Source organism: Pipistrellus kuhlii, unplaced genomic scaffold (assembly GCF_014108245.1).
Source record: "Pipistrellus kuhlii isolate mPipKuh1 unplaced genomic scaffold, mPipKuh1.p scaffold_m20_p_7, whole genome shotgun sequence".
Classification (NCBI taxonomy): Eukaryota; Metazoa; Chordata; class Mammalia; order Chiroptera; family Vespertilionidae; genus Pipistrellus; species Pipistrellus kuhlii.
Window position 1 is genome coordinate 3,743,103 of NW_023425573.1, and position 1,153,433 is coordinate 4,896,535.

General features: G+C 36.9%; 1 protein-coding gene and 1 long non-coding RNA gene across 3 annotated transcripts; one reads left to right on the forward strand and one right to left on the reverse strand.

Annotated features, from left to right (window-relative positions):
- The first annotated feature begins 67,743 nt into the window (after positions 1-67,743).
- ERBB4 (erb-b2 receptor tyrosine kinase 4) lies at positions 67,744-886,918 on the forward strand. 2 transcript variants are annotated; one of them, XM_045575406.1, is made up of 28 exons: positions 67,744-67,871; positions 378,425-378,576; positions 518,131-518,317; positions 604,828-604,962; positions 626,671-626,736; positions 639,680-639,798; positions 642,771-642,912; positions 647,282-647,395; positions 648,781-648,907; positions 654,099-654,172; positions 655,106-655,196; positions 657,002-657,201; positions 665,889-666,021; positions 671,547-671,640; positions 676,536-676,690; positions 683,931-684,005; positions 707,444-707,576; positions 712,314-712,436; positions 716,475-716,573; positions 751,427-751,612; positions 846,568-846,723; positions 848,979-849,054; positions 850,211-850,357; positions 852,994-853,091; positions 855,543-855,713; positions 881,510-881,557; positions 882,381-882,678; positions 885,745-886,918. In XM_045575406.1, the coding sequence occupies exons 1-28, from the start codon at positions 67,790-67,792 to the stop codon at positions 886,188-886,190; spliced, it is 3,927 nt and encodes a 1,308-aa protein (XP_045431362.1). In that variant the 5' UTR covers positions 67,744-67,789; the 3' UTR covers positions 886,191-886,918. The 2 variants fall into 2 exon arrangements, with proteins under 2 accessions (XP_045431362.1, XP_045431363.1); XM_045575407.1 differs by lacking the exon at positions 881,510-881,557.
- A 141,594-nt stretch (positions 886,919-1,028,512) lies between these two features.
- On the reverse strand, positions 1,028,513-1,044,246 carry LOC123651656. Its single transcript, XR_006740509.1, has 3 exons — positions 1,044,085-1,044,246; positions 1,040,444-1,040,447; positions 1,028,513-1,028,523 (listed from the first exon to the last, which is right to left on the reverse strand). It is a non-coding gene; the product is annotated as an uncharacterized LOC123651656 (long non-coding RNA).
- Positions 1,044,247-1,153,433: the final 109,187 nt, after the last annotated feature.

Sequence of the window (1,153,433 nt, forward strand, 5' to 3'; positions counted from 1 at the left end):
AGACTACATCATTACCTTCTGTTGCATTATCTAGTATATTACAGAAATGTTATGTGCACATATTACTCAACCCTTGCAACACCTATTATGATATTATCATCATTCCCATTTTGTAAAGGAAACAAACAAACGAGAATTTAGAGGGAAAGTAAATTATCAAGTTATCCCTGGTGACACAGAAAGTTAGAGACAGGCAAGGAATTCAAATACAGACCTGCTGGCTCTAAAGTTGTGAGCATTATGTTTTGGTAGGATACCTGCGAAAACTCTATAACTTCATCCAGTTTTTGAGCTTATCGGTATATTTCTTTCTCAAAATCTAAAACCTCACCTCTTTCCACCACTCTTTGTCCAACCAGGTTCTTATGTAGATAGCAAAAATCCAGGTTGAAACTGAGCTGTTGTCCATGGTAACCAACTCTCAATGAAACTGGCTTCAGTTCAGATGTCAAATCACACCAGAAAGAACCTGGGAGACTTTGGAGTTATTCATGATAAACATAAATTAAAAGTGATGAGAAAACTGGTGCTATTTCCTTATCATTCTATAGGAAGTAATTATGCTATCTCTTCATTACCAGGTATTTTTTTATTTATTAATTCTTACTGTGAAAGTTTGTTCCACAAGCTACAACATTATTTCCCAGGCTGTTTTGCAAAATTCCAATACGCCTCCAATTATTTCAGTTACTGCAATGTCATTCTTAATTTTCAAACAAAATGAATGCAATTAAACTTTAACTTTTTTATTGTGGAATATTTCAAAGTTATTTGTTAGCAATAGGAGAGCAATGAACCTTTATGTACCCATTGATCCAGGTTCAATAGTTACCAAGAAATATTATATCTTATTTCACTTATATCCTCTCAATCCTCCCTCATGCCCACCACAGGAGTATTTTAGAGAAAATTTCAGATATCATATCATCCTGACTAAACTTCATTTTAAATTAGAATGTCATATAAATAAATGGACAGAGAAAGAAGACCAAGGGAACACAGAAATAACAGAAAATAAAACCCAGCAAAATGCAGTGAAAACTAATTTTTATTTTACTCCAATGAATCAGAAACCTCATCTCTTTTATTTGTCTAATACAGAAATTAATATTTAATATTTTTGATGGTGATGATTTTCCTAAAATGTGTAGCAAATAATTTCTGAGTGGGCATTACACACTGAGGGAGCTATGGTAGATTATAGTAATCCCCAATGGATAGGGAATGGGAAATCACCAATGACTTTGTAATATCAAGCACTATTCTGTTTTTAAATTACTGGTCATCAAAGTAGACCTTTTCTATAGTGCACTGAGGGAGATGTTCTTAAGAGAACTTTCACATGCTATCACACCAGTAAAAGAATAACATGCTAATTGACTGTACCTTTGGAGACACCCACCAGCCAATCAGGAGTGAGTATGCAAATTAACCCAACAAAGATGGTGGGTTAATTTGCATATGCAGGCACCAAGTGGCTGGGGGCGGTCCAGGCCTGTGGGTAGCATAGGGAGGTGGAAAGGTGGCTCCAGGCCCACATGAAAAGGTGGCTCCAGCCAGAGCGAAGGCAGTGCCAGCAGCCAGAGAAAGGAAGGCCCCTTCTTGCATGAATCTTCATGCATCGGGCCTCTAGTGTATTATATTCAAGATAATCTCTGTGGTATCCGAATGATTCCCACATGGGAACTGCTTTATTGAGACTTATAAAAGGAAGTATTTTGGATTTATATATTTTTGTATTTTTTATCAATATTGGTACCCTCATTATGGTTTTAAATATCAAGTTTTGTTTTTAACATGCATTTTAATGATAAAAACATCCTATCTACATTATAGTTTTACTTTTATTTTGTTGGGTGTGTCAAAATATTCAAAAGTGTTTCTGTTCTTAGTCTTGTTAATTGGCACTGAAAATTCATATAATTTGGTTAGTAATTAATCATATATAAAAGTCAAATGATGGAAGAAAATATTCTATTCAATATATTCATTAAAGTGTTGTAAATTCATTTTAATCTCAACCTAAGATATTGTGAAATATCAGCAAATTTCTCTCATTAGCACCCAGCATTAATTGCAATGTTGTGATCTAATTTGAACCATCTGTCAGTTCTTAAAAATCCAACAGCAAAATTAAACTGTACATTGGTTTATATATATAAATACTCTTTTTTTTAATTTTATAGGAAAATTTGCATACCTTTAATTCAAATCACAATAATTATAATGGATTTGGTTTAAAAGTATGTAATTGGTATTTTATTAAATTTTTTATTTTAGAATTTAAAGAAAATGGTTAGTTCTAGAAGTAGCATACTCTAAAATAAAGCTAGTGTACATCTTGTATCATTTCTATTTTAGAAGGGCAATTTTATAAATCAGATATACACAGCTAATTGGTGTAAAGGTAAATTTAGTAAGGATATACAGTAGCTCCTTGGATCTGCACCTTTAGTTCTCATTAGAATTAACTGGAGGGCTTTGTAAAACACAGATTTCTCAGCCCCACTCACAGCTTCTAACTCAGCAGGTCCAAGGAAAGCCTCAGCATTGTCATTTTCAACGTGTTTCCAGGTGATGCTGATGTTGTTGGTCCAGGGGCCACACTTTGAGAATCAGTGCAGTAGATTAATCTGTTCCAAGAATGGGGGGAGGAGTTGTAATGATTATAGAAGGGTCTTTTACAAATTGTGTGGTGCCTAGAGAAAGACATAAAGAAGATAAGAATTGCCACTAATTCTAGTGCTTAGTCACATCTCTTCTCAAATCTCCCCAGACCCCTCGGCTCTTCTCACCTTACCTGGCGATAGTGCTGTAGGTTTACCCGAATCAATGAAAGAAATCAGAAGAGAGCCGCATCCTTCTGCTATCCCGGTTACCAGATGGCTCACCCTTGGCCTTTATAATAAAGAGATAATATGCAAATTGACCCTCACACCCTTACAAGATGACTGCTTATGACAAGGCCTGCACGGGGGGTTAGTGAGGGACAACCAAATGACTGAATAGCAGGCTTCATGGGGTGACCAAGCCAATGCAGGGGGATGGGGTGGGGGGGGGAGAGTTGGGGGTGACCAGTCCAGCAGAGAGGGGGAAGTTATGTCCAACCAGGCAGGCAGGCAGGTGAGCAATTAGGAGCCAGTGGTCCAGGATTTTGAAAGGGATGTTCAACTGCTGGGTTAGGCCTGATCCTAGGGTCACACAGTCAGATATCCCCCTAGGGCACCTGGATTGGAGAGGGTGCAGGCTGGCCTAAGGAACCCACCCTGTACACAAATTTTGTGCACCAGGCCTCTAGTATTCACATAAGGTTCATCTTGATACAATGGTTATGCTCTCCCTGTGCCAATTTGTAGTTACCCCCTCTATTTTTGTACTGCATCTCACTCCCACCCTTAAGAATTTGCTCCCACTCATTTCTTCCCCTCTCCTGGTTTGCATCTCCTTCATAATCTGCTTTGCTGAATTCCCCTTCTTTTATGAACCTTAAATATCAGACTGATTCCTGGATCTTTATAAAGTACTAGAGGCCCAGTGCCCGAATTAGTGCACCAGAGGGCCAGGCTGAGGGATGGGGCTAAAACCAGCTCTCCAACCTCCCCTGAGGGGACCTGGATTGCAAGAGGGCACAGTGCATGATCAGAGCCGGGGAGGGATGCAGGAGGTTGGACAGCCAGGGAAGAACCATGAGAGAGCTCCAGGGTGTGTCTGGCATGTCCAGCTCAGTCCCGATGGCCAAACCCCAGCAACAAGCGAACCTACTGGTCAGAGTGTCTGCCCCCTGGTAGTTAGTGCACACCATAGCAAGTGGTTGAGCGGCCTTAGCATATCATTAGCATATTATGCTTTGATTGGTTGAATGGATGAAAGGACACTTAGCATATTAGTTTTTTATTACATAGGATGTGTTAGCACAGTTCGCCTGGGAGAGAAAAGGAGAAGCATGTATTCTTTGGATGCCATCCCCATTGGTCAAGGGCTGTGAGGCAGCAACTCCTAGGCACTCCAGGATGTAAGTGCATGCATGAGGCGCGGGGTCCTCAGGATCCCACAGGGGGTGTCAGAGAAAGACTGGGTGCACAGGGATTGAGAGGCTCCCAGCTGAGGCTGATGTGAGGGGTAGTCAGGTTGCCCCTGTGTTACAGACCTGGTCTATGCAGCAGTGGCTGGAATAAGAGTGAAGCTAGAGAAGGAGAGAAAGGGAGAGAGAGAATGATAGTCAGTGGAGGTGCACAAAAGGTAATGTTAACCGGTGGATACCTGAGTGTCTGGTGTATGATTTTCTATTATTTTTACACATTGCTTTTTTTCCCCATAATAAAATATATTTTATAAAAACATAATGCTGGGTTTACGTTTGTAAGAAGAAAAGGCTGTATTCATGCTAGCTGGCTGCTTTGTGGCTCTGGAGGTGCAGACACCTTTCTAGAAGGGAGAGATCATCATTGCAATTGTGTATACAGGTGACTGGAGCCTTGATTCTTTTGTCTCACACGTTTGTTTCAGTGTTCTCTTTTAAGTTCAGGATATGTTTTTGCTATTCTACTGTCTGATAGTTGCAAGAGAGGGTGAGAGTCACAGCTGGGGATCTGCTTCCTTTTTCCAAGGGGCTATCTTACACCTCTCTGTTACATAATCTGCCTTCTGCACTCACATGTTCAGTTAAGTTCCATCCATCATGTGCAGACCCTTACCTCACTTCCAGAAAAGCATCTTGCTTCAGCATTATTGTATTTGGGTTGGGGAGGGTGTGTGTGACTAGAGGCATCACAGTCATTCCCATGTAGTTAATGTCTATATCTGACCCAACTCGAGCTTGTTTACATAAATCTTCATGTCCACAATGGATATTAAAGATAGAAAATGCTCATGTAATTTTTATTCATTAGTGTTAAACTCAATCCACCCACCTGCTAAGAAAAATTGGATGTCTAGTTTATCCTTCAAAATCTGATTTGAGAAGAGGCTCAGAATAAACAAGAAGGAAAAGGAGAAAGAAAGTGAACTAACACTGTTGGTGCTCAATAATCACAAGAGAAAAAAAAGAAAAGAAAAAAATTTTTTTCTAAGTAATATAAAGCAAAGAATGATCTTTTAGTTGGGAGAACGGATTCCACCTATCAGGATTTTAACAAGCAAGTAGTCCACCTAGAACAAGTATTTGTATTGAGAATTCAGATAAAGAGAATATTTTATAGTTTGGTTCGGTGTTGAAAGGAATTTACACCAGGAAATCAATCAAAGTATAAAATACTGATTTTTAATCCCTAGGATTTTTATGTTTTCTCACCAAAACTGGTCTCCGGGGACAAAAATCAATGATCATGATTGTATTTCTTTGGATAAAGCAGTTGCTTTTGGTTTTATTTCATTTGTTTGCTTATTTCTCCTGAGCGCTCTACTGGGCACTCAGGAGAAAGACTTTATCAGTATGTTTACTCAGCATTTCGGCTGAGTTTCCAACCTTCCCAAGGCCTTTGCTTAGCTTTCTGGCACAGATTTCACGTTCTCTTTCAGCTCTCTAGGCAATACTCCAAGTTCACTTCAGCCACACCAGGATTTCTAATCTGTTGCCCAATCACACTGCTTCCCAGCACCTATCCTATCATCCTACCCTCATTCATTGTCCCATATTCTGTGATCAGTCATTGCAATCACCCTCAGCTTCCTTGTTGCTCTCTCCTGGAATTCTCTCCCCAATCCTGACTAACGCCATCTTTCTGCCTATTCCCCACCTGCACCTGTTGTGACTCTATGTGACTGAAGCAGAACCCAGGTCTACTCTGACTGGTCATAGTTTAGATATGAGGCTGTCCCTCAGGGCGGCCCAGCAAGCTTTCTGGTTCTCTCAGGTCATCCAGTCCCCACCACAGGGATTTTTCACACATTCTTGATCCTCAAACTTCTAACATTCCCTCTCTCCTGTTCACTCTCAGCTGATCCTGTTGCTTTTATCCTCTGATAAAATACAGCAATGGAAAAAGAATCTCCCTCCTATTCCCACTTCCACATCCATCTCCCCACCTACACCAGGTCCTATACATTCAGCTTCCTCCTGTGAGGAGATCTTCCACAGCCACCTCTTGGGGAAGTCCACCTTCACCCCATCCCTCCCTCTCCTGGCTTTATTTTTCTTCAGAGTGCATATCAGCAAAGCCAGAGGGTTGTATATTTAGAATGCAGACTCCACGAAGGCGTACACATTTTCTATTTTATTCAGTGGTTTCTGAAACGCACAGATGTTGGACAATGTTTATTCAATAAAGAAATGAAATGCTCTACCAACTCCTTGGAATATCTACCCTGATGTGATTACTGCTGATCCAGGGAGAAGGGTGTAGTGTGAGAATTAGGAAGTTCTCTTTGACAACATGAGTCAGAATTTTGCTCATCCAAGATGTTCCTTCTTAATGAGCTTATTTTCCCCTCACAGGCCAGTTGAAATTCACTTCATTCCCACCCCTGCCACAGTATTCTGATATGATGGTTGACAGAGTATCTCCTGTTATGTAAGTGCTTCACTCCATACATGCATGCATAATTTCACGGTTGCTCAACAAGCTTGACAGCATTTTTGGTGTTGATCTTGTCTTTGATGATTACATGAAGGAAGCACATTATTTAAATGTTAACATAATAAAGGGAACACCCTTGTGTTAAAAGTCATTTCAGGGAAATGATGACTTATGCCTTGTTCATGAGTGAAGTTGGATGGATGTGAACAAAGGAGATTTATATTCATTTTGCTGATAAAGTGATGTTTCTGAGAATGAAGCAAAATATTCCAAGGAGAACATGAAATATTTCTGCCCAAGATTATAGTCCTAAAGAGGTGTCTTATTCTTAGTACAACAAAGAGAACAGAAGATAAAATCTTTCATGTCACACAGCATTCCAACAGTGTTCTTTTCCCAATCCACTTATTGTCTTTCTTTTCTTCATATATCAATGCGGGGACAAAATTTAGTGCTAACCAAGTCTTGGAGCACAGGATGAATGACTTAATCCAGTCAAGTATTTAAGGTCTTGAAAATGACCCTGGGGCATGAAAGCAGAATTTAATCAAGCATCTAGGTATTATAGTATAACAAATACTCAAAATTCAAATGACAGCCAGATCCCACTATAGGTTACTAAAATTCAAAGGAATATGCATCTCCAAGAAAATGCCCAAGATGGCTCTGATTTCATGTTACTGGTGTACATATATCTGTGTATATCAATGTATATCTTAATATGCGATATATGTAATTAAAACTCATTTGACCAGGAAAAAACAAATACAGGGTAAGACAGTTGTTAGTATGGAAAACATAGAATTTATTCTTGTATTATTATTAATTACTAGAGGCCTGGTGCACAAAATTCATGCATGGGGAGGGTCTCCAGCCCTGGCCAGTGATCAGGGCCGATTAGGGCCTTCCTTCCCTCAGCTGCCAACTGCCGGCTGGGGACTTCCTTTGCTCCACATCGCCCCCTGGTGGTCAGTACACATCATGGTGAGCAAACTTATGGTTGGTTGAACCCTGGAGGGAACAATTTGCATATTAGCCTTTTATTATATAGGATTGTATTATTTTTCATAGGAACAACTATAAACCTACTTTACTGCATCCCGTATGTAAATGTTAAAATACTATTTTAAAAAAAAGGTATTACTGAGTTTGGGGTTACCGTATTTTTCGGACCATAAGACGCACCGGACCATAAGACGCACCAGTTTTTAGAGAAGGGAAATGAAGAAAAAAAGATTCTGAAACAAATAGTGTCCTAAAATATTTTATGTGCATTAAAACCCAACATCACAGTCATAAACACATGTAATCAACCCTGTAAAGTAAACAGCAGCATTTAGAACCATTTTAGAGCCGGGCAAGCACACAGAGACCACACAGAGCCAGGCAAGTAAAAAAACTTTTTTTTAAAAGTATATGTGTAGGCTATATTTGGACCATAAGACGCAGGGACTTTCCCCCCCCACTTCTGGGGGAAAGAAGTGCATCTTATGGTCTGAAAAATACGGTATATTTTCTTAGAAAAAAATTAAGAGCTAAGCTTTAGAAGTTTTGAACATTTTTGGAAGTGGTGTTATTTTCCTTAAAGAGAGCTGGGATTGTTATCCCAACGGAGCTCTGCGGCTGAGGTCAGTCATACTGGCTTCCAGCCCCTCCTCTAGCAAAAATGGCTGGAGGTTGGGTAACTAATTTAATCCCTCCCAGCCCTTTATCTCGTTTATAAAATGAGTGTATGGCATTAGAGAGACACAGATAGTTGACAATCTTGGTCTCATTTACAAAATCAGTGGCTAATGAACGGAATACATAGGTTGTGTGAGATTGAAGAAGTAGCCCCATGTTGGAGGCCCACAGCCATGGCCGCCCGAGAGCCTCTCTCAGGCCTCCCATCGGACATGGAGAACTGCTTGGCAGGAGAGGAATGTGGTGCTCCTGCTGGCAGTGAGGGAACTCTGCCCTAGTGAATCACTTTTCCTTCCTTTCAGCATGAATCAGGGTGAAACTGGTTTCCAGCCAACCCTTGGCCAATCCTCGCCTGGGCAGAGATACTTTTCTCATATATCTTCAACTGCATCAACATCTTCCTAACGATCTCTATTAAAAACCATTCTCTGTTTCCACTGCACCTGCTCAAGGCTACCCTGACTAGCAACATGACACTGCTATGTATTGGTCTTTTACAAATTGTCAGTTGTGAGACTCCTACTTGGCACACCAAAAATGAGTTATACGTGTGTAAGATGTTATCGATGGCTTCAGGCCTCAAAGCAGTAGGACAAGGCCAAGGCTGGCCAGAGTCTTTGAGACAAGTGACCCTTGGCCACATGCAGCCTCTTTCATTTACTCAAGAATGCCATCCACAATGATCTTTGTCCATGTGTTCTATGGTGTGAAAAGGGTTGGAAACACTGGACTAGATTGGTTAATGTATTTTTCCATATCTTGCTTTGAATGCCCACTATGGGAACCAGTGAATCTGTCCTGAAAAAAAAAAAATATATATATATATATATATATATATATATATATATGCCTAAGTGACCGGAATGACCAAATGACTGGTCAACCGGCTGACTGGCCAGTCGCTATGATGCACACTGACCACCAGGATACAGAAGCTCAGTGTAGGAGCTGCCCCTGGTGATCAGTGCACTCCCACAGCCAACCTTCTGTGCCCCCCCCCCCCCCCCCCCCCCCCCGCCACCTGGCCCCAATTAGCCCTGATCGCCAGCCAGGCCAGGGGACCCCAACTGTGCATGAATCCATGTACGGCCTCTAGTGTACATATAAAGCTCAGACTTCAGTGGTCTTTAAGTGATATGTCGTTTCTGAAATTCTATCATATATTGCCATTACTTCAAAATAGCTAATTTGGAGCAAAGTAATTACATCAAAAGAGACAATACAGATGAGTGAGTGTGGAAAACTACAAAATACTGGGGCCCTAACAAAATATTAGAGTTCTTACTACAGCTAACTATAAATTTTTATTTCTTGAGGACACATTTCTGTTTCTGCTCTTCTTTCATTGGCTCTCTTTTAAGCTATGTTTATTCACATTGCTTTCATTAGGGTTTTAAGTAAAAATATTATTTTTATAGGAAGGAAAATATGTGATTTTTAATAAAAACAATCATAAATTTATTCATATATAGGAAAGCTCAAAACCAAACCAGAGTTTCATAATACCAATATAATTAAGTATGGTAAATTGATTGAACATCACAAAATACTTTTTAAGGCAATAACAAATAAGTGAATGGATTATAAGCTAAGTGACAAATTGATTTAACATTTTCATACATAAAACAAAACAAAACAAAACACTGTCATGCAATTATATTTTTAGAGCCTCTGGTTAGCTATTCTTAGCACTATATGATTTTTACTAAGAGAGAATCTGTTTATAGATATGATGCACGGCAATCATAGCAGACACACAAAAATAATAAAATTAGGCAACAGATTGCAAAGTCTTATATGAAAAGGTGGCAGCTCTATGTGAACTCATACTATTCCCAATTAAAAGAGCACACATGCTTATATTTTATACACATCCATCAAACAATATTAAAAGCAATTTAATATAATTTTGACAAAATAACACTTTTTAACAATCAGATGTAGATTGCATGTGCATTTCATTTAAAGATAACGGTAGCACAGCTAGCCCAGTGGCTGAGTGTGGACCCATGTACCAAGAGGTTGCCAGTTAGATTCCTGCCCAGAGCACATTCCTGGTGGGGGTCTCAGTCCCCAGTGGAGTGCATGCAGGAGGCAGCCTCTTGGTGTTGTCCTCTCAGCAATATTTCTATCTCATCAATGTTTCTGTCGCTCTATTCCTCTGCCTATCTCTCTAAGAAAATCAATAAAAATGTATTAAATAAAAAAATGTATTATAATTCTGAGCTTGGACTTCTTTTTTTAATTTTTAATTTTTTTAATTTAAATTTTTTATTTTTTTCCTTTTTATTGAATTTATTGGAGTGATACTGGGACAAAATTATACAGGTTTCAGGTGCACAATTCCAGCACATCATCTGTACACTGTATTGTGTGTTCACTACCCCAAGTCAAGTTTCCATCCATCCTTCACCATTTACCGCCCCACCCCCACCCCATTATCCTCCTCTACTGCCTCCCTCTCCCTGGCAATCACCACACTGTGTTCCAAGTCCAGGAGTTTGTTCTCCTTTTTTCTTTTTCTTTTTCTTTTTTGCTCAATCCTTCCAACCTCCACCCCACCTCAACCCTCCCCTGATAGCTGTGAGCCAACTCTCTATGATCAGAGACAGAAAACACCCTTCATCACTATCTATTTTTGAGAATGTTATTGCTAAACATAGTATATTCGAATATTTACCTCCCAGAACTGTCATTTAAAGAGGCCTATTTTGTTGATGGTTTCCTTTGCTGTCAACACAATGGATCTCTTTTAATGGCAGTCTGGGAGGTAAATATGCTATTATACTATGTTTAGCAATCACATTCTCAAAAATAGATAGTGATGAAGGATGTTTTCAGTCTCTGACTATGACTTGCTATGAGATTGCACACATAGTTCGATCCTCTGCTGAGTGGCAGTTATTTTGGATAGAGGCATCACCTGCTGGATGTCAAGAAGTCCAGGTACAATGCAAAATAATACCGAAGGGTAGGCTGCCCATTTCTTTAAGAGTGACATATTTTCATGTGTAACTTGTCTATCCGAGGCCTCCAATCAATTTCCTGAATAAGGCGCAGTGAATTGTCTATGTGTAACACCCATCATTTGGAAAGTAAAATAATTGAATCATCACATATTGATCACCAATAAATATATTGGTTCCCATACAGCTGTTCATATGTGTGGGGACATAGTATGTATTCCCTTTGTTGACACCTAGGTTTCAGAAGTCTACATATGATTTTGATGGTCTAATAATTGTACTTGGAAGGTAATTCAAGATCCTTCCCACAAATTGTTTCATCAGATATGTAGTGAGTTTTGGGCATGTACACTTTTTCTTTATAAACATTAGCCACATATATTATTTTAATAAACACGTACATTTGGGTACTGCAAACAAAAATAATTTCTACACATAAAGGAGAACGGGAGATATATTGGAGAATATGCCCACATGCAGCTTTCACAAGTTCCAGAAATGTCATTAATTTTCCCTTCTCAGACGGTAAACTTGAGGTTCAGAGAGTTTAAGAGACTTAGAAAAGGTTCTCATAAATGCAAAAGATGCCATAAATATTCTTATTGAATTTTACTGAAGTTCATTTACTTAGCTATTGTTTGGTATTTTCAAGAATCTAGAGCCCAGCTAAATTACTTCTATTCATAATCTTCTTTCTCCTAGCATTTCATTTCTTGTGAATACTGAATAAATAAATACTTGCTAGCTACTATGAATTAAATCCCTCTGATTCCTTTCAATTCCAAAAAAGAAAAGGGGGTAACACTGATTTGCCCAGATTAAGAGGAAGAATGGTATCTTTGCCTTCTAGACATATTGTTTCTCTTATCCAAATTACATCTAGTGCATTTAAATCTCTGTAATTTCCATGTATTTCCATTCCATGGTGATGTTTTACATTTTCAACGATATCTTGTATCCCATCTACCTTACTTTGGTTTTATTATCACAAATAATATCACCTCATACTGTGGCAAATTAAGTTTTGTTGTTGCTTTTTCACTTCTTTTCTTTGAAAGTAATTCAATAATTTCCATCAAAATAGTCACTTGAAAGGTCATTCCAGTCCCCATTATTTATCTGAAGAAAAGGCAGTATTCCTTTATCATTCATTATATTTTCAGAAACTCAATTTCCTAGGTTTGTGTTGCATACTATGATTACATAGTGGAAGGTTAATGTAAGCCTTCCAATTTGTACTGCTTTTTTTTTTATCATCAGAAAACAGGGAAAATTATCTTAGATTAGCAATGTTATTGAAGACTTTACTCTCATTTCCCTAAGGACCAGTAAGTGGTTGGTAAGTGTTTATTAGAATAGTGTACCTGCATTCTCTAGAAATTCAAGAATTCAAACTGGCTGGGGCATTCTTGAAGGTGTTTTTAAAATACTATTGTAATTTATGGGTCAGTGCAATATTCCTCTGTGCTAAATTTTTTGGACTTTTTACTTTTCAGATAGCTCTTAAATCTAACCCTATCCTTTCTCAGAGAAGAGTGCTTTTAGTGACTCATACTGCACTTCTCATTATCACACTTCCATTAAGAACAGACGGTTTAGCCCTGACTGCTTTTACTCAGTTGATAGAACATCAGCCTATGGACTGAAAGGTCCCAGGTTCAATTCTGGTCAAGGGCTTGTACCTTGGTTGCAGGCACATCCTTAGTAGGAGGTGTGCAGGAGGCAGCTGATCAATGATTCTCTCTCATCAATGTTTCTAACCCTCTATCCCTCTCCCTTCCTCTCTGTAAAACATCAATAAAACATTTTTTTAAAAGAACTGACAAATTGTTTTTATGTTTAGAAATAATTTTATTGCAATAGTTTAGACATTACATTCCTTCAGGAAACTTTACCAGTGCTTTTATACAGATTTCTAAATGTTCATTATAATTTTCCCCTTTATATTTATTCAAGAAAATGATCATTTGATTCCTTGGATTATGTTCTTTGATTATTGGTTCTGTGCATTCATCTGATCGTCCTTTCAGTATTAAATATTGTCAATTAATATAGTAGTTCTGTGATCTGATGGCCAGAAGAAGTTACTTAGAGTCATTTTCCTTAGGAGTTCTGTGCATAAGTCATCTTTACTCCTTTGAATGGAAAATTTCATTAAAATTAATAGGTTTAATTTAAAGAAAATTCTTTAAATTGGTTAGTTAAGAATTACGACAGTCACAATGAATCAATGCATATCGACTCTGTATTGCAATAATATAATTTCCCTTTTGGCTTTGACCTTTAGTTTCCTTTATTCAATTGAACAAGTATTTTTGAGTGCTTATATTGTGCTAGAGTGTATAGGAGAAAAAAGGTAAAACAAATTTTGCTTTCTGTGGGCTCTTTGCTTACATGGTGATTATATATATTAAAATGTTATTATTAAAATGAAATAATTATACTATTTGTAAGTGTATGATCTTTCCTTCCAACTTAGTAGTTGTATTAGTTAAATTATTCCTAGATGCTATAGCAAATAGATGCAGAACAAACAAAATAAATACTCCTTTCGTACAGACTTCAGTCAGCATAAGGAAGGGCATAAATGAATTCTGATCCATACATCACTCAGGGTTCCCCAGCATGTGGATTTCAAGGCCCATGATGCTTATATACAAGTAGAAAGAAGATGGGAGTAAATAGCACATAATATGGGTGTTGTTACGGCCCAGACCCAGGAGGGGTATACATCCCACTAGGTTCTGTTGTCAGTGCCATTGACAATACAGGTAGTATTTAAATTGTTATCAGTTAGTCTCTTATTTAATCCATCCACCAATATCTTCCAAACTTTTCCTGTGTATGCCACCCTCTGGTTAGTTCAGATAAGAGTATGGCAGTATAAGGTATGGCTACCGCCTTTAAGGTGATTACTCTCTTATCTGAGTTTTTCAGACTTGTTTTTAACCCTTATCTGTGACTAGCATAACGAGCAAACCGTATTATGTGTAGAATGAAGTTCCATATATACTAGTTAAAGAATGTACCTTATTACAAATAAAATAAATGTAAAACAATAAACCTTGTTTATATTTCCCCTGTATACAGTACTAAATGAGTTATGAGATGAGCAGATTCAATCTGTTACCTTTCCTCAGCTAACCTGTCCATTCTGGACATGAGAAAGGATGGGGAGGGGAGATATTGTATTTTATTATTTAAAAATTAACTATACTGTGCCATTTCTACACCTCCTTCCATGGCTAAGTGGAGCATAAATTGGGGGAAAGAAGAGTTAAATACTCTTCCTGTATGTCTTTTTTTACAGTGATCTCCTCTATGTATTTTTAACTCCTCATGATAAATTTATCAGTCTCTTTTATGTGTACACTTAACTGGCTTACCTATGAGGTTCAAGTTTTATTGAGTAATTTTCTATTACTAGCAGGCATAACATTGACTGGTTGAGTTATAAAATGCAAACTTGAAAAGGGAGTTTTTCAGTGGATTTCTACAAGGACTGTTTTCAGAGGGAATTGCAGGCTAACAGCCTTGGAGTTGTCCATTCCCACCCCTTTCTCCCTGTCTCTACATGCCCTCTGCACCACACTACATTCAGTCACTCAGGAAAGTCCTGTAGATAATGATCTTCACAATATCACACTCCTTAATCACAAATGCTTGCTGACTAGATGCTGGGGATACATCCATGAGCAAAGATCAGACCTCTGCTTTCCGAGAACAAACATTCCAGCAGAGAGAGACAACGAATAATGAACACAATTGTACTTCGTATTAGCAAGTGGGAAATTCCATGGAGAATGGCTCAGTAGTGCTAGCCAGTTTGGCTCAGTGGATAGAGCGCCGGCCTGAAGACCAAGGGTCCTCGGTTTGATTCCTGTCAAGGGCAGCTACCTCAGTTGCAGGCTATCCCTGACCTGGGCACTAGTTGGGGTATGTGCAGGAGGCAACCTATCCATATGTTTCTCTCACATGGATGCTACTCTCTGTCTTTTCCTCTTTTTCCACTCTTTCTAAAAATCAATGGAAAAATATCCTCAGGTGAGGATTGAAAGAAAGAAAGAAAGAAAAAAAGAAAAATTAGCCTGCCCGGTGTGTCTCAGTGGTTGAGCATGGACCTCTGAACCAGAAGGTCATGGTTTAATTCCCAATCAGGTCACTTGCCTGGGTTATGGGCTCGATCCACAGTAGGAGGTGTGCAGGAGGCCGCAGATCAATGACTCTCTCTCCTCATTAATATTTCTAACTCTATCTCCCTTCCTCTCTCTGAAATCAGTCATGGATCAGCTGCCTCTTGCACGCCCCCTACTGGGGATGTGCCCGCAACCAAGGTACATGCCTTTGACCAGAATCAAACCTGGGACCCTTCAGTCGGCAGGCTGATGCTCTATCCACTGAGCCAAACTGGTTTCCGCTAAGTACATTTTTTAAAAGACTCAAACTCAACATTCATATTTTCTCATAAGATTAAGTCTAAAGAGATAGATTGGTAATTTGATGTTTATATTTTAAACTTTTCATTAATAATAGGGCAAAAAGGTTTTTTAGTCTATCAATAATCTCAAAGTCCTTAAACTTCCATTTAATTATTTATATGGAAATACATATTACTTTACTTTCTTGCTGTCTTCTTTTAATTACTTGGCCAAATTAATAGTTTTTATGATTTTTTTTTTGAAAAACAAAATTGTTATTCCTTGATTGTCATATCAGAATGAAAATCTCAGCAGTTAATTAATAGAGCTTTCATGGTAACAAATATGAGAAGGAAAGAAACCAGCTGCGGAAACTACTACCATCTTCATTCAGCCATCAAATAAAATTATAACTTCAATGAGCCTTAAAATTATCCACTTGGCTGTAAAGGAAATAAACCATACCTCATTTGATATTCCTTTATGGCTGATGAACTCAGTATTATGTAGGCAAGAAAGAGTATACCATATGTCTTTGGTTTGTAGACCAATGCATGTATCTTTTAAGGAGAATTTCAACAGATTTTTTTTTTTTTTTTTTTTTTTTTTTTTTTTTTTACTGTTCAAAAATAGACATAAAACTGAGAAGAGAACCTTTTCAGATATATGGCTTTTTAAATCTTTTGGCAATACTTCTGATCTCCAGTGACAACACACACAAATACATAAAATGAATGTATGTCAAGTTAAAAAACACAATTTCTGTAGGTCTTTTTCAAAGAAATTGAGAAAAATTTAGCTTTAAAGGGAAAAATTTTACTTTAAAAATAATCTGCATTTCAGAATTAATTCATAAACTATAATGCTTCATCTTATTCATTCTGTTGGCTCTCTGTTTGATTTAGGGCAAATAAAAAAATATCTGTGCTTTAGCTTTCCCAACTGCAGATGAAAGCATTGGATTCAGTGATCTCTAAGATCCTTGCTACTTTGAGATTGATCTATCAAAAATATTTATTTATTTATTTATTTATGTATGTATGTATGTATGTATGTATGTATTCATTCTACTGTAAGGTGACCAGACTTCCCGCTTTTGGCGGGACAGTCCCAATTTTTAACAATTTGTCCAGAGTCCCGTAGCGTTTTGAAAAAGTCCAAATTTTTGGAAAGAATGCACGACAAGCTAGGAAACGGCGGGAGAACGGAAAGGGAATATACCGTTTTCGGCGGCCATGTGGCTATTTAGCCAGGATATGAGTTTTATATTATTTTTGTTAATTTTATAATGTTAAATTTTAATAGTAACAAATAATTGTTGAGAACTGAGTATGGAGAACTGCTTATCAAAGTTTGCATTGTTGATCAGTTGTTAGAATTGTGGAATACGCGCTGTCCTTACCAGGAACTAATGCTGCGACTGAACACGTTTTTTCTAAACGGTAAATAAAGTGTGGACATCAGAAAAATCACAATTAAGTGTTGAGACTTTGAAAGCCATTTTATGTGTGAAATATAATTTAACAACTTCTTGTGAAAAATTTCATGACCTTTTAAACAATGACAGCAATCTACTAAAAAAAAAACACACTCAAATGAGAAATATGCCAAAGAATAAAATACTATACATAATTTTTTATTGATTATATTTGTAAATTGTACTTATGTTGAAATTTTAAAAAGTATATTACAATATTATTTTTGCGTTCTATTAAAATTTTTGTTGCTCCATATAGACCAAATTTTTAATCAAGAACCCCCCGCTCCTTTACCCCCAATGGTGTCCCGCTTTACCAATGTTAAAATCTGGTCACCTTATTCTACTGGCCCAATGTTATGTGGTGTAGTATAACTGTTATTGGAGAAATTGGGGTGTCCTCTTCCCCACTGGGTGCTGGGGAGTGGTGGGGGAAAGGCCTTACAATATTTCGAGAGAAACAGAATCATGTTTCTTATCCTCCATAGAACCCACTGCTCTTTTAACTATTTTTAAAGGATTTGAGTTTTATGCATGGAAGCAATGATATTTTTTATCTTTTAAACAAACTGATCATAGAAAACATGAAGGGATTTTGGGATCATGGCCAAGAAATTTGATTTTAAGAGATTCTGTGTCTACTAATTTACAAAAAACAAAAACAAAAAAACCCACAAACAAACAAACAAACAAACAAAAAACCCCACATAAAAACAAAACAAAACAAAAAACTTAAAACAGCTTAAGATACCTGAGAAAACAGAACCAGAAGTAGTTGTCTATATTCATCTTTACAAAACACACACAGTACATCCTTTGGCAGAACATATAAAAGTCTTCACCATTGCTACATATTTAACTTAAAAAATAAATTTTGGCTTTGCTCTATCAGGAAAAGTTTATAATTTTCTGTTTGGCTGAGAATCTGTATGGCCTCACCCCACCCAGGTGCTGAGGAGCGCCCTCACATTGTTAGCATCGATCATTTTTTTCTGCGGATTTTCATCAGCTTTCTTCCCAGGTTTTATCTTCCCTGTGGTTAGCGTTAGGACAGGCTGCTGTACCTGAAAATCGATATGGAGCTTGTTATGTATAGCAATTAATAAATGGTTTTCTGTAACAACCAGTAGTCCCCATGTCATTAATCAAAAACGGTTAGATATTCTGTTTGTTCTTCACTATGACATAATCTACCATGAGTTCATAAAAGCAGAAAAGAAGAAAAAACTTCATTTGATGGAGGAGAAAAACAGAATAGATTTAATGATCATTTAAAAATGATCCCTGGTAAAAACTGTTTCAACACAGTTTATATGAAATAACACACATATGAGGAAATACAACAAATACCTTGTTAACATTATCCTGTCAGGCACTGTCTAAGAGTTAAGGATAGTGGACATTTCATCTCATTTCTTTTTCTTTCCTTTTTTAAAAAAATATGTTTTACTGATTTTTTACAGAGAGGAAGGGAGAGGGATAGAGAGCTAGAAACGTCAATGAGAGAGAAACATCGACCTGTTGCCTATCCACTGAGCAAAACCGGTTTCGGCTCATTTATTTCTTATTAAAAAAATTTTGTTGTTGAAAGCATTACATATGTCCCCTTTTTTTCTCCCATTGTCTCCCTGATAGCCCTCCCCCATTCCTTGCCCCAGGCTTTCACCACCCTATTGTGTGTCCATGGGTGATGCATAGATACATACAGGTTCTTTGGTTGATCTCTTCCCACCCGCTCGCCACCCACACTGGCCAGCAGGGAAAATTACAGGTAAATGATCAGATAAGTATTATCTTCTCTCTGTGTTTCCTGCCTCTCTTGGTGTCCTCACTCCAGGACACATAGTGTTTAATCCACCTTTTCCTTATCAGAGGCCCATTTGGCAACACAGTTCAACTACATTTCCTTTGAAGTCCTGGATGCATCTCTTTAGCATAAATTTAAAGCTATTACACATTAAGCAACCTGAAAGCACGGTCATGCAAGTCTAGCATGAAGTTAAGATCAGGGGAGGGTGCATTGATGGGCAGCAACATGAGAAAGGTTGCCTGCTGATTACTATAAACTGCGTCTTTAGTAAGTGGCTTCATTGTTTACTGTAAAGCATGCATTTTTCAGCATGTCAGACATGTTTTTAGAACATGCACTCTTTAATGGCAGGCATGGCCCATGTTTTCCCTTTGTCTATGCTATTTTGCACTGAGGAAAGTAAACTCTCAATAAATATTTTAATTATATATTCATTAATGGATGCATACTTATAATACGTTAAAATTAATTTCAAAAGTCTTAAAGACATTAATTTTTGGAATATGGTTTCTTGAGCTTTTATTATATCTTCATTGCTGAGGATATTGAGTTGAACATTTTCATTAAACTGCTATTTATTGAGCAGCAGCTGTATTGCAGGCATGTGCTAGGAGCTATGGATACAGTGAGTTATCTGTGTACAAGAGAGACCTGGTCCCTGGTCTCCAGGAATATATCCACATTTTAAAAAATTATTAATATAAGGCAGCACTAAAGAGTAACCCCCTCCAATAATTACATTATTTTCATGCTTAAATTTTAGTATCTTTGACTTTTACTCTGTATCCTTTTAAATCTTTGTATTTCTAAATCACTATGTACATAAGATTTAACAATTACTTTCCCTTTCTCAACCTATTAGTGTTACTTTACTATAGAGATTTAATACCCTAATTGTACAGCATAGTGAGATGTCAGGGCTGCATGACATTATAAATTCTGTATTAATACTTGCCGTCCTTTTTCTGAACATGTATAGGTGTGTTTTTTAAAAATATATTTTTATTGATTTCAGAGAGGAAGTGATAGATAGAAATACCTGATTGGCTGCCTCCTGCACACCCCACACTGATGATCTAGCCCGCAATTCAGGCATGTGCCCTGACCAGGAATCTAACCATGGCCTCCTGTTCATAGGCAGATGCTCAACCACTGAGCCATGCTGGATGGGCTAGGTGTGTTTTTTTGTTGTTGTTGAGAAATCAGATTTTATTGGGGGAGGGCATATGCTGCGCCAGCAGCCACTTTTCACATTGTGACTTCTCCACAGAAATCCTTTTGGATAGAAAGAACGACTTGTGCTTGTTGATGCAACTATATCTTATTCTCCTCCCCCACCCCCAAATATAATCTGCTGTTCCTCCTTCAAAGACCTAGGGTCCCAAAATATAAATGAAATAATGTACAAGAAAGCATTTTTAAACTGTGAGATGCTATGGGTTTGCTGGCTATTACTCACTTCAAATGAAGCCTTCTGTAAGTGTAAGTGTGGACTGAGTATGAAAGATTGTGAAACACACGCATTGTGAAATCACATTTTTTTCATATATCACAGAGGGATATGGTAAAGGAGAGGGAGAGAGAGGGAGAAAGGAAAGAGGGAGGAAATGTGAGGCTAAGAGAAAGCAATGATTTAACAGTTATTATCCTAGGTGGTTAAATTAAAACATAATTTTATTTTCTTCTTTATATTTCTCTGTGTTTTCTAATGTTTTAAACAAAAACAATATTTAAAAAGAATAGAAATAAACTTCTAGACATTTCTGGCCTTGTAGTCTCTGCAGACTCAAGTAATTATACTGGTCCAGATAGGTGGATACCAGTATTACATTATTTCAGTACAGGTAAAAATATCCTGTGCTAAAAAATAAAAATAAAAAAGCCATTAGAATAATACTGTCTGTTTATATCTCTATCAGAATCTTAAAATGCAAAAGCTCTGGACAAGTGTAATTTACTATAGATACCTTTCAATGGATCCTATTTTCATATCATGTTTTTAGCTAAGTAAAAAATATTGATTAGAAATTTATGTGAAATGAGACATCTAAGTGCTTCTAGTTATTAATTAGCTATGGCCTTGGGAAAAAAGCACAAAAGTCTCTACATTACTTTCTTCCTCATATGTGTAAATCAATAAGGTTCCCTGAAGCTCTGAAAGTCAGTAATTCTATGATTGACCCCAAGCTGTTTAAGGTGTGATTCTGCTTTTGGCTCCATTTGCTATGAGCCATCTATTTCTGGGTGTCCACGCTGAAGCCTCCAGATAAGGCTCCTTGGGGTGGTTGGGAATGGGGGGAGACACAGAGAAGAGGAAATGAAATTACATTTCTGGGGCACTCCTTACAGGGCACTCCACATCTCCTTCACAACCACCTGGGAAGCAGCATTTTCCCGTCCCAAGGAAGCCATCTGAGACTCAGGGAATTAGGAAGTTATCAAAGTTAGGATGTCTAACCAAGAGCTGAGTTGGGAATGGAACCCTGGTTTTCCTCTTTCTAAGTCCCTGACCTTTCTACCACACCAGGTACCTCTTAGAAAGAAATCAGAACATCAAAGGCTGGAGCAGGAATCAGCTTCCTAACCAACTTTCTTTCCTTGCTGCTTGGCTATGTCTCAGTTCTAAAATGGCAGCCTGCAGCCCAGCTGGTGTGGCTCAGTGGTTGAGCATCTTCCTGTGAACCAAGAGGTTATGGTTCGATTCCTGGTCAGGGCATCTGGGTTATGGGCTGGATCCCAGATGTGGGACATGCAGGAGGCAGCCAGTCAATGATTCTCTCTCATCATTGATGTTAGTATCTCTCTCTACCGCTCCTTTCTTCTCTGAAATCAATAAAATTCTATTTTAAAGGATAATAATACAATAGCAGCCTGCAGTCCTACAGTTCCTGTGGATGCTCTCTTAGCTGACTGTATTGCCAGTGATTTTCAAAATACTGGTGCTTTGCCTTTCAGGTCCTCCAGATCTCCCAGGTAAATGCAAGTATGGTGTCCAAAGACGGATGTTCAAACACTGGAACTTAAGAGGTTAAGGTAAGTAAGTGCCTGGACACTCTTAGGGGAACAGGCTGCTGGTGTTGGGAATTGGGGTTTCTATTGACCAGGAACATAAAGTATTTCTTTCTTGAGAACCTTTTTCTTTGTGTTTCTCTAACCCTGCAAGTTCAGCAAGTATGAACTTGACAAGGCAAAACTGACAGCTTAATAAGGGCCCAGCATTTACATTGCTCTACAACCTGTGGATTTAGTTGTTTGTTTTGTTTGTTTCAGTGCAAGCAGCAGTGACTGACCGTGTCTCCTGTAAGGGGAGTGAAATATGTTGTAAGGCAAGTGTGTGAGTGTGTATCAGGATTGGAGTGGTATTGGGACGGAAGACTCGTGGACTCAGCCAGAAGATGGAGGGCTAGGCTTGGGGACACCCAGGAATCACAGGGGCTCTGGAGAGATTGGCCACCAGGATTCCCTTAGCAGGAACAGTCTGGCCAGCATTAGCATGGCACCCCCGCTGGCCCTGAAGAAATACCTCCCCCTGTGCCCAGATCCTTGTGCCACTCGTTCAAGACTAAAGTTCCAGAGTGTCCAATGGACCAAGCCTAAATCAGCAGACAGAAAGTGGATTTCCTTAGGATTTTTTATTTGTTCAGTGTGTGTGTGTGTGTGTGTGTGTCCATACCTTCATGATTAGGCCCAATGAGGGATTCTATAAAGGATCCTGGGCAGATAAAAGAAAGTTACATAGATAGTTCCATAAGACAAATTAGAAACAGACTCATTCTGAAGAAATGATGTTAGCTTTTGTTTGTTTGTTTGTTTGTATAAATATTAGCAAAACCTATATACGTATTGTAGAAATTTTCCTATTTCTTTTTAAAAAAATATATTTTATTGATTTTTAACAGAGAAAGGGAGAGAGAGAGAAAGAGAGAGAGAGAGCTAGAAACGTCGATGAGAGAGAAACATCGACCAGCTGCCTCTTGCACACCCCCTACCGGGGATGTGCCCGCAACCAAGGTACATGCCCTTGACCGGAATCGAACCTGGGACCTTTCAGTCCGCAGACTGACGCTCTATCCACGGCTTTGGCAATTTTCCCATTTCTTAGTGGTATAACTTCTTAATCCATCTCTCATTTTTTTCTGTTGAACTTAAATTTTCTTATTTTATTTGCCTTCTACAAAAGAGACTTCTAGAGTATGTCAGAGAACTTCAGAGCTGTTTCTTTCTTCAGACTGTGCAGATACAAATCCTTAGTGCTTTATTTAGGAATGACCTGCACCGAGTAAAGTGGACCCAGATCTGCACACAGGTAGATGCAATTGGCGCTTCAAAATGACCAGGTGTTATTTTGCTTCAGTGGAACAGTGACATCTAGTGCCTGAAAAATCATGTCACAATGATCTTCTGCGAACACCTCTGAGAGAAAGCCACCATTACATTCCAACCCAATGCCAGACAGTCCATTTACTTGCCTATGAGTCTGGGTCCCCAGAGTCTCACTCAGAACTGGAGTTCAGAGCAATTATGGGCTTGTATCTCCCTTCTGATTGAAAAAAAAAACAATAGTGCACCTGGTTGCCAGCCTATTCTGTGCACACCTTCACACCTCCTACCTGTCTCAATGTGCTTTTTTCTTTCCTTCTAGTTGTAGAACTTCCACTCAGCCAGGTTCTGGAGGATAGTGGTTTTGTCTTTTAGTTGTAGTTTTGATGTGGTTGTGAAAGGCAGCAAATACAGGTATTTATCTACGTCACCATCTTTGTTCCCCTGAGAGTTTTCTTAATTTTTTTTCCATTTGGTCTAGTATTTGAAACTGAAGCTGAAGATTAGGACATGAGCCCCAAATCATACACTAGTAGGCAGAGTTACAGCAATAGAATAGAAATCTCCAGTCTCTGAGTTCAGAATTAGATCCACATTATATTGCTATGTTTGAAATTATTATGGGAATGAGTTATATAATGACGATACACATAAACTTAAAAAAGAACAGCTCTTAGCTGAAACCGGTTTGGCTCAGTGGATAGAGCTTCAGCTTGCAGATGAAGGGTCCCAGTGGTTGAGGGTTGAGCCAGAACCACAAAGTCATTGTTGGATTCCCAGTCAGGATACCTGCCCAGACTGCAGGCTTGATCGCCAGTGTGGAGCATACAAGAGGCAGCCAATCAATGATTCTCTCTCGTCATTTATATTTCTATCCTTTCTCCCTCTACCTTCCTCTCTGAAATCAATAAAACTATATTTTAAATTTAAATTAGTGTATCAATGTTTATTGGGAAATAAGTTATTGTCTTTCCCAAGAAATGGAACTTTTATTTTAGTCATCACTCTTCCTGGTTGTTAAGTGCAAAAGTGTGTGCTTATTTGGTAATTCTTTTATTCCTCTCGGCCCATATTACCATTATTACCATTACTACCCCATATAACCATTTCTTTCTGAGATTGTCTTGTAAACCAAGCAGTTGTTTTGGTATCAGCTAATATTGTTTTTACTTACTTATTTCCTTTCATTCCTCCTTGTAAGTACTATCCTTTTTTTTTTTTTTTTTTTAAATACAGATGTTTTAGGCTCTAAAAATTGCTGGAAGTTTACTTTTTTTTAAAAAAAGTAAACATTGATTTTTTTTTTTTTTTTTTTTTTTTTTTTTTTTTTACAGAGAGGAAGGGAGGGGGAAAGAGAGTTAGAAACATTGATGAGAGAGAAACATCGATCAGCTGCCTTCTGCACACCTACCAGGGATGTGCCTGCAACCAAGGTACATGCCCTTGACTGGAATCAAACCTGGGACCTTCCAGTCCACAGGCCAATGCTGTATCCACTGAGCCAAACCAATCAGGGAAATATAATACTCTTTTTAAAAATATGTATTTTTATTGATTTCAGAAAATAGGTGAGAAGGAAATACATAAACATCCATGATGAGAGGGAATCATGGATTGGCTGCCTCCTGCATGCCCCACACTGGGGATCGAGCCTGCAACCTGGGCCTGTGCTCTGACTGGAAATCAAAACGTGACCTCGTGGTTCATAAGTCAATGCTTAACCACTGAGCAACACCAGGTGAGCTATTATCTATAATAATAAAAGCATAATATGCTAATTAAGCCCAAACAGCCAAATGACCTTTTGGACGTCACTCCAGATGTCCTTCTGGATGAAGCTGCAGTGACAGGGGCTGAGATAGAAGCTGTTAGGCAGGCAGACAAGCAGTTAGGACTATCAGGCAGGCAGCAGAGGTGGTTAGGGGCGACCAGGCAGGCAGGCAGGCAGGCAGACAGAGTGGTTAGGGGTGATCAGGCAGGCAGGCAGGTGAGCAGTTAGGACCCAGCATTCCCAGATTAGGAGAGGGATATTTGGCAGTTGGACATCCCCCAAGAGGTCATGGATTATGAGAGGGTGCAAGCTGAGCTGAGGGATACCCCCCCATGCACAAATTTCGTGCACTGGGCCTCTAGTCTATATATATATATATATATATATATATATATATATATATATATATATATATATATATATGTCTAAGGGACCATTTGACCATTTGACCATTTGACCAGTAGCTATGACCACCAGGGGGCAGACACTCCACACATGCAGGCATGGAAACATGGAACAGACTAATGAATCTCAGAGGGAAGGGTGGAAGAGGGAGAGAGGGAAGAGATTAAACAAAGATCCTATATGCATACTAGAGGCCTGGTGCATGGATCCATGCATTGGTGGGTTTTTTTTGGACTGGTCTGTGCCCTCTCACAATCTGGGACCCCTCAGGGGATGTCAGAGAGTTGGTTTTGCCTGATCCCCACAGGCTAGACTGAGGGACCTCACCAGTGCACGAATCCATGCACCAGGACTCTAGTACTCTTTATAATGTGCCACTCTGTACCACTCAATGTACCACTTAACACATTTTCCATTTTTCTACTGAGAAAAGAAGAGCATGGGTGTTGGAAAATAATAGGAAATTACAACATCATGAAGCAGAGAAAAAATTTGCACAAGTACAGATTCCAAATGAAACTACCTTCTGTAAGGTAATAATTGCAACACATTTGGATCCCTAAATTTTCTTGTTCTGTAAATGTTTAAAGCTGCTACTCACTTAAAAGAGATATGATTTCAGAGTTCAAAGGTCCAATAATTTAAATGAAAAAATGAATGGGCTATGCAATCTAAATTCTTTGCTATAATTAACACTGGTTGATGTTTTTTCTAGACCACTTATTACTGTTATATTAGAATTGTATAATGTGCAGTTTTGAAGACACAGCAGCAAATTTAACTAGCAAGTAAATGAAGAAAATTCCTGGTTTAGCATAAAACAGAACCTGTGAAATTGATGCGGCAAGTTAAGAGAGAAGATCCAGTCCTGATATCAGTGCCACATTGAGCCAACTTTCATAAAGGGATGCCCTGATTTCTTTTCACCAGGAGGGGCTGAGCGACTGAACCTGCTGGTGGTTTTGTTAGCTGATTCCTGTCCAAGCAACTCGACAATTATGTACAAGCAAAGGCTGTTTTTTGTTTGTTTTGGCAAGTGTCTTAATTTTCATATGGAAATCAACATGAGTAAAATCTCTGGGAGGAAAGGAAAACCAGTTAACTACCTCACCAATTTTTAGCTACCTCTTGTAGCCATTTTATCCTCTTGACTCAGTCTAATTGACTTCTTGGAACTCCATTCTTTGGCTAAAGTACTAATTGTAACATGTAAAATCTGTGCTTAAAATTTTTTAGAGTTGTCTTCTTTATGCTATAGTTAAAAAAAAAAAAATGTCTTATTCCTGTGTCTGGCAAGGTACTAGGTTCTCTTGGGAGGAAAGCATACCAGATAGGTGCAGATGAAATTAAATGAAAAAGCAAGAAGGATTTCCCTGTCCCAAACCGAATCTATTGAAATGCAAATCCTCACTGATCTGGGGTGAGGGCCCTTGTTTACAACCTGAAGCCTTATTCCTGGGCTCCCTGTGCCAGCAGGGAGGAGGGATGCTTCACATTTATAGAGAAATAAAAGGGATTCCGTGTGAGATGCTAGTTTTGTGTCCCACCTGCACCCATATTTCGGAATAAAGCTACCTTTATCCAAATACTGTGGAGGGGTAAAGGGGTTATTTAGAATATTATAAATTACGTTTAATATAACAGATATTTATTAAGTGGTGATTATAAAAATACATTCTACTTGGTTCTATGAAATCAACAAAATGGGAAAAAGCTCACACTTCAGAGCAGTAGCTGTCCCGACCTGCGGGGCAACAACGGGGGCACGCAGGAACCACCTAAGAGAATGAAGCAAACAAGGAACGCGGAAGAATGGAGGCAAGACAAGGTTCTGATCAAGCCTCGAACTTTATTCTTTGAAATAGTTGTATATATACAGCAGGAACAAAGGGGGGGCAGGGTTGCCTACACAGAGGGGTCTTTGGCAGTGTATAATTGGTTTAGGCACTGAGTGACAAGGTGGTAAGGTATCTGGCAACACAGGATTGGCTAACTGCCAGGGCGGCTTAACATTCCAAGGTGTAACATTCCAAGGCTGGGCTAGCTATGGGGGAGGATCAGGAAGGGGAAGTTGCAAAGATGCTAAGCAGCAGGTTAATCTTATCTTCTGGCCAAACCCTCAGGGCACCGCATAACTTCTGCTAGAAGGAACTTAATTCTATTTCCTTAAGACGGAGTTGCTTGTCTCAACTCTGATGGCTCCCAACAAGTAGCCATATTTTATCTATAGTATAGTTTGTGTGTGTGTGTGTGTGTGTGTGTGTGTGTGTGTGTGTGTATACTTACATGTACATATTTAAGAGAGAGAGGGTATGTGAATATTTCTCTTTACTATATCAGGGTTAAAAGTTAGCTATAAACTAGCAGTTATAAGGGCAGAGAAGAGAAAGTAATTCTGACCAAGGGGTTATCCCACCAAGTTATTGTTCTACCAAAAGGTTGGTGAAAATCCTCTCTTCTCAGAAATTATATCTCTGCTACTGTGTCAACATTTGTCACTATATAACTTGAAGTCTTACTTTTTGATGGAGCCTTTCTGAAGAGGGAGGTGGGCAGGATTGTTAAGGAAAGTCTGTGGGAAGATGCTCTATTAAAAAAAAAAGTGATATTGTTTTTAAATAGTTGGATGTTTACTGTAATATCTATGTGCCCAGGAATATTTTTAGTTACATGGCTAGCTTGCTTCATATGAAATTGCAGTAGGTTAGGAAGAAAGAGTTCTCTTAGCTATGTACTCTGCCTGTATTTCTACATTATAACCACCATCCCTATCCCTTTGTCCCTTGTCCCTTCTGTTACCAGGGACCACATTCTTGTTGTTCTATTCCAACAGCCTCCTGATGATTTTTTTCCCTTTCATTTGAGCCTTCCAATTCAATCCATATGCTGCTGCTAAACTCTGCTTTCTTAAGCATTGCTTAAGTCATTTCATTTGTGTCTCCATAACAATTCTTCAATTGCGCCTATTTCCTGCTTCATTAAGAATGAAATCCTAAGTGCTACACAGCGTTGCATGTTGAGATCTCGAATCCCATGATGCTTCTTTTTATGGTATTTCCAAATATGCCTCTGCTGTGTTTGAAGGTGGCACATTGCTGGTCAGAGTGCCGAGTTTAGTATGTGACTCACATTTATTTTTAAAAGCAAATTTTCTGTTCTTAAAATAATTTGCCATGTCCTTTTGAAAACTTAATGTGTAGAAAGTTATATTTAGTTCTAAATTACAAAAAGGTATCAGGATAGCTTTTTGACCTATCAAAGAAAATTACTTATAGAATTCAGTTCCTGCCATCTAACACTGTTTTTCTAGAAATGAAATATCAACCCATAAATAGTAAAACAGCATTTTTCATCAATATAAAAATAATCTGCATTTATAATGCTAAATTTAATTTTTATTCTTATATTGTTAATTCTGATTTTTCAATAATTGTGAAATATGACACTTCAAGGATAAACCAAAGAAGGTCATACATATTTTGAGTTTATGTGTGCACAGATCAATATTTATTCATTATAATATCTAAATTAGAAGAGATACATGTAAATGAGAATTGAACCCTATACAGGCAGCTCAGGAAACAAGTAAGAGAAAGATGAAATTTGTTACAAAGGTATCATGAAAGAACAAAAATACAAATAGAAGTTTTCTACAGACAACTTGCACAAATGATGGAATGAGTATGTAGCATCACCAAGACCATTATCACTCCAGTTATTAACTGTAGAAATAAAACTGTACCCAAGGAAGTTTCTGCTTCAGAAGTCTTGCAGCCTAATTGGAGTGAACTTATATATAAATAACAGAGAAATAATTATTTCAAAGTGCAAGCAAATGATTCTGTAAGTTTTGCCCCCTAAACCTTATATTATCCCAACCTAAACCATATTTTTCATCTAATACTGCATTTCTCTGAAAATAAGACATCCCCTGAAAATAAGACATAGCGCAACTTTGGGAGAAAAAAAATTAATATAAGACACTGTCTTATTTTCGGGGAAACAGGGTAGCAATATCCTATCTAATAAAAGAATAATATGCAGATTGACCATCAGTCCAACACACAAGATGGCTGCCCCCATGTGGTCAAAGATCCTGCCCCTATGTGGACACATGATGGCCACCACAAGATGTCCAGCAGGAGAAGGCAGTTGGGAGAGACCAGGCCTGCAAGGAGGGCAGTTGTGGGTGATCAGGCAAGTAGAGGAGGGTAGTTTGGAGGCACCAGGCCTGCAAGGAAGGACAGTTGAAGGCGATCAACCCTGCAGGGGAGGGCAGTTAGGGGTGACCAGGCTGGCAGAGGAGGGAAGTTGGGGGCAAACAGGGGAGCAGTTCAACATCAATCAGCGTGGCATGGGAGTGGTTAGGGGGTGATCAGGCAGGCAGGCAGAAGCGTTTAGGGGCAATCAGGAAGCCAAGCAGGTGAGCAGTTGGGAGCCAGCAGTCCTGGATTGTGAGAGGGATGTCCAACTGCCTCTTTAGGACTGGTGGGATCAGGCCTAAACTGGCAGTCAGACATCCCTCGGGGATCCCAGATTGGAGAGGGTGCAGGCTGGGCTGAGGGACAACCTCCCCATCCGGCCCCTGTGCATGAATTTCATGCACCAGGCCTCTAGTGAAAATATAAAATGATTTTTTTCTGAAGCCCTGGTTTCCTGAATATTGGTGGCCAATTGAGATTAAATTCTTTCATCTCTCTTTAAAAATTTAGCTTATTTTACCCTGTGTTGGAAGATGTTAAATAATTTTAGAAAATCAGTTTATTTTTCAAAAGAAGAAATTATAGCCCAAAATACACATACTAAACTGGTTGGATCACAAGACAGGAAATGCAGTGTTTTATACATCTGAATTCTTGAGAATTAGCTGAGCTCAGTTTTTCTGAGCAGTTGCTGTACTCTTGACAGAAACTAAGAAAGCAGGAGGGCTATTTGAGATAATTACATAGTACATTCAACTTTAATTCATCACTATTTGTGATGCTAGAGTTAAGGAGTTTCTTCCATTTTTCAGGTGCAGTTCTCATTTTGGGGACGGTAATTCAGTTGTAAAAATTTTCCACTAGACTGGAACTTTTGTATACAAAGTCCTTGTCAGAGTAAAAACACTATGAAATTTTCATGAGTATCACTAACTTTACATTATTAAAAATTATTTCACAGTAAAATCATATTTTATAACATATTTATATGTGAGTTGTAGTTTCATGTTTCCTTGCTGTTACTTGTGTGTATTTATGTGTTCATCTGCTTTTTAAAAATCAGGCTTTTGATTGTACCATTGAGACTACACTGTAAAATTAATTTTAATATCAAAACATTGACCTATTTGCAAAGAGGTAGGTATCAAACTATAACTTATAAGAATAGCATATACAGTTCAGTGCAAAGGATATAACCAAATATGTTTTAAAACATGTGTGCATAAGCCTTAGCTGATTTGGCTCAGCGGATAGAGCATTGGTCTACAGACTGAGGGGTCCCAGGTTCGATTCCAGCCAAGGGCACATGCCTGGGTTGTGGGTTCAGATCTCTAGTAGAGGACATGCTCAATCAATGATTCTCTCTCATCATTGATGTTTCTCTCTCTCCTTCTCCCTTCCTCTCTTAAATCAATAAAGAAATATATTGTTTCTACAGGAGTCAAATTTCTCTAAGGACTTTTATGAATGTAGGATTGGATTGGCTTCCCTATATTTTAAGTATGACCTATGGAATCCAATAGAGAACCTGACTAACCAATGTCAATGAAGCAACTATAAAAAAGACAAAAAATATGGCTGCTCAATTAGTTTATTTGCTAAAATTGAATGGCAACGGCATCCTACATTTTAAGATTTGCAGGAGTTCACAGCTTTTATAAGTAACAGCCATGATTTCGTATAATAATTCTGAGTATAATAATTGATAAAACAATATGAATGCAATTAACTTTACAGCTCATCTGATGAATACATTCTTGGCATGGGTTCTGCCCCTTCTCACAGTTTTGTGCCAACCTCTATTCCCAAGTTACCCATGTAGACGAGGCCAATGATTGCAGTGCAATTAGACTGATGAGGATCAAGAGAATTACAAAAAAGCTCTACTGATAACTACTTACTTGGTTTTATTTAAATAAGAATAAAGTGATTGCATATCAAATATACTTTTTTTTCACTTCCAGAATTTCTCAACTACTATGAAAAAAGAAGTAGATGAAAACGGTAAGTACTTCATTTAAAAATGACATCTAATTTTCAAAACATATTTTCTTGCTGTGAAATTGAATGTGTTGAATTTCCCATTGTTGGTTGACAGAATACTTATTTATAAAACCAGAGTCACAAAATAAGAGCCAAGATAAAATATGGTCAATTATTTTACTTTCATACTTCAAAGCATTGAGTACAATATATTCAATGAATAATCTAATCTGCAAAAGAGATCTGAAGAAGCAATAAAATACTAGAAATAAAAAGAATTCCTGAGCTCTATATTTTTTTAAATATATTATATCATGTTATATCATACCATCTTACTCCCCAAAGAGAGAAGATCACCTTCTATTTTAAGTGGTCATTTGTTAAAGGGACATACAGATGACAAAATTGAGCTAATAACTGGTCAGATAAATGCTCTCTGTTTCTTTGCAAAGCACAAACACAGAGTTGGAAAGAAAAAAATGAACTATTTTTATTGTACATGTATGATGTGATATATTCTATTTTCAAAGCCTTTTTTGAATAGCAATTCATTATCCTCAGCTGGAGGTGTGCCAACTGGTAGGTGGTAGGGTTAGAGATGGGCTGTGACCCTGGATAGTTGGCAGCGGACTCTGGACTTTTAATCCCCACACTATGCTCCCTCTGTGGAATATTAGCCTGAAATGGAACTCAGTGACTTCTAAAGTTAGCAGCAATGTTCATAAGGGCATTAATAATTCTCTAGCATTAAACACCAACTTGTTCAGGATTATTACTTGGCTGTAGGACCAGAGTAGGTTATAGAGAGTGTTGAGTTTCTCAGTATTAATGTATGTGTTTTTTCATTTGGTAAAGGATCTTTCAAAAAGCAATTTAAAATTTGGAGATCTCAGGAAGACAAGTTCTAAATCTAGTTCAATATCCCATATTACATCATCCCAACTGAACCCTGTAACAAGATTTGTTTAAAATATATTTTTATTAATTTCAGATAGGAAGGGAGAGAGAAAAGGGGAACATCAATGATGAGAGAGAAACATTGATTGACTCCCTCCTGCACGCCCCCTACTGGGGATCAAGCTCACAACCCAGGCATGTGCCTCTGACCAGAATCAAACCTGGGACCCTTCAGTCCACAGGCCGATGCTCTATCCACTGACCCAAACCAGCTAAGGCTATAGGATATTTTTAAGTCCTTACTAGTAGGTTTTTGAAAAAAGATTTTATTTTGACAAATAGAATTCCCAAATATTATCCCTTTTTTTTTTTTCAGTATTCATCCTTTCTATGAAAGAGCCATAAATACAAATTTGGAGAAATATGAATAATCTTGTACAAGATGCAAACATACATTGTGCAATATTGCTTATTAAGATTATATCATGTCAACTAGAGTACATCCTTTTGAAGTTGATGCATCTAAATTATCATCCTTACTAATACTGAGTGCTTTATATAAGAAATCTCATATCAATGAAAATGTACTTTTGAAAAAAAAAGGGTATTTTCTTTCTAAATTAAAATTTTATCTGAAGTTCTTAGGGAATACTTTATATCAGTAGCTTTTTGAGACAGAAATAAATTTATAAACCATAGAATCTTGGAGCTGAAAGAAACTTCAGAAACCAAAGTCTTGCTATAAATGGTGTCTGTTGCTTTTGGCTGCCCCGCATCCATTCTCTGTGCTAACAATACTCTGGTTTTCTTCGGGACTTTTCTGCTCTGTGCTCTCGGTCCTTGTGATTGGGTATAGCAAGTCATGCTTGCAACCCCTTGCCTCAATATGGTTCTGGTTAATCAGAATAATTCTCCTGGTCTTGATCTATTCTGGTCACATGATACATATCAGGCAAAGCAGATTTAATTTCAGAGCTGTCATCAGGAACTCGGAGCTCGGTCTAAACTAAAGTAGCTGTGAAGATTAGATGGTAGCTTCGAACTGTCTATCTTGCCAACCTCAGTATGAGAAAGGTTACCCTGATAAAGCCAACAAACACTCTCTCCAGAGAAAACTTTGGAAAGAGAGCAATGCTGGGTGAGGCTGTCTGAGTCCCAGAATAGAGCGCTATGAGTTCTACCCATAACGTCCACTGAAAACAGATGTTCTACAGCATTTATGCCTGTGTAATGGCATCTGACATTTGACTGAGTACTTCACACTGTAGTGACATCGAACCTTGGGAGAAAACCAGCGCCATTGTCAGCATCAATGTGTGTTAGAAATTTTATCATATTGAAAATAGAATTGCTTCTTTTCTAATTTTCATGTTGGTTTTATCTCTGCCTTCTGGTGATATCTCTTTTATAGAGAAGCCCATCAAATACAAATACTCTTTGTCCTCTAAGTCTTTTATCAGTAAAACAGCTGCAGTTAATATTATAAATAAATATATATTTATGTTAATTCATTCACCAAAACCCCCCAAAAAAAACAACTTGTGAGATTTGTACTTTTAAGAATAATGAACTTCACCAGTCATCCATTAATAATCCTGTTGTAGAGACAGAGAAAAATGCTGCTAATTAGCTGGGGTTAGAGGTGTGTTTGTTAGATGCAAGGGCTGCAGCCTTACAATTAAGGCTGATCACCTGTGATTTGAAGGATGAAAAATCCCACCTGCTCAATATTATCTTCTGAAAGTCGTATCAGTTAAAGCCAAAGGTTAAGTGAGTATTCTCTGAAGGATCTATTCAAATTAAATTATTTAATTTAAGGGAAATATATAATCTCCCTTAATTAATTAACGGTAATTATTTCATTATCAGGAATTAGAGAAGAGGGATTAGAATTCAGGAATAGTTTTTAAGAGAAGAGGGATAATCAAAGGGAACTGTAGGTGGGAAATTGTATAAGGGTCCCTTTAAAGTGTAGATTCCAGATTATGGGCTAGTGGGGATTAAGTTATTCAGAGCATATTCCTGCTCCTCCTTAGCTTGCGGGGAAGGGACTTCGGTCTGTCTCCGTGTGTGTGTGTGTGTGTGTGTGTGTGTGTGTGTGTGTGTTTATAATTGTATACATGCAATCATTTTACCTTGAATCATCTGCTTATACTAAAGTAGTATTAAATAAATGGCAGTGTGGGTCTAACTGTTATTTGTTACTCCTGAATCAACCTAAACATATAAAGGGGATTTTGAAATATGTCTCCTACTAAATTAATGAAAGCAATTCTAACTTAAAATGTTCAGATGCATTGTGCTATATTCGGTATTGTATTACTAGTGGCGATAACAAGCAGCAGTTTGAAGATGTGTCTTTGTATGAGTTTCCTATTGCTGCTGTAACAAATGACCACGCATGTGGTGGCTTAAACAAGACGACGTTATCATCTTACAGTTCTGTAAGTCAGAAGTCGGACCTGGGTGGCTCTCGGCTGAACTCACGCTTTGTCAGGGCTCTGTTTCTTTCGATTCTAAAGATAGGGGCATTAGTCGAAACCGGTTTGGCTCATTGGATAGAGCGTCGGCTTGGGGACTGAAGGGTCCCAGGTTCGATTCCAGTCAAGGGCATGTACCTTGGTTGCGGGCATATCCTCAGTAGGGGGTGTGCAAGAGGCAGCTGATCGATGACTCTCTCTCATCGATGTTTCTAGCCATCTCAGAGTCATAAGGAAAGCCAAGGTTACCTAAAAGTCCCAAGATGCTGTTAACTGACCATCACTGACCATGACTCATGACCGTGAGTCAGTTACTAGAGGCGGAGTGTGCCTCATGGACGGGCCAGCTTCTCCATGTCAGGCAGAATCCTAAGCAATCACGGGCTCTGAGACATGACTATGGCCAGGACTTGGGAAAGTATTCCCTCTGGAAGAGGTAGACTCTAATGAAGTCAAGCCACCTGGAACTAGCGGCCTCACCAAGGCCTCAAGGCCTAACAAAGAGAGGGGGAGGAAAAGCTTAAGTGTTACTGTCCTGTAGAAGGATGGGATGCTAAGGCAGGGAGAAGCACATTGAAACCTGGAAGGGCATATCAAGAGAGAACAGAGTGGCCCTAACCGGTTTAGCTCAGTGGATAGAGTGTTGGCCTGCGGACTGAAGGGTCCCAGGTTCCATTCGGGTCAAGGGCACATACCTTGGGGTGTGCAGGAGGCAGCTGATCAATGTTTCACTCTTATCGATGTTTCAAACTCTCTATCCCTCTCCCTTCCTCTCTGTAAGAAAATAAATTTATATATATATATATATATATATATATATATATATGAAGAGAGCATTTGTTAAATGGGAAATTAGCATGAAACAGTGAGAATTTAGCTCGATCCCACCTATATTCTTTATTAAAGATTTTTAAAATTGATATTTAGAGAGAGAAAAGGAGAGGGAGAGATACATTGATGTGAAAGCAAACATCCATCAGCTGCCTCCTGCATGCCCCTTACCGGGACTGAGTCTGAAACCTGGGCTTGTGCCCTGGCCAGGAATGGAACTGGCAGTCTTTTGGTGCACAAGATAACAGCCAACCAGCTGAGCCACACTGGCCAGAGCCCCACCCCTTTTCTTAAGTAAATCACTTCTCTGGCTTATTTATTCATTCATCAGAGTATCCTGTGCCAGACACAGAGCTAAGTACTGTGGCTGTAGTGGTGAATATCAAGAGGTCATTCCCGCCCTCACACATTTGGTGTGCAAAACAGGTTTTCAGCAAATGGTCACAGTGAGGGAAACTAACAATGCTCGAAGAACTTGTAAGAGGAAGACATGACCCTAAGCTGGCGGGCGTGTGGGATGGGATGTGTGCGTTTACTTCTAAGGGATTACCATAAGCAGTGTGCCCTGGAATCTCAGTGAGCGGCATTTCCCGTGGGCACAGCAATGACAACGGTAACATACATCTTGTATCTACTGAAGTTGAAGCAAATCCATCGACCTTTTGATTTCATTTGCTTTAACACATCATGCTGACTATCAACCTGATGTGCAAACAATTGTTATTTGAAAAGTTGATGGCAACCTGACACATCAATACACTACAGCTCCCGCTATATGATTTGTTTTATTTAAAGCTTTATGGTATTTTCCCCTTTGCACTACTATTGTGGTATGTCATGTGTCCACTAGGGGTCAGTGCTGCCCTTTCTTAGGAGCTTTGCAACCCTAGTTCTTTCCACTTAAATGTTGGGAGCAAGGGAGGAAAAAGAAATAGCTTTTCCTGGTTCGGAAATAAAGGACCAACAAAATAAAATAAAAAGACACTTTAAAGATAAAAGAAAATTGGATTTCTTACTGTTTTAAGGACATGTTACAAAAAGACTTACCTTTGTGTGTGTGTGTGTGTGTGTGTGTGTGTGTTTACCAGTCAATTGAAATACTAAACAGAAATATAAATTAAGAATACCCAAACTCATGACTGTGTCACACTATAAATTTAATTAACAATCTATATTATTTTTAATCTGTGTCACCAAGTATATTTCAAAACCTATTTTGTAGTTAGGAAAGCTACATACAATATATTTACTGTATTCTATACTATGTAAAATGAATTTATATGAGGGACTTAATAATTATTTAATTTCTCAATGTTATAGCAAAATACAGAAACATTTAAGAAATATGAATTTAATCACACAAGTTATTTTAAATAATACTGTAGAAAAATCTAGGCTGATTTTTGTTGTTGTTGCTAGTAATCCTCTTCAGAGGATATTTCTTCCATTGATTTTTTAAAGAAAGAATGGAAGGGAAAGGGAGAGTCAGAGAGAAACGTTGATGTGAGAAAGACCCCTCAACTGGTTGCCAACCGAGGTACATGCCCTTAACCAGAATCAAACCTGAGACCCTTCAGTCCATAGAAGGATACTCTGACCACTGAGCCAAACCCAATAGGGCTAGGCTAAATTTCAGAGTATAAATAAGAGATAACAAAAAATTCTCTTTTGTGAATGATTGATAAATATACTAGTAATACTTGGCTTTTGTGCATGCACCAAGGAAATAAAGCATTAGTAAATTTTATAAACATTTTATTTTAATTTTCCTGATGTGTTCTGCTACATATGTGTGCGTTTTAGCTGGTCTGGTTAACATATAAATTATAAGAGGTATTTCATATAGTAAAAGAGTGAAAATGCACCCTACTTGTACTTCTTTTAAAAAATATATATATATCTTATTGATTTTTTACAGAGAGGAAGGAAGAGAGATAGAGAGTTAGAAACATTGATGAGAGAGATACATCAATCAGCTGCCTCCTGCACACCCCTCACCGGGGATTTGCCCACAACCAAGGCACATGCCCTCGACCGGAATCGAACTCAGGACCTTTCAGTCCGCAGGCCAACGCTCTATCCACTGAGCCAAACTGGTCTTGGCTAATCCAAATCTTCTTGTGATATTTGACATACCATTTATTCATGTTACTCTTCCTTTACTTATATTATTTTTTACACCTTACTACTAATTGAACATTTGCAAAGGGAAATTAGACAAAAATTATCTTATAGTTGATTTTAGAATGTTTTAGCACAAAAAGGAATTTTCTGGCAAGCAATACATCTGGGAAAATATATTTAATTTAAGTTACTTGATGGTTTTAAGAATACCAATAGCCACATTAACCTCTAAAGCTTATGTTCCCTTGGTTTCTTCTTAGGTAAAATGTGAGCTTTTTTCTTTTTCCTTGTGATGGTCACTAGAGTTGACTTTGAAGAAGGCAACAGTATTATTGGTTCAGTTCTGTAGTACTTCCATATGGAAAACTTCTAATAAAAATGTTTGCATAGATCGTTATGCAATGATGCTAAAAAATAAACTAAATAGGGCTGGCTTATAGAAGTGCTTAAATGACTGTGGCCCATGCCTACGTACCTCATGCTGGCAATAGCACAGCTGTTGCTGGCCCTTCACCTGGCTTTGCTTGTATATCCACACGGGGCCTCCTGATGAAAGCCCAGGGGGGTCAAAACATTTAAAATTACCTTCAGTTGATTTGATCAATGGAACTTATTTAAATGTGTAACATCGAAATGCTGTGGAACGTCTGGCAGTCCTTATGGAAAGTTTTCTACTTTCATGATTATGTCTATAATGTGTGTTGGGTATAGTGAAACAGGGCGATGTCTACACACACACACACACACACACACACACACACACACACATTCTCCCTTACTTTCAACTGTCATGGGTTCTACAGGTAAGAAGAATATTCTCTTTTCTGAAGTTAAAACATGATCCTGGTCCTGGCTGGTGTGGTTCAGTTGGTTGGAGCATTGTCCTCTACACTGAAGGTTGAGGGTCCCAGTCCTCGTTCAGGCACATACGTAGGTTTTGGGTTTGATCTTTGGTCTGGGCACGTAAGATAGACAAGCAATTGATGATCTCTCTTGCATAGATGTTTCTCTCTCTCAAACGAGTAAGCATAAACTCAGTGAAGATTAAAAATAAATACATCTGCCCTAACTGGTGTAGCTCAGTGGATAGAGCATCGGCCTGAGAACTGAAAGGTCCCAGGTTGGATTCCCGTCAAGGGCATGTTCCTTGCTTGAGGACACATCCCCAGAAGAGGGTATGCAGGAGGCAGCTGGTCGATGTTTCTCTCTCTCATCAATGTTTCTAACTCTATCTCTCTCCCTCCCTCTCTGTGAAAAATCAATAAAATACATTTAAAAAATAAAATAAATACATCATCCTGTTAGTAAAATACTTAATGGATATGCAGTCATGTTAAATATATATTAAGCGATTTTGTCCTTTATACTTAAACAGTAATAAAAAGGAAGATGGCTGACACTGGGTTTTCAATTCTTTGTGTTAGAAGCTTAAGAAAGAAACAATAAAGATAGCTTTTAGTCATAGAGACTTAAAGCAGGAACTCTAGAATGGTTGGCATCAGAAAAATGAGCTGTCCTGAGGATGTGTGAATGAGAACGAAATTATGAAGCCTTGTAAGTTCAGATGTGTCAGAGGAGAGAAAGGGTGATGAAGTTTGTCATTTCCCTCCGAATGCTGCCAGGGCTTCGCAGACTGTCAGTCCCCTCAGAAAAATGTGACACCACAGACACAGAAGTAAATGTTTCTGAAACAGTTTTTCTTTTACTTCAAAAGTTAGCAGCTATCTTTACTACGTCTGCAAGTCGCAGAGACCCATAGAGACCTATTCGCTTCGTAGACATAGACTGGGCACCTGTTCTCACGGCAGACATTTTGGTACGGGATCTGTGACCAAGAGCATAGGCACTGAGCCAAAGCCAGGCTTCCCTGCCTTCGGTCTGCCTGTCCGCGCCTCTCTGTTTGCATGCCCAGGGTGGATAATCATAAAGGCAGTGTTTACTAAAATACATCTCATTTTCGGAACGGAGCTGCCAGCTGTGAGAGTGTGTATCCAGTTTTGGGGGGGACACGCGTATTTTACTCACGCTCACAACCAGTGCCTCAGTTACTGAATGTGGTTTTGTAGGTTTACTCCTCAGTGTGGGCGTCTTTAGATTATTTATTGCAGGACATTTATTTCTGTCTGCAGAGAGAATACCTCAGGTGTTGTACCTCAGCCCAGGATAAATTTGGGCCTTGAGGAAATCCACTGAAAAGAGTTTTTAATTATAATTGGCTTGTTCTCCACACAAAAGAGGAGTATAGAATTCTTAAATGGAACTCATTTTCCCCCTCATGGTAGTTTCTGATGTGTGATCTTTTTAAATTATATCCCAAGAAAAGCCATTTAATCTTTACTCAGGGTTGAATGGGTGGCCTGGTCAATTTTAGCCAGTGACGTTTGGGGTAAATATGCTATTTTAGAATATCTTATTGGTAGTTATTTATATCTGCATAGAGGTTTCTTGCTCTCAAACCAGTAAGCATATCCTCAGTGAAGATTGGTAAAATAATTAATGAATATGCAGTAAAGTATATAGTAAGCAATTTTGTCCCTTATACTTAAACAGTAATAAAAAGGAAGATGGCCAAGACTGGGTTTTCAATTCTTTGTGTTAGAAGCTTAAGAAAAAAACACACAATAAAGATATCTTTGGAGTGGACGGGGGTTCCTCAGCCAGCCCAGGACCCCTGGGGGGGATGTCCCATTGCCTAAGCTGGCCATCAGACACCCCTAAGGGATGTAGCAGTGTGCTAAGCGTCAGGCAGCCAGGGAGGAGCCCAAACCCGGGACCAGGCGCTGTGCTGCTCATGCTGATCCGGCCGCAGGGCCTGCTGCCACAGCTCAGCAGCGCTGCAGTGCAGTTGGGAGAGGCTCCCACATTGGCAGCTGCACTCCCCAGCCATGAGCCTGGCTTCTGGCTGAGTGTCTACCCCTGTGGGAGTGCACTGACCACCAGGGAGCAGCTCCTGCGCTGAGCATCTGCCCCCTCCTGGTCAGTGCGCATCATAATTACTGGTTGTTCTGGTTGCTCCACAGCTCAGGCTATTATAAATATAGACTAGTGGCCCAGTGCGTGAAATTTATGCGTGGGTGGTGGCGGAGGAGGGTGCCCTCAACCCAGCCTTCACCCTCTCCAATCGGACATCCCTCTGACAATGTGGGACAGCTGGCTCCTAACCACTCACCTGCCTGCCTGCCTGATCTCTGGTAACTGCCTCTGCCTGCCTGCCTGGTTGCCCCTAACCCCTCTGCCTGCCTGTCTGCTTGCCTGATCACCCCTAACCCCTTTGCCTGCCTGCCTGATCACCCCTAATCTCTCTGCCTGCCTGCCTGATCATGCATATCTGCCATCCCCTGATGGTCTGATCTAGTCACCAACTGCTCTCCCCTGCCAGCCTGATCTAACCCCCAACTACCTCTGCCTGCCTGATCACCCCTAATTGCCCTCCCCTGCTGGCATGATCTTGTCTCCAACTGCCCTTCCCTGCTGGCCTGATTGCCCCTAATTGCTCTCCCCTACTGGCCTGATCTTGCTCCCAACTGCCCTCCCATGCTAGCCTGATCTTGCTCCCAACTGCCCTCCCCTGGCAGCCTGATTGCCCCTAATGGCCTCTGCATTGGCCCCCACCACCATGGCTTTGTCCAGAAGGAAGTGGGACATCTGAAGATGTCCGGTTGACCGGGTGTAATTAGCTTATTACCCTTTTAGTAGTATAGATTATATAGGATAGGATTGCTTAAATGAGGGGGAAAAGCCTTTTTCATCAGGAGGAGATGCTCTTGGCATACAAGAATACATAATTCCTATATCTGACTGCTAGTCAGCCATATGCACTAAACTGCCGAACTGGTCATTAAAAAATTGAACCACTTTCTTACACCTTACATCAAATAGCTGTTGCCTTTAAAACCCCTCCTCAGCCCCACCTTAGGTTCTGCCTTAGAAGTTCAGCCAGATTAGGTTTCTGATTGGTCAGTTTCTATGCTGGTCAGAGTCAAAAGCTTTGCCTCCTAGGCAGCCATTGGCTCTTTGCACTTCACCCAGATTTGGTTCTGATTGGTCGGTTTCTGTGCCAGTCAGCGTCTCTGGGCCTATCAATGGGCCTGATCAGAAAGGTGGGGCTTATCAGCAGCCCCAGCAGAGGATGGAGAGAAAGAGAGGTGAAGCTGCTGGCCAGGCCCTGAGACAAAGAGAGAGGCAAGTGCTGATCAATGGCTGCCATGGAGCTACACATCAGACCCTGCTTCTCCCTCCAGGCTTCTCTTAGGGCCTGGTCCGCAGCCCTCTCAGCAGTCAGTGCTGGGTCGCCGTGGCAACCTGGCACTGATTTCCAGTGGTTCCAGTATTTGGTCGTTTTGGATGTTAAGGACCCTGGGATTGCCTTTATTTGATATGTTCAACTCTTGCCCCCAAGACCTTATCTTGCAATGCTTATGGGTTTATCACTCATTTCCTGAGATCTGCTCTTTCTCCGTTGTTTGAGGTTGGTGATTGCTCACATTAGAGTATTGCTATTTGATTGATTTTTAGGGCACTTCACTCTTTAAATCCCAATTTGTTCTCCCCCCCCCCTTTTTTTTTTTTTAATGTTTTCTACTCTTCTTGATCATAGTTCTAGACTTATTTCTCTTTCAGTGTTTAATACGCATTCCTAGAATATCTAATTATTGTTCAGCAGTCTTTATTCTTTTTAATACTATCACATCTTTTAAGTGCTCAAAAGTAGTTAAACTGATACAATTAGGTAAACTATCAGAAAGGTGTAGAATTCTTATGATACTTTTATGTATTATGTAAAATAATACATAAGTGCTGCTGTTTCACACTTCATGAAGAAATTTCTGAAAACATTTAGAAGCGGGCTCAGTAAATGCACGGCAGAAACAATTCCTACACGCTGTCGTTGTGTTTCTGATGTTCCTCATTGTCAGTATTTATAAAGGAACAGTGGTGGTTTTCACAGAATCACTGCAATGGCAAGGGTAATTTGTTTCGCTGTAAATTTTAAGTGGCTTTTCTATTGAAACCTTCTAGCTGTGCACTGGGAAAAACATCCTTAAGATTTTTTTTTTTTTTTACAGAGAAACGATGTTTTCATTTTCCAAGTCACCCAAACTCAAAACCTCGATGTCATTATTGGCTCTTTGTATTCCATTATTGTCCCCTTCAGTCGCTAAATTCTACAAGTTCTTCTTAAAAAAATGGCCCCGGCCTCCTTCAATGCCTATAAATTCCCACTGAATCCACATTCCTAGACTGCTTACCCTTTTCTCCTCGGTTAAGACATTCAAAACACTCCACGATCTGGCTCACGCCATCTTCCCAAACTAAGGGCACCCAGACCTTCCCTGGAACCATCTGCCTCATTTCTCCAGTCCGCCTATCCTTATATTAACAAGTTGCATATGTTTCTACAACTGTATCCTTTCCTGATGGAATCTCTGCCCCATTCCCCTCTTTTCAAAGGTCTCCTCACTCCTCACATGGCTCCCCGAACTGGGACTCACAAACATCTCATAACTGGCCACCTTGTTGTTAATTAACTTCGCTTATGTAAGATCTGTCTCTTCAATTAGATTTCAGGAATGAGTCATATTTATCCCTTCTCTGTATCCCCAATTTCTACAAGGGTCTTTAGTAAATATTCTAAAAGTAGTTATTTTAAAGCCTCCTACCAAGTATGCAAATAATAATATTATGTCATCATATCTCAGTGAAAATGTTATTACATTTTCATGACTATTGCTGCTATTATGGCAATATTATTTTCCTCCATGGAACATTGCTATCACGAGGCCCTTCGAGGGTAAGGACAGCGATAACACAAATTTAATTAAAAAATGCTATGTACTCCCTAACCAAGTGGATTCCCTTTTCATCAATAAGACAAAAGCTCTATTGAATGTGCTATTGCACTGATAAAGTAATTTCAAAATTAGATTACAATGCAAATTAGTTGGCTAGGTTGCATTATATTCTTGGTAGAAGTATGAGAGACAGATGTGGTTACGATGGACTTATAGATAAAATCAATTTTTTCTGACTTGTGGAAGTGTGATATAACAAGGTAACCTGACCATTAGTAACCTTAGCGGGGTCCTTTTCTGTGTGGAGGATTTTTAATCCATGTAATGCCATAAAAAGGAAAAAAACAAACAAACAGCCTTTAAATTTACATGTTTGACAAATAATGGAGCATGATTTTCACTGATATTTATACTTCACTTTTAATTAGAATTTTAATAAGAAGCATACAAAGAAGGAAAAAGTCACTCAGATGGATCATAAAGACAGGAGTTTAGGCAAATGTCTCTCTCAAAATTATTTTTAAAGAAACATAGTGCATTTGTTTTATGTCATACTAGAGGCCTGGCGTACAGATTCGTGCACAAGTGGGATCTCTTGGTGTGGCCTGTGGGGATTGGGTCGAAACTGGCAGTCCAATACCGCCTGCCGCTCCTCCCTGCCGCTCCCACTCATCCTGGCCCCGCTGCGCCTGCCACAGGCTCACGCCCAGTCAGTCCTGAGCAGGAGAGGCTCTTGCCTCCTGAAAAATTACTGAAAACTTTCTGATTCAAACAACACAATTTATTATCTCACAGTTTTGTGGGTCAGAAGTCCAGGCACAGCATGACTTAGTTGGGTCCTCTGTTGAAATCCAGGAGTCAACAGTGCTGGCCTTCTGTCCAGAAGTGCTGGGGATGATTCCATTTCCAAGTTCATTCAGGACAATGGAACGATTCAGTTACTTCTTGTTGTAGGACTGAGGCTCCCTATTTTTTGGCAGTGACCCCTTCATCATCTCTGCCACCCTTCCTGCTGCTGGCTGAAGAAAGATCTCTGCTCTTTGGGGGCATTGTGAGAGATTAGGCCCAAACAGAAATTCCAAGATAATATCTCACTTTTAAGTTTATTTGGTTAATCACCTTAATTATATTACTCTTATGTAGCCTAATAAATTCACAGGAGTGAGAGCAGTGGCGAAGGTCATGGAGATGGAATTGTGTCCACCACACCTGGTCTAACGGGTACTCTGACACTATTTTTCATTGATCTCTCTGAATTACTCACTCACTGAAGCTCTGCTACCCTGGATTAAAAACTAATTTTATGGTTTTTTTTTTTTTCCTCTACAGGAGACAGCTTTACTTTTTTTATTCTCCTTTACACTCTCGCCTTCCTGAATTCATTCAAATTTCCATATTGGGGTTTCCCCATTCTCACTCAGTAGGAGTCTCTTTTTACCTTTCATTTTCTGAAAATATTTTATGCATGTTCTCATGAATACTCCTTAGACTTATCATCCCCAAATCTATTTCATGCAACTGAATAAGCAGCGACTGAAGATCTGCTCTCCTTTGTTAGGTTGAATGCACCAGGAGGGCAAGGATCATGTGGTGCTGCTCACTGGGAATCCTCAGCATCATTAAATATATTTAATATTTTTATAAATAAATGATGGGATGCATAAATGAAGGGATATTCGTCTAAACATAAAATTACAGTATAATGTGATAAATGGGACAATATGTGTATTTTAGAGTCCTACACAGAAAATCAACATTTAAACCAAGGTGGGATTTTAAGGAGGAACCCTGGAGGTGATGATGCCTGGGCTGGGGTCTTGAACACAGATCCAAAGCTAGAATTCTTTTCTAAGTGCAAACACTTTTGAATTGTAGATGTCAACCTTAGATAAGTGTCAAACTCATTAGATTTCTATAGAGCTGTTGCCTTCTCTTCTGTTCTGTTTCTTAGGGAGAGATATCTCATCAGCCCATCTTTCAAGCCAGATTTGACTCTTCCGCTGCCTTAACCTCACCCCAATCTAACCATAGACTTGGCTCTGTAGGTTCTTTGCCTTGATTTCATCCCTGAGTATGTATTATCCTTAGTAATTATGACAGCCAGTTGATCTCTGGATCACTGTTGTCACCCTCTCCATCCATTCTCAACCAGCTGCTCATGAAATATTTCTAAATGTAAACATTACTATAACTCTCCTACCTGTAGTCCTTCGAGTCCACTCTCAGTCCGTCCACTCTCATCTCACCCTCCCTTCCCTCTACATATTATTTAATTCCTTTTTGAAATCCAGCCTGCTTACAAGGCCTTTCCTGACCTTCCCATCTTGCTGCTGTCCAGTGTACTGTATAATCCACACGTACCTAAATACCTTCTATGACACAAATATGCCAAGTATTTCACCTCAGTGGTGGCACATGCTGGTCTCTCTGCTCAAAACACTCAAACTGGTCCCCTGGAACTCTCAGCATCCAGAACTCACAGCCATCCTCCAGGTGTCCTGCTAAGTTACTGCTCTGTGAGCCTTCCCCTGTGGGTTCCCATTCCCCAGTTCCCTCCGCTTTTTTATTCTAGTTGGGTACATCTCTCCTTTGTATTCCCAGAGCACCTTATGTATATCTTAGACTTTGCAATTACCCACTTTCTTTAAAAAAAAAAATATTTTATTGATTTTTCACAGAGAGGAAGGGAGAGAGATACAGAATCAGAAACAGTGATGAGAGAGAAACATCGACCAGCTGCCTCCTGCACACCCCCTCCTGGGGACTCTCCTGCAACCAAGGTACATGCCCTTGACTGGAATCGAACCTGGGACTCTTCAGTCCGCAGGCTGACGCCCTATCCACTGAGCCAAACCCATCAGGGCAACAATTACCCACTCTCTTGAGATCTTTAAATTACTTGCCTGTCTCTTCCTGAGTAGGCAGTGAGCTCCATGAAGAGCAAGAGCTATCTTTGACTTATCATGGTTTTCTCGTATGGGTCACTAACAACACTATTACATATACTAGGATTTCACTGTGCCCACTGCTCTAATCATTTTTCAAATGATCGCTGATTTAATTCTCAGACTCACCCGGGTACTATGATTATCCCCATTTTGCAGCCGTGGGAACTCCGGCCAGAGAAGTTGAATAATGAACTCGGGGCTGGGGGTCAGGGGCAGTGCTGACAGGGCCCTAGGCAGTGAGTGCAGCTCTCCTGTCTGCTCACTCTGCTCTGTGGCCTCTTCTGGAAAACTTGATTTGCAAGTTTCTAAAACCATAAAGTCAGCACTTTGTAAACAGAGACAGGTTCTTTGTATGGTCTGCCTCCCCTCCCTTCCCACCACCGACACGTACCAACTCAGCACCTCCGACCAACAACTCATACTCAGAAAACTTGTCAAATGCACATAAATATACGAAAAACCGGATTTATTTTTAAAATAGCCTCCTGACTTTAAACGTTTCGGTCTATTTAGTGTTTAATTTCTTTTTGAAGTCTCATTCAAACTATTTCTCATGCCATTTCCCATTTGTAACATTTCTTTTTCATATTTTAGCTGCTTTAAAAAAATATATATTTCCAACAAATTCTTTACAAAACACACACACCTACAAAACATGGTTTTTGCCTAAACCGGTTTGGCTCAGTGGATAGAGTGTCGGCCTGTGGACTGGGGGGTCCTGGGTTTGATTCTGGCGAAGGGCATGTACCTTGGTTGCGGGCCCATTCCCGATGGGGGGTGTGCAGCAGGCAGCTGATCGATGATTCTCTCTCTTTGATGTTTCTGACTATCCCACTCTCTTCCTCTCTGTTAAAAATCATTAAAATATATTTAAAAACAAAACAAAACATGATTTCCCCCCGTTATCTGCTGTTCACCAGCGATTCAAAAGCTGAACCTTACACCCAGCACATGCTGTTCTGTACTATGAAGGGGAGGAAAGAGGGCCGGCCTGGCTCACCTTCCAGACAATACAGTGTGTCTGGGGGGGTATTTTCCCAAGAAGACTGAGGGTAGGGAAAGGGTCCCAGTGGGTAAATATCCATGGTTTCCCTCTGAGGAGGAAAGAGTGGAAATATTTATTGCCTTTGTTTCCCAGGGGGTGAGGGGGCGGGGGAGAATCCTAGTCTGAAGGGGACCTTCCTGCAGCCAGAGGCCCTGACTGGGTGTGGGACTGATTCTGCAACATTAGCTCCTGGCTAATGGGAACTGTCAGCTACAGTGCGCCAAGCTGTCACTTTTATAGCATACGTGCTAGAGCCAAAGAATGGAATTTAATTTCCCCCTGATCTGCCACCGCTCCCATCTGTAAAACTATCAGAAGTTATGGAGGGATTCAGCGTCCGAGGTAACGGTTTCAGAGGTAAAACGACCAGGGTCTTGTTATTGCTGGTGATTCTATGACGATGCCTCTGTGTTCTCCTCAGAGGCATCCTGTGGAAACGCCAAATACTTACATCTCTGGCTGTACAGCACAGGCGCCTTTCTTATTTAGATAAAGGAGGAAAGAAGAAAAGGGGCAAGACAATGGGATCGAATGTAACATTGATTGGTTTTTAAGAAAGTGTCCTAGCATTTGTCTAGAAACTAGGAAACATTTCAGTGGCCATTTTAAGAAGTTTTTTTTCTCATAAATGTATTTTGAACAGATACAGTATATGCTTCTGGCAGTGTCAACCTTGTTTAATATTAGAACATATTCAGTGACAGTGTGCACATTTCTTAAAAAAAAATTGTGCTTCAGGTTGGAAGTGATTTTCATTTATTATTTCACTTGTTTTTTGTATGTTTAGCTAGAGTAACCAATCATTTTTAAAATATATTTTATTGATTTTTTTTTTTTTTTTTACAGAGAGGAAGGGATTGAGAGAGTTAGAAACATCGACCAGCTGTCTCCTGCACACCCCCCACTGGGGATGTGCCCGCAACCAAGGTATATGCCCTTGACCGGAATCGAACTTGGGACCCTTCAGTCTGCAGGCTGACGCAGTATCCACTGAGCCAAACCAGTTTCAGCAATAACCACTAATAATTTACCCACTAAGAATGAGTGTGGCTTATGCTTCGAATCGGAAATTTGCTTGCTTTTTAGATGGCTACAAGGTGATTTACTCCATTGATTCAGGTGAGGAGCCATCAGATACTGATGTGGTGGTTAAATGGAAAAGAATGTCCATTCAAGTAGTCTCTACATTTGTCATTTTCTTTCTTAAGACTTCCAGTCATGAGTTGAGAATAATATTGGGGGTACTTTAGAAATTAAGCTTGTTAAATAATGCATGCAAATGGTTCTTAGGCAGGCACATCTTGCTTTATTGTGCTTTGCTTTATTGTGCTTTGTAGATGGTGTGTGTCTTACAAATTGAAGGGTTGTGACAACCCTGTTGAGCAAATCCATTGGAACCATTTCTTCAAGAGTCAGATGATAGCATTTTATAGCAATAAGGTATCTTTCAATTAAGGTTTACACAGTTTTTAGAGATAATGTTCATGCACCCTTAAAAGACAACAACTATCCTGCAAACATAACTTTTAGATGCACTGGAAGCCAGAAGTCTCTGTGACTTGCTTCATTGCCATGTTCACGTGACTGTGGTGTTTTAGAAGGGAACCTTGGATAACCCGAGCTATGTTGATATATGTTTTTCCTTTACAATCTCCACATTATATATTATATCTTATTTGCTGAAGCAGGAAGCAGAAATTACAAATGTTAATTTATCCATTCTGAGCCTTTCTGTATCCTACAGACTGTCAAAGCGGATGTCCAGGAGATCTTAAAGCTTCACAGCCTGGTTAGGATCAATAAGAAATCTGACATCAGAAAGATTTCAGGTTTCTTCCCAGCAGTTGATATGGCACATTTCATATTACTTATTTGATGACAGAATCAAAGTAAATCCAGAAAATCACAGGTCCTAAAAGCACATACTGTGATTTTTTGTTTTGATTTATTTATTTATTTATTTATTTATTTATTTATTTATTTATTTTGTTGATTTTCTAATGTTAAACTTTAAATAGGTTGATTTACTGGTAATTTGTTCTCTCTTGACTCCATTATTCTTGGGAAATCGTATAGTTCTTTGTTTGGTTCAAAGGTTTTTCAACCTTTTTTGGGCAAAGGCACACTTGTTTCATGAAAAAAATCACGAGGCACACCACCATTAGAAAATGTTAAAAAATTTAACTCTGTGCCTATATTGACTATATATAAAGTAATTCTCTTGAATAGGAATCAAATAAACACAAAGAAAGTATTTTATAATTACTTTATTATGAAATATTAAGTAAACAAAATAGTGAAAAATTATAAAATTCTTGTCTTGTCTGCACCTACGGCACACCAGGCAACATCTCTAGTGTGCCGCAGAACAGCGGTTGAAAAACGCTGCATTAGGGTTTTAGTTGCCTTCTGGACTGGGCAGGGCGGGGGGGAGGGGCTATGTGTTGGGTTGGTTGGTTGGTTGGTTGTTTGGTGTGGGGACATTTCCTGTGTGGTGTGGTGGATTTGTTTGTTTGTGCTGATATTGGGTGGATTGGGTGGTTAGTTTGAATGAAGGTTAGGATAGCTTTGCTTGGGTATAGGATATTGGGTGAGCTGGTTTGTTATTTGGTTGATTGGAGGGCATTTGCCGTGGGTATGGGTTGCTTTGGGCTGAGGTTATAAGAAGCAGTTTGGCAAGATCACTTTTAGTGGAACAAGAAAAAGCTTTATTTCAGGCAAGACATGAACTCTTCTCTACTCTGACTTGGTTATCGACCAGGGCAAACCATACTGTGGTATTTTCCACCAACATACACACTCTGAGTCAACCTACCACAATACTGGCTGTAGATGAAGTATGTTCTCTCTCTATCTGAGCCCCTAACTGTCTTTTCTTAAGGAATGCATTCAGGGTTTCCCAAAACATCCCAGCTCTGTCTCCTGATGATTGTGTCCTGTGTCTGTACAAGAGTCCCTAAAGCTTTTGTAGTTGAATTTGACAAGAAAAAAAAAAAAAAATCAGCTCTTCCCTCACCCATATTTTAGGGTATTTTTCCCCCCTGATTTTCTTACTTATGACCTCCTTTGAGGGTATGAGACCAAAAAACGACTGTAAATTGCCTAGCCCGTGTGGCTCAGTGGTTGAGCATGAACCCATGAACCAGGAGGTCATGGTTTGATTTCTGGTTAGGGCACATGCCCAGGTTCCAGGCTTGATTTTCAGTAGGGGGCATGCAGGAGGCAGCGAATCCATGATTCCCATTTCTCTCCCTCTCTCTTCCTTTCTCTTAAGTCAATTAAAAAAATTTAAAGTGGCTGTAAAGAGCCACACCTGTGACTTAGTAGAAAGAGCACTGGTTTTATTATTTAAAGAGTTGGGTTCAAGTCAACGCTTACTAGCTCTGCCCGCTCTGACTAGTTACTGAAGCACAGCTGATTTTGGTTTCCTCATTTTTTAAAGGGATTTTGATAGAGTGACTATGAAATGTCCAGTATATGTTCCCAGCCTTATAATTCCTAGTGTCAACTGTTGCCCACACAGCCCAAATCTTCCCTCCTTTCCTCCCTTCCTTCCTTCTCCTTTCTTCCTTGCCATTTATCAGAAACACACACACAAATACACCTGCTTAATATCTAATATATAGAGTCCAGTTCAATAACAGGCATATTTCTAGGGAGTGTGGTTTCCAGTTGCTCCAGGACAGACACCGCCTTATATCTCAGATCCCTCTGATTAGGTTGACCACCTCTGGATTGTAAGTCACTGTCCTGTGGCTGAAGACAGCTTCCTCAGTGGCAAACACCACACCCCTCGCATTCCATCAGCATCCCCTTTACTTCTCTGTGACCATTAGCTCTTACACCTATCCTCAGAAACAGCCTCCCAAAGACACACTGTCAGATGTCAGAGGCTATCGGCTAACAACACTCACCTCTCACTGGATCTACCTTGGCATATGTTCTCTTTCCCCTATTATTGATCAGTTATTTTTTTCAGTGATCGATCATTTGGCAGTATAAGCATCCTACAGTATACTATTTCAGCCGCACTCATACATCTATATGTGACATATAATAATTTATGATACGCTAAGAGGCTCACTTATTTTGGAAATCTTTCCTACACTAATAAAATAACAAGCACACAAGTACATAGACACACACACACACACACACACACACACACACACCCTTGTTCCTGACACAGGCCGCCCATTGTTCAGTAACCCAAGTGGCAGTAGGTGCCGTGAGGACACGCTGACTTCACAGTCCACTTGTTGCTTTGCGCGGCCCTGCCACTTGTTCTGACATCATCTCTTGAACCCTGACCATAAATCTCATATCGACACTGTATCTATTGTAGACCCTCTCTCGTAACCAGAGAGTGCAGAGGCACAAATTATACATCAAGGCTCTCCTCTGTGCTGCTGGGAGGCGAGCAGAAAAGGAGCATCCAGACTCCTTGTGTGAAGCCCAGCCCCTCTCCTCCGGCTCCTTCCCAGAATGACAGCCGCGTTTGTGCCTGGATTTCTCATGTTTTGAAAATATTTGCGGAGGGTTTTTACATCCCAGTTTTTCTTCCAAGACTGCTGAATCATGCTTGTTTTAATCAGCCAGCGCCAGCTGACAGCCCCTGCACAACCTGTTATCAAGATGCTCTGGAAAATATGTTCTATTTCTAAATAGAGAAGAAACGTGTGGGTTTAAAAAAAAAAACCACACACACACACACACACACACACACACCCCCCAAAACCAATTTCTTTACCATAAAGCTCCCTTCCCTCGAACTGCGCGGTTCAGTGTGGTGCACACTCAATCACAAGCACTCTGCCTTCAAGAGAGACTACGAGGCCAGTGCCTGTTTACTCAGCCCGTCACTCGCTGCTTTGTGGCCTGACACAGGGTGGCATTGTCCTGGGCGGCCCAGCACCCCATCCTGAGTGATTTGTGCAGTGTTTATAGAAACCTCGTGGCCCTGGAGTGGGTTTCTTAGTTGGAGTTTTTTGTTTTTAGCTTCAAGCTCATGTTACTTCCTGAGACTGCAGTTTAAAAGAAACACAGAGCCGAAACCGGTTTGGCTCAGTGGTAGAGCATCAGTCTGCGGACTGAAGGGTCCCAGGTTCGATTCTGGTCAAGGGCATGTACATTGGTTGCGGGCACATCCCCGGTAGGGGGTGTGCAGGAGGCAGCTGGTTGATGTTTCTCTCTCATCCACATTTCCAGCTCTCTATCTCTCTCCCTTCCTCTCTGTGAAAAATCAATAAAATATATTTAAAAAAGAAAAAAAAAAGAAAAGAAAAAAGAAACGCAGAGAAGATAGCGCACATCTTGGAAGGTTTGCTTCCATCCCAGGTGAAGCGTGGTTGCTGTTGGTGGCTGTGTTCCCTGCAGGTGACATGGAGAGATGAGAGTTCTTCAGTCACCGCCAAAGGCCATTTTCTCATTGTGTGTCTCCTGCTGCTCTTTAATGATGGTGTTAACAATGCAGAGTCAGCACTTAATAAGTGTTTGCCTATGTCTGTGCTTATGAGAGGGCTTCTATAAATAAAGCTGGGGAGAAAGTTGGCTGAGAGTTTAACTTGTTCTCAGCCAGTGGCCTGGTGACAGGCTTAGTTTGAGAGCTTTGGAGACTCCTTTTGAATAAGAAAATGGCATTTGTCTGAAGTGGTAACTGATTCCCTTCTTCCCTGTTTTCTTCAATGCCCCCCTATTTTTTTTATGGCACTGGTTCCTCCTCTTTATTGCTATATGGAAAGGCTTGAGATGAATTATTTATACTAAAGGATGATTGACTTAATGTTTTCTTTTCTGTAGGGTATTTACATTTGGATAGATAAGGAATATAGAAATGATTAACACAAAGAATGTCTTAATAGTAGTGGTATAGAGATTTAAAAATGGGCTTATTCATCCTGGTGGGAAGTCCTTTTTGGTGTAGGTTCTACCAAATCAGAACATCTGCTTCTAGGAAACATGACCAAGGCTGTCCCCTCGCTTGATTTTTGAATGGAGTGTCTTAGGCGATTGCTACTCCGCTTTCTGTCCTGGGTCCCATGGTGCCAGCCATTCTTTCTAGAATGGGCTTCGCCCTTTGGCCCTGTGCCTTGGTGCACCCATCCATGGCCAGCTGTTCCTGGACCATTCCCTACTTGGTCATTCTTACACTTTGTTCCAGCTTCGCTGGTCTCCCCCTTAGCATCTTTTATTGTAGCCAAACCTTCCTCTTGTTCAAACTGGTTTGGATTTTGATTTTGCCAGTTTTTTTAAATCAATTATTTTTATCCTATATAATAAAAGCTTAATGTGCTACGTGTTCAGTCATCCGGTTGTCCATTCAACCAATCAAAACATAATATGCTAATGATATGCTAAAACCACTCAACTGCTCGTTATCCTGTGCACTGACCACCAGGGGGCTGATGCTCTGACCAGTAAGTTAGCTTGCTGCTGGGATTTGGCCAATTGGGACTGAGTGAGTTGGGCCAGACACTCCCTGAAGCCCTCCCAACCTCTTGCATCCCTCCCTGGCCCCAATCATGCGCCAGCGGGGTCCCTCAGCCTGGCCTGTACCCTCTCACAATCCAGGACCCCTCAGGGGATGTTGGAGAGCCAGTTTTGGCCCAGTCCCTTAGGCATAAAAGGCTAATATGCAAATCGACCAAACAATGGAACAACTGGTCACCATGATGTGCATTGACCATGAGGAGGCATATGCTCAACACAGGAGCTTCCCCTGGTGGTCAGTGCACTCCTACAAGGTGAGCACTGCTCAGCCAGAAGCCAGGTTCATGGGTGGCGAGTGCAGCGGGGGTGGCAGGAGCCTCTCACATCTCCTGGGCAGGGTTAAAGATACCTGACTGCTGGCTTAGGCCCGTTCCATCAGGTTGACATCCCCCAAGGGCTCCTGGACTATGAGAGGGCGCATGCCAGGTAGAGGGAGCTGGCTCCCCCACCCCACCCCTGAGTGCATGAATTTCATGCACCAGACCTCTAGTTGAAATATAATTACCTAAGCTGAAACCGGTTTGGCTCAGTGGATATGTGTCGGCATGCGGAGTAAGGGGTCCTGAGTTTGATTCCGGTCAAGGGCATGTGCCTTGCTTGCAGGTGCATCCCCAGTGTGGGGTGTGCAGGAGGCAGCTGATCGATGTTTCTAACTCTCTATCCCTCTCTCTTCCTCTCTGTAAAAAAATCAATAATATATATTTAAAAAAAAAAGAAATATAATTACCAAAGGTAGAATAAGATAATAAGCTTGACTATATGACAACCTAATATGCAGTAGGAACACATTTCATAATTATTCTAACAGTTATTTTTTTCCCAATGTTTGTTTTAGTTGTATCCTGGAGGGAAGCAGAGATTAATCTCTCCTGAAGACAGAAGAGGAGGAAGGAGGAGGAAGAGGCGGAGAATGAAAAAGAGCAGAGGCGACATAAAGGCTCATCCAGGTGGAAGTAAGCATCTAAAGCGCCAAAGACTCTTCCTTAGGGTCTTTCAATTTTACATTCAGAATCAACCCCTCCTTCTCTCTCTCCCTCCCTTCCTCCGGTGCCTTTCATAGGTTTCCCCTTCTCCTCCCTGGCTGGTGCTGTTTCTTTTTAGTGAAGGAGAGTCCTCCCCAGTTCTTAAGGTTCTGCTTGGGAGCAGTCTATTTGCTTTGATCAAGTTCTATCTCCACACACACACTGCACTTCTCATCATGGCTTGCCCACTTGAAACATGTGTGTCCTCAGTCTTACAGATGACGCAGACAGTGAATACTTCAGGGATAAGTATAATCAGAACTGTGAGGAAATTACAGAGCATTTCTTATTGTTGCTCTTAAGTAACCATATCTTTTTTGTATATAAACAATGCATCTTCGAACAGGGAGTATTTATTGAATGTTTTCTATATGCTAGAAACTATCCTAAAAATTTGAATGGACTATTTCATTTAAATATGTTATAATCCGCCGAAGCCGGTTTGGCTCAGTGGATAGAGCATCAGCCTGCAGACTAGAGGGCCCCGGGTTCAAATCCAGTCAAGGGCATGTACCTTGGTTGCAGGCACATCCCCAGTGGGAGGTGTGCAGGAGGCAGCTGATCGATGTTTCTCTCTCATTGATGTTTCTAACTCTCTATTCCTCTCTCTTCCTCCCTGTAAAAAATCAATAAAATGTTTTTTTTAAATGTTATAATCCTAGGGGGAGATCCTAGTATTACCCCCTGTTTTATATATTGACAAGGAATCCAGGCTGTGAAAATAGCTTCCCTGGGTCACACAGCTTGTAGGTGCCAGAGCCGGGATTGGAATGGAGAAAGCCTGAGTGCAGAATGTGTATCCCTTGCCTCTTCATTGCTGAATGCCTACTCTGGGTCAGTGACTGTGTTGAAAGCATTTTATTTATCACACTTAAGCTTCAGAAACCCCTGGAGGCAGATATAATTGAGGCCAGAGGTTTATAGGACCTGCCTGTAGATAAAAGATTTGGGACCAGCACCTTTGAGGTCCAGGACTCCTGATTATACCACTGCAATACTCACTTGAACCCAAATCTCACCCATGGATTGCATGTAAATATTAGGGATCAGATTTTACACAACCGTGCACTTGTGTACAGAATGAACACACTGAGGGCATGTTATCAGCTTTACAGCCTTTGATTTTGTGGGATGTTTGTCATAGAATTGGTGTCTAGTTGATTGCAGGGAAATTTCCTGGTACAGCAAGGTTACCGTTAATGGAGTCACCATGAGCATACACGGTAGACAGTAGCTAGGTATCCTAAATGGATGCTATTAGGGGTGTTGGAGAGTGTCAGTATAGAGTAGTCACTAGAGTTGAGTCTCATGACCTAGACTTGATGCAGGGTTGCTCTGGAAACAGAGGCATTGGATTTGCTTTCCTAGTGAATGCCTTTGCTTAGGCTGAGTACATCTGAAGCACTGAGTGCCATTCACCTGGACTGTCCAGGAGACTTTAATGGTGGAAACAATTAACTGGCCACTGGATGCCACTGTTGCTCAACCAGAAGTCACAAAATGGGAATTCCTGTGGCAATATAAATATTAGCTTGTTAAAGAGCATTATTGCAACTACTGACTGAAGGTTTATGCTTCTCAGATATTTTTCTGGATGAATTCAACCTCAACTGGAGTTGCACTGGCTGAGGGCAGGTGCATTGGAGAAATATATAAATGAATGGTTAGCCATGAACTTTTTGATAATTTTCTTTTTTCACTTTTAACCATTTTGCTATATAATGCTTTTTATATTCTTCTCAGTGTACTGTAGCTGACAGTATCCATTAGTTATCAGCTAATGTTGCAGAGTAAGGCCAAACAAGGTATCAGGGCCTTAAGCTATGAGAAGGGCCTCTTTGTCCTAACAAAGACCCTGGGTGAGAATATTTTGCAGGAGCAGTCACTGGCATGCTTTGCAGACTCTCTAAGCACTGCACTGCAGACCGAGGGATTTACACAGCTTCCCTGTTATACCAGGTGCAAATACAGTCAAACAACTCTGTTGTGTGCTCTTAAAAAGCAGCATTAAAACTGCCTGTGCTTAGAAAAGGATTGGGACTAAAAAGCTGAAGTAACAAACATGAGGTCAGTTTAGGAAAAACTATAATTACTTTGTATGACAAGATTTGCATCCGCAAACACTTCTGAGTAATGTACATTGAAGGCCATGGGAGTGAGAACCAACCTCAATATATTTTCAGGATCTCTGCCTTCTTTTTCTTGAATATGTACCGTAGGTTTATTTTTTATTTATTGTCAGAGAGATGGAGGGAGGAGAAGAGGGAGGGAGGGAGGGAGGGAGGGAGGGAGAGAGAGAGAGAGAGAGAGAGAGAGAGAGAGAGAGAGAGAGAGAGAGAGAGATATCCATTGGTTGTTCCCATAGGCACCTGAACCTGACACATGGGCATGTGCCCTGATTGAAACTGAACCGGCAACCTTCTGGTGCATGGAAATGGAACTACTCTCCAACCAACTGAGCCACACCAGCAAGGGATGAAACAATTATTTTTATCTTGGCAACTATGTTGATATTATCTATGTTAGGGGTGTCGAACTCAATCAGAGAAGGGGCCAAAATCTAAAATCCAGCCTAAATCGCGGGCCGAATGGTTTACTGAACAGTCATAAACTGTCATTGTGATGGAAACGCAGCGGAGTGCAGTGATGACAGCGCGGTGCGGGCCACATTGCAAGGCCTGGCGGGACGGATTTGGCCCGCGGGCCTTGTGTTTGACACATGTGATCTATGTGGTTAAAAAAAAAAAGTGCCAATTTTTCATTATTAGGGAATGTTAACCCTTTTCAAGTAATAAGTTTGAATGTATAATCTCATTGCATGTCTGCATAAAATATCCAATCACCTAAATTATGCACTTTTCCTTATTATTTTAAAAGATGCTACCTTATTGTCTGTCTTTTGATTGCCTTTGTAATTAACATTTTGCTGCCATTGGTATTTGCTCGCCTCACAAATGGTTTTGTAATGCAGTGCTCAATGCATTTTTATTTATTTTTTCATTCCTCATTTACAAGTAAAAGTAGAATTATTTTATTTAGAAAGCAATTGCTCCACGGAGAAAAATGTGGGAAAGTTAAAGGGAAGAGGTAGACCTCTGGAGATTTTACTTTGAAAAAAATTTAAAGCTTATGAATTGTTTATTTCAGGTATTAAATGATAGTTGAAAGTAATGTTCTTTTCATTTTATATATAGCAAAAATTTGGGTGAAATTATCAATATATGCATATACATACAGATGTATATAACTATATGTATTAGTGTTTAAAGTATATTTATTTCACTTCAAATGCTGGATAATAATAATATGCTGAAATGTAATTGTGTTAAGACAAAATGATAATTAGTTTTGAATTTAGCTAACTAATATCACTGATTATCTTTAAGTAATATTCTCTGAGATTTATTATTCAAAGGACACCATGACAATATTCAGAATAGTATGTTGAAAAGAAATACTGGAGAGACAGAAAACATTTACCATGATCATTAGATTTTCAGTATAATGCATTTCGTCTTCTCCAGTGTGTTGGGGAGTTCTTAAACAGAGTGATAAGTAGATGCAGTAAGACAAGTATAATTCCATTTGTCTAACAGTATTCATTTAACAAAGTCATATTAAGCTGTATGAAGCAGACTATTCCTATTCTTCACACTATGTAATAGACAACAATAAATTATCACAATTGTATACTTTTTTCAGTATTTGATAGATAAAAACATTTTTCTTTTTCTTTCAATATTTACTGAAAATATCTACATAGAAAAAATGTGGGGTCAATGTACATGTATTATTAGCTTAGATAAATATTACAGTTATTATGATAAAAGGTATTAATATTTATCTAAGTATATTAACATATACTTTTCTTGAAAATATACATAAATATACAAATTTGTCAATAGCAATACTTTAGGCAATAAAAGCAAATGTTACAAAGAAGAATCTGGTTGGGTATTTCTTTTTTAATATATTTTTATTGATTTTAGAGAGTAAGGGAGAGGGAGAGAGAGATCAAAACATCAATGATGAGAGATAATCATGATGTGCTGCCTCCTCCATGCCTCTTACTGGGGTGAAGCCCCCCACCAGGGCCTGTGCCCATGACCAGAATGGAAACCTTCAGTCTGCAAGCCAATGCTCTACCACTGATCCAAACCAGCTAGGGCTGGTGCAGTGTTTCTTAATTCAATTTATATAAAATATCAATTGCTTATGACTTAGTTTTATTTTAAAAGTAAGTAAGTTAGGCTCATGATAGAAAAAAATTGGGAATTACAGTATACATTATGGCATTATATACTATTAATACAATTATTTTCAATGGATTATATATTTTAAAAAACCTGTATTGTTTACAAATTTTTAAGAAAATGCTCCTAATTAGAGTTAGGTAAAAGTTTTGTTGAACAACAAATATTTCTCTCTAACTTTTTATAGCTTTAGATTTTTTTTCCTTATTAAAATTATTTTTGTAAATGTGGAAGTTCTAACCTCAAATTCAAAATATTGCCCAGCCCGACCTTTTGCTATCTTAATAAAATTATATTGGATGCTGTTATTTTTGAGCTTAATATTATCAACTGTTGAAATATTTGTATTTTCTTAAGTCATATTGCTTTCATATAGTAGCACATTAGTAATATGTTATATCCACAGTTTAAACATTCAAATGTGAATAAAAATATATTTATGTTTGGATTTCTTAAGTGAAACTTAACTTCAAAACTAAAACTAAAACTTCAAAAGCAAAGATATACCAGCTAGTATTTTGTTTGTTTGTTTGTTTTGTTTTGTTTTGTTTTGTAGCGTCTTTAAGGACCTTTATGGCACATAAAAGGGAAAACTTTTATGGATCAATATAAATTAATAGCCACCCTTCTCTAGAAAAGATATACATACCACCACACATTCTTTTATTAGTAACTGAGGCCCGTTGCAGGAAGATTCCTGCAAGAACAGGGCTTCCTGTGGCCAGAGCAGGCTTTACTCCCTTCTCTGCTGCCTTGCCCCCTCCCTTCTCTGCCGCATCATTCCCTTCTACAGCACTTGGCTTCCTTCTGCACTGTATTCAATCTTCACTTTGTGCCTGCATATGCAAATCAACCCCCATCTTTGTTGGGTTAATTTGCATACCCACTCCTGATTGGCTGATGGGCATAGCAAGGTATGGTCAATTTGCATGTTTCTCTTTCATTAGTGTAGATTTCTCCCTTGTCATCAAACATGATGAAAAGTTTAACGTTTGCCATTTCTCTGTTAAAACTTTTTTGCCACTACTTTGTGAGATTAAAAAATTCCAGTAGGTTATATGTTGAACCTTCTCTACTGGTAAGATATAGTATTAAATATTTTGGAACATGGGATATTCTCTGACATGCATAACCTTGAAAGTAGAAAACTGTGACTTATTTGGGCCCAGGACCAAGAAGAGAACAAATTGAATGGCGTGGGCCTCTCTGACAGATTTTTCAGAGCTGAGGAGAGGCTTGGTAAGGGAGGGCACCAAGAGAATCCAAGAGAATTGGAGAACTGCAATAAAAGGAAAGGAACTAGATTATACTGAGAAGTAATTGACCAGGCAAGGAGGTACCAGGCTATGAAAGTGTTGAAAGAAGACTCAACAAGTTTCGGACCCATTCTGAACCATTAGAAGATGTTTGCTCAAGCGTGAGGGTTCCCCATGGCCCTACAAACCTAAGAAGAAAAGACATGGTTTTTAAATGATTACTTTAGTTGACTATTTGCCAGGAGTTCAAGAAAAGTTCTAAACTCTTTGTGACCTTCCTCAGAATAACATCCATTTTTTGCATGCATTGCAAATGTAACTTCTAACTTCGGATTCTATTGACAAATCTGTGTGTTAACCATAACACAATCAAGCTCTTGGCTAAGTTAAGAATTCAGGAGGAAGGAAGTGAATCATAAGAGGCTACCTGAAAAAGAAACTAGCCCACTTGATTGTGGTTCATATTTCCAGATACCATCATAGCATCAATCAGTAACCTCATTTGTGAACTTACCCATAAACATATAAACACAAAAAAAGTGGAGATGTTTCTTTTTTTCTGTTTTTAATTGACAACTGATATTGAAGATTTGCTTAATCTTTAAAATTCCAAAGCAGTAGAATAAGTTGCTTTGTGGGATACAATAACATAGGTTAAATATATAGATATATGAATCAGATATACAACAGGAAAAGGTTTTACTAGGAAAATTATTTTTTGCATAACTTTGGAAAAGAACACTCTGTCCATGAGCCAAAATTAGTTTGGAGTTTCAATCACAAACCAAACATGTCTTTGAGAACTTGGACAGACACTGAGGAATGGACATAAAAGTGATACAGATTTGATTTATTTATGTTCAATCACTCCTCCTTAGCACTTTAAAAATTAAAGCTTAACCATGCACATAGAAAGAAAACAACATTTATTAGCCAAAATTGAAGTCTACCACTTTGGATATTAAATTAAGATAACAAAAAAACTGTTTAATTAATGTGTATTGATGCATTCTTAAAAATGCTTGAACTTTTAAATTTTTTATGTTTGAAATATAGAAGAGTACCAAAATATCAGAGAATGTCAGAACTCTGAGGGGTAAGAGCAAAACATGTTATTTCAAGTACTAGTTAATTAACAAAACCAACCAAAGAAAAACCACCACATGTCCCTCATTTGAAATATCATCATAATATTGAACCTGGTTTGTATTTACCAAAACTTCTTCTTGGTTGATGGAATAGTGAAGATCCAAAGTCTTGATACCTTCCCAGTATTATAGCAGTGAGCTTATTTTGACATTTTCTTAAGGCAATTAAGATGTGGCTGTATTGGTGTCCTATAAGAAGAGCTGTAAGTGGTGAAATGGGGAAAAAGAGGAAAAATATAAGAACAACTAAAGTATGTGAAAATTATGACTTGCCTTTGATAGGTGATGAATAAATCCATAGACTCATGAAGTCTTAAATTTGGGACATAGCAGTCTCTTCCTTTCAAGATGAGGCAGTGGACTCATATATATGAAGTTGCTTATGAACACAATATAAATTACTAGTAGATGATGCAGAAGATGATGATGGGGGGAATTAGAACCCTATATAAATTTTCTGTAGAATATAATTGAATTATCATATTATCTTGTTTTTTTCTTAGTAGTGATTTTTCGTCCCAAATTTATATTCAAAGCCAATGCAAATATCTAAAGCAGCAAGCTCTAATCATACCTTTAGGGGAGTTTCAGAAACTAGCTGAAGATTGGGGTGAACTATAAGGTGGGGACAATGTATCTAATGTAACATTGAACTCAGAGATCATTATATTCTTTTCTTCCACCAGCAGCTTTGTCATTATGAAGTCAAGACTCTCCTCAAATTCCATTACTAATGGAAGAAATGAAGGTAAGAAGGGAATATTGGGAAGGGAAAAGGCTAAAGATATTTATATATTGGTGTTATGGCTTCAGTCATGGGAAAGCAAGAAAAACTCAGAAGGGAAACTAAAGAATATGGACATAGAAGTGACACAAATTTGATTACCAAGATATCTTCCACAAAGGGTGTTTTGGCCTGTATGATAGCACTCAAGTTGAAGAAGTTCTTTTATCATTTCATGCTATTTAGGTTTCAGGTAACAAAAAATTAAACTAGCATAAGCAAAAAGGTATTTGAACAACTAAGACAAAAGAGGATTTTGAGCATTCTCCAGACCAATCTGGACTTTTGATCCTTTAAAATGGCAGCTTCATTCTTCATCATTATAGCCTGATCATATTCATATATATATATAATTTTAACTGGACCAGCTGAATGACGAGAATGACTGTTGGCTATGGCACACACTGTGACAGTCAACCGGCCTGATCTGGGCCTGATTGGCACCCCCTGCCAGCCTGGCCCCCAATTGGTCCCTAACACCCTAATCAGGGAGGGTCCAGCTGGCCAATGTCTTACAGCCCCTCCCCCCAGCTGGCCCCAACCCCAAATTAGTCCCCAACACCCTGATTGGGGGTGGAAATGGCTGGCCAACTTCTTATGACCCCTCTTCCCACAGGCCCAGCCTGATGGGTCCCCATTGGGGCAAACAGGCAGACTCCACATGTGCACGAATTCATGCACTGGGCCTCTAGTCTCTTCATAAAAGGCAACAGACCAGCAGTGGCTATTTATAGCTCAAAAACTACCAGTGAATGACTGAGTATTAATTCTTTTCTTCCCATGCACAAACTTCCCAGAGAAGAGACTCATGGGGAGTGACCATCTCTCAACCAATCAACAGTGACCAAGAATTTTGATTGGTCCAACTTAGTATTTTGATTGGTCCAATTTAGAAAAGAAAGTAGGGGTTGTTTTACCATGGAGGCAGATCCAAATTAAAAATGACAAACTGAGGGAAGGGTAGTTCCTAGAGAAGGCATGTTGAACAGATCATTCTTGGTATTCACTTGTGGGTTTTTTGTTTTTGTTTGTTTGTTTGTTTTTTCAAGATTATCAAGAACAACATATTTTAATTAATTCAACTGGTATAGATGTATTATCAGGCTACATGGGAAAGTGAAGAGATTCATCATAGAAATCCTCTAGCAACCCAGTTAGCATGTCATTTTCACATCAGATGGCCAATGTCTCCTACACTGATGTTCTTTCCTTAGGATGACTCGGTTTGTATGGGAAGCCAATGAGAGCAGACACACAGAGGATTAAATCTTGACTCTAGCTCATGGCCTCTGGTTTCCACTCCTCTGGTTTGGCCACCCAACACAGCACCTTCTACCCTGGGCTAGACTCTGATTGGGTATTCCAGTCACCTTAGCGTGTAGGATATGCTGTTGGGTAAAGCTTCATATCAATTTACTTTATAGGCTGCTGGTCAGATATCCAGTTTTGGCCAAGAATCAATTATTGTTTGAACAGTTAGAACCAGGAAAATGGTGTCAAGGAACAACAAATAAACAATTATGGTTGTGCCAAGTAATTTAATTGGTGGATACATAGTATGGGCTATATAGCACCCCCCCAAAATAGACTATAGTGTTTTTTTTTTTTAAACCACCGAATATTGTTAAAATTAGTTTGCCAATAATTATTTTTTAAATCTTTTATAAAAAAATATGTTTTTATGGATTTCAGAGAGGAAGGAAGAGCGAGCGAGCGAGAGAGAGAGAAACATCAACGATGAGAGAGAATCATTGATTGGCTGCCTTCTGCATGCTCCCTACTGGGGATCAAGCCCACAACCGGAGCTGTGCCCTTGATTGAAAATGAACCTAGGGCCCTCTAGTCCGCAGGCCAATCCTCTATCCACTGAAAACTACTTATTTTTTAAAATTTCCATTCTGTCCCCAGAAAAGCAATTTTCCCAAAGCAAGAAGGGTTTGTTTTGTTTTAATCACTGAACCAAACCAGCTAGGGCAGCAATAATTATATTAGTGAGGCCAAGATATATAGGAGAGTTCCTGCCACAGAAGAAACTATAACATTGATGAGGGAGTAAAAATTATCACAATGGACACAGGTAGAGAAAACCCCAAATATTAAGTATTTTTATTTTCCCCTCAATGTAAGCTAAAATACACAATCTATTGTATTTCTTCACTCCTTACAACTCTTATGAACAAGACTTTAAAAACAAACGTACATCTATATCTAAAATTTTCCCAAAGCAAGAAGTTTTTGTTTTGTTTTAATCACTTAAGTTGTTTTTCTGGGGACAGGTACCTGAGAGTCCTCATAGGAAGCCCAGAGGGATTTAAGGAAAGGGGGCTGAGAAGAGATTGAATGAAAGAAAACAAAGGAGGGCGGGTGGATGGAGATAAAAATAGAAAACAAAGACAATGCCAAAGAGCAGAGTGCATAGTTCTGAATTCAGTACCATCATCACTTCACCACCTTGGGCTCTGGGTGTGGTTTGTCCAGGCCCCAGGCTGCTTCTATGTAAAACAGCATGCTGGGCTTGTCTGCTGGCCCCTTCTCCGTGCCTCTCATTTGATGTGGGCCTCAGAAAGGGAAGGCTTCGGGGAGCTTCTGGGTTCAAACTGCTACTTCTCTCTGTTCTCAGCGCCATGGAAATTCCGTGGGGACAGGGCTGTAGATAAAGGAGGCCGGGGGAGGAATGGGAAGGTCTCACATGTTGAGTGAGAGGCTGGTGGCTGGATTTTTAAGTTCTCAGGATACTTTTAATTTATGCATTTGCTGATCCTGGAGAAACAGAAAAAAGAAAACAATTCACAGTGTGCCTGTGCAAATAGCAAATCAGTAAAACTACCCGCACGAGATTCTGGCTCCTCAGGGTACAGTTTCTGAGCTGCAATAGGCAAGCGATATGTACTCTGATAGGACCCAATGCCAGGACATTTTATTTTTTTATTTTTATTTAAAAAAAATATATTTTATTGATTTTCTACAGAGAGGAAGAGAGAGGGAATAGAGAGCTAGAAACATCAATAACACCTGCACACCCCACTACTGGGGATGTGCCCGCAACCAAGGTGCATGCCCTTGACCGGGATCAAACCTGGGACCTTTCAGTCCGCCGACCAACACTCTATCTACTGAGCCAAACCGGTTTCGGCAAATGCCAGGATGTTTTAGATCAAGAAAAGCCCAGACACTGCCAGAGCTCGCAGTGAGCTGGGGATTGACTGGGGCGTGTGAACTTGCAGACCTAAAGCTGGGTCCATTGGAGAATGCAGGTCACCCTTTGAGGTTGGCTCCATCCTGAGAGGGCCATCTCAGTTTCTTGCAGACGGAATAGCTCAGACCTGGAGCGACGCTTGGCCCTTTGTAACCAAATCGGTAGCTTTGGATTAGAAGGAACCCCAAACCAAGCTGTCCAAGAGTCTAAGGAAAAAGTGAACAGACACGTGGACTTAAAAAGCTGAGGGTGGATGTAATTCTGTGGACTTGTAGTTGGACCAGTGTAGGGCAGTGTGGGAGGGGGGGAAGGGAGGAGAGAGGGAAGGCAGGTGATCATAACCTTAGGACTCCCTCCACTGCAGAGGCTGTCAGGTGCACAGAACCAGTTTTTACACCGATGTCTGGGTGTGGAGAGGGATGGGGGACAAAAGTGTGGAGGCTTTATGTCTGAGGCAGCGTTTTATTTTTCCTATTTCTAGGGAAAGTGTGGTCTTAGATGAGCACCATGGGGCAATGGGGTAAAAAGGGTGAAAAAAGCATATATATTGTATATTCTGCCGAAACCGGTGTGGCTCAGTGGATAGTGCATAGGCCTGCAGACTGAAGGGTCCCAGGCTCGATTTGGGTCAAGGTCATGTACCTTGGTTGAAGGCACATCCCCAGTAGAGGGTGTGCAGGAGGCAGTGGATGGATGTTTCTCTCTCATCAATGTTTCTGGCTCTCTATTCCTCTCTCTTCCTCTCTGTAAAAAAATCCATAAAATATATTTATTTAAAAAAAGCATCCCCTCCAGCTGAAACCGGTTTGGCTCAGTGGATAGAGCGTTGGCCTGCAGACTGAAGGGTCCCAGGTTGGATTCCGGTCAAGGGCATGTACCTTGGTTGCAGGCACATCCCCAGTGGGGGGTGTGCAGGAGGCAGCTGATGGATGTTTCTCTCTCATCGATGTTTCCAACTCTCTATCCCTCTCTCTTCCTCTCTGTAAAAAATCCATAATATATATATATATATATATATATTTAAAAAGCATCCCTCCGGTGGTCTGGCACTCCGCGGGCCAGCTGTCCATGAGCCCTTCCAATCCCGGTTCCCCTCCCCGGAGACCCCGCTCCTCCGCGCGGACAGGTGTTCTCCCCGCTCCCCGGCGGCGGATTTTGGGCGGCGGCGCAGCCAATGAGCGCTCCCCGCGGGGGCGGGGCCGGCGGGGGCGGGGCCTCGGGCGGGCGGGGGCGGGGCCGGCGCGGCTGCGGCCAGCGGCTCGGCGGCGGGCGGAGGGCTGCACCCGCGGCCCCTGCCCCTTTATCTCATTTATTTATTTATTCCCCGCGCTGCGGGGCAGGCGGCTGCTGGTTAGTCCGCGGCCCGCGGCGGGCCGGAGCGGGGCGGACGCCGGAGCGTACCCGCCGCGGCCGGACAGTGTGAGCGCTGACAGCGGAGCAGCGGCTCCGGGAGCCCGCCGCCCGCCCCACTTTCCCCCATCGGACCGGGGTCCGGCCGCCGATCACCGAGCCCGCAGCCCGGGGTCCGACCCCTGATCACCGAGCCCGCAGCCCGGGGTCCGGCCGCCGACCACCGAGCCCGCAGCCCGGGGTCCGGCCGCCGATCACCGAGCCCGCAGCCCGGGGTCCGGCCGCCGACCACCGAGCCCGCAGCCCGGGGTCCGGCCGCCGATCACCGAGCCCGCAGCCCGGGGTCCGGCCCCCGCACCCTGATCCCCCCGCAGCCCGCCGGGCCAGAGGCCGGACCGCCGCCTCCGCCGCCGCCAGATAGAACTTTTCGGGGTGCCGTCCCCGCCCCGTTCCCGTGCGTCGTCGCCGGACCGGACCGGAGGGAGCGGAGAGGACAGTGAGCGGGGACCGGACGATCGATCGGCGGGGACAGCGCCGCAGCCCGGCCGGGGGCTCCGCGTCGGACCCGAGCACCTCTCCCCGCCGGCGGTGCCCGGGGCCATGTGAGCCGGGCGCGGAGCGAAGATGCGGGCGGCCACCGCGCTGCGCGTCTGGCTGAGCCTCCTGGCGGCCGCGGGCTCGCTCCGGCGCGGCGCGGCGCAGGCAGGTGGGTGCGACCGGTCCCCGGGGCGGCGGGCGGCCGCCGGGGGGTTCTCTCTCCCCTCCCGGCTCCCCGGGGAGGAGGGACCGATCACCGGGTCCGGTGCCCGGGCTCCCGGGCGCCTCCCGTCCGGCCCCAAAGTGGCCCCAAAGTTGCCCTGTGTGTGCGCGTCCGTTTGTTTTATTTCTCGTGGGAACAAACACACCCCACCGTGCGCCCCGACCCCCCGCCCTGCCCGCTGGGGCGCTCCCGGTCCCTCCGGTCCGCCCGGCCCGGAGGGGAGCGGAGCGGGGCTGCGGCGGGCTGTGCACCTGCGTGCGCCCGGCCCCGCCGCCCGCCGCGTCCCGCTTCCTCCGGCTCCGGATTGATCTGCGGGGAGCCTGCCTGCCTGCCTGCGGGACATCTTAAAAAGCCGAAAAACCGACAGTGACGAGGCGGCTCCGGGAGGACTTCCTCCCGAAGTTCAACTTGCTCTTGGCCGCCGTCCCTCCCGCTCCTGCGCCCGCAGCCCCGCGGCTCCCGCTGCAGCGGGAGGAGCGGGAGGGACTGGAGCCGAGCGGTGTCCGTGCGGGGCGCGGGGCGCTGTGTGCGGGGCGCTGGGCGCTGTGTGCTGGGCGCGGGGCGCGGGGCGCGGGGAACTGGGCGCTGGGCGCTGTGTGCGGGGCGCTGTGTGCGGGGCGCTGGGCGCTGTGTGCTGGGCGCGGGGCGCGGGGCGCTGTGTGCGGGGCGCTGGGCGCTGTGTGCTGGGCGCGGGGCGCGGGGCGCTGGGCGCGGGGCGCGGGGAACTGGGTGCTGGGCGCTGTGTGCGGGGCGCTGGGCGGTGGGTGCGGGGCGCTGGTACGGGGCGCTGGGCGCTGGGAACTGGGCGCGGGGCGCGGGGTGCAGGATGCTGGGCGCTGGGTGCGGGGCGCTGGGTGCGTGCTCTGCCCGGACGGGCAGAGGCAGCGCGGAGGGGGGCGGTGGCTGGCGGGCCCCTGAGGCACCTGCGGAGCCGGGACCGAAGTTCCCGCCGCTGAGTCCCCCGAGGAGGGAGCGGGACGGAGAGGCCTGAGGACAGGCGGTGCCCGTGCGGCCGGGCCTGGAGGGGAGCAGCCCAGCCGAGGGGGGGGGGGGCGGCGGGAGAGGGAGCCCCGGGCGGGCGGGTGTCCCCAGGACCTCGCCAGCGGTCGGCGGCCGCCGCCCCCCCTCCAGGCGGGTCCAGAAGAAGTTACATCCCCGCCTTCACCGTGACCCTCAGGCGGCACCAGCGCGCCTTCTGCATTGGTCCCAGGGTCTCTGACATCCGCCCCCTCCACCCCTCCTCCCCCCGCACACCGGGTCCCCCGCGCCCGCCGCCTCCGCAGTCCCGCCCGCCGGGGGACCGGGGGCTGGAGATTCCTCTTAGCGACCTCCCTCTCCTCCCCTCTCCTTCTCTCTCTCCTCCCTCTCCCCTCCCTCTCCTTCCTCTCCGTCCCTCTCCCTCCGAGCCCTGAGCCCTGCCCGCCCTCCGGCTGGGTGATGCATGGGGACCCCTTCAAACAGCCGCGCAGACTTGGCGGAGGGGACGGTCCAGGGGGGGGACCCGGGTCTGAGCCCTCGGCGCTGCGCTCCGGACTGTGCGGCTGGGGCTGAGCTGTGCCCAAAGCCCTTTTCAGCATTTCTGCAGGAACGCGATCCAAATGAGCGCTGCAGCTGGTCTCCTCTCCTCCCCGCACCTCCCCATCTCCCCGCTCCCCCCCACCTCCCCATCCCCACTCCCCCACCTCCCCATCCCACTCCCCCTCACCTCCCCATCCCACTCCCCCCTCACCTCCCTGCTCCCCACTCCCCCCTCACCTCCCCATCCCACTCCCCCTCACCTCCCCATCCAACTCCCCCCACCTCCCCACCTCCCCATCCCACTCCCCCACCTCCCTGCTCCCCACTCCCCCCTCACCTCCCCATCCCACTCCCCCTCACCTCCCCATTCCACTCCCCCTCACCTCCCCATCCCACTCCCCCTCACCTCCCCATCCCACTCCCCCCTCATGTCCCCATCCACTCCCCCCTCACCTCCCTGCTCCCCCCTCACCTCCCCATCCCACTCCCCCTCACGTCCCCATCCCACTCCCCCCCACCTCCCCACCCCACTCCCCCCACCTCCTCACCTCCCCATCCCACTCCCCCCTCACCTCCCTGCTCCCCACTCCCCCCTCACCTCCCTGCTCCCCCCTCACCTCCCCATCCCACTCCCCCCTCACCTCCCCATCCCGCTCCCCCCCACCTCCCTATCCCACTCCCCCCTCACCTCCCCATCCCACTCCCCCTCACCTCCCCATCCCACTCCCCCTCACCTCCCTGCTCCCCACTCCCCCCTCACCTCCCCATCCCACTCCCCCCTCACCTCCCCATCCCACTCCCCCTCACCTCCCTGCTTCCCCCTCACCTCCCATCCCACTCCCCCCTCACCTCCCCATCCCACTCCTCCCTCACCTCCCCATCCCACTCCCCCTCACCTCCCTGCTTCCCCCTCACCTCCCATCCCACTCCCACCCCCTGCGGTTGTCAGACCCACAGGCCCTGAGCTCGGGGATCAGCGGGCCTGGCCCTGCTGTCCGTGCGCCCCGCCCCTGAAATGCTGGGGCACAAAGGAGCCTGAGCCTCCCCACTCCAAGCACAGCGGTGGGGAAAGAGCCGCACGGAGAGCCACTGGGCGCCCCCGGGGTCACTGCACCCGCGGGCGGGCCGGGGGGACCCCCGCGCCCTGCACCCCGGGGGAGCTCGGCGGTTCCGGCGGCGCTTTGGGGGCCGAGCGGCTGTCGGGTCCCGCAGACCCTGTGCGCGCTGCTGGCCGATCGGTGGGCCCGTCCCCCCAGCGCACGCACCCCCCTCCCTCCCAGGAGCCCCTTGGAGGAGTTTGTTTGGTCCAAATGAGGAATGAAGTGCGGACAAGTAAACCAAAGCTGCCAGAGGGCGACGAGATGTGGAGTGAATTGCTTTTAGATGAAACAAATTAAGGAAACGAGGCAGACAATCTGCTCCCGCGTTGTTAGCCGCGCGGAGCGGGGCGAGCGGCGCCTTCTGAGCCGCTCATTTCGCCGCCGGAGCGGGAGGAGCGCGCCTGCCTTACTGCTCCGTGCGGACTCCGTGCGGACGGAATGGAAACGGGCGGGAGGCGGTCGTCCTGTGTGGGTCTCCGGTGCTTCTTCACACCATTGTAGCTGAGGAGGGCCTTTGCTGCTTTGCTTGGGGGAAAAGATCAGCTTTAGAGAAGGAGATTGTTTCTCCCAGTGATTTATTTTACCGAGAAATATTGCCGTCCAGGGCCCTTTCCATGGCTACTGGAAAGCCTTCACCACTAAGAGGAGTAATTCCCAAATTTCTGTCTTCCTGAACAACAACCACTGGTACCTTTGTATTGGAATGGACTGTATGGTAGTATGGAAGTGATCTGATAGCCTTACTGCCTTAACAGATAAGTGACTCACCAGCCCAGTTCCTACTTCTTATTTGCAAGTATCTTAGTCCTGCTTTTCATTCTGTAAAAGAACATACGTCTTCCTACTTATTTAAGACATGTCTCCAATATTAGGGGCTGTTTTTACAGTCGGAAGGAAAAGGTTAATGAAACAGTCAGAAGATGAAAATGGTATTTAAAAAACCACACATCAATACTTCCTACATGTGCTTGCTGTGAGCACACCATGGGCACACTGTTCCTTGTCTTTTAATTTTGAACTTAGATATGTAAAGGGGGTCTCTTAGAAAGATTTATTTCTTCAGAAAGCTTAATAAATTTTGCTTATTATTATAACTGCACATCACTGGAAAACATCACTGATATGGACTGTTGTGATAAGACTTGAAAGATTCTTGGTTGTGTCATGATTTCTGTTTTCTGATTTTCTTTTCAAATGAAACTGCTTTTATTTATTTTAATCATGCATGCATCAAAAGTCAGGTTTTTTCCTGAAAATCAAGGCACTTATTGCTGTATATATATTTTCATTTAGTCACTGGAAATGCGTCTTAATTAAGAAATTACATTAGAATATTTCCCAGGGCTTGTGTTTCATGGAAGAGTTGCATTTTTTTTTTTTTAATTCTAATGTGAACACAGTAAGTTTGCACTGGCAGAATTTTAGAGTTTGCCTTCATTTGAGGGAAAATCATACTTCCTCCTTAAAGTGGATTCAGATATTTAATATTCATGAGCTTTCATCCCTTTGGTTCTTAAATAGAAGTACTATTTATCATCTGTCTTATGCACTCACCCTTCCCATCACTATGGATTCTCTTTTTATATCTTATTGTTTATTGAGTTTACACATGTGAATATATATTTTCCCCTCCAGCACTAAGCATATTCTGTGTGTGTGTGTGTGTGTGTTTTACCAGCAACCTGCCACTCAGCCTCTGCAGGGATCCTCTGAGCCAGCTTTCATTCTTTCTTTCTGATAAATCTGATATGGCTGGTTGGCTGGACGATTGCAAGCCATTCCATTGCTCAGATTTATTCCTGAAAGAAAATAAAAAGGCATCGATCCAAGATCACTAGCACATCTTAAGAGTCCTGACTCCAAGGCCAAATATTTCTACAGCGAAGTCCCCTTTTCTCTCCCTCTTTCTCTTCTTGACCAAGGAAAGAAGGTAGACCCCTGCCACTGAACAAAAAAGCTAGGGATGCAAGAAACTGGGGGTGTTGTTCAATATTCTCTGAAACTTGGTGATTGGAGCCCTCTTAAGATGAATGACTGTGTAAAGTACACTTTTAGAAAAAAAATTGAATTAGGCTGCCTTATACTTTGCAGTGTTTAAAGCGGTGTCACTTTTATATTATTTCAAACAAACCATTAAGAAAATTTAACATATATTAAAAATAGCGGCCAGTTTTTGCTTTATTTTGCAGTGTGCTGCATCTGTTGGATATCCATGTGTAATTTTTAAGTGCCTGAAACATCAACACGACAAATGACCACTATCACACTGTATTTGATACTTTTTGAGAAGCACAGTTTTGTAGAAATGTTAATGCCTACATTGAAACTAGCTTATACATGTTTAAGCCTACAGCTAATCTATAGAAATCAGTTATCAATTATATTCTATTGTTATCTTTTTTAATGATCTACTGAATCTGTTGTGCAGGCTAGAAAGGAACTGAATTATAAACTTTTCTCCAGGTTACATCATTTTAGAAAGGATCTACTCTGTTACATTTGAGCATTTGGAAACAGATTGCATCTTTTCTCTAATACTCATTTTCTAAACGATTCTAACTGTTAGGCAGTGGGAGTAAAGCCTTACATTTCCTGCTTTCCAGTACAGGTATTGATCAGAGGTTACCGTTTATAATGACAAATAATTTCTTAATTTGTCGTTTTTATAATGAAAAGGTCCTAAATCAATGTTTCCTGAAGCTGTAGCTCTTCTGCATAATTGGAAGATTTCAGTTAATTTTGTGGGTGTGACACAGGACATCAGCAGGTGGCTTGGATAAGGATTTCTACATGGGGGACAGTTCCTCTATTTCTTCTTAATACCTTCAGCAACTCCATGTCTTTGTCACTTGGCCTGTGTGTTCCGTGGGGGGTAGGGGGTGGGCGGGACAGGGGGTGTGTGTGGGGATGTGTACTCTATTTCTTCACTGTATAGCAGTTTTTTAAAAAAAATGTGATAATTGAGGTACATTCCAGTAACATGTTAACTGACATATTTAAAACATGTACCCATATGCTAATAAACATGTTGTGATGGTCCTAGCAGACCTTCTCTGTTACAAGTGCACCTAAGTGAAATAAATAGGTTATTAAAATATTTGTCTTTAAGGCCATTTCCCCAAAATACTACTTTTCAGAATTGCTCTATAGATTTCATTGGATATGACTTTTTTTTTTTCCTGAGTTGTTGATAATTCGGGCATGTTTACTGAAGAAATTGACCTATTTTCCCATGTTTGATGAAAGCTTGAAAGCTCCTTTCTTGTTTTTATATTTGACACTTAGACCAGTGCTTTCTGCTGGTACCAATGTTTCAGGAGGGAAGAGAACTGCCTCATATTTATGGCATAGAGGTGAAATATATGTATATTTTGAAGCCTAATTCTAAACTGCCTCTTTGAACACATAGTAACTGTTTTGTAATTGTTTTCATTCTGAATGTGGTTGTTCTGCAAGCACGTCGCTTTGCACAACTAAGGAGGGCAGCAGCCACGTAGGATTTAACGGACACACACATGCCTGAGCTGCGGGCAGTTCAGCAGCAGCCCGGCTGTTGTGTGAAGCTGCAGGATAAAGTACCGGAATGAAAGTTAGGAGAACTGAATTCCGGCCATCCAGCCATTTTCTGTGTGATCTCGGGGTTAGACTCCTTGCTGTGTGCCTCAATTTCTTCCTCTCCATTAGAGAAACCAAAAGTGATGCCTACACAGTTAACATGATTTTAAAAAATCAGTTCATTAGAAAAATGATGTTTAGACTTTTACGAAAAAGAAATCTATTGCATTTCAGTTATTTTTATAAATGGGACTCTTTTTTTTAAGTGAATTCACCTGTGTAGCCCTGACATCTCCAACAGGTGAAGGGGGAGGAGCTGAGTGTGCTGCAGCTGCAGCAGGGGGCCAGCTTAGCAGCCTGGGCTGAGGCGCTCACACCCCCAGTGTTCCTCCACGCTTCTCTCTGGCCTCCTGGGCTGGCTTCCTAGAGATGCAGCACTGTTAGGAACTACAGATCTCGTCCTGTCATTTTTATTGTTGTGAGTATAGCGTATGTCTCCTCCTCCCTCCATTGTCCCCTTCTAACCCACCCTCACGCCCTGCCAGGCCTTCAGCACCCTATTGTCTGCGTCCATGCTTATGCATATAGGCATACCCGTTTTTTGGTTGATCCCTTCCCACCCACCTACTCACCCACCCCTGCCTGCCTTCTGTCCCCTCATTTTTAAGTGGGGAAACATAGAGCACAGGGAAGTTAGGTGATATAAGTTAGTTGTCATATCCTGATACCAATATCATTTTGAACATACATAGAAGCACTTGAAAAGTTGCAGCCACTTAAAAAAAAAATAAATACAAGGCTGCATTGCTTTAAAAGAAAATTGTAAAATGGAAACGAAGACACATGGATTGGAACCACGGGCCTACTGATATAAAGTTCCTTTCAAGGGAGGACTATGGGATCACCAACATCTGTCATTCATACTGAGGAGGTAGTCACTGATTGTATTGGCAATTTACAGCACATGGAGATTAAAAGAACGAAGCACGTTGGTTAAGACAGTTTGTAAGAGGATCGGGTTGTTTGGCAGGGTTTTTTCTGAACATAGCATTTGGACCCTAAAAGGCAGACAAGAGTTGCCTACACCAGTTGTGTGTCTCACAGCACCCTCAAGAGTTTCTTTCGTGTGAAACTTATAATGGTGACCAGTAAGTACAGAATGGTTATTTCCTCCTTCTTCTTTAAGCGGTTAGGATGCTTAAACAAAATGGAGTATGAAGGTTGAACAGGGGGCTTCTCAGCACCAGCTAGTTGATGGGACCCTTAATCAGCAGACCATGGGCATGCTTCAGATTTGTCCACAGCCATCCTTGGATCTCAGCTAAGTATTAACTACTAAGACTTTATGCATTTATTTCTGTTACACATTTGTCTCTGGCTCAGTTTACGATGATGTTGACTTACAACTCTCTCTGGTTGTCGCTGACTTTCTTCAAGCTCCAGCCCTTTCTCAGTGATGGTCAGCATCCTCCTGGGTCACAGTGACAGAAAGGATACTTATTTGGGCAGGGAGAAGCACTTCCTGGTAGGAATCTGAGATGAGAATGGACCCCATAACATAGGGGTGTCGAACTCAATCAGAGAAGGGGCCAAAATCTAAAATCCAGCCTAAATCGCAGGCCGAATGGTTTACTGAACAGTCATAAACTGTCATTGTGATGGAAACGCAGCAGAGTGCAGTGATGACAGCGCGGTGCGGGCCACATTGCAAGGCCTGGCGGGACGGATTTGGCCCACAGGCCTTGTGTTTGACACATGTGCATAACACATTAACACAGATACTGTGTGACTTAACTGTGCAACATCATTAAACTTTTTCCGTTAGAGGTAGGCCAGTATCATTGTTTATAATGTTATTTCCCATATTGTAGGTATTACTGAGGCATACGAAACATCAATAAGAATATGTAAGATTCCGTGTCTGAATCTAGAGCATTAAAGTAATAGAAACCAAGGCTCTATGAATGTATATATTTTCTTTGTAACATAGACTAAAGGTGTTTAAAGAGAAGAAAATGAATGGTGTGATAAACATTGGTTTGTTTTCCAAACGGATCAGACTTGTAAATAACTCACTTTCGCTGACCACATCTTCACTAGTCTTCTGGCTTCTACTTTTGTCGGGTGCATCTGATACAGGTGGACATCCAGGTTTTAAGCCTTAAGGATATGAGTGGGATTCTGAACCTGCTTCCAAAAATGCATATGCTGGCCTTCTGAGGATACCTCATGTCTGGCTAAGACTGAGGAGAAAATGGGCTGGATTCTCTGGTTTCTCTGCCTGTGTCTAGCATGGCTGTGGCTTTAGGAATAAGTTGTGCGAAGCTGTATTTCAGGATGGTCCCCTCCACCAGCAGGGCGGTGTGCAGTTGAGGTCACGGATGGCAGTGAATACTATTTTTGTCATCATTTTCTATTCTTCCCTTTATGTTGAGGCAATGTGAATTTGTTTCCATAGGGACTTATGGAAGCCACATAGAAAGAAACACACACACACACACACACACACACACACCCCAGTATTTCTTCTAGACATGTATTTTCATTTTTAGAGTCTCCTTTGTCTGATAATTTTGTCTAGAATCAGAGCAGTTAAACAATTGTTTGTTTTTTAAAGGACATTTGATGGAGTGGCTTACTAAAATCCATTCCCTAACATTTTTATTGACCCCTCCAGTCCTCCAAATCTGCAGAGCAGTTCGATGGCGAGATCCTTTTTGCTGGTTCCCTTGCTCAGTGACCTCTTGCCTCTAAGTCTTCCCTCTCCTCTTGTCACAGCCAAGATGACCATTTTGAATTTAATACTTGTATCATCCCGGTTTCTGCTTAGAAGCCTTCAAATGGATTCCCCTTGTGAAATTCAAGGCCTCTTAAAATTGTCTTTAGTTTCCCTTTTAATCTAGTCTTCTGAGTTTCTTCCCAGGTATTCTGAGAACTGGGCTTATGTAGTCAGTATCCCATCATGGTACCTTGTTTTTTTTGTTTTTTTGCTTTTTTGTTTTTTGTTTTTGTTTTTGCCTCTGCTGACACCTTTCCCTGGAATTTATGGGTCACCTGGTACCTCTTCCTGTCCCAATTGTTCAGCCTTTTCATATTGATATTAAGTCACACCTCATCGTTACATCTTCCTTCACTGATGACCCTAGACTATACACTGAGTGGCCAGATTATTATGATCTCTGAACGCATAATAATATTTCCACTCAGTGTGTGTGTGTGTGTGTGTGTGTGTGTGTGTGTGTGTGTGTGTTAGAGGCCCAGTGCATGAATTCGTGCATAGATGGGGTCCAGCTAGCCTAACCAGGGGAGGGGACATGGGCGGTTAGCCAGCCTGCCCGCTGGTTGAACTCCTGGCGGGGAGGGGGCGAGGGGGGAGGGACGGAGGACAACAATTTGCATATTAGCCTTTTATTATATAGGATATTCACTGAGTGGCCAGATTATTATGCATTCAGAGATCATAATAATCTGGCCACTCATTGTAAATAATCCTTGTCTATACCACTTGCCTGGAATTTAATCTCAAACTATATTATCCTTTTAACTTTTTAAAAGCAAGAGTTTTTATTTCCTGCAAAGAGTAATGTGGTACCACATACATAGCAAGCTCTTTAAAAATATTTTTAAATGAAAGAATAACATACATTTACCAAAACAATTTTAAGCTCATTCACAGATGGTTATTATTTGTAATTAAACCATATAGTGCACAAAGTAAGCTGTTCTAAAAACATAATTATAGAATTCTTAATAATAGATATTAGACATGTTTACCCTGGGAATTTCTTTAGCTGCTTTCTGAGCTTCCTAGGGTATTTCTTTCAATGGAGTGTTTCCAAGAGTTTATCATTTGTCCCCATTCCCATTTTTAGAGCCTGCTCATGATACGGTATAAAGTATTTCTGTTGGTTTTATTTTTAAATATTTATTTTAAATATTTGTGAACATTATTCTTAAACATGTGTTTTGTAGTCCACTATTTTGATGTGGCCATTACATTGTGATTTCTTACCTCTGACTTAAAAATTTTAAGAAATTAAGTTTATTTGGTAATATCAGTTAATAACACCAGATAAGCGTTTTTATAACACATTTCTTTGTGTGCTCACCCTCCAATAATTGTAAGCATTTCCTCACCCATCAGTGTATCTCAGGACCATGCTAGGAAGTGAGGAGGACATTCAAGAAACTCAGGATGCCAACTTTCCCCTTTCCTTTAAAGATGGTCAGATAAGGCCAATAAAGCACAATGAGAAAAACATGTCACTAAGTGATTTTCCAAACTCCAGGGAGGGATATTTGCCTCAAGAGAAATGCTAATAGCATTTTATGAGAAAAAAAAAAAGGGGGGGGGGGAGATTCCAACAGAACGTGGCATTTTATATTCCTAGGAGTATGTGATAATACAGCTTTCTTACAACTAAGACCTTTCAGTATCTTAAAATAGACAACTAGTCCTATGCCTACTGCTTCAAAAAGATCCTATAAAGCAGTGGTTCTCAACTTTTCTAATGCTGTGACCCTTTAATACAGTTCCTCATGTTGTGGTGACCCCCAACCATAAGATTACTTTCGTTGCTAGTTCATAACTGTAATTTTGCTGCTGTTAATGAATCGTAATGTAAACATCTGTGTTTTCCGATGGGCTTAGGCTCTACAGCAGCGGTTCTCAATCTATTAATTATAGATCTGGGCAATGGAGACATTCAGACCTCTCCCGGAAATTCCTTTAGAACAGTCCTGATTGTTTTTGTGTAAGAACACACCTGAGAAGAACACTGAGTCAGAGATTCCTGTTCCCTCTTTGTGTAGAGATGTAAGGGGGTAGGATGGAAGGTGAAGCTTGCCTGGTGCACCAGCCTGGTCCAAGCTGCATGTTTGCCTGTCCTGAGAGCCAGCTGGCTCTGCCTCTGCTTCTCAGCTGCTCTGATGCCTCTCCCAGGACAGGTGTGCGCCTCCCCCCCACCCCCCACCCCCCGCCTTTCTGCCCCACTGGGTGAGAAAGGGAAGCTTAGCACAACCAGATCCTTCTCCTTCAGCTCAGCAGCTCTTTTTGCTTTCCCTGGAGCCCAAGGACCTTGTCCAATACATCTGTCCTTTAAGGAGTCTTCCTTTGGCTTAGTGTATATTTCTCCTCCCTGATATCCCCCAGAATTTTTCCTTTGTGCTGTATATGTTAAGGAAACAATCATATAAGCTTTGTCTTTGTGAAACACTTCAAAGCAGAGACATGTCCAAGTTTGGAGACACGTATTTTTACAAATTGGGAAGTCTCTTTAAAAAACAAACAGAAATGGAAACGCAAATGAAGTACAGAGCCTTGGGAGGCCCCTATTTGAGAAAGGGGCTTTAAAGCTGGGCTTAAAAAACACATCATCTAGCCCTAACTGGTTAGGCTCAGTGAATAGAGCATTGGCCTAAAGGAACCCAGGTTCGATTCCTGTCAAGGGCATGTACCTTGGTTTCAGACACATCCCCAATGGGGGTGTGCAGGTGGTAGCTGATCGATGTTTCTCTCTCATCAATATTTCCAACTCTCTATCCCTTTCCCTTTCTCTCTGTAAAAAAATCAATAAAATATATATTTTTAAAAATCATCTAAAATCTGCCTGTGTTTGAAAATTATACATTTTAAGAAAGAATATTCTCCTTTTCTGTGAATTTTGGTATAATTATATAGTTGCAATTGTGTTTTTTTTTTCTTCTTTTTTTTCTGCTGGATGTAGTTAAGTGCACTATTCATATTGAACAATGCATTGTCTTGAGGGGAAAAACACATAAACTTGTCATATGTAGTAAAATCACAGTGTAAAGGAAGGACTTCAGTATATCCTTGTGTAAAATAATGTATTGTACAGAGATAATTTTAAAAATATTTTCTCTCTCAATATAAATGTGCCTAATACAGGCAGATATATATTTTCTTGACATCATATTTTAAAAATGGGTCATGTGCTGTCTCTTACGCAGTTGTACAGTTTATAATGATTGGGTGTGATTTAAAAGATCTTGCCCGTTTGGGTATATAAAAGCTATATTCCTAAGGCTCTACCTTTGAAATATAGCACTTTTAATATTTAATCACTTGTTACTTAGCACTGATAAAAATCTACCTTTGACTTTTATCCTCTGGCTAAGTTAAATGTGGCCATTTTAACCACAATAAACATTATTACCAGTTGTGAATAAAACAATGCATCTAAATTAGTGCCAGTACTCAGATAGCTCCAATATTCATATTTTAACTAATATATTGCCACATTTGAGTAATAATAAAAGGAGGAGTATGGCAAGTCACAATTTTATTATGTAAAAATACCAGCTAAACAGTTAATAATATATCCCAGTTGTTTTAACTTCAAACTTGGCAGCCCCATTGTCTCGGGTGATATATATCGATTCCTCTAAAAGTGTACGTGGAATTTATAGAAACCCAAGTGATTGGTATTCAGATATAATTCTTTAGTAGCCTTTCTCTTTTCTTTTCTGTGCAGGATGAGATTTGAAAGTATAAAAAGCTTTGAGATAAACTGAAATAGACAAAACATTTTATGCAACTGTTGGTGAAAGGGACATTCATTATTTTTTTCTGTACTTACTATATTGCTCGTGGCCAGAATTAGCACGCCATGAGCCAGAGAAAGAGATAAGACAAATAGAATGGCACGCAGCTAATTTTGTTGAGCAAATTTAGATCTGATACATGTGATTTCACTTGGACAAACGGACTCAGTCCCTCTTTGAGAGGAGCCGATGGACTTGGTCTTCCACAGTTTAACAGCTTTCACTCAATATTTATAGGCTGTGTAAAAATACATTTCTCTAAGTACCATATTTCTCACTGGCAGGATGAGCTCTGTGGAGTTAAGATTTATTAATTTGAAAAAAGGGAAAACAAAAACATTTCAATTATTCCAGGCCTGCAGAAAATAAAATAGGTCAAGAAATTCAAAATATCTTTCTTTCAAGGACATAGACAGTGAGTTTTGGGTATTCTAGGATTTTGATTACTTGTAAGTGAATCACAAGTCCCATTATTTTATGATAATTTTGTGATTTGAATCCGGTGTATAGTTAGACTTATATTCTGGAACTAGTCACTCATTGGATGTAGAAATCAGGATGAGATCTATCGTAATTATCAGTAAGTGACGTCACAAAACACATAAAACTCAGACCTTATTTGTTGTAGAAAGTGCCATCATCCAAAAGGAATTATAGAGATATTTCTAAAGAAGGCTAACTTGTGTGAAAAAATGGTCACATTTGATGGAAATGTGATACTAGTATAAGCCAGGCATTTGTACAAGAATATCCATATTTGGGAATTCCTAAAAGTATCTTGTAGCATAGTGAGTTGTAAGGCATCTGAAAAGTTATAATATTACTCATATATCTGCTAGAGCTCAAGACTACAATACATTCCCCATAATCAAGCTCACTATAAAGAATAATACTCATATTCATGCATTGTTCATCTCATCACATTTCCAGTGGTTATTTCAAGGTTAATTTTTTCCAGACAGCTTCTCTCTTGATTAAAGTTCATAGTAATTGTATATGTGCTGATATAGCACATGAAGGTTTTAAACTAACGACATCTTTGATTTTATACTGAGTCAAGATCAAATGCTTTTCAATGCCTCCTACTCAAATATGTGAAAAAGAAACTTCAATGTTTATTTTTTATTTCTATTAAGAATGTGGAGGCTTTTGTTTGGCATTTAAAAAATCCTATAAACTCTTTTGTAAAGGTATGAGCAACAAAGTATATTCTTTTACCAGGACAAATACTCAAGACCTATGTTTCTTGCTATGTTATTGATTATTAAAATATTGAAATATATCCTCATCTGATTGGCTTTCCCAGATCCCTTCCTAGCTCTGCTTCCTCAGACGTTTGCCAATCAAACTAAAGTATTAATACTCGACATTAATAATGGACGTTCAGATCTCTGCTTAGGCATGTGCTGTGACCCATCCTCATGTGTCCTTGTCATTATGATCACTCAAGACTTTGTTACTCTTATACCTAATAAGAATTTTGGTGTATTTTAAAGTAATAGGAATATGAATAGTATTATACTAACGTTGCCACAATGAAGTATTAGTTACTTAGAAGGTGACATGCTTCTAAATTGTGTATTACAGCATAGGTGCTTTTTTATTTTACTTGAGGTGTGAAAAGAAATTGCTTTAAAATGATAGCCAGAACGTCTGGTCCACAGATTGGATTAGCCTAGGGCAGTGGTCGGCAAACTGTGGCTCTTTGGCCCCTTGAGTGTAGCTCGGCATTTGAACCACTTATTCCAAATAGACTCGCCCAGGCCAAAACCGACTTCTGTGCATGGGCCACGAAGTTTCAATCACACTGTAAGTGCGCTCCTGCATGTGGTATTTTGTGCAAGAGCCATACTCAAGGGGCCAGAGAGCTGCATGTGGCTCACGAGCCGTGGTTTGCCGACCACTGGCTTAGGAGAAAAATCACATGAGGGATGCAGGCCAAAGGACTTCAGTGAGGCAGATGGGATGATCTCCTGCAGTAGGTGTGGACACTGGTGGGTCATATGTCTACTTGTTGGGCCACTGAAGAATCAGCATTTCAATTTGCGATTGCCATAATGTGTGAGTGATAACCATGCTGCATGCTTATATTAGTAACCAGAGTGAACAGTGATCTGGCAAGGTGTCAGCTGTCTCCTGTGTGTATTAAGTCACTTAAGTAAGGGGACTATCCCTGGAGGGCATCACATGTGCTCTTTCCATTTATGGTGGAGAGAGAAGAAAACATTCAATTAAAAGCTCTCTTCTACACACTTAAAATGCGATATTGTAATAGAAATTGAGTTAACATCAGCTTAACTATGATACTCTCGTTAACTTTGTGATTATTTTTATTATTATTATTATCATTTTTTACAGAGAGGAAGAGAGATGGATAGAGAGTTAGAAACATCGATGAGAGAGAATCATCAATCAGCTGCCTCTTGCACACCCCTATTGGGGATGTGCCTGCAACCAAGGTACATGCCCTTGACTGGAATCAAACCTGGGACCTTTCAGTCCACAGGCCAACGCTGTATCCACTGAGCCAAACCGGTTTCGGATACTTTTTTTTTTTTTTTTTTCCTTTGCAAACTGAATTATATCAGAGTAAGGAGGGCCACTCCATTGGAAGAATGATTGAGGAGGAGTAGATGCCGGGCATGGGGGAGCGGAGGCTGGGGAAGGGGACGGGATTGCCATCTTCAGAAGCTGAGGGGCTGCTACATGCAGGAGGGATTAGCACTGCGCTGGGTAGCCTTGGAGAACAGAAACACTGACAGCTGTGTGGAATGGGGAGGCATCGGGTTTCGGCTGAGCACCATCATGGACTTTCTCCTAGTCAGAGCTTTCCAAGCTGGCCTGGTCTGATTGGGAGGTGGAGGGCTCCTTCGTGTTTGGGGTGGCAGGCTCTGATCCCACCTCTGTTGTGATGATAGGGAATGAGGGAGGCAGCTGAGGGACAGCTGGCCAGTGATGTGGGGGCTGGGCCTGGGGTTCCTGACTTCCCAGGGGCTTCCCACCCGAGAGTCTGCCACCAGCACACCGGGTCCCCATACCCCTTCCTGGGATCCAAAAGCAGAGGCACAGAATGCAAACCCTACCCACATGCTTTTCACCAGCATACCTTCTCTTCCTGGATGAGAGGGACCTTTTAGAGATTGTTTTCCTTAAATTTATAGAATTTTGTTATTTCTTTCTCAACAGTCTTTAGGCATTTCTATCTCTAATGTACTGTCACAGATAAATTATTCTCCATTTTTAAAAACCAGACAACATGAAGTAAGAATACATACACAAGCTTACAAATATGTGTTTCCTAGTGCTCCTGTGTTATCTCAGCAGGTGTCTGTCCGCTGGACCTACGGCAGCTGGAGTGAGAAATATATAAGCAGGTGGGGGCCTGGGGCAGGAAATTAGAAATCGGGGCCTCCAGTGGGGAGTGGAGAAGCAGGAAAAGAGGCGTGCTCTCCTACAACATGCAAAGGACACAGAAACACCCAGGCACACGTGTACTAGTGTGTCTCACAAGTAAAGCAGCTCATTATTAGTTAGCTTTGGGAGAATTTTACTTCAAGGCCTTTGATATTTCCATCTCTCTCTCTTTTTTAATCCTTACCCGAGGATATGTCTTTATTGATTTTTAGAGAGAGAGAGAAATGGAGGGAGAGAGAAAACAAAACAAAACAGCGATGTGTGGAAGAAACCTGGGTCGGCTGCTCCTCTGTTCCCTGCCCAGTGAGCCACCTGGCCGGGCCACTTCAGCCTCTTTTATTAAAAAAAAATATTTTATTGATTTTTTACAGAGAGGAAGGGAGAGAGATAGAGAGCTAGAAATGTTGATGAGAGAGAAACATCGACCAGCTGCCTCCTGCACACTCCCCACCGGGGATGTGCCCGCAACCAAGGTACATGCCCTTGACCGGAATCGAACCTGGGACCTTTCAGTCCGCAGACCGACGCTCTATGCACTGAGCCAAACCGGTTTCGGCCATTTCAGCCTCTTTTAGACACATATTGAATGATACACTAAATGCAGTGTTTAACTTTTTCCTTTGTGGCCATTTGGGAAAAAAAAGAAAAGAAAAAAGAAACGCATTGTATTAGATTATCCCGGTAGGAAAACCACAGTGCTGTCATGTATACCTTCCGGGGTTTTTTTTGATTTACCGCCTCTCCCCACTGTATGCATCTGTATGTGTTTTAGTGCCTCCCCCACGCCAAGCACTGGGACTTTTATACACTACCTCCGCTGTCCCCTAAGATCTGATTGGTAGTTGATATTAACTCCACATTGTAGAGAAGGAAACAGGGACACAGAATTATGTAATTGGCCAAACTCACAAAGCCACATCTCCACAAAGGCATCCACACACACACACACACACACACACACACACACACACACACACACACACTCACACACAGCAGAACAACCGGAATGACCAGAATGACCGGTCGCTATCATGTGCACTGAGCAGGCAGGCAGGTGAGCAGTTAGTAGGCTAGCAGTCCCAGATTGCAAGAGGGATGTCTGACTGCAGGGAACAGGCCTACACTGGCAGCCAGACATCCCCTGAGGGGTCCCAGATTGGGAGAGGGCGCAGGACTAGCCGAGGGGTCTCCCCCACCCCTTAGGATTTTCTTGTACTGGGCTTCTAGTCTTCTAATAATCTGCTTGGCTATCCTGGGATCTACTTTCTATGTAGATTTTGGTTATCTGTCTCTAAAGAGACAACGAGTGAAGATAAATCAAACCAAAGCTGTCTTTCCCCAGCTTTGTGGAACCCTGGCCCTATGATGCCCCTTTAGTCTTAGCTTCTGGAGAGCTTGCCATGTCACTTCTGTGTGGCCGGCTCGGAGCTCGCAGCTCTCCAGAGGCCCTGCCTCCTGTCACCGCCGCTGTCCACATTTCCTTCCTTGGATATACCAGGGTTTTCACTTCATTCTGTTCCTCATTTTACTTTTCTCTTTTCATAATTTAATGTGTTTTTTTAATTTTAATTGGTATAAATTAGGATGACAACAGAAATGAACTCTGCACTTGGTAACAAAAATAACAAGAAATCATAATATCTAACATTTATTAAGGGCCTATTGTGTCAAGAAAGGTGAGAAGACATCTCACCTAATATTCACAACACGGACACTGCTGCCCACATTGGACAGGCCAGGACACAGAAGCTTAGATTAGACAGTTAACCAAATGACACATGCCTGTGCAAGTGGCTGATCAGTGATGCTCCAACTTTTAACTATTAATTTTACATTAATGTCAATATTTTACATAACAAAATAAGCTATAAACATCTAATAAGCATATTAATAATATAAATGTTGATTAACTATTCTTTGCCATTAACAATTATTTTATGTGATATCCACAATAATTATTATTAACCAGGTGAATTTATGAATATGCCAAATTTGGAAACAAGATCACGTATATTAACAATATATGGTAATTTTCTATTGTCATTAAACTTTAAGTACATTATAATACTTCCAATAGAGGAACCAGATTAGTAACTTTTAAAAACTGCCAATATTAAGTAAAATATTGCAAAGAGTTGATGTAGAGGTTAAATAGAGGAATTTAAGAATTACCGTATTTTTCGGACCATAAGACGCACTTTTTTCCCCCCAGAAGTGGGGGGGAAAAGTCCCTGCGTCTTATGGTCCAAATATAGCCTACACATATACTTTAAAAAAAAAAGTTTTTTTGCTTGCCCAGCTCTGTGTGGTCTCTGTGTGCTTGCCCGGCTCTAAAATGGTTCTAAATGCTGCTGTTTACTTTACAGGGTTGATTACATGTGTTTATGACTGTGATGTTGGGTTTTAATGCACATAAAATATTTTAGGACACTATTTGTTTCAGAATCTTTTTTTCTTCATTTCCCTTCTCTAAAAACTGGTGCGTCTTATGGTCCGGAGCGTCTTATGGTCCGAAAAATACGGTAAATGGCCAAGGTTTGAATTCTAACCATGTAAAGATGGGTTAATTACTTAATCTTTTAAGCTTCATTTTGTTTTTCACTTAAAACTGAAATCTAATATTAATGAGAACTTTATACTTGGAGGATTGCATGATACAGTGTATGGAAAACAATGTCCATAACATAGTAAACGCCCACTAATTGTCAGTTACCATATGTATATTATCGTGCTATTATAGCAGTGTGATAGCTAAGGCAGTTAGCAAAAATGAAGCATCATAACTTTAAAGTTACAAAATGTTAAATGTGTTAAGACCATGGGATTTCTCATAATGTGAATTTAAGTTGTGTTTATAAACAGGTGACACAATATTGGTTTGTAGAATTATTGTATATGAATTATTGTATATGTGGACTGGTGTGAGGACTATAAGTAGGCTACTTAGGGGAGAATTTGGCTCTCTCTGAGGGGCAGTTTTCTCGAATCATTTTTCCTTCATATTCTGTTTTTATAGTTTTGGTATTTAAAAAAAAGTGCTTAGAGAGACAGTTTTATTCCAGAGATTTATGTTTACCTGGCAAACTCAAACCCTCTGTCCTTTCATCCTTATTGTTTTTTAAAACACCTTCAAGCGAAAGTGGTTTTTAATCAAATTTATGGGATAACTTTTTTTTATGTTACCTTTTATAGGCATTTAAACTTTTCAAGATAGGGCACAAGGAATATAAAGTATGGCTGAATATTTTTGGAAACACTTTTGCATGCTAGGAGCAGAATCTTCAAGATCTGTACACAAATGCTGAACAGATTTTGCCACGTGGAAAATAATCTGAAAATGGGTGTGATTATGAAATGCTTTTCTCATATCACAGCTTTTTCACATTTGTTTAGATAATCAAGGCATCAGGTAAGAGCTCCCCATGTCCTCACACATTGGATTCCCAGAGCTCTGTCATTGATTATCGATTATCATTGGAATGCCTCAAAATGGTACATGTTTAGAAATAGTATTGATTACGGAAAAGGGCAGTTTTTGCTTGTTATAGGTGAACTGCTTGCTTTCTCGCAACAAGCTCAAATTTCCCACAGACAGGGAGTTACATAAAAAAAAAAATAGTGATTTCTCCCAATTTGCAAATCTGGAAATGTAAAGGATGCTGTGAGTTGCCCATTTTGGGGCTAAATAAATAATTAAATAATAATAGAAAAAAAGATTTAGGCTGTTTCTTTAGCCAGAGAGGAGGTAGAGATTTGCTTCACCAGCTCCATCACATGTTATTACCTTATTCAGCTGCAAGGTGGCACTTCAGAATAATATGGGCCGCCGTTAGGGATATTTGATTAGGCTCCTATCAGAGTTTCTGGGATGAAGTATGAGTTATATCCTTGAAATAAACACCCTGTAGCAGTTGAATTACTGAACATTTCATATGTGAGGAGAATAACGTGACACACTGATTATCACATGCTAAGGTTTTAAAAAGATACTAAATGTATGCGGGTGTTGACTTTGGTATGCAGATTTTATGTGGTCATATCTATACTTTTTTTTTTTTTTTACTTACATGCAAACCTACAGATGGGAATATGAATCCATAATCTAAGTGAATACCACTGATTTCCTCCTTTGATTTGTTATTATTTATCATGAATAGGACATTCTCTTTAACCTGAGGCTGATCACAGATTTAGAGGACACAGTGTTATCTGCGTATTTGAATACAAAGACGTTTACAAAGATACCCCATTACCGAGTCCTGATATGCTTATTTTAAATGAAGATGCCACGAACAGATTACACTTCATGAATGCTTTCAGTGAAAAGACAATAGTTGTTACTATGGTAACCTTTACCAGGTACCTGATGGTGTAATTTGAATTAGTCCTACCCTCCAATCAGGGTGGTGAGGTAATGGAAATGAGAGTGATTAACATTCAAGGCTTGAATTTAAAGAAAGATGATCCGCTGAGTGTAGGGGAAAGGCAGAGATAGTGCACGGGGTGAAGGAGCGCTGGTGATGAAGTGACCAGCGCATAGCTCAGCTCCTCTCCCTGCCTTTCTCTCCCTCCATGCCGGCCTTTGTGTGAGACCCACTTGTTCTCCACCCCTGAGTGGTTCTAATTACATCCATGAATCAGGAACCAACCCATTCTGCTCTTACAAAGGCGTGTTAATCTTCTCTGCCCGTCAATATCCTACTTACCGGCCAGTGGAGAGAGTGTCTTTCCCATCAGGAAAGGACAGGCCATTCCATCAGCCGGGATAGGAATTGTGACTAAAGTACTTTGAAGTTTGTTAGGTTTCAGGTATTTATGAATTCACACCCTCCGCCAACCCCTGCCCTCAGTTTTCCTCTCTCCTGCTTGGACATTGGAAGGCATCGGTCCTGATTCTATAAATGTGTCGCTCGTTTCCTTCAATCCTGTCTGGCTCTATGGCCGTCATCTGTGCGCAGCACTTTGTATTTTTTTGCTCTGATTTTCTTTTCTTTCAAATCATTTTGTGCCCTTATTTAGTTTTCTGCAAATGTACTGAAGTGAGTTGTCTGGGAGAATATCTGCCTGAAATGAATACAGCGTTAAAGCAGAAACGTATTGATTTTTGAAATGAATTATTTCCCTCAGCCTTTAGTGAGGCCAATTTCCAATAGCCATTCTGTTTACCCTTTATCTTTTCATGCAGTTGCTCGAATATCACCAAGGTTGCTATCACCACCAAGACATTCCAGGAAAAGATGATGATGATTTGTAGTTTTTCTATAAAGAGTGTAAGGAAGTTGTGTGCAGTTCAAGTGATAATTCTTATGTTTTCTCATCATGGTAAGATTGAAAATGATTCCAACTGAGTAGAATGAATTGTACTTTAAAAAGAAATCAGGGATGAGTGATCCACATTACACTACATTGCTAAGAAGGAGGATAGCAAGCTCCTCTGGATTTATTTGCACTTAAAGAAGGAAAGTTTAGAGAAGCAATTTGGGTGTTAGGGGTTTCTCACTCTTCTTGACTGGAGATCTTGGTGAGGAACACACGGACGGGATGGTAGCACTGGGTGTCCCAAGTACATATTTCAGAGGAGGTTATAAGCAGCTGTCCCTTTCCACTGTGATCCCTGTTTGGAATAGTCCCAGGGCTTGTGAAAGAAATCTTCTCCAGGATTATCCTCTGACATGCAACTATTCCTGTCCTGAGACCTTACATTCACCCCCACCCTCTGCTCCTCCCCCAGCGCTGTTTCTGCAGCCAGAGTCAGATGTGGAGCTGGAGGCTGGGCTGGCAGATTCTACCCCCGCATGGTAGTCATTCCTTCTGGCCAGTTCTCCCTCCCATGCCTGTGCTTCCGTTGTGAACAAGTGCTTTTACTTTGAGCTCTGGTTTGTCTAATCCTATGGTCAGCAAACTGCGGCTCGTGAGCCACATGCTGCTCTTTGGCCCCTTGAGTGTGGCTCATCCACAAAATACCACGGCCTGGGCGAGTCTATCTTGAAGAAGTGGCTTTAGAAGAAGTTTAAGTTAAAAAAATTTGGCTCTCAAAAGCAATTTCAATAGTTGTACTGTTGAAATTTGGCTCTGTGGACTAATGACTTTGCCTACCACTAGGCTAACCTATTTAGAAATTAGTAAGTGGCAGTGGATTGCCAACATTGCCCTTCACACCAAGGATCAAAATTGGACCTAGCAGGGCCTAACAGCCAAAAACGGTTTTGTTGTACACAAATATTTTGATTCTTAGTGGTTTCATGCATCGTTGCGGTTCTCTGTAGGGGTGTCGAACTCAATCAGAGAAGGGGCCAAAATCTAAAATCCAGCCTAAATCGCGGGCCGAATGGTTTATTGAACAGTCATAAACTGTCACTTTTTTTGGAAACGCAGCGGAGTGCAGTGATGACAGCGCGGTGCTGGCCACATTGCAAGGCCTGGCGGGACGGATTTGGCCCGCGGGCCTTGTGTTTGACACATGTGTCTTAGAGCATCTTGTTATGCTCTGTAGTTTTCACAAGTATGCAGATGTTGAAGAATATTTAATAGCCCTGATACTATTAAATGTTCAGTGATTTCCCAAGATTTTTAGGTGGGTCTTGGGAAATTTCGAGATAAAATTACATAATTTATCATTGAGAAATAACATTCATTCATGAATATACACTGAGTGGCCAGATTATTATGATCTCTGAATGCATACCATATTTTCTGGTGTATAAGACGACACTGTGTTCTAGTAAAAAGCCTGCTCAGATTGGCCAGAGTCAGAGAGGCGGTCTATTAAAAAAAGAACTGGTGTTGCCTCAGAAGTGGGGGGTAGTCTTATACAGCGAATATGGGCCTAAACCTATGTTTTAACTGTAAAATTAGGGGGTCATCTTATACGCCAGAAAATATGGTAATAATTTGGCCACTCAGTGCATATCCTATATAATAAAAGGCTAATATGCAAATTGTCCCCTCTTTCAGGAGTTCTACCAGAGGCAGGCTGGCTAACCTGCCCACGTCCCCTCCCCCTGACCCTCACCCATGCATGAATTCATGTACCAGGCCTCTAATATATACATACATACATACAGGTTCATATATACACTGAGTGGCCAGATTATTATGCATTCAGAGATCATCATAATTTGGCCACTCAGTGTAGTTTGCAGTGAGGACATTACAGAGGAAAATCTACTTGATGTCATATCTGTCTTTGAAATCAGAGACAATGATTAGAATTACCTTTTCTAAGACTTTTTCTAGGAATGGACTCTCTGTCCCTTGAAAAATGCAAACTGAGATGTACTTATCTAGAAAGTCAATTCCTTATCAATTAATTTATTAGTGTATGAGACTTTATGGTCAAAGTAGGTCTTTGACACCAGAAACTATGCATGAAACATATATAATGTGCATATCTCATAACTGAGAATAATTAAAACTACACAGAAATTCTCAGTTACTGACACACTTTGACGTTTTCTTTTCTAACCCTTATTGGCGTAACTTATTTTGCAGGTCAAAAACCAAAAGCGCTCCAAACTGTAAGATAGCGTTATGTTTTCCCTCCTACACTGAGCAGTGATTTAATTCTGAGAATGACAGGATCGCTCACTTTCCCGGCAGGAGGCCCTTCAAAGCCAGAGGATGCCTCTTGCTTGGCAGATTTCTGTATAAATAAATAACATCGCACATTTCTCCCAAACACGCATGTAAGTGAGATGATGCCAGATAACTTATTTTTATTTAAAAAATCGCTGTGTGATGTCAGTGACCTGTAATAAATAGCCCTGCAAGGAGAAGTGGCAGCCTCATTCACCTTGCGCCCATGCAGAAATAACGGAGCTCTCTCCATGGCTGAGGGAGAAGAAGAAAGAAGAGGATGAAAGAAAAGAATTGACCTTGGATCGCAGTCATTCTCATGCCAACAAGCGGGAGTCTACTCAGACTGGCTTTATTCCATCGAATTTCCCCCTCCACACAGGGCACATAACCCCTTGTAGTGGAAGCGTTTGGATAGTCATTGATAATTACGGCGTGGTGGATATATAATAAACAGTCTGTTTCCATTCCCCTGAGTTCTGTATAATTTTCCGTTCACATTTGATCGATGGGTAAAATATTGTCCTGAGACACTTTTATTGGTTGAGCATAATGATGCGGTGATTATAACTAAGTACAGTTTTAGACAAGATGGAAAGGAATGCTTAAAGCTTTTCTAAATGCAAGACCTGACAATATTCATACTGTCCTGTACTTTCCCTAAAAATTCTGCTAATTATAAACATCACATGTTTCATAAATAAAAAAGAAACCAAATGCCATAGAACAAACTCAAACTAAGACCTTTCCATTCTTTCTCAATGAAAATGTCCTTTCACTTTGGTTTTTCCATTGTGATTCACAAAGGTTGTTTTGCGGAGACTTTCAACAGACGTGGTACAGAGAATTAAGACCCTCTCCCGGTGATTGTCAGCCTGAAATTAAAGTCCTTGCTCAGACTGATCTCATTGAAATGTATGGACGTCATGCAAACACGGTTCAATGGGGTTCAGTCCATTGTGCTTATTTACACATTATGCCTGGCCATTCATTGTCCAGCACCGAACGGGCATCGCACAGCAGTGGGACCAGACAGTCTAATGTACAAAGACCAAGGGAATTCGGACCTGGCTCCACAATGAGATGGTTTTAATTTATATAAAACGCCAGGACTGTTAGGATTTAATGTACTTAAACATAAGTAACAACGCCACTTGAGACACTCAAAAGTTTTGGGTGATTTTTTATAAATAAACATAAATCCAGTTTAGTCTACTGAGGTTACCGCTTATTTTGGTGATTACCATATTAATGCATTTTAGTGTTCACCCCTTTTCTAGCATATATAAGACTTGGAATTGTTTGCATAAAGAGTTCTTAAAATGAGCATTTTCTCCAGTTATTGTACAGAAAATAATTTAAATACTCAGAGAAGTTATTTGCCTAAGTGTAGGCAGCCAGTTAGTGTAAAATAATGGAACCACATCATCTGATATATCTGTATTTCCCCGCAACTATTTTTTATACAATTGGAGGAGAAAATAGATCACTAGACAGTTTTTAGGCTGCATTTTATTTTGCACATTTAAAATACAACTTTCATATTATTAAAATAAGATATTTACTCAGCAAAATCAATATATACCAAAGCGAGGAAAATATTATTTGTAATCTTATCACTTAGGAAAACCAGTACTGAAGCTTTGCACTGTGCATGGTGATAAATGCCTTTAGTATGCAAGTGAGTCCATATATGTGTCTATGTGTACCTATAGTAATTTTTACAAACATCTATTTTCTATTTCAAAGCAAGTTTTGTATTTATTGTGTATCTTGTTCATATTTTTATATCCAGAATTTTTATTTATACCAAAATATTTAGTGGTACAATTTTTTTTCATGATTTGAAAACAATTTACCTATTTGTTTATATTGGTCTTTATTTTTTTTTCAATTTTACTTGTTCTCTTGTTAAAAAAAAAGAGCATATGTTAGTCAAATCTGTGTACATAATTGTGATTATTTTTCAGAATAAATTTATGCAAGGTCAAAAATTAAGAAAAGTGTAACCTTTATATATTAATTGGTTCATTATGCTGAAGAAAGTTTGTACTAATTACTCTTCTTAACCTTTTAGAAATTGATTTCTTTTATAATATTTTAGATTTGTCTGTATTTAGTAGTTTTTCTAAATATGAATATAGATATAAGTGAATAGTTTGAATATCAATATACTAATTAAACTTTTAATTTTTGTCTTTATCTTTATATTAAGATATGTAAGATATCTCTATAGTAATGTTATTTCCTAAGAGTATTCTTAAAATTTATGTATATTGTTAATTAATTATAATTTACTCTCTTAAATTAAATTAAAAAATTACATTAAATTTGAAACTCTGTTCTTTAATATTATTTATTACATATAGCAACATGAATTCATGAGTATCTATTAAAACATCTGTTTATGTTTTCTAAATTTTAGTCACTTTTAAAAAATTAAGGTCCATAAAGAAATTAAAATACATATTTTTCTTCTACTACCAAAAGAAAAATTATTTAACCTCAAAGTGTGAAAAGTATTTTTAAAAGCCTTTAATCATCTCACGTAATAGTGCTAATTTTAATAATGTATTTGACTAGAAATGGAGTACCTAATCTGTATCAGGCATTGAGTGGTGATAAATTGATACTGGAGATATTCTTGTATTCAGCACTTGGTGTTTTTGCCATAAAAGAAACCTGTGTGTTCAATGTGGATTCAAAGCTCTGGGCTACATCCACATAGACACACATCCAAAAACATTTTGGTTTTCCTTTTCTTCATGCAGGCTTCTATTTTGATACTTCTGATGGTAGTCTTTCTTATTTATCATCTTATATTTTCAAATATATAAATCAGTGTATATTTACTAATGTATCTTGAAATTAAGAATTTATTAATATATCCTTTAGGAATTATTTTCACAGTTTTTGTTCCCTATCTTCCCATATTAAGGAACTATTTGCAGCAATATATAATTAGGTAACTAAAGTTACATTTTTTCCATTGTTCTGTATTTTCTTTTTGCATCATTCTACTTTTAAATGCAATAATAAAGTTACCCTTAACTGCTATCACTAAAATTGTTGCATGCGTATAATATTTCGGTCTATATGAAAATTATTGCATTTGAATAATTTGAAAATTATGTGAACACAGAATATTTAAACAATAAAATTAAACTTTTACACATATGCATATCACTGCTTTAAAACACCTCACTAAAATTTTTTAAAGCAAGTGTAATCCTTAACATTCTACTTTACGAGGAAGGAGGATAGTACTATTACATAATAGTAAAATTTGGTCATTTTGTTTAAGGAAATATGTGCCAACACCTCTTTTAGGAGGTTTACTACAGTACAGAAAAGCATGTTTTAGCAATTTCAGTGCAATATATTATTAGCACAGGTGCTGTTGATGGTGAATAAACATGGATTTCAGGAAAGGGAGAGAGAAAAGTTAATTGGCATAAGAGGTTCTGTTGTTTTCTCATGTCTGTAGAAGTGATTATTTATTTGTTTTCCGATAAAATTTAATTGTCTTGGAGCTTTCTGAGACCCTTTGCAATTAAGCATAGATAACAAATAAGGTAGCAAAAGAATGTTCTCTCTTTTGGAGTGAAATAGCTAACACATGAGCTTTAGGGTCAGCCTGTCTGAGCTAAACTTCAAGGTTTGGGACATGCTAGCTGTGTGGTCTTGGAAAAATGTTATAACTTCTCTGTGCCTTGGTATACTCATCTTTACAATGGGGAAAATGTGTATTAGGCATTTGGCAGGACAAGTGGCTCATGGTAAATACCTGAGAAATATTCCTGTATTTTGTATCAAAATATTTTAGGTGATACTTTTTTTTTTTAATTTTTTAAAATATATTTTATTGATTTTTTTATAGAGAGGAAGAGAGAGAGATAGAGAGTCGGAAACATCCATAAGAGAGAATCATCAATCACTGCCTCCTGCACACCCCCTACTGGGGATGTGCCCGCAACCAAGTACATGCCCTTGACCAGAATCAAACCCGGGACCTTTCAGTCCGCAGGCCAATGCTCTATCCATTGAGCCAAACCGGTTTCGGCTAGGTGATAATTTTTGATGCTCTCTTTAAAATTTTACATGGGCTTATATAATAAGAAACTTTGACTACACTATATCTACCAGGGATTGTATCAGGAAACATCTTATATAACTAATATAAATACTCTGTTGAACAAGACAAATGCAAAAATGGCCACATTCAATATTTAATGATAAATGATAAGCAAAACGTGCTCTGGAACGAAAAAGAGGTACATCCAATCTGGAGGTTGGAGATATTTGAGGGGAGATGGTTTCTGAAATGCATCATAAAGATGAGCAAGAATTGGTCAAATGAAGAGTGAGTGGTAGAGAGGATATTCCAAACAGAAGAACCTGCAACAACAGGCTTAAAGGAGATGGACATTATCATGGAAAGGATAGTTATATCAAGGCTGGCAGGGGGTGTGTGAGGGGCAACTAGGCCTGTGGGGATGACCAGATCAGTAGGGGGGCCAGTTAGGAGTGACCAGGCTGGCACACAGAGGCAGTGAGGGGTGATCAGGTCAGCAGGGAGGGGGCAGTTGGGGAAGACCAGGCTGGCAGGGGTGGCAGTTAGGGGTAATCAGGCCGAGGGGGGGCAATTAAGGGCAACCAGGCAGGAAGGCAGGTGAGCGATTAGGAGGCAGCAGTCCAGGATTATGAGAGGGATGCAGCAGTCCAGGATTATCAAGGGGATCGGGCCTAAACTAGCAGTCAGACACTCCCTGCGGGTCCCAGAGGGTCCGGAATCAGAGCGGGTGCAGTCTGGGTTGAGTGAATTCCCCCATCCCATTAACCCCCCCCCCCCCATGAATTTCATGCACTGGGCCTCTAGTATAATGTATAAAATATGAATTGCCTTGCTCTTCTATGTATAGGCATTTTGTAGAAATTTCCATTAGTTAAGGAAGTTCATAGTCTGATCATTAATTTCATGTCTATTATGCCCTAACGTTGTATTAGTTGGTTTTTCTGTAATTTTTTTAGATGTTTTAACAAATAGTATAATTAATTATGAAAGACCCCTTTACCACATTGTATTTATGATTTAAAACCATGAGATGTAAGTTTTCAAGGTCAGGAAGATGTTAGTCCATAAAATCTTTTAAAATGCTTAAGCTGCCTATACAATTTTCTCCTTTCTCTGTACCTGTCAAACCAGTTTGTTCTTTCTTTAGTTTATATAAACGTAGACTTCTGTACACTTCAGTTTTATTTACATTACACAATAGTCATACTGGAAGTTATCCAAAGTTATTATTGAAAGAATCTATTAGATGAGAGTAGTTATATAATCATCTTACCTATAGGTAAATGCTTATGCTTTGTTGTAATGTCTAGTAGTTAAGTGTTAGGTAAGTAGCTACAGTTGACCCTTGAACAATGGAAGGTGTTAGGGGCACCGATCCTGTGCGACCAAAAATCTGTGTATAACTTCAGATTCCTCCAAAACTTAGCGATAGTCATCCATTGTCATCCCCAGGAGGGTTGGTTCCAGAACGCCTTGCAGATACCAACATTTGCCCATGCACAAGTTCCTTATATGTACACAATGGGGTAGGTAAATGCATGCCATACAGCCATCCTCTGCATACATGAATCCAAATGACTGTTTTCAAGCCATAGTTGGTTGAATCCATGGATGTGAAACCTAGAAATAGGGAGAACTGACTATATTTATAGAAAAAAAAAATCAGTGTATAAGTAGACATGTACAGTTCAAACCCAGGTCTTTAAAGGCCCAGAAGTAAGAAAATACATTTTGTGAGCAAAGTGAACTGTCAGAGTGGGGCATGTCTTTTCAGATTTATAATGTTTGTAATATGAAATGTTGAGTGTGTATTTAATGTTATGTTTTTATTATGTCACATTTGGAATATTTCCATAAATGCACACTCCATGCTGGTGTCTGCTAACAAATTCTTGGAGGGAAGACACCAAGTTTTGTAAACTAATTCATTCAGATACAATCTAATGAAAATAAAACTAATATGCACATTTTAACAATTGCTAACACATTTAATAATATGTAGTACCAGTAACAGTAATTGTTTTTACTGCTATTTCTGGAACCCCGACTATGTGCCACGGCTCTGTGATAGATACCTTACATAAAATATTTCATTAGAATCCGAAAAACATCCTGCAAAGTAGGGATTTTCATCCACATATTACCAATGAAAAAAAGGACGTTTAAAGGGCAGTAATTTCCCTAAGCTTACATAGCTAGTAAACAGTGGAGGCAGTATTTAAATTCATGTTTGTCTCACTCTATCATAGATATTTGCAGTGTGAACTTATTTTAAGTAAGTTATTTACAAGTAATTTTAATAGTGATCATTCATGATGATTGACCGCAGAACACTTGTGATAATATTTATAAAAAATTTAAAGAAACATGTCAACATTATGAATCTCTTTGATGCTAATCTGACAAAGATAATTGGACTCTATTGCTATTAGTTCAGACATTAGCATTATTTATATAAGAAAGCAACATTAGGAATAGCACCTAGCAAATGAACAAGAATCAAAAGAGAAATTGTAGCAACTGTTATAAAATGGTATAATATGATAACCTTCTAAAGTTCACTCTCCCCTTTACATTTTTAATTTGAGATTAAAAAAAATTGCAATTATTTCCTTTGTTCTCATCATTATTGGGTAATAGGGTTTGTAGACAATTACTTATTCATCATTCCTAAAGACACTGACAAAATACCATGAGCAAAGTTTTATGTAGGCTGTTCCCAGCATCTACTTTTAGGATATTATTCTGGAAAGAGAAACATTAGCAGGAGTTGAACTCAAATTTCAGCATATGTGAAAAGGTATAACAAGAAATGATACAAGGCCAAAGGAAATAAATGTCACATTAATTCAAAGACTTAGGGATTTTCAGAGGCTCTTGGCAGGCTTAAAAGTGCAGAAGCAGTTGATTATTGAAATTGGCAGATGATGAAGAAGGAAAACTTGGAGATGCAATAAAAGCAATACTGGAAAAATTTCAGAAATATACTCCTCTTTTAAATCTCAAAAAATGCTTGAGGGAAGACTGCATAATTGCCATTGTGAATATTAAGAGCCTTTTAGAAAAACTACTGAAGAAAATGTTCCAGAATGCTAAAATTAGCATCATTACCCACTATGATTGTTACATATATATATTCTGAACATATATATTTAGATGGTCCTGAACTTTATACATCATTTGAGAGATTATATTTATGATGGCCTTGGGTCTCTAATAGCATTCCAGCTGTCTATGTTAACTCTGTGATTATTTGATAAAGTATATGAAGAATCTTATGCTTTTAAATGTGAGTTTAGTTTCTTTTAATTTATTTTTTCCAGCATTACTGAAATATTACTGACATGCCATATTGTATAGGTTTAAGGTATACAATATGATTTGATACATGCATATATTGTGGAGTTAACTTCTTTTTAGATATCTTTGGATTTAACTGAGAAATTAGAAATTTAAAATAATTTTCTCTGGGATAATCCTATATAATAGAAGCATAATATGCAAATTGTTCCCTCCACTGGGATTTCTACCGCTCACTATGACCAGGGATGACCACCAGGGGGTGGTGCAGAACATGGCAGCGGTGGGCAATGTGGTGCTGGTAGCGGAGCTGGGCAGCAGTGGAGGTATTGTGGCCCTAATGGGTGGGGCCGCTGCCTGGCTCCAGGTGCTGAGGGAGAGGGGTGTGTGTGGGAGCCCAGTGGTCCAGGTACTGCCTAGGGTCCAGAGATCAGCTGAGACCTCCCTCCATGCCAGATGCTCGTGCTTTCATCACTGGCCAGACCTAGGAACTGCACCTGTGTACAAATTTCGTGCACTGGGCCTCTAGTTGCTCTATAAAATGTGATTGCTAAATTATGATACAGTTCATGAGTCCATAAGTGAAATATGTTTAATATAAGACCCAAATACTAAACATATGTCACTTATGAACTCATGAACTGTATCATAAATTTAGTGAAATATGTTTAGTATTTGGGTCTTAAACATATTTCACTTATGGACTCATGCACTGTATCATAATTTAGCAATCACAGTTTATATAACAAAGTTAACTAAACCTGATTACGATATAATAATCTGTGTTTGAGATTTGATTTTACCCTCTTACATGTTAATAAGTACTCTGTTACTGTGTCATATGTACATGGTTTCAAAAGAAATGAGATTCTTGGGTTCGAAACAAAGGACTTCATTACTCATGTTCTATTTTTTAGTACTAGCTTTTTATATATCTACTCTAAAGGCTTTTTCCGTGTATATTTTTGTATTATTTTAATTATCTAAAGATTAAATTATATATTTTAATGGAATTCCAATGCATGATATCTATACATTAAAGGAATCAAACTAGAGGGTTGAATTTTCCACTCTTAATGATTTCTTTGAGTTAAGGAATTAACCTTAGAAGAAGAGGTGCCCAATAACAATATAGCTCAGCTCCTTGTAAGTGGTGATCCATATCTAAAAATATGACACTATCACCCTAGCTCTTTTGGCCTAAGTGATAAGAGCATTGGCTTGCAGGTTTGGTTTGGTCAAGGGCAACTGCTACTTCAGTTGCAGGCTTGATCCCCCAGCCTTGGTCTAGGCACATGTGGGAGGCAACCAATTCATGTGTCTCTCACATGGATGTTTCTCTCTATCTATCCCCCTCCCCCCACTTTCTCTAAAAATCAATGGAAAAATGTCCTTGGGCAAAGATGAATTAACTATCTAACTAACTAGCTGAATGAATAAATAAAAATATGGCAGTCTCTACCTGTCATGTATAATGGTACCACCTTTGAACCAGTGTGAACCCTGCACTCTCCTGAGGTTTGGTGGGACTGAAGTTTGGAGCTATTGCATTATGAGTCTCTGGTCAGTCAGGGGAGCATGAAAGTAGTCAATACTTGAAGAAGGTATTTGAAAAATAAATGGATTAGTAGGTAGTCTCCAGATGGTCTGACGCTAACCCCCAAAAGTAAATACATACTTTAACAGCTGATTTCAATTACATTTTGTAAATGAAATGTATTTTAACGAACACCGCCTTTATGATCATTCGAAGTATGTAAGCACATATCTATCTATCTGTGTATCTACATGCACCGATTTTAGAACTAGTATTTACTAGATGGAAATTTTCAAGGAGCCTACATACAGGTACTTAGCAGCTAGATTCGTTTTCCACCAGCAGGGGATTTTCCTTCCACTCCGTTCCCTTGCATAGTGCATCAGCATTCTTTTCTCTTCATGCCCGAAACCCCTTAGGACACAGCTTTGGCCATACCTGGCAAAAAATCAGGATATATGCAAATTCAAAAATGCCCGTGTTAAAGTAAACACCATGGAGCAAGCTGCTTTTGGACTGTTCCTCTTAAGGTCACACAATCCTTAGTGTTTTCTACAACATGACACAGCACGACAGAACAAAGTAGTTGTCTTTTGTACTTGTCAGCATTGTTATATCAGCTTCAGCTGATGAAATGCTTCTGAGTATGCTGTTGCTGTTTTCCCCTGGGGGCTTGTACTGATTTCTTGAAAGCATTATGTGCATCAAACACACGATCCATTTATAATCCCTGACACCTGAATTTGCTTTAAAAAAATGTCTAGACATCACTTCAAAGCTGCATTTAGATGCTATTTGCATTTGAAGTGATAAAAATGCAGTTTATTTGCACTTCCTGCACTTCCTGTCTTGAAGTCCCCATTTTTACTTAATATCTGTGTTTCCAGAAGAAAAGGCAACTCTGTCACTCAGGAAAGGTTTAGATGGTCAGGAAAATACATTTTGACTTTTAATTGAAATATTATTATTAAGAACTTGAGTTAAAGTCATGTTTTGATTTGGTACTCTCATATGACATAACTTGTATAAGTTACAGTACTGACAGCTGGTAGAACATAAAAACGCTCATATTACAGCGGCGTGGCCCAATAAGGTTTATTTTCCATTGCATAACGGTTAATGCAGTTGTTTCTGATGGAACTGCTGCCAGGGGTTCCACAGTCTTCCCCTGTTCTTCATGGACCCTGGAGGACATCTGCAGTCCGATGGGGGAGAGAGAATGGAAGGTTGCATGTGGGGAATTTCTGTGAGTTAAGCCTGTAAGTGGCATGCAGTGTTTTTGCTTATATTCTCATGGCTGGAATTTAACTCATTGACATATCCAACTCCAAGGGGAATACGGTCAAGCTGTGTGCTTAGAAGCGGGTGTGGTAAACCGCCAGCAGACTCTTCTCTCGGAAAGTGAATGGGGAGATTCTGTGTTACAGTGGAGAGGGCTTTAAATTAGAGGTCAGCCAGCCTGAAGGTAAACAGTGTAGCTCAGCCATTCATAAGCTGTGTAACCCTGGGCAAATTATTCATCTTTAATCTTCTATTTGTCAGAGTACACTAAATTATAGAACGGGAAAGCTACACCGACCTCACAGCGTTATTATGAAAAATGATATGATGTGTAGAGAGTGCCTACCACAATGCAGAAAAGACACAGCTATCCAGAAAAAAAGTGCATTTCAGCATCTGTCCAAAGCAGAGCAAGACATACATTTATTCTGCACACCTATATCTGGGGGTAGTGAGAACACCAACTCCACATGTACTTGATTTTCTTTTTAGGCAGGAGGTACTAATTTTAAAAGCATGGCCTGGAAAACATGGCCTTATGGTTGAATTTAAGGCAATAAATGATAAAAATTTCAGAGTAGTTAAATGAGTAACAAAAAATGAGGGGTGGGAGAGAGAGAGAGACAGAGAGAGAGAGGGAGAGGGAGAAGAGATAAAATTGAGGTCACAGAAGATTTGTTGCCTGGTTAGAGCCCACTTACTAGTTCATAAGTAGTCATCTTGTCTTTCAGAGCTCTCTGGGGTCTCTATAAGGGCACTAACCCCATTCATAAGGGCTCCATCCTAATGACCTAATCACCTCCCAGGGGCCCTACCTCTTAATACTATCACATTGGGGTATAGATTTCAGCATTTGAGTTTGGGGGTGTGTGTATGTTTGTGTCTGTGTGAGTATGTGATTGATATATATATATATATATATATATATATATATATATATATATATATATGGAGAGAAAGAGAGAGAGAGAGAGAGAGAGAGAGAGAGAGAGAGAGAGAGAGAGAGAACGCGCTAAAGAGACTTTCTATCATTTCTCTAATATCTATCTACCTAATGGTAATGCATCTCTTATACTTTTAATATTTTTGTATCTTAGTTATCCAAGTCATTTAAAATCTAATATAATTTTAGTTATACATTTAAAAAGGAAACAATGTGCGCATACTTTATCATGACACTTAGTATAAATAATCCATGAGAATCCACTTTTAGAAAAAGTACAGCTTTCTATTAATAAGAACGTGATTTAAATGCTTCTCTGCTTTGTACATAAAAGAATCTATTGGAGAAAAAGAACATATTACAACTAAGTATAAAAATATAAAACAGCTTTTAATAACAATAAAATTTATATTTTCATTTGACTTTCGGAGACTTCAGATCATTGGCCACATATTGTTTTGGATCAGCCATTTACGGCGTTACATTAGATATCTATTGAGCTAGTTTGACTTATCAAGCATCTTGACCAATTTCTGCCTAATCAGTTGATGACTATTACCAGGAATGGGGTTTGACTTTGTCTGGAGCATCATCATGTCACATTCAAATGTAGTTATTCATTTCACAGGGCCTATTTCATGCCAGCAAATAGACAAAGCACAGGTGCCCAACATCTTATACGTCAGCATAGAGAATTTGGGACGGTCATTCTTTTAGTGCTAGGACTGACTTTGACTGGAAAAGGAGAGTCCATTCATGCTGCTTTTGCCTAATTTGTGTCATTAGATGTGTAACTCTGCATCCTTGTCCTCTACTTGAGGATCCTGCCACAGAAATGATGTGTTGTCTCTACGAAGACAGTGTTGAGCAGATTGTCTGTCCCAAAACACAGAATCAGATTACCCCTTCAGCATGCCTATTGGTGTTCTTTTCAGGGTGTGTTGACATTTATTAACTTCCTCCCTCTTTTCTCATTCACAAAGAATTTTCCTTTCAGGAAGGACAGAGGGAGGCTAGTTCCTCAAAGTATGCAGGCGTATTCAAGCCTTTTTCTACTTCAGTGGATAGTTTCTAAGATTCCATGTTGCTTCTCGTTTCTTAAACTTACCGTATTTTTCAGACCATAAGACGCACTTTTTCCCCCCCAGAAGCGGGGGGGAAAAGTCCCTGCGTCTTATGGTCCAAATATAGCCTACACATATACTTTAAAAAAACAGTTTTTTTACTTGCCCGGCTCTGTGTGGTCTCTGTGTGCTTGCCCGGCTCTAAAATGGTTCTAAATGCTACTGTTTACTTTACAGGGTTGATTACATGTGTTTATGACTGTGATGTTGGATTTTAATGCACATAAAATATTTTAGGACACTATTTGTTTCAGAATCTTTTTTTCTTCATTTCCCTTCTCTAAAAACTGGTGCGTCTTATGGTCCGGAGCGTCTTATGGTCCGAAAAATACTGTACTTTCTTTTCCTCTTTTACTTCTGCTTCCCTGGAAGTAAATGTGTAAATGAGGATCTATCGTCTCCATCAATGGGTTGAATGTTTTTGTGAAGTTTATCCTAACGTTTATGTGACTCACTGGAGAGCAAGTACTTTATATGGCAGAGGTAGTTACAAGTCTTCTCAACATGTCTGTGTTGTATGATAACATGTATTGCCCCCGCCCCCATCAGCTTAGAATAAGGTTCCTTAGCATTCCCTAGAAAGAAATCAGTGAGTCAACAAAATGGAGGGAAATAACTAATTAAATGCTGGGACCACTTTAAAATACCTCTATGGCAGTCATTTCTATGTTAATATTTCCCAATGACTAATTTAATAGACAGATGGTAGGTCTTATTACAGGAGGAGTGGGGCATTTCCTTGGGCCAATGATTACCTACCCGTTTTCAATTAGGAAAGACTGCCAATTATCCGGAGTGGTTTTTATTTTAATTACCGGGTGATTAGGACAGCTAGGTAACCAGCCTAGAGGAAGGAGAGGGAAGCTGTGGGTGTGAGTCCTTATAATGCGAGCCCATACAATAAATAAATGCCACTCAGAGACACTTCAGTGAAATGGTGACTAATTAACCTGAGGCAGTCCATGTTCTTTTACTCATTTGATCAAGAAAGAGGGAGTTTAAAATGCTAAGCTGACTTTCTGTGAACGAGACATTGTTTCTCTAAGAAAAAACAAAGCACAGTTTGTATTTCACAAGCTTCGGTCAGTTGTTATCTCACACGAGGAGTCCTTTTAGGGTGACCTTGGCCCCTGACATATGACGTGAGGCAGGAAGATAGCATGGATAAATTCTGGATTTTTCTCTGGTCTGTATCTTCAGCTTTTTCTCCCTCCCAGGCTCCTTTTCTAAATCCCTAGGCATTCTCTGCATGTTTCCAACGAAGTGTCTTCACTTTCCATCCTGTGAACTTCCACACATATAAACCAATTACATTTTTTCCCAAAACGCAAGGTGGTTTTTCTCTCTCAAGCTTCTGTGTTCTTGTCAATGCCAAAGGAACCACTAATGTAGCATTCCTTGAGATATGAATGGTTATAGGTGTTGATGCCACACTATCATCTTCCTTTTTTTTTTTTTTTTTTTTTTTTTTTTTTTTTTTTTTTTTGTCAATAATCCTTTGAAAATATCTCCAGTTGCTCCATCTGCATTTGGGCTCTCATTTCTGTTCAGACTTCACAGGCTCACAGCTGAGGGCCTTTGCTGACCAAACATTCTCATTTCTCTAAATAATCCATTGAAAAGCAAACACCCGGTTTATTCACAGTTCCTCTTTTTAGAAAACTATTCTGTTGACCAGTGTATCGAGTATAAAATATGTGAGATATTTTGCATTAGCTTCAGTAATTTCGTATTGCCTTTCTCATAGGAAAGAAAGGATCAGTTCGTACCAAATTACTGAAAAGGGTTGGTATACTAGGTGCTCAGGTTAATAATAGTAGATTTTATAATCAAGGAAAACAGAATAATTTCAAGAGAAGCATCAAAAGTGCTTTATTCAAAGTAATATCCATCGCTAGCTACACATTTCCCCCATCTTTCAGATAATTTGTGGATACCGTCCCAATAGAACTTTTCTTGTTTGATGCAAACGATTCAGAGACCCAATTTTCCACTTCTTGTGTTTTGAAGTGCTGCTCAAAAAGTGCGTGTGCCATTGACCAGAACAAGTGGTGAGCTGAAGGAGCAAGGTGTCATAAATACAGTGGGTAGGTTAATACTTCCCAGGCAAGATCTTTTAATGTGTCTTTAACTGGTTTTGAAGTGTGTGATGGTGCGTTATCATGAAGCAAAATTACTTTGCTGTGTCTTCTAGCCCATTCTGGTTGTTTCACAATCAAAGCGTGGTTCAGATTGATTATTTGTCATTGGTAGCGATAAGTATTAATGGTTTTACCTGATTTTAGAAACTCATAATACACCACACCTTACTGATCCATCAAACGCAGAGCATGGTTTTCTTTCTGCAGCGATTTGGCCTTGCAGTCATTGTTGATGGTTGACCTTGATTAACCCATGATTTTGTGTGTTTGATATGCTCAACATAAATCCACTTTTCATCTCCAGTCACAATTCAATGCAAAAAGACTTTCTTCAGTGCATTGAAGCAACATTTTACCGATGACTTTTCGATTTTCCATTTGTCTTTTGTTCATTTGATGTGGAACACATTTTCCTACCTTTAAAATCTTTCCCATTGCTTGTAAACAATCAGAAATTGTTTGCTGAGTGATGCTTAATATTTCTGCAAGTTGTTTTTGAGTTTGATACACATCTTCATCCAATAATGCTTATAATTGTAGGTCATCAAACTTTTTCAGTTGACCTGGACATTCTTTGTCTTTCACATCGAAATCATCACTTTTGAAGTATTTAAACCAGTGTTCACAAGTATCTTGAGATGGAACATGTTCACCATAAGCTTCCCGAAGTATTTAGCAGCACTTTTCTAAAAAGAAAACCACAAAAACAAACAAAAACGTAAAAAATTAAAACTTCCCACAAATGTTCTTTTTTTTACACTAAACTCAACATTTATAAGTGTAAAAAATATCTATGATGTTAACACCTTCAGCAAATTTGTTAAAGTTTTTAAAAAATATATTTTATTGATTTTCTACAGAGAGGAAGAGAGAGGGATAGAGAGTTAGAAACATTGATGAGACTGAAACATCGATCAGCTGCCTTCTGCACACTCCCTACTGGGGATGTGCTCGCAAACAAGGTACATGCTCTTGACTGGAATTGAACCTGGGACCTTTCAGTCTGAAGGCCAATGCTCTATCCACTGAGCTAAACCAGTTTTAGCTGATGAAGTTTTGAAGCTTGTTGTCAATACAACAAAATGGCATACATATCAAATTACATATATATCAACATATGTAACTCCATCTATTGAAAAGAATCTGCACTATTAACCAGTACACCTAGTAAGTACTTTAAATACTGCCTATTAAGTCCCTTGACTCAATTAGACTGAAGACTCCTCATAGGAATCTACTATGGCATTTAACACAAGTTTTAACAGAGCCAACTAATAGTTGATTAATTGAACTAAGCACTTTTATTAATACCTTAATAGTAGGAGATAATTTTTTAATGTTATTTCTTTTACCTATGCCAGTGCTTCTCAACCATATTGAGAAGTATAATCATATAAGGAACTTCAAATAAAATTCTATTGCCAGAGCCCAGCTCTGAGAGGTTCTGATTTATTGATTTACGGAGATTCACTTGATCAGAGTCTCAATATATATGGGCCTCAGAATATATTTTTGCAATTGATTAGGTGATTTTTGATGCTCAGCTGACTTAGAGAACCATGGCCTTATGTGTTTGATCTTCTACACACCACTATTAATTAACTTTCACTATAAATTAAGGTCTCTGAAAATAAAGAGAATGATTTTTTATAGTGAAATGGGTAGGGTTAAAGGTTAAGAAACTCATTTCTTATAGAACTCTCCATTATCCTGATGGATTTCAAAAAATATGAAAATATTAATGCATTTTCATAAAAATACTAACTCATTATACTTTGGGTGATTCCATAAGTGAAAGAATATAATTAATCATAATTGCTTAGAATATAGGTATTAATCATGGTGAAACTCTTGGACCTAAAATGGAATACATATATAATGAAAATAATAAAAAGCATTTGAAAATAATTGAACTATTTTTGCAAAAGGAATATATCTGAGTTCCTTGGAGAGTCATTTAGAAATTGAAAAGAATTTATTTTTACTTGTTTTATATTGGCTATAGAGAATGCTAATAGATTTTAGGATTTAAATAGCTGAAGCACAATGTCAAATTAGTCAATTTGGAAATGTAAGTCATTCTCAAACAATAAAGAAGCAAGCAAATTAATCCTCTGTCGTTTTTTAGTAGAACAGTAGCTCATTGGATTCTAGGAGCTCATTTTCATTTGAAAAACTTGGGGTTCAAAAAAGGTGTACACAGCAAGCTTGGGCAGGAGAAGATAAAAGCTTTACATACATCAGAAATTACACACACACACACACCCTCTCCAAAATGATGCAGCCATTTATTTCCCTGTTGGATGGAGATGTAAATAGTGATTGGCTGGGTGTAATGTAGTATGAGATGGTAGGGAGCAGTCGTGAATGGAGAATGCAGTTCCTATCAAAGGGAATGACTATACTATTCCAATTACCTGTTGTGGATTTATTAATTTTAAAAATAATACATTTTAAAATTGAATTTGTTGGGGTGACGTTGGGTACAAAATTACAAAAAGACTACATTTGGAAATATGAAATTTATTTTCTTCAACTTCAAAATGTGTGCAACTTAATTAATTTTCCGTATGTAGTAAAATTAGCCCGTTTTCTTGTTGAATTTAGTCACTGGCCGCTAATTTTCCCTTTGTTATATTATTATGCCCTTAGATATTTATGGTATTGTGAAAATATCAAGATCTTTTTTATTTTGTTTACAGATATTGTAGTAATTCTCTCTCTCTTTTTAAATGGATTGATACTGTAGGCACATTCTGAATGGCAGAATATTTCCTTCATGAAATTGAGTTAGTATGTATGGCTTACACTCACCAAAAGCATATTGAAATTAAAAGTGGTTGGCTTTCTAGAACCTTATCCAGATGTTTATATCATTGTCAAAGGTATTTGCTCAAATTTTCTACATTTTGGATTTTTGGTGATATTTATATGCCTCTGTGTTGGTTCACTAAAATAGTCATACTTTTCATGGATTAACAGTTCATGTCTAGGTTAACGAGTGGACAAATAATTGGATTTAAGTCTAAGAATTCTTAGATTGGATTGATTCTTCATTGTGACAAAGGAAATAAACTAGGACTTAAAAGGTAACATTGAAGCAGATGTACCTAATGTAGTTATTCAGTAAAACAAATACAAATTATTTACCCATTATCTGAAAAAAAAAAAATGGATTGTAGGTCATAGAAACTAAGCAAATTGGAAAACATTTTTTGTAGAATATTCAAATCATATTTGTTTTTATTTAAATAACTTTATAAAGTCAGTATGGAGATAGACTTGATATTTGTGGGGGTCCCCCCCCCCCCCGCAGTGATTGGGAAAATGAACCTAGAATATAAAAAACTTACTTACCTGCATTTAAAAAGAATGTATCATCAACTTACATGAGAATAATTTTTTTTCCCCATAGTCTCCTATTAAGTATCATGTGTTGGGAAGACTTTGAAATCTAATTATTGTAAAAAATGGTTCATCAAAATGGCATCTAAAATTTCTAAGTATGTACGTGGGTGGCACTCATTGATGTCATTTAAGAGATGTTGGTTTTGTAAGAAGATAATATATTCTGGATCTGATCTTTCCAGAAGGCTGTGATGAAGTGACAAGGGTAATTTTAGGCATCAATGGCACTCTCCCAAGTGCTATCAGGTGAGGCAGAGCACATGACCAGCCAGGTAGCTTTCTCCGTGGCTAGGCATTAACTTGACAAGTTTAACCATATGCAGCAGGAAAACAGATACACTTGTCAACAACATCTAGAAGACCAGATGGTTTGAGACAGAGACTGTGTTTCTTCAATTAGCTGCTAGTAGGGTTGAAAATGCCCCCTTACTAGGCTAATAAAATAGGTTTGCAATTTAATGCAATTTCTTGTTTGCCCGTGAAGAATGGGCCCTAAAACTTATTGAGTTTTCTCTACCCTGACACCAGTCAGCGACTCCCATTCACGGAATCTGCTTATAAACTCTGAAAGGCAGACAGAGAAAAGTCACATCGATGAGAAGGGGTTTTTCTAAGATAAAAAAAAGGCTTACTTTTTATTTCATCAAGGTTTTAAAGAGGAAAAGCAAGTGTGACAAACATACTGATGTTAAATAAGTGATAGGGCAGCAGGATAATCCTTTGTTATGCCCTAGATTTTATAAGAAGATAGCTTTAGGTTATATCTGAAGAGCAGTAAGGAATACATCATTTCCCCACAGACCTTTCCAACTTTAAATTTATTTTTAAAAGGTGATCTTATGTTTAATTACTTTAAACATTCAAAGTCAAACAAAAACAAAACATTAAGATTTGCAAGGAGAAAAATCATTTGTTAGTCACAAGTACTACAATTTTCTGCTTGAATAAGATCAACAGAAAAACACATATTATTATAGCTTCATAACCTGAACACATTTCTTACTTAGGTTCTCCTAAAATGTCCTGAGGACATAAAAACAAAGTAAGTAGAAAAAAAACTTTAAAAGGCTTGCTAGATTATTATTATTTTTTTATTTAGCATGCATACAGCTTTTTAATTTTCTTAAATTTCTTTATTAAGGAGTTACATATGTGTCCTTATCCCCCCATTGCTCCACCCCCACTCCTGCCCTCGCCCCTCTGTTGTCCGTGTCCATTGGTTAGGCTTATCTGCATGCAAAGAAGTTTTTTGGCTAATATCTCCCCCTTCCCCCACCCTCCCCTACCTTCCCTCTGAGGTTTGTTGGTCTGGTAGATGCTTCTTTGTCTTTGAATATGGTTTTGTTCATCAGTTTATGTTGTTCATTATATTCCATAAATGAGTGAGATCATGTGATATTTATCTTTCTCTGACTGGCTTATTTCACTTAGCATAATGGTCTCCAGTTCCACCCATGCTGTTGCAAATGATTGGAATTCCTTCTTTTTTTCTTTTCTTTTTTTTTTTTTTTTTTTTTACCACAGTGTAGTATTCCATTGTGTAGATGAACCACAGTTTTTTAATCTATTATTCTGCTGATGGGCACTCAGGCTGTTTCCAAATCTTAGCTATGGTGAATTGTGCTGCTATGAACATAGGGGTGCATATAGTCTTTCTGATTGCTGTTTCTAGATGTATTCTTGGGATGTATTCCTAGAAGTGGGATCACTGGGAATTCCATTTTTAGTTTTTTGAGGAAACTCCATACTGTTCTCCACAGTGGCTGCACCAGTCTGCATTCCATTTTTGTTTATTTTTTTTTAGGTTTTTTTTTTTTTTTTTTTAAGATGAGCTTATGGGTTCCCTATCCCTCTATCTTGCTTATGTCACTTCCCCATTCTTAATTTTTAGTGTAAGTTTCAGAAATCTGAAAGTGGAATTTTGCAAGACTTCTTGAGTTAAAGATTTTTTTTTTTTTAAGTTTATAAGTAAAACTCATTCTACCCTATCAGACCTGCATTAACTGCATTGTAAAGTTAATTAAGCAATACCTGGGCATCTCATAGGGATTAATGACTATGGTAACAGGGAGGAGCGGATGGCTCAAGGTACAGACAAGGGCCATTAACATCTGCTGCCATTAATTTCCAGAAAACGCCGAGCATCATGGTCATTATTGTGATTAGGATCTGACAATGGAAAAGAAATATTAGCATGTGAGTTTTTTTAAAAAGTGTGATGCAGTTTTAATTGATATGTATAAGGCATTCATGGAGAACTTAATTTTTGCCTATTAACCAATCCTATTGCTGGGCTCCTGGTTCCATTTGGGTTATAATTGAGCAGTAACAATGCAGACCTGGTATTTACTGGGGATTAATGAATGACTAGGTGGAGTTAATGGCCTAACCTATAGTTTCAGACCATTAACCTTAGTTGGTCACTAAGCTCTTTGAATTTATTTTAACTGAGGTCATTTTTATGTGGTAAGAATAAAAATGCTCTAAATTATTTTAATATTAATTCTAGTGCAAATTTGTTTTTCTGAAACATATTCAATAATGGTAGTTATCCATGGAATCTTTCTGTATATCCATTTCAAAGTTACCTCTTTTTTAATTTAAACACTCAATAGTTAGAGATTATACCTATGATTATTAAAATAAAATTCATCAGGTGAGCTGGTTTTTATTCTATTGAAGGAATTTATTGTTTACCCTGGTTCAACTTGGTAAAAAGATTGCCTTAAAAATCAGTCAGTCATCTATGAATATTATTCTTACTCAATACATATATATTGGTTTTGTTGACCATTATTTTTTGTGATGTATATATTCTTACTAAATTTTTCCCTTGGGTTTCTCTTAATGGTGTATTATATGCTACTAATAATGCCAACTTAGTTATTTTTGTTAATGTGTTACTAGTAACTGCTTTATTGGAAAAGTAAAAAGTTCTTTTTTTCAGGCTGAGAAGGACAATTGATCAACAAAAATTCAAAGACTACCACTGACAATCCCATTTTATAATGAAGATAGTACATATACTAGAAGGCATAGTTACAGGAATGAGTGTTAAAGACTGTCAACACATAACTTTCAAGTGTTATGACATAATGAAGTATGTTGATTAGATTTAAAAATTTGATGTTTATTTTATTATAAATTTTTATTGTTTCCATAATTGCATGTGATTAGATTTTAGTGAATTTTAATGCTAATCCTTGACTGTCTTCAATGAAAATAAATTTTAAAATGCTAATGCTAAATTTGCTATGAAATTTGAACTTAAATATGAATGGTATAGACTATATTTTTAGTTTAATAGAACTAATTAATATATTTATAATTTTTGGATTATTTGTACAATCTTAACAAAATTTACCATCTCATAATAATTAGCATATTTAGGAGTTTCAGAAGTTATAGTTTTAAATAAATAAAAAAAAATGCCTTGTAGCTCTAGGTGGTTTGGCTCAGTGGATAGAGTGTCAGCATGCAGACCAAAGGGTCTCAGGTTTGATTCCAGTCAAGGGCACATGCGTTGGTTTTAGGCACCTCCCAGGCCCAAGCCCTGGTTTGGGCGAGTGCAGGAGCCAAATAGTCAATGTGTTTCTCTCACCTGCAGCGTTTCTCCCTGTCTTTCCCTCTCTCTTCCACTCTCCCTCATATCAATGGGAAAATATCATTGGGTGAGAATTAACAACAACAACAAAAACTTTATAAAATTGAAATTATTTCCAAATAATGTAAGACTTTTAAACTTGTCCATTTTTTTGCATTAAATGTTAAAAATAAACATGTGAATATATATATATGTATGTATACACACACACACACACACACACACACACACACACACATATATATATATATATATATATATATATATATATATATATATATATATCGACAGGGATAGTATTCACAAATGCTATGAAATGGGTTAGGAAATTTAAACAATCCAGATTTCATGTGTTACTTGGAATGTCAGTAGTTTCGAATGTTCATACTGGTAGGGTGAATAAAGAAATAAAGTATTGCATCGATGTTTCAGAAGATAATCTTAGAAACAAAAGGATGGGTTTGCCAAAAATAATAGACTCGCCATAGTAGGAAAAAATAACTTTGTAGACTATGATTTTAAAAGAAGAAAAGTCTACAAGGTGAATCAGTTAAAAGGCACTCATCTACTTCTGTGTATACTCTTTAGAGTAAATTCCACTGAAATTATTATCTACTGAGATAGTCCTATTCCAAGCTTAATGGTTTTCAAAGTTCACCCACTTTAAAGTAGTAAACTCTATTTTTAACCTCTGTGAATAAGTTCCTTTTTATTTTTTTATGGTACCAGAAAGAAAACAAACAATAAAACACTCTTAAGTAACATAACACTATAACTTAAAGAAGAACGAACCTGTTACCTTTTTAAAATGAGGGGACCCTGAGTTATAAGGGCCCTAACTTTGTCCTATTCCTAAGTTCATTTCTGTAAAGTTAAATATTAATAAAACAAAATGAATCTAGGAAATAGAATGAGTTCTTATCATTGATTTTCAGAAAATCTATACCTAATAGATTTTCTATTCAGACAGAATAGGTTCTAGATGTGCTCAGAAATAAACTTATTTTGCAAATTTACATGCTCTAGGTTTTAAAAAATTTGCATATTTTCTTTTGTTGGTGATTGTGTAGTCCATCTGATTTAATTATAGATCCAACCTCAGTTAGATGCTAGAATACTCTGTATCAACACCCTTTAAAATTTGACCATCTTACTTTTATTTTTTTTAAATACATTTTTATTCATTTCAGAGAGGAAGGGAGAGGGAGGGTGATAAAATTAATGAAGAGAGAGAACCTTTGATCCTCTGCTTCCTGTATGCCCCACACTGGGGATTGAGCCCACAACTGGAGCCTATGCCCTGACCATGAATTGAGCTGTGACCTCTTGATTCATAGGTTGATGCTCAACCATTGAACCATGCCAGCCAGGCCTGACCATCTTAATTTTCAAAGGAAAGAAAATAGTACAGCAATAGCTATGGGGGGAAAAAGAGGATAAGAGTAAAACAGGTTTAGACTGACCCCAGGATAAAAAGAAATATCCATTTCAAGACAAAAATAACATTAACTCCAAAGATACCAACGATTTCTAACATTAAAAATTTTGTTTTGGAAACAAACACACACACACAACCCCATCACTTGAATAGAGGGCCATTTTATTTCATGGAGGTCTTAAAATTAATCGCTGAAAACTACAAGAGGTATTTTTTACTTTTTGACTCTTTTTTTAACATCAACATGTAAAGGATTATTTGAAACCCAGAGTTTATTATAAAAGAAAAGGTTTAATAAAAATTCTGAATACTATTGAACTTCACCATATTTTCAGGTACTTTTTATGTTTTACAGCACTATGGAGTAAAAAGTGAAAAGAAATAGCAGGAAAGGCCAGGCAGAGGAGTATTTCAGAAGCCAAGAGATGAGAGAATTTCATGTCAAAGGAAGTGACTCAAAGTGTCTCGAAGTTAAGAAGAAGTACAGTTAGAAGCTAGCTGCAGGGTGGCTGGGTTCGATGTTTCCAGTGAACTGGACGTGTATGTGAAATGATAGGGTTAGAAGCCACATTTCAGAGGCCTGCTTGGGAGGTGGACAACGTGACAGAATGAATGCAGGAGAACTTTCTAACAGACTTGTCTGAGAGGAAAGGGGAGTATATGTTATCATGCAGTTTGAAAAAGATGGAGATCATTGCCTGGGGACACAGTGTAGAGAAAACTCAAGAAAGCTAGAAAGTACGTGGAGCAAAGTCACGATTGAGTTACATTATTTCTTGGAATCCTGCATGGTTCTCTCCTCAGTAAAACTGGAATAACAGGACCCACATTACAGAGTGTCTGTGAAGATAGAGATAATGGCAGCTGGGCTTGGTGCTTAGAAGCATGTCCTAGGTGTCTTTTTTTGTTGCTACCATGCCAGTGGGCATTTGCTATTTCTCTAGTTCCTCCCCTATGCTCTAGTCACTTTGATGTCATGTAATATGGATTATTTTCTAGTTGTATTTCCAGCTCTTGTAGTATTGCTTCCACGTATAGATTCTCAACATACCTTTGTTGAATTAAAAAACAGCAACAAGTAAATTAATGTTTAACCTAGTAGGAATGTAGTAAATATTAATTCCTCCTTCCCTAAAACATTCCAGTTCTTTACAGATCCCATTTAAAACATGTTTTAATTTGTCTCATCACCCATTTTTTGTTTCCTTCCTTTCCTATAGAAGAAAAATTTACCAAATTCAATTATATATTCTGATAAGTATTCAAAAATGTGCTTCCCCCCCCATGAGATAAACACATAAACGCATACATATATACAGTATCTGCTTTATGCTACTGAATTATAGCTTTAAACAGAATGTTTAATGATGTTATAATCCCTTCTCTCTTCCCAAAGCAAATCAAATATTTCTGATACGCTACTATCTTTGCCATTATAGCATTAGAGAATTACACGATATATTAATATAATTTGGTAATTTCCTCTAGCCTATGACATTTAAAAACAATGCTTAAGAGAGGTTTTTTGTGCCTGGTTCAGTAGTTGAGGGTCGACCTCTGAACCAGGTTTCATTCCTGGTCAGGGCACATGCCCTGGTTGCAGAATCGATCCCCAGTGTGGGGCACACAGGAGGCAGCCAATTGATGGTTTTCTCTCATCATTGATGTTTCTATTTCCCTCTCCCATTCCTCTCTGAAATATATATATAAATATTTTTAAAAGTATTTTTTTGGCAAATATGAATACCAGTGAAAACTTCAAAGGTAATAAACATGTGGAAAGCCAGACGGGGTAATATTTCTCATTCTCTAGGTTCTGCTGCTTTAATTTCTGGTGTTTTTAATAAGTATATATTGAATATAGTATAACTAACAAGTGAATTATATACTCAATGTATTATAGCTTAGTTCCAACCATAAAACTTAAAAAAATGAATTAAAACAAACATAATAAAAAACCCAATAAAATTTTAAATGAGCATCGTTACTGTAAAGCAATGGTGTTATTTTAGATATAGTTTATGTGGTCCCACCTCTCAGAGGCACAGTCTTTGTAGTTCCCATGTCCATGCTTCTTCTGCCCTGATGACTCCATTCTCCCATCACTTCCACCATCATTCACATAGTTCATAACGCTCACCTTCACTGTCATTCAGCTTTCACTTGGTGCTTATTCATTCATTCTTAAATTTCCCAGCTTTCTTTACTCATTAGCCCGACTACAGCAAATTGAGTACCACATGGTGGCAAAGGGAATAGCAATGCAAACTCATTCCCAGAAGAGTGGGGCAAAACTTGATTCCAAGTTGTCATTATAACGTTCAGATCGATCACTCAGATTGTCCTGGGACCAAAAATGACTACAACATTATTTTTATTGAAAAATCATAAACTGTCTTGTTTAGGAAATATTGATTTTAGAATACATTGGGTAAATGGTTTAACATCCATGGAAATTATAAGATTGTACTTTAATTCTAATAAAAATGATAACGTATTTATCTCCACTTTTGAAGTAGCTTTAAGTGTTTTATGATTATTGTTATTCTTCATTCTCTATCCATTTCTCAAGTTATATATCCCTGCTTGCTTTAGTGTTCTTGCGGCCTTACTTTCATTCCCTTGTTGTTCCTCCCTTATGTTTGCCTTTTTTTCTTTTTGCACTTATCTTCTGTTTTCCCACCATCCCTGTGAAGTTTCTGGACTGCCAGATGGTCTGTTGTTCAGTTTTAAGGGCCAGTCTTGCTTGAGTACTAGCATGCTACTGGCCTGTTAGTGCACCTCATGTGCTTTTAAGATAAAAGCTATTTTAGCTTTTTTATAACATATAATCTTTTAAAAATTTAAGTTTTTTGTTTTGTTTAATGTATTACGTGAGTCTCCCTTTCCCCCCATTGACCTCTCCCCAGCCATCCCCAACCTCCAGCTCCTGCCCTCCCCCCTTTCCCCCTCAATTTGTGTCCATTGGTTATGCTCATATGCATATAATTTTAATATGTCATTATATTACTGACATAGTCATATTGGAGTACTTAAAATTTCTTGCTGTTTTCACTTACTCATCCAGTTTCTGTATTCTTTTCTGGGTAGTTCATTTTTATAATCTTCAGTAGGTGTTGATTTGTTTTTCTTGTGTGCTAAGCATAAAGGGATATTACATCTGATACAAACTCATGCCTTCTAAGAGTTTAGTTCTAGTTGAGCATGCAGACTAGTCAAACAAATAACTTCAGGTTAGTGTTATTTATTACAAAGGCTTAGCAATCCAGAGAAGGCACAGACTAACTCTCCCTCTGTAAAGGACTGGAGATGGAGGCTTTTAGAGAGAGCTTCACAGAGCAGGTGATGGAGCTGATGGGATTCAATGAAGAACTATAGAAACAAAGATTTTTTTTTTTTTTTGTATTTCAGTGATTGGAATCAGAGTTCTTAGAATCAAAGCATCAAAACACTATCTCCTGTCTCTGCTACTTTCTGTCTTCTCCCTATTTTCTCCTGCTTTTTCATTAATGAAATCACATCTTCATTGTTTTCCTATTTACCCCAGATGGAAAACATTGGAGAAGGTCTTCAAATGGCTGCACCTTGCTGATATGTTCATTTCTGGGATAGCCAGTATGGCCAGAGAGAGATGGGACAGCATTGCAGTTTGTCCAAAGTAGTCATGTTAGTTTGGGGACGGAGGGTGTGAGGAGCCTGGGAAGAGGCAGCGGCCTCCACACCACTCCAGGCAGCAGGGGCAGCATGGGAAGGAAATGGGTGCTGGGAGGGAGGGGTGAAAGTGACGCTTTAGGAACAGATGGCTAAGTGTAAGCGGGATGCATAAGGCGGGTGGAATGTTGAAGTGAGGGAGGCGGATGAGGATGAGAAAGGTAAGATGGTCCTCAACTAGAAGGGCCTGTGACGCAATGCCAACAGTTTTCTTTTTCCTCTCGACAGAGACATTAAAGGGTTTTTTCTGGTGTGTGTGTGGTTTTTTTTTTAATTTTTAAAAATATATTTTATTGATTTTTTACAGAGAGTGAGAGAGAGAGACAGAGAGTCAGAAACATCCATGAGAGATAATCATTGATCAGCTGTCTCTTGCACACCCTCTTCTGGGGATGTGCCCTCAACCAAGATACATGCCCTTGACCGGAATCGAACCTGGGACCCTTCAGTCCACAGGCTGACACTCTATTCACTGAGCCAAACCGGTTTCGGCTAAAGAGTTGTTGTTGTTTTTTATAATTTAAACAATTTTTATTATTAGGTGCAACCTTATTCTCTAAATCTCTTTACTTTTTAAATGATTTTTTTCCTCCTGAAATCATAAACAACAACAACAACAAATAGATCAGAAAGAAGAGGTGGAAAGTAGAAGAAAAGTCTAAATAGCAACAAAGAATAAGTTCCTCTCATTAAAACTCTTAGTAAATTCAAAATATCAATGCTTTGTGATAGTTATAAATGTACCATGCAATGAGTAGATAGGTAGGCAACTCAGAAAGAGATGAGAGAAAACACTAGAAACCTGGCTCATGAAAGGGGTGTTACTGTGCTCTTCAGAAGAAAAATCTTACTTTGAGTTTAGGACACAAGTTTCAATTCTGTTCCTCCTTTATTTGAGTGAAACGTTTATTATATACAAGATTTCAAGTGACAATATAGAAGTAAGTCACAACTGAAATTTAGAACACTGAGTTTTATTTTTTTATTTTTAGAATTTTAAAATTGAAGTATAGCACACATACAAAAAATACAGAAATCATTAGTGTGAGAAGTATACATTTTCATAAACTGTATATACCTGTATAACCAGCACTCAAGTCAAGAAATTGAACATTAATACTGCTCCAGATGCAACTGAAGTGTTTAAGGAACACAATAATTAGATTGTGTGCTTTTGAAATTAATAGAAATAGAAAGATACTAGAGATTTTAGCAGGAGTCTAAGAAGAGGAGATGTACAGTAAGACAGTATCTTTAGTTACAAGAAGGAAAAATATTTAGTGTCTGAACTATAGATAATTTCTATGGAGAAAAGTGGTGAATTGGCTAATGGACCTTAAAACACTTTGCCTAAGAGCTTATTAGTAGGTGCAGGTAGATAAATTTAAAATATGAGTTTAGTAGCTTAGTACTCATGAGGTTTTAAAAATGGCCAAATAAACACAAAAACTAGCGTTAGCAAAACACTATCAGAGGACTCTGCAGTTCAGAAACTGTGGAACAAAGGAAATTCAGTGAGGATCACATCTGATAGACATGGACTCACCTTTAAGACATAATCCATAATCCTTTGGAATCCCAAATGTTCTTTACTTAATTACCTTTTTAATTTTCTTCTTGCAAAAATTATGAGCACTGAGAACACCATGTCAGTCATCTGTTCTAGTTAATTTCACAGGAAGATAGGATGGAGGCTCAGCAGATGGCACACCTTTGCTCTGAGGGTAGCTTGGGTTAAATAGTCACTCCGCGGGCACCTGTCTTTTTGTTTTAAGCTCACTGCGAGCAGTGAAGTGATTGGTCCCAGTCATTCCCCCTGTCCTGTTTATCTACCAGTGAGCAGAAAGGGATGGTGGCAAGGATATTAGACTGGAGAATAGAAGGCATTCGTCCCAGTACGTGTGAGATCCTGACTGTCAGATCTTAATCAGATCTGTAAGTTCTCCAGAAATATCATCCAGGAAGTCCAGTTAAATGTCTTACTGCCTTATAGTTACAAGTATATCACTGAACTTTCTCTAAGATTTATCTGCCTTTATGTGAACCCCACAATGTTATAAGCCTTTTGGAGTTTCAAAATGTTTTTTCATCTTTAAAATAATAAAGTTTATCTCGAGATGTTAGTAAGGATCACAGTTGATTAAAGATTTTAAAATAATTTAATTCTAATCTACACAGATTATAGAAGTTATCACTAAGTTTTATACCACATTCCCAATGACTTCCAGCCTTTATTTACATCCATGCACTAGCTGAAAGAGAAGTATTGCTTTTCCTGTGAAAGCTCAGTTGTGGAGTTATTTCTGCAGACCATACATAGCATGTTCATTCAGACTTGGTGAGATTTTTAGTTTGTTTTTAAACTTGAGATCAGGCAATGTGCATCTTTACTCAAGTGAAATCTGTTGTATTCACTGATGTGGTTATTAAGTGAAACCCTGTAGTCCTCAGTGTCAGCGAGATTTAACGTGAACTCTGGATGTCTCATCTGAAGAGTAGTCTGCAGAAAATGTACTGAGAAGCGTGCTGTGTACTATTAACTGAAATTTGCATTTTGGGTTCACAAGTGTGTGGGTGTGTGTGTGTGTGTGTGTGTGTATGTGTGTGTACGCGCGCGCGCGTGTTTTATATTCATCCTGATTTTTTTAATTTAAAAATTATTGAATTTATTGGGGTGACATTGGCTTATAAAATCGGATACTGTAGGTTTTAGGTGTACAATTCTATCATGTGTAAGTTCACAAGTCTTGACTGATGCTTATCATCCGTAGGCTTGTTTGGAGAAGACTTACAAACCAAAACCCAAGCACCCCAGTGCAATTTCCCACTGCATAGCACGTTTAAAGTGATCTCAGCCTGGAAATATTTTGATGACAATGTGATTTTCCCAGCTTTGGTTCTGTAACAGTTCACAGCAATTGTTTGTGGTGCTTCATCTTTGGGAAACATTGCTGTGAATTCGTTTTTTCATGGCACACTGCTGATGCAATTTTCTAAAAGAGATAGGAAGAAAATGGGTATTGAGTTTATTCTTGGTATCAAGTATTATCTCTCTTAATCTTGTAGCAGCTTTGGAAAATGTATTACTAGTGTAGAGTTGAAAGGATTGGGGCTCAAAGGGGTATGTGTCCATTGTTAGCATGCTTGATATTGGAGGAAGTGGAATTTGATTCAAGGGTCACTGTCTTCTATTAGTTTCTCTTTTGTCCTCTTTGCCAGAGAAAGAAAGGTTTTACTTAGAATTAAAAAGTATTTCACTTTCCTAATTTTTCTGTATTAGAGTTTCTAATTTGTATAGTATAAAACTTGCATATGATTATTTTCATTATAAGATAATGAACAATTTGTATCTTTGGAAAGGTTCTATGTATTGATGCATTAAAATCTGCTTTAAAATAATTTATATGTATGTGTATATGCATGCACTATGCATGCATGATATATAACTTACACATTTATACTTTATAAGATATGCTAGGTATCAGTTGTAATATATATATATTTTCAACTTTAAAATAATAAAATTTATCTCAGGATGTTAGTAAGGATTATATATATATATATATTATATATATGTACCTATATATATATACATATATATATATATATATATATATATATGTACCTATAAGGTCTAAGTGCATATCAGCATATTCAATTTTGTACAGAAAATACAAATTTTTAAATCTTTAAAAACAGAGAGTACAACTATGCTTATGCAAATCCAAAGGCTTCTTCAGGAAACTTGGCTCCCAGTGTGTATTCTTTCCAGCAAACAGCACATTGTCATTAGTTGCTAACCACACAGTCAAAAGATTGGTAATGTGAAGCCATTTCCTTTTTGAAAGCCTCCAAATAAACTTAAATATACGATCACATGTAGCAGTAAAACTCGCAGCCGCATAAATTGGAGATGCTCGCGGCAAATGCCCCCGCGGTACAGCGTGTCAGCGGTGCCAGCTGACATATGGCTGGTTGCTTGCCTCTCGGCGGTGTCTCCCCGCCATTGGCAAGTGCCACAGCGCACCGCGGTTCAGCTCGCGAGCCTGTGTTTACATACAGTCTTCATGGCTGCAGTAAACACAGAGCTCCTCAGTTCTCATTTGGAGCCTCGTGGAGAATATCTCCCAGTTACCTTTAGAGATTTCTCATTTCCCTTTTCAAACATCCAAACTCTCCCCCGAGGCTGAGAAAGCCCCGCAGAACACACTGTTGTCTTCTCACTATTTTTGCTGCAATTCGTGTGCTCCAGCCACACTGGCCTGCCCTTGCTTCCTCCTACATCGCAGCCCTTTTCCACACTGTGCCTTCCTTGTGAAGTGCCCTTGACAGTGTACTTATATTAGTAAGGTCTAATTTCACAAGCATGAGGAGTCTCTGCTTTGCATAGGTAGTCAATGAAACGTCATGTTTTATTGAATACAGGAAGCACACTTTTTTTTGCAAAATTATTAGAAAGCATTTCATACGACATAGGTCTTCACCTAAGCAATAATGAATCCCCATAAAAGTTCACAGGGGGGATTTACTTTTGCTCTTATTGTGTTTGGAAGCAGAAATACCTGTAGAATTTTTCTTTGTTTATAAACAGGACAGAAAAACAAATAGAACTGTCATAAATGCAGGAATGACTTTGAATAACATGGAACCTCATGGGAGATGTGCTGTGTGAGACCATGACCTTCCATTAGGCAGGAATCATCATAAAGTTGCTCTGTTAAAATGACACTTACTTTCATCAAACCTTCCCTCTGTGTTCTGCCTCTTTCCATTCTAGTCTTTTAGCACTTCTAGAGCGCATGGTCACTGCACAACATATCCCAGAGAATGTCCAGTGCACTTTCTATCATCAGTACATCAGCTTTGTTGTAGCGTTACAGATGGGGCATCCAGACAGATGCCGAGTTGCACTGGTTGTGAGTGGAGGCTCTGGTTCCAGTTCTGGTTTTATTATATGCTCAGTCCTGGACTTCCTAACATTGTGGGCCTTAAGCAAGCTTCCTACCCACTAAAGTAGGGCTATTACTAGGGGGATCTTCAACATAGTGGCGATATAAGAATTAAAGGAGTTAACGACTTTTAAGCATAGCTCTTGGGACACGCTATACCTCTTGTTTTCATTTAAAAAGTTGCTTTTCTTAAATGGCGATATCAGAATTCCTCTCAGGGAGAGAAGGGTTATCTTTCCGACAATGGTGTAATTGGCATGTTTCATAGGTAATGGGGATAAGATAGCTAAGGGAATGAAGCGGCTCTAGGAGATTACAAAGGTTTGATTCCAAGAAATCAGGGGAATGAAAGCAAATCTGACCACATGGCAGGAAGCAAGCGGGACTTGAGTAGAGAAGGAGCATAAATTCCTCTCTGATAGAATGGCTGAGGGATTTGGAGGATAGGCATGTCTGGTACTTAAGTTATTTGCTGGAATAAACCTCTCCTCTGGTTCCACATTTTGATGGAGCTGGCCATACAACCCCCTCTGAGTGTGTGGCACTTTGGAGAGTACAGGGCTCGGGGAGTTCCCGTTTGGGCTGTCATGATGCAGAAAAAACACAACCATGCTAAAGGCAGAAATCCAGGGTTTGGAGAGAGTGTAGTGGAAGTGGGAACCCAAAGCTGGGGCTGAAGAGTAGACAGTAAGTCACTGCTGCCACCCCAAATTGGTCTTTGGAGATGTTCAGAGAGATGCAGGGTTTCTGACGATAATTGAAATGAATGTACATCAGCCAATTTGTACTTATTGCTTGGAAAACGGGTGACTGGATCCAGTTGGAGTAGTTAGTGGCATTTAGCGTATGACATTATTAATAAGGGAGGTGATGGTCTGGGGGAAAATCCAAGGACAGGACAAGCAGAATGGTCAAGTTCTGTTGGAACTGGTACCTGGCACTGGAATTCAAGGACTTTCAGGGGATGAGGATCTTGGAGCTGTCAGGAATAGAAAGCATCTCTTTCTCTCTCTCTTGCTCTCGTTCTCTCCATGTTTCTCAGTGTTTCTGCATTCTTCATTACTTTTCTAGACTACTGTCTCTACCATCTAACTATGCTTGCTCACTCTTATTTTACATAACTTTTGTCTGTGCTTACTCATGAATCTCTCAATGCATGTTTTCCACTCTTCTGTTTGGACTTTCCCAGTTCAGATGTTCAAGAGAGAGAATCTAATTGTACTCATTCACATTTCCGAGCCAGGCCTGTGAATGGACACTCTGGGCCTGAATTATATCTCATGCAAATTGGCTGAGATCAAACTGGCACCAACCGCATGCCTGGCATACACTCTAGAATTAATCTTATATTTCCAGGTGCTAATTTCCCCCTACTGAGTCAATTGAGTTAAATTAGACTTTCTGGAAATGGGGGCACATCCACCTGTCTTTGGATGTGATTTTTCTGGCCCACAGACTTTCACAATACTGCAGTGAACTTAGTGTGGGTTGGTTGGATTTCTGTGTTCTCCATGGAAGTCAGTAGCCTGGGCTGACACTTTCCAATAAAGAATACTCTTGTAAAGACAAAACAAATGACTCAGCCCAGTAAGATCATTCCTGGGAATAGTGCTAAAAAATAAGCAGGTGAACATCAGCACACTTCTTTCTCTTCCTGCACTGCAAGAGAGACACCAGAGAATCAGATCTGTTTCCTGTCCTCAAAACTGAGCCCACTTATTGGAAAACTTGGTGACAAGCAATCTGGCCTAGCCATATGACCATATTGTTTCCATCCCCTAATTAGCCTGGTCCTCACTGTGTTGATGAGGAAACAGATGCATGAGGCAGCAAATTACCTTCATCTCGCCTCTGAACAACAACAAAAAAAAGACAGCATTTAATTATCTCATTTGAACTTGGACGATTCAGAAGCAATAAAGTAGAAATATTCAAGGAGGGAAACATTGCTTTTAAAAGCATGTTTTCTTTTCGTTTAAAAGGCACCACAGAATGCAGATTTGATTTATAGGAAGTTGGCAACTTTAGCTGGAAATGATTACTTCTTATTAAAAGACTTCTGGCCGGCTGGTTCATTAATTGACGTGTGGGTAAATAGAGATAAATGTAAAGCGGTTGTGGTCCTGAGGGTGCACTGCACGTTTATCTTCCGTGCCTCGTTCTCAGGCAAATTAATTGTAGCGGTTCCTTTCGTGTTCTTTATCTGGTTGAAGGGGGGATGTCTCTGCACAGTGCTAGCAGCGTGGCAGGAGCCAGAAAGGGGCTCAGGAGAACCGAACTGCCTGACAGACAGACATCAGCCCTTCAGCTTTCCTTTTGGCCTTTCGGTTTGCACTCTGCAGTGCTGTCACTGCACATTGTACCCCTTTCATTTCTCTGTATTCATTGTACTTTATTCATTTCTCTGTGATTTCCAGAAGTTTTTATGTTTAGCTAGGATTTGTTATGTAGTCATACTTTGAGAAACATTATACTGTTTTATGACCATCATCTTACTTAATCTCTACAGGCACCCTATAACTATGCCATTTTGTAGATGAGGAAACTGAGGCTGAGGGATTTGGAACACGTAAGAATCAGTTTCCTGAAAGCCATTCTGAAAGCATGACAGGCAGAGACATAGGTAAATAGGATCCTCATAATTGAATGTAGGCTTCTAACATGGTATTGTCTATAGGTTTTGCTTCACAGAGAAGTCATTCTTGGGGTCATTTTATGCAGGTGGCAGTGTTAAAAGGATGCATTTAAAATATGGTTGAAGCCTTGTGGGTTTGAGTTAGAAAAGTATTTAAAAATATTTTTTATTGATCTCAGAGAGGAAGGAAGAGAGAAAGAGATAGAGAGAAACATCAATGATGAGAGTAAATCATTGATTGGCTGCCTCCTGCATGCATTCCCCTCCCCCACTGGGGATTGAGCCTGCAACCAGGCATGTACCCCTGACCAGAATCAAACCAGAGACCCCTCAGTCTGCAGGCAAATGCTCTATCTACTGAGTCAAACTGACTTGGGCTAGAGAAGTATTTTATAGTCCCAAGTTGCTTATTTCTAAAATGTGAAAACCTGCATAAATGCATATGTGAGGGCAGTAGTGTTTATTGATCAGAAAGCTGTGGGCCTTCTGCATCGGTTCCCAGGAGGCCTCAGATGCGTAACCGGGTCTTCAGGGAAGGACTCAGGCATATAAGCTGAACAAATGCACTCGTGGATGCCTCAACTCCCTATCATATTTGCAGTTTGATGAAGTGCAATGTGAAGAACCAGGAATCAGGCTAGCCAATACAAATGATTGTATTAAAGTGGGCAGAGAAGAAGGAAAATAATATTTACTATCAGGATAGGCTTTGAAGTCCCCATGTTCTTTTTTGAATTATTTTTTAGGCACCTAATCTGCCATGTTAGGTGGCAGAGAGGATGTGGAGCAAAGTAGACATCGTCCCTAGATCAAAATTTTCAATCTAATGAGAAAGACAAGCTTTATTAACTTATGCAACCAAAAATTATAAACTATAAACTCATCTAAGTGCTAAAAAGAAAAAGTATATAGAGAGACGTTATGTGCGTGCCTGTGTGTGTGTGTGTGTGTGTGTGTGTGTGTGTGTGTAGGGAGTGGCTTATTTTAATATATGGGGCCAAGTAATTATTGTAGACATCGCTAGCAAAGTAATATTTGAGCTGAAACTTGGAGGGTGTAGGCAAGGAATAATTGTTATGGATACATAGTCTGATTGTTATCTTAAAGAGTCTTCTGACTGCACTGCAGAGAATTGAAGGAAGGCACAGAACACTTACAATAGTTCAGTCTGGAGAAGAAAGCTATCAGACTGATTGGGAGTGAAGAAAAATCTAGGGAGAAATAGGTAATTTCCACATTCATTTGGGATGTAGAATTAATTATTGATCTCATTTGCTTTAAAAAACTGAACTCCAGTAGCTTTTGGTTCTGAAAACACATTCATGAGAGTAGAATGCACTACATATACTTTCCTTCATCGTATCTTGGTTCGTAGAACAAAAGTTGATTGTGTGTTTCACGTAATACTATGTTAGTTGCAACATAATTCCTCTTTCCTTCCTTTGTATGAGCTCATGGAACATGAGGTACCAAAACAGGTAAAAGTACAGTCTTGTAACTGAAATAATAGAGTTATAATAATGGTATTACTTTATGGGAGTACTTAATCTGACTTAATTATACAGGGAAGGCTTGCTGGGGGAGGTGGTACCTACCGAAATGAGTGTTTGAGGATTTGGTCAGGAAATGAGACATTCTCAGTGGAGGGAAAATGAGTTCAAAGACATGGACATGAGAAATTTCATGCTACGTTTGGAGGATATAACCCAGGTTTTACAGAGGATGAAGGGCATGGGAGGCAGGAATGGCCATGTGCAGGGCCCAGCGCAGAGATGCAGGGCTCCTTGTTAAAACATGAGTCACCGTTTCTGGATGGTGACCGCAGAGCCTCAGAGAAGCCTGGGGGCCTCTAAGCACGGGGCCCAGGTCACATGCCCATGATGGGAAGTGCCTGAGGAAAGCCGGGGGTCTGGAGAACGCAGGGGAAGCAAGCTTTCAGAAAGTTTTCCAGCTTTGTAGTTGGAGTGCTTGGGAGATGTTGACATCACCAACAGAAATAGGGGCTGTGGGAAGGACACTGCCCAGGGGTCAGGGAAAGGTGGCTGGTTTATGCCTTTACAGGTTCCATTGAACATGTGTAGGGAGTGTTCTATTGGAAATACCTAACTGGCAGGCAACTGGGAATAAGAACTTGAATTCCTTGGGAGAGGGCAAGGCTGGAGAGTTTTGTGGATGTGGAAATCAGGAGAATAAATGAGTGAATCAAGAAGACAGAAGAGTACAGGCCATGGGAAGAACCCTGGGGAACCTCAACATTCTCAGAAAGTGGATTCATAATCTTTAATACATAGCGTGAATCTGCAACACACATGCCTCCCGAGGTTCCTGGTAAGTTTTTGGTACGTCCCAGGTCATATTTTTTGTTGTTGTTGTACTTTATTAAACCCTCACCAGAGGATATTTTTCCATTGATTTTTAGAGAGAGTGGAAGAGAGAAGGCAAGATACAGAGAAATGTCAGTGTGAGAGAAACACATTGATTGGTTGCCTCCTGCATGTACCCAACCAGGGCCTGGGGCAGGGAAGAACCTGCAACAGAGGTATGTGCCCTTGACCAGAATGGAACCCAGGACCCTTCAGTCATCAGGCCGAAGCTCTGTGCACTGAGCCAAACTAGCTAAGGCTGTCCCAAGTTATTTCTTTTGCAGCTAAGAGATACTAATACCATACCATGGTGGCCATTCCAGGAAGCTGTTCTCTACCAAGAAAATAGGAAGTTGATACCAATGGGCGACAGCCATGGTCAGTGTCCTTTCAGTAACCAGGAGTTAGCTGCTTTGAACCTTATTATTATTCATGCATGCCTCCTATATTAACATGTGTTAATCAAACAATCTTTACTGACCTCCTACTTGAAAATGTACCAGATTTGTGACATAACAGTAATAAATCACCATTTTGCTTGTATTTTTAGAGGCATATTGGGCTATTAATTGGCTTTTCCATCACCTAATGCTAATTTATTATTTTCTTCACTTAGAGCAACTAAATGGGAATAATTCCATAAAAAATAACTGAACAAAATAGGTTGATTTTTTATTTTATGATTTTCAAGCTGTCTTTTATATTATATTTCAAAGTGTTAAAGTATAACTTAAATACATTTTCTAAAACTTACTGACTTGCATTAACTATTATAAAATACTTATCAAAGCTATCTTTTTTCATCTGTTCAGAATTATAATAGTAAAAATATTAAAGCATATACTTCAATTTTATGATATCATTAAATATTTGTTTTTTCTTAATAGAATGTAGCTATGCTACATTTTAATAGATACTGTTTGGTTAATTCAAAACTTTACCATAAACTGTTACTAGGTGTTCTTTATGCATTCTGGCTAAGAAAATGCTAAATAAATGAAAATTCCAATATTAGTAAGGTGTAGTTTTATTCACATACCAAAATTAATATGATAGTTTTATTCCCAAATAACAAAAATGTTGATAATTATTTAGAGCAATCAGTAAATACTAATCTTATTACCCTAGCCATTGTGTGTAAGTGCACTCTACGGTTAATAATACTGGAAAGAGAAAATTAAAATGAAATAACAAGTCATTATATAGTATATATACAGAGTACTTATAATGCTATCGGGAAAAATCATTTCCTGTTTCTGTTTTTCTATATTTAATTATCACAATGTTTTTGGAATCATAGCCCAGATCTCATGATATAACATAAATTTTCATTTTCCCAAAATGCATTCAGCGCTTTATTATGAACTGATGCCACATTTTGGAAGATGGCAAGTGCAGAAGCTTGCTTTATGTGCCAGATTCCACAGAAAGGATAAACACATTATTCATCTTCTTTCTCCATTGCCATGATTATCAGCACATTCAGTAAGAGCAAAGCATATCCCCTGAGCTTGTCAGAAAAAACATGAAATAATTTTAACTATAAAATAATAATGATAATATTCAAAATTAACACTGTTGGTATTACTGATGCTTAATAATTTTATGTATATACACAAACACACAGAACAAAATGAATGCTAACTTGGTTGACAGGCCTATGTGTTTTGCCAGTCTGGTCTAGTAAGACAGTATGTTTTTTATTGTATTTTCAACTTTCTTTGTCTTATGTAGACATTTATTTTATTTTCAGTAACCTATCTTGAAAAGCAATTTAATGAGATAACAAGACTTCACAGTAAATTGTTTGGGGGATAGGTATTTTAAAAATTAATAAAAGCCACACACACACACACACACACACACACACACACACACATACATTATCATACATACATACATGGTAATATATAAGCTAATGTGTTAAATTTTCTTTTTATCACCTGTACTGTATTTTAATTTTGCTAAGTGTGGTCCACTGATTGCTGCTGTTTCTCTATAGGCAAGTACACAAAGTTGGGAGTAAGCATTTGGGAATTTTTATAGTAATTGACACTGCTGTGACATCCAAGTACATGGTCATTTTTACAGCAATTTATTTTTTCTAATTAATACATATTTTAAAAAATATTGTAGAGTGGCTGTTGAAACCAAACAAACAACGTAGTCCTTTAGCTTCGGTAGTTTGAGAAGCAGTACTTTCTCCGTGTATATACTTTTTACCTCTCAGCTACTATTCCCATTAAAAATTTCTTCAGGTGGGTGACTTTATTTATGGAATGCCAGACTTTTCCAATTAAATTCTTTGTAACTTTATTTCCTGCCCATGTGTTTATAAGGAGTAAAAGCAGTGAGGAAGCAATGGTACAATCCACATAACCAGTGAACACAGACACCAGGGTGGTGGGGGCTTGCCTGGGAGGGATGGCTTTGAGGAGAGGGGGGCAAGCAGGGAAAAGGGGTATATATGTAAAACTTCAAACAATAAAGTAAGAAAAAAAAAAGAAGCAACAATAGGAAGGAAAAAGAAAGATTGCAGAGTCACTTAGATCTGGATAAAAATAAGCTATATACCACTTTCTAGCTGTGCAATGTATTCGCCATTTCTGAGCTCTCTTTCCTGAATTGTGCAATGGAGATAGTAATATAATACATATATTTTTATTCCAGTGCATTTTACCTCCCTCTTTTCCTCTTTCCTTTCCCCCGAGACAAATAAAATAAATAAATAAAACCGAAACATTTTTGAACCTACCTTTCCTCATGTACTGTGCCCATTAATTATACAAACCTATCGATACAATAGATAAGCTTTATTGGCATTTGTTACATTGGCCATTTTAAATATCTAACAGATTAACCATAGTTATAAATGATAGTTCATATACAAAAGGATTTCCTGATTTTTGCAACAGAAATAGACTTTGCTCACTTACAGTAGGAGAGATCTTCAAGTGCCAGCTACTTTGTCTCTAATTTGGGTCAGAGGAAGCTACAGTCAATGGGGGCTTAAAGCTTCTGTTGTAGCTGGGAAATAGAGCAAATGTGATTTAGACTTACTATTGGCTGTCATGAAAATATGAAATAGGTATAATAATTGGTAAATTGGTAATACTAGTAACACTGCTCAAATAGTGTGTGTGTGTGTATATATATATATTTGATATTGCAGATTATATGTGCAATTGCATTTCAGAGAATGCCAAGATCAGTATGTGTTACATTCTTTTTTTTTTTTTTTAATATATTTTATTGATTTTACACAGAGAGGAATTGAGAGGGACAGAGAGTTAAAAACGTCCATGAGAGAGAAACATCGACCAGCTGCCTCTTGCACACCCCCCACTGGGGATGTGCCCACAACCAAGGTACATGCCCTTGACCTGAACTGAACCCGGACCTTTCAGTCTGCAGGCCGACGCTCTATCCACTGAGCCAAACCGGTCCCGGCTGTGTTACATTCTTATGAAGATTTTGAAAAGTTCACTAATTGTGCTATATATATATATAATTTTTTTTCAAAGATTTTTGAATTTTTTTTATGATTTCTGCCCCAGATAAAATAACAAAAACAGTGATAGGTGGAAAAGGAATAGGCCAATTTGGAATGTGGCTTCATGTTTCATTTATCTTGTAATAACAGATTTTACAAACCATCCGGCCCTCATACCCAAAGGAAATGAAAACCAGAATAATGAAGAGATAACCACACTGCCCTGATTCCCTGCAGCATTATTTACAACGGAAAGAGCCTAAGTGTCCATCAGTGAATGAGGAAGGTGGTGTGTGTGTGTGTGTTTCTGTGTGTGTAGTCGAAAAATGGTACCAACTTTCAGCTATAACATAAATAACTTCCAAGAATCTAATATAAAACATGATGACTATAATTGTTACACTGTACTGTCTAATAGAAATTTGTAAGAGAGTAGAACTAAGTGTTGCCACAAAAATAAAACATAAAACATGTAAAGAGATGGATGTGTTAATTACCTAGCTAGTGGGAATCCTTCTGGAATAGGCATGCATATAAAATCACCAGGGCTCTAGGTTCCCCAAATAAGGCAGACACTGTTCCATGCTGGAGCTGATGACGATGGGTTGTGAGTGGGTAAAACACAGAGAAGCTAGCTGCTCCTATTCCCTGTGTAGGTGTGTTTTCAGAAAAATATATTTGCTGTCTTTGGAACAGTGTAAGTGTTTACAGCTGGTTATATCTTTTTCTGGAGTGGGTAACAACAAATCATGAAAAATAAACTTCAACTCTCTTTGCAAGAAATTTACATTCTACTTATAGATGTATAATGACCAGCTATAAAAAACAAACAAACAGCCTGTTGTGAACTTATGTGATATTGAAGATTATATGTGCAATTGCATTTCAGAGAATGCCAAGATCAGTATGTGTTACATTCTTAGGAACATTTTGAAAAGTTCACTAATTAATAAGTAGAACTAAAGAAAGCTGGCACTCGGTCCAAAAAGAAGAACATAGGGAATATATTAGAAATAGGAGTAAGCACTGGATGTTCCAAAGGTCACTACACTGGTCCCTTGTAGAACTGAAAAGGGTTGAGAAAAAAATAAAAAGGTTGAATAGATTTGGTGAGACTAAACTAGTGAAGGCATTGAGAATCTGAAATGTGTATATATTGTTAAAAACACAAATATATAAATCAATACATTGATTTCAAATGTGAGGTCTTGCTCTCCAAAACCGTTAACCTAAAAATACTACACCATTAATATGTATGACTAGTTTCAAGGATTGTCTTTAGAAAGCCGTAACCCAGGACATGGAAATCTGAATAGCTTTTTATGGTGCTCAGGACTTTTGGAACTAAAGACACGTTAACATCTTTTAGAACTGCAAGTAACAAGTTACATCACATACTCTGAAGTGGCAATGACAGTCCAAAAGTGACAGAAACATAGATATAGATATAGATATAGATGTAGATATAGATATAGATATAGATATAGATATAGATATAGATATAGATATAGATATAAAGATATAGATAGATATATGACATTATATCCTTTGGGCAATCATGCTGAAAGGAAGTGTGCAATTATTATAAAATATAATTTCATTTAATTCTGCCCCTAGTGTTTCCAAGTGCCTAATCCTCTGAAACTATGTTATCCTAAGAGATATTCAAATGCAGAGATCACAGTTGTTTCATTTTGGGAGGAAACTTTGATGTATTTTTATCTTAAACATTCAAAACTTTATTTTATGGAACATTTATGAATAATAAGAAGATGCTATTTGTGGTTATCAGAATAGGTACTGAGGTGTTTATTATTTGAAGGCTGCCATCATTGTATTTTATGTAGATTTTTAAAAAGCATTTCCATGCTGAGTTAAATGATATAGAAAAAGATACCTATTTGTTGTATGTTTGGTTTCTTTAGATTTATCATTTTTTAGACTACTAAAGCAGTTAACATTTTTGGGAAAAGTGGATTTGATTGTTCCTTAAAATAATTTACAAAGCAGCAATGGTGAACTGATATAATAAAGAGGAAAATAATTACTTTTCTAAGAAGAAAGCACTGTAACCATTGAGTAATTTTTTAGATGGTAATATGGTAGATAAATTATAAAGGAAACCAATAGTTTCCAGGGAGACCTTAAAAAAAGGCAATTTAATATTTGTTGCAGATAAAATGATATACAGTTGCAAAGGCGAAAAGGAAAGTTGCTATTTTTGAAATGTAATAATATTTCAAAACTTGTAAAATCGGATGATAGCTTATTGAATGTTATAACACATATTTTATTTAAAACAGAGTAAAGACTTCTGAGAACCTTTAGGGTGCTTTAAATACTTCCAGGATCTTTAGTAAATGGTGACTCTGGTTTTAATTTTACTGACAATTCATGGTTATTAATTTTTTTTTTGTTCTTGTTAGACATAGCACTGGTTTTACTTTATTATCTATTGTCAAAAATCCAAAAATAGTAAACCAATAGGTCATATTTGTTGAGTTTATTGTACATACAAGAATAGCTCAAAAGTTAGAGCTCTCAAAAATAAAAACTCGAGGGTGTGAAGTGACAGGGTGGCTTATGGAGTGAAAATGAGGAAGTTGTAAACCTTTACAATTGGTTACTGCCGTGGGGAGTTTCCAGGTGGTGAGGAGGCCGGTGAAACCTGGTTATCTGATACCGTTTTTAGGAGGATGGCAAGTTTCTTTTATGATTGTCAGAGGCATTTACAAGAAATGGCCCCAGTTTCGCTTGTGTGCGTAAAATAGGCTGGATTTAGTTTTGTTTACGTGGCTCAAATGGTTTTGTCTCTTCTCGAAATCATCAAGCCTGGTTTCCATTTTAGATTAATTTTTAACAATATTATATCATTTTTAAATGAGATATGGAATTTAAAATAGAAAACAAACACACACACACCTATATCAAACTTGCCTAGAAAAAAAGACTGTGAAAAAGAGAGGGATAAAAGGATGTGTATGGATAATTGAAATAGCCAGAGAACACGGAATAAGGTGTAATTGGTGAAGAGCACAAAAGGGTACTGCATAAGTGCTGAAGCCTGGAGAAGCAGGAAGATAGGAAGGAGAGAAAAAGTCACAGTAACTCTCTGATCCATTCAGAGGACTCCAAATGCTTGGCTTCGAAGCATATCTCAAACTTTTATATATATCTTAGTGATTCTGAGTAATTTACTAAGTTTTTCAAAGGATTCCTTATACTATGAAATGGGTACATGCATAGTTTGTAGGAAGACACTTGGCAAATAATAGATTAAAATGTTACTTATTATACCCTGTTTCCCCAAAAATAAGACAGTGTCTTATATTAATTTTTTCTCCCAAAGTTGCGCTAGGTCTTATTTTCAGGGGATGTCTTATCTTTCCATGCGCTAAGTGTTATTTTCAGAGGATGTCTTATTTTCGGGGAAACACGGTAGTCATTCTGTTTCTGGTCCATCCATCCATCCATCCATCCATCCATCCATCCATCCATCTATCCATCCATCCATCCTTTCAACAAACAGGTATTCTGTGACTGTTGCTGTTTGGGTTCTCATTAGTTTATTGATATTTGCCATCTCCAGCAAATTTCAAATAAAACCAAACTTAGGAAATTTTTAGGGCTTAACCTTAGCGGTTTGGATTATGTGATTACTTATTGTCCCCTTCATCTATAATAATAAAAACATAATATGCTAATTAGACCAGACAACTAAATGACCTTCCAGATGTCATTCTGGATCCTTCTGTAAGAAGCCACAGTGGTGAGGCCCCCGAGGCAGAGGCGGTTAGTGGCAACCAGGCAGGAAGGCGAGCAGTTAGGGGCCATCAGGCAGGCACTCAGAATGGTTAGGGGTGATCAGGCAGGCAGGTGAGCAGTTAGTGGCGATCAGGCAGGCAGAGGGGTTTGGGGGAATCAGGTAGGCAGTCAGGCATGCAGTTAGGAGCCAGCGGTGCACAGGGCCTCTAGTGTAATTATAATGTTGTAGTGATGAAAAGGAACCAGGAGGTCATTTAATTCAACTTTCTCATTTTAAAACGAGGAAACACGTCCAGAAAGGTTCACATAAATGCTGGATTGCAAACCAAGGCATCTTATTTCCTGGCTTCCCTGTGTTCATTCTTCAACATTGTAATATTGTCTGCTTCATGGCCACATTTATTTTAAGCATGTGGCTTTATAATATCACAGAGCTAGGTAACGACAGAACGAGGTAACAACCTGGTTTGACTGTCATTCTAATAATTCTAATACTATATCCAATAGTCTGCTCAGTTCCCATTTGTAATAGTTTAAATGTTCCTCTCTATTTTTTTTTTTTAAATCACAGTTCCCTTACTGAAAAGATTGTAATGCTTTCCTGATTTTTTATGGGTTAATTTAGACGAATGTTTTGAGTGCCTACTGTATGTAACACATTGCTGTTAGCAAACATCATTATTGCTCACTGCTTATTTTGGGAGGAAAGAAACATTTAAAATTCTGGAGATAACTAAAAGATCATCTTAGGCAAATGGACTGAAAATTTCCTTCTAGGAAGTGGACATAGTTATCTAAAATATAGAAAGTACTTCTAACTGTATCAGAATGAATTGCTACTTGAAAGGAGGTGTTACTTTTACAAATACAACCTTAAAACTATGAGCCTTAAAATGTAAAATAAATATAAGAAATGATACATTCCCCCATTGATCCCCAGGGTGCTAAACTGATGCTTCCATGTTGAATTAATCTCAGAAATGCTATGAAAACAATCTGTTGTTCCCTGTTTACAAATGTATAGGACAACAACAACAGAAAAATCCAGAACTGTCTGCAAAATAATTCTGCTGGAAAGGGACTTGGCTTTGAAATATTCACTCACCCATGAGAAGAGAAAGAGCGGTTTTTGTGTAAGAAAGAAATCAATTTAGATAAGAAATATACCAATATTTTTATGGAAGATGTAGAGAATTAACTTTCAAATGTAACACAATAGTGAAAAAAAAAAGTAGAACAAAATAGCCTACTTAATTTCAATGTAATAATTGAGCATTTCAGTCACTCCTAGGTAACATGATTGGATTGCAGGATAACTAGAGTCTTTATTTTGAAGCTTGGATTACGGTTACCAAAGATTTTCACTCTGAATTTCCTTGAGTCATTTATAGAAACCACCTAGATTCGAGACTATGGAGACATTCTGTGCAAATCTAGTTCTGTTCCTGAACGATTAAAGGTGTCCTAGCATGTGAAGATCAGTGTATCCTGGTATAATATTTGGCCCCAAACTTCATCCTGTATAATTTACCTGTGAAACATTCCACTACACTTAAAACACTTTTCTACTTTGGTTTTAGCAGATTTGTGAGTCAAAGTACGGAGATGGTAATAAATGACTGATTGCAAACATGAATGTGATTTATTCTTTCCTTCACTGCATGTAAATGCCTATAATGTGCCTGTGTTGTACAATGGATAAAAATGAATGAGATATGTTTCCACTCTTTATGATGCTTGTGAAAATTATTCTCTTATTTTTCTCACCCCAGTTACCTGTTGTTTATACTGGGAAGTTTCAAGTTGTACTTTATTTTTTCATGTCTTCCTCAAGTTTCCACATTTTATTAAGTTGTATTTTCCAATATTCACAGTATTTTATTAACTTGCTAGAGGCCCAGTGCATGAAAATGCATGCACTGGAATGGGGGTCCTTCAGCCCGGCTGCCCCCTCTCACAGTCCAGGAGCCCTCGGGGGTAGGAGACAACCTGGCATTCAGGGGAAGATGATTCTGCTGCTGCCAGGGCTGGCAATGCAAGCTTCAGCCAACCCTGGTTACCTGAGACTCAGGAATCCCTGGGCAGCAAGCCAGCTGCCATCAAGCTTGCCTGCACCTTGGGCCAGCCATGGGCAGCTGGGGAGATGAGAGGACTGGGGACTCCATAGCCATGTGCATGGAGCAGTTGGGTCTGCCTGGGAGTGAGCCGGCCTTGCAGCGCACCTGCCACTCCAGTGTGCCATCGTCTGTGGCTGTGCACACTGCCATCTTTGAGGGTGTGACAGTCAATTAGCATATTTCCTCCTTATTGGCTCTGGCATTGCCATCTTTGAGGGCTTGGCAGTCAATTAGAATATTCCTTCCTTCTTGGCTGTGGGCGCCACCATATTTGCGATGGTGTGAGGGTCAATTATCACATTCCCTCTTTATTAGATAGGGTATTTTCTTATATTTTGACATAAATGTAAAATATATTTCTTGTCTTTTCAAACCCTGTCAAAATGTTATCTGTTAAGTGTAAATGGCATGCCACTCTTTTTTGTTGTTTTAATTGTGAGTTATTTCTGCATTTAAATATTTCTCATATAATATTGGTTTCTCAACCTTCACAATTAATCAACCCAGCATTCTTTTTTTTTTTTTTTTTAAGAGATGATGACTAATGAAAGAAACACCATGGTATTTATAAACAGCAGACTCGGTCTTTTTATTCCTAAGAATAATCAGTTGAGAGTAAAATTACATAATAATTAATCAGTGCTTACATATTTCTATTTCTTCTACCTGTCACTTAATCTCATACTCTATTTATCTCATCAGTATTTATAGCTCAAAACTATTACACTTATTTAAGGCATGCCCTATTTTCTGACAATTGCAATATCGTTTTGTTGTAGTGATTGAAGACTGAAAATATATCTACATAGGTGGTTGTTAATGTATACTTTATTGCCATTCTTTACACCAATCCATCTTATTTGATATATTAGGTAGTTAGAAGAATTCTTCTGAAGCTGTTTCTTGCAATTGCATTTTCTTTTTCTCCAAAAGGCTGCTATGGAAAGATTAGATTGAAGAAAAACAAAACACTGCTTTACATGAAGGTGTGTGGCAGTTTTCTTTATGAAGGACTGCCTCAGGAGGCAAATGTTTGTGCTTGTTTTTTTCTGATTCATTTTTCCCAGTTCTCCTTCAACTATGAAATACACGTGAATTTTGAAACCCTAAAGAAAAGGCCGCTTGGTATAGAAGCCGCTGTATAGAAGATGTTTGAGGTCATGACTGATGTCTGCATATTGCCTTGCAGAATGCTCAGCACCAAGAATGGTGCCTTGAGCATAGCGAGTGTTTAGTAAATATTTGTGAAGTTGATAAATGGATGTGTGATTTTTAAAAAAAATATATTTTATTGATTTTTTTACAGAGAGGAAGAGAGGGGGATAGAGAGTTAGAAACATCGATGAGCGAGAGAAACATCCATCAGCTGCCTGCTGCACACCCCTCACTGCGGATGTGCCCGCAACCAAGGTACATGCTCTTGACTGGAACCGAACTGGGATCCTTCAGTCCGGAGGCTGACTCTCTCATCCATGTTTCTAACTCTCAATCACTCTCTCTTCCTCTCTGTAAAAAATCAATAAAATATAAAAAAATAAAAATGTGTGTGGTTTATGCATATATATTTTTGTCTGAAACATATCAGTGTAGGGGTACTGTCAGATAGATGTAAGCTAGCTTTTTCAATTGGCATTTTCATGCTAAGTTGTCACTGAATCTTTCAGTTTGACAGCATGTTTTAGGTTATATGAAAGGGAAATCACCCCAAATTAGTCTGTCTTCTCAGTGAATAAGAAGACAAATTGTCACATTCTAGCGCCTCAGCACAGTAGGTTAGAGAGGCTAAGAAATACAGTATTGCATCTGTTGTCATATACAAGTTTTCCAATTCTGTGATGCATCCAGTGGTTTCGGAGAGGCAGTGCTTGCTCTGCCTCTCTAGATGTCTAAGAGATTGGACAAGATTGGGTTTCAATGCCATAAACATGATCCAGTCCACTAGACCTTTTACATCTCATCCCTCAATTTCTTCCTGCAACACTTAAACACATTCTTTCTGATAGACAGGTGAAACCATTTAAAATTTTAAAATATAAACAATAAAGAATTAAAAAATAATAGCAACAACAAAGAACTTTGATATAATAGTTATATGGAACACTGAAAAGCATACCTCATTTGTTATACAAAGAAGTAACAAATTATTTTTCACGAATCTCACAAAAATAGGCCAATATCAACATGTGGTAGATGTCAATGAAATACATATAAGACAATTATGAACCCCATTTAAAAAACAAAACACTAATCTTAAGTAGTACACTAGTTTTATATTTTCTGCTTTTGGAAGGTGTCTTGCTTGCTCTAATATAAGTACATTTCGTAGGTATTTGCTTTTTAAAAATATCTCAATTATTGAAAGCAGAAGAGTTTAAATTTGTCTTCTATAGTCCTTGACACATGTCCTGTTGTTCCTTGGACCTCAAATGGGGAATTATCATAAGACCCTCTTTTCAAAATAGACTTTTCAGGGTTACAGTCTATATGAAGGTCGGGGTGAGGATGAGATGTAAGTACTAACACCTATAGAGTTGTATGTTTGATACTTTCTATTATCATAGAACCTTTTATGCACTTACATCATCCTCATGCAAAGATATAGGTAGGGAAATATCATTTTTGTTTTATAGTTGAAAGTACATAGCCCTGACATGTTAAGTGACTCACCCCGATTTGCATAACTAGAAAATGTCGAAGCTAGAACTTGCACTGTGTTACCTCATCCTAGATTCTGAGTTTGTTCCAATAAAGTAAGTTAAACAGATGTAGTGGGAAATTAAAATTTTTCTATGACAAATTATTTAGTGTTGAGAATCAAGTTAGTAATGTTTAAATTTTCTTGTATACAAATAGTTGCAATGTGTCCCAAAATATTTAGGTTTAAAAACATTTTTTAATTTTTGTATCAATTATTTTAATATTCCTAGTATGAAGATCAGTCTTACAGAAATAAATTAATTGCTCAAATGTTTGTAAACTTAGGGTACATTTATATTCTAAGATGCAGTTGCAAATGTTGCTTCTAAAGTTTATTTGTAGACATTGGGATCTGTAAACATATTAAAATGTACATGACTATGTTTAAATGATAACAGATTCTAGCTAACCTTTCCAATGAAACATTTATTTCTCAAGTAACATCCTTCCATACATTCCCATAAAACTTCTCTGAGCTATTGGTCAGGAGAGCTAAACAAATTCTCTGTTTCTTGGTCATAGTTGCTTACACATTAGGATATGCTAGTATATGTTGGTTTATAAAACGTTTGAGATTTTGAAACCAAAAATTAAAGACACAACTAGGTTCCCCTGCCCCTTTACAAAGATACCAAAAGACTGTTACATTTCACTTTTCACAGGTTTTAAACTTTTGAGACTTTTTAGGAGACTCTGGCATTGTCACAAGTCTTTAAGTCTCCCTGGAGGTTGCAAAGCGTATGTGTGAATCAAACGTGCAGTCATTAAGCTTGCATGATGTAAAGGACCTGGGTAAATTATTCCCTCCCATCATCCTCCCCCTCCATTCCACACATAACTTTGCCCTCTCCTCATGACATCTCTCCCCACCCCTACCCATTTATTTTCCACAACAAAAAGCAGGATAGTTAACTGCCCCTGACAAATATCTGAGAAAGAACCGGACACCCACGGCCCCTGCAGTGTACGTAAGAGGTGCCCCAGACAATCCTGCTCTTGTTCTGTCCTATTGTGCTCCCCGCTTTCTCTGGTGATCCAACCTTCATCTCAACCCGCTCTCCCCTTACATGTAAATCCGGCGGGCTTTGTAGATATGAATAGCCGTGCCCTGTGGCAACTAGACAGAAATGAAAGGAATGTATGCTCAGTCTGAAGTATGGCATCTGACTGCGGTGCTGGAGTTCAGCTGTACCTCAGTGTGGGGAAGTGCTGGGCCACGGCTTCGGATGCTGGAGTGGATGGCTTTTGGGGAGGGCGGTGATGTTTCTGAAAGGTGCATTTTCTAGTTCTGCTTTAACTTATTTCCATAGTACAGTTGGGCTATTACAATATCACTATTGGGTGTGGGTTAATTGTAATATAAGGTTAAAATTTATTAGCTAATGAACTAATAAAAAGAGAGAGAAATAACTTTAATGCCTAGTATAGTTATTACTCTGCAATATTCTTCGTGCTGTGTCAGAAAATGTGACGATGAGTGGAGTTCGGTGAAGAGGAGGCCCTGATGGAGGACGAGGCCATATTTCTATCAGTTCAGTCATGTCCATTGAGATATACTTTAAACCTCTTAATTTTATATAAAATCAAATATTCCAAACAAGGTGCTTTTTTCAACATTATGAGACGCAGAAACTCTTTTTTTTAAAAAATTCTTTTGTAAACACAGTGCAAATATCAATTTTTTAAAAAATGTTTTCCAACTTCACCACAGAATATGAGAGGCTTACTCCTGTGCCAAATGTTTAGCACGGCCGTTGGCAATTGTATTGATCTGTTTTATTCATGGCCTTCTCAACAAATAACAAGACTGGCTTCTTATTCTCTTTTATTTGAAAACATTCCTCATTTGCAACTTTCTACCGCCTGTCAGAGTGCCTAGGATATAGTAATCACTCCAATGAGTATTTGTCCATTGATTCACAAACTTAAGGTGTTAGGATGCAATCGTTTAAAGTTACAATGACTGCCTTCTGCTTAACGTATAATGTAAACATGGGTTTTAGGGACACTACTGTGGACTCGTATTCCTCAGTCGGATCTTAGATATGAACATCAGGTGTAACACTATGTGACATTAAACACTCAACTTCATCTAGCTTTTTGCTAGCCCGTAGGGAAACGGGCCTCCGGCAGCTCATTCCCTCAGCAGTCGCACGTGTGTTTATGCCTTCTGAGGATTTATCTAGGTTCACATGGGAAGGATTACTGTTTCCACCTCTGTTGATCAGCCTGAAATATATAGGGACCAGGTAGCTACCACAGTTTTATTTTCTCCTGATTCCCTTAACACATACAGGGTAAGTTTGGTAATTAAGAAATACCTTGTGTGACATGAATGATGTGCAGCCGGTATATTAGATTTTAAGTATAACAACATTTTTTTTTCTTTTTAAAAAGTGCCTCTTAATTTAAACTTTCTTCATAGAACTATAACAGGAATATAATGTGATACATTTTGTATACAGGTATGTTATATATCTCACTAAGTGGTTGGAAGGAGAGTGTTTACTTTCTGTGCCATATTGCTTTACCTTTCAGCTGCATGGCTATAAAACGAAGAATTCATAATTTAGAATAAAAGTACAAAAGCCCATACTGTTGAAAATGGAAGAATTGAACGATGAGTTTGGTCTTTATCTGAAAACTTGAAGATTTTTATTTTCCATTATAAATATATGATTTTCTGTAGAAGTGGTGATCACTATGGAGAAGAACATAATTACGTTAAAAGTACTAAATACAATTAATATGATTAAGAGTGCTATTCATTTCACTCTTAAATCAAATAATATCATTTATTTATATTCTTAACTTAGCACTTTCTCTTCTGAACTGCCTAATTTTTTTTTAAATGTATTCTCACTCCTTAATATCATGGAACAGAAGGAGTTCGTCTGTCCATCACTAGAACCAAACACTTAACACTGAGAATTGCAGTGGGGAAATATTGTCTATTTTATTATGAAGGACTCCATCCAGGAGAATAGAAAGCTAATGCTCAAAAGCTGGAACTCCCAGTGGCCGGTGGGTTACACATTCTATAGGGCGAATTCATAAGACACGGTGGGTTGGTGGGTGTGAGTGGTGCTGGGAGCTGAGTGGTCCGTGGTGAGCTTAGGGTAATAAGCCACTTCTTCAAGTCTTGAGGAGAGTTCTGGGGACTGTTTCCGAGTTCCTCTGTCTGGTTCCATGGAAAGTTAATTCCATCTTAGGACTCAGGAGATGAAACATAACTTAGGTCAAGATGTTATCTTTTGCCTGCCAGCGACCCAGACCTTGTGACCATCAGTCAGGTCCAGTGACCATCAGTCAGGTCCCGCCTTTTGCCCTCTGTTCTCTCCCGGTTGATAGGTCTCTGTGGAGGATAGTTAAGTAGCTATCTCACTAGGTAGATAGATGGATAGGCAGACAGATATGGTTTCTAGATCTAGAGTTTAAAGCTAAATGCCATCTAACTCATAGGACCCTTGATTTTACTAACTGTCCCTTCAGGTGGTAAAGTAGGAAAAACAGGAAGAATGAAAGCAATGGATGGTTCTGATTTGATGAAGGAAGAGATGTACAAACCCCGTGTCTGTATTTCCCTGAATCCGTGCGGTCATTGAGTCTCTGCCAACCAAACTCTCCTTAGGCAGTGAGTGAGTCAGATGCTTCGGGAGACATACTCACTGTACGCTAACATTCTCCACCACCAGAGGATTTTTGTCATTGCTACCACAGTGACTGCCCTCAGTGACTTCAATCAACACGTTTATTATCTTAGCATGCCGGAAGTGAGGAATCTCAGATGGGTTTCCCTAGGCTAAAATCAAAGGTGTCAACAGCATTGCGTTCCTTCAGGAGACCCTTGCAAAGAATCCGTTTGGTCTGTCCAGCTGCCTCTCCTGGCTGCCCGCATTCCCCAGTTCTGGTCCTCATCCGGCAGGCTCATCACTCTTGTATCTTCTTCCCTCTTCCTATCCTCTCTAACTCTGGGCTTCCTGCCCTCCTTTTTCCCTTGGGAATCCCCCTTTGATCACTCTGGGCGCACCCAGATAAGCCATTCCAATCTCTCATCTCTAGCTTTTTATTTTCCATCATGCTCCCAAATCCCTTTCGCTATGTGTGTTTAACACCTTCCCAGCTCCCGGGAGTTAGGGCCTGGGCATCTCTCACAGTGAAGATTCTGCCTCCTACAAAGATGCTCACAGGCAGCACCACTGCAGTGCAGGCTGTTATCACCACTGCCTCCTGCCTAAGGTTGGGTTGGAAATGGAGCCCTAGGTTAGCAGTTACCAGGCTCCTGAGATGTCGTAATCACCTTTGGAGTGTGTCCCAATTAATTTGTGACCAGGGTTAGTTAAGTGCCAGTTTTTTAAAAATGGTTTAGTCCTTTTCAAATAAACTAGAGTATAGGCAAAGCTATTCTCATAATTTTTCCCTAATGATTTATTGAATGGGAGAAAAATAGGTGGGTGATCTACTTGTAAATAATATACATATCCCAAATCCTCAGCGTCTGTTTTGCATATATTATATGTGACTAACTGTAATTATGGATTATAATTACTAAATGTATGATAGTGAGAGAGTACTTTATACCTGTGAATGTCATTTTTTGAATGTTGGTCAGGGATCACTGAACAGGAGTTTGGTAGCTTTTGCTCTTGAGGGCAAAAAGTTAATGTAGTATGAATAGTGTAAGAGTTAATGCACTGTGAATGGTGTCTACCAAAAGCTTAAGTAAATAGTCATAAAAATGTAAATAATGAAAATTATGGTAACTAAGTAAGAGCAATAATAAAAATAATCCTATGAAATATATTCAACACAATTTGGAAAATATGTGGTAGCAAATAGAATTTGGGCTGACATTTGTTGTTATAATCTCTTTGGGGAAAGCGATATATAATTAAATATAACCTTTCTTTTAAGGTAGATGTACTTTTGACTTACTTTTCTTTTGAAAAATTTTGCTTATTATAGAAATCGTGGTGTTTTGATCACAAATTACTAAAAATGACTTGTGTCCCATATTTTTGTACTACTCCCTGCCATAAATTTTTTCTTCAAAAGCTGATATTTATCTTTGGCAATAAAATAATTTTGCTACTGACACTTCAGTTGGTTAATATGCATCTGACTTCATGGCAAACTAGAAATACATTTCTAAGACACAATAAAATTGATGAGTAAATTTCTTTCAAGTTAATACACAATGGTGATGCTTTGTACTATTCAGTAATGAAGATATAAGCACTAGGAAAATAATTTTGGATATTTTAATGAGTTAAGGAGAAATGGGAGAAACCACAAAAATTTTTTTTTAAGAAAAGAAAACATATATGGAATCAGATCTAAGACTGAAGAGAAATATAAAAAGCTAAATGACTTCACATGCATTGGGCGTGAGGAAAAGACTGAGGCAATGAGGCTAAACATAAAAGTAGAAAACTGAATGTAACCTAAGCGACAAGAAAATAAAATCTAGAGCAAAAAGCTGACCAGCCATTAAAGTAAAGAAAGAATTCTGGGGTGGATAAATAAAGTAGCACATTGTACAAGGGAGAATGTGCTGGAGTCACGTAAGAGATTATTTAGCAACCGCTTTCAAATAATTGAACCACAGGCACAGACTTTTTAGGTTTTAAGCTCATTATTTTGGCTCCCTGGTTTCTCCTAGGAAGTAGTACAGAATCTCCCTGCCCGGTGTTTATGTACAAACAGAAGCTGTCTTTTCTCTCCTTCATTATTTCTTCTTAAGTGAAAGTTAATACCTTTTGTATGTTGCATAGAAAAGGCAGAGAAAGCCACACACCCACTATCGTACAATGCTCCTAAGAGACCCACCGAGGGGAATTATCCACATGGCCGGATACAGTTTATTCAGTTGTACTTCTGCTTTGCAGATAACAAATGGTGGCATTCTGTAACGTCTTGAGTGATTAGTGAATGTGAGGTCGCTAAATCTCTTCACAGTTTCTCAGAAATGGTTTGATTTTTAAAAATGTGTGTGTGTGTGTGTGTGTGTGTGTGTGTGTAATACATTCTGACACTGAGTTTACATGTTTCTGTCTCCCAGTCTTCTTCTTTAGAAGTCAGCTCTCTTGAGAACACTGAACAACAGGAACAAACTTTTAGACTTGACAAATGCATTAAAACCATTGCTATTTTTTTGCATGCAAGTATCTGTTAAAAGTGTAACTGCAAACGGGAACATCATGGTGACATTAGCTTAGGGATCTTCTAATTATTTTAGAGATCAATATTTTAATTGGACCTTCTCATAAGGGGAGTGTTTTGAAAAATTCAGTTGCCGATACCTCTTAAGGCACTAGATTTGAGTCTGAATCAAGACAACCTAACACCAGATTCAATGTGCTATTGATTCTACTTCATGACAAATGATAGTGATATTCCATTCAATTTAATTAAGTAACCATTTATGAAGCACTTAATATTTTTGTGAAAGATTTCAGATAGGAATATGAAAATAATTAAGACACAGTGTAAGTTTTGGGCAGTTTAAAAGCCAACATGGAATAAAGCAATGTTTTCGACAAGCATAGTCTGTAAAATGCACACACCATGTTGAATAAATCTATACATCTTTTATGAAGTTAGATTTTCAGTGTATTATGTGACAGAAAATGAGCTTTTACTCTTCATTGCTAGAATGTTCATCAATTAGTTATACATTTACTTACTACTTTTATAACTCTTAAATCTCTACCATAAAGCTTAATATGTTTATTTTTTCTTTAAAGTTGAATTACATACACACAGATGACATTTTTAAGGAAACCCAAAATAATGTTTATGGAAACAATTTTTCTTGATATATAGTCTAGCAAGTAATAAAAGACAAGGAATTATCTTAAAACTATTTTTAGGGAAATGTAATTATTATCAATAGTTTTTATTAGCTTAATTAGCCACAAGTTTTTACACAGAAAGATTAGGACAAGAACGACTTAGAGGAATTAGCTAGAAACTTGAGGTGGGATGTATTAGTGTACCTTTTGAAAAATTTGATACCAATGAATTTTTCTGTATTGACTCCCTTTCCTGATAAAATAATCGATTGAGCTATTTCCTCCTATTAACTCCCAATGGACACTTTTCAAATATGTTAGAGACATATGGATTAGACAGTATTTATACATTATTTATAAGTTTTATTCAATATTTACTCTTCAGGTTTACCTAACTTAAATAATATTTACTCCAATATAAAAAATAATGATATTTTAGAAAAAAATTGGAGTACATGAAGCCTTAATTGGCTGAACTTTTATTATTCTTTTTTTTTTTAATTTACAAATATTTTTATTGATTTCAGAGAGGAAGGGAGAGACAGAGAGAGAGAAGGAGGGAGAGAGGGAGGGAAAAAGGAAGGAGGGAAGGAGGAAGAAAGAGAGGGGGTGGGAAGGAAGGAACCATCATAGGTTTATGCTCAACAACTAAGCCATGCTGTCCAGGCAGCTTTTATTCTTTAAAATGAAGGATAAGCTGATTTTTCAACTACCCTGCCTACTTTAGGATTTCATCTTCTCTTTGGAAAAGTTATGCATGGTGTTGTTATTATTTCTGCTAACCACGGTTCTTGCAGAGCCTCTTTGAGTTTTCTTTGGCTTTTATTCGAGTTGCAAACTTGTTATCATGTTCTACAGGGCACCAAATGTGCCAGTCCTTGACTTCCTCGCTGAGAGTATCATATCTAGTACCACTCCCCACCCCTGGTTTATCACGCTATGATACTAGTTTTCTTTTTTTGCCATCAAATGTGAAATAAGTTTACCCATGGACATCCTGGGGCTTTTGTACTTGTATTTTTATGGTTGTTCTAGAACATTTTTTTCTTCAACCCTTGGTTGGCTGTCTCATTAGCATAAACTCTAATGTCTCTTCCTCAAGAAGGCCCTTCCTGATTGTTTTTATGAAACTAAAAACTTCCTCCATTCCCATCAGCAGCACTCTATCACATTATTCTGTTTTCTTCATAGTTATACCCGATCAATAGCGTATAAAGTTTATGCCTTTACAAATAGTGCAGTTTAACACTGGGGAACGGTTTTAGATTAAAGATGGAAGCTATTATAGAAAAATTCCATACCTTAGTGATCTCAATGAGTTATTTTGAAATAGAAGTAGGCACATCTCAGCATCTATGAATTCAGCACAGCAAATGCTTTGTAGATATAGATATTAGACACATTTTATCTAGATTACATCTGAGTGTGTGTATTAATAGTTCTCAAAAAAGATTAAGTCTTTTGATGGGATTAATGGAAACATCTGGGAATAAGAGCTGGAACGCCATTTTATGGAAAATTTAGAAGTGAGGCAGAATATTTCCTTTTTAAAAATACATTTTATTGATTTTCTACAGAGAGGAAGGAGAGAGAGCTGGAAATATCAATGAGAGAGAAACATAGGTCAGCTGTCTCCTGCACACCTCCCACTGGGGATGTGCCCGCAACCACTGTATGTGCCCTTGACCAGAATTGAACCTGGGACCCTTCAGTCTGCAGGCCAATGCTTTATCCACTGAGCGAAACCGGTTTCAGCAGAATACTTCCTTTTGAATGTGGATGAGCTAGGAATGAAGGGCGGCTCTATTTCCACCACCACAGGCAGGGCAACCGGAGGCAGTGTTACCTGTGCAGGAATCACTTTACTCATCTGGAAAACCGGGCTCCTTTCTCAGCAAGGACTCCTGCATGGTTTGGAAGGCCAAGTTTGAGAAATAGTGACTTTCAGAGTTTCAGGTATGTTCTTTAGAGTTCAGGTCTAATGACTACCTACTTTCTAGCTTATGATTTGGTTTAGTTACTTGGTCTTTAATTATTTTGGAGCCAGTATAATACTATTTTAATATTTCAAGAAAGTAAATGGCTTTACTTGTACAGTTTCTCTGTTTTGATAACAGTATCAATTTCTCAAATTTTATCTTCCCACAATCACCATCCTACTGTTATGATTTTGATTACAATTACATTAAATGTATAGATTAATTAATAGGAGGATTACTGAAATGTTTAGAATAGTATCATTAAAAGTTTTATATTCCATTGATTCAGATTTTTCCATTCATTCAACAAAATTTATTGATTTACTTGTAAGTCTGTTGAATCTTTCATTGAGTTCATTGCTAGGAAGTTTATATAGCTTTTTATATTAATGTGAATATGCTTTTTTCTTCCTTCCTTTGGAAATGAAAATGTATTGATTTTTATATATTTATTTCTGGTAAATATACTGAATAATCATATTACTTCTATTAGTTTTGCAGTTAATTTCTAAGATTTTTCCTTATAGATAATGATCATATTGTAAGTAGTGATTTTTTTCTTTATGTCCAATATTTATTTATTTATTTATATATTTTTGGATAGAGAATCCAACTGCATGTATAAAAGGGGAGTCACCTACCTTGGTAAGCATTGATATTAATCAGAGTAAAACACCTGACATCTAAATAGGAATTTGGTAACTGTATTCAGTATTTTACTGTACTGTCTGACTCACAAAATTACTAGTAAAAAAAAATCAATCTGAATTTACTTTCACATGTATGTGATTTACAAAAAAGATGTATCATTGCATCCCATAGCAAATCATAGCATGTTTCCCTCATAATTTTTGTTGTTTATGCTTTAAAACATGACAAAAGTTATAGGGTAGTTAACAAATAATTTTAATGATTTCAATACTGAATTCTGGTTATGCCAACACTGGTTTTTAAAACAGCAGAGAAGTATGCAACAAAAGTACAGCATGGTCAAGTAAACCATGGTGTTACTATTGTTATTATTTTTTATCCTTATTTATGATTAACCTTTTATGTAGTTACGGCTAGTAATTTAACCTACTTTTGCCTGCCCCTGAGGGAGAGAAAATCTAAGATGTTGAAATTTTAAGTGATTATTTTAAAACCAGAGGCCCAGCGCACAAAATTTGTGCATGGGTAGGGTGCCTGCTATCACCTGCTGAGGCGGATTGGCTTGGGGGAGGGGTCTAAGGTGGTTGGCTGACAGGCCTGGCCCTCTGTCCAAACTCCTGGCCAAGGGGACAATTTGCATGTTAGGCTTTTAATATATATAATAGGATAGTTTCATTTATCCATTTTTAATAAACAGGTTCAGGGGCCAATAGACTTTTCTTTTGGTCTGACATGATCATAAATATTCTTTGCTTTAGCAATTAATGTAGGATGAGGACTACATATGCAAGTGATGAATTTCTGGGAAATCCTGTATAAGTAAGATGTTTAATTTAACTCATGTCTCTGGTCTTTCTTTCAACCAGAACAGTTAAACAGTTTTTCTAGTCAAAAATTAATTAGGAAATATTGGTTATTTTAATAGCTTGAGGGATAGAAACATGCTATACCAATTATATATTTTTATGTAGTTATGTATTTACTTATGTATAATTATTTATTAACTCAACAAGCACTTACAAAGCAACCATATTAGGAGCTCCAGTGGCACAATCGGTTAGCGCGTGGTACTTATACAAAGCAACCATATTATAATGTTTTGTTTTGTTTTATTTTACTTTCAAGAAGTAATAAATTATATTTTCTAACATATCAATATATGCATGTGTTCTTCACTGCCAATGAATGCTATACATAGATAAGAATTCTTCCAAGAAAGACTTATGTGTTATGTCGAGGACACATTTTTTTCTTAAATCAATTCTTGTTGAGTACCTTGTGTGTGTAGTGAAGAATAAATAAAGAGTGAACCTTTTATTAGGGGGAGATTCAATTTGTAGCATTTTATAGTTTGTCTGTTTTTAAATGTGAAGACGTTTCTGACTATAAAATGGAAGTGGTTGACCATGTTAGCATTTTCAGAAATCGTATATAATTTCTAGCGGAAGTGAATATTGTTACATTTACCTCAGTGCTTTCTAAAATGTAAAAAAATTATATATTGATCTTTGGAAAAAATGTTCTACAACTAATATAAAAGTAAAAGGAAAGTTTTTTTTAATACCTTATATAGCTTCTGTATGAATTGTCACAGTGATAATGGATACAAACTGGAACTTGAATAACAATATCCATTATGAAAATTTGGTTAATGGAATTTTAGAAAATATCAATTATCTTTTGAAGGCTACTCTCTATGTGAAGTAATTTAGCTAAATTCAGTATAAAGTTTCCAAAATATTATGCCTTTAAAATATACAACATGTAACTCTATATTTTAGTATTGAATTTCTACCACATAATTAAGGCTGAATAACATGTGGAAAATGCTATATTATTAGACTTAGAGATGGTTCCAGGAGTTTGTAGCTGCCTCCTTCTCTGCCCATCTGAATAAATCAAGAAAGAGATGAGGCCATCTAATTATATGAGTGATTCTTCATTGAAGAGGCATGCTAAAAGAAGGTATCTCAGCAGTCATTCTTTGAAAACAAATGTTGCCCTCCACAGCTTCTGTGGGTCCTTAGAGATGCAAAATATGTTTCTTGAAAACAGAGCTCAGTAATTTGCAATGATGATTTAAAAATCTAATTGTATCCTTATCCACTAATTTTCAATAAGTAATGTAAGTGCTAACTACTGTTGGTGACATTTAGACATGTGAAGTCTACTTTTACTTTTAAATTTAAAAATCCAAGGCTATAGTTACAGAAGCCAAGTTATTCAACACTTCATAGGGTTCGTCTCTGATAGCATTATATTTAGAGAGAGCACCCATTGAATTATTAGAGATAGCCTTTGATTCACAGCTGGGTGCAAAAGTTTCACAGCAGCATGATCCCAGTTTCTTATAGTTTAATCATGTTAAAAATGACTGAAAGCACATTGCAACCAATAGTTCATTGTACAGACACATAAAGCCATTGGTTCTTTTTTAATATTACACATTGGGGTAAACAGATTCCAAACCTATAGTCTAAAATGGCTTTCATAATTATAAAACTCTGTTGATGTTTCTTAATAAACATTACTAATACTTTATTATAACCATTGAGTCATTGATCTCACCTCCTTTCAAGGAAAGTCATCCCTCAGAATGATACTCACAGAGAGAGAGAACAGGCTACCTGAATTACAAAAAAAGATCCTGTCTTTCCCTGGACTTTTTATTCAACTCAACAAATGTTTTAGTCATTGGAAAACAGTCATGGACAAAGCAGTCAAAAATCTTGACGAAATCCTTGACTGGGTAGAGTTTACGCTGTCTTAGAAGGAAACAAAACAAATAAAACATATGGAATGCCAATAAACCAAGAAAGAGAGCAGTGAATGTTGGAAATCAAAATTGTAGTTTTCCACAAGGTGTCAGGGAAAGACCCACTGGACCAGTGGTGGTTGAGTAAAGATCAGAGGGAAGTGAAGAAGCTGTTAGAAGAGGAGTGCAGGCTGTTATAATACAAGAGCAAGTTCAAAGGCCCTGTGGTGGTTCTTCTGTTCAAGGAAATGGCAAGCACTGCTATGTGTGTGGTGGGATAAGAACATGAGCATCATTAGAGATGTGTCTATTTGAGATAACACGGGAAGAAAGGCCTGTAACATCCTTGGACTTAATTTTCAGACATAGGCATATCCACTGGGGAGTTCTGAGAAGTGGAGTGACCTGCTTTGACATCTATTCTCTGAGGATTACCCTGGTTCTTTGGTTGAGAATACACTGATGGGGGCCAAGGACAGCAATCTGTGTGACTTTGTTCGGAATAGTAGCAGTGGTGGCGGTGAGAGGGAGTGGGATTCTAGATGCATTTTAACTGTAAAGGGAGACTGCAGGAATTACTGAGAAACAGGATGTGAATTGCAAACACAAAGAGGAATGAAAAACAATAATCTTGCTAAAGAACACGATTAAATTATGGCAGTTGGATTCACACCTGTCTGGTCTGGTTTTAGAACCTGTTTCACTGAGTAACCACATACAGGCATACCTGGTACTTGGCTTTATCGTGCTCCTCAGGTGGTGCGGTTTTTATTAATCGAAGGAAAGATCCTCCACCAGCAAAAAGAGTCCGACTTGCTTCATTGAGCTGCTGTATGGTGGTATTCTAGAAGCGAACTTGCAATTTCTCCAAGGGATGCCTGTATAATACTTTCTAATGTTTGACTGAAATATGATGATACATTTTTAATCGGAGGAAAGTAATTAAATAAAAAAACAGATATTTAAATTGGTTATGTAAAATTACATTTCTGTGCCTCAGTTTCCTGGTCTATAAAGTGAGAATAATAGGGCATGTCTCAAAATACTGAAAATGTCACTTAGGTAAAGTTCTCAGGACAATCCATGTGATGTATTAAGAGCTGACACATGTTGTCTAATGCCCTGTAAAATTTTGAGGGAGGACTGTAATTTTTCGGTCTTTGGCAGTCACATCTGTATGCATACCTACCTAAGCCTCTATGACCCCTTGAAGACATTGGCCTCATCCACTTCTGACTTGGGAATCCTGGCCTTGTGGTTCCACTGGTGGAAGGCTGGTGTGTAGGTAATTGTCAGGGGACTCTGCTTCTGGGTTCTGTTTGGGTTCATCCAGAAGCTGCTGAGAGGGAGGAAGTGCACCTTAAATCTAGGGCTGGATACACGCCTTGCTAGCTTCTGATTGTTCCTTTCAAATAATTCTGCCTTAGGAACAACCTTCTTTGGATTGGTTATTCACTACACTGCCTTGTGATTGGTTATATGCAAGCTGCCTGTCTTGGTAGCAGCTATACATTTTTAAAGCTTAGTCTTCTGTGCCTGCCCTTCTTTCCCAGCTCAGCTGGGTTGTCTTAGTAACTCTGCCTAGCTGGTTTCTCTGTTCTACTCCCCTACTTCCTCCATGGTCCCATCTCTCTCTGCCTACCTAGCTTCTGTCTTCTCAATAGGACACAGAAAGTGTCTTCCACACTGCAAAACACTTACACGCACTCACGCGCGCATTCCCAATCCCTGTTGTGCAAAGTGGAGGAAACTGAAGATAAATATGAAGGTGCCATTAGAATGTGCTCAAGGCAGAATACCAATAGAGAAGGGAAGGTGACTTTTAAAACTAGTGCAACTATTTTTGTGTTTTGGTTTTCCTTAAGTCCAACTGCTGGGACTGACAATATGATAAACTATCATCTCTACCTTAAACTCTCACCCTTGCCTTTCATTTGCAAATGAGCATGCCAGTGGCCTGTTTTTAACACATGGACCATTAACTGGCTTCTATTTGCATAGTAATGATAGTGAACCAATGGTGATTTACAGCTCTGACTTGTATCATAAATAACAGATCATTTACGCTGCTAATTACACTAATTTCCATATCAATAATGCATTCTGGGTTGGGTTGGACTACTGCATTAGAAATGGAATGGAATGATAAATTGATTCTCTAGGAAAATGGTGTAAAACAGGTTCCACTTACATGTAGATAATATTAAATAATGCAGGTAAGTGCACTAGACCATTTTTACATGTCATGCTGTAACTCAAAGCATCAAAAGTGTAGATTTATGAGAAAAGTATAGTTCCATGTGTAAGCACAAGGGGGTAACAGGGTTTATATCTGTAGGAGTCTGTCAACACTAGTTGTCTGGGGGCCTAAGTCTCTTGTTTCCTAAGGTGGGCCAGTTAGCTTTGAGCTTTATTCTGTGATCCTAGGTTACACTCACAATCTGCAATAGTTATTTTTAAAATATATATTTTACTTCACAGGAGTGATTGTGAAGGAGTGTGGATAGTGGTACAAAGTCATCATTACCGCACCCAGTTCACTGCATGCTTTATAGATAAATGGTGTCATACACACGCTGGCATGTGCATTCAAGTGTCTATATACTCATTATTAATATAAACATTCCCCCAAATTCCTATGTGTGTGCACTTGTCTGTGTATGCAGACAGAGACCAAGATGAGATTTTTTTTAAAACTTCAATTAAAATTACTTCTGTGTTTCATCCACAGAAATAAATTATTAAAACATATTGAAATCTGTGTCTAGAAGAAAATGCACAATGGAAAAGGGCCTGATTTGTATGTTATAACCACAGACTTTTAAAATAATTATTTTAATATACATTTCACAAAAAATGATTTAAGAATGTATAAAGGCATCAGAAATTTTATTTTGAGGTATGATTTAAGCCTCTATGAAGAATATCATAGTAAAACTTAAAAAGAACAATGACAAATAATATACTTCCAAAGTTGTTAGTCTACAATAAATATTTTGCAAAGAAGTTCAGCTTTTTTTATAAATGAAAAAGGGAATGAGAAGCTTCAGATAGTAATTTTTGACATCAGAAGACCTTTCTGAAGATAAGTGGTTCAAATGTGAATTGATTCAGAAGCAAACTTTATTATTATAATTGAACTGGGAAGATAATAATCCACAGTATTAAGTGTCTTATCCTGCATATCACCAATTTGATTACTAAAGCATTTAGCGGACAGGGACAAAGAAATGAAAAAATATATAACTTTCTTGTTATATATTTGGTTTAAAAGATGGTTTAAAAGATGTATACCAGCTAGTTAAAAAGATGCTAGAAGAGGATAGAATGAAATACAGACAATGATTTTTAAAAGAATTATTCATTGATTGATCAATTCATAGATAGTGAAACAATAAAATACATGGAATGGTAATTGCAGCTCAGGAGTAAACCAGATTCAGGGCCTACAGTGCCCCAGCAACAAGTAACCTGCCTCTGAAGGTGGAATCACAAGGCCCTGGTGAGGAATTGACTCCCCACCCCCACCCCCACCCCAAGAACCACCATTGCCAAGTCACCACAGCTTGGCAGTTCCTGCATTGAGCATCTGCCCCCTACTGGTCAGTGTGCATCATATGTACCAGCCCGTTGGAAGGTCAGATGGTCACTTAGCCTTTTATATATATAATTTTATAATGACATTTAAAAAGGCCAAGAACAAATGCTTACATCTTTAAAATGCCATGTGTAAAAATAGATTTGGCAATGAGTGGCTATATTTTAATTTCTAGAGAATATTTTTCTTCATGAATACAAAGTGAACATCAGATATCACCTGTACCATTATTTTTCTGTATGTCATGAGTAAAGTGCGCATGGGTCACTGTCTCTGGCAGAATAACACAATTGACAAATTGATGAGTTGTTTTTCTAATTACAATTTCCATCCTAAAGATCAGTGAAATGCTTTTTTTCTTCTTCTCGAAAATGGACACAAGTAAACAGAGTGTGGATTTCTATGAATATACATGCGTATTGAATTTTCCAGTTCACAACAGCTTCCCTTCCACATGAAAACAATTCATATGCTAACCTAGAATCCATAAATTTTATCTGATAACTGTAGATGAGCTACAGCTATTGGACAGCAACTCTTTGGCCTAGTAACAAAGCAACTTATTTTGTGTAGCAGAGTTTGAGGATACATACTACTTTCAATAGTTGAAATGTTGGAAATGGCAGGGCACTCTCTTTTTAATATAGGCTTGAAAAGTTGTCCCCCTCTGACTGGGAAATAAATAAGTGGGCTTTTATATTCATATATGCATTATACTCATTTCTTTTGGATTGAGTGATTTAGCTGAATTAAGGGTAACTAGAAGAGTCAACAGGAATAGCACAGTGACTAGTACAGACTATCACTGCTTTTCTAGGCTCCATAGTAGCATTGAGGTGACCAGAATAGGGTCTAGGCAAGGCCAGCTACAGAGTAAGTAGGTATTTGATAAATGCTATAACCAATAATAACCTATAGGCTTGAAAGTAAAACAAAGTTTGTTCTTTGGGTTCCAATAGGTAAGTATGCATTTTAATTTTTTTTTTTTAAGCAAGGAAGGGAAAGGGACAGTGTGATAAAAACGTCAATAAGAGAGGAACATCCTCCTGCACTCCCCCTACTGGAGATCAAACCCACAACCCAGGCATGTGCTCTGACTGGGACTCGAACCTGTGATTTCTTGGTTCATGGGTTGATGCTCAACCACTAGCCACACTGGCCAGGCACTAAGTATATATTTTAATCATAGGTAGCCTGATGTACAGCATGTCTGGATTAGCTCCAAGAATACTCAGGCAAAATAATAATAATAATTTCAAGGTGAGTAAAGAACATCTAAATCTAATAATGATAGTTTTTATTAAACCATGGTTAACAATAGTTATGATTAAGAATTGTAGATTGGATTTCAAAATTTGTTATTTTGAAAAACTCATGGCAAAATCAGGACCATAAACAAATCTTCCTGTCATGTTGGCTCAGTGTTTTAAATCCCATGTTAAGTAGCCCTCTGCCTTCACCCAGTGAAAGTGTACCTTCACTAAAGGTCCTCTTTGCCTTGTGCTACCACCCTCCATAGATCTGAACACACAAAACGCAAAGCTAACAAAACGCAGCTTCACATGCACAGACTGTAATTAAAGAATGTTAAAAACAGATGTGCATGCAGAGTTATAATTATAGTTAGTTTTCCTATGCTGTGTGGGCACAATTAATTATCATTGAATCATTTTCATCTAGGTAGTTATACATGAACCCAGAAGCTTTGTAGAGCAGACAAAAATAAAGCACATACATGTCATGCTAAGTTGCTGCTCCTGATTGCAGTATGAACTGATCCATATGACATTTTCCTACTGCAGATGCATGTGGTTTTACCATGGTCACCAACTGTTTGCATTGTTAGCTGGACCTCCACCGATCGTCTTCTCCCTTTATCTCAAAGATGACACCTTTCCGTGACTCATCCTGTCACTGACAGCTCTTGAAGGAACCTTCTGTGTCATTCTTTAAGATAGTAGCTAAGTTACAAAGCTTTGATTGTTACTGCCTGTGATTACTGTAATGTTAGTCACAAATATGGCTAATAGTTTCTCTAAGCATGCTTATTGTTTTTGCCTTCACTTTTGTGTTTTATTTGCCCTCCTTATATACTTCTTCCTGTGGAGTTAAGTGTCATGGATATTGTCTTACCAGCCTATTCATAATTCTTGTTTATTCAAATTATTCTAAATGTTAGCATCTTTTTTTTTTATTACTAACCTAGGTACTTGTATTGTTATATTCTAGAAAACAGTATGATATTCTGCATTTTTAAATTTCAGAACTTATTTAAAGGTATTCTAGTCTACTAGAGGTTTGGTCCCCAACAGATTCGTGCACCGGTGGGGTCCCTCAGCCTGGCCTGCAGCCTCTCGCAATCCAGGCCCCCTTGGGGGATGTCAGACTGCTGGTTTTGGCCTGATCCCTGCAGGCTAGGGGATGGAAACCGGCAGTCCAACATCCCCCGTGGGATGTAGTAGTGAGAGAAGTGGTAGCCGGCTGGGGAGAAGCTTGAGCGTGGGCCAGGAACAGCTCTGCTCCACTCATCCGGGCCCTGCTACTCCCAGCCATGCTACTCCTGGCCCTGCTCTGCCTGCCACAGAGGCCCCTGCAGCTGCAGCTGAGCTTGCCAGCCGTGAGCCATGCATCTGGCGTCCATTGGGCAGCTGAGCAGCACTCCTGCTGTGGGAGTGCATTGACCACCAGGGGGCAGCTCCTGCATTGAGCCTGTGTCCCCTGGTGGTCAGTGCATGTCATAGTTACTGGCCAGTCGTCTGGTTGCTTAGGCTTTTATATAGAGAAATGGCTTTTAAAGTAGTATTCATTCTATCAACAATGCCAGATACTCTGCTGAAATAATGTTAAGGCTGAAGGGATTAATTTTGACAATTTTGACTTAGCTAATTTCATTTGTAGTAGTTCATTCTTTTAATATCATAACATGTGATCACACTGTGTCTAACTTGATAACTTCTCTCTTAACGAAATTTTCAGAATAGAATCTAGTACTCGTTTTTTTTTTTCTTTTTTTTTTTCTTTTTGTCATCTGATGGTAGACTACTGGTGAGGTAGACTCCATGAAAAATTTCCTATTACAGCAAAAGTTTTTGGTTGTGCATAGAATATATCTGGTGAAAGTTGGTATTATCTAAGTGACTTAAGACAAATTGTTAATGCATGTCTCCTTTTGTTAACTTTGCAAAACTGCTGATTTCTCCCCATGTCTTAAACACATGAATACTTTTATGACAATTTACCAGCATACAGCAAATAATAAGCACATATTACATACCAGAGGCCCAGTGCACAAAATTTGTGCATGGGAGGGGAGGTATGTCCCTCAGTCTAGCCTTCAACCTCTCCAATCTGGGATTTCACTCAAAATCCAGGACTGCTGGCTCCCAACTGCTCGCCTGCCTGTTTTCCTGATTGCCCCTAACTGCTTCTGCCTGCCAGTCAGATCACCCCCTAACCACTTCCCTGCTAGCCTAATTGATGCATAACTGTTCCCCTGCCAACCTGTTTGCCCCCAACTTCCCTCCTCTAACGGCTTGGCCACCCCTAACTGCCCTCCCCTGCATGCTTGATCATCCCCAGCTGTCCTCCCTTGCAGGCCTGCTCCCTTCCACTGCCCTCCCCTGCTGGCCATCTTGTGACAGCCATCTTGTGGTGGCCATCTTTGACCACATTGGGGCAGCCATCCTGTGTATTAGAGTGATGACCAATTTGCATATTACTCTATTACTAGACAGGATTGTTTCATTGAGCTCCAATATTTAACACTCTGTGGTAAGTTTCAATGGTGCATTATCATTGGGAACATTTTTAGAACAGCATGCTTCCATTTATGCCACCCTACCATCATGTTTGCCTTCTCTGAGTTGGTCACTCCTTTCTACACGTTTGTGTCATATCTTCTGAGTTTATACTTTAAATCAAATAGTATAGATAACAGACTTTTATTTTAAAATTTTTCAGACTTTTCTGATTGTATCCTAAGTAAATTTATTCTTTTTACTGGTTCCATTTTTAATCTCTTATGATTACAAAGATATCTCTAATTAATTATTTCACAGATTTATGCAGTCAGTTCAAAATTCTGTGCTCTATAAGCAGAGAACCCTAAAGAAAACCACAATATTTCTCATGTCTTCAAATTTTCCTAGTATAATAACATGGATAGTTTCAACAATCTCTTACTTTCTTCCACTTTATGGTTCTTAAAGGAACTATTGAAAAACATCAGTTTTCACTTTTACAATGTAAGAAACCAAACATGGTGTGAAATTCCACATTCTTATTTTATGATAGTATCCCAAAATAACAACCCCCAAAGAAAGTAGTTTCTCATTTACAATGAATATTATTTTCTAGTCCTTCTTGGCAAAGTAGATGTAGAAAAGAAGACTAGGTGACACAAGAAAAGTGTTGAGGCAATTGATATTTTGGATGTATTGTTTAAATGCTTGTATGCAACCTACTAGCATAAACAGCCTTTAGTTTGATAACTGGGAGTTGTCAGTGTGACCCTGAAGAAGTTTTTCAAAACCGAGATTGTGATTACTGACCAGCAAGTATCCATCTCATTTCTTGTCAGTAAGTAGAAGTAGAATCTGAAAAAGAGTGTAGAACTTCTGATTATACCAATGTAACATGTTCTGAGATAATTAATGTTGATTTTGTAATTATTCTCTTAATACATAACCCACAACTTCTACTGAAATTCTTTGAAATAAATCTTATCAATTAAGATAATTTAATTGGTGGTTGTTTTTTTTTTTATAGACTTAAAAAAATATTTGCTTTTTGCCCTGGCTGGTGTGGTAAGCATTATCCTGTACACCAACAGGTTGCTGGTTCAATTCTCAGTCAGGGCACATGTCCAGGTTACTACTTAGTCAGGGTGTGTGTTTCTCTCTCATGTTTCTTTCTCTTTATCTCTCTTTCCTCTCTCTCCCTCTCCCTTCCCTTTCTCTCTCTCTAAAAAAATCAATAAAAGATATATTTTAAAAATATTTGCCTTTCTGGCTGTAAGGTATAAAGTCAAACACCATGTATTAGAAACATGACCAAATCTATGAGTCATCTTTACAGCATATTACAAACTTTAAACTTAGTTAATGTGAGCCCAGAGTAAAATCTCCAAGTTTGCACTAACCAAGAGCCCTAAAAACAAAACAATACAATAAAAGCATTGCTCTCATCCATTTGTCCATTCTTTCAGCACACAGGATCTGTGCTCTGTCTCAGAATAGAACATCCCCTGTCCTCATAATGTGTGGCATCTGCCTGGAAAGAGAGCCATTGTGTAAATAATGTGAAGTGTGAGCCATGCCATGGAAGAGGGCTGTTTGGTACCGTGCCATGCTCTTTTCACAGTGGAAGGATGATTCAATTAGAAATCTAGAGCAGGACTTTGGGAATGATGACATTGTTCTTCTGAGTGGGAGATAGAAAGGAACCTCACTTATGGGAAATAAAGAAATTATAACCTGATGAACAAATGATAGATACAAAGGCAGTAAAGCATCAGACTATCAAATTACGGCGGGAAGGCTGGGGAGTGTTGGGGAGGTCGGGCGTGGGGAAGAGATCAACCAAAGGACCTGTATGCATGCATATAAGCACACCAATGGACATAGACACTGGAGCTGGGGGGACGAGGGCATGCGACAGCGGGTAGAGGAGGCTGGGGGAATGTCAATGGGGGGAAAAAAGGAGATATATGTACTGCTACTTGTAATACTTTAAACAATAAAATTAAAAAGAGATATATTTAAAATGAAAAAGCAGAAGCCCTGTCTGAAAAGATGGAGGTCTATGTGGATTTGATCCAATGTTTTGACTTGTTGATTGGGAAACCTTGGACCGATCTCATTGTCCTAAATCAAGGACAAAATCATATATATATATCAGTGATATTCCTCATTGTTAATAATGATGTAAGGGTTGGTCTTGGGTGTTTCACAAAGTTTACATATATAGATCAGTTCCTTTCTACTTGTCATGGTCTTAAAGGCTTTATTCATATTTTAGGTAAATGCATCTTGTGAGTCTGAATCATTTAAGAACAAGGCAGTTTGAAGTTCAAGAGTTTTAATTCAGATAGAATTGACATTTGTTCTTGAATGCTAGGAAGAGAAGATCCTGAAAGTGAGCAAACGGCTCTAAGCCCCTTTCTTCAGGGTTGCAACTTTTTACAAGTTTCCAGTGGTGTGAGCCAGACCTCTCTCTAGCAGAGGAATGAAAGAATGTTGTAAACAGTACACTATTGTGCTTCCCCATCAAAGGCAGGAAACTGGCGGGCTGGGTGTGTGTCTTAATCCCCCTCCTTCTTATCCTTGCTGCCATGTTTTCAACAGCCTGCTCATTTTGATGTGGCAGATAAATAGATATGGGTGGACCCAGTGGGAGGGTGGCTCTCCATTGATTGAGTTGACAAGGAGTGATGCTTTAGTAACTACCCTCAGTGTCCTTTGCAATTCTATTAGCAAGACAAACGCAAGTTTGGGTGGTGGACCCATGTGTGGCTGGCTTCATGAGTCTGCAGCCTGAGCAGCTACACAGAGCCCTGGGCTTGGAAGGAGCCCATGCTTTGTCATTGCCATCTTGGGAATTGTAATTTGAATAATGGGCCCAGCATTTTTATTTTGAACTGGGCCCCACCAATTCTGTAGCTTGCTGTGGTCCCAGGGATGATATTGCAAGTTGAATGGAAAACAAATTCTCCGGTTGTTGCATGTCTGTAAAGAGAGAACCATATCTGTATTTGGCATAAACACAGAAAACTAGCACCTACTTTATTATTTCAAAGAGGAAGATAAACACCATTAGAAATGCTATTTAGAAAGTATCATGGTGGTGCTTTATCACCAGGCATTCTTATTTGTACTTAACTAGATATTTTCTCTTGATATTGTCCTAAAATAACAATGTATATCAATGATATACATAGCATATCAATGTCTTCCTAGTCATTACACCTGATGCTGATTAGACATGTGTACCACTTTAGTCTTCAAGAAATTTGGAAATTCTCCAGTTTGGTATATATATTTACATCCAGGTAACTCTGTTAAATCCTTTATTCACTAATATTTTACCCCCTTTTCTAGATGACATTCTACTTAGCTGTATGGCATAGAAAGATCTAGAAATGCAAATATAGAGCTTTCCAAGATGAAAGACACAAAGAGGGGCCCCATATCATTCTTCTTACCAGATTGCTATTTTTTTATTAACTTGTTTTGATTTTAATGATGTTTTAGTAAGGTGGGCTGGGGCCAATTGCAGTAAAAAATATTATAAAATAGGTATAACAAAATAAAGTTTGTGGTTAAACAAGAGCTTTTTTTTTCTGAATCAAATTACACAACTGAAATATTTCCTTTCCTCCTTCTTCGATCTTGCCTTTCATTTCTAGAATACCGAAGTAGGTAAGTGACATTTGACAGAAAAATTGGGTTCCAGACCTGTTGCAGTGGGGATAATGTTGGCAACAGACTTGCTTCTGAAGTCATCGTCGGATTCAGTTTAATAGATTCAAAGGCTCATTTGTTGTGAAGCAAAAAAGCGTGTTCCTCTGAGCTGAATGAACATTAGGTTGGCGGAGTTGAAGGCTACTTTTAGCCCCATTAATAGTTGGATCCAGTTCTCCGAATGTTTACTTCAAGCCAAATGTCTAACCAGACAGAAATCTGTGTGTTGTCATTTGCTGTGACAACAACTACAGCATCAGATAAACCAGTCTGGTTACAAACAACAAGTTAGGCTCCATGTCTTGAGCGAGCTTCCTTCTGCGGGTTCCTATTGAAATCAATTCAATATGCTATTTCAGATTTCTGTGAAACAGAATGAAAGCTAAGATGGAAAAAAAAAAAAGTGCTGTTCCCATTTCAAATCTCTGCACATTGCAGGACTGGGAAGGAATTGTTAAACTTCCCATTTTTATTAGGATCAGAAATTTCGAACTTCAGTATCAGCTTACCAATTTGTTTCAAAATACTCAGATTGGAGCCTCGAAATTTCTTTAAACTTGTCGTATTTGAAAGCCCTGCATTCTGGGAATGAAGCAATTCTGCACCACATAAAGTTTTTATAGCTTTTCACATTTCTAGGAGGAAGATCACCTTCCAAATTGTAGGTGAACTTCTGGTATGCAAGACACCTCTGCCTGCTAAAGACACTCAGCCTATGAAATTGCAAATATTAAATCATTTTGATTTTTTTTAAAAAGTTCTTTGTTAAAAGAATATAGAATGAAAATATAATTTTTATAGCCTTTCCCTAATAGTGCAGTGAATCTGCCAAATGAGAAGTTTTACAAAACATTCCTCTTCATAAAACACTAAGTGGTGATTGGTAGTGGTAAGCCATGTGACTGTCAAAATGTAAAGAATCCCAAAGAACACTCAGGAAATTCAGAAAGACCCCTGAGATACTGCAATGTTATTTTGGAAGTTTTGTGTCTGTGTGTATATGTATGCATGTGAGCTTACTGGATTCCTCTAAATTGTCATGGTATATGCTGTTGTTTCATTTTTTATTTTTGAAGATTTTTTTTTTCTAGAACAGAGACACCATAGATAATGCATCATAAGATAATGGAAATATTGTATAGCTGCCTATGAATGCACACGCATGCGTACATGTTAATATAAAAGTAAGTGCTTGTTAAAATAACTTTGGTAATGCCTATGAAATAGTCTAAATAAGAGAAGTGGGAATACAGACCTGAACTGGGTAATGATTTCAGGCACAAGGCCCTTTGAGCTCTACCATGCTTTATGCATATTGTTTGTGTTACCGGCTTTTAAAACTAACCAGGTGCTTTCCATTAGCAAGCATAAGGCAAACAAGGTATATAACCTATAGGACTGCTTTATAGTTCTGTTCCTTCCAACCACCATTAATTACATTCATTCTAATTAGATTAAAGTTGGTAAAAATGGCTTATCCAGTTGAGTAAATAGAGTATAATAGTGGAGACTGTTTAATATTCTGAGTTATTTTAATGATATAGCCAGATGTGTATGTGGGCAATTAACTTTCCCACTCATGTGAAATCATAGGTAAATGCAAGACTAGGTGTGTAAGGACTTTTATTCCTGTAAGCCTCATAAAAATACTATTTACTTCACTGTGTATCAACATATCACAAAATAGTGTACAGAGAATTATCCTATTCATCAGACTAATGTGAATTAAAAACTTGACAATGCAGGACTGAACATTTTGTGATCTATTAGATCTATTATTTAATTATTTTTAAAATATATTTCATTGATTTTTTTACAGAGAGGAAGAGAGAGGGATAGATAGTTAGAAGCATCAATGAGAGAGAGACATCAATCAGCTGCCTCCTGCACACCCCCTACAGTGGATGTGCCCACAACCAAGATACATGCCCTTGACCGGAATTGAACCTGGGACCCCCCAGTCCACAGGCTAACGCTCTATCCACTGAGCCAAACCGGTTTTGGCTGTGATCTATTATTTAAATGCATCAGGCATGGTACAGAAATACATTTAAGCTGCTTTGCAAAACAAAAGTTACCTCATTTTAAATCATAGAAGTACTTGAATACACTAGGATGGATGTTTCGGCTGAGACCTGAAGGCAATAGGAGCACCATTCTGAAGCAGGAGACTACTGTGATGATCTGGAAAGGAGAGGGCCAGGGGAAAAATACTATTGGAGTTGTTAAACACTTTAGCAAAACTGAGGTTGAGATTTAAGATTTAGGAAGAGAGATTCTGTTGTGCTGATTTCCATTCCCTCATCCTCCATAGGGCGCACAGAGTGGGCCTATTTCTCTCCATACATTTTGCCTTTAAGGAAACCAAAGAGCAGGCTTATCAGTTGGAAGGATACAGTGGGTTGATATACGAGAGATAGTCTGACTAGTTCCCTTTACTTTAGAGTGACTGAGACAGAATTGTTGGATTCCCGGGGTTGATTCAAGAAAAAGAATAAATCTTTCCAGGGGGCCAGGTGAGGGCTGTAGGAAACAGCTGGTGTAGTGTCATTTCAGTTCCATCCAAGTGGACGGTATAGGGTCAGAAAAACCTTTAAGGACAGAAGTTGCAGATACTGTAAGATATTTCGGAACTAATCGTTGTCAGAGGGACTTTAGGTAAGAGAATCTCAACTAAAGGGACAGGTGACAGGAGGGAGTTGTGGCTTCCTAGAAGAGCTGTTGAGAGTCCCTAAGAGCAAAGGATCACTTGGCGGGTTCTGAGAGCCCCACCACCAGCTCCTTTACCGATCAAGTAAGAACTTTTCCATTCCTCACTGTATGATCCCAAGCTGGGATTTTAGAAATTGGCATTAGCAAGCTGAGTGAGAGGGGTGGGAGCAGAGGCCGAGGTGAGAGACAGGCCATCACACCCTGGACCCTCACAGCAGTACTTAGGCATCGAAATAGGAATCATCATGAAGATGCATCTTTTCCATCATGGATTATTCTGATATCATGTTCTTCTTTATATATGCCAATATGTCTTTCTAAGTCTTGTTTTCACAAATATCCATCTTGGTAATTTCTAAAATTTATGGGAATCCTCTGGGTAGAAAGAAAGTTATGCCATAAAGATGGATGATATAGTTGGATTTGGTAAGGGGCATCATTTAAAGACTGCCTTTAATTTCTAGCTTAATTGGTTATGCCACTGAAATATATAACTTTGACACATTTTATTATAACTTTATAATAAAGTACTTTATATAATTTTAGTTAAATTGTTTTTTATATTATAACTTTTTGACTGAAAAGTCCTAATTTGTCTAAATACAAAAAAAGGTAAAACTTTTGCCTAATTCAGAACTTAAAAAGCCAATCATCATAGGAGCATTGTGCCATACACCGAAACGTTATGACTGTTTCCAGTCAGGGCACATATCTAGGTTGTGGATTTGATTCCAGGTTCAGGGTACTTATGTAAGGCAACCAACCAATGTTCTCTCTCACATTGATGTTTCCCTCCCCTCCCCTGTCCTAAAATCAATAAGCATACCCTCAGTTGAGGATTAACAAAGTCCGTCATTATAGAATATAGCTGTATTTTATTATTTTGAGGCTAGAAATTAATATATTATCTTTGAGAAACTATATAAATAGTGTATATAAGTATAGATGTACATATTTATTACATATTAGAAAGTTATATGATGTACCAGTCAATACAAGAATAGTTTAATAACAGTTTCATAACCTTACATGAAATAACTGCTCATAATACATAATTATATTTAAATTCACATTTTTTTTTGTTTTTAAGATAGTATGTATTACTCTTCTATTTTTCCAAAAAAATTTTTCAGCTTGCTTGCCTTAAGTAATTCTTAGTCTTAGATGAAGAAAATAAGAGGAGAATATTATTAATGAGACCACACATGTACTTAATGATGTAGATAGGTCTTATACATAATTTAAAACAAACATTAAATTACTTTCAGATTTTCCAAACTAACATATAAAAAGTAAGAAAAGAAAACATAATTTTCTCAAACTAAATCCATATATATATATTCCATATTTTCTTAATTTAAATCTACCTTCTCAATTATAGTTTCTTTAAAAAGTGAAATAGCCTCTTTCCCATTTGTGATGAATTGCACAAACTATGAAATTTTACATATATTAATTAGTGCACTAGAATGTATTTACACTTTTTGAATGCCTAACCCTAACCCAGACTAAAACTAACTAATGCATCAATAAAAATGTTACATGATTTTCATCATTAATCACAGTGATTCTTAAAATATATTTCTTAATAAAAAGTCATGATGATATGGTATTTTGTTGATTATAATATCGTATGGATGTATACAATGTATTGATTCTATTTATAGTTATTATACCTATAAAGTAGTGGAAAAGTCCAGAAAATTAAAATGAAACACAGTTATTTCTTTCAGATTCTGTAACTAATCAGACCATGAGGTTTTGTCAACATCTATCAATTTGAGGCTATTATTTTAGATTTGCTATATTCTGCGGATGGAGTCTGGATTTATTTATATGTATGTCTATTTGTATGTCTGGAACACATGAATTTTAACTTCAGAGTGCTGTGATGTTTAGTCTGAAGAATCATTTCACTCTGGAATTTGTGCCTGACGTGATGTCCTGTGAGAGCACATGCTTAGATAAACATTGGTTTCTGAAGCATAATGATCCACATTTTCATTGTATCACTCGGTGATTTCTCATCATATTGGAGACTAATGAATGTGAATCATGGTGTCGGCACAGTAGAGCCAACGGCTTTTCTACAAATTTCATAGTGAAAATGCTTAATGAATTCTCAGCATGAACATGTGATAAACAAAACGCTTTGGATATCATGCTTTGCAGACTAGACATTGCTTTTTTTTTTTTTTTTTTTTTACTTAGGGTATATTTTTATCATCATTTCACTGCAGAAGGGAGGGACATGGCCATTTCTTACCCTAACAAGTTCATTAATGCATATGATTTTCAAAAAAAGGTGTATATTTACTACATACTGTCATGTAAATATACAATTTTATTAAGGATAGGCTAGATTATACTATAGTAAAATATAATTCACATATCTCAAGAACTTTGAGGGATCAAGATTTATTTCTCACTCATGTTAAAGGTACAGTGGGGCATGACTGGGTGCCCTTCTCCATGTCATCATTTTCTGTACTTCTAGACCTAAGCGGATGGAGCAGCCACTGTCTGGAACTTTGTCATTTGTTGTACAGGAAGGAAAAGAGAACATGTCGAAGTTCTACTGACACTTGAAGTTTCTGCTTTGGCGTGACACATGATACTTTTTCTTCCATTTCTTTGGTCAAGTCAAGTCTCATGGTCACATGTGAATTTGTTGTTTTGGGCAGTTTTACCAGAGGTCCTTGTACTGGCACAAGAACAGACATATAGGCCAATGGAACAGAACAGAGAACCCAGAAATCAACCCAAGCCATTATGCTCAATTAATATTTGACAAAGGAGGCAAGAGCATACAGTGGAGTCAAGATAGTCTCTTCAATAAATGATGTTGGGAAAATTGGACAGATACATGCAAAAAAAAAAAAAAAGAAACTAGACCACCAACTTACGCCACACACAAAAATAAACTAAAAATGGATAAAAGACTTAAATGTAATATGGGAAACCATAAAATCTTAAAATCCATAGGCAGCAAACTATCAGACATATGTCCTAGCAATATCTTTTCTGATATAGCTCCAAGACAATGAAAACTGAGGAGAAACTAAACAAATGAGTTAATACCAAAATAAAAAGCTTCTGCACAGAACCTTCAGTAAAACAAAAAGAGCCCACTGCATGGGAGAACATATTTGCCAACGTTATCTCCAATAAGGATTTACTCTCCAACATCTACAGGGAACTCATACAACTTAACAAAAGGAAGATAAACAACCCAATGAAAAGATGGGCCAGGGACCTAGATAGACAGTTTTTGAAAGAGGCCCTACAGAAGGCCAAGAGACATATGACAACATGCTCAAAGTGAGAGTGAGGTGCCACCTCATACCTGTCAGAATGGCTATCATCAACAGATAAACAAAGGACAAATGCTGGCGAGGATCTGGAGAAAAGGAACCCTTGTGTACTGCTGGAGAGAATGCAGATTGGTGCAGCTACTGTGGAGAACAGTGTGGAGTTTCCTCAAAAAATTAGACCAAGTAATCCCACTTCTAGGAATTCTAGGAATATATCTCAAGAAATCAGAAACACCAATGAGAAAGGATATATTCACCCCTATGTTCGTAGCAGCACAATCTACAATAGCTAAGATTTAAAAACAATTTTTTAATATCTTTATAAGCATATATATTTTTTCTTCAATTAAAAAAATCACCCAGAAATCTATGGCTTTTTTTTTTGTCTGTACAAGAAAAATTATTTTTCAGATATAATTTTGTCCTGAGGACCTTATGCATATATTTTCAAATGTTTATTAAATTATATCCTAGTGATAAGTGTGTCACTTATCATGATGATGTCTACCTGATACACAGCTCAATAAAAACCAATCTACATACAGTGATACAACGTTCTGTAAATTAAGTAGGTTACTCTGATATATTTGTTGGAAAGAAGTTGATTTTTAGAGTATTAGGCGATCTTTTTTCAAACTTCAGATTCATTGAAGAAACTGTAGCGAGTTCATTATGAAAGTTTGTGATGTGTATACATAAGAATATACATATATTCTTGTGAAAAGTAAATATCCATACATATGCCTATCTGTTTACTTACTTAAAAGAATAAATGTGACCCAGCCAGTGTGGTTTCGGTGGAGAATTGACCTATGAACGAGGATGTCAGGGTTTGATTCCAGGTTGAGGGCTCTGTCCCTTGTGTGGGGCATATAGAAGGCAGCCAATCAAAGATTTTCTCTCATCATAGAAGTTTCTATCTTTTCCTCGCCTTTCCTCTCTGAAATCAATAAAAATATATTTTAAAAATTCCTCATACATTTTTACATATATTCAAGAAGTATTTGTAGTATAGTGATGGAGAACATGGACTTTGAAGTCACAGTGGTTGGGTTCAAATCCTGTCTTTGTCTGTTACTAGCTTTGTTAATTTTGAAGAAGTTACTTAAATTCTCTGTGCCTGTTTCCTAACCTTGAAAGAGTATCTGACAATTATTTAGCACTAAATAAATGTTAGTTACTGTTACTTTTGTTTTATATTCAGCTCTGCAGCTCAATACTTTTGCCTTTTCAAACACGAACAGGACAGTTTCCTTAGAAGTGTTAGTCCAGTGACAGAGACAGGTATATAAATAATCTTTCAAAACATTAATAGGATTTAGATGAGGAAGAGATGCTAATTTAGGGGAATGGGGGAGTGGGGTTCAGGGAAAGTTCCCAAATGAAGGGAACTATTTTAAGGAAATTTGCTCAATCGGCAGGTGAGGGATAGAGTATTTGTGCAGAGAATGGAATACATGCAAAGCTAATAGAGTTGAAAGCATAGCAGAGAGGTGAGAATGGGTGGGTGTAGAATGTGTGTATAGAGAGAGAAGAGCCAGACCAGGAAGAATTTTGTATCTCATAGGAGTTTGGCTTTTTTTCTTGGTAATGGAAAGTGGCTGAAGGATTTACAATGCAAGTATTGGTATTTTTAGAACCAATAATCAATGCATTCACAGATACATTATCCAAAATGACAAACCAGAGCCCACTCCTAGCCTACGACAAACCTCTGAAAGGTTTTTAACAGTTAGCAACAAAGGTAAATGTTTCCTTAATGTACCTGCCCTGTGCTCCTCATTCAGCCTGGCTTTTCTATAATCTCCAAGCATTTAGTCCTCATAATGAAAACCAGATAACTATAATATGTGTAATCTTCTTTTATCTGCAGTTTGTAACAGCACATAAGTAGCAGTAATTTTGTTCCTAATATGGCTTTCAGCCATATATACTGTTTCCATTTGCACCAAGAAATGGGCCATTCCGTCCTTCCGCACTGAGTGGCCGTGCTAGTTCCAGGTCCAAAGTGAGCCTGCTTTCGTGCTTTCCTCTGACTCTCAGGGAGCTCTTTTATAGGGACTGACCGGGATGCCAGGTATGGCTGCAGGCAGGCACTGGAAGGCAAAAACATCTCAGTCTGCAGCCATAGGGTACAGAGCTGGTGACCATAGTTCTGAGTATAAAATTAGGCATTTAAGTACATGTGAAACCTAGAAAAGTTCAGCATTAGCGTGGATAGAAAATGATAAAATGTATTTATCTTGAACTCCAATATTTTATGTTGTGAAAAATGTAGATATTGTGATCCACCAGGCCACAGTGTGAGTGGCTTTGGGCTTGTCCCTCAACATCTTTAGGATTCCATGTTCTTCCTCTGTCCTTCATTTCTGAAATGGTGTCATTGTACATTTATATAAATAGAATGATAAAATGTGGAATCTTTTTTTTTTTTTTTTTTTAAATATATTTTATTGATATTTTACAGAGAGGAAGGGAGAGAGATAGAGAGCTAGGAACGTCGATGAGAGAGAAGCATCGACCAGCTGCCTCTTGCACATCCCCTACTGGGGATATGCCCGCAACCAAGGTACATGCCCTTGACCGGAATCGAACCCGGGACCTTTCAGTCCCCAAGCCGACGCTCTATCCATTGAGCCAAACCGGTTTCGGCAAAATGTGGAATCTTTTGGGGTTGGCTTCTTTCCCCCACCCACTCCTCATAATTCTCTTTGAGTTTCATCCAGGTTATTGTATACAACCATGCATAATTGTTGATGCTGAGTAGTATTCTGTGGTACAGATGAACTGCATAGGTATACTATATAGATATACTATATAGATATACTATATATATATATATATATATATATATATATATATATATATATATACTGCAGTTTGTATAAGCGTTCACCTGTTTAATGTTAACAGATTGCCGAAGGAGAAAGAAACAATTGTATAATAACATGATTACTGCACAAGAAATGCTGCTTAGAATTGTAGTGTCCAGGAGTTTGTGTGAATGTAAGCTCTTATAGCTCTGCAATAAATGGCCAACAGTACAATCCTGAATTGTATAATATATACTTAATTACGTCAGAAACTTCCAAACTGTTTCTGGAGTGGTTGTGTCATTTTACATCTTATACTTGTAAAACACAAGTGACTCAGACATTCCTTATGCTTGCCTATATTTGGTGGTGTCACCGTTTTTCACTTTAGCCATTCTGAAAGTACACAATTATGCCACTGCTTTTAAGTAAATGTATGTATGACATTTAATTTTCTTAGTGAAAGAGCCTGGCTTCACACTTTAAGCTTCACTAACAGCTTGCCGAAGGAGAAAGAAACAATTGTATTGATATAATAACATGATTGCTGCACAAAAAGATCTCAGCTTTGAATAAATAAACATAAGAGATCTTTCGCTGAGATGAGAAATCAATTACTATGAATGATTCATAATATAAGCTTATATTACTTTTTTGGGCATATGTTCAGTCATTTTTGGGGACCTTAATATGTTCAGGTATATTCTAATGGTATTACAAAATATTTTACAAAACATTTGTATTTCAAATCAATATGATCTTTCAAGACAGCCTTCATAGAAAGGGCAGATATAATAAAAACACTTATATACCAGGCAATCATGAAGTGAACTAGTCACATATTTATATTGGATTTTATCTTTCCATATATACTATTTGGCTTGGTTTTTACAATAACTCTATGAGGAAGGCATGGTATTTTATAAAAATGAGAATTATGACTAAATTGCTGGTTAAGTCTTATCCAAAATTGCACAGCCAGCACTGGTAGGAACATGACTGGGATCCATGTCTAATCCCAAGATGCTCTATCTAGTTAAAACAGGAATGAGTATGAAGACATTGGTTAAATAATAAAGTCCATGATTAATTTTTAAGATGAATGCTCAGAAGATGATCCCTTATTATTTATTTATTTATTTATTTATTTATTTATTTATTTTATATATATATATATATATATATATATATTTTTTTTTTTATTGAATTTTACAGAGAGAAAGAGAGAGGAATAGAGAGTTAGAAACATTGATGAGAGAGAAACATCGATCAGCTGCCTCCATTACACCCCTCACTGGGGATATGCCCACAACCAAGGTACAGCCCTTGACCAGAATCGAACCTGGGAACTTTCAGTCGCAAGCCAATTCTCTATCCACTGAGCCAAACCAGTCTCAGCTAAAAATGCTATTTTTAATAAAAAATACGAATGTAATGGAATTAATTAGTTCTGTCTACAAGCAAACCTTTGAGTAAAACACTTTAGCTCCATTATTAAACCATTTCATCCTGCAGTCTTGTCACTCTTATTGTTACAATAAGATTTAATTAATAATACAATGATCATCATGTCAGCATTTGGGATGACTGTGTTTGCTGGGATTAAGTATGTATCTTGTATAGATGTAGATATTTATTATGTGTACAGACAGGTGCAGAAATCCATAAGTGGCATTAGCTTTCCTTATGTTGGATATTTGGTTCAAACTGTCAGTGATAAAGTTTGGTTTTACTAATATATTTTTCTTTGATTTTAAAATCCACATGGACTCTCAAGAGGAAAAACAAAGAACAACAAAAATTACTCACAACCCTTTTATTCAGAGATAAGAACAGCCAATATTTTTAGCTTACTGTCTTAATTCTATATTCTGTTGTTCAACATAGAGGTCAAAATATATATGTCATTTTATTGTTCATTTCATATATTATTATCATGAACATTTTTCTTTGTTTTTGTCATGTAGCATACTTAAAAAATGCTTCAAAATATGAAGTAATATTATAGTGATCTTTCATATTCAAAATGCTAGTAAGTAAAATTTTACCAGGTTTTTTTTTTTTTTTTTAACCCATTTCAAATTGAAATGGAAAGCATCATAAACAACAATAAAACAAAAAGGACTGGCTAGAAAATTTAATTGAAACATTTAACAAATGTCTAATACTCTTAGTTGAATAAAACTTTCTAAAACTAATAAGAATAGAAGCTTTAATAAATGAGCTGTGCTGTACATAAAAACAATTGAAAATTTGGTAAACATTAATATTTAATCACATAATCCAAATTGAGGCAACACTTTGCTATTTCTTTTGGACTTAAGATGGGCAGAATTATAAAACACATTATGTTGACAGGAAATAGGAATGAAGACAGGCTCTTATTGGCTAGTATGAGTGTGAGTACATCCTAGTAAAATCCAATTATTCTGAAAGACAATGTAACAATATGTATTAAAAATGTCTTAAGCCATTTCGATTTTTAGAACTCTATTCTAGGAAAATATTTGGACATCTGTTAAAAAATGGCAGTTATTATACTTTGTTTTTAAATAATAGGATAAAACTTGACAGTAAATAGTTTTTAATCAAAATTATGGGATTAACTGGTTATGTAAGTAATTCTGTACCAATATAATTAAATGGCATATTTAATTATTAGAATGAAATAAATGACTGTCAGTTGGAAATGGATTAAAAAAACAACATAATTTTATTTTACATCATATGCATGATCATATTCTTGGTTAAAATTTAAAAGGAGGCTATTGTGGTAAGAACTTAAAAAAATTCTTAAACTTTCTCTTTTTCTGTGGACTGAGGAAGATAAGTCACAAATTAGGGATGATTAAAATTTTTATTCAGGAAGTCATTTTCTAAAAACACTGAAGTCATTAAGCAAAAAATAAAATGCATATGGAGTCATTAGAGTGGCCGTGCTATGGCAGCACCATAGCTATTGTCAACCAGTTCCCTAAACATACCAGCCACATTCCATATGTGGAAACACCTTTTCACTCCTGCGTAGGCCCTGAAGTCAGTTTAAGAAACTCCAGAGGATCATCTCTGGGTTGACTCTGAATTTTAGGTTGGGGTGAACTTCTAATAGTCTCCAGCGAAATACAGATTTGCCCCACATCTTTTAGGAAGTCTGGAAATCATTACAGCATTTTTAAAGAGTATATTGGAAAACTAGTCTTTTCTTTCCAAACTCCTAGACAAGTGCTTTGCCAACTCTTTCTTTTTGAGCATGCTTTTACATAGTGAAATTTTTGGCAGCCTAATTTAAAGTTATCAAAAGACCCCAGGCCACAAGCCTGCTGTAATTATCACACAATCACCACTACTGTTTTACACGGTCTCTAGCTTCTATAAAAGCTTCAATGTTTATCCGCTGGGTTGACCTTCACACTGAGGAAAAGAGTAAGCTCTCTACTTTTGTTCCTTGACTCTCACAAATACTCCAAGTCATACTAGTAGATGCTCATGAGAACCAGTAAAAATCAAATGAGTGCGCTTCTGTTGCCAAGCTTTCTTTTGGACAAGCCGCATTTTTAAAAATCTGTTTGGTTTGGTTTGTTGCTAAGTATGGATGATGGTAGTAAGGAACTTAGGTGAACAAAATCAATTTCTCATCATAACCCATTATCAATATTGGTTCTTTGCATATCTCACCTCTACCTTTTGCTATTTTCATTTATTTTATAATAGAATGAAGGCCAGTGAATCTGCAGCTAATGCTAAAACATTAGTATAATGTGTATAAAGCTAACTTTCTGCCTCTCCTTTTCTGTCTTTCTCTCCTGTCCTCCGGGAGATGTAACCATAGTTTTGAAGTTTTGTTGACACTTTGTGATATACAGAGAATAAAACAGTGCAAGAATTGTGTCTTTACTATTTATTAGATTACATATCAGTTAATGAGGAATCCAAAGAGTCCTATTCTATACTGCCTGGGATAACCCAAGAAACTGTATAGAACAGACATTACAATTTCAAAATGTAGACTCAGGCACAGCAAGAAGCAACTTTACATATTTAAAAACCTAGAAGCACATTTGTGAAGTTTCTCATATTATACACATTGATAAACACTCTTGGGTTTGGAAGTTGACATATGAAGACACCTGATCTTAATGTAGATTTGACCCACCCTCCCTTCTACTGGTAAAGGGGGGGGGGGGGAAGGGGGAAATGGAGACTTGTGGTAAATATTCAGTACCAGGAAAGAAATTAAGAAAATGTAATGTTTTTGAGCAGTGTTGTAGAGCAATTGTTCATAAATTCATTTGAAGAAAAATGCATATGTATTAGATACCATATTCTTCCACTTCAGTGAATTGCATTCTATAATCATTATGTATTGAAGGACACAGCATAGCTTTCCTTTCTAGCATTTAGGTCAGCAATGGTGTTTGAAAAATATAAATGAAGCAAAGGGAAAAAAAAATAGATGTTATGTACATATCCCTTTGGCAGAGTTGCTAGTTTAAAAATATTTTATACATTGATCCTTTTTATTTTCTTTCTGGGTACAGATTTCCTCAGAGACCACAGGTGGGAAATTACTTTATATTAAAGCAACAACAACAAAAATGGAATTAAGTAAAACTTGATATTTAAAAAAATTTAACCTACTTAGATGAATTCATATCATCCTGCATAGCACTTAAGATACTAATAAATGAGGCCTCTGACCTGAAGAACTACAATGTCAAAACCTCAATGAATCTTATTCAGTGAAAATTCCTCTTTCCATCTGAATACATTGTAAAGTATGTTTTAAACAAAAATTCCTGGTATCTTATATAACTTACAGATCAATGGATTAATAATTTAAGATTCTTCATTAACAGGTTTTCCTCATTCAAAGTTACAAATTGCTCTTCCTAGCCTGTTTAACATGGGCATTGCATTACTAAAGAGGAGAATCGCTTAAGCTCTCTGTACCTATCTATTCTCATTGGTAAGTTGAGCTATTTCTTTCATTTTAGATATCGGCAGCATAGAGTCAAGAGCATGGTTTTCAGAGTAAAGCATACCTGGGTTTGACTTATGGCTTTGCATACCAGTAATTGGGACATTTTTAATGTTTTCTAAAATTTAGTATTTTTCTCTCTAAACTTCTTCATTGCATGCTTTTCAAAGTTCACGAAGCTCTGAATGGCATTCAGAGTCACATGCACACGAGGAAGGTTCATTTTGGTACAATGCCTAGAAAATAATACATGTCCCGTAAATAGTTACTAACATAGTTTTTACTATTATTATTCTATGGTGCACTGAACATGAGCTCCGTGAAGACCTGTCTGTGTTGTTCGGGGCTCTATTCCCTTTGCCCAGAAGAGCGCTTTGCCCATAGAATGTGCTCCACATACATTTGCTAAGAGATTGAGTAAATGAGTTGAGCGGATTATTTTACTGCCTTGGGAGATTAGTGGCCAGAGAGCTGAAGTTTTTAGAATTTCTTACCATTACCGTTTGTACAACTAGGAAATAAGGAAAATATTAGGTAGAGTTTTGCTTTTGAAGTTGCAGTTTTAGGCTTTATAAGAGTATATTTTAAACTTTAAAATCTAAACTTTGTACATTGATCCCTATTTGTGACAAAACGTGCCTATGTTTGTATGTATATATAATTATATGTGTGTGTCTTACTTATAGCATACTACTTGATTGATTGTGCATTTTAAATGCATCTATTTTCTTAATCACACTCTTGTGTGTCACTTTTTTTCTTGTTGTATAATAATTCTGTAACTACATCACAGTTACCAAAATCTAAGAAAGGTTGCTAATACAAACTGTGGCGAAAAATGGGCTTCATACAGAAAAATGATACAATAACAAATGAATAATGATACCAGAATAAACTGTGTTTTGTGTACTTAAAACTGTAAACCTACTTTTACCCCATCCTATATTATGCTAGACTAGAGACCCAGTGCACAGAATTTGTGCACTGGTGGGGGGCGTGGCTTGCGGGGAACTGCCTGCTATGGGAGCACCACTCATTCCATCAACACATACCTGCTAAAAAATAAGTTGAGGCTCACAAGACTGGTCCCAATACCATTGTAAGGTTTCATAATACCAAAGGCTACAAATGGAAACATGTCAACAATGTTTGAAATGGACAAAATGTGAGTGCATGAACTTGATTCACCCGCAGATGGCAGGAACATGTTTATTCCATACATTTGTTTATATAACAGTATTTGATTACTCACTTTTACATAGTAGAAACTGGGACGGATTTGGGGTGGGAAGATCATGAGCTCTAATTTGCCCAGAACTGATCAAGTTTGTATTTATTACCTACTGGCCTGTTGAAGGAAGATTCCTGCAATAGGGCTTCCTGCTTTGGCCACTGGCCCACCTGCTTTCCTCCCTTCTCCCTGCCCTGCCTGCTTCCCTTCCTTCTCTGCCGCCCCACTTGCTTGCTTCACCGCAGCTTGGTTCCCTTCTGCAGTGCTTGCCTTCTTTCTACGCTGTCTTCAGTCTTTGCTCTGGCCTGGATATGCAAATTAACTGCCATTTTAGTTGGGTTAATTTGCATACTCACCCTGATTGGCTGGTGGGTTTGGTTTGTGGGCATAGTGAAGGTATGGTCAATTTGCATGGGTCTCTTTTATTAGGTAGGATGGGTACATAATTATTAATAAAACAGACTTTCACACAAAAGGAATCCTATTTGGACATTAAATTCACTTTAGGTAAGGGAACTATAGACTTAATCAAGATGTGAGATGTAACATGTTCATAAATAACTATAAAGGTAATGATAAAAAAATAAATGGTACCACATTCAGCTCACTTATGCTTTGTGCACACACAATAAAACAGAGCAGAAAGGCATCCTAAAACTTGTCTAATGTGATACCCAGTTTTATGGCTGAGGAAACCAAATATATTCATTCCATTGTAAGAAAATGGTTCATTGACTCTGAACTTTCACTCTATTTTTTAAATCAATATATCAAAACACAGGTTTAGATGGCACTGACTCCAAAATGCAAATTAAACATCCTGGCCTCCATTTAGTTGTCACATTTAATGGGTTGTTTTGATCTCTTTCTTTCGTGAGAAATGATATCATATTTCTTATGGCTTCGGGCCCAGCCTGTCTGGATGATGCCTGGCTTTGTCCATGCCAGTGCACTGCTGGCTCCACTCTGCAGGGAAATCATTCTAGCCTCTCCCCTTCCTTTCCACCCTCCAAGTGGTGGCTCTTCAAAACCCCTCTGTGCCCAGTTCTGGTTGTCTCATCAAGGCGAGCTCTGGGATGCATCCCGGAGCCATTTCACCTGTCTGCGTTTCCCTCTTTCAGCAGCCTCACTTGTAGCGGTCACACTGTAATTTCAAACCCAGTTTCTTAAAAGGACCGGCTTTTATCCTATTTGGGCCACTTCAAACAAAATGCTTTAGAATTTCCAATAATCCACTTTCTCTGTTTCAAAATGCTCAGCAGCCAATTTGTAGTTCTGTCTAGCTAGTTCCAACTGAATTAGAAAATCACTCATTTCTTCCCTGCTTTACTACGTTCTTGGTAACTTTTAATAAAATGCTACTTAGTACAAATCAGATTAGTCCTGTGCTTATTAATTAATCCTCTACTAAGTACTTAAAACCCATTCAATATACCAAAAAATCTACATAGCATTGTTGTATTTCTTGTAAATGCATTTCCAAGAAGGTATTTGTTTGCAATATGTTGTCATTTTTTATAATATTCTAATATTGATATTATTTTTTCGTTGAGAGCCTCAAGGTATCGGAAAACATGGTTGTGAGTTTGGTTTACTATAATTATACAGTACCCTTCTGATAATATGTCCACAACCCTTGTTTGCTGCTAAGCATCCTATTTGCTGACTTGTTCACTTTAACCAAAACTGGTGTACTCTTGAGAACTCAATCCATATGAACAGAATATTATATTTAATTCTCTTATAGAAATTTTAGAATGAAATGCATTAAAAATGTTAAAGATTAAAGTTTTTCCAACTGTAGAAGGAAGGTTTATCAGATTAAGACTTAAAGTGAGATAGGAAACACTAAAGCCATAAGTAACATACTTCTATTTATCAAGGCATTTAGAAAGGCCTTAGTTTTTCTATATTCATTTTATAAGTTTTGTAAGTTTCGTCTTATCCCTTTTGTTTTCCAGATTTGTCAATGTTATCATTTTATTACAATGCAAGATTATAAATCAATGAATGTATATATGGTTTACAATCAGATTCTTTACAAAAGTTCTGTAAATAAAGGGTGATTTTTCAGAGTAGTCGGGGCTTATCCAAGGCAGAAAGAATAGAGGCTAGCAAGGCCTAACATTTTATTGTTTCATCATGTTCCACACACTGGACCAGAATTCTTCAATATAGCCAACTGTGTGTATCCTCTCTTTCTGCTTTTTGTAGGTTCTGGCAACTTTTAAAATTTTATTTTATTTTATTTATTTTAATTTTTTGCTTCTGGCAACTTTAAACAATGTTTGATGTTGGCTAAAACTCAGAAAAAGGCTAAACATTTATTTATTATTGGTTCTGTGTCCATAGAACATTTCATTGAAGAATGATGACAATACTAAAAGAACAAGAAGAGTAGTGAGCTATGCCAGGTAGAGCAATGGTGTATATTAACAAAGCAAGTCAGAGTACATGGTAAAACATAATGTATGGTTGGGCCTAGATATATTCATTTCATGCTCAGGAATTGCCTTTGGAGGGAGGTGATTAAACTTATTAATAGATTTTTCATTCAGAAAGTGTATTTGATTTTTATCAGGGTGAACTTGCCTATTGGGGTGGGGAATGAGCAGAGCCTTCTGCTTACCCATGCAGGGCAAGGGGGAGGAGTTGGAAACCTATGTGGTAGATTTAATTGGCAGGCCTGGCCTAGGTGGCTATTTTCATATCTGCACTGAGGACATGGGTAGATCATTGAAACATAGCCCACCTCAAACCTTGAGAAGGGAAGGAAGAAAGATGCCAGGATATTTGTGGTCAGTTAATATTTGGTGTGTATATGAGATATCAGAATAGCTGGGGTATAACTACATGTAAATCTACACTTGAATTTTAGAGAAAGATGTATGGAGCAAATATAGAGGGAAATAGGTGTTGACCTGGAAGATGAATCCAATGGAAGTTGATAGAAACACTTAAGTAGAAGATACTAAGGGAGAAGAGATGAGAGACAAAAAGATGGAAGGACTTGGGGAGAAGAAGATACACAAAGAAGGTTACTAGTTGCCTAACTTATTAATATTTCAGTAAATATGGAAAAGAGGGGTTTTAAGCAAATGCCATTTTTAAGAAAAATAATTACATAAGTAGCACATTTTTAAAATGCACGTAAAACAGTTGGTTTGTCTATTATATAACATTGTCAAATCTTGGTTGTGGATAAGTTAAAAAAGAAAAATTTTACTACATAAATTTTATCTGTGATTAATTTTATTTTCCTTATATCAAAGATGCTGAGGTTGTTCTTCCACTCTTTTTACTTGAATGTATGCTAATATTGTAGATTATAGGGGTGTCGAACTCAATCAGAGAAGGGGCCAAAATCTAAAATCCAGCCTAAATCGCGGGCCGAATGGTTTACTGAACAGTCATAAACTGTCATTGTGATGGAAACGCAGCGGAGTGCAGTGATGACAGCGCGGTGGGGGCCACATTGCAAGGCCTGGCGGGACGGATTTGGCCCGCGGGCCTTGTGTTTGACACATGTATTGTAGAATATTGGAAAAAACAAAGTAATAACAAAATACTATCTTTTATCTCATGATTGATTTGTGATTTACTACCCTAACTATGATTTATTTTAAATGTAAAATTAAGCCCAATATATATAATGCATCAATTCTATATCCTAAAGTATATTTTTTGCAAAAAAGCTTTCTTTAATGTCAATGTGAGCCATTTTTGAAGTTAACTTGTCATCCCCTATATCAATCATAGTCAAATTAGTTTCCTTAAGGCTTTTATTTGCATGAAAGTGTACTCTTTCACTTAGTTGCAAATGTTGTTGACTTTTTCTGTCATAAATATGAAAAGTGCAGCTATACAAATATTTTTTCTTTCTCTTTGAAAAATAATATATTACAGAATATCTTGTAGTTGACTAGTATGTACATATGTATATATACTTGTTCTTTTTTAATCTACAAAAATTAAGGTAAGAACAATAGTTAGATTATTTATTTGCTCTTATAACATTCCCTCATGTTGAAAGTCACTCCTTTAATTTAACTGCCAGATGTTTTCTTAGGGAAGTCCATACTGGTTTCCAGTACCTTTAGAAAACTGACTTCAGCTGGAAATGAATGGTGACAATGGATGCTGTCATCATATCTGGGTACCAGCACAGATTATTATCATTTTGTACTTATACATAGTCAATGTGTCCTTACACATATACACTGCTCTGTTGAAATAGTTCTCAAATTAAAATATAGTTCTTCCATGGCTTCAAGCTGATACCAGAAAATTAAAGGAAGGCTTTGGACGTGACCTTTTTCTCCGTCTCCCTGCTCATGTCATGTCAGCGATGCTCCAGCCTCTGCCTCCCTGTCCTAGATGGACAGGCCCGTTCCCTTCCACACCCCCTCAGCCACAGCAAGGCGGGAGCGGTGACGGGGTTAACGGAAAAGGGTCATTCTGTGCTCTGGCTCAGCTGCTGGAAGTGATCCCAGCAGTTATAGGCCAATTCACTTGTCTTAAGTCACTGCTCAGGTTCTGGACAAGAATGTTGATGAGGTGTTACAATAACATTGTAACTCAATCGGCCCGCAAATCAGCCTCATAAACGTGCACAGATAGGGTCAGGGAGGCTGTCTCCTGCTTTTTACAAGGCTTCGCCTGAGGGAAGAAGAAGCAGGAGCTTCTGTACTCACCAGGAGTCGGTAGCCACTGGGCCAGGAAAGGGTCCCTCTCGTCAATGTGGGGGCAGCTTTATTCTAAAGCACAACCTGGGGACACTGGGGAAGCGAATAGTGTCCAGGAGTAGGACATGTTAAAAGAAACTTGCATCTAAAATCAGAAGCTATGAACTGAACCAGTATCAATCAATTAGTGACAATAGGCAAAGCCGCTGTGCTGAGTGATCCCTAGGCCATTGAAAATGCCTCACTATGGTTTTCAGCATTCATCTGTGATTAGCTGGGCGGCATGGCATGCGCTGAAGTCATCCCAGTAAATGTAGGAAGAATTTTCTTAGGTGCCACAAGTAACTGAAGAAGTGCTTTGTCTTTGCCGTTACTTTGTATGCATGATTACTCTTTATATGTATGATTGCCTGAGATATACATATCGTATATGTGATTGCCTACTTCACATTGTCCGATTGCAAAATTACTATGTTTCAGGAAAAATGCATAATTTTTCACATGCAGTGTATGAAAATGCATAGGTAAATGTGTGGTTATGCATGTGTAATCTTACGAATTGGGGATTCTGATTTAGTAGGTCTGGGCTGGGGTCTGAGATTCTAACAAGTTCCTGGGTGATGCTACTGCTTCTGGTTCATGCACCAGACCAAGGATGGAGGGAATGTGGGATATAACACAGGCCCTAAGTGCTGTGGGAAATGTGATTTTTAATATTAAGTAAAAATAAAAGCAAAACAGCACAAAGCGATAATGTGTAGAGAAAAATTAACATAAGTTAGCTCGGGGGAGTACAATATATTTGTTATTAAAATATCAGAGAAATTAATAGAAAATTCCGAGCTTTGACTTCATTAAGGGTTATTTATGCATGTACAGTACATTTATGGGTGAATTTATTTACCTTTTTTACCTCTCGTTTATTTATTTTTATTGATATATAAATGACATAATATTGTATTCATTTCAGTTGTATGGCAGACTGATTTGATTTTTGTATATTTTTTAAAATGATCACCACAGTAAGTCAAGTTAACATCTGTCACCACACAGAATTACATTATTTTCTTGTGATAAGAACTTTCAAGATCTATTTTAGCGATGTTCATTGATGCAGTACAGTATTATTAATTACTAGAGGCTTCATGCATGAAATTCCTGCAAGAGTAGGCCTTCCTTGCCCTGACTGCCAGCACCTGCTTCCCTCTGGCACCCAGGACCCAGAATTCCCTCTGGCTACTGGCAGGGACCCTGGACCTGGTGGAGTGGGCCTAAGCCATTAGTCAGACATCCCCTGAGGGCTCTGGGACTACAAGAGGGCGCAGGCCTGGCTGAGGCCCCCTCCGCCCTCAGTGTACACATTTTCATGCACCAGGCCTCTAGTATGCATATAAAGTCATTATATAATATCTTCCTGCCCCTCAACTCACCCTTCCCTCTGAAGTACTTTGGTATGTTGCATTCTTCAATGTATCTTCTAGATCATTTTTGTTCACTAGTTTATTTTGTTCATTAGATTCCAAATGTAAGAGAGAGCTTATGATACTTGTCTTTCTCTGAAGGGCTTATTTCACTTAACATAATACTCTCCAGGTCCCTCAATGCTGTCTCAAAGGGTAAGAGATCCTTCTTTTTTTTAGAACTGCATACTATTCCACTGTATAAATGCATCACAGAGTTTTTGCTTACTTGTTTGTTTTTAATTGTTTAAAGTATTACAAATAGTACATGTGTCTCCTTTCCCCCTGATTGACCTCCCCTGGTCTCTATCCCCCTGGCACATGCCCTTACCCCCTCTTGTCTGTACATCACAGGTTTTTAATCCATTCATTAGCTGATGGGCACTTGGATTGTTTCCAGATCTTAGCTATTATAAATTGTGCTGCTGTGAGCATAGGAGTGCATATATTCTTTCAGATTGGTGTTTCATGTTTCTTAGGATATATATATATATATATATATATATATATATATATATATATACACACACACACACACACACACACACACACACACACACAAGTGGGATCACTGGGCCAAATGGGAGTTACATTTTTAATTTTTTGAGGAAACTCACACTGTTTTCCATAATTCAGGGAAAGCTTGCATTCCCACTAGGAGGATAATAGGGTTGCTTTTTCTTCACACCTTTCACCAGCACTTGTTGTTTGTTGTTTTGTTGACAGTAGACATTCTGGCAGGTGTGAGGTGGTACCTCATTGTTTTAATTTGCATCTGATAATTCATGATGTTGAGCATTCTTACATATGTCTCTTGGCTATTTGTATGTCTTCTTTAGAGAAGTGTCTATTCAGGTCTGCTCATTTTTAAATGGGCTGTTTGTCTCCCTTTGTTGAGTTGTCTGAGTACTTTAATATATTTTGGAAACTAACCCTTATCAGATGTACCATTGGCAAATATCTTCTCCCAAACAATGGGTTTCCTTTTCATTTTGATAACTTTTTTTCCCCTGTGCAGAAGCTTTTTATTTTGATGTAGTCACATTTGCTTATTTGTTTCATTTGTTCCTCTTGACCTAGATGCTTATCAGTGAAAATTCTGCTAAGTGAGGTGTCTGATATTTTGCTGCATATGTTTTCTTCCAGAATTTTTATGGTTTCACGACTTACATTTAAGTCTTTTATCCATTTTGAGTTTATTCTGTATGTGGTGAATGTTGGTGGTCTAGTTTCCTTTTTTTGGCATGTACCTGTTCAATTATCCCAACACCTTTTATGGAAGAGACTGTCTTTACACCATTGTCTGCTCTTGTGTCCTTTGTCAAATATTAATGGAGCATTGCCCTTGTTTTGTCTTGCTCTTCTTTCAATCTGTCACTGGGCAGAATGTAAACAAGCATGTGTATGCATGTGCACACACCGACACCAACCATGCAGAGTTACATGAAAGAAATATAAAGGTAATGATAGGAAAGTTGAACTTCATCTTTGAAAATCGCAGAGCAGAGGGATTCATTTAGATTCTATCTCATAGTGTCATTTTTATCTTGTTATAATAATGGCCATTTGATTTTTTTTTCATTTCATTTTCTCCATTTGCTAAGAATAGCTTACTAGAGACAAAAGAGTTGTGGAAATGGCCTTCTTTGAAATATTTTGACACAGATTCTTTTTAAAAAATTATCTTAGGCTCAAGATAATTCTCAATGGTCATTCCTAACCAAATGTTACTAGTAAAAAGTTTATATAAACATTGAGTCTCTTTATATATTGTTTGTTTCTATGGATACTTTTTCATTGTTGTGCATTTAGATAGAGTGCATTACACTCATTTCGTAACCCATTTAGATTTGAATACAGAGGTGATTTGAGTTTCACCTATGTGTGTCATTTTTTATTAGTATGTCATTCTTTGCATGTTGACAAGTACTTTGATTTTGTGTGGAAATGCAAAAAAATTTAAAAACATGAGCAAAAGAGGATAACATTAATGAGTGAGATTTACTACTACTTTACTACACTTAATTTGTCCCTATTCTTTAGAGAATCAAATAAAAATATTTTGATAGCAACAGCTAACGCTTAAAACTTTCAGTTGTGAATTCACAAAAATTGAACACTTCAGTCCTGATTCTGAGTGGTGAATGCAGACTTTGATTTTAGTCATGATAAATGTTATAAAATATTCAAAACTATAAAAGACAATCAGGGTTTTAATACTGAATTTAGTACAATATTTGAGAATATTTAAATTGATTTTACAATCAGATAAAAACATTCACTTCTAAATACTAGTTCAAAAATATCACAGTGATAATGCTTATTATTTTATTTTTTAGAAAGCTTTATACAGTGTTAATTAATACATTGTTAGTACATAGAAAATAATTTACACTCAGTATAGAATGGATGGTCTAAATGTATGGCATATTATTGTACTCCATTCAGTTAATATTGTCAAAACTTTGGAGAAGTCTTAATCATGGATCCACAAAAGACAATCAAAGAGATAAATATGACTAAACAGAATGTTCACAGTAGAGAAAATTTGACCAAGAAAAAAATGAGTGATTTGAATGATGGTGTTCAAATGAATGAAATCAAGTCTGTCAAGACTGATTTCCCAAATCCATGTCAAACACAAAGAAGTTATCTCTTGCAGTTAATATTTACTAAATAGCTTATTTTCTAATAATAGGTTGTGTCTTCATCTTTGAAGTAGGATTAGCAAAGACTTTAATAATCATGCAAGTTTTTTTTTCCTTCCTTACCATTGACTCGGACAAGGAACATGCATTGGTTCTGTTGAGACTTTTGAAATTTTATATTTTGATAGTGCTATAATATCACCTTCAATATGTATATGTTCTATATATATACTGATTTTTTATAGAGAGGAATATAGAAGGATAGAGAGTCAGAAACATCGATGAAAGAGAGACATCGTTTAGCTGCCTCTTGCTCACCCCCTACTGAAGATGTGCCTGCAACCAAGGTACATGGCCTTGACCGGAAACGAACCTGGGACCATTTAGTCTGCAGGCCAATGCTCTATCCATTGAGCCACACCGGTTTCAGCTAAAATATATTTTTAATTACCAGGAACATATAAGTACTTCCCAAACTTCAGACTTTCAGTCATTCAGTTACCACCTTTATAATTTGGAAATATCACATAAGGCATTATATATATATATATATATATATATATATATATATATATATATATATTCTCTTTCAAGGACATAATCAAGTAGTAATAATTTGAAGTCTTACATTTGATATGCTAGTTTTTAATATTATACTTAAAATAGCCACAAAGCCATTCAAACTTTAAAAAATCATCTGTACGCATTACACCATGCTGACAATGTGAGGTCCACACTATACAGCAAAATCCAAAAATAATGCAATTTGAAGTGCAAAGACATAAGAAAACTTTTTGTATAAAATTAGAATCAAAAGTCAAGTTCCATGATGCTCATTATCTGACACTTTGAATATCTGTTAACAGAGCCCCATACACATTACGGATTATTTTTGCATTATTCAAATATTGGAACCACCCTGTTAGCAGTTGTACTGCCACATGTCTTTGTGATCGCTGGGAGAATTACAGCATGTCTTAAGCTCTGACACCGCAATGTCAGCAAAGCAGCACCCGCCTGCGATGAGTTAGGCTCCGGGACAATTTGGAAAAGGTTCCCCCATATCTCCTTCAACTATTGATTCTGTGGTGCAGATGCTAGATAAAGACAGATGGGAGGAAGTGGTGTTTTCACAGTGGTTTGCATCCTTCTTTTATATTCTTTGAGCATATAAAGTAAAAATACATAAGCTGCTTTCCCTGAAGAGCCTTGATATCAAGAATCAGGTAATAATCTACATTTGCTCTCTCCAAGACAGAATTGCCCAGCAATTTGCTATTGATAAAACTGCAAAGTGCAAACCACATATTGATGAGTAGCTGAGTGAGAAAAATGTATACATGGTATAATCTTTGTGCTAAGTTCTGTTTCTCAAAAGATCAGACAGCATTAGGTATTAAGTGGCTATTCTTTATCAGATCAAGTTCAAATTATTATTTAATCACATGTATAACCGTTTAAGCCTGGGCTAATTCAATATAATAAAGAGCTAATATGCTAATTAGACCAAACAGCCAAATAACCTTCTGGACATCCTTCCGGACGACCTCCTGGACAGCCTTCCAGATGACATTCTGGACAAAGCTGTTCCATTTTATAAATTAGAAAAAAGTATAGTAAAACAACCTTACTCCTTACCTCCAATCTTCCTGGTGTTTACACAACCCATTTTCTTGCCTACTAACACTTGATCGCTTTCATGCCTTTTTCTGGTTTTCATCAAATGGAATGAGAATAATGAGCCTCTTCACTCAAACTTTGACTTTGTATAGTGGAAAGGTCTCTTTTGTATGACCTGGGCAACCTGCAGGTAGAGCCTGGGACATTTAATTTATTAGTCAATTAAATGTTATTGATGATCTTTTGGTTGTTCAGCACAGTGTTGAGTTGCTACAGGGATACAGAGAAATAAGCCATGTTCTCTGTCCTCAAAGCACTTAGAATCTAATTGGGGACACTAAGTAACTGTTGCCTACACAAAGCAATGTAGATGGAGTGGTAACTCCTGCGGTTTGGACTAAGTGCTATGAGAGCTCTGAGACTCATTTATGGAGTGGGAATTATAATATTTACCTCACAGAGGGGTTGAGAGGGACAAAAGAAATCATGTATGTAAATTGTTTCACTGGCCAGGGAGCAACAGCAAGCTGTCCACATGGGGGTAGCTATTGATATGATCAGTAATGATGGCCACCAGTGAGTGAGTGCTGTGTAATTAGGAAAGATGGCATGGACAGTGGAACTTGGGTATTAAAAGAAGGCACACCGGAGTAATAAATACATATTTATTTAATTAAAAGTGAGGTAGAAGGAAATCGGAGTGTAAGTGATGGAAAATGAATACACAAAGAAAAAAAAATGCAGTTTTTAGCTTTGGCAAGTATTTGAGATAATAAAGAAATTGGGTTGAACAGAGTAGAGAATGTGTTTAGAGAGTTAGGGAGGATATAGTCAGATTTTTGAAGACCTTACACTCCCAGGAGATTTTACATTTAATTTTTCTAAAAAAGAAATAATAAGAGACTGGGAGGGCAGGTGCAGGGTGAAGGGGGTCAATGGAAAAACAAACAAAGGGACATTCGTAGTATGTTCAACTGTAAAGATAAATGAAAACAAAAAAACAGTGAAGGGACTCTTAGTGATGCTTAGACAGGAAATCGTGTTGGTAGTGACATGTAAAGATGAATCTGAAGATAGTAGGTGAGAGGATTGGAAGAGGCAGGTCTCAGTAAGACCAATAAAATGGGGAAAAGCAATGATAATCTTTCCCACTGTGACTGGTCAGTGAAATCTAGAGGTTTCATTGAAAGGAGCCATTATTGAAAAAGTGCTGAGAACTTGGTGACTTGTTATACGCCTTCTGTATTTTCCAGCGTATAAGACGACCCCCTAATTTTACAGTTAAAACATAGGGTTAGGCCTATATTCGCTGTATAAGACTACCCCCCACTTCCGAAGCAACACCAGTTCTTTTTTTGATAGACCGCCTCTCTGACTCTGGCCAATCTGAGCAGGCTTTTTTTCATTTCAAAAGTTGTCTTATATGCCGGAAAATACGGTATATCTAGTTTATATTCAGTTAGTCACCATGTGATTTCTATAGTGCTTGTTAGTTACATAAATAGTTAAGAAAAAAAAATGGTGATGTGAGAGAAGTAAAATCACATAATTCATATATTGAGATTGGAGTGATTTAAGTTTATTAGGTAGAAATCTTTGGTGTTTGATAAGAGGTGAAAAATGAGAACTTGGATCAATAGAACTATTGACAAAGATTTCTTGTTGTTGATATTAAGGTTGAAGTTATGTGAATACATGCAGCATTTAATGCAATCAGCACTCAAGGGTTGTGTTTTAAATAGATATATAAATGGCTTTCATGATTCTGAACATTAAAATATTAATAAGATTTGAGGTTTGAGAGTTGGAGAACATTTCTAATGTAATGGGAAGTAAAAATGAGAATAATATTAATAGTATGTTACGTATTTTCTTAATTTTAATTACTTCCAATTAAAATCATGACTACTGAAAGTTTCATATATAAGATAGCTAAAAATGTATCATCATTTTAAAAATTTTATAGAAATATCTTTGAGGCAGTATATCATGATTATTTCCCTGATATTTCCACGTAGCTACCCAAGATAGTTATCATAACTAGATTTTTGGCATTCTCTAAGTTAGTTCCTAGATTCTTCTGAATTTAGTTTTTAGTCAGCTAAACATTATTTGATCTCTTTACTGTTTTTTTTTTAAATCTATATCTACATCTTTCTTTAATTCCTCATTTTCACATGTTTCCAGACTCTTAAAAATCCTATGTAATTAAAGGCTAATATGCAAATTGTCCTCTTGATCAGGAGCACCACCAGGAGGTGGGCCAGACAGCCAACTGCCTGTGGCCCCTCCTCCTGGATTTCTCCCCTCCCCCCAATTGCTTTCCCCTGATCAGGGGCAGACCTGGCTGGCCAACCTTCCACATCCCCTTCCCCTGGCTGCCTGGCCTGATTGGCCCTGATTGGGACTGGCCAACCAGACCCAACCCCTGCACAGATTTGTGCCCAGACCTCTAGTATTTCAATATGAGAGGTTTTCAAGACGTGAAGTAGAAGAGACCATCTAAATTAGTCTATTTCTTCCAAGAAAAGAAATTATTCCTAGACTGCTAGAAATTTAGGTCAGCAATGTATCACTAATTGATTAAAAACAATTAAGGGCTGATCATACTACACATATTTTCATTAAAGGAAGTAATGTTAAGGTTTAAATCAAAGCAAATTAATATTGAACATAATTAGAAACTTAGGATATTAATTTTGGACAGATACTTAATATGTTTTAAAATCTCTTACTATTAAGTATTTCTTTCTTTTTTTTTAATCCGAAAATACTTGGAAAAGAACGAAACGTGAAAGCAAATGCGTACGGAGACCAGGTAGATAACATAAAAAAATGAAGAGAGCTGACAAGCCCTATCACAGGGCAGAGCTGTTTTCCTTCCTAAAAGAGGTCCTGTCACTAGAACCAGCTTATGCAGACACGTTAGCCCAATTTTACATAAGCTTTCAATTATTAAAAATTAATATTTTTATATGAACTTTCACTATTCTTTTGACAACTAACTTCATGTGTTATCAAAGTAAAATTTTTGACAAGGATTTTAAACAATGTTTAGAAACAAACAAAATATAGAGTGGACCAGATTTTGCTTGCTGCCTGCCAGTTTTTATATTTTTTTCTTTTAGAAACTTCTGAATCCCAGCTTAGTGCTTCTCAAACATTAACATGCACTGCGCATACTGTGAAAAGGTAGATCTAACTCAAAAGGTTGGTGTAAGGTCTGAGATTCCGCATTTCTTACAAGCTTCCAGGTGATGCTGATGTGGCTGGTCCCTGAGCCACACCGTGAGTAGTAGGGACCTACGTTGTTACAGCTATAACATCTCTTATCTCCAACTTGGCTAAGGGGAACAGGCCTTATCTCAGACTCCAGCTCCTACTGGGGTTATGGCTACCTGGACTAGTGTGTCTTTGGACAAGGAAAAATAAAACAAACAGTGTCCTATTTAGCATCCCTTAGCTAGCCTACCCCTCTCATTTTACAAATAAATGATCTGAGGTTCAGAGAAATGAAATGATTTCCTCAGCTTGACATAGTTAAGTAGTAAGATTACAAAACACTGGTACTTACACAGACAGTGTTAGTGTGCTAGGACTATGGTACTAAAATACCACTTGCTGGGTGGCTTAATAATATATATATCCTCTGTGATACACATGCAGTCCAATGAAGCCGGGATAATAACTTAAATGTTGTTTCCATTTTTTAAAAATTTTTTTTAATTTATTTTTTTTTGCAGAAAACAGTATTTGCAATCTTATCTTGCACAAACCAGGTCAGAAAATGAAAACTATCAAGAGACTTAGTATTATCACAGTGCATATCAGATAGGCCATGGTGAGCACCAGAGACAACATTCTAATACTCCATTCTTAGTATGTAAATAGTATGTAAATAATCTCTAAGCAGATTTTGCCCATAATATTTATGTCCTACAAGGCATGCACCTGGACAGGGTGAGGCCTCGATTCCTTGCATCACTGTCATTGTCTGCCATGTGGTTAATTGTCATTGTTGATTTGGCTGATAGGATTAAGAGGGCTTTTGCTTTCAAGACACACTTCCTGACACTGAGTAAAGACATTTTTCCTCAATAGGAAGCTATTCTCGTTGATACGTATTTATAGTTACTCATGAGTTCTTATATATTTGAAAATGTTTCGTTCTTTGTGTGCTAGTTTGAATATGTTCTCGCTTTGTAGATGAATACATAGAAAACATATTATAAGGTTATTAAATATGGAAGAAACAAGATTTACTGACCTATCAAAGATGATATATTCCTCTATACAGTTATTATTTATTTTTTAATTTATAAAATTGTTTGTAGTGAAGGATATATTTTTGAGATCATGAGATATTTTCCCTGTTCTTATGGTTAATTCAATTTGAGCAATAATACAGAGTTTGCAATAGGGTGTAAATACTTTTAATGACATTTGGTTTAGGGTCCTTAATTATTTTATCTTCTATAGTTTTAGAATTATTATGATTTTTTTCATTATTACAATTCATTTGCTTTGTATTTTCCCTCTAAGATTTATATATTCTTATTTTGCTCCAAATGGGAATACATTTTCACAAGATCATTTGTCTTTTTATTCTTATATAAGTTTATATATTTTGAAAATTTTGTCCTGGCTTATTTTGTTACATGTCCTTGCAGAATTTAGGCTGTGTTCCTTACAGAGTGATATTAGGTGTTTGAGATGACAGAAAGGCTAATTCCTAGTTCAAAAAGTAAATCTTTTTCTTGAAAAGATTTTGACGATTTTATAAAAGATGTGATTTATTTAAACTTGAAGCAGAGATTGTAATCATTCATAGTTGGCAGGCTTTCACACACACACACACACACACACACACACACACACACACACACGACCAATCTGTTACAGCTTCCTAGTTCCGAAGACTGCCCTGCCTGTCTCCCACTGAAATAAGGGATCCTGAATGGATAGTGGACTGGCATGCATAGAATGCAAGTCAGTCTTCATAGTCAGAACAGTGTGTTTGGGGGCCAGGGAGAATGGGATTTATTTAGAGTCTGCTCACAGCTTAATCTGCCCCCACAAATGTCAGTGGCCTTGGCTCCCAGGCCCAGCTTCTTTTGATGAACCACAAAACTTTTTTTGCTTTCTCCTGAATAGCGAAGGTACAATTTGTCGTAATAATCAAAAATTTGCATCGTTATAGTCACAGCTGATTTAACTTTTTTCATGCTGCATTTTGAAGGGAGAAAAATAAGGATAAGCCTTATGGGAGAGCTTACATTGTTTGTAAGCCTTTTTATTCCCTTTCTTTGGTGTTTTGTTTTGCATGTAAAGGCTGCCCAGCTCCATTATTCCTGGCTTCCCTACTCTGCAAATCGCTGACTGAGAATTCTTTATTAGCAGTGGTAGGAGTCAAGGGGCTTGAGACAGAAATTCATTTTTTAAAGAAAAAAAATCAGGTTCTAATTGGGCACAGGTCTACTTGGAAAAGCATAACGTGCACAGTATAAAAATTTTGGCAGGACATGCTCTGAATCCCTTCCCTCATGTCCTCCCATCTCTCTTTCCTCCCATTGCCCTAAACCACCAACTAGCTGTGTGCTGGGTTGATTTTTAAAAAATGGCTAATTGCAGAAGAAATTAGAACTACTCAAGTAGCCAGGAAGTTGCAGCTAAGTAATGAGATATGCAATATTCCACAGTTGAAGAACATTATTTTCTATGTGTACATTCTTAATAAAATGTCCAGCTTCTTAAGAATGGGTGACATTTTACCATTCCACCAGCGGTCACCAGATTATTTTCATGGTTCCCCTTATGACATTTGGCATGTTAGCATCTGTGAGCACAATGGTTCCTCACCTTGATCTTCTTCCCATTACCTGTTTGGTATCTGTGAGTTATAGTTCAAATCTACAGAGGGAATGATTGATGATGCTAAATTGGTAGTTCTTTAAAGAGTTTGTAAATGTATATGTAGGCATGTATAGAGGTTGGTTTAGTTGTGATTACTTCACAGTATGTTGAAAAGAAAACACAAATATCAAGAGCTGTGTTTTAGAACATTTGATTTGAGAAATCAAATATTTATTTTTAAGCCCTCAAAGTCTGTTCTGTGTTTACTTGGCACCAACATAGCCATTTTAAACAGAAAAATATCAATTATTCTGCAGGTAAACGAGTTATATTATTTCATTGAATTTATTGGTTTAGTCAAGTAGATACAAGGTACATTTTCATTTGTTCCCTTGTGTTGTAAAATGCAATAAAATTGCAGTATAAATTCATATATAAATTGAATTGCCTAACGTGATTTTATGTAACTGTTTTCCAAATGAATATGTGCATTTATTTTTTATAAGGAAGCAACAAATGGGTATTTGTTGTCAAATGTAAGTTATTTTAATTTATTTTTTAAGAAGATAGCTGGCTTTGGTTCATTATGGTCTAAGTGTATTATAGGATTTGAAATTGTTTCATGGTAAATGTGAATATTATATTTTGAAATTTTAATAATTTAGTGAAGTGGTGATTTTACTAACCTATTCCATTATTTTTAGGCACCCATGTATATTTTACTTTTTAATGAAGAACATACAGTATATTTCTGTTGTCAGTTATAATGACGTAGGATAAATATCAGTTAAGGGTCATTTTATTATTGTATTCTAATGTTAGTTGTACAAAATGGTGTTTTCTTTAATAATGTCTTGTGAATAAGATATGATGAAAATAAAATATTTTATATTGCATATTTGCAAAATATATTTGCATGTGGTACTGAATGACACTTTTAAACAATGTATACCTTTAAAAATTATATTATCCATCAACATTTAAGTTAAAACTTGTGTATCACATTACATAAACATGAATCTGATGCATAGCTCCTAGTATTGTAAGTATAATAAGTAACAAAATGTTAAATATAATACCTGCTATTAGTAATTATTTGTCAATGTATATGTTATGCAGTCAATGAATAGAGATACTTTTTCATGTTTTAAATTATGTGTTTATAGGCAGGTAATGTATCGTTAAAAATTATTCTATGTGCCTTATAACAGCATCTGTGAGCTTATTTGGAATCAGTGACAGTAGGAAAAAAGCCATATTAGATAACTGTGAAGTGAAAGTTATTTTTTAAAAAGAGTTGGACTAAATTTTTAGCACATCAAAAAGAACTTGTTGCTAAAAAATGTGGGTATATGTCTAAAATATGAAGCATACAGTAGACAATCTAAAAGTATATCCTATAAGCCTTTAATCCTTGTTTTTAAAATTAGCTGCTGATTTGTCTTTTTCTTTAGTTACCTTATTTGTAATTTATTTCAAGTTATTAAGCCTTTATTTTAGCATAATGTTGGAAGTATTCAGTTAAACATTTGAAAGTCATGATTTTGCCAGATTTTACTAGTGAGGAAAACCAAATAGGTAGTTATTGAATTCAAAACTTTGTAACAGAGTAGAAAAAAAGGAGATATTTATTATAACTATTTGAAATGCTCAAATTGTGACTAAAAATGTTTTATAACCTAGAAAAAGCTTCCCTCACAAAACTTCATTTGTAAATGTTATGTATATAAAAATAATTGCTTCATATAGCTATAATTTATTCTAAATATTTAATCTATAAAATAGTTGCTATTAAATGTTATTACTTAAATAACATTATTAAATACTTTTAGAATGTACATTTATATGTAAAATGTTGGTATCATAATTTTGCAACACATAATCAATTTGATGGTCTGAAAAGAATACACCTGAAAAAATAAATTTCACTAATATTATTTTCCCAAGTTTAATTTTGTTTAATCTTTTATTAGTATATCAGAAAGATAATGAATTCTAGATGGAGTTTGTTGTGATTCAGAGTCAGTATAATTTAAATTGAACTCTGTCTCTGCTTCAATATCTTAGGGTTAAAAAGCTATTTGACTTGTTCCACTCTTCCTTTTGAATGTAGAGAGAAATGTTCATACTTCTGCCTTTTTTTATTATCATATGAAACATGATTTCCATGTGCCAGACATTGCCGGGTAGATATTACTAATTACTCCTTTATCATTGATGAGCCAGTTGAGGACCTTCACTGTTAAATAATTTGCCTAAGGCAATATATCTAGCAACACCAGAAATGGATTTCAAATTAGTGACCAGCAAGCTACAGATCCTTTGCCTTATTCATTATTCCACATTTATAAGGAAAAGCTCTCTTCTAACCATGTACTCTAATGCACTGTGGATTTTCTTTTCTGACTATGGAAAGTCTGGCCCAAATTACTATTACTACTAGATGCCCAGTGCATGGCATTTGTGCATGGGAAGGGCCCCTAGGCCTGGCCAGCCATCAGGGCTGATCAGGTTCCCCATCTCCCCACTTCCTCCTTCCCTCACCACCCAGGAGCATCACCCGGATGTGGTCCCACCCGTACCCCCACCTTCCCACCTCCCTGCCTCCTTCTTCCCTCACTCCCTCAGCACCCAGTCTCCACAGCTGGCTGTGAGCCATGTTCTGTGCCAATCTTGGTGGTCAGTGCATGTCACACTGAGCGATCGAACTCCAGATCTAACTCCAGTTCTCCCGATCAAATGCCCAAGGGGACACTTTGCATATTAGCCTTTTACATATAGAGATGAGTGCCAGCAAAAGAGTTAACTCTTTTTTAAAAACATAATATATTTTATTGATTTTTTACAGAGAGGAAGGGAGAGAGAGAGAGAGCTAGAAACGTCGATGAGAGAGGAACATCGACCAGCTGCCTCCCGCACACCTCCCACTGGGGATGTGCCCGCAACCAACATACATTCCCCTGACCGGAATCGAACCTGGGACCCCCTAGTCCGCAGACCGATGCTCTACCACTGAGCCAAACCGGTTTCGGCAAGAGTTATCATTTAGTTTACATGTGTCCATATTCAAAGCATCTCCTCTGGAATACGCCAACTCTAGAAAGTGCCCCTGTGTCTTGGTGTCAACCTTCAGAGGTATATGAGTGCTCAGTCAGGCTGAGACATTCCCTAGGTTATTTGCCCAGTGGTGTCTATGTAATGGGATGCATATGATTTGACACAAATAGAGTAGAATCTTCCCAAAGACCTAAAATCAAGATAATTAAGGCTTTACTGACGTAAGTCATACTAGTATGAACCATACTGAAATTTTATTTCAAATAATTGGTTTATACTAAAACTTTTCCATAGAAAAAACATCTTTATAGATTTTGAGTTTGGAGTTGGTTGGGGTAATACAGAGACCACACATTTGTGAAATATAACAATTAAAAAACACAGGAATTTAACCTCTTTAGTAACTTCGTCCCTTTTAGTATTTCTTATTTGCTTAAATATTGAATTCTCTCATAAAATATATGGTCGATTTGGCCATGATTTAAGGGGTTAACAAAATTTTTCCTCTGAGAAATATCTATTAACAAATAAGACTGTATCAGATGTCAATAGCAAAGTTTGAACTTATAAATAACCAAATGAAATACATATGCTTTACCATGACTGATTCACAAACTATCAGCTAAGTAGACATCAGTGGATACCACCAAATCTTTCATCAAAAATGAAAAGTGACACTTTCTATGTTATTAGATAGGTACTGATAAGGCAGTATTACAGGATAATAATATTTACATAGATTTATTAAGATGTAAAACATTTAGTATGGTGCCTGTTGCACAGTAAGTCCTCTATGAATTGTAGTTAATCTTTCCCCTTTAAGAAACCTGCAAATGTTGAAAGGGACCACATAAAAGAATTGTCTTATCCTCTTTAAAACCCCACTAAATACCCACACAACAGTCACGAATAATAACTAACAGTTTTTCCTAAGTTCAGTCATTTAGCAACACTGAACAGTGGTCAAATATTGGAACAGACATTTTTATGATAAAAAGTTGATTAAAGACTTCCCAGGGAAAAAAGAGATTGCTTTCCATTGCACAAGGGAAGCAAGAACAGAGATGGGGTGTGAAGCGGTCAGCAATGAGAAGGGAAGGTGAGCTGGCAGAGATGGGGCTGGAGGATGGCATCCCCCAGAAGTGGCATGTGTGAAGGCCAGGGTGTGGGAAAGGGCAGGCTGTGTATGACATCAGAACGTTTGTTTTCCCGGCACAGAGTGGCAGAGGGGTTGAGGGAGCCAGGGGAGGGTAACTTGGAAGGCATTGGGGCACTCCAAGATTCTCTGATTAGGAGAAGTCTATTGCGTTTGAAGAATAGGAGGCCATTGTGGATGACTGCATTGTGAAGTGACAGAAAGGCGCTCTGTCAGGGACAGTGAGGTGTCAGCTTTCCACAAATAGACCCGCAGACAAACAGCATTGCCATGGGAGAACACTGGTCCACTTCCAGTGCTGTTATAAAATAAGGTTATGTGATAGTCCTGGTCCTGATCAATGCGTTTAGGTGCAAATCCTTCTCGAGACAACAGTTGCATCTTTGACTCCAGTGGAACCTTTGGGTAGCTCTGCAGGCACATACTGAAAAACCAAACCACAAGCACTTCTCTTTTGGGGTAAAAAAAAAAAAAAAAAAAAAAAAAAAGAATGAAAAGTAGAACATGCTTTGTTTCTGCAGCAAATGTGATTTTTGAAAGCCCCCCCCCCCCCCGCCTTAGTTTTCTTACCTTTAAGGAAACAGAAAATCTTCACAATGGAATATCGGGTTCTGTTTCCTTTGATGCAGGAATGCACATACAATATTGCGCTGATGATTAACTGTTGTGCCCCTGAGCTTTCTCCACACAAAACTTCCTTTCAGCAGATTTCTTATCTGCTATCAGGGGAGTGTTTACAGCAGCTAAAACTCTTAAGAGCCCTGTCTCTGAGACTGATGGGGATAATTAAGCCAGTGTTGGCCAGCTTCTGCTATTCCCCTTTGTGAGGTTGGAAATGAGGAAAAACGGGATGCATTTGCCAAAACTAAAACCCTGGCAATTTGTGGTTAGCAATTTGGGGCAGTTTTGATTGGTTGACTTTCCTCCCAATGTTTCTTCTGATACATACCTGTCTGAACCATCCCTAAGGTAGAACAGAAAACTGCTCTCTTAATGCAGATCATCTAATCTAGGGGTGTCGAACTCAATCAGAGAAGGGGCCAAAATCTAAAATCCAGCCTAAATCGCGGGCCGAATGGTTTACTGAACAGTCATAAACTGTCATTGTGATGGAAACGCAGCGGAGTGCAGTGATGACAGCGCGGTGCGGGTCACATTGCAAGGCCTGGCGGGACGGATTTGGCCCGCGGGCCTTGTGTTTGACACATGTGATCTAATCTATAATAATAAAAGGGTAATATGCTAATTAGACCGAACGTCCTTCCAGGCGTCATTCCGGACGTCCATCCGGACGGAGGAAGCTGGGGCTGGAGTGAAGCCCAGGTCCTGGGTGCCTGACGGGGGCAGCTAGAGGGAAGCAGCTCGGGTCCTGGGTGCTGCAGAAGCCGGTGCTGGCAGCTGGGGGAAGGAAGGCCTACTCTTGCCTGAATTTCCGTGCATCGGGCCTCTCATTTTCTATAAAGGATAAAAATATATCTGCAGTAATATGTTATATATATTAATTATCTCCAAGTTAACAAAAATAAAATATCTTTGATTTGGGGCCACAAACCAAATTTAGAACTAATTCACTGTATACAGTGGTATCAATAGGGAGGGAGTTGCATTCTGAGTTGAAACCAGTCTTTTTCAAGATCTTGTTGTTTTTAGAACTAGAGTTATTGTGAAATCGTGTGGCAAAATATGATGCTGGACTCCTTCTCCGCCCCCCCACCCCCACCTTCTTCTGGGTATCCAGAGGAGGAATTCTCATAAGCAATGTTAAGTACTTGGATGGAGCTGAAATAGAATGACTTATGCCCATTTCTCCTGCCACACATGAGGATAATATACTCTTTGAACTCACTGTATATTCAGTGCAAGTGTTTTCTCTTTGTTCATGTATTCTAAACATATTTTGGCCCCAAGGTTTCATAATTGAAGTTAGATTCTGAATCCAATATTTAATACTGGTGAGTTATTGATATGGCATCAGTAAACTATGAATATCTCTTCTGTTTAATGCTATTATTATTTTGAGGAATCCTTACCTGGGGATATTGTTTCCATTCCTTTATCAGAAAGAGTGGAAGAGATGGAGGGAAGGGAAGGAAGAGAGAGGAACATGCTGAAACCAGTTTGGCTCAGAGGATAGAGCCAGGGGTCCCAGGTTTAATTCCAGTCAGGGGCACGTACATTGGTTGCAGGCACATTCCCGGTGGGGGGTGTGCAGGAGGCAGCTGGTCGATGTTTCTCTTTCATCAATGTTTCTAGCTTTCTGTCCCCCTCCCTTCATCTCTGTAAAAAATCAATTAAAATATATATATTTAAAAAAAGAGAGAGGAACATGAATGTGTATGTGAGAGAGATACATATACTGGTTTTCTACTGCATGTGCCCCTACCAGGGGTGTGGAGTGAACCTGAACCCAGGTCCATGCCTTTGGCTGGGAAGCAAACCTGGGACACTTCCAGCCATCGAGCAATACTGGTCAGGGCTCTTCTGCTATTTAATTGTCATAATAAGTGTCAATAATTGCAGCATGTAGCTTTAGTGATCTTTAGTTCAATTAAAGACTATGCTGTGTTACTATTTTTCAGTATTAAATTAATGATTCAAAATTTAGACACAATCTAAATATGAAAATCAAGAATTCCTATAATGAAAAAAAAAATCTTAACAATCAAGCTATTCTAATTGAAAACCGAGATTACAATGAGCTAAAATGACACATAAATTATATACTCAAGAAATAAACATTTGTTCCCATAGGGACATTTATAATCCACTATTTGAGTGATACACTCTGCACACAAAGTGTTTGTCTGTGTACAGGTGCATTTTACTTGTCAGTATTTCATAGATAAGCCAGAATTTTGTCAAACACAGACAGTCATGCTAAGGATTGACTGTATTCTTTGACAGCAAATATTGTTTGCTGACTATCAATTATTGAATGTCTATGAAAAGAAATAATCTTATGTAAGCACATAAAGTAGCCAAAATTACTAGTAATATAACATGAATGGCATAGGTCACTTAAGGATTTTAAGAATTCCACTTTTGGAAAGATTTCAATAGTCCTTAGTGTGTGTGTGTGTGTGTGTGTGTGTGTGTGTGTTTAATGAATTCACATTTTGGAAAATAGGACTCCTCTTACTATTTTAGAAATGGAAATAGAAACAATAATTTCTATGTTTGAATAGTATTAGTGTTAGGCAAATTTGTATGCAACACTTATACACATCTGTAGGAAGCCATTTAGAAATGCTCTAAAGGCAGGGTTTGACCTAGAAAATGTACTCTGACAAATAGGAAAGGGAGGAGCCCACTCTGCTCCAGAGTCACCTGATGGAGATTCTGGAGGAGGCCAGAGGAAGTCACGTGGATCCATCACCGTGAAATCTATCATGGTGTGTCCACTAGCTACCCCCACAGCTCTGAGGACACACTGTGGTCATCTGCTGTCTCCCGCAGTGCGATGTACGAACCGAGTGGCTGTAAGTCTGAGCCATCCCAGGTCGCCCTGGTAGGGGCACATGCAGCACACTGTCCCTTTGACGGAAAGCCCATTTCTGTACTGGTCAGTGTTAAACAGGCGTAAGGAGGCTGATCAAAGGGAAGTGCTGATGAGACCATTGTCAGTTTCTGGGCTTTCTTATGGGCGAGTAGAGTTCCATGTGATGAAAATGGAAAGAGAAAAGGGGAAGTGTTTCAAAGGATTAAGCTTGATGAAACAAAGATCTAAAATATTTTTTAAGCTTTTTTAAAAAAAATAAATTTTGTTGAGTTTCTACAAAGAGGACTACAGAGGAATAGAGAGTTAGAAACATGGATGACAGAGAAACATCATCAGCTGCCTCTTGCACACCGTTCACCGGGGTTGTGCCCGCAACCAAGGTACATGTCCTTGACCGGAATCGAACCTGGGACCTTTCAGTCCGCAGGCCGACGCTCTATCCTGAGCCAAACCGGTTTTGGCTAAAGTATTTATTATAAATATCTACTAAATGACCTTTTGCCTATTCTCCACAACTTGTCTATCACAAGTTCATATATTTTAATAACTTTTTGCAACTGTGTGTACATGGTCTCTATTTTTAAAGTCATATTCTCCTAGCCATTTTGCTTCACAGAAAGATGGGTGAGCATATCCCTTTATTTGATACATTGGTCCTACTAATTTTCTTAATAGTGGGATGACACCATCTAAAGAAACTTTATAATTTATCATAATAAAGAGGTAACCATATAATATTTAAAGAAATGAATCCTTTTTATTTTAAAATTCAGTGTTCAAATGAATTAGCATTGGCAAGTATCTGTGTTATAAATAAAGTGTAAATGGGAGGAAAAGAAAAAGCTGAGAGACAAATTATCTTCTGGAATATCAAAGCTCTCTATGTAATTTTGAAGGACAAGACACTGATATAATCCATTATGAAAAATTTTTATATTTTCATATTTATGAAAAATTTTACTTGCATATGTTAAAATTCAAATTATATTTAAAACTGCCTTTTTGTGAGGCCATCAAATTTCTTTAAAACAGTAGCGTTAGAACAAAACACATTCATGTTTGATTCTTAACACCTAACATTTAACAACTTCTCTTAATACGGTTTTCCTATGAACAAGTTACAAAAATAGCAAAACAAAGGCATTCATTTTCATTTTATGTCCACATAGAAAATTATATTACGTAGAAAATGTTCAAGTAATTTTCCCCAACGTGAGCCCATACTACTAAGATAGAACTTGGTGACATCAAATCATCATACAAAGGAAAGATCCTATGTGGGTCCTTCTGTCCACCTGCGAAGCAAGAGTACCGTGCGGTCATGATTTAAAACCAGGGAACATGGGTAGGCAATTATAAAACAAATTTGTAAAATATATTATGAAGTTGTTATAGATAAACATGTAAAATGGCAAAAAGACTTTTCTTTCAGATATTCAGATACAGTTTAGGTGATACATTGGCATGCTTTGTTTGAAATCAGGTTTTTTTTTTTATGATTACTTTAAATATCAATGCTATTGGAAGGAAGAGAAGTAACTGCAAGAAACAAGTTGTGCCATCAGTATAGTCTTCAAATGAAAACAAAACAAAACAAAACACACACTCACACACACACACACACACACACACACACACACAAAAACAAACAAACAAACAAAACACTTTATTCTCTGTAAACCAAATTAGAAAACAGAGTTTAGGGTGGGGCATCCGGGACAGACCCACTGGCCCCGCCCATGGCTGATGGGAGTGAGTCTAACTTGATTAATGAGGTCTCGGGACTCCCTTGATAACATGTATGTAATCCGTGTAGCTGTGTGGGGATCAGCACAGCAAACTGGCTGCCTGCTCCCTGCACAGTGCTGGTGAGACAGTCTGCACCGCACCCTTCAGAGCAGCGAACCTGCTGTAAAGCTGCCGGGCTTGTTCACAGAAATCCGTTTTTCATACAAAAGGTCACATCACTTTAATGTTCAAAGCTGAATATGGATGTGAGGGTAAACAACGGCTTTACCTTTGGGCATTAGTTGAAACATGTGACTGTACCTAAAAGAGAATTCATTTCATGCTATTTGCTGCTTTTCCCCTTCACCCCAGTGGGACTGAAATGCACATTACACTTTCCCTTGCAGTTGACATGATCCACCTCCTTGGAAGGTTGGAGGCTGAGGTGGGGGCAGAGGATGTGGGTGTAGATCCACAGTGTTTTCACGAGGCTTATTAATATAAAATGTGGACTTCTTGCACTATCTCTGACCCCGTAATAGTTAATGTAACTTATATCCTATAAAAGCTAGTTGTTTTTAATGCTATAATAAATCCATACTGGCACGATGACTAACTGTTAGTATATTACAACAATAGACAATAATTTAAAATGTTTTTTTTATTGGGAAGGGGAGCATAATTCATAATTTACTACAGACCACTTGTGTACCAGCCATGGATTCACTTACTTAAAGTTTATTTAATGATAGTTTCCTTGGGGTCCTACAGTATAGAATTCTCGGATTCATAAAATAAACTGGGATTGTACTTCACAGTTTTAGCAAAGATGTAATAGTCTTGTTCATAAAATACAAGACTGCCCGAAATGACACAAAATACAATGATTAAAATGCAATGTGATTTATGATATGATAAATGATTGAACTGGAAAATACTGCTTGGTAACTTTTTATTGTAAAATTATTCAAGATAACTTTAAATAGACAATAATATTAAGTCCAGCCAGCATGGTTCAGTGGTTGATGAACCAAAAGGTCATGGTTTGATTCCCAGTCAGGCCATATTAGTATGCCTGGGTTGCAGGCTCAATCTCCAGTTTGGGGCATGCAGGAAGCAGCTGATGAATGAATCTCTCTCATTATTGATTTTTCTTTTTTTAATATATTTTATTGATTTTTTATGGAGAGGAAGGGAGAGGTTTAGAGAGCTAGAAACATCAATGAGAGAGAAACATCAATCAGCTGCCTCCTGCACATCCCCCACTGAATATGTGCCTGCAACCAAGGTACATGCCCTTGACTGTAATTGAACCTGGATCCCTTCAGTCCGCAGGCTGATGCTCTATCCACTGAGCCAAGGTGGTTTTGGCCATTATTGATTTTTCTTTCCCTCTGAAATAAATAAAAATATAAAAATAATAGTATTAAGATACATAATTTAAATTAAATGTCGAAGTCTTATCTTCTTTATTAGACTATTCCCTGAGGCCAGAGCTTTCTGCCTTATTCCACATTAGAGCAGTCATTAGCCTAGCACCTGTCTTTGCATTCAACATAGGTTAGCTAGGCCTTCCCGAAAACAAAACCAAGGAAAAGAAAAGAAATCTGGCAGACGTACAAGCCTTCCAAGCCCAACTCTCATTGGTGAAAATCACTTGGAAATATCAAAGGATTTATACCTAATTACTTTTTCTAATCTTCCATCCCTTGCTTCTCTTCCTGCAAATGAAAGTTACCATAGAAGAGTCTCTTGGATCCAGAAATAACCCCATAAAGGCAGTTCTGGTTGGCAGGGACAATTGCCCACCTTGCTCTGTGTCTATAAACAGATTGGTAGGGAGATCTAGAGATAAAAATATTTTTTTTTACTTGTGATATTGCTGACATAAACATGGCAACTCCAGGAATACCCAAACTGTGTGTGTGTGTGTATTCATGGATATGTGTGCATATATGTGAGTATGTCAATGTGGAATTACGTGAACACTTGCGACCATTTCCTGGGACGCCTTGATCAGATCTGAGAAGCCTGCATTCACTCTTCTCTCCTGTGGCCTCTCATGTCCAGGCTTTGGTCTTATTTACACAGGAGTTCTTAAAGTCGCAAAGCACCTCGGGAATCTCTTGGCTCTTCACTTTTGAAAAATACCACGTGGCCTCGATTTAACCCTTTTGCTAGCTCCTCACTGTCAACATTTATATGTGTGAAGCTGCTTAGGGACCACTGCTTTAAACTTCATTTCTACAATAATTATATTCTTTAGATTAGTCCAAAGCCTATGGAAAAAGAGTAATCACAACTATTTCTGTAGAAACAAAAATAAACCTTTATTGGTTATGATAAGGCAAGTAATAGATAAATCCTTCAGTGATGGATATATTCAGAAAGTCAAAAAAGCTTAATAGAGGGCACACTGATTTCTCTCTCATAGGGTGGATGTGTACTAGTATGAGTCAGCTACACATGTACCTCTGTGGCCTCCAAATCACCATATAAAGGAAAAGCATAGGCCCATAAATAGGACCATGCATGTTTCTGGCCTTAACCTAGAATCTCCTGTTCTTTTCATGTGAATTTAGCAGATTTGGGGTTAAAAACTTCTTTCATTATTCAAGTTGTAGTCTCCATTTCTTTGCCTACATCTGGGATTATGGACTATGGGAGTTCATTTGCCAGTCGTCAGTGTTATTATGAGCAGATTTTGAATTCTTTTTCAAAAGCTGTGTTTGCTGGGAAGAGGCGAGGACTTGGTCCTGAGTGGTCAGACTGGCAGACTGGGCAGGCTGGAGGAACACAGATGCAGTGCCCCATGGACTCCTGTACTACAGGGCTCTGGGCTTTGAACCCTCTCCCATCAAGCCTTTCCACTGAGCATTAGGGTTACTTACTTCTATTTTCACATTTTTATTTTTAGGAATAACTTAGTCACAATCTGTGACAGATACCCTTTGTTTGTTATTATAAGGGATGCATTAAAAACCTGAGCATTACAACGATAGTTTATTCTTTTTGGATAATCAGGTTCAGTCCTCCTCCTGGCTTATTAGTTGTAAGGAATAACACTGACCCTTCTTTTATTCTGTAAGGCAGTGTGTCCTTTTAGCTTCATTCTCAGTTTTCTATGATGATTTAGAGGAATCTTTTCAGCAGTAATATGTGAGACTATACGGCTCTCTATGCAGGGACCCTAACAAAATAGATGAAGTTATCTTCAGCATATTTTTCTGTATCATAAATATATTGATTTGATGCTGAAACACCCAAGTGTTACATTTTAAGGTATAAATGAACCCAGTTTCAATGACAGGATTTCACCATTTCTTTCTTTTCCTGTGACCTTTCTGGGTAAGCGTTCTTTGATTGTGAAATAATTATTTCATTTCATCTGTGTGTCCTAAAATGTTTCTTGATGCTAAGTGTTGTGATTAATTGGTTAATGAGGGAATTGGCAAAATACTCTTCCATCCAGAAATAAATACTAATAGGAAATTCTGAATGGGGATTAGATGCCATAATGTCTAAAGCTAGCTCAACAGACTGGAAATCACTTTAAACTGTGTTTTAACGTATTATATTGTATTATACAATGTTATTCTCAAACTTTACCCACAAAAGGCCACTGAGACATTTAAATATCACATCCCAAATTACGTATATTTTTTAAAAATTGGTGAATTAGCAGTCCTTTCTTTCATTTACTAGTTCTTCAAGTTTTCCTGGAAAGAGTTATAAAAGGAAAGCTGATCATCATGAAAGAGAACACTGATTCCATTCCATAATGCTTTCCAATACCTGCTTATTCCCTCAGAATTCCGTTTGGAGACAGTCATGATTTTTCATGCACTTATATATTTTTTTTAAGTTTCCAAATTAAGGATGATTTTAAAGCATCAATTAAAGTTGTATCCATTTACTAAAAATTAAACATCAGAGGACCATACTGGAAATCTTTGAAAACATAGATACTTCTCAGTAATCGTTATCATTGTATTGGTTGTAATTTGTGTGTTATATTTTTGGGGTTTTTTTTTTTTTGTGTGTGTGTGTGTGTGTGTGTGTGTGTGTGTGTGTTTTGTAAGTTAAATGCAAAGCACTAAATACATTTCCCCCTTTGTATTTAAATACAATTTGCATATTAAACTTCTAAAAAGTGAACTTTGTTACTATTTCCACAAGGAGATGCAGGGTTCTGGAAACCTTGCCAGAGTGTCTTTCCCAGCGCTGTGACTTACAGTGTTAGCTCTCAGGCTTATCCGATAGGACTCTTTCCGATAAGCCCGCGCCAGACAAGTTCACATTCCGTCTGCTCCAAAGCCAAACTCATTTACATGTCAAAAACAATCCTATTTATTCTCATTAATGAGAAGTCTGAATCAAAACAGAAAACCGAGTGTTGCAAAAGTGCCTGGAAAAAATATTTGTTTGAATGGGAAGAAAAGTTGAGTTTGGCATTCCTGTAAGTAATTGTGCTATCTGTTAATTTTCTTCCTCCCTTGATGCTTCCCATTTTTTCCCTAAGTCCCTGGGTCCTGATCCTTAGAAATAATAGGGCCCCCCCTGTTCTTCACATGTCAACATGTATTGTGGGAGAGACCCAGAGACCAGTGAGTTGAGATGGTGCTTTCACAGAGGCACATAAAAAGTGCTATAAAATAAACCACAAAACATAGCTGGACAATTTGTTTTCACTGGATGTTTGTTAGTGTTTTGTACCTTTTTCCCCCTAGGAGGAATTTCTATAAACATTCATTCAGATACGTGTTTTAGTGCTTGGTATGAAGCAAGATAGCAAAATGGAGTGCGGATTGAAAGTTTAATCACTTTAGGTTTTGTAAAAACAACAACGAATACAAAATCTAGGCATTATGTATTCGGCTTAAAACAGCATTTTCATTTCACATTCTGTGTTACTTTGGGGCCTTTGGGGGAGAGCATTGAGGAAATATAAAAATAGAGGCCAGGTAATTAGGAAATGTAGATAACAGTAGATCTGTTAAATGTTCCGCTGGTCTAGGGTGACAACGTAAATGTTGATATGCACCTGACAAAAATAGGGCTCTGGTATTCTTGGCTGTGAGCTTATTTTATCTGCCCTGACAAAGAACTGCCTGTCTCTGCTCCGAGAGTGTGTGTCTAAAATGGAAGTGAAATTGTCTAGACAACTAATATTAGAGAAAATTTCACTTATCAGCTAAAATAAATTATCCAAAACATGGACTTCTGAAAAAACACACGGTTTTAAGTGTAAGTGCAATCTTGAATTTCTTAATGGCAGAGAGTGGAAAATACTTACTGTACTTCTTCTGTGTCTTTTTCAGACTTAAAATAAGTTATCCTTCCTTCTGCGTTCTAGTTACATTGCCCTCAGAACTGAACAATTATGTTTCTTCAGCCCAAATCTGCTAGTTTGGTTGAGATGCAGTACCACTGTCAAAACAACGCCTTAGGAGTTATATTTTAAGTTTACATATAATATTTACATAAGGCATTATGCTTTGCCCAAAAGCCACACTCAGAGAGCTATGCATCCGAGCTATAGTTTGTTAGCTACCCATCACTTTGCTTTTTACTAAGTTCTTTTCTTCTAAGATAATATTAGTGAAAAGCCTTATGACACATACCCCGATGGGGTTAAGGTTTGTCGAGGATATAGTTCATTACATTAAATCGTTGTTTTTCTACACAAGCTCCAGAGGAGCCCCTCTTTTAGGTGTTAGTACCAGCATTCACTGTGCTCCATTCCAAGCAATTTTTGCCTGACTCCATGCAATGTTGTCTAAACCGTGCCCCACAAATCACTAATGTATCAGAAGATGTTTGTCAGAGAGTCTGAAAAATATCTGGTTTGGGCTCAGACATGTTTGGGAAAATTGTGTTACCTTCTTGCCTCTTGATCACGTACAGGTGGCATTAGAGCGATAAAAGGCACTGAGCAGCTCTGTGGTAGAGCAGCCTCTTTAGGTAGGAGAACATTTCCCCCACTTGTGGCTTTTGGTACATACGACTTTTCTTAGGTCGGTTAATGTCTTGGGGACTCTTTTTTCAGGGAATGCTGATCCAAAGAATTCCATGAGTTACATACTTGATGGCTTGTTTTCCCCTTTTGAAGAAGCTTCAGAAAGACACTCTGATGACAATGCCTATGCCACTGCCATGCAGCTAAGGTGTCTCACTCTTCCATCCAGACCAGGGATGCTCTCATGTAGGTCTTATCAGGAGCTACATATGAAGTTGATCCCTGAAGCAGTGTGTGGCCGTGAGGACCTAGGAGCAGCCAAGCGGACCATCACAGTGGCATATACCACTGCAGTGTGGTATATGCCTGACCCAGCCCACCATGCTACAGTCAGGCACAAAGGTGAAATTAGAAAAGCAATCTAAATAGATCTTGAAAACATAATCAGAATGAGAGGGTGCCAGGAACTCTACAAGAGATCAAGTAGAGTATAATCTCTATCGGCCTCCTACCTTATGGCTCTTTATATCTACCCTATTTTGTTTACTGGTTGCATAAAATTTTCCACCAACACGAATGGTTTTCTTTCTTCCTTACAATAATTCAATGATGTTTCTAAGCCTCCTTGGGGAAACCTATATAAAAATAACTTTATTTAAAAATCAAGAATTACTTATCCTATTAAGTATAGGTGATATTCGGTTCTTTTCCTCTTCCATATTTTTAAGCCCGGGGATAAGGCAGGCAGGAAGTAGGATATTTGCACGTGCATGTGGCAATGCCAAGCTCCATTAATGATCTTCCCTTGCCAAGATACTCTGGTTTAACTAGTAAGTTTGTGTACTCATCCATTTATTGAATGTGGACAAGAAGATGAGAAGAAAACACCCTAGCCAAAAATAAAACATGTACTGTATTCTCTAGAACCTCTTCTTGTGAAGAGGACATTCTTCTCTCTTTTGTAAAAATAAAATCAGGGGTGTCACCTTGGAAATGAGGGATGAGGATGGCATATACATTCATAATGATTATACGTAGCTTTCAAAGTGACATTCGGTCTTATAGTTCAGCCAGAAGTTATAACTGTAGTTATAGTTTTGAGTTGAAATTATGGTAGCTTGGTTCTGGTCTCAAGAGGAATGTATACTTCTTATCCACCCATGCAGATAGGACAACTAAGAACTATTAATACAAGGAGTAGCTACAAAAAAAGTGAAGTAGAAGCAATTGCAAGTAGTCCTGACTTTATAATCTTGTTGATCGGATAATAAGAACATAACTTTATTTCCTATTATCCCAATGCATCAGGCAATAGAAACCATACTTTATTTGAACTCTAAATAGTCCTAATTTCATGCCACATGATAATGCAGTTAAGGTTGATGGCATCATTTAATTTACTGTCTCTTGATCAATTAGAGTTAATATAGGAGAGCAGCTAAGAGCACTAGCTCTGGGTTCAGAAAGATCTAGAAAAGAATCCAGTTTTGACAATCACTAGTTGTAGGATTTAGGAGATGTATTTAAACCCTATTTAAAAAAAAATCCATAGAATGGAATCATTGCAGCAGAAATCTCATCAGGTGATTGCAAGAACTGAATGAAGTAATGCTTATCAAAGTCAGCATACTGCCTAGCTTATAGTGCGTCATCCAAGTTAGCTATGTGATTATTGCTATTCCTCACTGGGTTATATATTATTTTATTTCCTTGAAACCACATGTTTCTCAATTGAGAGTAATGTTACCTCCAGGGACATTAGCCTATGTTAAAGGCCATCTTAGTTGACAGCCCTCTGGGGGATTGGGGGTGTCTGAGGAGAGATGCTACTGGCATCTAGTGGCTGGAAGCCAGGGATGCTTCTAAGTGCCCGATGGTGCACAGGAGAGATCCCCTGACAGAGATTTACATAGCTCTAGCCGCAGCATGCCATAGTACAGAGGTTCAGAAATTTGTGCTAACTATTCATTTTTTGAGCACTGAGCTTAAAGATACTATTTTTGTACATTATTTAATACCTACTGATATATAACACTCTCTTCTGTGATACAGTTTAATCGGTCTCACATCTGTATAGGTACAATTTCTTTCTTCCCTAAGTTTTTCATAGGAATACCAAGTTCTGTGAAAGGATTTTAAGATTATTTGTTAATTTTTATCCCCTAAAATAATAGAATTCCTTTTAAGATAAGTAATGATGTGAAAGTGGAAAATAATTTTGAATCGGAATGATTTTATTACTCATACATCACTTACATCCTGCATTCTCAGGAATGGCTGTACATGAATGATATATACAACAGTATGGATATTTGCTAAATGTAAACATAGGTAGAAATACAAAGTGTAAACTTAGTCATGAACAATTAATACATAACATTTAAATACTCCATTGAAATATATGCAGCTTTTGGCAGAATCAAGCATGGTATTTTCTCTGTATTTGTATAAGCAGAAGCACACCAAAGTTATTACAATTTTGAAAGTAGCCATGTGTAATACTGATGGGATGGGTTGCTTTGTAATGAACTTCATTGCACTGATGTACTTAGAATAAGATGGCAGGATAGCTTTCCTAAGAGCCTTTACCTCCCAGTCAGAAATCTGTGCTTTCTTGGACATCTCCCTTATTCAGTAAAATGCCTTTATACATTTTTGCTATATTCAACATATTTTATGTGACAGTGTATAGTGATTTATAACTTGCTTCTCTCTATAACCAGAAAAATCATGTATTAATCCTACCACATTATGATCAAATGAATGAACAAAGATAACAGTTTAATTTTATCTGAATTCCCAGGACTGTGACATAATAACAAGCATAGATAAAGCAATAGATAGTTTTTACTTCTCTCTCTCAGCATGGACTCTATTTCCACATGATGCATTCTTTCTGGTAGTGTGTGTGGAAATACCTTGGACCTATGTTTACTTGTAGTAAAATCCCAAGAGCGTTATTAGTGGTTCAAGGTCAGCCTGAATTTGAGCTGTAGGTCAAGGGCTTTTTGGATGGTGTTTAAAACATGTAAACATTCTTAAACATGTTCATTGGTGACCTAGCTGATGAAATGAAAAACAAAACAAAACAAAACAATACTACACATACATAATCTATAAAATTTTAATATCACATTTTTAGTTTGCCATTGTGAGGTTTATTGCTGATACTTTGAATTGAGAGTTACTTTACAAATAGAAAAATTAAAAAAAAAGAAATTCATGGGTAAAAGATTAATGGAATAATTCCACTAGTTATAAATAAAAATGGGCCCATAAATAGAGGGTATGAAAGCTTGAGCCTTCTTTATTCATAGACTAGAAGCTAAATATGAATAAGAAGAGGAGTATTTTTAAAATATGTTTATAAAACTCCAGTATTGTATAATGGGGAGTCATTATTTAGAAACTACAATATAATCCATTCATAACTTATAAAAGAGATGGGACGTTTAATGATCTTGCGAAAAAAAATGGAGCATACTTCTTGTTACAGTAATTTTTAATTTTTATTTATTTATTTTTTTTACAATTAGGCAGGAGTAAGCACTGTTGATGAATGTTTCCACTCATTATTGAAAATGCAGAGATATGGCTTTGATTTCATGAATGTGAGGCTAAAATTCCATTATTTTCAGCACCTTTGCCTTGCTTTTATTAAATTAATGTGGCTCCATGATTCTCATTACTAGGATAAGCACATTCATTTTTAAATGTTCTAATGAAATAATCAGGACAAATGTCAGTAATAACAAGTCTTTAGTCTTTTGTTAAACACAGAAACAGAACCCTTTCTCATAATCACACCTGGGTATTGAGTATGCAAAACAGATAGAAAGGAAGCCATTTGGGTTGAAGAATGACAGGTGACCTCCCCAAGCTTCAGGTATCTCTTTAATGTCAAAACCTTTATGTTTAAAACACTAAAAATGTATACCTGTTCTCACAGAAAGGTGATGATGTTCTAGAAATTAAATTGACAACTGTTAGGATTTTCCACACATTGATAACACACAATTGCCATTGATGAGCTGCTATATGTAAAGTTGAGGTCAGTATACACAGAGTTTAAAGAATAAAAATTTATAATACAAAAATATTTTGCATGATTGTAGCAGCTGATGCTTATTCATTTCTTAGTGTAATACCTATGAGGCAGCCATGAAAATTCCCTTCTCTGGTTTCTACCTTGATCACTGCTAAGCACTAAAATGCTACACTTGCCAGGACAGCTTCCAGCAAATGACTGAGCCTGGCGTGGGGGCTAATCCAAGCATTCTTGAGGTACATGGGGCTCCTGTTTCTGGCAGTTTGGGCTGAGGACTCACCTTTGGCCTGGTGGAACTTAGAAGGCCAGAAACAGTGTGAGATTCAGACTCTTACAACCTCAGTCATCCTTCTTTGCTCTTCCTGATGAGGTGGAGACCTGCGCTCAGATCTCATGCTATACTTAGTCCCCTCAGACTAATAGGTCTCTTACGTGTCGAAGCACCATGCGTATCTCAGTTTTAGATGAACATGTTTCGGTAAAGTTTTTTGCAGGTCATCTGTTCACACTGACCAAGGCCTGCATCTGTGCAGCTGCTTCTTGGTCCTGTCCATCCGGAATTGGTTTGATGCAGGAAGGCCCCGCCCTCATTGTTTCCTTTAGTGTAGTCTATATCAGTTGCAGAGGATTCATAATCTCTATAATTTTCTCAAAGTTCATATTTTAAAGTTTCTATTGCAACTTAAGTCACGTAACTCTAGATATCCTACTTGAGTGTGGCACCAGCCTATGCCACTGTTGAGTCATACGTGTTTTTGTTTTACTTGAATGTGCTTCCCTAAACATGCCTGCCAGTCACCTGAGAAGGTGACTGTTCCTAGCCTTTCTCTGTGCACAGGCTCTGAGGACATGTGAGTGCTGTGGCTGCTCTGTGGAGCAGGGATGTATTGTAGGGACTGCCCTCAAACTGGATAGGAAGGAACGACTTTCAACTTCAGCTCTGCAGTCACTGACAGAGCAGAAGTCGTTTGCCCTGTCAGGTATTAATCTACCCATTCCTGATTCACAGGCACTTCATACTCTCCCATGACCAATCTCTCCGGACCAAAGAATACTCTGGTTTTACTAATTAACTCTCTCTAGTTTGTTCTCTCAAGCTACTTTAGATTTCTGTGTTTTTAGCGTATTCACGCTAAAAAGTAAAGTCTCAATTGTTTAATGTAATTCTGTAATTGCTCTTTTAAGAAGATTCCTCTCTGGGTTATCCATTTCCTACAGGTTTTCTTGCTAGGTAGTGCCCTGCTATCTTTGAAACTCAAACACCAAACTGATGGGAATGAGGATAACCTCTGACCAGTTGGATTTCTCTGTTCTCTATGCTCTGCTGAAATATAATTTGAGTTAACCAGCTAAAGGCTAGAGAAATGCCTTATTTTTAATATTTTTATAGAACATATATTGGGTCTTTTAGTTAAACAAGAATGCTTTACAAAACTTATTAAGACAGCAAGGAATACCTTTTTAAAAAATTTTTTTTTTTTTTTTTTTTTAAGAAAGGGATCACTGCAGTTGGGGATGGAAATCAGGCTCAACTCTAAATCCTAGGACAAGTGGAAATTGACAACTAAGGAGTGGGATGGGATCCTGAGGAATGGGAAATTGATAAGAGGAGACATGAAGGCTGGGGAAATCCTTGCCAGATCTACTGAACTGGATTCTTGCTGAAGACAGGACGGAGTGATGAGATATTAACGGTGGAGACAGGACGGAGTGATGAGATATTAACGGTGGAGAGCATAGAATTTAACTAGATATCCGGGGGGATCAGATGCAAGGATTGGGGAACCTTTGCTGAACTGACTCGTCAGAATTCTGGACTGAGCTTGCCAAGGACAGGTCAGAGCTTAGAAAAAAGGGGTCAGAGGAGCCTGACTCCAGTTTGGTCAAAAAAAGAGTCGGTGTCATATAGTAAAATAGAGATGGTCTCTAATTTTTAATATGAAGTCCTTATTCTTGAACAGCCAATAGCTCTTATGATCAATAAAGTTCAAGTTGAAGAATTACAAAGGGAGTGAAATTTGGTGCTGAAACGACAGCTAATGTAAGTACTCTTTGTAAATAATAATGAAAGTAAAGTGTAGTTTAAAATTGGTCATCTAAACACCTAATGAGTGATCTATATGCAAATAAAAATATGTACCAACAAAAATGTAAGACATTTCTGGATTATGTTCAAAATTGTTAGTGACTTAGTTTGTTAAAAGAACTTTGTTTAAAATTAGTTTTACTTCTAAGACAATGCTTGTATACTCTCCTATAACAGGAAAGAAATACCTTGTGTAGTAATCATCTGGTATGTTTACGTAACATCTAGTATTTTGCCACGCTCCTTTCAATGTATTTTTGCAAATATTTGCTTTTAGTTTATTTAAGAGACTCCAAAAATTTGTTTCATATCAGCTATTTGTCTTTGTGGGGGAAATTTAAAGATTCAAAACGAAATGAAATACTTCATTAGGAATCACATTTGGAAGCTTAATAGCAAAGCACTGATTCATCTCTTAAATGAAGCAAAGAGCCTCATATATGATTTTTAAGATAAATATTGTGAGTGAAATCAACTGTGATTATCTAAGAATCTTAACTAACAGAATATATATGATAAATACTTTACCTACAAAAAATGTAGTAGCATTTAATAGATAAAATATATATTTCTAAATAATTGAGTTTAACTATTGAAGAAAGTGACTGGAAATATCTTGAGGCCAGAAAATATTAGAATATGAATTTAACTAAAAGCCTTAAGGTGATGATGCATCTTGAAGACCTAAAAGGACCATAATTCTCTCATTTCTACTAGGAGCTCATTTTGTATATTTGAACACAGTTTAAACACATTTTTAAATTCATATAATAAGCAAGCTATGGGAATTATAGCTATTTTGTCATTAGCAATTTTCTTTTTTCTCCCTACAAATTATGGAATGAGAAATTTCTGGATTAGAATGATATTATGGTATATTCTCTCTCCAACTATCAAACAAGCATACTTACATATGATTTTTTGAATGAAAAATCAGAAATTAGCAGCAAATCCTGTAACACCATTTCTTTCTTTATTTTTTAAATATATTTTATTGATTTTACACAGAGAGGAATTGAGAGGGACAGAGAGTTAGAAATGTCAGTGAGAGAGAAACACTGACCAGCTGCCTCCTGCCCCCCCCCCCCCCCCCCGCCCACTGGGGATGTGCCCGCAACCAATGTACATGCCCTTGACCAGAATCAAACCCGGGACCTCTCAGTCCGCAGGCCAATGCTCCATCCACTGAGCCAAACCGGTCCCGGACACTTCTAAGTTTTATTTAAATTTGCTTTCCCCTGATATTTTCTCAAATACAAATAAGTTAGGTAATCTTTCCCACAGTCTGGTTGCAGTTGAAGAAACTGAGCTCTTTCAGTAAAAGAAGTAGTAGGAAAATCCCTTGACCTTGGCCAGGTACACAATTATTTTGCAAATGAGAAGGTGGTATGTGTGACTTTTTTAATGAGACAAAATTTGCATCGAGTTGCAATCTGATTGCTGGTGTACACACTTGAACCTGACCCTAGGGTTGAACCAGTTCTAGTTAATTTATAAAAACAGTGCGTACCTGTGAAGTTAGCCTAGAGTATATGATTTGCTAATAGTATACCGCATTGTAAAACTTTCTACTTATTTTATTACTTTCTTTAAAACTAATGTACTAGAAACATTTCTTAAAGGTGATATTTTTCTTTTTAATTATCTTAAATTATTCCAACTGGATACAGTAAGCAGGAGGATGAAGTAGTCTTTAGAATGTATAAATCCATCTTCTTTCCTGCTTATGTAATTAATTTAATGTTGCATTGTATGAGACATTCTCAGTTTCTTTATGTGGACATGGAATATCCATTCAAATATACTTTAATCCTTTTAAAATTGAAAAGGATTATTTCTCTGAATGTCCTTCCTTGTTTGACCAGGTAAATCAATACTTTGAGGAGAGTGACATGAGTCAATATTGAGGCAATGCCTAGGCAGTTGCTTCAGTTTATGCCTGTCATCGAGTGTTTGGGGTATGTGTACACACACAATATGCATCTGAGTACTCCTCTCTTTGCTCTAAATTACAACAGTCATTTCACATTGGGAAACACTAAGAGAAAGGTGATGAAAACCACAGAAAACATTCACTTGATGAAATGTTATGATTTTTACCTATTATTTTTTCATCATGAGACTTTAAAGATGTCAGCCCTTCCAATATGGGTGACTAAATTGAAACAGCCACTTGAGTTCATGTTGTGTCATACATAAATATAGTCCTTCATGTCCCACTTAATTGCATCTCATGGGATGACTTGGGAATAAATTTGCTGCCACAGTGGCTGGGTCTGAAGAGATAGGCTAATCTCTGGGATTGCCATAAAAGTATCCTATCTGCTGGAAGCCAGAGTACCTGCAGGGTGTGCCAACAAAGGTAGCAAAGGAAAGAAGTGACTGCTAGAGTCATGTAGGAGTTTTCTGTCGGAGAATAGGATTCTGTTGAGAATAGAATCCAGCAGTAGAGAGCAATTGGTCATCAGTTTTAAACTTAGTTAAATAATTATCGTGAGTTGTGATACAAGATCAAGATGACATAAACTCTGTTCTGGGCAGTTCCAGTTTATGTCAGTTATCCTGGCATAATTACTAATAACACTTCCTATTATTTTCAAAAGTGGTTTGAAAGATGCATTGTCTTCCTTGGGAAGATTTAGGGTTAAATTCCTCAGTCCAAGAAGAAATGACAACACCAGGCAGATTATCAAAAAAGTGACTCAAAGAAATGATACAATTTTGGATGAGGAGCATATGTGTTTGAAAACACCGCCTTTGAAACAGTGCAAAACTTAATTTCAGAGCTAATGAACAGTGTCACGTGTTTAGAAGCTTGCGGGGATTGATGTTGGAAATTTGGTCAAGATTGCACCTAGGGAATTGTTTACCAAACTTTCTGATTACACTAACCATGCAAGAGGCATTTGCTAAAATTCAGATTCCCTGGTCTCCACACCTGAAGAATGAGACTTTCTTAATGTGGGCATGGAGTTGGCATTTTCAATAATCTTCCTGGTGATACCTATTCACATTAAAGCATAAGAATTTTTAGAGATTAGAGAAAGTCAGCGGTTTTAAAGAAACAGATGCCATCCATAAATGTTCTGAAGCTGCCTTGGCTGAATATGTTACAAATAAATATGTAAACTTTAAGAATCTGAAAGCTGTCTTAATTAGTTCTGGGTGATTTTAATAATCTTTACGTTACATTATATAAGTTGGGTTCTCATGTCCTGAGGGTAAGTGAAACATTATAATAGGTAAAAACAGAGTTTATTGGTTGGCCAGATACTACTATATAAAAGTTTTCTTTAACAAATGATATAAAAGGAAGAATGTGTAGGGGGAAAATGGCAACACAAACAGGAAAAAAATAGGGTAATGCATAATATTTGTAGTTCGGAGAGCATGAAACCAGATCCGACCCTTAAAAGTTAAATATTTATACTGATTTATTTGGGGAGAAGGGAATGAACACACTCAGCGTTTAAGTTATAATATGCTGGATGTTAGGCAGTATCTTTTATAGAAACTGAGGGGATTTGTTCCCAAGTCAACAGTGACATTTTATGCATTTCGACCTTGTAACTCAAAGGTGGTTCACAGTCAGCAGTACAGACATGAAAAATGCAGACTCTCAGGCCCACCCCAGCTCTATTGCATCAGAATCTGTATTTAGTAGGATCCTCAAGGCAATTCATAGAGGCCTAAAATCTTGAGAAGCACTGCTCTACAAGCAGAAGTGCCTGAAATGATGAAAATGCTGCTTGTATTTGGGAAATCTCTAGGGAAAAGAGGAGAGTTAGTTATTATTCAGATAACATTTTATTCCACCCCTGCTATGCTTCAGAGTCCTTGCAAGAACATCACTTACAAAAGCAAAAACATCTCTCTGGTGATTCAGGTAGTTCGCAGCAGTGTGGTACCCTCACAGAAGACTGAATTTTTGCCTGTGATTTGGGGCTATCAGAATAAAAAAGAAATGTAATTCTGTGTCAAAAAAGGCTTTTCAGTGTACTAAGCAAAAGTGTATCATTGACATCAAGTATCTACACACCAATATTGTTTGAGAGTGCACTTTGTGTCTATGAGTTTTCAAGAGATCTTTGGCAGAGTTATGTGTTTAAAAGGAAAATATGTAACTCACATAAATGCTGAAAGAAAAGGCAAATAAAAACCGAGATACATTTCCTTAAATTTGGAGAAAGATGGACATTTATAAGGTTGTTTTCAATGTATACTAATGACCTTATCCTATCTAATAAAAGAGTAACATGCAAATTGAATGTCACTCCAACACACAAGATGGCTACCCCCATGTGGTAAAAGATGGCTGCCCCCATGTGTACACAAGATGATCACCACAAGATGGCAACCAGGGGAGGGCAGTTGGGAAGGACCAAGCCTGAAAGCCTGAAAGGGAGGGTAGTTGGGGGTGATCAAGCCTGCAGGGAATGGGAGTTGGGGCTGGGGAACCAGACCTGCAGGGGAGAGCAGTTAGGGGTGACCAAGCTGGTTGAGGAGGGAAGTTAAGGGTGACCAGGCCTGCAGGGGAGGGCATTTAGGGCCAATTGGGCTGGCAGGGAGTAATTAGGCATCAATTAGGCTGGCAGGGGAATGGTTAGGGGGTGATCATACTGGCAGGCAGAAGCAGTTAGGGGCAATCAGAAAGGCAGGCAGGTGAGCAGTTGGGAGTCAGCAGTCTGGAATGTGAGAGGAATATCCAGGTGCCCATTTAGGCCCGATCCTTCTGGGATCAGGCCTAAACTGGCAATTGGACATCCCTCAAGGGATCCCAGATTGGAGAACGTGCAGGTTGGGCTGAGGGACACACACCCTCGTGTACAAATTTCATGCACCAGGCCTCTAGTATCATAATGAAAAGAAGGCAGAGGCATTATAGAGATATTGTAAATTAAGAATCTAGATAACTCTCCAGTTAAAGGGAGGTTGATGGAAAGAGGTCAGAGATAAGACAAAATTACAATGACCACAGTGGACCAGGGACAGAACCTGCAATGTGGGCATGTGCCCTGACCAAGAAATAACCTTAAACAAGATGACATTGAACCCACTCAGCCATGCCAGCCAGAGCACAGTAGCAATTCGAAGTAAATATTTCCTTTTTTTCTTCTTCTTGTATTCTCCACATCAACCAATCCAGTGGTATTCTTTGTAACTATTATTGATGAAATCAATCCAAGTTTCATCTTCTTATGGGTATTTTAAGAAAAGTTGTGGTTTTTTATTGTTTATTGTTTGTTTGTTTTTGCTTATTTCTATTCACTTTTCTTGAAGAACTTGATATAAATGCCAACATTTTCAGCCTAATTTTCTTTATGAAATTACAAATCAATAGGTTTCTTATTCTATATTGTATTGGGAGTCATACAACATATTTTTGTTGCTCCAGTTATCCAAGATTTTAATTTTTGTCAAATGGTAAGCATATTTTGGTTGACTGTTGAGCAATAAATGTATATGGTATCTAAAGTTTACTTATAGATCCAAACGATAGGCATCTTCTAATATGTGGACATTTTTGCTGATTTGCCACAATTTCATTATTATTTTTAATTTATAGATTGTTTTTACAATGATAATTTCCAATCTACCTGGAATACCATGCTTATGATCATTGTCATAGGTTATACTGATAAAGCCATGTTTCACTGATGTACTTATGCCTCCATTTGTTCTTAACCCACTTGCATAAGGATAATTACTAAGCTATCAAAACAATGAATGAGTTACAAAAATTGGTCAATTCAATATGGCGAAAACTAATCTTGGGTATTACATAATTCGGGTTTTAAATTATTTATGCCTTATTTAAAATACATAATTTCTCTTTATGCACTTTTAAAACCTTTGCAAATTACACATGCCCTTTTACTCTGTTATTAATAATTTATACATTAAAAAGGTTACAAAGATAGAACCGTAACTATGGACAGTATTTAGATTCTATGTCTTACTGAATAGGTCTCCTTTGGGATTCAGAAATATAATAGTAACACTAGTAAGTAAAAAGGTAAACTAAAAGACAGTGTTTTCTTTAAGATATTGCACTAGAACTTATCCAAATATAAACCTTATTAAAGTGATCTATTCAGGAACTGTTTACTTGCTTGATAGTGAAATCTGAACACTGAAATATTTATAATGTCCCCTTGGTATTATGTTTTCCATAACAATAAAGAATATTGTCATGAATTGAAATGAGCACTTAAATTAATCCATTTGAGCCATGTCTAAATAATTTAAAGTCATTGGTATCAGATTTATAACAAGTTAAATATGAATTTGAAGAGGCAGTTTGTTCTATTGGACCATTTATTGAATGCCTATCCTATGCCTTGTCCCGAGTTAGACTGGGACTTACATAAACAAGGCTTAGTTTCAGTCAGTCATGGAACCAAATAATTACCGTGCAACATAACCAGTGCTAAAATAAATGTTATATTCACTACCATTAGCCACTGAACCAAGAACATTTTGGGCTGGGGAACCAGACCTGCAGGGGAGAGCAGTTAGTGACCAAGAGCATTTTGGCTAATAATACCTTGCTGTTATTTTTACTTGTTCATTCATTCATTTATTCACTTATCCAACAAGTAATTACTGAACATCTACTTTGTCCCAGAAACTGTCCTTGAGCTGAGGATATATCAGTAAGTACATTTTAAACATGCCTTTGTACTATCAATTGATTGAGAGAATCTGAAAAAAAGTTAAATTGTCCAGTCTTTTCCTATATGTGGAAATCTGTAGATATCCACATTTGAAGGTTTTTAAGAGTGATAGATAGAAGGTATACATTTATATGAGTATGATATTAAGCTACTTAAAAGGAAGATTCTCCCCTAAAATAAGCCTTTAACCCAGTGTGCTTGTGATCTTAACAGACACAGCAATGCCGCTGTCTGAATAGGGATAGGCCTTTTGGGACAGTGACTCTGGATTTATGTAATAGGGCCTTCCCTGAATCAGTTAACAGTTTCATCTCAGAAATATGGAATTGAACCTAAGATTAGTGGTTCCATAATTCTGATCCACAAAAAAAGCTGCATCAAAATGACTGATTAAAAAGAAAAGAAAAGAAAAGAAAAGAAAATGATGAGGTTTAAAACACATCCCCCACACACATACAACACACACACACACACACACACACACACCTGCATGCACAATTTCTCATCCCCCCAAACTGGGATTCTGTTTCAATATGTGTATGGGTAGGCCGAGGAAGCAATATATATTTTAAAAGCTAACCAGATTATACTGTTGTCTGACCAGATTTTGGAACTACTAGTGGAGCGTTACTTATGACTACCCAGGTTCAAGAATTTTTAGATCAAATAAGAAATAAGTAGGACTCTAAAATCTAGCAATCTTAAACAGGTTTGTTGTTGTTTTAATCCTCACCAGATGAAGGAAGAGAGAGAAGGGGAGAGAGAAACATCAAAGAGAGAGAAACATCTATCAGCTGCCGACTGCATGTACCCTAATCAGTTCTGAACCCACTACCCATGGATGTGCCCGGACTGGGACTCGAACTGCCAACCCTTTGGTGCACAGGACAATGCTCAACAGACTGAGCACCTCCAGCCAGTCTTAACCATGTTTTGTTTTGTTTTTTCCTCAGGCATATCTTGGTAAATGGTTGGTACCTAATAGTTATATGGTAGGCACTTATTACTTATTTGCTGAATGAATTAATGAATTTACTTTTATATTTTCCATGGGTCTGCTAAATTTCAGTGTCTGTATAAGTATACACGGCTCATTTTAACCACCTAACATGAATCATCTCTGAGAACTGTTAGTATTTCTACACCCAAGGAAGCGAGAGTCATGCTCCCACAGGGGTCAATATCCCATTTTGTATTCCTTTTTTTCTGTGCTCATGCTCGCTTTAGTTGCAGAATCCCTGACACGGAAAAATCACCACTTGATTTTCAATAGTTCTCATAACAGCTCCGGTGCTTTTTGGCAGGGAGAACTCGCATTTTCTTTTAGACCTTACCACAAAAAGTCCAAATAGGCATTCTTTTATTGACCTAATTTTTAAACTTTAAATTATTCCACGAAGTGTCAAGGTAAAAAAAAAAAAAAAAAAAAAAAAAATCACCAATTTCTGGAACTGAGGAGGCCAGTTAAGTTCCCAAAATTAAACTTTTTAAAAAAATCCCTTTCTGTGTGTATCACAGGAACAATACCAGACATTTTGAAAAGGTTCTAAGAACAATAAGATATAATGAAGGCATTAATGATGTTAACTAATTATAGATAAAAATAGGACAGATAAGTTTAGAATGATCTATATTTGGTTTAAAAGAGCGAAGGCAGAGGGGTGGTATGCATTTTTGCCTTCAGGCTTATAGAGGCATATTTCCGGAATAATAAAAATAGCCTCCTCTAAAGAGACAAATGATGCTTATGTTTATTAGTCGGTTTGTCTGGAAATTGCCATAAGTAGTCTAATCCTAATTTATGGGTAACCTGAGGCAATAGGATGCATGATTGGGGGGTGAGGTCCTCTGGAGCCCTTCTCTGGCAGAATATAGACTTATTTAGGCTTAAACATTGGATTAGTGCCCATCATTAAGTTCAAGGTTGTTACTCAATTAAGTGCTGATCAGCACTAACGAGGGGCAAGTCGCTATGCAAAAATGCCTAAAATATGTGCAACTTAATAGCTGTCCTCAACGGATATATAATGAACAAAAAGAGAGTTATATTTGAAGGAGTTTTATTTTCTGAGTGGGTGAGGCTCTCATCAGTCTTACACACTAATTTGGTTTTGTTTAAGATCATTATCTCTAATTACAATGCATAATGGGAGAAAGCTCTAGATTGGAATCTGTTATTTACTTTGAAATACTGCTCCCTACGCCCACCCCCCATTTCTCTGAGCTCTAGTTTCGTAATCTAAAAATTGTAGGAGTAGGAATAGGCTTCCTGTAAGTTTCTTATTACTTTAAAAATTCCTGTTCAGCATATTCATATTTGTGTGTGTTATCTTTTGCCTTTAACGATTCCCTTTACTAGAGAATGTTAGCATGAGGAAGTCTGGGTTCAGCTCATAGACTATTTGACTGTAGCTGAGTCGATGAAAGTGTTGGTCCAGGTGATACATAAGGTCATTTTCTGCTTTCACTAAGTAGTCTCATTGGCTAACGAGATGGAAGAATATATCTTTAGCAAAAACATACAAGCAGACACATACGCTATTTTGTAAAACTAGACATACAAAGAGGAATGTGTGTGTGTGTGTGTGTGTGTGTGTGTGTGTGTGTGTGTGTATGCCATTAGTTATAGCTATCAATATCTTATAACCAAAGGCACTCTACGTGATTAGGTGTAAATATGTAATTTTCCCCACATATATAGGGTATCACAAATAAATGTATATATACTTTAATAGCTGATAGTTCAATTTTGAAAATGAAATGCATTTTAATACGCACTACCATTTCAATTATTAAAAGTGTGTGTATACATTTTTGGGAAACCCTATACTCTCTACCTCTTGAGGTTTTTCATCAAATCCAGAGGGAAAAAGGGAGAAAGAGAGGTGCAGGATGCAAGCTTAGGCCTAACTTCACCTTTCCATCCCTGTTTTCCCCATATACTCTCCACTGTACCCTTTCCATGGAAACAGGCACTTGATCCTCAGCTTTGACACTATTCCCAGAATCAGAGAGTAACCTCAACCCAATCTGCGGGAGAAAGCCCTGATCTACTGGCTTCTTGATGCAACCTCTCACAGAGATGAGAAGCCTACCCATACAATGGGAGCCATTTTAGTAGGCTGGGGGGAAAGCACAAGATCTAAGTTGCTAAACCTTCCCTAACCCATGTTTCCTTCTATGAAGGGAAGGAAACTAGTTTAAGATTTCTTGGAGATGGTATATGATCTTTAAACATCATTAGGTAGTCTCTGAGTTAGTAGTAGTTGTTTTTATTATACTCCTAAAGTTATATATTCACATGCAAACTCAACTTCATGCACTCATGTATTGATTCAATGGTATGGGTATAGTTATGAATACACATGTGCATCTATGATCCTACCCATATGGTGATCACATTTGTTTTATAATAATTTACCCAATATGAACTCTTCTAGTTCATAGGAATATTTGTACTTCAAGGAGCTTTTAGGGACTCTACTCCAGTGGCTTTCAAATTTTATGTCTTAGAGACAGGATTCCATGGTAAGGCAAAAGGGCAGAGGAACTGGTAAATAGGGAAGGTTTTGTGAATAGATCTCCAGATAATCTCACCCAGAATTGTTCTGATCTAGTTTGTTTAGTTTTAATATATTTTTGCTAGGAAGTGTTTTTTTACTGTTTAAAAGTCACAGCACCATCAGCACCACAAAAACAAACAAACAAAACCCCCACAGATCAGGCCCTAGTCTTCCTTTCATACAGGAGAACTGAACCCAGCAAGCCGTAAGAGTCTTGTGGAAGTTCACACAATGGTTGTGAGTGGCCAGATCAAAGCTTAAACCCAGTTTTTTCTGTCCCCTTTGTAGAAATGTTCTTTTGTTTGTTTGGAGGGTTGGTTTGTGTTGTTTGTTTGATTGTTCTATTCTATCCCTATCTCTTAATTTTCTTGATCTAACTCACTTTTTTTTGAAAAGATTTCTTGGTTGGAACAGAGATTGATGTTTAAGGAACTGAAGGGGTTTTAAATTGAACCGATTTTCATTATAATGGGTTTGTGTCACACACGCTAACTTGTTTACTAAAATAGGGATAAAAGCAAGGCATTTGTAAGTGTAGTTTAAACTTGGTTCTTTTGGGCAAAAGTCATCATATGTCATGTTCAGTCTAGGAACTGTATGACCATAAGTCGTCATAGTCAGCATTATTTTTACAAGAAAACCTTTCACAGTCATGTTCAGCTACCATATCAAATAAGCATGATATTGATGTTTATTATAAAATGTCATATGTGTGCTTGAGGAATAAAGAGTTCAAAATCATCATTGAGCTTTAAAATGCATTATATTTGAGAATGATTAGTTAGAAAAAGGTAACAATCATCTTAATAAAATTACAGGATGATAGATATGTGATAGTAAGAATCATGGTTTATATGTGAACTTTTACTTTTTGCCTTAGAATGTTCTATGGGCCGATTTCTTCACCAGGATTTATCTTAAAATGTATACAAATGGCTATTTTGCGTACTAAAATATCAAAATTCAGAGATCATAGTCCCTGAAGTTCAGGGCAGGGCAAAAGTTGGTTTACAGTTGTTCCTATAGAAAGTAGTACAATAATCTTATATAATAAAAGGGTACTATGCATATTGACCATAATGGCAGAATGACTGGTTGCTATGATCCACATTGACCACCAGAAGGCAGACACTCAATGCAGGAGCTGCCCCCTGGTGGTCAGTGCGCTCCCATAGGGGGAACTTTGGTCAGCCACAAGCAGGACTCATGGCTGCATGTGCAGAGGTGGTGGCAGAAGTCTCTCCTGCCTTGGCAGTGCTAAGGATGTCCAACTGATGGGGAGTTAGCCTGCCAAAGGGATGTCTGACTGCCAGCTTAGGCCCGATCCCTGGGGAGCCGGCAGGTAGACATCCCCCGAGGATTCCCAGACTGTGAGAAGGTGCAGGCTGGGCTGAGGTACACCTTGTACCCCCTAACCCCCTCTGAGTGTACAAGTTCTTGTACACTGGGCCTCTAGTTAATAGGTAAAATATGACAATAAACCCTGTTTTGCATACTCATGGCTATAAATTATTTTTTGTCCCACCCCTATATTACTATGGATACAGTCAGCAAGACATTAATCCTGGCTGTTTGGGTCACTAGTTGCTTTGTTTTCCTCAAGGGTATATCAGATGTCCTCATCCTCATCTTGTGTAAAATATAAAACCAGAACTCTTTATCTAACATGTCTTGGTAATAGGTGTAGTTTGTTGCCCATATAAATAGGCTGATAAGATCATGGAGAAACAATTTTATTTGAAAAGTAATAGGAAAAAATATTTCTTGTATCTATAAATATTGGTTTAGTCCATTTCACATCTTTATCTCTGTGCTGTATTTTAGCTCCATTACGGTAATGTGGCTTTGGTAACAAGGCTTTTACTTACAGCTTCTCCTAAGCAGCTAGTTGCAAAACCTTAATGCACAGGAATTATAAATTATAAAGACACACTTGCTGCTAACTTTGGTAAACTTAGCAACGAAGAAGCAGCTGGTACTTTATTGACTATGGCTCCCTGTGTATTTCAACCAAAGATCCAGCTAAACAAGAATACATTTATGTTTTATGTTTTTCTAATTAACTAGACAGAAAAACAAAGGCGGGGACTGATGGGTTTCAGATTTAAAGCATTTCTGTTACAATTGTCAGGCAATCAATCAACCGATTTCTGAAGTATTTCATCTCACTGTTTTATTAGGGTTCTTGTTTTTCTAGTTTTATTCTTCTAAATGGAAAAACTTTTGTTTTCTTTTATCACTCCTCAGAGAGAGAATGTATTCACTATAGGGATGAGCAAGACAAATGGATCAGTGATGAAATTTGAATATAGTTTATATAAGAAAGTTTTTCATATTTAAAGTCTACAAATATCTTTTTATGGACTATCTTTGTATTCGTTCACTCTACTTTTAGAATTTGAGGGGGTCTAAGAGATTAGAAAAGAGAAAATGAATTTAGAGTGATTAACATCTGTTTTTCCACAAATGAATAGTTTCTAACAAAGAATACATATTCAGTGATTATTCATTATTTACTTTGAGTAATTTGGAACTATATTATTCTGAGGGCTGCAAATGTTTTTATTATATTATTTTAAATGTTGAAACAGCAGATGGTCTTTGGGGGTTCTAGTCAAATTTAGCTTCTTGACTTGGACAATGGTTACATGGGTGTGGTCACTTTATGTTTATTAATTAAGCTTTATAATTGTGCACTTTTCTGTATGAATATTATGCTAGATTTTAAGAGGAAAACACATTTCTTGGCCAGGACTCAAATGTTAGAGACTGTACCTCTCCTCAAATTATCAAAAATCGTCTTCAAAAAATTGTACAAACATGAATCAGTATTCCTCACCCATTCACATATACATAACCCATATCCCTTTAGAAAATCTCATAGGAACATTCTTTGCTGTTGTGCTTTTATGAAGAATTCTATCTCCCTCTTATAACAAGGAAATAGAGTTAGTAATAAAATTCTCATTATAGGATTCAGGGAAATGTAAGCAAGATTCACTTATCTTTAAAATTCCTAATTTAGAGTTTGTTGTACTCTTATTGTTCATTATTTTACCAAAAACATGTAGAATTTCTGTTATGTGGCAGGCACTGTTATGTGAATGTGATACTCTAATGAACCAAACAAATTAAAAAACAAATAAAGCTGCCTTACGCAGTTGAAGATCTCTCTGTAATGTTGTTAAACACAATGATTTAGTTCATACATGAGGTATTTAGAGAGTGAGGGCCTGATGGACCCATCCTGCTTGGTTCAGTCTGTGACAGCTCCAAGCAAACACTATCTAAATTGAGACTTTAAGGATGTGTATAGAAACATTATTATTTGGCATAGCAGGAACTTCAGAGTAATTCAGGTTATTTTTCCACCTGCTTAGTGATGCCATCTACCCTTCACTGTGTTGGCTTCACTTTAGCTCTGGTCAGCCTTGGGGTCCCAAGAAGGCTGCCAACAGCCACTGTGGCAACATGCTTCCTTTCTCTTGTCCAGCAGGTGAAAAAATGTCACAATTCAATTATGTACCTAGGAGGGTCATGCACCAATTGGCCTGTGCTATTCTGGAGATATACATGGGTTGATGGGCACTTAAGCACTTCAGAATTCCACCCCATTGGCCTGGCTTAGTTGTTGAGCATTCTCCTATGAACCAGCAGGTCATGGTTCGATTCCCGGCCAGGGCACATTCCTGGGCTGCAGGCTGGATCCCCAGTGTGGGGCATGCAGGAGGCAGCTGCTCAATGATTCTCTCTCATTATTGATGTTTCTCTCTCTCCCTCTCTCTATCTCTCTGAAATCAATAAAAATATATTTGGGGGAAAAAAGAAAACACTTGAAGGTAGAAGTAAGGTCTGAGGCATGTGAAGAGATAGATTCTGAGAAGACAACCAATGCCTGTCACAACAATGGAATTCTTTAACAGGGCAGCCCATAAATATGTTTAAACAGTCCATGGCTTCCTCAAATTTATTAACATTTTTTTATCTGCGCATATATTTATTTTCTTGGGGGAAGGGACCACATCTTTCAGCATATTTTCAAGTGGCACATGGATGTAACAGGAACACTACTCTTAAAAAAACAAAACAAAAAAAACCCAAACAAACCCAAAATCATCAGATTAATTTCTTGCAACACTTTTACCTTAGCAATACTACCTACTCTTGTGTTGCTGATGTTTTTAGTGATCTGAAATGCCATCATCGCCATCATTGCATTTGGAGTGGTGAGGAGATTTCTCAAGGCAAGACTGCTAATGACTGCTAGGTTTATTAGGAATTATTCACTGTTGAATGGGCTTTTCTTTACTGCTTATCTCTGTAGAGAGTAGAAAAGTGCAAAAACATAAGAATCTCAACCTATTTCCTAGACCATCTTTCCTAATTCATATGCTTTCTAAAAGATAAGGCTAAGTTATTAAAATAGTCTTTGCCTTAAATCTAAGATAAAAAATCAGAATTAGAAATATAGTTCTTATCAAAGTAGGCTGGGGATGATGGTTACTTTGGAGAAAATAAAAGTCTGATTGAAAATTACTAAATGAGTAAAAACGTAGAACATGGTCACATGATCACTTAGTGAAAGAGGGCAGTGGTGGCATGGTTAAAATAAAATGGTCAAAAAGTATTTACGATATTTTCTATATGGAAATGTGTAGAAAGCAGTTTTTAAATTTGCATTCCTTGGATATTTCCAGGCTATAGAAGATTACTCTATCTCTAGTAGAAAAGTTATAATTGTTTATTTTAAATGTGAGTTAGCAATCTAATTTTTATTCAATCAGGCACTCAGATCCTTTTTGTAAAGTACTGATTCCAAGATTGATAGTCTTCTTTTTTCAGCTAGGCAGAATGACACTGAACAGAGATACTAGCAAGCAACTTATTCTGAGCACCACCTGTTTACAAAGTGTGTACCATTCTGGTGCTAAATGTCCAATATTTGTGCTGAACATGATGTCAATAATGACCCAGTAGTCAGAATTAGCGGTAGCCCCAATTTTTCAAATGCTTGAGTGATCATTTTCTTTAGTAATTGAGTTCCTCATGGAACTCCACTGCTCTGATTACTTGCTCAGTAATCTAGGCATATTAATTTGAAAAGCTGCATAAGCATGTGGCTAAAATAATGGCAGTGAAGTAATTGCAAGGGAATCTTTTACAACAGACTTATTTTCATCTAATAAACTCTGCCCCGATGGTTAACGGGCATGTAATGAATGTGATATGAGTTCTAAAATGTATATGCATTAAAATATCGATTGAGATAGTTGAAGATTAGACATTCTAGAAGATGCTTAGTAATCACTGTAAAAAGATGTTTTTAAAATAGTGTGCATGTGTTTCCTTTTCAGCTTATTAGGAGATGTGGATTTTTAGAGGAAGACAGTTAATTTGTTGAGTATCAGGTCACTGACCTTATGCTATAAATGTATTTCTCAAGTTGTCACAAGTTGTCCTCATATCAATGTATTGAACATTGATCCCATTATCCTTGTTATGCAGATAAGGAAAAGGGAACTGAGATTAGGGAGGTTATTTGCCCAAAGTCACAACTGTAGACCCCTAACCAGTACATTTTAAACCAGTCCATTCTTTAGTTTCTGAGTCATCTCATGAGGCTATGATTTTAGGACTATATTCCAGCATTTTACATTTATATATACGGGTTCAGGTGTTAAAGTCCAGTGCTATATGGATAATAATTCCTAAGGGGAAAGGAGGACCATTGATGTTGTGTCTATGTTGTGGCATCTTTAGACATTTAATGTAGCTCCAAGATCACATTATTCTCTATCACACAGTTCTTCTTAAAGTGCCAACCACAAGAAGGTGGAACTCCATATTTATATACATTTTTAAAAGAAGTACAGTCAACTGACTATAAGCACTTTGGAGGAATGATGAAGAATGCATTTTTTATTTAGTATTCCATGAATTATACCACCAAGGAATTTTACCACCAAGAAATCAACTTCACTGTGAATAATTCCAGGATATTTCTAATGCTTTGCTGTATTTGACTTTTTAAGCCCAGCTGTTAGCAAGAGCAGAGGTTTTATTGTTGTTTTTCTTTTAAATTATTTTCAGTAAGCAGTTCAGGATCTCAAATGTCATTGGAATTTGATTAAGCCAGGCCCTTGTCAGCTTCTTTAGAACAAGATTTAGTTGATAGGCATTTGTTTGGCTTTATTACTTTAGTGGATCTATGGTCCCTCAACTAATCTGTTAATTAACATACTTGCTCTTTACTTTAAATATAAGTGAGGTCTTAATATGTCAGATTATACAATATTAAGGCATTAAGCTGAAAACATTAAGATAAATATCACAGGTCCAGTATTAATAAAGAGCATATGTTTTAGTAGCCCACAGATGATATGAAACAAAGCTGATCACATCAGTCTATATTGCTCCTTTAATTATCTCATATTAAAATTTCTGTATGTGGGTTTTTTATTTAGTTTCTAGAAGCAAAGCAATTGCTGCTTATCAAATTGGTTTTAGTAAATAAAATGTAAATACAATAAAAACAAAATGAGTTCTTCAGACTTTATTTTGTTACTGAGCAAGATTTCAATCCTAATAATAATAATACATTGTCACTTCACTGTAAAATTTCGAGTCATTTTATGCTTATCATTACATTTGATTCTCAACACCATCGGGCTGATATGTAGGGAAGGCAGACATCGCCCACCTGTGACTGAGTAGGGACCGGGCCCAGGGTGGCAGAGGTTGAAGAGAATGGAGAAAGCCTAAGACTCCTGCCTTCTCTCCTGGTCCTTAGCCCTGGTGTCCGTGCACCAGGCCTGTCTCCCTGTAGCAGCCTAAAGCGTTTCCCTTTCCTTTACTCTTACCCCAGTAATGCTCACCTTTCCTTCCCTCAGACTCAAAGACCCAGGACAGAATAACCCAGATCTGATTCCTCTGACATGTAGATGCACTTTCCTTTAGGCCTTTGAGTGTAAAAGTCCTACATAACTATTTTACTTTTTTCTTCACCTGTGGAAATTTAAGGACAGATGTGGGGAGGGACTAGAGAATCAGAGTTCTTTAAATGCATCATTTATTGTATTATGTATTCACTCTTATTAAAGAAAAATAAAAGGTTCAAACTTGAGACAGTAGCTATGGAATTTGGTTAATTCCTGGCATCTAATAGATAGATGATGATGATAGATAGATAGACAGACAGACGGACGGATGGACGGATGGATAGATGATAGATAGATTATGATGGATGGATGGATGGATGGATGGATGGATGGATGGATGGATGGATAGCTAGGTAGGTAGATGGATGGATGGATAGATAGATAGATGATTGATAGATTTATTGATAGATAGATAGATAGATAGATAGATAGATAGATATGTGACCAGGTATCTGCTGGCCAGATTTACCCACTCGGGAAAGATCAGCCTTTATCTGTCCGTAGACCTGAAGCATCTTCCTTAACTCTGCCCTTACCTCACTATGCAACTCCATCACTTTGACTTGCTCAGGCAGCTCACCCGTGTTGTCTTAGAACTCATTACTGCTTTGGGATCTCATTGGAGAAAAACCTGCTGCATCTATTGGAAGGGGAAACTGACCACCTGGAATTTCTAAACAGGTCTTGTAAAGGGGAGAGTTTTCTGTGTTCCTGACTCCTAGCTCTTTGGAGCTCTTATAGACCAGTGTACCTTGTGCTTTGAGAAGAGGGCTGGCGTTGTTTACCTAAAGAGATAAATTCTAACTTACTGTTTATTGATTTGAACATCAGAGCGTATTATGTGAGTAATAACTTCTAGGCTTTGAGCTTCATTCTTCTCAATCATAAACTGAAAGTGTTGGATAAGATGTACTTAGATGCTTTAAATTTAAAATGCACAGCTCCTTGGGACAAGTAATAAGCCACTTATTCAAAGTTGTTTCACCACTGGCCAACTTATATTCACTTATAGCTAGATTTAATTTTTACACAGATTTAAATGCTTGGACTTGCTACAGAGATATCATTAAGAAAGGCTGCACTTTTAACTTGTTTGGGAATTTCCTGAAAGCTTGGCAAATATTTGTATTTAAAAAAAACATAGGTTTAATCCCAAAGCAAAAAAGCAACACATACACACTCACATCACCTGCCTCCTCTCTCTCTCTCCCTCCACACCCCTCCCAGTCAGTAATAACAGACAAACAAGTGAAAATAAAATAAACCAAGGTAGGAAGAAGTGAAGGGCCTGGGATGTTGAAAATGGAGATACCTGAAGAAGGAAGGGCTCTTGATTTGTTATTCTTTTTGTTTTAAATTATATTTTATTGATTTCAGAGAGGAAGGGAGAGGGAAAGAGAGAAAGAAACATCAATGATGAGAGAGAATCATTGCTGTGAGGTAACATTATTTTTGCCAGAGGTCGGAACCCACCTTCACAGCCCCTCCTGGGGATCGATCCCACAATCCCGGCATGTGCCCTGACCAGGAATCTAACCAAGACCTCCTGGTTTATAGGTCAATGCTAAACCACTGACCCACACTGGCTGGGCTTGGTTTATTATTCTTAATCCTTTGAAGGCTTTGATGTATGAAAGGTGAATTAGGTTCATTTTGTTTGGCTAAACAAAAGCAAAAACAACATGAAAAATGTATTACAAGCTGATGCATTTTTTATCCTAAATGAAGATAAAATTTCTAGCAATTAGACTTGTCCCTCAAAATAAATTGCGGGGAATGGTGGTGAGTTCAACACCCAAGGTGTTGGCTGTAACACAGATCCAGTGATGTTAGAGCAAGGATCATTGTCTGTGGGCCAGAAGTGTGACATAAGTATGATCTCATGACCCTCGCACAAAGAGAACATTGAAGAATTACAGAAATTACTTTCCTTGGCTTTGTTTAGCTGTGGCATGTGGCAAAATGCCATCAACCAGCGAAGCTGTGACAGTCTTTTACTGCTGCTTTCTCCTTCTCCATTCTATGCTGCTGGGGGTAGGAAGGCCAGAAGTTTCAGCTTTTGGAGAGAATATCTTGGTGAGAGTTACATGAAAAGTAAAGTCCTTTAAGTACAACCTTAGAAAACATGCTTCTGTTCAATAGATTTATTTATTATCCTATATAATAAAAGCATAGTATGCAAATGTCCCCCTCAAACAGGAGTTTGATTGGGGTGGGGCCAGCCGGGGGAAGGGAGGGAGACCTCAGTAGGGTCAGGTGGACAGGGGAAGGGAGGAAGGGCCCAGTTGGCAGCCGGTAGCCACTAGGGACCCTACCAGCGCATGGATTTCAGGCATTGATCCTCTATAAAAACAATCTACTTGGGTTTAAGGAAACATTTTTTTAATTAAAAAAATATATCTTTATTGATTTCAGAGAGGAAGAGAGAGAGGGAGAGAGAGATAGAAATATCAATGATGAGAGGATTGGGCCCACAACTCAGGCATGCGCCCTTGATCGGATTGAATCTTGAACCTTTCAGTCCCCAGGCTTACACTCTATCCATTGAGCCAAACCACCCAGGGCTTAAGGCAACTTCTTAAAACTTCAATGAAGTAAGTCCTTTTCAGTTTTCCCACAAACCAAAAAAAAACAACACACAATTCTTGTCTTGTTCCCACCTGTCAAATGTTATAGGTAAAATTAAATTTACAAGAAAGATATCTTATTATGTTTTCTTTTTCCCCCCCTTTCTGAATTTTTGTTATTTTTCTTTCACTTTCTATAGAGACTAACTCAATTTATTTCTTACAACACTTATTTTGCGAAAAGAAATAACTAGTTCAAAATAATCCCTTTAGGAGAAGTAAATCAAATGCATAAAACTTTAGACTAGGAAGACTTTTTTTTCTCATTATGCTATTTGTGTTCCCAATTATACAAAACAAGCAAATCAAAGGAATGCCTGATTACCACAGTAATTATATCAGAAGAATTTAAAATATTCTAATTTAAAAACACAGGCTAAACTGAGAAACCGAGCAGGTAAGTCGGTGGACTACACTGTATATTGAACCCTGAAGTTCAAGGACATTTTGTAGGTAGATATTTTTTCATGTAGACCTTATAGTGTGCTGCTTGTACCATTAATTTCTTAGCAATTTATGTGATCCTTCTGAGCCTTAGTTTACCGAATTTGTAAACTAGGAATATAAAGATATCTAATTTAGAGGATTTTATGACAATAAAAATGAAACACAGCCTAGGGCTATCTGAAGCAATGGTAACTATTCAGTGAAAGTGTGTGATTATTTTAATTAACTTGAGGGAGGATAAAGCCTAGAGTTTTACTCATGTCTCTTTTCTGGACAGTTCTTTAGTGTGGGTTTTGAAAGGTAAGTGGCGAGCATTATTCTGAAGGATACTGTGGTTTATATTTGTTAAAGCTCTTTTTTCATGAAATATTTTATTCAATGATTTCCCTCCCCCCTTTTCTTCAAGAGAGGGGCAGGGCTTGAAAAGCCTGACTGCCTTTTAGATTTTTGAAAATGTATTTCTGTTTTGTTTGCTGAATATTTTAAAGGAAACTGGGGCAGAATGGGGCAGAGGAAACAGTCATCAGAAAATGGTAGATTCTGTTCATTGTAAAGTAAATATGCGGGTGTTTGGATTAATTGAAGACTGAACATTCAGAGGAGCAATGCACATTTAAGAAAAAGTTTTTAATTTTTTAAAGTTGTGATTCGTTCATGATATCAATTCAAAATATGAAAACTTAAAAAAATAGGATCAATGCTGCTAAGGAAATACAATTCTGTGTAGCATAGAGAAGCAAAAAGAGTGAATTTACAAGAATGTTATTTTTTTCCTGTCTTACTCTGCTACTTAAAATAAAGAATGTAAAGAAAATAATGCAATCAAAGAATTTCTAATAGTTTTGCTTTAATGTATGGTTAAATGACTGAAATACTTTGTTATTTTTATACATTAAAATACTTATAAATGAAAACTTTTCTCAGGCACTCTAAATTTAAAAACAAACAAACATTTGCTCCAAAATTTTGAAACTATTGGGTAAAGCAGATATTGCAAATGAGTAATTTAACAAAAGCACTCTGGATTGTAATCCAGTTATGTCCACCATAGTCATTCTCAACACTCCCTGAGTCAAAGAGAGAAGATAAGAAAGCACTTATTCTCACAAGTACAATACACAAGTAGGTTCCTTTTGAGAAAAGCTTCATTGGGATATAACTCTCAGACCACAAGTGCGTCCTTCAGTTGTTTTCAGTCTACAGTGGGCCCTTGGGTTATAAAGGAGCCCCATTCCTGCTGCGAGGTAACATTATTTTTGCCAGAGGTCGGAACCCATCTCCATAAGCACCTATATCACTCACATGGAGTACATACACAGTGAAATAGTAAAAAAAAAAAAAAAAAAAAATTAAAAGATACCAATTCCCGACCTTTACTTGTGGTAAATAAATAATAAAAAACATATGTACAGATGTCAAAATGATGGGACACTTTTTTAATAAATAAAGGGGAGATGGAGACATAACCAGGAGATATACATGAGGAGATATACATGGAGTCCGATGTAACCCAGGACTGTCTGTATGCACATACCGTAGTTGTTCAACCATCCCAAGCAAGTGTTTATTAACCACTTACCAGTAGAAGTCTTTCCCTTTTTAGGAAGATTCTGGCTCAGCTCCCAGTCTCATAGCTGACACCATGCATTCCAAACAAGCCATTTCACTCAGCATTTTATTGACAAACCGCTTTTATCGGAATGCCATGGGCTATCTGGGTGCAGTGTGTGAAGGAGTGATTTTGAACTTACACTGCATCACTCGGGATTCCAAAGTAAATTCACCTGAAAGCTTGTTTAGTGAGAGTGAGTGTTGCCATGCGGCTTGATGGATGCAAAGCTGGAGGAGATTGATGATGGAAAGGAGGGGGAGGGGCATTGGGGAGGTGGACTCAGATGAATTTGCTGCAAGGGCATAGCATCACATTTGATTAAATACTTCTTTGGGGGTTAGATGCTCTTTGATGTTGGATTATCAAGTGATTTCCACCTCCACAGCAGGAACGTAAAGTTCAATATAGTCCATAAGGACATCCTTTGGTGTACGTGTGTGTGTGTGTGTGTGTGTGTGTGTGTGTGTGTGAGAGAGAGAGAGAGAGAGAGAGAGAGAGAGAGAGAGAGAGAGAGAGAGAGAGAGAGAGAGGGAGAGAGAGGGGAGAGAGAGAAAAGAAAGAGGGAGGAAGAGAGAGAGAGTGTGTGTGTGTGTGTGTGTGTGGGGGGGGTGGTGTCTGAGTGTGTGTGATCCTGATAGTGTATCATACTATTCTATGGAATAGAAGAAAAAAAATCACCAAAAAGGTTTTTCTTATTTACAAAGATACATTAGTAGAAATTAATGAAAGGTACACAGGAAACAAGATGCTTTATGATAATTTCCTCAAAGGATAATGTCATTTAAAGCCATGACATGCCAATAAAGCCATGTTATTCATGCACATAAAAGTGTTTAGAACCTTTTTTAACTTGTACAGTAGGAATCAATATTTGGCTTCTTCCTAATGTAATGAAGATTTGGATACATATTTATTAAAAGAGTAAGATGAAGGTTATGGTACAGCTCCTTTGCTAATTCTTTTTGAGGGACTGTAAGTTTGTACTTAGCTCCACATTGTAAGTGTGCCCTCTCTAACTGCAATTACTGCTTTTAGAAAACATTAGCTCAGTGTAGTGTCAGGAACATTGTCTTATTCTATAACTAGAGGCCCAGAGCAGGAATTCGTGCATGGGTAGGGTTCCTAGGGGCTGCTGGCTGGCAGCCAGGGCCTCCCTGGTGCTTCCCTTCCCCAGACTGCCTGCCCCTGCCTCTGGCTGGGGCTTCGCTTCGCACCTGCCTTGGCCTGGCACTGTCCACTTACCTGGCTCCACCATCCACCATGGCCCTCTACCGCCGCCCACTGCTAGTGCCACATCGCCAACACCCATCATGTTCCATGCTGCCCCTTGGTGGTCAGCGCACGTCTAACTCCTGGTGGGTCGAACTCCCACCTGTGGGACCAATTTGCATGTTAGCCTTTCATTATATAGAATAGGATATGTTTCTTCCTATGGCCTCAAAATTCAAAACGAAAATCCATATTCAACAAAATATCTGAATTCTGGCTGTTGTATCTGATACTAAGGAAAGCTAAGTATCATTTTTTGTTTGACCTGCCAAAGTGGCAAAGACTATCTGGAAAATTACAACTGTGCTTTTTAACCACACATGGGAGGTTTTTGCATAAGTCTGGAGAAGTTACAGAAGCCATGGTTATGACACTGTCATTAGATTCATTACAGATCTTGTGAGATAATGTTGATGTTGCCAAACTAACATCAGTATCAAATCAAAGCTATGTTGCCTATATAGACAATTTAAAAGTACCTTTAAAAACTTTAGTAGAAGTGAAATATAATTTCATTTGTGGTGTGTGTGTGTGTGTGTGTATCTGTGCATACATACCTTTATGTATATTATCTAAAATTCACTTAACAGCCATCTGTTGGATACCCATTTTCGAATAGCTAGTCTTTCTAAGACTGATATAATTAAGTGAAACCAAATCTGTAACCCTAATACTCCAAATTATGTGTAACTTGCTTATTGATATTTCTTGCATTATTTTACCTCACAATTAATGTGAAAAAAGAGACAGTCAGAGGGATGTAATAATATCATATACTTTTTAAATTGTTTTCAGTCTTATTTGCAACAGCTATAATGTAGGATCAAATATTAAAGGAGAACTAAAAAGCTTGTAAATAAAAAGCATGTTTTTGCAATTCTGCCCATAGTTCTGAGAGCTTATTATTTTGATGCGTGATTATAATATGTACTGTATAATGCTTAACATTCCTGTTCATAACTTGCATGATTTCAAAGGACATAGAGGTACCTCAAGGTATGACTGGTCTTTTTCTTTTAAGAAAAAAATAAATTAACTTAAAGGCTTTCATAAGCATAGAGTTGTTAATTAATTCATTCTCACTTCATTATACAATTAGAATTTCAATTCATGTTCTCTAAATATGTTAACAATTGAAAGTAGTGAAAGACATAATGTTGATGATGACTTATAATGACTTGCCCGTGGTAAAATAGCAAATGGAAGAAAAAGGCTATTTTTAGGTTAAAAGCCCTGGGTGGAGATCACAATTAAGGTGTTGGCTCAAATATATTGCATTCTTAATTGACACTTTCCTTTAATTTTTAATGACTTAATAGTAATTGAATCCACATGCTAATCAACTGTTATACTAAATAGCTCTCAGAGGTGTTAAAAATTGCACCTTCTTTAAAGGAGTTCACCAAAATATGGTAATTTTAATATTCCTTTTCCCCCTGTCTATAATAGAAAATTGGTTGATTCTGTATAAGCAAACTTTTAAAAAATATATTTTTATTGATTTCAGAGAGGAAGGGAGAGAGAGAGAGAGAGAGAGAGAGAGAGAGAGAGAGAGAGAGAGAGAGAGATAGAAACATCAGTGATGAGAGAGAATCATGGATTGGCTGCCTCCTGCATGACCCTAATGGGGGTTGTGCCTGAAACTGGGGCATGTTTCCTGATTAGGTGGACACTCAACCATTAAGCTATGTTGGCTGGGCAAGTAAACTTTTAAAATAACACGTTTTTCCAATGAATTAATTTGTAAACACACACGTATGTATGTATATATAATTTGTGTTAACAGTTAAAACAAATTATAGCATATGTATTATATCCATCTATCCACAAACTTTGATTTAAACCTCTTAAGCATCCACGTTGGGAAGTTGTAAGTCACAAGGTGATTGGTTAAAGAGAGTCCTTGAAAGAGTATTCAGAAAAAAATATATAATGGAATAAAATAATTTAAAAAAACACACATAAAAAGCAACCCACTGATGCAAGGATAGACAAAGACAATCTGAAAATCTATTTATTTATATGAATCTGAGTGCAGTATTTTCAATCCAGTGCTTTTCAAAAAGTCCTTGACAAACCTGATCTCAGTTACATTTTAAAATAACTTGATAACAGGGTTTCCTAACTCAGTGTTTTAGTAAATTCAGCATTTTAAAAGATGATCTAATTTAGCTAACTCATCATAAAGTGTAATTTCACATTTTTTTTTAAGGAAAGGACCCTGGTCCTATAATTTATTTAACTACGCCTTTCACTGTTAAACTAAGTCTATGGAAGCAGATTTGAAAGCTGTGGATCCTCTAAGTTTGGGTTTGGGGGAAATGGAAATTGTCATGCTCAAAAGGGCCTCAAGAAATGAGAGGTTCAGTACCACCTTGATACTTTAGTAGAAGAGAGTAAAAAGTAGTCAATGAAATTTAGAAGTAGGCCCAGCCAAATTGGTAAATGGTACCCACGTTTATAAAGGATTAAAGAAATGTTTCAAAATGAGAAGCTATGAAAGATAAATAGAAAATCCCCTAACTAAATAATCACTGGAAACAAAACTAAGTTGTGATGGATGTGAAGGGATGGTGGTAAAAGTGTCATTTTAAGGGATTTCATGATATTCATAAAATGACACATTTATTGTTTCTACACAGGTGGGATGGAATGCAGCATTGAATCACACTCTCATTTATTATTTTAAATTAAGCCATTTAAATGTATGTGTGGCATTGCCACCAGAGGAAAAACATGCCTGATCTCCCCTGCTTGTTGCTGGGGGTGGAGTCCTTGAGATAGACATAGAAAAGGGATTTTCTAAGACACACTTAGGAGAATGAGTGATTTTTATTTGCATGGAGTGAAAGCCCTCCATTTCCAGAGTTATAATTCCCTTAGTGCAGTCATAGAATAAGTGCAGAAGAAGTTTCTTTAGAGCTAAAATCAAAGCCAGTGTCCAAAGTTTTTATTCCATGTTGGAGCCGGGTCCACCCCCACATGAAGCTCATTGCAGTCCGTTAGCCCATTGTGCATGGGGGTCTGCATGGCCTTGATCCGCTTGGGAGAGTGCCAGGAAGCCAAGCATGAGCCAAGAGTGCCAAGAGGAACCGAGAGAGCGAAAGTCTTTGTTCCGGGCATTTTAGATCCCAGATGTCCACACACTTGCAGCGGCCACACACCTTCTGGCCAAAAATCTCCGTCCTTAGGTGTGACTGTCAAGAAAGTACCTTAGCGCCCAAACCGGTGTGGCTCAGTGGATAGAGCGTTGGTCTGTGGACTGAAAGGTCCCAGGTATGATTCCAGTCAAGGGCATGTACCTCGGTTGAGGGCACATCCCCGGTAGTGAGTGTGCAGGAGGCAGCTGGTCAATGTTTTTCTCTCATCGACATTATTAGTTTTCTTCCCTCTCTCTTCCTCTCTGTAAAAAATCAATAAAATATATTTAAAAAAAAAGGGGGGGGGGAAAGTAACTTAGCTTTGACATCAGCTTTCCTGGGCATTCATCTGTCTTCATTGTTGGGCCCCTCCCCCAGTGTTTTGCAGGAAACGTGCCAGTGATGTCTGATTTTCCTTTCTGTTATTGATAACTAGCTAAATACAACAGTATCAGCGTGATGTCAGTAGAATGGAGTAGTTAACAGTGGTGTGACAGTATGTTTCTTCACTGAAGTGTATAAAATATATGACAATCACATTATACAAGAAGAAAGCTAAGGTCATAAGATGATCACAGAAGGGCAGAATGAATTTATTGATTTCTCAAAAGTTAGTTTTAAGAGCTCTATTTTGACTTGTTTATTTGTCAGTTCCAAATTTTTCATTCATGGATATTTTTGTAATTACAAGGCATAAGATTTACTAGCTAATAACTTTTAAAAACTATTAATTTTATGAAATTTCACAATAGTAATGATTTTAATTTTTTTTTCCTTATAAACTTCATATCTACTTTGGCTTTTGTCTTTTGTCGTGTTACATTTCAGGTAATTAGACGGTAGGTTGAAATGTGAAAGAAGCTGTGTTTTTAATTCATTTGTTGGGAAGATTTATATCTAAGCAATTATCAGATATTTGCTTCTGCAGTGAGTTTGGCATGCATAAGAAATGTGTGTTATCTCCTTCCTTCGAAACAATCTGCTACCTAAGATTTAATTAAAAAATAGAAGACAGAGAAGGTGGAAGGTGGGAGGTGGAAGGAATGTAGGGAGAAGAAAAGAATAGAAACAAAGAAAATACAATCCAAAGGGAGGAAGAGGAGAAAGCAGTTTGGGATCCTCTACTCATTCTAGAGCTGTTCTGTTTAACAGTCACTACATCTCTGCTATGTGCAATCTCAGTAATCACTTCAGTAGAACAGATACGAATTATTCCTGTGTATATCTGAATTTTATCTGATTTTTAAATGAATTACATTTACTGCTTACATAGTTAAACATTTATTTAGAGCAGGTTTACTCTTTTAATTCATTTAATCTTATATAATTTAGAAGTGGTACCTGCCAACCATAAAATCAGTGATTTTCCCCAATAAATAGTTATTGAACACTAAGTTAGTAAATTTATGGATAAAATACACATTCTTATTTTTATTTATTTATTTATTTTTAAATATATTTTATTGATTTTTTACAGAGAGGAAGGGAAAAGGATAGAGAGTTAGAAACATCGATGAGAAAGAAACATCGATCAGTTGCCTTTTGCACATCCCCCACTGGGGACGTGCCCGCAACCAACGTACATGCCCTTGATCAGAATCGAACGTGGAACCCTTCAGTCCACAGGCTGACACTCTATCCGCTGAGCCAAACCAGTTTCGGCCACATTCTTATTTTTAATAGAGTGTATAATACAGTTGGGACACAGGTAATAAGTGAATTTATGTGCAGATAAATGCATACTTTCACAGTTTTATAATTAAATTAAATAAGTCTGTCTTTGACCAGCTCCACTGCAGTGTAGTTCCTTGAAGAGTAAGGGTTAGCCAGCGGTGTGTGGCTCAGTGGTTGAATGATGACCTGTGAACCAAGAGATCACAGTTCAATTCCTGGTCAGGGCAGAATCCTTGGTGGAGACTGTTTTGGAGGCAACAGATCTGATTCTCTTTCATCATTGATGTTTTTGGTGTTTTTTTGTTGTTGTTGTTGTTTTGTTTTTTTTCTCCTCTCTCTCCCTTCCTCTCTGAAATCATTGAAAAAATATATACATCTCCAGGAACCAGGAGATCACAATTTGATTCCTGGTCAGGACACATGCCCTGTTGTAGTTCTATCCCCAGTGGGGGGGTGTATGCAGGTGGCATCCAATCAATGATTCTCATCATTGATGTTTCTATCTCTCCCTCTCCCTTCCTCTCTGAAATTAATATATATATTGGGTCGGCAACTATGTAATTGCGGATTTTTTAAAGAAAATCAAAGACAATTTTTTCATGGAACTAAATAACTTTATTCTGTAATGTATTGCCCATTTTGATCAATGACCTTTTGCCATCTTTCAGGCAGCATCATAATCTCACGTTCAAAAAACTTCTGGTTTTTATTAGCAAAAAACTGAATCAGGTACGATTTGACATCATCATCATTATTGAAATTTTTACCATTCAAGGAGTTTTGTAAAGATCGAAACAAAAAGTAATCAGATGGTGCAAGGTCAGGACTATATGGTGGATGTGGCAAAACATCCCAACCAAGCTCCATTAATTTTTGCCGAGTGACCAAAGATGTGTGTGGCCTTGCATTGTCATGATGGAATACAACACCTTTTCGATTTGTCAATTCGGGCCACTTTTCTTTAACTGCATTGTTTAATTTCGTTAGTTGTTCAATGTAGACATCAGAATTGATCGTTCGGTTGGGTGGTAAGAGTTCAAAGTAGACAATTCCTTTGTAATCCCACCAAACTGATAACAAAACCTTCTTTTGATGAATATCAGCTTTTGATGTTGTTTGAGTTGGTTCACCTGGCCTGCTCCACGATCTTTTCCGCTTGATATTGTTGTAAACAACCGATTTTTCATCGCCAGTTATCAGTCGTTTTAAAAATGGATCATTTTCATTATGTTTCTTTAGCAAATCACAGCTGCTAATGTGTTGCGTTAACTGTGATTCTTTCAGTTCGTGAGGAACCCATGTATCGAGTTTTTGAACATAGCCAAGTTGTTTTAAGTGATTTTCAATGCATGTATGTGATACATGAAGCTTCTCTGCAATCTCACGTGTTGTACTGTGACAGTCCAAATTGATTATTGCTTTGATTAGGGTGTCATCAACTTCAACTGGACGACCAGAGCGTTTTTCAACTTTGAGTGAAAAATCACCAGAACGAAATTTGGCAAACCAATTTTGACACTGCCGTTCTTTTAAGGCTTCGTCACCATAAACAGCACATAACTTTTTATGAGCTTGGGATACGTTTTTCCCTTTGTGGAAATAAAAAAGCAAAATATGACAAAAATGTTCCTTTTGATTTTCCATTTTTCAACGAACGCCAAACAAAAACTACAAAACAGATCAAAAAACTTTTTTTACTGATTAACAGCTGAATAGCCAACTATCAAATAACAAAATGTGTTTTACATTTGTACTACGTCTGCAAACCTAAAAATTCAACTGAAGCCATATATGTGTGAAACCCGCAATTACTTAGCTGCCGACCCAATATATATATATATATATATATATATATATATATATATATATATATATATATATATATATATATATCTTAAAAAAGAGTAACAGATGAAAGGAGTCTTCATTCACTTTGCTCTCTCCACTTGCGTTACTCGTCAGCCACCTCCATCTGCTCTTAAGGTCAGAAATACAAGCTTCTGAGAGAGACTTAGGGACTCTTATGCCTGCCTATTCAGGAAGGGTGTTCACTTTTTTTAGGGTCCAAGGAGGTGGTTTTACCTCAAGGCAACAATCTGCTGAAAGGTGGGCTGAGGAACTGAACCATTTCCAGGATTGGACAGAAAGGCTTAGTGATGCTCACAAATCGCCCCCGGTGCCCTCTGTCTTTCCTTGTTTGTTTAGGGGAGCTTAATCTTAGAAGCCTTTGGATTTGCTTTTATCTTCCCAAAAGTTTTGGCCTGTGCACAGTTTAGGATGTGGATGTAGCTTCCTCTGCATTTGCCAGTTTTGCCCCATCTCATTTCCCCAAGTAAGGGATTCCTCCTGCTTCTGGCCAATGTATGGAATCCTGTTTGTTTCTAAATTTGACATAGATATATTCTTTAAAAAGTGTCCTGTGCTTAGTTTTTAAAAGGTTTAGTACTCGAGGCAATGTGTCAGCATGTGATGAGTTACTAATTGGGAATCTTGCCCTTCTCTTCTAAGAAGTTCACAGGAGTTTGCACACACAGTCCTGAGAGTTTGTTGAGATAAGAAAAGGACAAGTGTACCTGCTTGTGATGATAATGTTGGTGCCTAGAGTTTTCTTTACTTGATTGTCAGAGGCACTTTGCACTGCTCATGTGAGATAGATGAGTTTAGGCCACTCTTGTGGAACAGGAGGCTCTGAAATGGGTAATGTGGATAAAACTGTCCTTCGGAAGTGATGTTTAAAGAAATAAACTTGTTTATTCAAAGGGAAATCACCAGTAATAGACACGGTGAGATATTGTGATTTATAGCTCTGATGGACATTTAATAGAGAGCCTGTTCTCTATTAAATGCAACACAATGGTAATAAGTTATTTAAAAACTAAAGGTGAGTGCCATTAATAGTTGGTAGCATTTTGCTTCAGCCTTCCATATACCTCCCCGCGCCCCCCCCCCTTTTTTTTTTGTCTCACTAGAGGCCCAGTGCATGAAATTTGTGCACGAGTTAGCCTTCATGGTCCCAGCTGCATCTGGAAGGTCATTCCACTGTTCTGCTGGTTGGTCGATTTGCATATTACACTTTTATTATTTTTTTTCTAGTGTCTTTTTTTTAAATTTCCCTATTTATTTAATCTTTATTCTGCCACTAGAACCCACATTGTTTTAGCCTCTCTGATTGTAGCTGTAGTATGATGACTTCACCTTCAAGCTAAATTATTAACTTGAAAATTTAATTTAGCAAACATTTATTGGATTTCTACTATAAGTCTGGTAGTATCCTAAATCCTGTAGATAGGGAAGTATACAAAGTCAAGCCTCAGCCTCAAGGAAGCTTACATTCTCTACACTTGCCATGAAACCATAGCCACCGGCCACATGCAGCTACTGAGGACATGCAACTGGCTAGTCCAAAATGAGATGCATGTGAAGTATAAAATACACACAAAATTTAAAAACTTAGGGCAAGAAAAGAAATATTAAATATGTCTTTAATAATTTTTACATTGATTACATGTTTTATATAGTGTTTTGTGTATATTAAATTTAATAAAATATATGATTTTAAAATGTCACTTGTTTCTTTTTACTTTTTAATTGTGGCTGCAAGAAAATTTAAGTTATACATGTGGCTCATATTGTATTTGTACTGGGAAGGGCTGCTCTATAATCACAGTAGCTATACGTACTCTCTGCTTGTTATGGTTTCATGGTTTTAAGTGAATCATTTAATTTCTTTCTTGGAAATGAAGTAATTTTCCTTTATTTTTCTCCCAATTTTTAGTTTAGTTTGCAAGAAACTTCTGAGCTTTTTTTTTTTTGTGAGGGAGGAATTCAAACACAGAGACATTAAACCATTTAGGATTATTTAGGAAAGTGATGTTAGAAACAGTAAATACATTAAACTATCATGGCTTTTGATATTTTATATCCATATATATGCCTATGTATAACAATCCAGAAGGCGTGACAGTTGCTGACTGTGTAGAAAATATAAGCAAATATTTATTAAAGAGTCCAGAGAAGTAACATAGGTTAATTAGATGAATGTTTTAGCTTCCTCCCCCAAACCCTTCCAAAGAGACAGGCCGGATATTGCTTATGTCAGTCTCTCTGCTGATGCCACTATGAACTGGCACCCGTGTGAAGTCCCAAACAATGGAGTATAATTAAAATTGTCCAATGTGATGATATTTGAATAAATGAAATGCAAATGAAAATATATTAAAAATAGTATCAATATTAATAATTTTGGCTGTAACAGGGACACTGGTGAATTTTAATTTTGGATGTGATGAAATGATTATAGTATGAGACTTTAAGACAATAAGCTAACATTTAACAGGGAGGAAGTTTGCTATAGAAACCAGTTTGTCGACATGGAAAGAGGTATTGATTTCTGTGGAATCAGTCACAATAACTCTTAACATTTAAAGGGTCAGATCCTTAAGTTTTTACTTCAAGTATGGGACTCTAATATTGAAAATATTGGCCCTAACCAGTTTGGCTCCGTAAATGGAGTGTCGGCCTGAAGACTGAAGGGTCTCATGTTCAATTCCAGACAAGGGCATGTACCTTGGTTGCAGGCACATCCCCAGTGGGGAGTGTGCAGGAGGCAGCTGATTGATGTTCCTCTCTCATCGATGTTTCTTTCTGAATCTCTTCCTCTCCCTTTCTCTCTGTAAAAAAAAAAATAAATCCATGAAATATTAATTGATGCATGGGAGAGTTAAAGGTAAAATATTTGATCAGTAAGTATTGCTCACCCTTTGATATTTTGGACAGATGATGTCTAGGGGTCAAACTATGTAACTTCAAACTACTTTTTGGTCTCTTAATGCTTCTTCAAGCCTTTTGTAGAACTATCAGTTGGAGAATGAATGCAGGTAGGAATAAGATGTCTGGCAGAGAAAATGTCAGCTCTAAATGTTATTAACAAAGCTGCTTCTTGGGACTCATTCATGGGTAGCTGGTGCCTAAATATGATGTAGTTTTAGATATTGAAGAGGCTTGCTATCTTCTGCACTGAATGAACGAATAAATGAACGAAGAAAGAAAATTTCCTGGCTATGCTTTGTAACTATTTCATTATTCCCGAAATAATTCATTATATGCTATAATTGGCAAATAAGATCCTGAAAGAGGAATTTCATAGAAATTGATATTCAGTTAAAACTTACTGTGTATTTTCTAAACCAATTATGCTTACTCTTTCTCAATGACTGCAATTTAGCTGAAAGTCAACAATCAGGTAATTTTACTAAGAAACTCTCATCTGAACCCATTCATCTCTGTCTCGGTTATTTTACCGGAATTATAGAGGATTTTTGTGGGGAGTGCTAGATAGGATAAAGAGGGGAAAAACAGCAACTGCTTTATTAAAAAGACAGTTATGTCTTTCTTGGTAATAACACATGGTTTGGGGACTTCAATGTATTATTTCTTTGAATATTTGAGAAAATGTAAAGCTACTGTTCAAAACCTTAACCAGCTTTCAACTACTTCTTGAGAACACTTTTAATCAAGATGTGTTTGATGGCCTGTTTTGAGGTCAGAAGTTAAATCAAGTCTTATTTTCAAAATAGTATAATATTATTATAACTTTGCCTCATATCACCTCATTATTTAAAGCAATTACATACAATCCTTATATTTTAGACACTAGCCTACGACCTCAATCTCATATTATGTATGTGATAAAAATATCCCAAGGAATTATTATTTGAAAGGGCCAATGTTAGAAACATACTAAGTATTTATTTATTTATTTATTTATTTATTATTATTTTTTAAAATATATTTTATTGATTTCTTACAGAGAGGAAGGGGAGAGATAGAGAGCTAGAAACATTGATGAGAGAGAAACATCGACCAGCTGCCTCTTGCACACCCCCTACCGGGGATGTGCCCGCAACCAATGTACATGCCCCTGACCAGAATTGAACCTGGGGCCTTTCAGTCCGCAGACCGACGCTCTACCACTGAGCCAAACCGGCTACGGCTATACTAAGTATTTATTACAAGCTTTATTACTCATTCTTTATGCTCTTCTTTAGACAAATGATCAGAAAATTACAAACTTAGTCTATTACTTAAACCCACGCTGAAATACCTTTCAGAAGAGCAGTTTAACATTGTGTTCTTAGTGGACATAAGAAAAGGTGGCGTGCTTTTTTTTTTTTTTTTTTTTAATAACCAGTACTGAATAGATTTTATGTAATTCAAACTTCTGTTTGTAATATATTTGCAAAGAAGTAGTTTTTTTTAAACCTTTGTTTCTGCCAATGATCAGCATATTTATTTTATTTTAGTTTTTTTTTGTTTAGTGAAGTAGTAATGTCCTAGTGTTTCTTTTTACACCTGAGGTTCTAAGAGCTAATGTATGTATTTAACCAGAGAAGCTACTTAGCTCACAGTTGCACTCTATGCTTTCTCCAGCTTCTGTTTCTTTATCACTAAATAATAGAGACTTTGGAACTCACGGGGACCTGAAAAGTTATCATATGACATAACTCTTGGTTAGGAAAAAGGGAAACTGAGGCCTTGGGAGAGTAAGTGACTGAGGCAAAACCTACCGATGACAGGGACTGGAGTATAGCAATTCTGCCTTCAAGTTTGACCTGACATTTTATTGTGAGGTCTGTTCTTTTTCTCATTTTAATACTTATTTGATACGTCTCTCTCTTAAACTATTTCAGTGCTCTTCATGAATGATGAAATATGGAACACAAAATATTGTTTAGTCAATTGAAAATGCCATCCAGAAACCTGATAGAAGACTTAAATGATTGCATTTGACTTTTGTTATGTTTAAATTTTTATTATTTCCAAGTGTAAAATCACAATTGCTGGATAAGTAAGTTTATAATCAACTATTCACAATAGATTTTCCAAAAGCAGTATGAACAAATGCATTTAAACTTTAAATATAAAATTAGAACGTTCGTTTAAAAAAAATGTGACCACACTGACTATTAGGATATAAATTTATTCAGAAACTGGACTGCTTTTACTTGCCAGGCAAGTTAGGACATGGAGTTTAATAAATATTGAATAAAATGAAGAGGAAATGTGAATTTGATGAAGTTTGCTGACAATTAGAGCAATTTATTTCACTATTAACATGACAAGCTCTAAGAGGAAATCAGCTATGGATGAAAATGCAGTTTTATTGCCCGGTGTTCTCAGTGTGGTGTAATTAAATAAAGAAATGGGTGGCGGAGCAGAGGGGTGCCCATGCCTGACTTTCCCGGCCAAGCGGACATCCATCATGCCCAGGCTCTCTGCCATCACGGTGCTGAGAGGCGGCTCATTGGTGCGTTTGTGTACAGTATATTATATGTAGACTCAGGGAGAGTTTTATTTACAGAGTCCTTTTCTGTTTCAAATATTGTGTCTCCAATGGAAGGTAAACAATTATCTTGCTGGATTAAAAATGCCAAGGACAATTAAATGGTGTATTTTGGGGGGGGTGTGTGTGGCAGATATGAAAGAGTTTATTTCTTGACATAAATATTAAAAGCAGAATGCTACTCTATATTAGCTATTATTGCACATATTTAAGAATTTTATGCTATTATCTTATAGACTATATGTAGGCTATATGTTCTATACTATGTAGACTATATGTTCTATGCATACTTACCTATGATAAAGTTTAATTTATAAATTGAGCATAAGATATTAATAAGGATAAGAATAATAAAACAATTATAACTATATACTGTAATAAAAGTTAGTTAATATACACTGAGTGGCCAGATTCTTATGATCTCTGAATGCATGGGTGGGGTCCAGCTAGCCTGGCTGGGGGAGGGAACATGAGTGGTTAGCTGGCCTGCCTGATGGTTGAACTCTTGGTTGAGGGCAAAATTTGCATATTTGCCTTTTATTATATAGGATATACCCTGAGAGCCAGATTTTTATGTGTTCAGAGATCATAATAATCTGGCCACTCAGTGCAGTCTGTCTCTCCACAAACTAGCACAAATTCTTCACAATTTCACAGAAAAGATTAATTCTTACTGTAGATCTTAGGATTCTCAGCATACCATTTATTTCCTTGTTACATCTAGAATGTTCACCTTTTCACTTAAAGGAAGTACTTTGCAGCTTCTCTTTGGCATATCCAAACTGCCAGCATCACCACTAGTGCACTTTGGAGCTGTTATTAAGCAAAATAAGGGTGACTTATACATAAACACTGCAATACCATAACAGTAGGTCCAATACCAAACTTAGATGACTAGGAAGTAAGGGACGGCAGTAAATATGGTGTGGAGACCCTGGACAAAGAGATGATTAAAGTCCCTGGCAGGATGAAGGGTGGGTAGAGATTCTGTCCTGCTACTCAGAGGCGCATACAATTGAAACATTATGAATTGTTCATCTCTGGCACTTCCCATTAATATTTCATATCACGGTTGACCACAGGTAACGGAAACCATGGAAAGCAAAACTGTGGAAAAGGGGTCCATACTGCATGGCTTGCCCATGCATGATTTGAAATCTCCAGTATGCGGTATTGCTATCAACTCTTTAAAGACCAGATCATAATGATAAAAAAAAAAAAAGAGAGAGAGAAATCATGTAATTTTTTTCTTTATATTGGGAAGTTAGGGAAGTTATCTATTTTAAAATCATTTTGTATACTACTTTTCCTCTATGTCTCTACTTTTACTGCTTCCAAAAAGGATTTTTCCTCAGGTAATTCTTTTCCATGCATTTTCTACCCTAAATTAACATTTATAAGATGAGCTAAATAGTTGTCTCAAGAAAGCTCAGCTGCCTGGAACAAGACCATGGCACTGACTTCAAGCATTTGTCTTTATTTTTAAGTTACTCGGTTGAATTTAAAGTTACTGATCCATATTTTCTTTGAACTCATCAAAACCAATGCCACTTTTGAGAAATGGAGTCATATATTAAAAAAAGCATGGCCTCACTCTGGAGCCTATGATTAAATTAAACTGGAATTCAAACGTACGGATGCTATTCAAGAAGATTCCTGAGATTAGTGTTCTTCTTTACAACCATCAGGGCTTAAGCAATATTAAGCCTGTGTCTCGGTAAAAAGAACCTGTCCTCATGATTTACAAAAATCAATGTCAGTGGCTCCGAATGTGTGAACTTTAGCCCGGCTGGAAGAAATAAACATCCTAATAGCTGTGGTTAAAGAAACATAACTATGCTTACGTGATTAGGCAGAGAGTATAGGCAAATATAAATGCATGTCATTGTAGTGTTTTGTCAATAAGGTGAAATAGGGGGACATCCTGACTTTTCTCCTGTCTGAAGCTCTGTTAATCCCTGAAGCACTGGAGATGATAATATGGGCAAATGCTCAGTTTTATTGAAAGGTGCTGCTTGTCTGCTCATTCTAGCAGTCCTTGTTAAGGGATAATGGGTTAGATAACTCATTGTGGTCATCTGCCTTCTTTTGGTCCAAGTGAGTCTTGGATTTGAAATATAAATCTTCCTCTTGGCAGAGAAGGAAAATAAAAATGTGGATGTCTTCCTCCCCTTACTCTCATCCTTCCCCCTTTTCTTTCTCATCTCTCCTTTCTCCAACTCCCCATTCCTCTGCCCCTTCTTTCTGCTTCCTTTATTCCTCTCTTTCTTCCCTCCCTTCATTTCTTCATACATTCCTTTGAGGCGTGAATGTCCTTTATTATTCTTTGCATAAACAATGGTTTATGACCATGGCAGGAGAGCATAGCTTCAAAAGCAAGGCAAGGTTATTTATTTAAGTAGAAATAAAACATTTTCACTTTTTTCTTAAAAAGAAAAAGAAGCTATCTTAACCCCCCTCCCCCCCCCCAAAAAAAATCACACTAATGCTAACATTGAAATTAAAATGCAGACATACTGGCAAACTAAATGTTTTCAATCAATTTCATGAAGCTCCTGGTAAAAAAAAAAACACAAAACAAACAAACAAACAAACAAACAAAAAAAAACCCAAAATTGCACACACACACAAAAATAAGCAAACTCTAAATAACATCCTATTTTTTTATTTAGCATTTCTATCAATATTTATATTATTATTATAGAGACCAATGTGCATGGATTTGTGCACCTGAGGGTCCCTGGCCTGCACCCTCTTGCAATCCAGGACTCCTCAGGGGATGCTGGATAGCAGTTTTGGCCTGATCCCTGCAGGCCTGATCCAGACAGGAGGGCCTGTGCCTTTAGCATCTGTCTTGGTGGTCAGTGCACATCATAGCGACCAGTCAACCTGACATTCAGTTGATTAGTCTTTTTTTTCACTTAAGCATATATATATATATATATATATATATATATATATATATATATATATGCCTTGCAATGCATCTATGTAATTATTGGATAAAACTGAGAATGTTTTAAAATGTTAAAGCCAAGAGCATGTGAATATGGGACGGACACACACACACACACACACACACACACACACACACTGAGACAAAGCAAGATGTACAAGTAGGTATTCTCAGGAGGCCTGCTCAGCAGAAGGGCAATTTGTAATTTGTTTATTGACAATCTCCGACAATGGTGCAATGAACCAGCAAATGCCACAAAAGTAATGAATCTTTTCCTTTTTAAAGTAATTATATTTGAACAGTTCAAATTAACCTATAGTTTGAGGCAACTGCTTGGGTGAACTAATTTGCTGATGTAATGACTTTTCTCACTTCTGCTCCAATAACTTAGGTAAGAAAAGGGGAGAAATTAAAATGTGGGGCCATAAGTTTATATCTCACTGTAAAGAATGTTAAACTGCTCTGTTCTGCAAGTCACATGTCAAGACCATTTCCAGCTGATCTAACGTAGGACACCGTAGTTAAAATATCAAACAGAAAACACACAGCATTTCCTCCAAGCCACGCCACAGTACTATGAATGAAACAAACCGAATTGAAAGATCATTTGTAAAAACATATTATGAAGATTCACCCATCTTTTCAAACAATGGACCTCTTTCTGTTGACTATTGATGCTCATTAGTGCTTAAAATCTAAATTTCCAGGGGCCTGCTGCTTATGCTGATGCCTAGGATGCTGATACTCTGCTGGCATTCCTGGGGCTATTATTTACAAACTAGAGGCCCGATGCACCAAATGAATGCAAGGGGCTTGGCCCTCGCAGCCTCGGCTTCCTCCAGAAGGTTGTCTGGATGGTTGTTTTGCTGTTTGCCCATTTGGTCAATTTGCATATTAAGGTTTTATTATTATAGATAATGCTATATAATTACCTTTGTGTCCCTGCCATTGAATGAGACTCAAAGCAAAATTTCAGGGGAAGTTAGTCATGATTTCACAATACCTAGGTCAGTCCCATATTAAAGACTGGCCCTGAGTAAATAGTAGCAGAGGGAAAAGTGCACTTAAAATGTTTGTGTTACATGTTTTCTAAAACAATGAAGATATTTCACAAATATTTTTATTGAATATTTGTAAACAAAAGACTTTTCCAGTAAATTCCATATCTTAAAATTGAGAAGGTATTCATTGCATCCTTCTGTAAAGCATTAGCTAGCGTTAGAGTCATCATTAGGATTTAGTGGTTCATGAATGTTTCTTGAATTTATGGCAAAAAGTAAGTTACATCATTATGAGTAATCACCTCCCTCCTTCTTTGTAATATATGAAAACAGGATATCCTCCTGGTTTGACTTGTTAGGTATTTTTTTATTATTATTATTAGCTGTGTATTTTCTGGGATATGTTGTTAATTATGCCTCACTTCCCAGATTACATAAAATGAGAACAATTGTAATACTTATCTCACAGTTTGTTTTGTGGAATCAAAGAGATAATCTATGTAAAGCCTTTAACCCATAGCTGGCACTTGAAAAACTGAGCTCATAATAAATGTTACCTGTTCTTATGATAATTATTACCATGTGTAGAAAAGTATTTCACAATGAAATGGAGATTTGCTATGGAATACATAGAATTAATATGGTGTTTTCAGGATGAAAAAAAGGCATATATCCATTTGAACAAATCATTTAGGACCTGGCATCCTAATTTCTAGGACTTCATTAAGCATTGGCTGATCTGATATCTCTATATCCCTCATGCGCCCTTCCCCTAGTTCTCATCCCAACAAAATCATCATTTTGCTGTATGTATATCTGACTTTGCTGTATATAATAGAAACTCTGCAAAAGAGCATATTCTTTAATTTCTTTGTTGAAAACTCCTAGTATCTGTCTTGAATATTGAAGGGTTTCAGTGAGTATCATGAGCAAGTTTAAGATGATATTGTAGTATCCTAGATATAGGAGATATACCAGGGAGTGTAAAACAGGGCTGGTGGGACAAAGATTAGCAACATTGGTGAATGATTATCCTTAGGGTTGGCCAGTTAGGGATCCCAATGACAGTTGGAACCATCAGGGATAATCTGTCTGAAGGGAGCTGTATTTGTTGAGAGATGCAGACTTGGAAACAAAATTAGGATGGATTAACGTGGTTAGTACCTCAGAGTGAGTTCCTGCCTTGTCTCACCCTGTCCCCAGCTCCGGGGAATACTTGTAGTCTCCGCCCTCTGACTCTTCAAACACCTGAAATGTCTTCAGATGGTTCACACTTGAGCGGAAGCCAGTGGCACACAAGAGGCACTCTGTCCTTCCCAAGGTAGAGTAGGGTAAAGAATGGATTGGGGTATGCAGATCATTTAGAACAGAGGCAGAGGGAAAGGAGGATGAAGAAAGTATACTAAATTAATTATTTTCTTTTGTCTATACTTATATAGATATTCCTCAGATTCTAATATATGACCTCGAAATATTGTTGCACATTGCTCAAGAACTGTTAAATATGGCATTTCAAATCAAACAAGTCAATGTCTTTTTCTGGATTAGGAGTATACAAAATTTCATGTTGTAAAGGACCAGTCCTCAGCTCTCTCTCTGATCGCTTTTCCTTGTTCCATTCTATAATTATCCTACATGGTTCCAGGGCTATCTGTTGATGAGTAGAAATTGGTAGAAAGCTGCAAAGAGTCTGTAATATCTGTCTGGCCTTCCCTGATGTTGCAGCCTTGATCAAACCTAATCAGAGTCTGAATGCTGACTACCATGATGATTCCCTGGGTTACTAATATATTATTATAGCTTAAGTTGGAAATAACATTTATAAAGTACCCAACATAGTCCCGTTCACATATTGAGTGCTCCGTGAATGGTGGCTCTTGATTGAGTTTTTTTTGTCCATTGATTATCCCAGAAGTTTTTTTTCTTTTTCTTTTTTATAAGTATTTCTTTTATATTGATATATATATATATATATTTTTTTTTTTATTGATTTTTTACAGAGAGGAAGGGAGAGAAATAGAGAGCTAGAAACATCGATGAGAGAGAAACATCGACCAGCTGCCTCCTGCACACCCTCCCCCCCACTGGAGATGTGCCCGCAACCAATGTACATGCCCTTGACTGGAATCGAACCCGGGACCTTTCAGTCCCCAGACTGATGCTCTACCACTGAGCCAAACCGGTTTCGGCTGATTATCCCAGAAGTTTTAACAACTGGCAGCAGAGCTTGATCAATCCTAGAGTTATCTGCTTGAGATAATCTCAAAAAGGAAATTGGAAAAAAAAAAGAAAAAAATAGAAAGAAAACAGCAAGAGTTGACTGCATAAAATCTGGTGATGAAATTGAGGAATGGCTGGCAAAAATTTTAGGGCTAATCAGTTTGAGTTTTATGTTCTCTGCTTTCTGACTAAAATTTGTGTATTTGCTCTGATTAGAAACAACACACATTTAAATCAAACTATGCAAATGTATCATTTGCCTGCATCACAGTAATGCAGCTATCATTTACAGCATAACTGTTATGTTCCAGTTACTTTATATACACTGCTGTTAACCCTTCCACATCATTGCAGCATCTCTGGGATTCATTTGCACAATTCCATAGAACTAGTGAGAAACAAGGCAAGGATTTCAGCCCAAGTTTACCAGATCCCCAAACCCATATGCTTTCTACTGGATCATGATATTATGGTAGACAATAATTTGTTTATATATGAAAAAAGTAAGTTCTGGTGTATATATAGTTTTCTCATTTGGGTTATAGAAACACATGGAGATAATAATAGTCAGTGGACATTCTCTCAATTTAAATTTATTTTAAGTAAAAATTGATATCCTTTGGATATGCAGAATGCCATCACAGATGTATGAGCAACCCATCTGCCTTATCTTCATTTTTTTTTAAAGGTTATAGGTCACATTTTATAAGGTGCTGATTTGCTCCTTGTGGGTGCATCTAGTAATTTTTTATTAGGTAGAGATTGATATTTAAAAGGGTTTTATTATGTAAATAATGATATTTAAAAAGCAAGAAGTTACTCATGCACTGAGGACATCAATATGTCAGACTTTTAATTGACAACTTGCAAGACCTGCTTTTGATTTATAGCTCAGTTACAAACTCACTGTTTCCACTCTGCCAATGAAATTGGCAATATTTTTTCAGCCCAGATGGTGCATTAGCCTTGGCCAGCTGGTTCTCCCCATGCTGTCTCATCACAGGACCAAACAGCAGACATTGCCACGTATGACCCGGTTCAGTGGGTACCACATGAAGGCGTCATGCCTGGATTTGCCCTCAGGGCGTATGGAACTGAACCTGAATGAGATTTATCAAGCTCCCTGCCGTCATTCCCTATCCTGACTCCATGATTGAAGCTGTGTAAAGTAGGCAAAGAGAGCTATATTATTCATACATAGAGTTTTAAAGGTTGGTTTTGTGTTGTTCTACCCTTATCCTTATTTCTCACCTTTCAATTATTTTACTAAATTCAAGGCAATAATTTAAAAAGCTAGGCAGTAATAAATATTTTGAAAATTATAAAAGTGTTTTAAAATTGCTTTAAATATCATAATTACAGTTTTGATAGAATCCATATAAATAGTTATAAAAGAAGATGTTTCTGATAAATTTCAAAGTCACAACTTTTAATTAGGTGATTGGGCACAATAATAATAGCTAATGTGTATTATAATTTACAGGTTGAAATAAATGTACATGCATTTTTTTGAGGTAAGGATTACTATAATTTTAAGACAGGATTATAAATGATATGAGAGAAAGTGAGATGATGGGGGAAAATCTACTGCAAAACACATCATTCTTGAATATATTTGAGGTTGGGTAAGGATAGAGACACACATTTCTCACTCTTACTGCATTTTTAGTTTTCTCTCACATAATGTTTTCTATTTCAAATAAAATGTTTCTTCCAATACAGAATTTTTTCTTTCCATGCAGAGGGAAGGAGACCCTTTTAAAATGCATGATTGAGCTGAAACCTGTTTGGCTCAGTGGAAAGAGCGTCGGCTTGGGGACTGAAAGGTCCCTGGTTTGATTTCGGTCAAGGGCATGTACCTTGGTTGTGGGCACATCCCCAGTAAGGGGTGTGCAAGAGGCAGCTGATCAATGATTCTCTCTCATTGATGTTTCTAACTCTCTATCCCTCTCTCTTCCTTTCTGTATAAAATCAATAAAATATATTTAAAAAAATAAAATATATGATTGAATTATGCTGAAACTGATTAAAATATATGTAGGACTATTAATTTATGTTCATAGTATTCTTTAGAATCATCTGTAAGTCTATGTTTTCTTTTATTAATTAGTACAGGCTATAGGACATTGTCATGGGCCATGTAAAAGCTGTTTCAGTCTTGCATGTGCATGGACAGATACACATTGTAAGTCTAAATACCCGGGTCTAAATGACTGAAGCAAGCTCTTGTTCACAAACCAAGTTTCCTGCTTCACCTGCAGTGTGGCATGGCAGATGTATGTTTGAAGAAGGTGCCACAGAAAACAGCCCAAGGTCTGCAAACAGCTGCCTGTTCCGTGGGTACTCTTACACCCTTTGAGGAATCATTTCCGCACACTCATGCACAGTCACACTCAATCGCATAATCAGTGCTATTGTGATTTCTGTTGTGCTCTATTAAACTGTGAGCTTGTCAATAACAGATAGTTTTTCCTTATTCTTCTTTGTGCTTACACTGATTGGCAAAATACCAACTACAGCGCACATATTGAATATTTGTCACACAGTAGAGAATGTCACTGATGATTTCACTTTATCAACTTGGTTAGTACGTTAATTGCCTTCACTCCACACACACACACTCACACACACACTCACACACACACACAAACACACATACAAATACAGCATAGCATGTGATGTGTGACTGTTAACAATTGGTGGCCTATCATTATGCAAAAGCATCTCACTAGAAAGTAAGAGATCTTGCCTCTTGGGAACTCGTCCACTAATTAGTCGTGTGCCCTGAGGAGCCTCTTCCCTGGGCACGGAACCCATGGTTATTAAGTAAAAGAGGTGATTTCTAGGATCCGTGCCACTGAGAACTAAATTCTTAAATTTACATTCTGGATTTTAAGTTGACATTCCTTCTCCTTATTGATGGATTAAAACTACTGCACCCATATCAAACAAAGCTGTGCTGCTATGCATAGATGTGTTGTATCTGTACATATAAGAGTAGCTGGAAGGGTGCTGGTCAGAATTATAGTGGTGACTTTGGGGATGGGAAAAGAAGGAAGTAAAATTACATGTGGAAGTCAAAAGGACTTGGTTTTATTCCTGCCTTAAATATATATATATATATATATATATATATATATATATATATATAGAGAGAGAGAGAGAGAGAGAGAGAGAGAGAGAGAGAGACAAACACACACATAGACACACACAAACATACACACACATGCATACACTCACACACACAAACATACACACACAGTCACACACACATACACACACTAGTGGCCCAGTGCATGAACCCATGCATGAGTAGCTCACTGCTGCTTGCCTCTGCTCCTCACCCTGCCCACTGCCTCTCATAGCTCTCTGTCCACATAGTTCACTGTCCCACCTCCTGTGGCTCTCTGCTGCTTGTAGCTCTGCTTAGCCCTCCTGCTGATCGATCTTTCTGTATCGGCATCCTGACCAATTTGCATATTACCCTATTTTTTATTATATATGTATATATAATAATAATATATATTATAAATACTACATATATTATATATAGTATATATATGTTTAATTTATGTTATTTTAAAAATTAAAAATAGGATAAAAAGTTGAAACCTATGCTATTATGATGCAGGGGCAATTGGATATTATATTTCTTTTTATAATTTAGACTGCTAATTGAGTTATATGAATTACTAACTATTAAACTAATATGTGACATTTTTATAGTTAAGGATTTATGTATATGCTAGTGATAGGGAATATATTTACTATATTTTTTCATACTGCCTTTTGCAAAACTGACAGGTTTGGTCTCAGTTAAGTCTTCATAGATGTTGTGTGATACAGAATCCGAATGGTATTCAAGACTCACAGATTGAAACTCTAATTGCAGAGTATTATAACTTAAAGCCAGTCTCTCTAATTAAGGTTTTTCCTTTATCAAAATAATTCGACTTAGAAAAATTGGGAGAACAAAAAGGCCCCTATTATTGTTGCTTTCTTTCTTCCTGAAAACTTTGTTCTTGTAGTTAAATCCCTTGCTAGGAACTGCCCTTCCAGTAGACTACATTCTGCCCTCAGATACTCAGGCAGAACTCCCACTGGGCCCAATTCTGTTTCCCCCTTTCAGGCTAAACTCTCTTTGAATGTAAGCAGTCTCACTTAGTTACTGTATTAATAGGCACCATAGATACATGAAGAAAGGCAGTAAAGGGGAGTGTGTTTGTGTAAGCATGGCCGACTCAGGATCTTACCATATTGCACCAAATAATTGATAAAGAACATTGGCAATTATAAATTATCCATTGGATATCTACTGACTCACAGGATTTCTCATGAATTCTTTCTGTTCCCCCAAATGGAACTTCTATTAGTCAAACTAACTGTCAAGTATCCAAGATACTCTAGCTATCATGCTTTCTCAATGCAGTTCTTTATTTAGAAAGAGTACCATCTATCAGATTGTCTTCTGATCACTTACTTTGAAACAATCCGAATGAACAAGGGAAGACACATTTCCGATGCACTAAATTTATTTTTAAAACAGTAGCATTTCCAAATTAATAGTGATGGAAAGCAACACTTCACACCACCCTTATTTTATTTAAAGTATGTATAGGAGCTATGCAGCCAGGGCTGGCCCGAGGCAGCACTGGGGATTAGGTAGTGTTTGTCTTCAGTTTTGTTTCTTCCCAACCTCTGCTCAGCCTTGACAAAGGCTCCTGCTTTCTCACTGTGGTCGGGTTTCCCAAGGCTCTCATCTTCATGGCTCGCTAAGGCCCCCCGTTTCTTCTTTCCATCCCTAAGCCTTCCTCTGTCTTAACTTTATTTAAAAAACACACATATTCTTATTGATTGCAGAGAGGAAGGGAGAGGGAGAGAGAGATTGAACCTCTTGGTTTATAGGTCAACACTTAACCACGGAGTAGCATTGGCTGGGCTCTTTCCTAACTTTCTATATAGCATCTGCATTTAGAAAATGTCCTTTCATTTGGTAGCCGGGTAGAATAAATGAATTATAAATTGCAAATGAAAAGGTTGTCTGGAAGCCCCTTAGGTAGGAGTATCATTGCCAGGGCCTCCAGTATAGACCTGGAGGCAGCCATAAAGGGTTATAGTTATGGTGACAGTGACAATGCTATTATGTTTGTGGCTCCTCAGGAACACTAGCATCTTCCTTATCTTAGGCATAGCCTTCGTGACATGTCCTTGGCTTGAAGGACTGGCCTGTCCTCACTTTCTCCTACTATGGTCACCTGTATCTTTACATAATAGGCCATTCATTTGTAGATTATTAAACTGAGTCTAAACTAGCAGAAGCATAGGGATTTTGCTGGGTAACAAAAATGCTAAGTCCAGGAATGTTTTGGGCTTTAAGAACACATAGATCCAGGGGTGATACCATTGTCTCACTTTCCTAATATCTGAGCTCTAATTTCCTCTCTCTGGGCTTCATTCGTAGTCAGACTTTTCCCAATTTGTGACAAAAAAGGCTCAACACAGTTCTGTTCTCATATTATCTTCATGGTTTTGTTCTTATGGAAAAAATAAAACATTGCTTTAATAGGATAATTGGGACAGGAATGAACACGTTGAAGAGCTAAAACTATGTATTCATGTGTAGAGCTTATTAAAAGTTATAATTATAGCCCAACTACTGTGGCTCAGTGGTTAAGCATTGACCTATGAACCAGAAGGTCACGGTTCAATTCAAGGTCAGGGCACATGCCTGGGTTGCAGACTCAATTCCCACTGGGGGGCATGCGGGAGGCAGCTGATTCTCTCTCATCATTGATGCTTCTCTCTCCCTCTTCCTTCCTCTCTGGAATTATATAATTACATACAATTCTTAGCTGCCTTCACTATAGCTTTGTAGAACTAGGGATTATTTACTACTGTATCCACAGATAATCTGGTTATCAGTTTGAAGATATTATAGTGTATTATTTTTATTAATAAGTCATCAAATATTTGTTTATTTAAATGTTTCCTTTAATCTTAACAATTTAAATAGTTAGCTTCTCTGTTTTAAAAGAGGAAGCTAAGGCTCAGAGAGGTCATGTAGCCCATCTAGACATACAGATGGTTTTGACCTATTATAACATACAACTATTACAGAAAAACTCCTAAAGTCACTCATGTAAATGTTATAGGTTGTACAGAAACATACAAGGAAACTTTCATGTGTTCAGTGACTTTCAACTTCCTTCAATTTGCTTATTGTGGATCACCTATGTTTTCCCTTGGTCCACTTAAAATACTTTCACAGCTTTTAAAAATAACTTCTTTTTAAGTTAGTCATATTGAACAATAATAATGTTAATATTTTAGAAAAACTTTAGTAAGCAAGAAGATCCAAGGTAATACTCCTCGTTGCTCGCTTTGGGAACAAGAACCACCAATCCACCACAGACCTTTCTCTTTGAAATTTGGTCTCAGCTAAATTTGGAGTGACCACGAGGGAGCATCCAAAAGGACCAACTGGAATCCATTAGTTCCCTCTATGGAAGCTGAATAAAAATATTTTTAATTCTATGTAATGGGCAGAAAGAAGTAATCATGTCAAACATATATGTAATATCTAATCAAGCACAGTAACCCAAATATAAACCTCTGGAGAGAGAAAGAATGATCCTACCATCTAGGAAAATTGTTTTTACCCACCTTCTTGGCTACTTTGGAAGTTTAGATTTAGGTAATATCTACCTTAAAAGTTGTCTATCACAAGTATGGTTGGGTATTGGTGCAAACTTTTAGAGTGTAAACCCATTTCTGATAATCATTCTGTAATTGTTTTATGTTCTTAAAATAACATAAGCCATGCAGTTTAAATACTTAACTGGTTTTTCTTTATATGTTCGTTGTAGCAAGGTTTAAGTCTGTTAAGAGTGATTCGATATATTTGTCAAAATCACTTCGATTTTTTATTTTTTATTCAGATTGACTCTATAACTAGTATTTGAAACCATACATATTTCATTCCTCCACGAATAGCTGTGGCTTAATGCCTAACCCATCACCTATTCAGTCTTCTCCTGGATTTTTTCGTTCATGGCAAAAAAGCTATGTGAAGTTATTAACAATCTTGGCTCTAGTCTCTCTTGGAATGTTTGTTTTCCTCAGAGACTCACAGCAGGGAAAAAAAATCACAGTCCCCTTCAGCAACCTGTGCTTTACTGAAATATTGGCTCTGACAAGCCTGCAGGGGTGAGAAATAATTTTGTGTGTGAGGGTTTGCACTTCATGGGTGTCTTTCTGAGTTTATTACCAGGAGGAAATGGAAAGAAAGCCATTCTCACTCTTACCTTAAACCACACGATTACGTGACCATAGTGTTGAAGATTCACTCAGCTTTGGGGAAAGTCTCCACCGAATCCTCACGTAGAGATACCAGTCCCGGGCACAGCTCTTATTGAGTGTTTTGATATAAATGTGAGTAACCCTCATGGTCTCTTACGCCTCGCTTCTTTGGGTTAGGGCTATGCAATGGCATTCACGTTATAAGAGGAATCCGTTTGTCTCTGAATCCAATATCTGCTCATATTGTCTGGGTTGTATCTCAGGATGCTGCCTCACACCCATCAGCAAACAGAGATGCTTATTGGAATTCTGTATAGTTCCTCAGTATTCCAGAAGCCCTTTTTCCAGGGGGATCTCTCTGACAGCCATCCTGATAACTGTATAGGCCTTATATGCAATCTTTTGTAAGTAATGTCGTCAGGGCACCAGGGGGGAGGGCAACAAAGGAGGCAGAATACATATTTAACATTTGGTTTAGGTATAAGTAAAATTTTCCTCCGAAGACAGCAATATATATATATATATATATATATATATATATATATATATATATAAATAAATATATATATAAATATATATATAAATATATAAATAAATATATATATATATAATTTGATCATGCTATGGAATATACAGGATATATATATATATATATATATATATATATATATATATATAATGCTATAGAATATACATGTTGAAATATACTCAAATACTTTGTCCAATACTTTCTTGGCAAAGCTGCCTAAGCTTCAAGCAGACTGAATAATTGAAATAGACCACAAATGGAAATGCCTCAGAAATCTTTTGTCAGTCGGACCTCCTGCAATACAGAGGCTTTGGAGAGAACATGCCAGAGTGTAACAGGTGACTGTTTAATGGGATCTACATTTCCTCAGACAGAATTAGCCTGGTGGAAGGAGCTGCCACATGCTGTAATGTAAATGGGGCTGGCGGCAGCACTAAGTGTTTGTGGAAACAGGGCAGCGGATCTATCAAGAGCTAATTAGGCAGAGAGTTCAGAGGCAGCTTGGAAGTAAACAGTATCCCAGAGAAAGAAAGAGAGCAAGAATGGATGGGGAAAAAAGACCTTTTGTGCAGAGAAGAAAAGGAACCATACAAAGTCATTTAATTAGAAGCTCAGATGGAGTTTCTCCCATGAGAAAAAAACTTATATTGTTATCTGAACCTGTTGATAACATTAAGTTGGAAAATAACATCGATAAGTGATTGTGTGTCAAAACAGTTCTTTGTTGTCATTGGTCTCTGGATATTTTCATTCACCAGAATTCTCTTTTCATAGTAATGTTCTTAGCTTTGCTCACTTTTTATCCAGAAAAAGTTTGCTGAAGGTTATCTTTGAAGTCCTAACAGAAAGAGTAATAATGCTGAGACGAAGTTGAAAGTTCAAGGCTTTAGTAAGGAAGGATGAAGTGTCAAATTACTTATCAACTATAAAAATAGAGAACAACTTTGGATTTGAGTTTTAATTTGCATGTGGACAAATATAACATTAGTTTAGAAATTCAATTTTTCACAAACAAGCCCTTCATTGTCCTATCTTATGACAGTCACCATTTTTTTCAGCAGTGTTGTCATATAGGGGAAAGCATCTAGCCTTCGGTATACCGACAAACCCTTTCTGATGAAATAAACGAGGGTCTATAAGCCTGAGATTTAAAGTAGTAAAGCTTGATTACTTGATGCACTTACTTTTTAAGTCTCAAATTCAGCATTTAAATTAGCGTTGCATCGATCATTTTCATTAAAAAAAAAGGAATTTAATGAATCGTTTAGAACTTAAAATTGCTTTCACAGTGTAAGGTGGGGAGATATAGATTGTTTTGCATAAAACCCAAAGTAAATCAGATATATTTGTATTCTGCTAAGAATACGTTTTAATTATAATAATCCTTTCAAAGTGTTGAGAATGCCTTTCTACTTCACAGCTCTATTGTAAAGATAAAGTAGACTCATGCGTGTGCAAGTGCTTTGGAATCTGTTGAGCACTGTTCACGTTACATGATATAATGGAGAATCTCGAAGCATTTGTGAGCCACTGTTGCTATGCCATCGGCACATGGAATTTTGTGTGGCAAATGTTATATTGAGTAATTAAACGCCAACAGTTAGTCAGACCGAGTGCTTTCTTTTTGTATCCCCTGCTACCAATCAAACCATTGTTCTGTGAACACGTTCTAGGTTGTTTGTGGTTTGGCTAATCCGTGAAATCTACTGTCAGCAGTTAATGCCCTGAGATTGCTTTATTCTGTAATGAAAAGATCAGTAAGATTAGCATTGTTTTGTCCCTGCCATGGAAATAGACCAAGTGCCACTGCCAAGTCTCTCTCTGGTGGAGTTCCAATCTGTCTCTGACCCAGAAATATAGGTGGTCCTTGGCAGTTTGTCTACCCACTTGTGACAAAGACATCTATCTTGCTTGTTTGTGAAAGAGAGAAACTAGACCGGGACAGTTTTATCATAGGTGTGTGTTGCTTTGAAACATTCCAAACTTACCAGGTAGGACCCTCTGAACTTGCCATACTCTCTCCAGGGTTTCTAAAAGTTGGCTAATTCCCAGAATCACCCAGGGAGCCACTTAACCATACAAGTTCCCAGGCGCCTTCCCTGGGGATTCGGATTCAGTGGGGCTGGGGCAGAGCCAGAAAGATCTCAAGTGACTCTAACGATTAGAGAAGTTAGCCAAGTTGGGAAAACACACATGGAGAGGCACACAATATATTCCGTTACTTTTGTCCACAATGAATACAAATATGTAATTCCCTCTTACTTGCTTGAAATGTGTCTGAAATGCATGTGATAAACAGATTCCAGGTATGTATGTACCTTCATACCAGTCAAAATATCACCCAGAGCTGTGTCCTCCCATAATAAGTTAGGCTGATGATTCCACATCACAGGATGTGGTGATGATTGAGAGAGATGGGGGGAAAGGTGTTTTCAGGAGTTCAAAGAGCTGTTTTTGCCTCATTGTGAATAACAACTGTGACTAGTAGTTGGTGTTTGTCCCAGCTCTACAACTGGGTCACTGTCCCCAAGTTTACAATCCTCTTAGCTTTCTGGATTTCCTTTTCCTTACCGATACAATGAGGGGGTGGGGAAAATCAATCGCTGCTAGAGGCCTGCCAGGATAATCTTTCACACGAACATCATCACATTATGTGACATAGTCCTAATAGGAGAATTGTCCACTTCAGAAGTGTTCATCGACTGTCAGAGAACATTATAATAACCTGAGAGTTTGGGCATTTTCTTAACAGTAATTTCTATATGATCACATTGCAATGTCAGGTATGATGTTAAATTATATTTAAATATATTTTTATGCCCAGTCTCACACTGAATTTATTTAGTTTTGTAAATTCATCATGTACTTAATGGCATAAGATAGAGTCGACAATTGATTTTTATATAACACGTTCCAATACATTGAAGTAGAGTTGCTCAAGTTAGGCTTGTTACTCTTTTGAAAGGTAAGTAGGCCTAAAATTGTACTATGTCACACCTATGAGCACATAATTTAAATGGATGGAAATATGATGTTTGGGAAATGATGGAAAAATGATATACTAATTTAAGCTCTGTGGCATTTAATGAACCACATAATGTGTCACAGAGACTCTAGGGCTTTTAAGTACAGAATTTTTCCAGAAATAATGGACTGCCTTATCAGGAGAGAACTGGCAAAGAACTGAAAAACAAAACAGAACAGAGTGACCCAAATAGCTGAACATGGGGAGCTGGAGCAAGTGATACAACTGATATGGGTAAGCCTGACCAATATAGACATATATACATGGTATCCCCCCAAAAAATATATACACACTTTGGCTGCTTTAATAATTCCACTGGGATAGATCTGAAGAGAAAGAGCAATTGAGCTATCAGTTGTTAAAGTGACATTTTTTTTTTGGAATACCTTATATATATAATTTTTATTTATTTTTATTTTTAAGTCCCTTTATTATTGAAAGTATTACATATTTTCCCCATTCTCTTCTGATGTCACAACTTATTTGTAAATATTTCATTTATAAAATACTTATTTAATAATCAATCAAGTTGTGTTTCATTCAAATATACACACATTTAAATAAAATGAGCAAAGTTTAATTGCTTTGATATACTTAATTTTAAAACCCTTTGCTCACAAAGGCGTGCATTTCATAATCTCCAATGAACATGCAAAGGAAACCATCCACAACTTTATAATCCACTAAGTATCCTTATTTCCTGTGCCTCTGACATAGATCCAGAGTGGTGCTTCAGAATCCAAACAAATATGATAAGGGATTAATTTTCTGTGAGGGGATGAATGTTAATTGGGTGTTTTAAGCGACCAGTTATGCAAGGAAGTGAGGAAAATCAATATATTTGTCCAAATATAGATATGTTGATTGTATTAATTTAGGGATTATTAAAAGTAAAGATCGCTTTTCTAATTTCTTTCTAAAATAACAGCTGCTAAAGGTGGGTAAGTTAAATGTTGTAGTTTTAAGGGATAGTGAGGGACCAGAAAAACTGTCTTTCGTGATTTGCTGATTTAAGCTTGTCTGAACGTTTGCATAGAAGTATTATCAAATATGAAATGATAGAGAGGAATTTAAATGTACAAAGCCAATGAATCCCCAGTCAAAACTAATAACACGAAAACAAATAAAAATAAACATATAAAGCCATTTGGCGGTGGTGTGGCCTAAAACCAAGTTGGGTCTGCTTGAGCCACTGTGGGTTTTCTGTGTGAAATCCCTGGCTGTGCTGTGTTCCTCGTCACTGGGCAGGGTGTGTGTGTGTGTGTGTGTGTGTGTGGTGTGTGTGAGGATAGGGGTGTGGGGGTGTGGGGGGAAGGGAGGAAGGGATTTCATTGTATAAGGATATATTTTATCCATTCATCTTCATTTTGGGAAAAGTATAAATTCAACGACATGTTACAAAGTTAAAGAGAAATTTCAGATTGTCCACTTCACAAAATAAACATAAGGGATCCTTGTGCTTTCTGTTTGGCGCAGGAACAGAAACCAATTGTCACTTACACTATCGCAGTTTCTAAGGATTGCGGCTACCGCTGTTTTACGTGGTGCCTTTTATATGGCAGTAGCACACCAAAATTCCCAAAAAAGGACAAACCTCTTTGTTTCCCTCCATATTTCTTGTTGAAATATTGGAAGTACAAAGTGGGGCTATACAGCCTGAGAAGGTTTGTCATTTTTAAGAATGCTAGCAGCAACTGCTGTAAGAGACTGTGATTTTAGGCAATACATAAGCAGTTGAAAATGGATTACTGTGAGACTAATTATATCACATAGTCCTTGGTGAAGAATTGCCATTATCGGCTTTATTAGATTGTTACTACTGATAATACAGTGGTTGAAAAGAAAAAAAATATATCTTTCAAAATATATTTTGGAGTATAATAATCATCCTTTGCTGTTTATTAAGCTCCAAAATTTATTTAATAAGTGCCCCTTCTTTCATTCATTTGACATATACACTAATAAAAGAGAAAGATGCAAATTGACCATACCTTCATGATGTCCACCAGCCAATCAGGAGCAAGTATGCAAATTAACCAACAAAGATGGGTTAATTTGCATACACAGGCAGGATGCTTGCATCATCGCCATGCCCCATCTGCTCTGGGCTTCTGGGAAGCTTGGGAAGGTGGAAAGGCAGCTCTAAGCCAGAGCAAAGGCGAGAAGGTGGCTCAGGCAGGAGCAAAGGTGGTGCCATCAGCCATGGGAAGGAAGGCCCATTCTTGCAGGAATCTTCATTCATTGAGCTCTAGTTTATTTATTAAGCACTTACCGTGTCCTGTGCTAGGTATTGCATCCCGTTGGCCTATAAAGGTGAACAGGAAAGACAGGGGACCTTGAGTCTAGGGAGGAAAAAGCAAATGATGAGCATAGAGACAATACAAAAGATATTTTCCTGTACTGGGAAGTCTTTTGATGGGATGACTGAGAAAGACCTCTCTGTAGAGAGAATGTGCGAATTGAAAATCAAAGAATCGGAAGCAGTCAGCTGTGATATTTGGTGATCTATTGTGACCAAAGCATTCCAGGTTCCACCCAGAAATACAGTGGTGAATAAAACGAGATAGTGCCCTTCAGGAACTCACAGTGAATATGTGTTGCTTACTTATTTGGGGAAATAATAGGGAATTCATTGTGGTCACAAAACCCCATTTATTCCATGAACTGTCATGAGTTTAAAACGTGGCATATACAAGTGGCCCTTCCCATATATATTGCTTATTAACATGATGGATGATTTTATGTTTTACTTATCAAGGTTCCTTAAGGTTCATAGTCCTGGAAATATTTCTCTTGATCTTTTCAGTGGAAGTGTATGCATCCCACTGCCCTTAAATCTCTCTGCCAACTTATGTCTAATATACCTCATTCCCCCCGCTTGCTGACTATTCTCTCACGTGATAAATAACCCTGCCTTATCAAGGTCAGTTGGAAAAGCCCCTTTTATATATCTCATAAATTTTAGCCAGGTGCCACTGATGTGAGATTAATGTAATGGCACCATGGCAAGCACTCAGCCTTGTCTTAATTATGCTAAGGTTGCCAGTTCACCGTTTCTCTTCATCTGTCTCCCGCTTTAGGGAACACTAAACACTATGTCATTAGACTGTCTGTTCCACAACATTGGCTCTTTGCATTTACAAAGTCATCAGATGGCTTATGACATAGCTTTTCTAAGAAATTAAATTAAACAAATAGTGAAAACAAAAATTAGGGGTGAAATGCCTGAAAAAGGATTCAAATCATAATCAGATGAGGGTGAAATCCTCTAAGTTTTATAATGATTTTCCTCTGGCCAAGGAGTTGCTTATCTGATCACAGGGAAAAGTTTGGCTCTGGATGATCACAGGTAGTAAAAATTATCAGGTCCCTTTACTTTTAAGAATCAAAGCTTCTAATTTATGCGATTGGCCATAATCCACGGGCACATTCTCAGAGATCTTCCTTCCCTTCATCCCTTCCCTTGGTGAATGACTAGTTTCCAGAGGGAAGCTATCTCTCGGCCATATGTCCTACACGGGTGTTTAATTACCTCATCTATTTCTGCCTAAAGTCCCCATCTATTTTCCACAGGCATGCCGGCATAGTCTCCTGTTGAATTTAGAAATAAAAACAGTTTCCTAAGCTAGATTTCAAATTTGTGATTATTTTTTTTTAATTCTGTTTTCTGGATTTTTATAAGGAAACATATCTTCAGTATAATTTTTTCTTTCTTAATTTAAATAAATGTTTCTTTTTGAATGACTCTTATGTTCTAGGGGGCTCTTCTCCACCATGGAGCAAATAAATGGATACAATCAGTCAAGCTCAAGACACTTGGGATAATATTTTGATTGTGATGAAATAGAGAAAATTATATTTTTATTAATTACATTGGCCATGATACCACATTTCTTAGATTTAAATGTACTCCCCCAATTTACTAGGTATATGAACTCCAACAAGCTAGTTACCTTCTTCGTGTTTCATTTCCACATCTTTAAAATATGAGTAATAAGCCATAATCACTTTGGCTCAATGGATAGAGTGTCAGCCTATGGACTGAAAGGTCCCAGGTTGGAATCTGGTCAAGGGCATGTACCTTGGTTGCGGGCACATCCCCAGTGGGAGGTGTGCAGGAAACAGCTGATGTTCCTCTCTTATAGATGTTTCTGACTCTCTATCCCTCTCTCTTCCTCTCTATTAAAAAAAAATCAATAGAATATATTTTTTTAAATAAAATAAAATATGAGTAATAATGTTACTGACCTGCTAAAGCAGTTTTTAGAGCATTTAAAGAATGTAAAAGCCCATGGATCACTGGCTAACTCATAGTAAATGCTATAGGGCATTTGCCATTATATCTGGACTCTACTTAAACCACCAGTTCACAATGCATTATGTGTATTTGTGTTTCCAAATCTCTTCTCGCATATATCTTGTGCTCTGTATTAGGAGAAACACAAATGTGAAAAAAGATCCTTTGCTCAAGGAGTTTATCATTTCCTCAGAAAATAAGCTGTTTATAAATTAATTATAATAAAACAGAGTCTTGATATGTGTGACAATAATATGAATAAAATATTGCCAGAATTCTCAAAATGGACAGAATATTTCAGTGAGGTAAAGAGACAAAGCTTTGTGGGAAAGGAAGCATGATATATATAAAATGATGGGCATAATTTGACATGAAGAACATTTTTGAATAAAGAAATACTATGGTCAAAGGCTTCAAGGTTTCCAGGTATTTCCTTTCTACCAAGGATGGTTACGTATCTTCAGCTTTTTGAAAAATGGAATGTGGGAATCATAGTGATGACAGATATGTATCACAGAAGTTGGCTGTGGTCAATCATGGATATATTTCCCAAATGTCAAACCAAGTTTTATCTACCTGTGTATAAGGCAAATCTCAGAGTATGACAGAGTATGGATCAATGTCATACTCTTGAGATTTGCCTTAGGAACAGGTAGATAAATCAAGGGTATTGGAGAATTCTGAGGTTGAATATGATAAAACCTAAGTGAGGTTGTACTTTTCACATTCAAAATTTCTGCCTCAGGCATAGGTCTTTAAAAAAAGTTAATGGGGATTTAGTTATTCTTAATTTTTAGGAAAGAAGTGGACTTTTTATGTTTGCTAGATGACCTTAGTTTTTCTATATGAAGAATAATGAGAAAATTCACCTGAAAAAGTGTAGGGGAAATGACTCAATGATTTCCATTTGCTTATTAGAACTACCCAGTTTCCCCCAAAATAAGACAGTGTCTTGTATTAATTTTCTCTCCCAAAGTTGCTCTAGGTCTTATTTTCAGGTGATGTCTTATCTTTCCATGTGTTAGGTCTTATTTTCAGAGGATGTCTTATTTTCGGGGAAACACTGTAGATAGCACTAAAGATAAGACAGATGTACTGATAATTTTAAAAGTACATTCTAGAAGGAATGCAGATCTCATAGTGATATTTTCAGTCACTGCAAGTATGAGTGTACTTTATGATTTTGGAAAATTAATCTTAATATGTAAGTAATATTAAAAATACTTTGAGAAATCTTTAAATTTTTAACCATAAAATAAAATTTTGTTAACTTTTGGAATCATTTTCAAAAAGCCATTCTGAAAGTTGTAGATTAAATTACTGTATTCAATTTAGAAAAATTCCAAATAAAAAAAATAATACTTTATTTCCTACCAACATGAATGTTCCTTGTATATATAAGCATGGAAAAAAAAAAAGGAGCAATGAAAAAGAGGAGGTATTGCTAATGATCAGATCACCTTCATCTTTTAATTCCTTAAACAGGTATTAACTCATCAGGCATTTTAATAATGCTGAAGCTATAATGTACCAACGTATGTGGTTACGTCATTTATAATAGTAAAACTAATGTCTCAAAAAGCAACAGAGTTTTGCAGGACTTTCATTCCCAATGAGATCTTAATTTTTCTGATATTAAGTTTCATCCAATTTTTCTGAAAATATATATTCTTCATCATCTTGGAGGGTCAAAAATGGAAGCACAATCAAAACGATTTCTTTTATTGCAAATTTCAGGAAACTGCACTGAGAATTACAGTGAAATTCCTTGGCTGAATGATAAGCTCAGGCACACTTTCTGGTGCCCACAGGCAGACATGTTAACTCTCAATGTTCATGTGAGACACACATTTATGGATCCCATTCTCATCTAGAGCATGCTCACTGGAAAATTGCATCTGACAGTTAGTATGATAGTGATGGTTAAGCCCTCTCTGAGGCAATGATTTGTTTAAATTGGGCATAACCCACTGTTGCTATTCAGATGATTGTAAATAATGATTACTCTGTATCTTTACACGGTTATCCTAAAATATATCCCTGATTCACTAACAGTTCCATAAAATGACAATTAAATTGCTAGTGGACTATATAATTATTCCCTCGTGCCAGATCTAATGGCGCGAGTTTTAGAAATGAAAATGCTGTGTTTTCTTTGGAGGGAGGAGTGCGTTTTTTGGCATTCTTACTGAAAACATTCAAATCTACTAAATTTGTCTACTAAGGCTGTCACCTAAAATGTACACATTGAAATAAGCTAAGGTAAACCAGCAACCTGCACGTATTCAAACGTGTTACTGAGGATTTATTTTTGTTTTAACGTGTATGTAAAAATCTGAGATCTTTTTTTTTTTTTTTTTTTTTTTTACCTATGAGCTTGCCTCTGTTATTATGCATCCCTATGCAGTAATAGTCCCTAAACTTGCACTTGAAAAAATTGTAAGTGGGTGATTTTCATGGGGGATTATTTTCTTTTTATTGATATTCTCTGTTTCCATGTTCTGATTTCACAAACATTATGGTTTATTGAAATGCATGTTCACAAGCAAATCTTCTCCTTAGCTTTTCCCATTTGATTAAGGCTTGCTGAACAGGAGGCAAGCGAATTTGGTGTTGCGTAATATTTTGGCTTTTTACACTCTGTGTGTGTACAGCTATAATTTAGAATAGTTGTGACTAGCATTTAATTATCTACAATGAATATTTAGACATTTGTTTATCTGCTAAATGTATTGTAGATTTCAATGCCCCAAATTTCAGGTTAATATTAGGTACAACATTTTATATATTAGTATAGGTTCTTTTCATTATGTTTGACAGAAATAATTCAAAATTAACATCCTGGGGATGATATCTGCTACTGTGTGAACAAAATTAAATATGACCTTTCATTCTTTTGTTTTTACTAAGGACATTTTTTCATGATGAAAATAGAGGTATGCGATGTTTAAAGAAATGCAACTTTTGACAATTAAAATTAAAGAAACTATCTGGGAATTATTTGGGCCTATGTTTTTATAATTTAAGGATATCATTATGCATTTGCTCTGGTTAATGTTTTATATCTGATAATTTACATATATCATAACCATCTTGAGTTCCATACCCATCCATGGGGTGCCTAGATCAGTTATTTTTAATATATTTTTATTGATTTTTTTACAGAGAGGAAGGGAGAGGGAGAAAAAGTTAGCAACATTGATGAGAGAGAAACATCAATCAGCTGCCTCCTGCACACCCCCTATTGGGGATGTGCCTGCAACCAAGGTACATGCCCTTGTCCGGAATCAAACTCGGGACCTTCCAGTCTGCAGGCTGACACTCTATCCAGTTTTTACATAGGTTGACTTTAGTTGGCAGACATTGTCTTAATTTTAAATACTTTGTCAGCCTGGAGAAATAATAATAATCGTGCCACCAGTTTCACTCCTCAGTTGAAATATGAGGGTTGTTTTCTTTTCTTCCCAGCACTTCATTCATTGGTGGGATGATCTCCTTGTGAGGAAGGGCACACCATTCACTGGAAGGACGTTTTCAGCAGCAGCAGTGAGGGACGGGCAGTCTCCATGGTGACTTTTGCCTTCAGATGTCACTTTATGAAACCAGAAGGGAGAGCCCACTCAGAAAGGTCCAGGAAAGAACCAGCAAGGTCCCCCCAAAACTGCTGCCCAGGCTCTCTTTGGGGATCAGGGTTCTGGTTTGATTTTTGGTGGAGACTCTCCTTGTAGATTTAGTTTCCATCGAAAAGGGAAGCTTTTCTTCCTCAAGACAGAACTCTGATGGAAAGGGGTCCACTTTGGATGGTTATCTCTGAGTCTTAAAGAAAAGGTTATGGGCCACACATATCCTTTAAGGTCTCACATAACAATACCTTTCTTCCTCGTGTTCATTTTAGGAAGAAAAAAAAAGAAAGAAAAGAAATAAAGCAAGGAATCCATGGGAGGCCTAAGGCTCAGGGCAAAGAGAGGAGGAAAGAGAGAGTAGAACGAGGGGTGTATGCAATCACAGAGGCCCTCAGTCTCCTAAAGCCCGCTCTGATTAGGTTTGAACTGGCATTCTCTCAAAGGCTGCTGGAGTTCACGAGGAAAATTGCTTTTGCATTGGAGGGCCAGCCCGGGCCTGCAGGACCCTTTAGCAGCGCGGCTCTCTGTGTGCTCTGTGCTGTCTGTCGCTTCAGTGGTCACAGTGACACGGAGGACATGGAGAAGTGAAGACTTTGATGCATGCAAGATCCCCATGGGACTCTCGGCCGGCTTCATAGTTACCGTGTGTTTGATCATTTACCACCTCCTCTCAAACGGATTCCCAGAGACAGAGTAACGGACGGATCAGATGCAGCCTGTTGGTTTGAAGCTGCCGCAGAGAAGCATTTTTCTGCATCATGGGGTATATTTTGCAAATCCATTTTCCAGCCTCCCTTTCCTGCTTTTTTTTATTATTAAATTATATTAATAAGCTCTGGGGTCTACGTATTATGGTTTTTGTGCTGAAGGAGGCTCAGAGGATGGTGTTGTCTCTGAGCCGGAGGAGAGGAACTGAAACTCATAGGTAGACAGACATTAAAGGAACTTTAGAGACGCTAGGCCTACAGGGTGGACTTCCTGTCTCCCTTCCTGTGTCTGGCAAGGACGCTGCTTAGGATAGGACCTGCAGATGTGTTTCTTAGGACACGCATGCTCTGCTTTACCATTATCAAATGTAAACACTAAGAGTGGATATGCTGCTACCAACTCAGATTATAATTTTTATGTTTTGCTTTTTAAAAAATTACTTTATTGATTAAAGGTATCACATATTTGTCCTCATCCCCCCTATTCCCATCCCAAACTCCTCCCCATGCATGCCCCCACCCCCCTGTTGTCCCTGACCGCTGGTTAGGGTCATATGCATGCACACAAGTTCTTTGGTTGATCTCTCCCCCTTATCCCCACCCTCCTCTACCTTCCCTCTGAGGTCCGACAGTCTGCTCGATACTTCCCTGTCTCCGGGTCTGGTCTTGTCCATCAGTCTATGTTGTTCATCATTTCCCCTAGATGAGTGAGATCATGTGATACTAGAAATACACATATAAGAACTGAAAATGAGACAAGCAATAATGGTTATGCTGAGAGGCAAATGAATCAGTCTGTAGTGAGTTTCTTTCTGGGCCAACAGTTCTTTTGAGTCCCAATTTCAATGCCAAACAGTTCCTTATGTGTACATGTCAGCCATGATATTTCAGTTCTGGATGGTGGACAAATGGTGGTGATGCAGTTCCAACCCTCTCTGGTTTGGTCCTGGGCAACCTGCAGCAACACACAGCTGCTAGAAATTCTTAAATATATATATATATATATATATATATATATATATATATATATATAATCTCTTAACTTACAAGATTTTTTTTTTTTTTTTTTTTTTTTAGAATTTCTACGATTATTGATGATGTATTTATATTATCGCTGGGCACTAGTCTTCCTAGCAGAAAAGTGACTATGCTTGTAGATCTGAATCACACTTGATATGGAGTAGGGTTTTAAAGTGAGAATAAGGAAACAAATTATTAAGCTGTTTTGAAAGCTAAAGCATTTGTCATGGTCTTTTAAAAATACTGTATGAGGGGGAACTGTTTCAATTGGCTAACTCTTGTGCGGGGACCCTCTGCTTGGAGCAGCAGAAGCATTCTCATTGCACAAGAACTCAGGGCTGAGCTTTCTGCACAGAGACCTTTTGGCGTAAACAGGAGTGGGAAATCCCATGCTTGATCATCCAAGCTAGTGTGAGAGATCATGAAGCCAGCTTGACTGCTTGAATTTCCTTCCTAAAAGGGAGGAACCAACATGCAGAAACCAACTCTTTATGTCTTACTATGGTCTGGTGCTTAAAAGGTGAAAGCAAGGAAAACCCATGCTTCACTGCACATAACTCTGAAATATACAATAATAAAGGCGTTTCTTTTGTTTTTTTGTTTGTATTTTTTTCTGGTGCAAAAGGAAAGAGGACTATGCAGGTGGTAGGCCCTGCGAGAAGGGTGGGCTTGTCTCAAAGTCTATCCCCACTTCCTGCTCAAGTCCCTGGTTCTCATAGAGACAGGGAGGGAAGGGCTGCATTTATCTTTCAGGCTTTGGAGTGCTCAGCGTAAGAACCCCCCCCCCCCCATGTGATCTGGGCAATGGGGAGACTCCCTGAGCTCCTTGGCATTCATGGTAACAGTTTCTCCTTAAAATCCTGGAACCTGTAATCTTACAAGAATAAATTGATGTGACTATGCTATGGTACTAGGTCACGGAGCTTTTCTAGTTGCATTTCCTCAAAAAATGATGTTATCAATAGGTTTATACCTATTCATTTGAATATTATTGTATAGTAGAAAGCAATGTTTTAAATGTGAGCATTGCAGTTAGGCAGGAAGAGGAAATAAAAGGTATCAAAATTGGAAAAGAAGACATAAAACTCATTATTCTCAGATGACATGATACGGTACATAGAAAACCGTAAAGACTCCATCAAACATTATTAAACTTAATAAATGAATCCGGCAATGTAGCAGGGTACAAAACTAACACTAAGAAATCTATGGCATTTCTATACACCAAATAGTGAGCTTACAGAAAGAGAGACTGAAATCTAGATGACTTTAAATGTTTTAGAGCAGTGGACATGTTCTGAATTATGCAACATGGTGGGTACATGTCCTTGTACATTTTATCAAAATGCATTGGATATACAAACCCAGAGTAAACTGTAATGTAAACTGTGAACCTGGTGATTATGTGTCATTGTAGGTTCATCAGTTGTAACAAATATACGAATTTGTGTGGCAAGTTGATTGTGGGAAAGGTGTCCATGTGTGGGGGCAGGACATGTGTGGGAACTCTCTAGACTGTCTGTTCAATTTGCTGTAAACCTAAAAGTGCTCTAAAATATAAAGTTTATAAAAAATGCATGTGTCTCTTAAAATTAAAAAAAAAAGAAAAAAGAAAAGTGAGCATTGGATATATCATATCAGATAGCTAGCCTATATAATAAAAGGATATAATGCAAATAGACCCTAATGATGAACAACCAGGAACAACCAGTCACTATGACGTGCACTGACCACTAGGGGGAAGACACTCAAAGCAGAAGCTGACCCCTGGTGGTCAGTGGGCTCACACAGGGAAGCTCCACTCAGCCACAAGCCTGGATGACAGCCGTGGGCACAGCTGGGATGGTGGGAGGTTCTCCTGCTAAGGATGCCCAACTGAGGACTTAGGCCTGCTCCCCCTGAGGGCTACAGGGCTGCCAGAGGGATGTCTGACTGCTAGCTTAGGCCTGATCCCCTGGGAAGTGGGCCTAAGCTGGCAGGTGGCCATCCCCCTAGGGGTCCTGGACTGTAAGAGGGCACAGGCTGAGCTCAGGGACCCTTTCCGAATTTTCATGCTCTGGGCCTCTTGTATATAATAATATTTTATACCTGAGACTGAGAATTTGCATATGCCCAGGGCCTACTTAAGGTACGTGCAGATTTTTGACTTGGTGGATGGTCCATGTCTCCCACTCTTTGCTGAAAAGCCAACTGTAGTTCCCCTCCTTGATAGCAGTGATCTTTCCAATGGTGTAAATGATTGTTTTGTGTTTCTTTGTTCGTGTATTCATCTCTGCCATGTTTCCATGATGCATGCAGATACATGTATGGCACTGAGATCCACAGAAACTATGTGTAATCTATATAAGGCCTTATCCATTACATTGAGTGTTTGAAGGACAGGGGTTTGGTCCTATTGATTTATTTTCCTGCCTTAAATTGACTGTGCTGAGCTCTGACCATGTGTTAACAGAATGAATAAGCGAGAACACCTATTTCCCCTGTGCTTGTTGAACTTCATGCTAGAATCCATCTATGTGGAACCTCCCAGCAGGGGCCACTCAGGGAAAGCGAGGCCAGCAGGGGACCGCCAACAATAGTCCAGTCAGTCCCACTTGTCTCACTAAGTGGAAACATGATGAAGGGACCATACCAACAGCCACCTGGACTTAGTTTATTTGAGGCAACACGTTTATCAGGAGCCTGTAGACACCTTTTTATTGTTCAATCACAAGGTGATTTATGGTGGCTGCTTTTCTGTTATGTATTATTTTTATTTTAAAAGATTTGAATGAAAAGTTTTATACATAATATTCAGTTCTTTTATTTACCTCATTCATGCATAAAATGTAGCGTGAAAGAGAGCTGGTTCCTTTTTTAGGGTATTATGGGTATAATAACTTAAACACATTCTCCTGTTACCATGATGTTATTAACATGATCATGATATTTTTAAGAGGAATGACAATGTCTTGGTCATTTTGACAAGGGGCTCTGGAAACTGTCTGTGGGAGAGTCGCTAAGGTACATGGACTCCTTGTCTATAAAGCAAATGTGTGACTCTCCTTCCAGGAATACACAGGGCATGTGCTTGGGTCAGTTCCACTTGGCCCAATCCCATTTTCCAGGCCAGTGAGCATAATGGCAGGGCAGAAATGAGATGTGTCCATGTGCCTTTGGTAATTACCCAGTATATGTTAATGAAGAGCTATTTCTTGGCCTTCCACCAGCTCCATTAAATATGACCAATGAGAGTTTTTTCTTGCTGAATATAAAAACCATCAGCACAGTTATAAAACCCTATATAAACAAACTGCATTGAGTTGAATTTTAAACTAACATAAATGCACATATTCTCAGATTACTCTGTAGATATTTACTGTTGAAGGGATTCTGAGACTGAATGCCTTTCTGTGGGGAGATCAACATCATTGGTAAAAAATACACCTCAAGATAGTAAGCATCTGACATTGTCTAAGACATGACAAGCACTGGGCCAGGCATTGTGAGCAAAGAAAAAGTTGCACAAAATGGGCATGCTGCATTGTGGGACCTTGACATTTAGAAGTGTGGACAAGCTGTAGCTATTTATTACCTATAAAAATATTTAACAATTACAGGGCCATCTCAGAAGTGATTATCAAGGTACAGTTCACATAGTGAAACACAAAATAAGCATAGAGAATGTGACAAAATACAATTATTTATATATATGGTGTAAGTTATTGTTTTGTGTTTGTTTATTCATCTCTGCCGTGTTTCCATGATGCATGCATATACATGTATGGCGCTGAGATCCACAGAAACTGTGTGTAATCTATATAAGGCCTTATCCATTAAATTGCAAGTGATTGAAGGGCAGGGGTCTGATCCTAGTGTGTGTGTGTGTGTGTGTGTGTGTGTGTGTGTGTAAAAGAAAGATGAGGTGGTTCAGGCAGTCAAGTACTACATTTATTGGTTTCTCTCTCCAAGATCGGGACATTAAAATATTTTGGAAATTAGAGAATATATCAAATCAGGCATAACATTTTGTTATAATGTTTTTATAGTATTGCTCACAGAAAAGGAACTCATTGTGTAGAATTATTAGCTTTTCCCAGAAATAGCACATCATTTATTTTCCCTTTCGATATCTAAGTCGCTTGAACATTTAACACACTCTAGGCTTTAGAGTGACGGCAGAAACTCAATCTGGGGCATGGCAGTCCTCTGTGAAAATGTTTTTGCAGTAATTGGATAGGATCCCCTTTAAGGCCTGGGTCTTTTGGTATACATATAAACATACAAATCCAATGTCATGGTAACCATTTGGGGTATGTTTCCATGTAGAGATACTATATTGGTTTCCTGGTGCTGCCATAATAAATCACCACAAACTAGGTGGCTTAACACAACAGAACTGTATTCTCTCACAGTCTGGGGGCCAGAAGTCCCACATTTGGGTATTGGAAGGACTGGCTACTCTGGAGACTATCAGATATAAATTGACTCATGCTTTCCTTCTTCTTTCTGTTGGTTGCTTGCAATCATTGACATAACTGGCTTGTAGACAATTCACTCCAGTCTCTGATGACATCATCACATCATCTTATTCCCTATGTCTGTGTGTCTACTTTGTTCTTTCTTATGAGGACATACTCATTGGATTAAGTGCCACCCTTATCCACCATGGTCTTACCTTGAGCCTTGCCTTAATAAAATCACAAAAATCCTCATTCCATAAGGTCACTTTATTTATTTTTAATATATTTTATTGATTTTTTACAGAGAGGAAGGGAGAGGGATAGAGAGAAATATCAAAGAGAGAGAAACATTGATCAGCTGCCCCCTGCACACCCCAAACTGGGAATGTGCCCACAACCAAGGTACATGCTCTAGACCAGAATTGAACCTGGTATCTCCACACACCTCCCCCCACCCCCGCCCCAGTCCACAGGCCACCAATCTATTCACTGAGCCAAACCGGTTAGGGCCATAAGGTCACTTCAATGGGAGTGAGAGCTCTATGCAGCTCACCATAGATAGTAATTGCAAATAGGCATGATAAACCCAGAGATTCTTGGAGTATTCATTTTTTTATTTTTTCCTTGTTTGATGAGAATATACAGTTCCAAATATACTTTTTTTAGAGGATAAGGGAGAGGGAGAAAGAGATGGAAACATCAGTGATGACAGAGAATCACTGACTGGCTGCCTGCTGCGCACCCTGTACTAGGATGAGCCCACAACCTGGACATTTGCTCTGAGCAGGAATTGAACCATGATCTCCTGGCTCATAGGTCAATGCTCAATCACTGAGCCATGCCAGCTGGTCCCAAATATACCTTTAAATATAAGTAATGCTTACCTGATTTTATTTTTTGTTACTTGTGTTCCTTGGAGTTACAGAAAGAAAATAGAATGCCAAAATATATAATTATGGATCCAGCTGAGCAAACCCATTGCCCTTCAGATTTACCTTTCTCTGGCTCTAATTAGTTTTTTCTTCTTTCTACATTTTTTTTTTTTTTTTTTTTTTTTTTTTTTTACCTAAAGCCACTAGTTTCAAGAGGCAGGCTGATTTTGAGACTAGAATGTAGAGACTACTTTATTTCAAATACTTGGGAGGAATCCTAGCAATGGATTCACTTAACCTTATAATTTTGTAAAATTTGCGATAGGAAGACATTTTAATCACAATTAGTGAACACTGGCCTCACTCTCCATTCTGATTCCCCCTCCAGATCATTTCCCTTCATTATACAAAAGTTCAGGCCAAAGGTGGTAGAGAGTTATTCACATGGACCGTGGTGCCTGGCTCTGCATATATGTGGGCAGTAGAGGAGGAACAGGGATTGAAATGTGTGGAGCCAGTGCTACTCGGGGGAGAATTCATCTGAATAACAAGAGCTTCTTTGGAATAGAAGCTTGAGAGCTGTTTTACCAAGTTTGACAGAATCCTAACAATTGACACGCATTACTACCTACAGATTGTGGAGTTGAAAGAAACTTGCAATAACGATTTCCATGAGAAAGGAAAATCAATTATCTCTCTATACTCAGCCAAAAAGTAAAAATAAAGGGAAAAAGGTAACTCAATATATTATGCCATTTTGGGCGCAATATAGGATGTTTTGGTATTTGTTAGAGTTATACAGTATCTGTGATGTGTTGTAATTTACATTCTGATTAAAAATAAATATTTGTATTTGTAACTAATTTTGCACATTTAATATTATATTCTTTTTCTTAATAAAGTGTACCCAGACCTTTATAAGCTTTCAATTTCACAAAAACAGAATCCATTTCTATTTTTAACTTTTATTCATAAAGAAATAATAGTTCTGCTTACATAATACAAGTTTTAATAACTTTGTCTATTGCAAAATAAGGTTAAAACACAGTTCTTATGAAGCTGTGCTTTTATTACTACCCTTTTAACTTCTCTAAGTAATTAAAACATCTGAACATTGAATAGCCTTTTACTCACAAATTCAGTCCTCACATGTGATTATATTTGCCTCTCTTTTATGTCTCCTTTTTCTTGGAGAGTCTTTGAGTAGAATTATTGGAGAGTATTTAAATTTCTTTTATAAAGAACAAAACATTAGTATAGGTTCTATTTGGGGATATCTTGTTAAAGGCAATATCTACTTACTCCCTGAATCCTCATATTTTTCTAGACTAAAAAAACGTATATAGAAATGACACATATGTTAACTCTTTTTTGTTCTTTTACTTCTGTTTAAATTTCCTTTGCTTAAAACTACCCAAGAATTATTTTTATTAATAGCTGGATTTGAACATATCAGGAATATCCCATTTCCCCTCCATTTGATTCCAGTCCTTTGTTTTTCCTATTATCAACTCTATATCCTTATATAACGTATTTTCCGGCGTATAGGACGACCCCCTAATTTTACAGTTAAAACACAGGTTTAGGCCTATGTTCGCTGTATAAGACAACCCCCCACTTCCGAGGCAACACCAGTTCTTTTTTTAATAGACTGCCTCTCTGACTCTGGCCAATCTGAGCAGGCTTTTTACTAGAACACAGTGTACATGTTCTGTACCGGAAGCTACACTGTGTTCTAGTAAAAAGCCTGCTCAGATTGGCCAGTCAGAGAGGCGGTCTATTAAAAAAAGAACTGGTGTTTCCTCGGAAGTGGGGGTTAGTCTTATACAGCGAACATAGGCCTAAACCTATGTTGTAACTGTAAAATTAGGGGGTCGTCTTATACACCGGAAAATACGGTATCTTCTGTGTAGAAATAAGCAGCATGTTGGTCATACATTATAAGTGCCATAGAAACCTGCAATTTTATATGCAGAAATGCTTTTTGAGAACATTCAGACAGAATGACTCATTTTTCAAAAAGTAAAAGTAGCTACAAAGAGATGTGCTTTGTCTAAGGCAAAGCCAGAATTAGAACCCAGGTTTTCTCATTCTAGGTTCCAGTTGAGTCCACTTTACTTTTCATAATGTATTCTTGGAGTTTATTCATCTCTGTATCTAGTGCTTAATTCACACATTTACTTTTCAAAAAATAATAATTTCTTATTTCTCTGGAAAGAGCCTGTTTGTTAATACCGCCACCATTCTGTACCAAAGTGTTGATGGCATTATGAATATCTAAAGTAAACTAGTGTTACTGACAAAGTTTTTGTCCTCTGTAAATTGGTAGAAAACTCTAATTCAAACTTTGATCACATTTTTTTTTTAACCCCAGTAATCTATAGTCTTTAAGGTGTAAAATCTTACTAATTTCAAGTAGCAGGGTCAAGTTAAGCCTATCTTTTATTTTCCCTAATTCTCTGCTCTTTGGTTTCTTGCTTTCAGCTTTACAAGTATCCTTTTGGACTCTTGTGGTAATATTCTAGTGTTCCCTACCATGCAGTATCCCCACAGAACATCCGCGAGACAGTTTCACTTAAAAACAAATAAAAGTTTAATTTTATCATCTCTTTTAAGGTGGATATTCTATAAGGCACAGTTTTTTGTATCTCTATATAAGAAATACATTTCTTAATCTATTCTGTTAGTCTTCCCATTATTCAAGCATGATATTTAAAAACAACTACTTAAAATTGGGAAAAGTACTTTTAACTTTGCACATTTCAATAAAAGGTGCTTACATTTCAGAAATTATGCCATATCACCTTCCTTTTTCAATTTCTAAAAATTGCAACTCACTAAATATTTAGTTTATTAATCAATTAAAACAGTTTTATGTGAATGTCTTTTAGTTTAGGGATAGAGTATATAGTGTGTTTTCAAAAGTAGCATTACTGTATTTTTCCAGTAGACGTATTCACATGGTTGACTCATTAATTTTCAGCAATAGAAACAGAGTCATTGTTTAAACAAGTTTTGCTTTTTTAGATTTGGGTCAGAGAATTTAATGGGCTATATCTGGAATGTCTCAACCTAAAGTGTGTGTGTGTGTGTGTGTGTGTGTGTGTGTGTGTGTGTGTGTGAAGGTTTCCAGTTGGTTTTCCAAGTACTTGTCTCAGAATAGATTTTTAAGTATAATTTATGAGGTAGAAAGAGGACGTGCTGGTTGAAAGATTTTCTTCCTTTATTGTTTTAACATCTCATGTTTTTTAAAAAAGTGAGAAACACTGAAGTTAATATTGATATCCTTATATTGCATAAAGTTAAATGACCTGATAAAGTTCATTAACTCGTTTCTTTTGTTTTCAACATTATAATATGAGAATTTTAATGTAAATAAAATTTGAAATAATTTTACAGTAGGTACCCATCTATCCACTTCCTAAATGGTACAACTACATTTTCTGTTTATCCATAAATATTTTTTGAGGCATTTTTCAATTAGGTGAAGTTATCACTAGGCTTGAGTCCTATTTTGCTCCTCGATTTTGTTGGTGACTTTTTGTATGACTTTCCTCTCACATAATCTTCGTTTGAGACATGGGGCAAGGTATATAATAAATTAAAGGAGAGTTATAAAAGCTTTTAATGTTACCCAAAATTGTATATGCCAATTTATAAATTTTATATGCAGTGAAGAAAAGAATTGGAGAAATACAGGTTGTAGCATTGTGTACCAGATAATAATTTCCAGAAACCCATTTCTTGAACTACATTTTATTACATAGGCAGTTTTAACTAGATAGCCCCAATGTTCTATTCAAATATAATTATTTTTGCATAGAAAATGGTGAGTATTTTCCCTGGAATAATTTTTTAAAAGTTAACTTTTACACACATACGCGTGCACATGCACACACACACACACACAAACACACACAGTATTTTAGCCCACAATTTTAGGGCTTGCAATTTAATTTTATGTATTGTTTGGATTATATTTATAAATTTCTTTTGTTTCAAAATTTTAGAAAAAGTGGCATGATTTAAGGGTAAAAAATAAAAGATTTTCAGGAAATCGTGGACTATGGTTTTTCAGTTATTAAATAATCTTCAAACATGTGCAATACAGAGATCTTCAGGAATTGTAACTTAGATGATAAATTAATATTTATTTTTACCCAAAGCAATTTGTCATTTATGTGTAATTGTTCCTAAGACTGTGAGTGATATTTTTGTTGTTGTTGTTGTTGTTAAGAGTGTATGATATAGTTTTGTTTAGGTAAAAATTTTTGAGATTTTACTGGATCTTTATGAACTCAGATTATTTTTCCCATACAACAAAAGGTTTCAGGTTTGATTCCCAGTCAGGGCAAATACCTACATTGTGGGTTCATTAGGTCTGAGTGTGTACAGGAGGCAATGGATTAATCCTTTTCTCTCACATCAGTGTCTTTTTTTTCTCTCTCTCTCTCTCTTTCCCTCTTCCTCTCCTTCTCCTTCTCTTTCTATCTAAAATTCAGTAAACATATTCTTGGGGGAGGGTTAAAAAAAAGAAAAGAAAAAAATATTGATTCAAATCTTTAGCTAACCAGAAATAAAATACTGTTTTAGTCTTTCTGGAATCTACAAGTTTTGGGCATAAGTTATAGAACACTGGTTACTACAGATACCCTTGGTTCTACTCACAAAGATTTTAATATTTTGTGATTTTTGTTTAGGCTATGACAACATTTTATCTGGGGAATTTGATAACTTTATTAAGTTGTTCATTTCATCCACTGTGGGAAATGCTCAGTTTTGGAGTCATGAGGAGCCAGGTTTGAGTTCTGATTCTGCCACTTACTAGCCCAGATAGATTAGGCAGCTGACTTACTCTCTGTCTCTTTATACCTTCAACGTGAGGCTTACAATATCTATCTTAGGGCATAATTAAGTAAACTAATTAAAATATATAGCATCGGGCTAATGCATGTAGGTCCTCAATAAATGTTCAACAAAAACTCATCTCTGGAAATATTCCCAAAGGAATGCACCCAATATTCTGCTCTTTCTAATCCCATTGTTGACATCTTCACCTACAATCTTTATTTCTGACCATCAAAATATTTTTTTTCCTGTGACTTAACTCACTACTGCCCAACAAGAGGCAATTGATATCATCCCTTAATAAGATGATGATGATGATGATGATGACGACGACGAAGACAAGGCAAAATATTTGAGTCAGCAAGCCAAAGTTAATGATGCTTTATATCTTAAAAAAAATGCTAGTTAGCAAAGTAATTTTTGTTTATTTCATGAAAGTTGTATTGAGAATCAAATGAGATAATATGTGGGAGAAAAATCAATGCTTTCTTTAGCAAAGTAAACACTATTTTAAATGGAACAAAATATACTAAATATACATATATGGTGACCTGGAAGGATTAATATCCTCTTAAATAATTCATGCAACCAAGAGCTGGTTGGGTATTTTGACCTAACAGTACAAAAGTAGTTTATTCACATGTTTGCCTTAAGTTTCTTATTTGTACAATAAAATAATTGGCAGATTAAGTGAACTGTAACTTTTGTATCATAATATTTTGGGGGAAAACTGGAGGTGTATTATTATGTTAAAAATAAAAATGTGTTGAATAAGCTACTTAAATAAGAAATGACTGGCTCTTTCCTTCACAGCCAGCAGAATGATTGACTTTTATGTATATGTTTTTTTAATCTTCTGGAAAGTGGCCATTTTTGCTCATTGTAGTAAAACATACTTATATCTTCTCATCTTAATGATTTTAATTAAGGATATAATTATTTTCATGAGTAGTATATATAATAATAATAGTGTAATATGCAAATTGACCTAACTGCTGAACAGCGGAACCACTGCATGGAGGACCACACTGTGACCCCCAATGGTGCCAGGCCAGCCAAGGCGGGTGCCATGTGATTGGTCAAGGGCCCGGTCATCGCCCAATGATTGCCCCGCAGAGGGAGGCCCTGGCCACCGATTGGGGGGCTGTGGCAGGTGGGTGGGGCCTCCCTCTGAGGCAGCTAGGGTGGGTGGCACTGGGGCTGTGAGGGTCCCAGCATCTGGGCTCTGACAGCCTACCCTTGCCTAATTTAGTGCCTTGGGCCTCTCATAAAACCATAAGAATGTATTGATATAAAGTATTGTTATCAAATGGTGAACTCCTTACCCCATTTCATGCTATAATATACATGTGCACACATGGATAGGTGGGTATGTATGTGTGCGTGTATGTGTGTGTAAAGGTAGATTAAGGTATAGCACTTTAATCATTAAGTAATCTAAGGATGAATTACTGTTTGTATGGTCTTAAATAGAAATGGATTGTGCTAATAAAATATTTTCTCAGAGAGTACCTCTCTTACTCAGTATGACAAAATATTTACTGTACAATCTGTTATCTGGGTCTTAAACTGTGAGGGTGGTTTGCAGGAACCAGCTTTCTTGAATGATCATTTCTCTGAAACTGGACCTTTATGGCCTGTCTTTTATCCTCCTTTAATACAGAAGCAGTGTGTGAGTCCTTAAATTCTGCAACATTTCAGAGAGAGCTGATTGCTTTATGGAAACAGGTTAGAACGTTTTCCCGTCAGAAGCATGCTGTATTTTTCTGTGACATGCGTTTCCTATGCAGAAACACAATTACGAATTCATGGGGATGGTGACAGGAGTTCTTCTGAAGCAGGGCTAGCTGCCTGGCTAGGCTGCCCTGAGGGGGTTTGTTCAAATGCTTGTGATCCCCTCCCAGGGAGGATGGAGTCAGTGTAACCTGGCAAGTGGAGCAGGTGTGAGAAACACAGCACAGCAGAGTCATGGCAGAAGCTTTATTGCCGCTTATTGGACTGCACTTCTAAATAATGCTATTTGTTCTGTGCCTTCCCTCTGCAGTGTGATCAGTGCATCAGATCCAGCCTAGATGCCTGTGTTTAACTTCATCTCTATTCCTTGGGTTTTGTTATTGAATGAGTGGACTGGTGTGGAATTAAGCTTCATGCTTCAGACAGCAATCATGTCAATAAAATAAGGAATGAGTCCCTTTGCATTGAGGACTTGTGAATTTTATTTGTTTTGCTTTTTCAACTAGAGGCTAAATTGTATTTATATACTCTTCCAGGAATATACATATTTGTGACCAACTAAAATTTTTAACTAAAATACTTAGCTCTCCCCGAAACCGGTTTGGCTCAGTGGATAGAGCATTGGCCTGCGGACTGAAAGGTCCCAGGTTCAATTCCGGTCAAGGGCATGTACCTTGGTTGTGGGCACATCCTCTGTAGGGGGTGTGCAAGAGGCAGCTGATTGATGTTTCTCTCTCATCGATGTTTCTAACTCTCTATCCCTCTCTCTTCCTCTCTGTAAAAAAATCAATAAAATATATTAAAAAAATACTTAGCTCTAATATTATAAAAGGGCACCCAGGTAATTAGACATGAAATAGCTAATTTATTAACTTCTGTGCAAATGCCAAAGTTAGAGCGGTTTAGATTAGAAGACCCTGGTTACTTCACACCTGCTCTGCTAACCTGCAGCTTGGCCACTACCTGAGTCCCTGTTAGGAAATGAGGAATTACAAAAGTCCCACTCCCGACCTACTGTTTCAGAATCTGAATTTTCACAAGATACAGATAATTTCTACATACCTGAAAATCTGAAAAGCGTTGGTTTTACTTATTCCGTTTTTTGTAAATGTATGTAAATGGAAGAACTGAGATTTTAAAAAAAATACAGTAGAATCCACAATCCCATATGTCACAGCTACCAGAGCAGAATTTGCAGACCTTAATTTAATTTTCATTTACTTAAGCATTGTTAAATATTTAAATTTGGGAGATTATAACTTCTGTCTTGCCTCACTTTTATTGTTTTCTTAGATCAAGACACAAAATAAGAGCATTCACAGGAAGATGGTACATAGATTTAATTTAACGTTTTAGTTCATGAGCCCTGGAACTGTGCTAGATTATTTAGTATCACCCCCACTACATGATGTTTATTCAAATTAAATAGAATTAATGTACAGATATTTAGATTCTGAGATGTGTAAGCTAATGAAGTATGTCATATATAATTGAAGATTTTTTCAATGAAAACATAGAATATAGATGTCAACCTGTCATATAGTATGTTATAAGAAATGTAGAAGATCTTATACAAATTTTGTCATAAGATACTTTTATGCTGAAACTGGTTTGGCTCAGTGGATAGAGCTTCATTCTGCAGACTGAAAGATCCCAGGTTCAATTCGGGTCAAGGGCATGTACATTGGTTGCGGGCACATCCCCAGTAGGGGGTGTGCAAGAGGCAGCTTGTCGATGTTTCTCTCTCATGGATGTTTCTAGCTCTCTGTCCCTCTCCCTTCCTCTCTGTAAAAAATCAATAAAGTATTCTAAAAAAAGTACTCACTTTTATTAATGTGTTTTTGATTACGTATCTGAGATCTTAGTCTCTTTAAATGATACGCTAAAGAAATGTGACATTTTCAACTTTTTAGTTTTTTTTTTTAATAGAAGAAAGGTATCATTTATTTTATTATTTTTTAAATATATTTTATTGATTTTTTTTGCCACCCTCCTTCTCTCCCACACATCCCCTCCCTCCCCAGAGTTTTGTGTCCATTGGTTGTACTTATATGCATGTATAAAAGTCCTTCGGTTGATCTATTATCTCTCCTAGATCTTCCTCCCCTCCCCGCTGTAATTTGACAGTCTACTTGTTGATATACTGTCTCTATATCTATCTTTTGGTTCATCAGTTTATAATGTTCTTTATCATCCACAAATGAGTGAGGTCATGTGGTGTTTCTCTTTCATTGATTGGCTTATTTCACTCAGCATGATGTTCTCCAATTCCATCCAGGTTGCTGCAAATGATGAGAATTCCTTCTTTTTTATGGCAGCATAGTATTCCATTGTGTAGATGTACCATAGTTTTTGGATCCAATCATCTGCTGACGGGCACCTAGGCTGTTTCCAAATTCTGGCTATTGTAGATTGTGCTGCTATGAACATAGGGGTGCATATATCCTTTCTGATTGGTGTTTCTAGTTTCTTGGGACATATTCCTAGAAATGGGATTAGTGGGTCAAATGGGAGTTCCATTTTCAGTTTTTTGAGGAAACTCCACACTGTTCTCCACAGTGGTTGCACCAGTCTGCATTCCCACCAGCAGTGCACGAGGGTTCCTTTTTCTCTGCAACCTCGCCAACACTTGTCGTTTGTTGATCAACTTTTTAGTTTTTAAAATACATATATCTATAATGGAATAGACATTTCACCATCACACCTACACAGTTACTGCCATCCATGTCCCTGCATGCTGCCTTGTCTCCTGTTATTATAGATAAAATGTCTATGCTTTTATTCCATCTACCATCACTTTCTCAAAGGGATTGGCCTATACATTTTCCCCTCTCTGACGTGTCATCAGGGTGCAAAGATACTGTTATTTCTCCATTCCTTACAAAGCTTTCTTTGCACCCTACTTCATCCTTTGACTACCAATCTGGTTTCTCTTTCCTTTAAAAGAAAAAAGAAAATAAAAAGCTGCTTAGAACTATGACTAAGTTTTTCTATCTTCACATTTTCTCCTTTATCTTTTCTTGAAACTACACCAGTCAGACATTTGACTTTACTGTCTTACCAGGCAGCTCTTATCAAGATAAAAAAAACTACCTTTGTATTGCAAACTCAAACTTTAGTTTCCATCTTACTTAGTCTATCAGCTGCATTTTTCATAAGGAGTAATTCTCTTCTTAAAACTATTTTATACTTGACTTTTAGGATACCAATATTCTTTCTACCTTTTTGGTCTTCTCAGTCTCTTTTGTTCATCCTCTACTTAAAATGTTCAAAGTGCACCATGGAGTTGAGTTTTAGGACAAATTTTTTTCTATGATCATAATTAGCCTCATATATTTAATGCTTATGTTGCTAACTCACAAATTTTTACCCTTTTTCTAAATAGATGCTAAATTCTCCCGGTTGCTCAAAACAAAATATCTTGGAGTTATTCCTAACTTGTTTCTGTCGCAGTCCATATTCAAATGTCAAACATTTTGAAGTTCGATCTTCGAAATATGTCTAGAATACAGCCATATCCCAACACCTCCGCTGTTGCTACCCAAGTAAGAGTCACCCTTCTCTCTTCCTTGGATTATTGCAATGGCGTTCAATCTGTTCTCCTCTTGTTAAACCCTTGCCCTTGGTAGGCTTATTATCATACTTTCCAGCCTCACTTCTTACCGTTGCTCCTGCTGCCTCTCTCCTGTAGCACTGGCCTTGTTTTTATACCTAGAAAATATCAGGCACACTCCTGCCTCAGGAATGCTGCATTTGCTGTTCCTTCTGCTGGATAGGATTTCCCTGTTCATCTCAACAGCTCCCTATCTAACTTTCTTCAGATGGTTTCTCCACACAAGTGCTTATTTTGACTTTAAATTGCAACTTTCCTGACACAACCTATCCTTTTTGTATTTCGTTTTTCTGTATCCCTTACTACTGTCAAACATAGTACATATTTTACTTGCTTATCTTTTCTATTTTCTCTCCCCACTACACTATGAGGTATTTGAGTGCAGGGATTTTAGTTTGGCTGTTCCCTGCTGTCTTCAAGTGCTTGGAAAAATGCATATGAAGTACACAGTAAATCTTTATAAATGAATGAGTGGATGAGCGAATAAAGCTTTTAGCTTCTTAGGTTAGCAGGCTTAGTTTTCAATAAAATTCTACTGAAAGAACTATTTTTCCTTATTGATTAAGGTATAACATATGTGTCTTTAACCCCCCCACCCCCAAGCCATTGCCTCCCCAACTCCCCACTCAAATGTAATTCTTTTAAAATAAGAATTGAATTCTTATTGGAATTTAAAATACAAAGAAACTTGCCAAGACAGGTTTGGCTCAGTGGATAGAGCATCGGCCTACGTACTGAAGGGTCCCGGGTTCAATTCTGATCAAGGGCACGTACCTTGGTTGCAGGTACATCCCCAGAAGGGGGAGGGGGGCAAGAGGCAGCTGATCAAGGTCTCTCGCTCATCAATGTTTCTAGGTTTCTATCACTCTTCCTCTCTGTAAAAACTCAATAAAATATATTTAAAAAAATAAAATACAAAGAAATTTAAAAGTCAGTCTACATAACACTCTACAGAATAACAACACTGGAACTCAGAAAATTTGGAAGAACTTCATACCCACCAAGTTGGAGCTAAGCTGCTATTTCCAGTCATAGATTATATTTTTATAAATAAACTAACTCCATAATTGTGGACCAATGATTTAAAAAACCTCTACATGTATCAAAATATATGAGTTAATATCTGAGAGTTATGCAATTTGTCAACATCTTTTGAGAACTGTTTGTGCTAACTATAATTAATTTTGAGCAATGGAAATGAGAGAGCTGGGGTGTAGGACTTTTCCTGTTTTGCCTTAAACTCTTCTGAATTAATAGTGTTTTTTTTAAACTATAAGGTTATTATTCTTTTGAATAAAAATGTAAGCAAAAACAACAGGGTTGCTTTTGTGTGCTTTGACTAGAACATGAAAAAAAAATCATTGACTTCATTCATTTAGAATAGTACTTGTTTTTTAATGAATCAAGAAATGCATGAGTTTAGATTGAATGTTATTTGGATATTATCAATTCAGATTCATCATTTTACATTTGTCCTACATGTTTTCTGAAACGAATCTTTACTTTGTCTTTCCTCAAATTATAGATAATTTTATTTCCATTGTATTGACATATACAATTCTTAAAAATATTTGCTAGACAATTCAGTCAGAGTGATTTTGAAATGGCTTAGATTTTCAGAGTTTTGAGCCATAAGAAATGTAAAACCCACCTAATCTAATCCTATAGGTGTTTTCTCGGTTGAGGAAACTGAAGTTTAAGACATTAAAACTGTAAATCCTGTGAGAATCTACTGGGTAGCTCCAGCAGAAACCTAGTCACACAGAAAGTGAATAGACTGGGCTGCTGTAGATTTCCTTCCTTCGTGCTTTTCCTTCCATAATTTTTTCTTGAGTTATTTTTTCTTCTTCACATTTCTAATTCCATTCAAGACCCAGCTTGAATATACATCAAAGAATGCCCTTTCTGATTATAGCGGTGTCAATTATTTCTCACTCTCTGATATAATTTCTTACTCTTTGCATACAATCACTTTTTTAGCTACATCTTTTATAGCATCTTTGTATTTTGTATTTTATCTATATTCTCTATAGTCTCACTCTAACCTCAACTACTTGAAGGCAGGGATTATATCTCATTTATCTTTTTATCTCCTACAAGTTCAACTGAGGCTTTTGTCTAAATGCATTCAATACATATTTGTTGGATAAGTGACTGGAATGCAATTGTTATTACAGTGCAGATCACATCCCTGTTACTTCCCCCTGAGGATAAACAGTCCACTCAGTGAATACATTTTACCTCACACACATGTATTTGTTATTCAAGCTGCTTAAAACAAAAATATTAATTCACTTATTTCAAGCATTTAAAACAAAAACAATTTGCAGCGTTCTTTGCTGAAATGGTCTTATTAGCATGAATTAGTTCTCGTATGTTCTACTACCAAAAGTAGTACCTTGCAGACACATATAAGCTGTCATTTCTTTATTTGGAGCATGGGATTTGGAGAAGGACCCAGAGGTCAGTTAATCTATACTTGCAGACTCTGGGACAGCACCCCGGAGCCAGCTCTGATAGAGGATTATCTACCCAATCTTCAAGGCTCTCTGAGGGTGGAGAGGGGCACTGACGGATGCAAAGCTGCTGACTCAGGGTGCCTGTATGTTATGAAAGTGACAGCCATGCAACAATTAGCTCAGCCATGGAAATGTTTAATATATTATCTACCCCTGAATTTTCCTCCCTCCTCCCTGTAGTAGCTTGTCAGAAACAAAAATAAATGAAGGAGGAAGTATCTCAGAGAGGATAAGAAAAATAGGAGAAGGATTTCTGAGCCTCTCTTTCCCCGATAAGCTGGTGTTATGAGGTTGAAGTGGGGGTAGAAGGTGAGGGCTGAGTTATAAGGTTGGCAGTGCTGTTCAGGTTTGGCTCTGGCGAGGAGCAGTGCTGGCTGTTTCCATAAAGAACCACCGATGCCAGGCTTCCCGCCATCCTCAGGAAGGTTCACATGGTAGGCAATTACTGCATTTCTATAACTTCATGTTTTACAGTGGAATTAAATCGAAGGTCAAAATTACAAGAGAAGAGGTGGAATAATACTACCAGGTATGGTTATCTGAAGGTGTATTTTTAAATCTCAGGCTTGAGAGAGTTCTTTCTAATTGCTGTTTTCATATATATTATAAATTATAAGAAGTTATGCCAGATAAGGACTTTATTATTACTAATGTTGGTAGTGAACTACACCAATATTTTTCAGTCACACTGGGATGAAATTATAGAGATTTTTGATTATTCATTTACCATCATCATAGGTTAACTTCATGCAATTATTTAAAATATTTCTTAAATGATTCAAAAGCAAGGAATGATATAATATTGATAGGAAATGCCAGATACTAATTTATGTATTCAATGCAATCAACATTAAAAAAAACACACAAAACAAACTTTGGCACATATATACAAATATTACTAGTGGAATGATTTATAAACAATGTCTATTCAAAATTTTTCTGTAGACAACATTTTTATAAGCATGCATGTATTTTATAAAAGGAAATGTTATTTTAAACAATAGTAAGTTGACTGTTTTCAAGTCACACTTTTACTGAAATAACTTACAAACTCCTGAAGGCAGGGGATGTTTTGTATACTCATTGAGCAATTTGAGCCATTATGATATATTGAATACTAGCATACACAAATATGCCTTACAACTTAATGTCTTTTACTTTTTATCCTTGCAAGACTAACATCGAGCAGTAAGAAAGAGACAGGGAGTAAGCAACTGAGTTTCAGAGAAATTAGGGCACTTGACAAATTCTCTATTCAAAGTAAATTAGTCAACATAAGTCAATCTATATTCTGTCTTTCTGCTCAGCAGTACATTTTCCTCTTACTGGTCACAAAACATGGGCTTGTGGTTACATATAAACTTTGATTCCTCAAGATCTAATAAGTATTTTTAAATCTATAATTTAAGATTTTCCTGTTTTTTAAGAATTTATTCATGTTCTTTCAATTTTCCTTTGTCCCTTCTCTATTGAATTTAAGTAGAGCAACTATTTGGCTAAGGCTGTCATTTTAGCCATCCTAATAATGTTCATCTGTATCTTTCTATATAAACTTTAGATTTTCAAGTCTCACGCAATATTATCAAAGTAGAAAACAGTAATGTTCAAATAGTTGAACCATTTCTGTACAGAAAAATATGTTTAACTCCCCAAGCTGACCTGCTAACAGGCAGGCCACAACTTCATATGAGAGTTCCAAAGGCTGGTTTGCCCACTGAGGTAGGGAATACAATTCTGGAGTATGAAAGTGGTAGGGATGTTAATGCCCAAGGTACGAACGTTGTATGAAAGTTGAGCATATGAAAGTCAAGAAGTTCCTTTGTACCAGAATTGTGAATTTTCTTTAATAAAGTAAAACATTTTTACTCATGTAGCTTAAGTTCCTTGAATTGTCAAGTCTCAGAGACTGACTTGAATAGAAGCTGCCCCAGTTTTTAAAACTCCAGACTAAGATTTGCAATGGCATACCAAAGAACTTTCCTGAGCTCCTTCCCTGTGTTTGTATTTTTAAGGCCATTTTTTAAGGCCTTATGAATAAGTTTTGGTGGGAAATTTCACACCCCTTTGTAGTGTAGGGCTAAGCTTTGTGATGGCTCAGGAGTCAAATGACCTCAGTTGAGTTTCTGTCTTCAGCACTCGTATAACCCTGGGCAAATACCTGAACATCTATGAAAGGAAGGTAATAAGAACCCAACTATATAGCCTTGTTGTGAGGTTGAAATGAGGAAAAATATGTAAATCACTTGTAGGAGTGAGTGCCTGATACATAGCAGGTGCTTAATTAGTGTTAGCTAGCACATATTAATTATTGTATTGTAGAGGAAAGGCAGGGTACAGATAATTGAAGCACTCATGTAGCATTGCAATCTTACAAATGATGAGACAGTACCAATAAACAGTGTTGGAGGGATAGGAGTTCAGGTCATTGAGATCCTCGGAGAAGATTTTAGAAGAGTTATTAACACTTGGTCCAGATTGTAAAAGATAGATAACATTTGAAAGGTATTTTCTCTGACTTTGAAGATGATCGGAGTGGTGAAACCTCAGGGAAAGGGAAATCACCAGGGTTAAATAAAAGACATTAGGGTGAAAAATAACACTGCCAGGGACACATTTTTTTTTCCTAGTTCTTTCATTTTTCAGAGCTTGAAAGTGGAAACAGGTTTGTGGTTGCTGTAAAGCAGAATTAATAAAAATTAATTTCTCATTGACCCTTCTACCACTTTTCATCTTTTTAGTAAATTTTGATCTTAAATTCTGCCTTGTGGGTTTTCAAAGGCAAGATCAGTGTTGTAGGTCTTGTTAGAATGCTTCAGACATAACCTCTGGGCTTTATTTTATGTAGTACCCAAAGCCTTTTGATTGAATTGATTTTATGTTGCATTTGGACACTCTTGAAAAAAATGATTTTTTGTGATGTTAATATACCATGGGAAAAGGGTATAGTATGATTTAGCTATTTTCTTTCACATACCTCATAAACTTTTCTGTGTGGTGCAAACTTATTTTTATTAATGTGCTAAGCATTAATGAGTTGCACTACGCCATCTTCCTTTCTCCCTATTATATTTTTTATTATGTTGTTAGAACCATAAGCTTTTTACCCTGTGAACACCTCCCTGCAGATTGTGTACACAGTTAATATTAAGCACATAGTGCAAAAGACTGTTTCTGCAGCACTTACACTGAATTAACTTGAATTACACAGTCTATTCCAATATTCCAAAAGCACAGCTCTCATTACACATACATGGCTTTACTTACTACAAGTATAAGGAGGTTGATAAAAAAAAAAGAAGAAGAAGCAGCTACTTGAAGGAACTAGAGAACATAAGTCCATTGCTACAATCCCTTATTGAATCCCAATTACTAAGGAAAAATCTTATTTTCTCCCCCTATCTCTTCTTTTTCTTGCTCATAAGTAGGCTTTCTGGTTCTATAGCTATTATTTCATTCCAGAGGCAGGGGCATCGTTCAATAGCTAGAGGATATTTGCCTCAATTCAGAGCTCTGATGTAATCTATTTGGATATGACTGCTTACTCGTCAGAACTGAAAGTCTGAATGACTAGCATAGTTGTCCCTGGTTGCCTATCACCCTATGCACCAGAAACGTAATAATTCTAGACATATTTTTATTGTGGTGAAACTTGAAGAGACATGAAGTCCCTCTAGTTCATTCTATGAACTCAGTCTGGTGGATACAATTTAATGTATTCAATAGTTCAGGTTTTCAGCTTGCATCTAACCAACGCTTCATTTTTATTTTTAAAAACACTTGAAAATATGATACTTATTTATGAGTATTTGTTGTCAATATTATGACTTGTTACTGCACTGTGCAAGTCTGTTCTACAGTATATTTACTTTAAAACAAGTCATCCAATCATAAATTATAACTGTAGTAGATTTGGTTCCTTTCATATGTCTTTCCTATAATGACATTGGTGCCCTCTGGCTAATAGACAGCTAAAAATTCACAAATGCAGTAGGTTTTTGTTTTGTTTTGTTTTTTTCTTCCTTATATGTGATATGAGGTCATGAAGACAGAGGTGACTGTGCTTATGACAAAAATATTAATTTCCCTCTTATCTCATAGACTTATCCTCACTCTGCAGCTGGAGATCATACCATCCAAATATGGTTGCTGGTCATTATTTGAAAACACTTTCCCTTTTACATCCGTCAAATGCCTCCTAAGAGGCCACAGTCTGCCAGATACATGGCTTGCCAATCTGGTCACTGCTCTTTAAACATTTTTTTTTAATATTAAAAAGAAAAGAAACTACATTAGCTGTTAAGGAAGAACCCGTTCTGTGCCATTGATTAATTGGCACTGATAAATAAGCCACATTAGTATTACAAGAAAATGGCATAACAGATTGATGTGGACTAGAGCTCTCTAGGAATAAAGCTGAAGAGAACTCGGCACACCATCTGGGAAGACAATGAGAGGTGGCAAATTTCATGCAACTGGGAAGGGGAGGGGGTGCTTCTCAGATGCCACCGATCTGAACTGACACTTTGATGTGTTAAGTGCAAATCCTCTGTCAAAATATTTCTTCCTTTCACCGCATTTGGTCTAATGTGATCAGACTGCGGTGTGGAATGCTGCCATAACCTCTTAGGTGAGATTTGTCTTAGAGAAACAAGCCGCACAGCCTCCACATTGTAGTGCCATGTTGTAAATGATTAAAAAGCAAATACATAAACTAAACTAAAATAATGAAATAAAAACACTCAATACCAACTTCTGTTAAAATTTATAACTTGCTATGCCACCTTTAATAATTGTACAGTTCAGTATAGAACACTCAATTTGAAAATTTATACTTTATAAATGAATGAGAGTTGCCTGCTTTTCCAAATTTACAAAACTTATAAATACAGGCTTATTTATTTTACTCTGATAAAATTAATCTATCTTCTCACTAAAAATTTGTACCAGGCGAATTGTCTTTATTGATTTATGGGGACACTACCTCTAAGATGAGATGATAGATCATGCATTATCATCATCACTATCATCAGTATCATCATAATTTTTGTGACTCCAAAGTTCCTTTCATAAGGATTAAATAGCTATTTATTTAACCATCACCATTATTGTTACTATGTGATAAGAGCACTTCACATAAGCTCTTTTCTCTTAGCAAATATTTAAGTGTACAATGGAATTATTATTAACAGTAGGTTATGTGCTAAACAGTAGATCTCTAGGGATTTTTATCTTATATAACTGAAATGTTATAGCTTTGAATAACACCTCCCTCTATCTCCCTACCCCTTGCAACCGCTATTCTACTCTCTACTTCCAAGAGTTTGACTCTCTTAGATTCCTCATTGAAGTAATGTCATGAAGAATTTGTCCATCTGGGTCTAGCTGATTTCACTGAGGAAATTAGCCTCAGGATTAACCATTTTGTTTCAAATGCCAAGATACTATTATTTTCTAAGGCTGAAAAATATCCCATGTTATTACTTACCACGTTTTCTTTGGCCATTTATCTATTCATGGTCACCTAGGTTGCCTAAGTGTCTTGCCTCCCATGAATGATTCTGCTGTAACTATGTGAGTGCTGAGATCCCTGTGACCCTGATTTCAGTTCCTCTGGATATAGACCTAGAAGTGGAATTCCTGACTCCTAGGGTAGTTTTATTTTTAATTTATTGAGGAACATTCATACTGTTTTCAATAGAGACTGTACCGATTAATGTTCACCCCAAAAGTGTACAAGGGTTCCCTTTTCTCTATATCCTTGTTCTGAGAGGGGAGGGGGCTTTGGGGAATGGATGGTAAAGGTGAGGGATTAAGCCAAAATAAAAAACACAAACATGTAGTCACAGATAACAGTGTCGTGATTATCAGAGGGAATGGGGGTAGGGGTGGTAAAACAGGGTAAAGGAAACTTGACTTTGGGTTATAAACACAAAACTCAATATACAAATGAGGTATTATAAAATTGTGCGCTTGAAACCTATATAATTAACCAATGTCACCCCAATAAATTGAATAAAAAAGTACCCTTGTTATCTTTTGTTATTTTGATAATAACCATCCTAGCAGCTGTGAGGTGACATTGCATTTTGGTTTTGGATTTGCATTTTCCTGATAATTAATAATATTAGTGATATTTTTATATATCCATGTTCATTTCTTTGTCTCCTTTGTAGAAATACCTGTTTGGTTATTTTGCTCATTTTAAATTGGACTATTTGGTTTTGTTGCTGTTGTTGTCAAGTTATATGAGTTCCTTTTATATTTCAGAGAGTAATTTCTTATCACATATGGCTTACAGACATTTTCTCCAGTTTCTTTTGCTGGGCAGGAGCTTTTTAGTCTGATATAGTTCCACTTGTTGATTTTTGCATTTGGTACCTATGCTTTTGGAGTCATAGCCAATAAATTATCACCAAGGCCAATGTCAAGAAGCATGTTTTTTTCTTAGGAGTGTTATGTTTTCTGATCTTATGCTCTCAGTGTGTTCTGACCTCTGGACATTGTGTCTTAAGAAATGGTTTGAAACTGGAGCTTTTTAAAAAAAAGATCTGGGATGGTGTTGGCACCTGATATAAAGTCATAAGAAGAATACATTTTAAAAAGTGAAATATTTCGTTTGAGAGAGAAAATTCAAGGAGAATAAACTACCTTCAAAAATACAAAGGCTGGTCCTGCCAGTTTGCTGAGTGGTTAGAGCATTGGTCCTCAGACTTAAAGGTTTCGCGTTCAATTCCCAGTCAAAGGCATACCTCTGTTGCTGGTTTGCTCCCCATCTCACATTGTTGTTTCTCTCTTTCTCTTCCCTTTTCCTCCCTTCCTTTCACTCTCTGAAAATCAATGGAAAAAATATCCTTGGGTGGGGATTTTTTTTTTTAAAAAGACTATAGACGCCCTAAAGAGTAATTAATTCAGACTGTAGTAACTAAAAATGGTTTTACAGCCCTGCCAGTGTTGCTCAATGGTTGAGCATCAACCTTTGAACCAGGAGGTCACAGTTCAATTCCCAATCAGTGCACATGCCAGTGTTTGGCTCAATCCCCAGTGTGGGATATGTAGCTGATCAATGATTCTCTCTTATCAATGACTAGTGGCCAGGTGCACGGATTCCTGTACATTGAAAGGAGAATAATTAGAAGAAATATTTTAATATTGCTATTTGCCCTTTCTCTATACTGGAAGTGTCTGAGCCGCCACTGGTTGGCAACTGCGGGGTGATCTGTGCGGTAATCGGGCCCCCATTCACATCCACCTTGGCCTGGTGCCACCGCCCTCCTGCTCTACTGGTCCCGCTTTCATCTGGGCCCATAGGGTCCAGCAGGGCCTCATCTCTGATGCCTGCCATGTTCCACGCTGCTCCCTGGTGGTCAGCTCACATCATAGTAAGCTGCCAAACTGGTTGAACTATTTGCATATTAGGCTTTTATTATATAGGATGTTTCTCCCTCTTCTTTCTCTATGACATAAAAACATATATTAAATATATATAAAGACTATTTCATGCAAGAGGGAAGGAAAAGTTATATAAATATTTAAGTGGTGGTAATGGTAGAAGTTGCAGGGAAAACGATATTTTCTAGTAATAGGAAAGATTCGATATTAATTACATCTGACAAAATAAAATGGCCTCTCTTGAGGAGTAGTGAATTTTTCATCATTGAAGGTAGTTGTGCAAAGGTGGGCTGACCATTTGTAGGTGAGATAGATGATTCCCCGTGGCAATCTTGGAATCAGTGTTGTTTTTTACCTTCTAAAAATGTTATGTCAATCTGTGTATCTGTCATTAACAGTGAAAAGTATAAATAAATGTTTATATATTTTCAAATATATTGCTACTCTATGATAGCATTATGAAATCGCTAGGTTTTCTGTCCCCTACTTGAATACTTCCATTTTATTAATTATCTGGAAAAAGTTTAATAGCTAGTCATTTCCTGGAAGTAAAATTACATTTTCATATATGATTTCAAGAAAGCATTCAAATACCTATGCCAATTTTCTTAATGAGTAACTCACAGTTTAAAGAAAGCATTTATGCCTTGTTCTTACCCCATGTCCATGAGAGATCAAATAAGATGTTCCATTTGCCAAGGGCATCAATTCAAGATTTCATAATAAGTATTTCAGAAAGATAAAAGTTTCCTACCTTGGCTATAAAGCCAACGAGATGGCCATTTTACAAACTTTGGATTTTACAAACTCTCAGTAGATGATTTTGCTGCTTTTCCATTTCACTTCTTTGTGTGTTACTTTTCTCATGAATGTGCAGCAATATTTTCCATTTGACTTGATTTCCCTCCTGAAAAGCTTCTTATCCAATCCCTATAGTATTTGAGTTCCGGCAAATACAATGTTTTTGTCTTTCATTTGTGTTCTTGTAGCAAAAGTTTTTGTTTTCATACGTCTTGATGCTTGAATTATGTTTCAAATGGAGGGGGAAAAAACCCAGGTTATGAGGAAAAGCAAGCCTCATCAGCTAGCAGATACTTTGAGTGGGTGTAACTCAGCCACATGGCCAGAAAATAACCAGCAGCGGAGGGCCAGGACAGGCGTTGGTGACATCTGACTACTTAAGGTAGAGATGATGGAAATTACCTTCGGGAGCAGTTGCAGGACCCCAGTGGAGGTGGGAAATAACTGTCTTGATGATATTTTGGAAGGTGATTTACTCCCCTCAGAGCACTCTGATGTAAGCTGTCGCATGTCGCCCTCACATAATGTTGTCAGAAATACATTTGTGTGTTATTCCTATTTACCTGTGAAGACATTTTGAATCTCCATGAGATCGAGTGATTTAATCAAGACCATTAATGAGAGCGTACCGGAATGGATAAAGCCCTTTGGAACCCCTGCCCCGAATTCAGTTTTCTTTCCATTGTTATCATTATGAATATTTTGGAGAGTAATCGTATGCAGCACTCCTACAGCTACAGGAGATTGCAATATTACATTTGGCTTCTTTAAGCTATTGCTTTTCACATGAGCTAAAGGAAGACTAGAAATCTAAACAAACAAATAAAAAAATAAAAAACACAAAACCTCTACTGCAAATATAACATTGTTGCTGATAGCTGTATGATTTAATGTTACGATTAGTAAATACTCTTTAAAATTCTCTTAAAAAAGGAGATTAAAGAAAGAACTCAATGTTAAATAAATCATGAAGAGAAAATTAAATAGAAAAATGAACCAACATATTTTTTATCCTAGTTGATTGCAAGATTTTGTTCAAATACATAAATGCATGCAGGGGTTACCTGTGTTGGTATTGGAGGACTAACGCTATAAGGAGAATAAATAGTATACACACTGCTGAATTGTAGCTACTTACTTTTTATCATGTGCTTCTGGGAAAAGTAATATGTAGAATCTGTAAACACGTGTAAGGAAGGATCCACACTACGGACTACTTCCTCTCCCCAGAATGAACCTTGGCTGGTCACATTATCCATGTAATTGCCATTTCCTGATGAAAACAGAGGTTTCTTCGAAGGCATTTAACCGGAGCCAAATTTTTAATGCTGTTTCTGGCACTCACCTGTGGTGTCCAGGCACTGTGCCATTTCAATCTGAAACGATGAAAGATGGAAGGAAAAGATGCTCTTTTTTAAGTTCCAAGCCTCTCTAGGTAGAAGCCCATCAGGAGCCCAGGCAAATGACTCATGGAAGGCCAGAGCAGAAGGCTTTAGCAGTTGTTCTCTGGGACACTTAGGGTTTTGTCTATGAATAATGCCTGAATAATTTTTTTTCATTCTTACTATGAAATCATTCCTTCAAAAACCTATTTATAGTAATGCTCAGTTATTTCTGGTTTTCTGTGAAACGGTATGAAAAAAATTGCAGAAACAGAAAGGTAGTTTTGGAAGACCAAATCACCAAAGATGGTATCTTGGTAAACTCTGTCCTAGCATCATAGTCTTCCTTTCTCTCTAATCTTTATTTCCTTCTTTATATATCATATTCTTTTAAGGAGATACCATAAAACCAATGACTTGAATCAGGCCTATGGTCATTATTTTCAACTCTTTTTTCTTTCAACCCCACATGGAAACAAAACCTAAAATCTTACGAATTTATATTAGGCTTCTCCTCTCTTCTCTATTCCAGAACCACTATTTTATTAGATCTTCATTATTTATCACCTGTATAACTATAACAACCCTAAAATACACATTCTTGCTATTAATCTTAACTCCTTCTAAGACAAAGAGAGCTCTCCAAAATGAACATGTCTGTGACAGTCCCCTGGTACAGTATTCACATGATCTCCTTTGCCTTCACTGTAAAAGCCAAACACTGAGCTTGATTTCCTGGCCCCTGGAAATCTCTCTGTGCTTGGTTCTGGTGGCACCTGGACCCCATTGTACAGCATTCCCAATGGAGTGGCCATGGTCCACTTAGCCGTGCGCTTCGGCATGTGCGGTTCCTGTACTGGGGCGGCTTGCTCATCACTAGCACACTACCCCCAACCTTCCTCAGCTCTGCGCTTAATCCACCTAGACTCCACCGATGCATTGTTTTGTTTTTGTTTTTTTAATTTGAAGATATTCCTGAGCCCCTCTTACACCTTGTTCTGGGTTAGTTGCTCTGATATATTTACATAGAACTTTTTTCTTTCTGCTCTCCTAGTTTTATTATCGTGTATTATTAGCTAGTTTTTCTCATATTTTCTGCTTAGATTATGTTTTCCCCCCCTATAATTGCAACACCTTATATTATTCATTTTTGTTTGGTATACTTATAATCCCCCCATTCTCTCTCTCTCTCTCTCTCTCTCTCTCTCTCTCTCTCTCTCACACACACACACACACACACACACACACACACACATCTTTCCACCTCTCCATGAATTCATACTAATATTTTCAGTTCTCATTATATCATTTCTTCCTTGAGCATTTGCTCAGTTGTAGAGATCTTGAATCTTTTAAGACAAACATTACAAACTTGCCAGCCTACCTCACATGTACATAAATTTTTACCTAGTTGATACAATTAGTTGACATTTATTGTCTAGATTCTAAACTTCACATAAAAATGAGCCGTTTGAAAGGTTTTGTACATGTGGCAATTTGCTGTTGCATATATCACCATCTGGTTGGTTGTCTGGATTTTTATTTATTTTTCCAGATGTCACACTCTTACCCCCAGTTACTTGCCACTGTACTGTAGCACCTAGGGCACAGTCTTTGCTTTTATGTATCTACCCTCTCACATAACGATAGGCTCTGAAGAGAAAATCCTGTTCTCTGCTTCTTCCTTCCTTCAGCATTATATTTCTAGGCATCAATTGGAATACAATGGCCCCATAAAAATGTTCTTGCTGAATAGATCTGTGAATTAAAGTATCCAGTGAAGATCTTGAAGGCTCATTTAGTCTACTGAAAATATGTGCTTGTAATGAGAAATGATGTCCCCTCTTCTATTGCACTGTACTCTCACATATATCATAAGGAAATGTGCGAATACAGAAGCGTTTCTGAGGAGGCCTCACCAGCGGATGATGCTCAGACCCTCCAAATACAGTTTCATGTTTGAAACCCTCCACAGATGTCCATACACCGTTTTTGTTGTCTTATTCCAAAATCGCACATCACTGGCTTTTAGATGATGGTCTGTGCTTCCTGCTTTTTAAGTAAATGGGATTATTCCCCAAAGCTGATTATTCTAAAATCCTCATAGGGATTTCTGATTTTACAACAAGGAAACCATCAGAAGGGGGCTCCCATAAATCAGAGAGGTGGGCGTGAAAGGGAATGTTTTCTATTGTTTGACAGAATCTGAAAGCAAGTTAGGGATATCGGTTTCTCTCTTGTGTAATCTTTTCATTTGTGTAACATGATCTGAACATGGTGACATGCCCTTTAAGCTCAGTGTGATTGGCAGACAGCCACGAATCCGCCCGGTCTCTGACAGCGAGATGCCAAAGCACACTGTCTCATCACCAGAAATCTCATTATTATTTATGCTACGTGAACGTGCATTGATTTTCGTTCAGAGCAAGTTCCCATAAGACTTGCTTTTTTTTCTTTTCTTTTTTTTTTCTTGTTGTTGTTTGTCTTTTGTGGGTGTTTTTTAAATACCGGACAGTAATGTATTGGGTTTCACTTAAACTCTCCCTCTAAAACCATGGGCTTTCCTTATATAAGAATCCAAGTTGATATAAAGCTATTTATTGTTGTTGTATGTTTTTTTTTCCTATTAAAAATAAGGAAAGAGCACCATTCAAACACTTAATTACTTATAATGCGTTTCTTTAATTTATAGTGCTCTGCCACCTCTGAATGCTCGATAAAATGGACATTGGTTATGAGGAGAAAAAAATGACTAAGATAAAGCTGCTATGTTGAAGGAATTGGTTCTCAGTATATCAAGCACTATTCAAATTAATCACTGTCTGTGAGCTGAGAGAAATACTGAGATGGATGTGTATTGAGCAAAGCCTTATTCAGGGGAGATTAGCCTCACGTGTACAGAAGGGATCATCATATACACTCTTTTCTCAACAACAGAAACCATGTCAGAATCACTATTTTTATGGTCCCGAGCCAGCTTTCCATTTACTTACAGTACTTCTTCTACAGCTATGTTAGAGTTCCTATTGCTGCTAGTAATCTCCATTATTCTATGTGGACAGATTTTCTTAGAAGCTATTTCCAGTTCCCATGTGGGAACCGGTTTCCCTCAGATCAATGAAGATTCCAGTATGACTTGAAGGAGGTCATTTAGGTTCCTGTCATTGCTGCATGTGTCCGAATCCTGATAGGAATTCTAAACCTCTTTGGTCTTACAAGCTGGACTTTTTTTCAAGTAAACTTTTTTTTTGATATTTTATTCATTGCTTTAAGTATGACAGTACTCTGATAACACCTGTGACCTAAAGTAGATAATAAAAATAACTTTATGTTCTGCAAAACATAGACTAATGGGGCACATTGCTGAAGGAGTTTGGATAGACTGATATAAAGCAGTACTGAGTAGTTATAGCATGTCATTCAGCAAATAAGGTTATCAGTGATCATGTTTTACTTTGTTTTGAATTAGGTTACATTTATTAAATTTTCCTAGAACCATATAGTATCATTTCCTTTATTGAAGAGAAAGACTCCTCTGACTCGGATAAAGCACTACAACTTTGTTTTCGATTGCTATGTAAAACTTATGAGCCACTTACTTGTAATTGCTCAAAACATCATACATTTAATGATGTCAGTTCCATGGGGTAGCAATACAAGCATAGCATGGCTGGGCTTCTCGCTCAGAGATCAGCATGGCATTCGGTGCTGATTTCTCATGTGAAGATGGAGGCCCTCTTCCAAGAGCATCAGGGTTGTTGGGAGCACCTAGCTCTTTGTAGCTCAGGACTAGAGGTGCTGTTTTCTTCGGTGCGGGTTCCTCTCAGACCCTCCAGGCCATTGTCAGGTCCTCACTGTATGGCTTCGTCCACACTCAGTTTGCGGTAGGACCCTTTGCTTTGTCCCAGGCCAGCAGAAAAGAATTTTCGCTGTGCTGACTCGCTTTGACGTTTATAATGCTCACCTAATTAGTCAGACCCACCCATGATAATCTCCCTTTTTATTAACTCCAAGGCAACTGACTGATGTTAATTACAAAAGCAAAATTTCTTTACAATCAGTAAGAAAAAATATCAACACAATTATGAGAGTGAAATTATATCATATTCATTTGACTCAGGCAAATGTAAAGTTACATACACCATGGGGCAGGATTCTTGAGGGCCATTTTAGAATTCTGCCTACCAAAGAGACCATGTGATTTTGGGGATAGCTTGAAGCTATAGAGAAAGAAATAGGATGGAGGGTGAGAGAGAAAGAAGAATAGAGGAAGAAAAGTATCCTAGAGGAAAAAACTGAATGTAAAAACTCCATTATTATATAATGCAGATGAATTAATTCAGACTTTTTTATGGGACTATACATTAAACGCATTGTTTTAAGTAAGTCCTAATCACTTCTATAGGATTGAAGCTTTTCATATCATGTGAAAATATATTACAGTGACTTTGCTTTGCTTGTTCCATATTTTAACAAACAGATCATGCAGAGTGATGATAAATTGATCTTTTTAGATTATAGCCCAGTGTTCTATTTCAAGCTCATGTAAATGTTAGCAGTGAGAAATCACCTCTCCACATTGTGGGAAGCTGTTATTTTTTTAAAAAAATTATCATATACTTAGTTTTATATTCTCAGAGAATTAATGCATTCTTAACTAATAAAAGCTATTTCAATTCAATTTGTAACTTGATACTAGTAATAGTTTACTATAATATTAGTTAATAATGGAGCTATTATAATTTTTTTCAATATAAAAGCTGTGAAAATTGTTTGAAGATAAAATTTTTACACTGTAAAATGTCTTAAAATTCTATGAAAAAAAAGGGCTACAAAAGTTTTCACATGATTTCTAAGACAGACCTAAAAGATGAATGGGTTGGCATATAATAGATTCTAAATTTAATATAGTAAAAATGGCTTAGAAAATTATGATTTTTGACTCAGATTGATTAGTGTGGTAGAATAATTGCAACATTACAAAGAACATGGGCATGGAAACATATTTTCTTAAAATGCAAATTTAGAACACATTTTCCAATATTAAAAGACTTGTTTCCTTTTAGGAAACTTTCAGTTGCAATATTTTGCAAACCCCCCCCCCTTTTTTTTTTTGCAATCTTACCCTAATCCCCATTGAAATGGTGTAGTCACACTAAATGCATTACTTCTTTATTACTTGTTTTATATATTTTACTCTGCATGTTGTCTCTGCCTGCCATGGTGCTTGGTTCTTCCACTCAGTAGGAGAGTTAATTGTTTACTTAGAGTGATGGTCAAAGTATTGATCTGTCAGAGACACTTCAGAACCCTCACTGTTTTATTGTTCTTTTTTGTTTGTGTATTTCAATTTGTGGAGGATAAATGGATAAGGAGAAGAGTACTATACATCTGTTCCTTTCTTTCTGATTTTTTTTTAGCTGGAATACAAGTTAACCGGGTTTCATTTTTATTTATACTGGAAAACTCAACTTCATTATCTCTACCTTCCTTCTGAAACAAATATAACATAGCTCTGTTAATCACACCCAAGTTATTTCTAAGTGTCAAGCTCATGAGCCACATGAAAATCTATTTGATAACTACTGAATAGCATACATGAAGTCACAGAACACTGACTTTGCTTGACTTGTGACCTTTATATTCAGTTTCATACATCTTTGAACAACGAAGTTCATGTACAATAGATTGAGAACAGAAGGGTTGAATATGATTCTTGAATTGACTTTTTATATTTTCTGCAAATATGTGGTTAAATAGAAAAAATATAGCATTAATGTACATAATTTTAGAGAATATAATTATTGCTTCTACTACTAAACATGTTTGATAATAATATCAAATAATATTAATAGGCATATAAATATAGGGTTTTTAATATTTATGGATGAGTTAAAAACAAATTTGATAGCTTCATATAGATGTTTTAGGTTTCTACTAGTCTAATATCTATTATATTGGTTGGAAAGCAATTAACAAAAAAGTTCATTGAAAGTGTTCAGAATTCATTTTCCTGGCATTAATTTGAGTAAGTTCTAGCACTAATGATTCAATCGAAGAATTAAAAGTGTGATATTGTTTCGTTGGATGCTAAAAGCTTGGACATCAAATAGTAGTGATTTACTAATGCGATAGTAATTTTAAAATAATTTTCCAAGAAAAGACTAAATCAATTACAAAAAAAAGTTAAAGTACTGAGTTACTTTAAAGACAAAAACTAGGAAAAAAATTAACATTGAGACAAATTTGAAGTGATTATGGCACTTAAAATCATGTCTTCTTAATTATATACTGGACCATTTCCTCAATATGTTGAGGATCTGATTATTGGTAAATTTTAACCAAAGATACCCTTGTTAGAAAATGAATGCCTTGCATATAAATTAAAGTTATATGTTCATTTACAGTGTAATAATTACCTGAATCTCATATGCATATGCTCTTTTGAATTGATTTCAGCAGCTGACATCCAAATTTCTGTTACTGATGTCATTAACTCAAAGAAGTTTCATTTTATACTCAATTTTGTATATATTTACAGACTAGAGCCTGCCACTCAAATATGGCTTCTGTTTTTAGATACATGTTTCAATCATAGCATGAGATACAATGGTGACTTCCTTTATTAACAAGTAGGAGGTAATGTTGAAGTCTGCCGGAAAACAGAAAGTTCTTGAATTGGATCATTGCTATTTTTCAAGACAAATATATGGAAAACTATCAAATTCTTTGTTAGAAACCAGAGACACATAATTGTCAAAAATAAGCATGATCTTTGTCCTCCACTTACATCGCAGTGATGGTGGCCTGCAATATTAGTTGATCAATCATGCCAGTGATAATAGGATAAGCAAAGAAGTACAGACAATGTATATTTGGGGGATCTAGCTTGGAAAAGCAAGTCAGAAAACACCCCTCCCAATTTATCATTTGTCTAAAAAATGAAGAATACAAGATCATGAATTGGGTTAGATTGGGAGGGAAGGACCTTCTAGCTGGAGAGAAAAGTACATGAAAAGGCCTTTTGACATCATGGGTTGATCATTATCAACATGTTCTTTGTTGTCATCTCGAACAAGGTGGGAACTAAAGATACACTAGGAGACTCAGAGGGCACTTGGTGTGCATTATTCCAGAATCAGGAGGTCCTATTTATTATCATCTGCTATCATTCCTCTCTACAGACTCTTATGCTGGGAAAGAAAGCCAAATTTCTGGTTTTATAACTAGGACAATGCAATGCTGAGTATTCAGAATAGTGAGTAAAAACCGTGTGTGTGTGTGTGTGTGTGTGTGTGTGTGTGTGTGTGTGTGTTTATGGCTACTTCATAGTGTATTTGCGTGTCAGATTTAATTTAGGTCTTCCAGTCTCCTGTGACATTGAAGAATTTATAGCAAGTATGAAATACAGCAGGTGAAAGAGACTCAATGAATACGTATATTTATATACACAAAAATATTGATCCAGTTATAGAAGAAAGATTTTGTGCAGTCCTCGTTGCCTGAGGACTTTATATTGTGATAACAAAATTCTGTTGTGATAAGCAAGTTTCTTGATCTTTGAAATGCTGCGAACGTAATTTATTATCCAAAATTAAAACCATCTTCTTTATCCCAAAGGTATTGCAGTGGTTGAAATAGGTTTTCACCGTAGAAGGTTCCTTCACCTCTGGCAATACTGATGAAAAAATCCCCCTTTTTTCCAAATTGATAAAAAAAAATATTAAAAAAAGCCCCACGTTTCATTTCTGAATTAAAGATTCTTTAAAAATGAAAGCTCTTTTAGGAAGTTATGAAACTGTTATTTTATATTAAAAGACTGTTTTCATTGACAAAACTGGAGGGATTGTGCAGGCTTCTATTTTGGTTCTAAGAGCATTTCATATTAGAGGTTTGGTTACACTCACAGTTTATATCACTGTTTATAAGGGTTAGGCATAAACCATGCATAATTTCAGTAGTTGGAGATATGGGATTCAGGCCAGGACCTGGGAGATGTGTGATACAGGCCAGGACATGGGAGATGTGTGATACAGGCCAGGACATGGGAGATGTGTGATACAGATCAGGACATGGGAGATGTGCGATACAGGTCAGGACATGGGAGATGTGCGATACAGGTCAGGACATGGGAGATATGTGATGTAGTTGTCCATTGGCTCTTTTTAGCATGTAGGGAGGCACAGTCAGCAGTGGAGGATGCTGCAGATGGAGCTCGTGTGAAGAATGCATTTATATTTTTACTCTTTCCCTCAGAGATAGCTATTCTGAATTTAACCAACACAAGTGGAAGAAGGTTATCCAAGTGGACTGTTTGGAATCACAATATATCTAGTCAGTCTCAAGCTGAGGGAATTGCTTAACTATTCTTGGTGGGTTTTTTTGTTATTGAAGAATATCTATTGAAGAATTTTGAGTAATGTTATAATTTGGTGACTTTCTATATGCTTGTTTAACAGTTTTGAAGTATCCTTTGAGAATTACAGTATAAAGGTAGAATAATACCTCTTTATTGATTACTATGAAAACAACTTTGTGTTGCTGAAGCTGGTTTGGCTCAGTGGTAGAGCATCGGTCTGAGGACTAAAAGGTCCCAGGTTCGATTCCAGTCAAGGGCATGTACATTGGTTCGGGCACATCCCCCGTGGGGGGTGTGCAAGAGGCGGCTGGTCCATGTTTCTCTCTTATCCACGTTTATAGCTCTCTATCTCTCTCCCTTCCTCTCTGTAAAAAAAATCAATAAAATATATTTAAAAAGAAAAGAAAAGAAAAGAAAAGAAAGAAAACAACTTTGTGGAAACACTACTTTACCACTTACTTTATATGTCTATACTTGACAGAAATAAAATGTTTAGAGGGCAAATTAAGAAATGCGTGAGGCTCATCATTTATTGGTTCAAGTCATAATTTATTTAAATCTCATTTATTTAGTTTCTAAATTGGGGGGGGGGGGGGTAGGGTTGGACCTTAATCTTAAAATCTGCCACTTCTTGATGTTGTGATTATACAGTCTCTTTTCTTTTCTTAAAATTAGAAAGTAATACAATTATATATGGTTTTCAATATCACAAAAAGAAAGGATTCTAGCAGGAATCATACTTTGTTCCACATTCCACAGTGTGTGTGTGTTGTGTGTGTGTGTGTGTGTGTGTGTGTGTGTGTGTGTTAGTACATTTGAGTGGTTAACAAAGCAGCATATATTGCAAAATAAATGATCTAAGAAATATGAAATTTTTAAAAATATGTTGGGGTTTTAAGAGTAGTAAACATGACCATATTTGGAGTTTTTATTATCTCACTCTATATAATTATTATAAATTGAGGATTTCTGTGGCTCTCCCATCTCTTCTAAAAGCAGGAACCTAGATTACTAGGGTAAATACCACAATGCTATAATAGTACGTGCAAGCATGAGCCATCAGCTTACTATAAAAGAAGCGGTCAATCTTGAGCAAGATATGAGTACTGTAGACTCTCTTGCCAGTGTAAGATTCCTTATTTAACTAAAATGAAATGGCAATATCTGGATTAATGATAACTAAAATAAAATGGTAATATCTGGATTACCAGTCTTGAAAGCAATTAGCTGGTTGACTAGTTCCAGGTACAGATGTTATTAATTCTAGATGTTCTCTCATAGGGATAACTCTCATGAGAACATGGCCTGACTCTGCCCTCTATTTTCTTATTGTCTGACCATCTCAGGATTCTTATAAATGAACAAGCAAACAAACAGATGAAACAAAAGGATGGTTGTCATAACTGGAATAATATTGTTTTAGTCTTTGAAGAATAGAGTTAAGGTTTTGAAAAAAAAAATGTGTTCCTGATATATTATGGGAGGATTAAATTGCCTATAATTTTTTAAATAAGACTTAGAAAAATTTAATTTGTACAACAAATGTTATTACATAAAGCCACAGAGGACTTAAATTCTTACCAACTGAAACTCAAAATAGGTCCTGTAATTATGTGCAACCTAAAAAAGATTATATGCCAATGTTTATAAAGCAGTTCTCTTCACCAAAACAGCTCTATCCTTTATCTAATGATTATTGTGAAGATCATTATGTTACATGATGTCATAGAGCCATAGAGCCACACTGATGGAATTGGGCATTCAGTAAAAAAAAAATAAAAAAATTAAATATTTTGAGCTTATTTACAAATCTATCTATCTATCTATCTATCTATCATCTATCTATCTATCTATCTATCATCTATCTATCTTTCTATCTATCTATAACCAGCGACTGGAACACTGTAATGACTAGTGTGACTGGTCGCTGTGATGTGTGGTCAGCAAACCACCTCTATAGTGAATGGGGCTGCTGGCCAACCTCTTGCAGCCCTTCCCCTGGCTGGCTCCACCCCTGATGGGCCGGCCCCTACTAACCTGTTCAGCCTGTTGCACCTCCCCACAGACAGCTCCACCCCAGACTGGCCCCCTACTCTGATCAGAGACAAGGCAAGTGGCTACCACCCATGGCCCCTCCCCCCAGCTGGCCCAGGCCTGTATCCCCCCACCCCTCCACACACACACCAATTGACTTCAGGGCCGGCCAGCCCACAACCCACAGCCCCTCTCCATGGCTGGCTCAGCCCTCTCCACATTATACGGGGCAGGCTCCACTGGCCAATCACCCATGGTCCCTCCCACCTGGCCAGCCCAGTCCTGATTAGGCTTGGATCCAGGCGGACCAGCTGGCCAACCTCCCACCATCTCCTCCTCCCATCAAGCCTAGCTCTGATCTGCTCTGATCAGGGCAGGGCCAGCTGAACCCCACCTTTGCATGAATTCATGCACTGGACCTCTAATAAATAATAATTTTGGTTGTGGCCATTCTGCCCATTGGTTCAAAAAAATTGTCTAAAGTTATAGAAAGTCAGAATCCTGTACTTTATTGACCATGTGTTATGTTCTAGAACCTAGGAGTTTTACACAAATTATTTCATTCAACCTTCACAAGAATTCTAGTGGTCTCATTTTATAGGTTAAGTATGTTAGGCATACATATAAGGAAAGTATCTAGACTCTACAGCATGGCTAGTGTCTTAAATTGAATTTGAAACAGTTCTTTATGATTCTGAAACCTCTATTTGAATGGCTCTGTTAAACTACCTTCAAATGTATTTGATGTGTTCTGATGGCAGCCTGGCGGTCACTGTGAGGAATGAGATAGTTTCCTTCTTTTTTTCATTGGGGATTTATGCTCCAATGTCTATTGTCTGCTTAACTTATCCTGGCCACCCCTATCTCCATGTTTTGGTATACTGACAAGTGATTCCATGTCTGATTCACTTAGATTGTCTGACCTTTTATTTGAGGAGGGAATTATCTGCCTTATATTAACCCCTATGTACTTAATATAGAATGCCCCATTAAATAAATATTTGGTGAGTGAGTGAACACATTTTAAGTGAATTTCAAAAGTTCAAATTTCAAAAATTTGAACTTGCAAAGACATCAAGATGTTTTGATAAGAGGTGATGGAGAGATATTGGAGATGTATAGTTTGATTTTTTTCTCTGGTCAAGTTCATAGAGGGCTATTTTATTCCAGATAAATTAATAAATATAGATCTGATCTTTTTTAAGCTGATGCATAATGGAGCATGTATCCATTGCCTTTCTGTCAAAATCAAGAGTCAGTGAAAATATATTGTCATGCAAGCTAATAATGCAATTATCCTTAAATGTTCTTCAAACCATTGATTGCTAATTGTCTGATGCTACTTTTCTCCTTAATGTGTGATTATTATGTTATGATGTTTAAAAATAAAGCAAATTAATTTGTTAATAATTTGCTTTTTTTTAAAAAATAAAGTGGATGTTAGGTTATAATAGTGTGAACTTTTGCTTTCATGCATTGTTTAGTTTCCCTGTGTAAAAAACTAAAGGCCAAGGAATATTGATAGAGCTGGGAATTTTATAAATGCTGTGGACTATATTTGACTGAGCCCTGGGAATCATGAATTACATGTAATGTGTTATATTGCAGTGGTGGAAAAAGAGAATTACTACAATAGACACAGTTTTGCAGGAAGAATAGCAGTAAATGGAAGTTTAACATCCTTACTTGAGTTCATATACAACCTAGCATTTTTAACCTTTTCATATGCATTTAATTACTTAATTCTGCATGAAGAAACAAATTCTCCTGATAGAATAGACCCTTCATAGAGACTTTGATTCATAATGTTTAAACAAGTTAGATTAATTTTTAAGTCTAGTTTAGTGAACAAAATACAAAATCAGAAAACCACCCACTTTTCATGTAGGACTTTAAATCCCATGTTAAAAAAAAAAAGTATAATCTAAAGAAAATGATCACATAAATAGCAAAAATAATTAAAATGTTTTCATAAAATATATAGACAACATCATTAAATATTTTATTTGTGTTTGATAAATACTGATTTTTTACATTTTAACACCCTCCACCACCACTACCCATACACACAGATAGACATAAACTGGAGGCAATTATGTCCTAGTAAATTTTCACTCATGGAATTATTGAATCCTTTCATGATAAGGATGAATTGAAGAATTCACATCAAGAAAAGGAGAGGAAACTATATTATACATAAAAATTATCACAAAATAATATTCTCATTGCTCTATCTCTTCATGATTCATATATGATACAAGTGTAACAGTCTTCCACAAATGAAGTGGAAACTTAGAACACAAGAATTTTGTCCATAACACCAGAGGAAATCTTTTTTTATTAACTGAGTTGAACTTTAAAATTATGTTATGACCAAAAATCAATAAAGAGAAACTGATTTAAGTTCATCCAAGTGTGAAGGGGTTTATTACTAGTGCTACATCACTCTAATGATGTTCTCTTAAAAATTTGTTTTTGTGATATATTGCATCTATTATTGCTAAAAGGATAAAACTGCAAAGCAACCTTGGGCCTTAATAAATCAACGTAAGAAAGTGGGCCTATAGCCAAACAAAAAGGAAAAACTCACTCTAGAGGTTTTATACGTTGAGTAATCATAATGTATGCAAACTACCCATATTAAATTGCTAATGAAGGTTTGCTTCACAGGATTTTTTTTTAAACAAAGTATTGTCCTTGTTGGTGACTTAACAGCATGAAGATAAGTAATATTTTGAGGCTTGATTTTTTCCTTTTAACCTTCAAGTTAAAAACCTCCTAGACAAACATAAAAGCTAATGTTTCCTGAATTGAATTTTGGAAATTATTATTTCTCATGCTCTTATTTCTATTCCATGACATATAAGATAGATCAGACTTCTTTTTAAAATGTTAAGAAATCATAACTCACCTTACACAATAAATTCTCTAAAATATGCACTATGCACAAATGACTGAGTTTATGTGATGAAAAATGTCAATATTAACACTTGATGAAAAAATTCCTTTGCATTTTTTGACCTTTATGACTTATCACTATTTTTTAAATGTATGCATTTATTTATTTATTTATTTATTTATTTATTTATTTATTTATTTTCTCCTAAGACTATTTGGACTGTAACACACATATTTGTGATGTAATATAGTTTTAAGGTAAATCTGATTATTTATTTCATGTATCATAAACCGGCAAAAAATTGTTCAAATCCTAAGTGTACATCTCTATGAATTTTCATCAATGAGCCTTGCTATCTAATCACCTCCCAAATCAACAAAATCTATAAGCACTTCAGAAGTCTCTCCTCTTGCTCCTCTCCAATCACTACTCCCCATTTCCCCAAAAGCAACCAACACCAGACTTTAAGACCACAAGGTTAACTTGGCCTATTTTGAACTTCATATAAATGGAATGATAAAATACGTTTACCTTTGTTTCTGGTTGTATTCACTTCACAGTATGTTTGTGAGATTAGTATCATTGTTTCAATATATTCTTGCTGTGTAGCATAATTTGTATGAATATACCTTAATTTAGTTATAAACTAGAGGTCTGGTGCATAAAATTTGTGTACAGGATGGAGGGGTCCCCTCAGCTCAGCCTACACCCTCTCCAATCCAGGACCCCTTGGGGGATGTCTGACTGCTGGGTTAGGCCCAAACCAGCAGTTTGATATTTCTCTCACAATCCGGGACCACTGGCTCCTAACTGCTTACCTGCCTGCCTGCCTGATCACCCTTAATTACCCCCCTGCTGGCCTGGTTTTCTCCAACAGTCCCCCCACCCTGCTGACCTGGTCACCCCTAACTAAACCCCCCCCCCCCCCACCAAACTGTTTGCCCTTTAGTGACCCTCCTTGCTGGCCTAGTCACTCCCCCCCCCCCTCACACCAGTCTGGTCACCCCTCACTGCTCCCCCTGCCAGCCTGGTCACCCATGCAGCCTTCTGTTTGGTTGTTTGGTTGCCCCTCACTAATCCCCCTGTCAGCCAGGTCACCCCACACAGCCTGCTGCTCAATCATTTGGTCACCTCTCACTAAACCCTTGCGGGCCTGGTCGCCCCATGCAGCCTGTTCAGTGGTCCATTCTGTTGCAATGGTCCCTTAGGCTTTTATTATTATAGATTCTACCGCTGCTGACCTTGGAGTGGTTACTGCTTGGAGGCTGTTACAAACAGAGCGATGAGCACCTTGTCCATGCCTTTCAGTGCACATAGGTAGCATCTCTGAGGGCATGATACATCAGAGCAAAATTATTGAGTTTTGGCTATTCCTTTGTTCAATTTTAGCAAAACATTTTGCTAAAATCTTTCCTCAAATTTGGTATACATATTTATACTTCTACTAGAAGTATATGGAAATTTCAGTTGCTTCTGTGTACATTTTGACCAACTCTTGATATCACCATCTTTTATTTATTTTTTATTGGGGGTATGTTTATTTATTATTCACTGTTCTTATAGAAGTATAGTGGTAGCTCATTATGGCTTTAAAAATATATACTTTCAATCATTACTGAAATTTAGAGCTCTTACTGGCATATATATATATATATATATATATATATATATATATTAGTAAAGCATATCAAATATATGTATCAATCCATATTGAAATAAATAGGATTTGTAAAAGGAGAAATAAGCCAGGTGAATAAAAGGAATAGTAAACCTCATTCAAAACAGTAAATTTTGTAAATTGGTAAATTTATTATTTAGAAATATGTTACCAATGGCTACTCAATTTTTAAAAAATATATTTTATTGATTTTTTACAGAGAGGAAGGGAAAGATAGAGAGTTAAGAAACATTGATGACAGAGAAACATCAATCAGCCGCCTCCTGCACAATCCCCACTGGGGAAGTGCCCGCAACCAAGGTACATGCCCTTGGCCAGAATCAAACCTGGGTCCTTTCAGTCCTCAGGCTGATGCTCTATCCACTGAGCCAAACCGGTTTCGGCTGGCTACTCAATTTTAAGATGTGACGAATATTTTGATTAAGTTTTGTAGCATGAAGAAAAAAAGAGAGATGTAAAATAAATTATTAATTTCATTACTTTTCCTGGTTCAAAGTCCTATGAGAGATTTATTCCTTTGATTTAAATACAGGTGACTTATTTCTTTGATTTTAAACACCATTCTCAACAATATTCTTGAAACAAATAGCAAGTTTATTTAACTAATTTTCTTAGTATACTCTCATGCAAGTTGAGATATGAGAAAAAACATATTTTTTTGCTGACTTACTGACACCATTGCCCTAAATAATAAGGAAATAAAAGTGATTTACTAATGAGATTATATCATCCCATCATATCCAGCATCTCTTTTTTTTATGTTTCTTTTTAAATTTCAGCTTTATTGAGGTGAAAATGGGGTAAAATTCTAAGAAGTAAAGTTGACATCATGGTGAGTTAATACATGTATGCATTGTGAAAAAATTCCCTCATGTAGTTAACACAACCATCACCAAAACCTCACATATTTATTGTTTCTCTGTGTGTGTTTTCTTCAAGAAATGCTTTGACCAAAAATACTTGAGGCGGCAGTGGGAGTTCCATAAAAATGAGTGGCCTCGATACTTGTGGAAGCTAACGTGGTGCAAGCATTAGTGAATCGTGGCCCGGAGTGGCATTTTGACAGTGGAATAAAGAAGTGGATAAGTGATATTTAAGGTGTAGCATTCACAGTTCATACTGAGTAATTAGATTTGGGGAACAGAGGGGAGTCAGGGATGACGGTTGGATTTTTAGGCTGCAAAACTGAATGGATGTAGATGGAAGAAAAAAAAGAAAACACGCAAAGAAAAATAAATAGGTTGAAAGATAAAGAGGGTGGGTGATGTTTGGACATGATGGAATAGAGGTGACATGTGCAAATATCCTATAGTCTGAGGGATGGGAGTATTTTTCTTTTTTTTACTTTAAAAATATATTTTATTGATTTTTTACAGGGAGGAAGAGAGAGGGATAGAGAGTTAGAAACATCCATGAGAAACATTGATCAGCTGCCTCCTGCACACCCCCTACTGAGGATGTGTCCGCAACCAAGGTACATGTCCTTGATCGAAATCAAACCTGGGACCTTTCAGTCCGCAGGCCAATGCTCTATCCACTGAGCCAAACTGTCTTAGGGGGGATTGGGGGTTTTGAGTTCATCAATGTGACCTAGTTTGGAGTTATGGTTTAGGGAGTTTTCAGCACAGAAAATAATTGAAAACATGAGATCACTCAGGGTCTGTTTATAAGATAAATAGAAAATGGGACTTAGAGTAAGATACTGAGGAGTAGGTGACAGAAAAAAAGCTTTTTACCTGAGTATACATTACCTGACTCTCAGTTATATTGTTTCATAGAAAATCAAGTATTATAACAACATGAAAATTCTATTAATTAATAATAACTTATAATAAATTTTCTACTTTAAATTCCACTCCACTTAATCCTGTTGTTTGCCTCTGTTCGGTGAATCAACTTTTGGGTAACTGTTTCTCTGATTAACATTTTTGTATATTTACTAGTAATTAAGAAATCATGAAATAGCAAGGTTAAGTTCTTTTTTTTTTTTCTTTTTCCTTTAGTTGAGCAGTAATGTATTCAATGCCAGAAGTGTTACAAGAATTTTAAAAGTGATGCCATTTTATTGGCATATTTTGACAGTTTCTCTTTTAAAGTGTCTACCTCATCTTCTGATAGTAAATTCAGTAAGCAGTACAACTAGTGTTCTTAGTGTTTTGATTTCTCACTACTACTAAACATACATTAACATCCTTAAGATCTTCCTATTAAATCATAATCTTCTGTTGCATTTCAAAGCTGGTGAATTTTCTTACCATAAATCTCTTCCTGTGGTTCTAAATCTCAATTGTACCCTATTTCAATATAAGCACTTGCCTTATCCATTTTTATATAATTCAAAATGCATCTCTCCTTTATCAAGGTATCTTTTTTTCTATGAAATCTTTCTCTCAGATAAGTGAACATATTATGTAGTATATTAGGGTAGTATGTATTAAGAGGGAAAAAACAATGAGAGAAGGACATGGGTTGAAATTTTAGATGTATTAGCGTGTGGAAAATTCACTGGGAAAGTGGCTTTTGAAGAAAAAATTGAAAGTAGGAGGAGAAATTAGTCTTGCAAGTATGAAAGGGCAGCACTAGGCAGGCAGATGGAACAGGAATGGTCTGTGAGACAGCAATTGTACAAGAGAATGATCATCACTCAGTTCTTTTTCTTGTTTTCAAGCTTCATAAATAGTCCTTAAATAAAGGGGGTATAAATCCTCAAATAAAGAGATCATATAGAAATAAAATATGCAAGTATTTAAATTCTTTGTGCAATTAGCTGCTTACTATGTATTACTATATTGTTTGTGATAATACGCATGGTCCTCTAAAAGTAAATTTTAAAGAAGCATAGGACTTTAGTATAGTCCAATTTAATCATTTGTCTAATTGTTTACTTATCATAATAAAGAACAACTACTCAGAAACTCATATGCTTTTTAGAGTAGGAGAAAGGGATGAAAGAAAGGAAATTACACTTCATTATATGACATAAAGTTAGCTCCTAAACACTTTAAGGAGATGACCTCCTGTAGTAGGTAAAATTCAATCCAATTTATGGAGGAGATATTATGTAGAGAGTTCAAGTATCTTGTCCCAAATCAGAAATAAACCTTAAACCTAAGCCTATCATATTACAAAGTCTATGCTGTTTCCTAACTATGTAATTTGTTTATGGCATTATGTATAAGCAATCTTATCCCAACTAATCCCTAAAAAATGTTTCAGTTCTTATTCTTTATTAATAGCCTTCATTTAATGCAGCATTAGATCACATTAATAATCTTAGGTCTGATTTCACTTCAGTTGGAATAATGTTTCATTATTCTTTGAGTTCACAATTAATATGTTTCATAGCACATTGTGAAAGACAAATTAATTCCTCTTCTATCATATATTATATAAGAACAGATGCTACTGCTTCTGAGTGAATAGCATTATTCACTAGAAAAAAAACAGTTAATTCCATTATCTGAAAAATATTTTTATATAAATATGATCTACTGCCATTGTTCACATTGAGTCCACCTTCTTTTCTTTCTTTAATGTGACTGGACTGGCAACATTTCTCTTTCTCCAGCTCTTATCAGAAGGAGGTTTTTGTTGTTGGTTTTTTTGTTTGTTTGTTTGTTTTTTTGTTTTTTGGTTATTTTTTACATGACAGTCCTTGTCGAAAAGTTTGATCATAGCATCACTGATCATTTCAGTAGGAAAAAAAATAAAGGTATTTAAGGAGATAATTTGTCTATAATATGTTTATTTTTAATTCCAGTTTAGAGATGACTGTAGAATAGGAATTTGTAAATATTGCTTTTCTCTTTTTAAAATATAGTTTATTGACTTTTTTACAGAGAGGAAAGGAGAGGGATAGAAAGTTAGAAATATTGATGAGAGAGGAACATTGATCAGCTGCCTCCTGCACACCCCCTAACTATGTAATTTGTATGTGCCCGCAACCAAGGTACATGCCATTGACTGGAATGGAACCCGGGACCCTTGAATCCGCCGGCCGACGCTCTGTCCACTGAGCCAAACCGGTTTTGGCTATTGCTTTTCTTCATTGTATTTATGAAAACTTACGAAAGTCATTTTTTTCAATACTCATCAGAATTCATTATCACACTGCTTATGCCTCCTTAAACTTAAGATAAAAGAGGACATTTAATGATAGAATAGACTGAGATAGTTCTTAGTGCATGTGTCTAAAACAGAGTGTAATTAAACCTGAAGCATTCCCAGATTTTTGTTTTCTTTTTGAATTTTAATGAATCACGAGAATAAGCTTTTACATAAAGAACTCACTGCTAAATACATGTATGACTTCATTTAAGAACATGGAGAATGCCTCCACAAACCACCTCCTTGGCTGTGTCAGAGCCTGGGCTGGGCTCTGCTGTTACAGCGGCATTCAGGATAGCTCTGAGATTACGGGTCTGGGTTACCCTGACAGTCTTACGCAAATAGACAGAAACATCAATGATGAGAGGGGATCATTGATTGGCTGCCCCCTGCACTTTGGACCGAGCCCACAACCCAGGCATGTGCCCTTGATCAGAATCGAACCCAGGGCTTTTGGGTCCACAGGCAGATGCTCTCTCCACAGAGCCAAACCAGCCAGGGCCAAATTTATCTTTATTGTTGAAAATATTATAGATGCCCCCTCTTAAACCCCCTCCCCTCATTGATCCCCTCTCCTCCCCTCTCCTGTCCCTTCCCCAGGCCTTCACCACACTATTAACTATCCATATATGCATGTAAGTTCTATCTCTCCACCCGATTCCCTTTAAAATACACCAATCTGTTGCATGCTTCAACGTTTTTGGATCTCGTTTGTCCATCAGTTTATTTTGTGCATTAGATTCCACATATAAGCAAGATCCTTGATACTTGTCTTTCTCTGACTGGCTTATTTCACTTACTAGTAGCATAATACTCTCCAGGCCCCTCCATGCTGTCTCAAAACGTAAGATATACTCCTGTTTTCACCTGAACAATATTCCATCGTGTAAATGTCCAACAGCTTTTTATTATTATTTTATTTACTTAATTATTGTCTAACATTTTACGTATGTCTCCTTTTCCCCTTATTGACCTTCCTCCCCCTACCCCAGCCATTCCCACCTTGGGCAAACCACCACTGTCCCAGTGTCTGTGTGCATTGGTTATGCCAATATGTAATTTTGATTGCTAATACAGCCATTGGTTATGCTAATAAGTCCTTTGATTGCTCTCTAACACCCCCTCCCCTACCATTTGCCTCTGGATCTATTCTTGTTCATCAAATTATATTGATCATTATATCCTACATATGAGTGAGATTGTGTCCCACACTATCCATTAGTGCACTGATGGGCACTTGGGCTGTTTACAGATCTTAGCTATTGTGAATAATGCTGCTATGAACAGAGGGGTGCATATGTTCTTCTTGATTGGTGTTTCTTGCATCTTGGAATATATTCCTAGAAATGGCTATTCCATTTTTTATTTTTTGAGGAAAAACCACACTACTTTCAATAGTGGTTGTACCATTCTGCATTTCCACCAACAGTATACCAGGGTTCCTTTTTCTCCACATCATTGCCAGCACTTGTTTGTTGAGTTATTAATGGTAGCCATTCTGGCAGGTGTGAGGTGGTACTTTATTGTCATTTCAATTTGCATCTCTCTAATAATTAGTGATGTTAAGCATTTTTTCATATGTGTGTTGGTCACTTGTGTGTCCTCTTTGGAGAATGTATTCAGGTTCCTGTAAAAGGCCAATTTCCAATTATTAATATGAGAAATAATTTGCTATAGCAGTAATATAATTTTTAGTAATTAGAGGGCAAAATGCTCCAAGGATGAGATATAATTTTTTTAAAATCAGCTACTAATTCTATAAAAATTAAAAAAAATCTGACTTGATTTTACAGTTTGCTTCTATTAAAATTAAATGATTTGATGCTGCATGCTAATAATTATTATAATTTTAGAGAATTATGTTTGACTAACTGTTGATGAGTCAGGAAGGGTAAACAAAGAAAGGATAAAATGAATAATTCCCTTTAGTTGAACTTTAAAAAAGGAGAGTATGATTCTGTAATTCTAATGTACTTTTTAATGAAGAAAATATTTTGATAAAGTTATCTTCTCAAGGAAGCAATATTTTGTAAGAACCTTAGAGACAAAGATCTAAATTTAGCCAGTAAGGGTCTAATATTTTTGTACCTCTTCTGAAAGTGCCTGTTGATTAAATCAAGAGAGGAAATAATTAAAGCCATCCTGGATGCACCTTATTGTAACTGTCCAGCACACCATGCCGGGAGCCACAGGCTCCACTCCACAGGCTCACTCAGCCCTGGCTGAGCCAGAACCAGAGCTAAAATAAAAGCTCCTTTAACCTTTCAAAATATTCTAATATGGTTAGAACCGACTTCACGTTCTGTGAAAAAGAAAGCAGCATGCTCCACTGATTTTTATGTGTTTTTAAAGATAATTTAACATAGTTATGGTTGCATGCTAATATGTTCACAGGAAAGAGGGAACATAATAAACAAATATAGTGTAATTAACTGTCGGGGAAGTTATAAAAGGAGGAAAACTTGGAGAGTTAAATTTTACATGACCTTCCTCAAGATCGAATTGACTAATTCTGAGGGGGGGTGGAAAGGAATGCTTATGCATCTGAATAGTTCTTGGTTTTCTTCTAACTTGAGCTCAGTGGAGTTGATATTCTTGCAAATTTTTCCTGGAAACACATTTGACAACTGCTATTTTCAAACTAAAAAAAAAACCAAACAAAAACAAATAGTACCCTACTGACTGATTGATTTCTCAGTCCAGGATTATACAATCATGCTGGTGCAGACCATATTAAACACTTTCCAATTATAGGTATGTGGAATGCTAATTAATTAGTCATGTGATACTAATTAGTTGCCACCCCTCCGTTTTCTTTAGTGAAAATATTTTTGCTTGCATTGGCCTACAGAGGAAATGTGGAGAAAATACCCTATTTTAGGAAGAGAATGTCAGTAATTCATAATCAGTTTCAAATCTGAGTTGCTTCTAATGCCAACATATTCTTGACAAATAAGTATTGCAAAGTTGTTAACTAATTGGCCTTATTAGCACTGTTCATATATTTCTTTGGCAGAACATTGTTAAGCCAATGTCCCTAAATCTTTTCAAATATTAGTGTCTAAGCCTTACAATAATTCTGGTATAGGTACTATAATTAACTTTACTTAATAAAACTTTCTAACTAAGTAACACTGAAATATATTCACATTATAAACAAAATAACCATTTCTCTTCATAGTTTTCCCATTTTAATTTTCTGAAAATATTCACAGAAACTTTAAGTTTAAAAACTTGAAACTCTTTTCTAAATATATATTTAGATCCGAATGACAGGAAACACTTTCATGCAGTCTATTATTGGGATAACAGTCTACATATGTGATTTTTTTCTATTTGTCTACAGATTTCTTTGCCCTTATGTCCCTTAATGTGATTGGTTAGTTTACCACTGAGTATATATAAGCAGATTCATCTCCCCAAGGTGGAATGAAATTGAATAGGTCTTCCCTATTTTATGTTATCTGGAAGAGAAGATTTTCATCACACTGAGACCATCACCAATTTCTGAGGTGAAATTAATGTTCTATAATTACCAGCTTCCAGGGCCTTTTATAGACTTTTAAATAAGGAGATTCCAGAGTGCCAAGGATCTTAAATAAACTTTTTGTTTTACTGAAAATGCTTCAGTTCCTGTGACCTACTGTTTCCGCATGTCTGCAAATAGTTTAACTGTATGCATTACTGTTTAGCTATGGTATATCAGCACCTCCTTTCTTACTTCCCTGGACTGTCTCCAGGCGAGGCATGCAAGTCGGACTGGCATTCAGTGAATTCTCATTAGTTTGTTATCTGTCCTCAGAGTCTCTCAGACCAGAAGACCAGTATAGATATCATGTTTTAAGGTTTAAGAAAATATACGTGGGATGGTGCTAATTCTTCATCTCTAATCATTTAACATTCTAAGGTTTCAGGTTAGGATTTTGAAGAATAGGGTTGAGGAAGCCTAAGAGTCTGAAGTATAATTGTTTATTGGAATGGCACTAGTCTCAAGAAGGTAAACCATGCTTTCAATAAAGCTTTGTGACCTTAAAAGTGATCTGTGCATGTACTAGCACATATTGGTGAGGATATGGAGAAATTGGAAAACTTGTGTATTTTTATAGGAATGTAAAATGTTTAGCCCCTGTATGAAATAGCATGGTAGTTCCTAAAAAAAATCAAACATAGAATCACCATATAATTTACCAATTCTACTTTTGGGTAGGAGCCCAAAAGAACTGAAAGCAAGGGTATGAACAGGTATTTGTGCATTAATGTTCGTACCAGCATTATTATAAAAATAATGCTTTTTGAAACATTCATAAACCTATAAATTTTGCTTATGTCACATCAGAAATTATTTTCCAGGAAAGTTTTACCATATATTATAACCACAGCTATATAAGATTTTTAAAATTTTATTTGGATTTTACTGCAACTTAGCACACTATGCCCTGGGATTCCTATATTACATTTTAATGGATTTTTTATTGTAATATATCCCAAATAAATATGACTTATGTGGGTGAAAAGTAAATACTTATGGGGTATTTTTTCATCTTAATTTAACATTTTTATTTTCCAAGAAACCTAAATTTTTTCCTCTCCATATGGCTAAGTAGATGGAAGCATGTCATTTTGATGTTCTTTTTGAGAACCATAACTTTTATTTTAAAATCTGAATATGAAGTCTTTAGAATACCTCTGATATTAATTATTAATTAATTTTGAAATAGAACTGACTATCTCCAAGGATCAAAGTTTAAATTTCCCAGCTACATGTAATAATTAGATCTGTGCAATTATGTCTAAAAAACAAATGGACAGCCTGAATAGGTGATGTATTACAAAGCCACAGCTCACAGGTTGTATGACCCTAATAAACTAGACTGGTTGTATTGTCAATCCATATATTGTTATGTTAGGGAAATAGTACCATGTTACACTATTGTCCCTCAAACAGAATCTCCTAGCCCCGTGGTTGGCAAACTGTGGCTCGCGAGCCACAATGTGACTCTTTGGCCCCTTGAGGGTGGCTCTTCCACAAAATACCATGGCCTGAGCGAGTCTATTTTGAAGAAGTGGCTTTAGAAGAAGTTTAAGTTTAAAAAATTTGGCTCTCAAAAAAAAGTTCAATAGTTGTAGTGTTGGTATTTGGCTCTGTTGACTAATGGGTTTGCTGACCACTCTCTTAGCTTAAAGCTCCATTCATTTAAAGGATAGAAAATCTTTACTTTTCAATATACTTTTATTGATTTCAGAGAGGAAGGAAGAGGGAGAGAGAGATAGAAACATCAATGATAAGAGAGAATCATTGATTGGCTGCCTCCTGCATGCCCTACACTGGATTTTGAGCCTGCAATCTGGGCATATGCCCTGACTGGGAATTGAACTTTGACCTCCTGGTTCATAGGTTTGATGGTCAACCATTGGGACACGCTGCCTGGAAGGATGGAAAATATTTATTGGCCTTTATCATCATAATAGATCAATTGCAGGTTGCTTCACAAACCAAAATAACACTGATTATTTTTTAAAGAAAACAAGGTGTGTGTGTGTGTGTGTGTGACTTCTTCCTCTCTCCTTCTTCTCAAACAGCTTTGTTTCACAACCTAACTTTGTTCTCCTCTGTCCATTTTAGAGATATGTGCTGATAAATCTTCAAGATTTTTTTAAGCTATTATGACTTTGCATGGCTATAAAAAGTTAATAACAGATTTATATTTTTATTAGCATTTATACTACAAATGCAGGAGACATCTTAAATTCTAATTTAATGCACTTTAAAAGTCCTTTTTATTAGCCTGTGAATTCCCAACCATGCTGTTTTATTGAAATGTGCCGAAATATGTCCTAGTCAAAACAGCAGTGCAGATCTCAAGTTATAAGGGGAAAATAATTCTAGCATTTGGATAAACTGCACAGTCAACCTTCTTGAAAGTTTACTAATGTGTACTAGAAACATTACTGGCCCAATGAAGCTGCAATAGTAATGACATAACTTTTAACACTACAAGTAAAGAAGTATGCATATGTGTACTTCCATAGGAAGGAGGTTGTATTGGTAGGTAAAATAAGACATCTATTATTGATGATGATTCTTAAATTCCATTTTCATTATGGATTTTAATTATGTAATTTCAGACATGTAACTGTTTATAAATCTAGATTCACATATGAACAATAGGATTACTTTCTTGAGACCTGGAATTGCATTTTTCTAAGGATTCTTATGCATTTATGAAGACGTTTGTCTCTGCTCCATTGTAATTGTGAAATATGTGTTCATTATTGGCCAACCTGGTTTTAGCATTTCTCCAACCAGAGCTCATGAGTTCTTTTCTGCATTCTTGTTTGTATTCAGGGTGTGACCCAGGAGGGGTCAGGTTAGGGAAGATTGGGGAAACAGACAGTCCACCTCTAATTAAATGCCAACACGTCCCCTTCCATTTTTATGTGCGTTTCCCCAAATGGAAAAGCAGATGGCATCGCTTGAGCCTCTCTGGTGAGAACCCCCTTTTTAAATCTCTGCTGAAATGGGAAAGTGGGGACAATGCCAATTCAGCTGTTACTGCTCATTCTCATAATGGACAAGATGGCAAGATATTTGGGAGGGAGGGAAAGCCCCCTGGAGGTATAATATAAGCCATCTTCATTACCACTGCATTAGGCAGGCCATCTCCAAACCCGGGGGGGAGAACATGTGGGCCTTGCTTTATTTTATACATAGCGGGAGCTGGCAGTAAAGTTGTGTGGTAGAATAGATTTCCAACATTTTTCCGCCCTTAATTATGATTTTCTAAGGTTTCCTCTGTGACGGATTTTACAAAAGGGAGTTTAGTAACACTATCATTAGCTGCACGGATCAATATGGTCTAGGGAATACAAAACAACTTTAGTTGTTTAAAAATAGGAAGTATCAGAGGTGGTCCCCTTCCCCCCATGGATATCAGATCACATTATTGATTGGTCTACAGTGCCACTGTGAAAAATGTCCAGGTATCAGGTGGACTAGCTGGGAACACAATTAAAGGCACTCTATTAGTGAACACAGATGTAGCTCCGGAGAGGCCGCCCCCATGTCTCTCTGTGTGAATCCTTCTGTAAAAGACATGCCCTGCGTCTATGATAAGATCATGAAAGACAAGAAAAGGCTTAAGACCAAAAGCATCATTTTCTTGTTCTCTTTTCTAGTATTTTTTACAGTTTGTCCAATGGCTTTTATCAAATAATTTAGAGAAAAAATAAATAAAACCTGGAAAAATATACATGAGACAAACACATAAAATAAATACAGAGTGAAATATAACCTCCACATGGGTGGAATGATAGTACGATTACAATATTTAGAAAAAAATTGAAATAAATAATTACGAATGTCATATCAAGGAGTTTTAGCTCCTAGTGCTCAAATCAATATGAAGGATTAACCAAGTTTTATTTCAGTTAGGAATAGTATCTCATACAGCTAGTCTTAGTTTTTAAAACTTAATTAGGGGGACAGAATTATAGGAAGAAATTAAAAAGAATTTTATATATCTATAAGTAAGTTGTAAATTTTTCTATTTCTCCATATAGTGTATATTTAAAAAACAAAGACAAAACTAATTTGCAGTGACAGAAACACTGGATGATTCTTTAAATTAAACCAGTGGTCCTCAAAGTGTGGTCCCCGGCCCAGAAGCATCAGCATGATTGTGCAATTGTTAGAAGTGCAAATATTACAAACCCCACAGCATATCAGCAATCTGTACTACAAGTTCTCTCTATCACTCTAATGTAGGCCAGTGTTTGAGAATTACTTCCTTGGACCTTTGTTTTGGGGCACTTTTAGTAGTAAAAATTATATTCTTACTAGTAAAATTGGTAGTTATAGAGGGGTATATTTTAACTTAATTAAAAAATATATTCTCAGTCCCATTCTAACCAGTATTCTCATCTTTAAGGAGGGGCAATTAACTCTAGGGAGACTTGTAGCTGGCCAAATAAACCTAATTCAGATGTGCTTGGCTGGAGAGATTAACCAAAGAATGTATATGCACATATGCATATTCCATGGATGCAGACAGTAGTGCCTTGAAGGTGGGGAGGGCAGAGGTAGTGGGGTGGAAAGGGAAAAGTAGGACATCTGTAATACTTTTAACAATAAAGATGATCTTTAAAAATAAAATAAATAAATGAACTAACTAAAGAAATACAATCCACTGAGCAAGGAGAGGAGTGGCACTGGATGAACCTGAGGAGGTAGGCAGAGGCCACATTGTCTTTGTGATCAAGGCCAAGGTTGCTGAAATAATGGAGGCCCTTCAGGAAGTTTACCTAGGTGAGCGCCATGTTAGTGCTTCAACCTGCAGAAAGCATTGTGACTACAGTGAAAAGAACAGGCTGCTACAGAATAAGGAGGTGGTGGTGGAGGTGTTCCTGCCGGTCATTTAGTCATTTAAGAGGGTTTTGTAGTCCAAGTAGGCTAAAGGTAATAGCTTAGAATGGAGTGGAAACAATAGGGAGGGAGAGAGGGAGAGAGGGAGAGAGAGAGAGAGAGAGAGAGAGAGAGAGAGAGAGAGAGAGAGAGAGAGAGAGAGAGAGAGAGAGAGAACGAGCAAGTTAAGTGATATTTGCATATTCAAGGGAGAATTCATAGGCTATGGGGTTGACATGGAGAGCTATTCATCTCTGACCAACCTGAGCACTTGAGTTGCTTATGGCTCTATTTAGGAAGACACAGATACCACTACAGAGCTGGGGGTGTGGTAAATTCAGATTTGAATATTTTTCTTTGTAGTGTGTGTGAGCAGTTGCAAGGGCATCTCACCAAAGTGTATTCTAAGATGGAAATTGGATGTCTTATTTCTTGAGGTTGTTAACTGTCAATGCACTAAAATTAGACTTTAATGAGTGAGAACATATTGCCATATATCAGAGCATTAGGAGCTCTCAGTCCAATTATTTGTATTTCATAACGTCACTTCTAATATTTCACCTTGAAGATCACTCAGGCCCCTGAGAGTAATTTGTATCTGCCTTTGCATTATTATTTGCTCGCCTTCACAACAGGAGCTACAGGCTTTGAAAGGAGCTCATTATGTTATCTCAAGTTAGAGTCACTTAAATGTGTCTTCTCCTTTGGAATTGTATGCCATTAATTTCACAAAATAGTAACCGATTGAACATTGTATAGTTTAAGATCCCATCTGTTAAGTTTTTAACAGGGTTTGGACTGATATTCTGGCTGTCAAATTTATTTGGCTATTTTTTGAACATAAGCTATATCAATGATTTCATATTGTGGAGTATTTATTGATAAAACATATTACAAAGGAAGAATGATTTATTGTTGAAGTATTTAATTGACGTTTTGCCATCTCACATGCCAGTAATTGCTGTACAGTATCTTAAATAATAGCTTCAATATTATCACCAATTATCAGATATTCCATACACTATTAAAGCTCAGTACTATTGTGATTCTGTGTTTGTTCTTTAGAGGATATCGTCATAGACAATATTCCTCTCTCTTCTTCCCCTTTAAATAGTAGTGTGAAGTCAACTCCAAACATGTTTGGTCTTAGGGTTTAGTCTCTGAGCAATACCTAAAATCCTATCTCTGGCTGAAGAAAAGAAAATCATGCAAGCCTTATGATTATATATTTAAATTTGACTTTAAGGTAGAAATGCTATTTTAAAAAGGATAAACACCAGTTTTAACATTTTTCACAACTTTCCCAGAAATGTGAAAATAGAATAAAGGCAAGAACAAGTCTGAAATGTTTATTTCTTGAAGGCGCCACTGTAATGAAAAGATGTAGCAAGATTTTGAGGTGTTTTGTTTAGTTGCAAACCCCCATTGTTCAGTATTGGTCATTACAATATCATTGTGTTGATTTGGAAAAAAATCTACAACAGATTTCTTCTTGGATCTTCTTATAAATTTTTGTTTGATCATTATAATCTCTGCTTTATTCTTTGACTATTAAGTTTACTTTACCTAAAGAAATAGCAGGGGCCCGGCTGGTATGGCTCAGTGGTTGAGGATTTACCTATGAGCCAGGAGGTTGTGGTTTGATTCCTGGTCAGGGCACATGCCTGGGTTTTGGGCTTAATACCCAATGTGGGGCATGCAGGAGGTAGCTAATCAATGATTCTTTCTCATCATTGATATTTCTATATCTCTTTCCTTCTCTCATCCTCTCTGAAATCAATGAAAAACATTTAAAAAAAGAAAGAAAGAAAGAAAGAAAGAAAGAAAGAAAGAAAGAAAGAAAGAAAGAAAGAAAGAAAGAAAGAAATAGATGGGAAAAAGGAGACTTATTCAAGACCTTTCAGAATAGAAAGATAAATAGACATTCTCTTACTCCAGGGTGGGAATGTTGAGTAAATTTGATTAAAATGGGGTTGGGAATAAAATAGTGATATTAAGGACGACCCTGACATAGTTTCTTCACATCCACACTTGTTTGAATGTTTTAATTGCCTTTACCAATGAAGTAAAACCCAAAAGGAGCTAAGTCCGAAGAGCACATATGCTGTTTGACTGATCTGAGTAGGTAGGTTAACTGACACCCTTGACTAGCTAAATTAGACAATATGGTTCAACCAGTTTGTACACAGACACACCATTGCTGCAGGCACCAAGACAGGATTGCTTAATACATGTCCCCAAGTATTAGTAGTTAGCCATATGTTTGAAGTGATTTAGGTGAAACTTGCCAGAAGCAGAAATGGACTAAATGATCTCAGGAGCCACTCCCCAGTGCGCTGTGTTTCTATTTGAATCTAATATATATATATATATATATATATATATATATATATATATATAGAGAGAGAGAGAGAGAGAGAGAGAGAGAGAGAGAGAGAGAGAGAGAGAGAGAGAGAGAGAGAGAATACAAACCTATTTTATTTCAAAATGCTTTGGCTTTAGTGAGGTGAAGACAGCGAAGAGGGATGTTTTTCTTGTAAGTAAACATTTGAATTCAATGGTAACATAACTGTTTTGATCAAGCTAATTACTTTAACTTGTAAATTAACTTGACTGTTTAAACATTCATTAGACAACTGCCTGAGAGATCTTAATGCATGTATTTGCATTTTAGAACAAGGAAACATATTTATAAAGTATGAACATATGCACTTTCTATGCATGGAGAGAAATAAAACTTTCCCAAAATATGCGTATGGTTTGCAAACTCTTTCCTCCCCCTCTCTGTCGCCTGCACCTACTTACGTTACAGCCGAGAAAACATGGGCCAGATTTTCAGGTTGTCCCCTATCCTCTTTTAGCCAGATCGCTCCCTAATTCTGTCATTGCTTGTTTTGCTCCATTCACTCAGGTACCAGACTGGTCCGGTTTCCCCAGCAATTTAGACTATGGATCCCATTTATTATCCTTTCTCCTCCCTAAGCATCCTCCCCTCATGAGCAGGGCTATTGTAAGATTCAGAACTGGCTGTAACTCTGGGACAGATATGAAGCAATTACAATGTGTTAGCAGATAAATATGTGTGTGTGTGTGTGTATATATATATATATATATATGTGTGTGTGTGTGTGTGTGTGTGTGTGTGTGTATTTGTCTTTATCTTTGAGGTATATACATCCTTCAATTGAAGATGAGTTCCAAATAGCCAAAAAATTGAAAAACTCAGTCAACATTATGTTCTTTAAGTGATTTCAAGTTGGTGAGGCAATCTTTTTATCTGAGCCTTAACAAGCATCCACCTAAACAACAAGAAACTGTGATTTGCTGTGTGAGTCTATTGTTTAAAAAACCAGCCTACCTATAGACCTAATCCATTTGGCTCAGTGGATAGAGCGTCCCCTCGGACTGAAGGATCCCAGGCTCCATTTAGTCAAGGGCGTGTACCTTAGTTGTGGCCACATCCTCAATAGGGAGTGTGCAGGAGGCAGCTGAATGGGTGTTTATTTCTCATCAATGTTCCCCTCTCTATTCCTCTCCCTTTCTCTCTTAAAAAAATCAATAAAATACATAAAAACAAACAAAGAAAAACAGCCTACAGTGGGTTGTCCTTGTAAATCTATACATTTTGTTAGCTTATAAAGATAGGCAGCTAGTTACTAAGAAAATTGCCATTTAACCTGACCTATCCTTAAGGAAGCCAGATAAATGGATGGTTGGGACTAATGTTGAATTAAGATAGAACTAATTTGGAGGCCCATCTGAAGCTGTTTTGGACTTAGAATAGCACTTCTTAAAATTTCAATGCTATGCTTTTTCCTGTTACTTCCAAATTTATGTGAAATTCTAAAAAACAAAACAAAAAATCATTGCAGTAAGATTATGTAAAATACATAAAAACAAGCAAGCAAGCAAACAAAATCTGGTTTACTTATACTCAGTCTATTAAACTGTGAGCATTTACTAGGTGCTCTGAACTGTGATAGGACAGATGTGAAGTCTTGGACTATACTTGCAAGTGTCAGGAGATTGTCAGGAGGAGGGAATTCAAAACATTGTAAGACATCAATTTTCAACCTTTTCATCTCATGGCACTGATAAATGAATTACTAAATTGTACACATAAAAAATACACATAATTTTGATTTATTCACACTGGATATCTATTGTTGTGTTGGTTGTTGTCATCTTTCTATTTGGCTATCTAAGAGAAAAGAGGTCAGTGCCCCTGACTAGTAAGGCATTGCATGTCTTAAAAATTCTTGCAGCACACCAATGTGTGTGCTACACCGGTTGAAATCGCTGTTATGAGGCATAATCCTTGCCCATTGGAACTGATAACTTCTTAGTTAAAGTACAATAATATAATTTCAAACAACATTAACCAATTCAAAACCTCATATGAATTGATAGAATAGTGTGTGGTAGAGCTCTGAGTGTTTGCAGTCAAGGGGGGAAGAGGGAGATTCATGATGGTTGTTGAAATAACCGGGCCTAAGAAAACGGTGAAGTTCAGATTTGGTGGGGAAAGCAGACCAGTTCATTTCAGGAGAGGATCAGGTTTTAAGCAAAGTTCTAGAAATGAGCATTAGCCCTAGGCAATAGCAGAGAACACCAAGTACTATGGCCCTTGCTTCAGTCCATTTCTCCCTCGGTGACGCATAAAATGTTTCATTTCATTTTAAAGTGTTCAGTGCACTAATGATCTAAGGCAGGAGAAAAGCAGTTATCAAAATTACTAGTGATGTGTGTGGTCACTTCATAAATATGATTTAATGATTTTGAAAACAGACTGAGTAGAAACGGAGCATGCTGAAAGCAGTAACAAGGCATTTTTTGAAAAGGTCAGGTTCTTAAATCATAAATCAAATATGAAAAAGAATAGGCTTTTCTTCCATGGTTAATCTGTAAAAATACCTTTGGAAGAATAAGGACATTCTGATTGTGCTTGACCAGGAATAGTAAAATTATGTGTACCCGTAAATGAATTTCATGGCCAATTGGTTTGGGGATTTTCCTACTGAAAGAATGTTAATTTCTTTGTCCTGAAAGAATGGTCTTCTATTTTGGCATAATGGAGTGGTAGAATCTTCTATGGTCTACTTTTATAAAGTAACTGAAAACCTAGCAAAAAATTTTTGCTTCATAGCCCAGAATTTCAATGAATTTGAATAGAAAGTACAAAGTTATATGAACAATGATAGTAGCAATTAAATTTTTTAAAAAACTCCAAGGGAGTTTTGTATGAAGAATGAAGTTCATATCTATAATAGTATGTGTATGTTTTATGTCAGCTAATATAGTCATATCTTACCTTTGATATAACAAAAAAGGCTTTGCTAGATATGTGTATCTTCCAGAATATTCTTCTTCTTTGACAACCAGTATGATGTCACCTGCTCCTTCAAAGTTATGTGGCTTGTTCTCCAGGCTACCCATAACTCATACTTATTTTTAATGCTGCAACATTAGCCTTAAGATATAAAAGCTACCACCATGGCCCCATCATGCATACACCAAAGAGTCATGTTGGATTCCTGGTCAGGACACATACCTAGGTTGCAGGTTTGACCCTAGGTTCAGGGAGCATATGTGACACAATTAGTATCAAAATTCATCTCTCACATCAATGTCTCTCTCTCTCTCTCTCTCTCTCTCTCTCTCTCTGCCCCTTCCTGTCTAAAAATCAACAAAAACATAAACTCAGGTGAGGACTTAAAAATATATAAAATCTATCAACATTTAAACAGACAATAAAATTGCAATCTTTTGTCTTTCGTATCCTATGCATATGTATTTTTAAAGGAAGAGCTAAAAATACTTATATTATCCAAATATTTCTTTACCCCCTTTGATACTATAGCACTTCTCAAAGGTATATATTGTGCTCATGCCTTTATTATAAAACAACTTAAATAAAATGTAAAATATTAGTTTCACATTAGTATGTCTAATAAATCATTTAATATTTATAGTAGATTCTAAATTGAAACTGATAATATTTTCCACTATAGTTTTTTTTCTATGTAATTTTTGAACAAATTGGATAGTTCTGTGGTTAAGTTTACAAATAACAATTATCAGAGTTAATACAAAACTTTTTCTCCCCTTAAAATTTACTGGACAAAACATTTATCTTACAGATCCATAAGAATCAAACCAAGCAAAACTTTTTACCCGGACAAATAATAATAGTAGCCTATTCAAAGCAGGAACACAAATGGGCATTATACGTGGGGGTGGGCTTTAAGAGCCTCTCCGAAAACAAACAAACCTGGTTCATATATGTGCTGCTTGCCAAGGTGTGAACATGCTTACCCATGCTCAATGTTAAGCTAACAACTTGATGTCACTGAAGGTGGAGTTGGAAAGAATTACTCCAAACCTGTGTAAGCTGGCACACCACTAAGCTAACATATGCTTATCCAGCTTATCCTAGCTGATGTGGCTCAGAGGCTGAGCATTCACCTAGGAACCAGGAGGTCATGGTTTGATTCCCAGTCAGGGCACATGCCCAGGTTATGGGCTGGAACTCCAGAAGGGCCCTGTAGGAGGCAGCATATCAATGATTCTCATCATTGATGATTCTATCTCTCCCTCTCCCTTCCTCTCTAAAAGAAATAAAAATATATTTATATTTTAAAAAATGAAGTATGCTTATCCTCATGAATAAAAAATGTAAAATAAAACATCATTTTTCACCTGCAAGCCTAACAAAGACGAACGTGCTTGCCCTTTATCCCGCCTGCATTTATACCTCCACAAAGTTTATCCTAGGAAAATAATAGCATAAGCTCAAAGACATGTGGGTACTGGCCTGCTTTCATATTATAGCCTTATTTGTAAGCCTGCAAAATTGGAAATAAACTAAAGGTTTATAAAAAAGGAATGAATCTAAAAGCAGTCTCAAAGTGTGGTCAAGGATAAAAACATTTCTGGGGTTCACTAGTGACCCCGGCAGGTCCTATATGACTTCAGACAAGTTATTTAACTTCTCTGTGCATATTTCATCATCATTAAAGTGGGATAACGTTACTGCTGATGTCATCGTGTTATAATAAATTAGTTACTGGTTGATAGGGATTTAGAATATTTCTGGCTTGTAGAGCGTATTTAGGGAATGCTAACTATTATGAATTCTATTATTGTTATCGGGTATATTTATTCATTTAAGGACTATTTAAGTTATTAAGATAATTATAAGCCAGATACCAAAATGTGGTAAGCATGCCCCATAAATAATTTCTGATCTTACATCACCATAGTGTTTTTCATACTATATTGATTATCTCATAAAAATCTCATAAAAATACTTCTATCCCAGGTAGACGGAGGTTTTAACCATGATTTTCTTTGAAAGGTAATGTCCCTTCCAGGTGGAAAGAAATGTGAAGGAAGAGCTCAATAGATTTCTCTTTACCCATAAGAGACTGAATATTCATGAATTTTTATTCTAATTGGAAATTGAGTGCCTTCCTTTTACAGGTCTTTTCATAAAACTCTCCTAGTTCATTAAATCATTAAATGAATGTAGCAGGTTGAGTTTTGATTTTTATTAATTGTGACTTGTTTTTCATTATGAGATAATTGTCAGCCATGAAACATAACTGCTGTACGTTGGAGCAAAACCAGATTTCTGATGAATGAATGTAGAACTGGACAGTATAAGTTGAAAGTCTGAGTGGTAATCATATGTACATTTTTATTAGTAACAGTATGTTATTATTCAGTCCAATGATTTTAATAAAATACATTTGTAGTATCCCCAAGCAAACCACAGAGGGCTGTGTTTTTATCATACTGTATGTTAAAAATTTTTTGTGTCAGATGCATAGGTTTGATATATCTCATATCTAACATCTACCAGCAGCCTGATAGAAAAGAATATATTTGTGGCAGCTATTTGATATGGGCAGAGCTAAACACTTGAAAAATAAAAAAGGAAAATGCATATAAAATTAAGATTTAAGCTTTTCCATGAATCATGCTGAGTTATAGGAGGACAGTTGCAGAAGTTTGATCAGAGTCAGGTGATCTGGAGAGAGACTCCTTGGATTCCAATTCTGGGTGTCCTGTAGTGGATGCATGACTTTGGACAAGTTGTCTGACCACTAGATTTCACTGTAATCACCTGTAGAATTTAAATGGTAGTTCTGACCTCCTAGGGTTATTATGAGTATGAAATGATTTCTGACATCTAAAGCACCTAGAGCAGAGTCCAGTTCATAAACTAAACACATTCAATACATATTAGTGGCGAGTATAATGAAATTATTGATTGGGTGAGATCATTGAGGGCATACTTATTCGGTTGGCCACAGACACGAAACAGGAAACAGACACTAAATGCTTCCGGAAGTACTGTGAAAGAATCTGAGGCACTATGCAGTTGAAGGTTCAAATGAGGCCAAAGAGGATGTGATTAGAAATCCACATTTCTAAGTGGTTACTATGCTATTAGGAAATTATAAACGGGAAGTGTGTTCATCATGGGTGAAACAATTGGTAACATTAGAGAAAATATCCTAGAAGGAGTGTAATCCTGTTTTTTAAGGTGAATGTCCCATTCCGTTGGTCCCCTTCTTGTTTTGTTGGCAGTTTCGTTTGCTTGGTGGTTGCCAGAGGGAAGAGGGTTAGTAAAGGATACCAGGGGTCAGGTATTTGGTGAGGGAAGATGAGTTGACTTTGGGTGGTGGGCACACAGTGCCATATATGCGTCATGTGTCATAGAAATGTACAGTTGAAACCTATGTAATCTTATTAACCAGTGTCACACCAAACTTTTAATTAAAAATGCATATCCCATTTTAAATATCATAGTCAATGTAATATTTTGTTTCTGATTAGTAAGTTTTGAGATAGGGAGTAAGAAATCTGGGAAAGGGAACTCTATGAATATAAGCCTATCATATGGAATATGATGGTCTTAAAGGCAATGAGGTGGTAGTTAGCTTACCATTGTGCTGGAAAGGGCGGGGGGGGGGAGTGGATTATTGCCCATTCAAGTTCTTAAAGAATGTTTTCGTTATACGGGGACGTGTTTCTGAGACCATATATCCAGTATGATTATAATCTGTGGCCTGGGATGATCCAGGTGTTTCACCCGCCAGCCATCTGTCTGAGGAAAAATGTGCTTCTCCCGCACTGACAGGAAATCACGTGTATTTAGTGAAGTTTACCTTCACAGTTGGGCAAGAATAAATAAAACAGCAGTACAGACCCCGTGAGCATATAAGATATACTTCAGTTATTGCTCCGCTATATCAGAGGCAGATGTTACATTTGAGAACCTAACAGGAACACTTTTGATCAGCAAAACCAATTCTTCTGGTGTGTACTAGTGATTTTCAACACCCTGCTCTTTCAAAGGGGTCTGCATGGATTTATATAACCATCTTTAGGTGTACATTTTTTCAGGAGTGTACATAAAATCATATTTACTCCAATGGGCCAGTTTGCTAGGCATCATTCACTGAGATTTATTTCTTATATTCTGACATTTGCTTTCTCATCACAGTTACACCTTTCACACCACATTATAAAGGGTTTTCTCAACATCATGAAAAATAAATGCTTTGAGAAATGTACATAGATTTAAGAGACTATTCTCCTTAATGCAAATGGATCCACCTAATGAAATATGCCCTCAGAATGTTGTTTATAATTGGTGCATTTTCCAAGGAGAGGAGCTTTCTAGCTCAAATACCTAAGGTCTTTGATTCATGGCAACTTGACTTAACATAATTCACACTTACATCCATATTAGCACTTGTAAATGGCATCTCGCAAATTAACATAAGTCATCACTCACTTTTGAGGAAATGAATCCAGGCACAAATGTAGCCCCAGGGCCAGCAACTTGATCTCCAATTCCCAATCCCATCAGCCAAGGTAATCTTTCCCACTTCTGTGTTAATACATTTCTGTGCCACTCCAGTTCTCATAGAATTTGCTTACCCTGACCTTTTGGTCTATCCTTGTTTATTCTCTCTTACTGATTTTAGAATATAATGTTCTTAAACCTGAATTATAGCCCACTCTTTTTATTTTTTATTTTGAGGGCACCCTCAATGCTTAGCAAATTGCATGGGGGGGGGGGGGGGGAGCCTAAACAAACAAAAAAAAACTCTCTTAATGTTTGTTGGGTTGGGCTGTATATGCAACAGGGATTTAAAAATGAGAAAAATATAACACAAATTTACTTTTCAAATGTCATCAAGATTCAGCTGCATCATAAGGATCAGGGGTTCATTTACCTTCACAAGTCAAAACCCAATATTAGATATGAACAGATGCTTGAAGCAAGGAAAGTTAGGGATTATTAGTTGAGGAAGGGGCTCTTGCCAGAGTGACAGGTGAGCTAATGCACAAACATCTAGATCCCCAGTGGCTTGGAGGTTATACAGGGGAGATCATTAATCACAGTGAGGAGGGGCTTTAGGGTCATGATATGCACTGATTGGCCAGTCGTAGAGGGAGGGCTCAGCTGACCAAAGCATCTGGTCTTGATGTCAGCATGGCCTTGCTCCATCTAGTTTCACAAGGGTCCGCAGAGTTATTGTGCTTTTCTGGGTCTGGAGCCCAAACACAACTGAGGCCTGATGTTATCTCTCCTTTGACTGAAGCTCTGTCTCTGTGGTCAACAGACCAGAGGAAGCTTTGTTCCTAAGGGTATTTGGTGACAACCAGAACCTCATTGTTCCGAGGGCTTCCTGATTAAGGGAAGGACAGGGAAGGGAGGAGGAGGAGGAGGTGGGTCAGGGTGCTGGAACCAGGAGAGAATTCTCTCTGTGAAAAAAGAGAGCAGATTCCCAGGACAGAATTGATCAGCAGCAGAATGGGAAAGGCGGCTGATGGTTGTGTAGTAAAACCACCTGCGATGTCCCACCTCCCCAGCCAGTGCTGCCTGTGACCAGACTATTTTCAGGGCCATATTTGGAAAGGACTCAGGACAACTCAGCTTAACCTAGTCCCTGTGCCAAGATGGACTGGTTCAAGCAGGTGTATGCCCACCAATGTGATCTTTTAGTCCCACTTTCATCAGATAGAATGGCTGGCATGGATCTTTTAAGAGAAATAACTCAGAACAGATAAGTTTCCAGAGTATCATTAGGCTTTTGAGAGAGTCATACTTCTGTTTTGTCAGCAGAAAGTCAGTGCAAGGAAGTGCTGGTTTCATGCCATTTTATATAAAGTTGGTCCCCGGAAGCTTGATCCTGTTTTGAAACATTTATTTATTTTAATTTGTATGCATCATTCTTCATGCCTATTCATTATAAGAGGAATCGAAGGAACATTCACACACACACACACACACACACACAAACAAAAAAACAAAAACAAAAACAAAAACCCCCACATTGGATGTATTATAGAAGTGAGAGGCTGCACATACTCCATAATGAACATCTCTCATCACTGATGAAAGCCGGGGAGATGGCATTCAGTGACAATGTAGTAAGTGTGGACAGTATGGAAATCCAAAAGCGTCAGCTTTTACAATAGCCGTGTCGTATAATTCCTTTTCCTCCTTTGCTCTGAAACATTTCTCATGAGTGTGCTTGACATATGCCTCCCTCTAATTTTCCTCCGTGCCTGCAGTTTCCTATCACTCAGCTGCAGCAGGAGCTGGTTAATGGCAGACCTTTACTGAGACAGACAGCGAACGGAACAGTAGCAGCCCTGAGGTGTGTTTGGACAGTCAGCCTCCCTCCCTCCACTCCTGTGATGTATGAACTCCCTCGGAAGTTTCCCAGCTGTTTCAGTGGATAAATCATGGCAGTGGGAGCTCATATGTAACCTTCCCTGTACTGGCTCAGTACTTTGTAGTCCTTGTCTTTTATCTCTGTGACTACCTGGAAGAGCTTTCAAAAGAGCTTGTCCATGGCCCAGCGGCACCATTCTCTCCCTCCACACCTCCCCGCCTCCTTTCAGCTGGCCCCAGGAGACCTGGGATCTCCTCTCAGGATTTGCCTTGTGTGAATCAAAAGAAAGCCAACAGCCTACGAGAGTTCAGGTCTTTGGTAGACTCATTTCCTGGCAATACGGAACAATGCTTTAGTGTGTGTGCATTCAATGGAAGCCCCTGTGAACACAGTAGCCATGGACACATACAAGAAATGTTCTGTTTTAGGCAGCTAGAGCCACAATCAGTATATGCTTTTTGTCAATATCTACTGTGATTGCCTATCACCTTTCCCGGCTTTCCGCTCCTTCACCATGACCTCACCTTGTTCCTCCATGGTGATGCGGGGCCTCTGCCCTCACTAGTCCCTCAGTGTGGGTACTCAACGCTGAGCTGTTCTCTACACACACAATTCTACAAGTGACCTCTGGAGTTACCTCATTCTGGGCTCTGCTAAGAGTTACTGCATTTCAGAGTAGCCTGATTTTTTATGTAGCTAAATTAAAAAAAAATAATACTCAGGTTAAGCTCATTTAATAATATATTTTATTTAATTAAATATAGCTACATATTACCATTTCAGCATACCATCAGAGTGAAGTTATCAATGAGATACTTTACACTTTTTTTTTTACATACCACAGCTTCAAAATCTGGTATGACCTTTACACTTAACAGTATATATGAGTTGAGACGAGCCTTATGCCAAATGCTCAACAGTCACTTGTGCACTGTGACTACCCTATTGGGCAGTGCAGCTCTATATTCAGCCAGCTTTTGCCCTTGGGGAATGTGTAATATTCGTCTATTAGATAACAAAAAGTTGTTCAGTTTGTCTTGTACAAAAGGTCTTCTCTTCAAACATGGCATTAATCCTGAGCTGGAAAGCCCCAAGTTATACAAAAGCCCAATCATATCAATTGTGTGACTTATTTTTAATGGTAGAAATTAAGTGCAAAAATAGGTATAATGCTAAATTATTACGGTTTCTCTCTGTGTGTGTGTGTGTGTGTGTGTGTGTGTTTCCCTCTAATACTCCTCCAATTATAATTCACTTGAAACTATTATTCTTTGTGTCATCACGAGTTTATTGAAGACTGATTAGTAGTCAAATGTAAAATTCTGATTATCACTCGGTTTAAGATTAAAAATAAAAGTAAATCTTTACATAAATTATTGATTTCAGAGAGGATGGGAGAATGAGAAATAGAAACATCAATGATGAGAGGCAATCATTGATTGGCTGCCTACACACCCACTATTGCTGGGGATAAAGCCTACAATACCAGCATGTGCCCTGACCTAGAATTGAGCCATGACTGCCTGGTTCATAGGTCGATACTTAACCACTGAGCCAATCTGGGCAAAAAGTCTATATTTTATACATATTTTAGATCAAGAGTTGAATTCCAGAATTATTTAATACCAGGAAAATCTATAGGCTTTGCAGCAGTTACCAAATTAATTTAACCATGTTTTGTTTAGCTTTCCTCCTTTATGATAAATAGTGCTTTTCTATCACTCATCCTGTTTTGATTGTCATGGTGTATAAAAAGTAAAACCTGAAAAACAGTTATGAAATTGTTGAGTAACTAAGAGAAAAGGAAAATTAAATGAAAATATTGTTATATTACAGCATTTAAGGCTAAATTTATTTCTCAGCATGCTGATGTTAAATTTGTAGGAAAAGAGAAAACGCAACAGAAGGTGTTCCATAAAATTGGTTTTGGTTCTTTCTTATACATAAGGGATTCTCATTCTAAATTTTCAAAAGATGGAGATAAATTGAATTAGTGCCTATTTTGCAAATTGTGTACCAAAGGATCCTGATGTCAGTAAAAGGATATGATAACCCTGTCCTCTAATGCCAAGGAAAGGAAACAAAACAAATATTTTTAAAAGCAATGTTGTTTTGTTTTTTTTTGTTTTTTTCATTGATTTCAGAGAGGGAGAGAGAGAGACAGAAACATCAATGATGAGCGAGAATCATTGAGTGGCTGTCTCCTGCATGCCCCACACTGGGAATCTAGCCAGCAACATGGGCAGGAATCAAATGGGGACCTCTTGGTTCATAGATCAACCCTCAACCACTGGGCACACAGGCTGGGACAACACAGAATTCTTTTGAGAAACCCGAGAGGATTACCAGAGTTTTAGTGCTGTTATGATAAAATTGCTTTTAAAGTATCAGTTCCTTAATTTGTATGTTCAGAAGATAAATGCATTGTTATTTTTCCCTAGCATATTATTATGGAGATTATAACAGTAAATTTTAAAAAGTATACCAACTTAGATTTTATCAGTAACAGTTTTGTATACTTCCATGATCACATTTCTAACTATTGCATTCCAAAGTGAATTTCAGAATCACTACACTGCCACTAAACGCATCAGTGTCTATTCTCTTTGATGTAGAATATGTATTCAGTGAACTGTACAAATCTTAAATGTGCATTCACTGTGTTTTATCAAATGCATGCAATTTTGTAATGAAAACCCATATAAAAATACAAACGTTTCCATCACGCTAAAACGTCCCCTCACGCCCCTTCCCAAGGAATCCCATCCCTATCTCCAAAGGTGAACACTGTTTCTATTTCTTTCCGCAACAGATTGGTTTAGCTCCTTCTGGAATTTAATTTCTATTCAAATCATACACTATGTACTCTCATGTAAGGCTTTTGTTTAGGTGATCTTTTTAAAAAGTTCATTCATGTTGCCGCATGTAAGAATCATTTCATGTTTTCATTGCTGAGTAGTATTCCATTATGTGGGTATTCTATCATTCATTTCTGTTTTCCCTTTCATGAACACTTGGGTTATTATAAATAGACTGCTATAATATTCTATTCTATTACCGCCTTCTTATGTATTACATTTTTATTTCTTTGGTAAACACCAAGCAGTAGAATTGATGGCCAATATATTAGATTTAATGTTTGATTTTATATGAAAATTCTAGACTTTTTATTATCTCAAGGTGATTGCATTATTTCATATTTCCACAAACAATATGTAAGCGTTCAGGTTGCTTTTTATTTTCACTAACATTAGGAATTATTTATGCAATGATGGAAAGTGGAAGCATAAACTGAAGAGAAATGTATACTAGGTCACATATCAGTTACTATAGGAACTAGGACATATTTATAGCACAATGTTTTTACCACTAATTGTACTGTTTATTGAATGTGAAGGTTTTGTGGTGATTCAGCTCTTGTATTTTGCATTTTAAAATCATTTATGGTTAATAACTCAAAGGACTAGAGCACTAGGACTAGATTAATAATAAGCATTTTCCTTATCTTTTCATTCAAAATTTACTTTGAACGCATACGATTTTTCTTTCTTATCTAAAAGGCAGTTGAAAACAAATATTAAGATGGTAAGAACTATAGATTTTTAAAAAATATATATTTTATTGAATTTTTACAGAGAGGAAGGGAGAGGGATAGAGAGTTAGAAACATCTATGAGAGAGAAACATCGCTTAGCTGCCTCTTACACACCCCCTACTGGGGATGTGCCCGCAACCAAGGTACATGCCCTTGATGGAATTGAACCTGGGACCTTTCAGTCCACAGGCTGATGCTCTATCCACTGATCCAAACCTATTTCGGCAGAACTCTAGATTTTTAACAGCATGAAACCTAGAGGATGAAATACTCAAAACACAAACCCCTAATACGAAAGAGTTTAGAATTTGGAAGAACACTTTTTCTAGTCTTAATTTTTAGTCACTAATGACCTTATCAAACTGTGGTAGAAACAGAGGCATTATGGATATAGGAGAAAAATGTATATTATCTTGATAGTATTTCACAAGATGGCTACTTCTGTCTGGAGGCAAAGATAATTGAAAATTCAGGCAAATTGGTGTGGTGGTAATTTCTAGAAAAGTTAATTAAGTTAGTCTGAAGATCATTCATGGGAAAGTATTAATAAGGAAAATATCATCAAACTGTCTTTTTTATGCTCAGTGAATATTAAATATAAAGATAGATGAAGGAGAAGCTACAGATATATTTTGATATGATTTTAATTGTGTTGCATATGAAGATTTGCATATAAGACATTTTGAGTTAGTATTATTATTTTGGTTCTTATTTTAAGCGGCCCTCAGTCTTTTAATGCTAAAATTTTATTACAGTCTCCTGGATGCACCATATGTATGAATAATTTTGCAATATTAAACATATTGTTTTTTCTCTTTCTAATTTTATTTCACCCTGGGCTTTGCTAGCGTTGGCAGAGTCTCTTTTGAGTTGTGCTTTTAGGAATAATTGCTGTTGAAATCAAGTGCTTCCCCCCCTTCGGCCTACTCCTAGCCAGGGCCAAGTTTGTGTGGCTGCCTCACAGAGGTTGAGCTATCAATTAAGAAGAGGTCATCAGGGTGTCAGATGTCCTAGGTCTCAGTGGGAAAATAGCTGAGTAACTTGATTAAGGACATCCATGAATGCTCTCTCCAAGTCTCTGAAGAAAGAGCACCCTGTATGCCTAGACCAGTGAATTTCTAAGGGCATTTAGGATGTGGCATATCTGTCTTCCCTTAAGAGGAAAACGCAGGGAGCTGAAGGGTAACTGCACCATGATTATAATGGAACAAAAATGTGGACTTAGACACTGAGGGGCTGTAGAAAAGTGATTTTAGCTTTTACTTTTTAACTAACATTTATATACATTCATAAGACTTCTGGGTATGTGATACATATTTTTAAAAAATATATTTTATTGATTTTTTACCGAGAGGAAGAGAGAGAAATAGAGAGTTAGAAACATCAATGAGAGAGAATCATTGATCAGCTGCCTCCTGCACACCCCCTACTGGGATGTGCCCACAATCAAGATACATGCCCTTGACCGGAATCGAACCTGGAACCTTTCAGTCCGCAGGCTGATGCTCTATCCACTGAGCCAAACCAGTTTTCAGTGATACATATATTTTTTAAAAAAACATATTTCATTTCATAGAGGACTCATGTGGATGAAAGTTGTACCTGCTTTACAAGGGGATATGAAAAGTGAAAGGAAGAGAGGTGCATTTATGAGCACCTTTGATTATAAACATTTTTATATTATTAATTAAAAATATATATGTTATTGATTTTTTACAGAGATGAAGGGAAAGGGATAGAGATTTAGAAACATCGATGAGAGAGAAACATCAATCAGCTGCTTCCTGCACACTCCCTACTGGGGATGTGCCTGCAACCAAGGCACATGCCCTTGACTGGAATCAAGCGTGGGACCTTTCAGTCCACAGTCCGATGATCTATCCACTGAGCCAAACCGGTTATGGCTATATTATTAATTTTGAATAGCAGTTTTTCACCGTCCTGTGGCTCCCTCTCTGTGTTTATTGCTATCATGGCTCCTGAAACCATGGGTATGAATCTGAAATTCCCAGCCGAGAATTGCTTTGTTTGGCATAACACTAACTGGTTCCTGTCTCATTTGAATTATTTGAAGCCAAAGTGTATAAGAAGTCCTTACCCTGCTGAAAACAGGGTGGTGCTAGAATCGGATGGAGGGATTCAGCTAGAGAAAAGGATATTTGATGAAACAGGGGCTGGAGAAATATGAAGATGATGCATTTGGGCCTAACATGGGTTTAGGTTGGGGAAGCCTATTGTGGGAGCCAGGGTGTGAGTTAAGCTTTTAGCATAGAGTAACCTGGAAAATCATGCCCCCCCCCCCCTTTATTATTTTATAAATATTCAGTTTGCCAGTTTAAATAGAGTAATTAAGAAAAGTATATTAGCCAATCATTGCATTTTCAGTGGTAATTCTGGTTCTGAGTATATGTTAAGATACTGAATATGGCCTAAACCTATTTAGCTCAGTGGATAGAGCATCAGCTGCAGACTGAAGGGTCCCAGGTTTGATTCCGGTCAAGGGCATGTACCTTGGTTGCAAGCACATCCCCAGTGGGGGGTGAGCAAGAGGCAGCTGATGTTCTCTCCCATTGATGTTTCTAACTCTATCCCTCTCCCTTCCTCTCTGTAAAAAATCAATATTTTTTTTTTTTTAAGATCTTTGAATATGGATGTGCAGAGCATTTCAGAGCAGCTTCAGCAATTACTGGGTTGGCAAATACTAGTTGTGCTAGTGAAATCATTTTAATTTCATCTACTTGTTTAAACTATTTGACTTGCCTTCTTGCGAAGCGGTGTGATCTTTTCTTTAATTGTGCGGCCTTTCACTAATGTGCCAATGAGAATGATAGAGAACAATCCATTGCTGTAATTGCAGCTGCCTGTCATGCACAACTCCGGAAAGGAGCAGGTCCCACAGCAGGGGTCCACAGTATGCAACTCCTCTGGCTTTTAGATGAGATCCTTCCCATTGAAAACATATTCACTCTAATCTTTTAAGATATCCGTAATACATGTGTAAATCTACGTTGTACAAATGCAAAATCTGTTTTCTAACCTCAGTGATTTTAGTTAAGAAGGAAATCTTCAGTGGAGGTAATTTTGCCATCTTAGACATTAGGAAAAGTGTAGGGATTAAGGAAACAGAAATACTTGAAAGATAATGATATCCTAGAATTACATAGAGATAGGATACTGGCCTATATTAATTATCTATTTCTGGATAAGAAAATTAGCCTAGGTGAAAGCACCTTAAAACAGCAAACACCTGTTATCTCACAGATCGGAGGGTCAAATTAGGAGAGTGGCTTAGCAGCCATTCTCAGAGACTCTGGGGAAGTTACAATCAAGCTAGGGGCTAGGCTGTAGTCACTCCCAGGCTTGACTAGGGCCAGAGAATGAGCTTCTGAGCTCCCTCCATCCTTGGCAGATCTCAGTTTTCTGCCAGCTATTGGCTGTAGACCTGCACCATTTGGGCATCTCCAGAGGTCACCTTAGTATCTTCATGGCCTGGCAGCTTGCTCCCCAGGGTAAGTGGCCTGAAAGAGTGAGAGAGAAAGAGAGTAAGTAGGTATCCCTTATGGGAACCTAATGTCTCTGTCTTTTTTTTTTTACATTTTAACCATAGGAATGACATAATATCATTTCTACCATATTCCGTTTGTTAGAACATAGTCATTAAGTCCAGCCCACACTCAAACGGAGGGGGATTCAGCTGCAGCTCCCAATGGCAGAAGTATAAAAGATTATGCGGGAATATCATTTAAATCACCATATGGTTAACTTAAAGATAGGCATCCATTTCTTCCATGTGTGTCACAGGCGAGACAATCAAGACCTTGTGAAAAGTGACTTGTGGCAAAAACAAAGTGACATGTGAGAGAGAGAGAGCCAGTCTCCTGACTACCTGCTCTTTGAAAGGTGTGTGTTATGTGCAGGTTTGTAAACAGGCTTCTGCTGTGCAAAACTGTTGAATAACTGACCTCTAAATGGCAAATTGGTCCTGACCATATAATAAGCAAAAATTCCCAAGATGCATTCTTCTTCTTGGCCTCATCAACAAACTAACAGAAAACAGTGACCACAGTTCACCAACAATTGGCTTGTCATGTCACACAGGGTCATCATTTGGAATAGAACTTGTATGATGATATGAGCAAACAGGGAAGTAGCCCTGGCGGGTGGTTTTCCTGTGTGTTACTGTGCCATGTTATGGCTGCACACGGAAGCCTGGGACCAGATCATGAAGCACCTGCCACGCCACATTGAGTAGCATGGCCTGTGCCCTGCAGTGGGGTTCCATGTGTGTTTTTGCAGGAGAAGGATGTCAAGACTTGCATTTAAAGACATCATTTTAATGTACATGTGGAGAAAAGATTGAAGACAAGCAGGACAATGATGGTCTGAGCTAACCTAGTGACAGAGGGCCTAAAGGAATATTAGGGAGATAAAATTAATAGGTAAGACTTAAGTGATCTCATTCATGAAGGAGGAAAAGGCTCTCTTCAGGTTTCTGTCCTGGATGACTGCTTGGAAGACCGATCACTTATTAAGCTAAGGAATTAGAAAAGAGGCATATTTAAAGGAATATTCTACTAGTGAAAGTGATAAAACATAAAGTGTGTTTGCTTACTTTGACAATGAAAAAATAAACAAATTGTGTTTTTACAATGAGCTAAGCTACACAACCAACGTTGGTTTTCCTTTGGTTTTATGTTGAAAATAATAGTCTACAGTGTGAAATATCGGAGTGCTGAATACAATTACAGGCTTGGTTGGCTATGTGTGCTTTCCCCTCCGTGGGCTGACGGTTTTGATGTCTGCGCAAAGACAATCTAGAGGGATGGACGGAATCCTTTTCCTATCCGCCATTTCTATTTGTACAGAAATTACACTTGGCTGTAGTGACACTAATCACGGCAGAACTGATCACATTCAGCTCCCCTGCTGAGGAGCTCAGCCAATAAGCCATTCGTGACGGACAGGTGTTCCTGCTTCCCTTTGCTGTTCTTCCCACCCCTCTACATGCACTGGAGTTCTATGTCACCTTCCTCTGTGCTCCCATGTCTGTGTCCGCTCAGAGGAAATGCCAGGGAGGGTGTGTTGGAATCAGAGACATGGTTTGCATGTAGCTCTCTCTACCCTTCCCTCCTCCCTCTGCACCAATAGAAGGCCCTGGAGAAACAGGACAAGGTTCCTGACCCTCCTGTGTGCCTTGGACGCTTATGCTAGTCATGCGAAGCCAGGCACACACTGCTCAGAAATACAATGTCAAATACATCAAATAAAACACATGGAATGACAAAATAAGCCAGTCATATTGAAATGCAGGTATCAAAATATTATTAAATTTTTATATTGTAATATATGTGCTCAGAATTCATTACATTAGGAACTCATAACTAACATGATTTCAAAGTAGCAATTAATGCCAATACAATTTGGAGATATCATTAAAAGCTATAATATAATAGGATAATAATCTTATATCCATTGGTGACAAGTCTCAGACACTTGAACACCACTATGATTTGTTGATTACATTCATAATTGAAGGGGGTGCTAATTTCAGTTAGAGTCCAGTGAAAATTAAGGGCCATTTTTTTTTCCATCCCAAGTTCATGGATCCTGAATTCTGTGGCTACCCGCTTAAGAACCTCTGGGAAAGAACAGTGCTTCTCAAGTATTAGTGTACATGAGAGTTATATGGAGAGATTGAAACTCAGACTTATGGGCTCTTTCTTGGGTGATACTGACTCCAAACTTCTGGGGATGGGGCCCAAGAATATATATTTTAAACATGTACTAAATGTGATTCTCACATATTAGGTGTCAAAATGATCCTTTGTGAAATACACACTTAGGAACCCTGGCTGCTGTGGCTCAATTGGTTGGACATTGTCCTGTGCACTCAGAGGTCACCAGTTCGATTCTTGGCCAGGGCACATGCTTGGGTGGCAGGCTCCATCCCCAGTAGGGGACCGTGCAGGCAGCAGCCAAATGATGATTCTTTTTCATCTCTGTTTCCTGTCCTCTCTCTCTCTCTCTAAAAATCAATCAAAACACTTTTTTTTTTTTAAAGAAATAAACGTTTGGGATATAGAACAAGATTGGCAGACATGGGGGCCCGGAATGCCTACTAGAAGGTAGTCAACATTCCAGGTTTTGTATCTTTTCTATAATAATTGTTGTCACTTAATATAGAAATTTTTATATGCAGAAATCACACATACAGAAAATATTTAGGGTATGTGTATAATGTATTTTATATAGAAATTATTACAGAAGTAATGATTTATTTATTACATTACCCTTTTTCTCTGAAAGATACAATTTTTTTCAAAGACAAACTTTCAGATAGCTAAGAAAATATCTCTAAGGCATAGCAAGAGGTAATAATCATAAATGCAGCGCGGTGTGGCCCTGTGACATTGAGATCATCTCAGTAATTTTACAGTACATTTGAATTGCGGCACCACTCATCCGCTGCGTTTCCATTAACTTTGCTTAAAATCTCTCTGTCCACCGAGAAGCTGGGGCGGCAGGTTTCTCCTTCATGCTCGGGGACCTGGCTGGAATCACAATGCAGTGGAAGATAATTGTTATTAATTAAAACATTCCGATCAGGCTGTGTTTTGTTCTAATGCATATTGAACGTGTTCATAACCTCTGCCGGCTCCATTATTGGAAGAAGGAAAATAAGAGAGTACTGTTCTATTACTCTCCCCGGGTCTCCTGGGGTTTCCCTTACTGTCATTGGATGGCCTTTTTGATTGGGTGATATCTTTAAAAAAAAAAAAATAGAGGCACAATATTGCAACTCATTGCAGGGCAGACTCATTATTGTCAAATTAGATTCACTGACCTTCACTTCCATTTACCAGGAAGAGACAGGCAACATATCAAGGACGGCTTGCAGTGAGTAAATCCATGCTAAGTGCCACTCAACTGGAACTAGCCTACACATCCCTTTGAGCTATGTTAACATGTAGGCTTTTAAACTTGTAGCATATTCAATACTATGTGGCATAGGTTTAAGTGGGCAATGTATACAGAAATCTATGCACATAATTATTTTTGAAATAAATTGTAATCCATGGGACACTCATAGAATACATGTGCGCGTGCACACACACACACACACACACACACACACACACACACACACATAATGAGCATTTCTATGTGAAGCCCACAGCTTCCTTAATTTATAGAAGAAAGCAATGGCTTCTGTATACATTCACTTGGACTGGCATGGTCAGAGTTTGTGGATCGGTTAAAAGAATCTGTAAGCCATGGAGATCACCTTCTTCCACTCTATTTCAAAATTATATCTTTTTTATCTCAGTGTTAGGACAGAAGATAATATCCCTGATAGAATGGCTATTGCTGAGCAATTCATTCATCCATTCATTCACTCACTCATTTATCCAGCAAATATTTTTCTGGGGATAAAATGCCAGGAACAATGTTCTAGAGATATGTTCTAAAACGACCCTTTTCTGACTATTGTGTAGGAGAGAGGTTACATAGTAGGTAGTGTGCTAGATGTTCAAAGCATCAAGTTATTAATAGTTCTTGAGTATTAAATTATATATTTTAAAATGAATCATTCTCTACATATTCTTACATTCTTAAATTAAGGTGAATAGTTACAGTGCTGGGATCTGCCTAGCTTTACTGAGATAGAATAATGTGTTCTCCTCTAGTTTCTCTCCATTTTATAATCCTTTTTCTATACCCTCCCAGAGGAAAGATCATCTCTGGTACTCTCTGTTCTGATGCATTTATTATTTTTCTCTCCAAGTCATTTCATTGTTTGTTCTTATGATGATTTTATAAATTTCAGTTTATGGCAATGTAACCCAACCCCAACTGCCCTTATAGAAGACTATGGGAGGGTATAGAAAATGAACCCCATGTATTTAAATGACAGTTATTATCATATTAAAGAATGGTATATAGAAAGAAGCGCTAAACCAAAAATTCTAAGTTTTAGGAGTTTCTTTGACCAAACTCTTTACCCTCTGATGTATAACTAACATAAAATCACTCACATTATCTTCTGCAAAATTATATACTAATACACACCCACATACGTACATATATGACTTTACAAAAAACTAATTGTATTGTCTTTCTTTTTCTTTTTCCCAGCATCATCAGGGGTAGGCTTTGGGTTCACTGTGGTCTGAATTGACTACATCCACCCAGATTACTTTGAGGCTGATAAAAACACACACCCCTTTAAGTTCCAATGCATTATTGACTTTTCAATACACATTTTAAGTGATGCTTTTGCATACCTGTTTGGAGAACCACTTTGGAAGTTACACAGAAAGCTTTATAATTAGTCTGATTTTGTTGTGAGTCTAGGTTTTGGATCTCACTACTTTTAATGTTGTAAAGATTTATTAACTATTTATTGCATAAATGTATACAAACGTCTGAGCAGCACAAAACCTGCCTACAACACTTAGTAACGTGCCTCTGCTAGTTTCTTAGTTATATTTCCTCATCTAAAAGATGGGGATAGTAATGCTACTTTTCCATTTAGTATTGATTAAATGACACATTTTCTGTAAAGTGCTTGGCACTGAGTTGGGCACCCATGAGAACACAATAAATGTTACCTATTGTAGCTACTATAAAAGTTATTTGACATTTATTTTCTTGATCAGGAAAATGAATAGATTATGTCATATACAACAATAGATTATGTCATATACAACAATGGAGTGACAGTACTTTGTGAACAGGAATGTGCCACAAAAACATATGATTAAAAATAGGAGACAGGAGCTCTGTGTGATATGGTTGTGTCACATTTATGTGCATACATTATCATAGTGTGATTTAAAAGGAATAAAAATAAACATAATATGAGGTTGGTCATAGCACATTGTATTTTCCCTTTCATAGGTCTTTATAGATTCTGTGCCTTTCAAAGAGCATGGCTCTTATTGAAGGTTACTTTTTTTTTAAATTAAGATCATCATTCAGATAAATTGGAATAAAATGACCAAGATTGCCTAGAATAGGAGTAGGACTAGGGACTTTCAAATTTAGTAACACTAATATTCAGAAATGCTTAAAGTAGCTAGTTAGGGATGGTGTGCTTATGGTTCATTCTTATTTGTACCAGTTTATATTTCTAAGTATTCTAAAATTATTATTATTTTTGTAATTTAAAGAAATAAATGTAATTTTAAATTCTCCTGAGGGAATTAAAATGAGTTGGTATATGAAATGAATGCCAAGATATTTACTAAATGTTGAATACAGTGACATCACTGCTTTTCTATCACATTGCTGCGTCATACGATTTAAAAGTAAAAAATGTAACTTTAAAAATGTGTGAAAACAGAACACAGAGCACTAATGCATTGTTATATAGCAGCATTTTAAAAAAATTCTACAGCTAGAAAGTTTAATGAGGAGATTAGAATATATTTGTTCAACCACAATATCATATGCTTTAATACTGTGAAACTATGTATCTTTCCAGTCAGAACAAACAAATGCAAATTAGAAAGCTTAAGAATGTTGAATAAAATATAACATTTTCATTTGTACCTAATGGGTAAAATATTGATTTTATTTAATACACAACTGATTGCGGTAACCTTTCCCAAGGTGGGCACCACGCTATGGAAGCAATATTTCTGTTGGAGGCAAGGGTTATGGCCGATATTACTGTCATTATTTTTAAGTGGCAGAGACAGCCATTCTTCCTGAACAGCCCACTATGAAGTTCAAGCATGCATGAATGGAGTTTAGTGCTATAATCAAATAAAACTTGCATTGAAGGTTATCTCACATGGATTTAACGATATGCATAATTGTTATTCTACTGCATGACAATTAGGCATGAATGTAAGCAGTTCTTGCAAATGATGCTAATTTGTATGACTAGCACAGCCAAAGGGAGCACAGGCAGAATGAGTCTAGAGGGTCTAGCAACATCCTGGCTAATCTCAGGGGGTGAGAGGTGTGAGGGGAGTCTGTGCTCCACAGCAGAGTCTCAAAATGATACCAGCGTAGGGGTAGGAAGTTGGGCAAAGATGGGTTGAAACGTGCAGAAGAGGAGAAAGTTCCTGTCACCAGTTGTGGTCTGTCTGGTGTCCCCTAGAAACAATATGCTGAGGTTATTGCAAATGGAGTTAGCTGAACCGAGTTCATACTGAAGTGAGTAGAGCCTGCCCCAGTAGGACTGGTGCCCTTATGAGAAGGCAGTCGTGTGAAGATGGTGACAAGGGAGAGCAGCTTGCGGGAGCAGGGGCGGAAGGTAGACTTGCGCTGCCACAGCCAAGGTGACGGGGCCTACCGGAGCTGGCCTGCCTGAAGCATGTGAAGGGGGTGTGGCCCTGTGGGCACCTTGATTTCAAAATTCTAGCCCATGGAACTGAAAGGCTCCCTCTCTTTTTCTAAGCCACTCATTTGGTGGGACTTATGATGGCAGCCGAGGAAAGTCATACTCCTGTTTTGCAAGTTGCATCTCCATCCCTGATTCTGAGTGATCTGAGGTATTTCGTATATGAACAGATACTTGCTGCATGCCTTCTGCTAGAGAAGTAGTATTTTAGTGCTTTGTGCTTGCCAGCATTTCTTTAGTATTGGAAAAAAAAACACACGCTTCTGAATAAAACAGAATGAATGCATTCTACTTGGGGGTGAAAGAAGAAAGCCATTTTATTGTTTATTGAAGAAGCAGGGACAGAGGGTGTGTATGTGTTTGTATCTTTTTTTAATATAAGAACATTTCGATGTCTCTTGTAAATGAGTAAGAAAATGGGAAACATTTTCAACTGCATATACTATTGTGCTGCTGTTTCCATCTTGCTGTGTAGGTGAGCAAAATATATTTTTTCTCCTTTGGTGATACTATAGGCTTTGTTGCCTGCGGATGCCATTGGATTTTGTAAGTTGTTTATTTTCATGTGAAACTTATAATACCTTTTAGCTTTGTATTATTTCATTTTATGAATCCATAAAGACAATAATTAATTTAGAAAAAAAAAAGTAAAAAGAATTCAAGAAATTAACCTGATGGTTTAAAAGCTATGTGTGGCCCTGCCGGTGTGGATCAGTAGTTGAGCATCGACCCTATGAACCATGGGTTTACTGGTTTGATTCCCCATCAGGGCACATGCCTGGGTTGTGGGCTTGATCCCCAGTAGGGGTCGTGCAGGAGGAAGCCAATCAGTGTTTCTCATTGATGTTTCTATTTCTCTGTCCCTCTTGCTTTTTCTCTTAAATTAGGAATTAAAAAATTAGCATAAATAAAATTTGTGTGTGAATGTATGCAAACTTTTAAAAATCGTACTTCAGTCAGCAATTAGGTTTTGAAAATATGTAAGGCTTGAAAAACAAACTAATGGTAAACCATTCTTTCTATGTATCATTCATATAAATTTAGCAAATCAAAGTTAAAAGATAATAGTTTATTGACTTGACCAAATTGTGGTATGTTTGTGGTATGCTTGGTCTATAAATTCTTTAAAGATATCAAGCATTTTTTTAAAAAAATCTTGGAGGTCTCCCTTTTTCTTTGCCTCTCCACCCCTCCTTCATCCTGTACTTTGTAAAGCACTCGGTGCACTTGTATTTCTCATGTGTTTTCCCCTTGGTATCAGGGGAAAATTATGCCATTTGATATGCTCTACTGTCACATTTATTTTCAAACTAAAATGGAATCCTGAAAATGATAATTTCATTCTTCTCGTACTTCATATAGAGATAATACACAACAAAACCCCCCCCCCACTACACACACACACACACACACACACACACACACACACTGAATGATACATCCTCCCCTTCTGAATCATGCCAGGTGTCGCTGGAGGGACCTGCTAACATGTGTACTGCTTTTTGTATATATGACTTCCTGAATCCAGCTAGCTTTTAGTCTGCAGGAGAAAAATGGAATGATTCTGTATATGTCTAAAACTACTCCAGTGTTTTGTATCATTTTTTCCATGGTAACTTTTCTGAGTCCAAAGAATGTTCTTTGGGAATTGTGCTGCCCCCTGGTGATAAGTGTAGAAATAGAGTAGAACCTTTAAGTTTGGTAATAGGTATTATTCATGAATAATGAATGCAAGTTCCAACACAAACTCGGCAGAAAGGTAACCAAATAAACAGTGTGAATGCCACAACTTAGATGTGTGACGTTATAGCAATTATTTGTCATGTCCTAGGAGGATAAAGAAAGCCAGATCTCAAGAGAGGCAGTTGGTCTGAGAAGATTAAGGCATGTGCCTTCACACTATTGCAAATGTGAAGAAAATGTTACTGTGCTTTAGGAAATCATTTTCTCAATCAAAGGTCACCATTAAGCTTCAAACATAAAATGATATCAAAACAAACATTTACAAAGTTTCTCAGATGAACAGGACTTTATTATGGTAGATATAACTTTCTTTCTGAGAAGTCGCACCCAGAGGAGATTGTCAACATATACACCCCCGATTTATTCAGTTCTGCTTGAGTAGATGTTTCTTTTCTTTCCTTTTCATATGTCTGCACAGATATTTTTAGACTGGGGCAGTAGGTAGCATTTGTGGATGCTTCATTTGTATCTCAGCTGCATTCTTTGAGTTTTATCCTGTGTGCTTTGGAATAATAATCCTCAGTGGATGTCCCATTAGAGAATGCAACCTAGAGGCTCCCTGGATAGAACTGTAGAGCTGGACGTGACCTTAGAGGTCACCTTATCTAACACTAAGGGACTCTAGGCTAGGTCCGCATATTGTGTTATGGAAAAACCCAAGTATTACAAAACTGTTATAACTCTCACTTTAAAAGTGTGCAAATAATAACAAGCAAAGGCTTTTTTCTGTTAAAAAAAATAAAAATAAAACCCAGATATTCCTTTCCTTTACCTAGTCCCATGTCAGTTTTATCCTATTTTAACCGCTGTCTTTTTGAGCTGCAGTCCTCGTTGTGGAGGGAGAACTGGGGCGGGGAAGGGGAGTCTGGAGCACCATCCTGGCACACACATCTCCACGTCTATTGAGAAAGCAAATCCAGGCGCACAAAGACTTCGCTGCACACAGAGCCGATGTTTGTGCGCTGTTAATTAAGAAGCATTAGCTAGAGTGAATGCTCGCAGTAGTCAGGGGCCTGTGCAGAAAGCCCCCTGGCTGTTCCGAGATAAATAAGGGGGGCGTCCTGGAGGAGTGGAAGGGTTACTCCTGTTGCTATGGAATCTCACTGCTTCGGAGCCAACGCGAGGCTTTCTGCAAGCAAAGTCCCCGGGCGACACTGGGCCCTGAGTGGGCTGACTTTTCAAAGAAGAGAGAAGCAATAGTACATATTTCCAAGAGAAGACTATTACTTAGAGAAGGATTGTTTTTTCTATGCACTTAGCACCGTATGCTTCTAGATTTCTGTTGTCAACCATTTTTGGCATTTGCCTATTTTTTTTAACTTTGAGGTTGAACACAGGGTGATATCAACAGAAGGCAGAAAACTGAATTAAAAACGAGCAAAGCAGTTCCCAGGCAGTGACGAGGCAGGATCACAGACAAGGTGTGCACTCCGCCATTAAGGAGCCCCGTCTAAAAATAGAGCCGGCACTGGAATGAATAATTAATTACTTGCTTCAGCTACATTTTTAGGTCCAGAGCTAGAGAGACTGGCCAGGGCTAAGTCAAGCCTTGCTATCTATATGCCAGGATAAGCTGAAGCTAAATGAAACTTCAGGTTTCTGTCAGAAAGGAAGCAGTAACCTGGCCCCCCAGTGGAGACATACTGGGAAGCATATATGGGATCCCTCTTTGGGATCCCCATGGGTGTAGGTTAGTTGCAGGCCCATTGGGCCTGAGTTAGGGGAGGGCCAATTCAAGCAGAGGTTTCCAGAGCAGTGCTGAGAAGGGGAACTGTATTAATATGGTGAGTGGGGGCAGTTTTAAAGGATGCAAGGGAAGAGGAGAGAGAATCAGGAGGCTGAGAGTTCTAAATCAGGCCAGCAAAGCGAAGTAAGAACATAGGAATTAGAAGGTACCAGAGACAGAGCCCAGGCAATTGTGCTTATTGTGTGCTGGCTGCGGGGCTCCAAGGCTGCATGGGCAGAGCCATGCTTGTACACTTGGCTGTTGCGTTGGCTGCATTAGGTAGCAAGTTATTGAGTAAGTGGACTGGGCACCTCTACAGTTAGCTTTCTGTTCTTTGTATTGTCACAGTAAGACTGGATAGCAATGTGTAGCAAAGCCCTCAGAGGCGTTTATAAGCAACTAGAGGCCTGGTGCACAAAATTCAGGGGGAGTGTTCCTCAGCCCGCTGGTCTGTGCCCTCTCATAGTCTGGGAGCCCTATGATTTATTGACCCAAAGATGTAGTCCCCGCCCATCCGGCTGGGGCTCCTCAATGGATCACCCCAAAGAAGTAGGCCCTGTCCACATGGCCAGGGCTCCATGATGGATTGCCCCTGCAGAGGGAGGCCCAGGCTACCCACCACAGTGCCACTGACTGGGTAGTTTGGGCCTTCCTCTATAGGGCAATCCTGGGGCGGTGGCCAGGCCCTGACCAATAGAAATCGCACCTGCCTTGGCTGACCTGGTGTCAGTACTGTCATAACTTTTTAGTCCTGAAGGTCATCCTGATGATCTTTCTGTTGTTCGGCCATTCCGTCTATTTGTATATTACACTTTTATTACTATAGATGGTCTTCCCCCTTTATCTTTAGTCCCTATAAAGGTGAAGCAATTTTAAGATGCATAAGAAATAGTTTTGATACTGAAGGGAAGGTAATTTTATACTAAACAATCCTGAAAATTAATGTAATTTGTACCAAATACTATTTACTGAAGAATATGATGGTATATTCATGAGGTGCAAGGAGGCTCTAATGGCAGATGAATGAATAGTGATTTTGCAATCACTAGTGTATCTATCTCTGGGAAATGAAAATACCATTCAAACTTTAGGAGCCAGAGGCCTGCAGCTTGAGAAACCTGCTAAATTTTTTCTGCTGTTCCTACCAAAGTTTTTAAATAATGATATACATGGACAAAGAAAATGCATTTTTTAAAAATTTTAAAAATATATATTTTATTGATTTTTTTTAAAGAGAGGAAGAGAGAGGGATAGAGAGTTAGAAACATCGATGAGAGAGAATCATTGATCAGGTGCCTCTTGCACACTCCCTACTGGGGATGTGCCAGCAACCAAGGTACATGCCCTTGACCGGAATCGAACCTGGGACCTTTCAGTCCACAGGCTGACGCTCTATCCACTGAGCCAAACTGGTTTCGGCAGAAAATGCATTTATGTATGCACTCATACTTTTTAAAAGAACTCAGAAAATATTGACATATGCTTACAAAAAAAAATACAAGTATTTTTAAATTTATAGTAGGTTGCTGAGGTAAAATTCAAATAAAAGACTTTTCTTTTCAATTTCACAGAAGTAGTGTATAAATGTGAGACATCAACTGTTAAATAATATAAACACTAAGACTAGAATTAAAATATATATATTCTAGATTTAAGCAATATTAAGTCCAGTGTCTTACTTTGTATTCTTGTACCTCTTAATTTTGGTATTATTATTATTTGCTCTGTCTGGGTTGCAGTAAACTAGTTTAGGTTAAAACTACAAATCTTTGTACTGTATCTGGTCTCCCTAACTAGTAATAATAGAACATAGAAAATATGAAAATAAAATAAATTTGGCATACAAATTTTAGAGAAATGTAAATTGAGTGCATACATAAAAGACATAAAAATTATTTAGGCTAGTGTAGATAGTGATGGATATAAATTTTATTAAAGACTTCGGGAGTATTCACAGTGAGGCGAAAGGAGCAAATTAAAAAGTAAAGGAGAAGTTGTGTCTGAGTTGAATGATGGATGACAAAGCATCTTTTGATTATTTTGAAAAGTTTTTCTGAAAAATAACTTTGGATAGGTTGAATGGATATTGTAGCAGAATCTCAATTCATGGAAAATCTTTATAACAAAGGTGACTAGGATTTGATTCCACAGGTAATGAAGAATTGTTAATCCTATCTAATAAAATAGTAATATGCAAATTGACTATCACTCCAACACAGAAGATGGCTATCTCCATGTGGTTAAAGATGGCTGCCCCATGTGGACACAGATGGCCACTACAAGATGGCAAGCAGGGGAGGACAGTTGGGAGGGACCAGGCCTGCAAGGGAGGGCAGTTGTGGGTGACCAGGCCAGCAGGAGAGGGCAGTTAGGGGCAATCAGGCTGACAGGGGAGTGGTTAGGTGTGATCAGGTTGGCAGGCAGAAGAGGTTAGGGGCAATCAGGAAGGCAGGCATGTGAGCATTTGGGAACCAACAGTCCTGGATTGTGAGAGGGATCCAAGAATGGAGAGGGTGCAGGCTGGGTTGAGACACCCCCACCCTCCCATACACAAATTTTGTGCACTGGGCCTCTAGTATTAAACATGATTTCCAAAGACAACAATTTCACGTGTATAAATGGTAGTAGTGAAACATGTATTTGAGAATTCATGCTGAAGTACAGATATGATTTTAGAAAAAAACTTATTTGGTCCATATCCAACAGAAGCCCCTGATGACCAGAGTTTTGGTGGTTCTCAAAGCTGTTTTCTACCCTTGATTGATTTCTAGTTAATTTTCTTGTTTATAATTAACTTTTGTTTGAACAATGTGCAAAGAAGAGGAAAACAGGCTTGTAATTCAATCAACTGATCTTATTGTCCCCTCTCACTTTTTCCCATGAGTAATAGAGAAGTTTAATCAACCAATTTCTACTTAATGCCATTTGTGCTATTTCTTCTCAGTAATTCATTTATGATATCAAGGTAATGATATTGGTGGAAATGTTCATCATTTCTAGATTTAGAAAAGTTCAGAATATCTTTCCCAGAAGTTAATATTTTCCAGCGTACCAAAAGTTTAAATTCCTGTCACTTAATTTAATAATTTTGGCTCTTACAAAATAATCTCTTAAATATATTTAGGATCAAAACAGTCAATATAAATAAAACTGCCTTATAAATTATACAACACTTTATAAATGCTATTAACTATAATAATAGCCAAAAGAAAAATGTGATAATCAAATCCACTGACATTAAACTGTCATATAATTGTTAAGTGCCACTGCAGGTGTGCATATAGTTAAGCAAACATGATCTTTGAAATTGGAATTTACTAAACAGTCTAATTAAGAGTGGATTATTTGCATTACAGAAAGATTTCTTATTTACAAAATAATCTTCACAAGTTTCTTTAAATTTCAGTAGTATATTAAAAATATGATTGAAATACATAATTCTATTGGAATTTTTACAACGTATGTTAATTATGGAATATTAGTTACTATTGATATATACATGTAATGCATGCTTTTACTAAACAGGCTCTTTATACAAACAAAGTTTCCTTTTTCAAGTCTACACTTAACTTTATTTAACCAGGAATTGAAATAAAAAGATGTTGCTAAGGACCCATTTTCTTCTTCTTTTTTTTTTTTTTTTAAATATATTTTATTGATTTTTTACAGAGAGGAAGGGAGAGAGACAGAGAGCTAGAAACGTCGATGAGAGAGAAACATCGACCAGCTGCCCCTAGAAAGGTCGATGAGAGAGAAACATCGACCAGCTGCCTCTTGCACACCCCCTACTGGGGATGTGCCTGCAACCAATGTATTATACATGCCCTTGACCAGAATCGAACCTGGGACCTTTCAGTCTGCAGACCAACGCTCTACCACTGAGCCAAACCGGCTTCGGCCCCATTGTCTAATTACATAATCGACTAGTGCTGTTTAGACAAATGTTCTGAAGCACCCTTGCCAGATTCTGTGGCATTGCTTTCCTACCAGCTGCACCATAGTGTGCTTGGGAACCCTTTTTATACAGCAGGACAGCCTCAGGCAGCCCTCAGTGACACGAGGCATTTGCCTGTTCACTTCACCCGGAATGAAGGGTCTATTGGCTTTCTGCCCCTGACTAGCTTTCTAACTTTTGTTGAGCACTTTAACATATCTTATCTCTGCTGTCCTGTCTGTGTATAAACGGGACTCGATGATCTTTAAAGATTGTTTACGGTATAACATTCTGATAAATAACATGTAGTTTACATATGAGCTAGGAATTCTAACACTTCAATAGCCATCCATCCATTTACTCAATCATTAAGTATTTATCAGATGCCTATGATGGATCAAATAGTTAGAAATTATATATATACTGGTAGCCTCGTGCACAAATGCATGCACCAGCAGCTCTCCGCTGCCCAGAGGCTCACCACAGCCAGCCAGTCACGGAACGCTTGCCTCATGGTGCAGTGATGAAGCAAGCATTCTGCCAGGCCACTCATGCTGCCCACCCTCAGTGGCTGCCTTCCCCCTCCCCCGCAGGGACTCTGGTGGGGCTGAGAGGACTGGGTGCCACCATCTTGTGACTGTGGACACCGCCACATTTGTTAATTTGCATTAGATAAGATTAGAGTCCTGATGCACAAAATTTGTGCAAGAGTAGGCCTTCCTTCCCCTGGCTGCTGGTGCCAGCTTCCCTCTGTGGCACCCAGGACCCGAGCTGGTTTCCCTCTGGCTGCTGGGGGACACCCAGGACCTGGGCTTCCCTCGCAGCCCTGGCTTTGTCTAGAAGGATGTCTGGTCTAATTAGCATATTGGGCTTTTTTTTATTATAGATATCAGTAAACAAAATAGATTTTCTATCCTCATAGAGCTTATATTTTAAATCAAGATATAATATGGCCAGTAGTGATAAGAATTAAGTGTAACGCGCTAGCAAAGCACTATTCAGAGTACCATACGCAGACCAATGCCAGTCTGTTGACTCTTCCAGGAGACAAATTCATATTTTGATAATATTTGGAAACTTATAGAGATGTTCAACAATAAGCAAGATCGTCCTGTGGTCAGACATCATGGGAAATGATGTCAGGAAAGGAGCAGGGCTTCAGATTGCATGTGGTTCTTACAGATCAACATAAAGACTTTTACATTCTCATTAACATGAGAAACCATTGGGGCATATTTGGACAAAGGAGATAAGTGATTTGGTTTAAGGGTTAAAACATATACATATATTTGATATACAATAGACTAAGAAGACAAGAAGGCAGGCAGGAACATCAGATGGAAGCATATTGCAATATTATATAGAAGCTGTGGCAACTTGAAGGACAGCTGTATTAGTCAGATGTGGCTGACAGAATGCCCCAAAACAAAAAAACCTCACATGTTGAATCATATAATTAACTATATAATGGAGCCCTAGCCAGCTTTGCTCAGTGGATAGAGCATAGGCCTGTGGACTGAAGGGTCCCAGGCTCAATTCTGATAAAGGGCAAATGCCTGGGTTGTGGGCTTGATCCCCAGTAGGAGGCAGCCAATCAGTGATCCTCTCTTATCATTGATGTTTCTGTTTCTGTGTACCTCTTCCTTCCTCTCTGAAATAATAAAGAAATATATTTTTTAAAATATACAATAGAATATATGGTTATGAAAAATAAGTCTGTCTGTGTCAGATAAATTTCCCTTTGTCTTCTTTGACAAGTGAATGAGAACCCAGTCAAAGATAAGAATGAACCTGGCTCACTGAACAAAGCATTTGTGAGGTGTGGTATTTCTTCAGACATAGATGATGCAGGATATATTTGCAACATCATTTACTACTGTTATAGAGAAAGGCCTCCTGGAAAATTGCTTCTCACAGCGATGTCCACCTTGTATTCCTCAAAACAACTTATATCTTTTCTGACTCATACTTTATTGCAGATAAGATGAATTTGGACAGTGTGAATCTTGTTTATTGACTGAATCAAAGTCAGGAAAAGTTATTTTTACTAGCAGCTTAACTAAATGTGTATACTATTGTTATTTATAAGATTTTTATCAGAAAATGTTATAAATTTGAGGCATGGATCTTATTTATTGTTTCTTTCACACCTAGCCTGAAGCCACAGGTATTGTGGTTACCCAATTAACTTTATTTGAATAAATGCATGACAGAAAGAATGAATGAGTGACAGAGATTAACCTAGAGATTTTTGTCTCCTATCAGACACCTAATTATAATTTACAGATGATAATATTGTAAAACTAAATACCCACATCTCCAGCTCATCTAAATATTTTAAAGGGATCAAACTACTAGAGATTATAGAATCTGATATCCAGAATAACAGACTTTGCATTATGAGAGAACTATTTAAAATAAACTACAACCTGACATTTTATTATATAGTCTATATCACGGTTAGGTGAGTGTTTGTTGTTATTGTTGTTATCCAAAAAAATTATGTGACAAAGAATTCCAAATAAAAACCTCCAAAAATCTTGTTAGAGGGTGGTCTCAGATTAGGATTTATGTGCACTTTCACTGAAGATATAGTAAAGGATCTTTAATTAGTGCCTTGCCCTTTGTACCCCTTCCTGGTAGACCACGTCTAGCAATAGCTTGCATTGTTGTTGTTCTTTGTTGTTGTTGTTTTTCATTTTAAGAGTTTTTTAAATTAATGAAACACAGCTTTACCTTGAATGAGCCAGTTGGATGAGTGTTCCTGGACAATGGACCAAGGCCTCAGCTTACGGTTTCATAGGTTAATCACTGCAAAAGGGCAACGAACCAGTTACATATGGGGGGGAGGGGAGAAATGAGCCTACATTGAGGTGGCCAAACCATGTGCCCCACCTCGCATGACATTTATCTCACCAGGAAGACCTGCATCTCACTGCGTCTGGCCAGGGCGCCAGAGCAGTCTGAGGTTGGAGAATGCCCTAAGGAAAGAGGATCCATGAAAGAGCATGAGCATGTGGGTGACAACAGGCCCACTTCCACTTGCTGTTTCTCAGATGCAATACAGTTAGTTTGAATGTCCCTCGGAAATTACATTGTACGTTACATTACATCACATTGCCTGCTATCAGCCAAATGAACATGTGCTGATGGGAAGAATCAAAAAGAATGCCTCATCCTCAAACCAAGGCAGCAGAAAGACCCTGGTCCTTTTCTTAAGTTACATATTTATCATTGTTTAAGAAACCAGCCTTGAGATGTAAGAGCCAGCATCACATTAAGAACATCTAGTCTAATTTCTTCCTTTAAATACTTCTGACAGGGGGGAACTATCCCACACACTGCCACCTCGGTTGCAGTGGGGAGGCATCAGCTGCAGGCCGGTGGGTATCATGCATGAGGGGATGGTTGGAGGCATGATAATCTGGAGAAGAAAGATGGTTGCTCACGTTTACACACTCAGCTCCCAGTGGCCTCACACCACTTCAGAGGTTTGCATAGTCCCTCTTCATCTGAGTGAGTGCGTCCAGATTCACAGCAAGACTTCAAGGAGGGCCAGATGACGGGGCAGATGGTGATGACTAATTTGGCAGCCTTGATGAGTGGAAATTGTTTGCTTTAATTGCTTGTCAAGTCCAGTACCTACATTAATGTTAAGGACCTAGCACATTCACAATAAACAAAATGCCACAGAGTACATAAGAAGTGCTCTTTGGGTTTGGGAGGGAAAGGGGGTGCGAAAGATGATTAAAAAAGAAAACAAAGACTGCAAAGGGGGGATGAGGGGGATTGTGGCCATAGTGGGTAAGGGGGATATATTATTTCTTCCGAGGGTAGATGACAGAAACATAATTTCTAAAACTCTGAAGTGTTTCTGTTTTTAAGCTTTTATCATAGGGATTTTAGGGGACATAATTTAAGAAATAAATCCAATAAAATATCTAAAGGCAGGAAAGTAGTGAGTAACGGGAATGAGAATTTATATGCGAGTAGTTACAAGTCAGTTTTGATTGTCTTTTAAATTTATTTGCATTTATTTTAATTTTACTAAGCTAATCTTTGAAATACAAAATGAAAAAATAATTACAAGAATAACCTATTAGATGGGAAAGCTAGGTTAGAGGAGACTGCTCACAAAGCATGCCATTTGTAAATGAAGACAATCATGTATAATTTTTAAGTCTATCATATTTTTATCATCTCCAACCATGAGCTTGCTCTCCCTTGCAATATGGTTTAGCAGTTTAAGCAACTTTGAGGACATCTGGAAACTAGTGTAAATAAACAAAAGAGGTAAAATAGAGATCAATTAGATTTTAAATGGACTAGCCCATAGCAGTGCATAGTCTATACACTAGCTTTCAGCAGTCTGTGGTATAGAGTGCCAGTGTCTTTTCTAGCAACAGATCTATTAGTGAAGATCTCTGATGCCAAATGCCCTTTTTCTTTGGCTCAAGAATAATTTAGGAAATGTTTTACTTAATACTCTATCTTGTTACTTTGGGGGTCAATAAAAACAGTGGTAAAAGATAAAGATTAAAAGAATACATTAAAGGGTCATGTTTTTTTTTTAAAGGATACTTATTTTTTAGCATTGAAAACTATTTTGTATCTAATTTTATGTAATGTAAATTATAAAAAAATAATATTTTGGTGCAAAAATTTTTCTTTAATACTTTCCAAGTTAATATATAAAATGAAAAATTTCCAAAATACTGGGTGGGGCAAAAATAGCTTTATAGCTGTTTACATGGAAAATAATACAATAATTAGTAGATAATAATATTAGAATAAACTGTGTTTTGCATACTCACAACTACAAACCTACTTTTGCCCTACCCTGTTTAAAGCAATTTGTATTATTTATGTTTTTATGTGTAATGTCATCAGATACAAATATTTTAAAATCATTAATAGGTATTTTTTAATATTCAATAAAGTACAAATTAAATAAAAGCAATAAACTTGGAGGTATATTAGTGGAATAAAGTGTGAGTACTAAGTATATAGTTCATTCCAGGAATATAAGAATGGTTCAGTATTTGGAATACATTAATAATTCACTCTAATAAATTAAAACGTGTTTTTTTTGTTTTGTTTTGTTTTTTCCTCAAAAGTAGCTAAAAGTACATGATAAACTTCAACATTCATATGTGAAATAAAAACCTAGTAAAGCCAGATTTGGAACATCTAAAATGATACAATAAATTCTGGGCCAAGGAAAGCATTTCGTGAAGGTTAGGAAAGAGAGGCATGACTGCTATGCCTATTAATTAAAAGCAATTATCCTAGAAAGATTGACTAGTATCAGCCAAGAAAGCAAAATAAAATGATATGATTGAAGACTGAATAAATTAAGGAAATCAAATAAGAACTAATTATAAATTGCAAGGATTTTGCAATGAAGTCAGGTTTGGGAGAAAAATCATACAAAAATCATTAGGATTAAATATATATTAGTATATATAATATAATATTATATATATATATATATATATTAGTATAACAATATTATCCAACTTAAAATGGAACAAAAATTATTCTTAAGGGTACAAAAGCATACACTACTCAGAAACAAATAGATTGAGAATGTTTTGTGATTTACAAAAAGGGACATACTTAACTTGATTACACGTACATACAAGCCAATGCAAATGTGTGTTTTAATTTACATACAGTGAAATTCACATTTTTGGGTATAGTTCTCTGAGTTTTAACCCATGTATAGACTTAAGTAATCACTATCATGATTTATATACACAAAAATTCAGCCATCTCTATGAATGATGCACACACAATATGCACATAGTTTATGCTTAGTTTCCTTCTTATGTGCCTTTTAAAACTGCATGAGCTCTTACAAAAGGCCATGGCATTTTTATCAATATACATTCAGTCATGATACTAGTTCAACAGTAGATGCTAAATAATTATTTGTTTCTTAATACATAGCTCATGTAAGCATTCATTTGGAAAGTTAGGCAAAAATTTGATTTAATTATATATATTATTTCTCTTCTTGTGTTAGTGAATGTAACACTGGTTTCCATAGTCATAACAAGCCTAGAAGCAATACTGATTTTTAGTATTAATAGAGGTATTGTTAATGTTTTTTTTTTTTCCTTTCTCATTTTGCTTCTAATATATTTTCCCAGGTGAATCATTTTGTTAATCAATCTTTTTATATTGCTTCAAAATCCCAATTATAGTCTTATTTTTTATTTTTTTTACTGAATGAAGATTATGTAATTCATTCTCTGTTGGATATAAATTGTAAGTCAAGAAGAATAAAAAGCCATGTTTGCAACTATAGCTACATTTACAATGGAATCAGACCAAATACAATAATTGGAAATTTTACCAAGGCCTCATATTTAGCTTTGCTCCTGGAGTTACAGTTGGAATGGAAACTCTAAGGGGCACATGTAAATGCAGGGCATTTGAGCTTGGACTATTGTAAGCTTATAGTTTGGGACTTCATAATAGTGTTGGCAAAGGGTGCTGCATTTTGTTAAAGTTGTTTTCGCTGGTGAAATGAATTTCCAATTCTGTTTGATAAACAGCTGTGTGAAATCGATGAAACCTGATGACTTTAGCATTGTCTGGTATACATTGCTTGATTATAAAATCGATTGACAAATGGAAGTTGTAGGCATTCAGTGAAGGTATCGTGAAGACACATACAAACAAACAATTTTTACGCATCTACCTAAGCTAGTTCTTTTAAAATCAAGTCTGTCTTTAAAGATAAAAGTTTAGAGGAATATATAACTGATTATGTAGTTTCAGTCAAACAGATATAAAGAAGATTCTCACTAAGACAAAAATATTTCCAAAATGGAACTGTGTATAGTGAAAGTTCCAAAAACTATAATGTTTAGAAAATAGAATATTCTGATAAATCAGATTTTCTTTTTATTGAAGGATTACTTTGTTGTTGAAAAATATTTATTATATTGTATATACAAAACACAGCTGATCATAGATTGAACAATGGACTCTGTTCTGAATTGAGGGTTATTATCTGGATATGAGTTATAATTATTTTATAGCAATTAAATGGGTATTATAAAAATAATTTTTTGCAAAGCTCAACACATTCAAAATAATGATTAAAATATTACACCTGTGTTAAAAGAGTTTACAGATTTTGAGGGTTTCTTATATAAGCATATTTTTGTAATACAAATTAATAATTTATTAAGTACCTCATATATTCAGGATGAGACACATGCAAAAATACATTATTATTATATTAATAGATCTTTCTATCAAAATTTGTTTAGGATTTCATAGAAAGGAATATACTATATATTTTAGAAAATTTTTCATTTAGGTGTTTACATATTTATTTTTGAATATGTTAATGTTAAACTAAGGGTTTTATTTCCAATTGAAAGAAACTTGTAGAACACAGGTTGTACATAATTTGCAATGTGTCATTGTGTATAGTTTAGAAATGTCACAGCAAGTTAATTAAGTGATGCTTAATTACTCCCATCAGTAATTGCATTTAAATATAAGCTTGTCTTCAGATACATTTGAAATAATTCAAATCTATATCTCATGAACTATATAATAGTAGCTTTTTTTCTACAGCCATTTAGCGGGTTTACAAATATTTTGTTATAAATTTGCTGAGAGTAATAGCATGAAAATCATGGATTATTATGTTTCTCAGTCTCTAGAATGAGTTGGGGGGAAGCTGGACTTTGATCTTGATTACAAAGATTGTGTACACAAATCGGTTGTTGTTGTCCTCCGCCTTGTGTTGAATATTATTGTAGTTACCGATAGAAGTTCATTTCTGGTGTTGGTTGGTTTTAGTAACAATGAAAACTTTCACAATGATTTTCATTTCATTATGACTTGAATAAATTCAGTCAAACAACCAGACAGAATAGATAACATTTCTTAAGATCTAAACAATAGAATGTAACTAGACTTGAATCATGTCTTTGTATACTATTGCAGCAGCTAGGACCAAAACTCACCATTATCATGATGTGAATGATAATAAAACGATGTAAAAAATCCATTTTATGAAAACCCTGGTTGTTTTTAGCTCATTTCGCAGTCTTCTAAGGCAGCGGTGGGGGATGTCTGGCCCAAATGCCATAAAAAGCCCAAGAAGTCATTTGGTGTGACCATGCCAAGGTCTTGCGTGGTGGAAATTCAGTAAATCTAGGAGCTTTGTTCACAACATACATTTCTATGAATTGACTTATGTTATGGATATCCAAATGGCTCCTGGCAGAAGAAAGGTTCCATCCATGCTCTGAGGCATATCTCTCATCCCTGTGGTCCAAGGTGATGGTTCATGTTTGAGCTCCCACATTTCTATGTCAGCCAGCAGATTGGAGAAAGAAGTGAAGAAGAAAGAAGGCAGTGTCAGGCTCCAAGTTTTAAATAAAGTTCTAGGAAGGAATCATAGAATATGCCCTAACTTAGTCCCTTGCTAATCTTATCTCCAAGATGAGCAGAGAAATGCCATCTTTATTTGGGTTGGCAACATGCGAGGCTAATATTGTTCAGCCTGTCACTGTGAAGGAAGAGGAGAATGGATGTTGAGGATTCTAGATGTCTTTGTGTCCAATCTTATCACTTTACAAAAACTACATTCTCAGAGACAACAAATGAATTCCATCCTGCTGTGTGAGGGACTTGGCATTCAGAAGGGAGAAAGGGAGAATGGATTTTGTTTCCCAAAGCGTGGTACGCGTACCCCCAGGGGTACGGGAAGAGTTTGGTGGGGATATGCACTGCACCGTGCTTAGCTGCGCCTAATTCCACATTCTCATAAGTACAAGGGGTACCCAGCGTTATGAAAATTATAGAAGGGGTACAAATATGTCAAAAGTTTGGGAAACACTGGTAGGAGGTGATCAGCTATAGGGCCCTGTAGAGAGGAGGTGATCTTGACAATTTCTTTAAATGTGAGATTTCAATGAGGAGTAGTTTGAAGATTATGTATTGGTTTTCTAGGGCTACTATAACAAAGTGCTGAGAGTCATAAAATGAAAATCATGTATTATAATTTAAGTGGCTTAAAGCAAGTAGTTTATTCTTTCACAATTCCAGAGGCCAGTAGGGTCTTGCTCCCTCTGATTCTCAGGGTGGAATCTGTCTTTGCCTTTTCCTTGCTTCTGGTGATGACCATTAATTCTTGGCACTCTGAGATTGTAGCTCCATCACTCCTATCTTTGCTTCTGTGGCCTCGTGGCTTTCTCCCTGCGTATTCACATGGTGCTTTGCTCTCCTTAGAATGACATGAATCATATTGGATTAGGGCCCACCCTAATATCATCATTTTAACTTGATTACATCTGCAGAGGCCCTATTTCAAAATAAGGTCACATTCACAAGTGCCAGGGGTTAGGACTTCAATAAATCTTTTAGAGGGACCCGATTCCACTATTAAAGGAGTATTCCTAGAAAATGTATTGCTTGGTGAGCTTTAGAAATCCAAGCAAGAACCGAAGCCAGTTTGGCTCAGTGGTAGAGCGTCAGTCTGTGGACTGAAAGGTCCCAGGTTCGATTCTGGTCAAGGGCATGTACGTAAGTTGTGGGCACATTCCCGGTAGGGGGTGTGCAAGAGGCAGCTGGTCGATGTTTCTCTCTCATCGAAGTTTCTAGCTCCCTATCTCTCTCCCTTCCTCTCTGTAAAAAATCAATAAAATATATATTTTTTTTAAAAAAGAAAGAAATCCAAGCAAGAAAAGGTTGCGTTTTGTTTTTATAATGTGCTTATAATGGAATTAAATGTTTGCATTACTTTTTGAATTTTGGATCTAACTTTTGTTATTTTAAATGTGTCAATAGGCAAAAGTAGGCCTTAAGGTGGCCCTAATTATTAAAATATGCCCACTTAGAATTTTTTTCTTTCTGTTCTAAACCCCATTCCATTGAACACCACATAGGATCATAACTATTTTGTCATTTCTGTGTACATGACACACAAATGTGTATATGACATGGTTACCAGGTTCTGTTTCCAGTGTCTTCAAAGTCCACACTTTACAGCATGCCTTAAGTTTTGTGTGTGTGTGTGTGTGTGTGTGTGTATACACACACACACACACACACACACACACACACACACACACACATATATATATATATATATATATATATATATATATATATATATATGCCTAAGTTACTGAATGACTGTTTGACCAGTCGCTATGATGTGCACTGACCACCAGGGGGCAGTTGCTCAGCTCAGGAGCTGCCTCCTGGTGGTCAGTGTGCTTCCACAGTGGGAGCTCCACTCAGCTGACAAAGGGCACCAGATGCAGGGCTCGTGGGCAGAGAAGGCCACTGTGGCGGCTTGAGCCTCTCCTAATCAGGACTGACACGGGTGCAAGCCCATGGTAGACGCATGATGGGCCAGCATGAGCGGGAGCGACAGGCAGGAGCAGCAGGCAGCCTTGGACTGCTGGGTTCAGGCCAATCCACATGGGCCGTGCTGAGAAACCCCACAAGTGCCAGAATCTGTGCACCCGGCCTCTAGTATTATGTAACTTATTCAAAGAAGATTTATTCACTCTCTATTTTTTAAACTTTACATATTACTATTATTAATTATTATCATTATCCTTATCATTATCATTATTATTATAAGATCCATAATAGAGTTTTTCAGTTCATTAAAGATTCAAATTGGCACATTCAATGGTATAGATTTTGTTCAGGCAAGTATATAAGCCATAAGAAGTCATCACTAAAACTCTGACTTCTAGAGGACAGAAAAGATATCAACACACACACAACCAAAAACATGTTTGTACACTCATGTGCTCCCATTTGAACAGTTTCAATAGCTGTGCCCCCAATTATGGCAAACAAAGTTCATTTATTAGCAGTCCATTATATTATATCTCAGCACATTGATGAATATATGTAGTAATGACCCTGCTTATATAAAAAAAGGTTAACTTTTATTATACAATCTTTTTTGTAGTGTATGCTTGTAAGTATTTAAATCCAAGCTGTTTATTATTTGTATTTTAAAAAGTAGTATTTGAGTATTAAAAAACCCAAGTGTTAATTAGGTAAAAATTGTATTCAGCTTATTTTGCAATAGGGAATGTCATAACCCTGGTCACAGATACTAGTGTGATGGAGGCCTAGGAGGCGTGGGTTGGGGTTGTAGTGGGTCAATGGAGGGAGGAGGGAGGAGGAGACATCTGTAATACTTTCAACAATAAAGATACATTAAAATTGGAAAACATGTTATTTTCACCATCTTTTCATGTCCATTTATAGAATGTATCCTGTTAGAAAACAGGGTGAATTATAAGTCCAAAAGAAATTCTTGTTTAAATGAAATTAAATGTATTTACATTCTTCGTGTGCTCATTAGAAGTGTGATTATTTAAATTTATCTCCTTGCTATGTGTTTCTGTGGAACCCATGGCTTCTTACTCTCTGTCATTAACCCATGCAATTTATGAATGAAAATATGTAATATTATTTATATGTGGAATGAAAGAAAGCTGATTCATAAAAACAGAGAGAAAAATGGTGGTTTCCAGGGGCTTTGGGGGTAGGGGAAGTGGGGGATATGTCAGAGTATACACTTCCAGTTATAAGATGAATCTGTTCTGAGCATCTATTGTGCAGCATGGCAGTTATAAGTAACAATATCATATTATTTACTTGAAAGTTGCTATGAGTACATTTTACATGTTCTCACCACAAGAAAGACATAGTAACTGAGCGAGGTGATGGAGGTGTCAGCTAGCTATTGATAATACATTTGCAGGGTATCTATAAATGTATCAAATCCACATGCTGCGCACCTTATACTTACCCAATGTTGTATCTCAATAAAGCTGGAAACATAAAGGCACATGTATCGGTGTGCGGGTTATGGGTCTTCATGACATTTTCATATTTTCATTGGGGGCATTGCGGTGGTGTGTGGAATACGGACTTGAGGGAGATGGTACTGGCATGTCCTCTGAGGGTTATATAACTCTCCGTGCATCTTCTTGTCTTGGCAGTGTGTGCAGGAACAGAGAACAAGCTGAGCTCCCTCTCGGACCTGGAGCAGCAGTACCGAGCCCTGCGCAAGTACTATGAGAACTGCGAGGTCGTCATGGGCAACCTGGAGATCACCAGCATCGAGCACAACCGGGACCTCTCCTTCATGCGGGTACCGTTACCTCCTTCTCTCTCTTCTTTGCGAGCGATGCCCCGGGGCATACCGGTAAAGAGAGATCAGCTTGCTTGTGTCTGATGGCAATGCTCTTCCGGCCAGCAGGGACCACGTCTGTAGGCCGAGATAAGAGACACCAAGACACACGCAGAGAGAGAACAAGAGTCGCGCTGCCATGGTGACGGGTGTTCTCTGAGTTCAGAGCAGTCACTGCTGCCCTAAGACTGATCAAGATTCTGCCAGGGTGTGGGGCATGCAGCCAGCAAGTCTGTCTTTCTTCTGAGTTGCAGGAGAGAGGAGAACTAGGAGAGTCACGAGACTAACCAGATATCACTTGGTAGCTTTAGTTAGCCATACCCTTTCCCGCTCCTTTCTCTTTCGTGTTGGAAATTCTAGATTATTTTATATACTGTAATGAGACGATGTTGCTTTTTGATCATTCCCCATAAGACATGGAACGTGTGTTGCTTTTCTAGTGCTGGTAATAGACAGACACTATTTCATACTCACACATAGTTTCTCTGCTAAGGATGGATATTTCAAAGAAAGCGGATAAAACTGTGACTCAGAGACTGTCAGATGCTGATTGGCTCCCTGTCACCTAAGACCTTGGCTTCATTAGCATGGTTTTCTCACAGTAAAATCAGGGATGGTACATGGCAATAATGAGTTTCAAGTTGCAGCAAGTCAACCTGCTTTTGCCTATCCCTTAGCTGTTTTCAGTAAGTATGAGCAGCCAGTCTGCTTTAATATAAAATTCTGAAATAGTTCCATTTCAGCCCACATCAAAACGTCTGACTAGAATGAAATCCAACAGCATAGGGGCTGGTTTTATATTTGTGTTTGTTTCTCTTATCCTCCTTGCTCGCATTTCTATCTATGCCTGGGATAAGCTTGATGCTGTATAGCATGATTGAGTAAAACCCTATGTAGGAGAATTTATGTTTAGAAGAAAACAGATATTTTATAAAATACTTCCTTGCTTTGGGTTGGAAAACGATGTATGGAATAGTTTGTACAAATACCAGCTACCACCGCCTAACTGTGACTGTTTTTAGCTCATTAAATACCAGAGGGAGTGACGGGTGTGTGGGAGATTTTGTCAGAGAGATGGACAGAAACCAGGATGAGAAAGGTTGTCATGTTTTAGTCATTAAAAACCGGAGAAGAAAACATCATTTAAATGAAAGATCTGTAGCATAATGAGGTGGGTCCACATGTATTATGGTTTCACCCTAAAAGGTAATGTAGATAATGTAAGTGTACCATTTTCCAACACAGCATGTCTCTTTCATCAGTGCACACATTTTCCTTGGGAGAGTAAGCCTGAATTTAAATTTTTCCTGACTAGCTTTGTGAGATAGATAAATAAGTGGTATATTCATAAATCTGTTAAATGGCTGGCAAGGAAATAAGATTCCTATTTCAAGTATCTGTATTCTCTTACTAATTACTCATTGAGCACAATAGTCACCAGTTGGAACAGATGTTAAGAAAGGACTATGAAGATTAACATTCAAAACCCTTAGAACTAATCTTCATTATGTTCAAAGAAACTTCTCCTAAAAGAAATACAGCAGTCAGGTAACCAGCGTGAGAGTAGATAGGGTATTCCAATTTATATGTCATTCCTTTTTTTGTTGGAATTTCATGTACACTACATTTGTGCCGAAGTAGAACATATTTGCTGTATTTAGATGACAAAAGTTTTCGCTAGGTACAATGGAGAATATTAAAAAAGGAAGTAGAGAGGATACTATTTAAATATGTCTGTTGAGCCAAAGCAGACATTCTGACTTAAATGGAATTTTCAAAGCTTTGATAGTTTCTGAAAGTTGTTCCTAAGACTGTTAGACAAATACATGTGCAATTTTGTATACATGTATATACAGCTGGTTTTTAAATGGAAACTTGTGGGTTTTTTTTTTTTTTTTTGTACTAAATCTAATCATAGAACTTGCGTTACATTTTAGAAAGCTGTGCACTTGAGAAAGCAATTTACACTTATTCTAGGGAAATATATTTTTCCTCAGAAATTAAATACCATTTCATCTGAAAATAAACATTGATTAAAAATGTTGATGCTCTTCAGCAATCCTACATGACAAACCAAAAGATGAAAATGTTGCTCAGCCAGTGTGGATCAGTGGTTTAGCTTGAACCAGGAGATCATAGTTGGATTCCTGGTCAGGGCACATACAGGGTTCGGGGCTCAATCCCCAGTGTGGGTTGTGCAAGAGGTAGCCGATCAATGATTCTCATCAATGTTCCCTCTCTTTAATCAATAAAATCATTAAAAAAGTCTACATTCTGCTCAGCCAGTGGTGCTCAGCGGTTGAGCATCAACCCATGAACCAGGAGATCTAGGTTCATTCCCAGTCTATGTCCAAGATGCAGGCTCAGTCCCCAATGTGCTGCAGGCAGCTGATCAATGATTCTCTCAGCACTGATGTTTCTCTCTCTCTCTCCCTCTCCCCTCCTGCCTCTGAAACTGATAACAATAAAAAAAATTAAGTGTCTATATTATTGATCTGGTAGTAATATAAATCTATTTCAAAAGGACTTTATTCTTAACCATTGAGATGAAATATTTAAGTTTATTCAATTTCTCTCATTATTAAAAATATTAAGTATATAGTATATCCAGTAGTATTTACAAAAATATGTACATTTATTAGAAAATAAATATTTGAGGAAGGATTGGAAAGGATAGTTATAAGAAATATATCAATATAATTCATAATTTTAACATATATAAATATACATGCATATAATATACTATATAAATTAGTGACCATATATACTTATATATCTAAACATTAATTAGCTCCATTTTCCTAGGATTGAGTCAAATTATTATAAACATGTGTAATGTTTCTAAGAGAATATTAATAAAAGTAAAATTGCTTAATAGAAGTTTTTTAAGTCCCTAAATTGTAATGTACTTCCCAGACAATGCCCTTGTTGCAAATGTACTTAAATTAGAAATGAATTTATTAGGATGCTGAACAGATGCAAAGTGTTCCTTCATACCTCTGGGGGTTGTATTATTTAAATTTGGCTTAAATGTTGAGTGTAATGATTTTATAGGCTTTCATTAACCTTAATTAGAGAAAAATACAGGTAACAGGCCCCTTCACTGCATGATTCTTAGATACTCTGATCTGGGGAATTGGCTATATAATGGTTATTTCTTCACCTCTTTTCTATGTAAGTAGCAAAGACTGAGAGAATAAATGATAAGAGACTTTCAAGACTAAATAGAAGCATTTGGACAATGGGATATCATTTACTTCTAAAATCCTCATATTGGGATATAATTAAATAAAACCTTTCATAAAAATCACAATTATGTACATTTTTTATTAGCTATAATTGTCTTAAAAAAAAAATATATATATATATATATATATATATATATATATATATATATATATATATATATTAATTGAGTTTTTACAGAGTGGAAGGGAGAAGGATAGAAAGCTAGAAACATTGATGAGAGAGAAACATCGATCAGCTGCCTCCTGCACACCCCCTACTGGGGATGTGCCCGCAACCAAGGTACATGCCCTTGACCTGAATCGAACCTGGGACCTTTCAGTCCTCAGGCTGACTCTCTATCCACTGAGCCAAACCAGTTTCGGCAAGCTATAATTGTCTTAAATGAAACATTTTCTTTTCTTTTAAGAAAGGACAGACAAACTTGAACAGTTTTATGTGAGATCAAACAGTTTTAAAGGTCTCTCCTCAGTCACAAAGAGCATAATTTAAAGTTCAAGGGTGGAAAAAGTGTTGCATTTAGAAACTCTGCAATTGTTTATCCTGGTCCCTAATTTGAACCCACTTAACGATAAAACATTGTATTTAAGTATATAAGGAGAGTGATAAAAATGTAGTTATTCGTTTTAGTAAATATAAGCCCTCTTTGAAATAATTTCTTTTAAATGTCTCCATAGAAATCAAAATATCTTCTTGGATATTGAAGTAAATCCTCTTAAACAATCCAGTGCCACACTTGTTTCCGAACTTGAAAGTTTTTATTAGAGTTTCTGGCACTTCCTGGTACCTTAGTAACATCTGGCTTTATAAAAGCCATCGGTTTTTTCCTTCTTTGACTCCCAAAACAGTCACTATTAAGCAAGGCTCTGACAACTTGACAATACTTTTTTTTTTTTTCAATTTAGTTCCTTATATATATATTTTTTTTATTGATTATGGTATCACATAATTGTCTTCATCCCCCATTCCCATCCCAAACCCCTCCCTACATATGCCCTCACACCCCTGTTGTCCATGGCCACTGGCCAGGCCCATATGGATGCACACAAGTCCTTTGGTTGATCTCTTTCCCTTACCCCCTCCCTCCCCTACTTTCCCTCTGAGATTTGAGAGTCTGATCACTGCTTCTCTTTCTCTGGGTCTGTTTTTGTTCATCAGTCTATGTTGTTCATCATTTCCTCTAGATGTGTGAGATCATGTGATCTAAGAAATACCCTTGTAAGAACCTAAACTGAGACAAGCCATACAAAGCTTTTTAGAGTGTCAGCTTTTGGGTGGTACTGATTTTGTATTTTCAGAGAGGTGAACTTGCAAGGCAAATACTTGGTTGTTTATTAAGAGGCTATCAATAGCTAAAAAAGAAAAAATACAGATGTTCTACCTAATGAGTGAGGGTTGTTTCAATATCGAAAAGACACCATCCCATGGAAGCATTGGGAAGCATTCATCCTAGAAATCATTGAGAGATGAATGAAGCATTGGGAAGAGTTCCTTTAAGAAAAACAGGAAAGTACAAGCAAATATGAACTACATGCTAGACTATATTTCTTTCTTAAAACTTTCCCTCTGAGGACAATGGCCAAAATTCCTACTGTGCCTCACCGAGTTCCTCCCATTATTACATTCGTAGCACCTGTGTTGGACTTTGAGATGCACTTGGCACTTTCATCAGTTTACATAAACAACGTGTAAAGTAAATGAGATTAATGATTCAGTCAACTTTGCTTCTTTGAGCAAATGAGCTGGGGTAAGTGGGTTTCTCCCAGTGAATATTGTTATGCAGAAACTGTATTCCCTGTTATAAGAAATAGTATTTACAGGCATTATTAGAGTTAACACCTGTTGGATTCTCATGGACTAACACCTGTAACATACTATTTTTTTAAAATATATTTTTATTGATTTCTTTATAGAGAGGAAGTGAGAGAGATAGAGAGTTAGAAACATGGATGAGCAAGAAACATCAATCAGCTGCCTCCTGCATATACCCTATTGGGGATATGCCCACAACCAAGGTATATGCCCTTGACTGGAATCGAACCTGGAACCTTTCAGTCTGCAGGCCAACACTCAATCTACTGAGCCAAACTGTTCTATTTGTTGAGATAGGTGCAAGGCACTGTGCTGGATTTATGCTTAGTTCAGTCTATATCTAAGGAAATTGAATCAGAAATTAATAATCTTCCAAAACAAAATGCACTTGGCTCAGGTGGATTCCTTGATGAATCCTACCAAACATTTAAGGAAGAAATTAAACAAATTTTCTACAATATCCTTCAAAGTATAGAATCAGAGGGAATACTTCCCAGCTCATTCTATATTACTCTAATACCAAAACCAGACAAAGCTATTACAAGAAAACTGCAGGCCATTTTCTCATGAACATAGATGTCAACAATTTTCAGCAATGTATTAGCCAGTCAAAAACAAAAATAGCATGAAAAGATTTATACATCATCACCAAGTAGGATTTATCACAGGTGTGGAAGGCTGGTTCCACATCAGAAATTCAATTAATGTAATCTAACACGTTAACAGACTAAAAAAGACAATAAAAATGATCATATCAATAGATTCAGAAAAAGCATTTGACAAAATGTAACACCCACTCATGGCAAAATCTATTAGTAAACTAGGAATACAGAGGAAATCCCTCAACCTGTGACTCCCATGAAGGAGGTTGTGGGGAAGGTGTTAGCATTCATGGGGTCAGCAAGCCAATATCCCTCCTAAGGAAGTGGAACCACATATTAACTAACATGATGCAAATAAAGAGGAATACGGTAAAAGGAAAGAAGTCCAGGCCTTTATAAAGGAATAGGCCAGGTTAGTGATGGGAAAAAAGAAAGACAGGCAATGAAAGTCTGAGGCCTGGGTGGATGTTGGCTACCTGAGAGGAAGCCCAGAGCGTAGGAAGGTGCTAATAAAGAAAGCATGTGTCAAATGAACTCCATGGTGCTCCCGGAATGGCTCAGCTTTTTAATCTTTCCAGTGGGACAACTTCACAACAACCTTTGACTTCTCTGTTCATGATTTATAAGGCACCTTTTGCCTCAGTGTCTTCAATGTGTCTTTTTAATTACGCGGTTCTCACTAATTCTCACCACCCCTGTGAAATTATGGGATGGTTCCATGTTTCTGGTGAGGGCACTGAACCCCAGAGGGGTTAACAGATTTGTCCAGGGCCATGCATCAGTGGCTGGCAGAACTTTAACTCAGAACATCCTGAAAAGACTCGCAGTAAAGTGTAAGTTTACAGTACTTAAGCCAATCAATGTCCTCTATATCTTCATTTCAGGGTTCTCATTGTATCTGTGGCTAACCAGTTGAAAGGGGAACCTCGCAACAAATCGCTGCAATATGTCTTCAAACAGAAACAAATCTGATCCGCACTGATGTTGAGTTGTTGAATCATGTCTTGTGTAACCAGCCTTCTCTCACTGCCAAATATACGTGTCCAATAACCATGTGTCCTACTAGCATGAATGCAGCTACAATGGTAGTCTAATTCAGTGATTTTCAGCTGATGTGCTATAGGAATTTTTAAATTGTGAAATACCTAACTGTTTAGTCAGGGCACTGACCTCTTTTCCCCCTAGACTGTCAAATTAAAAAAAAAAAATGACAACAACCAACATAACAATAGTCATGTGGTGTGAATGAATCAAAATTATACCTTTTTGTTGGCATGTCGGGAAAATATGTATGTGTTGGTGGGCCACAGAATTTTAGTGATTAGTTTATGTGTGCCAGGAGATGAAAAAGGTTGAAAACCACCAGTCTACTTCATTGGTTAGTAAAACCACTCAACACATATTCAACATCTTTTCTCCGACTACATTTGGCCTATTGTGTTCTGATAAAGACCCTGTAGTTAAGGTCTGGCTTAGATTGTGTCTCTAATAGGCAGTTGGGACAATATGTTTCCAGAAAGGTCTATCTCCAAAGGAGCTGTTGAAAGAAGTGGGTGTGTTGACCCTGGAGAGGAGAGTACTGAAGCCAGCACAGTCATTGTTTTCAGATATTTGAAGGGCTCTCATAGAAAAGGGAGTGGACGGGTTTCGAGTTGTTCCAGAAGACAGAATTAGGCAGAAGTTAAAAAGAGTCAGAGTTTGGCTTAAAATAAAAATTTTGCTAACAATTAGAGCATTCTACCAATATAATAGGGTGCCTTGTTATCTGGGGAAAAGAGACAGGAACTCTTAATTGACCACCTTTTTATTCTAGGCTCTGGCCATTGACATCATAACACACAAGAAAGAAAAGATGAATTTGAAGAGCCTAGCATATTATAGGCACCCAGTTAATGTTGGTTAGTTAGTTAGTTCTCTTGACTTGCCTAAGTGTTTCCTGTGTATAGTTACAATGATCCAATGACATTGTCAGGATTATCAACATTTTGTGGAGGAGGACAATGTCTGTCAGTCAAACAACGAGAAAGGGGGTGAAGCGAGGTCATTGTCAATATCACTGCCTTTTCTGCCATACAATTCAACTCTCTTTCCACTGCAGATGCTCAATCAAGGGTGATCTGCAAAGGAGGGACAGGATTTTGTGCATTTGGTAGAAAATTGGTAGAAAACTGCTGAAGTCTTTTTTATTCTTTTGGACTCTTCCATTTTCCAGGAGAATGTCCTTTCTGCCCCAGCAGATACTCTATGCTATTCAAGTTATATTTGCACTTCTCAAAAGGCAGAGAGTAATATTTCTAACCTCCCACTGATGGATTTTGCAAGGTATCTGGCATTAGCTGATACACTTCTAGAATCACAGCTGTATCCAAAAACTCCCCCTGATTTTTCATTATAAATTTTTTCATGTATGACATTTCTTACCCAGGTTGCATCAAATAGGGATCTGGAGAGTATTGAGTTATGGTATAGACAATACTAGCATGGCCCCTGAATTCAAGGCTTATCTTTCATTCTTAAAAACTTCATTCTTTGGGTCTTGAGTGCTTTTTACTTCTCAGAGTATTTTATTAAAATGTTAATATGCTAGGGTGGTTTGCCTTGGGAGGGTTAAAACTTATTAGCCATCATCTCAGTTATTAGATTTTATTTTGACTGAAGCTACTTGACATTTCACTGATCTTTCCTGACTAACAGTTTTACTTATTGAATGATGTCACAGAAAGAATCTCAATCTACTCCATGAGCTGCTTTTTGAGTCCCCTTCATATGAATCTCATGTTACTCTTGTCCTTGCTTTGTCGTTATTCTTTCCTGCCTAAAACATACATATTCATGATTCATTTCTGCACAGTGCTTATTTCAAATAGTTCATGGAAAGATAGGAAACCTAGATTCTTAACTCTTCAACTAGTGGTGTGATATAGTATAAATTATTTAACTTTCTGAGTTTTCAGTTATTCTTTTGTAAAATGAAAATATTAGATTAGGACAGAATTTTACAGCTTTAGTCATTATTAAACTCCCTTGATAATTTTCCTTTGCTACCAATATGAAACTGTACTCCTCTTTTAATTTTTTATTGTCACATACATACATAAATATATTTTGAAGTTAAGTTCATGATTACTACAAAAAATGAAACGCCAATATCTGCAACATAAATATGAAATAATAAAACATTAATGCAAAGAAAAGGCATGGCTGCCAAAGACTGAGCCTCAGGCGTTTTGTCTCTCTTCTTTAGAAAAGGAGAATGGCCGGAGTTAGAGAGTTGTGAAAGATAGACTGAGAATTTTTCTTTGATGTAATCAGAAGTAAAAACATCCATCCAGTGTGATTCAGGACTCCTCAATGTGCTCTATATGCCTGGAATCGTTTTGTTTACCCCCTTTGGGAAACACTGGACTCATTTATTTACAGTAGTTTTAAATCCCAGAGACCATGACCTGGCAAACTAATTTATCATATGATTCTAACAGGTAGACAAGATAGATTTTTCTTATGAATTTTGAGTTTTATGGAATTCTGAAGGAGTTAGTTGGGGGCCAGTGGAATTTACAGAAATCTTCTCATCTTATTTCTTAGAAAGTTCCCCAAGGCACTGCTCCAGTTCCCATTTCTGTTGAGAAATGATACCTGTTAGAGAAAAAGGATTCCAGTCTCTGATAAATTCTATTGATTTGACCTTGAAGACATTTGAAGGTTTTATTTGAAAAGGAGATCCCTGCAATTAAAACATGCAAACTTCCAAGATTCTTGTCAGCAGCTCCGAGGCTTTGTTGGCTACACATTTGGGTCATAGTGGTGAAATGCTCATCCAACAATTCACTGGGGATGTATCTACACAAGTCTCAGTCACCGACTTCAGTGCACAGTTTAAACTTGGGGACACTCTCAACCCACATTGGTCTCTAGCAACCAGTGTTAGAAGAATGCCCGAAAACTTTGTTTGGTTGAAAACTCCAGGAGCTACAGAACAAATCACGCTATTTTGAATCTTTCCTCCAGGGACTAGAGCTTGAGGAAGGGAAAGAAGAGAAAGAGACTCGGCACCAGCATCTTAAGTTCTAGGATCTAAGCAGGATTACATAATTTTGTAGGTTGATGGTCAGATTCAAGTTCTGGGAATCAGTCAGTCCCTCGATTAGAATTAATAGCTTGATAATTTCATACTGCAATACCCCAAAACTCTGACAGTGTCTCACTTTAAATGTGCGTTCCAAATTCAACAACATCATAGGCTAATAAAGAAACATGCATATTCATTACCCATGATCTCTAATTTAGACACATTTATTATAATAAACTAAAATTTTCAACCCTCATGGCAGAGATATATGTCATCCAGTCTATGAGTCTGTTAGCTTTTAGGGAAGAAAATATAATTTAAAGTTTACAAAAGCAAAATGAACAAAGACTCTACTCTTTACTGTTTTCTCAGTTTATTAAATAAAATGGAAATTAAAAAAAAAAATTGTGTCCCAAACATAGATCAGTATAAATCTATAGGGCTAAACAATTATTATGTATCTATATGCATGTGCTGTATTATATTTTTATAACAAACATATATGATGCATTTTAGGAGAAACTGCGATATTTTAGGTTTTATTTTTAAAATCATAAAATATGTCCCATGGAAACATACTCCAAATTAGGTAAATTTTGAATAATATGTCCTGTTATGGGCAACATACTCCGTTAGATGCTAGGGACACCAGGAGGAACAGGATCAATTCTTTGAACTTGAGAGCTCAAAATGCAAGGGGAGAAACAAAAATCAAATCCTCACTATGTGAAACCGTATTGATCATCTGGAGGTGAGAACGAAAGGCCTGGGCAGCATGAAATAGGGATAGGAACGATCCGCCAATCTGAACTGATGTAATAAATGATGGTATAGTTCACACCATGGCTTTCTAGTTCAATAGAATCACTCTTTTAAAACTGTTTTTGATCAACTAATTCCTTCCCAGTTGTTAAGAACCACTCGGTGCTGAAAAATGAACCATGAATTGCCCTTAAGAATGATTACATGGTTGTGTGTTGTGTTATACAAGAAAGCAATGTTTATTTAACTGCTGTACTATTTCAAACTATAAAACGTATTCACAAATGATACCAAATTTATAATACATCATAGGTCTTTTAACTTTTGGAAAGTTTCCCTTTTAAATCATGTATAGTTATTATGTCAAAATGGTAATATATTTTTCATGTAAGAAATAGAAGAGCTACATTGTAAGAAAAAAGTCAAACACCAGATTGTGCCTGAAGGGAAAGTCAGCCTTATCTCTGTCTAATAAGCACCCTCCTTCCTTATGCAACTTAAAAATAATTTTAAATTTGGTATATGCTCATTCAGAAGTATTATGTTTTTATCACAAAAGAGAAAAGTCAAAATAATTATGCTATAACTGTTAAATATGCACAGATATTTGCGGACTTAATAAATAAGAAAGAATATAAAATATTTCATTTATAACTTATCAATTGCATATATAAGAGATACTTTTGATATCATAATTTTAATAACACACATTATTAAAATTAATTCTGTTTCTTTTTACTTATCTATATATATAAAAACCTAAGCGACCTTTCAGCTGGTAGCTATGATATGCACTTACCACCAGGGGGCAGACACTCAATGCACAGGCATGGAAACATGAAACAGACTGATGACTCTCAGAGGAAAGGGGGAGGGTGGGAAGAGATTTACCAAAGATCTTATATGCATACCAGAGGCATGATGCACGGATTGTGCACCAATGGAGTCCCTCTCCCTGGCCTGTATGGATTGGGCCAAAACTGGCAGTCCAGCATCCCCTGAGGGGTCCTGGATTGTGAGAGGGTGCAGGCCAGGCCTAGGGCTCCCACTGGTGTGCACAGGGCCTCTAGTTTAAATATAGGCATGAAAAGCTTTAAGTTACATATGCAGCTGGCAGTATTGATTTATATTATATTCACTGCTGAGTGCTGGCCTAGAAGGTGCAGAAAGAATTCTCAAAATCAGTGCCCTTTCAGCTTGCCTGAAAATGAAGAGTAGTGGACCCAACATATCCAAGGCAGAAGTAGCATAATGTGTAAAGCCTCGAGGCTACAGAAGCTAGATGATTGTAAAAACCCGAAAGGAATTGAATATTCAGTGTTGATAAATTTCTGGAAGAAAGAAGGGCCTAACACCTTCTACCTATAATGTATGTATGTATGTATGTATATATGGATGGATGGATGGATGGATGGATGGAGAGGCAGGCATAACAGCGCTGTGCATTCATAGAGTGTAGTAGAGAGGAACACAAGCTGAAGTGGAAATACTGGCTCTTTCATTGCAGAGGTCTACTCAAAGGAAAATAGTGGCTTGCAGAATGGAAGTCATTGTCATTTGGAAGGAGTGGAGAGGTTTGAAGCATGGTTAGTAGATAGAATTAATAGTAATTACCATCAAGTGTAGATTTCTGTGGCTGAGAATGAAGAATAAAATGGAAGGACGATTTGGTGGAAGAGGTTCCACTGATACTGAGTTAGAGAACATGGCAAAGAACTGTAGGTCAACTTAGGAAATGCTGTATTTGAGAAATAGGAAACGGTATACTTTCATAGTAAGATTATAAAAAGTAGGTTTTTGGTATTATTCCTTAGGATATTCATACTATGTGTAATGGTATGCCCTTCTGCGCAGGGTTATCAGTAAATATTTATTAATTGCCTAAACAATCTCATGATGTTTTAGAAAAATGTGTAAGCATCAAAGAAACAAGAGGAAAACCTTCCCTTTGAAAAAGACTATTTTTGTAATAGACTAAATTATCCCTAAATATAAAAACAGTAAGAGAAATTACAACACCAAAATTATTTTTTGAAGTTATCAACACCTTAGAGTAAAAAAGATGAATGAAATAAAATGGTAAAATTTTTATTCAATTTATTAAAATCTATAACAATTTAATTTTAGAAGCAAATTGATTGGATTTTCATTAGTACAAATGAAAACATTTAAAAAATAAATGAGTTTCCAAAAAGGAAAAAAGACTCAAATACCAAAAATAGATGATATAAAATTATGATAATGGCCCTAGCTAGTTTGGGTCAGTGCATAGAGCATTGACCTGTGGATCCCAGGTCCCATTCCGGTCCAGGGCACATGCCCAGATTGTGGGCTAGGTCTCCAGGAGGGAGCATGCAGGAGGCAGCCAAATGATGATTCTCTCTCATCATTGATGTTTCTGTCTATCTCTCCCTTTACCCTGCCCTCTGAAATTATATATATTTTGAAGTCACTCCTTTTAAAAAAAATTATGGAAATGATCCATAGTAAAGAGCAGATGTACATTTTGGGAGAAAGCCAAAATTAATAAAACAAGTTGATCTGACCTGATCTTTTTTGATTTCCCAAATCTATTTTCTCCAAGAAGGCAAGGGATAGGAAGGGGCAAGTTAGTCCTATACAGTTAATGTGAGCAGGATATTATCATATACCGGAAAAACTAATCTGGAAACAAAGAACTGTGTGATAAAAACCAAAAATACGAGGTAAACGCTGCCCTTCCAGAGAGTAGTGATGGAACCATAGGCGTGTGGTGAGCAGAGAACAAAACAAAACCACAAGATAAGCCACTAGGAGAGGAAGCTATTTACACAGGAAGATATTTTTGTAATTGACAGTCTTATTTATGAAAGACCACCTAGTAATATTTTATGGGAATATATTAAATGAGAAATATGGGCAATGCATAGTATTTAGGGGTCTGCTATAACAACTTTCTAACAATTTTTATTTGCCATATAACATTTTCACTTACAGTGGAGAGAAGACTTTTCAACTGTCTATGTTATTAACTAATTCTTATAGCTCTGAGCTAAATAGGATATGGTTCCTCTAGATATATAGCCTGATTATTTCTGTGGTATGAATATTGCATCACTAATTTTACATAGCCTAATACTTTGTCCCTCAAGAAGGTAGAAATGTTTAACCTAAAAGAGTGGAAGATAACTTCAAAGAAAAGTTTTGTCTTTTCTAAATTAAAAGTAAATGAACATAAACTATGTTATTTATTTTGGCACAAATGAATAGCACATTTCAGAGTTGCCATTTGTAATCTTATTCCTAAATTGATTCCTTCAATCATTGTATTTGGAGTGCTTACTAGGTACCACAGACTGGGATACTTTTTTTTTTTTTGTACATTGCATATCTGTTTATTAATGCCATTAATGAAAACTCATAAGTTAGCACTCCACATTTAAATTTCATATGTGCAAAAATGCTTATTCCCTAACAGATTCGCCAATCAAGGGCTGGTCCCTTGGCTGGACCCAAGTCTAGATAAACAGTCATTAAAAATTGACTAACCTACACAGCTCATACACAACACTAAAATGTCAGCAGATTTTGCAATAAGATGATTAGCAATGCAAATGTAACTACTTACCTATGGCTTACAAGAAGCAGAACAAACAAAAACCCATGTCTTTGGAGAATAGTGGCCCTCCAGAACTTTGCTTTAATGATGTTAAAGGGTTCAAGACCTAGTTATCAAAGTGCTTAAGAGGTTCTTTACGTTTGATCAGGATTTTTCTTTTCTGTAGAGCCTTCCCCACACCCACGCAAACACAATGATTCTTCTTCCTCTCACTCCCACGGCTCCCAGTATCCACACCAGCTATTTCGTTTATGACACCATATTGTAGCTATATGTTTGCTTGGCTGTTCCTTTGAGGTTAGGGACTGTGAGCTGTGACTTACATATATCTGCATCCTGCAGCTTAGCATCTTGCCTACCACATAATGGGTATTTGCGGTTTGTGACTTAGTCTAAGTGTGTAAAAGGAGCACTCCTGTAAATATTTATATGAGCACACTTGTAGGAAGGTAATATCAATGAGAATGGACAAAATTAAGGTGGTACCACCCCAACCATTTACAAGGCCGATGGAAAATGACATTTGTTTTCTGTATCAAGTACAGCAAAAAGGGAGAGGAGTTTGGCTTCCAAACTGACAGCAGCATCTTTGGCTCAGTACTAGGGATGGGAACCTTCTCAGCTCTTTGTCCCCCACCCACTCCTTGTCACTTCACCCTCCATAGTAGACGCAGCTTTCTTTCGCAGTATATGCTGCTGTCTATAATTGAGGTCAGGATAAGGTCCATCGATGTAACAAATCATTAGCTGCAAACAGTCACCCTGTCAATTAGATCTATTGCAGGCTGTCGATTTATCCTAGGGTTCAAAAACAACAACACACACACACACACACACACACACATACACACATACACACACACACACACACACACACACACACACACGCACACATGCACAAACTGACTTGGATCCTGATGTTCAGCAAGGACTGTAGACCCTTGATAAACAATCCCTTGCCAGTGGTTCACTCCAATATGGAAATAACCACCCTATCTCCATGGAGCAGCTGTTTTAAATCTAGAGCATATCTATCATTTATCTCCTCACCTGCATGCATAGATTTGTGATCAGTGTTATCTTTAAAATGGAATTAGCAGGCTTCAGATAACTCCCTCACTGTAGATAGCCCTTTTTAATCCCCACATTCCCCAATACTGATAACTTCATGGCAGGGTTAAGGTAGGAAGAGGGGAATGTAAAGAATGCAATGACACAAAGTCATCCTGGGGGGAAGGGAGGGGGAATGTTTTTCTAAGTAAAGGTGTATAGAGTGGACTTCTGAAATAGACTAATAGAATTATAAATCGGCATTATCCTAGAGCTAAACTAAAGCTTTCAGATAAGGTAGAGCTTGTAAGAAAGAAAGGACATTGTATTTTTGTTCCTCAAGAGAAATCACCTTTTCATAGCCGTGCCCCTTACATGTGGATTGGAGATGTGTTACATGTGGATTGGAGATGTGTTACATGTGGATCGCACTGTGCTCCCAAGACCCTCAAATTAAAACTATAGCAAGGCACACCTGGTCCGTATGAAGGCCCGCTTATCGCAGTGCACTGCAGCTATTGTAAACAGAGAAGGGTAGCTGTTATTTAACTGCTGAAGAGAAGGTCTTGATGGATACCTTTTTATTCCTATAATTTGTCCTGTAACTACAATAGATAGCATATGACTTGCTCTTTAATGCCATACACTATAAATTATTATTCCTCAGAGGAATTTCCTGACTCAGAATTTCTTTGAGCAGTGGCCTCTTCATACGCATATGCAAATGCCTAAGTGTGCGCAGGCAGTTACATGAGTAGCACAGGTGTTAGAACATGACTTCCTGCTCCTCCCTGGGTTTGTCTGTTATCCCATGCACCATTTCTGGATGACCTAGGAGTCATCAATCATGCCATCGAAAACTCACAGGATATAAATCTTACAAGGCTGAGTTTATTCAAATTCAAAGACTAACTTTTATATAAATATTAACATCCATTCTATTGTATTGAGTATATTTTGGGTATATATGCACATCACATTATAAAACAATATTTTATAATATCCCTAAGACACTAGAAAACAAAATAAAAAACTTTTTTTTCAAAACATCTCCCAAGGGTCTGACAATTCTTTTAAAAACAAATACCCCATGTCCAATGAAGTAATCCACTCTCATCAAAGAGGAGGTTTCCCTTTTTTATTGAATATAAAGGGGTGACATTGGTTAATAAAAATCATATAGGTTTAATCTGTACAATTCCACAATACATCATGTGTATATTGTAGTGTGTGCCTCACACCCAATGTCAAGTCTCCTTCCATCATCATGTATGCCCCCTTTACTCTCTCCTACCCCCCTCCTCACCCTTCTCTCTGACAATCCCCATCCTTTTGTCTGGGTGGAGATTTTCTTGCATCAAAGTTTGCCAGAGACTCCACTACATGCTTTTACATTGCAATACATTGAATAAGCCTTAGATACGCATCCACATCTCTCCCATTGGTGTTTCTTACATTTAGCGAAGCACAGAAGGCAGCATTTTTCTTAGGTCTGGCCTACATTGCCTTTCCCCCCACAATTGTCTCTGTCCCGAATCTTTCTTTCAGACCTGGAAGAGAAGGCTCCCACAGCAAGTGACTCAACTTCAGTGTCTCCAACTCAGAGATATCCTTGTCTTCTCAAATTCCAGTGGCACATTTTCCTCGTTCTTTTCTGGAGCATCTTGGCTGCCCTATTCTCACAACAATCAAATTATGACTGTTGATTCTCCTGTTTGTCTCTGTTCCCTACTGCCGCTCTCTAAACTGTGATTGTTCTTGTGGAGACAACAGTTGTCTTTCATCCCTGTCTCCCCGGTGATTAATGCAGGGGCCTTGTCAGGAGGCACTGAATACGATTTGTTGAATTAGTTCATAAGGCTGTGTCTACATGTGATGTTACTGCCCAAACCTCAAGCGCGAGTTATTGTATATTGGTTTACATATTTATTTCCTTAAATATCAACAGAATAGCTAGAGGAACACGTAGTTATTAGATATAACAATAATGCAAAAATGGGAATTGGAAGGATCAGTGTAGGAGAAGCAGGCAAAACAGTAGGTTGCTTTTGGGTAGCAAAGCATTCAAGAATCCTGCTGCATAGAATCCCGCCACTGCCCATTGTCTGACTGTCCGATTTATCTAAGCATCTTCCGCCCACATTACCTGACCTTCTCTGGCCTTTGTGTGGCCCTGCTTTCCTCAGGGCTAAGCAGATAATCCAAGGCAGATAGGTACTTTGCATAATGCTAAAATTATGAGCTGGCAAATAGCAACAATAAAATGTTTAATGTGAAAAGGTCAGTGTGTTTAGAGAATGAATGAAATGTGTACTGTGTGAATATCAATGGCTTATGGAAACAAACTTTCAGAAGTCTGAAACCCAGGGTAATCTACTCCTTTCCCTTCGCTTTGAAGAGCAAAATGAGCCCTTAGCTCTGTTTTCATCACTTGGAGGAGAACAACAGATGCTTTCTAATAAATAACATATGAGTTATGTAACTTAACATCTTCACCAAATTCTCTGAGGATGTTCTGTGGTTACTATGGCATTTGTTTTCTTTCCTTTCCTGTTTTATCCTTAAATTTGTAGCTTGACTAGCATAAAGGCTACACTGCTATCAACCTGCTCAAGTTTGAAATCTAGGGTTATCTTACCAACGGTATCTCAGATTTTGCCTTCTCTATTCTAATTTGTTATCTGACCTCTTTAAACCCTTTCTCTTCAATTCATGCCCAAACATGAACTTCTCCCTCTGAAGCACAATTCTCATTTTCTTTTTTAAAATTAAAAAGAAACCAAATCAAAGATCACTTGCAGTTGGAATAGTCTCTTTTCTTTCTCCTTGCATAGTTCCAGATTTGTCATAATATTAGGACATGCAGGAAATAGCTCTCGCGTCTTGCTGTGAAAGTCTGCCCATTGTGTACCAAGAATCTTTCCTTTGAGAAATTTAGTGATAAATCCTCTGTATTCTGTCACAGTGATTCAAATGAAAACTACCCAATTGACTCACAAGACTCTCCTTTCTTGGATTTGTGTCACAAAACAATTAATATTCCGTTGCTTTTCATGTCTCCCTAACACTTCATTCCAGAACATTTCTACCACTCGGATGCTTTCCCCAGGGTTCCATGCAGACTTTGGGGATGTTATTAGAATGTGCAGACTTGCGGAGGTGTACTCACCCAAAATGATCACCTCCATTGTGAATGTTTTAGAAACGGATCCCAGAAGAAAGTGCGGCAGGCATAGAGCAGATCAGCAAGGAACGAGTTTAATAAAATCAATTTAATAAGCACATAAGAACGGGGAGCATAGCAAAAAAGTAGTTTTAATGAAGGTGTGTCTCTGGTGCCTGTAGTAGCACAAAGCCAAATGCCAGTTTCTTCAGGATCTTAAAATTGTCTCCAGCCAAATCCGGTTTGGCTCAGGGGATAGAGTGTTGGCCTGCAGACTGAAGGGTCCCATGTTCCATTCCAGTCAAGGGCATGTACCTTGGTTGCGGGCACATCCCCCGTGGGAGGTGTGCAAGAGGCAGCTGGTCGATGTTTCTCTCTCATTGATGTTAAAATGTCTCCAATCAGAACTCAGAGAAGGACTCACCATTGTGTTTTTTCAGACTAATTCTTATAAATTTGACCACTGGGCAGCCTATGCAGGAGAGGTTAGGAGCACTCTGAGGCCCCTGCTCATGCGTATGTAGGGAAAAGACGGATCTCCTTTAGAATCTTAGCAATTGTGCTGGAGATTTTCCAGAGACCTTTACGCCCTCTGTTGTGATTTCTTTTCCTGAAAGTAAAATACACACAATGCATTCAATTCATAAAAGTTTGAATTAAATGATTAGCTTTGGTGACATATATGCCTGGAATCTCACAAACATGGAAGTTTTATGTATGGATGAAAGTCTTATTTTTAAGCTGCTAATTTGGAATCGGGCCATGTTATTTCATGATCTTTTTGCAGTGATATAACTTGCATAGTCTCTTTCTCTGGAAATACATATACATTTTTTGTGGTGTATTAGAGAATTAAAGTGTCTATTTTTTTTCTCAGTGATTATTAATAGCTACACATTTGTTACCTGAAGGAAATAAATGGAATTATAATAAGAACCAATACTTTAATATTTATTATGCTCCTAGAGGCCCGGTACTTGAATTCATGCAGGATGGGATCTGGCCAGCCATCTCCAATTGGGGCTGATGGGGCTGGGCTGGCCAGAGGGAAGAGGCGATGGGCTGTTGGCCGGCCAGCCCAGCCCCCTGGTTGAACTCCTGGTCAAGGGGATAATTTGCACATTAGCCTTTTATTATATAGGATACTCACTGCTGGATTTGCCATAGTTCTAAATACTTTATACTAATCACACTACACAGTGAGAATTAGCAATTTCTCCTTTTTGCACAGGAGAAGACTGAAAACCGTATGCAACTTGACTGAGTTTTTTAGCTTTTTAATGGAAGAGTCAAGATTCAAACCAAGGCAAAATGACTTTATTGTTTTCACTCTTTAGATGCCAGATAAGACCCAGGAATTGGGTTAGGATGTTCTGAGTTCTTATTACCTTTCACCACAAATTTGAAGAATAGCTATTGTCTCATTATTGTCATCTCTCTCTCTCTCTCTCTCTCTCTCTCTCTCTCTCTCTCTCTCTTTTGTTTTTTATCAGAGTAATATTATTTACCTCATAGGACTTTCATGAAGTTTTACTGTGTTGCTATATTTAAAAGCCCTAAGTATAGTGGTAAGTACTTGATAAGTGAAATCCAAAGTGTTATATTTTTATTTCATTATTACAAAAGAACTTCTCTAGGCATAATTTTCCATTGGGTATTACTCTCTTATATACTTACCGTTTGAAAAGGTCTTTTCTTAAGTTGTGCCTGCTCATGCCTGGGTTATGGGCTTGATCCCCAGAAGGGGGCAGCCAATCAATTATTCTCTCTTATTATTCATATTTCCCTCTCTTAGTTTCCATTCCTTTCTCTGAAATCAATAAAAACAAAACAAAACACATTTAAGTAAAGTAAAATAAAATCAAGTTGAGCCTGCTTTCTGGAACAGAATAAGGATAGAGGGATTTTCCATACAGAAGAAGAGAGGAGAAGGAATACTTAACTCCTTATTCACTAGTTTAGAGTATAGAACCGATGCCGACCAAACATGTTAAGTAAGATAGAATTTGTCTTAATATAGTTTACCAGTGTTTCTCCAATGGCCTACTTTATTGTACAATGATATCTTAAAGTTATTTTCACTAATGAGTGAGTGTAATTCAGCTTTTATGTTAGTCAAAGAAGGACCCAATAGTAAGCAGACAAGATTGGTATTAAATCTCTACATATTTAAATATATTTTAAAATTATCTTCCTAGAGACAACCTAGGTCTCTCAGTCTCATGTATCCTTACTCCCTGATCTATTAGATCAGTGTTTTTCAACCTTTTTTGGGCAAAGGCACACTTGTTTCATGAAAAAAATCACGAGGCACACCACCATTAGAAAATGTTAAAAAATTTAACTCTGTGCCTATATTGACTATATATAAAGTAATTCTCTTGAATAGGAATCAAATAAACACAAAGAAAGTATTTCATAATTACTTTATTATGAAGTATTAAGTAAACAAAATAGTGAAAAATTATAAAATTCTTGTCTTGTCTGCACCTACGGCACACCAGGCAACATCTCGCGGCACACTAGTGTGCCGCGGAACAGCGGTTGAAAAACGCTGTATTAGATATACACTGCCTGGCCAGTGTAGTTCAGTGGTTGAGCACTGACCCATGAACCAGAAGGTCATATTTTTATTCCCAGTCAGGGTACTACCTAGGTTCTAGGCTTGATTCCCGTGGGGGGCATGCAGGAGGCAGCTGATGGATGATTCTCCCTCATCTTTGATGTTTCTATCTTTCCCTTCCTCTACCTTGCTTTCTCTGAAATCAATAAAAACATATTGAAATCATTTTTTTTAAAAGAAAAAGTTACATGCACCAGAAAATTTATAACCTCTCCCACTCCTTGCCTGGCCTGCTTTTGCTAATGTGAACTTGATTGTAACATAATAGAGATATAAATGCTAGCACAATTTCAATCTCCAGGGAGCAGAAAGTGTTTCTTTTTTAAGTCTCTAAATTTTTCTTTCTGAGTACTGAGCAAAAGCAGTATTAAACCAATGCAATGCAATAGCTCATGTAGAAATAAAACTTTAATTTTATGTGAAAAGTCTCTCCATCCTTGTTCTACAACTCTTAACAACTGTGTATAATTCTGTAATGGCATTTAAATAGAACCATTGAATATGTTTTTCACAAAATATGTGAAAATTACATACACACAATGATCATAATCAGGCAGATTTAGGAAAGAAATGTGTTTCCCATTAGACATCATTAATAACTCTCCACCTGTGACCTCACGTTGTAATAATTTTTCCAAGGTCACAGAGGTTCCTGAAGTGAAGTGGAACTGTGGAGGATGTCATAGGGGGAATCGGCCTTTGCTGGCCAATATGCTCTTACTCATCTAAAGGGGACCGCAGTCCTGCATGCTGAATTAATCATTCAATAAGTTTTGCTTTGCTTCATTAACTTTTAAAATATGCCTTGAAAATTGGTTTCTTATTTTAAAGTGAATCAAGTTTATTTAACAAATATGGGCAAGCAAGATGACAAAAATCATTTTAAAAAACACACATAATCTGCCAATCTAATATTAGTCACTGTTAACATTTTGTTTTATAGATTTTATATTTTTTTCTGTGCATATACTAAAAGATAGGATAATACTTTTAAAATTGTAACCATTTTCTTGTCAATTCTCTTTCAGCTAGTCCAATGGTTCTTATCCGGGATAATCTTTCAGGGAGTGTGTAAAAATGTAGGGGCATGCCGAAACTGGTTTGGCTCAATGGATAGAGCATTGGCTTGGGGACTGTAAGGGGACTGAAATGACAGAAAACCCTAAATTGGATTTATGCTTTAACACGATAATTCTGGCTGTTGATAATATACTGAAGAGGGGTAGGAGTGGAACATGGAGCCGTTATAAAGGTTGTGGAGAAAGATGGCGGGGGCTTCATATGCATGACATTATAATGAAAGGAGAAATCTGGTTAAGCAGATTTGGAACCATAGAAGCATCATTCGAAAATGTTCTTTGCTGACATTGTAGTCATGTTTGCCATGTTCTCTCTCACATTTCTAGAACTTTGTAGCAAATTAATGATGCACCTAATAAATATATAAATAGAAAATAATACTGGGAAATATTAGTTACCTCAGTTTCCTCATGTGTAAACATAAAATCTTACATTATTAGATGACCTTCAAGATTATCTCCTGTTCTGTAAAACAGACAACTGCAAAAAAAAATTCAAACACACAAAAAAGAGAAAAATCTGTATGGTCTGGGGGAATCAGAGAAGACTTTCTGGAAAACTGAGACTTTCTTGAGTTTTGAAATGTTTGTAAGAATTGGAAATTATTTTTTGTTTATGCAACAAATCCTTCATCCGGACTCCCTCTTACCCTTTTCTGACCAACCCTATCAGAAAAAAGGAAAGCTCTATTTCTGTGTCCCTAGGAAAGAAGGAAGCTCTAAAAGAGGGGGGTGGGTGTACAGTAGCAGAGTGTGGTAATCTGTGTGATTGGTCACGTTCCTGTGATGGTTAGTACCAGAATTATCGCGAGAAGATAGAGATGACTACACACTTTGCGATCTGGCCCTCCGCCCACAGTAGTGCTAGTACTGCTGTTGGATCTTTAAAATCCATTCCTTTCTTTGATAAACATAATCATCCCAGGCCGCCTTTAATGTGATTTGGAATTTCATTTGTGCCCTGGTATAAAATAAGATGAGGCTGGTAATAGAAAGCTTCTATTTATTAAAGTGTTCAAAGACCACACCATTCAATAACTCTTTGATGTTGTTACTTGATTTGTTCTTTATATATAAAAGCTGCAGGGTTTAGGCTCCTTGATGGCTTTTCCCACAAGATTCTAATTAGATGAAGAAATCTCTACTTGTTCCTGGCTCCAGGAAAAGAGCGTATATATAACAACAACAAGAACAAACCAAGAATACTAGTAAGAACAATAGTGCCAAATAATGATTTCTGAGCTCTTAGTACTAGGCACTGTATTTGAGCTTTACATATATTATTTCTTTTTTAAAAAATATATATTTTATTGATTTTTTACAGAGAGGAAGGGAAAAGGATAGAGACTTAGAAACATCGATGAGAGAGAAACATTGATCAGCTTCCTCCTGCACCACTCCTACTGGGGTTGTGCCCGCAACCAAGGTACATGTCCTTGAGGGGAATCGAACCTGGGACCTTTCAGTCCAAAGGCTGATGCTCTATCCACTGAGACAAACCTGGTAAGGCTTTACATACATTATTTCACTTGACTCTGGTTACAGTTGTATGAAGTTATTATTCCTATTTCACCAAAGAAGAAAAGAAAGTTTGGAAAGCTTAAATAAATTTCCCAGGGCCACTAGTAAATGGTAAAGCTAGCATTTTAACCCTTTTCTGATTTTGAAATGTATCCATGATACCTTCCTTGTCCTTGAAAAAGGAAGACTGTTATTAGACTGCTATTAGAGTTAGCAATTAGAAACATTCTGGGCAGCAGCAGGACTTAAGATGAGGAAAGCCAATGCACGTGTCTCCACAGGGGTAAGGCTGAGAGCCTCATTCCTGGCCCCACTTAGCCCTCCACTGGAGGGCAGATGTCCACCTCTATAGCCCGGGGCACTGGGAAGAGTGTTAGGCTGCTGGAAGGCTCACCGAGAAACCCACAGGGTGACGATTATTAATACATTTTATTAATTCACTATGTTAAACATTTTCTATGTGCCAGAAACTGTGATGGTATGGTTTGGTGACAAGAGTATAGCTATAGAAGGCAGGCAGTTTAGAAATTGGTGACATTAGTACTGTTATAAAATTGTTTTTTCATTGGCTTGCATACTTTTATAGATACAGTCTACTCTTGGTAGTAAAATTATTTGTAATTCTGGGTTTATTTGCTTTGTTCGTGAAAATGGTTTTCAGTCTCTAAGCAGCATGGGATAAAAATGTTGCACATTTATTATTGAGGGAAGTGTATTTCAGGGGTGCCCTTTACGGATTTTTGTGAATGTGTTAACATCCTAAGACATCGGTATTTTACTTGGAGACACATTTCCTATATAGAGGCCTATGGTCTTTACAATGGACAGATTTTCTTTTTAGGGAACCATTGCTCTGTATCACTGATGCACATTCACTGGTATTTACACATCTTTCCTGGGATTGTACAAGTTGATAAGATTGGGCAAGACAGATGATAGGGAGGGTCATGTCTCTATCAGGCTATATTTGAGACTACAAGTAGTCTTACCTAGAATGTAAACAATTTGTTTGACTCTTGGAATCCAGAAGTTTTCTCTCTGGAAAAGACATTCTCCTAGCCATGATCTTTCTCCTAACATTTCTGTGTTTGGAAGAGACGGACAAGTTGTTGCTTGAATTTTTAGCCTTGTCCCCCTTTTCCCTACCTGGTGTGATACAGAGGACAGCGACTGTAGTAGAAATCCCATAAAATTAAGATGTGGTTATATACTCAAACCAATCTTATTTTTTCAGTTCCACATCAGCCACTTGAAAATTGTATGATGCTGGACAAATAATGGAGCTATTATGGACCTCCTTTCCCTCATCCATAGCTTCCAGTGGTAATACTCTGGTGCACACCTGCCTGACTACACTTACTACATCTTGTTACAAGCTCTTCTGCACTCCTCCCCCACCCCCATTTATTTTTCCCTCACTAGGATAAAATATTTGGAAGGGTAGGAACTACGATTTGGTTATCTTCGTATTCCCAGTAATTGGAGCAGTTAACTGGAACATAATAGGTGATCAGTAATTGTTTTCAATTAAGAAATATTCCTGAAATATAGAGGAGGTTCTGCTTTCTCCCTCTGAGAAGCTCCTAGTGGCAGGAAAACTCTTGGGAACCGATCCATCCTCACCCAAAGCAGACTCTCTTCCTCAAGATGCATTCTGTTCTTTCAACAATATGTCTCCCTTACTCCCGGAGTTGGAAAACCATTCTGCCATCGCCCACCTGTATTCATTTGGAAAACACTAGGTTTTGAGAGATAGGGAAAGAGGTATCTTTCTATCGTTAAGGACAATGGACAAATGTGACGGCATGATGTACCGTATTTTTCGGACCATAAGACGCTCTGGACCATAAGATGCACCAGTTTTTAGAGAAGGGAAATGAAGAAAAAAAGATTCTGAAACAAATAGTGTCCTCAAATATTTTATGTGTATTAAAACCCAACATCACAGTCATAAACACATGTAATCAACCCTGTAAAGTAAACAGCAGCATTTAGAACCATTTTAGAGCTGGGCAAGCACACAGAGACCACACAGAGCCGGGCAAGTAAAAAAACTTTTTTTTTAAAAGTATATGTGTAGGCTATATTTGGACCATAAGATGCAGGGACTTTTTCCCCCCACTTCTGGGGGGAAAAAAGTGCGTCTTATGGTCCAAAAAATACGGTAGTTTAAAACACACACGCACACACATACACACACACACACACAATTAAAATAACTTACATGCAGAGAGGGAACCTCAGCTCTCCAATTTCCCAGCTTTATTTTAATATATTTATGTTACTGAATAGTTGTGTGTGTGTGTGTGTGTGTGTGTGTGTGTGTGTGTGTTTTCTATGAAGATGACCTACAACTGTCAGAAGTAAAGAGGCTCAGAAGGTGGCCTAAGCCCAGCTGCCAGTCACATGTCAGGCTCCAGCACCGAGTGCCAAGTGGAAAGGGTCAGGAGAGCAGAAAGGGGTTCAGTATGGGCCTGATTGTCATCATTATCAAAAAGCCTACGTTTGTATTTATCACCCATTTGTATTCACTGATGAACAGAATGAGCTCTATAAATATAGCCTTTTATCTCACAGATTTCACAAAACAAAGATAACGCATGTAGGCATACTTAAGCTAATAATATATAATCTTTCATTAATGTAACACTCTGACCGTAAGTCATTTCAAATATATTATCTTATTTGATGATTTTTAAACTGTTAGAATGTGGAAAAACAAACATACTCAGGATTCTCTCCTTATCCCATATTTAGTTCGATGCCAAGACCGATATATGTACCAAGAAGATGTGTGTGTAAAAGAAAGAAAACAAATAGTAAAAGTATCTATTGTAAGTAGGCAAAGCTAGAGATGGGGGTTAAAAAAGTAAAATGCTTATTCCATATCCATTCTATACTCACCCCACTAACCGATAATCTACTGACCTGGACAGCATTTTTATAGCTTTATAAATGAGAAATATGAAATTCAGATTTTAAATAAATTACCCAAGCCATATAATTTGTAAATGGGGAAGAAACAGTCACGATTAAGACTTAAAGATCTTAGATATCATGTTCTTTCTATCATCTTTTCTCCCAGTTAGAGGTGGTAGTTATAAAAAATCATATTTTTAATAAATAATAAAGTGGATTTTATATATATTTATAAATTTGTATATATTTATATACATATATTTCAAAACAAAATGTGATGTTTTCCATTATTTAATATTTGGCATTCTGTGGGTGCCTATTTTCTCATTTAACACATTTATAAATCTATAGATTTACTATCTCAAATTTCAGATAAAGATATTTGACCACACCCATATGCATAATATGTGGCAGAGCCACAATTCAAACCTTTGTTCTATCTAACTTCAAAATTGCTGTGATTTTTACCAATATCTTCTAGCTTTTAATGTCTTTATTCACGGGCAATCAGGAGTTGGTTCTTTAATTCTTAAAAAACAAAACAAACAAAAAAAAAACATTACTGCTGTAAAAGTCTAAATCAAATTGGTTGACAACAATTTAGGCAACAGAATTTTCTCTCAGTTGTAATTTTCTCTTTCTTTAACAGGGAAATTGCCTTTATCCCATGAAAAGAATGTCTTTCCTCTTGCGGATTTTCAGCCCGTAGCTCAGTGTTGCCCATTATAGCTTGCTCGTGGCCGTCAGATGCACACTATGGGTTAGCTCATCTAATTCATTCTGGATAACTTCACTGCCTTTATCATTTTTGTCTCAGTGCTCTCAATTCCCTCTAATTTGTCTAGTTGTCCGATAGGAGGGGATAAAGTGGCGTAAAATAATAATCTTCTCATGGAAATCATTTGTCTTCCTATTTATCTCCCCTTATATGTGTGTACAATCGACTCTCAATTATTTGCACAGATGAAGAGGGAGCATTGTGCCATGGATAATCCGAAAGTCATTTACAGAAGTTTTCCCTTCATGATTACCTTTTGTGTAGGTGGTATTTCCCACATACACTTGAACTGCACTCATGAGGCAAGAAAGGCCTGTACGTGTGCTCAATGGCAAAGGACAGCCACGTTGTTCAATATTTTTATCTGTGAATAATCCATAAAGAGCAAAATAGAGAATCGAATGTAGAAAGTCAGCTCATATATAAGGATATGTATTAGCCTATCTCAAATACCATATTAAAAGTTAGAAGTTGAATTGAACTGTAATCCTTAGACTCCTGTGCATTTATAGATAGGCCAGTACTGAGGCATGAATAAAAATCTGTGCATACTTATGTAAAGAGGTTTCTGTAATACATTACCTGGGGGAGGAGGGTCTCATTGGCCTGTTTTGTCAACCTGTGTGGCCGGGCTTGTCTGGCTTTGCTTGCTTGTGATAAATCCAGACTACTCTTTAATGTAGTCACCTTTGTAGTGTGGGCAGCCTTTTGTGTAGTGCCCTTTATGTTCCCGCTGACATCTACTTGGTTATTTTACTGCTCTTCTGTTTGAGATGCCTTCTGGTTTGGTGTCATTTCTGAATTTTGTCTGTGTGTTGTGTATTCCGTTTTGCACGTTAGCAATTAAGACACTAAAACTCAAGATCCAGATCAATCTCAGTGACACTTCAACCCCCCCCCCCCCCCCCCCCCCGGCAGCTCTTCCTGTTGCCATGTATCATTACCTCATGTTTATAACTCTTTAACTGGCTTCTGAGAATAATCATCTTCAAGCCAATTTGAATTAATTTTGCAAGTCAGAGCTTATATATTCCTTGTACTGCACTACCTTCACCCATTAATGTTGTAATTCTATCAGAAGCCGCAATCAGATTAGTCTGTCATGATTTGCTCTCTGTGTATCCATACTGGTCATTCATTATCATGGGACTTCCCTTATCGTGTCTGTGTACAATGCTTAATCTCAGTGACTTCTTTTTAGTAAAATACAGATTAGGTTAGTTCTTACACAATCAATCATAGAAATGTTAGACTCGTTAATTTGTTCATCAGTAGATGTTGAGGACCCTACTGTAAATCTTCATGTGACAGATGAGCACTTAAGCTTACTGATGCAGGTTTAGTTGGTCAAGACCAGAGCAGGGGATGCCTGACATGCAGTCTCCTGTTCCTGCTATATGACACTAATGCCAATAGATATTTATTACTGAATCTATTTAGTCAGATTTTTTTTCACTTTTTTGTTATGTTATTTCTTTTTCCTGGGACACTAGTTCATATATAACACCCTATATATTTGGACACCAACTTTTTTTATACTTTTCCTAAAATCAATGTCAAGAATGTTGTCTCAGGTTCTTAAGGCTGAATGGCACATGAGTTTATTTTGTGAAAAATAGTTATTCTTAAAGAAAGTAAAAAATACCTTGAAAAACTGCAACTATTTTCTTTCATACTAATAGTCTTTAATAAAAAGCCATGTTCTAATAACTACATATGCCATTGAAATATTCCAGAATATACAAGTTCTCTCATAAAATAGTTTATAGCTTTCTTTTTCAATTTCTTTGCTTGAAATCTGTATTTATGGGTTTAATTTTGGCTTCATTTGAACAATATTGCCACATTTCACAAGCAAATAAAAATCTCCTTCAATTTTATCCTTCTTCCTTAAAAATTAAACATAGCTCAGTTGGTCTGGCTCAGTGGTTCAGCATAACCTATGAACCAAACGGTCATGGATCAATTCCCAGTCAGAGCATATACCTGAGTTGCAGGGTCATTCTCTAATGTGGGGCATGCAGGAGGCAACTGATCAATGATTCTCTCTCATCATTGATGTTTCTCTCTCTCTCCCTCTCCCTTCCTCTCTGAAATCAATATACTTTTTAAATTAAACATAACATGTTTTATATAAATGTTTATTTATAACTAAGTGCATTCATTGCTCTATATATATATATATATATATATATATATATATATATGGTCTAAGTCTGGTGCCTAAAGTTAAAAACTTCTGCTTTTCTACGTGAATGTTAACCTGGCCTCCGTACACGATAGAATTTTCATTCAGGGGTCGTTTAGAATGTCACCTGCTGAAAAAGTTATTTCATTAATATACAAAATCACTTTGCTTTTTATCTTCTAGATATTAATTCTTTAATATTATAATTGTTTTTTGGAACTTTGGCAGGATGGTTATTATACAATTTTTGGCCATAGTTTAAGTCTCATAAATAAATGACAAGTTATCTTTTTAAGGCTAATGAAGGCTGAAGTTTGCCATTTGAACTACTTCATAATTGTCTGATGGTTGCTGCCTGTAAGAATTAATTTCACATATGGAATACTCAGAACTGACAACTTCGGATTCATCCATATATTCTTAAATTTCCACTGGAAATGGAATGTTGTTTTCAGCTTCAAGCATACAAGGAATACAGATGTTCACAGATTCCTCAGAGGCAGTCATGACCATTTGGGAATAATTATCCAAAGTGCTGCATCCCTTGTGCTAAAAGCAGGAGAATATGGAGAAGTATGTGACTTTTAGAAGCACCTCTTTGTAAGGATTTTTATCATTTTAATCAATAAAATTGTTCAGGCACAAGCACAGAAGTTCTCATTGGCATGCTTAACATTAACATTGATCTTAAGCCAAAATGAACATTGTGATTTTTCTGGACATAATATGTTTTGGACCTTTAATATAGTGTGATAACATTTTATGATTAGTCACATAGTGTCATCCAGGGGAAAAAAACGTTTTTGTTTTTTTTTAAATATTGTGTTTATTTTTCTTTAATGCCTCAATGTGTTAACACACTTTCTCCTTTTTTTCTGGTAGGCAAACAATACTGCAGATTCTAAAACATTGCAGAAAAGCATTGCATCCCAAGATACTCAATTGCATTTCATCTCCTATAGCCTGCAGGCTGAGTTCAGTTTAGTTGATCACTGACAACTAACTCCTACCTTCCTTATGACATCCCTTTATTATTTGTTTCTGCAGCCAATTTATAGAAAATGCTTCTGCTAATCAAAATAACCTTTTCCTGTTCTTTGAAATTCTTACTCTGTAAGTCAAAAATGTCAGAAACATTTTACACCTTTGAGTGATTTCTTTCATCCTATTGCAAGAAAAGAAATGAAAAGTTAGTATAGACAAAAATGTCCAATACTGACATTAGACTGTTAGTTTATACACTTGCTCTAAACTCAGAGGGACAGACTATAAAGAATGTTTCAAAGAATATATTTAGAAACACCTTTAAATGACCTTTCAAATAATGATAAAACTCTTGCAGGATATTTGGTCCTGGTCAACATATTTATGGAGACATTTGGTCAATGCCAACCAGTCTACCTCATCCCATGTGCCGTGATCAGTCCGGCTACTGAGATGGGAAGCGTTATCATTGGTAATATGGCCACAGCACATTTATTATACTGAGAAATTATTGTAGAATATGTTATGAATTTATGTAAATCAAACATATAAATAAATGGTATAGGCTATTTGAACCAGGGTTGATTTCTAAGTGCAGATGCTTTTTATAAGACCAAATATCAAGAAATATTTAGCATGAACCAAATACGCTCATGGGTGTTTTGAACATGATAAGTTTTTAAAGACATTGGTGTGGAACAAATGTATCTGTAGATAATTTGAACAAGACCAGATGTCCACTAATGAATATAGAACCTAGAAATAATATTCCGTTTAAGAGGACAGCCCTAACCAGTTTGGCTCAGTGGATAGAGCGTCGGCCTGTGGACTCAAGGGTCCCAGGTTAGGTTCTGATCAAGGGCATGTACCTTGGTTGTGGGCACATACCCAGTGGGGAGTGTGCATGAGGCAGCTGATAAATGTTTGTCTCTCATCAGTGTTTCTGACTCTCTATCCCTCTCCCTTCCTCTCTGTAAAAAAAATTAATAAAATATATCTTTAAAAAATAAGAGGATGCTTCAAAACATGTTGGATGAGGTTTATTCCATACAGTATATCTCAACATTTTTGTCAAAGGCAGGAGACCAGTGGAGAGGCTATGATACCTTAACACTTTTTTAAAAATGTTGAAAATAATGTATACAAACTTGCAGTGCAATATTTCATAAAACTTTTGAATGCAAGGAATGGCTTTTTACTTCTTATTACATATCATAAAATGAGACAAAACCATATTGATGTCTCATTTCCTAATTTTTGACACGTGCAGAATTTCTAGAATGTCTTAAATTCAGGGAACTCAGGCTGTGGTACTTTTTAAAGTCAGAATGTAAATTAACATAAAAATTCTAGTCTTCTCTAGAAACACACTTATAATGTCCAACAAACATATAAAGATTGAATGACCATTCCTTGAGAACCAATTTTATTATAGACCTAAACCTTAAAACATTTATTAAGCAAACTCATCAAATGTGTTATCCTTGCTTGCCTCTTTTCTTTAACTTGAAAGAGACCAGATCTGTGTTAATTTCCTATTATGTGAGAAGCTGGTATGCTATGATTGATGAGCTCACTAGAAAGTAATTATGATTTTACAAATATACATGATTTAAAACAATAATTAATGAAAAGTCCATTATATAATCCTCAGATTCATATCCATTGAACTGGAACTAGTGTGTGTGTGTGTGTGTGTGTGTGTGTGTGTGTGTGTATCTAGATATATAGATAGATAGATATAGATATAGACATAGATATAGATATTATATATGATATATATATATATATATATATATATATATATATATTACATATCTCTATCTATCATCTATCTATCATCTATTTATCTATCTATCTATTGCACTATTAAAGAAAGAAGACTCAGGAAATCTGAAGCCAGTTAATGCTGGTGAAGCAAAATGTTATATCACTGTGTATATATCTCTTGCTCTTATTTATATACTTTTTACAAAGGCACTTAGCAAATACAAAAGACGTGCTACCTAACCTGAAGATATCAGGTGTTTATTGCTTGGTAATACTATATAAAAGCTCCATACAGGTTTGTTCATAATCTCCTTATAATTAACTTTTTTAATGGAGGTTATTAAAAGACTATGGTGTTATTATACAGAAAAATAAAATACGGGCTTAGTCATTTAGCAAATTCTGTACAGAACTGACCTCAGTCACTAAAGAGATGAAGACCTCCAGCTGCTTTCTGAGGAAACAAGTGACGTCTTTGTTCTTTTGTCTCAGCCAGTTAATTCTTTAGGTTTCTAATTGTATTAGTGAGGACACAGCCTTTAAAAGATATAGAGGGGCTCAGTGGTTGAGCATCAGTCTATAAACCAGGAGGTCATGGTTCAATTCCTGGTCGGGGCACATGCCATGATTATGGGCTCAGTCCCCAATAGGGATGTGCAGGAGGCAGCAGATCAATGATTCTCTGTCATCATTGATATTTCTATCTCTCCCTCCCTCTCCATTTCTCTCTGAAATCATATAGAGAGACTAACTGAGAATGCACATAAACAGCTACTGAAGGCAAGCATAAGGGAATAAAAATATATATAATTGGGTGGGTGGATTTTGGCAATATCTCTTAATAATTTGATCTTTCCAGTAAGTTATATTTGTGTGTATAGTATATAAATGTATATATACACAAACATTTTTATTATAGCATTACATTTAATTTTAAAAAGAACACAAAGGCTATTCAATTGTAGATGGTTAAATAAATTATGCTATGCATATATAGGGGAAAATGAAATAATGAAAAGGAATAGAGTAGATCTATAAAAGCCTACACAGATAGATAACTGTAGGGTGATTATCTTTAGAGAGTGTGATGTTAGTGAAATTTTATGTTCTCATTTTTTATATGATTGAAACGTATACATGCTTTCTGACTTGCCTTCTTTGCAATGACAAATTTTCGTGTAATAGATATTTTTTTTATTACCACTGCTATGATTAATCTAGTGTAAAATATGCATTTAAATTTATTTTCCCAAAAATAGATATCTCTCCTCCTTCCTGCTCTCCCTGCTTTCCTCCCTTTCTTCCTTTTCTTTCTTCTTACTTCTGCATTGTTTATTTGTTTAGCTATGAAGCTCAGCTGCTAGTTTGTCAGATTGGGTGCAAAGTATGGCATCTAAATAATTATTAGGGGATTTTTTTCCCCTCTGCATTGAATAGTCAGGAAGCTTACCCTTTTCTAATTATAGAATTTCCTTATGATATATGAATAATTTAGATTTGCCATTAAAAAATGACAGAAGGTGGTACCTAAAAACTTTAGGTTTGGTGTCAACCAATAGAGATTTGAAACTTAGCTTGGTAGCCAGCCTACAAGCTGTGAGTTTCTATAAATTATTTAACATCTCTAGGCCTTGGGTTCCTCATCTGAAAAAAGGAGAAGAATTAGTACTCAGATCATTGAGATTTTACAAATACTAGAGTCCTGGTGCACAAAATTTGTGCATGGAAGGGGGGAGGTCCCTCAGCTCAGCCTGTACCCACTCCAATCAGGGATCCTTTGGGGAATGCCAGACTGCCCATTTAGGCCCTATCCCTCTCACAATCTGGGTCCACTGGCTTCTAACTGCTCACTTGCCTGCCTGCCCCTGCCTGCCTGGTTGTCCCTAACTGTTTCTGCCTGCCTGCCACATCACCCCTAACTGCCCTCCTCTGCCAGCCAATTTGGTTCTGATTGGTCAGTTTCTATGCCAGTCAGCATCAAATGTTTCACCTCTGAGGCAGCCATTGGCTCCTCACAGTTGACCCAGATTTGGTTCTGATTGGTCAGTTTCTATGCCAGTCAGTATCTCTGATCAGACAGAAAGGCAACCCAAGTGGAGGCCTGGAGAGGCATGGGGGCTCCGTTGTTGGCCAGCCAGGAGAGAAAGAGAGGCAAGTTTTGATCAACAGCTGCCACAGAGGCTATAGATCAGATCCTGCCTCTCTCTCTGCAGGCCTCTCTCCAGTCTGATCTGCAGCCCCCTAGGTAGTCAGTGCTGGGTTCCATTCTGAACAAGCCTTTGGTCATAAGGGTCATTAGGACACTGGCTATTTACTATATAGATTAAGATATTAATACATGTAAAATACTTACAATACCAGGTGGCAACTGAAAACAATTATTAATATTAATTGATAAAGTTACATAAAAGTATCTATTTAAATATATATTTACATAGTACCTAACTGAAAATACTCTATAAATATCAATATTATTTTATTTTTGTAATATTACTGTTGTTATTAATATTTTATTAACAATGTTATTACTTATTAAGAGATGTATAAAATTATTATATAATACCTAGGAAAAAGACTGCTATCAACAAACAAGCCAGTAAGCTGGATATAAATCCAGAAGGAAGGAAAATATCTATTTTTGTAAAATCCTGAAATTCCCTTGAAACCCAAATAGCAACAAGGAGAATAAACGTTCAAAGAAATGAAACAGTTTAGTAAAAATATCAAAGGAGATAGCTGGAAAAATCTAGGAGAACAGAGAAGAAACACTTCAGAATTATTAGAGGAAACAACTGCAATACAAACCCAGGCTTTTATGGCTTGTGAAATACTGTAAACTTCTCATGTTCATAATTATCTACAAGAACATCATATTCTTACAAGTTGGCTTTCAGTGCAACAATAATAAGGAAGAAATGTGGAATTGCCAGTAGGTTTAAAAACTATATTTAAAATCAATAAGTTAGTCATATTGAAACATATTTTACCTAACAATAGAGAAACATGTAAATTGACCATACCTCTGCTATGCCCACAGCCAATCAGAGAGAGTATGTAAATTAACCCAACAAAGATGGCTATTAATCTGCATACATAGCTGGATCCCAGGAACCTCCTCAGCACCAGGTCACTCGCATTTGGCCATCAGGTGGAGGCTTTTAGCTTGGGAAGGGGATGAGCCTCCAATCAGAGGGATGAGGGGGCGTGGTGGTGCTGCATCCTAAGCCTAAAGCCTGGGGAGAAGGCAATAAGCCAAGCCTGGGATTGAGGGGTGGGACTGAGGGTTGCCTTCCAAGCTTAAAGTCTTGGGAAGGGGCTGAGCCTGGCATTGGAGGGAAGGGGAAAAATCAATGGAAACATATCCTCAGGTGAGGATAAAAAGAAAAACAAAGAAAGAAATGCATATCCTATGAAAGACACAGCTTGAAAATGCTTAAAGAAAGTTGTCATTTTTTTCATGGTGAAGGGTCTGGAGTCAGTGTTGATGAAAATATCTTGGCGGTTGTGCTGACTGGCAGTGGCTGAAGCAGTGGGGTGATGGGGCTGGCGCCTTCCCCCTGGATGGGATTTCTCACACAACTTGTGTCAGTCGGACATCCCCAGGGAGTCCCTAATTGAAGAAGATGCAGGCTGGGCTGAGAAACCCTCCCTCCACGCACAAATTTTGTGCAGCAGGCCACTAGTATTTGTAATGAATTTGTATATAATAAACATTAAATGTTTGATAATGACATTTCCCATAAAATTATTTTATGTAACTATCAAGAGAATTGGTAACTTCTTTTGGAATTACTGTAGTTATTTTTTTTTAATTTTATATTTTTAATTGAACATATCAGGGTGACACTGGTTAACAAAATTTTTCAAATTTTAAGTACAGGATTCAACAACACATCATCTGTATACTGTATTGTGTGTTCATCTCGCTATCACCATTTATCCCCCTAAACTCTTCTCCCCTCCTCCCTGGCAACTACCATATCTTTGTCCATGTCCAAGAGCTTTTTCTCTTTTCCCCCCCTTTTTTGCTCATTCCTCCACCCCCACACCCAACCTCTACCCCCACCACCCACAGCTGTCAGCGTTCTCTATAGAAATCTATGAGTCTGTCACTATTTTGCTTGCTAGTTTATTTTGTTCATTGGATTCCACATATCAGTGAAATCATATGGTACTTGTCTTTCTCTGACTGGCTCACTATAATTCTTGACAGACTATTCCTTACGTTATCTTTAGTCAAGAGCACGATGATTGAATTATTGCCACTTTTATTTTTTAATTTGGTGACTGCTGAGACTCAATAGAATAGGTTTATTCCAAGCCAAAAAGCAGAGAATGCACAGAATTTTAATATTTTCTGAAATAAGAAAACAATATCATTTTTGAAAGATGAGGACTTGGGTGGGGAAGACAGGTCTCAAGCATTACATTTAAAAAATAACTGAAATATAGGAAATATAATGAAATGTGCACAAAGTATAAACGTATAATTCAGGGATTACAAGAAATAGACACTGTCTTGGTACCTATGCATGTTAAGAAAGTTAGTATTGCTAGCTTTCTATGTTTCACTCGAGCCTTTCCCAATTACTGTCCTAACCCCACTCCAAAAGTAACCAGTACTCTGACTTCGAACTCTGTAGTTCAATTTTTCCTATTGTGGAAATTTATATAAATGTAATCATATTGTATGCATTCTTTGTGTCTGCCTTTTTTTTTCTCAATATTTTTTAAATTTTAAATCATATTGCTTTAGGTAAGCTAAGTTTATTAGTTTTAGTGCTATATAGTATTTTATCATAATCATATATTCCTACTTATTATTTCTGTTGAACATTTAATTTGTTTCCAAATGTTGTCTATTATGACTAACACTGTCCTAACTATATTTGTATGTGTCTTGTGATAAGTATGTATTGTTAGGTAAATTGGGTCACAGGGTATGCATAAGTTAAAATTTATAGACCATGATCATTTTCCCCCTAATTAGTTGTACTAATATTTGTTTACTGTAAAAGCCTATGTTTGCAAATTTGCTTTTGTAGATAATTTCAATTTTAGACAGTATAGTAGGTTTGTAGTGGTAACTAATTCTGGTTTAATTTTGGGTTTCTCAGGTTTCTAATCTGATTGCACACCTTTTCATTTACTCAATGACAATGCGGATATCCTATTTTTTGACATGTTCATTTATATCTCTTGCCCATTTTTTATTGGCTTGGTCCTTACTTCCTTATTGAACTATTAATATAAAACTAATTTAAATACTTCAAGTAAAAGCTCCTTGCTCATTACATGTGTTTCAAATACACATCCCCTTTCTGTGACTTGCATTTTCACACTTAAACTGCCTTTTGATAAGTGGACATACTGGAAGTGTGTACATTAATTCTATATCTTAAAACCAGAGTGTTTTTCCACAAGCCTCTCCTCAATAAGCAATGTGGTTTCTGTGACTTTGTACATTGTGGTCCCTTTTTCCAAAAGTAAACTGCATTTTTAGTCACTCAACCAAGCTGACAAATATAGTGCTCTCAGTATCTCCTTCCTCTTTATTTAAAAAATTTCTTATATGTCAACTAGAGCAGTTATCGTATTATGTCCTAATTATTTGTTTACTTTTCTGTTTACCTCACTACACCACAAAGTAACTTATGGTCAAGAAATACCAATTTATTCTTTTTCTGCTATCTATCAATTGTTCAATTTAGTAAGTACTTAAAATGGACTCTTAATAAATGCTATGCATCAAATTGATTTGATTCAATCTCCTTTATCATATGGTAAAATCAAATAAGGCAAAGCATCTGTTATATCCACTTCCATCTCATTTATGATCTAACACACTGCTTTTTATATGGAAGATACTTGCAAATAAATAATTAATGAATTATCTAAAAAGTTGAAGTAATTAAAAGTCTGGAATATAGAATATTTTTAAATAATTAGTTTTGTTAATTTCAAAAGTAAACTGTGATTGGAATTAGGTTAATATGGACTAATTAGTATAGCTCTTCAGAAATATTTTAACTTTAATTAAACTAGAAAATGTATTCATCCTTTATATAGCAACTAGAGGTCCAGTACACAAAATTTATGCACGGAGAGGTATGTTCCTCAGCCCAGCCTGCACTCTCTCTAATCTGGGATTCCTCTCACAATCCAGGACTGCAGGCTCCCAAATGTTCACTGGCCTGCCTTCCTGATAGCCCCTAACCATGTCTGCCTACCAGCCTGATCACTCCCTAACTACCCCCTTGCCAGCCTGATTGATGCCTAAATGTTCCCCTGCCACCTGTTTGCCCCTTACTGCCCTCCCCTCCAGGCCTGGACACCCTAACTGCCCTTCCCTGCAGGCCTGGACACCCCTAACTGCCCTCCCCTGCTGGCCTGGTCCCCCCCAACTGTCCTTCCCTGTTGGCTTGATTGCCCACAACTGCCCTCCCTTGCAGGCCTGGTCCCTCTCAACTGCCCTCCCCTGCTGGCCATTTGTGGTGGCTGTCTTGTGTCCATATGGGGGCAGGATCTTTGACAACATAGGGACAGCCATCTTGTATGTTAGAGCGCTAGACAATCTGTATATTACTCTATTATTAGATAGGATAGAGGCCTGATGCATGGGTTGGGGCTGGCTGGTTTGCCCTAAAGGGTGTCCCGGATCAGGGTGAGGGTTCCCTTGGGGCATCAGGTGGCCTGGGTGAGGAACCTACGGTGGTTTGCAGGCTGGGGTCTGGGATTTATTTATCTTCTATAATTAATCTTTGTAGCCTTAAGCAAAGACCAAGCTAGGTCAGGACTGGGGAAGCTTGGCTTCCTCCATCGCTGGGGGAAACTCAAGCCTCCTACTTTCTCCAGCTCTGTGGCTGCCGCCATTTTTGTTGGGATTTATTTATCTTCTATAATTGAAAATTTGTAGCCTTGAGTAGAGGCCTGGGCCCAACAGGGTGTGTGGAAAGCTTGGTTTCTTCCATCGCTGGAGAAACCTAAGCCTCCTGTTTGCTCTGTGGCTGCAGCCATCTTGTTAGGTTAATTTGCATATGTGTTCCTGATTGGCTGGTGGGCGTGGTTTGTGGTATAGTAGATTGATAGTTAATTTGCATATAGCTCTTTTATTATATAGGATTGATGTGTATGTAAAATATGTTCATTCCTTTGGCTTTGTTTTCTTAGATCTTTAGTCATTCATTTCAAATTCTGATTTTGCTTAAATATTTTAATAGGATAAATTTAAAACTTTTTAATCAGGATTATAAACAAATTATGACATTTACCTAGCTACTATCTTCTAATTTGTTAAGTAATGATAAATGTAACAGTAGAAGAAATAAAAATATGTGAAACATTAATTTTTGGCTATCACAGATTTATTTGTGCTCCTTTCCATTTTGAAATGAGAACTTTTCATAAATAAAAATCTTTGCAATAAAATTCAAAAGTATATCACATTGGAAATGTCTTAGTAAGTACAATGACCGCTACATCAATAATTTGCCCTTCAATTCAGTTAGCTCTTATAAGCAATATATAACTGGGTAAAATAAGACAAAGAGATTAGCCAAAGAAAATATATATGTAACCCATGGGACTCAGACAGTATTGTGGTGAAGGCCAGGGAAAGGGAGGTGAGTGTTGGGTGGAGCTGGGCAAAGAGGGAGAGGTGAATGACATCCGTAATAGTGTCAATAATAATAATAAAAAAATAATAAAAAGAAACCCAAAATGATGTATTAATATTTCTGTATATCAAAGAAATAAAAAAATTATATTGTTTAAAAAGTAGAGAACTCAGATTTTATAGTGATACTTCAAATCATATATCAATAGTATTAATTGCTTTGAATTTTTTCTGACCTGTTGGCTTTAATATAAACCATCCAAAATGAGATATAATACCCACAGAGTGTAGTCCAATATGGTTGCCTTCATGTGATCCAGGCATCCTGAGAAATGTTTTAGCCTATTTAATAAAAATACCTACCATATAATTAACCCAATGATTGCATATTTTTTCTGGTTTTCATCCAAGTCATACTTTGCCCTAGAATACATATATTAAATATTTTATTTCAGTGTCCCAAGGCAGTTACTGCATGAGGTTTTCAACAGCCTACGCACTAAAGCATTCTTACAAAATACAATAAATATACCTTGTCTTGTGCTTGAGATTGGACTAACCAAAGCCATTAATTAGTACCTCTTAAAAAAAAGTATAGTGCTAAAGCATAGAACTTGAACATTTTAAGTGTTTGAATTTCAAGAAAATTTCTTAACTTGCTTTGTGCTCATTTTTATTATGTGTAGAAGAGAAAAATAGGTATATTATGGTGAAAAGAGCCCCTTTCTTTGAAATTAAGGCTTGGGGTTGAATGTTAGGTAAGTATTTAACTAGAAACTCCACTGAGTTAGCATGGTCCTAGGATGTGGTGGAATACCTCTAGAAATCGCCAGTACCCATTGACCAGTAAATTTCAAACAAGGTTTAGAGGATGATTTGATGAACAAAGAGGAAATTAAGCACTAGGTAGATGGTGGGCTGGGTCCAGAATTCCCCGATCAGGCAATCCTTTAGAATCAATTATGTATGGGCTGCTTAAAAATGTAAATTCTTTCCAGAACCACAAATCGGTGTCTTTTTTTTTTAAAATATGAATTTGAAAAACCTAATACCAAATGAATCATACCCCTCCCAAATATAATGTCCTTAATTCTGTGAGTATTAATCATCTTGTAAAACTGATGCAATTGTTACCTCCCCAGGTTCTTGGGAACAGTCACTAAGGTGGTATTTTACAAAGCATCTATCAATCTATTAAATGCTATACAGATGCAGGTATACATCTTAGTATTAATGCAACCTCTAAATACACACTTGCGTACTTACTAATGTAGTTAAGCCCTATTTATCCTAATAAACTCAAGCTCCATGAAAACAGGGGCTTTCTTTTTCTTCACCTTTGTGTTTTCTGTGCCTAGCCAACGAATGGCACCCAGTAAGCACTTATTCCATATCTCTTCCCTTAAGAGGCTGAATACATGAATCAGACGAGGCAGGCAGGAGCTCAGAATGGGGGCAAACACTAAGGAGCAGTGAGCATTCATGAAGAGCTCCGCAGTTTATTGTAATGAGATTTGGCCAGCAGATCTAAAATAATTCTGCAGGACGTGAATGAGTTCTCGCTGCCAGGCCCTCTTGCTTGCTTTGGCAAGGGACCACCCTTCTCCAGGGAACCCATTCCAAAACTGTTGCCTCTGACCTTTTAACACTGAGTTCTGTTGGATGCTGCAACAGATGGTACTGTCAGAGAGAGAACGCATTGTGGATTCAGAACAATTGGAGAATCTGTGCATTTAGACATTTGCATAGGGAGGCGTACCTTCACCTGTCCTACCACTTGGCTTGCCACCCTGTCATCTAGAGCAGGGTGACTTGGACTGTTTCAATGAATTAACGCAAGATTTCCCTTAAAACGAGCATTATAAAAGTAGAAGTATCAATAGTAATACCCTCTGAATCTCAGGTGAGGATGATGTCATTCATCAAGGTTAGCAGAATTAGACGGGAGTTTCAAATTCTATACTCCTCCACACAGAGTCTTCTGGGCTGAGTGCAAACATCTGGAAGTTACTATATTGGAAGATATTATGAATAGAACAAAATTCAGAGTCAAAACTAATTTGTATTGCCAAAACCGGTTTAGCTCAGTGGATAGAGCATCGGTCTGGGGACTGAAGGGTCCAGGGTTCGATTCTGGTCAAGGGCATGTACATTGCTTGCAGGCACATCCCCAGTAGGGGGTGTTCAAGAGGCAGCTAGTCAATGTTTCTTTCTCATAGATGTTTCTAGCTCTCTATCCCTCTCCCTTCCTCTCTGGAAAAAAATCAATAAAATATATTTTTTAAAAAACAAAAACACACACCTAATTTATATCTAAGCCTTGTTGTTCTGCTATCTGTGTGACTTGGGCAGGGTATTTCATTTCCTTGCACCTTAGTTCCCCCTTTTGTAAAATTGAAATACCAGGACTGACTTTATAATATTGTTGAAAGTATAAACCTTAAAAATTGACAAACACAACTGGCATGGATGGAACATGGTAAGCATTTAATAGATGTCCATTGCCTTTATTAACACTCCGGACTAAAAACTTAGATGTGCCTTTCCCACTAATGAATCATTTTGGGAAAGAATGTTTAGCAAATGTCACATTTACTTCAAATGTCATATGTTTCATCATAATAACCTTGTAACAACAGCAAATTGCTTTAATAACAAAAGCAGAAAAGATAAACGACATACTTTGCCAATCTGTGGTTAAAGTATTCTTCCTCATGAATACATTTTGATTGAACATTATCTCAGACTACACACTGTAATGCAGTAGTTTATGGCTTTTAATGATTTCAACAGTGATGGAAGATTATTGTCTTTTGTACTCAAAAATTGCATTCATGAAGCTGATTATGCAAATGTCTTTGAAGAACTTGAGACTGCATTACCTTGTAAATGTAATATCTCTTTGATTAGTGTGTATGACCACTACTTTTAAGACCTGCCTGTGTTTACTGTTCATTGAATATAGTGCCCCAGGAATCAATGAATATTGATTTAACTGTGTTTTGGACTTTTTCCCCCCAGTTCTTCTGTATGCTTTAATTGAAGTTGTTTCTCATCCAAAGAAAGGCCAGCAGTAGCTTAGAAATGTAGGTATAGATCAATTTATGGAAATAATTATTCAACAAATATTTTTATAGAAATTTTGTCTGTATGGGCTAAGAAATGGTCAGCAGGAGAGACAAAGTTACAGATTCCTGAAGAAACTATATCCAATGGGTCTTCTTGTTTCAATATCTTTTCAATGGTGTACAGAGAAGTTGAGATACATGATATACCCCAGCTGCTTATTTTATTAATGTCACAGTTGAATTGTCATACTCAATTCTTATTGCTATTACTCTGCCTATCATCTAAGCCAAAGTGGAACTAAATGTAATTTTGAGAGAAGAATTTAAAAAAATAATAATAGTGAAAATAATTTGTAAATAGCTTAATTACTGTAGCTTTTTGGCAAATGGTAAAATCTAGAAGGATGAGTCTTTCAACTTAGCTCTTTTTAAATATTATTCTGGGTCCCTTGAATTTCTATATCAACTTTAATATCAGTTTTTCAATTTCTACAATAAGACATTAATCTGGGATTTTGGTAAGGATTATATTAAGTCTATAGATCAATTTAAGAAAGTATTGAAACCTTAACAATATTGACTTCCTATTCAAGAACTTAAGATCTCTCAGTTTATTTAGATCTTTAATTTTTTTCAACACTGCATTGTAATTTTTAGTGTATTCAATAGAAGTGTTGAATTTCCTTTTTAAAATTTATTCCTAGTAATTTTATAACAGTATAAATAGTTTTAACTATTTTTTAAATATATTTTAATTGCTAGTGAAGGAAATACAATTTATCCTATATAATAAAAGCCTAATATGCTAAGTTTCCTGTCATCTGGTTGTCTGGTCATCCATGCAATCAATCAAAGCATAATATGCTAATAATATGCTAAGGCCATTCAACCACTCACTATGACATGCACTGACCATCAGGGGGCAGATGCTCTGCATGATAGATTAGCTTGCTGCTGGGATCCAGCTGATCGGGACTGAACAAGACAGGCTAGACACACCCTTTGGTTCTTCTGTGGTCCCTCCCCAGCTGGCCATCCACCTGTTTCTCTTCCTGGCTCCGATCATGCTTGGGTGGGGTCCCTCAGCCTGGCTTGCAGCCTCTTGCAATCCAGGATCCCTCAGGGGATGTTGGAGAGCAGGTTTCAGCCCGATCCTGCAGGTCAGGCCAAGGGACCTCACTGGTGCATGAATTGATGCACCAGGCTACTACAATAGTTTTGTTATATTGTCTTGTATCTTACAATTTTGCTAAGCATATTGATTTGTTCCAATAGATGACGTGTTTGCATGTCTGCAGATTGCTTAGAATTCTCTATATGCATGATTGTGTTATGTATAACTAGAGATAGTTGTGTGTTTTTTTCAATTCCATTATCAATGACTTTAAAAAAAAATTAATTGTCCTGACTTAAGCCTCTTGAAAACTATGTAATGGAAGTGGCAAGAGTGGACATTTTTTACTAATTCCTGTCTGTAAAGGGAAACCATTCAGATTATTAAGTGTGATATTTGCTGTGGGTTTTTTTATAGATCCTCTTAAGTTGTTAGCTCTATTATAACAACAATTTATTTAGCATTGTTTTCATAACAGGATGTTGGATTTTGCCAAATGCTTTTTCTTCATCAATTGAGTCTTTTTATCCTTTATTCTGTTAATATTGGGTATTAGATTAATTAAATTTTGGATGTTAAACCAACCTTGTATTGCTGAGATTAATCACATTTCATGTTGCTTATTTGGCTTGTTACTACTTGGTTAAGGATTTTTGCATCAATATTCCTAATATATATTGGGCTATAGTTATTTTTGTTTGTCTCGTGTGTGTATAATAGCTCATCTGATTAATACTCCTCTCAAAAACAAAAAAAACAAAAAAACAAACACTAGTCAAGAAGTGTTATATTCTTGTTTATATTTTGTAAAGGTTTATAAAGAGTTGTTATTAATTCTTTGGTCAATATTTAATATAATCGATCAGTGAAAGCAGCTAGGTCTGGAAATATTTTGTGAAGTTTTTAAATGACTTAATCCTTTGTTATTTGTTTATTCATATTTTTAAATTTCTTCACTAGTAGTTATAAGTATTTTTGAGTGTTTCTCATTTAGGTGATCTAATTGTTATCATTTACGTAGTTAGTTAATATATAATTCCCTCATATTATTTTTTTTATGTTGCTAGAGATCCACTCTTTCATTCTGGATTAGTAATTTGAATCTTTATATTGGTTAGTCTAAATAAAATATTAAAGAATTTTATTGATTTTATTAATTTTCTCTTTTCTATTTCCAATCTTTATTGTTTCTTTTCTTCTGCTTGATGTGAGTTTAGTTTAGTGTTTTGTCTTGTTTCTTAAGGTGCAAGGTTAGGCTATTGGTTTAAAATATTTAATTTTCACTATAGGTGTTCACAGCTATACATTTCTCTGAGCACTGCTCCAGTTTTGATATTTAGTGTGTTGTGTTGTGTGTGTGTGTGTGTGTGTGTGTGTGTGTGTGTGTGTGTTTTAATTCATCTCAAGATACTTTCTAATTTCTCTTGTGGTTTTTTTCTTCTTTAACCCATATGTTTTTAAAGAGTGTGTAATTGATTTGCACAGACATGTGAATTCCCTAAATTTCCTTCTATTATTGATTTTTAATGACATTAAATCATGGTCAGAAACATATTTTGTATGATTTTAATCGTATTATATTTATTGAGACTTGTGCATGGCCTATGCTGGAAAATGTTTCATTTGTATTTGAGGAGAGGGTGCATTTGCTGTTTTGTGAAATGTTTTCCAGTTGTCTAAGTCTATTTGTGTTTATTGCTGTTCAAGTTTCATTTCCTTGTTATTCTACTTATTTGTTTAATCTATCATTGAAAGTGGAATAAAATGTTTCTTACTACTGTTGATTTTTGTTCCCCCCCCTTTCTTTTATTTATCTTTATTGTTGAAAGTATTGCAGATGTCCCATTTTCTTTTCCTTTTTCTTCCCATTGACTCCCTCCATCCCACAGCCGCCCCCTCCCAGGTCTTTACCACTTTATTGTTTTTGTATCCATGGGCTGGGAATAGATCATATAAATTCCCCAGATAATTCTCACCACCCCTCTCCCATCCCTGTATTCTCTCTGACATTCCTCAGTCTTGTTTTTGTTTGTTTGTTTGTTTGTTTTCTCTCTCTCTCTCTCTCTCTCTCTCTCTCTCTCTCTCTCTCTCTCACTCTAGGAGGGCTCTTCTTGGCTATACTTTCCTCTCTGTCAGTTTTCTGAACTTCTGGATGTTCCACTGTACTGCTTGTATCATAGCTGCCAGACTATCTTTCAATGCTCTCTACAAAAGGTTTCTCTTATTTTCTACAATGGCTTAGGCATGGAGTTCTCAATTCTCCTTCCAAATACAGAGCTATGGGTACCTTATTCTAAAAGTCTGTGTTTCTTCCTTGTAGAATCCCTGTGTAATTGCACAGGAGCTGGGCGTGGGAACCTACTTTTCCAGGTATGACAGTCACAGGGCCAATGTGTGGGCAATGAGGGAACTGCTGGGCTCTAGTCTCACTTGCCCTTCCTCACATGGTACCTCAACCCTAGGGGAGAGGGCAATTAGACCCTAGTATTCTTGGCCTACTACACCTGGGGTAGAACTTCTGCCCTATTAGTGGAGGCTGGCTGGGAGAGAGACTCGGTCCTCTTGGCAATGGCTGCCTGAAACAGAGGCTCTGAAGCACTGAATGGGGGGAAGTGGGAGCATGAGAATGCCCCCAGTCTGTCCTTTCCAGGGAAAAATCTGTAGGCCCAGTCTGGGAGCTGGAGGAGAGGGGGCTGAAAATGATTTAAGTAGAGCTTCCAGTACAGAGACTTTGAGTGGAGATGTTGAAGCAAATATAGCATACATTCTGTAGACCCTCCATGTTCTTGTACAGATTTGGTACTTTTTTAAAAAAATGTATTTTATTGATTTTTTACAGAGAGGAAGAGAGAGGGATAGAGACTTAAAAACATCAATGTGAGAGAGTCATCACTCAGCTGCCTCCTGCACACCCCCAACTGGGGATGTGCCCGCAACCAAGGTACATGCCCTTGACCTGAATCGAACCTGGGACCCTTCAGTCCACAAGCTGACGCTCTATCCACTGAGCCAAACCAGTTTCTGCATATTTGGTACATTTTAAATAATATATTTGTATTGATTTCATGGAAGAAGGGAGATAGATGGATGATAGATAGATAGATAGATAGATAGATAGATAGATAGATAGATATAGAAATATCAATGATGAGATAGAACGATCAGCTGCCTCCTGCATTCCCCCTATTGGGGATGGAGCAGGTACCCTAGCATGTGCCTGGACTAGGCATCGAACTGGTGACCTCTTAGTTCCTGGACCAATGCTTAACTGTTCAGCCACACTGGCTGACTTTGGTACATTTTTTGAATGACTGTTTTTCCAGTTACTCTTTGCCCTTAGGATAATAATCCAGATAATTTAAATGCTTGTGTGTATCTGTGTTTTAATGATTTTCAAAGTTATACTGCTTTTTGCTGGGGGACAGTACCTGTGAGATTCTTTACTGCATCATTCTAGAAATACCACCCCATAGAGGGCTGTATACTAATGCAATGCAATGCAATTCACTAATTTTAGTGAAGAATTACATACTTAGTAATAGTTCATGTAGGAAAGTTAACTATTCCATATCCAGGTTGCAGTGTCTTAGAACTCTAAGGCCTACTTCAAGATTATAGAAAACTTTCAGAAAATAATGTAATTAAACTTTAACTCTATTATAATTACCCATCTCATCCCCCCCTTCCTAATTACCTGTTATGATGTAATGGTGTGAATGTTTGATTGGAATTAGGGAATTAATTCCAGCTCTATCTCTCATGAACTTTTGACCTTGGAGAAGTCAATTCTTCTTGTTGGCTTTACTTTCTTTAACTTTAAAACTAGAGGTCTGGTGCATGAAGATTTGTGCACTGCCTTCACTCCAGCCAGAGCCGCCTTCTACCTCTCACTTTGTCATGTAAATTTGCATATTCCCTCCTTATTGGCTCTGGGTGCCACCATCTTTGTTGTGGTTATGGTCAATTTGCATATTACATCTTTATTAGATAGGTTTCAGTAGCATAGCTAGATTATTCTAAGGATCTATTTAGTTCCGTACCAATTCTAAGATTCAAGTGGTTATCTTTGTTCTGGTTTTTCATTGCCTACGTATTTAAACCTATACAATTGGATATCATTATTAGTTACCCTCTTCCTGTTAATCTCTCCAATGTGATTACACAGTACAAAAAATTTATGGTTTCTTGGGTCTCATTTTCCTTGGCATTTCTGTCGCTTTTGATAATCCCAATCTATCATAATTCTTAAAACTGAGTTATGGAGAGTTTCAATGATCTTTCAGTGATCCCAGAAAAATTCACAGAAATAAAACTGTAACATAGTTTCAGAATACAAACCATTGCCTTTTTTATTGAGACAAAATACCTAAGGCAAAATGACACTTTGCTGTATATCGTCTGGGCACCCTCTTGGAAATGAAGCCAAATGTAAGTGAAAGCCAGTAACACTAAGAGTAGATAAAATTTGCTTCTTTCAAAAAAAAATGTTGGAGGCATCTGTTTATTCCCATGTTCAGAATTTTTCTCAATGACTCCTTTAACCAGAGAGGGTGTTGCAGTCAGAAGCAGAAAATATTAAGGGAAGTTTTTTTCTTCTGTGGAATAACATTCTTCCCGGATAACTCTCAGGGGCACTAGGTTTTTCCAACTGTGTATATTAAGGTAGTCAGACTTGTACTTTAAGGGTATATCACATTTCTGATGTTATGATTTTGGGGGGGAGGGGAAATTTAAAATCCTCATAGGTGTTATCCAAATTCCATACATTCATGCTTAATCTCCTAGACAGGGCACATGGATACCATTGCCCTTTATTTCCCAACTGTTCTCCCTATTAAACCAAGACCATTTTTGTTTTTCCTAGGTAAGGCCATAAAGGCTGAAGCTAGTTGCATAGTTGTGGCTTTCTGGCGAGGTCACTCTACTTTCCTGAAAAAACCATCTTGATCTTTATATTCTTCAGCAGGAGTTTAGGGGACAAGTCAGAGCCAACCACAGGGCTTCCGATGTGCTCTTGTTGCTTTACATCCAGAAAGAGAGGCTTTTAAGACCTAATTAAATAAGTAAGAGCAGCTACTTTCATCTCAAATATTCTTTTTAAAACGTCAATTCAGCAGTCACTCTGTGGCCAGTCATTACAGTTCTTTCTCTGGCATGACGTCTAACTCAAATTGAGGGAAAATTGCCTAACATTCCCTGGGGACCAATTGCTTCCAGCCAGACTACTTATTAAATAATTCCAGTTCAGACCTATGATTGTTACATGCACCTTTATCCTCGACTCACTGAGAACAAGCACATTTTTTTATTTCAACTGAGCATTAAATTCTGTAAATTAATCCTGATTCTATAGGGTTGGGTAATAGTTCTTACAAAGTGATTGTGCTCTGTTCTCAGACTTTCACTGATGAGAAGTGAATACCTTCACTTACTTTGACCTTGACATCCCCAAGGGAGCATACCAATACATAATCTGTTTAAGTCATTATAGACATTTTTACACCATTTTCACTTCCTTCCCCTCTCTCACATCTTTCCAAATATTTTGAGTTGCCTTTTTAAGAACAAATTTGACACTGAATTAGAGAATTATATAAAAACTAAAATAGCAATCTGTCATTGAAAAGTAACCTGGCCATTACTGTAGATGTTTATAAATTTGCTTAATTAATGCATGGGAATATGCCCTATCAAATATGTTAGATCAATGACAATTAGATTATATACAATTGTGAAAAATAAAATCACTTTCATTTCTACTATGTTTAAACAACAGAATTGCTCTTTTTGCAGGCAGTTTTATGTGGTTCTCGCTAATATATTAAAAAAATTAGACACACAAATTGAAATTTCTCAGCTTAGAAAGGAAAATAAGATCAAATGAAATTAACCCTTAAAGCTCAGACACTAGCCACTTAAAATATTCATTTATTCATCAAATGTACCTAATTTTACATGAATCATAGTGGCAAAGTCTTAAATATATATTTGAATAAACTCAGCAAACAGATACTTATATTTAAGGTCATAATGAGGGACCACTTTCTAGTGCTTTGTCTAGAATTAGTAAAAACCTAGATAATTGAGTGAACTACTATTCAGTGAAAGAAAACGAATTGAAAGAGAAAAATATTATGTGGGTGGGGTATATAATTTAAATAATACTTAATTTGACATAGCCAATCACAATGTTTGTATAGCTTCTTTGGATTTGATTCAAACAAACAAATTGCTGACAACAACCACAAAAACAACAAACATGGGGATATTTCAATGTCAATAAGAAACTGTAATTTAAACATTAGCCCCCTTCCTCTCTTCCTCCTTGTCTTTCTCAATGCCTTTCTTATGCTCTTCCTTTTCTCTTCCCTTTTTCTATCAACTCACTTTGTACTCAAATCCTGCCTGTGTGTCCAGGCCTATTTCAAATCACAACTTCTCTACTGAGTGTTCTTTTGATCTGTGAAAATAAACACTCCACTCTTATTCATGTCTGCCTGCATGCCTTTTCCCCCCCCCTAATACTATAGTTACATATGCATATATAGGACACAGATATAGTCTGATACTACAGATATTTATTTACATTCTGGATTTTAAATACAATATATTAACTCCACTAGCTTAGAATAAGGGTGTTCTTCCTTTTTGAAATCCACAGAGAACCCAATCTTATGAGTTGCTTGAATGCATGTCATACTGCTGGCTATCTGGAGAGTTATAGTTTTTTGTAGGAAGGGTTTCAAAGAAACATTTCTTCTTGGGAATCTCATCTTAGTCTCACATGTCTACATAGTAAGTGCATAAAAAATAAAACCTACACAAAGTGCAAAGAGTAAATAGGAAGGACTACTCATCCACCAACATAGAACCCAGAAGACCCCATGGAATATTTCAGCAGGATCTTGGAGAGGTAGGCATTTTTAAAATTCCTAAATTCTTCCCTCTGATCGGCTACACAAACAGCCACCAAAGTTGTTGTTGCTTTCTAAAATACCAGCCTCATCATGGTTCTGAGTTTGCCATCAGCTATAGGACTGGGTTGAAAGCCTTTAACATGACACACATATTTAGCACATAGCCTATCTTTTAAACTTTACTTAACATCATTAATATCCTATATAATTCATTCATACCTAATGGCTTACTATATCCTGAACTTACATTTTGTGTTGTGCCTTTGTGTATGTCTTTCTCTTTGTTGTTGTTTTTGTTTGGTTGGGCATTTTAGCGTGAAATCTTCTTGCACTAAAGGGGGTTATTGCTCAACCTTCTAAATTCAGCTGCAATGCCACTTCCTCAGCAAAGATTTCTTTGACTCTTTGACCTCCTCCTTGTTCTCCGAGTAGGAGGATGTATATATATATATTTTTTCCTGTTCTTACTGCATTTTGTTCATAAATCTATTATATTCACTTCATCAAGTCTTAGTTATCTTGTCTGTAAAAATGCAGAGGGTAAACCAGAATAATCTCTAAAGTCACCTCCAGCTTTAATGTTCTTTCATAGCTGCTACTCTTAAGGAAGGCCATTCAAATGCCATTCAAAGAAGTGGTACCTGGTAGATGGCAAATCATAATTAATTCAGAAGGGGAACGACTCTGAATTAATGTCTAGCTATTGTGATTATGCAAGGATAATGCAAGTATATATATTTTTTCCTATTTGGGATTCTACCTTTAACCTCTTTGTGGCTTTTTCTTTTAGTTGGCTGATTTTATTAGATATTGTTTTGCAATCTATGAATTTTTAATTATTATGTTCTCAATTCTATAAGTTTCCCCTATAGTTACTGGGTTTAATATCATGCTTTAAATGGTAATAAAATCTCAGGTCTATAAAAATGTGCATTTACATTTTTTAGTACTTAAATGTTTTCTCTTTTTATGTGCTACATTTTAACATATGAAATGTGTTTATGCTTAACTATTGGAGTAGTAATCATGACTTTCTCCCAAATGGCTATCCAGTTATCCTGTTATCCAGTTATTTATTGAACATCTCACTAATTTCTCAAATATTTTTTATATGTTTGTTTGTAATGTTTTTTTATATATGCAAACACTTTTTAAATTAATAGACCTAAATATTATTGTGTTAGTAGTAATACCTTTACATTTTTGTTGTTAATGTTCTACATCATCTATTTTAGTTCTGGTGGAACATACTAATATCAATTATATTGCTTTTTTCCTACTCTTTTTATAGTTTAACTAGAGGCCCAGTGCATGAAATTCATGCACTGAGGAGATGTCCCTCAGCCTGCCCTGTACCCTCTCTTATCTGGGACTACTCAGACTGCAGGCCAGGTCACCCCTAACTGCCCTCCCCTGATGACCTGGTCACCCCCACTTGCCCTCCCCTGCTGGCCTGGTCGCCTCCAAAAATGGGCATATCTTGTGGGTGTAGCAGAGATACGGTCAATTTGCATATTACTCTTTTATTACTGTTTTATAGGATAAAACAAGAAGGAAGCCTGGCTGCATGGGTCAGTGATTGAATTTCCAGTCAGGCCACATGCTAGGGTTGTGGGCTTAATCCCCATTGTGGAGCATATAGAAAGAAACTGATCAGTGATTATCTCTCATCATTGATGTTTCTGTCTCTCCTCTCTTCAGCTCTGAAATAAATATATATATTAAAAAAACAAGAAGAATAGTCCTGTGTAATAAAAGTCTAATATGCAAATCGACTGAACAGTGGAACAACCAGTTGCTATGGGATGGGGCTGGCCAGCGGGCAGTGCCAGACAGCCAAGGCGGGTAGCAGTGGGCAGAGGGAGGGGATGGCAATTAGGGGGCAGCAGCAGTGGCGGGGCAATGGGGGTGAGGCCAGAGCTGTCCTGTGGTGGTCAGTGCTCTCCCACAGGGGGAGTGCCGCTCAGCCACAAGCCAGGCTGAAGGCTGATGAGTGTAGCGCTAAGGATGTCCAAGTGTAGCTTAGGCCCGCTCCCCAGGGCCTAAGTCGCAGTCGGACATCCCACAAGGGCTCCCAGACTGGAAGAGGGTGCAGGCCAGGCTGAGGGAAGGCCTCCCCCCGTTCCCTGCCGAGTGCACATATTTTCATGCACCGGCCTCTAGTATAATTATAATAACCATAACAGACAATGAAAGCAAAATGTAGACTACTGTAAAACTTAATCTTAAAAATAAAGAGGCACTGGGAAGTGAAAGATCCCAAAAGTTCATGGGAGAAAAGCTAGGGGAAAAGGGAGGGAAAGGTGACCACATTATAGTTTAAGAGAGGGCTGTTTTATGTCCATATGTTCTTTCAACCAAGTGTAATCGTTCTCCATGCCCTTGTGTTTCCATGATTGCTTTCTCAACATAGAAATTTGATAGTTTTCTTATTTGAGAAATGATATCACTTAGAAGGCAGAGTCACATCAGTTTTAAATATTGTACATTATGAAAATATCCTTTCAATGTATTTGGAAACCTTACAAAATAAAAAGCTTTTGTGAATACTATGTGACATCATGCTATTTAAATTAAAAAAAAAAAAACAACTCTCATTTGATTACAATTTTTCTCGACTCCCTTTTAATCTTGATAGCAAAAGCTATTTTATACACTTAATATTTAGAGCACTTAAAGAAATCCCTTAAAGAGTAATTTAGAGAAATTGCTTTAAAATACTTAAAGAAATTAAATGATCTGTATGTCAATATGAACTCTGGAGCAGAACAAAGAAATAAAATAGTAGGCTCTGACACAACCCAAATATTACCTTTCAAAGCGTGGAAGGTCTCCCTTTGAATTGCTGAATAGGAGGTGTAGGCATTCTTTCTAAATATGTCTGCGGGTCTGGGGGAATGTTGGCCTAGAGCAAACACTCGGACTCCTTATGGCACTGCCTTTGTTCTCCAGAGAAAGATTGCTATTCTGGTTACAGCAGTGCTTTGCTACAAAAAACCGGCTCTTTTACATTTTCTGGTTGTCTGTTATGGAAGCTTGTTAATAAACTACCTTTTCTTGTTAATAGAGCAGAAATATGGAGGTGGGTTGGGAGTGGCCATAGTGATTTTTTTCCTACGTTATTTAAGGATCTTATGTTTAGAGCAACAGAAAGCAACCATGAAGTTCTTCGTTATCAGGAAGCAAAAATTAAAAAAGAAAAAGGCCCCAAATGAGAAAGGCACAGTATTTCTAATTGCTCTAATAATAATTGCGGTCCACACATTTTCCATCCTAGCTCACTTAGTCAAGACAATCATATTTGATTTTCCAGTGAAACGTGGTGGGGTTAGTTTCTACTTAATTCTTTACTCCAGAAGGGATACCAACAGCACAGCATTAAATGCCATGTTAAATATTTCACCTTTATTGTATTTTTTAAAATGATAGACTACCTAAGTACCCCATTTCCCACTGTGTACTTGAAATAAGGCCGAATTCTGTGCTTCTTGGTGAAAGAATGAAATCCTTCTGCCCATCCTTCTGATACTACCTCCTCTTCCTTCACCGTGCTGCTCCAGCCATGTGGCAAGCTTTCTATTCCCGCCCTGAGGACTTGGTAAAGCTGTTTTATTTTCCCGAAGTTTTCTTTCCTGACTTGGCATGTGCGGTTTTTCTTGCCATTTTGGGACTCCGGTTGCCATGTCATCTCTCAGCGAGGCCTCTCAGGAGCCCCCAATGAAAGGTAATCCTCACTCCACACGTGTGACATTGTTCTAATTCTCTGCACAGAACCTATTGCAGTTTGCTTCTTATTCCTTTGTTTGCCATCAGATCACAAAGTGGAATCTCCATGAAAAAAGGGACCATGCCTGTCTGAGGACCATCACATGCCAAGCATTCTATAAATATTTGTTTAAAACATTAATGTTGTGGAGAATCATTAAGCAGGTCAGATGGCAAAATGAGAACATTAAGGCATTTTCTAGTCTTGAAAAATCCTATAATTATTCTGAACTCTATTTTATACTCTTGTCCTATACAAACTCATTTTAGATGAACCATTGTGATGAAAGAGAATAATTTGGAATTTCAGGTTTGATTAACCAGTTGATACTCATGTGTTATTCAAAATAAACTCTTTTTTAAACATTGCTGAGTAATTTGTAAAGTATTGGTGTCTTTTATTTAGCTGTATAGGATGTTGGAAATAGGCAATGAGAATGTATTTTCTGTTTTACCGTACGAAAATGGTATGACCTATGTAGTTAAAGCTCAATGTAAATTTTCTCTTCCCTTAAATTATGTTTCTTTTTGGAGAAAAAAATTGCTGTTACATGGATAAGAGAATGATTTTTATTATATTTGCACTCAGTTCTTTGTGCTTATTTTTATAATAGACTTCCCAATAGGAAAAGGGAAATAGCTTATAATTGGCATATGCAAGATATACAAACTCCTGAGATTATATAGAATTCTGAAAAGGTAGGCAAAGAAAACCTTGTACATATCTAGCACATTAATTTACCTTGTACTTTTTTTGGGGGAAAATATTATTTTCCCAAGAAAACAAGGAAATACAAAATGCTACTGACTCTTTTAAGATAAAATATCACTCTTTGAATAAATTTCTCTATTAGTGATCCCCTAACCCCAAGGCTAAGTAATTTTCCTCTCCTGCTCGTTGACAAATAGGCAATTTGGTGAAAATTAAGAATTACTGGCCTGTGATGAAGAGTCCTTTTTTATTTCATATTAATTGATGAATATGAAGATAAATAATAACTTGGCAGCATTGCTAGGTATTATTAAATGCATAAAATACATTTTATTTAGGAGTGGTATTGGATCTTAACCCTCTTACATTTGTCTTAATTTTCCCCTCACATTGCTCACATTTAAATTATAAACAGTACGAACGCCCTCACCAGTTTGTTATTGAAGAAGCTTTAGGGTCAGAAAACAAGTCCCAGCTGTCCCAGCATTTACATGCGGCAAACGCGCTGAATGGCATTCACCTGTGTGGGCCCCGTTCCCTCATCTGTAAAGGTGAGGGGTGAGTGTGTCCTCTTAGGTCTGCTGCCACTCTGCCCTGCTGTGATTCCATTTCTTTTGGCTTTTTCAGCACGTCTCATCAAAAGTAAGTTTCTCCATTTTTTAACTTTCTGTCTCTCTATTCAAAACTACACTTCTCAAATGTCCTCCTCTCACGTGTCTGGAGAATGTTCATGGGGATTGAATGTCCCATCTTTATTCATTTATTCAAATTATCTTCCTCGCTGGCAGTGTAGATGATGACAGTTATGAGAGCTGGGGTCAGAGAATCCCTGAGCACCACTGCCTGCAATGGTCCATTCTGTAGACGCTGTGGGTGATACAGAATAGAAGTGAGATACCTCAGTCTTGTGGTTATTAATGGGCTACAGACACTTATCCCTGCAGAGATACACTGCTGGCCATCGTAGAGGAAACCTCGGGGGATGTGAAGCTGCCTTTGAAGTTAAGAGCTGATGGTCACTCTGGGTTATGTCAGGGGACCACTCTATGGTAAAAGCTATTCTCAGACACAGTGTGGCTCATTGCTAAGAACAGGGAAAGCCGCTGTTTCATGTTTATCTATCAGCCTTAACTCTTACTGACCTTCCTGCTGGCTACTACATCTTCTTTCCAGATACTATCAGCTCTTACTTAACCTTGTCGGAGGCTCCAACTTCAATTGTCGCTTGGATCTTCTTAAAGCTCTTTGATGGGCACGGGATTTGGAAACTGAATTAGGGTCAGACTGCCCTACAGTAAGAGACTAGAGTGCCAGTTTCATTGTCATACAGTAAGTTTAAACATCAGGTGGGAACTCAAGCCCCTGAGGAAAGCCAAGAAAACATAATTAATTATCACTAATTTCATGTGAGACTCACAGAACATAATTAATTTAAAATTTACAGTGAGAATGGGGCATTTAAAGCTTTGGTAGCTATTAGGTTATTATCATTACAAACCTGGTAAGAGTGAGGAAGGCCTATTATTAGAATCAGGTTCACTCCATTGCTGTCAACACTGAAGATACTGAATTCCTATCTCTATTTGAGAATCTTGTTATTTTTCATAGCTTCTCACCAAAGCAGCAGATGCCAGTTGGTATTGGAAAAAAAGCGAGAAAACTAAAAAGCAAAAGTTTTCCCAGATTCAATCAAAGTCATCGTGGTGCTTTTTTTCTGTTATTAGGATTTTGGGATCTAGGAGGTTCCCTCAATCAGAAAGGTATCAGTTTCATGGGATATCAGGATAAGATTTGCTAGGGTAGCATTAACAAATCATTAATATTTTATTCCTTTAGAGTAGGGGTGTCGAACTCAATCAGAGAAGGGGCCAAAATCTAAAATCCAGCCTAAATCGCGGGCCGAATGGTTTACTGAACAGTCATAAACTGTCATTGTGATGGAAACGCAGCGGAGTGCAGTGATGACAGCGCGGTGCGGGCCACATTGCAAGGCCTGGCGGGACGGATTTGGCCCGTGGGTCTTGTGTTTGACACATGTGCTTTAGAGCAGTGTTCCTCAAACTTCCCTCAGGATGAGAATCACCTGGTGGAGTTGTTAAACTACAGATTCCTGAATCCCAACTAAGAAGTGCTAAACTAGAATTTTTGGGAACATATAGGTAAAATTGTAAAAAAAAGTTTAGAGCACTAGTTAAGTACTGTACAATTTTACCTATATGTTCCCAAAAATTCTAGTTTAGCACTTCTTAGTTGGGATTCAGGAATCTGTAGTTTAACAACTCCACCAGGTGATTCTCATCCTGAGGGAAGTTTGGGAAACACTGGAATAAAGTACTGAATACAGCCATCAAAAGTTTTATGATTAGCGTTGAAAAGTTATGTAGTCTTCAAGAGAATGTGGGAGAGAATTTCCAAAAGCCAGTAGATGTTAAAATTAATTGTGATATAAGAAAGCAATACTGGATATAGAAGGAAGATTTTCAGAAACCATTAGATATAATAAGTTATTGTGAAAGAAAGATAGTAATTCTGGTACTGTCTGTTTAAAAGTAGAATGGTTAAATAGACTAGCAGAAACTCGATATTTTAAAATATTTTTATTGATTTCAGAGAGGAAGTGAGAGATAGAAACATCAATAATGAGAGAGAGAATCACTGATCAGCTGCCTCCTGTACGCCTCCCATTGGGGATCAAGCCCTCAACACAGGCATGTGGCCTTGACTGAAACCAAACCTGGGACCCTTCAGTCTGCAGATGAATGCTCTATGTCTATCCATTGAGCCCAACTGGCTAGGGCAGAAACTCAATATTTCAACCTAAAGTTGGCAAGATAACAGCATTGAAAGTAGCAATTTTGGTTTATTATATAGAATAATAATGAATAAAGGGCTTGCATTTATGTCTTGAGTAATGACAAGATGCAAATGAGCTACAGGTGATTGTAAATTCAGACTTGTTTTCATGCTGTATTCTGTTTATATGATTCAAATTTTATATATTATATTAGAGGCCTAGTGCACAAAAATTCATGCACTAAGGGGGAAGGGGTCCCTCAGCCCGGCCTATACCCTCTCACAATCCAGGACCCCTAGGGTAGAGTCCCTAGGCCTGGCCTGAGATCAGGGCCTATTGGGGCTTTCCTTACCCAAACTGCCCACAGCTGGCCCCACCCCACTGCTGCCACTGTCTGCCATCTGTGCAGCACTGCCCCCCCTTCCATGCCACCTGAGTCCTTCATCTGCAGGCGACAGGCTGGGGTGCAATGGCTTGGCTGGCCTAGGCCTCCCACTTTTTTTCCTGGGGGGCAGAGCCATCCCTGTGAGGGGCTGTCTGCCTACCTGATAACCCTAACTGCTGGCCTGCCTGCCTGCCTGATTGCCCCTAACCTCTTGCTTGGGGGCAGGGCCAGCACTGACTTCCTGTTGGTCAGCTTCTGGTCATTACTGGTCCTTACACCCAGGGTTTTTATATATTAGGATATATAGGTATTAGGTGGTATCTCCTTGTAGAAACTGATTAAGCAATGTCACAGCAATAACTCATTTAAAAGAGATCAAATTAGATTTCCTGTTAATAATATATATATATATATATATATATATATATATATATATATAATTTATAAAACTATAATTCAAATATGTATATTTTAAAATGGAATACCATACTACTGGGAATGGAGGCATTGCCATGTACTACTGACTTGGACACTAATTAATTTTATATCCTTAGGAAATGCAAATATAGCACTTGCATTAGGAAAAAAATAAAATATTTCCCAAATCAAATGTGTCATGAAAAATTATAGCACCTGATGATTATAAACTTTGTATAATGTGTTTTTCAAAGAACAGAAAGAAAAATGATCTTTAAGCTGATGACAATACTACTTACTAGTATTTATTGATTGATCACATTACTCTAGACATTTTGCTAAGTGGTTTACATTAAAGTTCTCATTTATCCCTCTAGCAACCTTTTAAAATAGGTACTGCTGTTATTTTATAGCTGCAAAATAGGCTTAAGAAGATGAAATAACTTGTTCAAGGTTACACAGGTAGTAAGTGTTGAAGTGGGACCCAATTCTATAATAGTTTCAGGCTTATTTTCTACACTCTTTAGCTGATAGCCTTTATATAGAATATAGCCTACTCAGGAGAACTATAACTTTAACTATATATAAATAATTAAAATCAATATAGTATTTTTTTCTTCAATGTATTAATAATTTGGAGTGAGCATCTTAAGTTATTCCAGCTAACATTCTACCAAAAATCCTGGCCTGTGAATCTTGATTGGATTCTGATACCTTCTGAACTTTAATATTCATCAGTAGACCAAGTTATATTTGATATAGCGTACATGTTCTACATAAAGATTCTCATTCATTAATGGCTAGATAAACTTTTTAAATAATAAATTAAAAAACAAGTGGCAGTGCTAGCACCATTTTTCAGAGGTTGAGATATTATCTTTGACCTGAGGCAAATACACAACAGTATTCCTACAAATGAATGCCTGAATCTTTTTCAGTGTAGAAGTATCAAATTATGGTTAAGGACTTCAACAGTGACAGGATTATGGCTGAAGTAATTGTCTCTTAAGCAAGGACTTAATTTTCATATCTCAAATCAGAGCTACTTGTTTGTCATTACTCCCCAAGTGCACTGATACTAATAATCCTAATTGATGTTTTGAAATCGGAGGGCACATCTAGCTTTTCTCAGCAAAGAAGCAAGTTTCTGCATATGAAACCATTGTATTCAATGGGTATTCCTCTACCTCATAGCTAAGAAAACTCAGCTAAAACAAACAAAAATCTTATTGATATTGTCCCATTTGTTGATTTTTTAATTAATTAATTAATTTATTTATTTATTGCCTGGGGGGGGGTGGGGGTGGAGGGATACTGCTATAAGAAATGCCCACGATTTTACTGCTAATATTTTCTTCTAGGAATTTTTAAGAATATATTTTTTAATTTACTTCAGAGAAGAAAGGAGAGGGAGACAGAGGTAGAAACATCAATGATGAGAGAGAATCATTGGTTGTATGCCACCTGCACACCTCTGACTAGGGATCCAGTCCACAGCCTGCATGTGTCCTTGACCAGAATGGAACCCAGGACCCTTAAATCCACAGGCCGACACTCTTATCAGCTGAACCAAACCAGCTGGAGCCTAGGAATCTTGTGGTTTAGAGTCTGACATTTAAGTCTGTAATGCAGTTTGGATTTATTCTTGCATATAATGTAAGAATGTGCTCTAATTTCATTTTTGCATAGTATCTGTCCACTTTTACCAATACCATTTATTGATTAGATATCTTCGCCCCGTTGTATGTTCTTGCCTCCTTTGTCTAACATCAATTAAGCATAAGATGTGGGTTTATTTATGGATTCTCTATTCTGTCCCATTGATCTTTATGTCTATTTTTATGCCATTACCATGCAGTTTTTAAAAATTTCTTTATTGATTAAGGTATTACATATGTGTCCTTATCCCCTCATTACTTACCATCCCCTTGCTCATGCCCTTATCCTACCCCCTTGTTGTCTCTGTCCATTGGTTAGGCTTATATACATGCATATAGTCCTTTGGTTGATCTCTCTCCGTTACTCTCACCCTTCCATACGTTCCTTCTAAGGGTTGATTGTTACCATGTAGTTTTGATTACTATGGCCTTGTAGTTTAGTTTGACATGTGGTGTGATTCCTCCAACATTGTTCTTCTTTCTCAAGATTGTTGTGGCTATTCAGGGTCTTTTGTGGTTCTGTATAAGTTTTTGGAATATTTGTGCTAGTTCTGTGAAATATGTCATTGGTATCTTGATAGGAATTATGTTGAAAATATAGATTGTTTTCGGTAATTTTGATATTTAAATAATATTAATACTTCCTATCCATGAACATAATATATGCCTCCGTTTATTTGTATTTTCTTCAGTCTCTTTTAATTTTCTGAGAATGGGTATTTTACATTCTTGGTTAAATATATTTGGGAGAAAGTATTCACCAATGATATATCTGATAAGGGGTTAATAACCAAAATCTATAAAGAACTGATAAAACTCAATACCAAAAATCAAAACAAAACAAAACAAAACCCCACAAAAATCCAATTTAAAAATGGTAAATGTGCCGGGACCGGTTTGGCTCAATGGATAGAGCGTTGGCTTGGGGACTGAAGGGTCCCGGGTTCGATTCCGGTCAAGGGCATATACCTTGGTTGCGGGCATATCCCCAGTAGGGGGTATGCAAGAGGCAGCTGATTGATGACTCTCTCTCATCAATGTTTCTAACTCTCTCTCTCTCTCCCTTCCTCTCTGCACAAAATCAATAAAATATATTTAAAAAAAAATAAAAAAAAAATAAAAATAAAAATGGTAAATGTACCTGAATAGAAATTTCTCCAGAGAGGATAAGTTTAGACCAACAAACATATGAAAGGATGTTCAATACCACTAATCATCAGAGAAAAGCAAATTAAAACCACAATGAGATATCACCTCACACCTGTCAGAATGGATATCATCAAGTCAACAAATAACAAGTGATGAGAATATAGAGAAAAGAGAACCTTTGTGTATTACTGGTGATGATACAGGTTGGTGCAGCTACTATAGAAAACAGTATGGAGTTTCCTCAAAAAAAAAAAAAAAAAAAGAAAGAAAGAAAGGAAGGAAGAAAGGAAAGAAGGAAGGAAGGAAGAAAAGAAGGAAGGAAAGAAAGAAAGAAACTACTTTATGACCTAGTGATTTTACTTCTGGGCATTTATCTGGAAAAAACTGAAACACCGATTAGAAAGAATGTATGCACCCCTATGTTCATTGCAGCATTATTTACAAAAGCCAAAATTTGGAAGCAACCCAAGTGCCCATCAGTAAATGAGTGGATAAAAAGCCATGGTACATTTACACAATGGCATACTAGTTGGCCATAAAAAAGAAGGGAATTTTACCTTCTTTGACAGCATGGATGGACGTGGAAAGTGTGCTAAGTGAAATAAGCCAGTCAGAGAAAGACAAACAACATATGGTTTCACTTATGTGTGGAATCTACTGAACAAAATAAACAAAAATAGAAACGGACTCAGATACAGAAAATAGATTGACAAATGTTAGAAGGGGGATTTTGAGGACTGGTTGAAAAGATGAAGGGATTAAGCAAAATAAATAAATAAATAAATAAACAACAAAAAATACCTCACAAACACAGGTAGAAGAAGATAAAAGGAGCATAGATGATGATGGAAGGAGACTTGGCTTAGGGTGATGAACATGTTAGGAAGGAAGTTAGACTTGAACAGCTGTGGTGGGGCCTGCCCTGGGCTCCTGAGGGGTAGACCAACATTGCCTTCAGACATCCTCTCTATGGACACGACAGCAGACTGCCAGAGCCAGGTTCAGAGCCAGCTGGTTCTTGGCACAAACTCAGAGGGAAAACCATGACTCAATGCCAGAGCATCCTTACTAGGGCCCTGGACTAATCATAATAACATTTGCATTTTGGTTTTGACCCGCACCCCTGTAGGTTTTTCTATATGCATTATGACATTATGAGAAAGGGCATATCCAGAAGATAAATATTCCTGTCAATCATCCCTGAATGCAAATGAAAGGCTCCACTCAGAAAATCCTCTTTTAAACCGAGGAATTCTGGGGCTCTCTGTCTCTGTCTCTCTCCTGGCCCACTCCTTGTCTGGAATGTATCTTCAATAAGCCCCATTTTGCTTTACTGTCATTTTTGGTGATCTAAAAATATTTTCTGTCCCAAGTGGAATCAAGGTCCCAAGTGGAAACTCCAATGGGCAGCAAACACAAAAAACCAGAAGGTGTATTCTAGAATTGTACACGTGAAAACTATATAATTTTATTAACTAACTAGAGGCCCAGTGCACGAATTCCTGCATGGATGGGGTCCAGCTGGCCTGGCTTGAATGGGGTGAATTAAGGCTGGGCCTGTTGGGAGGAGGAGATAGCAGGAGGTTGGCCAGCCTGCCTAGATCAGGGCTGAATCAGGGCTGGGCTATCTGAGGGAGGGCCTAAGGTGATTGAATGGTGGGCCCCGCCTCTGATTGTAGTGGGGACGGGGCTTTGGGGGAAGTGGCTGTGGGGAGGGGCTGCAGGCAAATCAGGGTGGTAGGGGCCCATCAGAGGTGGGACAGCCTCGGGAAGGGAGCACAGGCTTTTGGCCTACCAGTCCTGCCCTTGATAGGGGTGGGTGAGCTGATCTGGAGTGGGGCTGAGAAGGAGGAGGGGCTGCAGGAGGTTGGCTGGCCATCCCCTCTCCCTATTGGAGTGTGGGGGGAGGGTTCAAGGGAGGTAGGCTGGCTGGTCCCACCTCCATCAGGCCAGATCACTGGCTGCAGCGGGTGTCACAGCTCCTTGTTGGTCATTCCGTCATTCCAGTTGTTGGCTTTTTATATATCGATGTTAATCTTGTAAATTCAATAAAATATATTTAAAGTTATCATATTAAAACAAGCCTTGCTTGTAAATGACTTCTGCTTTTCTTTCATAGCTCATAGTGTAAAATGTCTAAGAAAGATTTAGTTCTCATAAAATATTAACCGAGCAACAACTGAGCTAGTTTGCAATATAGATTCAATAGATGATAATGCTGATGAACCTTATGGAGACCAAGTGTTTTGCAGTCATTAAAAATGTATTTCAATTAGTTCTAAAGTTTATTTGGGCTAAAGTAAGTCTTTATCCCAGGAGAGAGATCCATTTTCTTAGAGGAAGCTTCCTAAAGCAGAGACTAAAACTGCAGAGAAAGAGCAGGAGCACTCGAAGAAAGCTTATTTCATGCCACCGGACAATCAGATACAAGGATATATTTTTTGATATACAATGAAGAAAAACAAAGGAAAAGAATATCTTGAAGACATTGGGCAGCATACTGTCTTAGTTAATTATACAATCAGTACATAATTTTTAAAAAATATATTTTATTGATTTTTTTACAGAGAGGAGAGGAGAGGGATAGAGAGCTAGAAACATCAACCAGCTGCCTCCTGCACACACCTTACCAGGGATGTGCCCGCAACCAATGTACATGCCCTTGGCCTGTACCATTGAGCCAAACTGGTTTTGGCTATTTTTAAAAATAGATATTTTATTGATTTCAGAGAGGAAGGAGAGGGAGAGAGATATATAGAAACATCAATGATGAGAGAGAATCATTGATTGGCTGCCTCCTGTGCACCCCCTACTGGGAATAGAGCCTGCACTTCTGGCATATGTCCTGACCAGAAATCAAACCAGTGACCTCTTGGTTCCTGGGTTGATGCTCACCTGCTGAGCCACACCCAGGAGCTATCAGTACATAATTTTATTTTATGTTCACAACAAATCTTTGATGTTTCTGGAACAGCTTAATTTGAAGTACTTGTAAAATAATTCATGAAGGCTATATTTCCGACATAACCTAATGTAGTTTAAACAATTTTACCTTATGGAAAATTTTAATTTCTAAAACAAAAAAGTCAGTATTTAGAAAGAAGGATTTTACAATGTTTTATTGTTCCATAGATTGGCATTTTTCTTTATCATAGGATAAAAAGGAGAATAGTTTTAAACATGACTCTAGTGCCAATTTATTTCTTCCACCAACACCAACTTTAGCACTTACCCATTCCAAATTTGAAATCAAAATGCGTTGAATACATCTCATGAGCCTCTTTGTTTTTTGGGGAAAGAACCACTAAAGCAAAGTGAAGAGAAAGAGGAGATAATAGAGCTTGGAAGCAACCTCTTGGCAAAGAGGAACAAGAGCAGTGGAATAATTTAATTGCTCATCAGCTAATTATACGGTATTATAATGTTAATGTGTCTTCATCATGACAATGTAATAGGTATAGATTGAAGCATATGAAAAAGAAAGTGTTGATGCAGTAATTATAAGTGAGAGTGGAGCTGTTAGAGTAATTATAATGCTTCATCAGGTAATTAAGGTATTGTTCAACTTGAGATCAGGAACAAAGAGTGAAAAAGTTAAATATTGAAGGACATGCCTTTGACATTCCCGATGAGCCTTTGCAGAGAATAGCTTATTCTATGCTGATATAGTTATTTCCTGGTTCCCTTTTCCATAATTTATTATCTTTCTGTTGCATATGCTATGAAAGAGCCCAGTGTTTGGGAGCGACATGCTAGTGATGGTTAAATTTTTTATAAAATATGATCCATGTTGCTGCCATGTCTTTTTCAGTGTTGACTCATTTTGTATTCCCCAGGTCATTGAAGAAACTAAAAACTGAAAGTTAAACAAGCTCAAAGGGAAATAGTGTATGTGAATAATTCTATAAGCTGAAGGTGGTCATATTTATTTTTTAATATACCTGAGCTGTTCCTTCTGAGAAATATTTGGCAGTTACCCCTTTATTTTTATATCAATGAGTAGCATGATTTTTTTTTTCAAAATTTGTTAGCTGAGAAATATCTACTTACTGTAAAGACCTTTGAATGGATTAAAAAGAAAAACAGCAACAAGTAAACAGGGCAACGTGTGGTAGGCAGCTACAATTTCATATCTGTGGCCATGCATATGCCACACTGTTCTGAATATTTTATGTATATTAATGATTTCTACTTCAATTCTATTGCTATCCATACATATTATACCAGAGCAGAAATTAAAAATGTTGGCTAAGATGACATATCTCTCAACGGTAGAACTGGGATTTGAACCCAAGTGTCATACTCTGCTCATTCTATGCTTCTCCCAGCTGTCTATCCAGAGTTTGTTGGAAGAATTCCTGAGAGGTTTTTATATTCCACTGCAATAGTCTTTAAGCAAGATTTAATGAACTGATAGTGAAAGATAAAATAGCCCATGAAGGTAGTGGAGAAGACAGCAGCAATTAAATATTCGAACATTGAAGATGACAAAGAGAGATCAATTTGCTTGCACTGGAAAGACTATAAAGAGACCCCCCAGGAGGAAAGATTACAGACTTAGTTTAGAGTCCAATCACAAACAGCCCGGAGGCCCAAATGAGAAATTCACAGAGAAACTCATTAACTTGTACTACCCGGTATCTATGGATTTCCCACATGCTTATGATGAACACACATAGGAGCAATGGCGCTCGATATGAGGGTGAATGTAGGACACTTAGCAGAGGACTCAGAAATAATAATACCTTCCTGTAATAACCTGATTATTATTTAACAGAAAAGGAGTGAAGGGAAAATTAAATACAGTACAGGCATGGCATTAATACAGCTTTGTGAGAAGGCTGCATTTAACATTCTCCAAGCCTATTCCCCACTGACTGATGGCGAAAGGGACTAGATGCTTGTCCAATAAGGCCTAAGTGACAATCACACCTGGAAACAGGTGATGGGCCAGGGTGCGTGTGGCCACTACAAGCTCACAACATCTAAATATATAAACTTCCAAACAAAGGAAGTTCAGCCCTTCTCACTCGTGGCTCTTGGATCCAGGGCACCCAGCCCTCTGGGGACTCCTGCTGTAGGGGCACGGTCCCCTGCTTCCACTTGGCTCACGGCCATGTGGAGCGCCCCACATGGCCTAATGGACTTCAATGTGGCCTGCGTGCTGAACCACACTCAGTACAGCATGGAACAGCAACTCCAGACACTGGTCCTCTTTCTGGATCTACTGGACTCCCAGCTAACCTTCCTTCAGGATTGGTGTAAGGGGCAGGGGATTTTGAAACCAGAGAATTGTAACTCCAGGCCAATCAAGCCTTCTTCCACTTTCCATCCTCTCACAGAGGCTTCTGAGCATGCTTCTCTCAGCAAAGCCCCGAGAACCTCACTCCCCCAAATGATAGTAGCGTTTCAAACTACTACATTAAGTTGTCTTCAAACTAACAAAAAGGGACTATAATTCTGAGACTGTAATTCCTGCTGAAATTGTATTGTGTTTTTTATAAAATCATCCATATTAACAATTTCATATATTCGGTATAAGGAACTAAACTCTTTAGCTCTCTTTGTACGAATGATCACATCAGATTGTATTGTTGGGAAGATAAGCCACATAATTGAGAAACATAAATAAGCCTTTTCTTGTTAAGTCAATAGGGAAAAGTAACAACACTGCTACATTCTATTAATTGATCAAATAATGGTATATTAATTCCCATCAGCAAAAATATACTTTAACAGAAACTATTATAAAAGCCACACACATTTTAAAGAAAGAAGAATTATAGAAAAATACTTATGATCTAGGATAGTTCAAACTTAAAACATAACATTTACACATTAGATTTTTTTTTATTATTATTATTGATTTTTCACAGAGAGGAAGAGAGAGGGATAGAGAGCTAGAAACATCAATGAGAGAGAATAATCAATCAGCTGCCTCTTGCACACCCCCTGCTGGGGATGTGCCTGTAACCAAGGTACATGCCCTTGACCAGAATCAAACTCGGGACCTTTCAGTCTGCAGGCTGACACACTATCCACTGAGTCAAACCGGTTTCGGCTACACATTAGATTCTTAAATTAAGACATATATTCCTAAAACTTGCAGATGCTTTGAAGATGTCTGCTTTCTTATCTCTGTGTTCTATTGAGCTACTTAAAACGCAGAAAAAAAACACCCTAACCATGAACAAAGTAGCTACCTTGCATTTGGAGAAATGCATATTGAAGCCACATAATTCTATCAGAGGGAGAAGGTGGATGAGCATGTTTTGTAGTAAGTTGTGCAGCTGGAAACACAATCAGGAAGCTGTGGCTGGGATGACATGAAGTCTTTTAGGGGATTATGAGGTGTCACCTCTGGAGTAGAAGGAACAAAGGCTTCAGAGCCAGAATGTTCCCAGGAGCTGACTCAATTAACCTCTCTGAACCTTATTTTCTCTTGTGATAGAGGCAATAATAAATTCTGTCTTGCAGGCTTGTTGGGAAATTAAAAATCCATATTAACATGGATCTCACAGAAGCTGGCACAGGTAATTTCTCAGTTAAAACTGGCTGTGATTATTGCTATTCAGCCTCAGAGTTACTGAACAATGCTTAGCACTATTTAATAAGATGTTATTAAAAGTATATAACAAATCCATGAAATTAAGACTTTCTTTTAATGTGTTAATTATGATTGTTCTCATTCTGTAATGTACAAAGGTGCCCTAGCCAGTTTTGCTCAGTGGGCAGTGCTGAAGGGTCCTGGTTCCCCTCAGGTCAAGAGCACATGCCCAGGTTTCAGGCTCCATCCCCAGGAGGGGCCGTGCAGAAGGCAGCCAGTCAATGATTCTCTCTCATCATTGATGTTTCTCTCTCCCTCTAGCTTCCTCTCTGGAATCAATAAAGAAAATATTTTTTAAAAAGGTATTGAGCATTAGAAAAAACTAAGTGTAGTCATGTAAAGTACTCTCCTTATTTCAAGATGCTTCACAAAAGGTGAAGAATTACAGTTGTCAGAGGTGAGTTTAACACAATAAGGAAACTAAAGCTATTTCTAACTGGATGACAAAAGGTTTTGTTGGTAATGATTACAAGACAATGAACATATTTTGGAGTTATTATAAGGCATGTAATCAGTATTCTTTACTGCAGGGTTACAGTCCTTAAAACACACACACACACACACACACACACACACACACACACACACACACAGACACTCACACACACACACGGCTTACAGAGCATATCACTTTATGATTACACATTAACATATTAAAAACATATTGAACACTCACTAATTTTGTTAGGGTTTTCCTCTGTTAGATTCTGGCCATCATAAAGGTAGAAGTTGTTTCATTTTTTTTTCCCCTCCAAAAAATTAGCATAGTACTTGTCATATATACATAATAAATTACAAGCAAATGAGGAAACTTTTCTCAGGTTTGGAGACAGAGTCAGGGTTAAGAAGGATGTTGATCCTATAAATTAATTATAATTCATGAACTATCAATTTTCCAGAAGGTATGTTTCATTCTCCAAATAAAATATATGTATCACAATAATAATAAACACACATATTTATTTATATTTAATTTTATTTTTTCCTCCCTTGCCTTGCCACTCCCTAGAGGCAATGTTTACATCCAGAGAACAATGAGGAACATGATTTAAAAAGAGTGTATTTGATCACTTTTTTAAGTAACTGAAAACAATATATTTTTAATAGCTATCATTTTTATCTCAGTACAGCATTTAACTGAATAATATTACCCATAAATATGATAAAATGCACCTCCTCTCTGTAAATTTAATGTCGTAATTTCTTGGTGTGTTAAAGTGGAAGGCACTTTACCAATCCAATTGCTTCCTTAGTTAGGAACAAAAAGGGCTAGAAAGTCTTCTTTTCCTTGGGGAGGAGGAAAAAGTGAAGGAAAAAGGGGAGGATGAATGAGCAACCCATTCAGCTTTGAGAGTTGGTGAGAGTTGGAATGTTCAAAGTGGATAAATAAGACGTATCTCAGGAACATGTATTTTAGACAGATATATTTGTGAGCCCTAATTATTTTTGTTGCAGTCACAAGCTTTGCTGGCACCCTAGAGACTTGGGGAAGGGAGGACTGAGCTGGATCCCAGAGATAGTAAAAAGGCCAGGGGGAGCCTCAATGCAGGGCCATATTTCACTAAACTTACAGAATTTCTAAAGCCCGGCCAGTGATGCTTAGCAGTTGAGCATTGATCTATGAACCAGGAGGTCACAGTTTGATTCCCATTCAGGGTGCATGCCCAGGTTATAGCTTGATCCCCAGTGTGGGATGTGCAGAAGATAGGTGATCAGTGATTCTCTCTCATCATTGAGGTTTCTTTTGGAGAATTCTAACCTTCAGTCAAGGGGTGGTAGGTCCTATTTTTGACATATGGGGTCTAAATTGATGTGCTTTATAAGTATCATATCAGGACATTTATTTTTTCATGATTTGTATTTATCTAAAGTCCTACACGGTCTGGGTGAATACTGTGTGTATAAGGTTTGGTAATATATGCTTCAAAAATAGAGCCAGGTTAAAAAATGCATTCTGTCTTATCTCATCAGAGACAAATAAAGCTTTCATGTAGCCATAACTTGACAAGAAATTGAACTAGGATTTAGAATTTTTATTTAAGTCAAATTGTGACTGGTTACATACATTGGGGTCTTCAGGCTTTCTTTTCTACATGTATTATACCTCAAGTAGATAGTGATGAGTTTGATACAGGGAACTCACATTACTTTCGTCTGGTATGTGACTGATATGATTATTTAGTATATTAATTGTTGTTATGTAACATATAAAATTTTTACCTAAGTAATAACCGAGGAATAGGGAGTACATCCACAAAATGTTTATGCATATGTGACTCAGATCATTACAAACCCAAATAATCAGCCTGGCTAGTGTGGCTCAGTGGTTGAGCACCAGTAAAGGCTTTGTAAAGTGATGGATGAATCTTGAACTGGGTCTTAAAAAATATGTTATTTTTTTAAATGGATGAGGCTCTTTGTGAGGAGACATATCAGATAGAAGGACTAACAGATGCAAAGTCATAGCCTTGTAAGGCAGCATAGTATGTTCAAGCAACTACAAGCTATTTGACATTAATGCACATTAAAAGGGGAATGAGTGGGGAGAGATAAGAACCTTTACATAGATACAGTCCAATTATGCTAAGAAGTAGGGACTGGGAAGCCACTTACAGTTTTAGATGAAAGATTAATGTGGGTAGGTTTGAATTATAGAAAGATCACTTTTTACCAGTGTTTCTCAAAGAGGAGGATTGGTCTAATTTATATTCTACTATTAAAGTAGTAGTATATGAATTACCTTTTAGATAATATCTTTAAGCTATTATCTAAGATATTTTTCTATTGTTTTTCAGTGGGAAGTTATTAGATGGGAAAAATATGAAATAACCTAGTTTTTAAGAAATTAGATCCTAAAAATATAAGAACAAAATGGAATTTTGAAAAAGGTGAAAACTCATTTTGTTCAAATAAAATTGTCCTTTTGTCTGAGCATGTGTTTTGTTTTGTTTTTATTTGCTTCATGTGTGTTTCTTAGAATCACATGCATGGAGCAAAAATGATTAGATCTTTCCAAGTTATTTATGTGCATGTAACTTCAATTATGATTGTGAAATAAGAGAAAAAGTTGTCTACATCTTGATTATGTTGATAAAAAAGTAAGAATTTGATAATTTTTCCCCAAAATGCTTTCATTTATTAATCTCTATATTTAATTTAGCTTGATATGCTTTCAAATTTATATATTCTATTAACTACTCTAAATAAATATTTGCTTATTATTTTACTCAGTAGCTTAGGGCTTTTTTATAAAGGATAAGTAAATTATATAATACTATCACTTAGGTTTAATTTTCTATCAATCATTATCTCTAAAGGATAACTTCCTTTTTGTCAGTTAAAGAGTAATACATTAAATACTAAAAAAAAATTAAAAAAATAAATTTTATTTTAAACAAAACAAAATAATCATAATCATCAACTCTTTCTTATCACTTGTAGGATAAGAAACTAGAGAAAATTTCTATCAAAATGTCAGTTAAGGAAGTCATTTTACTTACTAGATGTTTTTTTATTTATTTGTATTTTATGTAAGAATAGCCTAATAGTCAAAAGCCAAGTTAATTGTTTGCCTGCCTTCTTAACCATCATAAAGTAGAAAACAGAAAAGCAAATATTGGTAAAGGTAGGGAAAATGCATATTGATATTTTCTACAGAGAAGTCTCTCTGGAGAGGCATGTAAAAGTGAGAAAGAGATTAGTAGCTTGTCATAATAGCTTCTTTAATGTCTGAATAATTATCTTTATTATGTGTACACTCAGTGGGAAGTCTGCCATCTTCAGACTAGGGCAGTAGCTTACTTTCTCATAACCCCTTCTGAACTTACTAGTAAGAGGCAAGAAATAAGAGGATTTTTATTTTGTTTTATATTTCATTAAATCTTTAGTTGTTTAGCCGAAATTGGTTTGGCTCAGTGGAAAGAGCATTGGCTTGGGGACTGAAAGATCCCGGGTTTGATTCCGGTCAAGGGCATGTACCTTGGTTGCAGGCACATCCCCAGTAGGGGGTGTGCAAAAGGCAGCTGATCAATGATTGTCTCTCATTGATGTTTCTAACTCTCTATCCCTCTCTCTTCCTCTCTGTAAAAAAATCAATAAAATATATTTTTAAAAAATCTTTAGTTGTTTAAAGGTTTTTGCTTTCTTCTATAGTTAAATGGGGCATATAGGTAATAATTCATTATTGCTTATGATTTATTCAGATTTATTTTTACACGTTTGGTGACAGAGTGCTTTTCTTATATCATTTCATTATAGAATCTTCACAACCTCATTTGGTATTAATATCCCCATTTTACACATGAGTAAACTCAAGCTCAGAGATGTTAAATAATTTACCAAAGATCAAGTAGCTAATAAGTCTAAGAGATTATATTAAAATCTCATGACCTTAGAGCCTGTATTTTTAACTACCACCTAAAACAGCTTTCATGTTGCTTTTTTCTTATTATTGCTGTTAATTCCTATATTGTAAATGTTATCCCTTTGCATGTAAATTTTTACGCTTTATGGACCTAAATTAATATGCCACAATTTAATTTTAAAATATTTTAGTTATAAATTTTAAGAACCATATTGTGAAGGTTACATAATTTTCTTGTGTGTTTAAATATAAATCTTAGAGAAGGCTTGCACTTTTAATATGTAGGCTCTGAAAAGTGAATAAAAATTAGTCCTTAATTGTTTGTCATTGATTTTAACACTCTGACATGATATTTTTTTTGGATGCTTTGAGCTGAATCACTAAGTTTAGTAAAAAAGTATTTAATGATCCAAATGGTTGGCTACTACCCAGCTTCTCCCAGATTTTAGAGTCCTCCAGCACCCTCATTAGACAAGTGGTTTTGATATCACTAATTTATTTTTTGATGGCCTATCTAAATGCACAAATAATCAATAGAAGATTTAGGAATAGACAGTAGTCCCCAGCATGATCGTGTTTTAAAATAAACCAAAATGGCACATTTTTATACTTGTAATGAGCACCATTTCCCCCCTCTGTTTCTTTAGTTTTAAGCTGCTACAGGTAGGGCAGTAAGTGAACAGACTCAAGATTACTCAGCCCTCCATGTCCTTCCCCATCTCCTATGGAAATTAAATATTTCACTCATGGAAATTAAGTATTTCACTGGAAATTAAGTATTTCACTCATGCTTTGAGGGTTTTATTTGTTTGTTTTGTCACTAGTCACTCCTTCATTTCTTCTTTGTTACTCCTTTCCTTTCCTAAGAAAAATACAAAGCAAACTGAACTCGCTTCTCTTTTATTGTATTCTGAGTCACATATACATATTTATTCCTGGCATTTCTTATTCCAGGAACTATTTTATTGCCCATCCACTTTCTTATCTATAAACTCAAGAATCAGTGCCTATAGGAATCTGTAGGATAGTAATAATATCCCCTTCCCCCCAAAATAACAATATGCTACTAAACAAGTATTTTCTCTGCTATCCTTATTTATTTTAAATAAAGAAAAATATGCTTTTATCTACAGAGTATTTTCTGAAAATTATGTCTATGTCTAAAATATCCCATGTGGTAGAAAAATGATGTTTAAACACATACTTATAAAACGTAGTGAAGGTACTATAGTAAACAGGTCTTTATCAGTTGATATTTACTTGAATATGAAACTATTCATCTTTTAGTAGCTGATTGCAAACATATGTTGGTGTAGTTTCAACTCCTAGTAAAATAGCCTGCTAAACTGTTCCTTTAAAGGAACACCTCTAATGAATGTACATTTTTTTTATTTCCAGTTTTTACAATAATATATGAAAGTAAACAATCTCAGTCTTGAAGTTAAAAAGAAAAAAATCACTGCCTTGCAATATCTCCTCTTTTCCAACTTTCAGTAGTTGTAGAATAAAGTAATGGCTGTACATCAACAAATTGTGCAAAGAGCTTGTATTTTCAAAATCATAATCAGCAGGATCCATATATGGCATTTCCATATTGCTTTCTAACATCTTGAGTTTATTAGTGGGAAATTTAATCAGCCGGAGGCGAAAGGAATGTGAAATTAACTTGACATACATATCTGATGTTTTTTAGTATTTCTCAGTTTTGCACTCTAACCACCACATGGCAATTTGGAATAAACACACAGGCCTACAGTGTCACTTCCAATTACCATATCACTGTAAATAGCTGTAGCTCCCTGCAGAACCAGCCGTGACTCATTATCTTCTTGGATTTATCTGAGAAGGCATGCATCAACACTGCCTACGCAATGGCATGTCTGAACGTTCCAAACTCTCATTACTGGTATAAATCTTGGTTTACAGATTAATGGCCTATTTTCGAGAATGACAGTTAGCAACATGAATGTACTTAGCAGTGTTGTTTGTGTTCAGGCTCAAAGGAGGCACCAAAGACAACAAAGTTCCTTTCCTTCCACTCTAATGCCTACGCTGCACCCAGCAGGGATGTAGCGGGAGACAGGTGAGTGAGCAGGGAAAGTGTGGTAATCATCTCCATCATCACTTCTGTTCCCGTCCTAGAATATTCTCTGCTATGGGACTTATTGTGAAGTGTCAGACAAAAATGTCTCTGAAAATGTGACATATGCATCTAGTCATTGTCTTTTCTATTGCACAGTGATATCAGAATATGGTCCATAGACAGGATAACCGTGCCTTTTTTTTTTTTTTTCAAACTGGGATTTTTGAAAGTAAAAGGAGTTACTATTAATAATTACACCATGAAAAAAGTATAAGTGGAGACAGCCCCGACATGTCCAGAGATCTGATCATGTCACCTTACCAAAGACCACCTAGAAGAAAATCATTTGGTGTGATTCACAAATCTGTATTCTTAGCGTTCACCTACTGAATTAGAATGTCTGGGTATAGTCTGGATTTGCATTTTTTTGCATGCTTGCTGCGTGATGTTTAAGTATACTAAACAAATAATAGTATACACATATATAAGGATTACCATGTACCAGGTATTCTTCCAATGTATCATATGTTGTTCCTCTAATCCTTGCAACCACAGCTATAGAATGATAGAGTGATATATGAATCATTCAAGTAAGAAACCGGTTTGGCTCAGTGGATAGAGCGTCGGCCTGCAGACTGAAAGGTCCCGAGTTCGATTTAGGTCAAGGGCATGTACCTTGGTTGCAGGCACATCCCCAGTGGGGGGTGTGCAAGAGGCAGCTGATTGACGATTCTCTCTCATCGATGTTTCTAACTCTCTATCCCTCTCTCTTCCTCTCTGTAAAAAATCAATAAAATATATATTAAAAAAAAAAGGCTCATTCCTCAGAAATGGGGCTATTTGGATGATTGATTTACCAAAAAGAAATCTACATCTTACTAATCACTTTGGCACTAAGAAAGACACACAATAACTTGATAATCTGTGAATTTGAATAACATTAAAAACTTGAGAAGAAAGGCCTTAATGAAAAAGCAAAACTTCAGCTGCTTCTTAATAGCAAAGACTTTGGGGGGCCAAGAACGAGGCCAGAAGGGTGGGTATAATCATCCCATATCAAAAAAAGCCTGTGGTCCTCATGCTGTAAGGACCCATCACCAGGAGAATGCTTGCACAGCAGGTGTTCGCAGGTGGGCGGGGCTGCGTGTGTGGCAAGGCGCGTTGGGTGGGCAGGGACTTGGCCCTGTGTCCCTGGGCACAGGTGTAGACTTGATCAGGAGGTGTATGGGGGAGTCCTGGGCAGAGCTGGGCCCACGTAGCAGGTCTCTGGTCCTCGAGGGAACCCCATGAAGCATGGGCCGGGGCTTGATGCTGCAAGAGAAAGGGCCAATAATGATAGCCCCTAGTGCAATCATAAACAATATCTGCCATGTGTGAGCAAAGAAGGCAGCTCTATGTGTCAGGAGCTGGGTGGCTGGTCAGAGCATAAGTGATAAGTTGGAAATGGTGGCCTGGTGTGAAATGCTAAAGGATTACAGGTGCTGCTGGATATGTCCTCCTGATCACATGCTCATATCTTCTTAGTACTTACAATTGTGGGGCTGCTGGCCAGATTTCAAACTTCCTCCTCCTGTAATTCTTGCCCAATTCTTTGTCCCCTGGGACCTGCTCTGCCTATAGTGGGGGCAGCCAGACATGCTGTAGAGTTGGCATCCCTTAAGGAATAGTTCATACCAGTTGCCAAATTTGGTGAATTCAAAACCAGTCCCCTCACCTACTATGCTAAATAACTGTGAGGAAGGTATTTTTTATAAGACACAAAGTCCCAGAAGGATTCAACAAAAGTCACTCCATTGATAAAACACCTTTGGTTACTGTTTTTTCATTCCTGTTTTATTTCCCCATTTCTTTTCTTTCCTGGAGTAACTTTATAAAAAAAAAAACATTATTGTGCTTGAACTTTGATTCAGAGTTTGTTTCTTGAAGAACCCAAACTAAAAAAACAAAACAAAACAAAACAAAACAAAAAAACACACACAAAAAACAATGTCTCCTGAGAAAATAATTTGGATGTCATTTACTTACTTATTAAAGAAGGCCACTGAAGATATGTTTAACTTGAAGATGGAGACGGTCTTATTCCAGCAAGAGAACTAGCAGCAGTAAGAAGGGGAGATTAGATAGGAGTGGTTAAAAGATAGTTGCAAAATTGTGTCAGAAGAGATCTAGACAGCCTTAGAGAACTAAGAAAGCGATAAATAGGAAGTTGCATTTGAAGTATGTTTGATAGGGTTAAGTGATTGATTGGATATGAGGTGAAGAGACAAATCATTTATGTGAAATAATGAACAATGAGTTTTGCTTGCCTTAGCCGGTTTTGCTCAGTGGATAGAGCATTGAAGGGTCCCAGCTTTGATACTGGTCTTGAGCATGGAACTTGGTTGCAGGCTTTAACCAAGGAACCTGGTCTGGGCATGTGTGGGGAGGCAACTGATCCATGTGATGTCTCTCTCACATCCATGGTTCTCTCTGTTTCTCTCTCTCCCTTCCACTCTCTCCAAAAATCAATGAAAAAAATATCCTCAGGTGAGGACTAACAACAACAACAACAAGAAGAATTTGAGTTTGGCAATCAGGGAATATAACATTCAGTGCTACTTACTGCCTATAGTCGTAATACTGGTTCTCTGTACAAGCCCAACAAATGCTATTTAAGTCCATAAATGGCATTGCTTGAAAGTATAGAGTGCAGCCTGCAGAATGCTGTGTGCCAGAGAAATTCAGATTAAGGTGGGGATTACAAGGAGCAAATGAGAAGGGTTGGATGGAAAGCTGTAGAATTTGATTTAAAAATTTGTTACATCATTTCAGACATTACGTAAACAGTATATTACTCTGAGCATTAAACACATAGGCAAACTTGAGAAAATGTTTAGGCACATCAATGGAACTTCAGAAATATGAATACAAATAAAATAAAAAATTAGAAGTGGTATTTTGAAGACTCTCTCAGAGATAAATGCATCTAAATGAAGCTAGCATTCTTATCTTTTAAAGTCTATAACCTAGATTTGCAAATTGTGGAAAGCATGATATCATGAATATTCAGAATCCATCTCTTTGTATATGCTGATTGCCTTAGAAAGTTAAGTCCTAAATACAGTCTTGAATCAATTTCTAAATGTGAAGCTTTGAAACCTTACACAGATAGCAAGCCCTTTGTAATTGAAACGAGGCCTGCTTAGTTATGTTTGGGTGTGATTCAAAATGGCTATTAAATCTGAGTGTAGAAATCTGCCAGTATGATTCCATTGCTAAAATGGCCCTCTACAGCCCACTTCCTTTTTGCAATCACATTTTACGTTTAGACATAAATTTCTTTGGGTTAGGTCTGCGTGGCACCACATAAAAGTGAATGCTCTTAAGGGTTGTCACTTCCATAAAGGAAACACAGCATTGAAAATGGAGTGTACAGAATTTAAGTGTGTTGTAATTTCGAAGGTAGAACAGGGAGGAAAGGGCACGGATGAATAGACTGAAGGGACTCACAATTTTGCTCACTCCATCCCTGTATGCGGTCTCTCAGCTTCATACACAGTAGTTTTTCATATAGTGGAGTCCAACCTTTTGAACCAGCTGAGTTCCCCTGCTTAGACTGGCAAACAACACAACAATTGTTGTTGTAATTTATTACAATCAACAGAGAAGGCTTTTGTCCAGTGTCCATTGCATTGTCATTTATGAGAAAGTTTGTTTTGGAAATTTAAATGTCAGGAATTTCCCCCCCTCAAAATATAGGATAAAGAAATCATAATTGTATGTGTGACACCAGCCATGGTCAATCAGAAATAGTTTCAAGAAAGGGAAGCTCAGTATGACAACCTCATTTTCTTTATAATATGGGGAGTGGTTAAATTATGGTTAAATATATGGGAAGGGTCTGGTTAGACACCTTCTCAGATCCGGGGTGAGGGGAATTAAGGAATTCAGAGGGATCAAACGTGTCAGAGCCCTGGTGTAACACAGACTGTACTTTTCTTATTGACGTTGACAGGGCATCACAGCACACACAGCACTTGAAGCTGAAAAATAAGGCATTGCTGATTAGTTGAAGGAAGGCTAGTATTCACAAACAGTTTCTAGAATCACTGCCTGCTCCAGTTGTGAGACAGGAACATGCAATGTCCTCATTTTCTTGGGCTGAACTTCCCTGAGCTCCATACAATCACAGATTTTGATGTTCAGTGCTTTTCTATATTTCAAGGGCTCGGGGTCCTGCACCCAGTCCTTGTGCCTGCCCTTAGAGTATAGTGTTCAGGATGCTCCACAGTTATGGATATCTGGGCTCAATCCACATGACTCAGATGCCAGAAAATTAAAATGAGAGAGAGTGATGGGGAAAGGAGGAGAGACAAACAGATAAGATAGAAAGAGCAGAAAAGTGGACTATGGCAGCAAACAACAAAAAACTCAAATAAAAACAAAAACAAACAAACAGAAAATCACTGTAAATCATAGGACAAATATGCAATCTCAGTTCTATCCAAATTGTTATGCCCAGGTTTCTGGACAGTGTCTGTAACTATTGCCATGGAAGTGGTCTATCTTCAGATAATGAATAACTGGAAACCGAATGGCCAAGTATGATGGAAACTAAAGCCAAAGAGTTCAAACGAAGGCATCTGAAGTATGCATCTATCTCCTGTGTTGCGCTTACTTAACCTCAATTTACAGATGAATAAACTGAGGCTCAGAATATGAAATAGTACAGGATCTATTGTTATTACTGGACATTGTAATATTTTCACTCAGATGTGTTATATGCTGACTCATGTACTCATATCCATTAATTCTTTCAATTAATACATATTTATTAAGCATGTGTGAAGTGACTATTTTTTAAGGCCTATTTTTTTGCTTATCCTTAATTGCACACACCCCCCCCCCCCCCCCCCCCCGCCCCATCATTACAGAAGAGGCATGTTGCACAAAATTCAGCACTGGTGGGGGTGTCCCTCAGCCCAGCCCGTACCCTTTCGCAGTCCAGGAGCCCTTGAGGGATGTCCCACTGACGGCTTAGGCCTACTCCCCATGGGCTGCCACAGAGGTGGGAAAGGCTCCTGCCACCGCCCCGGAGCTCCTTAGCTGTGAGTCTAGCTCAGGACTTCTAGCTGAGTGGCACTCCTCCTGCATTGAGCGTCTGCCCCCTGGTGGTCAGTGTGGATCATACCGATCAGTCCTTCAGCCAGTCAGTGGATTTGCGTATTAGCCTTTTATAATGTAGTATTTTACCTTAGGACTGTTACTTGCTCTGGCTTCCATACTATTTTATATCAATCCCAATAATGGTATTAATATAGTGTTATGTAGATTTCAAAGCATTTACATATTTTCTATTTATTTTCATCCCTATTGAAGCTTTATGGGCGATAAAGTTTCAATGGGGATGAAACTTTATAAATAACTCTTGTTCATAACAGTTATTTGTATTCCTCTCTTATGAACAAGAGAATGGATTAAGGTTCAGATGGTTCAGAAATTTTCCCTCAATCACACAAAAGGGAGCTAATTGAACATACTTTATTTTCTAAGGGCATTTCAGAATAAAATAGATCTAATTATGTTTTGACTAAAAGAAGAGTTTCTATAAATTTTGGCTTATCGGCTTACCTTAAGGATTCTTTTATGAATTACTCATGATCAATGCTAGGAAATATAGAGGAATATTAGTATATTTACCAGTTGTCGGCGTGAATGTTTTTAATGGAAATTTTGATTGTCTAAATGGAGAAGTTCTTGATAAGCTAATATATTAAGGCATATATTGTAATTAAGGAAACAGATTTAAGAATATAATGAAATGACATTGTGTTAGTGAGAAAAGAAAACAATCTTATAGGCTCAAATGAACTATTCATTTTTTTTCTATTGACATAATGGGCAAGAAAAATTATCTGCATGGATCAGGAGTGTACTTTTGAGGATCCGCATTTAAAAAAATAATCCCTCTTCGGGTAAGATTTTCTACATCTCTTATTTTCTACAAATGTAGACACACACAATATGACTAAATGCATTTTCTAAGTTTATTTCTAGGCTGTTCAGTAAGGGATAATATTTTGAAACATATTTTGGTGATACTCTCTGATAGTGGTCTGTAAATTGAATGTCAATCAGAGGACTGATCAAATGCCTTCTCTTAATTGGCTGATATTGGAAATGGATGATTATAATCTCTTCTGTGCACACAATTGATAGTAAATGCCCTCTCTATTTTTCTCTATAAATGCTATTCGACCTCACCTTTCTTTAAATTGTTACCTGTAATACAGATAATATCAGATACCATGTGTTAGGTATCCACTATATAATTAATGTTATATTAATGGATAACTCCTTAAAGAATGTATCAATAGCTCTTTATTGCAGTGAGGACAGCTCAAGGAATCTCAATAGTTTTACTTAACATCACAGGGAATTTTAACTTACATTGTCTTGAACTCAAGATCTTTGGTTGCTGCTATAGTTTGATAGTTCTGTATCTTTACTATTCATATTACATTGGACTACAACTAGATTTTTGCTCTTTAGAGTGAAGATCCTAGGACTGGTGTTAGGCCAGATGACCAGTAGGTCCTGTCTGAATGCTTTGCTTTTTTTTTTTTTTTTTTTTTTTTTTGCTTTTTTCTTTTTCTTTTTTTCTTTTTATGCAGGTGATTGTCACTTGATTTTCCCACAGTTATGGGGGCCAACTCACAAACCCTGTAGGGTTTTGTGAACCAATGTCACTCGAGCAAATTCAATAAAATAATTTAGGCATAAAAAAGAGTGAGAGGTGAGTAGGAACTAGTACATGGTAGTGGCTGTTGGTAAAAGAAAAAGAAAAAGTGATTCTGGAAACATAAACAGAATTTTTTTTTTTTTATCTAGTTCCTTTTAAATGTCAAAATGACTTACAAGGGATTTGGCAAGGGATTTTTAGAAGTATGAAGATCAACTAGAACCCGTCTCTATCTTAGAATGTATATGTGAACATAAGTCATGATTAAATAAAGTATTTCTTTTGGTGTTCATTAAACATTATGATTGTTTTTCTAGGAGGTCTCATTAGTGAGGGAGATGTTATTACTGGCAATGATGTTAAATGTAAAGTTGAACAAATTTTTTTTTTTTTTGCTTTTAGTATACTTTGCAAAATTATTTGAATAACCTCAATCTATTTTGTAAATAAAAACATAACCAGAGGAAGAAAAAGGATGTGGAAAAAAAGAGCTACAAATATAATTTGTAGTTATATTTTGTTTGCAGTCATTTGATTTGAGACAACGTATTCATAAAAATAATGGAACATTCTTTGTGCATTTATTCTTAATAGTGCAGTTTTAAATACAATGGGTTAAATGGCTCACACCTAAAGTATCTTGAGTAGAGTATGTGTGTATGTGTTCTGAGACAAGAGCAGAGGAGATAGGAAGAGACAAAATGGAACCCTATCTAATTAGAATGTTAGGAATGAAAGAAAAGTAAAAGCTAATCTTACAGTATAAGGAGTCAGTTATTTTATTTGTTAAATTTCCAGATATTATAATATTAGATGTGGTTTACAAAAAAATAGCCATAATTTGTATGTGTCTGATTTTATTGTATGTTTTACATTTTGCCCTAAAAATCATTACAAACACACCTTTATTCCCTTCACATTTTTAAGAAGCTATATTTCTTTCCCAATTTAGGTGTCATTGCTATTCGAACACCTGTGGAGTGATTTGACTTAATTGACTCTCCTTACCAGAGCAATATATTTTTTTCTTTCATTAAATAAGAAACTTGGAGTTAGCAAAAACTTTATATTGATCTTCTCCACTTCAGAAAATTTTTGCATACTTATTTAGTTTATGTTTGCATATATTTAATTTATGAATAAAGAATGGTAGATCAATTACATTGCTTTTGATCATTTTAGAGCTTTTTATTGATTTACATATATATTGATTTTGAGTTAACAGCAATAAATATTTTATTAAACTGATCTTCAACATAATTTTTTCTATTCTTGAGAAATCTTCACTTGTCTTTTGAAGATTCTTGGCTAATGCATTTTTAAGAGTTAAATGTCTAGAAATAGTGTCTCTTACATGTATGAGAAAGAGAAGAAAAAAAAAAAGACTAACCAATCTAAGAAGGTCATAAATCACAGAATTTCAGAACAGACAAAACATTGGTAATCAAATTTTAAATTGAGCTACAATAGAGTAAAAAACTTAAGTAGTAAAATAATTTCAAAGTTTAGCACCTAAACTGTGATTTGAATATTGAGTTGTCCGATGGCCCTTTTCCAGACTGGAAGGCTCCACATTAGACTTTCTCTTTAGTATATTTTACTTTTTACTGTGCTGTGTAGGCGCAGTAAAAAGTAAAATATACTAGAGAGATATTCCATGTCAGAGATGTTTCTTGTGAAATTTCCTCAGCACTAAATTATGTGTGAATGAAAACCATGTAAAAATATGTAAAAAAAAAAAATATCTGCACTTTAATTAAGACAGCCTCATTACTATCTAATAAGGGATTATTAAGATTCTCATCTAGATTGTATACATTTACACTAAGGTAAGAATACGTTAGCACAGGCAGAGAATTTATCTTTCAAAAGACTGCTATTAATCTGGAGAATTTAATTATTTACTATGTAACCGTTTGTCATATAATAAAATCTTGATATAACAATACAAAACAAACATATCATACATTTAACATGTCCTTTTTTGAATGCCCTTAGAATGATCTATTAAGGCCTAGGGCAATTATACACACAAGTAGGAGACATCAATGTAAATTTTTCTTCATGAGGACATATGTAAAAATCATCTCTCTCTCAGAAATCTTGAGCAGTTTTTAAATTGCTTTATGAGTAATAATTGTGATTAAGTACATTCTACTGATTGCTAGAACATGTAGCATTAAATATGGGCCCCAAGTCTTGCTTATTTTAGACCTCAGAATAAGAGATTTATACCTGGCCTCATATTATCTTTCTATTCTTACATTCCTTTGACTTTTTTTTTTCTTTTTCTATTTGCCATTTCATTTATCTTCCTGTATGTATGCTTGCATTTTTGTGAATAGCCCTAAAAGCTTTCTGGAAAGAAGGCAGATTATGAATAAACAAACATGGGGAAAATAAAGCTCATTTCCCACGAGGATTTAGATGTTTCCTTGTTGCTTTTATTTAAAGACGGCTGTATGAAACACACCTGCATCACACATACACTCATCAAAGGCTCGGCATTCCTCTAAACTCTAGGGATTGTGTACATTTTGTGAAGGAATCTTCTGTGCTGGATATTCTCCTTGTCCCTCCATAACAATTCTCCCTGCTCCTTAATGTTCTGGGCCTCTGGAGGCTGTCCCCTAAAGACTGCATCACCTGAGCTTCCTGCCTCTGGCTGCTGTTTGGTGTATTAGTGAGCCAACAGCTGGGTCAGCAGGACAGTGACAATGCGAGGCCAAGCCTCTTGGACTCCCCAGTCTACTCTTCCCATAGATACTACCATTGGGATCTGGATTATTGCTTGTTGCTTCCGCTAAACCCTATATATGCCTTTATAAATAATCCTTTTATGAAACTACCCTTAAATTACACAGTTTGAGTATGCTACCTGTCTCTTTTAAGTAATGCCTAAGGATGTGGTGAAATAACAGAAAACCTAATGATTGCTTTCAGGTGCTAAGAATCTTAGCTAATGGATAAAACTTCATAAATGTTTCCCTAAAATGCCTGAGACATGGGAGATATAGATAGAAATAAATTTACATTTGTGACAAAATTATTTTCTGAAAAGAGTATAGCTTTTGCATCAGAAATGAGTAGGGATTTATCTTAATTTGTATACTACAATATCTCTGAATAAGGTGAATTTTCTGAGCCTTTTCTAATTTTTAAAATCTACTTTATGGCATGTTTTTAAGGGTTACGGAGGGACAGATATGAAGCATTCTTATCACTATTGTAAAGCTCCAGAATCATGGGGATCTTCCACAAGGAGTGATCATCATCTATAATTTTTTAAAAATCCACTAAAGTTTCTAAAATAATTAAACACCCAGCATATCTGAAATCTGATTTACTTTAGGAAAAAAAGAGCACACACAAGATTAATTTTTTTCAATATTATAAAGAACATAAGTGTGGTTTTGCAGTTACTATGCAGGTAATAAAATGCACATCCTTTTAGTATATGTTATCCTTAAATAATTTATTGAGAACATATGTTATTTTTATGCTTACAAATAAGTAGTATGGAACATAGTAAAAAAAAAAAAACATACCTAAGTATTATTTATAAAGCATAAAGCTGCACATTTTTGTAGGTCTCACACACAGACACCACTTCAATGTAACGCTGACTGTTCCAATGGTCCCCGAAGACACTGGAATGAAAACCACTGAGGTGACTACCCTGAAATAAAATACAATTAAGCAACTTTTCCATGAAAATATTTTTAACGCTATCCTAGCTGGTTTGACTCAGTGGATGGAGTGTCAGCATGTGGACGAAAGGTACTGGGTTCGATTCTTTGGTTGCAGGCTTGATCCCTGGCCCTGGTTGGGGAGAGTGGGGGAGGCACCAATTGATGTGTCTCTCTTACATTTATGTTTCTTTCTTTTTGTCTTTCCCATTCCTTCCTTCATACTCTCTCTAACAATTAGTGGAAGAATATCCTTTGGTGAGGATTAACCTATATATACATTATATATATATATATATATATATATATATATATATATATATATATATATATATAATATTATTTATTAAATTTATTTATAAATAAAATTTATTTATTTTTCTAATCCTTATTTATTTGTAAATAAGAATGTGTGGATTATACTGCTGTGTAAATACCTTATTAGTTGAAAATATAAATCACATCCCCTATTTTTCTAGAAGATTTTATTGTGCATATTAAATAAAGACTTTTTCACTCACCTCCAATTTTGAAATCAGAAAAAAAAACACCTATGGAGATATTAAATCTGATTTTGAGGAAACATTAACTTGTTAGCTAATATTTGATGCTAGATTTTTAAACGGATGGAATATGCTATTCATAAATTTAAAACTAAAGCACAGCAGGTGGATATTTTTCAGAATGATTGAATGTGAGTTTTTAGTGTGAGTTTACTGATCTGTGGTTCAAAGTGATTATCTTTCATTGCTTTCGGTTATTGTCTTTTTTCTTCTTTTAAATATTTTAGAGTTGATTTATTTTCATTTGGGTCAGCTTTTCATTGGTCATTAAAGATTTGCGTCTGCTTCCCACTGGTTATTGAGCTGTTCCTCTGCTGAACCTGTTTCTATCTGATTATCCCATGGTCCCCCTGATGTGAAGTTGATGAAAACCAAGTAAGGGGTATAAATTTGATTTTAAAAAAAAGTAAAAAACAAAACAAAACCCTCAAACCATTGTTGAAAGGGAAGAACTATTTAGCAACTGTGGAAATTAAAGTTGTGTTTTCCTGAACATCATTCCTGGCAGACAATACATTTGAGAATTTTGTATATTTTTGGGGTTGTGTTAGAAGATGAATTACTAGTTTGGTGGTTTTAGGATTTAAAAATCTAAACATACATATCTATCTTTATTTGGGGAACTCTCTGTCTTTTTAGAGGACATACAGAAATAGTCAACTATTGTACTTGCAAATGGGTTGTGTTGACCTTAGGTGTATGGAATTCAGAAGGATTTGTTAGACACTGGAGTGGAGATAAGGAGAGAGCTGGAATGAGTGTTACATTGATGGTTGTGGGCACTCCCCTCATTTGGTTAGGTGAATTGAGAGATATTCAGGGAGATTTCAATTATGTGAGGAAGAAAGACAAATAATTACTTAAAATGTTGAAAAGTATTGCCATCATTTGTCAAATGATAAATGGAGGAACTCTTGAGTAGGGACTTTGGGAAAGGATAGAGCCAAGATCAATTCAGGACAAGGGGCCCTAGGCACAACATTTTGAGTTTATTTGTATGGGACTTAATCATTCATCTGATTTTTCTTGTTTATCTTGAAATTCCTGGTATGGGTTCAGACTGTATCCCTGAGATAATGAACAATCATTCAAGGCAGATAAGAAACACTTGCATTAAAAAAAACACACAAAAAACACACACACACACACACACACACAAAAAAAAAAAAACACACAAAAAAAATCTCTCTTGGTAGTGGAGTGAAGAGGATAAAAAGTATTTAAAGGGAAGAATAAGTTACAAGGTACAAGCTTGATATCAATAAAGGATATAAAAGAACAATGCTGTGGATGTTTATTTAATCAGCTTTCAGTGATGGACTTATTAAAAGCAAGCTACATGTTTAAGAATTAAATCCACTTCAATGATGTATTTAGGAATTGCATTTATTATTGATTATGTATTTTAAATCAGGAAGAATAGTTGGAAGGCATGGATTCATTTAGTGAGGCAAAACACAATGTCTTCATGTGCAAATAGCAGATGGGTGTGGGAGCAGTAGGAAATGGTGATAGAGATAGGCACTCTACTGCTGGGCTGTGTTTTGATCTTGACTTTGCCTTTTACCAGTTATATGTCCTCAGACAAATTACTTACCGGTACCTTTCCTGTGCCTTAATTTGTACCTTAGTCAGATGGTGGTAATAATGCTACCTATCTCAAAGCTCTTTTAAAAACTAAGTTAATACATTTTGAATGCTCACACTGTACAAGAGCCATATTAATCCTATCTAATAATATAATAATATGCAAATTGACCATCACTCCAACACACAAATGGCTACTCCCTTGTGGTAAAAAATGACTGCCCCTATGTGGACTCAAAATAGCCACCACAAGATGGTCAGCAGGGTAGGGCGGTTGTGGGAGATAAGGCCAGCAGGGGAGGGCAGTTGGGAGGGACCAGGTCTGCAAGGGAGGGTAGTTGGGTGTGATTAGGCCTGCAGGAGAGAACAGTTGGGAGGACCAGGCCTGCAGGGGAGGGCAGTTAGGGGTGACCAAGCTGGAATCGAAGGGCAGTTAGAGGCAATCGGGCTGGCAGGGGAGCAGTTAGTCATCAATCAGGCTGTCAGGGTAGTGGTTACGGGGTGATCAGGCTGGCAGCAGAAATGGTTAGGGGCAATCAGGCAGGCAGGAGGGCGAGCAGTTGGGAGCCAGCAGTCCTGGATTATGAGAGGTACCAAGATTGGAGAGGGTGTAGGATGGGCTGAGGGGCACCTCCACTACTGTGCATGATTTTTATGCAATGGGCCTCTAGTTGGTTTATAAAAATGTGAGTCATTATTGAGCAGGCAAGAAGTTTGCTTCAAAAGTATCATTCATATTTATCACATATTGCCAGAAATAAAAGATTAGTTTTGAACATGGATAACTGCTTTTTTGGTTTATCATGAAATGTTAAGTATCATATTTGTCCTTATAACTCTAATATATTGAGAACATGTTATAAGCTCCTGAGGTGATGGAAAGATTATCACACTTACTAGTAAACATTGTTTAATTATATTCTATAATCTCAACAAAGGAAAATAAATAATACATACTCATTTGTGTGAGGAACATAAAAAAATTGATATTTAAAATCTTAAAAGATCAAGAAATACTCTGTTAAATTGACTTTTCTAAAAGATATAGGTTCTCATTTTTCTTCATAAAATGTATATTATTTTACAGACATCTACTGAGGGCCTACCAGGGTTTAAAAAGATTGTGATACAATCTCTAACTTCTGAGAGTCCACAATTTTATGAAGGGGATAAATACAGAAATACATTCTTGTAAGCTGTGTCTCTTTAAGTACATTACTTAAATGCTGAGAACCGTTTTCAAATTTGATTAAAGTAAATTATATATATATGATATGTATACATTTATATAAAATCCAATATGTAAAGATAATGTGCCTACGTGGGTGATGAATAAATCATAACATTTTATACATTAAATATTATTAATACTCTAATTACTAGAAAACATATATTTAAAGATTTATTGCTAACATGAATACAAGTATGGTGAAAGTATTTAAAGAGATACATGGAATGTAAATGTTAATGGAAACAAGGAGGATTTGAGTATAGTCTGGAAGTATAAGTGGATCAGAGTAAGTTATCAGGTGAAGAAGAGAAGGTGGAGAGATTCTATTTATATTCCCTAAGGAATATATGGTATGGAAAGAAAGAAAGAAAAAAAAAAGCATGCTAAGTTTGAGAGATAAAATAACTTATTTTCACATTTATGATTAGGAAAACATATATAATCTTTACATCTATCTGCTTTCTTTGTAATTTTTACAAACATGGGTTAGTTTAAAAATATATATAAAAAGTAAATAAAGATGTGTTTTCTGTGACCTTCAAGCTGAGTGGTAGATTTCCTCAGGCAATTTTTGTTACATTTGAATTGTCTGAACTGCCCCCACCATAAGCATGTGCACTTTTTAGATTCTTTGAAGTGAGAAAGCAGGGGTAAGGGGTGGGAAAAGCTTTCAGCGCAAAGCTTCTCCTTCACTGGGACCCGGTACTTTTCAAAAACAATGCCCAGATTTGATCAAGGCAATCGTGCTCTAAAGATAGTCTGTGTCTAAATATGTGTCATTGACCCTGTTTACAAAAGTATAAAAAAAGTTTACATATCCTCTCCCATTTTCTCTCCATCTGTATGCGGATCTCTGCATTGTGCATGAACAATACAGATTTAATTGTCCAATTTCACTTGAAGTCATTTTTACAGAGCCTATCTCTTTTTGAAGATGGGCATTTGCACAAATAGTTTTATTTGAAAGCAAGATGTTTTGAACTGCATTTCAAACAGGTAAGAGTTGAATTTGCAATGGATTTGTACTTAAAACTTGTGCAGCAGTAGCAGGAGCCAATATCATAACAGTTTTAGGTTTGTTACAAGATAACCCAAGCTCATTAAAATCAGTTCAGCAGGGATGGATGGCTGCATTTTCAGTGTTTTGCTGTAAAGAACCATTCTGATGGTTTAAAACCCACCCGTGGCATTATAGCTTGCTTGTGAGAGATGATGAAAACCTAGTTTCTCAAAAGGAGCTTTTACATGGGAGATGGTTTCAAAAAGAATAATGTTTCATATAAAAGCAAGTTTTCCTATTCAGTTCCTAAATGCCCTTTGCTACTGTTGAATGTTGTTGTTGTTTCTTTTTATTTTTGAAAAGGTTTCTTTGCCCTCTATCATAAGTTATGCTTCATTGCTCATAAAAGCAAAACTGCTTTTACTACTGAAAGTATATAACATACCTAAATATGTTGTTTAAAAAGTAAAACATCTACGCTTGGCTTGGTCTAGTAGGGTAAAATCTTCAGAATGAGAGCCATGAATTCTGTCTATTCTAGTATGGTCTTTAACTAAGGATTGAAATTAGTCTTTAAGATAATTTTCCTAGTGAATTCTCAGTGAAAAAATTATCAGTCTGTTTACAGAGAGAATCACTTATTGGGATTGATGACACAATGTTAACATTTTTCCTTGTATATGTTTTTTTTTTTTTCTTTTCACAAAATCAGGACAGTGAGCCTGTTGATGACCCGTATGAAATAATGACTCCTTCAAAAAGCCTTCCAGATTCCTCCAACCTAAATACTCATTTTATTCCTAAGCCACTTAGAGATCAAGTCATGAATTATGCATGAAGATGGACCAGTTGCTTCATTTTCTTTCCCAGAGTTAAGCCGTGGGCCCAGAAGTCTTACCCCAGGACCTCCATCTTGAATGTCAACAGCTGGCTCTGCAGCAGGGAGTTCAAGGAAGCTTATGCAATTCCAAGAGATGTAAACAAGGAAAATCAAGTGTTTACTGTTTGTTTTTTTTAACTCACTTATAGAAGAGAGGTACTTCATCCAAGATAACACACATCAGTTTCCATACCCATGGTATTCAACTAAATGTGTGGTGTTTTCACTTAGAGTTTAGAAGGGGCAATGGGCGAGAAAGGACTGCAGATCCATGCATACATATGATTATTCGTTCCATAGAAGAAAAATTTTCAATTATGAATAAGGAACAAATGATTTTAATTAAGCCATTAACTCTTTTGCCTTGATATAGTGAAACTAGAGGTCTGGAGCATGAAGTTTGTGCAATTGTGGGGAGGGAGGAGCTCCTCAGCCCAGCCTGCACATCTCACAGTCCAGGACGCCTTGGGCTATATTCACCTGATCTCCAGAGGGGGACAGACATCTCTCTCCCAGTTCGGGACCCCTGGCTCCTTACAGCCGCCTGCAGTGGAGGCGAGGCCGGAGCGGCTCCTGCCACTGCCGCTGAGCTCACCGGCCATGAGCCCAGCTTCTGGCTGAGCAGCACTCCCCTGTGAGAGCACACTGACCACCAGGGGGCAGCTCCTGCAGTGAGCATTTGCCCCCTCGTGGTCAGTGAGCTTCATAGCAACCGGTCATTAGGGTTTTATTACATAGGATAGTCTTGCAATTTCTCTCTGCCTTTCATCCAACCTCTCACAAATACTTCTTTCACTAGCCCTAAGGCTTAGTACCGTAAAAATAATGTACATTTCCTGCATGTGCCATGGGTTCTCATACTTCTAGACCATGGCACACTCTGCCATGCTCTAGTCATAGAACGTTCCTGCGTCCTGAATTTTCAGAAAGCAGCTCACACATCAGCTCTGAGAAGTCTTCCTCAACAGACATAGACTGTCTCCTCTATTTCCAAAGTGCTTAGTGTATATCTCTTAATCAAATTTCATCATCATTTGCTTTCATGTGTGCTTAACCAACTAGACAATGAATGCTCTGGCAATGGAACACATTTCATTTCTTTCTGTACCATACAGCTTCTCCTCTTCTCCCATAATTGTAGCATGAGTGAATTCTCATAAAATATTTGTTGGATTAACTAATAGCATTCTTATCATAATATAATACTTTTTTTCTTTAAAAATAGTTTCTTCCTTTTGCGTTGGCAACTATTTCCGATTGTCTTCCATCCTGTAAAGGACTAAACAAGTAATTCAGACATTTATTGGAGGCCAAAATGTACTAAACCTGACTTTTACTATGCTGAGAGTATTAATATAATGCTGTTGACAGCGGTGAACTCTGGTTCTTACCATGGTCTGCTTAATAAGGATGTATAGCTTTTCTCAAAAGTCTTGTCTACTTTTATCTGGGAGGCCCCAGAGATGTGTCACATAGGCTGCGTATGTTAACGTTATTCCACAATCTTTCACTTTGACCTTTCCTTGTTGATGTTGGCTGTGCTTGAAGCCACTTGAGAATGGCATCTCACAAGAGCTATTTTGGCCCGCATCCACAGTGACAATGCTAAGTCTGGGTCAACAGAGGTTTTCTTTCTCCGATGTTTCCAAAGTTATAAATTCCAGCGCCTGTGAGCATTATATCCAAGTTGTGTTCCACGTAGAAATTGGAAAAATGCTCTTCCCCACCCTGGATATCATGTTCAGTTACTGTGTGCATTTCCCAGGACACCTGTAACACAGTACAACTTTTTTTGCTCTGGCAGTTCTGGAGGCTAAAAGTATGAAATCCATGTGTTGGAAGCCCTGGTCCCTTCAAAGGCTCTAGAGAAGAATCCTTCCTTTCCTCTTCTAGCCTTTGGTGCTTGCTGGTAACCTTGGACACCCTTTGGCTTATAGACGCATCACTTCCATCTCTGCTCCCACCTTTACACGGTCTTTTTCTCTGTGTAGTTGTGTCTCTGTCCAAATTCCCCTCTTTTGATAAGGAGGCAGTCGTGTTGGGTTCAAGGCTTGCTCTAATCTGCTGACCTCATTTTAACTTGACTGCCTCCTCAAGAATTCTATTTATGTTTCTAGTAGAATAAAGGAGTGTGGGAGGATGTTGGTTTCAGAAACATTTAGGAGCAATGGGATGTCAGAGAGACGGAAGTAGGAAGGTGTTTCAGCAAAACTCCCACATTCCAGCTTTGGAATATGACTTACATGATGAGCCACTCACTGGGATAGTGAATGAAAGGGCTGGGGGGGGGGGGGGTTGGAAAGAATGGTGAGCTTCATTTATTGTCACATCTCCAGGTTTAATTCTACTCCTAACACAACCTACTAATACCCTGGAAGTAATACTGAAACTACCAGCCTTGAACTCCCCTGTGCCAATGAAAGTAACTGTTTTGAGAATGGTTTTACCTTGGCAACTGCATTAGTTTCCTGTGGCTGTGGTAACCAAGAACCAAAACCTTGGATGGCTTAAAACAACATCAATTAATGCTCTCACATTTCTAGGTGCCAGAAGCCAAAATCAAGGTGATGTGCTTTCTGGAAGGAAAGCTTTTCTTGCTCCTTCAGCATCTGGTACCCAGGCTAGTCCTGGGTTGATGGCTGCCTAACTCCAGTATCTGCCTTTATCTCCAGGTGGCTTTGTCCTCTTCATGGCTCACACCTCTTTCATTTTCTCTCATAGAGACACTTGTCTTCAACTTAGGATCTTCCAGGATGAATGTGGGATATTCCGGGATGATCTAAACTTTAAATTCTTTTTATTTTTAATTAAATGTATTGGGATGGTGTTGGTTAATAAGGTGATGTAGGTTTCAAGTACATATTTCTATGATACACAATCTATGTATTGAATTGTGTGCCCAGCACCCAGAGTCAAATCATCTTTAGTCACCATATACAATATTGGATCCCCTTTACTCTTTACTAACCCCCCCTCCCTGCCAATTTCTGAGAACCCCCATATTACTATTTGTATCTGTGAGGGTTTGCTATTTGTTTGTTTTTCTTATATATCTGTTGCTTTCACTTCTATAACCACATATGAGTGAACTCATGTGGTTCTTAACTTTTTCTGTCTGACTTATTTTGCTTAGCACAACATTCTCAAATTCCATCCAAGTTGTTGCAAATGTCAGTATTTTATTTTTTCTTATGGTTGATATTTTTAATTTAATTACATCTGCAATAAACCTTTCCAAATGATGCTACATTATTTGTAAATATCTTTTTGGAGAGTCAACATTCAACACATTATGTTAACCATAATAGACTATTATAATTCTTTTTATTTTGATGAATATGTCACTACAGTTTCTATTGAGAAACTTTTTTTTTTCTATTCAGAACTCTTAAGTTTTTGTTTTTGTTTCGTTTTGTTTTTTTATAGATCCCCCCTTCCAAATCTCTAAAAAGAGCTGTTGCCAGTATCGATTTTATCATGTGAGCTCTTTCTGCGAGGGCTGAGACAGATGTCATGTCAAGTGTGGATCTTGTCCTCTGAGTGAGTGGGAGCAGCTGCTGACTTACGTATCACTGAATAGGTGCATTCCAGGGGCAAGTTCAGATCTTAGGATGCTGTCAGCTTCCTAACTTCCTCTTGGGAAATGATCCTGTGCAAGTTCTTGACAACTTGGAAGTCATGTTCGCCCCCTATGAAAGTTCAGTATTGTAGATGTCACTAAAGGTACTCCCATGAAATTCATCCAATTTAGAGAGCAGATTCTAGGATCCTGACAGTCATTTTAAGACATGTGGCTTTATGAATAGAGGACAGTGCTATGAACTATGGAAATTAATGCAGTTGCTGCATTTTCACTGCTGTGTATTTGTGCGTACGGTGATTGAATATGCAGTGTTTTCAATTGTTCCTATTCATTCATTCAGTCATTCAACAGACAAGTGTTAAACAGTTCCTATGAATGAAGAAAAGAATGAAGAAAACACACGTTTTATCCATCTTTATATCCTCAGAGCCTAACATAATGGAAATCAGAGCACAACTGACCAATGAGTGATTGCTTCAATCACAATACATTCAGTAATAGTCTCCATGGGCCATTGGTTAATTCTTTTTGATCATTTATTTTCCAACTTGAATCAGTTTATAATACTTGCATTAGTGTAAATGAACTTGGCATTTTTCTTTAATTTTTTTCAGAGTCAGGTCATAATTTTACAGCAACACATACCCCCCCCCCCTCCAATCCCCAATATATAAAGTTAGGTTATTGTTAATATATGGCAAAATGTATAAAACAAAGTTGGCTCAATATTAGAAAAAATATTCTTTTAGGCTTATTTTCAGAGCTATTTCATACATTTTTGCCGGTAAATCTATCAGATATTGGCTCTACCCTGTAAGGGGGTCTTCTGAACTTCATATGGTATTCCTATAAAATCTTTCATCTCCAGCCTTAGATATTTTCTGCTCTCATGGTTTGGAACACTGTTCCTAATTTCCTTGTCTGACCCATTCATGTTCAGCGTAGGTGATAACCTCCTTAAGGAAGCATCCCTGATCTCCCAAGACATCTGTAATGTGTCCTCTATACCCATATGCTATAGCAGCGCATTGTATTACATGTAAATTTATTGTTTATAATTACTGATCATACAGAATCTTTCATATTATTTCTGACTAAAACTTTGTAGGTGTCCAATAAACATGTATTTGAGTGCAGGAGTAAATGGTTACAGTCCCCAGGTCTCCATTGCTGTGCTCTAAAAGGTGGTCATTGAGATATTCCAGGTCTGCCCGCTGGGGGTCATGGTTTCAAGGTTTTAAATTCTGTTTTTAGCTTCTCCAGTTAGTGGGGCATGACCTTGACTCTTTATCTTAATGTTGACCCAAAAGAACTAAATATGTTGGTGTTTGCTGTGGTTTATTTACATAGTTGAAAGCAATAGATTTTTCTGTAGTTGATAATTTAATATATACTTATTAAAGTTAATTCAGTTACATAATCAATATTGAGATAGCATATATTAGAGAAATAACAATTTGGCAATATGCAACTGAAACATTAAATAAGGTCATATGAGATATAGGGAAAAATAAAATTAGTGAAAAGATGTTCTAGACTTTTACCTTACGAAAATAATTAAATATGTTTTTAAAAACAATTCAATCTTGAGAGGAAAGATGAATATAGGGTGTCCCCAAAAATATATACCCACACTTTGAATAATTATAAAGGCATTTTGTTAAAACTACATTTCATTTTTATTTAACATCTCTCATCTGTTAAAGTGTGTATATGTATATTTCAGAACACCCTGTGTATGTGGACTATCTGGTGGCTTTCAAAGGTAATAGTTTAGAATACACGATACATTTATTATCTATTCTGGGGTCTATAATATCTTAAATATAAATTAAATTAACACTTTTCTACAGTGTGATTGAAATGGGTCTTTCTGTAGCTAATCTCTTATGCTTATTTGGTTTTGGGGGTGTTAGGAATTTACCTCAAAGGTTTCATGTTGTTTTCTGTTTTTTCCTTCTAATTTTTATAAGAGAGAGACAGGCAGATTTTGTTGTTCCTCTTCCTGATGCTTTCATTGTTGGCTTCTCATATGTGCCCAGACTGGAGATGGAACTCACAATTTGGCATATTAGGATGACGCTCTAACCAACTGAGACACCTGGACAGGACTCATGTTAGTTGCCTTTTCATCCAGTGCCAGGTAATAGTGATATCAAAGTTTTCAGATTAATCAGCCAAGTTTAAAATCAGTAAATTTAGAAGATTGGCTTAGCAATAGTCCCTAGGCATGAATTGGCATGCACTGAAAACCTGATTAACAGGAATAGGAAATAATTTCAAGATCAGAGAGAATATTATGGCTCAAGACTTAAAGGACTGTATCAACAATATGGGATGCATATGGTATTTAGTTCAATCGAGCCTGTTTACTCACTTCCAAAGAGGCAAAAATGAAATTTCTTTCTAGGACTTTAGGTGTGTCTTATTTGGTGATGGATGGTATGTTTCTAAAAGTAGGGTCACAGTTTATAGAAAAGAGAATTTAGTTCAGTAACTAAAAATACTGCCTGAACGGCAAAGATTCAAAGTCTATTTTATTCATATGTGGGAACCTTTTTGAATTGTCCCCTCTGAGTCTTTTGCTTTTTTGCTCTACAAATTCTCATATAATTTTCCATTTTTAGAAATTTACTTTACTATGATAATAATACCAAATACCACTACACATCATTTATATGTAGATTAGTAAGCAATACTATGAAGAATTTTGCCACTAGCAGTCATAACAGTAGTTAACATTTATCTAGCAATTATGGGAGGCCTACCGTGCAGTTACCACCTGCTTGACAAGGATTGTCTCTTTTTACAACTACCTCCGATGTGCAGATTTGTGTTGTCATCCCTCTTGAGGGAACTGAGGCTTAGACGTGTGTGTACACTCTGTCCAAGTTAGTTGGCCATTCGGCGATAGTGGGAATAAGAATCCTCGTCTGTTTGGCTCTGAACTTCGAATATTGGACTATTCTGTCCTATTAGGAGAGCACTCTGGGTTGAGATGTGGACAAGGAAAATGAATTACCTGGTCTCTAACATGCAGTTTTTTGAATGTGTAAAAGTGAATTACTGATCTCTATAATTTACCTCTGCTCTTTCTGTGTTTGTGGTTTAGTTATAACGATGCTAATTGACTTTATGTGTTAAAGATGGACTTAGATGTAGCAAAGGATCCCTTCCCTCTTCTTTGTCTTTGGCTTCATTTAGTGCCTTTGACTGAGATAGGAAACCTAGAAACAAAGTGAGGGGAGGAAATTATCATAAATCTGCCAAGCATTATGGTTCATTGATTCTGATGTCCTTATTCATCACAAATTATGCCAGAATTAAAAATAGAAAGGCAATAAAGTACTTCCAGTCACTGTTCACCGATGAACCAAGAATTTAAGTATCTGATTGCAGAGATTTAAGCAATTTGATAGAAACAAGATATGGATTTAGTCATTACTGGTTGTAACAGAAGGATGGTAATTAAAGACACTTGTTGGGATTGGATTTCAACTTGAAAAAAAATTACAATGTCAGTAGTACCTTGAGTTTTTCTTGTCTAAGATTTTGAATCACTTCAATTAATTTTTTTGGATTCCTTGAACAATTTAACGCATTTTTGAATTCTTTGATTCATGCTTCTAATTTCTCTGCGTCAGTCACTTTTAATGTTATTACCATTCTCCTAGCTCAGTGATTGGCAAACTGTGGCTCATGAGCCACATGCAGCTCTTTGGCCCCTTGAGTGTGGCTCTTCCACAAAATGCCACATGTGCACGCACACATTCAGTGAGATTGAAACTTCATGGCCCATGCGCAAAAGTCAATTTTCGGCTCTCAAAAGAAATTTCAATCATTGTACTGTTGATATTCAGCTCTGTTGACTAATGAGTTTGCCGATCACTGTCCTAGCTAATCAACATAGAAACATTATTTTTTCGTGCCTTTTCACCATTCCTCTCCTTCATTTCTAACTACTTACTTTCCAAACATCTCATCTCCCAATTTTCCCCTTCCTCCGCTTCTTGATCTCATTTTCTTTTGTTGAATCTGTCTGAACTCGTATATTTGTTAAAAAATATTTTTTTTATTGATTTTAGAGAGGAAGAGTGAGGGACAGAGACATAGAAACATCAATGATGAGAGAGAATCATTGATAGGCTACCTCCTACATGTCTCCCATTAGGGATGGAGCCCGCAGTCCAGGCATGTGCCCTGACTAGGAATCAATTCCATGACCTCCCGTTTCATAGATCACTGCTCAACCACTGAGCCACACTGGCTGGGTTGAATTCCTGTTTTGATTTGTAAACTCTCTGTCTTCTCCTGAAAAGATAGTCTACAAACTTTAATATCATTGTTACTAAAACAATTGTTCCAGTCATGTCACCTGTTCCTCAAACCCCTGCACTGAATTGTGGTGAACAGCGTGATTACATACGCCAAGGTTCTTTAAGATGTCATTCAAGGACCCCCACGATCCATCTCAAACCCATTTTCCAACTCTTTGTTATGCTAATACTTTAGGGTTGAATTTCATAACTTCTGTTTTCTTAATTTAAAAAATTCCTCAGACTTATTTTAATATTTTACCATAGGTGGTTTGTCAAATTATATACTACTAGAGGCCTGATGCACGAAATTTGTGCCAGGGGCTCATCTCTCCCAGCCCTAGCTTTGTCTGGAAGGTCATGCAGAAAGTCGTCAAGACAGTTGTTCTGCTGTTTGGTCTAAGTAGCATATTAACTCTTTATTATATAGAATTGGCAATAATCAATGTATATGAGAAATGAAATAAATGTACAACATTTTTATTCTCTCCCCAGCCCCTCATATTTTTCTTTCTTTATAGTCTTTATTTTTTTTTAATGATTGATTGATTTTTAGAGAGAGAGGAAGTGAGAAGGAGAAACATCAATTTGTTTTCCACTTATTTATGCATTCATTGGTTGATTCTTATATGTATCCTGACCAGGCATTGAACCTGCAACCTTGGGTTATTGAGATGATACTCAGACAGACTGGTTTTTAATGGCAATATTTTTATTTGTTTGTTTTGAAGGAAGGATTTCACTTAAGTAGTAGTTAAGGTTTTTGATGAGTACGAAATTTACTTCTTTCAATTAAAACAAGGTATTGCAGTATTTTTCTAACATTGTGATTTATTTATTCTAAAGCCTGATTTTATTTATGGAATATCACATTTTAAAAAATGTTAGCTGCTCAGCCAGCATAGATCAGAGCATCCAACTATAACCCAGCTGGTTACAGTTCAATTTTTGGTCAAGGCACATGCCCTGGTTGCAGGCTAGAACCCCACGTCCTGGGGGCATGCAGGAGGCAGCCTGTCAATGATGTTTCTCACCATTGTTTCTCTCTCTCTCCCTTTCTCTCTGAAATCAATAAAAATATATTTAAAAATTTTACTTCAGTGATATATTGTTTTAAGCAATTTTTAAATAGTTCAATGTTGATAATAAAATGCATTGTACTAAACACTGCCTTTATAATTATTTAAAGTGTGTGTATACATTTCTGGGGATAATCTATATTATATTTTAAGATAGAGGAAAAGGTGAACATTTCCTTTCCCAGTCTTCTTAACCCCATTCCCCTTCCCTTTAGGACTTTAATTTTAGATTTTTGTTTAACATGTGCATTGCTACTTATTTGACCTAAACAAATGTTTCTTTTTTTCTTCATTTATGGGGGGATGCTTTGGCTCAGTCTTCCAAATCTCTATTTGCCTTATCATTGCACCTTATTTTTGCCATTTAGCTGGCCAACTGAGATTTTTGTTTTGACAATTTTTTTTCCAAATCTCCCAAGACTTCTATTTTTTTTTCCTTCATCACACTCTGCTATTGATTTATGGAAATGTATCAATCTCTTCATTCCCCTGAAATGTTCACTATGCTTATTTTCAACTTTTTCTTTTTTTCTTTCATGTTACTTCTGTGCATAGGTTGCCTGTGTTATAAAGGCTACTTTTTTTCTCTCAAATATCTGCCTTGTTGTATGATCATCTTATCTTTATACTTTATTTTTGTTATGATTTGCCATTGGGTTTCAGTTTACCTCAGATCAAGATTGGCTGTTGTCCTCTGCTTATGACAAGCATATAGGTTTAGGGATGGAGTGATAATCGTAAAGCTCTAACTGGCTTCAGATAGAGTACTATAATACATGTCACCCCTCTGGAGAAACTTCTTGTGCAGACCTCTGTGCTTTGACCAGCTGCTCCATCCTGCAGTGACCTTGAGCCACTGTGACACCTGGAACCCTCTCCTGCATGAATTTTGGGTTCTTGCTTCTTTGGGTCTATCGCTAGAGTTGATTCCATCTGCTTTCTAGTTTCTAGAACCTCTTGATATATTTTGCTTTAATATAGTTGTATCTTGGACTTATTTATTTACCTGAGCATCATCTTTTGGTCATATAACTACAGCTGTCAGTGGGGCGAGAGGAGAGCATGTACCCAGCCTACATGGTTGATACAGGGTTATTCTTGATCATGCTTTTTGTTTGTTTGTTCTTTTAATAGTAAAAAAAATAACAGTAAAATAATCTTATTTCTTTAGGAACTGATCTATAAATGTTTACCAAAATTACAAGGTGTAAATTCCAAGATACTGCCAAGGATGCCCTTTTTAACATTCACACTGCTTAACATGAGGCTAAAATTTTCTTTTCTTTATTTTCAATTTTTTAATTAAGGTATTACATAAGGGGCTAAATTTTTCTTATTTGCTTCTTTACTGGAACTTTGTTATGTACATTTTTATATGAGCCTGGTTATGGATAGTCTGTTGCCTCATACGGTATCGATAATGTTGGATGAAGTTATTTGTACATATTAGTTTGAATGCTTCATAACACTTCTTAACAAGAAAGAGATGCTATTTCATCTTGTCAGAGGTTTTTTTTTTTTTGTTTTTTTTCTTTCTTTCTTATTGTGATGTTGGAAGTTTATTCTGTTGCCTGAGCTCTGTCAGGGAAGGATAAACAAATAACTTTTTCTTCTATAATGTGGTCCCCATTTAAGCCACATTGAACGTGCACATCCCCCTGTGGCAATGAGCTGTTCAGGATTGCGCTAATAGCAGGTTAGTGGCTGTAGCTGAAGATTTCCCCACCAATAAATTCCGATTCCTTGGTCATTAGGCAGAAATCCCCGCATAGCTTCTTAGCACAAGCGACACTGATTAATGGTCATGGGAAATAAATAACGTTCCCAGCGAACAAACAGAACAACCTATGAAACCATTCCGTTTGAAGGTAGAAAATACAGAACTCTCGCATATTTGGGAAAGAGACAGTAATCTCAGGACATGTGAGCAATACAAAGAAATAACTGAACTTAAAATAATTGAAAAAGTTTAGTTATGTCTTATTGGTATGAAGTGAGACAGTGATCCTTTTCTTAAATAACCATTGCCCATATCTTGACATTCACATGATAGTCTGAAAAAAGCAACAAACAGCGTTTAAATGCAATTAATTGATAGAAATATTTAAATTACCGTATTTTTCGGACCATAAGATGCACTTTTTTCCCCCAGAAGTGGGGGGAAAAAGTCCCTGCGTCTTATGGTCCAAATATAGCCTACACATATACTTTAAAAAAAAAGTTTTTTTACTTGCCTGGCTCTGTGTGGTCTCTGTGTGCTTGCCCGGCTCTAAAATGGTTCTAAATGCTGCTGTTTACTTTACAGGGTTGATTACATGTGTTTATGACTGTGATGTTGGGTTTTAATGCACATAAAATATTTTAGGACACTATTTGTTTCAGAATCTTTTTTTCTTCATTTCCCTTCTCTAAAAACTGGTGCGTCTTATGGTCCGGAGCGTCTTATGGTCCGAAAAATACGGTATATGGTTGGCCATTTAAACTTAGTGTCGATGTAGTAATAACTCCTGGCCATATGCTAGGAGGATGTAAAAACATTGACAGGTATCAATGTAAAGTTTATCTGATACATTTTTCCTTTTTTATTGAGATGAGAAACATGAAGGATAAATGCTAGCATTATTTTTTTTATTAATTTTTACAAGTGAAGTTATGAAGTCTTCCTTTTCAGACAAACAAGTCATAAGATTAGAAACTGTATATAGCATGTATTTCAGAGTGGAATTACAAAGTCCCTCAAGTGTTCTATTAGTTACTCCTGTACTGTAGCTAGAGACAGCATATGACATTTAATTTCCACAGGGTCATGTTATGTGGTCTCAGATAAAGAGAAATCTTTTAAATAACAAAATTGAAGCAATGATTGATGTATTGCTGATCATCAAACGAAACTTCCTAGAGTCAGTACGATAGTTCTAATACCAAAGGATCAGAAAATTTAAAAACACAGAAATCAATTTCAAATCTAAATAGAGTTTATAAGTAGTAGCAAAAGAAATTAAAAGGAAGTGATCCATTTGTAGGCATTTATTTCAGGGTATAAATGAACATGATTATTCACAAAGCAGTAAAGTTGGGGGTCTCTGTGCGTATGCTATTTTACATGTTTTTTTTTTTCCTGATTCTTCTTCTATAGTCAATTGTTTAACTTCACATAGCTCTTAGTTCAAGGCACCTGCAGCTCTTGACATAGAGTAGAGTTAAGGAGTGTTTAAGACTTATCAAGAGATCACCACTGGCTTTGAAAAAAATCGGGGAAAAAGGGATCTTTTGTACCTTCATCTGTCCAAGGGAAGTTGAATCACTGTTTTATATATCATGATCAAAGTGTATGAATTAAAAAAAAAACACAAAAAACAAAACAAAAAGGAAAGCTAGTAGAAAATTAATTTCTGCTAATGATTTAAAAACTAATTAATAACAATTACTTACTTTATCACAAAATCAATTACTAATATATTTTGTCACTTTAATTAAGGCAGTCAATAAAATCAGATAAATGAGGAGCATAGAGTTATATGAGAAAACTAATTTTCCTATGTAATAAAGTCTGCTGTAGTTCAGAAAAGAATATACTATCAGTTATTAAATACTCATAAAATCTAATTATGTCTCTATGGAAAGATTTTTGCTGGTTTAATTAAAAATGAAACACCCTAAGAAATGAAAAACATAGAGCCTGGGATATAACCCAACATTTTCATTATAAAATATTTTTGTTAAATGCTTAAATATCAGCATGAATAATACTTGAAATTTTTATTATTTCACTCCCCATTAAAGAAAAATTGATATTAGTGTAATCACAGTAGTAACTTATAATATTTTCTTATTAATAACAATAGATAACATGAACATGACAAATGTTTAATCTACTTATCTCTCCATTACCACCTAAAAACACATTGTGTCCATCTTGAGATTAATCTATACACACACATACTACGTAACGATAGGCTATGTAGTATATCACATTATAAAAGATAATATATTTATATCTCACTTAATCCTCACAACAACCCCAACATATTATGGTTATGAAATTATTTTTTAAGAAATCACAAAGTTAGACTTGGAATTTGTGTATTAACACAGAGGCATTAGATTGACCAGTGATATTAGTTAGAGAGATCTTTCTTCCACAGATTAGTGCCATTTTGTACCCTAAGCAAGAAAACAAAAGCTTCTCTTACAAATTTTTAAAAAGTGGTTATTTATCTAACAAAGTCTGTTCTGATTTTTCAGTCATTAGTGATTTCTAATAGAAAGCATATTTGCAATGCTTAGGTATATTTGAACTTAATAGATAATGTATTTTATCTAAACTCAGGCAATTGTGTGTGTGTGTGTGTGTGTGTGTGTGTGTGTGTGTGTGTGTAGAATAATCTCAAGATGGACACAATGTATGAAAACAGACCATACCGTATACATTTTTTCCTGATACTTAATGAATTCATTAGCTTATACTTAGTATTTAGTAGGAGAAAGGGAGGAAGGCATGGGGAGAGAGAGAGAGGAAGAAAGAACAAGAAAGAGAGAGAATAGATACCTATTTTACTTATGACAAATGAAGAAAGTTAACATTGCACCAATGGTATAGCATTTTTAAGGAATATTTGATAATAATGTTTATAAACATGGCTGATATGTACCATATTTTCCGGCGTATAAGACGACCCCCCTAATTTTATAGTTAAAACATAGGTTTAGGTCTATATTTGCTATATAAGACTACCCCCCACTTCTGAGACAACACCAGTTCTTTTTTTAATAGACCGCCTCTCTGACTCTGGCCAATCTGAGCAGGCTTTTTTTTCACTTCAAAAGACGTCTTATACGCTGGAAAATATGGTAGAATTTATAATTTAATACAGATACATAGATATCATGTATTATGTCTACAACATAAAATTTTATATAGTATTTGACATTAAAACTATATTTTATAACAATTCAACTATAACATTACTTATTAGAAACATTCTGCTTACTTTAGATATTACATTGGTATAAACCTATGCAGACTCATTGTTTTATATGTAACTATTCCTCCTACATGAAATCCTTTTAAAATGACTTAGCATAGACAAAAATATGATCATATGCATTGGGTATACACACTTACATTACTACAAAACCAGCACCACCACCACACATTTGGATATGATGAAACTCAGGAAATTATAAAATGTCTATTATATTAATTGAGACGTTTATAAAACATCTTAATTTTGATAATTCTTCTTTCTATAATACATTGACCTGAATATTTGAAAATATAAAATTGGGGACAAACCAATGGGATATATTAGTTTATTTTCTTCACACAGGGTTTAATCCATGTTAGTGTATTATTTCATCAAAAAATTTGCCAAGTTTTATTATACCAAAAAATAAATAAAAGCATACCTTATTTTGGCCAATTTATAAAGAAATAATTTCCAAATAGAAATGATTCTGACAAATTTTAAAAAACAAATCCTTATTAGTGCATGCTTGTTTGCTAATTGCTTGAAGACTTCTCACCAATATACAAGTACAATATTTTCCGGCGTATAAGATGACTTTTGGAAATGAAAAGAAGTCAGCGGAAAATCGGGGTCATCTTATACACCGAGTATATTCCAAAAAATGTCTCGATATGTCGCTAAACGAATTTTCTAACTCGATCCCAAAAATCGTCTGGATATGCCGCTAAATGAATTTTCCAACTCGATCACGCACCAATCACTGCAAGGATGCCATCTTTGTTAATGTTCTCTTTTGGATTTCTTGTTTCTCGGTCAAGTTCATGGCATTGCCATTTGTGAAGAGACCTTCCATTTATTGTATCAATGTACGGTATATTACGGTATGTTTGAAAAATGTCATTCATTAAAAATTTAATTAAAAAAAAAACTGGTGTTGCCTTAGACGTGGGGGTAGTCTCATACAGCGAATATAGGCCTAAACTTACGTTTTAACTGTAAAATTAGGGGGTCGACTTATATGCCGGAATATACGGTAGTTCACTTTGATTTTAATATTTAGCAGTTTTGCCAAGTATTTATTAAGATACATGTTTTTCCTTTTGTAAACTTTTACAGATGGTTTCAATTTCAATACTTTTGATTGTTTGAATTTTTTTTTAGAAATCAAGACTTAGATTTTGGGTAGGATACTTGCTACAGTAAATGCTATGTATAGGGTGACCCACAAATTTATTCACACTTTGATTATAAAGTCGGTGTTTATTAACTTACAGTTCATTTTCAAAATGTAAAATCATCTGTAGAAATGAATTTTTTTTTTTCCCAATACCTGTTTTCAACCTGAAACGGCTGATATCCCAAAGTAGCGGAATTTCAAACATGGAGAATCTTTTCATTCAGTATTTGTGCCTCCTCAACTTGTCAGCTGTTGCTGGTTTTGTACCATAAAGTTTACCTTTTATGTATCCCCATAAAAAGTCTAGTGGATAAATTTTCTTTGTTCAATGCTTAGTCTGGTTCTACCCATTATTTCATACCAGTTAAACATGAAAAGGAGAGAGCGGTAAGTGAGTTACCAGCTGGTAAAAGTGTGTACTCAGTTTTTGGGACATCCTATATAGTACATGTAGCACAAGCTCCCAGAGGGCCTGGAGAAGTTTTAAAAAGGTAACAGTAGTTTGAATACATTTGAATACATTAAATACACTTGTCTGTTATGGAGTGGCTCAGTGTTCCTGATGCCGCCTTGAATTTTAGAATGCTTGACCAGGAAGGAATTTTGGTCCATCACTTCTTTGATTAGAGGACAAAGACCTCATCTAAATCTGCAGTCAGGGCAGCTGGGCACTTGGCCGATACTCTGTTCCCCTTATCTCTTCAGTTGGGTGACTGTACATTGCAGATTTTCTCTTTCTATTGCTTCCAAACTCTGTTTCATGACTAAACAAAGGCCAGGGGTGGGTCCAAGTCTCTCAGTGATGTTTGGCCTTCACCAAGAGAGACCGTCCACGTTACAAATCCAATGGAAACCTCCTTTTGGTCTTTTTTTTTTTTTTGTCATTCAGAGTCCATCTTTGTTTCAGCAAGACATTTATGTTTTGAACAAACCAAAGGTCTGAATAATCAGGATTTGCACATAAAAGATTGTGCAAATTATCTAGAAAATATTTTTTTAAACGCGCAGTCTTAAGCAAATATTTTTTAATATTTTTTTTCTTACTGAACAAGTCAATGTACAGCTTGGGGGAAAACCTTAATTAGATTTTAACAGTGGGTGCTTTCAGTTTCTAATGGGGTTCCTCTGGTTAAATACATGTGGTAATCACTCCCTGTAGGCATAACTAGCAAAAATAGGTAATGCCTTGTTATAAATACTCTACCAGCTTTCATTCTTTTAAAAAATATATATTTTTATTGATTTCAGAGAGGAAACGGGAGAGAGATAGACACGTCAATGATGAGAGAGACTCATTGATCAGCCGCCTCCTGCACACTCCACACTGGAGATGGAGTCCACAATCTGGGCCCAACTGGACATTGGCCTGTGGCCTCTTGGTTCATAGACCCATGCTCACCCAGTGAGCCACACTCCTGAGCACCACTGGCCAGGCAGGCGCCTTTCATTCTTAAATTAGGAAAAGGGAGGCTCCAAAAATGTTGTTCAGGTTTGAATAATGCCCAATACAGGAATATATCCTATTATCAGTAGTTACCAGGGGCCAATAAATAATAAAACTAAGTCTAATATCTAAACTTAATTTGATGTTTTTGCCACATAAAAATATAATGATAAACAATTTTAACTTTATAAAAATATATGAAGTCTTGCAAATAAATAACAAAATAAAGAGATAAGGCCTACCTGGTAAAATTATTTTAAATTATTTTTAGAATATTAGAAAGAAATAATGATACTAATTAGTGCGTACCTTCCTGGTCTCCGAAGCAAAAAATGGATGTTTTCTGTAGAACCAACCCTTCTGTTAGGGTGGCAAGGCAAAGAACATATTGAATCAGGTGTACACTCAAGAATACAATGTACAAAAGAAGAATACTATTTGTGCTATTCTCCCAAAGCCTATTAAATTGACCACAATGAATATCAAATGCCTTTTTAACTTCCTTCATTGCTAATGTATTCAAAGGTATTCCCTGGTGCATATATGCTCTGTGGTGGAAAGGATATGGGAGTACACAATGCAAAGACATTTCTCTTGGTCCAGTCTTGGCAGCTGGGAAGACATGTGGGTGGAATAACATTGCATGAGACCTGAAGGAAATTCCGTATAAAGGGGTGTAGAGGGTGCAGAGAGGCCATGTAATAGGTGCAGGGTCTGAGACCCGGGCAGTCATGTGCAGGGGCTGTGGGAAAGCACAGCACATGAAGTAACTTTGAGGAATAAAGTTTTTCTGCATAATTTTGAGGAGTGAAATTTTTAGAAGCCTGGATAAAATGGCAAGGACCTAAAAAGCAATGTTGAACTTGGATTTTAGTCTTAGAGGCAATGGGAAGCTACTGAGATTTCAACCGAATTTATACTTAAGCATTATTATTAATCATGTATCAGAGTTCACCTGAATAGATATACCGTATGTTAAAAGGATTAGATATCTATTTTTTTAAAGTTTCCAAGCAAGTTCTTTAACTCAAAAACTTAGACCACAAAATTTGATAAATCAAACAATGGAACAAAAATTGCATTTGATTGACAAACACCTGTATATATAAAAGCCTAATATGCTAAGTGTAGGACCATTCAACTGTGCTATTAGTTGCTATGATGTGCACTGACCGCCAGGGGACAGACAATCACTAGTTTAGCCAGCTGTTGGGCTCTGGCAGAATGGGACCGGGCAAGACTGGCTGGACTTGCCCTGGAGTCAACCTCCCACAGTCCCTTCCTTGCCTCTAAAATATTTCTTCTAATTAATTTCTTTTCAGTGTGCACAGATCCATGCACCAGGCCTCTAGTTATTAAATACAGCTGATTACAAAGCATTCTCATTCTGGTCTGACATAATGTGTCTAGAAAATACAACAACAGCAACAAAATCAGTGAATCCCTTTTATAGGCGTGTCTAAAGGGAATGGCTAAATTCTCCTCAGACTTCCTGTTCTGTTTTCCATGTTGCCCACTGTTCTCTGTTGGAATGATGGCTGTGGTCATTGAGAGCTTTTAATATCCACATCAGCAGATTCTCAGAAAGTCAAAGGCCTTAATGGATTGGTTTGTAGGCATCTTAGACTCTGCAGTTTTGGATAGTCATGTTACTGTGCACAGCTTCATGAATCATTAGGAATTCAATGTATTCTTTGTAAAATGACTTCTGTTTCCTAGGAGTGTCTTCTCTGTTAATTACATTATTTTTGCTGTTGTTCACTTTGGCTAAATTCTATTCCTTCTTTCAGTGTGCTATCCAAGACTATTTGAACTGTGCTTTTGAATTAAAGAGGGTTAAATGGGTATAATTCTTGTGTCTAAAAGAAAGTAGTTTCTCCCTAACCAGTTTGGCTCAATGGATAGAGTGTTGGCCTGTGGATTCAAGGGTTTCAGGTTTGATTCTGATTAAGGGCATGCACCTCTGTTGCAGGCACATACTCAGTAGGGAGTGTGCAGGAGGCAGCTGATCAAAGTTAGTCTCTCATCAATGTTCCTAACTCTCTATCCTTCTCCCTTCCTCTCTGTAAAAAAAATCAATAAAATATATGAGAAAAAAAAAATAAAAGAAAGTAGTTTCTAGACTGACAAGTTACACATACCTGTATAGATACATTGTTTTGTGTGTGTGTGTGTGTGTTGGAAAAAACCACAATTATTTGATGAAAGAATGTAAACATCTATGTTTTCCCAATTATATTTAAAATTAAATATGAAAATAGCACCCAAGATATATACTAGAAGAAAATATACTTAAAGATAGTAAGAAGCATTTTTACTTACTTCACATAATGGTGAATTCTTAAAACCATTTAAAAATCTATATGTGAGACTTTGCATTTCAAATAAATTTTCTCATTTTAAGTCTTTATATAATTAAATAATATCACCATTTAATGTATTTTTGTATAATGTTAAAATATTCCAGTCCCCCCAAAAAATCTGGATTTACTAACTGCTTTCCTGATACTCATATTGAGTTATACCTTATTCTCATTAGTGACCTCTTGTGTTTTTTATCTTTTAAACTTTGCAGCATCTGACATCCTTAAGAGAGGCTTGTCCAAGATTCCATTTTCATGTTCAGGCTGGATTTTTCATTGTAACACCCAAGAAGCAGACTGAGTGATACTGATTCTAAATTTATTTGTGAACGTCCTGCCTGCTTCAAATAACATGGCTGTAACAGGCTGGGTATATTATATTTGACAAATTGTTAGGCATTGAATTTTCCTAAATTGGGGATAGTCTGAATAGTCCTTTTATATTATCATTATTTTTGTTATTGCCTTCACAGCTCAGTGCAATGCTATGCCCGTGGTAAGCATTCAGAAAAATCTTATTGAATCTTGTGGAAAATACAGTATTTCAAAATACTGTGAATATTAAGATAACCTTCTAGAAACATTTATATTAAAAAAAAAAAGAAGTAGGATGCCTACAACATACACAAATATATTATTGAAGTTGCAGGAAGTTCTACAGCCCTGTGTTAAACCCAAAGACATTTTTATGGCTTTTTATTATAATAACGCAATATAAATTTTTAAAGCATTATACGATTCACTGCCCACACAATAATCCACTCTCACATTTCCTGACTAGACATTTATTCAAATGCCCACTAAGAATTGTTTACTGCCTGGCATATTCATGATTGGAAATAGTATGATAAATTCTTTTATTTTATAAAGAACTTTAAGGGGATTTAATAAGCATTAATATGAATATTGTATGTATTTTCCCCTAAATTAATTAAACTGATTTTCTTTACTTATTGATATCATTTTTATTGATGTTGCTAATTTGTACAATAAATTTGGTAGTTAATACAAGCTAAGAGATAAATGATTCTATTGTACCCTAATTTCATATACCAAATCCATACTACTAAAATGAATAGAGCTCTGTTTCTGAGGAAAACATTCACATAAAACATGGATGGAGTTATAACAGTGAATGCAGTACTATTTTAATATATTATTAACCACAGGCACCAAAGACATTTGTTTTGTGCATGAAGTAACTAGGGAATGCCATTAAAATGCTCCTCTGCCAGGATTATCAATATGCTGTATAGCATGGCAAATCACCCACTGGCTAATCCCAATTATTGGTTCCTACTAACAGCTGAAAAGTAGAAAAAAAATATGAGATGGTGGTCTTGATGGAGGAATTTCAATGCTTAGCATAATTGAGGGAGAGGATAAGAAAACTAAGTTTTCCTCTTACTATTTAAAATTGAATCAAGAAGAAATATTGTACAACTATACACTATATTTTAGGGATACTATGAAGGAACAAATAGAAACATTGGAACATAGGGCCAATATAAAGAATGACATTAGGCAACAGTTGTCTAAATCAATTACAGTTGTAAAATTCAAATGACTAATTCATTTGGTATTGGGAAAGCTTTTCAATCAAATATGTGGCTAAAGTTAAAAAAGAAAAAAAAAATGCTTTGCTGGGGGAACATACTGCATAGTAATTGGTAACATTTACAGGCGTCTTCAAACTACGGCCCACGGGCCACATGCGGCCCGCAGAGGAGTCTGATCTGGCCCGCCAGGTTTTTTGGGCAGTGAGCGCAGCCGAGGTGTTACAGTAGGAATTAGTAGTTCATATAGTCCGGCCCTCCAGCTCTCTGAGGGACCGTGATCTGGCTCCCACTTTAAAAAGTTTGAGGACCCCTGATTTAAGACTTTTCTCCAACTTTCTTGCAAGAAGACCAAGAGAAGGCTTACAGGGACTCCACCCATCTATATATCTATATATAAAACAGGCTAATATGCAAAGTGTCCCTTTGGGAGTTCGACCAGGAGACTGGGCGTTTGATTGCTCGCTATGATGTGTACTGACTACCAGGAGGTGGTGAGGGATGAAGGAAGACCATGGCTTTAGCTGGAAGGCCCTGATGGGCCCTGATCACTAGCCAAGCCTAGGGACCCTACGCATGCTGAATTTCGTGCATGGGCCCTCTAATGTAAACATATTTCTAAAGACCCATGCAATTAATGTGAGTCATCTAGTAAACCATTCTCTTATCTTCCTGTGATTTTATTGTTCCAAAGCAGAGAAATGACCTTTAGGGATCTCTCCTATGGTCATGGTTCTATTTAAACAAGAAATCAATGGGGATATTGAATAAAAAAGAAACTTGGAAAAATGGCAATGCCATCTTAGAGTTTATATTAATGAAAGAAGAAAATAATCATTCAATTTATGCATGGTTTTTTATTTTAGAAAAGTAAATTTCAAGTAGGCCAGGTCAGTTGTCTGCATGGTCAATGTGATATGGAATTATAAATTCCACTTTGCTGTAACTAGGGTTTGTATCCCTATTTTACAATTGAGGAGAATGAGGCTTGGAGAGAAACAAAGTTGCTCAAGATTAGAAAAATAGTGAATTGTATGAATCATAAATTAAATAGTGATAGTTTTTGAACTCACACTTAAACACAATCCAAATATATAAAGTTAACCTTGGATCCGACACATCTGCACTGATTCAGAGGCCCAGCCAACCAGTTGTTGCAGCATTCTTCCCTTAGTTGCAGTAGCAACCCAGCATGGACTGCTATGGCTGCAGGCACAGTGACCCAGCACTGATTGCTGAGGGAGCTGCTAATCAGGCACAAAGGCCTGAAGAGAGAAGCAGCGTCTAATCTGTAGCCTGTCTGGCTGCTGTTGATCAGCACTTGCCTCTCTCTTTCCTAGCCTGGTCAGCAGCCTCGCCTCCATTTCTCTCCAGGCCTCCACCAGGGCTACTGTTCAGCCCCATATTTCTGATATGGGCCTGTTGATAGGCCCAGAGATGCTGACTATCATAGAAACTGACCAATCAGAACCAAATTGGCCAGCAGAGGAGGGTAGTTGGGGGAGTCCAGGCAGGGAGGAGAGGGCATTTGGGAGCGAGATCAGGCCAGCAGGGTAGCGGTTAGGGGGTGATCAAGTTGGCAGGCAGAAGCAGTTAGGGCAATAAGACAGGCAGGCAGGTGAATGGTAGGAGTCATAAGTTCCAGATTTTAGAGGGATGTCCCACAGGGATCAGGTCTAAACCAGCAGTCAGACATTCCCTGAGGAGTGCCAGATTGAAGAGGGTGCAGGCTGGGCTAAGGGACACCCCTCCGCTCAGTGCACAAATTTCATGCACCAGGCCTTTAGTATATTACTAATAACTGTGAAAATTAATTTGCATAACTAAGCTCATAGGTATAAGTTAAGAGTATACATATTTGTACTCTAGAAAATATCTTCTATCTAGTAAATTATTTTTTTAATTAAGCTTCATTTTATCATAAAAAAGATCTAATTAAAATTTGTAAAGAATATTACCAATAATTACACTATTACTTTCATATCAAGAACAATTTTAAAGTTATGAAAAACAGAAATCTATAATGTCACTAAGAATACTCCCTTGAGAAACATGAAGTCACAGAAGGTACGGTTCCTTACAAATCTAAACTTTAATGATAGCTTATTACCTGGTACATTACCTTAAGTAAAATTTATTTTAAAATACCCAAGATATTTTTATTATTTTTAAAATTATTTTTCATACTTTAAAGTTTAGCTTTGATTGAACATAATATAAATAACCATTTAAGACTTTAAAATATCTAAGGTATTAACTATGTACTTTGGAATTGTAAATTATGAGTTATTGGACATGAAACACAGTTGTGTGTGCCTTTCCATCTTAATCTCACCCTCTGTAGCCTAATGGAGTAAAGATGTATAAGAAGAACTAGGTAAGATATAAGAAAATGAGAAAGCCTTCATCTAAATTGGTTTTTGATTATGTTAATAAACTAGGTGCAATTTAGTCCTTCTGAATCTAGTTGTAATTATTATTTGTTAATAAAAAAATATCATCTTACCTCCTAAAGCATTTAGGGACATAATCCCTTGATAAATAGGAGAAAATAATCATGAGTGACAGAACTATTTACAGTTTTGGCTGGAACTTGTATCTTGCATTTGTATTTATACTTTTATGTTTTATATTTCAAATACTATTGATATTGTATGTCTTTTTGGTTAAAAAAAAATTGTTACAAATAAAATACCATTTGCTTGTAATTCCACCAGGGTCTGTCTGTGTGATGACTAAGTAAGTTTTGCTCCTGTTGTCACTGTGAACCCCGTTACTGCTGGGTGATTTGGTTAGTGAGGTAGACTTGGAAGTTGTTCTGCTGACGTTGTTCTAGAAAGTAATTTAGACATATTCCTATGTTTATGATTGATTTCGCTGTACTTATTAGAATGAAAACACTGACAGATAGACCTAGCAGGGAAATGAGAAAAAAAAATCCTTTTACTATGGATTTAATTCCTTTCTTTCCTTGTCTTCCCTCACTCAGTCCTCCTTTTTTCCTTTTCCTTCATTCTCCCCTCCCCCCTTTCTCTCCTCCTGTCCTTCCCTTTCCTTCCTCTTTTTCATTTTCTGTATTTCTGACTTCACTCTATAACAGTCAGACAACTATTAATCTATCACTGTCAGCATACAAATCTGGATAATTTTTAAAACATAATATTCTGGTTTAACATTATAAATTAATTTCTGAAAATTGCTAGACCCTTCTTTGCCAAGACTGAAAAGTGTATCGGTAAGTATGTTAGTATGCTTGGGTGTGTTGGAAAATTGTTCAAAGGGAAAAATTGCAAGAAGTGACTTTAGTGTTTCAAGCACAATGGAATGTGAAGGAGGCCATTCCACATGGAGGAAACAGCACGAACAGAGCATGGTAGCACCAGTGTTTTAGGAAAATGAAATTGCAGCAAACCTTGCATTTAAGGTAGAAGCCAGAGGGGATCTGAAAGGCTCGGATATCATAAAAAAAGAAAAGAAAAAAAAAGAAAGAAAGAAAGAATTCAGACAAAAGAGTTGTCAAATGCAAGCCACTAGAGTTTGAAGTAGGTTCTGGTTTTAGAAATCCACTCTTTTAGAATGTAGGCGAGCAGTTTCCAATGTGTCCTTCATCATGGCAAGATCATATGTTGAAATTTCTATCTTTATATATCTGTGTCTTTTAAAATAATAAGAAAATTCAGTTAGCTTTCCTAATATGTGATTGGCACTGGTGTCCTGGCTTTGTGTGCAGGTTAGAGGTCCCATACAAGGCGCTTACAGAAAAGAGCGGGGTCCCATCATGCAAAGGGGTCCACAGTGGTGCCTCTCTCAGCTGTAACTTTGCTTTCAGCATATTTCTGAGTATTGCAGATTGTGTTCTTGGTTAAGTGGGTTTTACGGATCATATTATTGATTTTTAATGAAACTGACACTTCAAAAAATATAAAGATCTTTCAAAAAGGTTTGGGTTGAGAAATGATATAAATACAAGTGAAATGGGGAAGAAATATTAGTGCCAATACGACATAGGATAGTGCCAATACGACATTGCTAAGCTGCTCTTCAGCTGCTCTACAAGCTTACATCATAACAATTAGCGGTGATCTAATAAAATCTGACAAGGAAGCAGCAAGAAATTTAAATGATTAAGAGAATAGCCCTAACTGGGTTTGGCTCAGTGGATAGAGCATCAACCTTCAGACTGAAGGTTCCTGGGTTTGATTCCAGCCAAGGGTGCCTGCCCGGGTTGCAGGCTCGATTCCCAGTGGGAGGCATGAAGGAGGCAGCCAATCAGTGATTCTCATCATTGATGTTTCTAACTCTCTCTCCCTCTCCCTTCCTCTCTAAAATCAATAAATTCAGTAAATTAGCATATCTATAAAATGTGTAAATAGCATATACACATATAAGGAGGCATGTTTGAAAATCTTCAATGTGAAAGAAATGTGTAATTTTCAGATAGTTGAACTTTGTGTGGTGAATGGGTCAACGGGACAGGTAGAAAGAGAAGGAATCTCATTAGAATATTTGTTGTTAAGTGATTGAGAGCACATTTTATCTTTTGGTCTATTTGTATAGCAATATATTTGGCTGTGAAATCTATAAAAGTAGCTGGACTGAAAGCACTCTTTACAAATAGCTGAAATAGAGAAAAGTTCTGAACCACACATTTTATAGCAAGGCTTTCATTTATTAGGAGATAAATTGGTGTAGTCACATGCACTGGGTGGTTGATGAACAGTTGTTGTTTTATCAGGCTATTTCAAGACTCGAGTTTTCTCTGCTGATATATTCATAGAGGAGAAACTTACGCAGGCTTGCCAACTTAAATAAGTCCACTAGCATAAGGGGAAAAAAATGAACTTAAAGTATGACAGTCCTATTATAAGTTAGCATTTGGTAATGAAAGAGTGAATTGAATAACTTGTAATAAATGATCATCTGATTAAATTTTGCAAAGATAAGGCAGTTCTAAACTAGGGAATATAAAGTTATGATGTACTATTGAGTCATTTTTTTAGTAGTTCACTATTGCTTTCCCCCCCCTACCCCCCCACCACCCCAACCTTTATTCATATCTGTCTTGGTCAATCTTGACTGGAAAAAAAGATTATCTCCCTCTAGGTTCCCACAAAACTTACCTCACTACATGTATTGTATTTATCATTGTTAATGTTTTATCTCATTTACTAGAAAGTAAAACTTTTGAAAATAAGAGTTTATATTATTTTAAATTCTAGCCTCCAAAGTGGCTGATGTTTTACATCATAGGTACTTAATGGAAGTACTTTGACTTGAATAAAATGGTTTGTTGATAAATTACTGACCTATTAACAGTAGAAATCAAGTATAAGGAATATTATAGGAGATATTAAAACGACCAGAGCCCTGGTGCATGAAAATGAAAATTCACGCACTGAGGGGGGTCCCTTAGCCAGCTTCCCCCCTCACACAGTCCGGGAGTCCTCAGGGGTGGGAGGCCACCCGGTGATCATGGGAAGGTGATGCCCTATCACATGATGCCTTCTGTTGCTGCCACCTATGCCTGCCCTGGTTACCTGAACCTTGGGGGACCTGAACAGTTGGGCAGCCGCCATCCAAGGCTTGCCTATGCTGTGGGCTGGTCCATGGCTGCTGGGAGGCTGAGGGGACTGGGGGCCTATGGAGGCAGGCCCATGGTGTGGCCAAGCTCGCCTGGAGGCGGTCCTGGAGTTACTGCATGCCTGCCACCTGGCTGGGCTGCAGGGAATGGGCATTGCCATCCTGTGGCTGTGGGCTCCAACATCTTTGAGGGTGTGGAAGTCATGTAGCCTATTCCCTCCTTATTAGCTCCAGGTGCCACCATCTTTGTGACGGTGCTACTCTGAACTTTTCCCTTCTTGGCTGTCTCAGTCTGATCAAGTGAACTAAGAGTCAGAGAGGAAAACAAGAGCTGAATTTTAAAATAAATGCTCTTTAAAAATTAAAAGAATCTTAAAATAATTTTCAAAATTGCCAACGTATAATTGTGTCCCAAGTAATCTAAAGTCTGCAGTTGCCCAGCAAATAAAATCAAAGATTCAGACATTTTAGTGCAGTTTCCAAAGCTTTTGAACTGATATTACTCTTCGGGTAATACGGTGGGCAAAAACAGACAAAATATATAAACTTGATGTACAAATTGTTACAGGCAGTTTGTTTATATTAGGTGACGTAAGTTTGTCAGTTTCTTTTCAATTAGATTATTACCTATGATTGTTAACCTTTCTGTGCCTAAGTTATAACTTAAACTTTACTATAGGCATGTATGTGTAGGGAAAATCAGTGTGTAGGGATTGATACTGTCCTCAGTTTCAGGCACTTGGGGCCCTTGAACAGAAGGGAGTACAAATGTACTAGCCATCTTTTTTTTCTTTTTCTTTTTTAAATATATTTTTATTGATTTTTTTACAGAGAGGAAGAGAGAGGGATAGAGAGTTAGAAACATCTAAGAGAGAATCATTGATCAGCTGCCTCTTGCACACGCCCTACTGGGGATGTGCCCGCAACCACGGTATATGCCCTGGACCGGAATCGAACCCGGGACCTTTTGGTCTGCAGGCCAATGCTCTATCCACTGAGCCAAACCGGTTTCCACCTAGCCATCTTGATTCACCTATTTCCTGTGGTGGAAACTGTCCAAGGTAGCCTGCAGTTTATCAATAAACAAATAAATATATAGATAAATAAATCAGCTTTTCACCTATGATAAAGGATGTAAAATATTTTCAATTATATCAAAATAACTGAGGAAGGAAGCTAATTAATGAAAACTGTCCGGAATTCCTTTGAAGAAGTATGTGATTAAACCCAGGGCTTTTTCCTGAAACAATTAAGTGAATTTGGCCTCAGGTATCCTTGCTCATTCCCCAGGCAATGAGCGATGCTTAAATTTGGTTTGGAGTTAAACTTTATTAGAGATTTATCTATTTTAATTGATTTAGCTTTGATTATAAAACTTCAATGGAATAGCTGATGCAAATGATATATTATGTTAATATGTAAACCTCCCAGGTGTTATCTTCAATTTCAAGTAAAGATGAGTACATAGCTTGTCTAACTGTTCTGCACAAGTTAATGCAATATAATACAAATGAAATGGACTGCAATAATTTATATTACCAAGACTTTTTCTTATGCTGGATGAATCCTAAATATTTTTAGGCACTCACAGGTAGGCAGAGAAGAGATTTGCAGAGTAAAATGTAAATAGAATGCTGGTAGTGAAGAATTGGTTGGAAGGAGACTATTTTTCTTAACACTTTCTTTCTGAGGTGTTTTGGTTGCAAATAAAATAGTGTTTATTTCATAGTTAGCAAACATTGACTTTTTTGCAGGGGCTAGCATAGTTACTGAGAGTAAATTCATTGGCATTTACAAGATCATCCATCCTGTGAATTCTGTTACTAAAGATATATTGAAAATTTTTGTATAAGAGGTAAGTGAAATGAAGGTAAATGAGGAACACATTTGAGTAAGACCACTTAATACTGATAGATGATGGAAGACTATTCTCCTTGGGGACAAATGAGCATATCCCTCAAAGGACATAATCTGAATACAAACTAAGGAGAGGGGAAGCTTGTAGTTTATTTGTAAACTGTGTTTATGATAGAGTTGCTACGAATTCTTCCTTTGACCCTTTGTCTTTTGCATGTGAGACTGTTCTGTTAAGAGCAAAATGGAGCTCCAGAGTTCAGTCCACGAGGCAATGAGTGTTAACAGTGTGGATAGGCTTCACTTTCAACCTTCAAGGATTCTTTAGTGTGCTCTATAATTCATTTTAATACCATGGAATCAAGGAATTCAGGATCCATTGGACAAAATTGGAAAAACTTTAATTGTCTAATTCTTTCCCCTTGGGCTCAGGTATTTAAGAGTGGGGTTATATTTCTTTAACTTTTATGATTATAAAGATGATGTAAGAACTTAAAATCATTGATTATACTAGTTTCTAATGGGGATCCCATGAATGTATGCATTTCAACATCGTGCTTGAATATTTGTATTCTGCTTAGTCAACATATTGAGAGGAATGCACATTAAATTGCTAAAGTAATATTTCTGTAATGAGAAAAAGTATATAAGCAAAGTATAAGCTGGAAGGAATCTTGGAGATCCTTTAATAGACATTCTTTATTTTAGAGATGAAAGACAAGGGTTAGGTAATTTACCTAAGGTTATATTGCTAGTTGGCAAAATTTGGACAACAATCAAGAGCTTTTCACCATGTTATTTTCTTTTATCATCATATTTCCCCTCTTTCCCTACTTTGTTGCCTTTTTTATTTCTCCCTTTCCATATTCATCGAAGTTTTACTATGAGCTATGGTGGGCATTGGTATTACCAAGATAAGGAGATGGTCTGGTTGTAGCCACTGACAGTAAAAGTACCAGAGAGCCGAAACCAGTTTGGCTCAGTGGTAGAGTGTCGGTCTGTGGACTGAAAGGTCCTAGGTTCGATTCTGGTCAAGGGCATGTACGTTGGCTGCGGGCACATCCCCGGGTAGGGGATGTGCAGGAGGCGGCTGGTCGATGTTTCTATCTCATCGACATTTCTGGCTCTCTATCTCCCTCCCTTCCTCTCTGTAAAAAAATCAATAAAATATATTTTTTTAAAAAGTGCCAGAGAGATTGGCACTCAGACAGTAGCCTTGTTCACAAATGCTCTCTAGGAGCCCCTCACAGTCACTATGCAATAGGATAAGAATTGCCTTGGTATCCAATTCAGATCTTCCCTCAACCATGCCTAGAGGGCTTCCACATCTCTCAACTTTATGAAAACGATAAAATGTTAATTATATTGGGAAAGACCTAATCTGCGCCTAGAATAAAACATGTATATATAGTTTAGTACTCAATTAGCATCAATATACTTACATACAATAACCACAAATTATACGCAGTAGTTCAGGCTTCTCATGAAAGAGATTGAATATTTTTAGGTAAAAAGATACTTTTTTCTTTTCAGACCGATATGAACTTATATTATCTAACATAATATTCAAACTCAACTGTGCATCCAACGCTACATGTAAAAGGATATCTTTTATAAAGTATTTCATTGCAGCTATTAGTATTACTTTCACTTGTCTTAATTTTTGTCACTGCTTTGCTAAAGAAGACATGCTCTCAGGGAAGGATGCTCCCTGGACTTAGTGTGTTGATTGCATTATAAGATTCATAAATGTCAAATTGCTATGCTGTGTACCTGAAACTAATATAATAGTGTATGCCAACTCTATTTTAATTCACAAAAAAGGCATGCTTTAATACACTTTTGAAATGAATGGTGGTGTTTTACTTTCTGACTTAGCATGGCTAAGTGATGTAAAGTTTGTCTGCATCTCTGTTTTGATTTGAGGATTTTGTGAGGACGGTGAGAAAAAACACACAAAAAAAAACACACACACCTGCTTTCATGCTGCGGCTTCATTTGTTATATACACTCAGTAGCATAACAAGAGGGGAAAAAGGAGGCTTTAAACTCTTGTTTTGCAGTAAACACATATTACTAATTTGGTTTTGGCTTTAATTTTAATGGAATTCTCAGTGGGTAGAAATGACATTTGTTTTGAGAATTGGAGAGAGCAAGTTGAAGGGATGAGAGGTAGAAATAAAAAGATATCATTACTAAATCATTGGACAACTGTTTATGTTACATGTAAGTATAACCACTTGGCCCATAAAATAAAATAAAAATTGAAGAAACAAAAAAAGAAATAAATATATAACTTAACAAGAAATTACTAATATTATTTATGTACTCTTATTGGTGTTGTGATCTGGAAATTTAGAAACCCTCTATAATTTTATTACTTTATCCAATCCAACAGTCTTTTTCAGCTTATTATTTGAAAATGTTCAAACGCCTGACAAAAGTATATAACAACAGTAAATGAAACTCATCTACAACACTGATTAAAGAATAGTGTTGCCAGCAATTCAGTGGTTGAGTACCAACTCATGAACCAGGAGGCCATGGTTTGATTCCTAATCAGGGTATATGCCTGGATTGCTAGCTCAATCCCCAGTAGAGTCGTTCAGGAGGCAGCTGATGGATGGTTCTCGTGTGTCATAGATGCTTCTATCTCTCCTTCTCCCTTCCTCTCTCTGAAATCAATAAAAAATATATTCCACTCTAATTCATAGAAAATGCCCTCATCTTAATCATAGCCATTTTGGACCTAACTAGAACATGAATTAAAACTCACGATCTTAATATTTTTCATTGTAACATTGTGAGTAACTGGCAGAGCGATTCTTGAATTGATGCTCCATTTGTTTTACTATCAAGCACTAGAGAAACTGTTTTCATGAACTGTGTCCACAAACCATTCAGTTAAACTCGAGGGTGTTTTCACTGAAGCTTGTGCTGTACATCTGAAAAACCAATGATGCCTAAAGGAGTTTGAAATCACAAGTTTATGAGATGAAAAATAAAAACCAAAAGAAAGAATATTCAGTTTGAAGGAAAAACAGGAGAAAATGACTAAAAAAACAGTTTGACATTTTCATTACATTACTTTAGTATAAAAATAAATATGCATATCCCTCATAGACTATGGGAAATTTGACAAGTATAATTAATATAATTTAATGTAATAACTGTGTAGCCTAAATTCAATTTCAATAAAAATTGATACTTTGTCATACTCTAGATTTTTAAAAAAAATGTATTTTTATTGACTTCCGAGAGGGAGAGAGAGATAGAAACATCAGAGTGACCTCTTGTTGCATGGGTTTATGCCCAACCACTGAACCACATCAGCTCATTTTACTGTTTGTTTGTTTTCTTGTAATTTGATTTTGAAAGATTTTTAAAATTGAGGTAATTTTTTAAAAAAATGTGATGCTAAATATAAATATTTACCCTTCTTTAAATATGACAATGTTTTTTTTTATAGTGATAAAAGAAAGTGCATCTATATAACTAAGTTTAGAGAAATATGTGTAGAAACGAATGACTTCCTTAATTATGTTTTGTGGAAGGGATTATCTTTTCAAGTTTTAATATTAGCACAATTATTCAGAATCTTAAGTTCTGTAGTTTCCATTTCCTCTTGATATATATTGACTTTTGCTTTTTACTGTGCATTACCTTATTACTTAAGAAAAGGTATGTATCTGACAACTCGATTGATTTTTGCTCTCTTATACTAGTCTCTGAAGTAAAATAAAAGTGTAGAATTGATACTACGGAAATTTCAACACCAGAATTCATCTGGTTATTTCAGACAAGTATTTTTGAAGAAGGCATATTTATATCTTTAATGGTAATTAAAAACCAAGAGAAAACATTATATTGATCCTTTATATCTAATATTTAAATCAATTTTAAACAATATTTTTTCAGTTTTTAATAATATATTTACTTTTTGTTACTATTATAGTGGGAATAGTAACAATTCTAACATCTGTAGTATTTTTTTTTGTGTGTGTGTGTTTAAAATACTGTTATGTCAGAAAATATAATTTTCTCAACAGAATCCACAATGCACTAAATGATTTTAATTTTGTCCCTATTGACTTTGCCCCTTGTGGTATGTCATTGTCAATAAATTGTTTTCTAGTAATGGGGACAAATTAATTATAAAAATTGGTCAATCAGCCATGGCTCTGTGTTGAGGCAGGATAGATGACAGTTTATCCTGTGAACTGTAATAGAAGAATTGTGGTATATTTGAACAAATCAAACTGGGCATGTTTTTAAAAGAAATGTAAGATAGGGATACTGATAATTGAATTCTGAATTTTGTTTACTTATTTTTAAATATTTATTGATTGATTTTAGAGAGAGGAAAGAAGAGAGAGACAGACAGAATTGATCTGTTTTTCCACTTATTTATGCATCCATTGTTGTTTCTTGTATATGCCCTGACCAGGGATTGAACCCTCAACCATAGGAAGATGCTCTAACCAACCAAACTACCCAGCCAGTAGTAGCTTTTATGTTTTATATAAAAGCCCCAAACACAGTAACTGTTACAGAGCAGGTGGGCATAAAAGTAGTCTGTTATAAAAGGGAAAGAAACGATGGTAAGAGTAATAATGGTAGTTGCAGAGTTGTGAACAGCAGCCCCAGAAGAGGAGTTGAGCAGTAGGAAACATCCATCTGCAGAAACTTAATCCCCATCACCTAATTTGTTTCATCTATCTTTTTGTATATGAACTCTTTGTACAAGGGATTTGAGGTAACTGTGTCAGCTAAACAGAACATAGTGTGAATTATTTTATAAATTTTATATCAGTGTGCCAACCAGTAGAGATGGCATCAGATTCTAGGATTGGAAACTGCTTCCGGAAATTAATAAGGATTAAAAGAGTAAGTTCTAGGAAAGGTAGGTTAAATGTCTTCCAGTAGTGTAATTCAAGAATGTTAAAACAAATGTTACCTTTGTCATAATTTTATTAATATCAGTTCCTTTAAAGATTATTGTAAATTCATTAAAGTAAAGGTATGGTATTTTTATAGTTTAACATATGTTATTTATGTGAAAGGTTTTATAAATTGTGATGTACCGATACGACACTAGAGCTGTGATAATGCTGATGAAGATGATGAAGACAGTGATTGGAATTAGAATAAGTCAATGCCCTCATTCATTGTTTAGGACAGTGGTAGGCAAAGTCATTAGTCAACAGAGCCAAATATCAACAGTACAACGATTGAAATTTATTTTGAGAGCCCAAAACCAACTTCTGCACATGGGCCAAGTTTCAATTGCACTGTGCATGCACACCCGCATGTGGTTTTTTGTGGAAGAGCCACACTCAAGGGGCCAAAGAGCCATGTGTGGCTGTTGAGCAGCAGTTTGCCAACTATGGGTATAGGATATTAATGTTTCTGGCCTTAATGAACACATAATGAACCAAGTAGCCACTGTTAGGAATGCAATCCTGCATTATCTACCACACTGAAGCCTGGTGTGATTAATAAGTCCATCCCCAAGAGGAAGGTGTTGATTCAGGAGAGATATCAATCATAAATCTTTGTTGGTTGGCTTAAAGGGAATTAGAAAAAGGGAATAACTACAAAGTTGATCATAAGCATGTGTGAAAAGTTAAGAGGATACTGTTCATTTTATCATTTGTTCCTATCAAGGAGATATTGACTCTTTTATTATATTTGACCAAATTTAGTTACTGAGTATAGCTTGGATACTATAAAATATCATATTTCTAGTATAAAAATACCTCAGGAAGAAAAGAGAATTATGTCAATTAGGTCCGACTTCATTTATGTGCTATTTATAAATATAACATGTTAGTCTTAATGTCCCTGCATTACATTAGGCAAGCTTTTTAACAGTGAATAAAAATAAAAGTCAATGTATAAATTTTTGCTACTGCAAAATTAGCTTACAAAGTGAAAAAAGAGGAAAGGAAGAGAGTGCTTATTTTTCTATAATTTAAATATATGAAATTATTTATCTATTCACCATTCATACAGCCAACTGTCAGTCAGTTTGTATAACTATATAATTCTCTACCTGCATATGTTTTTGGATATGTAAAATGATAAATTTAGTTTATGGAAATTGTCATTAATATAAGAATGTTAATTTAAATTATATTTATGTATTGTGTTAAAAATACATGAGTAGACACCATTAATTTCCACTAAATCTCTAGAAGCATCTCTATAAGCAATAAAATTATATAGTTGCCCCAAATTGAAAAGTCTATGCCAAGGTTTCTCAACTCTTTTATTATTGGCACTTTGGACCTGAAAATTCTTTGTTGAGGTGAGCACTGTCTGTCTGCACATGCATAATGTTTACTAGCATGCCAGATCTCTACCCACAAGATGCTGGCCATCCCCAAAGGTAACTGCTGTGGTAGATGTCTTCAGACTTTGCCGAATGTCCCCTTCAAAGCAAAAGACACCCCATTGAGAAACACTGTTTTATTATATGTAAAGGATAATGTAAATGGGCAGCTATAAGTAGATATGAAATAACAATTTAAGATAAAAACAGGTCCAGCACACTGAAAAATATATCCAGACACATGTGCCTGTTATTGACATTTAACATACATATATATATATAATGTCATTAAAGCATATTTACAAAGAAGAAAGTGTTAGTTTAGCTTCAGATGACCCAAAGTTCATGTAGCATTTGGGAAAATTCTCTCCACAAATTGTTCTTTATCCCAGTCAATGACATTTCTGTCTCAAAAGCTAAAGACTGCAGTCATTTATTGCTTTTTTCTTCTTCCTTAATTACCATATACAGTAAGTCACAAAAGTATGTGTTATTCCACATAGGATAGGTGGCTTTAATATCAGCCTAGCTATTCTGTACTCACATCTTCTCTTACCTGGCAAATTTTCCTAACATTTCTCTTTCTCTACCAGCTTTTTTTTTTACACTGCATCCAGGCAAATAATTCTACAAAACAAACCATAGCCTAATTTTCCTGTTTAGAGCACCATTAAATCCCCATTTCCTAAAAGATAAAAATATGAATTTCCACTCTACCTTTTTTTTTTCAGATTGGGTCTGCTGTCTTCTAGACTCATATTTTATTCACGACTTTTAGACCTGTGACTACATCAGGCTATCTCAAGACACTATGCCAATAGACATGTCATCGGTTCAGCCTAGATTGCACAAATATGCCCTTCTAACACATTCATTTCCTGAGTTTGAATAGAGAAGATTTTAGAAAGAGGAATACCATGTAAACTGAAGTTGATTGAGTCCAAACCTTCAGATATCAAATGGTAAGGTGTGACATTTTTATGTGTTTGCTTGTTTTTTCCACCTAATAACTATTTTTACAGAGAGAAAGGAGAGGGGTAGAGAGCTAGAAACATTGATGAGAGAGAAACATTGATCAGCTGCCTCTTGCACACACCTCCTCCACTGGGGATGTGCCCGCAACCAAGGTACATGCCCTTGACTGGAACTGAACACAGAACCCTTCAGTCCACAGGCTGAAGCTCCATCCACTGAGCCAAACCGGTTTCGGCATGACCTACGCTCTTATAACTGTCAATGTACCAACCTACCACAGTGCCACCGACCCGGTGGCCTGGGCTTCCCTCCTGCAGGGTGATCATGGGGCCATGGTGAGCTCCCCGACCAATTGCGTGGCACCTGCCTGGGCTGGCCTGGCACCAGTGCATGTCATAGCGTCTGGTCATTCATTCTATTATTCAGTCGTTTGGTCAACTTGCATATTATGCTTTTATTATTATAGATTATTATAGATGATTTGTAATGATCAATCATTGATGTTGAATACTTAGAACTATTCATTCAGAAGAGATTTTAGAATGATATAGCTCTAATTTTTAAAATAAACTTTATTATTAGAAAAGTTTTAGGTAAGTAGTGAAATTGTGAAGTACAGACTGTTCCCATATAGCTCACACTCAGTTTCCTTTATTGTTCATATTAATTTGTTCCAATTAAAAACCAGTATTGATTAACACTCATTTTAACTTTTTTCTTATTTATTAGTTAGAATACTCTATAAAGACAAGCTGTATTTAACCTATTATTTGCTTACCCAATGTTTTAGCTCATTTAGAAAAAAAAACAAACTAATGTTTTTTTTCTCTTTTATTTACTAGTTAATACAAAAACAAATTGGTTCTATATTAATGTCCAAGTTGGACTATTTAAATTCACTTGATATTATTATAAACTCATAGATTAAAATATATGTCGTGGGACTCCACAATTGTTATTATCATCATTTCTGGAATTCAAGCTGCCCCATCATTGACCCAGAAGGGTCTCTTCCAACTGGCTTTAGGGCCCTTTTGACATGACCACAGTCACTTCTGATAGCGTCCTCATTGTCTGGTATTAGGTTTTTTATGCCTATCTTGTACATTTACTGTTGCAGACTCAGGCTCTGAGATTTCTCCAACAACAACAAAAAGTGTATTTCAAAGTGTGTTTCATGAAAGCACATTTCAAAGCCACAAGCAAGATGCTAGGTCCCTAGGTACTTAATAACCTAAAGCAAAGCATAACTTCCAACACACTATACAGTTTGTTGAATGAATGAAACCAAAATAGACAAAAGAAAGCCATGGCATTTAGAAAATATTTAAAATCAATATACCTGTACCTAGTAAATAATATATTAGTTATCTTAGAAGGCACTGTGTGATTTCCATACTTTAGAACTCTATAAAGGGGAAACAGGGTGGGAAACATTTGAGGGTGAGTTTGTTTATTTGAGGCTGCTGAAAACACACACACATACACACACACACACAGAAAAAGAGAGAGGGAGACACACACACATATATATACACACACACACACACACATACACTCACACACACACAGAAAAAGAGAGAGGGACACACACACACACACACAGAAAAAGAGACACACACACACACACACACACACACACACAAGTACATCTCTTGGTAAGATATCATATTAAAAGAAAAATGCAAATTTTTTTTCTCTCAGAAATGGAAGGCAGTGATGTGTGACAGAATGTGGGGTAACTTTATACAAGATGAAGATATGTTTAATGCATGAAATCCTAAAATAAAACTTTATGCTTAAAGAAACAAAGATATGAGAGAAAGCTTTCAAGACACTGTTTATCTTTCTCGGCTGAGCTTTTTCTTGAGGTTGGAAGTGATGAAGGGTAGTAAGCACCATGAGAAGGAGAACCAGGGCTATTTTGTGTGTCACTGTGCCTCCAGCACCTAGAGCAATGCTTCTTCCATAGGAGGGGGACAATAAGGAATTTGTGGAGTAAGTGATTGGATGGATGGATGGATGGATGGATGGATGGATGGATGGATGCATGGATGGATGGATGAATGGATGGATGAGTGGGTGGATGGATGGATGGATGGATAGGTGGGTGGATGGATGGATGGATAGATGGATAGATAAGGTGGAAATTTATGAGGAATGGAAGTCAAGTGAATTTTATTAAATAACTGGTATGTGCCAGTTGCTTTTAGATTAAATCTAGTTTATAAATTTAAAAAAAATATGTCTTTCATTTTCTAATTTAAAAAAACACAGCTTCACTATGTATGGTGGGAACGGGAAATATGAGGGGAACACACTGTAAAGTAAATGATTGCCTAACCACTATTACTACTGCTACTCATAATAAAGCACAGTTTTAGCCAAGTACTATATTGACATAGGTCATACAGTTAAAAAGTAGTTCTCCACATTTAAATAACTTGTTCTTACCACCAAATTGACTTGCACAAAGATACGTAAATATGAAAAGCATTTTAATATCTAACCTCCAAAACCCTGATCTCAATTTATGTTATGTCTGCAGTGTTGACTGCATCCATAGATATCTATAGAATATTTACTGCATTTGTTTGACTTGAATAATAAGAACATCATAACATAAGACCTCATCACTGGAAAAGATGACTCAAGTATTTGTTCTTTAAGAAAAATAATTAAGATGTTTGTTTTCTGTTTTAACAAACACATATTTACACAGATATTAAAGTGTTTCCTGGCAGCCTTGTCACATCCAGTCCTGATGCTTTGGCTCTACTATTTCTCAAATTGCTCACCCTTTTCATATAAAAATAACAGCAGACTAGTCACAAAAGCAGTCACCTCTTCCTCCTGGATGCTCAAAGGCCCCTTCCCATATGCTTTTCAAAAGAGACAGCTGTTGTCACACATCATTTCATGAAGGACCATTTTCCTCCTTTAAATTTTCAGAGGACAAAAAAAAAATCACATTTATAAAATACCACCGACTTGAAACTGTCACTCTCAATTGAAATTGAAGTGGTATCAAGCAGTTTTCTCACATGAAGTTGGGGATGTGTAGTTATTCACTTAGGAAGAGAGAAATACAGTTTTATAGATGCTAGGCTACAGAGGCAGCATGTTGAATAAGAGTCAAAATTCAGGATTCGCACACAAAAATAACATCTAATACTGAGAGGCAATAAAAAGTTACCCCCCCCCTTTTTTTTAAAACCAACTTACAAGGATTTACCTATTTATTTTAATTTAATGTATTGGGGTGACATTGGTTAATAAAATTATATAGATTTCAGCTATACAGTTCTAGTATTTATCATCTTTATATTGTAGTAGAGGACTGGCACACAAAATTCATGCATTGGGGGGTGGGGTCCCCTCAGTCCAACCCGTTCCAATCTGGGACCCCTCGGGGGATGTCTGACTGCTAGTCTAGACTGGCAGTTGGACATCACTCTGACAATCCTGGACCTGCTGGCCCCTAATCTCTCACCTGCCTGCCTGGTTACCCCTAACTGACCCCTTGCCAGTCTGGTTGCCCCCAACAGCTCTGTTTCTGGCCTGATCACCCCTAACTACTCCCCCTGCCAGCCTGGTTGCACCTCATCCGCCCCCTCCCCCCCTCCCCCAATCTGGCCAGGTTGTTCCATGCAGCCTGCTTGTTCAGTCATTTGGTCATCCCTCCAGCCAGCCCTGGATGGCTGGGCAGCTACCATCTGAGGCTTGCCTGTGCCTCGGGCTGGCCCTGGGTGGCTGGGGGCCTGAGGGGACTGGGGGACTCCGGAGGCAGGTGCTCGGGGAGACCCACCCATGCTGCATGCCTGCAGCCACAGCAGGGCTGAGGGGACTGAGTCCGCCATCTCTGAGGGTGTGGCAGTCAATTAGCACATCCCCTCCTTATTGGCTGTGGGCCCTGCCATCTTTGGGGGGTGCGATGGTCAATTAGCATATCCCCACTTTATTAGATAGGATTGCGTGCTCACCACCCAAGTCAAGTCTCCTTCTATCACCATTTATCCCCCCCCCCCCCTCGCTTTTACCCTCTTGTACTCCCCCCACCCATTTCCCTCTGGCCATCACCATACTGTTGTCTGTGCCCATGAATCTTCATTTTGTCTTTGCTTAATCCCCTTACCCTTCTCACCCAGCCCCCAAACCCTTTCTTCTGATAACTTTCAGCCTTTTCTCTGTATCCATGAATCTGTCTCCTGTTTGTTAGTTTATTTTTTTTTCATAGAGTGCACATATAAATGAAATCATATGGTATTTGTCTTTCGCTGATGGGCTTATTTCATTTACGTAGCATAATACTCTCCAGGCCATTCATGCTGTCACAAAATGTAATATTTCCTTCTTTTTTATGGCTGAGTAGTATTCCATTGGAAGCTTCCCAAGTGCTCATCAGTAGATGAGAAGATAAACATGTTGTGCATGTAAACAATTTACAAGGATTTATTTCTCAAAACAGTCCCAGGAATCTGGGACCTTAGTATCTTCATTTAGCAGATGAAGACACTCAGATACAAAAAGACAAATAATATCCCCAATATCATGTAGCTAAAGGCAGTGTATTATTTGTTAGGACTTACAAATTGATCATTTTATCAGTAGCTTCTAGCTTTCAGAACTGAAAGAAAGTAAATTGCTGTTTAAATCACTCAGTGTGTGATACTTTGTTAATTTAGCTTTAAAAGTTTAATTGTACTTATATAAACACATGTATATAAGCATATGTCTATACATATACATTTTTAGAGATGTTGGCGTTTTTGCAGTATAGATTTTTGGTAATAAAGACACATGAAATTGAGATTTGTGTATGATTATATAAATGGTTCTATCAAAACTCCCAATTTAATTTGTTAACCTAACTTGAGTGTTGCAAGTCTGTGATACAGGGATATTTCTGAGATGAGGTCAGGAGATGAAGGACCATTTGGGAATGTAGACCTGAAGCACAACTATTAAGAACTCACTGGCCACCTAAGAAAGGTAAAGAGGACAATGAAAAAGATGATTACTTTGAGAGAGGGGAGTTGAGTCCTCTTTTCTATGGAACTAAGGCATACCCCGCCAGGAAGCTATGGCTGAGAGCTGGCTGAGTGACCAGTGATGAATGAACAGCATGTATATTCTAGGAAAGCAGGGATGGTAGCAGCAGCAGCCCCCGAGAGACTGGCTCGTAGTCGCTGAGTGCTAGCCTTTTTGCGGGGAAGAATTGGATGCGATTCTCTGTCCGTATACAGTATTGCTTCGTGCTGTGTGAAATGAGTGTGGATTCAACCCTGCCACAGGATACATGACATCTCACATTACTCCATGTTTCCAAATCTATTATAGTTAGAACAGACATGGAGTCCCTGCTCACCAGTGTGGTGAAATCATGGGAACTTTAAGGAAAGTGAGAATACTGACAGCAAGATGCCAAAGCCAAAGGTTTTACATGGGAATGATAAATACATACATACACACACACACCGTATTTTCCGGCGTATAAGACGACCTTTGAAATGAAAAAAAGTCAACCGAAAATCGGGGGTCATTCATTAAAAATTTAATTAAAAAAAGAACTGGTGTTGCCTCGGAAGTGGGGGGTAGTCTTATACAGCAAATATAGGCCTAAACCTATGTTTTAACTGTAAAATTAGGGGGTCATCTTATACACCAGAAAATACAGGGTGTGTGTGTGTGTGTGTATATATATATATATATATATATAGAGAGAGAGAGAGAGAGAGAGAGATAGATAGATAGATATATAGATATATAGATATATAGATATGTAGTCAGTCACTTTCTCGCTCCACATGCAGCAGGAACATGTAATGTTTGCTATATCCTTACTAATATTTTTTCTGGTAAATTTCTGAAGACTGTGCCACAGTTATGAATGTTCTCTGCTTTCAACATTCCCAGACTGGCTCTAAGGGGCAGACAGAAATTAATTTCCTAGGAAACTTAATGGAAAGCCGTACTGATGGAGAGGTTACAATTTGCTGCAACATTTGTCACTGTCAGAGAACACATACATTCTACAGTCATTGCCAGGAGAGGGGCTTTCTCCCTGCCTCCCACCCCCATAGTTCTCTACTCCTCACTCTTTTCTGGGATACTACAGATTATTTTGTTTCAAGTCTAGGGATCATAGTATTCACTATTATATTTGACCTAGAGGCCTGTCGCATGAAAATTCACTTACTGGAAGGGGGAGGTCCCTCAGTCTGGCCGGCCCTGCCTCACAGTCCAGGAGCCCTAAGGGGTGGGAGGTGACCTGGTGGACAGTGAAAGGCAACCCTCCCATCGCACCTCCGCTGCTGCCACTGCCGGCAGTGCAAGCCTTGGCTGGCTCTGGTTACCTGAGCCTCGGAAGGCCCTGAGCAGGTGGGCAGTCAATGCCCGAGGCTTGCCTGTACCTCAGACCAGCCCTGGGTAGCTGGGCAGTTGACATCTGAGGCTTGACTGTGCCTTGGGTTGTCCCTGGGTGGCTGGGGGACTGAGGGGACTGGGTGACTCTGGAGGCAGGTGTGCAGAGCTGCTGGGCCATGCGCCTGCTGTGCAGGCAGGGCTGAAAGGCCTGGGCGCCATGATCTTGTGGCTGTAGATGTTGCCATCTTTGAGGGCGTGGCATTCAATTAGCATATTCCCTCCTTATTGGCTGTGGGTGTTGCCATTTTTGTGAGGGTCTGACAGTCAATTAGCATATTTCCTCTTTATTAGGATTATTTTTGAATTATATATAATTGGATATGAGTACACAAGAAAGTGGAGTAGAATTTAAGAATTCAGAACTAGTTCGACTCTCTGCAGGAGGTCTCTAACAAAAGTAAAGAGGTACATTTTCAAATGATGCTTATATTAAAGAAAAATAACCAACAAAATTAGACTTGCTGATTAATTTGACTAGGAGAAAATTTAGGAAATAGTTTTACACACTTAGTAAAAAATGTATAATTGCTTTTAACATACATAAATTTGTCCTAAACATTGATTAAATTTTTAGAAATCCTGAGGTTCTGAAATCACATAAATCTTAAGGTAGATGAAGAATCATTGAAGGATCGATTTACTATTCCACTGAGGACAAAGACAGGGAAAACTGCTAAAACGAAAGAGTAGAAGCCTGGTAGGTGTGGCTCTGGGGTTGAGCACCGGGCCAACCAAGAGGTCACAGGCCTGTTGTGATTTTGAGATCAGGGCACAGGCCTGGGTTGCTGGCTCAGTTCCCAGTAGGGGGCATGCAGGAGGCAGCCAGCTGATCAATGATTCTCATCATTGATGTTTCTCTCTCTGTATCCCTTTCTCTCTCTCTGAAATTCAATAAAAACATTTATAAAAGAAGAAAGGACTTGTGCTTGTATAAAAAAAAATGCAGTTAGTTGTGAAATGAAATAGAGTTTTAAAAATAATGCTATTTTTTTTTTCTTCCTGGAATGATTTGCAGGTAAATGGAAAGCCCACTGATGCAATGAAATCTTGCTAATCTTTGATTAGATTTGTATCCACTGTATCCACTGGGAATCTTAGGATGTTTATAACTGCAGATGCCACATTAAAAATATTTTATGAGAAGAATACTCATAATTTTTTTTTCCTTTAGAACAAACCATGTATTTTTTAAGATTGATCCTTAGTATGGTATGGGAAGTTGGTAATATTTATTTTGTTTTGCCATTTATTTTGGTTTCCATCATCAAATGCCATGAGCAAAACAAATTTGCCCCTTGGCTTGGAAGAGTTTGGAAGCATTTAAAGCTTTAATGATCTTCAGATGTATTCACTCCTTGGCCAAAGCAGATGTAGAAGCTTTGACAATGGAAATTAATCAATTATAGTCAGCTCAAGCTTACACCACAAAGAGAGAGATATCTTCAGGTGAGTATTCACACTTTGGTTGGCAAAATAGGCAATTTCTTAAAAATAAAACTTAGCAAGCCAGAACCAGAGTCAGGGTTTTCTCTTCACTGAGGCATTCTGACAAGGTCTTCTCACCACTGTGGTTCTTGGGCACAAATCAGGATTGTGTTGTTTCAACAACAATTTAATTAGCAGAATGTTTATGAAACGTTTTCATAAACATTCTGCTAATCTCAAAAGACCATAAGCATAGATTCTTACTTTCCAATTCCATTCCATTCAGCAGCCATTAATGGATGTTTGCTCAGTGCCAGAGTCTGTACTAAGGGCTAGAATGTACACAGAAAAAAAAAAAAAAGTATAAGGAACCAGGCCTTTCTTTTAGGAATACATTGCAACTGGACAGGCAAGACATAATCATGCCAAAGTTACATAACAAAGGAATTAAAAGCAACAGTTCTTATGCAATGATGTTATACTCAGTTTTGTTTTCAAATTCAATTCTTTACAGAGAGCTCATTTTGGCTATTATTAGAGATCATATTTGTAATATAATAGTTAGCATCTATTGAATACTTATTTGTCAGACATTTTATTATATCTTTTAATCTTTATAAAACTTTTATAACAATGAGGAAGGTGAGGTTTATTAGAATAAACAATTTGATGAAGATCATGAAACCAGGCAACAAAAAGGCTGGATCTGAGCCTAACTTTGCTTGGCAGTTGAGACTTAATTTCTCACTATTATAATTTCCTTACATAAGTTCTTTGTTTAGAGTTGTTTTATTTTCATAAAAAGGTCTTAGAGAGTTAAACAAATTGTGCTACTAAGATTATGTTGCCTAAAGTGTAACTGGCATGGTTGTGTTTCCTTACCAGGCAATGTAAAAATTAATTATCCCTTTCAGATATCTCTTGACTTTTACCAGGATTGCCTAGTGAGCTGCCAAAATTAACATATAACCATGTTATTGACTCTTTTTTTAAGGAGGGTATGAAGTTCTTTGTTGATTACTCATGGAAAGAGATGCTAGACAAGCTTCTTCCCTTCTATAGTTTTATCCGGCACCATAATTCAATATAGATATATTTATTGCATAGAACGTGCCCACAATCATCAATAACGACATGAACTTTAAGTGGTGTACTCCAGGTCACCACCCAGTGACTGTCACATCCACCGCACCAAGGGTTTGGAGGACTGTGGCTTCTGCACCCAGGCAGGTTGTAAATAACTTCCAAATGGAACCTGGCATTCCTCAGAGGAATTCTAATTCTGCCTTCAGAGTAGACTAACTCTACACAGCACCTGTCTGAAAGAACATACTTATCGGAGTGATGATCAGACCGTTACATCTTTCTCAACATTAAGCCAAAAGTAATCCGACCATTGCTAGGTTGTTTCCTGTGATTTTATTTGCAATCAGTATGCACTGTAGCTCATGTTATCTGCCGTGGGGCTTCTTACTGAGATATCTCAAGATAGTTGTTCATAGACAGGTCTTAAGAGTACCTGAAAGGATGTGACTTTGAATACCAGAAAAATAGAAGAATTAGGTGGTAGAAATTAAGGCCTAATTGATTGCATTACAATATAAGAATTTTAAATTTATCCTCCAAAATTTGTTAAAAAGCTATTGGTTCTGTGACCCCCTGCAGACAGAAAATGTTACAGCAATAAATCTTGGGTTGAGATATTTGTGTTGTATTTTTCCTCCTATTGTTTACATTGTTTGTCTGGATAGGAGAAGGGGATATGTGGAGTAAGGTGAATAGAGCTTTCTCCATCATTATCATCAAATAATTCACTCTCGGTGAATTACATATTACCTACTTTTGGTGGCTTTGTTCAAAGTGGGTTAAACAGATGCATCCTCCACATGGACATATAATGATGTCCAGAGCTCACATAGCAAAAGGACATTGGTTAAGCTGATGTTTAAATTGCACACACTATTTTGCAAGACAAGAGAATAACAAGCAGAATGCACAATAAAAGAGGCTCATTTTCAACACCAGAATCTCGGTTATAATAAACAATTCTTCCAGTCCCTGGATCTTAACAAAGGAGTAGCTGTTGCTTTAACCTGGACATCTATGAAGAAAACAGAATTGTTTCAAAGAACAATTTAATGACTACCCTAGAATTAGAAATTCATACATTTTACAATGTAAATAATTTAAATAGAAAAACATTAAATAATATATGGATGCAGATATGTTCACAGTTATGATTTATGTTCTCTTATAACTGAAGGCACTTGGAGCTTCCTCTTCTGTGCTGTTTTGATCATTCTCTATGTGTCCAGCATTGTTTTTGGCTCCTACCTAGAACACTTCTTATATCAGATCTCTTATTATTTATAGTTTCTGCTATTGTGTTTTAAAAGCCATGCTAAATAGCACATCTTTATTAATTAACTATAGGTCCGGTGCATGAATTGCATACCAGTGGCGTCCCTCAGTTGGCTTGCAGGATTGGGCTGAAACCGGCTCTCTGACATTCCCTAAGGGGTTCTGTATTGAGAGAGGGGGAAGGTTAGGCCAAGGGACCCCACCAGTGCATGATCCGGGCCTGGGAGGGATGCAGGAGGTTGGCCAGCCAGGGAAGGAATATGGGAGGGTTCCAGGGCATGTCCTGCCTGTTTTGCTCAGACCTGATTGGCTGGACCCCAACAGCAAGCTAACCTACCAGTCAGAGAGTCTGCCCCTGGTGGTCAGTGCATGTTATAGCAGGTGGTTGAGCAGCTTTAGTATATTATTAGCATACTACTCTTTGTTTGGTTGAAAGGATGACCAGACAACTGGATACTAGCATATTAGCTAAAAATAGTTCATTTCCTAATAAACATTATAAAATTGCTGCTGACTTCACTTCTTCACTCATAAGTTTCTTTTTAAAAATATATATTTTTATTGATTTCAGTGATGAAGGAAGAGGGAGGGAGAGAGAGATAGAAACATCAAGATGAGAGAGAGAATCATAGATTGGCTGCCTCCTGCAAGCCCTACACGCTAGGCCTGTGCCTTGACATGGAATAGAAACGTGACTTCCCAGTTCACATTGACTCTCAACCATTGAGCACAAGTGTACACAATTGAACGGACTCTGTATCCCACACATCCAAAATCCATGCCCTTACCACTTAGATATTTGTTCCTGGTCTACCCATTCTTCCCAAGTGCATGGGCATTGGTGGCAGAGTCTGCTGTGTGGAGGACCAAGCTGGGAAAAATGATATCACAGGCCCTGAATGATGACTCAGGGATATCTGGAATTGGAGTTCTGGAATCACAGTGGTTTGGAGCATGGTCAAGCAAACATGAGTGCTGACTCCAGATGGGCACTTCTCTTCACTCCACAGACCTGGCTTAGTGGTGAAGGTGTGGCCAGAGAACAGCTGGAGTGCTCAACACATACTTATTGGTTTCTCACCATGTACCATCACTGTTCTAATCACTTGGGACACACGATTGGATGAATCAGTGTTCTGTCTTTGTAGATCTTGTATTCTTGGAAGAGGAGCGGTAGACTGTTATTGCTAAATTTAATAAATGTATAAACTCTACAGTGCATCAGAAAGTGAAAAGTAGTGTAGAAACAATGAAAGTTGAAGCAGGGGATGTGGGAGGGTTGGCCTCTACTGAGAAGTTGAGATTTGTGTAGAAACTTGAAGGCACTGAGGAAATTAGCCAAGAAGATAACAAGAGGGAGAGAAACGGAAGCCTTTGAGAGTGATGTGAGCACCTAGGGATAGGACCACGGTTGTCATGTGGGAACAACAAAGAGAATGAAAAAGGAGAGAGAGAGAGAGAGAGAGAGAGAGAGAGAGAGAGAGAGAGAGAGAGAGAGAAAGTCAGAATAAAAACACTGATGGCCAGATTCCATCGCACAGAATTATAATGATACCTATAAAATGTAATTTAAATTTTTGTGTAGACACAATAAAAAGTTAAATAGAGCCAGGTCAACTTAACTTTAATAATCCAGTTTATAGAATGCAATATATCTAAAATGTAATTTTAATCCTTAATCTCTGAAGTCCAGAGTGTATTTTGCATTTACAACACATCATTCAATCTTTACTAGCTACATTTCAAGTGCTTAATAGCCCAATATGGCTAGTGCTTACTGCACCAGCCTGACCAGATAGAGGTTTTGACTCATCATTGGAAACATTTTGCATTACTCTGAGTGACTTGGGAGAAGATTCAGCATTTCAAGAATGTAAGTGTCATGATATGATTTTTGTTTGATCAGGGGTAGCCTTAACTAAGAAAACACCATAAGCGATCAAGAGTAGAAACAGAGATTTATTACAGTAATCTTGATGAGAAGTGATGGTGGCTCAGATGACAGCAGTGGCTGACATAGTACAAAGTGTTTGGATCCCTGATCATTTTCAATATGGGACACATAGGAAGGGGTATAAGAGGAGAATCAAGAATGATCTCAGGACTTTGGCCTGAACAATAGGAAGGATAGCTGGACTTCAGCTGAGATGGGGAAGGCCATTGGAGGGCTGGGGAAAGGAAGATGCGGGTCAGTTTTAGAGTTGTATGTCTGAGAAGTGTATCAGATATTCAAGTGAAGATGTAGAGAAGGGAGCTGGACATGAGTGTGGACTTTAGGGGATAGTTTGAAGGTAATAGTTTGGAGATTGGCAAACTTGGACCAGGATAAGATCACCAAGGGAGTAAAAGTGGAAGGAGGAGAGAATACCAAAGACTGAGCACTGGGACATCTGAAATTAAGAGGTCTAAAATAACATGAGATTGACATTAAAAAAATATAAAACATTTTAGTACTTTTGCAGTGCATTTAATTTTTCATAAAAATGCCACACATGCTCATAACTGTCATTATGATCTTGTTCTTTTTACTGAAAATCTATAACTTTATTTTTTAAATTGAATTTATCTGGTGATACCGGTTCACTAAACCCTATAGGGTTTTAAGTGTACAACTCAATAAGACATCCTCTGCCCACTGCAGCCATTGCTCCAAGCAAAATCTCTTAAAATGAAACCTAAAGCTTTTTTTGTGACTTTTTTTTTTTTTGCTTTCAAATGTCTCATGCACCTTCAATTAATTAATTTATATTATATATAAATACATTAAAGAGTAGACAGTAAAAATAAAGATTGTATTCATAATCAAGTGATTGACCATAATGTCTTTAATGCATATTTTTATATAAGTGTTCCCCAGAGACAGAGGGGGCCGCTGTTCTTCCATAGTTTAGCATTCAACAAGAAAATTAGCAGTATGAAACCTGTCCCAATTAACAAACTGATACAGCTTTGTTTTATTTGTGATAAGCTTACCAGTTGCATTTTTATATGACATTTGATTGATGGTCATGTATTCTTACTCATTTCAGTTTGTCAATAAACGGGATTTTGCCCTAACTGGTTTGGCTCAGTGTATAGAATGTTGGCTTGTGGACTGGGGGTCCCAAGTTTGATTCTGGTAAAGGACACATGCCTGGGTGTGAGATAGATCCCTAGTGGGGGGCTTGCAAGAGACAGCCAATCAATGATTCTCTCTCATCATTGATGTTTATATTTCTCCCCCTCTCCTTTCCTCTCTAAAATTAAAAATATATATATATATATATACATTAAAAATATAAATGAGATCTCCATGCCTTGAATTATACTCAACTCTCAAGTATAAAGAATGCATCCTAAAACAAAATCCATTATTTTACTGTAGGCACATATGTGACTTTAAAAAAATACAACTCATATTTCAAATGAGATTTTTAACTCTTTGTGATATTATATCATCAAGGCAATTGTTTACAACATGGTGTGGAAATGGGTATATTATTAACAATGAAAAATAGACTTGTGACTTATTTTTAAGTAAATGACTACATAAATATGCCGATACACAATCTTCAGTGTTTTAACACAGGCATTTATTTGTCTCTTTCCAGTCTATTCGAGAAGTCACGGGCTATGTGTTGGTGGCTCTTAACCAGTTCCGTTACCTGCCTCTGGAGAATTTACGCATCATCCGTGGGACAAAACTGTATGAGGATCGATACGCCTTGGCAATATTTTTAAACTACAGAAAAGATGGCAACTTTGGGCTGCAAGAACTTGGACTGAAGAACTTGACAGGTAAGGAACATATATAAAATAGTAAAAATATTCTCATCAATATAACGTTGTAGGCACACACCTGTGTGTGTGTGTGTGCAGTTACTGCAGTGTGTGTTACATTGAGGAGCACTATAAAGCATTTAATATCTACTTCTTATTCCTTTTGTGAGAACGTGTTCCCTATGACGCCCTTGTTTTAGGCTCAGATATTGTGAGTGCAGTCTGAGGGAGACCTTAATACTGTTATCGCAGCTGAACACGTGCACACTGTTGAGGAAATGCTCAGTGACGGAAAACCTAGATAGGAAGCAGGTGTCAGAGTGCTGTGTCTGGGGTCTCAGGTGGATGGCCGACCATATCATCAGAGCAGCAGGAAAGCAGCTCTCTCATTAAAGCTCAGTAAATACACCAGCCGCTGTATCTAGAATTTAGTTCAATTCCGTAGTTTTGGAAAACTTATCTAATGTATTAATTCAGTTTTGATTTCTCCTATGTAGTAACTCACTAAATGCCCCTGTGATTCTTTCTCAGAGCGCTTTAATTTCTTATTGTCAGTGATTTCCCCCCCTAACCAGGAAGACAGTCTGCTAACAACCTAATGCTATCATCTTGCTACAAGAAAACACACATGGTAGGAATTTATTTTTAAACTGATCTTTGCAACCCACGATATCTTCTTAGTTCAGACACTTCAGAGTTCACACAGTTCAAGCCCAGAAAGGCTGCGGTGGAAGGCTTTTTTGAGGCAGGATTTCTAATCATACATTTTGCCATGGGTGCCTGCAATCAAAATGTGCTAATTAGTAATTAATTATCATCCCACAGTGGGAGAAAGAAGTCTAAGCTATTAATTTAATCTAAATTAATATCTGTATATTTTGCATCAAAATATATAGTGCCTTTCTATGTATTTGAGTTCATTCACTGTCAGTTTCTTGATATTGAAAAAGTAATACTTTAGAATATTACTTTAAAATGTTAAGAAATATATAACATTATTGCTAACAGGATATTTAAATTATTTATTTTATTTATAGTGTGTGTAAAATATATCATTTTAAGTTAGAAGTAACTTCATCATTAGCCAGACATGGGAGCTAAAATTGGAATATTTTGGATGCAGAAAGGAATACTGATTATGTTATTGACTTTGGACATGATTTCCATAGAACTGAATGCATGATGATAAATGCAAAATTTTTGGAATTTATATATTACTTCATCAACATTTTTATTTTGTCTCAAAGATAGCTATCTTACAAAAAAGCAAGTTTTTGTTTTTTGGTTTTTTTTTTACTAAATTACTACTTGCATGGGAATACTGTAATGATAGGAAGAAGAACTTGGAAATGGAATGGTTAGAGAAAATTGCCTAAAATTAGGACTCTAAAAATAATATGATTCAGTTAAAAATTGCATAGGAAGCATTGAGTTTTCTTCACAATTTTTCTATGCTTAAAACAAAGAAGAAATGAATAATGGTTTTGAAATTTTTATAATTCTTGAATTATATTATTATTTTATAACATGTGATATTTATAAACTTTTTCACACATAGGTATAAATTTAATACATAAATATGTACACTTTTCTCACCATACTTTAAATTAAACATTTGAATTTGTATTTTATGAATTATAAGGATATCTATTTGAGTATGTGAAATTTGGGATCTATAAATATATAATTTAAGTTTTTCAAAAGCTGGCCAAATACTCTCTTTTTTAAAACCAACATATTTATGTACTAGTGTCTTTATTTAATATTTTATAAGTATTCTAATTGGTTAACTGCATGTTAGGTCATCCTGATTAGATTATTTTTGAGATGTGGGCAAAAACACATTTTAAACAAAAAGTGAAATGTTAAAATATTTTGGGGAGGCCTCAATAAAAAAGTAAAAAGTACATTAAGTTTACTGAATTCTGGTCAACTAAAAATAAAATAAAATGCTTCATCCAGGAGATGCATCTAAATGATGTTGCATTTGAAGAATGTAACTTCCGACCATTACATTTGAATGTCTGTCTTCAAACATGCATAAACTATCAATTAAAATAGTACAACTAACACAGTACCTTTTAAAGTTTAAGTTTCATAACCCCCTTCACATTATTCAGTAATGTTCAAATAAATAACCTGATATGGAAATGGACAGGCCATTTGTAATTGACTCAATGTATTTTTAATAAGTATGGATGTGGAATGAGAAAACTATTCAAAAGTGAGGTCCCTTTTTTTCTTTAAAATGGAAAATTCCACCTCACTGTGTTGTTTTAGGCATTAATGAAATAAGCCGGGGAACTTAGAATTGATTCCAAGAATACAGTATGGCCCTTTCACATAGAGGCTGCTTAGGGAATCTTAGTTTTCCTTCTCTGTATTGTTTTGTTTTTAGCTTTTTAGCTTTCCTTTGTTTAAGCACACCGATGAAACAACCTTACAGGTTCTGCATACTCAAATCCTTCCTGTTGCTTCATTGAGGTTTTGAAACGTGACTTGTTGAGACAAAAAGTGGCATGGAAGTTCATAGCCTCTTCTGATACTACTTTGAAATTGCTTTAAGTATAAGATCATTTCTCTGGAAGTGAAAAGCCTGAGGCTATTTATTTAGTCTGTTCTCGGTACTACTGCTGTCTAGGTGCTCCCCAGTACTGTGCTCCTGTTGTTCAGTGGCTCGGGCCAAGCACCTGTTGCCCCAGCCCTTCATTTCAAATCTCCATCATCATGGTTCATCTTTCATTGACCCTGACATTTGTCTTGACCTAAACAACAGACATACTCACTCTGAGTTCTTTTTCTGACATCACTGTTCCTAAGTGTTCTTCAGTTGCTCTGTGTAAGGTCTGACTAATGTTTGAGTGGGTTCAACTAGCCTAGCTCAGATTGCTGTCAGATACAATGTTTGACAAAGGCACTGCTAATATTTACAATGAGAGAGCTACACAGCATGTTCTGAAATCTGGAGAAAATAATTGATTCTGAGAATATTCCTAACTTAAGGATAAACTACTTGGAAACATTATTTAATCAAAACTAACATACTGAAAATCCTCTGAGTCAGATGGAATCCATGAAGAGTGGTATATTCCTATGAAGGTGTCAATTTTAAGATCAGGTCTATAATTTCTAAAAAAAAAATAATATTCTAATCAATGTTTTTAAAGGACATCATTTGCTTGTCATGCCAGATGCTGTATAGTGATTAAAAGAAGGAAAGCCATAAGCAATGTGTTTTTGTGTACAGGCAAAACAGAAACATATATTTGAAAGGAAATGTTATAAATATGGGGTCAGATAGAGTGATCATTTTCGCAAATTTCTAGAATGTGTTCATAGATTTAGAGAACCAATTTGTTGTCCCTAAGACACACTAAGATCTGTATGTACCCTTCCCTAAGAGAGAAAGCATATTAAGGTAAAAATACTTTGTTATGAAAGCTCATTTATTGAGAAAGCATGCTTGTTTGCTTATGGCCCTCAGAAAATGGGAGGGGGTCTTGGCTCTGCAGGGTCCCGAATGCAATAATAGAAACTGATTGGATAGCATCATGAATCTATGATTTCATTCTGAGGTAAGCAGTAAACATATGAGAATATCTGCTTCCTCGACTTGAGAGCAGGACATTAGCTTTGTTGGGCCTGCAGATACCAACGATGATGGAAGGAGACTCGCCTTGGGGCAGTGAACACATAACAGTGCAGACGATGTGTGTGAAATTGTGCTCTTGAAACCTGTATAATTTTGTTAACCAGTATCACCCCAAAAGATTTAGTAAAAAATGGGGTAAAAGAGTTTGCAAACTTTCTGCATCCATTCCCAGTCACCAAGCAATGCTGGGGCCAGAGTCATTAGCTCTTTGCACCTTCTGAATTGCCAGAATCAAACCAGAGCTCTGGAGGCAGTGAGTCATGAATTTGTATTTCAGAAGGAAGAAAGAGTGTATGCAATCTCTGACAAGTCTCTAATGCAATTTAAAACATAAGTAAACTTTCTCAGTCTCAGATAAGAAGTGAGGCTTCATGTTGCTATCTTCCAATGTTTATCGAAGTGACAATTATTATATTGTTATAGATTTATACATTTTTTAAAAAATGCTTTCATGTTCCTTTTTAGAATGTTCTCACACACACAGTTCAAGAATGCTGACTGGGAAAGTATTTTTATTGTTATTTTGCATATAAGACCCAAGGTCTTGGGGCTAATGGGGCCAACTTGTGTGAAATCTAAGATTAGTTCCCATCTCTTCATATTGTGCCATTCATAACAATGCTTAGGACAATGTCTCAGGATGAGACCACAGTAAGCAAAATAATAAATTTCTTTAAACATAAACATTTTAAAATTAAGCAGAAGAACTTAAGTTTATATTTTAGAAAGAACCTTGACTTTAATTGTGACATGATACTTGAATACATCATGGGTGTATGTACAGAAAATGGCAGTCAGTTGACAAAAATACATAAATAAATACACAAAATGATAATATTGTAAACACTAGATTTGATTTTAAAGATCAATTAATTCATTTTATAACCACTGCCATTCAACAGTGGCTTTCGAAAATCAAGGTTACTATACTCTTAGCTACTAGCTGACAAATATTTGTTAACCGTTAGTTTTAATGGGGAACGTTTAGGATTCTTTGGAATGTGATGCCAGTTCAAATATTTATTGACTCTGTATTGTTCTACTCGTATTTTCAAGACACACTGAGATACAAGCCCTTCCAAGTTATCTCTGCACATCTGTCTCCTCTCAGTAAATATTAAATTTCTCACAAATATTTACCCACCAGCCACTGTGCGAACACATTGGAAAGTATTTTCCCCACTACTATTATTATTACTTAAGAGTCAACCGCAGCCATTTTCATGTTTTACCTTCTAAAGCACTACTGCCCAATAGAACTGTCTGTGGTGATGGAGACGGTCTCTGCTGCACACTTGAGTAGCCAGTAGCCAAAAATGTAGCTACTTAAAACCTGAAATATGGCTAGTGAGATGAAGGGCATTAAGCTTTAATTTTATCTAATGCTAATTCAGTTACATTTAAATAGCCTCCTGTGCTGGTGTTGATCATATTCGTGCTGTACTGAGTGGATACCATGCTTTATCGAACCCAATCAGGAGGTGGGGACTGTATTACCAAGCATGGCTAATCAGAGTGCAGGGTCTGAATCCAGACTCCCTCTGTTCACATTCTCTTCTGAGGCAAGAAATATGCCTTTCTAAGCCTCCGTATCCTCATCTTCAAAGGAGTACAATGAGAATGGACAATTGGCAAAATGGTTGTGAAAGTAGAATTATAAATTTCACATATAGCATTAAATATAGTTCCTGCAATAAATGTTATGCCTTATTTGAGAAAAAAGTCTGCTTTTGGTAAAAGGTAATAGAAACAGTCTATTTTTATAACAATTGAAAGCATGTTAGGTGATGTAATTAAATATAAAATGTGTCATTTATGATTTAGGATCTAACCGCATTTTATATTTGAGTCAGCTGGGCGCTGGAATCCAGGTATTGCTTCTTACAGTGCTTTAAGCTGCTAGATGTTGTAACTTAGGTTCTTGTTTGTCAGAATGTGACTTTTTAAAAATAAGTTGTTTTTTGTTTGTTTGTTTGTTTGTTTTTACTCTCACATTCAGTTTCCACAATATAAGTATACTAGAGGCCCGGTGCATGAAAATCCATGCACTGGAGGCAGGGTCCCTCAGCCCAGCCTGCCCCGTCTCACAGTCTGGGAGCCCTCAAGGGCAGGAGGCGACCCAGCAATCAGGGGAAGGCAAAGTCCCATCACACCTCTGCTGCTGCCACTGCTGGCAGCACAAGACTTGGCTGGCCCTGTTTATCTGAGCCTCCTGTGGCCCTAGGTACTGGGGAACTGCCATCTGAGTCTTGCCTGGGCCTCAGGCCGGTCCTGGGCTGCTGTGGGGCTCAGGGGACTGGTCGCCACCATCTTGTGTCTTTGAGTGCTGTCATCTTTGAGGGAAGGGCAGTCAGTTAGCATATTTCCTCCTTATTGGCTGTGGTGACAGCATGAGGGTCAATTAGCATATCCCCTCATTATTAGATAAGATAGTTATAAATAGTTCCCATATTCTGTTTCTTAATGACTAAATTAAGACAAGTAAGTTCTAGGATATTATAATTATTTTATTACAAAGAAACTAATGAAAAGTGTTGAGAATTATTTCTGGCATAGTCATTGCCTATACCTTTAGTCCATATTCAAAGTTTATCATCATAATATAACATATAACAACAAATAAATCACAAAAGAAACTCATCCATAAAATATTTTATGAATTAGATACCTACTATATATCATTAAATCTAAATATAGTAATATGTAAAAAAAAAAAAAAGTGGTACAACAAACCTTATTACTTTCCTAGAATTATAGAAAGATAAATGCTATTATAATGGTGAAACTGTTCATTGAAGAAGTATATAAAACACGTTGCAAATGTAGTAGCCAATATTTCATAAATGATGAATTGAATTTTCCATTTATCGGTATCTATGAGGGAATAGATAAATGAGAATTTGCATGGCTCAACACCTTTTGATGTAATAAACATCACTAGCCAGGAAATTTGAATTACTGTGTGGTTGTTTTTTTCCTGAGATATAGCTGATTTATTGACACTATTAGTGAAAGAGATGAAGCTATTGTTCAAAGGAGAAGTCATGTACACTAGGAAGTTTCTTAAACTTTGCCCTTTTAGTGATACATATGAGCTAGAATTCATGATAAAATATCTGAGAGAAAAGAGGATCTTTTCACTTGTAATTTCTTAACCCATGTAATACCAGTCTACCCAGAATTCAATTCATGGCTTTTATATGTTGCTCTATAGTAGTTGCCATAATATTTTTTCCTTTCCCCACCCTTAATACTTTATGACACATTCTGTGCAATACATTTTATAGCTCCTAGCTAAAATTGTATTGTAGGCTAAGTCACATTGTTTTGAATCATAATAATCATTATAATTTTCAAAAGTATTTACAAGGAAAAGTAAGAAAGATGGTGAGCCTCTCTCTTCCTTTTAAGATAATTCAATTTACTCAATCTCATTTGCTCTGTGATACAAATCAGAAGTTTGGTTTTATAGTATCAGTAATATTGAGAAAAGCTAATATCAGAAAGGTTATTTTTAAATTTTCTATCTTCTATGAAATAAAAGGCCTCTGGCTTTATTTAAAGCTTTTTAGTGACACATAATGAGCATATTCTGCCAACTATTAACAAAGTAAATAATGTCTTTAATTGTAATTGTTCTCCCATTTCTCAAAACTTTCTACTTTAATATTTCTCAGGGTGGCTCTAGATTATGTATAATTCTACATCTGCTGATATCCCCTCAAAAATGCTATTATAAATTCTGCTAGTTTTTAAAAATATACTTTTATGATTGACTTCAGAGAGCAAGGGAGGGAGGGAGGGAGGGAGGGAGGGAGGGAGGGAGAGAGAGAGAGAGAGAGAGAGAGAGAGAGGGAGAGAGAGAGAGAGAAACATCAATGATGAGAGAGAATCACTGATTAGCTGCCTCTTGCAGGGCCCCCACTGGGGACTGAGCCAGCAGCCTGGGCATGTGCCCTGACTGCAAATCCAACCATGACTTCCTGGTTCATAAGTCTTGGCTCAACCACTTAACCACTGCACCGACTGCTGGGTTTTTTGTTTGTTTGTTTGTTTTGTTTTGTTTTTTGTTTTCAATATATTTTATTGATTTTGTAGAGAGTAAGGGAGAGATAGAGAGTTAGAAACATCTTTGAGAGAGAGTCATTGATCAGCTGCTTCTTGCACACTCCCCACTGGGGATATGCCCGCAACCAAGAAGCATACATATATGTTCTTTGGCTAATCCCTTCACCTTCTTTCAGCCAGTTTTCATCTCCCCTTCTCGCGGGACAGGACCCAAATGTAATCCAAATGCATCATTTATCTACAAAAGAATGTGAAATTTGACACAAGTTTTTAGGGTATCACTCAAAGAATACCATTGAGCATGTACTGCAAGGCAAAGATAGAGAAGATAATGAGGGCAGTCCTTGCCATATGTACGGATTCATATCTTCTATAGTAAAGGCAGAAAAATGAAATGAAACAGAGAAGCAGCCCACGCCATTGCTATCACTTTTCATATTGTGGATATGAGGCTGAATTTCACACATATGCATTACATTGTCATATCATGTAGTTAGAAATTACATGTCATAATGATAAATCTTTGCAATTAAAATTGCATCATGCTTCAAATGCAGGCCTGTGGTGCTCAGGGAAAAGGGGTGAATCAACAATTAGTGTCTTGGCTCAAGTGCCTCTTAAAAATTAAGAAAAATCCTATCTTTTGTGTAACATGAATACATCAGAGATCATCCCCTTTGTGACTTTAGTGAGGATTATCTGATCATTTAGGTAGCTATTCAATTGTTTTATGTATCTAAAATGTATTACTAGCTCCGTGGCTTCTCATGTTATATTTGGTTGATTATTAAATATAAAATATTGAAGAATATTTAAAACTCAGTATACTTATTGAACCATTTTATGTCAATATGGTGCCTGATTTATATTTAAATGAGTGAGATATTTAATGTAGCTTTTTACTTCACTTATATTTTAACCCATTAAAATGTGACTTAGAGATATTCAGCATCAGAGAAGATTTTGAAACATTTTTTTCTGCATCACAAAATCTTACATTTAAAAGAAGGAATAAATGATAATATATAAAACTCAAATTAATAGAAGTTAAAGCTATAATCTACATAACTAAATTTTGCATATGCAAGTAAACGTAAAATGGTGTTCCACAAGATGGTTTCTCTTTGAAAAACATTTCTCATTATAATTGCAAAAGACTACCGAAACCAAGTAGTTCCTAAACTAGAAAAAGTCCTTTGAAATAAATGCAATAGAATTCGTAAGGTGTAAAAGACAATTGAAAATCCATAGATGTCTATAATCTTTGTACATATAACTAAGAGCCAACACTGAATGTTGCCATTTATACTTCTCTGATTGTCACTTCATTCATGGAGAAAAATGTAAAACAGTCACAGAGAATTAGATAGCTTTTTATTGTGTGAAAGATATATTCTATGACTTGGGCATAAAGTCAGGGATAGTTTGGAGAAGGAGAACATGATCAAAATCCAGCTCAGAGGTAAAATGATTGAAAGATTCTTGACATTGGAATATAAATGTTGCCTTAGAATGTTGATTTAGATCCCACAGGTTAAAACCAGTTTATTTATTCTAGATGAAAAAGTATGTTTCTTGATTATGAAAGCAATAATTCCAGCACAGTTTATCCTAATCACAGCAGCATTGGATAGGAAAAAGAACTTGAGTTTTGAAACCTGATCAGTTTGAAAGTTTATACTAGCAATGCAACAGACAAGGGAAATGTCAAAACCATTTAAGTGCCATGTCTCAGTTTTCTCACCTGCAAATGAGAATTGAATGAAAGGTGTCTGCACCCACCCAGTTTGGCTCAGCGGTTGAATGTCAACCTATGAATCTCAAGGACAGGGTCCATTCCTGGTCATGCCTGGCACATGCCCAGATTGAGAGTTCTATTGCCAATAGGGGGTATGCAGGAGGAGCCAATTAATGATTCTCTAACCTCTCCTTTCCTCTCTGAAATCAATTAAATATATCTTTAAAAAATATGTATATATCATAGTGCTTAATTTCCTTTTTTTTTAAGGACAACTGAGGATACAATATTAACCCTTTCAAATAATACTAAATTTATTATGATACCAAATTTTTGCTCTCTGAACTGTTAGCAACTTACATTCAGGCCTTTAATTAAAAAATGCAACTCCTTTAATAGGGTAGGGACATGTATTAGGGCATAATTGTTCAGTGTGCATTCATTTCCTAACATAGAGAAAACAACATGCCTCAGTAATAATATCCACATGTGTGTACACTTATTTTCCTGGTAAGATTGTGCAACCTCAGGGGAGAAGCACACCATTGGATGACATTCAGGGAGAGGGCAACGTGGAACATAAGCAGAGCAACAAAAACATTTCAGTTGGTTTTAAAGACCAAGTTTAAGCCAAATTTTCCCAGTGGAGCCAAGCAAATCCTACTCATTCTTTCTCATTTCTTAATTTCTTAGTTCCTCTCCAGTATTCAAATGCCCCTGCTGGGTAAAGCTACCAATTCTGCTGAGAATTCGTTTCCCCAGAGATTGCTTGTATATGGTATCTGAAACTCATTAATCATTGCTTCCTTTTAAAATTCTCATTACACAGGAAAGAATGCAACTTGAATGCCTAGGTACTTCATACCTGGCTCTAAATAAGCAGAAGTGATGCAAAGTCTATTTTCAGCTCTCCCCACATGCTGAATTTGCAATAAGGATATTTTGATGACTTATTTCAAACTAGAGTCCCGGTGTTGGACATTTGTGCACTCAGAGAGGGTGGGGGTCCCTCAGCTTGGCCTGCACACTTTCACTGCCCGGGAGCCCTCAGGGGAGGTCCAACTGATGGCTTAGGCTCACTCCACATGGCATCCCCCTGGTGATCAATGTGCAACATAATGACTGGTCATTCTGCTGTTTAGTCAATTTGCATATTACCCTTTTATTGCATAGGATTATATAGGAATAGAGGTATAATGCACAAAATTCATACAAGAGCAGGCTTTCCTTTCCCTGGCTGCCAGCACCAGCTTCCCTCTGGCACCAAGGACCAGGGCTTCCCTCACAGCCACAGCTTCATACAGAAGGTTGTTTGGAAGGAACTCTCATCTAATTAGCATATGCCACTTTTATTATTATAGACTAGAGACCCAGTGCACAAAATTCGTACACAGGGGGTGTGTCCCTCAGCCTAGCCTGCACCCTCTCCAATCCTGGATATCCCTCTTATAATCCAGGACTGATGGCTCCCAACTGCTCACCTGCCTGCCTTCCTGATTGCCCCTAACCACTTCTGCCTGCCAGCCTGATCACCCCTAACCACTCCCCTGCCAGCTTTATTGATGACTAACTGCTCCCCTACCAGCCTTTGTGCCCCTAACTGCACTCCCCCATAGGCCTGGTCACCACTAACTGCCCTCTCCTGCAGGCCTGATCATCCCTAACTTCCCTCCCCTGCAGGCCTCTTTCCCCTTAATTGCTCTTGTCTGCAGGCCTGGGCCCCCGCAACTGCCCTTCCCTGTAGGCCCTTTCCTTGCCCCCAACTTCACTCCTCTGCCAGCCTGGACACCCCTAACTGCCCCTCACTGCAGGCTCAGTCACCCCCAACTGCCCTCCCTTGCAGGCCTGGTACCTCCCAACTGCCGTCCTCTGCTGGCCATCTTGTGGTGGCCATCTTGTGTCCACATGAGGGCAGCCATGTTTGACCACATGTGGACAGCCATCTTGTGTGTTGGAGTGATGGTCAATTTTCATATTACTTTTTTATTAGATAGAATAGCTAAATCTCTTAGAAAAAGTAATTCAGAGGCATTTAGAAATTATTAAAAATAATATTTGTTTCTCAACTTGAACTTCTAAGTAAGGGCAGGGGACTGCTGCTAGTGTTTTGGTAGCTACTTGCCATACCATTGCTGGGTCTCTGTGAGTGTGTGAGAGGTGAACCATGTGCTGTCAAAACAGTGGAGACATGAGGCACCTGCAGACTCCGGGCTGCCTGAAGCTTCTGAGTTGCATTCTAAAATTAGCTGCTTTACTCCAAAGGTAAAGACTCAGGGAAACCTGCTCAGTGGCATTTCCCAGACGTTCTCAGTCCGACTTCATATGTTTGAATATATTATCTTACCCTATAATATGGTAATCAAAAGCTTAGATAATACAGAACCACTATAGAGTACTAATATCATTTTTAAAATGCATAGGCACAACAAAAAAGTTCTTGTAATGTAAGCAAATAATCACCATGGCGTTATTGTCTCCATGGCATAAAAGCATATTTAACAACAATTTCTATATCTTTGTTTAAACTTTTTAAATAATGACACTTAAGAGAAAAATTTTGGTAAATAATACATCACTATTTATGTTAAATTATAGAATCAATTTTTATGAAATAATTGTAATAATAAAGCCATACTAGTGAACAGATCATATGTATTTAAAAGTTTAAAAAATGTACCTAAAATTAAGCAAAAGACATATAAGAATACCAAAGAGAGACATAGATAAAATGGGCTTATGCATAGATAATAGAAAAAGAGGTTATTTGTGGGTGTGTATATAGAAATATAATATACATATATGTATATATACATACACACATATACATGTATATATATATATATGTGTGTGTGTGTGTATATATATGAAGAAATATCACATGTATAAATATGATATTTCTTCATGGAAATGTAATATGCATATAAATATACAGATATACCCAGATATATGCATATGTTGATGTGTTTATATAGTTTCTGACTATGATGCATAGCTATGCAAATTGCCTTTGACACATAGCTGAAAATGAGCATAACCAACTAGGTATAAGCCTGCTTTTCTAATCACGTGTGAAATGTTATGGGCTTCTGTGGACTGGTTTTCATATAATATTATTTTTATAGAAAGCAGTGTGGAGCTTACCAGACAGCATAGGAAATGAGTAATCCATACATGTCTATATCCATCCAATGGCACCGAAACCTTTGGAGTGTCAGGGGAATGTGCCCGTGGGCGGAGAGGAATGTACAAAGGCATCGCATGGGAGAAACATGCTGGAGGGCTTTTATTTGATGTCAGACTGCTCTAGGGTCCGTCTTGCAAGAACCCTTTTGGTTTTCTTTTCTTTTTTATGTTTTAAAACACTTGGGTTTCTTTTGAAACATATTGCCAAGGAGAAGAGCAAATTACAAATGAACTGTGTGTTCATTCTCTCTCTCTCTCTCCCTCTCTCTCTCTCTCTCTCTCTCTCTCTCTCTCTCTCTCTCTCTCTCTTTCACACACACACACACTCCAAGGATAACCCAAGATAAGCATTCAACCTGTGTCAGTGTCTCTATAGAGATAGCTGCTGCAGTCAACAGTCAGGATTTGTGAGCTAGCATTCCCAGAACTTGAGATCACAAACAGTATTAACTGAGGACAGAATCAAGAAAAATGGCAATGAAGGAAATACTATTACAGGCACCTAGGTTTTCTTTCTGTTTGCTTATTGGTTTGTATATTTATCAATTTCTGATCCTGAGTCCTTTACTTTTTACCTTTTATGTTAAAGCTTGACAATCATTGGGAAGCTTAATATAACTTTGTTTATACTCGGTACCAGAGTGAGCTTACACAGAATGAATGTATCTTTAAGGCTTGATGGTAAGAGGCATGTTCTTTCCCTCCCAGGAAGAAAGCATGCTTCTCAGCTTCTGTTTGCACACAAAAGATTTTTTCAGAAGAGTTTATGTCGCTCTGTGGTTTAGAAGTCAGAGCTCTCTCCCCAGGGGTGGGCCCTGGGCTGGCATTTGATAACAGTGAACTAACAGGTGCCATCCTCCCATTTTTCACATTGCTGGCCTCTCCCCAGGACAATGGCAGTCTTGTTCTCCGGAGTGGGTGGTGGCAGGGCTGGCTGTGCTGAGAACAAGCCCACTCCTGATGAAAGGTTGCAATTATTATTCTTAGGAAGAAGTAAAAATATAATTCTACATACAGATGAAATGCGAGTCGTGACATTTGACAAGACCTTTTCACTCCCACAAAGGTCTCCCTGAGACTGAACAAATCATCAGGGCCTGCTTCAGCTTCAGGGAACAGTCCTTGCTGAAAGGGGATCCTGTGAATACCGAGGTGTTAAATGGTGTTGTTTGGGGGCAGAACTGTTCCAGATCTTCAGAAGGAGAGAAAATGCTTAAATGTTCCCTTCTCTCTCTCTCAGTGTCTTTGAATCATATGATAGGTAGTTATCAGAGATTTACTACCATGTGCATCATAAAAGAATATTAAGCTATTTAATAGAAAATATTACATAGTAAATATTAAAAATAGTAATGCTGCTAGAAAATGCATATTTACTGTGTAAATACTTATGAATGCACAATAAAATACTATTGTATGTTGCCCACAGTTATGCTTATTAAATAGTATTTATACTCCTTGTGATGAAAGGGACTAACTCCCATAATTTACAAATTAGCGACCAGTCAAACAACCAATAAAATGAGACATAGAGAGGGAAAATGACTTCCCAGAGGACACCGAGTTAGCTAGTTTTGTGTGTAGAACCCACTTATTTTGAACTTTGTGCAATGGTTTATTTTCCTCATTCTACACTGGTGTTTCCCACAATCTAAAGCCTGTATGGTCATTGTGTTCTTTTGCTTGAAGGGCTTCTGTTGGTGTGGAGCCTGATAATTATCTCTATTTATTTGAAGATCTCACTATTTACATAAATTGAACAGTAAATGAATCATTCTTATTATTTCAGAAGCCAGAAGTAAAAGCAAATGTCCCTTCTATTGCTTTGATCATGGTATTATAGCTTGATGTTCCAAAAAGTTTAGAGCCTATTTTTCCTAATTAATGAAAAAAATATATATATATGTAGATATATAGGTAGATAGATAGTATAGATATATCCATATCATTGCTAACACTTATTTGTTGACTTATTGATGACAGCCATTCTGATAGTTGTGAGGTGATATCTTATTGCAGTCTAAAAACATTAATTTAATGATATATATTTGAATTGTTAAGATTATTTAAGATCATGATAGTTAAAAAAAAGAACTTATAATATACAAAACGATATAATGTTCAGTGAAGCCAAAATGGTTTTCTAGTCTGTATGTCAGTGATTTGAAATTCAAACTCTAGTATTTTTCTCTGTAAATAATTATGCTTTGTGAAAATGGTCTTATTTTATAGGTACTTAGTTTCAGCTGATACAATATTTTAAATAATGTCCAGCAGCTAATGGTAGAACTTAATGAAGAATTGAGTAGATGAAGAAACAAATAAGGTGTGTGTGTGTGTATGTGTGTGTGTGTGTGTGTGTGTGTGTGTGTGTGTGTGTGTGTAGCTGTATGTCCTGCTGACTATACAACCATGATATTGTTCTTGTCAAGGCAGGCACTTATGTGGCCTTCAGCCATTCCTCGTCATAGCTGAATGACTTTTAACTGCCTCCCTTCAGCAATCCTTTGTCTCTCTCTCCACAATAGATCACAGTTTTCTTTGGCCTTTGCCTTCTCTGCTGGCTGTGAAGCTTGAAATTCCGTAGTCCTTATTTCAATTTTATCTAGTTCTACTTCACTGAGGGGAGGAGTGGAACTTAAGGTTAAGTGCAGAATATTGCAAGGTCACCTCCTCCAATTAAAAATAAGGTTACTATGTTCTACACTCAAAAGAGTGCAAAAGAAAAAGATTTATGAATAGAAATGCCTTTCTACTTCACCCTTCTCTATTTGTTAGGATATGTATAAAGATTATACATATTACTAAAATAAAAAAATACTATAGCCTTACAAAATACTAAATATCACTATGGACTTATATATATAATTTTAAGAAGCAGCCTTACTTTGATTCCAAAGTGGTCTTATTCCATCTTTCAAAAATGATAGGAGTGGGTATAAATTGGTAGTATTTGCATTTCTGGTGTTATATATAACTAGATTTATTATTTTTTATAATAAATTCAACTTCTGAAAGTTTATGTGTTGATAAAATCTCATGAAACTCAGAACCATTTAAGAATGGATGTTTCTATGAACTATTCTGCCAATTAGATGGCTCTTAACTACAGTCAGTATTTTCTCACTATGTGCATAGCAAATTGTCTCCAACTAGACCTGCATTTTGAAGCTTTATTACTGCCTCTGATTTGGAGACTCATTGATTAGACGATTAAAAGAAACTTTTCACCAAGTTCTGTTTCTAAGCTATGATTACTTATCAGTTTTCTTTAACCACCCTCTCAAGTTAAGACACTATTGCTATGAAAGAAAAGACTTAGAAGTAATGTCAGTTTGGAGAGGGAGATGGATGAATGGGGGGATAAAGGTGAGTTCTAATCTTGGCTCTTACCACCTTTGTTAAGATCACATTTGTTTTGCTTTCTTTACATTAGAAGAGCTAGATATCAGTTATGTTATTTTTATTACTATAAATATAATATGTCACTCTTTTCTATATGATCATGTCCGAAGAGATACCACCAGCATATTCCTGCTTGTATCTCTCACTTCTTTCCACAATGGTTCTTTTTCTCCTCCTCTCTTCCCCCAACTCTTGCCATGGCTGATTCCTTCTCATCATTCAATTTTCATTTAAAAAGTTATGAATCTGCTGAAACCGGTTTGGCTCAATGGATAGAGCATCAGCTTGGGGACTGAAGGGTCCCGGGTTCGATTCTGGTCAAGGGCATGTACCTTGGTTGCGGGCATATCCCCAGTAGTGGGTGTGCAAGAGGCAGCTGATCGATGACTCTCATCGATGTTTCTAACTCTCTATCTCTCTCCCTTCCTCTCTGTACAAAATCAATAATATATATATATATATATATATATATATATATATATATATATATATTTTTAAAAAGTTATGAACCCACAGGAGCTTTCCCTGACAGTATTTTTTAAAAATTCTTTATTGATTAAGGTATTCCATATTTGTTCTTAACCTGCCATTGCCCTACCATCCCCTCCCACACATGCCCTCACTCCTCTGTTGTCTGCGTCCATTGGTTAGGTTTATATGCATGATCTCTTCCCTTTACCCCCACCCTCCCCTATCTTCCCTCTGAGATTTGACAGTCTGATCGATGCTTCTCTGTCTCTGGATCTATTTTTGTTCATCAGTTTATGTTGTTCATTATATTCCACAAATGAGTAAGATCATGTGATATTTCTCTTTCTCTGACTGGCATATTTCACTTAGCATAATGCTCTCTGGTTCCATCCATGCTGCTGCAAATGGTAAGAATTCCCTCTTTTTTATAGCGGCATAGTATTCCATTGTGTAGATGTACCACAGTTTTCTAATCCACTCATCTGCTGATGGGCACCTACCTATGCTGTTTCCAAATCTTAGCTATGATGAATTGTGCTGCTATGAACATAGGGCTGCATATATCCTTTCAGATTGGTGTTTCTAGTTTCTTAGGATATATTCTAGAAGTGGGATCACTGGGTCAAATGGGAGTTCAATTTTTAGATTTTTGAGGAAACTCCATACTGTTCTCCACAGTGGCTGCATCAGTCTGCATTCCCACCAGCATTGCATGAGGGTTCCTTTTACTCCACATCCTAGCTAGCACTTGTCATTTGTTGATTTGTTGATGATGGCCATTCTGACAGGTGTGAAATGGTATCACATTGTCATTTTGATTTGCATCTCTTGGGTGATTAGTGACTTTGAGAATGTTTTCATATGTCTCTTGGCCTTCCTTCTGTCTTCTTTCAAAAAGTATCTATTTAGGTTCCTTGCCCCTTTTTTTGATTGGGTTGTTTATCTTCCTTTTGTTAAGTTGTATGAGTTCCCTGTTGATGTTGGAGATTAAGCCCTTATCAGTGATAACATTGACAAGTATGTTCTCCCATGGAGTGGGGTTTCTTGTTGTTTTGTTGATGGTTTATTTTGCTGTGCAAAAGCTTTTCATTTTAATGTAGTTCCAATTGTTTATTTTCTCTTTAGTTTCCATTGCCCATTGTCTTATCCAGTCTAATCCAGCATCTCTTCCCCTGTCCTATACCAGTCACTCTATAAAATTAATTGTTTGATTTTTCTTCATTGCCCTTAACTTCATCTTATGCTCTCTTGTATGTTTATTTATGGATTTTTAAAATATATATTTATTGATTTCCACAGAGAAGAAGGGAGAGGGATAGAAAGCTAGAAACATCTATGAGAGAGAAACATCGATGAGTTGCCTCCTGCACACACCCCACCGGGGATGTGCCCGCAAGCACTGTACATGCCCTTGACTGGAATCGAACTCGGGACCCCTCAGTCCACAGACCAATGCTCTATCCACTGAGCCAAACCGGTTTCATCTATGGATTTTTTTTTTTTAAATTAAGGAGCAACATTTGTTGTTTTAACCTATTGTCTCTTCCTTGTAGGATATTTGTTTGAAGAGAACAGGAACTCTTCCCTCTCATTCACTGATATAATATAACTTTGTTGAATAGTGAGATGGAGGGTTTTTTAACTTCACACAACAAGTGGGTAGTCTGTTTGCTTTTGTTTTTTAGTTTGATCCTTTTTATTTATTTTTCTATCTCGAAAATAAATCTTATGCTACTTTACACTCAACTCATTTTTTGTAAACCTGAGGTCTAGTGAAAAAGCTGTTACTCTCATGGAATGAGGGGATCATACTAGCTGGTAAGAGAAGCTGTCTTCTCAGATATATTATGAGAATTAATGACAAGAAAGGGATGGAAAAAAGAAATATCTGAATAAAAGGAATTTTAGATACAACTGAAATTCAGTCTAAATATGTGTTTGTTATGATAGAAGTAAAAGAATTCTAGTAAGGTGTATGCAAGATGATAATATCCATAAAAAATACAAATGACAACAGATGCAGCAAGATAATTTAACAAGTTTGACACCACATTTTACTTATTTCTCATAAAAAATATTGGTTACCTTAAAAACATACATGTATTTGAGTGTCTTATTCATTTATGTTTAAACTATACATTTGTGTTGAATGTAATGTGTCATATAAAACAACTTCAATATTAAGAAACTAGTTAAAATAGTGTGCTTCAGTAACTCTGTACTGTTTCATACTCTGTAATTGAAAGGGATCCCTAAAAGAGGTGAAAAACAAGACTCTTTAATTACTTATCACCTTATAAGTAGGAAAGAAAACACAAACTTGTAGACATATAAAGGCTCATACTCTTGAGACATTTCAAAAGTATAGCTAGCGCACTCTAAAGGAAGTCATAGCTCCAAGAATATCAAGGGCTTGCTAATAGCAGCCCCTGGAGTTTTCGTTTTCCAGGTATTTTAAAAGTGTTTACCATGTCCAGATGAGGGGTTTTGTATTGGATATTGGCACCCTCATCTTGTAGGGTTGTGGTCAAGGTTGAAATGTGCCAAGCTAAAGCATTCATGTTGGAGTTAGGCATTTTTAAATTCTTTGATTACAATAAGTACTTGACTGTATGCTGAGAGTAATAAACAGCTCAGAGTGAAATGTACCACCTTTCATCATTTCTCTGCATGAGTAGGTACTCCTGTTAAGACTCATAAGATCTATCGTGTATGGTAGGAAGAAGGATGATGCACATTGGTTCAATTTTAGGAATGAAAATAAAAATATTCAATAAAGATAAGCTCGACTTGCATATCTGTTAAAGGTGAAAGCTATAGTATAATGTACGAGTTTAGTGACAAATCCCCTGCACTATCTGATATGCAATAAGAATAAAGGACTATTGTGAAATTGCACATGTTTGATTACATTCTTCATTTTATAATTGCTTATACATTAAATCAAATGATGATTTTATGCCTGTGCTTATATCAGTTGCATTTTTTACTGTATATTCAAAATAGGTTTTTATTTATTTATTTTTTTTTGGGGGGGGGAGAAGAAGGGAGAGGAATAAAGGTTCCTTCCCTCTTTTTTATAGCGGCATAGTTCCTTCCCTCTTTTTTATAGTGGCAAACACTGATTGTTTTCCTCCCACATATGCCCCACCCGGAGATGAAACCTGCAACATAGGTATGGGCCTTGACTGGGAATCCAACCAGCCACTTTTCGAGCAACAATTTGGCATTCCAACCAACTGAGTCACACCGACCAGGACAGTCAACTGCATTTTTAAAATCATAGTAATTTTCACCAGATTTTTTATCATTCTAAGTTAATTCACTTTGAATTAATTTAAAATGAAATTTAAGACAAAGTTATGATTTATTACACACACACACACACACACACACACACACACACACACACACGTCCTTAAGTGAAATGGAATCGTTCTCGGCACAACCCAAAAAGACTAGTGGTTGTTCGTAATGTTAGATATTTGATGACGATTTTGCAGAATAGAGAGTGTTTTCCAGCATTTTGATCAATAGATTTGGCAGAGTTCATGGAATGAAATTTTTCTTTACCTCATATAAAGGTATGTCTGCATATTGAATTGCCTGCCTTGGAACTATTTCAGCAATTCTCTGGGATCTGTTTATCATAGACCATGCATAAAAGTGGAGCTATAAACTACTTCTTACTTTTAAGAACTAGAACACTTTTAACACTATATAATCACTTTTATATCAATGCCCGATAGCATCTGAACATTAAATGTTGTGAATTAAAGACATTAAAAAGTGCTAACCCTTCCAGTGGTCAGTGACTATTTTAAACTGTCCCATTTCAAAATCTCCAAAGAATAAATACCATGAGACCGTATGAGATGAAATAAGGTCTTGCTTATGCAGTTTATTGTTATATTCTATTTGCTCTGCCCATTCTTTATTAAATTTAATTTTTATTTACATGACTATGACACCATCAAATGACATAAATGTCCATTTCCCTGTCAGGGCGCATACCCAGATTGTGTTCCCGTCCCCAGTCAGGGGGCATGATGGAGGCAACTGAGAGATATTCACTGACACAATGATGTTTCTCTTTCTCAATGTCAAATCAATAAAAAAATATAAAATAAATAAAAGCAAGTCATACAGTATAAATTTATTTACTACTAAATATTCTATATAACAAAAGGCCAGGAACCATAAGCATAATGACCAGAAGGACTGCTCGACCAGTCGCTATGAGATGCATGGACCACCTCTCGGTCTCTCTGCCTCAGCCTGTAGGCTCTGTTCTCAGCATGGCGAAGGGGGAAACCATGGAAGACCGAGCCTCTTGGTCCCACAGGCTCTGGGGAACCGGAGCCATGCTGCGATTGGAACTAGAGCAAATTGGGGGGTAGAGCCAGGGTGGGATAGGGACTGGTGAGTGGGCAGAAGATGGCCCTGGGCACAGGCTAGGCCTAGGGTCCCTGACCACATACCATTTCATGCGCTGGGCCTCTAGTCTTGTATATAATTTGTTCAGGCTCTTGCTTTACAAACAAACAAACCATCATGCACAAAGACACCTTCGAAACATTCAAGAATCTTATTATTTTGAAAGGAATCAGCACACATCCAGAGACTAAATAGGAGAAAAGGTCCATTTGTGGTATACACTTTACCAAATAGCTAGTTGAAATGGGTAACCACTAGTTACCCATTTTCAGTCCACTTTTATTGTACCATGCAATATTTTATTGCATTTAGATATTTCCAAAAACAACTATTATTTACAGAAGCCCCCATCCTAAGTTTTATATTTTGCATAGATTTCTTTCTTTATTCCTCATGACAGCCTTATGAGATATTATTGTATCTCGATTTCGTGAATGCAAAATAGGGAATTGGAGTCAGTGGATGAAACAATATTACAAAGTGATTTCTAGTTTCTTTTTTGTTTGTTTTTACTTCAAACGTTTTGGTCCATTTTATTTTCCATATTATTTCTTATTTTGATTTTACATAGCCTTTTGCAATCTATTTAAGCAGATAGTAACATTAAAATCGTTAATAAAATTCTGGCATGCTAAATTTATTAATAATGGCTAAATGAAGATGCCCATTCTTTTATCAGAGAAACTAACTACCTTATCAATGACTATGAGCTGTTTTTGTTGTTGTTAGTTTTGTTAAGTTCTTTATATATTTTGTATATTAATGCCTTGTGAGAGTTGTTTTTAGCAAATATCTTCTCCCATTTGATTGGTTGTCTTTTTGTTTCATTGCTGGTTTCTTTTGCCAGGCAGAGCTTTTAATTTAATATTGACCCATTCATTTATTTCTGTTTCTACTTCTTTGACTTTGGGTCAAATTCATTAAATCCTGTCTAAGACCAACATCCATGAGTTTAGCACCTGTTTTCTTCTATGCAATTTATTGTTTCAGATTTTTATTGTTTCTTCTATGTAATTCATTGAAAGGAAAAAAATAAATGTCTGTGGGGTTCCTCAAATTGACGTTTATTTTCAGCTTATACAAATGTTTCCAAGATGCATGCAGCAAGCTGCAAATATTTCTTACTTAAATAAATTGGGGAGTCATTTTCTTGTGAAAATAGTGGGAAATCTGTAGCAAAATGAGTGCATTTTGTTCTAACACTGGTGCTGCAGGCCATGATGTTCCCAAGCATGGGTATTGGTTATTACTTAGAAATGGCTCAATTTGTTTGGCACTTGTCCTTGGTTTTATGACCAAAATAACATAGTCTTTTTTTTTATTGATTTTTTTTATTTTTATTTTTATTTATTTATTTTGTATTTATTTATTTATTTATTTATTTACAGAGAGGAAGGGAGAGAGATAGCTAGAAATGTCGATGAGAGAGAAACATCAACCAGCTGCCTCTTGCACACCCCCTACCGGGGATGTGCCCACAGCTAAGGTACATGCCCTTGACCGGAATCGAACCCGGGACCTTTCAGTCCTCAGACCGATGCTCTACCACTGAGCTTTCGGCCATAGTCTTTTAATTCTTAGTAAAAGAGTTCTTTCAGAAGGACATGACATGTGATCATCTCTAGACCTATGGTTACCTTATAATTTTAAATGCAGGTTATTTGGGTCCAGTGCAGTTATCATATGGACAACGGGAAATAAGCTTGAACAGAATAATGCAAAGCAATATAATGTTTTGTGGCATGGCAAAAGGGTAAACATGTTATCACTGAATGGAAAACCATGTTAACAATATAAACCAATCATCGATAAGATATGACCATTTACATTTATTAAAGTTAATTTGTATAAAAATGTTTAGACTTTGGGAAATGTATGTATTCATTAAGTTAAATTAAGACTTTCTTGTTAGTTTAGATTGGTTATCTTGTCCTCATATCTGGAATTAAATAGCAAAGTAATCAACACAGACATAAACAGAGTTATATATGGATATATAATCATAACCTTATGACAGTCATGGAAACAATAAAGATATTAAAGGAATTGAGCACATAAATCAAGTCTACACTGTTGCACTTCCTCATTCCCAGGAGATATTTGTCAAAAAGAGTAGTGGGAAAATGTATGGTTTTCAAATAGCTTGTGGATGTTTATTGCAGCAAATATTCATCCACTATAAAAAGAGTGAATGGTATTGTAAGAAATAGACTATAAGCATTCAGAGTGAATTGCTTTATTAGTTTACAATATTTTAATAAGTTCCATGGATATAAACATACATTTGTAGTTAATATCTTACATTTTGGGTCAGTCTTTACGCTACAGATAAAATAGTTAAACCTACGCACTGATTTTCTTTTTATTGGCTTAGAAATATACTTTTGTCTCTCTTGCAAAGTATATGAATTCTCTATCTGTGACACAATTATTTCAACTTGGGCTAAATAAAGAGGCCGTGTACATGCTGTTCATGTACTTCTGGACACACCACGCAAAAAGGTTAATAGATGTTTTCACAGCCTACTATAACCGCCTCTGTGTTTTTATCTCGTATTGGTGAGAACAATTTGCTACAAAGCAATAATAAAACAAGTGTAATCAAATGTCACTATGCTCTATTATTCTGCGGTAATGTCAGATAAGAATAATAGGTTTCATAAAATCCTGGCTGTATCCCGGAACAACCTGATTCACTTCGTGTTCAGATTCGTGCCCCAATTAAATTTATTCATATACAATTGTTGTACACACATTGATATACAATCAGTTATGTCTGTAATTTTATTTAGTTATATAGATTTTTTCCCCATTGAAGAGGAACTTTATTAAGTAAGATTTTGCGAGCCAAAATTGCTCAATAGATTTGAAATCAAGAGTATAATAACAAGAAAATCTGTTTAATGGTTCTTATTTCCAGAGTTCATTACTAAAGGAGAAAAAGGAACAAGTGTTATGCTCTGTTTGCAATCCCAACTTAAAATAAGTTTTTTTTTTGAAAGTACATTAATGCCCGGAAAATTTAGCTTATTGCATAACACAAATGTGAAGATAAAAGTGTGGCTATAACTATATTCTGAAATGTTTATGCCTATCATCATTAACACCTACATCATCCTTAACCCTTCATGGTCCATTGAGACTTTCAGAGCTCAAATCCTGGCTCCTAGTCTGATGAAACTCTACTTTCTTCCCTGTCTTGTGCTGTGTGCATAAAGCAATATGCCATGAATGTGAAGGAGATGCCTGAGTATGTGTTTCCAACTCTTCAGTAAAATTGCTAAGAGAGACAATGGATGACATATGGATTCAGGCTGTAATGTTTCACTATGATGTTTCAGCAGCTGATGTATACAAGGTAAATAAATTTGCAAGATAAAACAGATTGTATTACTTTTGCATAAGGGCTCAATCCTTCAAGAAGAATGAGTTTTAGCTTCAGCTCCCAAACTTACATCTTTAGCAGTGACAATTGGATTGTTTTCTTGTGTGGATCCGATGATGAGTACCATGGACAGTTGTGGGGTTTGATGGGGTCTAGAAAGATAAAATTTTGCCCAAGGCACTTAGATTTAATTTAAAAAGTAGGTATTGCTTTATCAAACAGGACATCTCTGCCCTCTGGATTCTTCAGTATATGACTTCTGATAGGACAAAACACATATTATTTAGGACCAAGAAGATATTCTTAAATATCCAATTAGAAGATATAAAAAGTCTTGAGTCTGCATAGTAAAATAATGAATAATAAGATGATGTATTCTTCTTCCAAGACAAAATGCCACTTTTCTATTATGGGCTTGATGGATATATGTCTAGTCTGTAGTACTGTGTCTGTAGAGTGGTAATTAAATGGGGGAAAATCCAGGCAAAAGCCATACTATCCAGTGCCTGTTTCATCCCAGTAGATTAGATCAATGAATGTGGATAATATTGATTTTTTAATCTAAAGAAAGTGCTGGACATATACAGTTTGTCCGATCCCCAGCTTCCCATAGCATCTGGAAGCTAAAGAATCCCTCTTCATTTCTCTGTCTTTGAACTGTCCCCTGAACAGGGAAGTCACATAGTGCAGGAGTCAGCATTCTAATCAATATCTTTACTTATATGTTATATTTAATGGAGCACCAGCCACGCTGCTGTAAAACACTCCAAAATTATTGACCTCAGCAATGCGTCTCTCATGTAGGAGACCAAGGTTGGTAGGACAACTCTGTGATTTTCCAACATTTAGTAGCAGGAATGGAGAAAGTCAGGGAAATACACATAGAATTCTTTTACAGACACAGCCCAGAGTTGGCACACATCACTTTCTCCTACATACTAGTGGCCATTATTAAGTCCCATAGCCACAGCAAGCTTGAAGAAAATCTAATAAATGTGCCTGGCTTCATCTCCAGACTTCTGTTATTAAAGGGGCAATGATGAATATTGATGACTATTAGTGTCCAACAGCAGAATCCCATTGGTATCTATGAGCTTCATGTGTCCAAACAGAGCTTTTGCTTGCTCTTTCTAAACATGCTTCCCCTATAGTTTGTCTCAATTCTTTAAATTACCTATATTCTTCCATTGGTCAGGATGGATATTTGGGGGCAGTACAGGATACTTACTTTTTTTTCTTTTTTTAAAATTTACTTTCAATTCACCATTAAAATGTATCATCCCTTCATTCTAAATAGATCCAAATACTACATGTTTCTTTACCTTCTTGACTTCCATCCTGGTCCAAGGTACTGTTATTTCTCACCTGGATTATTTGAAGAGCTTGCAAGCTGGTCTTTCTGCCTCCAACCTTGCCTTGCAACAGTCTATGTATGCACCACAACCTTGATGCTGCTAATATAATTTGGGCATTCTCTTAAACAAGGCAAGGTATTTGCTTAAGGTGGCGATTTTTTTTTTACAACATCTATGAGGATTTCCTTTGTTTGCTTCTGATAATAAACAAAAACAGGAAACCAAAAATATTGCCTCCTTTTCTTTCTGTCTAACCTGTAATAGTACCCGTGTTTTCAGAAATGCTAATGGTGTATTTGTGAGGGAGTGTAATTATTTTCAGTTTGTCAGTGACTACCAAGCCTCGTTTTAGTATAACATAGAAAAAGTAGGATTGAGGGCCACCATTCTTTTACAAATCAATAACCACTGTGTTTAGTGTTATTTAAAAGTCTAGTAAAACACATATATTGAATAACTGAAAAATTGGTAGAAAGAAGTGCTTTTATGAATTCAAGTAACATGGTCTGATGATAAAACAGATAATTTTATTACTTCACCCAACCTATTGACTATTGAATAATATTGAAGAAGTAGTAATTAAAACTTATTTAGCACTATGAACTAGGCATCACACTACTTTATATGGAGATGTTATGTCTACATATAATCCTATAAATGAGACTTTGTTTTAAGTTAAACTGTTAAAGTATTTTATAATTTTATAGAATGAAAAACTGGGGTAAAGGAAAATTAGATGAATTGCTCTGGGTCCACCAGCAAGTAAGTATTTTGGAGAAAGAATTTTCTCCTAAGTATATGTCCTTTGTATGCTTTAAAATCAGGGGCCAGGCATCAATTGATTACAACCTGATATATCAAAGCTGTAGGTTTAATATCAGCTCAGGGTGTATAAAAGTATCAATGAATGAATGAATAAATAAGTGGAACAAGAAATATATATATATATATGTATATATATATATATATATATTATAATGTATATATATGTGTGTATATACATATACATATATATTATATATATATTTTTAACAGCTAGTACAATATTGGGATGTTATGGGTTAAATTACCAAAGGGAGATGGAGAGCTAGTGTTTATGAATTTATATGAGCTCATTACTTTTTGAGGTTTCTCTGTTTACAGTTTTCTTGTCTGCATTTCAAGAGAGCTTGTTTATATTATGCTCTGTTTGCATGTCTGTTTGTGAATGTCTGTGTGTGTGTATGTGTGTGTGTGTGTGTGTGTGTGTGTTTTGCCTGTGCAGCTGCTAATCATGCACCTGCCACAGCCTGAATCCAGCTAAAACCCTCTATTAGTGCATATTATTGGGAATACTTTGAATGTTATTTGCTTGCCTTTCACATTAATGACTGACCCTAATGTTCTTTTATCTTTAAACAGCCAATATTCCTTTCAGAACATTCTTTCTACGGTACTATATTTAGTTAATTATTTGATGTGTTGTTATTTTCTCCTTTAACTAGTTTTGAGTTTTAGCAATTTAAAATCTTTTTGATATAACAGGGGAAACATGTAAGGACCCGTTTCTAGCATATATTTAACAGTTGTGTTTCTTTTCTTGTGAAACTTGGCCATTCATCCTATAAGCAAGAAGAGGAGCTTAAAGTATAGAGGGCATTTTCTTGTTTTCATTTTGTGCAATTAATACTGCAGAGCAAAAGAAAAGCATTTAATGTGAATCTTTTTTTATCTGATCAGTATTATCTAGGAAAAAAATTAAACAAAGTTATTAAACAGTATGGTTCCTTGCTGAGTTTCTCCACTGAAAGATGGTCAGTCACTTACGTATTTATTGAGTACCATTTTCAATAGGAACCATGTATGAAATTTAAATTGTTTATTTAAGTATATGAAGGCAACTTACAAAAGCAACCATGTTTTGGTACAGGAATGATGATACAGGATTTGAAATTTCATGAACCTAACTCCAATTAACTGGTCTTTCTCTCAAAGTGAGAAGAAAAATGCAATATCAGGGTTACCTATGAAATAATTTGAAGAAAAGTGCAATAGAATTAATTTTTAATATATTTCAATGAAATACAATTCTGTATTTGAGGTTATAGAGATAATTAGTCTCACTGAATGAATCCTCTTAGTTTTCTAAAATATAGCAGTTAAAAAAAAAAACACCAAAAAACATTACTTAAGGTATCTATGTATATAAAAGCCTGATATGTGAAGTGTTCCCTCAGGATTGGAAGTTCGATCAATTGCTATGCCATGTGCTGACCACCAAGGGGAGTCATGGAATGATGAAAGGCCCCAGCCAGAAGCTGGCAGCCAGGGAAGGAAGGTCCCAGCCAGCAGCTGGCAGCCACTAGGGACCCTACCCATGCACAAATTTTGTGCCTTGGGCCTCTAGTCTATATATATAAAAGCCTAAATGACCATTTTACCATTCACCCGGTAGCTTTGATGCACAAAAACCACCAGGGAGCAGTTGCTCTGACTAGTAGAGGAGGGAGCCTGATTCCTTGCAGAATCAGCTGTGGATTAGGTTGCTGCTTGGGCACTGTTGGCCCTGAATCTGCTTCACCTACACCTTGGACCTAGAAAAGAGGGAGGAGGGAGACGGTGGGCATCCATGTCCTGGGAGCTGGGCCTGAAGGAGAAGTCTCGCAACCCTGGACCCTTCAGGGGATGTCAGAAAGCCTGTTTTGGCCTGATCCCGAGGGCCAAGCCGAGGGACCCCACAAGTGCACAAATCCATGCACCAGGCCTTTAGTATCCTAAATAATAAAAAAACAATTGGTTTTAAGCAAAGTTTAAAATCACTTAAAAATTTTGAATTATTTTAGAGTTATTTCTCTTTCTTGTTCTTTTTGTCATTGTAATATCATTGATTAAACTATCCAACTCAGTAATGTATGATTTTTATAGTCCACCATACTTTAATAATACATAGAAGGAAAATTATTAATTTTTGAGAGTTTATTTATTAGTTCACTAAATCTGCTTTGCAACAGGTTTTCAAATATATTTGCTGAAACAAAGGGAAAGAAGAACTCATACTCTTTCTAGTAATTTGATTAGTTTTGAATAGCTTTTGTCTCCCTTATGTATATACTAGAGGCCCATGCACTGGTGGGGTTCGGGCTGAAATCAGCTCTCCAACATCCTTCAAGGGGTCTTAGATTGCAAGAGGGCACAGGCCAGGCTAATGGATCCCATCAGTGCACCTTTGGGCCAAGAAGGGACCACAGGAGTGCTCCAGGGCATGTCCAGCCAGTCTCACCCAGTCCAGTCAGCTGGACTACAGCAGCATGCTAACCTACTGGTTGGAGTGTCTGACCCCTGGTGGTCAGTATGCATCAGAGCTGCCAGTCAAATGGTTGAACAGTCACTTAGGCATTTATAAATATAGATAGAACAGTTGTTTTATTTTTATTTTAATCACTTTATTATATGTCAGCTCTTAGATGTCAATAAATACTCTGTGCATATTATCTGGTGTGAAATAGGACTAAAAATCTTCCACCCTTACACATTACAGATGTTAGAAATGTTTGTTGTTTTGTTTAAATGTTAAGTATTAGGGGGAAAAAAATCTCTTAAAATGTCATTAGACCTCTTCATCACAAATAACTTCTACTTCTTTATAATTTAATAAAAATTTCAATGACTGTTTTTAACCTTGAGAACATTATGCTAAATGAAATAAGTCAGTCAGAAAAAGCTAAGAACCATATGATTTCACTCATATGAAGGAACACAAATAGCAGTGTGGTGGTTGCCAAGGGGAAGGGGGTTGGGAGAGAAGGGTGCCCTAACACATGGTGTCTGAAGATGTGACTTTGGGTGGTGGACACACAATGCCATATACAGCTCTTATAACATAGAATTCCACACTTGAACATGTATGATCATGTCAACCAATGTCACCCCAATAAATCTGATTTTAGAAAAGGAAAAAAAATATTCATCTTAAAATCTTAATAGACTTCTTCATTACAAACAATTTCTACTTCTTTATAATTTACTAAAAATTTAATTGACTTTTTTTTTTCCAAAATAAGGGAGAAGTCACTGTGGGATGACAGAGCTGAATGCATAGTGGTCTCTCCCCTCGTAAAAGCATGTATCATCCCACAAGGGAATCACAGATTTAAACCAACCCCATAAATGAGTAAAACAATGCTGGAAGGGAGTGAGGGAGTTGAGTGCATATGAACTGGTAAAGTTATGAAGCTTTATAACTAAAAAAATATATTTTGCAAATCCAGAAATCTGACAAATTCATAATAAAAATAAATCAAACAAAAGTGGGGCATGCTTCCTAGCAGATGTGTACTTATATGTGCATATCTGTACCTATATGTACATACAGATCTGTACCTATATGTTCATATCTGAAGAGGTGCATCTCTATAAAGAAAGCATTCCAAATTAAGTACTCTTCCTATCATGATTATGTAAAAGCCAAATTTCCCATCCCCTTTGCTTTTTCAGATTATATTGTACTTGCGGATACAGCATCCTTTATCCACTCCATCAGCGAGGACATCAGCTGAGAGTTTTAATATCAAGGATGATGAGATGTAGAGAAAGGTTATTAGGCTAGAGGAGTGGTCAGCAAATTTCTGCTCTTTGGCCCCTTGGGTTTTTAGCAAAGGCCACTTAGGAGTACCCTAACTAAGTTAATAACAATGTACCTACCTATTATATATAGGTTAAGTTTAAAAAAATTTGGCTCTCAAGAGAAATTTCAATCATACTGTTGATATTTGGCTCTGCTGACTAATGAGTTTGCCGGCCATTGGGCTAGATGATCTGTCAGTCTCCTTTGACAATTCCAAAAGTGCCAGATGTGTTCATAGTAATGATTACCCCAGTTATGCATGGGAAAACAACATTGATGCCATCTTCAAATGGGGTAAGACACTGTGCAAATGACGAGGAGGCCATAGCGAAAAGCACAGCAATGACAGAGCCCTCTCCCCGCAGTCATTGGAGGAGGAACTTTCCCAGGTAGATAATGCTTTTAGAGGGACATTTGGAGCAGTCCTTCTAATTACCTCCGTGGGCTCGGACAGCAGGTCATTCACTGTTCCTGCCGGGATCAGTGCCCGCACACAGAGTAGCGCCATGCACCTGTCACACTCCCAGAAGGCATCGGATGTGTCTCTTACCAGACAATCTTTCCTCTATCTCAGAAAAATCCTCATTTGCTGCTTTAATCTCTCTACAGGGAGAGAGCAAGCACTAGGAGATGTGAAGAAGATGGGTTTCAGCCCAGCTAAGTGACTTACCCAAGGTCAAGGGGCAGGAAAAAGAGCTAGGGTACCTACTCTGGGTTTCGTCATAAAAAAATATGCTGCTACTTTGTTGGAGCAATTAATAGATCGTCCATGTGACCATCCATTTGCTTGACCCAACGAAAGAAAAAAATAGGAAATAAAATCAAATGTATTTCAAGATAAAAATATTATATAGTATATAGCCATAAAACCAAACAGTCATTTAATTGATTTTAGTACCCAATTGTTTCTTAATCTCATGTACAGTGGAAACGTTTCTTATGATTACATTGAACATAAAAACTTGAAAATTTATGGTTTAGCCATAATGATTCAGATTTGAGATGTTGGCTTAGGAGGTGCTCTGAAATTTAATATGTAACTTTAAAATGGAAAAAATAAGTAGGCCTATAAATATTCCCAAGGAAAATAGAAAACGGCAATACATTTAGGGCAACCCTGCTGACTCAAAGTCAGTAACGGGAATCTAGGTTGCTAGGAGGAGGCATTGACAGTATCTAGTAAATAAACGAGGTTACCTATAAACAGTGAACATGTGACAAACCTTGGGCAGAGACAGTTTCTTCTAAGTGCCCTGAGAGTTCATGTCCTCTATAAAGCCTTAGCAAGTTGCTAAATATAACACCAGGATTAGAAAATATAATTACCCGTCATCATGCATAATCTAAAGAGTCACCCAATCCTCCATTTAAAGGGTAATTACTTAAAATAGAGTTATTTTCAAGGACCAACGTTATCATAGAAAATTGGTGTGACATCATTTTTTTAAAATTCTTGCACATAACTGTTTCTAATTTCCAACTTTTAAAGATCAATGAGTTTGTTTTACTTCCATCTATGTCCTAGTCCATGATGAGAAATGCAAAATGGAAATTGTGCTTTTAAACATAAAATAGTCATTAGACCCTGACTGGACAACAGAAAGGTTAAATGTTCAGTCTGTGCTATTTTAAGATGTGGGAACAACTGCTTGCTCTGTGTTGATGTGCTCTGAAATCCCGGTTAGTATGAGGAGAATTTCTAATGGAGCATCCCAGAGCCACTAACTTTTTTGAAGTTCTCCTTGTTAAGCAAGCCCTGTGTGTAGGGATCATGTTATAGTTCAGGAGGTTGCTGGGTGTATATATTTGGAGTGCTGCTTGCAGTGGGAAGCTGAGACCTCTGGTCAGCTTGTGCAGAGCAGCCCCTTCCGTAAGATTGGGCGTAGGACACCTTGTCTGCTGACTGAAAGAGGTATTAAAATTGCACTGTTTGCAACAAGAGAACCTATTAAATGTATTTGAGGATTACAATATGCGTCTATAAATTTGGTTAAGTTCACATTTCTCTTTGCCTAATTCTAGAGAGTATTTTTTTTGCCAATAATATAGCATTTGATTGATTGCCAAAACAAGGAAAAGATATCAGATTGACAATGTTATATATCAGACCATTTTCATTGTATGATATTATTACCCCTAGAGTTATAGCAATCGATAATTAAGAAAATATAAGATTATTAGTGCTAAACTCAAGTTACCAGAGATATGGTCCTGTTTTATTAAGGAATCCTTTAGGAATTCTATAGAGTTTTAATATAAGACCATAACAAAAACAGATCCAGAAACAGAGAAACATTGATTAAACCGTCAAACCTCAGAGGGAAGGTAAGGGAGGGGTAAGGTAAGGGGGAGAGATTAATTAAAGGACATACCTGCATACAAGCCTAACCAATGGACGCAGACAACAGGGGCGTGAGGGCATGATGGAGGGGGTGTGGGGTAATGGGGGAATAAGGACACATATGTAATACCTTAATCAGGAAAGCAGTTAAAAAACAAAACAAAACAAAATATAAAAATGTATTTTAAGACATTTAAATTACAACAACTAATACCAGTCGAGATACAATATTTAAATCACATTTATTGTTTTGGCAAGGGTATATCATTTCAAAAATTCTGTAAAATGTTTTATTGTTTATTTCATAATTTTTATTTAAGGGTGACAACCTATTAACTTGCCCTTCATTTTAATTTTTTTTTGAAAAAATATACCAAGTGCTACTGATGGAAACACTGTCTGAATATAAAATAGAGTTTTAGAAATGAAATAAAAATATGACCAGTGAGATCACTTATGCTGTCAAAGAAATAGGTGGACCAAGTGAAGGTAGCTTCAAAAATTTCAAACCAGAGACTGTCATTTTAGCAAGGACAACAGGTGAATTGCAAAATGAATTAATTCCTTGTGTGCTTATAAGTTATTCTATGAAGTAAGTAAAACTTGAAGTTGTGATGGCTAATCACTATAACTTCATGAATTTTATGATATTTGAATGAAAGTCTTGAATGTACAATTTTTACCTTGGTTGTAATCTTTTAAGAAAATACACAAGTTTTTATTGATTTTAGAGAGGGTCAGAGAGCAAGAGAGACCTCAATGAGAGAGAAGCATTGATCAGCTGCCTCCTGCATGGCCCCTCCTGGGGATATAGCTACACCAGTCATCTGTCCTGATCAGAACTGAACCTGCGACCTGTCAATACATTGGGCAATACTCAACCAACTGAGCAACAGTTGGGCAGGTGATATCTCCCTCTCTCTCTCTCTCTCTCTCTCTCTCTCTCTCTCTCTCTCTCTCTCTCTCTCTCTTTCTCTCTCTCTCTCTTTCTCTTTTTTTTCCCTTCTAAATGCCTAACTGACCCACACATTAATTTAGTAAATATTTGTTCAGTGTTACAATATGTAAGGTACTGGGCCAAACATGATTAAAGTTTATAAAAATAAAAAAATAAATACATTATAGGAAATGAAAATTTTAGGATAACAGATGAGATGCATAAGCTTGAAGATTCCATTTCACTGATTTTGATGCTGGCCTATAAATACAGTTGTGAGCTTTTTAAATTGAAGGTCAGTAGGCCCCATGCCTTGAATGATAGGCATATGATGTTGACACAAGTGACTGACTATACGAAGTTTCATCAGCAAAAGTAATTACTAATTCTATTCCCATTAGAAGAGAAATACAAATTAGGTAATGATTTTCTCTCCTTATCATTTTTAATTTAATGACCCTGAAAATGTTAGATAGCTATTTGCTCTTAGAATTACAAAGGAGTCAAGTAGTACATTTCTTAAACATTTAATGGATTTTTAAATCAGTGTCCTAAAAGGTTAGCAAATTTCTATAGTCATTCTAATCTAAGTGCAGAAGATGCTTTATAAATAGATGTAATATAGTCTAGAAACACTCTTTTACAAATTACTTTTGTCAGATACATAGTAACTTACATTTATAATGGATAGGCCCTTGAAGAAAATCTATTACGCCTTCATAATAACACTTGTGGTGATGAACTCCAGGTAGTGTTCTAATTCTCCTGTGCTAGAGGCACACATTAAGTTTAAAAGAAACACCAATGAAATAACATGTTTAATCCAGTCATGAGACACACTCTTTATATAGTATTTATGTAAAAATGATTAAAACAACTAGATCAAAATGTTCTTCCAGAGACTTAGCATAATGCACACTGGCAATAGTACATTTAAAATATAAAGAAATGATGTAGTTTAAAGGAAAATATATATTAACTTTACAATATTATTGTTTTCTCTTTTGAAAAATATTATATATTCAAAGGTGTTAATATGACCTCTCCATTTTAAAGTTTACTATTGTTAGAAAACTCATAGACAAAAGTTCTTTTTAATAACAGAGTTGGATCAGACAAGTAAAAAGGATTCTTTAGCATCGATTGTCTTCAGGCTGGGGGGGAGGCAAGGAAAGGAATCCTGAGTCTAATTCAGAAGAGCTAGCACAAAGAGGGGGAGGAGGGGGGAAAGGGGGCCAGGGGACGATTTATGAGCCACATTATAAAGGTCTGATTCCATATTCTTGATTTTTCAATTTGTGTAGAGGACTACAATTATAAATTAAAAACAAATTATGCTTTGCGATATTATACCAGATGAAAACAGCCCTTCCTATACATCATTATAAAGGTAAAGTGCTATTGCTTAATTTATTTATATTCCTACTTAGCTCAAAATCTATAAACCTCTAGTAGCAACTAGCAAAAATTCATTTCAGATCTGTTCAACGTGAGATAATATGCACATACTTTTATAAAATTATGTCTATACTTGATTAAAAAGTTATGTTATGTATTTATGTATGTAAGACTATAGTAAAATAAGGCATACAGTTTAGAGTGTGTGCTTATGTAATTTTTCCCTTAGATTTTTTATACATTTTATTAATACAGTCTTACTGATATTTATCAGCATAATCAAAGATTAAAACTTAGATAATTTCAAGTATATTTTGTAGATATATATTCTATATATATTAATATATAGAATATTAAGAGAATATAATTACAGTGCATGTGATACATATTACTGAAGAATGATGACTATTTAAATGAATGCTAAATCCCCCAAGTAGTGTTCTAGCAGGTTGGCAGATTAGGTTAAGCAACTTAATTGTATATATTTTATTCACAGGGCCAAAAAAGTAGGATTGTAAACATATGATCAGAAAAGTGATATGTTCCAATTATCATTTTAAAAGGATCATTCTGGCCACACTAGCATGGCTCAGTGGTTGAACATCAACCTATGAACCAGAAGGTCACAGTTTGATTCCCAGTCAGGGCACATGCCCAGTTTGCAGGCTCAGTTCTCAGTAGTGGGTATGCAGGAGGTGGCCAATCAGTGGCTCTATTTCATCACTGATTTTATATCTCTCCATCACCTTTCCTTTCTGAAATCAATAAAACTATTTTTAAAAAGTAAATAAGAGGATCATCCTTGATATTGTTATTATACCAATATTCTTAAGACTAATTTTTTTAAATAGATCACCTAGCCTTCTGTATGATTGACAGACTTTAGGTTGAAAAAAGGGTAGAAATAAAGACATAAGTTAGAAAAATATTGTAATAACAAGATATGGGAGATGAGGACAACTTGGGCCAGGATAATAGCAGTGGGATCACTGATGAAAATTGTTCTGCTTTTGCTAGATTTTTAAAGGGAAATGATTTACTGATGGACTGAGTGTAGAGTATAGAAAACAGTACTCAAGAATGATTTTGAGGTTTTGTGGGTTTTTTTCTTAAATGAAGCACAATGGATTTATCAATTACCAAAGAAAGAATATTGGTGAAGTCTAGGTTTGGAGAGGAGTTTAGTTTTGGACTTGTTAACTATGAAATGCTTATTAGATAAAATTACTCAGAAAGCAGTTGGATATGCAGGTCTAATGTTCAATTAAAAAGTCTGAGCTAGGTGAGACGGGTTTGGCTCAGTGGATAAAGCATCAGTTTGTGGACTGAAAGGTCCTGGGTTTGATTCCAGTCAAGGGCATCTATCTTGGTTGTGAGCACATCCCCAGTGGGGGGTGTGCAGGAGGCAGCTGATCGATGTTTCTCTCTCATTGATGTTTCTAGCTCTCTATCCCTCTCCCTTCCTCTCTGTAAAATCTCAATAAAAAATATATATATTTTTTAAATAAATAAATAAATAAATAAATAAATAAATAAAAGGTCTGAGCTAAAGTGGATAGAGCATTGTCCTGTGGACTGAAAGGTCCCAGGTTCGATTCTGGTCAAGGGCATGTACCTTGGTTGCAGGCACATCCCCAGTAGGAGGTGTGCAAGAGGTGGCTGAGCGATGTTTCTCTTTTATCGATGTTTCTAGCTCTCTATCCTTCTCCCTTCCTCTCTGTAAAAAATAAAATGAAAACCAATAAAAAAAAGGTCTGAGCTAGACATGTATTTTGTCAGTCATCTCTGTGTAATTGAGTATTTAAAGGCATGAAACTTAGTGAAGGCTTATCTAAGTAAATAAGATTAGGCAGAGAGAAGGGATTTAATGACTGACCGTGGATATGCCAAGAGTGGAGAAATGAGGTGGGAACATTAAATAAATCAAAACTATTGACTAGTAGGATAGGTGTGAGTGGAATGAGACAGGAAGTGTCGCCATAACATGGAAGAGGATTCCACCTGAGAGCAGTGTGTATCACTCCCAGCTCACAATCAGTTGGCCAGAACTCAGTCAATGGTCCCTTCTAAACTAAGATAGACTGGGAAATGAAGTCTATGTGTATATAGAGTCAAAGAAGGAAACAGGGATAGTGACCACACCATGTTATCTCTATCAGAATAATGAAAGGAACCTTTATTATGTTATGTTTTTGAAAATTAAACTACCTTTATTTAATATACTAGCATAGCAACTAGGCAGCTGAGTTTAGTCTGGTTAATTTTTACAGAAGTTATGTTGGGCACTAGTGATTACAAATTCTTTTTCTTTATATTCTCAAATGGTTCTTAAATTATCCATCTTAGACTATTATCATTGATGTAGTTTATGTACTATGACTTTTCCCTGTTCTCTTTGAAAATTGAAGTAGCATTTACTCACTATTACAGATCAAAGCAATTTTCTATGACTGTTGCAGAATCAGCAACAGAAGCTCTGTTTCATTGAATAATGCTTTCTGTAACCTGAGCTATAATTCATCCATGTGAAAAGATTCAAACTCCTTTAGCAGATTCTTCAAATTGTGCATCACAGCTCAGTATTGGTTTATAAAATTATTTTAGTGAATTGTACCTTCAAAAATTGAACATTCTTTGCAATAAAAGCCTAATTTGTAAATTATCCTCTCAACCTGGAGTTGAACCAGGGGGTATTGCTGGCTGGCCAATCATCTGTGGCCCCTCCCCCCGACCAACCCTGCCCTGGCCAGAGGAAGCAGCAGGAAGCCAGGGGAAGGAATGCACTGGCCAACAGCCACTAGGGATACTACCAGTGCACAAATTTTGTGCACTGGCCTTCTAATAATAGGATAAAAAGAAAAATAGGAATGTGTGGGTGGATATGGAAGAACCCCCTATAATTTTCTAGTTAACAGTGTTCACTAATTCTAGAGTAGAATGCTGTCCATTATCTTTTCTTTTTAAGTTTTTTTTTTTTTTTTTTTTACTATACACATTTTATTGATTTCAGAGAAGAAGTGAGAGGGAGAGAGGGATAGAAAGATCAATAATGAGAGAATCATTGTTGGCTACCTCCTTCCTGCCCTCTACTGGGTATCAAACCCACAACCCTCGGAATGTGCCCTGATTGGGCATTGAACTGTGATCTCCTGGTTCATGGGTTAATGCTCAACTACTAAGCCACACTGGCCAAGCTGTACATTATATCTTTATTGCCATTGCAGTAGAGTTCTATCTGGTACACAGATTTTGACTTAGGAGAGTGGTCCCATTACAAGGAAGAAGAAAATGGAATGATATTATGTGTGAACCTATTAAGAAATATTGATGTTTTGAAACAAACAAACAAATAAAAAGATGTCCAAAAAATAACTTAAAGAATAAAAGCCAAGAATTGAGCATGTAAAGATGCACCATGATGGTCATGAAGTTGGAAATTGTATGGAACAAATGAAAGTCTTCAGTAGTTGTGTCTGAACACTTATGGTGAATCTCCAGTTCAAGTATATCAGTTGTAACTGAATGACAGTTCCTGGCCTTTCTTGTGCAGAGGCTGGGCAGGCTAAGCATAGGTGTTGGCAGTGCGTTGGGGAATCAAGCCGATAAAAATAGTGAGATGGTCTGACTGAATAGCTGATAGGAGATTAAGAGAAGAATATAGGCTAAATTGAGACTTCTTAATTTAACATCAAAGAGCTTATTTTATTTGTGCACATGGTCTGATAAAATTAAATTACAGTAGAGACTTCCCCAAGATGGTATGTGAAACATGAAAGGTGCTTACTATCTTTTTCTATTTCTAAGACTTCTGTATTGTTGTTTTTTTCTGCCTTACACATTTCTTTTAACCTTTTAAATAAATGCTTATATGTTTATTTTTTCTTCTAAACTTTTTTGAATTTCTAGTTAAAAATCATAGGCTTACTATGAGTATTTACTGGGTTTCCTTCCTCATTCATTTTTATTTCAACCAATGTCTATTGTGGGCCTTCCATGTGCTGCACATTATGCTTGCTGCTGAGAATATATGAATAGATTGTAATAAATATTAATATATTAATAAATGTTTAAAAATGTCTGCTCTTGTGGAGAATTTTAGTGGGAAGGTATATATCAGAGCTCAGAAAAATGCCAAGGAAAGGATAAGAACTGGTTGGGTGGGATTTACAGTTTTGGATAGGATGGATGAGGAAAGTGTGATTAAAAGGGTGTATTTGAATTAATACCTAAGACAGCAAGAGAGAGGACATACAGTTACATGTGAGTATTAAGATCCAGGCTGAGGGAACAGAAAGTACAAATGCCCAATAATACACAATCAAAAGAAAATGCTCAATACCTTTTGCAATACAATTAGAAACACATTTTCACTTATTTGTCTTTTATGCTTTATTTAATTTGAACTAATAAAAAATGAAAGACATTTTATTGCTCATATTTAATTTTCACTATCATTTGATTCTTCAAACTGGCACATGACTTGTTTTCTAACTTACCTTTCTCTGAAATACTGAAAGACAAATTTCAACATTAAAATAATGACATTAACTTTGAAGCACCATTTTATCAAGAAGCATTTTGAGCCCAGCTGGCATGTGTGAGTGGTTGAACGTCACCCAATGAACCATGAGGTCTCAGTTCAATTCCTAGTCAGGGCCATGCTTGCGTTTGAGCTGGATCCCCAGAGTGGGATGTGCAGGAGGCAGCCATTCAGTGCTTCTCTCTCATCATTGATGTTTCTCTGTCTCCCTCTCCCTTCCTTTCTGAAACTAATAAAAATCTATTAAAAAAAAATCCATTTGAACTAATGTTGAATGCTGTGTGCAGCTGACCGAAGATGATGACACTCGCTTGAACTTTTAAAAGACCTTAGCAACTATTTCTTTATTTCCTCTGGAGAACTTATTTTATTCTTTGTTCCACCTCTTTTCTCAAAATGGTACAATTTTTGAGTATTTTCTTCACTATCACGAAAGGTGCAGCTTTTCTGGTAAAAGCTTCAGAGATGCATGTATTGATTTTCCTTCAGGTCTGGGAGAGAAAAGGTTAACCGTTTGGCCTCTCTCTGGTATAATAAGTGCTTATTTTTCTTTGATTTGTCATAACAAATAGTAATTTGTGGTAAGGCTTCATTGGAAGGTTTCAGCCAGATTGAAATTGAAGAGATGGTGAAGGTGTCATTACCTTTGAAAGCATTTTAACTTTAAATATCTCTTTAATTAAAAAAAGCTATATATACAGTCATCATTTTTAATGGTTAATTAAAAAGAAGTAAATGCATTTAAATATATATATATATATATATATATATATATATATATATATATTCAACTCATTATCTGAATTGATACCTATATCTTAGGTAGAATTAATCTATTTTTCTTATTGATTTTATTTCTAGAAATAAAATCTTTTTATCAGAATAAAAGGATAAATAAGGTAGCACTGTTGTTTTATTATTCAAAATAAAATGGGTAATATGATAGCATTATTTTGCTTACTCTAATTTTATTATAATTTTGTATAATTTCTTTTCTCAGAGTTGGTTTTACATAGCAGAAAAAAAGTGAGATATCGTGCTATGGTCAATTTCCCCCCCATCTTAATGTAATTGGAAAATTACAGCCTTCAGTATAAGATGTGTATGTGTTGTTTGTTGCAAGTCTGTGTTGATGGACTTCTATTAATGATAGGAGCTATTCTGGCAGGCCAGCAAGGTTCAGTGGTTGAGCATAGATCTATGAACCAGACGGTCACAGTTAGGGCACATACAGGTTTTGCAGGCTCATTACGTGGTGTGGGGTGTGCAAGGGGCAACCGATCAATGATTCTCTCTCATCATTGATGTTTCTGCCTCTCTGTCCTTCTCCCTTCCTCTCTGCAGTTGTTATGTGATTAATTTTAATATCCATCTTCTCAAGGCAGTGAAAGCCAGCCACACTCTAGATAAACCACTTGTTTCAGTAATTAACAAAACAATCACCTTATCATTTTAAAGTTCTCTATAGGTAATTAAATATATATTTAATTAAGCAATTCAGTGAACATTTAGGGTCATTTACGTGCTTGAGAGCTAGTCATGGTAGAAGGCCAAAACATATAGAAGGCACTGGCACTGAGCAGCCTACAGGTTCCTAGAGAAGAGAAACTTATATAGGTTATATAATAAATACCATATTGTGCTAAGTCCTCTAAGAATTGTTATTTCTGTTGTTTTGAATGAGAAACAGAGGAGAAGATATAGACAGAAAGTTCCAAGGTGTAAGTAGCATTTTGAGAAGTACCTACTATTGCAGAGTTATTGACAGGTAGAATTGGAAAGAGGAGAACATGCTAGGAAGAGAAGAAAACAAGCATTGTGTTGAGTATGAAAATAAAGTATTGATCCAAACACAGGGGCATTCATTCTGGTGAGAACTGAAGAATCAGATTTAGCTGCTGAGAGTAATGATAAGCAGACGGAAGGCAGATAGAGCATTATAGAATGCAAAGGATTTTGTTTCAAGATGTAAATATTTTTTAGTCTTTTGTAAAATACTTAGAGAATTATGTTAATATAAAACCATATAGTCATTAGTAAGGAGAAATACAGCTCTTCTCCAGAATCTTTCTTCCCACTCTTATACCCATCGCCTCCATTCTGACCCACTCTAAGCCAATCCGAGATAAAGGTGTTTTTGTGTGAAATCTTCCTTGGCTTTAAAAAAACATGTAAAATATATTTATTAGCATAAATAGTGCCTTTCAATCCATTGCATTGTGTAACAATTTTTTTTGTTTTGTTTAATAATTTACCAGGGACATATTCACATATTAGTATTATTTGTTTATATGTTCATTTTTATATTATTGGGTGATATTCAATTGTGGAAATATAACTTGATTAACCAATCTCTAATAAATATACATTTTACTGGTTTCTAATTTTTAACTTTTACAGATATGAGTATATCAACTATACTTCCTTTTGATTTAATTAGGCTAAATTATTGTATTAAATGGGTGGTCTCACCATTAAAGGGTTATTGCACCTTCTAAACATGGGTACATATCTTACATTTAAAAAAACTTTTATAAATAAGTTCTTCTAACATAGTACATGAGTATGCCTGTGTTGCCACACCCTGGCCAAAATGGCAATAACAACCATTTGAACACTTAGCAATATAATAGATGAAAAGTAGCATAACTTAATATGCTCAACCTTGGGAATATTTGGTTATCAGTTAAGTTAAACATGATTTTATTTGGTTATTGTTCGTTTATTTATTTTTAAAAATATATTTTATTGATTTCATAGAGGAAGGGAGGAGAGAGTGTTAGAAACATCAATGATGAGAGAGATACATTGATCAGCTACCTCCTGCACACCACTTAATGGGGATCTAGTCTGCAACACGGGCATGTGCCCTTGACCAGAATAAAATCTAGGGTCCTTCAGTCTGCAGGCTGATGCTCTATCCACTGAGCCAAACCAGCTAGGGCTGGTTCTTGTTCATTTATATTGCTTTCATTGAGAACTGCTTTTTTATGTTTTTGTATGTCCTAAAGGGTATTTATTGTTAATTATTTTTATGGTATTATAAGAGTTTCTTAAGATCATTCTATCTTATATGTTGCAAATGTTTTTTTCTTGATGGAATTTAACTTTTTATTCTGGTCCCGTTTCCATACAAAAATTTGTGATTTTAAGTAATCATTTTCGTCACTCGTTTCACTTAGAATCAGCAAATTTGGTATCCTTAGAGTTAGTACAAGATTAAAGCAATTCTGGAAATTTGAATATTTTGGTGCTTTTAATGCAATTAATTTGTTGAGCATATTCCTTGATTAAAATGGTATGAATCACTTTGGAAACTGACGAGCAAAAGGCTGATATTGTAAATGTTTACTGCTTGCATATTTGTCAATTCTCCATTTTGTTTCAGAAATATATGTTCTCATCTATATATTTCCCTTAAAATTTACTCATTATTACTTTAAAATGGCAACTAAAAGAATGCATTTAGGTGGGGAAAATACAAGAAATAATATAATTACCAACCGAAGAGAGAAAGCTAAAGCTCTTTATAATCATAAGAGCCTAGGATTATTCAGTTCTTTAAATTAAAACAAGAGCTCAGCATTCTTAAAATGTCTAGGTAATTAAATGGGCTCTATAGTTTGGCTACTTTGATTCTAATCTTACTGATTCAGTTGTATTTTTTAATTATATATCAGTGGGAGTTTGCAATAGTTTGAAAATTAATGAAATATTAATAACCAGCAACCAAATAAATGCAGATCTGTCTGCTTTGGAAGAGATATAACCTGCATGCTCCTTACTTATTTTTATTTTTATTTTAAGCATGAGAATACATGCTATCATTAAAAAAATTGTATACTTCATTTTGTTAACTAATCAAGAAATATTTTCTATCAATACATTGTAGATCCCTGACCACAGTGGACCTAATTTCCCTTTACAATGGAAGTTTAAGGAAAATCAGTAAAGTCTAAGTCTAGTGAATCAACACACACATGATATTCTTTTTTTAAAATATATATTTTATTGATTTTGTACAGAGGGAAAGGAGAAAGATAGAGAGTTAGAAACATCGATGAGAGAGTCATCGATCAGCTGCCTTTTGCACACCCCCTACTGGGAATATGCCCGCAACCAAGGTACATGCCCTTGACCGGAATCGAACCCGGGACCTTTCAGTCCCCAAGCCGATGTTCTATCTATTGAGCCAAACCGGTTTTGGCCACACATGATATTCTTATACTTATTGCTCAGAAATATATAGATGTACTTTTGGAAAGCACAGAACTTAGTTGGAAAGTTTGTAAAGAGGAAATTCTGAAAGGTTGGAACCTCCAGAGCAAGTTGGCTGAAGGCAACCATCCCTGCCTTGACTTTTCCAAACAAGTATGGACCCCCAGGTCTTTACTAGAATCTTTATGCTTAGTCTTCAGACATCCTTGATTAAAGGACACAGCAGACGCATGTGTCTTCTCAAAGATATTTACCCTGCTGATAGTATCTAATAGTTAATTTTAGTTCAAGCTGCTGTTATAACAAAAACCTAAGGAAATAGGCAAACAGGCTGTTTGGTTTCTCTAGCCAGGCAGTCCCTTAGCCCTCTCTTTCATAGAAATGTGCCTCAGAGTGATCATTCAGGTCTTAAGTACATTTATGTCAGGAACGAGCACCATGTCTGTTAGGTGACAGAAATGTAATAGTTGCTTATTGAGTGGATAATTGAAATCCCTAATACTGCCCCAGATAATAAGAAATCAACATAAGAACATTTTTATCAAAATCCAGTATTCTTTATTTCATAAGCCACAGAGGTGGGGATACTCATTGATGGCTCTAAGTTGACAAAAGTGGGCACTGAGAATATGTTTCATTTGTTTTGATTTGTCTGGATAGAGCTGTACTGTTTATAATAAAAATTATTGACCCATTTTGAAGTACCCCTTTGTAAATGGAAGTTGTATATATCTCATCATTCTATTTTCAAAATAATATAAATAACTTTATAAAAGGCATCTTGCTAAGTTTCAAAATATAGGCCATAACATTTGCAAAATCTCTATAATATTTCAATATGAGAACCCATTATTAACAAATATCTTTAATATGAATTATTAGAACAAAGTATTTCAATATAATGCCACAATTATATTAAAAAGAAAACATAAGAGTGTTTATAAATTTGATGTAACTCTAGGGAAAAATGGTATTTTTATGGCCATTAGTACTTGGGAAGTAAAAACAGCAACAATGTTTTATAGATAATTGACAAGAACAATGAAATATATTAAGTTGCATTCCCCAATCTATAGAATGCTAAGTGCCATATTTTTTTAAGTTAAAATTTTAGAAATCTTATTATAATTGAATACATCACCTAATAAAAGAGAAACATGCAAATTAACCATCACTCCACTACATCCACAGCCAATCAGAGTGAGTATGCAAATTAATATAACAAAGATGGAGGTTAATTTACAGATGTAGGCTTCATAGTGAAGCCTGCAATGAGGGGAAGGGGGGCGGCGGAGGGAGCTACTGGAGTGGTGCTCCAGACAGAAGCGAGGACTTGCAGCTCCAGGAAGTGAGGAGGTGCTGTCTCCCAGGTGGCCAGGGAATGGGGACTTGTCGGCTCCCAGGCAAGATGACAGGTACCAAGAAGAATGCTAGAAAAGTCAGACCTCTAAGAGGGCCCAGAGGACAGCGGCAGGCAGTGGACTCTCACTGAATACAACTCACTGTGAGTCACAATACTGTTAGAAGTCATATCACTTCTTAAGAGAATTATAACAAATAGTTCATCTAGATAAGTCATTTGCCTCCATGACATTTAAAGGTCAATAAAGCAAGCTTTTGTGAAAAATACTAAATATGTATTTAGTATTTTGTGAAAAATACTAAATATGTAATCGACATATTGATAATACTCTACAAGAAAACAATGCAATAAGTATATGCTAACATAATGTGAAAATACCCTTCAATACATGTTCGAGCTGAGTTTTTGTACAATGTTGTGCTTTAAGCAATGTGTTTAATTTTTGCATTATTTTACTTAACTTAGTATAAACAAACATTTATTGAAAATCCTCCTAGGGGCCAAGTAATATGCTAAGTACTAGGATTACTAAAATAACCAATTGGCCTCCATAGTCTAATAAATCAAATATGCATTGGTAGAGAAAGAATGTAAATAGACCAAAGTGTTCCTAGGTGATAAAATGGTATAATAAATAAAAATGCAATAATTATTACAGGATTCAAATGGGAAGTAGGAGAAGCTATGCTTGAAAGGCTTCGACTTATGCTGACCTTGACAGGGGTGAGAAGGCATGGCATAGAGCAGGAGAAAGGCAGGTTAAACAGAATTGGGAGGAGAGAGTGAATCTATACAGGAGTAGCTTCCATTTTATTGTAACAGTCAACCATGTGCCAGTTATTCTTGTAAGATTATATATGTGTAACATCAGGCATCTGGCTTCAATGTTTATCCTCTTAACCACTGTGCTAAACTTGTTTCATTATAATACACTGTGTTCTGGGTGAATTGAAGCCATTTCGTTGGATTGGATCAAAGGGTTCATGTCTTGGAATGATTAAAAATCAAATGAAAAATTGTAGAGACAAGATTATAAAGGGCTTATCTGCTGTGCTGGTGATATTTAGACTATCTTAGAGAAAATGGTAAGGCATCACACATTTTCACGTAGGGAAAAACGTAATGATATTTATATTTTAGGAAAAAAACAAGATAAGGTTCTTATCAAGAGGCTGTAATATAGGGTAGAGAAAGGGATTAAAATAATGCCAATATGTTAAAAATAAGTGAATTGTTGAATAAATAATTAAATATTTATGAATTCAAAGGAAAATACTTACCTAGTCTCAGATGGATTCTCTGTGGTATAGATCTTAATATTGTGATTCAATATATTCCTGTTTAGACATTTCAACTTAAGTTCTGGGTCATTCCATTATCTATTGCCCCCAAAATTCAAAGTTATCTCTTAAAATGAACACTTTCTACATCTATTGATTGTTCTATATGCCATATAACCAGAATCTTGAGTACAATTTTCTTGTGAGACATAGCTCTTCTTTTTTATATATACATTTGTTTTTTCTTTTAAAATACGTTTTTGCTTTTAATTTCAAAGAGGAAAGGAGAGGGAGAGAGAGATTAAAACACAGATGATGAGAGAGAATCATAGGTCAGCTGCCTCCTGATACCCCTACTGGGAATCAAGCCGGCGCCCCAGGCATGTGACCTAAACCAGAGTTGAACTCTGGCCCCCTTGTCATCAGTGGACACTCGCCCAGTGAGCCACACCTGCCAGCCAGCTCTTTTTGTATCAGTGCCTTTGAGTATTTGAGGAGCGGCAAGGACAATTAAAATTTTACTGGCTATTCATGTTTTATACCGACTAAAATACAAATAACACGTGATGTAAAATGTTAAAGATAGAAAAAGAACTCCTTTTAATAAAATGACATCATCTATTTATGCTTTAAATTTTTAAAAGATATTTGTGTTGGCTTTGAGAGCAGTAAAAATTTAATATGATAGTTTTATTACCCCATTAGCCAGCATTAAAGATCCTCTGCTCTAGTTTATTAGTTTTCTTATTGTTTATTGATCACAAACACTTATCCCACCCACTGAATTGTTTGTTTTAGTTTTTTTCCTTCTGTCTCCAATCATCATAGCATATCTCTTCTAGAATAATATGGTTTCTTTCATTGTTTTTTTTTATATAACTATTTCAATCTAAAAGATGACCTACTTTCTCTCAATAACTTACTTCTCAGAACTCAAATTATTTTGACTGACTGATTATGGCCCTAATCAAATAATAGCAAGTCCTAGATAGTTGCATCGCATGGATACACTATGATATCAGTGAGTTAAAATGAACCCTACACCAAAGAGTTTTATAGAGAATTAATTTATATCTTCTGCAGAATCTATCATAAAGCTAACCATTTAAATGTGCCACACATATCTGGATTTGATATGAATGGCTTAGTGTATTTCTAAAGACACCTCCTTAATGTATATTATGATTTTATGTAATTTCCTTCTGCAATATTTAGAATATAAAATATGATGCATATACACACACACAGGAGTGTGTATGTATGTGTGTGTGTATATAGCACATATATTACCCGTGATAGATGGGGAAAATTATAAAAACATTTTATTTTCAGACTCTAGCTAATATAGGTAAGATTTTTTTTAAAATAAATAATCTTGTCTTTGAATTTTTCCTAATTTTTTTGAATTTTTTCCTTTATTTCCAAAACAATATATTTAAGGAATAATTTATTTGTATATACCAAAGTATTTTTAGCAGTTATTTATTTATGCCCTGACCAGGAATCGAACTTCAACCTCCTGAGTCATAGGTTGGTGCTCAGCCACTGAGTCACACTGGCCAGACAGTGGTTATTTAAGAAACCTAACTTCATGGTATGTTTGTGTAGCCATGAGTACTATTCTTTTTTTGTTTTTAAATATAATTTTGAAGGATATCTATATCAGTTACATAGCTGTGAGTATGTCTATGGAAACTATAGACATTTATAATATTTACTCTCAATAAACTTTATGTGCCAGCAAGAGGACAGAAATGCGGAAAATTACAGACTTTTTAAAATGTGTGAATTGCTTGCAAGTTAGAAAGCAGAGGTAACTCTTTATCTAGATGGGTGGTGCACAATGAAACCCAGGGACACTGATAATTGAGGTGACTTCATCTTGCTTCAAATCTGTTATCACATAAAAGGAGCAATCTCTTTTTAATCTAAAAGTTGACATGTATAAACTTGTTTTGTGAGTTTCTTGATGCTTGCAGAAACAAAGCAGCAATTTAAGAGCAGTGTGTTTATAACAATCTTTCGAAGACCCTGTAGATGGACATTAATCAGAATAATGTTGAACAATGAAAAAATAATAGGAGTTATTAAAAAGCACAACTGAGTCAAATAGTAAAGAGTGAGAAGCAATATCTTTGTTTTTTTATTGTGTTCAACATCATTCAACCACAGTGTCCTTTCCTTATCGTTCATTACTGAGTTCTTTAGACTTCGTGACTTCCTGTAGCCATGGGCTTGTGGTTCTGCTTACGAAGGCTTCTGGAATCAAATTGCTTTTTTACAAAAAGGATGAATGCCAAGAGATTTATGTTTTTATGCATAAATTATAAAATTTATAGGAATGTGTGAGTTTAGTCATCACGTCAGCAGCTTTATTTTGTTTTACCATTTGTGATATGTCTACTACAGATAGGACAAAAAAGTGGTAGAAAAAAATATGCATTCCTCGTTGTTGTTAACTATTTCTGCATTTGGTACATTGAAGAAGTGAGTTTTACAGAGTCGATCACTTCTGGGTATAAAAACTGCTAATTGTACATGTCTGCCATTCTTACCTTCAGCTTTTACATCCAATGTGAGCAATTCAATTCACAAAATGAGCCATCAATGTAAAGAAGTTCTATAACAAAACAAAGGGAATATTCCCATATAAAGCTAGCTATATAATTGTTGAAATAACAAGAAGACGTTGCTCTATAACTATAAAGTGAATCTAAAATTAATTTTGGAAAATTTTAATATTAAATTTAATCACACATTGCATGATGTTATAAAATAGGCATTTACCTGAATCATATAAAAATATTTTTTTTAACTTTAAAAGTGTCAGATAATGTATGTGAACCAGACAGGATGGTGATTGAGTTATCTCTTAAAAATAATGGTTGTTAGATATTTGTGAACTGCATCTATCAAAAGATTTATTTTTCTAGAGCAAAAGATTTCAAGGGATGGAATGAGGAATAGGTAACAACAAAGACTTCATTTTTGTTTCATTTCTTGCTGAATAACTCAATGTCTTTACAGTTTTGTTGATTAAAATTGAATGATTTTTAACAATAGATCTGTGAGAGGTGGTAGGTAGCATGATTACATTGAAACATAAATTGTCTATTTAGAATGAGAAAATCACAATATACTGGGTTATAATAGAAAGTCTATTTATATGATCTATCTAATATCTATCTCAGAATTTTATTTCTTATATACAGCTAGGTTTTTGTTATAGCCAACAGTGAAATGCTAGCAAAGGTTCTTGTGGCCAGTAGAAGAAGAAAAAACAAAAACAAGACAAAACTCCTTTGTGAAGTATGATTATGTTATCCCTTCACTCTCAGTTTTGTATTTTATGTTACTCATTTAACATGGGGTAGAACCTTACTAAGCTCACACAAAATGATCCAAATCAAATTCTATTAAGGGCTTTTCTTTATTAGTCTCTAAAAATTGTTTGTTTGTTTTTGTTTTTTTATCTTACTTTTTATTTCATAAACTCTGAAATCCACATTTAGGAAAGTAGGTCACATTTAGAAAAGTAGGTTTATTGGACACACTTTAATATGATAACAGCCTTGGAAAATCAAAGCAGATAACCTTAGTTATCCAACTAGTCATGTTACCAGAAGAGGGAAGTGTTACTCCCCTGACTATTGGAATGACTTCTTGCTTTTCCTCTGTGTCCATCAGCCAACCATCTTCATTGACCAGCCCTCAGTCTGTTGCTCTCGATATGGCTGTGTGTTTTGTTTCTTTTTCTTTTTTCCTTTTCTCTTTTCACTTTCACCTACCCCTCTCAGTTGTTTTTTTCCTAATAGCAAGGCCTATGTTCGCAAACCTAATTGCAGTTGTGTGTGTGTGTGTGTGTGTTACATTGAGAAGCACATGCACGCTTTCAAACTACAGAATTGTCAGCACACTTAGGTTGGCCATGCCCTCCACTACCTGCACCTTCATAGATCCTCCAGGAACTCACCTTTTTCCAGAGGCAGCTGCCAGATTCCTTGCCCATGCACTTTAATCCTACAGTAATGAACACATGTATTTTCTCTTAGAGGAGTGTTCAGAAGCTTCAAATTCCCTCTTTTGAGATAATAAATTTGCCACGTGAGCTACTTATAATGTGTAAAACATGCCTTTGTAAAAGATTTTACCCAAGTAAAACAGTTTCAGGTAGATTGATTGTGTTACTCTTCGGTAAGTCATGTATTTGAAAATATGATTTTATGTGATTTCTCAAAATATGCTGAGGCTTATAGATTGTCCTTTGTTTTTATTCCAGTTAGATTTTCTGTTTTTCTTTTTGTTCTTTTTAATGTTTTTATTAAAATTAAGAAACTATGGGAAAGAAAGCTAGAGGAGGGGGGGGGAGTAAGTTTCATGTTATCCTCTCAGGAGGCTATGCCATATAAAATGCATTGCAGTGCTGCCACTTTTAGTCTGCTGTGAGGCGATTGCAGGGTGAGAAAGAATTTAGGAGCAAAACGTAGGTTATATACACAGATTAAAAGGGTTCCTTAGCCCAGCTGGTGGGGCTCAGTGGTTGAGCATTGAGGTCACTGCCATGCATATGTTACGGGCTCCCCAGTGGAGAACATGCAAAAGGCAGCCAATCATTGATTCTCTCCCATCATTGAGGAATCTATCTCTCTCTCCCTCTGCCCCTTCCTCTCTGAAATAAATAAAAATATATTTTAAAAAATAAAATAGTCCTACCCAGTTTGGCTAAGTAGATAGAACGTTGGCCCAAGAACTGAAGAATACTGGGTTCGATTCTGGTCATGGGCTCATAACTTGGTTGCAGGCTCAATCCTTGTCCTTGGTCAGGCCACGTGCAGGAAACAACCAATAATAGATGTGTCTCTCACATCAGTGTTTCTCTCTCTGTGTCTCTCCTCCTCCCTTCCACTCTCTCTAAAAATCAATGGAAAAATACCCTCAGACAAGGATTAACAACAACAACAAAATCATAAACATAAAAGGGTTCTTTATAGAAACACTTTTCAGAATCCAGAACTTTCTGATATGTATATAGTAGAATTATATGACTGAAGTTGTCACTGTAGAATAAAGACCTTGACTGAAATAGATAGATAACAGATTCCTAATTAAAAAGGAAGGCAATATAAACTTCTCACTCTGAACCTATCAACTTATAGCCATATTACAGATAAATAAAGGGAGGTGGAAGCAAAATGTGTTGGTGATTCTGTCTTTTTTTAAACAACTATGTGAAGATCTAGTTTGCATTTTCAGCCCCAAATTATATACATATTAGAAAGTTGTGGAGTCTCAGAGGCTGGTCTACTTAAATTGCGGACCAGTAATTTCATTGCTAGCTTTACCCAGTGGCCAGATAGGTTTCTACTGAACGAGTACAAAAAAATGTTTTAAATAAATGTTGAAGACACTTTAAAACTAAATACCCAATGCATTTTGAAGTTATTTATTACATGTTCTTACAAGCTAATATCTTTTTTAAAGTATGATACTTCGTAAAACAGTGTAATAACAGGACACACAAGAATTCTGGTTATCTGTCCGCAATGTGTTAATACCCTGTTTCCCAGAAAATAAGACAGTGTCTTATATTAATTTTTTCTCCCAAAGTTGCGCTAGGTCTTATTTTCAGGGGATGTCTTATCTTTCCATGCGCTAGGTCTTATTTTCGGAGGATGTCTTATTTTCTGGAAAACACGGTACTACCATTTGTATCGCTGTCTCCCCGGAGGAGGAAGGGGAGTCTGTAGAGGGGGAGCAGAAAGTGGCATTACTAGGCACACAGTAAGTGTGGTGACTGGACTGTGAGGCCAGCAGCAGGGACATTAAGAGTTTAGGAAGTTAACATGGTATGCCAGGGGGGTGGTCTTTTTTTATTTTAGTTTATTTTTTTATGGGGAATGTCTCTAAATTCTAGTTACCAGCACCAGAGAGGGAACCATGAAACTCACTTCTCCTTAGATAGCACTGAGCTAAGAAAAGCATAACCTCTTGCAGGATATAGTAGGATCATAAAAAAAGAGTAAAATACTTTTCCCCCCCCCCATTTATTTAGGCAAACAAATGCCCATTGAAGTGTAGCTAGAACACTCAGTGATGGCAATGACAGAAAGGTTGGCTACTGCACCATGTGCTGGAGTGAGCCAGAGATCATTGTTACTGAACCCTCCCCATCAGACACGATGTTAAAGATTTTATATAAGTCAGTGTCAGGGTGGATTCAGGATAATAGCTATCATCTTCTCTCTGTTAAAATATATAACAGCGTCCCTTGGTCATTAAGGGAAAGTTTAAATATATTTCTCATTTACTGACCTTTGACTAAAGTCAGGTTTTCCCCCCCTGTGGCTTGAGCATGAGGTGATACATGGAAATGAAAGGTTTTGGATGATCAATCTGCTAGGAATGGATGAAAATCTGAGCTATTGGACGCATTCAAGACCCACAAGAAACTGACATAGAATGATGGGGGCGGAGACTAGAGTGGAAGCAGTGGAAACTGAGTGGAAGTTATAAATAATGAGAGGGGTAAAATAACGCATGTGGGGGCTTATTAAAGTTTTCAGTTCTTTTGTGGGGCTATTTTGCAAAAACATCCATATAGCGGAGCATATCAACACAGACCTTATTGAGCTTAACACAAGCATCTGCCAAGGTAGATGTATTTCAGGTTTCATAGCAGTAAAATGTAGAATGCTTAGTCTTTGGTCATCTCATTTTTGCTTTTGATAAAAAATAAAAGTTTTTGAGAAATGATTTTTTAAGAAACTGGTCTTGAAATTGCTGTTTTTTAATCACTTTGTGCATGTATCTCATGTTTACTTTTTCACCCATCCTGTTACCACAATAAGATCAAAAACATCTTGAAAGCAAGGACCATTTCATGGCCTTTTTATTCCCAGGTTATTCTATGTGATTTTGATAAATATGATCATTGCACAAGGTTCAGTTTTACAATGACCATGTTATTCAAATCATATGCATTGTTATTTATCATATTTTAGAACATGTGGTAAATCTTTTTCATAAAAACATGAAAAAAGAAAGCGCTTCTAGTTTAGCAAAGAAGAAAGATATAATAGATTCCAAATAATTGGGCCAACTTTTTTTTGACCCAATAAATGTTTTGCTCCTTCTATTTTGACCTAGTGCCGCTTTTTAAATTATTTTATCATTTTAACTGCATGAAGGCAATTTAATTTCTGAAAATACTTTTGACATACATATTTTTTTCATTATTTTAACCAAATTTATTTTTATTAGCTAAATAATTTCTTTGTAGATCTTAAATTAATGATTTGCTCCATTAGTTAATATTATCAGATACATGCCCTCATTTGTGAATTTTATTTTACAGTCTTTATTTTTACTGAGTTACATTTACTCAGGTCAAATTCCATATATTATCTGTCAATTTATTTTAAAATTTTTATTATTAACTTGAATGAAAAAGGGAGAGAGAGAGAGAGAGAGAGAGAGAGAGAGAGAGAGAGAGAATAGTTGTTTTGTTGTTTTGTGCATTCACTCATTGATTCTTGTATTATATGTGCCCTGACCTGGGATCAAACCAGCAACTTTGTTGTATCAGGATGATACTCTAACCAGCTGAGCTACGTGGCCAGCACCATGCTCTGTTAATTTTTACACAAAACTTTTGTATTCAATTTTATGTGTTATTAGCTTTGCTTTAGGCATGTTAATTCTAAAAAAAAATTATTTTAAATATTGAGTCTCTGAAACAATTTAAGATGAGCAGCAGTTCTGTAACTGTAGTGAATAATGCAGGCAAAGCAGGGTCAAATCAACCTTTGAGTCAAATGGCAAGGTCCAAATGGCCTGCCTTAAGCATAACAGACATAACCGTGAACAACAAATCAGAATCCTTCAGAATCTTAGCAATTGCTTCTTGTTGTTAATTTTTAGATATCTTGCAGTTCTGAGAAAAAGAAAAATAATTTTAGGTAGTGCTGTCCTTTCATATCTGTGAAGAATGTTGAACTCTTGATGGAAGAGCTGTGAATTGGCCCATATCAATATTAAGTCCTGCCATTCTTCCAACACTGTATTCTATCTGCCACTCACCCATGGCAACTCTCTACCATTGCTGGTAACAGCGAACTCATTGGTAAATCTTCTCTAGTTACTCCAACCAGATATCCTTTCTGCTTTCTGACTGCCTGTAGAAAGCGCTACTTCTTTCATAAATTATTTAATTTCTGTAGTTATCTTTACTAATTTTTCTCTTCTGCTTGCTTACATGTTAATTGAAAGTATGACTAACCCTTCTTCATGATGGTGTCCTCTGTAATACTTGGTGCAATTTCTCATCTTCTTGAATAAATATTTTGATTACAGCTTATTTGGAGAATAAGTGAACATGAATTTACCTTGGAAGAGCTAAAAAAACAAACAAAAAAAACCCACAGCCTCGATATGTAACAAACTCTCAGCACACGGGTTTAAACAAAGCATTTTCAGAATTCTCGTAGGATAGTTGCTAATATAACAAGTTGCTGCTTACCCTTGTAGCTTAAATGGGAAGGGAAGTCATTTAAAATGGGAAACTATTGGTAAATAAATACATAATTAATACAAGAATGTGATGGAAGCTTAAAGCTTAGATGAATGATAGAAATGTTAGGAAGATGAATATCATGACTGCTGGCAAGACCTGTGAGACAATTTGGTCAACTCTGGATATATTATGGAACAACATAATAAGAGCTTAATGAATAGGCAGAGATCCATGGAGAAACTTTTATTAGATTGTTTTATGGCTTTGCCTGGCAGTCATTCTTAAAAACACTGTGTGCTATTTGTACATAAACTGCTATTCTTACCTGCTTTATAATTGTACTCTGCTATGCCATAGGATAGTATATTTGGGGTTCTCTTCTTTGGAATGCCAGTGTAGAATAATGACCTTAATAAAAATGTAATTTCAGACTATGTGTGTTTTTGTATTTGTTAAAAACAATCTTAGTAACTTTGCATATTGACAATAAAAAGTAAAATGAAATGTTGTTGTTTTTTAAAGGGAACATAAAAATAATGACTTGGCTGCTGCACACTTTTAAAACAATAAGTAACTTTAAATGTGTCAATAAAGGAATATTTAAACGATTTAAGAGCTAGCTAGCACCATATGCCTGTTTTAAAGGAATATTGCTCAAGATCTATGTCAAATTTGATAATTACACATTGGATAAAAGTGTAATTATTCTTTATTACAACTATAATAATTCAATACTTGCATTATTTCATTGAAATTGTCTTCATCCATTGTAATATAAAAGTGGAAATTTTATTTCAAACTTTGAATTATACACAATAATAGTGCAAATTCCTCTGCAGTACGTTATAAATATGGTGACCATATGTTCCCGTTTGCCTGGATTATTCCCATCTGTTTTCCCAAAGTTAGTTATTAATGTGTACTTTCACTATCAAAATTGTCCTGGATTGGATAATAAAAACGTGTGTATTCATTTATAAAGCATAAATAACTAACTAGTCACACACTTTCCATGCTGAAATGTATAGGGTGAAAATACGTTGACCATATTCTTCAGAGAAAAATATAACTATGCTTATTGCTTACATATCACCAGTAAGTTATCCACAGTCAAGAAAGATCAGGAATGTTTAGAAATAGATGAATGTGAGAATTATTAGGATAAACAGAAAATTGGAACCACTATTTGCTGAGAAAAATCATCTTGTATGTGGTTTGCTCAATACCATACCAATCACTTCTTTGGAAGTCAATCTAAGTGCTATAAAGACTAAAGGTTGACATTGTCAAGTTTAGCTGAGCACCTGCTTATAGCATTCCAGCTGATAAATTACTGGTTCACTTTAACACATATCTATTTGTTACTTACGTCTTTGTCTTTACTGCCTCTCATATTTGGAATCTCTAAAAAGATCTTAGAGATTATATTACATTCTGCTGGATCACTTAGATTCTTACTTGCAAAGTTGTATGTGCCAAAATGACCTCAAAGACCAATGCACGTTCATATTATTGCAAGACTTACAACTTTGACCAGCTTCATGATTGCTCTCTTTTCATTCACCTCTGGACTGACCTTGAAGCAGAGGAATGAAAAGCAAGGACACAAACGAATAGATATTGCCCCCTCAATGTTTTCCAGTCCCTAAAGAGACACTCCCATACTCAGGTGGTCCGTGTAGCCTGCAGAGACTTGAGAATCCTATGAGGTGGGAAAGCAGTGGGCTTGCGGCATGCTACCCCCGTGGCTAGATCAAAGACCATGTCAAGATTCATGGCTCAATTTAAATCTCCACATAAAGTAGAATGCTTGTCCCACCATGCCACTTGCAGACTGTTTCATTCTATTTCTTCCTGTGGACCTTGCCTACACCATGCCAGGCCTTGGCCCATCCTGCGCATGACACAGAGGGATACACCCTCTACAAACACAAATGGATCCACGTTAGCCAGACTCAGGTTTTTTAATGTTTTGCTTGTTGTTTCTATTACCAGGGAGACACCATCCCCATCTTTATGGTTCAAAATGCCTTGTGACAAATAGGTCCAGTGTACAGGCTGACATTGGAAAAACAGCATTTATCTGGAAAAATAAGAGTATGGCCTCTTAAGTCATACGACCCGGGTTTGAAACCCAGATCTGTCCCTTGCGTGCCAAGTGGCCTGGATCACTTGTCCTTAGTTTTCTCACCTGTAACATGAGCATTGTAATAACCATGTATATATAAGTTAGACCAACGGGACCCAGGTGACGCAAATTTATAATACACACTGAACAAAATCATCATGCTATTATGAAGACTTAATAAGGAATACATGTTAAGCCTGGAACATGGAATGGCCTCAAACATTGACAGCTATCACTAGCAGCCACAGCAGCCACTGGAGTGTGGTGGTGTCCTTGTCTGTGGCAGTTTCCTAGCTTGTAGAGAATGTACAGGCAGTTGTGCACTGAGCCAATTGAAATGTCAGATCTCCTTGGTGGCCCATGTAGTGTCTTCATCTGGGAGCATGATAAATGGAAACTGAACTAATGATATATAATGGATTTTAGCATTATTACAATACGTGCTTGATTACTAGGTAAAGGATTATGATAATATATCAACTAGTGGTTTCTGTTTTCATCTAATGGGGGGAAATTGGAATTGAAAAAGGTTTTGGTTTGTTTTTTCATTACAGAAGCTCGTTTTGGGGAGAAAAATAGGGCACACTGGCTTAATACATAATTGGGAAAAAAAAAAAAAAAAAAGTGCAACCAATCCATTAAATATTAATGAAGCTGAGGGTTTTATAGCATCTGCATCTTTGAGTACATTTCCCTCACTCCAAGGATGGCATTTGTCAGGGGAAATCCCTGCACCCTCTCACTGCTTCACTTAGCTTCCATATGTCTTACAAAACTCCAGCCACCATGGCGTTACAGCGAGGGTATAGGCTTAACAGAAGCACCCAACTGTTTCAAAGCATGCTGTTCTGGACAGCTCTTTATTTCAGAGCTATTGTTACAGCCGAATGCCATTGGATGTGAAATAGAGAATAGGAGAAATATAACCAAGATGGATTTTATAAAAAGAAGACATGTAGGGCTATTCTGATTGCATGACAAAAAACAGAGTTTCCTTTTCACTTTGAGAATACTGAATTTGGAATAGGCTATTATTTTCATATTTCAATCGTCCACATGTTTAACTCCATTGAGGAGGTGTGGAGGAGGATGTACACCAGACATGTCAAACAGGATAGCAGGTCCAGTCCCTACTGTTTGAAAGTATAACTTTAGGATTCCAGGTGATCAAATTATCTGGTCAATTGTACACCAGGATTTCAGGAAGAGTCTGGTTTGGACTTTTTTTTTTTTTCATTGAAATAAGAGTAATATTTCTTCAGCTCATTTTTCATAGCGCTCCTTATTTTTAATATTTAGCGGCGAGGACATTAGCCTAGGGATCAGATGGTTTACAGAGTGGAAAAATATTGCTTTATAATAAAAGGAGGATATTGAATAAAGCCCAGATTTAATACCCAGCCTAACAGAACACCCTGATGAATGTAATTGCATTTTAAGCACTCTGATTAAATTTTTTGATCCATATTGCATTTGTTTTGCTTGTGAATCTTTTATGAAAAAAAAAGTGTCTGGAGATTAAAGGATTAGTGAGTTTTTTTAAGAAGCAGGGCAGCTGCTAAAGCATCTGAATAGTCTTACTTAAAGGTGGTCAGAAAGCTGCAGTAATCTCAGTCATAACAGTGAGTGATATGGCTAAAATGAGAGCTGTTAGAGGGAAAGGCCCAAGGGATAAGTCATTGCTGTAGTGGACAGCATGAATGATATTCACTATAAATGGGGGAGGGGAAGACCCCAAACAGTGTTGTAATTGAAAAAGCATTTATTGCCTGTGCTGATTTGTTAGGAATACTTTACCTCCCTTTTCATATCTTAGGCTAATTGACAATTCAGGAAATGCAGAAAGATTAAGAAATAATTTGCATGCTCTCCAATTCTAAGTGTCATTCATGGCCTTTGATAACCAGACAACAAAAGGGATAACAAAGCACCACAGCTCTCTTACCTTGGAGGAGGACAGGCTTATGTCACTTTGACAAAACGCAGGTGAAATAAGACAAGTTTGCAATAGAACAGCATGTTCTGCACAGTAGTCACCTTTTTAAACAAATGGCCCAACACAAAATATAGGAAGTCTCCTTTTTTGTTCAGAAGAGTATTTCTCAATCTTTTACACAAGTTGCATGGGCTAAAGTCCAGTAGGGGTTTCCCCCTCACAAAGAGCTAAAAATTGTATGTTTCTTTTTTTAAAAAAAAAAATATATATATATTTTTTAAATATATATATATATATTTTATATATATATATATTTTATATATATATATATATATATATATATATATATATATATATTTAAATTTTCTAGGAGAGGAAGGGAGAGGGCTAGAGAGTTAGAAACATCAATGAGAGGGAAACATTGATCAGCTGCCTCCTGCACACTCCCTACTGGGGATGCGTCCACAACCAAGGTATTATACATGCTCTTGACCGGAATTGAACCTGGAACCCTTCAGCCCACAGGCCAATGCTCTACCCACTGAACCAAACTGGTTAGGGCAATATATGTTTCTTAAATCCCTAATAATGGTCCACACAAGCCCTGCAACCTGTGATCAAGGTAATCTAGTGAAATGATGAGAGCTTGACAGATTCCCCGAGAGGGATGGGGCCGCTGGTAGCCAGGTGATCTGGCTGCTGGCACCCACAACAGAGAGGGGAGAGACAAAGGCTTTTTAAATGTCCCTTTTGGGAATGACACTCAGCTAGTTCTCCCTGTGTGTGTGTTAATGACCTCCTGTGGGGTTTTGCTCACCCAAGAAGGCTTTCCTGAACAGAGAAGTGCCATCAATACCTGTGGCTCTTCACCTGGGCTCCTCATTAACATAACCCAGGGAAGAGCTGCACAGATCCTGATGGGAGTGATTTTCTGAGGGGGGGGAGGTAATGGGGTCAGGGAGAAAAAGATCCAGGGGAGGATTCTGATTTCTTTTGTCTGGGATGTTGCTATTTTTGAGAACAAATCCTTTAGCTTCCTCGGAGCTGATGTGCAGCAGAAGCTTTGGGAAATTCTTCACTTGATGCTCAGAAGGAGGGAATGGGCTGAGCCCACTGTCCGTGAGGAGGATTTGATGGCGGTTCATTCAGTTCAGAGCAGAGTGCCTTCCCAGGCCACCTGGAGTGTTTCCCCAAAACAGCATCATTGCTTCTAGAACAGTCCTCCTTCCTCCCAGTGCAGTGCCTTCCCTTGCCCATACCAGCCTCAGGCCATGTTGATGGGAGACCCCAGCAATGACTGTACACTGTGAAAGTGGGCGGGGTGTGCATTATACCCATGGTTCAGTAGTGTTCTATGGATGCTTATGACTTCAATAGATTGTATTTGGAGTTCAGTGTCCATCAGAGATACTGAAGTTTTAAAATGCTACAGTAATATACCACTCATTATTGTGAATGCAAACAAACTGAACAATCAACAATAGAAATATGGAAAAGTATTTGTTATTTTCTGAAAGAGCCATCAGTTTCCGAAGAGTTTTGAAGTAGCTAGTCTATTGAGATTTTGTAGAGTGATAAAGCCTATCCCTCAGCAATACAACCAGAATTATACACACAAGTTCAGACTCTTGGATTGAGGCTTAATTCTTCAATGGGAGAGAAATAAAACTCTAGATAAAGAGATGAAGTTCTGATACTTGTTAGATTTGTAGTATTTAGGAAATCACTTAACTGCACTTAAAATTAGTTTATTCACTTAATATTATTTTTAAATGAACAACATATTTGAATGGTTATTAAGGTAAATGAGAAAAAAAAATTGTGCTACTATGTAAATAATATCCAAATACTATTTAATAATAAAAACATTAGTGTTTCCATATGTCAGGCTGACATAGGACTTGAAATTGCCAGGGCTATGTACAGGGATTTTACGTGACAAAATACAACACTCAGTGTGAGGCACAGTGGTTTAAATAAACATTGGCTTTAGTGATAGACTGAATTGAAATCCCACTTCATCCTCCTTTTCTCTGTGGAAACTGAGCAATTCATGAGTCTCATTTTCTTCATTTGTTAAACTATCATCATTAATTTAAGTACTATTATTAAGACATTTACATGTTTCCTTAGAAATGTTGTCAACCCTGCTTAGATTGTACATGTTCCACATTTATCAAGTACAAGGGAAATACACTATAGAGTTACAGATGGGGCATATTCAATTGCGATATTTATTCAGAACAAATAGCCTTTTGCTTAGGTAAAAAAAAAAATTTGAAGACTTCACATAGAATTAAAATAAAAGTAGAATAAAACTAAACTAAATAACAAGCATCGAACTAGCACAGAGAAAAACATTTTTTAAAAAAATGTTATTTGCTGCCATCTGATAACATTTAGAAACATAGCCATCTTTAAATTTTTTCCTTTAAAGTTTCATAAGGCAACATTTTAAAAAATATGTTTTCATTGAGTGTCTTAGAGAGAGAGGAATGGAGAAGATAGAGAGATAGAAACACTGATGAGAAAGAAACATTGATCATGGACAGAGCCTTCAACCCAGGCATGTGCCTTGACCAGGAATGGAAATGGTGAAGGCCTGGTTCATGGCTCCATGCTCAATCACCAAGCCAGACAAGCCAGTAAGACGGTAATTAAAAAATAAATAAATACATAAGTAAATATTGATCTCTATTGGTGGTATAGGATTGCCTATGGTGTCATTATGCAGAACTGTCATGCTCTGAAGCTGGTTTTGTGTGTGTGTGTGTGTGTGTGTGTGTGTGTGTGTGTGTGTGTTTATATACATACTAGAGGCCCAGTGTATGACGTTTGTACACAGGGCCTCTAGTATGTATATAAACAGCCCAGTCTGCAACTTCTCCAATCTGGGATGTCTGACTGCCCATTTAGGCCTGATCCCAGTCCCTCTCACAATCTAGGACTGCTGGTTCCCAACTGCTCGCCTGCCTGTCTTCCTGATTGCCCCTAACCACTCCCCTGCCAGCCTGATTGATGCCTAACTGCTCCCCACCAGCCTGATTGCTCTTGACTGCCCTCCCCTGCAGGCCTGGTCACCCCGAACTGTCCTTCCCTGCAGACCCAGCCGTTCCCAACTTTCCTCATCCACTGGCTTGGTCACCCCTAACTGTCCACCCCTGCAGGCTTGATTGCCCCCAACTGACCTCCCCTGCAGGCCTGGTCCCTCCCAACTGCCCTTCCCTGCTGGCCATCTTGTGTCCACATGGGGCGGCCATCTTGACCTTATGGGGGCAGCCATCTTGTGTGTTGGAGTGACAGTCAATTTGCATATTTCTCTTTTATTAGATAAGAAAGAGTATAGCTAAGGAGAATTATAGTACTAATCTATTTATTTAGACCAATATATTTAGGAATTCATCTAAAATTTCTAGGGGAAGAAAGATAGTGAAGGTCAGGAAGAACACATGAAAATAGAGTCATATCATTAAAAACATATTCAAAATTTCATCATAAAGAAGAATAATGTTGCCTACTCCATGATAGTGTTTTCATGTACATGAATCCTTATTATTAATCATAACATATCCCATTGTTATTGCTGTAAACATCTTTTTGATTATGATAACTGGTAATGTTGTAATAAATACTCCAATAGTCACGAAAGTCACTAAGAGAAGTGTTCCCTTCTGTAAACAAAAGGCTAGTGCACTTGAAGCCTGTAGAAGTATCATTTGCTTAAACATAATAACAACTTATTTAGTTTGCCTGTTTTGAATCTTATTTCCTTCTGACAATAGAATTTTCTGAAGTTTTTCACATAAAGTAAATTATGTCATATTATTTCAATTTCTTATGCTCATACTTGTATCAAATTTGGACATGTGTATTTGAATCATATTTTTATTATAATGGAATTGACCAATCTAAGCAAATATTAGGGTATGCCAGTATGAAAAGTAGAAAAAATAAGATATATTACTTGACATGGTTAAAATGTCTGAGTCAAAAGCACTTGTCCAGTTGCTCACTTGAATAATGATATCTACACTTTAAATAGGATTCACCATTGTTAAAAAGTTAAGGTCTTTCTTTCTTTCTTTCTTTCTTTCTTTCTTTCTTTCTTTCCTTTTCTTTTCTTTTTCTTTCTTTCTTTTTTTTGTAAATTGCATAAAAGTGCACTTCTATTATTCATTAAAATTCCAAGCACAACACCTTGCTGAGACAAAGTTTGTCATTAATGATAGTGGACATAAATCCATATTGCATAGTTTGCTTCATATTATTGTATTTTTTGCCTACTACATGTCAGATCTAATTAGATCATCATGGTTTCTACTGCATAATGTGGTTAAGAACTTGCAGAGGGGAAGTACCAGCTCAGCCACTCTTACGGTCTTTCTTTCCTTGCCTTATTAATGCTTTCCTCCATAGTTCTGAAGAAACTTTGAAGAGTCATTGTACTTTTCATGAGGGTTAGTGTAATTAAACCTAGGTAACATAATTTATGAACTTCCTTAGGCAGGCTCATGCATGAAAACTATAGCAAGTAGAAATGTGCTGAGAGCAAACATGTCAAATGAGGGTGAGGCCGAGCTTCATTGCCATCGTCTACTCTCTGCAGCTTCAATGCTCCCCTTGGGATTCCTTTGCAAACTGTAGACTCAGGACTTTGTCACAGCTAATGAGTAGGGGCCCAGCATCAGTCCACGCGTTATGTATTATTAGCAAAGCCTGGGTTTGTTTCTGCTTATTTTTGCTGAAATAATAAATAAAAATAGGACTTCTATTGTTTTATTTTTTTAACTCAATGGATACCGTGTGCACACTCAGGAGTGCACACATACAACCCTCCTCTTATTTATTTGTTTGTTTATTTATTTGAGACCATTGCTCTAGAGGCCTACATAGGCTATGAACTTAAAACATTAGCATTCGGTTCAGTAATACTTAGATCAAGACAGGTTTTTAATTTACACTAGTGTTTTAAGCATTTTACTTTTTGTACCAATGCATAGAAATTTCTCAATATATTTAGAGGGATACTTGAATTATTAGAAATTTATATAAATGATTTTATTGCAGAATAAAGTCAGAGGCCTACAATTATTATTTTTATTGTTATGAGGATGGTGATGATGAATGATGACCCATGAGTTTCATTTTGTGGTATAGATATACATTCTACTATGAAAATAGAAGCATCTGGAAAAACCTAGTTAAGAATTGTTTTGGGAACCATCCAGAATATATTTTGAATCTGGTTACCTTAATGCTTACAATACAGTTTGTTCTTTATTCATCATGTAAGTGCTATATACCCCCTAAAGGTTGAGTTTCATTTCTTATAAAACCTTGCATATCTGTGCTCTACGAAAAACTACTTTTAAGGTGAACTACAGCTCAAGGCATAGAAAAGATATATGAGAGTAAAGGGTAACAATTAAATTTTCTTTTAAAAAAAATCTTTCCATACTTTGCCTTTGATTGCAGCAATGCATTATGTAAAAATCCATCTTATACTCCAGTACAAAGAGGTGGTCCATAGTTGTATTAAGCACTAAGAATGTACACACAGTAAATTTGCCTTGGCTTATTCAGTTGGTAAATCATTTTTGCTTTTCTTTTTCCTTGCTATAAGCAAATTTCACAGTAGAATGCTTAGAAAATAGCTTTTTCTTGGGCAAAAAATCAGAGTTCACTGGTTTCAGTTCTATCAACATCTCTGAAGGTGATACAGTTTACAGTGTACCTTAAAAGCGGAAATAATCTTCAGCACAGTTATCTCCACATCATAAACTCACTGGTGTATTTTTGGAACTATTTTTTTATTTCTAGTATATTTTCAAACAATACATTTTTAATTAAAGAATTTTATAACATTATTAAATATTGTTTACATGTAATGCAATGATAATTGTATACATAACAAAAATGCTTAGGTATGGTTTTTAAGCATTTTTTAAAACTAATCTTTATTGGTGAGATTATTAAAAATGTCCTTTTTTTTCCTCCCCATAACTCCCTTCCACTCAGTTCTCACCACAGCTCAGGCCCTTGCCACCCTATTGCCTGTGTCCATAGGTAATGCATACATGGATATAAGATATTTGTATAATCTCTTCCCACACTCCACCTCCCCCTTCCCTCTGAGAATGGTGAGTCTGTTTTATTTCTGTGCCCCTGCTTCTATTCCATTCACTACTTTAATGTGAGAATGGAGAGGAGAGAGGAGGGAAGCAGAGGCAGAGAAATATCTATGTCAGAGACAATTGGTTGCCTCTGGTTAACCAGGGATCGATCCTGCAACCAAGGGACATGCCTTGACCAGGCATCAAACCCTAGACCCTTCTTTCTGAGGGTCAACACTCTAACCACTGAGCAAAACCATCCAGGGCAAACAACCAATCTTTTATATGAATAAATAGGCATAAAGATCATCCATGAAAGTGTTGACCTTATTATATTTGCATTTAACATTTCATTGTTCTTTTAAACAAGACTAGACATATACAATATTACAATTTCTTTTTTTGTATTTTGTGTTCTCCCCAATATCAGTTCTAGAGAGCTTCCTCCCCAACTCCAAGGAACTCAGTGCTGTCTGTCCCTCAGACACACATTTCACCTTCCTTGCACGTCAAATTTCCTGTGTCTTTGTGCCTTTATTGTTGACTGACTTAATATGTGCTTGGATTCTCTTTTAATATGATCAAGACCAGCTCCAAGATGCTGAATATTTCTTAAAATGCATCTTAGTCAAAATTTTATCTTTAGCAGGACCTTCTAAAAAGTACAAGTTCAAAATCATACCTCTGGAGATGGGAGTTAGAAGAACTGAGCAGTGTTAACTTTAGGGCAAACTTACAATTATTATTATTATTATTTTTGGTTTTATTGTTTTGTTTTGCTCCCTTATACCCAGTTCTTAGCTGTTTTGTATTTTGGGGGGTTTAGTTTTTCTTTTGCATTTTCCTTATAACTAACCTATTTCAATTACGTTACATTGTAATTTGATATCTTTGTGTCATCTATTATCTTATCATAAATATGTGCAGCTCAGCAAAGACATCTTTGAGCAAACTGATGTGCTAGCAAATTGCTGCAGGAAGATATATTGACAAATCCATAGCAAAAAGTTAGGGGCTAGAAGAAACTCTAAGTTCTATATACTGGTTTTCATAGTAAATGTTCTGAACAGGTGACTAAGGTGGCATATGGTCTCAGAGTAATGCCTGTTTTCTAGATTTCAGTTTCTAGTTCTCATTCTACATAATACTGTTATTAAGCACAGTCAGCCTTATCTGTTCATTTAACAAATATTTACCGAATGGCCGGCACTGGTCTGAATGCTTCGCCCAGACTGTGGAATGAAACAGATCCATGCCCTCGTCGAGCTGATATGTTCTCAAGGGGAGACAAAAACTCAGTAATAAACATAATAAGTAAATCCTATGAGAGGTTGATAACAACTATGAAAAATAAAAGGGATTTTTACCCCCCCCCCCGAACTCATTGTTAACATTTTGAAAATCTATTTTTAAGATATTCCATGAAGGCAGGAGAAATATGTGTGTGAGCTTATAACTATAACCTTAATCGATAGTACAGTGTTGAAATGCATTAGATATTCATTCATATGTGTTGGGTAAGAAAACATAAATGAATGAGGGGGATAGTATGTACTTCATGATTCTTGATTATAAAATTATTTATGAAATTATCCTTATATTAAACTAGCACATTATAAAATATATTTGAAATATTAAAGTTCAGAGTGTGTTTGTGTTGAATATAGCTTAGTCCATTTTCTTAGTGTTTTATGAAAGCCCAAAAGCTTACCACAAATTATCGCCATATTATCTTTGGAATAAGTACATTTTAGGAAGCTCATATGTAGGCAGTTACTACTCAAAACATTAGTCTGATTTGAGAATTCTGCTAAGAAAGATCTTAGGGATCTTTATTTAAGCCAATGCTCCTCAATTAGCAGGGATATTTCATAAATATTAAATGAATTATGATGCATGAATATAAATATGTCTAACAAGTATATTCTATTTCTACCTGAATTGTTTTAGACATTCAGCTTTATTTTAGAGAAAATTTTTTAAAATGTTCTTTTCCCAACATATTACAGGCTCCTGGAGGTCAGGACTGACTCCCATTAATCTCCGTGTCTTCAAAGCACACAACACATTGCAGGCTTTGATGAAGTTGCCTGAATGTCTAAATGCTCAGAACAATTAAATCAGAAGCCGGGGACTGGAATCCATTTTGTTAAGTAGAAAATTTCATAATAGTGTTACAGAGGAACAGGATATAATATTTAATCTGTTGTTGCAAAGTTACAGAAGGCAGGAGAGACAAAACAAAAGATCAAATTCATTTTGCTATTTATACAATGTCATCGGTGGATCTTTTCATGGAGCCTGTTCAGAGCGGCTCCATTAAGGAAATAATAAGGGCTCATAAGTATGTGCTCTCAATTGTGTAGCCTCATAAAAGCTTTGGAAATAAATACAAGTACGTTCATCACTATTATCTACTTAGTACCATTACGATGATGGTGATGATGATAAATCTACCTGTTTTAATTTTATTCAAACTATTCAGTAAACTTCACATTTAAAACATCTTGATGTTTCTGCTAAATAAAACATACAGTGATCTGTGATATGAAAGTATAGCCTGTCCTTATCCTTCCTTGCCAAAATTTTTTCTGCTCTGTCATGCTGCAATAGATTGTTCCTCTCTTTTGATTTATTAACTTTATTTAAATCAGTCATTTATAATGCAATCATAATAAGCTTTAAAACAGTATTACTACAGAGAATGTAATATATGAAAGTATTACAATACACTGATGTAGAATATAGCTATATTAACAAAGGTGAAGTCAAATACATGCCTTGCAAATGAATTAACTATTACAGAAATCTTTGGAAGTAGGAAAAATAATACACAATAATAGTTTGTAACAATGTGCACTCCATGTTCCTTCTTTTCTATTCTTAGATCTTAATTTTAACCATCGAATTATTATTTTAAAATTTTTATTTCTTTTCTATAGAAACATATATTTCAAAATCAAGTATTTCTGGCCCTGGCCAGTGTGACTCAGTTGGTAGAGTACACACCAAAAAGTCACCAGTTCTATTCCCTGGTCAGGGAACAAGCCCAGTTTTGAGCCTGTGAGAGGTATCCAACTGATGCTCCTCTCTCTATTTCCAAAAAGTCAATAAAAACACTTTGAAAAACAACAACCAGTTTTTCTGGGATAATCTATTTAAAGAACTTCTGAATTCTACTTTTAAACATATGAGCATTTATTTGAAGAAGCATTTCGTCTTTCCAAGGAAATCAGTATCATGGTTAAACTTAATTGAACAAGAGGTAATTTGACCCCAGAGCAGATCATGTATGAATGAAACAGATAATTGTAAAAAATAAATAAATAAATAAATAATGTGACAATCTGAAACATATGACAAAGCTTTTCTTTACCTAAATTATTTCCTTGCCTGGCTCCCATACTGTCAGAGTGTCTCAACAACACAATTGCATTCACTGGTGCAGCCTGTGCAGGTACCCTTTGCTAAATAATAAATATTCCTGGACTCGAATTATTTGAAGCCTTTGAGATTGGTGCTAAGCAGGCTTATGCTTTTCATTTTTGTTTAAAATTAGTTGTTGTTGTTTTTTTTTTTAAAGAGTGGCAGTTTGTCACTGAAATTTTGATACAGATTGCCGTGAACCTATAGATCAGTTTGGGCGTGATTCAGTGGTTGAGTGAATCAATGATCAAGACTGGGGTGGGGTGAGGGGTGGGCTAGAAGTGGGGACCTGCTGGAGACAGCCCATAAATGATTTTCTCTCATCATTGATGTTCCTCTCTCTTTCTCCCTTTCCCTCCCTTTCTGAAATTTACAAAAATATTTTAATGTCTAAAACTGACAAAACAATAAGTACTCATATTCAAGACATAGATATAATATCCTGATAACCAAACAGCTTAATGAGCCCCAGAGTATAAGCAAAAGAGGAGGTCTTAGATTTTCACTGTGCCAACGTATTATTATTATTATTTGTTTAGTAAACAGAGACATAACAAGCTGTCACAGTTCATAGTGGCTGTGCATACTGGAGACAGATCTCCGAGGCCAGGGTGACACGCTGCCAAGTGTCTTCAGTTGAATAAGTGTGTTGTTCTGAAACCCATGAAAGAAAAAAGGGGACATATGCAATTATTTCAACAATAAAGATTTTTAAAATAAAATAAATGCAAATAAAAGAATGACCAGCTATAACCCCCTCCCGCCCCCCCTATCTTTGTGAGAAGCATTTTTCAGAGAAAGAACAGGGCACCAAAAACAAACAAGGAAACAGCAACATTCCCCCCTTAAACAATCTACAGTGATCCACTGGGCCTGTTGGAAATAGTTGAAATCAAGCCAGTACCTTGATTCAAACACTTCCATTTTCCCTGAAAGGCCCCTTGAGATTTTTAATGGCCACTTATGTTCAATCCTGGAGTTTTGCATCTTGTCTAGAAAATGGTGCCTCTGGCCCATGAGCACAGAATGTCTTTCTATTTATTTGTATCACCTTCAGTGTGTGTCATCAGTGTCTTAGAGTTTGTAATGGGCAGACCATTCGTATCCTTGGTTAAATGTACTCCAAGGGATTTTATTCTTTGTCTTGCAATTGTAAGTAGCATTGTTTTCCTAATTTCTTTTCCTGATCGTTTGTTGTTAGTGTCTAGAAATGCAACCGATTTTAATATATTGATTTTGTACCTTGAAACTTGACTGAATTCATTACTTAGTTCTAACAGGTTTTTTTGGGTGGAGTCTTGAGGGTTTACTGTCTATAAAGTTATAGCAATATTATTCTTACAATGTTCATATTGCCCAAAGTGACCTATACGTCACTGTAATCTGTATCAAAACTCCAGTGGCAAACTGCCACTCTTAAAAGAAATAACTCATGGAGATGTAATGTTCAGCATAGGTACTATCGTCTATGATATTGTGTCGCATATGTTAAAGTTGATAAAAGAGTAAATCTTAAAAGTTCTCATCACAAAGAAAATGCAGCTTTATTTATCAACAGATATCGATAGTAACTAGATTTACTGTAGTGATCATTTGGAAGTATATACTAATATTGAATCATTATGTTTTACATGTAAAAATAATATAGTGATAATGATTCTAGAGGCCTGGTGCATGGATTCATGCACTGGTGGGGTCCCTTGGCCTGGCCTGCAGGGATCAGGCTGAAACCAGCTCTTTGAGGGGTTCTGGATTGTGAGAGGACACAGGTCAGGCCAAGGGACCCCACTGGTATATGAGCAGGAGCGCTCCAGGGTGAGTCTGGCTCATCTCACCCTGGCCTGATTAGCAGGAACCCAGCATCAAACTAACCTACCAGTTGGAGTGTCTGCCCCCTGCTGGTCAGTGAGTGTTATAGCAATGGGTCAAAAGATGGAAACAATAGTGGAACACTTAGCATATTAGGCTTTTATTATATGGGAATAGAGGCTCAGTGCATGAAATTTATCCACTGGCTGGGGTGTCCCTCAGCACAGCCTGCACCCTCTCCAATCTGGGACCCCCTCAGGGTTTGTCCCACTGCCCAATACCACATCAGGCCTAAACAGGCAGTTGGACATCCCTCTCACAATTTGGAACTGCTGGCTCCTAACCACTTGCTGCTTCCCTGCCTGATTGCCTCTTACTGCTTCTGCCTTCCAGCCTGATCTGAACCTAACTGCTCCCCTGCCAGCCTAACTATTGCCTAACTGCTCCTCTGCTGTCCTGATTGCCCTCCAACTGACTTCCTCTGCTGGCCAATCATTCCCAACTGCCTTCCCCTGCTTTCCTGATCTTTCCCCAAATGCCCTTCTCTGCTGGCCTCTCCTGCCAGCCAGGTCTCCCCCAACCGTCCTCTCCTGCCAGCCAGGTCTCCCCCAACTGTCCTACCGTGCAGACCAGATTGTCCACACCTGCCCGCCCATGCTGGCCATCTTGTGGCAGCCATCTTGTTATGACGTTGGGGTGACCATCTTGTGATGATGTGAGGGTGGAAGGGCCACCTAGGCTTTTCTTAGTATAGATATAACAGCTACACCTCAAGTTCTATTGCTTGATGACTACTGACAATGTTCCCATAAATAGAGGAAGTAAATATTAAGTACTGATCACAATATTTTTTTCTGTGAATTCATGTATTGATTATTTGTTCATAGAGTTTGTGCATTTTAAGAGTAGTAGTGCTTGTTGGTGATGATTGTTTAGTGTAATTTAACTATTTTATTTTAAACTTGCTGAGGTATGTGACTGTTTTTTTTTTCTAACACAAAAGTTCAGCATTTTTGTATTAAAAAAGTTTATCAATGTTTCTTCATAAATAATACATAATAACATATTATATATTAACTAATATTTTATTGAGTTAAATAGAATGTTTACATTTTATCAGCACTATACACCATAAACAAAAATATAGAAATTTAGATGTGTACTATATGTAGTGAATCAAATATTTTTATAGGATTTGTCACAAAAATGGATTCTTAAAAATAGTATTTGAAATTCCTGAAGGAAATACTTCTCTTATTTTGTTATTATTTCTTAACATTTTTGACAATCTCTAGAAATGTGATCGATTGCTTCCTTACCTCATTCCTTTGAGAAAAAGGATATTGCTGATTTTTCCCCCAAAAGAGGGAAGTACAACACCTGAGGAAAGTCAAGCACTTTTTTGTCTACAATAAAGTTATTTTATGAAAAATATATTTGGTGTTATAAAAATAATTTAACAATTATAGCACTTTAGATTTTTAAACTTAAATGTTAAATCAAATTCATGAAGATTGCTATTATTCTAATTTTCAAAGAAAAGTTGCTTTTCATTGCCAAAAATTTTCACTGACCTTTGGCAAGTTTCTAATAGTTTCATTTATATATGATACAAATATTAATTTATTATCTTTTATCTAACTATCTGATTAGAAGGAAATTATTAACTTAAGATTTTCCTTCCATGGTTTTCAATAAACTAGAGGCCCGATGCACAAAATCCGTGCAAGGGGCTCTGCCATCACTGCTGCACTTTGTCTGGAAAGTTGTCCAGAAGGACGACGGGTCTAATTAGCATATTGCTTTTTTATTATTATAGATTGATTTTGAGAGTAATTTTAACATTAACATTCAGATTTTTAGAAATAGGAGACTCCAATTGCCAAGTTTTGTTGAAAGAATTCAAGAGACCTAGTGTACTGTCCTTTCTCATAGAGCTAAGTCAATAAGCATCTACCTGTGTTGGAATCTACAGTTTTAGGACAAAGTGGAAATAGCCCAAAAATATTTCTGAAAATGTTGCTGTTACTAAAAACATTCACCAGATGCAAAGATAAATGGAATACATAGGGAAGAACACAGACTTTCTGTAAAAAAAAGGCGATGTATGAAATAGAAAGAACATTGGATATCTTCTGTTACCAACTATAACATAGGTATGGAATGTGCCACAAAAATGATCACTGTAGGATTTTTTTTTTATTTGAAGATTCAGTGCTTCATGGGTTTCAACACAACACAATCTTGCAACTCAGGACACTTGACAGCATGTAACCCTGTCCTTGGAGACCTACCTCCAGTATGCACAGCCACTACTGAATTGTGATAGCTTGTTATTTCTCTGTTTACTAAACAATATAATAATAATACATTAACACAGTGAAAATCAGTGACCTCCTGTTTTGCTCGGCCAGCCCCAGGCCCCCTGCCTATGTCTGCTCCAGGTCACTGGAGCCACTGTGCTGGCTCAGGCAGGCCCGTCTCTGTCTCTGTCTCTGTCTCTGTCTCTGTCTCTGCTATGGGCCTTATCTGCTCACACAACCTCCTCCTGGCTGGTCATGACCCATTACAGGGTCCTGGCCTAATTTGCATATCACCTCTATATATTCAATATATAGATTATGGTTTCTGGATGCCCTTAAAATTACTTATGATCTTTAAATTCAGAATTGTCTTTCTTGGGGTGGAATTCCTGTACCTCAAAGGCATAACAAATGTGACACAGAATGATGAAGTAAGGTGCCAAATGCCTCACAGGTACACAGAGGTCAAGCTAGGAGTCAAATGCCTGCTTATTGGGCTCCAAAGCCCATGTTGACTGGTTCATGCCAGTCATGCTGGCTCTTGGTCACACTGCTACCATTTGAACATATTTATAATGCAATATTTCTCTTAATTCCTACTGAAGTCCTGGGTGATAAGCATTACTGGTCCTATTTTAGAGTTGAGAAAACAAGCTTAGAGAGGTAAATAGCTGGTAAGAGTTCTAGAGAACTATGATTGCAACTCATTGTAACTGCTGAATTGAAATCCTGCTTTTAAGCTTTTTAATTCTATACTACTTTCCTAATAGAAGGAAAGACAGAAATTTAAAGGAGATGAAACTTTTAAGTGGAGCTGAGGCACCATTGTATGTTATGTAATCTATTTCTAAGTATAATTAAGAACTCACATACTTTCCCTGAAGCACTTTTTGAAAACACTGTATTGATTTGAAGGGTAAAATTAAGCTTTTAAGGTAAATTTTCTGCATGAAAAGCTGTACATAGAAATAAGAATCTTGGCTCCATTAGATGTCTGGACTGTATCCCAAAAGCTCCTCATTTGAGGTGTTTTCCTTCTGCCTCTGTCGTAAGTCAACACAGAGGAAAAGGAATCACAATAAATCTTCAAAAATTCAGCCTAATTACAAACATGCCCTTCAATTAAGTAAAATGATTGTTTGTTTGTTTTTAAGAAGAAAAGTGCAATTTTATATTCAGGTGCTGTGGGAACTCAGTGCTTTGTCCATGGGAGCTCATGTGAATTAGTAGTGTATATATTTTATTAGGTTATTATTTTTGTACATATACCAATGCCCCCCCTCCCGTACATACCCTCCCTCTCCAGAGTTTTGTGTCCATTGGTTGTACTTATATGCATGTATACAAGTCCTTCAGTTGATCTCTTATCTCCCCCAGATCTCCCCAGCCTCCCGAAGTAATTTGACAGTCTGCTTGTTGCTTTACTGTCTCTATATCTATCTTAGTAGTGTAAACTGATTTGTAATTACCTTATCCCAAATCCTAGCCTGAGTAGAATCTGCCTCTATGTTCTTTGTAACTGTGTTTTTAAAAACACGAAGATGGACAGTGTAAATGTACAGGGTATTTTGTTCTGATCCTGGTCAAGCCGCCATTCTCCTTATAATGCTTTTTTTCCCTATTAATTACTGTTGAGCAATTAATTCAAAGAGATCAAAAGAGCAAAGCATTCAAATTGGTGAAATCAAATTAATGAAAGTTTATTCTAATATGAAGCTTAGCATTCCAACCATTTCAAAGTCAAATGAGGTGAAGCTCATATGATAGAAGGAAAAAGAATTCAAAATTGAAACACACGGTTAAATATAGCTTTACCAGAGCCACTTCTCTGCAGGTAAACTTATTGGATTGGATAACACAGCACTCAATATTGTTAGAAGACAGAAGTGCCTTCTCGGGGCATCAATCTTTAAAATGATCCTCCTACCTTTGGTTGATATAATTAAATATATTCATCTTTAGACATGCCTGTCAGATAACTTTTATTTAAAAGAGTGGTAAATGAGGGAAGTGATTTTATAAGAGAGGTGAGGATACTTCATTAATTTTATTTATATGAACTTCATAAATGTACTGAGAGCACAGATAAGTATATAATATATGGGGAAGAATGTTTATCCTACTTACAAAAGGATAGGATAGACTTCATTTGTTTTTTTCACACATAAACTAGAATTCGGAAATATACCAGTATTTTTAGAACTTTTATGAAATTGAATGTTTAGTTATAGATTCAAAAAGATTTCAACTAGATAATTTAATGTGACCTTACTAAATATATTGTTACATATAGACTATCTTGTATGCATTTATAGCCTATGTCCAATTTACTTTTGTAGGACATGTGTTTATATAGCTATGTCATATTTAAATAATTCACTCAGAAAATTAAGCTCCAGTGATGATATCTAAGAAGGAGGAGGAGAGGGAGAAGGAAAAGTAGACGAAGAGGCAGAAGGAGAACCAGATTAGCATAAAATTCTATAATATTGTACAAGTGGTAGTGTTAGCAGACCTACTTTCACCATTGCAATGCTTACACCTTTTTAACTTATAGCTAAAAACAAACAAACAAAAAATACCACAATAACAGTAGTTACTAAATAGCTATTATACAATGTTTTGAAAATTGTTAACATTTTTCTAAGTGGCCCTGGTCCTGCATTCTCAAGGAACTTCAGAGCTCAAAGCAATTAGATGGAGCATTCTGACAAGGATTGTTCCAAGCTAGGTGCTAAATAAGATTATTTTAAAAGAACGTGCTGAGATCAGAATAGAGGAATGCCATCTTATAACTTAAAATACATTTTAAAAATAAAAGTTATTTTAAGACATTGTTGTCTGTGTAATTATTTGCTATTTTATTTTTCTCCGGAGCTTCAAGAGTTATAATCGAAATCGCAACTGAAGAAAGCGCCAGCTAGCTGATCTGCACCTAGCTGTTTTCTTGCTTCAAAGACCTACAGACCCATCTGCTTGCCAGCAGGTGTAATTAATTAGCTCGTGGAAAAGAAGCTCCCTTTTAGAGTGAATGGGAGGAAAGGAGGGAGAAATCTGAAAATCCAGTTTTGGGCAGACCCATCCATTGGATGGCTCTGGGAAAATTTCTGATGCTGAAAATTCATTGAGTTTAATGGTTCTTAATTTCACAAGATTTCTGATTACAGCTGGGATAACAAGATGTGATCCAAAAGTTGACAAAAAGTTGGCACGTGTTCAAGGAAACTCCTTCCACACAGTTCCATCCTAAAGCAATAAAGTGCAGAAGTTCATTTATTTATACATTTTATCCATTTATTCGCTCAACTTTGTTAATAAGTAGTTTTGAATCGAGCTGGCTGACAGGTAGCAAAAGCATATTAATTATAGGACAGTGTATCAAGTTAAATTTTTTTTTATCTAAACCTACATTTCTTTTCAGAGGTAATCAAAGAAAAGTCAATTCACAGTGCATCATTACTCCAATGGCTTTTTTATTTTTTTATTTTTTAATTTATTTTTATTTTTTATTAAATTATTTTCTCTGTACATATACCATTGCCCCCCCCCATACATTCCAATGGCTTTTTAAAAAAAGGACTGCATTCTAAGAAAATAAATGGGTTTAGATAACATAAAGATAAAATGCATACACTTTCTATAGTTTTATCTATATAATGCATATTAATTATGAAAGAGGCAATGTTATAATGAATTCTATAATACCTCCTCTTTAAAATGCTCTCATACACAAAAACAAAATCTTATTTTAAATTCTAACGTTTTTTGGAGCTTGGCCTTAATGGGTAAAACAAGGGATGTTTAAGGCAGTGGGTGAACTGTTACAAACTGGAGAGCACGTGTTGCAGTTAAAAAAGTGCAGTGACTGCCCAGATCTGGAAAAGTTTTACCAAAAGACAGTGAGGACCCAGGGTTGTCAGAACTCAGTTTTGTTCATAGGGGCCAGAAACCCATAATTTATTGGTAAATAACTCAATTTTTTCTACACTGTGTGTGAAATGTATGCCGAAGGTCCAGTTAAGATCTTTGACTAGCACATCTGGTTTATTAAATAATTGAACCTGGGGATTCCTCAATAATTAATCAGTTTTTACATCAATAACCACATTGAAATGGGATCTTATTGGTCATTTCTTATCAGCTCCTCTACCTACTGATAGAGAAAGGTAAGGGAAGCTGAGGCAGTATTATAATTAACTAGAGGCCTGGTGCATGAAATTTGTGCACTGGAGGGGTGTCCCTCAAGTCTAGCCTGCACTCTCTCTAATCTGGGACCCCTCGAGGGATGTCTGACTGCCTGTTTTGGCCCGATCCCAGGATTGGGCCTAAACCAGCTGTTGGACAGCCTCCTCTCAATCTGAGACTGCTGACTCCCAACTACTCGCCTGTCTGCCTGCCAGATTGCCCCTAAACATTTCTGCCTGCTAGCCTGATCACCCGCTAACCACTCCCCTGCCAACCTAATTGATGCCAACTGTGTTCCTCTGCTGGCCAGATCACCCCAAACTGCCCTCCCCTGCCAGCCCAGTAGCCCCCAACTGCCCTCCCCTGCTGGCCTGATTGCCCCCAACTGCCCTCCTCTGTTGGCCATTTTGTGGTGGCCATTTGTGACCACCTGGGGGTGGCTATCTTATGCAAGGGTGTGATGGTCAATTTGCATATTACCTCTTTATTATTAGGATGAGAGAGCAAAGAATAGTGCAGAAGTTCCTACAGTTACATGAAGAACGGATTCTAGAAGGCTATGGCTTCTATACTTTGGCTTCATTCTTATGATCCTCATTAGTGGTCAGGGAGGTGGCATAAGCTTCTAGTAATATAATGAGGTTTGGAATGTATGCTGTTGAAATATCCCTACAGTATTTCACATTCCCACCACTGAAGTCACATGTGACTATTATATAAGTGAAAGTTTACATGCCATCTAGATAGAAAAGAAATTTTAACTTTCTGGAAATCACACAAGAAAAAACAGCCAAGATGTGCTTCAACTCTGAGCTAATCGATACACTAATTGTATCACATTCATATAATAGAATTTTACACAATAAAAGTGAACAAATTACTAATGCAGGCAACAGCATAAATAAATTTCAAACATTATTTTGAGTAAAAAAATCAAGAAAAGATAATACATGCTGTATCATTCCCTTTCTATAAATTTAATACACAAGCAAAACTTTAAAAAAATACGTTTGAAATTGTTCTATAATCATAAGATTAAATCATTTATCTTTCATTTTCTTTATCTTTTATTTGCAAGTCTTAGCTTGCCAGCAGCAGACACACATAGTAGTATTATTTATTATTAATGTCATCAGGAGAAATCATACTTTTCTGAACTATCTCCTCTAAAGAAGAAGTAGTAAAGAAATCACACTGTGAGCAGAGTTAGTTATTAAGCTATAAAAACTAATATCATAGGTGTGATATTTGAAAGTGACCTTGCAGGGTATCCCAGGCTTACTGTAGAAAAGCCTGTAAATTAAAGGGACAAATCATATCTGTGATATGTATGACATCCCTCTTATTGGTAATGAAAACATTATACTCTACTGATTTGTTCTACTGAAGCAATTACATTTTTCTGGGAACTTGGAGCAGTTATCTAAGAGGATTGTTGTCTGTAATGAGGGCTTTCTGGTAGATAGGGTAATGAAACATATTTGATTGTTATGTAAAGGAGTGTTCTCCTTTAATAGCAAGAATATATTGAATTTCTCATTGTTTTCTTTTGATTTACCTTTAATTGTGTTCATCTTTCTTATTAGGAACACATTTACTTAATGTGCATTTCTCATTTATCTTCCAGAATGAATTCTTTGCTCTTTACTTTTATAATTGTTGATATAGTTTAAATATATTTCAACATTTTAAAATGTCACTTTCAAAATATTTGTGTCTCACAAAAAATTAAAAACTTAGGAGTGTAATTCCTGGCACATCAATTTATTAAGTTGTTTACTAGTAGCCTGAAATAGAAATTGGGTTTTGCACAGTGCCTCATTTCACACATAGGGAAACTCTTCCTCAAGTAAACAGAAATAAACCCCTTGACTTTATAAATTATACTTGAAAAATAGTATTTAAGAGGCTCAATTTTATTAATCATTGGGTAAGTGCAAAATAAAATGATACAACGTCACACCGACCATAGTGGCTACAATTACTTAAATAGAGAGGAAAAAAGAGGTTAACAAGGCTAAGAAGCAAGTATATTTTTCATATAACACAAAGGGGAGTATAAATTGGTAAAGGCACTTTGGAAAACTGATTGTACTAAGGACCAGAAATTCTACTTCTAGGTATGAAAGCAACATAAACCTATATATCTATCTGGCCACTTAAAGACATATTCAAGTTTTCTTGTAGTAGCACTATTTGTAATAAAACATATATGAAAGTACCCAAATTACCATCAATGTAGAATGGGCAAACAAAAGAAGAATGCCAAACATCAATGAAAATGAACACTATGAATGCACTCCCAAACACAGTGCTGGGCAAAAGGAAGCCAAGCAAGAAAGAAAGCATATGGTAATATCCCATTTATGTAAAATGTAAATACAGATAAAAGTGATCTTGTTCAAAATCAGGAGAAAGGTTCTGATAGGGAGGGAAGGCTTCTGTGGTAATGGAGTGTTCTATTTCTTGGTCAGGGTGCTGGTTACCTCAGAGTGTTTCATTTGCAAAAACACATTGCATATGATATATGCACAACTATGTATGGATGTTATACTTCAGTAAAAAAAAGTTTGAAAAATTTGCATTTGTTTAAATCATAAGATTGATGTTTTATAGATATCTAAGAGATGCAAGATTTCTTTAGAGTGAGTGTGACACAGATAACTTGTTGTCTGCCAATATCCATTGCTACTGTGTATTTTTTAAATAGTATATAAAGTTAAGCTAATTTATTGTTAAAGTTTTCCAGAGAATATCGATGAATTTAAGTGAATTACTACTCCCCTAATCTATAGAAATAATTAATACAGTAACATCACACTATTTTAATCAATATTTATGTGATTTGTAATGTAAACATTATCGAGTGCATGAGAAGAACACAACATTGTGTTGTCAATTAAGCCACCAACAACTTCTTTACAAACACTAGTCATGTGCTGAAGGTATTACCATAGTTATCACTCAAACTTTTGAATTTCTATTATATGCTAGACTCTTTCTTTGTCACTAGGGCCACAAAAAGATGTATGTCATGGTTTTTATCCTCTAGAGACCTACAATATTTTAGGGGAGACAATTACACAGAAGAATAAAGAAGGTGATGTAGCATTTGTTCTGTTGGATGAGTGCCTCAGATAATCTGTGTTGTATGGATTAGAGTCAGTTAACCTCTAAAAAGTAGGCGGTCATGGTAGACTTCTCAGAGGAGCTGGGACTCAAGTTGAAAACATAATAAAAACTAAGAATAGTAGAGGACCCTAAAGTATATATTAATGCTGTGGAAAGTACATATTATTGAGGTCCATTAGTTCAAACCAAGATCGTTTTGCTATTATTTTCTATTTTAAACTTATTTTATCCAATGAATCTAATAATTTCTCTAGAAATTGCCTTGCTCTGATCGAAAAACTATCTACTCTTATTTCCTAACATTTGGTATCTGTATCCATGAGCTTTTGACTCTGACCACTGAGCTGAAATACAGACGGTACATCACTCATTTACATTATCACCCTCTCCCCACTCGCAATACAAATGTGACATTTCAATTTTGCACACTTCAACTCTCCTTAAATCATCTGTACAAAAACTTCAAAGCTTGATTGATGATGAATGAGCCATTGTCTCCGCAAGCACCGGCTTCTCATTAGCCTTTAGAGTCTCAGCTTATTAATAATGAACCTTGAGGGCTGACCCAGTGGGGTAGCGACTATTCATTGTGCTCCAGATGAAAGGTCTGGGTTTGGGAAAGATGCAGGAATCTCTGGACCAAGTCCATTCCAGAGATGATGCATTAAGTATCACAGGTAGGTGATGTCAGCTATATTATTTTTGTATCCCTATCAGACAACAGACTTGTGTGGCTTTTGGTGATGACAGCGAGAAAGATGAATTCTTTTATGTCTGAGAAAATCTAGTAACTGCTTCCTCCTGCAGCTTCATCTTGAAAGTGGGCTTTGCGTTTTGACTTCTTGACCTTTGATTTGGACAGGCGATGTAACTGTGATATATGCACGACTAAAACATTCCCACTGTAATTAGACAAGAGCAATGCTTCTAATCTTTATTTTTATCATCATGATAATTGTGAGGTTGACCTGTAGATATACACCCATGCAAAACAAGACATTTGATACACTATCAGGAATTGAGGTGATGTATTTAATTCTTGGTTTTTAGGTCTTTTTTTTACATAATTGTGGTTGGTAGCCTTGTGAGTAGAAATAAAATATTTACTCTTGATGCCAGTCATATAGACTGAAGTGGAATATGGCTAACTGCTTTTAACAATATACTATTTATTTTCTAAAAAAAAAAAAAAAAAAAAAAAAAAAAAAGACAGGACATTCCATCTTCTTTATGAAATAGTTACCAATTGTGCATGGGGTCAAAGCAATTTTGTGGACATCCTAAGTGTAGTAAGGAGGTCAGATTAATCTGTATTTTCAGCAGGAGTCTATATCACAATTAGGCTATTATATACAGGGCAGGAGAAAAACCTATGATTCAGTGTTTTATCACATTTTTTTTTCAGCAAATATATTTTGCAAAATGTCAATGATTCTCTTAATGGTCACTCATCCCCAAATTCACTATAATAACCCTGCATTTGCAAAGAAAGAGCACAAAAGAACTTCTTTAAATAATGCAAACATTTCTTTCTTCATTAGACTTATGCAATTTTGACTCAATGGGGGGAAATGGTCAAATTGACAACCTTTTTGAAATAGAAGATTATGACACTAGTACAATATATCCTCTTTAAAATGTCATATTGACACTTTAGAACTTTATATATAATAATATAAGGAACAATATGTGGTAGATTTATGTCTCAATATAAAAACATGTTTTTAGACGTCTGTGTATGGTTAATAATTTGCAAGATATGGGGAAATTTGGTATGTCTGGGATAGCACAAAGTCATTATCATTCACTTGATAAATAATTGAATTTAGTTCACAAAATAGGTTTAGTGATACCAAAGAATATGTCTAAATGTGAATTGTAAATATCAAACACTCTGCCTGCAATAATTTTGTACGTTATCAATTAAAAGAATTTTCTGTAACAATGATATTTCTCTTTCAGCTTATAAAAGATCTAACCTCAAAATTATATATATATATATATATATTTAATTTTTCCTATATTCAATATATTATATTTTCTTTAATGAAACAATAGTTATTGTGTATCTTACTTATGCCTTGCATATTAGACATAGTTTTGAATAAAACAGACTCAGTAAAATGTAGAACCAGATGAGGTGAACTATTGAGTGTTTATGAAAAAGACAACATTTCTTCTTAATCTATTTTCACCAGACTATAATTAAAAATTAGGAAAAACAGCCAAAGTCGGTTTGGCTCAGTAGTAGAGCATCGGCCTGTGGACTGAAAGGTCCCAGGTTTGATTCCAATCAAGGGCATGTACCTTGGTCGTGGGCACATCCCGGTAGGGGCTGTGCAAGAGGCAGCTGGTCGATGTTTGTCTCTCATCAACATTTCTAGCTATCTCTCTCCCTTCCTCCCTGTAAAAAATCAATAAAATATATTAAAAAAATAAAATTAGGAAAAACAATGGAAGTTAACTGATCAATGTTCATGGCAATTTCCATGATACTTTTACTTTTCAGCTCAATTTAAAAAATATTCTTTACTCTAGGTTTGATGCTATAGATGCAGCACTGAAAAATATCACCTGCCTTCATGCAGTTTAATCTCTCAGTTAGTATTGTGATATACATAAAATTCAACATATTAAAAATAGTGTGGCTTACAATTTATTTAAAATACAAAATGATTCATAATATTTTTACTTGACTTGTATTAATCTAGTAGAATATGTTTGAGACACATATTTAAGTGTTTACTGGAATTTTTCAGTAATGAAATTATTTTTTCAGAAAATTTCATATTTAATATATTTTACTATAATATATTTAACCATGACATATATTAAGAAGACACAGTACTGTTTTCTGAATTTTCTGGAACTTGCTAAAAGAAAATTCATATTAGGTTTTTTCACCAATTATTCCAATGGCCAAGAATCTAATAGTGTCCCTCTCAATTTACTCCAATATATTAGCTACAATGGAAGTGAATTGCAATGGCCGTGAGCTTATTTACTTATTCAACATTTTTTGAGACTTTTAACTCTTCTAGACTGCATGTATCTTTGTTAGAATGCCCATTAAATTTATACCTCATTTACTTATCCTGCTTAGAATTATAATTTGTCTTTTTTTTGTCATGGTTTAAAATTTAATTTTCATTTTATTTCATGATAGCAAGAAGGACACTCGGTGTAACAGAAATGCTACATTCCAATAAATCATTAATAATGCTGATGGAAAGTTCTGGTGTTCCTGTGTTAGCAAAGATAGATCTAAAGTATAGCCAGACTTTTTTTTTTTTATCTTCTTAGGCAAACATCTTATCAAGCTGTTCTCTTTTACCAGTTCTTATCTCTCTTTCTAGTAAAAAAAAAAAAAAAAAAAAAAAAATGCAACCTTGTCTCTATAGTTAACCAAGGCAGAAACATTAGTTATCCCTTTCGTCCAGTTAATAATCAGTACATTAACAACTTATTATAGGTCAATACCTTTTCTAGAATTTTCTTATTCCAGAAATAAATCTAACTAAATATTTCCAATAAAACATATTTAATTAATATTTAAAAATCATGTAACATTGTAAAATCATTGTAAAATATACAAATAAATGCAACTTTAAATTATATAATTGACATAACTAGGTAATCAAGTTGATAAAAAGAAAATATAAGGTATAATACACATTAAAATTATCCTGTAATTATCAAGAAAACACACTTTTTTTTTTATTGTGGTCTTTGACATTCAAAAAAGAATAGTTCTAAGCCAAACATAAAAGAAAAAAAAACTATTTTCAGAGAAAATGCACACACATACATGAATAAACTATCCATCATTAAATACAAAACATTTATAAATCCTCCTGATCAAAACTGCTAAGAGATGCTGGGTTTTGAATTTAGGATGACAAAAGGATTCAGACTTACGATTGTAGTCTTAATTTGAAATTTTAACATGTAAGATTATACTGGCATTATTATTGCCTCCTTTCTAAATCCTTTTCAAAGTATAAACCAAGCTCTAGAACAGAATATTCCTAAGAAATAAATGTAAACATTGGTAGCAGATTAACATTGTTGAAGAAAGGGATTCGATGAGATTATTATTCAATATAATATAATCTGATTCTATTTGAATATTTCTAGATAGGAAGTTAGAGATGGATACTGTGTTCCTTCAGTATAAACTATTTGAATTAAAATGTGACTCCTGAAAAATGCAGGCTCTTTCTACAATGTGTGAGTTATTACTTTTCTCTTCACTTTTTTATTTTTTAAGTAGAACTTTCCAAATGTAGACTGAAAAATAACCTTTATTTCTTGGATAGCAGTCAAAATCTCCTTTCTTTGTCACCTAATGAAGAATTATCTCTGTAGAAGAAGAGCATTCCCTAATGTCTCTTGAGAAAGCTATTAGTATGATATTGTCACATTTCTTAGATAGAAACGTAATGCCAAACATTAATGTAGACATTCATTTTCACAATCGTTCTCGCATCTTACATCTCCCTTCTGCTTTGATGAAGGTTATGTGGGTAGGTTGCGAAAAATAATGAGCTGAGTTTTACAAGTAGAAAGATTATCTAATTTCTTATTGTTTCTTTAATTTTTTTTCTCACTTGAGAAAATGGAGCCCATCGTCAGTGAAAGGATTGATGATGGACATACGAGTGATTTTGAATGTGGAGAGCCATGCAGTATCAAAAAATAAATCTGGAGGATTTTATACATGTAACGCAGTATGGCAACTTAGATGTGCCCAGCAGTCTCACTTTCACAAATACCTTTTTCTGGTGCCACATATTTCTTTGTATTTTATCTCCCTCATTTGTTTTTTTAGCTGACTCAAAAAAGTTTAGCATGGGCTACTGTACAAGACAGATGATTCTCAAAGCTACCATGGGAGACAGTCACTTGCCTTCACAATATCCTCTTCTTCCTCATTAATAATAGTGCTTGTTTAGATTTTGTTCAAGTAGCAATAGGTCCATCTAAATCACATGTGTCAAACACAAGGCCCGCGGGCCAAATCCGTCCCGCCAGGCCTTGCAATGTGGCCCGCACCACGCTGTCATCACCGCACTCCGCTGCGTTTCCATCACAATGACAGTTTATGACTGTTCAGTAAACCATTCGGCCCGTGATTTAGGCTGGATTTTAGATTTTGGCCCCTTCTCTGATTGAGTTCGACACCCCTACTCTAAATACTTGCTTCCTCAGACTCTCTTGCAGAACAATGGCCGTGGGAAATCGTACTGGCCAATGAATACATAATCTTTGCCTTATTAGTGTGAACAGATTCACAGAGATGGTTGGAGCCTTACTAGGAGGGATTATCTTGCTTGTTCTCCTTTCCTCACATGCTTTGACTTCAGACTAACACCTTGAGAGGCAGAAGCCCTCTTGAGGCTGGAGAAAATAAAGCCAACACACAGAGCAGGTTGTGCGTATAGTAGAGCACCAAGCTAATACCTGCAACTGCCTTCTACAGGTTTCTTATTATTATGTGAGAAAAACCACCCCTTAGCTAGTATTCAGTTTTTGTACATGTAACTGAATGATTAATAGACTAATATATTACTTTATCATGTTATTTTTATTAAACAAGAGGAGAAAATGTAGTAGATATTGAGCAGGAAGATGCTAATATATTTCTAACAAACTTCTTCGGAAAATAACAATAGTATTTACAGAATAATATTAACTTTATTTCTGGATAACTTAAAGAGAATCAATGTATATGATCAACCATTGTTCAACCAAGTTACCTGATCAAGGCAAGTGCTGTGAAAAAGAGAAACAAGTGAAAATTGACATTAGTGTATTTTATCCCATGATCATACCATGGTTGCAATGAACCATAGTGTTTTTCTTCTATCTTGCATTGTGTTGTTCTCAAGGAATGATTGACAGTTCTATTGATTCCATCCAAGACAAATAACTTTTTTTTTTTTTTTTTTTTTTTTTTTTTTTTTTTTTAGATTGGAGCCTTAATTAGTTTTAGCTTCCATTCGGGACTAATTATTTACCCACTGACTCTAATCAATGTCACGTTGCTTGAAACAATTTTTTGTAAGGGAAATTTGACAACTTGTACCAAAAGTCTTAAAAAATGTATGATTTTAGAATGTCATTTGTGGAAATTTATTTTAAAGAGCTAATCTGAGTTAAACAAGTTAAAGGACCAAAAAGAGGAGATTCTTCAAATAAGTACTATTTAATTTATTCTTTGGCATATTGTATTCTCACTAGAAATAATGTAGAATGTTATTTGATTAATAACTACTCACCACTTACTACTAACATTAGCAGGCTATGCAATATTATATGTAATAGCACCCCAATTACAGAAAAAGAAAAGAACAGGAAAAGAATTAGTAGCCTCTGATAAGAATGTTTTCTCTCTGAATATTTGGCTTATGTTTTTTTGTATTTTTTATCTTTTCAATTTCTGCCATTTAATTTATATGACTCAGAAAAAAATATGTTTAAAGATATATTGGCTATTCAAGAAGTGATTCTAACATTGAACATATGTTAAGGTTAACTCATTTTGATTAACTACCTTTTCATCAACAAAAGGTTTGACCATAAATCTGTTTGTTTGTTTTTAACACAGAAATCCTAAATGGTGGTGTCTACGTAGACCAGAACAAGTTTCTTTGTTACGCAAACACAATCCATTGGCAAGATATTGTTCGGAATCCGTGGCCTTCCAACTTGACTCTGGTGTCCACAAATGGTAGCTCAGGATGTGAGTAGCATTATCCTTTTTAATGTCTGAAAATGTTCTTCTACTTCTTTTGAAAATGAACAGATTTTGTTTATCCTGCCATTGATAATATTTTGAATTTTGATTGCATCCATTGAGCTGTGTTGTTTTGTACAACAGAACAATCTTTTATTTGTAATTTACTCTTCTTTGGTGGGGATGATACTTCCCCTTTACAAATGACTATTTTCTTAACATTAAGGAAGTTTTTCAATAAATCAAAATTATGTTACCATATTTTCAACTGATATGTGCCCCATTGTCCATAAACTTAAGGCTGATGTCTAATGACTGCTTCACCACTGAGATTAAGGTAGTAGAACAACAATGTGCTTTCCTATTTATTATAAATTTAAAAAATTAAAAACTGTTGAACGTTTTACAATTCTTAAGCCTTCATTTGCCCCTAAAATCCTCATGACAATCCCAAAAACAATGAGTAGAGTCCAAACATATATAGTTTATATATAAGAAATATGTCATATTCTGGTTTTAGTCTGTAAATAAACAACCCAATTTACCAATCTTAAAAAATGTATTATTTCTACCATAGAAGATTTATCAGATTCAAAGTGTTCAATGTAATTAAATTATAAGCAAGTAATATCCAATCATTAAAACCTTTGAAAATTTTTCTGTCAAGAATCGGTGTCATTTTCATAAAGGAGGCTAAGTTGCCCACATATTTATTATTACTGATGTTTGTATGAAAATAGAATCTTTATTAAGTGTTAACCTGGGTTTTATATTTCTCATCAACTATATGTTTCCCACCTAAAATCATAACTATCGTCACACAGTTCAACAATCATTTGCAATTGTACTGATTGTGTTATCATGTTTTATAAGAAACCAAACTCCAAAGGACAAGTATTAAGTTTCATTACAGTTCTAAGAATTTAATGGGGAAATGTGAATATATTTGATTCAAACTGACAGCTGTGTTTCAATAAATAACTGGGACTTTTTTTTAAAGTAGAGTAACATAATTTTCTTCTCGCTTTTGAGCAGAAATTTGTATGTAATTTCATCTTTACAGTGTTCAAGTTGCCTACCTCATAAAATTATATGAGAATAAAAGATTGAATCTGTTCACACTAACAAGGCAAATGATGTGTTTCAGAAATGGCTTCCGTTTTCAGTCTGCTCAGACTATGGTACATTATGTATAGGAAATGCATAATGGCTTGATAAGAGGAATGGCCCACTGACTGTCAGCCTATTAGCGGGACTAGCCTGTAAGGCATGAACAAGATCAGACAAGAACAAAGGCCAGGACAGAAGGCAAAAGGAAGTGTGTCCACCAGCCGCATAGAATATGGAAGAAAAGAGGTCTGAGGGGCTTACTGCACTTTCACAGATGGTGTCTCTCTGTGCTGTTCTTTTCAGAGTGGATTTGGATGGCTGTGCCTATAATTAGGCAACCAGAGTTGCATTTCTTTTTGCCTGCAAGTAATTGCAAGCACAAAAATTATAAATGCAAAATAGAGTCCTAATGAATGGTACTTTGCAAATTAACCACCAATTGCTTATCAATGTTTTATTCTTCATATACTAGTTCTATTTGTTGGCTCATTATATATAGTGCATTTCACCATAATGAATGATAATGAATTGGTTGGTCTTTGAATATCGATCTCCTATGTTCTTATCCTTAGTTTCTTCTTTGACTTTCTTCCCAGGGGTGATCACAGATACTCCCATAGCCACACACCACCAACCACTCAGTCAACCAAGTTTAAAACAGGAGAGTCATCATTGACTTCACCTTTTCTTTGGTCTTGGCATTTATTTAATCATCAAATCATGGCAAATTTGCTTATTTCGCATAGTTCTTATTTCCATTACTCTAGCTCAAGACTTCATCTGTTTGCCAGAGTTACTGGGGGGAAAAAATTCTCTGAATTCTTAATTTTTTTTGAGACAATGGACCCTGTATAGTGATTCCCATAGTCCCATTATCATAATATTTTTAAAATAAATAAAAAAGCACAAAAATATGTTATATTTTAAATTCATAAAAATTAATACATTTATGAAATATACTACAAAGGATTGCAATAAAATTATATTAAATACATGTATCATCATATTTAAAAAGGAAATATGTAATATAGTAAATGCTTATTTAGTTGTACATTAAATAAAAAACTCTAATAGTATAATTAATATGTAGTGGAGTTTTGAAACAGTGGTAGGCATAAATTCTATTTTTAAAGGACAGTTTCTTTAACAAATAGTGTTGAGAAAACATAGATATCCACAAGTTTAATGTTAGACTTTTATTTTACATTATATTTAAATATAATTCAAATGGATTAAATACCTAAATATAAGATCCCAAACTATAAGACTTCTAGGAGAAAAAAAAACATGGAGGAAAAGCTCCTGAGATTGGATTTGCCAGTGATTATGAAAGATGACATTAAAAGCCTAGGCAACGAAAGCAAAAATAGAAAAATGTGTCTACATCCAACTTAAAACTCTGTTCATTAAGGGATAAAATCAAAGAGTAAAAATACAACTTACAGAATGGGAGGGAGATATTTATGAATGAATGAATGGAGGGAGATATTTATGAATGAATGATGCATGAATTCATACACCAATAGGGTCCCTCAGCCTGGCCTGCGGGATCTGACTCCAACCAGCTCCCTGCCATCCCTTGAGAGGTTCTGGATTGTGCGAGGGCACAGGCCAGGCCAAGATGCACCACTAAATCTGATTTGTTTTCTAACACCCATTCTGTAAGTTGTATCTGATAAGGAGTTAATATCCGACAACTCAACAATAACAATAAAATAAAAAACCTGGTGCAAGAACTGGCAAAAGATCTCAATAGACATTTCTCCAAAGATGACATACAAACAGCAATAAACATACAAAGATAGTCAACATCACTAGTAAGTAGAGGAATGCAAAGAAACACCATGAAATATTACTTCACACCTATTAGAATGACTACTATCAAAATACTAGAAAAATAGTAAGTTTTGGTGAAGATGTGGATAAATGTACAAACCTGTGAAATTGCTAAATAGTGCAATTGCTATGGAAATAGTGCGGAGTTTCCTATACATTTTAAAATAGAACTACCATATCATCCATCAATCTCATTTCTTATTATATATCTAAAAGTTTTGAAAGCGGGGCCTCAAAGAGGTATTTACACACATATATACATAGTAGCTTTATTCACAACCAGAGGCCGGATGCATAAATTCATACACCAATAGGGTCCCTCAGCCTGGCCTGCGGGATCTGACTCCAACCAGCTCCCTCACATCCCTTGAGGGGTCCTGGATAGTGAGAGGGCATAGGCCAGGCCGAGATGCACCACTAGTTCTGATTTGTTTTCTAAAACCCAAACCAGCTAATGATAGAAATGACAAGGTGTGGGAATTGGCAAATACATAAAAGAGCATTAAGTTCACAAATATAATTCCTGGAGTAATTATTTGTTTAAACCAGATGGTCTGTCTGAGTTAAATCAGTTAGGAAAACTTGAAACTACATTTTTCTTTTAATGACTCATATATCTTAATAATTGCTCACTCTTAACTAATATTGCATTTTATCCCATATAGATAACTTTCTTGAACTAGAAAATAATTGTCTCAAAATAGAGTAGAATTAAAACTGATATTTTTACCAACATTGTAACTTCTTCAATATTAAAATATTTACAGAAAATAGAAGCACTCTTTTAAGTTTGAACTTTTGTAGAAGAGGGTTTTTTTTGTTTGTTTTTTAAAGTAGCAGGAATATATGCTCACAGTGTATTTCAATAAAGCTTAAATTTATGTGTATTTTATATGCAGATACCCAGTTCCACATAAATACAAATATAGTCAAATCATGCATACTCTTCTCAAAATATTTTTACATGAGAACTTAAATTAAGGAAATGGAAAAATAACAAAATAATATTAGAAAGAATAAATGAATCCTTATTAATTCAAAGAATAGGTTTTAGACAGACCTATTAAATTGAAGTAGAATATTTTTGAACCTCAATAATAAAACAAAAACAAATGAACTAAAGATCACAACGGGCCCAACCAATGTGACCTCCTATGAACCAGGAGGTCACGATTCAGTTCCAGTCAGGGCATGTGCCCAGGTTGCGGCCTTGATCCCCAGTGTAGGGCTGCAGGAGGCAACCAATTAATGATTCTCCTTTATCATTGATGTTTCTATCTCTCTCTCCCTCTCCCTTCTTCCCTGAAATCAATTATATATATATATAAAATCATATAGGAATTCAATTATAATTATTCTAAACAAAATATTAGCATATAAAACTAATAGAATCTAGCATGTATTTCAAGTGTAGCTCTGCTGTCTTTTTTTTTTTTTAATTCTCACCTGAGGATATTTTTTTTCCTTTTTAGAGAGTGTGATGTGAAAGGAAGGAGAGAGAGAGAGAGAGAGAGAGAGAGAGAGAGAGAGAAGATTAACTTGGATGTGAGAGAAACATAACTATTGATTGCCTCCCACAGTAAGCATCCCCAGCAGGGGCCAGGGATCAAACCTGCAATGGAGGTACATGCTCTTGACCAGCAATGGAACCTGAAAACCTCAGTCCACAGGCTGACGCTCTAACCAGAGTGAAATGGCCCACAGCTCTGCTGTTTTTTTAATGTTCTTAATGAGAGAGTAAGAACTTGAACCTGACTGATATATGAGTCTGTGAGAAGGAATCATAAGAAGAGGATTTCCATAAAATTCAGGCAAGGATAGCCCTCTGATCATTTTCAAACCTCGGTGCACCAACTCCTTTATTTAAGTTCCTGGGCTCTTTACCTCTCTCCAGGTAAAGGCTCACTCCATCTTCTGTTTCCGAATTAGTGGGATCAGTTTGATTGATAAGGAAATGCTCCCTGCAGGCATGGCATACATTGTGACCTCCTTAGAGAAGCGTTAACAGTGCTTTTCCCAAAGCATGGTTTCTTCAGGCTCAAATGACACCTCATGTCAGCGGAGTGCTGGCAAAACAGCCCTCTTCAAAGCTAGGGGGAAACGCCCTCATCTGTAGAGCTTTCTTATTTCCATGATGTGTCCATTCCTGTCATTGTCCCTTTTCAGAAACTAATATGGATTCAGGAAGATATGCCTGATTTACTTGCCATTACATAGTATTTCCACCATACAGATTAGAGGGATGTAAATATACTCAGTTTTACAGATAATATAGTGAGATATAGTAAATGAATCAGAAAATGATGAATTTTAAGTATATATTTGCTTTGTTTAAATGTAATTTAATTAGTGATTATATAATTTATTATTTTATAATAGCTGTACTTAACAACTAGCTCTCAAAATTTAGAATATCTGATGGTAGTCTGTGTATTCTGCTGCCATGGGGAGGTGGTGCAGGACTAAGCCCTGCCCAGTGTTTATCATTTACCTCTATAATGATGCAAAAACAAAATTAAGCCTACCCATCATGCATGACATGAACTGATTGTGATTCTTAGTCTCCTGTGGAGCAAATGTTGACTATGACACACACACACTCACACACACACACACTCACACACACACACACTCACACACACACACACTCACACACACACACACACACTCACACACACACACTCACACACACACACACTCACACACACACACACTCACACAGACACTCACACACACACACACACACACACTCACACACACACACACTCACACACACACACACTCACACACACACACACACTCTCACACACACTCACACACACACACACACACACACACACACAGTGGCAAACAACTTAGAAAAAATAACCTCTTTAGGAACAGTGAAGTTTAACTAAAAATTTACACCCATAAAATATCTGACTCTACAGAGTCATATTCTGTTAACATTTTTTTTTTCATTTAAAACATTAAACAGCATACTGAGCTTCTGCATCCATGTGACTTCTTGCACACACGATTTCTGCAAAAATAATGGCTAGACATCACTTCTATTTGAATAAAAATATGACAGAAATGTTCCCGCTCACAGTAAACTGAGTTTCTGCCCCAGATATATAAACTCCTCTGTATGCCACCAGCCTGCTGCTCTAGCTCTTACATTTTTCTACCTTCAAATAAATCACCATGACCATGGCCTGTTAGAAGGAAAATCATTTATATGTAAAGTGACAGCAGAGGTGTTGTGTATTATGGTCTAACATTATGAAAGGACAAGGTTATTTATGCCCAGAGATAAGTAGATTGATGGTTTCCAAACTTATTCGTGCCTTAGAAACTCCCCAAGTTTCTCCCTGAGTAATTTTGGCTTAAGGATGGGAATCTACTTATCGCCAAGTATTCCAATCTAATGACAGGTACAAGTAGCATTGACCTGGTGTAGGATTTCCATGCTCTTAAAATAGTTAACAAAGCTTATTCTGATGAATGTATTTCAGACTTGCTCCTGACTCTAGACGGCATAGAAAATATGGGATTGCTGCAAATGAGCCAAATACCAAATACATGAATCCCCTCTTAGAGAATATGTAGCTCTCTGTTGTTACATGAAACTTCTGTTACTACTATCAGCACAGCAATAGCAGTGATTTAAGTGTCTGTGGCCTTCTGGGCCTGGTGTATCACATGCATTTAAAAAAACCCACTTCCAAATCTTACAGAAGTTCTGTGAGGTAGGTGTGCAGAATCACCTTTGTGGTTGCTGAGAGCCTTGACAGCTTTCAATTTTTAGTAATAAGGACTTGCTGTCTTCCAGTGAATGGTGGAAAAGATGAAAAGTTCATGAAATTTCAGATCTCTGAGATTCAAATTATCCAGTGAGGGGCAGCCTTCAGATTTTATTGTCTCTTGGAAATTTACTTAAAAGTAAAATTTAGCCTTTCACTATTGGTTGAAAAAGAATATCATTGCTTAACTAAAAGTCACTGTTATTATGAAAAAAAGGCTTTTACATTGTTCAGACAGGATGAACAAAGGTGAAGCAATCAGAATTTTCAAGGTTGTTTTTGTTCGTTTGTTTTTTAACTAGTAACTGCTAACATTTCTTGATTAGTGAGTTTTTTAAATTGGAATTTTTTTGGAATTGAATGGCATTTATCTTATTGGAAGGGAAAAGTATTAAGAACTACACACTCTGTTTAAATTTTATAACAACCAAGAAAAATCTAATCAAAGTAATTTAATAAAAGACACATCATTCCAAAGTTTATAGAGTGGTGGATGAATAAGCAAAGTGTGGTATTTACATACAGTGGGATATTATTTTGCCTTAAAAAAAGCAAATTCTTTCATATGCTACAACATGAGTGTACCTTGGGGACATTATGCCAAGTGAAGTAAGCCAGTTATAAAAACGATGACTACTGTCTGATTTCACTTACATAAAGTACTTATACTAGTCCAAATTATAAAGACAGAAAGTATACTATTGCTTGTGAGGGACACGGGGAGAAAACAACGTCATGGTTCAGTGTATTATTTCATTTTTGCAAGGTGAAAAGACTCATGGTCATAGATGTTGCACAACAATGTGAATGCATTTAATACCAGTGAAATGATTGAGATGGTAAATTTTATGTGTATTTATTCACAATAAATATATAAATCAAGGATTATTAGTAGGACACATCTGGTGACCTGGTACATTTTTATTCCTTTTTTTATAATTTAAAAATGTATCCCTATATATAATGTTTTAAGACATCCTGCTATATGAGAATTTGCAAATAATTCTAAGCCTGAAGGAATTAGGTATAGGAGTTGAAATGCTAACTTGATTTAAAAAAAAGTAACTTAATTTTTTTAAAAGATACTCATCAGAACAATATATATATATATATATATATATATATATATATATATATATATATCAGTAATAAGTGCCTTAAACAAAGAGTTTCACAAAGAATTTCATAGTTGATTTTTAAAAACACAAAACCCTAATTGTGTTAGTTGGCATTTAAAACAACTGTAAAATTGAATGAACATTACACTGAATCCATTCAGCATCACCCGGCTTCTATTCTCTCTGATCTGTTTACTCTGTCAGGGCTCAGAGGGACTATGCCTGTGCCTGGGTCCTGTTTCACAGCCCTCATTCAGACATTTCATTCCTGCTCATATCTCTGTTTCCATTCACTAATGACAGCGGTCTCATGGAACTCAGTTGCACAATTCAGTGGAAGTTAAAGAGCTTACTATTTTCCTTTTCTTCTCTGATGTCTCATCACTCAGAGAAAGCGCTCAGGGAAAAGAAAATGTTTATAAGTAACTGAAAACGGTGCATTTAAGTTCTTCTTTTCATCACATTCACCAAGATGAAGTTATACGTGTGCTGTCCCTGTTCTGTCGGTGTCCTCTCACTAAGCCACTTTTATTTCACAGTTCGGAGCAGAAGTAGAGGAGCGATAGCTAGTTACACTGGAGGGCTGGGGCAGGTGGGGCTGGCATCTCTCCAGGGAGCTGGAGAAAAATGAATAAGGAGATCAAGCTGCTAACCCACTTAACAATCTTTCAAGCCTAGATTGTTGCAAGCAGCCCCATGCAACTTTTATTTAATTCTTTGCTGCCTGGCAAGAACAAATTATGTTCTATTTAGAGGTGATTCTTTTGGCAATTGTAGGTGCTCCTTCTAAGCGGGGAAGGAAAAAAATAGGATGGAAATTATGCAGTGACATTTCTTTTAAAGTCCTTCCTTTAAGAATAAGTAAAAGAAATATATAAAAGGGAGGAGGGAGGGAACCAGATTTAAAACTGTGCAAGGCCAAAGTCACCTCAAAATTAGGTGTCTTCGTCAGCCACTTTTGTCCTCCTACTTCCTCGCACTTTATTAAACGAAGATTTTGACCTGGGTAGTTTCTTTAAAAAAATATTTTCTATAGAACCAACTCAAACTCTGTACTCAAGAAGCAGAATGAAAATTAAACTAGCTAACTACATGCCACAATTGCTATTTTGTACATAGTTAGCTATTGCTAAGTACCATATACCCGGGTGTTTTTCAGCGTAAAACCATTTCCTTTATAGGAAAACTGCAATGATAAAGCTATAAACATTTTTAAAAGCAATGGAATGTTGAGCCATCACACCTTCATATCTAAATTGCATTATGTTTTATAATTTTGTATATCAAATATTTTCATGAAAATACTTGCTGTGTATTTTTAGTGGAATAAATAAGTGTCCAGGGCGTCTTGTATAGCTGACAGATACCTGCCTGGTTTGAGTTTGTAGAGAAATGTAAATAAGTATTGTACAGTGCCATGAGACTCCTTATGAAATCATACATGATTTATGTTAATCCGTACTGTGGGCACAGGCATTTTATCTGAGGGGGAAAAACCCAAAATATTGTTTCATCAATAGTAAATTCATTTACAGTAAGCATGTAATACATGGCACTTTAAAAATATGTAAATGGATAATCATAAAGAAAGAAAAATTACATCCTTGCTCTTCTCTCCTCTTCCTTTCCTCCCTACCAACACCTTTCACCTCGCTCTGTTCTAGGGTGTCCATCTCCCCCATCCAATCTGCATCCTTTGGGCACAATGATTCCACCACTGAGCTCAAACGCTGAGCTTCTATAGAAATTTCAATCTCGACTCCAGGAATGTCTAACTTCATTATTTAGCCCCTTTATTCTTCATTTTCTCACACGGAACTGAATTGGGATAATGAATGAAAGTTCTCAGAACAGTGTCTTCCACTTTAAGTGTGCATAAATATTAGGTATCATTTCTAGTGTTTGTAGTTGGAGATCTGCTCTTCCACCTGGTATCTTACAATCTATGCTAAAGCTTGGATTGTAATCAGCCTTCTCTTAGTGTCCCATCATATTTTTGTTAGTATTAATCCATACCCAATAATATTTTAAAATATATATTTTTAGTGATTTCAGAGAGAAAGGGAGGGAGGATAGAAATATCAATGAGAAAAAAAAAATCATCAATTGGCTGCCTCCTGCATGCTCCCCATTAAGAATTAAGAGTGAAATCCAAGTATGTGCAATGATAGGTAATGGAACTGTGATCTTCCTGGTTTATTGGACAATGCTCAACCACTGAGAGATCAACCAAAGAACTTGTATGCAAGCATATAAGCACAACAAATGGATACAATTCACTGCTGTGAGGGTGGGGGACGAGAGATGAGGACATATGACAGGGGGTAGGGCAGGCTGGGAAGGTCAATGGGGGGAAAAAAGGGAGATACATGTACTACTCTATGTAATACTTTAACCAATTAAATAAAATAAATATTTAAAAAATCCACACAACAACCACTGAGCCAGGCTGGCCGGGCTGGAGGACATTTTTCCCCACCAGTTTTTTGAAGGGAGTGAGGGAAAGGCAGACAGCAAGAGAGAAGCGTCTCTGTGAGGGAGACACATCACTTGGTTGCCTCCGTGCCAGAGATTGAACCTACAGCCCAGGTATGTGCCCCTGACCGGGAATCGAACCTGTGACCCTTCAGTGCACAGGTGGATGTTCTAACCACTAAGTCACAGTGACCAGGGCCATCCCATCATAATTTAACCTAATGCACCCATAATTTGGTGGGAATGGGAAGTTGGGTGGGGAAGAGCATTTTTAAAGATCTTGGCACACACATATGGAGCCCTCCACTGTGCCTTTGAAGTCATCTTTTAAATGCTATATATCACCACATACAAATCAAAGATCTTGGCAAGTGATCTAAAATCATATTTTTAACTCCATGGCAGTCATTCCTTAGGTGACTTTGAATGTGTCTCGATAATTGATCTAGGCAACATTCTTGCCTAATGGTTTTTTTGAACTCCTAAAATCAATTAACTTGATCAGTATTTATACTTCCCTATGAGAATCACGCCAATTGTGGTATAAAGTTTGTCCCTCTAGTGATGTTAATAATCTATTTTCTGTGCTCTGCCCTCCTTTGTCCCATATAACTTCCTGTATTCTTAAATATATTAATGTAAATTAGATACTTGCTTATGTATTGATTAAGAGTATGGAGTCATAAACCAATATTTCTGGACTCTAATTTCCTCAGTTCTATCACTTATTGTGTGAGCTTGGACATATTATTAAACTTCCCTGGCTTCAGTTTTCTCATCTGTAGTATTATTTTTTCTCCTAAGGTTGTCACAGGAAATAAATCACCTAGAACAATGCATGCTGTGTGATAAAATAACATTACACATAAACTATAGCTAAATATTCAATGTGCTAGTTGATAGGGAGTTTGATTCTATCTGGAGGATTTACATTTCAGATGGTTACAATACCAATATTATTTTTTTCAGAAATCAGTTCCCTACCACAGAATGATAGGTAATAGGGCTGATATTTAGGCCTAAATCATATTTTGAGGGAATAACTGGTGTATATGCAGTGGTTTGCAAGTAATTTATTTATATATATATTAGTGGCTCGGTGCATGAAATTCATGCACATTAAAAGGAAATTAATTAGAGGTAATATTTTAATATCACTATTTGCCCTTTCTCTGTAATAAAAGTGTAAGAGATTAAAGAAAATTAGTTAAATGTATAAGAAAATTTTCCTCCTGTCAGAGTCTGGGGTGCACCATGGGACCCAAAGTCAAGTCCCCACCCACAGCACACACCTTGAAATCATGTGAGACCCAGACCTGGCCAGCCCCGGCCAGCCCCCGGGGGGCACAGCCTCAGGTCCCCTGGCCCAGTGCTGGGTCAGGGGTGCAGCCTCAGATCCCCTGTCAAGCATCGCCAGGCAGGAGGAGAGGCCTCAGGTCCCCTGTCAAGCCCTGCTGGGTGGGCGGGGGTGCAGCCTCAGGTCCCCCATCCCAGCTTGGCACCATACAGCCTCAGGTCCCTGCTGATAACTGGTTATGGGAACCCCGCCTCCACTGTGGGTGCAGCCATCTAGTGTCCCAGAATCCCAGCCTCCACTGTGCATGCCACCATCTTGTGACAGCGTTATGGTGCGATGGTCAATTTGCATATTACATCTTTATTATATAGGATTTTTTTGTAAATAACTCAGTTTCCAGGTCTGTCTACTAGCACATCAACAAGAAATTGCATGGAAAAGCCTGCTGATGGAATCCTATTTTTAAAATAAATTATAAATCCGTTATTCTTGAATTTTCATATTTGTGTATGAACTTCAAAGGCAAATTAATGAAGACATTTTACACCAAGACATTTTAGGCTCATTACTACCTGTACTGCCTTTTGGGTCACTTTCTTATCACCTCCATCAATTTAAAATCACCTTTCATTCCTTAGGCTTACGTGGCTTTAGAAAGGTGCCTGTTTGCTAATGTGGTAGTTTTTATTTTAAGTGTGAGGACTCAGAGGGGTGAATGTATGTCTACCCATATAGTTAAGTCCCTTTGGCAGCTGAAAGAATTGTAGCCACATAAGTTGAGACTTCTGGCTGCGATACCTCAGAGGAGTTTGTTTAATATAGTGCCATGCAGCTACATGATCTTTTCCAATTTGTTTCCCATTTTTCTTGGTTATCTGTCTCCGTGATGTCTCTTCTTCCTAACTGACTGCTACAGGCTAGCAATCTATAACAAAAAAGCATTCTCAATCTCAGATAAAATTTTAAAAAAAAGAGGCTGCAAGAGTAATGGTTCCAGCTATAATTATAAAGTCCCAGACTACAGACATGATAAGGCCCTTCATTATTTACTCATTGTGGAAGAAGCTGGCTTAGCACTCTAGCGTGAAGCTATTGGCCTCTTACTAAAGGAAATATTGGGTTATCCAGTCTGGAAAGCCTGCTGTGCTTGGAGTACTGCTAGAATCTTTCCTAAAGGAGCTCGTCATAATTCCACCCATTTCTGTTTTCCCATGACGATACCGACTTCTTATTAATTCCTAGTGGAGATAGATCTATTCTTAGAGCTGTCAATTAGAAGACAGAGGAAAACAGCGACTGCTCATGGAGACTATGCCACACCCAGAGGATGGGAACTTCTTTATGGTGAAAGGGTCCAGGGAGTTGCATCTCAAGTAGTATCTACTCTCAGGATAAAAATGACAAATATGGGAATGTTCATGGTTTTCCTTTCCCTCCTGGTCAAACATCCTATGTCTGCAAGCCTGATCTTTCCAGCCCACTAGACCAAAATGCTTCTCACTCCTCCATACCACACACACACACACACACACACCCACACACACACACACACAGTCTTCCTAGAGTATCACGTTGTACACTCAGGGAACAAAATAAAGCATGGACAGAGAATTATTTGACTATAAGGCTGTATGGAATAAAGTATTTAGGGAGGACAGCTACGTTGACCAATGACATAATGATTCAGTCTGGGAGGATGGAAGAGGGAAAGCTTTGTGAAAGGAGAAGGCACAAAAAGAGAGAGATCTTTGGGGTGGGGTTGTGGGGATGAAAGACTCAGAAAGTGAGAGTCATGTGAGAAAAGTGAGGAAAAGTCTTAGTACCATGGCCAATGCTTTGAATCCAATGAATTGTCTTTGAGAGGAGTAAGTTTTGGGGGTTTTTTGTTTGTTGTTGTTTTGTTTTTTGTTTTTAGTAAAGTTCTTTTGGTTGAATTTTGGCTGCTGAACTATGCTTTCTGAGTATGACACCACTCACAAACTGAACATGTGGGTGGTTGCATTTCCCCAGGGATCCATTTGCACCTCAATTAGCAAGCTCACAGAGGAGGAGCATGGAGCAGGAGAGATCCCAGCATCAATGGCATTTAATCCTCTGCCTTTATCAAGAGGTTAGCTCTGCCCTTGGGTTCTTCTCTCTGTTTCTGACACACACTTTGAAATATTATCTGCACCCGTTCCCTCCTCCCATGTCCACCAGCCTGAAATGTACAAGAGTGTGGTATCCTAGGAGCAGAGTGAGATGTCACTGAGCTTGGATTGGTAGTAACATTTCTGCTGAGGCTGTGGAGTCTCAAACTTTGCCAAGGCATGCAGAGACCTCTGAAACCCACTTGTCCCTGTCTGCCAAGCCTGTCAAAGGACCTACGGTGTCATACACATACCTCTTTCCTATTGCCTGACTGTGCTACCTACTGAAAATGTCAACTCTATTTGCATAAACACTTCTGTCTCCGATTACTTGATTTGTCTGCCACATCGCTTTCTCTGACTCTTTGTCTCTCTTTGTTGTGCTTTAGTATTTCTATATACAATGTTATCAGGGAAGGAGAAGGGAATTAACGGTAATTGAGGCTGATTCTATGCCAGGCACTTTACTACACTTGCTATTTCACTTAGTTACACCTGACACATAAAGCATCATCATGTATATTATAATAATGAGGAAAGTCAGTTCTAAGGTAAAGTTCCTTGCCTAAACTCCCACCAACTAAAACTGGAAACTGAATACAGATTAAAATGATTTCAAAGGTTGTATTTCTGTGTTTTACCAGCACATTAATGAATACTTAGACCAATAAGTGGCAATATTATAAATTGCTTACATACTCAATAGAATTTTCAAATATTTCATTTTCCCTAAACTAGGGCTGTAATTTTCTAGTGTAATTATAAATGCCAATTTACTAAAATGTGTTTCTATTGGATTGACATTTATTTTAGCCCCATTACTGCTGAACCTTAATAAGCAAGTAATAGAATCAAAGTAAATGCCACTTTGAAACAAACAAAAAAGTACAAAAAATGTTGACAAGCAAATATGATATGTAAAAAAGAGCTACTATAATACAAGGGAACAAGTCTCTAGTTCCACTTTAAGGATGTTTCTGTTTTCTTATCTATAAAACGAGAAAAATAATAGTATTTATGCTATGACTTTATTATGTAAATTAAATGAGATATTATGGTCTACTAGTTAGAATGTAGAAAGCACTCAATAACTATAGTTGATGTAGTGATGTCAATGATGTTGATGATTTCTAGAGTGGATTATGGAGCATTGTGTGAACTTCCATGTATGAGACAAACACTGAAATACAAAATAAAAAAACAGAATCAGCCATTACCAAAATAAGCACTGAAATTCTGATTCATTTCCTGCAAAACAGACTCTTTGTATTTGTGTGTGTGTGTGTGTTGCTATGCACATGAAATACTGATTTAAAATCACAATTGCAGAAACTTAACATGGATCCTATTAAATTTCATAGGATTACTCTTGGCTCATTACTTCATTTATGAATTGCTTTTCAATTCTGAATAGTTATTCAAGTATGAGCAATTGCTACCCCTTCTAGATCTGTGTCTTTGGCACATCTTGTACCCATATTTCAATATTTTTGATCCAACTTAGTAATTAAAAGGCCAAATATGACAGATAAGGATGGAGGCCTTGGGCACACTGCTAGAACCAGAGCATCAGTCTAGGCCAGAACTGACATTAATTCTTCTATCAATGTTCTGGTACATGTGCTTTGTCATGTAGAAATCCACATGCCTGTTCCAGATCCCTTCATTGTTTAACAGAAGGGTATAGAAAGGACATGAGGAACTTATTTCTGCTATCCAAGTAATTTCTTCAAGAGCTACAAATCTCCAGAAAAATAGGATGTAAAATTGGTGATATTTATTTAATATGTATTTTCATTTAAAATATATTTATTTCCTACATGTACCAGCAAAATACTCCATAACACAAAGTGGTTAAATGAAATATTGTATGATGGGAGGTAAATCCTCCAAAAAATAAAAACTCACCACAAACTCATATTTATTTAAAACGAACCAAGGAGCCGAAAACAGTTTGGCTCAGTGGATAGAGCGTCGGTCTGCAGACCGAAGGGTCTCAGGTTCAATTCTGGTCAAGGGCATGTATCTTGGTTGTGGGCACATCCCCAGTGGGGGGTGTGCAGGAGGCAGCTGGTTGATGTTTCTCTCTCATCGATGTTTCTGGATCTTTATTCCTCTCCCTTCCTCTCTGTAAAAATCAATAAAACATATTTTTAAAAATAAAATAAAACAGACCAAGGAGACATTCAAGCCCAGTTGAAATATACACCCCTTTTTCAAATCCTTCCTGTCCATTTTATCCATATATAGGAAATATAATTATTATCAAAGTTATTTGCCATTTTTCTATTTGCTGCATCTTAAAGTCTCCTGGAAGACAGAGAACTAATGTTTCACCTTTTTAGCTTCTGGCCAAGATAGAGACTGTTTTTTTGTAGACTTTCACTAAATGTTGTGCTTCCCTCTTTTGAATTATACGGTCATAAAGAATTATTATTCTCTCATGCATTCCCCAGTAAAGGTAGTTTTAAGAGGTCAAGTCTGCCATAATTTAAAAGGACTGAGAGAAGAACCCAGAGATGTGACTGCATTGTCTTTAGCTAGAGGCAGTTGGAGGCTATAATCTTTTATGGTGGCCAGTGACTTCATATTTTGTAACTCTTCAACTGCCCTGGCACATTACTTGCAGAAAGCAATCCAGAGGTACAATTAAATCCCATCTCTGTTGCCAGTGCCACAAACAAGCCAAACTTCTAGCGTGGATTTATGACTCTTATAAATATCAAAGTGGCTCAGGGACTCCAGTCCCTAAAAAACGAATGTAAAAGGCTACAATTTTAGTAAAATCTTCTGGACAAGCATAAAAGATGACTTTAGTCATATTGCTAACTTCTGCGATGAATAATGCGCTGTCAAAGCAGAGCTGATTGGCTGTGAATTAAAATAATACTGATGTGCAATAAACAGTGCTTATTTTAAAAGGTTTCAATGGTTGCTAAAGTTGCAGAAATATTTGTTTATAACTTATTTTATATTTTACCTCTCCGATTGAGCCAGAATGACAGGAGATGGAAATGTTAATTAATTTAAATGTTTGCCATTACTAACATCTATACTGGACAGTCAGATTCTTATTTTTAATCGACATATTTTCTCACATAGTTTAAAAAGAATTATTGCAATAGACAATAATTTGATTTGGACTTGGAAGTAGGCAGATGTGTATAGCACTGGCAAAGTGTTAGTGCCCCAAAGCATTTCTCCTATTTACAGAGGCTCATCCCTCTTTTTGCTGTCCTCATCTTAAACATGCACTACTAGAGTCTGGCCAGTGCGTCTTAGTGGTTGAGCATGGACCTATGAACCAGGAGATCACGATTCAATTCCCAGTCAGGGCACTGGAGGCACCTGATCAATGATTATCTCCTATCATTATTTATCTCTTTCTCCCTCTCACTTTATCCCTGAAACCAGATATATATATATATATATATATATATATATATATATATATATATATAATATATTCAATATATATATTATATATATATATATATATATATATATATATATATATATATATATTCTATCGATACTGGAGAAGTAGTTTATAAAACTGATTCATGTTAAAAATATTAGTGTTGTATATGACTTATTTCCCTCATGAAATCAGGCCTCCTGAAGTACTGTGTATCTTAGAATAGAGGACAAGTGCTGGGTAAGATCTCCAGCAATAGTGAAAGCATTTCCCTTTTTGTTAGGCAACCCGCAAGGGATGCTCCAGAGGTTGTACTTTCCTCTCCGCTGATTATGTTCTGAACCGATTTCACTGTAGATGGCAAAGGATAAATCATTGGATAAGGAATGTGGAGACTTCTGAGCCAGCAGGCATTGGAAATGCCCCAGCTCAACCTGGCATTGTCCTTCTCTTCTTTCCAGAGTTATGGGTCTGTGAAGCACTCAGATTTACTGACTTCTTTCCTTAAACCCATAGATAGTGACTGTTGGATATAGAACAGTCAAAAAAAAATTCCCTTCAAAATATTGCTGAATTATTTCTAAACTCTATTAGTGGAGTAACCATGCCTATTTCAGCCTATGTTACGTATTTCAATTTTTAACATAGTTCTTAATATATAAACGTGGAAGGTACTCAAGAAATACTTATGGATAGGAGGACAGAAGGAAGGTAAGAAAAAAAAGTTTATAGGTGTTTTTTCCTAATGTTAGATAATTACTAAGGAAACACTTTTTTTTTTTTTAACCTCTCATTTTTTGACACTTTCGTGTTACAGAAATGTTTGGAACTAAAAGCTACAAACAGATTTTAAAACAGTAAACGTAATAGTCCATAAAACTACACTAACCAATTGTATAATATACAAGAATCAAAGCAAGGTTGCAGGCATGAAAGTGTGGCAAATGCATTAATTCAAAAATATTTCCAGTTGGAGATTTTGATAAAATATTTTGACATTTACTTAATTGCAAAAGCTCAGGGAACATAGTTTTAGCACAAGTGCCATGTATCACACAGTTTGGGAGACGAATGCTGAACTGAATGCCTGGGCAGATTCTACAGGGTCAAAGCTCTAGAGATAATGACATGAACGACAGTGCAGAATGAGCAGCCATTTATAGAAGCTCATTCAATTCCTGGTTCCACAGCACATTTGGGAAAATAGAAGGCTGAGATGTGATCACCTCCTTTGGGTTTGCCAAAGGGGTGGAGAGAATACAAATAAGACAGAGTGAAATGACAGAAGAGGAGCAATTGTTGGCTTCCTTGTAGAGCAGTAAAAGATATTTATGTTTAAATATGAATGAAAAATGAAAACTGCCCAACAAAATCTTGTAATGGCACGAAAGCAGTCAAGGTTATACTATTTAAACTTTGTGTGTAGAAGGAGGGGGGGGGTGGGGGTGGAGCAGGGGAAGGACACTGCATTACTTGTTGCCAATTAGATAGATATTGCTTGATATTCTCTGAAGGATCATAAGAAAATTCAAAATGTTTAGTCATAATCCTTTTCTTCTTGCATCTAGGAGTAGGTCTTGGGGTAGTAATTAAACAAAAATGTAACCCTGCCCAGCCAGCACGGCTCAAGGATTGAGCATCAACTTATGAGCCTGGAGGCCACAGTTTGAATTCCCAGTCAGGGCACACGCCCTGGTTGCAGGCTTCATCTCCAGTGTGGAGCGTTCAGGAGGCAGCTGATCAATGATTCTCTCTCATCATTGATATTTCTATCTTCTTTATCTTCCTCTCTCTCTTCCTCTCCAAAGTCAATAAACAATATTTAAAAATATATGTAATTTAGTACTGAAAGTATTAAAATGTCTAATATTACTAAGCTCCCCCCCGTGGCGCTCCCCCCCCCCCCCCCCAGCTAGCCTCAGCTACAGGGAGTACTCTGGGTAAAGTGAATGAAGTTATATATTTTATTAGCCCCAAATACAATTTGTCAAGTAACAGAGTAAATGGGAGATCATCCTCTGCTTAAGATAGTTTGGGTTAACAGACCACGTAATGGGTCGATTTAAAGGATTTTGACACATCTGAAGAAATGCATTAACATTAGCTGCTTTCTCATAAAAGAAGTTTATACTTTTAAAAAAGTTTTTACTGCTTCCCATTTTATTTCACAGAACTTTCTAATTTCCGCTGGTATAAATCTATTTGGATTTATTAGCTTTGTACAAAAGAACTCCAGTAGGTTTTTAATAATAATTATCGTTATCACTGATTAAAGTTATATTGTTCGGGCCAGATGGAGTGCTTTTCCTGTCAGCTAGAATGAGCTTGATGATGTAGTTATAATGTGTTTAGATCTAAATAAACAGATGGCCCAGTGACAGGATATTATACGCTGGTGATGTCAGCAGCAGCACTTCACAAACAGAATTGCTTTAAATAAACTCTGGATCCTGACACTTTTCGGAAGGTGACTGGAGTTGAGCCTACTTGTTGTATGAACTTAATTAGTACTGTTTACTTGCGGAAGGGTCAATCATGAGGCTGGTCTGAGGTTCAGTCTAAAAAGTGTGTCTGCTGAACCTGTTCCTTAACTGTGAAAGCATTTAACTTAATACACATACTCAGTACCGTAAGGAGAGAGAGAAAGAAAGAGAAGCTGCCCAAGTATAATAACTTCCAACTTGAAGAGGTAAACATTGTGGATCAAGAAAAGATGGAAACATTTGATAGAACCCTATTCCATAATTTTTGCAACATCCTATATAATAAAAGCCTAATATGCTAAGTGTCTGTTTGTTTGGTCATCTGCTCAACCAAAGTGTAATTTGCTAATGATATGCTAAAGTCACTCAACCACTCGCTATGACATGCACTGACCACCAAGGGGCAGACGCTCCGACTGGTGAGTTAGCTTGTTGCTGGGGTCCAGCCAATTGGGACTGAGCAAGACAGGCTGGACACGCCCTGGAGCCCTCCTATGTCTGGCCAACCTCCCGGGTCCCTCCCCAGCCCCAATTGTGCATCAGTGAGGACCCATTCGGGACCCCTCAGGGGATGTCGGAGAGCCAGTTTTAGCCCGATTCTGTAGGCCAGGCCAAGGGATCCCACTGGTGCATGAATTAGTACACCAGGGCTCTAGTGTTATAATAAACATCTTGACTAGCCATATGTATATACCCTCTTGCAGTCAATATTAGAAAATTAACAGAGCTTAAACTTTCATCTTTAATCATTTTTCATGTCTACTATTTATTCTAAAAATAAGCCCATTGTATACCCGTGTATTAACAAAAATGTAGAGTGAGCTTATAAAATTCAGAAACAAACTTCAAAGAAAGATATTATGTATAATTGCTTTAGCTAATGTTCTTTTGTTGAGTCCTTATGGGACTTTGTCTGTGAGACAACTGTGAAATTAAGATTTCCAAAAAATTAGCTGTTTAAAAATTTTATATTAAGCCCAACCAGAATCAAGAGGTCATAGGTTCAATTCCCAGTCAGGGAATGTACCCAGGTCATAGGCTTGATTCCCAGTAGGGGGCAAGCAGGAGGTAGCCGATCAATGATTCTTAATGTTGATGTTTCTCTCTCTCTTTCCCTCTCCCTTCCTCTCTAAAATCAATAAAAATATATTTTTAAAAATTTATATTGATATTGGTTCACACATTGGACCTGTACACTGAGGGCAAGGAGAGATGGAAGAAAGAGGCAGGCCACTCCAGGTTGGTAGGTGGCAGATTTAATACCAGTAAGCCAGGGGATTTATTTATGAAGCTTTTCTTTGATGGCCACAAGATGAGTAGACTTCCACACAGTCCCATTGGAATCTTAAAAGTTTATATAGAGACCTTCAAGGGTTCGCTCATGTATTCAGTACAGATGGTCTCAACAACACCTACTCTCTCTAGGTTATACCCTGGAAACAGCTGCTGGTTTGGGGACATCTGCTAGGATATACATTCCAAGGACTGGGGCAAGGTGAGGTTCTTCCAATTGCCCAGGTCCAGCTCAAGGTTCAAGTGATAGGGTCTTCTTGATGATTTTCTACAATTAAAGTTAATCTAAATGATGTATGCAACCTTTTATTCTGATGTGTTTTTTTTATGTGTTTATAAGAACATATTCTTGTTTTCATGGACTTGAATGTAAGTGTTGACTTAATCCTTAATAATTGTTGGTTTCAGTAAGCCATGCACTTTAGAAATGGTATCAAATACAATAGGTCATAAGCATAAAACTGGTCAGCAATCAAAGTAAAATGTATTTAATGTAAATATTTGCTTCTTGCTAGCTAGTAAAATGCACAAACCCGTTTATTTCCTTTTTTAATAAAATGATGAGAAGATTCCGAGTAGGAAGAGATTGTTTTTCACATCACATGCATTTGACATTCAGGTTTTGTTACTTAAGCAAACACTTTATGAGCTACGCTTCAACTCTAGCATGACTTAAACATCCGCAAAAAGGAGCAAGAATATTTCAATAGAGGAGATAAAGTCAGAGAGTGAAAGATTGTAATGGGAATGTGTTTGTGCCTCTTCCGCAGGTGGACGCTGCCATAAGTCCTGTACTGGCCGATGCTGGGGACCCACAGAGAACCATTGCCAGACTTGTAAGTGCTCCACTCTTAAGAGAGCAGAGGCTTGAAATGGTCAAGTCATTTTAATAATTGATGGTTTTCAGATTTCTGGGAATAAGAAACATGGAAATGAGTTTTTGCTTCCTTGTGTTGTACTAGTATCTGTCCCATCTTTCACTCAAAGGTTAGCAGGCTTTGCAATGCCCCTTGATTTTTTTCACTTCATGCATATGTGCATTAATTTATTTGTGGTGGTAATTCTTAGAAGTGGTCACTGCAGGGTCAAGGATATGTATGCAAGAAATTTGATAGAAATCACCAACTTGGAGATGTTGTTCTCTATAAAGTGTATAGCAATTTCCTCTGCCAAGAGCAATGCATGTACATACTTGTTTTCCTGTTCCCTGGACAAAACAGTGTATTATCAAATCTGGGTCTTTGAAAAAAGGTTAGAAGAAGCATAGTATATCAGAGTAGACTTAAATTAACTTATTTCATAAAAGCAATGTTTTAGGGCAAAGTATTGACAAGAATTTTAACAGGACTTTCATTAAATTACTGTTTGAAATAGGTATACTTGCTATAATATTTTAGGCAGTGTTTTAACAGCATTCTACCAAGGTACAGGAGAGTTCCACTCTCACAGAACAAAGATTAATGATTCAGGGGGAAAAATGTTAATAGAAATGAAGGTTAGGAGATCCTGTAATAGAGTAGATATTGACCCAAGCTAGACCAATAGTATTCTCTCCCTAGAGAATTTGGACTTGTGATCCAGATACTGGTACCACAATCATAGAAACTTGAACTTGAAGAGATAGTAAACCTAGTAGAGGTTTCCATTTTAAACCGTGTGTTAATGAGAAACAGAAACAGCCATTTCTCAGTGACTCACAAGAATAAATTAGCCATACAGCAAGGGCTAACAGGAATCAGGGAGACAGAGACAGAGACAGAGACAGAGAGAGAGAGAGAGACAGAGAGGGAGAGGGAGAGGGAGAGGGAGAGGGAGAGGGAGAGGGAGAGGGAGAGGGAGAGGGAGAGGGAGAGGGAGAGGGAGAGGGAGAGGGAGAGGGAGAGGGAGAGGGAGAGGGAGAGGGAGAGGGAGAGGGAGACAGATATCCTACTTTTCTGGCCTTCATGTGGTTCAGCTACACTCTGTTCTTGATGCCTTAAGAAACAGTGTTTTCCTAGTACATTTAAATGAGTTTTGTTACTTGCCACAAAGTGGCGATGAGAATGAGTCTTGTATGAAAAGCATCACACTATAGTCATGTATTAAATCACCAGCCAAAAAGTCATTTAATTCACCTAATGTTTCAGCATAGACATTAACTTTACTTTACAACCTAATATTTATCTAATAGTCACTGTGCCTACTCCACAGAATCAATAAAAATGTTTAAATATATTTTTATTGATTTCATATAGAGAGAGGGAGAGAAATATAGAAACATCAATGATGAGAAAGAATCATTGATTGGCTGCCTCCTGCATGCCCCACACTGAGGATGGAGCCTGCAACCTGGGTATGTGCCCAGACTGGGAATAAAACCAAGACCTCCTGGTTCATAGGTCAACACTCAACCACAGAGCCACACCAGTCAGGCAGAATCGATAAAGTGTAAATTCAATAGACATTCGCATGTATTTGATATGTGCAAGTCTAAATTTTGGGTTAGTTTTTATTCACATAAATCTTTAGAGCTTATAAAACGTTTTCATTTTAAGATTTGTTTTCACAATATTCTTATGAGTTAAAAGGGCTTAGTTATCACTAACTTCTTTTTAACAATTGGGGAAATATCAGCTGGGAAAATTATTCAAGGAGATGTTAAATTTACAGCACTGTTTCCTATACACCATATTGCATAGCACAGCTTCCTGGGAGAGGACATTAGATTTCAAGTCAGACAGTTGAAACAAACCCCAGTTGTTTCCACTTCCTAGCATGAAAAAGTGACTTAATCTTTTTATATCTTAGTTACCAAGTCTATAAAATAGAAATAATTACACTTTGCTCAGAAGAAGTTTGCTCTCTTGGAATAAAATCCAATCTAGTAATGTAGTTGAAATGCTTAGATATTGTTGGCATATATGAAGGACCTAATAAAGAATAGCTAATATTTTCATAAACTGAAGGAGATGCTCTTAGAAAACATAATATTTCTTAAATGTGAATGCATGAAAAAGCTCTTGCGGCCCAGTTCCGCCTTGTGAAGGCTCCTGACCATCCTGGCTGCAAGCCCTGGAGTGAAGAGGAGGCTCCTGAAGTGGAGGCTGGTTGCCCTTGGCATTCACTCCTGCTCTCTCTCTCCTAGTTGGAGTTACTTGAAAGGGAAATTGCTCATCCATATTTAAAGAGCCCAACATCCTTAGGCAAAACGTATTTTGGAACTCCTCAAAGATATGCATGCTTATGGTAGAACCCGGATTTTAGAAATATGGCCATATTTTTTTGAGAATTAGATCTCATGAGAGATTCCATAGAGACATGAGACCTCCAGAGTTCCATAGAGATGTAACATACATGTGCAAAAAAAAAATAATTAAAAGTATCCAGGCTTATTTTAGATTTTTTTGATGCTTCTTTTAGTTTTACTGTTTCTTTTTGTTAGGCCTACTTGAGGTGCACTTATCTCTGAATCCTGATTGACCGTTTAAGAAATTAGAAGACATACATTGTGCAAGATTTTTTGAAAATATTGAGCTCTTCTTGCCGAAACTGGTTTGGCTCAGCGGTAGAGCGTCAGTCTGCAGACTGAAAGGTCCTGGGTTTGATTCTGGTCAACGGCATGTACATTCGTTGTGGGCATATCCCTGGTGGGGGGTGTGCAAGAGGCAGCTGGTCGATGTTTCTCTCTCATCGATGTTTCTAGCTCTCTATCTCTCTCCCTTCCTCTCTGTAAAAAATCAATAAAAAATATATTTAAAAAAGAAGAAAATATTGAGCTCTTCTTGATTTGCAGCACAAAAGTACGTTGCAAGATCTGAAAGACATAGTCTTATATTATTCAGAAATGATTTTTCTTCTTTTTTTTAATCTTCACCCAAGGAGATATATATATATGTATGTATTTCATTGATTTTCCGAGAGAGGGAAAGACAGAGAGAAACACCAATGTGAGAGAAATACATCAATTGGTTGTCTCCTGCACAAGCCCTGACCAGGGCCTGAGCCGGAGAGGAGCCTGCAACCTAGGTATGTGCCCTTATCCAGAATCGAACCTGGGACCCTCCTGTCCCCAGGCCGAGGCTCTTCCACCGAGCCAAATCAGCTAGGGCATGATTTCTTTTCTTAATGACCAAATACATTCAGGGGCTTCTCTAGGATATTCAACTACATGATTTGCCAAATATTTGCTTATTTTTTAATGGATCATTATTCTTTGAGACTCTTCAATCATTAGGAAAGAGCAATAAAAATACTTAAAATCCCTACACCTCCACTAAGGAATCCAATGTTAAGAATTGTGTTCATTCACCACATCTTATCAATGGTGACATCTTCCCGCAGATGTCTCCTCTCTAAAACAGCAAATATGCCAGGAATTATCGTCTATAAGACTAAATAGTGAGAAATGGGAGGAAAGATAAACGATTCAGGTTCTGGAAGAACAAATCGGTGATAATGCATGACTTGTAAGGATGAAATAAAGCAAAGAGAGGTGATCAGAAAGAGATATCTCTGAATAGAGATATGGGAAAATAAAAATGTGGGTAACTATGGTAAGCTTGAAGGAAAGTCTGCAAGGGGCAGAAGTTTGTTTAAATGTTAGTTTTTAATTACGGTTTACACTCAATACTACTTTATATTGGTTTAAAGTGTACAGCATAGTGGATAGATAATCATGTACATTACAAAATTCCTCCCCTTCCCTATCTCAAATACCAGCTGGCACCCCATATAGCCATTACAATGTCATTTCCCATGACTATTTTTTGACTATGAATATATACTTTTTAACCCATTGACCCTTTTCGGGAAGTCTTCCAAACCTCACCCCTCAGACAACCATCAGTCTGCTCTTTGTGTCTGTAAATGTGTTTGTTTGTTTGTACTCTTTAGCTTTCACATATAACTAAAATTGTATAGCTGGATCTAGAGGGTATTATATGCCAAATGAAAGAGTGAAAGGGCCAGAAGTTTTAAAAGAAGGAATGAAAAAGAATAGACTTAATAAAATGAAAGGAGGGTATAAATAAACTGATAATGTGCTATGGACAACTTATACATGCCTATAGAAATTTTAATAAAATTTTGTAAGTTTTTGTTAAACTTAGTAACATTATGAGACTTCTTTTGTATACTGGCTTGTGTGCTATATTTAGACTTCTTTGCATCTTGAATAATTTAAGTCTGTTACTGTTCTTCTATAGCTTATATAATGTTCAGCCTACTAACTGCAGCACCAGCACCTATATTTAATGTTTCTCTAAAATATGTTATTTTTATAAATAAATTTCTAGAGGAAAAACTTTAGGCAACTGAAAGAGTTTTATCAATACTAAAGTAAGAAAATTGTGCTTATAGAATCGAGCCAAGTGTTGTTACTGTTTTACTTCATGATTTTCTAAAGTGACTTGAATTTATTCTCCTTAAATTCTTTCTGATGTTACAGCATCACGACTCTAAAAACTTAACAAGACAGTTTCTTACATAGTAGCAGTAGGTCAGCATAGAGCTCGTGGTTCAGCACTGAGAGCTGCATTACATGTGGAGAAGAGACTCAGGCTGAAAGTGCCTGTAAGCTCAGTGAAATCATGGCCGCATTACTCCACAACACAGCTTAGCCTTAAGTAAATTGATTTGGCGGATTAATATAGTCATGTCAGGGGAGACAAATGTATCTGCTATGTCAATTCTAAAGCTTACAGAATTGTATTTAGCAGGCTTACTGGTCAGAATGACAACTCTCTAGTCATAAGAACTGAGTCCTGAGCTGCATAGGTTTAGGTGTGAGAGAGACTAAGATTTAAGAAGTAAATAATGACGATTAAAAGAACAATGCTATCTCTGTGCCTGCAAGATGTCTAAGGCAAACTTATCTCATTTAAAGTAGATACCACAAGCCCCTTTTCTCTTTGAGCTCAGTGTCAGGTCAGTTCTCTCCCGTCACTTATTAGGCAGTATGGATTTTCATTTTATATGTTCCTTTTGACCTCAATGTCACCTCCTTTAAACACTGCATTTTATTTTTGTTTTTAGAAGGAGGAGAATATATCGAAACATTAGAGTTTGATTCCCCTCGTCTTTGCATATATTTTGCATTTATGTAGTTATAATTTTCTTTAACTGAAGGCTATTCAACTAAAATATTCTCTTCTGATTACCACTTGCTATACACTTCAGTCTTCTAAGTTGTTTTACATATGATATTTCTTGCCTTGAAACTAGTTGGAAAATGTAAGTGCATTTGACAATAGCATGTTTCAATTACTGGAGTGAATAGATATACTCTGATCATTGAAACATCTGTGAAATTGCTTAAAGCTTATTCATCATTTTAACCAAAGGAAAACTATTGTATATTGTGAATTTCATCCATTACTTCTACAGTATTGTTTCTAGCTAGATTATCTCAAAATATTTTTAGGTTAAAAATAGAATAGCATTAAAATTAATAAAAACAGTGTATTTGTTCGGTTGTAGATAATGGTGAATGAAGCACGTCACTGTCTTGGCAAAATAGAAACGAGTTCCAAACAACACTTCCTGTTATTTATTGTTTCTATGCAGATATTATAGAACTTACTAGGAAAAATTTAGAAAAGTATTGAGCATTTTCCTCAATAATTAATTCTATTTATGTATAAACAAAATTACTCTCAGTAGTTGTAATATTTGAAAACTTTTAGTTTAATAATAGGAACAAAACAAAAAAAACAAAACCACCATGGTCTATTTACTACCAGGACAAACATTAAAGGACGGAGACATATATACTCTTACTTGTTCTAAATAGATCTGGAATTTCTTTGAAGAGAATGCTACAAATCTGAGGAGTATTATATATTTCAGGTCCTCAAATTTTCAGCAAGCAAGAAAATGTAGCAATTCAAAATGAAAATGTCCTTTTCTTTATGAAATTTCCAAAAGTAGTAGTAAAACCAAAATGAGAAGTTATCAATATAGGAATAAATGAATGACACCCACATAAATGCATGCACATACAATTTAAATAAAATGTAATTGTTTTTAGTGGAACAAATGCTGTTTAAAAAAGAAGGTGTTGGTGTGGTAAATATCCAATCGGAGCAGAGAAAGGCCACGTGGGAGCCAATGAAAAAACAGGAAAGAGCTGAGCCAGCAGGCTCGATCAATCAGGATAACAGCTAGCCTTTGTGAAAAGTCAACAGCGTTAATTAAAACTCCTGTATTTTACTAATAACTTTAAAAGTCCATAAGCCTTCTTATTGATTTTCTATTTCCATTTTTGTGTTTGTAGTTTCTGGAGCTATTGTAAAAATTAATGGAAACATTATAATGGGCTGATGACTTGCATATATTTCTAAAATTATGCCCATCTAAAACATTTCCAAAAGATATCCAATAATTTGCTTGTAGAAAATATTTTTTCCTACTACGCTCTTGATATTGCTATATGTTGATTATATTTGTTGTAACTTGGTGACCTTTTTTTTTTTTAAGATTTAAAAGAATGGAATGTTTTTCATTTTAACTACAGAAGACATAGTTATATTGAAATTTCTATAAAGTACATTTGAATTCAAGAGAGATTGCTTAATGCCATGTTAAAGACTCAAGGGATATAAATAAAATACATAAACTTGTGCCTGTTCTCTGGAAATGTCTTAAGGAATAAGACAAAAATGAGGAATGTTTGAAAAGTTAAAAAGAAGAAAAAAAAAATACTGGACTAAAGGCATCAGGAGAAGACAAGAGATGTAGTTCTAACTCTACACTTAATGTTAAGGACCTCTGTTTCCTCAAGTTCCCTTATCAACACAATAAAAATATTGAAAATAATGATATACCTGTTCTTGCTTCTCGCATGGTTAGGATATTTCCATGTGTGTGCCTGTATCCATACTCACTGATTAGCTGTGGATCACACACACATAGATGCAGATATTGACAGAGATACAGGTAATTTGGGGAATTGATTTATGTCCTTTTTAACTACTGATAGTGTAATATAGTCACTGGGAATGCCTAAACCCCTCGCTCAGCCTGTTCTACTGGTGGTCCACCCGCACAGACTGCTTTGAACCAGAGCCAACATTGTGGCTGGATCAGACTTTGTGGTTCTTATTATGATTGCAAGACATACATCAGCAACAATCATCAGGGAACTTCAATAAAACAATGATAATGCTGCCAAAACCGGGTTGGCTCAGTGGATAGAGTGTCAGCCTGCAGACTGAAGGGTCCCAGGTTCGATTCTGGTCAAGGGCATGTACCTTGGTTGTGGGCACATCCCCAGTGGGGGGGGGGGTGCAGGAGGCGGCTGATGGATGATTCTCATCAATGTTTCTAACTGTCCCTCTTTCTTCCTCTCTGTAAAAAAAATCAATAAAATATATTTAAAAACGAACAAAAAACAAACAATGATAATGCTAATTATTCCCAGATCTCAGAGGGGATGGCCCAATGGCCACACAAAAAGATCTTGGGGAGGGGAAAGAGGAGAGGGGAGGAGAGGGGAGGGGAGAGGAGAGGAGAGGAGAGGAGGGGAGAGGAGAGGAGGGGAGGGGAGCGGAGGGGAGGGGAGAAGAGAATGTGAATGTTCTGCTTCTTTTGGAATCCAGGTTTAGATGCCTAGAGTTGCATGCGTTCAATCTTTCTTGGCCAATTTAAAACGTAAGAGCAGGAGTTTGTGTGTGGAAAGGAAAAAGTGGGGTCACTTAAATTGTCAGTCACCTAGGTTACCAGGGCTTTCTCTAAAGGGAATTGTACGCGTGGGGTGGCGGCCTAGCTTCTTATCTAGGTGTTTTCATAGTAGTGTGTAATATAGCTGGACATATGTCTATTTGTGACAGATACCTTCAAAAACAACTCCTTGGTTGGCTTTTTCAAAAGCTTAGTATGTATCAGGTACTTAACTGCAGAAATGCAAGCTAAGGTTTGGGGCGAGAGATAATCTTATCTGATCAGAAGATTGGAGAGTGAATGCAGCACATTGGAAGGATTACTGACAGGGCACTGAGCAGTAGAGTCAGAAATATTTAAATTGTTCTGTGAGAAGAAGAGTCATAGTTTGTAGTCATTCTTGCACATATATAATACTTAAAGTGCATGTTTGTGGTGGTTCCACTTTAAGACTGTTATTACTGAGATAGTGGACTTGAATGTTGGCCCCATCTGGGTCTGTGTCCTCCTCTAAAATCAGTAGGTTAACCTCAGTCACATATGAGGTTTAATAAAGTGCTAACTATAATATAATTTTATTTTTGTAGCTTTCACCATTAATTTGAAGTGTGTTTGAGTAATATCTTAGTTTTCATTACTCATCACTCATAATTGTGTTGTTACATAAAATTACTCCAGAACAAATTATGTTTCAAGAATATAAAACAGAGATGTGTAGGTCATTTTAGTTTTTCCATATTACATTTAAAATAGCATCTGAAATTATCTTCCTCCCACCCGCACCCCATTTGTTCTTTAAATTGAGATACCTAGTATTATTTTGTGGCTCTTAATGTAAACATGTTAGTGAAGATATATAGGAGTCTGGAAATTAATTTAAAACCCTACTTTATGATAAGTTATGCAACCCAGTATAAGCTAGTTAAATATTTTTTAAATGTTAACTTCTTCATCTGTAACACTGGGATAATTAATTTGCTCTGTCGGGTGTATAGCTTATTTCATATTATAGATTATTTAAGGCCATATAACTCAAGTATATAGACTTGAAATATAACAATGTATTCCCATCAATGAACACTTTTGCCCCACCCTATATTTTTCCACAAAGTGATTACTAGCTGGCAAGAAGTTTGGCATATATGTGTGTGTTTATGGGTATATTTATTCACATAAATGTTCCTTATTAATGGACATTTAGATAACATTGTATTAGTTTTAGTTGCAACCAGTGAACATTTTAGATATACCAGTGACCCAGTGCCCTGATTTGTGCATATTGAAAGGAAATTAATTAGGTGGCTGAATCAGAATGGAGGAGGAGGGCGTGCATCTTTACTTTAAATTTTTTTTTAGTGTCTCCTTGGCACTGAGTACACAGAGGTGCCTGGTTATTCTCCTTGGGACTACAAGTAGCAACAGTTTGAGATGATAGTCTCTCAATAGTACCTCCTACCTGTGGGATATGTAGCATTTAAACGTTACACATCTGATTCTCATGGATATTTTGAATGAATCCTCATTCCCAATTTCAAATTTACTCTCCTAATATAATAAACATTTAGCTTCCCAGGTTTTATCCTTTGTATTAAGCAATCATAGTTAGTGATGTATCACCAATGAATAAGCTCATTAATATTTGACCAAAATATTTTAATGCACCCAATGAAGCAATTTATAAATGTTAGTAAATACAGGGAAAATGCTAATGAATTAATATTCAAGCAAGGATATAAATTAATATAACCACAGCAATTATAAGTTAATGTTCCCATAGAGGCTAAGTGAGTTATCTCATTGATTTCAGGAACTGTATTTGTTTTGTTTCTGTCATAATAAAATATGAGTATAGTTTGATGTGCTTAATTAATAGTAAGTAATGTTTATTCATCAACTAATGCCCTTAAATGGATTTTACAGAGAGAATATTTTCTTTCTAAAAACAAATCTTACATAATGCTAAGAAATGTTTCTTGAACTATGTCACATCACTGTTTAGAGTTAAGCATATTTTGTCCTTTTTGCTCATTTATATTATTATATGTCAAGCAAACACTTCCCAAATACGCTTCATGTTTATTGAACTTTCTTTAAAAAAATTATTGATTTCAGAGAGGAAGGAAGAGGGAGAAGAGAGATAGAAACAACAATGATGAAAGATACTCAAATATCAGCCGCCTCCTGCACATCCCACATTGGGGATCAAATTCCCAACTTGGGCATGTCCCTGACCTGGAATCAAATAATGACCTCCTTCCTGGTTCATAGATCTATGCTCAGTCATTGAGCAACACCAGCCAGGCTGAATTTTCAATTGGTATTAAGGCATGTGAAAACCATGATGCCAAAAAGTGCTATTTCACTGTTTATTTTTAAAATCAATGCTAGACTGATTTTGAAGCAAAACCTGTAATTTAATTATCTTTTAATAGCTTAAATTAAAACATTTAAAGGTACTGACTTAGTTATTCCTTTGCATGACCCTCAATGGAATGGCATGTGTAAGATCAAAGTGTCCTAAAGACATGAGATATGTGACCACTATATAAAATAAATAGCTGTTTTGAAAAATTTAAAATTGACTCAACAACACATATAGTGTAATTATTTAAAACATATTTTAAAAGTTCCACAGTATAATATTATTATAGAAAATAAGATTGTTCTCTTAGATTATAATCATAGCATATTATTTTCATATTTAAATAGTGTACTCAATGTGATAATCTTAATATAAATATTTAATACATAATTTTAAAATAAATTTATGGTTAATTATCTTTATAAATATTATGTACACTAATTTTCTCATTTTGTGGGAGAAAGCAAGCAAAGCATATAAATAAAGAGAAAGACATTTTGTAAATTTACCTTTCATCACTATAGAGTTGAAAATAAAGATTAACACTTCAATGTACATGACTTAGATTAAAATATAGGATATTTTTGCTGACTTACTTCATGTTATTTTCCAGCTGAGCAAGTTAATTCCTTTCCATTAAAAGCAAATTAATAGACAATCCTGTGATAAAACTTATTTCAAATCTAGTAATTTGGTTACTTAACATTTATCTGCTGTTTTAATTAGTAGGTCTTGGTACATCAAAAAAGCCTTTTGAAATAAGAAAGAGGAATTATATTTAAACTTGTTATTTAAATATAATATGAAATAATGTTTTCTTTATATGGTATGGTTTACAAATTGGGACATCTAAATAAATATACTACTGGATAAAATGTAGGAACATTAATGTACATATAATGTAATATATTAGGGTATATTTCATATACTGTATTGTGTAGAAGTAGTGTATATGAAACATAACTAAAAAGTACAGGAATGCCAAGTAGACATTAGAATATACTAGCAAACAAATGAGTTGTAAAATATATTAGATGGTGATTGATGCTATAACAAAAATGCAGAAAAGAAGGAAGGGACAGAGGGGAGGGAAATAAAGGAAGTGAGAGAGGAAGAGAAATAAAAGAGAGAGATGCATCCTGTAGCTCAATAGAGAATTCAAATCTGAATCTGAAAGTAATCTCCCTATAGGTAGTATGCAAAGTAAAAGATGAATGATTTCATTCAGGCATGAGCCCACAGCCCAAGAAAATTGCCAAATTCAACCAAGACCAATTCTGAGGAATACTAATGTTTAAGGAGTTGTGCTTTGCTATGGAAGCAGTGAAGGAAGCTTTGAATAACTAGTCAGTGAGGTAGGAAGACACAAGGCTGAAATGGAAATACAGAAATCAAGAAGTGACATGCTACACATACTATATAATAAAGAGGTAATATGCAAATTGACCATCACTCCAAAACACAAAAGATGACTGCCCCCATGTGATCAAAGAAGGCCACCCTCATGTGGACACAAGATGGCTGCCACAAGATGGCCAGTAGGGGAGGGCAGTTAGGGACAATAGGCTTGCAGGGGAGCAGTTAGGTGTAGATCAGGCAGGCAGGGGAATGGTTAGGAGATGATCAGGCTGGCAGGCAGAAGCGGTTAGAGGCAATCAGGCAGGCAGGCAAGCTGTTGGGAGCCAGCAGTCCTGAATTTTGACAGGGATGTCGGACTGCCAGTGGGATCGGGCCTATACAGGCAGTTGGACATCCCTCGAGAAGTCCCAGATTGAACAGGGGTGCAGGCTAGGCTGAGGGATGCTACCTCTCCTCTGTGCATGAATTTCATGCACCAGGCCTCTAGTATCCTATAAAATTTAGTTCTCCAAAATACTTTAAAATATCCCTTCAATAAGTGAGATAAGCAGAATTATTTTACTTAATATCGTAATGTTGAAGCCCAGTCTATAGCATTGATTTTACTAAAGTGTACCTATAGGATTCTGCCAACTGTATTAAAGGGTGTTATAGGAAAAGGCCAGTGGGAGTTTTTGTTGTGTTTAGTGTTTAGTTCTTCCTCCTGTACTCCCTCACTCCCACTTTTCTTTCTTACCTTCTTCTTTCTTTCCCTCCATTCCTTCCTTTAAGAATATCGCTCTATTCCTTACATGGTTCTTCTTTTGAAGACTCTCAGTAGAAATGTCACTGATATATTAGGAATAGAAAGAGTTGTGCTACTACTGCTTAATTCTATCTCTCTTTTTCTCTATCTTTCTCCCTCTCCCTCCCTGTCTGTCTCCCCCAACCCCATTTCATTTATATATCTGTCTATCTAATATGTATCATGTAAGATATAATATGAATCATGTAAAGATTTATATTTTTTTTCTTTTTGCACTGACCGATAAAAACCTCAGGTTTATTTCTGGGGACACGTGCTATAGGACCTAACTGTGCCCAGTGGGAATTGATTCCATCTTTCATAACCTACTAGAGTGCCTCATTCAGTTATTTCAAACTTGACTCTCTTGGGTTAAATTGTATGGTTTTAGTAAATCACAATAGAATTTGCTTGCACAAGAAATACTCTATAAATTAATGTATGTGTTAATTTGGAAATTTTTGTGCAGTAATTTTGATCAGTTGCAGACTTCATTCAGCACGTGTTAGCTGAATGGAGTCAATGGTGGGTTCATTGACATTCTAGAGGCCAGTTTTTTCCAGCTACTTAATCCAAGTCCCCTTAGATACTTCTCTTGGTGGCTGATTTGACCAGGCTTCATATCTGTTTTCTGCAGTGACAAGGACGGTGTGTGCAGAACAATGTGATGGCAGATGCTATGGACCCTACGTCAGTGACTGCTGTCATCGAGAGTGTGCTGGAGGCTGCTCAGGTCCGAAGGACACCGACTGCTTTGTAAGTGTGGTGCTCTTTGTTCCTCCCTTCTTGGTTTGTCTCAGGCACATTGAATCCTTAACACCCGATTGAAAAAGACCTCATTTAACCACTTAAGGATTAAGTACTATTCTCCACCTTCCTACAAGTCATGCATTCACTGGGTGGCAGTTGATGAGCTAGGATTGTTTGTTATGTTTTTCTGTTGCAATTTATATTACCAGTGAGATTTATAGAGGACTGAAGGAGAGCATATTAAACATATTTTAAAAACTAATAGCATTTTCCCAACATTTACAGTGATTACTTCTTTATGTTGTTGTGTCATTGAGTTTCTGAGTGGAGACACTTGGATTTTTATTTCTTAAATATGAATTTAAGATATGTTTATAAATTTAAGCATTTTTATGTTGTTTACAAATGGATATGATTCAAAATTTATGAGATTTACAAATACACACTTGAAGAGTTTTACATGTTAATCCGTGTGATTTTTATTTTAGAAGAGGATACTTTTACATTCTTAAAATTAACATGTAGCATTTATTGGGGGCACTTTTAATTATATTTTGATAGCTCGGATACAGTTCTTTCTGTCCTTTTGAATACATACAAGCAATTCTGTGAGCTTTAGTTAATGCAATTTCATACACACATAGAACACTTTAAGCTAACTCATAAGTTGTTTTTGTTGTTAAAAATAAACACAGAAATTTATTTCCTTGTTATCCCTTCTCAAATATTCAGAGAACACACATATATATTTAGAATTGAGTAATTTCTTTTAATTGGCACTTGATTATGAAAAATAAGCAGAACAGAAACTACAGCTCTTATGGTCACTTGTGATATTTTTTTAATGTCACAAAAATTTAACTTGTCTCCCCTAAATTCTACAGTGAACAGAAGTCTGTAGTGCAGAGGAAGTGAGTCAGGAGGAAGAAGAGAATATTAAAGTGTAAACATTTAAAGCAGCTCCTCAGCAGTTCTTGCATTGAGGCCTTTTTATTTGCTTGTCTCCAGTCATGGGCTGGAAACGAGATCTGGGGGACACTAAACAAGCATTGGGTTCACAATTCCAAAACAGTAACGGCAATAAAACACCAATAGCCAGAGCTTTCACTCTGTTTTGTTCACGGTCCCATTGCCATGATAAGCAGAGTGCCAAGAGAGCTTCGGAATTTTTATTGCATTTTTTATGGAATGGCCCCGCGATTCCACTTTGGCATTGGCTACAGGATGCTCAGGAATGCCAGACCAAGGCCTGGGTGTAAGCCATATTGTGTTTGTCGGGTTCCTCTGGCTTATGTTTCTTTGTTGCTAAGCAATCTGCACACAACATCTCATAAAGTATGTTAGTAAAGCAATTATGAGGACACATGAAGTTTTATAGCCATAAATTAAAACTTACTGAGTTTTCTAGATTGGTTTTTAATAGATTCTTCCTGGAAAGTGTCAGCTCAGTGAATAATGTATCGTCAGTGATTCTTGTTCTGATTATACATCTCGTAAGACCATCATCAGGGAATTGTCATGTTGGTAATAAAGTGCTTGCTAAAACAACAACTGATGAAGAAAATGTTTTGAGGAAACAGAATAAATTAGTGCTTATTAATAATCATACATACAATTTATGATGACTGTAAACTACTATTTGAGTTCACATTAGCCTGCTTTGCAAGACCTAAATTATTCCTAAGGAGGTTTAATGTATTTTAATTAAGAGATTTAGTTCATCCACTCTTTGTTAATCACATGTTTTTATGTCATTATATTCCATTTTTGTAATACATGCCTCACTTTTGGGCAGTAAATTTATTTTTAATTATTCTTAAAGGCATTTGAACAATTTAACAAATTGAGATTTTAATACAAATATATGCCAGTGGAAATTAAATATTTTACTTGAATTGGTGGCTTGTACCAAGTTGTGTGGCATTGTGAAAACGGCATCATCTTATTTAATTTGGCATTAAATACCCCTCCATTTACCCTTTGACCAGTCACCTGCGAGAGCCTTTGTTTGAGGTCAGTGTTATTAGCTATCGAGTGTTTTCTCACTACACAGTGAACATGAATGTCACTTAAGGCACTGAACTCTCCAAACACTAGCTTTAAGAATAGTCTAACTTGGCCCTAACTAGCTTAGGTCAGTAGATAGAGCCGGACTGTGGACAGAAGGGCACCAGGCTAAGGGCACATGCCTGGGTTGCGGGCTCAGTCCACAGTAGGAGAAGTGCAGGAGGCAGCAAGTTAATGATTCTCTCTCATCACTGACGTTTCTGTTTCACTCTTCCTCTCTGAAAACCATAAAATATTTTTCTAAAAGAGTCTAGCACTTAGTCTAGCACTAATAACCAAATGCCCTGTAGAACTGGGGATTTTGTTATTAGCACTAGACTCGAAGACTCAACATAAACCCTTTGAATCAGTGTGTGTTTAATGACTTTTCACTATTAGCTAATTTTGATAATTTAAAGTAAATGACAATTCATAAATTAGTGGATAGATGCTAAACAATTTGAACATTAATAAACTATAGATGGTATTACCGACATTGGAAAAACAGTTTTGTAGAATTGTAGAAGTCCTAAGCAAATTTGAACTTAAAATTAAGCACTAATAGCTATGAAATTTTCAAAATTTACAGTTTTCATGAAATTGATATATACTGAGTAAAGTACACAAACTTCTCTAAAAAATGTTCTTTAATAATAATTATTGCCGAAACTGGTTTGGCTCAGTGGATAGAGTGTTGGCCTGCAGACTGAAAGGCCCCAGGTTCAATTCTGGTCAAGGACATGTACCTTGGTTGTGGGCACATTCCCAGTAGTGGGTGTGCAGGAGGGAGCTGATCGATGTTTCTCTCTCATTGATGTTTCTAACTCTCTATCTCCCTCCCTTCCTCTCTGTAAAAAATTAATAAAATATATTTTTAAAATAATTATTATTAGGATTATTTTTTAATGAAATTAACACTTGATATGTTGCAGGCCTGCATGAATTTCAATGACAGTGGAGCATGTGTGACTCAGTGTCCCCAAACCTTTGTCTACAACCCAACCACCTTTCAACTGGAGCATAACTTCAATGCCAAGTACACATATGGAGCATTTTGTGTCAAGAAATGCCCACGTAAGTAGAAGATAAGAATAGTCAGATCAATTACATCATTATTTAAAAGCAAAATAATTTCATGTAAATTTATTGTTACTTAAAATCTGTCATATCATGAATTACTTGGGTATGGGGACTATTGCTACCATTTCAAAGATAAAGAAATTTAAATTATATGATCAGTATCAGAACAGAAGTGGTATGTTTTAGTGTGGTCTCATTGACTTCCAAACTCATTATTTTCACTATATAGCATTGCTTTTTCACATGATGCTGTTTCTTAGAAAAGTGATTAGTTTTAGGGCAGTAAGCTATGTTATGAATGGCGTATGCTTCTAATACCAATGCATTTTTACCTAAAATTATTTCTGATTACTTATTTGTAATAGAATATATAGCACTATAGTTTTAATATCAAATCGTAGTAAACAATAAGAAGGGTGCTCTAAGAGATCTTCACCAAATAGATAATTCATCCTGGGAATGTAAAGTAACCAGCTTAACTTTCATCAATAATTCACTGAAACGTGTCCTGATATCTGCTTGAGTAAGTTTCTTTACTTGGAGTGACCAATGGGATTTTTCATCAATGTCTTATTTGATGGAAAAGTGGAAAAACCACTACATTTGATCACCTAGTCGTTTAGAAGAAGAAGGCTTTATAGTCCACACCACTGAGACATTATGGTTTCCTTGGCTTATGAATGTGATGGCACAGGGGTGTGGCATCGGGTCAGAGCGGCCTGGCGTCTGGCTTTGCCTAATTTTCGCCATGTGATTCTAAGTGAACTTAGGTTTTTGTTTGTTTGTTTGTTCTTTAGTTCCTCTCCTCTAAGATGCTGATGATAATAATCATATCTTCTCTCTCTTTCTCAAAGTCATTATAAGTATCAAAGGGAGAGGGGGAAAAAGAATCAGAAGTAGTATATAAAAACAAGTTTTTAATACAATGACAATTCTAATTATTAAATATTTTATATTAATTAAATGAATTGTTATGCATATATGCCTTTGAATTAGGATTTTAAAGTAACAGACACAATAACGCTAGGACAGTAGAGATTTTTCCATTGTAAATACTTTAATATTCAAACTAATGTTCTTGATCTAATAACCTCTTATTTAAAGTTACTCTGTATGTCACCATCTAGTATCCCTGCAAAATAGGAAGCTTCAGAATATTATAAGATGGGGTTAGATGATGAAGTGTTTCCTTTTCTTAGACAAATGTTTTCCTTTTCTACTACCTTCAAATGATGATGCCTTTGCCCAAAGTCAGTCAAAACTATGCTTTTGGGGTGATTTTTTGATAGATTACCTTTTATTCAAGTCCTGAGTTCGAGGCCCAGGGGGTGGGCTGGGTGGAAGAATTACCATGAAAATCTGGGCTCTGAAATTCCCTTCCTTTTTTTTTTTTTAAAATATATTTTATTGATTTTTCACAGAGAGGAAGAGAGAGGGATAGAGAGTTAGAAACATCGATGAGAGAGAATCATCCATCAGCTGCTTCCTGCACCCCCCCTCCCCCACACACACACTGGGGATGTGCCTGCAACCAAGGTACATGCCCTTGCCCGGAATCGAACCCAGGACCCTTCAGGCCGCAGGCCGACGCTCTATCCACTGAGCCAAACCGGTCCCGGCTGGAATTCCCTTTCTTTACTGTATCCTTTACAGGGGCTCCTCTGAAGGCTCTTAACTTGTAAATTTTGGCAAGTGGCTAAATGCTGAGAACTATTGGTGGAATTACATGCCCAGCTACCTTAGATACGGTATCTCATACACGTCCTTTTTCAGATTAGCTTAGATCTACCAATTACAGACAAATTTAACATTTCAGCCCAAGCCACTTTGACTCAGTGGGTAGAGTGTGGGCCCACATAATGAAGGGTCCAGGGTTTGATTCTGGTCAAGGGCACATGCCTGAGGTTGCAGGCTCAATCCCCAGTAGGGGGCATGCAGAGGCAGCTGATCAATGATTCTTTCTCTCCCTTTCCTTTCCTGTCTGAAGTCAATAAAAAATTGTGTGTGTGTGTGTGTGTGTGTGTGTGTGTGTATTTATTAAATATATATACTTAAAAGCACTTCAGCATTTATTTAAAATTCAAATCTTTGGTGGACTTTGCTCATAAGGCATGGTTGCTAATCTGGAGGAGGCGGGGTGGGTGAAGGGAGTGATGTTTAGCTTCTAAATACTGCTCTCAATCCCTAATCTGGAGTTCTCAAACCTGAAAAGTCCAAATAACAAACCCATTTAACTGAAGAACCTGAACCTGAATTTGACACCAAGCTATTTATAATTTTTATTTATTCTTCATGGCATAAATTGCTGCAAAAATGTGGAATAAGGGATATTCCTAAAGACTTTGCAGTAAGGTGGGTGCATATTATACAGGACATGCACCTGTGGCAGGTTGGGTTGCCCTGAGACTGAGTTTAGGGTGTGAAGGAGTGTTCTCTGAATCAAGTCCCCTGGGGAAGGAAGGCCAATACCATCAGGCTGTGATGCAGCCACCTGAGTGCCTCCTTTGGTGATGGGTGCCCTCTAGTGGGTGGTAACTTGGAATAAAAGCGTCTTCAAGCATTCTGCCCAATCTCATGGATTCACTAATATATTCGTATATCCATCTACCCCAGATTCCAGAATTTTCAGGATTTCTTTTCCCAGGGCAAGCCACTGCTCATGAGTTCATGTTTATTCCAAGCTTAGGTCACTTCCACACAAAGAAAATGATCATTTGACTACCTTTCAGGTCCACTCCATAGTTAGGCCACAGGGCAGTTGCCACCAATGTCACCTGCTTGAACACACATATCAAGCTTAGTGTTTGTCCTCCTCCATTAGCTTGTCATAAGAGCCCTGTCTTCCTCCTCACTCAGTCTCAGGTGTTAGCGGAGTGGGCAGTGCCAGCACAGTGGAGGACGATGTGGAGGTCTGGACCAACTACTTATGTACTTTACTTGTGTGTCTGCTGGAGGTCACATCCAATCCCAAATCTACTGATTCTCTCTTCCCAGGGATTTCTGTGGGGCCTGTCAAACATGATGATGTCATGATTCTAGCAAACTCAGTTTATTAAAGGAAAGTCTGGCTACCAGGTCAATCAGTTAGTGACCCATGGTTTGATCCTCTGTCTCTGCCCTGACCCAGGCACTATTTATGAAGTGGCATGTGATTTTAGGCTGTGGATGGTGTGGCTGAGTGCTAGAATCCTAGAGGCTCTTGTGATTTCCCAATGATAAATTGCCAAAACTCCACATGGCATTTACAGATACTTCTAATATCATACTTCCTCTTGGGTTTTACCCAAGTCACAGTGCTACTTACACCCCAGCCTGGACCTGCACAGTATGCCTTTTGTGCCTTGGGTCCCCCTGGCGGACAGAAACCTCCCATGTCACTGACCACGGGGCCAGCAGCAGTATTCACAGACATGGGAGGATGCTGCCTTTAAAACCCAAACTCAAGCCCTCGCTGGTTTGGCTCAGTGGATAGAGCATCAGCTTGTGGACTGAAAGGTCCCAAGTTCAATTCCAGTCAAGGACACATGACCAGGTTGCGGGCTCAATCCCCACTGGGTGTGTGCAGGAGACAGCCAATCAATGATTCTCTCTCATCATTGATGTCTCTATCTCTCTCTCCCTCCCCTTTCCTCTCTGAAATCATATATATTTAAAAACAAAACAAAAAACAAACACACACACAAAAAACCATCCCAAACTCAAAATGCAATACTGTGACCTTTCCATGAGGGAGAATGTCCTGGCATATAGTCCATATCCCTGGACCCCTAAACAGTTTACCCATGTTTCAGGCCATTAGATCTTCTTGGTCTACTTTGTGTACCTTTCTTAAGTCGTGCCCTTTCAGCTTTCATTTTGTCTCATCGTGTCCAGCTACGGGACAGTTTCTGTGGCACTCCACTGAAAGATCAAACACATTTTTAAACACTTCTTCCGGGATGTGAAGTGCACTCTCTTGATCCAGGGCAGTTTAACTTCAGTGTTATTTGTGCTTCCTGCGACTTGAAGTATTTTAAACTTCAGACTTGCATCATGACCTGAAATGAAGTGGAACTATTGAAAAACACAAACGAAATGTCACGTAGTTTCCTAAGTCCGTAAAGGAAATGTGCTCTATTGTAGGGGCAGTTTGGGCTGTGGAGCTCAGTCAAGCAAGTAGTACCTGTGGCTAATACACGTGGTCCTCAGATTCAATGTGGATGGGCCCGGCTGCTGTCTCAGGTGGAGATACTTAAACAGGTGTTTCAGGGCAATAGACATGTATCCTATCAAACATGCTAACTATTTCCACACCCCAAAATAGCTCCTTGTAAACTTGCTTGCAGGACATCCTCATTGTTGCTCATTTTACCTTTTTTTTCAGATAACTTTGTGGTCGATTCCAGTTCTTGCGTGCGTGCCTGCCCTAGTTCCAAGATGGAAGTGGAGGAAAACGGGATTAAAATGTGCAAACCTTGCACTGATATTTGCCCAAAAGGTGAGTAAGTGCTGGGGGGCCTACAACAAAGTGTTCCTGAGTGTTTTAATGGGGCCTCTTACAACACACCACTCCCACAACCAAACTCACACACACCCCTTTCCGTAACTGTGAACAGTTCCCAAAGTGTCTACTGTTGTAACAGTGTCTATTACTGATTTTGAATTATAATAAACCAAAATGTTCCACATAAAATTCAGACTTAAGTTTGATAGGAACTCAGGGGAAAAAAAAGTTGCATTTTATTCTATATTCAGCAAATCTTAGAAATGAGGAGCAAAACAAGTGTTCACACGATTATTTTAGCATCATGAACATGTATTTGTTGCTTGCCAGTGTATATAAAATGATCTGGTATGCATAAAAGGGGACACAAAGAGAAATGTAATGTGACATTTATTTCCTGGTCTTAAAAATATTTTGAAATATAAAATATATAAAATGACAAAGATGTTTACCATAAGTGTTAAATAAACACATATAATTTATGTCTATAATTTTAGTGGAGAAAGAAGAACCTTCTAGCCATGGTGCTCAAATTCCTCACCATAATAAAACGTAAATTAAGCAAGACAAACGTGCAGTTCAACATTTTCTAATATTTTGAGTTTTTCAAAGTAGCAGGAATGCCTTAAACTCTTAAAAGGACAAATTTAAGACTTACTATTAGACTACATTCTCATTCTCTCTCTCTCTCTCTCTCTCTCTCTCTCTCTCTCTCTCTCTCTCTCTCTCTCTCTCTCCTCTCCTCTCCTCTCCTCTCCTCTCCTCTCCTCTCCTCTCCTCTCCTCTCCTCTCCTCTCCCTCTCACACACATACAAATACACAAGTATTTTGTGTGCTGTTGTTTTTTAAATACAGCCTTCAGAAGGCACAGGTAATACTTGACTTAACTCAACTCACATCATTAGTACTCTGCTTAATATATATTCTTAACTGTGCCAGTGTTTTCAAAACTTCAGATGGTAGACTCTCATTAGACTATGAAGTTATTTAAGGGACCAGAATTTAAAAAGTATTTTTAAAGAAATATTTTTGGATGGATTAGAAATGAGGTGATTTTATCTAGTAAGAGGAAGTACTTACTGTGGAAAGTTTTATTTGAGTTTTGTATCTGTTATGCATATATGTAGGGCCTTGATATAAAATAGAATTCTTATCAGTCATGGTCACTAGATAATAATACTGGGATAATATTTATAAGCAGGCCAAGCAGTAAATGTTGCACAAATGGATTTTTATTTTATTTGCTAGAAAGCAATGTATTTCTTATGGTAAATACTTTTATTTTATAATGAAGTATACTGTGATTTCATAATGAAAAAGGAATGATTCATTGATTGAAAAGATTTCTCCGTTTCCCGGCTGTGACTCTGTTTCCCCAGCTTGTGATGGCATCGGCACAGGGTCCCTGATGTCAGCGCAGACTGTGGATTCCAGCAACATCGACAAATTCGTAAACTGCACCAAGATCAATGGGAATTTGATCTTCCTTGTCACCGGCATTCATGGGTTAGTATTACATGTTTGAGGGAGTTATTGTATAAGGGTAGACACAGCTTAAAACAGGCTTTCAATGGGAATTTGATCTTCCTTGTCACCGGCATTCATGGGTTAGTATTACATGTTTGAGGGAGATATTGTATAAGGGTAGACACAGCTTAAAACAGGCTTCTGCTTTGTCTGTTTGGCCTTTTGACCCAGAAGAGTTCTCCCCGGGGTAATGCTCCTCTCCAACAAAATCGATGCCAGGCGTCACCAGCAGTGACGGTAAACCAACATGTGGGAGGCGTCAGATCATGAGATTAGTGACTGGATAGATTTAAAATATAAGTTGATATGCAAGCTAAAATGTATTTTCAGGACATTCTCATTAAATCCTTAGATTTCAGCAAGCTTGACATATCTTCAGATATGATTAGGAGAACGATATCAATGGGTGAATTGGGGAATTTTATTCAAATTTCTAAAAAAAAAAATTAAAGCAAATTAACATAAGGCAATATTTACTTAAGTGAATATTTCTTTTGAAAATGTATCTCACAAAAAGCAAATCAGGAAATTGAAATTGTTCTGAGCTTTCAGAACGTCTCTTTGTCCTTATGTGTATTTTTCTTTTTTCTAAGACTGGAAAGTTCATACTGCTTTCAGAGATCTATAAAATGGATTTCATTTTAGCAGTAAAAATCATAACATTTTCTAGGCTCCTTCATAGCAGAACCACCTGCTGCTTTTAACTAGGAAAACAACCCAGTTTGTAGTCTTTCAATTGCAATAAAAATGTTAATATTTTCACTCTACATTTTATCTGTCTGTCTACATTACTACCTCACCCCTATCTGTTAGTGCTACAGGCTACAGATAAAAAATATCACTCCCATATTTCAGTTCAAAATCTTACTCTAAATGTGTATCATATCATTTCTAGAAGGAACATAATTTAACACATTTAGAATAAACATGTCCTAATAGAAACAGCAAGAGAAATATTATAGAACAGAGTAGTTTGTTTGTTTGTTTCTATTTAAATAAATTACTCTTGGTCTTATTACATACATAAGCATTTCTTTACCTAAGAATGTAACTTTGAATATGGGTCTATGCCAGATACTCTAATAATATGTATGTACTTTCTACCCCAGGTATGATATATTGGCCCTTGTAGTATTTTCTTTAAAGGACAGGATTGCTAAGTTCTTTTTAAAAATGTATGCACTTGACTCATCTTAGCCCACATTTTTATATAGCAACAATCTCTTCAAGTGAGGTAGTACTAGCTGTTTTAGATGGGACACATTCAATCAAATTGGCTCTAGTCCCCACTGGCTCTTTGTATCCATTTGTCATTGTCATCAATGCCTCCTTGGCCTTTGGGTAGGAGACCTGGGTTGATATCTAGAATCTTCCATATAATTTAATGCATATGTGACACTTAGGAAAACAACATAGTCATATTTTAGCTATTCTGAATACCAAATATTACCATGAATGACAGATCATATCATGTTAACAGTATCTTCTGATTTCACCTGGATATAATAAATTTCATGTGGATATAATAAATGAATTCCATCAATGTGGAAAACAGACACATTAATTATATTACACAAGTGGTTTCCATCCCAATCAAACCAATACCCATCTCATATATTCAGCATTTTAAAAAAATATATTTTATTGATTTTTAACAGAGAGGAAGAGAGATGGATAGAGAGTTACAAACATCTATGAGAGAGAATCATCGATCAGCTGCCTCTTGCATGCCCCTTACTGGGGATGTGCCTGCAACCAAGGTACATGCCCTTGACCAGAATCTAACCTGAGACCTTTCGGTCCGCAGACCAACGCTCTACCACTGAGTTAAACCGGTTTTGGCAATATATTCAGCATTTTAATACTTCCTTTTCAATTCTGAAATAAAAGTCATAGATAAGAAAGCTTCCATACATACACACACACACACACACACACACACACACACACACACACACACACACACACAATTTTATAAAGTGATTTTAATTCTTCAGTTGTAATTTATTTTTACAAATTTATCTTTATTGTTGAACGTATTACAGATAATCCCTTTTCTTCCTTATTGACCCCTTCTAGGCCACACCCATCCCCCTACCCCAGGCCTTCACTACTCTGTTGTCTGTGTCCAGGGGTTATGCATTTATTCATATAAATTATTTGGTTAATTGTTTTCCACCCACTCACCCACCTCTACCTTTTCTCTGAGATTAGACACTCTGTTCCATGCTTCTATGTCTCTAGATCTATGTGAAGGAGAAATAAGAGAAAAGGTTAGTTTCTAGAACAATAGTGCCTTTGACAGAAATGGACTAGGTACTCTTGTTTCCTTATTTAGAATGGGAACCACAGGCAAAACTCAGTGATTAGGGTTATCCGTAGGAATGATCCACTTTAATCTTGTCATGTTTGACATGGTTTATGCACATGTGCTTGAAGCAACAAAATGCTCACTAGATATGCTTGTCCAGGCTGTGTCACAATGAGACTCTGACAGAAAAGTATTCAGATGACAGACTGGGATGATGAGAGACAATGGACATGTGATAATGAAGAAATATATTGTGATGCAATTGTGAAAATATGTTGCTCTGTCTTTATCCTGAGCTTTATGTTGGATCGCCAACAACTGTCACAGAGTGGATATAATGTTCTTACTCACAATTATGAATTTAGGCTAGCAAATTTCTCAATTTTCTAGTTCTGTGGATTTCAATGAAACTCCCTACAGGTACTCTGAAGTTGGTAAGTGGGGTTCTGTCAACTTATTTTATGAGAGTACTGAATCTCTTAAATTAAGTATATAAAATGTCTGTGGTCCATTGGGCTGCATGTGAACAGTCCAGAATTCATTTAATTCCCCACAATCTGGACACGTTCTCAATATAGGACCGAGTGACCCCATTATTGTGTGCTTGCCCTGGGTTTTGAGTGTTTCTCAATAAAGTCAGAATATTTTATTGTATGACCAGACCTGTTCTAGACACTGCTTTCACTGCTTTTCATCAAAAATCAAATGTTGAAAGTTCATTCTGCTACTGTAGTGCTGACATTTCTTCTGCATACAAAAGTCTTTGCCCGTAAAATAGGATAACAACAAGAATTCTACCATATAGCAAACTTAATATTTTTTTTTTGCTTTCTATTCATACAAATCATAGTCATCCATTCTATGTATGCATCTTCAGTTATAAATAGAGCAAGTTTGCCAGCACATTTAATTTAGACTTGAAGCCTTTGAAAGCTCTTCATGTCACATTGAGGAAAATATTCATTGTTTATGTATGAATTATAGGGAAGCTCATTTATAGTGTTTCTCCAAGCTGTCCATAACTCTCCATGTTAAACTAGTTGTACAGTAAATGGACCGCACTTCTTAGTTTGAAACAGTAATTTAATCAAGCATTTTTTTCTTTCACTTTGACAATATGGGATATTCACAGTGTAGAAGAATATGCCAATGAATCACGTGGAGAGAGCTGCACTAAAGTTAGTTCCATATAGCATGGTTGCCAGAACTAATGGAGTCTGTAAGAGGCTCTAAGATAAATAAAAGCCAGTAGATTCACACTCAGATTCTCCCCAAACAGGCCATATGCCAAGTTGTCAGGGGGCTATGGAGCACCTGGGTTGATAGCCCTGTTAAACTTACATCCAGTGGGCCACCGCATCTTAGTGTTTATTCCCTGACACAAAAGAAGGTTCCTAAAGATTGGTAAAACACAGATGTATTAACTTAGACACAGACAACAGTATGGTGGTTACCAGAGGGAAGAGAGGTGGTGGAAGTAGTAAAAGGTAAAGGGGGTCAAATATAGGGTGACAGAAGAAGATTTAATTTTGGGTGGTGGGCAACACAGTGCAATGTACAGGTGATATAACATAGGATTGTACATTTGCACCTATATAATTTTATTAACCAATGTCACCCCAATATATGTAATTAAAAATCAAAAAAGAAATAATATGAAAAATAATGATTGTATGTATGTATAAGTTGCAAAAAAATGGCAGATGTTCACAGCAAGAATAAAACTCAATTTATGGCTACAGGTGAATATGCTTCTAAAAAAGTCTAAGTTCATTGTTGTTAGAAGATTTGATCTCTCCTGGAGAAGTGGTCAATGAAGAGAATTCAATTTTCCTCTGAAGAGTACATATTAATATTGGGTCTCTACTTGTGCAAGATAGTACAGAATAGTTTTAAAGTAATCAAACATTTTTAAAAATACTATGTATTTCTTAAACATCGAAAATATTCCTTAAATTATGGGGAAAAGTTTGGTATTATTATGTTTATGTTTTGCTTACTATTCAAGTATGCAATTATTTTATGTGATCAGTATAGTATATGAAAAAAAGTTAAGATGAAAACCTCTGAAAAAAACAACCCTATTAAACATTTAATTTTAAAAGATATTTATGTTCATTTTTGAAAAGACAGGGCTTCTCTCTCTGTATATATATCAAAAACAAGTTTTTACAAAAATATGTGTATGCATTAGATCTTCAAATTTATAACACCTTTTGAATGTTATTAAATTTGTTGTAAATTGTGTTTTTCAATGTTAGTATGATTTATATAGATGGAAGCAAATAGGTCTGTTATAAAAATGAATATAAATATCAGTTAGGAACAGAATTGCTCTAAATAATTCATATGAAGAGGAACTTTTACATAATGTTATAAATATGAAAAATCGCTAATAGGTAAATGTGGAGATACAGCAAAAAAAAAAAAAGGTGACTTCATGTGTTGGCTTTTATGCTTCTTAAGAAATTACAAGTGTTATTCACAATTTTGAGTGCTTTGAGGACCCTTACTATAACATAATTTATTTGCTGGTTTTATTTTCTCATTTAAAGCAAAATATAAAGCATGGATAATAAATGGACTTGCTATATTTGGAGGTTTCTTCAGTATAATCAGACTGAATCATTTCCCTAAATCTAGACTTGCCTTTGGTGAACTCAAATCCTCTGTCATCAAAATGGTCCTCAAAGCAACTTTAAGTTTTCCTCCATATCCAAGACAGGAAAATGTGGACGCACATTGTTAACCTTCCTCTTGATAATGACCATTCAACTTGAATAAAATAATGTCACATTTTTATATTTTTATTTCTTTATTTAATTTTGAATCTGACTGCTTCTCTCCTGGGTTTTCTAGGGACCCTTACAATGCGATTGAAGCTATAGACCCAGAAAAGCTGAATGTATTTCGGACAGTTCGAGAGATAACAGGTAATTTTTCAAGTGCACTTATTGCGTTATTAACCATGTGAATTTTAACCATTTCTTGAAAATATTATCTAATATTGGAACCAGAAACTCAATTTCAAAGTTAATGCAATTCCCTACTCCTTAGCATGTGTGCACATTTTAAAAGCCCATAGAATTTAGAGTAAAATGTCCTTTAAATTTTGATGTTACTGTTTTGCAAGTGTCAGTTGATCTTTGAAAGCACGTTTTTTTGTTTTTGTTTTGTTTTTACCTTTCACAAGAAGTACTATTTGGTGTGGGTAATGCACATCATTCAGTTAGCACATGTTTATAGAGCATGTAATACATTTGGTACTATTAAAGTAGATTATTTGGGTTTATAGACATGAATTAAACATTATTTGTTATTAAAGCATATAAAGTTAAATGAGGAGGGGTAAGTTTATATATATGTCTATGTCTTAGAATGCAAGATGGATAAATGGGGTATAAGTGTATAGACACGGTGGTAAAGGATTTCAGAGAAATTGAAATTTTCTCTTTATCTAGTTAGACTAATATTTTTGGTTTTAGAAGAATACATTAAATTAAGATTTATGTTGTTTCACATGTATAATTATATAATTCCATGTGGCTGAGAAATATAGATTTTGGTCTCATTGTCATTATTATCATTATTGTTATTGACAATATTGCAAATGTCCCTCATTCTTCCCTCTTTGTCCCCCTCCTTTGATATTCTTTGGAGTGTTGGAGCCATGAAATGTTGGCTAAGGCATTCCACTTTAGAAAAAGAAATATGAGATATGATAGAATGGTTTAAAAGTAGGAATATTCACTTCCCTTTTCTTATGTTTCAACACATTTTCATCCTATTTCAGGAATAATCAGTGTTATGCACTATTGCCCAGACAATGATGTAATGAATTTTTCTGCTATGTTCTTCTTTTATAGGTTTCTTGAACATACAGTCATGGCCCCCAAACATGACTGACTTCAGTGTTTTTTCTAACCTGGTGACCATCGGAGGAAGAGTCCTCTACAGGTAGGTTTATATGTTCGAAGATGCGGTCTCCCAGATTTCAAGAGTAGCATCACGTGTATACTATATCAAAACTATTAACCTCATGAATTTACTGATTCTAGAAATACTGGGTTTCTTCTTTTAATTCCAATATATGATCAACAAAAGCATACCCCAGTTGTGCTTAAAGTATATAGAATACACAGCTGGATTTTCTGATCACCTATCATTAAAGTAATGTTTTGTAGGTATGCAACACATAATATGAAACATAAAATTAAGCCCTCTGTTTATCATATTTTATTATAATTAAAAGGGAGAGTTGGGTGGTTAGAAATGGCTCAGATGTAGGGGAGAGAAGTGCCATACCAGAAGTTCTTGTTTTGCCTCTGGTGCTTTCATTTGAACCAAGCATCATAGAGCTGATGTTTCAGGAATTAGTCCACCTCCCTGTGTGCAGTGTTAGTTGTAATAAACAGAACAATCAGGGCTCAAAAGGATGCTGTTCCAGTGTCAATAGTTTTATTCATGTAATAAAAGTAGAGTTAATATTTATTAAGCCATTGCTTTTATTTCATATTTTTATCTTTATGAAAATCTTGATTATGAAGAGTTAAAAACTTATGTATATAGGATATTTTAATGTTTATTGCTTAAATCTAAATGTTTTCTGAAATCAATATTGTCGTCAAATATTATATGATGGCATTTCACAGAAAATTCATTGAATTTTGCTATTAAAACAGGTATAAGAGGTTTTAAAAGGTAAATGGGAAAGTATTAATATAAAAGGATAGTTCAGAGGTACAACTTACTCAAGTGTTATCTGCAATGAATTTTATTATCTTCTGAATAAAATATTATAAATATATCAAGGCATCATTATACTCATAATCTACAAATAAAAGTATTTATAATGGGAGCCAGGATTTGAGAAAATGAATTACAGCTCAGTTGAGTACACACATATACATGCATATTTTGCTGATATATATGTCAGAAAACTAATTTTAGATTTAGAAGTAAAATAAAAGGGGACAGTTTAGATCCCCAAAATGTAAAGTCATGTCCATTAGTTGAATTGTGGGAAACACAGTTATTCTTCAGGGAATGAAAAAGGCACTTAATTAGAAAAGTGGACTATTTTGAAATAAAAAAAATTTACTTGAAATGATTGTTTCTACTGTGTAGTTGTTACTTAACATTTAGAGATTCTTTCCCCAGTTGTCCAAGCCTACTATGTATTTTGTAAAATTGAAGTTTAATATAAATCATCTCTGTAAATTTTTATATCTCCTACCTCTATTTAAACATTCTTCAGTTATTGCAATTATTCTTTTGTCCCTAAGTAAATTAAAGCATAATATCAAAGACATTCTCTCCAATATCCATCCTTGGAAAGCATTCTGCATCTATTAAATAGAATATAATTATTACCTTACTTAGGGTATATGAAAGTCATTCCACATACATTTAGTTAATTATTTAGCCTTAACACAGGATTTCATCCTTGAGGAACTGGAGATGTGAGGGAAGGAGGGAAGGCAGTGAGCAGATATAACAGTGGTAAATAAGTCCACAAAGACATTAATATCCATACTTCTAAAAGTGAACATGTTTTGTTTGGGTATTACTTTTAAAAACTCCAGTATTTAGCATGTGAAGATTAATATTTTTAGCACAAATCTATTTACTCAATCTCTCTCTGAGGTCTGTTGATCTTCTTTTGGAGTAAGATGTGACACCTTGTATTTTACTTCAGAAGTGAATGCCCTGGACAAAAAAATATTTATTATTGTTCCACGTTCCCTCTCCCCTTTCTTTAGTGGCCTCTCCTTGCTTATCCTCAAGCAACAAGGCATCACTTCCCTGCAGTTCCAGTCCCTGAAGGAAATCAGTGCAGGAAACATCTATATCACTGACAACAGCAACCTGTGCTACTACCACACCATCAACTGGACCACGCTCTTCAGCACCGTCAGCCAAAGAATAGTGATTCGAGACAACAGGAAGGCTGAAAACTGTAGTAAGTACATTACTCAGACATTAAAACGTAGAAGTTTTAGCCCAACCAGGAGGTCACAATTTGATTTCCGGTCAGGGCACATGCCTGACTTGGGGAGCATGGAGGAGGTAGCCCATCAGTGATTCTCTCTCATCGCTGATGTTTCTATGTCTTTCTCTTCCTCTCTAAAGTCAATAAATTATACATATATATATATATATATATATATATATATATATATATATACACACACACACACACACACACACACACACACACACACACAATATATATTTAAAACAATGGAAGCTTTAAACATTTTCTCCCATTCTATATTTGACTAAACAGTTAAAATTACAGTGGGTCAGAATTCTAGCCTTCTTTTCCTCAACCCTTAAGAATGGTTGGTATAAGAAAATCAGAATAAGCGGCTTGTTTTAGAGTATACTAGAGGCCTGGCACATGAAATTTGTGCACAGATAGGGTTCCTAGGCCTGGCCTGGGACCAGAGCTGATCTTCCAAGCTGCTGGCAGCCAGCCCCACCCTGTGCTGCTGCTGAGGGTTGCCCTCTGCATGTGAGGCAACAGGCAGGGCTCCACATGCATCCACTGCCATCCACCCCGGTTCCCAGTTCCCCATCGGGGTTAGTGGTCAGTGTGTGTCATAGTGGACTGGTTGTTCCACCGTCCAGTCCATTTGCATATTATGATTTTATATAGAGAGATTGTGTATGCGCAATTCTTAATTAAAAGCATCCACCTGGGGAGATTTAGATTCAATAGGTGTTCGTGGGACTTAAAACCTAAATGTTTAATAAGCATCCGGGTAATTCTCTGGATCCAAACAGTTGTGGAAATTTACCCCCATTGAATTTTCTCTTTGCTCTCAGTGAATTTGATAACATAGGATAACAGAGTATTTCCCATTTTGAAGTGGTGGAAAAATGAATATGTTTTCTTCTGAAAAGTGTGAAATGCTATTCAAGAAACAAAGTTAATTTCATAAGTGCATTTCTTGTTCACTATCTCTTTTCTCACTTACTTTGATACTTATTGATCCACTCCATCATTTCTTTGTTATACAGAAGTTGATGATGTTCTCGTGGACACATAACTAGACCATTTCCGTCTTATACTTCCCTGATTTTCTACTGAGTACTACTATCTTTTACATCCTATGAGTTCCACTACTATGCATTTGTCTGACTTGCTTGTGATAAATATAAAATAAAATGTTTAGAATTTAAATGATCTATTCATAAAAACATGTTCTCATTGTGGTTATGATGAATTAGTCTTGTTAAGAAGTCACAGTCCCTAAGAAATACTTTTCTATCAGGATGCCTTCTGATCTATTTAATGCAAAGGTATAAACACATATGTTTAAATTTATTTATTATATATGTGAATTGATAATATAGGACATTTAAAAATATATTTTATTGATTTTTTTTTTTTACAGAAAGGAAGGGAGAAAGATAGAGTTAGAAATATCGATGAGAGAAAAACATTGACCAGCTGCCTCCTGCACACCCCCTACTGAGGATGTGCCCACAACCAAGGTACATGTCTTTGATCGGAATTGAACCTGGGACCCTTCTGTCCACAGGTTGATGCTTTATCCACTGAGCCAAATCGGTTAAGGCTAGGACATTTTTAAGAAAATATAAACTCTTAAGAAAGCAATATAACTTAAGCTTACTAAGGAAAGTAGTCAGTAAAATAATTTATTTACTAATAATTCCACCTTGTTTTATAAATGATTTAAGGCAGCTCAGGTTACCAAATTTCATAAACTATAATTATAATTTGTGAGGAGTTTTAGCTGTTTTGGATCCTGAAAAATATTTTCCAGAGAAAAGAGATCTATTGCAACATGAGATTCCTCTTGTGAGTGAACTTAAGTTCTTACACATTCTTCCATTCTACATAGACTCAAGTACAAAATTTTATTACATACCAAAATATGTATGTTTATATTGGATCAGATGTGTCCTTTAATTTAGCCTAGATTATATCCTTAGTTTTAAACATTTCTGATTCTTGACAGAAATTTGCTTTTCTTTTTTTCTAATTCTTAAGCTTTTTACCCAACATTTACTCAACCAGTGGTAGACATGGAATACAAGTAATGGATAATAAAAAAAGTAATGAATAGGAGCCGAGATATTAAGAAATTTTAAAATGATCTAAGAGCTTAAGTGGTAAATAGGTATATGCTTGATTTCCTCTAAAATGTTTTTCCTTTTCTTTTGTAATTTAAACATTTTAAGATTGTCTTTATTAAGTAACAGACTTAGTGATTTATTAAAAATCTACACAAGAATTTAGTATATTCAGTATACAAATATTTGCTGTTGTAAAATATACTTTGTGCACAAAGATTATCAAAGGAATATACAGTTCTATATTTATCTCTGATTTTGATATTCATGAATTTTGATAGTAGAAAAATCTACCTCATTTAACATGCAATTAGTAAAAAGGAATTGTAAAACTATAGTTAATCACTAATAACCAAACATTCTGCATTTGCCGTAACTTTAGGTAAACCATAGCTCAGTATGAATCATAAAGTGCATAACTCGGGATATAGTAAAGTCACTATTCCTCTAAGTAATCAGAAAATAGAAAACCTTAACTGTACTTTTAAGATTTTTTTATTACCAAAGTAATATATTAATATACTGTTCTTTGTAAAAAAAAAATAATAACATCAAATAAGATTTTCTTACTGTGTTTGAAAGAGTACAATGTTTAATTACAATGTTGCAAAAGGATCTCTGTGTTCTCATCAAAAGGTTAATAAGCTGTTACAAATTCATAAATGGCATCCTTTCCATTTGCAATCTGGAAACTCTGAAAGAATGAAAGGCTTCTCAACAATAACAGCCAGGATTACTGCAGGCTTCAATTTTTATTACAAAGGGCAGCATTTTAATAACTTGCCTGTAGGTCAGTATTTGAAATATTTTAAAGCAAAAAAATTTTTAAGTCTGATCTCAAATTTTCAATGTTTGTTGTTTAGATAATATTGTGTTGCCAATACTCAACACACACACACACACACACACACACACACACACACACACATGTTGAGCCCTAGCCGGTTTGGCTCAGTGGATAAAGTGCTGGCCTGAGGACCGAAGGGTCCCGGGTTAGATTCTGGTCACGGGCATGCACCTCCATAGCAGGCTCTGCCCCTGCAGGGTCCTTATCAGGGCTCATGCAGGAGGAAACCAATGGATGTGTTTTTCTCATATCAATAGTTCTTTCTGTCTTTCCCTCTCACTTCCACTCTCTAAAAATCAATGGAAAAATATTGTGTGTGTGTGTGTGTGTGTGTGTGTGTGTGTGTGTGTGTGTGTTGAAGTTTTAACTACTGGCACCATGAATTTGATCTTATGTATAGAGAAATTCTTTGTAAATGTAATTAACATGTAGATGAATTTATGCCAGATTAGAATGGGCCCTTAATCCACTATAACTTCTGAGAATAAGGGAAGAGATACAGAGACAGACCGGCACACAGAAGAGAACACCATGTAATGATATCTAATAAAAGCATAATATGCAAATTGACCATGGCTCCACAAAAGATGGCTGCCCCCATGTGGTCAAAGATCCTGCCCCCATGTGGACCCAAAATGGCCACCACAAGATGGCCAGCAGGGGAGGGCAGTTATGGGCGATCAAGCCTACAGAGGAGTATAGTTAGGGGTGACCAGGCAGGCAGAGGAGGGAAGTTGGAGGCGACTGGGCTTGTGGGGAAGGGCAGTTGGGGGGAGGGGACCCAGGCCTGCATGAGAGAGCAGTTGGGGCAGGACCAGGCCTGCAGGGGAGGGCAGTTAGGGGCAATCAGGCTGGCAGGGGAGCTGTTAGGCATTAATCAGGCTGGCAGGGGTGTGGTTAGGGGGTGATCAGGCTAGCAGGCAGAAGTGGTTATTGGCAATCAGGAAGGCAGGCAGGCGAGCAGTTGAGAGCTAGCAGTCCATGATTATGAGAGGGATATCCGACTGCCTGTTTAGGCCCAATCCTACTGGCATCGGGTCTAAATAAGCAATTGGACATCTCTGGAGGGCTCCCAGATTGGAGAGGGTGCAGGCTAGGCTGAGGAACACACCCCCTTGCATGAATTTCCTGCACCTGGCCTCTAGTACACATGGAAAGGGAAGATAACCAATGAAGACAAGGTCAGAGAATGGAGTTACACAGCCATAAGTCAGGAAAACCAAGGATTGCCAGCAAGCACCAGATGCTAGGAGGAGGCCCTCAGGAAAGATCCAGCCAACCAACTCCTTGATTTAGAAATACAGAACTGTGATAAAATAAGTGTCTGTGATTTTATGCTATCATTGTGTGGCATTTTCTTATACCACACCTAATAAATTAATACAGACAATGGTATAACAGTGGAAACTAATAGAGATTGAAAGGACCCAGGGTTCTGCATTTTTCATACCAGATCATTGTGAGACAGGTGTCTGAGGAAAATCCTTTTAGAAACTCTATTGTACTTTATAACACCCCCACCCCCATTTTTCTCCCTTTTTTTCTGTAGTCAGAAATATATTTTTAAAACATGTCCTGGTAATTCGTTTCATCTTTTGAGGGTTTGTTCTCTCAAAAAGGACCTGGTGTAGGAAATTTTTTGTTGTGCCACTTAACACTGTATATTTAAAGCAGTTTTGGGAGACAAAGAGAAAGAATGGACCAAAAAAAGCATTTTATCAATAGTGTTCTGTTTTATCCTTTCACTAATTTAACACACTCAAGACCATAAAGGGGATACTTAATGCTTATTTCTACATTGACTAATTATAATACAATATATATTTTGCTATTATATTTTATTTACTTCAGAACTTCAACAACACACTTATGAACTTATTTTCCTTTTATAGAGTTAATATGCCTTCTGAGAAGTACTTTATAATGTGCTCAGTGTTCTAAGAATATGCAAAGACTTTTCAATATTTTATCACTGCTGTCACAGCTGCCTGTCAAAACGCTCTACCAGAATTTTCTCCCCAAATCCCACATAAGTCAGATATATAGTACCGAGAGCACTTAAGAGCGAACAAACTTTCAGTAATATCTGTTTCACCTGTTGAGTACGGTGAATGGGTATGTCTTCTTCTTTCACTTCTACCTTTTCCTAAATGTTATGGCTTTAACTTCTAACATTTTCCAAAGACCCATAATGTCATTCCCACTTATATATGTCTAACCTTCCCTACATAAAGAGCTTATTGCAATAGAGTTTTATAATTTTCCATCCCACGGATGCCCACATCCGAATCCTCAGAATCTGTGAATGCTACTTTATATGGAAAAGGAATTTTGCGTATTTAATCAAGCCGTGCATTTTAAGATGGGAAGATGACTCCGGATTATCTGGGTGGACCCTAAATGTAATCACATGTGACCTTGTAGGAAGGAGAAAAAGGGATACTTGATTTTAATAAAGAAGGTGATGTGACCATGGAAACGGTGGTTGGAATGATGTATTTACAAGCAGAGGAATGCCAAAGTGGCTTCTGAAAGCTGGAAAATTTAACTCAAAATGAATTAAGGACTTAAACGTAAGACATAAACCATAATGCTCCTACAATAAAACATAGGAGAAAAGCCTCTTGACATTGGTTTTGGCAATGATTTTATGGATACAATACCAAAAGCAGAAGCAATGAAGCAAAAACAAACAAGTGGAACTAAATCAAACTAAAACATTTTTCAAAGCAAAAGAAGCAATCGACAAAGTGAATAGGGAACCTACAGAATGGGATAAAATATTTGCAAATCATGTATCTGATAAGGTGTTAATATCCAAATGATATAAAGAATTCATGCAACTCAATAACAAAGCAAAAACAAAAAAACATACAAAAACAAAACAAATCTGAATAAATATGGGCAGAGGATTTGAGTGAACATTTCTCCATAGAAGACATACAAATGATTAACAAATACATGAAAATGGGCTCCCCGTCACCAATCACCAGGAAAATTCAAATTGAAACCACAGGGAGATACCAGTTCACACCTGTTAGAATGACTGTTTCCAAAACAGAAAACTGCTGGTGAGATGTGGGGGAAAAGTGTGATTTGGTACAGCCACTATGGAAAACAGTATGGAGGATCCTCAAAAAATTTTAAAATACTACCATATGACAAAATAGTTCCACTGTTACAGAGTCTTATCAGCTTTGGAAGAAAAGGGGGTGAAGGGACAAGAGTGAGAGGTTTTCAAACTACAAATATATATATATATAGTGTTTTTTGTTTTGTTTTATAAGTCCCCATATTATTGTTCTTATTATAAAAGGAATACTCGTTTATTACCAAAAGTGTTACAAAATATAGATAAATTAAAAGAACATGAAAAATAAACTTGACAATATGTTGACTATTTGCAGACATTATACTATCCTTTTCAAAAATAGTCATTTGTCCATTTCCCCCCCCCAAAAAAAAAATATGTAGAAATAAGTAGATCAGACAGTTAATGGATTATCAGCAAATGAGCAGTAACAAAGAGGTACTGGTACCTTTACCAACAGCCTGAAGGCAGAATCTGAAAATTTATTTTTTGGCCTTAGACAAGTAGGTAAACTAAGAACTTGAGGCATTGATTATGTTTCTATATCAATATGAAGGTGATTATTATGAAGAACCAGAGATTCATCACTCTGAGCAACATGATTTTGAATATATTCTACTTGTCTTTACAAGTTGCATTTGTAATGTAACTTACGGTGTATTTTTAACCTTCCCTCTTCAAGGGTTCCTCCTATGATCATATTTATTCCATAAGCAAGGATATATGAGAATCATATGTAAATTCATATATGTTTCAGACTATGAAATAGTTCATAAAAAACTTAAAATGGCTGAATGTTTACAAAATAGGCATTATAGCTTTATATCCATTAATATAATTTATCTTTACTCCTTTTTAACTCAAGCTATTATATAGATTTTGTTCTTAAACATTTATATTCCATCAGCTTGATTGAACTTTCTTAACTCTTTCATCTTCATAAATCAGTGGGAAGTCACTTATACTCCTAGGAAATCAGTGATATGAGACCTATATTAAGATTCCATTTCTACTGACATTTCTTTTGCACAGTGAGGGAACTGAATGAGTGAGAAGGAAAGAACTCTTGCAATTAGTTTGAAATCGATATAGGAGGTAAACTGTCAGAATTTCACAGGTAGAACAACAAATCATTCAAGTTTTGAAAAGAAATGTCTCCACATAAGAAGAGAAAAATAGTTTTAATATATGCTATTTCAATTTAATACATCTTTAAAAATGGGAAGTACTGCTTTGGTCTGCAAAACTGACGAGTTAACAAAAAAATAAAAATCCTATGTATACAGGAAAATACTCTATCTGATTTCTGTTATTTCAGGTCTTGTTTTTTTTTTTTTTAATTCACCTTTATGTTATTTATAATAATGTTAAAAATTAAATAAGTTAAAATAGTAGAGTAGAAGGAACTATAATTTTCAATAAAGTTTATGGATGTTTAGAAGTAATGGGCATTTTAGATAAATTCAATATAAAAATTGTGTTTATACACAAGAAGCAAGAAATAGCAAGTAATCTTACTTTGGATTTTTAGAAATAAATATCAGATTCTACTTCTACCAGGATAGAATAAAAGGGATTTTATTTACCTTTCCTCATGAAACAACCAAAATATGGACAAATGATATGAAATGACAGTTCGCAAGGGAGTAGATATCAGGTAATGAAGCAGAGAGAGGAAACAAATGAGGTGAGCCTTGTGTCTGCTCTGGCTAATTACCTTGAGAGGATTTTTGAGCCATAGTAGAGTCTGGAGAGACCGAGGTAGAATCCCAAAGACTCCTTGAGTTGAGGAGGCGGAGCTGGTAGCCCAAAGAGGCCCAAGTCTGCAGACAGTGCCAGAGAAAGGAGAGCAGCACAGAGGAAAACCACACTCCTAGAAATAGTAAAGGAAGGTGGTTAGTCAGGAGGAAACAATGCCAGATGAATATATGATTCTATACATGGGATTAAGAGCACTCCACAGAGAAATATATAAAACTAGAGGCCCGGTGCACTAAATTCGTGTCGGTGTGGGGAGGGGGAGTTCCCTCAGCCTAGTCGGCATGCCCCCTTACTGGGGGTAGATTCTGCAACCCAGGAATATGCCCTGACCCGGGATCGAACTGTGACCTCCTGGTTTATGAGTCAACGTTCAACCACTGAGGCACACCAGCCGTGTTCCTTTGCTCCTTTAATATTATTTGTTTTAGAACAAGTATCATTTGTTATCTTCATGATGCTGTCATATAGAATTAAAGCCAAAAGTTTGGGATAATTGTGGAACAAAGGGTTGGTTTGAGAAAGATGTGGTTTTTTTCCTTAACTGGAAGATTATTTTCTATTACACCTTCTCCCCAGAGTTATGATATAGACAATTGGCATTTGTTCATTTTTTATTAAAAACACAATGTCACTTCACAACAACAGTGACTGAGCTCTGCAACATGGAAGAAGTTGGGGATAATGTGAATAATGGTGACTAGACAGGCCACCAAAGGGGTCTGCCATAGATCTCTTTCAAACAAACTCCTACAGAAATAGTTTTACTTTGAAAGATTTATATTAAATCTGTAAATTGTGACATAAGCTTCTGTTTATTTCCTCTTGATTTTGATGTGTTTTTCAGCTGCTGAAGGAATGGTGTGCAACCATCTGTGCTCCAGCGATGGCTGCTGGGGACCCGGGCCAGACCAGTGCCTGTCCTGTCGTCGCTTCAGCCGGGGAAGGACCTGCATAGACTCTTGTAACCTCTACGATGGGTAAGGCATCTTACATGTCACCTTCGCCTCTTGACCTTTGAGATTCTGCCTGATTCAGATTTCAACATGATAAGAATATTATAAAATTTCAGTATGGGTATACAGGCCAAGATTTTTACTAAGGAGAGCTTTAGTTGCATAAAGTAGACAACTTATAGAAGAATTATTTAAAGAGGAAATAATATAGTTGGAAATATCAAGTCCAAATATATGTTGACTGTTATTCACATTTTAAAAACATTATCTACTAAATAGATAATTATTAACAAATTATTAAAATGTACTTTAAGTAAAATTGAAAAATATATTGCTACTCTGCTTATAAAAGATATAAGCAATCTTTCCTTTTATATGTCCCAATAGTCTTTTTTTTCCCCCTCATACTTTCTACTAATGTTCACCTTTAATTATACATAACTTTTATTTATGTTTTCCATTTAGGTTGCATGTCTATTTGATTTGATTTTAGGAATGACACACATTTCTATATCTCTGACAATGGCTTAGCCTTACAGAAAAACTACTTTCATAATTTCTAGTTGAGTAGGTTTTTCTAACTGTTCTGCCACTTTCTAAAGATAACCTAAGCAATAATTTAAATAAAATGTTTTACATTTCTTCTATTACTATAATAAAGCCTACTATATACCTTGCTGCATGACATCTCACATGCTCATAAAATCACTTTATCATAACATGCCATTTCATGCATCATGGTTGTCCTTCATTAGTGAGATAACACAGTTTTTAGTGCTGTCCCTGAGTCAAATTTTTTTTATTATTGCTCACAGTGAGCACTTTCAACAGTTTTGTAAAATTGCAGTTTTGAATGTCTTTATTTCATTTCTTCTTCTGCCTTATGAATTGTCCAATTTTTAGCAACTGTTTTCAAGATCCCAGGTAACATTATAATTTTGTATTTTATAAAAGAAAAATTAAAATGTCTGAATAATAGTAATATATTATTTAATTTATGTTATTGATGGAAGTAGTACAGAGGTTTCCTTTTTTCCCCCATTGATCTCCTCTACCCTAAACCACTTCCAAGTCTACTATTTTGAATCATAGTAATAATTATATGTCTCTTCTTTGAAAGCTGACCAAATTTAATTCTGTCTATGCAATTTAGAGGAAAAATATTAAAATTAGAAAATTAAGTATAAATTAGAATTTAATAGTTTTTAAGGAAAATTTCAGCTTGTTATTTTTGCAAGGTACAATGAGCTCATAAATTTGGTAATGAATAACAAATTATGTGTTGTTTGTCTCAGTGAAATGTACTCATCGCTGTTTATTTTTATGAAAATAATGTATTTTCTGTACATAAAGTAGCTTAGATTAAAATATGCTTGTTTGTGGGTGGCAATTGATACCCCTAAAATGAAACTAATAGACTTTAATTCCATTAAGTGAATGTTATAGTAAAAGTTTAGTGGATATACACTGAGTGGCCAGATTATTATGATCTCTGAATGCATAATAATCTGGCCACTCGTGTGTGTGTGTGTGTGTGTATATTAGAGGCCCAGTGCATGAATTCATACATGGTTGGGGTTTGGCTAGCCTGGCCATGGGGAGGGTTTGTAGGTGGTTGGCTGGCCTGCCTGCTGGTCAAACTCCTGGTCGAGGGGACAACTTACATATTAGCCTTTTATTATATAGGATATACACTGAGTTGCTAGATTATTATGCATTCAGAGATCATACTAATCTGGCCACTCAGTGTATATGTGCAGTTTTAAAGAAGTAATGAGGTCTAGAATTCATGTTTTTTTACAGCAGCATCTTATAATCACTGAGAACTGGTAGAATTAGTACTGGCCAGGATCATAACACTGTAAGGGGCCCAAGCCATTATTACAACCCAGGGCACCATGCTCATTCTTTTTCCTTTTCAGATACCATAGCTTTTACAAAAAAATATTTTAAACTTTTCAGAAATATGAAATTGATAAATATGTAGATATATATACATCATCCTCTCTCTCAATTGTGCAAAACAATGAAAACTAAGGAAAATTACCAGTTTCCTAAGTAAATAATGATTACCAGCTTGTTTTTGAAAACTTACTATTTTCCATGTTATTAAGTGAAATGAATTAAAGAAATGTGAAACTTTTTATGTATTTTGAAAAAGTGATAGGGCCCTAGAAAATCATACTCACAGGGTTAATTTGAAAAATAAATACCAGTATCTTATAAGAATCAGATGTAATTCTTATCTACCCAAGCAAGGATATATTTCCCCATCTCCAGTTTAGTGGGAGTGGATAATTTCTCCCAACATTGCCTCAGTTAAAACAGCAGGTGATGGAAAATGAATTCAAAGCTAACCACCACTTTCTAGTTAGAATGTCCAACCTTGGACAAATAACCTAACAATTGTAAACTCTGTTTTCTTATATGGCAGTGGGAATAGTAATTGTGCCAACTTCATAAAATAGTTGTGATTATTAAGTGAGAAATAGACAATAAAATTTTATTAGCGTTCTTACCATTAAAACTCATTATTTTCTTTCTGTGTCTATTACATAATATGAGCTGATCAAATGGCTAGGTAGAAAAGTCACCTTAGAAACTGCTAAAAAATAAATACAAATCCAGTATGACATTTACCAGAATCTTATTCATATTTATAAAAGAGGTTTGTTATCATAAGAGAAGAAATCTTAAATAGAGGACTTTTGAAAAGGGTTAGAAGAAAATCAGCCAATTTCTGGCTATTAACATTCAAAACTCAAATCATTTGAGTCACTATATTTTGGCAACCCTTAACTACAATGCACAAGCTTTCAAAATGAAAGAGAAAGCTAATTGCAATGGAATCTTCCATGTTTCTTATCTGGCACTGTGATCAAACACTTCTGAAACTTTCAGAACACAGAAACATCAAGAAGAGTGCCTGTCTAAGCTCTTTGGAGGCATTTTTACATTAATAATCACAGCCTCTCATGGAAACATTTTTCCCCTTTTACAGAGGATACTTAAAAAAGGGAAGCTTTGAGAAATTAAGGGATTTAACTGCTAGAAATATTATCCGGGGTCCTGGGATTTAAATTTGAGAAGGGTGTGACTTCAAGTATTTGTTATCGATCATAGGATTGGCTAAGGTCGCAGACCCACAACAAACTGAAAAATGTAGAGCATCAAAAACAATGAAAAAAGCACTCTTTATGCCATGCACATGCTCAGTAGACCGATTTCTTAGATCTGATTCCTGTGAAAGGGAATCTCTGGCAAGGTGGACTAGGAAGAAAAAGAACACTGATGGAGGCAGTAACAATATAGAGCAGGAGTCATAGAAACTGTAAGAAGTCTCTATTCTGGTAGCAGGAGGGAAGAAAGCCTACAGATGGACATGTAGTCCATAGAAGAGAAGTCAGCTAGATTGTCTCTGGTAATTTTTTTTTTTTTTAAATCCTCACCCAAGGATATTTTTCCATTGGATTGAGAGGGATTGGAAGAGAAAGGGAAAGACAGAAATAGCAATGTGAGAGAAACACATCCATCAGGTGCCTCCTGACCAGGGCTCCGGCCAACAGGGTCCTGCAGCCTAGGTACATGCCCTTGACCAGAATCGAACCCGCAATCCCTTCGCTCCTCAGGCTGACGCTCTATCCACTGAGTCAGACTGGCCATATATTGACTTTATGTCAGAAATTTAAACTGGAAAAAAATGACCTATGTTCTAGTATCACAAAAGTTATGACCTTCATTTAGTACCATAACCCTTTTGTCACCCCAGGAACCTATTTGCAAAATAAATAATTCGCTGGTGACATTAGCTTTGTTGTAGTGGTCATGTACTATCATTAAACAGAGAATGCTTCTTATTCTCTTTACAGTTTAGGTACTCCTCCCAATAGGAGGCCAGGTTTCCCTTTATATTCTGCGCATTTTCTAGTTAAGTATTTTATTGTATATCACTCATGTTGATGAAACATGCAAGAAAAAAAATCTGTTTTGATTCATTGCAATTTTAAACATAAGAAAAATCATAAAACATTTAATTCATAGCAAACTAACTTTGAAAATGTCAAATCCATGTAATTAAATATTTGCATTTATACATAAGTAAACCATCGATTTATGCTATTCATTTTGAAAACCAAATATAATTATTTTGCCTTGGAGTATGTATCGTCTTAATCTATCCAATAGAAAATAGAGCCCATGCTTTGGACTTCTGTCATTTATTAAGGCTTTACAGTAACCAAATGAGATTGTTTACTATGAAAAAAAATGAAATATTTCACTCAAAGGAAAAATAAATTTGAATTTATCACCTAATTAATCCATTATTGCTATATTTGCAATGCTATTAGGTTGGAATGGTATCTCGTAGTACAAAGGCATAAAAATACAATAGCTAGAAATATTTAGTCAAGTTTTATTGTTGTTGTTGTTTAATATATATTTTATTGATTTTTTTTATAAAGAGGAAGAGAGAGAGAGAGAGAGAGAGAGAGTTAGAAACATCGTTAAGAGAGAAACATCAATCAGCTACCTCCTGCATATCCCCTACTGGGGATGTGCCTGCAACCAAGGTACATGCCCTTGACCAGAATCGAACCTGGAACCTTTCAGTCTGCAGGCCGATGCTCTATCCACTGAGCCAAACCAACGAGGGTTCCAGTTTTATTAATGATATCGTAAGTTACCTTTGCCCAGTACCACACCCACTCACACAGTAGTAGGAATGGTTTAAACATATTGGACATGACTGGTAACCAATTATTAAAATGAAAAAATTAGAGTAGATATGGATTATCAAATTGATATGGACAATATTTAATATTCAAATAGTCACAATATGTCATGGTATAATTAGAAAATTTAGAATGTTACCATTAAACTATTTTTTATTGTATGCCATATGGAATTACTTCAAAAGGAATTTAAACTGGAAAAAAATGTTATTAGATCAATAATCTGAGAAAATAAAATCTACCATAAAAAGATCTTTTCTCTAATTCTCTAAGGCAGGTATTTTAAAAGAAGAAAAGAAATCAAAGCATTTTTTGAAGTTTCACCAAAAATAAATTAAAGAGTCTTGGGATTTGAAGGACAAGGATGAAGAACATTCATGCAACTTAGCAACAAGAAAAATACAATAGTCCTTTCAGAGTTTAAAAAAAAACACAAAGCTTCCACCAAAAGTAAAATTTTATAGAGATAGCCTTACTTCCAAAGTTAAAACGGTTCTGCTGTGTCATCGGAATAGTTATACTCTTTTTTTTTTTTTGAGATGGCTACAGTCTCTCTCACAAGTGAGAGGTTTCCTGAATGAGTCTATCGTTGAACCCAGCGGAGGGCAAGGAGAGCCATCTGGCTGCCGTTTATCTTGCCTCCTAATGGAGAACTTACTCCTTAATGTGCAGGGAAATGATCCTGAGGCTCCTGGCACAGGGAGAAACAAACTCTAGAATTCACTCTGCCAATAGGACTTTTAGCAGATGTTACTTCATTTGTTAAGTTGACAGCTTGTTTGCTTACACCACCTCACGCAGCTGATGTTTTCACAGAGAATTCCGGGAGTTTGCGAACAGCTCCATCTGTGTGGAGTGTGACCCCCAGTGTGAGAAGATGGAAGATGGCATCCTCACGTGCCATGGACCGGTAAGCCGGAGGACATCTGTGCTTGTGTTGCCTTATTGAGTTTCATGTATGAGTGTTTGTGTCATGGCTGTATCGCTTATCCATTCATTCTATAGGTGTCTGTAGGATATAACGGGGGATTATGTTTGATATTTCACCCTCAAGAGACGTTTAAGTTTGGTAATGGAGGTAAAATATGTAAAAATTCAATTTCTTAAATATATAAGCCCCAGATTGTATATTTAAAAGGAGATATGGATTTGTCTCTGAAGACTGCACAGTGTTGAAAAGAAAACAGAGATGAACAAGTAATTAACTTGAAGGAAAATAATTGATAAACTAAAATGTAAATAAACTAGAGGCCCAGTGCACAAATTTGTACACCAGTGGGGTCCCTCAGCCTGGCCTGTGGGATTGGGCTGAAACTGGCTCTCTGACATCCCCTGAGGGGCCCTCGATTACAAGAGGGCACAGATCAGGCCAAGGGGAGCTAGGAAGGGACATGGGAGGTTGGACTGCTAGGGAGGGACTATGGAAGGGATCCAGGGTGTGTCTGGCCCATCTCACTCAGGCCAATTAGCAGGACCCCACAGCAAGCTAACCTACTGGTTGTAGTGTCTTCCCCCTGGTGGTCAGTGCACATCACAGCAACTGATCAACTGGTCGACTGTCTGGCCCCTGATGGTCAATGCATATCATAGTAAGCAGTTGAGTGGTCTTAGCATATCATTAGCATATTATGCTTTGATTGGTTGAACAGCTAACCAGTCGACTGGACACTTAGCATATTAGGCTTTTATTATATGTGATTTTAATAGGAGCATAGTTGAGGGAGAATCTAAATCTATCTTTGGGATGGAAAGTAGACCATCAAAGCAGACTATAGAGAAGTGATTTTTGAGCTATGCTTTGAATAAGAATCTGAAATTCAGAAATATGCAAAGATATGAAAATGTGAAAGTTGGTGTTGTTTTGAGGTAAACTATAACATTCTGTGTTTAATTATTTAACCATTATGTCATTGTAAACATACTATGATAGTTATGAAGGTTCATTGAAAGAAGGAGGAAGGCAAATACAAACTAAAGTATTAAGCAGTGTGATAGGTACTATGGCAAAGAGAAAAACTGAGCAATGGAAATTTTAGGAAAGGGTGTGGTATAGGGTGTGGGATCAGAAAGGTCTTAGTGGACAAGTTGACATTTATAGAGTTTGAAGTTATCCTTACAAAGAAAATGATCATTACTTTTCAGTCTTCCCTTTGAGTGCCATCACTCAGGTTTTTTCTTAATAATGAAATTGGTATGCGTTTGTCATTCCAAAGTTTTATATTCACCCTTTTTAGACAAATTTCCCGTTCATTTGTGTATTGAGTCAGCTCTCAGTAGATGACTTGGGAACCAACATTTGGGAGTAGCCAACGCCTCAACATTTCTCCATAAGAATTTATTTTAAAATTAAATATTACTAACTTTTCTACCATAGTGCCCATTATGCACTTAATTAACTTAGGGGGAAAAATCATTGAGCCCTCCACGCTTCCACTATGCCCCAGTAAGCTGTACTGGAACTTCATCTAAAGAAGGATGTGGAAAACTAGGAAAATCAGACCTCCAAAAAAAGAAGTGGTGTGATTTGGCCTGAAGAACCAGTCTAAAAGACAGTTTAACACTTAATGATCTCCGTGTATGCAAAAGGGCATATGCAGCCATTTACTTTTGCCACTAACGATAGTAATGGAAAATAACAGTTTACCCATGACATGAGAAATAGAGATTTTCTAAAGAATGTTATAAAACAACATAGGGAAATAAAGTTTCATAATGGGTTATTAAAGAGATATTGATATAAGACTTCTTTTAAAGCTATCATATTTAGATGCCTTCTTGACCATAAGTCATAAAATATTAAAATCTCTTTTAGAGAGACTGACACTTTGGTAATGTATATTTAGTGTAATGAAGAATTTGCCTTCTCCTCTGACGATGTTAGGCTGCTAGAAAAATCCATGCTCTTTATATTCCTCATGCTGGCTCCTATGGCATAAATTATTCTAGTAAATAATTAGTTTATTAGTTTCTTTGAAATCATTATTTTATTACATGGTGTTCCTGCATCACAGAAGCAGTAAAAGAGAAGGTTGAAGAGTTTAGTATTGGCAGTTTTATTTTATTTTATTTTTTTTTAAATATATTTTATTGATTTTGTACAGAGAGGAAGGGAGAGAGATAGAGAGCTAGAAACGCCGATGAGAAACATCGACCAGCTGCCTCTTGCACACCCCCTACTGGGGATGTGCCCGCACCAAAGGTACATGCCCTTGACCGGAATCGAACCCGGGACCTTTCAGTCCCCAAGCCGACGCTCTATCCATTGAGCCAAACCGGTTTCGGCTAGTATTGGCAGTTTTATAAATGCGTGCTATTGAATTTCATTGTCCAAAGCAAGATATACCCCACCTCTTGTGAGAAGAGAATTTCAAGATTCCATGTAATTGGAAGTGAAAGAGAATCAGTTACTGGTGAAAAGAAGTTTTGTCTCTTACAATTGCTACTTGGAAAAAACATTGTCACTAAGAAAAAAAAATGCATTGTTTCTATCAGGATGTGGTCTATCTTATAGTTGTCTGTCCAGTTTATTGAGTCCAAGGGCAGCTTAAAATCAGAGATAAGGAAGAATATTGCCTTCACCTATGTTTTCTATTATTGCATTGATTAGTTCATTCACTGAACCTAGGTTCTTCAAAGCTTTGGGAATATAATGATGAAAGAATAAGCATTAGACATACATTTATCTCTTTGTTATTGAAATGAGGTGGAGAAACAGTACATTTGATTTCTTTTGAGATTTGCCACAACATTCTTTAGTTATTTCAGCTTAGGATATCAGGTTTTGTATAAGGATAACACAATGAAATAGTTGAGATACTTGAAAAAAAAAAGTAAGCAAACAAAAACAATTTATCTTATTATAGTGTACTTAAAGTTTAAATGCGAATTAATTTTAGCTTTATAATTTTTATATCTTCTGATTTACCTGGACATTGTGTTGCATTACAATTTTAAAGAAAATAATTTCTAGTTGCCACTTGTAGCTGCCTAATTTGCTCATAGTAAGTTATATTCTTGTGTTCTGCAAGCAGACATCAGCATGTCTCTTGTCTTGTACAATAAGTCATGCCACTGAGCATGCTTGCAAAGTAAATGATTTTGTGTAATAGAAGGCATTACGTGCCTAAGTACCCATGAGCAGGTGTGAAAATTGGAAGCATGTGAAGTATTCTTTTCTGGAAGGAAATAAGAAGTTTCCAATAGCAAACTCTTCAGGGTGAATAGGGATTAGGTGTCATAGGATAATTTATTTTTTCTCAAAGCTCTAAGTCTCACATCAAAATAGAGATATAGACAGGTGTTTGATTGAACCTTAGCCTTCATGATTTCCTGAAAAGTCTTCCAGATCACTTTTGACTTCTTGGCACTGCTATTCTTCATCACAGCCTCTCTCTTTAAATTATAATACTTCATATTTCTTGATTTCTGGGTGCCTATGTTACCGGTTTACAAAACCTAACTGCTTTTGGGTTAACCTTTACATGAAATGACTCTCTTGAGTGGACTGATTCCCACCCTCCCTTACATAACACATAGCTCTGTTTAAAGTCTGCTTGCTCTTGGCTCCCAAATTCATACAGTCAGTAGTTATAAACCTAGTAAAATGAATGTGCTCCCTCTGTACTTATAGAATCTTAATCCTCCAAATGAAGTTCAGTGTGATCTGTCCTAATTGTTGAGGCCTATGGATATAGACAGATCTTGCAGAGAAATGGGTCAGAGAAGGAAGTTTCAGGGGGATAGTCAAGCAAAGAGGAATCCTAAGACAATAGGATGTTCAAAAAGAACACCTACAAGTGGATTTCAAGCAAGTGATATCATTATTTCAAAGAGCTGAACGTGAGCACATGGGCCTGTCTTAAGAAAATAACATTTTTTAATCAAAATATTCTCAAAATGATGAGAGGATATATTACTTTAATTCTTGCAGGTTTCCTCCAACACCAAATGCAAATTAGATTTTTGTAAAATCATTAGAAGTTTAATATAGTTTTAAATTTTTACTTTTGCTATGATATTTAGGTATTTGTAATATATTTAATGCATATTATTAATGCTTACTAACATCCTACATATTATAAAATTATTGTATATTATAAACATAAATGTATAACATTAGTTTTATTTAAATTTATCATGGTTATATTTATATTAATTTCACTCTTAGATAAGTTACTCCATTAATTGTATTTATTTTATTATTATGAAGAGTTGGATATTTGACCATAAGAGTATGTCTTTCTATAGCTCTTAGTACTGTTGTGCGATTTAGAGAAATCCTAAAAATGATCATGATATGGTTTTTAGCATTATCAGAAGCTGGTTTAACTTAGAAATTAACTTTTATTGACCTACACTGCCTAATTTCTGATAATTCAGCCATATTAATTTTTAATATTTAATGTACACATTGTCACTGAACGACCAAAGGAGAGTTAACATCTTACTTTTGTATGAAATTTGGTGTTATGTAATTCCTACCATTTTATTTTCCAAATTAACTGTTTAGTGAGAAATCTCTCATATTTCTGGGGGGGAAAGTGTTGTTATCAAATGTGGTTGGTCTTTAATTTCACCATTAATAAATGACAGAAAGAAAATACTGCTGTTCTGGAAAGTCCTTGGAAAATGTTGCTGATCAAAAAGCTACAAGAGCTACCTTCCCATTTTTATTACTAAACTGTTCCCAATTTCCTAGAGGCGGATTGGCCACCCACTCAAGTCTCAGTATCTAGGCCAACCAAATACATTTCAGGACAAATGGCATCTAGTTTTCTTTAATTTATTTTGTTTTTCACATTTCAGGGACCTGACAACTGTACAAAGTGCTCCCATTTTAAGGATGGCCCAAACTGTGTGGAGAAATGCCCAGATGGCTTACAGGGGGCAAACAGCTTCATTTTCAAGTATGCTGATGAGGACCGGGAGTGCCACCCATGCCATCCAAACTGCACACAAGGGTAAGCACCGGCTGGCTGACAGGGACTCAGGCTTGCGTGCATTGCTAACCCAAAGGCCCACACCCATCCTGCACCCCTGACACAGGCTACAAAGTGTAGAGTGCTCTCATACAGAACTCTATTCCTCTTTATATTTGACATGTTGACTTTAACAAAAGTCCTTTCTAAGAGAATGACTTAAGGAAGCAAATGTATACCCTTTGAAATATTCCCACTTAATCAGAACTGTTTTATTGCTGTCTTCATGAAGCAGTGTCGGGTGTACTTTGGTATGCTGTGTGAAAGTGCTTTCAAACTTACAGGAGATTGAAGTTATCAGAAAAGACAAGATTACTATACTCATTATTTTACCATACTCATTACCATATTACCATACTCATTATTTTAAATATATTTTATTGATTTTTACAGAGAGAAAGGGACAGGGATAGAGAGTTAGAAATATCGATGAGAGAGAAACATTGATCAGCTGCCTCCTGCACACCCCGTACTGGGGATGATCCTGCAGCCAAGGTATATATATATGCCCTTGACCATAATCAAACTGGGACCCTTACAGTCTGCAAGCTGACACTCTATCCACTGAGCAAAAAAAGTAATCATACTTTTAAGATGTGTGCTTAGTAAATTTTTAGCAGAGGCTTTCTATTTCTGTGTCTTTGCTGTTACAACCAGTTTAAAGTTAGGTTAGCTCTCTTTGGTAAAAACTGCCTTGGATTACTCCATCAACAAAATATAAGCAAAAGCAGTAGTGGCAGAAAAGAGGGGACCCTGGTAATGTTTGTTTTAATAGTTGTTTTTTGTGTGTGTTTTTTTTAAATAACTTTGTTACAAGTTAACCTATACCTGAGAAATTATTTTTTGTTTGATGTAAGACAATTCAAAGATGGACACACATTTTTCTGTTTTTCAAAAAGATGTCATAAAAGAAATAAAATTTTTGATGCTGATAACAGTTGAATAACAAAGACATTTTCCAGAAAGAAGAACAGTACCGCACGATAATGGAAATAATGTCAGTTACCTAACAAATCCCACCAACTATTTTTTTCAACAAATCCATGCCAGTAAGCTGTTTTCTTTTCTTATTCTTTCCTTCAGAATGTGGATAATTTTAGAGTTGAGAGCAGCTTCACATGCTCTCTCTCCTTTCTGTCCATAAAACCTCGTCTCTCTTGTGAGTGCCCAACCCCATGTGCACACACATGTACAAACGCATCTGCTTGTTGAGAATCCTCTTGGTTATGTTATTCCCACCAGGAAAGCATGAGATTCCGTAAAGAGGTTTTCTGCCCAATGAAGGGCTAGCTGCTGGGGGATACTGGAGAAGTGAGGCAAGCTGCATTCTCTTCTGCCAAGAGGCCATCCGTGTGCGGGTGCTGCTGCGTGTCCTGCAGGTCAAGAAATCCGTTTCAGTGGCTCTGTGACATGGCAGGTCTTCCAAGGTAGAGCCACATTGTGCCATTCAAGTTCAAACTCAGCTTGGAGGAGCTGTGCTGCTCCCTGGTTTGGATATAAGCACTCAGGGTGAGGGCACTGAAGTAATCACATGGATACTGTACTTCCCAGAAACCAGAGGGAATAGACTGCTCCCCTTCTGAGGTTTTGGCATGCTTGGGTTAAGAGTATTTCATGGAGAAACTACTGGTCCTGCTGGGGCAGAGGCACCAGCTACTGAAAGGGGAAAACTTTGCCGCTCAAAGCATCATCCACAAGAGGGTTTTATTGTTTTGTGCCTAAAATTAAACCAGTAAATTATTTAATATAACGTTGATGTCAACAGCTGTTGCCATTCAAAAAAAAAAAGGCCTTTTGCTGTTTGTTTGCGAATCTAATTACAAGGAAGCCATTAGGGAAATGAAAGCGACATCACAGAGCCCCAGTCTGCGTGTGTCACCGGTGTGTCTTCCCCTCAGCACCTTTTAAACCGGGATTATGCCATAAAAGAAAATATATATCCTGGGGGGGGGGGGGGGGAGTTAGAAAGAGAGACAATGAAGATATCGATTTACTCCAACACCAAAAGGCGAGTGTCCGCCAAAAGGGAGTAGGCAGGTGTAATGGAGAACACGTCTGGCCAGATCACTGGGGGCCGCCCAGCAAATAGAAGCATGCTTTTCAGTTCATGGCCACAGAATGGGGGGGAGGCAGGATTTGAATAGTATATCCCCTGGTCTCTTCCAAGGTACATGGGTTCTGTAATGAGCAGCTGAAGGATTTCTGATTTTGCTTTTATTTAGTTTTGGGCCTTTTGCTTGTTTCCCTCATAGCCTCCATAGGGTCCGGGTTCACTCCCTTCACACAAGTGCTGTGGCCCCAGCCACACAACAGAATTTAGAAATGTCCGTGTTTCCTGAATCCCCTCTGGTCAGCACTGCTGGGGAGCACTATGATTTGAGATCTGCCGCTGGAGCAGTGGAGTGCTCTGCGCAGCCCTGATAGATCGCAAGGGCAGTGGCATGATGGGACGAGTGACTATTTTTATCCCAAAACACATGTAATTACGACCCTGTTAGGAAGCGTGAGCTCGCCAGGCCAGCTTTAGAAAACAGCTTTTCTTTTCTCTGCCAATATTATGTCAGCTCGATCACTCAAGAACCAAGTTAATGGGCACAGTCTTTCAAGTCACTTGTTTTTTAAGAAGGAAACTTCTGCCTTTGAATACTATTTAATGGTTTTCTGAAAATGAAATGATCTGTTTAATACCTTGAAAGCACATGTACTACTCTAAAAGTGCATTAGATAAATTGGCTCTAATAAGTTCTTTAGATACTTTTTTAAAAAGTAGGTTATCCATTTAGCACCTGTCAGGGGATTCTCACTAATATTCCTAGAGAAAAGAAAATAAGAATGTTGTCCCTTTTTGTTTTGACTAAAGGACGGTCGTTTAGCAGTCTTTTCTCATTAAACACCTGCTGGGCATCAGAGACAGTGAGTGATAGCCAGCTTCAGAGACAGGCAAGACAGCTCTGGACCACAAGGAAGTCACAGCGCAGTGAATGTTCATTCTCAACGGTTTAAGTCTGTCTTTTAGAGACTCTTGCCCACATTTTGAAACGATGAGCAAGAATTTAAATCTTAGAAATGGTTTTCATATTTGAAATCAGCCAGTCAGAAATCTTTAAGGAGGACCTGTAAACTTACTATGCAATTAAATGACCATAAGGACAGGGATTATAGTTTCCTCACTAGCACCACTAGTCCAGGATAAATGTCAATTTAATTTGGTTTTTAGACATGGGCTGGGATATTTATTTTTCATAAGGGCATTTTAAAAAACAACTTTATTAAATGTCTATTAATATTAGAAGCATGATTTTATATTACTAAATTTCTTCTACGTCTTACTCTTTATTGTCAATCCTTTTTTACATTTTTAGATTCCTTTAGTGAAATGACTTCTGTTGATAGAGAGGAGGGAAGACAGGGTGTTGTGGAATTATTCTCAACACTATTTTAATGTTAATTTTTAAATATTCCTCCATTTTCATTTAAAAATTTGGAGATTTTGTGAAAATATATTAACTGATAAAGAATTAAAAAAAATCTCAACTATGTTGTTGGCAAATATCAAACAGCTGAATATTTGAAATTCCAAATATTTTATAATGTTACACTGATATTTCATAATTCCTCTTTCTGATATTTCCACGAGCGTTCTACTTTAGAACACTAATTTTGTTGAAAGTCATATTATTCCATATCTTATTCAGCCTCATACTTGAGATTTTTCATCAAAAAGTTTGTTTTCATTATTATGTGATCTTGCTGAATCAATACAAATTGTATGTGCTAAATAATTGTTTATAGGAAGCACAGAGTTGAAATAGAATGTACATCTTTAAATGCACATTGACTTGTATTGAGAAAGGATTGTACCTCTTCAGTCATGCCCTCATTCTTCTTTGCCTTCCATTGTTTCTTGTACCCTCAGCCTATAAACATGTTTAAATCTCAAATGTCCTACACAAGTCTCTCAACAGACTTTCCTTAGCACATGTCCCATCCCCTCTTTCTCTCTCCTTCCTTTTCCCTTACCTCCATCTTCAATTAGCTTCTCAGTTCACAGCAACCTGAATTCTAGTGAGCTCACAATGACAACTGAAATACGCTCAGGAGTTCTTATTTTACTAGATCTTTCCTTGCATTTGACACTGATATCACCCTGTTTCCTGACGTTCACTTCTGATTGGGCTTCAAGGATGCTGTGATTAATTCATTATACTTTATTATTTCCCCCCATGTGACATGAACTCACCGCATGTCATTTACTCACGAGTTACAGGAGTTCCTTGGGTTTCAGTCTCAATCGATACTTTTTTCACTGTATAGGTTGTTCTTCATCTACCTCATTCACTTACATGATTTCCATTTTCTCCTGTATGTTGTTTCAAAAGTGATTATTACACTGTTCTGTCGGCCTCCATCCCCACCCTCCAGCGACAGATTCATTTTCTAGCTGCTCAGGAACATCTCCTGCTGGATGATAGAGGAGCCACACTAGGCTCATTCACAAAACTGAAATCAGCAACTCCTCCTGCCCCAACACGCCCAGGAAAACGATGATCCTCTTCTCGCGTTCTCTCACTAATGGTAGCACTAGTCTCAAAATTAGAAATGTAAGTCATTCTTAACTCTTTCTTCCCCTCTCATCATCAAGTCAGCCATTCACTTTTCTTTTTGCCCCCATACCTTCTTAGATTTTTTTTTTTAAATCTGTCCCTTTGCCTCTATCCTAGGTATCGTTTTCCTAATTTAGTCCATCTTTTGAACAGACTAAAAGAGTCTCTGTAACAAACATGTCTTCCTGGCTCCCAACTGACCCGTCTCCACAAAGATATCTATGTAAAACACATTCCAGCAATTTCGCTACTTCTTTAAGCCTCTGGTGGTTTTTTATTATGCGTATGCCTGAACAAATAGTCTTCCAATTCCAGTTGCCACCTCATGTTCTAGCTTCTACTTCTCCCTGTCCTATTGCCTCATCTGTCTCCTTCATTAAACTGTGAGCTCATTAAAAACAGGCAAATGTCTAACTTCTCTTTTATTTTCCCACCTCCAGGTCCTAAGATGGTAGGAATGCTGAGTAGGCATGCAATACAATTTTGTTTTGTTTTTAATGAGTGAATGATTTTTGTTATTCGCACTTTCTCCTCAAGTTTAATTTCATTTGGAAATATTTTCCAAAGAATATTATAAATTTACAGATTACAGCCCTAGCCAGTTTTGCTCAGTGGGTAGAACACTGGCCTGTGGATCAAAGGGTCCTGGGTTCAATTCCAGTCAACGACACCTACCTCTGTTGCAGGCTCCTCCCAGGCCTGGGCCCTGGCCAGGGCACGAGCAGGAGGCAATGAATCAATGTGTTTCTCTCACTTTTATATTTTGCTCTGCCTTTCTCTCTCTCTCAAAAAAATGATGAAAATTATCTTCAGATGAGGATTGAAAAAAAAAAGACATAGATTACAAACTAACCATAGCTTTCAAATTCTCACTTGGAAATAAGTAGGCTATTTATTTTCCAAAATGGCAATAGAGTATATTTTAAAATATCACTTTGAAGAAAATACAATAGGAACCTAGAAAAAATAAGTTATTCAGAATTGAATAAAAAGAAATCATAATAAGACAATTTGGAAACGTTCTAAGTAGTTAATTTTCCATTATTCAGGAAAGTTTTAATTACAGATTATGATATTAATTCAAAACTATGTACTCTAGTTATTTATTTGCATATAAAAAACTTTTTATAGTGTATTTCCCATATATCTGTATGTTTAAAAATGTCTGGCCTCTCAAAAACAATCCTGAAAACAAAAACAAACCAATTCCAATTTTTACCTAGTCTGAGTGTTATAACATAGTTTTGAAACAAAAACATAGTGACATAATTATTTTTGGGCATAGTAATAATAGTTCACCGATGTTTAGTTGTTTAAAAACATAATGGATAGTCTGGCCTTATGCATGATACATTTTTATCCATGATATAGTGATTTTAACTTCTTTTTCTGTTTAAGAAATTTTAGTTTGGAAAAAGTCATTTTCATTACCACTGAATTAGACAGTTCTATAAATCATAGCTGTATGAGGAATCTTGATGCACTGGAGCTATATGTCTTTGATGTGGAAAAACAGAAAAGAAAAGCAATTTAAGTACATTGGAAGTTGGAAGAAGAATATTTCTAGAATACATCAAAATGAAATTATGGGGGCTTTCCATCTGACTTTTGTGTATTTATATTATTTCACTTACTATAATAGTAAATGTTAATCTCAGTGGACTTTTAGTTACCTGAGTCTAACCATATCCATTTCCTTGGAGAGAATTAATTTATTTGTTATTGTTTACATTAAATATTTTGGCAGTTAAAAACCAGTTTTTGTTTGCCTGCTATGGCACTGCTCTTTTAAAAAAAGAGTGTCAAGATAAACCACAGTATGGTGAAACCAGTTAATTTGCTTTTTAAATGAATTCATGTTTAAAGATAAGTATGTTATAAAGACAGTCACAGCCAAGGAATGGAATAATGTGATTATGTAAAGTATCTATGAGACTAGCATTAAAGAATGTTAACTCACTTTCTGCCAAAATCAATCTTTAATGGGTATTAAGCATCAAGTCATTATATTATATTCAATAGTATATGTTTCCTTTTTTTATTGATTTTGTGTTTACTTAAATTGAAGAGTTTATAGAAGAAAGCATATGCATAAAACCAATTATAGCCATGGAAATACCAAGTTATTCATCAAGACATATAATCATGATTGATGCAAATGAATAGAAAGTCTTAGAAATTAGCAATATGTGTTTGGAAACTACCCACAAAATACAGCAAAATGTCTTTTTCTGTGGATATATATTTCTTTGCATTCCACTTGGGTGGTATTTGCAATTTATTCCTGTGTATCCATGGAGCAATAATATCCTCATTGCTTTTACATTCATGGTGTTCCAAAATTGCCTAATAACTATAATTAAGAATTTTGCACAATTGGTATTTATCGTATTGATTTTTTTTTTTATTGACTAATGTTTTCCTTGTATTTTTAAAATTTGGATCTTCTGCAGGTGCATAGGCTCAAGTATTGAAGACTGCATTGGCCTGATGGATAGGTACTTGGTGTGCTTGCTTCCCATGTTCTTCCTGCAGGCTCCATGTGTGAGCACTGGTGCATGTGTGTGCATGTCACTGTGAATGGAGAATGACGTTTTCTGTTCTGTAATTGCCTGCAGGTGTAGCGGTCCCACTAGTCATGACTGCATTTACTACCCTTGGACGGGCCATTCCACTTTACCACAACATGCTAGGTAACATCAACCATGTTTCCATTTTGCCACTCAAATTATCCCAGGGATCATGGATGAAAAGTACTAACCAGCTGATTGAAATTTATAATGTGTTCAATTCGGGAATTAGAAAGACATATTACACTTTACTTTTCAAGCCACCTTTCTTACCTCTTCTCACTTTGTTGATTATGACTTCAAATCCAAATTAGTAATATAATTATTCTAAAAGTTATACAATTAAACAAAATTAATTTTGAATGAAGCTAGCACTTTTAGACAACAGTTCATTCCTAATTCTGTAGATGAGGTAAAAATATTTTAAGGGAGGAATTTGCAAAAGTTGATGTATTTTTATAAGATGTTTGCTATTTGGTTCAGTTTCTGATTTTATATTATTTTGAACTGATTGGTATATGCTCTAGGTATCAGACTTACCATAGATGAAAGGCAATAAAGAAAATATTTTGTGAAGGTAAAAGTACAAGTTGGAATTTAAAAACGAAATGTGTCACTCACGCACATACAAAACATAAGTATGAATGCAGTTGCTTGATTCAGAATCAACCCAAACCGGAAATTACTCACATGTTCTTCAGTTATGGTATATCCATACACTGTAACTCAGCAATAGAAAGGATGTGACTGCTTACATATTCCAAACATGAATGGATCTCATAAACATTACTCTAAAAGCAAGAAGCTATACTTAAAAGAACATATACTGTATGATTCTATTTATATGGCATTCCGGAAAAAGGCAAATTATAGGACAGAAAATCGATCAGTGTTACCAAAGGCTGGGCAACGAGGCAAAAGGTTGACTACAAAAGGGAATGAGGAGGTCTGGGGCATGATGGAACTGTTCCACATCGTGATAGTAGTGACAGCTGCACGAATATATGTGCTTGTCAACAGTCATAGTCCAGTACATGAGGAAAGATGAATTTTACTGTATATAAATGATAAATTTGACATTTAAAACTCATATATAGGAAAACAGTAATCTTACAATGTTATGTAGGAATATTGTTTGCTTTCTTTATGAAGCATTTATTATATTTTTTGGAAGAGAAAAAAGTATAGTTTGCTAAATTATAATTAGCAAAATGAGAGTTTGGGATGACTTCATGATTTTTAATGCAAACCGTCGTGCTGAAATATAGCATATGTAGTGTAAAAGTCTATCAACATGAGTGTAAATCTCAGTGAATTTCTTCAAATGCAACATTGGTATAACTGCCAGGCAGATCGAGAAAAAACACAATAGGATCAGAACCGGAAACCCTTTTGTGCCCCATGGCATTAACACAGAAGGGAACTTTCCCTGTTTCCATACTTTCTGTAACTTATATAAATTGAGTCATTGTACTCTTTATATCTGGCTTTTTTTTCCTACATATTATATTTATGAGATTTATTTATGTCATTACATTTAGTCATAGTGTTTAGATTTTAATCATTTTTAAAGCAACCAAATAAGCGATATGTCAAAAGTGTTATTTTTTAATGAAATAAATAGACAATTAAGTTCTAAAAAGAATGTACATGGTAGACTCTGGCGATTTATACAATAGTGGCACTTTGGCACTTGGGCACAATAAAGGCTGGTTTGTAACAGTTGTTTAGAGCAAGGACACACATGAGAGAGAGAAAGAAAGAGGAGGGGAGAAGAACAGGATGAGAGAGTGGGGAGAGAGAGAGAGAGAGAGAGAGAGAGAGAGAGAGAGAGAGAGAGAGAGAGAGAGAGCCTTCTATCCTTAGGTCCAAATTAAAGTTTTATAAGTCAAGGTTTGTTTTAGATTGGAATGGACCTATATTCATGAAATAATTTTTTCTCCTTGAGTCTTTGAGTCTCTTTACTGTACCTTTAAGGGTGATTTCTTTCATATTTGTTTTAATCATTTTTAAAATAATTATTTCAACCATCTAATGAGAGGCCGGGTAGTATGGTGATGAAGTGTGCTATCTTTAGGATCAGACTTTTGGAGGTCAAAGCCAGGCTCTCCCATTTTTTGGATGTATGACCTTGGATAAGTCCATTAATTTATCTGAGCCTCACTTTCTTCGTATATAAAATAGCAATTTAATATAGTTCATAAATTGGTTGTGAAGATTGAATGAGTCCATAGAACAGTGCCTGGCTCAGATAAATCACTCAATATGTGTTATTTATTATTTATCTATATATCAAGGATTTTTAATGTTGGGGATGGTGAAAACACCTCCCAGGGAGAGGAGGAAAGTTATTCAAAGTAACCCAGGTAACTTTCCTCTATTCCTCTGATGGCCCTTTGAAGGAAGGGAAGTGATTTCTTTCTCACTGGCATGAGAGCTACAGGTACCGATGGCAGTAGGTCATAGGCAGAGGCATCTACAGAGACTGAGAAGTTTAAAACCATAGTGATTGATCACTTGTGGCTTTCAATGCCATGTGAGGTTGTATAACCCCAAATCAGTGTGTATTGTCAACATACAAAATATAAAAACTTTAGAGAATATTTATAAAAGTGCATTTGGGTTTATTTATGCCAAACTGGTGACATGTCAGGGAGCAAAACCTCAAATGCTCTGGAGAATGACAGTTTCACAGTAGTGCCTTTTCTTTGTTTTCTTTATTGATTATGGTATTATATATGTTACCTTACCCCCCCCCCCCAAAGCCCCTCTCCCCCTCTCATGCCCTCTAATACATCTGGATTTAAGGAGGGAACATAGGAAGATTACATGAAGATGAGAGAAAGCAAGTTACAGGATAGTTAACAAGATTGTTTATTCCCCTAAGGGTGGTTAAGCCTTCCAGGGGTCTGAAAAAGAGGTTTGCCCTGGCATTTCTGTGGTGAGTTACCCTACATGCACAAACACAATGGGCAGGACTTGCTTAAGGCTAAGGTAAAACTTGTATAGGTTTGGGGCACTACCACCCATGACCACCCACGACCTGCCCCATTAAGAATTTATGATCAGATCAACCTGTGAGGTTACTTTTGGTCAGAGTTATCACAGAGCCACATTTTTTTGTTCAAAATATCTTATTATTGACTTAATATTTCCAACATTCAAACAAAAGGGATTTGGTAGTTTTTTAATCCTATTACCTGCCTGGATTCCCAGGCCATTTCCTATAGTCTCAGATTAATGCACTTAATTCAGATTAGCTTTGACGAAAATTGATAATCCAGGCAACAGAGACTAGATAGTACAGTTCATCCATCATTCCTGTGAAAAAAAAATCACAGGATAAAGAGCAGATGTAGAGCAGGGGTTCTTGAACATGAAAGCCTGGGTCCCAGTATTGGCTCTGCCATATTTGGTGTCTATAAAATTAGATGATAATGGTAATTTTTAAATTGGGAATTGTTAAACCTAGTAAGATTGGTGCGAAGATTACTTGAGATGATGCACAGGATTCATTAGCTAGTATGTGGACCCTCATGACAGTTAAGTCTCTAATTGGAATACTAGAAAAATGAATCGTTTTGAAAATTTTATGAGGTTGTGTTCTGTTAATTCATATATATATATATATATATATATATATATATATATATATATATATATATATATATATACTAGAGACCTGGTGCACAACATTCATGCATTGGTGTGTGGGGGACTCTGGTGGGGGGATGTCCCTGAGCCTGGCCTGTATTCTCTCACAATCTAAGACCCCTCAGGGGATGCCCGCTTGTTGGCAGGCAGATATCCCTCTCTCAGTCTGGTGCTCTCGCAGTCTGGGACCCCTTGCTTTTTACCGCCCGCGTGCAGAGGAGGGAGAAATACTCCTGCCCACACCACTGCACTCGCCAGCCATCAACCAGGCTACTGGCTGAGCCATGCTCCCCCTGTGGGAGCACACTGACCACCAGGAGGCAGCTCCTGCATTGGGCGTCTGCCCCCTGGTGGTCAGTACGCATCATAGCAACTGATCGTTCTGCCGTTTGGTCAATTTGCATGTTAGGGTTTATTATATAGGATGTCAGTACGACATTAATCCAATAATTTAATGGCTACAGAATTGACATGTTAAATTTCTCAGATTTTAAGCATTTCAGTTTTGTATGAGACTTTTAAATATAATGATTTCAAAGAATTCATAACAGGGAGCCAACTGTTCCTTTTAGAAAACTCTGGATATATTTAATTAATACCTGTCTTAAAATGTAATACCTGGTTTAGTCTTAAATGTAAAGCAGTGTGACTCTGTTCTTTGATTTCCTTGGCTTGTCAGCATTGACTTGTCAGAGGCTATTTATAAGGCGGTATGGAATTTATAGGAAAGGTTTGGATTGTGCACTCCGGAGGAGTGTTTATGACCGTGGGGAATTTTGGCGCAGGTTGAATGAAAAGTGAAAGTAAACCATCGCCTTTTCAGGTCTTTAGTATTGCAGTAAATGTTTACTGCTCTGAAACGGGGTGGATATACATTTCATTGAAAGCAGGGGGCTACTCAAGTAATATTTCAGGTAATTGGCCTTTTTATAAATTCCATGATAGTTTTTAAAAAAGCTTTTGTCTTTATTCGAGTGGATCTTACATATAGGCCAGACAAAAAGCATGATAGAAAATAATAGCTTTAAGTTTCATAAACGATGTTGTGACTGGAAGATTATCCAAATGCCTGGTTGTCTTCTTAGTCAAATAAGGATTTTAGTCACAGGAAATTTCCTTGAGTGTGTCAGGGTGGCTGTTTTGAAATGCTGAGTTCATACTCCCTCTGGCCCCTCTAGGCTGGATGCTGTTTCGTAAACCAGCAGGGAAAAAAGATTGGAGATTTAAATGAAAACAGGTGAAATGTTTCCAATCTTGATTGACTTTCGTTTTCTAAGCAGTGTTATTCTTTCCCAAGCTTGCAATTTGTGGATTGGTCCTCCACACTCCATTTGCTTTCCAGGCTGCTGCTGGAATTTCTTCCAGAGAGATTGGCTGGTATAGAACACATTGTGGTTGTTTCTTTGCATGCAGCCTCCTAGCATATACTACTTGCAATGAAAATAATACTTGATATTTTAGAACTTCTCCATGCTTCCCTCATCTGCTTTATATGCCCGAGAAATAGAATTTATATTTGATGTGCTTCTTTGATGTGCCTCCTTTTCCATCAAGAATCTTATGAAGAAATATGTTCAACAAGTTCTTGTTATTATGTTTAGGTGCTATCTATTTCAGCTTGTACAATGCTCTTTTTATATAATTCTAGTAGAACAAAGCATTTATTATAGAAAAACAAAACAAAACATTAGATTCTATTCTAATTTAGTTTCTTTGGCAAATATACACTGAGTGGCCAGATTACACGATTTCGGAACGCATAACGATCTGGACACCCAGTTCATATATTAGAGGCCTGGCGCATGAATTCGTGCACGGGTGGGGTCCAGCCAGGTTGGCCGGGGGAGGGGACATGGGTGGTTGGCAGGTTTGCCTGCTGGTCGAACTCCTGTTCGAGGGAACAATTCAATCCAAAATTTAAACTAATATATTTTTTTTTTAATTCATGACAGAAATTATGAAAACTACTAGGTACCCGTATTTTCTGGCCTATAAGATGACCCCCTAATTTTACAGTTAAAACATAGGTTTAGGCCTATATTCACTGTATAGGACTACCCCCCACTTCAAAGAAAAGACTTACTTTGCCGTCAAGATCTGCAGGTAATTTTTGTGCAATTTTGGTCTTTTGCCCTGATTTTCGGTTGACTTTTTTTTTTCGTTTCAAAAATCGTCTTATACGCTGGAAAATACGGTATATGTTCAAGTATTTTTATCTGGCTTATCAGCTCCAAGTCAATGAATCTATTATAGATGTTTCACAATATGAAAGAGGTCACTGAATTCAGTTTAATTCTCCCAGTCTTACATGGGCAGATATTTGAAATGTTTTGTATTCTTGTCGCATTTTAATGCCTTTGTCACATTTTTACTTTATGGGAGAGTGGTTATTACCCAAGAGGTCATATAACAGTTTATCTTTTAGCAGTGTGACCCTTGTGTGATGTATGAGAGAGACAAATGGCATCATCTGTTTCCTTTGTTTGTTTTGGCCTCATAACTTATGTCCAAATCGAATGGCCAAAATGGCCTAGAGATGGTTCGCTGAGATGAGCGACAGTAGTGTTATGCCCCCTAACTCCAATAAATAAAACACACAGGCTTTTTATTATAAGTCTGTCCTCATGCGGCCACATTCTGTACATTAAATTCACTTTTGAATTAGAGTGTGAAGAGGTAAAGGAAAGTGTGTGTTTCTTCTTCTCAGCTGTTTTGTGTTCCACACTTTCAGCACTCATAAAATACAGAATTATCAAAGAATTATAAGGCAAGAGTAAAATATCTCAGCTCAGTTGTTAATTACTCTTCAGACAGTTAAAGTAGTTACTTTAAACCAAAGTATTTAGTGGCACAGAGTTGTGTACATGGTCCTTATGGTGATATCAGTGATGAGAGAGAATCATGCATCTGCTATATTCCATACGCCCCCACTGGGGACTGAGCCTACAACCCAGGAACATGCCCTTGTGTAGAATCAATCCTGGGACCCTCCAGTTTGTGGGCCAATGCTCTACCCACTCTGCTCCAAACCTGCTCTGTTCAATGTGGTGACCATTAGCCACATGTGGTCATTGAGCCCTTTATCTTGGTTAAAGCAAATTGAAGCTGCTCTAATTGTAAAAGGTACCCCGGATTTATAAGACATAAAGTGAACATACATACTTTGAAAAGGGGAATACAAAATATCTCATTAAGCTTTTGGTGTATTGATTACATGTCAAAATTGTGGAAATATTGGGTTAAGTAACATTTTGTGTTCATGAATTTTATCTTTTTAAAAAAAAAAAAAAACATACCTACTAGAATATCTTAAATAACATACTGGTTTGCATCATGTCTCTGTTAAACAGCATTGCTCTAGAGTGGTCATCATGGAACTTTAAATACCACTCTTTCTAATGAAAATATTTTCATCACACACACCTCTGCAATTATATAAGTAGAACTGATGATAGATATTTAAAAATATGAAATAAAAGTTTAATGTAAATATAAATTACAATACTTATTTTTTGCTTCCCCACTTAAAAGGTCTCAAATTTTGATTCTAGCCATATGTGGATGGAGAGGCAGTAGGCCTTTTCCCTATGAATGATATTCTGGCAACAGTTTTACACAAAGAATTGGGGAGGAAATGCTTTTGCATATTCACAGAAGGGTGTTAATTTTGCATCTTCAATAGGTGACAGATGGAATGACTCAGATCCAGCCAAGAAAAAACATCTGTTTGCCTAAACCCATTGTCTATACCTATGCATTTATATGACCACATGGATTTTTCACAAGAGAACACTAACATATGATAATTTGAGTCTGCATTTAGAATTTCTGGCTTTGTCTAAAGTTTAAATTAAAAATTACTTAAATATTTGGAATTATATTGTACAGACTCTCTTAAAATTGCTTTTTGTAGCCAATATCTCTATTAAAATATTTTAAGTATTTTTATGTCATAAAAAGCACCCTATAGCAATATTTCTTAAATATAGGTTAAAGTTTCTTTTGTTAGTTTTCTACATACATATAAACATATACATATACATATACGCATATGCATACACATATACGTATACGTACACACATATATATATATATATTCATAAAAGAATCCAAATTATTTCACCATATATCTTAAGCATGCATTGTAGTAGATCCTAAGTACCTTTTTTTTCCTGTATATCTAAAGGAATCTAATTAACTGGAGCCCCTTCTGTGATGTTGTTACACAGAATGATGTGTACATATTAACTCAGATTGCTCTCTTCATGCTTTTTTCTTATTACAACAGCACATTTCCTAAGTAATCATTCTTTCATAAACATACACTTAGTTTTACATACTATGCATGCAGGCAGGAGCTGATTAACGGAGAGCACTCTGATTTACCAACGAAATTCCTCTCAGTGATTTCATCCACCTTCAAACCCAAAGTGATATAATTTCATTGTAATTTTACAATAACCCAGTAGTAAAGAATGAATAATAAGGGAAGCAAAAATACACCTCTAATAAACTCCAAATGCTTGTAGCCATTGCAATTTTTATGGCATTCTGCTCTTTGCCCAGAGTAAAGAATTCCATATGTTTAAATCATTTATAGAATAATTATAGTTACTTTTAGTAGAGTAAAACTAAACAATAATACAAAAATATCTCTTCATAAAAAGTTTACTTGTAGAGGGGAAAATAAATTCTGTTTATAGATGAACAAAACATTATCTACACCCAAAGCTACCTCTTTCCCTTGAACCTCTAGATCGCAAATCCTAGAGTTCAGATCCCAAGTTCAAATCCCAGAATGGATAGCTAAATTATTCTAAAACCAAGAAATAAAGGACCTGTGGGAAAAATCTCAACATTTTTCCAAAGCCTTCTCAGATGTAGAGGCTTGTTGTCAACATTCTTTAAAAAATGTCCTAGGATATCTCAGTTGCACTAAATTATTATACTATTTTTTGTGAAAAATATATGAAAGTACTCATCACCATTACCATTTGACTAATGGGGAAAGAGGTTCAGAGAATTAAGCCATCTATAGTAATAAGAGGGTAATATGCTAGTTAGACCAGACATCTTTCAGGCGGCATTCCAGAGGTTCTTCCTGAAAAAGCAAGGGCTGTCGGGACGCCAGCCTGGGTCCCAGAATTTACCAACGAAATTTACCAGCCTGTGGGTGGCCCAGAGGATGGAAGCCTGGGTCCTGGGTGCTGGAGGGAATCCAGTGCTGGCAGCTGGGGGAAGGAAGGCCTCTTGCACAAATTTTCATGCATTGGGCCTCTAGCTTATAATAATCACTTAGCTAGCATGTGGCAGGACAAAGATCTGTGTTCCAGTGTGTCTGATTCTAAAAAACACACTTTTTTTTTTTTTTTTCTAACAGACTGACTCCCAACCAGAAGAACAGTTAAGAGCTACTTCTAGGATGAGGATGACTGAATATTTTATAGTCTCCTTAAACAGTGTCACCCTTTGTCTTTCTCTTAGCCCTAAACTTCCTTTACCTACTGAGCCTTTCTCCAATGTCTAGTATTTTGCTTGTTTCCACACAACATCTTTTAGTCTAATAGTATATCTGGCAATACTTCCCATGATCTAAGCATATACGCCTGTGTTTTGGAACATAATGTGTGTATATATATATGAAATTTGAGTCTCATTTGGAATATCTTTAGAGAGTGAAAGGTTGGAGATACAGGGGAGAAAATAGGTCATTAATTATTGTAGTCTCCTAAAACAAAACAAAACAACAACAACAAAAAAAACTAGAAATGTGAGCCAAAGGAAATGTGAAAAGATTAGATTTGGAGATTAAACAACAACAGTACAAAAAGACATCACCTGGTCACCCAGAGAGAATAAGTAGAGGATACAGAAAGGTATAGATAGATGAATTGACAAATGCTGAGAGTTTCTGTTGAATGTTCTACATTCTCTTTGAAGTTGTACTTGAAGTTATCTTACCAAAAGGAAGGAGGGTTTTGGTGTCTCTGCATGTTAAAGAGATGATGGCTTTGAACATTAAATTCCAGTAGAAACTATGCTAATTTTTGCATTTAAAATATTCTGTCACTAATTCATAAATCATCAATAATTCTCAATGTGCTACTTTACATGTATCAAATCAAATGTCAACATATTTTACTTTTCCATGGAAAATGACAGGTTATGATTTGATATCAGTGATTCTGGACTCATTAAATTAGAAGATCACTAAATATTTATTCAGTATCTAACAGCATCCTGTATGCATTATGAGAAATTAACAGATTTCAATACCTATAATGATAATTGCAAATGTTGATATATAAGATGATGCCAAATTACATCATTACTAAAAACATCAACAATTGTGTAGGAACAGAGCATTAGTATATCAGGAAATCATACTGAAATATTTTTCAGTATGTTTTTTGGAAATACTCTTAAGTAAGGAAATATGATGAAGAATACCTCACAAATGAAATATCTTTGGCTTTCTGATTGTACTGATGTAACTAAATTTATCCTCAAGCAATGATTACTGTCTTAGCAATTAGTGCTATACACTTCCTTTTTAAATTTAGAGCATTAATTAATTACCCTGATGGGTAAAGCTCACCAGACATAATATAGGTATTTTTTTCTTCCTCTTTAAAAAATTGTTTTCTTTGAATATATTTTAAAATAAAATTTAAAATTATAAAAGTAATACATACTTAGTGTTTTAAATATAGATGTATGTGTTTATATGTTTGTTCTTCCTTCCACACATATATCTGTATACTAAGATATATACAATAATAAAGAATTTTGTTTATGGAAAATATATGGAAATATATTCCACACATTATCAGCAACTTTCTTTACTCACTGAATAGTGCATTATGGATAGCCTTTTGGATCACTATTACTTTCCTATAGTTGCATTTATTTTCTATTGATGTACTACCAATTACCTATTAAGAGATTCCTTACTACTTTTAGATTATCTGAATAATTCTGATATTGTACTGAATAATTCTGTACAAAACGAAGAGATTTTAAAATATTATCTCTTGGATATCCAAAGCAATTCATACCATCAAATGTGGCCTAATATAAATAGTATAACTAACTGCAATAATAGAAAAATAATAGGCAAAGAATATATTGAAAAATTAATATTAAAGCTAGGAAGAGAATCTGGTTCATGTAGATGTTTTTTGTTTTATTTTGTTATGTTTTTACTGTAGTAGTAAGGATTTCTTTTACATGCAAATGAAATGTTTTCAGGCAAAGTGTAAAGTTGAATTGATACTTTGTCTGAAACCATTTATATTATTTCAATGTTTAAATTGACATAGATTCCATTTTTTCTTTGTTTACATTATCTGGTGGCTCTAAATCTGTATTCCAAACATATTCAGAATCCTAATGTCTTGTAAGCAATCATTTTAGTAAAAAAAATGTGTTTTCCCATAATTAAAAATGCGTTTCAATCAGGTATTGGACATTTGTTTAAGTTTAAAAAAGAATTATATTGCTAACCATTATTATTAAATTACTAGAGGCCCAGTGAACAAAATTTGTGCACTCAGGGGTAGGTGGGCCTCTCAGCCTGGATTGCAAGAGGGTGCAGGCCAGGTCAAGAGACCCAAGCCGTGCACAGTCGGAGCTCGGGAGGGACACGGGAGGTTGGCCCAGTGGGGAGGGACCGTGGGAGGGCTCCAAGTTGTGTCCAGCCCATTTTTCTTGGTCCCAATCAGCCAGATCCCAAAAGCAAACTAACCTACTGGTCAGAGTGTCTGCCTCCTGGTGGTCAGTGCACATCATAGCAACTGGTCGACTGGTTGACTGTCTGTGCCTGGTGGCCAGTGCACATCATAGTGAGAAGTTGAGAGCCTTAGCATATCATTAGCATATTACTCTTTGATCAGTTGAATGGCCAACCAGATGATGGACACTTAGCATATTAGGCTTTTATTATATAGGATTTTAAATGTGTTTTTGTGAGTTTGGTCACAGTCAACCTTCCCTTAGTATATAAAGTAATCTATTCTATGTTAAAATAATTACTTAAAGCAAGATGCAGTGACCAAAAGTCTTTGCAAAAAAGGTTTGTCTTTTCCCCTGAGTCCTCTGTGGAATATTTTAAAAGAGATACAATCAGCCTCACCCTCTCATTTTTTTCCTTCAGTTACTTCCAACGTATTATGAAACCAGAAATTAGAAAAATCGGATATTTATGTTAGCCAAGTTAAATGCTAATTAAGAACTTTTTGTTGTTGTTTGTTTGTTTTTATTGATCTACTAATATAATATTTCCTTGAGGTTAGTAAAACTTTTTACTACTTTTGAATTTTCACAACTTGAGAACAGATGACAATGAACATAATGTCCATTACAAGATAATTGAATTCCAAAATGTATCCTAGAGGAAGCTTTACAAGCTTCTATTTAGTGGTACATGTGAAAGTATAGGGCACCCTCTCCCTCCCCCAAAACACACAAAAATACCAAAACAACAATAACAACAACAACAACAAAACACGTGTTCAGTCAAGAATGATGAAGATAAAGCCTCATGAATGACCAAGAGGGTGTGAACATTAAACAGACATAATAGATGCACCACGGTTATTAACTGTTATCTGGAAAGGAATGACCATTGGTTTCATGTTTTAGTTTTATAAATCTTATTATCTTGAGATAATTTACCCAGCAGTTTAAATACAAGGAAAAAAGAAAATGGTGGAAAATCTGGATATATTTCTCTTTTCAGCTAGGATCTTATTATACTTGGCTAAAAGTAAAAAAAAAAAAAAAAAAAAAAAAAAAAAAAAAAAAAAAAAAAAAGAAAGGAAGGAAGAGAAAGGAAGGAAGGAAGGAAGGAAGGAAGGAAGGAAGGAAGGAAGGAAGGAAGGAAGGAAGGAAGGAAGGAGAAGGAAGAAAAAGCCAGAAATTAGTTGGTTTCAATAAATAGTTTTCTGTGTTGTTCTTTTAATATAATTAAAGGCTAGAAGTAAGAGAATCATTGCCATTGATTCCTGGATCACTAACATCTGTGCAAGAATTTATGTAATTTTCTTAGCTTTCTGTTTTGGTAGAAGAAGGCTGCTGTAGCTGTAAGGACAGAGTGGAGGGACAAGCTCAATCAGCTGTACCTGTCCTTTCTCAGAATCCCTTTCTCCAACTTTTGCTTTCTTTTCATTGGTCAGAAATGTATTCACACCAAGATGCAGAGAGACTGGGAAAGTTACTTAACTTTTTAAAAATTACTAAATTGGAAGGTGTTAGGGAGCAGGCATATAGGAATGACTCTTGGTTTAGTCAACCAGGGACTTGGACACAGTGTGGTAGTGTGAGAGATCAACTAAACTACAACAGGCAAAGTGCCGGAGTCTCTTCCAGCATCTAGAAGGGTTTATGAGAAAGGGCTGCTGTAAATGATTAGAGTCCAGAGGAAACATAATTTTGGAAGGCATTTTGGGCAATCAGAGGATCTTTGCTGTAGGAACCAGGTTTTGCTAGTCTCAGAACCATTTTCTTTTTATTAACACAAATTGTCCTAAGGCAAAGTAGATATACAGATCAAAGGCAAGGTTTAGTATACAGAATCATTTGTCAGATAGGGGGAACTCCTATGGCTGTTCAAGTATTTGACCAGTAGGAGGCAATAACATGTAGCTTGAAATCCCCTCAGCTGTCTGGCAGCAAGCAATCATTTATGCATTCTTTTCACGTTTGGGGAAATGCTCTTTGCCATTTCCACCAGGCAACATGTATTTTCCAGCCCTTGCTTGCTGAAGGCTCAAGGTCCACAAACCTTTTGATGAACTTCTTGCACTTATGACCTGCTGGAATTAACTTATGGCAGCAAACAAAATAATAACTGGTTTCAGGATTATGCCCAGTGCTTTTATAAGAATATATTACTTTAACAATCAGGATGGAATAAACAAATATTGAACATGTGCAGAGAAGTATTAAACAACTCTTACCATTGTCTTTTCATTACAGATATTTAATACTGTGCTTTTAAGTTTAAAAAATAGGAAGTTCTTAAACTGTCGAAGTAAATATGTGCTTTTAAGGGTTTATTTAAGATAAATAGTTTGTAAATATTTATTGAAGAAAACTATTCATTTGGTTATTTATTTATGTAACAAGTAGAGGCCCGATGCATGAAATTTATACAAGAGACTCAGCCCTCACCAACCCTGGCAATTGCTTTGGCCCCTGCCACCATGATTTCATCCAGAAGGACATCTGGTCTAATTAGTATATTATGCTTTTATTATTATGGATTATTTAATAATAATTTTTATTAAATGTTATTGTCTCTTTTCATGAGACAATAACTTTGCCTTCAAAGAAGCATAAAGATATCTGTGACAGTTGTATCACTTTAGAGGATTTACATTTGTACTTTAAAAAATAGAAACACCATTATTTTAACATTTAGCACTGGATATATAAATATAGTTATTTCTCTCTCTAAAGTTATTTGAAATTTAAACATAATTCTTGAAAATAAAACTCTTAAATGGCAACTTTATTCTAGAACTTCTAGTTGAGCTAAATTAAACTAGAAATTAGTATATGCCATGAGATATGTTAGAGGTAAATGATATAGATTTGAAATAATTTTTGTCCTCAAAGGGATAGATTGTACCTAAGTAAAAAGAGGAAATGATTAATAAGAGGCAAGCATTTGATTATATGTTTATAAATTTTGAACTAGCTTTAATAGATGTGGCATGTGGAAGAAAACAGAAAGATAAAATTGTCCTTTACCAAATAAGAGAGATTTAGAGAGGAACAGGCAATACTTTTGGGAAAGAGAGTGAGTATTGGAATTAAATATTATTTTAGAATTAATAAGGATGGTATATAAATATCTGAGTAGAGACATCAAGAAGGTAACTGAATATGAATTTAGAAGACAGGTCTGGACAGAAGCAACATATTTGCTTGTCATTTCATAGATAAAGAGTTGGGTGTGTCATATCTAGAGAGAAAATGTAAGTAGAGAAGAGAAATGCAATGATCAAGTCCTGGAAACTCCTACATTTAACGGTCAGGGAGATTAGGAGAAAGCTGCAGAAAGTATTACAAAGGACTGACCAGATAGAGGAGACACTTGCAGGAAGTGCTCTGGTGGAATTTCTAAGGAAACACTGTATTGAGAAAGGGAAAGTAGTCACTTTTATGAAATGTTACTACTTGACTGGTTAAGATTATGTCTGAGATGCACTGGCTGGGTGACTCAAGTTGGTTGGAGCATCAACTTGCGCACCAAGAGATTGCAGGTTCCATTCCTGGTTAGCACACATACCTGGGTTTCCCATCTGATCCATTGTTGGTGGATGTAGGCAACTAATAGATGTTTCTTTCTCTTAAAAAAAATCAATGAAAGTATATCCTCCTGTGAGGATTAAAAACCAAAATATTATGTCTAAGAAACGACTGCTAAAATTGACAGACAATAAGGAAATCACTGGTGACTTTGATGAGAGCTGATGTGCTAGAGAGACAGAGATTAAAAATGTGATAGGAGTAAATTCAAGAATCAAGAGAGGGAAAGTGAAGTGAGCAATTAGAGATAACTATTAAGAAGATAAATGCAAAGAACCTATTTTGCTATTTTCACAATTGTTCCAAATACCAAAATATCTCATCAAATAGAGTAATTGTACTTTCTTAAACAAATTATTACCCAAAATATCCCATTTGCTATTTGATTTATTTAGTGATAATTATTGAGAACTTTAGAGAATGTTATTAAGAGGTATAAAGCAATAAACATTTGGAAATAATGTTCACTAACCTCATGGCATTTATAATTTACCTGGAAATAAAGAATCCACAGAGAATCATTGCAAATGACTAAGTCAATGTTAGTCTAAGAATACATAAGAGAGACCCAAAGTCCTAGGAAGAGATATTCATGTAATATGATAGCAAAATGTAAGAAATTGGGTCACAGGGATGGCAATAAAAATGAGGCTGTTTATTAGCCTTTGGTCGTTTATGTCTGGAACATACGGTTGTTCCTATGAAAACTACTATGTCATAAAAAAATAAAAAATAAAAATGAAGCAGCCTTTATAGAATAGATATGTTTATGTTTTTCAATTAAAGGACTTACTTTATAAATTTTAGTATTTAATGCCAAACTACATTCTCCGCAAAGGGGCTGCCATCAGGACTCAAAATGAACAGAAAACCATGTAGGTTTTACTAAGGCATCGGGGGCAGCAGGTGCTAGCAGAGGTAAAGAGCAGCGCCATGTACAACAGCATGAACGGGGTTTTGAATGTATTAAATATGTATTTTAACAGCGTGTTCTGCTTGCAAGTGATTGCTCTCAACAGGTCAGTAAGAGATAAGAACAAAACAGATTGAAAAAATAAAACCACATACAATAAAAGTGTATCCAGAAAACAAACAAACAAAAAAGCTGGGGAAGGAAATAAGAAAGAAAACAAACAAACAAACCCTTGAACTATGCTTTCTCTGTTTTGCATTTTTAGCTTTGGGGGGGTGGAGGTAAAGTAGGGGGTGGGGAATTAAGAGGGAATGACATTGTTATCTGTAGCTCTCTTTAATTAAAAAATGTAGTGCTACTCATAAAATAAACACAGAAGTTTCAAAATTACAGGAGAAACAAGTGGACACAGATGTTCAAAAGCAGATAAAAATAATGACATAGCCATAGATGCCTCAGTGCCTCTAAATTGCATATTCAAAATAACAAAAAAACCTATTTCTTCAAAATGTCTTCCTTCTGATTTTTCTCTGTCAATTGTTGCCAGAAAAGAAAAAAAAAAAAAAAAAAAAAAAAAAAAAAAAAAAAAAAAAAAAAAAAACAGGCATTTTACCAGCAAAATGGGTTTATTTGGGCATGGTAGAGGAATAGCAATTTGGGGCAAAAAAAAAAAAAAAAAAAAAGTCTGGCAAACCAGAGGCAAATCTAGAGAACAGACGAAAAAGGCCTGCTTTTACAGGGGAAAAGAGGAAGCTGGACATTTGGAAAAGTGAGGGTGGTAACGGCTTCTCATTGGCTGAGTGTGGGTAACGGCTTCTCATTGGCTGAGTGTGGCAGTTCCTCATTGGCTGAGTGTGGGTAACGGCTTCTCACTGGCTGAGTGTGGGTAACGGCTTCTCATTGGCTGAGTGTGGGTAACGGCTTCTCACTGGCTGAGTGTGGCAGTTCCTCATTGGCTGAGTGTGGGTAACGGCTTCTCATTGGCTGAGTGTGGCAGTTCCTCATTGGCTGAGTGTGGGTAATGGCTTCTCACTGGCTGAGTGTGGGTAACGGCTTCTCATTGGCTGAGGATGGCAGTTTCTCATTGGCTGTAAATCCCACCACAAACCTGAAGTATCCAAATGAAGAGGCTCAGGTAGTGATTGACAAAGGTGTTTATGCTGGCAATGAGAAATTCTCCTGCTGTGTAGTCTTCCTGTTTGGGATTTGGATGGCAGTGTGTGAGAGCGCCCTCTTCAGAGCTTCCCTCCTCCAATTTAAATGAGGTTTCCTTTAGTTATTTGTAACAGTGAATGAATGGCCCCATCAGCCTTCCACTCACCCAGGCACAGGGAAGGGTTCAGCCATCTTTGATGACTCTTATATGTCCTCACCTTGAATTTATACTTAAAGAAAACAAATGTTTTCTGGTATTGTATTGCTTTTCTGCCTCATCCCCTTACTTCCCGAATCTATCCCTCATTGTCACTGATGAGGACTATTAAAATAGTCAGCTAACTAGTCTTCTTAAAAATATCTTTGTTTCCTGGTTTCTCTTTGTGACTTGCTACCAGAATATTTCTCATATAAGCTTATCATCATATTTGAATGGAAACAGAAGGCTTTGGAGCTAAAGCTGCCAAGATTCAAGTCTTGCCCATTCTAGCCTTGCTTGTGACCTTGGGCAGGTTGTATGTAACCCACCACAGATGCATCATACATAATTAATTATGTTGGAAGAATTCTTTGGCATCACATATATAAAACACCTGCTAAAATAGCTTCATTTTTTAATCTTGCAATGTTCAGTGAGCCTGCACAGATATCTAAACTCCTGGCATTTGTTCCCACAATTTTACCTGCCTCCGAAACTCTTCTCCCATCACACCTCCTCCAAATCTTAAAAATTCTTAAAGGCTATTAACTCATCAGTGACCACTCAGACATCCTCTCAGAAGGAAAGGAGGCTACCAGCAGGCAAAATAAGTAGAAAACTTATCTGAGTGAAAAGAATGATACTTCTAAAGAATGACACTTCCTTAATACATTTGTGAAAGCATTTTAGTTTTAAAAAACGTTTTCTTCTAAGGCGAGGATTGGGGTGTATAAGAAGCATACTAAACAATTCAAAGATGTTTATGTACAGAATTGCATTTAAAGAGAAGTGAAACTATTACTTTAAAAATTAGGTTATAAATTCTCAGAAAATGAGACTTCTTACATCTGTGTTATGTAATTTATTGTGCGTAGTAAACATTGCACAAATGTGTGGCTTCATGCTTTGGAAGATATAGGGAGATGCATTTTGCAATAGGATATAATCTTAATTGATAACATAGGCATCTGAAATTACAGTCCTTCAACGAATGCCAATTTTGAGGTTAAAGAACATTTAGCATATGACAACAAAGAATGTTGTCTGTTACGATTTAACCTCCTCCACTTTTTTCCAGAAATCAGAGTTTATGAAAAAATATTTATTGCCTTATGTGAAACTAATAAATTCCATAACATGTTGAACCATTTTGGTAGGTAATACAACTGAAGTTAAGGCCATTGTCTTCATTTTTTTAATCTTTTGGCATATTGCTTCAGATTACCATGTCTATATAATGAGTACATAATAGGATACAGTAGTGCTTAGTAGATAATATATATTTTAATTAAAACTTTCCAATGTTGTGTTTGTGACATTAAACATATTTTGAACTACATTGTTTTTGAACTATGCTCTACCAAAATTGATCTGAGCTCATACAAAGACCTTTTATTTTATGTTTTTACCATATAAAATTACGTTTATGTTGTTGGTTAAAAGAGTTGAATTTCACCAGGTCAAATTCCCATTCACTGTTTTATTTATACAAATTCAGTTATTTGTCAATTATACCTCAGTTAATCTGGAAAAAAACTCAGAGGTGTAAAATTCATAGGTGAGTTATAGATAGGCTTAGGATGGTGTCTCTAATCATAGAATGATTGCTTCAAAAATCAAATGTACAAGTGGTATACTTTTCTCTGACTTGTAAACAAACAAAAACTCAAGGATATGTGTAAACATTGCCTATAAAAAGAAGGAAGGAATTACTGTGAAACTGTTAGACATTTTTCCATCATTAACCCTAGAAATAAAGAATACAGATGATATTATACTGCTGATATTTCCACTGAGATTCTTTGAAACTCTGTATTAAATAATATGTAACATTTACATATTGAAATATTATTGAAAAAAATTATTTTAACACATGAAGAAAAATCACGAAACATTAAAATCTGCTTAGGAAGAGGGAGAATATGCTGAAGGTTATTTTTTTTTTTCAGTACTTCATGTATATCCTGGTTGTATTTAAGACAAAACAGAAGAATCTCAAATTGTAATCAAAGCATTGAGACATACAAATACTGTAACTGTCAACAGTGGCCTGCATCAGATTCTGACCCAGATCACATTCATTTCCTCAAAAGGAAAAATGTGTCATATTTATAGAGCAGGTAGAATTCTGGGTCAGAATAAGCACAATTTGCAGGAAGAAGAAAAAAACCGTGTTAATGTGGCTCTCTTTGCCCTAAGCAGTAACCCTTAATATGTCTTCTGTGGAATTTCAGTGTTTCCTAGTGCTTCAAGGTCTCCTGTTTCACATCCGAGCTACTTTGGGGAAGGTTGATCAGAGTGGCCATGCAGAGGCACTGTCAGGAGGGGAAGAGACACTGCGTCATGGTGCCTTCCTTAAAGGAGATACAATTTTTAAAGTCCCCCTCCCCTCAAGCACCCTCTTAACTGAGAAAGCAATGAATCTAAGTAAAGAACAATGTCACTTACCCACTCCAATAAAGGCATAAAGTGTTTATTAAATTTAAACCACCATGAACATAGAAATGCAGATGAAACAAAAATCTCATGAGAATCACAGTAGTAGGATGTAAGTAAATGTAATATCAAAGAGTTTCTTAGAACCCCTAAATAAACACATGTGCATTTTTGTTCTCTACTATCAAATGTAGATATTGAAGAAAAATCTGATGAATCGTATTTAGTTACTTTAAAAAAAATTATATTGAATCATATGTAGAAAGAGAGACAACATGACATAGCTAAACATAATTAATGGGCTTGAGATTCTAAGATGTAAACTGTTAGCATTATTTTTTTATATTTGAACTTATCTAGGTATATTAACTATGTGAGAGCCTATTTCTTATTAAGTGTGGAGTTTATATGATCTACATTACATATTGTAAAAATAGACAAGGCTTATAAAAAGAAATATGATAATATATAAGTATTATTAGAATGGAAAGTTTATGTTTAATCTATTTAAATTATTTGAGTTTAAGGGTAGTGTATAGGACAAAATAAGTCTCAGATTTGCCTCTATGGAAGTGACTGTTCTCTATGTGTGGATAGAAAGTCTTTGACATTTTCATTTCTATTAGATCACTTCCCATTTAAAATAAAGTGAATTGTTATGACACTACATGTTTTATAAAACCCATCAGTACCTTGACTTTGATGTCAGTTGAATCTTATATTTCTCTTATATAAACTTGCTATTTTAAAACTGCTTACATAGTTAATACAATAGTGAAAATGTTATTTTCAGAGTTGTGTTTTCTATCTCAGTTGACAAGTGATTGTAAGAATTTTATTTAAATAAAGAAACAACATATTTTTGGTCAACTATATGATTTCTGATAGCAAGAGCGAATTAAGAAACACAGAGTACATTTCTGAAAATACATTTAACCTCTGGCCTGGCCTATGCTAGAATCATGCTTTTGTCTGATGGCCACTATGAATGTGCCAGAAGGAAGCTAAAGTATAGGATGATAGCAATGTTATCTAATTATGTCATATATATATATATATATATATATATATATATATATATATATATATTTACAGAGAATCATCTCATCTGACCTTAATTTATGAACCATTCATTCACACACACTATATAAAGACTTGTTATTAGCTTGAGGTCTCTTTAATTCTCTAAATTGGACTAACAATTAGTTGGATGAACATTTATTGCTCATATATATAAGAAGAAACACTTTCAGAAATATAGACTACTTGGCAATAGTCAGCATTAGTCCTAAGGGAATGTCCAGGTTGCTGGCTCAGTCCCCAGTAGGGGGCATGTGGGAGACAGCCAATCAATGATTCTCTCTCATTATTGATGTTCCTCTATCCTCCCTTCCTCTCTGAAATCAATAAAAATATATTTTAAAAATAAAATAACCAAGTAAACATTCAAGAAAAGAAAGGGAAAAAAGTCAGTATTATAAAAAACAAAACAAAAAACTTTTAGACCAAGCTTGTCAAACTCAAAGGCTAACACGGGCCAAATAAACAAGGTATGTGGGGCGTGGGGCATGAGTTTGACATGCTTGTTTTAGACAATGATTTATTTTTTGTGGGTTTTTTTTTTAATTTAATAAACTTTTATTTCAAATAAGAAATAAATACATTGTAGAAAGTTAGAAAATTCCCACCAGTAAATATACAAATATAAGAGCACCATAATCATACTATTCAGTGACAAGTACTGATTAGTGTCTTATTGTATACTAGTAGCCCTGTGCATGAATCCGTGTGCCAGTAGCTCACAAGTAGCTCACTGCTGCCCCCCTGTAGCTCTCCACCCACTGCCCTGCCCTCCTGTAATTCCCTTCCCCCTCCCACCCAGTACCCCTCTCATAGCTTGCTGCCCTGCCTTCTGTAGCTCTCCACTGCCCACTTGTAGCTCTCTACCTCACCCTCCTGTTGATCCATAACCTGTTCTTTACGTTTCACAGCATAACCACAATTTGCATATTACATCTTTATTATATAGTTATTCCAGATCTTTTTACATACATCTATGCATACACACACACACACACACACACACACACAAAGAGTCTCAATTTTCCCTACTTTTAATCCCACTGTTTTGTAACCCAATATTTCCAATTTCCAATTTCTGGTCTGTAGTTAGTGATCCTTCTTAGCACACAAACACAAAATAAATAAATGCCAAATAGATAATTTGTTATCATTTACAGTGACATTGATATATATTTTTATAAATAAATATCACTTATTATTTGCAAAATAGACAGGATGAGTTTAGAGTTTAGTGCAAGTTTAGAGTTAGTAACAAAATGTTGGGCACTATTCTAAACCATACTTAAATCCTTTTCAATTAAAAATTGGGCCAAGAAAACAAAAATACACTCTTTTTTTAGAACAGTGGTTTTTCAGGGATATGGTAGGCACTTGAACTAAAATTTTTACCTTGAGTTGAAAATTTAAAATATTTTCTGAAGTGCATATATACTAATAGATACTACTGTGTCTAGAATAAGAAATTAAAGCCACAAATATTACTTTTAAAGAAATATTTTAAATTTATGTTTTAATTTTATCTTAAAAAACAATATAAATCCACTTTAAAACTACATCTTGCTGACCAGTGTGGCTCAGTTTTGAACATAGACCTGTGAATCAGGAGGTCATGGTTCAATTCCCAGTCAGGGCACATGCCCAGTTTACAGGCAGAGGAAGGGAGAGGGATAGAGAATTAGAAACATCAATCAGCTGCCTCCTGCACACCCCCTGCTGGGAATGTGCCTGCAACCAAGGTACATGCCCTTGACTGGAATCAAACCCGGGACCTTTCAGTCTGCAGGCCGACATTCTATCCACTGAGCCAAACTGGTTTTGGCAATAAATTTCTTTTATCATTGATATTTCTATCTCTATCTCTCTCCCTCTCTGAAATCAATAAAACATATTTCAAAACAAAACTATATATTAGCTAACAATGTTAAGAGTAAAAATCTCTTCTCAGTCTCTTTCTAATCCCTTTTTGGTTCTAATAACACCTTTGTATGTAATGCCTAATTTGTAAACCTGTTTTATGGCCAAACGATGCTTAGGCATACTTTTGATAATAATATATACTCCTGTCATCATAACTCTGTCTGATTCACTTTTTATCTTTCTCCTGTCAACAGAGTTGCCTTTGCTAGAGTTTGAAATAGCACTTCTGCCAATGCCTCTCTTTTATTGGTACCCTCATATTTCAGAGGAGTGGGGTTCAACAAGGCGTGATTTGTGTAGACATTTGACAATGTCTGGAGGTAGCATCATGACCGGAAGTCAGAGGTGCTACTGCCATCTGGTGGGTGGAGGCTAAGGCTGCTTCTAACCATCCCAAAAAGCACAAGCCAGCCCCCCACAACAAATAGAATATCAAGCCCACAATGCCAAATGTGCCACTGCTGAGAAAGCCTATTTTAGAGAAAATGTTGAAAATAATATTACATAATACCACAATCTAATTAAGATGTATTTTTCATTCACTTATAGGTAAAGTTACATTAAAATAATTCAGAATGCTCCTATATTAACATTTTGGCCTGAGTTCTTCATTGTTACCACATTTTATATATATTTTTAAATGAAATTGCATGTTGTGGCTGCTCATATCCCAAAATGAGTTGTATGTGCATGAATTGTTATTCAAAAAAAAAAACTACCTGTTTTATCATAAAAGTTTTGTCACAGCTCTAATGCATTTTTATTTTTATTCCATCTTCTAACTGACTAGATTTGTGATGTGTGGCTGTGTACAACTGCTCTTTGATCTTCCTCTGTCTTTTCTCACTTCCTACTTTTTTTCTTCTTCTTCTCCATTCTGGTTGGCAGAACTCCTCTAATCGCAGCCGGAGTCATCGGAGGCCTTTTCATCCTGGTCATTGTGGCTCTCACGTTTGCGGTTTACGCGAGAAGGAAGAGCATCAAGAAGAAAAGAGCCTTGAGGAGATTCCTGGAAACAGAGGTGACCTGATTCTTTCTTCTCCTCGCATGTTTAGGGATTCTCATTAGGTTAGAGGATTTATAAAACACTCAGTTTTTAATCCAAGCGAAAATTTTGTTCAGAGGGTTTATATTTTATAGCATGCTATATAAAATTGATGAAAAATATTGGAGTGTATAGTTAAAGTAGTCAAGGCAGGTTTATGGCTTAAAGAGAATAAAAAGCAAAGGTCAAGAAAACTGGGGGGGCAGGGTCCAAGTTCTAGTATGTCTAAAATGATCTGGATAGAGGATATCTTAGTAGCAGATCTAGAAAAATGTTAGGGACAGAATTTTTCTGGTTCAAAATAAAGCCAGGTAGGCAAGCAGTGTATGCTTTAATTGGGGTCCTTATTCCAGCAGAGAAAGGCTGAGCTTCCAGGAGAAAGCTTAGTGTTGTAATCACACAGACCTTACCGCCCAATTTATGAGATGCATTTAATATTGTGTCTGTCAGTCATTGTGAATATGTAAATTACCATATAGTATTGTAATTTCTTTTCTATTGCTACACTGAGTTCCTTAGCATGGAAGCTGATAGCTTTCACTGTCCTGGTTATAGGGGAAAAACAATTACAGAGGAATGTGTGTTACCAGATTCAGCCTGACTGGCATACTGTCGCTGCCTCCTGATACACACTCTCCTGCCAGGCTGAGCTATTCAGAGCTAATCTGTTCTGAGACACAGCCTTCCTTGGGATTTGTGTTTTTGTTTTTTTACTAATTGTCAGTGTGCCAGTCTAGATTTTTCTCTTAACAATAACAGAAATTGAAACATTCATTCATACATTTTGCACACTGATAATGAATTAAGTTTTAGCTTTTTTCTCAAGAAATCATAATTAGATAGAAGCAGCTACTTTATAGTTACATATATTAAAATGCTTTCTAAGGATTAGAGTTATCTAAAATTAGAATGGGCAGTCCCATCAAAATACATGTGTAAACTTTAAAAAGGTAGTTAGTTGTGTACACAGGACAGCATAGTAGTGATTTCTAGTTGAGCTGGATGTTTACCGAGCATCTTGGTTTCACGCTCACACATGTGAATAAGTTTGACACAATGTGTGTGCTGTGTGTATTTTCAGCTTAGGTTGGATGCCGGAGGCAGATAGAATTTCCCTCGTGTTTAGCTTGGGGCAGTCAGTGAGAGAATTCTGGAAAGCGAATAAATAAGATTTGGAAAGGAATTGAAGGCTTGGGACAGCAGTAGACATTTAGGTGACTGAAGATAGAAGAGAGAAATTATATCTTTTAACCAGGTGCAGAAAAACTCATTGTTAGGAAGAATTGTTTTGTTTTGTTAATATGGTGCTTTCTAAGAATGTCCTTCAAATTGGCATTTTATTATTAAATAAACTCATACTGATTGGTTCCAAAAGTAAATTCTATTACATAGAAAGTTATCTATAAATTCTACTTACGTAGAAAGTTATGTAGTACTAAGTTAGATAATTATCGAATTCATTCCTATCTTTCTCTCAATAAAAGTAAATACCTATGATTTTTATTATCTAAAATAAGGGGGATTTTTAAAAAATATATTTTTATTACTTTAGAGAGGGAGAGAGAGAGAGAGAAACATCAATGATGAAAGAGAATCATTGATCGGCTGCTCCTACATACCCCACATTAGGGATCAAGCCTGCAACCTGGACGTGTGCCCTGATTGGGAATTGAACCATGACCTCCTGGTTCATAGGTCAATGTTCAACCACTGAGTCATACTGGTTGGGCAATAGAAGAGGAATTTTTAAGAGAATTGACTTAAATCCTTAATATCCAAGTTGAAAATTTGACTCACATAATAGTGAACAGTTTGATAAAGCATGGTATATTGGAATGTATTTCAAGTGACATATTTTTCCAAAACTTTTGCTTCAGATTTTGTCTTTCTTCTGTTACAAAATAAAAGTAGGGAATGTATATTTTTTTCAACACATACTTACTGAGATGCACTGTAAGCTTGATGCTTTGATAGATGCTGTAATGTATTAATGACAGCTGATCCTATCCCTGAAAGAGTGACAGTTTCAGTGCCTACATATGACAGGCAATGTTCCAAAGTTTTTACTCAATATTGTAAACAATTGCCTTCTGTAGCAATCTTCTAAGGTAATTATTGGTGTACCTGTTTCACTGATGTGGGATGAAGGGGCATGAAGTGTAAGTTGCTTTCTAAGCCTAAATGGTAGCCCTGGTATACAAACCTATGACTGTAAACTTAATTCTCTCTCCACCATTTTGGCTCACAGAATGAAACTATACTTTAATTAAAGGTATAATACTCAAATTCCTGGGGGGTGGGTGGTGAAGAAACAACATGTTTTAAGACAATTTTAAATGATATCCCAGGAATTTGTAAGACACTAAACATCTTGGGTAGGATTGTGAAGCTTTCAAAATATGAAATTATCACATTATATATGCCAAAGTATGGATACGGTATATATTACAATTGTAATTATTCCTTAAGCATAATATGGTATATTCATATATATAGCCTAAAGTAGGAAATCTAGTCTCTAATCTTACAGATGATTTTATTTGACTTTTGTACAGGGTTTTTAAAAATAATTCATAAAACTTACTCGTTGTGTGATTATCAAAATGGACCAACCAAATGCTACACAACAGAGATGAATTCAAGTCAAGGGGATCTCTTCAGGAGACCCTCTTTTAGATTTAACAAAGAATTTGGGGATTGTTTCTAAGATTTTTTTTATGTGACTTAAATGCAGTTACGTGTTTTAACAATGTAAATTTGAAGATGAAATGAAAGTGTAGTAATTGTCAGACCGTTAGAAAACAACATACTTTTGTTGATAATTTTTATCATCTTCTTCCCAAAATTCTTGCCATGGCTAAGCTTACCTACATCCAACACTCTGTTCAGCCAGCTCATTGAACCATGATGTTCAGAGAAGCTTAATAATAACCACAACTGGAGGGCCACATGCACTAACCCCTATAAACAGACATCTTGAAATATTGTGCTGGTTTTCAAGATAATTTGAGTAGGTATAGCCCTTAATTACCCCCTTATGCTGATAAAGAACAAGCTATTTGTCTGTGTTTAAAATTTAGCTCCTTTATTTAATTTTTAAAAAAGCAACTTCCATTTCACTTGCCTTTTCCTTAAGCATAATTAAACACCTAACATTTGAAGATAGGATATAGACATTGTGGTGCCAAGGTCTCTTCATTGTCTACATATTTTTTTCTCACAAAAGCGAGCCATTGGCACACATTTGCATCCATTTCCTCTTCCTAATCATCCTCTCTGGCTGAATGGCACATACACTATGACAGCTAACAGGACCAGCCTAATTTTACCTCCTTCCACCACACCTAGTCCACATCATGTTCTGGTGGTCCCCACCCTTCAGACCTGTACCACTCCCTGTGGTATCTTCCTTCTCCTTGGTGCTGTGTCTAAACTGTTCATGGCGGCAATGTCATCTTTCATGACAACCTGTTCTTTGTCATCTCAAGAACAGTTTTAGTGTTCTTCCTTCAGGAAACCAAACCTCATGAATCTCACTTCTTGGTATAGTTTTAGTCCTTTGCATCTCCTAATATTTACTCATGATCTAGTATCCATTCCCAGATTTTTTATCTAGATTCTAGAAGATACCTCGGTTCTTCTACTTAAAATATGATTGGGGACCATCATCATACAGAAGAATCACTTGGGAGTTCTGTAAAATGCAAATTTCCATCCCCAGCTGCAGATCTCCTGAACCTGCCATGTAGCAAGGGCTTCAAGTAATTGATATGAACATGGAAGTTTTTTTTGTGTTTTTTTTTTGAAATTTAGTATTTTATTAAAATTTAGTATTTTATTTTTTATTAAATTATTATCTGTGTACATATTTTAGCATTGCCCCCCCCATACATACCCTCCATTGATTGTACTTATATGCATGTATACATGTCCTTTGGTAGTCCAAGTCGAAACTGGTTTGGCTCAGTGCATAGAGCATCAGCCTGCAGACTGAAAGGTCCCAGGTTTGATTCCAGTCAAGGGCATGTACCTTGGTTGCAGGCACATCGCCAGTAGGGGGTGTGCAAGAAGCAGCTGATGGATGATTCTCTCTCATTGATGTTTCTAACTCTATCCCTCTCTCTTCCTCTCTGTAAAAAATCAATAAAATATATTTTTTAAAAATAAATAAAAACAATGTCATTGGCATTGTGTTCTCTCTTTCTCCCTCTCTCTCTCTCTCTCTCCCTCCCTCCCTCCCTCCCTCCCTCTCTCCTGACATGTTTACCCTGGCTATTAAGTGCCAAGAAGGCACCATTTCATGTTTTTATGTGCCAAGCCATCTTAAATGAGAAACAAAACTTCACTCGAGTATGCAGGCATCCAAGTCTTAGCTGGAAATGCCAGAAAGAAAGGGGCTTGGAAAAGTAGAATGAAGAGCCTCTCATTAGTCTCTAAGTTTTCCTAAAAAAGTGGGAACCTCCTAGCTCAGTGTAACTCCAGGTAGACACACATTTGTTACCTGAGCTCACCAGTCAAAGAGCATGAGAAGAGAAAGGATAGGGTCTGAAGGAATGGTGGCATCCATCTTACAAAAATATAGTTTTTCAAGGAAAAGTGTGCTTGCATGTTTTTGTAGGTGTGAGAATGGGAACCAGTGAGGGATAGAGAAAGAAAGAGAAGTGATGATTGTTGGATTGGGAGTTGTAACCTGTCTTTTTCTTTATTTTTTAGTTGGTAGAACCCTTGACTCCCAGTGGCACAGCGCCCAATCAAGCTCAGCTTCGCATTTTGAAAGAAACTGAACTCAAAAGAGTCAAAGTGCTTGGTTCAGGTGCTTTCGGAACCGTGTATAAGGTAAGTAAAAAATCCATATGTACCATCAGTCCTTCTAAGTTTTTCCCATATGTGTTTTAATGAATAGCCAGGGTTATTGCTCTCATCAACTTAATTCCCTTTTAATGTCCAGAGAGGAGAAGCTTTATAGTATGGAGATGTTGATGCACAAATGAATTCATTAGTTTTTATTAATCAAGTTGGGAATGGGTACAAATGTGAGAGAACAGAAAACTTTGGTACAAAGCCTAGGTTTAGTTCTTCCTCTCGACAACCTTTGGATCTCCTTTTGATATCATCTCCCCTCTGATAAATTTTATCCTCATCCAAAATACCCAGCTCCCATCCCATTTCCCTGTCTCCTGCACAGAGCTCTACAAAATCTTAGACAGGCAGGTATGTGTCTCAATCGCTCCCTCTCCTTTTCCTCTCTTTCATTCAAACATCTCCCCATTTAGCTAATCTCTTTAGAACCCACAAAATGTGCTGGCTCCTTAGTAGGAGAGGACTAGAGCCTAAACCACTTTTTGTCTTTCTGGTAACATGTATGATTTAATAGGAAAATGTCCAGTTTTAATGTCCTCACCATTGTATGAAAACTAAAAGAAGTGAGTATATTTGTGAAATTCAGGTCAGGCAGAAGGAGAGGGTGACATCATGTGTTTTCAATAAGAGAAGCATTTCTTGAAAGGGAGAGTTCAATGATGGCATTTGCATATTTACTTATTTAGCTTAATCACAAAACCAATTCAGAGTTCAGGCCCACGATTAACAATGGTGAAATTTATTTTTAAAGGTAATTAACAAGAAAAAAATTCTGTTTGGTCAGTGTTATATAGTTCTTGTAATAGTCATTATTGCAATTTCCAAATTTACTTTGTCAGTTTTTTATATTTCTTAAAGCTACATGCAAGCCTACATTTTTATAAACCTAAGAGTTATATAGGGATCTTAAAAATTTTGCATTTTTAAATGTTTAATTTTTTCTATTTAAGACAAAATTTTTAGACAGAACATTTTAACAATTAAAATATAAATTTTAATTTTCCATACTGAATGTATCAAAAGCAATAGAATTTCTTTAAAATAAAATTATTTTATTCTAAGGTTAAGTCTCTTAATATTTTAGTATACATGTTTTATTCAATTAAATTCAAAATTACTATTATTATCATTTTTATTTCCTTGAATTTTTATTGAATTATTGGGGTAACATTGGCTATTGAAATTATTAACTAAACATGTAATTGAATAGAAATGACTCTAGGCTTACTTAATGCCTTCTTCATATCATTCTTTTGTATGTTCAAAGAAACACAATTTATCCTGTTCCTCTATTTTTATTAATGTAGAAAATAATGAACTTCTATTTTAAAGACAATTCAATCATTAATTGTTTCCAGAAGACTATCACCCTTATATATTTTTTAAAAATGATACTATTTGGAAATTGAATATTATTTTAAATTATAAGTACCATATGACTCAATACTATATATGATCTTGTGATCTCAACAGGGAAAATATTACCCATTTAGGTATTTTTAAAAAGCTTTATTAATATTTTCACTAAGCACAAATATTTGTCTATGAACCATGATATTATACTTTTATGAAAATTACTTGCTTTGAAAGGTTATTGAACGTTCCATAAGTATGTTTGAGTGATAACTGTAGTGTGTCTATCATTTACCCTAGTCTTAAATAATATGTTCATTCTTACAGAGGCATACTGTTTAAACTATAAAGAATTTTTTTTGACTATACAAGTGCAGATTGACTTCGGCAATTATTTGGTTAATTATTTCTCCTAGTTGGATATATTCTCTGTTTAAACATAAAAGATTTGAACCAATATTATGGGTATCTTTGTCTGGTGGGACCTAGAAATTAATGATTATACTTATTAAAAAAGCATTGCAAATTAGTTAACACTGAATTCATATTTTTACTTCAAAAGTATCCTTTTGAAATATTTTAATATTGATGCAATAGCTTTATAGGTTAATCTCTCTGATGTTACCTTATTGACAAATGGTAAGTGTGTTCTCTACCATGGGTACCATCAGTGAGAAAAATGTAGCCTATGAGTAATGGGCTTTTGTTCCACCCCCCCTCCCCATTTAAGCATTAATAATTTTTGAAAATTGTTATACAACATGGAACTTGTTTTTGTTTTTTGTTTTTTTGCACTTGACATACAGATTTCCCTTTTCATTCTAAAAAGAATATAACCTTTATATTCACCTTCTAAAGGTTAACATCCATTTTTTTTCTTTACTATTTTGACTCTTTAATAATTCTTGTTTAGACCACCCCTTACCTTATTATAACTTTGGGTATCACCAATACATATTTTGCATAGAAGTACAATGTGGAAAAAAGTTTAATCTCTTCTTTATGACTATAACCAGCTAACTTTAAGAAAGACATTAAATAGAGATGTTCTATTCAGGAATCACAGACTATTATTTTTGTGTGTTTTTTTTCTTTCTTTCTTTCATTGTAATGTTAAAACTGACCTAAGAAGATTCTTTCAATGTCAGGGCTAACAAATTTAAAAAAATAAGATTTTTAAAATACAACTTCATGTTTGTTATTTGAGACAATATACTTCATAAATATTCTTGTATATTGTGTAAATATACATATACAACATTGAATACTATGCAGCAGTAAAAAGAAGCATCTCTTACTCTTTGAGACAGATGGAGGGTCTTGGAGAGTATTATGCTAAGCGAAAGAAGCCAGTCAGAGAAAGACAAGTATCACATGATCTCACTCATATGTGGAATCTAATGAGCAACATAAACTGACAAAATAGATCCAGAGCATGGACGAATCTCAGAGGGAAGGGGAGAAGGGAGTTGGAAGAAACTGTCCAAAGAACTTAGATACATAACCCATGAAGACAGAAATTAGTGTAGGCTGGGGGCAGAGTGGAGCGGGTAGATGGGGAAGCAAGGGACATCTGTAATATTTTAAGCAATAAAAATATTTTTTAAAAGCACCTACCTCAGAGTATTATGAGAAACCCAATCAATTGTGTGGTACACAAAAGATCTCAATTTTTTTTTTTATTAAAATCCTTGTCATCTGTTAAAGAATGATCATTTTTTCCTCAACCAGCATTCTGACACCTGATAGTTGAATATTCTTTCAATATAATTTGAGAATGAAAAAAAATTTATTGTGTAATACACACATCCAACTAAGCCTTACCAAAATCATGGTCCTTATTCAAATGAGTTAGTTGTTTATGCAGAAATGCTGTTATTTAGTTTAATGTTGTACTTTATTTAAACTCTGTATACTTTCCCAATATACAGATCCTACTCAGATATTATAATTACATTTCCATAAGAAGAAAGAACTGGCAGTGGCCAAACTAAATATTTTATATTACTTTGGAGATAAAAATCCTTGATACACAACACTATTTAATAATATAGACAAATTAATATGTGCTTAATACTCCCTAGTATTTGCCTTTGGAAACTAATTCTTAAATAATCACCTTAGAAAATTAATTTGTAAATCAAACTTCAGGAACATGAGAACATTTTTTTTCTTTTTCTGGTTTCAGAATTAATTAGATAATATTAAAGCTGCAAAGAACCTCTTATGTTACGTAGTCCAACTTTCTCAATTACAAATGAGACAATTTGAAGTTCAAAAATTGGAACAGCCTTCTAAAAGTCTTGGAAAGTTGATGATATAATCACATCAAATATTTTATTATATCTTGTTTCAATGATTTTTCACTATTCAGCGACTTTTTATGCACACAAATGGAATTTTATCCTAGTGTAAATACCCTGAAAGCAGAATACATGCACAATTCATCTTCATATAACAAAAGCAGACAAACAAAGTTGAGGAGTAACATGTAACATATAACAGGTGCTTGATAAATATTTGTTGATCATATGAAAGAATATAGAACTTGCACATTATGTTCAAGGAATTAATAGGTTGAGTGTTAAATGAAATTTTGTTCCTAGATTGAATATTGTATATGTCTCAATAAAGATTTAATGTGAATTTTTTTTCTCAAAGGGTATCTGGGTACCTGAAGGAGAAACAGTGAAGATTCCTGTGGCTATTAAGATTCTTAATGAAACAACTGGTCCCAAAGCCAATGTGGAATTCATGGATGTAAGTACAGACATAGGCAATCTCATTTTGGTCTATTCTTAAGATACTGCTTTTAGAATTAAAAAAAAAAAAGACTCGAAAATAGTTATAATCTTATTAAAATTAAAGGCTTGAATTGGGCTCACAAACTTTTACTTAAAAGACCACAGAGAATAAATAGGCATTTGTGCAATGGTCTCTCTGCAGCAGCTACTCAACTCTGCCTTTTTAGTAAGTATGCAGCCATAGAGAGAGAAAACACAGAAGTGGATGTGACTGTCTCTCAGTAAAACTTGATTTACACAAACAACCTGAAGGACAGACTTGGCCTGCAGGCCAAACCCTGGCCACAAGGCCATGTGTTTAATATGACAAACTACATTTGGGAGTAGTGATGGTGATTTGAAAAATTACTCAGGCTGCTGGATATTATTGTTGTTATGGCCTGTTTAGTTGAAAATATCAATAGAGAGTAATTAATGCAGTAACTTAGTTTGTATGGAATTTAAATTAGGAATCTAGCTAAATCAGGTAATTATCCAATTGAAATTTACTTTTATTCAATTCAAGTTTAGAAGACAACATCTTAAAGGTAAAAACTGTAGCTATAAAATAAGAGCATTCTGAAGACTAAAAGTACTTTATTAGGTCAACCAGAACTTTAAGATTTCCCCTGGCAAAAATTGTGGATTAAGCTGTTCAGCAAATTTCAGTAGGTTAGGCGAAATGAAGCTATACATGTAGCATTCTGTTATTTCTACCCAGTTTCTGTTATAAACTCTTTTGAAAATTTTATAGGAGCTCAGTTTGTGACCTTAGACATTTTATCTGGGTAGGGTGCTAACCATCTTATGTAGAACTACTTTTAGTTTAAATTATTGTTGGGAGTCATTTGGCTGATAATGAGCTAAGACAAACCTGCTGCTCTGATCAGTTGGTGTTGTGCCTTGTCAATGACTAAATAAGTTCATCACCCTGTTACATCTCTATCAGTGTTATCCGTGGAAGGGGAATTCTTGGGGTGCCATGAGGAAGGTTATTTCCAGAGGCCCCTATGGGAGGACATTAGCTTGATGATGTCAAATAAAGGGGGTTTCCCTCCAACATCCCGCCTTGCCATTGAAAAAGCTCAGTCTTGTCTTCAGCAGGGCCAGGGTTAAGGCCACTGCCAGAATATCTGTTCCAAATGAAAATGCAGCCCAGTCTAGTCCGCCTCTGGCTAGCTTAGCTTGTGCTTCCAGCTGTAATCCAGGCCACATGGCTATAGAGAGAGAACAGGTGAGCACAGAGTGAGTGCGGGTCACAGAGCAAGAGGGCAGGTGAGAGGGAAAAAGGAGTAAGAAGACTCTTTATTTGAGTATTTTTTCCCTTCCAAGGTTTTCCATCTTTGAGGTGGCTCCCACTCTCCTAGCCAATGACCCTTGTTTCCAGGCTAGACTGACGGGCAAGCACCACCTTTTTGTCACTCTGACTTCACTGTGCATGTCCAGTTGTTTGCTCAGATCCCTTCCCCATTTCCCTAGGGAGTGTGAACTGTCGCTTCCTTGTGAAGCAGCCCAGGGTGGTCATGCTTGCAATGTCTGGCCTCCCCTCTGCTTTCTTCCTTTTGTTAACATCAACAAGCTAATTGTGATAATAACACCAAGCCTATCTATCAGACTTTGAGTCTAGTAATTGAATAGTGTTCCTTCTGTAGGTCTCTACAAGTTCTGACACTCTGGGGCTACATGTCTTGGTTCATATATTAAAATGTAAAACTGAAGCCTTTCTCAGTGATATCACTAATCAATCTGATCTTGCTATAAATTTGTGAAGAGAATTTTCAAAGACAGTGGAAATTAGAAAGGAAATGCCCAAGTGTAGAAACAGTGCAGGTGAATATGTAAAACTGATAGAGAAAAGATCTTGCCCAGCTGTGGCTGCAGCGGAAGCTGAAATTCACAAGAACACTAATGGTCTCTGCAGGAAGCTTGTACAGCCATTTTTGTCATATTTCCATGGAAACAGACTGGCAAAAAGGGGTTAAGAGGCTCCAAAATCATCACCTAAGAAAGACGCTCTAAAACTCTCATCGTGATTTTGAATGATTATTTGAGAGCTCCTAACCCCATTCATTTCTTTTTCCCTGATCTGAGGTCTATTCCCATGGAAACGTGAGTGAGGTGGCAGCCTTAAGTCTTAGGTTTCTGCTGAATTTGAAATGAAGCTGTGATGCAGTGATGGAAGAGAGTGATTTTCCTAGATGGTTGAAGGATAGTAATCTGTTTGGTTTGTGTGTGTGTGTTTTTAAGGATTTTAAAAGTTAAGGAAAATATTTTGACTGTTCCCATTGTTCCTTGTGGATAAATGTTACAAGATTAACAAATTGATCAATTGCTATTGGCAGAATATCAATACATGACAAGCAGAAACACTGCTTACTATTTTTATGACCTTTAAGAACATTATAAGGCTAACACAATGGTTAAAACGCAATTTAGCCCGAGCCAGTGCGGTTCAGTGGCTAGAGCATCAGCCTGTGGACTGAAGGATCCTGGGATCAGTTCCAGTCAAGGACACATGCCTGAGTTGCAGGCTGAAATCCCTTTCCCTGGTCTAGTCGGGGCACATTGAAGGCAATCAATGGGTATATCTCTCTCACATCAATGTTTCTTTTTTCTTTTTCTGTCTTTCCCCCTCCCACTCTCTCTTAACATCTTGGGGGGAGATATATCTTCAGAGGAGGATTAGTAAAACACAGCTGAACTGGCAAAATTAATGGTAAATTTAGTAGTATTTTAAATAGCCTGGCATTATTTTAAGGCAAACACATGCCTACATCTCATACCTACATTTTTAGCTCATCTATTATGGGTGTAGGGCATTATAAAAAAAACTTGAACAACGTATTAAGTCACAATAAAAATGTATAAGCAAAATGATTTATAATTTGCACCTAAGTATTAAGTTAAAATTTCAAATATTCCCAGGGTTATTAAATTAAAAGTCATATGGTTGGCATATGTCTTAGTCTAGATTCTTCTAGAAGCAGACACCGAAGGTAAGACAAGGATTTAAGTGAAAGTAGTTTATTTGGGAGGTAAAGGACTATCAGTAGCAGACTATGGAAAAGACACAGGGGAATCACTAATGCCAGCTGCCATGGTGAGTGACTGGACCTTTTTATTTTTTATTTATTTATTTATTTATTTTTCATTGGAGAAACTCTGGCAGCCAGTATAGGACACATAGTGCAGGGTTATTCTACTCAAGGGTTAAGGAAGCTGATGTAAAGACTCCAGCTGCTAGTCACTGGTTAAATGCTCTTGCATGTCCTACGTGCCAAGGGTGGTAAAACAGACTTAGTAGAAAGAGCCATTGGGCACGGAAAGGCAGTACAGAACTAGAATAGAGTGTTCCAAACATAACTTTCAAACTCAGATAAAGTCTACTGCAACCATGCTACCTGTCTTTTTCACAAACAAAAGCATGTGTGTATTTGTATTATCTGTACATGTGTGCAAGTGTTTTATACCATTTTTATAGAAAGGAAATAAAGATTCCAAAAACAATGGAAACTACATACTCGTATTAAGCATTAGACATCTCCCTCAACACTCCCTAAACCTTACACTTAGGATCGAGTATTCTAGATTTAATAATCTCTACTACTAGTTTTATCAGTTATAGCTATGCTTTATTGGTTACTATATAAACAAATGCAGTAACTTAATACTGAAACTTCACTACATTTAACATTTCTATTGCTATCAAAGGGCAAAAGAGAAGACTTCTACATTTTCTTAGAATATTTACTATATGAAAAAATAAATAAGAAGTAATTTGTGTTCTATTAAATGCTACATTTAAAGCTAGAGAAGGAGAATTTGGTCACAAGGCTGTAACTCAGCTTGCCTGAATATGTCTAATGGATTCATAATGACAGTAACAACATACTGCTAGTGAATGGCCAGTGTATTCTTCATTCCCATAAAGGAAGATCACATGGAGCAACATTTGGAAAATTATTCTAAAGGTCCACCTTATAAGAAGAATGGTTACATCTATTCCTTGTTATTTCAAATAAGACTGTTTCATTGGGGAAATGCTTCGTTTTGTTTTGTCTTTTATTTTATGTGGTGTAGAACACATACCTGAAAGTGAGGCTATTGAGCAGGATTCTTGGAATTGGAATCCATGATCCATTTATATATATATATATATATATATATATATATATATATATATATATATATATATATATAATTGATTTTTTATAGAGAGGAAGAGAGAGGGATAGAGAGTTAGAAACATTGATGAGAGAGAAACATTGATCAGCTGCCTCTCTTGCACACCCCCTACTGGGGATGTGCCCGCAACCAAGGTACATTCCCTTGACTGGAATGGAACCTGGGACTCTTCAATCTACAGGCCGAAGCTCTATCCACTGAGCCAAACTGCTTTCAGCGATGACCCATTTAAATCAAGCAGGTTCTTGAGTTTTCCTAAGTTTCCACCATTATTGTGTATTTTCCCTGATAAATCACTATCACTTGACATAATTATATTTGCCTAGGAAGGGCATATGTTTTTAATTATTTTAAATTAATTTGTTTTCTTGAATATTAATATTTGGATAAAAGAAGTTCTATAATTATCTTAAATTTTAGTGCCTTATCAATAATAGTTCAATTTAGCTGAGTCTCCTTGGCTTCAGTTTCACCATCAAATCACCTACAGAGTTCAAGATAATGCATTTCAAATCACCCAGCCTTATTGTATAAATGGTGATTTTTTATTAAAAGAAGAATTATGACTTTCCCTTACCCTATACAATAGGGCATTCTGTTTATATTATGCTACTGTCATGTTGCTATTTTTTGGAAGAAATTTTCATGTGAATTTTGTTTATAAGTTTCTCTTTTATATATCGTCTTTATAGCAGACAGTGACTTGATAGGAATTGTTTTAACACTAATTTATGTCATATTAGTGGGTTGAACAAATATAATTTGTTGCCAGAACTTGTATATTCTCTTAGATTATAACAGACCTATCACAAAATGATTTGAAAAGATATTTTGTTCTACAATCCTATTTCTACATTAAATGCATATAGCTTCATGCATTTAACACTAGTCCTTAGCTATATCTCATGTCATAGTAATAGTGAATTCTAAAAAATTCATATAATTTAATCCAATCATATTTTTATACCTGCTCAATTTTGCTCATTTATATACATGAATATAATCCATCAATTTTAGAGGTATAAAAAAATGCACAATTTTTTTTTAAGGCCCATTACTTAGATGTCACAGGATTCTATACTGCTTCTATGATCATGAAAGTTAGTTAAATCCTTTATTCCTTTTTTTAAAAAAAAAGTAAGGTAAAGTAATTAAAAGTTTTAGATAATTAACTTTACTTATAAAAATAATATCTTCACAAGAGAATCTATAAACTCCATTTGAGACAGAATTTAAAGTCAAAGCTCTACTAAAATGAAAAGAAAAAACTCCTAGTGACTAAAGTAAATTCGTTTTCTTATAATGTATTTCATTGTCCTCTCTACCCAACCTGTTGGTGTGTAGAACTTGGCTGGAAATGATATCACAGCTGAAATCACTATTTCAAACACCCTTCTCTGGCCATATTGTCCAGCTCCTCTGTTTATTAGGAGCTGAGCAATGTGGTCGGTTTTACCTATTTATATACATTTTCCCTAGATCATCTCACAAGATTATCAAATTCCACTTCTAGTGTATTTTATAAAACTGACTTCATCTCTGTCCTTGATATGGCCATGTTGATCTCAGGGGCATCTCAAATATAACATGTTCAGAATGTACCTCTTCATCTTCTCTTCTAAATATCATCCGCATTCAGTTTTACCTATTTATATAATTTGTATGTCCATCCACATTGTTTGTCTCTTTTAGAAATTTAGGAATTATTCTTGAATGTGACGACCTCTCAAACTTTCAATATCCACTTTCAATTCAAAAGCAAAAGCTTTGATTCTGTGCCAAAAACACCTTTGGAGAGCAGCTTCTTTTTATATGCCACTGGCACCACCTTAGTCAAAGCCACAGTGTCTTCAGTTTGAATTATGAGAATTCAAACTTAGTATTCCAATTGTCAATACTAAGCATGAATAAAACCTATTAGTGTCTTTTTTTTTAATATATATTTTATTGATTTTGTACAGAGAAGTAGGGAGAGAGATAGAGAGTTTGAAACATCGATGAGAGAGAGTCATCGATCAGCTGCCTCTTGCACACCCCCTACTGGGGATATGCCCGCAACCAAGGTACATGCCCTTGACCAGAATCGAACCTGGGACCTGTCAGTCCCCAAGCCGACACTCTATCCATTGAGCCAAACCGGTCTTGGCCTATTAGTGTCTTTATGAAGTAAAACAAAATACTAGATCATTGGCTCCTAAAGCTCCTACTTACTTTCCCAGTCTTCTTTCTCTTCACTGACTTTCTTACCGCTCCTCTTCCAAGCCAACCAAGCCAAGCAATGACTTTGCCTGGAGCGTCCTTCCTCCAATGCCACAAAAAGAACTCTTAGTTATCCTTATTTGAAGAAGTACAGTTAGTTTCAGCCTAACTGTACTTCTTCAAAGATCTCTTTGTTGACCCTTTTAATATAAATTGTATCCTACTAACAGTGCTCAGAAATTTTCCTTAGGGCATCTATCATGATAGGTTATGATATGTTTATGCATTCTAGTTTTTATAGTGGAGTCCCACTCTCCACCACTAGATTATAGGATCCCTAATAACAGGGATTGTCTCTTAACTTCACCACTGCAGCCAGGATGTATACATATTCACTGCACTGTGGTGTAGGGATAAATGGCAAACATACTCTCCACCATACTTTAATGTGCTTTTGCAAATAGAATTTCACCACTGGGTAATCATCTATTACAATTAGCAAATAGTTGGTATTACTAAAAATGAGAACACAAAAGTGACTACTTCACAAGAATGTCTCAAACTTTTACTTATAATAGTTTTCTCAAAATGATCAACTGTGTTTCACATTTAAACCTCAAACCAATGCTATGTTAGTTACTAGGTTTGTATCTACAATTTGCAAAGCATAGTCTTTCCAGAACTAAACAAATTGAGATTTCGGTTGCATCAAAATATTTGCAAATAGAAACTGTGAGCATTGCTTCCATGCCATCATCGTCCTTAAGTTATAGTACAAGGATGTTCTGACATGGACATGGACAGAGATTCATCTAAGATTGCTGGAGATCTTCATGTTTAGTTTAAGCCCATATTTTTCTCATTCCAAAGCCAGTAAGGGAAGACAGAACCTGGATTTCCACAGAAATCTCTCCAGCTCCAAAGTCCATTGGTTCCTGATCCATTACTCTGTCTTGTCTAAAAATCACAGTATCTGATTAGAGACAGTTGTCACAGGGATAAAACAAGTAGCAATTCCTTTATACTTCTATTTTTTCTGAGTATTTTTCTTCTGAGTTTCTGAGGTGACTTGTCGCATTCATTGAATTCAAGGTCGCCTCAAGAGGGATTCTTGATCTTTAAAGTCCTGTCTATGACCTCATCATTTTCTTCTTATTTATTATTGCTTCATATGACATTTTATGTCACTCATTCCTGCCCTCAGATTAAGAAATCAAACTGACTAGTCTGACTCCCTACCAGACAACATTCCAGACAAATCCTTTGTTTTATACAAACAAAAAGAATTCTAATGCATTGTATTGTCTAAACATGTTAAGCTCATAATTACCAGTTTGCATAATGGGATTACCATATCCATACTTCTTTTAGCCTGTTAAGACAATATGTTGTAATATGCATGCTATACAAACAGCTCAATTGTTGGTTTGTTTGTTTTTCCACAAAAATATTGAGACAGTCTTTGGAATGGTTCTAACCACTGCTGGAGCTCCTAAGAAGCCCTGTTTTCGTTGCTCAGAGCTTAAACTTTACCCATAGCTCCACACGATGTGATTAGACATAAGAATGAGCACCTCTGAGGTAGTCAATTTGTGGGACCAGTTTGCCACAGAAAATAGGCAATCAGCAAGGGCTCTTTATCTCAAAACTAAAAAGCTTGGGGTTTTCTGCAGTGATGCTTGATACTGCAATTTTATCTAGGGTTTTGATCCACTTACAAATTTAATCTAACCTCTAAATGCTCCATTATCTCTTAGAAAATAATTAGGAGCTGTAAGCAGAAGTCTGCATACAGGGGTTTCCTTGGGAGTCCCTAAGCTCATTGAAGCCAGAGGGTGGATGGCTGCTGTTCAGTGATATTGGACCAGCGGCTAATAATAGCAGGAAATGCTGCTTAGCTAGGTGAGAAAGTTAACTTGGGGAAAATGAAAATGAAACATTTGGGATTTGGGGTCAGAAATAAATTTCCCTTTTTCATTTGTTTCCTGGTAAGAAAATAGCCAAGGGAGCCAGCCAGTTATTATTATTATATTTTGACAATTTATAATTAAGATCCAAGGCCCACTTGATGTCAATCAGAGTCACTGTAATTTCCTTGTTTCTCCACAATGAAATTTTAGTGAATCAGGATTATGTTTTGTATAATGCCTATAAACATACACCTATTAATTAAAAATTAATTAAAAATTGTCAGCTCTAGCAAGCATGTGGCAAGTGAACCATAGGAAATGTGAGCTTTTGGAGAGGATTCCAAGCACAATAGCTTTGGTTATGAAGCCAGAGTGTCTTTTTTTTTTTTGGCTTTTTTCTTTAAAGCAATAAGTTAAGTTCCCTTAAAATTAAAAATAAATTAATTTCAAGATCTAGAACACTGATTTACTTAAGGAAAGTGTTACTATATTCTCATTAAAGGAGTCAAATATCTTTTACAGAGATATTTTAAAATACAAATTGTCTAGTTTTTCACCTCATGTTGATTTTGAAAGAGTGACTTTCATCCTACATTACTCCCTTTCCTCTAATATTTTATAAATATATTATATAAGTGCTAAAGAACAATACCTAAATCCTGTGTGTTGTTTTTGCATCTCCAACAAAGGTCATCAGTGTCTTTGCTTAAAAGCTATTTCAGACATTGTAGCTCGTACTATTTCCAGATCCTGAAAAGTAAGTGTTCAGTATATATTTATTTTTAGTTTGGAAGAATGGGTAAGATATATTTACTTTATTTATTTTTCATTAGATTTTTATGGAGAGCTTACTCTGTGCAAAGACCCATGCTATCTATGTACTCTGAAGATTGTAAAGATGGAGTATGCATAGGCTTAACTTTAATGAAATTTGTCTAGTATCAAATTAAATTGATAACAAAAGAGAATATTTCATTAGGTTGGTACAGAGAAAGTAAGATCAGAGATTAGTAGAAGAGAATAGTATCATTAATGTTGGCTTTGGACATCTTTTAAACTCATCAGCAGTGCAGGAATGCCAACAATTTTTGGCCTTCCAATTTATTTGGATGCATTTATCTAAAATGCATGCATTTGTGAAATAAATAGAAACTGGTTTTAGTTTATTGTTTATCCTGATTTTATTTTTGCCATACACATATATATATGTGTGTGTGTGTGTGTGTGTGTGTGTGTGTGTATACACATACACTGTATGTATTTTCTAACCATCTTATGTATGTGTGGTTTTCATTGGTTTATTTTTTGGAAACCACTTTAAGTACGGAGAGGATAAATGAATATGCAAATATTTTCATGCAACTCATTTAACATTAACATACTCATATGATATTAAAGTTTAATATAGTTCTAAGATATAGGTGCTGATTTCTTAACTTAAATGCTGAAACTTATTGTTTCTAATATGTTTATTTTAAAATTTTAATGCATATTCTATTTTATTTAAAAGCAAAAACTAGTTGTTTCCATTTAAACGTAATTATTACTTATTAAAATTTATTAAAAATAGCTAGCCATAAATGCTAACCCAAAGGAGTGACATGTTATTGGATTATAGGTATAAACATATTTTGAAAAGGTAAAGAACAACTTTTATACACTGTAAACACAAAATTCCCAAATACTGTTTATGACAGTATTTGTTGTTTATCTTTAATTTTTGAGAACTCTGAATAATATCATCTGGTTCATTAGTACAAATCAACTTTTCTGCTTGGAAATCTAATTGTCATTGAAAGTAGTTGCCTAGCTCTAGCCAGTTTAGCTTTGTGGATAAAGTGTCAACCTACAGACTAAGGGTCCTGGGTGTGATTCCAGTTAAGGGCATGTACCTTGGTTGCTGGTTTCCCAGTCTGGGTTGGGGTGCATGTAGCAGGCAATCAATAGATGTGTATCTCTCACATCCCTGTTTCTCTCTGTCTCTCCCCCTTCCTTTTACTCTCTAAAGATCAATGGGAAAATATCCTTGGGTGAGGATTAACAAAACAAAACAAAAAAAAAAAAGGAGAAAGAAAGGATCTGCCTATAGAAAAAAATAGTGCCCATTTCATAAGACTTTTGTTTTCCTTCAACTGGGTTATATTGTCTTATAATATCTACATATCTCTTTAGTAATCTTTTTTTTAATGTACAAATGTAGATGCCAAAATCTTTACTTCTATACTTCATATACATTTGTAGCTGTTAGATAAACAACATTCCTATTTACAATGGAGATTAAGATATTTAAAAATAGTTTGTATATAATTATGCTAGCAAAGTTTTCTAACTGAAAATAAATTAAAGCCCTTTCCTAATAAGGCATAAAGTCTCTCCACTGCTCCTGAAGTATACAGAACTGTTGTCAAATTAATGCATATCTAGTATCCAGAGGAACCTACCAGCTGTGTCAAAAGTTATCCAGTGTAAACTTATCGGTGACTTTATTAAAACTTTTTTTAAGGAGGGCAATTCTATTTTTTTTTTAATATTTAAATGAGAATGTTATAAATACTAAGTAGGAGAACTCTTATGTAGAGGTTATCTAATTTAGACTCTTGGTGTTTAGAGGGTCTTTGTCTAAATTCTAGTTCTACTTCCTATAAGGTAGAAACTTAATAGGCAACTCAGACAATCTCTTTTATTTTGCAAAGTAAACTAATGAAAGATGATCAAGTCTTGTTGAATACGTTAAAATTATTTTACCATCTATAAAGTATGATATAAATATGAAACAGTGTTTTTCTTTATGCGAAACTAGCACCCATTCATTTCCAATCTTTTGAGTGGCTTTCCCTTCAGATGGCACACTTTAGAACTGAGAATAAGCTGGGAATGACTACATCAATTCCAATGACGCTTAGCTCTCTTAAAAGGAAATCAATTCTAGGCCATGTTCTAGGTTGACTTCAGGAAGTTAGAAATGCAACAGGGCATATGTTATGGTGAGAAGGGCAGTGGCTGAGAATGCTTATATTTCCCTAATGTGGTCCAGCAGATATTGCTGTTAATTCTGAAAGGAACTATTGTGCCCTGATTTCGTGATCCTCAAGGACCACCAGGGAGCCGAGTCCAATGCAATAGCAGAAAGCCTGTTCCATGCTGGCATGGGCTCTGTCCCACTCACACCGACAACAGATCAAGGGGTTTTATAGGGGTGGTGATGTCACTGCTTTGGCTGACCCTGTTGGTTGGGTGAGGGCTAGGGTCCAGTTACCAGGAGTTCTGCCCTGCCCTCTCAGAACCCCATCTCCAGATATTTTTTCCAAAGTCCTTTTTCCCTAGGAAGAATAGTATGCCATTTCCTACTCTGAATGAAGGTGATGTAAGTTTAATCTTTATCTCATCACAAGGCCCATGCCATTGCCCATTTGAATCAATAAATTATTTTCTCCCTCTTAGATGTAGGCACTGACTACTTTGAACTTCTTAAAACAATATCAAAAAAGAGCAAACAAGAAACAATTCTATTAATTGTGATCACGTGTGTTGACCAGGTTTTCTCCCATTTAAAATGGTAATAAAGCACCAAAAACGAGCCTGCTTTAAAGTAGCACAGAGACCTGAATTATTAATGCCAACTTTTCACAATAAGGAAATGAAAGCCTATGCTTAAGAACTTCCTATTACTTAAGAATTTTCTCTGCGTGTCTCCTCTTCCCATTAGCAATTCAAAGAGATGCAGTGATGTTTCAATTTCTAAAGGGTAATATAGATGCCAGGTTGTTATCGTGTGGATAGTAAATGAAGGTTTGAAGGAATCTCTGTTAATAATACAAGATATCATTTTCAACGCCTTAAATGAAATGTATTCAAAACAGGCCACTGTTAGTTCAAGGTTAACAGTCCAGCCAATCAAGACTTGCTAAAAGACAGTTTTGATATGCAAGTCAACCACACAGTCTGCTTAAGAATACCTGCTTGCCAGCGAAGCCATTGCTGAAGCATGATCCTGTATTATCTCACTGTCCTTTTGTTGAGGAGATAGCACACTACAAGGTCTCTTTGTGCTGTGAGTTTGATAAGGCTGAATGCGAACACTGGTTTCCACCTCAACACCTTGACTTACAAATCAGCATCAGAGCATAAAATATTCAGGGACAAGGGGCCTTGGAGGATTACAAAGTGATATTTATCATTGGGATTTCTCATTCTCAAAAGAGCTTAAATTTGGGAACATGTCAATGTTTGATAAGGAAGAGCGGCTTACTTCCAAGGTGAAATAATTGTAAGAATAAAATTAGTCTCCCCATTTAAAAAGTCAGGAAACAAAAGAATAGGCAGAAGCTCAAATACGATTCAGAAAAAGACCATGACCCTCATGAGCATATATGTTGACTCTTCCAATCATGTTTCTTCCTCTCAGGGTGTTGATTACTATACAACACTTTTCCAGAGAAGAATAATATCTTTCCATTTTATCCCTGATGACTGGCATTTTCAATTTGCCATTTTAACATCTGTTGACCTGTGTGTTGGACTATGAGACGCAGTCTGTAGTTTGTCACGGAGAAAACATAAACTGTTATAAACTAACTAATGGATAGTTTGAGAGAGTGGAAAGAGTTTCTCTATAAATGTGGGGCTTCATGATCAGAAAAGTAAATTAAATACACGCACTTGAACAATAATAGTGATCTGGTGGAACACAGAACTACTGCTGTGGTTCAGGAATGATCTGAATGTTGAAAATGAAAGGCTTCGAGATAATTCTCATCTCAGAGAGATGGCCACAGATAATTCTCTAATCTCAGCTCCTCGGAAGCCTGTGTAAAGTGCCCCACTAGTTCTGAGTGTAGAGAGGAAGATACCATACATACCCTCTGATTTCCCCCACATAATAATATAGGAAAAATATTCTCATCAGCCTCTCTTGGGAGCATGATTATCCCTAGAGCCAATGAGAGGGGGATTTAAGTGGCTAATATATGTACTTAGACTGCTCAAGAAACTATTCTAAGTCATTGGTGTTTCAACAATGACAGCATATTAGGAAAATTGCCAGGGCCTTTGTGTAGCTAACTTGTTTAATCTCACAACAATCTGGAAAATACATGTCTACAATGAAGAAACTGAAATTCTGAGAGGGGTGGATAATTGGCCCACATATTCACTAGTAAGTGAGGAAACTATTCAAATTCATGACTTGGATAAAAAAAGTCTCTCTCCTTAAGCCAGGTTATCATGTCACGCTGTTGAATACCTTTTGTGAGAAATAATAAATTTGGGCCTTATAATATATTATACGTGTTACCATAAAATATTTGGATAGTGGGAATATACTTCAGCCTTGGAGAATATGGGGAAATCTAAAAAAATAAATAGTAGTACAACCAACTGGTAGAAAAGAATGTCCAAATTCTCTTTTTACTAGTTCATGATGTATTTTTCTATTTATATAAGTGCGAACTTTCCCTGGACTAGGAGATTTTTTTTAAATAAATGGGAAAAAAAGTAGGTAAAATAAACATAGAGGTTAGACAAGGGAAATAAGTTCGACATTTAAGTGGTAAAAATATTTCAGGCTAAGATGGAGAATAGATTTCCCAGATGTTTGCCCCAGACTTTACTTCTGAAATTTAGATCTGAACATGTAACTGTTTACTCATTAAAACGACACGGAGGGTTCATTGGCCCTCATTTCAACGTGCCCCAAACTGACCTATTCTTCACTCCTAGACTTGGCTTTTCTTGTTCCTGTGCTCCCGCCCTAGTGAATGATGGGCCACACCATCTACCATGAGCCAAGTACCTCCAGATTTCTTGTATTTCTCCTTCCAACACCAAATTGTAAAGAAACTTCCGGTGTGAACTCTCCTTGATCTTCATGTTTCCAGGCTTAATCTTTTCTAGTCCAAGCCTGCCATTAAGGTCCTTGAAGCAAAACGCCCATGATTTAACTGCAGAGTATTTGATTAGAATTTTTCTATGAGGGAGCTTAGTGTCAGAGACAGGGGTGGGGACGAGAGGGGGGTTGGAAGTGATGGCAAGAGAGGAACATTGAGAGATGCATGACCCAGAATTTTCTAGTCTTTCTGGGCAGTTGGTATTCATAAAGTAAAGGCTCACAGAGAGTATACCAGCCGCACTAATGCCTTATACCTGCAAATGGGAGAAGCTGCCGAGAGCCAGCAGAGCGCCTGGCTAATGTCTCCTCCGACTCCCCCCAGGCCTCCAGCACCGCTGTTTTAGTTGAATTATCCTTCCCCATGTTTTCACAACATTCTGATTATGATCTAATATTAATGAAATACGAGATCTTCTCATCAAACAATACCACTATAAGAACATATACATTTTCTATTTTTGGATAAATTCCATTTCATCCTAAAAAGTTGGACTCTGAATTGTAAAACCCATTGATGAAGTTCATTTAGCAACTGATCATGTTAAATGATAGTTTTACTATGACTCAAAAGTTCAAAATTTAAAAAATTTAAATGATGATTTGCAAAATTATGACTGTTTCAATGCTTTAATTCTTAATTAAGTGCAGCTCTAATGAAAATGAATATGTAAAAGATACATTTAAATAGTGAATTTAGTCTAAAATGTTGTATAATACCGTCAATTTGCCTTGAAAATGAGAATTAAATGAGAATTTAACCATACTCTATAATTATTTTACTTTGAAATCATTTTGCTATATTACAAAAATTATTTAACCCTTAAAATTTACTTGATACAGGAATGGGTAGCTGAGTTGCAATGAAGGAAAACATTACTCATCAACTAGTTGTATGTATGGGGATTGAAAAGGAAAATGAACATATTCCATACAAATAAATCATTTATTTTTCTATATTCTGACTATAAATGAATAAGTATTCAAAGTGCATTCTCTAGTTACTGCATGTATAGGAGAAAGGGCCTGCAAGAGATATAGCTTAGAGACAGACAAACAAATATCAGAAAAACAAGAATGCAAAACTAGAGTAGGGAATGTTATTCACAGGTAGGCAAGAGACTCCAGTGGCTCCAGGGGCTAGAACAGAGAAAAGAAGATGGAAATTGATTAGGAGTTTCTACATATTACATATTGGTTCTATTTGTAACTTTGAGACAAGTCAGAGTTAATATAAATATTTCTTATTTTCAGATCCAAGCCACCAGCATCAATTACCAGAAAATATTTATCTTTCTTTTAGTTTATTTTTATTGATTTCAGAGACGAAAGGAGAGGGAGAGAGAGAGAGAAATATCAATGATGAGAGAGAATCATTGATCAGCTGCCTCTGGCCCACCCCACACTGGGGATAGAGCTGACAACCCTGGACATGTACCCTGACCAGGCATCAAACCCTGGCCTCCTGGTTCATAGGTCGATGCCCAATCACTGAGCCATGCTAGCTGGACCAGAACATATTTATCTTATTTTGAAACCCCTGTTCCGTTGACTTGTTCAGTCCTATTTCATAAAATGAAATAAAACACCATTTGTTTTACTTTCTCTTTATTGAGATATTTGAAACAGTAAGCATACTGTCTTTGCTCTCATTACTATGAAAGCATCAAAACAGTTTTCCCTTCTCTGATAAAATTTGTAATTGATGTATTAATATCTCTTTCTTTCCCAAGTGGTATCATTTAATACTGAATTAAATATGTAGTTTAATTTTAGGGAAGTTGAATCTGTACAATATTAAAATTTTTATTTCAGGTATATTTTATAATTTTCTTAAATGATGATTGTATTTTTCATATCGAGATTATTTTTAAATATTATGTAGTTTTAGGTCTCCTTATAATAGTAATTTTTCTCATTTATATTTTTAATTAGATATTGTTGACACAAAAGAACATTTCTGATGTTGAATATTTATAGCATATCTAAGTCTGGAGCCTTTAGATAAATGTTAAACAATAGTAGTATATTCCTGCTATTGCAAATCCTTATAACTATGTTTTTATCTTGTTTCTATGTCCCCTATAGTTTTATCATTTTCCTTATTCTTAATGTTTTAGATTTGTATTTTCCATTCCTTATTAGGGCTTCCAACTTTAGTATTGTGTTATCTTAACTATAGTTTAAGTTTTTGTTTTTGTTTTTTCCATCTTCACTTAACAGTTTAAAAATTAATTTTCCATTTCTACAAATTTAGTGACTTTTTTCTCTCTAATATGCCTTTGTTTGTTTCTCTACTTATTTTAGACTTATAGGCTTTCCAGTAATCTTATATTTTACAATTTACTGTGGTTTTACTGAATAATCTTTAGCAGTCAGCAAGCATCTCAGTGCAGATTCTCCAAGTGGTTCCATTGTCTTTTCTAGGCATGCCATTGCCTACATTTGGGCAGAGGGTTTTTTTTTTTGTTTGTTTGTTTTTGTTTTGTTTGTTTTAACCTTATTTTATGAAAAGTTCCACCAGAAAATATATTATGCTTTTTAAATGCCTACTTTATTTGAATTATTCTTATTCTCAGACAAATTTATGGTAAACTAGATTTCCTCAGGCTATAACCTAAACTACTTTCTAGGTACATACAAAGAAAAGGAAATCCTTCTAAAAAAACAAACAAACAAACAAACAAAAAACAGTAAGAGAAACTGCAGATTGATTGGCAATAAATTATTTTTAAACTGGATAAATTTAAGCAGATAGAAGACTGCCACATTTGTTATAATACCTATTGTATTCCCGTCTTAGATTATATTGTTTTTGCTTCTATTCACTTCATGAAGCTTGTAATTATGCAAGAGTGAAACCCCTTCTTTAAGTAATTTACTCATGAAAAAGTAACAAAGCCCTTTACTTACATTATCATTATTTTTATTTTTACATGGTTTTAGCTATTTCTATAAATACAATAGATTTCTTATGTAAGGTTTCATGTCTATTTTGGTCAAGATTTTAGTTCCTGGCATAACGGAGGAGACTGCAATAAAGATAAATAAACAAAATTTCTTAGCTGCATTGGTAGACATGCTATAGAGGGTATGCTAGTAGCTATTTCTAAAATGTCTGCAAACTTTTGCTAAAACTATTGTTTAGTTCACTTTTAAATGCTTTGTTTCAAGACATAAAATACAATAATACAAGTATTTATTTATTACAGGTAATCACTATATCCTAATATTTTAAAATGTGTACATTGTTTAATATAGTTTATTTTGAATTTGTTTTAGAAAATATAACTCTTAAAATTTAAAAACATAATTTACCCAGGGAAGATAATTCATTGTACTCAACTTCCAAAATCATGGAACCATAAATAGTTTATAAATAGTTCCTAAAGAATATTTCAATTAATGTTTATTTTTTTATGTTTTTAGCCCTAGTTTTTACTCATCAATGCTTATTCTGAAATGTAAAAAAAGATCAAAATCCATTTTTCTCAACTCTTCCACCACCCACTAGTATTATTTGAAAATATCTGTAACATCATAATCACTATATAACAATTTTAAATCACTGTTGAGACTAAAAACATGAAAATTATAACATGACACTATTAATATCAAGTGATATGCAATTTATTCTTGTTTTTAGAATATGGCTAGATATATATTAAATATAAGTAAATTTTTATGTTTATTGATCAAATTAATCCCATTATTTGTATTTTTCTCTAAAAATTACACTGTTCCATTAGAAACTCTTAGTTCCAAAACATAATATATATAGGTATTTATTTTCAAAACTATCTAATATTATGTTACAACTACTAAATGAAATATTCAGCACATTTTCAAAAGAAACAGCATTAGAGGTGCAAAAATGTCTTAATGTTAAAGAGCACCATAACTCTACTGATAATTCAAATATTCTCAAGTTCATTGCTTTTTTAATCACACTTAACATTTAATTGCATAGTTTTCACTTAAAAATCACTAAAATTGGTTTAGAAGAGCCTTCAAATAGTTGCTTTCTCTATACTATGATTTTAAAAATCGAAATAAATTTTAGGTTATGATGTTCCAGTACATGTTTTAACACATCCGTGAATATTAACTTATATAAATTACAATTAAAATGCCTGTAAAGTGAAGAATTTATTTCTTATGAGTGGATTTTGCATACCATTAGATGATTTGATGAATAATTACTCTGAATGTATGAATTCTTTTACTTTTAATCTAAGTAAATTATGTGTTATCATAAATAATACTTTTCTGGTTCCTTTGATGAAACAAAATGAAGCAAAATATCTTGAGAGTTGAAGTGCCGTAGAAACATTTCCTAAAAGCCCAAAATTTTCATAATCATAAATACTAACTTAACAATTTTTATTTTTAAGTCTCAAAATGATCTTATACTAGTATTTAGGCTTCTGGAATCATTCCATCTCAGTTCAGTTTGTTTTAATTTTATTTAATGTTTTTACTTTATTTCTATGGTTTATACCATTATAGATGTTCCCATCCTCCCCCTCTTTACCCACCGCTCCTCCCCCACCCTCACACCCCCTTCCCTTTGGACATCACCACACTATGTGGTCATGGTCATCATCAGAACCTTAACATTATATGATATTTACACAGGGGATTCAGAAATTCTGGAAGGCATAATACTGTAAAATATGCACAGTAAAAAAAAAAAAAAAAAAAAAAAAAAGGAAAAAAAAAGATGAATGGGAGAGCTTCAGAGTTTGGTTTATCCTCACCTGTAGGGATAGAACAATAACAGCAACAATGAATAGAGACCACAGACCAAAGTCGCTGTATTGCTCTTGAAAGAGCTGTGTTTGAATATATGTATGAAGAACAAAGACATTATTAGATATTACAGGGGCTTGAATACTATAACTTCTTTGGACCTTTTTAGAATTGTTTAGTAGAATGCTCAAGGAGTAATGTGTATGCCCGTATTAAGCAGAGGATATGTGTGAACAAGACAGTGGGTCTGACTGGCCAGCACATACATGACATTTGATGGAGGGAGTCAATGCACCCATTAGTCTTAAGAAAGTGCAACCATTTCTAAGAATGATGGGAAGAAAGATTCTGAGAAGCAAAATTCTACCTTTATCACATGCACATCCTTTCCCTCTGCAGCAAAGAAGGATTCAAAAAGGTCATGTCTGTCCAGAAAGAACAGGAAAACATTTTATCTTGACTTGTAGTGCCATCACCCACAAGAGAAATTTCTCAAAAGTATCTGTTCTATAGTCAAGGATTTTTAAAAAGTAGTCAACGTAGGTAACCCCAGACATAGCGCAAGGCCCTTTAAAAACAGATCTACCTTTAGCAAGCTAGACATACATTTCAGATTCTTCCAAATACACTCTCTGTGCTGGGATCCCATGACCTCACTCATGGACGGCACTCCCCAAGCAACCTCTTGGCATACAGACCCTTTCCCTGTGATTTACGCAAGGCCAGTGCTGCCAGATTAGGTGAGTTTTTTGGTCAAGAACATTCAAGTGATCTCCACTGTGCTTAGAACAAAATTCAAATCTCAGCCTATTACTTACACTCCTCCAAGCACCAGCCTCAACCTAGATTCCCTTACCATGCTCTGTCGTATAGTGGATGCTGCATAGACGTTAGTTGAACTATTTGTATTTCCCAAGCATGTGACACTTTCCCAATTTCTTAATCTTAGAAGAAAAGGAAACTAATTATACTGGATAATTGCAATGTACAGTCCCTGTCCTAGGTCTTTCATTTGTACTTTGTGAAATTGCTATTTCACAGGCAGGCATTATTGATCATCGCTGTGCACAGGAGCCTGAGGGTTGGACAGTGAGAAGGGCTTGCTTCTTATGACATAGCTGGCAAAAGGCAGTGCAGAGTCCGAAGAGAGCTGGTGTGAATCAGTGTCCATATCTCTTTCTCCTTGTCACACCACCTACCCATGTCAGTTATTCTTTTGTAAAATGTTCTTTACACATTCTAGTATCTGCACTCAGATTTTTCTGCTCAACAAAGCTTCCATCCCCACCCCAGTATTCAATTATTCTTTTAAAAAAATATTTTATTGATTTTTTTACAGAGAGAAAGAGAGAGGGATAGAGAGTTAGAAACATCAATGAGAGAATCATTGATCAGCCTCCTCTTGCACACCCCCCCACTGGGGATGTGCCCGCAACCAAGGTACATGCCCTTGACCGGAATCGAACCTGGGACCTTTCAGTCCGCAGGCTGATGCTCTATCCACTGAGCCAAATCGGTTTTAGCTTCAATTATTCTTTTATTCAGTTAGATGGTAATCTCTGTCTTTGGTGAATTATTATAGAAAACTTGCAACATAAATATTTGTCATGACCATTATTAATATTTAGCACCTACTTTTAATATATTTAAAAGACTTCTACTAGAATATTAGCTATTTGAGAGTAAAATATATATCTTTTTAATTTTGGGGCTCTCGGGAAATATATAGAACAATCTTTCAGTCAATATTGAGCTTGAATGAATAATAATTTTAAAAAATGACTAGGTATTCCTAATGCATACTCCTTAACTCTATACAGTTATTTTTTAAAATATATGTATTTTATTGATTTTTACAGAGAGGAAGAGAGAGGGATAGAGAGTTAGAAACATTGATGAGAGAAACATCGATCATCTGCCTTCTGCACACCCGCTACTGAGAATGCGCCCACAACCAAGGTACATGCCCCGGACCGGAATCAAACCTGGGACCTTTCAGTCCGCAGGCTGACGCTCTATCCACTGAGCCAAACCTGTTTCAGCTCTATAGAGTTATTAACAAAGTAATATATCACATAAAAACCACTACAGTGCCCTGCAGCATATTTGAGATTGCTGGTGAATATAATTGTGATGAATAAACCATTCCTAGGTTAATTAAATCTAAGATACCATTTCATTTCTAAAATATTAGTTAAGCCCTAGCTGCTTTCCTCAGTAGACAGAGCATCAACCTGTGGACCACAGGATCCCAGGTTCAATTTGGGTCAAGGGCACATAGCTCCATTGTGAGCTCCTCCCGGGCCTGCCCTAGTCAGGGCGTGTGCAGGAGGCAACCGATGGATTGTTCTTTCACATGATGTTTCTGTCTGTCTTTCCCTCTCTCTTCCACTCTCTCTAAAATCAATGGAAAAATATCCTCAGGTAGGATTTAAAAAATATATAAATAATAAAACTACTAGTTATTTTTAATGACTCATTTCCAATGCCAGATCAGGATCCGATGTCTTCTCACAGAGATTTTTTTTATGAGATACTCTTTGTTTCAATGTCACTTTCTAACCCGCTCATGGTGTGTGTCTAGCCATAAATCCACACACTTCTTTGACTCATACCTGCCTGAAATAAAGATTTTTAGCAGTAGGGGTCTTCGTCACATCATATAATTTTCATTAAGGGTATATCATAACTTATTTGGCTTGTGTGGGTAATAATCATATTTACTACTCCTATATTAAAAACATAAAAGCATAAATAACATTAATGTAGATTTTCACTAGTTATTGCCTCTAACAGCATGCCTTTGACATCAGGGTAGGTATAGAATATTAAAATAACATTGGCATGAATATTTAATATAAGAACTTGCATATGAATCATGGTTTCACATTTAATATATCTGATGGTAATAATTAAATTCATTATAAAAAGTAGAGGAGATAAGAATAAAATAAATGATAGGACAAATTATTTCTTTATATGAATTATCCCATGTGAGCTTGCGACGGGTAAGTAATTAATGTCACTCACTATTTAATCTTAAATGAGTCATAAAAAAAAAAAAATACCACCATTCAGCCCGCTCCTTTGCCAGCAGTGTATGTGGGATACTTTATTAGATGTTGAGGGAGGATTTTTCTAATTTTATTTAGTTGTTTGTCATTTCATGCCTTTGATCTAATTGTCATTAATTAACAGATTTTTCTTGCCAACTAGAAACACAGTAAATTGTCTTCCTTTAAAGAAGATGTAGTATCTAGCAAAACAGAATTATTTCCATAAGATATACAAAACAGCAAATAAGAAAGTTCTAAGTGATTAAATAAGAGCTATTACCAAAATTGCTAGATTCTTATCTACCTTAAGTCAAATTGAACTTTTAAAATTATTGGTTAAGTACTCCAAGAATCAAGTTCTCCTATGCAAAAATGAGAAAAAAGATACAAATTAGACTTAGTCCCCTTCCACAGAGCAATTTAGCAATTTATTATTGGAGGGTTAATTCAACTAGTTGAGGATACATTGTGCTCATAATTTGGATAAAATGTGGTTTATTTATTTAAAGAAAGGACAGTTAATATTTGTTAGAATGTCACATTTTTCAGATTCCATTAATGTTGTTAATTTTATCATGACAATTCCTGTGAAGATACTAGGACAATTAACACATCATCATCTGGGTCTACCTGGTTACCTGCCTGACAGTAACTCCTGAGGAGGCAGCATGGTAGAAAGAGCCAGAGACACAATGAGAACCAGGTTCAAATCCCAGGTTCGCAACTTACTAACTTTATGATATTGGTAAATTTCTTATCCTTCTCCAACTTGTCTCCCTATCATATAATTGATAGAATAATATCTGTTAGACAAGACAAGAGTTTTAGTATGTAAAACGAGTACTGTTGCGCCAGGCATAAGTCAACAAAAGGTATTCTGATCTGGAGAAGTTATTTAATAGGTGATTGTAAAGGGACCATAAATATGCTTACTAAGAACTGGTAAACTATATAGATGAACTAAATACAGGAATTACCCAGCAGATTAAATAACCCTTAAAGAAATTGACTTTGATGGAGAGAGAGCAGAATGAAAGACAGACGTTATTTGGAAGTTAATAGTTATTGATTCCTCCTTGGGGGTAGAATATAGTCCCAGGGGACTTACTCTAGTTGTGGTGTGTTGGAGTCTTTATTCTTCGTGGCATATTGTAGCGTTCTCTGGAAAGAACTCATGTTGGACCTTGCTGAGTTTGTTCTTCTCTATCAGTCCTGAGACGTTCATAGCAGACACCTCTGTGTTTCTCTTTCTGGAGCTTTGCTGTGATTACTCAGAAAGCTATAAACGTAGTTACAGTAGTCCTCTAGTTCCCCCTTATGTATGGAAGATACTTTCCAAGGACCCCAGTGGATACCCCAAAACTGCAGATAGTACGGAACCATATGTATACACTAGAGCCCTTTGCAGGAAATGCGTGCAAGGGGCTCGGCCTTCTCTGCCACCGAGGCTTGCCTCAGCCCTCACAGCCCTGGCTTCAGCTGGAAGGATGTCTGGAAGGTCGTTTGGCTCTCCAGTCTAATCAGCATATTATACTTTCATTATTATAGGTATATGTGTGTACCTGTTTCCTATTTTGTTGTATGCATACATACACTTTATGGCTTCTCTTTGGCTTACCTGAATTGCCAGCATCGCTACTATTTTATTATTTTATTTTATATTTTATTTTTCTAATTTAATTTTATTTTTTAAGCATCGCTTCTCTTACACTTTAGGACCATTATTAAGTAAAATAAGGGTGACTTGAACCCCAGCATTATGATACTCCAAGAGTCAATCTGATAACCGAGATGGCTACTAAGTAATCCACCAACTGATGGTATTTGGGTAGGATAGGAGGGATGACCTGATCCTTCATCACACTGCTCAAATTGCCACGCAATTTAAAACTTGTGATTCTTCATTTATGCAATTTTTCATTTAGCATTTTCACACCGTGGTTAGCTGTGGGTAACTGAAACTGCAGAAAGCAAAGACACAGCTAAGGGGGAGTACTGTACAAGCATTCGCCAGGACCTCATGGTGTCTACTACCTAATTTAACCCAGATTGCTGTGCACCTATTGTTACTTACATAGCTCTTGATGTTCTCTTACAACCCCATAGTCTCCTCACTCTCCATGCCTTTTATATTGAAGGTAGGAGGAGAGAGCTGCATCTCCCCTTGGGCTGAAATAGAAAAAGAATAGCTTCTAATATGCTGACCAAAAAAAACCCCAAAAACCTATTTGCTTGTTTTTCTCGGTAAGATTTCCTGCCTCACATCCCAGACATCCCCGCTGGACTATAAAAGGTCAAACTGACCACTTACCCTGCAGCTGCAGCTTTTTTCCTGTTACTCTCGGCCATGCCTTCGGTATTCCACAATCTCATTCCCTTTAGATACAATCGGCTTAATGCAAAGGTAGCAATAAATACCATTTTAAGAGTGTACTAGGTCTGTGATAAGCTCGTTGCCTCTACTATCTATATATCATGTAGCTGTTAGATATATATGTTAATATTTTAATGAATTGAATAGTACCTGGGTCATTTCTGTTAGACTCGCATAGTACATCCAAACTAAATAAGGTATAGTAGCAATATTAATTTTTAAAATATGTATAAAATCAGGGCACTGATGTTTAACCTCACCTTTGCCTCTTAGTAAATTGGTTTTTGTTGCCTAAAGCATTGAGTTGAGAAAAGATTTTGAGCCCTCATTCAGTCCAGGCAGGAAAGAATACAGTATTGGCATTAGTTTCCTGAGGTGGTTGTAACAAATTAACACAAACTTTGTGACTTAAAACAACAGAAATATATTACATCACATTTCTGGAGGCCAGGTTTCTTAAATCAAGGTGTCGATATGGCCCCCTGCCTTCCTTCCAGAAGTTCTAAGAGAAAATCTGTTTCTTGGCCCCTCCAGCTTTTGGTGTTCCCTGGCTTGTGGCTGCATCACTCCCACCTCTGCCTCCTCCTTCAGACTGCCTTCTCTGTGTGTCTGTCCTAACCTCCCTCTGCTCCCTGTTACCAGCGTACAGTATGATCTCCTCACCTCAAAATCCTTAACGTATTCATCCCTGTACAGACTCCTTTCCCAAATAAAGTATCACTCACAGGTTCTTGTGATTAGGATGCAGACATTTGGGGGATTCATTATTGACCTGCCGCAGCAATTGCTTAGCAGTATTCACCATGGATTGGTTGAGAGGGTGTTGGTATATCACGCATGCTATGTTTTGCCATCAGTGACCTAGTGTGTCATTTTACAAATAAGGGTTAGGTTAAATGACTTGTCCAAGATTCGTGTGTCAGGAAAATCCCTGGAGGAAATCCTGGTGTACAAAGTTAGAGTAATGGAAGGGAGTTTAGCAAAGGAAGTTTTATAAAGGTATGGGCAGGGTTGAGGAGCAGTAACTGGGATTGTTGAAGTAACTCAAGATGCATCACAGACTTACCAGGCCTGACTGGGGGGTGGGGGGGGTTACCCTCACCTGGTAGCAGCTGTGGTCTGCAGGAAAGTGGAGGTTCAGGGGTAAAACCCAACTCACTCGTCTATCTTATCTTCTGCTGTTGCTTTTCATTGGCTGAACCCAGTGAAAGCCAGAGGACAGCTAGCCTCTGATCATACGTGTGGGTCAGTGTCACTGGGCACATGGCAGAGAAGAGGATGGAGACTGAAGCTTGTAGGGCAAAGGCAAATATGCAGGTCAATCCCACAGATCGGTAGAGTTATAGCTGGGAGCACAGTCTAAGCTTCTTCATGACAAAATGTATTGCAATTTTCAACATATCCAGTTTAATACAACGTTTATTGAGCGTATGCAATGTTAAGGCTCTCTGTGTAATACTCCAAAAAATTCCAGATACTTTTGTAGGTTATAGCAAAAACAGACTAGAGTTAATGACAAAATCAGCATTCCTTTATTGTACTCATGTGAGTATGAACTTAAGTAGAAATCAGAATCAAAATACATAGAAGGATACATGTTTGAGCTACATTGGATTAAGCATTTATTAGGACTTGGTAAAATATTGGATATGGGACAGAATGGAAAACAATAAAAATGAGAGTGCCAAATATGAATCCAAGATTTTAAAACCAAATTAGAAAATGTTTCTGAAACTTACAAAATTAATAGAGTTAGCAGACAATCTTTTATGGAGGATTTTATTTTGAATCTTAAATTTGAAGGTCAGCAGGTTAGCTATGTCAATATGAGGCATTTGAAATAATGATGAGGTGGAATGGGAAGGAGGGAATGTAATATAGATACGGTTCATTTATTAATAAAATAATATTGTGTTTACTATGAACCATATACTCAACAAGAATTTAGTTATAGACTAATGATCAACTAATACTACTTCTTTCAGAAAAGTCATTAGAGATGGCATACATTTAACAGTCTAATAAGGCTCTAATAGGTGGTACAATATGGAAGGTACACATAAATAAAGATCTGTTAGTTCCTGCTCAGAAATGACAGTTGAAATCAAACAAGTGGCCCCCCAAAAATGCTTTGAATAAAGGCACAGCATAATTCTCATATTTGAGATATTTTGGACAGATATTTTGGATATAATGCTAATGGATTTTGTTTTCTGACTTTGTAAATAGGAATGTTACTTACATAGCTTCACATGAAATCAAATTCTGAAAAACTACATTTTTTTTCAGCTGATGCCAGGTGTTTGCTAATTATATTTCCTAAAAGCCATTGTAAGCATTTCCACATTAAGGTATGAGAGGGAAAAGCAGGTGTCAATGATTATAATAAGAATACCAAGTAAGACTGAAAAATTAGGTTCGAATAAAAGAGTAATGTAAGACAGAGAGGGAGTTTCAAAATGAATGGTGTTCAGTTTATTAAAATAATGCAGAATGTCAGGAAAATGTATGAATGAGAGAATAAATCTGCTGACCAGTGAAAAAGAGGTTTTGGTGACTTTTTCAAGACTAATTTGAATAGTAAAAGTGCAGCAAAGTTGCAGAGAACTAGAGCCCTAAAGAGTGAAAGACTATAAAATAAACAGCCAAATTAAGAATAGCAAATATTCCCAAAGCAGAGAAATGACAAAATTGAAGGCACTTTGATTTTTAGAATATGGAGCATCTAAATATACCTGAAAGGTGACATTATAGAGTGAGCTTGAACTTGTACTATAATAGAAGGAAACACTGGTAAAATTATTTTAAAAAAGCAAAATAACTGAAACCTGTTTGGCTCAGTGAATAGAGTGTCAGCCTGCAGACTGAGGGGTCCCAGGTTCTATTCCGGTCAAGGGCATGTACCATGGTTGCAGGCACATCCCTGGTGAGGGGTGTGCAGGAGGCAGCTGGTTGATGTTTCTGGCTCTCTATCCCTCTCCCTTCCTCTCTGTAAAAAGTCAATAAAATATATATATTTTAATATATTTCTTTAAAAAAGCAAAATGGAATGTCAGGAGTACATTTTACAGAATAAATAATGTCAAAGGTACAAAGGTGTTTTTTGTGGGTTTTTTTTTCTGTTCATCGATACAGATAATAGTGTGATAAAGAGTCAAAAGAAATTAAAAAATGGAAACAGAGGGCTATTTTAGGAGGAACAGATCAGAAGATTTAGGACAAATCCCCATGAATCTATACCTTTCTCTATCAAAGTTTGAAAGTTTGAATATTCAGGTGGTGGCAATACCCTTTGGCCAAGGACTGGCAAAATGGGGAAATCAATGGGAAAAGATCCTATGATGATGGTAAACGCTTTCATTGAAATAGTTAATAATGGAGTGCAGGCTAGGAGAGAACAGAAGCATAACAGATAGCGCACATTTAACAACTATGAATAATGTCAGCCTTCTTCCCATGACTGCAAGGCCTTTCCTGATCAGCTGCCACCAGGCACATTAGCTTTCTCAGACTTTCCAAAATTTGCCAAGTTCTTAGGCTCATTCCTCTCATCTGCCTATCTAGTTTCTTCTCATAATTCATATCTCAGAACACATTTCGCGACTAAGCCTATCTAAAGTAGCTCTTCAACACCATTTTATTATTTTATGAAAATGCCCTTTTTATTATCTCCATAATCCTTAATATAATTTATAATTATTTATGCATCTATTTTATATTTATTTGGTTTATCTGTTTATCTGTCAGCTTTTTTGGTTGAAGGAAAGCTTCATGTGGATCCCAATTTTCATCAATGACAGGTCTTCAATAAATGTTTTAAGTGGATGAATATGTAACAGAAGGATAAGAAAATGAAAAGAGAATGAAGGGAAAGTCAGTCTAATGAGGAGTAAGAGAACTGTAGAAAACATAGTGAGAAAGCAGAATTATACCTGTGTGAAATTATTCTCAGAGTTCTTCATCATGTAGCATGTCTAAGAATTATCTCAATCAAAGTTTTGACCTCCCAATGGCTGAGTGGAAGAAAAGGATGATTCCAAAAGTTGGGAAGATCCTAATCCAGATTGTTCAAGCCACCAAAAAATGTACCAAAGATTAGAAGAAATGCTAAGACCACTGAGCAATGTGGACAAACTTAAATTGATGGCATTGATTCAGCCTACTTGTCCACTACTTACACAAGTAAATTATTACTTATTCTAGACATGAGGGAAGAAATGGAGATTTCATTTATTTTATTATCTGGGTAGCATCTGTAGCAAAACAGGTTTGTAAAACATTATTATGGACCAATGATTTTATTTCATTTTCATCAGTGCCATCACCATTATCTTCTTTTTTTCTTCATCACCATCACTGTCTTTAGGAGCATTCCTTTGGAGCATTCATAAGTGCTGACTCTTGCATTGAGCACAGTTTTATATGTCTACATTAATTGTGTATCTTTTCTTCTTTATCTCCCTTTTTATCTTCCTTATCCCTGCTACAATGATATTTTTATCCGTTTTTGGCTGGAGGGTATTGAATTAATGGCCCATAGATAGAATGAAACAGTAAAAGTTTGGCTGAAGTTAACACTTAAACACATACACACACACACAGAGAGAGAGAGAGAGAGAGAGAGAGAGAGAGAGAGAGAGAGAGAGAGAGAGAGAGAGAGAGAGAGAGAGAGAATAGCCCCCTAAGTTTTCACTGGCCATATGTGTGTGTTTATTTTCTTTTTGTGAAACCATTAACCAACATGAGTGAGAAAACAAGTGTAAGTGGCAAGGTATAAACATCTGAAGGCTGGGCAAAATGATGCCTTAATGTGACAAATGGCATTGCTCAGTTTTCTTATTGGAGAGAAACGTCTTCGCTTCAGACCAAAATAGAGAAACAAATAGCATAGGCTAGAGAACAATGGTATACATGCTTCAGAGATTTTGGTCATCCCTTGGTGGTTGTTTTTTTTTTAAATGTCCTTATACAAACCAAACCTCATTATAAAGAAAAATGTTCATGCTTTAGTTTCTAGTGTAGTACCTGTTACATCTTCCCCCCTTTCCAATGAGAAAATCTTTTAATTCACCTCCAAGAAGAAAATGTATGAAAGGGGGAAACAAAGACAGTTAATAATTTTATTTCTAGAAAAATTGAGAATGCGCCTGTCAAATTGTACTTATTCCAGTGGCCGTGGTGATATGTTTTTAGTGACAGCAGCAAAGATTCCAAAATTCTTTCCATGGGCCACACGGAATATGAAGCCACACACATTATTAGCTTTAACACAGAGTGATTTATTGAAACCCAACACTCTATTATTAAAATACTGGATTTTTTTTTTTCCTTTTTCATCACACTGGTCTCTCTAAATGAATCCATATTCTCATTTGTTTATCTATGTCCCTATCCCTCAGAAAAGCCATCTGCTATTTTCTTTATGAAAAAATAAAACCTACAATTAGTGTCTTGTTCATTATTTCTTTCTCAAGAGAGAAAGAGAGAGAGAGAGAGAGAGAGAGAGAGAGAGAGAGAGAGAGAGAGAGAGAGAGAACTATTATGCAAATACTCTGCAATTTTGTTTCAAATACTCTTTGTAGTGTAATGAGCAATTTTCCTTAATACAACCCAGCTTTTTTTGCCAGGACTTACTAATAGATTTTTTAAGAGAGAACTTCCAAGTGATTTTTTCACATTCTGCTGTTATAAACTTTTCAAATGCATATTTAGAAAAGAATTATCATTATTCCTTGAGTTGTAAAGAAAAAAAAAACACACACACTTATTGTTTATGTATTCCATGCTAAAAAGAAGCTTGAACTAAACTCAAAATCTCTCTTTTATTTATAGTTTTATTATTTTTTTATCTTAAGAAATGGTCTGCACCAGATAACAGTCTTAGGAAATCAGAGAGATTCTTTTTCTGAAAGCTTATTATAAGTGATAGCAGTTTAGCTGTAAGCACAAATTTGTTGTTTGCCTTTAGTTGCGTCTCAGGAACTAAAAGTTGAAGTAAACCTCATTTAGACAGGTCTGGCTAATTCAGGCATCTGAAGCTGTCTTCTTGTTAAGACAAGCATTTACAGTGCGGAGGGCTGACTGAACCGAAGTAAAAATAATTATATTTTCCCTATCATAATAAATAGCACTGCAATATGAATCAGCAAGCTGGAGTCTTAAAACTGATCCTGCTGCTCACTTGGGAGCCAACCTGAGGCAGCAATCCTCCTACTCACCCGGTGCCTCATGTTACAGGAGAGAATTACTACCTCTTTCGACTGCTTTCTAGGGTTAAAATAAGGATCAAAACACTGTTGCATGTTACTGTTTTTGGATTAGATCACAGGGACGCAGATTTAATGGAGGTGTGCTACAAGTTCTCAGTTTCCTGTTTCCACCAGTGGCTTCATCTAGGGAGCTTGTTACAGGGCAGACTCCTGATCCATGTCCACACCTGACTTTCTGGGAGTGCGGTCAGGGAAGCTACACTTGGAATAAACTTAGATGACCCTTACGCACAAGAAAGACTGAGAGCTACCAGGGAAGAAAAGTAGGGAGAATACAATCAGAATACATTTACGTTAACGAGATAGCTAATATTTAATGGCCAATTAAATATTTAATTCGGTACTTGACTAAGTTAGATATTCATTGGATAGCATGTGTTGCTAATTTGTTGGGATGTGTGCCTATTTCTATGTGTGCGTATCCCAGTTCAACACAGGAACCCTCTGACTTACACTTTTAATATGAATTGGTGCTGAATGAATCAACTAATCTTAGTACTGGATTTCATAAGAGGTCATTTCACCTGCCTGTCATCCTTCTGTGTACTCTCTTGTAACTATAGCTGTCTGCTCTACTTCACATGTTTACTGAAATATACTGAAAGTGAAGCCAAAATGCTGATCTAGATGGGGCCATATCAATAGTAATAACTCACGTTTCTGGCTTTAGAGATACTACAGAAACTTCAGTCCCCGGTGAATCTTTCCCAAATAGTTTGGGAAGTTCCTGGGGTCTCATACACACTCATCAACCGGTCCCCCAGTTCAGCCACTCTGGTTTCTAGAGTCTTTGTCTTTTTTACCAGTTCTTGCCCCCAGGGGGAGCCGCTGAGAGGTCCTGGCCCTGGTGCTGTTGACTGGCACCCCCTGAGAATGCCAGTGCCCTTGCCAGGGGTCTGGCCTCTCTGGGCTTCCCATTTTCAAGGTGTTGGGTGGGGGTGGCCTCAGCCAGGAAGCCTAGGAGCTGGTGGTCTCCCTGTGTTCTCCCCTGTCCTAAGACTCACCTAGTTCCTGGGGTGTCTCAGGAAAGGGGGATTGGAGGACCTAACGTACTTGGAAGCATCTGGGAAATAACTTTCTGTAAAACTGACTCCAAAACAAAGTTCTTTGAGTAAAGCTGATGCCATCCTACCTGCTTATTTCTTCCATGTGGACCTGAATCGTCCTTTCTTCAGGGATGTGCCCATGCTGTCCCACCCTTACTTCCTCAAAAACTGTAAAATGTTACACCTCACCTAAGGCTTCAGCTAGATTCAGTAAATTTATATATACACTCCACCAGACAGACCCCATAACTGTGAATAGCCTTTAAACTCAACTGAACTCAACACCACTGAAATAGTGGTGGAGGTTAGAAGTGAATAATAGCCTCAGAAATAGCTTGAGATAATAACAGTAAAAGCCAAGTGCTTCTTGAAGGCTAACGATGAAAAACAGCAGTCTCTAGCTACCTACCTCGCCCTTCTCCCACCCCATTTTCCATGGACCAACGCAATCACTTTCAACTTTTTGGCAATTTCTCCTGTAGCTTACCTCCATATATCTAAATAATATGTTTATACGGTCAACTCTTGTTTTTTTTTTCAGTTTTATGCATCATCTAGTAATAACTTTTCACTAAAACAATAGGAATATACATTTGTACCCTTTCCATCACCACCTTGCTAAAGTGTACCTCCCTGCTCCTCATTTTCCAAGGTAGTCATATGATTGCTTATTTCAGCATTTTGCATTTACGTTATGATTATATAACTATTTCCAGCTGTGTTCTGTAGTAAATACCTTTTTTCACATCAAATTATTTTTTTTATCTGTGCTATAGATATATATAGTTTTCTATATATATATATATAGATATAGATATATAATTTTCTATCACTAAATTTGATTTCCCTTTTGCTAGAAAAGTACATATGCTTTTAATGTAACATAATATATATTATATTGTATATATTGTAACGAGATATATATATATATATATATATATATATATATATATATATATATATAATTGAATTCAGAGAGAAAGGGAGAAGAAGAATGATATAGAAACATCAATTATGAATCATTGATAGGCTTCCTTCCATGCCCACATTGGAGATTGAGCCACAATTCAAGCATGAGCCCTGATCGGGAATTGAACCATGACCTCCTGGTTCATAGGTCTATGCTCAACCACTTGGCCACACTAGCCAGGCTCTCCCAATGTACTAGCACTTTAATCTCATTAGGTATTCTATCAATTCCATCTTCTAGGATCACCTTTTCAGAGTGACATGTTCTACTCCAGACTGAATGCTGTTATCTCATTCTGCTGCACATCCTTTATTCTGAAGTATTCCATCACTGTTATTTAATGTACTCTTTATTTAATACAGACATCTAACAGAGAGACAAAGCACCTGACATAACAATTTTTATAAACAGATGTGTCTGAACATGTCTGTGTATCCACTCACCTTGTTAACATTTTCCTGGGTATGGAATTCAAGGTTTAAACAAAACTCAGAATTTTGAGGCCACAGCTCCTTCTGGAAGAAGGAACTAGAAATTGTTCCCAATTTTCAACATGGGTTAATTTGCAGAAGTCTAATATTTTTATCAGAGTCCTTCTCTTCCTATTGTGCCTAATAGTACAGTTCACAGTCCTTTTTGTTAGTCTCTCCTAAGGATGGAGGGAAGAAACAGATCTGTAGTCAAAGTTGTTCCTTAAATATACTTGGACGGAATCTTGCAGAATTCATGTGTGCCCTCCTGCTCAGCTTACAGGGGTTTATGGTGCTAACACTCTGAGCCTTTGATGGTGCTAGCCTGTGTATACCTGTGATGTAAATCAGATTTCTTCTCAGTTTCCCTCTTGCCAAGTTAGGCTTCAGATTTCTTATGTTTGCCAAGCCAGTTCCTACTTCTAGTATTCTTTCCTTATTTTTCATCTGTGTGATATTTGGTTTCTGGCTTTTTATTAATTCTTTTATTGTTACTAAATTGGAATTGAGAGCAAATGGAAGTAAATGTGTGTACTCAATATGCTATGCCATCTTAAAAAGAAGTTCAATATAGCTTTCTGTTCTAGAATTTTGGTTTGAAAAAAATTTAAAGCTACAGAAATTATTCAAGTACAATGAACACACCTTCATATAGGTAAACTGATTATAATAATTGTCATATATGTATCATACTCCTGTGTGTGTAGGGGGGGTATGTGTGTGTAATGTCATATCTGTTTCAAATTCACATAAAGACATTTTCAATAACTTTTCATTGGAAACTCACTTTAGTATGTACTAAAATCTATATCCATTAAGCAAAAGTGCCTTGATAATTATGATAAAAAATAAAAATGTTTCCTATTCAATGAATTTGGACTAGACAATATTTTTAGTCTCAAGTTTGCTTTCAGATTTTATAATTCTATGAATAAGATGCCACTTATAATTTTGAAAATAAAATAAATTTGAGTTAAGGCAAACTTAGGAGGAAATGTTTATTAAAATATTTATTCTTTCACATAAATACACAATAGGTATATTGCTTACGAATAATGGGTGACAAGTTTGGATTACCTTATTCTACATGTAAATAACTGCACTTGTATACATTACTGTACTCTAGAACCAAAGAACAAAGGTGAAAAATCCATGGTATAAGGCAGGATTCCATTTCAACGTCTTAGGCAGTAAACAACAATTAATGCACTCTGTATTACAAAAGAGGAAATACTGCTATTCACATTCACTTATTCTACACTATTTTCTACTTTGATACATGTGCAGTGTTTACTTTTTATTTAATTTTACTTGAATTAGATCACTAAGAATATAGTAGCAACATCATGACTTTATTTATTTTTTTATTTTTTTAAATATATATTTTATTCATTTTTTACAGAGAGGAAGGGAGAGAGATAGAGAGCTATTGTAGAAACGTCCATGAGGGAGAAACATCGACCAGCTGCCTCTTGCACACCCCCTACCGGGGATATGCCCGCAACCAATGTGTATGCCTTTGATTGGAATTGAACCTGGGACCTTTCAGTCCTCTGACGCTCTACCACTGAGCCAAACCGGTTTCGGCTCATCTCTATTTTAATTTGACTTCTTAGTGAGAATGCACTTCAAAATTCTTATCAGCACCATTAGTGCAATGCAACTATTTGTAAAGAACTTTGAGTTGAACGATGGTGTTACATTTTCTCTTACAGGAAGCTCTGATCATGGCAAGTATGGACCATCCACATTTAGTCCGGTTATTGGGGGTGTGTCTGAGCCCCACCATTCAGCTGGTGACACAGCTCATGCCCCACGGCTGTCTGTTGGATTACGTCCATGAACACAAGGATAACATTGGTTCACAGCTGCTGCTTAACTGGTGTGTCCAGATAGCTAAGGTAGGTGCCCGCCCCTTCCTATGCCAATGGCCTTTCTAGCTTTATATCTCCTCACCTTGAACTGTTTTGATATTGAAAACATGTCATGTTGTTTTTATCTATTTAAATATATTATGCTTGCAATTAAAAGATATAGTATAGGGAAGCATTTATATTCCAACCACTGATCAAAGGCATGATATATTTATATATTTTTGGATTGGCATAGTGACCAGGTGACAGAAGAAAGAGCTCACCAGCCAGGGGGGAAATACATATACCTGTGTTTGATAAGGAAAAGGAAAAGGAAACCACGTTCCACCTCACCTCCCCGGCCAGAGAAATATGTGAATTTCTCAAACAAAACCTAAGTGAGCCTTGTGCCTTGGAATTGCAATTTCAGGTCCTACTGCACAAAAGCCCTTAAACACCCTTTCAAAAAGAGCTCAGACAGAAACACACAGATTTTTCAATTTATTCTGAAGAGGCAAGCATCAAATACAAATTGATATCTTAATAAAACATTTTGCTGTGCATATAAAAGGAAAGAAAAGCAATATAAAAATGACATGGAAAGGACCCAGGCCAGAAAAGTTTGTTTGTGGAGTGGTGAATCTTTTTTTTAAAAAGTGAGTATAGCAACTTGTTAACATTTTTGGTGCATTAAAATGCTCCAGAACATTATCATATTTCATGATTTAAAAATAAAAAATGTAAGGTATGAAATTATTATGTGAAGTGAAATTTTTCTTGAAAATCTGAAAAAATACAACCAAGTCATAGGTTCAGCTGCAGGAGGGCGTTAAGAGGGCTTCCTGGTCTCTGGGTCCTCACAGAGATCGGCTTTAAGATATATCCTATGTTGAAGATATGTTCTAAATTTGTTTGGCTTTTTATTTGTTTTGGTGCCATTTAGTGAACAAACAAAACCCAAGGAAGAAAAGATTAAATGTCTTAATTGTCCCATTTTTAGATGATTTTTTTTTGAAAATAACAATTACATGCTATTTTCAGTATTTCAAAATGTGAAAATTTTAATACTTTCCTAGACATTTTGATGATGCTAATTGGTCTTTAATGGTTGGGGGGTTTATTGGTCTGGCACAAGGTTTCAGGTATGTAACCACATGAGGGAAGTGGTCTGGATTTCAGAACCTGGGCTGACAGGGTAGGTGATTCTGATGACTGAAGAACAACTACTCCCCTATAGGAGACTGGTTTTCCCCCAGTATTCTCAGTTTTCAATTATTTTAAAGAGAGGTTAGAGGTGGATGGTTTATGTGACTTCTCCAAATTTAAATCTTGACTCAAATTTTGAACTGCTCTGAGAGCCAAATAGAGCATTCATGTCCTGCAGTCCACCAGTATCCAATTTCTGGTATACATTTTTTATGTTGAGGAAACCATTTATGGTTATCTATACCAAGGATATTTCTTGAGAAATTTCTCCTTCTAGATATATAGCCCTGAGTTGAGTTTTGATTCACTGTTTTAACTCTTACATCAAAATATGACTGGATTTCCCATATGGCTCAGTCGTTGAACATCTACCTATGAACTCGGCGGTCATAGTTTGATTTTGGGACAGGACACATGCCCGGGTGGCAGGCTCAATACCCAGTGTGTGGCATGCAGGAGACGGCAATCAATGATTTTCTCTACTTCTCCTTTCCTCTCTGAAATCAATAAAAATATATTTTAAAATATGACCTGATATTCTATAAATTATACAGTTATAGTCATTGCAGTTGTGTAATATAAATGTGAAAGTGTTAATTTAGTAGTCTTAGCCTGTTTTTTGTGTTTGTTTGTGTTGTTTTTTTGCAATCAAAGAATGAATAGGAATACATATCTCAAAGAAGAAATTTGAGATAACTCTTAAAATGAAAACTAAAAGAATTATTTGAAGGGAAATCCCAGTTTAGTTTTATATACCATAAATCTCAATATATCTTCTTATGGATTATGTATTGTCATTTTGTGAATATTGCATGACAAACTCACTACTGGGAGGATTCTTTATGGTAATGAAGTTTCAAATATAACTCTTCAAAAAGTGATTTGCTTATCTAAGAATGTCTATAATTCATAAGGTGAGCTAAATATGCAATAAGAATTCTCAAAGCATCCTAGCAGTGTACATGAAAACAAAGCTAAGTTTCAAATTTCTTAGTGCCTCTCTATATTTCCTGCAGTGTTTTTCCATAATTTAGGCTTTGTCCTTAGGGATACATGGCATTAATATATCATTTATGCAAGACTGTATACTCTAATAAAAAGCATTGCTTTGAGTTCCCCAAATAGTCACTGTTTTAAACCTTTTTGCCTTTGCAAATGCCATCTCTTCTCCTTGGAAATCTTTTTCATAGTTTCTCTTTTACTCATCAGCACCGACTGCGCTTCCTCCCCTTATAGTGCCTTCTCCAGTCAACCTCTCTCTTTGGACAGAAGTAATTCTTCCTCTTCTGTATTAGTTGTGGTCATTGGTGTCTTGAACAATTTTTTTTATTATTTAAATGGCATACTGTGTGTTTGCATAACTCCCTGACTGTATGGCAAGTTTACTTAGCCGTTAATCCTTCAATCCATCTTTTGTGGATACCCACCATGTGCCAGGTTCTACGCTGACTGAAGTGTCTAGGGGTAAACAACATCAGCATGAGTCTGCTTCTCTCTGTATACCCTAATAGCATGGGCAGACATTCAGCAAACAAAACAATAAAGTCTAAGATTAAACACTGTGGTTCAGCTTTTGAAGAAAAGTAATTATGGGGGAGACTCCAGGACAGACCCCAATGAGTCCTAAGGGAAAAAGGCTTTGGCTCTGGGAAGAAATTATAAGCAGAGAAAAGATTACACAAAGCCCTAAAATATATGGTGGATTATGTGAATTATGGAAGAATGTTAGAAGTGAATGGAGGCTCTGTTACTAGTTACTCCAGGACAACAGGCACACAGATGTCCTGCACAGAACAAGGTATGCCTGAAATGTGGTAGGTGGGTAGATATTGAAGAATTCTACTGTGGAATTGACATAATCCAATTTATGTTCAGAGGAGTTTGTGTATGGAGAATAGATCGAGGCAATATAAGAGTGGAACTGAAGATACCAGATAGAAGTCTGGGGGTAATGAAAATAATGAGAGAGAAATAGAACCAGGCTATGTTTTTGAGACGAATTTCAGGCATCAGATTATTTGTTGGCTGTGGGCTCAGAGGGAGAGAAGCAGGGCTATGCTCTTTCCTGAAGTGGAGAAGGCTCAGAGATTAAACTCATTTGCAGGGAACGGATTCCAAAGTTTGGATCCAGACATGACAAATTGAAAAACTGTACAGAACACAAAATTAGAGTTGTCAGTTAGATATTTGAATTTGTCCAGGACTGTAGATGTAGAATTAGGAGTTCCAGGCATTGAAATATGGCTAAAATAGGGGATTACTAGCGCTGACTAGGGCTGATTCATATTGTATATCCTCTCAGCATCTAAAATTGAGTCTTTTATACTAGTATATAGTAGCCATTCAATAAAAATACTTAGGTATTTTAACCAATAAGACAATTTAAAATATACTCTTAAGGAACCTTTCCTTGATCTTTTTTTTTCTTTTTCTTTCCTACTTTGGGGGCAGAATTGTGTAGTAGAAACAGCATTAAGGTCAGAAGGACCCACATTAGTATGTCAATGGCCACTTTTAGTTTGGTGAGTTTGGGCAAGTTATTAAGTCTCTTTGAATTGTATTTCTCAATTGGAGTTAATAATTATTATATTTTTCTCACCTGCAAAATAAGTAGAATAGTGTCTACCTGCAGTAGACTGAAAATCAACCCCTTATCCCCAAAGATGCTATGTGCTATTCCCAGAATTTAGTAATAATGTTTCTTGACATGTTAAAAGGGACTGCAGAGATGTGATTAAAATCAGGATTTAAAATGGAGAGATTATTCTGGATTCTCCAGGTGGGTCCTGTGTAACTGAGGAAATCTTATATGTATATGGGAGGTAGATGGGCAGAGTAATAAAGAGAAGATATCAAGTTTGAAACAGTTTTGGATGATGAGTTTGAAGAGGAAGGACAGGGCCACAAACTGAAGAATTGATTCTATTTCTAGAAACCAAAAAAGGCAGGAAACCAGTTCACCCCTAGACCAGACCTTCCGACATGTTGGAAGAAACCCAGGCCTACCAACGTGTTGTTTTCAGTCCAGTGGAACGGAGTTTGCCCTTCTGATGCCCAGGGCTGTAAGGAAATAAATTTGTTTTGTTTCAGGCCACTAAGATTGTGGTTATTATTTACAGCCATAAAAAACAAATATGCTTCCTCATAATGATTTCCAGAGATTAAATACAATAGGCTGCTGAAGGTCTCTGGCTCAGCTCCTAGAACACAGGGTTTAAAAACAACCCCCTTTATTAGTTATAGCCTGAAAACCATGACACGGAGAGCTGTTTTGGAAATGCCTGTAAAATATGAGTAGCATAGTCTGAGTACAGATGAGTATTTTATAAATAGCTATTTCAATAACTTAGTGGCTTCTTTTTCTTTGCTTTCATTTCTCACCAAGAGAGACTATGAAAGAAAGAGAAATATCAGCCTATTTACTCCCAATACCCACTTCCATTTGGGATGCATCCTCTTCCCCCCCACCCCCCACCCTTTTTTTTTTTTTTTTTTTTTTTTTTGGTTGACAAAGTTGGGAGGAGGGGGGATGGTGCTGTGAACTAACCAATTGATATTTGTGTTATAACCTCCCAGTGGAAAGTTTAACAGTTTATGGAAGAAATACAAATTATAGCTAATATTAAGCACTTTAAGCACTTACTCTCTGTGAGAACAGCTGTATATGTTATTAATTAATTAGTCTCATCACAGATCTATCAGGTTAGGGATCATTATGTGTATTTCACAGATAAAGTCACAGAAAATTTAAGTAACTTGATTAAATTCACACTAATAAATGACATTAGAACCATGAATCTGTTTTTACATTAAAGAAAGTATTTAAAAATATTTCATCCATAATACAAGGCTTTTTCCATTCTTCCCTTGGTTCATTAATCTACAAAATGTTATGCAATAGCCTGGCTGGTGTGGCTCAGTGGTTGATCATTGACCTATGAACCAGGAGGTCATGTTTCAATTCCCAGTCAGGGCATATGCCCAGATTGCAGGCTCAATCTCCAGTGTGGAGCATGCAGGAGGCAGCCAATCAATGATTCTTTCTTTGATGTTTCTGTCTATCCCTCTCCGTTCCTCTCTGAAATCAATAGAAAATTATTTTTTAAGATGGTTATGCAATAGAAATCACAAATTTAAATACCAACATTTTTGTGCTTGTTTCTTATATGCAGCTATATTTCCTCTGCACATGCTTCATTCGAAACTTGCTTTAACTTGGTAAGCAGAGCAGAACATGTTATTATTTAACAATGCCTTCCATGTGCTTTATGAAGCCAGACATATAATAGTGACAATTCCTTCTTTCGCAGTCGTTACTAACAAGTTGTGCAAACAGCTTTTTACAAGACAATTGCACAGATTCTGAAAAGCACATTTGAGTTTACAGTGGAAAAGCTTCATGGTGAATAATGCTGATACTGATTGAATCCATGGAGATAAAGCATGTCTTTCATTCATAGCATCTGCTCAGTGCTGTGTGTATCCCATTAGAGTTAATGCCATTGTTCTCCCACTTTATAGATGAGGAAAATGGGTGAAGGGAAGTCCTAATAAAAACAACAATAGATTGAGATGCCTGGCTTCTAAACCAGGTAGCTGCTGCCTGAGCCAGGCCTGCAAAGCAATCTGCACTTTCCTCTCCAAACACACACACACACACACACACACACACACACACACACACACACACGCATGCGCACACACACCCCCACATGTAAGCGCACACACATCCCTGCAGCTTGAAGGCACTCCCTCTCCTCCAATAGGACTTGTGAATCTGAAGAGTTGTGAGGAGCCTGACATTTCATCTGTTGTTGTGACAGCATTGATCCCATAAAAGAAAAGATTCTATCATAAATAATACTTGTCTTCATGAAAATTGTTGCTGCCTTATCATTAGCACCTGAGTCACATTTTAAAGAAAACATACTGGATATTCATTCATATGGGAATTTTTTTCAACCTGTGATTTTTTAAAAATAAAATAATAAAGGAAGCTCAAAAGTGTTCTGTGAATTATTAGGTAGCATAAATATAATAACAGGTGACATTAGGAATTTAAAGTTTGTAGTTTGGCATTAGTTTCCATTCAGCACACAGACTGTAGAACCAGACTGAATATGTTCAAATCCAATCTCTGCCACATATCAGCTGTGTGGGCTTAGACAAGTTAGTTAATCTCTCTGTGCCCCCTAAAAATGGATACAGTGATAACACTTACTTTATAGAGTAATCATAAGAATAAAATAATTCTTATAACCTATTAAAAATACTGCTTAGCAAAGAGTAGGCATGGACACTATGTATTATTTTGGATAATATCTAAGATGAAAACAATAGGAAAGATACACATTTATAGTTGCAACACCCTAATGATGTCTTTTAAAAAATACTCAATTTTAATTATCAAATATAAATGATCAAACAAAACAGACCCAGAGAAAGAGAAGCAGCTATCAGACTGTCAAACCTTAGAGGGAAAGTAGGAGAGGGTGGGGGTAAGGAGGAGAGATCAACCAAAAAACTTGTGTGCATGCATATGAGCCTAGCCAGTGGCCATGGACAACAGGGGGGTGGGGGCATATTTGGGGAGGGGTTTGGAAGGGGAATGGGGGGATGAGGACAATTATGTGATATCATAATCAATAAAAAAATAATAAAAAATAAAAAATAAAAACATGAGAAGCCATCAGTGACCTGGCAAAGATCTGAGGTCAGTTGTAATTTTTTGACTGAGATAGTCTATTACTGAAGAGAGCAAAGAGTAAATTCTAGCTTTTCAATCTCAAGAAGAAGTTAATATTGGGTTGACTTCCTGTTACTGTCCTATAAGCTCCTGATGCCTTTCTAAGGAAACTATTACTTGCAGCAGCTTTTTTTTTTCTGTTGTTACTGTATTTGTAAAGTTTGAATACTGCATATAAGCTACTATTTTTCAAAATCTTGCAGCCTTCCTGAGGGCTTTGCTGGCCTATTTTGCTTTACTGTCAGACTTCCTCAGGAGCTCTAATTGATTTGCAGTTTAATTCCGATGCAGGGTCCCCATGGCTTGCTTTCTCAGTAGTTTACCATTGGAACTAGTTAAAGAGATAATTCTAAAAACATATGTCAGTGGTCCATGGTATACTTCAACATGACTCATTGCCTGATTAAGTCATAAATGGACCCAATTTTAAAATCCTTCCAAAAGGAAATGAAAATAAAAACCATTCCATATTTTAAAGAATCAAAACTAGTCTAATATGTTTAACTAGAACAATTTAGATTCTGCCTATAAATAAAAGACTTGCAGTCCTAATTTTACTAATAGATTGATTCTAGCATTTATGGTTTGTAAAAATAAAATGTATTATTCAAAGGTCAGTGTGACTTTTAGGCCAGTATAATAGATTTCCTCAAACTTTTTTTTTTTTTAATTTTATATTCTACTGTGTTTGTTCCCAAATTACTTTTGGCACTAATGAGAATTCTGTTGTGAAACCTGACATTTTTGAGGCCATTGGGAGGTGTCTATGAAACTTGTTTTATTTTAAATATTGGCAGCAATGGGAGTTAGTGGAGCGGTAAAGAGAGAAGAATGTTTCTTAGTTCAGCATTATAGTTCTTGATGACTGGAAGAAGAGCAGATTCCTGTGTCAGGAAATGCATTCTTCCATGCAGATACCGCATTTTTCTTACGGCCTGAATGTAACATGAGCAGAGACTTCATTTACCTTCTTTCTACTTTTCCATTTTCTCCAGCAGCAGCTAGGCAGTGACAGGAAAATGGAATTTCCCATTTGATCCACCCATTCTTTTCTGCACAAATAAAATTAAATTAAAATCTGAGTATCTTATGACAATTAAACTCATGAACTGAGCACTAAATGTAGATGTCACCTCAGTTATATTTACATAAGTCTATTATATATATATATATATATATATATATATATGCATATATATATGCATATATATATGTGTGTGTGTGTGTGTGTGTATAAACTTAATGTATCCAATTTTAAAATAATACATAGTCTAGAGAAAATGGAGAACAGTACTAACATCCTCAAAAAGACAAAATTGGCCCTTTTCACATTTTATAATATAGTAATGATATTTAATATATTTAAATATTATGAATACCAATACCAGTATACTGAATACATTCTTTGATTGTGTTTTGACACAGCGAAATTATTATAATTTATAAAGGTGAAACAGAAGAGGAGTATTGATATTGCAAGCCATAGTATTAGTGACATAGCTAAACTCCATTTAATGACATTTCACTAATTAAAATTAAAATAGAGAGATTAATTTTTCTTAACTACTTTTTGGGAGAGATAAGGACATAAGGTTGCTTAATGTTTTCATTTTTACTTCTATTATTTAACTTTGAATGCATTACATATTCTCATGAATTGCTGTTATATCTTTAGGAAAATTCAGTGCCATAAATCTGACTCAGTAGTGAAATTATATTCAGAATAATACCTTCAGTGACTTTCCCAGGACCATGATGTGAACTCGTCCAAGGGTGGAAAACTGAACTCAGAATCACGGACAGGTCACTGATTACTCCATGAAGATGCTATTTTTTTTTTTCTTTCTAAAGAGGCAATCTGGTGGGTGGATTTTTTAGAATCTCTGTCTAGTCTTACACCCATGTCTAATTCAATAATTGAGATTTGAAAAAGAAAGAGAATAGCTGCAGTCTTTTTTTTTTTTTTAACCAGGAGCAGTTTGTTTATTAACTTAAAAAAATATTAAGATGCAACAGTCACAATCCCAAGATCTGAGAATTCAAGAAAGAACAACAAGTCTCTTTATCAGTTTTGTGTCCCACTGGGAAAAATACACACACACACACACACACACACACATACATACATACATACATAAATAAATGAGACATTGCCTCATGTGGTGAAGATGAAATGGTACCGTTCAACAATTTTTAGAGCAGGAATGAGACGGAAGCACTATGGTGTCCCAGTTTCAGCTGTACCACTTACCACCTGTGACTTAGGGAAATTACCGTATTTTTCGGACCATAAGACGCACTTTTTTCCCCCCCAGAAGTGGGGGGGAAAAGTCCCTGCGTCTTATGGTCCAAATATAGCCTACACATATACTTTAAAAAAAAGTTTTTTTACTTGCCCGGCTCTGTGTGGTCTCTGTGTGCTTGCCCGGCTCTAAAATGGTTCTAAATGCTGCTGTTTACAGGGTTGATTACATGTGTTTATGACTGTGATGTTGGGTTTTAATGCACATAAAATATTTTAGGACACTATTTGTTTCAGAATCTTTTTTTCTTTATTTCCCTTCTCTAAAAACTGGTGCGTCTTATGGTCCGGTGCGTCTTATGGTCCGAAAAATACGGCACTTACTGTCTCCAAATTGTTTTCCTTACCTATAAAATGGCCAGTAGCCTCCACTGGTCCATGTGTTGTGATGGTTAAATACATCATGCATGAGCTCTGCACACGTCCTACCAAAGCTGCCGTGCCTAATATATTGTAATATAATATTAAGTAAAATGATCCTATGCGATCTAATATTTATCATCATCAAAATTAATTCAGGCAAGAATTTCATAGAAAGAAGCTTAGTGTAGCAGAAGAAATATGAACTACAGGGAAATACAATGGTAGTTTGAATTCTGACTCATAGTTCTGAGACCCTGGGCAGCCATTTTCTCTCACCAAATGAGAATACTTATGCTTGAATAACCTATGTTTACCAAATTGGAATTAATAAATAAATAGGAGCAACTGATACCAACTTCAAAAGTAAAACAAAGGTTTCTACCAAACAGGAATATACGTATTTCTTTATTGATCTGTACTAACTTTTGTAGTCCTTCATGGTCTTATATACTAGATTAGAGAAATATCACAGTATTTTATTTCTAAATTAAAAGTATTCCAGCTTTGGGCTAACCTATAAAAGTCAAAAACTCTGTTTTCATCATTCATTGGAAGGTTCCCACAAGGTTTCATGTAGGGATGTGAAGAGTCTGATGAGGGTTATTTGGGGCTTAGCGGACAGGGGCGGGATGTCCAGCTTGCTGACCTTTAGAATTGACACATAAAGGCGCTTCTGTCCAGCTCCATGGAAGCAGAGCTCTGCAATCTGTCAGGTACTGGTATTCATTACAGCTTCCATATCATCACCCCCCTCTCTCTCTTTTTGGACTTGGCACATAACATAGCAGTTTATTGCTCGCGAGTGAGTGGCTCTGGGACCCTGGCTATGCTCAGTCACACGTCAGGAGACCCCTGGCTGCCAGCTGATCTGGGCTGAGCTGCCTGGGATGACTGGAGGGTTGGGCTCTGAGTCACAGAACTCTCCTCCTCCTGCAAGCCAGCCTGAGACTGTTCTCAGGGACTCTGCCTCATGGTATGCGGTCCCTCAGGGCTTGCACATCCATCCACACACCACACCATGGGCGGCTTGGACCTCTGTGAGTACTGATGAGAGTGGGACCAGAGGTCCTCCCACCATACCCACTGCCAGCCCCGGTGGGACCAGTGATCCTTTCCTTCTTTAATCTTGGAGAACGTGGCCTTTGTTCTTCAGGTCACTGAGTTTAGCCCATTTCATACCCCACCCTCACCTCTATTTCTAGATAAAAATAAGGCAATTTATCAAACAAAACCAAGTGAGGCTTGTGCCTTGGAATTACAATTTTAGGACTTCAAGCACAAAAACCCTTAAATACCCTTTCAAGATAGAGAGCTGGGACAGAAACACACCGATTATCCTATTTACTCTGAAGAGACAAGCACAAAACGCAAATTGAGATCTTAAAGAAAATATGTTGCTGTGTATATAAAAAGAAAGGAAAGCAATAGAAAAATTACATGGGAAGAACCCAGTTCAAAGCAGTTTTTTGTTTTGTTTGTTTTGCGTGTGTGTGTGTGTGTGTGTGTGTATGTATGTGTGTTTGTGTGTGTTTTGGAGGTGGGAAATCTTTGGGGGGGGGGGGGAATATCACATTTGTTAATTTTTTTTTTCAAAGCAAAGAGCCCCAAAAGATTATCTAGTTCTGTGATTTAAAATTTAAAAAAAAAATGAAGGCATGAAATTGTTTTGTCAAGTGAAATCTTACTTGAAAACCTAAATAAATAAAGCTGAGCCAGAGTGCGGCAGCAAAGGGTGGTGAGAGGCCTTCCTGGAACCTGAGAGTTCCCTCGGTTCTCCCAGAGACCGGCCTTACGACTTGGTGTAGCAGAGTTGGAGACTAGAAACTGGTGACAGCTTAACGGGGACAGAGTCCATCTAGACCCCGTTGCTTCTCAGTGACAAAGCCAGGGTCTGAGTTCATAAAGGACTGGCAACCCAGGTGCTCAGCCCAGTAACTCAACTGACTGTCACCATCTCCTACCTCAACTCCACAAGATTTGTGGGTCCCTCATCTGTAATGTAGAGGACATGACTACTGTAGTACAAGAGAGAATCAGTCTATACTTCTTGTGCTAATGTTTAAATAATCTACTGAACCTTTCCAGTCATAGAATATTAAATGAAAGGCAGCTAGCTTATGTTAGTACTTCAGTGTTTTTAGTTTAGCTTCCAAGGTGTTTTATTTTTTAACTAAAGGCCCGCTGCCCGGCCTGCTCCCTCTCCCAGCCTAAGAGCCCTCAGGAGATGTCCAACTGCCGGCTTAGGCCTGCTGCCCTGGGGAGGGCAGTTGGACATGGTTAGCACTACTGCGGAGGCAGGAGAAGCTCCCACCACTGCTGCTGTTCTCACCATCTGTGAGCCCACTCTGGCTGAGAAGCACGCCCCCTGTGGGAGCGCACTGACCACCAGGGGGCAGCTTCTATGTTGAGTGAGATCAGGCCAAAACTGGCTCCCCAAGGGGTCCCAGGTTGTAAGAGGGTGCAGGCCAGACCAAGGGATCCCCTGGTGCATGATTTTGGCTGGGGAGGCACACAGGAGGGCTTTTAGGCATGTCCTGTTCATCTCGCTCAGTCCTAATCAGCAAGGTGCCAGCAGCAAGTTAGCCTACTGGTCAGAGCATCTGCCCCCTGGAGGTCAGTACCCATCATAGCAACTGGTTGAGCAGCTTTAGCATATCATTAACATATTATGCTTTGATTGGTTGAATGGACTACCAGATGATCGGGCACTTAGCATATTCTGCTTTTATGATATAGGATATCGCATTTCCACTACTAGTTTTCCCTCTCCATCTTTATATCATAATGTCTAATAATGTTGCATCTTCCTAAATTGTTGCTAAAACACGTGGCTGAATTTGAATCATGTTTATCCCATCCTTGAAACAGCCACATGCTTTTTTATTCATGTGCCGAGTTCTCATTCTTAAAGGAGTACAGTATATAAGGGGTAGTGAGGGATAAAAAAAGAATCTCAATTGCACCAGATGAGAATAAAGTTTATTGTGGCAGTTTCTGGAGCACAGGTCCCAGAACTGCACTGAAACCTCAGTTATTCCCTGGGGTTTGCCTGAAATACAAAGGTCTCCCTCTCAGAGAAGAGGTCATTTAGTTAGTTTCTCAATAGCAAGCTTCCTTCTTGCTTTGCTTTGCCTATGACTTGGGCATGCTGAGCAGTTCCAATTCAGTCAGGAAGTTACTTTACAAATGAAAGGTTTGCATTAACCTACCACACATTCAAAAACTAAAAAGCTTAATTTCTTTCCTGTAAATTCATACTTTAGGACTTTTAATGTACTTTTTTGACAGAAAACTGGGAGCCACCCAACCTAAATGGACTAAATTGTACTTCAGGTGTGTAAAGTGCTCACAATGACATCTATTAGTCCTGACGATGGGAAGCTAGTGTTGTAGCAGATTTTAGGAACACAGTAGTGATTTGCTGCAATGCAGAATCAGGGTCCCGAGACTGGCACATCTAGTTTATGGCTCCCTTATGGCTCTTGTTTCTAAAATTGTAGAGGTAGGTGGGTGTTACAGTATTGCTCTTGGGCACTTGTGGTTTATATTCATGATCTTTCAGATATATGCGTGCGATGTCATTTTCCCACAGGTTTAAAATGTTTACAGTAACTCAAGAGAGATAGGACTTGCATTTTGCTACACATAGGAGAGGGGAAAAAAGGATACGGAGATCAAGAGATTTGACTGGAAATAGGAAGTGGAATTGAAGGCAAAACAGGTTTTACATCCTCCTAATTCTTTCTCCAGATAGCTCTTTTTAAAACCTTTTGGTTTTGAAATAAGTGTAGATTCACAGGAAGCTACAAAAATTTTAAAGAGAGGTTTCCTTGTTCTTCACCCAATTTTTCCACTGATAACAACTTGAATAATTGTAGTGCAATACTGTATGCAGACATGGGCATTGATACAGATGTAAATGCAAAAAGAAACATCTCTTTGTTTTTGTTAAATCACAATAGGCTTCAGATGAATTAGTGATTTTCAAATACTTTAGGGTTATTTTTGTTTGTTTATAATTCACAGATACATATATTGAGTATTTTTAAAATATCTGTTTATTGATTTCAAAGAGGGAGAGAAAGATAGGAACATCATGATGAGAGCGAATCATTGATCAGCTGCCTCCTGAACACCCCCTACTGGGGATTGAGTTCACAACCCCAGCAAGTGCCCTGACCAGGAATTGAACTGTGATCTCCTGGCTCCTAGGCCAACACTCAGTCACTGAGCCATACCAGTCAGGCTAGAAGCTTTGAGATTATAGATGTTCGATGCATTGGATAAATAATTGTACATCTGAAGATGAATATGTGCATCAAGAACTTAAACTCATGTGTATGTGTATATGTGTGGTTCTATGCAATTTTGTCACATGTTGACTCATATAACTATCACCACAATCAAGATATAGTACTATTTTATGAGCTCATTTCATCCCTTTATAATCACAAGCGCTCACACACACACACTCTAGATTTTTATTGTTAATTGTACTTGGATCCTACCATGATCAATATTTATAATAACGACCTATTTTGTAATGACTTCTAAACTTAATGTGTTTCAAACATTACAGTGGACATATACTATTCTGAACACTGCTTTATTCTACAATAGCATCAGTTAATTTGACATTGTCTTATTTCAAGGGGCATCCTCGATAGATTTGCACAAACATGTTCTAGAACAGTGGCTGTGAAGAAGGGGACCTTGCTTGTGCACAGTTATGTGACATAGTACCAGGTCTTCTTGCAATTACTTAGGGGGAACATCTACACTCCTACCTCTGCACCTTCTAATTATCACAGAGCAGTGGTTTCCAAGGTCACTGCTGCAGAAGAGAGATAGCTCCACCAAACCCAGAGGGCATGGAGCCAGAAGGCTACATACCAATCTCCTATCTTCTCAGCAAGTTCAGACTTTTAGAATACTTTTATTTAGTACCATGCAGGATGAAATAAAATAATCATGGCTTACATTATATATATATATATATATATATATATATATATATATATATATGCATACAGACATCCATATATGCATTAATACATATGTATCTGTATCAGTGCTTTGATATATCTTTAATATAACTATGAAGGAAAATTTATGTCTTAAATCTATAATAGTCTATGCAGCCAAATTACACAACGAGTAAGTTAGGAAATATCTATGAACAGGAATGTAGGATGGGGAGAGCCATTGTTGTTGTGATTAGAAGTCCTCGGCTAGACAGTATCTGTATAAAATTTCACTTCCAATCATTTGAATTTGATTGATTGCAGAGAGCTTATGGCAGATGTTATTTTTCATCAGGCTCAGGTGAGAGATGAACGGGATATAGGTGTAGCTGTGGGAAGGAAGGGGAGCTGAGTGGTGATGAGCCCATGAACAAGAGTGGCTATGGGTCAAAGACTTTATCCTTCATTAAGTATCCTCTTCCTAAGCTGCGTCTATTCCATCACAGAGTGAACCAAGAATGAGCTTAATGACAGTCATCTATCAGGTAGCCAAGTTTAAAGCTGCAGGATCCTTCTATTCCCAATGCCCCATGCCCTGACAAGGCTAATTATATAATTACAACACTACATCACCTTCTCCTAGTGCACTTTCACTGGCAAGGACTAGAAGGAAGGACTCTGATGATCATTGCCCCAAGCTAGCACATTAGCATGAATCCAGTGCACTAATGGGGATGCTCAGTTAGAATCTGTAGTATATAAGGTTTAAGCCAAGGGTTTTGTTATAAAGTCTCTTGTAGGTTAGATGTCAGACTGAGCTGAACTTTAAATTTTATTTTATTTATTTATTTATTTTAAATATATGTTATTGATTTTTTACAGAGTGGGAGGGAGAGGGATAGAGAGTTAGAAACATCGATGAGAGAGAAACATCAATCAGCTGCCTCCTCCACAACCCATACTGGGGATGTGCCCGCAACCAAGGTACACATGCCCTTGACCGGAATCGAACCTGGGACCTTTCAGTCTGCAGGCTGATGCTCTATCCACTGAGTCAAACCGGTTAGTGCTGAACTTTAAATTTTAAATTATTTTATTTTTAAAACAAAATGATTATATTTTCATATTCTTTCTGCTATGTATTAAGAATTGCCCAAGTTACTGCTCCAATGTGAACTAGACTTTATAAAGATTTCACCAAGAATGCATTCAGTGCTAAATAAAATCATATTCTTAAGCTAATTTCTATACAACGTTAAAGAATTCCATAAAATATAGCTAATAAGAGATAGAGTAGCTTCCATGATATCAGTTCTTAATCCGGGTGCTGGTATTCAGCTCGTGAAAAAAAAAAAGAAGTATTGCCGAGATCGGTTTGGCTCAGTGGTAGAGCGTCATTCTGCGGACTGAAAGGTCCCAGGTTCAATTCTGGTCAAGGGCATGTACAGTGGTTGCAGGCACATCCCCAGTAGGGGGTGTGCAGGAGGCAGCTGATCGATGTCTCTCTCTCTTCGATGTTTCTAAGCCTCTATCCCTCTTCTTTCTTCTCTGTAAAAAATCAATAAAATATATATGTTTTTAAAAAGTATTGTTTTAAAAAGTTTGAGTCTAATTGTATGTAGTATACTTTACATTTTTAAATGGTTATTTCTTTAAACTTTGGCACATCAAGTCAGAACATCAGCCTGAAATGACTCAGTTTCTCCTGTAGAGTAGAAGAATGTATGGTAATCCATAAATCCAGTGTATAGACCAATGGTCCTTCATAATGGCTCAATAAAATGTTTGTGAATTCCTCCCAGTCCCTGGTATGCAGCTAATCTTGACTGGTGCTGATCAAATATTTTTGTGGAATAAGTTGTTGTGTCATAGTTTGATTTTTTACAGCCCGACAATGACAGTTTATGCCAGTAATGATGATGGAACGTAATGACCCTTATGTCTCTTTACCCTAAGTGTTCACAAAACAAGGTCAATCCTGTAGTAACAAAAGCAGTTAACACTTGCCTTGAGGTTATGCTTGTCACTGGGCTAAGGGCTTTACATGGGATACCACTTTTAAATCTTACAATAAACTATAAGGTCTGTACTATTATATCTACACTAATAAAAGAGAAACATGCAAATTGACTGTTGCTCTGCTACACCCAACAGCCAATCAGGAGCTAGTATGTAAATTAACCCAACAAAGATGGAGGCATCCACAGAGCTGGATCAGTGAGCAAGAGGCTTGGGTTGCTCTCGTTGATGGAGGAAGCCTAACTTTTTGCCCGCCCTGCCCTGGCTACAAAGTTTGAATTATAAAAGATAAATAAATCCCAGATACCTGCTTCTATCCAGTCAATCCTGGCCTCCCCTCAAGGAGGGACTGAAAAAAGAAAGAAAATAAAGGAAAAGAAAAGAAGAAAAGAAAAGAAAAGAAAAGAAAAGAAAAGAAAAGAAAAGAAAAGAAAAGAAAAAGAATTAAAGGAGGGGCTGAAAGCTTGGGTCACTAAGGGGTGTGGCCAGCCTGCAAATAGCCATCAGCCCTTCACCCAGGCTGGCCAGACACCCCATTGGGGACCCCCACCCTGAAGGGGGTATGGCCAGCCTGAAAACAGCCCTCAGACCCTCACTCAGGCTGGCCCCACCCCCATGGCTCAATTCCTGTAAATGGGCAAACATCCCTCAAGGGGTCCCAGATTGGAAAGGGTGCAGGCTGGCTGAGGGACACTCTCCCCCACTATACCCTGTGCACAAATTTCATGCACTGGGGCTCTAGTGTTTAAATGAGTACCTTGCACAACTCCTGGTATATACCAACACTAAACCATTAGCTATTGTTAATATCCCTCTTATGATTGTTCATATTATTCCCATTTCAGAGAACACTGAGACTTAGAGGGGTTATGTAACCTGTCCAAAGGCACATAGCTAATAAGCATGGTGATGTGATTCAGTTACAGATGATCTGCTGCTTAGCTTAACCTAAGCATTTTCACACATTGTCTCTCTCAAGGCCTTATATTGTACAAGTCTATGGACACGGCAAGGCAGCAATCTCAAGTTAATAGTACTCATGCCTAATTAGTTAGCTTTCCCTCTTAATTAAATAACTGAAGAAAACATATCATATTTCTTATCCTAATCAGTAAAATTTTAAGTATAAAAGTTTACCAACATAGCATGTACAATTATTTTGAGAAGAATGTGGAAAAGTGTGTGTGTGTGTGTGTGTGTGTGTGTCTGTGTGTATATGTAATAACTTGATTACTTCTAGAACCACCTACTCCCAGCTACTTTTATTATCCTCACATAATACTTTATTAAAACGTAGCTACCAGTGGCCCTAGCCAATTTGGCTCAGTGGATAAAGCATTGGCCTGTGGACTGAAGGGTTCTAGGTTCAATTCCAGTCAAGGGCATATGCCCAGGTTCCCTCAGTGGGAAGCATACAGGAGGCAGCCGATCAATGATTTTCTGTCATCATTGATGTTTCTATCTCTCTCTTTCTCTCTCAAATCAATAACTATATATTTTTAAAAATAGCTAAGTGGGCTGATAGTTATTCCATTACTACCTTTATCTGAGGACATACTAGTATCATCCATAGAGCAATTATGAGCTAACATTATACTAAAATGTCCCTGTGCGGAGAAACTTTAACTTCAACCTGGAGGACAGTAGCTCTCCATGCTTACTCTCTTGTTACAAGTGTCCATGATCTTATTCGCAGGTGTCTTGAGGTGTCTGGCCACAAATTCCCTCATTTTCATCAATCATTGAGGTAGTGGAAAACTGTTTTTCTTTAAACTTGCATTCCCCAAAAGACTGGCTTGGAAAAATATTATTGAAAACTTTTTCTAAATCAGATTCAAGATATTACAGCAGTGTCTGCTAGAGTCTGTCAACATTTTCATTATAAACCCATATTTTCCAGGCTTATTTCTTAGCTGTAAAATTTTCCTGTGAACTGCGATGAAGAATACAGAATAGCAGCCCAAAGCAATTTTTATTATCATCCCTCAAATATTGAGATTTTCCAAGTTATTGTTGTTGTTATTTTTTTTTAAATGCCACTGGAGTCAAATATTTTGGGAGACAGCAACACATTTTAAGTCCTTTTTAAAATGCAACATTAAAAACAATTTGTTCCTCATAAGAAACAAACAACTAGACTCCCAAGGCCTGAGGGGAAATTTTGTGAGCCCATGGGGATTTATTTCCTTATGATTTGGGGGCTAATTTGATATTGAGATTGAGATTTTTAATATTCCTACAATAAGCTTTCAAGAAATTGGCACCATATGGGTCCAAAATCTAAAAGAAATTGGATTATAGGCATGGGAGAATAACAGATGAAGACTGAAAATGCAACCCACAGAAATAGTATCCTCAAAACTACTGATGTTGGTGCAATCCAAAATACCATGACCCCCTCCCTACTGGTAAGCCTAAGAAAGACTGATATAAAATTTATGAATGGTTACAACATTGAATGGACTACTAGAATCAGTAGTTTTATCAGCAAAACAACTGCTGTTATAACTTAATTGAATTTCTTGTCAACAGACATTCTATGTGGGAAGTTCTCAGTTTTTCTATCCCCCAAAACACACTTCACAGACAGTGAAAATAGGATTCCTTATTCTGAGAGCTTACTCTTGTATTTCTCTAAATAAAAGGAATTAACAGGAAAACACTACCTAGGTATTGAATGAATTTAAAAAAAAATTTCTATTTTGGGTCAGATGAGGCATAAGCTACATTTATGTTCTCAAAGAATTATGATTTCAGGAATTCAGAATAATCACTCCTGATAGAGTTCTGGTCATTAGTAATTTTAAAAAGTTGAAAACACATTCTTGCATAAGAAACGGGGAATCTGTAAGTACTGTAATGAGGGGGAATTGGAAAAAAGTAAAACTTCTACCTTAGCTAGTCTTAGTCAAAGCTATCAAATAATATTCCTAATTCCCTAAAGTGGGTGGAATAAAATTTAAAACATGCATCGTTAAGACAATCTCTGACTTGCCTCCTCTTTTCACAAATATAGGGTGTCCCAAAAATGTGTTCACACATTTTAAATAACTATGAAGGCAGTGTTTATGAAAATACATTTCATTTTCAAAATTGAGCTATCCGCTGTTAAAACGTGTAAACATTTTTGGGGACACCCCATATATAAAAGCAGCAGTGGTATTTTATTAAAGTTATACAATAATGCCTCACTTAACATCGCCAATTGGTTCTGAGACTTAAAGTGAAAGGATACATAAATATAATCAATTTTACCATAGAGTAATTGTTGTAAACAAGAGTTAAGTTCCTAGGGCATCTTTTCAATGTTTTAACAAACGCGTGTTGAATAAAACAAGATTACTTAGCACCTGCGCTGGCTCGCTCTCTCTCTCTCTCTCTCTCTCTCTCTCTCTCTCTCTCTCTATATATATATATATATATATATATATATATATATATATATATATATATATATATATATATATATATATATATTAGCATGAACATGGCCTGGAGGGTAGGGAAGAGAGGTGTAGAACCTTTAAGACCTCTTACACTGGTCCTGATAAAGTGAATTTACATATCCATCAATGGTAGGCCTGAAACCTGATTTCAAATTACTTAACACATTTTGATATTATGAAAGCAGATAAAAGGTGTTAGTCAAAATGTACACAGATACCAGAGGACACTTACCCGTGAGATATTGGCATTGAATATATTTTACTAGTTTCTTTTTGACCAGTTGCCAGAATGAACTTCAAACTTCTAAATGCAGGGAGCAGGAAGATCCCTTAGGAGGCTGCGGAGCAGTGTGCATGAGAGATAAATGATAATCTCGAGAAGGGCGTGAAGAGCAGGAGGAAAGAGGGCCCCTACGGTTACTTGGTCATGGGTGAATGCTATGTTTAGTAAATGCTTTGTACACCACTGCCCCGAAAATAAGTGGCCAATAGGCTCGCCTACCTCTCATTCTGAGTTTAGCAGATTCCTAGAGTAAAAGGCTCTGACAAAATATATTTGGCCTTTCTTTCCCATACAGTTTTAGTTTGGACTTTCTGGTAAACTATATCCCTTGATATCCCTTGGTATAATAATCTCTCTCTCTCTCTCTCTCTCTCTCTCTCGGCCCTCCTCCCTTGGCTCACTTATCATGTTGAATACTTACAGGTATTATCATACAAATTAGCACAAAGCTTCTAGCTACTATTTGTCCCTGAAGGCACAGAAGTATGACAGAACCATAGAAAAGAGCTCCATAAGTCCTAGGAGCCACAGTCACATGGGATGCGATCAGACTAACAGGGAAGGAGTGGGGAGTGGAAAGGTTATATATATCAGAATTTGTATATGTACATATAATGTTATAAGATAAAATTATAATTTATATAAGATGTTATATAGAAATACTTCGATGAGATAGATTCAGGATTCAAGACTAACTGTATTATAACACTAGAAGTGTTATCTTATATAATAAAAAGATGATATGCAAATTGACCCTCATATCCTCACACAAGATGGCCATCCCCATGTGATCAAAGATGGCTGCCACAAGATGATCAATAGGGGAGGGCAGTTGTGGGCAACCAGGCCTGCAGGGGAGGGCAGTGGGGGAGGGGGTGTGACCAGGCCTATAGGGAAGGGCAATTAGGGGGAAAACAGGCCTGCAAGGAGGGTAGTTATGGGGTTGGCAGGGGCTGCAGTTGGGGGGGACCAGACCTTCAGGGGAGGACAGTTGGGGGAACCAGGCCTTCAGGGGAGGGCAGTAAGGAGAGATCAGGGCAGCAGTGGAGAGCAGTTGGTAGTGAAGAGGCCTGCAGAGGAGGGCATTTGGAGGTACCAGGCTGGCAGGAGAGGACAGTTAGGGGAGACCAAGCCAGCTGAGGAGGGTAGTTGGGGATGACCGGGCAGGCAGGGAAATGCAAGAAGCAACCAATTGATGTGTTTATCGCATATTGATGCTTCTGTCTTTCCCTCTCTCTTCCACTCTCTCTAAAAATCAATGGAAAATATCCTCATGTGAGGGTTAAAAAAATAACAATAATAAATTTTTAAAGAAGATTTTAAGAAAATTGTTCTTAAGATTATTAGAGAAAAAGAAAATTAGAGAAATTTACATAGCATTTATATCATAACTCATTACAAATTGATAAAATGCAAAATGAACTTCAATTTTGACTTTTGTTTCATTACTTTTATACTATGAACTTGAACTCAATTCAGCTTGGATTTTATGTGACACGAGTATATATTTTAAATTCACTAAAGTATTTTTAATGCTGAATTGGACATAATGTTATATTTGGAAGCTATATTTATCTTGATATAAAAGAATGTACTTTAATAAAACATACTTTCTTCAGCCACCATCTCTTTTCCTTGACAAGCAGTCACAGTAACATAAAAGCACCCAGAAATATAAAGCTTTCCTTTAAAAGGAAAATGTCTTTTAACATAAGGGGCCTGACTTAAGAAAGGGTACAATTTAACATTTTATACCTCTGAGAAATGCTTTCCAAATTATCTTGTGTTCCTGCTTCACTCACTGCAAAACTATACACTTCTTTACATTTTTTATAAGAAAAGCCTTTTCACTCTTTTGAGAAATTTCAAATAATTAAAGAACTTTCTGAAAAATTGAATTGGCATTTTACTGAAATTAGATACGGTACTGGTACTCTTTGTTCTGTTTATAAATATCATTATAAACCATTGTATTTGTTGGTAAGAGAAGATATAATCTATACCATGGGGCTAATAGATAAAACGGTGGAGCCTTGGGAATATCAGCCTCCTGATGAACAGTGGCGGGTACAAACGTGAGGAAAGTAGATATATCCTTAATTTTAATTTTACACCATTTTTCAGTGTCACATTATAAAATAACTGTAAAACGTTTTACTCTTACTTTAAGTGTGTGCCTTTTACATTATATCATCTCTAGAATTTATGAAATTAGCATTGCTAGAACCAAAGAATAAAGAAAAACTGTACCTTTTTAAAAGTTTTAATTACAGTTGAGATTCAATATCATTTTATATTAGCTTCCAATGTGCCGCATAGTGGTTAGACATTTATTATGTAATTTACAAAGCGATCCATGGCACCACACAAAGTTACTACAGTATTAATGACTATATTCCAAATGCTGTACTTCACATCCCCATGACTGTTCTGTAACTACCAACTTATACTTTTTAATCCTTTTACCTTTGTCACCCTGCCTCCAACCCGCCTACCATCTTACAAGCATCCGTTTGTTCTACAACCTTCTTCACTGATTATATATGTTTTTTTTTTCTCTTTTCTTCTGGACCCTCATTCTGGCTGTCCCTGTGTCTTCCCATCTTCCCACACTTCCCAACCATTTCCTCAAGCATCTCTGTGCTCCAGGGCCCATAGAGCGAGTCCTTGCCAAGGCTTAGCTTCCAGGTCATGCTTATCATGTCTGAAGATCTTCTTCTTTCTCAGTCACCAGCACAAGAGATGTTCACTGCCCGATTACATGGCACCTCAGTTGTCCGAATCTAGACTTTACTTGCCTCCATACCCCATGGCCTCTATCCATCAGTTAAGATGAAATAAGATATGAAACATAGAGTCCATTTTAGATGCAGGAATAGGAAATGAGAGGGCTGTGGGAAGGGAAATCATTTCATAATCATGTTGAACTGATTGGTACCTAAAATTTTCCTTTCAACTTGAAAGTTACAAAATTATACAGTGAAGTTCATTTTTTTTCTGGTGTTCAAATGTAACCCCTTTTTCAAGTCAGAAGAGGGTAGACAAACAGAATGCCTTTTCAAATTACAACAGTAATGATCATTTGACAGGGTGTAGTTTAGAAATATTAAATATGGCATAGGCCTCAGTCTGTATTCCCAGTTTATCTTTCCTGCTTAACTTTGCTGTTCCTTAAAGATTAAATAAAAATAAAAAAAGGATGGTTTGTCTTTAAGAATATGTGTAACTCTTTTAAGATCCACAAATGTTGCTTATAAATGCCTATAATAGCATAATTACTATCTGTATCCTAAGGATTCTTAGCTAATATAGAAGAATTTCAATCTTTGCTTTTTAATTTTTCAGTTGGCTAGGAAGTTCTATATATTTCAAGGGAAATAAATTCTAGACATTTTCAGTAAGCATAATAATCTAGATTTTATAATTTATATATGCACACCTTTTTTTCTCATTATGATTTTCACAATAGCACTAGAGAAAATGTGTTATTCTCTTTTGGATACAGGAAAACTTAAGCACAAGAATGCCAAATTAAGTTTTAGCTCACTTAGCTAGATTACAGTATAACATGTACTGTTACCTAAAATTCTTAATCCAAGGCAAGGACTTAATTTCAGTCCATGTTTCTAATTTAGCCCATTGGACTCGGATTAATGGTACATTAATTTGGTATAATAATTTCAAAGACACTGAGAGTCAAAAGTGAAAAAGAGAATAGGAGACGGGTAGAAGTCTCTAATGTATAGTTCAGGAACTCCTCACCTGTCAGAATGAAAGGCATTTTACCATGAACAATGTCTTTAATAATACAGTCATGTTCTCAGAATAAATAATGACTTCTTTTTCACCATAGCTCTTATTAAGCCACAAAAATTGCCACATACTCTATTGGTTTACAAAAGAGGCTCTTCAAAGAACAAACACATGGCATTTCCCCTGTTGGAAACAAAGGCTCCGGTAACAATAAACCCCTTAAGCGTTCAGTCACACACAGCTTCTCAAAGGGGAGAGAGCCCAGCTAGAAAGTATATTTTCTGGATGGTGATTAGAGGCTGTATAAATGCTCCTGGCCACGGAGACAATAGAAAGTCCAAGGTGAGCCTGGGAAATGACATGTGAGTGAGCACTGGGCAGGTCCAAGTGGCTGCTGGCCCGGTTTGGGTGTCCTGCCAGCATTCCAGCCCACAGGGTCATCTGGCAGTCAGGTGCCATTAGTCAACTCTCCCCCTCTCCCTCTGCCCATCTGTTTTTGTCTGGCCTGTGTGTGTAAATTAGCTCTCAGCATGCAGTGCAGCAGGACTCACACTGGCCACGTGTTCCTCCTCCTTTTTGTCCTTTGCATCCCGGCTGCTCATTTAGACATATACCAATTGCTTGACCCAACAGTTAGCTTGAGAGGCAAGATAATGGTAGCAATTAATATTATGACGGTTACAAAGCAGAATCCCTTATGAGTATGGTAAAAAGCCCCCGAAAGATAGTATAATGAATGTCAAAGTCATAGTTGCCGTGGCCATTTCAAATCACCATTATTATCAGAGGCCAAAATGTAACGATGCCCTGTGAGAGGATGGAGAGTTTATGTAATTTCCAGAGTTAATAACCAAAAGATATTCTTGACAAGAGTGCTATTACCAGTTTTAAAATAGCAAGACCTTTTAGTGAAATAAAAGTGGCTTCCTACTGAGTTGACCCTGCCATGTATTAATATGCAGAATGCCCACTTCTCTATTATTCGAAGTCATAGGTATATGTATGAATTATGTCTCTATACTACCAGAAAAGGTAAGAGTCTTGGCCTACATTACTTCAATAGTACCTATACTGCACAAAAGGATTAAGGGTAAATAACTATTTATTTGACAGCACCTAATAACAAGGAATTCTCACTTTGAGAAGGACTGAAAACTAAAAGATTTATGTGCTAAGGACAGATAAGAATAAATCATAGTGAATAGTTCAGCTGCATCAATAATGATGAATAATCAGCCATGTTGGGGCAATAGTTATGGGAGTATACTATTGATATCTCATTTCAATTTACCTGAAATCATAGGAAAGTAAATCTAAGAAATTTTTGCTTTTTACTAATCATGAGCACCAAGTTGTTTAGTCAGATTTTACTGCATTTGTCAAATTGGCGCATATTTGACCAAATATTTTAGCCCATGTTTCTTATTTAACCCATTGTTATTTTTTCACATATGAATGAATTTAAAATAAAGTTCAAAGTCATGTGCTACAAATAATTAGCCCCAATTTTGTTGTTGTTAATTCTCATCTGAGAATATGCTTTCCATTGGTGTTTTTTGTTTGTTTGTTTTTAGAGAGTGTGTAAGGGATGGGGAGAGAGGGGAGACAGAGAAAAAAACATCAATGTGAAAGAGACACATTGATTATTTGCCTCCTCTATATGCACTGACCAGGGCCTGCAACAGAGGTAAGTGCCCTTGACTGGAATCGAACCCAGGACCCATCAGTCCTCAAATTGACACTCTATCCAAATTTTTTAATGTCTCAAGGTTGGAAAGTTTCTAAAAGTAATCTTACCACTCATGGAGCACTTTCCCTCTGAAATGACTCTGAAAGTAGGTTATCTGGTCCGTATTTAGATATTTCCAGTGACGATGATCTCACCATTTTCTTTGGCAGAAGATCTTGTACTTGGATAATTCTGGATTTTTGTTTATCAATACCCGTATCTATATTTAAACAGATTACTCAGTACTTGCCAAATGTTTTGTTTGTCTTTTTTCTTTTCCAAGTTCAACTTTAAAATAATGTAAGGATTATGATAATAATTTTTTAAAAAGAGGTAAGAGCTCTTTTAGAAAAAGTGCTTAAGAATAATGATAAAATTATATATGCAAATAGGCATTTGAAAGTGACAGCTGAACCTGAAATAAATTGAAAGGAAAATTTTAACGTATAGAAGACATGGACAAAAGAGTGTACATTGTTTTCATAATACCAAAGTAGTAAACTATCTATATGTTTAAAAGAGAGGTGATATCTAAAAGAGAAGAAATTATTTATGGTACATGCCTAGGGAAATTTATAAAGCAATGCAGTATACTTATATATTCCCAATCTGTAAAAACTTGGATCAATATAACATACAAAGTAAAAAAAGAAAGTTACTAATAAAGGATCTACATAAGATATTCCCATTTGTATATAGCAACCAATGTTATAGACATGTATATTTGTATTAATATGCATAGAAAATGCAAATTCAATGATAGACTTAATGAATCAATCTTATATCTGGTATATAATAGATTAATAACTAGCTAACACTTATTGAGCTCTCACTGAATACATCACTTCCTATGGATTATTTTATTTAATTTTTATATCATCCCTGTGAGGAAGGTAGAATTTTATGCCCATTTTATAAATGTGTAAAACTGAGACACCTAGAATTTTTTCAAAATTTCATTCTAGACCTTGCCCTTAGCCCAGATTCAAATACTATGCAATAAAAAAAGTCCTAAGAGAAGCACACAAATCATATAAAATCACAGGCAATACAAGTAGGTACATTCATTGTATAATTACTAGTGAGGGCAAATAATTAGATAGGTACAACCAGACCAGGCAGAAATGAAGAAATGTGCAGTGTGAAATAATGAGTAGCTAATATAATATTACTTGAAGAAGGAAGATTTGTAAGGCTGCTTAATATGAAACGAAGCTCTAATTTCTTATTTTTATGATTATCAACAGAGAAGACATCAAAAATAAAATTCAACTCCTCTATTTTGTATCATTATTTATCTTGGTGGGCCTGGCAATTAATTTTCTGCATGTCCAAAGTACAGACAACTCACAAATGCTCTTTAGCGCATATCTTGGCTTTTTATTTAATGTATGTAAGTACTAGAGGCCTGGTGCATGAAATTTGTGCACTGGGGGAAGGGGGGACGTTGTCTCTCAGCTCTGATTGTGAGAGGGTCCAGGCCAGACTGAGGGACCCCACTGGTGCACAGTGGGGGCTGGGGAGGGATGCGGGAGGTTGGCCAGCCAGGGAGGGCTGTGGGAGAGCTCTAGGGTGTGTCCAGCTCATCTTGCTCAGTCCTGATTGGCCGGATCCCAGCAGCAAGCTAACCTACTGGTCAGAGCAGCTGCCCCCTCGTGGTCAGTGCATATTATAGTGTCTGGTCGAACAGTTGACTGTCCACCCTCTGGTGGTCAGTGCACATCATAGCAAGCAGTTGACATCATAGCATATCATTAGCATATTATTCTTTGATTGGTTGAATGAATGACTGGACAACTGGACACTTAGCATATTAGGCTTTTATTATATAGGATAGTGATTTGCTTTCTTGTAATTTATACAAATTTAATGTTTTTCTAGGCAGGAAATGACATAAACATCAGGCAGAGCTCTCTTTATTTAAGCAAGGTGTGCTTACATGTAACCATCAGCAATCACCCATAAAATGTTCTCTTTCCAGTTTGTAACATTGAAGAATGACAGATTTTGAAAAGATATAAGAATCTTGAAGAAAAAAAACAACTTTGTTTTTCGATGGTAATATGGGAACCCTAAGTAGCCAAATTTCTATCTCTCTATAGTCACTTCCTTAAGGTGCAAAATTAAAAGATAGCCCTGATGCCCAGTTAGCATGGCTCAGTGGTTGAGCATTGACCTATGAATCAGGATATCATGTTTAGATTCCCGGTCAGGGTATATGCCCAGGTTTCAGTCTCAATCCCCAATATGGGCCACATTAAAGCCAGTTGATACATAATTCTCTCTCATTATTGATGTTTCTATCTCTCTCTCTCCCTCTCCTTTCCTCTCTGAGATCACTAAAAATAATATATTTTAAAATGGTAGCCCTTATTATTTCATTAATAATTTTATAAAAATTGAGATTTTATTATCTCTATTTCTCAGATAAGGATATTTACTCTCATTTTTATGATAGAAAAGTATAGATTGCTTGCTAGAACCCAAGTTTTTTGGCTACTTGTACAACAGGCTTTCATTCTAATGCATTGTATCTTCAATAAATTATAGAAAAATGTTAGCAGAATTTTAAAAGGGTAAAGCATCATCCTAAAATGTTTGCCCACAAAAGCACAGTGAAGAAAGCGGTGCGATCTACAATCTACAACTAGATGATGGAAGAGAGTTGTCTTCATTGAAGGAGCAAATCCAGTCTTTCTACCTGTGCCTGAGAAGGGAAAACTCAAATAGGAAGAGAATGTCTGCTGAGTGAGTAAAGAAACAACTGGGTTAGTCAGCATGTAGTGATGGTTTCCATAGCCATTGATTGTGTTATTTGGGAAATTTTCAACTTTTTCCCCCACTTATTTTCCCCCCTATTATGTGTTCAATATAGAAATGTTGGAAATGGCGAAAGGCCGAATCAGTAATCATTCACTGCACGATGGCTTTAGGCAGAATTAGAGGTGACCAACTCTGCTCAGCGAACCACACTTTGGTCTTCTCCGTTGTAATGAGAACTGTCTGTCTCAGGACCCTGAGGGGCTGGGACAGGTTTCGTGTGTAGAGGCGCTCACTGCCCACGCAGCACCCCGCCCTCAGCAGCATGCCTTGTTTCAATGGTCTGAGCCCTGCGCCTGTTTTGTAGTCCTCAGTCCTTTTGGGGTGAAAAAGCCAAGATGAAGAGGGAAGGAGCTGCCAAAGGTCTATTGCTCAGCAACTGAGAGGGCTTTCAAGGTTTCTTTCCCTAGCACTTAAAAGAAAACTTTTGATTTAAAAAAAAAGACGTTGGCATTCTTCCCATCTTCAATCTAAAGGCTTTTAGACTTTAAGAGCAGAGATCTCCCCAGGCAATCTTCATGCTGAACCATAAGTACCTGACTCACAAATGTAATTAATTAATGGTGTTTCTAGAGAAGGGGAGAAAAACCCCTAAATGCAATATCTGGGGTCAAATTTACAAAATCTTCACATGAGAAAGACATAGTGACCCTATAGTTAATCTCTGCTTAGGAACAGAATTATACTAAGGCACTGATAGTCTTTCATTTCATGAAAGGAAAATACTACATAATTGGTGTCCAGGAAATTCAAGGTACCTGAGAGGAAATTTCTAAAAAACTTCTGTAAGGCCCACAACCTGTCTTGATATAAGGCAAGAATATTCTTAAATAGATATTATATTATAAAATAACACGTATATTTCTGTTTTCTAACTAAATATTATAATTATCATAATTTTACATAATTTTACCATTCCACATTTAGACTGGCATAATTATGTGTAACATACTAAGGAACCGTCCTTTTAAATTTTTCACTAGCATGGATAAATGCAGGGACAAGCATCTCATTTCCTTGGAAAATATTCTTTGTAATGGAATTGTTGGGTCAACGTATTTTACTATTTCAAAGTTTTGGATGACATCATAAAATTGTTTAACAGAAGGCTTGTACCATTTGGCATTCCTGCCAGGCATACAGGGAATCGCCTATCCCTTTGCACACTCTATGGGATTGAAGCTCTGCCTATTCTTCTCTGAGGTTTTCTTCTTCTCATTGGACAGCTTTGAGCTTGCTCCTCCTGTTCCTGATTTTCCCTAATATTGCCTTTCACAGCTCAAGTCATTGTCATCTCCACAAAAAATGTTCCCAATTCCTTTATTCACGAAAGAACCTTCCAAATGGGTGGCCCATCGCTAGAGAACGGAGACCAGTCATTGGTTCCCGTGAGACTGGTCCTTGTTTTGATCTTCTCACTACTCTCCCACTCCAGAGTTACTGTCAGAGCTCACCCTGCCCAGGGGAATGGTTCAACATTTCTTTTATGGGGCTTGAGAGAGAATAACGGGGTAAAGTAGCCATCCCTGACCACTCCAGTAGGCCAGTGTTTTGTGTGCTACCCTAAGAATCAGATCCCCAACCAGAGGCAATCAGTTCTGCTCAAATCAGAACACTGTCTAACGGTTTCCCTCTGACCCAGAAACAAAAGCCTGACCTCATCATGAAAACGTGTTTTCTAGTCAATGATTAATTTCTACCCCGGTGCCTACAACTTCCTTTAGTGAAGCGCATTTTCAGTAACTTGTGAGGTAACTATGGCAATGGACACCTATTAATAGAAGGGAGAAAGGTCTTTTGTTATTAATTTCTCCATGCAGCGATGGGTCAGGTATTCAGTTGTGTTATTATGCAAATCTCCAAATATGGCAGCGGGTGACCCGCTGAGAATGTTCCAACCCAAACAAAATGCCTTTTTAAAGAATTGTACTTGGAGGTTAACTGTTTTTGTTAACATGTAAAGGCATAATATTCTTGGGAAACAAACAGCAAATGTGTTTTTCTTACTGTTTAGAAAATGGCAAAGTTTTGTTGATTAGAAGGAAAAATTATATAGATGTTTAGGGATAATTCTGAGGGTAAAAAGCACTTTTTAAAAATATCGTTGGGTTTGTTCACTTCTCAGAGGCAGTAGTGACTTCTAACAGGCCTACAAATGTCTAAATGTTGTCACCAAATTTCCTTCTATAGAAAAGTATTGAACATTTTTTATGTAGAATAAACCAAGGGAACTCTTCAGATCTGAAATTAATGCTCTATTGAAAGAATCTTACCTTTGAAATTTATTCATATTACAACCGATCTCCAAGTATTATAAAACAAGATTTAAGATGACATTAATGGTGGAAGAAAGAACTGTATGTCTACGATTTCCAAATGGGACATATAACATTTAATTCATACTCAGAGTTCCAAAATTTATACCTTAAAATAAAAGACACATTTGTATTCTCTGGTGCCTGGGGTTGTAGACCACCGAGCCAGCCAACATTCCAAATTAGATGTTTCTAGTTTTGTTTTTTCCCCCAAAGGATATCTTTGGATTTTGTATTTAAAGTTTATAATATGCTTTACCATTAAAATACTTTTATGCGGTATTTTTAAATTTAAGCCAATACTTTAAAAAAAATCTGATCACATCCACTCAATAGTTTAGGTTAGGGTACCCTCTGACATGCTATGTCTCCCTGATTTTTTCCCCCAGAAGCATGGAAATATGATCTTATTGTTCCATATGTCTCATATTCTGCCTTTCAAATGACACCATTTAAAAGGATTATGGTTCCATGAGCTATAATCAACTAACCAGCCCCTAGAAAAACAATAGCATAAGGGGGGAAAATACTTTTCTGAATATTTTAATTTCAAAGTTACCATGGTAACAAGATAAATTGCTTTATTAACATAATCTTTTTCCATTTTTTTTTTATTGCTTTTGCTCTCTAGAAAGGGTTTTTCTTTGATATGATCACAATTTAACAATGGATTCTGAAATTGAACTGGCATTTATAGAAGTTGGTAACAATGTAAGACAGTTTTGCTTATCTGAAAAGCATGCTGCTTTCAAGAAATATATAGATAGCTTTTTAAGGTTTGTCATTTCTTATTATGGTGGATATGGCTCAAGTTTGGCTTTCTCAGGGTATAACATCACAGGAATTTTCCATTAAATTATTCTCTTTCAGTAATACTCATGGTCCATTTTCATTTTAGTGTCACTTCTTATAATATCACTGTTGCTATTGTGTAACATTTCTTTCTGTATGCAAGTACATGCACAATATTCTCTAAAACACACTAAAAAGAACTAAAAACTCTGACATTGCTAGCAGATCCCATCACCTGTAATTAGCTTAATATATTTTTTTAAGCTCCTAGCATGTGCAAAAAACAGTGCTAGACAATGTTGAGAATATAAAAAAGATTGTATACATGCTCAGCATTTCAGATAATTTTAATGTCTTGTGTAAATTATGGTGTATTTTTTTTGGCAGGTTTTAGTTTAATAAAACTAGACTAGGCATTTTTAGTCTAATAAAACATTGATTTCATAATTATCTTTGAGTTCATTAAATTCGTGGAAGTTAATCCAATCAGAATTCTTATACCTCTGTTTTATTTATAATGATTTATTGCTGTAGCAGAAAGTTTAAAGTTTAAAGTATAAATTTTATTTATTGTTTTAATAATTTATTCTGAGTTACCTTATACTAATTAAAATAATTATTTTTTAAAAAATATTTTGATTGATTTTAGAGAGGAAGGGAGAGGGAAATAGAGAGATAGAAATATCAATGATGAAATATTTAAATACCTACCTACATTTGGATTAGAAGGCTTATAGAATATTATTATTCACATTGAAATAAAAATAAATGTTATTTCAAGATTAAATATAAGTATATAATCTATAGCTACAGTTGTAGATGTATGTCTATATCTTGTGTGTGTGCATGCACACATAATTACATAGCTATTGTTTGGAATTAACTTTATTACTTATTGTCATTCTCCCAATCTCTTTGCCAAGTGCACTTACATTTTGTCCCTTTGTTGAGCACAGATAATTCATTTGATAGAGTTTGACCATGTAGAAGTTGTACTTTTGATCCCTACATATTTCTGTAAAGATATTAAAGAAAGTTGTACTGAAAAATAATAGCTTTAGGTAACGGGAGAATCTGGAAGAATAAGAAATGAAAACAAATAGTTAATGACTGCTCAGAGACATTCACTATGGCCCTTCACCACTCAAGCTTGTGAAAGTAATTGATCTCCATAAGATGGCCCTGGCTTAGCCAATATAGGATATTTATGTTATATTTTGTATATTCTATTTAATGATTAAAGAAGTGCAACACATTTTAGAAGAATTTTAGTAGCATGATTAAAATGAAAGCAAATGAAATGAATTATTCTCTTTTAGGAGAACTATGGTTATAGGAATTATATCATGTCAGTTATCATTAGATGAATATAATATTGCTATACACACACACACACACACACACACACACGCGTGCGCGCATGCATACACACATGTGTACTCAAATATGTCTGTATATATACTCAGAAAGTAAAGGGAGAATTGTAAAACAATATCTTATTATGTTTTTTAAAAAGCAAAAGAAACAAGTCAAATATCTTGGCATGCTATTTAATAAATATTACTTTGAGGAAATATTTTTAATAAACTATATTTCAAATGAGATACATAAATGCTTCCTTCCCTTATAGCTTCTATTGGATGCTTATCTTTTTATTTATATTTTAAAGGTGGCCTTGTATAAATTAACTAGGTAGTGTTCTTAATGGAATTGCAAATTATGAACAGATAACTGTCTTCCAGTGATATATGTGTTTTAAACCTTAGCTAAGGTAATGAGAGAAAATAAACTTGGAAGCAAAAGAAAAATGTTTACTTTTGAAATTTAGACCATTAAAGTTGTTTCGTCTCAACCTTTCATTTCATTAATGCCAAACCTATTATACCAGGAGCCAGTCTCTAAAAAATGAAATAATTAGAATGACTTAGCAAACCAGTGTTCGCAGTGGGAGGTGTGTACAAACACCATTTCCAAGCGTTAGCTTTCAAAAAACTGTGGAAAAAGCACTAACCCACAAAAAGCTAATTTAGAAATGTTAACAGTTATATGTTTACAGAATATTAAAACCAAAAAGATTCTTCTCTTTTATTATTCCTGCCAAGTGTGACTCTTTGGATGTTTATTTCCATTTCTTTAATATGACCTACAAGGATCAAATTCTCCATCTATAATAATAAAAGCATAATATGCTAATTAGACCAAATGACCTTCCGGATGAAGCTGAGGCTGGGAGGGCCCGGGCAGCCACTGTGGGGGGTGGGGGCCGAGTCAGAGGCAGCCGCAGTGGGGGCCAAGCTCCTTGCATGAATTTCATGCACTGGGCCTCTAGTAATTTAATGATACACTAACAATAGTGAGGAAGCACTTTGGTCCTTTGGCTGGAATGGAAAGGGAATTGAGGTACTTTTAATGAACTGGATTCATATTTTTTACAGAATCATACCTATTAATGGATTAAAATTTAAATGAACTGTCTTTATTGTGGTAAATAGCTCAGTTTTCAATCAAATACTTTATTTTTAAAGTTCTGTTTTGTGTTTGTTTGTTGTTTTAGTAAATAAGCTTCAGACTATTATCTAGAGTTCTGCTAAGTTTCTATTCTAGGTATAAAGCAGTGAGAATTTAAAAAATATCTGTTCCTCTTCATACACCTATGAAAATATTGTGTCAAATATTTGAGTAAGTAGTGTGCTTTAAATCCTCCCCCTTTAAATGGCTGTAAGTGAGAGACAAACTAAGAATGGAATTATGAATCTGTCATTATCTATACTAATAAAAGAGTAATATGCTAATTAGACCGATTCAACTAGATGTCTTCTGGTCATCTAGTCCTGCTTGTGGACAAAATCATAGTGGCAGGGGCTGAGGCAGAGGCATTTAGGGGTGATCATGCTGGCAGGGAGGGCAGTTACGGGTGATCAGGCCAGCAAGGGAGGGAGGTTAGGGGTGATTAGGCAGATAGGCAAGTGAGTGGTTAGGAGCCAGCAGTCTCAGATTGTGAGAGAGATGTCCTGGATTGGAGAGGGTGCAGGCTGGGCTGAGGGATATCCCCCCTCCCCCATTCACAAATTTTGTTCACTGGGCCTCTAGTAGAACTTATAAAAGGTCAGGACAGACTGTACCATGAAAAGATAGAGAAAATAAATGCTAAATATTTTCAGCTTCTCACTTCACTTCCATCAGTCTCACTTTACCTTTTCATATGTTTCCTAGTCCCATGTGGTGAAGATGCCATTGTCCAGTTACAGTAGGTAGAAGTTAACACCACTGTAGAGGGGGATCCCTTTTCCACATCCAGCAGGGATAGGAGATCTGATTCCTGAGTAGGGGTGGGGGGGATTGAGAAAATGAAAGAAAGAGACAGATATAAATATAGTATGGAAAGCTGGGACCAGGTGCAACCACTGTCCTCTGATGGAGAGACAGGGACCCAGAGCCAATATAGTGTGTTGATTTTTTACCCCAAATACCAGAAAGTTTTACTAAACATAAAGACAAAAGAGACCATTCTAGGGTGGGCCCGGATCCTATTCATTCCTGGTGCCAGGCTGGATTTACATAATAATAAAACCCACCCCCTGGCAACTGGGCTGAAGGTCAAGCTGAGAACACTTCTGCCTTCTGGCAAAGTGTGATTCCAGGGCATGGCTTTGCTGACAGCCCTGGATTCAGCTGACAATTTAAAGAAATGACCATGTGCCTTCCCAGGCGCTCTCTACACACCACGCACTTGTAGGGGACAGCATTCTGCACAATTTCAGTGTCCCTTGTCACCCAGGCGCCTATGCTTTAGAAATACCGCATGCTTCTACAACAGTCCTTGAGATAAGATACTGAGTTTGAAACCATTAAAATTTTCTCCATGGCAAATTTATGATTGCCCTGCCTCAATTTGAGAGAATTTATGCACCATCTCAAAACCAGAACTTATTTTTTTATGTGTGTATATAAAAAGAACAAAGAAAAGTGCCCTGAAATCAGTCGGAAAATCTTCGTGATTCCCCTTCTATATTCACACACTCAGGTGACCAGAGACATTGTTCCCATCCATGGAATAGCCAATGCACCCAGCTCTGCTGCTTAGTGATTGTGCACATTAATTATGCTCTCTGAGTCACAGTTTCCTCATCTCTGAAATGGTTATTACATTCATAAAAAAAATACTAAATGAGTTCAAGTACATAAGCAACTGGCCCAGAGCCTAATACATAATAGGGAATGAATAAATGGAAGAAATGATGAGGATACAGGCAGAGGTGTTTGCTTATTCATTCCTCAATTGAGCAAACTGATTGCATGCTTGCGCATGCTCTGTGCCAGTGCTGGAGTTACAAGGGAGAATCTCACAGACAAGGCCACTGTCCTTAGGGGGTGTGCACATGGCAGAGCTGCTTCAGACCCCAAGGCTAGTCCATGCCGCCAAGTTTCCTCATCTGTGTCCCCGATGGAGGCATCAGCAGCTATGCACTGTCACCTGTTGCATTCTTACTTAGTGTTTGTCCGCTAGTAATGCTCTCTGGTCACATTTCCAATGGAGGTGGCACCTGTGCTCATCTTGCACAACTTTCTAACTTCCATCTCTCAGAACTCGTAAACAGCTCAGGACCAGCTTCTCTCAAGGCATAAGGCCTCTCTGTCAAGTGTCATTTTAATATGATGATATCTGAAAGATTGCTGCAGGAAATATCACTTTTTCAGTCCCCTGCTGAAAAAGTTATAAAATACATGAATAGCCACTTGATAAAACATTTGAAATGTCTTCTGTGGAGTCAACCAGATGCCATTTATGATGCTTGAGATAATGGTTTATTAGGAAAACATTTAAGTAACATAATGTGTATTTAATAACGTCTTAAAACTTTAGTGATTGTGAAACGTGCACAATATACTAGCAGTGGTAGTATTTAGAAATAATTACAATCAAACTGTTCAAATGATAATATGTATTCATATTATATGTTTATCTTAATATTATACATATACATATATGTTGGTGTTAATGTACCAAATTTGAATGAACTAAGAATTAGTCTTATTACCGGGACTGGTTTGGCTCAGTGAATAGAGCGTCAGCCTGCGGACTGAAGGGTCCCGGGTTCGATTCCGGTCAAGGGCATGTACCTTGGTTGCGGGCACATCCCCCGGGGGGTGGGGGGGGTGCAAGAGGCAGCTGGTCGGTGTTTCTCTCTCATCGATGTTTCTGACTCTCTGTCCCTCTCATTTCCTCTCTGTGTAAAATCAATAAAATATATATATATATATTTTTAAGAATTAGTCTTATGACAAAGAAAGAAAGTAAACAAGGATGTCTTTGAGTAGAATACTTCCAATCCGATGTCCTTCAGGATACTGAAATACCAAGAAGGGGTTGCAAACCCCACATGAGGAAAAGGCATGCTGAAGACTTGACCCCTAGTGAGAGCACACATCGCTATGAAGGGTGTCCTGGTTGCCTGAAGGCCACAGACCATATTGTGAGGGGCGTGGTAGGCTTGGCAAACCATGGGGAGGAATCAGACACACACACATTGCTCACTGAGGGAAAGAGAGGGCTTCACATGGTGTTCGACATGGGGTACTAACATGATCTTTCTTAAAGGATGCAGGCGTCATAGTGATGGGACACAGTGCAGCCACCCATGGGTGCACTCCCAGCAAAACCTTGCCCATACCATGTCTTTCATCATGGTTGTTTCACCCGCTGCTGAACAACTTGGACATATTGGCGTTTGAAGTTTCCTCCTGCCTGCCTCTTGGTGGGTAGGCAAAAAATAGATGGCATGTGAAAAATTAAGCACCTTTACACGCTTCTGCCTTTCAGAATCAGACTATCTGTACAGCGTAGGTAGCAGGGTATAGTTTATTTACTTTTTCAAATATATGGATTTTCCATGAAATAAGTAATTTCGCTCAGAAGAGCCTCATCCTTCCCTTTAAGTGTGCTATTTTTCATTCCTTTATTCCCTATCTTGTATTCATTCACTTCCCACAAGTCCTGTCTTTCCTTCAACTAAACAGATGTCCCTCTTTCCTTCGCATGGTGGTGCTCTCTTAGAAAATGTTTCCGTAACGGGCTTCATTCCTGGGGGTGTCCCTGTTGAAGTAGGTGCTGATCACACTTCTCTTCACAGTCTCATTTCCTGGCAGTGATGTTTTCATGGGATGCTGAACTGCGTAGACACATAATCAACAAATATGGAATATCTGCCATGTGTCAGAAGCAGTCTGAGACACTGAGACCATACTGTTCATATTGCTCTCTCAAAAGTACTTAGAATATCAAGGGAGAGACTGCAAAAGCAAATGCCAGAAAAAGATTGCCCTTTACTACTTGTGCTCATCTCCAACATTAAAAAAAAAAAAATCAGGCCTACAATTTTTCTCATCCAAAATGTTTCTGTGGCATTAAAGAATGACTAAACTATAAAGGTACATGATTAGAATACTGTATGTCAAAAACTTGGTCAATTATATTTCATCATAGCTGATTTTGGAACTTTTGAAACAACATATACATTATGTAAACAACTCTAATTCTGCTCATTGATGCATTCAATAGATATTTGTTACCGTATTTTTCGGACCATAAGACGCTCCGGACCATAAGACGCACCAGTTTTTAGAGAAGGGAAATGAAGAAAAAAAGATTCTGAAACAAATAGTGTCCTAAAATATTTTATGTGCATTAAAACCCAACATCACAGTCATAAACACATGTAATCAACCCTGTAAAGTAAACAGCAGCATTTAGAACCATTTTAGAGCCGGGCAAGCACACAGAGACCACACAGAGCCGGGCAAGTAAAAAAACTTTTTTTTAAAGTATATGTGTAGGCTATATTTGGACCATAAGACGCAGGGACTTTTTCCCCCCACTTCTGGGGGGAGAAAAGTGCGTCTTATCGTCCGAAAAATACGGTAAGTACCTTCGATGTCCTAGGACTAGTCTAGGTGCTAGGGACACATTGGGGTAAATACTGCCGTTCCAAGGGCAGAAGGTCAAAACATAAACAATAGGAGGAAGGAATATGACATGTCAGGGATATGTGTATGTGTGTGCACCTCATTTTTGGTTAAATGGAACCCCGATGGCATCACTGAAGAGAACACTTGAGAGAAAACATGAAGGAGGTGACAGAGCTAACCCTGATTGGAGGATCACACAGCCCAGGGAACAACAAATACCAGCAAAGGTCCTGAGGCAGAAATGCCCCTGGCAGACTGGAGGAAAGCGAAAGGATCCTGTGTGGCAGGTGCTGATGAGGAGGCTCTGAGTAGCAAGAGATAAAGTCAGAAGGTAAAAGGGACCTGTTCACCTAGGACAGTGGTCAGCAAACTCGTTAGTCAACAGAGCCAAGTATGAACAGTACAACGATTGAAATTTCTTTTGAGAGCCAAATTATCGACATTTAAACTTAAACTTCTTTTAACGCCACTTCTTCAAAATAGACTCGCCCATGCTGTAGTATTTTGTGGAAGAGCCACACTTAAGGGGCCAAAGAGCCGCATGTGACCAGGACTTTCTAAGTATTAGCAAGAACTTCTGATTTTACTCTGAGTTAGAGGAGCAGCTATTGTAGTGTCTGATGCAGAGAAGGGAAGTGAAACAGCCCATCATCTCAAGAGGATTTGTCTGGCATCTATGTTGAGTTCAGACTACAGGGGAAGACGATGAGACTAAAATAGGGACACTGATAATCAAATGATCTGGGTGAGACGTGACATGATACCTTGGATCATGGTGGGAGGCATGGAAAAGTAGTCATAATTTAGTTATTTGTTGAAGACAAATTCAACAAGAGGATGCACAGTGCTAGGGAAAGACAGTTTTCAAGTGTGATGCCAATGATTATGGCCGAGCAACTGGAAGAAGGGTATTGCTGCAACAGATGGAAACGAGTGGCCCATAACCTGGTTTGAGGGCAATCACGAGGAGTCCTGATTTGGACATCTATCATTGGATACATTTACACATTTCAAAGTAAAAAAAAAAAAATGTCAAGTAGGGTGTTGGATATAGGGGTATAGAGTTAATGGAAGTGATCCCAGCAGGGCCTACATATTTGGAAATCATCAGCATTTAGGTGGCATTTGAAATCATGAAACAGTATAAAATTACCGAGGGAGTGACAGTAGGTAGAAAAGAGAAGGAAAAAATAAATCTAAATTCTCACCACCGGAGAACTCCAAATTAGGAGGTTGGGGAGATACAGAAGAACCAGCCAAAGAGACTAAGAAGGAGCCACCTGACAGATAGGAAGAAAACAGAGCTAATCACACTTTTCAGGAGGAAAAGAATGATCAACTCTGAGTGCTGTTGATGAGTCAAGTAAGATGAGAAGTAAGAAGTGACCAATAAATGTATCAGTATGGAGATTATAAGGCTATATCTTTAGCATGTTATATAGGTTTCCCTTTAAGATATAAATGAAGGGCAGGCCAGCGTGGCTCAGTGGCTGAGCATTAACCTATGAACCAGGAGGTCATGGTTCTGTTCCAGGTCAGGGTATATGCCTGGGTCGCACGCTCAATCCTCAGTGTGGGGCGTGCAGGGGACAGACAATCAATGATTCTCTCTCATCATTGATGTTTTTATCGCTCCCTTTCCTTTCCTCTCTGAAATTGATAAAAATACTATATTTTTTAAACAGAGATATAAATGAAGCATGTGAATATAATTTTGTAAATTGTAGGGTGGTATGCAAATTTGTCATTGTTATAGTGTATTATTTAAAATCTGTTCTGGCTGAGATTATTTGCTAGCTAGTTCATTTTTCTCTGATTATTCTTTGAACTCTTTAATGCATTTTAATTGAAGGAATTTAGAATGTTATTGTCTATCTCCATGTGATACTTTGTTTTTGTTGGCTTCTAGAATGGACTGACTTGTTCCTAATAGACAGGACAGTATATTTTATTCCTAGCTTATATTAGAGAGATTCAAATATCAGACAAAGCGTAACAATGATATTATGAGGTTACGGGAAGGTTAATGCTATTTAGGCAGATGGTGAATTGCAAATTCAACCTGTTGTCACAATGATGAGTATGTGAAGGAACATTGGTGTTGCAAATAGAAAAATGAAACGGTTTTCTTCCATGTACATATATACACACACATTTATTTTTTCAAAGCTCTTTCATAGTAAACGTAGCTATTCCTCACAAAAGACTGATTATTACATTATCATATATAAGTAATTACAGGAAACAATATTTTAGATTATATTTAGTATATTTTTAACAAATTATTTTTATTTTTTTCCCAAGCAACAATGCCTTAAAATTTAATCTAAAGAAAATTTGCTGTTCTATCAATATTTCAGCCCAGCCAGTGTTGCTCAGTGTTTGAGCTTCGACCTATGAACCAGAAGGTCACAGTTTGATTCCTCGTCAGGGGACATGCGTGGGTTGCAGGTTAGATCCCTAGTTGGGGGTGTGCAGGAGGCAGCAAACCAATGATTCTCTCTCATCATTGATGTTTCTATCTCTCTCATCCTCTCCCTTCCTCTCTGAAATTAATAAAATATATATTTTTTTAAAAAGATTTACAAATGAGGATCCATTTCATAGATAAGAGTTCCTCAATAAGTGCAGGCTCAGGCTCCTAAAATCGGGAAGGGCCTGGCCAGACAGTCTGAATCAGAAAAGGAATCAGCCACATGAAAATAAAAACAATTTTAAGAACATTTTCTCTTTATTTTGAAGTCAGATAATGTTTGTTTGTTTTTCATTTGGTTACTCATTTTGTTTTAGGTACTCAGTATTCCAAATTACTTTCTATTATTTTATGCTGTGGGAAAATTATTTCTTCAGAGTTTGAATAATGAGATTTTCAGTAAAACAAGGGAATATGATGATGGAAAGAATGTATTTTATTATTGTATTCATTCAATATATTAAACTGAAAAATTATTTGCTTTCGATCAGTTTCCTATCTAAAAGAGAAAATAAATTCAGAATTTGCTTTAATGATGTTGGAGGTATAAAAATATGAAAAAATGTATTATAAGTAATTGAAAGAGAATTTCTGATTACTGTGAAATTTGGAGGGGGGGAATGTATTTATAGTGACCAAAAGGGAAAGTTGATTGATAAACTCTCAACTGACCTCATGGTTTAAAATCAATTACTCAGAATCTAGCTCATAACTCCCCCTCTCTGGGAAGACTTAAATTAACCAAAGCCATTAATGATATATAAAGTTTGAATGCCAATTATTAATTTATAAGATATAATATCAAGCAGTCTTTAGCACTAGTGTCTCATGATTAGCATTTCTCTCACTGGAGATACATTATTTGGAAAGTTAAATTTTAGTCACTAAGTTGTCTTTGATGAGCAAGAGCTAGAATCAAATAATTCAGTTAGATGTGTTGAATAAATAGTTGATCCAATTAAAATAGCTTGTATTTTTTCATCATAACATCATCATTATTATGAGTACTTACCGTATTTTTCAGACGATAAGACGCACTTTTTTCCCTCCAGAAGTGGGAGGAAAAAGTCCCTGCGTCTTATGGTCCAAATATAGCCTACACATATACTTTAAAAAAAAAGTTTTTTTACTTGACCGGCTCTGTGTGGTCTCTGTGTGCTTGCCCGGCTCTAAAATGGTTCTAAATGCTGCTGTTTACTTTACAGGGTTGATTACATGTGTTTATGATTGTGATGTTGGGTTTTAATGCACATAAAATATTTTAGGACACTATTTGTTTCAGAATCTTTTTTTCTTCATTTCCCTTCTCTAAAAACTGGTGTGTCTTATGGTCCGGAGCGTCTTATGGTCCGAAAACTATGGTAGTTACTAGTTATTAAATGTTACCCATATGTCACTTACTGTGCCTTAAGCTGTAAGTAGGCAGTATGAGTAGAGATTAAGAGAGTGAGTTCTAGTTCTGCCCTGGCTGTTTTGGCTCAGTGGATAGAGCTGCAGCCTGATTCCAGTCAAGGGCACCTGCCCCAGTTGTGGGCTGGATCCCCAACTGGTTGCACGCAGTAGGCAGCTGATCAGTGATTCTCTTTCATCATTGATGTTTCTATTTCTCTCTCCCTTTCCCTTTCTCTCTGAAATTTTATATATATTCTAAATATATATATATTTTCATTTAATTTTTTTCTTTTTGAAGAGAATGGGCTCTGAGGTCTGATACTCTGTTTTTCAATGCGTTTTGCTTGTTTGCTACTACTTAGATTATCAGGGTAGAAAATTATTGAACACCTTCTGAATGACACTCTTTAGCTATTACAATATATTGTCTGCAGTTACAAACTAGTCTTTCTTCTTTCTTATGACACATTTTCCCACCCTTGCTAAGATTTCTCATACCCTAAGTTAGCCACTGAATGATGGACATCCTCATATTTTTGATTGGACACATGATTGAGGTGCCCACAACCATAACAGTGTATTAATACACATAGTCTGCTCTTCTCCCTGCCTCAGGCCCCGACTCCTCAGGCTCTAATATTATCATTATCATTAAATATTTATCAAGTTCCTACTGCGTACATGACCTAAATGAGGCATTACTAAAAGATTTAGAAATAATGTAGTGGAATAAAAACAAAACAAAACAAAGCAAAACAGATGTTTATGTAGCCAATTAACATTTTAAATGTTTTCATTGATCTCCTTCATGATTTATTTTTAAAATTCCAATTTGAGAACACACTTTATTTTCTAAATATTCTAATTCTATTATTAATTTACAGTATAATCATTATTCCCAGGACCTTTATGATTTATTATTTATAATCTGACATAATTACCAAACCTAGCACAATTTTTTAAGAATAGTAGGTGTTCAATAAATATTTGATGATGTCTATATTTATAATTAGAGCAGGGTTCTAAGACATAATAAATTAATACCCTAGTACTTATTAAAATTATTAACCACTTATGAGCATTTCCAAGGAATATTGGTTTTATTGAAATAAATGGTGGTGATGCCCTTTTGGCATCTTTTATACAGTTAAACAATTACTAGTTTTAGGCAGGAGATATTGATTCCCATCCTGATTCTGCCAATTTTTCTCTCTGGGTCTCATTTCTTTTTCTACAAAATAAAAGAATCAAATTTAATTCTCTTTGAGGCTTGGTCTAGTTCTGAAATTTGGCTTTATTTTAAAAGATTTGAAAGGAAAAAAATATTCTCCACAACAAATTGCTACTATACCATTACAGTCATTTCTGCTAAATCAGTCTCTGATGAATGTTCCCTTTCCTGTGAACACTTATGCCCTGGAAGTATAAACATCATTACCTGATGATTTCAGAGACTTCACAGATTCCACGGGAGATCCCGAGATAGTCAGCATCCCATTAGAATCCACGCAGGGAGCATGGGGAATATGGATTTGACAATGAGAAGTTCGGTCTCTCTGATAGCCACATTAAGTGAACAATAACTGAAACACCCTACGGTTTCTTATTTTTAAATCTACACACCACCATAGCAGAAAATAAACATGGGTTATGTAATGGCTTTCTGGAGAGCAAACAACTGGCATCAAAATCTCTGTCTTCCCCTGTGTTTTATAAAGCTGTGTTGTGAGTGAGGGGTAAATCGGGAAAGCTTTTTATTGCTTTTACCCTGTTCTGTTTTCCCATACACCCTCATTCCACAAACCACAGGCACCTAACTCATTCACCTCTTTGAGTTGGTGTCAGTTCTCCAACTTAGGCCCACCTTTTCATTCCTTTGTACCTCCTGACGGTCTTTCTCTGGGCTGCCCAGGATTTACAAAGGATTAGTTAAATAGTAAATAACCAATTGACTTTTAACTCAACTACTAATTTATTAAGCATTCATTTACCGAGTTCTATTAGAGGTGAAATGCCTTCATTGGTTCTGGGTTCAGAAACTAATAACCATCCTGCCTTTATGGATCTCATAGTCTGGTGGCATAGATGGGTTATGAAGGAATAAATGGGTGCATATGTAGTTGTTATTTATGTGAAAAACTCTAAAGGAAGAAGTAATAAGTTTTATGAGAGTGTAATACAAAGACCTAACTATATCGTTCAGAATGCTTCCTCTGATGGATGGATCTGAAGGACAAGTAGCAGTTAGAAAAAATGTGAGAATATTCCAGAAATGGGCACATTTGAGGAAGAGATGAAAACACAGCATGAATGGAATTTAGTGAGCAATTAAAAAGTGGGCAGAAGGTGACTAAAAAGGAGCCAGCTCATTTCTTGAACTGAAGGACCAAACTTAAATCCTATGGGATTTAATTAATGTCACCCTTTTGAAATAACGGTTATTCTGATAACTCTATGGAGAATGGTTTAGAAGGGGTAAAATTTCCACACAAGATAAGGGCAGCTTAGACTAAATTGATGGCAAGGGGAAATAGATAGAAGTAAAGGGAACCAGGAACTATATTACTGAGTTAAAGTTGACAAAATTAGATGTGAGGATAATGGAAAAGGAGAACTGAAGAATAAATTCCCTGTTTCTGACATGACAGAGAATGTATTGTATTTCTGACATGGCTGGATAGAGTTGTCATTTATAGAAATTAGAAAAAAAAACTAGTTGAATGGATTTGGGGAGATAAAAAGTCACTAGTGGACATATTAAATTTGAGATGGCTGTGAAGCATCCATCTAGATGTCAAACTGGCATATATACATACCATTCCAAGCTCCAGACATGTTCATCAAAGATCTGTCACCATAGAGGCGGCATCTGTGGGACTAGATGAGCTCACATAGGGCAGGTGTATAAAGCAGGAGTATAAAGTGGTCTAATACTGACCTGCAGTGTCTCTAGTAAGAAATCAAGGACAGACACTAAAGTCTACAAAGAAAATGGAATGAAAAAGCCAGAGGAAAGCAAAAGAAAGTGTTTAAGGAAGCTGTGGTCATTTAATTATATGATATTAACCATTCAAGTAAGAGGAAGCAATTCTCTATAGCACAAGTGTCAAACACAAGGCCCGCGGGCCAAATCCGTCCCGCCAGGCCTTGCAATGTGGCCCGCACCGCACTGTCATCACTGCACTCCGCTGCGTTTCCATCACAATGACAGTTTATGACTGTTCAGTAAACCATTCGGCCCGCGATTTAGGCTGGATTTTAGATTTTGGCCCCTTCTCTGATTGAGTTCGACACTCCTACTCTATAGCAGTGGTCGGCAAACTCATTAGTCAACAGAGCCAAATATCAACAGTACAACTTTTGAAAGCCAATTTTTTTAAACTTAAACTTCTTCTAATTCCACTTCAAAATAGACTCACCCAGGTCGTGGTATTTTATGGAAGAGCCACACTCAAGGGGCCAAAGAGCTGCATGTGGCTGGAGAGCCACAGTTTGCCGACCACTGCTCTAGAGAATAGAAACTCTGTTCCAATTAAAATAAAAATAAAATACATTTAGGTGATGTTCAGAATACCCTATTTCATTGAAGTGGTCAATGAAAATTATTTTTCATTTGCATGGGTGGCTTGGCATTGCTCAGGTGATATTGTAAGTGCAGAACAATTTCACTTTTAGTGAAAAGCATATTTGAAAATAAGATAATTAATGTAAACTTCCTTTAGTGGAAATTTCTAGGAACTAGAATATTTGCAGGGGGGAAAAATCACAATGGTATATCTTTTAGTATCCAAGATTGACTTGTATAATGATAACTAGAGGCCCGATGCACAAAATTCATGCAGGAGTAGCCTTTCCTCTCCATGGGCTGGCAGCACTGGCTTTCCTCCAGCACCTGCGATCCTGGCTTCCCTCCCAGCCCAGGCTTCATCACGAAGGTGGACTAGAAGGATGTCTGACCTAATTAGCATATTTTGTTTTTGTTATTATAGATAATTATGTCAAATAATTTGCATTATAACAACTACCATTTCTACTACTAAATTTCGACTGCCACTGTCTTGTCATCAGGTGACTTCAACATTTTTTCACTGAGGGCTGATAGTCTCTGCAGCTTTAAAAACTATTAGCCTAGGACAGTGGTCAGCAAACTGCTGCTGGCGAGCCACATGCGGCTCTGTGGCCCCTTGAGTGTGGCTCTTCCACAACATACCACAGCCTGGGTGAGTCTATTTGAAGTGGCATTATTCTTCTAGTAATTTCTTTGGCGAGCCAAATTTTTTAAACTTAAACTTCTTCATTTAAGTTTAAAAAATTTGGCTCTCCAAAGAAATTTCAATCATTGTAGTGTTGATATTTGGCTCTGTTGATTAATGAGTCTGCTGACCACTGGTGTAGGAGATTATTCCAGTAATTAAAGATTTATACAAAAAATAAAAAATAAATAACAATGCTGGTTTTTCGGGTTATAAAACAGAAAATATATACAAGACCACATCATGTTTGATTTTTTGAAGACACCTGAAGAAACTGTATCAGATGACCTCTATGTTCTCAGTAGTATTCATTAGTACCTGGTTTTTCCATTCACAGCTCTTGAAAACCTAGACTTTATATGTCATGATCACTATTTGTATCTTCTCCATGTGACATGTAGTTGGTCCTTAAAATATTTTTGCTGAATAAGAATGAATGGATGAATAAATTAGTACTGTGTAGCTTTCTTTCCTATGCTATTTATCATAGAGTATGTGTGCATATGTATTTTTAAAGTCTTATTGCTTAGCCAGTATGTTCGACAAACCCTGGGGCTGCTTCTATTCAGTTCATTGTATCACCAATGACCAGCACAGATTCAATACTCTGAATACAGGTTGAAATATAAATCAGTAATTATTCATATACATATTTCTCTTCATTTTTACAGTTAATGAGTATTTTATAATAGTATTAATAATAGACAACACATAGTGTTATTGTTCATATAATGATCTCTTGTTTAATCATTATAATCCTGTTCACAATGCTTTGAAGTTGTATAATTTTATTATTCCAAATTTGCATTTGAGGAAACTGAGTCACAGGGTTTTAATGCTCATAGTCATGTAGCTATTAAGACTAGTAAAAGAGGTAGGAATCAAATTTAGACATTCTGGCTCCCCCCATTGAGTTCATTACCACCACATTATACTGTGTTATGGTAGTGATAATGAACTGTAGCTGCTAGGAAACATTTCTATTATCTATTTATTTCAGAATTAAGAAAACAGTAAACAGTCAGCTTTGATGAAAATTTAGAAATTATGATCAATTCTGTTTTCAGCTAAAGTTCTTTCAAGTTAACATCTTGTTCATACTTGGAGTTCAACTTATTTTCATCCTGAATTAAAATGTGGTCTTACCTGGAAAATGCAAAGCATTAACTTTTGTTTCTTAAATACCACAGAGTCTACTACTTTGGGGAGATAAATATTTACCTCTAATGCAATCTGATTAAAGAGCAAATTGGAGAATCAAAGCTACAATTAGCAATATAGACACAAATGCTTAATTCAGAGTGCAGAGTAAATAAGTTGGAATGGTATAGAACACTGACTTGATAGGATAGCCTTGTAAGTAGAGGATTAGTGCTCTCATCTTTCTGCTCTGCAGTGTCTGGTTTCATCTGCTTATGTATGAAAAATTACTGACATCTCATCATTTACCAGATGAGGATGGACTTTTGTTTGGTAGATATTTTGAATTATTTAGATAAACTGACTTAGCAATAACTATCAAATAAGTTTTATACCTTAAATTTAGCCTATTTAATAAAAAGGCAAAAAAATCCAGGCCAGTATACTCAGTGGTTGAATGTCAGCCGATGAACCAGGAGATCATGGTTCCATTCCCCATCAGGGCATATGCTGGGATTACCTTGATCCCTTGAGTAGGGCATGCAAGAGGCAGCTGACCAATGACTTTCTCATCATTGATGCTTCTATCTCTCTCTCCCTCTCCCTCCCTGAAATCAGTAAAAGTATGTTTGTTTTTTTAAGGCAAAAATAAAAATTGTGGTTTGTGTAGGACTTCTTCATGTGTTGCTTATCTTGAGAGTTTTTATTTTTAAGTAAAAATGGTTGCTTTTAATGGAAGACTTGGCCTCCTAAGGCGTAGGTCAGACTCCATAGTAGATTCTCCTAAACAATATGTTGTTATTGAATTAATTTAATAAATACTTACTCAGCATTCACTACGGCCACATAATCTTTCACACACCAGAAATTCAATGGTGAACAAGAAGGGCAATAACTCTATCCTCAGGGCACTTAAAATTAAATGAAGTAATAAATTCGTAAGTGACCAATAAAGACAATTTCCAATAGTGATGAGTGCCATGGCAAACATAGCCTAGGGCAATGTGACATAGGAAGATGTGGGATACTTGGGATACAAAGCTCCGAATAGTTTCCACCCAGCTCCCATGTGCACAGCTTTTTCTTTCCTTTTCTTTTCTTTTCTTTTCTTTTCTTTTCTTTTCTTTTCTTTTCTTTTCTTTTCTTTTCTTTTCTTTTCTTTTTTAATATATTTTATTGATTTCTTTTATAGAGAGAAAGAGAGAAGGATAGAAAGTTAGAAACATCGATGACAGAGAAACATCTATCAGCTGCCTCTTGCACACCCCCTACTGGGGATGTGCCTGCAACCAAGGTACATGCCCTTGACTGGAGTCCAACCTGGGACTTCTCAGTCCGCAGACCTACACTCTATCCACTGAGCCAAACCGGTTTCGGCCCAGCTTTTTCTTTGAGTCTGGAGGTAGGCATGGAGGTAGGGAGGGAACAATTGCATTGTTGGGTTTCTTTAGCTATTCATAGCTCACTCTTTTGAAGTGCGTAATTATTTTTAGAATGGGAGAGAGAGAGAGAGAGAGAGAATATTGGCATTCTTCCAGGGAAAACACTGTGTGGTATGAGTGCTAATTTTTTTTTTCCAGAGAAGCACTGACATTTCTTAATTACTCTCTTCATGAGTAGTCATGTATAACAATTACTGGCGGCTCAGCAGAGCATTGTTCTCCCAAAGCCTTGGAGAACAATAATGCTGACAGGACAGGGCTTGAGTGTCCAACACACTTTTCCTCTCTCTTCATTACCCCAGTTAATTACTCCAGCCACTGGTTATTGTGTAGCTCCTCTCCCTTTCGTTAACCCCACGGCCTGCTGCTGTCAGTGTAATTTACAGGCGGAACATAATATTCTGTGGTTACTGTGCTTGCCTCCTAGTTTTGTAAAGGCACAGCCTCCTTTTATCGTATTTAACTTCTGAATTGCCTAACCTATGGGTGATATCCAAGCTCTAGATTAGTGGACACATTACAATGCCGTTTGTTCTCATGGTTCCAGGAATTCTGACCTTTGTAATGAAATAGAAAATAATTGTTTTTAAATGTCATATTGCTATGCTGAAAGAGATTGAATATATATCCATATAATGCCAAAGTATATAGTCAACTCAGTTATAAGGAAGAAAGAGAAAGAAAAAATGGAAGGAAGGAAGGAAGGAAGGAAGGAAGGAAGGAAGGAAGGAAGGAAGGAAGGAAGTTAGTCCAAAATTTTGTAATTGTTGATATAAAACAATAATGTAGTGATTACATTTGTTTATATTTATAAACTAGAGGCCCGGTGCATGAATTTGTGCATGGGTGGGTTCTGGCTGGCCTGCCCTGATCAGGGCCAATCAGGCCTGGCCAGAGGAGGGAGGGGATGTAGGAGGTTGGCCATCTGACCCCACACCTAATGGGTGGGGAGGCAATCAAGGGTGGGGGCACCTAAGGAGAGAGGCCTGGACAATTTGCATATTAGCCTTTTATTATATAGGATTTTATTACCACTTATGCTAACATAGTATATAAGCAGTCTCAAAGTTGGATAACATAAAACTTCACCTTTTTTAAAATAAAAAAATAAGGTTTCTCCATATATGTTTTCAACATATATTATTTTTCAAATACATTCTTTAATAAAGCTAGAATATACTATATAAAGATAATCTATACTAAATCTACTCATCAATTCAAATAAAATACGACTGTTACCTTTTTTGCAAATATTTGAACGTAAAGTTCATTAAGCAATTACCATGTGGTGGGCACTTAACCTATTTTGATTTATTTAAACTCCATCTGTGATTTGGTACTAATATCATCCACAATTTTCATAGGAGGAGAATTGAGGTTTGAAGAAATTGTGGCACTTGCACAGGGTCAGGTAGGGTGACAGCAGAGATGGGATTTGATCACAAATTCATTTAAAATCAAAACCTGGGCTCTTAACCTACACACAGCTCTTCCATATTGGATGTAAGGTGGCTTAAATATGGTTAAACTCATTCCCACATTTTTAATAGAAAACTATCTTAGGTACCTTGCAACTATCGTATGTTTCTGTTTGAGAAGAACCCTTGCTGAGGTTGCTCAAAAGCTAAGGATATTTATAATGACTTTAAGTTAAAGAATCCATTTACCACAGGGTCACCAAAAGGAATGCTTTAGGGAAATCCTTCTCTGCTGTTGAGATGAAAAAGTGGAAAATTAATATTTAATATTGTTCCTCATTTATTAATAGCATTCATTAACTGTCTTTTTTTTTGCACCTGGGAATGAAGCAGCATTAAGCAACCTTAATTAAGAGGGGGAAAAAGCAAGGTATTCTCTTTCCTTGAATCTACAGTTATCAGCAGATACAAAGTTTTAAGAAAGATTAATTAATTTTTGCTAATAGCTGTAAACTTTTTAGCAATTATGGAATGTGCCTAGTTATGATAACTTATTATAAATAAAACTATAGTTTAGTTTCAAATGTATAAATAAATTTGCAAATTAATATAGAAAGCACAAGTAAGAATTAATTGAGCTGCAAACATTGATAAAACCAGTTTGAAATCAGAATAAATTTTCTCATAAAACAATAAATTACAAACTGATTCTCAGTCCCAGTAGCAACCTGAAAATCCCTGATAATTTATTTTCATTGGACTAGTTATGCAATATCTGTTATTTAAAGCACTTTCCTGAGATCAGTGAGAAGGATGTTTTGTCTTAATATTCAAGACAAAGCCCAATCGTCTTACTGAATTTACAGCCTGAATTGGGGGACAAGACATTCACATAAGATGTTGTATAACAATAAGAGAAAATTAGCTAAGTATCATAATAGTGGTCAAGACAACATGGCCGGCCTAGGAATTTAGAGGCGGAGTGGGGGAAGGAGCGGGCATGATCCCTGAAATTAATTTGGTTTAGGAAGTCATGTTTGAAGAGATAGAATTTGGACTGGGTCAGAAAGAGGAAGTATTATAGAAAAGACAGAAGTCTGTTCCAAGTAGGATGAAGTATGAGAGTAAAAGTAGTCTCTGCTGGGCTACAGTTTCATATGGGTGATGAGTTAGTGGGCAAGAATAACAGAGAAACAGGGCAGGATCTTCGATACCAAACAAATAAATTCAGAGTTTGTGTTCCCATTATGCGTGCCTTTTTGTGTTGCTCTTAGATCCTGAAGCAGAAATAGGTTCTGTGATATCTCACAACATCAATTAAGAGTTGAAAAAGTCGGACATAAACAGAACAGGAGAAGCAGGCAGGGAATTGGAAGAGAACCAGCAAGGAGAGTACCATGGAGCACCACAGTCAGTCTCTTCTCTCTCCTTATTCATTTATCTCTTCATAATGCCTCCCCCTCATACTCTGGTCTTGATAAACAAGGTGAGGGCTGACTGCTCATGATGTTAATGTTTTTAGTTTCAGCCATGAAAGAGCGTGTTCTCTCTCAGTCATGATTTCAAAATATCTGAAAATTCTCATTATATCAGTTAGAACAAGGGATGGCACCCACTACTGAACTGACTACTTCTCCAGTTAGTGTTAATACAAGCTAACTTTTCTTTTACTTGTTCTATAACGATTTATTGAAATATGGACATTGAAATCTCCAAGTATAATTGCAGATTTCTTGTCCTTATAGTCTATTGGTTTTTACTTTAAATATTTTAGAAATCTGTTATTAAATATTTAGGATTGTTGTGTTTTCTTGAAGAATTGACCCATTTGTCATTATTAAATGATACTATTTATTCATAGTCATATTCGTTACTCAGAAATTTACTCTGTCTCATATTGATGTTTTCATTCCAGGTATCTAAAGTAATTATTAGCAAGGTATACAACATTTATCATGCTTTCACTTCTAATTATTTGTGGCTTAATGTTTAAATTGTTGTTTTTTTTTATAGGCAAGATATAGAGGTGTTATTAAATCTGACAAAATGCCTATATATTAGGGTGTTTAGACAATGTAATATAATCATTGGTATGACTGAGCTTAGACCTGCTATCTTGCTATTTTAATTCTATTTGCCCCATTTGTTCTTTATTCTTTTTTTGTCCTTATATTCTCTTTTTAAAATTAACTGAATATTTTTATAACTCTACTTATCTCCTTTGTTTAATCATTAACTATAATTCTTTGTTGCCTTAATTTAGTGGTATCTTTAGAGTTTGCAATATATATCTTTATCATAATTAGCTTCAGTATTCATTGACTACTTCACATGCAGTATGAGAACCCTAAAAGAATACACATTCTTTATCCTACCAATCATTTGTGCTATTGTTATTGTTAATTCCATATAAAACTTACAATACAGCTATTATTTTTGCTTTAAATACTTGATTTTCTTTGAAAGAGATATTAATAATAAGCAAAATAAACATGCATATTACTCATGTAGTTAACTATTGCTGGTGTTATTAATTTCCTTATGTAGATCCATAGTTTATCTGCTGTAATTTTCTGTCTGTTCAAAGGACTTCAATTAAGGTTTATTGAAATGCAGGCCTGCTGGCTTAATATTCTTTTAACTTTTGATTTGTTTAAAAAGTCTGTCTCATCTTTATTTTTGAAAGATTTACTCTGGGTAAAGAATTCTAGGTTGACATTTTTTTTTATTTCTTTCAATAATTTAAAGATATTGTCCTATGTCTTCACACTTGCATTGTTAACAACAAGAAATGTGCCTCTCTCTCTCTCTCTCTCTCTCTCTCTCTCTCTCTCTATATATATATATATATATATATATATATATATATATATACACAATATATACTGTTTTATTTTTACTCCGGCTGTTGTTTTTATGATTTTTCTCTTTAAGATTTGTTTAAAGCAATTTAATTATTATTGGAATAGTTTAATTCATGTTTTAGGGGGCTAGGAACTCATTATAATCATGAGACCAATGGGCTTATAGTTTTCCTCAAATTTAAAAAAATTTTGGCCATTATTTCTTTAAAAGGTTTCAGTCACCTTCCTCCCTCCTTTACTTTCCTTCAAGGACTCCAATTAAACATCATGTAACTGCTTCAATTTGTTCATCATACTGGCACTCTGTTAATTTTTCTTTCAGTCTTCATTTTAGTAGTTTTATTTCTATGTCTTCAAGTCATTAATTTCTTCCTTCTGAAATTTTAACCTGCTTTTAGTTTTATTTAATAGATGTTCTAACCCTGATCATTTGGCTTTCCATCTAAAAGTTTGTTTGTTTCTTTTTTCTATCTATGTCTCTTGCTTCTGAAAGGTATGGAAAACAGCCATAGTATCATTTGTATTATATTTGTGTGAATTTTAATTATTTTTAAATCTATCTTTCCAGCTTTCTTATGTCTACAATGTGATATTTGATCAGAAACTAGAATAGAAACTTTAAAATATCTTTAGAGCTAGATTATTTTTATTCACATAAACATTCTTGGGCTTTGTTCTGGAATGGTGCTGAATTATTGGACAACTTTTGGTCCATTCAGATTTGCTGTAAGCTTTGTTATGTCAGAGTAGAACTACATTTAATTTCGGGTTAATTTTTCCCATTTACTGAGGTATGATTTTTCCCGAATTGAAAAGTTTTCTACTCCAGTTAAAAGAAATAAGAACTATTGTGGGCTGATGTGAAATTCAAACACTGTCCTCTGTTTTCATTGTGGAGATTCTTGGCTTTGGGTAGTTTCTCCACTCCCATGACCTGATCAAGAATTCAGTGAGTCCTCAAGGAGGAACACGCAGTTCTACGGGATTCTCTGTCTCCTTTGTGCAGCTCTGGCCTCTCTGCCTATGTTGCCCTTGTGGATTCTTGTCTCCTGTCATCATCTCCATAACCCGGGGAAAATAATAGTGTGGATCTGGGTTTCCTCCCCATGCACCATGACCTGGAAACTTACTCCAAACAATAGGCAGGAGCAATCAGAGGGCTCAATTCCTTTGTTACCCATCTCTTGGAGAACATTTTCCTTCAAGCCTGGCACTCAGTGTCCTAAGTAACATTGGTTAATATATTTTGTTTGATTTTTTTTATTTGTTTCAAGTGAGAGGGAAAATCCTGTCCCTATTTGTCCATCTTGACCATAAACATAAAACTGAGGAGAGCCCCAGCCAATTTGGCTCAGTGGAAAGGGTGTTGGCTGCAGACTGAAGGCTTTCTGGTTCAGTTCCGGTCAAGGACACATGCCTGGGTGGCAGGCTCGGTCCCCAGTAGGGTGCATGCAGGATGCAGCCAGGATGATGCCCTGTCATCACTGATATTTCTATCTGTCTCTTCCTCTCTGAAATAAATAAAAATATTTTTTTTAAAAACGGGGAGCATTTTATTTATTAATAACACCTCAGTTTCACCACTATGATGGAAGGCCATCACCAATTAGGTGACAATTTTTCAGAATAAATGAAATCCTGAAGTAACATTTATTCATCATCTTTTTCTTAGTTATATTATGATAGGTGCTATATTGAAGATTGTGAGAGACACAAAATTACTTTATAAACATCTTTCCTCATGAAATATGTATCCATGAAAAAAACCATATATATATATATATATATATATATATATATATATATATATATATTAGTTTGTAAGAAGAAAAAAGTGATTTCAAATAAAGTGTTCCACATTTCTGAACTTCAGTTTCATCATTTAAGAATATTTTAAGCACAAATGCTATATTAACTCTGTCCTACCCTCAGAAGACTGTAAAAGATTAAGAAATGAGTGCAGGATAGCAGGAGGATATACTGAAGTTTCAATTAGAAGTTGAAACTAATAGAATAGCATTGATATCTTACCATTCACACGTAATATATGCTCTATGTAACTTTTTCCCACTTTGTAGTTTCATTACTTCATATCAGTTCTCTTTTTCTTATGACTTCCATAGTACTTTTGAAATATGCCACTGTGCTTTGATCTGAGTTCAAAGTGTTACTCAATTTAATTTCACCTGAGTTCCTATAACCCCTTAATGGAATCCTGACAAAGCGAGCAATGCTGTTTAGAATAAAGGAGATGTAGATGTAGAGGTAGGTGTGTAATTGGCAAGTCAATTGACTGGAGGTGGTGCGTCCCACTTAACGATATTGAGCAGTTATGTCATGCTGATATATGGAGTTGATTGAATAATAGAACTGGCAGCTTATGAACTAAATATACTAAGTTATAATGTAAATAATGAGCATGCTATTCCCAACTCAAATGAAAGCTACTTCCAAAGGCTTCATTAAAGCTTTCAAGACAATGATATATTACCTTATCGTGCTGCAGAGGTTTCTCCTCTCAAGAGAGAAATAGATTGATGAAATGCCAGACATAAACAGAACCTGTCCTTCCCTCTCCTTTGAGGGATAGACTGTGAAGCCTAATGAGATAAAACATTTCACCAGCTACACAGGGGCAAGCAGCAAAACTAGAACCCAGGATTCCTCATTCCTGGACCCGTCTGGGACACCACGTCACCTCCCTAAAGACAGCAAAAAGCAGGACAGGAAGACTAAACATGCTACGCAGAGTATGACGTAAAAAAGGAAGGAAGAATAAACAAAGGACTAACTCAGCTCCAATGATGGCAGACGATCAGATCAGACACACCTTAGGCCACAGGTCAGCATGCCATGGTCTCCCGCCTTGTTCCCGCGAGGCCACGAGACGTGTGATTCAAGATCACTGTGCTCCGAAGCTTCCCCTGCCTTGGAAGGAGAGGAGAGAACAGAGTGTGATAAACATGATATGTGGGTGGCGAATACTGCCTTCTCTTTTTCTTGTCTTCAGATGACAAAACACTTGAATGGAACTACTTCAGTATTTCCCCCCAATATTTTGCCCCAAAACATCGTAATTGGTTCCAGCAGATGGGAGCACAGCAGGAGTCCCAGATTTATTGGACACGTGTGAAGTGAAAAGGAAGCTTTCCACCAAGAGACAGCTTTACCAGTCTATTACCTTAGCCAGTCTGCCCGCCAGGCGATGTCCATGGCAGCCTCATCATATCCTCTTTCAAATGCGTTCTTCCCCCTCGGAAACATTTCTCTTATGCCTCACTGATAAGGCATTGCACTTTGTGCTGTGGCTCTGTGATCTAGTCTTTTCACACATAGATTCTAGCCTCAAAAAGTTTACAATCTATACGGGAAATCAAATGCTTCCATGTGGCTGTATGAAAAAATGGGTCCTCTTAAGTGTTGTAAGAAAGATAGGAATATGACACTCCAGGCTTTCAGAGAATGTGTCCATGCCTTTGGACGAGGGTGTTTGCCGAGAGAGAGGAGGAGATGATAACGAATGAGAAGTTTCTTGTAGACATAGAGAGAACATGTTTCGTTCAGCTGTGGTTCTAAAAAATGTGACCCACAGACCAACAGCAGCAGCGCGCTCTGGAAAAGTATCAGAAATATCCATTTCCCCACCCCACCCCAGACCCCCGAATCAGAAACGAAGGCTGGTGCCTAGCCATCGTGCTTCCATGGGTCTCCAGTGAGTGTGACGCAGGCTCCAGTTTAAGAAGCCCCGAGTTAGAGGAGGCAGCTGGGACAAAAGGACAAGATGACAAATATGGGCTACACACAGAAGGAGGCCCAAGGGAGCAATGGAACAATGGGGAAGGGAAATTAGACAAAACCAGACATGCAGTTAGGGAAGGGTGAGAAAGTCTTCAATTCACAAACTGAGGAACTTTAACATTATGCTAAACATAATGTACATATGAAGATCCCCACCCCCCACCCCTTGGTTTTGGTTTTATTTGTGAAAAACAGATGTTATCATTAGTACCTATGAAAAATATTAAGGTAATCCTTTACATGAGGAATTCAAAAATATAAAATTGTGTTGTAAAGTGTTAGGAAACTCATAGCAGTTCATACAAGAAGTAGAAGAGCTTGAATGACGGTGTTGAAGGCAAAAACGAATAGCAGTGAGTAGGGTCAAGTGGTGTTTTCTCTGTTAAAGGAAACGATGCAAGAAGTGTTTCAGGTTCTTCAGAATCAAAAGTATTTGGCCTCTGGTTGGAGATGAGGAGGGAGAAGGGAAGAAAATACATTTGTTTCCAGAAGTTCAGATGAGATTGTACCAAGAATAAAAAATAGGGATGTTAGGAAGAGATGTTTTTGGAGGAATCTTACATGCCTTTGAACATACACATTGTTAGGTGCTTATGATCATTCAAGTAGAAATTCCAATATACACCTGGAAATTCACCTCTTTTCTTTAATATTAAAACATCAAGATACATGATCAATCTTTGCTTGATACAACCCCCCCCCCATTCAAATATTAATTTAGGAATCTTTAGTTTCAGTAAGTTATTTCTCTTCATTGCAAGCTGTTAGTCAATGCTGGTATAGATCATGTAATTTTCCCAATGCCATCTCCAGTTTTTACCCTTTGTACACTGTTTTCAAATGATCCCTTGGATAGGATTGGCATCTGTTTATTTGGCTGACTGGACAGACTGGACAGCAGATCTGGCTTCCTGTTGGCCATAAGCGCTAAGAATACAGGAGCCAAGGGATGTTGTAGGTGTAGCATGAACTGCTCAGAGGGACCTCTTCTTAACTGATTTACTTCTTCTAACTCACAAAAGGTGAGCTGCTTTCTCATACTTCCAAAGAGTCTTTTGAATTTATTCACCTACAACTATTATGCAAAATGTGATTTGGCTGTTATAGTATTATTCTTTCATTCTAGGAAATAATAGGTCAGCTGTTCCACAGAGGCAAAGAGAAATGTTATGCAATAAATACTGCTTTAGGACAGTAGTTTTCAACGTTGGTGCCACAAAAACTTTTAAAACATGCAATACCTGACCTGGTCAGGGGCACTGACCTCTTTTCCCTTAGATTGTCCAAAATTTTTAAAAATGACAAAAGCCAACACAACAATAGCCATCCAGTGTGAATGAATCAAAATCATACTTTTTTTTTTTTGTCACATCAACCAAAAATATAATATATTGTTTTGTGTGCTGCAGAATCTTAGTAATTAGTTTATGGGTACCATGAGATGAATAAGATTGAAAGCCTCTTCTTTAGAATGTTGATAGTTAACATTAATACTCAACATTAATACTTAAAAGCCATAGCATATTTATAGTGTTATGCTTTTCCTATAGTTTCTTTTGCTTTTTTTTAGATAAAATCTAAAACAAATATAGAAAAATTGCATAAAACCTATATATATACATAAATATATTTTTATAGGATATATACCCTTGTTACCCTCAGCCATGTCAGGAAACACAATTTTCCCACACACCCTAGAAGCCCTTTCTGGTTGCCCTGTCTCAATCACAGCTGGATCCTTCATCCCACAGGTAACCAATCACTCACCTGACCTTTATGCCCATCACTTTGTTTTCCTTTATAGTTTATAGCACAAGTGAATATTCCTAAAAATTATAATTTATGCTTTTAGGTTTGCTTTTTTTTATTTGGTATATATTTTAAATCTCTTTTTATCAAATCTATATATATATAAGAGTAGGCCTTCCTTCCCCCAGCTGCTGGCACCGGCTTCCCTCCAGCACCCAGGTCCTGGGCTTCACTCTGGCCACTGTCCTGGGCCTCTCTCTTTGGGGCGATCATGGAGCCCCCTGATTGGTCACCCCACCGGCTGGTGGCCTGGGCCTTGCTCTGCAGGGAGATCATGGGGCGATGGCTGGGCCCCTGACCAATCACATCACACTTGTCTTGGCTGGCCTGGCACCAATGGATGTCATAAGGTGTTTCCAGATGGTCATTCCACTGTTTGGCCATTTGGTCAATTTGCATATCATGCTTTTTATTACGAGAGAGAGAGAGAGAGAGAGAGAGAGAGAGAGAGAGAGAGAGAGAGAGAGAGAGAGAATTGGGTCACAATTGTGGCAGCTTGGTATATTCTAAATCTGCGGGGTAAGCCAACGTGGTGGAGATGCAGAGAAAAGTTGCAGATCAAGTCCAAACACAGTCTGCTGGCAGAATTTGTTCTTGCTTGGAGGAGGTCAGTCTTTGTTCTATTAAGGCCTTCTACTGATTGAATGAGGCCCACCAACATAATGGAGGATAATCTGCTTAATCAAAGTCCAACCATCTAAATGTTAATCTCATTCTATAAAAGATGTAGAAAGACATCAGGAATACTGTTTAACCAATATCTGCCCACCATGGCCCAGGAAAATTGACATATAAAATTAACCATTACATATAGGTTTACCTCTTCAAATGCTTTCTTCCTTTGCAATTTATTTGTTGAAGAAACTGGATTGCTTAATTTATAGATTGTTTAACTCATTATTGAGCAGATTAACATGTTTTACTTTATGTAGTTCTTCTAAGGTAGAGTTAGTCTCAAAACTCAATCAGATTTAGTTTCCTTTTTTTCCCCCCACAAGCCAAGTTGATACATGATATTGTATTTTTCATTGCTCAATAAAGTAGCTTATTGCTTATCTTTTAGTGATATTAGCAACCATTGGTGATCAAATCAATTGATTCTTTAAGGGTTGAAAATAGAGATATTCTAATTCATTCATTTCTTCTTTACTTATTACCTGATGTGCTTATGAAGGAAAAACTACCCCTTTCTACTTTGTAATATTGTCCAAATTGACACTATAATGTGTAGGGAGTCAGAGACAGAAGAGTGTCCAGTGCCACCTTCTCTCCTCCGTTGCCCCTCGAGAATGTCTCATTCCTCGTAAAATTTGCAATGTTAATCAGGAACTCAATTTTCAAATTTCATCTTTATTACCATTTACATTAGTGGGATAAGTACTTCTTTCCATTTGAATATGAACTTTTTAATTGCTGCAGGATACCACAATGAGTGAAGTGGTATATTTTTGTGTAAGAAATCACTAAGTGGTTTTAGGAGGGATTAATTCTTAATTATAAATGTTTTTTCCATTTTATCTTAAATGAAAGGAGGGAAAGTGCTGTGCTTTGTTTCTTGTTTTCAAATATAAGATTATTGCTAGAACTCCCCAGTTCCTCAGATGTCTGACTTCAAAAAATTACATGATTTAACACTTGAGCCTGCCTCCCAAGCCCACTTAAATGTACTTAAGGTTGACAGTTTCCCACTGGGAAGCTGCTAGAGTGACATCTTTGTTCTGCTAAACATTTTCCTATTCTTAAAAAGAAAGGAGTAGGTGAGCTTTACCCTCCCACGCCAGGCACATAGCTAGGTGCCTTCATTATCATTGTAGGACACAAACTTATCTATGACAAAGATGTGGTTTGGATATGACAAATATTCTAATTAACACCTAGTCAATTCAAACTTTACGACTTTTTAATTTAAAAATACTTCAGTCCTTTGCTGAAACCGGTTTGGCTCAGTGGGTAGAGCTTCGACCTGCTGGCTGAAAGGTCCCAGGTTCGATTCGAGTCAAGGGCACGTAACCTGGTTGAGGACTGTCAGTAGGGGGTGTGCAGCTGATTGATGTTTCTCTCATTGATGTTTCTAACTCTCTATCACACCTTCTCTCCGTAAAAAAAATCAATAAGATATATTTTTAAAAAATAAAAATATTTTAGTCCCTAACCAATCATATGCACATGATCAAAATCCTTCCATTAGATTTTTGTTGTTGTTGGGATTTAAGGATAAAGAACCTAAGTAAAGAGCTGTCTCTTTATTAGTAAAGATATGTTTCTTTAATTGAATAGGGTATTTTTTTTTTGCCTTGACATACTTGTGGGAAGAGGTTTTTGCTGGCTTGAAATGTACATGCATATCTGATGCACACGGGCGTGTGTTTACATCCCTCTTCCCCTACCACTGCCCCTCTCTACCTTGTGATGTTGTAAACATGAAGGCTCCCTCGTAGAGAGCATACCTCATTTACAACTGCATCCCAAGCACTTGGCCAGCACCGGGCATATGGAAAGCTTTTGATAAATGTTGGATAAGTGGATAAATAAATGAATATGTTTACACTGTGTCCCACATGGCTGTTGACCAAACTGTAAGATACTGCAGCCTTTTGATGTTGTCTGGAGGATTGGAAGGAAAAAAAAAAAAAGAAGAAGAAAAAAAGGCCACTGAAGAGGAGGGTGAAGCATGACAGGCAGGCAGCTGGCCGCTTGATCCTTTGTCCGAGGAGGTTTGTGAGCAGAGTCCCCTCTCGGCTCCGTTTGGTCTCATTACATGCGGAACAAGGTCTCTGCTCTCCCAGCCTCTGCACACAGCCCTGGCTCCAGCCCTCCAGAGGGCTGTCAGCTTTCTCATTTCTGCCCAGTGAGCTGACAACACTGTACATGGAACCCAGGACTCACCACCTTTAAGGGTCTTTGTTGTCATTGTTGTTCTTTACAAGAAGAAAATGTGCATATACTGTATTTTTAAAAGCATATGCTTTGTTCCTGTTGTTGTTTTGCTGTTGTTTTTGTACAGGAGCTGAATTACCCAGGGACAGTTCTGTCCTGAGGCTAATCATAAAAACACTGCTGTGTTATTCCTCTGCTATTGTACATTTGGGGCATATGAAATATTAATGCCACTTTCATATTTTTCTGTTTATAAATCCTTCTTCTTAAACATCAACTATGGCTGCTCTTCTTCATCACCCTCATGTGCTTGAAGTTCAAAGACTAATGAGCTTATCTGAGCTGGTTTGTGGCCATTTCTCCCACAAGAAGTACACTTTCCTGGCAACCAGACTCCTCCATGGCTGTAACTTTAAGAGTTTCATATAGGTCTTCCACAAGCACGGTGCCATTCTCTGTCAACTGCCCTCATCCTTGGAACATGCTCTTGTCTGCCCTGCATATCTCACCCCAACCCCCCACATGCCTTGCAGTGGGCAGCCACTTCGCTGTGCGCCTCACATTCACAGAGGTGAGCATTGGATCTGGTCTTCCCTCAGCAGAATATAGCCTGGCAGGGCTGTGTTTCCTTCCCTTTGTTCTCGCTGCCAATGCATCCTGGTTTCTGTGCATTAGTACATCATGGCCTGTAGGTAGTTTTTCATTACTGGGCCTTTGCTCTTTCTTTTCTTCTCTTTTTCCTCTTCTTCCTTTCTCTTTAGGATCCACAAAATGATGTGTGCATAAAGGTGACAGATGATAGTTATGTATATGTCCAAAAAATCCTCTTGCCTATAAATACATCCCTTGTGCTGACTCTAATCCATCCATTTAGAGCTGCATTCTTTACCCAACTCTCTTCTTCAGGGCCTCAGTCAGCAGCTGCTTCAAAGCTGGGTGTCAAAGTGTCTTAGACTGTCCCTTCAGGTTTCCCAAAAAAGGTACAGTAGAGTTTATGATTTTCCTACTCCAGCTACGAGCCCAGTTAGTACAGTGTCAGGGGTATTTTGGGAATTGCTGTATCTCCTGACTGCTGATCAAGAGTTAAAATCGCCGAAACCGGTTTGGCTCAGTGGTACAGTGTCAGTCTGCAGACTGGGGGGTCCCGGGTTCGGTTCCGGTCAGGGGCATGTGCCTTGGTTGCGGGCACATCCCCAGTGGGGAGTGTGCAAGAGGCATCTGATCAATGATTCTCTCTCATCTATGTTTCTAACTCTCTATTCCTCTCTCTTCCTCTCTGTAAAAAATCAATAAAATATATATATATATATATTTTAAGAAGAGTTAAAATCACTTGTTTTATCTAGAAATCACCTTGTAGGGTATTCAGGGCAAAGGGGGAATGAGTGAGTGTCTGGGTTCCTTGGGAATTTAGCCTCTCTCCCCCAATATGGCCAAGCCTCCACCTGCTGTGTTTAGTCCTGTGAGCCAGGAGGACCAAGGGTGATTACAAGCACCTTTCCATGCTAGCCTGCTTCCTCGGCCTCCAGTGAGTCCATCAGGTGGGCAGTCAGAGTGATTTTTGTTTATTTACATTTGCCCTGGGCAGTTTTTCCATAGAAGTCTTCCCAGGGATAAAGGTTACTACCTGAACAAGTAGAGGCATTTTGAGAAGCAGACAAGAAGATATTTTTTAAGATTGAGAATAAAAATAATTAGATAGATTCTTCCTAAAAACAATACATCTAATGGAAAGCCTGAATGTTCATCTACTCTTGCAAATTGTGTAATAAACATCCTCTAATGTAAGCCTCCCAACAGCCCAGTTACTCTAGGAAGGATTCTTAGAATAGTTGCTGACATGGATAGCAGTCCAGGCAGTGGCACATGTGAATTCCCAGTTAAACGTATCGTATATCATGCCTGAAAAATATTTTTAAACCAAGAAAGAAGTACTTTACAATACTGCTACTTATTACATATTTCATAAGGGAAATCAATCTGTATATAGTTAAATGCTGTTGAGGGAGGGGAGAGGAGGGGGGAAAGAAAGAGAGGTTGGGAAAGGGATATACAGGATGAGGCATAACTAGGCTTATAATTGTGAATAAATGAAAGAGTTTCTTCTTGTGTTATTGTTTATAAATTATTATTTTATTTCCCATATGAACAACTATAAACCAACATTTGCCCCAGCCTGTATTCTCATGAGTAAGTGAGAGATTCCCCAGTACAGCAAGGTACTTACATTGGAGCATTTTAATATGGAGGCTCCAGGATTTCAGATCATTGGCATATCTTCTTTCAATGGCTTTGCGTGGAATTCTGTAAAGGAGGAAATATAATGTGTCTCTAGCCTTCTGAGTTATTAGCTGAGACCCTTGAAATAAAAGACAGATGGACAACAACAAGGACAAAACAGCCGTTTATTCACATGTAAACCTCATGGATGTGTGAGAGAGACGCAGGGGACAATGAGCTTGAGGTGGCTTAGAATTCAGGATTAAATGCCACCTTAGAAAGAAAAAGGGAAGGGAGGTGTAGGGTTCTTAGGGGAGCGTAAATGACTTTTAGGAAAGACAACAGGGTCCTTGGAAGAATAACTGTGATGTAGGGCGATATGTGACATATGTCTGGGTGTGGTGTTGGCTTCTCTTCCGTTCTATGAAAGAGTTCACCTTCCCTGGTTTTGATGAAACTCTTGGAGAAAGGATTTATGACTATCAGGTTCCTTTCTACAGGCAGATAAGGGGAATTCAGATAAAGCTTCTACCCGCATTTGCTTTTCTACAAATGCCTACAGCTCAAAATAATCAATATGCCAAAAATGGCATGAGTTGAGATGGCATATTCTGCTGCCCTTCAAATTACTGCAAAAAACCTTTAAGACCTAGCATGTTGCTGCCACTTTTTTATTCTATTTAATTCATTGTGATTATATAAGAAATTAAAAGTACTAGTTAGTCATAGGTGTGCCTTTTTTTGTAAACACTAAATGTTTTAGGATTGGCACATTCCATTTACTGTTACATTTGAAATTTTGCTGAATATCAGTGCTGTCACATATAAGTAAGAACCAAAGAATCCAGTTTGGCAGCCTGTCCTAGATTCAACAAAAAATTTACTCCTCTGAGTCTTGAATTTCTCGACAATAACAAGGATGTTAACCACAAATTTGAGAAAGGAAACTCATCCATATTTCACTGCATCGTGAATGTGTTTCTTGGTTAAAAAAACAAAGCTACAAAAGAGATGAAAACATGTTACTTGTAGTAGGGAGACACCTTTTACCTCACATTGAAAAGTTCCCCAACCTTGGTGCTTAGAAAGTAAAAGCTATTGTGTGGAACAACAATGCCAACACAGAGGGCACAGGTTTCAAGTAAAGGCTTAGCGGTGTCTCTTTTAAAATGTCAGGGCTCTTTCTGAGTTAATAATACTCTTCACAAAATGATAATAAAATGCCCTGTGACTGCCTGCACTTTCACAACAACTTCACTTCCTGACTTATACCCTTTTGCCAATTGCTCGACAAAATGCTTCGAAACAGGACCTTACTTACAAAAGCAAGAATCACAGCCAAAAGGGGTTGACCTGTGATTACCTGAATTTAGCTTCAGAGCCGATTAAGACCCAGGTTGAAATTCCAGCAATGTGCCCTATTCATCAAGGTGCAGTTCCCCACTGGTAAATCTAGAAGTGGCTGAGATTTTGCTCCCTTTGAGAAGTGCTAATCATTGACAATAGACTCCCTTCAAAAGGTGGACTACTCTTAAGTTACAGTAGAAAAATTCAACATTGCCCAGGTAGTGGCTTGGCTACTCTCAATTGACAAGTCTTAGAAAAATTAGATAGGATGATTTTATGTTCTATATTTTACTATTTTGTTTTGCTCAATATCAATTTTAATTCACAGGGTCTTGCATAAATGACTCCATTTTCTGTTTTTATAGGAATAAGTGATATCTAATGTACTAGCTGTCATTTAGACTTCAAATGTAAGTGAAATAGGTCAATGTCTGATTCCTCCCATGGCCTCTTTCCTACTTCACACAGTGTATATAACACTGGTGGTCTTGATCCGGCATCTGGAAGGGTTCAGCAATGTGGAGAAGGGGCTGTGCATAAATTAAGTAAAAGTCCAAGGACGAAACATAATTTTGAAAGGCATTTGGGGGAAGGAGAGGAGCTTGGCTGAAGAAACCAAGTTCCAAGTTTTTCTTATGTCAGGACCCCTTGATTTTTATTAACACAATTTGTCCTTAGGCAAGGTAGATATCTGCATCAAAGGAGAGGGGTTCATACAGAGTCCATTGTCAGAATGGGGAATTGCCTTTGGCTGTTCAGGTGTTTAACCAACGGGAGTCAATAACCTATAGATTGAGATGCCCTAAGCTGTCTGGCAATAAACAAACAATTTAATGCCTCCTACTCAGGTATGGGGAGATGCCTTTAGCCATTCCCAATAGGTGATAACATGTGACTCAGCCCTTGTTGATTTCTCAAGTTCCATCAACCTTTCAGTGAAACTCCTGCAATTATGACATCCTGGAATTGGCTTCTGAGGGTATAGAATTTCTGCCATTGAAGTCATTTTTTTGGACTATTGTGTCTTTCTCAAAAAAAAACTAGGGATTTCAATAATATGTTGCTGCATTATAACCCATTCACAAAACTTAATGGAGTCAAACAATAGTTTATCATTGTTCTTGACTCCTCGGTTGACTGGACTCAGTTGGGAAGTACCTCTGCTCCCCTGGGGTGTCTGAGGCCCTTCACACTTTCAACTGGAAATTCATTTGGGGCCAAAGTATCTCAGATAGCCTCTCACCAGCAGTATGTCCTCCATGTAATTTGTCCTTGTTGGGGAGACTAACACCTCTTTACAGCATGGCAGCTGTATAGGTCCTGGTCATGTCTCTTTGCATCTTCCTTCCTAAGCTAGTCTCTTGTTGGTTTGAATGAGTCAGTGTGGGACTTTGTGAATAGTGAGTCATGGTTCATTAAGAAGCCACCACTGTCATATCAATTGCATAAAATATGCATACAATGTAACACATTATTTCATTAAAAAATTCCTTTCTCACATTAATTTGAAAGATTCTGTAGGGTAAGAGAAGCATTTGTTATTGTAGTCTTTTTATAAATAAGAGAATATGCAGCGGTGACCTTAGTAATATACTATTTAAATCGAACCTTTAAGTAAGTTGACCAAGACCAAATAGATAATAAATGATGGAGATGGAACTTGAACCAAGCCTTTCTGACTTTAACAGTGATTTTGTTCCTACTCTGATGGAGTAATCACAAAATATATACCCCCTAGCACAAACTGGTAAAGTATCAGTCTCTCCTGAATGAACTGTCCTCCAAAATACATATTGACATTTAGCTACTGCCTTATGAGCTTTTGATTAGGTTCTGTTAAGGTGGTCAAAAGTTAAGAATGCCATTATACCTGCAAAGATTTTTTTTTTTTTTTTACAAAAGGCTTATGTAGATATCCTCCAGTTGCTTATAAGTCCACAATATTGCATGATCTTATGCAGTGCCTCATTCTTAATTCATATGCTCAATCAATATTTAGTAAGAGCCTATAATATATGTTCCAGGCACTATCTTAGATGCTGGAATTACAGATGTGAACAACAACAACAAAAAAAGACCAAAAAGTCCTGCTTTTTAGGATCTTATCTTCTATTAGTGAAATCAGAAAATAACAGCATATATGCCCAAGAGAAAAATGAAGCAAAGAAAGGGGAAAGAAGTGTGGAAGGGGTTACAATTTTAGATTGTGTTGACATGTGAGATAAGACATAGGAAATGAGGAGCCCACACATGTAGATATGTAGGAAAGAATACTAGAGACAGAAGGAAATAGGGGACATACCCAGTGTGTTGGAGGAACAGCAAGGAGGTCAGTGTGGCTAGAGCAAAGTGAGTGATGGGGAAACATGGAGATAGAGAGGGGGTCAGAGTGCTAAAGAGGCCTAGATCAGGGAGGGTTCTGAAGGTCATTGGGGGGCTCTCCCTCTGTTGCTATGAATGAGATGGAAAGCCACCATTTGAGGAGCCATCTGATCTACTCTTCAACTTCCACAAAAGGCCTGCCAGAGGAGGTTGGAGGATACTTGATAAAAATGCTGATTCTAACTTGTATCTGGGGAGTGAGAATGTTAGGGCGTAGGGTTATATAAATCTGTATTTTAAATTGTTCTCAGCTGCACCCTATGTCCACTAACCTTTGTGAAGTACTGACTGGCCCATTATCCCATTTCAGCTTCCAGAGAGCAGATAATTAGCCTCCATGTTGCCATCTGGGTAATGCTCACTGAGGCTCACTTCCAGTTAGGTTAATGAAGCTACAAAGAGACTACATGCTTTCTGCAAATCAGAGCTGATCTAGCACCTTAGAAACTCCCTGTGAGTGCCCAGGAAGGGATATTTGCAAAGTCTCTGAGGTGCATGTGTTGAATCCATGCAGCAGCACTAAATTAGCCTTTCTTAAAAAACTGGCTTTGCAATTTGTACATGAACAAACCCTGCTGGAATTTGAGCCAGGAACCTTGGAACTGAAAACCATAGCTGTGCTTTTGTAGACAGAGGAGAATTACCAATTACACCAATAAGCACAGAGCTTCCAAGTTCCTTCCTCAGGTCTTGCAATCATTAGGAAGCTGGGGTATCGCAGCAGGCAGCAGAAGAGCATGTTCCACCGGAGCCCTTGAGTCCCCAGAAGCTCCCTGATCCAGGATAATTTTAGGCAAATTACTACTAAATCAGCCATGCAGTCGCAGGATACGTCTATGGTAGTTTATCCCTAAGAAGCAACAAATTGTTTCCTATCAGATGGAACTCTGGTGTGCTCCTAGGTTTCTTTCCCTATTTAAATAGAAAAGGGAAATTAAGAAATATAGTTTGGAATTAGATTGAAGAAAAACAAAAATCATTATTGGTTTTGAACTTTAGAAACTTGGGTTAATTTCAGGTTAAAAATTCAAACTTTTTAAAAATAGATTAAATGAAATGTATGAAAATTTGATAAAATATTTTCCCCCTTCAATTAATAGTTTGTTCCAAAGTGTTGACTTTTAGAAAGGGATATCAGTTCTATGCTTTGAGAAAGCTAATTTTTCCAAGAATGCTAAGAAGCCTAACATCCCAATACAACTTGTAGCGAGCTAGCCCTAACCATTTTGGCTCAGTGGATAGAGCGTTGGCCCAAGACTGAAGGGCCCCAGGTTTGATTCTGGTTAAAGGCATAGGCATGTAACATGGTTGCAGGCTCCATCCCCAGTAAAGGGCAGTACAGGAGACAGCTGATCGTGTTTCTAACTTTTTATCCCTCACCCTTCCTCTCTGTAAAATATAAATCAAATTGGAGCAAACCAGATTAAACAATAAACTCTATTTTGGGAGGGTCTCAATGCACCAATCATTTCCTTAAAGAAAGAAATAAAAACAATCCTTTTCTTCTTCTACCTTCTAGACCACATGAAACTTGCTTTCTGTAAGCTGATACTACCTGGGTTTTCCTAGTGAATATCATAGTAGCTTTTGCTCACTTATTATACCTTACCTCCAGTTGCTTTTTATCTACACATGTATTTTCACTTGCAAGTTAGAAATAATATGTAGCCAAAACCAGTTTGGCTCAGTGGATAGAGCGTCGGTCTGCGGACTGAAGGGTCCCGGGTTTGATTCTGGTCAAGGGCATGTACCTTGGTTGTGGGCGCATTCCCGGTGGGGGGTGTACAAAAGGCAGCTGGTCGATGTTTCTCTCTCACCGATGTTTCTGGCTCTCTATCCCTCTCCCTTCTTCTCTGTGGAAAATCAATAAAATATATTTTTTTAAAAAGAAATAATATGTAATTATTTGGAAAATGGTTGTCTCAGAGTATCTTAAAAGTACATTATCATTTTCCTTTTCCTCTTTATTATTTTATTTTTAATACATTCTTTTAGATAACCTTTGCTCAGTTGGTGTCTTTATTTTTCAGCCTGGCTGCCCATGTTTTCATACAGTACATCTCTCTCTCTGTCTATGCTTTCATGTCTGTGCTTATTATTGCTTGTACCTTTCCCCATTCCCCAACCATAAACACATTTTCCCAGGCCAAATATAAGCAGTGGTTTATTTGATCAGTATCTGTGTCTTTGTGCTCATTTTAAAGTCATTAGGAAAAAATATTTTCCTACAGACCAGATATTGAGAAGATTGGATACTACAAAAAGAAAAAGTAATGAAAAAGAAATGACTCTAATGAGTTCCTCTGGTCGCTCTGATAATTTTTCTTGTCTCTACTTCTTTAACCAGTAAAAATGATACGGAAGTGTATTTGTGTTTTCTTCCACCTTATTTCTACTACACTGTGATCATCTTTGATTTTATTCATTTAATAAATTGTTTTCTATTTTTAGAAACAAGTGACTTACTTTGTATTAAATTTATTTTTTTAAATAGAATAATACTTTTTTTTCACTTGAAATGACACATATGAGCAGCCAAATACCTTTTAAATTAACCATGAAGCAAGATGATCTAATCAAGAGCAATATGTCCTGCAATCTCTAGGAATTATTCAAGGAGACAACATGAATACCAGCGCTCTCTAATATAAGCCACGTTATCAGATCAGAGCCTTCCTGTGCTTCATTTTCTACTTTCTGTGATGGGGTAGAGAAGAGGACTTAGCAAGGAGAATGCCAGGACACTTGGTCCAGGAAGTCAGTGCAGAACTTCAGTAATATAAATTCAGAATCATGGTTTCTTTAGTTATTGAAAGAAAGTTTTACAGTTCTTAAATTGGGACTAGACTAGACTAGACTAGACAACCTCTAATGTGATCTAGGTTCAAACTTTAATTTATACCAAAAATTTGTAAAGATTCACATAATATTAAAATGGAAAAAAAGGAGCAGGAAATAAAAAAATAAATGGCATGAATAATTCCCTTAAATCTGGATTACATCAATTACATAGGAACCCAGTTCTTGACAATAACCTTCAAGAATATAATGAATTATTGATAATACATAATACAAGTGCATGGCTAGATTTTGGTTTATCGGATTTTTGCCAGGAAGAAGATTCTATTGACAAATTATGCAGATTTGTAAACTGAATTGGCCTGGCTTTTAAACAATGATTATGCTTAAAATCTGCAAGTTCTACTTGCAGTTGTTTTATAGTGAATATATTATGGAGAAGTGTAACTTTGAATTAACAATGGTCATTAACTCACTCTAAGAAATTAATGTTCTAGTTATGCGTAGACTGGTTAAGGTTCAACAAAAGATGCATCCATTTATTCAGGAAATAGTTATTGATCTCTTATATGCAAGGGACTATGTGGAACACTAAAGTTTTACAAACATAAATTTGTTAGACAAGTCTTTAGAGGTAATTGCAGTTCTATGGAAATTAGAAGCTAATTATCAGCAATAGAGAAAGTATTTGACTTAAGAGGGGTACAGATTGATGAAAGAGACAGTGGAGCTTGTACTACATATTTTATTGATAACAAAATTAATGCAAAATTTGAAAAATTATTATTTATTATAGTAGTGTTGGCATTTAATAGCAGTCCTAGAATTCTGATCTGGAATTGGGTGAGGAGGTAATGAAAAGAGTTAGCTATTAAGGGGGTTTTAGAAACGACAGGACTTCTGGGGGGGGGGAAGGTGGATGTCTTTACTTTATATCCATTTCTTTCCCTCAGCTTCCATTCTGACCCTAATTAAACTGTACATTTGTTTTGTTCCTCTCTTCCAACGGTAGTGACCTGATATTGCCTAGTAACCATTTACCAAGAGTCTGTGCATGTGTATACAATAAAGATGTTAATACAGAGGGCACACAGGGAGGTTCAAAAGTTGGCTGACTTGCAGCGATGCAAGTCAGTGTTCATTCTTAAGATGAACACCTCTGAGCTAATCTAAAATTATAGTTTTCCTTCTCAGGGACAGATGTGTGTGGGTTACTTTTTCCCTGGACATTGTCCATTTTCCCAGAAGGAGCATGGTTGGATTACCATCTTTGATGGGAAAAAAAAATGATTAAGGAAAGCAGACTGTTCAAATAAAAGGAGTATCCACACTCCAAAGAAACAGTACATTGACCACAATTTCAGTTGTCCTCATTTTTTTCTTAAAACAATGTGTGCTACAAGTTACTAAAGAAATAAATGGCTTCTGTTTCAAGATTTTCTGAAATAAAATGCTAGCTTGGAATGTAAGATATAAACCAATTATTTGGGATGATGTGAGGCAAATAACCTTAGTATTTAAAAAGAAAACATGATTTAGGTGTTTCTTTGAAGTCTAGTTTGTGCTTTTATGAATAAGACTTATGGTAAGTGAAATCAAATTCTCAATTGATTTCAGAAGATTCTAATTTTGATCATTTTATCACTAGGCAGGCGAAAAGAATAAAGAAAACTGTCAAATTCCAGAACATTTGGTTGAGTCAATAACACCCTTGCACCCCTTTCTTAGAGCAGCAGAAAACTGTGACTTTGCTCATTTCAATGTTTGCAGGAGATTCTGTGAGCACCAGTAATGGTTGAGGGATTTCATTTGTGTGTTTGATTTGGATTTTCTATTTTGTTCACAGTGTGTATTCTAGCCTGGGTTCTCCTTAAAGCAAAGCTTGAAGCAAAGGCTTATGTGCTATTTCCTTTTTCAGGAGCAAAGTCTCAGAAAAGATGAGGTCAGGCAAATCTCTGCTCACTTCCTGGGGCAATCTGTCTTGGGAATGATTCCATCTCAGGAAAGATCCTCTGAGGGGAAGTTTATTTACTAGTACAGTGTCCTGCCTCCCGTTTGCCAAAGGCTCACCCTCTGTGGGCTAGCTCCTCTGCTCTCCTGGCTGAGCATGTGTGGAAGCTGACCAAGTCTCACAGCCTTGCTGGCAACAGGCAATCATGGGGTGGGCAATGAGCAAGGGAGTGGTATTTTGAGTGAGAATGAAACAGAGCACCTGCTGATGATTGTCCCACATTATCCTGACTTGAATCCATGTAGACTTAGTGATTTAGTGGCAGCAGCCACTCTCACCAGTGATTTGGTATCCAGCAATGGCAGGAAAGGCTGTGATGGTAGTTGCCATAATCTCTATTTGCCGAAACTGGTTTGGCTCAGTGGATAGACCATTGGCCTGCGGACTGAAAGGTCTCAGGTTCGATTCCTGTCAAGAGGATGTACCATGATTGCGGACACATCCCCAGTAGGAGGTGTGCAGGAGGCAGCTGATCGATGTTTCTAACTCTCTATCCCTCTCCCTGCCTCCCTGTAAAGAACCAATAGAATAAATATTTTTTTTTAAAAAACGAAGAAGGTTGGGAGTTAAGTCCAAGTCAGCTTTTTTTTTACATTACAAACTCAATTATTTATCGATATAAGATATATTTTTTATGTGTCTAAAGCATGGATAGTGCTGAGTTAAGTCCTGATAATACAAAATCACATTTGATATTCTTACATAGTTTGGCTAGATTATTGCCTAGTGAGAAGACTCATAAAATGATTTTTAAAACGGAGTAGTTCTAATTACAGAATGTTTTATATACTGTATGTCATTCTGTTCTCTCATCAAACCTGTGAGGTAGCTGTTGCTATCACCCACTTAACAAATGGAAAATATTAAATTTGAAAGACGTGTCTTAACTCAAATTCCTCAGTTATCATAGGTGGCTTCCCAAATGCCTAATCCTCATGAATTTATAAGCAAGAAGTTTGTACACTTGCGTTGCACATGTTTAAGTGTGTACATATGTGGATGTGTGATACTGTGTAAAACAAACTAGCAAATCACCCACCATATGTTTAAATGCTTGAACCTTCAAAAAATGGAAACTATTTTGTGAACTGGCTGAAACTTATGGCTGCTCTTTTAAAAATCACTCAAAGGCAAACCATTACTATTGGGATTGGTAAAATTAGGCGTGTGTGAATTGTGAAGAATCTGAGGAAATGCAAAAGATAAGTCTATCTTGAAACTGGCAAAAATGAAAGCTTTCAGAAGCACTAATTTCAGGCACTGCACTTGGGGACAGATTTTACTATCGTCATTTTTTTTTTACTCCGAATAGTAAAATAGGGCAGAATAAAAAAGGAATCACATATAAACAAGCTAAGAAAAAAGTATGATAATATGAACGTGTGTGTGTGTGTGTGTGTGTGTGTGTGTGTGTGTGTGATTTTGATCTTTAGATAATCATTTTAACTTGTACTCCCAAGTTATGAAAAATCTATATGGGCTTTATATGTACACATGGATATTTGAATCTTCCTCCCCCCCCTTCCTAGTTCTGGTGGTAAATAAACTGATTTCATTTGGCAAAAAATCAAACCAATCGACTTACCAAACAAACAAATCAATCAACAAACAAAAACATACACGCAAAAGACAGCTGACCAGTGCTGCCACCTACTTACTGCTCAGAGAGCTGTCAGGCACTCCTGGGAATCCATTGTCCCTTGCAGTACCTAGAATATGATGGCATTCAAAAGGCAAGTCCATTGAATTACCTTCAGAAATAATTTCTCAAATCGTCTGGTAGGAAATCATTATTATAGCCCCTTTAAAAATGTTAGTTTGCAGTCAATAGTAGATTATGTAACATTGAATTATGTTTCACACACTCAAAAAATATAAGCTGTCTGTGTGTATAAGAGTATTTTTCTATTGAAACAGATGGTCATATTAGAAAGGGTAATTTCTGTTTCATTGCGTTAAGGAAGTTTATTGGAGGCAGAAATAAAAAGGACGACACTGAAGGAGTATCATTAAGGATAAAATGCATTCTAAGAATCAAAGGCTGATACGTTAGCAAAAGAATATTAGAGTTTTATTTAGGAAACTAGAGTATATGAAATTTGTGCATGGGGTGAGGGAGGAAGAGGAGAGAGATATATGTCCCACAGCCCAGCATGCACCCTCTCCAATCTGGGACCCCTCGAGGGCAGTCAGATATCCCTCTCACTATCCAGGACTTCTGGCTCCCAACTGCTCATCTGCTTGCCTTCCTGATTGATGCTTGCCAGCCTGATCACCCCCTAACCACTCCCCTGCAAGCCTGATTGATGCCTAACAGCTCCCCTGTCAGCCTGTTTGCCCCTAACTGCCCTACCCTGTAGGCCTGGTCACACCCAGCTGCCCTCCCCTGCAGTTCTAGTCACCCCCAACTTCCCTCTTCTGCCAGCCTGGTCAACCCTAACTGCTCTTCCCTGCAGGCTTGATTACCTCCAACTGTACTCCCTTGCAGGCCTGGTCCCTCCCAATTTCCCTCCCCTGCTGGTCATCTTGTGGAGGCCATCTTGTGTCCACATAGGGGCAGCCATCATTAAGCACATAGGGACAGCTATCTTGTGTGTTGGAGTGATGGTCAATTTGCATATTACTCTCTTATTAGATAGCGTAGAGGCCTGGTGCATAGGTGGGGGCCAGCTCGTTTGTCTTGAAGGCTGTCCTGGATAAGGGTGAGGGTTTCCTTGGGGTGTGAGGTGGCCTGCACAAGGGGCCTATGGTGGTTTGCAGGCCACCCATGCCCCCTGGTGACCCAAACGGAGGCCCTGGTATCTGGGGTTTATTTATCTTCTATAATTGAAACTTTGTAGCCTTGAGTGGAAGCCTGCGCCAGCCCGGGTGTGTGTAAAGCTTGGTTTCCTCCATTGCCTGGGAAACCTAAGCCTCCTACTCTCCATGGCTGCAGCTATCTTGGTTGGGTTAATTTGCATATTTGCTCATGGTTGGCTGGTGGGCATGGCTTGTGGGTGTAGCAGAGTGATGATTAATTTGCACATTACTCTCTCATTAGAGAGGATAGATAGGATTGTTTCAAAACTCATCAGGTGATATGGAGAGCACATCCTGTGTGCTGATCAGCCAACCACCTCCTTACAGAAGGGAGGGGTCAGAACCATCTTGGTGGGAAAGCTCCTTGACCGCCCAAATGACAGTTGGTAATGGTGTTTGTTTTCTTAAAAATAAAAGCCTTTGCTTGTTATCTAATGGAGCTATCATGGGTGTCTCTTTCCAAACACTGAGTAACATCAATTACAATGATCCAAATTAAAACAGAGAGTAGGAGATGTGACGTTCAAATTAATACAATAATCCCTTGACTGACATCCTCTGTGAGTTTCTCTTGTCATGTGTAATCTAAAAATCTGATTTCCTGCATTAACTAACATCATCTTAAAAATCTTTAAATTGCTAAAAATAAGTCAGGGTACAAATGCATCTGCTCTAGGAATCTTAATGTTCTAGGCCTTCTAGTATCAGTGGATTGAGTACCTGATTTTCAAAACATGTACCACGTCTACTACATGGAAAATATGACCTAAGCATGTAAAACATGAATTGAGCAAATACATGGATTTCCAATAAACTGGACTTCAACTTTGTGATGTCTTAGGTATAACTAAAATATTCTACTGCTTGATGCCGTCTAAGCTTTCATTCATAAGCTCTTAAAGCTTAATAGGTTATAGTTTATATTCTCTGCATAAATATTTTCAGGTTACAATATGGTTAAAGGAGGATATTTCACATATGTAATCAATACATAATTTTAAACAAAATATATTAATGCAGCAATAAAAGGCTAGATTTACTCTAATATTCCATGTATTAACCCTATTTAAAAAGTGCTGATGGATATATTTTGCTAGATAAAAATGGTAAGAAAAACTACACAGTATAATTGTAGATGAATGTTTAGAGATTTACTTGTATTGTTTTTAAGTTATTTAGTATGTATAGAGTTGATTATTGGACTTTCTCCGCTGATGAGGATATGTGGAATTTTCATATATTTACTGTTGCTACAACTAACATTGAACTTCAGTAGGTTAGGAGTTTCTTTCCTAGACAGTTCTCTGAAGCAGTGCTAGTGCATTTTGTAAAATGGGATGTACAGGTACATTAAAGAAGATAAACAACTCTCTACCAAATAGCAAGCAGGCAGATGGTTTAGTTGCCATAGATACGTTTTTAATGTTAGCCCGATGCCACACAAAACAGTTTCTGTACCAGGATCCATGTCTGTTTTTCTGTTATTTCCTTGTAGACGAGATAATAGTTTGATTTATAACATGTCTATGAAGTTAAGACCCAAAGTACACTAATGCAATGTGTGCTTTAATTTTTATGAATTTAAGAAAACATTATAGCTTTTCATTTGAAAATATGTCTAGTAGATGTAGTAAAAAACACCATGTACACTATTAATTCTCTTGTGCTTTTACATTTTGCTTGTTTTCTTCTTTTTGTTAAATGATAATTAATTAGTGAAGGTATTAAAGAGTATCAGACTATGAAACAAGGAACACGAGGGAAATTTCAAGGAAATATAAATGTTGTAAAATGAAATAAACCAAAATCTGGTACGTGAGTGGTCCTTTTTATAATGTGCCATGGCCCCGAGTATTAGCTACTGTTTGGTACCTTTAACACATTTTTAAAATGAGCTTAGGACTTTAGAGACCTTAAACTTTAAAGATATGATTTTAATTATACTCCTACAAAATGAGATGAGTATAATTATTTAATCAATTGTTAATTTGCCCATTTCTTGAAGTGTTACCATTTCATTGTTGAAACCATTATCTAGCACCTCTAATGTAAAGACACATATGACAATTAATAAAGCAATAGCAAATCACTGGGAAGCTAGGCTAAAATTTTTCTCCTCAAAGTTTAGTATTGGGAGAATAAATTAAAGATGTATTGCATGAATTTAATGTACTATAAAACCTTAAAAGAAAAATGATTTAAATTAAATTTTCTATGTCTTACATTCAATCACAGTGACAGACATATTTAATTATTTGTTATATTTTCAGCTAGTATTGTACACATTTTGCTGTACAATACAAGTTTATGTCTATATAGGTTATGCTTTATTTATAAACTATTGGGAATATAAAAATTATTTAATGTGGATACTGTTAACATTATTTTAGATAAAACTCAGTAATGTCAATATTTTCTACCTTTTTGATATCATAGACATCTAATTAGGGTCTTATACTATGTAATACATAGTGCATGAAGATGGTTTTGAAGGAAGTATCTGGTAATATTTACCTACATGACTTAATTTTGCCAATGCTATATTCATATAGATAATCTGCTGTAAATTGAGGTAGTTGATTACACAGCTACTTCATTGTTTTTATTTTTCATGGGAATTAATATTTAGTTGATCCATTAAAATCATATGGGACAATTCTTATTTTCCCAAACATAAAAAATGGGAATACATAAAATCAATTCATATATTTTTATTAAAAATGTCATTGCCTGAAATGCAAACCAGAAATTTAATTCCTTCTTAAGCAAAAATATGTGTGTTCATCTTTAACTCTGATATAATTATGTGTGCTTGAGTTCTGAATAGATGGCAAATATTAGAGCTGTTTCTTGGGATGAATGTCACTTAAAAGAAGTACACATAAAAAATAAATTTCCCAAGAGTACTACTTCTAGTGAAATATAAAGACGATCTAGTGTGAGGAAACAAGCCCAGTTTACAGATAATAGAAGTTTACTCCTGCTAACTTGACACTTCCAATATCTAATAACTTTTGAGTCCACACTCTATGTCCAGCACTTACGTTAGGTTCCGACAACTACTGCTTGAAACTATTAAAAAATAATTCTTTCTTAATATTGTTTTGAGACAGGATACTTTTAAATAGCCTTAAGTTGTGTAGCAGGAGTCCAGAATATATTATTTAAGTTAGCTATGGGAAATGAATAATTTTGCTGACCTAGAAGCTTTGCAAGAGTTGGAATTTAGTTTGATTTTTGTTGTTTAAACCAGCTTAGTATAGCTTAGTCCATATGCTAGGTTCTCTATGTCCCTCTACCTATCTTTCCTCTTCTCTTACTACCCTCTTCCCTAGAGAAGAATAGTTATGCTTTGGCTACGCTTTTGATCAGATTCTCACGACCACCATTCTCTGAGGCTTGCATCAATTCCTATATAGATATTTCATATGCTTACTATTTCTACTTTCGTCATCCCTTCTCTCTTCACCCCTCACTAGTGCCCTTTCTCCCTTCATTTTCTCATAGCCACACCTCTTGAAAGAATAGATTAAACTTGCTATCTTCCCATTTTCATCTCCAGTTCCCTCTTCAAACCATTAGTCTGTCTTCTGTTCCTAACACTTAAGCAGAACTTTTTTTCAATAACACTACAAATGCCCAGCAGCCTGGCTCAGTTGTTGAGCTTCAACTATGAACCAGTAGGTCACAGTTCAATTTCTGGTCAGGGCACATGCCTGGGTGGGAGGCTCGATCCCCAGTGTAGGAGGCAGCTGATGAATGATTCTCTCTCATCATTGATGTTTCTATCTCTCTCTCCCGCTCCCTTCCTCTCTGAAATAAATAAAAATATATTTTTAAAAACAGCAATTCTACAAATAACTTCCTAAGTGCCTATTTAAATTCCAATAGCATTTCTTCACTCCTCTTATATTGACATTCTGGATTTAACGTTGTCAATTGTTTCATTTTTTAAAATGTATTTATTGTTGACAGTATTACAGATGTCACCCATCTTCCCCTCTCCCCCACCAGGGCCTTTCCCACACTATTATCTGTGTCCATGTTGTGCATATATGCATATATATTCTTTGGTTCATTTCTTCCGGACCTTTCCATCCCCATCCCCACTGAGATCTGTCATTCTGTTCCATACATCTCTTTGCCTCTGGATCTATTTTGCTCATCAGTTTATTAGGTCTAGTAATAATTAATGTCGTTAATAAATAGTCAGGTATTGCATGTTTTAAAAATTCTTGTGGCACACCAGCTAAAAATCGCTTATCTAGATTATCTACACAGATAACACAAAATAAAAGTTAATTCATTTTAGGCAATTCTCTGATATCAAACAGTCTTACAGCTAGGACACCGTAAACAAACAACAATGTTTTTATTGAAAACCCTTTAAAAAAACTGTGTGATTGGAAACATTCCTAATGGACATTTGAAAGAATACAGTTTTCATTAATAAAAAGGTTCATTGAATATACTACAAAATCTCATATTCCTTATCCTAATATTAATATATTGTTTACTGTGTGTCTTTTGCAAAGTCACTTAACATTGCCATGCCTCAGTTTTACTATCTGTAAGATGGAAATAATAGTAGTGTGTATTACATGAATTTGTTGTGTGAAGTGTGTATGGCAGGGAGTTTATCATTATGGAAATGCTTGCTGATATGTCACAGTGCTTAGAATACGGTAGATTCTCTGTAAACATGTCTAGAATGATAGATGATTCCCTAGTCAGCTTCCAGAAGCTTCTTCCAACCTTCTTTTGAGCACAAATACATGGAGACTTTCAACTTGCATGGGAATCAAGTTATCCTTCTTTAGCCCAAGAATATTTTAGCCAATGTGTACAATATTCCTGTAGGTAATTTCTGTTTTCCACTAAATTAGTTTTATTTTATTAAACTCAATATTGACTTTAGTAATGAAATGTGTTGTAATACCTGATACACATTAATTAGGGATGAAGCTATTTCTTCAGAGATGGTATTTGAGCTTTCTGTTTCATGCTTAGACTTACTCTGGATTGCACATAAATGATTTGTTTATTTTTAAAAGTGGGTATAAGCAAAATAAATACATGAATAAATAAATAAATAGAAATACAAGAGGATATAAACTCCTGTCCTCAACAGAAAAGAACAATTAACATATTCATGAGTAGTAGCTCAATTGATATTTACATTATAATGAATAACCACTTGATAATTTAAAAAACTATGCTTCAACTGCAAATGTTTATAGGTGAAAATGTAGTTGAACTTTGGGTTATCAAATGTAAAATATTAGATTTTATAAAATAGTTAACCCCCTGAGGAAACATCTTATTTTCATACACTTTTCAATATTCTGCTAGTAATGCTATACCATCTAAAGCATTTTAGGAAAATACTGTAATAACATAAAAATGCAGCTTCTTTGTAAGTTAAATTATCTAGTTCTGCCAGATGATTCTGATAGAAATTCAGAAATGCTATCACCAATAATTTATTTAAACTTTATTTATCAAACTCTATGTGTTAGATGCACTATTAGGTACTTGTGGATATGATTATCTAGACTTAAACAATTTTAGTTCATATGGGTAACTAAATTTGATGCTAGATGTGTAAATAGAAGAGTGGTTAATAAATTCAGTGATTTTCTTTTTAATTGAGAACACTAAAAGACATTAAATATGTATCCTTGAATATTATAGCCTTCCCAAAAGTATTTTGAATATTATAAGAATAGGGAAGGTGCCTTCAATTATTTTAATCTCTCACAATTCTTAGTTCTGCATATCTTTTAGTGAAGCTCTCAGAAGGAGATATCCTATACAATAAGAGTGTAGTGTGCAAACTGTGCACTCGACCTGGACTTCCTCAGGGAGTTTGACTGGGGCCAGGGCAGGCCGGGGAGAAGGGAGGGAGGCCCTGGCTAGCAGCTGGCAGCCTCTAAGGACCTGTACAGTGCAGAATTTAATGCACTAGGCCTCTACTATGCTATATGACCCCACTGCTAGCAGACATCTTCCATAGATCTACCTACATATTTTATTTTTTACAATTTCATTTGTTGTATTTTCATTCTACATATTTTAAATATTTTATCAAAAAATATTTTACCTATTCTTGTGTTTAATCTTCGAAGAATATATAAGTATATTTTTAATGCAGTATATCTCTACTAAAAACAATTTCCTTAAGTGTACTGGTCTTTCAAAATGTATTTGAAGTCTCACTTTTATTAGCAAACATTGCTAAATGCTCCATTCAGATTTCATTTTCCATCCCCAGGTATGCATACAATCTTTGTACCTCCATTATAGTATTTATCACAGTGTTCCATGCATTCTCTCTCGGTATGTGTTGTTGCATAGATCTGAGAGGATGTGCACATGTACAGTTGCCCATTGGCGCTAGAATATTCTACGTGTCTTCTAGAGTAGTTTGCCCATTATTTATCTTCTAAGAGTACGTGGGTTAAAACTCAACTTCTCTAGGATGTAAAATTCAGAAGAATCTCCCTCAGTGTTAAATTCTGATTTAAATTCCACATAACAATGATAATAAAAAGGCTAAACAAATATATAGTATGGAGTTTCTCCTCACTTGTCAAAACCTCAGTCATAGTTCTCAAAACATTCATTCTAAATGAAGTACTCAGTTTTCTAAAAACTCTTATTTAAATACTCTACTATCACTAATATCAAAAATTGGATTTTGTTTCTTGGTAAAGCTAAGAAAGCACTTTATGTTAAGGTTTGTATAGCTTGACTCTCCTGATACTGAAGTAATTTACATTTAGTCACAATATACAGAGTAGACATTAAGTTTGGTTAGAGTACAGTAAGAAAAATAATCTGTCTAATCCTAATGGATGCAGAGCTATTTTATAACAATTTTGGTATTGAATGTACCTTTTATGGTTTTACAAATAGTCAAAATTAACATATAGTTTCAAAGAGCCCTTTTGTGACTTAATTCAAAGAAAGTACCATTGTATTTTAACAGATTCTTTGGGTAAAAATATGGTATTGCTACCAGAATACTGATATAGAAAAAAAATACTATTTCACTTTATTTTCATTTCCTTGCATAAGATTGTGTTTACAGTGTCATTATCCACAAAAGCCTTCTATGGAGTATTTTTTTCTTGTAATTAAAACAGTAGGAATTAATGACAGGCTGGGGAAGCTTGCTGTTTTGTAATAATGAATTGGGCTATTTGAATGGGTAAAAAATGTTAATACAGCGATTATTGCAGACTGAGCTAAGTCTTCTCATAAAAGACAAAAGTACTAAATTTGCATTAGGTGCTTTTAAAATGAAACTGAATACTGTGAAGCCATATAAAGGTAGTCTGACTCTGCCAGATATTATTACAATTGTAAAGAAATATAGAAGTTATGATTCAAATAAATTCTCCCTGACAGCAAAATAAACCGGCTGAGTTTTATAACCCAAGGTCACCAGTTTCATTAAATCCATACATTTCGTTCCTTGGCTGGGGTGTGTTACTTCATTGTACTGCTCTTTTAGTGGTTGATAAAGGGTCTATAGTTTCTTAAAGTTAGTGTTACTGGATTGAGGGGTACATTTGCCTGCATGCATCAAGGCTCCATAAGACACAAAGAAGAGTTTGCAACAAAGAAAGTAGGGTCTTATTAAGGAGCTAGCACCATGATCAGAGTCACAAGTAGCTCATGCTCACAGACCTGGCTCCTAAGGGATGAGTGACACAGAGGAAAAGTCATTAATCATGGTGACTAAGGGAGCTAGGGTCATTGTCAAGGTCATGATCTCTACTGATTGGTCAGCACTAGGGTCAGGGATAGATTCAGAGAAAGCAGTAACTATTTATTCATTTACATTTAAAAAGAGCACAGCCCTAGCCATTTTGGCTCAGTGGATAGAGCATCTGTTTAAAGCATGATAGGAGGAGTGTAGTAATGTATGGTGAGGGGGTGTTTCAGATAAAGGGAATATACAATAGTAAGTTCAAAGACAAGAAAGCCAAGATAATTTTAAGGTTCGCTTGGGCCGTAGACTTCTACTGGAGGAGTTTCAAGAAAAGAAGTTATGGTAACAAGCAGAGTCAGGTTGCTTAAGGATTTTCTTTGGCTACAGGAGAGAAGAGGTAGTTCAGTGCTTGTCTATGTGCATGTGTGTGTGCATGTGTATACACATGTGTTAGAGGGGGGTGGGAGATAATGAAATGACAGAAAGTACACAGGGACAAAAATACTAGCATTTTCACAGGATTCAGCCTGAGGGTTTAGTGACTACGGATGTCAGTAAAGAGTCCTGAGATAAAGAACCAATAAAGTATTTATGAACATCTGTGAGGCTCCTTGGGGAACCCCAGAAATACCAAGAAAATATTGCTAAGATTGAGCCTAGAAAAAAGTGAAATCTGAGTTATTCCTATGACATAGTGTGTATCCTGAAGCCTGTGAATACAACAGAAACCCAGAAGACAACTCCTTGCCAGTTAAAATAGGAATAGGCCTTCCTCCTTTCATAATTATGATTCTCCTAGATGATGATGAGCTAGAAAATGAGTGGAAATATAAAGCAAGGATCTTTTTACCTTATGTCCCTTTGCAGGCGTTAGGCATTAGAGAGAGAAAGCCCTAGACTTCTGACACAGGGAGCGTGCCAAGATTTAAAAAAAGGAAATGCATCACACTGAGCTTCCAAATCAGCTGTCAGGGATTGAGAGGAAAGCGGAAAGCTCAGGCTCAGATCCCTGTGAGGACTTTGCAGAGGAGTGTGGGTCAGAGCAGATGATCGGGAAGTAGCCAGTTGACTTCCAGTGGGAAGTGTATGGGTACCGCCCTGTGAGGTTTACTCGTGCTGGGTAAGCATTGGCACAGTCGGCCCAGGAGAGCCCTTAGTGTTCAAGGAATTCCACTTTCTCTTCTTGAGAAGATACTTATTTAAAAAGATTCAGTGCTTATAATGAAACTCAGCTGCCTGAACTCATGAGCGAGTAAAACCACAGTCAAGAAAACACTCATTGAAACTCTTTAACTTTGCATGATGGCAGAAGTTTTGCTTTGTAACAAGAATATTGCAGAAAAATGGATACCATTATCGTAAGAAAATCATATAGACATATTCCCACTTATTGAACTGCAAGGCTTTCAAGCCGCAGCATGCAATTCGCTGGAAGTACAGAATATTAGGAATGATCTGTTTCTGCTCAATTATAGCTAAGGTGTCCGATACTCAACCTCTTTCCTATAGTGTTTGAATGTATTTGCACAATATGTATGCTCAGAGAAAGGCTCGGCTTCTATCTCTTAATCTAGAAGTTGCTGTATTAATAGGTTGCACGCTTCATTGATTTCTAATTAATTTCTTAAGAGACGCAGAGGGTAACTACTGCATCTCACAGATATCTTTGTTCTCAATGCAACCCACGTCTTTATTGATCAGCTGCCTAAGGAGCAGAAGTAATCCATTTTAAGTGTACTTCTCTGAGAGTGTGGACACTCTACAATTCACTCCTCCCATTGTAATTATATTGGCAAGAGGTCAGCAAGAGGGGCAAAACTGTGCTGTGTTTATATTCTCTTGATCCAGGCCAATAAGCTTTTCCCTGCAATTTATTTAGTAGGAAAGCAGTGGCTTCTCACCTCTGCTTCTTAACCTTCCTTTGTTTCCTTGTTTGTTTTATTATTGTTATTTTCTTGTTCTTTAAGAGAAGTTTGAGTTCCAAGGTGGATGACCTGCAAATTCTTCCAATGAAAATGTTCAGAAGTTTGGGTAGGGTAGCAAATACAATTTTAGAGGAATATTTGGAGAAATGTCGGAACAAGAAGAAAAAACTACTGTTATCACTGCCAGCTTCATAAATCTGTAAACAACGTCCACATACACTCGTGCTGATATTCAAATATCCCCTTGCAGGGTTTTGGCCTAAGTTCTGCAGGGTTTGATTTTTCTCCATCCAATCACAGATATTGTAAACTTCTAAATTTGCTCCACCTGCACTAAAAGAAAAAAAAAAATTGCTACTGCTTGGACAACCTTACAATTTTGGTTTTATCATTCATTTAGTCCAACTACAAACATGTAGTTAAATGACAAGCAATCTAAAAATTGTCAAAAATACATAGTTCAATTCACAAACAGTTTGTACGAGGGGAACCCTGAGAAACTCAACAGGTCTGTTTATAAGCCTCAAATGTTCATTATGCACAGGGTTTTTATTTCATTGAATTCTCAGAGCACCCCTTGTCTGTACAATGATCATTCCATTACATAAGCTGTCTTTTTTTTTGGTTTCATGTATGATTTCATAGTCTATTGGCTATAATGGAAGAATCTCTGCCTCTGGAGTCAAGCTTTCTGCAGTCAACTCTCGTTTGTTCTAAGCTTTGTCCTCCTTAGCTAGGACCCTCGGTCAAGTATCTTAGTTCCCTGGTCTGTCCTCAGTTTCCTTATCTTAAAATGGGAATAGCAGTAGTACAGACCTCTTTGGGATCTTCTGAGTTCCTATATACAAAGCACTTAAAAGAGTGCCATAAAACAAAGTGCTTAAATAACTATTAACTTTTATATGTACAATCATTCATAATAATACCCTACATAATTATATTTTGTCCTCCCCATATGATTTCAGTGTTCATAAGTAATAATAAGAATCTCCATGTTGTATTTTCCATTGCAACTATTGCCATTATTATGTGTCCAGATTCTCCTATGCTAAAATAAGTACCAAATAGCATATTATTTATATTGTTAAGCAAATTTATAGGATTGCACAAATCATGTTAGTGCTCAGTTCTGCTTGTTTACTGTCAAAGACATGGAGATAAGCTTGGTGCCCATCAATAGGGAAATAGACAATAAATTGACTGTGCATGCCTGTATAATATATGTGTTTATGCCGGAGTTTGTATGTAAAATTTAATGCAATGATGATAAGCAGTAAACTGGATTGCATGTAGCAATATATTCGAATCTAAAGAAAGCAGACTGAGCAAAACAGAACCTATTCTATTAATAAATTGCCCCTGAGGACTGCTCCACCTACCCCTATTCCTGAGGGGAGATCAGGGCAGCAGCTGCTGCTCGCACCCACTGATGGCACTGGCCCTGATCGCTCTGCTCCGTCAGCATGTGGGAGTGATGATGGGAGCAGAGCTGCTGGCAGACAGGGAACTGGGGGCCATGATGGGAGGTGAAGGGCAGGGTTGTAGAGGATGGGCTGAGACCCACCTCTCTGCCTACCACAGCCTCACGGCCCACAGTTCCTTTGAAGGTGCATGAATTCATGCACTGAACCCCGAATTGAAGACATAATACTATTTATGTATTAGAAATAGCAAATACACTTTTTAAAAAACATATAGATAAATAAATTACAGATGACAGATTGGAAGCGGATGATTCTGTGGATGTTTATAACGAATAGAAAAATGATATTTGGGTGGAGAATGGAAGGGAACAGCAGTAATAACACACATGAATTATAGAGTAGGGTTAGCCCAAATGATGTGTGCCTGAGCCTACAAAGAAAGCAGAGAAGAAATTCACACATATTGCCTCGGGTTGGCTCCCAGAAAACAGTCTCTGAGACTGACTTGCATGCGGGATGTCATCTGGCAAGTGTTGTTCTCAGGAACAACATCTATAAGGCAGTGCCAGAGCAGTGTTACACAGAGGGAAATTCGGGGCTCTCATTAAATTGCAACGGAGGTGTCATCCGACCCTATGGAGTGCTCTGGAACCAGCTAGCCTGTCATAACTGTCCAAGGGGCAAGGCCTTTGGAAGTCTGTGTCAGCTGATTGCTGAACATAGCTGCCTCCCGTGAAAGGGTGAAACCCCTGCAACGTGCTCCCTTTACACTTGGATTGGGGGTTTCAAGATCTCAAAACTGGCACAACTTTACTGAGAGCCATCAGCAGCCAACACACTGGAGAGCTGAGCTTATCAACACTTCGGTACCACAGAGGTTTCTGGGTGGCACACCACACCATCTACTATATGCATATGAACACACTCAAAAAATAGTATTGGGACTTTGTGAAAAACATGTTTCAAATAGCAACAAATAATATTTTCATTACACATTATTCAAATGACAGAAATTCGGTTGTCTTCAATATTTCAAAATCTCAAGTACTACAACCTGGACAAATCTCTTGAAGATCATAGGTGCATTTGGAAAATGTGAGAATTAGCATTGTTAACTCCAAGCCAGTTTAGGACAGTTATGGGAATCTGCATTCTTCCTCTGAGAAGAATGATAGGAAGAACATTAAGAGATAAAGATAATGAGAAACAGATCAAATCCAAGTGTATAGTTTAGTTTACTTCCATGTACCTACTGAGTAACCAATAGATGTTTTAGTTGGTTTGACTGTTATTTTGCTTTATAGTGGGCAAATAGTATTTTTAATCAGGGGGATGAAATGTGGAGATTATTTATTTAGAAAACTATGGTATCTTAGAATATCAAGGTTTTTTACAAACATGATGACATTGACTCTACAAGGAAATCCTCAGGGTAGATGCTATCATTATCCCCATTTCATGGATAAGGAATGTGTACCACAAATAAATTGACCAAGGTCCTATACCTAGTCAGTAGCCAGATTTATTTCTAGTCTGTCATCTTAAACATTGGATGCACTAAACTGTCTTCTATTAAAACATATTTGTGGCTCTCACTAAACATTGAAAGGGGGAAGCATCTGGTCTACCCCATTCTTTACTACTCTCTGTGTCTATTATTGGACCACAATTTAATATTTTAGATAGATATATTTTACAGTCCCCTCTATCATGGAATAAAAATTTAAAGGTAGAGATCATTTAGGCTAATCTGTCACTTTTATAGGAGAGGTAAAATGAGTACCTATGGTCATAAAGCTAGCGAGCGACATGACCAGGACTTCTATCTTGCAACATTCGGGCCTGTGTTCTTTCTATACTTCCATGAGCCAGCTTTGGTTATTGAAAAGACTTCTCCGTTGATTCAATTACAGAGCCCCCTTAGCTTCCCTTCTTCACTATCTGCATAAAGTCATTGACTTCATTACAGGATGTCCCTTTCTTCACTGGAACATGCTCATATCTTTAGCTCTAACAGTAGAGAGAATTCTAGTTGGATTTTTTTCCCCCTGAGGGATAGAATTGCTTCAGAAGGAAAGGTAAAAAAGAGGGGTTAATTTCATTTGAAGTTACCTTTCCTGAAGCTTCCTTTTATTAAGAAAGCTTCAGGTTATTAGAATGGAGACTAAAAAGAAAGAAAAAAAAAAGCACTCTTGCTAACTCTAGAGATTAACGCCTGTGAGAGCTGACTGCAACTTGAAATTTTTAGCTCCACACGTTTCATGAAACTGTCGCATGGCCTACATATGGGAAGCAAATATTTATTGTCAGAAATAGTCTGGTCTCTCTTGACTTCCGTTAGCTTCCTGCAGCTGGGCAGAATTCATTTTCACATTGAATTAAAACAATAATAATGCAGTTTTGCTAGACAGCTCTGACTCCAATATCCTAAGATTAAAAAGAAGGTCATTGGTAGTGCTCTTCAATGCTGATATTTTAAAATTAAGTCACTGATTTTTTTAATAGAACAGTTTATATGAATTGATTCTTACCAGAGATGAAAACTTTATATTTAGTTATAATAAAAGCATCTTTGGATTTCGTATTAAAGTGTGTTTCTGAAAGTCAAGAGTAAAATTTTGTCTTTCCTTAGCTAGTTCATATTTTTTGATGCACATTTTAAGAGGTATGAGCAAAAAAGAAAACAAGCATTCTTTGAAAACTTATAGTGTAAAGAGCTAGTATGAAAAATGGTAAAATTATTAATGGTAAAATCAGACTTTTAGCACCTAGACCAAGAAATAGACAAAATACCCTAAACCCCTGGCTCATGTGGCTCAGTTGGTTGAGCATTATCCCATGCACCAAAAGGTCACTGATTTGATTTTTGAACAGGGCACATGTCCAATTTGCCAGCTTGATTCCCATTAGGGAGCATGCAAAAAGTGATCGATGTTTCTCTCAGCTCTCTTTCTCTCTCTCTTTCTTCTCTCTCTACTTTTCTCTCTCTCTCTCTTTCTCACCCTTTCTTTCCCCCTCTCCCTGTCTCTTGCTCTCCTTCTCCCTGTTTCTCTCCCTCCCATCTATTTCTCTCTCTCTCTCTCTCTCTCTCTCTCTCTCTCTCTCTCTCTCTCTCTCTCTATATATATATATATATATATATATATATATATATATATATATATAGCTTTCTATCTCTCTTTCTCTCTCTCTCTCCATCCCTCTTCCTTCATCTCTCTCTGAAATCAATAAAAACATATTTTTAAATGCCCCTGAGACACATCTACAAAAAACTCCCCTCAGTGCTGAGTGATAAAATGCAGAGACGTTGGTATTGTCATTTACTCATGGACAATATTTTCCAGTATTGAAAACTTTGACCTATCTTGTTCTGAACTTTATCTTCACTAAATTCCTAAATTTGTGAAGTATTTATGGAGGGCACCAAATCTTTTAATAGATGCCATAATTTTTGGTTCTCTTTGGACGACAACACCTTCAGGTGAATTATATTAAAATAATACTGTGAACAATAATGGTTCTCAATTTTCTATCTACACATTAATAACATGTGTAGATAGGTTATAGGTATATGTATCATCATTTGCAAACATGTCTTGAATACCTACTATGACATATATTAGTTGAGGTTTACAGATTTTCCTCAATAGGCAATTCATGTTAATGAAGGTAGGTGATTCTTATGAACACTAAAACTATTCATATCTAAATATGGAACAATAATGGAAACATGCTTGTTCTTTACTTCCTATATGCCAGTTACTATTTAAGTGCTTTACATATATTAATCATCTAATCTTTACCACAACCTGTGACATAGGTGTTATTATGGCTGTTTCAAGAGAAGGAAGGTGACAGATTTTAATTAACTGGCCAAAGTCACACAGCTGGAACATGGCAGTGCTTGAGTTTGACTCAGGCAATTGACTCCAGAATCTGCACTCAAACCCACAACACAGCCTGCATACTCTGGGGCCAAAGCAAGAACCTAGTTTCCAATTTACATGATTCAAACCCCTGCTATATTACAAAAGGCTCTATTATTTAGCTGTATTTTAAATATAAATGCAAATACTCAATTGCCTGCGTTTTGCCCTGAAATTCACAGAAATATCTAATATTTTTTCTCAAAAGTACTAGAATATTTTATAGTTATATGACTGCACTGTGTACATAGATTTCTGTATACCCACATGACCCTGTGACCTATGGAGGGGGGGTAGGCTTAAATATGCAGATATAAGGGCCACAGCAAGGGATCAAATCCAAGTGCCATGACCTCTGTTAGCATCAGTTTTCTCATATTTAAATTGGGTTGAAATCAGTATGCATCTCATAGGGATAAGTTAACCTATGGGTGTAGAAGTGCTTAGTTTAATGTATGCCATGTTCTAGGTATTCGGTCAGTGTTAACTGTGATTGTCAATGTCCCTGTGCCCATAATGCACTCCACCTGAGCTGCCATGGAAAGAACATGAGAGTTACTATGGGGCAGAGTAAAAGGTTTCTTTTCAACCAATACCGCGTCCCTCTATCACAACGAGTGATTGTTCTTTAACCATCTTTGAGCTTTAAGGGATATCAGTTTATTTTTGTCTGTTTCTGATAGCTACTTGCCTCCATAATTGCATCTGATTGAAGGAGTGATTTCATTTTGATGGAGTCTAGCAGAGAATATGACTCTAATGAGAACTTCAAATAAAGAAATCTGATCTTCAGGACTGTGATGTGCAGAAACCTGTTGTTAGCAATCCATAGGCGATGCAACACTCTCCTTCAGGGTGTGAAGGTAGAACTAAGGTGGCATTCAGAATTAAGGATTTAAAGTGTGCATCTGTACAGTGATGTTTCAAGTTACAAAGCAACCATACAAATGTATTTTGATGGCTTGTTAATACCACAGATGCTTCTGTTATTATATATATATTTTTTAAATTATATTTTATTGATTTTCTACAGAGAGAGATAGAGAGCTAGAAACATCGATGAGAGAAACATCAACCAGCTGCCTCTTGCATACCCCCTACTGGGATATGCCCGCAACCAATGTACATGCCCCTTGACCAGAATTGAACCTGGGACCTTTCAGTCCGCAGACCGACGCTCTACCACTGAGCCAAACCGGTTTCGGCTGTTATTATACATTTTAATGGTGGTCAGGTGGGTGCTGAAAATTGTATACAGGTTGTCATCTGATTTCCTGAGTTGACTTTTCATTATTTTGAAGAAAATACATTTTCTGGATAAATATTATTGAGGTTCAAGATACTGTGTCACCTGCTGAGGCTCTGTGTATGGAGTTTTAAAGAACTTTAGAGTTTTTGAAATTTTGCTTGTAATGGAGACTATGTCAGTAGATTCTTAGTGAATGTTAGTTCCCCATTGATATAGCATATATCATTATTCCTGCCAATGTTTAAGAAATATATACATCACATTTCCATTAGGATGATATTTACTTAAAGGAATCATTATATACCCAAATTATAGAACACACACACATACACAAATTATTCTCAAGTTATTATCCTTTATTATTAAGTCAGTTAACTAGGCTAATGATTTTATTTTAAAAATGTACCATGAAATCTATTTCCTAATATTCTTTCTGGTCTAGTTTAGTTGAAGTTTCACCCACTCGTGTATGTAGAAGCTGGATGGGTATCATAAAGGATACTAGCAAAATAGTGGGTTCCTGAAACAGAAGACCAGATGCTCTCAATTGGGTACATCTAATAATTAGCTAAAGAGAATGTTTGAAACTTGCCTGTTATGGGAACTGAAAATATATATGAAAAATGGGTGTAGCACACAGACTGCCAGTACGCAGCCTTTATTTCACACTCTGGGCTGTGGCAGTGGCTCCTGACTTCAGCTTTATGTGTGTCCAGTCTATCCTCAGGTCACAGATTACTGCCTCTCTCTCCTTTTTCAAACAACTTCAGCATCACTGCATTGAATGCTGCACAAAATGCAAGGCCAAATTCTCTACCATGACATGGAAGGGACCCTTCTTGGGTCTGGTTTCTCCCTAATTTTCCTGTTTCATCACTCACTGTTCCTTTTTCCTTATATATTATTCTCCAGAGGGAAAAAAAACAAACAAACAGAATGACAAAATGCCTTTGTCCTAGTATGCCATGTTATGATATCCCTGTGCTTGTTCTCTCTATCTGCAGTTTTGCCTTCATCTTGTCCAACTGGTGGCTATTATTCAAATCTTACTTATCACTCACTATCCCTTTAAAGCCTCTCTCAGAGGCTGCTAGGCTGTACTACAAACAGTCCTTAAGATACAGCTCTGCTTACATGCCTAACATGCATCACGCTGATCCACTGGAGTTTGTATTCCACATCTGCCCACTTCATTAACTTATCTCCGTCCTTCTTTAATGCCAAGACTTTGACTCCTTGTCTCTCTGGTCTCTAGTACAGTCCTAGGCACATAGTATGTGTGTCCTGTAATTATGTGTGGATCTGAATAGTAAGTTGCCTACACAATTTCCATATTCTGATAGGAGTGTGGTAAGAGAGAAAATAATGAATATTATTGTAGACATTTCTTCAATTGACAAAAATTAATGGTGATTATCTCTTAGGCAATATGTTGTTGTTTTTTGATCTTTCAAGTCACCTAAGGGCTATATGTTTTCAGACTCACTTTATTCTAGGAATATCCAATTTGGCATAATCAAATAGAAAGCACTATTTTAAAAAGGGCAAACCCTCCATAAATCCCAGCCATGGGTTGATTTCAGAAAACACTAATACATGTGGTGTCACCAACTGCTGACTGATTGGACCATCACAGGCACTATCTCCACTGGTTGTGTTTAATGGACATTTCTATAGAGTTTGGCTCATGATGTTGTTTGAAGCAATCTTCTCTTTACACTACACTGGGCATACAGTTCATAATTTTCTGACCTGTGTGATTTATGTGTCTGTTTTCCACAGCTTTTGTTTTGATATCAGAAACCATTAATCCTTCAAAGTCCTGAAGTTGTAATGTGAACTGCCAACAGCATTGATTTGCAATTGGCATGAGAGTATGCTTTGACCATTTACAAAAATTCTGATTTGCTTTGGAATGACAACCTTTTCTTTTTACCACTGAAGTATTCCAATAAAGAATACCCTCTGACTCTTTAATAAAAATACATTTACTTAAACAAAATATATTCACTCTAGGCCTCTGAATTCATTTCCTTGGCTTTATAATATAAAGAGTCTTTATATCAACCTTTTCATTAAAGCTAGCATTTGACTATTAGTTCCCCTGCTGCTGAGGTAACCATTAATAATTATTGCTTCTATGAAATTTTAACAATCTCTGTAAATACTAATAATATATGTCATCTATCATAAGTGACATATATATAACATATATACATACATGTATACATATGTATATGTACACATGCATGCATGTTATATTGTAGGGTGATCCAGCTATATCTCTTGTTGACAATCAGCAATACATTTTATTTTTAATTATCCTATATGTTTCATGAAGACAACATATTAAAAGTTAATTTGAGGGTCATTAAAGCTATGTAATTTCATTCGTGTGTTCTTATAAACACTACAAATGTCACTGAAGCCTTTTTTAAATTACAAGCTTTTAATGACTGTAGGGTATTCTTCATTTTTTGCATAATTAACAAGAATAATCTAATTCTGCAACCTTGATAAGAATCTATGCTGGTGATTTGGGCACCATCAAATCTTTATATGAAATACCTTTCAAAATTATGGATAGTTGTATTTGTTTGGAGCAGGCATGTATGGGGAAGATGACATGACACAGGAATTATTGAAAAGAAAACAATTATGAATATGTGGATCATTCCAAATATATTTTAGCTTATCTACGAAGACACCTGCACACCTCAGTAATGAGAGTGTTTGCAAAAGAGCATCAAGTCTCTAGGGAGAAAAAATCATCTAACATTTAGCTTGTGTGCAGGTAATTTATTCTTCTTTATAGGAATTCCGGGAGAAAATGCAAAAAGCTATTTGTTGTTCACTTTTTTATCCCAGGTTTTCCCTAAATTTTGAAAATATTCCAGGGATCTGATTCACTTAGAAAAGTTAAGCATTTTACACTAAATGCTAAAAAAAAAAATTAAAAAAAAATGCCCTTTTAGTCAACAGAAAAGATGAGGCATTCACTGACTGTCTCGGGGAACCTTGTGTTTTTCAGGGAATGATGTATCTGGAAGAAAGACGGCTTGTCCATCGCGATCTGGCCGCCCGTAATGTCTTAGTGAAATCTCCCAACCATGTGAAAATCACGGATTTTGGACTAGCCAGACTCTTGGAAGGAGATGAAAAGGAGTATAATGCTGATGGAGGAAAGGTGAGTATTTTTTGAGAGCTATGTTGCTTGTAAGCATATGATGGTATCCTTTCATCTACTTGTATTTTATAGGAAGAAGCCAATAAGCCTGAGATTTAAGAGATTACATAATCCCAGTTCTACCATTGACAGTGTCTCCTGCCAGGGTAAACACACACAGAGAGAACACATTGCCAGCTATTCTTTCTCAAAAGTAGCTCAAATAAAACAATGCCTGTCTGGACCCAGGCAGTCCTTATGTGAGGTCCAGTGTGGGAAAGTGGGCGGGTCCTTTGGGATTCCAGAAACGAGGCTTTAATCCAGGGCTATAGAAATTGTTGCATTGGTCCTAAAAGCATAGAGCTGACTCTTACAGGGGATATAATTTCTCTCTCACAGGCTGGCGAGAAGCTTGGCTGCTTCCTTAGGACCGTAGGAAGATTGACCAGCCTATTTAACTTCTAATCCTCCTGGAACCGATAAAACAGATTCCTCTTATCTGATTTATTTGTTTTAGCTTTTATCATAGTGTAGGCATTACCAATTTGCTTTATTTATTACCTGACTCTTTCCTCTGTAACTTGCTATATCCCAAGGGGTCTGAATAGCTACAGTTTCTCCTAACTTTTCTGACCCTCCAGCCCCAGGCTCTGCCTGACACCTGTGGTCCTGCCTCTCTCATCCACCAGATGTTCATGGCTTAGGTTTTTGTCTTTTTCCATTCTTGGCTGACAAACCAGTATAGTTTTATTGTGCAGGTCCTTCTAGCTGGACTTGGGAAAACTTAGATAAGGAGAATCAAATGATAAAACAAAAACACAGTCTTACCTTCCGCTGACCCAAAGCTAATACTGATAAAAAGTTGTCATATAAATGATATGTTTATCATATGCTTTATTTAACATGGACCATCCAAATATATTTTATAAATATTTTGAAGTGATAGGCTTCTAAATGTTTATCATTGATTTTTTTATATTCAATTCTTACATAACCATATGTATTCAAATATTACCAAGAATACAAAAATTATTTTTAAAAATACAAATGCAGTTTTGTAGTATTATCTGGCTTTTCCCTTGATTTTATTAGCTTATTTTGCCTGTTTATTACCCTATCACAGCAGTTTGAGACCAGAGCTTTGAAATTCACTGCAAGATTGCACAGGAGCAAAAGTCTATAAATCACATGACTTCACTTGTCTTGAGAACATACAGCTGTAAGATTCGTCTAAAGCAAGATTCATTATAGCTTTAAATGCCTAGTAACCATTAAGTCTTTATCAAGCCACCTGTGATTTAACCTTACTTCTTCAACACAATGTCCGCAGTCTATAAAGTCAGCTAACTCCTTGCCCATAGGGAAATTATTTTCAATGTGTCTTCTGTTCCCTTTCACTGCATGCTATGATTCTGTCATGGAGTTACCTTGGTATCACCTTGGTGAGCAGCCAACCTCATGCTTTCAAAGGCCTATTTAGTTTTAAGCTTTCAACTGCCAAGTAGCAGTGTTTATCTTTATTCCATAGAATCTAGTTATATTTTCAGCTACATAATGCTGCTCTTTGTAGTGAAACGCATTCTGCTGACCCATCGGCAGCAGGGTATGTGAGCTGAGTTGTTTTGCTTGTAGTGATGGGGGTGTGTACTGATTCCCTCATATTCTTTTATATAATTTCTGTACTGAAAATGGTACGAATTTTCAATACTAGCTGATCAAGATGAGGGATATTATTTGGGGTTGGGGACCAGAGCAAGACTAACTTTGTATTTCAGTTTATTAGGTGTTTTAGTGCCACAGTTATATGAAAGGAGAGGGAAGAAGCAAGCATGGAGAGTCTATTTCACTGGTGGGCTGCCATTTGTCTGAGGGTGAGAAGGGATAAGTGAGAATTCAAGGAGACTGATTTTGGGGGAGATATGATATGATCCCACTTTGTAGAAGTACGTGTGTTGGTGTTTAGAATTGTAAAACAATATTAGCTAAGTCTAATTACTACATAAATTAAGAATTACAAAAAGTGATGCTTATTTTGTTAGTTTAGTTTTCTCTGTTTATGAAGATTTTTTAAAAAAATAAATGTATCTTTAGGTTAAATCATTTTAAGAATTTATAAATGTCAATTTACTTGTTCCCTGTATTGAAAAACAACATATTTACATTTGCAATGCAAACAGTCAAAAAATATATAATTGAAGCAAGACTCACATTGAAGAAATCAATGTAGAAAATAGTTTATATAACTATAAAACTTTTACTTTTTTATTTCTCTATAGATGCCAATTAAGTGGATGGCTCTGGAGTGTATCCACTATAGGAAATTCACCCATCAAAGTGATGTCTGGAGCTATGGTAAGTAAATTATACTAAAAAGTTATATGCCTCCCCACCATGACTGCCCACCAGGAGCAGCCCAATTGGAAATGTATGATCAGATGGCCCTGTGAGGTTACTTTCCAAAGAACACCTTTTTTTATTCATGGAAGTGTTAGGAGCTTTAAAAAGACTGCAGTTTGAGTAAATCATTTATTACAGATGGCAGTGGAAAAGAAAACATAGTCTTAATTAATAGGTTTTACATAAAAAATTACTGATTATATAAATCAGTGACACTTCTCTTGATAATACTATTGTGCCCAGATATTGATTTCTGAATGTAGAGTCTTTATCCTAAGGAAAAGTATATATTTTAGTTCTACAATTACTAGAGCATAATGAAGAAGAGATATGTAATATATGTATTATTGCTCAAATCAAATCATTATTATTATTATCAAATAATAATATCTGCATGCTAATATTTTAGGTGTTTGCTTTTACCAAGAAAATTAATTCAAGAATGGGATTTTTTTGTGTAAAGAAAAAATGATTGTTAATTTCTTTCAATTTTGTAATCCCCACTTCACATGTATAATATCTTACATATGGATTATTCCCACTCAGGTTTTCATATGTCCTAAATAAATGAATCTGTTTTTATTCCACTTATTATCTTTGTGTTAGTTGAAAAGGGGGCCACAATTATTTACCCTAACAAAAGCTAATCATTCAGGAACACCAGCTTAGTCATTAGAACTTTTAGTAGCAAATATGTTAATCTTGAGTTTAGTCAATATCAGATTTTACCTGCAATCATATTTACTCGGTGCTGAATACACATGCATATAGTAAATAAATTGTTTTGTCTGCTCTAATGTGGTATAGTGAAACTTAACTTGGGGCAGCAAACATTAGCATTATTTATAAGTACATGGGGAACAGATTTTTTATTCTGATTTTTGTCCTGAATTGTCTTTACTACACATTAAAAATGTCAAGATAATATTAATTGAATTTCTTACAAAGATTTTGTCATCGGGTGTCTAAAAATGAGTAGAGGAATCAGAAGAGCCTTTTTAAATCTATTTTGATTGCCCTCTGGGGAGCATTCCTTTGCCGCTTGTGTATTGCTTAGTTATTCCAAATACGTTGTTAATGTGCTTACATAAGAATTTAATCTCCAATTTAGGAGTCACCATATGGGAACTGATGACATTTGGAGGAAAACCCTATGATGGAATTCCAACCCGAGAAATCCCTGACTTATTGGAGAAAGGAGAACGTTTGCCCCAGCCTCCTATCTGCACTATTGACGTTTACATGGTCATGGTCAAATGTAAGACAGCAAAATGATTTCTCTATCATTCTTAATAAATTAATCTACCTGCGTAATGGTTTTGTATATTGATAATTATAAAAGTTCAAAAATAATTATGGAAGCAGCATGTAAACACCTGTGCATTTTGTGATCATTATTAAAATGAAGCGGTATCATGCCTCTGTGGTGTGAAGTCAAATTATATGATTTTTATCATTTCCATGGCAATCAAATTGTCTTACATAAAGAGATGAAACTAGTCACAATATTAGTATTTTTATAGGAAAAGTAGAGGCCAGATGCATGAAATTCTGAGAGGGCCTTGGTCAGGCCCCCTGCGGCTGCAGCTTTGTCTGGTAGGAAGGACACATGGAAGGACATCCAGTCTAATTAGCATATTATGCTTTTATTGTTATAGATACCAGGCTAAATAAATGATCCTATCTTTAATAAAGACCATATTGATCATAACTCTAATTACATAAGATGGCTGTCCCCAGGTGATCAAAGATGGCCACCCCCAGGTAGACACAAGATAGTGGCCACAAGATGGCCTGTAGGAGAGGGCAGTTGTGGGCAAAGAGGCCGGCAGGGGAGGACAGTTGGGGGGGTGATAGGCCTGCAGGGGAGGACAGTTGGGGGGAACCAGGCCTGAAGGAAGGGGCAGTTTGGGGTGACAGGCCTGTAGAGGAGGGCAGTTAGGCATTGATCAGACTGGCAAGAGAGTGTTTAGGGTGATCAGGCTGGCAGGCAGAAGTGGTTAGGGGCAATTAGGCAGGCAGTGAGTGGTTGGAAGCCAGTAGTCCTTGACTGTGAGAGGGATGTTCCAGATTGGAGAGGGTGCAAGCTGGGCTGAGGGACACCTTCCCCCACCTCCATGTACAAATTTCATGCACCAGGCCTCTAGTCTAAGTATAAAGAAAGAAAGCTTGAAATTGATAGCATAAAAATGAATGACATGGAAATGGGTTTTTGGCCACAGGATATGAGCCAGGCAAAGGGGAAGTGGGTAGACATGAATCTATATTGAACTAAAAAGATTATATAATACATGTTTACTTATTTCAATTTGATCATTTGTTTATGTCTGGCTCTTTCTTTTAGTTCTCCTTTCTATGCCTAGGCAAGTGTTTTAGAAGCCGGGGCTCTTAATTTAAATAGAATTAGAAAAGTCTCTGGAGTTTTTGACTTAATTTAAGTGAGCTTAACATTCAGCAATCTTTCTTGTGTAATCTGGGGTTTTCCCCTTTTGATTTGCACAGGATTAGCAAAGAAACAAACTGGTGAAGGTGAATAAGCATCTTATTAATAAGAGACTTTGGACCCAGGTCTACCCAATTTATATTCATGACATGTGTGATACATTCTGACAGGGAGGAAAGAAATAAAAAATGTGCTTTCCAGTGCAGGTCAGCATGCCCTTTTCTCTAAGCACGGTTCTATTTACTCAATATTTAGTTGGAGGGAAACTGAAACCTCGCTGTGAAGTTAACCTTTTTCTGTCCCAATGTGTTCCAAAACACGATCTTCTTATTAGCATCTTGGCATCAAAAGTATTACTTTCCCCCGCCAGCAGATGCGTGTAGAATACAGAGCATTTCAACTTTGTTAGAAGAAATAAAATTTACGTGTAATTAATAATATACAAAATGACACCCAAATACTTTCCAGAACAAGAATAAAAACTGAACTCCTAGACAAAAGAGAAAGGAGCTCTATGGCTTTGTTGGCTCAAGCACTGACCAGAAGTCTATGGAAGAATGTTTAAAAACACGCACTCCTTATATAATTTGATCCCATACCTAGCATACAGGATGATTCCTATATTTCATTTAGATACCCTAATGAAATAATGAAAAATTAAGAAAACTTTGCCCAATAGGGAGTTTTACCTTGCTTTTAGGAGATTTAGTACCTAAGAAAAGGGTCATTTGGCAAAAACATCAAGGAAACCTGGTACTTTTATTTTTGTCATCTCATCAGCTACACAGAGCCTGGGGAGATGAGACCCACTTTAGCTAGACTCCCAGCTAAATAACAATGCATACTTGAAAACTGCTGAGAGAATTTTTATTCTGAAAAGGCTAGTACTAAAACAAGATAATGGTGATGGATGAACAAACGTTACCAATCACTGTACAGTAGTTTGTTGTGATTTTTATTTCCCCCAATCAAGAAAAAGATACCATTAAAAAGTTGCTTTCTATTCTTCTTCTTTTTTAATCCTTTGTGCTATTGTACCAACCTTTTATTCCATGGCTCTCCTCATACAGAATAATAAATTATATTCCAATCACCTTTTCTATAACCACCAAAGAAAAGCTTTAAAAGAGAATTCTCTCTGTACCTAAGAAAAAATTATCTGAAAGTCTACTAAGTTAGTATAATTAAACTAGGTTATATATATTTTAGGAAGAAAACAATTTTAATTTAGATCAGGAAAATAAAAATTTATGTTATTCTATAATATATTAAATTTAGTTGTGTCAACAAACTGATTGAAGTGGAACCTTCATCTTTTGGGTTGTTTCTTTCATTAACTTTCTTTGTTTCTCAAAACACTATTGTAAAAACAACATAGTTAGCCTATATTTTCATAAATTCCATGTCCCATTTCTTCCTGATTATGACTTTTATTGCATGTGAATTTCTAGGTTGGATGATTGATGCTGACAGTAGACCTAAATTTAAGGAACTGGCTGCTGAGTTTTCCAGGATGGCTCGGGACCCGCAAAGATATTTAGTTATTCAGGTGAGTACTTATGCCTTAGATTTTTAACAATTTCCCAATGGCAAACTCACTCCACATATGAGTGATATCTGGGCTTTGAAACTGTGGAAATCACCCTCACAAATAGACTAACTAAGCAGAACATCATGTGAAATGACTTATGAAAAAGAGCTTTTACTTGTTGTCAGAATTCTTCTAAATACTTTCCCTTAATATTCAAGTGCCTCTGCTATTGAACAGCTAGATAATTATGATTATTCATCTACACAAAAAGCCTTTATTCTGACACTAGTCTTCTAGCACTCTGCTTTTTGTTAGCGTTATGTGTGTCATGTTCATTATTATAATCTTCTCTTTTCAGATCAAAAAAGGATCGATTTTTATCTTACTCTTATCCACGATTGAAGACAATGAATTAAAGCTTCAATATATTGATATTTCATTTCATAGAAGACTATTTTTAAATTTGTTTGGGGAAATATGTAGTATCTAAGCATTACTCAGATTCAAATGAATTGATATGCATATCCTATCTAATAAAAGAATAATATGCAAATTGACAGTCACTCCAACACACAAAATGGCTGCCCCCATATGGACACAAGATGGCTGCCACAAATGGCCAGCAGGGGAGGACAGTTGGGAGGGACCAGGCCAGTAGGGGAGGGCAGTTGGGGGCAATCAAGCCTGCAGTGAAGGGCAGTTAAGGGTGACCAGGCTGGCAGAGGAGAGAAGTTAGGGATGACCAAGCCTGAAGGGGAGGGCAGTTGGGGGGCACCAGGTCTGCAGGGGAGGGCAGTTGGGACCAGGCCTTCAGGGGAGGGCAGTTAGGGGTGACCAGACCTGCAGTGGATGGCAGTTGGGTGGGGAGGACCAGGTCTGTAGGGGAGGACAGTTTTAGGGGTACCCAGGCCTGCAAGGGCAGGCAGTTGGGGAAGGGGACCAAGCCAGCAGGGGAGAGCAGTTAGAGGTGACCAGGCTGGCAGGAGAGTGGTTAGGGGTGACAGGCTGGCAGGCAGAAGCGGTTATTGGCAATCAGGAATGCAGGCAGGCGATGCAGTTGGGAACCAGTAGTCCTGGATTGTGAGAGGGATGTCTGATCAGGCCTAAATGGGCAGTTGAACATCCCTCCAGGGGTCCCAGATTGGAGAGGGTACAGGCTGGGCTGAGGGACACACCCCCGTGTGCACAAATTTCATGCACCAGGACTCCAGTAAATTAAATAACAGGCCAAAAGAGTTCATGTTTAACACTAGAAAGAAAAAAATGGGTTGGGAGCCTTAGCTGGTTTGGCTCAGTGGATACAGCATTGGACTGTGTGCTGAAAGGTCTGGGTTCGATTCTGAACAAGGGCACATGCCTGGGTTGTGGGCTCAATCCCCAGTAGGAGGTGTGCAGGAGGCAGCCAGTCAATGATTCTCATCATTAATGTTTCTATCTCTCTCTTCTTTTATGAATTCAATAAAATATATTTTTAGCCGAGACCGGTTTGGCTCAATGGATAGAACGTCGGCTTGAGGACTGAAGGGTCCCGGGTTCGATTCCGGTCAAGGGCATGTACCTTGGTTGCGGGCATATCCCCAGTGGGGGGTGTGCAAGAGGCAGCTGATCGATGACTCTCTCTCATCGATGTTTCTAACTCTCTATCTCTCTCCTTTCCTCTCTGTACAAAAATCAATAAAATATATTTAAAAAAATGGATATATATATTTTTTTTAAAAAAAAATATATTATAATCAGGTAATTTAAGTATATATATATATATATATATATATATATATATATATATAATATTTTCAGTGATGATTTTTACCTAATCCATAAACAAATAGACTTTGGCTTATGTGGAGAGCAGCTACAGTGTTTGGACAGATTCAAGTCTCAGAATAATGAGAGGGCACATTACCTCATCTATATGAAATAGATGAGGTAAGAAAGAGTATAACAAGGGTTTGGGTGTCTCTCCCACTCCTATTTATGCTTTATGCCACGTGGGCTGTGATTTTTTAATGCCCTCACTTCAACAGTGTTGTGTGCCATGGGACAAATATAAGCCTGTGCATCCTGATAACTCTACACTATGAAACAAACCACCCTAAAAACAAAGATTGATAAATCAATTGCCCTTTATTATTTATTCGTAAAGTCAAACCCCAGACACCATGTGGGCAGTAAAGCTGACCACTACTCTCAGATCTGAAATGTGTTTTGTCTTCCTCAAAACATAGCATTTTGCTTTATTCATCTCTGATGGCATTTAGTGTATTCTTTTTTGTATTAAATGTGTTTTCCTTGTCATATCTGAGCATATTACAGGCTCTTTTATGGCTGGCAGTTATGCTAAAGAACTATTTTTTACATGAGTACATGCATTTTCAAGCATTGGTTTTGATTATAAATTTACTGCAAAGGCCATGTATTTCAGATAAAAGGAAGAATCAAATTTTGTGTTTCTCATTGGCAATCCTTTAGGGTGATGATCGTATGAAGCTTCCCAGTCCAAACGATAGCAAGTTCTTTCAGAATCTCTTGGATGAAGAAGATTTAGAAGATATGATGGATGCTGAGGAATACTTGGTCCCTCAGGCTTTCAACATCCCACCTCCCATCTATACATCCAGAGCAAGAATCGACTCAAATAGGGTAAGAAGTAATTATATATCAAGCATCATATTAGTATCATATTATTACTGAGAAATGAAAATATGTAAATATATTTAAAGACTAAAATTACAAAACATTTTTATATCCCAAATCAGTGTTATTGCTAGCTTAAAAACGTATCATATACCATACCAAAAAATTGCTACAGTAAACTTGTCATACATAGTTAATTTTGGAAGAAAAGTATAGCAATACAATATGCACTTTGAAAATCTTCAAGATTTCAGGAGAAACATTTTATTTACCTTAAGTAAGTTAAAACAAATATTTTTTAAAATTCAAAAGCCAATTCAAATAAAGAAAACTGCACATGTATAAATAAATGAAAGGTGTGTTGTTGTGTGTTTTTTTTTATCAAGATGAGCTTTCTACTTTTCTTTCTCAATAAGATGATATAACTTATTAGTCAAGAGGTAATATCAATACAATTCTCTTTCACTCAGAGACATGAAATATTTTGTCAAGTTTAAGCAGAAAGAGAAAATTGTTCAATTCTTTGAATGAAATTAATAGTATTAGGAAGACTGCTTAATCATTTTTGAAGATGGAGATTTAAGTTTTGAAAGAAACTTCTGAAAATAATTTGCATTTCACTGATACTATTAAGCCCATTCTCTATGAATACCATTCTTTTTCTGAAAACTGCCAATCCATGTATTCATTTATATGTTTATTTTAAGATGTTACTCATAATCTATTCAGCATGTATTGAGTATCTCTGCATGTGAAGCATTATTAGACCGGGGAGATTGAAAGGATTTCAATATACCTCCTGCCCTCAACAGTGCCCAGTACATGAAAGAGACACAGCTATAGAAACAGAGTACCACAGTATACTTGTTGTTACCAAGAACTGGCCATTTATAGCAAGGAAAGGCAGTAAACTGATGCCTGTAATATTTTTTTTTTATTGAAAAGGCATAAATATGATGCTTGTTTTTTTTTTTTCTAAAGAGTGATTCTTTTCTTTAAGTCTCCTCCTGCATCTAAGAACGTTAGAACTTGCAGAACAAGAAGCATTCTATTTGCCTTGACCATGGGCATAACAAAGCGTTCACCTTGCTGCTCACTCTCTGAAATAAAGTTGACAGCAATCATAAAGCAATACCTAGTATTTCTTATGTGTCAGCACACATAGAGTCTTCTAATCTTTCCAGCAGCCCCATGGGATCCTACTATTGTTCCCATCTTAAAATCTTCACAGAGTGACACCATCTGACTAGTGTCACACCGTCAGCCAATGGAAGAGCATGTTTCTAAGGCATGCAGTCTGTCTCTACTACACAAGCCATTGCTTCAGAGTGAATAGAATGTCTTATTTTTATGACGTGGTTGTTCTTATTGACACCAACCTCAACATGTTATTTGGGGAATTCCCAGGTGATTTTCTTATAAAATGCATCCCCAATCGGCCCCCACACCTTTTGCCCAGCCTAGAAGGTCTGATATAGTAAGAGTCAGTGGTGGAGACCTCACTATATTTTTCTTTTCTATGAAAAATATGTCTTGCATCCCAGTGGGGAGGAGATATAACTAAAAGATTTAAAAATTAAACCAACTAATAGATATTTGCAATGAGTCTCTGAGAAGGAACAGCCATTAGATGTATAAAAGAGGCACCTTTCTTTTCCTCTGTACATTTAGCAAAATGGCCACATTATGCCTTCGGTACTTATAATTCAAAATGACAACTTTATATATTTTTATTAAAATGGAAATTTCAAGGAAATTGTTTTCCTTCCTTAACATGAAATGCTACAAAGTCCAAAAGCTTGAATCTTTATCTTCTCATAAGAATTCTCAAATTCCAAAATTCTGTTCATTTTAATTTACGCTCAATGCAAGGAATGTTTAATAAAATTTGAGGTAATTAAATGAAATTAATGAGAAAAAAGTAGAACCCACAGGAGGAATTACTTAGTCTTCAGCCATCATTTCATATTCTACATTATTATTTAAGTAGTATTATCTGTAGTATTCTTTTAACTTTTTTTGGTCATTGTTAAAGGAATTACGCTTAAATATCACTTTCATTTTCAGGCATTAGAAAGCTTTACCACTCATCTATGTTATTCTATTTTTTTTCCAATTGGGCTTTATGTAAATTTATGGTAATTTCTAACATGTGAAAATTCTTCCACCCCCCTTCTTTTCTATAAAGCTAAGTTATGTTATACTTAGAAAATAGGTTACTTCAATTTTAGGACAACTTAGGTGGTAAAGAAACATCTGAAAGTGAATTTTAATCTAATGTTTCTTAAGAGTATTCTTTGGACTTTGAAATCATAAGATAATCTAGTTTTCTTGGGTAATGACTGCTCACTAGCCAAACATCTTTAGGTAATGTTCTGAATAACTATATGACTTTTTTTCATTTGTAAAATAAACACATTGATATTTATCTAATATGGTTATTAGGCATATGACTTTGAAAAATGCAGAGTATCTGAAGTGCCCAGCAAGTAAACACTTCTTACTTTCTTTTTAGAATCACCCAGAGATATTTGGTTGAAGACCAACCAACGAAATAAGAAAAGCAAAGTCTATTTATTCAGAGAGTGCTATAGCAAAGGCATCAGCCACCATCGCTAATATTTTGGCAGATTCTAAGGCAGACAGAGGAGAGAGAAAACTTTATAGGGAGACAAAGGAAGGCTTTGGGTATGTTCTGCTTGGAGCTGTTGTCCTGAGGAAGCTGAATGTGGGCAGAGTAGAAACAGGGTATCTTATGTGATTAATTAGGGGTACATATTTGGCTTTTTCTGATTGTTCCTAATTTGAAAGTGGGGACAAAGATGAAGGAAGCTGTTAGTTATTAAACAAGTCTTGGTGCCTGGCCATTGTGACTCAGTGGTTGAGTATTGACTCAGGAGGTCACAGTTTGATTCCAACCAGGGCACATGCCCAGATTGTGGGCTCAATCCCCAGTCAGGGGACTGCAGGAGGCAGACATCCAATGTTTCTCTATCATTGATGTCATTTTCTCTATCTCCCTCTTCCTTCTTATTTTCTAAAATCAACAAAAACGTATTAAAAATATATATATAAGTCTTGGTAATTTTGAACCAACTGGTACACAAGTTATTGTTCAGCTTCCTGAACTGCTCTTAGAGATAATAATATGGCTTCTTACAAATCTGACTTAGCCAACTGACTTTCTGGGCCATGTATGGCACAAACAGTTTCCTGGGAAGTTTGCTGTCAGTTGTGGGTTAGATCTCTATTTTTATATATGATCTAGTCATTGTCTGTATAATCAATCCATCTCTAGGTTTTAGGTTATATTGCTAACTTTTTTTTTCTCTCTCTCTCTCGATATATTTACTTAAATACATTTTGCCCAACATTTCAATTAAATGCTCAATACAGTTTTGAAATTTCTGCAGACATTTATTTTCTGTTAATGCAGATTTTTTTTTTCTTTCAAGTCACCTAGATTTTTGTTTGTTTGGTATAATGAGCTGTTCATTAACTGCAACAGCAATGGATAAGTAATAAATGAATGTGGCTAAATAGACTGTAGTTTTAATAATAGTAGAAAGTTTAATGCAAAAGATTCAGTGCATTTTTTATACAGGATGACCTAATTTCAGTTGTTACAGAACCATTCAGTCATTTGTGATGAGGAGCTTTAAAGATTAAGTGCCCCACCTTTTGAAAACATATTAGCTAATTCTAAATTATCCCGGCCATGAAGACAGGGGAGGTGTAGCTGCTGCACAGAGTGGAGCCAGAGACCTACCAAAGATTTAATGTTAGAGTTTAAACGTTCTCCACTTCTTTTTGATTTATTAAGGTATAACTGCATTAACAGATTTGTTCTTTATCCTTCCTGTTTTCCCTCACTCTCCCAAAGATGGGTATATAAATGAGTTGAAATATGACTAAATGTATTCAGAAGAAGTAAAGGATGAGTCAAATAAGAGTTAGGTACCTCAAATTATTGAGTATAGGCTAAATATCTGACATCTCAAAATATGTGACTTCTATGTATACTTTATTTTGTACCACTATCACATTGCCTTCAGATAAGATTTCATAAGACTGATAAACATATTTTAGTAAGGCTACCACACACATTGTAGTTATCTTTGATGTTCTTACCAATTCATCACTTTAAAAATAGAAATAAAGCATTGGGTCGGAACCGGCTTGGCTCAGTGGTAGAGCATTGGTCTGTGGACTGAGGGGTCCTAGGTTTGATTCCTGTCAAGGGCATGTACCTGAGTTGCGGGCACATCCCCAGTAGGGGGTGTACAAGAGGCAGCTGATCGATGACTCTCTCTCATCAATATTTCTAACTATCTCTCTCCCTCTCTGTACAAAATCAATAAAATATATTAAAAAAAAAAAAGAAAGCATTGGTCTCCCTGTAAGATTTATAATATTGTGCTATACATGTTTCTAGTAATGCATAAACTAGTGGAAATTCAAGCAAAATGATGATGCAAAAACAATGATGTTATTCTTAATAATGACATTTGAAAATATGAGAATTTCATTTGCATTTGTCTTTGCAGTCCAATAAATCAAAATCATTACCTTTATTTTATGAAATAATAAAAATAATGATAATGATATCAGCTCTAACTTACTGAGTATTTACTATAACCCAGGTACTATGCTAGGCACTTAATATTAACTATTTTACAAAGCTCTATGAAGTAGGTGCTAATATTTGTCTGATTTTAAGAGTTGAGAAAATTGAGCTGTGAAAAGTTTAGGTAACTTACAAATGATAAAAAGCAGAGCTAGACCATCCAGCTTTCAATAGTCCCACATGGAGTCCTATTCTTGACATAGCAACTTACTATTACATTTCTTGCTATTTATGGAACAAACACTTTTGTTTCACTCAGTGGTAAGTAGCTAACAGTAACAAAGTTAAATGTCAAGAATTTCACATTCTAGATCCAGTGCTTTGATCCTTTAACCTCGGTCACATCATTTAATCAGACTGTTTGTTTGTTTATTTGTTTTTGGTGTCAATGATGAGAAGATGGAAATAGATCACCTGTAAGGTTTTTTTTTCTGATTTAAAAAAACACCTTACTATAGAAAGACTTTTCAAAATGAAGATTATATTTATGCACTGATTTACTTGTGAAGAGTATTATTTGGAAAAGGACCGAAAGCATGTTGGACTGCTCCTCTACACAACCTTTTTTCTTATGTGGTTAAATATAGAAGAGAAATACCCCGTCACTAAGGAAGCGTCTGGTAGCTAAATGATGTAGTGGGAAAACTTTGTGATGATGTTACAAGGTTACACTGGTTGAAATTTACCAAGGATCAATATCAATTCTAGCCGCAGATGCTACTTGATGATAAATGATTGTAGACTCCGGATATTGGTTTTACATTTCTTCCAAAATATGTCAAGGATTCCTGCAAAATATCCTTAGTCTGATGCTTTGGATTGTTTTGTTTTGTTTTGTTTTGTTTTGTTTTGTTTGTTTTATACCTTATCTCTTAAGCCAGAACTAGGAGCTCTTCCTATTAAGACATTCCATATCAGTGGGTAATTTTTGTCACAATCTTTCTGGTAATACCTTGAACTGTCCAATTTATTGTGATGAAGAATTAAATTAGTTAATATATTGACTGTTTATCATGGTCTAGGCACTATGTCGGACATAAGGGTGCAGAGTTGCAAGACAAAGGTTTATGCCTGCAAAGAATTTATATTCTAGTTGAGGAAATAATATTCTAAGAGCAGTATGCCAGGTATTACAAGAAAAATACAAAGGGAATCAAATAAACTAAAGAGGCTATAGACAGATATTTTAGCTGTGTTATTATTGCAGGATGAATCTAAACATGTAGCTTGAAACAAAGGTAGAGTGTTGATAGAGCAGGTCTGAAATTTGTCAGAAGACAAACAAAAAACATCCAAGAGGAACAAAGGCAAAAAAAAAATGCGTTTCTAAGTTTACATTTAATATTCTGGTATTTTGTTTTGTTTTGGGTGTCTTTAATTCAAAGCCTTAAAGCTATGCTAATACTGGCTATTACCATTGGAAAACCTAGTATTAAAATGACAACATCTCTATACTGTACATGCTTGAAAATTCTCGTAAATTATCTAAGGAAGTAGGATGGGCCTTCTTCCAGTTTTCTTATTTTTGGTCAGTGTTATGAAGGTTGGAATCTCTTGCTTCTCATTAAAATCACCCAATTAAAAACAAAATGTATTTTGGCCTTCTTGAAAAAGAACTCTGAAATTCCTAATTTCTCTTTCTCCTACCGTGACTCTAATTCAGGCCCTCACCACTTCACAGGAATTACTGTAGTATCCTCCTGACATCCAGTTTTTTAAAAAATGTACTCAATTTCTAAATATAGTGTTAATATTTCACCAGGTGAAGAACAATACGAGTGACTATTTCAAGCACCTGATCATTTATCAGCACTGCTTCCTTTTATATTTTGGATAATAAAATATTATTATTTTGAATACACCTACTAGTATCATTTTCATCACTGGGATACATTTGAGTGATGTATATTTTATTCGATCTCTCTTTATATGATATATAATCCTATTGTCGCAAACAGTTGAAGGACTTTTGAACATTTATCCAAGGAAATGTCTGGGTCATTCCAGTTGTCCAGTCCCCTGCAATTTATTTTTTACTACTCTCTCACACCACACAAATACCCAGAGCTGTAAGCATTATTCCAACATTGATCTCTTTCAAAATATAGATCATGTTGGTGCTTTCTGTTTTAGATTGAAAGTATGGCCGAAACCGGTTTGGCTCAGTGGTAGAGGGTCGGTCTGTGGACTGAAAGGTCCCAGGTTTGATTCTGTCAAGGGCATGTACATTGGTTGTGGGCACATCCCCGGTAGGGGGTGTGCAAGAGGCAGCTGGTGGATGTTTCTCTCTCATTGATGTTTCTAGCTCTCTATCCCTCTCCCTTCCTCTCTGTAGTAAATTAATAAAATATAATAGATTGAAGGTATGGGTAGGTACCTGATTTATTTTAACAAAGAGTTATCTATGCTTTTGCCTTATGAATTTGTCTTTTAAGCTCCTAAATACATAGTGTCAAATAGCATTTATTTATTATTCCAATTTCTTGAAAATTACAAAGATTTTTTTAAAAGTACTAATCTCTCTAATTTTTTACTAATTTGAGAGTATCCCTTACCCTCTTGAATCATTACTTTATATATAACAAAATATCAGTATCTTTTTGCATAATGTCCTCTCTACCAGTGACTATCTTAAGATCTACCTATATTGCTTTAGTTATACTACTCTTCCTAAGCTTTTTTTTCCCTCTCTAACAAAGCATTTTTTACCCAGTACTTATCTTTCATAAAATTTTGACTCTATAAGGATTTTCATTAAGTTTTGGCCATAACATCTTGTTAAAGATAATGAAAAACCCTCTCTAGTACAAGTGGATTCTTCACTTAGGAATAACAAACAAAATTAAACTTTTCTTTAATTTCTTAAGTAATAGAGAGACCATTTTTACACTTCTTTTTAAAATTGTATCTCCAGGTCTCATAAAAATCACTTCTAACAGATTTGGACTTTGGGAAGCACCTCCTCATTATAGGATATTACGCTTTCCTCTATAATTATTTTATTCTTTAGAGACTCTGACTTTTCTGTTGGAAAATAACTGCCTCCATTCCTTTTAATATTTTTTTTCTTACAATAAATATTACCCTGTCTCTCTTCTATCTATAAACAAATTCTAGCCCTCCCTATGTTTAAAGCTAAATATCAATGCCTATAAATGCATGCTTGTGCATGTAATAGAGGTGGGATATTTCTTACAGCATGGTACATCAGTGACCCCCTTCCACCCACCTGCCCCCATGCTAAAGTGCAACAAGATATTTAGAACTTCCCAGCTTCAAAGTTGAGGAAGCAGGAGAGGTTGGCAGGAAATACACCCCCCCCAAAAAAAAAAAAATAAAGTTATTTCCTATACATAAATGTCCACACTCCCATTTACACACAGACACGGAGCACTCCTTACCATACAAACAACATAACCTTTTCCCTCTTATCTGCTGCTCCCTTTCCTTCCTGGCCCCTAGTGTCTATGTCCTCTGGACACTGTTCCAACTAGACTGTCCCTGAATGGCATGTGGTTTGTCCTTGCTGAACTATGTAGATCAACTCCAACTATGTAGATCAATGGAGCTGTCCCATTGTAGTATGAAGTGGGTATGTGAGGGCATCCAAACCTGAGTCAGGTCTTCTAACAGCAACCTGAGTGGCCTAGGAATGAATAGTGATTCATCTTAAAGAACACCCTGCAGGCATCACTGTAGATTCTTATCAGTACTGGAGTGAGACTCTGCAAACAGGTTCCCACAAACACGGAGACAGCATGGACCATAGAAATCTGCTTGTTTAAGGAAAGTCTCTCAGTGATCTTTATGACATTACTTTACTCTTGAGCAGTTGTCAGCTAACATCAGAAGCTTTTTTGAACAATCAAAAGAGGCTTTTATTCCCTTCAAAAGTAGAAATGAAAAAAAATCATATCTAGGGAAGGAAACAAAGAGGAGGAAGGGGCAACTGGAGATGATACTTAAATTTTTAATGTTAATGAACGTTTTAGCTAAGTCATTGAGATGGTTATTTTTTCAGTATTATTGACACAAGTCTCCCAGCTCTGACTGTACGTTATTGAAAGCAATCTCATCAGGAATCCTATTCTTTACTGCACTAGACCTGGAGAGGATAATTGTGAGTTTCTTTAGCCTTGACACAATAGAAGTGGGAGATTATCATCAACTTCCCATTCATCCTGTGGGGAAGTTAATTTATGTATTTATTTATGTATTTATTTATTTATTTGTACAAATCCATCTTTGTCTGCCAGAGCTCCCTGTTTAGGCCAGCTTGCGGCCATGATTATTTCTGCAAAGATGTGAGGGAGAGATGCTCTATTTCCTTCTCAATAAGGACTGATGGCATTTTGAGAGGTTCAGAATATCCCGTGATTACTCCGTGAAGCAGAATGGAGAAGATGGCTGTGCAGAGTGGGGGCTGGGCTCGCTCATCAGCTTTCCTTTGTGCACTCTCCGCTGTTGAACATCCCCTAATGACAAGCTTCTTGCGTCTTGGTCTCTTTCCTCCCTCACCTGCCCAAATGAAAAGTGCCTCTTCTCATTGGGAATTCTGGCACACCACTGTGTTCTAAAGGGGGGCTACATTGTGCTCTGCAGACAATTACCAGTCTGTCATTACACTTGTGTAAAAAAAGCTGGATTAAGGGGGGTAGATAGACCCCCGTGAGAAAATGTCCATATATATTTGCTGTAAAATGTTCTCTACATTGTGATGAAAAAAGTCCTGTAAATCAGAGAGGGAAAGAATTTGGATGTTTAATGCACAACAAATTTGGTGGCCTTTTTCAACAATAACCATATGCATTGCTTAGTAACGTCTAAACTTAATAGTTTTCTGTCTCTGAAAGAAAATAATAATGTTTAAAATTCTTTAGCATAGTAGAGAACATTGAGACATACATAAGTCAGATATTTTTGAAGTCTGGTATAATCTCTTTTTAATCGGAGCTAGATATTGTAGTTATGTCAGAGAGAGCAGGCCATCGGATACTCACTGTGTGGAAATGCCTAAATCACCTCTTTACTTTTAGTAATCATACATATGTATAACATGTGTTTCAAAGAAAAAATAATAATAACTGATGTCTATTTATAATTTATTTTGTGCCAGATATAAATTAAGTGCCTATTATTTATTCCTTTAAATTTATGAAAACTTTACTATAGTTACTATTGGTATTGCCTATGCTTATGTAAGAAAACTGAGGCACAGTCTTAACTGGTTTGGCTCAGAGGATAGAATGTCAGCCAGCAGACTGAAATGTCCCAGGTTCGATTCCGGTCAAAAGCATGTACCGTATTTTTCCGACCATAAGACGCACTTTTTCCCCCCAGAAGTGGGGGGAAAAAGTCCCTGCATCTTATGGTCCAAATATAGCCTACACATATACTTTAAAAAAAAAGTTTTTTTACTTGCCCGGCTCTGTGTGGTCTCTGTGTGCTTGCCCGGCTCTAAAATGGTTCTAAATGCTGCTGTTTACTTTACAGGGTTGATTACATGTGTTTATGACTGTGATGTTGGGTTTTAATGCACATAAAATATTTTAGGACACTATTTGTTTCAGAATCTTTTTTTCTTCATTTCCCTTCTCTAAAAACTGGTGTGTCTTATGGTCCGAAAAATACGGTACTTTGGTTGCAGACACATCTCCATTGGTGGGTGTGCAGGAGGCAGCTGATGGATGTTTCTCTCTCATTGTTTCTAACTCTCTCTCTCTCTCTCTCTCTCTCTCTCTCTCTCTCTCTCTCTCTCTCTCTTTCTCTCTCTTCCCCTCCCTCCCTCCCCCTTCCTCTCTGTAAAAAAATCAATAAGACATATTTAAAACTGAGGCACAGCTTATAGAACCAGGCAACCTGGTGCTAGTGTCCCAAGAGGCTGCACACTTTACCACAATGACATGGGGGCCCACATTTTCTTTCTTTGTCTTATAGTATAATTTCTCCTCCCATCAGAAGCCTCAGCACTCAGCTCATGATTCATTTGCCTTCTACACCAAACACTTCACCAACATATTTTGGTAATTATTAACAAACTCAGGTAGATTACTTTCATGAGATATTCAGACCAGTTGTACTAACAAGTCATAACAAGTATTAACTTTTCCATTTTGTTATAAATTAGAGATTAAACTGAGGGACACCAAACATTGCAATGTTTAGATTATATTCTACTATACAGAGAGCAGGGTTGTTTTTAAAGAGGGAAATGAACAGAGATGTGTTTAAAAGCTTAAAGAAATTGGTGAAGGCTTGCGCGGGGGGAAAAAAATGCAGTGGTAATCCAAGCCAAAGTGGCTCAGTGGTTGAGCATCGACTATGAACCAGGAGATCATAGTTTGATTCCAGATTTGGGCACATGCCCGGATTGGGGGCTGGATCCCCAGTTGGGCATTCAGGAAGCAGCTGATCAATGATTCTTTCTCATCATTGATGTTTCTCTCTCTATCTCCCTCTCCCTTCCTCTCTGAAATCAAGAAAGGTATATAGTTTTTGAAAATGCAGTGGTAAGGCATATAAACAAAGACTAATTAGGGGCCAGTAAATCTTCAGACTCACCAAATGTAGAAATGTAGCTTTTTAGAGGCAGCTCTCTGCTTGGATGCATCATTGTTCATTGTCCTAAGGGAAATATGAACAAGGGAGAGAAAAAATTATTTGACATATCAAGAATTGAGCCAAAACTGGTTTGGTTCAGTAGATAGAGCATTGGCCTGCAAACTGAAGGGTCCCAGGTTTAAAACTGGTCAAAGGCATGTACTTTGGTTGTGGGCACATCCCCAGTAGGGGGCATGCAAGAGGCAGCTGATCGATGACTCTCTCTCCCTTCCTCTCTGTAAAAAATCAATAAAATATATTTCTTTAAAAAAAGAGTTGAGAGTTGGTAAGACAGCTGTATCAAACAACATAGAAATAGAAGAAACTAATTGAAGGTTATATTAAGGATCAATGAAGTACTTAACCATATAGCATAGGTAAGTTCCTTTTTAAAAAAATATATCTCTCATCTGTCCACCCTTCTATTTATCTTCTTATCTACATATTTATATGTAATCATGTCCCTAATATGAACTGAGTGTTAAATAGGCTTCCCTTTATATATATATATATATATATATATATATATATATATATATATATCCTTTTGTTGTTGTTAATCCTCAATTGATGATATTTTTCTATTGATTTTTTAAAGAGAGTGAAGGGAGGGGAAGAAGCTGAGAGAGAAACATTGATGTAAGAGTGACACATCACCTGGTTGCCTCCCACACATGCCAGCCAGGGCAGGGGATTTTGCCAGCAACAGAAGTATATCTCAGGGGCATGCCCTTGTCAAGAAGCAAACCAGGACCCTTCAGTCCATGGGTTGCCTCTCTACCCATTGAACTAAACCAGCTAGGAGTATATACATTATGATAAAGTATAACATTAACAAAAAGATGAGGATTCAGACCCATGTTTAGCTTACTCCAAAGTTCAAGTGGGTACATAAAATGAAATGAAAGTGTCAAGGAATTAATTGAGGAACCCTCAAAGGGGGAGTGGAGCAGAAATGATTGAATTAGAAAAAGAAAATCAACCAAGTGAATGAATAGGTAGTTGTGGCCAGAGAAAAATCTATTTTTTTTAAAGCTCTACAACAGGATGTTTTTCTGGCGATGTCTGGTAGATAAACTGAAGTAGAGATAAGGTTATGGACCAGGAGGAAACTATGATGCTTAGATATCCAGTGTCATTCCTGGCAAAAGGGGTTAGAAATGAGTCAGATATCGCTGAACAATCTGAGTTTTTACCAATGAGCAATCTGAGTGTGGGAAAGTGCCTGTAACAATAACCATAAGGATAAGGGCCTATGGAGTAATTATTCAGCATGAACCTCAAGACGAGGAGGTGTTTGAATGAATTTTGAAGAGTTCTTTGAAGCTGTGAAAGCTTACAGCATATTAACGCTGGCTCCGATGCCTAAACGGAATCATGGGATGAACATTCTCCAAGAGAGAGGACATTAAGCCTCTGGGTGGGCAGGATGGCTGTTGGTGAGTGCCCGATTTCCGGTCAAGAGAAAACTGTAGGAAACATTCCCTAAGATGGGGGGGGTAGAGTATGGGTGGAATGAGGTTTTTGTGGAGCCAGATACACCATTGGGGGTAGGGGTGGAGCCTCTAAGGAAATGAATATAAAAATAAAAATCTTCACCAACTTAAAAAATCACATGAACCTATGAATTGAGCTTTTTCCAGGCTATGGAATTGAGGACCTAACATCTTAACCTTCATGCTTTAAGGTGAATCCCCCCTTGGTAGAGGGGAGAAAATGAGTAGATGAAATGGCTAAGGGGAATGAACATGTTCTTGGTTTCAAATAGCATGTTAGTGAAAAGCTTCCTTTGGGCCTTCTCTATTTAGAAACTCAAGACAATGGTGTAGGCCAAAATTTAATATAACAAAGAACCCTTTATTTATTGTGCTTCCTTCCTCCCTTGTGAAGGCTGACAACCGAGCATATTTAAAAATTTCATCTGTGGGCTGGCAAACATTTCATGAATGTCCACCTGACCCTATGCTTAGGATGAGCTTGCCACTTGCTTTTGCTCTTCTCTTGATCAGAATTTTCAAGCAGGAGAATGTGAAGGTATTTCAAAGCAAAGAATTCACAACTTGGGCTTGAACTGAGCTGTGTTGGAAATATCTTCTCCTCTTGCATAATGCACATGCAATATGCATTTGTATGGCAACCGACTGGATAAAAATCCTGCAAGTGCTGTCTGTGTGCAAATATCACTTCTGGTTATGAAACTGGACAGTCCATGGGTCTGTGCTGCTTGTCACTACTTGAGGCAATTAAGCAGAGACAGGATTGACTCATATAGGAGCATGTATTCCAATACTGCAGGCAGTACAGGGGCACACCAGGTCATCTATAGGAATCTGCTCTGCACTCCACCCTTAGACAGCGGCTTATATTGGGTAGAAGGACAAGATTACATGGGAAATAGGCAGAAAGGGCAAGTGGACAGTTTACAGATATGCAAAAGGGCTGGGGTCTTCAAAGGGCAACAAGATTGCTCATCTTTCCATGCTAACAGGTAGCTCCCAATGGGAGGCAGGGCTGCATGTCCAGGAGAGCTCCCAGGTCCCATAGGCCACTGCCGGCCAGGTTAGAATGTGCCTATTTAATCAGAATAAAACAATAGCAGCTAACAGAAGGTGATTAATTTTTCTTACAATTCTAGCTGGTTCCCAGTATTCTATTTCTGCCCCTATCAGTGGTTCTTACCTGAACTTTGGTGAGTGCCACACCTTTCAATAAGACTTTAAGAGATCAAGCCTAGCACTTATCAAAATGTACACTTCTTGCTGTTTTTTTTGTTTGTTTGTTTGTTTTTTGTTTTGTTTTTTGCAAAACTTGACTACTAGGTTATCTTTTAAATACTTAGATAAGAAAATGTGGGAAAGATAAGAGATAAGACAGTAATACAACTGGTTGGTTGTATATTTCAGGAGCTTTTTGTCCTAAAAGATGTTTCAGAGGAATTAGAAACCGTTTCTAAAACTCTAGGATATATGTATAAATGATAAAAACAGTAAAGGTTCCTAAGAAAGCCTGGAGAATCTAACATTAACAACGTGTGGCAAGAAAGACAGCCATTATTTTCATTGTGATTATATTCATAAGATCAAGTATTTATGTTTTCTGCTGTCAGAACATAGCTTCACCTTGTTTTAAAACCTTCCTTTAAAATAATAAGTAATAATCTATGCTAATGTGTAATAAAAAACAAGGTGGCCTGGGAAATATACCAGAGGCCTGTCTTACCCAGCTAGTGCATTTCTTGTTTGTTTGGTAGGGTAGTCCTTGGAAGAAAGCCTGGAATTTATAATATGTGGGAAAGTCTAATCTATTTTATTTTTCCCAACTCCAAATCATTTATCAAGTTCTTTTTTCTCAGGTTGCAAATCTAAGCACTTTATTGTAACTTAGCTACTTTCTTTTGGGAGGCATGTTTTTCTTATAAGTCTTTAATATGCTCATAAAAATCCATAAAATGCTTCCAATATTAATTTATTAAAGAGGCGACAGAGAAATTCTCTTACCACCAAACAGGGTAAGAGAGTTCAAACATTTCCTGCATTACTAGTTGTCTCTCTTAATGTGCCGGTTTTCCCTGAAAAAAAAAAAAAAAATCAGCCATTCCGGAGAAGAAAAAATTCATCTAAGCACATGTTCAGCACTGAGGATTTCTCCTTGGCCTGTTGACAATGCCTCAGCATGAATTCTGAGACATTTCTTATTAGGAGTCTGTCTGGGTGCATTCAAGTGTTCAGTAGAAGTGATTCAAGAAAATCAAGGCCAACACATACACTGCAGAAATATGAATTTCTAATGTTTGTGTTTCATTGACTCTCACCGTCTTCTTCTAAAAAAAGCAAAAGTCATGAAAATTTTATTTCAGTTTATCATAATCTCTACTGTTAGGTTGTTCAGTTAATTTATTTTAGTTGGTTAAGGATTTTATCATTGGACATTTAATATGTACCTTTCTGAGACTAAGTGGAAAAAGAATTCTAAAGGGTCTTGCTTTGATTTACTGATGCACAAAGAAAAGCATATCATTATTTTTAATCTTCAAAGGAATGTTTTACAATGTCTTTTAGATGTAGTAATTCATACACGTTCAAATAAAACTTGTAAATTATTTCCCATTATTTTATTTACTTCCATAATACTAAACACTTCTGACACTTGTTTCAAATGAAATGCAATTCTACATTTTCAAAAACCTCTATCATTACACACAAATATGTAGCTGAATGAACACTTTTATTCTGGTATATAAGAAAAAAATAATGTTAGTCTGGTATTTAAGAAATGTATGCTTATTTGGTTTGTAGCATTTAGTATGGTTTGTATGAATATCGGACAAGTTAGGATCCAGCTGTATTTTCTTTAACTGACTAGAAATAGTACCATGTTGCACATGCACATAATACATTATTTTATGTTATTTAACAAGAACAGGAACCTATGAAACTCATAAAGCAGGCAGGACAGACAGTATGCCCATTTTACAGATGAGAACACTTCGCTTTGAGGAAAACTTATCTACAGGGCAGAGCTGTTGGGAGGCAGTACAGCTTCTTCTCTTTCTGGAGGCCCACACTCTATAATTTTTACTTAGAATTTCTATTACTTATAACTATACTCTTCTGCCACGGTTATCTTAAAAATGCTTTTTGGAAAAATTTTAAGTGAATCTTCCCTATAGGTGTCTGTAGTAATTCTCCTTGGTGTAGAAATATAGATGGGTGGTATGTACCACTTTAAAAAGATGCTTGTAAGGATTTATGTTTAATTTTATGAGCCCAGACTACATTTTTCATCTGCCTACAGGCAATTTATCCTCAAGGTCTGTCTTTCCTTTTGAGCGTAGTTAACAATTTATGTTCTTCAGGCTGAAGCCTGAGCTTTCTAGACCTCCGAAGCCGCAGAAAACACACAGATGTCTCAAGGGAGTACTGCCATGCTCGTGATAGAATCCTGGAGTTTTATAACTGGATGTGAAGTGCCCGTTGTATTTGGAAACATTCACTGTTTGTAGGAATAGTTTTTCGTTTTTATTTTTTTGCTATTAGAATTAATATTTTAAATAGTGCCTAGATACCAGGTGATAGGAAGAGTGAGTATACTACATGAGATGTAATATTCAGATCATTGTTTTGGGGTTCAGTTTCAACTTAGGACTCCCCTGAGTTATCTGAAGAGTAAGACCTGTGTAATATATAATTTGAGGAGTGCAAAAATAATATATTCTTTAAAACATATCTGAATGGTTCAATTGAGTCCCTGAGATTCACATCAATAGAGACACTCTTGGGTTTAATCTATCTTCCTATATGTCCACCCTTTGATTCAGAGACCTTTACTGGACATTCACCATGCCCATGTCTCTGGCCTGTGCTAAGTATCAAGGAAGGATATGATGAGAAATTAGAGAAAGTCCTCTTTTAAGAAGGTTGACAGTCTAAAGACAAAAAGACATACTAATGAAGTAAACGAGCAATTCAAATATAGTAGATACATTACTTATATGGGACACATACGTTCTTGATAAATATTTTTGAAGCAATAGTGAAATGTTATCGCTGCAATGATAATTTTTGATAGCATAAACCTACAATGAAGGCAGACAAGCTAGAAAAAGCATTGGGGAAACCATCTTGGGCATAGGCCTGGAGGTGAAAGAGGTAATGGACCACAGAGGGAACTGAGGGAGCCCAAGGGGAGGCTGGAGAAACTGATGAAGACACTAGCTATTCAATGCCTCCAATGCCATAAGAAATTGAGACTTGATTTAGCCTGAGGCAATAAAGGATTACAGCTTTTAAAGCAGGAGAATGAAGTGTGCATATTAGAATGGAGTGCAGAGAAAGAGCAGCGTTGAGGAGACCCGTTGAACAGCTATTAAAATACTCTAGTTAAGAAATTATGTCATAATGAAGTTTATCACACGTGCTTGTTGTTGCTAGAGTCCTGGTTTGCTCCTATTATCCTGGTTTAATCATTAGTAGCACTTTTTTACACTCAGAGTATTACTGTTAGCATAATAAATTATATAACACTTTAGCCTCAACTGAGATAGTGTGAATGTAGATGGAGAGAATGGCTGGGTTCTCAAGGTGTTAACGACATTCAAAGGGGTAGACAGTGGATGCTTAGTAAGGAAGAGTGAAATGGAGGAGTCAAAGATGAGACTAGGATATTTGACTAGTACAGGTAGATAAGTGGTTGATACCATTCACCAAACCAAGAAAGATAAGAGAATTAGATTTGGTGTAAGGAAAAGAGATGTTCATTTTAGTTTTGGAAATATGACACTTGAAATGCTATGGAACATTCCAATTGAGAAGTCAAGCCAGCTGAAACCGGTTTGGCTCAGTGGCTAGAGCATCGGCCTGAGGACTGAAAGGTCCCAGGTTCAATTCCGGTCAAGGGCATGTGCCTTGGTTGCCGGCACATCCCTGGTAGGGGGTGTGCAGGAGGCAGCTGGTCAATGTTTCTCTCTCATCACTATTTCTAATCGTCTCTCTCTCTCCCTTCCTCTCTGTAAAAAATCAATAAAATTTTTTTTAAAAAAAGAGAAGTCAAGCCAACAGTTAATTATATGGGTAAAAATTGATATTCAGTTGTTCAGCGTTCCCTGATTCAGGGCTATTATGATCTACTAACACCAAGATGAGAAATATTCCCCAAATGAATCCGACTAACTGGATGTCCTGTGGCCAGCTAGAGGCAAATCCCTGAAGGATAAGTGTGTAGTAAGCGAGGACCATTTTGAAGTGAGTTACTGACTCAAAATGTCCCATTGTTGGTAGGAAGACAATAATAGATATAGTCACATTTCCTGTAGAACTAGGGCAGCAATAAGTAGGCTCTAGAGTTGTTAGGAATAAGTTAAGACTCATGGGCCTCCATCTGAGAAGTCACCCATGGAGAGGAAATGTTGAGTCAGCCTTCACCTGCTTTAGAGTTTCACCTGGGTTGCCCTTTACTCAGTTAAGCAAAGTTAATCTAGTTATATCAAGTAGATTTGTTTCCTAGCCATAATAAACCATAATTTTTTTTTCTAATAAAGCCTATTGATTTCTGTGTGATCTTGAGGAAAAAAAAAAACTACTTGTCATCTCTATTTTCTTAGCTGAAAATAGAATGTGATTCAGTGATTTCTGGCATCCATGTTAGATTTAAACTGGATTCTCTTATTTCAGGTCTATTTTATACCTTGCCTCCTTTATATTTCTTTATTAAAGTTTTAGGCATTTTAGAACTTAAAGGGAAATTATTATTACCATGGTCTTGGCTAATCTAGAATATAAATAGAAAACTAAGAAAGTGTTGTTAATTCTTTATTGTATTTTAGGAAAGTCCAAAGTGTTTTACAAACAGATGAAGGAGGGCTTTGTGTCTTTTCTTTTTCCTTTTTATAAGCAGCAGAATGATACGTGGGGGCGTTGGGAAGAGCTTTTTCCTCTTGGGCTGCTTCCTTCAATCCGATATTCATTTTGGCTGAAATCAGTTGTAAATAGCAGCCTGTTTCTGTGAAATGTAACTGGTGTTTGCTCTGAGCTGATGGGACAGCCACGTGCTGTTTGCTCTGTCAGTAGCTGTACCCAAGTATCCACAGTATATTATTTGGATCAGCTCACCCCAACCAGCTGTCCTAATTCCAGGTGGACTGCTAGAAATCTTGCTACTTACATCAACAGCTGTGCCACCTGGTAGCTTAAAGAGCAGTAGTTAGATGAATCAGCCATTGTTACAAATTAACTTTTTATCTGGTAAACAATTTTCATAAAACTATCATAACTGAAGGTATTTCCAGTCTGGTCCATACTGAAATGACATGAACACTGAAAACCTTGTCTGTACTATGTTAAATGGTTTGCTTGTTGCCAACACCTATCACATAAAACACAGAATCAATTTAAATGCCAAATTTTGTCTTATAAAATTTGCAACTCTATTTTCTATATTATTTATTTTCTATCTCTCATTACACAAACTATGCTCCTAATAATTTTTACATTCTCTTAATTTAGGTTAGTCTAAAAACTGTCATTGTTATTTTGAAAATACAATAAAACTTCTCGAGCTTAGGTTATTGCTAAGGGGGAGGTTAAAATATGAAACATTTTACTCTTGCCTTATTACTTGCAAGTAAATAAAATGGCTACAAATAACCACTAAAGAAATACTTCTAAGTTGAACACTCTCATACATAGTGTTTTAGTGAACAAGAGTCATTCGCTGATAAATAATATCCACATGTGAAGAATGGAAAAACAAAGCAAATACAAGCTCACAAATGGGCTAACAGCCTTTAAAAGAAAATGTCTTAGTTTGAGTAGTTTAAATATACCTTTGCTACCTGGATTTAAGCTATTAATTTTCTCAGTGTGTGTATAATACATAATACATACACATATGTGTACACACAAATGCACACACACACAAAGCCTAAAATTGTGATTTAAATGTCTTTTAAAAAATATTTTTATTGATTTCATAAAAAAAAAAAAAAGGGAAAGGGAGAGAGAGAAAGAAACATCAATGAGGTGGGAGAATCATTGATTGGCTGCCTCCTGCGCTTGAGTCACAACCCAGATATGTGCCAGACCTAAAATCAAAAGTGATTCCTTGTTCATAGGTTGACCTCAACCACTGAGCCTTGCTGGCCAGGCTCAATAAGTCTTTACCAGTAGAACAAAAGAAAACTTACATGATGGGCAAATGTAGATTTAGCTTTATAGTTGTGAGTACATAAAGCATAAAGTTTATTCTTGTATTATTATTTATTAATCATTGTATTATTTTCCATATGAACAACTATAAATCTATTTTTGCCCACCCTATATTATCCTCAGGCCAAGGCATAGCATTTTAAATTCTAAAGTAATGTCATTCAAATTCAGAATGTTTTTGTTTTCTTGTTTCCCTTTTTAAACCTGCCCTATAGTTTCCTTATTTTTAAAACTATTTCTATAATCCCCATACCTCCTCTGATTTTATAGTTTTAGATAGACATAAATACCATTCAACATTAAAGTAAAAATGGATATATCTATTGTTTTAAATAACTGGCTTTTATAGGTAGAACTAGAGGCCCAGTGCACAAAATTCATGGGGGGGGGGCGTGTCTTTCAGCCTGGCTTGTGCCCCCCCACTGCAATCTGGAAACCCTCAAGGTATGTCCAACTACGAGTTTAGGCCCAATCCTTGCAGTGGGACATACGACAGTCAGACATCCCTCTCTCAATCAGGACTGCTCGTTCCTACCCACTCACCTGCCTGCCTGCTCAGTGTGGTTGTAGTAACCGGTCATTCTGTCGAAATGGTCTCTTAGGCTTTTATATATAGAGATATTTAAATAACATACTCCCTCTCTATGGAAGGCAATCTGTTTTGTAAATAAAGTATTTTAACAAATTATGCTTTTAATTAATTTGTGTATAGATAACTTTAATATATAGTATTTAGTATTATTAAGGCATTACTTTTATCTAATAAACTTATAACCTATTGAATAAGAAAAATTGATATCTGTCTTAAAAAGAAGCTCCATTGAATTCACTATAAAAGCATATCAATGTGTTTTTCAATTAAAAACAAATACTATAGGGGATAAGGCCAGTCCTATCAGGTATAGTAAAAAAAAAATTTTCCTTAAAAACATAAAAAAATGTGTCTCAGAAACTCCAAAAATGACTTTTTATCATTTACTAAATGCCAGTTGGAAGCTGTAATGTATAATGGGATGCACACAACATGGGGACTCAGGGAATCCTGTCTCTAGTATGGTCATTCCTAAGCCTTGAAAATTAACCTGCCCTCTTTTTTTTTTTTTTAATATATTTTATTGATTTTGTACAGAGAGGAAAGGAGAGAGATAGAGAGTTAGAAACATCGATGAGAGAGAGTCATCGATCAGCTGCCTCTTGCACACCCCTCACTGGGGATATGCCTGCAACCAAGGTACATGCCCTTGACTGGAATCGAACCCAGGACCCTTCAGTCCCCAAGCCAACGCTCTATCCATTGAGCCAAACCGGTCTCGGCGTAACCTGCCCTCTTAACATTGGTATCTCCATCTATAAAATTTAAACTTTAAATTCAATCACTTTATTTAAAAATTATATTTTTATAAGTCACCAGCTGGACATACTCTTGACTTCTAAAACATACAACTATATTTTGCATATAGGCTAAGATACTTCATAGATATTCCATTTAGAAAAAGAGGCGGGGGAGTGATTTCTGTACTTTGTAAACTACATCAATGCAAAAAAAAAATTGTAGATGTTTTTGCTTTAATTCTAATACCATTTTATAATATTTTACAATCAGTTTTGTGGGCTTAAGGCAAAATATTCATTTTACATACAAATAATTTGATAGTTGGAAGTGAATTGCCCCATTCCTCTTTTCAGAGTTAAATAAAGTAAGGGCCCAAGAGATTAAGGAATTTGTTAATGGCCACTAAGTTTTGTGGCAAAAAGTGGAGGAGCTAGGGATTAAGAAATTAAAGAAAAAAAGAGAAAAATAGATTCAAGCTGGGATCCGGGTGGGGGCTGCCACTCTGATGGAGAGACAGTCAACCTCCCACCACAGACAGCACAGCGCATTTATTGATTTCCAGAGGGGGGTTACGATTATAGAAGTTTTGGGTGTGCCCAGGTCCTATTCATTCCCTCATTCCTGGGATTTAGCATATCCAGACCTGGGTAAGTCAAGGTCCTCTTTGTTCCTCATTCCAAGCACAAGGATAAAGATAAGAAATTGGTGCTGATTACACTCTCTGACATTTAGGGAAACATGTCCCTAGGGCGTGGCTCTGCCTATGCCTTGAGTTCAGCTGATGATAATTAAAGGTCATCCATGTGCATTCCTAAGGGGCCTTCTACAATTATTAATGTTTATAAAAGGCACCATGTCCACATAACTTGTAAAATACACTGACTCCCATTTATATTTACTGATACCTTTCAGACCTTTCCTTTATTAGAAATAGTTTTCAGGAAGAGGGTGGATGAGACATCTGAGAAACAATCAAATGTTTTAGGGTTAGTGAAAAGTGAAAAAAGGTACTAAGAGCCCAAGTTAATATTTCTCTAGATGGATCATTAGGTCATTATTATCTTTTTGCTAAAATTTTTTTGCAATATTATATCATTACTATATTTTTATATATTATTAATATTAACTTACCTATTTTTGTCTATCGAGTAAAAACCTAGTTTCTGTAAAAAAAAAAAAATCAGTGTTATGCATAATTAAACCAAATAGATAAATAAATACATTAGTAAATAAACACAAATAGTTAAAAGACATTATGTGTTTGTGTAGTGTGTGTGTGTGTGTGTGTGTGTGTGTGTCTATGCCAGATACCTAGATTCAATAAGCTTACCCCAGTCCTTACTGGTGTTTTGTATATAGCTATATTTTGTTGTTTTGTTTTTTCTTCTGATTGACCTATGAAAAAAGAAGATTCTTAATCTAGGTGTCTCAAACACTCATATGTTGAACTCAGTAGGGAAAAAGATAGAGCCATGGAATTGTACATAATAGAAAAAAACATTAAATCTGCCAACTACCTGGCCTGAGAGAATGTAAAAAATGTCCGCCAAAGTGTTAAGAATATATGTCGGAGAGGATAAAAGAGAGAACCCTTAAAAGTTACTATCTGGGAAGTGTCTATGTAATAAGTAAGTAGTGATGCATTAGCACATTTTATTTTAGTTAAAAGGATTGGAGTGTTTCTTGGCCCTAAAACGTTAATCCTATGGTTAATATTGATAGAAATAATTATCTGAAGATTTTAAAAAACTGGCTCTCATTAAGAACATGCTTAATTTAGATGGAAGACAGGCATTAAGCTGTGTTTTTGTTTCATGAACAGATAGATTTGTATGATATATTTTTTTAAAAAAAAATCATAAGACACAGTTCATCTGGTTAAGAATTCAAAATTTCCCAAGAACAATAGTAAATAAACAACATTTTAATTAAAACAATAAATATGAGAAACACAGTGCATGTAATAAGACAGGTTCAAATCTCGATCATTCAACTAAAAAGTAAATTTTAGGACATGTTGCATGTAAAAGTGCTTTTCGCACTGGGTTTGATAAGTGCTGACATTTGCCTTCTCTGTACCCTCTGGCATTTGAGTCCAAGTTCATCATACAATGTCCCAGAGATATGGCAACAAAATTAAACTTAACTCCCTTCATCACCCTTACCAATGCCACACCAGGAAAACAATGCTCCCCATCACCTGGCAGCTAATAACCACCTCCACTCTCTCCACGCTGCTGACAGCAGCTCCCCCACCAGCTGATGGAACAGATGCACCCAGACTGCTTCCTGAAAGCTTATAAGGCCTGGCTTTGACGGACAGCAGAAAGTGGCACAACGGAAAACAAAGGCCTTTCACGGGGGCCCACTTTGTTCTGGGCAGGACGTTAAGGTCACTCCAGCTCATTCTGACTGTGGGGATCTTAATTTCTTCTCAACCAATTTACTTGCAGCTGTCATTCTCTCCACTATTAAAGTTCAGCTCTTCCAGTGTGGGGGATTGGAGGGCGGGGGTGGCAGGCAATGAGAAGAGCTTGCTACGAAAACTAAAAACAGCAACAAAAAAAACAAGTAAAATCTGGCTTGGCTCTCCAGTACAAGAAGTTATTTTCAAAGCCCATAAATTATGACATAGCGATTAACATGTAATTTAAATATATTTAAAGAACAATTATATCACATTCCCAGCCCAGCTAATTGGCCTCACAGATGTTCCCTTGTAGCTGCACTGCCCTTCCAGGGGGAAATGAATGAGGTGCTTTTCATCACGGTAATGAGAAAAGAGAGAAAAGGGAAGAAATGGAAGCACAAATATAAAAAGCAGCCAATAACTCTACTAAACAATGGGTGCTAAAGGGGCTTTGCTTAGCATTTTTTCTATTTTAATGTAACAAAAAGCATTTAAAAGCAGCAAAAGCATGAAGAGGCTCCTATTCCTGTGATGGTATCTGGCAGTCGATCCTGATAGATTTGATCACAAAAAGACTTGTCAGGGCAGGGACAGTGGGTACATTCTAACAGGGCATCCCCTCACTTCCTGTGTCTGAACAGACTAGGTGTGAGGGCTACTTATCTACACTAATAAAAGAGAAATATGCAATTTGACCATACCTCTGTGACCCCCCCACCAGCCAATCAGGAGTGTGTATGCAAATTAACGCAACAAAGATGGCAGGTTAATTTGTATTTGCAGGTTCGGAGTGGCCTGGCAGGGAGGGATGCCTGCTATGAGAGGGAGGGAGGGCGGCGGAGAGAGCTACAGGAGCGGCACTCTGTCCAGAGCAGAGAAGACTGAAGGCTCTAGCCAGAGCGAACACTGAAGACAGTTGGTAGAGCAAAGATGGAAGGCGGCAGCCAGAGCGAAGGCCTGGGTCCCGGGTGCCTGAGGAAAACTGGTTCAGGCAGCAAGGGGAAGGAAGGCCTATTGCACAAATCATGCAACAGGCCTCCAGCTGTTAATATGATGCCTTTACAACTGAAGATGGTCAGGCCCGGATCATGAATATAGATATTAAAGTGTTTCCTGATGAAGAATCAAGGCTGTTTCCTCAGCATGATTCCCATCAGACATCGCCTAGCACAGCGACTCTTGCAAAGTAAGCGGTGAAAGGGACACTGGTAATTACTAATATTTTGTTACACCCTGTCTTCCAATATGTAATCACGTAACTGAAATAAATCTGCTGCTGCCTCATTTCCTTCTCGCCTTTTCTTCTAATCTCAGGTAATGTTTGATAGTTCAGTGTAAATTGCAAAAGGCCAGTGACCAGGTGTTTCTTAGTGCATCTTGACGCCTCCAGCATCTTCCACCATTCCTGTGCTTTTATTCTAGAGTCTTAATAAATCTTCATTAAATGCTTGCTAGATGATGAGGGTTTCATGATAAGGTAAAACCAAGGGTTGAAATACAATAAAGTTCCACCAAGCAATTGTATTTCTCATACTATCCATCTATTTTTTACATCACTGGACTATATACAAAATTCCTTTCCCAAATTATATGAACAATATATTTTATTTCATATCTTTCTAAAGGTTAGCAAAAAATACCTATATTTAAAGTGATGTAGAAGAGGTAAGCATTTTCTAAATACCTTTTTGAGAGAAATGTCATTTATAAGAGAAAAGTTTATGCTATGCTATGAGGCCATTTCAGTTATTAACATTAATGAAGAAAACTCTTCCTCGTTTAAAATTACAGTTTATCACTTACTGTTTTTCCCTTTCTCCTAGGGCTAATCAGAGGAGTAACCATTGTCCACTTAATTTTTAATCCATTTAAAAATTTTGCTTTTTCTACAAAATTTTCCTATTTAGGGACTGCGTTAAAATATTTATCAATAATATCCTCAAAACACACCAATAAACTTGCTTGTAGTCAAAGCGCATAGTATGTTGCCCTTTAGCAAACTTCACTGTTGGGCATGGTTTCCTCTCTGGTTCATACGACTCGTGTGGCTTTTCTTTTTCTTTCTTTTTTTTGTTTTTCATTCATATCACCTCTTATTATATCCATCATTCCATTTTTCTTTCCCATTAGAGTGAAATTGGACACAGCCCTCCTCCCGCCTACACCCCCATGTCAGGAGTAAGTATCTCACAATCAACCTTCATCTGTTAGGATGTTTGGTCTTTGTTTACCATATTTCCTCTCTCTGGTCTCCCCATAATCTCCTCATGTTACCTTTGCCAACAGTAAGTTAAGAATTTGCTGTAGATTATGAAGCAGCCTTTTTAGATATTTATGATTTCAGTAGATAATCCAAAATGAAGATAATATGCATCCACAGTAGCTTTTGATTGTTACCTGGGCTCATAAGTTATATCTCTAGTGAGGAGTTTATCTTGACTACCACTCTTGAGTACCATGATGCTAGGTTGTGTGCTACAAAGTCAGAGTCTCAGTGCTGATTCTCAGGTTCGGTACTGGAGACTCACAGTCACAGTAACTACGGAGTGGAATGCACTAAGGAAACACCACCATTCAGATGGCCCCAAAATGTGCTTCTGTCATTAATGGCAGCTGTCTGTAACTAACTATGTTGCTATATGTCATGAAAATTCAGTTCCGATTTTCTATCAAAAACGGACAATTGTGTGTGTGGGGGGGGGGGGGGGATGTGAAATATGTTTTATGAGATCATGTGGTGGTAGGTGCTTAGTAATATTAAAAGGCTGGCTATAGTTCCACATTGTTTACCATGACTTAAATTTTGAGAAAAATTGGAATTCTAGGTGAGATGAGTCTGTCACGCCACTAGGGAAAAATAAGGTACATGAAAACCAACCAACAAACAAAACCTGACATGTTTCTGAAAGAGGGGCTTCCATATCCTTTAGCTTTTCACTTTCATTTTGTACAACTGTTCCTAACCACGACTGTTGTCCAAATGTGTCTCTACCGTTGACAGAACCAGTTTGTGTACCGAGATGGGGGTTTCGCTGCGGAACAGGGGGTGCCCATGCCCTACAGAGCCACGACCAGCACCATCCCAGAAGCTCCCGTGGCTCAGGGGGCCACGGCCGAGATGTTTGATGACGCCTGCTGCAACGGCACCCTCCGCAAGCCAGTGGCCCCCCACATCCAAGAGGATAGCAGCACCCAGAGGTACAGTGCCGACCCCACCGTGTTCGCCCCGGAACGCAGCCCACGAGGGGAGCTGGATGAAGAAGGCTACATGACGCCGATGAGAGACAAACCCAAACAAGGTACAGACTGGGTGTTCAGAAATGATGGCCGTTCTGCACTCACATTCATCACAATAAGCCAAGTATACAAGGGGTACGGCCCAAGCCCTGGACTGTGCATCCTTTGTGACCCAGAAACAGACCTGGGCGGCTGCCATCCAGGCTGTGGTGTCTGAACCAGCAGCATCCGAGGCAGGGATGGCTTTTTAGAAAGCAGGACCTCAGGCCCTGCCTGGGTAAGAGCCTGAATTCTAACAAGATCCCAAGGTATTATTTTAACATGGTCAAGTCTGAGGAACACTCACCGAAATGGATCGTTCTTGAAATATTGGAATGAGGTAGCATATCACAATATTTCAGAACCACTGTTTTATTGGACTTACTGTGGCGATCGTAAAGATTGGGATTGTTGGCAAAAGTGTCCAGAGATTTTAATGGCACCAGTGAAAGATTTGGTGGATTCTTTAAAAATGGTGTCATTTAAATGACCCAGTTTATTACAGAAAATTATGATTTCTTCTGACACGTTTCTAACATTGAAGTCCTAGCCCTGCATATACTTACACATACACCGTTGCGTCTTAAAAGTATCCATACTTTGTGGTTTCATAAAGCACCCTAGTGGTTCCCTCTTATCTACTGTTTTATCTTCCATGTTTTTAGTTAGCCATGGTGAACCACAGTCTGAAACGATCAAATGGAGAATGACGGAAATAAACAGTTTGTGTTTTAAAGTGTGAGCTGTCTGAGCAGCGTGACGAAGTCTCAGGCCGCCCTGCTCTGACCCACTCAGGATGTGTGTCCATGTTGTGCACACTCTCAGCTCATTGCTCACTTAGTAGCCACTAGGTTTTCTGATGGATCGACGATATCAGTGATGGTGCTCAAGCATCCCTTATTTACTTAATAATTTCTACAAAGTGCAAGAGTAGGAAGGCTGGCGATTTGGATGCCAATGAAAAGCCATACAATGCTTTCTGTAAGTGAGAAGCTGTGTAGCTACAGGTTTCATCTATACGATCCGCACATTCAGGCATCCACTGGGGGGGTCTTGGGACATAACTCCCATGGGTGAGGGGAGACTAGTATACCGTGTTAGCGGTGGAAATGTTAAACTCCCAAATCAAGCAACATTTCCATTTTGCAAAAGCCTATTTTCTTCTACATTAAAAGCATCACAAAAAAGAAAATAGATGATTGTTATTCAAAACTGATGATCCTGTCTCAGCATCTTCAGTATCAATAGTAAACTGTATTTTACAACTCTGTATGAGGCCCATTATGTCCTGCAATCTATGGCTATATTCACTTTTATAAAATGTGAAATACACGTTGTAAATAGTCTATTAAAATATACATATACATTGAGTGGCCAGGTTATTATGATCTCTGAACGCATAATAAGCTGGCCACTCAGTGTATATCCTATATAATAAAAGGCTAATATGCAATTTGTCCCCTTGACCAGGAGTTCTACCAGCAGGCAGGCCAGCCAACTGCCCATGTCCCCTCCCCCTGGCCAGGCTGGCTGGATCCCACCATGCACGAATTAATGCACCAGACCTCTAATACACACACATACACACACACACACACACACACACACACACACACACACTGAGTAGCCAAATAATTATGCATTCATTGATCATAACAATCTGGCCACTCAGTGTATATACCTAGATATATAGATTTATTTCTTTTATATAATGTGTTTTTTTTTTATAACCCAGTAGTGACACAAATATAGGTTTTAGAGGCTTTGTCAGATCCCCCCTGAAAGTAGAATATTCTCTGGAAAGATTCTCAATTTTACCACAGAGTGACTCCTCCATGTATAACCACATGGTTGGTTATGTGTTTTATATTAGGATAATAAGTAGACTGTATAGAGAAAAAGTAACAAAAATATTCAAAGAGAAAGGCAAAGGTATAGACTCACTATAGAACATCCTCAGATTCTGCCTCTGAGTACTAAGAGACCAGATTTCTGTAGAAGGGATGCTTACTAGTAGTTCTGAGAGACCAGAGCATTTTAGTGTAGACATCCCTATACTCTTAAAGAAGCAGTTCAGAAATCTGGGGAGGGGGGGGGGAAAGCAATTTCTGCTTTTTAAAAAAAGTTTATTCATATATTTTTTCTTAAAATGACAGTAGCTTTGAGCCCTTTTCAAATTAAAACATTTTATCAAAGGTACAGTTCACCCTGCTCCTGTAGGGGCAATAATGAAAACAGTGCAGAAGAACAAGATGATTGCTCGGGAGGAGTAGGAAGACCTGAAGTTTAGTTCATTGCTAATTGTATCCTTCATGCATTATTGAATCTCTGCTTTCTGCCTATAAAGCTGGAAAAATACAGCTTGCACCTCTTTTTCCACAGGATTGATGCAGGATGAAATGAGAGTACCTTGTACGTTATTGAACTGTAATTCGTGTAGTATATGATGATGAGATATTCATTACCATCTTTTAACTTGCACATGATGCTAAATACTTAAGTACATCGAGTATGCCTATATCCAGGGGGAAATAACCCTGAGTGACATCGAGTATGCCTATATCCAGGGGGAAATAACCCTGAGTGACATCGAGTATGCCTATATCCAGGGGGAAATAACCCTGAGTGGATGAGACTTTTTTCTCTACATGTCAAACTAAGTATGGGGGATAGAGAGTTTATTTCAGAATGTTCGCATTTTAGCAAAGTAAGAATATCTTGTGTCACTTTTATGTATATACTAAAAGTCAAGACAAAACCATGATCTGTATATTTGAGTACATGTCTATATATATAGTCATAATATAGAGAAATTAAACTTGAGGAGAACGACATTAATTAGCAGCATTTTTAAAAAGAATTCTGGGCCAGTACCTATTTTAGATAATTTATTGGATTAAATTACACAAAATAGCCACTAATGGATCATTTCCAACCTACAAAATAGAGACGTTTTATACGGTTCAAACTTTTATAAGAATTCATGGCTTTCCTGTTCTGAACAAAGAAGCTAACCGTTCTGTATAACCTTGCTCTGATTAACCTTTTCCAGGCAGTAGATGTTAACTGATATTTTCGTATTCCGTCAGAATATCTGAACCCTGTAGAGGAGAACCCCTTTGTTTCTCGGAGAAAAAACGGAGACGTTCAAGCTCTGGATAACCCCGAATATCACAATGCTTCCACTGGCCCCCCGAAGGCAGAGGAGGAGTATGTGAACGAGCCGCTGTACCTCAACACCTTCGCCAACACGTTGGGGAACGCCGAGTATCTGAAGGGCACCGGACTGTCTGTGCCGGAGAAGGCCAAGAAAGCGTTCGACAACCCTGACTACTGGAACCACAGCCTGCCCCCTCGGAGCACCTTCCAGCACCCAGACTACCTGCAGGAGTACAGCACAAAGTATTTTTATAAGCAGAATGGACGGATCCGGCCCATCGTGGCAGAGAATCCCGAATACCTCTCTGAGTTCTCATTGAAGCCAGGCACTGTGCTGCCTCCTCCGCCCTACAGACACCGGAATACTGTGGTGTAGACTCAGCAGTGGTTTCAAGGTGGAAAGATATGCCCACTCCAATGTCCCTGCCACCGCTCTTTCTCTTATGGCCTCCCTTCTCCCAAGGCCAGTAGATTTGCAACTTCCCAGGGGAAGCTGTAGAGATGCAATGCTAGTTATGTGCTTATCTAACTTGAACATGAGAAGGAAGGACTAAAAGAGAAAGACAGGAAAGACCACACTGTTTCTTCATTTCTCTGCATGGGCTGGTCAGGAGACAGAACCAGCATATGCAAGGCAATACTGCCAACTGTCAAACTAGTGTTCCAATTTTTTTCTTTTTTTCAAATTTCTTTCTATCTTTTTTGAAATGCAGAGTCTTCAAAGATCCATGCTATCTGTTCCTGTCTACAGGAACTGCTGTGTACCAGTTTCAGCATCCCTGAAAGCCCAAATAACCTTTCCATTAGAATAAGAAAAAACATAACCTTTTCTACAACGTGTAATATAACACATGGAGACTCCCAATTGCTTTCTCCCACTGTTTCTATCCTGACAAGCAGGAGTGGCTAACTTAGCTTTCATTTCTGAACCTACATCAGAGTTATAATTTAATTACGTTTGGAGGGCTTTCTTGTGTCCTTATTTATTATTTTCCTTTTTGTTTTTGCTTTGCTCTAGTCCTTCATATTACTACTTTCTCCCCTATTTTTGGCTTTAATTTCTAATTGCAAATTTTTTATACATTGATATAAATTGGCAGAATTTAGGAAAGGAAGTGGAATGGCCACTATTTAAAAGATATTGTCTTTTTAAAATTAGAAAAGGAGGCCAAATGTTAATCAAATATAGCATCAGATCTCACTTTTGAGTTTTACACTATTGAACATGTACCACCAACCCCATTCATTTTCATCTTTCAATGTGTTCTTCTCCTATATAAATGACAGTACTTGATAGGCAGTTGGTAATTGTTAAAAAAAAAAAAAAAAAAAAAAAAAAAAGAAGAAGAAGAAGAAGGGAAACTAAGAGACAGTTCTGTGTGGTTTATGAAAACTACTGATATTTTCAGGGGTGATCCCATGGGGAATCCATTGAACTGGAAGAAACACACTGGATTGGGTATGTCTACCTGGGCAGATACTCAGAAACGTAGTTTGCACTTAAACTCTAATTTTATTTGTTCTCTTTCTGAACTCCATTTTGGATTTTGAATGAAGCAATATGGAAGCAACCAGCAAAATAGCTACTTTAAGTACATTTTTTAAAAAAAAAAAAGTGCTTAAAGAAAGAAAGACTGGAAATACCAAACCAAGCAAATGAGGACTTTGGAACAGTACCCAGGGATTATGGTGACAGGGACGGCACATGATGTACACGTGATATCACATTTGCTACGCAAGGAAAGTTGTCCATTTTGTATATTGGAAATTAAGAAATGCAAGCAAGGATGGGCTTGAATTCCATGGAATGTCTAGTATGAGACTCTATTTATAATAAGGGGAAGGTAACTCTTTGCACATAAATTGGTATAACAAAAAAGAAAGACAAGCATTCACAGTTTATACAATAGATAGGTCCTTGGGTCAAAACTTGTAAATAAACCTGAAGAATATTCTCATGTGATTATTTTAATATCCCACATACTAATCTTTTGATACTTTATATAATAACTCCTTTCCTCAAACACAGCATCCTAGTTCTAGGACCATCTTTATTATATACTGTTTCACGAGAACACTGCTGCGTTAAGACGAGTAATGGGAACAATTGGTAGGAATGAGTCTCCAGAAAAGGGAACCTCAGGTCAGTTATCAGGAGAATTGGATATGTCTCTTTTCTAGGAAAATCCATCCCAAGTCATTTAGATTTAATTTTTTTCTAATGTTGGCATTGTGGGATCAAATTTGACTTTATTATAAGAAACAATTAGACTAAAAATCTCCAAATGTTAAAACAGAGAGTTTGGGAGGGGAGGGGGGATGCAAAAGAAAAAAATATATATAGGTTTCTGCTTATTTTGAAAATGTAAATCCATTAATACCTTCAACTTATTTTTTTTTTCAATTAATATTTATTTAGAGTCTATTAAAAGCACTGTGTTATGGGGTAAATACTGAGATAAATGTAATATTGTACCTAACTTAAACATTTTAGTCTAGATATATTTGGGATGACACTTGAATTTCTTAATAAATTTAAAGAATAAGATTGCATGAACTTTTTGTGAGTAGTCATCATAAAATCAGCTGTTAGTTAAAAGATCTCTAGTGAATTCATTTGAGACACAAATGAAAGATCCTACAAGTTACTGAAATATACGAATAGGATAGTTTCAATGCTATCATCTAAGCACAAACCGGTCTAGAAGGATGTTGCATCACTGGCCTGCTGGCCTGCCTGGATTCTAACTTGATCATTACATCAGCAGTCGATGTTGGTCTTTGGCCAAGAACGTTGGAGGCATTCGGATCAGTTTTGTTCTACGTTATGAAAAGAGAGGTAAGCTAAAAGCGTGAGGAAAAGCAAGGAAGGGATTTCTGAGATCCTTCTGGAAAAGTTCAGCCATAAATTTCCCAAGAATAACTCAGATGCCACAGCTTGACAGCTTAGAGCACTCTCACCCATTCAGAGGAATCTCCAGGAAAAGGGGACCTCACTTCAGTACTTATCAAAATTTAAATATAAGCCTCCAACTTCTGGATAAATCTGTACCAACTTGGCATTGACAGCATGCTTGTTGAATTCTAGAGCTTGATTTTTTTTCTTTTGATTTACAGTATTTATATGTTGTTTTTTTGTGATATGGAAAGCACAATCATTTATTTTGTGGAAGGATAGAACGATATATTTTTTTTAACTCTTAAGGTAATAGAAATGTATCCAGTGAGTGTAATCTTTATCCTAAGAACATGAGACCCTTGGACACCAGGTAATCTTCCACTAATAACTGGAGATAGATGTGAGTATAGCCTAAAATGACCCAACGTGTTTCATGAGGGCTCCACGCCCTTGTTCCTTTTGAGTGCTTTGTGTAGCACATCCTTGATTTCAGATGTTTTAGGGTTTTCCTTTTGTTAGATATTTGTTCCCCTTGGAAAACATATTTCAGAGTGGATGAGAAGGAGAAGAAAAATTCCATTTGTTCCAAAGAATAAGTTGGTGAGCCCAGTGGAGCGTAATGTTCCAATGCCAATCAGAGCCTGAACGGTGCATTGGAATATCATGTTCCTGAGGCCAGATGTATCCGTGCTAATATGCAGAATCAATTCAGTAAATTTGAAGAAAATGACTATTAAAGTTGCATAAACTATATTTTTTTAAATCACCCAGTTTTGTAGTTTATACCTACTTTAGGGAATCTTATTTTCAAGTATGAAAAGCGGTATAATGGCAAGGTTGTTGAAAGCAGTGCTTAGACAGGTGAGCAAAGATGTTCTGTAAACCAGGGTAGACACAGAACCACACCATGCGGAGGTGCTTGGGCTGCTGAGCAGCGGCTGGTTTTCCAAATGGTAGTGGCACAGGTTAGGATGAGAGCTCTTAAGTAATAATTTTGAAATAGCATTAAAAAAAGGAAATACTCCTATTATATTAAAAGATGCAAAGTAAAAACAGGGGACTCTCTCTTAGTATATCAAGAAGAATGAGTCTCTGTAGCTTCAGAGAAGAAAGAGTATCCTTCTAAGACGTGTTATAATGTGTGCTAATAGCTTCTAAAGGCCGGACATGGCATGAAGGTTAGGACTATCCCCAATGCCAAGGACAGACCCTAAAGGACTGTGAGGTCTGCTGCTATCTGAAGTGAGAGGGACTATCGGTGTGCTTCTGGAGGTGTTGAAAGTAACAAGAAAAATTTAATTCTTTAAGCCCGACAGGGAAGGATGTAAATACAAGTTTTTTCTAGCTATCTAACCTTTATTTAAAACTTGAATTCTCCATCCATCTATAAATGTTGATTATTTAACTAGTGTATGTAGTTCATAAGGTATTAGGAAGGGTGATCACGAAAGCATGTATATAACTGGCCAGTCCGTGAAAAATGCTGTAAGGTGTAGATTTAGTTAGGTCATCAGACATTAAATGAGTTTAATATTATTAAGTACATTAAGATAGAAAACTGACCACATAATACAATGTAACAAAATAAAACGCAGGATATGAGAGTGTAGGATGGATTTTGCAAAGTAAAAAATAAGTTTATCCCTTAAAATTGCTGTTTGTTAGGTATATCTGAAAGTAGGCATGTAGAGAGCTGGTTCCACGTGTAAAACGGCTTTAAAGAACTACACTTTATTTTTTTCCTCATACCCTTACTCCTTTACCTTTTTAAAAAGGTACTAAGTGTAAAGAGGCATTGTTAAAATGTGTTTTGAGAGCACCACCTTGAAGAGTTTAACAGGCAAACCTGTTAATATGACTTGAAGTGAGAGGTTTCCGAATGAAGTCTGGGAAATGTAAATGTTCTGTTGCCTTAGGCAGAGACAAAGAATGAGCGGTGCCATTTACCAAGCAAACAAAACATTTAATTTGTGACATGTCCTTTCTTTTTCCTTGATACCTCCAGTTTCCTAAAACAAACAGGAATTAGTTAACAATATTCTAATGAAGAAATGCTAAAACCATTTCCAACTGCTGCATCTCCATTATTTTGAACTCCAGTTATTAGACTGATTATTTGTAGTACAGCAAACCAGAAATCCAGGTGTGTAAGCCGCTAGTTGTTTAAAAAAAAAAATCATCAGATAAATTCACCCCTATAGATGCTATGGACAGAGAATTCGGCTGGGCCTCTGGTGCATATGGAATTTTGAAGGACCGCCTTGAACCCATGTCGATACATAAAGGCAGACTCATGTCTTCTAATTGCCATTTGTTTAAGAAAGAATAGCACTAGAAAAATAGATTGGGCATAATTTAACATACTGAGATCAGTGGAGGCCTTACTATTACAGATATTACAGTGGGGCCAGGTTTTATATTTCTGGGTAGAATTAATACAATATTCTAACCCCATGATGTCTCTGCAGTTGTCTCTACAGTTACAACCATAAAGCTGTTGTGGGCACCTTGTTGGGTCAGGAAAACCTTGTCTTTGTGTGGGCAAGTGGCTTTTAACACCACAGGCTGCTTTGTTATGTTCAATAACAGAGAAGGCCCCATTTAAAAAAAAAAAAAAAAAAGAAGAAAATTCAGACACTCTGTTCAAATCCCCCTGATTTTGCAAAAATGTAGGCTGTGCCACATTTGCGGGCCCCTGCCTCACCTTCCCGGCCAGGTGATATTTGGGCAGAAGAGAATACTTCTCTGGTCATGAGCTGGAAAGGCTCTAAGCCCCCATTTCGGGGTGTTCCCCTGCTTTCCCTGGAAAATGCCCTTTGACCCTCCGTTTTAGAAGTGATTGATTGTCTTGGTAGGTATCACAGAAATGCTCATTTCTCTCTGGACCTTCGAGGAAAATACTTTCCTTTCCCTTCCCCATTGGCACAACCACCTGCATTGTCTTCACTCCCCCCCCCCCCCCACCCCCCGCCCCACTCTAGTTTGGAGTGGTCGCCTGGATGCTGTTCCTCTCTTAAGCCATAGTGGATCTCCGCAGTCCCGCACCCTGCTTTGTGAAATAGTGACTTAGCCTCTGCTCCGGCATGCCTGGCTTCTTCATAAAAGACCCCAGCGATTTGGACATGATTTGAACTATGTACAAATAAACCACTGCACATAGTATACTTGGTGATATTAATTTTTGCTTCGTGTCTTTCCATGAAGACGGATTCCTTTACTATGTCCTTCTCTGTAGGATTTGAGACGAGTCAGCCCCGTGATGAATCTTGAAACTCACATAGGGACACCTGCCCTGGGTAGGGTCTTCGATTTCATCTTTTCAGGAAAACCTTGCATATCCCTGAGAAGTTAGTTTTGCCAGCACATTAACTTATTTACTTCATCTTATTTTATTCCTGATGGCAAATGTTGTAGAGCTGCTATATCCCCCCCCCACCACACACACACACACACACAAATGAAGAGTCTTAGTATCCTAAAAGGGAAAGGCTATTCAGCTTTGAGAATGTCCCATAATCTTTTGTTAGTTCATGCATCCATCTAAGAAATATGTAATGAGTGCAATTTCACTGTAATGGAAAGTCACATTGTCTGCGAGGTTGCCATTCTTCCTCTGCTTATGCTCTCCAAGGACATTTTTTCTTTCAAGACTCTAATGAGTTTGACCCATATCGTGAGGCATGGTTATATTTGTACAGCTACACAAATGTAAGAAAACAACGTCTCATTCCTGTAGGCGATAGTCTAACTGGCCCAAGCCACTTTGCCTTGACTACTATTTTTACCCTTGCTGTGTAAAGTTTGCCCCAGCCTGTAGCCTTTTGAAGGAAAGCAAATCATACATCCTATATATTGACATAACCTGATTTTTGGATCCCATTTCCAGATTTTTCCGTTGAGGAAGGGTTGTGCTTTTTTTTCCCTCTCGTGGAAGTCGTTTTCCTGTATATTCTGGATCTCTCAGGGGCTGGGAAGAGGGAGTGGAGGGTCTGCACCATAGCACTCCAAGAACCCTTTCGGGATTATACAGTAATCAGCTACGAAAGTTATTTTCTCAATGTAAATACGTGAGCTGTTCTTTTCAAGCAAGGTACTTTGACATATGTAGCATAAATGGGTACTGCTGTTAAATGGGTCGATTACTAAGCTGAGCAGCTGTGCAGGGGCAGCTAACTTTGAATGCACATCTCACTGGCTATTGCGTCTACATCTCATGTTGTGAGGAGCTGCAGGGACTTGCATCACTGCATGTCAAAACCGCATTGTCTCACGGTACTACTGGTGGTTCATGTCTTTCTTGAGCACCATGGTAACATGATCAAATGAAACGAGACCAATCTGTAAGGCAATTCATAGCACACACAAAAAAAAGTCCTGTTGTATCTTCTTTCAGACACTCATCTCATACACATATCAACATAGTGACTAAGATCAGTTCAGGTATTCATGGGAGACGCTACCAAAAAGACAGAGGCTTAAGGCATTTTATACGTTTGTATTCATTTCCTGTGTTCTTCACGTGTAAAGAGAAAACAAGCCCCCTCTCTTATGAAGTTCCTTCAAAGGACAGGGTGCAACAACACCTAGTTCGTAAGCCATCAGTGTTTCATTTAAACCCCAGTGTTCAAAGTTAGCTGCCTTTGGAAATAAACAAAAAATACTACTGTATGTTTGAAAATGTGAATAGTATTTTTATAGCTTGTTAAAGACATGGCTAGTTGCATTTGTAAATAAGGATAATGTCGCTTTGACTTTCTTTTGTGGACTTCTTCATTTGGAACATAATTGTCCTTAGGGTTGATTTGTATATAAGTAACCAGCTTGTGGTTGTTTCTTTTGGTTGGAAGTTATAATTTTGACATTACTTGTGATTCTGTGTTCAGCACTATTGTGACATGTTCAACCTCTGCGCTCGCTTACACAATAGGATATGACAATTGTGTGCTGTAAAATGTTATTTTGATTTTTTTTTCTATTTTGTCTATGAAGGATTATGCACTTAACTCATACTAACTTTTTTAATGTTAGGTATATTTTTAGTATAATTTCCCTTAATCTTTTTTCTTCTGTAACCCTTCACCCCCCTTGTTTTCCTCTTCTCCCTACTTGTGTTGTTATTTGAAAATGAGAGACACACTGTCTTTTACATTTCTGTAAAGGCTTCTCAGTTAGTTCTCAAGGATCCTTTTTAGGCTCTTGGGAAAGAATTGTACCTGTTCAAGGCAATTATAGAATGCGACCTGCTTTGCCTCATTCCGTACTGATCATCCCAGCTGAACAATTTGAAAACTGTTCTGCTTTTTTGTTACATGAATCTGTCAGAAATATATTTTTAATTTAATATAAATGAAATTCAATAAAATATGAAACAAATTTTCTCTTCGGTGTCAGAAATTTGTTCTAAGAAAAAACAATTGGGGAGAGGAAGGTTTGTTCTTGGTTTAATAATCTGAAGATGTGTGATGAGCGTATTTTTGTTCATAGTTATGAATCTCATTCATTATTCCTAGGAACCCTTTGGTTGTTTGAAATGTGATACATTCCATATGTTTTTACCACCTAGTGCAAATGCCTACTGATGTGTATAGACTACTCATCTGCATGCTTAATTAACTGTGGTTGGTTTGTTTCTTTAGAAATTTTAAAAAATAAAACAACAAATATTGGGTAGGTTGTATCCAAAATCCATTAATTTTTTTTTTTCAGGGTTAAACCTCTATTTTATTTTTATTAAATAAAAATTAGTTTATTTTTTATCACCATTTATCTCCCTTACACCCTCCTCTACCCACCCACACCTCTCTAACCCCACAGGTACCACGCTGTTATCCCTTCCATGATTTCTTTCTTTCTTTCTTTTTGCTTAATCCCTCTCCCTTTCAGCCCTCACCCACACCCTCTTGAGCTGTCAAGCTGCTCTCTATCTATGAGTCTGTCACTGTTTGGTAACTGGTGACTGGTGACTTGAGACAAGCCCACAGACATGTGTGGGAGTGATTTCAGAGACATTGATGACATGAACAAGACCTCTCAGCACTCTCTTATTCCAATTTTCTTATTTTTAATACTGTTTCTTACCCCTTCATACTTCCACACAATAAGAACTTTAAGTTTTCAATAACTTCTCATTTAGGAATATATTACTGTTTGGAATGGTTATTTTATTATATATGGTATCAACTGAGTCAGTGGGTAGCAACTGTTTTTCAGCAATATTGGTATTGGCATTAAAGATCAGGTATTGATAATAGTCTGTTGATCACACTGCCTGCTATTTGCATGGACATGCACACATTCTCTCCCTTAGATGTTTAGGCCCGTTTATCTGAGAACATTTTTTTTAATATATATTTTTATTCATTTTTCACAGAGAGGAAGAGAGAGGAATAGAGAGTTAGAAACATCGATGAGAGAGAATCATTGATCAGCTGCCTCTTGCACAGCCCCCACTGGGGACGTGCCCACAACCAAGGTACATGCCATTGCCCGGAATCGAACCCAGGACCTTTCAGTCCACAGGCCAACGCCAAACCGATCCTGGCTATCTGAGAACATTTCATAGTATTCACAGTAACATATGTCAAAGCGCTCTGTGTTTTAAGCTGTTGATGAATTGAGGAAGAGGAAGAAATCACTTGTGTTACTAATGCTTTAAGGCACAGTTGACATTTCCAATAGCACCATGTTAATTCATAGCAGTCGTAAGACTTACTAATTAATACTGCTTTATCAGGTATAAACTCATTCTGCATATGTTGGTTCATTTGACTTACTATACAATTTTTGTTGGAATAATCCTACTCATCCAGATAAGAAAAATAAGACAAATCTATAATTATGTGACCATTACCAAGAGGTGGTTCTCACCCTCAAAACTTTATCTTCTGATAAAGAAATATATTTCTTCCTCTAATTAATTAACATTTCTCTTTATCCCTCTGCTAAAAAAAAGAACTTTAGTCTGATAGAAGCATGCTTTATGCTAACACACTGACTTATTTTAAAAGTACCAGTGGTCTTCATTAGATCCTTGACAAATGTTCTTCTGATACTACTGAACACTTCACTTCAGCTCCTCGAACTACCCAACAGAAACTCACTTATGATGGATAGTCAGGTTTATTTCATTAAAGAAAGAAAATTTTAACATCGCAAGTAAAAATATTTTTTAAATAATTCTGTAGATCCCTGGCTGGTGTAACTCAGCCATAGAGCATCAGCCCTCGCACAGAAGAGTTTTGGGGTTAGATTCCCAGTCAAGGGCACTCCCTGGGTTGCAGGTTTGATCCCAGCCCCAGCCAGGTATGTGAGGGAGGAAACTAATCAATGTGTCTCTCTCATGTTACTATTTCTCTCTTTCTCCTTTCCACTTTTTTCCTCCCTCCTCTCTACAAAATTACTATATGGTCTACTGGATGTGGCCTTTTCTCAGGGTCTTATAAATCTGTTCTGTAAAAGAACCACTGGGCTCCTACATATTTCAGAGATTTTAGTATACCAATATGCTAATCTTTAGCAATATTTTAAATTGACATTACTGATAACAGAAGTCAAACCTCTCAGGAAGTACTTAAATTATAAATAAATTGTCTAGAGTTTATTACATGATACATGACTACAGGATACAATGTTGGAAATGCTTAAATAAAATAATATGATCCTGGAACAATATCCAAATTTCAATTAAAATGATGATGTTAAGAGGAAAATGATTATGAAGAAGCTGTGAGGTATACAATAGAATAGATGGTTAAAAACTAAAATGAATGTAAAAATTCAAAGTATTCTCTTCTAATTTTTGTGAATTCACAATTCATAATTGTTAAACTTTTTTAAGCTCTTTGAAAAGGTTTATATATTATAAAGAGAGAGAGAATATATTCCACAAAATATTTACATATATTTAGGTTTCAGAAATTCATACAGAATTTCCATTTTAAGGATTACAAGCCCCAAGATGTCAATCATATTATAAGTTACACTCATAAAATTCTAAACTGAACAGGTGCATGGTTAGCTAATTGTATTTCCCTTCACAGTGCTATCAGGCTGCATGAGGAGCCATTGGGATCAAAGCCACCGGACAACCATCTTAAGATTAGAAACTGAAGACTGTCACCCAGATAGCACTTTTAGAGCCATAAACAGCACAGTTCACTACAAGATAGCAATCAGGAGATTATAAACCAAATGGTACACATGAGATGTGAACATTGAAATTCCTGCTCTGGCAGGTTACCCATAGATTTTTAAAAGAAAACTACCCATCTTGCAAACCTGTTTCTACTTACTTATAATTCCAAGATGAGTAGACTGTTCTACAAAATAATATAATCCATGTTTTCTGCCTCTTTTAGAAACAGTAAAATAAAGATTTCTAGCTTTAAAGACATATTCTGTTAACTGCTCACCAGTTCCTATTGCAAGAGGCATAAACATAGCCTACAATATCTTGAAGATAAATCCTTAATTTTTCATTCTAGTTACTTTAAATTCCTTCTTATATCATTGTCTTCCATGTAATACAGGGAATTATTGAATCATCTTGACTTTAACTATATGCAAAGTTATTATATTAGTGTGGATTTCTAGCTATTACAATAATAACCATATTAAAATAGTAATAGGTATTGATTAAAGACTCCCTATATGTATAATATGATTCTCTGTTAAGAACTTTATGCTTATTGTCTCAATTTAATGTTCCGTTCAACCTTATGTTACATTAGTTTTCTCTTTTCACAAATGAGAAAAGTAAAATATTAGAAAGATTAAAAAAAAAAAAAAAGTTTATCCAAAGCCACCCAAAAAGTGACATCACTGGGACATAAAGCCATGTGCTATCAAAATACTTTTACACTAATTTGTTTTCTAATAAATAACTTTTCTGTTTAACACATACAGTTGGGAGTTTGAGGACATGGAGAATCAAATGTATGTATTGATCTATATCTTTGTATACAGGGGACTCAAGCATTGTAGATTTTGATATCCTCAGCAGGTCCTGAACCAAACCCCCATGGATACCAAGAGATAAGTTAAGATTTTTTTGTGTTTTTTTGTTTGGGGGGGTGTCAAAATTTATAAGCAAATTTTCAATCTCATGGGGGTTCACTATTCCTAAGCTCCTATTTTTTCAAGGGTCAACTGTATATGACTATAATATTAATAATGGTGTAGGAGGTATGGTTTTTCCTTATATATTTAAACTCAGTTACGTAATAAATTTAATTTCCTTAGTGTCTTTCACAAATTTCCATTTTATCTAGAAGTAGAAAACATAAAGTGACCAATTAAAATATGTTCAGAATTAATTCAAAATATACTCAGCCAATTTAAAGTTTCCCCATCATTTCCTAACGGGGGTTACTTTTCATTCTGGAGGCCTATATTGGTAAACATTTACAAGATTCTGTAGCCATGATAAATAACTGGGAAATATCCTTGGCTTATCATTTAAAAGCTAATTTCTGTGTTGAGTCAAACTGCTTTATCTCAAATGATGCCTTAGGAGACCAGATTACCTTTATCTTGCGTCTCATCTATCTCAACATGTTACTTCTATGATTGCCAAAACAGAGAAGCAAGTATTAGGGAGTTTGAACAAAGACTTTTTACTGCCACAGCCCAGAAAATACATATCTCTTCTGCTCATAGTTCATTGGTAAAAACTAGTCACTTGGTCCTGCCCAGGTTCAAGGGAGCTGTGGAGTACATAGATATTGAGTGAATATAATTTTTCCGAGACATTGCTAATGTAGGATTATGATATTGAAGGGTACTGTCTAGCCCTTAGCCAAATCTATGATGGTATGTGTTAAGGATATTCTCTATAGGTCTGGTTGTTTGTAATGGTCATTCTTTTACTCTGTCTTCCACTGAGATGTCTACTTTCCCACCTAGTATTGTGTCATTTGACCTAATGCAAATTCCACTGTCATATGCCCTTAATGTGACCAGCATCTATAGACTCTTGCAAATCCCAGACCTTTCTAGAGGAAACATTAAGATATGCTTCCCCATACTACCTGAAGCTCACCAGGCTGATACATCTACCCTGTTACATCCAATCCAAGGGCAAGTAAAATTTGTTTGGCTCCTTCTCTACATTCACGTGGGTAACTATTTTCATTTCTAAATTTAACCTGAGGGAGGGTGTAAGACAAAATTACATTTCTATGGATAGAATCAGATTTTATTCATGGAAATCCACCACAATATGTCATTTTCTTCTTTATCTTAGGTTTTCCTTCTTAACATCTAAGGATTTTTAAAGATTGCAAAGTGGGATTGGTGGGGAAAGATAAGCACTGTTTCTCTCTAATCAATATTTTTCTAAATGGTGAATTGAAAGGCCAAGATTTTTGTTTTCCAATTCTGTTCCCCATAGTATCACGAAGGTCTCCTATCTTATATCTTGAAGAAGTGTTCCTCAAAGCGTTAAAAAATAAATAAAAATGTAGGAATGGGGGGAACTCAACCTACATGATAGGTATTGCGCTAAGGAAATCATATACATTATCTCCCTTCATCTTTATAAATTATAAGGTAAGAGCTGTATTTTAACAGTTGTTGATTTCTGATGATGGTGGGACATAGTAAATTACCTCTACAGAAATGAAAAGCAGAATTGTTTATTGATTACAGCTCTGTCAGTGGGTGAAAGGCTGCCAGGCAAGGCCACACAGGCAGTTGTACCTTGGGAAACGGTAATGGCCTGGTGGAAATGCAGGAGTCAGCTTATGAATGGCATACTGGGCAAAGTTTGGTATGTTTCTTAGATTTCATGTCAATTTATTATTTTTGTTAACTGTGCAAGGGGGATTCTTGGGGAACACCTGAAATAAGAATTTTCAGAGGCCCTCATGGGAGGATAAGGTGGTGTAGAAAGCTTTATTTCTGTGAAATTAATTGCCTGAGTTTCCAAGTTCTCATTTCCCATTGAACAAATATAGCAGTGGCTTCCTCAGAGGTAGAATCAAATGCAGTGTCCAGAAATGTCACTCCATATTGGAGCTGTGTTCCGTCCAGCTCTTAGTTCTTGTTCCCAATTGCAATCCATCAGTCTATTAGATGTGGGTGCACATGGCTATGGAGGAACCAGGCAAAGGCAAGGAAGCCACGAAAGTCAAGAGAGCCAAAGCCAAGAGCACCAAGGAAGCAAGCTTCTTTGTTTAGGGCAGTGGTCGGCAAACTCATTAGTCAACAGAGCCAAATGTCAACAATACAATGATTGAAATTTCTTTTGAGAGCCAAATTTTTTAAACTTAAATTTCTTCTAAGGCCACTTCTTCAAAATAGACTTGCCCAGGCTATGGTATTTTGTGGAAGAGCCACACTCAAGGGGCCAAAGAGCCGCATGTGGCTTGTGAGCCGGTCTGCTGACCATGGGTTGCAGGGGTCCTCAAACTTTTTAAAGTGGGGGCCAGATCACGGTCCCTCAGAGAGCTGGAGGGCCGGACTATATGAACTACTAATTCCTACTGTAACACCTCGGCTGCGCTCACTGCCCAAAAAACCTGGCGCGCCCGATCAGACTCCTCTGCGGGCCGCATGTGGCCCGCGGGCCGTAGTTTGAAGACGCCTGGTAGGGGATTATGTATTCCTAAATTTTCCAGGGTTTGCACTGTCCCTGTCCATTGCAGCCAATGATCTTTATTCCTTGTGCATGTATCTATTTCCCCAGTGATCTATGGGAAGTGGTCACTATAATGTGTGGCTTCTCCTTACTCTTTCCTATTATTAATAAGTAGCTAATTACAATAGTATCCTTTTGAATAGTTCTGCTGACCTAACAAGAGGCCATCCTAGATATTTGGCATCTGGGGCCTCTTGCAGTTAGTTAGATGTGTGCATTGTAACCCAGGATTGTTGAGCCTGATAAGGGGGAAGGTGTCAGAGTGTAGACTTGGCAAACTTCCCACAATGAGCATTGAGTTTTTAACCATGCTTTCAAAACTGGGTCAATACAGCACTTGTGAAATGTTATATTAAATTTTAAAATAATCCACATAGAATATTTTGCAAATATGGGATTATTTGCTACTGTATTTCCCCGAAAATAAGACATCCTCCGAAATAAGACCTAGTGCATGGAAAGATAAGACATCCCCTGAAAATAAGACCTAGCGCAACTTTGGGAGAAAAATTAATATAAGACACTGTCTTATTTTTGGGGAAACAGGGTATATATGATTTATTAACTTATTTTCCTCCTTTAAAATATATCATAACCATTCCTCAAATTCATAAACATTCTTTTTGAAAAGTTTGTTAATGATATTTGCATATTCCATTGTCTGGATATATTAAATTTTTAACCAAATTTTTTATTGATGACATCTGCATTTCTCTGGTCTTTCACCTACATCATACATTATTTTCTTCAGACAAACTCTTAAAGTAGAATTCTGGAGTCAATCAATGTGCACATTTTTTCACAAACTATGAAAGAATGTTTTAATTTGCTGTGATTTGCATGTCTGGCTTTTGGGGGAAACTTTCTGGACAAATGTAGGGTCATTTATCCAAATAACCCACAGGGTACCACGTTTGCCTATTCAAGTCTCAGAACTCTGCATCAGTGTGGCTAAAGGTATTGCCTTCCAGCTTCCTCTCACAGTATCTTGTCGTGTGTGTGTGTGTGTGTGTGTGTGTGTGTGTGTGTGTAATTTTATTTATTTATTTATTTACTTGTTTGTTTGTTTGACATAAAATAGGACATCGAGGATTTCTCTATTTCAGGAAGCTCCCTCATCTTCTCTGGCAATATTTTACCCAAGGGACAATATGTTTGATTATATTCTAGTAGAGAAGTGAGCAGGGATGGGTTGCCAGGCAAGAGAAAATTGATCTGAGATCAGAGGCCGAATTGTCCTTCCGTATAAAACGGTCTTTAACACAGGAGTCCATTGAGCAGGACACTGGTTATGAAGCCATAGAGATGTCTTTTCCTAATTTGAATTACGTCCTCCTGAACCGTGAAGAGTTGCATTCGTTTTGTGATATAACCTTACGGGATTTGAAGCAGATTCCTTCAGCATTCATTTGGCAGCTCTCAGATAAGCCAGCTGGCATTGCTGCTACTTTGTGCTGGGATCCATTCTTTCTTCCTCCTCCTCCCCCATTCTTTCTCCATTAAGGATGCCATGGCTGCTGCAGCAAGTCAAAAACGATAACAGATTATATTTAATTTTCTGCTTTAAAAAGCATAGGGTTTTAATAGCTGCACTTTAAAGACCAGGTTCTTACACTTCCTTATACATTTTAAAAATAAAACTGCACATATTATGCAAATACCATCACTTTTCCTCTAACAGTCTTAGTGGCTTAAAACTCTTCGAGAAGTAATATCAATTATTTTCAACAAAAAAATCAAGTTCACATAAAAAGTGATAATGTAGACTTGAAATACCAGTGAGACCCTGATACCATTTTGAAGGGATTTGAGGTCAAACTCACCCCCATTCAAGCTACCACTAAAACTGCTTCCATTCCATTACCTACCTTTACCCAATAATGGCCGCTGCTACTATTTTTGTATCTATTTTTCACGTTGATAACCTTGCTTTGAATGCAATAAAAATACCATCCGTTGAAGAATTTAAGAAGAGAAATTTCCAAATGATCTAAATCATGTGGGTATTTCCACTAATGGTCTGTACCAAAAGAGCTTTGAAACAAAAAAACCAAAAAAACCTAGAGAAAGCAAGACCCTGGATCATGGGGGAGCTTCTCAAGCTCTATAGAGATCCTTTCCCAAGAAGGCAAAGGGAAATTAAGTATTTATAATAATTTTTTAAAGTTTTAACTTTTTCATAAAAGATATTTTTATTGGTTTCAGAGAGGAAGGGAGAGGGAGCAAGAGATAGAACATCAGTGATGAGAGAGAACCATTGATTGGCTGCCTCTGGCACAGCCCCCACTCAGGGGATCCGGCCCGCAACCCAGGCATGTGCCCTCATCAAGAACAGAACCGTGACCTCCTGGTTCATTGGTCAATGCTCAACCTCATAGCCATGCCGGCCAGGCTAACTTTTCTTCCTGGTTATTGAGCAGGCATGATTTAGTTTAGCATAGAAATGAGGAATGATCATTTTATGGCATGAGAGATTAAATGCTTATTAAACAGTCTACTGCCCTAGAATAGAAGTACCAGAGAAGTGTCTCTAATTACCTGATTGTTAGAGTATGCTGTTAAGAAGATAGAAACACCACAATAGCTGTTAAGCCTGATAGAAACCCCTAATTCCCTGGCCAAATTAGAGAAAAGGGGGAAACTAAAGCTTTTAACTGCAAAGCTGTTTTGCAAGTGAAGGTGGTGGTTGCTTTGTGTTTTAGCTCCAAGTACTATATCACAGCGAATTTCCATTTATGTTTCTCCCAGGGCTCTAGCTATACAGATAAAATCTTCCCGGGAAAACTCCCTTTTATTTTAATGCTCTGAGTGTTGGCAAGTCAAATGCCCTCTCTGTAAATGCTTGACTAACTCAAATCAAACTCTCTCAATAGATAAATGTGTAATCTGGACGCAGGTGAGCATTTTATATTTAGTTTGAAAAAGTAAAGGTCATTTAGCTCTTCAAGGCATATTTTTAAATATTCCAATTTCCCTAGGTGCCAACTATTTGTTTTTTTTAATACCTTCGATATTTTACACTCACTATCCTGGAAAGGTCATTTAATCCTCTTTACTGGAAATGTCCATGTTTCTCATTGTTTATTTGGAATATAAGATTATGTTAACTTGCATATAACATGTCAGAAATAGATGTGCACTAACTTTCACAGAGTAAGTTCACAGCCCTGGGTTGTATGTTGGATGACATTTTCCCCTGCTTTCCATGTCTTTATAGTTCTCCCTGGCAAACACTGGTTTTCAAATTTTGTTTCATTCGTCATTGAAATGTTGACACACATGAAAAAAAACAAAAACAAACCTGCATTAAATCCATATCCCAAACAACATGTTTTAGATTTTCGTGAACAAAAATGCCGATCAGCACAAGATTTCACTTATTTAATGCACTTACTAGTACACTGTGTTTTTTAAAACATCTTTTTAAAAGTAGGATGAGAGTCACCCTTTTTAAAATTGTATTTCTATAGCTTTAAAATTTTGTACTTACAAAGTAAGTGGTAAAAATATTCTTCTAGAACAGTGGTTCTCGACCTTTCTAATGCCCTGACCCTTTAATACAGTTCCTCATGTTGTGGTGACCCCCAACCATAAAATTATTTTTGTTGCTACTTCATAACTAATTTTGCTACTGTTAATGAATCGTGATGTACATATCTGTGTTTTCTGATGGTCTTAGGCTCTACAGCAGAGGTTCTCAACCTGTGGGTATTTTTGACCCACAGGTTGAGAACCGCTAGCAGGGTTGCCTAAGACCATGGGAAAACACAGATATGTATATTATGATTCATTAACTGTAGCAAAATTATAGTTATGAAGAAGCAGCGAAAATAATGTTATGGTTGGGGGTCACCACAACATGAGGAACTGTATTAAAGGGTCGAGGCATTAGAAAGGTCGAGAACCACTGTTCTAGATTGTACGTGAGGGAGGAACAGGCAGCACAGTTAACAGTGCTGAGGGAGTCAGATGTGGCTTCCTTCTCTCCTGTTTCATCTGAGCCTGGTTTCTTTTCTTGCAGGCCTTCTCATTAGGTTGCCTGGCGGGTGCTGCCTCTTTTCTTTTTGCCCCCTCACTCCTGTTAGTTTGCACTTTATTAGGCTGAAGATTTATGTTTTCCTGCTGGTATTTTGGCCCATCTCTCCTTAAGCTCTGCCCTTACTGCCCCTCCAGCTGACCTGCATTGGCCATGGTTATTAAAGGGCAAAGCATGGCCCATGCTCTGAGGATCTGGGCTGCCTGGGGCATTGCTACTGATCGTGTTCATTTGTTTGTTGATTGATTTGTTGTTGTTGTTGTTCTTAATCCTCACCTGACGATATTTTTCCATTGATTTTGTTAGAGAGAGTGGACGGAAGGGGGAGGAACATCAATGTGAGAGAGAGATGTTGATTGGTTGCCTCCCACGCACACCCTGACCGGAGCAGGGGATCCAGCATGTAACCGAGGTACATACCCTCGCCTGGAATTGAACCCAAGACCCTTCAGTCCACAGGCCAATGCTCTATCCACTGAGCCAAATCAGCTAGAGCTGCTCTTGTGTTTGTTTGTGTGTGTGTGTGTGTGTGTGTGTGTGGTTTTTTTGTTTGTTTGTGTGTGTTTTTGTTTTTGTTTTTGTTTTTTAAGAAGAACCCCTTTCTTCCTCACCATTTTCAGATAAAAAATTTATTTGGCATCAGTCCAGTCATTAATATTTATTCTTTTCAATTTGTAGGAGAAATAGATCCCCTCTAATCCATATTGGGATCTTCAATTTTGGAGTATAATTTATATCAAGATGATCTTAGTCTTTGCAATTATTTTTCTCTTCCCAATAGCAATAATGTTATTTGGGTGGAGGGTTGTTGTACGAAAATTCTTAAATATAACATTTTAATTCATTTCTAACCTGACGGAGGCTTATGGAGAATTGTCTTCTTAGAAAAAATCATATAAATTCTAAATAATCCCCATTCCTCTTTCCCAATCCTATTTTCATCATTCTCAGCGACTCTGACCTGAAGAGTTGACCTGTAATGATATAGCTTTCAAGGTTGTTTCCCTGACTTCAACGTATTTCAGCAATCTTGGTTCTAATTCCTGCTTAGACTCTGATATTTAGGAAGTCATTTAACCTTGTTAAGTCTCAGTTTCCTGAAGAAGAGTAGCAAAATATGACTTAAAGAGTTCAGAGCACACAAACCCCAACATATGCCAGGTTGGTATATTGACTTTTTAAAAAAATATACTCTTTACAGAGAGGAAGGGAGAGGAATAGAGAGCTAGAAACATTGATGAGAGAGAATCATTGATCAGCCACCTCCTGCACACCCTCTACTGGGGATGTGCCTGCAACCAAGGTACACGCCCTTAACTGGAATCGAACCCGGGACCTTTCAGTCCACAGGCTGACGCTGTATCCACTGAGCCAAACCCGTTTCAGCATATTGGCTATTTTGGTATGTAGGCACTTAAAAACAAAAATTGAGGGAGGCACTCTTTGATCTCCCCTTGTTTGCTGAACTCAACTGTTGTAAATATACTCCCCAGAATTTCATCTACCAGGGGAGACTGACTGAAAACAGCAAAGGAAAGAGATACCATACCCGGACAAACTTTGTCACAAACTTGCCATCTATTCTTCCAAGGGTCTGTTTGTCTTTCCCAAAAAGCATTTATTCTCCCCTCAGAGGCTTACATCTCCCCTCCCCCTTCCCTATTAAGATGGCCTGAATTCTAAGCCACCTTGGAGTTACTCACTTTTTCCTAAATATATCCCATGTATACATGAGGTTACTATGTGTGTGTGTGTGTGTGTGTAAAATATATTTTTATTGATTTCAGAGAGGAAGGGAGAGGGAGAGAGAGATAGAAACACCAATGATGAGAAAGAATCATTGATTGGCTGCCTCCTGCACACCCCCTACTGGGGATCAAGCCCAAACCCCAGGCATGTGCCCTTGATCAGAATGGAACCAAGCGCCTTCAGTCCACAGGCCTCGGCTCTATCCACTGAGCAGAGCCAACTAGGGCAGTGGTCGGCAAATGCTCTCGAGCCACATGCTGTTCTTTGGATCCTTGAGTGTCCTAACACCAGTTACTATTCAAAACACCTGCCCAGGCTGAAAACCGACTTCTGCGCATGGGCCGTGACGTTTCAACTGCACTGCGCCTGCGCGCCCACAAGTGGTATTTTGTGGAAGAGCCGCACTCAGGAGCTGCGGTTTGCCGGCCGCTGGACTAAGGTAAGGTTAATACATTAATGACCTTATGTGTGTGTTTGTTTTTCTCTTTTCACTCTGTTGTATGTTGCAGGACCTGGTGGGGTCACGTGGCACCTGAGTTCAGCAACCTTGGTACTTAGATCCTGGCTAGGAAAGAATTCAAAGCCAAGATCTGAACTATAGGAGAACATTTACTTAGTAAATTGCAGAGGTAGAAAAAGTAGAAAATGAAGGGCCCTGGGAGCTTCAGCGAGAGGAAGCTAAGGGTATGTGCTTGTAGGTGAAGGGGAAGTGGGGGCATGGGGAAGGGAGAGAGAAAGAGGAAAGTGAAGGGGTGCTCTGCGGAGGGAGAGCAAGCTGGGTGCTCAGTCTTAAGGGTTTTAAGGGTGGAGATTTGGGGGGAAGTCCCAATGGAAGATCTCAATAGAATATTCAGCAGCTTTTTTATTTTTTAAATATTTTTTTTATTTCAGAGAGAAAGGGAGAAGGAGAGAGAGATGGAAACCTGGATGAGAGAGGCACATCCATCAGCTGTCTGCTGCACACCCTCTCCTAGGGATCTAGCCTGCAACCCGGGCCTGTGCCCGGACTGCCTATCCAACCCAGGACTCCAGCCACTGAGCTACACCAGCAAGGCAATGCAGCGGTTTTCATTTCAGGGTCTAAGTCTCCATTGACTGACTGGCCAGCACCAGGGCAGGGGGATAATTATTCGATGCAGCTGGTCCTGATGGTCAGCTGCGGCTGATTTTGTTGCTTATCTGGAACTGGAGCTGAAATATTGTACAACGGAGGCCTGGATGTTCTCTCCAGGGAGAGGTCAGGGGTCCAAGCCACGTGACCAGTAGTGTGCTAGAGAGGAAAGGCCACCCTGGGGGCCAGGTCCCACCCTACTATTGTCTGTTGCTAGGCACCCTGGGTTTTCCTTCCTGATGATCTTCTGTACCTGAAGTCACAAACGGCGGACCTTCCCCACACACCATCGCATCTATAAAAAAATAAAAAAAATGTTTTCTCTAGGTGGCAGCCCTGACCAACTTTAAAATCATTTTTCGTGAGACTCTTCAGCTGGAAATATTCAAGAACGCCCGAATTGTGAGTGATATATTTATTTGTATAATATTCATTGCAAATTGATTTTTTGAATTCAAAATATTGTGGTTTGTGGGGATGGTTTCCATTTTGGACACATGACAGTTACCTTGTTAAAAAAAAAAAAATCTTTGGAGATTTACTAGGTCACTAGATTCACTAGATCTTTCCTGATCAATTTCTTTGTTATTCAAATACACATCCAACTCCCATCTATTGACCCTTCATACTTAAAGTCCCTGGATTGATTGCCTCCTGCGGTGCCCGGACCAGGACCCACCTGGGAGGAGCCTGCAACCAAGGTACATGCCCTTGACCAGCATTAAACCTGGCTCCCTTTGGCTGGCACTCTACCTACTGAGCCAAAGGACCTACCTCATTATCTTCAGCTCTCACACTCGGGGAACTTCAGAATTAACTGGAGGGTAAAGAGATCCAATTTGCATGTGGAGATACTAAATTAAGGTAGTAAAATACAGTTTTATAAGGGCAACAACCAGTCAATGATGATGCTGAGATTTTAAACCACATCTCTTTAACTTCAAGAACAAAATAGGTCCAGAGACACATAGGCATGGTACAGACTGAGGAACATCAGAGAGAAGGTGAGGTGGAGGGTGGGGGAGTAGGTGGGGAAAGATGATTGAGGGGAGGAGCAGTTTATATGCATGTATGCATAACCCCTGGATACCGACAATAGTGTGGTGAAGGTCTAGGGCACATGTGTCAAACACAAGGCCCGCGGGCCAAATCCATCCCTCCAGGCCTTGCACTGTGGCCCACACCGTGCTGTCATCACTGCATTCCGCTGCGTTTCCATCACAATGACAGTTTATGACTGTTCAGTAAACCATTCGGCCCGCGATTTAGGCTGGATTTTAGATTTTGTCACCTTCTCTGATTGAGTTCGACACCCCTAGCTAGGGAGAGGGCAGTATTTTCAACAATAAAGATTTAAAAAAAAAAAAAAAAGACTTTGGCACTTTTTAGTATCCATGGGAAAAATATCTTATGTCATCAAGAATTTATTTTTAGAAGCAAAAATCTTTTAAAAGGCCTTACTTGTTATGTTAGTTAGTGACTGATTTCTCTTAGGTCTCCAGAAGCTGGTAATTTTCACAATCAACCAGACTAGCCATGACAAACGTCTTTCTAAATTCAAGGATGCTAAAATTATCCAGTCTGAGGCTATCACATGATTTTTCTGACTATGTCCACCAGTGCCTGTCTTGGAGAGGGCAGAACTCAGCATTTCTCCAGGATGAGCTGAAATGCTCTTGTATTAAATCATGTGAATAAACAACTCCTGCTGGGCAGGTGTGGCTTAATCATTGAGTGTCTCCCCAGAAATGCTTATAGGATTCCCAGTCAGGGCATATGCCCAGGTTGCAGGTTCAGTCCCCAGTGTGGAGCATTCAGGAGGCAGCTGATTTGTGATGTTCCTTTCTCATCAATGTTTCTATCTCTTTGTCCCTCTTGCTTCCTCTCTCTCTAAAAATAAATAAAAACAACAATAACAACAAAAGAAAAATTGCCCAACTATCTTGTAGGCTATATGCTGGAGAAGTTGCAGGATGTACAATGCACATTCATGGTACCTGGTGTGTGTGTGTGTGTGTGTGTGTGTGTGTGTGTGTGTGTGTATGAGAGAGAGAGAGAGAGAGAGAGAGAGAGAGAGAGAGAGAGAAAGAGATGTTCAATTATTATTAATAACACCATGTAATCAGGTGAAAGAATGACATCACAAAGTACTCTGTTTAATTTTTCTCTTCATTGCCTACAGGATAAGTCCAAACTCCTAAACTCCTCAATATGGGCTCAATCTGCACCATCAGACATAGTTCTCATGACTCCTCCTCCTCCACATGCTATGCAACACTTGTAACTGTTAGGGGCAGAAATAGAATATTGGGGACCAGCTATAATTATAAGAAATATGAATCATGCTCTGTTTGAAGCATCCATCTTGTATGAAAACTGCTGTTTGAAATTTTAACCCTGCTATTTGGCTTCTGTGGATTTAACCTTCCCCAGACAAGGTCATCAGTGCTGGGGATACACACTGGCTCTTTAAGAACTTGCAAAAGGGGGCCAGAAACACTCCATATTTGGGAGACAAAGAGGGTAGGATCATATAAATAGGGAGAATTCCTGCATGTTGGGGCCCAGAATTTGAGATACATTTTCCTCTGGAAATGTAACTCCATCTCTCTAAGTATTGCTTTGTTCTTCTTTGGTTTTCTGTAACATGTTAACCATGATAGTTCTGTTCTGATTAGAGAAAGCACATTCTAACCTGGCTGTGAGTTGTGTGAACTGGTATGTGGGAGGTAACATTGGAAGGAATGCAGTCCATCCTCCTTTCACAATGACTGCCTATTGTATGGAAAGATTTACATCCCTGGGGCTGGAACCATCTAGTCCCAGAGGCACATTGCCTCTCTTTGCACCTTCAAGCCCCCATTGCCCATAATCTATAACCCAGCCCTATTGCCTAAAGCCATTATAGGGCTTGTCACCATCATACCCTGCCTGCTTTCCATGCCTGTAATTCTTACTTTTCCACGTAACGTTTGCCCTTCTACCCAATGTAAGCAGCTGGCATATGGGAGGGGTGGAACAGATTTTTATGGATGACCTCCATACTGCCTGAATATTGGAATAAATGCTCATCTGATTCACCCCTGTCTCTTCTTCATTGGGAAGCCTCTTCAAACCTCTCCATACTCCCTGCTGGAGCCCCAGAAGATACCTTTGCCATGGATTCTCTTAGTGTCTAGAGTGAATTGTTATCTTAGGTGTAACTCGTGTTTATTTTCTTGCCTGACTTCCTTATGCATCTTTGGGAAGAGAACTATGTCTTTTTTATCATTAAATTTTCATCTTCAATTCTTAAGAAAAGAACTATATTTGTGAAAAGAGAGATTTATCAGGGAAGATTCTGTTCAGGTCAGAAAAAAACAAATTGTGTGAAGCTTTACATTTTATCTTGCAGTTAAATGAATCTGGTCAAGATAAGTTTTATTTTTGTTTGCATATAAAGTGTTTTTCATGCAATGCCACCTACCAAGGCTAATCTAACTCTCAACAAGTGTTTGTCTTTAAAAGAAAATAGCCAAAATAATCATGAGTCCTCAATTTATAGAATTGGAATATTGCTATTAGGAAGGACATGGCTCTCTGAGTCCCATCCTCCCCTGACTCACTTTATGTTGCCTATCATGATCCTGCACCTTGGCCAGAGTTGGCTTAACAAGAGCTGGCACCTCCTAGAATGCAGCCATCCATAAGTGGGCCACTGACCAGGAGGTGACCTGACGCAGGGACTCTGCCCACCAGGCCTGCTCTGTGTGACACAATGACAGCTGATCTCCTCAGATACTCTTCAGAATGTTGAGAACCATCCAGAGATGAGTAAATGATCAGAGCAGAGAGGCGACTATGCTGAATCGTCAAAATCTCCGACCACTAGCTCAGGGGACACCTCATCATATTCCCAGAGTGCCTGAGGGCTCCAGAGTTTTCCTGGGGCCTGCATACTCTGGAAGCCTAGCTACATAGCTGTGTGGCCTGCTTCCTGGTATGTCTTACCTCCCATGTTTTCTTTAACTGAACTGCCTATCAATTGAGATAACCAAATATGGTTTAATTGCTTGCATTCTAAAAACTCCTGACAAGTATCTGAATACAAAATCTATCAGTTCAGAGACTTCATTCTTCTCATTTGCTGTCTATCTCCAGTGCCTGGATCAGAGCCTGGTGCATATTAGTCTTAACTATTTGACTTAAACACTTCCAAAGTGAGTAAACTATTAACATCAATTTGGTCAATTTTCTATAATTTGAGGAACTGTCTCTCAGGTTGAGGTCTGGTGTCTGACTGCCTGTGTTCAAATAGAAAATCCTTCACTTATGAGACATTTGACTTGACTCCTTCCATTTGGCTTTTAAGCTCAATTTAGTTTAACATGTAAAATTACAGCACTAATGTTACCTGCCTTTTAGGATTGTTTTTAAAATGTGATGAGAAAAAATTCATACAGAATTGTGCCTGGAATACAGTAAAAACTCAGTAAGGGTTCTGATAGTAATGTTATCATTCAATGCTAGTTTTTCTTCAGGTATAATTTCTCTGAGTAAGGTAAACGTTTTAAAGAGGGTACATAAGTTCACAATGTACAAGGAAGAATGAAGGCCAGAAGTCAGAAATTATAAATTCTAACCCTTCTTCTGTCACTACTTAGCTTTGTGACTTTAGATAGATTAGTTAAGGTTTTGGTTCAGTGTTCATATTTGTTAAAGAGAAGAGATGGAACAAAGTAGGAATTATACTCTCAAAGGTCACTTTCAGCTTTAAGATTCCATAATTTTACATGAAAAGAACAGATTCAATATAATTCATACTGTTACTTTTTAATAACAGTACTTAAAATGTTGTTTGGGGAATGATGATTGATGCAGGCCTGGTTTTGAAATTCGCTTTATTCAGGCACATAGCTGCCAGAATGTGAAGGAAGCATAAGACTAAGAACTATTTGTATTACAGAATTAATTCAGTTACCATGGAATAACTACATTATTCCCATGCTTGGTAATATGTTTATGGAGGGTGCTCAGTAGATATTAGTTGAATGACAGGTATGATATCTTAAATAGATTTGATTGACCAATTAATAATAATTAAATCAGAGAAAACAATCAGATTGTAGCTTAGTTTTTGGCAAGCAAAAAGAGATATATTTGCCAATTAAGTTGGCTTCCTTATTATTATTTTACTTGTGTTTTATGAAAACTCATAATTCAGGTGGCAAGCATAAACACTTTTGTACCATCAATATAATTTTGACAATAGTGCTGATTATGCTGGTCAAGAAGACAAATGCAATAAACTGGGGCTGTCCCTTGGAGGAATAGATAAATCTCAAGATCTTAGGCTCTGAGGAGGTCCTTGTAGCTGGCAATCAACACCTTATTGACAGGTATTTATTGTTTCAGTTCACATGATGATCCCAGGTCCCTGGCTCTGCAGCTTTTGCACATGCTTGAGGAAGACTCTCTCTGAAAAGCTGGGGGACCAGGCAGCTATCTCTGAGCTCTTGGCACTTGCCAATATGATGCTAGAATCAAGTGTCAGTCTTCTGCTTTCTCAGACCTCTGGCCCCTTGCTGGCCTCCAGGAATCCATTAAAAGGAATTGTGCCTTCTTCAGAGGTACTAGCTCTTCCGAAGATTATTTTACATAATCCTTTCAGGGAGTTTAGGTTTTGAAGTCCAAAAAGTAATGTTTTAGCCACAGCCCACCCCTGAGGCAAGAAATCACCTAGCCTCCTATTTGCCTAAATGAAAAAAAGGAAAATAGTGGGACACAAACACAGAAATTGTCTCAAAAAATGATTCCACCACAGGAGGCACATCCTCACCAAGTAGCCTCCTCTGAATCTCATGGTAACATTTGTTCAAGGCTTATCTCAAAATTGTCTTTCCTGACTTGATCTTCTCAGGATTATTTTGTTTGAGAACTTTGAAAATGCCTGGGGCTATTAGCCAAAATGTATCCATCCAGATGTATCTTATTTTAATTCTATGGTTAATTCTTTTACTGACATGCTATTTTACCAAGTACTTATACAGTATATAGCAATGATCACTGTGACCAGCCTCTAATATCCAGCATACAAGCATTATTAATAGTACCAGAAGCCTGATGCACAAAATTCGTGCGAGGGGCCCTGCTCTTGCAGCTGTGGCTTTGTCCAGAAGATCGTTCGGCTGTCCAGTCTAATTAACATATTGCTCTTTTATTATCATTATTATTATTATTATTATTATAGACTACTAATAAGATTTGTGAAAAGATGTTAAATGACTGCACAGTCTCAGCTACTGAGATGCAGAAGCAGGAATGGGGTTTCAGATTCTGAGTTCAATCTCCTCCGCCTCAGCTCCTCCTCTCCCTGTCAGGAGCCTTTGGCTCACTCGCAGGAGACATTGACTGAGCGAAGCTGTCCAGACAGAAGCCATTAAGTGTTTCTTTACTGGAGATAGAGAGGAGACATGAGAGACACAAAGGATCTAGGGAACAGCACAACGATAACCAGCTGACAGAGTAGGAAGGAAGGTTCCTCTTTCAAGTTCCCTTTTATTTCTTTGTCATTGCACGCTCCCCACAGGACATCATAGCTACTGGTCCTTCCGCCATTCGGTTGGTTTGAATATTAGCCTTGAATATTAGCCTTTTATCATTTAGGATTGCATCTACATAAGGTAAAATTGTTTTTAAGTAAATGCTAAGGTAAAGTCTTTGATTAAATACTTTCTTAACATTGAAGGGACAGCAAATCATTGTGTTCACATAGCAGATTTTTAAGAAAAATATACCATCGTGTAATAAAACTTTGGATTATCATCCTAGTAAAAAAAAAAAAAAAAAAAAAAAGGCAATATTAATGAAGTTTTTAATAGAACGATTAAACCCAAGGTGAACCTGGGCCCATCGGTGTCTGATATTCCTTCCTTGTCACAGGAGGAGCTGTACCCCAGGCATGGGCCGCAGGTGTTGTCCCAGAATGTGCAGGAAAGCCCAGGAGTGTCCCAGAATGTGGAGGAAAGACAGGAAGTGTCCCAGAATGTGGAGGAAAGACAGGAAGTGTCCCAGAATGTGGAGGAAAGACAGCGAGTGCAGAGAAGGCTCTTCTTTGATCTTCCTCCCTCACTCAGACCAAAGCTCACACCAGGTGGGGGTAGAGTTGGAAGACACCAAAGCAGGGTCCTCAAGCAACTGAGGCTTAAGAAATAATTGGGAGGACAGTGGGGAAGCCAAAACCTGCTCTCATTAACAAAACCTCAGGAATCCTTTGAAAATCTTCCCATCTCCTGTTTGCAGTCAAATGCACCCAATATGACCCATAGCCAGCGGGTCTCCTACACTACCATCCTAGACTCATTTGTTGAACAAATAAATGAATGAACAAAGGCACACTGAAGATCTAAGGGTATCCTACTGGCAGTTGAAATTGTAAGAAGAAAAGAGGAAAAGAAGAAATTCCTTATTCCAGGAAGATTGACCACTTGTGGAGATTTCTTTGCAGGTGTGAGGGATGCATTAGTCTTTGATTAAAAAACAAACAAACAAGCAAAACAGAATTTTCATTTTGCTTCTCTTGGGTGGACCCTGACAGTCTTGAACTTTACCCAAGCCCCAGGCTCCAGGGCAACTGACAGTTAAGGCAGTGTTGTTAGAGTCGTTAACTAAGGTCTCAGAATTACAGCTGTTCATAGTAAACCCTGAGAATAACACTTTCCTGCAGGATAAATGTATTAGGTGTCATATACACATCAACATTCACACTAGAGAAAGCCCAGAAAGCTTCTCCGAACATACCATACAGGCCACGTGTGATATGGAGTTCTGTGATGTAGTCTATACCTACGAAATAAACTAGACTTGTCTAAATTAGCACATTCACTTCTATGCATACAGTATTTGCCTTAAAAAGAACTCCCCCCCGCCCCCAAGGCAGTTGGCAGGGTTCATTCTGAAGTTTCAATACTCCTCACATTTCTTTTTTTAATAGTAAGTGTTCATTATTAGTGTCTCAATTTCTAAATCTTACAGCTGGTAATTCCACTATCCCTTGGGCTCATGTTGCTTTTCAAGCTTTTATTTTTTTGTGGCTTTTCACTTGATCCTCACTGCCCATGAGGTCAGAAATGACATTTCCTAGAACTTAATGTACTGATTGAAAAGACTGAGTCTTCCCTTTCCAATCATAAACTGAGTCCTGGGGCAATCATGGTTGTTCTAAGAGCTTATTACTCTAATAAAACCTCCCAGAATTTTTAATTAAATGGCAGTGCTTTTATTTAGCAGAGAATCTTCTTAGAAGTTGGTATTCCCTTTAAAGCATAAAACCAATTATTTAATGTATACATTGAGATCATTTGATTTCTCCCTATCTTCATATTTTTCAGGAAACTATTTGTCAAATTAGAATTTGAGTTTGACATGCTTGGGCTAAATGTATCTTTCCAGCTTCATACTCTCTTTATGAGAAAATTTCTAAGAAAATGTGAACTATCTACACTAATAAAAGAGTAAGATGCAAATAGACTGTACCCTTGTGAAGCCCACCAGCCAATCAAGAGTGAGTACACAAATTCACCCAACAAAGATGGTCAGTTAATTTGCTTATGAAGGCACAGCTGGGGGTGTGGCAGGATGCTTGCATTGTTGCCATGGTGACAACACCTGCACCACCCCAGCCACTCCAGGCCTCTGGGCAGGGTGGGAGGGTGGAAAGACAGCTCCAGGCCAGAGTGAAGGCAGTGCCAGCAGCCAGGGGAAGGAAGGCCCCTTCTTACGTGAATCTTTGTGCAGTGGGCCTCTAGTATATTTAAGTTGGACTAAATCGTCAAAGAGCCATAATTAAAATGACTCATGAACTCTAATTCTTTGCAAAGGAGCAGCAACTCAACACCTCATATCCCAGCTGTCTGCAATGATATAATTAAGTTTTTGAGACCTGATGCTTCATTAAAGGACTGGGTATATGAAAGCAGAATCACCACTCCTTCCTCTTGACTGGAATTTGTTATTGATCATCAAGTTCACGTTCTTTTGAGAAGGAAAAGGTTCATGTCCTCTCTGGCTCACCTCCCTCTGAACGGGGCATGGAGGCTCTTCCTTCCTCAGACCCCTTGTATTTTAGAATTTCTTTGTGCGTTTCTGTGACATATTTTGGGTTTTTATATACTGTGGGGTTTTTTCAAATTGTTTATAGTTTTACATAAAAAATAAAAAGAAGCTAGTGAAGGTGGTATGGGATATGGTGATAGAATTTTCTCCTGTCTTTCTCTTTTGCTAGTCATCTTAAAAGTGTGTTGTTTTTAATTCACAGTCCATAATCAGGAACAATGACATAAAATCAATAAGCACAAAGTTAGGGTCTCACCAGAGCCATTCCAAAGACACAAACCTTTTCTTTCTTTCTTGTTTTGTTCTTTTACAAGTAGTTTAGAAGATGCCAGTTGAAGGCTGAATCAATGCCTAGACATGCAACTCTTTGCACTGTGGGCTGAGGCAGAAGAGAGAATAGTGCTTCATTTTGCAGGTACCTCTGCCAGGACAAAGCTGGAAAACCCAACACTAGGCAAATGTCTCATTACTTCCTAGGAAGGTTTACTTGGTCGTTCCTCAATTACTTGTTAATATAATCTTGCTAAACATTAATATAATCTTGCTAAACATCAGTTCAATCAGTACATTAAGTTCTCAGATATGTCATTTCTGACCATATCCCATACCACAAGCTCTAATGTCAATTTTTTTTAATATAATTTAAATATACTTACTCTTCTAAGGGTCTTTGTAAAGTCCTCCAGGTATGAAGGAATTGAGGTGGCATTGGGATTGAGCTACGGAAGACAAAATAGTGACCAATTAAGAAAACAAGCCCTTGCCGAAACTGGTTTGGCTCAGTGGTAGAGCGTAGGTCTGTGGACTGAAAGGTCCCAGGTTAGATTCCTGTCAAGGGCATGTACTTTGGTTGCTGGCACATCCCCAGTGGATGTGTGCAAGAAACAGCTGATCCATGATTCTCTCTCATCGATGTTTCTAACTCTCTATTCCTCTCTCTTCCTCTCTGTAAAAAATCAATAAAATATATTTTTTAAAAAGAAGAAAAGAAAACAAGTCCTAGTTGGTTTGTCTTAGTGGATAGAGCCTAGGCCTGCAGATTAAAGGGTCCTGGGTTCAATTCCGGTCAAGGGCACATGCCCGGGTTGCGGGCTCAATGCCCAGGAGGCAGCCAATCAATGATTATCTCTCATCATTGATGTTTCTAACTCTCTCTTCCTCTCCCTTTCTCTCTGAAGTCAATAAAACACATTTAAAACGAAAAAAAGAGAAAGAAAACAGGCTCTAATGTCGTCAGTTCCACCACTCCCAAGTGGGATAAGCTCCCAGTTACTCAGTTTTTCAGCTCTTCACAAAGATCCTTTTCATTTCTGCCTCACAGAATTGTTGTGAAAATCAAGCACAATTCCATATTAAAAGCACTCTGAATTCAGTATCATTAGGAGAATGGCTTTCTCCTGGGCAGTGGCCACTGTTAGTGGGTGTTTCCTTTCTCCTGCCTCTCACTCTCTCAGGCTGGGAGAGTTGTGTTCTAACACTTGGAACTGGAAAGATCTTACTAACACACATTTGCAAAGCAAAACATACACACACAATTGGAATACTTAATGTACATAAAAATTTTAGAAGCGGTGCACAAATACTTTTAACTGGAAATGTACTAGTGTATATTGGCACTTCTGATTAAATTTAAGTAGAGTTATACCATTCATTTATTGAGTTAACTGCTGTTTATGTCCTTTGTGCTTTATATTTTTACAGTGGGTCTATTTTTCCTCAGTAAATAATAAAATTATCTTCTTTTTATCTTTGATAAAGAAACTGCACTTTTTTTTATATATATACAGAGTTATTCAAATATGGACATAATATTTCCTGGTAAATCTTTTACAAACTAAACCTCATTAGAAGAGCTGGTAATGAGGAAAATTGAAGAAAAAAAATTGCCTTATTCCCTCCCATTTTTCTTTTCTCTATTTCTCTCTGACCTTCTAATTCCTGGTTTTTACCCCTGGCAAATAAATGTTTCATCTGTGGTATTCCATTTAAATTTGCTGAAGGCTCAGAATGCCCCATGCTTTTTCCTCCTCTCTATTCCTCCTTTATTATAAATATTATTATTTTATTTATAAGATTTTAGCAAACTTCTAGGGGGAAAAATCTCTCTCCAAAGTAAGTCATCTTATGATGTAAATACAATGCAAACATTCCCTGCTTGTTATTTTTTTTAAAAAAGATAATATTTTTGAAGAATTATTTGCCTCCAACACATGGAAAATGGGAAGCTAGTTTTTTCTGGGTCTTTCAGAAGTTCTGAGCTAATTAAGTTCATTAGACTGAAGAATATTTAATGACCTGGATGATTCCCATATCATTATTTTTTTGTTGTTTTTGTTTTAATTTTTTAAATTTTTTATTACAGTTGACATTATTCGTTTAAGGTGCATGCTCCACACTGGTGACTAAGCCCACATGTACCCCCTGACCAGAAATTGAACCATGACCTCCTAGTTCACAAGTCACTGCTCAACCATGGAGCCATGCCAGCTGAGCAGGAAACGCATTTTTAACCAGAATCCCCAGGTTAGATAGAAGTTATCTTCTTTGAGATGACTGGAGTGTTTAATACCTTGTTTATCTTGGGAAGGGTGATTTAGAGAAGTTGCTACATATTAGAGTAATGATTTATCTTAAAAGTAGAAATATAAAAAATATATAAATATAGAGAGATTTACAGGGTTTTTTATTTTTTAATAATAAAAACTTACTATTAGCCATTTTTTTCCTCATACTGATTTTTTTTTGTTTAAATTTCTACCGTATGACTCCTGTTCAAATATCCTTTCACATAATGACCACCAGCTGTGGCTATGCACTAGTCTACCTCTGAGTAATCCCTGCCATGAGCACTCACTCATCCTCCAGGGACTGAAGTCTTCACAGAGTCCCCCTCAGCCCATCCTTAGCTGTAAGGCCTGACCCAACCAACATCCTGTTTCCAGCCCTGGAACCCTAAGTTCTTACCCTTAGAAAACATGATTTTGGGTATAAAAAGCCAGTCAATGCAGCAAACATGGAGAGGCCAAATGTGTCTTTCCAGCTTCTTGATACTTTCTTTGTAAGTTTCTAAGAAAATGGGAACTTATTGGTTTTTGTTTAATTTTTGGAAAGTGATAGGTGACTAAAATGACTTTAATGTTTCCCTTAGCTTGGCCAAACTTTAGGAAGGTTAATCCCTACCTCTAGACCCCTTATCACCTTCTCTTTAGAGCATTTACTTTAGAAAACTTTCATTACAAATTCGTTCTCTGCAGTTTTTTTTTTGTTTGTTTGTTTGTTTTGGTTTTTTTTTAAGGTGTAAATCTTTATCTTCCTCAAGGATCTGAGAACCATCCTGTTGAAACGCAATCATTAGGGGAGATTAGTGATTTTCAACTGGTGTACTTCAATCATGTTTAAAACAAGCAATGCCTGGCCCGTGTAGCACAGTGGTTGTTTGTTGACCTATGAACCAGGAGGTCAAGGTTTAGTTTACAGCCTGGGTTGTGGGCTCAATCCCCAGAAGGTGGCAGCCAATCAGTGATTCTCTCTCATCATTGATGTTTCTAACTCCCTCTTTCTTCCTTTCTGAAATCAGTAAAAATATATTTTTAAAAAAACCACAACATGCATAGCCTGTTTAGTTAGGGACACTGACCTCTTATCCCTGTAGAGGTGGAAAACCTCTGGCCGGCCATGTAAGGCCTTAAAAATCATTTGCTCTGGCCCTGCCGAGGCATTAGGGCTGAGTTAATGAAATGTTTTACCAAATACTGCAGGCTCATTTTTAAGCTGATAATTTTGCATGGACTGCGAATGATGTTATAAATATCCAAATGGCCCTTGGCAGAAAAAAAGTTCCCATCCCTGTCCTAGATTGTCAAAGAAAAACTGACAAGGAGTAACCAAATAATAGCTGTTCGTTGTGAATGAATAAAAAACATACCTTTCTTTTGTCAGACTGGCAAAAAAATATATTTTGTGTGTGTTGCAGAATTTTACTAATTAGTTTATGTGTGCCATGATATTAAAAAAAAAAAAAGTGTGAAGATCACTGGGATAGAGAGTTTTATCTCACAGATTCTCTCTCCTGTACTCTGTGGGAAGACAGGAGCCTAACCTGAGCAGACACTCTTTTTAAAAAAATATATTTTATTGATTTTTCACAGAGAGGTAGGGAAAGGGATAGAGAGCTAGAAACATTGATGACAGAGAGACATCGACCAGCTGCCTCCTGCACATCCCTACTGGGGATGTGCCAGCAACCAAAGTACATGCCCTTGACAGGAATCAAACCTGGGACCTTTCAGTCAACAAACTAACACTCTATCAACTGAGCCAAACTGGTTTTGGCTTTAGCAGATACTCTTGCTCCAAGTTGTAAAATGACCTTCTATCATGAACATGAGAGAAAGTTTTTTGGTTTTTTTAAAAATTTTGTGTTGTGGTTTATTTTATTGATTTCAGAGAAAGGAAGGGAGAGGAAGAGAGATAGGATCAATGATGAGAGAGAATCAATGGCTGCCTTCTGCATGCCCCCTTTTGGGAATCAGCCCCACAAACCAGGCTTGTGCCCTAATGTGATTTGAACCATGATCTCCTGGTTTATATTCCAATTCTCAACCAAGGAGCCACACTGGCCAGGGAAATTCACTGTTCATTTAGGATAGGTAAAAACCTTCAAAACCGTACCTAAAAGGCAACAGCTTATTTTAATGACTTAATTGCAAGGGGTTATCCTGATTTGCCTTTGGCTCCAACCTCTAAAATTGGTGAATTCCATACGCTTTTAATGATATTCTTCGACACCATTCAAGATGGACAGGCCGTAGTTTGCATCTTTGTTGGTCTTACTGAGAGGATAATTGTGTTTTTATTTTGTGTGGCTGAAAGTTCAGAAGTTAGAATTGTTGCTGCTGCTGTTTTAAACTCTTGTCCCTGACTCATGGTTGAATTTTGGAAAAACCAGCTGATGGCTTCATTGTTCCTGACTTTCCTCCCAGATGTTCTAGGAGACCATGGCTCCCTGGGATCTGCTCTCCATCAGTGATATCCAGGGTAACACTCCTGGTTGACTTGTAATTCACACAGACAGGGAGCATGTGACTGGGTGTTAGGTTTTAGTGCCATTGCCAAAGAATATTGTTCTGTTATTGTTCTTGGTACACCCATTCACATCAGACCTCTGCAAGATACTATTTGGTAGGCCTGGTCAATGTTGGTGCTCACACTATTATTTAACTTGTCCAAAACAAATAAAATATAAAACACATAAGTAAATATGTCTATGTCTGACTTCACTAAAATAACTTTTTTTTTTTTTTGCTGGATGAGCTCCTATACATATAAGCATGCATATAGACATGAAGATTGTTGTTGGATTATGTTTCTTTTGTGTGATAAGGAACAAAAGTGGAATGTGTAAAAATCCTGTGTACCACATATATCATTAACACGTCTTGGTACCATCCTCACTTCATTGTTTAAATGTAAGTAATCCACAATCTTAGATTTGAATTTTGCTATTGTCTTTGCAAGGATAGATATCCCAGAAATCCCAGGTGTAGTTTCACGGAACAAAAGAAACAAACAATCAAATCATTAAAAATAAATAACAGAAACAATGGTAGGCTTGAGTTACCTTGCAAAATATCATATCAAGCCTTCACTAATGAGAATACATGATGACTAATTAATATTCAACTACAAGCTACCCCTGACAATTCAAAGGCAGGTTTTGTAAATTGTGGTAACTTGGATTGATGGGTTCCTTCCCTAGGAAAAGAGCATCCTCTCACTTGATCATGTTTCATTATAATTTGTTTTTAAAAAAAGATTTAAAAAAAATTCTGATAGTACTTTAAAACATGTTTTTTGTGTATTTTTGTTTGTTTTTTACTTCTTATGGAGGCGAATACCTGAACTATGATGCATCAGTAGAAGACATATGTGATTCGTTTTGCAACAAAGATCTCTAATAGTTTATTATGCATGGCTACTACATACTTAATAATGTATGAAAGCCTTTGTGAAAACTAAATAACAGAAACAATGGTAGAAACAAAACAATGGTAGAAACAAACAGAAACAAAACTAAATAACAGAAACAATTCACCAGAAGTTACAGGGAAACTGTAACTTCTGGTGAATTCACCTCCATGAGGGTCAGGGCTGGCCTTGGCTGTCACCTCTTCTGTCTCAGGTGATTGGGAGCAAAGGGACCTGCTATGAACTCTTCAGGCTCCTTTGTTGTTTTCCTGTCCAGATATGTAGAGGTATAACTTTAGAGAAGTTTGTGGAAATGATAAAGCACTTTTGTTTCTTTAGCTTAGAAGAATTTTAAGTATGTAATGCTCTAATAATATTTCCTAAAGGCCAGCTTATTTTATTGGGAGTTCAAGTAAAAATAAAATAAATTTTTACAGTACACTTATAAATCCTAAAATTGTGGGTAATTGTCTTTTCAAAGAACAAACGCAGGTTTCTCTTTCTTGCCCAATGCATTTCTCCCAACTGACTGTTTCTGAATTACATCCTTTCATAATAAATACGTAATCAAGTCAGTAAATTGTCTCTCTGAATTCTGTGAGCCATCTAGTAAATTAATGAGACGATCATTGACACCTCCAATCTAAGGCAGGTGGGTCAGAAGCACAAGAAATGGAAAGCTGTGTTTGTTTTTTGAAAAGACAATTATTTTAAAAGGGTAAAAAAAGTGACTGTTTGAAAGACTTGCAGGTGGAGTGCTGCTCACAGACCCATTTTAAATGTTTTTCTCATTAATTTTGCTTGATACATATCATCTCACAGAAACAATGATACAAACACAATTCATTATAGGGTTTTCTTTCTTCATATCCATCAATCTCCAAGCGATTGTTTTTTAAGGCACGGGAAATTGCAAATGCAGAATAAGCTACATACTTTGGGAATTTCCAATAAATGGATTCTGCTGTGGGCACGCAGTTTGCATGTTTGTCTGTGAGGGAAAGTTAGGAACCAGCTGTCATTGATGCCGGACCAAAGTGCAGAGCCATCGGTGGCAGGTGTGGCCCAGGAGGCAGGTGCTTGGCATTCTGAGGAAGGCAGGGAGGAGGTAGCCTAACTGGTTTAAAATTCGGTTACTCTCTGCCAGGCGTCTTCAAACTACGGCCCGCGGGCCACATGCGGCCCGCAGAGGAGTCTGATCCGGCCCGCCAGGTTTCTTGGGCAGTGAGCGCAGCCGAGGTGTTACAGTAGGAATTAGTAGTTCATATAGTCCGGCCCTCCAGCTCTCTGAGGGACCGTGATCTGGCCCCCACTTTAAAAAGTTTGAGGACCCCTGCGAGTCTGCCGTCAATAAACATACCTTTAGCAAGAAACACTATACAATTGTTTGTACTTACAGAAGGACTGTTCTTTACATGTTCCCCAGAAAACAGACGATGAGTTTAGAACTTGTCAGAATGATGAATACTCTGCTTTTCAGGGACTAGTCTAAATTTCCACAACATGCTTTGGTCAGGAAAAGAAAAATTCAAGCTTTGTCTTTTATAATAAAATAGGCAAGTAACCAAGCAAATAATCAGTCTCCCATTTTAGTTAAGTCAAGGGAACTTCAGTGAGCATTGTTGCATATAGTTGAGTCTGAATTTCAGGACACTAACTGGTTTGTTTAAAAACTTATATTCCCTAAAATTGATAAAACATTAGAGGACAGCTCTGCCCCACCACTTCTCAAAAATATAATTGTCTTCCAAAAAAATAAAGGAAAAAAATTAAAGCTAAAGGGGAGAAAAGAAAGAACATTTATGAGCACAGTGACATCCAGGCCTTTCTTACCACCCTCACCATCTGTTTTTCAAACTCACAGGCTTTTTAGGGAAGTGGTGAAAAAAAAGTTAGAAATCCATTACATTTAAACATATTTTAAAAAACAGAAACAATATGAGTTGAAGACTAAAACTGTAGTCACAGCCAATTGAGGGTACAATGAGAAAAATGGTTTTCTCAATGATTTCTGATTTCTTTTGAAGGATCCTTAGTGACTTTACAAATTGGGAGATATGTTACTGTTTTCCACACCTGTTATAAAGAAACTGTGCTTTAGAATGAAAAGCAGACGTCTATGAAGGTAATTTTCCTAATGTTATGAAGTGTGTGTGTGTGTGTGTGTGTTTGTGTGTGTGTGTGTGTGTGTGTGTGTGTGTGTGTGTGTAATAGGGAGCCCCTGCCTCTGTGGGAACAAGTTCTTTGTGTTCTCACAGAGAGCCTCTCTCATGAGATTTCTTAAGTCTCAACTATCATTTTGATTGAAACTTTTCTAATCCCTCAGAGTTCTATGTGATTTACCAGTTAATTTGGGAAATTTATAAACTCTATGTATGCATCCATCCATCCATCTACCTATCCATCCATTTATCTAGCCATCTAATATTCTGCACTAAATGCCAATATATGTGGTTTTTTTGTATTTTGGTTTTGTTTTTTTTAATACCACCAAGCAATTCTTGTTTACCAGCTGGGTGTCCTATAATTCAACTCAATTCTGACACTATCTACCTGCACATAACATCAGATCCCAAGGTTAAGTGCTCATCCCACTAAGACTGCCCACCTGCCTTTCAGAGGAAAGTCTAGTGTCCCCGTGCTTCTGACCACCTGCCATAGATTGGAGGTGTCAATGATCTTCTCCTTAGGTTCCATCAATTTACTAGATGGCTCACAGAATTCAGAGAGACAATTTGCTGACTTGATTATGTGTTTATTATGAAAGGATGTAATTCAGGAACAGTCCGTTGGGAGAAATGCATTGGGCAAGGTATGGGGAAGGCGCATGGAGCCCTCATGCTCCCTGAGTGCACCACTGCCTCCAGTCTCTACGTGTTCAACCCAAAAGTTCTCCGAACTTCAGCACTTTGGGTTTCTGTGAAGGCTTTGTTACCTAAGCTCACTTGATTTAATCATTATCTATTGTCAATAGATTGGACCTGCAGCCTCTCTTCCATTAACAGAAGGTCAGGGTCCTTTGGACTAAAAGTTCCAACCCTGTAATCATATGGTAAATTCCCACATTCTTAGATGCTTTCAGAAAGTTACCTCATTAATATGAATTCAGATATGGTTGAAAGGCATTTGTTATGAATAACAAGACACTTGTATAGTTCTCATTTAGGAGATCCCAAGGATTTTAGAAACTCTTTGCCAGGAACAGAGATAAAGACCAAATGTATATTTTTGTTATAATTGCAGCATTACAGTATCTTTTGCCTACCTACGAAATATACTTACATTCAAAAGATCATTAAATGCAATAAGTTGAAAGCTAGACTTTCTTGTTTTTATATGAAGTTTCAGGCATTAGGTAGTCTGTAGGTGAGATACTGTCCCTGGTAGGCTGAGTGATGGCCTCCCAAAAAATGTCCACATCCTCATCCCCAGAATCTGTAAATATTTAACTTTATAAATTAAGGATTTTTGTGATGGAGAGGCTATCCTCTATTATCTAGATGAGCCTACTACAATCATAAGAGTTTTTATAAAATAGAGGCGGGGGGTTTAGTGTCAGAGACAGAGATGTGATGACGGAAGCAGAGGTCAGAGTGATGTCGTGGCTGGAAGGAACCGAGAGCTAGAAGGATGCAGGTGGCATCTGTAAACTATTGTAAATGAAGCAAGGAACAGATTCTCCCTTGGAGCCTCCAGAAAGAGCCCAGCCCTGCTGACACCTTCCATTAGCCTGTTAGACCTGCTTAAGGACTTCTCACCTTCATAACTGTAAGATAATGAATGTGTTATTTAAGGCTCTAAGTATGCGATCATGTGTGATATCAACAATTAGACATTTGAAATTAGAAAGCAAATGCACTGTTTATAGGGTATCACTTCCAAAACTTTTAAGAGATTAAAATTTTGTATTTTCATGTCATATTTAAACACAAGCATCATAGAGGAATGGGTGGACTCTGATAAAAAGACACCGATAGCTGGATCAGATGCTATGGGACATTACTTAAAGTTAGAATTTCAATGCTAACTTATGCAAATTAATCTTTGACTTTTAAAAGAACATTGTTTAAAAAAGGAATGCACCCTCAGACATTATCTTTAGAATAATTTCAAATTTGGGAATAGACTATGTAGATAAAATCTTTATATTACCTTTAATTATAGCTGTCATATAAAGTACACAGAGGGTGTACATTAAACAGTGAAAGCAAATCCCCCAGACTGAAACAAAAGGGTCCTCGTTTGCCTCTCTGTCCCTTTCTCTAGTCTACACAATTTTATGGTTAAATACTGATTCATTCTTGGAGGGAAGGCAGAGGTGGTGGGTGGGTGGGTCAGGGGGAAGAGGTGAAGAGATCAAAGAATGTGTATGCATATATGCATAACCCATGGACACAGACAATAGGTTGGTGAAGGCCTGGGGGGTGGGGGAGTGGGGGCAGGCTAGAAGAGGGATAAAGTGGACATATGTAATACTTTCAACAATAAAGATTTTAAAAATAAACACTGATTCATGTGTCAGGAATGCATCCACATGTCCACATGGTAGCCTCATGTTATCTCAGGGCTGGTAGAGTCCTGTCATGTTTCAATGAACACTCCCCTCTCCCTCAAACTGCCAAAATTACTATGCTTAGGATCACCTCAGAAGCTTTATAAAAGCATAATGCCTGAGCTGTATCTCATTCTGATTTCATAGTAATTTTCTGCTAGTTGAGCCCAGGAATATGGATTTATTTAAGAATCGTTATTTTTTTTCATACCCAATCCCAGCTTAATAAGCATGGTTATGTAACACTTTAACGTATTTGACTATCTGCCATGTTTAAATATTCACTATTCTGTGTGCACTGTTTGAGGATAGAGGGTCAAGACTTAGCAACTGCTTCAAAGAGAAAGAAAGTTATAAACAATTAACTGTAATAAAAGGGATAAATAAATAAGTGCTATACAAAAGTATCAGCTTGTAGAATCAGAGTGAAGATTGAACATACATTAATTTTCATGGATAAAACTTAAGATAATCCCCTGGAGAAGGTAAAGGTTAAGTTAGACTTGGGAAATTGGGAAATGATATGGGCTCAGGTTCAGGAATCACCAAACCTTGAATTGAAGTTTACAACTCCACCTGGATGCCTTATCTTTGTTGAAATTCAGTTTCTCCCTAGAAAAATGGGTCAAATGAGATAACACATTGATTAATGCATGCAAAGTTCTTAGGATAATGATTGGCACATGGTAAGCTTGCAGAGAATATTACTGGATGATGATGATGACGACGACAGTGATGAGAAATACCTTCAACAATTCTTTCTCCACACACGCGCGCACGCGCACACACACACACACACACACACCTTAGAGAGGTGCTAACTAAACAATAATATGTTAGAGATCCGAGAGTGAAAACTAATGCTGTATACAACTGATATATCTCCTTCTGCTATAGAACTATGGACTAGTAGAAAGACACACAAATGAAAGTCAATTTTCAAGAGTGCTAAGCATAATAAAAAAGAGTTATCTTGTGCTATGAAACCCTGTAATGAGAAATTTTAGAGCCAGTCAGAATGGCCAGGGAAGGATCTCAAGGAATTGACACTTGAGCTAGGATATAAAGAGATAAGTTGTAATAATTTGAACAAAGAGGGGATAAAAGGGCTTATTTGTGAGGAAAAAACCTGAATATGTAAAGGCAAGACCAAAGGACTCAGGGCAGAGAAAGGATAGGTTTTTGTACAATGAGAAGAAAACAAAGAGAAGTTTAAGATCATGCTAGAAAATAAATAAAACTCAGACTTCCCAGCCCATTAGAGATCATATTAGGGATTTTGATTTTTCTCCTATGAATATTGGGAACTTATTGAAGGGTGTAATCAGATGACCTAATGATCATAATCTCATTCGCAATCTATTACTCTATCTGTTCGCAGTGAGAAAAATAGTTTGAAGAGTGCCAAAGTAGAGGCTGGGGCTAGTTAGGAGACTGTTTGCAGTGGTTCAGCTGAGAGATGACAGCTTAGACTAGAAGTGGGAATGGTGATATAAGAAATGAAAAATGATATGGATACAGATGATATGGGTAAAAAGATATAGATATTATAAAGCTGGATTTGTTAAAAAGATATAAAGGATGATTCCTAAATTTATGGTTATCATAACTATTTTTTTATTCTTACCTGAGGATATTTCTCCATTGATTTTTAGCGAGAGTGGAAAGGAGAGAGAGAGACAGAGACACACATTTATTGGTTGCCTCCTGTACACACCCCAACCACAGCTGGGGAATCAAACCCAGGACCCTTCAGTTCGAGAGGCAATGCTCTATCTACTGAGGCAAACTGGCTAGGGCTGATTATCATAACTAGATAAATGGTTTTGCCTTTGTCTCAAATAGAAAGAAATTCAAGAACTTTATTGCTTGGGACAGATCATCATAAGTTCGGTTTTGTAGCGAATGCTTTGGAGGCACCCTTGAGGTGTTGTTCATGCATTTCATCATGCCAGTTGAGTGCTTGGAGGATGCAATGCAAGGACAGTTCATTCATATGTGGCAGTTGAAGTGATAGGTGGAATGGGATCTCCTGCTAAGTTAAGACTGAGAGAAGTGGGAGACCTAGAAATAAAGCTTGTGGAAGTCTCAGTACAGGTGGTAAGATAATAAATGTTCAGTGGAGCCGAGACTGGTTTGGCTCAATGGATAGAGTGTTGCCTGAAGACTGAAAGATCCCAGGTTCTATTCCAGTCAAAGACATGTACCTTGGTTGCGGGAACATCCCCAGTGGGGAGTGTGCAAGAGGCAGCTGAATGATGATTCTCTCTCATTGGTGTTTCTAACTCTTTATCCCTCTCTCTTCCTCTCTGTAAAAAAATCAATAAAATATATATTTAAAAAATGTTTACTGGAATCACTCTGATCTGGTTTCAGTAGTGATGCTTATTCAGATGTTATGTGTGGAGAAATAGGGTCACTGGATCCATTCGAAGATGTGTGTTTTTTCCAGACAAGTTGAAAAAAACACACCCATAAAATAATGAGAGTTTACAATAATGGTAAAGACTATTATGAAAATGCTCACCAGAAAACATGAGGTAGATGAGAAAAAATGTGAGGAAGGAGAATGCACTTGAGAGGGAAGGTAAATGTGCCAATGAAGACATAACAATTCTCTAGTCTATACTAAGGTCTCTAACACATATGCCAAAGCACATTGTTTGACTGGGCAGCGACTCTGCCTATCACTACAGAATAACTGCAAAGGAAAGAATTTTAAAGGTCAAGTTGGCCAGAAGATAGGAGGATTACAAGACAACTCTTTTTAATGGTTCTTGACATCTTAACACTGAGCCATGAAAACATTGACTGGCTAGCACATAAAAAATCACAAAAGCCAGTCTGTGTCTTTAATGCCATTCCTGAAGAAAAATTCTACTTCCTTTCCTTAGTTTCTCAGCTTTTTAGGAAAGTTTGGATAACATCAAGGCTAGATATTCATAACTAGATAAATATTTTCATACAATGACTTCAATTTACTAAAGCAAGCTGTCTGGAAGTAATAAATGGATGCAGAAAACGTGAACAGCCCATGGCAGCAAATGATAAATTCAGAAATAATGTTGTAATGAAGAAGGCTTCTGTGAACATTTCAAAGATGGTTTTACACTGCAGTCAGGAAAGCATTTTTCAGATTTAAGAAATATTAGTAAAAAATCCTAACATGTCAGATTTTGGTTTGAAGACATCTCACCCATCTGGTGGGTATGTATATGAGAGACCATGAAGAATTTTAACATTTCTTTTCCTTTAAATTTAAGCTGTAAGATTTTTATTGAAAATGAACTAATTTCAATAATATCCACCAAAGGAATATGGAATTATAAATCTCAGGGTAAGTTAGCATAATACAACCAAGGAGTATAAAAAGAATAAAAGATCTTTGATATGGAATTTAGTAGGTCAGTCAGTCTTGCCATATGGGTTCAAACTCTCAAAAGAATGTCAATGCACCCTAGTCAGTTATTTTACCAGGGGAAATTTTATTCTATGTACTAATGAGCTATTATGGCAGATTCTGTACATGATTATACTTTTTCTTTTCTTGGGTTCTTCTTGGCCAATGGACAATTACTTTCCCCCTAAAATTGCTTAGTATTTTGCTTGTTTGTTTATTTTTAGGTATGAAATCTTATTTTTTCCTCCACTCTTGTTGTTGCTTGTTTATTTAAAGCAACATTAACTCTAAGTTTTATGAAACCCATAATTATTCCCTCTTATTTATTTTAAAATAGTAGAACCTCTCACTGATTCAAATGATGGATTGAAACTTGTTTTCTTTTTCTAGGATATGCTGTTGTAACAATTATTCACAAGTAACCATGATTATAAGAGTTAAATAGATTTGTTATTTGCAAATAGTAGTGTCATGTAGACACAGCATTCAATGGAAAAAAGCACCTTAAAATTGAAGAGCATAAAAGTAAAAAATAGGAAGAAAACAGGTTTCTTACATGAAAACAGTTGAATAAGGCTCTTCAAAATGATAGTAGGAATTAAATGGACTGGAGCAGTTTCATTACATGCCTTTCACATAAATTACTATATTGCACAACTTTAATGTAATGTCAAATAATTATTTTTTAAAAAATTAAATATATTTGATTTTAGAGAAAGGGAGAGGGAGAAAGAGATAGAAATATCAATGATGAGAGAGAATCATTGATCAACTTCCTCCTTCATGTCCCCTTCTGCGGATGGGAGGCCAAAACCGACAACCTGGGCATTTGCCCTGACCAGGAATCGAACCGCGATCTCCTGTTTCATAGGTAGATGCTCAACCATTGAGCCCCGCTGGTTGGGCCCAAATAATTTTAAATAAAAATAAATTCTAAAGATATTATTAGAATGGTGTTGGGTTATTATAAATGGACATTTAAATCATTTCATGTTCCCAGTTCATCTGTACTAAGCATATGATATTTTGAGTTTCTGATTCTCACTGATACATGCCATTATCTGAGTTCCAACATCATTTCTACCTTTTTTCTCATTCTTTTCTAATCCTCTCCCATTTGTATCCCTGTGTGATTCTATTTATTTATTAAAAGTTATAATTATTATCTAAAAAATAGCTGTTATTATTACACTTTTTGTGGGAATTGAGTTATGAAATTCTCATCTATCTTCTCTTATCAAACTGTTTACAATACCTAAGTCATTCTGTTTTACTAAAAGGATTTATAATAGTTACTGAGGGCAATATACTTGGTTTCCATTCCCACTTTGTGGCAAAAAATTTGCCAGGATTGGCCCAATTTCAATACCATCATCCCTGAAAAAATTTTTTTAACCTGGGTAGTGAGAACATTAAAAATATTTTGACATAGAGTGCAGTGTGGCAATCATAAAATTAGAGTAAATGAAACTAGAGTCCCTGCTTAAACATGCTTAAACCTCCTTCACTTTGGGATGTTTCAATTACACGAGGTAATATATTCTCTTCATGTGTTATTGCAAAGGACTAGTTGAGCTCCTTTTCTGATTTTTGCAACTAGATACAATCCCATACATTTCTAAAAGAGGTCCAGGAAAGCAGTACCATGTAAAAAGGAAACTATGATTGCATTTCCATCTTTAATTATATCATAAAGCTTTGAGTAAAAAGGAAATGAAAAGTAATGGAGATTAAATTCAAATTCACTCCAGCAGAGTAATGAGTGTTAATCAATAATCAAGTTTCCCCAGTGTGTTTATCCAATTCACTGCAACTTGCTAATCGAGAGGGACTGCCCTCTGTTAAAAGTGTTTGGATCTTGATATTCAGTTAGACCTAAGAATCTTCTTAGTACAGGAAAAAAAAATTAAGTAATGGGGACTCTGGGGCATATTGGGAAATAAAGGGAAGCTATTAAGTTGGTAAATTTATGCCAAAGGAACTCAAAGCACCAGAAGAGAGAGAATAAGAAAAGGTTAAGACTTTCAGGAAGCACCAATCTGTCTTCTATGATTCTTTTACATAACAAATACAACTTTTCCACTTAACATTATAAAGAATAAACACTAGGATGGGTTATACATGAGCTGAACAAAGTAGAAAATATTGTTGGGGGAAAAAGAGAGAACTTGCTGATAATACAGGACTTGCAAAACAAGCTCCTGCTATTTCCCTCTTGACACTGTGTCTGTTGTCTACCAGGGCAATCATATCCAACAGTAATTGTCTAACAATTGTTCTGCACTGAGAAAATACTTTTGATTACAGACATTAACACATTTAAGCATTAAACCTCCTCACTGTAATTACCCTTGAGCTTATTCTCACGAATGAATTAATATGCTGATCATTGGACTAATGCAACCAGCAAAAGGGTGATGAATTGCTTCCAAATCAGATAAAATGAAGCATGACATCATTTAATTAATTTCATGGAAGTTGGGGGGGGGGGGGTTTGATAAAAAAAAGAAAACAGTTCCACAGGGCCTGGGGCTCTCTTCCCAGAACAGGGTGTGAGCAGGGGCAGGAAGTAGAAAAGCCAGGTGAAACGCAGGGATACCAAAAGCTTTGTTTTTGAGCAGGTGGGCTTGCATACTCCAATATACCACTTTAAACAATGATACTTTTAGAGCCAATGGACCATCCGTGTGCCTCAGTGGAAGGTCTTAGAAAGCAAAATGTGCTTGTTTTTTCCATTCTAATGCTAATAGTTTGCCTTGTTAAATGACTAGCTTGAATTAAAATGATACAGATACCCAAAAGTTGGTACTGAAATAGAAAAGCAAACAAAAAGCAAGGATATGCGGAGTAAAATAAGTGCTAATAGGGTATGATTAGGACCCAGAACAAAATTCCCTTCCTCACTCACACCCAACAAGGTTGGGTAAGGGACAAAGTGGTGAGGTACATAGAAGTGAATGTTCCTGATTTGAGCTGGAAGGTGACTTGTTTGTATAACCATGACTTTATTTAGTACAATAATCCATCTTCCTGACTTGCACCTGAGTTGTTTAGTCACCCAACAAGTAGCAAAGCTACTAACAAATCAATAGCTTTTTATTTAGACCATGGCTTGATTTCCTTCACTATCTCCTATCCATTTCCACCTTTGAAAAGGACTAAATCCACTAATTACAGGTTTTTAAAGGATATACAAACATGGCTTCCTTCATTAATTTTATGTAAAACTTAAAGCTATCTTTAAGATCTAGAACAGTCCCTTGTAGTTAGTTGCTCAGTTGGTTGGAGCATCATCATGAAAACCAAAAGTTTGCATATTTGATTCCAGGTGAGGGCACATACAGAAGGCAATTGATCTCTCTCTCTCTCTCTCTCTCTCTCTCTCTCTCTCTCTCTCTCTCTCTCCCTCCCTCCCTCCCTCCCTCCCTCCTTTTCTCTAAAAGTATCTTCAGGTGAGTATTTTTACTAAAAATGGATATAGGACTAAATTACACCTTTAAAAGTCCCATCTATAATAATAAATATGCTAATTAGACTACACTGTCAAAGGACCTTCCAGATGTGCTTCTGAATAACCTTCCAGACAAAGCTGGGGCTGCGAGGGTGGAGGCAAGCTTCTGGGGCTTATGAGGGTGGAGCCCCTTGCATGAATTTTGTGCATCAGGCCTCTAGTTGATAATAATAGAAGTTAAAAACTTGAGACTTATGAATTATAATTTATATTTCTGTATTTGTAATGAAAAAATAATTCTCATTCATTTATTATATAACAATTAATCAAAGACTTAAATTTTTTTCAGTGTTCATTTGTTTTCCTTTTATTGAGTAATGCAAACAACAGCCTCTCAGCAATGTTTGTTAATTATTTAAATTTACATCTGTTATAGTGCAAGCTCAGTAATTCTATAGTTTGGTTCAGATCTCAGCTACTTGCTGTGTGACTTTAGGCTACCTAGCTGAGTCTGCATTTTCTTAACTAAAATGAGCTCGATAACATACTCATAGACTTGTGCAAGGATTTGATGTAGAAACCAAATAAAGTAGCTGGTACTCAATAAACATTGATTTTTCTCCCCATCAGTTGTTGAAATTGCCAACATTTACTGTTAGCATGACAGTAAATATTAATTCAATATGTTGATCTCACATCCATTCAGTTCACAGTGACTTCTACACCCTTACACACCTTATTTCCTAATGTTCTTATGATCCCATTCTTACTCATCTTCAAACATTTTTTGCATACCAGTAAGAATAATCATCTTAAATTATAATTAGGATTTGTCATATCCCTTACTTCATACTCTTCATTAGTCTGACTTTACTCTTAAAAGTAAATTCAAATTATCTTCTTTGACTTCTACTTCTCCAATTCATCTACACTGCTCTCTAGCTTCTACTTTTCAAATATTAAAGAAATAAATGAAAGGCTAGGAGACCAAAGAATGAGCAGAGACTAGAGAAGTTTGACTGTCCAGCAAGGAGTCCAATTTAGCACAAGTCTTGACTCTGGGTGAGGAAGTTGGACAAGGGGATAGTGGGTAGGTCTTTTAAAGTAAAAAAACAAAAAAGGGGAACACGTGAATCCATCTAAGGAGAGAAATGTCTCTAGTACTGTTGGTTGGATCATTACATGTAGGTTTGGTGGTCAGTAAACTCATTAGTCAACAGAGCCAAATATCAACAGTACAAGGATTAAAATTTCTTTTGAGAGCCGAAAACCGACTTCTGCATAAGGGCCATGAAGTTTCAATTGCATTGTACGTGCGCACCCACACATGGTATTTTGTGGAAGAGCCACACTCAAGGGGCCAAAGAGCCGCATGTGACTCAAGAGCCACGGTTGCTGACCACTGGTTTAGGGCAGTACTGGGGGCTGAGTGGCTCATGCTGAGTATGTGAAGAGCCTGCCAGAGGTGGTGTGTCCAGCTGCCTCTGTGAAGAAGGTGCTGTGCCAGAGCTAGGATGAGGGTGCCCAATGAGGCCTGCTCCATGGCCCTCGAGGTGGGTGGCCAGGTCTGGGTGTATCACAGCCATATTGGCCTTTTCCCAGTTTTAAAAAGAAACATGCCTGTCTCAAGGCTTTGTACATGCTCCTCCCTCAGCTTGGAACATTCTTCTGCTCTTCGCGTTGCTCTAGATGTCTCTTTCTCCAGGTCTTCCTATTATCATCATAATTAGCTAGCCAATGTGAAATTAGGAAGAGAGCCAAGGGGAGGCCAGACGTTATATGCACGGTCTTCTAGGCAGCTTCATGCTCTCCAGGACACCATCAGTCCACTCCCAGCAAACCATCGGGAAAGGGTCCAACCAAGGTGAAGGTGGGCTCATGCACAGTGCAGTCGGGGTGATGTAGGGAAGGCACTTCCTTGCATTATTTTGCTGTGTGATCCGTACTCACCCATCCTTCCCACATGGTCATGCAGACCCCGCATGCCATGGGCTGTGGCTGGGAACACAGGCTTAGCTAGTCTGATGCTGGACTGGTCTATGCTGTCATATGGATAGAAGACTCTGGGCAGTGGCTTTCCTTCTGGCTCTGCTGAGGGTGAGATGGGACTTTTTACATGTGGAACAGAGGGAGATGGGACCTTGGAAGGGAACTCCCTCGATGTTACATCATAAATAAAATTTCCCACAATACCTCAGGCTTCCTGGGGGCCCTTGGGGAATTCTTGTTCTCACAGTACCCCAAGTACTCCACTGCCAACAGTACTAGGTGGGGACACAGAGGACAACCCAGCAATAATAGTATCTCAAATTTTACTCCTCCAAAGAGGTCTTTCCTAATTACCCTTTATCTTCTAGTATCATGGTGGACTAAATAGAAGGAGCGTCTTAGACTTCAAATGGAAGTAAGGCAGTTCACAGGGAGATAAAGAGATTTAATGTTTAGTAAACAAAGATGTGGTGTGCCATTTTAGGGGAACTGATTCTGAATCACTCCGTATGTATGTATTTGAGTTCCTATTACTCTCTGTGTCCTATTAGACTGTGAGCTGTAGATGGGAAGCAAGCTAAAGTACAAGATGAATAACAGGATTTTTTTCACCTCGTTTTTGTGTTTTAATTCAACAGGCAAAAGAAAGCTCTAATGCCTGACTACATGACAAAAAAACACATATTACACAAATGCCACTCATTTCTCAGGATTATTAATAGTGGATTGAAATGATGATTCCTTTAGATTTAAAATTCTAAAATTTTATTTTTGTACACATAGTGTTAATATTCATATATTTGTATGCAGTCAGCCTTTGAGCAAGCAAATGTCCTCTAACTGCAATTTCAGAGTGGTCAAGGTAACAGACCTTTTTCATTAAGCACTTCCAAATTTCCAATCTGTCCACGAACGTGAAAAATCTGTGCTAATTAAAGCCTGTCATATAGGCCAATAGTGCAGAGAGGACCTGGGAGGTTCCTGGGATTTAAAGGAGCAGGCTTTGTATTAAATATAACCACGGTGTTCTGTACCACAGTGCGAGATGTGGCTGCATTCTGGCCTTGTCACCTGATTTATGAGCAGCTGTTACAATGCTCAATGGCATTCTCACCTTGTAAAATGTTGATCAATTTTTGTAGCTAAAAAAAGGGGGGGTTGGGAAACGGCCCCAATGCAGACAGCATTTGTAAAAACAAATTTAATGGGTAAAATCCTCACTTCTTTTACATCATCCTGTCATGCACCTCAAGGGTTTGGAAGGCAAACATCTTCAGAGGTCTAGCAGAGCCATCTTATGTTTCACTGGCAGCCGGGATCTGCAGAATGAAGAGCTCTCACCTCGCTAGGGGGTTAGCCATTGTCAGCTCCAGTAATGTTTCAGAAGACAGATATCATGATTTTTCAAAAATTATGTATTAAGATAAAAATTACATATACATATATATATATACACACATATATATATCTTTATATATCTATCTATATCTCTCTCTATATATTTTATATATAAAAATGCTGGCATCCAGTTACAAATATTAAAAAGATTCCATGGGCAAACATCAGCAGTCTGTACTCTCAGTGTTTTCTGCCAGTGTGTGCCTTCCGCACTACGTTCTGCCTTTGTCTTAGTGCAGCACTGTTCATTAGAAGCATACTGTGAACCACTCATGTGATTGTAACCAGGGAAATGTATATGAAGGGAGTATTTTACTTAATGCAACATATCTAAAGTATTGTACTTACAACGTGTAATTAATATGAAGTATATTGATCAGATATTCTTTTGTTATACTTCATCTTCAAAATTTGGCATGCGTTTTATACTTACAATACATCTTAATTCAGATAGCAAGTTTTTTTGGGAAATATTTTATCTGCATTTAGGTTCCAGAAAATGTACAATTGAAAAGGCTGATTCATAGAACCCAATTTTTAAAAATATCCTTAAGTTTTCTTATAACTAAATTGAATACACGGTTTAAACTAGAAGCATAATGTGAGCCACTCATGTAATTTTAACCAGTGAAATGAGTATGTATGATGTATTTTACTTAGCCCAAAATATCTAAAGTATTGTACTTTCACCATGTTTTAAACTAAAATTAATTATAATCAAATGAATCTAAAAGTTCAGTTTCTCAGTTGCACCAGTCACATTTGCAGTGCTCAATCGCCACATGGCTACTGCATGGGACAGAGAAGCTCTGCACTTGTCGGATTTGCTAACGGGGGAAACATTGAGTACTAAGGGAGAGAGAGACCACTGATTTCTCTATTGATCCACAGGAGAGCGATTTCTGGGCCCAGATTCTCTTTTGCCACTGGAAACATCTATTTTTCAAAAGTCGGAATGATCCTATTTTAGTTTGTCCAAGATGCTTCCTAATTTATCTTTGAATTATCTATATTTTAACTTAAAAATTACCCACTGCCTATTTATTACTAAAACATATTCAGGTAAATTTAAAGCCTTAAAAATTGGGCACCATACCACCAACTCCCTCAAATATCTAATTTTACCACCAGAGATAAGTTTCATAAACACTTGGAAGTATATCTTTTTAGAGCGCGCGCGCACACACACACACACACACACACACACACACAGAGTTATCTATATATTTACATCTATTTCAATAGTAAGGATTAAAAGCTTTTAAAACCTGATTATATTTTGTGTTAGATGTCCTAAGAGTTTGGTAAACATTTCTTTTAGGGAGGGAATAGCTTTTTTGATTAAGTAAAACCCAGATAAAATGTCTCTTAATTGCAAAGTTTAAACGTCTATATCAAGCATGTCAGACTTGCAGCCCTTGGGTAGCATGTGACCCACACGAGTATTTTTCTTTCCTTTATTGACTAAGGTGTTACATATGTGTCCTTACCCCCATCTGCCCCCCACTTCACTCCTGTTCATGGCCTCACCCCCCTGGTGTCTGTTTCCAGTGGTTATGCTTATGTGCATGTATACAAGACCTTTGATTGATCTCTCCCCCTTACCCCCACCCTCTCCTACTTTTCCTCTGAGGTTTGAGCCTCTGATCAATGCTTCCTTGTCTCTGGATATGTTTTTGTTCATCAGTTTATGTTGTTCATTATAAACCACAAAAGAGTGAGATCATGTGATATTTATATTTCTCTGACTGACTGACTGACTTCGCTTAGCATAATGCTCTCCAGCTCCATCCATGCTATTGCAAATGGTAAGAGTTCCTTCTTTTTTATAGCAGCGAAGTATTCCATTATGTAGATGTACCACAGTTTTCTAATCCACTCATCTGCTGATGGGCACTTAGGCTATTTCCAAATCTTAGCTATGGTTAATTGTGCCTCTATGAACATAGGGGTGCATATATCCTTTCTGATTGGTATTTGTAGGGATATATTCCTAGAAGTGGGATCACTGAGTCAAATGAGAGTTCCGTTTTCTGTTTTTTGAGGAAACTCCATACTGTTCTCCACAGTGGCTGCACCAGTCTGCATTCCCACCAGCAGTGCACGAGGGTTCCTTTTTATCCGCATCCTCGCCAGCAATTGTAATTTGTTGATGATAGCTATTCTGACAGGTGTGAGATGGTACCTCCTTGCCATTTTAATTTGCATCTCTCAGATTATTAGTGACTTTGAGCATGTTTTCATATGTCTCTTGGCCTTCCTTATGCCACACAGCGAGTATTTTTGCAGCCCACCCAATATAAAGGTATGTAAAAAACGCGTTTTTAAAATATATTTTTATTTATTTCATAGAGGAAGTGAGAGGAAGAGAGAGATAGAAACATCAATGATGAGAGAGTATCATTGATTGGCCGCCTCCTGCACATCCCCCCACTGGAAATTGAGCCTGCAACCCATGCATATGCCCTTGACTGAAATCGAACCCAGGACCCTTCACTCTGCAGGCTGATGCTCTGTCTTCTAATCCAAACCAGCTAAGGCTGTAAGAAACGTTTTAATAAAAATTTTGTAACTTAATTTTACATAATTATTAATAATGAACTACAACATTTGTTAATGACTGATTACTGCAATCATTGCATTCATTTCCCTTACACGCTTTATGCACATGTACACAATTTCTCTCCACTAATACTAGCAGGGAATATTTTAGCAACCAATTGCCATGTCATTAGTCTTGGACTGACTTATTTGGTGTGCGCAACAGGAAATATTTCACTTTCAGGGAACACGAAAAATAGGTTTATTTGTACTATGCTTATTAATTTGCGCAGTTATTCAGTGTCTGATAAGTTAATGTTCAAGAAAATATATTAATCTTTAATAAAATGTTCTATCATTTTGTTAACGATGACTCAGTTATTTCAGCCCTTTGTATTCAGCAGGTCTCTATAGAAAAAAACCTTTCTGTGAAAATTGAAGCTTTTGTTTCATTGTGGCCCACATAAACTTAAACCTTGTTTCTTTGGCCCGTGTTAGCCTTGAGTTTGACATGCTTGATGTACTGGATTATCCTATGGCTTGTTTCTACGGTAAATGTGCTTTTATTGTTGCTGTTTCTAATTGGTAGGTTTTTTTAAAACGGAAGAACAGAATTCCATATCATCCATATGATACATCTGTTTCTATTTATTTTCTAAATTAGTGTGATTTTCATCACATAAATATGTACTGTTTTTTTAAAAAATATATATTTTATTGATTTTACACAGAGAGGAATTGAGAGGGATAGAGTTAGAAACGTCGATGAGAGAGAAACATTGACCATCTGCCTTTTGCCCACCCCCGACTGGGGATGTGCCCACAACCAATGTACATGCCCTTGACCGGAATCGAACCCTGGACCTTTCAGTCCGCAGGCCAACACTCTATCCACTGAGCCAAACCGGTTTCGGCTAAATACGTACTGTTTCTTTAATTATCTATAATAATAAAAGCTAATGTGCTAATTAGACCAGACAGCTGAACAACCTTCCAGGCGTCCTTCCCGAGGACCTTCTGGACGAAGCTGGGGCTGCAAGGCCTGAGCCTCTTGCATGAATGTCATGCATTGGTCTCCGGTTATTTAGTAAAAGCCCCGAAAAGCAGAAATAACACTAGAAATTTGCTCATTCTAGAATGATTGAACCTATTGAGATGAGAATTAAATGCGGAAATATTCTTAATGCATATATGTGTGTATATGTGTATTTATTTTCTGAAGATTTATGTGTCTGTTATTAAGCATACTACTTTCTATTGCATGTGTGGCTCCCCCACTTTCCAGAGAGTTGAGTGTCTCATGACAAGCCAGAATAGAATCAAATGCTACTGGAAGTAAGTATTGGGTACATGAGGATAGGATAGAAGGAGTCCAGGGAACAAAGAATTCACTTATGTTTATGGCTAAAAATCCTCCTGACCACATCACTGAAGCTTCTTTTAGAAAAAGAAAAGTAGGACTTGAGTTTCATAAAGATGACAGTGCACAGTTTTCACAACAAAATATTCTTTCCACTGTAATTACTTTAAAAGCTATTCCACTTCTTAATATTCTTTTTTTTCTCTCAATCTTTCCACCCTCCCCAACTGCCAACCCTCCCCCCTCCCACTCACTGACAGCTGATCTATCTATGAGTTTGTTTCTATATTGCTTCTTAGTTCATTTTGTTCATTAGGTTCTATGTATGAGTGATCTAAAGCAGCCCAAGATCTAAAGCATTAGATTCTACATATGAGGGATCTCTTTCTCACTCTCTCTTGCCTGGCCCGTTTTTCATTTGAAACGTATCTTCAATAAACCCCATTTCTGATTTGTCAACACATGTTAACAGCATAAAATTCTAAACTGGTAAAATATTTATATCATTCAAATCATACAAGTTGTTCAAATCAATCTTACCAAAAAATTATTGAAACAAAATTATTGAAACTCTTTTCCCACACAATTTTGACTATATTGTTCACTATAAATTTCTGAGATCTTTAAATTCATTGCACATTATTTAGATAAAATACGTTTAATCAAAATCAAATGTAATAGTTTATTATCACTAACCAGGAAAGAGCTCAAATGCAAAAGAAGCACTGAATCAAGGGAGCTATTAAGGTCATTTTGATATGTTCTAGAAAATAATTCAAGCATGTGTACACCACCATTTTGTGCTGGCCCTCATTGAAAGAGGCCAGGAACTACTGGGGTTGAATTTGATTGTGAAGAAATAAAATCTGTACAGTAGGAAAGCATGCTCAACTAGAATGCCGGTCCAAACAAAGGAAGGCAGCAGCCTGTTATTTCATTTTTAAAACAATAACAAGCATTTCAAAAGGATTTTTTGTTTTTAGTTAGTCCTTCAAGATAGTTAAGGTCAGTTCTCTGGGCAGGAGCGTGACTGGTAATAATTGAAACATAACTCTCTTTTGTTAGAATGTTTTTGTGAATACTTTTCATAGTTGATGAGCAATTTGATTCATTTTGTTTGAGGAGTATCATCTTCACCAGAGAACAAAAACAGCTTATGTTGGGAAATTAAATTACTTTTCAAAAAAAGTAATTATATTCTGTTAAAAATTGGAAGAAATGACTGTGACTCCACTGAGGAATTAAAAAGCCTTCAATCTAGCATCATATATCCATTTTTCTCCCAGGATATACCTATTTTTTCAAAGCCAATTTAGGTGCTAAATTTTATGTTTTAGTTGCTTAGAAAATATAGAGAATGAAAACAAGCAGCTATTTTTATTTTTATTTCTTACTTGGTAGTATTTACTTGTGCCACCTCTGGGATCACAGGAGGAATCTTACTTTCTCTACTAGAGGCCCAATGCATGGAATTCATGCAAGGGGCTCAGCCCTCGCAGCCCTCTGCCTGTGCCCTCACAGCTCCAGATTTGTTTGGAAGGTTGTCCCAACAGTTGTCTGGAAGGTCGTCTGCATGGTTATTCTGCTGTTTTGTCTAATTAGCATATCAGCTCTTTATTATATAGGATATTCTCAATGTCTTTCTTAGGCAAAATATGTGTTAACTATTTTTTTTTGGGGGGGAGGAAATAGCAACATTTCAACTATCTATATATAAAAAAAGGCTAAGTGAACATCCGACCACCCGACCATCTGATCCGCCAGTAGGTATGACATGCATTGACCACCAGGGAGCAAACGCTCAACATAGGAGCTGCTGAGCTGCGGTGACTTGGCAGTGGCAGATCTTGGGTAATGCACACGGGAACCAGATAGGAGGGAGGCCAATTATGGGGTGTGTCACCTGAGAACTGCCCTCTCTCATTTTGGGACCACTGACAGGATGTTGGAGAGCCAGTTTTGGCCTGATTCCTGTAGGCTTGGCCAAGGGATCCCATCTGCCAGAGGGACCACGCTCACTCTACAGACACCCTTTGAGCTGCTGTGCCACCCCAAGTGTGGCTGGTCAGGGAGGGACCGCAGGAGGTTGGCTCCAGGGCATGTCCAGCCCATCTTGTCCAGTCCCGCCCTGCTGGCCACCTTCCAATTAATTTCCTATCAATGTGCATGGATCAGTCCATGCAACAGGGCACTAGTCAGATATAAAAGAAAAAAGAGAAGAGTTGTCAGTATCACCATTTTTATTCTACAGGCAACTGATTCATCACAGGATCCATTTTATATTTAAAGTTTCCAAATTATTGCCAAGAAATTTGCATATTACACATATTTTCAGATAAATTGCCTATTTTTTCCTAAAATTAAAATAAAATATTTTCAAAATTTTATTGATACCACTACAACCCTTGTGTAATGTTTGGGTAAAACTGACTTTTCTTTAGGAAATCCAATGCTAATTTCTTGAGAAACCTTTTTGTAGTTAGTATTAAAACTATCATAAGAGAACACAACCACACATATGCACAGACATGAAGATGACTTTTATTTGAATTATTCTTGTCCCCAGCTCAGTCCCTGGTCAGGGCGTGTATAGGAGGCAACGAATGGATGTGTTTCTCTCACATCAATGTTTCTCTCCATCTTTCCTTCCCTCTTCCTCTAAGATGCATTTTTCCCAGTACTCAAGGTTTTCCTTAGCTTTATATCATATTTAATAATTACAACTCAGATATGATCTATAAAGTATTCCATTCTTATATTGTGCTTTTTAAAAAATACTCTTGGCTTAAAATATGTTTCTATTTCCTCTTTTCTTCCCTTCCTTCTTCTTCCTCTCTCCAATCTTTTTTAAAAATATATTTTTATTGATTTCAGAGAGGAAGGGAGAGGAAGAGAGAGATAGAAACAGCAATGATTACAGAGAATCATTGATTCCCTGTGACCTGCATGCCCCACACTAGAGATGGAGCCAGCAACCCAGGCATGTGCCCCAACCAGGAATCAAGCTATGACCTCCTGGTCCATTCGTTGACGCCCAGCCACTAATCCATGCCAGCTGGGCCTTCAGTCTTTTCTTTTTACAGGTCTTACTTGCAAGTGGGTTCAGGGGATTCTTCCTAGTTGTCATCAGGTCAATCTGTGACTTGGAAATTGGTAGATCCCAAATGTCAATCTGATCTCCTTTATGAAAGTCTAGATCATATTAAGACAACAGAGAAATTTTGCTTAGTGAGTTATTGTTACTTTTACAAAATAGTCAATGACATTTCATTTTTTATAAGAAAATGCAGAGAATGTGATAGATGTAGAGCATTGGATGTTCATTTCAACAGCAATGATAAATGCCTAGTGAAGAATAATTGAGTGACATTTTTTATTATTGTAGACAAAATGTTCATTGATTCAATTAAATTTGGTAATTTTCCATTAAGTAGTGTGCTTGATGGGACAAATTATAATTTCTTTTAGGTTTTGAATTTGATGTCATGTCCCTTCATATATTTACTATTACATAGACATAGTTCAAATTCCCATATGAAAATATATTGGACAAATAGTATATTTTTAACTTTTCCTTTTCAAATGTTTGAAACTGATGTGCAAAAAGTAGAGATACGCATACTTTCTTGAATAGTTGGTTGATTGTTTCCTTCATATTCCCATTTTTTCCCTTACCCCCGTATTTGTCCCCTTCACCAAAAACTGCTTTTGGTATGCAAAATAGCAAATTATGTGGTACCATTTTATAATATATATTGAATAATAGACTCTATTGTTATAATAGTCACTCAGCACTGTGTTTATGTAAGACATACCCACGTCTTTCTGCATATGTATGTATGTATATACTTTTAAAAGCTGCAAAAGTATTTCCTGGAGTCATGGTCTGTATAAGAATACCTAAATTAAAAAAATGCCAGTATTAGTTTCCATTGCTGCTGTAACAAATAGCTACAAATTTATTGACTTAAAATAGCAAAAATACTGTATGTTACTTTATAGTTCTGGAATTTAGAAATTCAAAATGTTTTGGCAGGGTATTTCTAAGAAAATCTGTCTCTATCTCTTAGAGGTCAATGGCATTTCTTGCCTTATGGTTTCTTCTACCTTCAAAGCCGACAATGTAACATTTCCAACTCTCTCTCTCTCTCTCTCTCTCTCTCTCTCTCTCTCTCTCTCTCTCTCTCTCTCTCTCTCTCTCTCTTTTTCACTTCTGCTTCTGTTCTCACATCACCTTCTCTAACTCTAACACTTCTGTCTCCCATTTTTAATGTCCCTTGTAAAAATTGAGCCCACCTCAACCCCTGCAGTTCATCATCTCCCCATTTCAGCACGCTAACCTGTCTTGTCTGGTCTTGCCACTTCTGGCCATTCCAAGCTTTCATTGCCCTCCTACTCACAGGTTACCCAGCACCAGTGCTTAAATGAATCTGATGTTTTCTGAACAAGATTGCATGGTATTGCCTAAAAAATTCTACTGTGGCCACTTTTTTTTTTAAACAAAAAAATATAAGAACTCCTTATATTTAGGAACACCAGGATTTAGCTGCTTTTTACAGATGGGTAAACACTCTCCTACATGAGTCAAGGGGGAAAAGAATTACACAAATTACTAAATTAAATTTGCCTAACAAATTAGCTTAAGAATTTTGTTAATGCTGTTGGTTCCTCTAGCTTTGTGAGACTATAAATAGCCTGTGAGGATGGCAAAATCATGGCTGGACACAGAGAAATCCTGCTGTCATCTAGGCACGTCTGACTTCTACTGATGCATTTAGATGTACAGATTATCAGTATTATCTGCACCCTGTACCAGTTGGTTTCTGTTTTCCTCTTTTCCCTATTCTGGTGAAATGCACTGATTCTAATGTATTTCATTTCGAACAATGTTTTACTTCACCTCTGATTGGCTTGTGGCTCCTGCTGATGGACAGGCAAGTCCATAGCTGTGGGTTCTCTTTTGAAGCTATTTTCTCTTTTCTCTTTGACTTTCTTCTGATTTGATGGGATTCGCTCTTGGAGCATCCCATGAAAAGAACCCTGATTGCTCTCTTTTCTGCTGCAGGTTGGTAGATGGCAAAGTGCACTCAGAGGTCTTATCCCTTCTTTGTTAGGACTGCTGCCCGTGGAAGCCCTGGGAGTGCTTATCACAGCTGGCAGATAACTGCTCCCAGGTTTAAACTTCAAAAGCAAAACCCAGGCAGCCCCCAAGAAAGGGAGTTCAGTTCGCTTAAAGGGGTGGGTGAGCTACTTTTGGAAATGTGAAAGGCACAGTGAAAAACCAGGCTAGCCTCAAGGTCTGGAGGCCACTGTTTCACATTTGGATAGTAATTGCAGCGTCCTGAGAAATGCCAACTCCTTAGTTCTCTGGGCAAAAACAGTGATTTCAGTAGGCGGGCTGTCAATAGAGTTGTACTGACCTCATAGAGTCATCAGGTGCTCCCCAGGGATGCCCCCAACCAAGAGGGTTTTTTAATTTTATTTTTGTTTGTTTTATTTTGTTTTGTTTTGTCACAATGGGAGTGATTTCTGTCTAAAACTGATAAATCATGTACCGTTATTAACTATGGATCAGGAATCCATGGAAGACTTTCATAATCACACACCCCCCAAACACAAATTTCTGTTAAATCTATAGCATATTTTTCTAATATTGAAGTTAAGATGGCTAGAATGTCAAAGAAAAACATATTGTAAGTTTTCCTCAATGATAATGACGTAATAATAATCCATTCTTCATTTTATCTTCCATCCATTATGCATATATATGCACACTTACACACACACACACACACACACACACACACACACACACAGTTTTTAAACTACACTCACTAGTTTCAGATGCTTTACTTCAATATCAACATTCCTTGCTAAGCAAGAAGAGAAAATAAAATAAAACTATGGGGGGGGTGATAAACTGTGAATAAGTAGAAGGGAAACAGAATCCATAGTTTTTCAAGGAGGACACAGTGGAAAGAACCCCAATTATTATCCTTTTCATTGCTCCTATCTGTTTTTGGGAAAAAACAAAAAAAGAGAGAAATAATATTTAGAGCAAATCCCTGCTTCTCAATACTCTGAACTTCTGCTTACTTTGAGGTAATTTTTATCTTTAGTAAATTCCTTAACTTCTCTAAGCATAAGTTTTTTATCAAAAAATATAAAATGGGATTCATAGTCAGATCAACACGAATTGATTATTGTCAGGAACTAATGAGACACATTAAGTATTTAGTAGATGTAATTGGTCATTATTATGCTGTCTCCTTCCATTTTTGTGTGTGAAGGCATTGAGGCTGAAAAAGACAGGGAAGATAGTTAATCTGATTCCCATAAGTAGCATAACAATCTCCAGGTCCATCCATGCTGCCTCAAAGGGAAAGTGCTCCCTTTTTTACAGTCACATAGATTACCTGGGTATGTCCAATGTAGACACAACACTCCTTTAAATGGACTCAGAGATTTGAAGGTGTTATACTGCTGACTTTGAAGATGGAGGTAAGGGGAACTTCACTGAGAAATAAAGGAAGTCTTGAATGCTTCCCCAGAGTCTCCAAGAGAAATATAGCCTCGTTGACACCTTGATTTTTGGTCCAGTGAGACCTATTTTGGACTTCTGACCTCCAGAACTATAAAATAATAATAATAATAATGTGTTGTTCTAAGGCGCAAAGTTTGTGATAATTTGTTACATTAAGAATAGGAAACTGATAGAAATGAAAAGAAATAGAGGAGCTTGTGATATATTTAAGTGGAAGGAATGAGAAGTAGTGTTCAATTATACTTGCAACAGGAAAGTGAGCTAACAAGCTAGTTCTGCAAAAAAGGTTTTCCAGCATTCTATAGATTTAAACTGGAGAACTCCTCATACTAATATGACTGATAATATAATTGGCTATAATTTAAGTCAAAATAGCAGTAAATAATATTAAATACATTAAAGACGGACTTGGATAAATTTAATTTAAATGACTAATAACTTTTTTCTCTGGGTATTTTAATACCATATACTTCTTCATTACATAGATTGATGATGGATTCACATCACTCAGCTGTTGATATTCAGCCAAATGCCATATACAGATAAATAAAATTAAAATGTTGAATTTCAGGCACATTATATAACTAACAGCTACCACAAAGTTGTAAGATTTTACATGTCCTAAAAAACCCTAAAGCTCTCAGGAGTGAGGAATGTTATTAAATACAAAAAATAAAATAAAACTTTCTTTTGAAACTTGGTGAGATTTAATTTTTAAGTTGGAAAGAAACAGCTATAGCACATGTAATTCAGAAAATAGCTATTCAATAAACATGACTTGTAACTGCCCAATACCAATGTGTTCAGATAGATGATCTGAACATTTTCAGAATTGTAATTTGCAGGAATGAGAGTGTTCAGATATTAACAACAACAAAAAAGTGTTGATACACACTGCTAAGGTGCCAAGCAAGAAGAGAAAATAAAATAAAACTATGGGGGGTGATAAACTGTGAATAAGTAGAAGGGAAACAGAATCCATAGTTTTTCAAAAATAAAAAGAATAAGAGTGAGAGACCAAAAAAGTACAGGAGATTGGTTAGGATGATGACATTTTGGATTTTAAGCTTTCATACATTTTGAGTGATGAGGTCCATAGTATTGTTTTGGTGGTTGTTTAGGGGAAAGGGAACTGGGGTAGGAATGTTGATATTGAAGTAAAGCATCTGAAACTATTGGTTAGAAAGATTTACCTACATGTAGAAGTTACCTAGTTGACAATGGTTGATATTACTGTGAAAATAAAGATGACTGAGAGCTAGGTTTCAGAGTCATGAATGAATAAAGGTAGTCAAAATTGCAGAGCATGGCATCAATAAAGAGGGGCAAATGATGGCATACTCAGTTATCATAAACTTTAAAAAATAATGATTTTTGCCCTGGCCAGTGTTGTTCAGTGCTTAGAGCATTGGCCCAGAAACCAAAGTTCGATTCCTGGTCAAGGTCACATATTTGGGTTGCAGATTTGATCCCTGCCTCTGACAAGGGGCACCCTGGGAGGCAACCAATCAATGTGTCTCTCTCACAGATACGTGTCTCTCTCTCTCTCTCTCTCTCTCTCTCTCTCTCTCTCTCTCTCTCTCTCTCTCTCTCTCCCTCCCTCCCTCCCTCCCTCCCTCCCTCCCTCCCTCCCTCCTCCCTCTTTCTCTCTCCCTCTCTCCCCCACTCTTTCTCCCACTCTCTCTCTTTCTCTCTCATTCTTTCTCTCCCTCTCTACTCCCCTTGTGCTCCCTTCCACTCTCTCTAAAATTAATGGGGAAAATATCCCCAGGTGAGGATTAACAGCAACAAAGAATGATTTTTGCTATAGGATAAAAAATATTTGGGAGCAAGGAAATTACCAGTAATAACTCTAAACCATATGTTCTTTGGGTTTGGAAGAATAAAAAGCTCTCACTCAACTGGGATATAAGGAAATATGTATTTTCATGGGAGATCTAGACTTCACATCAATAACTAGGGATCAGGATTTTCCTGTGAATAGATTAAGGATACCAGGCAGTATAGTAAGAGCATGAAGGTTCCAGCAGCCACTGGTAAAAAGGAAAAGCCATTTGTGAAAGGAGGAATTGAACTGGAGAGCTTAATTATGCAATATGACACTGAGTGGATAATTAACAGAAGGGCTTTGAATTTGGGTTGGTGGCTAAGCATGAGAGGGAAGAGAGGCATAATTGAAGTAATTTTTCTCAAGGTAATTACTTTGATAAGAATAGTAAGCAGTGGTCTTTGTTGACTATTCAAATGGATTGATTGGGCATTTATGTTTCAAGAGAATTCTCTATGGACACATAAGAAGGAAGAACTATAGGAACTACAGAATCCAGAAATAGCCAAAACCAGTGTGGCTCAGTGGATAGAGCATTGGCCTGTGGACTGAAAGGTCCCAGGTTCGATTCCGATCAAGGGTATGTACCTTGGTTGCAGGCACATCCCCAGTAGGGGTTATGCAAGAGACAGCTGATCAATGATTCTCTCTCATTGATGCTTCTAACTCTCTATCCCTCTCTCTTCCTATCTGTAAAAAATCAATAAAATATATTTTAAAAAAAAGGATCCAGAAATATTTCTAAAGAGATATGTCAGGTTTACAGAATGGCTCTTCAATAAACTCTCTCCAAGATATTTGGAAATAATATAAATTAGATCTTCAAAAGTTCACGCTCTAATTGAGTTTGGAGCCCATCCTCATCATCATCATCATCATCATTATTAATCCTCACCATTGATTTTTAGAGAGTGGGAAAGAAGAGAGAGACAGAGAGAAACATTAATGTGAGAGAGAGACACCGATTGGTTGCTTTCCACATGCCTCCACTACTGGTATGTGTCCTTGACTGGAATCAAACTGGGAACCTTTCAGTCCACGGGCCATCGCTCTATCCACTGAGCCAAACCAACTAGAGCTGGAGCTCATAATTTTTAATTAGTTTAACCTTTACTAGATTCACTTGGAGCATGTTGGTAGAGGCTGGAAGACATGCTTTGAGTCTAGTATTCCATTAGGAATCACATCACCTCATCTTAATGAAATCAAAGTGATTCAAAGTGAATAGAAGGCTCTGGGTCACTGCAAAGGATCAAGGAGATTCTAAATATCCACTCAATCCATACTGAGAGGGGAGTAACATAGAGAATCTCTTCCCCTGCACTAAGTAACCATCAACCTGCATTAGTCATGTTCAGTATATAGTTTTCTAGAAAAATAAATAAATGTTACATTATTTAACTAATATTTATGCTGTAGCCTGATATTATATTAAAATTCATAGGCAAAGCCAAAAATCTTTCCCTCCCAAAATCTTCCAGTACCATATCTAATCAAACTTTCCCAAAGCATTAAAAGGATAATACCGTATATATAGTAAGTTCCTACTATGACTTTGTCATCAAACCCCAAGTCAAGTTAAATCGATAATAACATGATGACTTCAAACAGAGTAAATTCTTTCTAATTTTTGAATAATTAGAGAATTCCTCCAAAAGTCAGTTATGTGATATAGTACAAAGGAATTTTATTGAAGGTATAAATGAAAGTAAAAGTAAAATTTAGATATATAATCTACTGATAAATGTAAAGTCCATATCTTAAAAATCAAGGGACAACAATTCCTTAAATTTTATTTCTAGATTTTTATTGAAATTCTGGCAAATTAAGAAAATCATTGATTTTCTTTACATATTATTTACACATTTTCATAAATCTGTTCTTTAATTATTTGTCCTACATTCTTATAACAATCAAATTAAATTATGTTAGACTGGAAAGAATATTTTGAAATATAAGAAAAATTGTAAATACAATCATATTAATAATGGTATTTGAGCAAGGGGGCTGTGATTATATAGACAATGGGTTGTTTGAACCATGTTTTATGTAAAATATTTATACCTAATTTTTGCTTCACTTAAAAGGGAGAAAAAATACATTTTTATTTAAATAAAATTAAATAACTCTCTTTTTCCTTCTGTGGACAAAACAGAGTTATGTGTATATCTCAAAGCCTTTCTTAGATTTTGAAGTAAATAATATCGCATTATTTCTTGTTTAGAAACTTTTCTTTTTCAGTGCTTATTTAGATAACAGTGGGAACAACATAAGTAAAAAATAATATAATGTAAAAATAACCAATAGGTGCAGAGTTAAGAAAGTGGCTTTACATGGGATATGTATGAATTGAAGCTTAACATTGTAATGGCTTTAAGAAATTATTTTTTGTTTTTTTTTTCCTATTTGAGTTTCTACATTATTAACTATTTTTTTTTTTACTAACTCATGGATAGTTTTTTTCACTTTTTTCAGTAATAACTTATAATACAGACCAATGGGAAAGGAAGAATGCCTTATGCTACTGATGGATTGAGAAATATGTGTAAGGCATGATATTGAGGGTAAACAGGAAGAAGACTTCAGAAATTCTTAATCTCTAACCCTTTCCCTTCATCTTTCTGAGTCACCTTTACTTATAGATTGGGGAGAATAATGCTGACCACATGGGGTGCAATGGGATAACATAGGCAAACCACCCAACCTGATGTCTGCCTGGCACAAAGCGAACTCAACTGCAAACTTTGCTCTTTCTATGCCCCATCCCAACATCCCCTTTAAAAAGTAAAGCAGAAGGGAGAGGCCTCCTTAAAGACCTGGAGATGATCACTTGAAGACCATCCAAAGAGTTAGTGAAGTGAGAGAGAGACAAAAGAGGGGTTTAGCCAGGAAGGAGATCAATCAGACATAGGATGAAACAGTCTGTGAGTCACCATGCAGGGTTCAATCAGGGACAAAAGGAGAACTTGAGGAAAGACCAGTATATGTCATCTGGGATATGGCCATAAAAGGGGACTAGTAGGTGGGAAATCCAAGCCCAAATGGACATTTCTTTATTCCAACAAGAGCAGACCTTTCCAGGCATGAGGCAGACCCTTAACGAAGATAAATTGTGCCGAATTAAACACCACCAACCCTTTAGGATGAAGGCACAGTCTTAAAGGGCTCTACCTAAGATTGAGGGTCACTCAGTACTGTCCCCAGTGGATGAAAGTATGATTTCCTTCTAGTAATCCACGACTCAAGAAGTCCTGTTTCTGGTCAGATCGCATGGAAGATCACCACAATAATTCTAGAGTCTAGCTTTGGCCATTTCAAGCAGTTCAATTTCAACCATGCTCAAATACCATTAAAAACCTTTTTATTTTTTTAAGACTGTGGAAATTTTCGGGTAAAATGGAAACAAATTGCTATAAGTAAACCATTTGTCACAGTCTGATTACTTTGCAGCCACACTGGGAACACCAATTTGTCATGCTAGATCAAGATAACTACAGTCTGACTAGAGGAAATGGCTTTTTGCCTACTAGTTGTGATTTTTTTTTTTTAAACGTTCACCCAGAGAAACGTGCTCCATGGAGTCCTCATGTTCCAGCTGTGTGACTGAGGAGGAAAGTAAGGCACTCACAACAAATTGCACCATCCAAAAGGGATTTAAAGGCAAAATAATTAACTATGGCTAAATGTAAAATTCAGGGAGAGAAGTAAATATGCATTTACAGTACAATATTTCATTGTTTATGTTAAAGTTACTTAAGCGAAGAAAAAATTAAACACTATTCCTCAGAAAAAGAAGGATGAAGAATAATCAAATAAATATGTTCAGCTACATTAATTTCTTAGCACATAAGTAGGCATATAAGGGATGTTTGGTGGCTTCTTAGTTGCTTTATATGAAAAAGACCACCAGTCTGTCATCTTATTTTTACTATTGTATAATAGATTCAAAAGTTGAGAAGGTATTTTTTATTGAATTTATCAGGATGATATTAGTTAGTAAAATTATGTAGATTTCAGGTGTACAATTCTATAATACATCATCTGAATATTGCTTTCTGTGTTTACCACCCCCAGTCAGCAAGAGTAGTCAAGTCTTTGCAATATGCCATATGCCAACTAATATTTAGGCTAGAATATTCAATTGGGTATCTTTATTTTGTCCATGAGTGCACCTTCAAGTATATATGTTGAAAGCATTTTTTCCATAGGCACAGCCTAAATGGGTTGTCTGTAAATTAATTATCCATATTTATAATCTATTATTTAAACTTTCTTTGAAAGGCTTACCTTATATTTTAATATAGCCACAAGCTTTTTGAGATAGAGTGCTATGATCTTATACTATTAAATAGACTCAGATCATATTCTAAGCAAATATAGACCCTATGCCATAAAATCTTAGTGACAAATATTTCCGAGAATTACTGCAAGAATCAATTTTGACTCTCAAATGTCTTATAAGCTTACCAGTTTATTCATCTCTTGGTCTTGGGTCTTGGGATTCCATAGGAGTCCATAGATGGAGGCTGGTAATGGAAAAGGAGGGAGAAATTGCTTAACACAGAATTCACTGCTATTCAGTTTGCAAATCCTCTGTTCTGGTGTCCACTGTATCACTCTAGATATCATGGAAATACTATATTTTGTAGCAATATTGTCTATGGCCAGAGGCTCTTTGTTTATTGTTAATAGCTTAGAAAAAGATTTACCATTCGATATAAATTACATAGTTGTCTGCTTTCAGTAACTCCTTAATATCTAGCTACATTTATCACTCTGTCATCTGTATGTTTTTAATTGCAAATATATTTTAAAATTTAAGAATATAATTTGCATATTGGGGATATGGAGAACTTAACTCAGCATTTTTTTTACTTTATTCTTTTATTTGTTTTAGGTTTTTGACAAATTTGTGGTAAAGCAGTAATCAATGTTTCCATAGGTTTCTGCAAATTCTCCAAATATATTCTGTCTATATATAGCACATCTTGCCAACAAATTGTGTTAAAACTCCTTGCTGTTAGTTCTTTTTATCTTAACAGGGTGTGACTAAAGAAGACTAAATGTGTCTTCTGGGAACTTGTCCAACATACTTGTACTTGTTAATCCTCACTGATCTCCTCACTGATCTGTGGAGCTTCATACATCTAGAGTAGAAGCTTGGGGATTAGTAAAAGTGCTAGGTATAAATTTGGGGGATAGCTCTTCCAGATCATCCCCGTTCAATAGGCCCTGACTGCTTTTTAAGGGGCTCTTTAGGTAAACTCTTTAAGCATGACCTTTTCTTCATCCCCTAACCCCAATAAAGAAAACCAAAGCAAAAATATCTGTTTTTCTAAGCACACAACACAGGGGAAAAACAAGGTAAAATCTTTCCTCTGTTAGGCCTTGGATCTGTACCAGAGGAATTGTTAACAAAGACACTTGGTTTTTAGCAGTAATAGAAGGGAATATATATAAAAATTTCTGCCAGCCAGAATATGTGGAATAACAACAGCGACAACTGCTAGTACTACTACTGGGATATAAATGGGTTTAGAAAATATTTTTGGAAAGCAATCCTAATTATTAATTTAGAATGCTATGGGTATTTTAAAATACACCTGTGAGAATTTTTATTTTTATTAATATATTTTTATTGATTTCAGAGAGGAAGGGTGAGGAAGAGAGAGATAGAAACATCAATGATGAGAGAATCACTCATTGTCTTGCCGCCTGCATACCCCTTAATGAGGATTAAGTCAGCATCCCAGCATGCTCCCTGAACAGGAATAGAAAGATGACCTCCTGGTTTACAGGATCATGCTAAACCACTGAGCCATGCTGTCCAGGCACACTTATAAGTTTTCAGTTTGACATTTGGAAAAATAAACTCCAAGTTCCGTGATGCCTTCCTCTGTCTGAATGCTAAGGCTGGATGGAAAACAGCACATCTTCAGCATGGCATTTTTTCCCCTATTCTTACATTATTTAAAATATTTTTAGTTTTTCAAGTATCTTATTCTATCAGTCTTGATTTTTTAGTAACCTGGAATTTAGCATTTCCAAATAGAATAGCGTGTTAGTGGTGATGCCATTTGGATAAAGCACCTAAGTAAAAGTAAAGCAAAAAGTTAAATGTATCAATTTTTATAAAACAATGTTATTTCAATTCTTTGCAAATTAAATCACGCCTCATTTTCCCTGAGGAAGGAAACATACTGAATCCCCCAATTTAAAGAAGCTACTAAATGAGTAGGGATGTGCAAGGTAAAGACTCGTATAAGAAAGATATAGTAACAGATTTTCAGGCTGTATATTTCTATCTGATATTAGCCATTCCGTGAACAGTATGCCTGCAATAGAGTTTCAGTCTCTCAAAATTACTAGCATATATTCAATGTCTTGAAAGTCTTTTATTAAAATTAAATATCAACTTAAAATAAAACACCTTTCTATTGAAAATCAGATAGAAAGTCATGATGGAGAGAAAAAAAAAAGTTAATGGTGACATAAGTATAATTAGAAGTATAATGTAAAAGATATGAATTGTATCCTATGCAATATATGCTGGCATTTATTTGTATGAGAAGATATTACAACTAAAAAGGCCTGTGTTCTTCATTTTAATAGTAGATCTATTTGGTCACAGGCATGATGCATTTTGACTATTACTGGTTTAATGAGTATAGTTTAAATACTATGTTTAAGATTCCAGTAATTAATCTACAGAATTTACTATACGATTGAAAACCGGTGCTGTTTTAATGCATCGCTGTGTACACCCATTCCTTTAAAGCCAACTAAAATAATAAAATAATCTAAGAACTGGTTTAATTTCTACTTTAATGAGCTAGCTCCACATGAGAAAGTTAGCGACTTTTATCTTCTATGATGACAATTTCGAGATGAATTTCCCAGGCTTTTCACTTTTCCTAGAATTCTCAGTTATACTCAAAGTCCAAGAAAAACCACTATATCTGAGATCATAAAAAAAACAAAACACTTCCCATGTTGAGCACAGCACAAGGCGGGCAAAAATGATGAAGTATTCTGAAATAGCATTTGACTTAGAGGCTACCACATTGGGTTGTGTACAATATTGATCAGCGTACTTGCTAGGCTAGCAACAAAACTTAGCATCATCATTCAGCACTATTTAAGTGTAGCTGAAGGAGCTCATTTTACTTCCTTTCCATTTTTCTCTTTCCTCCCCTGATAAATTGTACTGAACCACTTCTACATCAGCCTGGGCAGCAGGCTGGACTCTGGGGTACATCCATCTGCATTCCGGAACTACATCTCTTGGATCACAGGTGTCTTATGGGAAGAAAATGCACAGTGTGATTCTCTCTACCTGTTGAAAGTTGAATTTTCAGAATATAACTGTAAAATTTTATCTTAGTATTTTCAGACTTCTCTCTCACTCTGAACATTGCTGATGATAATTGGACAGACTCAGCTTCTGAATGCCCTTGGTTCAAGATAAGATCTACTTTATTCATCTGGAGTCTGATTGCCAATCCTGAAAAAATTATTCCTGATAAGCCTGTTCAAATTTTTCACATAATGCTCTTTTGTAATATTTACCAAAATTAACTTAATACTCCCACCACTTTTTGCCCCTTCCAAAACCAAAAATCTCCAACCAAAAGTGATAGGCTCTTTTGAAAGATTATTTTAGATTGAACAAGAGAAAAATAAAATGTTCCATTTCAAGATAACAGTTTTTTAACTTAAATTTTTCAGATACCTATTGATATTTGGCCTTTAACCAAAATCAATAATCACATTTTTGTAACTTGAAATTGATCTGTAAATTCCATAAAAGTGAATTTGTCTTGGAATACCTCTAGTCATTAGAGGGCTCTTCATTTCAGTTGTACCAGGAGTATCACTCTTTCCACCTAGGTACCCACTAGTTCAGTGGTCAGCAAACTGCGGATCTCCAGCCACATGCGGCTCTTTTGCCCCTTGAGTGTGGCTCTTCCACAAAATACCACAGCCTGGGAGAGTCTATTTTGAAGAAGAGGCATTAGAAGAAGTTTAAGTTTAAAATTTTGGCTCTCAAAAGAAATTTCAATCGTTGTCCTGTTGATATTTGACTCTGTTGACTAGTGAGTCTGCCGACCACTGTCTTAGGAGAAGAGACTGGCTTTTCTGCCCACCCAGGTGCTTTGGCTTTCTGACTGCTGTTGCTAGCTCAGATTCTACGAGGAGAATGTTTTCCCCTCGGAAAACAAAACAAAAAAAGGCTGAATATATTCCTGATTATGCCCGAGTTCTTCTTCCTGTACATGTCAGGTCATAGATCAGGTTTTTTCAACTTTGGAATCCTCATGCTTTAGCTAGCTGCCAAATGTAGTGTATGGGTGAACTAAACAGCCTGGTGTATTTTTCTTTTGTCTATAGCTGTGTTATTTATAAATGATTAAACTAGCTCATTCATTTTAATTGCTTCACAGTATTTCTTTGTAGCTGTAAATGCAAATGTCTATATATGACAAGATAAATAATCTTGCAAATACAAAATTGAATGAAAAATAGAATATGCAATGTTACAAATAGAGAGATGTTATTTATGTAAATACACACATAAATACTAAGAATGCAGCACCCTATGCTGTCATGGGCACAATTATACATAATCAAGATGTAAAATGAATACATACCCAGAAAGAATACCTACTGTCTTCAGGATATTGGTTACCTACCCCTAGGTATGAAGGAACCATGTGAAGATAAGGCAAAGGCATGTTCTAGACATAACTACATCAAAAAGTAAGCAAAAGCAAAAGAACCAAAAAATAAATATATCTGAAGCAAATATGACCAAGTATTGTTAAATCTAAGTGGGTTGTATATTTATATTACATATTTTCTTATTGTCTAGTACATGTTTGAATTACTTAGTATTTAATAATTTCATAAAATAATAAAATAAAGTAATTAATAAAATAAATTAATTAATAAAATATTAATGGCATAAAGCCACAGTAAGTAATTCTGCTCCACTATTGGGCAAAATTTACTTAACTGTGTATTCCTATTAGAAATCCGTCCATTGAAACACGTTGTACATTCCCCAAAGATCTACTTTCCCATTTAAAAAATTCTATTTGCTTTCATCTATGATTTGGTGGAATAGAAAACCAGTTAATAGTACATTCTATATAAGAATCCATTACAATCCAGTTTTTTTTTTTTTTTCTTCACCTGCGGCCTAAATTAATGATTGTGGCTTCCTTAAGCCTGTTATCAACTAGGAGGCAATTTTGTCTCTCTGAGGAAATGGTTTTCGATGTCTTGAGACCTCTTGTTATCTAAATGGGAGACGGGGTTCTGTTGCAGTTAGTGGGCAGAGGTGAGGGGTGCTGTGAAACTTCTTACAAATCACAGCTACCACAACAAAGAGTAACCTGGTCTAAAATGTCCAGAGTACGAAGGCTGGTAAAGAACCCCTGCCTAAGCACTCTGATTTGCCAAATATTGAGGCATTTAATTCTCTTTTTTTTTTTTTTTAACATGTTGAAGCTCTCCATATTTCAAAAAATGTGATATTCTAACAAGAATCTGGCCTGCCCTTGAGGAAAAGTGGTTTTGTTTTGTTTTGTTTTCTTTTTTTTTAATTTTACTTCCTCCTTTCCTATTTATCTTCAAATTTGGGCTGCATTGTCAAAGTTATCTCATTAGGTTGCCTAGTTCATCTTCTTTCTGATATTTTTATTTGTCTACTTTCACTATCCTATCAAGTCATGTTTCCCAAATTAACTTTTTCCCCTTTGGATTTTTATCCAAGTTCTAAAAGCAAGGCTCCATTTCCTTCTTTATATTTTTCAACATCACCAACCTGTGAAGAAAACATTCTAACTTCTGCAAAATTCACCTTTCCTTAATATATTGCTATTTTTTACGAACTAACACATACTGTATTTTGTTGTAACAAGGAAGAAGTGAATGTTTATTTCCACTGAGCTGTTTGGTACCCACTGGGGTCCTTGAGCTGGATCCACTGAGAGGCAGAGGAAACCTAAGTTCCTGCAGTAAAGCCTCTGACTCAGTCAGGAGCTTACTCAGAAAATGTTTACTTTCCACAGCATTTTAGGGGAAAATTGGAGCCTGGACAAAATATCCTCACCAAGGAAAGTGCCACAGAGCCATACTTGTAAAGAAACTGTGTGTGTGTGTGTGCGCGCACGCGCGCGCGCCCATGGGTGAATGTGTGTGCACGTGCAACTCCATTTCCTATTAAATGAAAGATTAAAAAGTAGAATAATTTGTTGAAAACATTTTAGAGGGATTATAACTGTGCATTCATGGAAGTATCACTAAATTCTATATATATAATCTTTGATGCAAAAAAAAGGCATTTAATCAATATACATATATGTATTAGATTAGAGCCAAGAATGAAGGAGGCACATTCCCATGGGAAGCAAACACAACAGAATTGGATCTGATTAATTTGGGGGGTAAAAAATTCAAATTGATGTGACAGAATTAAAAATGGGGATACTTCCCTTGAGCCTTGGCATAGGCAATGCTTGAAGCCACAGTGCCAAAATCGACATCAAGTCTGAGCTTCCATATACTTGGATCAAGTATGCCAGGTACAAGGCTGTGCAATGAAATTTGCTCTACTAAAGAAGGACTGATTTTTTACTTTTAACAATACATATCACTTGAAAACATATAATTTGTACTGAAAAACCTTAAAATTTAGTATGTGTATTTGTATGTTGGATGTAAGCCATCATGACAATAAATGACTGTGGCAGAGAGGGGAAGGGAGGAGTTGACAAACATCTTCAGGACTTTAATTAAAAAACACATAAAATTAATGGGTTGTGTGACCTTGAGCAAGTTGCTTAGGTTCTCTGTACTTCGGTTTTCTGTTCTATAAAATAAAGATAATAATGTTATGTACTTCACAAGTTTGTTATAAAGATTAATACATATAAAATATTTAATACTGCCCAACATCTGGACAACAAGCAGTCAATATTAACTATTATAATTAAAAATGAATTTTTTATTAGTGATCACACACTTATATTCCATATATACGTTATAGGATAATGCTCACAAAAAAATTGGTTAGAATAAATGAATCTGGTAAACATGCCCAGCAAAATGAGAATGATATTTATAAAAATCTAAGTTCAAAGTCTTGGACAAAGTACATACAAAATTTCTGGATATTTAATGCTTTTCTTTTGACCTTTTGTTAAGATAGAGGACTACTGATTATTATGATGGCTTAAGGGGCTCACATTTAACTGGGAAGTGTTGCTTAAATATTAGATCTTACAGCTGGGATACAGAGACAGAGAAGGAAGCAAATTATGGAAGGTGCTTTACTAGGTATTTGATATTAGTTTTCTTTAAAGACCAAAACAAAACATGGGAAATCAACTATGTTAACTGTCCTCTCTAGAGTTCATTCTGATCCGAATGAATTTTGACATGTAAGACTCAGGATTATGTGAGCAATGCTCATTTAAATTGAACACAGTTAGTAGAAGTAATTCAACTTACTTGATTTTGCAAATGTGATTTTCTTATGACAAAAGTACTTTATATTATTAAATTAATAAAAACAACTTTCACTGTAAATCATTATCACCTTTAAAACTCACCCAAACCTTGTCCACTTATTGCAACATCTTTTTCCTTCCCCAGCTGAAGATATTGAAATTCATTTTACAAACCCAGAAGGGAACAACATTAACATTAATATTAATTTTCATTCAGAACACCATATAAAGAGATTTTTTTTCTATTATTAAAAAAGGAAAAAACTGTTTAGCATATCTAAATGAAGAATATACAGTTTATTGGAGAGTACAATAGCATCATGAAAAGCTACAAAATGATATTATTCACTTAAGACTTCATCAAACCAGCCATAAAATGTGAAATATGAAATCTAAGCAAAACTGTTCAGACAGCCATGAACAGATGTGAGTTGTAAATACTTCTATTCAGCTTCTTAAAGGTTCTTGTATTGTCCCTCTGTAATTTGTGTTAATGCAGAGAGCACTGTCTTTAAGCTATGACAGTGTCAGGTGTACAATTCTGTAACTCATTATCTGCATGTTGTATTATGTTTTACCACTCCAAGTCCAGTCTCTTTTTATCACCATTTAATTCCCCTGTATACCTTCTTCCACCTCCCCTGACCCCTCTTTCCCTCTGGTAATCAGAGAACTATTGCCTCTCTATGATCTTTGTTTTTGTTTATTTGTGTGTGTTTTTTGCTTAATCCCTTCACCATTTTTACTCTTCCCCCAAACCACTCCCTTCAGACAGATGTCAGTCTGTTCTCTATATCTGAGTCCATTTCTATTTTGTGTGTTATTTTGTTCATTATATTCCACTTATAAGAGAAATCATGTGACACTTGCCTCACTGACTGGCTTATTTCATTTAGCATAATATCCACTAAGCCCATCCATGCTGTACCAAAAGATAAGCTTTCCTTTTGTTTTTACAGCCAAGTTGTATTATATTGTGTAAATATGCCACAGCTTTTTTATCCCCTCATCTAGTGATGGACACTTTTGGTGCTTCCAAATATTGGCTATTGTAAATAATTCTTCAATGAACATAGAGACCCATATATTCTTTGAAGTCAGTATTTTGGGTTTCTTGGATATATTCCAAGAAGTGGAATCACTAGGTCATAGGAAGTTCCAATTTTAATTTTTTGAGGTAACACCATACTTCTTTCCTTTCCATAGTGATTCATCAATCTGGAGAAGGTTCCCTTTTCCTCCACATCTTGCCAAAATTTTGGCAATTATACTAGTACTAATGTGAGAAGAGACATAAACTGAATGATAACTAAGATTTGGTTCAGTTTTGTAAGATAGAACTTCAAGCTCTGGAGGCAGGGTACCTCAGTTCAAGACTTGATTGCATTGATCATCTACACCACATGTGTCAAACACAAGGCCTGCAGGCCAAATCCGTCCCGCCAGGCCTTGCAATGTGGCCCGCACCGCGCTGTCATCACTGCACCTCCGCTGCGTTTCCATCACAATGACAGTTTATGACTGTTCAGTAAACCATTCGGCCCGCGATTTAGGCTGGATTTTAGATTTTGGCCCCTTCTCTGATTGAGTTCAACACCCCTAATCTACACTAATAAAAGATTACGTTGTAAATTGACCATACCTTGGTGACATTCACCAGCCAATCAGGAATGAGTATGAAAATTAACCCAACAAAGATGGTGGGTGAATTGGCATAGATAGGAGTTGAGCAGCTGTGGGCAGGGCAGGACGCTCTTGTCATTGCCATGGAGATGATGCAGGCATTCTGCACTGCCCCACCGACTCCGGGCTCTGGGCAGTGTGGGAAGGTTTCTCTGGGCTGAAGCAAAGGTGATGGCAGCAGCCAGGGCAAGGAAGGCCCATTATATTTTTTATTTTATTGATTTTTCACAGAGAGGAAGAGAGGGATAGAGAGAAACATCGATCAGCTGCCTCTTGCACACCCCCTACTGGGGATGTGCCCGCAACCAAGGTACATGCCCTTGACCGGAATTGAACCTAGCACCTTTCAGTCCTCAGGCCGAAGCTCTATCCACTGAGCCAAACCAGTTTCGGTGGAAGGCTCATTCTTGCACAAATCTTTAGCCATCGGTCCTCTAGTTTGCTATATGACCTTGAGCAATGTCCTTACCTTCTCAAGCCTAAATTTCTTCATACATAAGATGGGAATGATAATGCCTAACTAATGGAGATGGTTGAAATAAAATAATTTGAGATAGAGGGAAATATTTTTGAAGTGTTAAGTATTTTAGTTATTACCATTGAATAATGCTTTTTAATTTATGTGTGTTTTGCTCTATATCCACATAGACTAGGTGTAAGATTTCTAAGACCTGTTGCAGTGAGGCTGAGGGTTAAATGAGGCCAATAAAATATCTTAAGATTCTGCAACAAATCATATTGACCTATATTATCTGAGTTAGCCATACCGCTGAAGGCTTTGGCCTTTTAGGGGTGGTTTGAATGTTCTGTTATTAGAGGTCTTAATTAAACATAACTTTAAATTCCATCCCACATGAACTTTGACTGCTCTACAAATTTTTACCAACCATAGACACCAGAATAAATCAAAATTGTCTACAATATCCACTACAATTCCATTTATTTTTTCCTATAAATGCTTTTTTCCTATTTTTATTGATAGTGAGAGATTCTATTCTGGGCTGCCCCCATTTTAAGTTAAAACTACATTTCTTGTTTAGCACTATAATGCCTGAAATAGCCAGATAAGTTTTAAATCAAACTCAATAGACACTCTTAACCAGTTGCTCTTACAATACTTTATTTGTAAAATTAAAGTGAAGGTTACCTAGAGTAAAAACTCTGTTTGTGCATGCACTTTTCAAGTAAATAATAAAAGAAAACTTTTTAAAAATATAGCATATCACAATGAAGTGCCATCAGTTAACCTATGTTACTTCAACTCTCTCTGCCTTATTATGTAAAATTAGAGGCCCAGTGCATGAAATTCATGCATGGGGTATAGGAGGTCCCTCAGCCTGGCCTGTACCCTCTCTCATATGGGATCCCTCTCTCAATCTGGGACCACTGGCTCCTAGCCTCTTGCCTTCCTTGCCTGCCTGATTGCCCCTAACCACTCTGCCTGCCTGCCTGATTGCCCCTAACCACTCTTCCTGCCTGCCTAATTGCCCCTAACCACCTCTGCCTAGCTGCCTGTTGTCCCTGGCTGCTCCCCTGCCTGCCTGATTACCTGCTCCCCTGCCTGATTGTCCTAAGCACCTCTGCCTGCCTACCTGCCTATTCTCCCCTAGCTGCTCCCCTGCTGGCCTGATCACCCCTAACTGTTCCCCTGAGGTCTAATTGCTCCTTAATTGCTTCCCTTCTTCCCTGATTGCCCCTAACCGGTCCCCTGCTGACTTGATCACCCCTAACCACCTCTGCTTCAGCCCCTGCCACTGCAGCTTGTCTGGAAGGATGTCCAGAATGGCAACCGGAAGGTTGTTTGGCTGTCTGGTCTAATTAGTGTATTATACTTTTACTAGTATGGATTAAGTTGTTGGAATATATAACGTCTGTGTTTTTTTAAAGTTTACCTTGAAAACATTCAACATATTATGTCAGTACATCACCATACAAGTTTAAACTGGGTATTTTACTTCATGCCTCTAGAAAGTAGAAGTCAAACATTTACTGAAGACTTATTATGTGCTAGGCAGTGTGTTAAAAGATTTTACCAGCCTATTTACTTAATACTTGGGACTCACTGAGGTATATATCAATATCATTATTTGTATTTTACAGGTGAAAATAAAATGAGGCTTTAAAACTTTGGGTCCCTTGCCGGGATCACAAGCCTGGAAGATCTGTACCTGTCTGTCTGATCCCAAAGCCAATGCTCTAGCATTCCGTTTCCTTGTACACAGAATCTATGAACAGTTAAGCGGAATAAAATGGCATTCAGACATATGAGAAAAGCCCCCATCTCACGTGTCAGCTATTCTTACCATTTTTGGAATAGCCTAGGGTATCTTTCTGAAGCCTCCCTCAGAGAGGAATATTAATACATAAGTAGAATATCCATGCACCAGTAGACATTAGTGAAATTCCTTTATTTTTTTTTAAATATATTTTATTGATTTTTAACAGAGGAAGGGAGAGAGATAGACCAGCTGCCTCTTGCACACCCCCTACCGGGGATTTGCCCGCAACCAGGGTACATGCCCTTGACCGGAATCGAACCTGGGACCTTTCAGTCTGCAGACCGAGGCTCTACCACTGAGCCAAACTGGCTTCGGCAGTGAAATTCCTTTAATATGATGTTGTGCCTTGCCGAAACCGGTTTGGCTCACTGGATAGAGCGTCAGCTTGGGGACTGAAGGGTCCCAGGTTCGATTCCGGTCAAGGGCATGTACCTTGGTTGCAGGCATATCCCCAGTAGGGGGTGTGCAAGAAGAGGCAGCTGATCGATGACTCTCTCATGGATGTTTCTAACTCGCTATCTCTCTCCCTTCCTCTCTGTACAAAATCAATAAAATATATATTTTTAAAAAAATAAATAAAAATATATTAATATGATGTTGTGCCTTAATTCCCTCAAGCTAGGGATGATTGTCATTATCATATTCTAGACATGAAATGTTCCTAACAAAACTAAACTCCAAGATAAGGATAAACAATAAGTATTCATTTATTCAACAAAAATATCTATTGTGTTTATATAGTGTCAGTGTCAAACACTGTATGTACAACCAGTTTGATCCCAATCTTTGCCCTAAAGGGTGGACAGTTTTGTAAGAATGAGGAATGACAGAGAGATTACATGATGCTTTCATGTGAAGGCAACTTTATTACAGAAATAATCATAGATCAAAATCAAATATAGATTTTCACCTTTTTTGAGGGCCTTGAATTCCAGCCTAGGAAGTTAGGCCAATTTCCGCAAGAAGATGAATGTGCAAATCACTCTTACTTAGTGTTATTTCTGAATTCAATTCAAACCTAGAAAAATCATTGATGATTAGCATAATCAAGCATCAGTCCTCTAGTGCTATTTTTGAAAGAGTTTGGATAATTATACTACTTTGTCAACTTCTACTTTTAAAAAGGAAATTTGCCATCTCTTTCTCTTCACAAATTTGGCATGATTAGTCACTCTGTTGATCCACCCTAGATAAACTGATTCAACATAGATTGAGAATGCAGTCAAGCAGTCTTCTAATACTTCCTCTGTCAGTGCCTCCTACTGTGCAGCTGACAGCCTTCTGTGGTCATCTCCACATCATGACCTGATGGAGAAAGAGAGAGAGAGAGAGAGAGAGAGAGAGAGAGAGCGAGAGAGAGAGAGAGCGAGCGAGCGCGCGAGCTATTACTCAAAGTTTTTATTATTGAAGATAGAGGAATGTGAGACTTTTAATAAGCAGAATCCAAAGTTGATTTTCCAAGAATGCAGAACACTAGGCAATACCTAGCAGAGATGATATATCCAAAACATCCTCTCTAATAAAAGAGAAACATGCAAATTGACAGTACCTCCACTATGCCCACAAACCAAGCCCACAAGCCAGAAAATTCTAGAATTGAGTATGTCTGATTTTTTTTTTTTTTAACTAAAAGTCTCCAGTCTCAGCAAATCAGGAGTGAGTATGTTGGGGGGACCAGGCCTGCAGGGGAGGGCAGTTAGGGGTGATCAGGCTGGCAGGGGAGGGCAGTTAGGGGGAAATGACTGGCAGGGAGCAGTTAGGCATCAATCAGGCTGGCAGGGGAGTGGTTAGCGGGTGATAAGTCTGGCAGGCAGAAGTGCTTAGGGCAATCAGGAAGGCTGGCAGGCAAAAAGTTGGGAGCCAGCAGTCCTGAATTATGAGAGGGGTCCCAGATTGGAGAGGGTACATGCTGGACTGAGGGACACCCCACCCCATGCATGAATTTCATGCACTCCTCTAATATTTAATATAAACATTGAAAATGCAATTTTAAAATTATATCTTATAATTTCACTAAAAGTTATTAAGTTGAAGTCATCTGTGAATAATAAAAAGCATGTCACATTGCATTTTGATTATCAAGAAAATTCTAGAATTGAGTATGTCTGATTTTTTTTAATTTTTATTTATTTATTTATTTATTTTACTAAAAGTCTCCAGTCTCAGAAAAACATCTGCTGCCAAGATAAATAGAATTGATTCTAAAGCAGTCTAACAGGCAATATAAAAACCATTTCTGCTGAACAAGTCCTTCCCACTTTGGGAATCCAAAGCCTAATCTTGGTGCATTTGAATGTGTAACCCCTGTCCTATCACATTCTGATAAGCATCTTTTATTGCTGGAAGAGCAATTTTCTCTTTAGCTTTAAAACTTCTGCCTTGACTATAAGTAGCAAGTGATTTATTGTCAACTTGCAAAGTTTATTTTTGAATTTACATTTATTTTCATTTGTGTGATTATTTTTAGGTTTTGGAAGATATTGAAATTTTAAGTGGTTTTGGTTTGCACACGTAGTCTTGCTTTTCTTATATATCTCACTCACCTTTCTAACAATAACTCCTTTATATATTGTTCTTCAAAGAATTCTTATCTGGACTTCTTGTTGAGGACTGTTTGGTCTTAAAAGATGAGGCTGTTGGGATTGTGCATGGATGGGCTTTATGCAGTACTTAAATGTGATAAAGAGTAAAACATACAGACACAATATGAATTAATTCTTTATCACCCAGATATTTTAATTTTATTTATTCTGGAAAACTTTTAGAATATCTCAGTTGTTTATATAAACATAGCACATTTACTGCTCAAACATTCAAACTTATGAATGTGGACAAAAAATGAACTTCAGTTTCTTTCACCATACATATTTTACCCATACATCGATAAATATGGTTCCCTAAATCTATACCAATAAAAGGGTAATACGCTATAATAATTAGACCAGGAGACCTGCAGATGAACCTTCTGGACAAAGCCATGGTGGTGGGGCCCAGGCAGAAGTGGTTAGGGGCGGTCAGGCCCGGTAGGGAAGACAGGTGGGGGTGATCAGGCCAGCAGTGGGGAGCGCAATTGGGGGCTATCAGGCCAGCAGGGGAGCAGTTAGGCATCAATAAGGCTGGCAGGGGAGCAGTTAGGAGCCAGCAGTCCCAGATTGCGAGAGGGATGTCCGACTGCCTGTTTAGGTCCAATCCTACAGGGGTCCCAGATTGGTGAGGATGCAGGCAGGGCTGAGGGGCACCCCCTTGCCATGCAAAAATTTCATGCACCAGATGACTAGTTTATTCATAAGTACCAAAATTTTTATTCTTATTCTCAAACCCCACACCATCCTAACATAATATCTGAGAAAGTACCAGTAGGTGCCCATTAAATTTGAGATGAAGGTATGTCATTCAAGATTTTTGGTATCAACTTGATCATTATTCAGTCTATATAATAAGGTTCTCTGCCTTTTCTCATGATGATAGAAAGAAAAATAAGCCATTATTTTAAGTATCTATTAAATTAAGAACTGTAAAAAATAATAGCAGTATGTTCCTAAAGATTATTCATAGTTTTGCATTTTGGCTAAGAATGCAAGCTTTTTTAATGATTGGAAAAGGTCATGTAAACTATATTTTTCTCTGTTTGAAAATGTTGGTGATCCTTGAGCTCATGAACTGGAGGGTCTCTTGTTATTCAAACCACAACCTAAGAAAATAGACTCTGAGATACACTATGCAATCTCTTCTTGGAAAATCATTGCAAAGTGTTATGGATTAACTTTATAACATCTCTGACTGATACAAGGCACAAGTGGCCAAATGATATAAACTTTTAGGTGAAACCTAAATGGAAAGTTCTATGGTCCTGGGACTTATTTTCTTACATTTAAAATATATATATATATTAATTGATTTCAGAGAGGAAGGGAGAGGGTGAGATAGAAACATCAATAATGAGAGAAGATCTTTAATCAGCTGCCTCCTGCAACCCCCCTACTGAGAATTGAGCCTGAAATTGAGCCCTTGACTAGAATTGAACCTGGGACCCTTTAATATGAAGGCCAATGCTCTATTCACTGATTCAAACTGGCTAGGGCATATTTTCTTACATTTTTAAGGTTCTACCACTTCTGTATTACAACTTGCATGCCATTTTCAAATATCTCCAAAATTTTCAAAAGTTTCCAAGATGTATTGTTACCTTTGCTAAAAAAAAAAAAGAAAAAAAAAAAAGAAAGAAAAGGACCACTTTTTATTCAGGGAGGCTCAAAGTCTTGTCTTCTTATTTGTTCTGGTAGTTCTCAACTAAAGTGTCTTCAAACTGTTGTTCCAAAGGACAACATCATTTAAATATCAGTTCTTACACAGATGATCCCTTTGACCCTAATTAAATGGAGCCTAACCCTTTACCATCTTCCAGGAAAATGCTATCTCATGGGAATAAAAGCTGCAAAATGTAAACTAATGAAAATATCCCATGCTCAACAAAACTACCAATAAAGAGCTGTCAGCTATGCACAAACTAGTCTGGGCTGGGACCTTAAGAAAATTAAGTTAATGTTAAGAGATTAAGCATTATGTATAGTCATCTGGGCCAATAATTGTCCCCCATTGGATGTGACCTCTCTTAGGTAGTCATACTACAATACTTGGCTTGAACCACATCTTCCTAATTATATGATTTTTGAGCCTCATTTTTTAACCCCTAAAATGGGCCTAAAAATAGTCACACATGACTAGTGTGCGATAATTAATACAAACTACTTAGTATAATAGTAACTGTATATGAATCCTTATAAATGTATATGCATATTATACAATACTCTAAAATTCATTGTAATAGTAATAATAGGAATAACATATAATACTACTATTCCAAATAACTTACATGAACCAGGGTATTTTATCCTCACAACAATCTTATGAGGTAGAACCTTTTATTATCTCTTCTTGATAGATAAGGAAACAAATACATGGAGAAGTAAATTACTAAAGATCAAAGTATATTATTGAGTTGTGAATTAGTCCAACTAAACTACTACTATCACTGTTTTTTCCAACGTGTGTGCTCAGCTGCTACCTCAGTCAGACCAAAATAGTATCATATGAGGAATTTAAGGATGTTTCTCTTCAGACCCTGGACATTTAGCTCCCAGTCATTCTGGCTCTGATTCTATCTCGGTTGATCTTTCATCTCATTTCTACTCACTAAGACAAAATGGGAAGATATATTATTGGTCACTTTATATTTAGGTGGACAGGCAATAAAAAACAAACAAACATGGATTAGAAGATTTGATGCCCCAAAAGATTAGATGAGCTGCTTCGGGTACATGGCTCATTAATGCCAGAGCCATATCAAACGTTTGACTTACAATTGCGTTTTTTTTCTATTACCTTAGAGTATCATTTCAGTTTATCTTTAATTATCTACTTATATAAAAGGCAAAGCGACCATCTGACCATCCAAACGGTCAGTAGCTATGATGTACACTGACCAGCAGGGAGAAGATGCTCAGGGCAGGAGCTGCCAAGATGGGACCCCTCAGGGGATGTTAGAGAGCCTGTTTTGGCCCAATCTCCACAGGCCAGCCTGAGGGACCCCACCTCCAGAGGGATCCCACTCGCTCTTCAGATACCCTTCAAGCGGCAGTGCCACCCAGGTGGGGCTGGCCGAGGAGGGACTGCAGGAGGTTGGCTCTAGGGTGTGACTGGCCTGTCTGCCCAGTCCCACTCCACTGGCCGCCTCCTAATTAATTTCCTTTCAATGTGCACGAATCCATGCACAGGTCACTAGTAGATATAGAAGAGACACATCACATATATGTTTGTGTGTGTGTGTGTGTGTGTGTGTGTGTGAGAAAGAGAGAGAGAGAGAGACTTATGCATCAGTATGAAAATCTATTTTCTTGAAATTTGGTTGAGTGTTTAGAAGATATAAGGTTAAGAAGAGCACTTTTTTGTCTCTGAAGTTTATAATTTAAAAGGAAAGAAGAGCCGAAACTGGTTTGGCTCAGTGGATAGAGCAGCGGCCTGCGGACTGAAAGGCCCCAGGTTTGATTCCGGTCAAGGCCATGTACCTTGGTTGCCGGCACATCCCCAGTAGGGGGTGTGCAGGATGCAGCTGATCGGTGTTTCTCTCTCATTGATGTTTCTAACTCTCTGTCCCTCTCCCTTCCTCTCTGTGAAAAAAATAAATAAATAAATAAATAAATTAAAAAAAAAAAATATATATATATATATAAAGAAAATATGTATATACATAGCTATAATCCAAGATAGAAGAATCTATTCTCCCCTGAAGCAAGGTAAATAAGTGAACATAGAGATCACTAATACCTGGAAAAAAATAGAGTCTATCAAAACCACTCAAAATGGGCTCTCCAAATAGTCAAGGAATGCCAAAATATAATTGAACTAAAGGCCTAGTGCATGAGAATTTGTGTACCAGTGAGGTCCCTCAGCCTGGCCTGAGGGTTCCTGCCAAGACTGGCTCTCCATCTTCTGAGGGGTCCTGGATTGTGAGAGAGTGCAGGCCAGACTGAGGGATGCCACCAGTGCACATCAGGGCTGGGGAGGGACACAGGAGGGCCCATCTTTCTTAGCCCCAATTGACTGAACCCCAGCAGCAAGCTAACGTACCATTTGCCCCATGGTGGTTAATGCAGGTCATAGCAAGTGGTTGCGTGGCCTGAGCATACATTAGCATATTACACTTTGATTGGTTGAATGGACAACTGGACACTTATTATATTGGGCTTTTATTATATAGGCTGGAGAAAGTTCCTGTAATTTAAAGCATTTAAAATTATAATTGTGAAAAATCAACCCTCTTTTAACATTAAGTGTAAGTTACCTGAATTTTCTTATTTACAATCTCTGAAATGTCATTTTTTGTAAAAACAAGCACAAACAACACGATGAACAGAAAATCTACATAGCACAGGAGGAGCTCTGTTTTTAAAAAATGAGAGGGAGCCTACATCCATCAGAACTATTACAGAATTGCATTTGTATGTGTTTTGTGTTAAAATAGCTATCAACTGAAAGGACAATTTATTGTTAAAATGTTGAAAAATACAAAATCAACTTCAAATAGTTGAGTGCAAATAAACTTCAAATAGTATAGCAATTGCAGCTATTTACCACAGAGATAATACAAATATGGATTTGGTAAAAATGAGCTAAGATTTTTTTTATTGTCAATCAGGCTATTTTTCTGGTAATATCAGATATTATAACCTGCGGTGATGAGACTGAAGATATCATACTGATACATGAAGAAGATAATTTGATAACCACCAGTAGTAAAAGAAAACCAGGACAAAGTTGCAAAGCAGTGGCCTGCTTTTTGGATTTAGCTTGTTTATTTGGAGAACAGGTCAATCTGTTTTTCACAGAATGTTAGTAATATTGTAAACATCATTAAATGTCCTCACATTTTATCTAGTGGTTTTAGGCAGAAATATACTTGCAACCATTCCAGAAAAATGCCTAAGTACTCTGAATATTTGCTAAAAGAAGTTAGAGTCAGGAAGTTTTTTTAGCTAAACATTCTCTCCGAATTTAAGCTTTTTAAACAAATTTAGTTAAAATTCAAATTGATATTTCACCTGTCTGTTTGACCCATCCATATAAAGATGTAGATTAAGGTTTCCCTTAATTATGCTCAAGATTTTTCAACCTCTGCACTACTGACACTGGACTGGCTACTTCTTTGTTACGGGGGCAGCTGTCCTGTGCATAAGACAAGTAGCAGTGTCCCTAGCCTCTACCACTAGGTGTCAGTAGTATACACTGCTCCAGTTGTGGCAGCCAACTATGCCTCCAGCCATGCACCCTGCGGGCAGAATCCCTGTGGTTGAGATCCTCTGGATTATCTTTCAAAAGGCTGTCTCTAACTCAAGGCTTCTATTGGATTCATATCTCCTTATATTAACTGAATCCATTAAAGGCAAACATGGGATATTAAGTTTAGAGAATTTATGGGGTAAAAGAAATGTAGAATTGGGAAGATGCCAGTGGCTTGAAGAATAAAGGACAATAAAGCTTTTTACCAGCAGTACTCTCCATTCAGGCACTAGGTAGTCATTTAATACATATTTGTCAAATAAATTAACCTTGAAAGAGGAACCAGGCTTGGGCATTTCTGGGATGTAGGAATAAAAGTGCTAAGAGGAAAAAGGAAGAGAGGTAGTTGAAGAGGATATGACAGTATAAAATTGAAAGTCAATTTACCTATCATCATTTCATCATATCTCTCTTACAAATTGTTTCAGTTTGCAAATTTGCACTCAGTATCATGAACATATGACACTTCTGAACAAGCATCAGAGACACCATGAATCCACTGTGAAATTAAAAAAAAAAGTAACTAATGAACATTAAGAAATATAATACTCAGTAAAACCGTGTTTTATTGTTTCCGTGTTTAAGTCTTATTTTCTAATCTAAGGATTTTCTTTTAAAAGGATCATAGGAAAAGTGGATCATGTTCAGAGAATAGCAAACTGGCTGATGAGAAATAGACCATACCATGTAATGAAACTAATGGAACTACTCTATACTTTAAAATTATATAATAATACATGTGAATAATTTTTCAACAAAACTGAAGAAAAAAGCATGATGTTTTATAAAGTAGTGCCTCAAGCCTTATGCCATATTAGTAGCCAAGAAAGAACTCCCAGGCCTCCTCACTTTTAATCCAGGATCATTTCTATTTGTGTTTTCTTCTGCTTTTAAAATAATTTTTACTTTCCCTAGAAAAGTTGTCTTCTTAATATATGTCTCCTTAATATATACTTGGCTTATTTTTCTTCTCTGAATATGTTACATTTCATAAATTTCAGCACATTGGGGGAAGTGGTAATTCTTAATTGTATACTAACATTTTGTACTGACAAATTGTCCCCCAAGTAAACAAAACACAAACCCAATAATCTGAACAAATTATTGAATTAAATTTTTAAGTTCTAGGGTACAATGGTGAAATTTTATTCTTTTTTATCTCATGAAAATGTGCTAAAATAGAAAAGAAAATTCACAATCAGAATTAATTCCTTTATCACTTAGTTTAGACTTTCTTTAGTGACAAATCTAGAATAATTTATAGATAATTGCCAAATTAAGCACTTGTGTTAGTTTATTTTGAATTAACTTTGTAATTAAATAAACAACTTTTTCTGGAATGAAACACATATTTAACTTTACATTGACTAATTGGTCAATATCCTACAGATCTAATTTTATGTAAAAATGATAGCTATCACTTATTATTGAGTGTATAATTTGTACAGTTGCTATAATAAAATAATTATTCTAATTTTATCGATGAGGAGATGGATTTTCTATTAGAGAAACTAACTAAAGTATCCAGAGTTACATGCCATTTGGTGGAAGATCAAGAATTTGAGCTCATGTTTGAAATTCCAGCTTTGGTGTTTTCAAAACTTGTGTAGAAAATTTGAAGAATTTTAATGTGATTGAGAAATACAAACACAAATGCATTTACCACAACCATCGTTCTTCAGAGAGAAGGAGCATTTTAATCTTTGTTGGGTTCATTCCATTAGATATCTATTGTTTTCTCTTGAGAACCACTGAGTTGGGAACACGAGATAGTGTGGAGGTTAGAGTGGCATGGGCTTTTAAAGCAACTTTTATGACAGTGAGTTCCTATTGTGTTTATAGCAATGTTTTTTATTCTCTCTGACTTAAAGAAGCATTCAAAATGTAATGGGTTCATGTCATATGCAGAGGAGAGTTCTCAATTATCCTACTTCCCCAATGCTCTTGAGAACAGGGTCTATTCGTTTGATAAACATTGGATTTGCCAGTGGCATTTCTTGGTCTGGGAAGACAGGTGATATTGGCTCTCCTCCTCCCCCACACACTTCCCATCTGCCAGTTCCGTTTCTGGGCAAAAAGTAATGAAGGCAGGAAAGATGCCTGTTATTCCATGTTTACTTATAGTCAAATAATAACCTTTAAGGGAAATTTTCTGCGTAGTTAGAAAATGCTGCCATGTGTTCAGCTATTTTTTTTCTTCCTTCCATAACCAGTGGAAAATCACTGCTTGCTTTAGAGTATGTGTTTCTTAATTACTAGAGCAATCAGCAATATTGACAGGTTTGTAAAAAAAACAAACAGCAAAACCAAATATGCTCACTTATTCCCATACAGAATGAATACTGGGGGGAAAAAGAAAGAAAAACATGGACGTGGGAATATTGCAGTACTGCTCATCAAAAAAAGATGAGAGAGAGAGAGAGAGAGAGAGAGAGAGAGAGAGAGAGAGAGAGAGTCTTAGAATAGCAGATAGAAAATAAGCATCAGAAGGAATTAGGTTTAAAATAAGCCAACACTGATGTTTCTGGTAGAATCCTTATTCCATTTTCTTTAGAAATGTGCCTTAGACAGTGTATGTTACCTTGTCTTTATTTTTCTCAGTATTAATTTGGGTCACCCTGATTATTTTGAGTCTTTGAATATCCTTATCTAGGCTAACCAAATGCTTTTATTTTTTTAACTGTTACTGTTAGGGCCCAAGAAAGTGAAACTAAAGTAATGTACATATAATCTTTTTCTGTATACTGAGTGAGTCCTAAAAAAAATATGTGTAATATTGTGATGCATTGCTTTCAACCTCTTCTTCATATTTAGGTCTATAGATTTTAACAAATTGATTCAGAAAACTATAACTTGCAAATGTTCATTTTTCTGTGAGTGTGGCAGGGGAGGGGCAGTGGTAGGAGAAATGAGAAGCCAAGAAGAAAATTTGGAATAGCACTGAAAACACATTTGCTCTGCTCAAATGACCAGACTTTAAAGTAAGCTGGGATAGCCTGAAATATCATCGTCTATGAATTCTTTGTAAAATAATTCCTTCCTTAAGAGGTAATCCTGAAATGACTTGGTTTGTAGGACCATGGGAAATGGTTGCCATGAACAACTGCTCAGAATCATCCGCTCTTTTCCTATAATGCCATCCTTATCCCTGTAGCTGCCATCTTATAGGCACAGAAGTCAGGGGCAATATGTGCAACTCATTTCACCATAGAAAGTGCCATTTTCTTTTCATCAAGAAAGAAATCACTGGAATCAGATAAATCCAGAAACTGTTAATAACAAACTGTAATTAATGTGTCAAGAAAAGTCAAACATCTTTAGGGAACTGATATTGAGAGAGATGAGATGGCTCTCCTGGGGGAATTTAATGATATTCTCTTTATTAATAGCACTGTTTTCATAAATTATAAAATACTTATGGAAAGAAATAGGCAAGGTTGTAAGATCTTTAAAGTCTTAGCTGATAGCTCTATCTTTTCCATAGAACCATAATTTCCCATACTGCAATTCAAAGGGGGTGCTTTCATTACTTAAATATTTTGTGTTTTCTATAGGTATTTACTGGGGGGGGGGTTAATATAAGTGAATCCACGTTGTTCAGGATCAATTTAGTTCAGAGTTGATTTAAGTTATGCAAGAAGATGTGTCTAGATTACAAGCAAATACTACACCATTTTACATAAAAGACCTGAGCACATGTGGATTTTGGTCCTGAAACCAGTCCCCGGGGATACAGAGGGCTGGCTGTACTACGGTAGGAATAGTTCCGCTTCGTTCTCCAGGAAGACAGTAGGTCACAATTGTAGGTGTCAGTTCTCCAAGGGGAGGCTCTGCAAACTTGGATGGTCAAATTGGACAAGGCTAAGGAGGCCACCAGCGGCATGGCTGAGACTTGAACCTGTTTTAACTTCAAAGCTAGTGTGTGCTTCACTCTCAGGAAACGTCAGAAAGCAGCCTCACAGAGTTTATGAATCTCTTGAAACTGTATGCACAGACTTGTCTTTGATTAGGAGATTATTTATTTGAGGAAGCGGTCTATGGATTCAATTAGATTCTTAAAAGGCTTCTGACCAAAACACTAAATAATAATAATAAATTTATGAACCACTGGATGCATACTGCATCTATTAAAAAGAAGTAAAAAAATATGACCCCCCTACCACTATGCCATGCACATCTTTCTCTCTCATGTTTGAGAAGCTATGAGAAATAAAACCAGATGATAGACGGGATAATACATTCCGTTATTGACTACTAGGTTGGGATTATTTCCACTTACAGTTCCCCGGAAGCATCCCATAGGAGTGGCTTTGTAAGAGAAGAACTGCTTTGGCTGAGAGGTAGTGATGAGCATCCACTGCCTTCCGCACTTCCTCCAATCACCTCCACGTGAAGTCCCAAAGGATTCACGTTTAGCCTTTACTCTTTACAACACTTGCACAAGCGGGAGAAGAATGCCAGCGGTTCACCACGCTGTAGTGAAAGAACCTGGGCCAGCTCCTTTCCTAGCTTCTGTAGTTGTCTCAAGGGAAAGTTAAGTGCTAGAGGAGATTAACCTTGAGGTCTTCATGTAAGGAACTAGATGGGAAAAGGGAACTGGGGACTTATCCTTCAGTGAACTTGCACAATTTTAGAAAATATGGTAAGCCACAGATTCCCCAGGCAACCAAAACAAAGCATTTTTTCTTGGCTCTAAAGATTAAAATGATAGGTATAACAGATGTGAAAGTGCTTTGGAAAAGTAGTTAAAGCACTAGAAAAATGTGAAGCGTTATGACAGAAACAATCACTCTGTTCCCTCCCATACATTCTACATTATAGTTTGCATGCAGAAAACTGGTAGTAACATCATGCATTGTTGAATGAGAGCATATAAGTAAGGGATGATTTAAGAGTGATGAGTATTACAATTAAGAATTGTCATACTTTAATAGGGTTACCTGAATTTTATTTTTCCAAATTTTTTTTTTATTGGATTTAAGGATTTTTCCCTTTGGAGCACAGAGATTTATCCAGGTTAATTCTATTTGCATCTGGCTGAGTGACCCATGACTGCTTCCGCAGGTTTAACTATCAAGCACCGATGAATTCACACAAAGCCCTTCTTTGCTGGCTCTGTACTCCTTTCTGACTTCTTACTCTTAGATACTAGGTAAGATTCAATTCTCGGGAGAATAAAAGTTCCAGCTTCAGAATTCTTTGCTCTTTGTTTTTAGCATCTGTTAGATGATTCAGGAAAAACCATACTTTCCCGGGTAATCACTTATCATTTCTCAAGTAAATAATAGATTGAGGAATTTATACATAGAAGTCTAAATCATCTGTATTCTCAAAGCAGTATACAAGGAGCCAAAATGAACATAGCATTGGAATTCATTTCTCTTCTTGCATCTATAAAATTTCATACAAGTATAACCATAACCGGCTACTGCTTTTTTAGTGATCTTTTTCCAAAGCCCCTTCTTCCTATGCGAATTATTAACTGGGCCACTTTTTCATTCGGTAAGCAACTTTCCCTTAATTAGACAACAAGGGATTGCAAGGAGGGAGCAGATACCAACGGGGGAGAGAGAGTAAGGCTGTGATGATTACGTTTTGACGATGTCTGTCGTATCCTAACTGTTATTGAAGATCTATTAAAAATAAGCTGTGCTTCCAGGGAGGGTCCACCTGATGTAACAGTGCAAGTGCACTACCTCATGGCAGCGGTTGTGCAAGTGCGGGCCCCAGACCTACAGCAGCAGCATCTCATGGGGAGCTGTTAGAAATGCACATTCCTGGGTCCCACCAGACCTACTGGAGCTGTGACCAAGGGATTGATACTTCAACAAACACTCCAGCTGATTCTGATGCCCACTTACATTTGATAACAAATTGCTTTTCCCTTAAGATAACTGTATAAATGTAGTTAATTCATTTTCACAAGTCTTTTACTTTTTAGTATCACACTTTTTGTTAAATAAATATACAGCTTTTATCCCAGTGATTATATTCAGATTGTTCTCTTCTAGGTTGTGCTTTATGATATTTCCCAGAGGTTTTTTGTTTGCTTGTTTGTTTGTTTAATTCCTGGAGTTAATTATTGCCATTTCATTTGCTTCATTTCCTGTGCTTCATCAGTAACTCTTCCCAAACCATCTAAGAGAATTGTCAAATTACTCTAAACATTAGTCTTTGCTTGATTTTCTACCTCAACTTCTTTCACCTTCACCCACTGAAGGTGTCCTTCCAGGAGCCCTCTAAGCTCCTATGAGGACAATTGTTCTGTTTTTTTCTTGTGAGCTGTTCAGTTTCCCCTCATAAGAGTCTTATGTTCAGGAAGGGGGAAAACAGAAAATGTTAGGTCTGACTATGAAGCAGAGTTATTGGAGCTAAGCAGAAGTAGGGACAAAAGATCTTGCCTTTTAAGACTCTCACTTCTTATTATGGTACCTCTCCCAGCCTTCTACTGCACCCAGAGTCCCCAAACCTGGAACTTGTCTGATGCAGTTTGCCTCTGAAGAAGCTTTCAGGTGCCAGCAATTGTCTGGCTGTGCAGGATCTAAAATTCCTTTTAAAGGCTGTTAAACAATCCCTTTGTTTTCAGCCCCACATCTTACACAGAATGTCAGAGATAAATGGTGTTTCCAATTCTTGAGATGTTTCAGAAATTCTGCCTCATGGTAGTGTTGCTTCTCCTTGGAGTCCGGCTTATAGTCACTTGGTATTCTCTGTAGACATTAATTCAATAGCTGGCTGATAGGAGGCATGAAAGAATAGATGAATGAGATATAAAGAAAGGATTAATAAATGATGGTGACTGGATGAGGGGATGGAAAAATAGAGAAATCAGACAGAAATAACAGTTGTTTAACGTGGGTAACTGTTTCCCATTGGATGGTGTTAGAACTTACTAAGCTGGGTATTGAGAAAGAGTGGGTTTTGAGGCCCACAGTTTATAATATGTTGATTTTGCAGTGCCACAATCAACATATTACCAAGTGAAGATGTCTAATAGTGAGCTATATACACAGTTCTAGTTGTCCAGGAAGAGAGTTGTGCCATAAAGATTTGGGATGCAGTAATAAATGATAACTATTTTATGTTTTATGGCACCTCTCCCAGCCCTCTACTGCACCCAGAGTCCCCAAACCTGGAGCGTGTGTGTGTGTGTAACTAAAATGAGTTACAGTATAAAAAAAAGAGTAGATAATGGAACCCTGGGAAACATCAACATTTAAAGGGTATTTGAGGGAAATTATATTTAAAAGCACACACGAATGTGTTAGTTTGGGTTTTCTAAGAAGTGGACTTAGATGTGCAAGGGATTTACCTGGGAAAACATTTGTGAAGGATAGAAGGGAGAATGAGCAGTAGAAAGGGAGAGATTTCACACTAAGATGTGGACCTGACACCTGGAAAAGGGAGAGGGAAGGAAGGATTGGATAAGAAGAGGCTTATGTTGCACTACGTTTCTCAAAAATGTTTGACCAGACCAAGAGACGGTCCTTAAGCAAAGGTTATCTTCTGGATGAGTCCTGTGAAGGCAGAAATGGGGTGGACATGAGTCCCCCTGCCATGCTCCACCATTCACAGAGAACAGCCCAGTGGAGTATGAACTTGGCCCAAATGTGTTGATGAATCAAAGGGTTGTCAGTCATCTTGGCTTCCTCCTGAAGCAACGTTTCTGGAAGATATGAGAGGAAAGAGCTTAAAAATATGAGAGAAACCAGAAAGAATGGTAGTACTGAAGCCAAAAAAAAAAAAAAAAGAGAGAGAGTGAGAGAGAGAGGAGATTGCATAGATTATACAACTATAAAGGGAAATAATGGATAAATCATCTTAAAACTGAAAATTTGAATCTGAGACTTTCTTACTGTGAAATCTGTAGTTAACAGTCATGTGCAAAATGTGCGTAATTGGAGACAACATTAATACTGGAGAAAACAGAGTTGTGCGGAAGATGACGGATTAGCTTTCAAGTTTAGAACCATTTGTAATTTTCAAATATGCGCTTTAAGTTGAATTGAAATATTTTATACTTGAGTTTCCTAATAGAGTTAATTAATCACTTCTGATTTCATTGCAAACACGGCACCAACAAGAAACAAACATAGTCACGGTGCAAGTAGAAATCAAGTTCTATCACTCCTATGTGGCTAGTGATAAGAAAGGGATTTTCCCCCTAAAATTTAATTCTTATGTCTTATAACCACAACTGTTCAATTGTTATATTTCCTTTCTTTGGTGAGTTTAAAGTTTGAACCTTTTTCTATGATCTCAATAGACTTATTCTTGAAAAAATACTGAGTCCACATTTCAAAATTCTTACCTGGATGCATTTAACTGTCAACCAGTGGCCCAGAAAGAAGCAAGGGTCCATTTTTAGGAATACTTAGGTTTGTGTCTATCACATGCATAGAACAACCAAACTGTGGAGTTAAATAAAGGAGGGCAATAAGGGAGTGGGGAAAATCCCAATTTATTGCAGGTCACTTCTGACCTACCAAGCTGAGTGATGCCTTCCTTGATTGCTCTCCCCACTTCCCCACCCCCCGCTGCCCATCTGCCCAGGCTTAGAGTGTGATTGCTCCTATAAGAAGGGAGACATGTTGGGGGAGGGTTGTGTGGAGAGTCCAAGAAGGAAACTCCAGGAAATGAAGTGGGTAAATCCTGGAGTGGGAAAAGAGAGGAGATAAAGCAAAGTACTATCAGTTCCATAAGGGTGTACACTTTGCCTGTATTTGTTATTTGTTTTTATCACCAGCACCTTGAGAACCTATTGATATAATAGAAATCAACAATTTGTAATTCTAATGTTAAAAACGAAATGCATTTTGTTCTCAAATGGATTTATATTTTGAATCTAATTTCTGCAACCAGCTCAGACTGTAAAGGAGAGGAATGCACTCCTTCCTGTAGTTTCCCCACAGAGTCTAGTCCTGCTCTGGGCACAGGTAGGATGTTTAAGAACTATTTGATGGACTTGAACTGTGGCACAGTTTTAAAGTGATTTAACCTCTGAAATGTTTAGTTTGTATAATGTGACCACCATTGATATCCCCTTTTGTTTCTGGATCATCAAGATGGTTTCCTGAATTTTGAGGAGAAAGGCTTTCTTTTGCAATTCTCAGTGTCTAATAGTTTCAACACTTTTTTTGTTGTTGCAATTGTACGTGAAAGGGGCTGGTCTAGGATCATCTTATTGAAATCAAAACTTCCTCATAAGAACCTAACTGCATATATCAGCCAACTAAGCTGAACAGATTGTTCCATATAAAATAGCTATTTACTGAAAAACATTCAAGAACAGGATAGGGGTAGGACCGTACATCCAACACAATCAGACCTCTGGTCAGCATCCACTCCACTGGTTTATACGAATCTGCTCTTAAAATCACCAATTTGACAGAATCATATTTACATTAAAATTTTTTTCTGAATATATTGATTTTTAAGTACTGAAAGAATAATATAATTAATATCTAATTAGAGAATACTTTTCAAAGATAATTCAACTTTACAGTGATCTTCTATTCCATTTTTCTAAAGCCTGGAGTGGTGCGTGTGCATGTGTATGTACACACATACACAAATAGGGAAACATATGCCATATAATTGTATTACATATATATCACACATATATATATGTGTATATATATATATGCATAAAATGTATAGATACATAGACACACAGCATAAAATCATAATGAATTTGCAAAATAGAAACCAGGCTTTCAAATCTTAGCAAATATGGTTTAGCATATAGATTGTTTTTAGCTTGTTTTTGTTTTTGACATTGGCAGAGCTTCAATATATTGAAGCTAAAATAATTATTTTTGCTACTGTTGTGAAATGTATGAAATTGGCATGCTTTCAGGGTCATCTATGATGATGGAAACAGTTGGAGTCATTAAGCCTTGGTGTGTTTACTAAAGTGTTTACAGATCAAGGTGATTTTGTTTTCAGCTGAATTCAGGTATATCTCTAGGGGTGGCATCAGTAATCCATCTGAATTGTCCATTATTGCTAACGCACAAATGAGAGTAAGAGACAGGGAATTAAAATTATAATTAGAGCAACAGTGAGGAATAATTTGAGACAGAAGGAATGTATAAGTTTAAGGCCAAAATTTTCCTTTTAGAAAGACATTTAGATTTTCAAAGATATCATATAGGTGGTATATTGTGTATTTCTTCAAGATGATCAGGAATTCCCCCATTTAGTTCTTATTAGACATTTCCATAGTCATCAAATTGAACCATAGTCAGCCAGGAGTGCAGATTGGAGTTACTTATAGACTTCCACGTTAAATTAAAGTAAAAAGAAAAGCTGCAAAGTGAGTAATCTTTATAACTTTAAAAAATATATTTTATTAATTTTCTACAGAGAGGAAGGGAGAGGGACAGAGTTAGAAACATAGATGAGAGAGAATGATTGATCAGCTGCCTCCTGCACAGCCCGTACTGAGGATGTGCCCGCAACCAAGGTACATACCCTTGACCAGAATTGAACAATGCTCCATCCACTGAACCAAATCAGTCAGGGCTTTGTAACTTTTTTAAGGTAAAGAAACTTGTTTTCTACCACTGTATAAAAAGAATTTTTTAATCTAATTGTCTTCAAAAATACTTTTGAATGGTTATTATTTCTCTCTTAAGCTGGTTGTAGCACTGGTTTATATGCAAGGAGTTTGAAAGATCTCTCACTAGGGGAAATAGAAGTAAGATTTGTGAAGGAGACCACTAAAAAGGGAGGGTGTTGATAGATTTAGGAATGTGGAACAGAAGTACAAGGTGAAGAGAAGGCTTCTGGGATAATGTGGAAAGTTCCCCCTCTTCCCTGTGACACCAGAAATGACTAAGGCTGTATGACAGATGAGTTGGCCTCTCAGAGGAAAATGAGGGTTGAAAGCGCACCATATATTTTTTCCAGATGGGTGTCAATTGAGCTTTCTAGATGCTGGCATATCAGGGAAAGCAGGACATTTAACAAGGCTCCCACCAAATCTAATGAGAAACTCAGATACTGAGAGAGGAAAATATGCCTGGTAAACACAGCAGATTAAATACATCTCTACCCTTTCTCAAGACACCATTAAAACACTAGTAAACAGGGGAAACAGGTAAGAATCCTTTAAAATGAGGCAATAAGAGCAGACAGGAAATTGGAACTAATTTTAAAAAATATTTTTAAAATTTATTTTTAGAGAGAAAGGAAAGGAGGGGGTAGAACTATAGAAACATTGAAGAGAGGGAAACAGAGAAGGTGCCTCCTGCATGCCCCCTACTGGTGATCAAGCCTACAACCCGGGGCATGTGCCTTGACTGGGAATCAAGCCAGTGACCTGTTGGTCCATGGGCCACACAGGCAGGATAGGGACTAACTTTTTGAAGCAAGATACTAGAAATATGCAGAGGATAACGTTTAATGCCAGTGACTGCAAGGAGGACACCAAGGGAGAAGCAAACCTGAGCATGATGTCAAATTTCAGAAAAACTCAAGACTCCGAGGCACCTTTTAATGCTGACATTCTGTGTGAGGCGTGAGGCCGAGAATGGGGTTTGTTAGTTTGTCTCTATGAAGATCCTGTTCATCCAGGCAATTGCAGGTGTCTGGGGAGCATTTAGTCATTGCAGCACTGAGGCCCCAGGCCCAGAAGCGCTGGTTTATGTTAGTCTGAATGGCATCCAGGTATGAATACATCTTAAAAGCTCCTGAGATGACTCTGGCATACAGCCAGGAGTCAGAACCTCTGTTCCCACAATAAATTACCCATTGCTCAGACAGGGAAACAGGCTATAATTTAGGGACCTTACCGAAGGTTTTCCATAGAACAGCACCGAGCTAGAATGAAAGGCAGTTCACTCTCTCTACCTTTTCCTTGCATTGCTGTCCTGCCTCCAGCCCTGCCTGTTAGAGGCCATCTGTCTGAACCTCCAGATCAGGCATCTTCAAACTATGGCCCGCGGGCCACATGCGGCCCGCAGAGGAGTCTGATCCGGCCCGCCAGGTTTTTTGGGCAGTGAGCGCAGCCGAGGTGTTACAGTAGGAATTAGTAGTTCATATAGTCCGGCCCTCCAGCTCTCTGAGGGACCATGATCTGGCCCCCACTTTAAAAAGTTTGAGGACCACTGCTCCAGATAGTGCAAGAAAAACCATGCAGAAGAGGATTTTGTAGCTCAGAAGCTGTTTATATCTGAAGAAAAAAATCACACCACTTTCATGCACTATTGAATGACAATCCCGAAAATATGTTTCTCTTATTTACACATGACGCTTTGCCCCGCGAGGAAAATAAACCCTTCACCAGAGAGAAACTATGTGGGCAGCCAAGGAGCTGGACACCTGTTGCTGTTGCTTCCACACTCAGAAGCTGCATTTAAAATTGAGAATGTGGCATTTCATGAGAGCAATTTTGATCTAAAACAATAGTGCCCTGAAAAGAGCATGCCACCCCTCAGAACGGAGGCAAATGAGGATCTAGAATCCTTGCAGGTTGCTTTGTCCATGTTCGTTTGAGTGTTCAAGCTCCACTGGCAAACAAATAAACAGGAATGCGGAGAGCTTAAACAAGATGAGATTGTGGTACCGCCCCAAGGAGCATGCTGGTCAGGGACAGGTCAGCAGGGATGGGGTTGGAAAGCAATGGAAAGCATCTGCAACAACTTGAGCTGTGCTTCATGACCGGCCAAGGAGGGTTAAGCCCTGACATCTGGGATGGAGGGCAGTGCGCCATGCAGCCGCCAGGCTGAGAGCTCTCTGGAAGCCTGCAGCACATGGGGCTGGGCTCAACAAGGACTCCGTCCAGTTCTGCAGCTGTCTATCACAGCGGGCGCTGACAAATCCCACTCCTGCATTCATTCACAGCAATAAATATCTATTGCATGTTTACTGAGCACGCTGGTAGCAAGACTGACTTTGCACCCAGTCTGATTATAGAATAGGGGTGTCGAACTCAATCAGAGAAGGGGCCAAAATCTAAAATCCAGCCTAAATCGCGGGCCGAATGGTTTACTGAACAGTCATAAACTGTCATTGTGATGGAAACGCAGCGGAGTGCAGTGATGACAGCGCAGTGCGGGCCACAGTGCAAGGCCTGGCGGGACGGATTTGGCCCGCGGGCCTTGTGTTTGACACATGTGTAATATAGAACATCGTCCAATTTAGACAATATGCATAAAGAACACTACAGCCTTCTTCCCTGCTTGAAGACTAAAAGGCCTCCAAGCCTGCTATCACCCAGGGTTCTCTGGGGTTGAAGGGAAACCTACTGAAGACACAGAGGGAAAGAGTCTTTTGAGAGAAGAGGACTTTGGCCCTGCATACACCCAGGGTGTGATAGCAGCGATGGCTCTCCGCTAGAGTAGAGAGTTGAATAAGGTGGCAAGAGGTGTTCACACTCATCAAGTTTCGTTTTGATGGAAACCACCCGAATGCCATCCCTCAGAATGGAGGCAAACGAGGATCTAGAATCCTTGCAGGTTGTATAGAGTTGACCGAGGCTGTATAGAGTCAGAGAGGACAGGTGTGCCGTCCTAAGTGTGGTTTCAGGGACCATCCAACAGTGTTTCCACAAGCACTGATCCAGGAGAGCTAATGGAGTTGAAGAGGGAGAGCCATGCTAGGTAGAACCCCCTGTGGGCAATGGAAGCGAGGCCATCAAACACACACACACACACAGACATACACACACCAGTTAAATCAAAGCCTTCTCTCCTATGGGATCCCAGTGTTTTTTCTCTTCTAGTTTGTGCCTACAGCTGTGAGGAATACAAAAGACTTTTCCTATTAACTAAAAATGACCTTCCCCTGTTAGACTGTACCTGTGAGGAAGAGAGAATCTGCCTGGCTGGACACATAGATTTTTGTCATATCTTGATTGCCAATGTCAAATTAAAAACATGAACAACAACAAAAAAGAATCATTTCCTAAGAGTGGAAATGAGATGGAAAGAAATGAAATATTTCAATTTTTAAAGACCAAACTGCCTTGATTTGGTAAGTTGTGTGTGCCTGTGTGCGCTCACATTGTTACACACAGGCTTTCTCTATGCTCATTGTACAAGAGGAGCCAAACGAGAAGAGCTGGAAAGCAGGGCAGCAACTAACAAAACGTAATGGAAAAGGCACCCTTCTGGCTAGGCAAAATGGAAAAAGTGTGCTTCTGTCTCCAGGGGGACCACAGCCCTGCGACAGGGCTAATGGATTGGAGATTTCAACCCTCACTCAATCTCTACTTGCTCTGCAGGTGCTTTTGTGTAGGGCACAGCCTGCATAATCTTACTGGTTTACCCTCCCGGAGCGAAAACACACAGTTTTCCTTTCTGTCTTCTTTAAATTATCTTATAGGGGTTGGGAGAGAAAACATTGCTTGAGAAATTCTCCTACTCCAAGGGATGACATAGTTAAATATGGTTGTAAGCCAAAGACTCTGAACCTTAGACTCCGAGTGCCCCTGAAATGCAATATCTTTTGCATAAGCACATCTGTGTTTTTCCAGGGACAGAAAGTTTACAAATGTGTCAGTGACCCCAAAAAGTGAAGCCGTAGGCCAAAGCGTGGTGGAATTCATTAGTTAGGAACATTCACACAAAGGAATAATTTAACTTTTAAAAGATGCCCCTAGATTATCCAAATAAATATCTGATGGGTTAAGGTCTGAATTCACAAATATTGCTTGAATTTTAAGAAATATAATTTTAGGGAATGATTTTATTTTAAATGGTAAGTGTAAGTAGGTGTTTATAGTATAAAATTTTATTCTCAGAAGTCAAACAAATGGACTTCACAAGTTAGCCTGGAGGCCCAGGTTGGGTAGCTCTGTGGGTTAGAGCATCACGCCATGGTTGCGGGTTTGATCCCCAATCAGGGCACATAGAAGAATCAACCAATGAACCATAAATAAGTGGAACAACAAATCTCTCTCAATAAAAAATGAGCTTTATTTATTAGCCTTAAAATGACAATTTGCTTTACATAAATATTACATACTTTCTATTCATATGAATATATTTTCCAAAAGAATTAACACTGTATATTTTCTAGAATTAATTTTCTCAAGATGGTAAAAAATAAAAAGACAGAGTCTGAGAGAAAACATACAAAACTCCCTCTGGTTTTCCTTAGAAGTTTTCTTTTAAAAAATATTTTTATTGATTTCAGAAAGGAAAGGAGAGGGCAAGAGAGAGAGAGAAACCTCAACAATGAGAGAAAATCATAAATCAGCTGCCTCCTGCACACCCTAAACTGGGAACTGAGCCTGCAACCTGGGCATGTGTCCTGATTGAGAGCTGAACCATGACCTTCTGGTTCATAGGTCAATGCTCAACCATTGAGCCACGCCAACCCAGTAATTTTTTTTTTTTTAATTTGTCTTCATTGTTGAAAGTAATACAGATATATCCCCATTGATCCCTCCAGTCTGGCCCTGCCCTCTCCTTAGAAGTTTTCTGATGAAGATCTCTGTTTTCTTCAATTTTTATGCAGATTAGAATTGTAATCTTCTGATGACACACTCTCCTCCTTTCTCCCAGTTTGTTTATTTTCTAATATTAGAATTATAAAATTAATCTGTGTCTACTTCAAAGCATGTCCTTGAAGTAATTGTTAGGAACCAAGAACTCTTTAAAGATTCCTTTGGGGTGGAATCCATAACTTGAAAACACAGGAACAGAAGCCAGCTGGGCAGTCCCAGGCGTGGGTGTGTTGGGTCGGATGCTTTTTGGACACTGACTCCTCCGTATTCCCCTGTTCTCCTTTGTGACTTCAGCCCATTGTGGGCTTCTATCAGCTATCCTGACTTCTCTTCCTGACACAGGCACAATGGCAATCTCTTCTGGTCTTAATCCCCTTTTGATGCCTTGACCTTAAATAAGTGTATTTTCTTTATAGCTATGGTAATCTACTTTTGGTTTCCACTCAACTTCATATGTTGCTAAGAAGTCATATCTTCTCTGAAAGCCCCTCTTGATCCAACCTCAGGTCTATTCTACTACATTCCAGAAATACCCATTTCCGGATTCAGATACTTGTGTCCAACGAGGCAATTTTTCCTTTAGAAGAGAAATGCCTAAGAAATAAAATGGAGTAACACCAAGGTTAAGATTTAGATGAAATGGGCCTTATGAAACAACAACAACAACAACAAAAAAAAAACTAGTCAGTGATAAAATTCGTGATTGTCAGTTTTATAAAATTGAGCACTGTTCTTGCATCTCTCTTTCTACCTTTAGAATTTATTAATGTTCCTGTGAAAATGGAAGCCTAAGCCCTCTCACCAGTGCTTGGGCTATAACCTTAAATAGCAGCATATTGAGTGTCAGGGTAAGCCACGGATATGGCAGAGCTCAAAGTGAGGAAAACAAGGGAGATATCAAGTATGACACATAGAAAGAGCACGGATTTTTAGAACCTGGATTTAGAATATGGATTCAAAGTTATTTGATCCCCACTGGATGCATGCATATTGGCAGGTGATTTTTGACTCTTTTTCGGTGATTCTTCCCCAGAAAGTAATTCTGTGGAATAAATTCAAGAATAACATTCTTTTGAGATGTTGGTTCATCCTTCATTTTGAATTACAAATCAAACAAGTCACGTTGTTATCTGTGTCTTTTGATGGAACATTGTGAGCAGTGCTAGAGTATTTAAGGATAGTCAATTGCCTTTGATGAATATAATTCATCATGAGTTATTCCAAAATTCAAAAGGCACTTGTTACTCAATCACTATCACTTTATTCCTTTTCTTTTTTGATCCATTAGTTTTTAAATTCAAAGACATTTCTGCGATTTGTTTTTAAATAGTGGGTTGTGCTTAGAAAAATCAATTTGTGAACATTTTATGAGGATGAATGTAAGTAAATAGAACTTGTTCATTATAAAAATAATTGGACTGAGTTATATTATAATTAGTAGGTGATTCCACACCATATTACACAACAATGGTTCTGCAATTGGTTATCAAAAATGCATTTTTACCTTATTATTTATAGCTGAAAAATTATGTACATACTCTGAGACTTAAATAACTGAACCAAGAATAAAAAAGTGAAAAGATCAAAAGCTGCTTTTCTGATAAATCAAGTGGTTTCCATAATTTAAAACCAATATATAAAATAAATTTTAAACTAATTTTAAATTTAAAAAAATATTTGGAAAAAACAAGTTTTTTTCTATAATAGTATCTTTAGTTTACACTGATAATTTAATAATTTCTCTTGCTACTAGGAAAAGTAGTTTGATATATATATAGGCATATATTTAGGAGAGCACACTCTAAATTTTTCTCTTGGGTAAACAAAATGTTTTGGGTTTTTTGTTTGTTTTCAGAAGGTAAAATATTTTTGATAGTACTCTCTACTGGACAATTATAGAACAAATCATCCTCACACTTTTTTATTAGAAAATGTCAGATTACACATTTTTGATGTTCTCAATAGTTAGCCGCTAGATTTCTCCTAAGAACTTTATTTTCTCAATGTTATTTCCTTTTATTGCATTAACATGGGTGCCTCTTACATATTAAGAAAACATTGATCATCCTTAGAAAATTAAGTTTCCCCGTGGTCACAAATGACTTGTGGATGTGGGGAAAGAAAGCTCATTGATCTCAAATCTAATAACCCTGTGTGCGCAGACAGAAGCCTTATGAATCCTATTTATTTATAGGTTTCTATTAAGGTGGCTCAGCTCATAGGACTCAAAGGTACTGGTTTTATCATTATGACTATGCCTTTGAAGCCAATAAAAAAATACCAAGAGCAGAGTATGAATAAAATCAGTTTTACTTAGGCCTATATCCATTCAATTACATTATCCCATTAGAATCATTCGGTTCTTCAAATTTCAATGAAACCTTACTTCCTGGGTGTTTTTACCCACATTTTAAGTCAGTTTCCCTACAGTTTTGTTTTGCCAACCACTAATTAAAATTACAGTCTCATTTTATTCAATATCCACTTCTCATTAAAATCAAAACCATGAAATGATCTTAGGAACTGTAAAATCAACCAAAACCATCTGAAGACTAACATTCATTTATGATAATGTCTGAATAGCATTTGAATTAATTATTTAATCAATTTAGAGAGAGAGTTTCTGTTCTAACATATTTAAAATATAAGTCTTAAAAATGTATTTACTTCATAGTGTGTTCTTCATAATCTAATATTTCAGTGTTGGGGTGAGGTACATTTAGCTGACAGAAGCCTGCTACCAAATAGGGATAGCTACCAGAAGAGGGACTGAACAGTCAGCTTATTCCTCTGACATTTGGCTGACTGGCACCGTAGAGACATGGTCAGAAAATAAATGGTCCCCATTGTGCGCTAATTATCTAGCAGTCTTCTTTCCAATGATGTTCAGTTTGGGGAAGCTAAACAAGACCCCTGGGGTACATTTCACAGCAAAGGAACATTCTCACCCAAATAATAGTTTGGGATCTGTCCTCACATCTTTCTTCCTTTTGTGACCCAATCCTTTCCGTTTTAACACTCAGGCTGAAGGCTTCACCTTAAAATTGATGCTTTGCTTATTTCTCTATTGCCTTTCTTTTGCTGCCATAATTCTTCACTTGTGGGGAAATAAAACTCAACACGTTCAGACCCCTGTGCAGCGCTGACAATGAGGTGGATGTAATCTGCAGTTCAGACAAGGTCTGTGTTCACATACAAATCTCCACTGGACCGCCAAGATGCATTTCCCCCAGTGACAGCACTGGAGCTGAGATGGAACATATGGCAATCAGCTGTTTTCCAGACAAGGGGCATATTTCTTTGAGAAATAAACATTTATGTGCTAACATTTAGAAGTTAATGTTAATAGGACTATTGCATGTAAACTATCTAAATCACTATGTAAATGTAGAGAATAACCTCCCCCCCACATAATTATAAATCCAGACAGCTGAGCGCAAATATATTGTCAAATTATAAAGAGGCAATACCATTAGATTAAAAAAAAATAAATAAAAGATAGGTTCTGTATTAGAAATATATATTGTATCCTACATTGAGATATATTGTATCCTACATTGAGCATAAAGAGGATTTGAGGCATAAATAGAATCCTATATAATAAAAGCCTATTATGCAAATTGACCGAATAGTGGAAAGACTGGTCGCTATGAAGTGCACTGACCACCAAGGGGCAGATGCTCAACACAGGAGCTGCCCCCTGGTGGTCAGTGCATTTCCACATGGGGAGCACTGCTCAGCCAGAAGCCAGGCTCATGGCTGGTGAGACTCCACAGCAGCGCTAAGGACTGAATGGTAAGGAGCAGTGAGCAGGTGAGTGGTAAGAAGTGAGAGGTCCTGGACTGGGAGAGGGTGCAGGCCAGGCTGAGAGGTCCTCCCCCTTAATGCACAAATTTCATGCACCAGGCCTCAAGTTTATATCATAATTATTTTTCCTTGTCTATCAACTAAACCAGTCCTTTAAGAAGTTCATGCTGTCAAGAGAAGTTTCTAGGCTACTGTCAGCAAGCATCTGGCAGCATCAGTCTCTGGTTCTGAGCTAGTGGCAGACATGGCTAATCAATCATGGCACTCTTTCTTGTTGAGTCCAAATTCAGCCTTAGGTACCGTTACAAGTTCCAAATCCATTACTCGTTAGAATAGCCGCCTGAAGAGTGGTGTTTCAAAGGATTGTATTTGCCATTTCAGTTTTGGGTGGCTCTTTGGGTTGAAACAGTTGAAGATCACTGATATAAAACAAAATGGCTCAAAGTATACAAAATAGTCAAATTTCAGTATCATGCCCACTTAAAGAGACTGATTTACACATGTCAACCATCCAACAGTGGCTTCCAAAATTACAACTGCCAATGGTAATAGGATTAAAACTCTTCTCCCTTGTCATCACCTACTTATTTCACATCCTTTTCATCATCAAATCTCCTAAAACAAGTTTCCTCTATTTTTCATTTATAGTCCCTCAGATCTACACCTTAACTTTCTTCCATTTGATTTCCATCCCCACCAATCTATTGAATTTTCCTTACTTATTTTAACAATTGCTTCTACGTAACTAAATCCAGCAGATAATTTTAAATCTTTATTTTCAAGCAGCCATCAGAACTGCTGACTACTCTCTTCTTCTTCGACCTTCTCTCTCCTTAATATTCATCGCAACACACATTACTAAATTTCTTCTTTCCTTGTCCTCGGTTTCTTGACACCTCTTAAACCAGCAACCACATTTTAACTGTTGCTTTTTAGGGCTCTGCTCAAAGCTTATTTTCTTTTCAAGGGGTTGTCTCTATTCAGTAAAGCAGATTCATTGTCTAGCCTGGGACACATTCAGGCACACTTTATTCCTCTATCCTGATACATCTTCCACCTTTCCATCATTTAGGTATCTCTGACCCATCTTTTAGGACTCAGATTATATGTTTATTCTGATGACAGTTACCTCTCTGAACATTTTCAATTTAGAATGCTTTGGTATGTTTATTATGTTATAAGTGGTAACTTCAACAACATCTGAGGAGCTTGCATGTTATTGAAATGATTTTCCAGAAGTAATGTGTATTGGCTTGTCTCATTATTTTATTGAATGTGCAAAAAGTGTTAGTAATAGCAACACTTTAATTTGATGAAATGATCATTTATGTTCACTAGGGAATATTGTAGACAAAAAAGCAGCAAAACATTGTCATATACCTAGGATAAATAATTGGACTTTTTTGAGTGTGCAATACCGACTCCTTTAGTGTGTATATTATGTCTAATGGAGATTGTGAAAGTGATTTAGAATTGCTTTTAAAAACATTAATTTTTTTTACGTTAGCAAAGATATTTTGCTTTAAAATAAGTTGTGATTTTTTGTTTTTCACTATAAAATAACAGAAGTTAAACATTTATGCATGTATTATAAAATATTTTAAATAGAAATATTAACCAGCTCTCATGTATTTAGCTATGTCACATAACATAGTCAAAATAAGATTAAATACAGTCAATCACCTCACTTACAGATATTACATTATTAACAAACCTCAATATAGAAATAAGAAAAGGAGGAGGAAAGTATAATAGTATGATCTTAATAATTACTGCCATATTTAAAAAGTATTTATTATTGGCCAGGAGTGTGCTCCCTGTCTTGCATGCATCATCTCATTATTCATCACTGCAGTCCTATTAGCAGTCCCGGCACCTTTCCCCTTCACCCGCAGTAAATAAAGAGTCTAATGTAAAATACTGCGCTTGCTGTTAGGGCTTTAAGAAAACCCTCCATCTTCTCCGCTTGTCATTAGGTTGCCACACAAAACCCTCCGACAGAGACAGTCTCAAGTCACCACTGCCTGTATTGTAGATTCTGCTAGCAGCCCCACTTTGCAGAGTGGGAGACCGAGTCTAAGGAGATGAATTATCCAAGGCCATACATGCAGGGAATGTGAGAGACGATGCTGGGGTCACCCACTGCACAGTCACTTTTTTCCGCCTACTGTTTCTTCCATGTATGCTAGTCCTTCCCTTTCTTCTTCCTGCTGCAGAGGGGATTGTTGGGGAAAGTTTGCCTTTGGTTAATAAAATCATTCATTCATCTCATCCATCCTACAAAAAAGCTGCTCCTCTCAGTGCTGTTTTTGTAATTCAGGCTTCCTTTTCTATTCCTTCTCGGAAAGCTATGAAAGCAGCCTACTGTAGCCTCTGGAGTGTTTCTAGACTAGCATTCTCCCAACATCAGTTTGCCCCATCCTGAAAGCAGGTGACAGGCGACATAAGACAGGTGACAGGTGCTCCCAGCAAACAGAAGAAGGGGCAGTATAGTGACCCAAAATAAAATCCACTTTTAATTCTGTGTATGTGTGTGTGTGTGTGTGTGTGTCTGCTTCCTATACTTTATTTAAATGGATTGTGAGGTTAGACTAGCAAAATCTCAATGTATAAATGCTTTAAGACAACCCCACTTGTTAAAATGAGAGCTTATTTGCAGAGGATATTGTGTAACTTTATACCTCGTTTCCCCGAAAATAAGACAGTGTCTTATATTAATTTTTTCTCCCAAAGTTGCGCTAGGTCTTTTTTTCAGGAGATGTCTTATCTTTCCATGCACTAGGTCTTATTTTCGAAGGATGTCTTATTTTCGTGGAAACACGGTAGGTCTAAACCATAATTAGTTTACATGTTCCTTCAGAATTATGAGATTATTCTATTGATAATTCATTTAGAAAATGTAATCCTTTTACGTTTTATCAGCGATCATTACAAAACAATAGTAAGTCCTTCATTCCGAAGAGTGGCAGATTTTTGATGATCTGGTTGTCTATAAAAACTAATAATACATAAGATAAAAATGCCGAAACTGGTTTGGCTCAGTGGTAGAGCGTCCGTCTGCGGACTGAAGGGTCCCAGGTTCGATTCCGGTCAAGGGCATGTACATTGGTTGCGGGCACATCCCAGTTTGGCGGGGGGGAGGGGCGGTGCAATAGGCGGCTGGTCGATGTTTCTCTCTCATCGACGTTTCTGGCTCTCTCTCTCTCTCTCTTCCTCTCTGTAAAAATCAATAAAATATATATATTTAAAATGAAGCCCCTTAGTCTACCTTTTACACTGCTCCAAAAAAATGATTATGATTCCATCCTATATAATAAAGAGCTAATATGCCAGTTAGACTGAATAGCAGAATGACCCAACGACCTTCCAGGTGACCATCCAAATGACCTTTTGGATGAAGCCTCTTGCACAAATTTTGTACTTTGTGCCTCTACTATGTAAATATTAATATTAAAGCAGCATCTGTTGTAGCAGTCAAGATTCCACCAGAGACGTAAAGCTAATAGGATGACTATATGATTTATTATAGAGAGTTGGCTGACATTCTTATGGGGGTTGTCCAAACAAGTCTGTGTATGCAGGACAGACAGTAAAGATGGGAAGATAATGAGCACAATGGAACCTACACAACAGGCAGACTTTTTTTTTTTTTTTCCTTCTCTTCCAGGAAACCTCGGTCCTGATTTTAACCTTCTAATAGATACAGTTGGGTACACCCAGACTACCCAAAGTAATTTCCCTTAAGAGTCACCTGATTATGGGGTTTATGTCTCCAAAACGCCTCCACGGCAATCCCTACATCAGTGTTTGATTGAGTAACTGGGGGATTAGAGCCTTGCCAAGTTGCCACCTCAATAAAGCCATCACACCTGTGAATTCCCTGCTTCCTTAAGAGCTATCACTGTCAAACCTGAAGCTCTCTCTGAGCGCCTGCCTGTTCATATGCTTCTGCTTTCCCTTAGAGAACTATCATATTGAACCACCATGTTAGGTTTTTAAAAGTATTCTCCTGCTTTTGAAGTGATGCTGTGTATTTATTTCAAGTATGCTGGTTTTCACTTTCCATATTTCTAAGACCATTTTGGTGTGAATAGCTGTTGTCAATATATATATATATATATATATATATATATATATATATATATATATATATATAGTGAATGACAGAGGAAATGAGAAGGAAAGAGAGGAAGAGGGAAAAAGAGAAACATCAATGATGAGAATCACTGATCAGCTGCCTCCTGCACGCCCCCCACTGGGGATCAAGCCTACAACCCAGGCATGTGCCCTTGCTTGGAATCAAACCTGGGACCCTTCAGTCCGCAGGCCAATGCTCTACCCACTGAGTCAAACTGAATAGGTCTGTTGTCATACATTTTTAATGCTAGGTGTTATTGGATTATTTTACTGCATCAACATTTATTTATCTACTAGTGACCCAGCACCTGGATTCATGCACATTGAAAGGAAATTAATTAGAAGGTGGCCAACAGGGTGGGGCTGGGCGAGATGGTCTGGACACACCCTGGAGCCAACCTCCCACAGTCCCTCCCCTGCCAGCTGCACCTGGGGCAGTGCCCTGGCTCAAAGTGCGTCTGCAGAATGAGTGGGGTCCTTCAGCCTGGCCTGCGGGATCAGGCCAAAATCAGCTCTCTGACATCCCTCAGGGGTCCCAGATTTTGAGAGGGTAGTTCTCAGGTGATGCCCCCCCAGAATTGGGCTCCCTCCTCTCTGGTTCCTGAGTGCATCACCCGATAACTGCCATGGACAAGTCACTGCAGTTTGGCAGCTCCTGTGTTGTGTCTGCTCCCTGGTGGTGGTCAGTGTGTGTCATAGTTACTGGTTGGATGATTGGATGGTCACTTAGCCATATATATATATATATATATATATATATATATATATATATATATTCCTATTTATGGTTATTTTATTTGTTCAGAGTTATTTACTAGTCAAAAAAAAATGTAGAAGCTTTTCTACATATCTACTTTTTTACATATTTAAGGGTTTCTCTGACTAACCACTTAGGATTGGGTCCCTTAGGTCTTATATTGCAAACAAGGGTTGAACTTTAAAGATATTTATACAGTGGTAATATCAATTCACTTTTCTTCCTTCAGTATAAAAATATAGATCTTTATCATCACATAGTTTTATCAGGCTATATTAGTTCCTTACTGCTGCTATGAAAATTACCACAACTTAATGGCATAAGCAACACAAATTTATTCTCCTAGGATTCTAGAGACCACAATTAAAATGTTTATTTCTCTAAGCTAAAGTCAAGGTGTCAGCAGGGCCGATTGCTTCTGGGTGCTCTGAGTGGAAAATACACTTCCCTGACTCTTTAGCTTCTAGTGGATGCCTGTGTTCCATGGTTTGTGGCCCCTTTGTCCAGGGGGCCACAGAGTAGGTATATGCTTTCATTTGCAAGATACTATCAAGTCATTTGTCAAAGTGGTTACAATATTGTAGATTTGTGCAATTCACAAACAATTGATGTAAATGAGTTTAAATATTTTTAATTTCTTAATTATTCTATATAATAAAAGCCTAATATACTAAGTGTCCGGTCATCCGGTCATCCATTCAACCAATCAAAGTGTAATATGCTAATGATATGCTAAGGCTGCTCAACCACTCACTATGACGTGCACCGACCAACTAGGGGCAGACAGTCGACCTATTAAATAGTCGCTATGATGTACACTGACCACCAGGGGGCAGTTTAGGTTAGGTTGCTGCTGGGGTCTGGCTGATAGGGACTGCACAAGATGGGCCGGACATGCCCTGGAGCCCTCCTGTGGTTCCTCCCTGGCTGGCCAACCTCCCGTGTCCCTCTGGCCCTGGTCTTGTCCTGGTGGGGTGCCTCAGCTCTCACAATAGGGACCCCTCAGGCGATGTTGGAGAGCCAGTTTTGACCTGATCTTGCTCAACACAGGAGCTGCCCCCTGGTGGTCAGTGCACTACCACAGGGGGAGCACCCCTCAGCCAGAAACTGGGCTCACAGCTGGCAAATGCAGCAGCAGTGGTGGGAGCCTTTCCCACCTCTGACACAGAGCTAAGGGTGTCAGCCTGACGGCTTAGGCTCGCTCCCTGAATTCTGCGCACCCGGCCTCTAGTTTTAAGAAATTTAAGCTTCTAATCTTCTTGAGTTGGTTGTAATAAGTTATAACTATCTCAGAATCACTAATGTTATTGCCATAAAATTTTATAATAGTGTCTTTTTAAAATTTTATTATGGTAAGAAAACTTAAATTTTAACTATGCAATGCGTTATTGTTGACTATAGTTCAATATTTTACAGCAGATCTCTAGAACTTATTTTTCCATTTCACTGGAACTTTATGCCTCTTGATTAATAAGTTCCTACTTACCTTTTCCCTCAGATCCTGGGAACAACCACTCCAGCCTTTGATTTCACGAATTTGACTATTTTTAGATGACCTCATAAAGGTAAGCTAATATGCTTGGCCATTCTTGTTTTAGTTTGTGGTTTTTGTCATTTGGAAACTTAGCAGAACTGTTTATGAGTTGTTAGCTCATGAAACAATTTTTATGTTATTTCAAATAATATTGTTTTAGATCATATCTATTCTTGTATTAATGATTCAGACTTTGCAATACATAGACATGAAAGTTAATCTCATCTCTATAATTTACAGTTTGTATTTTGAAGCAAATTTTGAGTAATAAGTTTTATTTTGCTTATGATTAAGGAAGAATAATTATCTTAAAGCCATTGTATTCATGGTGTTCAAATTATACCAGGCAATAAGTAAAATAGTAAAAAATCAAGGATGTTATTATAGTTTATAGATTTATTATTTGCTTGTGTTTAAATTTAAGTTGTTGAAAACTAACTGAATACTTCTAATTCAAAGAGTTGAAGAAAAAAAAAGAAACAAGGCAATAAAAACCAACAACCAATAAGTAAACCCAAAGCCTTAACTCTAAGTGAATATACCACCTACTAGGGTGTAAAACATTTGCAAATTATGTGTGGAAATTTAAAACAAGTTTCCCTGAAATTTGAAGAACAAAAATATATTTTGATTTTGAAAGGCTGTCTAGAAGTTCAAAAGTGTTATATTCACTCGCTTTAGGAAGGAATTGAATAAGTTTTTGTGCTTTCTTTTAAAAGTCAACTTGTACAGGGAAATTACACCTTCCTTTTAGTCACCAACATCTCTGATTGTGATCAAGAAAACAGGCCCACTATTGTCAGGGTCAGAAATAATTAGCAGCTTGCTGCAAGCCTTTTCCTGATAAAGGCCCTAAATTCCACAGAAAGAACATCTTGAAACAAGGCAATAAAAACCAACAAAGATAGAGAAGCCAGACTGGAAATATCTAACAACTTACAGTTGGGTGTTTGGAAATTGGTCCTTATTCCTAACGCAAAGATAAATGCTAGGTTAAACTTGCAGGCCTAACACTAGTCCCTAATTCTTTCAGTTAGGCTCCTATGTATCAAACTGTTTTGAAAGGTAAAATATACCATAAATAAACCATTACATACTATTTTTTGTTTGGTATAATACTAAGAACTTAAATTGTTTTGCTTCATTTTTGTATAGAAATCCTAAAGGTACTACTCCTTTATTTAAAAAAAGAAGGCCATTTCAGCTAGCCAGGTGAAAATATAGAGCTTAAATGCAGTAACCAGAAACAAAAGCAATACAAGAAAACAAAACTCACCTTTGTCCTATACGCATAGCATAGTCAGATTCAAAATATAGAGAATAAAGCAAGATTTTTGCTTACTGACTGAACCATATTGTAGTTATTTAATTTGCTTGTTATGTTATGATTTTTTCAGAGCTAAAAAAATAAAATTTAATAGCAAACCTAACACCTGTTTTCAATGAGGTGAAACAGGACTTACTTTGTTTATATGTTTTTAAAATTTATACAAAGCTACTCAATGGAAAATAGTAGAGCTTTTTTTGGAGGGCAGTTTGACAATTTATATCAAGAATCTTACATTTATGCTTAGACCCTTGTTCTAATAACTTCAAAGTTTTTAATCTGAAAAAATATCAAAAATTAATTAAAAGTTGTTTATTTAGAGTTTTATTTAGAAAGAATATAGAGAAATATTAGATATATTACATATAGATTTGACACAGTGCAATACTTTGAAGTATATATCTAAAATTATTTAAGGTCAAGGGTATATAAACAAAAAAGAAAACTAATTTTCAAAAGTTTATATATACATGTTATAAGATCACTCACATTCATACATATACACAAAAACATAATAAAAGACTGGGAAAATGCAACATGGTTTTCAAAATGCTGAGGTCTAAGAGGAAAAACTTAGAAACCATTTAAAATTTTTTTCTGCATTTCCGAAAAAGTCTATGACAAATATGTGTGGTAACTTTAATTACAACTTTAATTTTAAGTATGAAAAAATACAAGTTCTCTAAGCATTAATTTTAAAAGTCCCTGTCACATCTCTTGGATTGATATACTGAAAAGGACTAAGTGGTCATAGGTAAGCCACTTAACCATCCTGTAACTTAGTTTGCTAATTTGTTCAATGAGCCACCTGTTGCTCTTTGGAGAGAAACTAAATAAATCTTGGTCCACAAACTTGGATGTGCAGTAAATATATTTTCTTTTCTTCTATATTGATTTACCTTTCAATTTCAAATACTTTGGGGTTTCAGAAAAAAAACAACAGCCCAGCAGAATAACATGTCTCAGTAGACAAGGTGCTTTTCACATAGCATCAAAGTATTGGCAGAAGGGGAACATTTTGGTGCTGAAGACATTCATGATGGAACCCAGTATCTCATGGTCACTTGTCCACCTAAGTTGTCATGGACACAAGTCTTACTGATTTCTATTTTCTTCAACCTTTCCCTCCATTCATCCCTTGGTCCAGGATTATTTTTTCTTCTGAAAATAGTATAAGTATGGTACTTAGGAACCAGTCAACACTTGGTTAGCACCCCAACTCTGTCACTAAATGGCTGTATGACATTTAATAAATTACATAACCTCTCAATGCCTCAGTTTCCACATCCACAAAATGGAGATGATTATAGTGCCTATTGCATCAATTTCATAGGATTACTGAAAGTATTGCAGGAGTTCAGCTGTAAACTGTCTTTTCATTATGAGGATTTATACATTTTTCTAAAAGTTGTATTTTTCCTTTGAAGAACAGGCTAATGATATGATGTAGGCTTTGCTGTTGAAGTTGGCAAGTGAAGAAGAGAGGGGAAAGCTGTGTATGGCTAAACATTAAAGTGTTAGAGAGCATACAATTAGCAATACCCTGACCCAAGTTATGAAGGATTGTGAAACAGTAGAAATACAGAATTTTTAATAAAATTTAAAATATGCATACTCAACACCAAATAAATCAATGCTGGGTTATTCTAGCTCTCATAGCCTGAAGGCACGTGTTACCAACCGTACAGAATTTGCTTGGATAGAGCAATAAAGTGGAATTCAAATAATATCAAACTCTCCAATTAGCCAGTAAGAGTCAGATATGAGTTTCTCTAGTTTTAATGATTCCACTATAGACTAAAACTCCAAATAAAGTGAACCTTGAGGATTATGTTACAGAACTGAAAAAAAATCACCCTCTGATGTTAAAGTTAATAAATATGAAAGATGACATTTCTCATTTCAATGAACAGGTTTACTTAAGAGGTTTAGAATAGAGGTGCTATTGAGATTGGAATATTTCTAAATTCCAATCAAGAAAGCGAGGGTTTCTCATAAATCAAAAACCTTTTCATTGTACATCATCTTACCTATGGCCTAAAGTACATTCCTTCTAATAGTCAATTGACAGATTCAGCTCAGGTCAAATTCTTCATTCTCTAGAAATTATTTTCTAAGTCTCAAGTGTTTTTGGTTTTTGTCTTTTCTCTTGTGAATCTATAGTACCATATGTCCTAGAGATTGTAGTAATTATCATTGGAAATAAGAAGTGTTTGTATATTAACTTTTCTTTCCCCTGAACTGTTAACCTTTCTGAAAGCCAGCAGTGGCTATTTTTGTTTCTGTCAATGCCCAAGATGTCAAGCAATAAGAGTTTTCTCAATGAATCTTGAATAGACATACAAATTGCTCCCAAGCATAGTCACATTGACAAAGGACTGCCCTGAGATCAGGTGTATACCAGAAAAGAAAGAAGAAAAAAAAGGTAGATATTTTCAAATATATCAAAACATATTCAAAGTAACTATAAGCAGAAAAATAAAAATTAAAAATTAAGAAGAAACGAAATATCCTATATGGCCTATAATTATTTTCATTTACCAAATAATAGAATATATGGATATTTGTATATTTCACCCAAATTATAGAATATATACATCCTAGAAGCCTGTTGCATAAAGAGATCTGTGCAATAAGCATTCCTTTCCTTGGCTTCCAGCACTTTTTTTCCAGCACCAGGGACCCAGGCCTTCGTTCTGGACAGAAACTACCATCTTTGTCTTCGCTGCAGATTCCTGCCAGAGTCTGCAGTCTTTGTCTCTGCTACAGATTCTAGCCAGAGCCTGCCATCTTGGTCTTTGCTGCAGACTCCAGAGTCTGCATTCTTCATCTTCGCTGCACCGGGTGACTCTCCTGTAGATCCCTTCGCCCCCTGCCCTCCCTCTCATAGCAGGAGTCCTGCCTGGCCACTCCACATCTGTCTCCATGCCATCTTTGTCCTTCTAATTTGCATTTTCTCTCCTGATTGGCTGGTAGCCGTAGCAAAGTGATGGCTAATTTGCATGTTTCTCTTTTATTAGTGTAGATTTCTATATTTCAGAACAGGAAAAGGGTGACAAAATTTGAGAACAATGATCAGTTATTTGGATAAAAAAATTTGAAGCAGAACAATATTTATCACATTATGATTCATATACTTAAATATCTCTAAAACATATGACTTTTTGTTGTTGTTTTAGTCCTGGGCACACAGATCAACCCTGTGATCTATGTTTGCCCTGAGATGATTTACAATAAGGAAGGAGAATCCAGAAAAATGGCAGGTGCTGTTTATCCTGGCAGGAATCTGTGCATTGTGAATGCATAAATTGTCATTCTAGTTTATCTGTCCTCTTTTTTGGGAAGTTAGCCACTGTGAATCAGTTCCTCAGGGGCACAATCATATCTGAAGGGCTAATACTATGTTTCCCCGAAAATAAGACATCCTCTGAAAATAAGACCTAGCGTAACTTTGGGAGAAAAAATTAATATAAGACACTGTCTTATTTTTTGGGAAAACGGTACCATAGAGTCCTCAGGCTGGATTCCTGAAGGCTGGCTGGGTATTAGTTTGTGGGAACACTACCAACGGTGCCTTTCTTAAAGCAGTGGGCCAGCCAGGCTCCAGGTGGGAGCAGTTGGTAACTTGATGTTTCAGTTTCCAGCGAAAACATATGCGATGTAATTGTTCACATCAAAATCTTCTTATGTCTACACATCTTGGCAAAATGTCCTTAATTATAATTTCTGATATTATAAAGAATTACTGCAATATATATGAATATATTCTTTTTTAAAGAGAGCATACAATAAGAAGGAATTTTTGGCTTATAGGAGTGACACCCAAAGGTTTAATTGCCTGGCCCTAGCTGGTTTGGCTCAGAGCATCATCCTGTGGACCAAAGGGTGCTAGGTTTTATTCCAGTCAAGGGCATGCACCTCAATTGCAGTCTTGGGACTTGGTCAAGGCATGTTTAGGAGGCAATCTATCAATGGTATTTCTCTCACATCAAATATTTCTCTGTCTTTCCCTCTCTTTTCCACCTTTTCTAAAAAAAAAAAAAAAAATCAATGGAAAAATATTCTCAGGTGAGGATTAAAAAAAAGTTTAATTGCCTGTATGGCAGAGATAATGTCAACCAGAAGAGCTGCCAGCCAAGCAGCAATAAGAAGTGTACCACTTCAACATTAGTCTTGGAAATGTAATGTATAGGTTACTGGTTTATAATTAATCAACAAAGGCTATACCGATGTACTATTCTTCAGAAGTAGGAAAATTAGGAATTTAACTCTCTTTTGAATTTGCACATGTTCTCAGCTTATCCTACCCTGTTAAATTATCTTTATTTGAGAGATATAGTTCACTTTTATTTCCCAATGAAAAAAAGGAATTAACCCAGGCAAGTGTTGGTTATAAGTTTCTGCTCTAGAACCTCTTTTTTTAAAATACCAAAATAAATCTTTCATAACCAGTGACTTTTTTTTTAAGGCTCAGAGTCAATTTACTGTATGATTTCTGGTATATTTTTATTCTTGCCGAGAATGAGAATAAACTAGAAAGAGAAAAATAATAAAACTGGAATATTGAAATACATAATGCAAGATACATACAAATCTACATAATCCTCACATACTTAAAGATGTCCTTGATGAAAAAGATTTCATTCCAAGCTGCTGCTAGCTTTGATGCAAATGTAATATGTATCATAGCCCACAAACCTATAGGTTCAAGTAGGTAGAGGGTAGTCATAACAAGTTATTCTTTGTTAATATTTTGATTACAGAGTTAAGCATTCTTTGGTAGTGATAACTGTGCAGGTAATCCAAACCAAGAAAAATACATTGTGGAAAAATACAAAATATTTATTTTACCAGTGACTTTTTAAGCAAAACTAAAATTTAGTTGAAAAGATTAAACTTACATATTCTTATTACATATGATTATATATGTTATTAAAATATCATAAAATGTAAATGTGCCAGTATATTTATAAAATCTATGTATATAACTAGGGTATAGTTCTAGAATTAAGTGCCATTGTTTTCTTAGTATTTTGATGTAGTATTGGTAATGAGTATTTGTTTTATCCCTGGTGCAGAGTGCTGTTCTTTTATTGTATTTCGCTTTAAAAAAGGTTTTTAACTGGCATTCCAGATGGGTCTCACCAGGTCTCATTGTTTCTTAATAAAAAAGCAAACATGCCGAGACCGGTTTGGCTCAATGGATAGAGCGTCGGCTTGGGGACTGAAAGGTCCCAGGTTCGATTCCAGTCAAGGGCATGTACCTTGGTTGCGGGCATATCCCCAGTAGGGGGTGTGCAAGAGGCAGCTGATCGATGACTCTCTCTCATCGATGTTTCTAGTTCTCTATCTCTCTCCCTTCCTCTCTGTACAAAATCAATAAAATATATTTTTTTTTAAAAAGCAAACATGCATGAATTTTCATGGATAATTGCAATTTAACTTCAGGCTATGACCTTGTGTAGTTTTCATGCTTTTGTATTTTATTAAAATTCTTTCTAATGCTGATTTTTCAAATGTGTATGCTCAGGATATGTCTGTGTACAGAACTGAATAAGAGCTACTACACACATTCTCAGTACTTGGGACTTTGAGTCATTTTAAACAACAGTGTGATTCCCAAATTCTTTATGGTACAGGACTTGGATAAGATCAGAAATCAAGAAACACAGCCAGACTTTAAAGCCTAGAGCATAGCCAATGAGTTAATAAAGCCAGTGGTATCAGACATCAGAAGAATCAAAGAATAAGAAAGCTCAACCAGCCCTAGCCACTCTGGCTCACTGGATAGAGCGCTGGCCTGCACTCTGAAGGGCCCCTGATTTGATTCTGGTCCAGGGCACATGTCTGGGTTGAGCAGGCTTGATCTCCAGTAGATGCCATGCAGGAGGAAGCTGATTAGTGGTTCTCTGTCATCACTGAAGTTTCTATCTCTCTCTCCCTCTCTGAAATCTATATATCTATCTATCTATCTATCTATCTATCTATCTATCTATCTATCTATCTCTCTATATATATTGATTTTAATTATCTTTGTTTCCTCAACCATAGGAAACAAAGATAATGAAAGCACATGTTGATGAAATACATTTTTTAGAGCAAATGTCTAGCTCTCCTTGAAACTTTCAACTTATCATGGAAGATAGGGTTGGTAGGACATGCAACACAGAAGTGTGAAGAAAGATGTTTATAGACCCAAACTAAAACACATATTTTCAGAATCATTGGTGGTTAATACAAAGAGTGAGATTATTTGAAGTTGAAATCACCTTTCATACTTCCAAACATATGCTTATTGGAAATACAGCAAACAAAATAGTGTCTTACACAAGTAATCAAGATATAATTTTCAAACTGCTTCACTATATCTACAGTAATATTTCATAGCTAACATCTTTCAAACTTGAGCTCCTATGAAGAAGCAGACACTTCAAAAGTCAGTATACATTACTCAGCTTACAAAATTATTATATATTTCCTAGTAATCATATCTTAAGACAAAAATCAGACATTTTCTAAATGAGTTGTTCCACAGCATTCCACATTAAAATTCATTGCTCCAACTCTGGAGTCTAATGTAGACTTGTTTACCTAAATATATTATTTCTAAAGGCATAATTGATTTAGTTATTCTCAAAATAATCTCAGAACAGAGTAACAGTAAAATATTTATTGTTTTCATTGTGATTAATTAGTGTTACTGGCATTCAAAATGAGATTTTGATATAATCAGCAACTGGAAACAATTCCTTCTATAGAAACATCATTACCATATTTGGTGGATGATCTCAACTGAAAAATTAAAAGGCGTTAAGAAGTTACTGAGTAAAATGTGGTTCATATATTGATTCTTTTTTAAAATATATGTTTCAGAGAGGAAGGGAGGGAGAGAGAGAGAAACATCAATGATGAGAGAGAATCATTGATCAGCTGCCTCCTGCATACCTCACACTGGGGATTGACCCCACAACCTGGGCATGTGCCCTGACCTGGAATTGAACTGTGATGTCCTGGTTCATAGGTCAATGCTCAACCTCTGAGCCACACTGGCTTGGCTAGATCATATATTGAGATGAATGAGCCCCCTCAGCATCCTTCACCTCTTATAGACACAAGATCAAAAATAACATTAAATGTAAACAATCTGGATGAGGAAATGCTGTGTCTTCTAAGAGAAGAAATGAAATATTACATGAAGAATCTACAGGAACAAGCCCAAACATAGCAAAAATCACTTAGTTTATTTAATAAAAGTCAACTTTTAAATTCACCAACTTAGCTCTACTTTTCCCCCCCAACTTTCTTGGAAGAGAAAAGAATTCTAACAATGTGTCTCCAAAGGGGGTTGATTTAGAAAGACCCATTAAAAGATAATCATCAAGGGATATGTAGGAAACGACCTTGCTTCATCTTTTCTTCCCCCCTCCCCATGGAAGTTGTATAGTTAATGATTATAGATCAATTCAAGTTGCTCCTAAACTAGGCTCAAATTGTTTTCAGGATATATGGTTATCAAATGAGGTATTCTCTGACAATAAAGGTTTATATAGAATTGGTGTCAGCTGTGCAAAAAACAAAAACAAAAACAAAAAACAACACACACACACACACAAAACCCCACACATAATATGAATAAAAACTTTAGTTTTAAAGGCCACATTTGATAAAAATTTATAATAGATAAAGTACTCATACATTTTAAAGCCTTATAAAGTAGTTTCAGATTTATAGACATAAAAGGTACTTAGTCATGTTCATAGTTTTAGGGCTTCTCATTAGCCATTTTGTTGACCACACATTGCCTGTAATATTGTGTTGGCTCAGAGAGGATAGCTGAAAGAACCTTATCATTTATAAATAATTGCATTCCATTTTACAGAGATGAAAATGAATAAATTGGTGCTGTGAGTTCCAGTAAGTACAGCATTATAAACCTTTCAGACCATCCATAGTAATAATATTTTAATTATAATGCAAGGTGAATAGCTTTTACTCTTGTAGGAATAACACTAGATGTTAATGAGCATCATATAACTATACTTGATGAGTTCTCATTTTCTGAACAAAATTAAGTCTTTGGTTAGTTCTTCCAATTACCTTTCTTTGTTTAAAGTGTGGGCAATTTATAGAAACAAGAGAGGAGCCAAAATTCATTAGAAGGAAGGAGTCATTACTCAAACTTATACCCCTACACGGTAGTCTTTTCTGTACTGATTAAGAGGAAAAGCCTTTCTATGAGCAACTTTTACAATGAGTGCATTTTCATAGAACAGAGGAAGATGATGGCCAGCTGGTCCCATTTATAAAATTACCCTCAACATCAAGAAGGGACAAAGCAAAGACAATATGTATCGGTTAAGTAGATTAATACTGCTTTGACTAATTAGGTTTTTTCCAAGGTAAAAAATGTTACATACCAAGGTCTATGTCCATACTGAAATCATGATGAAGGTTGTTTTTTTCTGTCCTTACACAAAAGTTTCTGCGGTTCCAAGCTTCCTTAAGAAAGCCAGTGAAATGCTTCATAGGTTTGTGATTCTTAAATTCCCTGCCTCAGCTGTCCTTGTAGTGAATAAGATTCGGGACCAGTTGGCTCACTGCCTTTTCTCACTGGAAAAATAAAGTGTAAGCATATTTTATCAGCATCTCCCGTGACCAGTGACCTTACCACTTTGGACTCTATCACTTTCCTCTGTTTTTCATGTTTCTTAAAAAATAATTTTGTTTCCAAATTACCTTACTAAATTTGACTTTTTCTACAGTTGGTTTCCAAGTTAAAGTTTTATAAAAGGAATTATAGTGTAAATATGAAAGGGCTATAGTCTATTACCTCTGCTTTTTTCTTTCTTTCAGAAATAAAAGAAAATAGAAAACAACAGGAATTGAAAAACACACCACAACCACTTCTACTGACCTAAAACCACTAGTTTGTATGAAATTACATTGTTGGTCAGAGTGTAAATTGATATATTGTATTTACAGGGGAATTTGTAAATATCCATCAAAATTAAATAAATATATATATACTCTTGCAAATAAAGGCCCACTTATGGGAATTTATCTTAATATTATACTTACATATATAAAATGGTATGTGCAGAAAATTATTCATTTTAAGGCTTATAACAAAAATCTAAAAGTAATTTAAACATGCATAAAAAGATTAAACATTATGATAATTTCAAAATTTTTATGATGTGCTAGGGATCTTTAAGTGATAAAACAAGGGAGAGCAATATGATTAATATAAATTTCTCTTGTAAAAAAAAGTTTCTATGGAGAACCTCTAAGAGGATAATGAGATAAATTACATAAATATTTAGATTTATTAAGCACAGAACCATAAAATAAAAAAATTCCCATATACATATTTTAATGGTATTGATGAACACAAAAGACAAAAAAATCTGATCCTAAATTTAGCCATGGAAAAGAGAAAGCAGCCTACTAAAAAAAGATCATTATGAAGTAATAATTTTCTAGAGGGCATTAATAAATACTGAAATAGAGGAATCCTAATAAAAGGGTAATATGCAAATTGATCCTAATAGCAGAGCAACCAGAAATGACCAGTTCCTATGATGCTCACTGACCACCAGGGGGCAGACGTTCAACACAGGAGCTGCCCCCTGGTGGTCAGTGTGCTCCCACTTTGTGAGCTCTGTTTAGCCCTAAGCCAGGCAAATGGCTAGAAGAGCAGTGGTGGCAGGAGGAGCCTCTCCCACTTCTTGACAGTGCTAAGGATGTTTGACTGCAGAGCAGGCCTGAGTTATCAGTTGGACATCCCCTGAAGGCTCCTGGGCTGCCAGAGGGATGTTTGATCCCCCAGGGAGCGGGCCTAAGGCTGCAGATGGACATCCCCCAAGGAGTCCTGGACTGTGAGAGGGCACAGGCCAGGCTGAGGGACCTCCTTCCCTGAATGCATGAATTTTATGCACTGGGCCTCTAACATTTTCTAAAACATAAGATAAAATTATGATAAAAACTAAAGTACATTCTCTTCTAAATATAAACCATACTAGTAAGTACACAAGAATAAAAAAGAAATACATTTAAAACACTGCAGGAACTTACCCACAGGGGGGAAAACAAAACAAAACTGATCAAGAAAATACATAAAAAGAATGATGGGGGGGTGGGGGGGGTGGCAGTGGATGGGTGTAAAGAGGGGATAAATGACGATAAAAAAAAAAAAAAAAGGATAAATGGCCCTGGTTAAGTTGCATGGATAGCAAAAAAAAAAAAAAAATAAACAAAAGATAATCATAAACCAATAGAATATATATACTAATATATGTCATTAATGTCTATCTTTTGTGAAAAATACAGATTGGACTAAAATTTTGGAACAAATTATATATATGATATGAATAAGGTAATAACATGACAATACTTTGAAATCCTTTTACTGATCTGAAGAATGATTGAGCTATTCTTTAATGCTGTTTTGTGAGTTATATGACAAATAAAAACTAAAAATAGACTTTATAAATTTCCATTTTTCCAAAATTTTCCAATATACTTCAAATGCAAAAACAAACAAACAGGAAACATATAACAATGACAAATCAAATAAGAAACACAAAATCCAAATATGTAAGTAATTATCTTGAATATCAATTCACTCCTCCATTAGCCAGAAGCCTTTTTCTGCAAATGGACAGATAGTAAATATGTTAGGCTTTGCTGGCCATATGATCTCTATCATGATAATTCCACTATGCCATTGTGTGGCACAAAATCAGCCATGTACAACATGTAAAATGAGCATGTGTGACTCTGTTCCAAGATACCTTTATTTACCAAAACAGACAGTCTGCCTTATTTGGTCTGAGAGTCATATTTTATAAACTTATGCTGTAAGTCCACAAGTTAAAATAAAAATATCACAGATTTAAACTTTCTTCTTTAAATTTCATCTATATGATGCTTGTTAGAGGGAAATTTTTAAAAAGGCAGAAAATATTGAAATGAAAAGGATAGAAAAGGTGTGCAGAGCAAGTAGTTATAAAATTAAGAAGTTGCTATAATAATGTCCAACAAATGAGTCTTAAAGCAAAAAAAAAAAAAAAAGATTTAGAAATAGAGAATACGATAAAAGGCTACATTAGAATTCTACATACGTAATTGTAAACATGGATGCAGCTAATAGCATTGCTTCAAATTTATGTATGTGCATTTGTACATAAATAATAGAAATTGACCATCATAGTGGAAGATTTTAATATATTTCTCTCAGTAACTGATAGATGAGGCAGACATAAACTTAATAATGATATAGAAGATGTGAGCAGCACAACATTAATCTAAAGGACATATGTGGTATCCTGCAGGCAACAATTAGAAAATTAATATCTTCTGAACACATGTGGAATATATTGGAAAACTGTCACAGACTATGCCATAAAACAATTCAACAAATTGTAAAGCTTAGTATCATAAAGACAAATTAGATACAATAGGTGTGATATGATAAAGTGGAAACCAATAAGCAATTAAATATAAAACAAAACAAAGCATATATTTGAAAATAAAATAACTTCTTAACTTGAAGTATTTAAAGTGGAAGTCAGAAATACTTCAAATTGAACATGAAATACTATATACCAAAACTTGTGGAATACAAGTCAGTGGTAATAAAGTAATATATTCCTATATTAGAAAATAAGAAAGACTAAAATTAACAAAGTATACAGTTACAAACATTGTAATAAAAACCAAAGAATGAAACTCAAGAAAATTGAAAAGAAATAATATAAGAACTGAAATAACTATATACACAAAAGAATAATACAATGAAGAGGCTCAACAAAGCCAGAAACTATTTTTTTTGTTGTGGTTTTTAAAAAAAAACTATTTAGTCCTAACCTAAATGCAATCTTAAGACAGTGAGTAAGGTGCTACATTTTGTAAATATTTTATTGATTTTTTTTTTAATAGAGAGGAAGAGAGAGGATGAGAGAGAATCATGGATCAGCTGCCTCCTGCACACCCCCCACTGGGGATGTACTTGCAACCAAGGTACATGCCCTTGCCCTGAATCAAACCTGGGACCACTCAGTCCACAGGCCAATGATCTATCCATTGAGACAAACCGGTTTCAGCAAGGCACTACATTTTTATTAGGGAATGTGATCATAGAATATGGCCTGCCTGTGACCCCATGGACTTCCCACTGAGCATAAAAGATGACCCAGAGCAAGGGACAAGGGGTTTTGGTATCAAGGCACTGGGAGGTTTAACCTGCATGAAGTTAGAGCTGTTCACTACACAAGACTTTGAGGTTAAAGGATCTGAAATATTGTATAAAAATGAACTGAGACCGGCTGGTGGGGCTAAGTAATTGAGTGTCAATCTATGAACTAGGAGGTTAAGGTTTGATTCCTTGACAGGGAAATGCCCAGGATATGGGTTCGATTTCCAACATGTGGTGTTTTCAGGTGGCAGCCAATCAATGATTCTCTCTCAGCATTGATGTATCTATCTCCCTCTCCCTTCCTCTCTGAAATTAATAGAAAAAGAATTAAAAAAGAATTATCTGAACAAAAGCTTAACTCTTTTATTCCATAAAGGAAAAATAAAAGCAAAAGTAAATAAAGAACATTATGAAATAAATTTGAAAAGTAGACAAAATGAATAATTTTTAAGAAAAATATAACTTACTGTTCAAATGAATTAACTATGGTAAATAAACTGATGACATGAAAATAAATTAAATCCTACTTCCCAAAATCAGGTTTAACGAACAATAAGGAAAAGATGATTCCAGTTTTATACAAACTCTTCCAAAAAAAAAAAAAAAGGAAAAAAAAAATGTTAAGCCAAATCCAGCAAACAATAAAAAGTGATAAATATTTAATTCAGGAATATAAGAATATGTTAATTATGATTAATGCAATTTATTAAATTAAAAAATTAAATATATAAAACTATATAGTAATCTTAATAGATATAGGAAAAGCACTCAGTGAAGTTCAAAATCTAGGCTTCATCTTCTGATTATGACATTGTCATATATATTAAATTAATGCCTTTACCTAGAAAAGTGGGAGAACTTCGGAGGCACTCAGATCTTAGATCAGTATCTCACAGAGAAAGGAAGTCTTATGATATTAGGAACATAGGCATCAATTATTTGAAAGATTTCTCCGTAATTGTATAAGTAGACCAGTCTGACCAATATTTAAATGAAACAGCTAATACAGTTGTTAACACAGCTAATTAATGTAAAGTGTCAGGAATGTGCATAGAAAAATAAGTAGTTAATGTTAACATCAGTCAACATATTGATCAATTAGTGAACATCAGTGTTAAGTTGGCAAGCATGTGAAAACATGTCCTTTTTACCACACATTACTGTCTCTGGTTCAGACATTACCCTTAAACCTTAAACATGGAGACTCAGATGAATTTAAAACCTTAGTGTGTCGATTAAGTCTAAAAGTCTCAAATGTAAATCAGTTCTCTTCTTTTGAATTTGCTATGATAGGGAATGTTTATATACTGGAATGCCCTCAAAATCATTTTCATGGCAACCACTTAAGATATCTATCTAGAAATATTATGCCATATGCTTGTATAGAAATTACATATGTGGTGAAATAATACAAATATTTTTCATTTGTTTATACATCAAATTTGTTTGCCCTAGAGAACAAATAAAGCTTAAGTAAAAATGTCTGTAAATTTATCCTATCTAATAATATGCAATTTGACCATCACTCTAAGACACAAGATGTCCACACCCATGTGGTTAAAGATGCCTGCCCCCATGTGGACACAAGATGGCCTAAGGTGAGGGCAGGTGTGGGCAGTTAGGGGTGACCAGGCCAGCAGAGGAGGGCAGTTGGAGGAAACCAGGCCAGCAAGGGAGGGCAGTGGGCTGGGGCCTGTAGGGGAAGCAGTTGGGGGGAACCAGGCCTGCAGGGGAAGGCAGTTGGGTGGGTGGGGGTGGGGGAAAACTGCAGAGAAGGCCTGGGGAGGGGACTGTGCCTGTAGGATAGGGCAGTTTGGGGGAACCAGGACTGCAGGAAAGGGCCATTGTGGGCAATCAGGCTAGCAGGGAGAGTGGTTAGGTGTGATCAGGCCAGCAGAGGAGGGCAGTTGGGGGAGACCAGGTTAGCAGGGGAGGGCAGTTGGAGAGGACCATGCCAGCAGGGGATGGCAGTTAGGGGTGACTGGGCCAGCAGGGGAGGGCCGTTGGGGGCAATTGGGCTGTCCATGGAACAGTTAGGCCTTGATCAGGCTGGCAGGGGAGTGGTTAGGGGGTGATCAGGCTGGCAGGCAGAAGCAGCTAGGGGCAATCAGGCAGAGGCAGGTGAGCAGTTGGGAGCCAGCAGTCCCAGATTGTGAGAGGGATGTCCAGCTACTGGCAGTCGGACATCCCCCAAGGGGTCCCAGATTGGAGAGGGTGCAGGCTGGGCTGAGGGACACAGCCCCCTGCACAAACTTGTACACTCGGACTCTAGTCTCACTGTATATATTCTAGAAAATCTGTCACTTTCTTTCCTCCGCCAATAAAGAGCCATAGGTCATATCCAGAGAAATAATAAAAAATAAATTAAACTTTTAGAAACCTTGACAATACTTCTACGTGGGAAAACATTGATCTCTTGGTATTGGGTGGTTTGGTAACAAACAATTAAAACACTGAGTAATATACAAACTGCTTATTAAAAATCTCCTTCAGGGATTCATTTGCCCCTCAGGATTTGAAGTGAACTTTCCAGTCTCCATTGTAATTCAGACTCCCGGGCTTTGGGGATGAACAGTTCATTAGCTAAGCTTAGGAAATTACCCTCACATCGCCTTCTTTGTTTGGTTTTACAAAGGTCGCATGTAAATTAACGTGCGTGTTTTGCATAAGATAAACTCGGAGAAATGGTCTAAAATCTGACATGTCTTGCATTCTATGACAAGTTCTGACCCTTCTTTCCCTCTTGCAAAATCCCTGAACTTAGAGAAGGACATACTTTGAGGAACAGAAAATATAAACAGAGCAAGTGAGGTTGTACCTAAAAAACAAACACAGCGAGATGGAAACAGCATGCCTTTTCCCCATATTAATAATGAGACTTTGTAAATCACAACGCAATGCAAGAAAACATACTTAAGTATCACTTTCCGCACAGCTGTGTTTTTTCCCCCTTAAATATTCAAAACATGACCCATTTATCTTAGCCCACAGGACATAATCTCTTCGCCATCAGAAAACATAACCTATTATACGGCTTCTCTGCTGATGAGAATAGATGACTAGATGAAAACAATGAAATAAAAATAGAAATGAGATGCTCTTTTGGAACTAGTGGTTTCGCTGTTTTGATCTATAACGGCAAAGTAAAAGACAGCTATTGCAGTTTTTTAGAAAATCTAGATCACTACTTAAACCTCAGATCACTACTTTACTCCAACAGTTCCTATAAAAGCACAAATAAACATTTTTGTCTACATTATCAGTATAATTCCAGAATGCATATTTTAGTTTCACTTTATCAAAGTAAAGTAACATTCTTGGTAGTTCACAACAGTAACAACAAAGTAATAATGTATTTACATCAGAATTGATTAAATGGGTTCAGAAGTAGCTGAAAAGATGAGTAAACAAATGAATTCAAACAAAATAAGAAGAAAATGAATGATTGGAATAATTTTTAAAAGTGATTTACTGTCTTCATGCTTTTTAACTTCTAAAATATCTGAAAAATGGCCCAACTGGTGTGGCTCAGTGGTTGAGTGTTGGCCTATGAACCAGGAGCTCATGGTTTGGTTCCTAGTCAAGGAACAAGCCTGGGTTACAGGCTAGATCACCAGTGTGGGACATGCAGGAGGCAGCTAATCAACGATTCTCATTATTAATGTTTTTTTCTCTCTTTCCCTCTTCCTCCCTTTTTCAAATCAATAAAAATATATTTAAAATAAAATAAAATGTCTGAAAAATTAAATAGGTTAAGGGGAATAATGAGAGTATGAGATTGAATTTTTTTTCAGTTATTAGAAAACATTTCAGATATTCAAACTGGCATGAAATATTATTACAAAATGTATGTACTAATTCTCAATCCAGCTTGAGAAAGAAAAAAAGTTTTAATAATTGAAACCTTTCCTTCCTAATCATATCCTCATTACTACTACCTGTGCTGAATTTTTCATATATCATTTCATTGATAGATTTTTATATTTCATCCTATGCTATATTCAATTATGTTAACCTTGAACATTTTAATGAATCATAAAAATGACAGATGCATATATCTGATTTTTCTAAATCAAATATTTCTCTATCAAATTGACTAAACCATTTATGTTGTTTAAATTCAGAATATTACTAGTATGTAAATAAGCCTCCTATTAAGTAAATATTAAGTTTCCACCTATGCAATTCCATAAAGGTGTTGTCTATTGTTGTCATATGAGACTTCTGTGTGGATAGTTATCAGTAAGGGGATGGCGATTGTTGAGATACAAACAGAAATGAGCAAATGGCACAAGTATGAACATTGACTTTGAATGTTAACTGTAAAGATGAAACTGCATTCTCTCTGTTAGGAGAAGCATCTTTGGCTTTTAAAGTCCCAATAGAGCATCCCATGACATATCTGGAGCTATCCCTTCCATCTTCTTTACCATTCTCTCAGCTCTTTATTTCTAATACTCTCCTGATTCCTCCTGGCAGAGTTCAAGACTCCCTTTGCCTTTAGTTCCAGAGTCAAGGAGCTAGTGAGAGTTCCAGCACATTCCTCAATGCTTACTCACAGAGTGAGTGAATGGAGAATCTTTTTCTCAGGCTCAGTTACCAAGGGCACCCCCTCGAGGGCTCCCCTGTTTGATATATATTTCTGCTGGGCCCAAAAGTATAATGTCTTACATATTTTAATAATTACATGCCCTGATAACTTAGGCTTTATGTAGGTAACAGAGAAGACTGTATCTTAATGGGTGAATAATATAAAAGATTTAAAAAAAAAACCTCAGATTTTATCATGAACTGATAACATTGAATGGCATATTGCAATGTCTTTTTAGCAAAAAACAAATTGCATCTATCTTGCTCTTCCACTTGTGAAAACTTACTGTGTTTTGAGTATATGTCATATATTTTGCTTTCTTATTGGATATAAAATATTTTTTAAAATATGTTTTTATTGAATTTAGAGAGAGGGGAAGGAAGAAGGAGAGAGAGAAACATTGATGAGAGGGAGAAACATCAATCAGTTGCCTCGGATATGCACCCTGACCAAGGACTGAACCCACAACCTGACGGGGAATTGAACAGGTGACCTTTAGGTGCATGGGGCAATATTCCAACCAACTGAGCCACACTGGCCAGGGCAAGATGTTATTTCTTATTTCTTTTAGAATAAATTTAAATCTATCCATTTAAAATGAACTCAAGTGACCTGTACAAAGTCAAGTGAATCACCATGTTTAGCTAATAAAAACATTCACTAAAATAAGAATTTACTTCATTGAGGAAAATCCAGAATTTTCTAATTTCTGCTCTTAATCATATATCACCACTATCACCTCATTATTGTACAAAAGAGTATGAGCATGAAAGTTAGAGCACATGAGAAGAGCAATGGCAGGATGAATTGGTGATTAGATGTATTCATTAAAGTAGGTTCAATGATGTTGCTTTAACACAAATCTCTGTGTTAAAGCAGCAAACATGTATTTCTGTGGGACTGAGCTTCAGGTATTGGCACTTCCAAGATTGCTGCTCTGCATGTGATAGCTTAGTTTTACCTCCACATCAAATTGTAATTTTACTACCATCTCAGCAGGGCCAGAGAGAGAATAATGTATGAGCTTATTATTATATTGTAATACTTCTCATCTCTACTCACCTGTCTTTGGACAGAAGTCACATGGCCACTTCTAAAGTGGAGGGTGTAAAGGCAATCCTAATTCATGCCTGGAAGGAGGTAAACTGGAAATAATGGGAGAAATGTGGTGTCATTCATGCCAGACATCAGCATTCTAGGGATCAATAAAGTCTCTAGATAGGATTTGAGCTCAACCAAGCAAAGGAAAAGAACAGGGCTAAGCATCATGCAGAAACTCATATTCCATTCTGGAGATCAAATTTCAATGTTGCCTAATGGGTATATTATCCTGATCCACTTAAGATTTAGTTCTCTGCATTGTATTGTTAAAATAACACTTAGCATATTGTGCTATCTTAATGCTTTCCCCTATTATATGACTGTGTGTGTGTGGGGAAAACCTTTTAGACTTTAGTGCATAAGATAATAATCTAAAATATAAATGATAATAAAAAAGTAAAATATAAGAAGACATAATTTGGAGAAAGAGAGAAGGAAAGGAAGGAAACAAGAAAAGAAAAATTGACTTAAGACAGTCAAATTTGCAATGATAACATTTTCTTAGTGTAATTCTCTGTCTCTGGATCTCTTTGACATAGTAATTTTCAAAGCACTCCAAAGTTATGTTAGAGTATATGACAGGGGCTGCTGATTGGATATCAATATCCATTCTCTTCCGTTAGTAATAGAAATTCTAATTTTAAAAGAGCTTATGCTAACGATTCTCTTGCAACCAGATGGATAATATATTTAAGATCTTATCTGTGAAGGGGAGAGGAAGTGAAATGAGCAATTTCCTGGTCATACTTTTAAACTGAAACTTTGTGCCTTCCATTGTCCCTCTCTCCTTCCTGTTGATATTGCTAGAGGAACCATTTAAAGGATAAAATGGAAGCTGTATGGTAAGGATGGCAGAACAAGAGAAAAAGAACCTGGATCCTTAGCATTTCAATGACAAAATCAATGACACATTTCTTAAACTTGTTCAATTACCAAGACATATTCACTTCTATCTTATGTATAGTTGTTATTTGTCTATCAATCAACTAATCTTACATTCTTATCAATACAGTTAAACATAAGTTTAACTATCAATCAACTAATCTTGCATTCTTACCAATACAGAATTAAACATAAGTTTAAAGCATGCACACACACACACACACACACACAATCCTTTTTTATTCTAGTGCTAAGACATCAACAATGCAGTAGACACAGTCACAGGCAAGTTTAGATTCAACTACATAGTTAGATAAATATTTCAGAAAGCTTATAGAATAGAGAAGTCAGTATTGGTTTCTTCTTAATATAAAATTGTAGAGGTTGGTTATTTAAAATAGAGTTTCAGACATAAGCATTCTAAAATCCTTTGCAAAATGCATTTACAATTAAAGTCAACTGATTTAAAATATTCATAATTAATTCCAAATAAGAATTAAGAAAATGTTGTGGCTTTGTTTTCATCAAGCTCTTTTCTGTGGAACGGAATCAGTGCTAGGGGAGTGTTCCAGTCGCTGACTTGGCCACCTATGCTATGGAGATATGCCATGTTGTTCACAATTGGCCCTTTCAGCAGCAGCTGTACTATTTCATTGAGGTCACTGCCACATTAATAGTACCACATGTGTCGAAATTTGCATGGGATAAGCAGTCATCAGCAATTATGATTTACCAGGAAAAGATTCTTTCAGCCCTTCTCAAAGCCAATGACAGATGTATGTTCCTGATTTTAGGATTTAATTTTACTCCTATGCTGAGCGGCAACATAAGGAAAACAAATTGCATATCTTAGAATCAGTCAGTTCTCTTAGGCATACTTAAGGGAAGGCTTACCAAGATAATAAATGCAACCAGGAAATCCAATGTTCGGATTGAACACATGTGAAGATGGAAAAGCTCACTGCTCTTTTTCAAGGCTGAAAGAAGACAAAAAATACCTGTTTGTGCATGTGTGTGTAGGGTGGGGCAATGTGTGTGCAAGTTTGTGCATGTGTGTGCAGGGTAGGTTTACAGTTGTTCCCATGGAAAATAATATAATAATTAACAAATAATAACACAAGAATAAACTCTGTGTCTCGCATACTCACAACTGTAAGCCTCTGTTTGCCTCACCTTGTACCTAAGTGTCTGGCTTTTTTATTCAATGAATAAGAAGACTCAGAGGACAGCCTATAAAATGTAAGTCATAAAGTGTACCTGCCTTATAACATCACCTATAAAATCTTTCATATTTATTACAGCCAACAGATCCAAATTATATTCATTTTCAGATAAACACGCACTTAGGAAGAGCGATGACTTTGAAAGGCTCAGACCTAAATCTTCTCTTTCTCCTGCACAGGATTGAGGATGTCCTTAGGGACTGCTAGTATATTTTTAGGCTTTCATGGTTAAGAAAGTTCAAGTAATCCTTTCTGAGTGAACGTAGCATCGTCAGGTAGTACAGTTAAGAATTTATTATAGGGGGAGAGGTTAAATGAAATTTTTTTTTCAAGTTTTAAAGAATAGTGAGCTAGTTAACGCAGCATGTTTTTTGTACTGATTCAGTATGTGTTACAATTAGCAGAATCTTAATTTATCAATTCCTCTATTATATCATCGGAAAAGTAGAGATATATAGAGAGCATGAATATTCCCTACTGCATTATGGAGAGTGATAATCTTCAGGTGTTCTTTAAATGTAATTTTTTAAAGATAAGGAATTAAAAAGAAATGATTTCCTAGCATCTAGTCTAACTTTTTGGCATGGTTTTTAATTGGGAGCAATGGGCATGGCAAACTTCAATTAGGGAATATATTAAGCGAACCATGTTCGGTGACTAACATGCTTTCACCTCAACATTTCCCTGGTCTAATACACATAAATGAAAGCTGCTCATAGGACACATATCTGACACAGCAATCCATATTTACCGTGTGGGTGGGCAAAGGGGGTTAGAAGGTTTTTTAGTAGCAAAAATAAGCTTTTTTCTTTTCTTTTTTTTCTTTGTATGCTAAACCAATGAATGAGCATATCGGAGGGCTAAAGAAGGACAGAATAAGACTCCAGCAGATCCTCAGTCCGGTCTTATAGAGAAAAGCACTAAATGTAGTCTTATTTCACAACTATGGGAGGGGTTTCAGTGATATTCAGTGTGGTAGTCAGTTCTGATCCTTGAAAGCTGTGAGTATTTTACCTTACATGACAACAGGGACCTTGGATGCAATTAAGGATTTTGAGAAGGGAAGACTATGCTGGGTTATTGCAATCCCAAGGAGGGAAGAGAGTCAACATCAGAGAAAGGATACCAGAAAGGATACTGGCTGATGATAACAGAAACAGCGCTTTGATGAAGGCAGAAGGGATCGAGAGCCAAGGACAGGAAGCTTCTAGAAATTAAAACAGGCCCGGACACAGACGGTCTCCTAGAGCCTCCGGAAGGAGCACAGCTCTGCAGACAGCATGATTCTAGCCTTCAAGGCCCATTTAAGACTCCTGACATCTAGAACTATGAAATTATAAATTTGTGTTATTTCATCTACTGTTTGTGGTAATTTGTTATAGCAGCAATAGAAAAATAATATACTCTGTGAGAAAAGAGGGACAACCTCATTTTTTTCCCCTTAAGAAGAAAACATGCTTTTGCTCTCCAAAGAGCTAAGAGTCCTAAAAGGTATATGTTTCACGGACAACGCCTGGTTCTTGCCTCCTGCCTTAATGCAAGCTGCTACCCTACAAGCTGACTTACATGAGGCCCAGAGTGTACATAATACATGCCTAGCATCCTTCAAACAAGCTTTCACTGCCGCATCACAGATGCAAACCTGATCCTACTACCCCCCTCTTTAAAATCCTTTGATGCTGCCCTACAGCATTCAGAAAGGAACGCACAGAGCTTAATTTATTACATAATATCCCTCCTCAAAATCCTGTGTGCCTTCTCCCATCTCCCTCCTCTCCAGCTCTCAATGGACAAGCACACCCTCCCATGCACATACACCCTTCTTTAATTTTCTTACTCTTATTCTTACCCTCACTGCTGTTGTGTGTAAGGGGATATGGTGTATTCAGTCTTATATAGAATATAAAATGACTTGTAGAGTTATTTCCATTTCTTGGTTATATTCTGTTATCTATTCTTCGAAATTAAAATAAGGGTCATTTTTTCAAAGGAGATGCCTTCTTATGACAATTACAATGTGAATCCCCATTTTTCTCTTCTCACTGAACTCTACACCATTGTTATAAGACACATCACTCAGAGCAGCTTCAAAGCATATGTGATTCTTTCCCACTGGACAATTAGCCCCCTGATAGCCATTATTGAGTCTTTTTCAATTTTGTATTGAGCATCTCTATAGTGGCAATATTCTATGTGGTCAATAAATGTCAAACAAATGAATAAATGTGGAGGGTGCTGCTCCTTGAAAATAACAATTATTAAAAAAATACTGTATGCTAAAGTTTATCCCAATTAGCTGAGGTTATGGGTTTTCACATGTTAAATGTGGACAGTGTGACCACTGTGAAAATATGGATGAAATTCATACATGCGCATGAAATTACATTCTAGTCAAAAAACATTTTTACTGAATGATAGACTCATTTAAAATGTAAGTACTCTAACCTTTTTTCCCCTTGGTTAAGATCTTCTGATAATTGAAAAATCTAAGATGTGATTACCTATTTCTGTTCATAACACTGTTAGATCTTTATCGACTGGCCATTTTTACCACAGAACATGCATCTGACATATCCTCTGGGAGTACAACATTTATATTGTATTTCTTGACTGGAAGATCATATAGAAATAGATTCAGGCTTCAAAACATTAATGAAAAGTTGCAGATTACAAATATTACACTAAATAGATTATTAAATAAATACATGCATTGCTTAATATTTGATCACCAGGGAAAGGATTACTTTTTTGAATCCTTGGAAACCTAAAGCATGGTATAATTTCTATTTTATGATCATTCAGGCAATTTCCTATGTATTCTATTTTCCTGAACCAATGTTCTCCTTCCTCCAGATAAAGAAATAAAAAAATATACAACTAGACCTATGGCATATTTTTAGTTAACTATTAATTTCATAGAGCACATTTTGGGAACTTGCAGAGACCATATGGAATTGGAGGAGGTCGTGAATATCAAACAAGTGCAGCCCTGTATAATAAAAGTATCCATAACACCCGGTGAGCCAGGGTCGGTAAAATGTGAATTACTGTAAATCTTTTCCCCAAATACATCTCAAAAAAGTTGTTTTATTTCCCTGTCCCTTATTTTAATAAATGGTGGATCATTTTCTGGTTTGGGGGTTAGAATTCTTCGTTAAGAAATTCCTTTTGAGGATCATCATTTTACAGATGTTTCCTTTGCTAATGGACAGCTCTGTGGCCGCAGGAAAGAACTCACCGGGTAACCCTCCAGGTGCGCACGTGCTCCTGTGAGCTGGTTTGTTGTGATGACTAAGCAGAGGCCTGTGTTCCTATTGACTCTTAATAAAAGCCATTGGCCAACTGCTGCTGGCCTCAGGTTAACGCTTTTAGGAAATAAACTTTCATATTTAGTACAAAATGCAGTGCTATACATTACTTTTTCTAAGATGGGGTAATCTCCAATTTGTCTAATCTACCAGCATTGTTATATATGGCTGTGAAAAAAACAAACAAAAAAAAACAAGTTACAAATTTGTTACCCATAAAGGAATATTCGTTTGGCCATAATGAGCCAATCCCAATGGAATTTATAATCAGAAAGCCATGTTATAATTGACGCCCTGGCCAGTGGTGGGAAGTGGTTAGAGCATCAGCCTACGCATTGAAGGATAGGGGGGGTTGGATTCCCGGTCAAGGGCACATACCTGGGTTGTGGTTTGCTCCCCCCAGATTGGAGCACCTATGAAAAGCAACCAGTTGATGTGTCTCTGTTTCTCTCTTTCCCTCTCCCCTCCCTGTCTCCCTTCCACTTTTTCTGAGAAGCAATGGAAAAAATATCCTCAAGGATTAGCAAACAACAACAAAAACACAAACAAACAAAAACATATAAAAATACGGATGTATTCAAGGCTTTTCTCCACCATACTGGTATACACATGATTTGTAGGAACTTATACCCCAAGGAATTCAAGTCTCCATCCACAGCTCTCACTTTAAAAGATAATTGAACAATAAGGTGCATTAAAGAAAAAATGGATCCTAAAACTCACCTAATAGAACAGTTGCTATGAATCCTTTAAACTGTAGATAAAAGCAGTTTGAAGTTCATGTTTAAAACAACCAAGAATATTCAAATAGGGATCAAAAAAAAGTGAGACAAAAATAATACTCTTTTTGCCTCCCAGCTGGCAGGATTGATGGGAATGAAGCCATAATAACTCTAATGATAGCAAAAGGGAAGGGAGAAGCCAACACATTCAGGAAGAATTGCCATATGGCGAGAGCCAGGGACAAATGCGGGTGGAATTGCACATTATGCAGTTATGCAAAAGGGGTGCCATCAATAACTGGTGTCACTACAACTGAGATTTGTGGATTCCATTCCAAATTCCACTTTTAGATTCATTCTTTCAAGAAGTATTTATTATTATCTTGGAACAGAGTTAATGAGAGTCAAAGAAATGATTTATATATAAACAATCAAAGTTGGCATCACATTCTTTTATGGTATATGCAGCCAAAAGTTACATTTTTAACAGCTGTATTTTACCATTATGAAACAATCCATATTTTTTAAAACAAAACAAGCATTCTAGCATTATGAAAACTGCTTCACTTTGACAAGCTACCCAAACTTCAGCACGTTTAACCATTATTTGTAGCACTATAATTGATTATATTAACATTTTTTAAATAATCTTTTTTATAAATCAGTCACCTGGGTTTTAAAATTCAAATATTGAGAATAGGTAGAGATATTTTTATTACAGTTTATCTGATGAAATTTTTTCTTTTATATATAACTGCAAATGTATATGACTAAATTGGTTTCTTCCAAAGTGAAAAAATAGTTATACTAGTAAAGGCTTTCTCATTTAATAAAATTCAAAGGCTTCTCATTTTTGTTTAAAAAATATCATTTAATTATTTTTATTTTTTTTAATTTAAGTAATTTAACATTTCATTTTAAAATTGGCTTTATTTATTAATAGATGGGATTGTTTTATATATATAAAACCCATCTCTATATAAATTGCATATATATATATATATATATATATCTATATATATATGCAATTCTTTTTTGCTCAGAAGGGTGCTTAATTTTTTTAAAGCATGGAAGAAATGTTAATTTTGATTTTGAGTCTTGAGAATGCTCCCCCAAAGAATAAACATTTTCTTCTGTAATTTATTTGTTACAACTGAGATTGGAAAATCTCTTGAGATTCTTGCCATCTTAGAGTATTTTTGACATATTTTTTCTAAAACAGGTGTTACCCAAAGAAAAAAGTATACACATCTCATAAGGTAATGAGTCAAACAAAAATGGCTGAATATTAATATTAATGATAATAACAATGGTGGTAGTACTGGCTTACATTTATTGAATACTTATTATGTGTTAGGTACCTTCTGAAACATGTTTTATGAGAAAACTCATTTAGCCAACAAAAAGATCCTATGAGATGGGAACTACAATATGTGTATGATGATCTTACATATGAGAAAATTGAGGAATAAAGGAGTTAAATAAACTTGCCAAGGAGATACCAGTAAGCTTCAAAATGGGAATCTAATGCCCACACTCATAAGCAATAACAATACTGCATCCTGTGTTGTACTCTGAGACATTTGTTCATTAAACAAAACCAGGATAGCTATTCTTCCCAGTCTTAATACCCTTTGAGTTTATCGTAAAATAAACAGTTGGTACTTACTATTCCATATTCAATTTTTTAAATAACCTTTCCTTCAATTCAAAACAATTATGACTAATTTTCAGTAAAATAAAAGAATGGTAAGGGGCAAATTTGCAACTCTGAGTTCCCATGTTCAATTTTCTCAAAGAGAGCAAGTTGACAAGACTATGGCATCCCTGTGCAGTACACATGCTCGGGTTTTAAGAACCTTCCTGTATTTTAAGGAAAGTATGTAAACCAAGAAACACAAAGCTAAGTCTAGTATGTTTCTCTTATTGGGGCTGCACACAGAAGCACCTTTTTACCATCACCACCTGCCAAAAATGGACCTCTTTGGAAAATTCTCCCCCAAACCATTGAACTTTTGCCAATAAATATCCCTTTCCACTCTGGAATAAACAAGAGCATCTGGCACTGCTCTGTATGAGCTGTCACCTTTACTCTGCCTGTTCATAGACTTTCTGGAAGGGGAGGTAACGCTTCCATCTGGTCACAGCAGCAAGGAAAGCAGAAAGCAGTGAAGCGCTTTCATGGAAAACCTGAGACAAAATCCTGCAAGACTGTGTGCAACCGGAGGGGGAAAAACAACCAAGCACTGGATCCTCCTCATGATGAATGGTCCCACCTGACACCTGGACACGGAGGACTGGAGGAATGACAGAGGGTCACTGCCAATTTGCCTGTGTTCACATGCGGTCAGGTTATTCAAGGTTACAATATTTTAACCATTTGTGATTTTCTTCTCGGCACTACCATGCAGACTTTTGGAATGCTCCGAGTTCCACCAGGCACGCAGGGGACTCATTGGCTTTCTGTGGGCCACTGAAGCGTTAGGGTTTCTTTTCTAAAGCCGAGTGCATTAAAGGAAATTATAAATAAATAAATAAATAAATAAATAAATAAATAAATAAAAATAGATACAGACATGATGTCAAATAGACAACCGGGAGAAGGAAAGTTGGTAGAGAGAAAGAGGAAGGTTACTAGAGAACAAAGTGATTTTGAGCTTCAGATGGAATACTACTTGAGGCTGGGGGGGGGGGGGGTGGTGTTAGAGGGATACTGAAGATTTGAGATTGCCAGCTGTAGTTTCTGGGAATGGTGTGTTGAGAGGGTTTGTTTTATTTGAGGGAATAGAACTCCCATCTGGAGGTGGGTGCTTGCTGACACAGAAACGTAGCCATGTTTCCTAAAAGAACGGCCATATGCTAGGCTGCTCCCCCTCCCCCATCTCCAGACCACAAACTCTTAACTTTAGGCCCTCGGGTCTCCTGTCAATCTATTCAAAGTTTGTGTGAGTGAGTGTGCATGGTGTGTGTGTGTGTGTGTGTGTGCATGCATGTGTATGTATGTATGTGTGTGTTTATTTTCCTCAGGAAGGGTGTAAAGCATCATGTGACAGCAAAGGCTTTTCAAAAAACACTACTTCATATTCTTTTCAATGACTTGGCTCCCTGGCCTGAAATGGATCTGTCTTCGCACCACATCTAGAAAAAAAAAAAGCCTCAGTGTCCTCTGATAAAGGCTTAATGAAGAAAAAAATGATAATAAAGAAGGCAATGGTACCAGATTAGCCTTAATAAGCTCATCAAATGTACTCACTTAGGCTAATTTCAAAGAGTAATTTTGTGTATGTCTGTGGGAGGGTATCTTTATATGAAGATATTGCATTTCAGCTAAATTTGTATAATAAGTTTGATTTTATAAAGATAATAGGCCTAAGAGAAACAAGCTGAGATACTTACATAAGACCTTTGCATTGTGTTCTCAAAGTGTCTGTGATCTTTTCTTCACAAAGGCATGGAAGCAGCCTGAAAAAAAAACACACAAACAAACAAAAAAACAGTAGTTGGAACAATTCTCTTTCTACTTCATATCATGGTTCATTCCTCTTAGTGCTTTAAATCTGTATGTTAAAAGAAGGAAACCCATATACAGTTGGTTATGTGCCCACATAATGACATTTTGTTCAACAATAGACCACATATTCCACAGTGGTTTCACAGGATTATAATGGAGCTGAAACATTCCTATCCCCGTACCAATGTTAGAGTCACCATAAGGTCAGAGAGCAATGTATTACTCATGTGTTCATGATGACAGAGATATAAACAACCCTACTGTGCCCCAGCCGGTTTGGCTAAGTACAGAGAACAACAGTGCATGATTGAACAGGGGCTTGACTCTGGTCAAGGGCACATATCGCAGTTGCAGGCTCCTCAATCTCCTAGTTGTGGCACATGTGGGACGCAACCATTCAATGTGTCTCTCTCTCACATCGATGTTTCTCTCTTTCTTTGGCTCTTCCCCTCCTTTCCATTCTCTCTAAAAAATTAGTGGAAAAATATCCTCCTGTGAGAATAAAAAAAAAAAAAAAAAACCCTACTGAGCTGCCAGGTATATAGAAGTATGGCATGTACAATTATGTTACTGGTGTATATATTTAGTATACTATAGGTTATCATTATTTATAATGTTGTCTTTGGGCTTATAAAAAAGTTTGCTGTGAAACAGTATGCCCTGTTACACTGCCAACAACCTCATATATCTCCTGTTTACCAAGTCTCTTGATCACATCATTTTTTCTTGTGCTGGATTCAATCTCATGCTGTTTTGCACAGTAACATGCTGTACAGGCTTGTAGCTTAAGAGCCACAGGCGATCCAACAGCCTAACCACACATCTGTCAGAATGTACCCAGTCAATAAGCAGCACACAACTGTACTGGACTAGGAGTCAGGGAACCTATTTTATTTTAGTACAAGCATTCTCACTAACTGGACATATAATCTATGACATGCCACTTAGCCTTTCTCTATTTCCCACCTAACAGAAGAAAAGATAAATGATTTTAAAAAGTGTTTTCTAGTTACTTTATGATTTAACTAGAGGCCCGGTACACAAAATTTGTGCATGGAGGGGGTGGAGGGGGGGGGGTTCCTCAGTTTAGCCTGCACCCTCTCCAATCCAGGACCCCTCAGGGGATGTCCAACCGACTTTTGCAATCTAGGACCACTAGCACCTAAATGCTCGCCTGCCTGCCTGCCTGTTGACCCCTAACCACCTCTGCCTGTCTGCCTGTTCCCCTAACTGCTCCCCTACCAGCCTGATTGCCCCTAACTGATACCCTGCTGGCCTGATTGGCCCTAACCGCCTTGCCCCAAACCTGGGACCCAGGATCTCCTCCTCTGGCCAGTTGCAGGGACCCAGGACCCAGGCTTGCTTTGCCAGGGCAGGGCCGGCCACAGCGGCAAGGTACTGTGGGCGGGCGGATTCACATAGGCCATAGCCATAAGTGCCCAGGACCTGGGGTGAGCAGCTTGTCCCTCTCCAGGGCTGCAGCCTGGTTGGTCCCCATTCCTCTCTCTCAAGCTCATTTGTGCCTGGCTGGTCCCCGTTCCTCTCTCCCCATTGTTGAGTGTCTGAGCAGTTCTGATGGCTTGAGAGTATGACAACCATTTGCATATTAGCACTTTAATATTTAGGATAACAGTCATGATATTTTAATCACTATATTTAACAATTATCAAAATCTTTGTATTCATTACTAGCTTTGATACATAAAACCACTTTATAAAATGGGAAGGAGAGTTAGACATATAAATATAAAGTTACAGATACAAAGTTTAAAGGAATTTTGCCATGAGCATCAATAACTAGGGAGTGAAGCCTAAGCTTTCACCCTCCTGGCTTTAGGGCTCATTCCTTTGCGTCCTCTTGACTCCTTGATTTTCTAACCCTTTGATTTACATTTTATAATAAGTAATACTTCTACATTATACTGCTTGCTTTACATTTCTATTCATGTTTACGAGTTTGTTTACTGCTCCTTCTTGCATAACAAATATTCTTTTGAGTCACTCTCCATATTCATAAAGTATGTTCTCTAGAATTTATTAAATGAAGATATAATCTTTATAAACAGTTTTGTTTAATTGAAATGTATTTATTAAACCCTTGCCTTGATGTGTGTTAGTGTTTTATTGTGGTTTTAGTTTATATTTCCTTGATGACTAATGATGATGAGCATCTTTGTGCTTATTTAGACACATATCTACTTCTGTAAAGTGTCTGATCTTAGCTCATTTCTTAAACTGGGCTATTTTCTTATTATTGAGTCATAAGAGTACTTTATATCACCTAAATGCAAGTCCTTCATCAGGTATTTACTTAGCAAATATTTTCTCCAAGTTGTATAGCCTTTTTATTCTCTTTGTAGTTTATTTTGAAAAACAAATGATTTCAATTTTCAAAAAAGTAGGATTAGTTATACTTTTATATTTTATTTGCTTCTTAATTAAAAAACCTTTGCCCAAAGTCACAAATCATTTTTCTTTTTTTCTTTTATATGATTTTCCTGGAAATATAGCCAATACATTCTTTTATCTATTCATTAGTACCATATGCTTTGAATTATAGAGATTTTATAGTATATTTTAACACCTGATAAAAGTGGTCTCGTCTTATTGTTCTTTCTTTGCAGCTTTTCTGTGTTTATCTATGTTTGTTTTTCTATCTATGAAAAATGTAGTGAAAAAAGGAAAATCTGAGGTGAATCATTCAAGTTTACCAAATTGATTACATTATTCTGTATTTTTTTATATTAAGGAGTTACACATATGTCACATTTTCAGATTTCTGTTTTAACAGTCATAAATTCTAAAATGAGTTACCTATGTTGTCTTTCATCACTGTATTTAAATACTTTGAAATAAATATGTTGTTTTCAAGTTCAATATTAATAGGAGATTCTGAATATTTATTCTAACACATATATTTAAAACTGATCAGGCATTTTAAAATTCAATTAAAATAATAATTTTATTGTTTGTGTTTAAGATTTAACTTTCAGCAATAAATCATAATATTTTGATTATAGTGTTCCTTTAGGAGAAAATATAGTCTTTATACACATATTTTTATTCATATTTAAGTGAATTTATAATATGATTTTCATATAACATTGCTGATACTAACTGTGATGGAATGAAAATGGGCACAATTTCTTGAAATCTCTTCTATCAAGATGTAGAATGTATTTCCTTACCCTTTGAACCTCGGTTTACTTGATTGGTCAATACAATGAGACAAGGAATGTTATCTGACTGAACAAGATCTCAAGAAGCCTTGCTGCTTTACCCTTTCTCTCTAAGATGCTATTTTCATGTGACAGACATGTCAGCTGTGTCAAGCTGTCCCTATGGAAGTTCTAGACACAAAGAAGGCCATCCAGGATGCGTCTCCCCTCAGCTGTCCTCTCCCCAACTTAATACTCAGGTGACCAAAAAGAATCCTGCCTAACCAGCCCCCATCTAAGCCCAGCTCAACATAAAGAAACATGTGCAAGTAGTGGTTCTTTCTAACTAGTAAGTGTTTGGGTGATTTTTTTATGCAACACTAGAAAACCAATCATTTATATGGCTTTGACAAGAAAACAATCATTATTTTGTTGGTTTTTATTTAGAAGAGGGTATTTAAAAAAAAAAAAAAAAAAAAAAAAAGACCAATTGGATATGTTCATGTGTGCCAGAAAAAGAATGTTGAAATTAGAAATGATTTTTTCATTAACATGGGATTTTGAAAATATCTATGAATACTATTTGCAACATAAATTAAAAATGGAGTCTAATATCAGAAAAGGTAAGTCTTTCTCAGATTAAAAAAAGTCAAATTTTATAAATATGTATGCATTCTTTACATGCATTTTATTTCCCTAAATTTTGTGATAGGTAAAGGTACGTGTATTTTCATTTGAATATTGCATTTCAGTATGCTTGCATGAATTGGAAATGAATTTGACAAGTAGTACTTTCAGGAACAGATTGGTATCATGAAGTGAAAACTCTACATTACTCCAAATAAAAATGGTAAACATCAAAAATAAGAAGGCTACCACAATTCTATAAGGAAACTTTACATTGATTCCTGATATTGATATAAGATAACTGCTAGAGCGAAGGTAAGGGAGGGGGAGGATAAGGGGGAAAGATCAACCAAAGGACTTATATGCATGCACATAAGCCTAACCAATGGACACAGACAACGGGAGGGTGAGGGCCTGAGTGGGGGAGAGGGGTTGGGGATTAAAGGGGGGATGAGGAAACATATATAATACCTTAATCAACAAAGAAATTTAAAAATATAATAATCAACTTAAAGTATAGATAAAAAAGAAAAGATACTTGCCATTGGTAGTCTATCAAGTTATCTGCTTTAATTTTCTTAATCTCACAAAATAGCAAATGGATGACACAGTTAAAAATTTATATTATAGCATCAAGTAACAATATATAACCTTGCACATGTACATTTTCTTTATTAAAGTAAAAGAACAAAGAAGAAAAGGAGCAAGCAAGAAGATGTATTCATTTTACTTCTTCATGTAATATTAATATGGGGACAACTGAATGGCTACTTAATCCTTCCTGAAGCCTCCTTTTGTGTTACAGTCTGCCATTATTCTGTTTTTTCATTGAGGAAAACAAGAACTCCTTGATAAGAACATCAAGTGTTCTTCTATTTTGGAGACAGCGATGACCACTGGGTTTAAAACACGATGCGATGCTGAGTGGATGGAGTGTTGGTTACTAAGGTGGCAGGAATCCAGTGACAGGAAGACCACCCAGAAGAGCTTAGTGTTCAAGTACAACTTTAGCAGAGAGACAAGGTGATATCTTTCTTCTCTAATTGAACTAGACAGAAAATTGATCATCAGAGTTCTTAGAGATACTTGCACAATGAAAACGCATATCTGTATCTAGAAGGGAAATTTATGTCCAGTAGCAGTGCTTAAGGAGACAGTGTCTTATATCCACCTGACATCTATAAACATCACTCTAACCAACATGTTATTTTCATGTTTTCAGTTTTATAATAGTAAACATTTTGTTGAGCCTTCTTGAAGTCTTGGACATTCAGGTTCACACTTAATGAGAATTATCTTCAAACAAGCACCCTACTTGCAGGACCATGCAATTTGCATGTGTATAGAAGCTCTCTCTTAAATCTTCTCTTTCTATTACTTCCTTTTTACATAACTCTGATGAAAGGAGATAATGTATAAAACATACTTTGTCACTTCTTCCTCAACTCATTGTTTGCTTGAACTCCTGAATGTCTCATATTTCATCTTAGATAATATGACATGTCACTATGATCACTATAGAACTTTATATAAGTTCACGTAAGTAATTTGTTTTATTTTCCTTACATATATTTCTTTCATCACTTTAGATGATACAACTTGAGTATATTGCTATTTCCCTCACTGAAGAAATTAGGATTCATATGAAATGAATATACAGCGATTAACACATAAATTCTTTCCCATTTTAGGCATAACTTGGTTGCTTCTGTCAACTACCCTTTCCCTTAAAATAATTGCAACAACTTGTTAATGAAGCCAGATAAAGTAACTAAATTGTAGATAAGATTGTTCTCTGCCAAACGAAGAGAGATCATTCCATTATTAGAGTCTGAATATTGTCCAGAGATGGGAAGGAACAAAAGGACAAACTATTTATGAGGTTTGGGGAATCTTACTTAAAGAAGGTCTTTTACTGTGAAAGTCTTTTGGGGCTGAGGTAAAATCCATGATATAATAATATTAGATCACGGGCAGTGAACTCATGGTTCCAAATTAAGACTCTTGAGAACAAACAGTCATTTGATATTGTCCTGAGTCCCCTCATGAAAGCTGGCTGAGATCAGATCAGTGGAATTTTTTTTAAAGTACTGAAACAACCAATAAAGTTTTTGCGATTCCATCTTCCTGGGCAAGAGAATCCTAGGATACTCAAGTCATGTTATTATTATATTATAGATCATTAGCTGATTGGTTGTGGGTGATTTCTCTTTGCCAAGATGAGGGGGGGGGGGGGGGGGAGGTCCATTTCCAAAGTTTAGAGAAAATTTGAAAATAGGCAAAAGCCTGGCTGAGACTTATTGTATGTAAAAGTTTATTCCCTCTGAAATTTGGACAAGCCTAGGAAAGAGCTTAAATTTAATCAAGAACAAAACCAAAGAATCATAGTATCAACAGCAAAGGAAAAGAAACCACTAAGCCTTAAAGGCCTGTATCATTTGTTCACGGAGCACTCATGGCTGTACAGCATTATTCGTTATTGACCCTGCAGACAAGAAAAAATATAATAATGTTCTCTGAGAGGCAGCTTGTTCCAAGATAAGACTGAGTTTAATAACCAGAATTGTTCTTTGCCCAAATGTCAAAAGCTTTGTGCTCCTCTTTACTGTAATTGAACTACTTTGAGGCGCATGAAGAGCGATAAGGAGAGATGCTGGAAATATACATGCATTTTTGCTTGAATAAAGCTTAACTTGAAAAAAAGAAAAACTCTTTTGACAATCACAACTCATTTAGGGAAATCTCATTGTAAATATGATCAATGATAACATGGAATTCAGTTGAGCATAGCTTCTCTTTTCTAAAAGATTCAATTGTTGAGATTATTGTCAGTGTTTTATAGTAATGAAGTCTTGATTGCTATGTAGTTATATGAAATAATTAATCCTAAGAAGAACATTATAGTAAGTTTATATGGTTCCATGTAAACTGCTGAGATCTCTCAAGGGGCATATTTAAGAAACAAGAATTTCCACATTCTGCTAACTTACTGTATTTTTCCTTTGTTAAGTGGAGTGTCTTAGCTGAGGAGATGTAACATTAAAAAACAAAGAGAATTTTAGACTTCCTAGGAAGGAAAGAATGAGAGACATATTCTGTTTGGTGGAGAATGGGAACTTTGAGGCAGTGAAGATGACAAGGATAGAGAATAAAAATGTCAAATAGGTTGTAGGCAGCCCTTAAAATTATCCCTAAACATCTCAGCCTCCTAGTAGCCACAACCTTGTACAGCATTATTCGTTACTGACTCTGCAGATAAGGAAGAATATAGTAATGTTCTCTGAGGATGGGCTCATTTTAGAGTCTTATTTCTAACAGACTAGAGCAGTGGTCAGCAAACCACTGAGGCTTTTTGGCCCCCTTGAGTTTAGCAAAGGCCAGCTTAAGAGTACTCTAATTAAGTTAATAACAATGTACCTACCTATATAGTTTACGTTTAAAAAATTTGGCTCTCAAAATTTCAATCGTTGTACTGTTGATATTTGGCTCTGTTGACTAATGAGTTTGCTGACCACTGGACTAGAGTAAAACAATGAACTATCACTTTCAAGATTAGATTTATCAAAACTGTGGCTTCCATGTTGAGGGATGATGATTTTCTCTTTTTCTATTTGTTAGTATGAGGGAAGCCAGTCCCCTTGTTGTGCATATCCCTAAGACGCACATGGCCCAGAACAGATGCCCGAGGACAGTAGTCAGTGAAAATTGCCAACTACCATGTAAGTGAGCTTGGAAACAGACCTTTCCCTTGTTCAAGATGAATGCAACGCTAGCCAAAATCTTGACTGCAGACTATGAGAGATCCTGAAAGAAAACTACCCAACTCAGTCATGTTCAGATTCTTGGCTCACAGAAGTTATAAGAAACAACGGTAATGTTTCAGCTAATAGGGTTTTGAAGTAATTTGTTACACTGCAATAGACAGCTGATGTATAGGTATTTGATACTTTCCTACACGGTGTTTGATGTTTATCCTCTTCCTCCTTCTCATAACTCCCACATTTGAAGCAAAAGATCTATCTCTCATAGATTTTAGGGATGCAATAAACAGCCAATTCCTCCAGATAAGTGAGACTTTTGAGAGAAGCTAATTGCAGCTAGGATATACATTCCAATTAGTGGTTATAAATCCTAACGAGATCTTTGAGGGACACAAAGAAGGACAAGGCAAGTAGCAATGTCATTTTTGAATGGGCTGGCAAGTAACATGTGGTCTTATCTTGCATAAATCTACATCTGACCTTTTACTTTCTAAAGTTTAATTGATGCCTGATAGAGGAGCAATTACACTTACTAAATAAAACAAGTCAGTGGGACAACAGAGATTCTTCTTTTCCTAAAGCTTGTAACCAATGGACATAGTGTCATGATCTTAAGGGAAAAGACCAGCATCCTGCATCTTTAAAATAGTTATATTAGGTAAAGAAATGGTTATATTAGGTAAAGAAATTAAAAGTATGCATGCAAAGGAAATAAAAATGTTCTACCATTCTGAAAAAACTCCCATGGTATGGTTTGTGTGAGAGAAAAGTGAAAGTAAAAACCCAGCCTCTATTCCCTACAGGTACCTAGGGGAGAGCGAAGACTATCCTCCTAGACACGTTCTGTGCCAAGAACAGTGAGCTCTCAATAAACATTTGTTAAAGGAGCACAAAATGAATTTTCTGGATTGCAATTGAGAGGTTCTATTTGAATGTGACTATTATCTGATACCCCAAACCCGTAGGGGACATGATTTCACATTCTTAAGAGAGATTCTGAAGGACTTGTAGGACATGAGAGAGAGGAATGCCCTGCATCGTTTGTCTAGGATTTGGGGTATAGAGGAGCAAAGAACCATCTGCCTTTTTAGGAAGGGCTGAGATAGGGTCCCTCCCATTCCTGGGAAGAGGAAGGAGCTGCCCTTTTCCCTCACCTACCACCTCACTTCCTATGCCCCTAACCTCCTACTCCACCTCAAGCCCACTGAGGGCTTCAAGAAAACCACTAATAGAGACTGGAGTGTTTTGCTTCACTTGCCTTCTGGGATGTCACACTTGCCTTGCTTTCTTGGTATTCATTTGGCCTTTCCTCATCAATCCCTCTTTATGTCTTTAACCTCTCAATGTTTTAAGATTTCGGGGCTCAGTATTTGGACCTCCACACTTTTCAACCTACACTTATTCACTGAGAAATATCATCCTGTCTCATAGGTTATCCTGTATATGTTGATGATTCCCAAATTAGTACTCCAGGATAGACCTTTCTCCTCAAACCTAGACCTATATTTAATGTCACTATTCAAACTCCAGTCAATATCCATTAGCATTTTTAACAGAAGTCACAAGTTCCCATACTCTTATTCAGTCTCCCAGGGTATTTTTTTGTTTGTTTTATTTTGTTAACCCTCATTCAAGAGAATGTAAGGAAGGGGGAGAGACACAGAGAGAGAAATATTGATGTGAGAGACACATATCGACATATCAATTGGTTGCACCCCAACCAGGGATCGAGCCTGCCACCAAGATAGGTGCCCTTGACAGAAATCAAACCTAGGACCCTTCAGTTTGAGTCTCTATCCACTGAGCTAAACCAGCTAGGATTCAGTATCTTTAAAAAAATAACAACAAACAAACAAACAAAAAAACGAACACATTAGATCAACTGGTCTTATAGAATCTAACTCTGATCATTTCCCTCCTCAAAACACACTAATGGGTTCTCAGATTAAAAAAAAAAAAAGTAACTAGTAAATTTGTATTATGACTCATAAGCTCCTACTTGATCCATCTCTCTCTCCTTTTTTTCTTTCTCTGGCCTCATTTTTTTTTAATACCCTACTCTGCTATTGCCATAGTTCTCCTTCCCCTCCCTAATAGTGTTTATTCAACTTCTAAGCTTATATATCTTTTGGTCCTCAGACTTATTATGCCCAAAATAGAACATCCCATCTTTATCCACAAACACACTATTCCTATAGTTGTTTCCCCAACTTAAACATGTTAAGTTCCATATAAATATTAACTATTAATTGCTATGTTATTTTTCTAGCTATATGAGACAAAAGTGTTTGTCTCTGTTGGTTGCTGTTGCATTTCAGTGTTTAGTGTATATCTGGTATGATAACTCAAATGCTGTTATTTTTTAATAAATAGAAATAATTCATTTGTATTTGACATATGCAAGGTGCAAGGTTAATTTGTGATAAATTAGCACAACTGGCTATGATTTAGGGTTATGTTAATATCTTTTGTTTTTGCTTTTATAAGAATAATTTTAGTCATGGTTATAAATTGTGCACTGGTGTGTGCCTGAGGTACTTTTGGCTGAAAAATGTTTATTTTGCCTTGGCAATCCTGGTTATTTGTACTGAAGAGATAGGCATAACAAACAAATAAATGTAACAAATAACATGACAACTGGGGCCTGGAAACAAAAATAAATTTAACTTTGGTGAAGAGACAAATAGAAATGAACCTTATAAAATATATTTATAGGATGAAGCACCATTGAGGTGTGCAACTACATTTATAGCAATTCTTTTATAGAAAATAATGTATCTTATTCCAATATATATCCCTCATCTAATATTTTATTCTAAGTTTATTTCATCTTGCTTCTCAGCAAGATGATGCTAAGATGACTCTTGTCTATTACCACTGACTGGTCATTTTGGTAAGTAAATGCATATTATATATAAAGTATTTAGAACTGTACCTAGCACATAGGAGGTATGCCTTAGAATCAAGGTAAAATTCACATAAAATAAAACCAATAATTTTAAACTGTATAATTCCATGGCACTTAGTAACCACCACCTCTACCTAGTTCCAAAACATTTCCTCACCTCAAAATAGATCCCTATCTTCATTAAACAATCACTCTATATTCTCCCCTTCCCTCGGCCCCTAGAAACTACCAATCTGCTTTAGTCTCTATAGATTTATCTAGATATTTTATACAAATAGAATCATATGATATATGGCCTTTTGTGTCTGAGGTCTTTCACTTCACGTGATGCTCCGAAAGTGTATCCACATTGTAGCATATATCAGTACTGCATTCTTTTTGTGCCTGAGTAGTGTTTATTATATATATATATATATATATATATATATATATATATATATATATATATATATATCACTTCTTGTTTACATGTTATTCCATTGATGTATATTATTTGGGTGGCTTTTACCTTTTGGCTTTTGTGAATGGTGTGTCTATGAACATGACTGTACAAGTATCTGTTTGAGACTCTGTTTTTAATTCATTTGGGTGCATACTAGTACTAGGGTAGAATTGCTGGAAAATCTATGGTGATTCTTTATTTAACTTCTCTAAGAACTGACAAACTGCTTACCACAAAATACTTTTAAACTGCCACTATTTTCTCTCACCAAAATCTTATATTATTTAGGGGTTTTTGTCTAAGCAAATCATAGCAGAATACTGTTCCCCGGATGGGGTCTGACTCATTATTATACAGCCTGATTAGCTATACTCTGTCTCAACCATGGAAGAAACTGGGCCATGAGGCCACCTTTATCCATTCATAGTAAAGCCTTCCTCTCACAATATGAATTACCAGACCAATGCTTGTAGCCTCCCAGACTTCTAAAAATAGCTAAAACATATTCTACCTTGAATAGAATACAATTTGCTTTTCAGTTACAAATCCATTTTATCTAGAAGACTGGCTTTATTAGATCAGAGGGACCTGAGTTAAGATCCCAGCTCTGCATTTTACCAACAGTTTGACCTTAGACAATTTCCTTAACCACCCTACACATCAATTTTCTCACTTATAAAAAGAGATTACCCCTTAGAAAAAAAAAATTCTTGCACACTACAGAAATTGGCTCTGTATACATTTAAGCAGAGCATGTAGAGAGAGATTAACTGAGGAACTTATACACGTACATGCATCCCGTGGTCGGCAAACTGCAGCTCGCGAGCCACATGCGGCTCTTTGGCCCCTTCAGTGTGGCTCTTCCACAAAATACCATGGCCTGGGCGAGTCTATTTTGAAGACGTGGCATTAGAAGAAGTTTAAGTTTAAAACATTTGGCTCTCAAAAGAAATTTCAATCGTTGTACTGCTGATATTTGGCTCTGTTGGCTAATGAGTTTGCTGACACAGACAATAGTGTGGTGAAGGCCTGGCAGGGGCAGGGGCAGGATGGAGGGAGTCACTGGGGGGGGGGGGGGGGGGGGAACCACAATAGGGAAGTCTGTAATGCTTTTAACAATAAAGATACATAAATAATAGAATATGCAGTACTCAAGGTAATAAAATATTTTAAGCAGAAAATGACCAATGACCTGGGAGGATAGATGCTGAGTAGCTTAGAGACTCAAAGGAAATGTTGGCAATTGAGGTTCAAGGAAGACAGAAAACAGTATTTGCTAGTAGTCTAGAAAATATGAGAATCTGACTAGGGTATTGTTGCTATTGAATTTCTCCAAGCAAGATTCGAAGTTCTTGGGAGGAGTTCACTTAACTTAGTTTGGGTCATGTGTCCATTATTTATTTCTGTGAGGACAGAGTTACTTAATGAACAGCTCCTTCAAGACTGAACTCACCTAGGAAAAGACAAAAGCCTCAAAAAACAAATCAAGAAAGAATGCCTAATGGAAGTAGAAATGGCTTTTGGTCTTTAATGAGAAGAATTGTTGACATATGGCTGTCATTACTAATACAGCAATGGCTATTTATATTAGCTGGATAGTTGGTAGATGCCCTGGAGTGGACTTCTTTCAATGACTAAGATTTCCTTCCTATAATATGATGAAGAATTACAGTAATCACATTCTGAAGGGCTCTTGGAACACATTTTAAAATGTATATCCTATAAGATATATGAAATTTAAAATGCACCTCAACTAGTTACCTGATTTTAGTTCTTATCTGTTGGTTGTCAAGGGAAAGAAGTTGGGCAGCTAGAAGGCAGGAATTTTGTCCTTAGATATTTTGATTCTTTCAAGAGTTGCTTTCTTTTCCAGTAAATCTGACCATGCTTATTTTAACTCTTACCTTTCCCTAACAAAATAGATTTTCTGCTTGGACATGTGAAAAATTTACTTTGGCTTGTTCATTACAAGCCAACTGTCTCTAGGGTCTTGAATACTGGGATTGGAAACAGATATATTGGGATCCCATCTGCAGCTGTTGTGTAATGATTGATTAACTTGCTATTGGCCATAAGAACAATTGTCATAACCTAAATGAGAAATATGTTGCCAAAATAGCCTGTAAACAGAAACCAGTGGTGAGAAATTGTAGCAAGTATGAAAAATCTGCAGAATCTACGTTGCAGTTTTTTATTATATCACAAATTAAATTATAATTAGTCCAATTGATGTTTATCCCTCTCTCTAAAAATGATATGTTAAATATTGTAGAAAACAATCACTTCTACTTATTTTTATTCTTGCATTAACTGACCTGAAATACATTAGTACTAATTAGTTGACTGGTTAGATTAGTTGCTGAGAAAGTTAAGGTGGGTTTAAATTTTTTAAAAACTAAATTTAAACCCAAAAAGAATATCTTAAACTTTTATGTAGTTGCCTCAAGATAAACATTTCTTGTGCATTATAGGCTTTGTATGATTCAAGTCCCAGCCAGAAAAGTGAAAAACAACAGGTATTTATAAAATAGTGTGAGTTGATACAAGACATTGATTTGAAACTGAAAAAAATAAAAAGGGATGCTGAGTAACCTCAATATTATTAACTGCAGGAAGCAGCTACTACTCCTGTGGTTGGGAGGAAAGAGATGGAGTTACCAGAATTCTGGGTTGGACCCTCTGAGGAGGGCAACAGCAGCTATCCCTTATGTCAAGAGAAGCTGGAAGCTGAAGCCATAGCCAGAGAGAAGCTGACAGGATGTGGAAACAGAAATAGAGTTCCTTTGCCCTTTACCCAGAGATCTAGTCTCCTGTGAGTACTTCCTGGTAGAACCTAACAAAAAAGCAGATATCAAGACAGTCTAGTGAATGTATTTTGAAGACTCTAACTACTGGCTAAGAAAAGAGTATAGAAAGATGGACTTAAGGATTAGAAACAATACATATATAACTAGCCAACTGATTTACAGGTATGGTCATATTTGGTTGAATTTAACAGATAGTGCAGATGAGTGTGCATTTAAGATGAGAAATGTTTTGCTATTCCCAAATTTTATCATGTTTTCACCTTATCATTAATTAAATTTATAATATTTATTTTAATTGAATTGCATTGGTGCTTTTTGTTATAAATCAAGAGGCTGTATATATGTGGCTTATTTCTGGACTTTCTTCTCCTTTTAAATTTTTACCTATTCTAATTCAGATAGGACACTGTTTATGCTACGGTAGCTTTTAGGTTGGTCTTGCCTCTGCATGTCATTTACATTTTCATAGAATTATTAAAATTGTCCAAAAATATCCATAAAAATTTTGCAGGAATTTTTATTGTGATTGCATCAACTCTATTTAGATAAAATGTACAAATAGAAGTTTAGTGCGTTTCAATCTATACACATGACATATCTTTCCATTTAGATATCTGAATCTTTAAAATGTGTAGTTTTCAGGAAAAATGCATGTAGGTTATTAGTATTATTCTTAGATGTTCTATGTTTTTGATGAAATTGTAAATGCCATTTAAAAATTTCATGTCCTGTTGTTTGTTGCTAATTAATAGAAACGCAATTGACTATGTATCCTGAGGTCTTGCTAAATTTATGAACTAGCTCTTGTAATTTGTATATTTCCTTGTATTTTCTGTCTGTGTACAATGACAGTTATAATTCTTAGTTTCACTTCAGGGTTCTCTCTGTCCCTCTCAGACCCTCTTTCTCTGTTTTGGTAACTCTGTCCCTTTTTTCTTTCTTTCACATTATTCCCTGAGTCAGGCCTAATACAATGTGAAATAAAACGGTGATCATGTACATCTTTCTTTTTCCCTCACCTTAGGGAAAAGGTGTTCAGAGTTTCATAATCAAGTCAGATATTACCTGTAGGCTTTCTGTGAATATTCTTTTATCAGATTGAAAACGTTTCCTTTTATTTCTTGCTTGAGGAGAGACATTTCTTATGAAAACTGATAAATTTTATTAATAAATTTTATACATCTAAAAAATCAATAGTTTTCTTCTTTTTATTATGTCTCCAGAAACATTACATTGTTTTTCTAACATTAAATCAAGTGATGATTCTGAATTAAAACCTACTTGGTCATAACACTTTATGCCTTTAATGTACCATTAATTCTAATTGTTAGTATTTTGTTAGTTCGTATCTATGTTCATATGGCACTTGGTCCTGTAATTTTCTTTACATGAGATATCTCTGCCAGATCTTGGTATCAGTAAACTACTGGGCATATAAAAGAAGCTGAAAGATATATCCCTTCCTATTTTACTCTGAGTTTGTGATAGAATAATATTATGTTTTTTTCTTAAATATTTTATAGACTGTACCAGTGAATTCATCTAGGTCTAGGGGCTTGTTGGTTTGTCTGTTTTGAAAGGGGGATTTTTTTGAACTGTGAAGAAATATATAAACACTTGAGGCCCGGTCCATGAAAATTCATGCACTGGAGGGCCAGGTCCTCAGGCTGGCCGGCCCAGGTTCATAGGTTGACACTGAGCCACACTGGCTGGGCTAGTCCTTCATTTAAATTGCCTAATTCTTGCATAAGGATAATCTTGTCTCTCCTTCATGAATGCATCTCCTTTTCTCCAAACAGAAAAACGGTTTCTGTTTATACTTCTGTCTTGCAATTTAACAATGGCCAGATTAACCATCTGCTCTACTGCCGACGTATAACCACTGCCCAGCAAATAACTGCTGAGCATGCAACTTTAAACTCCATTCTCAGTGATACGTTAGGAGAACAATAGTTTTGGAGGAGTTCCTGAATGTCAATAGCTTACCCATCCCTCTAAACATCGTAAGATCTGTCGTGGATAAAACAGCAGCATGGCAGGGCAGAGAGTTACACACCCGGGTCATATGTGTGTCCCCCACAGAACCACCTCTGGTGCATTTCTCTCTGGTCTGATACTATTGACATACCACAAGGAACAGCACTAAAAACAGTCTGTGAATCACAATTCAGTGTTTCCTCTCGAGGTGTTTTTGCAAACACTATTGCATTTGGTACAGTTCCCACATAAAAACATAAGAATGGAATTTTTCTCTCTGGGCCTCGTATGAGGAGAAATTGTCCTTCTTAGCAAGTGATTCGTTTTTCTCTCAGGAATCTTCAAACATATGCAACTGACAATATTTTCTTCTTTCTAAGACTTCTAGAGAGCTCTTAATCAAAGTGGAGGCACACTTTTATTAGTGTACACTTTTATTAGTGTACATTATAAATGTTGTGCCATAATTATTCACATCTCCATTTTTTCTTTGTTATCCCCACTTTTTTCTTTTACTTTCTTTCAAAATTTTTAAATACAATCGAAATTATTTCGTCTAATTGCAAATGAAAGCATTACTAATTGTTATACACATTATACATTAAGAAAGTGATTTTTTCCAGTTTTCTAGTTTATTTTTATTTTAGTATTTGCTATTTACATTTCAAATGAGTTAAGGAAGGTGAAGGGATTAATAATTACAGGTATTATGCTTGAATTCTTTAATTGCAAACCTAGAAACTGAATGTGTCTAACTTCAATAAGAAAAGTAAGTGTTGTAGCAATTTATATTTATATTGTAGAATTTAAGGGAAGTTTGTTATTTGGAAGTTGATAGAAACTAAACCAACAATGAAATAGAGACTGCAGAAGTCATTTTTACAGAGGGAAATAGTTGGCCTTTTCATCACATAACTAGAGGCTCAGTGCACAAATTCATGCACCATTGGGGTCCCTCAGCTTGGTCTGTGAGACTGGGCTGAATCTGGCTCTCCAACATCCTCGAAGGTGTCCCAGATTGCGAGAGGGTACAGGCCAAGCCAAGGGACCCCACTGGTTCATGATTGGGGACAGGGAGGGATACGGGAGCTTGGCCAACTGAGAAGAGACCTCGGGAGGGCTCCAGGGCATGTCCAGCCCATCTCACTTAGTCCAGATCACCTGGAACCCAGCAATAAGCTAACCTTCCAGTCAGAGCTTCTGCCCTCTGGTGGTCAGTGAATATCATAGCGAGTGGTTGAGTGACCTTAGCATATCATTAGCATATTATGCTTTGATTGGTTGAACAGATGACTGGACAACCAGACACTTAGCATATTAGGCTTTTATTATATAGGACAGCCAAATTGCCTGAGTGACTTCCATTCCTTACTCAAAATTAAAAGCACTATATCTATACCCTCCATGAATTAGGGTGGGGAACTTATATATCTGCCACTTCCATAGGAAGCAATCACCAGGTTTTAACATTCCACTAGGAATACACACAGAAAGACAGTGGGAATCTTCTGAAAAGAAATCAATGCACTGGTAGGAAGAAAGAATAGATCCTTGGGGGACTGGAAAAAAAAAAAAGTCCTCTACAGTAAAGTAAGATATAATTTATTTTTTAAAAAATATATATTTTATTGATTTCAGGGAAGAAGGAGGAGAGAGAGATAGAAACATCAAAGATGAAAGAGAATCATTGTTTGGCTGCCTCCTATATGCTCTACACAGGGGATCAAGTCTACAACCCAGGCATATGCCCTGACCAGGAATGGAACTGTGTCCTCCTGGTTCATAGGTCAGTGCTCAATCACTGAGCACAACTGGTCAGGCAAGATGCAATATCATTTGCAACTTTTGTTCATCATCATTGTGAGAAGAAAGGTAGGCGCTTTATATTTGAAGCTTTATATTTCTTTAAATTTCTTTCCCTTCCACATTGAGATTCAGTAGAGGGGCCTGCAAAGCTAAGAGCAAGATAGAAAAGAAAGCTGCACTCTCCTCCTGCAGAACAGCAAGGCCTTTGTGCACGGAAAAACGCATTTGTAGAGGCAGAGAGATGGAGTAAGAAAAACACACAGTTTTGAATCAGAGGTTTAAATTCCACTCTGCCTTTTATAAATTGTGAAACTTGGGGTTAATTATTTATCCTCGCTGGCCCTCAACTCTAACAAGTACATAATGGGAATAATACTTACCTGGCCAGCTTGTTTTGGGCATTTAATAAATCTTGTAAACATAATTTTTGACACTTATTCCCTGCCACACAACTGACCTTTATTTTGCTTGAAATGAATATATATATATATATATATATATATATATATATATATATATATATTCCTTTTTCATGAACTTTGACCTTATCAAGTTTTAAAACCTGTGCAATCTGCCCACCACCACTAAGCACACTAGTCAATTAAGTTCTTTACTCTCTCTAGAGTATTATTGCATTTTGCCATATTTTTTTAGAGGTTTTTACAAAGAATATTAATTCCATTATTGTCCAAGGAGTACCAAAGCAGTATGATGGAAATAATATTAGAAATATTTTCTATGCAATTGGTAAGAGAAGGTCAAATATTACTGCACATTATCTCCAGAAACTGAGGAAGAAATGATTTAACAAACTGCATGATCAGAAAACAGGATGCCAAGCTTACCAAAGCTTGTAAGTTTTAGGAAAAAAGTTTAACTATGTAATGAAAAATAGAACTGCCAGCCCCTTGTGAAGAACAAATTGTTGATACCTATACAGTATGACAGGAATGCCCAACTCAATCTTTTCCTGGTTTAATTCTCAAAAACTTACATGTATGCAATATTTATTTATTTATTTAATATTTATTTATTTATTTAAAATATATTTTATTGATTTTTTAGAGAGGAAGAGAGAAGGATAGAGAGTTAGAAACGTCGATAAGAGAGAATCATCGATCAGCTGCCTCTTGCACACCTCTACTGAGGATGTGCCTGCAACCAAGGCACATGCCCTTGACCGGAATTGAACCTGGGACCTTTCAGTCCGCAGGCTGACACTCTATCCACTGAGCCAAACCGGTTTCAAGATGTATGCAATATTTAGATATCACTTCCATTCCCTACCTACGTATGGAGCCTTTTTTTTTTTCCTTAAAATCTTTGGACATCAGATTTAGTATCACTACCTCAAGGAATGGTTAGGGGCTGGATTCTCTCTTGTCAACTTAGTCTTATCACCAGACCCATCTAAGATACTTCTGCATCACTGAGAGAAGCTAGAAAATAGATTTCCCAGAATCCCCTTCTCCAGCTGGTTGCAAATTGATATTAGCTAATGAAAGACACTTGCCAGAAATCTGGAAAGTGAAAGACAAGGATAATTTATTAATCTCCAGAGACAGTTATGTACAGACATATAGGCTTGTGTCAAAGGTAACATTAGAAGCAAATTTCAAGTTTAATTCTTAATAAATAACTGGATAGGTGCTGCAGACTAGGATTGCTGGTGATGGCTTTCCTCACCTTTGTTACCCAAAATTCACAGTGGTTGCGCAAAAAAAAAAAAATCTTTATTTTTATTCTCTGCCAATAATTTCTGGTTTTGTCTTGGTATCTACAGAGTTTCTTATCAGTAGCCAAGAGAAAAGATGATGAATATGTGTTTTGTTTTGTTTTCCCCCTAAGTGTTAAGAGAAAATGCAAGCTGTATGGTTCTTCATAAAATTTAAAGGTAAAAAAATGAGGGGAGAAAAAGGAAAAACAAGAGTAGGAGTGATCACTTCCCCATTGTAATGGACATGAAACTTCTGATTCTGCCCAGGGCTTGAGTTTCTTCATTTATATATCAGGTGAGCCTTTAAAATAATTTTATTGCTTCTTTTGAGCCAGGTCAACATTCTGCATTTCAAGGGATTTCAAAAGAGAGTATGTGATTTTGTAAAGGTAGTTAAGCAAATTCAAGTCATGATTCCTAACTGCTGGATAATAGACTATGTTCAAGTCAATAAACAAGTTTAGTAAAACAATCTTCTCTTATAAAGACTCAAGAAAGTTTTAAGAGGACCTGATTTACTTAATACAGTGAAGGGTTACTAAACTATTGCAGCATGTAGCTCTCAGTTATAGTCTTTTTTATTTAAAAATAAAATTCCATTTATATTTTCTCTAAGGACTTTTCTGTAGTGAAATTCCCTCTCCAGACTGTCAGCATTGATTTGGCAATGGAGTACATGCTAAACTAATCTAAGCCTAAGTTTTTAAAGCATGACACTATTTATCAATAGGTTGTGTAAAACCAATAACAGCAGAATATTTGAAAATATTGGTTTCTGCTACTATCACTGGCAAGTCCTTCCACTTACACATTCTTCTTCTTCCGTCTAGTTTTTATTATATTCTCCTTCCTGTGGTATTGTCAACTTGTTCTTTGAACTTCATAAGTTAAACACACTGAGGAAGTCATTGACTAGCATTAGTGAAGCAAATCAATGGTCGGAATGTCTTTGCTTCTCCTTTTGACCAGTTTTATGTTTCCAGATTATGTACTCCACCCCAAAGTTCTCAGTCTGTTTTCATCCTGCCATCATTACTTTGCATAATATCTAAAAATAGAATTCATTCTATTAAATGTACACATTATTGTCTACATGCCAGGAGTATAGAACATGTTAATATAAAGAAATTGTAAAATTGTTTAGTTACTCTTCAAATAATGCAACTTTTTAAAAAAATATGGAGCATATTTATGTTGTCCCTTAGGCTATGTCTCTAGTCACTCTCAAGATTGACTTTAAGTTTTTGGCATAAATAACACAAATATAGAGAGGAGAGGCCCTCATGTGGTCCTGTTACAATCATTAGCCATCCCTACCCTTTGACCAGGGTAGAAAGAGAAGGAATTATCTGATTAAGCTTCCATATAGCTACATTATATCTCAAACTAATGAATACCAAGTCATTGATCCATAGCACTCCATAAAATAAGGTGTATCTTTTAACCAATGGCATGTTAGATGGAATAAGATATAGTAATAAATCTATCATTCCCTGTTCTCTTCACTCTCCATTATACCCCCAGTGACACTAATTGTGAAGATTGTCTCACAGCAGACTAAGTTGCTATGTAAAGGATCTATCTGTGCACAAATTTAATAAAAATCCATGGTAAAACACACACACACACACACACACACACACACACACACACACACACACGATACAGTGGCATTTAAATTATATATAAGTTAAGTGAGTTAGCCTTCATTTAAAGAGTAAATTTGATTGTAATCTAACATGTGCTTCTTTTTAAAGACCGAATTTATTTAAGACATAGTTTGGGAAGGTTTCTCCAGGTTATATATTTCTAAGAGGTTCTGGAATAAAAATTCAGCATGTCCCTTCTGAACTGCCTTAATAGTTGGAGGACTATAGTTTATAAGTTGAATTATTCTGGATAGTTTCATAAATGTGACAGGGAAGATGTACATTAGCCACAAGTAAACAGATTTGGATCAATATAAGGTAGAACTTTCTGGTTATCTAGGCAACTCAGTAGAGATTCAACTTGTGAAATTGGAGTGTTCTTATCTCTGGAGGCATTTGAAACAGATTCTGTGCTTCTCTCAGAGATTGTGACCAGCTGATTGTCAGTTGGGTGGTAAATGTATTGTAAAACTAGAGGAACTAGCCCTTCCAAATTCTGAGTCAAAGATTCTGTGACATGACAATATGCAAAAAGCCATACAGTCTATATTCAGAAAGCATGTCCTCACTACAAAAGCTATAAATTTGCCATTTCCTGACAGAAAACAAGGACAAATCAACAATTCTTTTTTTTTAATATAAATTTTCTTGATTTTTTTTACAGAGAGGAAGGGAGAGGGACAGAGAGTTAGAAACATCGATGAGAGAGTATCATTGATCAGCTGCCTCCTGCACACCCCCTATTGGGGATGTGCCTGCAACCAAGTACATGCCCTTGACCAGAATCGAACCTAAAACCTTTCAGTCTACATGCTGACTGGCTATCCACTGAGCCAAACCAGTTTCGGCTCAACATTTCTTTTTTATTATCTATGATATTATTGTTTTATGTTCAGATATGGCCTCATATTTCTCTCCTTCACCCCCTAAAGGGTTAAAAAGTAGACTATTAAAGATGGATTTTTTAAAAAGAGCTTTAGGTTACTTTTCAGAAACTGCTGACTTCAGTAAAATAAAAATAAAAGTAAAAACTATAACTTCTGGAATAGTAGCAACTATTGTGCAGAATACTGCCTTGATGTGGTTGGGGAGGAATTCATAGTGTATATTACTCTGAAAAGGACCTAGAAATATCAAAATATAGAAGAATGTAACTCTAGTGGGCAATAAAATTCTTCCAAATCCTGACATGCATTTATAGCCTCATTCACAGTTTTCCTATTTCATTTGATACAATATCACCCATGAATGGAGCTCTCATAAATCCTGCCTTTCTGCCTTATGTCCTGTTTTTTTATTCTTAGGAACTTCTTCCCCAGCCTCATGCCTTTACTTCTCAGTTTCCTGTATTTATCATTGTATAGCCAGGCAAAGCTCTGCCATCAGAGTTGCTTTAAAAATTTTTGTCTTTTTATATTGATTGTTACACATTCAGATTACAACTTGACTTACTCAAGTGGAAACCTGCTCCTGCTCAGAGAGGGAGAAAGTTAACTGATGGGGAGCAGTTGACCATGATCTCTGAAAATCTATTTTGTCAGGATATGCAGGTCTCAGTAAAGAAACTGAGTCACACTGATCATCCTTGTGCAAGGCTAACGCATACATCCTAATGTGATTGCATTTAAAATTCATATATAGTTGTATCCTAAATCCCTGCTAAGACCTTGGAAAATTCTATTCTTTTCCCTGTAGAATGCCCAAAGGAAGAAAATACCTATCATGGTGGATTTTTTGCTTGTTTACTTGTTTGTTGTTCTTGACAGAGTCTTAAATATATAATATATCAATACCAAGTCCGTAATAAGTCTAATCAGCCTATTTCTTTGGGCCATGGATCCATTTTCTTTCATTTTTATTTCTACAGACTTTTTAGTGCTTCTCCAACATCCTATATTGAATCTGATTGATTGCAGGGTCCTGCCTAGGTACCTAAGCCTAAATTTATATGATGTCGTGAAAAGAACCAGGGAAGCCTACCAACAAACACGTGCAAATGATTGAACTCAGCTGCATCTCCTCCACTCCAGCTCAACATTTAGCCGCTCTAAAACCTGGCTTCTCTGTCTCCAGAACAATCGCTCTAGAATCATAATGATTTGTTTTACAATCATTCTAGGATCACAAATGTGTACAGGATGATTTACAAACCCATCTTGAAAATAAGCATAGAATACCAGGTGCTTCTGAGTCCCTGCCCTTACTCAAACAAAAAAGAAAAGAAAAAAGAAAGAAAAAGAAAACTAATGACCTTTCCCAACAACAAAAAAATAACCTGAGGTTTCTCTAAGGATTTGTTCTTGCAAATTGAGCCATGTTTGGCATATTAGTCAGGGAAGTCCTCAGGAAATAGTTTGCTCCATGAAGAGGTATATGGCATCCCTCAAGGGGCATACAAGGGGATCAAGATAGAATGCACACTTATACACAGAGAAGGGACCTGGGGCACATGCTGTTATTAAGTTCTGTAGGTGGAGTGTTGTGGGGTCCCCAAGTTCAGGGCAGATTGGTTAATTCAAACTAAAGAGTAGGGTTTTGATAAGCAGTTCTGTAAGGGGTGCAGAAGGAAAAGGGCAAGACTGTTGATCACAAGGTATATTGGGAAGATGTATAAGGTTCTCACATTTGTTTGTGAGTCTGTGGGCTGTTATCTAAGGTGTGCATTTGTATGAAGGGGCTAGTGTCACTTTAAGGCTACTTGGCCAAACAAAACAAATACTGAGACAGCAAGACCATCGAGTAGCTTCCTGACCTAATTCTTCAGAGCAGAGTGGGTGACACAAGGCAGCTGTCAGCCAGCTGAGGTGTCTGAGCTACAGCTGAGGAGCTGATAGCATCCATCCATCCAGCAGCTGCAGCCAGTCCTCTTGTTCAGGCTTGCACCCTACTGTCCCTTTTTCACTCTTGACCTGCTCCACTCTATACAGCAACACTGTGTATCTAACCTGCAGGACTCTGTGAGAGCTGGCTGCCATCGGGTTAAGTCAATGAAAAGTCCCAGGGGGAGATCCGAGGGAGAGAAAGAAGTTCCCACCTAACACTGCTCTGGAAGCTTCTCGAACATAGCTGCATCTCTTTCATCCTAGGCTCTCCTTCTGTGGTAGCAGCTTCTACCTATTGGTTTCTGGACATCATTTCCTTCTTGTCCCTCCAGTTCAGGTGCATACTCGCTTCGCGCTGCTAATCTTAGGGTTGTTCATGATCATCTGTTGGGATTCTCAGCCCTTCTACCTTCTACCTAAGTAACTACTTCTATATATCAAATGTCTTTTTTTTTTTTAATAATGGAATTGATTTCTACTTCCTTAGTTGACCAGGGTGATAATACCTCAGATGAGAGGGAACAAAGCAGGTCTGTATAAGTGGCCCCTTGGGGATGCTATAGGGCAGTGTTTCCCAAAGTGTGTTACGCGTACCCCCAGGGGAACGGGAAGAGTTTGGTGGGGATATGCACTGCACTGTGCTTAGCTGAGCCTAATTCTTCGTTCTCATGAGTATGAGGGGTACTGAGCGTTAAGAAAATTATAGAAGGGGTGCACATGTGTCAAAAGTTTGGGAAACACTGCTGTAGGGGATGTTGACAGCTTCAGGGATCAGGCCCCAATACCAGGGGGAGTGATGGATAATCAGGCTTAGTTTAGGATGCATTTCAGTCACATCTCAAGAATTCTCAGAAACACTGTGGAGTAATAAAATTCCTCTGTGCACATGTAAGAGCTTGGTATCAGTGAGACTCAGGCACAAATATTAATGTGTCTTTAATTATACTCATGGAGTGGTGAAAGCTGGGACATTAGGTTACAAAAGGCATTCCATTTTGAATGGTAGTGTTATTGATTTGTCATTATGTGTAATGCCACTCAACGTTTTCCTTAAAAACTAATTAACAGAGTTACCTTTTTTTTTTTTCTATGGGAAACAAAAGGGGAGACTGAAGAGATTTCAATCTGATAATGTTTTCATTGCTGCCTTTAAAGATAAGGTAAACTTTCAGACTTCAATGCCCTGCCCGGTTTTCTGGGGGACTTACAGAGGTGGTTACAATTTAAACTCAGAGTCTGTGGAGACAGCCCTGGTTAAATGCCATCAATAGCTAATGCAGTTTGGACAGTTTAATTATGGACTTGTCCAAACATGTGTCACACTTCTGGTGACTTCAAAGCAGTGTGGTTGTCTCTGGCACTAAAATTTGCAAAGTGTTTTATAATTACCTTTATTAGTGCTTCTTCACAGTAGATCACCAGTCAAAGGAACGAGATATGAAGAGGTTAAGTAACTTGACCAAGACTAGACTGAATTGACAGGTGAAAAAATGAGAACTGAAACAGATAGCTAAATGATTCATGACTCATGTACGGTTAAAAACACATCTTTGGTTTGGGAGAGGATGTGGTGTGAGGAGTTTAAATGATTAAACTAATTAGCTAGTAGTCACTTAAACTGCAGTTCTAAGTAAGATTAAAATTCAGCCCTGCTGGTGTGGCTCAGTGGTTGAGCAACGATCTATGAACCAAGAGACCATAGTTCCATTCCCAGTCAGGGCACATGCCCAGATGGCTGGTCGATCCCCAGTGTAGGGCATGCAGAAGGCAGAATTCTCACTCATCATTGATATTTCTCTCTTTCTCTTTCTCTCTGAAATCCATACAAATATACTTGAGAAAAGGTTAAAATTCATACTCTCCAACTCAATGACAAAATACTTAGTAAATTACTCAATACTGTGTTCTTATTAAAATTACAAACCCATTGCATTCTTTTGAAAGATCCTGAAGCCTTATTTTTGAAGTGTTACATATTTATATCGCCACCCAGTGGGCTGATTTGTAATGAAGACAGGCATATGGCTGAGGGAGAGAATGTGGAACAGATGCTTCTAGAGTCCTCCACCCCTTATGGACATCTTCTCTCTCAGTCGCTTCACCTGTAAGGTTGAACCTGAAAATTTTGTTCTGAATATTAACTCCCAGAGAAATAAATTCAGAATCATGCTATTAACAGACATGCCTTGCCTCAAGGAGAAACAGATGAAGGAAGTTCCCAGTGGCCAGGGAAACATGAACATATGTTAAAGTCATTAATAGCTGTGTTGCTTCTGTTTAGCAGCAAGGCATAATGACACAACTGATTTGCTTTTTCTTCATTATGAGGTGTTAACAAGGAGAGTAATTACGACAGAGAAGATGGGGATGGTGGTAGACTTTAACTTAGAAGTAAAGGGGAAATCTAATACACAATGCATTTTTTGGGGGTGCTAAAACAATATATTTTACCAAAAAATCTATTTGATGTTATTACTAGGAGATATGTCTGTTATGTTCTTAAGATAAGTTGGGGCTCTGTTTTTGTGTATTCTCATTGCTCAATAATCACCTTAAGATAAAACTGACCTTACTCAAAACAAGTGGCTTATGTTGTCTGTTTCCATGTTAGACAATTTTCAGGGTTATTTCAATAGGATACTTTTTGAAATGTATTATTCCTTATATGTCCAAGGTACTAGGAGTTTATCCCTTTTCCTTTAGAGACAGGGTGTCTTTGCAACTGACAGGGATCCTTAAAAGAAACAAACATTGTTGATTCAGCCCCCTACACTTGTACCAATTCTTTAGATTTATAACAAGAAATATTAAAAAACGATCAAGACATCCTCTGTATCATTTAAACTACTAATTCTATCATCTCCAGGAATTCTCTCCCAGAACCTTCTAACTTACCTCAGTCTGAACTGGCTGTCACTGTGCCTGCAGTGCAGCTAGCACCTGGAAATGCCCCTCCTTCAGTCCTTGGGGTTGGATTCTGTGCTTTCTCTAACCCTTGATTTTTTTTTTCTTTCCTTGGGTTATTCTCCAATTTCTTAGAGCCCATTTTGAGAAAGGATACAAGGGAGGTAAACTTTTGGAACCTTGCCTGTCAAAATACTTTATTGTACTCTAATGCTTGATTGATAGTTTGGCTGTGTGTATAATTTCAGTTTGGAAATGATATTTTTTCTCAGAATATTGAAAGCATTCTTTCACTGCCTTCTAGCTTTCACTGTTCCTGCTGAGAAGTCCAAAAGTATTATAATTCCTGACCTTTTGAATGAACTTGTAGGAACTTGTCCTGAATCCTCAGGATTTGTATTGCAATAGCCTTTGTTGCATATCAATTTTAACCTAATAGCTGGACATTTAATGGTTCTTTCAATCTGAAAAGTTACTTCCTTCTCTTGTAGGAGAATCTTCTTAAATAGTTTCATTAATATTTTCCTCTCCTTTTTTTCTTTCTAAATTCTTATGTTTTGATATTAGATTTTCTGAATTAATAATCCATAATTTCCTTATATTTTTCTCTTTCCTATCTATCATTGTCATTTTGTTCTATTTCAACTTTATCTTCAACTTTAACTCTCAAATCTAATATTTTTGGAATATAACTTTATTATATTATTCCTTTTTGTTTCATTAAGACTGCAAAATCTGTTTTCATCACTCTGAGAATATTAGTGGCAATCCTTTTTCACTATTTTTCTCTCTGCAGGCTCAATTTTCTCCAATTTCCCCCTCCATTTTTAATGTTAGAAGATTTCCTCACATATGCACGAGTCTTTGGCACTAGTTTATATATAACACTAACAAGTGCTTAGAAGGTCATGATCACAGCTTGCAGTGTGTGCTTTGCTGTAGGATGTCTTAGACTACCATGTTAGCTGGGGAACTTTGATGTTAAACTTGGTCTGGACAGATTTGCCAGAAAACAACCTTCAAATATCTTGCTGAGAGAATCAAGACTAATACCTTGTGTTCTGGAAGTTAAGGAGGAAAAAGAGGTGGAAAATAACAGCATCTAGTTTCATATCAAATTAATGAATGAAACATGCTTAGTGTACAAATTTTGATTAGAATTCTATTCATATGTGTTTCTAAACCCTTACTTTAGGTCATGTATTTTAATGAATATATATGTATCACTATATACATTTATTATGTTGCCTAAAAAATTATTTCCTACATAAATCTTATGGGTAATATATTCCAAAATTAATTGTGATCAATTTAGGATAGAGAAATTTCTTTTTTTTTTTTTAATATATTTTTATTGATTTTGTACAGAGAGGAAGGGATAGAGATAGAGAGTTAGAAACATCGATAAGAGAGAGTCATCGATCAGTTGCCTCTTGCACACCCCCTACTGGGGATATGCCCGCAACCAAGGTACATGCCCTTGACTGGAATCGAACCCGGGTCCCTTCAGTCCCCAAGCCGACGCTCTATCCATTGAGCTAAACCGGTCCCGGCTAGGATAGAGAAATTTCATAATGTACTTTGTTCTTTTTCCAAACCCAACTGGTTTCAGATGGGCAAGAAGCAATTTCTAAATACACACAGAATATATTTGGCAAAATGTTTTCCAGCAAAATGCCAGGTAGGGAATTAGAGATGGAGAATACAGTTTATTTTACAGATCCAACAGTATGGCTCAATTTTATACCAGTGATTTCTCCCTTTTCAGTTATGCAACTTCTCCAACCTTCCTACTGAAATATATTATTTCCTCCTAAATATGTTCTAGTTTTATGTTCAAATATTTATACCTGTCCCCAGTGAGTTGCTTTCAACTGGTCTGTAGCTGCCTGCAGCATTTGCCAGCTTATTCCAAGACAACTTCCAATACAACTGCCTGATTCTGTCCACACTTGTTCCACTGCACCTGAAGGTTGGCATTGGCATTGGTCTTTAATGTCAAAACAAGTGGTAGCTGGCAGAAGTTTGCTGATAACCCGCAAAATGCAGAGGCAGAAGTAATCCTATGTCTCAAAATAGTTAACATCTGGCCTTCGCAGCCAAATTATATCCATTATCTAGATAGCTTTAAAGAGCTACAGTGAATAATTCATCTATTCATGTTAGATTTTACAAGCTGTAGATTTTTCTTGGAGTGGATTCAGAGTGGAGAACTGACAGGAAATGCTTCTATAACATTTATTTATGCAGGAAAAAAAATATAAATCTAAATAACCAGAGATTCTTAATATATAATGTGCATTAATTCATCTTCTGGGTAAGGACCCCTAAAAATATTTTCTTCTTACAAAATGTATTCCATTTCTTTTTCTTGCTCTACCATCCAGAATGGAGAGGGTCAAGCTCAAAACAAGGCTGTCTGAAAAAGAATCTCCAATAATTATGTATCCTAGGAGTGGCCCAGGCTGCTCCATATTGTAGGGATCTATTTTTAATATTCACACACTCTTTTGGCACAAGGTGATATGCAAATACAGACCCTTGTCTTCACTGTGCAATCCTCTAGGTTTAACTTAATTATAATACAACAATCCAATTCAATTAAAAGTACATCCGGAGAACTTTGTAAATTTACAGCTAGTGTTGATAACTTGTCATGTAGCTTTCAATACTTTTTATCATGTACTACCCATGACCTTCTTTGTATTATATCTCTTGATAGTTTCAAGATGTTTCTCATTCAATTTACATTTTAGCCAAAATATTTATTTCATGTCTGCAGCATTTGATTGCAAAGTAAACAAACCATACACCTACCTTGTACACAGATTAGATATAGATATTTGCAGCCTATACCCCAACAATTAACACCTACATCAATCAGTACTATAGACAATTGGATCTTGTATTCATTTTGTTGACAGAATTATTTGAGACTAGGGGGAAATGCCATTTGACAACCTCTGCAGATGCTTCATTCTAGGAATAAATGCATTCTGCTAGCTGTCCAATCAATTATATAGACAAAATGAATTTCATCATAATTCTGTCAACAAAATGCTAACTTGGTTAAATTATTCTCTCCACAAAATGAATTAACTTAAAATTCCTTTTGTCCACAAAATAGATTTAAGCATTTAGTGAAGCCTTGTAAATACCATCGTCTGTTAGTTTAGGATGTGTAATGCAAATATTATATGTGGACAGGCTATGTCAGCATTTCTGGTTCTTCAGAGATTGTGGACCTGCCTGTTGTAGCTTCCCTATTCAATTAAGGTCAAGAGGAGAGCAAAGGCAATTATCCAGACAATTGCATATAGTAGATAAAAGTAGCACTGCCCATATCATTAATTCCACTTAAACATCCTGCACTTCTACAAAACATAATTTAACAAGCTTGCCAACAAATTAAGCCTTTAATTAGGGCTTCACATTCAACAGGTCCTTTCAGGGATAATTCTTCAGAAAGAAAAGAGACTGATGGGTCCACTCCTTGACAAGTTGCTGTTAAAGAAAATAAACTCTAAACTTCTAACAATATGTCATTTACAAAAGTATCCAGTATCATCTTCCATGATGTTTTTTTCTCCATGTTGGGCATATATGATATTTAAAATAAATGTCCTGGAAAATGCATGCGATGTGGATGGTAAATGTTTTCTTAAAAAATGTAGTTGGGTCCGGCCAGCATGACTCAGTGGTTGAGCGTCAACCTACGAACCAGGAGGTCATGGTTGGATTTTAGTCAGGGCACATGCCCTGGTTGTGGGCTCAGTCCCCAGTGTGGGGCATGCAGAAGACAGCTTATCAATTATTCTCTCAAATCATTGATGTTTCTATCCCTCTCTTCCTCTTCATTCCTCTCTGAAATCAATAAAAAAAAATATTTATGCAGTAATGTTGTTGGACCCAGCTTACATTACTTAATAGCAAGTTTTTTTTAAAGGATTCTTCATCATTGTGATCTCCAGTTTGATGCTCATTTATTTTAAAACAGTAAATTCACTTGTTCATGAAAATATGGAAGAGTAGTTTAAAAGTAGTATTTTCCTTTCAATTATTATATTTCATAATCATGTAAATTGCATGTCTCACCAAACCTAAATCCAATTAGAATAGAAAACTTTAAAACTATTAAATATAAATAACTATTTTATTGGCTTTAAAAATACACTATCACCTCCTCTTATTTCAGTAGCTGTCAAATTATTAAATTTGAAAGATGGTCATGTTTCAGACTACAACTGTACAAGATTCTTTTGTTTGATCAGAATAGTATAGACTAGGCAGAAAAAAGACTTAATAGGAAAATTAATAAGATATTTTCCTAAGCACAATATTGCCCATGATTGAGCGACATAAGGTTTAGGGGAGTTATAAGTAGTAGAACAAAGGTGACTTTCCCAATCAGTGCTTGCCTAATAAAGCCACAATGTTTTTTTTTAAAACAAAAAATGGTATACCAGTGCTATGGCACTTACAAAACAATGTCCTCAGTGGTTTCACTGTCACAGTCAAACAAATATATCACTAATAAAGGCTGTAGAGACATACAGGTTTTCTTTCTCACTAAAATAGGCAATAGAACTGTTTAAACAGAATATGAACTAAAATTTTCCGCTGGGTTTAGACTACGAACAAAATGAAAATCAGTAAAGGGGTGGTTTTATATAACTTTATTGAGATAGCCCCAACATGAGAACAGTGACTGGCACTTGGAAGATAGTCAACAAAGAGCTGTTAAATAATTGAATAGACTGTCATAAAATATCCTTTTCTCAAAGGATACTGGATTTTATGTGACTTAATCAAGATATGCAATATTTTGCATTCACCCTAAAAATGTTCATCGTTTTCATAAATAGCAGCAGCGTGCTATAGTGCGGGGGGAAAATGAATTGTTGGACTTGTCTATTTTTGACAGAGTGGCAATATTCTCATTTGCAGAAATAGAAGCTAGAGTTCCTATGTGATTTGTTCCTGCTTGGCTTAAACAGTGAATATGATTTTTTTTTTTGAGTTCTCATCTTTCCTCAGTGTGATCCTTTTTGTAATCTGTTTTGTGTAGAGGATACAAACTTTTAAAACTGTCGATTTAAGAATTTATTATAGAAGGGGAAAATGACAGATCCTATACTCCCTCATTCCTGGATTTAAAAATATGCTATTAAATATAGAATTTGAGTGAAAAATAAATTGATTATTATCCGGTTTCCATTATTTAAAACTTATAATACTATTAGATACTGGGTTGGGAAATACTGTTATCACTTCGTATCCACAGACCATTTCTGTGATATAGCAGCACAAAAGATGTAGAAGCCAAGGCTTTAAGAAGTTAATAAAAAACCAAACCTATTGAAGGTAATACTGCTAATAAAAAGCTAAATGATCTGACACAGTTTTTTTTTTTTTCTTTACACAATGGAGGGCTTAGCTGCCCAAGGCTGCTGAAACATATTGTTGATTTTTTAGCTAATATGAGGATCAAATAAAATACTGTAAGTAAAAATGGTAGACAAGTAAAGTTTGGAGTTGTAAAACTCTTAGATATATTATTTTATTGTTATTATTCTAAGAATCTTCACATTTAAGACTTTTGTTACTGGCATAGCTTACATAACTAATGTCCTGCTCTTTTAGTTATGTGAATCTTGATTAAAAAAGGCTATTTCTATTCTATTTTCTGACTTCACCAGAAAAGGAAGCAAAAAGATATTCTATTCTGATTTTTTTTTCTATTTTGTATTATAATTGCATCCATTCCAAGAATTGTATCTTTAAAGAAACAATAGAAATGAAGTACAATATTGTAAGCAAAGCGGCATGTTGGTGACATCTCCATGTGAATAGTTTCAGTCTTTTGAGTTGCCAGCATTACACAATAAACAGTGTTTGGGAGCTAAAGTGATAATTTGAGATTCTCTATATTGTATCACAAAACACTATTTCTTATCTACATCTTTTCTTGTGTCAACTGGGAAGTTAATGTTTAATAGAAGTGACAATGAACAATAACAGGGGTAAAATGTTCCATTAATACTTAATATAATATTATATTTTTGGATAATACCATAATACCATTCGAATGCAAATGAAATCTGCTAGAATCCTATCAATGCAATTGCTTTGCTAGGGATACCTTTTTTGTTGTTGTTTGCTGGAGTTCTTATAAGAAATAGGGAGCACTGTAAATAATCATAAGCTTCGTTTCTAAAATTTCAGTATGAATCTATGATGGTCTTCTCACTTTTTTATGGTTCTTTATAATAATTCCTATGTTTTTGAATTTCATATATCAGTTGTAGGTTTACCAACTTTCTATTTTAACAAAAAAGGACAGTTTTTAGAAAGCTACTGTATAATACCATAAATTCACTAAATAAAATAAATTTTAATCTATTTACTACAAAATAATAATCCTATAACTGAATATTTTTAATTATATGAAACACTACTCAAATATAAAATGTCCCTTCTTATTAAAGGACTCACTATCTATGTTTGGCATATAGAATAATTCTCATTTTCATCTCCATTAGAAAAAATATATATACATAGATACATTCTGGATCTGAAATTGTATGCTTCTATTACCTAGTAAATTTGCAATAATACCTTATTATTAGATTTTAATTAAAAGGTTAAATACTGTGAAACTTCACTCTGCTTAGTGTTAGTTTTTCCCAGATTTATAAATCAGAGTATATTCTATGCTCCAACTTTCTTAACTAGATATTTTAAAAACTAGATGCTTATTGACATGCTAAATTTCAATAAAAAACCAATACTTTATAAAAGAAATCACTTGAAATTTTATAACTTTGGAAAATGACCTTTTTTAAGGGATTTGAACCAGAGGGTGCTTTTTAATGATAAAGTCATTTTACCTTTTTTGTGTTATTTACAGGACCTAATGAAAAAAGACTGCCTAATTCCCCAAGCGGTTATATCACAATATCTGAGCTTATGCATATGTTCAACATTGTCTCATATGCTTGCTGAGAAGAACATTAGTGTCAGTGGGGAGTATGATTCACTACTCTAATATTTTCTCTTTATGGATTTCAAGACATAAAACATATATGATTTCCAGTAAGCAACTGGGTAAATAACAGTTGAAATAAATTGCTTGAGAGAATTTCTCCCTACTTTCTGTGACTCTCATTAATAGAACTATGTTTATTCTGAGGGAAATAAAAAAACAAATGAGAATTTGAGAGATGAGTAGAAACAATAAAGATTTTTTTTTTTTTATGAGAAAACTAACAGATAAGGCAAAACTAAAACACTTGACCAAACAGTAACCAAGCAAAGAGGTACATTAGCAACTATAGTTACTTGACAGGCACAAGTCCCAAGGAGGCAAACACATTATTTTGGTAGTCTACATGAAATCATAACTGGAAATAGCTAAATACCAAATGATTTTCTAAAGGAATTTTGAAAGACATTTTATCTCTCAGAGACTTTAGAAGTAGATAGTATTGGATACTAAATCTAACATTTCTAAGTTCCAGGAGATTATGATTTCTTATTATTTACACAACTCCAGCCAGAATAAGGAGAGTCAAAGTACAAATCTTTGAAATCTTTCTATGCAAAGTTCTGAGCTTGGGTGTAGAGATATTTACCTGCAAGTTGCACGTAAATCCACTCTGGTGAGGAGCTGAGTGACCAGAGAAGCCAGTGGCTAATACCTAGCCCTGTAGTCTTTGGGGAATGACTTTAGGACCAGGTCATGCTAATTAAGTGAGGTCAGTAGCAGAACTAACCTTTCTAGAAATGGCTGGGATCCAGAGAGCAGACATCTGAAATAACAGGTATTGAGGAGATCACCAGGATGTCAAGGTGTAAGGAAAGGAAATGGCATAGTCAATGTGGATTGCTGCCCATATTTGAGGATAATAGTACATAATGGCATAAATAGTGTTACCTAAGCAGAGCACAGGATTATGAGTTTTAAGTCCAAGCAGGAGAGCTAGTGTCAGTAAAAATGAAATTCTTATAAGGACACCTGATCTTGTGAGAGTATAAGAAAGACCCTAGAGCCAGAGGAGCTAAGGCGGTCATTAGGATATCAAAGCAGGTAATTGAGCCCATAGGTAAACAATCTAGAAGCTCATTGCTGGGGAAATAGGAGAGAAATCCGGGGCTTAGTCACAGGAGAAGAATGCAGAACTGGAAGAACTAAAAGTCATCAGATGCCACAGTGGCAGTAAGAGATGAGGCTGATCCATAAGATTGAAGTATATCATTCTGAGTTTTCAATCTTGATGCCCTTCCTCTAATCTGAACCAAGTTCACATCTGTCACAGAGATGAGTGAGAAAATATGATGTAATTGCCCCCCTCTTTGAAGACTCAAATCGTTATGTCATGCGCCCAAATAATCTGGAATATTCAGAGAAACAGGTTTTCAGCTTTCAACTTATTTGAAAACAAAGTAAGTTACACATTCAACAATTCTTCACAAAGATCTGTTGAGAGAAGGAGGGCTGGTCACAGGCAGCAATGGTAGTATTAATAGAGAAGGTAGTATTAATATAGAAGGCACAATACATGTACTACTAGTTTCTAAAGCTTTGTACTAGCATCAACTGATGTACTGCCACAGCTTACTTGTAAGGTGTAGTGTTTACACTGAAGGTTTTCTTACCTTGAGGAAAATGTTAAAGAGAGCTGAAATCAATTTAACTCATTTAATTTAATTAATTATTATTTTTGGTTATTGTTATGTGGTAGGCATTGTACTAGGGCTTGGTAATTAGGAGAAGAATAAGACTGGGAAAAATGATAGTTCTCAAAAATCTTGAATCTAGTCAAGAAATACACATGAATATACATCCCAAAGAAAATATTTATGATTCAGTTATAAGAGTAGCCATAGGACTATGCACGCAGTAATAAACTCACTAATACAAAAATGCAAAATGGGAGTGATTAACTCTGACTGAGGACTATTGGAAGGGTCAACAGTGAAATTCATCATTGGATATTAGTATTGTCCTAACATCTGCAAAAGGCAACATGGAGCAGAATCATAGAATCATGGGTTGTATTACTAATTTTTAATGGGGAGGGGCCTGAGAAGAATAGGTTGACTTATTTTGTTAAATTTTAACAGTTAAGAATAATTCACTAGCATTCACAAGCTATCACCTTTTTGTTCCTTCTTCCCATCTACTTGGCTGCCACAAATTTAATACCATTTCATTCAGAGAGAATGCATGCAAATCTCATAGTTAATTTTTATTCTCAGAACACAGCCCTCAACTGTGGGACAGAAGTCGCAGGAAAGAAGAAAGCTGTTTCATGGACAGAGAGGGCAAAGCACAAAAGAAAAATCTTGAAATCTCTCAGTCCTTGAGTCAAAAAGATCTAGTCTGAAGACTGTTAACCAAAATTCTGTATTTCTTTTTTCTAATAAATGCGATTATGCACTGTATAAATACATTTGATTTAAATTCATAAGAATATCTTAATAAAGAGCTATAAATCTGACTAGTATCAAGTACAATATATAGAATAGGATATCTCTTAATAAATATTCATTGACTAGATTAATGGATGAATGATTTGGAGAAAGAATATGCTAGAGAACATGAAAATCTTGGGCATTATTTTAACATTCCTAACCTATTCTAATGGGACTATTTCCAACTTCAGGAAGACTATGTCCAACAAAGTCGTTGGGTGACAACAAAAGAGATAGCCTTGTCTATCAGGGCGGTAGTAGAGCTGACTATGCTGCTAGAACTGTTCAAAAGAGAGGTACTGAACTATCTTCTCTGACCTGATGCTATATTGTTTTGCAACCTCGTGCAAATCATTTAATCTTGGTATCCTTTCTAGAAACAGGACATGGAATTGACAGGCAGTTTAACATTTGGGTAGCTTGAGACCCCAGAATCCTATGCCACCTCCAAAAGTTGTTTAGTACTAATCATGGCTACCTATTTTTAATTACCGTATTTTTCGGACCATAAGACGCTCCGGACCATAAGACGCACCAGTTTTTAGAGAAGGAAAATGAAGAAAAAAAGATTCTGAAACAAATAGTGTCCTAAAATATTTTATGTGCATTAAACCCAACATCACAGTCATAAACACATGTAATCAACCCTGTAAAGTAAACAGCAGCATTTAGAACCATTTTAGAGCCGGGCAAGCACACAGAGACCACACAGAGCCGGGCAAGTAAAAAAACTTTTTTTTTAAAGTATATGTGCAGGCTATATTTGGACCATAAGACGCAGGGACTTTTTCCCCCCACTTCTGGGGGGAAAAAAGTGCGTCTTATGGTCCAAAAAATACGGTAATTATCATCTTTTAGCTGTAAATGTGGACTTCGTTAATAAACAAAGTGTGAATACGAGTTTCAAGCAACATAATTGGTATTACCATTTTGAAAGTTTCCTCAGTAAAAATGTGAACAGGTCTGTCATGTGAAGTTTGAGCAGAAGTGGTCTATTTCAGCTCAAACGTGCTGATCTACGGGACTTCTGATTGAACTCTGGAGTACAAAAAGAAGCAGAATCAAGTGACTGATGACACACTGGCATACAAAGTTATTTGCAGTCTCTGCAAATGGACAGTCTTAAGGCACAAAGCATGTGGTCCACGAAGTTATGGCGTTCAGTGATCAGGTCCAGAAATTCTGATCTCATATTGCACTTTGCTGTTGATTGCTGTTCTTTGTATTATGCTACAAAACCCCAGAATAGCACTTACAGGATGAAGATGCCATCAAGAGATTATAAAAACGAATTGGACTTTATATAGCATTTTTCATGTGCCCTGTTTTAAAAATGTAAAGGAGAACTCGAGAAAGATATTTTGAATGACAGAAACAGAAGTGAACAACACTATTTGCAGCTGCGTATAAGCCAGTCCAGTGGCAATGCCAACCTCTTCCCACAAGGAAACATGAAACACAGTCTACACGCTAGAGACAGCTGTTGGCATTGAAGGACTGCTGGCATATTCTAAAAATTGCTAGTCAGAATCCTGAGACCACTTCTGTTTTATTTTTATGTGGGCAGAGATTCAGATAATTGTTTAGGAAACATGTCCTACTGATTCTTCATGTGCAACCAGTAGGTGAAAATAACATCCACCCTGATTTTTCTAGGACTCACCACATGAGGAGGAGTGAGAGAATAAGACAGGATTCAAGCTAACTAATCCTTATAACATTCTTCAAGAGTTAAAGTTTAATTGCTTGTCATTGAGCCAATTATACTAATACTTTGTAATGCCTAACCACAACATATTTAATTCTTTAGCAAGCTAGAGAGGGGAACTCAAGGGTTCCACTGTAAAGTGCTTTCTCTTGTCCTTGTCTTGTAGCTAAGCACTCATTATTTAACCTATTGTAGCAGGCACTTGGAGAACAAAGAATAATATAATTTGATGGCAAAATGCCTTTTGCAAGAAACAATAAGATAATATCGACTTACACATACATCCTTCCAGGAAGGCCTTCTCTAACCACCACCCTCCAGGAGGTTGGAACACCTGCTGTCTATGCTCACAACGCGGTACTCCTTCGGGACACTTGGAATGACTATGATATTACAACTGAAAGGGGCTCTCCAGCTGACAGACCATAACCTCCAGCTTTTGCTTGTCATTGTGTCCCCAATCATTAGTGCAGAGTTCACTCCGTTAATATTTATTGCCATGCTGAATAATATATTTCCCAAACAAGCAACCTTTATCTCCTAAAACCCACAATTGCCATCTGGCTTCTAGTCTTAAATATATACATTTTCACAGAAATGGTCCTAGATTTTAGATTTTAATCCATGCTAGTTGGAACAAAGTCAGTGAGCAAAGCTATCGAAGGCTTTAAGAGACGATTTCTAGCTCCCTTTCCTTTCCTTTAAGATCTTTATTGCACCTTCAGCATACGCAGCTCAGAAAGGTCAAGTTCCCCTCATCCAGCTGCTTCCCAAAGGGAGCTTCGTGGAGAGACCATATTCAGCTCATCTTACACACTTCTAAGCAGAAGGGGAAGAGACAGTGTAGTCAGCGGGGTCGCCTACAAAAAGATTTGTCCGTATGTAACTAAATTGTAGGACAGAACTGTGGTGATAATATCTTAATGATGTAATTATATGGGGCTTTTCTGTGTAGGGGTTCGAGGCATGATTACATTTGTCCTTCCAGGTATCTTTTTTAAAATTACAAATGGCTCATCACACAAAAGACAAAGACAAAGAAGAACAATATTAACACTCAGGGGCCTTCTTGATCCCTGCAGATTATTTATCCTCCCATTAAAGCTTCATTATCCAAAAGATACCCAATGAAAAACCACAATTATCCCTCCTGTGTCTTAAACAAAAATAACCAGCATCCGTGGTTCATTTATCCTAATGGTGACTTTTCATCATTTCCTTTATTCTTAGCCTCAGATTCTCTGCAAAAAATAATACTGAGAAAAATCATCTAGGGATGTAAGCATCTATATGTTTTATTTTATTCCCTAGCCACATTCTTCCTGTGATCCGAACATTTTCTTCACCTAGAGAAGTGTACAAAGTCTGCCATCTTTCATTGATTAAAATATTGTTAAACATATTTGAAGAATTAATATTTAATTGGATAATGAAAGTGAGAAGATAATCAAGAATGAGAAGGAAAAAAACGAGATCTTGAACATTGATGGGAAAGAACAATATTTAAGGAGCAGCCACTGTGCTATGAATTGGACATCCATGATTAGACTGAATATTTATAATAGTCATGTGTAGTAGCTATGATTATCTATACTTTGCAGATGAGAAAACTGAAGATGAGTGAGGCTAAATAAAATTTTTAAAATAACACAGCCAGAAAATGGTGGAAAATGATATTGTTTTATAGAAACCAGAAATTTAGTGTTATGTTTCCAAAGTCTTTACTTTTAGTTACTGCTTTATAGTAGTTGAATCACAGAAGTCTGTTGGTTTACCAACTGGCACCCATACACAGAGGGAACAGAGAGACTAAAGAAAAGAGGCAACTTTAGATTGGTATGGGGCAAGTTTAATACTCAAGGGAACTCACATATGAGGCTGGTTTGGGGCAGCTGTAAGACACGTAGATCTCCCCATGCACCAACAGAACACTAAACATGTCTATAGAGGCCTTCCCTCACTTCCGTCACATACCCAGTGCAGATGCTCTCAACAACATTTTGCTCTTTGGAGGCCGCGTCCTCAAAGCCAGTTCCCCCTGTGGACGCTGTGGGTGGAACATACATTCCAAGGATGGGGGGCCGGGGAGGGGGGGTCAGGAGACTCCAATGACACGTGTCCAGTTTGCAGATTAGCTGGCTATCATGTCCTCCTGAGGACCTCCTCCAACAGTGTTTCTAAAGGTGAGAATCACCCTAGCTGGTTTGGCTCAGTGGATAGAGCATCAGCCTGCAGACTGAAGAGTCTCAGGTTTGATTCCAGACAAGGGCACATGCTGAGATTTCGGGCTCAATCCCCAGGAGGGGGCATGCAGGAGGCAGCTAGTCAATAATCCATCATTGATGTTTCTATCTCTCTCTCCCTCTCCCTTCTTCTCTGAAAACAATTAAAAAATTAAATATGAGAGTCATAAATGCATCCTTTTTGAACTTTATATCTCAGGGGTTTTCCACAGAAAGTATCCAGCTAATATTTATTGATTAAATCATTTGTCTTTCCAGGTAGGTTTTTAAAATTACAAATACCTCATCATATAAAAGTAATTTTAACTTCTAAAAGAATTGTAGAGCCCACATTTTAACTTCATGAGATTCTCCATTAAGAACAGAGGCCAGTTTACCGCATAGCTAAATATTTTGTTTTTCAAAGAGGCAGGAAAATCAGTTGCAGGTGAGGGGGAAAAAGGTTCTGGTGCTACAAATAAAATTAGCTCCTGAGTAGGACTGTACCAAGACAAGCAACAAGTTGTCTTGGCTTAAATTTTTTTTAAAGTTGATGAATGAGTGTGTTGAATGGTAACCCCCCTAAGCTACAACAAAATCTAATCATTATCAATATTATTTTATGAATTTTGCTTCCTGAATTTATTTATTCAATATTCCACAGTTATTGAATTCCAGCTTGTACTCAACTGTATTTTGCAGTTTTTAAGATTTGCAGCCCTTGTATCTTAACTTTCTCATATTTTTAAGACACAAGAGTCATAATAAGTAACATTATTGGAATAAAATTTAATTTTGGAAGTTTTTATTAAGGCCTTAAATATCAACCTAACCCCATGCTAAATGTAATGGAGATACAAAAGACTTACAGTCCATAAGATCAAGAATTTATAATACTTGGGAGAAGTAAGACTTACATAAAGTAATTACTTGTAAAACAAATAGAACACATTGACAGATATGGCGTAAGGGAAATTTTAGCAAAATTGGACATTTGTGATATAAAGTAGCTGCTATGAAGGGGAATTAGATACACTCAAATAAGTACAAGTGAGGTGTCTCAAGGACAAAACTGGACTGAGGGTTCTGAATATAGTGAAGTTTTAGGAGTAGAAATGTATACATTAGAGACAGAATAATTCCATGAGCTCAGTGCAAAGATCTAAATGATTGCGACGTATCCAGGACACCTCAGGGAGTCTGGACTGAGTGCAGACATGACAGCTATGAGGTGATGGCTCACCTGGGTGGGTGAGGTCACTAGGTTCGGAATATGAAGTGGAGAGCTAGTGCCCAGCTGTGAGAGCTATATACTCTGGGGTACCAAGAAGCAAATGGAAAGATTAAACCTTCCATCCCATCCCTCCCCAACAGTCAAAACCTTAGTCAGGAATTTCTGTAGTGAAGAGAGCAACCATACAGAGACCTGTAGTTCAGAAATGGGTGTTTTTCTAAAAAGGGAATGAGTCTGAGGTGGGGGCGATTCATTATTTTGGGGGATAATATCATTATATCTTAATCAACACTGTTGTTTAAGAAGCCTTTAAACATAATGGAACACTTAAGAAAGTTTCCCTTTCCTCATTGGGCGTTTATGTGTTGTGTCTGAGAATTTATTTTTGTCCTTATGAGGTATGTGTTTGTGTGTGTGGCGACAGATACAGAAGGGGGTATAGTTTTGGAAACAGGTACGAACTATGGAAAACCCTGTGAAAAACTCCTTCTCTCAGTGCAGTGCGGGCCCTGACTCCTATTTGCTGGCCATTGCCCGTCCAATGTGGGTGTCTCTTCCCAACTCCCATTCAATGACAGTATGGTGGCAGGTAAAATACACAGCGGTGGGAGGATTTACACCACAGGTATGGGCAAACCCAATAAACCAGGGTTTCTCTATTTGGAAAAAAAAGGTTGTTCAACATTTCCCATCATTCTCAGGTACTTTTCCCCATGATAGGGGAAAGGTCATGTAATAAATAAATGTCAAATGTCAAACCACCCCCTTGCACACTGTAATTCTGTCATTTTCCTCGCCATCCTGTAATATTCGATAGCGCCAAACAACTTGAAGTCTGTGTTGTGGATACAGTGAGATGAGCCTGCGATAACCGCTATTAAAAGGATGAGGAACAGTGTTTCTTGGTATACTCATTCCGGTATATCATCCCTGCGCCTCAGTGCTGGCGGGATTCATTACAGCCTCAGGCAAGAAACAGTTTGCTCTTTCCCCACGTGCCTCTTCTCCCGCCAGCTGTCAGTCTGCTGTTTGCTTCAGGCAACAGGAGGGCAGGGGTGGATATGGAAGAGAGACACACCATGTTTTTCCTGCTCCTCCGAGCACCTCGTCATGAAAACAGAGGCTACTTCTGGCTCTTCACCAGCCAACCCCACGTCAGCATTGCATTTCCCTGTCTCTTTGTGATTCTGAGGAGGCAAGACATCCCTTGGGTGACTCCTGCTGATCAACGGGACATAAGCACACCTGGCACATTGTCCTGCCTGGTTGGCAGATATAGTCATTCCTGGGAGACTCTCTAGAGATTTACGTTCCCCTAAAAATGTTCAATATGGTGGTTGCTTCATTTCCCTGGATCTCTGAGGGGCTGTGGTGGGCGGAGTCCCTCCGCTGGTTTGCAGTAGAAAAAAAAGTTGAGTAAGAACTTTATGTTACTGGGATTTCATGGTAGTTTGGTACAGTCTCATAATCTAGCTCATTCTGATTGGCACTCTTGCCTGAAGATCTATGACAGAGAGAGAGATACCAAGTTCAACTCTCTCTGGGTAATTCTGTGCACGAGGAAGATGCTGAGCCCACCAAGAAAAAAAGCAATTAGCAAAGGGAGCCTTGCAATACTGATCGCTATGGTTCCCACTCATTCATGTATGCAGCTTTAAAATTGCCTTTTATAGGAACTTGGTACTTTATTGTGTAAAATCTATCTTTCTAGTATTTAAAATGTCACAAAAATGTCCAATTATTTTTTTTACAGGTAAGATGTAATATACTTGTCGGTAGAAAGTTAGATATATAGGAATGGTTTTGAGATAAGTACTAACTAGAAGTAAATGTTATCTCCATTCTCAAATAAAACTACAGAGTGAAATTTTGGGTTTATTTTTGAGCTCTGGTCATTGCATTTCATAGAGGCAAGGATGAAATAATATAAAATAAGTGGAAAATTATGAGTAAATTAACAATTATATTCAGAATAAAAGGAGAGTGGAGGGAACAGTTTATTCACAATAGCAGATGAAATGTCATTATATATATTGATGAATTTTATGGTAATAGATATTTCCTCTGTTGATTGGTGATAAATTATCTTAGGCTCCAAGTTGAGAAATCTCCTAATAAAACATCGGACATTTACACAATGTAACTTCAGGGGGTAGATGACAATTTTAATTACATATAAAAATATTTGAACATGGCAAATTTTCCAAAAGTCAAAATATTTGGTCTTCTGCAGCTCTGCTGGAGATGGTTCTGATTGCATTTAATAGAAATGAGAGCTTAGAGATTTGAGCAAGCATAGCCCATAAAAAAGAAAGAAAATTATTTTGCAAGAGCTTACTAAAAAATTAAACCTGATCAGTTGTCTTAAATTTTGCAGTTTGTAACCAATATTTGAGACATCACATAAGGTTTTATTCTCAAAAGTTGTATCGCCAGCCTCAAAAACAGCTTTAAAAATATCACAGGTTAATAGTTAACAGACTCCCTAGAGTAAAAATAAAAAGAAAGCATACGTGAGTAAAATAGTTTAAGGAAACTTGGCTATGACTTACATTTAGTGAAACTTTAATTAAGAAAATAACAAATTACCTATACTAATAAAAGGGCAATATGCTAATTAGACCAGGACACCTTCTGGACAAAGCCATGGTGGTGGAGTCGAGGCAGAGGCGGTTAGAGGCAATCAGGATGGCAGGGGTGGGCAGTTGGAAGCAAGCAGGCCCGATGCGGGGAGGTGGCAGTTGGGGATGATCAGTCAGGCAGATGGGAGAGATGGGGATGATCAGGCCAGCTTGGGGGGGCTGTTGGGGGTGAGCAGGCCAGCGGGGGGGGGGGCAATTAGGGGCAGGCAGGCTGGAGGGGGGGCATTTGGAGGCGATTAGGCTGGTTAGGGGTGATCAGGCAGACAGGCAGGTGCGTGGTTAGGAGTTTTCAATATTGTTGGGCAGGTAAAATTCCTATACAGTTTGAATTAAAAGCAGTAACGTGTACCACAAAGTGTTAAATTGAATGCAATAATGTGCCAAATGCATAACATTGCAGTGAGACCAAGAACAGATCCCAGGGGTCCTCACTTGCAGCCCAGCATTTGATTTACTGAAAACAAAGCAACACAACATACAGTATTTAATTTAACATGAAAGGTCTGGTTGCTGAAATGTTTCAGAACGAGCATCCATCATTTTTGCATGTCACAACCATGTCAAGAAGTCCCAAAGGAAATTATTCCTGTGAAAACATCGATTTCTTTGTTAAAAAGTGTTCCAGCCATCTCAATCAACAAATGAGAGGACTGTTGTGGTTACAAGCTTGTTTCTATACAGCTGGTATCCAAACTAGGTCTATTTTAGGCACAGCCATATTTTATTGATTTTATATTTTTCAACTCAAAAGCCTGAGGGACTCAGAATAACTATTCTGGATATCAGCAATGTGAGAGATGTTGGGACAGTTAACTGCAATGTACACCCAAAGACTGAATTCTCAACATCAATAGGTTTTTGTTTGTTTGTTTGTTTTTTAGTAACAAAACTAGAACCAAAACTGACAAGGAAAACCCCAAACTATTTAGCTTTGCAAAGGCCATTATTTTCTTTCTATCTATTCTAGAGAGTAATAAAATTCTAAGCAGCATTAGAATTCTTTCTCACATCAATGATAAAAAGACTGGGGGGAAAAATCCTACAATATGATCTGCTTCTAGGTGAGGAGATAAAAGTAAATTGTAAAACGAGAGCCTCGTCTGAGACTCCTGCTGGAAATAAGGCTTCTCTGAATGAAGATCAGGAAATCAGCTGCTGCTAAGGAAGCAAACTGAATTCTGCTCAGGGAATCTACTCTAGGAAAAGGCTGCAAGGAAGGCACATTAGCATCTAAAGAAGCCATTTTGAGTAGGAGTGCAGAATGTCATCAAAGAATGATAAAGTGTGTCTGCTCCTTGCTCCTGTGAGGCCGAGTGGGACAGAAGAGAATTTCTCAATAAACAAGTGTGACACATTGGGCTCCTATAATGTTTCCTGAGTCATTGGCTAACCTCAGATTGCTACAAAGACCGTATTCTTTCTCTCTCTCTTTCATTTCTATTCACTTCCTACTCCTGCACACCTCACAAAACCAAATGCATTAGGAAACAACACAACGGTCATTTATCATGTATTTTCCTTCATCATTACGGGCGGCACTATTTTTCAGAAATAAAGCCTGTATGTTGATTTCAAACAAGCACTCATTCTAATTGTAATTCAATTATTTTGCTGAAACCTATTTGAAACAATCAGAAATTACATACACTAAATTTTCATGCAGCTTAGAATTTTGAATAAGTTGTACAATGTAATAAAGAGGACTCCTCAAGAGTCACTTTTTTTTTCACCTTTAAACTGGTATTTACAGTGATGGTAACTTCAAATGTACCCAAATCTTATGTGTGTCTGTTTGGAGAGAAGGGTTTCCATAGATGGAAGAGGAGGTTTGGTTGGGTAAGAAAAAATGAATGGAATGCATAGATAGGTTGTGTGATCTGCTTAAGGGAGAATGAATCATCTTGGTAGATTGAGAGAAAGAATGTGATTCTGATATAAGGACAACAGGGAGTCCCTGGAGCAGAGCAGTGTCCCCATCCTCCCATCACAGTTTGACCAGGTGGCTCTCTAGGTATTTTGGAGCCATCCATCTTCCCAATCATTGGGGTTTAATTATATTTTGATGATAAAGATGAAAGAAGTCATCAGTTCTTTCCTTCCTTCATTCTTTGGATTCTCTAATACTTGTCCAGCACAGTTTTCTTATCCGTGGCAGTTAATATATGCCAAACTGGCTATTTAAACATTGAGGGAATGAGAAGCCACTCTTACTAATGATTTAAATATGCAAATTTCCCTAGCAAGAATGAATTTTAAACTAGATTGAAAGAGTTGAGGAGCATAGATAAAAATGCAAGAAGACATTTTCAGGAAGGACATTAAAAATGAATGAAGATTCAAAACATAAGCCTTTTGCCCAACTATTACAATGTAATTAGCTTTTTTTTTATTAAAGGTTTTGTGGTTTTATTTTCAAATGTCTCCTCTTCTAAATCTAACCTCTTTGTTAATAGAATAATCCACACAGTCAGCTTGCATCTATAATGGGTGGAATGCTTAATAAACGTTTGAATATAGCCTCTCTATATTTAACCTCAGCTGGGGTCCCCCATTGGACCATATCCTGCAGCACTGTAAATCCCTGAGGTCTCAATTTAACTGAGATAAATTCAGGGTCACTTATTGTTTTCAGTGCTATCCCATAATGATCAGGTGGTATCATAACATGAAATTTTGTTACCATGAAATTTTCCTCCAATGTTTGTCACATTTTAATAAAAATATTATATGTTAGTTATTTAACCTTATATGTTATATACAATTAATCTTTCAGGATAGGTCAATGGAGAAAAGAGAAAATGAGAGAGGGAAGGAGATAACTACTCTCCTAAATACACTGTTACTCCTTGAGATACTTGCTATGAAACCTATTTCTATAAGTCCTTCACTATTCTGTTACCTGGGTAATATTCTGAGAATTTTGCCAAATGACCAAGTAGTTCTTTGCTTAATAAATTATTTTGTTTAGTAAAATATCACTAACATTCTGAATATAAATACAGCTCCCTGTAATGCATTTGGGGACTTTTCTACCTCATTTCTCTGAATTAGTCTTAGAGATACCCCTGGACTTTCTGGGAATTATATTTCCTAAAAAAGATAACTATAAACTAAAGGCTCCAGTTAAACCTTCTGTCTACAATGGGAATCAAATGCACACCAAATAACACGAAAGGTCAAAAGTAGAAAATTGCTATTCCAAAATTCACAGAAATTATGCAATTAAGAGGGTTCTCTGTGAACCCTCACATATGCAAATTTTCATTGGAAGTCCAGATTTATGGGACATCTAGACCCTCAATACAGTTATTTTCACTCATACAATAGCAACCAACTTCACCATTTTGTCTCCTCACGCACTGGTTATGGTTTTTTGTTGTTGTTGTTCCTTATGGCTCACAAGCTACAAGGGAAAAACTCAATATTATGAAAACTCAGTATTTAGTAAAGAGACTATGTGAATAAAACTCCCGAATAAATGTGGACATTTCACTACCAAAGCTCACCTAGCCTCAGGTTTTTTTTTTTTGTTTGTTTTTTTTTCAATTAATTGCTGAAAACCAAAAGGTGGACCGCTAACTCATTTGTTTTCAGAGTGTACCATGGGGTTATCCAGGGACTATATTAATTTTCCCATTAAAAACATTTGTGTCACTGTCATGTTGCAAGAAAAAAAAATTAAAGAAAGAAAAAGAAAAAAAGGAAAAGCTTCTCATTCAAACATTAAAAGCAGAGGCTCCCTGTAGACACAGCGTAAAAGCAGGTGGCCTTTTGAAAGCAACTGAAAGGTGACCTGTTCTTAAAACACGTTCTCTGCACATTTCACACAGATTTCAACTTCTGCTACCTCAGGGGTTACTTTTTTCTGGGGTTCTAGTATTCAGCTGTGACTGTCATCTGGAGCATGAAAATCTCATTTCTTTTAATATTTGGGTCCATGAATAATTATAAATCATCCACCAGGAGCCTGCCTCATAGAGGAACCAAAGACATTGTTTTTCACCATTAAGAATCCCCCCTTCTCTTTGAACCCCTCCAACAGTCTATATTAAAGACGGAAACCATATTACTCTGCTCCAGAGGGAAGACCTATTTCTTAACAAATGATTTATCATTTTAGAACAGAAAGCTGTGTTAGCAAACTAATGAAAATGGCCAAAAGTGTAACCACTTTGCCTGGCAATTATATATGTGACAGCCTCATTTATCTAACCATATAGAGCTTTAATTCATACCAGCACTTAACAGTTAATTGTTGAGGTGCACTTTTCTGCAATAATAATGGGGTTTTTTTTGAGAGTATCCTGAGACAGAAAACACTTTTAAATAAACACCCATGCTATTAATTATCCAATCAACACAACACTGAAAAGTGCCAGAGAAAAGAGATAACAGCAAGACACAAAAGAAAAATACCATTTGTAGAAAGAAATTAAAACATCAATTATTAAATGATATCTTCATGTTATGTCTGGACCAATGAAGGGTGAGTTTACAAACAGTTCTTGCAGGAAACTTCTTGAAAATATCTTTGAATAATTGTATTGTTTTTACTTGTTTATACTTTTTGAGAATTAAAACATTACTAGACATCATCAGTTCTCTGTTTTATGTGCATTGATTATCATAATTTTATATTTTCTGTTTTCTTTAAAGTATTATTCAATGAAACTCCTATATAAATGGATTAGTGCTATGAAGGGCATTTTATAAATACTAGAGGCCCAGTGCAGAAATTTCATGCACTGGGAGGGAAGGTGTCCCTCAGCCTGGCCTGCCCCCTCTCACAGTCCAGGATGCCTCACTCTTTACCACCCACCCGCAGTAGAGGCAGTGGGAGAGGCTCTTGCCACTGCCTCTGCATTCGCCAGCTGTGAGCCCTGCTTCTGGCTGAGCCATGCTCCCACAATGGGAACTCACTGACCACGAGGGGGGTAGCTCCTGTATTGTCTGCCCTCTGGTGGTCAGTGCGTCTCATAGCAACCTGTCATTCCATCATTCGGTTGATTTGCATATTAGGGTTTTATTATGTAGGATTAGCAACTTTCACACTGCTTGCCTAGTAAACATAAAACGTGGGGAAAGAATTATAAATTCTAATTGTTCACATACCTAGTCTGTAAAAATCACCACCAGAAGAATTTGAATAAGAAGAGTCTTTAAAAGAGCAGGTCTCAAGGCAATAAAGGAGGCTCTGGGAAACCTGGGGCAAGACAACCTTCAATGGCAATGCTGACTTAGCTTACACGTGTATTTTCTCAATTTGCTTCCTGAGTAACTGTAAGGAAAGAAACTATGAGCTTCAATTCTCTCAACTTTAAAAAGAGGATAATGCTTTCTTCATGAGTTGTGTGCTTGTGTGTGTGCATTCATGCATCAGAGACAGAGGGAGAGGAAGAGAGAGAAGAGAGAGAGAGAGAAAGAGAGGGGGAGAGAGAGAGAGAGAGAGAGAGAGAGAGAGAGAGAGAGAGAGAGAGAGAAACATGTGAACTATGACACAATTCCCCATCTCTAGCTGCTGCTCCACATAGACAATGATCCTGGCTTCCCTCTATCACGGACATCCCTCAGATTTCCCTCCTTTAAGGTTTTCAAGAATTCAACCAACAAATAGAGAGTGGCAATTAAAAGCCCGGATTTTGTTCCGTCTTACAAATATTAAGAAACCATCATCACTGCCCACAGAAGACCCTCAAATTTGTTCTTCTCTCTGTCCACTTTCCTGCCTCTTTTCCTACCACTTCAGAACATATTTTCCCAGACCTTTCCCCAAACTGCCGATGATCGCCTATATTTTTGCCTGTCAGTGAGTAAAAAGTGGGCTCACTGCTTCCTCAAATCCTCTAGGTCCTCTTCTCTCCACCTGGTACTTTACAAGCACAGTGGAGACTCTGCCATTCAGCTGTTGCCCTTTGTGAGTCATGCTTAACTCTGATCTCGCCGCCTCTAGGGGCCCATGCATGTGCCAGGTGCCCTAAGGATCAGAGATGCGTTTTTCTTGCCCAGAGCCATTATATCAAACGCAGACTCCACAGCCACATCTGAGAAAGAGAGAGAGAGAGGCAAGCTGTGGATGGCCCACGCGGGGATTTACAAGAGCATTACATTTTTTTCTGCTATTGAATGTACTTCTTCCTCCAAAGCAAGGCTTGCATATGGCTCCCAAGAAAGCAATAAATTTGTATATCCACATAGATCAAGCTCTCTTTTTTACTTTATCCTACCACTTCTTGATCTAGAATATGTACATTAACTAAATCGTGCTCCATTTTTAAAATCAGGTTATTGAGACTGATAACTTTCTAAGCTATCTAGAATAAATGGTCATTTTACAGGAACTCGAGCTCAAAGAGACAAAGGGGCAGGAAACTAGTATTTCCTAAATATCTACTTTGTACAAAGTATTACGAGTTTGGCCTATAGAAGCCTTTATTTTACAGATGAGGAAGCTGAGGCTCATGGTGCTTCTGAGCAAAATTTTAAAATGGGCATAAGACTTGAATACATATTTCTTCAAATAAACATATATACAAATATACATGAAAAGATACTCTAGAACAATTTGTTCACCAGTACATCTTTCCCTGCAGATTGAAAAAAATCTCACCTTTATCACATACATTATGGCATGATGATTTATTTTCTGAATAATAAAATGTTTATGAAGCCTTGTAATACATTTTGATATCTAATAATAAAGTCCCTTCTTCATGAGCCTTCTTTTTCAATCTTTTTTTGGCTATTTTTGAAAATTAATAAAATTTAAATATAATTAATTATTTGCCCTGATCATCTAAATATCTTACTTTTTTTATATAAAAAATTCACAGTAAAAAAAATGTCATTGCATTCAATTAACTTTTATATATAAGGCATTGAAAAATGAAGCAGGTGGATGAATTTCAGAGGGAAGGTTGTGGGGGCAGGTGGGAGAGTGGGGAGTGATTAGCCTGTGAACTTATATGCATATATGCAAAGCCCCTGGACACAGACAATAGAGGGTGAAGGCCTGGGAGGGGTGGGTTGGGGTGGAGGGGATCAATGGGAAATAAACAAAGGAAGATCTGCAATACTTTCAATGATAAAGATCAATATTAAAAACAATGAAGCAAATGCTCTTCATTGGTACATGTTAGTTGTTTTCTAAAAAAAAACAGGTACAATCAGACAAAATTGGGTCAGCTGCCAGAAAATCTCTTAAATAAATATTTACTTCATAGTATATCCAAAGTTTAGGACTTAATCCTCAATTATACTGTTTATTTTGTTGTTTTCTGTTATATGTGTGTACATTCCATAAATATGCACATATATCTATATGTATATGTATATCTATATCTATATCTATATAAATCATGGCAATTCTTACAAGAAGGTCACAGGTCTAATACCGAAGATCAGGTATTCTCATCTGCTGTGGCTTCTTTTCTGTTCCCAGCTCTACTACCCTTTCAGAGAGACTCCATCAGGAAAGATACTGGCAACTTCTCTAAGACAACTGTCAGTTTTATGTGAATACTTCATTGCAGCATTGTGTATTAGCTCAATACACTAATGCTTCCTGTCACTCAGAAGTGGGATAGGTAGTTTTTCCATACTGTAATGAAAAGAATAATATCTAAGTTTGATTCCCAGTTCTGTTATTTACCAATTGAGTGAATTTGAAAATATGTATGTCTCCTTAAAACTCATTTATCCTATATAAGAGTTAATATGCAAATTGACTGTCATGCCCTCACACAAGATGGCCACCCCAATGTGGTCACAAGATGGCCACCACAAGATGGCCGGCAGGGGAGGGCAGTTTGGGGCAACCAGGCCAGTAGGGGAAGGCAGTTAGGGGTGACTGGACCTACAGGAGAGGGCAGTTGGAGGGGATCAGGCCTACCCAAAAAGCAGTTTTGTGCAACCTGGCCTGTAGGGGAGGGCAGTTTGGAGTGACCAGACTGGCAGGGAAGGTAGCTAGGGGTGACCGGGCCAGCAGGGGAGAGAAGTTAGGGGCGACCTGGCCAGCAACCGAGGGCAGTTGAGGGCGACCAGGACAGCGGGGGAGGGCAGTTGGGGGCAATCAGGCCGGGCATGGAGCAGTTAGGCATCAATCAGGCTGGCAGGGGAGTAGTTAGGGGGTGATCAGGCTGAGAGGCAGAAGTGGTTAGGGGCGATCAGGCAGGCAGGCAGGCAGGCAAGTGGTTGGGAGCCAGCAGTCCCAGATTGTGAGAGGGATGTCCAACTGCTAGTTTAGACCTATCAGATTCAGCCTAAATCAGCAGTTGGACATCACCCGAGGGGTCCCATATTGAAGAGGTGCAGGCTGGCCTGAGGGACAACCCCTCCCCCCCACTTCACAAATTTTATGCACCAGGCTTCTAGTTTACCTATAATAAGAGGACGTTACTTTTCATTTTGCCAGGCTGCTAAGTATCTTAAATGAAACAGAAAGATTAAATGCCCACTATAGTACCTGACATATATCACACTCTTGACTTATAGAGTGCACTGATATTTTTGTCAATTGCTTATTTTCCAAATCATGTTTTATATCATACGCTTGGACATAGAACCCCAATAATAATCTCTAAAAAAATTAAGGTAAACCATTATATTATCTAAATACATAAAATATGCATGTAAATTGTATAAGATATAAGCAAAAATTTGAACTTTCAATAATTTTGTTGTTTTTAAAGACTTTAAACTCTCAAGTTTTATGAACATTTGAACATTTAAAATTCAATATCTAATATCAAAGAATAAAACTTATTTATATAGATAACTGATGAACCTCATATTATACCAAATTTCACAGAAAAGAAGCAAAATATATAGGTTTGTGTTTTGTTTTTTTATGTCAGAGTAGGTTTGCCAGAAACTGATATTGATTTGGAAACAGCATGAGCCCATTTACTCAAAAAATCTAGCTTCAAATAAAAATGTACAGGCTAAAAAATTTGGGACAACTGATTCTTTCAGAGATTCAGAAAAGTATACTTAAATGATTTATTTTTCATCATAAAAATATGATTCTCTTAAAAATATAGTAATAGAAAATTTGGGACTTCTAATCAAATTATATATATTGAGTGGCCAGATTATTATGGCCACCCCAACAGTACTTCATTGGCCACCCCATCAGTACTTCATTGGGCCACATTTTGCCTTCAATACTGTGGCAATTCTTCTTGGCATTGACTTCATGAGATGTGAGGAATCTGAAACCATGCCTAATGAATAGCACTGTCCAGTTCTGTGAGATTTGGTGGTTGTGGAACCAGTGGCCTAATGGCTCTTTTAACTTCGTCCCACAAATGCTCCATTGGATTGAGATCTGGTGATTACGGGGGCCACCTAAGCAAGGCAAAGTCTCCTTCATGTTCTTGAAACCATTCCTGCACAATAAGAGCACCATGGCATGGCACATTGTCTTGTTTGAAGAAGCCATATCCATTGGGATAAGCCATCAACATGATAGGATGAACTTGATCAGCAATGATACTTAGGTATGTTGTGCTATTCAGACGTTGTTCCACATGAATTAAAAGGCCCAAATCATGTCAGGAAAACATGCCCCAAATCATAACACTGCCCCCACCAGCTTGAAGGGTTGTACTCAAGCATGTGGGGTGCATACTTTCATGCTGTTTCTGCAAAATTCTTACTCTGCCATCTGCATGATGCAACTGGAAATATGATTCATAAGATCACATGACTTTTGTCCAATGCTCGACTGTCCAATCCTTGTGTTCCTGTGTGAATTGGAGATGTTTTATCTTGGTAACTGCAGACAGCAAAGGTGTTCAAACAGGCCTTTGGCTTCCATATCCCATATGATGCAGTGCACGGCTAATGTGCCTACAATCGTCAGGTGGTCATAATAATCTGGCCACTCAGTGGTTATGACTAGTAATCTCAATTCCACTTTACATGTTGGATAATGCACATTGATCGATTATAATACTGTAAGCAAATTTACAGAAATTAAATCAAGTACCTGAGGAAGAATTTCTAATATTTTATACAATGGAATATTATTCAGGAATAAAAAATAAATGAGTAGTCAAGCCATTAAAAGACATGGAGTAAACTAAACCGACTATTACTAAGTGAAAGGAGCCAATCTAAAAAGCATATATGCAAAGTTATGGATTCAATAGAAAGATCGGTAGTTACCAGAGGTCATAGAGGTGGGAGATGAATAGGCAAAGCACACAGGATTTTGAGGGCAGGGAACATACTCTGTGATGGTATTATACTGACTGATACATGTCTTTTTACATTTGATCACATGCATAGAATGCACAGTATCAAGGATGAATCCCTAAGGTAAACTATGAATTTGGAGTGATTATGAGGTATCGATGTAGGTTCATTCTTGGTAAGAAATTTACATTTTGATAAGGTTGATAATGGGAAGCTATATCTGTGTGGGGGCAGGGGAAATTTCTGTACCTTCCTTTCAATTTTGTTGTAATCCTAAAACTGCTCTAAAAAATGAAGTATTAAAAAAGAACATTGGAGAAATGCTGTAAGAGTAGGAGGGAAGGGGAAAAAAATCACATTTCTTAAATATATCACTGGAAGCGTTTTGTATGTGGGAGGCACAAGCAACTGGGTTTTCAGATTTTCACAGGGGAAAAAAATCCACAAACAAAATAACCTTGAGAGAGAAGCATCAAAGCTTGTACTTTACTTTTACACATGGCATAATATAAGTAATTAGTGTATTCCTAAGGAAATGAGATTTTGTGTCTTCTTGTTTGTTTTGACTTGTCCAATTTCCTTAGTTTAACAAAAGCCTTCAAACATCTTTTCATTTTAACTACTTGCAAAATAATAATCATCTACAATGTCTGCCCCTTTTCTTCTCCATAATGTTAAGCTTAGTTCAAACTACTTCTGTAAACAAAGTCGATATTATGTTGTCCAGCTTTTGCCCATAAAATCGACCTGTGTACATCCTTTTGTAATGCATGTTAGAAGAACAATCCTAACACTCCCTTTATAGCATGCCCATGTTTGTACTTTCAATAAGCAGACTTTTTAAATGAATATCTTTATTTTACTTTGCAAAACTTGATTTTACATTTAGAGCATCTCTGTTTAAAGAAGAATAACCCTTAACATTTTCTTTTTTTCTTTTTTTCTTTTTTATTGATGTTTTTACAGAGAGGAAGAGAGAGAGAGAGAGTTAGAAACATCCATGAGAGAGAATTATCAATCAGCTGCCTCTTGCACACCTCCTACTGGGGATGTGCCCACAACCAAGGTACATGCCCTTGACAAAATCGAACCTGGGACCTTTCAGTCCACAGTCTGACACTCTATCCACTGAGCCAAACCGGTTTTGGCAACATTTTCATATTTAATCCTAAAACTCCCTTTACTATTTCTATCTCTCCAACTTTCATGCATTTGTCTTGTGTTAGAGTTGCCTTAGCTATTATTTAGACTGTGCAATGCACACCAGTGAGAATTTGTTGCCTTAGATATTGCTTTTTCCTTTCTCTTTTCAACCCTCCTTTCCATTGCTTCAGATGATCTTTGTAAAACCTAATTCAATGTTCCATTGCTATAGAACTTAAAAATTCTGATTTTCTCTTTTTACTTCTCCCAGTGTCACATCACATATAAACACACTCACACATGCATGCACGCACATGCAAACACTGCCTAAAAAAGTATTAAAAAGACACTTTTAGCTATGTCTCCCATAAGCTCCCAGGCAAATGTATACTCCAATTCAGTTGATTTGCTCATTTTTCCCGAAACACAGCTGACATTTTCATATTACCGTGTCTCTACCTGTTGTTCCTGTTTCCTGGAAGCTCCCTTTTCCTTATAAACCTCACATTTCCTATGAAAGTTTCACTGTCTCCAGCAGGCAGTACAGTTATTAAATGCCCTTTCCTATCTTCCCTGATGGCATTTGCTCATCTAGCATTATATTTAGCACATGATATATGGTTTTATTTTTTTAAGTATTTTTATTGAATTCAGAGAGGAAGAGACAGAGAAAGAGAGAGGGGGAGAGAGTAAAAAGCATCACTGATCAGCTGCCTCCTGCATGTACCCCACTAGGGCTGGAGCCCACAGCCTGGGCATTCCCTAATTAGGAATGGAACCATGACCTCCTGGCTCATATGTCAATGCTCAACCACACCCAATGGGCTAGATGGTTTTATATGAAAACATTTGTTTCCTTCCCCTAATGAGATGGTTCTTGGGAGATTCCCTATGCTAGTTATAAGGAGTTTGGCCACAAGATCTGCTTTATCCAATTGAACAGAAGTTTTTGTTTTTGTTCTTTTTTTCATGTAGAACTTTCGCAGAAGGGAAATAGCTTTCTCTAATTCTCAATTTCCCCATTATTAGTATGAGACAAATAATGATATATAATATAGCTTAATTACTTAGCAGAGTGCTCAGAGCATAATAGTTGCTTAAAAAACTCTTAAAATATTTTAATAATTATATAATGACTGTTTTCCAAATTTATCAGAAGGGGGGAAAAGCATACAATCAGTATATTCAATCTATGATACAGTAGTAATCTGTGATCACCCATCATTTTCAATGCAAATTTTGTCTTCCAATAGTTTTTAGTTAGGATATCTTATCAGACATTGTGGATGGAATTAAGGAAGTTCTAATTGGGCAGATGGGATAGTGGAACTAGTTTTCCAATAATTCTGTAAAATTATTAGATGATCCCCCAGCACACACTCTTTCTAATATTTCATCGAGGGGATATATGGGAAAATCCATCCCTGAGTAGCAATCTAATCTAGTATTTACCTTTAACATTAATGACATCTTACTGAGTGTCAACATTTGGATTAGGTAGAGAGCTGAAGCCAATCCCAATTGATCAGCTCTCCAATAAACCATTCAACATAATCGTCAGCTTTAAGACCTGGCAGAGCATTCACACAATGATGTATCTATCATTCAATATTTCCCACAGAGCACACATTTTCTACTCTTCTCCAAGCAAAAGAGTAACGAAAAAGCAGACTTGTTCCCGTTATAAAACAAAATCTAGCTTCTGAACCAAGGTCATGCTTGGCAAGAATAACTGTTGTCCAGAAACAATAAAGCCAACTTATGAAAAAAGAATGCTCTTGAGTTCCAGTGTACACTTAACTGTAAATCACTATTTATGAAGTATCCAATAGGTACTGGTATTCTATATGATTCTCATAGGCAATAACAAAAAATAGTTTGAGAAACTCATTTAAGTTTTTAGCACTAAGAGATATGATTTCTTGTTAGAATGGAAGAGCAGAGTTGCTGACGGAGCTTTTAGGTAACTAATCTATAAGATGGATATACAGAGTTTTGTTTTGTCACATGAGAAATTGAAATTTACTTCAGGCCTTCGGACAGGTGCTTAGAACTGCTTGGAATATGGATTGAAAGATTGATTTTGGTTAAATTAACTTTGTTTTCCTCCACATAGAAAGAGTGTACTCATTGGTAATGACAATAAATTTACCAAAAATCTATTAACCTATATTCCAAATTCAGCAGGGCATATTGAAATCTCAAAAATAGTCACCTTTATAGTCTTCCTTCATGAAGAACCAATAAATAATATTTTATTTGTGTATACATTTAACTGTATCTTATTGTATGCATTTGCTGAATCTTGGTCTTCCAAGGACATGGATTAATCTAGGAAAAATCCCTTTCCTTCTCTCTCTCTCTCTCTCTCTCTCTCTTTCTCTCTCTCTCTCTCCCTCCCTCCCTACCTCCCTCCCTCCCTCTTCCTCTCTCATCTTAAAAGATATGGATGGAAAAAGTAAGCTATGTGAGCAGAATAATTTAGGAGCAAATGAGACCAGGGCAGTTGTAGCTATGATAAGAGAACCCTGTTGGTGATATCTCTCTGAGATTCAGTCTGATAATGCCACAAAAATAAGATTCTCCTGGGCAAGTTGACTCCCATTAAACCGCTAGCGTTCACTCGCTGCTGCTCTCATGTGGTAGGTATTGCCAGCTGACATATAAGGAATTAAGGTTATGAATCAATCAGCAATCTCAAGCATGCATAATGGACCTAACCCAGTGCTTATTAAAATGAATATTTGCATTAAAGGATCTTTCATTTTCTTTTAGTCATACTTTCACACAATGTTAAATATAACTAATTTTGAAATTGTATTATTCAAGCCACTAGCATAAAAAAAGCCTGATTGGAAATAAACCAGGAGATTTAATTACAAGCCCCAGATGCTGAGACTGTCTTCCACTTCTCTGCTTGCTGTAATCAGAAGGCTTTGTTGTGCTTATCTAGGAATACAAAGAATTGGAGAAAATCAGTGTGGTACATAATTGCTGCGTTTAGCTACATTTATTGGTTGTATCTTGAACTACTTTAATGCTGGACAATTCTGCTTTGAGGCATAGATTTATTTTTCAGACATCCCATTTGTTTAGACATTAATAGAATGTCTGCGTTTCTCTGTATACTGCCCATATAATTAGCAGCACTTTCTGCCACCCTCTCTTAAGGAAGGCCTTTTACCAGAGATTTAAAAGGCTGCTTATGTAATATGATCATAGGACAATGAGAACAACATTTCATAAGCACCTGTCATTAAACACCTTTCTTACTTGCTTGTTGATGAGTGAAATGCCACAATGGCGGAGTAATTTCCTGATGTACCTCCGACATTTAGGTAGCTATATCCCTGGGAGGGGCTGGGTGGATGTGGGTGAAATCACTCACACTGTTTCTTGTCCTCCCTCTTGTTCTCCCTTTCTCTCATGCTCTTTTGTTCTCATCCTCCTTTTGCTTTTCCCCTTAACATACATGATTTGCTTTGTAAACACAATCAGTGTGCGAAATGCCACCTCTTTTCAGCAGGCAGGACAGGCTGAGGGCTGTGAAGACTTGTCTGTGGCTCTTCCAGGGACAAGAGAAATACAGTGTCTCCCCCTTCCTAATGGGGCAGAGTACCTCATGTTGCTTGCAATCTATTAGATGTAAATACAATCAAAATCAGATTTAAGTAGTTTATGATAGAGTTTGTTAAACAAAATTGAGTCTGGGTCTTTGTCATTTCTTTTTTGTCTTTTTATTGGCCATCCCACTCTGTGTCTATCTGCTTGGTTTCACTCCGGAGAAGCCAGGATAGGACAGATGACGCTCTGCTGAATAACAGCTCCAAAACCTCAGCTTTCAACAGCAATAGTTCACTTCTGTCTCATAGCCCATTGTGTGTCTGCTCATCACTGCTCCTCAGTCTGATGGAGTGGCCTCCTTTCCTTTTGTGGCCAATATCAGGACAGGAGAGAGACTGTGGATGCTCCCTCTGTCGCAGTTAACTGCTCTGGCCTGGAAGTGACATAAATAACTTCTGTTCACAACTCATTGCCAACACTAGGGCCTAGGAGGAACAGTTTAACCACATGCCTGGGAGGGGAATAACTTAAGAGATATTTAGTGACTAATACTAATAACTACCTCATATGCTGTCTCTTAAAGTTCCGCCTAGCCTGGAAGACAACTGCTATGTCTTGCTACACTAACTAGAATCTTTCAGCACAGTGTATGTCTCTGCAACTTACTCTTTGCTCATTCTTCTCATTTTTCTAATTTGCCACTGAGTTCATGTCTTGCCTTTTATCTCCTTATGGCTGTTCATTACTCCCCGCATTCAAGGAGCTAACATTCTGGAGCACATAGAAAAATAAGTCAGAAAGAGCATACTGACATTTAAGAGCAGGGAAGTACAAATGAGATATTTCTAACTCAGAGTGAAGTTACACAAAATTTCCAAAGGATAATAGTTGAGTTGAAGTGCAGAGGTAAGAGAGTATTCCATGAAGAGTATAGCCATGTTCAAAGCAAGGAGATAGGAAGAATGCAAGGACATGTTGATCGTTCATCATAGCATTTAAAATTCAAGTTTTCAGCCGAAACCGGTTTGGCTCAGTGGATAGAGCATCTGTCTATGGACTGAAAAGTCCCAGGTTCGATTCCGGTCAAGGGCATGTACATTGGTTGCTGGCACACCCCCCAGTAGGGGGTGTACAAGAGGCAGCTGATAGATGATTCTCTCTCATCGATATTTCTAGCTCTCTATCTCTTTCTCTTTGTAAAAAATCAATAAGATATATTAAAAATAAATAAACAAACAAACATAAATGAAATTCAAGTTTTCAGAAAGAGCCTGCCTCGGTCTATCTTGAGTCATGTGCCTTCCACTTGGCAAAAGGAGAGTAGACATTTTTTTCCTTTATTGATTAAGGTATTAATATGTGTCCTTATTCCCCCATTACATCTCACCCCTCCCCCACTCATGCCCTCACCCCCTGGTGTCTGTGTGCATTGATTAGACATATATATATGCATACAAGTCCTTTGGTTGATCTCTCCCCCATCCCCCACCCTCTCTTACCTTCCTTCTGAGATTTGACTGGTTGATGCTTCTCTGTCTCTGTATCTGGTTTTTTTGTGTGTGTTTTTTTCTTCATCAGTTTATGTTGTTGTTCATTATATTCCACAAATGAGTGAGAACATGTGATGTTTATCTTTCTCTGACTGGCTTATTTTGCTTAGCACAATGTTCTCTAGTTCCATCCATGCTGTTACAAATGGTAAGAATTCCTTCTTTTTTTATAGCAGCATAGTATTCCATTGTATAGATGTACCATGGTTTTTTAATTCACTCATCTTATGATGGGCACTTAGGCTATTTCTAAATCTTAGTTATGATAAATTGTGCTTCTATGAAAATAGAGGTACATATATTCTTTCTGACTGGTATTTCTAGTTTCTTGGGTTATATTTCCAGAAGTGGGATCATTGGGTCAAATGGGAGTTCCATTTTTAACTTTTTGAGGAAACTCCATTTTGTTTTCCACAATGGCTGTACCAGTCTTCATTCCCACCAGCAGTCAAGGAGGATTCCTTTCTCTCTGCATCCTCACCAGCACTTATTTGTTGATTTGTTGATGATAAACATCCTGATACTTGATTGACAATAATATTAATCCTATTTGCAATGAAACTGGTTGTCACCAAAGAGATGAGATAAATGATAGGTAGTTAGATAGACTAGATGGATGGTAAATAGATGATAGATAGACAGATAGATAGACAGATAGATGATATATAGTGTAGGGAGTGGCTATAGGATCAAGCCTTGGATTGACCTCTAGCAGGGCCAAAACAAGACCCAGCTTGGAGGTCAGAGCCCTCTTAGCATAATTAAGCTTAACCTTATAGCCCTTCCTAGATCCTTCCTAGGTAGCTATTGGGCTGTGGGAGGTGCAGCAAGTGCTGCCAAAATAAGGTGAAGCTCACAAGAACAATATAAACATGTTGACCACTACCCTTGTTTTGTTCTGACTGTAAAATAAAGCCTCGGCTTGCAGGCTGGTTCTTTCTGTGTCCTCATCCAGGCCCGGGAGGTGCGCTGAGCCCCTGCTGTATTCTCTTATCTGTCTTCTTTAATCCTTCACCACCCTCCTCAGGCTCACCTTTGGCTGTGCTAGCACAGCATAAGATAGATGATAGATAAGTCATGTTGGCAAACAAAATCTAGTTGTTCATTGTAGTAAAGCAGTAATAAAAATGACAAAGGTGTTGCATATCAAGTCAAAAGATCTAGATTTCATTCTCAGGGTGAACTGAGAGCAACTAAAACAATATAAGAATTAAGTGACAGGCTCAGAGGGTAGTTTAGAAAGATCTCCTTTCCTCCCATAGTATCACAGAGGATGAATTCAGCAGGGAGACTTCTTGCTATCATTCAGTTGAGATAGGAGGAGATCATAAAGAAGCAGTAAGATATGTAAAGGCAAGGACGGCAAAGACCCAAGTTGTGTAAAGAATCTATCTATCGATATATATAAAAGTCTTACAACAGGTTGACTGGTCACTGACCACCAGGGGACAGATGCTTAATGCAAGGCTATCCCCTGGTGGTCAGAGTGCTCCCATAGCCAAACTCCCAGGGACAGCCAACCTCCCTGGGCCCCTAACTCTGGCTGGCTAGCCCTGATTGGCCCCCATTGGGTAAGAAGTCCCTTATCTGCCAGGCCAAGGGACTCCATCTATGCACAAATTCATGCACTGAGCCTCTAGTGTATAATAGGTAGCATTTAGAGATCAGTAGTGTGCTGGGTGTTGGGGCAAAGGAGAAATGCAGGGTGGCCAGGCTTCCTGCCTGTGGTAGATGGGTTCATTGGCTACTGTGAGCAGAGGAAAAGAGAACAGGCTGCCTGGAGATGGCAGTTGTGGCAATGGGCTCGGATACTCTCAGCCAGATCTCTCTCTACTATCTTTGCAACCTGAGGGGAAATATCTAAGATAGCAAAATTATTTTATTGTCAGTAATAGCTGAAGAACAGAACATCATCTTGGCTCACACTATTCTTAAGGGTAAGTTCATCATTGCATTTTTTATTGGTGCTGGATCAGTATATGCAATATACTATATTGCATATACTATAAATTTAGAGAAACTTTTTCAAAGAAATATCTTTAAGTCACCAAAATTTTTGAGTGCTGATATATAAAATAGCAAGGGATGGGTAAAATACTTCATTTTCAAAAAGAAAAGAATTCCTTTCATCGCCATGCCTGCCATCATAGGATTCACCAAGAGGACCTCAGGCACCTCCAGTTTCAAACATTTCTATTCTTCCCTTTAACTAATTTCATCAATTAGCATAAATCCCACATTGAGTTAGCTTCTTAGATTTCACCTTTCAATCTTCACCTGTCTCTTTTATAGTCCTGCTTGGCTATAACACTATAAAACTGAATTTAACTCTGCCTGTGCTTGCGATGCTGTCTGACTTTCCTACACTTTCCTATATGTAATTTCCATATCCCTAATCCTCACAGCCAGTCTAAATTCACAATAGGGTATTCAGAAAGAATCATTTTAACAAATTCAAGTATAATGTAATTAAGTTTCATCTTGGACCTAACTTTCAACTGTGGTGATTTGAGCTGAAGTGAGAAAAATATTCCTTATTCACTCAATCATTCATTCATTAATGCATGCATTAATTCAGGAAATATTAAGACACTTATATGTAAACACTTGGGAATGAAAATATAAATCAGATAGTAAAAGACAAGGAATATATTAGAATAATTAAAATATGCCATAGAGTGTATATTGAATAACAACAGTTTGAAATAGAAATAACAAATTCCATTATGTTTGTTATTCACCACAAAGACCAAGACGCTCTTTCTACTTTCCTACTGAGAGCTACCATGCAATAAAATCTGACTTTGTTTTTGGAGAAATCTTTCAAATCCGGGGGGAAATGAGGAACTAATGCAATTGTGGTGAGATTTTGGGGGGAATAAAACATAAAACCTTAACATGTGGTCTACATGAAAATTGGCATTGCTAGACTTTTATTTTTTATATAATAGTTAATTAACCTTACATATTTAATAATAACTTTGCATATAGGAGAATGCTTTGAATTGAATTCTAAGATTACAAGTTTGAGAAAATATCAGATGGCTTCTCTCACTAGACCCACTTCTTATTTTATGCTTAGCATCATTCTTTCTACATGATCCCAGCTACTAGACCGTAAGCACAGTCTCACAAGGACCTGCTTCAGTGAGGAGGTAATGGCGTTATCTAGTCAGCGTGGGCTGCTAGCACAAAATGTTACAGTCTGGGTGATGACACATCAGGCATTTGTTTCCACGGATCTGGAGGCTGGGCAGTCCAAGAACAAGAAGCCAACAGGTTTGCTTCATGGTGAGGGGTCCTCCTTTTGGAGTGTAGACAGCTGCCTCCTCACTGGGAGCTCCCCTGGCTTTTCCTAGAAGTGTGCACATGGGAGGTCTCAGCGTCTCAGGAAGGCTCTCTCCTCAGGCTTTATTTCTTAGGAGCCCAACCCAATACAGTGGATGTGTGCTGTCTTTGGCGCTAAAGAGACTGAAATGCTGATCAGGAGACACCAGAGTAATATAGTCTGCCTTTAATAGAATTCAAAAGATAAGAGGCCCTAGTTTTAAAGAAAAAAAAAAGATAATTAGTTTAGTAAGGGACATTTGCTTTCAACAATTTTGAGATTTAAAAATGATATTCAGAAAAGAAGACCTATTTCTTGTGTGTGAGTTAGATACAAAGAAGAGATAAAATAAGTGAATGAATGAATGAATGAATGAATGAAGGGAAGGAAGATCTGCAGAGAGAAACTATTAAGAAAAAAAAAAAGAAGAAAAAAAAAGAGTAGGTCCATGAGCAGAATGATAAGTGTAAACGACAATCTGGGGATATCAAGAGGGAAAAACCCATAGAAGTGATTCACAAGAATCCGTCTCCAAGGGAAATGGATTTTCACATAGGAACAGCACAATGCATTTTACAGAGGAGCCAGAAAGAATAGACCGTGAGAAAGGTGAATGCTTTGGGCGATGAAGAGGCAGTTGATGTCAAATGACAAGTCAGTGACTTCCGGGTGTTGGTGGAAAAAGAAACCAACACTGCAAGGGACTGCAAGCATTTTAAAGATGGAAGGCAACCATAATCATTGTTTTTGCCAAGAACTTACTAGATTTCATGGTTCAGAAAACTCTGCTGTGTCTCTAGCACTTTCAGGGCACAAGAACCTGAAGGTAAGCAGTACATGGACTATTTATAGCAGTATTGGAAGGTTCATACTGATTTATTCTTTGGAGCTTTAGAGAGGACATTTCAGAAAGTCTATTAGTCCTAAAAGTTTGTCTTCCTAATTTATGTGTAGCATCTTGATTCCCACCGTGTATTCCTAATGTTCTCTTGTTTTTGAACAGAATCAAAAGGAGACACCTTCAAATCTTGCTGTATGTGTCATTTTCTATATCCTTCATGTAAAAAATTCAAATCCTCTAATTTTCCTTCAAACTCTCTATAGTAGTGTGTAATTTAAGACTGGGCAAAAAAGTTCATTTTAAAGTCGCCTATAGCATGGAAGGGAAGCATTACAATACTGTCCCCTTAAAGAGTTAGCCCATCTTTTCAGCAGCATAGCTTCAGAATGATCAAAGCAGTAGAAGTGATGTGTTAAACTCTACCAGCAACACAAAGGCTGTCCCAGGTGAACACATGAAAAATATCCAAAACATGTGTACATGGTACAAAAGTAAATTCAATTGCTTTAAAATCCTATTTTTCAATCCGATCCCTTGTCTCTTCCCTAATATTAAGAGCTTTAGAGTTTCCGAGTTTAAGGAATACCACCTTGTTATTGTTGCCTTTAAATAAATGTTAAACACCTTTCAAATTCCCCAAAACATTCAGCAAAAACCATTTTTTTGTTCTAAGAGCCATAGTATTAATATAGATAAAATCTCATTCTATTTTTTAAGAATAAATTTTAATAAATCAGAGTGCATTGGAGTGGCAGGTCCCATAATAGAATCTTACCTAGATCAAGGTTTCACTCAACATTTCCCCGGAGAAGAGGTGATAGAGAAAAAAGTGTAACATGAGTCTGAAGACATGGATGTGTTCACCTTTCTGATACTTATTGATAAGAAAACAAAGCTCTCTTTCTCTCTACAAACAAAAGCACTGTTAGTTTTATCCCCCAGGATCAATACTAATCATGCTATATTGCCAACTCCATGCACTCGGTAACAAGCATGAGACAGTGATTTCAATTTCATTTTTGTGAGAGAGCTGCAAGTCAATGCATTTTTGGAAGACAAATTTATTTTTTTTAATCTAATTTTCAGGCAGGGGTATAATGGAAACACATTTATCCCACATCACTTTAGATATTTATGTAAGACACTGCATAGGGCTAGCTAATGTTACATTATTGTACTCATCACTGTCAAATGTAACTGATCTCTTACTCTTGAGAGTCATCACTCTATTTGGCAGAGTATTTCAAAAGATGTTCCTGCTGCCTTCGTACGTGTGGGAGACGATTTGAGTTGTGAAAGGTGAAAGGGACAGAAGATCTCTGAGCAGAAACAATGAGATCGCATGTAGTTTGGGAGATGCAACAGGGAGAATGAAGGGAGGAGGTGGAGCTGGAAGGGAATGAAATGCAACTCAGCAGGACAAACCCATGGAGGAGAGCAGAGGGTGAAAGCCAAGTTGATTTTACAAAGGAGCAGAGGTCTGTTCCCAATACACACTGCAGTATCCGTGGGTTCAGTGTCTATTGCTTTCCTTCCCACGTAGAAGATAGGAAGACACACTTACCAAGCTGAACGAGCTTTTAGGAGAATGTCAGTGGCACAACCTCAGCCAGCAAGCAACGCACACTGTATGTATGATTGGATGCAGAGTTAATTTCCATTCTGGTTGATGTTCAATCGGTGCGTTTAAAACTTTCTTTGTCATTCCTATTGCAGAAAGCTGTACTTAATCTTATCATATTGACCCAAAGAATCTCTCTTTTTCAAGACCATAAATAAAACCAAGCATAAATGATCTCCTGGCTCCATTGTCTTCAGAGGAAGCAATAATTCAAAAATCTTCCTAGTTTTTCTCCTACTCTTTTTAATGATCAGCACCTCCCTTCTTAGCTCCAATGATCTCTGGTAGTGCCACTTAGTCATGGAAAAGTTCGTGTTTTTTACTTGGTTTCATTAGGTTTAACTGGCTGCAACTCTCGCCTGTCTAGCGATCTCCTTTTAAAATTCTTTGAACTGACTGGTTTATTTTGAATTCAAAGACTCCAGTGAATAGATGGGGAAAATAGAACGCATTTTAATAGTCCCTGGTATGTTTAAGAAACTGAATCTGGATTTTCTCTAGGAGGGGATCATTTGCAAGGTATATGAGTGTAGGGAGATGAGGAAGATGGTCAGCCTGTCTCCAGTGAGTGGTCACTTGGAAGCACTCATGCACAGGGTTCTCTGAGTCACTCAGAACAGATTGCAACAGTGGTCTCCTGCCTGAAGTTGCTTCTGTGTATCTTTAATGTCTGCCTTAAGGTGAGCTCCTACAATGTATCTGAAGCTAGCGGTATGAAGAAAATTTGTTTGTGAAGAGACATATTACTTAGTCTTCTTTAAAGTTGGCATCGTTTATGAATACTTGAAAGTATGCCAAGGAGATTTGCTTTATAAAATGTTGTGTTGTTTTGTGTGTATTAAAAATTGTCCGTATCCCAGAGATTTAAAGAAAGACAAAATGATCTTTAATAATAAAGATTGCATAAAATAAATAATGGCCACAATACAATTTAGCAAATCAATTTTCTGAAATGTTGACGCTGCCATTTCTCAGAACAACTTCAAAAATTCAGGTAGTTGGATATCTTCAATCTCAATGATGATCTAAGTGGAACTCACATTCTACTCAAATGCCTATCCCACATGTGTACATCATCGCATCAAATTGAAAGAAAAGATAAATTATGTTCATTTTCTTCTATTCACAGGGAAGTAGATATATGTATTTTATGAAGATTGTCAACAATAAGAAATAAAATAAAAGAGACTGCTGATTTAAGGAGAAATGAACTTAATCAGAGAACCTGTTTCATAAGCAGTGTAGTTAATTGAAGTTTTACCAAATTAACTGAGATTTCAGTAGCTGCTTTTAGTGGATATCATAACTACTGAAGACAGGTACTTGTAAAAGCCAAGCAAAGCTTACAGATATTATACTTGTTGACAGCACTATAACATCTTTTTTAGGTAATCAATCCTTTTTTCTGTCTTATACACCTATTCAAAGCTCACAAAAATAGACAAACTTTCCATGTAAAGATCACCGATGACCAATAAACATGCCTTAACAAACTGAGTTGTATCTTGTATATTTCTCTGTTTCTGAATGACATTGCTGACTATCTTCTTTATAGAATTAGATTCTATAACACATTAACTTAGAACTTCCTAGGTAACTGAGGCTGGCATTTTTATTTATTTATTTACTTACTTACTTACTTATTTTTGGCTCAACATTCTGTTTCATCCACGTAGAACTAAGACCTTCTTACCATCTTAGTTCAAAGCTTAATTAGTTATTCCTGGATTACCCATATGTCTTTTGTTCATTCTTTATTTGTGACTTTCTTTGACCAAATGAATGTTGGCAGAAGTGATGGTGTACCAGTTCTCAGGCCGTAGAGGTCACGTTTCTCAGCTGGCCCCTTCGGATATGACAAAAGAAATACCCCAAGTAATGGATGCCCTTCGAGACTGCATCCAGAATGAGAAACACAGAGCACTCCTGAACATAGCCTATGGCTGAAAGAAAACTTCCTCAGATGACCTACAGGTTTATGAGTGAGAAATATATGCTTACTGTAAGCCATTCAGATTTTGGATTGTCTCTTTTGTTCCTTTTTACTGAATTTATTGGGGTGACATTAATTAACAAACATATAGGTTTGGGGAGCTCAGTTCCACAACACATGATCTGTCTGCTGTATTGTGTGTTCACCATCCAAGCCAAACCTCTTCCATTACCATTTACCCCTCTATACCTTCCCTAAGGCAATGCCTACTCTACTGCCTATGTCCATGAGTTTGTTCTCTTTTTTTTTTCTCAATCCCTCACCCAAATAACATTTTTGCAATAAATATCTGCCTACTATTATGCTATTCCCATTGTACAAGTGAAGTAAGCAAAACCCACATAAGTTACATAGGCAAGGGAAGTGTGGAGATTCTGACTCAGGTCTCTTCCTCAAATTTCTGTGGTCATTTCGCCATCCCATATGACCTCACACATACGTCTTATTAAGTTGTCCATGTCCTTTGGACAAAACTTTTTACCTGTCCATTGAAATTTCAAGCTAATATTTGCCATCATATGCTTTTTCTCACTTTCATTTACAAAATAAAATTGATTTATTAGCATGTTCTGTACACAACGATGGGAGGAGCTACTTGTACAAAATTTCATCCTATATTAACTAAATATGTCTCAGGCTCCTGCACAGTTTCTATGAATAGAATCATATCTGAAAAGGCACCATTCACAGCAGAAATTACTTTACAAGCATCCCCATGGCTCCCAATTTCACTAGAATAAATTCCTTACAATGGCCTGTAAACTCTAGCCCTTGGTCATCTCTTGGGTCATATCTTCTATTCTTTTCCCTCTTGGCTCCATTCACACTAGTTTTCGTGTAATTCTCTTTGCCCATGTTTAATATTTACCTTCTTATTGTCCGCAGCTTCCTTAGATCTCTTTCCAAGTTCACTATCACTGTAAATTCTCTATACAGCTATATTCAACTTATTCATTATTTTAATTTTATATTTTTATTATTTCTAGAAATTCTGTTTTATTTTTTGAATATGTTTATCTGTTTTGTTGTACATCTTTTTCTTGTTCCTTCTTTTACTTTTTATATTCTCTTTTATTTCTGTGATAAAAGAAGCAAGTGTTATCAGATCTCCCACTGCATGGGAGAGCTTCCCCACTCTGCTATTTTCCTCAGTACCTAATACCTCGTTTCCCCGAAAATAAGACATCCTCCGAAAATAAGACCTAGCGCATGGAAAGATAAGACATCCCCTGAAAATAAGATCTAGCGCAACTTTGGGAGAAAAAATTAATATAAGACACTGTCTTATTTTCGGGGAAACAGGGTATTAGCGTAGCAATGTCCCTGATTCAGCTTTTCAGTAGCTCCAGCGAGTTCTCTCCTATCCCCTCTTTACATTCATTCAAATCTGGGCTCCATGTGTTGGCAGATGCCCTCAAGGAAATGACAGCCTCACAATTTGCTTGTTGTCCTGGATCTGACTTAATTTACAAAAAGGATTTTAGCACACATTTATTCATAATTTTAGATTCTATAACACATTAACTTAGAACTTCCTAGGTAACTGAGGCTGGCATTTTTATTTATTTATTTACTTACTTACTTACTTATTTTTGGCTCAACATTCTGTTATATAGAAATATATATACAACATTCTGAGATATAGAAATCGTCTCCCTAGATATTCTGTTCAATTGAAATCGATATTGTCTCCTGCATGTCCTCCATGGCTCTCGGTTTCATGTTTTATGCCTCTGAAACTGCTGTTCCAACCTCTGCACCCAAAGCTCTGCCTCAGGGTCATTTCTCTTTCTTCTTGAAAGATAACAAATGTTTTTAGCTGAGCAGCTCTATCAGCCTGTTTCCTGCCGGTAGGAATTCTGGGAACCTTACAAACTCCTTTCATTGCATCCAGACTCTGTCCCTTTAGGTCCAAGCTGGCAGTGTTTCTGCTGATATAGCATTCACCAAAACCCTGCCAGCCTCCCGTGTACGTCATGGAAACCTGCTGTTAGACAAAGAGGTCTCTCCAGATCTTTCCTGGAAAACCCCCGCTCTATTCCTGGCTCTGCTCAGATGGGTAATTAGATCTATTAGTCACATACCTCATCTCTTTATCAGAAGTGTGTCCAGCTACAATGTTCCTTCTCTCTCTAGGGTACACTTTTCATTGGTGTAATGTTAGCATCCTTTGCTATCTGGATAGGCTCAGAAACTCCCAAATCATTAGGTAATGGTTCTTGTTTGCTTAACAATTTTTTCTCTCTTTCCTCTCTCATATTATGAAAACAAGTTAGAGAGAGATTAAAACAAAACAAAACAAAAACAAACAAACAAAACAAAACAAAAACAAGCTGCATCTTCAATACTTTGCCTGGGAAGCTCTTCGATGAAATATCCAAGTTTATTACTTACAAGCTATGTTTTGCATCCAATAGTTTAGTACAATTTAGTCAGGTTTTCTGACACTGTATATAACAAGGGTTGCCTTACCTCCAGTTTGCAGTAATCTGTTCCTCATTTCCTTCTGAGATCTCATAAAAAGCATTTGTAATGTTCATATTTCTACCATCATTCTGTTCATGACTACATTCTCTTAAGATGATAGAAGCTTTCTCTTCCATGTTCTTAATTTCCTTCTGAGCCCTTACCAGAATCTTCATTGCCAACAGTCACTTTTCAATGTAAGCCTTTTTTTTTTTTATCACATGCCTCAAATATTTTCAACATCTACCCATTACTCAATTCCAAGGCATTTTCATATTTGTAGGTATTTTTATAGCAGCATCCCATTCTATTAATACAATCCATGTTATTTTAATAGGGATATCAAAAATAATAACCACAAGGTGATGACTGAAAACAACGGAAATGTATTCTCTCATAGTTCTGGAGCTAAAGTCTGGAATCACAGTGTTGGCAAAGCCACATTCCATTTGAAAGTTCTAGAGGAGAATCTTCTGCTTATGGCAGCTTAGCTCCAGTCTCTGTCTCCATCTTCACATGGCCTTCTCTTGGTGTCTCCATATTATCCTAGTTGGTCTCCAATAAAGATACTTGTCATATAATTTAGGGTCCACCCTACTCTCAAATAATATCATATTAAGATTGTTACTTACATTATGTCAGCAAAGGTTCTTATTTAAAATATGATCACATTCTGAGGTTCCGGGTAGACATTTCTTTTGGGGGCATACCACTATTTTAGATTTTTTAAAAAATAATATATTTCTGAAAAGTATACTTGAAGTAGATACAACTCATTGTTATTGAAAGTAGCAAAGTCAAACCTATTTACATTTATTTCTTTTTCCCTCTAACATAACAACAGAAAGATCAAGGATTAAATTTTAATAACAACCAACCCATAGAAACTCAGGTTTAAAAAATGAAGCCAAATAAAATAAAAAGTGAGGGGCTTTTATGATTCTTGTTTTCTTTCTACTGTTGCAATCGCATTTTTAATTACATTGCTAGGGGCACGGGTAGAAAAATATCCTAACAATATGACAAAGCACGGTGACCACAAATGATTAAGGTCTAACAGTGAGACTGCTTGGGGACAATGAAAACAACAACAAATCCCACGTCACCTATTCACACTGAGATACATTTTTGAAAATAACTAAAAACAGACGCAAAAACAAAACAAAACACTAAACAAACAAAAAAACAAGCTGTTACTGCTTCAAGGCAGCTCAAAAAGATTTCACAACCCGGACAACTGGAATGTTTGGGTGTCTTTTCCTTGAGATAATGAAAAGTTAAACCAACCTCCCTTTACTCCCACTTCAGTGCGTATCATGGGATGTACAATGGCTATCAATAGCATGAACTCATGAAGCTTTACCTGGCATGTATCTATGAAATCCTTGCATTGTCAATAGGCAGGGAATCCCTAATGGGAATTAACTTTGTTGTGGCTGATTCTAAAAGATCACAAAAAGCTAAGAGGGCAAAAAAAATCTTGTCTAAGAATTGATTGTTTTCATCCTCATTAGTAGCTATAAACCACAGCAGTGAAGCACATGGAAAATAAACCATGACAGATGTTTCTCAATGGTCATAACGTGTGTTATAATGAACAAAAGGCAGATCTCTAATTTTGACCATAATACTGTGGAGATGTGAGAGTTAGAGCCAGTCCTAGGGAAATCAGGAGTCTGTCTTCCATGCCCAGTATGAGGTGCTGGCCTCCTTTCCCCATCTCATGTTTATTTTACAGAACCTATCACTCTAATCCTATCTTCTCATGTTATTTCCCAATAACCTATGGTGCTAATATAATACATGTTCATATAAATAGTCTTCAGGTTTGATGCCTATCATTATTCTTCCCTGCTATTGCCCAGGTAAAAATCACCCAAACCTGTAGAGAATTTTTAAAAGAGTTTGAGTCAAACTAATAGCATATGCCAGGGAGCAAGATAATTAAATAAACTTGGCTAGAATTGGAGAAAATAGCAGGTTATATACAAGTATTTTGTTTAGCTAGGGTGAGACTGAGCATATATGTATGTATAAAAGAAATATTTTTTCAACACATGGTGCTGAAATAATGGGACATTTATATTGCAAAAATATCCCAAAGAAACAAACAAAAAAGCCAACATATCTAAATATACCTTTTAAAGAAAGTAACACAAAATAGATCATAGGCCTAAATGTTACCTTCAAAATTATAAAACTTCTAGAAAATAACATAGGATAAAATCTATATGGGAATATATGGACACTCTACTTTCTGTTCAATTTTGCTGTGAATATACAACTGTTCTAAAATTAAAGTCTATTTAAAAAAAAGGATAGGAAAATAAGACAGAATCAGGTAGGTAAAAATGCAATGGAGAAATTGAGTAATTGATGGAACAATAGATATAAAGTGTATCTGTGAAAACAACTAGAGCCAGATTTGGCACATAGTAGATATGCAGCTAATTTTAGAGAAGCTTACAAAAACCAGAGTACATCCTCCTAAATTTGGCAGAAATGTCCATAGCAATACTTGTCTTAAAGAATTATTTTAGGATATGTATATGTATTGTCATAAACAGCAAAAGATTACCAAATCAATTAGGTGGCCAATATATTGTATAAAAGATTAAAATACAAGCAATATTTTAGTATATTCCTAAGACCTCAATATATTAAATGTTGTTTAATATTTGTTCATTATTCAAGTAAGAAAACAAATACATAAAACTATAACAAAAATCTTCCAGGCTTTTGTGCATGAGAGGAGTGAGAGTTCATATAAACTGAATTCATTTAAGTATACAAAATTATTCTATGTAGTAACCACTTTATATAAATGTGTTTGTACTTCAGGGTCAACTTCTAACCATAACGCAAAAATTGGCCCAGCCTGTGTAGTTCAGTGATTGAGCTCGATTCCTGTTCAGAGCACATGCCTGGGGTGTGAGCTCAATCCCCAGTTGGGAATATGTGGGAGGCAGCTGATGGACGTTGATGTTTTTCTCTCATTGATGATTCTACCTCTCTCTCTTTTCCTTTCTCTCTAAAATCAATAAGAACATATTTTTTTTTAGGAAGGGGAAAATGGAGAGAAAAAATATGATAAAACTTCAGTGGTATTGTCTGTGCAGAGGTAGAAGAAGGCAGCCAAATAATGTTTCTTTCTTCTTCTCTTCCATTTACCCCAGTTTTATTGAAATATTATCAATATATAGCATGTGTAAGATAAAATGCACAACATGATGCTTTGATACACAACTATTTTGTGAAATGAATGCCACAATATGTTACTTCTTTTCCATTTTTAAATAACAGCAATGGATTGTGACATAGAGTTGCTGAGAGGAAAGAAACTAATTTTTCAGATTCACTGCCTTTTCTATAATCCTCACTGATAAATATCTGAACAGCATGAACCAGGACACTGTTTTATCAGCTAATGCTTTCTCATGGATCCAGTCCTGCATGGACTCCAATATCAGACAAGATTAATTCCTGCTGGTGCCTTGTTTTAGCCAGGAATCTCTGCCAACTACTTCAAAAAGATACTATCCTTGCCTGTTTTGGACTGAATTGCCCCACACTTTGACACTCCTGAAAGGAACTCTGTTCCAGGGAGTGTCAAATACCCATAAGACTCAATGCTCCTGTTAATTGACATTTTGGAATAATGGATTAAAAAACAAAACAAAACTGAGATATAGCAAAAACATTCTTTGCCATTAATAAATGTCAAACTCAAGTAATTTTTGAGTTTTTCAAAATGTATTTACCAAATGTTGAAATTTTAAATAAATCAAACTAAAGTTTGTACGTGAGAGGAAAAGTTAATGAAATCAATGACAGCATAGAAAATTTTTTTAAAATTGCAATGTTTTCTTTGGATCATTAATATAATAACAGACCATGTTTACTAAGTACTTATTGCATTTTTGAACCGTGTTAAATACTTTACATATGTAATATTTTACTTAATATTCAGGCAATTACCCATTGATGAAGTTATTATTCTCACTTTTCTTACAAGAAAGCTGAACTTTAGGGAGTTTAAACCATTTCCCATGGTTGCGCAATAAGTCAGTGCCAGAGCTGGGAGGCCAATTCAGTCTATCTGTGCCCAAAGGCATGACTATTAACCACTAGACTGTGCTGCCTCTTGATAAGATATCTATCCCAAGTACCTCAAGCATCAAAGCACAAAAACAAAAACAGATGGACACAAGAACACACACAAGACTATAAATAATTACAATTAAAATGATCTCCACCAATGAACAACTTATAGTGTTTCTTATCACATACAGACTAATCCTTAATCAGCATTCAAAGTAAATTGTATATCATTAGTTTATAAAATAGCACTATAAGAGTACTCTAAAAATATTGATGTTTATATTACTTATGCCCTATTCACTACCCACTATCTCATTTCTTCTATATAAACATTGCTACTAAATTTTCTAAATTATTACTTAATTTGTTCACCTAAAAATGTAATATTGCATCAGAGTCCACCAAACTTTGCATATAATTTAAATAGAAATTTAATTTGAGTGTCACCCCACACTTTTCAGCATCAGATTTAATGGTCCTGTTTTCCCACAATTTTTGCTGTATTATTTTTCATTTTTAAGTACTTCTGTGTGTGTGTGTGTGTATGTATCTTTGTGTGATTTATTTAGAGAGTCTATTTTTAATACAAACAACAGCGAAGACAACTCTTTTTAATTTTGTTCTATTCTAAAAATATGTAAAAATGATCTATTTACCACAACCCTATTAGATGTAAAAGAAATATTACTTTTGTATCTAACAGGATTTCTGTTAGACTGCATCTAACATATTTCTGACTAAGGTATTTATGTGTCTCAAGGAACAGGAAGCTGGATCAGTCAGTCAATGATGCTCAATAGTGCCATTAAGTAAGTAGGTTCTCCCCTAATCAGTTTGGTTCATTGGAAAGAGAGTTGGCCTGCGGACAGAAGGATCCCAGGTTCAATTCTGATCAAGGGCATGTACCTTGGTTACAGGCACATCCCTAGTAGGAAGAGTGCAGGAGGCAGCTGATCGATGTTTCTCTGTGATCTACATTATTTGCTTGTTTTTCTATAGCACTACAATTGCATATATCTCTGCTGGATATGAAAAGTTTTTCTGAAAGTAGCTGTTGTGCTTAGAATGCTAGTTTCTTGCCAAAACCGGTTTGGCTCAGTGGTAGAGCGTCGGTCTGCAGACTGGAAGGTCCCAAGTTCGATTCCAGTCAAGGGCATGTACATTGGTTGCAAGCACATCCCTGGTAGGGGGTGTGCAAGAGGCAGCTGGTCAATGATTCTCTCTCATTGACGTTTCTGGCTCTCTATCCCCCTCTCCTCCTCTCTGTAAAAAAAAAAATCAATAAAATATATATTTTTTAAAAAAAGAATGCTAGTTTCTCTCTAGATTCTTTGTAAAAAGGATATAAAATGTAAACATCGATAACAAATAAGTTATTCTTGGTGTTACTAGTATTTTGTACTCTGATGGTTAATTTAATGAGTATCATTTGTTTCATCACTCACCTGATTTCACACCTTAACTATATGCATGTATGTATCTCTATATTACTTATATTTATTCACTCTTTTGATATACTTTAAAGTCATCCTTAAGTCTCTCAAATATTCAGTCTGGGCTGCATATTTTTTCCAAACAAATATTTTTTGAAATATTTGAAATGTTGTTAACTCATGTGTGAGCCTTTTAACAAAACTAAAATTGTATATTGTATACAATTGTTTATTTTGTATATATCATATCCCTAAAATCTTACACAGTAAATGGAATATAATGAGTTATAACCATATCTGAACTTAAACATTGAAGTAGAGCATTCAGTGTCTTTCAGGAGCTCTTCCTTATCTTATTATTCATCTCAAATTTGTATGCTTGTACTGATGATGGGTTATAAATGAAAGAAGAGACCTGATGACAGGGTTCTAGGAAACTCCTGCTTTAGAAGACTGGAAAGTAAGGAAACATAAAAGTAGTATAAGACAATGGCCAGAAGAAGTCCATAGAAGTCAGTTGTCTGGAAGCTGAGTGAAGAAAGTGTTTCAAAAGGAAGAGTGATCAAACTGCCTCATATGCAACTGACAGATCAAGATCGATGATGAGAGTAAACTGACCACTGGAGTTAGCATCACAGACATCGTTGTTGACTTTGATAAGAGCATTTCCAGGAATGGAGTTGGAATGAAAGCCTGTGTACAACTGAGAATGAAAGGAAAATAATTACAGTATGTATAGCCATAAAAGAAAAAGAAGGAAATCTTACCCTTTGTAATAGCATGGATCAACCTGGAGAGCATTATGCCAAGTGAAATAAACCAGTCAGAGAAAGACAAATGCAACATGATTTCACTCATGCGTTAATCTATGAACAAAATAAGCTAACAAGCAAAATAGAGACAGACTCATACATAGAGAGTAGGCTGACAGCTGTTGGGATATTGGGGTGTTGAGGGATTGGGTTGGGGACTGGGTGGAGGGACTGAGCAAAATAAGAAAACAAAAAAATTAATGTATGCATACAACCTGTGGTGATTGCTGGGAGGAAGCAAGTGGGGGGAGGTAAAAGAGCAGAGAGGGGGATAAATGATGTGGTGACTAAAGGATACTTGAATTGGGGTGGTGAACACCCAATACAGTGTAGAGCTGACGTATTGCAGAATTGTGCACCTGAAATCTATATAATTTTGTTAACCAGCGTCACCCCAATAATTTTTTTTTCAAAAGAGAGAGGATTAGTGTGCATAAATATTAAAAACTCAATAAATTTTGCTGTAACAAAGAACAGAAAACTGGGGTGGTGCCTAAAGAGAAATGTAACCTCAGGTATGGTGAAAAACTTGTCTACTCAGGACATTAAGAGAGATTGTTTTTGTTTTTATGAGATCCAACACATCACCGATTATTTATAGTTTGCTGGGAAAGAGGCAGGACAGGGGGAAAATCATTGTTGCTGGAGAGATAACCAGGAGAAGGGGGAAGAAGATGAAATTTGATGCACAATGAACATCAGGGACAATTAAAACAGGAAGGGAGCATAATAAGGAACGCAGATGCAGATATGTTGGTACGAATGTAAAAACTCCCTTCAGATAGCATTCATAGTCACAATATCATGGAAAGCAAACGTCAGAGCAAAGTACGGGAAGCATAAGGTTGTTGGAGGTTGAGAAGAAAGGAGAAAAATAAAATGGCAGTTTAGGAGAATTGGAGAGTAAATGGAAAACGTAAATGTAGTATGACTGTGGCTCAGCATTAAGTGCTTGATAGAGGTCATGAGTTTAAAGTGAGCTACTTTATTCTGTCCATTTGTCTCTTGTCCATCTTCTCCGTTGAAATGTAGATGCTATTATGGAAGAGATTTTTATGGGCCTGTTTTTATCTTTATACCCTTATTGCCTAAAGCAGTGCGTGGCAAAATAGAAACTCAGTGAATATCTTGAATATATATATATATATATATATATATATATATATATATATATATTCAAGATATTCACTGAGTAATATAATATTTCATTTTATAATTTTAACTTAAAATAATCATTACTCATATGTAATCTTTTCACATGTATGCTCATTAAAAAGTATAAAATTTAAAGAATCAGATTATTTTAAAATCCATACATACCACTTTATTTCACTTATCTGTCCTGAGTTGATACTGGGAACTTTTTGGTTTTGTTGTTTTAAGCCTAATTATCCTGGGGAAAATTTTGTAATCTTTCCAAGTGACTAATTTCCTGGAAGTTCATGTTAGTACAATCATCAACTACTACATGATTATTTTGTTCACATATTGGCACATGTAATGAGTTTGATTGGAAGAGAAACTTTTTTTTGAGATGGAGCAATGCTATAGTAGTTTCTAACTTTTGCTTCTGTAAAAAATAATCAATAAAATATATTCAAAAACAAATTCACAAAGCAACTCAGATGGCATTTGGACTGCTGCTCCCTCTTCTTTGAGGGTTCACATCCCAGATACCTTTGTGGTTTCCCCCCAATTACATCCAGATTTCTGCTCATACATCTCCTTACTAGAAGGAATGTCCCTGCCCACAAATATAAAATACCATTCTCTCCACCACTGTCTATGTCTTTCACTGCTTTATTCTTTATAGCATTTATCACCTAACAAAAAATATGTATTGGTTAGTGTCCCTTTTTTTGTCTCCTATGAGTTGGAAGTGCCTGAGGGCACTAATTTTATCTGTCTTGTTCAATAATATTTCTACCTCTGGCATCTACAACAGTGACTGCTACATAATTGGCACTCAATAGATAGTTGGTGAATAGGTAATAGAAATGCATAGAAAGAAGGGTAGGAGAGAGGGAGGTCTAATAAAGCTTTTCACACTTTTTAGAACCGTTATTAAACTTACAGCCTCATGAGTTATAGCTAATACCACAATCATTATGAAAATTCCCTCCAGTGGCAAATAGGATCCACCAGAGCCTGTTCCAGTATGGATTTCACTTGCCAAAGGCATTATTTCCCTTCAGGAAATAGGAGGTTGTATTGAAGGATAATCAGGGAGTCCTATCCCATGTGAGCTTAGAAACAGTCATGTTACAACTTCAGCACACTCTTCATCTTTTTCTGAGTCTCTGGATATGTTTGATGCTAAGTGTAACACAATAAAACTTGGCTTTATGGAATTTTCTAAAATCATGGTACTTTGCTCACCTTGAACAATAATAACTATTAGAAATCCATTCATCAGCAGACAGGAAAATGCTTGGTGGTGAAATTGCTCACAGTTTCTTTCAAAGAATCTAGTAGCATGAATGTATCCTGTTTGTTTGTTTGTTTGTTTGTTTTTTACTTTAGCAAACATTCAGGAAAACAGGAATGAAATTCCTCACTAAGAACCCTGTACTTTAGGCTCTGGAAGATTCAGACTTGTAAATCAGTCCTGCCAATCTTCATAACACCAGGTTACAATGTAGGAAGAGAAAAACCCTTTGGTGTATGAAATAAATGCAATATCTACCTTGTAGTAGGTCAAATTAATGATGCACACATAAATGATCTGGCAGGATGCAAACTACTCCAATAATACTATAATATTAATTAATTTTATTGTTATCTAACATCACATTTTAAAGTATTGCATATGCCAAAAAGATTAAAAAATAGATGGTATAGAGTTAGGCAAACCTAGATTTTTCTATTAGGTCCTGAGGTCAGCAATGGTGACATGCTTTCTCTTTACTGATGTTTTATGCACCTGAGATTCATGGAGAACCCTAGTCAATTAATATGATCCATGATGGGAACAGATGAGTTGTGAAATGAACTGTTCATAATACATAGTTGTTCTGTGGTATAGCTCCTTCTAAAACATATTTTTATTCATTTGAAAAGGTCTGTGACGCAATTTATTATCTTTATTGCCAAAGAAAGTTGGTATTAGGAAATAATTCGCTCTTAGTCCCTCTATCCTCTTCTCTTCTTCAGAAGTCACTGGGACAGAAGGAAGGTGTGAAACCCTGGCTGTCTGTGGTTGATTTCTGAGGTGACCTGGCTTCTTTTCACATTTTTCTTTGTGGCTCTCTGGCAAAAAGGTTGAAATTATTTCCATTCACAAATCTGCCTGGTGACATGAGCTCTGAGGACTCAGGCTGCTCACATCTCAGAAGTCAACTGGGAAGTTTATGGTTTAGGCTCGTTGCACTGTAAAATCATGGCTTCTATATATTAGAACAAGTGTTGTTAAATAATGATGATCAGTAAATTGGGCATCCATTCCTTCTACTTGATAGTTTCTAGGCAACCATTTTTTTTTCTCATTAAAATAGTTTTCTGTCCCATCAAGGAAAAAATGGATCGGGTTATTAAGAAAACAATTTGCAAACATGGTTGTAATTTTATTGTTAACAAATCCTAACATAGAACTAAAATATGGCAGCTTCTGGTGCCCTAACTGCCACTCATCTTAACCTCAATCCATTACCAGTAAATTTTGTTATCATAAACTATAAAATAGCATGCTAATAGGTAGAGAAGGAGCATCATGTTTAGAATAACTCCATATAAAGCTGCCACCAGCCCTATATTCAAATGTGTACATTACTTTCCCTTGTACTTTCCCTGATAATTTAAAAGGTTCTGTTTACACATTCTTCAAAGCAAAGTTCAGACAGACATCTGTTTCCATTGCTCAAGGAAACCCCTTAAAAGACAGATTATACATTGTACATGGCTTGGCAGCTTGGAAAATGTAGGTTCTGCAAAGATCTATCAATTGCACATGCCAGACCCATAGAACACAAAATTGTCCATCCGGAGTCATCCAGAGGGTAAGGTGAGAGAAACTGGTACCTGGATTTGTTTCCACTGGATGACTTAGAAATTTTTTTATTTGCTCATTTTTTTCTTTAGCCAAAATTAACCTTTCTTATTATCTGATATAAATTAAACTTTGCTAAAATACAAATCACTAAGGTGCTTCAATAGTTATAATCTCCATATTTTTTAATCCTCACCCAAGAATATTTTTACATTGACTTTTAGAGAGAGTGGACGAGAGGGGGAAAGACAGAGAGAAATATCAATACGAGAGAAACACGAGCCCCAACCAGGGCCTGGGCTAGGGAGAAGCCTGTAACTGCAGTACATGCCCTTGACCGGAATTGAACCTGGGGCCCTTTGGCCCACAGACTGTTGTTCTATCCACTGAGGTAACCAGCTATGACTTCTTCGTATATATAATACAATTTAATCTTATTAAACCCCAAAAGTATCTCTAAATGCTGAAATTTTAGATAGAATTGAAAGCCAACGGAAAACATTTTCCAGGAGTGCTTTTGTTTTAGCCTGATTTGTTGAGATGACTATCATTTCCATTTATTTGTGAGGACTTCCTTCCTTATCAGATCAATAATGAGATTATATCTAACCAGACTTTCTTACCCATTTATTTCTCACAGTTTGGGAGTTGGAAGTTCAATATCAGGGTGTTGGCATGTTCTGTGAGGGCCTCTTCCAGATCTCAGGCTTCTGTGTCCTCAAAGGGTGGGAGGGGCGAGAGCTTGTTCAAGCCTCTTATGTAGAGGCATTAATCTTATTCACGTGAGCCCTGCCCTCATGCTCTAATCACTCCATCTCCTAGTATTATCACATTGGGCATGAAGGTTTCTGCATTTGAACATCGGGGAGGGGGGGGAGTCACAAATATTCAGCCTATACCAAATTTCTATCCCTAAGTATCATGGTTTCTATATTGAAATAGAGCTCCTAAATAATATAGTGAAAAGTTAAATAAATAAACAATACTTTGAGATTCCATTCATAACAACCTCCAAACTATGAATTACTTAGAAACATTTCTGCAAACGATGTGAAAGATCTTTATTGATATACATTATAACGGTCTATTGAAAGTTTTAGAGGAAACATAAATAAATGAAGAGACAAATTTGTTCCTAGATAGAAAAACTCAGAAGTCATTACTCTGCAGATTTATCTATAGATTTGTTGGAATTCCAATCAGAATTCCAATAGAAGTTTTGTGGACTTTGACAAGCTGCTTATAAATATTTTATGAAACATCAAAGGGCCAAGCAGACACGAAACTCTTTGAAGAAGAAAAGCATTGTGGAAGTGCTGGTGAAAATAGCTAACAAAATTATTTACACAGCAGCAATAATGAAAATAGTGTTCTATTTGTGCAGAACTGGACAACTGGACATGTGTAGAGAGCTAAATATATATAAAATTCCACCAATGTACTTCACGTCCATTAAAGACGTAAGTGTGAAAAACAAAAACTTAACACTTTAGATAGACCTTGGAAGAATATAGGAGAAAATGATTTATTAAGCAAAATATAAAAAGCACAAACAAACAAAACACTTCGTTACTAAAAGACACCACAAAAAGAGTAAAAAGATAATTCACAGTCTGAGAGAAAATATAACACGTATAACCAAAAAAGCTTAGCATCTTTTGCATCAACCACCATAACAAGAAAGATTAATAGCTGATAGAAAATGGGCAAAAGTACAAGTAAATATTTTATGGAATAAACTCAAATATCTAATAAACATAACAAGATGCTCAAAGCTAATAAAATAAATATAGACTAGAACCATGAGACATTTCACCTACACAAGACAGACAGAAATAAAAATGTTTGAGAATTTCAAACATTATGTCCATGAAAATAATATTGAGGAAGAAGATCGGAAGTATGAAATTTTTTAAAAAATATATTTTTTATTGATATTTCACAGAGAGGAGGAAGGGAGAGAGATAAAGAGCTAGAAACATCATCAATAAGAGAGAAACACTGACCAGCTGCCTCTTGCACACCCCCTACCGGGGATGTGCCCGCAACCAATGTACATGCCCTTGACCAGAATCAAACCTGGGACCTTTCCGTCTGCAGACTGACGCTCTACCACTGAGTCAAACTGGCTTCGGCAGGAAGTATGAAATTTTTGAGAGGAGGTGATAGTGCTGAAATCAGGAAGAGACAAGTAAAATCATTCTACTCTGTAAGCGTGGTGGTGGCACACAGCAGTTCATTTTAGTAGTTTTTTACTAGTTATATGTGTCCTATATGTTCATTTATATGTATGAAATGTTTCACTGTGATGAAAGCTTTAAAATTCTAAGATTCCAAGGGACTACTTCAGAACATTTAGATGGTGGCATTAAACTAACTCATTAGCACTCTGCCCTACATATTTTCACTTGGTCTGCTCTTCTTCCTTGATGGAGTTTATGATAATTATACCATTGTAATTAGATAATTATTTATAACTAAATTTGTGCTTGAGTAGGCCTTCCTTCCCCCAGCTGCTGGCACAGGCTTCCCTCGCAACCCTGGCTTCATCTGAAGGGTGTCCAGAAGGATGTACGGAAGGTCGTCAGTCTAATTAGCATATTACACTTTCATTATTATAGAGTAGAGGCACAATGCATGAAATGCATGCAAGGGGCTCAGCCTCCACCACTTCCAACAGCTGCCTCAGCCCCAGCAGCTTTGTCTGGAAGGATTATAATTAGACTATCACCTGGTCTAATTAGCATATTACACCTTTATTATTATAGGTAGGAAAGAAAGAAAGGGAGGGCCAGACATTCTAAGCATGTTCCCTGCAAAACAGTGGGAAAGGGAACTGCCCAGGATGACATAGGGAACATGGTTGCTGTCCGTCATACCTAGGAATAAAGGTCATGACTACTGCGAGCCTGTGGAAATGTCAGATACCTACAACCCCCTTATCAAAGGCCTGTGCTCTCCTGGCTCAAGGCTTAAGCTTTGCTCTCTGGCATTCTCCTGTGAGGCCCATGGCTATGCAGCTCCCTACTCACCATGGACTGCTGACTGCAACTGGCCTCATGCTGGACTGGACCTGTCTCCAACACGGAAAGGAACGGAAAGGAAACTCTGGACACTGGTTTTGGTTTTAGCTCCACTGAAACCTTAGCTACACTTCTAGGACCGGACAAAGGGAAATGGGACTTGAGAAACAGGGATTTAATTCCATGCAAATGAAAATCACTTTCCTGTGTGAGTTTCAGAAAATTCTTTTCCTCAGGATGTCATAGGAAGTCTACCCTCAGCAGCACCCAGTAGGGAAGAGGACATCCCCCACATCACCCAGTTTTGTCCGATATCAATAATAGATCTGAAAACAAACTTGGTTTCACCAAGTGATTTACTTTCTGGATTGCATGGGTCTAACCTAATGAATAAACTCTGAAAGTGTGTTGTTGTTGTTTTCTTTTCAAAATTATACATTAAGTTGGTCAGAAAGTTGTGGGTTATTGTTAAGCTGATTAACAAAATTATACATTAATAATAATATTCAGTGATAATAATGTTCTTTTTTATTTTATATGTTTTACCAATGCCACAGATTTCCATTGCCTAAACAACTCTTCTAAAGGAAAGGCTTTTATATTTCCAAGGTCAGGTATAAATTCAGACAATGTGGGATGTTTCATTGGCTAGGTGGGACCCTTTAATGCTGCAGTAGTAGAGGACATTTATAGAGAGATGCTGAGAATATAAATAATCGTATAAGGGAGCAGGTTAAAAAAATCAATGACAAAATATCCAGAGTGCATGTTTTTCATTGATATTTCAATTCACGATACTGGAAGTGTAACCCATACTGATTTAGGTGTTAGACTGGAATCACTGAATAACAAAGAGCTTAAAAAGATTCTGTGACCTAATTCCATGGCAGGGCATCTTTCTCTTGAAAAGGAAGACTTCAAGAGGAGGGATGAGTAAGTACACAATCAGTGAAAGGCTATGGCTGGCACCATCCCAGGTAACAAAAACCTGAAGATGGCACGTCAAACCCGCTGTGAACAACCAGGCTGAGCATGACAGGCAAACCTTGCCAGGACCACTCTGGGCCCATCTGGTTCCTGACTCCAGAAGGGCTTTACTGCTTAGCCAAGCAACTCCTTCATCCAGCTGCCCGGGCAGCAGGTACCTTTTATGCACAAAAGATCATTCCAATGGCACGTTTCTGTTTTGTCTCTTTGAGATGAGGACTTAGATACACAGACATAAGCAGAAAGGTGTAAGAGCCAAAAATAAGTACAATCAAGGTGGTACAGAAATGCATATAGGTGCACTCACGTGTATGCTGGCAACTGGAAAATTTTGAAAATTATTTTTTCTTGGGGGCCCCACCGCAGAAGATATTCATGAGAGGTTTATAGGTAAACACTTTCAAAGTATCAAACATATCTTTAGTGGTTTTTTTTTATAACATAAACTCATGAATGCATCACAGAGCTACCTCTTCCAACACATTCTTCTTGAAATAAGGACTCAGAAGCTTATTATCTTTGTTCATTCTCTATGGTTATGTACTTATGATATAAATGGGATTTTTTAAAAAACTTTTATGATTCCAAAAGTCCTATCATGTTCTGTGTTATTTTAATAAGAACAAGTCCTTAGTTGTAGTTATTTTCTACAACTAGGATTTTCCATCAGCTTTTATTCTGCCCAAATATGTGTGTTTTTAATTATATTTTATTAAAGAGAGAATATTTTCATGATCTACCTGACTAGATTGGCCTTTGATTTTTCTTAGCTATGCAAAATAATTAATCTCTTCCATAACATGTTTCTTCTCCTGCTTTTTTTCTTTGGAAACACACTGTTTTGATGTTAATTTGAAGAAACAGCAGAGTACTTAAATTTAAATGTAACTGTAATCTATGTAATCTACTAATACTTTAGATTTTGCTTCCTAGTGGTTTTCAAGTGCCTCCCCAATTCCCTATTTTAGTAAGCAGGTCAGAATAATATAAACAGTTATTGGGAGTGTTATAATAGCAAGGATAAAAAAATCCGTTCAGAAATCAAGCATGTTTAAACAAAAACACAACAGGGTAAACACTACAGACATAAGAACAACACAGCCAGTTTAAAAGGCAAAGACTTTCAACCCCGTATTAACTTTCATTTATGTCCCCATTTCATTCAACAAATGCCATACAGAACACTGAGGGCCTTGATTACAGCAGTGCTCATTATCAGGCAGGAATTTTTTACTGCAGGCAATGAAATTTGAGGGGAAAAAATAAAACAGCAGCAAAAACAATAAGAAGGTACCTGGAAGATTTTGCTTTAATAGATTTCTCAATGTCACTCCCTCCGCACACACCATTCCCTTTTCAAATGTGCTGTGATTCTCATGATAATTTCAGGTGCTTTCATGTCCTTAAGACAAAGTGTAATTCCCTGCAGTAATATCTTCTAAATAAGGAGATTTTTGTTTGTACACATTTACAATTCTGAATACTAAAAAATATATTTTAGTATACAGAGGAGACGCATTAGGGATTAGAGTGACTTGGATACTGCCCTGTCTAAGAAGAAAGAATTCGACTAGATGACATTTCAAGGTCACGGTTTAGATTCAGATATTGTAGGTGGACAAAGGGGATTTTACTTTAAGAAAAAAAGTAATGGTTATAATATAGTGAGCTATAAGCAATACAAAGGCAATGATTATAATAGAGTGAGCCACAAATAATGCACATGTGACATCTGTCACTGTTATTTACTAGGTGTGTGACCTGAGAGAAGAAAGCTCTTCCCTTGAATCTCAAAATCTCAGACAGCGCAGGAAATAATGGTGCAAACAGTCTTTATCAATTACTAAGAGCTCATAGGGAGTCAGGAACAGGCCATTTTCATTTCGTAACAAACAATCCCACATCATTAGGGGCCTAACACTAGAAACGTTTTATTTCTCATACTACATGATAAGTTTTTTTTAAATACATTTTTGTTGGTTTCAGAGAGGAAGTGAGAGGGAGAGCCAGGTAGAAACATCAATGATGATAGAGAATCATTGATTAGCTGCCTCCTGCACGCCCCCTACTGGGGATTGAGCCTGCAACACGGGGAATGTGCCCTGACCTGGAATCAAACACTGACCTCCTGGTTCATAAGTCAAGTCGATGCTCGAACAGCGAGCCACACCAGCCTGGCAATGGAAAGATCTTTATGGAGCTGGGCCACTTTCCAGGTAACTGTGTCCCACGACAGAATGACTCCAGAACCAGATTGCTTTCATTTGTCTCCACCAAGCAAACACAACATTTCCTTGTTTTCAGGGACGAGGGAGGAGAGTAAACTGTCCCTTCAACCAATAGCCTGCTAATCAGAACTAAATGCTCAGTCCTCTAGGGCTGGGAAATCAGAGAGTGAACATGCCGTTTCAGGCACTACTGTGGTCTTTGACCCATTTCTAAAAATAATGCAAGGTAGTTTTTATTGTATCAGAAGTGAGATAATATAGAGAAAGTAAAATTTATAAAAAGTAGCCCCAGATAAATGTATTACTATTCTTTAGAAATTCAGTGGGAAGAGACCACCCTTTCATTTACAAAAAAAGAAAAAATTAGTATAGGCCAAAAAATAAATAGAAATCATAGACATAATGTTAGAAATGTACTGTTTTCTGAAAGATGAAGATAGTTTAGCAAATCCCTTCCCCAAGAGTGGAAAAATTAATTCAAACAACAAAGCAATAAGAAATAAAACTCATTTTAGACAAATCAACAACATTAGGTCTTAAAAACAGTTTAGTTATCTTTGCTATTGTTGGGGATTTCCAGGAAGAGAGTAATATAATACTTTGATATAATCTACAAGAGGTCAGAGCAGTTAGAAGCCTTTGCACTCTTGTTACACTAAGAGATAATATCCATTGTTGACTGGTGTGCACAAAACTGAAATCCCACATACGCTGGCATTGATTCTCATAGGTTTTGTACAGCTTCCGCTAATGGCTTATAGATTGTGAGATCATTGGGCCCTGCTGAAGAGCCTAGGAAATCTGGCGGTGGAAACAAGAGGTCACAGGGCCAGGGCTGTCTGAATAGATTTCCTCAGTCAACTGCAGAAAGCACTCCCTAACCAGAAGCCCTCCTTCCTGAACCCAGATATAGAGACACATCCAAATATGAGGTCACATGAGGTCACAGGGAATCTATGATCATTGTACAACCATAGGCCTCTGGGACAAAGAAAGCTTTACATTTCAGGGTGCTGCTGGGCTTACCTGGGACATAAAATAACTCCTGCTCAAGTGAGGCGGGACGATGCCACATGAGTTCCCTCAGGAGGCGAGCTGTCCTTCCCCTGCAATCAATCAGCTGGAGAAACTGATTATATATATCCTAAATAGTTAAATTTAAAGGAAAAGTGATTGTTCCCTTTCTTAACGATATCTTAATAATAATATATATCAGAAATCTCAGCTCAGCATTCCATGGAAAGGCTTAAAACAAATTGCTGTGATTTAAAGGGATGATCATCTCATAAGACCCAAAGGCTCCATCTTCATCCTGGGCATATCTCTAACCATTAAAACACCAAAAACACTATGAAATGCAAAATGGCTCCAGATTTCAAATGCTGCTATTAGATACTTGTTTTTCAATTATCCACATGATCCTAGCTTGTTTAGTGTAACCTGTCTTAAGAAAGAAATTTTGTTTGTATCACAAAGTATACATGAAAAGCAAGATACTGTGTCAATAATATCTATATGCAAGGCAATAAATATATTGAATTAGACAATGCCTTAGTAATACAAAATTGATCTCTAAATGTTTATCATCTAAATGGCTACACACTTAGTAAGGCCCTGATAAAAACTGGTTAAGAACTATTTTAAAATAACTCCAATAAAGACATGGCTCAGACCTTCAAGACATGATAAATTCACAGATAATTTATTTCTTATAAGTTCTTGCATGCTTATATAGTATTGTAAAATGGTCCAAAGAAAGCAAAATGTAAATCTATCTAAAATTAGGTAACAAGTGACAACCACCATATATCCTATTCATGGTTTCAGTTGATGTCTTGATAATCTAACAGCTTGTTCCCATTTTTTGAGATTCATAAGAAATTATATGCATTCAAATAAGAAGACAAAACCATTTTGTTGATATCTTGGAAAACATTTAAATATCCTCCACTGCAGAAATTCCCTGGTCAATTGTGCTCCATCACATACACAAAAATGTTGTGTTTCTTTTCCTTTCTCAGTACAGGACAAAGGGGATAGTTATTTTGTCTCAACTAATCCATTTTTAAATAATAATATAGAAAATGTTCTCTATAAAATATCATAGAGTCATTATTTTTGCCCAACACCTCTGAGCCTGTAGCTAAAACATATTATTGCTTAAGGAAATTAATAATTTAAAAAACATTCCTTAATCTTTGGTATATGGCTCTGAGAGATGCTACATACATGGAAAGCCCAAGGAATATCAAAGAAAACCAGTTATAATCTTGGTAATTGGTGTGATCTCACATTGTTGAACAATGCACAGGAGTGGTTGTGCATCATACTTAGGCACCAAAACAGAAGACATTTCTAAGAGACACTTCAAAATTTATATCTCAATAACACATTATTCTATTTTACAGTAGGGCTTATTCTGTTATGGTGAGAATTATGAACATATACCTGTTATATAAAATATTGAACAATAGTATCAAGAAAAGCAGGTTATTCTTACACTACCTTTGCTCAACTATTTCAACCAGATAGAAAATAGACAGTTTCCTACAAAGTAGATAATGTCTGTGCATAATGTTGTATAAAACCAATGATTATTCACAATTTCATATAAGATTTCAGTGAAGCTGGGTTGGCAGGCTAAAACTCTCTAAATAAGCTTGCAATTTATTAGTTCTGATTTAATAATTAAGAAGAAAATATCATTACTATTTTTGTTGAGTTATGTGTGTGTGTGTGTGTATATATATATATGTGTGTGTGTGTATATATATATATATATATATATATATATATATATATATATTATATTGTTAGAGTCTAAACAGGCAAAAGAGAAGACGTTGAATGGGATGATGAATAACAGAGACATAGACAATGAGGAGGTGGGGTAATACTGGGGAGCTCAAGTGGGCAATCCTTCAGAAAAGTGTGGCTGTGGGAGCAAGAGGGAAGGAAAGGAGTCAGTACTCCACCGGGCAGCATTCTCAGATTGTTCTCTCTAAACTCAGTCCAATGGGCTGTACTAGATGTTCCACCCAGAAAACATTTCACTATCATTACGTTAGGAAAATGCTGTCTGCTCACCTCTGTTAGGTCATGTTTATCGACAAATTAAAGTGTCAACACATCCTAAAGTAAATGCACAGCATCACTCTGACCTTATATTTCCCATGTTACCTGACTACCTTTTTCTACCTCCGGACATGTATTCAATTCATAAGGAATGCTTCATAACACTCGATTTAAGAAATCCAGATCTAGTATATAATGCATGCTGGGTACTTCATGTGTGATGGCTCATCTACTCTTCCATATCACATGTTACCTGTGAATTAATTAACAATCACAGAGTTTTATTAATTTGTTCTAATTCTCACAGTAGCTATGCAACTGGGATCAAATTTAGGAAGATTCCTGATTCAAGCCATGATTATAGTTTCTGAGAGCGGTTATAAAAGAAAACCAACCAACCAACCAACCAACCAAGAAGCACGACAGAATCTCAAAAGGACTATGGTTATGCAAAAGTGGAGTACAGTGGGAGCGACTCACAGAGAATAAAACAGAGCCCACTTTGGGAGCTGGGGTAATGCTTGGGGACCAGTCCTTACAAACAAGGTATAATCAAATAATAAGCCTGGATATACGATTAGGGATTACCTAGTAATTAGGACCTCTCTACATGGCAGAAGAATCTTTTAAAATAAAGGTTACACACCAGAGAGAACCCTAGGATTCACTATAACTGGCATTTGATGTTGGGAGACAAAGAAAAGCAGAGTCTCCATAAGATGTGCAATGGGTTAGGCAGTCTGAGGACGGGTATGAAGGGACTTGGGAATTTGACAGAAGAAGCCAGTCTGACGAGGCTACATACTTTATGAGTCCAACTGAAGGACATTGCAGAAAAGGCAAAACTACTGAGACAGTAAAATTACCCACCGTGTTTTGAGAGGTGGAGGATGAATGAATAAATGGAGCACAGAGAACTTTTTAAAAAATATGTTTTATTGATTTTTCACAGAGAGGAGAGGAGAGGGATAGAGAGCTAGAAACATCGAAGAGAGAGATACATTGACCAGTTGCCTCCTGCAGATCCCCCACCAGGGATATGCCCGCAACCAAGGTACATGCCCTTGTCCAGAATCGAACCTGGGACCTTTCAGACTGCAGACCAACTCTCTATCCACTGAGCCAAACCGGTTTCGGCAAGCACAGAGAATTTTTAAGGCATGAAAATACTCTGCATGAAACTACAATAATGGATACATGCATTAAACATCTGTCAAACTCATATAATGTACAACACCAAGAGTAAACCCTAAGATACACTATGAATATTACACGATTATGATATGTCAGTGTGAATTTATCAATTGTAACAAATGTACTAATCTTAAGGGATGTTGACTATGGAGAAGGTTATAGTGTGGTGGTGGCAAGAATTATATGGAAAATCTCTGAACCTTCCTCTCAATTTTATTGTGAATTTAAATTGTTCTAAGTAAATAAAACCTTCAGAAGAATTTAGGTTTAGTATCTGGTCAAATTGGGATTTTTAAGAACTTTAAAAAATTTATTTACAACTTTATTTTTTCAAAAAAGTCAACAAACTGCAATTACCTGTGAATAAAGGTCTTAAATAACTGTCTTTGTATAAAACAAACAAAAGAATGTAGGAGGTAGGCAATAAGGAGGTATTACATACTTTTGATTGATGAAGGAGGGATTCTGGGGAAATGAGCAGAGCTCAGAATAGGAGAGAGATTGGGACCGGTCAAGAAATACAGTAGCAAAGAGAGGAAACATGGGTTAGAATAAGATTTATGTAGAAACAGAAGGGGGAGGATATAGAGGATAAATCCTAGGACATTTCCTAAGAATTGACTTTTATTTCCGATGAGAATACTGGGTATAGGAAATGGGAGTGCAGGACTATAAACATGGTTCTTATAAGTGGGTATTAAATAAAATAACTGAAATTTCTGGCAAAAAAAATTGGAAAATGGTAATAGACACAGAAAAGTCAATTTGAAGAGAAAAGGAGGTAGTTGATTTTTACCATGGGCATGTTAAATTTGAAGTAACACAAGATATCCAAGTTTTCACCCAGGGATATGAGTTGAAATTATTAAACTGTAAAAATTTAGACTTAACTCAGAGAGAAATTAGGGGGGGGGGGGGAAGACAAACGGTAAATTTGTTGTTACTATTTTTGGCTATTTTATCAGTAATTGTCAATTTAACCAGGTTCACTTAGAAAAGATATTAAAAAGAGGCAGCATTTTTAGTGAAGTCTAGCTCACATTTATATTAATAAAAAACATCAACATATTTAGGCCATTATCTCTGAAAATGAATCAAAATACATCACTTTGCATCTGCCTTGTGCTATTTTTTTTAACAGAACCGAAGCTTTTAAAATTCCCCAACAAACAACAACAACACACTGCAAAATACAAGCACAGCACCCAAAACCTCATGCTTTGAATTAGAATCCAATGTGCATTTCTTCCCATTGTAATTTTCTTGTCTATCATTCCCCAGATTCCAAATTAGACTTATTTGGCATGCTGCCAGAGGACAGGCCTTTAAATCATAATGAGGCTCAGCTTTTACATACGGCTCTATTGATGCCATGGACTGCAAAGCTGGGCAACGCAAGGATGGGATGGGCGACAGATGTAGCTTCCGTTCTGGCAGAGTGACTCGGTTTTAAACACAGTTTAAAGAAATTAGACACTCGTTACCCATCCGTGGGGAGAGGGAGTGAGTGTGAGACAGATAACACCAAATTAAAATATTTTGAGAAGCAAACATTAAAATGGTGTGTTTTAAAAAAAAAAAAAATTTTTTTTTTTTGCATAATCAGTTCTACGTAGCTAAATACTCCAAACACTTCTCAGAAAGCAGCTAACAGTTGAACTTCCTGAGTTTGAATGCATTCTGTTCAATTGCAGGTTAAGATAGTACAGAAATACCAGAGAACAACTTCACATTTAAAGAAAAAGAAAAAAAAAAGGATCTTCTCTCTGTTCAGAGTGAACCAGATATCAAGAGGAAATAAAGGACCCTTGAAACAAAATGTTATGGGCGTTAAGTGGAGCTCTTGGGGTGAGGGGGGAAAAGAATTTCTTGAGTCCCCCACAGGGGCATGGAAAATTGTGGAAAGCTTTATTGATGGTGTGAAATTAAGAGGGCTGCTGTCCAAGGTCAATTAAACTATATGTATGTGATCAAAACGTACTGCTGTCAGATATGACAATGCAGCTGCTGCCATAAAATAGAAAGGCTAAATAAAATATATGAGACACTAACTGTGATGAGTGGGCAGAAAAAAACACTGTGTGTGCATTTAGAAAGGCATTCACATACAAAGCAAATAGGCCAGGAAACAAGCATGTCATTCACCTAAAGCCAATCAGTTTATAGTCAACTACAGGATCGTCCTATAGTCTCAGAGCCTCTAAATTAATACCTTCTTCAAAATCCCACCTATTTCCCAATCGGATTTGTCCCTAATGGGAGTTTTATTATATAAATTACAGCTACTAGTTATCATTTCTTTTTTTAAATATATTTTTAAATATATTTTATTGATTTTTTACAGAGAGGAATAGAGAGGGATAGAGAGCTAGAAACACCAATGAGAGAGAATCATCAATCAGCTGCCTCTTGCACACCCCCTACCGGGATGTGCCCACAACCAAGGTACATGCCCTTGACTGCAATGGAACCTGGGACCTTTCAGTCCGCAGGCCGACGCTCTATCCACTGAGCCAAACCGGTTTCGGTATAGTTATCATTTCTTGAGAATAAATATTCCTGAATCTTAGTCTAATTTAAGGCTTAAAGTTAATTATATCAAAAGTCAACGTTTATTATGGATAAAAACCATACTATATTATAATCGAACCATCTACCTAAGGAAAAAAAAAAAAAGAGCAGTATTGTTAAGACAACAAACAATCCTAGAAGTGGATTTTATAGACTATCTTCTACTGTCACATCTATTTCTAACTTGATGCTGGCAAAGGAGTATGTAATGAAATCTCAAAACAGTCGATCTACATAAACCAGACACATTGGACTCATAATGGAATTCCATTGATATTTCAAAGTTTCTTTTTAGGAAGGCTGATATTCACAAAGCATAATTACAGCACTTTGCTTTCACTCCATGTCAATTTAGATTCCAAGCATCGGTGATGCCATTAGCATAAATTAGCATACAAGTAAAGATTACATAAATATCATTGCAAAGCTAACACAGAGCTAAGAAATAGATGCGCTCTCGATGAAACCTCTTTCAACATCTTTTAAACAGCAGGTTTTAACTTGGCAGATGAATTCCGTTAATGAGAATTTTCAAATAGATGTTTTGTTTGCATGGACATTGAATGTGCTAATGAACTTGGAGCACTTCTTTATAGATATTTTGATTTCAGAGAGTGAAGAAGAAGAGAGAGAAGAAACATCAATGATGAGAGAGAATCATTGACCACCTGCCTCTTACATACCCCACACTTGGGGTTGAGCCCACAACCTGGTCATATGCCCTCACCAGGAATTAAAGGGAAACCTCCGGGTTCATAGGTCTATGCTCAATCACAGAGCCACACTAGCAGGGTGAACTTGGAGCATTCTAAATACACTCCTTGCATTTGTGATCTCAAATGCCATCTCCCCCCTCCATTCTCCATTAACCAGTAAAGCAAATGCAATACTACGATTTCTGTGTAAGATATTCTCCTAATTGCACAAATAACTCACAGACTTATACAATGTAATTTTTGTTTGATCTAATAGTATAGCCAAAAATTTTATTTATTAATCTTGCCAAGAATGCTAGTGCCACTCTTTGCGTGTGTGTGTGTGTGTGTGTGTGTGTGTGTTGCTTTTTCCTGAAGCTCTTAGTATTCTGGGCTTAATTTCCATTTAGATAGAGAAGACTCCCAACTACAATACATCAAAATGCTTTCCTCTATTTGCTATTACTTAAAACTATTCTAGAAGATGAGTCAAAGTTAATAAATTAAAAATTTAAGGAATATTTTTCTATATGATGCAATCTTCAGGATATTTTCACCATTCATTTTGGATTTTCATAGTGCTATTAAATTTTCAATTATACCTAGGGAATTTTTCAGCTTCCATCCCACACAGAAACAGGTCTTTGCTTTATCTTCCTCAGGGTCACACCTTTGATTTCCTCCTTCCCTTGTGTCTGGGGGCCTGAGTTCTCTCTCTTTTCACAGGCAGTTGGGTTTCGATTCCACTCCACCAAAAGGAGTGGCTCTTTGCCTGAGTCCTGGGGACGGGAGGACTCCTACCCATTCCCAGAAGATTAAGGTTTTGCTCATATGAGACAAACGTCCAGGATAGGGTTTGGAGCTTGACCCCAGTATCAACAACTTTTCAATAAAACTTTATTTTAAAAGAAATAGGTCAGGTTTAGCCTATGGGCCATAATTTGACAACCCTTGTAGAATTCAGGGATGTATGAGATAAAATGGTTGTCTTAAGGAATTCAAGGTTGTTTTCAAGAACTCAGGGGAGTGTGAGATAAAATGCAGAGAAAGAGAAGCAAAGGAAAATGAGGCCTTGTGCAACTTCCTATGTACTGTATTTTTCGGACCATAAGATGCTCCGGACCATAAGACGCACCAGTTTTTAGAGAAGGGAAATGAAGAAAAAAAGATTCTGAAACAAATAGTGTCCTAAAATATTTTATGTGCATTAAACCCAACATCACAGTCATAAACACATGTAATCAACCCTGTAAAGTAAACAGCAGCATTTAGAACCATTTTAGAGCCGGGCAAGCACACAGAGACCACACAGAGCCGGGCAAGTAAAAAAACTTTTTTTTAAAGTATATGTGTAGGCTATATTTGGACCATAAGACGCAGGGACTTTTCCCCCCCACTTCTGGGGGGAAAAAAGTGCGTCTTATGGTCCGAAAAATACTGTAGTTTTTTTTGTTTGTTTGTTTTTTGTTTTGTTTTTTACCAGGCACAAAAACCTAGTTTCACCTTCCCCAGTAAACCATCCCTCAAAACTCTAGTGAATAATCAAGTGTGCTATCAATATTTAAATATATTTTTATTTATTTCAGATAAGTAGGAAGAGGGAGAGAGGTATATAAACATCAATGATGAGAGAGAATCATTGATCAGCTGCCACCTACACACTTCACACTGGGGATCCAGCCCACAGCCCAGGCATGTGGCCTGTCAGGGAATTGAGCCATGACCTCCTGGTTCATAGGTGAACACTCAACCACTGAGCCATGCCAGCTGCTCCTTTCTTAATCTTGAATCCCTACATTGATTTTTACTTTACTGCATGATAATTAAGAGAACACACATCCATTGTGTTCTCATAATCTATTTTGAGGTCCTTGAGAGAGGGCAATATGATTTATTCATCTTTGTATCGACATTCTAAGGAATGCAATCATAAATCTGGAAAGACAACTAGCATAAAACACATGAGCTACAAAAATGACTTTCCTATGTCAAATCATACTCATTCAGTTGTGACCAATCCAGCCTCATTATTTTCTTGAGCAATTTTTGACTGTGAGCAAAATGAAGGTATGTTTAAGAGTGAAATAAAAGGAAAGAAATTTATAAGAGAGTAACATAAGGGAAAGGAGGACTCCTGCAACAATGCCAACATTATACATTTTTTTAAAGTATGTAATAAAATCTCAAGACACTCAATCCACAGAAAACAGACATTGAATCAACAATGGAATTCCACTGATATTTTTAGCTATGGATGTTTAGTAGTAGCAAATGTGGTAAGGTCAGAAGAGTAAAAGTAGTATTTAGAAAATGTATGAAAATATGATTTAAAAATTCAAGGATTATTGATGTAAATTTAGGATTATTTTATACATGAATGCATTCTATTAATTTTGATAATTTTAAGTGGAAAAATGTAAATATGGTAAAAGTTCATGGTGAAATGACTCCATTACTAACTCCTCAGGGTTGGAGAAAGTTCTCTCTACTTGGCAGAGTGTGGAGTATTTAGATGTTCCATAAATACATTGATTGATGGACAAAGAGTCTCCTCCCCCGAATATTTCTAATTGCTTCATCCCACTGTACCAACTGAAGGAGAAAAAGGTAGAAAAAGCAAGATAGGGTGTTTCTTTTACAATAACAATCAACTCTACTGTTGCTACTGACAAGAAAAGGATTTAGGTAAAACCTGTCAAAATCTTCAAATTTAGAAAATATGTTCAATATAAAGCAAGCTACATATTTCACAAGGTATTTTGATATTTCCTTTAAGCAGTTCACAGTAAATAGATTCAAGCTCTTTCAGTCTGTGTCTCAAAATTCCAATTTCAGCGTGACTTTTTATATTCCCATGTGTTGCCATGTTTCCAAATCTTTCATTTTTCTTTCATTTTATCTCAAGAAGTTTATCATATTATTAGACAACAGAACAGAACAAAACAATACATCAAGCCACAGCACTTGGTATTATTTTGCAGAGAAAAATCAGGTGAGTTTTCTTGCTATGTGATTAGAGAAACAGAAAGGAATGCCCCAGGTACCATATTTTGGCACATAGAAATGGAGTAGAGTATAGCAAGTAGATTAGAAAGCAAATATTAATTAAAATAAACATTGAAAGCCAAAATCCTGAGAAAAGAGATGTGTTAAATCAACCTTAGGAATATGGAGGGGAGAAATTCTGGTGTGACATATGAATTAGATACATAATAGAAAATTGTATTCAATGATTTAAAAGTGTGACTTTGCCCTAACTGGTTTGTCTCAGTGGATAGAGCATCAGCCTGTGGACTGAAAGGTCCTGGGTTTGATTCTGGTAAAGAGCATGTACCTTGGTTGCAGGCAAATCCCCTGTGAGAGGTGTGCAGGAGGCAGCTGGTTGATGTTTCTCTCCCATCAATGTTTCTAACACTCTATCTCTCTCCCTTTCTCTCTGTAAAAAAAATCAATAAAATATATTTTTTTTAAAAGTGTGATTTTGAGTCCACTTGTCACTTATCTTACATGTAAAATGCTGGCACTTTTTAAAAAAATGTATTTTTATTGATTTCAGAGAGGAAGGGAGAGGGAAAGAGAGATGGAAACATCAATGGTGAGAGAAAATCGTTAATCATCTGCCTCCAGCACGCCCCACCCTGGGGATTGAGCCCATAACCAGGGCATGTGCCCTGACTGGGAATCAAACCATGACCTCCTGGTTCATGGATTGACTCTCAACCACTGAGCCATGCTGGCTGGGTTCAAGTGCTGTCACTTTTATTGACATACAGATATGTTACAATTTAATTCCAACATGTTGCCAGCATTGAATAGTAAATGATCCTATTCATTTATTTAGGTTTGGTCTTCCCTGAAAATAGATACCTGAAATATCTACAACTACATGTTTTTAAGGACTAGTCATAAGATATTAACCTTTGTCATCTTAAAATCTCTTCAGTTATAAACTAACACAGAGAAAATTCTTTTTTGTCCTTGCAGATATATTTTAAGAAAAATTAGTAGTAGTATTAGTCGTAGTAGTAGTATCACTAAGTCTTCGGGAGTGAAGATTGAGCTTATTTTATCTTCAATGCTGAAAATAAATGTATTCCAGCTACGATTTGTAAGACCACTCTGGACTCCATGAGCTTAAAATGTGTGAGGAGGCGTGTCCGTGGCATAGTTATAAGACACAGCTGATGTAATCATGCAGATACATGTTCCAGACGATTATTGCACGCCTTACGGGGGAAATATAAAGCCCAAGAGACATATAACCCCTGAGAAATGTAGTCATTTTCTCCACTCGCAGGCCTCGCAGCCCCTTTGGTGATGAAATGCAATGGGCAAAGGACAGGAAGAGCAGCCCCCTCCTGAGCTCTGCAAACCTCCAACTGTCACAGCAGCCTCTCTGAGGCACAGAGCTAGGCCTCAGGGCAAGCCACCCGCCTTCCACTTTTACCTTTAAACTTCTCTTTTGGTCTGGTGATGACGAATTCCTAGCTCTATGTTTCTCATAAAAATTTTAAAAGCGCCATGGTAATTTTTTTAGACTATGATTCTTTTTCTTTTTAGCTTAACGTTCTTTCTTATATATGCTACTAAGAGAAAACTTTAACAGGAGTACAAAACAAATATTCTTTAACTAGACCCAATTAGTGAAATGTTTGTAGTTCAACTATGTTAAACTCTGTGGGAAATTAGTCTCGTGGAGCTTATGACTTAAAAACCAAAAGTTGAATGAATTTTGATATGAACAGTAAAGTGAAATTCAGAACAGTAATCAAAAAAAATTGAATTAGTAAAATGAGAATATTTTAAATATTTATTAAAAGGGTTCTAGGAAGGAAGCCAGGATGCAGAAATGAGGAAATATTTGATATTTTCTGAAACCAACTGGTTCTCAATTTGGCTGATATGAAAAAAAAAAAAAAATTCTGAAAGAGAGGGTAGAGAATAACAAACCTCGTGATAGTTATAAAAATGTAAGACATGGACATGGAGGATGAAAAAGACTGCAGTGACTTCAGAATTAGGAGGACTCTGTGCAGCATTTTAAATAAGAGATTTTATTTTCCTCCAGAGATATGAAGTTTTGTCTCAGTTTGTTTGACACAAAGCTTACAGAGTCAAGCCCAACTGCTCAACACAAGGAGGAAAGCTTTGTGAAACTGAAAGAAGCCAAAGTCCTTTAAAACCCTCTCAGTGTGTAGAATACATTTCAGGGCTGCCTCTCCTGCAGGCAGCCAGCCTGGGCATGCTCAGATTGTCCAGTCTCATCTCCCCACCAAATGCATTAGAAGCCCATCACTGCACCGCACACACTGTTAAAGTGGAAGAGGCCTCGCAGAGTGGGCTTATATTCTGTTCACATTGTCCTTGAAGTTTGAATAACAAACGTAAACAGAAAGTTTAAATCCATTGTTCTTATGAGAATTTCCAAAGGCACAAACTTCCCTTGTTGTGTGGCCTGGTCTGTACATTCAGACGAGAGATTTTTAACAGCTCAGCCGGAAGACAATAGAACAGTCATACTTTACTTTCTTTCCCAACTTTAAGTTGTTTATTCCTGTGTTGCCATCAGTTAGCTATACCTACTGTAGGAAATAAGTCACATGTATGGCTCATCTTGTGTTCTTCCTGTATTTTACATAGAACTTTCCATTTCTGTGGAAAACACGGTGCTACTAACCTTGGGATTCTCATTATAGTTAAGTCAAAGTTGACCCCATAATTAGGGTTGCAATATTAGCATCCATGTTTCATTTAATCCTGTCCTATATTTAATTGTGGCATCCTTTAACACTGATGCAAGGAGCGACATGTCCAAAAGGAATGCTGGAATTGGACCCTTTGAGTTAGACTTTTATATCATCCATTCCTACCTAAGTTTTCACAGTAAAACTATCTCTTATGGCACATTTGAACTTTAGTCAAATGTAGACATCAGACCACAATGCTGGAACTGCTTCAGATCTAAGGTCACTGTGGGAAAAGCTGGTCTCTTTCATGCAGTTTAAAAGTGGGATTTTCAGACCTTCCAGGAAGTGGCATTATCCGAACGAAGAGGCACTAACTTTCAGGAGAACCTATCATGAAAGACACCAGTGCAGAGTGCAATCATTGCCACAGGACAGTCTTCTGTCACTCCAACCAGTGAGGATAATGAAAGACTTTTACAAAGCAAAGAGTTATGGTTCCATCTCCTCTGGTAAAATATTACTGCATGCCAGTTTCTAGTTTCAGGGGAAAAAGCTGAATTTGAGAAGTCCCTTCCCGTCATAACTACCCGTGGACTAAAGTTAGAAAGACTATCCACTTCAAATAAATAAAATTTACTGCCTTGAAAAGAGATAAGAGTTTGGGCAAAGAGTGCAACATGGAATATAAAGGCATTTGAAGATCCTTTCAAGAGTAGTGTGTATTTGGGGATCTTAATGGAGTCATTGTTTTACATTGGTCAGATGGTTTGAGATACTCTGGATTTTGAACTGATCCCTTGGAGACATTGCAAAAATGTTGTTTTGAATTTTGTATCCATGTTCCTGAGGCATATTTTGTCTGTTAGGGAACCTCCCACAGACCATTACCTTATACAGACTGTACTTAAATTCTCTTGGTATATCAGCTCTGATTCTTGCTTTATGTGACCCTAGAGACATGTGATCATGCATTATCTGCTTTCAATGGAGAGAATACTTTTGCAATTATAATTTATTAGATGAGCAATGCCCTGATTTGAATTAACCTTTATCTTTTCTTTCATTGGATATTAAAACTTTTGTTTCTATATCACAGGAATGCCAAATTATTTTATAATTAAATCAGAATCACTTCGAAGATTATTTTCTTGTTATCTTTCTCCTGTATTTCAGAGACTATGGCTAGTTTCAACTGGCTTTGTGTTGCTCATCCTGTGCTGATATTTCATTTGCCAGTATCATTTATGTTATGTGAGAGATTCATGTTAGAGATATTCTATATATTCTAGTTGTTTTACTAATCTAAATCCAGTATATCCTTAGCTCTTTCCTGATATCTTTGGCAAGTTTTTTCTATATCAATTTCAAATCTTTATGATTAAGTCCAAATCTCTTCTCTCTTAACTCTTTACACTTCCCCCTAGATAGCCTATACAGTACCATGACTACAGGCACCATCACTATCTGATGAGCTTTCTAACTCAAAATCTAGACCTCTTTTATGTTTGCATTTCAATGTATCAAGACCAACTAGTCCAAAAGTGAATGCTGACCTTTATGTTTCAAAACTGTTCTTTCCATTGAAACCAGTTTGGCTTAGTGGATAAAGCATCAGCCTGTGGACTGAAGGGTCTCAGGTTTGATTCCGGTCAAGGGCATGTACATTGGTTGCGGGCACATCCCCAGTAGGGGTGTGCAAGAGGCGGCTGGTCGATGTTTCTCTCTCACCGACGTTTCTAGTTCTCTATCTCTCTCTCTTCCTCTCTGTAAAAAAATCAATAAAATATATATATTTTTAAAACTGTTCTTTCCTTAAACCCTGGAATCTGCAAATGTTAACTTGCATGGCAAAATAGACTTTGCAAGTGTGACTAAATTCATGATGTTGAGATGGGGAGATGATCCTGAGTTATCCAGGTGGGTCCTAAATGTAATCACAAGTGTGCTAATAAAAGGGAGGTGGATGGAGATAGGAGTGCAGACAGAAGAATAGGCAAGATGGTTGAAGCAAGATGCTACCCTGCTGGCTTTGAAGATGGAGGAAAAGGACAGGAGCCAAAGAATCCAGGAAATGGCAGCCCTAGAAGATTTCTAGATCCACTGGAGGGAACTCAGTCTTGATTTTGGACTTCCAATTCCCACAAGGGTAAGATAATGAATTTGTGTGTATGTGTTTCTTAAACCACCAGGTTTATGATAATTTGTTGTAGCAGCAATAGAAAATATAATTAGTAATCATACAGATGATTTAGTCATTTGAATCCCATTTATACCCGTGCATTCCAATCAGAAATTGTGCTAGAAAGCAAAGAGCAAGAATATAGATGGCATCAGACAGCATGTCATTCTGGAATTGAAATCAAAAAGGGATGTTGAAAGAAGATGATGGCATAGGCAGGGCACACTTGAGAGTAGAATAAATGTTATCCCCTTTCTTAACATCGTGTATCTTATTTAATTCTTCCTAATGTCCATTGCCACGCTCGATCACACAATCTTAATAAAGTCAGCAACATCTGACTTGAGTGGGATATAGTTCACTTCGCTATTTCTCCTTGGGCATATGCAAAGAATAGTGTCTAAAAATAAGAATGCAAGAAAGAAATGCTGTAACACTCTTTTCTTCCAAGGCCATGGGAAAATGATCTACCCACATCAGGTATTCAGACATCTTTTCTTCTCTTTTGTGTCAGAAATAAATACCTCCTACTGAATTCACAGGGTTTGTCACCTGAATTCTTTGTTCCCTATTCAGAACAGCATAATGCTTATGGAGGTACACAAAAGAAATAAAAGGATTCTAGCTTAGTCAGAGCTAATGATCTAGTTATGAAAGGTAATGATACTCTCACTGTAATCTAAATATATATTGCATTACTACTCAAATTGGTTTGAAGTTTTAAGATACATATGCACTTATATTTTTTAAAATATGTTTTTATTGGTTTCAGAGATGAAGGGAGGGAGGGAGGGAGGGAGGGAGGGAGAGAGAGAGAGAGAGAGAGAGAGAGAGAGAGAGAGAGAGAGAGAGAGAAACATCATAAATGAGATAAAATCATTGATCAGCTGCCTCCTGCACTCCCCACATAATCAAGCTGGCAACCTGGGCATGTGCCCTGACCAGGGATTGAACCGTGACACCCTGGCTCATAGGTCAAAGCTCAACTCCTGAGCCATGCTTGTACTTACATTGTTTAAGTCTTTCAAACCAACATATCAGAATAATTTAGAGCAGTGTTTCCAAAGGGAAGTAGTATAATAGAATGCAATTAACCAGGAAATCTTCCCAGAAGAGGTAAATTTTAAGATGTGTTTTAAACAAAATAGAGTCATTGATTGGCGAGGAGAAAAACAAAATTCTGCAACTACTGAATTCTGATCCATGAAGAAAGCTGTCTGTCACAATCGGCGAGGGGTTTTCCCATAAGTCAGTGTGAAGGGACAATGTAAGGGACACCTCTATGGTTTAAGCTGGATACAGCAAGTGGAATCTGAGTACATTTTAACCCCATTATGGCACTTTGTTTAATGGCAAGTGTGAAACACCTCTGCTAAATCATTCCGGGCATAATCGATGTAGTCACTGCCGTGTCTAACTGCATTTTCATAGGTTTGCTGCCTTAGCACATTTCCAGAGTTATTCCTTAGTCTCCTTCCCCAGTCTCTACTAAAATGCTCCGGTAATCATCCTTTACTGAACTTGAAAGCTGTGTCCTCTTGCGAATGTTCATCTACGCCGATGGCCTTCTGAGTTTAATGGCATGTAATTACTGTTCCCTCCTTACACCGTGTCACTTCTATAACTGTAAAAGTAAGCAGTATTCTGCCAAAACCCCTTCCCTCCAGGAGAAACAAGAAAGTGAAGCAAGGTTATTGGTATCCATGCCAAGCAGAGAGAGATTGACAGAGCCGATTCATTCTCTTGTCTGCAGGATCAAATTAAAGGTACAAGCCAAAGCTTTCCCTGAGCCTTGACCTGGCCGGGGCAATGTTCAATAACCTTACTCCTCATTGTGTCCATTGAAGCGGGGTCATTCTGAGAGTGAGCCAAATTCAGACTATTTATTTCGGTTAATACAATCAATTATTATGACAGTTCATTGGGGTTGGGAGTGAGTGAAATTTTTAAGGATGCTTGGTCTATAAGAATTCATTTATGAGCAGTTCTGTAGATTAGTGTCAGCTCACTGATGCTAAGACATCCTTGACCCCATTGCATATAAATACATCCACACATAAATATCAATCAGTCAATATATATAATATGGCCAGCTCCCACAATATTTTTATAACATTTAGGTAAGCCACTCTTCTGACAAATAAAATAAAATAATAAAATAAAATATTTGTAAAAACATCGACAAATACAGTTAAGTGTTGTTTTGGTAGATGTTGACTGTCAACAAAAAATAAAAATACTGAAGAATATCTTCAGAGCAAATATCACTAAACTATTTTTCAAGTGAACAAAATATCTATGAGAAAGTAACATTTTATTCTAAATATTTACATCTTAATACTTATTTTGATAATATTGTAAATTACCCAAAAGAAATATTATCAGCACCCTCAGGCTAATATATAATATATGCTAAAGAAGATATTAACATATTTTGTTTGACAAGAATACATCAAAGCACAGCCTTCACAATGGAGTAGGGATTAGAACTTCCAACTTTAGACTCTTTAGGCCATGTGAATGCATCTCAAGTTATCTACTATCAGTCAAATCGCACATTTTTATGACCATTTGTCTCTCCTGGATTACCCTTGAATTTTTTCAGCAGTCCTTGAGGTAGACTGCTCAGATCTCCCTTTGAGCGAACCTGCCTGGGAAGGCCAGGTGATTGAGAGTCTCCAAAAGCAACAACTCTAACCCCATCTCAATATCAGTGCCAGACCACTCCCAGTCCATGGTTGGGCATGGCAGGCCTGGGGGAGAGTAGCGGGATCCTCACCTGCTTGAGCATTCCTACATAAGGGATTCCCCTTACGTTCGCCTGCAGCTGGTAGACATCCTATCAGTCTGGCTGAAACTCAGGAGAGCAGTGCCTTCTGAGGCTCTTCCTAGCCACTCCTCCCTTTGTTCACTTACAATTGAGATGTGAAGTTCTCTCTGCCTACTGTTCCTTCTATCCTCCACAGACTGTTACCCCACACATCTCCAGAGAATTTAGCCTGGTCTTGCCATTGACGGTCCCTCTGGGTCTTTCTTTGCCCCATAGTAACTTCCAATAATAACATGAAGCACCTGGCACTGAGAAATGTATAATTAGCAAACGCTCAGACTTCTCAGGAGTAGAGATTTGTGCCATGTTTTTAAGATATGTCCAAGAAAGAGGCAAGGCTCAAGGGAAGTGGGAGGCCCACAATTTCACTAACTACTAACATGCCTCTTCTAAGCTTCCTCCCAAGAATAACAGCCCTGGAGAACCAGGGATAGCTGCCCACATCTAGGTGGAGAAGTGGATCTTTGTGTCAAGGTGACTGGAGAAGGTCTCGTGCCGGAATGCCCTTCAGGGACACCCACTGTGGGAGCAGAGTGGGTTCAGAGACTTCTACAGCCACCGCTTTGAATGCACCACAGCATTCATGCCAACCCACCCTTCCACCGGGCATCCCAGCAATACCTCAGCCGTGCAAGGTGTACTGGAATCTCGTCATCTTACCCCAATTTGATAACTCAAAGAGGAAACCTATTTGGGCACTCCTGATTAGCTTGGACAAAACTTTCTCAGAACTGTGCTTCACTGCAAACCTTTTTCTACCCAACACTTTCTTTTTCCCCCACTGCTTTCTCACCACCTCCTATCTCAGCTGTCAGATCGGCAACAAGGTCTGAAGGTCTTCTCGCTTAAACCTGCTTCTTCCACCTTTATATTTCACAAATATGTTCCCAACAAATATCAAGCATATCTAATTCAGTCTTGGCATTTACTTCTCTGATGACATAAACTAACATAACTTCTTAAGAAAAAAATAATTGGTTTTCTAATTGATTCAACATACCATGAGCAGATTCATTCCTTCACTTCCAGCCACTGTTTGTCAATCAGAAGCAGTCCCAACTACATTGTCTTCCAATGTCTTCATATGCTCTATTAAAAAAAAAAAAAAAAAAAAAAGTGAATACATGGAAGATGTGTTGCAATAACATGGATGGATCTGGAGAACATTATGCTAAGTGAATTAAGCTAATCAGAGTAAGACAAATACCATGTGACTTCCCTCACATGTGTTCTAATGAACAAAGTTAATTCACAAACAAAATAGAAACAGACATAGATAGAGAACAGATTGATACTTGTAAGAGGTGGGGGGTTGTGGGACTGGGTGAAAAAGGTGAAGGGATTAAGAAAAAAACAAACAAACAAACAAAAAAGCCATGCCCTAGCCAGTTTGGCTCAGTGGATGGAGCACCGGCCTGCAAACTGAAAGGTCCCATGTTTGATTCTGGCCAGGACATGTACCTGGGTTGCGGGCATATTAACAGTAGGGGGAGGGGGGGGTGTTTGCAGGAAACAGCTGATCGATGCTTCTCTCTCATCAATGTTTCTAACTCTCTATTTCTCTCTCTTCCTCACAGTAAAAAAATCAAGAAAATATATTAAACACACACACACACACACACAAAATCTTCATAGACACAGACAACAGTATGGTGATTACCGAAGGCAAGAGGAATGGGAAGAGGAGGTTAGAAGAGGGTATAAAGGGGGTAAATGGTGATGGAAGGAGCTTTGACTTGGGGTGGTGAACACACAGTACAGTATATAGATGATGTGTTATAGAATTGAACACCTGAGACATATATAATTTTACTAACCAATGTCACTCCAATAAACTCAATAAAAATAACGTGTATGCATGCATATAAGCCTAACCAATGGACGCAGATACCAGGGGGGTGAGGGCATGAGTGGGACAGTGGAGGGCATGGGAGGATAAGGACACATGTGTAATACAATAATCAATAAAAAAATAAAAATAAAAAACAAGCAAACAAAAAGCACAACTTTCTGTTTCAATATGATTAGTCTTCTCCTGGATTCTAAGTGGGAATGAATCAATGTTCTACTTACTACCTCTAAAAATGTTCTCCACAAATGTAAATATTAATCTTTTCCATGAAATATTTACTTATAATTTGAAAACAAAACTGTTTGTTTGTTTTTTCTGGATTTTTATGTCAACTAAAGTTTATGCTATAAAATCTGACAATAGCATTCAACTTTTCAGTTTGTGCATTAATGCCTTATTTTATTTAAAAAAATTGATTGAAACCAAATTGATTCCAAGTTTTAACACTATAGCCAATTTTTGCCTTTCCAAAGTTAAATTTTTGAAATATATAAGTAAAAGGTTTGTATTAATTAAAAAATAATTTAAGTTTACAATAGAAACCTGGAAAATCCATAAAATCCCAGAATAGAAAATAAATTATTCATAATCACACTAAACATAGATAATTATAATGGGTACTTATTACATAAACATCTAGTATTTTTCTTTGCATGCACAGATACATAACTATAAAAATATAGCATTTGAACACAAAAATGTGGCTGTTTTGCACACATTGTAAGCTATTTGTTAACTGATATTTTTGCTAAACAGAGTTTTTTTTTTAACATTTGTTAAAATATAATAAATAAAAGTATCAGAAGTACTAGGATGCATTTAACCAATTTTGTAGTATTGAAAGTTTATGTTCCTTAATTTTTATAAATAATTTTATTTAAAGTGTAATTCTATACAAACATCAATGTTTCTCTCAGTATGAATTTCTAGAATTCTGGGTCAAATTTCTTTAGACTAAAACTTTTAGGCTCTGGATGTATATGAGAAACATATATTGCTGGAAAAGTTGTGCCAACTTAATTATTTTTAGTATTGTCCCAAATTTTGGCAATATTTAATTTTTTCAATTTTATTAATAACATGTTTTTGTGTTTTAATTTACATTTATTTATTTTATTAACAAATTGAATTTTTTCAATCTTGCTGCTCCTCACATTGGTGGGGTTGGGGGGAATAGATTTTGTAGTTACACAAACAGATTTGTGTACTCCTAAACTGGCCTTTGCTAAAAACTCAAGGGGCCAAAGAGCCCCATGTGGCTCGAGAGCCACAGTTTGCCGACCACTGTCCTCGACAATATGTATCCTGGTAAAACATTTCATGGACTCACCCATCAGCAAAAATTAGTAATGTATTCGTCAGGAGTTGTGATACTAGTTACAAAAAGATAAGACAGGTGTTAAATTTTACCATTGCTATTTTGATTAGTAAAGATTCTTAAGCCAAAACCGGTTTGGCTCAGTGGTAGAGTGTCGGTCTGCGGACTGAAAGGTCCCAGGTTCGATTCCGGTCAAGAGCATGTACCTGGGTTGTGGACACATCCCCGGTAGGGGGTGTGCAGGAGGCAGCTGGTCGATGTTTCTCTCTCATCGACGTTTCTAGCTCTCTATCCCTCTCCCTTCCTCTCTGAAAAAAAATCAATAAAATATATATTTTTTAAAAAGATTCTTAACATAGCAGAAAAGTAAATCCAACTCTTTGCCATATACATGACAAATATTATTCCCCTAGGATTTTATTTTTCTTGTAATATAATAACTGGAATTTTATAATAAACAGAGTACTTGTGTCATGCTATTATTGTTCATGTCAATTCTATCATTCCTTTTTGTTTAAGAATTCAGCTTTGTGAGTTATAATTAAATGGCCTTGGCTGCTTTTAAGACTAGATGAACATTCAATTTATATTTAGAACTTGCAACATTAAAGAAATGGAGATAAATTCTTTATAAAAAATGGTTAGGATGCTTTATTAAAAAAGAAGTATTTCCAAAAAGTTAACCAATTATTTCAGCATCACTTAACATTACAAATATTCTTTTTTTCATTTGTGAAAGAACAGGACTATCAGATCATACATACTTACAATATGTGTAATTAATCTTTTTTTTAAACTTTCATTTCTGTTTTAATTACCTTCCTTTCCTCACATCAGTTTCTTGTGCTCTCTTTATCCTAGAAATCTCTATTCTCATTTAACATCTAGTAGAGCATACTCCTTCCTGCCCCCAATCTGCTTCATTATCTTTTAGTTGCAGATTCCCTTTGCTGTTCTTGGCCATGCTTACAGATGGCTTTTAGGTTCATGTAGTTCAGTAACCCCTAAAATCCCACTAGCATTTTTATTAGAATTGTTTTGCTTGAATATCTATTTTTGAGCAAAATGAATAATTTTCTATTTCCCAGCTTTAATATCTAGGACATTATATATATATATGTGTGTGTATATACATATATATATATGTATGTATGTATGTATGTATATATATACATATATATATATCCATTTTTTCACTGTTTTATGTCATTCAGGAGATTTTCGAATATTTCTTACATATGTTCTATCTATATCTTGTCCAATTTTCTCTAGTGTGTTTGTGTTTTGTACCTATGAAGAATGGTATATTTTCTCATTATATATATATATATATCATAAACGGTATTTGGTGATTATCTTCCCTAAAATTGTATTTAGTTTTCTCTGCCTAAATTGGATAGTTGGCCCTTAGGTGAACTCTTTGTCACATTTTAATTCCAGAATAATTATCACTTTATAAAAGAAATGATGAAGTCCCCTTTTCCTGTTTAGTGAACAGCATAGAAATTATCTATGATTTGAACTTTGTCAGTAAACCCATTCACAAGATAATTAAAATGCTATACTTTAAAAGCTTATTTGACAGTTTGTTTTAAATATTTACTATGATGTTCTTCTTTTATATAAGCACATGGAAGAAGAGGGAAAGTATATAGGGGGGGGGGGGAAACACAAAAAAATCCTCAAAAAATAATTCAGGGAAATTATATGAGTAAATTGGAAGTATCTACCAAAACACCAAACATATATGTATATTTTATCTTAAAATTTGGTGGAAAGCTAAAAGTGCTAGGGTACTTCAAAGAAAGGGAATTTATCAAACATAGCCCACACCCTGAAAAAAATCAGAAATGAGTAATTTTATCATGTATTTTGTCCCAAATAAATGCCCAACCTGACTGCTTAAAGGTGACCAAATAATCTCTCCTTTATAAGCAAAACCAGGTCTAGGCCTAGCCTATAATCAACTGTGATCTGGTGAAACCAAGAACAGAAGGTGGCTTTCTGTCGGAGCCGCGTGGTTCATTCTGACAGCGGACTTCTCCGGGCTTTCCTCGTCCCGGGCTCAGCACATAAACACACTGCCCGCAGCCCTGCATTGATTGTCAGCACAATTAATTGCCGGGAAACCTGCAGCTTTATTAAGCGTGCGGTACTAACAATAAAAACATCACTATTTATAGCTCAGAGCATGGCGGGATATCCATACAAATAAAATATAACAATAATACACAAAAGGCCAGCCGGCAGACCCACAGAGGGACATCAATAAATTTGTTTTAATGCCAAGCCTCACCAGGATACTCAAGAGTCCCCAGACACAAGACATCGCAACCTGCACTAAAAGACAAGAGCTTTTGTGGGGTGTGAAAGTGGATGTCAACCAGTCCCTTCAGAATCATTCTGATAGCTTCAAATCTCCACGGCTCCTCCGCCCAACCGCAGAAATGCTGCCTGCGCAGAGGAGAGAAGAGAAACATCATAGGGTCCAGTGATTGTCAGTATTGAAAATGCCTGTAATTTAATCAGTGATGACATTTTAAAACCAGATACATGTCAATACATCTTGAAGATTATAAAAGGCATACTGGTAGCACTGAGAAAACTTCCTGTCTGATAGTGAAGACTAAATTGTGTGCATCACAACTTCAGATTAGGGTTTTGAAATGAGGGAAGGTAGTGTTTTCTCTCTATCCTTTTTTTTTATATAGACATTTATTATGCAAGTTAGTAGTGCAGAATTGTATAAAGCTTAGAGAGGCTAACACTTAGAAAGGAAAGGAGTAGGAGGAGTGTGGAGAATAACATGCATTAAACATTGTATGAAACATTTGGTTACCTATACTATGGATACAACATTGGCACGTTTATTCCTATAGAGTAGGGGTGTTGAACTCAATCAGAGAAGGGGCCAAAATCTAAAATCCAGCCTAAATCGCGGGCCAAATGGTTTACTGAACAGTCATAAACTGTCATTGTGATGGAAACGCAGCGGAGTGCAGTGATGACAGCGCGGTGCGGGCCACATTGCAAGGCCTGGCGGGACGGATTTGGCCCGCGGGCCTTGTGTTTGACACATGTGCTATAGAGAGATGGTGATTACTGCGGCCAAAATGCCTATGCAATACAGTATGTCTGTACTAGGAATATTTAAAAAAATATGTTCAGGGCATTAAATTAGAAGAAACTATAATTAGTTTTATTAAACACCCCTATTTTTCATCATTCTTCAGACATGTGGTATTAGGTTCATAGAACTATGTAATACATGCAAGGCCATTGATCTTGGCAATAGCGGTGCTGACAACCAAACCCCATTCTGATACGTTAGGTTATGTGCTGCAGTACCTGTGTAACAAGAGATGGATGGCATTAAGAACACTTAATTGCAAAGAGAACTAGCTGACATGTAAGCAGATATTTTATTACATCGTGTATATTATGTGCATTCTATACTTTAATGCAGACCTTCTAGTTCACGCACAGGAGTGATTCCAAATATCACTGCAAAATAACTTTAACCAGAGAAATCTGGGATTCGGAGAGTTTACAATGACTTGTCCAGGTCCCCTTGCTGGTTGGTGACAGAAGCAGAATAGGACCTTCCTGTCCTTTTCCCCCTGATCCCGCTTTCCTGTCTTTCTTTCTTTTCTCAATTCCCACCTCCCTACCTCAGCCCGGTTCAACCGTCAGGCTGGCCCTGGCATATTTGATTTTTTCCTTGAAATCCCATATCTATTGTAAATTGAAATAGAGATCATATGACATATGTCTTATAACATTGAGCCACTAGCAAATTTAAATGCAATTGCCTCCTCATCAGAAAATATAATTTTAACTATGAGAAACTTGATTTCCAAGTATTTTCCATTTTGTCAGATAATGATAGTAATAGAGGGTCCACTGTTTTCTAGGCAGTGGGGTAGGTGGAATAGTAACAATAGCTCATGCACCTCAGGGATTTAGATCTGCCAACTATAAACACTTGTAGTTTGGGCTAAATTGGAAAGTTACATTGGCCTATTTTTATATTTATGTATATATAATATATGTGTATATATTTTAATTAATTTATTCATTTCTGGCTTTGTGATCTTGAGAAGATGCCAATTGCTGTTGGCCTCAGTTTCCTCATTTGTAAACTGTAACGAAGACAATTCATAAAGTTTTTATGAGAACTGAGCAAAATAAGACTTTTAAAGGGCAAGTCACTTAGGAAATACTCAATAAATTATTGTATTTTTTTAAGAACTGCCATTTTGCAAGAGTAAGCTTTCCAGAAGGAGCAAGACCCCAGTGAGTTGGTGATTCAACTGGTGAACTTAAAACCCCTTCTGAAATGACTCTGCTGATGTTATGAAAGATACCTCAGTCTGGCCGGTGTTGCTCAATAGTTGAGAATTGATCCATGAACCAGGAGGTCACAGTTTAATTCCTGGTCAGGCCACATGCCCGGGTTATGGGCTCAATCCCCAGTGTGGGGTGTGCAGGAGGCAGCCAATGCTTCTCTTTCATCACTGATGTTTCTATCTCTCTCTCCCTTCCCCTCCCTCTCTGAAATCAATAATATATATATATATATATATATTTTTTTTTAAAGATACTTCAATTAATTTCAGGACTTAAAAAGGAATTTCATAAGGTAAAGAAAACAGTGTAGTATATTTGGGGATTCCACAAACTTTTGAGAGAGCAACATGTTTTATGGCGCTCTATTTTTGTTTGCTTTTGTTTTCTTAAGACAGAACAAAAAACTCACAGTATATAATTTATGGGAAGCAATATGCCTCCAGTAGACATTTTTACAAAACGCTACCCAAATTCTGTGTATATATCCAATAAGCTGACTTTTCAACAGACATTCTTGTTGCCGGAAGGGTCTGGTGTTGAGAATCAAGAAGCGAGCAGTGAGCTAACCTTCCGCACGGTGGCCTTCATTACTGTAAAATCACTCCACTAATCTTTCTGTCTTAAACTGTTATGGCAGGCAACTATAGAGCCAGATAATAAAATGCCGTTATTATAAAACTATAACATTGGGCAGAAATCCATCATCTCTCCTTTAAAATAATAGATACATATTTTTGGTGGGTGCCATTTTTTATTTCAGAAAGAGAAAATAACACTTTTTAAATTCAAATACCATTATCTGTTGCGCTGGCTTCCTTACTGGACCATCCATTCTGATTTACGGAACCTATGAAGTTCAGAATGTATACAGTAGACAGATGATTAATATGATGATCTCCTTAAGGAAAAGACAGGGCTGATCTGTGGTTACACTAGCCTCCAAAAAGTGAATTGTTTGATCCCCTAGGTTTGAACCTTGGAATTGATTTCCTTCATCTGATATTGCCCCCTTTTGTGGTGAGTTGCAATGATCGCCTCATTTTCCGACCATCGCTGGTGGAAGTTCTTGGCAGAATGGAGGAACTGCTTTCTGGAATCTGTGTTCACCCTCACACCCTCCTTAAAACTGGAAGGCGTCCGAGCAGCACATCTGTTATTCCTTTACGCCACTGAACCAGAGATGGGGCCAGAAAATGAGATTAGAGAAACCGGGCTGCTAAACCTTTTATCCTTCTCCTGGCTCCTCACCTTTTTTATGTTTCCAGCAAGCAGGTTTTTGACTACCAAGAAGTAGAAAATTTATTAGCTGTAACCACTACTGAGATTGTTTGTCAAATACTTTTCTGTGTCTTTAAACAGTGCCTTTCTACTCTTTAAACTTTGTTTTGAATAACTACTTTGTTTTATAACAACTTCAGATTTACCGAAAATTATGAAGTGAGTACAGAGAGTCCCATATAACACTACATCCAGTTTCTACTTTTATTAGCATCTTGTTAGTTTAGTATATTTGTTACAGTAGCAATCTTTTTTTTTTCATGGTTTATGTTTTAGGTCTAAAAATTCATAGATAAATGCTAGGTCAGATAGATTTTTCTGCTCAAAGTTTTGCATTTTACATTGAGGCCTATGACCCATTTTTGCGTTAACTTTTGCGACAAGTATAAGCTCTTTTTTCATATGGGCATACAATTATTCAAACAATATTTGTTGAAAAGCCTCTTATTTCTTCATTGAACTGCTTTTGCTGCTTTATGAAATATCAGTTAAATATTTTGTGTGAATCTATCTCTGCACTCTTATGTTGTTCCATTGATCTACAGATCTATTTTTTTCACCAATACCATGCTGTTTTATTTACCGTAGCTTTACAGTAAGTCTTGACATTGAGTAGTATCTTTCAAGTCTGTTGTTTCCTTCAGTATTTTGTTGTATTTGCCTTTCTAGATCTTTTGCCTTTTCATGCATACTTTAGAATTCACTTGTTGATATACACAAAATAGCTTACTAGAATTTTGATTGAGATTTCATTGATTCTACAGATCAAGAGGGAAGAATCAACATCTTGATAACACTGAGCATTCCAGTTATAAAACCAAAATATCTCTCCATTTATTTAGATCTCTTTTGATTTATATCAAAATTTTTATTTTCTGTTTATATATCTGGACTACATTTTATTAGATTAATGTCAAACATTCTAATTTTTGGTGCCATTATAAACTATTTATAAATATATACCATTTTTATTTGTTTTGTTTTTAAAGTATTTTTGTTGATTTCAGAGAGGAAAGGAGAGCGAGAGAGAAACATCAATGAGAGTGACTCATTAATCAGCTATTTCCTGCACACCCTCTACTAGGGATCAAGCCTGCAACCAGGCATATGCCCTGACTGGGTATCAAACTATGACCTCCTGGTTCACAGGTTGATCCTAACCACTGAACTATGCCAACTGGGCAAAATATATACCATTTTTTAAGTTATCAAGTCCAATTGCTTATTGTTATTATATTATTTAGAAAAAGCAATTGACTTTTGAAAATTAATCTTGTATTCTATAACATTGCTATAATTATTTTTCCATAAGTTTAAAAATGTATGGCTTAGAATTTTCTACATAACTATGTCATCTAAAAATGAGAGTTTTGTTCCTCATCTGTATACATGGTATTTTCTTTTTTTTTTTTTTTTACTGAGCTACTAAGACTTCCTATACAATGCTGAGTAGAGTGGTGAGAAAGGACATTCTTGCCATTCTTATAGGGAATGTGTTCAGTTCCTTACCAATAAACGTGATGTTAGATGTTGGGGCTTTTAGTAGATTTATTGTATTAAATTAAAGTAATTGCCCAGAATCTTTGAGAGTTTTTTTTTTTTTTGAGTTTTTTTTTTTTTTTAATCATGATTGGGTGTTAGACTTTGTCAAATGCTTTTTCTGCATCAATTGATAGGCCACTTTTGTTCTTTATCCTGTTCATATGCTATATTACATTGATGATTTTGAGCAGACTTTATTTTTTAGAGTAGTTTTAGGTTCATTGAGTATAAGATACAGAGATGTCCCACCTATGCATGGTCTCCCTCACTGTCAGCATCATCCATGTGTGGTATGATTATTACAATCAATTAACCCACATTGACACATTATTGTTACCCGAAGTCCATTGTTTGCATTAAAGGTAAGTCTTGGTGTTGTATACATGGCTTTTGACAAATGTAATGTGTGCATCGAGTATCATACAGTATAGTTTAACTGACTTAAAAAATCCTCTGTGCTGTCTAATTCTCCCTCACCCAGCATTTGGCAACCACTGGTACTTTTAGAATATCCATAGTTTTACCTTTTTATAATATCATACTAGAGACCCAGTGCATGAAATTCGTGCATGGGGGAGGGGGGGAGGGCCCTCAGCAATCCGGGACCCCTCACAGGATGTCCGACTGTGGGATCAGGCCTAACCCGGCAGTTGGACATTCCTCTCACAATCTGGAACTACTGGCTCCTAACTGCTCACCTGCCTGCCTCATCGCCCCTGACTGCTCCCCTGCCTGATCACCCCTAACTACTCTGCCTGCCTGTCTGATCACCTCTGCCTTGGTGCCCCCACCGTGACTTTGTCCAGAAGGACGTCTGGAATGACATCCAGAAGGTCATTGGGCTGTCCAGTCTAACTAGCATATTACACTTTTATTATTATAGAGAGTTGGAATCATACACATGTAGCCTTTTCAAATTGGCTTCCTTTACTTAGGATTCCTCCATGACTTTTCATAGCTTGAGAGCTTTTTTGTTTTTTAGTGCTGAACAATATTGTCTGGATGTACCAGAGTGTAACTAGTCACCTACTGAAGGACATTCTGGTTGCTTCCAAGATTTGGCAATTATGGGAAAAGCTGCTATAAAAAGCCCCATGCTGAGGTTTTGTGGACATAGTTTTCAACTCCTTTAGCTAAATACCATGAAGCATAATTACCTGATCATATGGTAAAGAGTCTGATCAACACAAAAAACAACAACCCACCAGACTATCTTACAAATGGCTGTACCATTTTACATTTCCACCTGCAGTAAGTAAGCGTTCTTCTTACCAACACCCTTCAGCATTTGTAGTTGTCGGTGTTTTGGATTCAGTGATTCTAACAGGTGTTGTCTCATTGCTGTTCTAGTTTTCAATTTCTAATGACATAGGATGCTGAGCACCTTTTCATATGTTTATTTGCCATTTGTTTATATTCCCTACTTTTCTATTTTTTTTCAGATATTTTCTTTATTAAGAGGTTTTTTCTTCTATACATATTTTATTCTCTCCTCTTTGATTAAACTCAGAAAAATATAGACTTGTTATATTAAGATGATATTTAGTAATAGAGATATATATTCTAGGTTCATGACAAAAATAGGAAGAGTTCAATGTGTTGACTCTAGTCTAATCCTGATCAAGAAACCATATCTATCAGGGGAGAGTTCTGAGGTTGGCTCTCTTGACCCTTACCTATCTTCAGGCTGTTACTGTACGAACTTCATCTGCCTGTACCAGCGCACCAAGGCGTGTCCCATACGGCACTCCACAGCTAATCACACACCTTCAAGGGTCCAACGGCACAACTAATGGGTGACTTGTGAGACTGTGGTATAATCACCTGTTAGACAAATGCCCAATCCTTCTACCAAAGTTGTTACTTGGCATCACATAGAGATATGACCGAACACACAGCAATGAGAACGGTTGCCTCTCCAGACTCCCGGTGTATCCCCACTCATTTTCACTTTTGAAATAAAATTTCTCCCCAAATCAGGAAATAAGTGTTAATTCCTTTTGGATGGCCACACCTAGGTCCCCTTCCCTTTCTTTTTCCTTTCTCTTTTTTCTTTTTTTTCTTTCCACTTTCTCCCAAACAGCCTTAAGACATGTAAACGTGAGAGGAATTATGCTACGAGATTGTTCTTCATAAAAGAACAGCTTTTAATTAAATTAGAAAAAAATACCGCCACAGGCAACACTTAAACTGACAAGTAATGCATTCTATTAATCTTCGAGGAGAGGCACTGTACACTGCACTTAATTTAATTAGGTACAGAAAAGGCCTGCTCAGTCCTAGGGGGGTTACCCATGTCCTTTCAAATTGAGGACACAGCATTTATATAAAGTCATTTTAATACCAGGCAATACGTTTCTAAACAGTCATTTAAAAATATGACTTGCTATTATTAAACAATACCTTGTTGCACCTTCTCGCTTTATGAGAGGACTTTCATTTCTCAGAGAAATTCCATGCACCAACAGGCCCTCTGCCCCCCTCCAATAATTTATTGACTTTGAAAGTGTTAAATAATTAGGCCTAGGCTCCCTGGAAAACAACAGCGCTGGGGAAATACACGTCAAGGCTGTATTAGAACGGATAATGTATTTGGATTATGTTTCACTTCTGGACCATGGTAGAGAGTGATACAAATAACTTTTATATTAAAAATTACATAGCAGCTAAAAAGTAGGTTATATTCTGATGTCACTCCTGACACTACAGATACAGAAAGAAAAAAATTTAGGATATTTTAGTCAACTTTTCAAATTTCAAATCTTACTTTCCAACAGGTCAAAAACTTTATTAAATATTTCTCCCACTTTTGACCACCTCAAGAAACGAGGCAGCTTATTAATCTGTCACACTTTTACATTATAACAAAAAAAAAAAATCATCCAGGGATCATTAAGCAACCAAATGTGAGCAACTATTATTCAAAAAGCAACTTACTATATACATTTTTAAAAATCTTCCATTTCATAAAGATTTGTTTTTAATCAGAATCTCAGGTTAGATTGTAACATCCTTGGGGAGCATTATGATTCAAAGTGAAAAAATATAGATATTATATATATATATATATATATATATATATATATATATATATATATATGTATATACTGAGTGGCCAGATTATTATGATCTCTGAACGAATAATAATCTGGCCACTCAGTGTACATCCTATATAATAAAAGGCTGATATGCAAATTGGCCCCTCAACCAGGAGTTTGACCAGCAGGCAGGCCGGCCAACCGTCCAGGCACAAATTCATGCATCAGGCCTCTAATATGTACACGTGTACACACACACACACACACACACACACACACACACACACACACCGTATTTTTCAGACCATAAGACGCACTTTTTTCCCCCCAGAAGTGGGGGGGAAAAGTCCCTGCGTCTTATGGTCCAAATATAGCCTACACATATACTTTAAAAAAAAGTTTTTTTACTTGCCCAGCTCTGTGTGTGCTTGCCCAGCTCTAAAATGGTTCTAAATGCTGCTGTTTACTTTACAGGGTTGATTACATGTGTTTATGACTGTGATGTTGGGTTTTAATGCACATAAAATATTTTAGGACACTATTTGTTTCAGAATCTTTTTTTCTTCATTTCCCTTCTCTAAAAACTGGTGCGTCTTATGGTCCGGAGTGTCTTATGGTCCGAAAAATACGGTGTGTGTGTGTGTGTGTGTGTGTGTGTGTGTGTGTGTATACATATATATATTCCTTGGGTCTTATTAGTTAATTTATTTATTTATGAGTGTACCTAGGGGACAGTGATTTACTTGAACTGGTCAAACCAGGTGCCTGGGAGCATACAGTTCAAGTCCAACAGCTCCAGGGGTTGTTTCTATATTTGTTTTCAGGTTGAAGTGGAGGTTGGAGTAATTTTCAAGCAAAACAAATAAAAATAAAAAATACTACTGAATAAAGAATTAATATGAAGTGAACTAATCTCCCATTTGCTTATCTCTCAGCATGACAAGACATCCTTTCCAATTATAAGGATAATATATGTTGACGAAATTAGTCCTCAACCAGCAGTGCCAATTCACTGTCAGCAATAGCTGGAAGCATCCAATGTCCAGTTCTGGCCTGAAAACCCAAGCAGATCACTGATTTAAAATTACTGTGTGGGTTAATTTCAGGCCAAATGTTTCCTGGCATTCCTTTGCACAGAGACTTAAGTAACTGGTCAAAATCCTCCCTCTGTGTATGTAAGGCGAATTTATTGTTAAATGCTTAGAACAGAGTCAGGATGGAGGGAAGCCACACAAAGGTTGAGTATTATCACTACTTGGGAGGTACCAGGGTGAGGAACCTAGGCTTTGTTACCAGGTGGACCTGAGTTTGAATCCTAGTTCTGTCATTTATTAGCTGAGCTATCTTAGGCTTATTCCTTCACCACTAGAGGTTCTGAATCTTTGTCTTTTTTAAAATATTAATAACAACTATCGAGGGTTGTTACATAAGGATTCAACTTTAAAAAGTACACAGATTGGTACTGCTAAATCATGGAGACCCTTCAACATGGTTTAAATCTTGGTCCAATGTCAAATTTCTGCAATGAGGATCAGATCAGTGCAGTTTCTTGACTAATATTTCTTCTTATAATTCATATAATTATTCATTCCAAAAGAATGCACTGAGTACTCACTATGTCTTGTGGATATAAAGATGAATAAGACATAGTTTCTGACCTTAAGGGCATTCACACAGAAAATTGCAATTAATATCCAATAGGATTGTTGTTATAATGAAAGTATACACAGGAGGCAAAAAGAAAATGTAACTGCCTAATGGTTAAGAAAAGTTCCAGGCCTCACTGGTTTGGCTCAGTGGATAGAGCATAGGCCTGAGGACTGAAGGGTCCTGGGTTTGATTCTGGTCAAGGGCACATGCCAGGTTGCAGACTTGATCCCCAGTAGGGGGCAGGCAGGAGGCATCCAAACAATGATTCCCTCTTATCATTGATATTTCTATCTCTCTCTCCCTCTCCCTTCCTTTCTGAAATCAATAACTATTTATATATATTTTTAAAGTTCCTCCAAAGTGCCTCAACCTTATGATTTTAAGTCAGTGAGATGGAAGGATAATAAAGAACCTTCTAGTATGGAAGATCATGAGCAAAAGCATGGAGGCTTAAGAGAATATGATCAAGGACTAACTACTCAGAGGCTGCTATAGTGAGGCCCTGCCAGAATTTAGAAAGAGCAGTAATAAATATGCCCTATAAGAGTAAAAGTATAATATCAAAACTTAGAAGCTATATAAAGGCAAAGTGTTTAAGAAAAAAAAAACTGAATGTTTCTCATGGAAAAGTGCCTGTATTTTTCCTGAAATTATCAGTGTTCATAAAGAAGGAAAAGGTTTTGGACTTCTCTGAAAGTGCAGGACAAAGGAGAGGCAAAGAAGGGAAATTTGACAGGTACGGTGCTTCTTGTTACACAAAACCAGAATTCTGTGCTTAAAAGGCTGGATAGAGAATTTTACCATGACTATCTCCCTTAAGAGAAAGACCCCAAATTTTAGTCTCATAGTTACACTGAACCCCTTCCCAACAAGCATTTTCAATATAAAATTGATGTGGTTAAGAAATAGTGGAGAACCTCACAGCCTTCATTTGGATCCCTCCCAAAATCAAGCACTGAGGCAAGAATTTGGAAAAGCACAAATAAACAAGGGAGAAATATGATGGGGAAGGGAGAGAGGGAATAAAAACATGTTAATGGCTGAAACCGGTTTGGCCCAGTGGATAGAGCATCGTCTGTGGACTGAAAGGTCCTGGGTTCGATTCCGGTCAGGGGCATGTACCTTGGTTGCGGGCATGTCCCCAGTGGGAGGTGTGCAAGAGGCAGCTGATTAATGACTCTCTCTCATCGATGTTTCTGACTCTGTCTCTCTCCCTTCCTCTCTGTAAAAATTCAATAAAGATATTTTTTTAAAACATGTTAATGAGCAGCTTACTACTTTAAGCTACCAGTGTTGAATCCTATAACAGGTATCAAGATTTTCATTGAGTGATGGGAGATTGGGTCATTTATCCAGGGCTCTTCTCTCCCATTATTGAGGTTTACCCCCAGGGAGATTAACTCAACTTGGCAAAATCTCTCAAACTTTTCCTTGAGGCCCAGCTTATGAGGCTCAGACAAAATACTTTCTATTAGCCGCATGCCAGTGGAAGAATCTTAAAATAAACCATAAAATGCAGCTAGGCAAACATGCTGATATTCAAACAAGAAAGCTAAAGAAAAAGGGGAAGCATATATATTATAATATAATAAAAGTAATCACTAATAATCCTACCAAAGAAAACCTTTGAAGTTTTCTATTGCTAATTGTCTATTGAAATGTCTTTGCTCTCTCTCACTCTCTCTCTTTTTTTTTTTTAATAGAGGCTCATTTACAACAAAATAATGTAAAATATGCTTTAAATATATATATAAAACTTGGGGTAGGAAAATTTACCTGGGTGCTTATAAAATAGGCATCAAACACAATGTTAATGTAATAGGGCCTTTTTATACCACCTGAATTGTATTTCTTCCTCTGAATACGTTTTAGAAAAGCACTAGAAACAAATTAAGACAATGCTGCACACTGAGAACCAGTGAACAGGTGTGTATGAGCTCCATCCTTAATGAAAATCACTAGAAATACATTTCCTTATTTTACTGATAACTTAAGATAAATCAGGATGATTCTACTGATAACTGTAGAGTTTTACAAATTCCACAGGTTTGGTTCAGAGGAAATGAAGAATTGTTGGGAATGAATTAGGGAAACAGAGTAGTAAGCTTTCCCATATAAGTTTGATTATATAGTCACAGAGGAATAATTTATTGAGCTGTTGATTTGTCTTATGTTTCCAATGTAATGTCTTTTCTTTTCTCCCTCCAATGAGACAGTTACACCCCTGTTGAAAAAGTTTGTGTGTAGTAGTTTACTGAAGAGATTTTGCTTGGTGGGTGTATCAGGGGTAGGTAGGGCGTGCCAAAAGTAGAAAGAAGAAATAATGTGAGAACAATAAGATTCCCAAGTCTGAGGAAGAACAAAACGAAGTGGTCAGAAACATAGGTACGTGTAGCCCATCAGGGACAGCCCTGAGAAAGTCTCTGGACCAAAGAGGGAGATGGCTATGAATCTATGTGGCATAACAGAAGCAGAGTCGCTGGATTGTGTGGGACCATGAGGGTGAGAGGGTAAAGATGTTACCAGTAGGATGTGCTGTGTGTGAAAGAGCTCCTGCTTATTGGTAACCATACCACCCTGCTGACTCTTGAACAATCCAAAGGCATGGGAGTGCTTCAGCCCTGCCCCTGAATAATAAAGGTCTGTGCCATCGCTCAAGCACTTGAGCTTGGCAAGTAAGATTCATTATATCCTCACATATTTAATGATTACAAACTGAGTTTCTAAATGTTTCCTAATTTTCTTATTCCTCATTGATTGGTGTATAAACATCTCCGATAGTCATCATGATTTTGTTGAACTCAAGATTTCATATATTATATATATGATTTTTTACAGAGAGGAAGGGAGAGGGATAGAGAGTTAGAAACATCGATCAGCTGCCTCCTGCACACCTCTCACTGGGGATGTACCCACAACCCAAGTACATCCCTTGACCAGAATCGAACCTAGGACCTTTCAGTCCACAGGCCAATGCTCTATCCGCTGAGCCAAACTGGTTAAAGGTCAGATTTCTTCTTATTGACCATAACTCATCAACCTGTTTTCTAAAAATTTAAGAGCTCTCTCTCTCTCTCTCCCCCTCTCTCTTTCTCTCTCTCTCCCCCCCCCTCTCTCTCATTGCTCCTGTGCACATGGGTTAATTTCCCTTCAAATTAACAGAAGTTGACAATAATATGTTTGTCTGTATCTTTGTAGTTATGATTTCTTATCCATTTTAAAGTTAGTGCTGTGCCTACAATAATTTTTTTCCTTATACTAGCACTTTGTGTCATGGAAACAACAGCAGCAACCTTGGAAATCACAAATTAAGGCCAAGTACAAGTTTTCTACTGCTGCTGTGACAGATTACCACAATTTAGTTGCTTAAAACAGCACAAATTCAGTATCTTCCAGTTCTTGAATCAGAAGTCTAAAATTAGTCAGTGCGCTAAAGTCAGGGTTCAGAGGTCTGCCTGTTTCTGTACAAAGCGTATCGAGACGATGCTCTAGAGGGGTATGTTTCCTTGTATTTTCTAGATTCCTTAGGCAACCTGCTTTGGTCTCTGGCTTCATCTTTAAAACCAACAGGGCATAATTATCAGATGTCTCTGCATCTTTCACCTCTGCTTCCATTATTCATTTCTTCTGCCCCTGCTGTCACATTGCCTATTCTGACCTTGACCTTACTATATCTCTTTTATAAAGACCCTAGAATTATAGTAGGCCCACCTGGATAAATCAGGATAATCTCATCTAAAGATTCTTAATCATATGTGCAAAGTTTTTTTGTTTTCTTTTTCCATAGAAGGTAACATATTCACATGTTTCAGGGCTTAGAATGTGGACATCTTAGACGGGGGCATTGTGTGCCCCACTGCAGCAACCATGAACCAAAATGCCTAAATGCCAGGATGGAGCAGAGACACCCACTAGTCTAACAACACGCATCATGCACTGTTGCTAAAAGTCAAATTTGTTATATAACCACTGACTTTGGTCATGGTGGTTGGCCATGGCCAACATACGTCACCATCATTCTAACCTGCTCTAATGCTTCCATTTTGAGGTTTTATATACGTTAGCATAAAATGTTTAGAATTTTTTATGTGATTGACTGCAGCAATTCATAATGTTATAAAAAGATTACCTATATTATAATATTACTTATATTATGATATATTTCATGTTATATTATATGTTAGAGTAGATTTCATGATATATTTTATATTAGAGTAGATTTCATTATTCTACAGTAATGTAGTATTTATGGTAATTGGCCACTTACTCTATTTATTTACTAAATTAAAAAAAAATTTAATACTGAGGACTATTTTTAAAAGAAAGTAACCTTAGAAATTAAATGTAAAATGAGGTTGTGTTCCTCTGTGTCACAATTGATGATCTTGACCCTTGAATTCCAGATGGATCATTAGAAAAAATAAATCCTGCCAGTTATCTCTAATTTCACACTGTGCTCTCCATCTGCCAGCTCACTCGTTTGGTGAGGAGCTGCTTGTACTTATTCTCTCCTACTCCACAGAGAGAAAACTCACCTGACATATACACACATTATATGTAAGGGTATCTATTTAGAATGTATATTAGAAGAATTCAAGGACAGGATATAAACAAGGAAAATAAGACATTTAAAATAAAAGGAAAAAACTAGCTTACCAAAGCTAAGATATAAACTATCGGTCAAAATAACCAACAAGTCCTAACTTTGCGGGGAAGACATTGAGCGCTTGTGTTTTCATTTCACATTTAGGTTAGAAAGTAAATCAGGAGCATATATGAATCTTAGCTTATAAGCTACTGAATTTATAACTAAAGCTCTTAACAAGCAGATAGCCAATTAGATGGAAATTATCAATAAATGTGGGCTTAAAACTATCAAATTTAGTAGATTAGCTCAGGGTTTCATTCAAAATGATGAGTTATGTGACAAAGTTAATTTTAAATTTCAAAGTAATTTTTTTAAAGTAAATTTCCAATAATATGCATGCTCTCATTATAATTATCAAAGACAAATTCTAGGATGATAAAACAAAGGAAATATGATCCCAGTAACATCGTGAATTTTCTGCTTCCTGCACATTACCTGGCACATGCACATCCGTAGTTCTCCATTAATGTATGCCAAACCAGTGACCTTAACTAGGAACCACAGCATTAAACCCATAATGCTCACTGTGACAATGAATAAATCACAGAGTAGCAGATTAAAGACTGACATATTTATTCATGTTCCTTACTAATTTATTTTAGCAATGTCTTCAGGGTTCTGAACTCAATTTATGTTCTGCTACTTCATATATGTGGTTGAAATGAAGATGATAAGAATTAGAACAGTTAGGATATGAACAGCATTGAAAAGCAGAATTTGCATATTCTTATGTCACCAATCTAGAATACGTTTTGTGTTTGTGTTTGTTTTTTTCTTTAAAGGACTACCCGAAGACATCACCCACAGAACTGTAGTTCTTGCCTTATTGATGTGCAGGTTTTTGTACACTGAGTGGCCAGCTTGTTATGATCTCTGAATACATAATAATCTGGCTACTCAGAATGTATATATTAGAGGCCTGGTGCATGAATTCGTGCATGGGTTGAGTCCAGCTAGCCTGGCCAGGGAGTGGGGACATGGGCAGTTGGCCGGCCTGTAGTTCTTGTAGTTCCTCCCTTCTCCTACAATAGCCCAGTGTCAGTCTTCAGTTCATGCATGCTTGGTAAGTCAAAGAACAAAATTGATCTTGTTAAAGAAAGGAAATCTTTAGGCATGAAGTATGCTCCAAAGGGAAATCTTTTCATATAAAATGTAGC

What these genes read in the sequence shown, in the direction of transcription:
- ERBB4 (XM_045575406.1), top strand. Translation starts at nt 67,790, where the DNA reads ATGCGGGCGGCCACCGCGCTGCGCGTCTGGCTGAGCCTCCTGGCGGCC. An exon ending in CACAAATGGTAGCTCAGGAT is followed by an intron (nt 604,963 to 626,670) that starts GTGAGTAGCATT and finishes CCTCTTCCGCAG; the next exon opens with GTGGACGCTGCCATAAGTCC. An exon ending in AAGTGATGTCTGGAGCTATG is followed by an intron (nt 849,055 to 850,210) that starts GTAAGTAAATTA and finishes TCTCCAATTTAG; the next exon opens with GAGTCACCATATGGGAACTG.